The sequence below is a fragment of the Miniopterus natalensis genome, chromosome X, assembly GCF_054644295.1.
Source record: "Miniopterus natalensis isolate mMinNat1 chromosome X, mMinNat1.hap1, whole genome shotgun sequence".
NCBI classification, from domain to species: domain Eukaryota; kingdom Metazoa; phylum Chordata; class Mammalia; order Chiroptera; family Miniopteridae; genus Miniopterus; species Miniopterus natalensis.
The window spans coordinates 55,977,529-57,130,961 of NC_142103.1; the positions used below are offsets into that span (position 1 = coordinate 55,977,529).

The following is a 1,153,433-nucleotide window of genomic DNA, read 5'->3' on the forward strand; positions in this document are numbered from 1 at the left end:
ATGATCTTTTTAATGTATTGCTGGATCCGGTTTGCTAGTATTTTTGTGAGGATTTTAGCATCTATTTTCACCAGGGATATTGGCTTGTAATTTTCTTTCTTTGTAATGTTTTTATCTGGTTTGGGGATGAGGATGATGCCAGCCTCATAAAAAGAGTTTGGGAGTTTTCCCTATTCTTGAATTTTCTGGAATAGTTTGAGTAGAATAGGTGTTAATTCTTCTTTGAATGTTTGGCAAAACTCTCCTGTAAATCTGTCTGGTCCAGGACTTTTGTTTGCTGGGAGTTTTTTTATTACTGCTTCAATTTTATTAGTTGTTATGGGCCTATTCAGGTTTTCTGCCTCTTCTTGATTCTGCTTTGGAAGCTTGTATGCTCCTAGGAATTTGGCCATTTCACCCATGTTGCACAGTTTGTTGGCATATAGTTGCTCATAATATTTTCTTACAGTCCTTTGTATTTCTGTTGGGTCAGTTGTTATATCACCTCTTTCATTTCTGATTTGATTTATTTGGGTCCTCTTGTTTTGTTTCTTAGTGAGTCTAGCTAAAGGTGTATCAATCTTATTTATCTTTCAAAAAGTCCAGCTCTTGGTTTCATTGATTTTTTGTATTGATTTTTTAATCTATGTCATTAATTTCTGCCCTGATTTTTATTATTTCCTTCCTTCTACTTCCTCGGGGCTTTTCTTGCTGTTCTTATTCTAGTTGTTTTAGTTGCTGTGTTAGATGGTTCTTTAGAGCTTTTTCTTGTTTCTTGAGATAGGCCTTTAATGCTATGAACTTTACTCTCAGGACTGCTTTCACTGTATCCCACAGATTTGGGGCTGTTGTCTGTTCATTTTTGTTTTTTCCAAGAAGTGTTTGATTTCTTCCTTGATCTCATTGGTAACCCACTCATTGTTTAATAGCATGCTATTTAGCCTCCATGTGTTTGAATATTTTTGAGTTTTTTATAGTGGTTGATTTCTAGTTTCACGGCATTTTGATCCAAGAGGATGCTTGATATGATTTCAATCTTCCTGAATTTGTAGAGTCTTGCCTTGTGCCCTAATGTGTGGTCTATTTTTGAGAATGCGCCATGTGCACTTGAAAAGCATGTGTATTCTGCTGCTTTGGGATGAAATATTCAGTAAATTTCAATTAAATTCCTGAGATCTAGTGAGTCACTTAAGGGTTGTGTTTCCCTGTTGATTTTTTGTCTTGATGATCTGTCCAATGCTGACAGTGGGGTGTGAAAGTCCCTCACTGTGATTGTGTTGCAGTCAATCTCCTCCTTAAAGTTCATCAAGAAATTTTTTATACATTTAGGTGTTCTTATATTAGGTGCATACATGTTTATAAGGGTTATTTCCTTCTGTTGGACGGATCCCTTTAGTATTATGTACTGACCATCCTTGTCTCTTGTTATGGTCTTTATTTTGAAGTCTATTTTGTCAGAAATGAGAATTGCTACTCCTGTTTTCTTTTCCTTTCCATTTGCATGGAATATCTTATTCCATCCCTTCACTTTTAACCTGTGTGAATCTTTTGCTCTTGGGTGGGTCTCTTGTAGACAGCATATATTTGGGTCCTGTTTTCTTATTCATTCAGCTACTCTACATCTTTTGATTGGACAATTTATTCCGTTTACATTTAAGGTTACTATTGATATATACTTAATTAATGCCATTTTCCCCCTTCATGCTGACGTACCTTTCTCTCACTATTCCTTCTTTTTCTTAGAGCAGACCTTTTAGCACTTCTTGCAATGCTGGTTTGGTGGTACTGAACTCCTTTAGCCTTTTTTGTCTGGGAAGCTCTTTATTTCACCTTCAAATTTAAATGATAGCTTTGCTGGATAAAACAATCTTGGTTGCATGTTCTTGCTTTTCATTACTGTGGGAACTTCATGCCACTCCCTTCTGGCCTGAAGAGTTTCTGTTGAGAGATCCGATATCAGCCATATGGAGCTTCCCTTGTAGGTCACTGCTTGTCTCTCTTTTGCAGCCCTTAATATTCTCCCTTTGTTTTTGACATTTGCCATTTTAATTATGATGTGTCTTGGAGTGGGTCTCTTTGGGTCCCTCTTGTTTGGAACCCTCTGTGCTTCCTGAACTTGAGTGGCTTTCTCCCTCACAAGGGTAGTTAAATTTTCTGTCATTGTTTCCTCCACCAAGTTCCCTACCCCTTGCCCTCTTTCCTCCCCCTCTGGCACTCCTATAATGAGACTGTTGTTTTGCTTCATGTTGTCCCAAAGCTCCCTTAGACTGTCCTCATGCTTTTGAAGTGTTTTTTCTTTTTGCTAGTCTGATTGAGCGATTTTTTTCTACCTTGTCTTCTAAGTCACTTTTTCTAGACTCTGCTTCATTGAGCCTGCTTTTAATTCCTTCCAGTGTATTCTCGATATCAGATACAGCATTCATTATTTCTGTCTGATTTTTGTTTATGTTATGTATCTCTTTTTTCATGTTTTCACTAAGGTCCTCTACCTTTCCATCAAGTGCCTTGTTGTTCTCATCAATTTCCTTGAGCATCTTTATAACCATTACTCTGAACTCTACTTCTGATAACTTGCTTAACTCCATCTCATCGAAGTCTTTTTCTGGCAATTTTTCCTTTTCTTTAGTTTGGGGGTTGTTTCTTTGTCTCCCCATTTTGGTGGCTCTTAGTGTTTGTATCTATATATTAGATATATTTACTGTCTCCCAGTCTTATGGGGAGGAATTTTGTAGTGTGAGTCCAGTGGAGCCCAGAGGTGTGTTTTCCTTATACTTCTGAGCTTTTTGTTCTAGGCGTGTCCCTTTTGTGAGTGTCCCTTTTGTTGGTTTTTTGGGCTCTCCTGTTGTGATTGGGTCTAGATTGTTGTTGACCAGTCCTTGGGAGGACTCTTCCCTCAGGTTGGCTAGCCGTGTGTCTCAGCCTCAACCACATCATGTGAGCTGTTCTATGGGTGCTGGCAAGGCAGGGCAATACACAACTAACCTTCCAGGAAACAAGGGATATCTTGAGCATCACAATGAAAATGACCCAAGTGAAAATAGAACTGGATGAGTGAAGGGAGAACACAAATTGTAAAGGAAAATAGTAATAATAATAATAAAGGTAAAAAAAAAAAAAAAAAAAAGAAGAAGAAGAAGAAGAAAGAGAGAAAGAAAAGTAAAGCTAGAGAGAGAAAAGTATATTGTTGTTAATAGTGATGAAAATTTAGAAAATAATAATAATAAACTAAACTAAAATGTATAAAACAGAGAAGCTACTGGGAGATAAAAGGGGTAGAGAAAGGATTATGAAAGAAGGGCCAGCAAAAAATTAAGGGAGAGAATAGGAATAGGATAGTAGTTGAAAATGAAAAAATAAAAATACAATAAAGAGAATAACAGAAACTAACAATCAAACTAAAAGACAGGAAGACAGAGGGGAGAAAAAGAAAAGAAGAAGAAAAAAAAGTTATGCCAGTGGATTGAGAGGAGAGAGAGAGAGAGAGATAAAGCCATGGCAGGGAGGGAGTTCAGTAAGAGATATGGGGGAAACTATAGAGAAAAGCAGTAAACTTGTTGGTTATAATGATAAAGTCTCAGCAATTAAGCAGGGATTATCAAGAAAATCTTGATAGTAAAAGCAAAGATAAAACGAAACAAAGCAAAAAAAACAAAAACAAAAACAAAAAAAACCCCAAAGAAACAAAACAAAAAACAAGCTAAGCAAAACAAAATTCTTTGAAAAATATTAATTAAAATTTTTTTTAAATTAAAAAAAAATTATAAACTTTAAAAAGAAAAAAAAAGTTATCCCTTTCTCTTCCTAAGGGGGCGGGGGAAGAAAGTCAATCAGATGAGTTTCTTCTGGACAGCTTATGTTGTCAGAGGTTCACTGTTTTGTATGCTGATTTCCGTTCTCCTGGGAGGTACTTGTGTATCAGTCAAGGTGAGGAGCTGTCTAGATATGGCTCTGGCGTCCTTAGGTAGTTGTTTGGTCTGAGGTTCTCTGTGGACCACCTCCTCTTGTCAGCTAGTTTGCAACCTTGTAGTTGCTTGGTCTTACTCCAGAGTCTTCTGTAGAGTCTTTAGGGTGCAGGATGACTAGTGTAGCTCAGGATATCACTCCCCTTACTTTGAGGTTTTGCTGTCAAGCACTCACTGTGAGGGAGTTAGTCTATGTTCCACAGCCAGCTCCTCAGTCTCTACTTTATCTTCCAATTCTAGTTCCCCATACACAGACCTGTTGCAGTTTCAGACTGACTTCAGCCTGTTGCCTTTTCTGAATGGGCAGTTTCAGCAGAGTGGGCTTAGTGGGTTTGATTAAAAAACATTCCAGTGAGCACTTTTCCTGCCCAGCCCCCAGCAGGGGTTTTCAGCTTTTCCTCTAGTTCCCAAACCAATAGTCCCATAGAGTCTCATTCTTGTAATGTCCTCCTGTGAGCTGTTCTCCCTTCCCCCTCAGGACTGCACCCTGCAGGGCGTATCTGGGGCTTCAGTGAGCTGAACCACCCCTTTCCTACTGGGGGTGGTGCTCCTAGGCTGCAGGAGAGGCAGGCATGCTCTGTCCCTCCTTTGCCAGGTCTGGTTGGCTGGGCACAAGGGACCTGTATTTCAAACACTCTACTGTGCAGACACAAATCCAAGCTTCCACTGGTCTATCTGCTCAGTGCAAGCCAAGAAGGTGGAAGCCAGTTCAACAATGAAAAACTCAAAAACGCAGAAAACAACACACAAGCAGAGAATTCACCCTGCAAGGTCCCACTGCCCCTGAGCCAAGGCACTCAGCAGGAGGGGATACTAAGTCAGCTCCACGCAGCTCCTCTGCTGCACCACTGATCTCAGTAAAGCTGGGGCAGCTTCATGCGTGCCACCACAGCACCACTCAGGGCTGGTCACAAATCCCAGAGCCTCCCCACCAGGAGCTCAGGGCAGGAGGGCTTTCTTCCCTTTCCCCCATGCCACTCAGATTAAATACTTTCTGGGGCTCAACACAATGCCTTGCAGGAAGGCAGAGAGACCCTGTATGTGGCTGCTCGGTGCAGACCTCTGGTCCCTTACTACTCGGGTGTTACACATTTGGGGACTGCCTTCCCTATGGTCAGCACACTGAGCATAAGACGCAGGTCATGGTCGCCATTAGGAGCTTTGTTTCACGAAGAAGGTACCAACCCCTCCTCGCAGACACTCTGTTCCCTGGGCCCCTCTGCCCTCCATGCAAGGCATTCCTTCCCTTCCCCTCAGCTCCGGGTTTGAGATCCCTGCTTTTGGATGCCAATCTGCACTCCCAAGGGGAGGGAGCTTTGCAGCCTCTAAGCCTCGGGAGCTCAGAGCCCAGCACAAGCTTCAGGGGGTCTCCCCCTTTCTACACACCGCCCTCTCTTACCAGACTCTGTGATGTTTCTTCCGAGCTCCCTACTCGAAATATGTTCTTCAGGTATATTTCTCCGTTTTTTCCAAGCTGGTTATGTAGAATTTTAGGAGTAAATCGAGCCTGTGCCTGGGAGCAGGGGCTCTCTGCTTCTTCTCACAGTGCCGCCATCTTCCCTCCCCCCCACAAATCAAGTCTTAATAAATTTGAAGAAGTGGGAATTGTGCAAAGGATCTTTTCCAATCACAGTGGCGTGAAACTTGAAATCAGTAGCAGAGGGATAACTGGTAAATATGCAATTATGTGGAAATTAATCAGCATACACTTAAATAATCAATGGATCAAAGAAGAAATCACATGGAAAATTAGAAAATATGTTGAGAAAACATGAATTAAAACACAACATACCAAAACTTAAGAGATGCAGTGAAAGCAGTCCAAAGAGGGAAATTTATAGCTGTAAACACTTATATTAGACATGAAGATAGGTCTGAATTGAACAACCTAATTTTTACACCATAAGGAACTAGGAATAGAATAATAAACCAAACCTAAAGCTATCATAAAGAATGAAAAATAGTGACCAAGCAGACATAAATAAAATAGAGAGTGGAGCCCTGGCTGGTGTGTCTCAGTGCTTAGAGCATCAGCCCACAAACCAAAGGGTCAAGGGTTCAATTGCCAGTCAAGGGCACTTACCTGAGTTGCAGGTTCAATCCCAGGCCCTGGTCAAGGTGCATGCAGGAGGCAACCAATTGATGTGCCTCTCTCACACTGATGTTTCTCTCTCTCTCTCCCTCTCTCTCTCTCTCCCCCCCCCCTCATTCTCCCTCCCGGTCCTTCCCTTCCACTCTCTCTAAAAAAATCAATGCAAAAAATATCCTCTAGAGCCCGGCCGGGCGTGGCTCAGCGGTTGAGCGTCGACCTAGGATCCAGGCGATCGGGGTTCGATTCCCAGTCAGGGCACATACCTGGATTGTGGGCTCAATCAATGACTCTGTCATCATTGATGTTTCTGTCTCCCTCTCCCTCTCCTTTCCTCTCTCTGAAATCAATAAAGGTATTTAAATATATATATATCTCCTCTAGAAAAAATGTGACGCCTGTAATATTTTCAACAATAAAGGTAAAATTATTGAAAAAATAAAAACAAAAACAGAAACGCAAGCCTTTTGGCAAACCTAAAATATCTTAACTGAAAGTAAAATATAAGGTTTTACAAGATGTAAAGAATAAATTTGGCGAAATGACCAAAAAAAAAAAAAAAAAAAAAAAATCCTCCAGTGAGGGTTACCAAAAAAAAGTAAAAATAAAATAATTAAATAAAATAGACAATGGAAAAACAATAGAGAAAATCAATGAACCAAGTGTTGTTTCTTTGAAAAAAGTTACAAAATTGACAAAACTTTTGACTACATTTACTTGAAAAAACAACAACACAGTGGGAGTAGACTGAAATCAGAAACAATAAGGGGGATATTACTACCAATTTACAAAAATAAAAAGGATTAAAAAGAGTATTATAGAATTGTATACCTGAAACGTATATAATTTTATTAACCAATGTCACTTCAATAAATTCAATAAAATTTTTAAAAAGAGAGCGTACAGGGTGTTCCAGAAACATGTATGCACACTTTAACATCTGATAGCTTAATTGATGTTTCTTTCTTTTCAGCCAGACTAAGCTTTGAACAAAGGAAATTCATCCTAAAATGCTACTGGAAGTTTGAAAATGCAGTTGAAGTACAAGCAGTGCCTTTATAATTATTCAAAGTGTGTATATGTTTTTTGGGGACACACTTTAACAGCTGATAACTCACTTAATTTTCACTCCTTTTCAGGTTTAACTGATTTGAAATAAATGGGTGGAGCCAGAGTAAGCTTTGAACAAAGAAAATTTATCCACTAGACTTTTTTATGGGGATACATAAAAGATAAAGTTTATGGTACAAAACCAGCAACAGTTGACAAATTGAGGGCACACAAATACCAAATGAAATGAATCTTGATGTTTGCGATTCCATTGCTTTGCGTTATCAGCAGTGCCTGGACCAGAACGGCCATCAGTTTGAAAACAGGCATTGACAAAAAAAATTATTCATTTCTGCAGATTCTTTTAAATTTTGAAAATGAACTGTATGTTAATAAACACTGACTTTATAATCATTCAAAGTGTTATACATTTTTTTGGGACACCCTATATAAACTATTTTTGACCAACAAATTGGGTAACAAACATGAATTGGAAAAATTCCTAGAAACACATGACCTACAAAGAATGGCTCATGAAGAGCTAGAAGATCTGCATGAAACAAGTAACTATAAAATATAACTAGAACCATAACTAGGAAGCAGATTAAGTAATCAAAAACCTCTCCAAAAGAAAAGCCCAGGACCAGATGGCCTTACTGGTGAATCAAAGACTCTCCCCAAAAGAAGAAGAAGAAGAGGAGGTGGAGGAGGAAGAAGAAGGAGAAGAAAAGTAAATTATATCCAATATCCTTCATGAATATTGATGCAAAAATCCTCCATAAGTTACAAAATTCAGCATAATTTTGAAAGGTTTATACACTATGGCTAAGTGGGATTTACTCTTGGAATGCAAGGATAGTTTCACATAAGAAACCAATTAATCTAACACACCACATTAACAGATGAAGGGGGGAAAACCTCACGTCACCTCAATTAATGCAGAAAAAGAATCTGACAAAATTCACACCCACTCATGATAAAAACCATCAACAAAGACTGGAAAGAAGCTTCCTCAATATGGTAAAAGCCATAAACAAAAATGTACACCTAACATCACACTCAATGGTGAAATGCTGAAAACTTTTCTTCATGGATCAGGAATAAGATGAAAATGACTGCTTTTACCATTTCTGTTCAACATAGTACTAGAAGCCTTAACCAGAGCACTTAGGTAAGGTAAAAAGAAGGCATCCAAAATGCAAAGAAAGAAGTAAAATTATCTCTGTCCACAGGCGACACGATCTTACATGGAGAAAATGCTAGAGATTCAAAAACAAACTGTTGGAACTATTCAGAAAGCTTACAGGATACAAATCAATACACAATAATCATTTACACTTGTGTACACTAACAATGAACAATCCATTAAGGAAGTTATGAAATAACTCCAGTTGCATCAAAAAGAATGAAGTATTTAGGAATAAGCTTAACCAAGGAGATGAAAGACATGTGCAATGAAAACTGCAAAACATTGCTGAAGGAAATTAAAGGAGACACAAATAAATGGAAAAACACCCAGTGTTCATGGATTGGAAGATTTCATATTATTAACATGCCAGTCCTACCCAGAGTGATTTAAAGTTTCAGCACAAGCCCTATTAAACTCCCAATGATGTTAAATTTTGTGGAACTTTTAAAAAGTCCTAAAATTCATATGGAATCTCAAGGGACTGACAACAGCCAAAACAATCTTTTAAAAGGACAGGGTTGGAGGACTCACACTTCCAGATTTCAAAATTTACTCCAAAGCTACAATAATCAAAAGAATGTAGTGTTGGCATAAAGTCAAGCATATGGACCAATGGAATAGAATACAGACGCCAGAAAAGAAATCCTTGCATATATGGTCAAATGACTTTTGATAAGGCTACCACCACCATTCTCTGTAGAAAGGACAGTCTTTTCAACAAGCGGTGCTGGAAAAGCTTGATAGTCACATGGAAAAGAGTAAGGTAGGAGACATTGCTTACACAGTTACAAAAATTAACTCAAAATGGATCTAAGACCTAAAATCATAAAATTCAGAAGAGAACAGAAGAGTAAAGCTTCATGACATTGGATTTGGCAATAATTTCTTGGGTATGGGTATGACATCAAAAGCATAGGCAACAAGAGAAAAAACTTAGATAAGTTAAACTTCATCAACATTAAAAACTTTGGGGCATTAAATGACACTATCAAGAAAGCAGAAAAGCAATCCACAGAATGGGAGAAGATGTTTGCAAATAATGTGTCTTTTAAATGATTACTATCCAGAATATACAAAGAACTTCTGTAACTCAAAAATAACTTTAAAAAAATAATCAACCCAATTCAAAAATCAGCAAGGGGCTTCAATAGCCATTTCTCGAAAGGAGGTATACAAATGGCCGTTAAGCACATGAAAAGGTATTCAACATAACTAGTCATTAGGCAAATGAAAATCAAAACCACAATGAGATACCACTTCATGTCCACCATCTTAGATGGCAATTATTTTTTTAAAAAAAGAAAATAACAAGTGTTTTCAAAGTTGTAGAAAATGGGAACCGTTGTGCATTAATGGTAGGAATGCAAAGTGGTGCAGCCGCTGTGGAAGACTGTATGGTGGTTTCCCCCCAAATCAGGTATAGAATTACCATATGATCCAGTAACTCCACTTCTATGTATATAACAAACAAACAAACAAAATTAAAACGGAGACTGAAATAGATAAGGTGGAAAGGTGGAAACAACCCAGGTGCCCATCAGCAAATGAAAGGATAAACAAAATGTGGAATATATATACAATGCAATATTATTCAGGCTTAAAAAGGAAAGAAATTCTGATGTATGCCACAACATGGATGAACCTTGAAGACATTATGCTAAATAAATAAGCCAGATACAAAGTAACAATTAATTATTTGAGTTACTTAGAGTAGTGAAATTCATAGATACAGGAAGTAGAATGGTGATTTACAGGGTCTGAGGGGAGAAAGGCATGAAGAGTTTTTGCTTAATGGGTACAGGGTTTCAGGTTGGAACAATGAAAAAGTTCTGCACATGGATGGTGTGGATGATTGCACAACAATGTGAATGTCATTGCATTTTATACTTAGCATGGTTAAAATAAGGTTTTTGTTATGTATATTTTATATTTTACCACAATGAAAGAAAGGAAGGAAGGAAAGAAGGAAAGGAGGGAGGGAGGGAGGGAGGGCCGGCCGGGCGTGGCTCAGCGGTTGAGCGTCGACCTAGGATCCAGGCAATCCAGGTTCAATTCCCGGTCAGGGCACATGCCCAGTTGCGGGCTTGATCAATGACTCTGTCATCATTGATGTTTCTGTCTCTCTCTCTCCCCTCCTTCATCTCTCTGAAATCAATAAAGATATATTTAAAAAAAAAAGAAGAAGGAAGGAAAAGAAAGAAAGAAAAGAAAGAAAGAAAGAAAGAAAGAAAGAAAGAAAGAAAGAAAGAAAGAAAGAAAGAAAGAAAGAAAGAAAGAAAGAAAGAAAGAAAGAAAGAAAGAAAGAAAGAAAGAAAGAAAGAAAGAAAGAAAGAAAGAAAGAAAGAAAGAAAGAAAGAAAGAAAGAAAGAAAGAAAGAAAGAAAGAGACCCAATTCCACAGAAAATTGGTTTATCCTGCCAAGAAATTTCCTCTTTATCAAAGAAAATATTTTCTTTAGGAGAAAGGCTTGGAATTTAGCAATGATAGTGTATGCTTAGAATGGTCTAATCGTCTAATAACTACATATAGTTAATTGTTGGTCATCTCTAAATATCATTTTAAAAATAGTATTATAAGATTTTTTTAAATTCAATTTTTATTTCAGAAATTTTTCACAAAGAAAACTTTAGTCCTAGCTGACTTCACTCTTGAACAATATCACACCTTTAAAAGAAAATTATATTAACAGTCCTACAGAACTTTTCCAGAAAACACAGGAGGAAAGTACAAGAATTTTATGAGGGCAGCGTTACTTTTATAAAAAGAACAGAAAAATACACTACAAGGGGGTGGGGAAGCACTACAGACCAATATCCCTGATGAACACAGATATAACATTCTGTAATGAAAATTTAGAAATTTGAATCCAGTGATATATGATAAGTATAATCTGTGACCATGCAGAGTTTATCCTAAGAATGCAAGGTCATTTTAACATTTAAAAAAAATGCATCAGTTTATTTTGCCGTATTAAGAGAATGAAAGAAAAACAATGATTATCACAATATATGACAGAAAAGTTGTTTGATAATATAAAACATTTATTCATGATAAGCATCTGCTAACTTAAGAACATAAGGGAACATCTTCAACCTGATAAAGTGCTTCTACCCAAAACCTGCTGCTGGCATTATAGTTAATGGTGGAAGACTGAATGTTTCTACCATAAGATTAGGAATATGGCAGTATCTCCACTCTTACCATGTCTGGTCAACATTATACTTGGGGTATTAGCTGATAAGGCAAGAAAAAGAAACTGTATTTTCAAAGGACATGATAGTTTGCACAGAAAAATACCAAAAAAAACCAAAAAACAAAAAAACTCCCAGATCTAATAAGCAATTTAACAAGGTCACAAGAGAGAAGGTCAATGTAGAAAGTTTTTTTTAAATTTCAATATACTAGGAACAAATAATTGAAGGTGGATTTTTTTTTAAATATCACATACACTAGCAGTAAAATAAATGAAATACCTATGGATAATTTAACATTATGTTTGCAAGACTTGTACGCAGATAACTATAAAATATTGCCTAGAGAAATTAAAGAAGGCCAATATACATGGAGGTATACATATTATGTTCATGGATCAGAAGACTCAAAAATGTTTAAGATGTCAATTCTCTAGTAATTCATCTATAGATTTACCATATTCATAATTAAAATGAAAAGCTGCTACTAAAACGTATGGAAATGCAGATGACGCAGAATAGCAAAGCCATTTGGAAAAGAATGCAGATGGATGACTTACACTACCAAATTCCCTGACTTAAAACAAAGGTATGAAAATCATGACAGTGTGGTATTACCATAATGATAGACATATGGATCAATGGGTAAAATAGGAAGCCCAGAAGTCGATCTACGCATATATGGTAAGTTGATTTGTGACAAAGGTGCTAAAATAATTAAATTGACCAATAATTAACGAATGGGCTGGAAAAATGCATCTCCATAGGGAAAAACAAACCACAAACAAACTTCAGTACCTCACACTATATGTATAAAAACAACTAAAAATAAATCATAGATGTAAGTGTAAATCACAGCATTGAAAATCGACAAGGAAACAGGATTTGAAAAGTTCTGCGTCATGAAGTTAGGCAAAGTTGTCTTGGGTAGGAAATTCACTCAAAAAGTTTATGATTTGACTTTGGGTGATGGGCACACAATGCAATATACAGATCATGTATCAGAAATGTACACTTGAAACCTATATAAGCTTATTAACCAATGTCACACCAATAAGTTTAATACAAAAAATGTATAAAGTATAAAAGGAAAATAGTTGATGGGTCATTATTAAAATTAAAAAAAAAAAAAAAAACACAAAAAACTTTTGTTTCTCAAAAACCAGGGTTCAGTATCTCTGTGAGGCACCATTTTCTACTCCTGTACTGGAACCTCATGACTGACCTTAACCCTTAGAACAGAAACCTGGGTCTACTTATTTTCAATTGCAAAAACTCACTTTATTTTATTAGGCTTCTGCTTGCAAAACTCTCCCCTTTATTTCCTGGCCAACTTCTTCCTTCACTCATTCCAGGCATGCCTCCTTTGGGAAATCTCCAAGACTTTTATTCCAACCCCCAAGGCTGGGTGGCTGCACCTCCTTGGTCTTCCCTTGCCACGTAAAACTTCCTTCCATCTCTCTCTATTGTAACCATCCTTCTTTTTTGGCTTCTCTCCCACAGAGACTCATTCATTTCTATAACCGCAGGCCAAGGCCCAAGATAGGCTCCAGAGAAGATGAGCCCTGTATTTTCACAGTTATATAAAAGATGCTTTCCTAAACAACACTATTATTTCAAAAACCAAATAAAAGACTCTGAGGCCACCTATTTCCTCTTTCCCTTCTGGGTATTGTTTGCCCTTTGAAGTCAGTGGTGCTGACCCTCCTAGATCTGGGTGGTAAACAGGGGGCAAAACTAGGCAGCTTTGTTTGAAACCCAAGTGTCAGAGATGGAATTACATATAGCGGGACTAGGCAACAATGAGTTCTCGCCTCAGTTGTTCTGCTTTCAACTTAGTCTAGCACAGGCCTGTCCCCTCTGTCCCTCACATTTTCCGAGCCCTCCAGGCCCCAAACCACCTGTCTACTATCTACCAGATGTGGACTGTCTCACAGATGTGGCATCTCACATAACCCTCTGAGAGGAAGACCTCTGAGAGGTGTTGATTTGGACTGTGGATGCCATCACCCAACGCACCCTCCTTGCTTTGATAACCCATTTGGACCCATTCCCATCTATGACATCCCCACAAATGACAACTCACTATCTGCCTGAATACCCTTGTTTTTTTGTTGTTTCGCAAGTAGATACCTGGTTTGAGCCCGCTGGGAGGAGAGGGGAGGAGAAGAGGAGAGGGGAGGGGAGGGGGGGAGGAGAGGTAGGGAGGGGAGGGGGCAGGGGAGAGGGGAGGGGGGAGGGGAAAGGGGAGGGGGAGGGAGGGGAGGGGGAGGTGGAAGAAGAAGGAGGGGGAGAGGGAAGGAAGGAAGGAAGGAAGGAAGGAAGGAAGGAAGGAAGGAAGGAAGGAAGGAAGGAAGGAAGGAAGGAAGGAAGGAAGGAAGGAAGGAAGGAAGGAAGGAAGGGAGGAAGGGAGGGAGGGAGGGAGGGAGGGAGGGAAGGGAGGCAGGGAGGCAGGGAGGAAAGAAGGAAAGGGGCACTGGAAGGGTGGGAGTAAGAGGTACAGGAACAGAGTTGATGTCCCGTACCAGAAATGTATCCACTGCTTGAGCATAGTGCACTGGGCTGTAGGAGGGAGGAAAGACAGGGCGGGGCCAGAGGGACTGAAGGGGAGTGGAGGAGACAGGCCCTCTGCCTGTTTGCACCCAGCAGAGTGAAAAGTTTAGCTGGTCTCTTCAAGAAAGTTCTGTTGGTCACTACTGGCACGTTGCACTCTCTTGGAACCATGATCTTCACTCCTTTCTTTCCACCTCCTGCCCTGATGAGATTGATTTCCCTCTGTTGTCCTGAGATGTCAGACCCAGGGGTCTGTAGTGGCCCCTGCTGTATCCCCAGCACCTAAAACAGGGCTGAGGATGCACATAACACTTGTTGAATGAGGTAACGAATGTCAGGGAAGACAGGAGGCAATAGGATAAGGCTACTTAGTGGTTTTTGTTTTGTTTTTTTCAGAACATGAAAGGCCAGCTTAAAGTCACTAAGGAATTTGTTGTTTTGTTGGACACTATGGAGAACTTACCCAATGGCACGTGCTTACCCAGGGAGTCTGCTGGTCCCCAGGGATCTTGGAGGAATGGGTTCCAGAGAGCCCTGGCATTTCTCACCAAGTCGTTCAGGTGAGAGCTTGGAGCCAGCCTCTGCCTCCCCTTCCCTTTCTTCCCAGAGCCTCCGGGCCAGGCCTGACTACCCCAAGGTTCCCAAGGGTCTAGCTGTCATTCTGCTTTGCCTTTATAGGGGAAGATACCAGACACTTGGAAACTGAGACCAGGGTGCCACAGGCAGACCATGAATGGTGGTCAGGCCCCCTCTGCTGCCACATGCCCCTGCTTGATCACTGGGCCTGAAATAAATGTGGCACGTCTGATTGGTTTTGCTTCAACATTTTAACAATGTAACTTTCAACACTGACACCAGCCTCAGGTGAACTGGGGCTTGTCAGTTGTGGTGGTGGTGGTGGGGAGGGTGGCCGAAGGAGGGAGCTATCTTGTTACTTAATCCTACAAGGCTGTACACCCTCCTTTGTGGAGCAGTGTCACTGGTTCCTTAGTCACAGCTGCAATAGACTGCAGCTAATGAAGAGTGAATTTTCCACAGCCTACAGCTCTGACTCCGATGGGGGTAATGACTACAAGAATAAGGGAGGAATAACAACTCTCTCACCCCAATGCCACATAGTCTTCTTATCTGAGAACAACCAGGCAGTGTTTATATGGAGGGGAGAAGATGTGGAAAAAGAATCTCTGGATCCTAAGAAAATCTCTTAGGCCCATATACACCTATTCAGTTTGCAGACCCCTGCTCCACCATAAGACAGGAACTCCCCCCCCCCCCCCCCCCCCCCGCCAACGGGGAACCGCGTCTCTAACTACACATTGTTCATTTTCACATGATGAGGGTTTTATTCCCCCTTCCTAAGGTGACTTTGGTATGTACTCTGACATAATATCAGCTGGGGAAGTCTATCCAAGGGAGCTGGAGCATAATTTGTCCCTTTAGCCTCACAACCCATGGTGGCTCTGTTATGTATTGCAACACCAAGAATCACTAAGCCAATGGACAAAGGTATAGGATGTTCTCTTTCAGATCAAAGATCCTAATTAGCACACAGGAACACCAAAATATTCTTTTCCCCTAATGCACCTAATCCTCTATGCAAGGCCAGGAGAGGAAAAAGTACTTGGACAGGACCTGCTGTGTGAATCAATTGCCCTTTAGTTGTTCAGAGGTCCAGCATCTTTAAGCACTAATGAACCTCAGAGGAGGTAGGGTTCAGGGAGGAAACAACACTTGGGAGTCCCATAGCCCTTTCACAGCCCTTTTCCTACATTTCTAGAGGGCAGCCAAGATGGGACCCATAGGTACAGAACAGATGAAACTGTTAATCTTAGTGTGACTTGTTTGCTTTATTTATTTTATTTTTTTCTGTAGTTTCACTCTGATATAGTTAAGATTTTTTAAAGTTTTTAATATTTTATTTATTTATTTATTTATTTATTTATTTATTTATTTATTTATTTATTTATTTATTTATAAGTTTCTTTATCTTTATGGTTGAGAATATTACAGGTGTACCCTTTTTACTCCCATTGATCCCCTCCACCCCACATCCATCCCACCCCCAGGCTTTCCCCATACCAACGTCTGTGTCCATGGGTTATGCTTATAAACATACAAGTTCTTTGATTAATCTCTCCCCACCCACTCCCCCCTCCCCACCTTCCCTCTGAGATCCCTCAGTCTGTGCCATGCTTCTATGTCTCTGGATTCACTTTGTCCATCACTTTATTTTGTTTATTATATTCCACATATAAGTGTGGTCATGTGGTACTTGTCTTTCTCTGACTGGTTTATTTCACTTAGCATAATACTTTCTGGTTCCTGCCATGCTGTGGCAAAGGATAAAGATCCTTCTTCTTTACAGCTGCATAATATTCCATGGTGTAAATGTGCCACAGCTTTTTTATCCATTCATCTACTGATGGGCACTTGGGCTGTTTCCAGATCTTAGCTATTGTAAATTGCGCTGCTATGAACATAGGGGTGCATAAGTTCTTTGTGGTTGGTGTTTCAAGTTCCTTAGGATGTATTCCTAGAAGCGGGATGGATCACTGGGTCAAATGGCAGGTCAATTTTTAGTATTTTAAGAAAACACCATACTGCTTTCCGTAGTGGCTGCACCAGTCTGCATTCCCACCAGCAGTGTACTAGGGTGCCCTTTTCTCCACACCCTCGCCAGCACTTGTAGTTCGTTGATTTGTTGATGTTAGCCATTCTGACAGGTGTGAAGTGATACCTCATTGTGGTTTTAATTTGCATCTCTCTGATGATTAATGACGTTTAGCATTTTTTCATGTCTCTTAGCCATTTGTATGTCCTCTTTGGAGAAGTGTCTATTTAGGTCCTTTGTCCATTTTTTAATTGGACTGTTTTTCTTCCTTTTGTTAAGTTGTATGAGTTCCTTATATACTTTGGATATTAACCCTTTATCAGATGTGTCATTGGCAAATATGTTCTCCCATACAGTGGACTCCCTTTTCATTTTGTTGATGGTTTCTTTTGCTGTGCAGAAGCTTTTGATGCAGTCCCATTTGTTTATTTTTTCCATAGTTTCTCTTGCCCTAGGATATGTATCAGCAAACATATTGCTATGAGATATGTCTGAGATTTTGCTGCCTATGTTTTCCTCTAAGGTTTTTATGGTTTCATGTCTTACATTTAAGTCTTTTATCCATTTCGAATTTACTTTTGTGTATGGTGTAAGTTGGTGGTCTAGTTTCATTTTTTTTGCATGTACCTATCCAATTTTCCCAGCACAATCTATTGAAGAGACCGTCTTTACTCCATTGTATGTTCTTGCCTCCTTTGTCAAATATTAATTGATCATAATGGCATGGGTCAATTTCTGGGTTCTCTGTTCTGTTCCACTGATCTATATGTCTGTTCTTGTGCCAGTACCAGGCTGTTTTGATTACAGTGGCTTTGTAGTATAAGTTGATATCTGGTATTGGGATCCCTCCAACTTTGTTCTTCTTTCTCAAGATCGCCATGCCTATTCGGTGTCTTTTTTGGTTCCATATAAATTTTTGAGGCGTTTGTTCTAGATCTGTGAAATATGCTGTTGGTATTTTAATTGGGATTGCATTGAATTTATAGATTGCTATGGGTAGTATGGACATTTTAATGATGCTAATTCTTCCAATCCATGAACATGGTAAACTTTTCCATTTGTTTATATCTTCCTCTATTTGTTTTTCAGTGTCCTGTAGTTTTCTGAGCACAGGTCATTTACATCTTTGGTTAAGTTTATTCCTAGGTATCTTATTTTTTTAGTTGCAATGGTAAATGCGATTATTTTTTTAGTTTCTGTTTCTGAGAGTTCATTATTGGTGTATAAAAATGCTATCGATTTCTGGGTGTTAATTTTGTATCCTGCTACCTTGCTGAATTCACTTATTAAATCTAGTAGTTTTTTGGTGGAGTCTTTAGGATTCTCTACGTACAATATCATGTCACCTGCAAATAATGACAGTTTTACTTCCTCCTTTCCCATTTGGATGCCTTTTATGTTTTCTTCTTGTCTGATCTCTGTGGCTAAGACTTCCAGTACTATGTTGAATAAGAGTGGTGAAAGTGGACACTCCTCTCTTGGTCCTGTTCTTAGGGGAAATGGTTTTATTTTTTGCCCATTGAGTATGGTGTTGGCTGTAGCTTTGTCATATATGGCCTTCATTATGTTGAGGTATGATCCCTCTATTCCCACTTTCCTGAGAGTTTTTATCAAAAATGGGTGTTGGGTTTTATCGAATGTTTTTTCTGCATCTATTGATATGATCGTGTGATTTTTGTCTTTCACTTTCTTTGTGTGATGTATCACGTTTATTGATCTGCGAATATTGTACCAGCCTCGCATCCTTGGAATAAATCCCATGTGGCCATGGTGTATGATCTTTTTAATATATTGCTGGATCCAATTTGCTAATATTTTGTTGAGGATTTTAGCATCTATGTTCATCAGGGATATTGGCCTGTAACTCTCTTTCTTTGTAGTGTCTTTATCTGGTTTTGGAATCAGGCTAATGTTGGCCCTGTAAAAAGAGTTTGGAAGTGTTCCTGCCTCTTGGATTTTTTGAAATATTTTGAGAAGGATAGGTGTTAGTTCTTCTTTGGATGTTTGGCAGAACTCACCTGTAAATCCATCTGGTCCAGGGCTTTTGTGTGCTGGGAGCCCTTTGATTACTGTTTCAACTTCATCAGCAGCTATCAGCCTATTTAGACTTTTCTGACTCTTCCTGATTGAGTTTTGGCAGGTTGTATTTTTCTAGGAATTTATCCATTTCATCCAGGTTGTCCAGCTTGGTGGCATATAGTTGTCCATAGTATTTTCTTACAATCCTTTGTATTTCTGTTGGGTCAGTTGTCATTTCACCTCTTTTGTTTCTGATTTTGTTTATTTGGGTCCTCTCTCTTTGTTTCTTGATGAATCTGGCTAAAGGTTCATCAATCTTGTTTATCTTTTCAAAGAACCAGCTCTTGGTTTCATTGAGCTTTTGTATTGTTTTTAGTCTCTACGTCATTAATTTCTGCTCTGACCTTTATTATTTCTCTCCTTCTACAAGAAATGATATATGCATTACCCATGGACACAGACAATAGTATGGTGAAAGCCTGGGGTGGGGTGGGAGAAGGGGGGGGAGGAGGTCAATGGGGAGGGGACGGGACATCGGTAAAACTTTCAACAATGAAGATAAATTTTTTAAAAAAATAAATGATATGGTTAAATATGGGGCACAACTCAGCAGCCGCACTTGAAACCCAAGCGGCAGAGATGCGATTTAATGTAGCAGGACTAGGCGACAAGGAGCCCTCCACTCTGTTCCTCACTTTTGGTACAACCCAACCCTGTCCAGGGTTCTCAAATCTGACCCTAACATTTCCCAAGCCCTCTGGGCCCAGAGCCGTCTGCTCACTACCTGTCAGATGCAGACTGACACCCAGACCCAACACTACACTTCATCTCCTGAAAGGAACACCTCTGCTGTTGATTTGACTTCGGGCTTCCGTCACCCACCTAAACCCCTCTTGGCTTTGATGCACCATGTGGCCTTACTTGCCTCCCACTTTGTACAAGCCTTTGGATTCTGTGGCCTGGCAGCAGAAGATACTTTCCTCTGCCATCCCCGGAATCATAGGGTAGTCTCGTATGCCTCCCCATTTACATCCCTGTTCCTGCTGCTTGGGGGAACCTCGTTTTCTCCGGCTGACCTTGGGCAAGTCCTTCCTCCTCTTTGGGCTGGGCACTTCCAGAAGTGATTGCCAGGGTTTTCAGTAAGGAGGGCTCAGAATCTGTTGAAAAGTGTTCAATATGCCTCCCCTTACTGTCAGCCATGACTGGGAATGAGTAAACTTGTGCATCTCAAGAGGGGCCCCATCACCCTCTTGAACAAGCAGGTGAACAGTTAGAGCACAGGGGGCAGTTATGTCGACCAAGGGGTCAGATAGGTCAGCAGTAGGGAAAGAAGTGGGTCATCAGCTTTCCATCTTTGTTTCTGAAATATGACTGAGCCCAAGTTCTGAGCTCTCCTCCTTTGCCTCCACCCTCACCCGCACCCTTAACTACATCATGTCACAATGCTTGCACCCAAGGGAATGGCCCAGGTAGGTTAGGATAGTGGACTGTTTCTTGGGAGAGGGTATGGGGTCAGACAAATCTCCCTGCTCTTATGGTGAACAGATGACCATTGGAGTGTGTGCGTGAGCAAGAGATCAAGCATGTTTGTTTGCTTGTTTGTTTGTTTGTTTGATTTTGCCCCATCTACACTCATTCTCTCTGGTGCTCTATCCCAGTAAATCCTGGGCAACCTTAGGAAGATGGCAACTTTTGTCCTCAGCTCTGCCAAACATTGCACAGCCTTCAGTGTTATACAGGGGCTTTACACTTGTTTCAGTCCCCAGTCGTCCAAAACAAAGTGAGTGGTGTGAGTTCTATTCTGAGGTTACATCACCAGCAAGGGACAGAGCCAGGATCTGGTCCCTGGTCGATTCAAGGCAAGGGTCCTTCTATTACACCAGTTCAGCCTAAGTGCCACTGTCCCCAACGAAGAGCCATGAAGTCCTGATCACAGCTCATCCTGTGCAGTCTCACACCCAACAAAGCTAAAACATTAAGGGGGTCAGAGTTCCTAGGTGACATGATTGCCTGGAGACAGTTGTGACCACTCACTGTCCAATCTCATCCCACACCACGCACCACTGGGGAATTATTTCTACTAATAAATTAATGGTGGTAACCCAATGGGGAGAAAAACAACGATATCAGCTGTACCCTTCACCCGTTGCTCCATGTGGTCCCCTGAGGCAATTCTACAGACCTCCGGGGTGCTCCTGAGCACGGTCTGAAAACCACTGGTCTCATGCAAAAGATGGAGTCTAATGGTGGACCTTTTAGGCACAGAACAATGAGTGAGTGGACGTCCTAGGGGTTCCCGTCAAATCACATTAATCTTCTGTTTTCTTACTGTATGGGGAAAGCTGCATCTCACTGGGACCCTCAGTGTGGGGCCCTCAGCTCCTCAGGGCGGGCAGGTCAATCTTTCAGCCTTCCCAAAGGAGCGCATGCTCTTGAGGACCACTCCCACAAAAAGCTGACCCATCCTCCCTGCACTGATTATGAAGAGGGACTTGGTTTTTCTGTGACTGCAGTGTGAGGAAATGGACTGAGATCTCGCCAGAAGAGGACAGTGTGGGCTCTGTTTGTATCCATGACCCCGCCAGTCAATTTTGTTCATCACTGCCCATCTTCAGACACTCTTGATCTCAATCACAGACAAAAGACAGTTAGGCAGAGGAACTCCACCCACAGAACACCTACTCACTTGTGGGTTTTAAAATGTGTGCTAAAACACAGTGGAAGAGGGGTTGGAGGGAAGTGGCTTGATTTGAGAGATGTTTTCCATAGGGTAGATAGGATGGCACTGGATTAGGTTGGAGGTGGGCCTGGGGAGGAGGGACAAAGGGGGGCCCAAGATGACACCCAGATTTCCGCTTGAGTGACCTGTGGCCTGTGGTTACCATGCACCAAGATATGGATCGCAGGTGGAGAAGCAAGATTCAGTGGGATGCTGAAGATGTGAGGTCTGGACTTGGACTCTGCTAAAATTCATAGAGCTGGTGGGTTGGTGAGAAACTACCTAAATATGCTCACAATGCCAAAGGAAATCAACATAATTCTACCCCACTGGGAGAGTGGATACATATTGTTTTCTTTCCTTCCTTCTTTCTTTCTTTCTTTCTTTCTTTCTTTCTTTCTTTCTTTCTTTCTTTCTTTCTTTCTTTCTTTCTTTCTTTCTTTTCTTTCTTTTTTACATGCATGATAACACACATAATAAGTGTGTTATGTTCTGGAGGTACAGTGTGAAGTTGGGGTTCGAAACTGGTGGTTCTTAATCACTTTGGGTATGAGACATTGATGTGAACAAAGGCGATTGCCTCAGGCCCTGATTGGCCACTGGAGAGCCAACAAGACCTGTCTTTCAGGGACATGCATAAACCATTCGTGGCACACGCCATGGAGCATGGTTTGGGAAGCTTTGGCCTTGGGTTACTTACTCATCAATGTTCTCTGGAGGTGATGAGGAGAATGTAAACGATCTCCTCCCAGAGGCAGTAGCTAGACTTGGAAATCATAATCCTATGTTCTCTACTTGCCATGAGAACTAAATGGTACAAAGCATGTAGAGGAGTGTCAGGCAAAACCTGGCCCCCAGTAATGGTGACTTCATATTTCTTTAGAGGGCAGGAACCATGAAATTTTGGGTGGCATTTGTAACTCTACCAGGTATATTATCACCAGTGAGCAATTGATAACGCATAGTAATAACAGTTGGCATTTATTTCATGTGGACTACAAGCAGCTCTGGTTTTCCTGCAGCTGACTGAATGAGTAATCGGTTGGACTTACACTTTCTTTTTTTAAATTTTATTTTTGTTTAAAATATTACAGATGTCCCTTTTTCTCCCCAATGACCCGTTCCACCCCATCCCATCCCTCTCCCCAGTCCCTCTCCCCACCATTGTCCGTGTCCTTGGGTTGTGCATATATGCATATAAATTCTTTAGTTACTCTCTACCCCTCTACCCACCCGCCTTCCTCCATCCCTCTGACATTCGTCAGTCTCATCTATGGAAGCATAGATGGGACTTATGCTTTCTAATATCTCCCGGTGATGTAGAACTTACCTCATTCATCTCCACAACATACCTGAGGGATTGATGTTGTTACCCTTTGTGGGGGCGGGGGATGAGTCCAAGGACTTACAGGAACAATAGCTTCTATCTCACAGAAGGACTGTGAGGATTAAATGCTGCTTCCATGGAGCAGCAGGTGTTGAACCAGGCCCAGAGCCGACACATTGGTCAAGATCTCAGGTTAGCATCTGGGAGCAAATCACTGCATCATCTCAAAGTCTTGTTTTCCACATTTGAAAATTGAGGTAAGTATTCCCAAACTCGCATGGTTGTGGTGAAGGCTAAATTAAGCAGCCAGTATGTACACCCCAAATGAAAAGCGGCCCTATGTGAAGACACAAGAAATAAAATGAAAAGGCAAGTGAGAGGCTGGGAGCAAACATGCTCTTCAATTATAAGAGACCAGAGGATCATATTTACAATATACAGAGAACTTTGATGAACCGACCAAAAAGACACACACCAAATAAACAAAAATAGAAAAGTTAGCAAAAAAATTTGAACAAGCTGTTTACAGGAATGCAAATGGCCAATACAAAAACAATAGGAGCTCAACACCACAAGCCATAAAGGAAATAAAATAACAATGATGCTACATTTTTCAAACTGCAGATTGACAAACATTTTCATAATTAATGATACCAAATGGGTATCATACACTGTTGTTGTCAGGGCAAATTGGTGTAGATTCTTCAGAGAGCCATTTAGCAGGGATTAATCAACTTTGATATATTTACCCTACTGTGCATCTCCAAATTCTCCTTCGTCCTCCTGCCACAGACCAGAGCTAGAAGCACGTTGGGACAACTGATGCCGCCTAGTCCAGGTCCCTGGGGCTCATGGTGTTCAGATATCATGACCTTAAGATCCATGGCACTGCTCTAGAAAACCTAGTTTGAGCCCTCGACACACCCTTGGGCATCCTCAAGGTCTTTGGGAGGGGTCCCCGATGCTCAGGGCTGAGCCTGAGCCTTGCCTGACTGGGCACTGAAGAATTACAGCCAAAGGTCTCAGGGTCTCTGTGAGACACAGGTTTCTAGATCTGTGCTCCTGTCGACTGGCCTGCCTTGGCTTTCACTAACACATGGAATAGAAACCTGGAGTTTGATTATGCATCCCCGGCAAAGCTGGGGCTCTGCTCACTGCAAATTCAGGGACAGATTCAGGGATTTGGCAGAGCCTTCCTGTCTACAAACTGAGTTTCTGGATTTGAGGATGGGGCTCGTGAGGAGAAAGTACAATGGATGATTATCTGGGTTTGAATTTCATTAGAGCTTGAAGTAAACAATGCACAAATCAGTCTTTCCTTAAGCCTTTAGGCTTATAGATTTATAAATAGAGTGAAATCGGGAGCCATCACTTTCAGTTAGTCATTTAAGCATCTGTGTTAAAGTGGAGTTGCTGGGTTGGAAGCCTGATTAGAGTGGGTTTAAGGCAGAGTAGGGGAGAGGAAAAGAAAGCAATGGTATTAGTCAATGAGGCATCTCAGTACTTGAAGGAGGGTCGGAAAATGTATCAACTGCTTGAACAGTGTCGCCATCTACAGGATGGGGTGGTGGAAATCTGGGCCAGGGAGGCAAGGATGAGTTTCAAGGAGGGGACATGCCCTTAGTCTCTTTACACCCAACAGAATGAAGAGCTCTGCTGGCCTCTAACAATAAGTCCTTTCAGACAGGACAGTCACATCGCACCTCACAGGTGCTAATGGATTTACCTCACTCAGCTCCACAGCATACCTGAGGGATTGAGAAGCACTGATGTTGTTACCCTTTTGGGGGGATGAGTCCAGGGACTCACAGGAATAATGGCTTGAACAGAATACATGAACTTCACTGGCATCTTGCTGCTGCTGAGTCCCAACCCGGTGAATCCGATTTCCCTCCAGAGTCACAGGCCTTTAGCTACAGGAGGGCTGGGATCTAGGTCTCTAGAGTTCACTGTTGTATCCCCAGTGCCTAGAACTGAGCCTGGTGTACAAACGCATGTACACTAAACACTTGATGAAAGAAGGAATGAATGTCAGTGTTGGCCAGGATGATTTTTCTCCATTTTCCAGGACAACAGAGGCTCAGCTGAAGACACTGTACCCTTCATGTATTTTGTCAGCACCACGGAGAACTCATCCAAAGGCACAGGCTTACCCAGGGAGTCTGCTGGTGCCCAAGAGTCTTGAAGGAGCCCATTCCTGAGAGCCCTGGCATTTCTCACCAAGTCCTTTAGATGACAGCTTGGAGTCAGCCTCTGCTTCTCTCACTGCTCACAGCCAAGCCAACAAGCCTCGCCTTCCATTTCTGCCCAGAGAGCCTCTAAGCCAGGCCTGACATCCCCAGGGTTCCCAAGGGCCTGGTTGTCATTCTGTTTTGCCTTTGTAGGAGAAGATGCCAGACACTTGGTAGCTGAGATGACAGTGCCACAGATGACCCCCTCCACCTCCTTCCCACCCCTGCCCCAGGCCTTCACCCCGTTATTGACTGTGTCCATGGGTTATGAATATATCCATATAACTTCTTTGTTTAATCTCTTCCCACCCTCCACCTCTCTTCCCTCTTTCCTCTGAAATATGATTGTCTGTTGCATGCGTCAATGTCCCTGGATCTATTGACTTCATAAGATCTGTCGTTCATTAGCTTCTTCTTAAAGAAGACCCTTCAACATTTCTCGTAGTACTGGTCTGGTAGTGACGAACTCCTTTAGCTTTACCTTATCTGTGAAGCTCTTTATCTGACCTTCAGTTCTTAATGATAGCTTTGCTGGGTAGAGCGATCTTGGCTGTAGGTCCGTCACTTTGAATATTTCTTGCCTCTCCCTTCTGGCCTGCAAAGTTTCTGTTGAGAAATCAGCTGACACTCGTATGGGTGCTCCCTTGTAGGTAACTAACTGCTTTTCTCTTGCTGCTTTTAAGATTCTCTCTTTGTCTTTTAATTATGATGTGTCTTGTTGTGGGCCTCTTTGGGTTCCTCTTGTTTGGGACTCTCTGTGCTTCCTGGACTTGTAAGTCTATTTCTTTCCCCAGGTAGGGGAAGTTTTCTGTAATTATATTTTCAAATAGGTTTTTTATTTCTTTTTTTAAAACATATCTTTATTGATTTCAGAGAGAGTAAGGGAGAGGCAGAGAGAGAGAGAGAGAAACATCAAAGATGAGGGAGTCACTGATCGGCTGCCTCCTGCATGCCCCCAACCAGGGATTGAGCCCTCAAGCCCAGCATGTGCCCTGACCAGGAATTGAACCCCGATCGCCTGGATCCTAGGTCGACACTCAACTGCTGAGCCAAGCCCGGCAGGGCAGTTTTTAATTTCTCACTCTCTTTCTTCTCCTTCTTTAACCCCAATAATATGAATGTTGAGCCGCTTGAAGCTGCCCCAGAGGCTCCTTATACTATCTTCATATTTCTGGATTCTTTTTTCTTTTTGCTCTTCTTGTTGGGTGTTGTTCCAAATTGCTGATTTAATTCTCAGCGTCCTCTGCTCTACTGTTGATTCCTTGTACATTATTCTTCATTTCAGTTCATGTAGCCTTCATTTTAAATTGGTACTTTATTATGTCATCGATGGTCTCACTTGTTTTAGTAATACTCTTACTAACATGCTTGAGCATCCTTATAACCAAAATTCTGAACTCTGTATCTAGTAGCTTGCTTGGTCTATTTCATTTAGCTCCTTTTCTAGAGATTTCTTCTGTTCTTTCCTTTGTGACATGTTTGTTTGCCTCCACATTTTGTCTGCTTCCAGGTGTTTCTTTCCATGTATTAGGTAGAGCTGTTATGTCTCCTGGAATTTGTACAGTAGGTGTCTTGTAGGGTCCAGTGGCTCAGCCTCCCCAGTCACCTTAGCTGGGCCTTCTAGGTGCTCCCCTGTGTGGGCCATGTGGTCTGACCTGTTGTAGTTGAGCCTTGGTTGCTGTTGGAGTCACTGGGAAGAATTGATCCCTAGGCCAATGGGTTGTGAGGACCAGCTGCAACTACAGCCAAAGAGCTGCTGTGCTGGAGACACCTCTATGGAGCAGGATTTACTTCAGTGGAGCTTTGGTGTTCACCAAGTGTGCCCCTTGAGTGTGTCACTCGTGGATGTGGTAGGGTTGTAATCCAGAGTGGTCGAGTCTCACCACCAGGTGCACTGTCTCTGGGGCCTCGGAGGAGGTGCAAAGTCAGCCCCTGCCAGTGCCTTGCCCAGGGCCAGCCAGCATGAGCTACACAGCAAACCAGAGTTGGCTGCTACTTGTGCTGTGCTTAGCGTTGTCCAGAAGAGGCCAAGCTATGAGCCAATGCAGGCTGCCACTAGTGCCAGGCCTGGGGCCACTTATCAAACTGTATGGGGCTCGCTGCTGCTTGTTTGAGAGATTTTAGTAAAGTCCTAAGCATGAGGCTCGAGAGGCCACTTGCATAGAAAAGCCACTGGAAATGGCTTGGATGAGTTTGCAGGTAGGGAGGGGTGGGGTCTCCAGGAGTCACCTGGGCAAGGTGAAAGGTGTGAGTCAGGTGCTGGAGATTCAAATTTGGCACCTGCCTGCCAGCTGTGTGCTGGGAGGGCTCGCCAAAGGAGCCATGGCCTCTGCCAGCTCTTCTGTCTGGGAGAAAGCTGCCCCTCCACCTCTCGCCCCGATTTCAGGCAGGTTAGTTCCTCCCCAAGTGTCCCAGATTCCTTTCAAGCTGCTGCCTGGTGCTGAGGATCAGAGGGAGCATGCCTGAGTGAGTCCGTGCTCCAGTCCTTTAAGAGGAGCTGCCTGGGACACCACTTCCCCCTACCCCCCCACCCCGTCCTCGACAGTCCTGTCTGGTTTTCACAGCCTGAAGTTGTGGGGACTTCTCTTCCCAGCCTTGGAGCCCTGGCCTGGGGGCCCGATGTGGGGCTGAGAACCCTCACTCCTCCGGGAAACCTCCACCACTGAGATATTCCTCCCAGGTGTAAACCGAGGCACTGGGTGTGGGCCAGCACCCACGTCTCCGAGATTCAGCCCCGATCTGCCCGCATCTCTGCCCCTCCTACTGGTCTTTTTGCTCCTTCAGTTCCCTCCTTGTAGGGCTTATCTTCAGCCAGATTTCAGGAGGTTCTGAGTGATGGTTGTTCTGTATTTTAGTTATAATTTTCATGTGGTTGTGGGAGGCAGCGCGTATAGCTGTTACCTACGCTGCCATTTTGTTTCTCTTCCCGGAATAAGACTATGTTTGATGGAGACTGATCGCTCTATTGGTTTTAAACATTTCAAAAATGTGGCTGTTAGGCACTGACTGAGTGACAGCCCTTGGGACAGGGTATGAGGGTACCAATTGGTGAGTAGAAGCACGGAGAGATTGGGTCAGAGGGAGAGATGTTGCAGAACCTGAGGCTTTTAGAAGCTTTAGAGCCACTAAGTTATAAGCTGACTACAACGACCCTCACCCCACTTTTGGAAAGAGTCTCTCCAGCACCCGGCCTCATCTATCACCTCAGGTTGTTTATCTCACTTTTTTTTTTTTTAATATATCTTTATTGATTTCAGAGACAGGAAAGGAGAGGGAGAGAAAGAGACAGAAACATCAATGATGAGAGAGTCATTAATCGGGCCCACAACAGGGACATGTGCCCTGACTGGGAATCGAACCCTGATCACCTGGATCCTAGGTCGATGCTCAACCGCTGAGCCACGCCCGGCCAGACTTCTCTCACATTTTGACACCATGTCCTTTAGTAAGCTGCCCTTGCTATGTATTGCATTGCAATAGCAGCAGGGGGAGAGCTGAGTCTGGTGAGTGCTTCCCAGAAGTGAGGGAAAGCCTGGGCTTTTCTGGGACTGTTCTGATCCTGGCTAAAATTATGCCAGGGAAGTCCAGCCCCCTGCAGTCTGTGCCTTCATGACTTAATGAGACCGTTTGGTTCCTCAGAAACTCCCCAACCCACCAGGCCCCTGAACTTGCCTCTGAGCCACACCAAGGAAACGTGGGGTGCAGGGCCTATGAGAGTCCCTCCTTTTGTTTTTATTTTTTAATTGAATTTATTGGGGTGACATTGGCTCACAAAATCAGAGAGGTTTCAAGTGTACAACTCAACAAAACATCATCTGCACACTGCATCATGTGCGCATCACCCCAAGCAAAGTCTCTTTCCCTCCCCATTTATCCCCTCTCTGTCCACTTCCACCTAGCCCCCCCCCCCTTTCCCTCTGGCTATCACCACACTGTTGTCTGTGTCTATGTGTTATATATATGTGTGTGTGAGAGTGTGTGTGTAGGTTTGCTTAATCCTTTCACCTTCTTTCATCCAACCCCCCAACCACTCCCTCCCTTCTAACAGCTGTCAGTTTGTTCCATGTATCCGTGCCTCTGTTTCTATTTTGTTCATAAGTTTATTTTGTTCATTAGATTCCACATATAAGTGAGATCATATGGTATTTGCCTTTCTCTGACTGGCTTATTTCACTTAGCATAATAATCTCCAGGTCCATCCATGCTGCTGCAAAGGGTAAAAGTTCCATCTTTTTTATAGCTGCATAGTATTCCATTGTGTAAATGTGCCACAGCTTTTTTATCCACTCATCTACTGATGGACTGTTTCCAGATCTTGGCTATTGTAAATAACGCAGCTATGAACATAAGGGTGCATATACCTTTTCTGATTGGTGTTTGGGGATTCTTAGGATATAATCCCAGAAGTGAGATTGCTGGGTCAGAAGGCAATTCCATTTTTAATATCTTGAGGAAACTCCATACTGTTTTCCACAGTGGCCGCAGCAGTCTGCTCCTTCTCTTCTGTTTCCACTGTTAGGATAGTATAATATTTCAAACCTGCCCGAAAACAGAGAGAATAACACAGCAGCCACCACTCCTGTTTAATAATACTTTGCCATAAGTGCTTCTGATCTCTCTTGACTTTTGAATTAAATATCATGGACATATAAAGCATCCCCAGCCCATACTCACTCACCCCCTCCCTAAAGTAGGTCCCCCTCCTTGGTGTCTGAAAAATCCTAGGTCTCCGTGTAGCTTCAGAGCCATTCCCCTTCCTACAAGGGTGACCCCACATCACTTTAGAAATGGTCGCCTGATGTCTCCTGGTGAACACGGGGGATTCTACAACCCTGAGTCCCAAACCAGGGAGGAAAAGCAAGAACTCCTCAGCAGCTTTTACAGATAACCCAGGACCCAGCTCTCCATAAACTTGTTCTCTGGAGGTGAGCTCTTCATCTGTTTTTCCAAGAGAGGCCAGAAACACTATCCTGGGTCCCAGCCCTGCTCAAGTGATAAGAATGTTCCATTCACACAGGGGGCTGCTCCCTTGCTAGCTGCTGTCACACCCTATGGGCCCAATGGCCAAGTATGGCTGGCGGGGATGGGGAAGAAGGCAGGCCAGGCAGACCCGAGTCTTGGTGAGACCCATCCAATGGGTTTACTGGAAGCTGGCTGGGATCACCAGACCACACAGCACTGTCCAAGGCGACCCATTAACTGTTAGCTCCACCAAGGCAACTGATACCCGCAATGGCTCACTATACTGAGGTGGGCACAGAGAGCAAGTGTGGTAGACCGCCTTCCAAAATAGCTTCTAAGATCCCTGCATCCTGGCAGTCATGCCCCTGTATAATCCCTTCTTTTTGCGTGTGGGCCTTGCTTCTAACTGATAGCATTTGGCAAAAGTGATGGCAGTCATTTCTGAAGTTAGGCTATACCAAGACTGTGACTTTCATCTTACTGGCTTTCATTCTCTCTCTCTCTCTCTCTCTCTCTCTCTCTCTCTCTCTCTCTCTCTCTCTCTCTCTCTCGCTCTTCTTGCATTCTTGCTCTGATGGAGAGAGCCATATGGTAAGGAGCTGACGGCAGTCTCTGGCCAACAGCCAGAGAGGATCTGAGGGTCTCAGTCTAGTGACCCATGAGGAACAGGAATCTGCCAATAGCCACGAGTGAGCTTGGAAACGGATCTTTTATCAGTTGAGCCTTCACATGAGACCACAATCTTAACGGCAATCTTGTGAGAGGTGGGAAGTAGAGGGTCCAGTTAAGTCATGCCCAGGTCCCTGATCCACAACCCCCTGAGATAATAACTGTGTATCAGTTTAAGCCACCATCTTTGGGGGGTAATTTGTTGTGCAGCAGTCAATAATAATGAAGACACTAGGAATCTCTGGAGGCTGGAGGGCAGGAGACAGAGGCCTGACTCAGGCTGGGAGGACTTTTCAGGGGCCAGAGTGGCATAGGGTGTGCCCATCTTGGTCTGACCTGGGGTCTAGTTCCAGCTTTGTCACTAATCATCTGTGTCACCCTGGGCTAATCACTTGAACACTCTGGTTCAGTTTGCTCTTCTGTAACATTTGACTGATACTCAACATGCAGGACAATTGAAACGATAACCATCAATTTATTTGTAACTCCCATGACAGAATGTCTGAAACATACAAGGCCCTCAGTAAATGGCAGTCATGCGTTTTAGTATATATTTTTTTATCTGGGACCCTGTATCCACCTTGTAGGAGCTCCCCAGTGATCCAGGAGCATTCCAGTACTCAAATAAAGCAAGCAAGGAAACAAGAAAACAGGCAACAATATCTTCCCTATCCTGTTGCGCAAAACATTTGTTCTCCAGGAAGGGAGACATATCAGAGGAGATATTTTTCTAAAAAATTATTGTGTGAAAGAGGCAGGCCCAGATGGATGCAGTTCAGAGTCCATATTCCTTACACAGAGGAGCATATTTCCCCTCCCTACTTCCTCACTCCTTCCCTCCATGGTTGCTTCCTTCTATCTCCCTCTCTTTCTCCCTCTCCCCTTCCCTGCCTCTCTCTCTCAGTTGCCTGTTTCCAAGATACTATCCCCACACTTCTGCCTCTTTTCACTCATTTCACGCCTACTAAATACCCAACACTTCCTTATGTCTTCCTTGTTTTAGTCTAGATAAACTCATATCAATGCTCTAATTATACACTGGCCTCTAACTCCCCCAGATCACAGAGGACAGTCCCTGGTCACTGGCTTCTGGAGCACAGCTCAAGAGGGTATGACCCTGATCTCTTGATTATTCCCTATTAGGAGACCCAGTTCATATGGTATAGAAACCTACACAGGGACAGAAGCCCAGGACACATCCCAGACCAAGAATGGAGGCTTTTTCTGGATCACACAGATCCAAAATGAGATGATTCTGTGAGAGCCCCTTTCTATCCAAGATCTCGTCTCTCTTCCCTCAGACCTTCCACCTGAACATCTGGACTTTGTTCCTCTCCTACAGCCTCGCCTCTCTCCACAGCTTGTCTAAAATTTGCTTTCAGTCCCAAAAAGGAACTTTCAATTGTGCTCTATCTCAGGGCCTTTGCACTTACAGCTCTCCTCTGACACCAGTATTTCCCTATTTGGCCTCTCACTTGTCCTCCTGGTCTCTGATGTTCCTAGCCCCATAAGGAACCCTTCTTTGTTGCCAGCTCACCCGAGTCCTTGGTCACCTGTCCTCTCTGCTGTGCACACAAACATATGGGATACTTTTCCCATCAAAGCATTTCACACACTGAACTGTCACCTCTGGTGGGTTAATTTGCATCACCATTTCACCCAGACTCTCATCTCCAGGGCAGAAGCTGTGCCTTGTTGGTCTTGGGCAACCAATACTTGACACAGGGCTTTTACAGACAGCACAGACCCAATAAATATTTATTGGGAAAAAATGAATCAATGAACATGTTTTCATTAAGAATTTATCGTGCGTATTTGCTCTGATCTGGGACAATGGTGAACAGCATTGTGTTGTTGTTGTTTTTTAATTTCCTCAGCATGGAATCCAGAGCCTCCCACCCAACAGGAGCTGGATGTTTCCGAAGTCCGGGTTGAGAGCAGTCTTCCTGAAGGTGCCAAAGGTTTTTTCTGCATTTCTAATCTGGCCAAATGTAGGTAGGGTCAGGGGCTTGAGACTGCATGCAATAGAGATGGAAGTAGCTGCCACCACTGCTGACAGATCTCAGGCCCAAGGGTCACGGTTCTGTGACCTTCTCGGTCCCACTTTCACTTCAGGACAGTGCTTGGAGGGAGACCTTTGGCTGTGATGGTGCCGTTCTCCAACTGGTCTGGTGAGAAAACAGGGGGCATAACTTGGCAAACAACACTAGAAACTTAAGTGGTAATGGTGAGATTTAATTGAGCTGGACTTGGCCATGAGAAGATTTCACTTTTATTCCTCACCATCCACCCCCACACACATGCACACAGCCCAAGCCCACAACTCCCCTCCCCCATTCACTACTCACCAGAGGCTGACTTACACACACACACACACACACACACACACACACAGCACCACATTATACCCTTACAGGAATACTACTGCTGTTGATTTGGATCCTGGCTATCCCAATCTACCTCAGGCCCTCCTTGCCATGATGACCCATTTGAAACCATCCATCTCCCTCTTTGCCCAGGCCCTTTGTTTTCAGACCTTCTCAGCTCCAGGGGAAGACATGTTTCATCTGTCACTACCAATCACTGTCCTCACTCACCATCTGAGCACAAATACCACTATTCTCATTCTCTCAGCCTGGGGGAACCATCAGCTCTCTGTTCAAGCTTCCTTCTTCTTTTCAGGCCTCAGCTTCCCCTTATATAACATGAAGTCTTGAACAGCTTGGCTCTCATGGCCATTTAGGGGATTGGTACACTCACAGCTACCTGTTGTGCCAGCCAGAAAGACTTTATATAGGGACCCTGTGGGCATTGTTGCACTGGGGTCTGTTTTCTATGTGGCTCCTCATTGGCTGTTTTCTCTAAGACACTGACTGACACTCAGTTTTCTCATCTCACCTAAAGCTCTCAACTCTGCAGCCCAGAGCTGTGGGGTAAATCGCATCTTCTAGCCCAGGTGCCTGGAGGTGAAGGCAGATGTCCTTGCCCTAAGTCACATCAAAATATTCCAGAGGCTTTAGATAACACCCTGGCTATATCCTGCTACACCCTAGAAGTCTAGAACTTGGGAGGGTTACTCAGGATTCAATCTGTCCCCTGAATGAACTTCAGGATTCTTAATAACTGAGTTAATGTGCTCTGGGTCACACTGGGCCACAGTTATCTAATCCTGTTTTGCCTCCTGTGTCTGACTTTGATTTCCACTAATGCACAGAACAGAAAGCTGGATCTGGTTACCTGCAGTTGCCAAATTCACCTTATTCTGTTGGACTTCTTTGGGTACTTATCTTGGCTAACTTCTTTACTTATTCGTTTAAGGATTTCCTTCCATGGAAACCTTTATTGATCCCCAGTTCATCACCTAACAGTGAGTATCCAGTCTGAGCTCCCTCAGAGCCCCGAAGTCTCTTTCCATTGTGCTCTGTTGTAATTGTTCTCTTCCTTGTCCCTGTCCTCCATGACCTGAAACAGTGTCTGAGTTACATTCAGCTTTGTACCCTCTGGGCCTCACCTGTGAAAGGATCCAAGAGAAGACCAGTCATGGATATGGATCTTCCCTTTTTACATAAGAGAATTTTTTGCCAATACCGCCCCATATTTCGATGATCAAATTTGAAGAATTTAAAAATGTTGATAATGCCAAATGTGGAGGGTGAAGAAAAGTGAATGCCATCCTATGCTATGCCTAGAAGTATAAATTCATGCTATGTTTTTTGGGGGGTGGGGAGGATTCATCTATCAATGTGTATCAATACCTAAACATACTTCTTTTTCTTATTGAAGTACAATTCAAATACAATAAAAGTCACCCTTTTAAAATGTACTATTCAGTGTGGTTTTTAGTGTTTATTCACAGACTTCTGAAACCATTGCCAATCAATTTTGGAACAGTTTCATCATCCCCAGAAGAAACCTTGCATTCATTAGAAGTCATACTCCATTGTCCTCAGTCTCTTAGGAAACCATTCATTTACGTTTGTCATATGAATTTGCCTATTCTGGACATTTCATGTAAATGGATTTATACAAATGTGGTCTTTGTGATGGTTTATTTCACTTAACATAATGTTTAGAAGGTTTACCCATGTAGCATCTTTCTGTACATCATTCTTTTTTGGCTGAATAGTATTCCATTGTAAGGATATAGCACTAATATTTATCTGTTAATCAGGTGATAAACATTTGGGGTTTTTCTACTTTTGGGCTTTTATGAATATTGCTACAATGAACGACCTTATAAAAGATTGTATGTGGACCTATGCTTTCATTTCCTCGGGGCATATACCTAAGAGTGCATTTACTGCATCATACAATTTATGTTTAACTGTTTGAGAAATCACCATACTGTTTTCCACAGGGTTTGCACCATTTGACATTCTCATCAGCAATGTAAGAGAGTTCTAATTTCTCCACATTCTCTCCAGTTGTTGTTATAGGATGCCGTTTTTGTTTTTTTAATCCTCACCTGGGAATGAGTTTTTATTGATTTTAGAGAGGGAGAGGGAGAAAGGGAGGGGAGGAGGGAGGCAGGGAGGGAGAGAGGGAGGGAGAGAGAGAGATCAATGTGAGGGAGAAGCATCGATCGGTTGCTTCCTCTAGGGGCCCTGACCAGGGACTGAACCCACAACCTAGGTATGCACCCTAACAGGGAATCAAACCTCCAAACTTTTGATGCATGGGACAATGCTCCAACCAACTGGGCATTGTCTATCTTTTTATTACAGCCATCTGGGATGTGAAATGCCATCCCATTGTAGTTTTGATTTGTATTTCCTTAATGACTAAGCATCTTTTCATGTACTTATTGGCCATGGAAATATTGTCTTTGGAGAAATATCTACTCAGGTCTCTGCCCATACATTTTATTTTAGCTGTTTTTCTAGATTTATTTGTTTCCATATCTGACATAATGGACACTGAATTACAAATAAAAAGAGAGACAGAGTAATAAAAAAATCTATTAGCGGTTACTTATGTTATACCTACATGTCAAAATTTGTGTATTCATAGATACACATTCAAGCTTGGGTGCCATGTTAGCCAATATTGTATATGTTTTTAACTTTTAATTTTATAATTGAGACAATTGAGACACAACATTAAGTTTAAGGTGTGCATTGTATTGACTTGATACATATGTACTGAGAAATGATTACTACTGTAGCATTAGCTACATCCTTCACCTCGCCATTACCATTTCCTTGCTTTTCTTTTCTTTTCTTTTTTTTTTTTTTTGCATCTTCATAGGGTCTCAAATTGTTTATTTTGGAAATAAAAACATGGGGAGGGACTGACAGCACATTTTATTGCAAAATATGAAGTAGCAATGATTCAACCATGTGAGTTTCTGCTTTATAATGCTAGCCAGAGCACAAAATGACTAGATATCCTCACAAACAGCAAGCTAAAAAAAAAAAAAACACACCAAAAAAAAAACATGAAGAAAATGCCACATTAAAATCTCTTTCTCTTGATAATTTCTGGCTTCCAGCTGACTGGATGAGTTTCTTCTGTTGCTGTATCATCCTCTCTGTACAGTTTAATGGTTTTATCAGTTTCAGCCATTAGTAACCGACTTTCAGACTGATCAAAAGCACAAGCAAATATCCCTGATTCATTGTCCAAAGACCCAGGCTGCACAGCTGCATGAACTCTCTGGAAATTGTAGCCAGTTCTCCAGTCCCAAAGATGCATGGTTCCATTGTCAGCTCCAGATATGAACACTCCATCAGAATTTACTGTCAATGTATTAATAATAGTATTATGTCCAGAAAAATTTTGAATGAAACTTCCATCAGGGAATTCCCACTTTTTTATGTTATCTTGCCCTAGGAAATGTATCTATGAAAATTCTGCTACCTAAGATGTCTGAGATTTTACTGCCTATGATTTCTTCTGGGACTTTTAGGCTTCATGACTTACATTTAAGTCTTTTTTCCATTTTGAGTTTTTTCTTTTGTATGGTGTAAGTTGGTGGTCATGTTTCCTTTTTCTGTTTGTTTGTTTCTTTGTTTTTTTGCACGTATCTGTCCAATTTTCCCAGCACCATTTATTGAAGAGACTGACTTTACTTCATTGTATGCCTTTGCCTCCTTTGTCAAAATTAATTGACTGTAATGGTGTGGGTCAACTGCTGGGGTCTGTTCTGTTCCACCGATCTATATGCCTGTTCTTCTACCAGTACCAGACTGTTTTTGGACAATGGTGGGGAGAAGGACTGGGGAGGGGGAAGGGATGGGGTGGAACAGGTCATTGGGGAGAAAAAGGGACATCTGTAATATTTTAAACAAAAATAAAATTAAAAAAAATAAATTAAATAAAATAAAATCACCTGTGTATCCACTGAAATGTATATATACATATATATCTTTATTGATTTCAGAGAGAGGAAGGGAGAGGGAGAGAGACAGAAACATCAATGATGAGAGGGTCGTTGATCTGCTGTCTCCTGCACACCCCCGACTGGGGATCGAGCCGGCAACCCGGGCATGTGCCCTGGCTGGGGATCAAACCGTGATCTCCTGGATCCTAGGTTGATGCTCAAACACTGAGCCATGCCCTGCAGGGCATTTGATTATAATGGCTTTGTAGTATAGTTTAATATCCAGTATTTCATCCCTCCAACTTTGTTCTTCTATCTTAAGATTGCTGTGGGTATTCTGGGTCCTCTGTGGTTCCATACAAATTTTTGGAATATTTGTTCTAGATCTGTGACATATGCCAACGGTATTTTAATAAGAATTGCATTGAACCTATAGATTCCTTTGTGTAGTATGTGCATTTTAATGATACTATTTTTTCCAATCCATGAACACTGTATATGCTTCCACTTGTTTGTACCTTCCTCTATTTTTTCAATGTCCTATAGTTTTCCTAGTACAGGTCTTTTACCTACTTGGTTAAGTTTATGTGTAGGTATCTTAATTTTTTTGTTGTTGCAAAGGTAAAAGGGATAATTTTTTAATTTCTCTTTCTGGGAGTTTATTACTGGTGTATAAAAATGCCATTGATTTCTGGATGTTAGTTTTGTATCCTGCTACTTTGCTGAATTCATTTATTAGGTCTAGTAGTAGTTTGGTGAAGTATTTCGGCTTTTCTATGTACAATATCATGTCCTCTGCGAATATTGACAGTTTTACTTCCTCCTTTCCAATTTGGATACCTTTTATGTTTTTTTCCTGTCTGATCACTGTGTCAAGGACTTCCAGTACTATGTTGAATAAGGATGGTGTAAGTGGATACCCCTGTCTTGTTCCTTTTCTTAAGGGAAACACTTTTAGTTTTTTGTCCATTGAGTATGATGCTGGGTATAGCTCTGTGTCTTGGCTGCAATCCTCCTATCCTCCCTGCATCCTTTGTGGGCGAGCAGGTGGCACCGGGTCTGTGGGCTTTGGATTTAGGGCTATCTTTGCTGGCTGGTTTTTATCAGGCAGCTAGGCTAGGCCTGAGCCTCCATGTTCTGTTTGGTTGTGAGCACCCTGGTCACCTTCAGGGTGCAGCCTTGGCCTCCCTGATGCCTGTCCCAAGGTTCTCTCCAGGCCACCTGAGCACAGAGTCCTGCCCTACTGGATGAGAGAGTCATTGTTCAGCTGCCTCCTGCATGCCCCCCACTGGGGATTGAGCCTGAAACCTGGGCATGTGCCCTGATTGGGAATTGAACAGGGGTCTCCTGGATCACAGGTGGATGCTCAACCACTGAACCATGCCAGCCAGGCTATTTATTTATTTTTTTAATTTATCTTTATTGTTGAAAGTATTACAGATGCCCCCACCCCCATTGCCCCTTTCTACCCTGTTCCTCCCCCCAGGCCTTCACCACATTATTGTCTGTGTCCATGGGTTATACATATATGCATATAAGTTCTTTGGTTAATCTCTCCCCACCCACCCCCGCCTTCCTTCTGAGATTCATCAGTCTGTTCCATGCTTCTATGTCTCTGGATCTATCTTGTTTGTAAATTTATTTTGTTCCTTATATTCCACATATAAATGAGATCATGTGATATTTGTCTCTGACTGGCTTATTTCACTTAGCATAATACTCTCCAGGTCGCTTCATGCTGTCTCAAAGGGTAAGAGATCTTTCTTTTTTATAGCTGCATAGTATTCCATGGTGTAAACATACCACAGCTTTTTTTTATCCACTCATCTACTGATGTGCTCTTTAGAGTGAGAGAGAGAAACATTGACTTGCTGTTCCACTTATTTATGCATTTATTGGTTGATTCTTGTATGTGCCCTGACCCAGAGCAACACTCTAACCACCTTTAAGTGGCGCTGGGGATCAGTAAGACCAGGTTCTTGTCTCCCGGAGAAAGATTTCAACACAAGAGCCAGGAATTACAGCAAGCGGCAAAGCTTTATTCAAGTGAAAGTACATCCAAGGGACTCTCAGATGGGCAACTCCAGTGTTCAAGTGCCCCGAATGGGTCTAGGTCCTGGCTTTTGTCTTATTCTTGCCCCTTCTAATGCTTTGTCCTAATCTCCCTGAACCATTTGTCCTTTAGCTGGTGGGCTCCCTAGATTTTTGTAGGTCTACTTAACTGGTAGAATTCTTAGAATTTTGTGGGTCTTCAGGTGTCTTATAAGATTTTGTCCTTTTGGTGCTGGGAGTCATTTTTACTGCATTTCTTTGTCCCTCTTTTTGTCTAACTGATGGCTGTTTTAGTTTTCTGTTCTTCCTTCCCCTTGTTTATTTAAGAAAGGTTTCTTGCTATCTGTCAGGGCAGAGGGTAGGTTTGTTGGAATCATTGGCAAAGATAAATTTTACAAGTAGTTTAAACAACAAGGACCAAATAGTAGTATCCCTAATATGATGAAGAGAGGGATTATAAGGGGTCCAAGGAGAGACCATAACGAATGTTTCCAGTTCCAAGTAAGTGAGGTCGCCATACCAAGCAAAAGTTGGATTTCTCTGAGGCCTTTTAACCAGGTTGCTTGATTTGAAAATTTCATGTACTCTTGCTTCTACTTTAGCAGAGTTAATTGATATAAGCGCAGCATGCAGTATTTTGAATAGTGCAAACAACTCCTCCTGCAGCTGAGAGTCGAGGGCCATACAATTGTCTAAAATTATATTGGCTAATGAATTGTTGTAGTTCATGGAGGACTCCCCCTGTTTCATTTGAGAGCTTTTCTAGTTCATTTGTGAGATTAGAAAGGATGTATTCATGTTCTATGTACCCTGCCCAAGGGAGGAGGAAACTAAAGGCTTTTCTTCCCCAAGTTAAGATGTTATCTAAGAGTCTTCTTTTATGCCAGGAAAGTGTTGAAGTGTAGCTGTAGATGGACAGGCTAGAGTTAAATATCCTAAGATACACATTCCATAAACAAGATAGGGATTTAGGCATGAGGTAGCCATGTATCCAGTGGGGGTGGTGTGTATGGGACCTGTTGTTTTATTCATGGAGCATTCACATATGTAAACCATTCCCTCGGGAGCACAGGTTGTGTTGGATGTGCTAGTCAAAATCATAGGAATAATGGAATTACATGAGGAAATATTTGCTGGCCACCATATAGAATAATAAAAAGTTCTAAGTTTACATAGGGAGGTCATAGTTTTGTCACAAACAGGAATCTCCTTTCCCTAGTGAGCAGGCTTATATTTAGATGTAGTGGTGTATAAGCTGACAGATAGAGAGGTAGTTATATTAACTAGAGTGAAAAGGGTAGCATATGTGCTGGGTTTAGAGATGTATGTTAGCTCTGAGTGCCAGGTTTCATTATTGAATCTATTTCTGGCCTAGCCAAATATTGTGAGGGGCCTGTAGCTTGTGGGTGTTTATGACAGACCCAACAATTAGTGACATTCCCCAGCGCTACAGCCTTGGTAATCTTAATTATTGATTTTCAGCTCCATGGTTGTGGTTCTGGGTTAAGAATGGTGTCTGTCATGCCTAATCTTGAAGGAATTTGTGAATCCAGGAGTAAGAATAAAAGGATATATTATTCATTGTATATGATTGTAGAAAAGGTTTTAGTAAACCTCAAGTGGAGTGCCAGGTGTAGCACAGGTAAATAAGCAAGCAAGAAGAGTTATATAAAGGACCACTTATCCAATAAAGAGTAATTCTGAGAAAGGTTTCCACAGGGAAGAGGGAGGAATTTTAAGGCAGCAGAAGAATAGTAAGCCAATCCAAAAAGATATTTAAAAATGTATAACTAATAACAGAAATTGAGACCTAAACTTATTTGGGTGTTGTCCTTTCTTGAAGAGAAACTTTAGGTATTCTATTGGCTTGCAATCCCACTTGTTGCTTGATTCCTTAGGTTCAGATGGATTGGTAGAGTTACAGAAAGGTTTTACTTGTGTGTGATGTATCCAGCTAGAAACACCAGCAACCTTGACTACTGTGGGAGTAGAGAACAGGACAGTAAACAGCCCTTTCCATAGGGGTGTTATTTGGGATCCTGGAGTTCCTTCTTCCTAGGTTTTAATGTATATTTGCAATCCTGGCAGATACAGAGATGGGGAGGTAGTCTATTCTGTCCCTGGATTTCTTTTATATCCAAAGTCTTGTATTGCTTGTTGGAATTTATATAGGGAGGTGACATATGACAGGAGTTTGGTGGATTCAGGATCTGTTAAAATTTATTTGCCAATCTTCTCCTGGATAGGTGCCCTTTCTTTGTACAGGTTGGATTAGTGCTGGTGGAGATTTAGATCCTTGAAGGCTATTTTGTGTGCACAGTGCACAAGCCTGGTAGAACTGTCAAATAGTCTTTTTAAGCCCTTACAGGTGAAGTTTTTTGCATATTAGAATCATATTATCTCTCCCTAAGTGACAAGAGTCATGGAGGGCTCTTATGATTCTCTATTGTAAGACTAAGGAAACATAAAGGAGTCCCCTTGATTGGAACCATCCTGTCGGTTCCTCGGTGTACCCAGGTTGGGATGCCCATTGTATTTCTTCTTGGGTACATTTAAGGGTTGGTAGTTCTGTAGGTAAGGATGGAATGAGTGCTCCTAAGAATATATCCTCAGAGGTGGTGGCTGCCTTTGCAACTTTATCAGCACATTTGTTTCCTTGTGCTACTTTATTTTGGCCTTTTTGATGTCCTTTGCAGTGTATAACTGCTATTTCTTTAGGTAAATGAATCACCTGTAATAATTTTAAAATTTGAGGCCTATATTTCATAGGGGTATCCTTTGCTGTTAAGTATCCCCTTTCCTCCCAGATAGCTGCATAAGCATGAAGTACTAGGAAAGCATACTTAGAGTCTGTACATATATTCAATCTTTTATCTTGTCCCAATTCCAGGGCCTTGGTGAGTGCTATTAAGTGAGCTAGTTGTGCAGAAGTTCCTGAAGGAAGAGATTTGGCCTCTATAATTTGATGTAAAGAAACTATAGCATACCCCGTATGATGGATTCCATTTAGTACAAAGCTCCTTAAGAGTTTCACAAAGGAATTTATAGGTTGATCCTTATCAGGGAGTGGCATTAAAATGGCAGGATTTAGGGTGTTAAATTTGTCTATTTTAACCTGGGGATTTTCTAGTAACAGTACCTTGTATCTGAGTATTCAACTATCTGTGAGCTAGTAAGGTCCTTTTAGGCCTAACAAGTGACATAATTGATGAGAGGTGTAAAGGACAAGTTGTTGGCCTAAAGAAATTTTAGAGAGGGGAAGATGGCAGCACTGTGAGAAGCAGCAGAGCGCACCCCCAGCCTCCAGCCACAGACGTGGTTTACTCCTAAAATCCTACGTAGCCAGCATGGAAAAACCAGTGAAACACACCTGAGTGGACGGAGTGCAAGTGCGGAGCACTGAAGAAACATCACAGAGTCTTGTAAGAGAAAGGGTGCATAGGAAGGCGGAGACCCCCCTGAAGCCTGCACTGGGCTCCAAGCCCAGGGGCTTGGAAGCTGCAAAGCTCCCTCCCCTCAGGAGTGCAGGCCGGCCTCTAAAAGTGGGGATCTCATACCCAGAGTGGAGGAGAGGGGAAGAAGTGCCCCGCATGGAGGAAAGAGGGACCCAGGGGAGCAGTGAGCCCACGAAGAGGGAACAGCTTCTTCCTAGGAAACAAAGCCTCTAACGGCTGATGGTGCCTTCCTAGCAACACAAAGCTTCTAGTGGTGGTGGCGACTGGTGTCTAATGCTCAGGGTGCCAACCATAGGAAGGGTTGTCCCAAAGTGTGTGGCACCCAAGTGGTAAAGGAAGAGAGGACTGCGCTGAGTGGCCACACACGGGGACCCTCTGCGTCCCTGTGGGGCATTGTGTTGAGCCCCAGAAAGCACTGAATCTGCATGGTGTGGGGGAGGGGAGGAGCCCTCCCACCCTGAGTTCCTGGTGCAAGAGGCTGGGATCTGTGACCAGCCCTGAGGGGAACTGTGGAATTTATTCTGGGGATGCAAGGTTGGTACAACATCCACAAATCAATAAATGTGATACATCACATAAAAAAAATGAAGGACAAAAATCATATGATCATATGAGTAGACTCAGAAAAAGCATTTGACAAAATCCAGCACCCATTTCTGATAAAAACTCTCAGCCAAATGGAAAAAGAGGGATCATACCTCAACATAATAAAGGCCATATATGACAGACCTACAGCCAATATCATACTCAATGGGCAAAAACTAAAACCATTTCCATTAAAAACAGGAACAAGACAGGAATGTCCACTTTCACCACTTTTATTCAACATAGTATTGGAAGTCCTAGCCACAGCCACTAGACAGGAAGAAAACATACAAGGTATCTAAATTGGAAAGGAGGAAGTAAAACTGTCATTATGTGCAGATGACATGATATTGTATGTAGAAAACCCTACAGACTCCATCAAAGTACTACTAGATTTGATAAACAAATTTGGTAAGGTAGCTGGTTACAAAATCAACATCGGGAAATCCACGGCATTCTTATACACCAACAATGAACTTTCAGAGAGAGAAACTAAAAAAACAATACCATTTACCATTGCAACTAAGAAAATAAGATACCTAGGAATAAACTTAACCAAGGGTGTAAAAGACCTGTACTTGGAAAAGTACGTGACACTGAAAAAAGAAATAAGGGAAGATTTAAACAAGTGGAAGAATATACCATGCTCATGGATTGGAAGAATTAATATCATTAAAATGTCCATACTACCCAAAGTAATTTATACATTCAATGCAATTCCTATTAAAATACCAACAGCATATTTCACAGACCTAGAACAAACGTTTTGAAAATTTATATGGAACCAAAACAGACCCAGAATAGCTGCAGCCATCTTGAGAAAGAAGAACAGAGTGGGAGGGATCACATTACCGGAATTCAAACTGTACTTCAAAGCCATTGTAATCAAAAGGCCTGGTATTGGGATAACAACAGGCATATAGATCAATGGAACAGAATAGAGACCCCAGAAATAGACCCATGCCATTATGGTCAGTTAATACTTGACAAAGGAAGCAAAAGCAAACAATGGAGTGAAGACAGTTTCTTCAATAAGTGGTGCTGGGAAAATTGGACAGATACATGGAAAAAAATGAAACTAGACCACTAACTTTCACCATACACAAAAATAAACTCAAAATGGATAAAAGACTTAAATGTAAGTCATGAAACCATAAAAATTCTGGACGAAAACATAGGCAGTAAAGTCACAGACATCCCATGTAGTGGACTTTTCACTGATACATCTCCTAGGGCAAGAGAAACAAAAGAAAAAATAAACATATGGGACTACATCAAACTAAAAGGCTTCTGCACAGCAAAAGAAAACAGCCTCAAAATACAAAGGAACCCCATGTTCTGGGAAAACATATTTGCCAAGGATGTATCTGATAAGGGGCTAATTTCCTAAGTGTAGAAAGAACTCATACTACTCAGCAGGAGGAAGACAAACAACCCAATTAAGAAATGGGCAAAGGGCCTGAATAGACACTTTTCTAAAGAAGACATACAGATGGCCAAGAGACATACGAAAAAATGCTCAAAGTCACTAATCATCAGAGAGATGCAAATTAAAACCACAATGAGGTATCACTTCACACCTGTCAGAATGGCTACCATCAACAAATCAACAAATGACATGTGCTGGCGAGGGTGTGGAGAAAGGAGAACCGTAGTACACTGCTGGTGAGAATGCAGACTGGTGCAACCAGTATGGAAAACAGTATGGAGGTTCCTCAAAAAATTAATAATGGGGCTTCCTTTTGACCCAGTGATTCCATTCCTAGGAATGTATCCTAAGAATCTTGAAACACTAATCTGAAAAAATATATGTACCCCTATGTTCATAGCAGCACAGTTTACAATAGCTAAGATTTGGAAACAGCCCAAGTGCCCATCAGTAGATGAGTGGATAAAAAAGCTGTGGGACACATACACCATGGAATAGTACGCAGCTGTAAAGAAGAAGAATCTTGTACCCTTTGGGACAGTATGGATGGACCTGGAGAAAATTATGCTAAGTGAAATAAGCCAGGCAGAGAAAGGCAAACATGACATGATCTCGCTTATACGTAGAATCTAAAGAACTTAATAAACTGATGAACAGAATAGATTCAATCACATGGAAGCATTCATCAGACTGACGAATGTCAGAGGGATGGAGGAGAGCTGGTGGGTGGAGGGGGAGGGTGTAACCAAAGAATTTATATGCATAGATGCACAACCCAAGGACATGGACAATGGTGAGGAGAGGGACTGGAGAGGGGGATGTGACTGGATGGAATGAGTCATTGGGGAGAAAAAGGGACATCTGTAATATTTTAAACAAAAATAAAATTTTAAAATTTTTTTAAAAAAAGGAATTTTAAAGGCTTCTACTAGTAATGCAGCAGCTACAACAATCCTAAGACAATGCAGCCATCCCTGTTCTACTGAATCAAAGCCTTTGGATAGGTAGCCTACTGGTCTTTCCGTTGAGCCAAGGACCTGTATCAGTACTCTCAAGGCCACTTCTTTTTCTGTTACATACAGTGGGAGTGGCTTATCTAGTATTGGGAGTCCAAGGGTTGGGGCCTGAGTTAGAGCCTATTTTAGTTGCCAAAAGCCTGTCTTTCCTCTTTGCCCCAGGGCAGGGGGTCTGTATCTGTCCCTCCTCTTAAGGACAAGCACTGGGGCTTTGCAAAATCTCCATATCCTAATTCATAGTCTACAGTATCCAGTCAATCCTAGAAAGGCCATTAGTTGTTTCTGGGTTTTGGGGGTAGTCATTTGGGCAATTTTTTTAATTCTCTCCGAGGAAAGAATGTTTTCCAGGTGTCAAAATGAGTTCTAGGTAATTTACCTTTTTTTTAAGTAATTGGGTTTTGGTCCTAGATATTTTGTATCCCGTCTGCCAGAAAATTTAAAGTGTTAATGGTGTGCTGTATTCCTTTTTCCTTGGAGAGGGAGCAAATGAGTAAATCATCTACTTATTGTAGGAGCTTCCTGTCCCCTCATGTAAAGAAACTATAGCATACCCTGTATGATGGGTTCCATTTAGTGCAAAGCTACTTCAGTCTATGAACTAGTTTTCCTCTGGATTATCTAAAGGCTGAATTATCTTGCCCCCCTCAAGAGTTAGGTCTCTGAGATCTTTGGCTAGTGCCTGCCCAAATAAGTGAGGGCCACTTCTAAAGCCCTGGGGCAATACATTCCAGGTTGGTTGTTGTCTTGTACTGTCCTCCTTGATCCATTCAAAAGCAAATAGCATTGAGAGCTGGGGCTCAGAGAAATTCAAAAGAAAGTATCCTTCAGGTCTAAGACTGAAAACCATTGGATCTGAGAAGGTATTTCTCTTAAGATAGTATAAGGGTTGGGAATTATATGGTAGATTGGGATAACAGCCTCATTTATAATTCATAGATCTTGCACTAATTTATATTCTCCATTTGATTTTTTAACAGGCAGGATAGGGGTATTGCAGGGTGAATTAACAGGAATTAATAATCCATGTTTCAGGAATTTATTAATTATTATTTAGAGTCCTTTTCTTGCTTCTGGCTTAATAGGATATTGTTTCCTATGGGGGAAGTTTGCGGGTCCTTTGTTTTTATTGGTATTGCTGTCCTAGCCCTTCCTGGTACTCTGTCAGCCCAGACCTCCGGGTTAATGAGCAAATTTATGAAGTGATCTATAATTTCCTCAGTTTCAGGGACCCATTTAGAGAAAAAAATATTGGCTTCACTTGGTATTGATATTTGTGCCCCTAGTTTACCGGGGATGTCCCTTCCTAAAGGCAGGATAGGGCATTCTGACATCACCAGGAACCGATGGGAAAAGACTGTTTGGTCCCAAAGGGAGCATAGGGGAGGAGTAAATCTCCTGGTAGTGGGTTTTCCACTAACCCCTACTTGGCAAGAGTCAGAAGTTAGAGGTCCAGAGAAATTATTTAGCATAGAGTAGGCGGCTCCTGTTTCTACCTTCCACATCTAGGGTGACCCTTGGCTCTGTCCAGTTCAAATGGATGGTCCTGTTGGAAGCTGGCCGGAGCGGAGGCCTCCTCAGTGAAGGGTCATGAGTGGTTCCGGCCCATGTGCCTTTCAGGACCCAGGACAGTCACAGACCCAATGACTAGGCTCCTTACATTTGGAACAATGTGTTTTTGGCTTCACCTTATAGTCCCACTTCCAATGGCCAAGCTTTCCACAGCAATAGCAATTTCCAATAGGCACCTTTGGATTTCCCCCATTCTGAGAAGGCTGGGCCTGAAATGCAGCAAGGAGCTGAGCCTGCCTTTTGTCTTTGGGCTTTTCTTTCTCCTTGTTCCTTTCCTCCTCTAATTCTCTATTATAGTAAACTGAGGGTGCTGCCTTTAGGATCTCAGTCATCCGTGTTCTTGGACCTAAGGCTAGCATTTGTAATTTGCACCAGATGTTTGTGGCTGCCTGAGTAAGGAAGTGATCCTTTAAAATTAGATGTCCATCACATGAGTTGGGATGTAGGTTAGTATGTTTAAGGAGAGCCTCTTTCAATCTTTCTAAAAAGGAAGGAGGGTTTTCTTGGGGCACTTGATCAATGGTTGATAGTTGATTTTAATTTGTGGGTTTTCTTTTTTCTTTCTTTATTTTTTTTTATCCTCACCCGAGGATATTTTTTTCCATTGCTTTTTAGAAAGAGTGGAAGGGAGAGAGAAACATCAATTGGTTGCCTCCTGCACACGCCCCACAGGGATCGAGCCTTCAACCTAGGTATGTGCCCTTGATCATAATCAATCCCGAGACCCTTCAGTCCATGGGCCAATACTCTGACCACTGAGCCAAAGTGGCTAGGGCTATGGGTTTTCTTTTAATTCTTTTCATTCCTTCTATTAAGCAATGTAAAAAGTGATCTCTAATTGTTAGTTGTTATAGTCCCAATGGGGGTCCACATTTGGCACTGCAGTATCTCCTACAGGGTATATTTGGGGCTGAGTTAGGTGGGCATCAGCCCCAAATCTTTGAGCTGCTTCAGTTATTTCAGCTTCTTGCTCTGTTAAGAGAGTTTGACCCCAACACCTCCCACCACTGTTTACTCCTACAGGCTCCTTCCTCATGCCCACCCTGGAAGGTCACAGCTTCCTCCTGGGCCTCCTTATTTGGGACTTGAGAGATCTCCTTATAGGCCCTGGACATGCAGAGGGCAGGCTCAACCTCACCTTCCCCAGTGGCCCACAGCATCCCCATACTCATAGCTGCAGTTTCTCCTCTGTGTGGGCCTTCAGTGTCTGGTACTTCTAGCCTTCCTTCTGGATTCTGGTGATGTAATTCTCAGCACACTTCTTCAGGGATTCTTTTTATTTTTTCAGGAGTGAGAGGGCATTCCTGCTGACAATTCATTACTCTGGGAGACCGGCTCCAGGGCCAAGTGTGGACAGGTCCCTGTCGAGGCTCTCTGGGATGTTCATGAAGCAGCAGCTCAGACGAGGAAGGCGACAGGGAAGTAGCACTTTGTGTTTGTCTTTTGGAGAAGGCCCCTCCACACACAGCCCAGGCCTCCCCATCCCTGAACACCAGGTCTGACCCCTGACCCCTCCAGCTGCTGTCACCTCCCATAGGCCCCTTGCCCATACCCTCAGCCTGCCTGACACCAGAGCTATCCCTTGCCTGGCAGCCCTGCATGTAGCCAGGACTCCTGCACCCCCCCCCCCAGGGTGGCCCCTGAGGTTGAACCGGGCCCAGGCCTTCCTCCAGAGGGCAGCTGCTGGCTCCTCGGTCACTATCACCAGGGTAACCCCTGACCCATATGGTCCTGCCTCCAGGCTGTGCTCTACAGTTCCTCTGCTCATGTGCCCAGGCCTCCCCAGGCAGACAGTGCCCCCACTCCCATGTTGAGCCCATCAGTGAGACTGGCCTCACAGCCTTGGCACAGGGCAAGCTCAGCCAGGTGCCAAGTTTAAGGGACCGGGGCACACTTGGAAGGGCAGCTTCCAGCCCAGTGGGCTTGGGCTAAACCATGACAAGGTGATTACACAAGGCAGCCCAGCTTGGTCACTGACTGCTTCCCACTAGGACCCACTGCAGGAAGATGGGCAGTGTCCCACCTACCTTACAGTAGCCTTCGATCACCTCCTGCTTCTCAAACCTATTGAGGAGATCAGAGAATAACTTTTCCATGGAGCTCCAATCCATGGTCAGCTTGTTTTTCTTTCAGAACCTTCTAATATCTTGACTTTGGCAAGGTCCTGTTGTTTCTGAGCCTCCTCTTGAAAAGAGAAAAGCACATGGGGTTAGGGGGCAGCCTCCATGCTGGTGCCACAGGTGACTGAGAACAGGAGGCAGAAAACAGCAGGATGGAGGAGAGGTGGGTAGTGTCAGCTGCTGCAAGCTGAGGTCTTGTTAGAAGAAGGTGGCATGGCCCCTCCCCATCCTGCTCTCCCAGAGAAGGACCTGGGGGCACTATTTCCCAGGACACAACCATTTTCTCAATAACAGGTCCACCAGAACCTGAGGGGGCAGACATGAACCCAGGGCCCAAAAGCAGAGCCCACAGTGACACCTTTCCTCAACATTCGGGGGCTTCTGGATCCTGAGCCCCTTGCCTAGGTAGAGGCAAGGTGTTCCCACCCTCCAGCCCCAGCCTGGACACATCCAGGGCCCAGTACCCACAGAGGCTGAAGCTGGACACACAGCCATGTGAGGAACCCTGTCTGTTCCCCACCATGGACCCAGCTGCTAGCCCAGGTTCTGGCCAATTTGGAGGCTGACAAGCGTCAGCTACACATCCTGACACTAGGTGCTTCCATACCGATCTTGGTTGCTCTACTGCTAGGGTCTGTGGCTGCCAAGGCCAGAGCTGCTGTTAGGAAGAAGAGCCCCACAGGCCCCCACTTACCCCATTGCCTAGTACATGAAGCTCTCGTACCTGCCCATGAACTTCTTGTGGGAGGAGCAGATGTGTGTGAGCACTGTGGATGAGTGCGCTGTGGCAGACCATCACAGCAGGCCACCCCCACTCCCCACCCCCCACCCTAGCCCATCCAGCCCTGTAGGTCTCACAGGAAGTCCAGGTCCACCAGCTTGGCCTCAGGTGGGCCTCCCAAGGAAGGTGTGTTGGTGTCCTGTGCACTGAAACCAGAATACAAGTATATGTGCCCCATTTCCCTCCAAAGCAGAGTCTACCTAGGCTTCCCCCACAGAGCCAGACTCAACATATTAGGAGTTGTGGGCCATACGGCCTGTCACATCTGGTGACCCTGCTGTTCTAGAGCAAAATAGCCAGGCGGACCTGTGCAGAAAGCTGTCACTGTGCCCACAGAGCTTATATAGAGTGAAGAGTGGGCCAGCTGATCCGTGCCACAGGTCTCACTCCCCAGCTGTCATAACTGTGACCATTCTGGTTCAGAGCTCCTGACTTTTCCTTTTCAAAGTCACACATGGGGTGTCAGCTTGAGGCAGGTTAGTAAGAAGTTAGGAAAATTCCTTGGCAAGTGGAATGGGGAAACTGAGACAGATAGCTGAACAAACTGGCCAAGCAATTTATAGTCAAACACACAAATTCACCTCCTAGAGATAACATCTAGGCCCCAGTTATGTTTCAGCTCCAGGAAATGCCAGGGCCAACCTCAGGACCAGCTGCATTGATTAATGAATCCTGCCCTGGCACTGACCAATCAGTGGAGACCAAAATCCTGAAAGAACTCTCCTAGAAAGCTGATGAATATTCTATTGAGACCCTCTCCTGAGACCTCTAAGATCTTCACCCTTAAAAACTTTTAGGATGGAGAACCCAGAGCACTCCCCACCCCAGGAGCATGCCTATGCCTTTCTCTCCCCCTCTTCTTTCCCCACAAGCATGCACCTCCTAAACTCTAAGGGACCCTACAAGGCTTGCAACCAGGACAGCAATGGGCAGTGGTAGTTCATCCTGGGCAAACCCCCTGAACCTGTCCCCAAGGCCCCTTTTCTCTAACTTCTTAGTGAGCCAAAGCAGACCAGCCTAGGCTCATTTCCCAGTCCTTTCTTGTTTTACTGTACTCAGCTTTAATAAACGTCCTCTAAAATTCACCTGGACTTGTACTGTGAAATTTTTCCTGCACAAAGTCAAGAACCCTCACACTACCAGCTGGCCCTAGGCAGACCTGCTCAGGACCAGGTCCCCTTTCCAGGAGCATTCTCAGAGCCTACTGTTCAGAAGCCAAGTCATGATTGCCCCCCTTAGTCTGGAGCGCCACCACAGAGGGCAGGCATACCCGCTAGTCTCGGGGGCTGCAGGTGCACTGTCTCTGAGGACTGTCCTTCAGGAGCTGGTTGAGCTTGAGGTATAAGGACTGCTTCCTCGGGTCTGACTCCTTAAACTGAAGGGTTTGGGCATGTCAGCAGGGTCCCTGTTGTCTCTGACAGGCAACAGCTCAGAATGTGAGGCCACCAAGGGGCCCAGGGAGATCATTGCCTTTGAGACACCCTCAGGAAAGGCTGCAACAGGTGTGGGTACTCACCAGGGAAGTTCCGAACTGCTCCAGGTAGTACACGTCATTCCCCGTGCTTAGAACTGAAGGGAACACATCAGCACTGCTGCCACCAGTGCCCCACATGCAGTGGGCTGTGCTTCCTCATTGAAACAAAGGCCAGCCCAGCACCTTCCTCACCCCATGGGGGTGTACCCGGAGCCCGCAACACTCAGACTGTGCCAACAGTAAGCTGCGACCACCCCACTCACCATCTATCCTGAACCTGGGACCAGATCATTTTGTGGGGCTGTGCTATGCACAGCTGGGTGTTGAGAAGCAAACCCCAGGGGTGACAACCAAAAGTGTCTCCTGGGGGTTAAATCATCTTCGTCGAGAACCACTATTTAAAATTACCCCAGATAAATACTTTAGTTTCTGATAACATAACCTTTGCTTAAAAAATCTAAAGGTGCCTCATGCCATATGTAAAAATTAACTCAAAGTGGGTCAAAGAACTAAATATAAGAGCTAAAACTATAAAATTCCTAGAAGAAAACATAAGGGTAAATTTTCACGACTTTGGCTTTGGCAATGATTTCTTAGATTGGACACCAAAATCATAAACAACAAAAGAAAACATATAAATGGACTTCAAAGTTAATGTTTGTGCTTCCAAGGACACCATCAAAAGGTGGAAAGACAACCCAGAGAATGAGAAAATTTTTTTAAATCATGTATCTGATCAGGGATTCATCTCTAGAATGCATAAGAAACCTAATATAAGAAAGAGAAATAAGCATGGCAAAGGATTTGAGCAGACATTTTTCCACAGAATATATATGCAAGGCCAGCAAGTACGTGAAAGGTGCTCAACTGCACCATTACCAGGGAAACCAAGTCAAAGCACACAAGATCATGCTGCACGCCCACTGGGATGGCAAGAACCAAGAAGTCAGAGCAAGTGTTGGCAAGGACATGGAGAAGCAGGACCCTCCCTTCCCCTGGGGATGAGATGATGCAGACCCCTTGGGAAACTCCGCAGTCCCTTAGGAAGTTAGACAGAGTTACATGGGAGCAAGTACTTACACCCAAAAGACAGAAAACAGATGTCCACACCCCCACGTGTGCACACATGTTCACGCAGCTGGAAGTGGAACCACAAAGAAGCCCACCCATTGGGGAGTGAATAAGAAGCTGCTCTGTTCACATGCGGGTCATTCGTGCCACAACATGGGCCAACCTGACAACATGCTCAGCGAGAGAAGCCAGACTCAGACCCACAACACGTGACTCAGGGTCCCCTGAGGGTGGGAAGCCTGCCCTAGAGGAGTCTCTCCATGGCTCCTGGCATACCTGTATGAGGACATGTGCTTGTCCTGTCAGATGAACCCCATCCCCCATTTCCCATCTCTATGCCTGCAGGTTTTCAAGAAACCCAAATGGAGACCCTGTCCAGCAGTCTTATGTCTTTTACAGCAGCTCAGTCAGGTGTTCTCACTGAACTCACCTGCAGTCAGGGAGCACCCCACCTACTTGTATGGACGTGCCCACTTAACCATATGTGTGCCATGTGGAAGGTTTGAGCTCTTCACCTCCTCCCTGTGGGGTCTATGTTCCACCAATGTCTCTCTGATGACCACTGAGGTCCCGGTGTCCATGTACTTGTAACTGTCACAGCCTCATTCATACCTTTGCATATTGTTCTAAGTGAGGCTACAATTTCCATTTCCAGAGTCCTTCACATCAAAGGAATCTCCTGGAAATGCCCATCTTTGATAAACCAGTTTCTGCATGAGTGCCTCACTTGAAGTCAGGGAACTGAGCTGCCTATAGAAAGATCACCTGCAAATGCCACTCAACACATGTACTCACGGGACATGTTTCAGGTGAACAGACAGCAGGGACAGACAAGTGACGACCCAGGGACAACATACCCTCAGCTGAGTCTTAGAAGTGCTCTTCACTCAGGTCCGAGGCAGGTTCTGGCCCCTGCAGAGCGGGGGGGCCTTGGGTCAGTAGGCAAGGCTGTGGGCTCACTGCCCAGACTGCTGGGGGGAGCCACTGGCTCTGGAGAAGTTACGGTTCCCTCGTGCAAGGGAGATAACAGTCACCTGAGTGGCTCAGTTTGAGCATCTTGCAAAGTCGAGGTTTCTGGGTGGGGCCTCTGCCTCACCCAGTCTCATCAAGATGAGGGGCATGGGGATAAGGGGTAGGAAGCAGTGGTGTGTTCCACCCAGTCACCACTGGCCTCCCTCTGCTTTATTATGATGTGCAAATGGTGGCGAAAGTGCGAAGATGTGCTCACGCTCAGACACGCACACTCCATACTTCGCCCACCATTCCCAAGGCCCTCACTGTGGTCTGCATCACAGGTTCACCATCTGCTGAGGCTGGAGACACCTGTCTAAAGAGATGGGGTCAACAGGGCCTGCACCCTCACATCCCCCTGGGCAGTGAGCTGCCACCTGCCCTATGCTCCCTCATCTAGAAAGCCAGGAACCAAGGCTAAGATTGGTGACAGGCAAAGCTCATCCACCCTCACCTGTGAGAGAATCCAAGCCTCAAAGGAGGACTTGGAAGCAGGCGGAGCCCTGAGGGTTTTCCAACTCAATGGCAACAACCATGAGATTCATTCATCCTTTTTACCGGAAAACCAGTCAAGAAGCCGACTGGGCTGGAGGGCAGCCTCACCAGGCAGTGCCAGGAATTGGGAGGGGGGCAGCTGGGGATAGTTAGGGGCTCTGCATGCAAGTGTGAGTACTGGGCACTGTCTAAAGCTTTTCTTATGATTCAACACTTGGCGGCCACTAAGCAGCTGTCCCCAGAGGACTGAGCTGCATGAGGAGGCAGGCACACTGGGACTCAAGCCTGAGGAACCACATGCACAGATGCTGACAGCCTTCAGTGCCTTGAAAACTACAGGAAGTTTTCTTCTCTAGGTATCTTTCCATGCATCTAACATGGTGTGGCCCTGCCCTTTTCCCTCAATTTCACAATAGCCCCTTCCCTGAGGCCCCTTCTCAAGAGCACGTGAGTGGCATTTATGGTCCCGGATCCTCTTGCAGACACCACGGAGCAGCCACCCTGACACCAACACTGCCACCCTCACTGGCACAGAGGTGAGTTCCTGCCAGCCTGCTCTGGGAACATTCTGGGGGACAAGACCCTCCACTTCCTCTGAACGGGTTGAAGTGTGGGTCATACAGCTTATCCTAGTCCAGGTCATATGACCCTTGGAGAGGAGGAACCCAACCGAGGTGACAGACAGCAAAACACAATTGTCCTGCCCAGTCCTTGAGAGATGTCACAAAGTACAGCACATCAAAAGCACCGACACTTCTCCTTTGAGGTCCAGACTTGATGAGAATTTTCTAATACAATGGGCCACCCAGAGCAAAACAAGCCTTGAGTTTGCTGCTCATGCTAGGACTTAAAATCCTGTGTGTTTGCATTCTGCAGACATGACTGAGAAGCCACCACCTCCCATGACCAAGAGCTAGAAAGGCTTTCAGTGAGGAGGAAGAACTGGGTTCTCAAACTCTGTGGGTAAAAGTTAGGAGAGAGGTAAGGGCTGGCCTGGGAGAAAATTGGAGGCGGAGGAGAAAGCCCAGTCCTCCCCCCTCGCCCCAGGCTTCAGCTGGAGGAGGCCAAGTCAGCAGAGAACAGAAAGGCACAGGGCTGGAAACTGGGACCAGAGAGGGCAGCAACAGGGCTGAGGCCCAGAGGAGCTGGAGAAAGAAGCAAGCAGCTAGAGGCAGGATTACTAGGCAGGGTGGGGAGTTGAGGAGCTTCTAAAGCTGGGCCTAGAGTCTCAGAAACACATCAGGGGCCTCTAGTCAGGCCCAGGAGGATCTAGAGCAGCCCACTCTTCCTTCCTACAGTCCTTGTGATGGTCACCAACATGACATTTCAATTTAGGATCCACCAGAGCACTGGACATTGACCCGCCGGGGGGTGGGGGGGCCACCACAGGTACCTGCTGCTGGTGGGGGCCCTGGGGGTTGTGCTGAAAGGGCAAGGCCAAGGTGACTGGGGCAGGGGGAGCAAGGGAAGCCTGGAAAGAAAGGTGTGGGTGGGAAGTGGGTGGGACAAGATGTCTTGGAGGGCCTGGAGGCAGGCCAGAGGGGAGTGGGCAGTGGGCTGCTACGGCAGCAGCAGGAGCAGGCCTCAGCCCTGGCTTGGCCAGCGAGCGGGCCACCACACTTTCTAAAGAAGCAGGAAAGATAAGTTAGGGGTGACTCTTAGGTTTTTGGCCTGAGCAACTAGCTAAAACAGGGCAGGGGGCCCTTTCTGGCAGTCCTCTACCTGGGGAGGTGACAGCACAACACTGGTGGCTGCTGTCAGGTTCAAGTTTGATTTCTGATGGGTTCGCAAAGAAATTTAACTGTTAGAACATGTAATCCTGGCTATTCTAACTTATTTCTGGAAGCAAAAGCAACAGAATTACTAAATAAGGTTTTCAGGGAAAACTCCCATAGAGAAGTCTATTCATCTTAATGATAATAAGAAACTGAAATGGGATTTGGAGGGGGAAAACACAGAAGCAAGCATAAGGCTGAACCTCAGACTATGAGAAGGTGTTTCCCCATCTCCTTATTAATAGTTTAGGAGAAATTAAAATTACCATTAAAAGGGGGAGAAATTACTAAGGCCTTTGAAATATTGGGGCTACTTTATTTGTTCTTAACCACACCTAAGTAAGCTGGAGTAAAGCTTCTGCACAAATGGCAGGGATATCTAATTATACCAATTGGGAAATTAATTATTTTAAAGAAACCTCTCTCCACAAGAAGAACTGAACATTCATTACAGGACATTCTAATGATGTTCTAATGCCACTTCAGGACTTCCGGCCTTTTCCAGTCACCAATATTCTTTATGCACAAGCTGCAAATAAGCCCAATATACAAGATTACTCTTATTTTTATTTTGTAGGGTTTTGTTTATTTGTTTCTTTTTATAATCCTCACCCAAGGATATTTTTTTCATTGCTTTTTTTTTTTTCCAGAGAGAGTGGAAGGGGAGGAGAGAGAGAGAGAGAGGGAAACATCTATGTGAGAGAGACACATTGATTGGTCGCCTCCAGGGCCAGGGATTGAGCCTACAACTGAAGTATGTGCCCTTGGCCAGAATCAAACCCAGGACTCTTCGGTCTGCGGGCTGACACTCTAACCACTGAGAAACTGCCTAGGGCTACAAGATTACTTTTAAAAAGGGTCTTATAATTCCATGTACAAGCCCATGTAACTATCCTATCCTTCTGGTAAAGAAACCAAATGGAAAAAGATGGAGATTTGTCCAAGATCTCAGGGCTATAGAAAAAATATTTATTCCCAGATATTCTGTGGTTCCAAATCTACATGCCTTATTATCAGCCATTCCTGTGGACTCCCAATATTTTTCAGTAATAAATTTATGCAGTGCTTTTCAGCATTCCAGTAGAAAAATACAGCCAATACCTCTGCTTTCAACTGGGAAAATTACAAGTTTACTTGGACAGTAATGTCCCAGGGATGTGTGGAGTGTCCCATCTATTGTCTTAGATACTAAAACCTAATTTAAATGATGTTAAATTTGCTAGATATTCCACTGTAATCCAATATGTGGATGATTTAGTTTTACCTATTTCAACAGCTAGCTATGAAGGGACATGGATATCAAAGGACAAGCTCTGATTCTGTTTACCCCTAGGTAAAATACTTCCGTTATCTAATGTCTAAAGATGGGCTATTAATTAACCCTGAAAGACTCAGAGAAATCCTATCTTTTCCTCTTCTAGAAACAAGATAGCAGCTTAGAGGATTCTTGGGTTTGACTGAATAGTCTCACAATTGAGTTCCAAATTTTTCATTAATGGCCCTGCCTCTATATCTTATTAAAATCCAATTCAATGAAACCCAGAAGGAAAACAAGATATAAAATCTATAAAGAATTATCTAAAGTTTCCACTCTGGAACACCTTAATTATAGAAATTTTAACTCAAAAATATAGGTCATCATAGGCTATTATAATCAGCAACTAGACTTAGTAGCCCAAGGGGTCCCTCCCTGCATGACAGCCATTTATGCTATAGATATATTATGCAAGCAAAGAAAAAAATAGGTATGGGACTCTCTGTTTACCTTCCTCATTCTATTAAACCTCCACTGAATTCTCATCACATTCAACACTTCTGTCAGCCGACTAGCTCTTGCTTTCTGTACCTAATTTCACTTAAACTCTATGTAACAGTCTTAACCCAACAACCTTGCTACTTTCTTTGCAGGATACAGACATCTATGACTGCATTCCACTTACTGAGCACCTTCTTATTTCTATGAATGGTTTATAGAAAACGTCTTAATAATGCTGACTTAATTTGGTTTACAGGTGGATCTTTAAAGGATAAGCAGGAATGTTATTTAGCTGAATATACAATAACTTCCATGGTGGACATAACTAAAGGTTGTTTACCTGAATAAAATCTGCCCAAGAAGCTTAATTGTTCTAACTCAGGCATGTCAATTGGCCAAAGATCAAATAGCCAATATTTACACTGATAGTTGCTATGTCTTTGGTGTAGCTCATAACTTTAGAATGTTGTAGAAGCAGCGAGACTTCTTAATTTTCTAAGGCAGCCCATAAAGAATGGAAAATAGGTTGCAGAATTATTAGATGACATACAGAAATTAAAACAATTGGCAATTATAAAAATTCCATGATATCCTAAAGCTGCCACAATGGAAGCAAAAGTAAATTATTTAGCTAATGCTGTGGCTAGACTTGTTTTACCATCCCCAAGGGAAATTGACAGAGGTTCCAAATATCCAAGATTTTATGGTCTCAGAGGCGGTGACCTTAAGCTATGTGTTATCTGTAAACTAGAAAAATGTACCCAAATGGAAAGAAACATTCCAAAAATGGGTGAATGGATTTGTCAGTCCATCACCAACATCTGAGTGACAATCCAATTATTGAGGTTAAAAAAAGACAACATCTTAGCCATTTCTGAGCAAGTCAATTTAACTTATTTCAGCTATTCCTTTCTAAATTAGTGAATTTTAATTAAAGGTATTGAATATCTAGATATTTTTAAATAACATGACATACTGAAACATTAGTTGCTAGACAAATCTTGGGTTTGCCTGTTTTTGGCTTTTGTTGCAGAGAGGCTGTGGGGTGGCTTTAATAAATGTCTGATTAATAAATGTCTTTGTTAAAGGTGTGATTCTTGAAAGTGAGTGTGTTTGCCAACAGAGGAACCTATGTTACCAAAGGTCATGAAATGTGTTCATAAAAGTCAATCTAGGAAATACTGGCTGCTTACTTTTTGGTTATCATTGGAAATTGAGGTTTCTAAAAGTTAAAAATTCAAATTAAGTTGGAAAGAAATTATAAAGTTTTTGATAATAGAGGATATTAAAGTATGGAGATGCATTTTTAAGGAAAAAGGAAGAAAGTGAATTATTCTCAAAATATGTGCATGGTCTTTATATAATATGTGTTCGTCTGTGTACTATGTAGGTGCATGTTCTGCATCTGGATGGCATTACTAGGGTGTAATCTTTTATTGGCCTAAAAAGATTAAATACTTATAGCTCAGCTGGTGTGGTTCAATGGCTGAGCATCGACCTATGATATAGTAGATCATGGTTCAATTCCTGGTCAGGGCACATTCCCGGGTTGCACCCTTGCTTCCCAGTGTGGGGTGTGCAGGAGGCAGCTGATCATTGACTCTCATCATTGATGTTTCTCTCTCTCCCCACTCCCTTCCTCTTTCTGAAATCAATAAAGATATATTTTTTAATAAAAGATTAAATACTTATATAAATTGAGCAGGATCCTATAGTCTGGATAAAATATTTACTATTAAAATTGTTTTAAGTTTGATTGATAAATTTTAAAGTTATTACCATAAAATATGTGTGTTTTACCTGGGTTTACAAACAGGTTTATGTTATGGTCTTTTGGCTAAGTGTATTTGACCACCTTCTCAAAGTTTAAATTTTAAGAGACTTTTTAACCAAAAGATGACGTTGGGTTATTCCAATGGGCCTGGAATACCTCGAGAATTTATTCTCTCTCTTTATAAAAGTTTTTAAACTAACTAGGCCTTTTAAATATGCTTTTAATTACATGAAAGCTTTGCCAAATAATAATAATAATAACAATAATAACTATATTCTATTCATATACATGTACTTTTATTAAAATGGATATTCTAAAGGTTCAGCCTGCCCTAGGGAAGAACTTGCAAAGATTCAGAGCCAAGTTCAAACAGGGAGCTTTCAGTGGTAACAGCTATCTTGTCAGTGACACTGGACAAGCCAAGAGTGATGGTTCCCTGTAGGGACGTCTGGCAGTGGTACTCTGGGTGTTTGTGGTCCACACATTGGGAGTTTATGAATTGTTTCCAATGCTCAATGCACACTTCTGATAAACTGTGTACAATATTTGAAAGTCTTGCATATTATTTGTTCTCTACATATTGAAATTGTGTACTCAATAAAAAAAAAAAAAAGTGGACTTCATATTGCTATCTGTGTCATTTTAAAGTAATTATTATTTACCAAGAAATTATTGTCTTGGAATGTTATATATCTTACAGAAAAGCAAAGATTTTAAAAATCAATTTTATTATAGTCAAATATATAACCATGCCATTTTAAGTTTTGTCATTTATAGACAGTCATTATTTTACTCTAATGCATTTGCAAATATATTATACCTTCAGAAAGATCCATGAAAAGGATTCTGAGTCTAAATTACAAGTTTCTAAGCAAGTCATATCTTTAAACTAGATGTAGATTATAGAACTCTAAGGAATAACTGAATTCATGGAAATACTGGCAAATAATCAGGATAAAAAACGGTTATGAAACTGGGTGAACTTAGAAAAATTATTATTCTTATGACTTTAAAATATTGCTGATTTCTAAATCTTATATTTTCCAAATATAAGAAAAACTAAAAGGGGACATTCTACATTATTATCAAGGGCTTATTAACCAGCTTATAGGGACTGATACATTAGTAGCATTCATTTTACAGTATACTCTGAGTCAAAGACTTCAAAGACCATGACTTACAACCAGGAGGTTTTTGTCCATTGGAAAATACATTAATTAAAAACTCTCTCAAATACTGTTGGAAGGGACCTTATCAGGTGCCTAACAGCAAATGGACATCTGCCCATCTTTGACACTCACCTCTGTCTATAGTATAGATCAAAGACTTTTCAAGGATGAGAAGCTCAGACATGAGAAATAGACAGCTATCTCAAAACACCAACAAGGCCTGCATACCTACAAATTAATGTTGAACTTTATTTATTTGATTATCTTTACTTGCCTGCTAATATTAATAATAATAATTATACTTGTTTTTTATTAATTTTAGAGAAAGGAAAAGGGAGAGAAAAACATCGATGTGTGAGAGAAGCATAGATCAATTACCTCCCTCACACGTCCTGATCAGGGATCTAACCAGCAACCTGGATATGTGCCCTGACCAGGAATTGAACCCACCACCTTTTGGTGCATGGGATGACTCTCCAACCAACTGAAACACACCGGCCAGGGCAATAATAATTATACTTGTACTTCAGGCTTTTCTCAAACCTTGTGTATATAGCCCAACTGTTAATCATTGCTAAAGGTGTATAACTTTTGTATTATCAATAATATTCTTTTTATGGTTTCTTTTTTGAAATTTAGAAGATATGCTATTGCAAAAAGTTAATAGAAAAGAAATATTAAGAAAAGAATTTTATTTCTATTTTATTTTTATTTATTTATTTTTAATCTTCACCTGAAGACATGCTTAGAGAGAGGAGAGAGAGGGAAAGAGAGAGAAACATTGATGTGAGATAGAAACATTGACTGGTTGCCTTCTGTATGTGCCCCAACCAGGGATTGAACCCATAACCCAGGCATGTACCCTGACTGGGAATTGAACCAGCAACCTTTCGGTGGACAGGATGACGCTCAAACAACTGAGCCACTGCAGCCAGGCAACAAAGGAATTTTATATATAGATGCCATAACCCAGTTATGGAAATATGCTTAACCCCTAACCCAACAAAGACTACTAACTATATTAATTCAGATAGAAGCTGAAATGGCTATAAAAAAATGGCTATAACTGCTGCTAAGGCACTGGGAATTTACTTATGAAACTCTCACTGTCCTCCTGGCCTCTGAAATTTTAGATAGTAATTGTAATTTACAGCATTATGTTCTTACAACCTTGGCCCCAATTAAAACTTAAGGTTATAGCTTCCAATTGCACAACAAGAGGGAATCAAGTTAATAACTGCACCTGAGTGTTTCCAATGAGAAACAGATGGGCCATATAAATAGGAACCCAATGTTCTGGCCACCATGGCCAGAAGAAGATACCTAAGGAACTAACAGTAAAGGTACAACAAGATCCCTATTGTACAGGAAAAAGCCCGACAAGCTAGCCCAATAATTACCGCTCCCCCTGAGTTCCTATAGAAAGAACAAACCAGTCACGCTCTGGCCAAGCATAACCACATTACTCATTGTAAAACATTGTGTTTAAATCATCCTTTTTGTGTTGCTAAAGGTCCCCCCTTGTTTCCTGTAACAAAAGCTGACAACCTAACAAATTATTGGAAACCCCTTTACTGCATTGCCTTTGTGCTTACTAAGTATAAAATGAGAAAAGAACTAAGGGTCAGGGCTGCAGTTCGGCTCTTACATGGGTGAGATGCTGCAACTGTAGCCGCTGGCCAACTAATAAAGGCTCCAAAAATTCAAACACAAACTCTGGTGGTCGTCTGTCACAGGTCACCCCAGAACACCCATCTCATGGTAAGACTATAAAACCTGAAAAGGTCTATGGTATGACTTCAAACTATAAGTGAATGTTATACTAGATACAAAATATAGAACGATAGGACAGGCAACAAAACTTGGATCATAATAATTCAAAAATTAGAAATGATGCAGAATACTTTCACAAGGACATATAGGATCTGACTGCCTCTCATTCACCTTTTTTTCTTTTGAATAATAATATTAATTCATACTTGAATGCCATCTAAGATTATGGTCTTGCCCCATCCCCCAGTGGTCCACCCTGTTCAGCAAAATAAACACTGACTCTGAGAATTCCTAGGAATTAGTTTTCTTAGCACCATGGTGATAAGGGAAAACTCCATCTAAAATGACCAACACCTCCTCCCTCCGGCTTCCCTATTGCCATCCTGACCAGAAAGGGCTCCCCTCCCCCCAAGCAAGGTATAGCTACTACATAGGCAGAAGCATGTACTGTATATAACTCCTTGCCCGGTTGTGCTCTGGGCTCAGACTTTGGAGTTGTACTCCTCTGGGCCTGCCAGCATAAAATAAACCTCCTGAACCCCGAGCCTCTGAGCACCACTTGGTCTTTCAGTAAGGTGAACATCTCTGGTTCCGCAACAATGGAATCTTGTTATCCAACCAAAAGGTTGGTCATCAATACATCCTTTGGATTGATTTATGACCAAAAGGGAGATGTATGAACTAAAAGGGGTCACATACTAAAACCTGACGAGCTCCGGGAAGACTTGCATGGCAGCCTTACAAACTCAGAGAACTAAAATAACCGCAAAAAATAGACTGAAATTAAAACTTTTTAACTAAAAGCAGTTTACGGCAGGTAGCCATATCCTAGGCTAGAATCTTCCCTGACAAAGGTCAATTTTCACCTTAATTGAGCCTGTTGTCTTTTTGCATCTACAATAACATGCCTTTGGAATGTCAAAGTAATTTCTTTTTTCCAGACCCCCCAAAGGAGAGGCACCACTCTCTGGAGACCACAAATCCCCTCATTGTTATTGAGTAAATTGTTGACTATTAACTATCTTGTACCCACTCATATAAAAGAAGTGTGTATCTATCATTTTACTTTTATCCAATCTCAGAGGTTTCCCCGCTTTACTTTCTCCTGCCTCCCTAATCTATTACCAATGGATTTCATGTAACCCTCTTATATCTTCTCTTTTTATTGTAATGTATAAAATAAGGTGCAAAACTGCCATTCTTCTGAGCATTTTCTCAATCCCTTGAGATGTGGCAATAGTCAGCAGTTTGGCTCAAATAAACTTGTTCTGGCCACAATGGCCAGAAGAATATACCTAAGGAACTAACAGCAAAGATAGAGCAAGAGCCCTACTGTACAGGACAAGGCCTGACAAGCTAGCCCAGTAATCGCCGCACCCCCCCCCCCACCCCGAGTTCCCATAGAAAGAACAAACCAGTCACTCTGGCCAAGCATAACCCCATTACTCATTGTAAGACATTGTGTTTAAATTGTTCCTTTTGTGTTGCTAAAGGTTCCCCCTTGTTTCCTGTACCAAAAGCTGACAGCCTGACAAATTATTGGAAACCCCTTTACTGCAGTGCCTTTGTGGTTACTGAGCATAAAGTAAGAGAAGAACTGAGGGTCAGTGCTTCAGTTCGGCTCTTACATGGGTGAGACGCCACAACTGTAGCCGCTGGCCAGCTAATAAAGGCTCCAAAATTTAAACACAAACTCTGGTGGTCATCTGCCGTGGGTCACCCCAGAACAAACTCACAAAAATTATCCACAGATTTGAATATCTCTTACCTTGACAGAGAGAGGGCTGAGTGGTCCTGGGCCTGGTGTTCTGGTTAAAGGGGCCATGGCCAGGGTGCCCCGGGGGCTGAGGTCAGCATGTAGGACCTCCAGGCTCAGGCTCACATGCAACACCGATGGCCCAAGGGTGCAGGCCCTGCTGAACCAGGTCTCCATTCTTCTGCTTTTGCCTATGCCCTGCAGGGTAGCCTGGGTGGCCCAGGAGGGCAGCCAGGGCTCGCTACCCAGGCTCTCAGGGTAAGCTCCCCAACACCCTTGCTGATCTTCCAAATTGCTGCTGGATCCAAAATGTTTTTAGGAAAATGGTACATATTGTTACTAGCAAGCTGATGAGACCTCAGTTCTTGTCTTCTTTTCTTTTTTTCTTTTTTTTTAAAGCTGATACCCAGCTTCTTTAAAAAAAAAAAAAAAAAAAAAAAAATCTTTATTGATTTCAGAGAGAGGAAGGGAGAGAGAGAGAGAGAGGTAGAAACATCAATGATGAGAGAGTTGCCATTGATCGGCTGCCTCTTGCACACCCCCGACTGAGGGATCGAGCCCGCAACCTGGGCATGTGCCCCAACTGGAAATCGAACGGCTATCTCCTGGATTCTAGGTCAACGCTCAACCACTGAGCCATGCCCAGCCAGGCAGTTCTTGTCTTCTTGAAGGAAAGATTTCAATCAAGAGGCAAAGTGTAGAAAAGCAAGCAAGAATTTATTAACCACAGCAAAACCACACTTAGGACAGTGAAACTAGAAAGGGCATAGGAGCAATAAGAGAGTCTAGGCTGGGCTACTTTCACTCACTGGGAAGTTACAGAGAAGGGGGCCTTGGAGAGAGGTTCAGAGGGTTAGCCTGGGACTGTGATAGGCAGTTAGACAGACATGAACAGAGCAAGGATGATGGGCCAGGTACAGAAGGTCATCAGGGTGGAAAGCCCTGCATGCCTGGCAAAGGAAAATTGTAGGGTGGGACCTCACCACCAGGTGACCTTTCCTCCCCTAGCATATTGCTAGTCATGTGGCTTGGACCCCATGACCTTTCCTTCCCAGAGATAACACCTAGGCCTCAGCTGTATTTTAGCTCCAGGCCCAGAAAAGCAACAAACCAGCCACAGCTGACCTCAGGATCTGCTGCACTGAATGATAGCCCCCACCCTGGTGTCGACCAATCAATCGGTGGAGACCACAATCCTGAAAGGACACACCTGGAAAGCTGCTGAATTTTATGAGGTCTTTCCCTAAGACCTCCCTTAAGATCTCCCCCCTTAAAACCATTAGGATGGAGAACCCAGCTGCTCTCCCTCCTGGGAGCAGCCTGAGCCTTTGCATTAGCTTCTTCACTCTCAAGACCCTAAGGCCCTTCCTTTGCCCCTATAACTTGTTTCCTAAACCCATTTCTTCTAGGAATTACTTCTCCCACCTGTGTGATTTTGCCAGAAGCCAAGTACTGAGGTTGCTGAACCCAGGTCTGGTGTGATTCCATAGGACCAACACCCAGTGCCATTCCCGCTGCCTACAACAGGAGGAGCTGCCACTGCCCATTGCTCCCTTGCTCCCTTGGTTGCAAGTTTCATGGGGTCCCTTAGAGGTTAGGTGATATGTGTCTGTGGAGGAAGGAGAGGAAGAAGGAAATGGCACTGAGATAGACCAGTAAGCCAGGACAAGTGGAATAGGGAAACTGAGACAGATAGCTGAATAAACTGACAGAACAATTTACAGCAGATACAGGTCACCTCCCTAGAAATAACATCTAGGCCTCAGTTGTATTTTAGCTCCAGATCCAGTGACACCAGGATCAGCTGCAATGACTAACAACCCCCTGCCCTGACACTGACCAATCTGTGGAAACCACGGCCCTAGAGGAGCACACCTAGAAAACTGATGAATATTCTGCTAAAACCCTCCCCTGAGACCACCCCTAAGATTCCCCAGCCTGTGCCTGCTAGAAGGAGATAAAGCCTCAAGACAAAGGACCCAGTGCCTGGGGAGCAGCCTCCACTGTTCCCTTTACCCTCTTCTCCCCCCACTTTTTCTTCACAGGCACACATCTCCTAAACTCTAAGGGACCCCATGAGACTTGCAATGTGGGGAGCAATGGGCAGAGGCAGCTTGTCACAGGCTAGTCCCCTGAACCTGACCACAAGGCCCCATTTTCTCTGACTTCCCAGAGAGCCAGGGCAGCCCAGCCTAGACTCTCCTGTTGCTTCTTTTATGCTATGCCCTTTCTTGTTTTACTGTCCCCAGCTTTAATAAATGTTCCTTCATAGTCACCTGAACGTGTGAAATTTTTCCTGCAGGAAGTCAAGAACCCACACACTACAGGCTGGCCCTAGGCAGACTCACCAAGGTCCAGATCCCCTTTCAGCTAACAGCATGGGTGTGCTCCCTGAAGGGAGAGTGCCCTGGGGCCTTCATTTTCAGGGGTTTTAAAGGCTGAGCATTTAGGGGAGGCCTTAGAGGAGAATCAATAGAATATTCCTCAGCTTTATGCTGATGTACCAAAATGAGATTTATTCTCTTAATTTGTCTGTCCTTGGGTGTGGTTGGAAAATGGCACTAATTGGATTTCTGTTATCAGTCTACCTGAGTAGGGTGGCTTAAGCTATTTACCCTCTGGTTGGGGAGGAGAAGTGCAAACCATTTACTCTTAAGTGTCCTTGGTTTAGGGAAGATAGAATTTACTAGGTGGCTGCAAACTGCTGTTTATCAGCCTTAGTTTCCCTTTTCTGCTTGTCTTGGAATTTTCCTAGCTTCTTACTATTCTATAACAATATAAGACAATGAAAAACACAAGGCCCTGGCTGGGTAGCTCAGTTGGCCAGAGCATCCTGTGGACGAATAAGGGGCCACATATTAACCCTGAAAAGCTCAGGGGAGGCTTTCCCAGCAGCCTTACAAACTCAGAGACCTAAGTAACCACATAGGATGGTCCAAAATTAAAACTTTTGAACTAAAAGCAGTTCATGGCAAGTAGTTATGTCCTAGGGCAGTATTTTTCCCTAACAAAGGTCAATCTTGACCTTAACTGAGCCTGTCTTGTTGACTTTTTGTGTCTAAGATAACATACCTTATAACATGCCTTTGGAATAACAGTGTAATTTCCATTTTTCCTGACCGAAGCACACCAGAGCAGAGACCACAAATCCCCTGTTGTTGTTATTGTGTTCATTGTTGACTGTTAACTATATTGAATCCACCTATATAAAAGAAGTATGTGTCTATCATTTTACTTTTTACCCAATCCCAGAGGTCCTCCCCCAACACTTTGCTTTCTCCCACCCCACCTAATCTATCACCAATGGATTTCATGCAACCCATTTACATCCTCTCTTTTGATTGTAATGTATAAAATAAGGTGTATACATTGGTACCTCGATTTTCGAGTGTAATCCGTTCTGGAAGACTGTTCGAGTTCTGAAAAGTTTGAAAACTGATGTACCACTGTAACTGCCTTTCTCTGGAGCATTTTCTCAGTCCATCGAGGTTTTGCTTCCTGGTAGTTGTTGTCAGTTTGGGTCAAATAAATTCATAACAATTCTTACAGGTTTGGACATTTCTTAGGTTGACAGTCCCTATATGCCAAGGTTGCTGGTTTGACCCCCGGTCAGGGCACATACAAGAAACAGTCAATGAATGCATAAATTAGTGGAACAACATATGAATGTTTCTCTTTTCTTCCTCTCTCCCTTCCTCTCTCTCTCTAAAATCAATAAATAAAAAATTAAAAAAACATGAAAGGTGGAGTCCAGTTTTATACATCTTGAATGTCTGGTTTTCTTTCCACGTGGGGCCTTCTCTTCACTGGCCAGGGCTTTGCTGGGTGGGGTACAAGTGGGGGTTAGCGCCCAAGGACACACTGGGCGGCAAAACCCCATGAAGCAACACCAGCAGCCCTCATGGCTCACAAGTTTTCACAGACTTATGATGTATGAAAACAGGCTTTTCACCATGGCCCAGTGCTGCCCTGCTGCCACCCTTTCCCAGTTCCTATTCTCTCCAGTGCAGAAAATGCCACCACCAGCAGACCAATCAGAGACCGACCCACTCAGGACAAGACCAAAGCGAGGGCCAAGCCACTTGCATCCTGCCAGTGCCCAGTGGCCTGCTTCTGAATCTCCCACCAGTGCCCCTCCCCAACCTGTGAAGGCATCTTCAATAAACCTTGGAAGGCCCTAGGCACCTCTAGTCCTGGAGGCAACCTTTTCTTTGGCTCAGTCAGTCCCACAGTGTTGGCCCACCTGCAGCAGCCTCACATCTCCCGCAGTCCTAGGCTGCTTGTGTAGCTTGCGTAGCTTGTGTCTGAGCAGGCTTACCCAGCGGGTTGATGGCCTTGTCTGGCTGGCTCCGGGTGACCTGGGGCAGGATGGGGCAGGGCGAGCAGTCTGTCTATGGCACAAGAGCAGACTTTTTGGCTGCCACTGCCCAGACATGCCCTGCAGCCCGAAGCCCTCCCTACTCCCCAGTTACTGGCACCATAGTGAGCAGTTCACCATGTAAGGCCTGGCCATACCAAGCAGGTGGGCCAGGCAGGGGTGCAGGCGGTGATCACCAACTGTGGTGCAGCACGCCCAGCCAGCCCTGAGCCTCAGGTGCTAGTGCAGAGCTAAGGGCCAACACTGGATGCCTGAGGGTGCTGTGGGGAAAGTTAAAACACTTAGGCTTTCTCACCACCTTCTCACGGCAGAAGGCCCCAGTTATGTAAACATGATATATAGCATAGTCATAACAGATGTCCTGTTAGCTGACTAATGTCTGACCCTTGCTTGGCTGAGAGCCACTATTGTCCTGGCCCTTAAAAGACTGGTTCAGAATGTTCAGAGGTGTGGTTTGTTTCCCCTGTGTGGGTTTTGTCCACTGGGGTGCAGGTTTTGACTCTCCTTGGCGGAGTGTTCCCCTGGGGTGAGGTGTGTCCCCCACTTATGCCTGGCTGGCCCGCCACCAGGAATAAGAGTGTGAGTTTGTCTGTCCTGTACATTTGGCCTGCCACAGCCAAATAAAGGAAATGTCTCATCCTCCTTCTACTCCACGGTTTTTCTTCAGACTGTCCAGATCTAAAGTGAACTTCCCTGGCCATGATCATTGGCACTACAATTGGTGTAGTCATCACCATTACAGTGCTGAGGGTTCCAAGAGGGTGCTGAGGTGAGGGCTCCCCAAAGCTGGCAAATGACTGCAGACACAACAAGTGGGTCCTGCAACATTTAGAGGAGGGGCCTGCATGTTTGGGGGAGAGGTCACGGGCGCCATGTGTGACCAGCTGGCCTGATTAAGGTGCCAGAGCCTCCCAACATAACTGCAAGGTATGTGAGGATCCCAGGAGATGTCCCAGGGGTAGGTGTCAACACTTCATTGTGTTCCAGGACAGTGCAGGGCTACAATGAACTTCTTAGAAGGTTCTAGTGCAGCTAGGTAGGTTCACCCTTGTAAGAGTCAACTGAGAAGTTAAGTGTCATGTCAGAGTCACAGAGGTGGCTGCTGGGATGCAAGCCGTGAAGATGTAATTCCAGATTCCTCTTTCCAGTCTGATGCTCCTTCTCCAGTGAGCTTTTTACAGCATTTACATATTTTCTGGGCCTGCCAGGTGCTAGAGATAGTGGTCAGGACCCTGTGCCATACAAAGTTTCACTTTTTGTTGTGCCTGTGTCCTGATGGATTTGGGTCAGCCATTGAGATGTGGTATCAGAGGGAAGAGGACTGGTTGAAATAGGCTGGGGTGGTGGTGTGAAGGCAGCAAGCTGTTAAGAGCCCATGCTCTAAGGAAGGCATTTTTGTGGTGACTGAGATGAACCCAGAGGTCATCCCTTTGAGGGTCCAGGTGCCAAGGCCCACAGTTGGGAATGCATTTGTCTTGTAGGAGGCTTGCAGATAAGTTCAGGGAAAATGGGTGCTGGAAGTTTTGAGCATAGGTGGTAAGAAATGTGGTTCAGAGTGCAACAGTGGGGAAATGTAACCCATCCCACCATTCTTATGACAATGTTTCTGTAAATGCTGACTCTGACTAATATGTAGCTCATAGATAAACAGCATATTTATAGAAGAATCCTAGGACATAACTTCAGAAGATAATCTGAAATTCAGTCATCCCAGTTCCAGGAAATTTGCTGACCTTCAACCCTAGAACCAGGAAGACATAAAACCAGGATGATGAAGACCAGGACCATCGCTTCACCAGTTTCAATATCCTTATCAGAATGGGCTGTTTTGACATGCATGTAGAGAACTTTTCAACTCCCACCTCTTGATCTCCTTGTTCTGCTTTCCCTCTCCCACCTTATTAAAACCTTTGCCTGCACTGAGATGTGGACATAGCCTTTGGGACAAAAGTTCCCCATCTTCCAGGTGGCTGACACTTGAACAAACCACTTTCCTTTTTCACCAGTATCTTATATTACAAGTTTGGGTTTTGCTAGGGCAGGCAGCTTGGTTTCAGTTACAATTTTGGTGAGCCAGCCAGGAGCAAGTGGAATGCCTCTGGTAAGTTCCTGGACTTTGGAGGGAATTCCCCAGGCTGCCTGTGGTGACCTACCCTGTGAGAGAACTTGGGGGTTCCTAACAGCTTCTGAGTGATTTTACTCAGGGACTATCCTTCTCTGTCTCTTGGTGCTGGTCGTCTGCTATGCTGGGGGAAGGAATAGGTTATTGGTGGGCTGCTGAGCCCCAACTAGGTATGTCTCCAGTGTACACAACCAGGAACCCCTGCACTGCCACTTGGGTTCTTTGAACCTTTTGGGATTCTGTAGGAATCAATAGGCACTGCTTGGCATTAGGCATGGCTCAGTGACTAAGAAAAATCCTAGTTCCCTGGTATGGAATTTGGTTGGAGTGCTCTTTTAGTTTTGGCATATAAACACATTGGGGTATTGTTTGCTTTTCTTGTTGCCTACATCTTGTGCAGTGTTTTAATAGTTGTGTTCTGGATTTGGGATATTATTACTTAGAGAAATTTGCATAGAAATCATACTGCTATATAGTTACTTGTTCCTTCCTGTTTGTCTAATTGTTAAATAATTCTTTAAACATTCTACATTCAACTCTTGGAGGCCTGGGAGCTACTACAGTCCTGGGAACAATGATGAAATTAATACCACCCCAAAACCCTGTGTAAGCTGTGGAACAACAAGGGCAACTGCCCACCACAATGTAAAGAGAAAAAAATGGTGCTTTTAAACTCAAGTCATGGGACAGATCCAAGATGGTGGTGGACTAGATAGAAGCTACACTCAACTCCTCCCAGGATCAAATTGGAGTTACAACTAAAGTATAGAAAAATCATCCTGATTAACCAATTGAAGAGTAGCTGAAGAGAAGCCTTATAACCAAGATCTTACAGAGGGGGACACATCGAGACTGAGGTAGGAAGTGCAGAGGTTTGAGAGGGCTGGCTGGGCTCCCACAGGTGACAGCTGAAGTTATGGAGGAATATCACAGCTGCAGGGGGTTCTCCCTGAAAAGTCTGCTGTCCAAACCCCAAGCCAGTCTCTGCAGACCAGAGCACCAGAACCAGGAAAGTTGCCCACATGAAGTCAGAACAGATCTACCTAATACATAGAAACAAACACATAAAGGCAGCCAAAATGGGGAGACAAAGAAACAGGCCCCAAATGAAGGAAAAAGAGAATTTTTCAGAAGTGTTAAATGACATGGAGGCTAGCAATTTATCAGATATAGAGTTCAGGTAATAATTATAAGGATGCTCAACAACATGATAAAGGACAGAGAAACCATAAAAAAGGGTCAGTCAGAAATGAAGAATGCCATATCTGAAATAAAGAATACACTGGAAGGTATAAACAGTAGGCTCAATAAAGCAGAGGATTGAATCGGCAATTTTGAAGAGAAGGTAGAAAAAAACACGCAATTGGAGTAGCAAAAAGAAAAAAGATTTAAAAAATGAGGATAATTTAAGGGACTTTTGAGACAACATGTAGCATAACAACATCTGCATCACTGGGGTGCCTGAAGGAGAATATAGAGAGCAAGGGATCGAGAACCTATTTGAAAAAATAATTGCTGAAAACTTTCCTAATCTGTTAAATCAAAAAGACATGGAAGTCCAGAAAGTGCAGAGAATTCCAAACAAGATGAACCCAAAGAGGCCCACACGAAGACACATTATAATTAAAATGGCAAAAGTTAAATGCAAGGTGAGAATCTTAAAAGCTGCAAGAGAAAGGCAGTCAGTTATCCACAAGGGAGCTCCCATAAGACTGTGAGCTGATTTCTCAACAGAAACATTTCAGGACAGAAGGGATTGGCATGAAATATTCAAAGTGATGAAAAGCAAGGGTCTATGACCAAGGCTACTTTAACCAGCAAGGCTACCATTTAAAATTGAAAAAGAAATAAAGAGCTTCCCAGATGAGAAAAAGCTAAAGGTGTTTGTTAACACCAAACCATTATTACAGGAAATGTTAAAGGGCCTGCTAGAAGGAGAAGAATGAGGAGAAAGAAGAGCAAGAAGGGAGAAGAAGAAACAGAGGAACATAGTTAAAAAAATAAAACGGCAATAAATATGTACCTCTCAATAATCACTTTAAATGTAAATGGCTTAAGTTCTCTAATCAAAACAAATAAGGTAGCTGAATGGATAAGAAAACATAACCTGTGTATATGCTGTCTTTAAGAGACCCACCTCAGAACAAAGCATACACACATAGACTATAAAGTAAAGGGATGGAAAAGATATTTCATGCAAATAGAACTGAAAAAAGCTAGGTTAGCAATATTTATAACTGAAAAAATAGACTTTAAAATGAAAGCTACAGTAAGAGACACAGGACAATTACAAAATGATTAATGATAAAGGGTGCAATCCAATGAGAAGACATAATCCTTGAAAACATTTAGCACCCAACATAGGAGCACCTAAATATGTAAAGGAAATCTTGATGGACATAAAGGAAGAGGTTGACAGTAACAGTTATAATATGGGATTTTAACACCCCATTGATATCAATGGATGGATCTTCCAGATACAATATCAACAAGCAGGCAGTGGTCTTAAATACACTAGATCAAATGTATTTTATTGATATCTTCAGAGCAATCAGACAAGAACAAAACATAAAAGGCACCCAAATTGGAAAGCAAGATGTAAAACTATCATTATTTGCAGATGACATAATACTGTATATAAAGAACCCTAAAGATTCCATCAAAAACCTACTAGAAGTGATCACTGAGTTTAGTAAAGTAGCAGGACAGGAAATAAATATCCAGAAATCAGTTGCATTTTTATACATCAATATGACCATCAGAAAGGGAAACTAAAAAACAATCCCACTCACAGTTGCTTCAAAAAGAATAAAATACCTAGGAATAAATTTCACCAAGGATGTAAAAGGCCTGTATTCAGAAAATTATAAGACACTGAAGAAAGATATTGAGGAAGATACAAATCAGTGGAAACATATACCATGTTTGTGGGTAGGAAGAATTAATGTCATTAATATGTCCATACTACCTAAAGCAATCCACAGATTCAATCCAATTCCTATCAAGATACCAATGGAGTATTTCACAGGACTAGAAAAAATGTTTCAAAAATTTGTATGGAACAACAAAAGACCCCAAATAGCAGCAGTGATCTTGAGAAAGAAGAACAAAGTTGGAAAAATCACCTTACCTGATCTCAAACTATACTACAAGGCCATAGTAATCAAAACAGCATGGTAGTGGCATAAAAACAGACACATAGATCAATGAAACAGAATACAGAGCCCAGAAATAAATCCATGCCTTTATAGTCAATTAATATTTGACAAAGGAGGCAAAATCATGCAATGGGCTAAAGATAGTCTATTCAATAAGTGATGTTGGGAAAATTGGACAGATATGTTCAAAAAAGTGAAAGTAGACCACCTTCTTACACTGCACACAAGAATAAACTCCAAATGGATTAAAGACTTAAATGTTAGACTCAAAACCATAAAAATCCTAAAAGAAAATATAGGCAGTAAAATTTCAGACATTTCTCATAGCAATATTTTTTTCTGATATATCTCCTCAGGCAAGAAAACAGAAAAAATAAACAAATGGGACTACATCAAATGAAAGTTTTTGCACAGCAAAGAAGACCATCAACAAAATGAAAAGACAAACCACTAAGTGATAATGGGTTAATATCCAAAATTTATAAGGAACTTACAAAACTCAATACCAAAACCACACACAATCCAATTGAAAAATGGACAAAAGACCTGAATAGACATTTCTCCAAAAGAGGACATACAGATGGCTAATAGGCATATTAAAGGATGCTCAATGTCACTAGTCATCAGAAAAATGCAAATTAGAACCACAATGACATATCACTTTATACCTGTCAGAATGGCTACCATCAATAAATCAACAAACAACAAATGTTGGCAAAGATGTGGAAAAAATCGAAACCTTGTGCACTGTTTGTAGGAATGCAGATTGGTGCAGCCACTGTGGAAAGCAGTATGGAGTTACCTCAAAAATTTAAAAATTGTCCTGCCGGGCGTGGCTCAGCTGTTGAGCTTTGACCTAGGATCCAGGCAATTGGGGTTCGATTCCTGGTCAGGGCACATGCCCAGGTTGTGGGCTCAATCAATGACTCTCTCATCATTGATGTTTCTCTCTCTCTCTCCCTCTCCTTTCCTCTCTCTGAAATCAATAAAGATATTTAAAAAAATTTAAATTGAACTGATTTATTACTCAGTGATTCTTCTTCTATGACTTTATCCAAGGAAACCCAAAGCACTAATTTAAAAGAACATATGCACCCCTCTGCTCATTGCAGAGTTATTTACAATAGCCAAGATCTGGAAACAGTCCAAGCATCCATCAGTATGTGAGTGGATTAAAAACACACAAAAAAAACCTTGTGGTATATTAACATAATAGAATACTAACCTGCTGTAAAAAGGAAGCAAATTTTACCCGTTGGGACAGCATGGATGGACTTGAAGACATTATGCTAAGTGAAATTAGCCAGTAAGAGAAAGACAAGTACCATATGATTTCACACACATGTGGAATTTAATGAACAAACTGAACTACCAAATAAAATAGAGACAGAATCATAGATAGAGGGCAGCAGGTAGCTCTGGGGGGTAGGAGTTGAGGGTTGGAGGGATTGAGCAAAAAAAAAAAAAAAAAGGAGAGAACTCAAGGACAGGGACAACAGTGTGGTGATGGGGAGAGGAGGGGTATGGGTGGAGGCGATAGATTGCATAGAGAGCATTAAAAGTGGTGGAAAAAATAAAATAAAATATTTTAAAAATTAAAAAATAAAAAGTAAAGAAAACAACAACAAAAAACAACAATAATAAAAAGGGTGATTCAAAAAGTGAGCCCTGGGAGAAAGGAAACCAGCTGTACCCACCGCCTCCCACAACCACATCAAAATTACAACTAAAATACAGAACAACCATCACTCAGAACCTCCTGAAATCTAGCTGAACAGAAGCCCTAAAAAGTGAACTGAAGAAGCATCAAGACCAGTAAGAGGGGTGGAGACTCAGGTGGATTGGGGATGAATCCCAGAGACTAAGCCTTGGGCCAACACCCAGTGCTGCGGTTTAAATCCAGGAGGGATATCTTGGTGGTGGAGGTTTCCCAGAGGAGTGAGGGGTTCCAGGCCCACATTGGGCCCCTGCTCAGGGCTCCAAGGCTGGGAAGAAAAGTCCCCACAACTTCTGGCTGTAAAAACCAGCTGGACTGTAGCTGAGGTCACGGAGGCTAGAGTCCCGGGAAGCTTCTCTTAAAGGGCCGGCACACGGACTCACTCAGATGGGCTCCCTCTGAGCTCCAGCACTGGGAAACAGCTTGAAAGGAACCTGGGACATTTGGGAAGAACCTAACTTGCCTGAAATTGGGGCAAGAGGTAGAGGGGCAGCTTTCAGACAGAAGAAAAGGCAGAGGCCATTGCCCCTTTGGTGAGACCTCCCCGCTCAGAGCCAGCAGGCAGGCACCATATTTGAATCTCCAGCATCTGACTCACAACTTTGGCCCCACACTGGAGATTCCGGGAGGCCCTGCCCCTCCCTACTTGCAAGCTCATCCAAGACATTTCCAGTGGTTTTTCTGTGCAAGTGGCCTCTCAAGCTTTAGGCTTAGGACTTTCCAAAAAGCTCTCAAACAAGCAGCAGCATGCCTCATATGGCTTATACAGTACATCACATCTAATTTCTTATTTAATCCTGTTAGGTAGGGATATGAAAAATAGGCTCATAGAAATGAAGAAATTTACCCAAAGTTACATACCAGGAAATGAGAACCTAGACTAGAGCCCAATCTCACTATTCATCCCACTTCTTCAAAGCTTCTGGGCCAAAGACTTTCAGGTAAGCAGGAAGAACACTTTAAAAATGAGTGAAAGTGGAGGGAAGATGGTGGCACTGTGAGACGCAGCAGAGCACCCCTGCTCCCAGCCTCAGCCTCTATTTACTCCTAAAATACTGCATAGCTAGCTTGGAAAAACCAGAGAAACATACCTGAGTGGATGTAGTGTGAGTAGGGAGCATTGAAGAAACATCACAGAGTCCGGTAAAAGAGGGTGGGTGGAGAAAGGGGTATCCCCCCTGAAGCCTGTGCTAGGCTCCAAACCCCGAGTCTTGGAGGCTGCAAAGCTCCCTCCCCTCAGGAGTGTGGACCAGCATCCAAAAGCGGGGATCTCACACCAGGAGCAGAGAAGAAAAGAAGGAGCGCCCCGTGTAGAGGGCAGAGGGACCCAGGGAGGTGGTTAGTCCACAAGGAGGGGATGGTATCTTCCTAGGAAACAAAGCTTCTAATGGCAGCTGCCACCTGCATCTTATGCTCAGTGTGCTGACCATAGGAAAGGCTGTCCCAAAGCCTGTGTCACCTTAGTAAGGGACCAAAGGTCTGCACTGAGCAACCCCACACAGGGACCCCTGCCTCCATGTAAGGCAGTGTGTTGAGCCTCAGAAAACATTGAACCTGGGCGGTGTGGGGAAGGGGAGGATAGCCCTCCCACCCTGACCTCCTGGTGTGGAGAGCCTGGGATATGTGACCACCTCTGAGGGATGTCGTGGTGGCGTGTGAAGCCATCCCAGTTTTACTGAGGTCTGCGGGGCAGGAGAACTGCATGGAGCTGACTTTGGGTCCCCTTCTGCTGGGTACTTTGGCATGCAGTTGGCAGGAACTTGCAGGGCAGATTCTCTGCCTGTGTGTTGCTTTGTGCATGTTTGAGTTTTTGATCTCTGAACTGGCTCCCACCTTCCTGGAGTGCACTGGGCTGACACACCAGGGGAGGCTGGGATTGTTGTCTGCACAGTAAACTCTTTGAGGGGCAGGCCTTCTGAGACCAGCCAACCAGACCTGGGAAGGGAGAGGCGGAGATCACTTGCCTCTCCTGTAGCCTGGGAGCACCACCCCCAAAAGGAAAGGGGCTTGTCCAGCTCACTGAGGCCCCAGATACCCCCACAGGGCACAGTCCCAAGGGGGAAGGGAAAACAGCTCACAGGAGGACATTACAGAAATAAGACTCTCACGGACTATTGTTGGGTAACTGGAGGAAAAGCTAAAAACTCCTGCTGGGGTCTAGGCAGGCAAAGGACTCAGTGGAATGTTTTTTTAATAGAACTCACTGAGCCCAGGCTGCTGAAACCACCCATACAGAAAAGGCAACATACTGAAGTCAATCTGAAATTGCAGCAGGCCAGTGCATGGGGAAATGAAATCAGAGGACAGGGTGGAGACTAAGAAGCTGGTTGTGGAGCAGAGAATAACTTCCTCACAGTGAGTGCTTGACAACAAAACCTCTAAGTAAGGGGAGTGATACCCTGAGCTACACTAGCCATCCTGCAACCTAAAGACTCTACAGAGACTCTAGAGTAAGACCAGGCAACTACAAAGTTGCAAAATAGCTGACAAGAGGAGGTGGTCCACGGAGAGCCTTAGATCAACCATCTACCTAAGGACACCAGAGCCAAACCAAGACAGCTCCTCACATTGGCTGATACACAAGTACCTCCCAGGAGAACAGAATTCAGCATACAAAACAAAGAGCCACAGACCACATAAGCTGCCCAGAAGAAACTCACCTGATGGACTGTCTTTTTTTTTTTTTTTTTCTGATTTGTTTTGTTTGGTTTTGGTTTTGGTCTTGGTGTTTTTTTTCCTTTGTATGTTTGTTTTTTTGTTTGTTTATTCTATTTTTTCCCTTAGGAAGAAGAGAAAGGGGGAAAAATTTACTTATTTTTTCCTGTTTTTAAAGTTTATAGTAATTTTTTTTTAAGTTTTAAAAATATTTTTTAACTATTTTTTTTCTTTTTTTTATAAAAAATTTTGTTTGCTTAGCTTGTTTTAGTTGTTTTTCTGTTTAGTTTTGTTTATTTGCTTTGTTTTGTTTTATCCTTGCTTATACTATCAAGAATTTCTTGATATCCCTGCTTAGTGACTGGGACTTTATCATTATAACCAAGTTTATTGCTTTCCTCTATACTTTCCCCCAAATCTCTTATCAGACTCCCTACCTGTCCGGGTTTTATCTCTCTCTCTCTCCTCTCGATCCATTGGCATAACTTTTTTTTTCCTTTTTATTCCCTTTTTCATTCTTTTGTTATCCCCCATTCTGTCTTCCTATATTTTTGTTCTATTGTTAGTTTCTCTTATTCTTTTTATTGTATTTTTATTTTTTTATTTTCAACTACTATTCTGTTCCTATTTTCTCCTGTAATTTTTTGCTGGCCCTTCTTTCAGAATCTTTTCTCTGCCTCTATTATTTCCCAGTAGCTGCTCTATTTTTTACATTTTAGTTCATTATTATTATTTTCTAAATTTTCATCATTATTAACAACAATATAGTCCTCTCTCTCTAAGCATTACTTTTCTTTCTTTCTTTTAAGCTTTTTAAAATTTTTTTTGTGTGTGTTCTCCTTCACTTTCCCTGTTTTATTTTCACTTGTATTGTTTTCATTGTAACTGTCAAGATACTTTGTAAGATACCCCTTGTTTCCTGGAAGTGTAGTTGTGTATCTTCCTGCCTTGCCAGCACGCATAAAACAGCTTACAAGATGAGGTTGTGGCTAAGACACACAGTTAGCCAACCTGAGAGGAGAGTCCTCACAAGGACTGGTCAATGACAATCTAGACACAGCCACAACAGGAGAATATGAAGAAACCACAAAAGGGACACATCTAGAGCACAGAGATCAGAAATAAAAGGAAAACCCACCTATGGGCTACACTGGACTCACAAGACAAAATTCCACCGCAAAAAACTTTGAGACAGCAAACGAATTTAATATATAGATAAAATTACTAAGACCTACCAAAATGGGGAGACAAAGAAACAACCCCCAAATTAAAGAGAAGGGAAAATTGCCATTAAAAGTCTTTGATGAGATGGAGATAAGCAAGCTCTCAGAAACAGAGTACAGAGTATCGATTATGAAGATGTTCAAGGAGCTTAATGAGAAAAACAACAAAATAGAAGATAAGACCGAGGCCTTTAGGGAAAACATGAAAAAAGATATACATAAACAAAAATCAGACAGAAATAAAGAATGCAACATGTGATATCAAGAAAACACTGGAAGGAATTAAAAGTGGGCTCAAGAGGCAGAGGATAGAATAAGTGACTTAGAAGACAAGGAAGAAAAAAATCACGCAGTCAGAGCAGCAAAAAGAAAAAACACTTAAAAACCATGAGGAAAGTCTAAGGGAGCTTTGGGACAACATAAAGTGAAATAACATTCACATTATAAAAATACCAGAGGAGGAGGAAAGAGAGCAAGGGATAGAAAAATTGGTAGAGGAAATAATGAGAGAAAGCTTCCCTTGGCTGGCTAGGGAGAAAGCCACACAAGTTCAGGAAGTACAAAGGGCTGCAAACAAGAGAGACCCAAAGAGACCCACTCCAAGACACATCATAATTAAAATGGCACATGTCAAGGACAAAGAGAAAATATTAAGGGCTGCAAGAGAGACAAGCAGTGACCTACAAGGGAACCCCCATAAGGCTGACAGCTGATTTCTCAATAGAAACTCTTTAGGCCAGAAGGGAGTGGCATGAAGTTCTGCAAGTAATGAAAAGCAAGAACATGCAACCAAGATTGCTTTATCCAGCAAGGCTATCATTTAGAATTGAAGGTGAAATAAAGAGCTTCCCAGACAAAAAAAAAAGGCTAAAGGAGTTCAGTACCACCAAACCAGCATTGCAAGAAATGTTAAAAGGGAAAGAACGAAGGAAGGAAGGAAGCAATGAAAAAAAATAAAAATTAAAAATTAAAAAATTAAAAAAAAAAGAAATGTTAAAAGGACTGCTCTAAGAAAAACAAGGAATAGCAAGAGAAAGGTACATTAGCATAAACAGAAAAAATGTCATTAAATAAGTTTATATCAATAGTAAGATTAAATATAAATGGAATAAAAGGTCCAATCAAAAGACATAGAGTAGCTGAATGAATAAGAAAACAGGAGAAAAATATATGCTGTCTACAAGAGACCCACCTGAGACCAAAAGACTCACAAGGGCTAAAATTGAAGGGATACAACAAAGTATTCCATGAAAATGAAAAGGTAAAGAAAGCTGGAGTAACAATACTTATTTCTGAAAAAATAGACTTCAAAATAAAACCATGACAAGAGACAAGGATGGCCACGACATAATACTAAAGGGATCAATCCAATAGGAGGAAATGACCCTTATAGGCATTTATGCACACAATATAGGAGCACCTAAATATATAAAAAATTTATTTGTGGACTTTAAGGGGGGGAATGACAGCAACACAATCATAGTGGGGGACTTTAACACCCCACTGTCAGCATTGCACAGATCATCAAGACAAAAAATCAACAGGGAAACAGACCATAAATGACTCATTAGAACTAATAGATTTAATTGACATTTACAGAACATTTCATCTCAAAGCAGCAGATTACACATTCTTCTCAAGTACACAAGGAACATTCTCAAAAATATACCACTTGTTAGGGCACATGGCAAGTCTCTACAAATACAAGAAGGCTGAAATCATATCAAGCATCTTCTCCGATCACAATGCCATGAAACTAGAAATCAACCACTATAAAAAAAACTCAAAAATAGTCCAACACATGGAGGCTAAGTAGCATGTTATTAAACAATGTATGGGTTGCCAATGAGATCAAGGAAGAAATCAAACACTTCATGGAAAAAAACAAAAATGGACAATAACCCCAAATCTATGGGACATGGTGAAAGCAGTCCTGAGAGGAAAATTCATAGCACTACAGGCTTATCTCAAGAAAGAAGAAAAAGCTCTAATGAATCATCTAACACAACAACTAAAAGAACTAGAATGAGAACAGCAAGAAAAGCCCCGAGAAAGTGAAAGGAATGAAACAATAAAGATCAGGGCAGAAATTAATGACAAAGAGACTGGAAAAGCAATACAAAGAATCAGTGAAACCAAGAGCTGGTTCTTTGAAAAGATAAATAAGATTAATGCACCTTTAATCAGACTCACCAAGAAATAAAGAGAGAGGACCCAAATAAATAAAATCAGAAATGAAAGAGGTGATATGACAACTGACCCAACAGAAATACAAAAAGGATTGTAAGAAAATACTATGGCAACTATATGCCAACAAATTGGACAACATGGGGGAAATGGATAAATTCCTAGAAGCATACAACCTTCCAAACCTGAATCAAGAAAAGGCAGAAAACCTAAGTAAGCTGATAATAACTAATGAAATTGAAGCAGTAATCAAAAATCTCCCAGCAAACAAAAGTCCCGGACCAGAAGGATTTACAGGCAAGTTTCACCAAACATTCAAAGAAGAATTAACACCTACTGCATTCAAAATATTCCAGAAAATTCAAGAGGAGAGAAAACTCCCAAACTCTTTTCATGAGGCCAGCATCATCCTAATCCCAAAATCAGATAAAGACACAACAAAGAAAGAAAATTACACACCAATATCCCTGATGAACATAGATGCTAAAATCCTCACTAAAATACTAGCAAACTGGATTCAGCAATACATTAAAAAGATCATACACCACGACCAACTGGAATTTATTCCGAGGTTGCAAGGCTGGTACAACATCCACAAATCAGTAAGTGTGATACATCACATAAACAAAATGAAGGACAAAAATCTTATGATCATATCAATAGATGCAGAAAAAGCACTTGACAAAATCCAGCACCGATTTCTCATAAAAAAATCTCAGTAAAGTGGGAATAGAGGGATCATACCTCAACATAATAAAGGCCATATACGACAGACCTACAGCCAACATCATACTCAATGGGCAAAAAGTAAAACCATTTCCATTAAAAACAGGAACAAGACAGGGATGTCCACTTTCACCACTCTTATTCAACATAGTACTGGAAGTCCTAGCCAGAGCCTTCAGACAGGAAGAAAACATAAAAGGTATCCAAATTGGAAAGGAAGAAGTAAAACTGTCATTATGTGCAGATGACATGATATTGTACATAGAAAACCCTACAGACTCCATCAAAGTAATACTAGATTTGATAAACAAATTTGGCACGGTAGCTGGTTACAAAATCAATATCCAGAAATCAGTGGCATTCTTATACACCAATGAACTTTCCTTTCAGAGAGAGAAACTAAAAAAAAAATACCATTGCAACTAAAAAAATAAGATACCTAGGAATAAACTTAACCAAGGATGTAAAAGACCTATACTACGAAAACTATGTGACACTGAAAAAGGAAATAGAGGAAGATTTAAACAAGTGGAAGAACATACCATGCTCATGGATTGGAAGAATTACTATCATTAAAATGTCCATACTACCCCCAAAAATTTATAAATTCAATACAATTCCTATTAAAATACCAACAGTATATTTCACAGATCTAGAACAAACATTTCAAAAATTTATATGGAACCAAAAAAGACCTCAAATAGCTGCAGCCATCTTGAGAAAAAAGAACAGAGCTGGAGGGACCACATTACCGGACTTCAAACTGTATTACAAAGCCATTGTAATCGAAACTACCTGGTATTGGTCCAACAACAGGGATATAGATCAATGGAACAGAATGAGCCACCAGAAATAGACCCACAGTAGTATGGTCAGTTAATATTTGACAAAGGAGGCAAGAACATACAGTGGAATAAACACAGTCTCTTCAATAAGTGGTGCTGGAAAAATTGGACAGCTACATGCAAAAAAAATAAAACTAGACCACCAACTTTCACCATACACAAAAATAAACTCAAAATGAATAAAAGGCTTAAATATAAGTCACGAAACCATAAAAATCCTAGAAGAAAACATAGGCAGTATAGTCACAGACATCCCCCGTAGTGGACTTTTCACTGATACAACTCCTAGGGCAAGAGAAACAAAAGAAAAAATAAACATATGGGACTACATCAAACTAAAAAGCTTCTGCACAGCAGAAGAAAACAGCTTCAAAATACAAAGGAACCCCATGTTCTGGGAAAACATATTTGCCAAGGATGTATCTGATAAGGGGCTAATTTCCAAAGTGTACAAAGAACTCATACACTCAGCAAGAGGAAGACAAACAACCCAATTAAGAAATGGGCAAAGGACTTGAATAGACACTTCTCCAAAGAGGAGATATGGATGCCAAGAGACAATGCTCAAGATCGCTAATCATCAGAGAGATGCAAATTAAAACCACAATGAGGTATCACTTCACACCTGTCCGAATGGCTGCCATCAACAAATCAATGAAGGACATGTGCTGGCGAGGGTGTGGAGAAAGGGGAACCCTAGTACACTGCTGGTGGGAATGCAGACTGGCATTTACACCATTGAATACTATGCAGCTGGAAAGAAGAATCTCGTACCCTTTGGGACAGTATGGATGGACCTGGAGAATATTATTCCAAGTGAAATAAACCAGGAAGCAAATGATAAACATCACATGATCTTGCTTATACATGGAATCTAATGGATGAGCAGAATAGATTCAATGACATGGAAGGATAGATGAGACTGACGAAGGTTAGAGGGATGGAGGAGGGGCGGGTGGGTGGAGGGGGAAAGAGTAACCAAAGTATTTATATGGATATATGCACTGCCCAAGGACACAGAAAATGGTGGGGAGAGGGACTGGGGAGGGGGAAGGGACTGGGCGGAACGGGTCATTGCGGAGAAAAAGGGACATCTGTAATATTTTAAACAAAAGTAAAATTTAAAAAAAAATAAATGCTCTATGTCACTAATCATCAGAGAGATCCAAATTAAAACCACAATGATGTATCATTTCACACCTGTAAGAATGGCTACCATCAACAAATCAACAACCGACTCCCGCTGGTGAGGATGTGGAGAAAGGGGAACCCTAGTACACTGTTGGTGGGAATGCAGACTGGTGCAACCACTATGGACAACTCTGTGGAGGTTCCTCAAAATATTAAAAATGGAGCTGCCTTTTGACCCAGTGATTTCACCTCTAGGAATATATACTGAGAATCCTGAAACACTAATCAGAAATAATATATGTACCCCTATGTTCATAGCAGTGCATTTTACAATAGCTAAGATCTGGAAACAGCTCAAGTGCCCATCAGTAGATGAGTGGATAAAAAGCTGTGGGACATATACACCATGGAATACTATGCAGTTGTAAAGAAGGATCTCTTACCCTTTAGGACATCATCAATGGACGTGGAGAAAATTATGCTAAGTGAATTAAGCCAGGCAGAGAAAGACAAACATCACATGATGTCACTTATATGTAGAATCTAATGAACATTTAAAAACTAATGAACAGAATAGATTCAATGACTTGGAAGCATAGAACAGGCTGACAAATGTCAGAGGGATGGAGGGCAGGTTGGTGGAGGGGGAGAGAGTAACCAAAGAGTGCATATATGCACAACCCAAGGACACTGGACAATGGTAGGAAGAGGGACTGGGGAGGGGGGTGGGACAGAGTGGAATGGGTCATTGGGGAGAAAAAGGGACATCTGTAGTATTTTAAACAAAAATAAAATTTAAAAAAAAAAAAAAAAAAAGTTAAGGCCAGTATGTAAAGAAAAATGGAGACTCTGGATTTTTAAGTCGTGTCTGAAATATCTTTCTCTTTAAATCTGCCTGGATGAAAGATAGAGATGTTAAAAATTTTTATTAGCAACACATTTAGTTTACCTAATTGAATGATACATTATGTAAGGTAGGGAAGACAACAACTTGGTACATTTTTTAAAATCCTCCCCTGAGGATACTTTTTTCATTGCTTTTGAGAGAGAGAGAAAGGGAAAGAGTGAGAGAGAGACATCAATGTGAGGGAGACACATTGATTGGTTGCCTCCTGCATATGCCTTGACCTGGGGCTGAGGGCTGAAATTGCAACCAAGGTACCTGACCTTGACAAGAATTGAACCTGGGACCCTTCAGTCCATAGGCCAACAGTCTAACCTCTGAGCCAAACAGGTTAGGGAAACAACTTGCTACTTTTGCCAAAATCTCTCCGTTTTCTTGGCTTGTCTTAATTATCCAGGGGCTGTCCTCAATAATGGTTGGTGAGCATGGGAATAGTGCTGAATGGTCCATGCTCTAACATTTCTCATAGTCTAGTGAGGGAGATAAACATATAATTATAATATAGAATAACTGTAAATTCTAGAAACAAATTTTTAAAACTTTATTTTTAGAATAATTCAGGTTCACAGGAGAGTTGGAATGGTAAGTATAGAGAACTCTTGTTTACTCATCACCCAGTTTTAGTTTCCCCTGATATCATCTTACATCATGACAGCACATTTGTCAGAACTAAGAAACCAGCACTAGTATATTACTATTAACTAAACCCCAGGCTTTATTTGTATTTCACCAATTTTTCCATTAATGTCCTTTTTGTTGTTGTTGTTCTGGGATCCAATCTAGTGTTCCTCATTGCATTTATTTGTCCTTGCACTTGTCCTCTGATCTGTGACAGTTTCTCAATCTTTCCTAGTTTTTCTGAAAACATAGACTTTTGAAAATATTACATGTAATGTTTATAGAATATTGCATGTGTATTTAAACGACTGAATCCCCTTGATTAACTTTTCTGTGATATGCTAAAGGTACAAGTTTATTCAGTGAAAATCAGGGACACAAAACATCCAAGGCAATGTATCAAAGATGAATTGTACAAGGATTGTTGGATATGCTGCACTAATGCACTGTGTTCATAGCAATTTTGCACAGTGCATTGAACTATGCATTAGCATAAATAAAAAACACTAAAATATCATGCATTATAATGTAATTATTATGTGAAGTTGCTTGTTTCTAAATTCTATTGTTAGCCTGTACAAAGTAATAATTTGTAAATCTAACACCACCCCAATAAAAATATCAACAGGGTCTACTTTCAATTTTTTTAAAATATATTTTTATTGATGTCAGAGAGGGGAAGGGAGAGGGAGAGAGAGAAACATCAATGGTGAGAATCATTGATTGGCTGCCTTCTGCATGCCCCCTACAAGGATCAAGCCCACAACCCAAGCATGTGCCCTGACTGGGAATTGAACCGAGATCTCCTGGATCATAAGTTGATGCTCAACCGCTGACTAACACTGGCCAGGCTAGAGTCTACTTCTTAAATTATACATGCTGATTATATGTAAAAATAAGTAAACAAAAATAACCAGGGAATTCTGAAAAGAATAGTGGTGGATAGTTCTACCAGGTATTCAAACATTTTAAAACTTTAGAAATTTAAGTAAAGGGTACTGGCACATAAATATACATACCAATCATAAGGAGAAAGAAAAAAATATTGAAATTTAGGATATGATACAGGCAAGAGAAAGATAAAAGTTTTTCAAATTGGGAATGAAGAAGTAAAACTGTCACTTTTTGCAGATGACATTTTTTAAAAAAAATATGTCTTTAATGATTTCAGAAAGAGGAAGGGAGAGGAAGTTAGAGAGAGATAGAAACATCAATGATGAGAGAGTCACTGGTTGGAAGTATCCTGTACATCCCCTAATGAGGGTTGAGTCCAAAACCCAGGCATGTGCCCTGAGTGGGAATCAAACCTCAATCTCCTGGATCATAGGTCAATACTCAAGCACTTAGCCATGCCGGCTGGGGAACGTAATTCCACTTTTTAAAATTTATCTTTATTGGCTCCCTGCACCCCGGCGCCGCCCCCGCTGCTGCCATGCAATTGCCCTGCCACCCGCTCGCCAGTCTTCCGGACCCGCAGCAGCCCCAGCAGCAGCTGCAGCTCTCGCCCCTGAAGGGCTCAGCCTGGGCCAAGAGAACACGGTGAGCACTCCGCAGGGCGGGGCGGGGAGGGGATGGCGGGGGGGGGGGGGGCGGCGGGGCCTCCCAGGCTGCCCTCACCGCGCAAAAAATAAATAAATAAATAAATAAAAATAAAATTTATCTTTATTGTTGAAAGTATTACAGGGATCCCCCTTTTTTATCCCCACTGATCCCCTCCACCCTGCACCCGCTCGCCCCACACCAGACCTTCACCACACTATTGTCTGTGTTGATGGGTTACATATATGTGCATATAAGTTCTTTAATTAATCTCTCCCCACCCACTCCCCTAACCCCACCTTCCCACTGAGATTCATCAGTCTGTTCCATGCTTCTGTCTCTGAATTTATTTTGTTTCTCAGACTCTTTTGTTTATTAGATTCCACATATGAGTGAGATCATGTAAAACTGAATCGGGAAGAATCAGAAAACCTGAATAGGTCAATAACAACTGATGGAATTGAAGCAGTATTTTAAAAAAACTCCCAGAAAACAAGAGCCCTGGTCTGGACAGCTTCACAGGGAAGATTTCTAATTCTTTAAGTTGCAGGGTTAGATAGTTTACTAAAAAATTTTTCTTGCTTTTTGAGCTAGGCTTGTAGTGCTCTGAACTTCCCTCTTAGGACTGCTTTTGCTGTGTCCCATAGATTTGGGGTTGTTATGTGTTCATTTTCATTAGTTTCCAGGAAGTTTTTGATTTCTTTCTTGATCTTATTGGTAAGCCATTCATTGTTTAATAACATGCTATTTAGCCTCCATGTGTTTGAGTGTTTTTGAATGTTTTTACTGTAGTTGATTTCTAATTTTATGCCCTTGTGATCTGAGATGCTTGATATGATTTCAATCTTCTTGAACTTGTAGAGACTTGTTTTGTGTTCTAACATGTGGTCTTTGAGCATGACCCATGTGCACTTGAGAGAAATGTATATTCTGCAGCTGGGGTGAAATGTTCTGTAAATATTAATTAAATCCATCTGATCTAGTGTGCCATTTAGAGTCACTGTTTCTGTGTTGACTTTTTGTCTGGAAGATCTATCTAGTGAAGTCAGTGGAGTGTTAAAGTCCATGACTATGACTGTATTGCTCTTGATCTCTCCCTTAAAGTCCTTAAGGTTATTATTGATAAGTCCTTATTTATTGCCATTTTAATTCTTTGGGCTTATGTTTCTCATTCTCTCTATTTCTTCTTACTACACAGCAGCCCCTTTAACATTTCCTGCAATGCTGGTTTGGTGGTGGTAAACTCCTTTAGCCTTTTTTGGTCTGGGAAGCTCTTTATTTCAGCATCTATTTTGAATGATAGCCTTGCTGGATAGAGCAGTCTTGGTTTCAGATCCTTGTTTTGCATTATCTTGAATACTCATGCCATTCCCTTCTGGCCTGTAGAGTTTCGTTTTTTCTTCTCTTCTCTCTCTCCTCTTCTCTTCTCTTCTCTTCTCTTCTCTTCTCTTCTCTTCTCTTCTCTTCTCTTCTCTTCTCTTCTCTTCTCTTCTCTTCTCTTCTCTTCTCTTCTCTTTCTCTTCTTCTCCTCCTCTCCTCTCCTCTCCTCTCCTCTCCTCTCCTCTCCTCTCCTCTCCTCTCCTCTCCTCTCCTCTCCTCTCCTCTCCTCTCCTCTCCTCTCCTCTCCTCTCCTCTTCTTCTCTCTCTTTTCTTTTCTTTTCTTTTTTTTCTTTTCTTTTCTTTTCTTTTCTTTTCTTTTCTTTTCTTTTCTTTTCTTTTCTTTCTTTCTTTTCTTTTCTTTAATATATCTGTATTGATTTCAGAGAGAGGAAAAGAGAGGGAGAGAGAGAGAGATAGAAACATCAATGATGAGAAAGTCATTGATCGAGCCTGCAACCCGGGCATGTGCCCTCACCGGGAATCAAACCCCGATCGCCTGGATCCTAGGTCAACTCTCAACCGCAGAGCCACGCCCGGCTGGGCCTGGCCTGCAGAGTTTCTGATATGAAGTCGGCTGACAACCTTATGGAAGCTCCTTTGTAGGCAACATATTGCTTTTTCTCTTGCTGCCTTTAAGGTTCTCTCTTTGTCTTGAATTTCTCACATTTTAATTATGACGTGTCTGGGAAAGGGTCTCTTTGGATTCTTCTTGCTTGAAACTCTTTGGCTCCTGAACTTGTGTGACTATTTCCTTGACCAGATTAGGAAAGTTTTCTGCTATTATTTCTTCAAACAGGTTCTCTATGCCTTGGTCACATTCTTTCCCTTCTGGAACTCCTATGATGTAAATATTGTTGAGTTTCATGTTGTCCCCCAGCTCCCTTAGACTGTCCTCCTGTTTTTTAATTATTTTTTCTTCTTGCATCTCTGACTGAGTGATTTTTTTCTACCTCGTCTTCTAATTCGTTGATCTGATCTTCAGCTTCCTCTAATGTGCTGTTTATTCCTTCCAGTGCATTCTTATTTCTGCTACGTCATTCATTTCTGACTGGTCATTTTTTCATAGTTTCCATATCTTTTTTCATGCTGTTAAGCATCCTTACAATCAGTATTCTGAACACTATATCTGATAGATTGCTTATCTCCATTACATTTAGCTCTTCTTCTGGAGACTCTCTTGTTCTTTCATTTGGGGTTTTTTTGTCTCCCCATTTTGGCTGCCCTTTTGGGTTTGCTTCTATGTATTCATTAGGCCTGTTATAACTCTCAGTGTTTTTGGAAGGTTTCTGGTGCAGGCCAACCTCAGACGCTGTTTGTGACTGGCCTTGAGTTCCCTGTTTGGAGCTATCAACAACCCATGGCTTGAGATCCCCTCTGTTGAGGCTGGGTGCATTTGGACAGGACCAAGATGCACACCAAAGTCTACTTTTCCAAGGCTCGAGTCCAGAAACAGATCAGGCAAAGACTCAAAGCAATCTGATGTCAGCCTCCGCCTCCTGGCTGATTAATCTGATTCTCTTAATGATCCTCAGGCTATAGAAACTCCATAGGGTGGGGCAGCTGATTGTTATCAATCTCTTTATGTGCCTCAGGCTGTAGAAACTCCATGGGTAGGGTGAGAGGTTTTCCATCAGGGTGGGGTAATTGCTTCCCCCTCAGGCAAAAACTGCTAGGAAGGTAAATGTCTCTGCAGTATGAGGAAATGACTTGGCACAGGAATCCAGGGGGATGCCGTCTGAGCTCTATCTCCAGAGCCCACAACTCTAGGTTCTCCTCACACAGCTCCAGTCCACTCTCTCTTCCCTCTGCTGGAGCCCAAGGTGAGTGGCTGCACATGAAACTGTGTGTGTTGACTCTTTAAGAGAGTGCCTCCTTTTCCAGCTCTCTCTCCCTGGCAGACAGAAACCCTGCTGCTTTTCACAGCCAGATGTTATGTGGGCACCTTTCTGGTACTCTTGGCTCGGAAGCTCAGCCTTGGCTTTAGGCCCCAGAGTCCTCAGTGGGAACCCTGCACAGCTGAGATATCCTTTGGGACCTTTAGTTGCTGCCTGTGAGAACCTAGCCAGCCTTCTCACACCTGCACACCTTCTACCAGTCTCTATGCAGTCTCCACTTTTCTTCCTTGGTTATGAGGGTGCTCTCCAGCTCATCTTCAGTTGCAGTAAATTATTCAGGATGGTTTTTCTATATTTTAGTTGTAATTCCAGTTTGGTCCCAGGAGAGGGTCAGTGTGATTTCCACTCAGTCCACCGCCATCTTTAATCTCATGACATAATTCTTTATATAGAAAGGACTAAAAACTCTACCAAAAAAACTATTAGACACAATAAACAAATGAAGTTGCGGGATACAAAATAAATGTAAAAAATCCACTACATCCCTATATACTAACAATGAAATTCCAGAAAAATGAATGGAAAAATAATTCCTTTTGCTGTTGCCACAAAAAGGGTAAATACCTAGGAATAAACTTAACAAAGTATGTGAAGCATTTATACACTGAAAAGTATAAGACGTTATTAAAAAAGATTGAAGAAGTCACAAAGAAATGGAAAGATATTCCATGGTCATGTATTAGAAGAATCAACATAGTTAAAATGGCCATATTACCCCAGCCAATATAAAAATTTATTGCAATCCCCATCAAAATCCCATGGCATCGACCAAAAAATCATTAGAGTTGTATGTAACCACAAAATGTCCCAAATAGCCAAATCAATCCTGATCTGAGCCAGAGGTATCAGAGTTCCTGACTTCAAATTATACAGTAAAGTGACAAAAATCAAAACAGCATAGTATTGCCTTGGCTGGTTTGGCCCAGTGGTTAGAGCGTCAGCCCATGGACTGAAGGGTTCTGGGTTCGATTCTGGCCAAGGGCACATACCTTGATTGCAGGCTTGATCCCTGGCTCTGGTCAGGGCTTGTGCAGGAGGCAACCAGTTGATGTGTCACTCTCACATCAATGTCTCTCTCTCTCTCTCTCCCTCTCTTTCCCTCCCTCTCCCTTCCACTCTCTGAAAAGCAATGGAAAAAGTATCCTTGGGTGAGGATTAAAAAAACAACAGCAGAATATTGGCAGAAAAACAGACACACAGACCAATGGAACAGAACTGAGAGCCCAGAATTGAAAGCCCAGATGCATATGCGCAAATAAGTTTCAACAAAGGAGCTAAAAATATACAATGAAGAAAAGAAAGTCTCTTCAATAAATGGCACTGGGAAAATTGGAAAGCCAAATGTAAAAGAATGAAAGTAGACTGCTGTTTGTTCCCATATACAAAAATTAAATCAGAATGAATCAAAGATCTAAATATAAGACCTGAAACAATAAATTACAAAGAAGAAAACATAAGTACTAAACTTTTGGACCTTGGTCCTAGAGGGTATTTTATGAATTTGACCCCAAAGGCAAAGAAAGTAAAGGCAAAAATAAGTGAATGGGACTATATCAAACTAAAAAGCTTCTGCACAACAAAAGAAACCACCAACAAAACACAAAGGCCATCAACTGGATAGGAGAAGAGATTAGCAAATAACTCCAACAAGAGCTTATTATCCAAAATATATAAAGAACTCATACAACTAAATATTAAAAAAAAAAAATCCAATTAAAAATGGGCCGGAGACCTGAACACTTTTCCCAATAAGACATACAAATGGCCAATGGATGTATGAAAAGATGCTCAGCTTCACTGGCTATTAGGGAAATGCAAATCAAAACTACAATGAGATGCCACCTGTTAGAATGACTATTATCAACAAGACCAGTAATAACAAGTGTTAGAGATATTATAGAAGAAAAGGTACCCTCATTCACTGCTGGTGGGAATGTAAACTGGTACAGTGACTAGGGAAAACAGTATGAAGGTTCCTTCAAAAATTAAGAATATAGTTACTTTGTGACCCAGCAATTCCTTTCTGGGTATCTTCCCCCAAAATTTGAAAACATTTATTCATTTATTCACAAAGATATATGCACTCCTATGTTCATTGCAGCATTAATCACAGTGGCCAAGACATAGAAACAACTGAAGCATTTCCGGGTAGATGATTGGATAAAGAAGCTATGGTACATGTATACAATGGAATACTACTCAGCCACAAGAAAAGATGATATATTGCCATTTACAACAACATGTATGGACCTTGAGAATATCATGCTAAGTGAAATAATTCAGACAGAAAAAGCTAAGAACCATATGATTTCAATCATATGTGGAATATAAAACTGAAAGCAACAAATGCACAAAGAAAAACAAACAAACAAAAACTCATAGACACAGACAACAATATAGTGGTTATCAGAGGGAAAAGGGGTGGGGGTAATAAAGGGTAAAGGGGGTCAAATATATGCTGATGGAAGAAGATTTTACTTTAAGTGGTGGGCACATGATGCAATATACAGATGATGTATCCTGATTATGGGTAAATGTGCAATATCCCTTTTAGATTTCTTTTTTTAAAAGTTAAAATCCAGAATACATAATTTTAAAAATTTCTATAAATCAATAAGAAAAAAGCCCAATAGAGAAATAACTAAGTATATAAACACTCATTAACCAGAAGAAATAAAATTTTTAAAATAATATAATAAAATAAAAATAAATATAAAAATATGCTCAATGAAGAGCTCAAAATTAAAGTTCAATAACACCAAGTATTTGTAAGGATGGGTGAAATGACTTCCACACAGTACTGGTTGGCACAGATAATTTGAATGGCTTTATCATTTAAATGCTTGTTTTACAGTTTTTAAATATATATATATCTTTATTGATTTCAGAGAGAGGAAGGGAGAGGGAGAGAGAGATAGAAACATCAATGATGAGAGAGAGTCATTGATTGGCTGCCTCCTGCACACTCCCCACTGGGGACCGAGCCCACAACCCAGGCATGTGCCCTGACCGGGAATCAAACCTCGATCTCCTGGATCATAGGTGGATGCTCAACCTCTGAGCCATACTGGCTGGGCTGTATTAAAGTTTTAAATGCCTATTTCCAAAATACCTGCATGCATTCACAAGACATACATGTATGTTCACTAAAGTACTGTTTTCTAACCTGGAAAGAAACTAAATGCTCATCAATAGAGGAATGCCTACATAAACCATGGTGTGTGAGGTAGATGTCTATTTAATAACATGACTGGATCTCCATGACATAATTTTGGGTGAATAGGGCAATCTGCACAATAGTAGGTACAGTATAATATTGTTTATATTTAAATAATACATGGACAACTATTTTAAAAGCATCTGGAAGGATACAAACCAATCCCATAACAGTAGTTGCCTTTGGGAAAGAAGACAAAGGAGACTGTGATTGTGGGTGGTAGACAAAGGGAACTTTAACCTTATTGGTAACATTTTAACTTTTTTATGAAGAATATGTTCATATATTACTTATATAATTTTTAAAAATATATGAGCATGAATGGAAAATAATGAAAAGGAGCTAGCGTATGAACTATTTTCAAGAAAATTAATGATAAAAGATTTATTACAGTAAACCTCCCCATCGCCTTATCCACAATTTCCCTTTCTGGGGTTTCAATTTCCCATGGTCAACCGTGATTCCAAAAATATTAAATGGAAAATTCCAGAAATAAACAATTCATATGTTTAAATCATGTGCCATTCTGAGTAGGGTGATGAAATCTCAGGCAGTCCTACTCTGTCCTTTCCAAGTCTTGAATTATCCGTTCGTGTGGTGCATCCATGCTGTTTATGCTACTTACCCATTAGTCACTTAATAGCTGTCTCTGGTATCAGATCAACTGTCACAGTATCATAGTGCTTGTATTTAAGTAACCCTTATTTTACTTAATAATGGCCCCCAGCCCTGCCGGGTGTGGCTCAGCGGTTAAGCATCGACCTAGGATCCAGGCGATCAGGGTTCAATTCCCGGTCAGGGCACATGCCCGGGTTGTGGGCTACAGCCGATCAATGACTCTCTCATCATTGATGTTTCTAGCTCTCTCTCTCCCTCTCCTTTCCTCTCTCTGAAATCAATAAAGATATATTAGTAAATAAAATCAGTTATTTAAAAAAAATAAAAAAGAAAAAAGAAATAATGGCCCCTAAACCATTCATATAACTTTTGTTCCAGTATATTGTTATATTTGTTCTATTTTATTAGTAATTATTGCTGTTAACCTCTTACTGTGCCTGATTTATAAATTAAATTTTATCAAAGGTATGTATGTATAGGAAAAAAAACATAGCATATTACTGTTCAGTACTACCTGTGGTTTCACCTATCCACTGGGGGTGTGTCTTAGAATATATCCCCTGTGGATAATTGGGGACTACTGTATTAATAATAAGAGAATAGTTAGGCAAACTATGGGATATCTACTAGAAAAAAAAGATTAATTCAGACATTAGCATAAGATGTAAAACCATGGAAAATACTTGCAAAATGTAAAGTTTAAAAATTTTTGGATATTTGAAAATTAGTAATTAAAACTTCCAAGTAATATAAGGGAGCAATAATAAAACATTCCTAGGAACTTTGAATTAAAATTTTATTTGTTAAACTATAAAATTAATATACAATGAATCAAATGGAAAAATCACCCTCAAGAAACAATGGCTTCTAGACTGGTAAGACTTGAATATGGCTTGATTGGTAATTTTGACATATCTAAAGAAAGAATGTGTCAGTGAGCCATAGAAAAGGGAGAGTCATTGAAGCCAACATGTACAAAGCAGACTTGTTAGTTATTTAATCCTCAAGTACCTTAGTTTCTCCATCTGTGGACAAAAAAGGGGCCACATGCTACCTGACTAGCTCAGGGAAGACTGTGTGGCAGCCTTGCAAACTCAGAGACTTAAAGTAACCACAATGGATGGTCTGAAATTAAAACTTTTTAACTAAAAGCAGTTTATGGTGGGTAGTCATGTCCTAGGCCATGACAAAGGTATCTTCCCTGACAAAGGTCAATCTTTACCTTAACTGAGCCTACCTATTGTCTTTTTGCATCTACGATAACATATCATTGGAATATCAAAGTAATTTTCCTTTTCCTCCCTGGACCCCTCAAAGCACAGGCACCACTCTGTGGAGGCCACAAATCCCCTTATTGTTATTGAATTAATTGCTGACTGTTAACTATCCTGCACCCACCCAAGTAAAAGAAGTGTCTATCATTTTACTTTTTATCCAATCCCCAGAGGTCCCCCCCTTTGCTTTCTCCCACCTCCCTAATCTATCACCAATGGATTTCATATAACCCACTTATGTCTCCCTCTTTGATTGTAATGCATAAAACAAAGTGCAAAACTAGCAAGGTGTTGACAGTTTGGCTCAAATAAACTCACAAAAATTCTTCACAGGTTTGAATGTTTCATACATTAACACATCTCTAAAATGGAGTTAATGACAGTATTTACTTCATAGGGTTATTGTATAAAACAGCACTTGGTAAAGAGTGAGGTTTATATATTATTAAAGTGAGGAATGTGGTGATCAGGCTAATATAAATTTTCACAGTTCTATTTCTTATTATCAACCAGTATGCTGGATTTCAGATAGTCTCTTGTGTGGTAATCTGCATGAGTCAGCCTCCTGAATCTGACCAGTTCTGGGGCCCTAAGGAGATCAAGTTTCTGAGATCGCACTACTGAAGGCCCAGCCTGGACTGAGGTTGAAAACACCAATGTAATGCCATCCAGCAAGGCCTCTTGATAGTCATCAAGTTACCTTTCTTTGTGACACCCTACCTCTGGCATTCCTATCTATTCATATTTCTAAATAACTTGGGGGGGTGGTCTGTACAGAGGAATAAAATTATTAGAAAAAATAAACTAAAATATTAACTGGTGGTCGTGTGTGTGAAGGAATTATGAGTGATTTGCTTTAATTTTCTAGACTTTCCAAGTTTTCCTTAGTGACCATATATATACTTTAATATTTTAAAAACATTTAAAAATGATGGTAAGGTAAAGAGAAGGCAGTAGGTTGAAGTGGACAAGGATAAAGGGCTTTTGAGGCTACAAGCTGAGGGGAAGATGTCATGGAGTTAGGTGCAGAGCAGGGCTGGGGAAGTGTTCTTTCCTCCAAAATGAACTAGCTTTCTGCTGAAAGACTTTTTCTCCCCCTGTGCACCCAGGCCTTGAAGTAGCTTGTTATGTACCAGTTACAGTATTTGCATAGCTAATGATTGCAATGGAAACTATTTGCTTGAGAATTCTATCACTGTGCCTAACTGTATCACTGAGCATTCCTTCCTTCTCCAACATCACCAGATCTTTATGGTCACCTCTGAGGTGGCTGCCTTTATGTTAATTTGGGAGAGGGTGAGGGTGGGGTTTGGGATGGAGTAAGCTTAGAAGAGACTAAATTTAGAGAAATAAAAGTATAAACAAAAATGCAAAATCACTGTGACCTGGGTGAGGTGGCTAGGGAAGGCTTAAGATCACAGATTATCAGAGTTGGAATTTGAAAGGTCTAATTCTCTTAATCCAACGATTCAGAGAGCAGGTGTTACTTAAACAGGGCCTCCCAAGACCTGCGGGGTCTTTGGAAGTGGAGCTCAAGAAGTGGGGTTTGGGGGCAGTGAACCCAGGGAGCTACAGCTGACACCTGGCGCGGTGCGGAGTTACCAGCAGGCTTCTTTTCTACCCTTCCTTTTTCCCCGTTATTTTCAGCTGAGCCTGTTGCCTGGGCCTTGTGACTGACGTGTGCACGACGGAGCCTTCCAAATCAGTTATAAAACGTCTTTCAGCTCCTCGCCGGCCAAGGCCATCCTGAGGCACCACTCCCCACCCTACCCCAGAGCAGATTTTCACAGTCACTGGTTTCCTCAAACAGCACCACTGCACACCCCTTCCCAGGCCCACGGATTCGCCAGTTTCTAAGGAAGTAAGTACCAGAGGGAGTTCTTTAGTGTTTGGTCGAGTGAGGAATGTAATCTGAGCTTTTAGTCAACAGTGTAAAATACAATAAAGACTCGGAAATTACCTTTCTGGAAAATTCAATTCTTTAGGCCTTCAACACAAATGTGTCCCTTTCTTTTTAGGTTTGAAGTCACCGTGGGTTCCTAAAAGTTCAACAGAAAAAAAAAACAACAAAAAAAAAACAGCCTCATCAACATCCTGACAGCACAGCAAGTGGGGAAAACAGAAATACTCATTCGAAGCGTCGAAAATAAACCTCTGAAATCACATCGCCTATGGTGACACTGTCTCCGCAGCTGGGCGGACTGGAACGCAGAGGGTGGACGCGGGGGGCGGTGAACACGGAGGGAACAGTGCGCAGCTGCCAGGATCCCAGGCGCCCGCCCCGCCTACTGCTCGCAGCTCCTCAGGCAAGGTGGAGGAGGCGCTGCAGCGGGTGACCAGCTGCCCGAGGGCCCAGAGGAGGGGCTGTGGGCCGCGGCCATCTCCCGGAGTTGAGCCGGTCTCCCGGAGTTGAGCGGAAGCTGCAGGAGCCACACGCGGAGGCCTGACGGGTGTAAGGGTGGGTGAAAGCGGCTCTAGGGCCCCAGACCGCGGGAGGCTGGGTGAGGCGGTGTGGTGAGCTCCAGAGGCCGCCGTGGCCCAGACAGCTGACCCAGGCCTGAGCGTTTGGAGCGCTCTGCTGGGGCCTGGCACTAGGGCTTCCCACAGCGAGGGTGCAGCTGCGTGGGAGCCTCCTTCCCGGGAGGATCGAAGGCCCCTGCGGCACCCCGGCCGTTTCTCTGAGGGGATTGGAGACGTGGAGCGATGAGGAGCCGGAGTAACTCGGGGGTTCGGCTGGACGGCTACGCTAGGCTGGTGCATCAGACCATCCTGTGCCATCAGGTAAATTAAGTGTCGCCTGTAATTACCAAGGATGTGTGTGGTGTGATAGCCTGGACGGAGACCCTCGGTGAACCTATGCTGTATGTGTGTCCGTGTCCCTCGGTGAACCTGTGTGGTGCGCGTGTGTGTTTCTCCTGCCCCTTAGCTGGGAGTCAGGCACCCTTAGCCACAGGCCCTGAGTCATGGTTTCTGAGCCCCGTGCCCGCAAGCCACAAATGGATTCCAGGGGACAGATTTGAAAGATGCGTTGAAGTTTGTTTACTGACAACCCGCCCCAGGTTTGGGCATCATTTCCTTCCCCTCCTGCCAAAGAAAACAGGGAACGTTTAGCCATCTTAAGACTAGACTATTGTGAAGATCTGAGGTACCTTGTATAGACTGTTAATTATATTTTTAATACTTCTTTAATGCTGGTTTATCGTTGGTAGCTAATTCTAACTGGAAAGTTAAAACAGGGCCTTTCTTTTCAAAAACCCACATTTCAGACTTCTAAGTTTTCAAACAGCTCTTCCCCCTTGTTCAAGACAACGTTTTCTTGCACTTGTTCAGAAGAGGTGGTTGTAACTCTCAGGAGTGCGGAAGTAGAAATAAGACCAAAGTCCCCTAAGTATGCCATTTGATAGATTGTTTCCTAATATTAACACCCTATGGTTACCTGCCTGTCCTCTTTTTCTTGGCGTTGCAGAATCCAGTGACTGGCTTGCTTCCAGCCAGCTACGATCAGAAAGATGCCTGGGTCCGGGATAATGTGTACAGCATCTTGGCTGTGTGGGGTTTGGGCCTGGCCTATCGGAAGAATGCAGACCGGGATGAGGATAAGGCAAAGGCCTATGAACTGGAGCAGGTACTCAAAATAAAAATACAAAGAGATCTGGAGCTGTGTGGTGTGTATGTATGGGAGGGGAAATTGAAAGAAACTTGTAGCCTAGCCCACAGGAGTTAAGAGAACTGTATTTTTCCTTTTTCCCCTTTTTTTCACCTTCCTAAAATTACATTCCAAAAGTCTTTCCTGTATTGTACTGAATATTTTTACAGTGGAAACTTGAAACTTGCTGATTCAGGGCAGAAGGTACAGTCTGTTCTTTTACAGTGGAAAATACTATCATGAGATCTTTGCTAAAATGTATGTCCTCTTTCTAAGTAAATGTCTTTTGTAGTCTCCAGCATATTTATTCTCATTAAGAAGAATGTTTGCTGGCAGGTACATACCATTTTACTTCATTTTTGAAGATGATAGTGATGTTTGTTTGAAGGTAAGCTTCTCAACTGAACACAAGTAAAGACTGTTTATTTGTTGATTTTTATACTTATGACCACTGTTTCAGAGACTATTCTTCACCCCATCTTCCCTGGAAAAATAAGGTCAGAGTCAACAGATGCCTTTAAGCCAACTTTTCAGGCTCTTCCCCTGAGTAAAGAAGCATCCTTTATAAAGCTGTTTAAACACAGGGTGCTTCGTCCTTTGAATGACCAAGAAAACAATATTCTGGGCTAATGGGACTCTTAATGTTGAGATACTCTGCTGTCAGTTGTAAGTTGTATGTAAATTCTTTTCCATAGTGGGTAAGATTCTCTTTACACCAGCCATTTTCTCAACTGCCGTCCCCTCAGATTTAGATAATCTGAGCTCTAGTATTCATCTATAAGTCAGAATATTGAGATGTGGTTAATTTAAAGGCACCGACATGTTGTGGATTGCAGTCCTTGGCAATAGGGAGGTTTCATTGTGTTATCCTCCGCAATAGCGGGCATTTGTTATTCTTTCAAGCTACTAATGAGAAGTGCTTAGGTCCACCAGAAAAAATTGTTGGAGTTTTTGCTCTAGCTCAGAAAGTACAGATATCAATATTTTTATAACATATACATGACCATTGTATAAATTTGGGAAATGTAGAGGACTGTTAAAAAATTACCTGTAATACTATCCTTTCCTCCACCCAAATCCTATATCCTACTCTAATGTTTTGCTACATTGTTCTCAGTATTTTGTTTATTTTGTTTTGCTAGAAATTAATATCAGTGGAATAACACCCAAGATTCCGTACTTGGTACAATTTGACCAATTTTTTTCAGTACTATTAGAAGAAACCTGATGTCTCCTTGTCGACCAATCATTCTGCAAAGTTGACATTTTTCCTTAAGTGCCCCAGGTAGAAAGAATTTAACAGAGGAAGGGGTACAATTTAGGGAAACATCAAATTGTTCATTCTAAAATTTTAATGCTCTGTTAAATAATTTTTTACATAACCCCCAAATATTTTGCATACCACCTCAAAAATAACTTTGGAATGTCTCAAAAACATTATGGCAATAGGAAACATCTTCAAAAAAGAAACATATTCTCTGGGAATTGTAAAATTTTGATTTTTTTCTCAAACCTGATTTAATTCAGACCAGGGATTACAAAACCATCTCTGTAAAGGTCTAGATAGTAAATATTTTCAGCACTGTGAATCACATGTGTCTGCCCAACTACTCAGCTCTTCCATTAATGCACAAAAGCAGCCAGAGGCAATACATACATGAACGAGCATGGTTATGTTCTAATAGGTATTATTTACAAAAATAGGCAGTGAGCTATATTTGTCGATAGTCTACATGAGTATTTCTAACCTCTGGATGTACAATGGAATCATGTGGGGAGCTTTTTAAGAAATATCCTTACTGCAGCCCACCCTAGAATAATTTAAATAAATCTCTTAAAGTGGAGTCCCAGGGACGCAAATATTTTATTTATTTATTTATTTATTGTTTTTTTCAAAACCCAAAATGTATTTATTTAATATATTCACAAAAGTGATGAATATATTAAATATATAGACCAGACTTAAATATATATTCAACCAGAGACAAAGCAAATATGACACCACAGCTGAAGGTACAGAGTCCTATACAGAAATCAAAGCAAAGACAGTCTATCTAAGGAAAAAATAAAAAGACAGCACAAGGAGAGAGGCTGGACAGCCCAGGTCAGGGCTCTTGGCTGGAGACCTGCTTTACGTAGGTTTCTTGTAGGTACTTCTTGAAGGCTGTCGGGTTTTTCCAGAGCTCTGTAGCATGTGTGTTCAATGGGCTATCGATGTTATTTTCTCCTAGCAGGCTCTGGATGGAGAGCAGGATGGTCCTGACATCATATAGGGCACACCACTTGTCCTTTAAGAAGTCCAGGCAGATGTTACTCTGGGTATCTGTGTTGGGGTGGTAGAGTATGAGGAATTTTACCATGTGTGTATTGTGCAGGTAGCCACTGGGAAACTCTAGGGAGAGCTTTATACCTCAGGTCTTTCTATACTGTTCCAGCTGCTCCATGGATGGTCCCCACCCATTTGAAAAGGTTGTCTGATTCAGGAAAGGCAGAAGTTCCTTTGTCACCAGACATCATGAGGGTCATCAGCTCCTGCTGTAACCTCTTGCACATGGGGCCCCGGCTGTGCCCCTGCTGGGTTCGGCTCCTTTATGAGCTGTGGCCAGGCTGGTGGTGTCTGGGTCGCCATTCTGGGAGGCCACCCAGGCAGCGCTGGCAGGGACACAAGAACTTGGAGAACACAACTGTAACTCATGAATATTTTAAATAAACTACCCAGGTTATTCTAAAGTACAGCCAGGGATAATAACCACTGATGTATGGACAATAAATGAGCATAGATTAAACGCAATAAATCCAAGGGTTAAATTCCCATCTACTGTCAATTTAAAGCAGATTTACCCATTACTGTGTGGATTTTCCCAAACCATTGATTGTTAACCATTTCTACCCTTCCTTCCAACTCTCACCTTGGTTTCACTCTGAGAAATAATGTCAGAACTAAAGAGAATTCTGGATGAAAAGGGCTCAAGGGTTTAGGTGACTATCTCATCCTAGATTGAGAATAGAATTATGCACATACATGTTTTCCAAATGTCCTTTTTTCTTAGCTATAAATATTCACTCACACCCATAAAAATAAATAGTAAGACAAATAGAGATTGCTCTTTGGCTGACTTCAGTTCTACTTCTGCCTCAGTTTTATTCTCTGTGTAGTCTCTCATCTTTTGCCATGACTTTAACTGTTACCTTTATGAGAATGACTTCCAAAGCTTCATCTTTAACTCTGACCTCACTTCAGTGTCAAACCCTGATTTTCATTTGTCTTCTGATCAGTTGTCCCTGCATATCCTGTGGTTTCTCAAACTCATTATGACTGAAATGCCACCTTCCCCGCTAAAAACAAACAAAATGGACTATCAAACAACAGCAATTCACTAAACATTGCGTTTTCTTTTATTGGTGTCTTCAGTGTGCTGGTCACCTGAACAACATTACTTAGAGTATTTCCCATAATGTGTTCCATGGAACACTAGGTCAGTTAAGTTTGGGGCTATGTTAAACAGCAGGTTTCTTTACTCCATAATTTCTTAGAGCCTTTAATGTACTAAGGTGTAGTAAAGTGCATTTTGAATCTAAGATAGGAGTGAATTTTACAGCCTTTTAAGAATTTCCTAGACTAGTATTCTATAAAACAGTGTTTGAAAAGTGCTGCTATTAGAGTGATCTTTGACTTGTCCCTTTTGCCTTTTGATACATGCAGACCAAAGTCTGTTGATTCTTATAATTTTTCTTGAGCCCATCCCCTCCTTTCTTGTCCCTTCTGCCTCAACTCTAGTCTAAACCTTGATCATTTAACACTGTTGTAAAAACCACACTTAAGTTATATTATTTCCATACACAACAATCTTTCTGTGGCTCTCATTCCCCAACAAGTAAAACCTAAATGTTTTGGACTGATAGACAAGGCTCTCTAGGGTTTGGTCCTAGCCAGTATTATCTCATGCTGGTTCCCTGCATTATACCTGCAGTTCCAGCCAGATAGGTACCTTTATTACTCTAACAATTTCTTAATAAAAATACCTGACATTTATGTAAATACTTTTCATGTCCTACATACTTCCCCATAACTGCTAGCATTTATTCTCACAACACCCTGTAAATTAGTTATTATTTTCCCAAATTTACAAGTGAAGGGATTGAAGCAGGCTGGAATTTAGTGGTGATATGAATATAACCTCAGTATAATGACTTCAGATTGAATCTTTTAAAACTTTTTCCTCCATGGAAGCCACCAAATCTTTTTATGAGTTTCTTCCATTTCTGATGCATGTTCCCTTCTGTCTGAGCTAATACTTTTCTTTCAAAGCCCATCAAGAGTGCTAATGTTGCTAAGGGTGGAAAGAAACAATTCTCACAGGCAACTGAAGAGATAGAAAAACCGCTGTTGATTTGGATAAATGAAAAGCAGTTAGCCAGTGACAGCAAGCGAAGATGCTACATGCTGACCTCCTGAAAGACACCCCTGGAAGGAGTGCTGAAAGTGATTCGTTTAAGGCTAGTAGAAGATGGTTTGATAAATTTAAGAAAAGAAGTGTTTGTTTATAGATTAAATAATACATTAGATGTGTACTGTATAAAAGAGAGGTTAAAACAGAATCATTTGGGGGTTTGGAATGAATTAATTCAATTTACATTATTTCTAATAGGAAAAGATTATTTGGTTTTCAAACAATTTGCTTCTTGAACAGCCTTCTAGGATGGATTGAGTTCGAGAACTGAGGTTCCACTGTATACCCTTATATAATCAACTCACAAATACATAGATATATAGCCTCAAAAAGAGTAGGTGAAAGGAAGGTATCACTTGGTATGGTTAGAAGCCCTGGTATATTAATAAACATGTATAATCAATGCCACCTAGTGCACCTGAATGAGAATATGGCCAGTTTCGGGGAATGCAAAGTACAGATACCTCCTCTTATTTTTACCTCCCCATGCTTCCTATTAATTTTATCCTATCCTGACTTGAGAGTTGGAACTTGAAATGGCTGACAGTGGCCATTTCAGGAGGACAAAAATGGATGGCAATCAGGAATCCTCTACTGGGTCCAGGATTCCCTAAGTTTTCTGTTTAAATTAAAGAAAATGTAGGTGGGAGTAGCAGGGCTGGATAGAAAAGAGATTTGAAAGGATGTGATAACATGTAGAAGATAATTCAGAATTGAATGAAGTCTCCCCACAGAGTGGGGAGGGTGTGTTAAGTGCTTTCTGTAACGGTATATTAAAGGATGATATCTTTTATTAGGGTTAGAATAATGATAGAGCTTTTTTTACAGGAGTTACAATCAGTTTCATTACTTTATAATAAATGCCTCATGCTTTAAAAGGTGACAAGATCATGCGCTGTGTCCCCCTTCTCTTTCTTTCTCTCTCCTTTTTCTTTCTCTGTTTTTCTCTGTCTCTTATTTCTTCATCTGTAAGGGGAGGAGACCATTTATAGATAGAAATTATTTTTAAAAGAGACTCTCTCAAGAAAACACTTTTTATTTTTTCCTCAATAAAATACTTCATAAAGAGTTGGAGGATAATTAATAAGTACTTATCCTTATCATGCCTATTGCTTGAATGTTTTGAAAGAATAACAGAATGATATGTCTCCCAAGTAGATTATTTACAGAGGTGTCCTGAAGCCACCTCTGAGCCAGCATTCCCTAGAGTAACCTGGTGGTATTTCTTCTAGACTGTGACAAAGAAAGCTTAGAGAAATGGAGAAGCTATTTGGTGATGTTCTTCCAAAACATATTGCCTATCCATGCTACTGTTGATGGCCCTTCTAGTTTCCTGTAGTATAACTAGTGTAGTATGTATAGTATAGTATAGTATAGTATCATATTGTGTAGTATCGTATTACTATACTATATTATAATTAAATATAATTATTATTACTACATTATAGTATACCAAGTAGTATAGTATATTGTTGGTAATCAGAATTTTGGAGTACCATGATTAGAAAACTACTTTAGAAATTGCAAGGCCCTAGTAAGAGAAATAATGATTTAAGAAGTTTGTGGTTTTTTTCTTTTTCATAGAAAAGGTGTTGAGTTGTATTAACAATTCCTCTTTACAGTTATTCTGAACTGAAGATCATTTTATTCTTTAGGGAAAATGTCCAAAAAAATATTGGTGTGGACTCTTGAAGATAAGAATTGGCTAGTTTAGAAAAAATAAAAGTGATAATGTTGGCTTTTCTAGGCCATAGGGTGTATTTTAGAATATCCTTATAGCTTTATGATTTTTGAACTGACTTGCCCATTTTCTCTAGGTGGCATGTCCTCTAATAGGATGGTTGGCTTAGTTTTATATAAACCTGTTGGAACCTGGAATTTTTAACTTGAAGGAGTAACCAGCTGCAGCTTTTGATTCTACTTTGACCTGCAATCTGCTCTTCTGTGTACTTATAAAGTAAATGCCATGTAAATAAGAACCCAGGATAAGGTTACTTGTTTTCAAAAGGTCATGTACCAACTGCAGTTGCTGAGTAAGTGTTCCTGCATCCAGTGATGTTTATAATAGCCTTGTTTCCATTTATTTCTGCAGAGTGTAGTGAAGCTGATGAGAGGACTGCTGCACTGCATGATCAGACAGGTATGCCATTGTTAACAGCTTCCTCTCTAATAAAAGCACATTGTAATAGTATCTTTACCCCTTAGGGAATGTTTATAGTATATATATATGTATTTTATATATATATATATATATGTATTATATATATTATATATATATGTGTATATATATATTCAATTTCACAAATAGTACACACTAATTTTAGAAAAGTTGTAGAATCAGGGGAAATGTCACCCATGATTTTACCACCCAGTTACCACTGGAATGCTTCCTTATATTCCTTTTTAAACCCCTCTACAAATGATTTTTAATATACTTTGTCATTGCTGTACATGCAGTTTTGTATATTGAGCAAATATGATACAGTCCTATAAGCCATCATCTGAAACCCTTGGGACCAGATAAATTTTAGAATTCAAAATTTTTCAGATTTTAGAAAGTACTACAGTGCATATACCATGTAGTATGTTATGCCCTCAACAGGTCCAGAACAGCACTCTATTATGAGAAATATTAATCTCTCTTTAGGGAAGCAAGCATTTTTACACTAATAAAATTAATGAAAACTACAAATAGCCTCATATCACAATAAATTTTGGTTCAAAACTTAGGGATAAAAACCTTTAGAAGTGTTTCATATTTTATGATTGGAGATAAAGCACTAAAGACTTACATCTCCTTGCATTAATTTGCATTTTCCTGATCTTGAGTTAAGTTGAACATTCTTTCATGTGTAGGTTAAAACTTTGCATTTCATCTTCTATTAAATTGTCTGTTAGGTCTTTTGACTGTTTCCTTTGGGCTATCTCTTTCTTGCCTATTCAAGGAGCTCCTGAACATTATGGATATTAATCCTTTGTTACATACTGCAAATAATTTTTATCAGTCTTTGATTTATCTTTTAGGTTGTTTATGATATTTTTTAATTCAAAAATGTTTACTAAAAATGTGCTTTCCCTTTATCTGAGATCTTTATAAAAGTTTCACACCTTGAATCTGAACCGATTTTCTTGAAACCAATATTATATTTTATTAGAAGAAGAAATTGAAGCCCAGATTAATAAAATGACCATTCACAGGCATTCAACAAGTCTAAAATAAAATAAATCAACTCTAGACTTTTGAACTTTTGAACTTTTTTTACTTGTGCTCTCTCTATTGGGTTATCTCACAGCCATCATTTCTTTTTTTTTTCTCCCTTCTTTGTTACTTTAAAAAATTTTTTTTAGATATTTGCATTTTCTACCTTATCAAATAAGTTTAAAGTCACTAATTTAATGAACCATATTTAAAGATATAGTTACTATTGTATATCAGGTGCACACATAATCAAATCTAAGCTTCAGGAACTAAGCCTTTCATTTTCAGTTAGAGCACTACAGAAGTATGGCATATGGGTTGCTTTTTCTTCATAGCCGCCTTTCATTCTTTTTGTTTTCTTCAGGTGGATAAAGTAGAATCCTTCAAATACAGTCAGAGTACCAAGGATAGCCTCCATGCCAAGTACAACACCAAAACCTGTGCCACTGTAGTGGGTGATGACCAGTGGGGACACCTGCAGTTGGATGCTACCTCTGTGTATCTGCTCTTCTTAGCACAAATGACTGCCTCAGGTTAGTACAAGGACAGAAGTAGTGGGAGCCACAGCAGTGTGGAACACTTGCTCTATCACATGTGGTTTCTCCAGAAAACAACATAGCTCTTTACATTGCTAAAAGATGCACATTGGAAACAATATTTTGCCAGTTTTATAAAGAGAAACAATTTTTTGAGATTTAGTTGGTATTCTTTTCCATTGAGAAACAAATCTGGGCGTACTAATTAATATTTTTTCACTGAGAACCATGAAATCTGGGGTAGATTTTCTTTAGACGAGTATTTTTATCTTTTATGAATCCTCAGATACCATGAGATGGGAAAGAAAGATTAGAGTTTATTGCTTATTCTCATACTATGCACTGAGAAGTTTATTGTTAGTATTAACACAAATTGAATTACCTTCTTTATACTACTCTTTATCAATATATTATGAACAAGGTATCTGTCTATAGGCATCTAAATTGTATTAAGGGAATTAACTTAGGAATCAGAATTTAAATGTTTACTTTTTATTATTGAATAATATACCCTTTTCAGATGGTTTTGTTATTACTTTTAGATTCTTTACCTGAAAATGGAAAGCATAAGAACCAACATAATTCCCTTTTATTTCTCCTAAATTGGAGAAGACAATGAATCTGATTACATTCAGTCTGTAAATTAAACAGGACCTTTGCCAGATTTTCCTGAGATAAGTAAATACACTTGTCATAATGCCACATTTTTGACATTTTTATTTATCTTCCTATCTGGTTACAGAGCTCCTTGGTGCTAAAAGCATTCAGGATGAGAATTACCCCCAGAATACTCTTCTTTTCCCTTTCTTGCATAAATATATATTTGATGATAAAGCCTCCCCCCCCCAGAACAAACAGCTCAGAGGCTGAATAACCTTTTCTTAAAATTATAGTATGACTACCTATATATTCCCTTCTTTTGTAGGGGTGGTTTCTCCCTAAATAAATATATTTTTAGTTTCTATCACTTAAATAGAATGGCAGTTATAACTCTATTTCTAATGTTCTTTTAATGCCAACTCTGGAATTTTTTTTTTTTTTTTTACAAAGAAAAAAGTGTCGAAATATTCCTTGTGGTTTTTCATTCTGAGCCCAGAAAAGAAGCAAAAACCTATGAAAGAAGCTTATAAAAGATATAGACATTCATCCAATACCTGTCATTTGTTTGTTCCTGACTTAACATTTGATTTTCATTGCAATGAGCTAACTTTGATAGGTGCTTGGAATAAGGTGGATATTTTTTATCAGACCTTTAAGAAATAAATAGGAATAGGTAGAAATGAACAAGTCGGAAAAGGGAAGGGAATAGCATGACCACAAGCACAGAAGTTTGAAAGGCACTTCTACATTTGGAGTGTAAGATAGATCTGGAAAAATGGCAAAAGGTGAAGCTAGAAAGTTGGGGCTAGCTGTTTAAGTGCCTATGTATTGTACTAAGTAGTTTAGATTTTATTCTATGGCCAGTAGAGAGCCACTTAAGTTAAATAGTTAGAAAGTTTTAGATAATTAGTTCCAGTAGAAGGAGGATAGATTGAATGGAGAAGAAAATTAAGATAAAGGACTGCTTAAGAAGTTAGTGAAATACTTTAGGAAAGAAATGATGGAAAACTTATGTAAGGCAGTTGTATTTAGGATGAAAAGAATAGATGTGAGAGAGAATTTATTGGTAGAATATGAAAGATCTTCATGGAAAATTTAGCAATTCTCTGTGCATTTTTGAATTCTTAAAAATCTCAACCTTGTTTAAAGGAGACGCTTAGATAGAGTTGACTGCAATTTATAGAATGGTAGCATGAAGAGATCCACAGAACCTGTCACCAGCAAAATAATCATAAGTAGTGAAAAAAATTTTTTTAGAAGAACAACCATTTAAATTCACTGGAAATTGTCCTAAGGACATAGATAGAGCAAGTAGAAAATCATTTATTCAAGAACATCTAAATTTTGGTAAAAGCAGCGAGAAAGTGTGGTATTTGGGCCCTTCTCCACCCCAAATACACCATGACAGAAGCAATACTCAAGGTGGATGCGGACAAGAGTACAAACATCCATCTCCCCCAGATCCCATTTTAGGGCTATGAGATCTTACTGAGAGAGGTAGGTTGCCAGCATTTTCCCCAACTCTGTGTTGCAGAAGCTGTAATCTAGCCAAGAATAACTAAGTGGTCTGAAACTCCCTTCCTAGCCCCCAGTCCCACTCATAGAGTAGAAGTTTAACCCCATGTAGAACAGGCATGAAATACTAGTCCTGGCCCAACTTGCTAGTAGCATTGGGCGGAGAGTCAGGCCATAAGAACAGAAAGCTCCATTGCTGCCCTTCTGAAGAGAACTGACATTATTTGGAACATAGTGTGGAAAAGTTCAAGCCTAAGGGCACTCACAAAAAACAGGAGATTTTGGCTCGAAGAAATTAAGAGGAGGCTGATTGCTCAATAAGAGCAGGAAGCTAGCCCTGGCAGTACTTCTGGAAGGGGTTAGCTGTCAGGCACCCCAGGGTCAGAGCAGGAGCCCTACCACAAAGCCTGGAGGGCCCTGGCCGGGTAGCTCAGTTGGTTAGTACATCGTCCCTATACACCAAGGTTGTGGGTTCAATCCCTGTCAGGCACATACAAGAATCAACCAATGAATGCATAAACAAGTGGAACAACTAATTGATATTTCTCTGTTTCTGTCTTTCCCTCCTCCCCCTTTACTCTCTAAAACCAATAAATTTTTTAAAAGGCAACAAGCTAACCCATAGACTATCTAGAAGTTGTAACAGAGAACCAAGGAAAGGATCAGCCAAAAATAGCCTTTCCTAGGGCCAGAAGAAGTATCAAAGCTGGGCCTCAAAGATCACCTGAAATGGCGCCTGAATTTAATTAGATGAGACTGTAGAGCAATTTATGCCTCAGGGCACTATAAGATTTAGTAGAGCAGTCAGCTGGTAATTAGGGGAGATAAACAACTGGGTATACCAGCAGAGGCAGCCACTTAACAGATCAGGAAAAGAGACAGTTGCTAAAACTAAAACTTCTGTCTTCATGGGGTGACAGTGTGCATTCACAAGGCTGCATACTCCTCTGAGGAATAACATCAGAGGCTGCATACTGTGGAGAAAACAGATTTCACTGAAGTTGTCCAGCCAAGTCACTAACAAGTAAACAAGTAAAGAAAAGAAATCCCCATGAAGGAGAGGGTATCAATATCTATAGAGTTCCTATAACATTATCTACAATATCCAGTTTTCAAAAATTTATGAGACATGCAGAGAAACAGGAAACTCTGAGCCAACACAAGAAAAAAAAGCAGGTAACAGAAACTGTTACCTTGGAGAGAAAGAGTATGTTGAACTTAGGAGACAAAGATTTCTAAACAGTTACTATAAAAATGTCCAGTAATCTAAAGGATACCATGCTTAAAGAAGTAGAGAGTGTATGATAAAAGTATTTCATTAAATAGTGAATATCAATAAAGAGATAAAATGAACCAAAATGAAATTATAGAGTTGAAAAGTATAACTGAAATAAAAAATTCACTCTAGTATCTTAACAGATTTGAGCTGGCAGAAAAAAGAATTAGCACACTTGAACGTAGATCAACAGAGATTATTCAGTCTGAAGAACAGAGAAAAAATAATAAAGAAAAAGTAACTGAGCCCCAGAGATAGGTAGGGCACCATTTAGAACACCAACTAATGTGTAGAGAGTACTACAAGGAGAGTAAGGAACAGAAAATATATTCAAATAAATAATAGTTGAAAATGTCCCAAATTTGATGAAAAACTTAATCTATACATCTGAGAAGCTTGATAATTTCCATGTAGGAAAAACAGAGATAAGCACCCTTCATAGTGAAAATGTTAAAAACCAAAAAGAAACGGGACATCTCAAGAGCAATATGAGAAAAAGTGAGTTGTCATGAACAAGGAAAATCAAATAAGATTGTCAGCTGACTTCTCTTCAGAAAAAAAATGGAGGCCAGCAGGCAGTGGAGTGATGTATTCAAAGGACTGAAAAAAAGGACTGTCAACCAAGAATCTTATATCCAGCAAAACTATCTTTAAAAAATAAAGTGAAATAAAAGCATTCTTGGATAGACAAAAACAGAATTTGTTGCTAGTGAAACTACTTTACAAGAAATGCGAAAAGATTTTTTTTTGGACTTTAAAATTTTTTTTCTTTCAATTACGTTCAATATTATTTTGTATTAGTTTCAGGTGTACAGCATAGTGCTTAGATAATCATAAACTTTACAAAGTGTTGCCCTCATATTTCCAGTACCCACCTGGCACCATACATAGATATTACCATATTAGTGACTGTATTCCCTATGCTGTATTTTACATCCCCATGACCATTTTGTAACTATCAATCTGTAACACTCATTCCCTTCACCTTTTACACCTAGTCCCCCAACTCTCCTCACATCTAGCAACTATCTTAATACTGCAATCAGGTGACCCCAAACAGTATTTTTAATCCCCACAATAAATCCCCACTGTTAAAAGTAATTATAAAATAAAATATAATTTTATTTCTTTTTCTTAACTGATCTAAAAATCAGTTGTATAAAACAATATAATTGTATTGTTGGGCCTGTAGCACATAAAAATGTAATATATTTGATAATAACAGAACTAAGGAGGTGGGTGGAAGCAAAGCTGCATTTAATTAGAGAAATTATACCAAATGGTAACTCAAATCCACAGGAACAAATAAAGAGAACCAGAAATAGTAAAATAGAATGTTAATATAACAAAGTATAGATATATAATTTTTCTCCTCTTAGAATTTTTAAAAGATATAAAATTATGTAAAGTAATAATTATAACAATGTATTGTCAAGTTTGTCATGTACAAACATGTAAAAGTATTTTAAAAGTTTTATCATGCCTCAAACACCCATAAGAAAGCTGGAGTAACTAAGCTAACCTCAGAAAAAAAATAGACTTTAAAACAAAAAGGGTTGAAAAGGGACATTTTAGAATGGTAAAAGGATCAATCCATTAGGAAGGTATAGCAGTTGAACAACAGAGCCTCCAAAAAGCATGAAGGAAAACCTGTCAGAATTAAAGGCAGAAATATAATTTAACAATAGTTGGAGACTTCAATACCCCACTTTCAATAATGCATAGAACAGCTAGGCAGAAGATCAACAAGGAAATAGAAAACTTAAAGCAATTGGACCTAACACACATCTGTAGAACACTTCCTCCAACAACAGAATATATGTTCTTCCCAAGTACACTTGGAACATTCTCTAAGATATACTTTGTGGTAGGACATAAAACAAGCCTCAATAAATTTAAAAGTATTCAAATCACACAAAAGTATCTTCTATGACCAAAAGGGAATGAAATTTGAAATAAATAACAGAAAGAAACTTGGGAAACTCACAGATATGTGGAAATTAAATAGACTCCTAAATAACCAATGTTTCAAAGAAGAATCATAAGAGAAATTAGAAAAACTGAGCTGAAGGAAAAGAAAGTACTACACAACTTACAAAACTCATGGGAAGCAGGGAAAGCAGTGTTTAGAGGGGGAGTTTATATCTGTAAATGCCTATATTTTAAAAGTACCTCAAATCAATAATTTAACCTTTCATCTTAAGGCACTGGAAAAAGAAGAGCAAACTAAACCCAAAGCATGCAGAAGAAATGAAATAATAAGCATTAGAACAGAAATTAATGAAATAGAGACAGAAACAACAGTAGAGAACATCAGCAAAAATAAGTTTGTTCTTTAAAAAGATCAACAAAATTAGCAAACCTTTAGATAGACTGACCAAGAGAAAAAAAAGAGAACTCAGTGTACTAAAATCAGGAATAAAACATTAAGACATCACTAGAACCTTACAGAAATATAAAGAATTAATACTGTGAACAAATGTTTACCAACAGTTTAGATAACTTTACTGAAATGGACAAATTCCTAGAAAGATGCAAACTACTGACTCTGACTCAAGAAACAAAGGAAATCTGAATAGATGTATCATAATGAAAATGATAGAATTAGTAATATAAAAAGAAAAGCACAGGACTAGATAGCTTCAAGGATAAATTTTACCAGTATTTAAAGAAGAATTAATACTAGTTCTTTACAAACACTTCCAAAAAATAGAAGAGGAAGCAACATTTGCAAACTCATTCTATGAGGCCAATATTACTCTGACACTAAAACCAGACAAAGCCATCATAAGAAAAGAAAACTATAGACTAATATTTTTTATGAATATGTATTTTTAAATCCTCAACAAAATACTAGCAAACTGAATTCAGCAATATATAAAAAGGATTATACACCACAACCAAGTAATATTTATACACAGTTGTTTTAACATCTGAAAATCAGTTACTGTAATGTATCATGTCAATGGAATAAAGGAAAAAATCTACACAATCCTCTCACTAGACACACAAAAAGCATTTGACAAATTCAGTACTTTTTATGATTAAAAACACTCAACAAACAAGCAATAAAATAGGGAACATCTTCAACTTGATAAAGAGCATCTACAAAACCTACAGCTAACATCATATTTAATATTTTTTAAATATTTTCTCCTCCCCTAAGATAAGAACTAGACAAGAATGTTAATTCTTGTCATTTGTACTTAGAAGTCTATTGGCAGTTTTGGCTAGGGCAAAGAGGCAATATAAAGAAATAAAAAACATCAGATAAAGGAAGAAGTTTAACTCTCTGCATTTGTAGATGATAAAGGTCTTATATATAGAAATCCTAAGGAATCCACTTAAATGTACAAGTTCAGGAAGGTAGCTCGGTAAACTCAACATGCAAAAATCAATTTTATTTCTATACACTAGAAATTAAAGTGAAATTAAGAAAATAATTTCTATTTACAATATTATCAGAATGAAATACTGAGGGATAAATTTACCAAAGTAGTATAAAACTTGTACTTTGAAAGCTATAAAATGTTGAAAAAATTAAAGATCTAAATAAATTGAAAGACATCTTATGTTCATGAATCAGAAGACTTATTAAAATGGCAATATTCCCCAAATTGATCTATAGATTCAACACAATTCTTATCAAAATCTCAGCTGTCTTAGGACTTCACAGAAATTGACAAACTGATCCTAAAATGTGTGTGGAAATTCAGGGGACCCAGAATGGCCAAAAAAATTTTGAAAAAGAACAAAGTAGGATGATTAACACTCTGATTTCAAAACTTATTACAAAGCTACAATAATTTAAACTGTGTGGTTCTGGTCTAAAGATAGGCATATAGAGTAACAGAATAGAATTGATAGTCCAGAAATAAACCATCACATTATGGTCAGTTAATTTTTGACAAGAGTGCCAAGATAATTCAATGGAGAAATAATATCTGTGTGCAAAATAATGAAATTGGACTTCTTCCTCACACCATAGACAAGTAACTCGAAAATGAATCATAGACCTAAATATTTTTAAAGGGAAAACTATAAAACACTATTATTCTGCTAGGGCCGCCATAACAGAATACCACAGAATCTGTGGCTTAAATAACAGAAATTTATTTTCTAACAGCCCTGGAGGCTGGACATCCAAGATCAAGACATTGGTAGGGCTGATTTTGGTGGGCCCTCTACCCTTGGTTTGCAAGCAGCTGCTTTCTTTGCTATGTTCTTAGATGTCCTTTTCTTCTGTGTGGGTGCAGCCCTTATATCTCTTCTTATAAAGATACCAGTTCCTATTGTATTAGGGACTCACACTTGTGACCTCATTTAAACTGAATTGCCTCCTTAAAAACCTTATCTCCAAATACAGTTAGGTTGAAGGTTTAGACTTCAATATATGATTTTGGGGGTGGGAGACACAATTGAGATCATAAAATACACTTAGGAAAATACAGCAGTAAATCTTCCTGACCTTGGGTTAGACAAAGTCATTAAATATGACACAAAAAGCATAAGCAATTAAAAAATAAATAAATTAGAATTTGTCAAATTAAGAACTTTTGTGCTTCAAATTACCCTTTCCTTGCAATAAAGTAAAAAACAACCCAATATATGATAGAAAATATTTGCAAATTGTTTATCTGGTAAAGGATTTGTATCTAAAATGTATAAAGAATTCTCACAACTCAATACTAAAATGATAATTTGAAATGGGCAAATAACCTGAATTGACATTTCTCTAAAGGTATTCAAATTGTTGGTAAGTACATGAAAAAATGCTGGATATCATTAATCACTAAGGAATTGCAGAGTCAAACCCTAATGCGAGAGTGACATCAGAGGAATAGTGGTGTGAGAGATTCCCTTGGTCTCTCCCCATGAAATTTCAACAAGTTGATCAGCTATAACGCAACAAAGGATTCCCTCCTCAACATACAGGAACTCCTGAGTGATCCACATATTGAGGCATCTAAAGGTGGGCAGACAGGAACAAACACAGGAGGTGAGAAGGGAGGAGAGCTAAAACTGGCCACAGACACAGCCCTGAAGCTGGGAGCTTGCAGTGGGCTTGGTCCTGTGAGGGGAGGAAGCTGGCCTCCTTTGCCCAAGAGGAACAGAGAGTCTCTGTGGTCACTCCAGCAGGAGTGAGCAGTGTGAACGGTGACTGAACTAGCCAAGAGACTGGGACAGGGACACAAAGCAGGGGTTCTGCTGCCACTATGTCCTGTTTGGTGGTTAGTGTTCCAAACAAAGAAATGGAGCCACAGAGCCCTCCTGCCCCTAGACTCCTAAAACTCGCCTCCAGTTGCCCTTGGTGTTGGATCGAAGAACACATTATCTGCAAACCAAAAACTACTACCACAGGATCACTTTTTTCCTCTGTGACTGATTCCTTGTTGGGGCATGTGTGGGGGGACCCCGTGGAGGTCTGGTGTCACCATTACCAAGAGGGCAAAACAAATCGCACTCCCAAACAGTGAGGTCAGCTTTGGGATTTCACAGGGCTAAAAAACTTGTGATTCAGCACCATCTACTGGAAAATAGTAGAAAGACCTCTTCATAGAATTCTGCTAGAGAAAAACCAATATATAGATGCCTAAACCGAGAAGGAGCACAACCAACACCATGAATAAGCAATTAGTGAGGCAGCTCGGAAAGAAAATGAAAAATCTTGAGAGAGAAAACTGCAATACATGGAAATATGTGATATAGATGACAGAGAGATCAACATTGCAGTTTTGAAAATACTCAACAAGGTGTGAGAAAATTCAGACAGGCGATTTAATGCACTCAGAAAACAAATTAATGAACAAAATGAGTACTTTACCAAAGAGACTGAAACTTTAAAAAAGAATCAAACAGAAAACCTGGAAATGAAGCATTCAGTTAAGGAGATTAGTGAACTACTGAGCATAGGAAACAGAGCCAACCAGATGGAGGAAAGAATTAGTGATATCAAAGATAAGAATCTAGAAATGATGCAGAGGGGAAAAAAGAGAGACCAGAGTATAAAAGAAAGAATGAAAGAGAGAGAGAGAGAGAGAGGAAGGAAGGAAGGAAGGAAGGAAGGAAGGAAGGAAGGAAGGAAGGAAGGAAGGAAGGAAGGAAGGAAGGAAGGAAGGAAGGAAGGAAGGAAGGAAGGAAAAGAAAGAGAGAGAAAGAGAGAGAGAGAGGAAAGAAAGAAAGAAAGAAAGAAAGAAAGAAAGAAAGAAAGAAAGAAAGAAAGAAAGAAAGAAAGAAAGAAAGAAAGAAAGAAAGAAAGAAAGAAAGAAAGAAAGAAAGAAGAAAGAGAAGAAAGAAAGAAGAAAGAAAGAAAGAAAGAAAGAAAGAAAGAAAGAAAGAAAGAAAGAAAGAGAAAGAAAGAAAGAAAGAAAGAAAGAAAGAAAGAAAGAAAGAAAGAAGGAAAGAAGGAAAGAAAGAAAGAAAGAAAGAAAGAAAGAAAGAAAGAAAGAAAGAAAGAAAGAAAGAAAGAAAGAAGAAAGAAAGAAGAAAGAAAGAAAGAAAGAAAGAAAGAAAGAAAGAAAGAAAGAAAGAAAGAAAGAAAGAAAGAGAAAGAAAGAAAGAAAGAAAGAAAGAAAGAAAGAAAGAAAGAAAGAAAGAAAGAAAGAAAGAGAAAGAAAGAAAGAAAGAAGAAAGAAAGAAAGAAAGAAAGAAAGAAAGAAAGAAAGAAAGAAAGAAAGAAGAAAGAAAGAAAGAAAGAAAGAGAGAGAGAGAGAAAGAAAGAAAGAAAGAAAGAAAGAAAGAGAAAGAAAGAAAGAAAGAAAGAAAGAAAGAAAGAAAGAAAGAAAGAAAGAAAGAAAGAAAGAAAGAAAGAAAAAAAAGCGAGCTCTACAAGAGCTATCTGACTCCATCAGAAAAGGCAATATAAAAATTATAGATATTCTGGAAGAAGAAAGGGAGAAGGGAACAGAGATTCTATTCAAAAAAATAATGGATGAGAACTTCTCAAACTTTTGGAAAGAGCTAGATCCTTGACTCCAAGAAGCAAACAGAACAACTAATTATCTCAATTCAAAAAGTCTTTCTCCAAGGCACATTGTATTAAAACTGTTAAAAATTACAAAGAAAAAATTCTCAAAGCAGCCAGGGAAAAGAAGGAAGTGACCTACAAAGGAAAACCCATCAGGTTATCATCAGACTTCTCAGCAGAAACTCTACAAGCCAGAAGAGATTGGAATCAAATATTTAAGTTACTGAAAGAGAGAAATTATCAGCCAAGAATAATACATCCAGCAAAGTTATCTTTTAAATATGAAGGAGAAATAAAGACTTTCCCAGACATACAGAAGCTGAGGGAATTTGTCACCAGAAAACTTCCATTATAGGAAATACATACAGAGGTCATTCTACCTGAAAAAAAAAGAGCAAAATGTCACAAAACTATGAGTAAGATCACCAAAAAACTTGCATCATAAAAAAGGGATAATTTGTGCCAAAAGTCTAACTTGGCAAAGGAGGATGGAGATCAGATGTATTCAAAAGAAAAAAAACAAAAACTATTGTATATATGCAACTTTCTTTTTCATAAACCTAATGGTGACCACACACAAAAACCCCCAAACTGAGACATGTAGTTTTAAAAAAAGAGGAAAGAAGTATGAAACACCACCAAACAAAAACAACAGAAGCACACATGTAAAGAACCAATGGAGACACAAAGCTACCAGAAAAAAAAAGATCAAATGGCTATAGGAAATCCTCATACATCAATAATTCCCGTAAATGTAAATGGATTGAATTCAGCAATAAAGAGGCACAGAGAAGCAGATTGAATCAAAAAACCAAAACCTAACCATATGCTGCCTTTAAGAGACACATCTAAGCTGCAAAGACAAAGGCAGATTCAAAATGAATGGGTAGAAAATGATTCTTCAAGCAAATATCCACTGAAAAGCAGGTGTAGCTATACTTGTATCTGACAAAATAGATTTCAAGATAACAAAGGTAATAAGATACCAAGATGGACATATAATGATAAAGGGGACACTACACCAAGAAGACATAACACTCCTTAATATATATGCACCCAGTCAGAGAGCACTGAAATATATAAATCAGCTACTCACAGAACTAAAGGGAGACACAAACCAAAACACAATCATAGTTGTGGACCTTAATACCAATTGACAGCTCCAGATAGATCATCCAAACAAAAAAATCTATAAAGAAGTATTGTCTTTAAATGACACAGTAGACCAAATGGACGTAATTGACATTTACAGAGTCTTTCATCCCAGAACATCAGATTATACATTCCTCTCCAGTCCCCATGGAACGTTCTCAAGGGTAAATCACATGTTGGGTCACAAAATTAGCCTTATCAAATTCAAGAAGATTGAAATTATACCAAGCATATTCTCTGACCATGATGCCTTGAAATTAGAAATCAACTGCAAAAAGGAAGTAAAGAAACCCACAAATATGTGGAGGTTAAACAACATACTAAAAAATGACTGGGTCAAAGAAGAAATAAAAGCTGAGATCAAAATATATAGAGAGACAAATGCGAATGACAGGACAACATATCAAAACTTCTGGGATGCAGCAAAAGCAATAATAAGAGGGAAGTTTATATTATTACAGGCCTTTCTCAGGAAACAAAAAATCCCAAGGAAATAACTAAACATGACATCTTAAAGTACTAGGAAAAGAACAAAAGCAACCCAAAGTCAACAGACAAAAGGAAATAATAAAAATTTGAGAACTGAATGAAATAGAGAACAAAAAGAATATACAAAAAATTAATACAACAAAGAGCTGTTTCTTTGAAAAGATTAATAAAATTGACAACCCCCTGGCTACACTCACTAAGGAAAAAAGAAAAAAGACCCATATAAACAAAATCAGAAATGAGAGAGGAGAAGTCACCACAGACATCGCAGATATACAGAGGATCATACTAGAATACTATGAAAGACAATATGCCACCAAATTCAATAAACTAAAAGAAATGAATAAGTTCCTAGAAATATATAACCTTCCTAGACTAAATCATGATGAATTGGAAAATCTAAATAGGCTGATCAGCAGCAAGGAAATTGAAACAACCATCAGAAACCTCCCAAAAAATAAAAGTCCAGGACCAGATGATTTCACCAGTGAATTCTACCAAATGTTCAAAGAAGATTTAAAACCTGTTCTTCTCAAACTCTTCCAATAAATTGAAGAAGAGACAGTACTTCCTAATACATTTTATGAAGTCAATATAACCCCAATACCAAAACCTGGCAAGGATAACACAGAAAAAGAAAACTTCAGTCCAATATCCCTGATGAATACAGATGCAAAAATACCAAAATACTAGCAAATCGAATACAACAATACATTAAAAAAAATTAATATATCACAATCCAATGGGGTTCATTCCAGGGGCACAAAGATGGTTCAACATACATAAATCAATCAATGCAATACACCACATTAACAAAAGAAAGGATAAAAATCATATGATCTTATCAATAGATACAGAAAAAGCATTTGATAAGATATGATATCCATTTATGATTAAAATACTCAATAAAGTAGGAATAGAAGGAAAGTACCTCAAAATAATAAAGGACATACATGAAAAACCTTCAACCAATATCACACTCAATTGGGAGAAACTGAAAACTTTTCCTCTAAAATCAGGAACAAGACAAGGATGCCCACTCTCGCCACTTTTATTCAACATAGTTCTGAAAGTCATAGCCAGAGCAATAAAGCAAGAGAAGGAAATAAAAGGCATCCAAATAGGGAAGGAAGAAGTAAAGGTGTCACTTTTTCCAGATGACATGATTTTTGTACATAGAAAACCCTAAAGTTTCCACCAAAAAACTATTAGAAACAATAAAAAAAATATATAGTAAAGTTGCAGTATACAAAATAAATGTACAAATAAATATCCACTGATTTCCTGCTAACAATGAAACTTCACAAAAAGAAATAAAAAACAACAACAACAAAAAAACGAAACACCACAATTCTTTTTGCAATTGCAACAAAAGAATAAAATACCCAGGAATAAACTTAACAAAGAATGTGAAAGAGCTATATACTGAAAAGTACAAATCATTATTAAAAGAAATTGAAAATGACACAATGAAATGGAAAAATATTCCATGTTTATGGATTGGAAGAATCAACATGGTTAAAATTGCCATGTTACCCAAAGAAGTATACTGATTTAATGCAATTCCCACCAAAATCCCAATGTCATTTTTTAAAGAAATAGAACCAAAAAAGCATCGGATTTGTATGGAACCACAAAAGACCCTGAATAGCCAAAGCAATTCTGAGAAAAAAGAATGAAGCCAGAGGTATCACACTACCTGACTTTAAATTAAACTTCAGAGATACGATACTCAAAATAGCATTATATTGGCACAGAAACAGGCACACAGATCAGTGGAACAATATAGAGCCCAGAGATAAAACCACATGTACATGGGCAGATAATTTTCTACAAAGGAGCCAGAAAGACACAATGGAGTAAAGACAATCTTTTCAATAAATGGTGCTGGGAAAACTGGAAAGCCACATGCAAAACAATGAAACTGGATTACAGTTTATCCCCATGTACAAAAATTAACTCAAAATGGATCGAAGACCTAAATATAAGATCTGAAACAATAAATTACGTAGAAAAAAACATAGGTACCAAACTTATTGACCTTGGTCATAGAAAACATTTTATGAACTTGACCCCAAAGGCAAGGAAAGTAAAGGCAAAAGGAATGGAATGGGACTATATCAAACTAAAAAGGTTCTGCGCAGCAAAAGAAACTGACAACAAAACAAAGATAATATTTGCAAACAGTAGCTCTGACAAAGGTTTAATTTCCAAAATATATAAAGAACTCATAAAACTCAACACCAAACAAACAACCCAATCAAAAAGTGGGCAGAGGACCTGAACAGACACCTCTCCCAAGAAGATATACAAACTGCCAACAGATATATGACAAGATACTCAACCTCACTAGCAATTTGGGAAATGCAACTCAAAACTACAATGATACCACCTCACACCTTTTAGAATGGCTATTATAATAAATCAAGTAATAACAAGTGATGGAGAGGCTGTGGAGAAAAGGGAACCCTCATTCACTGCTGGTGTGAATGTAGACTGGTACAGCCACTATGGAAAACAGTCTGCTGGTTCCTCAAAAAAATTAAGAATAGAGTCACCATATGACCCAGCTATCGCTTTTCTGGGTATCTACCTGAAAAACTTGAAAACATTTATTTGCAAAGATATATGCACCCCTATGTTCATCGCACCATTATTCATGGTGGTCAAGACATGGAGACAACCAAAGTGTCCTTTGATAGAGGATTGGATAAAAAAGATGTGGTGCACATGCACAATGAAATACTACTCAGCCATAAGAAAAGATGAAATATTGCCATTTGCGACAACATGGATAGACCTTGAAAATATTATGCTAAGTGAAATAAGTCATTCAGAAAAATCTAAGAACCATATGATTTTACTCATGTGGGATATAAAACTGAAACCCATTGACATAGACAGTGGTGGTTGCCAGAGAAAAGGGGGTGGAGGATGGAGGGTGGAAGGGGCCTATATGATGAGAGAAGGTGGTTTGCCTTTGGGTGGTGAGTACCCAATGTAAAATACAGATCTTGTAACATAGAAATTTACACTTGAAACCTATATGGTCCTATTAACCAATGTTACCCCCAAATTTTAATAAAGGTATTGAGAAAAAAACAACAACATAATGAGATACCATGGCACACTCAGTAGGATGGCTATGATCAGAAAGTTGGAAAATAACAAGTGTTGCTGAGGATATGGAGAAATTGGAACCTTTATACGTTGGTGGGAATGTTAAAATAAATGGTGCAGCCACTTTGGAAAACAATCTGTCAGTTTTCAAAAGGTTAAAGAGAGTTACGATATGGTCTAGCAATTTCTCTCTTAAGTATATACTCAAGAGAAATTAAAAAATATTCACTGAAGAGCTTGTGCACATATGAGTGCTCATTTTAACATTATTTATGATAGCAAAAATTCAAACTGAATGTCCATCATTGCATAAATGTGATACATCCACACAGAATATTTTTAGCAATATAAAAAATTTAAGTACTTATATATGCTACAACATAGATGAATCTTGAAAACATGCTATGTAAAAGAACCCAGACATAAAATGCCACATATTGTATGATTGCATTTATATGAATGTCCAGTATGACAAATCTATAGAGACATAAAGTAGATCAGTGATTGCTTAGTTGGCAGAGGCAATTGTTGAAGGGAAATGGGGAGTGACTTCTAATGGGTTTCTTTTGGGGGAGATGAAAATGTTCTAAAATTGTGGTGATGGTTGCAGAATACTGCATGCCCTAAATGATTAAATTATATACTTGAAATGGATGAACTGTATATGTGAATTATATCACAATAATATAATTTTTAAAAATGAGGGAGAGACTTAATTTTAGGTGAGCGCAAGTCAATCTAAGTGGAGTAGACCATTTAGTTGGCCTTATATCTGGAGCCCTGAATGTTTTAGTATGCTTTGTGTAGAACTGCCATCCTGGGCTTTGCCCTCCCTTACATGATTACACCTCTGTGTATTCACCTCTGCACCCTCTGTTCTGCAAGCAGTGCCTTGGCTCCACAGAAGGGACAGGACCCAGATGTCCTGCAAGTATTTCTTCAAGAGACAGGTTTTTCTCCTGTGGTTAACATAGTTGTTTCAGGTCATTCAATAAATAATTATTGACCGTCTACTGTTCTATATTATTTAAAACCATTCACAATGCTATGAGATATTTTTAGGGACTATGTGAGATATGTTTGTGGACTGTAAATATAAATAAGACATGGTTCTTTTAATTGAGATACAGATTTATCTGTAGTACAGACTAAAAACAAGTTAATAAGAGCAGGGAAATTAAAATTAAATGAAGCACAGAAGAGAGAAATCAATGACAGCATCATAGAGGAGATAGAATTTGAGCTGGAAGAACAGTTAGGATTTCAAGATGTGGAGAAGACCTTTTAGACAATATCATGAGCAAAGGGACATAGGGTAGACATGTGTGGCTTTTATATGATTGAGTGATTAGTTTGCTGTGATAACAAATTTACGACATAGACAAATTCAGTATCACACCTTTTGCCTTCTCTCAATCTCAGTAAAAGCACTTCGGCACACAAGGGTGACAAGATGAAGCTGTGAAGCTAATGTCCAATATTACTATTTTTCTTCTTTTTTTTCTATCTATTCAAGAGGTTAAAGTCACTACTGCTATAAGAAAGATCCTTGGCTGCTGCTGCTGCCCTGTGCTGTGCTTGCTGCTTTGACAAAGGCATGGATCAGGAGGAGCTTGCAATCTGATGATATGGATCATATGGTCCTTTTTTAATTTTAAAGTTACAGTTCTGATTTAAAATATCTGCCAATAGATCGAAGATTTAACTATTAAAAAAACAAACCTATAAAAGTACCAGAAACATTCATGGGATAAAAATTTTTAGTAAAAGTTTCTGAGAATAAAAATGTACTGTAAATAAAGTGAAGGTTCAAACAAACTAGGAAAAATACTTGTAACACATATGATGGGCAAAAAGCTAACTTCCTTAATATTGATTAATGCACCAATAACAGAAAGACCAGCGATTTAATAGAAATTGGTGGACATGAAATTGATGGATACAGTTCATAAGAAAAGAAATACAGATGGCTTATAAACATATAAAAAGACTCAAAATCTTATTCATAATAAAAGAATTTCAAATTAAACAAGGAGATTCTATTTCTCATCGATTAGAGTGGCAAAGATACAACAAAACTTATTAGAGCAAGTGTTGATGAGGTGCAGGGAATAGGCAGGCAGTGCTGGTTGTTATGTAAACTGTAGAACTTTGCAGAATAACTTGGTGATAATTATCAACATTTAATACACACATGGTGAAGTATTTATGAAGTATACTGATATTTGCAACTTACTTTGAAATGTATCAAAAATAAGGTGGAGCCTAGCCAGGCGTGGCTCAGTGGTTGAGTGTTGACCTAGGATCCAGGTGATTGGGGTTCGATTCCTGGTCAGGGCACATGCCTGGGTTGCGTGCTTAATCCCCAGTCCGGGGTGTGCAGGAGGCAGCTGATCAATGACTCTCTTATCATTGATGTTTCTATCTCTCTCTCTCCCTCTCCTTTCCTCTCTCTGAAATCAATAAATACATATATTTTTTAAAAATTTAAAAAAAAATAAGGTGGATTAATGGATGGATAGATATTTGTTGAAAAAGTATAGTAAGCCCTGCCGAGTGTGGCTCAGTTGGATGGACTGTCATTCTGTACACCAAAAAAGGGTGGGTGCAATTTCTGGTCAGGGCACATACCCAAGTTTCAGGTTTGATCCCCAGTCAGGGCACATTTGCAAATATCTTCTTGCATTGGGTTAGTTGCTTTTTTGTTCTCTCTCTTGCTCTTGTTCTTACTCTCACTGTCCCTTCCTCTCTCTAAAATAATTTTTTTTTAAAAGAAAAAGTATAGTAAAATGTTAATGGTTGAGTCCAGTTGATGTGTATACAAGTGTGCACTGTAAAATTCTCTCATTTCTTTTGTTTGTTGAAAAGTTTCATAATAAAATTTTGGAAAAATATGCATAAATCTGTGTCTTAGCAATTCTACTTCTAAGAATTTACCTTGATATACTGGTACATGTATACAAAGATATATAAATATACAGATATTCATTGCAGCACTGATTGTGGTGATAAAAGATTAGATACAACTTAAATGTCTTTCAATAGTGAACTGGTTATATGAGTAGCCATTCAGTGGAAAGCTGTGTAGCTGTTAAAAAAATGATGCAGATATATTTAAAATTGTCTCCAAGTAATATATGAAAAAAGCAAGGTGCAGCATAGCCTGATATTACTTTTTGCATAATTTTTATATGTGCATAGTGTATATCTGAAAAGATATAGAGGAAACTGGTAAGATTTGTTTCCTCCAGAGAGAAGATTTGGTAGAGTAGGAGTGACGTGAGTCCAAGTGGAAGACTTTCACTGTATACCTGTTGGAATTTCCCTCATTAAAAATAAGAGATAGGGGAACAGAGAGGAGAGAAGTGTTATTTTTAGAACAAAAGTGGATTGTACTGTATATATTGGAAAACAGTATTGCATCTTGGAGGATCTTTGTCTCCAAAATGATGCAGAGGTTGATAGTCAATTGAGTCCTATTTATTAGTTATATGACCTTAGGTAAATAACCTCTCTAAGCCTCAGAAGGACCTGCCTCTTAGGGATGTTGTAAAAATTAAGTGGAAAATTCATATAAAACTCTCTATTGTAAGCTGTAACTATCTTTGTGTAGCTTACATTTAGAACAATTCTCATTTTTACTCCAAAAAATATGGTTTTAAATTCTCCTTAGAATCATAATATTTATCTACTTCTTGCTCAGTATTTAGACTCTCTCCAAATCTTTTATGAAATATTTGTCTTTTTCCAGATGCCTAGGTTTGTACATTTAAACACATTATAAATCAGTTACCTATAGAATTAGGAGTCTGAGACTTTCTACTAAAACCTACAAATAACAGCCCTGGCTAGTTTTGCTCAGTGGTTAGAGCGTCAGCCTGTGGACTGAAGGGTCTCTGGTTTGATTCCCTGTCAAGGGCACATACATGTGTTGTGGGTTCATTCGCCACCCCTGTTGGGGTGCCTGTGGGAGGCAACCAATCAGTGTGTCTCTCCCACAACGTTTCTCTCTTCTCCTCTCTTTCTCTCTCCCTCCTTTCCACTCTTAAAAATCAATGGATAAATATCCTCGAGTGAGGATTAACAAAAAAATAAACCTATAAATAACAGTTAAAATTATTCCATGTTAAAATATGTTAGTATCTCACTTAGTTGAAGACTAGCCTAAAACTGATCTGTGATCTTATTTTTATGGTTTAAGAATCAAAGTACCTTCCATTATTCCTAAGCAGAGTAGAATTACTTGGGAGTGGTAGGACCATTTCACCATTATGGGTGCTTGTAAAGCCTATAGTGATGATTTGTTATCCGTGGAAGTGGGGTTTCCTCCACTGGTGGAAGTAGAGGATCCCTTTCTCCACTGGGTGCTGGGTGTCAGGTTCTTATGATATCTTGAGAAAAAGAATTTTCTAAGACTTGCAGAGGAGAATGAGTGATTTTTATTTGCGTGCAGTTATATCCCTCGGTTTCCAAAGTACCACTTCCCTTAAACCAGTCCTGGAAAAGGTGCAGCTGGGGATTCAGCAAAGATAAAAGCAAAGCCAGTGTCCAGAGTTTCCGTCCTATGGTGGAGTTGAGTCTGGTGTAGTATCAGACTAAAGTCCATTGGTCCATTGAGTGCAGAGCATGAGAGACCCACAAGCTAGGAGTCAGGAAGGAACAGCAAGGGAGAGAGAGCAAGAGGGAACCTCTTTGTTTAGGAGCTTAAATGTAAAATCTTTCTGTGCTTGCAGTGACTACTCCTATATGCCTCTTCTGGCCAATGCCCTGTTCCCAGATATGTCTGACAGGCAAACACCCTTTCTATGTCATTTTGACTTTACTGGGCATGCGTCTATTCTTTCTTTGCCCAGCCCCTTTCTTTGCCCAGGATTTGTGGGGAACAGACCTGGAGAGTGTTAAGCTGTAGCTTACTAGCACAAATGGCAAGTTTATATTGTCCGGCCTTCCCTTTGCTCCTTTCCTGTTAATTAATAACTGGGTTAATTATAACAGTATCACACTGACCAGCTCTATATCTTTATTCTCTTTTTCCTCAGGACTTCATATCATCCACAGCCTAGATGAAGTCAATTTCATACAGAACCTTGTGTTTTACATTGAAGCTGCATATAAAACTGCTGTAAGTACTCATTCGGTAATGCATTTTAAAATATGGTGTTTTTAAAATTCTAGACAACCCATTCTGTCTCTTATAACTGTCCCTCATAATGAAGTAATCTATAAGGCTTATTGCAGAAATTGCCTTTAGCCTCTTTCTTTGCTAAGCTCTGTCAACTTCTGTTTACCTTCTCCCCAAGGGAATTACAGAGGCGAGAGAGGCAAGATGCTATGCTTTCATTTCTTTCAAACTGTATAATATCTGATGGTATGTATTTGGCAATCTGGGGCTAAATTGTAGTCTTTTATTTTAATATATCTTTATTGATTTCAGAGAGAGGAAAGGAGAGGGAGAGAGAGATAGAAACATCAATGATGAGAGAGTCATTGATTGGCTGCAGCTTGCAACCCGGGCATGTGCCCCAATCAGGAATCAAACCCCGATCTCCTGGATCCTAGCTCAATGCTCAACCGCTGAGCCACACCCTGCTGGGCTAAATTGTAGACTTATTTAATTTTAATGACTTATGGTCTTAAACAGAAGCAAGATGGCTAGGGAATATTTTGGGTCAGTTAGCTACTTAGAAATAACATTTAGTCATGTGTAATATTATCTGTAGACATTGATTCAGTATTTACAGTACAAAATAGTTACTGTTTTTTATAACTACTATATGAGGTAAATTTATATTAAATCATAAAATATTTAACATCTCTTCTCCCATGAATGACTGTTCTTCATTACATGCTGTTCATTGTACGGAAAATGGATGTGTCATAAATAGCCCAGTTTTTTAACTTAACTGTTTAGTTTGTTTTTTTTCAGCTGTTTTAGGTGGGAAGGTAAATCTGGAACCTGACATTCCATATTTGCCAGAAGGATAAGTCTAACAGAGACATATTTGATGCAATCAGACATTATTTGTTGACTGATCACTTTGCCTTCTGATACCATAGGCCTGTTGTGGTCCAGGGTACAAGTCAGGATTCTCTGGCCTCTCCACTGCAGCTAAGGATTGCAGCAATAGAATTAATGGTATTTGTTCCTTCTGATACTCTGATCTTTGCTGCACAAACTAGGGTACAGCTGAGTTTAGGAGCAGGTGAGGCTAGCCATGGGATAAATATGGCTTACCTTCCTAAAGCTTTAACTCAGAGACTTGACATGAAAAGTAATTTAAGGTGCATACAGAAATAAATATAGGTGTGAGTATTGTGTGTATGAGTGTTTGTATGCACATGTATGTGTACAAATGGATATTTACAGGTTCTATTCAGTGAGAGGCCCTAGAAGCAGTGACACCACAGTGACAATGAGCACCATTGCTCAAGTCTTGGATTGTATAATTCTCTAATGAAAGAAACCAGGAATCCTTATAGAAGTGGTCAATTCCTGGGCTGGTGTCTGAGAAATACAAAATGAGACTGGAGCATCATGCAGTGACAGAAGTGAGGAAGTGTTCAGAAAAGAATGGGGCATGTCAAACCTGGAAGAACTCCCTAAGACCAAAGTTGGAATAATTTGAGTAACAAAATAAATAATATTTCATTACAACCCAGACAATAACCTAAATATCCATAAGTTCATACTGATATAAATAAACAACTGAATACATAAATGGAGGAGAAAGGTTAGTCTTCCTTAATGATGAATTGCAGAGGTAATGAAGAAACCAGAAAATCACCATTGAAACACCACTAATAATTGTTGCAGGCAAGAATCACACTAATGGATGCTATCAACTGATGGTTGTTGGCACCATTTTAACAACAGGAATCCCCAATTTAGGTGCAGTGAAGAAGTAAACTTTATTCAGTGTAAAACAGCTCAATTGTGATATAGCATGGCCTTACTGTGGGGCCAGGTCATCTCAGCTAGACAGCTGTGGTCCTCAATGGTCTGCTCTGCTGTGCTTTAGTCTGCTTTGCTCTGTGCCAGTCTTCCCTAGCCTGCACGGGTCTGCTATGCAAACTCCTGTGAGACGTCTTTGGCGCGCCAGCTCAGCCAGGGAAACAGTCTTCAGTCTTTGGTGGAAAGGGAAAGTGCAACCCCAGAGCCAGAGGGGAGCTGGCTTATATGGACAGAAGTCCCCACCTCTAGTCTCTGATTAGTCTTTCCTCATGCAAATGAGGACTCAAAATTCTCACTGTTTAATTTGCCCAAAAAGCACTGTCCTGATTGGTCAGAATAGAGCCACTCTGGTTGGTTGGAGCTGTGTAGCTCCAATTGGATAGAGAAAGCCTTAGTACTATTGGTTAAAATAGGATTCCAGGAATTCCTTTATAAGGGCTGACTCAGAAGGCAGAAACAGTCCAGGCAGGCAGTTCAGTGCAGGCTTCTCCCTGAAGTATAGAGTGAGGGGTCCCTGTGTAAAAATGGCTCCTAGGCTCTGATTTTGATTTTTGTTTTTAAATTTGAGCCTAGTTAGCCACCAGGAGCCCTTCTTAGTAGATATTTTCTTTCTCAGGGTTTACAATGCTAAATTAGTGGATGGGTGTTGGAGAAGAAACAGGATATTTGCAGGTGTCAAGTGTCTCAAGATATTTATTAATTACAAGGGGGAACACAGTAACAGTAGAATGGAATAACCCTGAAGACAACACCTTAACCAAGTGATGAAAGTTAACATCACCAGAGATAAGACATAACAACATCATGTACCCCATGATATAATGCACTGAGAAGGGCACAGCATAGTGTCTGTAGTATTCTTGCTCAAAATGCATAACCTCAATCTAAGTAAGAAAAGATATGAGGCAAACCCAGATTTAGGGAAATCTATAAAACACTTGACAACTAATCTTCAAAGAGTGTCAAGATCATGAAAAACAAGACTGTAGGAATTGTAACTGATTGGAAGAGACTAAGGAGGCATGACAAATGTAGCCTGGTATTCTGTCCTGGATCCTAGAATATAAAAAGGCTATATTAGTGGAAAAAAGTGGTGAAATCCTAATAAAGTCGATAATTTGGTTACTAGTATTTTTCTGATGTTAATTTCTTAGCTTTGATAGTTGTACTATGGTTATGTCAGGTGTTAACATTAAGGAAAGCTGAGTGAAAGGTGTATGGAAACTCACTATACTAGTTTTGTAACTTCTTTGAAGTCTAAAGTTATTTCAAAATAAAGTTTATTAAAAGTAATTTTAGATAGTGCAAGTAGGGAGAACTGAAGAAAAATCATAGAGTCTGGTAAGACAGGAGGGTTGTAGAAAGGGGGAGTTCCCCCTGAAGCCTGTGCTGGGCTCCAACCCCAATGCTTGGAGGCTGCGAAGCTCCTTCCCCTCAGGAGTGTGGACCGGAATCCAAAAGCGGGGATCTCACACCTGGAGCACAGGAGAGGGGAAGGAGTGCCCCTCACTGAAAGCAGAGGGACCCAGGGGAGCGGTGAATCTGCTAGAAAGAGACAGCTCCTTCCTAGGAAACAAAGCTTTTAATGGCAGATGCTACCAGACCAGCATCTAATGCTCAGGGTGCCGACCATAAGAAAGGCTGTCCCAAAGTGTGTGGCACCCGAGTAGTAAGGGACCAGAGGTTAGGACTCAGCAGCAGCACACGGGGACACTGCCTCCTTGTAAGACAGTGTGTTGAGCCCCAGAAAGCATTGAATATGCGTGGTAGGGGGGACGGGAGGGGGAGAACCCTCCCTCCCCGAGCTCCTGGTGCTAAGACTCGGATTTGTGACCAGCCCTGAGGGGCACCATGGTGGAGCATGGAGCTGCCCCAGCTTTACTGAGATCAGTGTGCAGAGGAGCTGCGTGTAGCTGACTTTGGGTCCCCTCCTGATGGGTTCCTTGGCATGCGGGCAGGGGGACATTGCTGGGCAGACTCTCTGCCTGTGTGTTGCTTTGTTCATTTTTGAGTTTTTGATCTCTGAACTGGCTCCCACCTTCCCGGAGTGCACTGGGCTGGTAGGCCAGGGGAGGCTGGGATTGGTGTCTTCAGAGTAGACTCTTTGATGGGTGGGCCTGGTGAGGCTAGCCAACCAGAGCAGGGAAAGAAGAGAAGCCTACCTGCCTCTCCTTCAGACTGGGAGCACCACCCCCAACAGGAAAGGGGCTTGTCCAGCTCACTGAGGCCCCAGATACCCCCCACAGGACACAGTACTGAGAGGAAAGGGAGAACAGCTCACAGGAGGACATTACAAGAATAAAGCTCTCAAGGACTGTTGTTTGGGGACTGGAGGAAAAGCTGAAAACCCCTGCTGGGGGTGGTACAGGCAAAGAGCTCACTGGAATGTTCTTTAATCAAACCCACTGATCGTAGGCTGCTAAAATGGCCCATACAGAAAAGGCAACAGACTGAAGTCAATCTGAAACTGCAGCAGGCCAGTGTATGGGCAACTAGAATCAGAGGACAGGGTAGGGACTGAGGAGCTGGCTGTGGAGCAGAGACTAACTCACTCACAGTGAGTGCCTGACAGTGAAACCTCTAAGTAAGGGGAGTGATACCCTGAGCTACACTAGCCATCCTGCACCCTAAAGACTCTACAGAGACTCTAGAGTAAGACCAGGCAACTACAAAGTTACAAAATAGCTGACAAGAGAAGGTGGTCCACGGAGAGCCTCAGACCAACCATCTAGCTAAGGACACCAGAGCCAAACCTAGAAAGCTCCTCACATTGTCTGATACACAGGTACCTCCCAGGAGAACGGAAATCAGCGTACAAAACAGTGAGCCGCAGACAACACAAGCCTCCCAGAAGAAATTCACCTGATTGTCTTTTGTTGGTTTTGTTTGTTTGTTTTTTCTCTTTTTTCCTTAGGAAGAAGAGAAAGGGGGAAAAAATCATTTGTTTTTTTCTTCGTTTTAAATTTTATAATAACTTTTAAAATTTTTTTTTAATTTTTTTAATTAATTTATTTTATTTTATTTTTTTAAAGAATTTTGTTTTGCTTAGCTTGTTTTTTGTTTTGTTTCTTTGCTTCATTTTGTTTATCCTTCTAATATCAGGACTTTCTTGATATTCCTGCTTAATGGCTACGACTTTATCATTATAACCAACAACTTTACTGCTTTTCTCTATAGTTTCCCCCAAATCTCTTACTGGACTCATTCCCTGCCCGGGTTTATCTCTTTCTCTCTCCTCTTGATCCATTCGTATAACTTTTTTTTTCTTTTTTTGTTTTATTTATATTTATTTATTTATTTATTTTAAATTTATCTTTATTGTTGAGAGTATTACAGATATCCCATTTTCCCCCAAAATTGATTCCCTCCACTTCTCTCCTACCCGCTTCCCAGGCCTTCACCCCATTATTAACTGTGTCCATTGGTTATTCATATAACTTCTTCGGTTAATTTCTTCCCACTCTCCACCCCCCCTTGTTCTTTCCTCTGAAATATCATCGTCTGTTCCATGTGTCAATGTCTCTGGATCTATTTACTTCATGAGATTCTTTTGTTCATTAGCTTCTTCTTAAAGAAGACCCTTCAATTTTTCCTGTAGTGCTTGTCTAGTGCTGATGAACTCCTTTAGCTTTTTCTTATCTGTGAAGCTCTTTATTTGACCTTCAATTCTAAATGATAGCTTTGCTGGGTAGAGCAATCTTGGTTGTGGTTCCATGTTTTTCATCACTTTGAATATTTCTTGCCACTCCCTTCTGGCCTGCAAAGTTTCTTTTGAGGAATCATCTGACAGTCGTGTGCGTGCTCCCTTGTAGGTAACTAACTACTTTTCTCTTGCTGCTTTTAAGATTCTCTCTTTGTCTTTAACCTTTGGCATTTTAATTATGATGTGTCTTGCTGTGGGCCTCTTTGGATTCCTCTTGTTTGGGACCCTCTGTGCTTCCTGGACTTGTAAGTCTATTTCTTTCCCCAGGTAGGGGAAGTTTTCTGTAATTATTTTATCAAATAGGTTTTCAATTCCTTGGTCTCTTTCCTCTCCTTCTGGCACCCCAATAATATGAATGTTGGGCCTCTTGAAGTTGTCCCAGAGGCTCCTTATACTATCTTCATATTTCTGGATTCTTTTTTCTTTTTGCTCTTCTGGTTGGGTGTTTTTTGTTTTCTCATGTTCCAAATTGCTGATTTGATTCTGATCGTCCTCTACTCTACTGTTGATTCCATGTAAATCATTCTTCATTTCATTTCCTGTAGCCTTCATTTCAAATTGGTACTTTATTATGTTATCGATTTTCTCAGTTATTTTCCTAACAGTATGCTTAAACATCCTTATAACCAAAATTCTGAACTCTCTATCTGTTAGCTTGCTTGGATCTATTTCATTTAGTTCCTCTTCTAGAGATTTCTTCTGTTCTTTCCTTTCTGACATGTTTCTTTGCCTCCACATTTTGGCTGCTTCCTGGTGTTTGTTTCTATGTATTAGGTAGAGCTCCTATGTCTCCTGGAATTTGTAGAGTGGATTTGTGCAGTAGGTGTCTTGTAGGGTCCAGTGGTTCAGCCTCCCCAGTCACCTGAGCTGGGCCTTCTAGGTGCTCCCATGTGTGGACTGTGTGCTCTGTCCTGTTGTAGTTGAGCCTTGGTTGCTGTTGGCGTCCCTGGGAGGAACTGACCCCCAGGCCAATCAGCTGTGAGGACCAGCTGCAACTACAGCCAAAAAGCTGCTGTGCTGGAGACACCCCTATGGAGCAGGATTTACTTCAGTGGAGCTTTGGTGTTCACCAAGTGGGCCCCATGAGTGTCACTCGTGGATGTGGTAGGGTTGTAATCCAGCTTGGTCAAGTCTGACCTCCAGGTACACTGTCTCTGGGGCTTCCAGGGAGGTGCAAAGTCAGCCTGTTCCAGTGCCTTTCCCAGGGACACCCAGCATGAGCTACACAGCAAACCATAGTTGGCTTCTACTTGTGCTGGGCTTTGCGTTGTCCACGAGAGGCCAAGCTATGAAACAATGCAGGCTGCCGCTAGTTCCAGGCCTGGGGCCACTTATCAAGCTGTATGGGGCCCACTGCTGCTTGTTTGAGAGATTTTAGGAAATTTCTAAGCATGAGGCTCGAGAGGCCACTTGCATAAAAAAGCCACTAGAAATGGCCTGGATGAGCTTGCAGTTTGGAGGGGCAGGGCCTTCGGGAATCACGGGGCAGGGCCAAAGGTGTGAGTCAGGTGCTGGTGATTCAAATATGGCGCTTGCTTGCCGGGTGTGTGAGGCGGACTCGCCACAGGAGCAATGGCCTCCGCCAGCTCTTCTGCCTGGGAGGAATCTGACCCTCCACCTCTCGCCCAATTTCAGGCAGGTTAGTTCCTCCCCAAGTGTCCCAGGTTTGTGCAGACTGCTGCCCGGCGCTGGGGCTCAGAGGGAGTGCGTCTGAGTGAGTCTATGTGCGGTCCTTTAAGAGGAGCTCCCTGGGGCTCCTGCAGCCTCCGCATCCCTCAGCCACAGTCCCCACTGGTTTCACAGCCTGAAGTTGTGGGGACACCTCTTCCTGGTCTTGGATCCCTGGACTGGGGGCCTGCTGTGGGGCTGGGACCCCTCACTCCTCCAGGAAACCCCCACAGCCAAGATTCCCTCCTGGCTTTAAAGCGCAGAACCGGGTGTGGGCCCCTGGCATGCCTCCAATTCAGCCCCAATCCACCTGCATCTGTGCCCCTCCTACCAGTCTCGGTGCTTCTTCAGTTCCCTGGTTGTAGGGCTTCTGTTCAGCTGGATTTCAGGAGGTTCTGAGTGATGGTGGTTCTGTATTTTAGTTGTAATTTTGATGTGGTTGCGGGAGGCAGTGGGTGCAGCTGTTACCTATGCCACCATCTTGCTTCTCCCAGCCTTTTCCCTCTGTCTTTTGCTTTCCTCCCTTCTGTTTCCCTGTCCTTTTATTCGATTGTTAGTTTCTCTTATTCCCTTTAATGTATTTTTAGTTTTTCATTTTCAACTATTATCCTATTCCTATTCTTTCTCATAATTGTTTCCTCGCCCTTCTTTCAGAATCTTTTCTCTGCCTCTATTATCTCCCAGTAGTTTCTCTATTTTTTACATTTTAGTTTATTATCATTATTTTCTAAATTTTAGTCACTATTAACAACAAAATACTTTCTCTAAGCTTTACTTTTCTTTCTCTTTTTTTTAAGCTATTTTTTTCCCCTCTAGAACTTGTGTTCTCCCTTCAGTCTCCAAGTTCTCTTTTCACTTGAATTATTTTCATTTTGACTGTCAAGATATTTTGTGAGATAATTGTTGTTTCCTGGAAATTTAGTTGGGTATTGTACTGCCTTGCTAGCACCCATACAACAGCTTACACGGTGAGGTTGAGGCTGAGACACACAGTTAGCCAACCTGAAAGGAGAGTCCACCCAAGGACTGGTGAACAACACACTAGACCAAACCACAACAGGAGCACCCAAAGAACCCACAAAAGGGACACCCACAAAAAGAACATGCCTAGAGAAAAAAGCTCAAAAGTATAAGGAAAACACACCTCTGGGATCCACTGGTCTCACACTATGAAATCCCTTCCCACAAGACTGGGATACAGCAAATATACCTAATATATAGATACAAACACTAACACCTACCAAAATGGGGAGACAAAGAAACAACCGCCAAATTGAAGAAAAGGGAAAATTGCAAGAAAAGGACTTTGATGAGATGGAGTTAAGCAAGTTATCAGAAACAGAGTTCAGAGTATTGATTATCAAGATGCTCAAGGAACTTAAGAAGACACTAGATGATAAGATCGAGGACCTTAGTGCAAACATGAAAAGAGATACATAGCATAAACAAAAATCAGACAGAGATAAAGAATGCTGTATCTGATATAAGGAATGCACTGGAAAGAATTAAAAGCAGGCTTAATGAAGCAGAGGATAGAATAAGTGAGTTAGAAGACAAGGTAGAAATAATCAATCAGAGCAGCAAAAATAAAAACACTTAAAAAGCATGAGGACAGTCTAAGGGAGCTTTGGGAAAACATGAAGGAAAACAGTATTCTCATTATAGGAGTGCCAGAGGGGGAGTAAAGAGAGCAAGGGATAGAGAACTTGGTGGAGGAAATAATGACAGAAAACTTCCCTAGGCTGGAGAGGGAGAAAGCTACACAAGTTCAGAAAGCACAGAGGGTTCCAAACAAGAGGGACCCAAAGAGACCCACTCCAAGACACATCATAATTAAAATGGCAAATGTCAAGGACAAAGAAAATATTAAGGGCTGCAAGAGAGAGACAAGCAGTGACCTACAATGGAACCCCCATAAGGCTGACAGCTGATTTCTCAATAGAGACTCTTCAGGCTAGAAGGGAGTGGCATGAAGTTCTCCAAGTAATGAAAAGCAAGACCATGCAACCAAGATTGCTTTATCCAGCAAGGCTATCATTTAAAATTGAAGGTGAAATAAAGAGCTTCTCAGAGAAAAAAAGGCTAAAGGAGTTCAGTACCACCAAACCAGCATTGCAAGAAATGCTAAAAGCACTGCTCTAAGAAAAAGAAGGAATAGTGAGAGAAAGGTACATCAGCATAAAGGGGGAAAATGGCATTAAATAAGTTTATATCAATAGAAACCTTAAATGTAAATGGAATAAATTGTCCAATCAAAGACATAGAGTAGCTGAATGGATAAGAAAACAGGACCCAAATATATGTTGTCTACAAGAGACCCACCTGAGAGCAAGATTCACACAGGCTAAAATTGAAGGGATGGAATAAAATCTTCCATGCAAATGGAAAGGAAAAGAAACCTGGAGTAGCAATACTTATTTCTGACAAAACAGACTTCAAAATAAAGACCATAACAACAGACAAAGATAGTCACTACATAATACTAAAGGGATCCATCCAACAGGAGGAAATAACCCTTATAAATATATATCCACCCAATATAGGAGTACCTAAATATATAAAACATCCCTTGGAGGACTTTAAGGGGGAAATTGACAGCAACAAAATCATAGTGAGGGACACTAACACCCCACTGTCAGCACTGGACAGATCATCAAGACAAAAATCACGGGGAAACACAGACCTTAAATGACCCATTACACCAAATGGATTTAATTGACATTTACAGAACATTTCATTCTAAAACAGCAGAATACACAATCTTCTCAAGTGAATAAGGGACATTCTCAAAAATAGACCACATATTAAGGCACAAGGCAAGTCTCACAAATACAAGAAGATTGAAATCATATCAAGCATCTTCTTGAAATTGAGCACTATAAAAATAAACCTCTAAAATATTCAAACACATAGAAGCTAAATAGCATGCTATTAAACAATGAATGGGTTACCAGTGAGATCAAGGAAAAAATCAAACACTTTATGAAAAAAATGAAAATGACCAGACAACCACCCAAAATCTATGGACACAGCGGAAGCAGTTCTGAGAGGAAAATTCATAGCATTACAGGGCTATTTCAAGAAATAAGAAAAACTCTAATGAACCATCTAGCACAACGATTAAAAGAACTGGAATGAGAACACCAAGAAAATCCCCAAGGAAGCAGAAGGAAGGGAATAATAAAGATCAGAGCAGAAATTAATGACATAGAGACTAAAAAAACAATACAAAATTCAATGAAATCAAGAGGTGGCTTTTTGAAAAGATAAAAAAGGTTGATGCACCTTTCACCAGACTCATCAAGAAACAAAGAGAGAAGACCCAAATAAATAAAATCAGAAATGAAAGAGGCAATATAACAACCGACCCAACAAAAATACAAAGGAGTGTAAGAAAATACTATGAGCAAGTATATGCCAACAATTTGGACAACATGGGTGAAATGGACAAGTTCCTAAAAGCATACAACCTTCCAAAGCTGAATCAAGAAGAGGCAGAAAACCTGAATAGGCTGATAACAATTAATGAAATTGAAGCAGTAATAATAAAACTCCCAGCAAACAAAAGCCCTGACTAGATGGATTTACAGACGAGTTTAATCAAACATTCAAAGAAGAATTAACACCTATTCTGTTCAAACAATTCGAGAAAATCCAAGAGGAGGGAAAACTCCCAAACTCTTTTTATGAGACAAGTATCATTGTAATCCCAAAACCAGATAAAGACACTACAAAGAAGAAAATTACAAGTCAGTATCCCTGATGAACATAGATGCTAAAATCCTCACTAAAATACTAGCAAACTGGATCCAGCAATACATTTAAAAGATCATACATCACAACCAAGTGGGATTTATTCCAGGGATGCAAGGCTGGTATAACATCCGCAAATCAATAAATGTGTTACATCACATAAACAAAATGAAGGACAAATATCATATGATCATATCAATAGATGCAGAAAAAGCATTTGACAAAATCTAGCACCCATTTCTAATAAAATCTCTTAGCCCAGTGGAAATAGAGGGATCATACCTCAATATAATAAAGGCCATATATGACAAACCTACGGCCAACATCATACTCAATGGTGAAAAACTAAAACCATTTTCCTTAAATCAGGAACAAGACAGGAGTGCCCACTTTCACCACTCTTATTCAACATAGTACTGGAAGTCCTTGCCACAGCCATCAGACAGGAAGAAAACATGAAAAGTGTCCAAATTGGAAAGGAGGAAGTAAAACTGTCATTATTTGCAGATGACATGATATTGTACATAGAAACCTTAAAGACTCCATCAAAGTACTACTAGATTTGATAAATGAATTTGGCAAGGCAGCTGGATACAAAATCAACATCTAGAAATCAATGGCATTCTTATACACCAACAATGATATTTCAGAGAGAGAAACTAAAAAAACAATACCATTTACCATTGCAAGTAAAAAAATAAAATACCTAGGAATAATTTAACTAAGGATGTAAAAGACCTGTACTCGGAAAACTATGGTACACTGAGAAAAGTAGAGGAAGACATAAACAAGTGGAAGAATATACCATGCTCATGGATTGGAAGAATTAATATCATTAAAATGTCCATATTACACAAAGCAATTTATAGATTCAATGCAATTCCTATTAAAATACCAACAGCATATTTCACAGATCTAGAAGAAACATTTTGAAAATTTATATGGAACCAAAAAGACCCCAAATAGTTGCAGCCATCTTGAGAAAAAAGAACAGAGTGAGAGGGATCACTTTCCCCGACATCAAACTGTACCACAAAGCCATTGTAATCGAAACGACCTGGTATTGGTACAACAACAGATATGTAGATCAATGGAACAGAACAGACACCCCAGAAATAGACCCAAACCATTATAGTCAGTTAATATTTGGCAAAGGAGACAAGAGCATCCAATGGAGTAAATCCAGGCTCTTCAGTAAGTGGTGCTGGGAAAATTGGACAGCTACATGCAAAAAAATGAAACTAGAAAACCAGCTTTCACCACAAAAATAAACTCAAAATGGATAAAAGACTTAAACATAAGTCATGAAACCATAAAAATCCTGGAAGAAAACATAGGCAGTAAAGTCACAGATATCCCACGTAGAGGAATTTTCACTGATACATCTCCTACGGCAATAGAAATAAAAGAAAAACACAAATGGGACTACTTCGAACTAAAAAGCTTCTGCACAGCAAAAGAAAACAGCCTCAAAATACAAAGGAACCCCACTGTCTGGGAAAACATATTTACCAAGGATGTATCTGATAAGGGGCTAATTTCCAAAGTGTACAAAGAACTCATACTACTCAGCAGGAGGAAGACAAACAACCCAATTAAGAAATGGGCAAAGGACATCAATAGACACTTTTCCAAGGAGGACATACAGATGGCCAAGAGACATATGAGAAAATGCTCAATGTCACTAATCATCAGAGAGATGCAAATTAAAACCACAATGAGGTATCACTTCACACCTGTCAGAATGGCTACCATCAACAAATCAATAAACGAGTTGCGCTGGCAAGGATGTGGAGAAAGGAGAACCCTAGTACACTGCTAGTGGGAATGTAGACTGGTGCAACCAGTATGGAAAACAGTATGGAGGTTCCTCAAAGAATTAAACATGGAGCCCAGCTGGGCATGGCTCTGCGGTTGAGCGTCAACCTAGGATCCAGGTGATTGGGGTTCGATTTCCGGGCAGGGCACATGCCCGGGTTACGGGCTCGATCAATGTCTCTATCATCATTGATGTTTCTATCTCTCTCTCCCTCTCCTTTCCTCTCTCTGAAATCAATAAAGATATATATATAAAAAAATTAAACATGGAGCTTCCTTTTGACACCGCAATCCCACTTTTAGGAATATGTCCTAAGAATCCTAAAACACTAATCAGAAAGAAAATATGCACCCCTATGTTCTTAGCACTGCAATTTACAATAGCTAAGACCTGGAAACAGCCCAAGTGCCCATCAGTAGATGAGTGGATAAAAAAGCTGTGGGACATATACACCATGGAATACTACGCAGGTATAAAGAAGAAGGATCTCATATCATTTTGGATAGTATGAATGGACCTGGAGAAAATTATGCTAAGTGAAATAAACCAGACAAAGAAAGAGAAATATCACATGATCTCGCTTATGTGTGGAATCTAAGGAGCTTAATAAACTGATGAACAGAATAGATTCAATGACATGGAGGCATAGATCAGACTGACAAATGTCCGAAGGATGGAAGAGAGTGGGTAGGTGGAGGGTGAGAGATTAACCAAAGAATTTATATGCATATGTGCACAACCCAACGACAGGGGCAATGGTGGGGAGCGGGACTGGGGAGAGGGATGAGACGAGGTGGAATGAGTCATTGTGGAGAAAAAGGCACATTTGTAGTATTTTAAACAAAAATAAAAAAAATTAAAAAGTAATTTTAACTGTTATCTGTATATTATAAAGAGGCCACAAAGAGCTATAGTTAAAAATGTAAGCTTTGGAGTGAGAGTACTTGAATTGTAATCCTAGCTCTGTCACTTATTAGCTGTGTGTTCTTGGGTAAATCACATAACCTCTCTTTGCTCCTCAGTTTTGTCATCTGTAAAATGTAATGATTAAGGAAGATAATAGTGTAAAGTGCATTGGTCAGTGCATGGAACATTTTCAATGCCAATATGAAGTAAAATTAGAATGGAAATTTTAGATTAAATATCTGGGTGTGGTTTCGGCTTCATTTCCTAGACCCCTTCGGTATCTGCTTTAATGGAAATTTTTGAGAGGTACCTCTCTAGATGGACTGAACTAGAGGTTTTAGTACAGGTCAACTGTCCAGGAGTCCTCCAACTTCTTGGAGGCCCCACTAGAATTCAAAGTTACTTGAAAAATATCTATGGGGTCAACTGAACTCATTTGCATATCCTTAGTGAGCATTGTGGGTACATATAAGTATGGCAAATTAGCTATTATGTGTGCCTTTTATTCAAGTGTTGTGCATCTGTTAAACATTTAGTAGTGATGATTTGCTAATGGTATATTGGTTATTTTATGCCAGGACTTTGGAATATGGGAACGTGGAGACAAGACCAACCAAGGAATCTCAGAATTGAATGCCAGTTCAGTTGGAATGGCAAAGGTAATTTTCCTTGCTTTGTTTCTCCCATGTATGGGGTAAGGAATTCTGGTACACCTTTGCCATAGATAAAAGCTTAATGGGAATATGGACAATCTCCAAATTAATTGTTCTTTTAAACTACAGGTAAAATTCAGATTCTCCCATAGAACTATGAACATGTAGGTGAAGACTTCTTTCATAAGCTCCAGGTTTATATGTCCAAACTAGTTTTGTACCATATTTCTACTTGCATACCCTACAAGGACATCAGAGAACATATCTTAAACTAAACAAATCATCTCTACCTTTACAAAAACAAACAAAAGAAGGTCTTTGGTTTTTCTGTATACCATTTGACAAAGCCTGATATCATGAAACCATTTCTCTTTTTGTTGTTATTGTTGTTGCTGCTTTAATCTTTATTGTTGAAAGTATTACAAATGTCCCCGTTCTCCCCCCAATGACCACTCCTCCCTATTCCTTCCCTCGTGAGGCCTTCACCACATTATTGTCTATGCCCATGGGTTATGCATATATGCATATAAATTGTTTGGTTAATCTCTTCCTGCCTCCCCCTGCCTTTCCCTATGAGAATCATCAGTCTGTTGCATGCTTCCATGTCTCTGGATCTATTTTATTTGCCATTTTATTTCGTTCACTAGATTTCTCATATAATTGAGATCATGTATTACTTTTCTTTCTCTGACTGGCTTATTTCTCTTAGCATAATAATCTCCATAAGGTTCCTTCCATGTTTTCTTAAAGGGTAAGAGATCCCTCTTTTTTATAGCTGCATAGTATTCCATTGTGTAAATGTACTACAGCTTTTTTATTCACTCATCTACTGATGGGCACTTGGGCTGTTTCCAGATCTTATCTATGGTAAATGACACTGCTATGAACATGGAGATGCACATATTCTTTCTGATTAGTGTTTAAAGTTTCTTAGGATATATTTCTAGAAGTGGGATCACTAGGTCAAATGGCATTTCCATTTTTAATTTTTTGAGAAAAGTCCATACTGTTTTCATTCACACCAGGAGTGAACGAGGGTTCTCTACATCCTCACCAGCACTTCTTGTTTGTGGATATTGATAGTATCCATTCTGAAAGGTGTGAGGTGGTATCTCATTGTCATTTTAATTTGCATCTCTCTAATGATTAACGACATTGAGCATTTTTTCATGCGTCTCTTGACCATTTATATGTCCTCTTTGGAGAAGTGTCTATTCAGGTCCTTTGCCCATTTTTTAATTGGATTGTTTGTCTTCCTTTTGTTGAGTTGTATGAGTACTTTATATATTTTGGAAATTAACCCATTATCAGATGAACCATTGTCGAATATGTTCTTCCATACAGTGGGTTTCCTTTTCATTTTGATGCTGATTTCATTTGCTGCACAGAAGCTTTTCATTTTTATATTTTTTATTTTTTAAAAAATACGTCTTTATTGATTTTAGAGAGAGGAAGGGAGAGGGAGAGAGAGAGATAGAAACATCAATTATTAGAGAGTCATTGATCTGCTGTCTCCCACATACCTCCTACTGGGGATCAAGCCCGAAACCTGAGTTTGTGCCCTGGGAATCGAACCACGGTCTCCTGGATCATAGGTCGGTGCTCAACCACTGAGCCACACCAGACAGGCAGAACTTTTTATTTTGATGTAGTCCCATTTGTTTATTTTTTCCTTTGTTTCTCTTGCCCTAGGGAATGTATCAGTGAAAATTCTGCTACATAAGATGTCTGATATTTTGCTGCCTATGCTTCCTTCTAGGATTTTTATGGTTTCACAACTTACACTTAAGTCTTTTATCCATTTTGAGTTTATTCTGGCCTATGGTGTAACTTGGTAGTCCAGTTTCATTTTTTAATGTACCTGTCCAGTTTTCCCAACATCATTTATTGAAGAGACTGTCTTTACTCAATTCTATGCTCTTGCCTCCTTTGTCAAATATTGATTGAGCATAATGGCTTAGGTCAATTTCTGGGTTCTCTGTTCTGTTCCATGGATCTATATGCCTGTTCTTGTGCCAGTACCAGGCTGTTTGGATCACAGTGGCTTTGTAGTATAACTTGATACCTGGTATTATGATCCCTTCAACTTTGATCATCTTTCTCAAAATTGCTGCAGCTATTTGGGGTCCTTTTTTTTTTTTGGTTCCATATAAATTTTTGGAGTATATGTTCTACATCTGTGAAATGTACAATTGGTATTTTAATAGGGATTGCATTGAATTTATAGATTTCTTTGGGTAGTATGGACCTTTTAATGATGTTAATTCTACCAATCCATAAACACAGTATATTCTTCCACTTGTTTGTATCTTCTCTGTCTCTTTTTTCAACATTCTGTAGTTTTCTGAGTACAGTTCTTTTAATTTCTTGGTTAAGTTTACTCCTAAGTATCTTAATTTTTTTTTGTTGCAGTGGTAAATGTTATTGTTATTTTTAGTTTCTCTTTCTGAGAGTTCATTATTGTTGTATAAAAATGCCATTAATTTCCAGGTGTTAATTTTGTATCCTGCTACATTGCTGAATTTATTTATTTATTCATTTATTTTTAAAATATATCTTTATTGATTTCAGAGAGAGGAAGGGAGAGGGAGAGAGAGAGATAGAAACATCGATGATGAGAGTCATCATTGATCAGCTGCCTCCTACATGCCCCCACTGGGGATTGAGCCCACAACCCTGGCATGTGCCCTGACCTGGAATCGAACCACAATCTCCTGGATCTTAGGTCAATGCTCAACTGCTGAGCCATGCCTGGCCAGGCCTGAGTTAATTTATTAAATCTTATAGTTTTTTGGTGGAGTTTTTAGGGTTTTTTATGTATAATATCATGTCATCTGTGAATAATGAAAGTTTTTCTTCCTCTTTTCCTTTTTGGATGCCTTTCGTTTTTTCTTCTCATCTGATCGCTACGGCTAGGGCTTCCAGTACTATATTCAATAAGACTGGTGAAAGCAGACATCTCTATCTTGTTCCTGTTTTTAGGGGAAATGGTTTTAGTTTTTGCCCATTGAGTATGATGTTGGCTGTAGGTTTGTCATATATGGCCTTTTTTATGTTGAGGTATGATCCCTCTGTTCCTACTTTGCTGAGAGTTTTTATCAAAAATGGGTGTTGGTTTTTGTGGAATGCTTTTTCTGCATCTATTGATATGATCATGTGATTTTTGTCTTTCAATTTGTTTATGTGATGTATCACATTTATTGTTTTGGGAGTATTGTACCAACCTTGCATCCCTGGAATAAATCCCACTTGGTCATGGTGTGTGATCTTTTTAATATATTGCCAGATCCAATTTGCTAATATTTTGTTGAGGATTTTAGCATCAATGTTCATTAGGGATATTGGCCTGTAATTTTCTTTCTTTGTAGTGTTTTTATCTGGTTTTGGAATTAGGCTAATGCTGGCCTCATTAAAAGAGCTTGGAAGTATTCCTTCCTCTTGGGTATTTGGAATAGTTTGAGGAAGGTAGGCATTCATTCTTCTTTGAATATTTGGTAAAATGGCCCTGTGAAGTTGTCCTGACCAGGGCTTTTGTTTGCTTGGAGTTTTTTGATTACTGCTTTAATTTCACCTGTTATTGGCCTATTCAGATTTTCTGATTATTCATGATTCAACTTTGGAAGATTGTATTTTTCTAGGAATTTGTCCATTTCATCCAGGTTGTCCAGTTTATTGGCATATGGCTGTTCATAGTATTTTCTTACAATCCTTTGTATTTATGTGGTGCCAGTTGTTACTTCATCTCTTTTGTTTTTTTATTTTATTTATTGGGGTCCTCTCTGTTTCTTGATGAGTCTGGGTAGTGGTTCATGAATCTTCTTTATCTTTTCAAAAAACCAGCTTTTGGTTTCCTCAATCTTTTGTATTTTTTATTTATTTATTTTTAGTCTCTATGTCATTTACTTCCACTCTGACCTTTATTATTTCCTCCCTTCTACTTACTCTGGGCTTTTATTGTTGTTCTCTTTCTAATTCTTTTTTTTTTTTTTTTAATCCTCACCTGAGGATATTTTTACCATTGCTTTTTCAGAGAGAGTGGAAGGGAGAGAGAAAGAGAGGAGGAAAGAAACATCAATGTGAGAGAGACACACTGATTTGTTGCTTCCCACACATGCCCCAGACAGGGTCGAGCCTGCATCTAACCCGGGACCCTTTACTCCACAGGTGGACGCTCTAACAACTTAGCCAAACTGGCTAGGGCTCTTTCTAATTCTTTAAGATGTAGTATTAGATAGTTTATTAGAAGTTTTTCTTGTTTTTTGAGGTAAGCCAGTACTGCTATAAACTTCCCTCTTAGGACTGCTTTCATTGTGTCCTGTATATTTTGAGTTGTTGTGTGTTTGTTTTCCTTTGTTTCCAGGGAGTTTTTGATTTCTCCCTTGATCCCTTTGGTAACCCATTCATTGTTTAATAATGTTATTTAGCCTCCATGTGTTTGAAAGTTTTTGAGTGTTTTTACTGTAGTTTATTTCTAATTTCATGGCATTGTGATCCGAGATGCTTGATATGATTCCAATCTCCTTGAGAAGGATGTATATATATCCTGCAGCTTTGGGGTGAAATTTTCTGTAAATGTCCATTAAATCCATCTGATCTAGTGTGTCATTTAGGGTGACTGTTTCCTTGTTGATTTTTTGTCTGGAAGACATATCCAGTGAAGTCAGTGGGGTGTTAAATCCCTACTATGACTGTATTGCTGTCAATCTCTCCCTTAAAGTCCTTTAGAAGTTTTTTTTATAAATTTATGTGCTCCTATATTGGGTGCATATATGTTTGCCAGGGTTATATCCTATTGTTGGATCAATCCTTTCAGTATTATGCAGTGACCTTTCTTTTTTTCTTCTTCTTCTTTTTTTAATATATCTTTATTGATTTCAGAGAGAGGAAAGGAGAGGGGGAGAGAGAGAGAAACATCAATGATGAGAGGGTCATTGATCAAGCCTGCAATCGGGCATGTGCCCTGACCGGGAATCGAACCTCGAACACCTGGATCCTAGGTCAACGCTCAACTGCTGAGCCACGCCCGGCTGGGCTGCAGTGACTTTTTTTGTCTCTCGTTATGGTCTTCATTTTGAAGTCTGTTTTGTTAGATATGAATATTGCTACCCCAGCTTTTTTTTCAATTCCATTTGCATTGAAAATTTCCATTTCTTCACTCTCATCCTGTGTGAGTTTTTTGTTTTGAGGTGGGCCTCTTGTAGACAGCATATATTTGGGTCATGTTTTCTTATCCACTCAGCTACCCTATGCCTTTTTATTGGAGCATTTATTCCATTAACACTTAAGGTTATCATTGATAGGTGTTTAACTATTGCCATTGTAATTCTTTATGCCTGTTTCTCTCTCTATATATTTCTACTTATTAAAGCGGTGCCTTTAACATTCTTGCAATGCTGGTTTGGTGGTCATAAAGGTTAAATTCTTTAGCCTTTTTTAGTCTGAGAAGCTCTTTATTTCACTGTCTACCTCGAATGTTTGCTGTGCTGGATAGAGCAGTCTTGGTTTCAGATCCTTGCTTTTCATTACCTTTAATACTTCATTCCATTCCCTTCTTGCCTGTGGCGTTTCTGATGAGAAGTCAGCCTTATGGGAGCTCCTTTGTAGGTAGGTGATTGCTTTTGTCTCGCTGCCTTTAAGATTGTCTCTTTTTCTTGAATTTTTGCATTTTAATTATTATGTATCTGGGCGTGGGACTCTTCGGGTTCTTCTTGCTTGGGACTCTCTGTGCCTCCTGAACTTGTGTCACTTTTTTCTTCACCGGGCAAGGGAAGTTTTCTGCCATTATTTCTTCAGAGAAATTCTCTATCACTTGCTTATTCTCTTCCCCTTCTGGCATTCCTATGATGAGAATATTGTTATTTTTCATGTTGTCCCACAGCTCCCTTAAACTTTCCTCCTGTTTTTCAATTTTTTCTTTTGTTTTTGAATCTCTTTTTGAGTGATTTTTTCTACTGTTTCTTCTTATTCACTGATCTAATCCTCAGTTTACACTAATCTGCTATTTTTTCCTTCGAATGTACTCTATATTTCTGCTATGTCATTCTTAATTTCCTTCATAATTTCCCTATCTTTTCTCAGCATCCTTACAATCAGTATTCTGAACTCTATATCTGATAAATTGCTTATCTCCATTTCACTTAGCTCTTCTTTTGGAGAATTCTCATTTTCATTTGGGGCTTATTTTTTGTCTCCCCATATTGGCTGCCTATTTGTTTCTATGTATTAGATCTGCCAGGAACTTCAGTCTTTTTTAAGGGGTCTCTGGTGAAGGCCAGTGTCAGCTACTGTTTGTGACTGACCTTGAATGCCTTGCAAATCAGGCAAAGAATCAAAGCACCCAGAGGCTGATTGTTATTCAGTCTCTTTATGAGGCTCAGGCTGTACAAACTCCACAGGGTGGGGATGTTGATTGTTATCAGTCTCCTAATGAGCTGCAGCTGTAGAAATTCCACAGGATGGTGTGAGAAGCTTCCCAACAGGGTAGGGCTGTTGCTTTCCTCTCCAGGCAAAAACTGCTTGGACAGTAAATGTCTACCTGAGAAAGATGTCCTGTGCTGTATTGGGGAATGACTGAGCACAGAAATCCACATGGCTGCCCTTTGAACTCCATCCCCCAAGCCAGCATCCTTAGATTCTCCTCACACATCTCTATTCCACTCTGCCCGCCCTCTGCCAGAGCCCAAGGTGAATGGCTACACACAGACCTTTGTGCCTTGTCCCTTTAAGAGCATGCCTGAATTTCCAGCCATCTCTCCTTGGCAGATAGAAACCCTGCTGCTTTTCACAGCCAGATATTATGTGGGCAGCTTTCTCAGTTGTGGTGCTCTGCGCTGGGAAGCCCAACTTGGGGTTTAGGCTCCAGAGTTCTCAGTAGAAACCCCTCATCTGAGATATCTCTCAGGAACTTTAGCTTCTGCCTCCTGGTGCCCAGCCTGCCCTCTCATGTCCACACACTTCCTACCAGGCTCTATGCAGTCTTGGCTTTATGCCTGGGTTATTAGGGTGCTTTCCAACTAGTCTTCAGTTGGTTATTCAGGATGGTTTTTCTATATTTTAGTTATAATTCCAGCTTAGTCCTTGGAGAGTGTCAGTGTAGCTTTCATTCAATCCACTGCCATCTTGGAATCCTCTCATTTGTTTATTTTTGCTTTTACTTCTCTGGTCTTTGAGGTCAAATTCACTAAAACTCCTCTATAATCAAGGTCCATAAGTTTAGTGCCTGTTTTCTTCTATGTATTTTATTGTTTCAGGTTTTATATTCAAATCTTTAATCCATTAGAGGTAATTTTTGTGTATGGCATCAGATAGCAGTCTAGTTTTATCATTTTGCATGTGGCTTTCCAGTTTTCCCAGTACCATTTATCGAAGAGACTTTCCTTTCTCCATTGTATGTTTGGGTTAACTTTTTTGAAAATTAGTTGCCCATACACCTCTGGGTTTATTTTTGGCCTTTTAATTCTGTTCCATTGGTTTGTGTCTGTTTTTCTGCTAATACCATGCTTTTTAAAAAATATATATTTTCTTTTAAATATGTCTTTATTGATTTCAGAGAGACTGAGGGAGAGGGAGAGAGAGAAACATCAATGATTTGAGAGTCATTGACTGGCTGCCTCCTGCACGCCCCCCAATGGGGACTGAGCCCGCAACCTGGGCATGTGCCCTGACCAGGAATTGAACCTTGATCTCCTGGATCATAGGTCAGTGCTCAACCCCTGACCTACACCAGCTAGGTTAAATATGTTTTTACTGATTTTTAGAGAGAGAGGAAGGGAGAAGGATAGAGAGATAAAAACATTGGTAAGAGAGAATCATCATCCATTGGTTGCCTCCTGCACGCCCCCCACTTGATATGGAGACAGAAACCTGGGTATCTGCCCTGAATGGGAATCAAACAGGTAACCTCTTGTGTCATGGGTCAATGCTCAACCACTGAGCCACCTCGACCTAGCATACTATGTTTTTTTAAAATTTAGAGGCAAATTTTATTTAAGATCTTTTTTTTAAAAATATATCTTTATTGATTTCAGAGAGAGGAAAGAAGAGAGAGAGAGAGAGAGAGATAGAAACATCAATGATGAGAGAGTCATCGATCAAGCCCACAACTGGGCATATGCCCTGACCAGGAATCAAACCCCGGTCACCTGGATCCTAGGGCGATGCTCAACCACTGAGCCACACCTGACCAGGCTTATTTAAGATCTTTAATACAGTTCCTAAAATACCAACTTCTCTAGAAAACCCTGGTTACACAGTAATGCACTACCTCTGTCATATTAGAATGTACATTAGACTCAAATCCCAAAACCATCAAACAAGCCACCATCCTTCAACAATTTGAGCAAAGATTGAATGCCTGAAGAACAACAGAGCTGGACTTGCAGAGGATAGGCTGTTTTACTTCATGCACCATTAAAAGGAGCATAAATGCATGCGTTTTCAGTATATACATTAAATTGAACCTTTGGCACTAGGAATCAGTGCATTTTGTCATGTGACATTAACACATAATTAGAAAACTGTGTAGTGTCAAAGTGATAAAACCAGCAGCATTCAAGCAACGTTGTCAAGGAGGAAAATGTTCTATTGAATCTTTCTTCTTTTTCTCATTACTGCATACACTGGTAGCAACTTCGAAATGAGAAAAGGAGCTTGCGCTCCTTTTATTTTCTGTTTAAAACAAAGCAGAAAACAAACAGAAGCATAAGCCCTGATATACATTAACCATTTTAAAGAACATCAATTATAGAAGAAAAAACAGAGTGTTTACAGATACCAGACATAATAGTGAGCGGTCAGTAGACCCTCATAGGGCATTGCTATGATATTCAGCTGAAGCCACTTGGTAATCACTGCCAGTAAACAGAGACACAGCATTCCTTGCCAGATATTTTAGGAAATCATGCAAGTAGCCCAACAATCATCTAAGGCTCTTCCTGTCAAGGAACATATACACTAACATTGTTCTGATTCTTATGAATAATCTCTTTAGGTATGAATGGCTCACCATAATCCTGGAACATCAGCACATTGAGGATTTTGCCATACTGGAGCCTCTCAAATTTGTAGAGCAGCTGAGTCCCAACATCACTTTGAAGTATTCTTTCATTTCTGCCACAACTTTATTCACTGCAAATTCCTTATTATCAACATTCCTTGCTATTTCCTGCAATTTGCATAGTCTTCCAGAATGGCATCTACATTTTTTTTTTTAGCAGGGAGTGGAAACAGCTGCTTCTGCCTGGTAAATAAGTCTTAGTTCTCAACAAGTCATGGTTTGCCCTAGCTAGTTTGGCTCAGTGGTTAGAGTGTTGGCCCATGGACTGAAGGGTCCCAGGTTCAATTCCGGCCAAGGGCACGTACCTTGATTGCAGGCTTGATCCCTGGCCCTGGTCAGTGCATGAGCGGGAGGCAACCCGTCGATGTGTCTCTCTTACATGGATGTTTCTCTCCTCCGCTTTCACTCTCCCTGAAAAGCAATGGAAAAAATGTCCTCAGGTGAGGATTAAAAAAAAAAGAAGAAGAAGTTATGGTTTAATTCTTCAGAAATCTTCACTTTAACTTTCATTCTGTTCTTAAATACCTCCTCACTTTCAACAGTGGGGTCTGCCTAGGCCATTTTCTTCTGAGCTGGCTGAGGGGCTTCACTGCTACAGTCACCATCTCCATTTCTAGGAGTCTTCTATTTGGTATTTCTTGTCTTCTTCACAGATCTTGAAGGGGGGTTCACATTGCAACCCCCCCATTTGCCCAGGAGGGCTGGTTCCAGATTCTTCTGCTGTGGGCCAGCTGTCTTCTTTCCTGAGGAGGCTCCTCTCATCTTACTTCTCTGCATATTTCTTCCAGTTGGTATTCTGAAATTGTCATTTTCTGCAGATGTCCAGGAGTTTGAGAGCCCTGCTTTCTGGTACTCATCCAACCCTATTTTTATTTCAATCCATAATCCTCTAACTTCTTGCTCTTCCATGAACTACCAGTATTTTCCCAGATGGAATCTTACAGTTCTTCTGGGATGATCGGGAAGGATGAAGTGGGAGACACAGTCCAAGATTCTGTAATCAGGATCAGATCTTCTGATACTTACTATACAGCAAACTAAGCATTTCTGATAGTGGCCTGAAATGAAAATCCAGCTCCTTCCAGCAGCTTACGTGTGATTACTGCTGTCCCTCCAACACTGTAGTCAATGACATACTGTTTTTTATTTTATTTTAACAAACATTTATTCCTTTAATTGAACAACTTCTACATGCAAAATAGATTGCTTAAGATTTTTGAGTGGAAAGGAATTTAGATCTCAAGAGGGTTTATGAGTCTGCAACATGTTTTCTGGAAATCATATAACTGAACCTTTTAAGACCCCTGAAAAAATAAGAAAAATTGGTTTAAAAGGAAACCAACAATTTGATTTTAAAACCTATTAAGTCATCAAACCCAGAATTGGAAATTGGGGACAGTTCCTCTTTTACATTTTCTACATGCTCAAATTTACCCTGGAAAAAGAAGCTTAGTCTACTGGAAGACAAGAGGCAAACAAGATGTGGTGGTATACTGTAACATTAAGGTGGACACAATTTAAGGCCTGGAAAGTAATGTGGAATGGTATGGATTTTGAGGCTACTTTGAGCAGGGATGAGAAAAATAACTAGACAATGCATAAGGTTAGACTGGAAACTATGAACTTGTATTCACACCAACTGCATGACATTTCTCGGTAGCCTTATAAGAATAATGGATATAGTGGGCTGACTTGAGAGGACTGATTGGACTAAGCAATAAATTACTTTTAAATAAAGCCAACCATATTCTACCCCCTCAAGGTGGCTAGAGGGTTCATAATGGTTACTAATTAACACAACACACCTTAAAGTTAATTCCATTTTCATTTACTTTATGTACAATTTCCATCAGTTTCAATAGACACCAGTGTAATTACCATTACTACTTTGCATGAAATTCAATATTCTACACATCCCATGAGTCATGGGATTGAAGTGGGAGCGTCCACCTTTTATGTGAAGGTCAATGGTACTGTGGAGACCAAGGCTATTTTGTTTAGGTAAACCAGGATGTTTAATTTTTTTAAAATTATCTTTACTGTTGAAAGTATTACAGGTGTCCCATTTCCCCCCCCCCACAATTGACCCCCTCCACCTCACTCCCACTCCCGCCCCAGGCCTTCACCCTGTTATTGTCTGTGTCCACAGGCTATGCATATATGCATATAAGTTCTTTGGTTAACCTCTTACCACCCTCCACCCTCTTCCTTCTTTCCTCTGAAATATGATCGTCTGTTGCATGCACCAATGTCTCTGGATCTATTTACTTCATAAGATTCTGTTGTTCATTAGCTTCTTCTTAAAGAAGACCCTTCAACATTTCTCGTAGTGCTGGTTTGGTGGGGATGAACTCCTTTAGCTTTTTCTTCTTTGTGAAGCTCTTTATCTGACCTTCGTTCTAAATGATAGATTTGCTGGGTAGAGCAATCTTGGCTGTAGGTCCTTGTTTTTCATTACTGAACATTTCTTGCCACTCCCTTCTGAACTGCAAAGTTTCTGTTGAGAAATCAGCTGACAGTCTTATGGGTGCTCCTTTGTAGGTAACTAACTGCTTTTATCTTGCTGCTTTTAAGATTCTCTTTGTCACATGGCCAGGTGTGGCTCAGCGGTTGAGCATTGACCTAGGATCCAGGCGATCAGGGTTCGATTCCTGGTCAGGGCATATGCCCCGATTGTGGGCTCGATCCCCAGTTGGGGGCATGCAGGAGGCAGCTGATCAATGACTCTCTCATCATTAATGTTTCTCTCTGTCTCTCTCCCTCTCCTTTCCTCTCTCTGAAATCAATAAATATATATATATATTTTTAAATATCCTCTTTGTCTTTAAGCTTTGGCATTTTAATTATGATGTGTTTTGCTGTGGGCTTCTTTGCATTCCTCTTGTTTGGGACTCTCTGTGCTTCCCGGACTTGTAAGTCTAATTATTTCACCAGGTAAGGGAAGTTTTCTGCAATTATTTTTTCAAATAGGTTTTCAATTTCTTGCTCTCTTTCTTCCCCTTCTGTAACCCCAATAATATGAATGTTGTGCCTCTTGAAGTTGTCCCAGAGACTCCTTATACTATCTTCATATTTCTGGATATTTTTTTCTCCTTTTTCTTCTGGTTGGGTATTTTTTGTTTCCTCATGTTCCAAATTGCTGTTTTGATTCTCAGCGTCCTCTACTCTATTGTCAATTCCCTGTAAATTATTCTTCATCTCAGTTCATGTAGCCTTCATTTCTGACAGGTACTTTATTAAGTCATCGATGGTCTCACTTATTTTCTTAATAGTCTTACTAATATCCTTGAGCATCCTATAACTGCAATTCTGAACTCTATATCTAGTAGCTTGCTTGGTTCTATTACATTTAGTTCCTTTTCTGGAGATTTCTTCTGTTCTTTTCTTTGTGACATGTTTCTTTGCCTCCACATTTTGGCTGCTTCCAGGTGTTTGTTTCTATGTATTAGGTAGAGCTGCTATGTCTCCTGGAATTTGTAAAGTGGCTTTGTGTAGTAGGTGTCCTGTAGAGTCCAGGGGCTCAGCCTCCCCAGTCACCTGAGCTGGGCCTTCTAGGTGCTCCCCTGTGTGGTCTGTGTGCACTGTCCTATTGTAGTTGAGCCTTGATTGCTGTTGGCATCACTGGGAGGAATTGACCCCCAGGCCAATCAGCTGTGAGGACCAGCTGCAACTACAGCCAAAGAGCTGCTGTGCTGGAGACACCCCTATGGAGCAGGATTTACTTCAGTGGAACTTTGGTGTTCACCAAGTGGGCCCTTGAGTGTGTCACTCATGGATGTGGTAGGATTGTAATCCAGCATGGTCGAGTCTGGCCACTAGGTGCACTGCCTCTGAATCCTCCCGGGAGGTGCAAAGTCAGCCTGTTCCAGTGCCTTGCCCAGGGCCACCCAGCATGAGCTACACAGCAAACTGTAGTTGGCTGCTACTTGTGCTGGGCTTGGCGTTGTCTAGGAGAGGCCAAGCTATGAGCCAATGCAGGCTGCCACTAGTGCCAGGCCTGGGGCCACTTATCAAGCTGTATGGGGCATGCTGCTGCTTGTTTGAGAGATTTTAGTAAAGTCCTAAGCATGAAGCTCGAGAGGCCACTTGCATAGAGAAGCCACTGGAAATGGCTTGGATGAGTTTGCAGGTAGGGAGTGGTGAGCTCTGCAGGAATCACCTGGGCAAGGTGAAAGGTGTGAGTCAGGTGCTGGAGATTCAAATATGGCACCTGCCTGCTGGCTCTGTGCGGGAAGGGCTTGCCAAAGGAGCAATGGCCTCTGCCAGCTCTTCTGTCTGGGAGAAAGCTGCTCCTCCACTTCTCTCCTCTATTTCAGGTAGGTTAGTTCCTCCTCAAGTGTCCCAGGTTTCTTTCAAGCTGCTGCCTGGTGCTGGGGCTCAGAGGGAGCATAGCATGTCTGAGTGAGTCCGTGCTCCTGCCCTTTAAGAGGAGCTTCCTGGAACCCCCCCCCCCCCCGCACCCTCCACAAGCCTCCTCTCTAGTTTTTATAGCCCAAAGTTGTGGAGACTTCCCCTCCTGGCCCTGGAGCCCTGGGCTGGGGAGCCTTATGTGGGGCTAGGACTCTCACTCCTCCTGGAAACCTCCATCGCCAGGATATTCTTCCCAGGTTTAAACTGTGGCTCTGGGTGTGGGCCCATGGCCGCATCTCAGGGATTCAGCCCGATCTGCCCACATCTCCACCTTTCCTACCGGTCTCATTGCTTCTTCAGTTCCCTTGTTTTAGGGCTTCTGTTCAGCTAGATTTTAAGAGGTTCTAAGTGATGGTTCTGTGTTTTAGTTGTAATTTTGATGTGGCTGTGGAAGGCAGCTGGTACAGCTGTTACATACGCCGTCATCTTGTTTCCCTGACCTCCCTCTCCAGGATGTTTAATTTTAAGAGAACCCTCTTGCACAAGATCATTCAGTTCTAAAAAATGTTGGCATTCTTTTAAACTTTTATCATTTCAGAAGCAGCAGTTATACTGGGTTAATCTGAAAATGTGAACCACCTAAGTTAACTTTCATTTTTCTGCATGGGGTCATGAGAATGGGTTAGGATATATTTTCATTCCAAGCAAAATTAAATTTAAAAATGTTTGTCCTTGCCAAACTCCAAAAAACAGCCCCTTGAGAGTAAACCAGCAGAGCATTGTATTACTCCAGTAAAGCTATAGGTTCTATCATGTGCACCAGCAAATCTACTTGGCTAGCTCTGCACTCCTCTTTAACAGAATTTACCTTGGGCCTATTATATCAAACAGCATTTTTTTTTTAAAGTTATATCTTTACTCATTTCAGAGAGAGGAAGGGAGAGGGAGAGAGAGAGATAGAAACATCAATGATGAGAGTTATCATTGATCAGCTGCCTCGTGCACACCCCCAACTGGGGATCAAGCCCTCAAACCAGGCATGTGCCCTGACTGGAAATAGAACCATAATCTCCTGGATCCTAGGTTGACGCTCAACCACTGAGCCAGGCCCAGCTGCGCCCAAACAGCATTTTAAACACTGACATAGAAAACCCTCTAATATGAAAAAGCAAAGACAAAAGTGTTTATCTTATGACAAATGAACTACACCATCACTTATAGTCTTCAAATGTTATTGCACTTTAACTTCCATAATTTCATAATGGATTTATGAAACAATCTGCAGACAACTAGTTTTAACAAATTAATTAACACTTTTAAGCAGACATGACTGTCCTAAGTTGTTTTATTAGGTGAGAATTTTACAAACTTTACTTATATTAGCAGTAACAGTGGAGCTGGAGAGTATTGAGCCTTCTCCAAGCTGCAGGGCAAGAACCAACAATAGTGTGGTGGAACTTGTGGCCCTTGCCAAGGCCACAGCTCTCACTGCCTGCAGATGTCAGCCCTCTCATCTCCTTGTGCTTGTGGACTGTTTGGTGGTCCACTGGATGTCAGGATTCTTTCTGATAGATTTATAGAATGGATCAATGAGGATAACCTCAAAGAACTTGTATGTGGAATCTTCACCAACCCAGTAAGAATTCAGGACACTCAGAGCCCCGCAGTGGTGTTTGTCTCACTCCTTCACAACAAGACTGAAGGCTTCAAGCAAACCTTAGATGGTTAACACTATGGTGGACAGGTTTCCGTAGGTTGCACCCTCAGGTCATCTTAGGCCATCACAGTGCACACAAATCTGATATATGACATAACCTTTTTTGGCCTTGTATCCTGGCCTGTGCATTTTATTGGGCCAGGTGAGGCAGGGGGCCCTGTGGAGCTCAGAGAGCTGGTGGTACTGCCAGCAGTGCACCCTGAGAAGGAAGCACATTACATTGGACTTATTCTTTCTCCATAGCTCCTGGATTTACTTGTATGCACCCATCTTAGTTTACCTGATGGCTGTGGCTAGACAAAAAGAAAGAGCCTTTCTCCAGTGCCATACTGTTTTGATTACTGTAGCTTTGTGGTATAGTTTGAAGTCAGAAAGTATGATGCCTCTGGCTTTATTCTTTTTTCTTGGAATTGATTTGGGTATTTGGGATCTTTTGTGGTCCCATATAAACTTTGGGATGTTTTTTGTTCTATTTGTGTGAAAAAATGTCATTGGGATTAAGGTAAGGATGGCATTATATCTTTATATTGCTTTAGATAATATGGCCATTTTAACAGTGTTAATTGTTCCAATGCATGAACATGTAATATCTTTCCATTTCTTTATGTCTTCAATTTCTTTTAACAATGTCATGCAGTTTTCATATACTGCTTCTTCACCGTCTTTGTTCAGTTTATTCCTAGGTATTTTATTTTTCTGTTGCAACTGTAAATGGGCTTTCTTCATTTCTCTTCATTGTCATTATATAGGAATGTAACAGATTATTGTACATTGATTTTTTTTTTTAAATCCTACACCATTACTGTATTTGTTTATTGTTTCTAATAGTTTTTGGTGGAGTCTTTAGGGTTTTCTATATATAGAATCATGTCACCTGCAAATAGTAACAGTTTCACTTTTTCATTCCCAGTTTGGATGCCTTCTATTTCTTTTTCTTGCCTAATTGCTCTGGCTAGGACTTCCACTACTGTGTTGAGTAACAGTGGTGAGAGTGGTTATCCTTGTCTTGTTCCTGATTTTAGAGGAGAAGTTTTCAGTTTTTTACCCTTGGGTATAATTCAACTGTTAGTTTGTGATTATATATATATAGCATTTATTATGTTGAGGTACTTTTCTTCTATACCCATTTTGTTGAATGTCTTAATCATAAATGGATGCTTTATCTTGTCAAAGGCTTTTTCTGCATCCATATGATGTGATTTTTATCTTCTATTTTGTTAATGTGGTATATCAAATTGATTCATGGATGTTGAACTATCCTTGTATCTATGGAATGAACCTCATATGATCATGATGTATGGTCCTTTTAATGTTTTACTGTATTTGATTTACCAGTATTTTGTTTAGGATTTTTTATCCATGTTCATCAGAGATATTAGCCTGCAATTTTCTTTTTGTGTGTTGTCCTTGCATGATTTTTGTTTCAGGGTAATGTTGGCCTCATAAAATGAGTTGGGAAGTAGTCCCTCTGCTTCAGTTTTTTGGAAGAGGTAGAGAGGACTGGTATTAAGTATTTGAATGTTTGTTAGAATTCACTGGTGAAGTCATCTGTGCTGTACTTTTGTTTTGGGGAAGCTTTTTAAAAATTTCTTATTTTTATTGACAAGGTTTATAGGAACAAATTAAATATTTAAAGTCAAAGGCCAATTCTTAGGTCTCATTTAGTTTAATCCATTCATTTGTACTAAGTGTAACTTTCTCTAATATCTTAACTTTATCAAGAAGCAAGTCAAAACTGTGAAAATACCTGTTCACAGTCAACATAGTTTTACAGATTTGTTCCATGGTGCAAAGATATTTTTATTTTAAACACAGGAGGGTTATTTTTTATTTTTTTAAATTTTATTTAAGAAAAATTTTTTTTACTTAAAATATTACAAATGTCCCTTTATCTCCCCAATGACCCATTCCACCCTGTCCCACCCCCCTCCCCAGTCCCCCTTAGCACCATTGTCCGTGTCCTTGGGTTGTGCATATATGCATATAAATTCTTTGGTTACTCTCTCCCTCTCCACCCACTCACCCCCCTCCCTCCCTCTGACATTCATCAGTCTGATCTATGCCTCCATGTCATTGAATCTATTCTGTTCATCAGTTTATTAAGTTCTTTAGATTCCACATATAAATGAGATCATGTGATGTTTGTCTTTCTCTGCCTGGCTTATTTCACTTAGCATAATTTTCTCCAGGTCCATCCATACTGTCCCAAAGGGTACTAGAACCTTCTTATTTACAGCTGCGTAGTATTCCATGGTGTATATGTCCCACAGCTTTTTTATCCACTCATCTACTGATGGGCACTTGGGCTGTTTCCAGGTCTTAGGTATTTTAAACTGTGCTGCTAGGAACATAGGGGTGCATATATTCTTTCTGATTAGAAAGCATGGGAGGTTTTTAATTAGTTTCAATTTCCTTACTAGTGATCCATCTATTTAGGTTTTCCACTAATTCTGATTCAGTGAAGGAAGGTTGTATACTTCTATGAATTCGTCCATTTCCTTTAAGTTATTGAATTTGGTGGCATATAGACTTTCATAGTATTCTTATCTAATCCTCTGTACCTCTTGATGGTGGTGTAACTTCTCTTTCATTTCTGTTTTTTTTATTTTTTTTTATTTAAGTCCTTTTTAAGCCTATGTTTGTCTTTAGAGCTGAGATGAATCTCCTGCAGGCAAATTAGAGGTGGGTCTTGTTTTTTAATCCATCCCGCCACTCTGTGCCTTTTTATGCGTGTGTTCAATTAATTTACATTTTGGGTGATTATTGATGTATGAGGATTTCCTATAGCCATTTTATCTTTTGTTTCCTGGTTGCTCTGTATTTCCATTGTGTTTTTTCCCCCCTTGTGATTCTTCTGTTATTTATTTTGATGGTCTTCTCTGATTTTTTTTTCTCTTTCATCTCTTTTTTATGTTCTTGTCTCAGCACTGATTTTGTGTGTGTGTGTGTATGTGTGTATGGTACCATTAGCTTTGTGTAAAATGTCTCATATACAGGGGTGGGCAAAGGTAGGCTTATAGTTGTTCATATGGAAGATAATTCAATAACTGATAAATAATAATACAGAATAATCTTTGTTTTATGTACTTGCAACTGTAAACCTACTTTTGCCCACCCTTATATATAATAGTCCTTTTTCTTCCAATTCCCCCTTTATTAACCTGTACACTTTCAGATAATTTCTTCCTCCCCTTTTATGATTTTGTTGTCACAAATTATCTCTTTTTTATGCTGTGCATTTATTACCAACTTACAGTATAGTTATTTTTACTGTCCTTTTCCCCCTTTAACCTTTATGTTATAATTAAGTGTTTAATGTTATTCTAAAGTAGAGCTGTAATCTCCTGCTTCTGTCTCTGTGTTAGTCATCTTACTCAAAGTTTTGTATACTTTTTTAATTTTGTTTCTGGTAGAAGAGCTACTTCCAACATTTCCTGTGATGCAAGTCTTATAGTGGTAAATTATTTCATCTTTTATTCATCTTGGAAAGCCTTTATTTCTCTTTCATATCTAAAGGACATCTTTCCTGGATATGTTACCCTTGGCTGATAGTTCCTCTCTTCCAATATTTTGAATATCTCCTTCTACTGTCTCCTGGCTTATAATATTTCTACTGAAAAATGATTATTAGCTAATGGTGCTTCCCTTGTGGGTTAGTCTTTTTATCCCTTGGCTCCTTTGAGAATTTTTTCTTTGTCACTAATTTTTGACAGTTTGAATAATATGAGTCTTGGAGAGATCTTTTTGAATTAATATAATTAGGTGTTTTGTTAGTGTCCTCTATTCTAAAGTCCAATTCTTTCCATCCCCTCCACCCTGCATCAGCCCCACCCCAGGCCTTCCCTATACTATTGTCTGAATTCCATGGGTTATGCATTTAAGCATATAAGTTCCTTGATTAATCTCTCCCCACCAACTCCCACACCCATGCCGTCTCTCTGAGATTCCTCTTAAAGTCCTCCAGAAGTTTTTTTTATAAATTTAGGTACTCCTATATTGGGTGTATATATGTTTATCAAGGGTTATATCCTATTGTTGGAATGATCCCTTTAATATTACGTAGTGACCCTTCTTGTCTCTCGTTATGGTCTTCATTTTGAAGTCTTTGTTGTCAGATATGAGTATTGCTACCCCAGCTTTTTTTTCATTTCCATTGAATGAAAAAAATTTTTTTTCCATTCCTTCACTCTCATCTTGTGTGAGTCTTTTGTACTGAGATGGGTCTCTTGTGGACAGCATATATTTGGATCATGTTTTCTTATCCACTCAGCTACCCTATGTCTTTTTATTGGAGCATTCAATCCATTTACATTTAAGGTTATTATTGATAGGTACTTATCTATTGCCATTTTAATTCTTTATGCCTGTGTTTCTCTCTCTGTTTCTTCTTATTATTACAGCAATCCCTTTATCATTTCTTGCAATGCTGATTTGGTGGTGACAAACTCCTTTAGCCATTTTTTGTCTGGGAAGCTCTTTATTTCGCCATCTATTTTGAAAGATAGCCTTGCTGGATAGAGTAGTCTTGGTTTCAGATCCTTGCTTTTCATTACCTTGAATACTTCATGCCATTTTCTTCTGGCCTGCAGAGTTTCTGATTAGAAATTAGCTGACAGTCATTGTAGGTAACAGATTGGTTTTCTCTTGCTGCCTTTAAGATTCTCTCTTTGTGTTGGATTTTTGGCATTTTAATTATGATGTGTCTGGGCGTGGGCCCCTTTGGATTCTTCTTGCTTGGGACTCTATGTGCCTCCTGAACTTGTGGGGCGTTTTCCTTCACCAGGTGAGGGAAGTTTTCTGCCATTATTTCTTCAAACAGATTCTCTATTCCTTGCTTATTCTCTTGCCCTTCTGGCATTCCTATGATGTGAATATTGTTGCATATCATGTTGTTCCACAGCTCCCTTAAACTGTCCTGTTTTTCAATTGTTTTTCCTTTTTGGTTCTCTGATTGACTGATTTTTTTCTACCCTGTCTTCTAATTCACTGATCCGATCCTCAGTTTCCACTAACCGGCTGTTTATTCCTTCCAATGTATTCTATATTTCTGCTATGTCATTCTTAATTTCCTTAATAGTTTCCCTATCTTAGCATCCTTACAATCAGTATTCTGAACTCTATATTTGATAGGTTGCTTATTTCCATTTCATTTAGCTTTTTTTTTTTTTTCTGAAGACTTGTCTTGTTCTTTCATTTGGGGCTTGATTTTTTTGTCTCCCCATATTGGCTTTCTATTTGGGTTTGTTTCTATGCATTAGGTACATCTGCTAGGACTCTTAGTCTTTTTGAAGGGTCTACAGTGCAGGGCAATGCCAGATACTGTTTATGATTGGTCTTGAATACCCTGTTTGGAGCTATCAGCAATTCATGTTTTGTGGTTCCTTCTGCTGAGGTTGGTTGCATTTGGACAGGACCAAGATGCACACTAAACTCTGCTTTTCAAAAGCCAAGGTCCATAAGCAGATCGGGAAAAGACTCAAAGCACCCAGAGGTCCTCCTCTGCCTGCAGGCTGATTTACCTGGAACTCCTGAATTCTATTTGGTTATTTTTTATAGTTCCAGTCTCTTTCATAAAGTACTCATTTTGCTTGTTAATTTTATTCCTGCGCTCATTGAACTTTCCTTCTGAGTTCTCTTGTATCTTGTTGAGGTTCTTTATAACTGCTACTTAAATTCTGTCAAATAAGGCACAGTCTTCCGTGACTATGATTTTGGTTTTTAGATACTTTTCCTTTTCTTTCTGTACTCCCATGTTACCTGGTTGTTCGTTGTATTTGATGAATTTTTTTCTCTGCCTGCACATTTCAGGTAGGGAGTTCTGTTTTTGTTTAGATACTGTTTTTCTCTTGACAATTCAGTAGATTGATAGGTAAGGTACTTTCCTTTGTTTTCCAGCAGATGGTGGTATAGCACAAGGTTTTGTTTTATCTTACCTGTACTATTTGTGCCTCTGGAATCAGGGTGGAGCTGCATTGCTTCAGTTAAGGAAAATGCCATGTACCCACTGGGATGGTGGATGTCCCTTCTATGACCACTTTCCATGATTATTGTGCACTACCATTTTGGTTGGGGAATGTTGCTGGTGGTGTAGAACTGTTTTTTCAAACTCCCTGTGCTACCTTCTTTTTACTAATAGTTACTAGCTCTGCTGTGTTTTCGGAAGTGTCTCCACTACCTCTACTGGGCTCTGCCAGGTTGGGTGGGTCAACGGAAACAAGTGCATCATCTTGTTCCAACCCCTGCCAGCAATGACTGTCAGCATCACTACACTGTTAAAGTCCCAGCCACCTCTACCGGGATCTGCCATGATGGGAAGGGGGAAGGGAGATACCTTTTCCCAAGAGACCACTTCTTCTGCCACTCTTAAAATCCAGGAAATAGTGTGAGGGCTGCAGCCCTACTTCTCCACAGCTACCACCATCTCACTGGAGCTTCATTGTGCACCCAGTTACATCCATGGCCACCATTCCTGATCTTGTTCTTCATGCCACCTTCTCACTTGTCCCAATCTGCTCACATTCAGATGTTCCAATGAATGTATTTTTCAGGTGTGTTTTTGTGTTGAGCAGGGTATCCTTTGTTGAGTTATAGTTGTCCAACTTGTAAATTTAAGGGGTGAAACAAAAGAGTCTTCTCACTCCACCATGATATGGACATCATTCCAATCCCTTAAATTTATTTTCATTAAAATATAATTGACATTTATCATTGTGTATATTTGAGACATTGATTTGGTACATATATTTATTACAATATGATTACCACCAAAGCATTAGCTAGCACCTTTATTACATCATATAATTATCATTTCTTTTTTGTGGTAAAAACAATTAATATTTACACTGTTAACAATTTTGGAGTTTTTAATACAGTGCTTTTCTCTTTAATCATTGTGTTGTGAATTAGATCTTCAGGACCTATTTATCTACTGGTTGTAAGTTTGTATCCTTAAACAACATCTCCCAAATTCCCCCACCCTCCAGCACATGGTCTCAACTATTCTATTCTGTTTTTATGAGTTTGATTTTTTTAGCTCCCACATTGAGTGATATAGTATAGTACATGTCTGTGTCTGACTGACATCTCACTTAACATAATGTGTTCAAGGTCTGTCCGTGTTGTCACAAATGGCAAGATTTTTATTTCTCATGGCTCAATATTTCATTATATATATACACACATATATATATGTGTGTGTGTATACATATATATATGTATATAACATCTTCTTTATCGATTAATCTGTTGACACTCAGATTTTTTCTACATTTTGGCTTTTGTGAAAAATGTTGCAGTAAACAAAGCATATATCTTTTCAATGTCTTGTTTTCATTCCCTTTGGACATATACCCAACAGTAGAATTACAGGATCATATAGTAGTTTTATTTTTAATTTTTTCAGGAACCTTCATATTGTTTTATATAGTGGATTAACCAATTTGCATTTCCACCAAGAGTGTACAAGTTTCCGTTTTCTTCACATCCTCACCAACACTTGTTATTGTCTGTCTTTTTTATGATAGCCATTCTAACAAGTGTGAGGTGATATTCTATTTTGGTTTTGATTTGCATTTCCCTGATGATTAGTGATGTTGAACATATTCTTATGTACCTATTGGCCATTTGTATGTCCATGATTTTTGCTTTAGTTGCTTGTGCTTTTGGTGTCGTCTAAAAAATCATTGCAAAAACCAATGTGTCTTCTGGGAGTTTTATGGTATCAGATCTTATGTTTAATCATTTTTAAGTTAATTTTTATGAATAGTATAAGGTAAGGATCCAATTTCATTTCTTCGCATGTAGTTATCCAATTTTTCCAGCACCATTTATTGATTTGTTGAAGATACTATCCTTTCCTCATTGAGTGTTCTTGACTCTCTTGTCAAATATTAATTGACTATAAATGGAGGGGTTTATTTCTGAGCTCTCTATTCTGTTCCATTGATCTATGTGTTTATTTTAATGCCCATACCATACTATTTTAATTACCATACCTTTGTAGTATAATTTGAAGTTAGAGAGTGTGATGCTTTCAGCTTTGTCCTTTTTTTCCATGATTGCTTTGGCTGTTTGAGGACTTGTGGTTCCATACAAATTTTAACATTTTTTTCTATTTCTTTAAAAAATGTCATTGGAATTTTGTTAGGGATTCCATTGAATCTGTAGATGGCTTTGGGTAGTATGGACATTTTAACAATATTACTTCTTCCAATCCATGAACAAGGAATATCTTTCCATTTGTTCATGTCTTCAATGTCTTTCATAAAAATGTAGTTTTCATTGTACAGATCTTTCACCTCCTTGGTTAAATTTTTTTTTTTTTTTAATATGTCTTTGTTGATTTCAGAGAGGAAAGAAGAAGGAAAGAGAGATAGAAACATCAATGATAAGAGAGTCTTTGATTGGCCACTTCCTGCATGCCCCCTGCTGGGGATGGAGCCTGTATCCCTGGCATGTGCCCTGACCAGGAATTGAACTGTGATCTCCTGGATCATAAGTCAGTGCTCAACTGCTGAGCCACACTGGTCGGGCAAATTTATTCTTAAGTATTTGATTGATTTTGATACTATTGTGAATGGGATAGTTTCTTTTTTATTTCTTTTTCAGATGTTTTGTTAGTGTGCAAAAACGCTACTGATTTCTGTATGCTGATTTTATATCCTTCAACTTTATTGTATTCGTTTATTAGTTTTTGGCTGAGTCTTTATATATAAGATTGTATCATCTGTAAATAATGACAGTTTTACTTCCTTTCAAAATTAGACGCCTTTTATTTCTTTGTCTTGCCTAATTGCTCTGGCTATGACTTCTAGCACTATGTTGAGTAAGAATGGTGAGAATGGGCACCCTTTTCTTGTTCCTGACCTTAGAGAAGAAGTTTGCAGTTTTTACTGTTGATTATAATGTTAGCTGTGTGTTTGTCACATATGGCCTTGATTATGTTGAGGTGTGTTCTTTGTATATTGAACTTATTTAGGGTTTTTATCATGAAAGGATGGGTACAACCTTCATCTTAACTACCTCTGGGACAATATGGAAGCAAAGAACAACTCAGAGGCCCCTAGCAATAAAGGACATTACTGTATTTTATGTTCTGCTGAACATATTCAAAATGACATTGTGTGCAATGATATGATACTGAGGTACAAGGAGTAGAAATATATATCTTTATAATAATAAACTTGGCCTTTCCTTCTTTGTTCCTCACAGGCAGCCCTGGAAGCATTAGATGAACTGGATCTGTTTGGTGTGAAAGGTGGGCCCCAATCAGTTATTCATGTCCTTGCTGATGAAGTACAACACTGCCAGGTAAGAAAATAATGGACCACATTATAGAAAATTTTATTCTTATCCAGATTCAGACTTAGTATGGATTTTAGAATAAAGAGACCTGATTGAGAATAGATAATCTTATTTATTACTATGTGCACAAAATATCTTATCAAACATCCTATACTAAGATAAGCCTGATATAGCATTAGCTGTAACATAGATCATAGTCCTGTTCTCTCATCCAAGGTTATAAAGGGATCACATCCTAGTATATGGAATTCCTCATTGTTGTCATATCAAGTCTATGGACTATGCTCTTAAGTATCTCCCTTTCTAAATATAGCAAGAGAGCAAGGGGTGATTGATTTTGAGTGTTGATAGTGGCTCTGAAACATTCACTTTTCCCAGGTTGTCTGTAGGGTTAAATGTTTGGAGTTTAGACTGTTTAAATGATAAATGCCTATCTTTAGTTTTGTATAGGATTACTCTGTGTATTGAAAGATTAAGATTCTTCTCATTGGGAAGATTTTATTCTTTTCTTCAAACCCTGATTATATATCTATATTGTTATAGTGAATATGAACTCATCTTCTAATTGTAAAAACGAAATTTTTCATGGAAAAGATAAATATCAAGGACATATGAGCTGGATCTTCCATTTCCTACTTTTCTTTTTTAAATTTATCTTTATTGTTGAAAGTATTACAGATGTCCTCCCCATTGATCCCCTCCTCCCCACTTCTGCCCCCTCCCCAGGCCTTCCTGGCACTATTGTCTGTCCATGGGCTATGCATATATGCATATAAATTCATTGGTTAATCTCTTCCTGCCCCCCCCTTCCCTCTGAATTACCTCACTCTGTTTCATGCTTCCATTTCCTACTTTTCAGCAGCTACATTTTCTCTTATCTTTATGCTTAAATAGTTACTCATGGAGCAATGGGAATGTGGATGGGATAATGATGTTAAGAGTATTCTGTATCCATTAGCAACTGCTTAACAATCAGGATTGGAAAACATTAAGAGCGGGATTGAAACAAGGGATAATTTACAGAAATAGCTAGTTTTTAAAGCTCTCTATTGAGTGATGTTTAGATTTTCTTCTGAATGATCCTCTTCTACATAAATCTTTGGAAACTAAATCTGTTAGTTTTATAACCGCGAGTTATTCACTGATGTGCTACATTTGATTTCCTTTCTTTTAGTCTATCCTTAATTCAATACTCCCCCGGGCTTCAACATCCAAAGAGGTTGATGCTAGTCTACTTTCAGTTATTTCCTTCCCAGCCTTTGCAGTAGAGGATAATCAGTTGGTGGAGGTCACAAAACAGGAAATCATCACCAAGCTTCAGGTATGTCTACATGTGTCTTTCTTTCCTTTAGGGTTCTCATTTTAAGGAGAAATTATTATCTTTTTGGGCCTTCTGTATGACCTGTGTCAGTGATTTAATCAAGTGGTCAGGGTTAATATCACCAGTAATAAGGCATATTGACATCATGTGCTCCCGGTACAGTGCAATGAGAAGTGCACAGCACCTCTGTGACATCCTTCCCAATAATGCATAACCTCAATCTAATCATGAGAAAATATCAGACAAAATCAAAATCAAATTGAGGGACACTCTACCAAATAACTGATGCACATTTCAAAAGTGTCAAGGTGACATTTTTTAAACAAGGAAAGACTGAGGAACTGTCACAGATTCAAAGAGAGTAAGGAGACATGACAACTAAATGCAGTGGGATCCTGAAATGACTACTAGAACAGAAAACAGCCATTACTGGAAAAACGTGAAATCCAAGTAAGTTCTATACTTTGGTTAATAGTGTTGTACCAAGGTGACTTTTTTTAGTTTTTGATGAATGTTCTACAGTTATATAAGGTGATTAATATAAGGGGACAGTGATTGAAGGGTATATGGAGACTCTCTATACTGTTCTTGCAACTCTTCTGTAAGTCTCAAACTATCACAAAATTTTAAAAATATGTTTTCTTTTTTTTTAAGCCTAGGGTCTCTTATGAGCTCTGTGAGCAAGAACAAATAGATCAATAATTGGGCTATCACAGACTTCCCTAAGGTGGAAAGCCATGGAGAGGATAACATTAGGAACTTTGCTTTAGGGAAGAGCCTGTAATGTAGCCCTCCCTTAAAATCACATTGTTAACATCAGTTTCTGCTTCTGGGCTGTTATCAGGGTTTTTATGATTATTATTTTTTAATTATTGTGTCTCTATTGATGATAGGTTGGCACATGTACCTGTTACAAGGGATGTATTTCTTTTCAATTTTTCTCAACTGCAGTTCACATTCAATATTATTTTGTATTAGTTTCATGTGTACAACATAGTGCTTAGACATTAATATAGCTTAAGAAGTAAACCCCCAATAAATCTAGTGTCCACCTGGCACCATGCATAGTTATTACAATAGTATTGCCTCTGTTCCTTAGGCTGTTCTATACATCCCCATGACTATTCTGTATCTATCAACCTGTTTTTCTCAATTACTTCACCTTTTTCACCCAGTCCCCGAAAACTCCTCCCCTCTGGCAGCCAAAAGTCTATTCTCTATGTCTATGAGTCTGTTTCTAATTTGTTAGTGTATATTTTACTTTAGAATTTACATATAAGAGAAATCATTTGCTTTTGTCATTCTCTGACTGAATTATTTCACTTAGCATAATACTCTCCAGGTCCATCCATGCTGTTACAAATGGTAAGATTTAATTCTTTTTTTATGGCTGAGTAATAGTCCATTGTGTGTGTGTGTGTGTGTGTGTGTGTATACATACCACAGTTTTCTTCTGCTTATATTTTTTAAATTTACTTTTTTTATTGTTAATACTATTGCAGGTGTCCTCAATACCCCCACTTTGCCCACCTCCACTCAGCCCCATCCCCTCTCCCTTGGCCCTGCCCACTCTATTGTCTGTGTCTGTGGGCTATGCATATATGCCCTTTAGATAATCCCTTCATTTTTATCCAGTACCCTCCACCCCACTCCCCTATGACATTTGTCCGTCTTTTCCATGTATCCATGCCTCTGGTTCCATTTTGTCAGTTTATTTTGTTGATTGGATTCCATATATAGGTGAGATCATGTGATACTTCTCTTTCTCTGACTGGCTTATTTCACTTAGCATAATAACCTCCAGGTCCATCTATGCTCTCAAAAAGGGTAATAGTTCCTTCTTTTTTACAGCCACATAGTATTCCATTGTATAAGTGTACTATAGCTTTTTATCCAATCATCTACTGATGGGCACTTGGACTCTTTCCAGATCTTGGCTATTGTAAATAATGCTGCTATGAACATAGGAGTGTATATATGCTTTCTGATTGATGTTTGGGGATTCTTAGGATTATATACCCAGAAGTGTGATGGCTGGGTCAAAAGGCAGTTTCATTTTTAATATTTTAAGGAAACTCCATGCTGTTTTCCACTGTGGCTGCACCAGTCTGCATTCCCACCAACAGTGCACTAGAGTTACCTTTTATCCACATCCTCACCAGCATTTTTTGTTTGTTGTTTTATTGATGGTAGCCATTCTGACAAGGGTGAGTTGATACCTCATTGTAGTTATAATTTGTATGTTTTGATGAGTAGTGACCTTGAGCATTTTTTCATGTCTATTGGCCATCTGTATGTCCACTTTGGAAAAGTATCTATTCAGGTCTTTTGCTCATTTTTATTTTATTTTTTAAAAATTTATCTTTATTGTTGAAAGAAGTACAGATGCTCCCTCCCCTCCTGCATTAACTCCCTCTTCCCTACTCCCTCCCAGGCCTTCACCACACTATCGTCTGTGTCCATGAATTTTGAATATATGCATATAAGTTCTTTAGTTAATCTCTTCCTGCCCTCCCCACCCCTTGCCTCTGAGAATTGTCAGTCTGTCGTGTGCTCCCATGTCTCTGGATCTATTGTTTGTCAGTTTATTTTGTTCATTAGATTCCACATATAAATGAGATCATGTGGTATTTGTCTTTCTCTGCTTGGTTTATTTCACTAGCATAATAATTTCCAGGTCACTCCATGTTGTCTCAAAGGGCAAGAGATCCTTCTTTTTTTACAGCTGGTAGTATTCCATTGTGCAAATGTACCGCAGCTTTTTTATCCACTCATCTACTGATGGGCACTTGGGCAGTTCCCAGATCTTAGCTATTGTAAATAACGCTGCTATGAACATAGGGGTGCATATATTCTTTCTGATTTGTGTTTCAGGCTTCTTAGCCTATATTCCTAAAAGTGGGATCACTGGGTCAATGGCATGTTTTGGGTGTTTATTTTCTACCCTGCTACTTTACTGAATTTATTTATCAGTAGTTTTTGGTGGAATCTTTAGAGTTTTCTGTATACAGTACCATGTCATCTGCAAGTAATGAGTTTTATTTCCTCCTTTCCAGTTTGGATACATTTTTTGTTTTTTTCTTCTCTCATTGCTGTGGCTAGGACTTTCAGTACTATGTTGAATAAGAGTGGTAAAAGCGGATATCTCTGTCTTGTTCCTAATGTTTTTTTCTTTTTTTTTTTTTTAGTATATTTTTATTGATTTCAGAGAGAGGAAGGGAGAGGGAAAGAGAGGTAGAAACATCAATGATGACAGACAATCACTGATCGCCTGCCTCCTGCAGGCCCCCTACTGGGAACTGAGCCCACAACCCAGACATGTGCCCTGACCAGGAATCAAACCGTGATCTCCAAGTTCATGGACCAATGCTCAACCACTGAGCCTCACCGTTTGGGCTTGTTCCTGATCTTAAGGGGAACACTTTTAGTTTTTCCCTATTGAGTATGATGATAGCTGTGAGTTTGTCATATATATCCTTTATTATGTTGGGGTATGTTCCCTCTTTTCCTATTTTGCTGAGAGTTTTTATTATAAATAGGTGTTGGATTTGGATTTTTGCTTTTTTTAGAAGTATTGCTTGAAAATATGATTTTTTTTTTTTAACCCTTACCCAAAGGTATTTTTTCCATTGCTTTTCAGAGAGAGTGGAACAGAGAGAGGAAGGGAGAGGGAGAGAAAAAAATGTTGATGTGAGAGGGACACATAGATTGGTTATCTCCCACACGTGCCCCAACTGGGGCCGGGGACAAGCCTGCAACCAAGGCTTTGCCCAGAATCAAACCCAGGACCCTTCAGTCTGCAAGCTGATGCTCTAACCACTGAGCAAAGCTGGCCAGGGCTGATAATATGATTTTTATCCTTCATTTTGTTATTGGTGTATCACATTTATTTATTTGCCTATATTGTACCAACCTTGTGTCTACTGAATAAATCCTACTTGATCATGGTGTATGATCTTTTCATGTATTGCTGGATTTGGTTTACTAATATTTTGCTGAGGATTTTTCCATCTATTTCATCAGGGATCTTGGCCTATAATTTTTTTTGTCATGTCTGTATCTGGTTTTAGAATCAGGATAATGCTGGCCTCACAAAATGAGCTTGGGAGTCTTCTCTCTTGAATTTTTGGTATAGTTTGAGAAGGGTAGGTGGTAGTTCTTCTTTAAATTTTTTGAAAATTCTTTGAAAATTCAGCTATGAAGCCATTCAGTCCAGGACTTTAGTTTTTTGGAAGTTTTTGATTACTGCTTCAATTTCATTAGTCATAATCGGTCTGTTTACACTTTCTTTTTCTTCTTAATTCAGTTTGGAAGATTGTATGTTTCTAAGAATTTATCCAGATTGTCCAATTTGTTAGCATATAGTTGTTCATGATATTTTCTTACAGTCCTTTGTATTTTTGTATTCTATTTTTTTATTTCTCATTTTATTTATTTGGGTCCTCTCTCTTTTTTTTTTTCTTGATGAGTCTGATTAAAGGTTTATCAATCTTGTTTTTCTTTTTAAAGAACCAGCCCTTGGTTTTATTGATCTTTTATATTGTTAATTTGTTGTTGTTGTTTTTCGTCTCTATGTCATTTATTTCCACTCTAATCTTTATTATTTCCTTTCTTCTACTCACTTTGGGATTTGTTTGTTGTTCCTTTTCTGGTTCCTTTAAGTGTGTGGTTATAATGCTTATTTGGAATTTTTCTTGGTTCTTGAGGTAGTCCTGTAATGCTGTGAATTTCCCTCTTAGTACTGCTTTCAATGTGTCCCATAGATTTTGGGTTGTTGTGTTCCCATTTCGATTTTTCTCAAGGTGTCATTTGATTTCTTCCTTGATGTCATTGTTAACCCGTTCATCACTTAGTAATATGTTATTTAGCCTCCATGTCTTTGTAGGTTTTTCACTTTTTTCTTGTGATTGATTTCTCAGTCCATACTGTGATGGTCAGAGAAGATGCTTGATATGATTGCAGTCTTCTAAAATTTATTGAGACTTGTTTTGTAGACTATCCTAGAAAATATTCCATGTACACTTGAAAAGAATGTTTATTCAGCTGCTTTGGAGTGAAATGCTCTGAAGATATTGGTTAAATCTATCTGTCCTAGTGTGTCATTTCAGGGCCCTGTTTTCTTGTTGATTTTGTCTGGAAGACCTATCCATTGATGTCAATCAGGTGTTAAAATCCTCTACTGTAACTGTAGTATTGTTGATCTTTCCCTTATGTTCATCAAGATTTGCTTTCTATATTTAGATGCTCCTATGTTGGGCGTGTAAATGTTTACAAAGGTTATAGAAAAGGATGTATTTCCAATTAATTATATGGCTGGACCAATATGCATACTTCTCACCTTTTTTCTCTGCATTCCCAGGGTCGTTATGGTTGCTGTCGCTTTCTACGAGATGGATATAAAACTCCTAAAGAGGTAGGTTCCTTCTCTCCAAAATGATTCCAAGGTAGAATATTTACTACTATCTGTAGCTTTATTCAGAGAAAATACTTACTTCACTTGTGGTAAGTGAATAATCAATAAATAGGATAATAACTGATGTTTGCTACTTTTGTTGGGCTTAGTAGCTAAGTTATGTTTGTCAGCCTTTCTGGATAAAATAAAATAGAGGAAGTGTAATCCTTCCACCTTTTGCAGTTGGTTACTTTCAGGTTGTGTGATTAATCAGTGGATGAAAATTTAGGCAGAAACAGAATTTTAAAAATTTTTTATCTCTATTGTTGAAAGTATTACAAATGTCCCCTTTTATACTCCCATTGACCCCCTCCCCTTGCACCCCTCCCCCCAGGCCTTCACCACATTATTGTCTGTGTACATGTGTTTTGAATATATGCAAATAATGTCTTAGGTTAATCTCTCCCCACCCAACCACCCCTCTGAGATTTGTCAGTCTGTTCCATTCTTCTATGTCTCTCGATCTATTTTGTTCATCAGTTTATTTTGTTCATTAGATTCCACATATGAGTAAGAACATGTGATACTTGTCTTTCTCTGTCTGGCTTATTTAGCTTAGCATAATACTCTCCAGGTCCCACCATGCTGTCTCATAGAGTAAGGGATCCTTCTTTTTTACAATTGCATAGCATTCCATGGTATAAATGTCTGAGAAGATGCTTGATATGATTTCAGTCTTCCTGAACTTGTAGAGACTTGTTTTGTATCCTTACATGTGGTCTGTCTTTGAGAATGTCTCATGTGCACTTGAAGAGAATGTGTATTCTGCAGCTTTGGGGTGAAATGTTCTGTGAATGTCAATTAAATCCATCTGATCTAGTGTGTCATTTAGAGTCACTGTCTCCTTGTTGATTTTTTGTCTGGAAGATCTATCCAGTGATGTCAGTGAGGTGTTAAAGCCCCGTACTATGACTGTATTACTATCAATCTCTCCTTTAAAGTCCTCCAGAAGGTTTGTTTGTTGTTGTTTTTCAGCCTGTGTGTCTTTTGTTCTGAGGTAGGTCTCTTGTAGACAGCATATATTTAGGTGATGTTTTCTTATCCATTGTCTTTTGATTGCAGCATTTAATCTATTTATGTTTGAGATTATTATTGATAGGTACTTATCTATTGCCATGCTTATGTTTCTCATTCTATTTCAACTTATTACAGCAGTTCCTTTAACATTTCCTGCAACGCTGGTTTAGTGGTGACAAACTCCTTTAGCTTTTTTTTTTGTCTGGGAAGCTCTTTATTTCACCATCCATTTTGAATGTTAGCTTTACTGGATAGAGTAGTCTTGGTTTCATATCTTTGTTTTGCATTACCTTGAATACTTCATGTCATTTCCTTCTGGCCTGTAGAGTTTCTGATGAGAAATCAGCTGACAGCCACTTGGGAGCTCCTTTGTATGTAACAGATTGCTTTTCTCTTGCTGCTTTTAATATTCTCTCTTTGTCTTGAATTTTTAGCATTTTAATTATGATGTGTCTGGATGTGGGCCCATTTGGGTTCTTCTTGCTTGGGACTCTATGTGCCTCCTGAACTTGTGTGACTTTTTCCTTCACCAGATTAGGGAATTTTTCTGCCATTATTTCTTCAAACAGTTTCTCTAACCCTTTCTTACTTTCTAGATCTTCTGGCACTCCTACGATGTGAATATTGTTACATTTCATGTCCCACAGCTCCATTAAACTGTCCTCCTGTTTTTTAATTGTTTTTTCTTTTTGTTTCTCTGATTGAGTGATTTTTTTTCTACCCTGTCTTCTAATTTGCTGATCTAATCCTCAGCTTCCTCTAATCTGCTGTTTATTCCTTCCAATGTGTTGTGTTGTTTTTTTTTTTTTTATTTCTACTATGTCATTCTTAATTTCCTTCATAGTTTCCATTTCTTTTCTCATGCTGTTGAGCATCCTTATGATCAGCATTCTGAGTTCAACTCCATATCTTATATACTGCTTATCTCCATTTCACTTAACTCATCTTCTGGAGAATTCTTTTTTTCTTTCATTTGGGACTTATGTTTTATCTCTCCATTTTTGCTGCCTCTTTGACTTTGTTTCAATGTATTAGGTAGATTTGCTAGTACTCCCAATCTTTCGGAAGGTCTCTGGTGCAGGCCAGTGTCAGACGCTACCCTGAGTCTTGTGACTGGCCTTGAGTACCCTGTTTGAAGCTTCCCACACTCCACAGCTTGTGGTTCCCTCTTATGTGGTTGGGAGCTGGGCGCATTTGGACAGGACCAAGACGTGCACCAAGTTGTACTTTTCCAAGCCCTGGGTCCAGAAGGAAATCAGACAAAGACTTAAAGCATCCAGAGGCTGATTGTTATTCCGTCTCTTAATGAGCCTCAGGTTGTAGAAATTCCACAGGGTTTTCCAACAGGGTGGGGAAATTGCTTCCCCCCTCAGGCAAAAGCCGTTTGGACAGTAAATGTCTGCCTGAGAAAGATGACCTCTGCCACATGGGGGAATGACTCAGCGCAAGAATCCAGATGGCTGCCCTTTGAACTCCATCCCCTAAACCAGCATCTCTGGATTTACTTCACACAGCTTTAGTCCACTCTGCCCTCTGCCGCCATAACCCAAGGTGAGTGGCTGCACATGAAGCTTTGTGTGTTGGCCCTTTAAGAGGGTGCCTGCATTTCCAGCAGTCTCCCCCTGGCAGACAGAAACCCTGCTGCTTTTCACAGCCAGATGTTATATGGCCACCTTTCTCAGTTGTGGTGCTCTGGGCTGGGAAGCCTAACTTGTGGTTTATACCCCAGAGTCCTCAGTGGGAACAGCTCACAGCTGAGACATCTCTCCAGAACTTCAGCTGCTGCCTGTGGTGCCAGGTCAACCCTTTCATGCCTCCACGCTTCCTATCAGTCTCTATGCAGTCTCTGCTTTATGTCCTTGGTTATGAGGGTTCTCTCCAGGTAGTCTTCAGTTGCAGTTCATTATTCAGGATGGTTTGTCTATATTTTAGTTGTAATTCCAGTTTTGTGCTGGGAGAGTGTCAGTGTAGCTTCCACTCAATCTGCTGACATCTTCCAAATTGTCAGAAACAGAATTTTTGCATAGCCTCAAATTATCTTTCCTCCCAATTATTTAATAATGATACAGTGAAAAATATTTCCATTAGTAAATCTTTCTGTCCCCCTTCTACCTTTTGCAGTTTGTTAGCTGTAAACAGTTATCTTAAAAATTAATTTCCTTTTCTTACACTTGTGAAAAATTCTCCTTGGAAATATCAGTGGAGAAAATTAATTATTATTACAGGGAATGAATGATCAATAAGAAGCACTTTCATTGGGACTATAAACATAATTTAAGTATTAGATTTGCTGGTTGAGAGCCATTATAATAATAATTTTTAAATTATTGAGCTCAAACTCTTCTGGTCTACTTCCTCTCTTTAACTTTATTCTTTAGCCCTGTCGACTTCCTCCCCTACCAATCTACTAAAATTATGCTCTGAAACATCATCATAGTCATCTGAGTGACCAGTCCAATAGCCTTTCCTCAATACTTATTCTCCTTAACTTATCACTGTTACCTATCCCTACTTTTTCTTGAAATTCTTTTCTATTTTAATTTCTACAACACTATACTATCCTAATTCTTTTCCTCTTTCTGTCTTTCACTCACCCAACTGTGAGGGTTTTCCAAGATTCTGTTCTTGGGCCATTTGTTTATTATATATAGGTACTACATCTATAATTTGTGCTTCATGTATCACTCATGGGAATGATTCCCAAACCCTCATCTCTTACTGTCTTCTAAACATTTCTGTTTGTTTTCTCCTGCTACCTAAAACGTATAAAATCAAACTCAAGTTTATTACAGATTAATCTCACTTCTTCATACACCTACCTATAATGTCATCATTATCCCAGTTCTAGTAGTTAGAAGTCACATCACAAAGTTCTTGCTAAGGCAGAGGAATATGTACGTGCTCTGCCTTCTCTGAAGCACACTATCAATAGTGAAAGGCTATAGTGTAATACCTCTGCTCTAAAGATGTATATCTGTCTTTGGAGTGATAAGACAGACTGTGTTTATTATCCTTTTACCAGGATCCCAATCGTCTATACTATGAACCCGCTGAACTGAAGTTATTTGAAAATATAGAGTGTGAATGGCCGTTGTTCTGGACATACTTTATCCTTGATGGGGTCTTCACTGGAAATGCAGAACAGGTAATGCACTGAGGAAAGAGCCTTTTAGCGTAATGTTCTTATTATGTCTTCCTCTTTCAGTTAATGGTTGTGCCAACCCTGTGGAACTCTTCCTTAATACGGAGGAGATAAAGTTCTCTCCTAGAGAATAATAGTTGAGGGCACTAGGTTAGGATTTGGAAGACCTGGTATTGCCATGTCTAACATTTTGCTTTTAACAAACATAGAAAGCAAAATAGCAAGCTCTGTCTACTTGCCACAGTAATTAGAGGTACTCAGATTTATTTCCTGACTTTGTATATCTTTTAAAAAAATAAATCTTAGATATGATGGTCTTCAATTTAGTCTCCTCCCCCCCAAAAAACCCAAAAACCCCAACAATCCACTCATTCCTGTCCTCACCCCACCCCCCAAAACATGGTCATCATTGCTTTTTTGGCTACATGAATAAAGTAGTTTAGAAATCATCATTAGAAAACGGTGAGATTGGGAATCTTAGTCAAGTAAATTTAGTGTCTGGCACCAAAAATTGGCTATAGTCTAAACTTGGACATAAATCCAATACATTTGGAAGTCACTTATACTTGGCTACCTAAAATACAATTTCGTGTAATTTGAATGCTTTGGCCAATATTAATCTGTAACTGCCAATATGAGTTTAAATAATAGAGTTTCACCAAAGTTTCTGGGACCACAAAGTGCAATTTTACTCTAAATTTTAGTAAATTATAAAGTATCCATTTTTGAGCAAGCAAATAAGATAAGCTATAATAAAAATAACCTACCCTATTTTGATCACACTGATTTGATTTTAGTATTTTTCTCAGTCCTCCTGAAATTTCACGAAATGGTTTATTAAAAACTTTGCTTGCTCAAAAAGAGATTTATTTATCAAATATGCCTACTAAGTATAAAGCACATTCAGGTTATTTGAACTTGGAAGGGGGAGGAGTTGGAAGAGCTGGAATTCTTTTGGGAGGGCTTCACTACTGACCATTGAATAATCCAAGTATTGTCATTGGATTGTTCAGTTCCTCTGTGCATATGATAAAAATAGATTTTCTCTATTAATTAAAGAAAAAGATATATCTAAAGTTCTTTGAATTTCACAGATAAAGACATGTTGTAAGTGCAAGGTAGAGTCAGTTAAACTATAATGAGACATATATGTTTCTTAAAAATTACCATGCTCTGAATATTTGAGGAATAAAAGCTATAGGGCTTGTGGGAAAATAGGGTTGGGGCACAACACTTAAAAAGTTGGTTAGAAATACATATAAAATGTTAGGACCCTAATAAAAACACTATCACAGCTTTATACAAGTTAAGTGGTTAAGAAATACAATAGATATGACACTTGTACCTTGGAAAAGACTTGGAATTTGCTTTTGGATATGTGCATCTACATTCCCACCAGCTTACCCTGTCTCCCATGCCTACTACCTTGTGTGCTGTAGGAAGATAAGACAGCTATCAAAAGAGCGAGAGAAAAGACAAAAGCATAGAACAGAGCAGAAGAATGAAAATAGGGTGAGAAGAAAGAGAGGGAATTAAACAGAAGGGAAGGCACAGAGCCATTCAGCTAGGGTGGCCATGGAAAAAGAGCAGCCAGAAGTGGTGGATAGGGAATTATCTGAAATCAGATAGAAATCTGTAATACCACATGTGGAGGGTGTGATTTATTGTCCTCCTGAACTATGTGCACATATATGTTTTGTGTAATCTTTCATGGCTTACTTCAGCTAAATGTATTCTCAGTTGAAATGGTGCATGAGTGTATGTGAAATCCATTTTATACTAAAATTTTTCCCTAATATATCATATGCATTGAAATAAATTTTTGTTTTCAAAACAACTGTTATAGTAAAACTGACTATATATTTTTTCCACCATAAATTATAGTGTTTTTACTTTTTACATATTACTAATCTACAGCAAATTGTTAAGCAAAAACATGTAAACCTGACCATAACAGAAACTTAATCTGGCAGGGAAAATACAGTATTAAAAGCCAGTACATGGAAAGTGAAGAAACTATCTTTAGGGTAGTACATAGTGAATAAAAATAGGCCTGTGGAGGCAGGCTGACTTGGACTCAAATCTGGACTCAACGTTGCTCTCACTGTGTGATCTTCCACAAGTTCATAAACTCCTAGAGCCTTAATTTCCCTGTAAAAACTCTGTAATTATACACACCTCCTAGGATGGTTATTAAAATTAAATGTTTTAAAGTATGCAAAACTCCTAACATAGTATCTGGTCTACAGTAAGCATGTAGTAAATGCTACTTCCCTTTTTTCTCTCTTTTACTAGGTGAATACGTTCTTTTTAAACAGGACCATCTTTGACAACAGCCTTCCCCTAGGTCTCCAAAGGGAACTCTCTACAAATTATTTTTTCCCTTTCTTATACCTACAGGTTCAAGAATATAGAGAAGCTCTTGAAGAAGTCCTCATCAAGGGCAAAAATGGAGTCCCACTTCTGCCAGAGCTGTACAGTGTTCCCCTTGACAAGGTGAGCTAGACACTGCTGGGAGAAGAAGAGCAGTACCTCGATAGGACTGCCTCGTTTCAGTCAAATAATTTTTACCTTCTTCTGATTTTCATGTTCTAAAAGTTTGTCTTTAGGTATAAGACAATAAAAATAAAATTTTGTTCCCTTGAAAATAAGTTTTGAAGGCAGTTATGACATTGTTGCACAGCAAGACAAGGGTAAGACCAAACCTTATGGTGGTAGTTTCAAGGGTGTATACCAAGATGCATATATTAAGTATGTATAGCCCTTTGTATATCAACCATAACTCAATTTCAAAAAAATAAAATTAATTGTTCAGAGGTTGATTTTTTTAAAAAAGACCAAACCTTAAGGTTGAGAATGATGTGGAGATCATTAGGCAAAGCCAGAGTGATGTTCTTTCTCTGGGAACTCTCAGAATTTGATATTCTTTGCTCTGAGGCCAGTAACCTGGGATTGTTTGAGTAGATCAGTCTTGAAAAATAAAGTAGGTTTGCATTTTTCCAAAATGCCAGTTGGGAATACTGTTGTTCTTCTCCATTGCAGAAGAGTATTAGCCATAGGAGAGATGCAGTCTTCAATTCTGGTGGGGATGGGTGGAATAAGCTCCCAGCAACATCAACAGCATTACCTGAGAGCTTGTTAGAAATGCAGATATCAGGCCTTCCCCCACACCTACTCAGTCAGAATCTGCCTTTGGACAAGATCCTTAGGGGATTTGTATCCACATACAGTTAGAGGAACACTGCCCTACATTGTAATAATAGTGCTTGACTTTTCAGTATATGGCATATGTGACTATTTTATAGGGTATAGCCCTGCCAGGCATGGCTCAGTGGTTGAGCGTCAACCTAGGATCCAGGTGATCAGGGTTCGATTCCCTGTCAGGGCTCAGGGTTCGATGCCTAGGTTGCGGGCTCAATCAATGACTCTCTCATCATTGATGTTTCTATCTCTCTCTCTCCCTCTCCTTTCCTCTCTCTGAAATCAATAAAGACATATAAAAATTAATTAATTAATTAATTAATTAATTAATTAATTAATTAATTAATTAAATATAGGGTATAAATAACAATCCAGACTCAGCCTTTTTGTTGTCTGGTATTTTAAACATTCTATTACCCTTCATGTGGCCCTTTTATCTTTTAGGTTGATGAAGAATATCAAAATCCTCACACTGTGGACCGAGTCCCTATGGGCAAGTTGCCTCATATGTGGGGTCAGTCTTTATACATTTTAGGAACCTTGATGGCAGAGGTAAGGAGAAAATTCAAGGCTCTTTTTCTGCTTTAGTCACCATAGTAATCAGATTTGTGAGTAACTCATTAAGTCTTTTGTCTTTTGTATTCTGCCTTAATTATATATTTTCCTTCAGGTCATTAGAATGGGAGCATGACCAATCCTTGACAAAATCTTTCCCCCTGGCAACCGTGTCCTTCATGTTCCCCAGGGCTTCCTACCTTGGCACTGTACCTGCAGCTGCTCTGGGATCAGGCCCTAGATCTTTCCCTTTCAAAACGCCCCCTAGTGCTTTGCCTGGTGACTGACGAATGAAGTTGTGCTTAGACAGTATGATTGATAATGGATTTAAGTGCTAATTTTTCTAAGCAACATAATGCTTCATTCTTTAATTGAATAAACTGATAAGATAATTATAGGAACCATGACATGGTTTGGAACACCATAGTCTTTATTTATTTTTTTGTTTGTTTTTTGGTAAGGGGCTTTTTAAATGTTTCATATATTAAATTCTGTTGAGACAGCTCTTAATGGGGCACTTGGGAATTTCTGTCAGCTTATTTGTGACATTTTGAGTATATAGGAAGGGTTATCTTTCTCAAAGTTTTTCAGACAAATATATTTACTGACAAATATATTTCTACATTGTAGGTTACTATGGTGAGCCATAACCCAGGCTCTTAGAGGATATAGGGTGGGACTTAGGTATTCTTTCTGAGCCAGACTCTATGACCTGTTTACATATGACTGTTGATTTTCTGCAGCTATTTTTGTTCTGTTTTTCCCAGTTCTATTGAGATATGATTGGCCTACATCACTATGAGTTTCAGGTCTATGGTTTTTGGTGCCAATTCAATGCCAACAAGAATCCCCAATTTGGGGTATTGTGAAGAACGTAACTTTATTTAGTACAAACAGCTCAATTGTGATACAGCACAGCTGTGTGAATAGTATGGTTGTGGACCAGCTGAATAGTGTTATAGCTCAATTATGGAGTAGCACAGCTGTGAAACAGCAGGCGGCCCTAGGGCAAGGCAGACAGCTCCTGCTAGACAGCTCAGCTCTGCTCTGCCTGCTTTGCTCCTTTCTACACTAGTCTTCTTCACTCTGTTCTGCTCTGCCTGCTCTGCTCCTCTGAGATGTCTTCAGTGTTTAATTTTCAGTGTTTCAGCTCCAGTCAGGGAAACACGGTCTTCAGACTTCCTTGAAAAGGGAAAGTGCACTCTCCTAGTCAGAGGGGAGTGACTTACAAAGAGAGAAGTCTCACCCATGGTCCCTGATTGGTCTGTCGTCAGGTGAATGAGGACTCCAAATCCTTAGTTTGATTGGTCCAAAAGGCACTGTCCTGATTGGTGAGAATGGAGCCACACTGATTGGTCAGTGAAGGTGCTGATGGGGGATATAGCTGTGCAGCTCTGATTGACTAGGTAAAGTCTCAGTCCTATTGGTTGAAGTACAATTCCGGGAACTCATTTCTAAGGGGTGGCTCAGATGCAGGAACACAGTGCAGGCAGGCAGGCAGTTCAGTGAAGACTTTTCCCTGAAGTGTGAAGGGCCCCTATTTAGAAACAGCAGCTAGGCTCTACTTTTACATTTAAGCCCAGTTAGCCACCAGGAGCCCTTCTTGGTAGGTATCTTCTTTCTCAGGGTTCACAAGCATGAAGGTTTGATTATCTATAGTTGACATTATGTAACAATAACGGGTGATTTTCTCATTCAAATCGAATAAAATAAATAGTATGAAAAAAGGAGATGGTTTTTTTAAGGGCAAAACAGGTGAGTTCACCCCATTTCATTAAAGACAGAAACTCAAATCAAGTGAAAAGACATCTGGTGAGCAGAAAGCATTGCAAATACATGAATAAATGAGAAATCAACAGGACTAATGAGTTAAAATATTGATAATAAGCATTGTGGTCTGATTGTCTAATCATATAAATCCAGAGATGGTAGAAGTGGAACTAGAAAACTTTGTTTATCATTTATACCCTATCTGTTTCCAAAAAAAGGATTTGTGGTGGCCACTAGAAATTAACTCCAGATAAAATTAATTTGGATAAGAATTCAGGAGTTCAAACATTTTCATAGTGTGAAGATATTTGTTTCCATCTCATGACTGCTTCTTACCCGTTATGGTACAGAGTTGTGGCACTGGTCTGTTGTTTCTCCTCAACCATTAGCTTTTTGAAATATAATAATTTGTATTTTTATGGTTTTTCTTTAGGGATTTTTAGCTCCTGGAGAAATTGATCCCCTGAATCGTAGATTTGCAACAGTACCAAAGCCAGATGTTGTGGTTCAAGGTATGTATCCTTATTCTCAGCAACAGAAACTTTATATTAAAGATTTGTTTTGGCCAGTAAATGGTGACTTTATTCATTTTTTTTTTCTTTATTGAAAATATTACAGATGTCCCCTCATTAAACCTCTCCACCAGGCATCTACCCTCCCCCCCCCCAGGTCTTCACACTATTGTCTGTGTCCATAGGTCAGTTATATATGCATCTAAGTTCTTTGATTAATCTCTCCCCCCACTCCCTACCCACACCTTCCCTCTGAAATTTGTCTGACTGCTTCATGGTTCTATATCTCCGTATCTATCTTGTTTCATCAGTTTATTTAGTTTATTACATTCCACATATGAGTGAGATCCTGTGGTACTTGTCTTTCTCTGACTGGCTTATTTCACTTAGCATAATCCTCTCCTGGTCTATCCATGCTGTTCCAAAAGGTTAGAGATCCTTCTTTTTTACAGCTGCATAGTATTCCATGGTGTAAATGTACCACGGCTTTTTTATCCACTCACCTACTGATGGGCACTTGGGCTGTTTCCAGATCTTAGCTATTGCACTGCTATGAACATAGGGGTGCATAAGTTCTTTCTAATTGGTGTTTTGTGTTTCTTAGGATATATTCCTAGAAGTGGGATCACTGGGTCAAATGCCAGTTCCATTTTTAATTTTGTAAGGAACCTCCATACTGTTTTCCATAGTGGCTGCACCAGTCTGCATTCCCTCCAGTAGTGTACTAGGGTTCCCTTTTCTCCACATCCTCACCAGCACCAGTCATTTGATGATTTGTTGATGGTAGCCATTCTGACAGGTGTGAGGTGATATCTCATTGTGGTTTTAATTTGCATCTCTCTGATGCTTAGTGGCTTTGAGCATTTTTCATCTGTCTCTTGGCCACCTGGATTTCCATTTGGGAGAAGTGTCTATTTAGGTCCTTTGCCCATTTTTTGATTGGATTGTTTGTCCTCATTTGTTAAGTAGTATGAGTTCCTTATATATTTTGGAAATTAACCCTTTATCAGATGTATCATTGGCAAATATGTTCTCCCATACAGTGGGCTCCCTTTTTGTTTTGCTGATGGTTTCTTTCGCTGTGCAGAAGCTTTTTATTTTGATGTTGTCCCACTTGTTTATCTTCTGCTTTGTTTCCCTTTCCCTAGGAGATGTATTGGCAAACATTGGTATGAGAGATGTCTGAGATTTTGCTACCTACGTTTTCTTCTAGGATCTTTATGGTTTCACAACTTACATTTAAATCTTCTATCCATTTTCAGTTTATTATTGTGTATGGTGTGAGTTGGTAGTCTAGCTTCATTTTTTTGCATGTACCTATCCAATTTTCCCAGCACCGTTTGTTGAAGAGCCTGTCTCTACTCCATTGTAAGCTCTTGCCTCCTTTGTCGAATATTAATTGAGCATAAAGATTTGGTTCAGTTTCTGGGTTCTCTGTTTCTGTTCCACTGATCTATATGTCTGTTCTTGTGCCACTTGTTTTGTCTGTTTTGGATACAGTGGCTTTGTAGTATAACTTGATATCTGATATTGTGATCCATCTAAATTTGTTCTTCTTTCTTAAGATTGCTGTGGCTATTCGGGGTCTTTTTTTGTTCCTTTTAACTTTTGGAGTGTTTGTTCTAGATCTGTGAAGTATGCCATTGGTATTTTAATAGGAATTGCATTGAATTTATAGATTGTTTTGGGTAGTATGGACATTTTTATGATGTTAATTCTACCAATCCATGAACACAGTATATTCTTCCAATTGTTTATATCTTCCGCTATCTCTTCTTTCAACGTCCTATACTTTTCCATGGACAGGTCTTTTATCTCCATGGTTATGTTTATTCCTAAGTATCTTAATTTTTTTTTTTTTTTTGCAATGGTAAACGGGATTGCTTTTTTAGTTTTCCTTTCTGTGAGCTCACTGTTGGTGTATTAAAGTGCTAGAGATTTCTGGGTGTTAATTTTGTATCATGCTACATTGCTGAAATCATTTATTAAATCTAGTAGTTTTCTCATGGAGTCTTTGGGGTTTTCTGTGTACAATATGTAATCTGTGAATAATGATAGTTTTACTTCCTCTTTTCCAATTTGAATTCCTTTTATTATTTCTTCTTTCTTATCGCTGTGACAAGGACTTCCAGCACTATGTTGAATAAGAGTGGTGAAAGTGGACATTCCTGACTTGTTCTGATTCTTAGGGGAAATGGTTTTAGTTTTTGCCCATAGAATATGATGCTGGCTGTAGACTTGTCATATGTGGCCTCTGTTATGAAGAGGCATAGTCCCTTTATTCCCGCTTTGCTGAGAGTTTTTATCAAAAATGGGTGTTGGATTTTAATGAATGCTTTTTTTGCATCTATTGATATGATCATGTGATTTTTGTCTTTCAATTTGTTTATGTGATGTATCATATTTATTGTGCAAATATTGTACCAGCCTTGCACCCCTGGAATAAATCCTACTTTGTCATCACGTATGATATTTTTAATGTATTGCTGGATCCGATATGCTAATATTTTGTTGAGGATTTTAGCATCAATGTTCATCAGGGATATTGGCCTGTAATTCTTTCTTTGTAGTGTCTTTATCTGGTTTTGGAATTAGGCTAATGCTGGCCTTGTAAAAAGAGCTTGGAAGTGTTCTTTCCTCTTGGACTTTTTGGAATATCTGGAGGATAGTTGTTATTTCTTCTTTGAAAGTTTGATAAAACTCCCCTGTGAAGTTGTCCGGACCAGGGCTTTTGTGTGCTGGGAGTTTACTGATTACTGCTTCAACTTTATCAGTAGTTATTGGCCTATTCAGGTTTTCTGACTCTTCCTGATTGAGTTTTGGAAGGTTGTATTTTTTTAGAAATTTGTCTATTTCATCCAGGTTGTCCAGCTTGGTATAGTTGTTCATAGTATTTTCTTACAGTCCTTTGTATTTCTGTTCGTTCAGTTGTTAGTTCACCTCTTTCATTTCTACTTTGTTTATTTAGGTCCTGTCTCTTCCTTTCTTGATGAGTCTGGCTAAAGGTTCATCAATCTTGTTTATCTTTCCAAAGAACCAGCTCTTAGTTTCATTGATCTTTTGTATTGTTTTTTTAAGACTATGTCATTTATTTCTGCTCTGACCTTTAGTATTTCCTTCCTTCTACTTACTTTGTGCTTTTATTGTTGCTGTCTTTCTAAGTCTTTAAGTTGTAGGGTTAGATAATTTATTTAGAAGTTTTTCTTGTTTTTTGAGGTAGGCCTGTAGTGCTATGAACTTCCCTCTCAGGACTTCTTACATTGTGTCCCATAGATTTTGGGTTGTGTGTTCATTTTCAGTTTTTTTCCAAGAAGTTTTTTATTTCTTCCTTGATCTCTTTGGTAACCCATTCATTGTTTAATAACATGTTACTTAGCTTCCATGTGTTTGAATGTATTTTAGTGTTTATATTGTAGTTGATTTCTAATTTCATAGTATTGTTATCTGAGAAGGTGCTTCTTATGATTTTGATCTTCTTGAAGTTGTAGAGACTTGTTTTGTGTCCTAACATGTGGGCTATCTTTGAGAATGTCCTGTGTGCACTTGAGAAGATTGTATAGTCTGTATCTTTGGTGTGGAATGTTCTGTAAATGGCAATTAATTCCATCTGATCTAGTGTGTCATTTAGGATCACTGTGTTCTTTTTCATTTTTTGTCTAGAAAATCTATCCAGTGATGTCAGTTGGGTGTTAAAATCTCCTACTATGATTGTATTACTGTCAATCTCTCCCTTAAAGTCCTCTAGAAGTTTTTTAATGTATTTCAGTGCTTCTATATTGGTTGCACATATGTTTACCAGGGCTATAGCCTCTTGTTGGATCAATCCCTTTAGTATTATGTAGTGACCTTCATTGTTTCTTGTTATGGCTTTCATTTTGAAGTCTATTTTGTCAGATATGAGTATTGCTAACCCAGTTTTTGTTTTGTTTTTTCATTTCCATTTCATGGAAAGTTTTTTCCCATCCTTTCACTTTCATCCTGTGTGAATCCTTTGTTCTGTGGTGGGCCTCTTGTAGGCAGCATATATATGGGTCATCTTTTCTTATGCATTCATCTACCATATTTTGATTGAAGCATGGATGCCATTTACTTTTAAAGTATTATTAATAGGTATTTATTTATTGGCATTCTTTCTTTATTTCTGTGTTCCTCTCTTCCTCTTCATTTCTTCTTCTTACACCAGCCCCTTTAGCATTTCTTGAAGTGCTGGTTTGGTTGTAATAAACCCCCTTTAGCCTTTTTTGTCTGTGAAGCTCTTTATTTCACCTTCAATTTTGAATGATAGCCTTGCTGGGTAGAATAGTCTGGAATTCAGTCCCTTATTTTTCATTACTTTGAATACTTCATGCTACTCCCTTCTGGCCTGAAGTGTTTCTGTTGAGAAATCAGCTGTCAGTCTAATGGGTGCTCCCTTGTAGGAAACTTCTGTCTGTCTCTTGCTGCTTTCAGTTCTTTCTTTATCTTTAATGTTTGCCATTTAAATTATGATGTGTATAGATGTGGGTCTTTTTGGGTTCATTTTGATTGGGACTCTCTGTGTTTCCTGAACTTGAGTGACTTTTCATTTCACCACGTTATGAAATTTTTCTGTCCTTATTTCATCAAACACGTTCTCTAATCCTTGCTTGGTTTCTTCTCCTTCTGGCACCCCTATGATGCAGATATTGTTACGTTTTCATGTTGTCCCAAAGCTCCCTTAAACCATTTTCCTGCTTTTTAAATTTTTTTTCTAATTGCTGCACTGATTGGGTGATTTTTTTCTACCCTGTCTTCTAATTCCATGATTCAGTTCTCAGCTTCTTCTAATCTACTGTTGCTTCCTTCCAGTGTTTTCTTTATTTCAGCTATGTCATTCTTCATTTACACTTGATTCTTAAGTTGCTTTAGCATCCTTATAACCATTATTTTGAACTCTATATCTGATAATTGCTTGCCTCCCTTTCATTTCATTCCTTTTCTGGCGATTTCTCCTTTTCTTTCATTTGGGTGTTGTTTCTTTGTCTTCCCATTTTATTGTGCCAGTTGTCCGGGGGTAGTAGCTCAAGGCTGCAGGGCTTGAACTGGGCCTCTTTCCGGTAGTCCCAGGGCACCCAGTCCATCAACCAAGTCCTAATGCCAGGCCTGTGTGTTTGGGAAGTGTTGGGTCACAATGGCAAAGCCAGATGCCCTACATCAAGGCTGTAAGTCAGGTACTTGTCACGCTGTCAAGGAGTCATGGAGGCAGGTAAGCAGGCAGGCAGGGAGGCTGTGCACACCCTGTCAAGGAAGCACAGCAGGCAGGCAGGCCATCAGGCATGCCCTGAGTGCCTCCTGAAGGAGGTGGGTCAGGCCAAGAGGCAAGCAAGCCTTACACCATGTCAAGGAAGGCACTGCTGGCAGGGAGGCAGGCAAGCTGTGCACCCCTGTCAAGGAGGCAGGCAGGAAGGCTGGTGGTGTGCCCCACCTCAGGGAGGTGCCACTGGCAGGGAAGCAGGCAGTCCAGCTCTGCGACCTCCTCAGGGAGGCAGGCAGTCAGGTAGTCAGGCCGGCTGATCGACCCTGTGAAGGAGGCAGGTGGGCAGGCAGGCCGGCCAGCTGAGTGACCCCCTCAAAGTGGCAGTCAAGCCGGCAATAGGCACTTTGTCAGGGAGGCACCCCTGGCAGGGAGGCAGGCAGGGAGGCTGTGTGCCCCGCATCACTGAGAAGCAGTGTGTTTGTCCAGCGGCCCTAGTTCATGAGCACCAGGTCACCGCGTCAGGCTTGTGGGGGTAGTGCTGAGTCTTCACCTGCGGGTTCCATGCACCGATCTGTGGCCTCAGGCGCTGGGTCGGTGCTCCCCGCAGCCTTCTCCCAAGGAGGACCCTGAGGATCCTCCAAAATGGTGTACTCTCTACTCTCAATCAGAGAGAAGCCCCCGGTTGAGCAGCGCTGCAGCAACGGCAGCTCCTCTGCCATGAGCTCCCGAACCCCTGGGAGCTCTTGCACTGAAGGACAGATGCCCCACACACACTCACCCACTCACACTCTCAGCCTCCATCAGGCCTTGTCAACCACCATCTTGGAACCCTCGACTTTATTCTTTATCATGTATTTTGTTAGGCTTCAAAAAGTATAGAATGAACTTGGTTCAATTTGGTTTCAAAACTGCTATTAATCTTAATTATGAACAAATGCTTAATAAATGATGTTATTTGACACTTAACCACTCCTTACTTCTGGAAGCACTTTTCATTATCATGATACTGCAGCCTCCTGATTATCTGTGCTTTCTTTCTGAACATCCCTTCTGTTGTTTTTTCTGCTAGTACTCCTTTCTTCTCATACCCTCCTAAGGCTTGTGTACTTAGTCTTATACTCTTGTCTTTCTGTATTTACACCCTGTGTTAGTTTTCTAGAGCTGCCTCCTTTGTAATAAAATTATTTATATGGCTGCAATTATTGCCTCTTTGGAAAATACTCCAAACCTTTACTTTTTGTTCCTAACAATCATAAAAAATTTTAAGGTACCTACTCTATAAAAAACACTGGGCTAAGCTCTAAGGAGGTATTAAGAATTCTAGTCTCAGTATCTATAAAACATCTTTATCACTTCCACTTCCAATGCAAACCTGACCTCTTTTTGTTTCCATCCCTTCGTTTTACCTCTCCCAAGAAAAGCAGATCTTTCCACCTTCCTTATATGTCTCAATTACTTCACTGTTATCCTAGTGTCCTAGGATAGAAAGTCTGAGGTGATTTTTGACTCTCCAATAACACAATCCAACATGGCACTAAGTCCTGCTGTGAAGCTTCTCTGAAAGGTCTCCAGTCACTTGACTTTGGAGTTGGTTATATATGGAAAATAATCTCATGTGTGTTATAAACTTTCTTATACTTGACACCCTATGTGGTCATACAGATAGTCTCTGCCTATCAATATATATAGTAAGCATAAAATAAAAAAATAAAATATAAAAAGACCATTCCTCTTCCCCTCACATGAGAAAGCTTATTCTCTTTTGAGGCTTATGCCGTCTGGCTATATTGATCTCCCAGGAGCTCTAATTCATTCATTGAAGACTTTGATGCTTGGCTCACAGCCTTCTTCTTCTTCTTCTTCTTTGCAAACTCCTGCTAGAGGGCTAGATTTCAGCATGGAGTAAGTGCCCTGAAACATTTTAGCCTCAAATTTCTTTGATATCCATAGCACCAGTAATATTTCCCTCCACCTCTACTTTAGCCTGTCAATTTGAAGAGCGAGGACCAAACTTTAGAATCACCTGAGATATGCTCCATTTCAAAAAATCCCAATCTCTGGTCATAGCTACATATTACTTCAGTTCTCTTTTTCCTCCCATTACACTTGTCTCTATTTTCTCCTGGTCTCCCCTTCCCTACCTATTGGTTGATCATCTAAATATCTTAATCACTAGTGTACCATACTTCTGCTATACCCACCAGAAAAATCATAGGTCCAGATCAATCTTACAGTGTGCATTTTCTGATCCTATACCTGGTCTTCTAAAGTCTACTGGGAAAAAGTCACACAAATGAGCAGAGTAGTAGCACTGTAAATCTATGGTTTCCAACTCAGCTAGATACATAGTGCCTTATTCTCATTGTTAGCCAGCATTTTCATTCTTCTCAACCACTATTCCAAAGCTTCTCTGTTTTCAACACCACCCCTTAATTTCAGCCTCATTTTTGGCCTCTTACTTCATGCTGGATAATCTTAATATTCTGATCTTTGTCAGTTTCCCAACCTTCCACCACATTCTGACTTATAACTTTACCAATGCTTGCCCGTTACCCTCCAGTCTCAGAAAAGGTGTCTCTTCTCATCTTTAAGGCCATTTTTTTTTCTGATGCTTGATTTTATTCTCTTCCCTATCCTTCCTAAAATACTACTCTTTTCTTTAATCTTCAAAATCTTTTTCTTAGTTGGTTCTCCTTATTAGTCCAATGACATATTCATCTCCCTCTAGTTATCCTATCCTCCCTTTCTTATCCAAACTTCCCCTTCTTTATATTTCATTCATTCTGCAGTCCTTTACAGTCTAGCTCATTATTTCTTGGAAAATTATTTTCCTTATGTTATTACCAAACTCCATAGATCATTTTCAATTTATATCTTAGTAGATCTTTCTGTTTCAGTTGTTTATCTTTTTGGACACTCTTAACTGTTCTGTGATGCCAATACTATCTTAGATCTCCTTCAACCTAAAATTTGCACTTTTTTTGTCTCATTCTTGGCTTCCTTCTTCTCATTGTCCCCTAATTGTTGGTCTTCCTGGGAGTTCTGCCTGTAGCCCACTGTTTTACTTACTGAAAATATTCATTCTTGTCTCTCAGGCTCTTCCTATTTCAAATGCCTTTCCTTTTCCTATCTCCTTACTTTTTCCCTCTCAGAACATTACCTCACCTCCTGTAAAAAAGGAAATAAAAACCATGAGACAAAACCCCTCAGTCCTACCCTAAGCTTTTCTTTATCTTCTCATTTCTTATATGTTGAACATTCTCATGGTTGCATCCTAGGTCCTCTTCTCTTGTCTATATGCTCTCGACTCATCTCATCTCTTTGTATACTAGTGCTCTTTAATCTATATCAGTGTCTTTTAAGAAAGCCCCACTTAGATGTCTCACATGCACTTTAAAATCAAAATAGCTAAAATTAATCAGCTGTACCCTCTTACTACATCACTCATGTCTGTTTTTCTCCTTATGTGCCTATGTCATTAGATGGTACAACATTCTCCCAGCAAAACACATAAATACCTGTAGAATCATTTTCAATATCTCTCCCTCTCATCTCCTACATTCAATCAGTTAACAAGTCCTGATTTCTTTACCTCATAAATAATTGTGAAATCCATATAGTTGTCTCCAGTACCAATGGCAAGATTCTAATCTCTGTAATTAGCATCTCTCCCTTACATTACTGCATTAACTTTTTTTTTTAGTTTAAAATATAACAGATGTCCCTTTTTCTCCACAATGACCTATTCTACCTTATCCGACACCCCTCCCCAGTCCCTCTCCACACCATTGTCTGTGTCCTTGGGTTGTGCATATATGCATATGAATTCTTTGGTTAATCTCTTCCCCTCCACCCACCCACCCTCCTTCATCTATCTGAGATTCATCAGTCGGATCCATGCTTCCATGTCATTGAATTTATTCTGTTCATCAGTTTATTAAGTTCCTTAGATTCCAAATAAAAGTGAGAGCATGTGATACTTGTCTTTCTCTGACTGGCTTATTGCACTTAGCATAATATTCTCCAGGTCCTTCCATACTCTTCAAAATGGTACGAGATCCTTCTTCTTTAGAGCTGCCTAGTATTCCATAGTGTAAATGTCCCACAGCTTTCTTATCCACTCATCTACTGATGGGTACTTGGGCTGTTTCAAGATCTTAGATATTGTAAATTGCACTGCTATGAACATAGGGGTGCATATATTCTTTCTGATTAGTGTTTTGGGATTCTTAGGATATATTCCTAAACGTGGGATCACTGGGTCAAAAGGTAGCTGCATATTTAATTTTTTGAGGAACCTCCATACTGTTTTCCATAGTGGTTGCACCAGTCTGCATTCCCACTGGCAGTATACTAGGGTTCCCCTTTTTCCACATCCTCACTAGCACATATCGTTTATTGATTTGTTGATGGTAGCCATTCTTACAGGTGTGAAGTGATGCTTCATTGTGGTTTTAATTTGCATGTCTCTGATGATTCGTGACATTGAGCGTTTTCTCATATGTCTCTTGACCATCTGTATGTCCTCTTTGGAGAAATGTCTATCCAGGTCCTTTGCCCATTTTTTAATACGATTGTCTTCCTCTTGCTGAGGAGTATGAGTTCCTTGTACACTTTGAAAATTAGCCCCTTATCAGATATACATCATTGGAAAATGTGTTTTACCAGACGGTAGGGTTCCTTTGTGTTTTCAGGCTGCTTTATTTTGCTGTGCAGAAGCTTTTTAGTTTGAAGTAGTCCCATATGTTTATTTTTTCTTTTGTTTCTCTTGCCCTAAGAGATGTATCAGTGAAAATTCCACTACATGAGATGTCTGTAACTTGACTGCCTATGTTTTCTTCCAGGATTTTTATAGTTATATTACTTACATTTAAGTCTTTTATCCATTTTGAGTTTATTTTTGTGTATGGTGAAAGTTGGTGTTCCAGTTTCTTTTTTTTGTATGTACCTGTCCAATTCTCCCAGCACCATTCATTGAAGAGACTGTCTTTTCTAGATTGGATGCTCTTGCCTCCTTTCTCAAATATTAACTGATCATAATGGCTTGGGTCTATTTCTGAGGTCTCTGTTCTGTTCCACTGGTCTATATGTCTGTTGTTGTACCAATACCAGGCTGTTTTAATTACAATGGCTTTGAAGTAGTTTGATATCCAGTAAGGTGATCCCTCCCACTCTGTTCTTTTTTCTCAAGATGACTGCAGCTTTTCAGGGTCTTTTTGGTAGCATATAAATTTTTGGAATGTTTGTTCTAGATCTGTAAAATATGCTGTTGTTATTTTAATAGGAATTGCAATGAATCTATAAATTGCTTTCGGTAATATGGACATTTTAATGCTCTTAATTCTTCGAATCCATGACCATGGTATATTCTTCCATTTGTTTATATCTTCTTCTATTTCTTTTTTCAGTGTCACATAGTTTTCCGAATACAGGTCTTTTACAACTTTGGTTAAGTTTATACCTAGGTACCTTATTTTTTTAGTTGCAATGGTAAATGGTATTGTTTTTTTAGTTTCTCTCTCTGAAAGTTTATTGTTGGTCAATAAGAATGCCACAGATTTCCATATGTTGATTTTGTATCCATCTACCTTGCTGAATTTGTTTATCAAATCTAGTAGTACTTTGGTGGAGTCTTGAGGGTTTTCTACATACAATATCATGTCATCTGCACATAATGACAGTTTTACTGCCTCCTTTCCAATTTCAATACCTTTTATGTTTTCTTCCAGTGTGCTGGCTATGGCAAGGACTTCCAGTACTATGTTGAATGAGAGTGGTGAAAGTGGCCTGGCCAGGAGTGGCTCAGTGGTTGAGCGTCGACCTAGGATCCAGGCCATCGGGGTTTATTTCCCGGTCAGGGCACATGCCCAGGTTGCAGGCTCTATCCCCAGTCAGGGGCATGCAGGAGGCAGACTCTCTCATCATTGATGTTTCTATCTCTCTCTCTCCCTCTCCTTTCCTCTCTCTGAAATCAATAAAAGATATATTTAAAAAAAAAAAAAAAAACTGTGGTGAAAATGGACACCCCTTTTTTGTTCCTGTTCTTAGAGGAAATAGTTTTAGTCTTTGCCATTGAGTATGATGTTGGCTGTAGGTTTGTCATATATGGTCTTTATTATGTTGAGGTATGTTCCCTCTATTCCCACTTTGCTGAGAGTTTTTATCAGAAATGGGTATTGGTATTTGTCGAATGCTTTTTCTGTATCTATTGATATGATCATATGACTTTTGTCCTTCATTTTGTTTATGTGAGGTATCATATTTATTGATTTGTGGATGTTATACCAGGCTTGCATCCCTGGAATAAATCCCACTTGATCGTGGTCTATGATCTTTTTAATATATTGCTGGATCTGGTTTGCTAGTATTTTTGTGAGGATTTTAGCATCTATGTACATCAGGGATACTGGCCTGCAATTTCCTTTCTTTGTAGTGTCTTTATCTGGTTTTGGAATTAGGATGATGCTGGCCTCATAAAAAGAGTTTGGGAGTTTTCCCTCCTCTTGAATTTTCTGGAATAATTTGAATAAAATAGGTATTAATTCTTCTTTGAATGTTTGGTAAAACTCACCTATAAATCCATCTGGTCCAGAACTTTTGTTTGCTGGGTATTTTTTTATTACTGCTTCAATTTCATTAATTATTATAGGCCTATTCAGGTTTTCTGCCTCTTCTTGATTCTGCTTTGGAAGGTTGTATGCTTCTGGGAATTTCTCCATTTATCCATGTTGTCCAGTTTGTTGGCATATAGTTCCTCATAGTATTTTCTTACGATCCTTTGTATTTCTGTTGGGTCGGTTGTTATATTGCCTCTTTCATTTCTGATTTCATTTATTTGGGTCCTCTCTCTTTGTTTCTTGGTGACTCCAGCTAAAGGTGCATCAATCTTATTTATCTTTTCAAAGAACCAGCTCTTGGTTTCATTGATTTTTTGTATTGTTTTTTTAGTCTCTATGTCATTAATTTCTGCTCTTATCTTTAGTGTTTCCTTCCTTCTCCTTCCTTGGGGCTTTTCTTGCTGTTCTCGTTCTAGTTCTTTTATTTGTTGTGTTAGATGGTTCATTAGAGCTTTTTCTTGTTTCTTGAGATAGGCCTGTAATGCTAGGAACTTCACACTCACGACTGCTTTTGCTGTGTCCCATAGATTTTGGGTTGTTGTCTGGTCATTTTTGTTTTTTCATAATGTGTTTTATTTCTTCCTTGATCTCATGGGTAACCCATTCATAGTTTAATAACATGTTATTTATCCTCCATGTGTTTGAATATTTTTGAGTTTTTTATAGTGGTTGATTGCTAGTTTCAAAGCATTGTGATTTGAGAAGATGCTTGATATGATTTCAATCTTCTTGAATTTCTAGAGACTTAACCTGTGCCCTATCATGTGGTCTATTTTTGAGAATGTTCCATGTGCACTTGAGAAGAATTTGTATTCTGCTGCTTTTGGGTGAAATGTTCTGTATATGTCAATTAAAATCCATTAACTCTAGTGAGTCATTGAAGGTCTGTGTTTCTCTGTTGATTTTTTGTCTTGATGATCTGTCCAATGCTGACAGTGGGGTGTTAAAGTCCCCCACTATGATTGTGTTGCTGTCAATCAGCCCCTTGAAGTCCCCCAAGAAATTTTGTATATATTTAGGTGTTCCTATATTGGGTGCACATATGTTTATAAGGGCTATTTCTGCCCATTGGATTGATCCCTTTAGTAATATGTAGTGACCATCTTTGTCTCTTTTAATGGTGTTTATTTTGAAGTCTGCTTTATCAGAAATAAGTATTGTTACTCCACCTTTTTCCCCCCCATTTACATGGAATATTTGATTTCATCCCTTCACTTTTATTTTGTATGAGTCTTTTGCTCTCAGGTGGGTCTCTTGTAGACAGCATATATTTGGTCCTGTTTTCTTATCCATTCAGCTACTCTGTGTCTTTTGATTGGACCATTTATTCCATTTACATTTAAAGTTACTGTTATATATCCTTATTTGATGCCATTTTCCCCCTTTATGCTGATGTACCTTTCTCTTACTATTCTTTCTTTGTCTTAGAGCAGCCCTTTCAGCATTTCTTGCAATGCTGGTTTGGTGGTACTGAACTCCTTTAGCCTTTTTTGTCTGGGAAGCTCTTTATTTCACCTTCAATTTTAAATGATAGCCTTGATGGATAAAGCAGTCTTGTTTGCAGGTTCTTGCTTTTCATTACTTTGAGAATTTCATGCCACTCCCTTCTGGCCTGAAGAGTTTCTATTGATAAATCGGCTGTCAGCCTTATGGGGGTTTGCTTGTTGGTCACTGCATGTTTCTCTCTTGCAGCCCTTAATGTTATCTTTGTCCTTCACATTTGCCATTTTAATTATGATGTGTCTTGGAGTGGGTCAATTTGGGTCACCCTTGTTTGGAACCCTCTGTGCTTCCTGAACTTGTGTGGCTTTTTCCCTCTCCAGGACAGGGAAGTTTTCTGTCATTATTTCGTCCACCAAGTTCTCTATCCCTTGCTCTCTTTACTCCCCCTCTGGCACTCCTATAATGAGAATGCTGTTTTCCTTCATGTTTTCCCAAAGCCCCCTTAGACTGTCCTCATGCTTTTTAAGTGTTTTTATTTTTGCTGCTCTGATTGAGTGATTTTTTTCTACCTTATGTTCTAAGTCACTTATTCTATCCCCTGCTTCATTGAGCCTGCTTTTAATTCCTTCCAGTGTATTCTTGATATCAGATATAGTATTCTTTATTTCTACCTGATTCTTGCTCATGATATATACCTGTTTTTTCATGCTTTCACTAAACTCCTTGACCTTACCACATAGTGCCTTTTTTTCATTAATTTCCTTGAGCATCGTTATAACCATTACTCTGAACTCTATTTTTGAAAACTTCCTTAACTCCATCTCATTGATGTCTTTTTCTGGCGATATTTCCTTTCCTTTAGTTTGAGGGTTGTTTCTTTGTCTCCCAATTTTTATGGCTCTTAGTGTTTGTATCTATATATTAGATATATTGCTGTTTCCCAGTCTAAATGGAAGGGATTTTGTAGTGTGAGTCCAGTGGAGACAGAGGTGTGCTTTCATTATACTTCTGAGCTCTTTGCTCTAGGCATCTCCCTTTTGTGGGTGTCCCTTTTGTGGGTTCTTTGGGCTCTCCTGTTGTGATTAGGTCTAGATTGTTGATGACTGATGCTGGGGAGGACTCTCCTCTCAGGTTGGCTAACTGTGTGTCTGATTCCCAGCCTCATCATGTAAGCTGTTGTACGGGGTGCTGGCAAGGCAGGACATGACACAACTAAACTTCCAGGAAGCAAGGGGTATCTTACTAAGTGTCTTGACGATTACAGTGAAAACAACCCAAGCGAAAATAGTACTGGATGAGTGAAGGGAGACCAGAAAATCTAAAGGAATAATAACAATAATAAAGGTAAAAAGAAAAAAAAAGAGAGAGAAGGAAAAGTAAAGCTAGAGGGAGAAAAGTTCATTGTTGTTAATAGTGACAAAAATTCAGAAAATAATAATAATAAACTAAAACTTAAAAAATAACAAAGCTACTGGGAGATAAAAGGGGCAGAGAAAAGAATCTGAAAGAAGGGCAAGCAAAAAATTAAGGGAAAAAATAGGAATAGGATAATAGTTGAAAATGAAAAAATAAAAGTACAATAAAGAGAATAACAGAAACTGTCAATTGAACAAAAAAACAGAAAGGAAAGAAAGAAAGAAGAAAGAAAGAAGAAAGAAAGAAAGAAAAAGAAAGAAAGAAAGAAAGAAAGAAAGAAAGAAAGAAAGAAAGAAAGAAAGAAAGAAAGAAAGAAAGAAAGAAGAAAGAAAGAAAGAAAGAAAGAAAGAAAGAAAGAAAGAAAGAAAGAAAGAAAGAAAGAAAGAAAGAAAGAAAGAAAGAAAGAAAGAAAGAAAGAAAGAAAGAAAGAAGAAGAAGGAAGAAAGAAAGAAAGAAAGAAGAAAGAAAAGTTATGCCAATGGATTGAGAGAGATAGAGCCAGGGCAGTGAGGGAGTCTAGTAAGAGATATGGGGGAAACTATAGAGAAAAGCAGTAAACTTGTTGGTTATAATGATAAATTCCCAGAAATTAAGCAGGGAATATCAAGAAAATCTTGATAGTAGAAGCAAGGATAATACAAAACAAAGCAAATAAACAAAACAAAACAAAGAAACAAAACAAAAAACATGCTAAGCAAAACAAAATTCTTTTAATGAAAAAATGAATTAAAAATTTTAAAGAAATTGTAAAATTTAAAAAGAAGAAAAATAAATAAGACTGTCAGTCACGTGAGTTTCTTCTAGGCACTTATGTCATCTACATCTCCCTGTTTTGTATGCTGATTTCTGTTCTCCTGGGAGATACTTGTGTATCAGCCACTGTGAGTTGCTATCTAGGTTTGGTTCTGGTGTACTTAGGTAATTGGTTGATATGAGGCTCTCTGTGGACCACCTCCTCTTGTCAGGTATTTTGTAACCTTGCAGTTGCCTGCTCTTATTCCAGAGTCTTCTGTAGACTCTTTAGGATGCAAGATGGCTAGTGTAGCTCAGAATATCACTCCCCTTTCTTAGAGGTATCACTGTCAAGCACTCACTGTGAGTGAGTTAGTCTCTGCTCCACAGCAAGCTCCTCAGTCTCTACCCTATCCTCCAATTCTAGTTTCACATACAATGGCCTGCTGTAGTTTCAGGTTGGCTTCAGTCTGCTGCCTTTTCTGTATGGACAATTCCAGCAGCCTGGGCTCAGTGAGTTTGATTAAAAAACATTCCAATGAGCACTTTTCCTACCCAGCCCCCAACAAGGGTTTTCAGTTTTTTCTCCAGTTCCCAAACAACAGTGCCTTAGAGTCTTATTCTTGTAATGTCTTTCTGTGAGCTGTTCTCCCTTCCCCCTCTGGACTGTGCCCTGCTGGGGGTATCTGGGGCTGCAGTGAGCTGAACCAGCCCTTTCTTTTTGGGGGTGGTGCTTCTCAACTGCAGGAGAGGTAGGTGTGCTCTGTTCCTTCCTTCCCAGATCTGGTTGGCTGGTCGCACCAGGCGCCCACCTCAAACACTCTACTATGCAGAAACAAATTCCAGCTTTCACTGTCCTTTCTGTCCAATGCAAGCCAGGAAGGTCAGAGCCAGTTCAGCGACCAAAAACTCAAACATGCACAAAGCAACACACAAGCAGAGAATTTGCCCTGCAAGGTCCCAACACCCATATGCCAAGGCACCCCTCAGGAGGGGACACAAAGTCAGCTCCACTCAGCTCTCATACAATGCTGATCTCAGTAAACCTAGGGCGGCTCCACGTACTCCACCACTGCATCCCTCAGGGCTGGTCAAAAAATCCCAGAATCTCCCCACTAGGAACTCAGGGTGGGAGGGCTTTCTTCCCCTTCCCTGCTCCACTCAGATTAAATGCTTTCTGGGGCTCAACACAATGCCTTGCAAGAAGACAGAGGGTCCCTGTATGTGGCTGCTCATTTCAGACTTCTGGTCCCTTACTACTTGGGTGCCACACACTTTGGAACTGCCTTTTCTATGGTCAGCACCCTGAGCATTAGACGCTGATCGTGGGCCGCCATTAGAAACTTTGTTTTGCTAGGTAGACACTGTCCCCTCCTTGTGGGCACACCACTCACCTGGGCCCACTGCCCTCTGCACAGAACACTCCTTTCCTTCTCCTCTGCTCTGGGTTTGGGATCCCCACTTTTGAATGCCAGTCTGCACTCCCAAGCGGAGGGAACTTTGCAGCCTCTGAAGCTTGGGGGTTCAGAGCCCAGCAGAGGCTTCAGGGGGTGCTCCCCCTTTCTGTGCCCCCTTCTCTTACCAGACTCTATGATGTTTCTTCAGTGCTCCATATTCACAATATCTTAATATTTTTTTAAATTTATCTTTATTGTTGAAAGTATTACAGATACCTCCCTCCCTTTTTTTTCCATTGATCCCCTCCACCCACATCAGTTGCCCCCAGGCCTTTAGCACACTATTGTCTGTGTCCATGGGTTCGGCATATATGCATATAAGTTCTTTGATTAATCTCTCCCCACCCACTCCCCCATTCCCGCCTTGCCACTGAGATTCATCAGTCTGTTCCATGCCTCTATGTCTCTGGATCTATTTTGTTCCTCCATCTATTTTGTTTATTAGATTCTACATATGAGTGAGATCATGTAAAACTGAATAAGGAATAATCAGAACACCCGAAAAGGTTAACAACAACTGAAGAAATTGAAGCAGTAATAAAAAAAACTCCCAGCAAACAAAAGCCCTGGTCAGGACACCTTCACATGGGAGCTTTCTAATTCTTTAAGTTGTAGGGTTAGATAGTTTACTAAAAATTTTTCTTGCTTTTTGAGGTAGGCCTGCAGTGCTATGAACTTCCCTCTTAGCACTGCTTTCTCGGTGTCCCATAGATTTTTGGGTTGTTGTGTCTTCAGTTTCATGTTTCCAGGAAGTATTTTCTTTCTTTCTTGATCTTATTAATAGCCCATTCATGCTTAATAACATGTTCTTTAGCCTCCATGTATTTGAAATTTTTTGAGTGTTTTTAATATAGTTGATTTCTAATTTCATGCCCTTGTGATCTGAGATGCTTGATATGATTTTAATCTTCTTAAACTTGTAGAGACTTGTTTTACATTTAAGGTTATTATTGATAGATACTTATCTATTGCCATTTTAATTCTTTATGGGTATTTTTTCTCTCTCTCTATTTCTACTTCTAATTACAGCAGTTCCTTTAACATTTCCTGCAATGCTGGTTTGCTGATGATAAACTCCTTTAGCCTTTTATGTCTGGGAAGTTCTTTTTTTTTTTTTTTTAAATATATCTTTATTGATTTCAGAGAGAGGAAAGGTGAGGGAGAGAGAGAGACAGAAACATCAATGATGAGAGAGCCACTGATCGAGCCCACAACCCGGGCATGTGCCCTGACCGGGAATCGAACCCTGATCGCCTGGATCCTAGGTCGACACTCAACTGCTGAGCCACTCCTGGCCGGGCAGTCTGGGAAGTTCTTTATTTCATCATTTATCTTGAATGATAGTCATGCTGGATAGAGTAGTCTTGGTTTCAGATCCTTCTTTTGCATTACATTGAGTACTTCATGCCATTCCCTTCTGGCCTGTAGAGTTTTTGATGAGAAGTCTGCTGACAGCCTTATGGGAGCTCCTTTATAGGTAACAGATTGCTTTTCTCTTGCTGCCTTTAATATTCTCTCTTTGTTTTGAATTCTTGGCACTTTAATTATGATATGTCTGTGCGTGGGCCTCTTTGGATTTTTCTCGCTTGGGACTCTATGTACCTCCTGAACTTGTGTGACATTTTCCTTCATCAGGTTAGGGAAGTTTAATGCCATTATGTCTTCAAACAGGTTCTCTAACCCTTGCTTATTTTCAACCTCCTCTGGCAGTCCTATGATGTGAATATTGTTATGTTTCTTGTTGTCACACAGCTCCCTTAAACTATCCTCCTGTTTTTCAACTGTTTTTTCTTTTTCGATCTCTAATTGTGTGTGTTTTTTCTACCTGTCTTCTAATTTGCTGCTCTGATCCTCAGTTTCATATAATCTGCTTTTTATTCCTTCCAATGTATTCTTTATTTCTGCTATGTCATTCTTAGTTTCCTTCATAGTTTCCATATCTTTTTTCATGCTGTTAAGCATCCTTACAACCAGTATTCTGAACATTGTATCTGGTAGATTACTTATCTCCATTTCATTTAGCTCTTTCTGGAGACTTCTCTTGTTCTTTCATTTGGGGCTTGTTTTTTGTCTCCCCATTTTGGCTACCAGTTTGTGGTTTTTTTCTATGTATTAGGTAGATCTGCTAGGACTCTCAGTCTTTTTGGAGGGTCTCTGGTGCAAGCCCATGTCAGATACAATTTGTGACTGGCCTGAGTACCCTGTTTGAGCCATCAACAACCCTCGGCGTGTGGTCTCTTCTACTGGGCCTGGGTGTGGTTGGGCAGAACCAAGATGCACACCAGAGTCTGCTTTTCCAGGGCCCAGGTTCAGAAGCAGATCAGGCAAAGACTCAAAGCACTCTGAGATCTGCCTCTGCCTATAGGCCAATTAATCTGATTCTCTTAAAGAGCCTCAGGCTGTAGAAACTCCATGGAGTAAGGTGAGAGGTTTTCCAGCAGGGAAAAGCAGCAAAATGTCTGCCTGAAAAAGATGTCTTCTGCAGTTTGGGGGAATGACTTGGCATAGGAACCCAGAGGGGTGCCCTCTGAGCTCTATCTCAGAGCCCACAAACCTAGATTCTCCTCACACAGCTCCAGTCCACTCTGCCTTCCCTCTGCTGGAGCCCAAAATGCGTGGCTACACATAAAACTTTGTGCATTGACTCTTTAAGAGGGTGCCTGCATTTCCAGATGCTTCTCCCTGCTAGACAGAAACCCAGGTGCTTTTCACAGCCAGATGTTATATGAGCACCTTTCTTAGTTCTGGTGCTCTGGACTGGGAAGCCCAGTCTGTGGTTAGGCCCCAAAATCCTCAGTGGTAACCCCCAAAGCTGAGATATCCTCCAGCACCTTCAGGTGCTGCCTGTGGGAGCCCACCCAGCCCTCTCGTGCTTCTGCACTTCCTACCAGTCTCTATGCTGTCTCCACTTTGTGTCCTTGGTTATGAGTGTGCTCTCCAGCTCATCTTCAGTTGCAGTGGATTATTCAGGATGTTTTTTCTATATTTTAGTTGTAATTCCAGGTTGGTCCCAGGATAGTATCAGTGTAGCTTCCACTCAGTCCACCTCCATTTTTAATCTCCCTGCAATAACTTTTTAAGTGGCCCCACTGACTTCAGTCTAAACCCACTATAGTCTATCAGTTTATTCTGTAATCATCAATGTGAACATGTTCTTTTTAAGATTGAGATTTGTATATGTTATTACCCTGATTCAACTCTGCAGGGGCTTCCCATTGCCAACCTCCTCAACATGGCTTACCAAGCTCTTTATGATCTGTTCCCTGACCCTATCCCCACTATCTTTTCTCACCATTGCCCTTTCACACTCCATGCCCCTCCCATAAAGAACTTTTTATAATTCCTAGATCTGCCTTGTTTTCTATTTCCCTTGAACCTTTGTCTATGCTGGTTCTTCTGTATGGAACAATTTCTCCCTTACTTTTACCCTCACCTTTATCAGATTAAGTCCTATTAATCCCTCTAGCAGGACACAAAGTCAGTGTAATTTTCTCCAGAGATCATGATGTCTATCTTTGTATCCCTAGCTTTTTTCAGTGCCTAGCAAGTGGTACCAAAACGGCATTTTCTAAATGTTTTGTAAAATATAAAATAAACAAAAAACTGAGTTTTGGGGTTTGGAACTATTCCTGGGGCCCCCGAGTGTTGTTCAGTTGCCTCTCCTTCTGTCCCCTATACTCCTGCTACCAACTGCATTGCCCTGTGCAGACCCCTGAGGCTCAATAAAATGCAGTTTGAAAATCATTGCCCAAGAATAAAATTTTTAAAAATCCTTAAAGTGACACATATGCCCTTCATGTTGTCTGCCTTCTAGATTCTTTTTTTCCCCTTTTGCCGCTGTACAAGGTACTTTATACTACAGCAGTATTGAAGTGCATGTAGTTCCACTGTGATCCCCTTCCCCAATACAACCACCTTCTTTTCCATTTCTATGCTTTATGATCATTCTGGAGTTTCTACCTAAAATGGCTTTTCCATTCCTAGTCCCTTCTTTCTCCTGGCTAACTTATTCATTCCTTCAAACTCAGTTTAAACATCAACTCTTTTGGGACGTGCTTTCTGAAAGTACTTCCTACCAATCCCATACTTCATAGGTATCACTCTTGGGTGGTCTCATAATGTTTTGTGCATACCTCTATTTATCTAGCAGGCTATTTTAGAATCAATTTATGTGTGTGTCACTTTCATTATACTATAACCTCCTAACAGAGAGAGTAATTTATTCATCTTTATATCCCTAGTGCTAAGCATAGTACTTCATCCATTTATGTGCTTAGTAAATGTTTATTAATGAATGAATGGATGACCACATGTGTTTCCCTGGACTTTTCTCAGCCTATTATTTTTCCTCCTCTGTACATTTTCCCTGGAGAATCTTTGTCCTTTTCATGTTTCTAATAAATTCAATAAAATTTTTTCACAAAGAAGTAATCAAGGCCAACTTGTGAGGCTCAACGGTTGAGCGTCTACTTATGAACCAGGTCATGGTAGGATTCCTGGTCAGGGCACATGCTCACATTGTGTCTTTGATCCCCAGTAGGGGGCATGCAGGAGGCAGCTGATCAATGACTCTGTCATTTATTGATGTTTTTCTCTCTCCCTCTCCTTTCCTCTCTCTCTGAAATCAATAAAAACATATTTTTTTTTAAAAAGTAATCAAGATGATGTTATATCCAGGGGCCTCTCTAATCACAATATTCTGCATATCCTGTCCCAGACCACAGCAGTGGAACACCATGATGTTCCCAAGCTAGAAAAATACACAAAAGATAATGGCAAAGGAGATCCCTTGAACCTTTGTCTATGCTGTTCTCATCTTCTTTGTTAACTATGTTTTTGCCCCCAAAACCCATAAAGAATACCTGTAAGCTAGAATGAACCAAGTAGTATCTTCATTTTCCTATTAACCCAATTCAACACATATACCAGCACTAGAGGAACAGGAATTAGATGCCTGTTTGCCCCTGGTACTTAATGTCAAATATCTGTCTCATAGAGGGAGAGTGAACAGAAGATTCAGGGAGCCAGCCTGGTCCCCTCCCTTATAAATATGATTACCACTTCAGAGTGATGAATGTAAGCCCGGCCGGGCATGGCTCAGCTGTTGAGTGTCCACCTAGGATCCAGGAGATCGGGGTTTGATTCCCGGTCAGGGCACATGCCCGGGTTGCGGGCTGCAGCTGACCAATGACTCTCATCATTGATGTTTCTATCTCTCTCTCTCCTTCTTCTTTCCTTTCTCTGAAATCAATAAAAACATATTTTAAAAAATAAATAAATAACAGAGTCATGAATGTAAGAGGGACAAAATGGAGCTGTGCAGGCTTGGCAGGCTCTGAGTCTAGAAAAGTATTTATCCCTACCCCCCTTCACCAAAACAACCACACACAAGTTCAACTATGGTACCTCAATTCTTTATCTCCAATTTACTTGCCTTCTACCATTCTCTAGCTATAGGGCAATTCATTTTTTTTAAAAATTTATCTTTATTGTTGAAAATATTACAGATGTCCCCTTTTTTTCCCGATTAACCTCTTCCACCTCCCACCCACTCCCCACCCCAGGCCTTCACCGTGGGTGGGGAGAGATTAACTAAATAATTTTTATAGATCAATTTTTATTAGTGTGTTCTTTGCTACCCTTATAATCCTAGCTGTGGTCTTAAGAGTAAAGATATGAAATAGCTTTGAGGAATTATAGCATACTGTGTGTTGGATTTTTTCCTTATTTTCCAAGTTTTTTCCATATTTAAATATGGAATCCCAGATATAAAGAGAGTGTGGCATTCTCTAGGAACACATAGATACTTGACCAAAACCAGAATATGATACTCTCTGGTCGTGAAATCTTTTTCCTTTTTCATTTAGATAACATCATTATGTACCTAGCATGATAATTGTTTCATCATGGTTCTCCAATAATTATTAATTTCCTCTCTTATCCTTTTTCTTCCCTTCAAAAAAATTATGTGACTTGAGAGATTTTAAGTTCTTACTGAAATAAAATTTTCTGTTGATCCCATCTTCTTTCTTTCTTACAGTTTCCATTCTAGCTGAGACAGAAGAAATTAAGGCCATTTTAAAGGACAAGGGAATTGATGTGGAGACCATTGCTGAGGTGTACCCCATCAGAGTACAACCAGCTCGTATTCTCAGCCACATTTATTCCAGCCTAGGTAAGGAGATTGACCAGCCTGCTAGAATCAAAGCATTATTTGAACAAGCGGGGGGTTCTTTCATTTTTATTTTTTCTTTACCTTGTATTGCTTTATTAAACTGGATCTTAGAAGGAATTTAGAGTCTCTAGAATCTAAGTTTCTAACGCTATATATACTGAGTAGGCTTGATCATTTTAGCTGTGTTTTATGAACTCTTTGGTATATAGGGTGTGACTGTTACCAGGCAATATTGTATCTTCATTCCAAGTGTGTGCTTAACTAACATGTTCTTCCCTTTCTAGGGAACTATATATCAGTGTTGAATACATGCTAACTTTATGGAGAGTAGTAGCCAAAGAACTTGTTTTTAGGTCTTTTATACTTTGTCATGTAATGAATTGGCTGACAATAAAAAAAAAATTCTACTTCTTAATATAATACTTATTTTTAATTAGTACTTATTTTTATTTAATTTATATATTAAGCTTAGTTATGGACACATTAAACAAATTACTACAAATTACAAGTTTATACAACTTATTACAAAGTTCACATTAAACAAATTACTACACTATTAACTTAAAAAAAGATATGCAGAATTTTTAAACTACTCTTGGAAGGCTGAATAATGGCCCCCAAATATACCCAGATCCTAATTCTTGGAACCTGTGAAGATTACCTTATGTGGCAAAAGAGACTTTGCAAGTATGATTAAATTAAGGGGCTTGAGATGAGGAGGAGGATTCTGTATTATCCAGGTAGACCTTAAATGTAATCTCAAGTGTCCTTTAAAAAGGAAGGCAGAGGGAGGTGAGACTATAGAAGTAGGAGATGTTACAACAAAAACAAGAGATCAGAGTGATGTAGCTGTGAGCCAAAGTTTTCCAAGGAATACCCATAGCCTCTAGAGATTGAAATTGGCAAGGAACAGCTTCTGCCCTGGAGCTTCCAGAAGAAACCAATCCTGTTGACACTTTGATTTTGTTTTGGTCCTATAGACTCATTTGAACTTCAGACCTCCAGAACTGTAAGAGAATAAATATGTGTTGTTTTAAGCCCCTTAAGTTTGTGGTAATTTGTTACAGCAGAAATAGGGAAGTGTTAAAGATTTTGGTACTGGGAAGTGGGATGATGCTATAATGAATATCTGAAACTGTACAAGTGGCTTTTGAATTGGGTAATGGATAAAGGCAGGAAGAATTTGGGGTAACATGAGCAGAAAAAGTCTAGATTGCCTTAAATAAACTGTTATAAAGGCATTGCTGGTAAGGGTTCAGAAGGAAATGAGGAACATGTTATTGGAAACTTAAAGAAAAGGATCCTCGTTATAGAGTGACAGAAAACTTAGCTGAATTATGTCCTATAGTTATGTGAAAAACAGAACAATAAATGATGAACTTGGATATTTAGCTGAGGTGGTTTTCAAGCAATGTGTTGAAATCATGGCCTGATTTTTCTTGCTGCTTATAGTAAAATTCAAGAAGAAAGAGATAAATTGAGGGAAAAACAGTAAAGCAAAAAATTAAAACCAGGACTTGATAAAATTTTCAACCTATCTAGATTGGAAAAGATGATAAAATTAGGAAACTTGCTGTCAGGAAAGCATGCTCTGGAAAAATGGTCAAGGGTATGGCTGGAAAACCTTTTGCTAGGGTTTTGGAAAGATAAAAAAATCAGAGTATTCATTCACACAGAGGACTTTTTGAAGAGGTTAGGCCTATGACAAACAAATTCCCTCAACCATCTCAGCAGAATTCTCCTAGGAACAGAGATGGGATTATCCAGGAAAGATCTTAGGGAGGACCCTCTTGTCTAATGGCTTGAACCCCCATGATGTATATGCAAGACCTACAATGTTTTTTAGAATGTTTTACTAATGGAAACACTGCCAGCGTGGAATGAAAGGAACAGAGGGAGGACAAGATGAAAGAAGGGTGTTGGACTCCTAAAATTCTACAGTCAAGAAGCAGTAATAAAACTATCCAGCTGTAAACAAGTGCTACCCCTTCAAGAAAAAGAAAGGATGACTTCAAGGGAGGTGCCTTGGGCCTAGAGGGCAGAGCCTCAAGCCACAGAAGATTACTACTACTCCTTGAAACCTAATGGAGTTTGCCCAGTCAAAATTGCATGGGGTCCTGATTCCTTTCTTACTTCCATTTTCTCTTTTTCAAAATGAGAATGTCTATAATTTATATTCTACACCTGTATTTTGAATGCAGGTGACTTATTTTCTAGTTGAAAGGTCCACAGATGGAGAGGAACTTTGCCTCAGTGTGGATCATACCCAGATTCTCACTTATACCTGATTTAGATGATGAGATTCAGGACTTTGGGGCTAATGATATTTAGAAGAGATTTTGGACTTGAGTTGATGCAGTAATCTGTTGAGAGTTTAGGGGATATTGGGAAGCGATAAATATACTTTGCATGGGGAAGGGATGTGAATCTTTAGGGGCCAGTGGAAGGCTGGTAGACTGTGGAAGGCCCCCCAAAGATATCTAAACCCTAATTCCTTAAACCTGTGAACCTTATCTTACATGGCAAAAGGGACTTTGCAGGTGTGACTAAATTAAGGAGACTGAGATGGAGAAGATTATTCTGGATTACCCTAAATATAATCACTAGTGTCCTTATAAGAGGGAGCTAGAGGGAGATCAACGTATAGAAGAAGTAAGTGATGTGATCACAGAAGCAAGAGATTGGAGTGGTTAAGACTATTAGCATTATCCTCTAGTAATTGGAAGAGGCAAGAAGGAATTTCCCCCTGGAGCCTCCAGAAGGAATGAGCCCTGCTAACACCTTGGTTTTGATTTTTACCTCATAATAGCCAAAGGCTCATTTTGGACTTCTGACCTCCGGAACTATGAATATAAAACTGTGCTGTTTTAAGCCACTAAGTTTGTGGTAATTTGTTTTAGCACCAATGGCAAATTAATACAATGTTAAATCAAGCCACAAAGGAGTAAATGTGTAAGCAAAGATTGTATCTTAATGGATTGCCACTTACCAATCCAAAGCCTAGTTTGTGTATATGTTTGTGTTTGTGTGTATACTCTTTTTTCTTCACCAAAAATTGTCTGTTAGTAATTACAGCCAAGCCAAATCTTGTCCAGCTCAAAACCATCCTCCTTCTCTTTTTACTAATACCTACTCCAGACACTCAATTTCTATAGTAATATAGATCTCAGTAGTAATCTAAATGAGAGGGAATCAGCCATAGAGGGAAGGACCAACAAGTCAGAGCTGACTTTTATCTGTCTCCTAGGCATACATATTTTATGCCAGCAAGGCCTGAACTCCCAGAGCTATTAACATTACATCTGGCTTTAGGAATATATGGATTTCCCTTCTCTTCCATCCTAGTCATAATATTGAAGTGCAAGGTTAGAATCTTCCAAAGAAATTTTACCAAAAAAAATGGAAAACTAAAAATAAAAACACATAGAAATTAAAAAGTTTATTGAGTACAGGTCTCATATCCTAATTGACTTCTAAAATCTACCCACAAATTAGTTTGAATATTATAAAATTCTGAGCACTCAGTTCCCTCCCCTTACTCAACCCTTTCTGAGGTAAATGCCAAGTTAAGACTCTGAAACTTCTGAGATTGATTTGGGTTGATACTTAACTAGGTGGTATGGGTACCTCAGTTTTTCTCAGAACCTGCTTCCTGTTGTGTGTGGTTTTTTAAAAATCTCCTTGACCATTCTTTCCAGCCTCAGGCTATAATGTGCTCCTAGTCTCCAGATACCAGTCCATTAGTATTAAATCCCTTGATATAAGGAAGATATTTCTCTATGTAGCCCAAATCTTACTCCCTAAGTATTAGTTGATCTTGTAGTCACCTTCTTTGCCCCTCTAAGAAGTTTCTATAGTTTGGGATTCATGCAAGTCCTATTGGTACCTTTGACCTGATTCTCTCTGACTCTCACACAGGAGTGGATAGGCTAATTTTACCCTTTGCTTTTTCACATCCTTGTTCAAAACTCACAACAATCTTACTAGGATATAGATAACTTTCAAGATCTGGGCCATCATTCCTGGAATCTACCTGCATCACATCAGACCTCTCCAACAAACAGAAGCGAACTCCTTACTGATTACTTTTCAAAGTGTACACTCCATTTTGGGGCCTCTTACTACATTATTATTTCCTAGTCAAAAGAAATAAGGACTGATGGATGTTAGGTTTAATGAATTATCAAACATTTCAGAGACTCAAGTAACAAACTACATTTATTTTTCAAATATGGTCCTTCATTCACTCTTTCATAAGGATATATTGCTCACTTATTATGTACCAAGCACTGGACTAGATGCTGTAAGAGGCATAGACATATAATCAAATAATTATAGTACAATCTTATAAATGCTATAACAGTGGTGTTATGTACAGAGTACAGGAGAAACAGGATAGATTTCCCTGGGAAAGTCAAGAAAAGTATGATTTGATGGCTTATCAAATGAGTGACTTCAAAATTCTATTATTGCATCCATTTCACAATAACAAAATTGGTTTAAGCATACATTGAATGATAGCTTTAACTCCACCAAGGGAAATAACCAAAGTTATTTTTTCATCAGATGTGTTTACTTATATGTTATGTAAATTGGATTCTCTACTTCACCTCAAACACTCATTATTTCATATATTTCAGTTCCCTAATGTCTTTTTATTTTTTTAAGTTATGAGATTAAACAACTTTGGGAACTTAATAACTTTATAAATATTAAGCTCAAATCTTTATATAGTGCTAATTCTTTTCTAATCTGTTAGTGCACATAGGTACATTTTCATGCACATATGTAGAGTGTACATATTAACTTGTGTTCTGTTTTATTCACTTATTTTTTATGTAAATATTTTTACATATTGAAAGAACTATGTGTTATTCCATAAAATTAGGGTAACTGTTCCCTTATTATTGGATACTTGAATTGTTTCCAAAAATTTTATCCTTCTATGAATCCCTTTGTACAGGCATTCATACATGTACTCCTGTTTCCTTGGAGTATATTCTCAGAAAAGAAATTATAGATAAGAGTATGAACAACTTTTAGCTCATTTTACCTGTTGCCAGGTTATACTTTAAAAAGACCAACCCATTTTTAGTGACATCAATAAAAACAAAATATACCTTTTTAAAAATTTTACTACCCATGCAACATTGGGTTTTTTTAATCATTTTTGTTAGATTAATAATTTTAATATACCTAAGTTATTTTAATTTCCTTTCTTTAATTCCCGGTGAGAATATGTATTTTTTCATTTTTGCTTTACTTTTTATGAAATTATGTCTCCTTATTACTTGCATATCTAGCAGGTTCCACACATTTTCATATATATTTATCAATTTTAGGTATATTTTATGGTAAACTTTAATCCATGAGGTTTATAATGTATATATGTCGTACTCTGTAACTTTTTTTAGATATTTATTTTCTTGCCTTTGTGCAAATTTTTAAACAGCAAATATACCTATTTTATTGGATATATCTTTCTTCAGGAGTTGTTGAATTTATCTCATTTTATTTTAATAGATATGCTATTCTTGTTCTCTCCAAGTTTCATAAATAGTAAGTTATCTGATTACAAATTGAAATGTACATTTTAACTTCAGGGAACTGGAAAATAGAGAAGAGTACAAAGGGAAAAGATAAAAATCACCTATAATTTTACCACTCACAGGAAGCCACTGCTTTTGCTTTAGGGCTTTTGCTTCCAATAAATCTTTATAAAATAAATACATACTTGATTTTTTAAAAATGGTGTCAGAAATAGCAGTATTTGTAATGTTTTTTGCAACATAATAATACATCATAAACCCTACTGCATTTTCTTAAATCACCTCCTACAATGTTATTTTAATATCTGTATTAGCATTTCTTCAGTTTTTTGACATGGATGACAAATTTTTTTTCATAAATTAAGTAGCCTTTTTTCCTACTTATTTTGCAAATTACTTATATTCTCACCATTTTTCTACTGGAAAATTGTCAGTTTCTTACTGGTTTATATAAGGTGTTTTTATATACTGGGAGTGCTAACACTTTGTCTTCCACATATTATTGCAATATTTTGCTATTTTTATTATTTTCCTTTAATTTTATATTTTATTTTTATATATATAGAATTTTTATATTTTTATGTAGGAAAAGTTTCTCCTTTTTGGTTTCTTTCTTTGCTATTATACTTAGAGAGATAGACCCCATTCCTAGGTCAAATACATATTCACTGAATTTTTTTTTCTTTATTGTTATATTTTTTCATTTAACTCTTAGCCTAGAGTTTTAATTTTAGTTTATCTTATGAGATAAGAATTGTAACTTGTTTGCCAAATAATTAGCCAGTCTTTTTAGCACAGTTGACTGACTAGTTTATATAAACCCTGTTTTGAAATGCCACCTTTATCATTTATTATACACACATAGACTGTCTATGTATGTGTGTGTATGTTTCTGGTTTTACTTCATAGTGCTCTTGATCACAGTTTCTTCTTTCCTGGTACTACACTTTTTAACTTATCATACCTTCAGCTTCACCAATGATTAGGGAAATGTAAGGCAAAGCAACAATGAAATACAAGTTTTTGCCCATCAATTTTACAACAGCTAAGATTAATAATATCCATGCTGTTTAATATGTGGAGAAATGGACACTCTTAGCACTCTGGGTAGTAGTGTAAATCAGAGGCAATTTGGCATTACCTATAAAAAATTTAATTCACATACCTTTGACCTATAGCCTTAATTCTAGGACTCTATCCTATATAACACATATACAAGTACACAAGGATATATGTACAAAGATGTTTGTTACAACATACTTTGTAATGGCAAAACAATTAGAAGCAACCTAATGTGTATGGATAAGAATGGTTAAATTATGATATATTGTGCCACAGTTTTAAAAAATAAGGTAGACTTTCAGCTTCCAGCTATGATGAAATAGCTAGTATCAGACTAACCTTCATAATAAGAACAACTACAATGGCTGAATTTTAAAAATAAAGGTGATGGTGGCATCAAAAAGTAATTAAGAGAGCCAGGACTTGAGAAGCCAAAACTGAGGAGAGAAGTAACCTCACCACTCTCTGTGCAGTTTCCCTTTGAGGCATTTGCTTATTCTTAGACTGTGCTTGCTTGGGCTGAGGGGGCCAAGAAAATAAGTATTAAATTCACTGCTAGGAAGAAAAATTCAATTTCAGGACCTTTCTATGTGGAAGGGGTTGTTATAAACACCTTGGGCTTTCAGTTAAATGCCTGAAAGATGGGCTACACCCAAATAGAAAAGGCAAATCAGGAATAGACCAGTTATCAGAAAGCCTGAAACACAAAGCCTAAAACACAATCTTCTCAATCTGTGATTGGACTAAGGTGATCTGCTTGTAATGTATCTGCCTACCAAAATACACTAAATCACTTCTTGAAGGAAATAATATCATCTGGAGCCTCTATAATTCTTTATACCATGTGTTCAGCATTGAAAACACATAATATGACACACTAGGAAACTGAAAAAACAAAAGCCAAAAGAAAAACTGCGATCAAAACAGACACACTATTCAACATAGTACTGGAAGTTCCAGCCAGAGCAGTTAGGCAATAAAAAGAAATAAAATGTACACAAATCAGAAAGGAAGAAGTAAAATTGTTTGCAAATGACATGATCTTACATGAAGAAAACCCTAAAGAATCAACTAAAAAAATCAGAATAAACAAATTCAACAAAGTTACAGGATACAAAATTAACATACAAAAATCAATTGCATTTATGTACATTAACAAAAACAATCCAAAAAAGAAATTAAGAAAACAATTTCATTTACAGTTGCATCAAGAATAAAATACTTTGGAATAAACTTAATCAAGGAGGTGAAAGATTTGTACATGGAAAACGACAAAATGTTGATGAAAGAAGTTTAAAAAGACACAAATAAATGGAAAGACATGATGTTCATGAATTGGAAGACTTAATATTGTTAAGATGTCAAACTATCCAAGATGATTGACAGGTCCAATGCTACCTCTATCAAAAACCCAAAGACAGCCTGGCTGGGTGTGGCTCAGTGGTTGAATGTCAACCCATGAATCAAGTGGTCACAGCTGGATTCCCGGTCAGGGCACATGCCCAGATTGTGGGTTTGATTCCCAGTACAGTAGTACAGAAGGCAGCCAATCGACGATGTTTCTCTTTCATTGATGTTTCTATCTATCCCTCTCCCTTCCTCTCTCTCTAAATATCAATAAAAACATATTTTTAAAAATTAAATAAAACCAATGACATACTTAAGAGAAATAAAAATAAATTCATCCTGAAATTCATATGGAATCTCAAAGAATCCCAAAAACAATCTCTAAAGAAAAACAAAGCTGTAAAATACACATTTCCTGATTTCATAACTTACTATAAAGCTACAGTAATCAAAAGAGTATAGTATTTGCATAAAGACAGATATGTAGAAAAATGGAATAGAATGGAAATCCCAGAGATGAACCCTTGTAGATATGGTTAAAATGACCTTTGACACAAGTGCCAAGTCCATTTAATAGGGAAAAGACAATCTTCTTAAGACATGTTGCTGGGAAAACAAGATATCCGCATGCAAAATAATGAAGTTGGATACTTACTTTATACCATATACAAAATTTAACTCAAAAAATATCAAACAGCTAAACTTAAGAGCTAAAATTATAAAACTCTTAGAAGAGAATAGAAGGGGAAAGGTTCATAACATTGGATTTGGTGATGATTTCTTGAATATAAGCCAAGAGCACAGGTAACAAAAGAAAATTTAGGTAAACAAGTTCATGAAAATTAAAAAGCTATGTGATGGACACCATCAACAGAGTGAAAAGGCAAACCACAGAATGAGAGAAAATATTTGCAAATCATATATCTGATAAAAGATTAATATCCAGCGTATATAGAGAACTCCTACAATTCAACAACAACAAAATCCCCTAAAACCATCTATAAATTAGGCCTTGGCTGGCGTGGCTCAGTTGGTTGAGTGTCATGCCATGCATTGAAAGGTTGCCAATTCGATTCCCAGTCAGGGCACATACCCAGGTTTTGAGTTCGATCCCCGGTCGGGGTGTGTGGGAGGCAACCAATCAATGCTTTTCCCACACAGTGACACTCTCTCTCTCTCTCTCTCTCTCTCTCTCTCTCTCTCTCCTCTCTCTCTCCCCCTTCCTCTCTAAAAAAAAAAAAAAATCAAGAAAAACATATTTTTTTTAAAAAATTCTATAAATTCAATGTAACCCCTATTGAAATGCCAATAGCATTTTTCACAGAAATAGAAAAAAACAATCCTAGCCAGTCTGGTGTGGCTCAGTGCTTGAGCATCAACCTATGATCCAGGAGATGGAGATATGATTCCTGGGCACGGCACATGCCCGGGTTTTGGGCTCAATCCCCAGCAGGAAGTGTACAGGAGGCAGCCGATCAATGACACTCTCTCATCACTGATGTTTCCATCTCTCTCTCCCTCTCCCTTCCTGTCTCTGAAATCAATAAAAATATATTATTTTTTAAAAAGATAAAGGAATCCTAAAATTTGTAAAGAACCATGAAAGACCCCAAATAGCCAAAGAAATCCTGAGAAAGAAGAACAAAGCTGGAGGCATCACACTTCCTTATTTCAAACTACATTGCAAAATTCTAGTAATCAAAACAGTATGATACTGGCATAAAGAAAGGCACATAGAGAAATGGAAAAGAAATAAGAGCTCAGAAATACACCCACGTATATGTGGTCAACTAATATGTGACAAGAGAACCAAGAGTACTCAATAGGGAAAGGATAGTCTTTATCAAATAGTGCTGGGAAAACTAGATATCCACATGCAAGCAAAAGAATGAAATTGGATCTCCATCTTATACCATTCCCAAAAATTAACTCAAAATGGATTAAGGATTTTTTTTAAATTTATTAATTTGAGCGAGAGAGAGAGAGAGAGAGAGAGATCAATTTGTTCCACTTATTTATGCCTCCATTATGACCAGGGATCTAACCCACAACCTTGGTATATTAGGACGATGCTCTGACCAACTGAGTTACCTGACCAGTGCATGGGTTAAGGATTTAAATGTTAGATCTGAAACCATAAAACTCTTATAAGAAAAGATAAGGAAAAAGCTTCTTAACATCAGTCTTAACAATGAGTTTCTATATACAACACCAAAAGCACAAGCAACAAAAGCAAAAATCAACAATTAGGACTACATCAAACTAAAAGGCTTCTACACTGAAAAAGAAACAATAAAAAAGAAAAGAAAAGGTCGAGCAGAGAGATGGCAGCACTGTGAGAAGCAGCAGAGCACCCCTGCTTCCAGCCAAGGACTTGAATTACTCTAAAAATACTATGTAACCAGCTTGGAAAAACCAGAGCAATATACCTGAGTGGACATATTTCAAGTAGGGAGCACTTAAGAAACATCATAGAGTCCAGTAAGAGAGGGGGAGCATATAAAGGGGGAGTCCCCCCCTGAAGCCTGTGCTGGGCTCTGAGGCCCTGAGGCTTAGAGACTGCAAAGCTCCCTCCACTTGGGAGTGCAGACTGGCATCCAAAACCAGTGATCTCAAACCCAGAGCTGAGGAGAAGGGAAGGAGTGCCTGCATGGAGGGCAGAGGGACCCAGGGAACAGTGTGCGCGAGGAGGGGACCGGACCTTTCTAATGAAACAAAGCTTCTAATGGCAGCTGCGACCAGAGTCTTATGCTTAGGGTGCTGACGATAGGAAAGGTAGTCTCAAAGTGTGTAGCACCCAAGTAGTAAGGGACCAGAGGTCTGCACTGAGCAGCCACATACAGGGACCCTCTGCCTTCCTGTAAGGCATTGTGTTGAGACCCAGAAAGCATTTAATCGGAGTGGCACGGGGAAGATGAAGAGAGCCCTCCCACCCTGAGCTCTTAGTGGGGAGATTCTGAGATTTTTTACCAGTAGTGAGGGGTGCTGTGGTGGTGTGCATGGAGCAGCCCCAGCTTTACGGAGATGAGCGGTGCAGGGGAGCTGCATGGAACTGACTTAGTGTCCCCTCCTGCTGGGTACCTTTGCTCAGGGGCACAGGACCTGGCGGGTTGAGTTCTCTGCTTGTGTGTTGCTTTGTGCATGTATGAGCTTTTGATCACTGAACTGGCTTCCACCTTCCTGGCTTGCATTGGGCAGAAAGTCCAGCAGAAGCTTGGATTTGTGTCTGCCGAGTAGAATGTTTGAAATACACACCCCTTGTGACCAACCAACCAGATCTGGGAAGGGAGGAACAGAGCATGCATGCCTCTCCTGCAGCCTAGGAGCACCACCCCTAGTAGGAAGTAGGCTGCTTCAGCTCACTGAAGTCTTAGATACCCCCTGCAGGGCACAATCCTGAGAGAGAAGAGAGAACGGCTAACAGGAGGACATTATAAGAATAAGGCTCTAAGGGACTATTGGTTTGGGAACTGGAGGAAAAGCTGAAAACCCCTGCTGGAGCCTGGGGAGGCAAAGTGCTCACTGTAATGTTTTTTAATCAAACCCACTGAGCCCAGGCTGCTGAAACTGATCATACAGAAAAGGCAACACACTGAAGTCAACCTGAAACTGCAGCAGGTCAGTGTATGGGGAACTAGAATCAGAAGATAGGGTAGAGACTGAAGAGCTGGCTGTGGAGCAGAGACTAACTTCCCTACAGTGAGTGCCTAACAGCAAAACCTCAAAGTAAGAGGAGTGATACCCTGAGCTACACTAGCCATCCTGCACCCTAATGACTCTACAGAAGACTCTGGAGTACGATCAGGCAACTACAAGGTTGCAAAATAGTTGACAAGAGGAGGTGGTCCATGGAGAGCCTCAGATCAACTAACTACCTAAGGACACTAGAGCCAAACCTGGACAGCTCCTCACATTGGCTGATATACAGCAGGTACCTCCCAGGAGAATGGAAATCAGCGTACAGAACAGTGAGCCACAGATAACATAAGATGCCCAGAAGAAACTCACCTGATTGATCTTTCCCCTTCCCCCTTAGAAAAAAAGAAAACAAACCAAAAAAAAATTCTTTTTAAATTTTAGAATTTTTTTTTTAATTTTTAAAATGTTTGGTTTTTTTTAAGAATTTTGTTTTGCTTAGCTTTTTTTTTTTCTCTTGTTTCTTTGTTTTGTTGTGTTTATTTCCTTTGTTTTGTTTTCTCTTTGCTCTAATATCAATACTTTCTTGATATTCTTGGCTTAATTGCTGGGGCTTTATCATTATAACCAATAAGTTTACTGCTTTTCTCTACAGTTTCCCCCATATCTTTTATTGGACTCCCTCCTTACCCAGAGTTTATGTCTCTCTCTGATCTCAATCCATTGGCATAAATTTATTTTTACTTTTTATTTTTTTTAATTTTCTTTCTTTTCTTTTTCTCCCTTCTGTCTCCCTGTCTTTTTGTTTGATTGTCAGTTTCTCTTATTCTCTTTATTGTGTTTTTATTTTTTCATTTTCAACTATTATCCTGTTCCTATTTTCTCCCTTAATTTTTTGCTGGCCCTTCTTTCAGAATCTTTTCTCTGTCCCTTTTGTCTCCCAGTAGCTTTTCTATTTTTTACATTTTAGTTTAGTTTATTATTATTTAAAAATTTTTCATCACTATTAACAAATTACTGTTCTTCTAGCTTTACATTTCTTTCCTTTTTTACATTATTATTATTATTTTTTTTTATTTGGTTCAGCATTTGTGTTCTCCCTTCACTCTCCCAGTTCTATTTTCATTTCGGTTGTTTTCATTGCGATTGTCAAGATATTTTGTAAGATACCACTTCATTCCTGGAAGTTTAGTTATTTTTGTCCTGGCTTGCCAGCACCCGTACAACAGCTTACACAACATGCTTGAGGCTGAGACACAAAGTTAGCCAACCTGAGAGAAAACTCCTCCCAAGGACTGGTCAACAACAATCTAGACCCAATCATACCAGGAAAGCCCAAATAACCCACAAAAGGGACATGCACAAAAGGAAGACACCTAGAGCAAAGAGCTCAGAAGTATAAGGAAAACACACCTCTGGGCTCCACTGGCCTCACACTACAAAATCCATCCCCATAAGACTGGGAGACAGCAAATATATCTAATATATAGATACAAACACTATGAGCCACAAAAATGAGAAGACAAAGAAACAACGCCCGAACTAAAGAAAATGAAAAATTGCTAGAAAAATACTTCAGTGAGATGGAATTAAGCAAGTTTTTAGAAATAAAGTTCAGAGTAATGGTTATAGAGATGCTCAAGGAAATTAGTAAGGACAACAAGGCACTTGGAGGTAAGGCCGAAAAGCTTAGTGAAAACATGAAAAAGGTACATATCATAAACAAGAATCAGGCAGAGATAAAAAATACTATATCTGATATCAAGAATTTACTGGAAGGAATTCAAAACTGGCTCAATGAAGTAGAGGATAGAATAAGTGACTTAGAAGACAAGGTAGAAAAAAATTACTCAATCAGAGCAGCAAAAAAGAAAAAGCACTTAAAAAGCCTGAGGACAGTCTAAGGGAGGTTTGGGAAAACATTAAGTGAAACAACATTCTCATTATAGGAATGCCAGAAAGGGAGGAAAGAGAGCAAGGGGTAGAGAACTTGGTGGAGGAAATAATGACAAAAAACTTCCCTATGATGGTGAGGAAGAAAGCCACACAAGTTCAGGAAGTACAGAGGGTTCCAAACAAGAGAAACCCAAAGAGACCCACTCAAAGACACATCAAAGAGAAAATATTAAGGGCTGCAAGAGAGAGACAAGCAGTGACTTACAAGGGAACCCCCATAAGGTTGACAGCCGATCTCTCCACAGAAAATCTTCAGGCCATAAGGGAGTGACATGAAATTCTCAAAGTAATGAAAAGCAAGAACATACAACCAAGACTGTTTATCAAGCAAGGCTATCATTTAAAATTGAAGGTAAAATAAACAGCTTCCCAGAGAAAAAAAGATGAAAGGAGTTCAGTACCACCAAACCAGCATGGCAAGAATTGGCAAAATGACTGCTCTAAGAAAAAGAAGGAATAGTGAGAGAAAGGTACATCCGCATAAAGGGGGAAAATGGCATTAAATAGGTATATATAAATAGTAACCTTAAATATAGATGGAATAAATGGTCCAATCAAAAGGCACAGGGTAGTTAAATGGATAAGAGAACAGGGACCAAATATATGCTGTCTACAAGAGACCCACCTGAGAGCAAGATTCACACAGGATAAAAGTGAAGGGATGGAATAAAATATCTCATGCAAATGGAGAGAAAAAAAAGCTGGAGTAGCAATACTTATTTCTGACAAAACAGACTTCAAAATAAAGACCATAAAAGGAGACAAAGTCTCCTTTGTCACTACATAATACTAAAGGGATCCATCCAATGGGTGGAAATAAGCCCTATAAACATGTATACACCCAATATAGGAACACCTAAATATATAAAAAATTTCTAGGTGGACTTTAATGGGGAGATTGACGGCAACACAATCACAGTGGGGGACTTTCACACCCCACTGTCAGCATTGGACAGATCATCAAGACAAAAAAATCAACAGGGAAACGCAGACCTTAAATGACACACTAAATCCATTGGATTTAATTGACATATACAGAACATTTCATCCCAAAGCAGCAGAATACACATTCTTCTCAAGTGCACAAGGGACATTCTCAAAAATAGACCACATGTTAGGCCACAAGGCAAGACTCTACAAATTCAAGAAGACTGAAATCATATCAAGCATCTTCTCAAATCACAATGCCATGAAACTTAAAATAGAACACTATAAAAAATATCAAAAATATTCAGACACGTGGAGGCTAAATAACATGTTATTAAACAATGAATGTGTTACCCATTAGATCAAGGAAGAAATAAAACACTTTATGAAAAAAAGGAAAATGACCAGACAACAACTCAAAATCTATGGGACACAGCGAAAGCAGTACTGAGAGGAAAGTTCATGGCATTACAGGCCTATCTCAAGAAACAAGAAAAAGATCTAATGAACCATCTAACACAACAACTAAAAGAATTAGAACAAGAATGGCAAGAAAAGCCCTGAGGAAGTAGAAGGAAGGAAATAATAAAAATCAGAGCAGAAATTAATGACATAGAGACTAAAAAAACAATACAAAAAATCAATGAAGCCAAGAGCTGGTTATTTGAAAAGATAAATAAGACTGATGCACCTTTAGCCAGACTCATCAATAAACAAAGAAAGAGGACCCAAATAAATGAAATCAGAAATGAAAGAGGCAATATAACAACCAACCCAACAGAAATACAAAGGATCGTAAGAAAATACTGTGAGTAACTATATGCCAACACACTGGACAACATGCGTGAAATGGAGAAATTCCTATAAACATACAATCTTCCAAACCTAAATCAAGAAGAGGCAGAAAACCTGAATAGGCTGATAACAACTAATGAAATTGAAGCAGTAATAAAAACAACAACCTCCTAGCAAACAAAAGTCCTGGACTAGATGGATTTACAAGCAAGTTTTAGCAAACATTCAAAGAAGAATTAACACCTATTCTACTTAAACTATTCCAGAAAATTCAAGAGGAGGGAAAACCCCCAAACTCTTTTTATGAGGCCAGCATCATCCTAATCCCAAAACCAGACAAAGAAATAAAATTGTAGGCCAATATCCCTGATGTACATAGATGCTAAAATCCTCACTAAAGTACTAGCAAACTGGATCAAGCAATAAAAAGATCATACACCATGACCAAGTAGGATTTATTCCAGGGATGCAAGGCTATTACAACATCTGCAAATCAATAAATGTGATACATCACATAAACAAAATGAAGGACAAAAATCACCTGATCATATCACTAGATGCAGAAAAAGCATTTGACATAATACAGAACCTATTTCTGATAAAAACTCTCAGCAAAGTGGGAATAGAGGGATCATATCTTAACATAAAAAAGGCCATATATGACAAACCTACAGCCAACATCATACTCAATGGGAAAAAACTAAAACCATTTCCCTTAAAAACAGGAACAAGACAGGGGTGTCCAGTTTCACCACTCTTATTCAACATAGTACTGGAAGTCCTAGCCACAGTCATCAGACAGGAAGAAAACATAAAAGTTATCAAAATTGGAAAGGAGGAAGTAAAACTGTCATTATGTGCAGATTACATGATATTGTATATAGAAAACCCTCAAGACTCCACCAAAGTACTGCTAGATTTGTTAAATGAATTTGGCAAGGTATCTGGATACAAAATCAACATTGGAAATCGGTGGCATTCTTATACACCAACAATGAACTTTCAGAGACAGAAACTAAAAAAACAATACCATTTACCATTGCAAGTAAAAAAAAATAAGATACCTAGGCATAAACTTAACCAAGGATGTAAAAGACCTGTACTCGGAAAACTACAGGACACTGAAAAAAGAAATAGAGGAAGATGTATACAAGTGGAAGAATATACCATGTTCATGGATTGGAAGAATTGATATCATTAAAATGTTCATACTATCCAAAGCAATTTATAAGTTCAATGCAATTCCTATTAAAATATCAACAGCATATTTCACAGATCTAGAACAAACATTTTGAAAATTTATATGGAACCAAAAAGACCCCGAATAGCTGCAGCCATCTTGAGAAAAAAGGACAGAGTGGGAGAGATCACTTTACTGGATATCAAACGGTACTACAAAGCTGTTGTAATCAAAGCAGCCTGGTATTGGTACAACAACAGACATATAGACCAGTGGAACAGAACAGAGACCCCAGAAGTAGACCCAAACCATTATAGGCAGTTAATTTTGGCAAAGGAGGCAAGAGCATCCAATGGAGAAAAGACAGACTCTTCAATAAATGGTGCTGGGAGAATTGGACAGGTACATATAAAAAAAATGAAACTAGACCACCAATTTTCACCATACAGAAAAATAAACTCAAAATGAATTAAAGACTTAAATGTAAGTTCCAAAATTATAAAAATCCTGGAAGAAAACATAGGCAGTCAAGTCACAGACATCTCACATAGTGGACTTTTCACTGATATATCTCCTAGGGCAAGAGAAACAAAAGAAAAAATAAACATATGGGACTACTTCAAACTAAAAAGCTTCTGCACAGCAAAAGAAAACAGCCTCAAAATACAAAGGAACCCCACCATCTGGGAATACATATTTGCTAAGGATGTGTCTAATAAGGGGCTAATTTTCAAAGTGTACAAGGAACTCATACTACTCAGCAAGAGGAAGACAAACAGCCCAATTAAGAAATGGGCAAAGGACCTGAGTAGACACTTCTCCAAAGAAGACATACAGATGGCCAAGAGACATAAGAGAAAATGCTCAATGTCACTAATCATCAGAGAGATGCAAATTAAAACCACTATGAGGTATCACTTCACACCTGTCAGAATGGCTACCGTCCACAAATCAACAAATGACATGTGCTGGCAAGGATGTGGAGGAAGGGCAACCCTAGTACACTGCTGGTGGGAATGCAGACTGGTGCAACCACTATGGAAAACAGTATGGAGATTCCCCAAAAAATTAGAAATGGAGCTTCCTTTTGACCCAGTGATCCCACTTCTAGGAATATATCATAAGAATCCTAAAACACTAAACAGAAAGAATATATGCACTCGTATTCATATTAGCTCAATTTACAATATCTAAGATCTAGAAACAGCCCAAGTGCCCATCAGTAGATGAGTGGATAAAAAAGCTGTGGGACATTTACACTATGGAATACTACACAGGTGTAAAGAAGAAGGATCTCGTACCATTTGGGTCAGTATGGAAGGACCTGGAGAATATTATGCTAAGTGAAATAAGCCAGGCAGAAAAAGACAAACATCACATGATCTCACTTAGATGTGGAATCTAAAGAACTTAATAAACTGATGAACAGAAATGATTCAATGACATGGATGCATGGTTCAAACTTTCAAATCTCGGAGGGATGGATGAGGGCAGGTGGTTGGAGGGGGAGAGATTAACCAAAGAACTTATATGCATAGATATACAATTCAAGGTCTTGGACATTTGTGTGGTCAGGGACTCGTGAGGTGGGTAGGATGGGGTGGAATGGGCCATTGGAATGAAAAAGGGACATCTTTAACATTTTGAACAAAAATTTTCAAAAAGGTATCCTATGGAATGGAATGGAAGAAAATATTTCTAAACCATATAGCTAATCACTGGTTAATATCCAAACTATATAAGGAAGTTGTGCAACTCAATAACAGACATGCAGACAATTTGATTTATAATGGGCAGAGTACTTGAATAGACATTTTTCCAGAGACGATATACAAATGGCCAACAAGTACATGAAAAGGTGTTCAACATTACTAATCATCAGGAAAATGCAAATCAAAACCACATGTGATATCTCATGTGACACCTGTTGGAAAGGCTATTATTTTTAAAAAACACACACACAAAAAACACACAACCAAGAGATAAATTCTTGAAAGAATGTAGAGAAAAAGGAACCCTTATGCACTGTTGGTGGGAGTGTAAATTGGTATAGCTACTACAGAAAATAGTATGGAGATTTCTCAAAAAATGAAACATAGGACCAACAATTCCCACATGTAAGTATGTATCAAAGGAGATAAAGTCACTCTCTCAAAGAAATATCTGCACTCATATTTATTGAGGTATTTAAGTTAAACCGAGAAAGATAAATACTGTATGATATCTCTTATATGTGGAATCTAAAAACATCGAACTCACAGAAACAGAGTAGAATGGTGGTTGTCAGGGGTTGGGGGGTGGAGGAAATAGGGAAATGTTGGTCAAAGCGTACTAACTTTAAATTATAAGATGAATAAGTTCCAGGGATCTAATGTACAGTATGGTGACTATAGTTAATATCGTGTTGTGTACTTAAAAGTTGCTATGAGAGTAGAGCTTAATGTTCTCATCATAATACCCACAAAATGGCAATTACATGAAGTAAAGAATGGGCTAACTAACCTTATTGTGGTAAACATTTCCCACACCTTAAACGTACACAATGTTATATGCCATTTATATCTGAATGCCACTAAAAGATCAAAGGGTTGTTGCCAGAAGGTAATGGAGAGTTATTGTTTAATACATATGAAGTTTCTATTTGGGATGATTAAAACATTCTGGATGTGGCTGGTGGTTATGGTTGCATTACAATGCGAATGTACTTAGTGCTACTGAACTATATATTTAAAATGGTAACTTTTGTTATATATATATATTTAATATAATAAAATTTAATTAAAATTTAAATATATCAAACAATACAGATAATTCACATTTTTTGAGATATTAGACAGGACTTTTATAAACTATGTTAATATACCCAAAAATAAATTTAGAAGGTGAATTTCACTGGAAATCTGGAATGTAAAAAAGGATCAAACAGAATCCCCAAACTAAAAAACACAAAACCTAAAATTAGGAATGTAATGGGTGGGATTAAAAGCATATGAGATACAGCAGAAGAGAGGATTAATAAACTGAAAAGTAACTCAGTAGAAAATATCTAAATTAAATCACAGAAAATAAAGGATGGAAAATTGAAAGAGCATTAAGAAACAGATATAGCCCAGCTGAGTGTAGCTCAGAAGCTGAGCATTGACCTAGGATTCAGGAGATTGAGGTTGGATTCCCAGTCAGGCACATGCCCAAGTTTCGGGCTTGATCCCCAGTGCGAGGCATACAAGAGGCAGCTAACCAATGACTCTCTCATTATCGATGTTTCTCTCTCTCTCTCCCTCTCCCTTCCTCTCTCTAAAATCAATAAAGATATATTAAAAAAAAAAAGATATAGTGAAAAGTTCTGTAACCTAAGAACAAGAGGAAAAGATGAAACAGAAACTGTATTTGAAGAGATAATGATCAAAAATTTTTCAACACACAACGGCTAAAAATCTGTGAACAAGATAAATACAAAGAAAACCAAATCTAAGTGTTTAATAATCAAACTTCTGGAAACCAAGATAAAGAGAAGATCTTTAAAATAGCCAGAGTTTCTTGGGCATAGAAAGGATAAATGGTGATGGAAAAAATTAAATTAAATTATTTTAAAAATTGGTAGAACAACAGGGAATTTGAATATGAAAATTAGATAATCTTGCCTGGCTGGGCATGGCTCAGCGGTTGAGAGTCGACCTAGGATCCAGGCGATCAGGGTTCAATTCCCCGTCAGGGCACATGCCCGGTTGCAGGCTTGATCAATGACTCTCTCATCATTGATGTTTCTATCTCTCTCTCTCCCTCTCCTTTCCTCTCTCTGAAATCAATAAAGATATTTTTTTTTTAAAAAAAGAAAGAAAATTAGATAACCTTAAAGAATAATCATTAATTTTAGCCATGATAATAATATATAATTTAAAAATAAAATAAAATAGCCAGAGTTAAGGAAAGACAAGTTACTTTCAAAAGAACAATGATGAAACTTACAGCTGACTTTTCAAATAAAACCAATGAACTCCCTGGAACAACTGAATGATGCTTACTGGAAGACAATAACTGCCAGACTACAATTCTGTATCCAGTGAACATACCCTTCAGCAATAAAGATGATGTAAAGTCACGTTTCAGATCAATAAAGACTGAGGATACATCACTAGCAGATTCACACTAAAAAAAATACTAAAGGGATTTATTTTATTTATTTATTTTTATTTCAGAGAGAGGAATGAAGAGGGAGAGATAGAAACATCAATGATGAGAGTCATTCATCAGCTGCCTCCTGCACACCCCCTACGGGGGATCGAGCCCGAAATCTGGGCATGTGCTCTGACGGGGAATCAAACCGTAGCCTCCTGGTTCATAGGTTGATGCTAAACCTATGAACTGAGCCATGCCAGCTGGACTAAAGGGATTTCTTTAGGCAGAAGAAAAATGATCTCAGGCAGAAATATAAAAATGTAGGAAGGAACCAAGAGAAATGGAAAGTCTAAATATAAAAGACTGTTGACTGCCTAAAGCAGTCAACACTAATAACAATGCCTTGTAAACAAAATAACAAAGTGAAACAAATGACAAACAAAAATAGAAAAATATAGATTCATGTACTTAACTTCATGTATATTCTAAGAAATCACCAAAAAAAGACTTAGTGTCCAATGATGGATGAAAAGATAAGCAAAATATGATGTATATATACAATGAAATATTATTCAGCCTTAAAAAGAGTAAAATTTGGACACATATACAAAATGGATGACCCTTAAAGACCTTATGCAAAATAGAATAGATCAATTACAAAAGGACAAATGTTGTACAATTCCACATATATGAGTTACCTTAAGTAAGCAAATTCATAGGGACAGAAAGAATGGTGGTTGGCAGGGACTGGGGGGAGGGGAGCATAGGGAGTTATTGTTTAATGGGTACAGTTTCAGTTTGGGAAGATGAAAAAGTTCTGGAGATAGGTGGTGCTGATGATTGTACAGCATTGCAAATGTACTTAATGCCACTGAACAATTAAAAATGGTTAAAATTATAAATTTTATGTTATGTATATTTTACCATAATAAAAAAGAAACAAAATGGAAGGAGCAGTGGATAAACCTGGTTGTGATATTAATCTCAGGTAAAATGTGTACTTTACAAAGTGGAGCCTGGAATATGACCAAGGCATTGACAGCTCTCTGGTTCTATTCCTAAGAGTTAAGCAACACTAAAAATATGACCTGTTTGCCCTAGCCAGTTTGGCTTAGTGGTCAGAGCATATGCCCTCAGACTGAAGGGTCCCGGATTTGATTTCAGCCAAGGGCACATACCTCAGTTGCAGGCTCCAGCCCAGTAGCCCCTCCTTCAGGAGGCAACCCATCGATGTTTCTCTCTCTTTCCCTTACACTCTCTCTGAAAAAGCAATGGAAAAAAATATCCTCAGATGAGGATAAAAATAAATAAATAAAAATAATAAAAAATATGACCTATTTGATAAGTATCATACTTAGGATAAAGCAGGGCCAAAAATAAAATCCCCAAGAAAAATGTGTTCCAGAAAAAAAGTTGTTCTGACATGAAGGGATATTCAATATATATTTTGGAGAAAAATATTTGAGAACAATGTGTATAGTGTTATCCTGTGTTATAAAAGGAAAATAATGTGTGTAAATGAGTGAACTATTTCCTCATTGTAACAGGTATTGATGTAATAGTAATTGCCTTTTGAAAGACAAAAAGAAATTCAACTACATTTACCATATCAGATAGATTGTAATTTCAAAATGCTAAACTAAAAATGGCATATGTACTAAAGGAAATCAGGTGGCTGTGTGTGTGAATGTGCATGTGTGTGTATATATACATACATATATACACACATACATGATATTTTTAAATTTTATTTTTTAATTACAGTTTACATTCAATATTATTTTGTTTTAGTTTCAGGTGTACCACATAATGGTTACACAATCATATACTTTAAGTGATCCCCTGGATATTTCCAGTATCCCAACTGGCATGATACATAGTTATCGCAATATTATTGACTATTCCTTAAGCTTTACTTCTATCCCTGTGACTATTTTGTGACTACCAATTTGTACTTTTTAATCCCTTCACCTTTTTCACTCAGTCCCCCAACCCGTCTCTCCTCTGATAAGCATCATTCTGTTCTCTGTATCTGTCTGTTTGTATTTTATTTATTTTGTTCTTTAGATTCCACACGTAAGTGAAATCATATGGTATTTGTCTTTCTCTGTCTGACTTATCTAGGTCCATCCATGTTACATGCATGATATTTAGATACATGATGTATACATATTCTATTTAAATTTTCATTAAAATTATGCCTTACTTTGTAGTTGTCTGATAGTTTAAGTCTCCCCCCCCCACGCCTTTTTTTTTCTTCAGAGAGAAAAAGAGAGAGAGAGAGAGAGGGAGAGGGGGGGGGAGAGAGAGAGAGAGAGAAACATCAACTATGAGAGAGTCATTGATCGGCTGCATCCTGCATGCCCCCAACTGGGGATCAAGCCTGCAACCTGGACATGTGCCCTGACAGGGAATTGAACCTCGATCTCCTGAATCATAGGTCAATGCTCAACTGCTGAGCCATGCTGGCTGGGCCTTCCCACCTTTTTAAGTTTTCAAAAATGTTTTTTCTGCCAAAACTCCCAATAGGAACAGCAAAAGAAAAAGGAATAAAAAATGAGGATAGTTTAAGGGACCTCTGAAACATCAAGCATAACAACATTCGAATTATAGGGGTCCCAGATAGAAAAAAAAAAAAAAGAGAGAAAGGGGACAGAAAACCTATTTAAAGAAATGATGTCTGAAAAGTTCCCCAACCTGGTAAAGGGAACAGACATCCAGGTCCAGCTAGCACAGAGAATCCAAAATAAGATGAACCCAAAGAGGCCCACGCCAAGACACATCATAATTAAAATGCCAAAGGTTAAATCAAGAAGGATTTTTTAACTTCAAAGTTGGAAACAAACAGAAACAAATAAACTTAACTATACACCAAATGGGTAACAACCATATTAAGAAAAGTGGAAAAGAAAGTATCCATGTAACTTTTAGCTACAATACTTTCACGCCCCTCAGTCTGAAGATAAAAGGACCAAAAGGACTGCAAAGAAAACTTAAATAACTGAGTAGGTTAGTAGGTTTATTGTTAATAGTCATGTGGGTGTAGTAACTCTGAAACAAGTTTACATGTATTGTAGAATTGAGCAAAGGAGTAAATATATTGATTTTGTTAGGAGCTAAGTTTCTCACGGTGAAAGAAAGGAGCTACAAATATAAAATAGTGAAAGGCAAGAATGACATGAAATGGCTATTTTCCCCAGTCTGTTCACTGGAAGGATATGAGCAATGACACCTTAATGGCAGTGAGCACACATAGTTCCAGATCTCGGAATCTAATATCACTCCCCACTACAAAGAACCAAGAGTCCTTAGCAAAAATGGCTGAGTACAGGGCTGCAGCTGAGAGAGTGAGCCTGGATCGTCTTGTGCCAGAAATGAGAATGTGCTCAAAGAATGACAGGCATAGAAGCCAGATTGAAGGAGCTTTCACTGGCTAAATCTGGGACAAGCTGAGCATCAAAATAAGTAATGATAGTAATGGTTTATAGCCCATTGAATAAAATCAGAATTCATGGATCCATATTGAGAGAAGTAAATAAATAAGGGAGAAGGAAAGACCCATAGAGTAAAATGTTAAGTAATAAATGCAGAAGGAATGATAGAATTTAAAAATCACTATCTGGCAATTATAGTAATTTGACTCAGGCAAGAACCATCAATTACTATAAGGAACAGAATATTCACATAACTTCAAGTAATCGCCCCATAGGTTACTTATTTGTTATCACAACAGGCAAATAGTAACTTTACAGTAGAGAAACTTGAAGGACATGTCCAGGCTTGTAATCAAAGTTAGCATCACCAATATGGGAACAAGTCACAGTCAACTGCCACCCAATAAGATCAGTGAGAAAAAAGCATCGCTTTGGGGGTATTTCTTCCACCTTGTAATATCCTGAATCTAATGATGTAGCAGACAAACTCCAATAGAGGGACATCCTACAAAATAATTGGCCCCATCTCTTCAAAGTGTCAAAGTTGAGAGGACAAAGAAAGGCTAAGACTTGTCCAAATGAAGGAAGGCTAAAGAGACATGACAACTGAAATGCAACAGGTGATCTTGGATTGGATCCTGAACCTGAAATATTCTTACTACAGAGGACAAGTAGGAGAATGGGTGAAATCTGAATGAAGTCTGTGGGTTGGATAACAGTGTTTTATCAATGTTAATTTCTTGATTTTAGCTCATTTGCATTGTAGTTATATAAGAGAATGTCTGACTAAAATATTTTTAATTTTTCTTTATATATAATATATATAATATATATTTAAATTGTATTGTTGAAAGTATTACAGATGTCACCCATTTTCTCCCCTTTGCCCTCCTCCATCCATCTCCCACCCCACCCCAGGCCTTCACCTGTCTATTGTCTGTGTCCATGGGCTATGCATATATGTTTATAAGTTCTTCGGCTAATCTCTTCTCACCCTCCTTCTCAGTTGTCATTCAATATTTTTTAAAAAGTTCCTCTACCAAGTGAATTTTACTGTGTATAAGGTTGCACAATTTTTTATCACATACAAGAATATTGGAATATTTTGACTTATTTGGATAAAATGTGTTGTCCCATTCAATAAAGTTTTTCAGTACTATGCTATTGAAGGAGATCAAGATACACTCTTTTTTAAAAAATTTATTTTATTGTTGAAAGTGTTACAGATGTGTCACCCATTTTCCCTCCATTCAGTTTCTCAGTTTAGCATACCATCTTTAAGTTGATGAAGTTTTTGTTCAGCTTTGTTGCGTAATAGTTTACATTAAAAAGTTTGACAACCAGTATATCTTTTGCACTTTTTATGGGCTTTAAAGAAATTTAGTGCATGACAGTTGGTAATAGCATTTTATCACTCACATACTATTAATTTTATGAGCATTCTTGCCTCTTATGTTTAGATGATGTGGATTCTTTATAACAGAATAAAATTCTTTTTTATTAAATTTATCTTTATTGTTGAAAGTATTACAGATATCTCCCCTTTTTTCCCCCATTGATCCCCTCCACCCCACATCTGCCACCCTAGGCCTTCACCACACTATTATCTGTGTCCATGGATTATGCATATATGAACATAAGTTCTTTGATTAATCTCTCTCACTGAGATTCATCAGTCTGTTCCATGCTTCTATGTCTCTGGATCTATTTTGTTCCTCAGTCTATTTTGTTTATTAGATTCCACATATGAGTGAGATCATGTAAAACTGAATCAGGAAGAATCAGAAAACCTGAATAGGCCAATAATAACTGATGAACTTGAAGCAGTAATAAAAAAAAAAAAACTCCCAGCAAACAAAAGCCCTGGTCCAGACACCTTCACAGGGGAGCTTTCTAATTCTTTAAGTTGTAGGGTTAGATAGTTTATTAAAATTTTTTCTTGCTTTTTGAGGTAGGCCTGCAGTGCTATGAACTTCCGTCTTAGGACTGCTTTTGCTGTGTCCCATAGATTTGGGGTTGTTGTGTTTTCATTTTCATTAGTTTTCAGGAAGCTTTTTATTTCTTTCTTGATCTTATTGGTAGCCCACTCATTGTTTAATAACATGTTCTTTAGCCTCCATGTGTTTGAATGTTTTTTATTGTTTTTAATGTAGTTGGTTTCTAGATTCATGATATGATTTTAATCTTCTTGAACTTGTAGAGACTGGCTTTGTGTTCTAACATGTGGTCTATCTTTGAGGATAACCCATGTGCATTTAAGAGGAATATATATTCTACAGCTTTGGGGTGAAGTGTTCTTAAATATCAATTAAATCCATCTGATCTAGTGTGCCATTTAGAGTCACTGTCTCTGTGTTGACTCTGTCTGGAAGATCTATCCAGTGAAGTCAGTGAGGTATTAAAGTCCATGACTATGACTATATTGCTGTTGACCTCTCCCTTAAAGCCCTTAAGGTTATTATTGATAGGTCCTAATTTATTGTCATTTTAATTTTTTATGCCTATGTTTCTCTCTTTGTTTCTTCTTATTATTACAACAGTCTCTTTAACGTTTCCTGCAATGCTGGTTTGATGGTGATAAACTCCTTTAGCCTTTGTTTTGGTCTGGGAAGATCTTTATTTCACCGTCTATTCTGAATGATAGCCTTGCTGGACAGAGTAGTCTTGGTTTCATATCCTTGCTTTTCATTACCTTGAATACTTCATGCCATTCCCTGTGGCCTGTAGAGTTTCTGACGAGAAATCAGCTGACAGCCTTATGGGAGCTCCTTTGTAGGCAACAGATTGCTTTTCTCTTGCTGCCTTTGATATTCTCTCTTTGTCTTGAATTTTTGGCATTTTAAATATGATGTGTCTGGGCATGGGTCTATTTGGATTCTTCTTGCTTGGAACTCTCTGTGCCTCCTGAACTTGTGTGACATTTTCCTTCACCAGGTTAGGGAATTTTTCTGCCATTATTTCTTCAAACAGGTTCTCTAACCCTTGCTTACTTTTGACCTTTTCTGGCACTCCTATGATGTGAATATTGTTATGTTTTATGTTGTCCCACAGCTCCTTTACACTGTCCTGTTTTTTAATTGTTTTTTTCTTTTTTGGATCTCTGATTGAGTGATTTTTTCTACCCTGTCTTCTAATTCGCTGATCCAATCCTCAGCTTCCTCTAAACTGCAATTTATTCCTTCCAATGTATTATTTCTGCTATGTCATTCTTAATTTCTTTTATATTTTTTCATGCTGTTGAGCATCCTTACAGTCAGTATTCTGAACTCTATATCTGATAGAATGCTTATCTCCATTTCATTTAGCTCTTTTACTGGAGACTTCTCTTTTTCTTTCATTTGGGGCTTGTTTTTTGTCTCCCCATTTTGGCTGCTTAATTGTGGGGGGGGGTTTTCTATGTATTAGGTAGATCTGCTAAGACTCTCAGTCTTTTTGGACAGTCTCTGGTGCAGGCCAATGTCAGACACTGTTTGTAACTGCCTTGAGTACCCTGTTTGGAGCTATCAACAACCCATGGCTTGAGGTCCCCTCTGTTGGGGCTGGGTGTGTTTGGACAGGACCAAGATGCACACCAAAGTCTGCTTTTCCAAGGCCTGGGTCCAGAAGCAGATCAAGCAAAGACTCAAAGCATTCCAAAGTCTGCCTCTACCCACAGGCTGATTAATCTGATTCTCTTAATGAGCCTCAGGCTATAGAAACTCCATAGGGTGGGGCAGCTGATTGTTATCAATCTCTTTATGTGCCTCAGGCTGTAGAAACTCCATGGGTAGGGTGAGAGGTTTTTCAGCAGGGTGGGGCAATTGCTTCCCCCTCAGGCAAAAGCTGCTTGGAAGGTAAATGTCTGCCTCTGCAGTCTGGGGGAATGACTTGGCACAGGAACCCAGAGGGGTGCCCTCTGAGCACTATCTCCAGAGCCCAAAAACCTAGATTCTACTTACACAGTTCCAGTCCACTCTGCTCTCCCTCTGACAGAGCCCAAGGTGAGCGGCTGTACACGAAACTTTGTGTGTTGCTTCTTTAAGAGGGTGCCTGCAGTTCCAGCCTTCTCTCCCTGGTAGAAAGAAACCCAGCTACTTTTCACAGCCAGATGTTATGTGGGCACTTTTCTTAGTTCTGATGCTCTGGGCTTGGAAGCCCTGCCTGGGGTTTAGGCCCCCGAGGCCTCAGTGGGAACCCCCCACAGCTGAGATATTTCTCTGGACCATCAGCTGCTGCCTGTGGGAGCCCAGCCAGGCCTCTCACACCTCCACACTTCCTATCAGTCTCTGTGTGGTCTTCACTCTTCTTCCTTGGTTATGAGGGTGCTCTCCAGCTCGTCTTCAGTTTCAGTTGATTATTCAGGATTGTTTTTCTATATTTTAGTTGTAATCCAGTTTGGTCCCAGGAGTGTATCAGTGTAGCTTCTACTCAGTCTGCTGCCTTCTTTAACCTCCCCGCATAAAATTCTTTAAGGGCTCTACAGTTCTTAGCATGGTCCTCTATATGACATGAACACTAACTTTGAGACACAGAACTTAGCTTGTTCAATCAGAAAGTGTTTACTAATACAATAAAAATGTTTGCTGATTGGATTTGTGCACTGAAAATATCTTGATCTTTCCTCAATTCTACCTCAGGGTGTAACAGTAGAATGAAACTCAGTGGCCGACCCTATAGACACATGGGAGTCCTTGGAACTTCAAAACTCTATGACATTCGAAAAACTATCTTTACCTTCACTCCACAGGTGGGTGGAATGAGCTTTACCATATATAGAGATGAATGGAAATAAAAAAGAAACATTAGAGAAATAAAGCATTTACTGGGGTTTTGACAAATGTCAGAGTTCCACATGCCTTGTACATATTAAGTTGCTCAATAAATATTTGTTGAGTTGCACTGAATTGTATTTCTTGCATAAAGTTTTGCCAAGTGACTATGGCTACCAGAAGTAGTCCTGGGTGTTGCAGAATTAGTGACTAGGGATTTTACAGATGTTTGAGTACTTTAAAAAGTACACCTTACTTTTAAAAATTAAGAATAAGATTATTCTTATTTGTGTTTGTATTCTTTATAAATAAAATGGAGTCTTTTTTTTTTTTTTTTTTCCATTTACCAAACTATGTGTTCTCTTTGTTTGAAGGAGGGGCCCTTTTAACAAGCCTGGAGATCTTTGATATCCTCTTTTAAACAAAAATGTCAGTATTGTTTTAACCATGATTGTTACCCTGATGTTTATTGGCCACATTATATTAACAAGCCTGATTATTTGTTTATACGGGGAGGAGAAATTATTTTCTGGAAAGAAAGTTAAGCTTTCCATTTGTCATCTTACATCTGAATTAGTACAGCTGAGATATAGACAAAAAATATTGGACCATAGATGATATTTTTGATCTTGCCATTTGCTAGCCATGGGACTTTGCTAATCCACTTAATGTCTCTTGGCCTTATTTTTACCTATAAAAGAAGAAAAGCCCTTACTGGATTGTTGCAGAATTAAGTAAAATTATGTACTTAAAAACACTTTGTAAATTATAACACACTGTAAAATGTCAAAATTATTATATGTATCAATGGACCACCAGATGCTTTGGGAAGAATTAGGAATTACATTTGGAGGTATTGTTGCCTTTGTGACATCATATATATCCTTGTGAATATGTGATTACTTTAAAATATTATTTGATAGTTGTAAGAGTAAATTACTCTAAGCTGTTATTTTAATTTTTCTCAGTTTATAGACCAGCAACAGTTCTACTTGGCTCTGGACAACAATATGATAGTGGAAATGCTTAGAACAGACCTTTCCTACCTCTGTAGCCGTTGGAGGATGACAGGCCAGCCCACCATCACCTTCCCCATCTCACACACCATGCTTGGTAAGGTGGTATGATGCAAGGGATGAATATTTATTTGGAATAAGTCATGTGGTTAGTCCTTTAAAATCTTAGGGTCACTAGAGAGCTACTTCTTATTTATTCTTTCAGCGGTTATTTATTAGCTCCTACTTTGTGCCAGGAAGTTTTCTAAGCACTGAGGATACATGAAGTGAATAAGGGAGATGAGGTTTCTACTCTCATGGATCTTATGCTTTAGAATAAATATGTTACAAATATAAACTAATACATAAGAATATTTTAGGTGGTTAGAGAGCTATAATTTTTTTTTTAATGTAGTAGAATAACTTGGTTGAAGGTTACTTCAGATAATTGGTTTCTAGGTCAATTTGCAGAAACTTCATAAATACAATTCATATTAAGTAAGTAATACTACATTTTGCATCTGTCTTACTCCAGTGGAGCATCAAGATTTTATAGATAAATTCCCAGGCATCTCCCTCCAAGGCCTGTCTAACTGAACCAGTAAAATCTAGCAGGGAAAAGTAAAAAGGCTTTCAGTTTCTCTTTCCTTTATTATCTGGGCTTCCTGAAATTACTTACTTGAAACTGGGTGATAGGCTTTATTTTTCTCAGTTCCTGGAGGACTACAGCCAATGCTGAAGCATTGCTTTCTTTCTGTGTCTCTGTTGCTTCCAAAAGCCTGTTTGTACCACCAAAGTACATAGAATTCCTTTTCATTAGAGAAGAATCCTTTGTGATAAACCATTCAAGGTTCGGACAGACTGTTAGGGATTTTGCTAATACCTCTTAAAGTGCTTCAAAAGCACAAGAGTTGAAGAAGTAGGGTAGTCCTTCATTTTATCTTTCTTATTTATTTAAGACAATTAACAAGTGCTTACTTAAAAACTACTGTGTTCCAAGAATTTTCTTCAGAAAGTGTAAAGTCTAATTGGAGAGACAATGCTAATACTCAAAGTAATAGAAAATAATTCAAAACAGTATATAAAGAAGCACTAAACCCTTATATTAGTATTTTACAGTGAAGGTGATCAAATTGTCAAAGAAAATTTCTTGACTTAAGTGGGACTTATTCAAATTTTTCAGATGAGCACTATTCATGTGGGAGAAGAGAAAAAGCAAAGGTATTTTAAGTGAGGGAAAAAATGCCATGAGTGAGATCTGGAGGCAGGGATGAGCTTGACTTGTGAGTGGGCAGTGAAGAGGCCAGAATGGGCTTTGCGTGTTAGAGTATAATTATCAATAAAATTGGATAAGTAAGTGGGTTCAGGTTATGGAAACCTTGAAAATAAGCAGATATTTAAAACATAGTTTTCTCAGAAGTCTGAAACTAAAGTTTTTGAGTAAGCAGTGACATGATGAAAATGATGTTGATTTTATGACAGTATATACTGTAGTGAGGACAATCTGATATCAAGGAAACTAATCTAAGTATGAGGAGATGAGGAGATACACTGGATTGGCGGTAGTAAAAATAGAGTAGGAAATAAGGATACAAGAGTCATTTTAAACAACACCTGCAAGTTAGGTGTTGGCTAACTAGATGAGGTATGAATCAAGATAATGCCAAGATTTAGAGACTAGGTAAGTAATTCTGCCATTGAAAGAGGCAAAGAAGTTCTATAGGAAGATGCCAGTTGTAAAGGGACATGTTGAGTTTGTGCTTACAAAGAGATTTCAAAATAGAAATACCTAATGCAGCCATGTGCCACATAACAATGTTTCAGTCAATGACAGACCACATATACAATGGTGGCCCCATAAGATTATAATGGAGATGGAAAATTCTGATCACCTAGTAACACCATAATGTCATAGCACAAGGCATTATGCACGTGTTTGTGCTGATGCTGGTGTAAACAAACCTGTGCTGCCAGTCATATAAAAGTGTAACACATACAATTATGTACAGTGCATAATACTTGATAATGATAATAAATGACTATGTTACCAGTTTATGTATTTAATATACTATACATTTTATCACTATTTTATACTATACTCTTTCTACTTATAAAAAAATTTTGCTGTAAAACAGTATGTCACATTATTCCAGGAGCAGACTCATATAGCTCAAGTTTACCACATCTCTTGATTGCCCTGGGGTGTTTTTTGTGTGTGCTTGATTTAATCTCCTGTTATTTTGTACGGTAACATGCTATACCGGGTTGTAGCCTAGGTGCAATAGGCTATACTATAGACCCTAGGTATGTAGGAGGTTATATTATATAGGTTTGTGTAAGTGCACACAATGATATTCACACAAAGATGAAATTGCCTAACAACACATTTCTCAGAACATATCCCCATCATTAAGTGCCACATGACTGTAGTTGGGATGAGATACACAGCCATAACTTGGGAAGAAGAATAAAACTAAATATCTAGATTCAAATCACAAAATTTTGATACTTAGTATGTGGCCACACAACAAAAATAGTAGTAATAACAGCAATAATAACTACAATGTTTATTGAACACTTTCTCTGTGCCAGACACTGAGCTAGGTGCATTCAATAAATTATTTTGAAATCTCCACAACAACCCAATTCAGGTAGGTACTATTAATAGCCCTATGTTATAGATGAGAAAGGTGAGTCATTGTCAAGAGTCACAAAACTAGTAAATGAACAGAGTCAGGCTTCAAACCATATCTGTCTCCACAGCCTACATTACCAATAGTGTGTTTTGGTCAGGGAAAATTTCGTGCTGGTGAAATGAGAACAAACATATTAGTAATCACATTAAAATGTGAATTACTGAAATTCTCATGTAAAAAACAAAGGTTCCCAGAATATGTAAAAGAGCAAAATCCATCTTAGATGTTAGTTACAAAAGATATCCATAAAATAAAATTATATTGGAAATAAAGGAATGTGTAAAGAGATATCATGCAGTTGCTAACTAAAAGAAAGCAATGAGGATCCAAGATGGCTATGGAATAAGTGGGAGCTATACTTACCTCCTCCCAGCACCAAACTGGAATTACAACTAAATTATAGATCAATCAACCTGAATAACCAACTGAAGACTAGCTGAACATGTCTTATAACCAAGGATTTACAGAAGCCACATCAAGACTGGTAGGAAGGGTGGAGACATGAATAGGACTGGCCCTGCACATATGTGTCGAAGCTGAGAATCCAGAGGGATATCTCAGCTGCAAAGGTCCCCCTTGTGAAGCAAGAGGTCTCAACCCCACACTGGGGCTCCCCTGCTCAGAGCACCAGAGCTGGAAAGAGGTACCCACGTAACATCTGATTGTGAAAACCTGCAGGGATTCTGTCCAGTAAGGAGAGACAGAAGTCTGCTAGAAACTGAAGTGCCCTCTTAAAAAGCCAGTGCACAGCCCGGCTAGGCATGGCTCAGCAGTTGAGCGTCAACCTGGGATCCAGGTGATCAGGGTTCGATTCCCAGTTAGGGCACATGCCCGGGTTGCAGGCTCGATCGATGACTCTCTCATCATTGAAGTTTCTATCTCTCTCTCTCCCTCTCCTTTCCTCTCTCTGAAATCAATAAAGATAAATTAAAACAAAAAACCAAAAAAAAACAAAAAAAAAACCAGTGCACAAATTCTAGTTCTCAGACACTCACCCAGGGCTCTGGCAGAGGGACGGCAACTCAGAGAAAACTGGAGTCATACAGAGAAGAACTGGGTTGTGTGGCCCCAAGGAGAGATCTGGAGGGTCAGCTGTCAAGGTCCATGGGCTGAGTCCCTATCCAACACCACCCACAGGTGCCAACTTCCCTGGGTTGAGCACTCTTATCCATACAGAGCCAGCCTGGAGCAGGGCACTAATCCTGTGCTCCCAATTCTGTCACCCTATCTTGCCAATCTTGCTCTCTGTAGAAAAGTCTGCTAGCTGTGCCCAGCTTGGGCCTGATGTGTGCTCTTTTGTGGGGAGCTCTTAAGGGAGACTCAGGCAAATACTGAGTGGTGTGGCTCTGTAGTGGGGGCCACTAACCCCCACCAGCCTGACTATGGTGCACTATGCTTTGTGGAACACTTGAAGAGATCCTGATGAACCCAAGAATTGTTGAATGCTCAGGCAGAGACTGAGTGGTGTGGCTGTGGAGCGGAGGCCATTTCCTCCCCTCTACGCACCTGACAGGCACTGCCCTCTAACAGGAGATAAACGAGCTTTGTCCTCCCAACTCCCACTGGTCCTGCCTTGCTGAGCTCACACCCTGCAGAAAGGTCTGCTGGCTGCACATAGCTTGGGCCCCTGGTGCACTCTTTTGAGGGGAACACTTGAGGAGATCTGGATGGTCTCAGGGACTGTTGGATACTTGAACAGAGACTGAATGCATGACACTGGAGCAGAGGCCATTTCCTCCCCTTGTGCATCTGACCAGCACACTCCCCCCCCCCCAGGAGATCTGATAGCTCCATCCTCCCAACTCTGGGTGGCCCCACTCAGCCAAGCTCACACCTTGTGGAGGAGACTGTGGGCTGAGGCCAGCCTAGGCCCACTCTACAGACTTATTTTGGAAGGCTCTTGATGAAGTCCAGGCAGCTTCAGAGAGTAGCAGAGCATCCAACAAGCAGAGGTAAATCTTGGAGTGCCTTGGACCTTTTACTGACCTGCACCTGGGCTCAGAGCTGCTGGAAGCTGACCTTGGTTTACAGCTTGGCTCCTCCCATGCACACCCAGGCTCAGAGGCAGCCACAAAATGTGGAACACTTGGTAGCTCCAGACAGGTAGCCCAAGGTCTGTTATAGGCAGCATCTGACATTGGCCTGCACCGGAGTACCTCCCAAGAGTCCCCAAAACAAACACAACCATTGGCAGGCTTTATACCACATCTGAGCATGGCCCAATTAGCCACACAAGTGACACACCCAAAGGGAGATCTTGGAAGGCACCAGAACTTGCTGGGGCCAATTCTCCTTCAGGGGTAAAGTCCCCGCATAACAGCTTGTGCACTGTGTTCAAGGTCAAACCTCATAGTCAACCAGCCTGAGGTTCATCACCACTCAGCGACAGTCCAACAACAATGAAGACCCAACTACAAAAGGAGGGCTCACATAACCCCAAAAAGGGAAAGTTCTGGAGCACCTATCCCAGGTGATCAAGAAGATTACACCACTGAGACCCACAAGACACCTACTATATAAGGCCATCATACCAGAACTGGAAGACATAGCAGATCTACCTAATACACAGAAACAAATGCAAAGAGGAAGCAAAAATGGGGAAACAAACAAACAGGTCCCAAATGAAAAACAGGAGAAATCCCCAGGAAAAGAATGAAATGAAATGGAGGCAACCAAGCTAACAGATGCAGAGTTCAAAACAATGGTTATAAGGATGCTCAAGGGACTTAGGGGAAGAATGGATGAACCCAGTGAGAACTTAAACAAAGAGATAGTAAGCATAAAAAAGACATAGAAACCATAAAAAAAACTAGGAGCTCCCATAAGACTGTCAGATGATTTCTCAACAGACATATTTCAGGCTAGAAAGGATTGGCACAAAATATTCAAGGTGATGAAAAACAAGGACCTGTACCCAAGACTATCTTACCCAGCGAAGCTGCTATATCAAATTGAAGAAGAAATAAAGTGCTTCCCAGACAAGAAAACGCTAAAGCAGTTCATCGCCAAAATCCAGTATTACAAGAAATGTTAAAGGAACTACTTTAAAAAGAAGAAATTGAGAAAGAGGAATATACAGTGGTACCTCGGTTTTTGAACGTTCCCATTGACAAACATTTCGGTTTATGAACTCCATAAACCTGGAAGTAAATGCTTCCATTTTCGAACATGCTTTACAAGTCACACATGCCACATGGCTTACACTGAGTGCAAAAGGAGAGGCCTAGCTGTCGGCTGTTGATCCCTTGGTTTTCAAATGTTTCAGAACTCAAACAGTCTTCTGGAATGGATTACAGTAGAAAACCGAGGTACCACTGTAATTATAAAGAATAAAATGGCAATAAATATATACTTATCAATAATCACTTTAGGAGAAACAAGATGGCGACGTAGGTAACAGCTGCACCCATCGCCTCCTGCAACCACATCAAAATTACAACTAAAATACAGAACCACTAGCACTCAGAACCTCCTGAAATCTGGCTGAACAGAATCCCTACAATCAGGGAACTGAAGGAGCACCGAAACTGGTAGGAGGGGCACAGACACAGGCAGATCGGGGCTGAATGGGGGCTGAATCGGAGACGTGACACGGGCCCACACCCAGTGCCATGGTTGAAACCCAGGAGGGAATCTCGGCAGTGAGAGTTTCCTGGAGGAGTGAGGGGTCTCAGCCCCACAGCAGGCCCCCAGCCCAGGGCTCTATGGCTAGGAAGAGACGTCCCCACAACTCCAGGCTGTGAAACCAGTGGGGATTGTCACTGAGGGTCGCGGAGGCTGCGGGAGCCCCAGCAGCTCCTCTTAAAGGGCCCGTGCACGGACTCACTCAGATCCGCTCCCTCTGAGCTCAGCTCCGGGCAGCAGCCTGAAAGGACCTGGGACACTTGGGGAGGAATGAACCTGCTTGAAATCTGGGCAAGACGTGGAGGGGCAGCTTTCTTCCAGGCAGAAGAGCTGGCAGAAGCCATTGCTTCTTTGGAGAGTCCTTCATGCACACAGCCCGCAGGCAGGCACCATATTTGAAATGCCAGCACCTGACTCACACCATTGGCCCCACCCCTCCCCACCTGCAGGCTCATCCAGGCCATTTCCAGTGGCTTTTCTGTGCAAGTGGCCTCTCGAGCCTCATGCTTACGACTTTGCTAAAATCTCTCAAACAAGCAGCAGCATGCCCCATACAGCTTGATAAATGGCCCCAAGCCTGGCACTAGTGGCAGCCTGCATTGGCTCACAGCTTGGCCTCTCCTGGACAACGCCAAGCCAAGCACAAGTAGCAGCCATCTATAGTTTGCTGTGTAGCTCATGCTGGGTGGCCCTGGGCAAGGCACTGGCAGAGGCTGACTTTGCACCTCCTGGGAGGCCCCAGAGACAGTGCACCTGGTGGTCAGACTCGACCACACTGGAAACAATCCTACCACATCCACGAGTGACACACTCAATGGGCACACTTGGTGAACACCAAAGTTCCACTGAAGTAAATCCTGCTCCATAAGGGTGTCTCCAGCATAGCAGCTCTTTGGCTGTAGTTGCAGCTGGTCCTCACAGCTGATTGACCTGGGGGTAAATTCCTCCCACTGATGCCAGCAACAACCCAAGCTCAACTACAGCAGGATAGTGCACACAGTCCACACAGAGGAGCAGCTAGAAGGCCCAGCTCAGCTGACTGGGGAGGCTGAGCCACTGAACTCTACAGGACACCTACTGTACAAATTCCAGGAGACATAGCAGCTCTACCTAATACATAGAAATAAACACCAGGAAGCAGCCAGAATGCGGAGGCAAAGATACATGTCACAAAGGAAAGAACAGAAGAAATCTCTAGAAGAGGAACTAAATGAAATAGATCCAAGCAAGCTGACAGATAGAGAGTTCAGAATTTTGTTTATAACGATGTTTAAGCATACTGTTAGGAAAATAACTGAGAAAATAGATAACATAATAAAGTACCAATTTGAAATGAAGGCTACATGAACTGAAATGAAGAATAATTTACAGGGAATCAACAGTAGAGTAGAGGACGCTGAGTATCAAATCAGCAATTTGGAAGATGAGGAAACAGAAAACACCCAATCAGAAGAGCAAAAAGAAAAAAGAATCCAGAAATATGAAAATAGTATAAGGGGACTCTGGGACAACTTCAAGAGACCCAATATTTGTATTATTGGGGTGCCAGAAGGGGAAGAAAAAGACTAAGGAATTGAAAACCTATTTGAAAATATAATTACAGAAAACTTCCCCTACCTGGGGAAAGAAATAGACTTACAAGTCCAGGAAGTACAGAGGGTCCCAAACAAGAGGAACCCAAAGAGGCCCACAGCAAGACACATTATAATTAAAATGCCAAAGGTTAAAGACAAAGAGAGAATCTGAAAAGCAGCAAGAGAAAAACAGTTAGTTACCTACAAGGGAGCACCCATATTACTGTCAGCTGATTTCTCAACAGAAACTTTGCAGAACAGAAGGGAGTGGCAAGAAATATTCAAAGTGATGAAAAACATGGAACTACAACCAAGATTGCTTTACTCAGCAATGCCATCATTTAGGTTTGAAGATCAAATAAAGAGCTTCACAGTTAAGAAAAAACTAAAGGAGTTCATCACCACCAAACCAGCACTACAGGAAAAGTTGAAGGGTCTTCTTTAAGAAGAAGCTAACGAACAAAAGAATTTGATGAACTAAATAGATCCAGAGACATTGGTGCATGCAACAGATGATCATATTTCAGAGGAAAGAGGAAAGGGGGGTGGAGGGTGGAAAGAGATTAACCAAAGAAGTTATATGCATATATGCATAACCCATAGACACAGTTAATAATGGGGTGAAGGCCTGGGGAGGGGGCAGGAGCGAAGTGTAGGGGATCAATTGGGGGTAAAAAACGGGATGCCTGTATTATCTAAACAATAAAGATTAGTTAAAACAAAACAAAACAAAAAAAAAAAAACAAAGAACTAACACCCATCCTTCTCAAACTATTCCAAAAAATACAAGAAGTGTGAAAACTACCAAGCTCATTTTACAAGGCCAGCATTATCCTAATTCCAAAGCCAGATAAGGACACTACAATCAAAGAAAGTTGTAGGCCAATATACCTAATGAATATATATGCAAAAATCCTCAAAAAATATTAGCAAACCAAATTCAGCACACATTAAAAAGATCATACACCATGATCAAGTAGGATTTATTCATGGGATGCAATTTCCTATTCTAGAGGTGTATATTATATCTTTTATGAACACTAAGACAATAAGAGCATGTTTAGGGGAGATATTTAAAATTGATTTTACTTTACCCATTTTTAAAGTATTTTGTGAAAGCAAAATATATGCATACATATATTTTCTCAGTTAAAAAAATAAATTGAATAGAATGAAAAAAAAGAATGGTTCAACATCTGCAAATCAGTAATCACCACATAAAATGAAGCATAAAAATAATTGATCATATCAATACATGCAGAAAAATCATTTGACAAAATCCAACACCCATTTATGGTAAAAATTCTCAGGAAAGTATGAGTAGAGGGAACATATATTCAACATAATAAAATAATAAAGGCTATATATGGCAAACCCACAGCCAACATCATATTCAACAGGGAAAAACTAAAAGCATTTCCCCTAAGAACAGGCACAAGACAGGGGTGTCCACTCTCACCACTCTTATTCAATGTAGTACTGGAAGTCCTAGCCACAGCAATCAGACAAGAAGAAAAAATAAAAGGCATCCAAATTGGAAGGGAAAAGGTAAAACTCACATTATTTGCAGATGATATGATATTGTATATGTAGAAATACCACTACTTATCAAAACTTAAGAGATTTGACCAAAGTCATATTCAGACATTTTGATGTCCTTAAATACTTTTACTTAAAAAAAAAAAAATCCAACTTCCATATAAAACAGGATAGACACATTTTAACCTATTTCCCCTGCTAAATACAAATAAAATAAAAGCCCTGGGTATTATCTATAAAACAAACATGGGAAAACTGAAAACTTGTAAAAAAGAAGGGAGCTTGCACCTGAGAAGTTTACTGGGTTTTCCTTCTGCCTAATATATCCTGGACTCTGTGCTGGAGAAGCTATTCTACCAGTGGGTACTGATTTTTTTTTAAAGGCCCCAAAAAAACTTTATTCCTCTAGCCAATGGAACAGGAAAAGGGCAGCCTAGCCAAACAGAAAACTTTTAGTCAATAGCTGTTCTCCTCGATCCAAAGACTACAGAAAAAAACTTCAGCCCCACTGCTACCCGTCATCAGAGGCTGAGTGGGGATCCTAGACTTCTACCTTCACATAGTTGTGAAGAAACATTCATCTATTTCCTTCCTTAGGGGTGGTGGTCAAGAAGTGCTAGTGAGAGCTTAGGTATTCATACTTATCCAACAGTAAAGGAACTCCTTTCACACCCATCTAGCAATAACAAGATAGTGCTCCCTTCCTTGCTGTACAGTGTGAGAGGAGACCTGCTGAATCAGAAGATTCGGGAAGATCCAGAATCTCATAAGATGACAGCCCAAATTTGGAGAATACAATAGAAAATCACTCACATCAATGTCCAAGGAAATCTCAACTTCAATGAAAAAAACGTGATCGACAGACACCAATCCAAGATAACAAAGATGTTAGAATTATGACAAAGATTTTAAGGCAATCATCATAAAAAATACTTTACAAGCAATTATGGCCACCCTTGAAATTTGAAAGTAGGAAGTCTCAGCAAAGAAATTGAAGATATAACGAATGAAATGAAAGTTTTAGAACTGAAAACTACATTTCATAACTGAAGTGAAAATTTCACTACATAGGCTCAATAGCAGAATTAAAATGATAGAGTGAACTTGAAGGCAGAACTATAGAGATGACCAATTCTGAACAAGAGTAAAAATATATTGAAGAAATATGAACAGAGCCTCAGGGAGCTGTGGAACTAATAATAAAAGATCTAACAGTTACATTATAAGAGTCCCAGAAGGAGAGAGAAAAGAATATGGGCCTGAAAAAGTATTCCAATTAATAATGACTGAAAAATAGTCAAAAGGCATAAAGCTGGAGATTCAAAAAACTGTGAAAGCCCCAAACAGGATAAACCCAAAGAAACTCATGCCAAAACACACATAATAATCAAACTTCTGAAAATTAAACAAAAAGATTAAATCTTGAAAGTAGTAATAGAGAAATTATCTTTTGCCCATATGGGAAAAACAATTTGAATGACAGCAAGTTTCTAATTAAAAACCCTAGAGAAAATGGAGAAGCGGAACAACATTTTTCAAGTGCTGAAAGAAAGGAATTAAAGACTAAGAGTTCTAAATCCAGCAAAAATGTACTTCAAGAATAAAGGGGAAAATACATTCTCAGATGAAGGAAAACTCAATGAATTTGTCTACAGTAAATGTGTCCTAAAAGAATGGCTTAAAGGAAGTTCTTGAAATGAAAAGGAAATAAGATAGAATATTGAAACATCCAGAAAGAAAAAAGAATAGTGTAAAGAGTAAGAATATGGGTAAATACAGTAGATATTCTCCGCTTCAGTTTTGACAGTTGTAACAAAAATTGTAACACTGTCTAATGTGGCTCTCAAAGTATTTAGAGGAAATCTTTAAGGCAATTATATTATAAACAGATGAAGGTAAGGGACTGAAAGGGAGGTAAGGTTTCTAGATATCACTTTAACATTGATACTATTAGACAGCGATGTATGTATAATGCATGTTTATATGTATAATGTAATACCTAGAGTAACCACTAAGAAATTTGTACATGGAGATAAAGTTAAAAAGACTATAGATAAAAGAGAACAGACTTACAGATACAGAGAACAAACTGATGGTTTCCAGGGGATAAGAGGGCAGAGGGATGAGTAAAGGGGAATAAAAGGAACAAACTTCCAATTATAAAATAAGACACAGGGATGTAGTTTACAGAACAGGGAATATAGCCAATAATATCATAATAACTGCACAGTGACAGAAGGTGATAATATTGTAAGGTATATAAATGCACACTTGAAACTAATATAATATTGTGTGCCAACTGTACTTCAATAAAATTTTAATTAGACAAGTCCACACCACGGTCTATTACACAGTTATTTTTAAAATGTGTCATAAAAAACACATAGATAAATCAAAATGGAATTCTTGTAGGTGTTTTGGAAGGCAGGAAGAAGAAAATAGAGAAATGAAGAGCAGAGAAACAAACAGAAAACAATAAGTAAAATGTCAGACTTAACCCGAATATATCAACAATTACATTAACTATAAATGAAAAATTAAATACACCAATTAAAAGACTGAGATGGGCAGAGTAGGTTAAAAAATGACCCACATATATACTGTCTCCATGAAATTCACTTCATATATAACAATAAAGGTAAACTGAAATGAAAAGAATGGGAAAAGATATACCATGTAAAATTAATTTTTAAAATTCAGTAGTGGTTTTGTTAATATTTGGCAAAGTAGACTTCAGAGTAAAGAGGAGAAAACATAATGAAAACATTAGGAATGAGAATGGTAATATAACAACAGAAATGGAGGAAACTATAAAAATTATAAAAGAATACCAATTACAATTTGTAAATCTAGATAAAATTGAAAAATTTTTTAGACAAGTAAGTAATATAAGAATAAGCTTAAGAAACATGCATGAAACTTTGTGAGAAAATTATAAAACTAATGAAGAGCAAAAAGAAGCTTTTAATTACTAGAGAGAAAAACTACCACGTTGCTAGATGGAAATGGTTAATATTGAGAGGATGTCCATTCTTATTAAATTAATCTATCAATCCAGTGCAGTTTCAAATCAAAATAAAAACACAAATTTATATGAACAAACGGAATCTAAATTTCATGTGGAAATGAAAATGTACAAGAATACCCAGACTTTTTAAAAACTGAAAACAATAAGAGAATATAGATCCGTCAAAATTAAAGCATTCATATGATAGCAATCCAAATACTGTGGTCCCCACCTTATCTACAGCTTTGCTTTCAATGGCTTCAGTTACATGCAGTCAACCATGGCCCAAAAATATTAAAAATTTCAGAAATAAATAATTTATAAATCTTTTTATCCTTACCTGATGATATGTTTATTGATTTTAGAGAGGGAGAGAGGGAGAAAGAAAGGGAGAAAGGGAGAGGGAGGAAGAAACATCTATGTGAGAGAGAAACATTGATTGCCTCCTGTATGTACCCTGACCTGGGATCAAACTCACAACCTAGGTATGTGCCTGGGAGTTGAACCTGCAACCTTTTGGTGTACAGGATGATACTTAACCAACTGAGCCACCCCGCCAGGGCAATAAATAATTCATAAGCTTTAAATTGTGCACCATTCTGAGTAGTGTGATGAAATCTCAGGCTATCTCGCTCGGTCCTGCTTGGAACGTGAATCATTCCTTTGTCCAGCATATCCAATGCTACCCACTCCTTAGTTACTTAGTAACCATAGCAGTTATCAGATATTTTGAGAGAGAGAGAGACCACATTCACATAACTTTTATTACATTGTATAGTTATAATTGTTCTATTTTAGTATTATTATTGTTAATCTCTCGTATAATTTATAAATTAAACTTTATCATAAGTATGCATGTATAGGGGAAAAACATGGTATCTATAGGGTTTGATACTATATATAGGCATCCACTGGGGTCTTGGAACATATTTCCTGCAGATAAGGAGGAACTACTGTGGAGGCAAAAGAATATAATAAATACATTTGGGGAAATAATTTATTTAGGTCTGCTACTTTACATTTTATGAAAAATTAAATTCTGAATATATTTAAAAGCTAAGCAAAGACACATATGAAAGAAGAAAATATGGGAGAATGTTTTTGTGATCTTGGACTGAAGAAAGCTGCCCTTTGTAAGACACAAAAAGACACAAAAAGGAAAGATCAACAAATTTTAAAACACAAAAATTTAAATAAAATTTTTATACAAAAATGAACTGTGGTTGAGGTTGAAAGACAATAAAGTAGACAATAAAGGATTTGCCATACATATGATAGAAAAAAAGGGTGATATTCACAAAATGTATGTATGGAGCCCTTCAAAGTTGATTGAAAAAAAGATAAATTATTTAATAGAAACGTGGGGAAAGGACATGAACAAGCAATTCATAAAAGAAATAGAAATGGTCAGCATATACTTGAAAACATGCTCAATCTTACTAGCAATAAAATTAAAACAGTATCTTTTTTTAATACATTAGATAAACAAAGATTTAAAAGATTATTAATGCCTATTGTTATTAAAGGTGTGGGGATACAGTCACTTCCTATACTGATGATGGAAATATAATTGACTCGACTTTTTTAGTGGGCAATTTGGCAATCTCTATAAAATATTTTGTAAGTGTTCCCTTTGTCCTAACAGTTCTACTTGTAAGAATTTCCCCTAAGGAGATAATAGAGTAAGTGCATATAGATGTAGGTGCAATGATCTTCATCACTGTGTGCTTGTAATGCAAAAAACAGTCTAAATACCTGCTATGGAATAATTTTTAGTTTTTACAAAGGATAAGTTAGAAAAAAATGGATCATAAAAAATATGTGTAGTATTAACTCCTTAACATAAATCAGATAATTGTTAGCCTTCTAAATATTTTTATGCCTACATACATAAACCAAGGCTCATTAGATGGCATAATATTATATAAAATATTTAGCACAGTGCTTGGCATATAACATTCAATGAATGGTTACTGTTATTATTGTCAGCATTCAGTAGTCAAGTGTTCTGCCATTGGGCTCTGTGCTAAGTGTTTATGATAAATAGGATACAGACTATCTTTGAGGAACTCTGTCCATTGGTCATCATCCCTTAGCAAGTGCCCATTCTGCAGTACTGCTGGCTCTCAGATGAACTGTTGAAATACAGGGTGGTCAATGAGGAGTGTCTCATTTGTACCATCCTCACCAGACTATTGGTTTGAAATAATTGAAAGATCCCCCTTATTTAAAAGTTAAAACCAAAAAGATTGTTTTTAAATTCTCTTCAAGATGAAGATGGAACCAGCTTGAATTCAAGTATCCTGGCAGCACTCCGAAAAATGCAGGATGGCTATTTTGGTGGGGCAAGGTAAGTGACCTCTACATCTCTTTAGTGAAATGAAGTGAAATTTGGAAGCTGGGTACAGTAGTCATAGACTTGTTATACCTCTCTGTGTATCATTTTTTATAGCTGGGTTTTTATGTTAAATTTATTGGGGTGACATTGGTTAATAAGATTATATAGGTTTCAAGTGTACAGTTCTATATACATCATCTGTATACTGCATTGTGTGCCCAACACCCAAAGTCAAATCTCCTTCTGTCACCACATATTTGACCCCCTTTACCCTTTAGTAAGCCCCACCCCTTTACCCCTCTGGTAACCACCATACTGTGGTCTGTGTCTATGAGTTCTTGTTTTGTTTGTTTTTCTTGTTTGTTCATTTGTTGCTTTCAGTTTTATTTCCACATATGAGTGAAATCATATGGTTCTTAACTTTTTCTGTCTGACTTATTTCACTTAGCATATTCTTTCTGTGTATCTTTAACAACAATCTCATCGTATTCAGAGAAGCTTATATTTGATAGATTGAATGACAGAACTTAGTGTTATAGAGAAGCACTGGAATTGTTCCTCATCCTCACCTTTGCCTAGTTATCTTAACAAATTCAATGGATAAGAAACTTATTATTAAAGAATAAAAAAGGTTGCTGGACTATTCAATTCTGGCTGCTTTTCTTTTCTTTTTTCCCCTAAGTTTTTATTTTGAGAAATTTCAAGCTAACAGAAATCATATGGAAAATCTCTTTCCCCCTCTTCCCTTCCTTCCACTCCTCCCTCCCTCTCTTCTTCCCTACCCTCCTCCCTCTGTCACACATACATATGTGTAAGCATACTCACACACACACACACACACACACACACACACACACACACACACAGAGACATTTTTTGCTGAACTATGCGAAAGTTAGCCAGAAGTATCACAACTCTTCTTCCCTAAATACTTCAGTTTCTGTCTCTAAGAACAAGAGTGTTTTCATACATAACTGCTTTGTAATCATTAAACTCAGAAAAATTATGACTGATAAAACTCTATTGTCTAATACAGAGCTCATATTCAAAATTCTCAATTTGTCCCAATAATATTTTCCCATAGCTTTTTTCCCCCCACTCCAGGATCCAATCAAAGATCACACATTGGCATTTAGTGATTATATCCCTTGATACTTTTTTTTTTTTTTTTTTGAGAGAGAGAGAGAGAGAGAGAGAGAGAACAATTTGTTGTTCCACTTATTTATGCATTCATTGCCTGATTCTTGTATGTGCCCAAACTGGGGATTGAACCTGAACCTTGGTGTATTTGGACAACGCTCTAACCAACTGAGCTACCTGGCCACGGCAATGTCTTTTAATGTGTAACAATTCCCTAGTCTTTTGTTAGCCTTTCATGACAGTTTTCATTACAGTTTTGAAGAAGGAAGGTCAGTTATTTTGCAGAATGCCTCTCAATTTGGTTAAAGTGGTATCTGTCAGGTTTTTCCATATCCTTTGTCCAACAGTCCTTCACCAAATAGTCTTACCTTCAATTGATAATCAGTCATTATTAGTGGAGTTGTAAAATGATGATTCTGTGTTTCTATCATTCCGTGTGTGTATATTTACTATTTGGAAACTTTCTCTTAAAAAAACGGCTATCTCCTACCCCTTTTATTTTGTAGTTTTAGTGTCAGCATAGATTCATGGATTTTTATTTTATTCATTATGTCATCCTCCATTCCTGTCATTATTTATTTCAATGTTCAAATTAGACAAGATTTGGCCATTGGAAGCCCTTCAAACTGGCTTCTTTAGAAAATCAGTACTATTGACTTTCCCTTTGGTCTCTGCAATTGGCTTTATAAGTAGGGGAGGATATGGTTTACAGTCTACTATAATTTATAAAATTTTCAAATACCATTTTTTATTTTCAAAGTGGTCTTTTTGAGTATTTTTAAAATGATGTAATGGATTTGTGATAATTTTTCTTTATTCTGTCCTAGCTTCTCTGGTAGCCAAATGGAAATGTTGGCCAAATATTTGGCATAGTTTTCAAAAGAGCAGCATAGCAGTGAAAGAAAGCAAAACTGATTTGGTGGATTGTGAACTCATCATTGTAGTTTTTATTAACATGGTACCATCACCTATAATGCATCATGCCTAAGAGTGCAGTAAAATTTTACTTTTACAGAATTTATACTAATGTATAAACATTAGTAATCCCCCAATACAACATTCTGGGTGTCCTTTTTCACTAAATTGTGTTGCATTTTCTCTGATTTCCTGTTTTCTGTTTACCCTCTAATTGTCAGGGTTCAAACAGGTAAATTGTCAGAGTTTTTGACAACATCTTGCTGCACACATTTGAGCTTCATGGACCCTAGACCTGAAAGTAAGCTGTACAGTGAAGATTACAATGACAACTATAGCGAGCTAGAATCCTGTGACTGGATGAATGGCTATGATTCAACCAGTAATGGTAAGGAGGCTTCATAAAGGCACTGGCCTTGCTGGACAAGAATACAAAGTATTGTTGACTATCCTCCTTAATGTTTCTCACTGCCAGCAGTCTTACTCCTACTAAATACACCTACTTTTTGTTTGGCTTTACTTTTCATCCTCTACTTACCTTTGGTTTCTGGACTAATATCCCTGTTGTGATTGTGGAGTATGGAGTTGGGCTATCCCTTACTAAGTAAGGTTACGGAAGAGTTCTCTGCTGGACATATAAAATGGTTAGTGATTTCCATGGTTAGTGACAAGAAGCAGTGATGAGTGAGAGATATTTAGTGAAGTATATACAGTAGTAAGAAAACTATACATATACACTACTGCTTTTTGACATTAAAATATAAAATATGAAATTAAATTGCTTTTTATATATAATAGTATATAGGCACTTCAGAATCTCCTGGAGGACTTCACAGTTTGAAAAAAAAAACTATTCGGTATGCATGTTGCTTTTATATTACAAACTGGACAAATAAGGCCCAACAAAGTCTAACTAGTTGTTAGGAATACTAAGATGACAGTGAGATAACATCATGGGGGCATACATTAAAAATGGCTATAAAGAACCCTAAAGTGTTAAAATACTGACCTAGGCAGAGCAAGCATTACAGTGCTTGAATCCCAAAGAAAGAAGGGCAATAGGAGCAAATTACTCTTCTAACTATCAATCTAAAACATGGTTTGCCTGCTTTCATTGTCTGGATATTTAACTGTTAGCCTATATATTAAGGCAGCCAGTTTCTTTATTTTAAGAGTGGTATGTTGGAGAAAAGAAAAAATAAATAAATTAGCTTTCCTTGATGAGGTAGCATGCATAATCTCATATATAATAGACCAACATGTTAGCAGTAAGAATGAATGTTTTCTTGTTTGGGCTCAGCGTTTACTCACTTAAGTACCATTTATTCACTCTGTATTGTTTTTGTAAGATCTAAAATAGTGTGATTTTCTTTGTTGAGAAATTGCATTAAATATAAAGTTATTTCCAAATATCAATAATAACAAAAGTCATGATATCTAGCTTGGCATACGCTGAACTATTTTGAAAACCAGACAAGAATGATAATATATTGAGGTTGATTGTTATTCCATGGGTAATTGTGATTTTCATCTGTAGGAGTCGTTCGCTTAGATTAATTTCTAAAACATGTTTTTAATAATATGTGTCACTGAATTTGATATGCATTCTGAGTCACTTTTCCCTCTCTGGATTTACTCATCCGTGGTTTCACAATGGATGTGTCTATTGCTTGCCAGCCCTTATATGAGGAAAGCACTTCTCCCCATATTCTTTTTTAAAATATAGTTGGTATACAATATTATATTAGTTATATTCGTTTCAAGTCCATATTCTTTAGAATCCTCCACCCAAGAATCTAGATTGTACTCAAGGTTAAAATTTTTGCCATTAGGATATCAATGAGTATGAGTTCCATTTTTACAGCTTTTTTAGTTCCCATTAGTCACATCAAATCACTGAAAGACATCTTAGAGATCACCAAAGATGATTTAAAAAACAGTTGATGCATGGCTGACCTAGTAGACTTCAGTATTGATCCAAACACTGTGCTTTTCCAATTATAAATGTTGCAAATGTTCATGTAAAGTTTGAGATGTTAAGCATCCATAGGGCATATGTTTATTTTTGCTTCCATTATCCATAACCAGAGGTAATGCCGTAGAAGATATGTGGAAGAGAATAGGGACCACACCTGTCTTCTTCACCATTGAAACCTCAGCATCTAGTACACCTCCTGGTACATAGTAGGCAGTAAATATTTGGTGAACAGATGAATGAGGTGACTAAAAAGACGAATGTGTGTCCAGTAGTCCTTTCAACACCAATGCCACATGGAGACTGTATTTTGTTGTTGTTGTTAGCAGTCATAGCTTGCCATTTGTGGAATATGTTTTCAGCTAGTCTCAATGTTTAGTGGAAGATTTTTACCCTTCCTCACAAAAGTCTCATCATACCAGTGACATTCAAAGGGCCCTGTTCTGTTCCTTCTCCATTATCACCATCACCACCATAATCATCATATGCTTGCATATGAAATGTTTGCACCATCTTTCCTATGTTAACCTCATACTGCTTCCAAGGGCCCTAATATTGTCTCAGAAAAGTTGAAGAACAAGTGGGTCCTGGTAATGACCATAGTTTTTAGATGGTAAAGCTATGAGATTATATAATGATCACATACTTTTTCCTCATGAGCTAAAACAGCCTACTTCTGGTACTGTTGTGGTCACAGAATCTGGTCATTCTGTTTGGTGGGTTAGATTGTGATGTAACTAAAATGTTAATTCTTTTCTTTTCACCCCCCGCCCCCCACTAACCTTTCAGCTCACTGTGGTGATGAAGTTGCTCGTTATTTAGATCACCTTTTGGCGCACACTGCTCCCCATCCTAAACTAGCCACTACCTCTCAGAAGGGAGGGCTAGATCGGTTCCGAGCTGCTGTGCAAACAACCTGCGATTTAATGTCCTTGGTGACCAAGGCCACGGAGCTGCATGTACAGAGTGAGTAATGCCAGGATTCACTGGAGTCAAGCACAGGATGACGTGAAACCCAGAAGGGGAGGGCATTTATTACAGTGTAAGCAGGAACTTTGTTTTGTTCACTGCTTTATCCCTAGCACCTTGGATAGTACTTAGAACATATTAGACACTCAAATACTTGTAAAATTAATGAATTGGGTATAATTTTGCTATAGATAGTGCTATGTACTCTGGTTTTCCCCTTTGGGAATAATTTTATTTAAAGAGAAAGCATTGTAAACTATTACAAGAGTGCCTTGCAATGGAGAAGGAGATATTCTCCCTTAAATAAGCTACATCTGGTTCCCTTATGCCAGCTGTAACTTTTATAGTCAGTTGTTCCAGCAGTGTAGAACTGTTTGTCAACTATAGCACTCATTCTTCAACAACTTTGCCATTCACCTCTCCATGACCACTACCTTCCTTCAGCAGTATTTGTAGTGGAAGATGTCTTCTAGACACATTGCCAGGAGTAGTCATCGTCCCCAAGAGTGTTCAATGCCTCTATAGTAGCTGCATGTGAAGGGACAGAAGGGATCCTTGGCCACACCTGGAGGACCTAAATGTTAACATTTACAGATGATGAGAATGATTGAGATGCATGCTCTTGCTGTCTAAAACTTTATTGATCATTACTAACCAAATATATTAAACATGAACATTGGAGAATCACTTAACATTTAGAATAAGGGAAAGCTTAGCATTCCCTTCATGTATGCTTCTTTGACAGAGGGCTTATGTGAAAAATAAACTTTATAAAGTTAGACTTTTAGATTATGAATCACGAAACTTGAGCTTAATTTCCAGCTCTGCTACTTACTTGCTTGAACAGTTATTTGAGCTCTATATCTCTATTTCTGTACCTGTAAAATGGTGAAAATGACAAGAAAGCCTCTCCTTAGAGGTTATGGTAAGTATTTCAACAATGGACTGTAAGTAAAATTCTTAAGAATATCTCAAAGTTGGCCTGCCACTACATTTTTTGATTCCCTAGATAGGATCATCCACTTATCTATTCTCAAGAAAATCTAACTGTGAGCAGCCAGATATTCTCCGAGGGAATTCCAGAAAATATAAAACATAACTGGGTTCTTTCTGTAATACATGGTATTCTATCAGAGCATCAGTGATAGTACCATTGCGGTATTGGTTACATTTTTAGACTTTAATATCAGCTGATGCTACCATCTTATGCATCATTCAAAAAATGTCTTTTGATTGATTGAACATTCTTTAAATTATTTTTTGATATTTATATTTCTTTTCTTTGATATTACCCAGAAAAGATAAACTTCTTTAAATAACCAAACATATATAACTTCGTTGTTGAGATCAACTGTTCCATTTTTGTTAGTCTCTTGATTATCTAACCTTTATCATAATGTCAACCTTTTGCAGATGTTCACATGTATCTTCCTGTAAAGATAGTTCAGGCTTCCCGGCCTTCATTCAACTTACTTGATTCACCCCAGCCCCCACAAGAGGATCAGGTAAACTTGCACATGAGGTATTTCTATCAGCTTTTTGCAAAACTGCCATCCTTATGGAAAATAATAGAACTAGCCATTATGGTTTCTGCTACTAACTGGTGGTAGGCAAACTGCTACCCTGGTGAAGATGCATGACCTTTTCAGTTCACTTTTAAAATGGGCAAGTTTTTCTAGCCAGGCTTTATGAAATCTAGATTGCTGTATCATACATCTTGAAGGTTTCATTGTTTTTGGTTTACTTTTCATTAAAATGTAACAAATTCTTATGGAAAAAGTTTAGAAATCAAAAGATCAACACTGTAAGGCATTATTTAAGTTGAGCACTGTGGACTTAATTTTTTTATTCTTTTTCAAATTAAAGGTTCCCTTGGTTCATGTAGAAATACATCTTCCTAGAGACCAGTCTGGGGAAGTGGACTTCAAAGCACTGGTTTTACAGTTAAAGGAGACCTCCAGCTTCCAGGAGCAAGCTGATATCCTCTACATGCTGTATACTATGAAGTAAGTAGTGGATATTATCAATCTACTTTAATGTCCATATGGAGAGGAAGAATAGTATAATAAATATAGCATAGCTTTGGAGTCTCACTGATCTGGATTTGAATACAGTTTTGCAACCTGTAATTTGTCTTCATTTATAAAAGTTGGATTATACCTACCTCATTGTAAAGATTAAACAAGATATAATATCTGCAAAGTCTCTAATACAATATCTTATACATAGTGACCAATAACACAACTATTATAATCATTATTATGGTTATTTTAAGCTTTCATTATTTGGTAAAATCTACAGATAAATATATTCTTAACTCAAAAGGAGTAAGATAAATGGAGGCTTACATGAAAAAGAAACTAGCATTTTTGAGTGTTTGCTATGTGCCAAGCACTCTGTTAGGTATATTATATCTAGATACCTCACACTCAGTAGGCTCAAATTGAACTCCACTCTCCTGTCCCCTACACTCCCCCCACAAAAATAACCTGTTCTTTTACATTTCTTCATACCAAGGAGGTAGAATGGACACCCCCCAAAATTTGGTTTGGATGTTGAGACTGATGATGCCACACACATTACCAAAAGGGTGTGGAAAGTATTCCTCACATAATGAGACTTTCTATGGAAGAGCAGAACAAGTTCCTGAGTTGGTCCCCCCAAAAAGCTTGAGCGAGCAGGGAAAGGAAGCTGGATTTGGGATTGTATTATGATTAGGAGGTGAGACTGAGACTGAGATGAGAGTCCCCAAAGGAGGGAACACTCAAACTTTCTTATCAGCTTGCCCAGATGTAGGTGGGAAGGGAAAGAGGAGTAGCGGGACTTGAAAGCTGTCAGCAGTCAAGCATCCAAGGTGGAGTCAGACTCTGAAATTCTCCATCTCTGTTGTTGGAACCAACACCTACTTAATAATCAAGCTTCTCCCCATATCCAGTTAATCACCAAGTGTGTCCAGTTTTACCTTTAAATATTTATCTTCCGCATTTCTGATATTACTGCCTTCATTCAGGCCTTTGTCTCTCACCAGGACTATTGTTACAGCTTCCTAACATGTCTTCTTATTTCCATCTTGTTCTCCTCAAGCCCATCCTCCACAGAGGAGGGACAGTAACATTTTTTTTCTTTCTTTTTATGCTAGAAATGTTCAAACTTACATAAAAGTAGAAAGAATAGTATAATGAACACTATTGGGCCCATGACTCAACCTGAACAATTATGAATACATGTTAATCTTTTCACATTTATATTCTTCTCACCCTCTCATCCCCCTGAATTATTTTGAAGAAAATATCAGACATTTTATCATTTTATTCCTAAATATTTTAGTATTATTTCTAAAAGACAAGGAATCTCTTAAAATATAACCACAAGAAAACTTCTAATTCTATATGAGATACAGTAGGTGCATTTCTTTCTATTCCTCCTGCTAAGTAGAGGAAGACATTTTTATAAAACAAACATAACAAGATGTTGAAAAGCAGACAAGAAGACACTAAGGACCTCAGAATCTAAAGGATGACAATGTGGTGAGGTCTCTGGGTTTTCTTTGTTGCCTTGTGTATCCTGCATTGAGTACTGGAGAGGCCAGCAACCTGAAAATGACAATTGCACAGACAACAAAGGAATCTAAAGAACAATATAAATGAACAGACAAAACAGAAACAGACTCACAGATACAGAGAACAGACTGATGGTTGCCAGTGGAGATGGGGATTGAGGGACTGGGTGAAAATGTGGAATCTAAGGAACAAAATAAATTGACAAACAAGATAGGACCACAGACGTGGAAACATGAAACAGACTGACAGATCTCAGAAGGAAGGCAGGAAGGAGGGCGGGAAAAGATTGACCAAAGACTTATAAGCACATATGCATAGCCCATGGACAGACAATAGACAGGTGAAGGCTTGGAGTGGGGTGGGAGATGGGTGGAAGGGGGCAAAGGGGGGAAAACAGGGGACATCTGTAATACTTTCAACAATAAAATAAATTTTAAAAAAGAGAAGAAGCACAAATTGGTAGTTACAAAATAGTCATGGGGATATAAAGTACAGCATAGAGAATATAGTCATTAATATTGTAATAACTATGTATGGTGCCAAGTGGGTACTTGACATATCAGGTTCTTGAAGTATGATTGCCTAAGCACTATGCTGAAACCAATACAAAATAATATTGAATGTAAACAATCCCTAAGAAAACCTGTTCTGTGGCAGATGCTCTCCTAATTCCAGTGAAGATGGAGAAGTAGGTAAATGCTGTGCTTGTCTCCTCCCACAGCCACATGAAAATTCCAACTAAATTACAGAACCACCTGAAGACTAGCTGAACAGAAGTCCTATAAATAAAGATATAAAGAAGCCTGTGATAAGACTGGTGGGAGGGACAGAGACACTGAATGGGCAGGACCCACACCCAGTGCCACAATTAAGAATCAGGAAGGATATCTTGGCTGCGGAGGTCCCCTTTGAGGATCAAGGGATCCAGACTCCCCAGCCCAGGGCACCAGAGCTGAGAAGAGGAGTCCCCATAACATCTGGCTGTGAAAGCCAGTGGAGATTCCATCCAAATGAGATGGAGGGCTGCTGGAGTCCCAGGTGTTCCACTTGAGAGGCCACGCATAGACTTGATCGTTTACAAACACCCTTGCTCTGGGCTTCAGTGCAGGGGCAGCATCTCAGAAAGTACCAGGGACATATGGAGAGTTGCAGAGGTCAGGGCAGCTCTCTTCAGGGATGGAAGTGCTGGCAGGCACCGTTGCTCCTGTGTTAAGCACTCATCCCACCCAGCAGGTGCAGGCAGGCACCAAACCTCAGTTCTCCATTAACCTGGCTAGCACCATTCTTCCCGCCCTGGTGATTCCCTGAAACCCTGCCCCATCCACCTTGCCTGTTCAGCCTGAGCCACTTCCAGCAACTTTTCCACAGGTACAGCCTGCCTCAGCTCCCACTGTGGACTTTCCTAAAATCTCTCAAAGGTCCACAAATCCCAAGCAAGCAGTGGCTGGCCTCAGCATTCCCTGCACCTCTTGCTAAGCAGCCCCAATCCTACTACAAATGGTGACTGGTCTCAGTTTGCATTGTAACTCTCATCGGAAGGCCCCAAGCCTGGCATAAGCTGAAGTCAGTGATGGCTTGGAATGTAGCTTCAAGTAAGTGGCTACAAGCCTGGCACAAGTGGAGGCTGACCTTAGTTCCCATCGTGGTGCCCACCAAATGGACACAAACCCAGTACTAGTGGCAGCCACCCTCAGCTCACAGCATAGCCTCTCCTAAGTGCCTCCAAGCCCAGCACAGGCAACTACCAACTGCAAATGACTTTGTAGGTCCCACCAGGTAACCCCCAGTGAGGTACAAATGGCACCTGAACTCTACCTCTACCAGAGTTCCTCCTAAGAAGCTCTAGAACCAACACACTTTCCGGCTGACTTCAGACCACACCAGAGCACCACCCAACCAATTCCACAAATCACACACCTGAAGGGCAGACTCAGCTGGTACCAAAGCCCCACTAAAGTGACCCCCACTCCATGGGTTCAGGCCCCACACAACAGCTCATCTACATCTAGCCCTCACAGCCAGTTAACATGAGGTTCAATCCCACCCACAGACATGCCAACAGCAATCAAGGCTCAACTACAATAGGAGGGTGCACACAACCCACACAAGGGACACCACTGCATCACCTGGCTCAGGTGAAAAGGGAGATTGCACCACTGGGTCTCAAAGGATACCTGCTACATAAGGCCACTCTGCAAAGACTGAGAGATATAACATCTCTGCCTAGTACATGGAAACAAGCACAGGGAGGCAGCCAAAATGAGGAAACAAAGATACATGTCCTAAATGAAAGAACAAGACAAAACTCCAGAAAAAAAATAAACAAAATGAAGACAAGCAATCAGATACAGAGTTTAAAACATTGGTTATAAGGATGCTCAATGTACATCCACCAACTATAAAGTTAATACAAAGGTTAAAATGCAAAAGTAGGAGTTTCATGTATAATTACAACAATAGTTTAAGCGTGTTATGACAAAAACATTAACCCAGGGGAGAAAAATTGTAGTGATTTTAGAATGCATTAGAAGTTAAGCAACCATCAACTTAAAGTATATTGCTATAAACACAGCTTGGTATATATGAAGCACATGGTAACCACAAACCAAATATCGACAAGAAATAAGCAAGAAATAAAGAGAAGGGAATACAAACACAACACAACAGAATATCATCAACATACAAGAGACAAGAACAAGAGAATAAGAAAGGAACAGAGAACTACAAAAAACAACTAGAAAAACAGTTAACAAAATGGCAATAACTACATGCCTGTAAATAGTTATTTCATATGTGAATAGACTAAATGCCCAATCAAAACACAAAGTGTGGCTGAATGGATTAAAAAAAAAAAAAAGACCTGTATGTATGTATGTATATATACTGCCTATAAGAGGCCTACTTCAGACCAAAATAAACACACATACTGAAAGTAAAGAAATGGAAAAAGATACTTCATACAAATGGAAACAAAAAAAATGGGGCAAGTGATGTCAACAGAATGGCAGCGTGAGAGGTCCTACAGTTCTCACTCCTTGAAGTTAGAAGTTGGACAGCTATGATTCAACAAATTATTCCCTGCTCAAAATGCAAACACGTCTGAGAGATCCTCACCTTGAAACATCTGAAAGTGGGCATATCTGAGCAAAGAGGGAAAGGGGGAAAGGGGAGCACAGAGATAGGTGCCACAGACATACCCCGGAGCTCACTGCAGGACTTGGTAGCAGGGGAAGAGTAAGCTTACAGCACACACACCCTGCAGCCTTAAGGAGCAGAGGGGTAGAACCAACATTCCTGCCTAGTGGTCAGCACATGCTGTGGCTGAACCCAGTGATAGGGCCAGAGACTGAACACGTAAGAACTGCAGCTGTGGTCTAGCAGCCACCATTACCAAGTAGAAGACAAAGGAACAGACATGTAGCTGCCTCCCCTCACATTCCCAGATCTCTCAGCAGCCCCAGCAGCTGCAGCAGTGTAAGTGGCAGGTTACAGTGTGCATACTTTCAGCAACCCTGAAGACCAGGGGGCAGAAACATTTCTGCCTGAGAGGCAGGTACAAACTGGCTAAACCCAGTGACAAGGATGGAGATTCAGAAGTGTGGCAGCTGAGGTCTGACAGCCACCATTACTGGGAGAGAACAAGGCCATAAATGCACAAAGAAGCCTGTTCCTATGCACGCCACCCCCACCCATCACATTGGAGCCTGGTGAAAGCACCTGGACACCTTGGATAGTACAGCACTTCTGGCATCTAGTTGCAAGAGGCAACACTGGGCCAGAAACCCATTACCCACCACATTTCTCCACAGGGGTGCTGCCCTGAGACTGAGGTGACCTGGTCACAGAAGGGATGCCCATCTCCTCAGGGAATATGGGGGCATATTTAACAGCCAAGGCAACAGGCCCCACACAGACCCCAGAAGCCTTAGCAGGGCAATAAGAGAAAATGAAAACTTGCACTTCACCTACTGGAAAGCAAAAGAAAGAACTTTCCTCACCTGCTAAATAGTGAAGTGTCAAATGCTTTTCTTAAAAAACAGGTTTTATACCATATGACCCAGCAAGCCCTCTTCTGGGTATCTACCCAAAACTGAAAACATTTTTTTTCCATGAAATGTTAAAGGGTCTTTTTTTTTTCTTTTTAATTTTATTATTGTTTAAAATATTACAGATGTCCCTTTTTCTCCCCAATGACCCGTTCCACCCTGTTCCTTCCTCCTCCCCAGTCCCTCTCCCCACCATTGTCCATGTCCTTGGGTTGTGTATATATGCACATAAATTCTTTGGTTACTCTCTCCCCCTCTACCCACCAACCCTCCTCCATCTGTCTGACATTCATCAGTCTCATCTATGCTTCCATATCATTGAATCTATTCTGTTCATCAGTTTATTAAGTTCTTTAGATTCCACGTATAAGCGAGTTCATGTGATATTTGTCTTTCACTGCCTGGCTTATTTCACTTAGCATAATATTCTCCAGGTCCATCCATGTTGTCCCAAAGGGAATGACATTCTTCTTCTTTACAGCTGGGTAGTATTCCATGGTGTAAATGTCCCATAGCTTTTTTATCCACTCATCTACTGATGGACACTTGGGCTGTTTCCAGATCTTGGCTATCGTAAACTGTGCTGCTATGAACATCGGGGTACATATATCCTTTCTGATGAATGTTTCAGGATTCTTAGGATATATTCCTAGAAGTGGAATCACTGGGTCGAACGGCAGCTCCATTTTTAATTTTTTGAGGAACCTACATACTGTTTTCCATAGTGGCTGCACCAGCCTGCATTCCCTCCAGCAGTGTACTAGGGTTCCCCTTTCTCCACACCCTCGCCAGCACATGTTGTTTGTTGATTTGTTGATGGCAGCCATTCTGACATGTGTGAAGTGATACTTCATTGTGGTTTTACTTTGCATCTCTCTGATGATTAGCAATGTCCAGCATTTTCTCATGTGTCTCTTGACCAACCCTATGTCCTCTTTGGAGAAGTGTCTATTTAAGTCCTTTGCCCATTTCTTAATTGGGTTGTTTGTCTTCCTCTTGCTGAGTAGTATGAGTTCTTTGTACACTTTGGAAATTAGCCCCTTATCAGATTCATCCTTGGCAAATATGTTTTCCCAGACCATGGGGTTCCTTTGTATTTTGAGGCTGTTTTCTTTTGCTGTGCAGAAGCTTTTTAGTTTGATGTAGTCCCATATGTTTATTTTTTCTTTGTTTCTCTTGCCCTAGGAGATGTATCAGTGAAAAGTCCACTACGTGGGATGTCTGTGACTTTACTGCCTATGTTTTCTTCCAGGATTTTTATGGTTTTGTGACTTACATTTAAGTCTTTTATCCATTTTGAGTTTATTTTTCTGTATGGTGAAAGTTGGTGGTCTAGTTTCATTCTTTTCCCAGCACCACTTATTGAAGAGACTGTCCTTACTCCATTGGATACTCTTGCCTCCTTTGTCAAATATTAACTGACCATAATGGTGTGGGTCTATTTCTGGGGTCCCTGTACTGTTCCATTGATCCATATGCCTGTTGTTGTACCAATACCAGGCCATTTTGATTACAGTGGCTATGTAATATAGTTTGAATTCCGGTAATGTGATCCCTCCCACTCGGTTCTTTTTTCTCAAGATGGCTGCAGCTATTTGGGGTCTTTTTTGGTTCCATACAAATTTTCAAAATGTTTCCTCTAGGTCTGTGAAATATGTTGTTGGTATTTTCATAGGAATTGCATTAAATTTATAAATTGCTTTGGGTAGTATAGACAGTTTAATGATATTAATTCTTCCAATCCATGAGCATGGTATCTTCTTCCACTTGTTTAAATCTTCCTCTATTTCTTTTTTCAGTGTCCTGTAGTTTTCTGAGTACAGGTCTTTTATATCCTTGGTTAAGTTTATTCCTAGGTATCTTATTTTTTTAGTTGCAATGGTAAATGATATTGCTTTTTTAGTTTCTCTCTCTGAAAGTTCATTGTTGGTGTATAAGAATGCCATTGGTTTCCAGATGTTGATTTTGTATCCAGCTACCTTGCCAAATTCATTTATCAAATCTAGCAGTACTTTGGTGGAGTCTTGAGGGTTTTCTATGTACAATATCATGTCATCTGCAAATAATGACAATTTTACTCCCTCCTTTCCAATTTGGATGCCATTTATGTTTTCCTCCTGTCTGATGGCTGTGGCAAGGACTTCCAGTACTGTGTTGAATAAGAGTGGTGAAAGTGGACATCCCTGTCTTGTTCCGGTTTTTAATGGAAATGGTTTTAGTTTTTGCCCATTGAGTATGATGTTGGCTGTAGGTCTGTCATATATCGCCTTTATTATGTTGAGATATGATCCCTCTATTCCCACTTTGCTGAGAGTTTTTATCAGAAATGGGTGCTGGATTTTGTCAAATGCTTTTTCTGCATCTATTGATATGATCATAAGATTTTTGTCCTTCATTTTGTTTATGTGATGTATCATATTTATTGATTTGCGGATGTTGTACCAGCCTTGCATCCCCAGAATAAATCCTAATTGGTCATGATGTATGATCTTTTTAATGTATTGCTGGATCTAGTTTGCTAGTATTTTAGTGAGGATTTTAGCATCTATGTTCATCAGGGATATTGGCCTGTAATTTTCTTTCTTTGTAGTATCTTTATCTGGTTTTGGGATTAGGGTGATGCTGGCCTCATAAAAAGAATTTGGGAGTTTTCCCTCCTCTTGAATTTTCTGGAATAGTTTGAATAGAATAGGTGTTAATTCTTCTTTGAATGTTTGGCAAAACTCTCCTGTAAATCCATCTGGTCCAGGACTTTTGTTTGCTGGGAGTTTTTTGATTACTGCTTCAATTTCATTAGTTGTTATTGGCCTATTCAGGTTTTCTGCCTCTTCTTGATTCAGCTTTGGAAGGTTGTATGCTCCTAGGAATTTGTCCATTTCCCCCATGTTGTCCAATTTGTTGGCATACAGTTGCTCATAATATTTTCTTACAGTCCTTTTTATTTCTGTTGGATCAGTTGTTATATCGCCTCTTTCATTTCTGATTTCATTTATTTGGGTCTTCTCTCTTTGTTTCTTAGTGAGTCTGGCTAAGGTGCATCAATCTTATTTACCTTTTCAAAGAACCAGCTCTTGGTTTCATTGATTTTTTGTATTGTTTCTTTAGTCTCTATGTCATTAATCTCTGCTCTGATTTTTATTATTTCCTTCCTTCTACTTCCTCGGGGCTTTTCTTGCTGTTCTCCTTCTAGTTCTTTTAGTTGTTGTGTTAGATGGTTCATTAGATCTTTTTCTTGTTTCTTGAGATAGGCCTGTAACGATATGAATTTTCCTCTCAGGACTGCTTTCGCCGTGTCCCATAGGTTTTGGGTTGTTGTCTGTTCATTTTTGTTACTTTCCATGAAGTGTTTGATTTCTTCCTTGATCTCCTTGGTAACCCATTCGTTGTTTAATAACATGCTATTTATCCTCCATGTGTTTGAATATTTTTGAGTTTTTTTATAGTGGTTGATTTCTAGTTTCATGGCATTGTGATCTGAGAAGATGCTTGATATGATTTCAGTCTTCTTATATTTGTAGAGACTTGCCTTGTACCCTAACATGTGGTCTATTTTTGAGAATGTTCCATGTGCCCTTGAGAAGAATGTGTATTCTGCTGCTTTGGGGTGAAATGTTCTATAAATGTTAATTAAATCCATTAGGTCTAGTGATTCATTTAAAGTCTGCGTTTCCCTGTTGATTTTTTTGTCTTGATGATCTGTTCACTGTTGACAGTGGTGTATTAAAGTCCTCCACTATGATTGTGTTGCTGTCAATCTCCCCTTTGAAGTCTCTCAAGAGGTTTTTTATATATTTAGGTGCTCCTGTATTGGGTGCATAAATGTTCATAAGGGTTATTTCCTCCTGTTGGATTGATCCCTTTAGTAATATGTAGTGACCATCTTTGTCTCTTGTTATGGTCTTTATTTTGAAGTCTGTTTCGTCAAAATAAGAATTGCTACTCCAGCTTTCTTTTCCTTTCCATTTGCATGGAATATTTTACTCCACCCCTTCACTTTTTGCCTGTGTGAGTCTTTTGCTCTCAGGTGGGTCAGTTGTAGACAGCATATATTTGGGTCCTGTTTTCTTATCCATTCAGCTACCCTTTGTCTTTTGATTGGACCGTTTATTCCGTTTACATTTAAGGTTACTATTGATAGCAACTTATTTAATGCCATTTTCCCCCTTTATGCTGATGTACCTTTCTCTCACTATTCCTTCTTTTTCGTAAAGCAGTCCTTTTAGCATTTCTTGCAATGCTGGTTTGGTGGTACTGAACTCTTTTAGCCTTTTATTGACTGGGAAGCTTTTTATTTCACCTTCAAATTGAAATGATAGCCTTGCTGGATAAAGCAATCTTGGTTGCATGGTCTTGCTTTTCATTACTTGCAGAACTTCATGCCACTCCCTTCTGGCCTGAAGAATCTCTGTTGAGAAATCAGCTGTCAGCCTTATGGGGGTTCCATTGTAGGTCACTGCTTGTCTCTGTCTTACAGCCCTTAATATTTTCTCTTTGTCCTTGACATTTGCCATTTTAATTATGATGTGTCTTTGAGTGGGTCTTTTTGGGTTTCTCTTGTCTGGAACCCTCTGTGCTTCCTGAACTTGTGTGGCTTTCTCCTCCGCCAGCCTAGGGAAGTTTTCTATCATTATTTCTTCCACCAAGTTCTCTATCCCTTGCTCTCTTTCCTCCCCCTCTGGGACTCCTATAATGCGAATATTGTTTCGCTTCATGTTGTCTCACAGTTCCCTTAGACTGTCCTCATGCTTTTTAAGTGTTTTTTTCTTTTTGCTGCTCTGATTGTGTGATTTTCTCTACTTTCTCTTCTAAGTCACTTATTCTATCCTCTGCTTCATTGAGCCTGCTTTTAATTCCTTCCAGTGCATTCTTGATATCAGATACAGCATTCTTTACCTCTGTCTGAGTTATATTTATGGTATATATCTCTTTTTTTCATGTTTTCACTAAGGTTCTCAATCTTATCATCTATAGTCTTCTTAAGTTCCTTGAACATCTTCATCATCAATACTCTGAACTCCGTTTCTGATAACTTGCTCAACTCCATCTCATCAATGTCTTTTTCTGACGATGTTTCCTTTTCTTTAATTTGGGGGTTGTTTCTTTGTCTCCCAATTTTGGTAGGTCTTAGTGCTTATATCTATATATTAGATATATTTGCTGTGTCCCAGTCTTGTGGTGTGGGATTTTGTCTTGTGGGTCCAGTGGAGCCCAGAGGTGTATATTGTTGTTAATACTGGTGAAAATTTAGAAAATAATAATAAACTAAAATGTGAAAAATAGAGAAGCTACTGGGAGATAACAGAAGCAGAGAAAAGATTCTGAAAGAAGGGCCAGCACAAAATTAAGGGAGAGAAAGGAATAAGATAATAGTTGAAAATGAGAAAACAAAAATACAATAAAGAGAATATGAGAAACTAACAATCGGACAGGAAATCAGAAGGGGGCAAAGTGAAAGAATGAAAGAAAAGTAGAAAAAGAAAGAAGAAATAAAAGAAAAAAGTTATGCCAATGGATTGAGAGGAGAGAGACAGAGATAAAGTCCAGGCAGGCAGGAAGTCTGGTAAGAGATTTGGGGGATACTATAGAGGAAAACAGTAAACTTGGTTATAATGATAAAGTCCCAGTCATTAAGCAGGGATATCAAGAAAGTCTTGATAGTAGAAGCAAGGATAAAACAAAACAAAGCAAATAACCAAAACAAAACCAAAAACAAGCTAAGCAAGACAAAATTCTTTTATATAAAAAAAAAAATTTAATTAAAAAAATGTTTTAAAAAAAATTAAAAAATAAAAATAAAAAGATTTTTATAAAGTTTAAAAAAGAAGAAAAAAACAAATTTTCTCCCCTTTCTCCTCTTCCTAAGGAAAAAAGAGAAAAAATAAACAAACCCACAAACAAAAAACAAACAAAAAAATCCCCAAAACCAAAAAAAACCCAAAACCAGACAAAACAAAAAAACAGCAGAGAAAAAGGTAGTCAATCAGGTGTGTTTCTTCTGGGCAACTTATATTGTCTGAGGGTGACTGTTTTTTGAGATTTCATTTCCCCTGGTAGGTACTTGTGTATCACCCAATGTGAGGAGCCGTCTAGGTTTGGCTCTGGTGTCCTTAGGTAGATGGTTGATCTGAGACTCTCCGTGGGCCACCTCCTCTTGTCAGCTATTTTGCAACCTTGTAGTTGCCTGGTCTTGCTCCAGAGTCTTCTGTAGAGTTTTTAGGGTACAGGGTGGCCATTGTAGCCCAGGGTATCACTCCCTTAGAGGTGTCACTGTCAGGCGCTCACTCTGCGGGAGTTATTCTCTGCTCCACTGCCAGCTCCTCAGTGCCTACCCTGTCCTCTGATTCTAGCTCCCCAGGCTCTGTCCTGCTGCAGCTTCAGATTTATTTCAGCCTGTTGCCTTTTCTGTATGGGCCGTATCAGCAGCCAGGGCCCAGTGGGTTCGATTAAGAACACATTGTGGTGGGCCCTTTGCCTGCCCAGCCCCCAGCAGGGGTTTTCAGTGTTTCCTCCAGTTCCCAAACAGCAGCCCCCGAGAGTCTTATTCTTGCAGAGTCCTCCTATGAGCTGCTCTCCCTTCCCCCTCAGGACTGTGCCCTGTGGGGGTGTCTGGGGCTTCAGTGAGCGGGACCCGCCCCTTTCCTATTGTGGGTGGTGCTCCTGGCTGCAGGAGAGGCTGGCAGGCTCCGCCCCTCCCTGCTCAGCTCTGGTTGGCTGGTCGCACCAGGCCCACCCCTCAGACCATCTACTGCGCAGACCCCAATGGCAGCCTCTGCTGGTCTGTTGGAGCAGTGCATGCCGGGAAGGTGGGAACCAGTTCTGCAAATAAACTCGAAAAAGCACAAAGCAACAGGCAGGCAGAGAGTCCGCCCTGCAAGGTCCCACTGCCCTTGCTCCAAGGCACCCAGTGGGAGGGGACCCAAAGTCAGCTCCACGCAGCTCTCCACACTTGCTGATCTGAGCGAAACTGGGGCAGCTTCACGCGCCACCACAGGGCCTCTTGGGCCAGTCACAGATCCCAGCCTCTTGGCACCCAGGAGCTCAGGACGGGAGGGCTCCTCCCCTCCCCCGTGCCACACAGATTCAGCGCTTTCTGGGGCTCACCACAGTGCCCTACAGGGAGGCAGAGGGTCCCCGTGTGCGGGTGCTCAGCGCAGTCCTCTGGACCCTCACTACTTGGGTGCCACAGGCCTTGGGACAGCCTTCCCTATGGTCGGCACCCCGAGCATCAGAAGCCCGGTCGCAGCCTCCCCTAGAGGCTTTGTTTCTTAGGAAGGCGCCATCTCCTCCCGGACTCACCGTTCCCCTGGGTCCCTCTGTCCTGTGCGCAGGGTGCTCCTTCCCCTCTCTGCTCCAGATGTGGGATACCCGCTTTTGGATGCCGTCCGCGGGGCTTTGCATCCTCCAAGCCTTCAGGCTCAGAGCCCAGCACAGGCTTCAGGGGGGAGTCCCCCTTCCTACAGCCCCCCCTCTCTTACCGGACTCCGTGATGGTTCCTCAGTGCTCCCCCCTCACACTTTGTCCACTCAGGTATGTTTCTCTGGGTTTTTTTCAAGCTGGTTACGTAGGATTTTAGGAGAAAATCAAGTCCATGGCTGGAGTGGGGGCGCTGCTACTTCTCACAGGGCTGCCATCTTCCTAAGCCTCTGAAAACATTTATTCATAAAGATATATGCACCCTTATGTTCATCGCAGTATTATTCACAGTGACCAAGACATGGAAATAACCCAAGTGTCCTGTGACAGAGGACTGGGTAAAGAAGATGTGGTCCATGTACAGAATGGCATACTACTCACCCATAAGAAAGGATGAAATATAGCCATTTGCGACAACAGGGATGGACCTTGAGAAAATCATACTAAGCAAAATAAATCAAACAGAAAAAGCTAAGAACCACATGATTTCACTTATATGTGGGATATAAAACTGAAAGAACAAATCAACAAATAAAACAAACAAACAAACAAGCAAAAACTCATAGACACAGATAACAGTATGGTGGTTCCCAGAGGGTAATGATGGTGGGGGAGTAAAGAGTGAAGGGGGTCAAATATGTGATGGAGACTTGACTTAGGGTGGTGGGCACACAAGCACAATATACAGATGATGTATCATAGACTTGTACACTTGAAATCTATATAATTTTATTAACCAATGTCACTCCAATAATTTTTTTTTAAAGCAGATTTTATTCCCATAAATACCTAAGCAGAGAAATAATCCATCAGACACCATGAATAATCAAGGTAACAATGTAGCTCAGGTAAAAAAGTGAAATACCTCCAGGAATTGAACTTAAAGACATGGAAATATGTGGTTTAAATTACAGAGAATTCAAGATTTCAGTTCTAAACAAACTCGATGAAAGAAAACTCAGAAAGGTAGTTTAATGAACTCAGAAATAAAATCAACAAACTAAAGAACTTTACCAAAGAGACTGAAACTATAAAAAAAAACAAATGGAAGTTCTGGAGGTGAAGAACTAAGAAACAAAGAGTGAACTAGCAACCTTCAGGGGCAGAGCAGAACAGATGGAGAAATGATTCAGGTGGAAGAAGAGAGATTTGAGAGTAAAAAAAGAAAGAACTCTATGAGAACTATCTAACTTCATCAGAAAGAGCAATGTAAGAATAACAGACATACCAGAAAAAGAGGAGTGGGAAAATGGAAAGAGAACCTAGTCAAACAAAATAACCAATGCAAACTTCCCAGACCTTTGGAAACAACTGAATTATTTTTAAAATACAAACATCACATGATCTCGCTTATACGTGGAATCTAAAGAACTTAATAAACTGATGAACAGAATAGATTCAATGGCATGGAAGCATAGATGAGACTGACGAATGTCAGAGGGATGGAGGAGGGCGGGTGGGTGGAGGGGGAGAGAGTAACCAAAGAATTTATATGCATATATGCACAACCCAAGGACACGGACAATGGTGGGGAGAGGGACTGGAGCGGGGGAAGGGACGGGGTAAAATACATATTTTTTTTATTTCAGAGAGAGGAAGGGAGAGGGAAAGAGAGAAAGAGATAGAAACATCAATGATGAGAGTCATTGATCGGCTGCCTCCTGCATGCCCCGCACTGGAGATTGAGCCCACAATCCCGGCATGTGCCCTGACTGGGAATAGAACCACAATCTCCTGGATCATAGGTCGACACTCCACCGCTGAGCTATGCCAGCTGGGCACAACTGGATTCTTGAATCTAAGAAGCAATTAGGTGTTCTGTACACCTAATTATCTCAAGCCAAAATGGTCTTCTCCAAGTCACAATATATTAAAACTGTCAACAGTTAATGAAAAAGAAACAATTCTCAAGGCAGCCAGGGAAAAGGATGGGCTCCCTGTCCATAATGGGAAAGATGTGGGTAAATACCCCTACTAGTCTGCTAAACAAGACAAAAATGGCCTGGAGGGCAGCAGTTGCCCCTTCTGGACAGTCTTAGTTGTGCCAAAGCAAGCCCAGCCTCCAGTTCTTTCTGGCCATCAGTGTGTCCTTAGCTGCTGCCCTCTTGGCCTGGTGCTACGTGTGAAGGATCCATCATACAACATTGGTGCCCTGCTCCCAAATGACCACTCACCCACTTCCACCTTCACTGTGATCAAACCACCAGCTCAGGTGACTTTTTTAAATGCTAGATTTGACAAAACAACAAATAAAAGCCAGAAACTAAAACTTCTGCCTGTTAGTATCCTCTGTGGTCCAGATACTGAGCTGGGTGCAGGCCCACCCTCCCTGTAGCCCCCAGGCTATAGCACAGGTAGCAGACTGGCTTGGGCCTTTGGAACCAGCTCTGCTCCTAGGATACCCACACCTCTCACCCCAGGGCTTGTTTCCTTTGTTCTTCCTGTTATATCAGCATTTAGGTTGGTATCTTTCACTTGCTGGGAGAGAGCAGACAGCAAAACCAGACTGCAGTAGCTCAATGGGAGGAAGGGGGACCTCCCCAGATGCTTCTGTTCTACTGCAGTGCCTCTCCTGGGTAGAGGGGGACAGAAACCAGGCTGGAACCCTGCCTCCAAGTCCCTGGGAGCTCTGCCCTGGGCAGCCAGTCCTCATCCCTCTCCAGCAAAATACCCCGAGAGGGGTGTGTCTAGCCATGGCCTGTCTTCTCTTCTGACCTGTGTCATGCTACAGAATTCAGTAAAGTGGATCCTGACATTTGCCTCCCTCAAGGATAGACTATACATTGGGACACAAAACTAGCCTGAACAAATTCAAGAAGATTGAAATCATATGAAGCATATTCTCTGCCCACAAGACTTTGAAATTAGAAATCAACTGCAAAAAAGAATTAAAAAAACAAAAATATGTGGCAGTTAAACAATATACTACTAAACAATGATTGGATCTAAGAAAAAATAAAGAAGAGATCAAAAGATACAAAGAGATAAATGAAAATGACAATATGACATATCAAAACAGCAAAAGCAGTAAGAAGAAGGAAGTTTGTGTCATTACAGGCCTACATCAAGAAACAAGAAAAATCTCAAATAAACAACCTAACATTTCACCTTAAAGAACTAAAAAAAGAACAAACAAAGCCCAAAGTCAGTAAAAGGAAGAAAATTATAAAAATGAGAGCAGAATTAGACAAAATAGAAAACAAAAAGACAATAGAAAAATTAATGCAACAAAGAGCTGGTTCTTTTAAAGGATTAATAAAATTGACAAAGTTATAGCTAGAATCACTAAGGAAAAAAGAAAAAAGACTCAAAATCAGAAATGAAAGAGAAGTTACAACAAATACCACAGAAATACAAAAAAACATACAGGAATACTATGAAAGACTATCTGCCACCAAACTTTAAAACCTAGAAGAAATGGATAAATTATTAGAAATATATAACCTTCCTAGACAATCTCCAAGCATTGGGAAATCTAAATAGACCAATTAACAGTAAGGACATTGAAACAACCATCAAAAACCTCCCAAAAAGTAAAAGTCCAAGACCAGATAGGGCTTCACTAGTGAATTCTACCAAACATTCAAGGAAGATTTGAAAACTATCCTTCTAAAACTCTTCAAAATTTTGAAGAAGAGACAATACTTCCTAACACATTTTATGAGGCCAACATTTCCCCGATAACAAAACCTGGAAAAGACAACACACAAAGGAAATTACAGACCAGTATCTCTGATGAATCTACATGCAAAAAGCCTAAACAAAATACTAGCAAATCAAATACAACAATACATTAAAGAAATAATACATCATGAACAAATGGGTTCATTTTAGGGTACAAGGATGGTTCAACATATGCAAATTGATCAATGTGATACACCAAATTAACAAAATAAAAAATAAAAATCTTATGATCATATCAACAGATGCAGAAAAAGCATTTGACAAGACCAAAATCCATTTATGATTATAACAATCAATAAAATAGATATAGAAAGCACCTCAGCATAACAGAGGTCATATATGATAAACCCTCAGTCAATATCATACTCAATGGTAAAAAACTGAAAGTTGGAAGCATAGATCAGACTGACAAATGTCAGAGGGAGGGAGGAGGGTGGGTGGGTGGAAGGGGAGAGGTAACCAAAGAATTTGTATGCATATATGCACAACCCAAGGACACAGATAATGGTGGGGAGAGGGACTGGGGAGGGGGGTGGGACAGGGTGGAGTGGGTCATTTGGGAGATAAAGGGACATTTGTAATATTTTAAACAAACAAACAAACAAACAAACAAAAACAATGCAAAAAACTGAAAACTTTTCCTCCAAAATCAAGAATAACACAAGGATGCCCACTCTCACCACTTATTCAACATAGTTCTGGAAGTCCTAGCCAGAGCAATCAGGCAAGAGAAAGAAATAAAAAGCATCCAAATTGGGAAGGAAGAAGTAAAAGTGTCACTTTTTGCAGATGATATGATTCTTTATATAGGAAACCCTAAGAACTCTACCAAAAACTGTTAGAAACCATAAAGAAATACACTAACACTGCAGAATACAAAATCAGTGTACAAAAGCCCATTGTGTTCCTATATACTAGCAATGAAATTTCAGAAAAAGAAGTGAAAACTACAATTCCATTTGCAAGTGCAACAAAAAGAATAAAATACCAAGAATAAACTTAACAAAGGATGTGAAGGACCTATACACTGAAAACTACAAGACATTATTAAAGAAATTGAAGATGACAGAAAAAAATGGAAAGATATTCTATGTTCATGGATTAGAAGAATCAATATTGTTGAAAAGGCCATATTACCCAAAGTAATATATAGATTTAATGCAATCCCGGTTAAAATCTCAATGGCATTTTTCAAAGAAAGAGAACAAAAAGTCATCACATTTGTATGGAATGAAAAAAGACCCCAAATAGACAAAGTGATCCTGAAAATAGAGAACAAAGAGGTATCACACTCTCTGACTTCAAATTATACTACAAAGCAACAATAATCAACAGCATGATATTGTCAGGAAAACAGACACACAGACCGATGAAACAGAATTGAGAGCCCAGAAATAAACCCACAGATTACATATGGGCAACTAATTTTTGACAAAAGAGGCAAAAACATATAATAGAGAAAAGAAAGTCTCTTCAATAAATGGTGCTGGGAAAATTGAAAAGCCACATGCAAAAGAATGAAACTAGACTGCTATTTGTCACCATACACAAAAGTTAATTCACAATGGATCACATACCTATATATAAAACCTGAAACAACAAAATGCATAGAAGAATACATAAGTACTAAACTTATTGACCTTGGTCTTAGGATTATATTATTTGGACCCCAAAGGCATGGGAAGTAAAAGCAAAAACAAATGAGTGGGACTATATAAAACCGAAAAGCTTCTGCACAGAAAAAAGGAACACAAAAAACACCATTAACAAAACCAAAAGGCAACCAACTTAATGGGATACTTCTGATTAGCAGCTAACCACCAAAATATATAAAGAACTTGTACAACTCAACAACAAAAACACAAAAGGACCCAATTAAAAATGGCAGAGGACCAATCAGTCACTTCTCCCAATACATACAAATGGCCAACAGAAATATAAAAAGATGCTCAACTTCACTATCTATAAGGGGAATGCAAATCAAAACCAACTTACACATGATAGAATGGCTATTATCAACAAGACAAGAAATAAATGTTGGAGAGTTTGTGGGAAGAAAGGAACCCTCATTCACTGATGGTAGGAATTTAAATTGGTATAGCTACTATGAAAAACAGTATGGAGGCTCCTAAAAAAATTAAGTATAGAGTTACCATATAACCCAGCAATTCATCTTATGGGTATCTACCCCAAAATTTTGAAAACATTTATTCATAACGATATATGTATCCCTATGTTCACTGCAGCATTATTCATGGTGACTGAGACCTGGAAACAACCTAAGTGTCCATTGATAGAGGATTGGATAAAGAAGATGTGGTGCATATATACAAACAGAATATGACTTGGCCATAAAAAGGAACAAAATCTTACAATTTGCAACAACATAGATGGACCTAGAGGGTATTATGCTAAGTGAAATAAGTCAGACAGAGGAAGACAAATACCATATAATTTCACTTATATGTGGAATCTAAAAAAACAAATAAGCAGAACAGAAACAGACATAGATACAGAGAACAAACTGATGGTTGCTAGATGGGAGGGATGTTGGGAGCTAGGTGAAAAAGTTGAAGGGATTAAGTACAAATTGGCAGTTACAAAATAATCACAGGTGTGTAAAGTACAGCATAAAGAATATAGTCAATAATATTGTAATAACTATGTATGGTGTTAGGTGTGTACTAGACTTATCGGGGGGATCGGTTTGTAAGTTATATAAATGTCTAACCACTATGCTCTACACCTGAAACTAATATAATGTTGAATGGCAATTTAATTGGGAAAAAATTTTTAAAGAAAAAACAATTTAACAGCAAGAAAACAATCTGTTTACAAAATGGGAAGAGGACTTGAATAGACACTTCTCTAAAGAGGACATACAGATGGCCAAGAGACATATTAAAATACGTTCAACATCACTAATCATCAGGGAAATGTAAATTAAAACCACAATGAGATATCACCTCACACCTGTCAGAATGACTAACATCAATAAATCAACAAAGAACTGTTGTCGAGGATGTGGAGAAAAGGGAACTTTCTCGCACTGTTGGTGAGATTATAAATTGGTGCAGCCACTGTGGAAAACAGTATGGAGAGTCCTCAAAAATCAAAAATAGAACGACCATATGACCCAGCAATTCCACATCTGGATATTTTAAGAAATCCAAAACACATTTTGAAAAGATATATGCATCCCTATGTTTATTGCAGCATTATTTACAACAGTCAAGATATGGAAGCAACCTAAGTGCCATCCATAGATGAGTGGATAAAGATGTGGTACATATATACAATGGAATATTACTTGGCCATAAAAAATAATGAAATCTTGCCTTTAGCAACATCATAGATGGACCTAGAGGGTTTTGTGCTATATGAAATAAATCAGACAGAGAAAGACAAATACTGTATGATTTCACTTATATGTGGAATATAAAAAAACAAAATAAGTGAACAAACAGAACAGAAACAAACTCGTAGATACAGAGAACAAATTGATGATCTCCATATGGGAGGGGGTTTGGGGGCCTGGATGAAAAACTTGAAAGGATTAAGTACAAATTGCCAGTTATAAACACAGTCATAGGTCAAGAGCAGACCCCAGAGAGCCCTGAGCAGCCCCACCACCGCCTCTGGCCTAGTTACCATCACACCCCGAGAAGAGATCCACTATGGCAGGCTGCCCCAGTCACCATCACTGCAACCATGAATAGTGAGGCTGAGACCCAGCAGTCGCCTGCCACTACACTCCCTGCTGCTCCCACCATCAGCGCTGGCAAGACCAATCCCCGCACCATGGGCAGCAGCCATGGTGGCCTCACAATGGTAGCTCCTGCCAGCAGGGACAAAAAGCTCACCACAATGAAGGTTTTGGGAAGAATAAAATGGTTCTATGTAAGAAACGGATATGGTTTCATCAACAGGAATTACACCAAGGCAGATATATTTGTACCCCAGACTGCCATAAAGAAGAATAACCCCAGGAAGCACCTTCAGATGTAGCAGATGGAGAGACTGTGGAGTTTGCTGCTGTTGAAGGAGAAAATGGTGAAGAGACAGCAAATGTTACAGGCCCTGGTGGAGTTCAGGGCAAGGCAGGAAATATGCAGCAGATGTAACCATTATAGACACTATCTACATCGCAGGGGTCCTCCATGCATTTACCATCAGAATTACCAGAATAGTGAGAGAGGAAAAAGAATGAGGGATTGGAGAGTGCTCCCAAAGGTGAGGCCCAACCCCACTGGCCATATCGCAGGTGATTGTTCCCACCTTACTACATGCGAAGACCCTATGGGCATTGACCACAGTATTCCAACCCTCCTGTGCAGGGAGAAGAGATGGAGGGTGCTGATAACCAGGTCATAGGAGAACAGGGTAGACCAGTGAGACAGAGTATGTATCAGGGCCACAGACCACGATTCTGCAGGGGCCTGCCTCACCAAAGATGGCACAGAGAGGACAGCAATGAGGGAAAATCAAGGAGATGAGACCCAAGGTCAGCAACCACCTCAACGTTGGTACTTCCTTAAACTTCAATTACCGATGCAGTTGCCCAGAAAACCCTAAACCACAAGATGTCAGAGACAAAAGCAGCTGATCCACCAGCTGAGAGTTCTTCTGCTTTGCTCCTGAGGCTAAGCAGGTAGGGCTGAGTAAATGCTGGCTTACCATTTCCACCATCATCCAGTTTAGTCATCCAACAAGAAGAAATGAATATGAAATTTCAGCATTAAGAAATGAACAAAAGAGTGAAGCTGAAGACCTTGAGTGCTGGATTTTTGCCCATTGATCAGATAACTAGAACTAGCTGCATTATCTATTCAGTGTGGGGTTTTTATTTTACCCAAAGACTTCTCTTTTTGTTGACGACAAACATGTTTTGTTTTTTTTAAATCTGGTTTTTCTCAATATGCCTTTAAAGATTTTTAAATTGTTTCATATCTTGTCAAGTTGAGATTTTTACCAACTTCATTTTTAATTTGTAATAAAAGTTTACAATTGGATTCTTTTCAAAAAAGTCAACAAACTGCAAGCACCTGTTAATAAAGGTCTTATTTTTTTAAAAAAAGTCATGGGATGTAAAGTACAGCATAGGGAATACAGTCAATAATACTGTAATAACTATATATGGAGTCAGATGGGTACTAGACTTATTGGGGTAATCACTGCATAAGTTATATAAATGTCTAACCATTATGTTGTACAACTTAAACTAATATATTTTATGTCAACTGTAATTGAAAAATTTAAAGAAAATGTTTTAAAAGGAAAACCTTTTGTTTTTAGGGAAAGGACTAAGAAAGGAGCAGGCTAGCAAGACACAACTTTTAGACAATAACCACTCAACTCCAGCCAAGCACCACAGAAAAATCTTTTGGCCCCACCTCTGTCAAAAAAGGCTGACTGAGAAGCCCACACTTCCAAACTCTTACCCAACTGTAACTAGGCAGGCACTGTGGTTCTACCTTCCCCACTGTTAGGAAAGTTTCAAAGAAGGCCAACAAGGGATCTTGGACTTTCATTCCCTCAGGGTACTAACCTTGTCCCCTGGTCAGTCTGACTCCAAGGCCCATGCTGTTTCCATCAGATAAATGGTGTTTAATGAGTAATTGAATAGATAGCTGAAAAGCTCACCAGCACCAAAGTCAAATTTTTACATATCCAATTGTATTGCAAGTATTCCAAGCATATTTTTAGCCATTTAGGGCCTGCATGCTTTGCATACTCCTCAAAACCCACCCCACACCTGCTAGCAAGAGATGAGCCCTAGGCCGTGAATACCCCAACTCCTGCTGCCATTCACAACTCTCTAACCTAGAGACTCCCCACAATGCTATTGAGGCACATCACCTAGACATGTAACCCTGTCCTGCCCTATCCCCTGGGAGTTATCTTGCCCTCCTCTCCTTCTGGATGGTAGGTAGTGTACCATACATAAGCCTCCAGATGGTCTCAGGCTATGAAGGACTTCCCCTCTCATATAACCCTATCCGAGTGCCACTTGATAAAGCTTGTTATATCTACTGCCCCCCCCCCCCAAAAGACATGGGCCTTACTATTTTGATACCTTTGTTTCTATGTTCTTTTCCTTTATATAGGGTACTTTATTCAACAGGTATCTGTTGGGTACTTATTATGTGCCAGGAACAATGCTAAAAGGAGAGTAATAAAAAATCAGAGATAAAAAAGATAGGAGTAAGGACAAAATGACTGTTTTAGAATTTTTAAATATTTTAAATACCTTTAATTTTTTTTTTAAATAACACTTAGGTGTTTAATCTACTTGGAATTTATTTTTATTTATTTTTATATATGTCTTCTTACTCAACATGTCTAAAATCAAATTCAATATCTTTACCAGAAAGCTACTACTTCCTGACCTTGCTTGTGATATCATCCAGACTTGAAATTGTGTCATCATCTACAACTCATCCTCATCCCCTGCCTCTCCTTATGACATCACTAATACTCTTGGGAATCAGTGCTCAAATCTACATCCTCTATGATCTGACATTCAACCTTTATCTACCATTGCTCCCTCCTCACAATATGAATACTCCCATCAAAACAAAGTACTACTTAGGTTCAAAATAGTCTATACATGACTACTTTCACACCTTGGTTCATGTTTCTTCCTCTGCCTCGACTACTCTCTTTTACTACATCCCATCTCTTCTTGTCAGAATTCTAGTTATACATCAAAGCCTAGTTCACCCATCACCTCCACGGACTGTTCTCTGATCTCTAGAAATAAAAAGGATCTTCCCAAAATGTGAGATCTCATAGCACTTCTTTTCATATTATTTATTTATGTTTATTTTGATCATTTCAAACTTAGAGAAGAATTGTAAGGATAGTACAAAAATTTTTCTGGATATCCTTCACCCAGATCCCTCAGATGTTCACACTGAATCATTGAGTCTTGATCTCTCTCTCTCTCTCTCTCTCTCTCTATCATCATCATCATCATCATCATCATCACACACATATATATTTTTCTGAACCATTTGAGAGTAAGTGGCAGACACCTGTTCTACCCCTAAATACTTCAGTGTGTATTTCCTAAAGAGTAGGAATTCTCTGACATAAGCACAGTACAATCACCAAAGTCTGAAAATTAATGTTAAGACAATACTGTCATCTAATCTGCAGACATTACTGAGATTTATCAGTTGTCCCAATAATGTCTTTACAGCAAAAGAAAATATAAATTATACATTTCATTCAATTCTCATGTGTTCCTAGTCTCCTTTAATGTGGAACAGTTCCTGAGTTTTTATTTTTCATGTTATTGACATTTTTGAAAAATACAGACAAGTTATTTTGCAGAATCTTCCTAAATTTTGGTTTAGCTGTTGTTTCTCATAATTAAATTCAAGTTTATGCATTTTTGGCAGCAATACCACTGAAGTGATGCTGGTAACTTTGATCACTTGGTTTGATCACTTGGTTAAGGTGGTATCTTTTACATTTCTCCACTGTGAAGTTATTATGTTAAACTTTGTAATTAAAAATTATCTTGTTGAGATATACATTGAGACTGTGTAAATATCCTGTTAATCTTTAGACTTTCATTCACTAGTTTTTTAATCCATTGATGATTCTTCCTATAGCATTTTTAAAAATCCTCACCTGAGAATATGTTTTTATTGATTTTTAGAAGGGGGTGGGGAGAGAGAGAAACATCAATTGGTTGCCTCCTATACATGCCTGACCAGGGACCAAAGCTGCAACCTGGGTATGTGCCCTGAACAGGAATTGAACCCACAACCTTTTGGTGAACAAGATGATATTCCACCAAATAAGCCACCTAGCCAGGGCTTCCTATAGCATTTTTTTATTTCATGTTTTAAGAAATTAACATGTTAAATGTATCTAGTATAGTTAGTATTTTAAATATATAATGCAATTATATTAAAATATACATAATATATATTTAATATAATTAACTATATTGAATAGATAATACATTATCATGGTTCAAACTTTTTAAAATACAAAATTATACATTGAAAGGGTAAAAAAAATGTCTTTTTCTCACCTTTGTTTCTCAGATACCTGGTTTTCTTCCTCACAGGCCATCAATGCTATTGATTTTTTGTGTATCCTTCTAGGAACATTTTATGCATATATAGGTAAATACAGACATATATGTGTATACTTTTTACCTGTTTACTCAAATGGTAGCATAGTATATACACTGCTCTGTACCTTATTTTTTTCACTAAAACTATATATTTTGAAGATCATTACATATATATTTCATCTATCAGTCACTGCTTAAAAAATCACCCCAAAATTCACTGGCTTACAATTAAAAAACAAAAAGTGTTCAAATTATCTGTCACAATTCTAGGGCTTGCTCAGGCTCAGCTAGGCAGTTCTCACTTGGTGTCTCTTTCAGTTGTGATCTAACGGTGTCTGGGGCTGAAGTCCTCCTGAGGCTTATTCACTTATATATCTTGGGGTTAGTACTGGCTGTTGGATGGAACCTCAGCTGGGGCTGTTACCTAGAATATGCACAAATGACCTGTCTCTCCACTTCCTCACAGCATGGTGTCTAGATTCCAAGAGTATGCATCCTATGAAAGAACCAAGTGGAAGCTGCATTACTTTTTATGACCTAGCCTCAGAAATCATATAGCATCACTTCCACCTTAGTCATAAGCATGCCTGGGTTGAAGGGGAGAGAATAATGCAGTCTTGATGGGAAGGCTGTGAAAATCACATTGTAAGAAGAGCATGTGAGATGGAGTATTGTTGCAGCCCTTTTGAAATGTACAATCTGCTATAATCTAAATCTACATTATAATTTCATAATAGTTGCATAGCATTCCACTGTTTGAATATGTCATCATTTGTTTAACCAGTTTCCTATTGATAAACATTTGGATTGTTTTCAGTCATTCACTGTTACAAGCAATGCTATAGTGAATAACCTCATAGCATATATCATTTCTCATGTTTAGAATTTATCCTACAGATATATGAGCAGTAGAATTGCTAGATCAAATAATATAGGTATTTTAATATTGATATATATTTCCAAATAGCCATCCAAACTGATTGTCCTAATTTTCACTTCCACTGGCAACATATTGAGATTGCCTATTTTCCCAAAGACTCATCAATGCATTGTTATCAAATTTTGAGATTTTTGACAACATAAGAGATGAAAAAACTATTAGCTTGGTTAATTTGAATGTTTCTTATTATAAGTGACATCAATCACCTTCTCCTGTGTTTAAAAGTGATCAGTATTTGTTTTGCCAGATTTTCTTTTGTTGTTTTTATTTTGTTATCTATTTGTTGGAGTTCTTTATATATTAGGGAAATTAGCCTATGAATTGCAAATATTTTTATTAGTTAGAAATTTATCCTATGACTTTGCTTTCAGTGGGTTTTGCAATAAGAATTTTGTTGTTTTTATGTATATAAATGTATCAATCTTTTGTTTTATGGGTTCTGGTGTATAGTTCATAGTTAAAAAGTCCTCTTGCCTCCAAAGTTATAAAATAGTTCTCCCATATTTTTTCTAGTACTTTTATATTTAAGTATTTTATACATTTGGAATTCTGGCATGGATCCAACTTCTTTTTTAGATGGCTACTTAACATCATTTAATAAATAATCTACTCTTATCATATACTAAATTCCCAATTTCATAGTGCTTTATATATCTTTTATGGTATTTTACAGCTGATTTGTATTATAGTAATTTTTACAACAATAACATATATGTGTCCTTTAAAAATAAGCACTCATCCTTGTTATTTCTTCATTAGTTCCCTAAGTGGCTACTATCTGAACTTTCAATAGTTAAATTAAATCTTTGACTTTATTTTCAGCACCCTTGAAGCCCATGAAGAGGGTAAAATAATGCATTTTGTCAAAACACAGCTGAAACTAAGATTTATTCTTGTCTAGACAAACTATTTGACTAGACAAACTATTAAGCAGAGTTTTACAAGGATTCTTAGTTAATAATAGCATTCATTTTCTATTGAAAGAGAGACCTATAAAAAACAGGTATATCCATTCTAACACTGAAACGAAAGATTGTTGCTGACAGCTTTACTTACCATTAATGTAGGCCTGTCTTTAATATTCCAGAGGACCTGACTGGGACACTAGATTGTATGATGAAGGGAATACAACAGTCAGAGAGCTGCTTACTGAACTATATGGCAAAGTTGGAGAAATCCGTCACTGGGGCCTGATCCGGTACATCTCTGGAATCTTAAGGAAGAAGGTGGAAGCACTCGATGAGGTACTATATTTTTTTTTTAAATTGACACCAAATCTAGATGGAGGGTGTTTTATTATTTTTTTTTAATGTCTTTATTGATTTCAGAGATAGGAAGGGAGAGGAGAGGGATAGAGAGAGATAAGAACATCAATGATGAGAGTCATTGATCGGCTGCCTCCTGCACACCCCCTGCTGGGGATCGAGCCCACAACCCGGGCATGTGCCCTGACTGGAATCGAACCACGATCTAGATCATAGGTCAATGCTCAACCTCTGAGCCACATCCGGCGAGGCTAAATGGAGGACGTTTTTAAAAATTGGTGTCCATACTTCTTTTAAAGCAACCACAGCCTCTAATCATTTGAAATACTGTCTTTCCTACATAAAGTTTCTGATATTCAGTTAGTTTTTTTGTTTGCAAATATACTGATGCATGTAAACTGTAGACTTATAGAGATGTTATAAACTATAAGAATTCTAGATCTTAAGAATGAATTTACACTAAACCAAGAGTTTCTACCCCTTAGGAGATAAAATACCTCACTGTTCCTTCCTAGAAATCTCTCTTTTCTGATCTTCATGGTATTTTCTGAGAAATACACTTTGGTGTGTCATTAAATTAAGGGGGAGCAAAGTCTTCTAGGCAGAAAAAAGTAATTTTCATGGAAGTCTGAGGTGTTATGGGAAGGATAATGCTGTTATGTTGTCTCTCCTTAGGCCTGCACAGACCTTCTCTCCCACCAGAAACATTTGACAGTGGGACTCCCTCCAGAGCCTCGAGAGAAGACTATCTCTGCGTGAGTATGGTTTTTGACTGGATTTGTTCATGCTTCTCTTAGTCTTTAAGGAGCTGTGTGAACTGACCCCAATTCTCTTGCCCTAACCTGCCAATGGGTGATAATGTCCCACATGCATGAGTTTCTCAGGATGAGAATGTTGATAATAACAGGGCAGAGTAAATGAAAGAGGAAACTCACAGTAAGTAGCATTCAAATGTATTTTTGTATTTTGCTTTTTTTTTTTTTTTGGTTTGATGTTTTTTTGTTGTTTTTTGTTTGTTTGTTTGTTTGTTTTTTCTTATTGGTTTTCCCAAACCTTTCATTAAAAACAAAAACAGCCCAGCCGGGCGTGGCTCAGTGGTTGAGTGTTGACCTAGGACCCAGGCGATCAGGGTTCCATTCCCAGTCAGGGCACATGCCCAGGTTGCAGGCTCCATCCCCAGTCGGGGATGTGCAGGAGGCAGCCGATGAATAACGACTCTCTCATCATTGATGTTTCTATCTCTTTCTCCCTCTACTTTCCTCTCTCTGAAATCAATAAAGATATATTTTTAAAAAAACAAAAACAAAAAACAGAGCAACTGGAATTAGCACCCACAAAATAATCAACTATTCTTTTGACTTTGTTCCATTCCTCTCTCCTTGGCTTATAGATGGCTGTTTTCTCCCTGTGCCTCTTTATGTTTCTTTCCTCCATGTGTGTGTCTCTGTGTCCAGATTTCCCATTTATATAAAGACCCTACTCCTATGGGATTAGGGCCCACACAATAACCTCCAAATAAGGTGACATTCAGAGGTACTAGGGGTTAAGCTTTCAGCATATGAACTTTGAGGGGACACAGTTCAACCCATAACACCTTGCTCCTGGCAAACAGAACCTTTTTATCACAAATCAGATTAATTTTGTCACGGCAGACATACCTTGGAGATATTGCGGTTCAGTTCCAGACCACCGCAATAAAGCAAATATCACAATAAAGTGAGTCACACAATTTCTTTTTAATTTCCTAGTACATATAAAGGTTATGTTTATACTATACTGTAGTCTACTGAATGTCCAATGTCATTATATCTAAAAAATGTACATACCTTAATTTAAAAAATACTTTATTGTTAACAAATGCTAACCATCATCTGAGCCTTTAGTGAGTCATAATCTTTGTGCTGGTGGAGAGTCTTGCCTCAATGTTGATAAAAATGCAGTATCTGTGAAGCACAATAAAGCAAAGTAGTATAATAAAACTTACTGCAGGCAGTCCCAAAGAAGAAGATGGCATGGTCCACACCTCATGCCTCCAGAGTGCTTAGTATCAACAGGAGAGTTAGAAGTGTGGGAGGAGGTGTGTATACCCGTGTGTGTGTGTGTGTGTGTGTGTGTGTGTGTGTGTGTGTGTAAACTGATGAAACTGTAGAAAATCAATATAACTCTATAAGGTATGATTATGAAGTAATAAAATGGCTTCCAAAAGGCACAGCTTAAATTTAGTTTATTACTTTCTAGCCATAATAGTTAATTGTCAAAAGTTAATTCTTAACCATGAAAGGCTAGTCTGGAAGGACATCATAGAGTGAGTTTTACATAAAATGTTGTAGGGGAAAGGCACTCCAGGTTTAGATAGAAGAGAGCAGAGCTCTCTTGTGTTGATACGGGCCAGAGTGTTTTGGGGAGGTAATGAATTCTGAAGGCTGAAAGAACCAGCATGCCACCAGTAAAGACACTGAGGCAGTGGCTTCTACTTGGGAGGAGCATTTTTATTTTCTCCGTATATTTAGGCTTAAGTAGTTGCAGAATTTTGTCTGTCTTTGCTGTCTTCTTCCTCAGACCTCTGCCCTATGAAGTACTCACTCAGCTGATAGATGAAGCCAGTGAAGGGGATATGAGCATTTCAATCCTAACACAGGTGAGCAGAATTATAAAGCCTAATCTAGTGATTGATATTTTAAAGTTTGTTTTCAATTGATATGGCACTTGACCACCAAATAGGCTTTGTGAGGCCTGGGCCATAATTTTTGTCTATATCCATTCCATGCACAGGAAATAATGGTATATCTAGCCATGTATATGCGAACCCAGCCTGGCCTCTTTGCTGAAATGTTTCGACTTCGAATTGGTCTGATTATACAGGTTATGGCAACAGAACTGGCCCACTCCCTTCGATGCTCAGGTATTCAATTTAGTAACTATTTCAGGCAGAATTCACTTTTAATGTAAGTCTGTTGAGTTGAGATCAGGAGGAGAAAGAAAGCTAAAGCATTTTTATGAGTAGTGCAAAAGCTGCATATAGCAATCTTGTTCCTAGGTTAGTCAGTCTCTATACAAGTAAAAAGACTGATATTATGACAAATTTAATTAGTTCTGTAACTTCAAAACTCCACCTCTTGGGGCCTCCAAATTACTACATTCCTCTTAATTCCTAGCATACATGGAACTTGGGTGTGAAAGACCGGGTTAGATTCTGATTCAGTCAGTGCAGCTTCTGGACACCACACTAAGTCACGATATCAGTTTGATCATAATGTCAGTATTCTGTCTAGCAACATCAAGACTGAATATAGGAAGGCAATATTTCTGTTAATATTTATCTGACAAGACTCTCTTTGAAGCTGTAGAGCAGAATTATATAAAGTGTGAAGGGGGAAACGGACCCCCATGGCATGACTATTTTTTCCAAGGATATTTGTGTTAATTCAACAAGAATTACAAGAAATAGGGATTGCTTACAAAAACAATATCACAGTGGCTAAACTCAATTTTAGCCATTTTCTCAGTTAAATTTACGTAAAAGGCTTTTAATTGAACTGTTAACAAAGTACCTAAATTTATTGGTTTGAGTCTAACATAAATTACATGAGATAAATTATATTTAAATAACCCTTTAAAGGAAGAGAGCTAATGATTAATTTATACTTACCATATTCCAGACACTCTGCTTTTTCCTTTATATTTACATATATTATCTCATTTAATCTTTACAACAACCCTCTCGAGAAGGTATCTTTGTCCCACTTCTACCGATAAGGAAACAAGCTCAGAGAGGTTAAACAATTTGCTCAAAGTTACATAGCTAGTAAGTAATGGAAATTGATTACAAGTCTGCCTGATTCCAAATGATTTCTAGTTAATATATATTACATGTATTATAAATGTATATCCTCTAGCTTTGGGATCAAAGGATGTTTTATGAGGGTCTGATTATTCAATAACAAGCCCCAATGAGGAATAAACCTGCAAACATTTTTTCACTTTTCCTTAATTGCCTGCTGTGGAAATTTTTTCCTGTGGATTCATCAAAACCATGGCTATTTATTTCTTATAGGATAAAGTTAAGATCCCTGAGTCTGATATTCAAGATCCTCATACTTCAACAGAACTTCCCACTAATTTAATCAACCCTTATTTGGCAGTTTTAGTATTATTTATCTTGTTTAAATATCCAGTCTCTCCCAAATAATTGCTCAGCCTCTCAAGGTTAAGTACCATGTCATACCTATTAGTACTAACATTGCATAAAATCATTGCCCACATGTAGAAAACTCTTAATAAGTGTCTGATGCTGATGAACAAGTTTAAGTTATCTTCTCAGTATTCTTTATAATTTTATATCCATTCTCTTTTAAGTCTCTGCATTTCCAGGCTGACAAGTTTTGATTATTTTAGTCCATCTGCATATATACACTCATTGCCTTTCTCTGATTAGTTCTAGTTCCATTGTTCTCCTTTCATTCTTCCCACCTTCAAATAAAGATCCTACTGAATACCCTAATGGTGTGGAGAGAGGTGAAAAAGAAATCAAGGACCTGACTAATCCATAAACTGGGTAGTCAGTCCTTAAATTATTATAAATCTATTACAGTCTTAATATCTAGGCAGTATGGTGCTAGAAATTTGTTTTGTTATTTTATTCTTCCAATCAAATGACTCAGAAATTCTAAACAAGAAAGAAATAGGGAAAAATACGCTGGGTATGGCAGGCCAATTAGAAATCTCTCTGCCCTAACATTTCTGCTGACTAGCTGAGGAAGCCACAGACGGCCTGATGAATCTCAGCCCTTCAGCAATGAAGAGCCTCCTGCATCACATTCTCAGTGGCAAAGAGTTTGGAGTAGAAAGAAGCGGTAAGGTTGAATTTGCATTTCAGAGCTTTTCAGTATCTCATTGATTTTAAAATGTTTTTCTTTTATCCAAGGAACCTTTTCCTCCAAAATAAATAAAACCCCAATATATGAAACAGTTAAAAACAAAGCTGTCTTTTGGAATAAGATTTGGAAACCACTGTATGTCTCATTTTTCCCCCTTAAATGATAATATCAACTAAGTAGATTACTATCATGTTTTGTTTTGAATAGCTTTATCCATTCCCTTAAATTATGCTAAATTGAAGTCTCTATTTTAGGACAACAAACAACCCACATGTACATATGTATGTAGCTGCTACAGTACATTTTTAAATTCAAATACATCTAGGTGAAATTAATCTTTCACCTGCACTTGGTGGTTAGGCAGTGGGATTTGGTGTTGAGTACCTAAAACATCAGAACAAATGCAAAAGGTTACTTCCCATGCTCAACTTTTAGGCTTAGGACAAATAAATATATAATGTCAGATGGATGGATACCAGAACTTAGATTGGTAAAAGAAAATTTTAAAGCAGTGCTCCTCAAGCCTTACTGTGTACCTAGGGAAGTTGCTAAAATGCAGACTGATTCTGGACCAAAGGTCCAGTGTGAGGTCTAAGATTCTACTAAAAAGCTCCTAGATGATGCTAATGCTGCTGGTCCATGGACCACACTTTGAATAGCAAGGTTATAGTTGTTTGTTTGTTTGTTTTTTCAAGTATTGTGAAAGGAAGACATGCATTGAAGTCTTTGAAATGTGGTGGAGGAAAAAACATTGAACCTGATTATCCTCTCTATCTTTAATCTGTCGTGCTATATAGTGCTTCCCACTGATTCAAATATCAGCCCTGCCATTTCTATCCATGAGATTGGTGCTGTTGGAGCAACCAAAACTGAACGAACTGGGATCATGCAGTTAAAAAGTGAGATAAAGCAGGTAAGGTACTATTTGGGAGATTAGCTGAGATATTGTCATGTTTAAGAACATTCTTTGGAAATTAGACTTTGTTGGGATTATGTATTTTGTTCCATATTCTGAGTTTAATTTGAGACACATGTTTTTCAGGTGGAATTTTATAGGCTCTCTATCACAACTGAGAGTCAGGTGAAACAACTAGGGATCCTTTAACATAGTTTAGCCTGCCTTTAATTCTATATAACATTCATGGGCTCATGGCCTTTTAACAAATAAGATGACATGAGCCACAGAGTAGCTTGATTGATTCTCTTTTATAGCAGTCATTTTCTAGACAGCTTTCCTTTTTGTCTGGGCCAAACTATTTTGCTAATTTTAGGAGAAAAGTAATTTGTTTCTGATAGCCAGATTTTAAAACTCAGAGTTCCTCTTGTTAGGATCAACATGTAATTTTGGAATTGATTTTCTTTATGAAACTAGATTTAGGTTCTTACTTTTAAGAAGAGATGCCAGCAAGAACACCAGATTATGTGTGGGCCTTTTTAAAAATCTGTTTTCAGGTATTGTCCTGAAATTAGATTTTTATCATTGTCTTGATAGAGGTGTTGTGGGCACATAAAGGAAAAGCACTTAAATTAGTCTGAGAGTTGGTGGGAGTCAACAAACATCATATTATAGCCTCTTACTCATTTTTTCCTGCAGATGAGAATAGATGAGTTACTGTATTATAAAAAGAAACAATTAACACAAACTTCCAAATCTTCTTTCAAAATTCTGAGAAATAATGTGACTTTAAAGTTCAGGTTGAGAAGGTACTAATTTGATCTTAGTAGCACTTTTTATGAAAATCTTAAATCTACTGTCCCTGCTTTTAAAATAGATTTGTGCTAGCTTGCACTATGAAAGCACATACAGAAGAGGAGAGACAGAATAGAATTTTTTTAGGAGTCACAAACTATTTAGGAAGAAAATGAGCCAATGCTTGAAGTTTAATTTGAAGTAAACTTAATTTGAGTACATTTATCAGATACCCTTTCCAATTTACGTTATACGAGAGCAAGAACACTTATCAGATAGTCTTTCACATTTTTATTATGCAATGGAATAAGAATGGGCCTTGTGATAGAAAAATGTTCACTTTACAGGTTTTTCCCCCAGATAATTTGGGTACTTTGAACATTTTTTTTATCTGAAAAGTGAAAGAGCTATATTTCATACTGAAGAGTTAAACTGATGTTGTTGGTAAACAATTCTTGTTATGGTTGAAAGTGATTGGCTAAACATTTTATGGTTGTTTGCAGTCACACAGTATTACTTACAAGTCCATTATATATTTAGAACTTGAAGTCCATGTTATATCATTTAATTCTTTATTTCACACATTCACTACCTATAGGATTTCAAGAAAGCCAAAATCATTAGGACTGTATTTTAGACTATGGGGAGCCATAAATTTTCATTATTTTCTTATTTCTAAATATTGATTTCTGTCGTCACCTGCCTGTCTGGTAATTTTGTATTGTTCTTAGCCATTTTCTCTACCACTGACCAATGCCCTCTTTTCTTATGGAAAAATATTTTTCAGGTAGTTTTCTTTGTTTTATTCTTTACCATGACTTCTAGAGTAAGGCTATTTCACCAGCTTTTTAAATGATAACATGCTGGCTAGTTACTTGAATAATCTTTTATTTTACTCTAATAACTTAAAAATGAAAATAATGGTTGCTTTGCCTCATGTCTTTTAAAATTGTATTTTCTCAATTTTTTTATAGTCCAATGGTGGTCACGCCCTGGGTATAGATTTGATGTCACCGTCTTTTCTGGTAATGGCTGTTATCTTGTATTATATACCATTCACAATTGCTTTGAATATCATGACATATACTGATTGATTGAAAAGAAAAACAAAATGAATTAAGAACTAAAATAAATATAAATCAAGTTTATATATGAAGGTGAAATCTTTCCATTTTTGTCCCAAAAAAGGCAAGGAAGGGTGTTCAACTCCAACCTTTTTTCCATTTCAGAAAACAAAATCCAATTTTATAAGTATTTGTTAAGTATCTGTTTATTTGTTTATTTTTTAATTTATAATTAATTGCATGTCTACTATGCATCAGGCAGTGTACCAGACAGCATCAGCATTCTCTGGGAACTTGTTAGAAACGTAGTATCTTGGTCCCCACCCTAGGCCTGAAAGTCTGGGTAGAGGCCCAGTAGTTTGTGTTTTAATAATCTTTCTAGGTGATTCTGACTTTTAATTTTGAAAGCCACTGGAGTAGCTATTCTGATTATTGATTTATTTAGTAAATATTAAATGAGTGCCAATTTCATGCCAGGCATTGGAAATATAGTAGTGAAATTTCCTTGGTTTAATCAGGAGTGGGGAATATCTGGCCCACAGGCTATATATGGCCCATGAAATCATTTGGTCTGGGCCTTCCAAGGCAACTACAGGCAGGACTTGAAATTCAATAAATCTAGAAGTTTTTTTCATAGCTAATTTTTAAGTTGATAATTTTGTATGGCCCACAAATGATGTTATAAATATCCAAATGGCCCTTGGCATAAAAAAGGTTCCCCACCCCTGGTTAAAATCAGTGATTCATACTGGCCTATAATTTCAGAAGCAAGCAAACAAAAAAATGGAAAAAAGTATTGGACACAATATTGACATTTCTATTGACCTTAACCAAATACCCTGTAATTAATTAGTATAGTAAGTTTGACCAACTCTGTCATATGCACATTAATACAGGAGGACATAGGTATAGAGGAAAAGTTAATCTAAAAACTCAAAACTACTATTTGGTTTTAGAAAATAGTCTGAATGCCCTTTATGGGTTGACCCCACTATCAGCAGCCTAGGATCTTGATGGTAGAGACAAAGTCAATGAAGATAAATCAAATAGCAAATCATCTACTTAGTGCACTAGTGTGTTAGTCACTGGCCAATACATGTCTTGGGGCACTTTTCTGTTTTACTTAGTGGTTGGTGATATAAGTATTGGCCCAAATTAAAATGTAAGAAGTTTTTTCTCAGAAAATATTTCCATTATGTTTTCTGTGTTTATTTCTGAATCGAAACTGTCAAAGAACCACTTTCCCCAATGTATTTTCTTTACTTATAGCTTTCCAAAGTTCATTATGTTGCATGTGTCAGTACTTCATTTCTTTGTATTAGTGAATAATATCTTGTACTGATATATACCACATTTTATTTATCCATTCATAGTTTGATGGACAACTGGATTTTTTCTGGTTTTGTTGTTGTTGTTTTTCTTTGGCTGTTGGGAGTAATGCTGCTATGAACCTTTATGTACAAGTTTTTGTGTGGACATATGTATTCATTTCTCTTGCATATACACCTAGGAGTGGGAGTGCTAGGTTATTTGGTAACTGTGTTTAGCATTCTGAGGAACTGCCAAACTGTTTTCCAAAGTAGCTGCACCATTTTACATTCCCACCAGCAATGTTTGAGGCTTCCAATTTCTTCATATCCTCACCAACCCTTGTTATTTTTTGTCTTTTTTATTCTTGCCATTTTAGTGGATATGAAGTGGTATCTAATTGTGGTTTTGATTTGCATTTCCCTGGTGGTTTATGGTATTGATCATCTATTCATGTACCTATTGACTATTTATCTTCTTTGGAGAAATTTCCATTCAGATTATTTTCCCATTTGTTAATTGTGTTGCTTGTCTTTTTATTGTTGAGTTGTAAAGGTTCTTTTTATATTCTGACTACAAATCCCTTATTAGATATGTGATTGGAAAATATTTTCTTCCATTCTATGGGTTGTCTTTTCACTTTCACTTTCATTTCTTTTCTCCCTTCTAGAGAATATCAACCTCTGAATTAGTTTCTTGATAGTGTCATTTGAAGAATAAGTTTTTTATTTTGATGAAGTCCAATTTACCTATTTTTTCTTTTAGTGTCGTATCTAAGAAGGCTTTGCCAAACCCCAGGTCACAAAGATTTATTCCTGTTTTTTGTTTTAAGACTTCTATAGTTTTAGCTCTTAAAATTACATCTATGATTATGTTGGAGATCCCCAAGACCACCCCCAGGTTTTATGATTCACTAAGAGGACTCACAGGACTCAGCATATAGTCATACTCACAGCTAAGATTTATTACAGTGAAAGGATACAAAGCAAAATCAACAATGGGAAAAGGTGAATTGGACAAAATCTTAGGGAAAACAGCCACCAGTTTCCAGAGTACTCTCCTGACAGAGTCACACAGGATGTGTTTAATTCCCCCAGCAAATGAGTTGTGATATATATGCAATATTGCCAAGCAGGGAAGCTTATTAAGACTCAGCACCCAGGATTTTTATTGGGGGCTGCTCACATCAACAGCCTCTGTCTGGCACATACCAAAACTCCAGACTCCCAAAGGAAAAGCAAGTGTTCAACAGAAGCCATAGTGTTTGCACAAACAGTTTAGGTGCAGTAAGCCACTGTTTTGAGAATGATGGGAACCCTCCCCAAACCTAGGTTTCCAAATGCCAGCCAGGGGTCAATCTGTAAGCAGGCCTTTCCAAGAATAGCACTTCTGGCCTGCTGTGGTAACTTTTCTGTACAATAACCCATTTAGACTTAAATTTTTGTGTATGATGTGAGGTAGGGGGACCAACTTCACTCTTTTGCATGTGAATATCCAGTTTTTCCAGCACCATTTTTTGAAAAAACCTATCTTTACTCCCATTTAATTTCCTTGGCACCCCTGTTGAAAATTAATGGCTTATGTCTGAATTCCCAATTCTATTTCATTGATATGCATCCCTAGCCTATGCCTGCATGACACAATCTTGATTATTGCAGCTTTTGTAGTAAGTTTTGAAATTGAAAATAGTAAATCCTCCAACTTTGGTCTTCATTTTAAAAATTGTCTATCATCGATCCCTTGAATTTCCATTTGTTTGTTTGTTTGTTTGTTTTAACTTTATTTTTATTGTTGACACTATTACAGATGTCCCCATTTCCCCTCCCCCCAATAAGCTTATTAGTTTCTGCAAATAACCCAACTGGGATTTTGATAAAGATTGTATTCAATCTCTAGATCAATTTTGAGAGTATTGCCATCTTAACAGTGTTAACTAATCCATGGGCATAGGACTTTTTTCCATTTATTTAGGTCTTTAATTTCTTTCAACACATTTTGTGTTTTCAGAGTATATGTTCTACACTTCTTTTGTTAAACTTATTTCTAAATATTTTCTTCGTTTGGATGCCGTTTTAAATGGAATTGTCTTTTATTTTATTTCCAGATTGATGATTGCTACTGTTTAGAAATACAAATGATTTTTTTAAATTTTATTTATTATTTTTTATTTAAAAAATGTTTTTAATGTATCTTTATTGATTTCAGAGAGAGGAAGGAAGAGGGAAAGAGAGAGATAGAAACACTGATGATGAGACTCATCATTGATGAGCTGCCTCCTGCATGCCCCCTGACTGGGAATTGAGCCTGCAACCCAGGCATGTGCCCTTACCAGGAATTGAACCGCAATCTCCTGGATCCTGGGTCAATGCTCAACCACTGAGCCATTCCTGGATGGGCACAAAATGTTTAATATTGACATTATTGCAGGACTCCACCTTCTCCCCTTTTTGTATAGTGATCTTCTGTCATGCAAATTTACTGAACTTATTTGTTATTGTTTTTAGTGAATTTCTTATATACAAGATCATGCCATCTGCAAATAGAGATAGTTCTACTTCTTTCTACACTGGATGACTTTTATTTCTTTTATTGCTTAATAGCCCTGGCTGGAACCTCCAGTACAATAATTAATAAAAGTAGCAAGAGTGAACATCTGTCTTATTTTGATCTTAGGAGGAGAACAGTCCATCTCCAACCATTCACCACGTCAGCTGTGGATGCCCTTTATTAGATTGAAGAAGTTTCCCTCTGTTTCTAGTTTGTTGAGTGTTTTTATCATGAAAGGGTGTTAGATTTTATTAAATGCTTTTTCTTAATCTATTAGGATGATGTAGTTTTAATGTTTTATTCTTATTCTATTAATGTAATGTATTACATTAATTGATATCTGGATGTTAACCTTGAATTCCTGGAACAAATCCTATTTCATCATGGTGCATAATTCTGTTTATACATTGCTGAATTTGGTTTGCTAGTGTTTTGTTGAGGATATTTGTATGTGTGTTCGTAAAGGATGTTGATCTGTAGTTTTCTTGTAATGTTTTTGTCTGATTTTGGTATAAAGGTAATACGGGCCTCATAGAATAAATTGGGAAGTTCCTTCCTCTTCTCCTTTTGGAAGAATTTGTGAAAAAATTAATAAAATTAACCAGTGAAGCCATTTGTACCTGGTCTTTTCCTGTGTGGGAAGTTTTGTAATTACTTATTTGATCTCTTTGTTATAGATCTATTCAGATTTCTGTTTCTCCTAGAGTCAATTACGGTAATTTGTGTCTTTCTAGGAATTTGTTCATTTAATCTAAGTTATGTAATTTGTTGACAAATGGCTGTTGATGTTATGTCCTTATAATCATTTTTATTTTTTTAAGGTTGGAACTGATGTCCCCACTTTTGATCCTGATTTTAATACATTGAATTTATCCTCTTCAAAAAATTTTTTTGGTCTGTCTAGCTAAAGATTTTTCAATTTTGTTAATATATATTTTCAAAGAAGCATTTTTGTTTCACTGATTTTCTCTGTTTTTCTATTTTCTATTTTACTTCTTTCTGCTATAATGTTTATTATTTTCTTCTCCTTGCTTTCTGTTTAGTTTGCTCTTCTTTTTTTTATTGTCTTAAGGTGGAAGATTTCATCCTTGATTTGAGAGCTTTCTTTTTTAGTACAAACATTCATAAGTTTCTCTTTGAAAACTCTTTAGCTTCATCCAGTAAGTTTTGGTATGTTGTGTTTTCATTTTCCTTAATCTTAGAGTGTTTTCTAATATTCTTTTTTATTTATTTCATAACACTGGTTATATAGAGGTGAATTTTCAAATTTCCACATATTTATATATTTCCTTCCCAATTTTCTTTCCCAAATTTCCTTTTGTTATTGATTTCTAATTTGATGTCATTGTAGTCAGAGAACACACTTCCTATGATTTCAATTCTTTTAAACTGATTGAGGCTGTGTTACAGTTTGTGATTGCAGCAAATTAACCCATAGACCAGTTAGAAGTTTAACAGATAACCAGGGAAAGAGACAGCTAAAAACTTTCATGTATTAGTGTTTGTATAGCTCTTCATATGTATTATTAAATTGCTTTCTAGAAGGGTTGTACCAGTTTACATTGCTGCTAGCTACTCATAAATCTACCAGCTTCACCGTAACCTCTTTATCTTGGGTGTCACATATAATACGTGGTTTATAATTCTGCAGAGTGTTTATTATTCACTGTGCTATAATACTTTATCAGAGGAACAGAGATAACTTTTGATTTACATTCTTTCCTCTTCTTTTCTCCCAAGTCACCTGGAACCTCTGTGACTCCAAGTAGTAACTCCTTTCCTAGTGCGTATGATCAACAGACATTTAAAGATAATCGTCAAGGTCAATGGCAACGTCGAAGAAGGCTGGATGGAGCACTGAACAGAGTTCCAATTGGATTTTATCAAAAAGTATGGAAAGTTTTGCAGAAGGTGAGTGTAACACATTGCAGATGTCTCTTTATTTTTCCCCTTGAACTTCTTATTCTCCTTGGCTGAGATATGACATGACTGTGACATCGCTACAATTATATAGAAGTGAAATGCTACATGACAAAACCTAGAAGAAAACCTAAAAATGAAAGAGTTGATTTGTTATTTTGACAGCACTGATAATTTATTCTCTTTCCACTGTTGTTGCTATAGAGTTGCTTATAAATTATATTTCAAAAATCGTCACTTCTCTGCTTTTGTCCACAGTTAGACATTGTAATACATTTGCTGCTAATCAAATGAATTTGGTGATAAAAAAACACCTCAACTTTCTTTGTAGCTGTTGTAGAGTGGAAATGTTATCTGTGGCAATGTGGAGTTAATAACTAAATGTCACTATAGTAAAATAACTGCAGCATCTGAGGAGTTTGTATAAAAGCTCTTATCTGTGTTTTGTGTTTTGGATGAAAACTACTAAATAAATGCAAAGTGATGATGATGTTAATAGTCCAAAGACTTTTTTGATATGACCAATTTTGTTTTTCTTTCAAAGGCTTAGTTTGCCAAAGACATTTAAGGGTACATCATACCATTATGTTTGTGACAGATTTAGAGGGCCAAGAAGACCATTGTACTCATTCATAGGCCTCATTCACAGTCTCTTAGGTATCACTTTTTTACTTCATTGCCCTCGGCAAGAACCTAAAGATCCAGGACTTCAAAACCTTTAATTATGTTTCTCCCCTTAGCACATTAATTTTCTTCTTCAGGGACAGAATCATGTGATCTTTTGGAAAGGTGGAAGTTGATCCCTTAGACTATCAGCCCTGGCAATCTTCCTTTCAAATAGTACCTAAAACTTGCTTTTCTTCCATCTAACTTCTCTAGCACAGTGGTAGCAGATATGCACTTTATCTCTCCAGTTACACCTGGCTTACAGAAATTCAGTTTCACAGACGTGTAGTAGGTACTGTTCTACTCCAAATACCATGGAAGGTATCTGTTCTTGTCACCAAGGAGTTTAATCCAGTTATCTTAATTAGCAACTATAATGCAAGGCCAAAATATATTATGATAAAGGTGTAAAACCACAAGGCTGTGAGAATACAAGAGAAGAAACATTTAAATCTGACTAGGAAGATTGGGTATTTTGTGGCAGAATCAAAACCTGGGCTTGGAATCCTGATCTAAGAAGGAAAAAAGATGCCCTCTATTTTTTTCATTCCATTCTTTTCAGACTATGAATGTGACATAATCACAGTGCACATGTGCTTGAAGACTAGTAATTCTCTGTACAAAGACTGTTACTTGGCTTATGGAACATGGGATAGAAGTGTCAGTCGCTAAACCCATTGGATTGAAATCTTTATCTGTGGTGTAATATATAATGTTTTGATTTACTTAAAATCTAAAATGGCAAGTCATTAGTTCTTACTGGTTTTTAGTAATTGAGTTGATGGTGTAGAGGAAGATAAAATATCATTCATTTATATAGTATGTCTGGAGCACCTCCTGTGCATTAGGCAATGTCCTAGGTGCTAACAGTGATACAGCAAAGAACAAAACAGACAGCAATCTCTGACCTTATGGAATTTACATTCTACTAGAGAGAGACAAACAATAAACAACAAACATAATAAGTAAATTATATAGAATGTTAAAAGATGACAAATACTATAGAAGAAGTAGAGCAGGAGTGCTGATGAGGAGTGTTTAACTAAAAAATGTAGTAACTGTGCATGTCCATTAAATGTATATGTTAGTTTTTTTCTTCAGCCTAAAAACCTTTCTGAAAGCCTATTTGTGTTGGCTCTGAGACTGAGTATGGTATCCTCCTATGTAGTCTCTGAATCTTTGGGGCCAGTCTGTTGCCAAAGGTAGACCTTCCCTATCCCTTCCATTCCCCTAAGTAGAAGATGAACCTTAGGTCTCCTATAGTCCAACCCTGCTTCTTGGTACATAGTAATCATAACCTCTTGGCAAGAACACTTGAGCTGCAGGGCCTTTCACTGGCCTGTGATTACTCAGCATCTACCCTGTGAGGTACACTCAGAAATACTAAGTGTCTCCTTACAGCCTCCCAGTTGTCAGCATATCCTTAGTGACAACATATTTTTGCTGTTTTGCAGTGTCATGGACTTTCGGTGGAAGGTTTTGTTCTTCCTTCTTCAACCACTAGAGAGGTAAGATTCTCTGTTGTTCACGTTTATGTGATTGATAGCTTGTCTGACTAAAGTGTCTCAGTGATCACTTTTCAAAATAACAGATCTATGCTTTTATAAATCAACCGAACATGAAATGCATTTGAAGAAAGGAGAGAATGTTTTTAACAAATAGAACAGGAATATTAGAGAATAATTAGGTATTATATTAGTTATATAAGGACAGCTTGTTTAATGATTAAATTAGGCTGATTTATGTGAATGTTGCCAGAGTTGGAGAGGTCAGACAAGATAAAAACCTAAGGATGAATGACTTCTCATGTCCCCATCATTCTTAATCCCACCACTCTCTAGTAGGATGCTTGTAGACTATTAGATCATAAACCAGTGGTCCTTAGTTCCAACTATATGTCACAGAAACCTAAGTTCTCATCTCCAATTTAGTGGATTGTATCTCCAGGGATGGGGCCTGAGTATCTGTAATTTTTTTTGTTTTTGAGCTTCTGCACCTTTTAAAAATTCTTAGAACAACTCTGATATGTAGCCATGGTTGAGAAACATTGCCATGAACCACAGACATAAATTATAAGATGCTTTCATATTTTACTTTTTGCCCAAATGTATAGAAATTTTAAGGAAATAGCTTTTATGAGAAATCAACAAAGAAGTTAGAATTAAAAAGCTAGAAATAATAAGATTGGACAGTAAAAAATTCTCAAAAATACTGGAAATGTTACAGATAATGTCCACAGGGGCAGGCACAGAAAGTTGATGCTATGCTTCAAAGCTTCACTCTTGCCTATAGGCCTTCCCTCTAATAAAGAACACTGTGTCCTTTTTGTCTTTTCTCTGTCTTTAAGCAAGATTGAAATGTTAATAGAATTAATAATAATACATAACTGAATGGTACCTTTAAGAGTCTTCAAAGCACCTTGACACATTCTTTAATTTGATCTTCAACACAACTGTGTGAGATAGCTAAGGGATTGTAGTAGAACTAGTAACTGACAAAGAGAGGACCTGAACCAAGGTTTTTAGATTCCAAATCTACATTGCCACCCTAAAATGTATACTCAATACAATTTTGCCAAAAATTATTCCTCAATCCCCTTCACCTTAAAATAACTTTGTATTTCCTCAGGCCCATTTAAACCTAACAGTATATTAATGCTTTACATACCTCTAATCATCATGTATCTATTATTTTAAGTTATATTTAGATTTTTCTTTATTCATAGTCATATTTATTCTTTTAAATGATTCTGTAATAACTCATGAAGTTGCTATACCATGATATGCCATTATTTACACAACCATTCCCATGTTTAGATTCCTTCTAGTTTCACACTTGTGACTAATGCTGCTATAAACACTTGTACATAGGTTTGTTTGTTTTTCTCTTTTGAATTATTTTGTTAGGATGAACTCTCAGAAATAGGATTTTGGGTTAGAAGGCATAGACACTTGTACGACTCGTTAGGCAATGCCAGATTGACTTCCAAAAAGATTGAACCAATTTACTCAATCACTTTAAAAAATACTGAAGCAGTACTCAGGGCTACCGTGTTTTTACTACCTTTCAGAATAGGTGATTGATGCTTCCTGATGATGGGTTCTTCAGAAATGACTTTCTTTTTCTCCATCACAGATGACTCCAGGCGAGATTAAATTCTCTGTTCATGTGGAGTCTGTCCTAAATCGTGTACCTCAGCCAGAATACCGCCAGCTTCTGGTTGAAGCCATCCTTGTCCTCACCATGATGGCAGACATTGAAATTCATAGTATTGGAAGCATTATTGCTGTGGAAAAAATAGTGCATATTGCCAATGACTTGTTCCTTCAAGAACAGGTATGCAAACCTGTTGTTTTCTCAAAAGGGAATGTCTGACACTAACCTGACTGCATTCAGAGCTCTTCAGGAAGCCATGGCCACTTTCTTGTGCCCTCTTCTTCACAGCTCTTTTCTGGGCCCCTTTTGTAGTGGCTCTGAGCTGATTGCAAAGGAACTAGGCTGCGAGATGACCTGTCTTTCACTATGTATTTTGTGACTGTGTTAGATTGTAAAGTTGCCTGAAACTCAGGAGGCTTTTGTACTTTTCATTGTATTTCAAACTTTTTATCATACTACTCTTTGTTGTGATAAGGAATTAATAAGACTATTGGGTATCATATCCTTTCTGAACTATTAAGGAAAAGAAAAGATTTTATTTAAAACTTTTAATTCTACATTTTTCTTAATAAATTTTCTTCTAGGAAATTAACCATATTTTTAAAATGTAAACTATTTATTGAAAGCTTTCCAAATGTTTCCTAGATTAAGTGTAGGAACACATAAGGTGACGGACATGCACTGTTGTCAATGGGAAATCTCTAAAACATGTAACAGGTGTTTTATTCTATTAGGCACTGTGGAGGAATGCAAAAAAAAAAAGTAAAAGTATCCAGGATTTTCTAGGGTAATCCTAATTTTAAATATTCTGGATTGCAGTTACTTTGTGTATCAGAAATGCAATCCCTTTTAGACATAGACTCTAGGTTAGAAAGCTATTGTTCTATTTGAATTAAGTTGACCTAGAAAGAAATAATGATCAAATGTAAGATAAAATAATGCACAACTGAAATCAGTAGTATTAGAAAGACTCAGACAAAAGTCCCTCTAGGGTGATTTGTAAGTATTAACATTTGAATTTTAATAGGCACAGCTCATTTAATTAACAATTATATTTAGCTTTCAAAAATTCTAAACAGCTAATACTTTAAATATAATTTCATATGATTTTTGGATCTAGTGAAAAATGCATGTTTAGAACATATTCACTGCTTTGTGCATAATTCTGATCCCTTCCTGGCTAAACAGCCTAAGATCCAACTAGTTGGTGATAGGGAGAAGGCTCTGAATTATCCTAACCAGGACTTTAATTAGTAGGATTAGTAATTTTTCCTTTCCCCTGTGTTCTCCCACCTTTAAAAACCAAACAGAAAACCCTCGGCGCAGATGATATCATGTTGGCAAAGGATCCCGCATCTGGCATCTGCACTCTTCTGTACGACAGTGCACCTAGTGGCAGGTTTGGCACCATGACCTACCTCTCCAAGGCAGCCGCCACCTACGTGCAGGAGTTCCTGCCCCACAGCATCTGTGCCATGCAATGAGGCCTTTGGGCTCTGGCTACTAGGAGCCTTTTGACAGCTGGTTCCTGCCTCGGTTGATTGTGCATGGAACTGAAATGTGATGGCCTGATCACTCCCACCCTGCCCCATTCCAACTCATCACTCCCAGGAACAGTGGACTTTTCTGACAAACTAACTACTTTAGAAGAAGTGAACCCTTGCTCACCCAGGCTTTTCATTGTGGGCCTTAATTCTTTCATGGATCACAAAAGTATGCATGTGTTTTTATTCTCTAGACCTGTTACACACTTAGTTTTCTAACTGCTGTTTAGGGAGCAGGTATTAATAATAGCTTATTCAAGTTTGGTTTTCCTTATGTGTGGTTTCCTTGTGTGAATGAGTGATGGGTACTTTGGGACATTATTTCAAGTGAGTAAAGCCTAAATTGTTCCATTTTATGCTGCTACAAATTGCAAATATTTACTCTAAGTGCCTTTTCTTGGAAAAAGAGGGTAGCAGATTATAGTTTCCTTCTTTACTCACATATTGCCTCACATGGAATGATATACTCCTTCCTGTGCAGAATTAATGTTTCTGCTTTTGCCTTTTCTGTATCCACACACATGATTTCTGGTCTCCCTTTGGTGAAATGTCAAAAACTGCAAGTCCAATGTGTATAGTTTAAGATTTGTGCATTAACACTCGAAATCACTCTTGTGACGACTGCTGGGTGGGACTCAGAGAGTTATTTGTAGCGGAAAATGCAGAATGACCCAGAGAAATGAAGCCAGGAGCCCAATTCCAGAGAGGAAGGGGGCAGAAGAAAAGATGCCTGGGTAGTGTATTATACCTAGGAAACAAAGAGGGAATCAGAGGTGGGTAAGTGCCCTGAAGAGAGCCTTGTGCACCTAATCCTGGCTCCTGAAGAGGTGCCTGGCACACAACACAGAGACCAATTGAAGCCTATGTCTTTGCCAAAGAGGAATCCAGCAGTCCAGTCTCTGGATGCCTTACTGAGCACTCTTTCCTTGTGTTCGCCTAGTCTTGGTCTCACTCACCTACTTAGTTTCTACAGCATCCACCCCACCCCCAATTCCCTGCCCTCTCATCTATTCTTAAACTCTTTCACTTACATTTTCACTTGCTGATTCTAGTGTTGGTGTATAGCTTGCTATCTGTGGGCATATATCTGTTTCTTACACACAACTGCATTTGTGTTTGTCTAAGCATACATGGGAAGTTTTCTGAATGTAAGTAATTTTATGTTCCTGAATATCTGTAGCTACATTTGACAGAGTAATCAAGTATGTAAATATAAGTGTTACTTGTGGCCAGGGGTAGGGGGTGGGGCAGTGACTGGCTTCAGGCTGACACACAAAGGGTAGTGGAAGAAATGTTAAGTCCTCTTCCCTGGTCCCATGTTTAGGTAGCCTTGTTTGAAGAATGTTTTTTCTAACTTTCTGTCTTAGTTCAGGCTACTATAACAAAAACCATAGACTGGAACATTGATATAGCACACGTTTATTTCCCACAGTTCTGGAGGCTGAGAGGTCCAAGAACAAGGTCCCAGCAGATTCAGTGTCTGGTGAGGGCCTGCTTCCTGGTTTGCAGGCAGCTGCCTTCTTGCTGTGTCTTCACATGGTGTGGAGACAGACCTCTGGCCTCTTCCTCTACTTATAAAGGGTATTAATCTTGTCATGGGAACTCCACGCTCATGACTTCATCTAATCCTGATTAGCTTTGAAAAAGGCCACCTCCAATTACCATGACACTGGAGATTAAAACTTCAACCTATGAATTTGGAAGGGACACATTTAGTACACAGCACTTTCCTTCTGATTTATGTGTAAAAGCTCTCCTAATTTTCCCACTTTCACTCAGAGAACTTCCTACTTCAATCCCCACTTTTCCCTTCGATTTTTCCGGTTTTTCCCCAAGAATGGGGATCGAGATGGGGGAGTCTCTAAATAATTCTTACAGAACCAGTGACAATCTTATGAGTACACATGAATAAGTGAGCAGGGTAGGGTGATAGAAAACATAAAAACAGAGAGGATGGTCAGCCTTCTCAATACCTCTTAGAGCAAATGAAAACACACAGTAAGTAACTTCCTGCTTACATGATTTTCTGGTCACTTGTAAAGATAGTATACAACCTATTCTGAAACTTTGTCTTTTCACTAGCTACAAGTGCCCCAACATTTGGGCTACATCTGTAGTAGCACAGGTGAAAACCACCACTCCCTCCCACACTAATTTGCTTGAACTGACACTGATGGCTGCATTTCTCTGAGTTGACTAAGTTGTCTAGCACTGTGCTCCCCTCTAACTATGCTTCACTCTTAAACCAATCTTTTAGAAAACTTGATTGTATTTAAGCATGTGATACTAAAAGAGACGGATTTTTAAAGCACTTCTGTTTTTAAAATAAAATAAAAAATAGAATTTCCAATTAAATCATGTCTGGTGCCAATGTGTAAAACTTAACATGTGTTTTTGTGATTGGAATTTATTTCATGGCTCTATTTTATGTATTCTAATTACACACTGCAGTCAAAGCTCATTAGTTGGGTCAAAGTAGAATAATACTAATATATAAATCACATAGTATGCATTATATAATATGTTATATAATTTATGTAAAGAAATGCAGTTTTACCATTCAAATACATACCCACTCAAATGAGGCTCACTAAATTCAATTGGGTTTATTGACATGTTTAGGGAACCTGTTCTGATGAATGAATAAGACTGATCTTTATTCAGCATTGACAATTGTGTACAAATGGTACTTCGGTGCTACTGGAAGGTACCAAGAACAATTTGTTCTCTTAAGTTTTACAAATATTCAGCAGAATCTTGTTTGTACTACTTATTAGCCTTTTGTGTAACAAAAGAGGGTTTACCCAGTAAGGATGAACTGTTGCTATAGTCCCATCCTGGTTAATTAGGTTTCACTACATTCTGGGAATTCTATGCAGCTGTTAGGGCAAAAGTTGTTCTTAGCCACAGCTCACAAAATCTCTACCATCCCTTTTTTGCACTTGCCACATACCTAGTACCTGTACTAATGCAGTAGAGATTCAGTTTTCCACATTTAGTCTTCATTTTCTAGTAAACTTGAGTAACCTTAGGTCTTGGTTTGCCTGAAATAGTCCCCATTTGTGCCTGTTGTCCTGGCATAATTATTAATAGCACTCTCTGTCACTCTCAAAAGTGTCCCAGTTTGGATGATATGGGCATCCTATATTTAGCAGAAGTCTGATTTCTTTTAAGGTTAGGCCTAAAATCTCAAACCACTAGAAGAACTCATGCAGTAGTGCTATGGGGGTGAGGACAATAATAGAGGGAGATTTTCCTAAAAATTAAGAACTATTTTGCATAATGCCAGACATTGTTACATGGGCACTTGGCAAGGACTGAGGTTAACTTTAAGCAAATTGTTCCAGATCAAACAGCTAGTAAGTGGTAGAGCTGGGATTTGAGAAAATGTCTAAAGAAAAGACATTAGAAAGTGGTGTTAAAACAAGGGTCAGTCTGTTAAATACAGTTGAAGTATCAGTAGGCAGATTGTGAAATGCACAGAAGAAGGTGACCAAAGGGGTGGGTGCCTTTATAATGTGTTTGCTTTCCCATCTCCCTGCTTCTGCCAACAAGTAAAGGCAGCAGAGATCATCAAAAGTGGCACAGCCCAACCTGACCTGGTAGTTTAAAAACTACCTTTAGCAATAATACCTGAGGAAAGTCAGTCAAGGAACTTGCTCATTGTCACCACACAGGTAAACTTTGGATCCACGATTCAAGCTACTTCCTCTGAACTCAAGTACTCTGGCTACAGATCCAGCACTCTGAGACAGGTTTTCTTCTCAACTTAAGGACTGTATGGGTATTAAGCATGTGGAAAACTGAGGTTAGGGACCTGTGGCATGGTTTGTGCTCTGTCTTAATCCTAAACAAGGGTCCAGCCTCCCTGTGAGATTTCCTGCAGGAATATGCTGCCAATCCCACAGCCTCCTGCAACAATTTATCTTTCTCCTCAGTTGAATCATCTTGCTACATTGTGTACCGATTGAGGATACTGTTTTCAGTTTAAAAGTAAAGTTCCTGCACTGAGGTGTTCAGCTACCTGTTTGTTTGCTAGATCTGAAAGAACACATAAAGCAATCTTTTTTCATGTCATCTGATTAGAGTCCAGATTTTAGGGTGTCGGTTGGCCAACCTGAATCCTGCCCTCTCCCTTTCACTGCCTATCCAGTAAGGTCCAGAACAAATCCATTTCCTCCTTATAGTGCCCACCTGTCATGATCTCACCTTTCAGTCAACTCTTACAGCCCCAGGGACTCCTTCCCCTCTGTCTATAAACAGATGCATTTCTCCCTTATCCTAAAAACCATTCCTGGGCTCTGATATCACCCCCCACCAGGCTGATATACTAACTCCTTTCTTTCAGAATCACATTTCTTCATTGGAAACTATACTTGGCAGTGTTGGCCTCACTCCTGAACCCCTTGAAATCTGGCTTCCTCCCCTACCTCTCATTTTTTTCATGGGGTACCAGTGAGCTCCTAATGATAAAAGGATTCTTTGATTCTTTTGCAGTACATGACATTGTTACTACCTCTCCCTTGTAAACCTCTCATCCCTCGATTTCTATGAAACTACTATACTAGTTATCACCCAACTATTCGTTTTTTGTCTCCTTTCTAACCCCTACAAACAGGCTTTCCCAAAAATTACACTCTCTTCCTAGCTCAAAGATTCTCACCATGGTGTGGGGCAGGTTTTAAAATGTGACACCTGATTGAGTTGTTGTTGTTTTTTATATATCTTTATTGATTTTAGAGAGAGGAAGGAAGAGGGAGGGAGAGAGAGATAGAAACATCAATGATGAGAGTCATTGATTGGCTTCCTCCTGCACGGCCCTTGCTGGGGACTGAGCTCACAGCCTGACCGGGAATCCAACCCTGATCTCCTGGATCCTAGGCCGACACTCAACTGCTGAGTCACGCCCGGCCGGGCTAGTTTTTTTATTTTTATTTTTTTTAAAGCTCACTCTGATGGCTGCTAAAAAGAATGGATTGTAGGTCAGCAGGAGTGGAATAGAAACTAGTTAGATATTGCTGAAAGTACAGGTGAGAGATTAAAGTGGCAGGACTGGGGTAGCAGCAGTGTGGAGGGAGAGAAGTGGATGTACAGTGTTTAAGACATGTCTTGAAGGCAGAACCAATGGAAATTGCTGATAGATTAGATTTGAGAGTGAGGGGAAAAGAGGGAATCAGTTCCCAGGTTTCTGGCTTAGGCAACTTGATAGCTGTTGGTCTTGTTACTGAGCTATGAAAGATGGGGAAGGGGTGGGAAAGACTTGGATGGGGAAATAAGGAATTTGGTTTGGAAATGTTAAGATGTGACTATTAGCTATTCCATTGTAGCTCCCTTGACCATCTCAGCCACTCATGACTGTAGCTATCTCTTTCTTATGTATGAAAAAAAGGGTAAGCACCTGCTTAACCCATTGATTTATGAAACACTTTTAACATTTTTAAAATAAAACTCATGTTTGTTCTGCTCCACTCTTCCTTATATTGATACCACTAGCTATCTCTTCACCTAGACTTTAAACTTAAAGAGTTTTCAGTGACTCTTTCCCATCTCCCTCTCTCTCACCAATATCCAAGTAGTCAGGAGGTCCTATTGAACCTACCCTGTGCATTGTTTCTCCCTATCTGTTCCCATTGCCCCTACTGTAGTTTAAATCATCATTACTTCTCATCTGGACCATTGTGGCACTCTCTCTGCCTGTAGTCTTTCAATAGTTCATCTTTCCTCCACACCACTGCTATAGAAACCTTTTTTTAAATGTTTAAATGTCTCCCCATTTCCCACAGGATAAATCTTTAGCCTGGCATTCAAAATCCTTCATGATCCAGCCCCTTCATCTGAAGACTAGAAATATTCTCCTTTGTATTTTCGCTTATGCTGTTGATTCTAGACTGCATGCCCTCCCCTGGCTCCCATCTTCACCAAGTAAAATCCTGTCCATCTGCTAAGACCCCCTCTAACAACACTGGATAAGACTCCCGGTTGACATTTAAGGACCAGTTATTAGGTACTTGATGCTTATTTATTAAGTAATCTAAGCAACCTATGTTCATTATCTGACTCTGCGTTGCATATGTTTTTTGTGTATTTGTCTCTTCTCTACGAGAATGCAAATTCCCTGGGAGCAGACATCATATTGCATTATAAGCTGTACCATACTTAGTTGATGTCAGATAAATGTTTTGCAGAGCTTTGAACTAGTTGCTGTGGGAAAATATAAAAGAAGCATGAGTGCTCACATCTAGTTAAAGAACACGTCACAGGAAAAAGAAACATTTGCAGAATACTAAGTCTTGTGGGGGTACTAAATGCATGGTTGAACAAATTTAGATTTAACAGAGAGCCATCCTGGATGAATCAAGTTTATACAGTAAGGGCTTTAGCATCAGGCAGACCTGGTTTTGAATTCCTGCTTTTCTGTTTGTTAAGTGTGTGACTTTGAACAGTTTTTTTCTCTTTAAACTGCATCTGTAAAATGGTGTATTACAACCTCCTTTATAGGACTGCTGCAAGGATGAAATGAGAGAATATATACAAGTGCATATCACAATGCTCAATAAATGTTTAGAGAGTAAAGAGCAAGGTAGATTTTGAAGAAGGTAAGGGTTTTGGGTTGTCTGGAGGGTGTTAGTAGGTCAGTTCAGGCTTCGGCACTGACCAACTTGCATTAGTACATACGGTCCCCTAGGAACTTGGAAATACTGATTCTAAAACTACTTCAAAATATGCTTAAATGTGGACCCTCACATGAAATGTAGAACATTTCCCTAACTTTTCAACAGCTGCAAAAGCAAAGGGATGAAGGAGAGATAGTTGTAGTCTCCAAACATCACTGAAAATATCTGCTTACACCTTTAGTGCACAAGAGTTTTCAAGGAGTAATTTGACATCATTGTTTGATTGGAATCTACCAAGCCATTTCCAGGGTACCACCCAACCTCTTGGGAAAGTGCTATCAGCTTATCAATTATTGAGATGGTCTACCTTTTGAAAAAATTTGATCACTTCTATCTGTACATATGAGATTGTTAACTCTTACATGAACATGGATAGGTGATGAAAAGCAATGAGGCACAGAGGCACAGAATTTACTGTGTAAATATTTCAAACCATTTGTAGAATTAATTGGTCCTCCACCAAAAAAAGTCACTCTAATGTAGCTGGGTGGTGCTCTTGGTGGCCACATTTTGTCTGTCTTTGGTTATATGGGCATATTTTCAGATTGCAACAATTCACAGAGTTGAGGCCTTTTTTTAAAGGCTAAAACTAAAATTCGCGGTTATTTTAGTAATTAGCCCCGGTTCTTCCGCTCCTCAAACTCCTCAAAACTACGTCTCCCAGCATGCTCTGAAGCTGGTCTGACCTCATCTCAAATGGCCCCGTAGGGCAACAAGGATGGTTAGTTTTGACCGTGCTTATCTGTGCCATAAAACATCGATCCTAATTGGCAGTTATCTGGATTTTTTTTTAATCTGCCGACCTCCCGTTTTTGAACTATGGTCACTAAATGAAGGGGTTCTGGCCTGCGAAGGCCCGTGCATTCCTTCAATTGGATGGGGAGCGAGGACAGTGACTCTGGCGATCTCGCGAATAGGAGGGAATGTTGACCAGGGAGCACCGCTAAGGCCGATCAGAGGAGCAGGAACCGGAGCCCGGGCTGAGACCTCAAAAAGCCGGATCCGGACGGTGGCTCCGGAACGGCTGGAAGTGGAAGATGGAGGAGCCAGAGGAACCTGAGGACAGTGCGCAGTCCCTGCCCCCGGTTTACATCTACAGTCCCGAGTATGTTAGCATGTGCGATTCCTTGGCCAAAGTCCCCAAACGGGTAAGAGAGGTTGGGATGAAAGACGTGGGCTTTTGCGATGGGGGTGGGAGTGGGGGTGGACCGGAGGGAATTAGGTAGCGAAAAAGATACTGGGCTGGGGGAATTTTCAGCACTAATTTGGGCAGCTGTACGAGACGATGGAGGAAGTGTTCCCGTACAGTTTCTGAGCGCGCAGCTTATATCAGCCGGACGCCCAACGGACACAGGTGGGGGTGGGGAGCCTGAGGAAGGTCTGGCACTGACGGATGGTGTCTCTACGGCAAGGGGTCCCTGAAGTCGTGGAGAAGAAGCTGCAGGAGAAAAGTGGTCCATCGCCTCCATCAGGCCCGGTAGCTTTCGCCTTAGTGATTTAGATACTTTGTATCTATATTGTCTAAAGTGCTTTGTAACTCTTAAGTAAAACGAAGGGGGGGGGGCTAAAAGTTCGTTCATTTGTTCAATGATGAAGTCGACGCAATTTCTCTGAACTAAACATTAAGAAACTATTTTCTGCTTTTTCTTTTTTGTTGATATTTTTAGGCCAGTATGGTACATTCTTTGATTGAAGCATATGCACTGCTTAAGCAAATGAGGTAAGTTATCTTTCGTGAACAAAGCCCTGAACCCAGGTGGTCCTAGCCTTAATATACTGCTTCACAGTGGGACTAATTAGGGAGAGAGTGGTCCTTCTTTTAAAGCTTTTTGTGATTCATACGGCATGTAATTTACCTGTAAAATCTCTTTAAGAATTAAGAAAACTTCCCAAAAGTGCATGAAGCACTTAAGATCCATTTCAAATAGGACTTGACTGCTGAGAGGGAAAGTATCCTGCTGAACATACGATGCAATATACACACATGATATGTTGTAGAATTGTATACCTGAAACCTATATAATTTTATTAACCAATATCACCCCAATAAATTCAATAAAAAAATAAAAGGAAAGTCTCCTAGGAATAGGTGCTTTGTGAAGATTTTGAGGTGAGTACATTTGGGTACTAAAAAATAGGTGTTCAGCAAGGAGGTGTTCTGGTTTGGGTTTTTTTCCCCCTAAGCCAGATCTGAGGGTGTGGGTGCAGGTGCAATGGACTTTTAGACACCCCATAACCACCACCAAACTTTAATGAGGGAGCCTAGAGACAAGTCAAAACCAAAGCAAACTCCTGTGACCAGGCACAGAGCTAAGTACATCTTTTTTAAAAAAAAAAATGAACTCACTGTTTGTCATTTTAAGAGTAAGTATTATAACCCCGACACTTGTAGAATTATTTATGATATTTTCTGGCCAAATAAATGTCTTTACATCTGTTAGTGTGATATGCCTCATTTCTCTCCCACACGAATGTTAAGAGGCTTTTAAATTTTATCCTTACTATTAAGTAAATCATTTATTGAGTACCTTCTTTGGGAATGTTTTTCAACCATTTTTTTTTTTACCCATATATTTGATAAACATAAAAACTAAATACCTCTCATTAAAGTCATTTAACATTTCAAAAACTGACTTTAAGACAAACAAGAAATCAAAACAAAGCAAAACTGTCACATTTCCTTGCTGGGTACATAGGGAGGCTTTCAGTATTTGTTAAGTAAGAGGAAGGTTGTTAGAAGAGGGAGCTATTAGAGCTGGGAAACATGGTCCAAGAAACTAAAAAAATTATTTTAATGGGCATATTTGTGACATCTGAGGATGTAGACATGTTTTCTTGAAAGAGGAGCAAGAATCAAATCCTCCCATCTTGGCTATATATATTTAATTTTTGAGGCTGGGCCTCAGGATTCTTCTGGCCTGTTTGGTGATTGCAGTAGCCTGAAAAGTCACAGTAATTCAGGAGAAACTCGTGGCCCTGTTCCCAAACAACCAACATAAAAACAAAAACAGAAAACAAAAAAAACCAATAGTGCCTCCCCTTGGCCTAGGTTATTGGCTTTTCCAACTTGAATATGCATATGAATTACCTTGTTAAAATACAAATTCTGATTTAGTAGGTCACAGGTTAGGCTGAAGTTCTGCTTTTCTAACAAGCTCGCAGGTGATGCTGCTGTCAGTGGCCAGGGCTAGAGAGCAGTAGTGGGAGTGGTGAAATCAAGAAGAGGAAATGGGGAATAAATAGGCAGCTAGAGGTTAGAGGTGGGAAGTCCTGTCCTTAGCACCCTGTATTCTTGCAGTCACTCCTGTTTGTCATTTTTTGTGAGGAGTTGGTTGGGAGCTTCTGGGTAAATCCCAGCTCTAACTGTTTGCCCTTCCTCTTCTTCCCCTCAGAGGCAGGTGTGAGGGACCAAACACAGGAACTTTTGTTTTGGGTTGCCTTTTTTTATCCATTAATATCAAAAATGATAATTATCTACAAAGCATTATTATATATGTTATCATTTAATCTTCACATAAGTTCCATAAGATTTCCCCACTTTACAGATGAAGAAACTGAACTACAGAAGAGTCTTCTTACCTGAGGTTATGGAGCTGCTAAGTACAGAGTTAGGACAGGAATATAGTTTCCTGACCCCAAATTCAAAATTCATAACAATACACCTGCCTATGAAAGTAAAATATAGCTGAAAGGATTACATGGCCCAATTAGGAGATGATTCAAATGAAAATATCTCAGCCTACTGGTTCGTCATGAAAGTTATAACTCAGAGTAATGTTTGTCCAATACCCGATTATTTAACTTAGATATAGTACTTCCTTTTACTACCTATAAACTCAAGGGAAAAACCTATCCTCTAACCTCCATTAATGGAACCATTACATAGATGTGAAGAAATGAAGACTGTACAGTGCAGTGGAAGAACAAAACATATTTATTACTTCTAGCATACTCTGGATCTGATTCACTCACCTCTCTTTGTTCTCTGTTATTATTAGAATAGTTAAGCCCAAAGTGGCGTCCATGGAAGAGATGGCCACCTTCCACACTGATGCCTATCTGCAGCATCTTCAGAAGGTCAGCCAAGAAGGAGATGATGATCATCCAGACTCCATAGAATATGGTCTAGGTAATGTCATTACTGAGCAATGATGGAAGATATACAACCTCTATCTATAGATCAGAACTACTTAATCTTTTATAACTTGCATGGTGGTCTTTAATACTTTTTAATTGAGGACTAATATGTTAACCACAAACTTAATCTCTCAGTTTAGCCACATACATCTCACTTAACGAACAAACCATTTGAGTTGAGCAGAACTGAATGATGGATCAGATGGAGGAAAATCTTTCAGTTGCTTGGGTCTGGCTATATGTGCTGATGTAACTGCCCTGTTATGTTACCTTACCTTTTAACTTGAGTACAGATTCATGTTGTGGCTAAGTAGTCTACTTTATCTTTCATTAAACAGCTTCATTTAAAAAAAATTGGAAGTGGCCTAATAGGATAATCTAGAGAAACAACATGGTTTAGTAGAAGAACTGAACTGGGGGCGGGTCAGGAGGCCTGTGTCCCAGTCCTTGCTCTTTGCGACCATAGATAAGACATATCTCCTATTAAACCTCAGTGTCTCTATCTATAGGATATGACTAGTTAATCTTGAAGGTTTAGCTTTTCTAGCTCAATACTGTAAAGAATTCTTTTCCCAATATTGGAGATGTTTCTCTTGCTTGGAGCTGATTTTAGCATAGTAGCTTTTTGGTAGGGTACATTGTTGTCATACTTCAACCTATTCCTCCTAAGAGGTTCTGGACCTAATTCCAATGTGTGGAGGAGGAGTTTACTCCCATATCACCAAGCAATGCTCATGACACCAGCTGGGTGTCCTACAATTCAACTCAATTCTGACACTATCTACCTGGAGATGGCATCAAATTCCACAGATGAAGGGCTTAGTCCCTCAAGACTGCTGCTCATTTCAGATGGCAATCACAAGCCGAGGCTGTTACCTGTACTTCTGACCCACTCCTTGGGTTTGATTAATTTGGTAGAGCAACTCATAGAACTCTGGAAACCCATTTACTCTTTAGATTACCCCCTAATTATACAGTTGACCCTTGAACAGCACAGGTTTGAACTGTACAGATCCACTTATATATGGATGTTTTTCAATAAATACTGTAAAATGTTTTTTCTCTTATGATTTTCTTAACCTTTTCTCTAGCTTTATTGTAAGAATACAGTATACCTACATATAACATACAAAATAGGTGTTAATTGACTATTTAGGTAAGGCTTCTGGTCAGCAGTAGCCTATTAGTTAAGTTTTGGGGGAATCAAAAGTTAATACATGAATTTTCAACTACACAGGAAGGTTGGGCCCCCTAACTGCTGTGTTGTTCAAGAATCAACTGTAAAAGGCTATAACTCAGGAACAGCCAGATAGAAGAGACACATAGGGCAAGGTATGGGGGAAAGGATGCAGAGTTTCCATGCCTTCTCCAAGTGCACCACTCTCCCCAAATCTCCACATGTTCATCAACCTGGAAGCTTTCTGAACCCTCTTCTATTGGGTTTTTATGGAGATTTAATTACATAGGCATGGTTCATTAAATCATTGACCAGTGGGTAATTGAACTAAGTCTCCAGCTCCTCTCCCCTTAGTGGAGGTCTAGGAGAGGGACTGAAAATTCCAACCCTCTAATCACATGGTTGGCTCCACTGGCAACCAGCCCCCATCCTTAGGTTTGGTCCACTCATCACCTCATTAATATAACAAAGACACCTTTATGGAACACTCTCATCACTTAGGAAATTCCAAGAGTTTTAGGAGCTCTGAACCAGAAATGGGCACAAAGATCAAATATATTTCTTCTTATAAATCACAATATCACACCTCCTCTTTCTCCAATTCATCTTTTAACAAGCTCTTTTGATGTTTGCCCAAAGGTTATGACTGTCCAGCTACTGAAGGGATATTTGACTACGCAGCAGCTGTGGGAGGAGCTACAATCACAGCTGCCCAGTGCTTGATTGATGGAATGTGCAAAGTAGCGATTAACTGGTCCGGAGGGTGGCATCATGCAAAGAAGTAAGAAAATGACCTTTTCTGCTTTCTGCCTCTTTCCTTGAGTCAGTTCCTCAGTTATGTAAACTCATACATTTACTGTATTGGCATTTATTGAGAGACCTGTGTATATATTAGCACTTTACTAGACATTCTGAAGAGATGCATGTGAAATAGATGACAAAATATAGTGGAAAGCGAACTATTGAACTATATCAGGTCCCTGGTATTTCTTCTGCAAACTTGGCTAACTGACTAGGACACATTAGCCTCTCAGGCCTCAGTTTCTACATCAGGAAAATGGGCAGGGCAAAGGATATAATCTCAAAATTCTTTTTCATCTTTCTGGAAATCCCCACCTTAAAGGGATTTATACTGTAGAAACACTAACAAAACTAGAATAATTAGGAAGCAACATCAGTTTCGGTACCAACTGAATATACGTATGAGCTGAAGAAATTTAGCATCAGGGAGAAATTAATGATGGGAATCTTAGAAAAGGTGCGTTATAGAACTAGGTCTTGAAAGAAATGACAAACAGATTTTCAAATAGGTGGACAATTGATGAGAATCAAGAAGGAGGCTTATGCTGCCATCTCTAAGGAAAGTATCAGCTGAGAGTTAGGTGTCACTCTAAGGAGAAAGGGCTTGTGAAACAGTTATTCTTAGGTGCTACTTGGAGTTAGAGGGAAAGTCCTTTTGGAGGTTTGTGTTAGTATTTCAAACAGCTATGCTCTGTATCCAACAAGGACTGCTGGGCCTTACTCAATTTGGCATCTTGCTTGATATGTCTGTAGTACTTAATGCATGTTGGAGAAAAAGGATTTTTAAAACTCTGAATTAATCAACCTGCTAATGCATCATCCATACACCAATTGTTCATACCATTGGTCATGACCTTGATACTCTCCAGTGTCCTTGAGTCTGGAAAAAGCAGCACTTTGTTTTTTTTCAGAATAAAACCTTGAGCACAATTTCAGCATATGCAGGTTAAGATAATAATATGGAATTCTTTTCATCAAATCGACAGATTTCATAACCAAGGAAGTCCTTGAGAAAGTTTATTACTAAAATCTACTGAGGTGATGGAACAAAGAGAACTAGTGTTTAACAATAAGTTTTACATGGCCTTAAGAACAAAGAGAAAAAACCTCCCTTTTGTTAGTTTTTGCTCTATTAAAAAAAATTCAGCAATTCAAGGAGAGAAAAAATCACCTTCTTTCCTTCAAGCTATAGATAAAAGGGAAAAGACCACTTTCTCTGAACCAAGAACTTATATGCCCTTTTGTGCTTAGTGAGTTGAGAAGAACAGTGTGGTTTCATGGAAAATGCCTGGTCCTATTAGTCAGATCTAGTTTGACTGTGGCACTTGGAGGAGCTTATTTATTTATTTTATTTTTTTAAAAATTTTAACGCTTCTAATTTATGACAATACCTTCTTAATGCTACATCAGAAGTCAATTCATCAATACTGAATTTGGAAAACATAAGCAAGAAAGATCCAACATTTTATTGCAACTACATAATTTAGCACAGTAGTAGGCACGGTGATTCTAGAACAAAAAAAAACACAAAAGTGGTATAGTGAGGAGCTTATGTATTTAAATTCATTGCTTAGGGCCTGGGTCAGTTTGCAGTGGAATACCCAGATTCTTGATACTTCTTATCACTGTTTTGTTGTGCTAGAGGAAGAGCACTCTATCGTAAGCCAATCATGGTTGCTTCTGGGCTGTGTGTAGGTGTGGGCATACCCCCACACGATTATTATAACTATTCCAGACAGCTTTCAGCTGATCCTACGTCAAAACAGACAAACCTGTGGTAAAAATATGAATTGCAGGGAGTTTCTAGGGATTGCCCCAATTTAGGGGGTTCTTGACACCTCTAGAGCCAATCTGCAGATGGACTGTAGGCATTTAGTCCACAAGCTTACATCTAGCCAGCATTTGTCTGTTATACCCACAATATTTCCCCATCCCCAAATACATGTATACTTTTATACATGCTTTTTATTCATTCAACATGCATTGATTAAGAACCTACTATATATCAAGCATATGTTTATTATCACTAGTAGGCAGAGGTATATAAATTGAAATGTATATTTTTCCCCCTAACAATTTTGAAAACAAAATTCTTTACTTCACAATATTCAGGTACTGGCAGGATTATAGTGAAATTGGCACATTCTTTTTGAAAACTTTGGGTGAGAGTTAAAAGAGTAGGGAAAACATTCGTACCTCTTGACCCAGTAATATTACTCCTAGCATCTATTTTAATGACATAAACCAATTCTGCCCTCAAGAAATTCATATCACAGAGGTAAGGCAGCAATAATTAGATTTGAAAGCTAAAGAAGAGTGATTTTCAAAGAAAATTCTGCAAAGGAAGATTAATGAGGTACTAATGCTATTATATAGTAAACATACAAAACTAGAATAATGAAAACACTGGTATCACTGGTATAAGATATGACAGATGATATTATAGTAAACTCCCCAAAGAGATGGTTATATATGAGAATTCAATCAGTTTTAAAGCATGTGTTGCAAATGAATGGGAGCAGAAAGGATTGTTCGGTAAATGATGTTGTAACAGCTTGTAGCATTTATATTCTCATCTCCTGTAATAAACTAAAATAAGTGGCAGCTGGATTGAAGAGTTAACTATAAAACAAATTTAAAAAATTAGAATGAATGAATATTTATCAAGCCTCTGAAGGGAATATTTTTCTAAGCTTTAGGAGGTAATAGAAGAAACTCACAAAGGATAAGATCAACAAATTTGTATAAAATTTTAAAACCAAAATAACTTAAAACTTTTGTGGCCAATTTAAAAATAAAATCTAAACACATACGGAAAAGGCATAGTTGACATAAATATTATGAAGCATGATATGTTTGTATTTTCTAAGGTACTCATATAGTATGATATATAAGAAGAAATATGGGCAAAGAACATGAATAGACAATTTACAGAGGAGTTTAAGTACAACTGGAAGGCATGGGACAGTGTTCATCACTACTAATCAAATAAATGTAAATTAAAACAACTAGGTAGCCTATTTTTAAGCCTGTATTTAACAGAATTGAAAAAGAGGGTACTCAGTTTGCTGGTAATAATGTGGTTTGGTTCATCCCTTAAGAAAGCAATTTGGAAGCCAAATTGTGTTAATACCCTTTATGTAGTAAGCCTACTCCTGAGAATGTTTCCTAAGAAAATAATTCAAAATATAGAAAAAACTTTGTGTGAAGGTGTTTATTAGTGTTATTTATTTTTAAAAAAGAAATAAATGAATGTCTAGCAATAAGGAAATGGTGAATTATCTTCATGGAATATTATGCTATTATTTTAAATGATAATTGTGAAGACTACAGGGCATTTCAGAAAAATACTTACGTGCTAATGAAAAAGCAGGTTTTAAAATTGTATGCACACTGCAATTACAACTTTGTAAAGCACAGCTATTAGGGGAAAAAACTAGAGGAAATGATAATAGTGGTTATATTAGAGTGGCAGAATTATTGTTTTTTAAAAATGTGTTTCTCTAGTTTTCAGATTTTCTGTAATGAGATTTTATTTTGCAGCTAAAATTTTACCAAAATAAAAATAGACAAAAAATAGTTACAGCAAATATGACAAAGGGTTAAAAACTCTAACTATTCTAATTGACTTTTTAAAACACTAATATTCAGATAAATGAGCAGAAGACATGAACAGACAATTCACAAAAGAGGAAATAATTAGTGAACAAACATGAAAAATACTTAGCATCACTAATAATTAGAGGAAGTGAAATTGAAACACATACATGTATATATTTTCCTCCTACCAAACTTGAGCCGAAGGACAAAAGATCTTAACTTATAACATCTATTACTCTTGGTAATCTATTCTAAGGAAATAAATCCAAAATATGGAAAATCTGTATATATGAAGATGGTAAGTTCTTTCTTACTTAAAATAGCCAAAAAAAAAGAGAGGGAGGGAGATCTAAATATTCACCGACAGTGGAATGGTTAGGTAGTATACTGCAGCATATCTGTTTGTTGGGCTATTATATAACCATTAAAAATGGTGGTTAGGGTGACCGCATAGCAAGAAAAAATGCATATCGTATAATGTTGGCTTTGTTTTTAAAGGGCAGGTAGCTATAATATCATACATTCACTTTGATTAGAGTCATGCAAAAATATATGCATATGAAAAAATCTTAGAAAGAAAAACGGTTGACCTGTCATCAACACAGGGGTTAGGTGCGCAGATCTTCTGCCCAATCCAAAATTCACATATAACTACAGTGGGCCCTCCACATCCATGGGTTCCCAACTGCAGAGCTGAACCTTGAACAACAGGAGTTTGAACTGCACCGGTCAACTGAAAAAATTCGCCTATAAGTGGACTTATGTAGTTCAAACCTGTGTTGTTTGAGGGTCAACTGTACAACAAAATGATACCAGTGACTATGTAAGGAGGATGATATTGTGATATCATATATATGGATATACTCACACATACATATACATGTACCTTTTTTCTATTTCTCCTACTTTTCCTATATTTCCTCTAATGTGATTATGTTACCTTTATCAATAAAACTTTTTATAATAAAAACTGCTTGGAACAAGTTGGGAAGCAGCTACAGTACAGACACAATGTGGTTGGTGTGTGCTAGTTGTGTAGAGGGTAGTGGGTTGTACAGAAAAAGGAGGAGTCTGCCTTCCTATTGGTGGGGATGGACAATTCCAAGCAGAGGGAATCGTGAAAACCTGGCAGGAGGAAATTTGGGGGCATTTGGAGAACTGCAAGTAGTTAAATGTGGCCCAAGTGTAAAAGCAAATAGAGCAGGACCAGATTCTAAAGGTTTTGTAAACCATGCTGAGGTGTTGGGTTTTTTCCCTGAGGCTGGTGAGGATTTACTGAAGAATTTTAGAGTGGGTGTCAGTATGCTAACTGAATTGGAAGGAACTGAGACTAGAGGCAGAGAAGGCTACTGTAATTATTAATTTAACAAACATTTATTAAGCTCCTGCCGTATGCTAGGTGATGTGGAAACAGAGGTATACAAGAGGTTATTATTTGAGGACAGTTGGTACCAGACAAAAGGCCACTTAGTGAGTCCATTTAAAGGGGGAACTAGCCTGGCTGGGCGTGGCTCAGCGGTTGAGCATCGACCTAGGATCCAGGCGATCGGGGTTTGATTCCTGGTCAGGGCACATGCCCGGGTTGCGGGCTTGATCCCCATTCGGGGGCGTGCAGGATGCAGCCGATCAATGACTCTCATCATTGATATTTCTATCCCCCTTCTCCCTCTCCTTTCCTCTCTCTGAAATCAATAAAGATATATTTTAAAAATAAATAAATAAATAAAGGGGGAACTAAAATTTTCCAGTAAGTAATGGAGGGGGTGGGGCTTGCTAGTATGCTAACTTGAATAACTAAAAGCTATTAAAATATGTTTATTTTGTCTCTTTTAGTAAATTTGAATGCTAAGTACTTCTTACAACAGAGAGTATATTAAGAATTGATTGTTTTTGTTTTGGGCCTAATTTTTCTAACAGAATTGCATGATAGTTCAAGATGGTACATTTCAGTTCTGGGAGAGGAGCATGATCATTTAGCAGGGGTGGGAAACATCTGGCCTGCTTGGTCTGGCCCTGCCAAGGCAACCACAGGTAGGACTCAAAATTCAATAAATCTAGGAGCTTTTTTTCATAGCTAATTTTTAAATTGATTATTTTTTATGGCCCTTGAATGATGTTATAAATATCCAAATGGTCCTTGGCAGAAAAAAGATTCCCCACCCCTGATTTAGAGGGTTGATTTTGCCAAAATATTCAAGGGTTCATCAGTTTTCCTGAGGGCTTCCTAATCATTTGGTATTCAAATCTCTCTTTAGAATCTTTTTAAAAATCATTATCCTTACTTATTTTTCTCCTCTTCAGTTGAAAGCTAGCCTATCAGATCCTTGTTATCAGTTTTGTGTGCTGACTTCATGATATCCTGCATCTCTTTACAAGATTTATAATTTCACTTTGTGATAGAGATGCATTGAATTACTCACTGATACAGCTGACAATGCATGAGAGAGAAAATGGTGGAACAGATGGATGGGGATAAATGCTAGAGATTAGAGGAGTAGGTTGTTTGAATGGGGACTGATACAAGTGGCTGATTCATTAGCAAATACTTTTATGTTATGACAGCTTTGTATCCCTAGGAAACCTCAAAATCTTAGTACTGCTGGGGCTCAGATAATAAATTCTCAGTAAGGAGAACTCCCTGTATCAGCAAAGGTCTGGTGCAGTGTTTTTCAAACTAAGGGTTGTAACTCGTTAATGGAACAATATATCCATTTAGTGGGCTGAAACCAGCAGTTTTTGATATCAAAGTAGATTTCATTGAAGTTGTCCTAGTGTATGTGCATGTATTTGTGCGTGCTAAGTCACGATGTAAGTGTCAAGCCATTGTAGAGTGGAATGACTGACTGAAGTAAGACCTGGGTGCAAAGCTAGGCTGCACCACTTACTGTTTGTTTAGGTAACCCTGGGATTATTCCAGGAACAGCATGTGTAGAGACACAGAGGCTTGAAAGCTGAGGAAACTTCTAAGTCTATAATTAAAACTGGAACCAATGGCTCCTATAGGCAAGTGGCTGGAGGTAAGGTGGGAGAAATGTGAAGTGTCCTTGTATGCCAAGTTCAATGGCTTGGAGTTGATCCTTCATGTCAGTGGTTCTTGGCCTATATTGGTCAAGGACATCTGAAAATCTGATGAAAGCTATGTACACTGTCCTTAAAAGATGTATATACACAAATTTTTCTTTATAATTTCAGAAAGTTTAAGAATTTCCTAAAGCCCTTGTATGGATCCCCGGTTAAGAACCTTGGCTTTAGACAGTGAGGAATCACTGAAGGAATTTTTAGCCAGGGGGAGGTAACATGATCAGATTTTCATTTTAGGAATAGTTGGCACATAAATTGTGGTGGTGATGGGGTGGAGGTATGTTGATAAAGAAATCTGTTAGGTGAAAGCAGTGGTGATGAACACAGGAGAGGGAATAAATTCAAGAGCTATTAATAGCTGGAGTAGATAGGAATGCTAACAAATTTGGTATAAATGATAATGAAGGAGTGATCTAGGTTTCTTGTATACATGACTGAGTAAATTGTGTTACCATTAACCAGGAAGAGCAGGAAATAAGAACTGATGTCTTTACAGAAAATTTAATTACATATGTCTATTGGAGAGCTGGCAGTAGGGTCCAGCCCAGGGCTTCTCTACCTTTAATGTGCATGTAAAATACCTGAGATCTTGTTAAAATTTAGATTCTGGTTCAGGAGGTCTGGGGTAGAACCTAAAAATCTGCATTTCTAACAAACTCCCAGGTGATACTAAAAGCTGCCAGTCTGTGGGCCATGCCTGGACTAGCAAGAGGCTAGAGCTCAGGAGAGTCGTCTTCACTGAAAATACAGACTTGGGAGTCACCAGCATGATAGGTGGGAATTAAAACTAAGGAAACAGATCAAGTCACCTGGAAAGCATGTATAGAATAACATGGGGAAATAAAAACAAGTCCTGAGCCTTGTGCAGTGCCAGTATTTACAAGGCAGGTGGAAGAAGAAAGACCTATAAAGGAGTCTTGAGAAGGAATAGTCAGAGAGATGGGAAGAATCAGTATAGACATCACAGAAACCAAAGTGAACCTCAAGACCAGTGTGGATAGCAGTGTCTGCCACTGCAGATCATGCATTCTCAACAGGGACAATATTGCCCCCAAGGGAACGAAAACTGGTTTTTACTGGGGGTGTGGTAGATGTTCCATGGTTTATGGTTCTCCAGAGGGCCACAGTCTAGAAACAGATGTAGGGTATATATGTGATATTAAAATTCCATGGAGAGCTCAATTAGGAGAAGATGTCTGAAAGCTCTTTGGATAGGGGAGCAACAGTGAAAAAAAATGGCTGAGAAAATGAGCTTTAGAGATGTAAAGTAAGATTTATCACTCAGGATGTTATGAAGAAAAAGAATGAAAAGAATTGTGCCAGGGAGACAAGGAGGTAAAGGGCATTTCAGAAGACCACAGCCACCTTTGCAAAAGCAGAGCAATGTCAAATAGCTTGGTGGATTTGGGGAACTACGTGCAATCTAGTATTGCTGGAAAGTAGGCAATGGCAGAAGATGAGGTGGAAAAGTAGGGAATGGGTCATGAAGGGCTTTGTGTATATATAGGCATCATCCAATTGAAAAGTGCAGATTTCTCTGTCTCAGGAGTCTTGATCAAGTAGGGTTGGAGTGGTGTGTGAGAACTCTCACTTTCAGACTGCAGGGGTGATTCTGATGAACACTTTGAGGAACTCTGCAGTAGGCAATTGGGGTGCACTGAAAAATTATGTTAGGAAGTAAAATAGTTAGATTTGTGTTTTAGGAAAATAACTGACTACAGTTACAGAGGATGGATTGAAGAAGGCTCAGACTAGAGATAGGGAGACTGAATAGGGTGTCAGCAGTCATGCTGACAAGTGCTGAGGACCTGAACTAAAGCAGAGGAATGAGATGGCAGGATGGAGAATGGTGAAGGTTGATTTGAGGCAGCTTTAAGAGATCAAGTATTAATGATTCAGTGAATTTGGGAGGGGATGAAAGATGAGAGAGATGACTGAAATTTCTGGCTTGCTTGAATGGAGTCCCAAAGACGATAGGAATTAATAGCAATAAGTTAATATGTAGAGCTATTGCTAGATACTATGTTATATGATTTTTTCTCATATTTTCGTACATTAAGAAGTAGATACTCTTATTATCTCTCTTTTACACATGGGAGTACAAAGAGGTTAAACAAATTGCTCAACCTTGGTAAGTGGCCATATATATATTTTTAAATTTATCTTTATTGTTGAAAGTATTACAGATGTCCCATTTCCACCCCCAATTGACCCCCCCACCTCACTCCCACCCCCTCCCCAGGCCTTCACCCGGTTATTGTCTATGTCTATGGGTTATGCATGTATGCATATAACTTCTTTGGTTAATCTCTTCCCACCCTCCAACCCCTTTCCTTCTGATCATTTGTTGCCTGCTCAATGTCTCTGGATCTATTTCTTTTGTCAGGTTCTTTTGTTCATTAGCTTCTTCTTAAAGAACACCCTTCAACATTTCCTGTAGTGCTGGTCTGGTGGTGGTGAATTTCTTTTGCTTTTCCTTGTCTGAGAAGCTCTTTATCTGACCTTCAATTCTAAATGATAGCTTTTCTGGGTAGAGCAATCTTGATTGTAGGTCCTTGATTTTCATCACTTTGAATATTTCTTGCCACTCCCTTCTGGCCTGGAAGGTTATTGTTGAGAAATTAGCTGACAGTCATATGGGTGCTCCCTTGTAGGTAACTAATTGCTTTTCTCTTGCTGCTTTTAAGATTCTCTCTTTGTCTTTAACTTTTGGCCTTTTAATTATGATGTGTCTTGCTGTGGGCCTCTTGTTTGGGACTCTCTATGCTTCCTAGACTTGTAAGTCTATTTCTTTCCCCAGGTAGGGGAAGTTTTCTGTAATTATTTTTTCAAATAAATTTCCAATTTTTTGCTCTCTTCTCCTTCTGGCACCCCAATAATACAAATGTTGGGCCTCTTGAAGTTGTCCTAGAGACTCCTTATACTGTCTTCATATTTCTGGATTCTTTTTTCTTTTGCTTTTCTGGTTGGGTGTTTTTTGTTTCCTCATGTTCCAAATTGCTAATTTGATTCTCAGTGTCTTCTACTCTACTGTTGATCCCCTGTAAATTATTCTTCATTTCAGTTCATGTAGCCTTCATTTCTGACTGGAACTTTATTATGTCATCAATAGTCTCACTTGTTTTCGTTAATAGTCTTACTAATATCATTGTAACCATAATTATAACCATAATTCTGGACTCTGTATCTAGTACCTTGCTTGCTTCTATTTCATTCAGTTCCTTTTCTGGAGATTTTTTCTGTTCTTTCCTTTGTGACATGTTTCTTTGTCTCTGCATTTTGGCTGCTTCCAGGTGTTTGTTTCTATGTATTAGGTAGAGCTGCTATGTCTCCTGGAATTTGTAGAGTGGCTTTATGTAGCAGGTGCCCTGTAGCGTCCAGTGGCTCAGCCTCTCCAGTCACCTGAGCTGGGCCTTCTAGGTGCTCCCCTGTGTGGGCTGTGTGCACTGTCCTGTTGTAGTTGAGCCTTGGTTGCTGTTGGAGTCACTGGGAGGAATTGACCCCCAGGCCAATCAGCTGTGAGGATCAGCTGCAACTACAGCCAAAGAGCTGCTATGCTGGAGATACCCCTATGGAGCGGGATTTACTTCAGTGGGGCTTTCGTATTCACCAAGTGCACCCCTTGAGTGTGTCACTCGTGGATGAGGTAGGGTTGTAATCCAGCGTGATTGAGTCTGGCCACCAGGTGCACTGTGTCTGGGGCCTCCTGGGAGGTGCAAAGTCAGCTTCTGCCAGGGCCTTGCCCAGGGCCAGCCAGCATGAGCTACACAGCAAACCATAGTTGGCTGCTACTTGTGCTGGGCTTGGCGTTGCCCAGGAGAGGCCAAGCTATGCACCAGTGCAGGCTGCCACTAGTGCCAGGCCTGGGGCCACTTATCAAGCCATATGGGGCACACTGCTGCTTGTTTGAGAGATTTTAGGAAAGTCCTAAGCATGAGGCTCGAGAGGCCACTTGCATAGAAAAGCTACTGGAAATGGGTTGGATGAGCTTGCAGGTAGGGAGGGGCGGGGTCCCCGGGAATCTCCGGGGCGGGGTCAAAGGTGTGAGTCAGGTGCTGGAGATTCAAATAAGGTACCTGCCTGCGGGCTCTGTGGGGGGAGGGCTCCCCAAAGGAGCAATGGCCTCTGCCAGCTCTTCTGTCTGGGAGAAAGCTGCCCCTCCACCTCTTGCCCTGATTTCGGGCAAGTTAGTTCTTCCCCAAGTGTCCCAGGTTCCTTTCAAGCTGCTGCCTGGCCCTGGGGCTCAGAGGGAGCGCGCCTGAGTGAGTACATGCGTGGGCCCTTTAAGAGGAAAGCCTGGGGCTCCCTCAGCCTCCATGACCCTGAGGGACAGTCCTGCTGGTTTTCACAGCCTGAAATTCTGGGGATTTCTCTTCCTGGCCCTGGAGCCCTGGGCTTGGGGGCCCAATGTGGGGCTGGAACCCTCACTCCTCTGGGAAACTTCCACCACCGAGATTCCCTCCTGGGTTTAAACCACACCTCTGTGATTCAGCCCCTATCTGCCCACGTCTCCACCCCTCCTACCGGTCTCAATGCTCCTTCAGCTCCCTGGTTGTAGGGCTTCTGTTCAGCCAGATTTCAGGAGGTTCTGAGTGATGGTGGTTCTGTATTTTAGTTGTAATTCTGATATGGTTGTGGGAGGCGGCAGGTAGAGCTGCTGCCTACACCACCATCTTGTTTCTCTGCCAGTAAGTGGCCATATTGAGATTCAAACCCCGGCAATCTGAATTTTCAACTTGTATACTTAACCCCTGTATTAGACCACCTCAGTAAACGGTGAGGTGATGCTGTGCAGCAGAGGTAATACCCAGGGAAATTGAAGGCTCAGATTTGCAAGTGGATGTGGAAGCTGGAGCTAGAAACAGAGATGTGTTGCTAGTATATATAGTGGTGCAAACCATAAGAATGGATAAGATTACTTAGGGAAAAGTCAGAGAGTAAGGAGAAAAAGAAAGTCGAGACTAGAATACCAGGAAATATGAGCTTGTTATGGGCAAGTATAAGAAGAGGCCCCAGTGAGTTCAGCTGAACAGCAAAAATCAGGGCTAGCCAGGTAATCAAAATAGAAAGAGACCATGGAATCCCAAGGGAACAGAAGAGTAGAAGAGTTTAAAGAAGAAAAGGCCTCTCAACAATGTCACATGCTGTGCAGCGGTCAATCCAGAGAGATACTAAAGTGTCAGTCATACTTGGCAATTAATGTAGTCATTAATGACCTTGTTAAGAGAACTTACTGGAGAATCAAAGGAATACAAACTGTTATGGGGTGAGTAGGAACTAAGGAAATGGACAGGAAAGGAACATTAACCTGTCCAAAATGTGAAAGAAAGTAAAGAGGACGGCAGTGGCCAAGGGAAAATGAGGTTTGAGGGGTGGCTTTTTGGGTTTGTTCTGTTTTGAGAGATTTAAGAACATTTATAGATTGAAAGGGAAATATTGCAAAACTCAGAAGTATAAGAAATGGAACAAAGTCTCAGAAGAGGCAGGAGAGGATGGGGTGAGTGGCTTTGAGAGGAGAACAACTACAGAGAAGTATGTGGGTTGCCCACTAGTGAACTCCCTGCTCAGTGGCCTCTGCTTTCTCTGTGAAATGACTCTTCCCCTCTTCTATCACTTGCTCACAGGCCTCTTTGAATCCTTTGATTCTTTTTGTAGTCTCCTAGGAAATCATCTTGTCCAATCCAGATTCCCTTATATGAGACTCACCCTACCTTTATAAAACATGTGCTAGAAGATATTAAAACCCAACACAGGACAGTGACTTCTAACATGTAGAATTTGTCAGATCACATCTGGTTTCTCCACTTTGGCTATTACTCATCCTTGCCTCTTCTGATGTCTGTCACCATATTGACTGCATACAGCTCCCAATATTCCTTTATCTTATTCTGATAATCCATTAAGACCTACTTCTCTAGCTCAACCATGCCCTTCTTCCTCCCACAGTTTTGTTATTTGCCCTCTTGTCCTGTGACATGTCAGCCTTCCACCTGGCAACACAGGATCTATGTCAGCTGGGTACCCCTGTCCTACTTCCCTGCTAGGAGAGGGAGCGATTATTGTCCTAGAATGCTGTTGATTTCTGATATTTCCACCTGGGGGCAGTATTTGGGAGAGCCATAAAACTCTGCCTTGTGTCTTGGCAAGCTCTACAAAAAGACTGTAGAACTAGACCTCCATCTCTGAGTTACTACCTGTCTGGCAGTTAGGACTGAAGTTCCTAGAGCTGGGTTCCAAGAGTACCAGTTCCTTATGCATACATAGAGTGAATGTCAGTGAATTGCACTGTAGTTCTAGTTCCCCAGAGGGCTCTAGGCACAATATAGATTGTTAATCAAGCAGCCAGACTCCCTTCTCTAGCTGCATCACCCCTCTCCAGCATTTATAAACAAATAGATAATTGCATGAAAAAGGAGACCTGATACTTTCAACAATAAATAATTTTTTTTTAAAAAAAAAGGCCTGGATTTGGTGTCAGCCACATTGCCTCACTACCAAGGCAGACCCCTCCTTCAACCATGGATGGCATGTCCATATCACTTCCTACTCATACCCTTTCCATGCTGGCACCTGCAGTACATATGGTACATCACTAGACAAACTAGACAAGCCTTTAGCATAGTAGCCTAGATCATTCTGTCAGTGCATGTCCAGTCCATAAGGCACCAGGTTTTCCATCACAAAACTGCCCAGCCAGCCAGAAAATTAGGAACAAGCTAAGACATGCTTTGTCCTTATGGCATCCCCACTCATAGCCTCTAGGGGATGAGATGCATTCCTATAGAACCAAGGAAGACAGTGTATCACAGTGGTTTATTGTCACACGCAGAATCCCAGCTTCATTAATTACTAGCTACAAAAACATTTCTGTGCCTCAGTGTCCTCATTTGTAAATTCGAGATGATAATAGTACCTACCTTATAAGGTTAAAAGGTTAAATCTAATAATTGCATTAAAGTGCTTAGCAAAGAGCCTAGCATATAGTAAGTGTTTGATAAAAGTCATTTATTATACCCAGACTGTGTTGCACTCACGGAGTCTTAGGTAGCCTCTCAGACAAGTCCCTGGTTGAGCAGGTCTCACAGCCTATCCAGCTGAAGTCAGCCCTGGTACTCTTTGTCACACACTGAATTTACCTTACACTTCCCCTTTGCCAGTAAGCTGCTCCTGGCCTAAAATAGACTAGTCACTATTGCCATCAAGACTCATGTCCTTTGTTTCGTCTGAGTTTCACTGCCAGCATTCCCTATACCCCTCCTCCTTCTAAACATTACATAGAATTCCCTGTTCTACCTACCCCTCACACTGCTAGGTCCAATCCATACCCATCAGGAAAATGAAGATACTCCTTACCAAGAGACAGGGGGACCACCCCTAATTGGCAAGGGTGACTGTGGTAGTGCCAACACCCAGGAGTCTTACTACCAAAGGAGCAGATGCTCTCTGACTCTAAAATCAAGGCCTTCTATAACATAACAACTTTGGACAGCAGCTTGCAGCAGGTTTCATCACATCTATCATCTCTTCCACATTGGCCTTGAGACTCTTTCTGAAAATAAAAAGCAGGGAGTTCTTGTCAAGATTATTCCATCCTCAATGTAAGCACTATTCAAAATCCTTTCTGTTAACTTGGAACCTTCTAACTCAATTCCATAAGCCTCAGGGCTATCTATTCTATACTTTAGTGGCACCTACAACCTCATCTAGATCAAGAAACATAGAGTGGGGAATTCTTGTGTGGCGCTCCTACCTTCTTCCAGCAAATGAGATCATGCCCACCTCCTGCAATAGTTATTTGTCTGGGCAATATTTCTGGTAAATTCACGTAATTTGACTTAACAGAGTCTCTGAGCTGTATGGTAATGAAATAATGACAGTAGCATTATCTCCAGGCCACGCCCCAAAGTGTGAAAGGGCTATTTATAAGATATAAGCCTTTCTGAAGTGAAGTTCCCTGGGATGACTGAAGATGTTAATTCCTTGATGTCACCAGCAATTTATTTTCACTCCCCCACTATCCTTTCTTCTTAAGAGTAAGGAATTTGGTCCTCAGACACAAAAATGACCTTCTAGTAGCTGAAGGCTGTCTACCCCAGTCCTGGCCATTACAATTGAGTAATGCCTTCAACATCCAGGTAAACGGGGATGTGGAGGGGGATATGGGAGGGTGTTGTCCTGTTACAGAAGAACCTCGGTGATTTGATCTCTGTCCCTGAACCCACATCTCCAGGAAATTGGTCCTAACCAAGGTCAATTACCCCAAGTGGAAATAAAAGCTCTTAGTGATCAAGGCCACTTTTAAGATAGGGAGACACTTCATTTTAAGAGACGGGCAGTTTGTGATCATAAGCTCAAACCAGATCAGCCAGCACAGACTTCTAAACTCAGGTCATACCAGGTGAAGTAGACCCTTCCCAAAGCACCTATCCTGTTGCAGAATTCAGAATATCGAGGGGCAGTAGAAATGGGCTCCTGCCTGAGAGTGACAGCCCTTTACCCCTGTCAAGGCACAGAAAGCAGGCAAATGCATTGTAGAACATAGAGAGCCATGTCCATCCTGGGGCAGCCCAAAGATCTATGTCGTTCAAAGTACCCCATTATATTAGGATCAGTGGTTGCCTGTAACCATGGGCACCACTCCGATAGGCCAACACAGCCTATTCAAACAGCACAGTTTGAGAACTCTTGATCTAAGGGTTCTTCTAGTTGCTCCATATCTGATGTAAACTATGATTCCTACAGTTAAGGGAAAGCCAGACCAAAGTAACCTTCAGGCCCTTCGGACATCATACCATTGAACTTGAGTGGAGATTTTCCTCTTCCCACATCTGTAACTCATTGCTGATGGTGGATTCCTCTTTCCCTGTTAGCTCAATTCATACCAGCCATTGCTCCCCATGCATCTAAAAGGTCTTCCATTTTCACAGGTTCCATGGCCGTTTGCTATCCAACTGCAGCCCCCAGTTCATACACTAGTTTTAGAAAATGCCACTTAAAATCCTCCTCCTCCACATTTACTTCTCTATCATTCTACTGCCAGCAGACAATCTGCCAGCCGACATGGATTAACCAGCTCTTGGGGGAGCAACACTGCTGCTACACCTCCAACACATAAAATAATTGATCTTCCCCCTCAGCATCATCAGAATTCATTTCTAACTCACTATACCCTTCTACCCAGACCTCTTCTCTTCATGGTATTAATTGTTTCCAGCCTACTATTGCCCTGGCTAGTGGCTGGAATCATTGACATCTCTGTGTCTGGTCAATTCCTCGGCCACCCAAGTGTGGGCTACCCAAGGGCACATTCAATTAGCCTTCATCATACAACATGGCATAGGAGTTAAGAGCAGGGAATCTGAAGCCACACTGCCTGGATTTGAACCCCAGCACTATCATTTTCTATGTGACCTTAAAAACAACCTAAACTCTCAGTTCCTTGATTTCCTCACCTATAAAACGGACATAATAATAGTACCTACCTCACAAAGCAGTTGTATTACATGAACTAATGTGTGTAAAATACATAGAAAAATGCCTGACACATACTAAGCACCAAAAAGTGTTTACTGTGAGTGGTAGGTATTTGAACTACACTAACTGGATCATTCAGGTATGAGACACAGGTTAGATTTCCTTTTGGCACAGCCCCATCTGCCCATGCTAAAAACTGGACTCACCTAGAAACCTTTGAAGTGAAATTCAGTCAGCCACCCCTAGACCTCCTACATGAGAAATTTCTAGAACTTTGTGCCCTTCCTATTCCATGATGACTCACCCCTGGCGCACTTGTCTATGTGTACCCTGCAATTAGCCCCAGCAACCTAAGGCTGAGAAACCAGTTTCATCATGGAAGAGGTGCTAGCTTTCCAGCAACTTCATGATTGTCCCACTGCCTGATTCCCTGGAAGGTTGTTGATCAGGAAATAGTTTGGGGGACCACCCAAGAGGACCTTGATCACACAATTCCTATCATAGGTATGCTTTCCCAGCTCAACCTCAGAATTCTCTCTTAAATACAATTCTGGTGTTAGCTTACAGGCACAGGTACCAGAATTGGGAATAAATAACACTCTTTCTTATGCCCTGAACCCAGATCAGCTGGACCACTCTACTCAGACTTACTAATAAAGGGAAAAAGGAATCTGTTATGCTCAGAGATGAAGGAAGAGATTTTGAAAGTATGAACAAAGGTAGTTATAGTGGATGTGAAAGGGAAAGATAACACTTGAGGGTGGTTTTAAAGGCATAATTGACAGAACTTGGTGATCAATTGGCTGTTGTGGGTAAAAAGGGAAATATCAAAAAATGCCCAGTTTCTTGCATAAGTAGGTGGCAGTATTGTTACTAAGATTGGGAATGGCACACTAAAAAATGTAGAAATATCAAGGGATTTGTGACATAAAGACACTGGAGTGAGTAAATGAATAGACAGATACCATCATATAGGGAGAAGATGGTGGGTGTCCAGTTAACACCCAAACTTAATATATCCAAAACCTAACTCTTGATCTCCCCACATGTGGCAGCCCTATTTTCCCAGTTGTTCAAGCCAAACATGTTGGAATCATCCTTGATTCCTTTCTTTCACATTCCACATGCAAACTGTAAAAAACCGTTAACTCTGTCTTCAAAGTTTATCCAGAATCTGACCACTTCTCACTACTTTCAGCACTACAACCTTAGTCTAAGCTGCCATTAATGTTCTTGGATTATTGCAACCCCCTCCCAACTTGTGTTCCTGCTTCTGGCCTTGCCTCTCTCGTCTATCCACACAGCAGACAGAGTGAGCCTATTAAAACAGAAGTCAGCTCTCATCACTCTGCTCAAAACACTGTGTTGGCTCCCTTTTTCACTCTGCGTAAAAGCAAAGGTCCCTACTCTTCTCCACCCTGTAGAACAGCTGTTCTCTTCCTTTCCTTGATGTTCTTTGGCCATTGGACTCACCTTGTTCCTTGAACATACCAGGCTTTTGCCCTTCCTGTTTCACTGCCTGGAATACTCTTCCCCCAAAAAATGCCCCTTCACCTCCTTCAAGTCTTTGCTCCAATATCACTTTCTCAGTAAGGCCGTCCCTGACCACGTTTTTAAAGTTTGCACTGCAAAAAGCCTCTCATTGCCCTTTCCCTGTTTTATTCTCCATATCAGCGATTTTCAACTGGTGTGCTGCAAGAATTTTTAAAACAGTACCTGACTTAGTCAGGAACACTGACCTCTTTTCCCTTAGATAGTCAAAACAATGACAACAGCCAGCACAATAGTTGTCTGGTGTGAATGAATCAAAATTATACCTATTTTTCATTTTTGTCAGATCAGCTAAATGCATTTTTTGGAGAGCTGAAGAATTTTAGTAATTCATTTATGTGTGCCACAAGATGAAAAAGATTGCAAATTGCTGCTCCATAGAATTGATCAACTAAATAATTATTTAACTCAATTATTATTTTACATTTTGCCCCCCCCCACACACACACACACGAATATGAACTTCATTGGGGATAGGCATTTTATCTGTTTTGTTCATTACTATACCTCCACTGGCTAGACCTCTACCAGGTACATGGTAAACCCTCAATAAAATTTCATTGGGCCCAGCCAGGTGTGGCTCAGTGGTTGAGCATCCACCTAGGATCCAGGAGGTTGAGGTTCGATTCCCAGTCAGAGCACATGCCTGGGTTGCGGGCTAGCCGATCAGTGACTCTCATCATTGATGTTTCTATCTCTGTCTTTCCCTCTCCTTTCCTCTCTCTGAAATCAGTAAAGATATTTTTTTAAAAAAAAAAAGAATGAATATATGAATGAATGAGAGAAAATTCCACACAGCAGTCAGAGGTTTGAGTGCTCACAAAGTCAAATAAGCCGTATGTCGGAGTTCTAGCATATTCAGTGACCAAACTCTGGGCTGTTATATAAGCTTTGCATTATGACCAAGGGACCACTAGAGGGCGGGCAAGGTTAAATCAAGAATGTTCTCTGCCTCTGATGAATGTCAGAGGGATGGAGGAGGGCGGGTGGGTGGAGGCGGAGAGAGTAACCAAAGAATTTATATGCATATATACACAACCCAAGGACATGGACAATGGTGGGGAGAGGGACTGGGGAGGGGGAAGGAACGGGGTGGAAGGGGTCATTGGGGAGAAAAAGGGACATCTGTAATATTTTAAACAATAATAAAATTTTGAAAAAAGAATGTTCTCTGCCTGATGAGATTCTATTAACATCATCCACATTTCTTTCTATCTATCTATCATCTATCTATCTCATCCATCATTATCTATATTATCCAAAGTATTGCAAATGTCCCCCTTTTCCCCCCCACTGATCCACTCCACCCCGTGTCCACCCCACTCCCAGGCCTTCCCTATACTATTGTCTGTGTCCATGGGTTATGCATTTATGCATATAAGTTCTTTGATTAATCTCTCCCCATCCCCACCTTCCCTTTGAGATCCCTCAGTCTGTTCCATGCTTCTGTGTCTCTGGATCTATTTTGTTCATCAGTTTATTTTGTTCATTATATTCCACATATGAGTGAGATCATGTGGTACTTATCCTTCTCTGACTGGCTTCTTTCACTTAGCATAATACTCTCCAGTTCCATCCATGCTGGCCTAAAGGGTAAGAGATACTTCTTTTTCAGAGCTGCATAGTATTCCATGGTATAAATGTACCACTTTTTTTTTATCCACTCATCTACTGATGGGCCCTTGGGCTGTTTCCAGATCTTAGCTATTGTAAACTGTGCTGCTATGAACATAGGGGTGCATAAGTTCTTTCTGATTGGTGTTTTGGGTTTCTTAGAATATATTCCTAGAAGTGGAATCACTGGGTCAAATGACAGTTCCATATTTAATTTTTTGAGGAAACCCCACACTGTTTTCCATAGTGGCTGCACCAGCCTGCATTCCCACCAGCAGTGCACTATGGTTCCCTTTTCTCCACACCCTCGCCAGCACTTGTCATTTGTTGACTTGTTGATGGTAGCCATTCTGACAGGTATGAGGTGATATCTCAATTGTGGTTTTAATTTGCATCTCTCTGATGCTTAGTGACTTTCTGCATTTTTTCATATGTCTCTTGGCCACTTTCGAGAAGTGTCTATTTAGGTCCTTTGCCTAAAGACAAGTATCACATGATCTCACTCATATGTGTAATATAATGAACAAAATAAACTGATGAACAAAATAGATCCAGAGATATAGAAGCATGGAACAGACTGATGAATTTCAGAGGGAAGGTGGGGTGGGGGAATAGGTGGGGAGAGATTAATCAAAGAACTTATATGCATAAATGGATTGTTTGTCTTCCCTTTGTTATGTTGTATGAGTTCCTTATATATTTTGGATATTAACCCTTTATCAGATGTGTTATTGAAAAATGAGTTCTCCTATACAGTGGGCTCCCTTTTCATTTTGTTGATGGTTTCTTTTGCTCTGCAGCAGCTTTTTATTTTGATGCAGTCTCATTTATTTATTTTCTCCTTTGTTTCCCTTGCCCTAGGAGATGTATTGGCAAACATACTGCCACCAGAAATGTCTTGAGATTTTGCTGCCTATGTTTTCTTCTAGGATTTTTATGGTTTCACAGCTTACATTTAAGTCTTTTATCCATTTTGAGTTTATTTTTGTGTACCATGAAAGTTGGTTGTCTAGTTTCATTTTTTTGCATATACCTGTCCAATTTTCCCAGCACCATTTATTGAAGAGACTGTCTACTCAATTCTATGTTCTTGCCTCTTTTGTCAAATATTTATTGAACATGATGACTTGGGTCAATTTCTGAGTTCTCTGTTCTGTTCCACTGATCTATATGTCTGTTCTTGTGCCATTAGAGTGGCTTTGTAGTATAACTTGATACCTGGTATTGTGATCCATCCAACTTTCTTCTTTCTCAAGATTGCTGTGACTATGCAGGGTCTTTTTGGGTTCCATATAAATTTTTGAAGTGTTTGTTCTAGATCTGTGAAATATGCTGTTGGTATTATAATAGGGATTGCATTGAATGTATAGATTGCTTTGGGTAGTATGGACATTTTAATGATGTTAATTCTTTCAACCCATGAACGTGGTATATTCTTCCACTTGTTTATATCTTCCTCTATTTCTTTCTTCAATGTTCTATAGTTTTGTGAGTGTAGGTCTTTTACCTCATTGGTTAAATTTATTCCTAGGTAGCTTATATTTTTGTTGCAATGATTAAAAGGGATTGTTGCTTTAGTTTCTCTTTCAGACAGATCGTTATTGGTGTATCAAAATGCCATTGATTTCTGGACGTTAATTTTATGTCCTGCTACTTTGCTGAATTAATTTATTAACTCTAGTAGTTTTTGGTGGATTCTGTAGGGCCTTATGTACAATATCATGTCATCTGCAAATACTGATAGTTTTACTCCCTCCTTTCCAATTTGGATGCCTTTTATGTTTTCTTCTTGTCTGATCACTGTGGCTAGGACTTCCAGTACTGTTTTGAATAAGAGTAGTGAAAGTGACATCCCTGTCTTGTTCCCATCCTTTGGGGAAATGCTTTTAGTTTTCGACCATTGAGTATGATGTTGGCTGTATGTTTGATATATATGACCTTTATTATGTTGAGGTATGATCCCTATATTCCCTTGTTGCTGAGAGTTTTTATCAAAAATGGGTGTTGGCCCCTATGTTCATAGCAGTGCAATTTACAATAGCTAAGATCTGGAAACAGCCCAAGTGCCCATCAGTAGATGAGTGGATAAAAAAGCTGTGGGACATTTACACCATGGAATACTACGCAGCTGTAAATAAGAAGGACCTCGTGTCCTTTGGGACAGTATGGATGGACCTGGAGAAGATTATGCTAAGTGAAATAACTCAGTCAGAGAAAGACAAACATCACATGATCTCGCTTATATGTGGAATCTAAAGAACTTAATAAACTAATGAACAGAATAGATTCAATGACATGGAAGCACAGATCAGCCTGATGAATCTCAGAGGGACGGAGGAGGGTGGTGGGGGGAAAGATTAACCAAAGAATTCATACACATATATGCACAACCCAAGGACATGGACAATGGTGTGGAGAGGGACTGGGGAGGGGGTTGGGACAGGGTAGAATGGATCACTGGGGAGAAAAAGGGACATCTGTATTTTAAACAAAAATAAGCACACAAAAATGGGTTTTGGATTTTGTCAAATGCCTTTTCTGTGTCTATTGACATGATCACGTGATCTTTATCTTTCAATTTGTTTATGTGATATATCACATTTATTGATTTGCAAATATTGTACCAGCCTTGCATCCCTGGAATAAATCCCACTTGGTCATGGTGTATGATCTTTTTAATGTATTGCTGGATCCGATTTGCTAATATACTATTGAGGATTTTAGCATCTATGTTCATCAGGGATATTGGCCTGTAATTCTCTTTCATTGTGGTGTCTTTATCTGGTTTTGGGATTAGGATAATGCTGGCCTTGTAAAAAGAGTTTGGAAGGTTCCTTCCTCTTGGATTTTTTGAAATACTTTGAGGAGGATAGGTGTTCGTTCTTTGAATGTTTGGTACAACTCCCCTGTAAAGTCATCCGGGCCAGGGCTTTTGTGTGCTGGTAGTTTTTTTAATTACTGCTTCAACTTCATCAGTAGTTACCAGCCTATTCAGGTTTTCTGACTCTTCCTGACTGAGTTTTAGAAGGTTGTATTTTTTCTAGGAATTTGTCCATTTTGTTCAGGTTGTCCAGCTTGGTGGTGTATCATTTCTCATAGTACTTGCTTACAATCCTTTGTATTTCTGTTGAGTCAGTTGTTACTTCACCTTTTTCATTTTTGATTTTGTGTACTGAGATCCTCTCTCTTTGTTTCTTGATGAATCTGGCTGAAGGATTATCTATCTTTTTTATCTTTTCAAAGAACCAGCTCTTGGTTTCCTTGATCTTTTGTATTGGGTGTTTTTTTTTTAAATCTCTATATCATTTATTTCTATTCTGATGTTTATTTTCTTCCTTCTACTTACTCTGGCCTTTTCTTGTTTAAGCCTTTAAGTTGTAGGGTTAGACAGTTTATTAGAAGTTTTTATTATTTTTTTGAGGTAGGCCTGTAGTGCTATGAACTTCCCTTTTAGGGCTGCTTTCAATGTGTCCTACAGATTTTGGGTTATTGTGTGTTTATTTTCATTTATTCCCAGGAACTTTTTCATTTCTTCCTTGATCTCTTCGGTAACCCATTCACTGTTTAATAACATGCTATTTAGCCTCCATGTGTTTGAATGTTAGTGTTTTTGTTGTAGTCAATTTCTAATTTCATGCTATTGTGATCCATAGAAGATGCCTGATATGACTTCAATCTTCTTGAACTTGTAGAGACTTGTTTTGTGTCCTAACATGTGGTCTATCTTTGAGAATGTCCCATGTGTACTTGAGAAGAATGTATATTCTGCAGTTTTGGGGTAGAATGTTCTGTAAATGTCAATTAAATCCATCTGATCTAGTGTGTCATTTAGAGTCACTGTTTCCTTGTTGATTTTCTGTCTGGAAGACCTATCCAGTGAAGTCAGTGGGGTGTTAAAGTCCCCTACTATGACTGTATTGCTGTCGATCTCTTTCTTAAAGTCCTCCAGAAGATTTAAAAATACATTTAGGTGCTCGTATATTTGCATATGGGTTTGTGGGGGTTATATCCTCTTTTTGGATTGATCCCTTTACTGCTATGTAGTGACCTTTCTTATCTCTTGTTATGGCCTTCTTTTTGAAGTCTATTTTTTCAGATATGAGTATTGCTACCCCAGCTTTTTTTTCATTTCCATTTGTATGGAAAATTCTTTTCCATCCCTTCACTCTCATCCATTGTGAGTCTTTTGTTCTTAGGTAGGTCTCTTGGAGACAACATATATATATAGGTCATGTTTTTCTTATCCAGTCAGCTAGCCTGTGTCTTTTGATTGGAGCATTTAATCCATTTACACTTAAGGTTATTATTGATAAGTACTTATCTATTGCCATTTTATTTCTGTATGCCTATGTTTTTCACTCTCTCTATTCCTACTTCTTATTACAGCAGTTCCTTTAACATTTCCTGCAATGCTGGTTTGGTGGTGATAAACTCCCTTAGACTTTTTTTGTTTGGGAAGCTCTTTAGTTCACCGTTTATCTTGAATGATAGCCTTGCTGAATAGAGTAGTCTTGGTTTCAGATCCTTGTTTTACATTACCTTGAATACTTCATGCCATTTCCTTCTGGCCTTTAGAGTTTCTGGTGAGAAATCAGCTGACAGCCTTATGGGAGGTCCTTTTCAGGTAACAGATAGCTTTTCTCCTGCTGCTTCTAAGATTCTCCCTTCATCTTGAATTTTTGGCATTTTAATTATGATGTGTCTGGGTGTAGGCCTCTTTGGATTCTTCTTGCTTGGAACTCTGTGCATCCTGAACTTGTGTGAATTTTTCCTTCACCAGGTGACGAAAGTTTTCTGCCATTATTTCCTCAAACATTCTCTATCCCTTTCTTCCCCTTCTTGCATTCCTATGATGCAAACATTATTATATTTTCTGTCCTACAGCTCCCTTAAACTGTCCTGTTTTTTAATTGGTTTTTTTTCTTTTTGGTTCTCTGATTAAGTGATATTTTTCTACCCTGTCTTCTAATTCACTGATCTGATCCTCAGCTTTCTATAATCTCTTTCTTTCCAATGTATATTTTGTTTCTCCAATATCATTTTTAATTTCCTTCATATTTTCATTTCTTTCCCCATGCAATCAGTTGAGCATCCATACCATCAGTATTGTGAACTCTGTTTCTGATAGATTGCTTATCTCTGTTTCATTCAGCTCTTTTTCTGGAGAATTCTTTTCTTTCATTTGGGGCTTGTTTTTTTGTCTCCCCATTTTGGCTCTCTGTTTGGATTTGTTTCTGTGTTTTAGGTAGGTCTGCTAGGACTCTCAATCTTTTTGGAGGGTCTCTGGTGCAGGCCAATGTCAGACACTTTTTGTGACTGTCCTTGAGTACCTTGTTTGAAGCTATCAACAACCCACAGCTTGTGGTTCCCTCTGCTTTGGCTAGGTGAGTTTGGACAGGTCTAAGATGTACTTCAGCATCTACTTTTCCAAGGCCAAGGTCCAGAAGCAGATCAGGCAAACACTCAAAGCACCCAGAAGTCTGCTTCTGCCTGCAAGCTGATTAATATGATTCTCTTAATGAGCCTCAGGGTGTAGACCACAGCCAGGCATAAACTCCACAGGGTAGGGCGAGAGGTTTTCCAGTGAATTGGCCAATTGCTTCCCCTTCAGGCAAAAGCTGCCTGGCTGGCAAAGGTCTGCCTGAGAAAGATGTCCTCTGTTGTATGGGGGAATGACTCAGCAGAGGAATCCAGATGGCTGCCCTCTGAGCTCTATCTCCAGAGCTCACAATCCTGGATTTTACTCATACAGCTCTAGTCCACTCTGCCCACCCTCCACCAAAGCCCAAGGTGAGTGGCTGCACATGAAACTTTGTGCATTGGCCCTTTAAGAGGGTGCCTGCATTTCCAGTTGTCTCTCCCTGGCTGACAGAATCCTTGCTGCTTTTCACAGCTAGATATTATGTGGGCACCTTTCTCAGTTCTGCTGCTCTGGGCTGGGGAGCTCAGCTTGGGGTTAGGCACCAGAGTTCTCAGTAGGAACCCCTGACAGCTGAGATATCCCTCAGGACCTTCTGCTGGTGCTGTGGAAGCCCAGCCAGCTCTGTCATGCCTCCAAGCTTCCTACCAATCTCTTTGTGGTCTCCTTTTTAGGTTTGGTTATGACTGTGCTCTCTAGCTAGTCTTCAGTTGATTATTCAGGATGGCTTTTCTAAATTTTGTTGTAATTCCAGTTTGATCCTGGGAAAGTGTCACTGTGACTTCCACTTAATCTCCCACCATCTTGGAATCTCCACATTTCTATTTATTGTGTTGATGTTCATTTAAACTTTTTAATCAGCTCAGAGTGTTCTCCTGAGCTATTTTATTTCATCCGTCCAGTATCTGGCTCATAATAGACCCATAATAGGTCTTCAGTAAATATTTATGAATTGAATGAGAAAATGAATATTCAGAATCAAGACATTTTTCACCTTGAAGTTTGTGTTTGACTTATTAACTGTGGTCCATATTTCCATTAAAAAAACTATCCTTCAGATTTTATAACCTGGCTGATAAATATAATTCCCATGGTTCTTGGTACTTATAAGAATCTGTAGGCAAGAGTCTGACTTGGAGTTTGTGTGCTTTTTTTTTGTAAGTCATGGTATTAGACAATAGTGCATGTTGTAGTGCCTGCACTTGGTGTTATGAAATGCATGGTGGCTTCTGATCCCACATCAGCTCCTCTTTTTCTTAGGAGGTGCTGGTAGTTGATGAAAGATGCAAGCCATCTGGGCTGGCTTGCCTCCCCACTCCCACCCTCACCCTCACCCCCAGAATTGTTAGCTCACCTTATGCAAATAGAGTTTTCACTGCTTTTTAAATCTTATTTCTACAATGTGTTTTAGAGCTGAAGGTTTTTTTTGGGATGAAGAAAGTTAAACTGGCTTTGTTTATTATCTTAATTATCAATTGTTCCCATTGAAATTCTCTGAAGGGATTTTTGGATGCCTGAATTTATAGCTTTCAGAGTTGGATTACTCTGAGGGTGTGGAGTCCTTGTCCTGTTGTCATGTGATGGCTGAAGTCTGAGTCCACATGAGCTGGATCCTCAATATTAGGCATTTTTCATTAATGGAATAACTTCAGGTAGTTTGAGGAATATAACCCATTTTTTAAAACACAATTTTTTAGAATAGTTTTAGATTTACAGAAAAATTGAGTAGATCTTAAAGAGTTCCCATATACCCCACACCCAGTTTACCATATTGTTAACATCTTACATGAGTATGACACATTTATTACAATTAATGAACCAATATTGATACATTATTATTAACTACATTTCATAGTTTATTCTAATTTCCTTAGTTCTTACCTATGTCCTTTTTCTGTCCCAGGATCCCACCCAGGACACCACAGTACATTCACTAGTCATGTCTCCTTAGGCTCCTCTGGGCTATGACATTTTCTTAGACTTTCCTTGTTTTTGATGACCTGGATAGTTTTAAGAAGTACTGGTCATAATACTCAATATTATGCACTTTTCAGTCTATTTTCTGTATTTTAATGTGTTTGTTAGTCTACTTAATGGAGTCATTTCAAATAGTGTGAGAAATACAACCCATCTTTATTGCTCTTCTCAACACCTATTTTTATAATAAATCTGAACAGTTCCCGAAGCTGGTTCTTGCTAGAGGAGGGCAGTGTCTGTAGCATTGGTGAGTTTTTCTAATACAGTATGCACTCAGAGTAAATCTGTTTATTGTTCATAATCACCAAACCCATGCTAGTATCAGCTTAGGAAACTTAAATAGAAATTGAAGGTACACATTCAAAGTACATACTTTGAATGTACTAGAACTAATTGGCCTTACTTTCTGTTTTTTCTAATGTATGAACTTTAGTGAGAGTCTTCATTTTCATGTTTACTCTTTAACTATAAGAACCAAGAGCTCTGAGAAGGAAAAGAGGAAGGAATGAGAGCTGGATAGAGCCACATGTTATTCCACGGCATTGCCTTAATTTAATTTTCTACTCCAACCTGTCTTTAATATAAACTATGTTATCATCAAGATAAAACTCAGCTTTCTTTTTCCCCAGGATATTTTAGAATACTTAATCCAACCACCCACACAGATTTGTATATAATTAGTACCACTAAATTTAGTTGAAATGCTAGTAAGCTACATTCACTTTCTAGTGGGTTTTTGTTAGAATTTAGTGGATTTTTCTTCTGAGAATTTTTATTTTCCATGTTTTTTTATGTAATATTTTTGGAATTTAATAAAAATGGCTCTTTAAGCTTTTCTGGAGACTGGGGGCAAATCAAGGTAAGGTATAAATTGAGAGGAATTGAAATCACTAATCTTGGCCCATGAGCTTCAATATAGCAATAATAATTAATTATACAAGGTGATGAGTCAAGTGGTGATTATGGACTTTATTCCAGACAATTTACAAAACCTCTCTAAGTGATTCTTACAGCATCCCTTCAGAAGTATCTTGAAGATTGTTAAGCTCTTTTTTTTTTTTTAATATATCTTTATTGATTTCAGAGAGAGGAAAGGAGAGGGAGAGAGAGAGATAGAAACATCAATGATGAGAGAGTCATTGATTGAGCCTGCAACCCGAGCATGTGCCGTGACCGGGAATCGAACCCCAATCGCTTGGATCCTAGGTCGACGCTCAACCGATGAGCCCCGCCCGGCCGGGCTGTTAAGCTCTTCTTAATGCCTTGACCAGGAATCCTTATTTGTGAATTCCCTATAGGAGTGATGTACATCCATAAAGAATGTACCCCAAATAACTTTAGAGACTTCTATTTGCCCTCCAAGGCTTATTTCATATAAAGATTATCAATGTTTACTAAAAATCTCTCAGAAATATGTGAATTGTAGGAAGTGTGGTATAAATAGTTAGAATTCAAGCCATTTGAATGAAAGAAAATTAATTATTGGGAATAATGGTACAAATTATGGACTTTTAAAAAAATTTATCTTTAGCCCTAGCCACTTTTGCTGAGTGGTTAGAGCATCGGCTCATGGACTGAAGGGTCCCAGGTTTGATTCTGGTCAGAGGCACATACCTCAGTTGCAGGCTCTATCCCTGGCCCTGGTTGGGGGGCGTGTGGGAGGCAACCAATCAATGTGCCTCTCTCACATTGATATTTCTCTCTCTCTCTCTCTCTCTCTCTCTCTCTCTCTCTCTCCCCCCCCATCCACTCTCTCTAAAAGGGCAATGGAAAAAATATCCTCAGGTGAGGATTAAAAAAAAATTATCTTTACTGTTGAAAGTATTACAGATGTCTCCCTTTAAAATTATGGACTTTTAAAACTGTTCAGGTAAATAAGGTGTCTTTCTCCCTTACTAGATGGCAACTTTGGAAAAGGCTTAATGTGAATGTAGGTCATGGAGACTGAATGATTTATTTGTGTTAATACTCAAGTGCATTTTAAAAAATATCTTTATTGATTTTTAGAGATAGAGGGAGAGAGGGAAAAACATCAATGTGAGAAACATTGATCCACTGCCTCCTGCATGCCCCCTAATGGGGATGGATCCCGCAACCTGGGCATGTGCCCTGACCGGTAATCGAACTGGTGACCTTTTGGTGCATGGACTATGCCCAACCACCTGAGCCACAGCAAGGACTCATGTGCATCTTTGTTCCTGATAAAGGGTGGTTTTCTCACAGGCAATTATCAGTGGCTAGTTAGCTCAGACAATTAGAATACAGTGCTAATAAGGCCAAGACCATGATTTCTGTCCTTGTACAACCCAGTTAGTTTTTGCTGATTCTAAAGTTATTGACGGCAGCATTTACCTTGGCCAGCCATCTCGTCAAAAGGATATCCTTATTCATAAGGGAGGCCAAGTTGGAGGATGCAGATTGATAAGTGTAAATCTTTCCTACCTTTGAAAAAATCAGCCAAAGCCCCTTTCTCTCAGTGCTGGGTCAAGTGCATAATTTTCACAAGTTTGCCCCACTGTGTTGTTATGCATACCCTAAAATGCAAAACGATGTCTGTTGCCTTCACTGTTTTATATTCTATTAGCTCAGGAGAGATTTTCATTCCATTGAGCGCCAGACTGTGGGGTATATTTTTGGAAGTGAGTGTAGGTGTACCAGAGCCAAAAAAGGTTGGGAACAACTGAAAACAAACGGATCTCACTGTTTTTAGAGATGCCAACTCTAGGCACAGAGCCCTTAAAGTGGACTATAAATGTAGAGTGGGTGGTTAAAAGAAAATCCATTTTGTGGGACTAATTTCTGGTTTCCCACAGTCAGGTGCATGTATTTTGTACATGTTTTATGGGGAGAGAGCAGATGTGCACAAAGCTGATTTATTTAGCTATATTAAATTAGAACTGGGACCTTAATGAGAGAGAAACTGCGAGTTGGATAATTAGGATAGTTAGTACTTTGAATTTTTTAAATACCTTTATTTAAACTTACTGTGTAACATTTCTGTGAAAGAGGTAGATGAGGTAGGAACTTTTTGAGGAGTCAGAAAAACTGAAGCAGAGAGGCCTATGTCCCCTGGTTCCTACCCCAGTTTCTATCATGGGAACATGTAAATCTCTAAAAGGACTTGCTGAACATAGCTATGAAATCAAATGACAGAATGATTTCTGGTTTTTCAGTCTCCCTCTTTGATAGAGGAAACCATAGCATAAATAACAGAAACTCTTGATCTGTAAAAGTCATTGAGTCAGTTCTCACAAGAGACAGCAACATGAACTGGCTGCAGGAGTGGTAAGCAGGGTGTTTAGAAAAGGAGCCCATGTTTTTGAGTAAACAAGATGAGATTTGGACATTAGGCACAGAAACGTCTAATTATATAATATGCTAACTAGTCATAAGCTATAATGACACAAGCTAGGACTTGTTAGTTCATTTTTCCTTCCCTAGATCATTATACCCAGCAGAGGAAAAGAAAGCTAATGTGAATGTTTTAAGACTGATTTCAGCAGTCTTAAAGATCAAGTACAAGTGTGCTCCAGTTTAAGAAAACTCAAGAAATTAAAAAAAAAAAAAAAAGCATATTGCCAATTGGATAGGTACAGGGGTTGGATGGAGAGTTCATTTTATAGAAGGAGCCTTAACTGTAACAGGACTCACCCACTGAGTTCCTGAAATTAATTTTTCTGTAGAACTCAAGATTTAATTTTCAAAGAATCAATTATCACAGAACTTTTTAGGAGTGTGTTTGCTATAAGATTTACCTTAGTATTACTATTTGTTAAATATATACATATCTTACAATACATGGTCTATGTACCAACATAAAGTAAAAAGTATATTTCAAAAAAATTGTTTTCCTGGTTTTTCAAAGTACCATATGAACTATGGAGGTTTGTTTGTAGGTCACAGCATAAAAACAGGATTGTGAATGCTGACTAGAGAGAAGGAGAGACATGATGTTAATAAGGGAGGATTAGAATCAGATGGGTAAAACATATAAAAAGGAAAAGAGCACTGAAAATTTTGGCCATTTTTTATTTCTGGGAAAGCCATCTTGTTTTCTATCTCTGGTGTACCTCTCACATTTGACCAATTGAATTTTTCTCTCCTGCTGATCTCTTATAACCCTTTCAGCTCTTAAACATAGAAATTATCCAAAAGGGTACAAATAAAATCATTTAATGAAGCAACAATAGAAGCACCAATAACACATTCCCAAAATGGTAAAGAGGTTTAATCAGCTAGTACTGAAAATAAGGGGAAAAGTATCTTATCTGAAAGTAAGAATGGACTTGTTAAACACAACCCTGGATCATAAAGGCTACAGGCTTGGATGGGGGTGCTCTTAAATACCAAAGTTATAGCTAGAAAAACTGCCCTTGTCCTTAACTGCCGACAACCATGGAAATTTACAGAAGTTTCAGCTGCAGCTTTGTAGAAAATGGTGGACAGAATTATAAAAACTCATTTCAGAACTTCTGGCTAATTGCAATTAAACACCTAAAATATATGAAGTAAATAAGTTTCTAAAGTGCATCTTCCCACATCAGAAAAAATATCAGCTGTTTTCTTCATCCTTTCATGTAATAATCAGCATATATCAAGTTCTGAAGCTACCATTCCTAGGTCTACTAGGGCAGGCCCCTTGAAAACGTGCATTTGAAGAATCATAACTTCATTTCTTTAGATCTTTTAAAATTTCTCTTGATGTTTTATAGTTTTCAGTATACAAGTTATACACTTGTTAAATTTATTCCTAGGTAGGTATTATATAAGTAGAACTTTCTTAATTTCATTTTTGATTGTTCATTGCTATGGTATAGAAATATAATGGAGTTTTGTATTTTAGTCTTGTATTCTGCAATGTTACTAAACTCATTTTTTACTTTTAATAGTTTTATTTAGTAGAATCCTTAAGATTTTCTATATATAAGATAATACTAGCCTCATAAAATAACTTTGGACCTGTTCCTTCTGCTTCTATTTTCTGGAAGACATTATAGATAATTGGTATTATTTACTCATTAAATGTTTGGTAGAATTCACCAATGAAACCATCTGGAACTGGGCTTTTTATAGAAATTGGCATGATGATCTTAAAATTCTTATGAAATTTCAAAGTACCCAGAAGAGCCAAAATAATCCTAAAAAAGAACAAAGTTGAAGAACTCACACTTCCTAATATCAAAACTTACTACAAAGCTCAGTAATCAAAACAGTATGTTACTGGCATAAGGAAAGACATATAGATCATTGGAATAGAATTGAGAGTTGAGAAATACACCCATACATCCATGGTCAACTGATTTTTAACAAAGATACTAAGATCATTGAATGGGGAAATAATAGTTTCTTCAACAAATGGTTCTGGGATAACTGGGTAACCACATGCAAAAGAATGAAGCTGGACCTTTATCTCGTACATAGATTAAAAAATACTTAAAATAGATCAAAGACCTTTAAGCTCTTTGAAGAAAACTTAGGAATAAATCTTCGTGACCTTGGTTGGGGTAGGCAGTGATTTCTTAGATATGACACCAAAAGCACAAGTGACAAAATAAAAAATGAACTGGATTTATCACAATTAAAACACTCATGCTGCAAACAATATCAAGTATGTAGAATGACAACTCATAGAATGTGAGAAAATTTTGCAAATCATATATCTAATAAGGATTTTGTATCTAGAATACATATAGAACTCTTACAACTTAACAATAAAAAGAACAATAACCCAATTGAAAAATGGGCAAACAATTTGAGTAGACATTTCTTCAGAGATATACAAATGGCCAATAAAGAGATTAATAAGTGTTTGACATAATTAGTCTTTAGGGAAATGCAAATCAAATCTACAGTGAGATACCATTTCACACCCACTAGGATGGCTGGCTGTCATAAAAAAATATGGACAATAGCAAGTATTCACAAGGATATGGAGAAATTGGAACTCTTATACACTGCTGGTAGGAATCTAAAATGGTAGGGAAAAACCAAATGTCCATTAACTGATGAATGTAAAATGTGGTCTATCCATACAGTGGGATATTGTTTGACAATAAAAAGGGAGAAAGCACTGATGTAGGCTACAACATGGATAAATCTCAAAAACTATGCTAAGTTAAAGAAGCCAGTCAGAAAAGACCACATATTGCATATTCCACTTGTATGAAGTATTCAGAGTAGGTACATCTATAGAGACAGAACGTAGATTAGTGGTTGCCAGGGCCCAGCTTTCAGGAAAAATGAGGAGTGACTGCTAATGGGTACAGGTTTTTTTTTTTGGTTTTTTTTTAGGGTGACTGCTAATGGGTACAGGGTTTTTTTTTTTAGGGTGATAAAAATGTTCTAAAATTGATTGTGATAATGGATACACAACTCTGTGAACATACTAAAAGCCATTGAATTTTACTCTTTAAATGAGTGAGTTGTATGTAATGGGATTTATACCTCACTAAAAAGCGGTCATTTTTTGTAAGGAGAATCAGAACTTCTGGGTCTCATAGTAGACCTGTCATGCATTTTCGTGACCAGAAGAGAAAATGTTTTTCTGAATAATCAACATTCTGTTTTTCTGTTCAGTAGAAGGAAAAAATAGGGAAACTGAGGAATTAACTCAGGGATCCCTCCAAACTTACACTTTTCAGAAAACTGATTCTTGTCAGTATTTTGCTTCTTTAAATAATATAGATTTTATCTAGTAATTCCACAGTTAAAACATCCTCTTTGCAGTACAACTTTTCTATTAGGAGGTGCTTTTCACATGAAGTAGAAATTAGATCCATTGGTTACCATTCACATGTAAAATGTAAGTCACTCCACAGGACAGCTTTAAAAGTCTGACCTTAGCCTGCCTTTACCTACCATTCCAGCTCTAGCCAATTTTTTTCACAACTCGTCTGTGCCTTTCCATGAGCTTCCTCTGTCCAGAATGCCCTAAACACCTCATCTCTTCCTAGAAAACTACTACTTCTTCGAGGTACATTTTAATTGTAACCTTCCTGGAGTTCTTCCTGACTCCCATAGAATTAATTGCTCTTGTCTGTTTAAATAGCATTTGTTTTTACCTCTAGCATATTGTGTTATATTATAATGTGTTCAGCTGTCTTTGTCAGCCAATCCTTCAATAACAAAAACCAAGTGTTTACTTCTCTATCTACTGAATGTACAAAGTATATGCTTGGCCTATGATAACATAACAATCAATGTTTGATGGATGAATGGATGGTTGGCTGGGTGGACAGACAGATAAATTGAGTCAGCTTGCTGCTTGTGATCTGAAAAAGGAAGCATAAGGTAACACAGCTTTTTTTTTCCAGTTTATCTTTATTGTTGAAAGTATTACAAGTGCCCCCCACCCCAATTGATCCCCTCCACCTTGCACCGTCCCCCAGGTCTTCACCACAGTATTGTCTATGTCCATGGGTTATGCATATAAGTTCTTAGGTTAATTTCCCCCACCCACCCGCCCACCCTCCCCTGCCTTCCCTCTGAGATTTGTCTGTCTGTTCCATGTTTCTATGTCTCTGGATCTATTTTGTTCATCCATTTATTTTGTTCATTAGATTCCACATATGAGTAAGATCATGTGACACTTGTCTTTCTCTGACTGGCTTATTTCACTTAGCATAATACTCTCCAGGACTCACCATGCTGTCTCAAAAGGTAAAGGATCCTTCTCTTTTACAGTTGCATAGTATTCCATGGTGTAAATGTCTGAGAATATGCTTGATATGATTTCAGTCTACTTGAAATTTTACAGACTTTTTTGTGCCCTAACATGTGGTCTATTTTTGAGAATGTCCCATGTGCCCTTGAGGAGAATGTATATTCTGCAGCTTTGGGATGAAATGTTATGTAAATGTCAATGAAATCCATCTAATCTAGTGTGTCATTTCGAGTCACTCTTTTCTTGTCAATTTTTTGTTTGGAAGATCTATCCCGTAAAGTCAATGGGGTGTTAAAGTCCCCTACTATGATTGTATTGCTGTCAATCTCTCCTTTAAAGTCCTCCAGAAGTTATTTTTGTTTAACCTGTGTGTCTTTTGTTCTGAAGTGGGTTTCTTGTAGACAGCATATATTTGGTCATTTTTTCTTATCCATTCACCTACTCTATGTCATTTTTTGTTTATTTGTTTAAAGTTCCAGCTTTATTAACAAATGTCGCTGAGATTCTATTACCTGACCCACAGAAGGGGAAATGGTGCTTAGCTCCATGGCTATGTGAATAACGCCCAAATTTGATGTTGGTTTTTTGTTGTTATTGTTGCTGTTTTTTAATTGTATATATATATTTTATTTATTTAAAATATTACAAATGTCCCTTTATCTCCCCAATGACCCATCTATGTCTTTTGATTGCAGCATTTAATCCATTTATATTTAAGGTTATTATTGATAGGTACTTATCTATTGCCATTTTATTTCTTTATGCCAATGTTTCTATTTCAATTTCTTATTACAGTAGTTCCTTTAACATTTCTTGCAATGCTGGTTTGGTGGTGATAAACTTCTTTAGCCTTTTTTTTGTCTGGGAAATTCTTTAGTTCATCTATCTTGAATGATAGTCTTGCTAGATAGTCTCGGTTTCAGGACCTTATTTTGCATTACCTTGAATACTTCATGCCGTTCCCTTCTGGCCTGTAGAATTTATGATGAGAAATCAGCTGTCAGCCTTATGGGAGCTCCTTTGTAGGTAACAGATTACTTTTTTCTTGATGCCTTTAAGATTCTCTCTTTGTCTTGAATTTTTGGCATTTTAATTATGATGTGTCTGGGTGTGGGCCTCTTTGGATTTTTCTTGCTTGGGACTCTCTGTGCCTCCTGCACTTGTGAAATTTTTTCCTTTACTTGGTTAGGGAATTTTTCGGCCATTATTTCTTCAAACAGGTTCTCTAACCCTTGCTTACTTTCTAGATCTTCTGGCACTCCCCTGCTGCGAGTATTGTTATGTTTCATGTTGTCCCACAGCCCCCTTAAACTGTCCTCCTGTTTTTACTTATTTATTTTTTACTTTTTAAAAATATATCTTTATTGATTTCAGAGAGAGGAAGGGAGAGGAAGAGAGAGATAGAAACATCAATGATGAGAGATTCACTGATCAGCCGCAGCCCACAACCCGGGCACGTGCCCTGACCAGGAATCGAACCCTGATCTCCTGGATCCTAGGTCAACGCTCACCTGCTGAGCCACACCTGACTGGGCTGTCCTACTTTTTCAAATTGTTTTTTCATTTTGGCTCTCTGATTGAGTGATTTTTCTCTACCCTGTCTTCTTATTCCCTGATCTGTTCCTCAGCTTCCTGTAATCTGCTGTTTATTCCTTCCAATGTTTTATTTTTTTTACTATATCATTCTTAATTTCCTTCATAGTTTCCATTTCATTTCTTGTACTGTTGAGCATCCTTATGATCAGTATTGTGAACTCTGTATCTGATAGATTGCTTATCTCCATTTCATTTAGCTCTTCTTCTGGAGAATTCTTTTTTTCTTTCATTTGGGGCTTTTTTTGTGTCCCCATTTTAGCTGCCTCTTTGGCTTTGTTTCTATGTATTACATAGATTTGCTAGGCCTCCCAGTCTTTTCGATGGTCTCTGGTGCAGGCCAATGTCAGATGCTGCCTTGAGTCTTGTGACTGGCTTTGAGTACCCTATTTGAAGCTTTCCACATTCCACAGGTTGTGCTTCCCTCTGCTGGGGCTGGGTGCATTTGGAAAAAACCAAGATGACCACCAAGTTCTGCCTTTCCAAGCCCTGGGCCCAGAAGCAAATCAGGCCCCCTGCTTCTTGATTATCAGTAATAAGTGGGTATGTCTTAAGTCCTTCCGGAATGTCTAGTATCATGGAAGATATATATTCATGGTCCCTTCCCTTAAGGATCTTATGCAATCGAAAAAATAAGACTCAGATGTATGCTGTAAATCAAAAACAGTATAAAATAGCATATAATAAAGTATTCAACAATTTAAAGCAGATTATAGTTGCTATCAATTCAATGAAGAGAGAACTATATCTTGTTCCTACTGTCAGGTGTTAGGGCTACATGACACAGTATTTTAAGCAACTAAGGTCCCAGATGTGCAGTCCAAGGTGATTAGCAGAGTGGCAACAGGAAACTAACAGGTACCAGCACCACGGTTGGCACTCAGTGAATGGCATAAATACTCTCTAAGCCAGTGTAGTACAGGGAGATGTGAACTGTGGCTCCTTGGAACATTTTTAAAGCTTTTGGACTCTCCTCCAATCGGTAGGGTATCCTTGTATTTTTACTTCTTTTATGGAACTTTATACAAAATCCACTCATTCCCAAATATTTATTGAGTGCTGTATTAGTTTGCTATTGCTGCTATAACATTACCACAAATTTAGTGGCTTAAAACAACAGGAATTTATTCTCTTACAGTTCTGGATTCCAGAAATCCAAAATCAGTCTTACATCAGTCTAAAATCAGGGTTTCAGCAGGGCCATATTCCTTCCAGAGGCTCTAAGGGAAAATCTGTTTCTTTGCCTTTTCTAGTTTCTGGAGCTATGTTCCTTGTTTATGGCCCCTTCCTCCATCTTCAAAGCCAGCAGCGTCTCTTATTCTCTCTGACTCTGCTCCCATTGCATGGCCTTCTCTTCTGTGTCAAATCTCCCACTGACTCCCTGTTGTGAGGGCACTTACAATTACATTAAGGGCACACCTGGATAATCCAGGATAACCTCCTCTTTTCAAGATCCTTAACTCTAAATTCCTAAGTCTCTTTTGCCACATGATATTAACATTTACAGGTTCTGGGGATTAAGACGTGAACATCTTTGGGGAGCCACAATTCAGCCTTCCATGAATACCTACTACATAGCAGGCACTATGCTAGGCACTTTATGTATCTGCTACACTTATTGTATTCATAGCTTCTCTTGCCTCCTACACTGTAGACGCCTGCAAGAGAGAGTCCATGTTGCTTTCCCTCTCACAATGCTTAGGATGTTGCCTTGCTTGTAGTATATGATAGGTATTCGGTAAATAATTAATGAATCACATGAGACACACCCTGTAACATAGTCGAATTTAAATTAACTTCATTAGAAAAATATTGAGTCAGTGAGGGAAAGCGTCTTCAGTATCTTGATATTCAGATACAAACCAGCAAACAGTTGTTGAGCCCCTACTATGTGTCAAATACCTTGTTAGTTCTTAAAGATAAGAACAAGAGTAAGGTGGTCCTGCCCCTGAGGAGAAATAGAGAGCAACCATGTATGCCCAGGCTAGCTAATAAAGGTCTGGTTGGTGAAGAAGCTATGTCCCAGTCCACCAGCATCTCTGAGGGGTGAAGGTTAACGGATGCCCCATCCCGAAGGAACCCTGGGGGTCATCTAGCACCACTACCACCATCACTCCACTTTCACTTCCCCAACTGCTATGGAAATCCCCTCTCATATCACTGCCTAGCATTCCCCATCTTCTGATTGTACACCTCTTAGTACAGGGAGCTCACATTCCCCAGCAGGAGACCATTGGATCTTTGGACCATTTTCAAAGTTAACAAAACTCTTTCTTCCATTGAGCTAAAACAGTGCCACTACTCTTCCCAACTCTTCTGCCTTCTGCAGCTACACAGAGCAGTCTACTTTCTCAGTCCAGAACAGCCATTCAGATATTTGTAGAGACTTTGCTAAGTCTTATCTTCTTGTTCATCTATCTGTTCATTCAGTAAATGCTTTCTGGACATCTCTTGCATGCCTGCCACTGTGGTATGGACTGGAGATTCAGAGATGGGTAAAACAAAATTCTGTTTTTAAGGATCCCCCAGTCGCTCAGGGAAGCAACCATGTGAATAGTGCAATGTGGCAAGTATTCTAAGAGAAGGAGATACAGTGTGCTGGGAGCTGAGGGTGGATACCAGCCAGCTATACCTAGGACTGTTAGGTCAAGAAGGTAGTGTTTGAGCTTGGTTTCATACATTCATTCAGTATTTACTGAGTACATACTATATGTCATGTTCTCTGCTAGGTGCTGGGGATACAGTGGCGAACTAGGAATTTATTATGCGGTGTATGCCAGGGAAAGGGGTCAGCATCACTTATTTAAACATTAGCTTTTATTGTTGAGTTTTTACTGTGTCCCAGGCAAGATGCTAGTCACTGAAGATACAGAAATCAACCATACTGACACCATCCCTCACTTCTAAACCTTCTGGTGACCAGAGAGATACTGACAAATAAACTAGTATTCTGGCATAATATGATTAATGGTTGTAATAAGCCCAGGGTACTAAGGAAGCACATAAATAAAGAAGAGACTAAGCTCAGCAGTGGTGTAGGGAGGTACTATGTTGAGAATAGGCTTTTTTGAAGTATTGAGGCTGTAGTGATGCTTGAGCTGAGTCTTCAGGGATAAAAAAGTATAAACCTGGCAGATGGAGGGGAGAAGGATAAGGAAAGGGGAGCTGAACATGCAAAGGTAGAAAGGCTTGAGAGAATAAGATTTGTGATGAGAGTTGTCGAGAGTTCAGTATAGTTGAGGCAGAAAGTTTGTATGGGCCAGTGGCAGAAGATGGGGCTGGAAGCTTAGATGAGGCTGGATCCTTAAGGACCTTGTGTACTGTACTAAAGTGTTTGGATGTTATCTTGTAGGCATTGGGGAGCCAGAAAAGATCATTAAGCAGGGAAGTGACACAATCAGATTTTTCTTTGACAAAAATAACTCTGGCCATAGGTTGGAGGATTAAATCCATGAGGTGAGACTAGAGGCAGAAAGACTGATTAGAAGGCTGTTAAAGTCATCCTGGGGGGTGATAATGAGGATAGTGGCAGAGGAAACAGGAAGGAGAGCCAGAGGGAGGACTGATGAAGTAGAATTATTAGGAAAAGGAAGGCAGAATAATTAAAACTGACACTGAGGTTGCCAGTTTTTAAAATTATGGTAGGAATATAGAAGGAAGAGTAGATTTCAGGGGTGATGATAAGTTCACTGTCCATCATGGTGCCTTTCAAGTTCCTGAGAGGCAGTAAGATGTCTGGTAAGCAGTTGGTTATAAGAGTCTGGAGTGCAGCAGAGTGGTCTGGTCATAAACAAGAATGGCATGTGGAAGTAGCAGTCATTAAGTCAACAAATATTTATTCAGTGCCTGTATGTGCTATATACTGGAGGAGGTTCCTGGGATTCCAGAGATGAGTAAGACAGGCTCTGCCTTCCAAGAGCCCTGCCTCATTGGGTAAACAGATGTAGAAACAAATAATGATAAGGCAGTGTAGAAACACAGTCATAGAGGTCTGCACAAAATGTTCTGATGGGAGTGTTGATGAGAAGCACCTAACCTGAGAGAGAAGAAGGAAGGCCTCCTGGATTAAGTGCTATCTCAGCTCAATCTTGAAGTTAACCATGTGAAAAAGAGAAGAAAGCAAAGTCAGGCAGGCAGGAAAAAACATGGTGTGTGCATTTCAGTATTGATAGAATACAAAATACAAGAAATGAAACTAGACTACGTGAGACCCTTATATGCTGTGTGTAGGTAGTTTGGACTGTAAACAGTGGGAAGCCAGTGAAGATTTTAAGAAGAATGGCATGATCAGAGCTACATACAGTTGGATCACTCTGATGGTTGTGTCTCTCTTCTAGAAGACAAGCTCCATGAGGACAAGGCCTTTTGTCTCACTGCCTAGAACAGAGAGCATCTAGTAGACACTCAATAGACACTTGTTGAATGAGAAAATGAACATACGGTATTGATGTGAGGGGCCAAGACTAAAGGCGGGGAGGCTGTAACAATCATCCAGAGTGTAAGTGATGAAGGCCTGGCTTGACATTGACAGTGGAAGGTGCAAAAAAGACACTGGACTCAAGAATTATGTACCAAGCTTTGGTCTAGGTAGATGGTGGTACCTGCAATGATTTTATCCTTTCAATTTAACATGCTGACAGTCTGCTGTGCCCTGGATACTGTTAGATGCCAGGAATGCAAAGATAAATAAGATGTGTCCTGCTGTTAAGAACCTCTACATTTAGTGGGGTAGGCAAATCAACCTATGAAAAGGTACATATGGTATAATTTATGTATTAGTTCTATGATAGAGTTCTGAACTGGTAGGGGTACCATATAGAAATAGCTAATCCATGTGGGGAAAGACTTCATGGTAGTTACATTTGAGCTGGTTTTCAGACATGGAAAAAGGAGTTGTCTGGCAGAGTATGACATTCTCCACATCCTGCTGAGTCTACCTCCTAAATAGTTCTTGGCTCCAACCCCTTCTTTGCACTTCCCACTGCCAGTCTCAGGCTAGGCCTTCATAAAGAGCTGTGTTGGGGTAACGGGTGCACGCAGTGTGCAGATGATGTTTTATTTAGTTGTACACTTGAAACGTGTATGGTTTTGTGAGCCAGTGTCATCCCAATAAATTCAAATAATAAAAAAGAAATATTCTGAAGCCCCCACCTGAGGCTTAATGGGACCAGGTAATGTGATCAATTATCAATGTCTGCCATGTGTATAAAAGTGAGGAATGGCGATATTCATGTTACATCCCTGGACTACACCACAGGGTATGAGGTTGGCAATGGCAGGAATTGTTACCTTAGAGTCCAGTTTTAAGAATATTAAGATTGAAGTAATTATGGGCTGGAGGTGTCTGGTTGACAAGTAGATAGAGAGCTCAGAAGATAGGTCAGTGATGAAGATGTAGATTTTTGGAGTTATCTGCATATACACCAAAGTAGGTAAACTTTTTCTATAATGGTCTAGATAGTAAATATTCTAGATTTTGCAGGCCATAACGTCTCGATCATATCTATTCAACTTTGCTGTTGTAGGTTCAGACATGCCATAGACAGTATTTAAATGAATGGATATAGCTGTGTTCAAGTAAAACTTTATTAACAAAAGCACATCTGGCTGGATTTGGCCTGTGGATCATAGTTTGGCAACGCCTATTGTAGGTGGTATATAGTATACAGTCATGGGATATTATATAATAAATTTGGCACCAGAAAAGGCTTAAGTTTCAGTCCCAGGTCTGTACATACTAACTTTGTGACTTTGGACAAGCATTTAAACTTTTCTGACTCTGATTACTCCTCCATAAAATGGAGCTTCTAGTACCTGACATACATGCTTCCTTTGAGGATAACTGAGCTATTCCATATAAGTATTAATTACATTACTTGCACACGGTAAATGCTCAATTAATGTTTGCAATTATTAACATTACTATTACTATTGGGATTATTTGTGTTAGAGATTTTAATTAAAATCATAAGAGCAGATGAGATTACTGAGGAAAAGTGGGTCAAGCTAAAGGGAAGAGAGCATCAACATTTAAGGGGCAAACAGAGGGGAAGAAACTCTCAGCACTGTAGGGAGGGTACCCAAAAAGAAGTAGTGTACAGAAATCTAAGGAAAGAGACTTTTAAGAAAAGGATGAGAGGCTCTGGCCAGTGTTGCCCAGTGCTTAAAGCATCAGCCCATGAACTGAAGGGTTGTGGGTTCAATTTCTGGTCAAGGGCACACACCTGGGTTGCAGATTCGATCCCTGGCCACGGTCGGGGTGCGTACAGGAGGCATCAATCAATGTGTCTTTCTCACATTGATGTTTTTTTCTCTCTCTCCTTCCTTCCTCCATTCCACTCTCTAAAAAAAATTAAAAATAAAAAAATTTAAAAATCAATGGAAAAAATATCCTCAAGTGAGGATTAACAAAAAAAAGGAGGGAGCGGTGAGAGACAAAGGTCTTACACATTAGAAAAATGGGCAAAGAACATGAAAAGGCAGTTAGCAGAAGACATACAAATGGATAATAAACATTAAAACATTTTTATTTTCACTGATAATCAAAGAAATGAAAATAAAATGTGTTTTTGTTGTTTATCTATGAGACTGGCAAATATTTAAAAGATTGACACAGTGTTACTGAGGCTGTGGGGAAACAGGCACTCTTGTGTACTTCCTGAGGGAAATGTAAATTTTTTGGACTTTTCAGAGGACAGTATAGTAATATGTATCAAACTGAAAAATAAGTGTATTCTATGAGACATTGATCTTATTTCTGGGAATTTACTCCAAAGGAGATAGGAAATTGTACAAATGCATTTAAAAAATATTGTTCCCAGCATCATGATAGCAAAAACAACCTAAAATATTCAACAGCAGAATTATTGTCGCAGATACACATAATGGAATACTATACCGCCAATAAAGATGATGTCATAGCTCTATACTTACTGACATGGAAAGATGTCCATGACATACTGTGTAAGGTTATAAAATAGCAGTGTAACATTTTCTCCATTAAGTACAACTTTGCTTTCTAGCAAACAGTGTTTTTGGTTTTTTTCTCAGTAATGTGATTTCAGGTCATTGCAGTTTTTGTTAAATTTGAATAGTTGAATATACTTTACTGAGTATGTGTGATTTTATAGAAACAGTAACAGGTAGAGTGCTGGTAAACCAGATTTCTGGGGGGGGGGGGCGTAAAAAAGCCCTACATTTGTAGCCATTACTAATTTTGATGATATAAATACTTCCAAGGGCTTGCAAAATTTCTGAATCTTTAATAATCAGCTCTCAGTAGCTGGCTTTGACACACTACTGGCAATAACTTTATTTAAAACAAAGAAGGAATCAGGGTATGTTAACCAATGTCAGGTGCTGATCAAGTGAGATGAAAATTAAAAATTACTTGTCAGTGATGAACCTGGTCAAAGGAGATTCAGTGGAACAGACAGTTGTAGAGTAAATGGGAAAGAAGGAAGAAGAAAGAGCAAGCAACTTTGTAGAAAATGGAGGGAAAGAAATAGTCACTTGAGGAAGATATAGAGTCAAGGAAAGTTTAATTTAGGAGGAGTATGAAGAAATACTAGAGATAACATTATAAACTATTTCTTTTGAATAATCTGTAGAGTTCACAGTGTCCAGGCACATGAATGTTCTTTTTTACTTTTCTTTCAAATACAATTGACATTCAATATTATATCAGTTTCAGATGTACAGCATAGTGGTTAGACATTTGTATAACTTATAAAGTGATTCCCCCCAATAAGTCTAGTACCCATCTGACTCCATATATAGTTATTACAATGTTATTGACTATATTCCCTATGCTGTACTTTACATCCCCGTGACTATTTTGTAACTGCTCTTAGGATTGGTATTATTATCATTCCCATTGTATACATGGGAACTTGAATCTCAGAAAGATGAAGTGGATTGCTCCAGGTGTCACAGAGTGAGCCACATTTGTATATGCTTATTGGGTTTCACCCACTGGTTAAGCCCTAAAAATGCCAAGATGGTTAAAATGTAGCCACTAACACAATATACCCCAACCGTTCTTCAACCTAGGTCATCCTCTCCTATGGTTTTAGGTTCTTTTTCTGCTTGTTCTGGACAGGCCATGGGAAGCCATGAACCTAGATGTGCCTTGTTTGTCCCTGCTTGGTATAAGAAAGGGAAGAAAGCCTAGCATAGAAGGGCAAGTGGTTCTTAATGACAATGACGTTAAGTATGTTGAGGACTGAGAAAGGTGTTGGATTTGGAAGTCAAATGATTACTGGTATATTTTCAGTGGTATATAAAGAACAGACTGATGAGCAAATGAATGATGAGAAAATAAAAGCAGTAGAGAAAGAGACACAGGTTGAGGGGGAGGGAGGGAGAGAGAGGGGGGGGAGTTATAGATGAGGCCTAGTAAAATATGGATAACTTCAAAAGCACTTCTTTTTAATGCCCAAAGTATCCCAAAAGGCCAGTGAGAGCCCTTTCCAGCCAGCTCCTATGTGTTTTTTACATGACCCTGTCAGTTCTTTACTGCACCTTTGCTTTCTGATGAACAAGGCTTCCTCAGTTCGCATCAAACATTCGCTGCTCCAGCCCTCACATTAGCCATTTCTCTCAGGAACCCTGGTTCTTAGTAGAAGGAAATGGTATTTCAGTATCACAATCTTGGTACTAAGTATGCTCATTGTTACTGATGTGCATTGCTTTTAGGCCTTTTCTGCAGATTCAGCTAGGAAATATATATTTTTTAGAAATTGTAAAAACATTAATGGAAATGGATTATAGCATTAAAATTAATAATCCTTTAGTCCATAGTGATATTCTGAAGAGAGAGAGGGGAAAAAGGGAGAAAGATCTTTCTAGCAGAATACTAGCAAATAAATGTAGAAGGAAGATAGGCTAAAAAGTCACTATTTTACAGCCCCCAGTATACTAATTGATCTTGGCAAAGATCATCAAAAGGATGCTAAAACCATCAAGTAAAAAGTACTTGGAAAGCAGGCTATTCATACAGTTTCAGATTATCACCACATAGATTCCTTGTTAATTACAAAGGGGAAAATATACGTTTACAATAGGAAAATCTGGCAGTCACTAGGTTAAACAAGAGATTAAACCCAGCATTGTCAATACCAGGTCAACTTGACATTGTGCCTCTTGATGTGATTTACTAAGAAGTGCAGAGTATCTATAAAATACTCTTTCCAAAAAAAGTTTAACCTGGCAGTCACTGTGGGAAACATTATGGAGTTTCCTCAAAAAATTAAAAATACTACTGCCTATCACCCAGCGATTATACTTCTGGGAATACATCTAAAGAAACCTGAAATACTAATTCAAAAGAATATGTGCACCCTTATGTTCATTGCAGCGTTATTTATAATAGCCAAGATTTGGAAGCAGCCCAAGTGCCCATCGGTAGATAAGTGGATAAAAAAGCTGTGGTTCATTTACACAATGGAATACTACTCAGCCATAAAAAGAATGAAATCTTACCCTTCAAGACAGCCTGGATGGGCCTGGAGAGCAGTATGCTAAGTGAAATAAGCCAGTTAGAGGAAAAGAAACACCATATGATATCACTTATATGTGGAATCTAATTAACAGAATTGCTGATAAACATAATTGGTCGAGAGGCATGGAAGCAAGGAACAGACTGACAGCTCTATGAGGGGAGGGCGATGGGAGGGATGGGAAGAGATTAACCAATGAACATATATGCATAGCCCATGAACACAGATAGTAGTGTGGGGAAGGCCTGGGGTGAAACTGGGGCTGGGTGGAAGGGTGCCAAGTGGGAGAACAATGGGGGACATTTATAATACTGTTGACAATAAAATTTTAAAAAAGTGGTACGTTTACATAATGGAATACTATGCAGCTGTAAAGAAGGACCCCTTACCCTTGACAACAGCATGGATGGACCTGGAGATTATTATGCTAAGTGAAATAAGCCAGTTAGAGAAAGACAAATACCATATGATCTCACTAATATGTGGAATCTAATGAACAAAATAAACAAACAAAATTTTAAAAAATGTTTAACCTGAATCTAAATATGAAGAAACAATTAGACAAACCTAGCCTGTGAAACATCCAAAAAATCAACTGGCCTGCACTCTCTAAAAAGCCATTATCCTGTGCTGGCCAGTGTTGCTAAGTGGTTAGAGCATCAGTCCCTAAACCAAAGGGTCACAGGTTCAATTCCAAGTCAAGGGCACGTACCTAGGTTGCAGATTCTATCACCGGCCCCAGTTGGGGTGCATGTAGGAGGCAACCATTGGATGTGTCTCTCCTCCTCCCTCTCTCCCTTTCACTCTCTCTATAAATGAATAGAAAAAAACATCCCTGCTGAGGATTAACAGCAACAAAAAAGCCAGTGTCCTGAAAAACTAAAGAAGATAGAGGAATTTTTCTAGATTGAAAGAGAACAATGAGCTCTAACAATCAAATGCAATGAGTCAACCATGAATGGATTCTGAATTGTGGGGTAAATCATAAGCAGGTATAAAAGAGGTTTTTGGAATAATTTGGTAAATTTGAATATAGACTTATATGATTTTATTGAATTAATTTGTAGCTTACTTTCAGTTGGCTTAGCAAAAAAAGTGAGGGACAGAGAGAATATAAATGTGAGAAGTTAGTAACAATTTATGAATCTTGATGAAAGGTACATAACTGCTTGTTGTATTATTCTTTTAATTCTTTTTTAAGTTTGCAAGGTTGAAAATAAAGAATTAGGAAAAAGTTTCTTTTTAGAGCATTTAAAAATGTGTGATAAGGTTCAATAAGTGGTGCTGGGACAATTGAATATGCACATGCAAAAAGATGAATGTGGATGCCTTACCTCATACCATACACAAAAAATTATCTCAAAATGGAAGAGAGACCTAACTATAAAGGTTAAAACTATAAAACTTGTAGAAGAAAACAGAGAAAAATTTTTGAGACCTTGATAAGGCAATGATTTCTTGGATACAACAAAAGCATGATCCATAAACAAAAACTTGACAAACAGGCCTTCACCAAAATTAAAAAGTTGAACTGCAAAAGACACCATTATCAAAATGAAAACACAATTTATAAACTGGTGGAAAATATTTGCATATTACAAATCCAATAAAGGTCTTATAATGAGAAGATACAAAGAACTCTTATTTATTTTATTTTTTTATTGAGAGTATTACAGATATCACCCATTGCCCCCCTCCACCTAGCTCCTGCCCCACCCCAGACCTTCACCACACTATTCTCTGTGTCCATGGGCTATGCATATATTCATATAAGTTCTTCAGTTAATCTCCCCCTACCCCCCCCCACTTCCCTCTGAGATCTGTCAGTGTATTCCATGCTTCCATGTCTCTGGACCTATTTTGTTTGTCAGTTATTATGTTCATTAGATTCCACGTATAAGTGAGATCATGTAATATTTGTCTTTCTCTGACTGGTTTATTTCACTTACCATAATAATCTTCAGGTCCATCCATGTTGTTTCAAAGGGTAAGAGATCCTTCTTTTTCACAGCTGCAAAATATTCCATTGTGTAAATGTACCACAGCTTTTTTAAAAAATATATATATATATCTTTATTGATTTCAGAGAGAGGAAAGGAGAGGGAGAGAGAGAGATAGAAACATCAATGATGAGAGTCATTGATCGGCTGCCTCCTGCACACCCCCAACTGGAGATTGAGCCTGCAACCCTGGCATGTGCCCTGACCCGGAATCAAACCCCAAATGCCTGGATCCTAGGTTGACACTCAAATGCGGAGCCACGCCCTGCCGGGCACCACAGCTTTTTTAATCCACTCATCTACTGATGGGCACTTGGGCTGTTTCCAGATCTTAGCTATTGTAAATAACACTGCTTTGAACATAGGGGTGCATATAGTCTTTCTGATTGGTGGTTTGGGAATCTTTTTTTAAAAATGTTTTAATTTATCTTTATTTTCTAAAGTATTACAAACTTCACCTTTTTTTCTCTCACTGATCCCCCCCAACCTGCCCTCCCCTCTCCAGGCCTTCACCACACTATTGTCTGTGTCCATAGGTTATGCACATACTCATACAAATTCTTAGGCTAACCTTTCCCCACCCACCCCTGCCTTCCCTCTGAGATTCGTCAATCTGTTCTGTGTTTTGATGTCTCTGGATCTATGTTGTTCATTGATTTATTTTGTTCATTACATTCCACAAATGAGTAAGTTCATGTGATACTTTTCTTTCTCTGACTGGTTTATTTTACTTAGCATAATACCCTCCAGGTCCTATCACGCTGTCTCAAAGTGTAAGGGATCCTTTTTTACAGCTGCATAGTATTCTATGGTGTAAATATCTGAGAAGATCCTTGATATGATTTCAATCTACTTGAAATTCTGGAGATTTGTTATGTGTCCTAACATGTGATCTATCTTTGAGAATGCCCCATGTGCACTTGAGGAAAATGTATATTCTGCAGCTTTGGGGTGGAATGTTCTGTAAATGCCAATTAGGTAGATCTGATCTACTGTGTCATTTACAGTCACTGTTTCCTTGTTGATTTTTTGTCTGGAAGGTCTATCCAGTGATATCAGTGGGGTGTTAAAGTCCCTTACTATGACTGTATTGCTGTCAGTCTCCCCCTTAATGTCCTCCAGAAGTTTTTGTTTTGTTTTGTTCTGTTCTGTTCATCCTGTGTGAGTCTTTTGTTCTGAGGTGGATCTCTTGTAGATAGCATATATTTGGTCATGTTTTCTTATCCATTCAGCTACCCTATGTCTTTGGGTTGGAGCATTTAATCCATTTATATTGAAGGTTATTATTGGTAGGTACTTATCTATTGCCATTTTATTTCTTTATGCCAATGTTTCTCTTTCTCTCTATTTCAATTTCTTATTACAGCAGTCCCTTTAACATTTCTTGCAATGCTGGTTTGGTGGTAATAAACTCCCTTAGCCTTTTCTTGTCTTGGAAACTCTTTTTTTCACCACCTGTTTTGAATCACAGCCTTGCTGGATAGAGTAGTCTTGGTGTCAGATCCTTGCTTTTCATTACCTTGAATACTTCATGCCGTTCCCTTCTGGCCTGTAGAATTTATGATGAGAAATCAGCTGTCAGCCTTATGGGAGCTCCTTTGTAGGTAACAGATTACTTTTTTTTTCCATGTCTTTAAGAGTCTCTTTGTCTTGAATTTTTGGCATTTTAATTATGATGTGTCTGGGTGTTGACCTCTTTGGGTTCTTCTTCCTTGAGCCTCTCTGTGCCTCCTGAACTTGTGTGAATTTTTCCTCTACCAGGTTAGGGAATTTTTCTGCCATTATTTCTTCAAACAGGTTCTCAAACAATTGCTTACTTTCTAGATCTTCTGGCACTCCTCTGATACGAATATTGTTATATATCCTGTTGTCCCACAGCTCCCTTAAACTGCCATCTTGTTTTTTAATTGTTTTTCCTTTTTGGGTCTATGATTGAGTGATTTTTTTTTTTTACCCTGTCTTCTAATTCCCTGATCTGATTTTCAGTTTGTCCTAATCTGCTATTTATTCCTTCCAATGTATTTTTTATTTCTGCTATGTCATTCTTAATTTCCTTCGTAGTTTCCATTTCTTTTCTCATGCTGTTGAGCATTCTTATGATCAGTATTCTGAACTGTACATCTGATAGATTGCTTATCTCCATTTTATTTAGTTCTTCTTCTGGAGAATTCTTTTTTTCTTTCATTTGGGACTTGTTTTTTGTCTCCCCTTTTTGGCTGCCTGTTTGCATTTTTTTATATATATATTAGGTAGATCTGCTACGACACCCAGGGTTTTAGATGATCTCTGGTGCAGGCTAATGCCCAACAGTGTTTGTAACTGGCCTTGAGTACCCTATTTGAAGTTTTTCATGCTCCACAGCTTTTGGTTTCCTCTGCTGGGGCTGGGTGCATTTGGAAAGGACCATGATGCCCACCAAGGTGTGCTTTTCCAAGCCCTGGGTTTAGAAGCAAATCAGGAAAAGACTCAAAGCACCCAGAGGCTAAATGTTGTTCAGACTCTTAATGATCCTCAGGCTGTGCAAACCCCACAGGATGGGCTGAGAGGTTTTCCAACAGGGTGTGGCAATTGCTTCCTCCCCATGTAATAGCTGCTTGGAGGAGAAATGTCTGCCTGAGAAAGATGTCCTCTGCAGTATGGGGGAAAGACTCAACGGAGAAATTCAGATGGATGACCTCTGAGCTCTATTTTACCGAGCCAGCATCCCTAGATTCTCCTCACATAGTTTTAGTCACTCTTCCCCCCCTCCACTGGAGTCCAAGGTGAGTGACTGCACACAAAATTTTGTGTGTTCACCTTTTAAGAGGGTACCTTTTAAGAGACAGCTGTATTTCCAGCTGTCTCTTCCTGACAGACAAACCCTGCTGCTTTTCGCAGCCAGATATTATGTGTGAACCTTTCTCAGTTATGATGCTCTAGGCTGGGAAGCCCAGCTTGTGGTTTAGACACAAGGGTCCTCAGTGGGAACCCCCCACAGCTGAGATATCCCTTGTGAACCTCAGCTGCTGCCTGTGGGAGCCCAGCCAGCCCTCTGGTGCCTCTGCACTTCCTACCAGTCTCTCTGTCATCTCCACTTTTCATCCTTGGTTATGATGGTGCTCTCCTGATACTCTTCAGTTGATTATTCAGGGTGTTTTTTCTATATTTTAGTTGTAATTCCAGTTTGGTGGTGGGAGAGTGTCAGTGTAGCTTCCTCTCAGTCCACCACCATCTTGCTCAAACTTGGGTTTCTTATGAACTCTTACAATTCAATAATAAGACAGACAACCCAATTTTAAAATGGCCAAAAGATTTGAATACACATTTCACCAAATATATGAATAATTAATAGACACATGAGAGGATGCTTAATATCATTAATCATTAGGGAAATGCACATTAGAGGCACAAGATGCAACTACACAACCACTAGAATGCATGTAATATAAAAGACAGACAAATGTTAGCAAGGGTGTTGAAAAACTGGAAACATCATACATTGTTAGGTATGCAAAGTGGTACAGACACTTTAGAGAGCAGTTTGACAGTTTCTTAAGAAGTTAAACATAAATTTATGACAGTAACTACAGTAATTCCACTCCCAATAGAAATAAAAACATGTCTACACAAAGACTTGCATGCAAATGTGCATCACAGCTCTATTCTCTTCTGTTCTGTTTGGTTATTCATAATAATGAGAAAAGTGAGAACAATCCAAATGTCTATCAACTAGTGCGTGGATAAACAAAATGTGGTATGTCCATGTAATAGGATATTATTCAGGGATTTAAAAGGAATGAAATATTGATATCTGCTGCAACATGAATGAACCTCAAAAACAGTATGCTGAGCAGTCATGCTTATAGGTATTTACTCAATTGAGTTGAAAACTTATATCCATATAAAAACCTGCACATAAAGGTTTATAGCAGCTTTATTTATAATTCCAAAAATCTAAAAGCAACCAAGATGTCCATCAATAGGTAAATGGATTAAGCAAACTGTGTTATAGCCATACAATAGAATATTATTCAGCAATAAAAAATGAGCTATTCTGTATCAAATCATTAAAATCAGCTAAGAGAGTAGAAACTAATTATTCTCACCAAAGAAAAAGAAATCTGTTAGGTGATGGATATGTTAATTAATTAGATGGTAGCAATCCTTTCACAATGTATATCAAATTACCATGATGTACAATTAAAATACCTTACAATATTATTTGTGAATTATACTTCAGTAAAGCTGAAATTTTTTAAAATAAGCTTTCAAGCCTCAAAAAGTCATGGAGAAATGTAAATGCATACTGCCAAGTTAAAGAAGCCAATCTTAAAACACTACATGCTGCTTGATTCCAACTATATGGCTTGTTGGAAAAGCAAAACTGTAGAGGCATTAAAAAGAGTATTGATTGCCAGGGGCTTGGAGGAGAAAGGAGGAATAATTGGGTGGAGCACAGGGGATTTTTAGGGCAGTGAAACTATTCTGTATGATTCTATAATGATGGATACGTGATATCATACATTTGTCAAAACTCATATAACTATACAATACTAAGAGTAAACCCTAATTGAAGCTATAGACTTTAGTTAATGATACTATATCAATATTGTAAGAAATGGACCATGCTAATGCAATATGTTAATAGGGGAAACTATGTGTAGGCGACAGGGTATATGGGAATTCTCTGTTCCATCTCCTCAATTTTTCTGTAAATCTAAAACTGTTAAAAAATAAAAAGGAACTCTATTCATAATAAAACATTATGCTAAGTAAAAGGAGCCAGATTTAAAAGGCCACATATTGTATAATTTCGTGTATATGAAATATCCAGAAAGACAAATCTCTAGAGACAGAAAATAGAAGAGTGGTTGCCTGGGTCTGGGGGTAGGAACAGGGATTAACTGTAAACAGGAATGAGGAATCTTATTGGAGGGATAAAGATATTCTAGAACTGGATTACGGTGGATTCCTAGTTCAGTAAATTTATTAAAAATCATTGAATTGTATACTTAATATAGGTAAATTTTATGGTATCTAAATTATACATCAATAAAGTAGTAAAATAATTTCAGTTGATCTCATGTTTTAAACTAGTCAGTTTTACATTAGTTCCTTATAACTGTGAACTGTATAAATAATGTGTAGTGGTGACATCAGAGGAATGGCAGCATGAGATATCCCCTTGGCCTCTCCCCCTGAAACATCAACAAGTAATCAACTATAACCCAACAAAGGATTCCCTGCTAATATAGAAGCACGCTTGAGAGACCTGCACATTGGAGCATCTAAAGGTGGGCATCTGGGAATAAATGGGGAGGCAAAAAGAGAGAAGAGCCCAGATGGCCATGGACACAGCTCTGCAGCCAGGAGCTGGTGACCAGCTCTGCCCAAAGAGGGTAGAAAGCCGGTGGTTTAGGCACTTCCATGGGCCAGAAGGGATAGAGTCTCAGTGGGCTCTCCAGCAGGGCAAGTGGCATGAGCAATGGCTGAGCCAGCAGAGACACTAGGCAAGGGCACAGCATAGGGCTTCAGTCGTGACTATCTGCTGTCAGGTGGTGGTGTTTCAGACAAAGAAATGTAGCCACAGAGCCTTGCCATCCCAGTTACCCTTGGTGTTGGGTCAAGGAGCACATTATCTGTAAACTGAGAGCTATTGCAGTAAATCACTGTTTCCCTCTGTGATTGACCCCCTGGTGGATCATGTGTGTTGGGGGTACCTGTGGAGGTCCAGGGTCACCATTACTGTGATGGCAAAACAAACCCCACACCCAAGCAGCACAGCTGTACTGTCTGATGGAAGCCATGGAGGTCAGCTCTGGTAGGTCACAGAGGTAAAAATCTTGTGATTCAGCACCATCTACTGGAAAATAGTGGAAAGACCTCTTCAAAGAAAGCTGCTGGAGAAAGGTCAACAATACAATAGATGGCTAGATGGAGCAGACCAGCAAATACCATGCATAACCACTGTAATAAGGAAGCTCAGAAAGAAAGAAAAAATCTCTTGAAAGCAAGCTGGAACACATGGAAATATGTGATATAAATGACAGAATTCAAGACTGCGACTCTGAAAATACTCAAGGAGATGCGAAAAAATACAGACAGGCAATTCAATGCGATCAGAAAACAAAACAAGAATTTTACCAAAGAGATTGAAACTTTTAAAAAGAACCAATCAGAAATCCTGGAAGTGAACTGCTAAGCATAGGAAACAGAGCCGACCAGATGAAGGAAAGGATTAGTGACATCGAAGATTTGAATCTAGAAATGGCACAGAGGGAAGAAGAGAGAGATCTGAGCATAAAAAAAGAAAAGAGCATAAAAAAAGAAAAGAAGAAAGCTCTACAAGAATTGACTCCATCAGAAAAAGCAATATAAGAATAATAGGCATACCAGGAGAAGAAGAGAGGGAGAAGGGAACGGAGAGCCTATTGAAACAAATAGTTGATTAGAACTTCCAGAACTTGTGGAAAGAGCTAGAACACCTAGCTTCCTCAATCCAAATATGCCCTCTCCAAGGTATATTGTATTAAAACTGTCAAAAATTAAAGACAAAGAAAAAATTCTCAAAGCAGTCAGGGAAAAGAAAGAAGCGACCTACAAATGAAAACCCATCAGAATATCATTAGACTTCTCAGCAGAAACTCTACAAGCCAGAAGAGAGTGGAACCAAATATTCAAACGACTGAAAGAGAGAAATTACCAGCCAAAAATAATATGTCCAGCAAAATTATCCTTTAAATATGAAGGAGAAATAAAGACTTTCTCAAAAGCTGAGGGATCCTATCACCAGAAAATCTCAATTGCAGGAAATACTCAAGGGAGTTGTTCTACCTGAAGCAAAGAGCATAAAGTCACAATATTTAGATCACTAAAAAAACTTACAGCATAAACGGATAAATTTGTGACAACAAAAACAAAAGGGATGAGGGGAAAGGTCTGAACCAGCAAAGGAGGATGGAAATCAGATGGACTCGAAAGAAAAAAAAACCTGTGTATATGCAACTTTATTCTTCATAAACCTAATGGTAACCCCACACTAAACCCCCCAAATTAAGACACATAGCTGAAAAAAAGAAGACACAGAGGAAAGAAGTATGAAACACCACCAAACAAAAACAACAGGCAGAAGTACAAAGGAAAAGAACCAATGGAGGCACAGGGCTACCAGAAAACAAAATATAAAATGGCCATAGGAAATCTTCATACATCAATAATTACCATAAATATAAATGGACTGAATTCACTAATAAGGAGGCACAGAGTAGCAGACTGGATCAAAAAACAAAGTCCGCCCGGCCGGGCATGGCTCAGCGGTTGAGCATCGACCTGGGATCCAGGCAATCAGGGTTCGATTCCCAGTCAGGGCACATGCCCAGGTTGCGGGCTCGATCAATGCCTCTCTCATCATTGATGTTTCTGTCTCTCTCTCTCCCTCTCCTTTCCTCTCTCTGAAATCAATAAAGATATATTTTTTAAAAAAAACAAAGCCCAACCCTGCCTTCAAGAGACACAGCTAAGCTGCAAAGACCAAGGTAGATTCAAAGTGAATGGGTGGAAAATGATTCTCCAAGCAGATAACATCCACAGAAAAGAAGGTGTAGCCATACTTACATCTGACAAAATAGATTTCAAGGTAATAAAGGTAACGAGACAAATATGGACATTTTATAATAATAAAGAGGACGCTACATCAGGAAAACATAACACTTCTTAATATGTATGCATCCAACCAGGGAGCACCAGAATATATAAAGCATCTAATCACAGAACTAAAGAGAGAAACAGACCAAAACACATATCCTATTTGGAGAGCTTAATACTCCATTGACAGTTCTACAGAGATCATCCAAACAGAAAAATCAATAAAGAGATACCGGCCTTGAACGACACACTAGACCAAGTGGACATAACTGACACTCACAGAGCCTTTCATCCCAGAACACCAGATTCCACATTCTTCTCCAGTGCACATGGAACATTCTCACGGATAGACTATATGTTGGGTCACAAAACTTGCCTCAACAAATCAAGATGATTAAAATTATACCAAATGTATTCTCTGACCATGATGCCTTGAAATTAGAAATCAACTGAAAAAAGGATGTAAAGAAGCCCACAAATATGTGGAGATAAACAAAATACTACTACAAATTACTGAGTCAAAGAAGAAATAAAAGGTGAGATCAAAAGTTATGTAGAGGAAAATGAGACTGACAGTACAACATATCAAAACTTCTGGGGTGCAGCAAAAGCAGTAATAAGAGGGAAGTTTATATCATTACAGGCCTATCTTAGGAAACAAGAGAAATCCCAAATAAACAACCTAATATCACATCTTAAAGAACTAGAAAAAGAAGAACAAAAGCAACTCAAAGTCAGCAGATGAAAGAAAATAATAAAAATTAGAGTAGAATTGAATGAGAGAACAAACTATACAAAAAATTAATACAACAAAGAGCTGGTTTCTTTGAAAAGATTAATAGAATTGACAACCCCTGGCTAGACTCACTAAGGAAAAAAGAGAAAAGACCCATATAAACAAAGTCAGAAATAAGAGAGAAGTCACCACAGACATCACAGGTATACAAAGGATCATACTAGAATATTATGAAAGACTATATGCCACCAAATTCAATAACCTAGAAGAAATGGATAAGTTGTGAGAAATATGTAAACTTCCTAAACTAAATCAGAAGAATTGGAAAATCTAAGTAGACTGATCAGCAGCCAGGAAATTGAAACAACCATCAGAAACCTCCCAAAAAATAAAAGTCCAGGACCAGATGGCTTCACCAGTGTATTCTACCAAACATTCAAAGAAGATTTAAAACCTATCCTTCTCAAACTCTTCCAAAAACTTGAAGAAGAGACAATACTTCCTAACCCATTTTTTTTTTTATTGTTTAAAATATTAAAAGATGTCCCTTTTTCTCCCCAATGACCCGTTCCACCCCGTTCCTTCCCCCTCCCCAGTCCCTCTCCCCACCATTGTCCATGTCCTTGGGTTGTGTATATATGCACATAAATTCTTTGGTTACTCTCTCCCCCTCCACCCACCCGCCCTCCTCCATCCCTCTGACATTCATCGGTCTCATCTATGCTTCCATGTCATTGAACCTATTCTGTTCATCAGTTTATTAAGTTCTTTAGATTCCACATATAAGCGAGACCATGTGATATTTGTCTTTCACTGCCTGGCTTATTTCACTTAGCATAATATTCTCCAGGTCCATCCATACTGTCCCAAAGGGTATGAGATTCTTCTTCTTTACAGCTGCGTAGTATTCCATGGTGTAAATGTCCCACAGCTTTTTTATCCACTCATCTACTGATGGGCACTTGGGCTGTTTCCAGATGTTCATAGCAGCACAGTTTACAATAGCTAATCCATTTTATGTGGCCAATATAACCCCAATACCAAAACCTGGCAAGGATAACACAAAAAAGGAAAACTTCAGACAAATATCTGTGATGAATACAGATGCAAAAATCCTAAAGAAAATATTAGCAAATCTAATATAGCAGTACATCTAAAAATAATACATCACAGTCAAATGGGGTCCATTCCAGGGGCACCAGGATGGTTCAACATAAGTAAATCAATCAATGTAATGCACCACATTAACAAAAAAAAGGATAAAAGTCATATGACCTTATCAATAGATGCAGAAAAGGCATTTGATAAGATATAATATCCATTTATGATTAAAATAATTAAATAGGAATAGAAGGAAAGTACCTCAACATAATAAAGGCCATATATGACAAACCCCTCAACTAATATCATACTCAATGATGAAAAACTGAAAGCTTTTCCTCTAAGATCAGGAATAAGGCAAGGATGTCCACTCTCACCACTCTTATTCAACACAATTCTGGAAGTCCTAGCCAGAGCAATAAGGCAAGAAAAAGAAATAAAAGGCATCCAAATAGGGAAGGAAGAAGTAAAAGTGTCGACATGATTTTTGCAGACAACATGATTCTGTATATAGAAAACCCTAAAGACGCCTTTAAAAAACCATTAGAAACAGTAAACAAATACAGTAAAGTTGCAGGATACAAAACCAATGCACAAAAATCCATGCCTTTATAGTAACAACAAAACTTCAGAAAAAGAAATTTTAAAAAATTCCTTTTCCAATTGTAACCAAAATAATAAAATACCTAGGAATAAACATAACAAAGAACATGAAAGACCTATATACTGAAAAGTACATTATTAAAAGAGATTGAAAAAGACACAACAAAATACCCCATGTTCATGGATTGGAAGAATCAACATTGTTAAAATGGCCATATTAACCAAAGTACTATATAGATTTAATACAATCCCCATCAAAACACCAATGTCATTTTTTAAATAAGTAGAAAAATAAATCATAAGATTTCTATGAAACCACAAAAGACCCCAAATAGCCAAAGCAATCCTCAGAAAAAAGATGGAAGCAGAGGTATCACACTACCTGACTTGGTTTTAGACAATTCAATAGGGAAAGAATGGTGTTTTCGACAAATGGTGCTGGGACAACTGGATCTATATGAAAAAGAATGAATTTGGACCTCTGCATTATACCACACATAAATATTTACTCCAAATGGATCATAGATGTAAATGTAAGAGCTAAAACTATAAAACTCTTAGAAGTATAGGAATATGTCTTTCTTCAAAAGAAAAATAAGTTAGACTTCATCAAAATTCTTTTGGGCTTCAAGGAACACTACCAGGAAAATGAAAAGACAACCAATAGAATGGGAGGAAACATTTGCAAATCATATATCTGATCAGAGGTTTGTATCCAGAATATATCAAGACTGCTTACAACTCAGTAATCAAAAGACAAGTAACCCACCTGGCTGGCATGGCTCAGCAGTTGAACATCAACCTAACATCCAGGAGATACCGGTTTGATTCCCAGTCAGGGCACATACCAGAGTTGAGGGCTCAATCCCCAGCAGGAGGCAGCCAATCAATAACTCATCATTGATGTTTCCATCTCTCTCTTTCTCCCTCTCCCTTTCTCTCTCTGAAATCAATAAAGACATATTTAAAAAAAAAAGACAAATAACCCAATTAAAATATGGACAAAGGATTTGAATAGAAGATATTCAAAGAAGATATTCAGATGGCCAAGAATCACATGAAAAGATGTTCAACATCATTGGTCATCAGGGAAATGCAAATCAAAACCACAATGAGATACCACTCACTAGGATGGCTAGAATAAAAAAGACAGGTACTAACAAATGCAAGTGAGGACAGAAAGAAATTGAAACCCTCATACATTGCTGCTGGGAACGTAAAATGGTACAGGTGCTTTGGAAAACAGTTTGCCAGTTCATGATAAGCAAACCATATAACTTCAGACACACATCCACTTGATGTTTCTTATAACAGAAAGAAGACTAATGTGGCTGGATGGAGCAAAGTGAGTAATGTTGACAGAGGAGAAGACAGTGAAGTTGGCACATCATTCAAGGCCTTGTGACCATGGTGGGACTTTGGATTTTATTGTAATGTGAAGGATTTTTGAACAGGAGGTCTTGGGTCTTAGTTTGTAGTATCTATTATAAGGTGTGAGAAAGAGACAATCAGAAAGAAGTCAGTGATTACTGTGCAGCTTTGAAGACCCACCGGTGATCAGGAACCATAAATGTGTAATGGTATACATCTGCAGTTACATGGTGTGTTCCAATAGCACTTGGCCATCCTAGCTTTGGGAGCAGAAACAGTGGGTGGTCAGACTGATTTAAGATGGGGATTTGAAGTTCAGATGCTAGGAGGACACCAACAAAGTAAGGTAGTTTACCATGGTAAATTAAGTCGTCAGTAAGTACTCATATGGGTTCTTACAGAGAAAAACTGAAGTTTCAGGAGCCTGTATATAAGAAAGAAAGTGCTGTATTTCTACCTTTTGCTACCTTTCACTGCTTTGCTATAAGCAATTAGAAGCAATTAATTCAGTGAAAAGAACATCTGAATGTCAGGAAACTTAAATATGAGTCTCAGCTCTCCTAGTGACTGTAACATCAAGGTAAATTGTCAAAGCTGACATCTGTAAGAAGGCTCAAAAAATATTTCTGGCTACTTGTTAAATCATACCAAGAAATTAGCTTTATACCATTAAACAAAACTCTTTAGTCTTTCTTGGCAATAATATTTCTGAATTTCTTCTGTCTTACCAAATTTCTCCTGATGCAGTTTAGCCCATCCTGCCTTGTGCTAATGATCACTTACACTCTATCCCTTCATACAATAAGAGAGTTTAAATCAGCTCATATCCCTGCTCTGCTCCAAGGGCTTCCTATCTCATTGAGAATAAAACTCCAAGCTCCTTGTGATGGCCCCTGTGATTTAGTCCCATCAGAACTCATCTTGTACCACTCTCGTTCATTAACTGTGTTCCAGCCACACTGGCCTTTCAGCTTCTCAGATAGGCCAAAGAAGTTCTGTCCTGCCTCAGAGCTTTTGCAGTGCTGTTCTCTCTGCCTGGAAGACTTCTCCATCTCAGTATGGGTGAGTTTCTTTTCGCTTTTAAGGTCTCTTTTTTAAATATCACCTACTCAGAGAAGCTTTTCTGACCAACCTATCAGAAGTGCTGCCCCCTGAAATACATACTCACACCAGTACTCTCTATCACATTACTATGTATTTTTGGAATATTGCTTGTCACAATACCATTTTCTTGTTTGTTTTTATATTTTATGTCTGCTTCCATATAACCCTGCCCCCAACTGTGAGATCATTAAGGCTACTATCTGTTCATTATTGTTTCCACAGTATAAAATAGGGTGAGTGCTCAATATAAATTTGTGTTTTGAGGGAGGAAGAAACGGAGAAGCTTCTTTTGTTACCTGCACCCAATAAATACTTCCTCATTAGAATTGTTTCTTAGTTATTTGCATTGCCTTCTATTGGACTCTTCTATAAGTGGAATAAAATCATTATTTCCTGACTGATCTTTAATATTAAAGAGAAGATTATCATATTATAGAATATTAGAATCAGTAAGAACTAGCTCATCTATTCTAACCTCTCCCCATATAGAAACCTTTCCACAGCATCTATCCCAGGAATTCCTTAGAGGTGCCCCAATGGCAACTACAGGAAGTAAAGGGGTGGCTAAATATATAGGGTTCTAGACTCCCAAGTGTCTACCCTCTACTCACCCTTTAACTAGAGTGCTAATTTTGTTTTATATATTGCATTTACACATAAAATTTTATTTGGAAAGAAAAACATTCTGCTGCTTAAGGAAAGTTTCAAAACTACTGATCTGACCTATGCCTGAACATGCTCAGTGACTAGGAATTCACTCTCTTGCTATTCCTTCATTATGTTTTCATATCTCTGTCTTCAGTATTTAAGGATGACACTGTTGACAGCAATCACCATTTATGTATGTGCTTGTCACTACCGAGACAAATGTACCACCAAATGGTTCTTTGTACATTTAAACCCTGTCCATTTGTTTGATGCAGTAGTCATGAGTTGAAGAGGCTGTTTATCTCATACATTTATCTTAATGCTGCACATCAAGATGATGTGTGCAGCCTCCCAGCAGTCTATGCCTATGCTGCAGTACTCAGAACTACTTCAAATATTATCTTACATCATATCTTTTACCTTCCTTGTTTGTTTTACATCAGTGAATCACCTTCTGTGTTTCAAAACTAAATTTCACCTCAGTGATATCCACCCACTTTGCCAATTGATCCAAGTCATTTTAAAGTGTGTCTACCAAACAACATTGCCACATATTAATGCAAAGCTCCCTATATTAGCTTTTTAAAAAGCTAATCACATGTCTCTAGATCCACGACCAGCCTCTACATGAATCCCTGCTTTGTTTCTCTATGTGTTTGTTCTGGGTGGGGAGGTTGGGCGATGAATCACAGGATCTTAAAGTTTCCTGATTTGGATACTGACCAGTTCATGTTTTAGTGAGTGATTCCAATCTTTTTCTAGCTTATCATATTTGATTTTGTAAGTGTTTAATGTGAAAGTTATTTTCCTCTTTTATTCAAGGTAAATAATATGAATCCTTTTCTCCATTCTTTAGCCATTTCACCATTCCCATAAATTCTTTAAAATAAAAACTTTTTTTCAGGGCTGACCACGTGCCAAGTACTTTGCTAGGTACTGAAGATACAAAGGTGATTAAGATATAGTTCTTGCTCTCAAAGAATTTATAGTCTAGTGGAAGAGACAGGCACATGAAGTAATCAGTGCCAGCTAGTTCGATTAAGTGCCATGGTAGAGATTTGTATAAACTGCTGAAGCTCCAAAAAGGAATCAGCTCTTTCTGCCTGTGAAAGGGAAGTGGAACTTCAGGGATGTCTTCACAGCTATATCTTAAAGGATGGCTAAGAAGTTGTCAGACACAGAAGATAGAAGTCATTCTACATCCAAGACTACATAGGTGCAAACCCCAGAGATTTGAAGAATATGTTGTTTGGGATAGGGAGAAAAGTTTGATAAGGGTAAGTTGTGGGTACTGGAGGGGAATGGTAAGTTAACAGACCTGAGCAAATAGGCAGGGACAAAATTATCAAGGACCTTGCAAACTATGCTAAAGAAAGGATATATTTTCCTGTAGGCGTGGGGTATCATGGAGGGATTCTTAAGCAGGGTAGTAATATTGTCAGAATCGTGCTTTAGAAAGTTATAATGAGTAGTGTAAAATGTGCTATACAGGAGGGAACAGTGGGAGGATCACAGGGCTACTCAGTATGCAGCCAATTCCTTAAGTACCCTGGGATGTAAATAATTTTTTTTTCTCAACTGTAAAAGGGCAACAGCCATTTCTTCCCCTACTTCTCATGGGTCTAATGAGAGTAAATGAAATTATACATTCTTTCAGCCATAGAAAAATGCTTTCAGGTTCAGCTAGGTGTTTGGAAGTTGAGACCAGGCATCATATACACCATATAATTTTATACTTGCTCATGCACAACTTATATTTTTTTAAAAAAAATGTGTATTACTGCTTTCTTACAGCTTGATTCAACTCAACTGTAAGCTCCTTAAGGGCAGGATCTGGGACATCTTGTGTTGTCCACAACCCCTAGTACAGAGAAAAAGCACAGAATGAGTCCTCAACATCTATCTATAGATTGATTCCATAGAGAGTCCTCTCTTAGGCAGACTACCTGAGACTGAGGTATCAGAGGAGGGCCACAGTACTATTGCTCATTCTCTAGTGGTGACCAAAAATGTTCCAAACCTTGTTCAAGCACATATATGAGTGCCAGCAAAGCCCCCTTTACTTCCTGCCTTAAGCATGACACCTTATAAATATAAGCGGTAAATCACTAAAGTTCGCTTTGTATAAAATAGAAATAATTACCATTTCCTAGGAAGTCACAACCCCAGGTTAAAGATATTGAGTAGAATACATGCACATTATAATTGTGAATAATATTTCAGGATTTAACTAGTCACTTGTTTGCAGATAAGGTGTAAAAAGAATGTTCAAAATGTTATATTCTTTCTGGTATTATAATTAATATAGATATAACATGACAACACCCAAGGTGTTTTTAATGCAAGTATTGAAAAATTTCAGTAATACATGGTCAAATTTTGTAGAGGGGCTTAATCCTATGATAAAAAGGATGTTTGAGGAGCATCCATGAGATTTTTTTTCTTTGTATATCAAAAATTTTCCTAGATTTGCATCAACAAAGGCCAGAAAGTCTGAAACCATTTCCTGCGTTGTACTTTTTTTTTGGTTTATTTTTGTTTAAAATATTATAGATGTCCCTTTTTCTCCCAAATGACCCATTCCACTCCATCCCACACCCCTCCGCAGTCCCTCTCCACACCACTGTCTGTGTCCTTTCGTTGTGCATATATGCATATAAATTCTTTGGTTAATCCTTCTCCATTCGCATCTGCCCTCCTCCGTCCCTCTGAGATTTCTCAGTCTGATCCATGCTTCCATGTGATTGAATCTATTCTGTTCATCAGTTTATTAAGTTCTTTAGATTCCACATATAAGTGAGGTCATGTGATGTTTGTTGTTCTCTGCCTGGTTTATTTCACTTAGCATAATATTCTCCAGGTCCATCCATACTGTCCCAAACGGTACGAGATTATTCTTCTTTACAACTGCGTAGTATTCCATGGTGTAAATGTCCCACAGCTTTTTTCTCTACTCATCTACTGATGGGCACCTGGGATGTTTCCAGATCTTAGCTATTGTAAACTGCGCTGCTAAGAACATACGGGTGCATATATTCTTTCTGATGAGTGTTTCAGGATTCTTAGGATACATTCCTAGGAGTGGAATCACTGGGTCAAAAGGAAGCTCCATTTCTAATTTTTTGAGGAACCTCCATACTGTTTTCCATAGTGGTTGCACCAGTCTGCATTCCCACCAGCAGTGTACTAGGGTTCCCCTTTCTCCGCATCCTCACCAGCACATGTCATTTGTTGATTTGTTGATGGTAGTCATTCTTACAGCTGTGAAGTGATACCTCATTTTGGTTTTAATATGCATCTCTCTGATGATTTGGGACGTTGAGCATTTTCTCATGTGTCTCTTGGCCATCTGTATGTCTTCTTTGGAGAAGTGTCTATTCAGGTCCTTTGCCCATATTTTAATTGGATTGTTTGTCTTCCTCTTGCTGAGTACTATGAGTTCTTTGTACACTTTGGAAATTAGCCCCTTATCAGATTCATCCTTGGCAAATATGTTTCCCCAGATCATGGGGTTCCTTTGTATTTTGAGGCTGTTTTCTTTTGCTGTGCAGAAGCTTTTTAGTTTGATGTAGTCCCATACGTTTATTTTGTTTGTTTCTCTTGCCCTAGGAGATGTATCAGTGAAAATTCCACTACGTGGGATGTCTGTGACTTTACTGCCTATGTTTTCTTCCTGGATTTTTATGGTTTCGTGACTTACATTTAATTCTTTTATCCATTTTGAGTTTATTTTTGTGAAAGTTGGTGATCTAGTTTCTTTTTTTTTCATGTATCTGTCCAATGTTCCCAGCACCACTTATTGAAGAGACTGTCTTTACTCCACTGGATGCTCTTGCCTCCTTTGTCAAATATTAACTGACCATAATGGCTTGGGTCTCTTTCTGGGGTCTCTATTCTGTTCCATTGATCTATATGTCTGTTGTTGTACTGATACCAGGGAGTTTTGATTACAATGGCTTTGTAGTACAGTTTGATGTCCAGTAAAGTGATCCCTCCCACTCGGCTCTTTTTTCTCAAGATGGCTGCAGCTATTCGGGGTCTTTTTTGGTTCTATATAAATTTTTGAAACGTTTGTTCTAAATCTGTGAAATATGCTGTTGGTATTTTAGTAGGAATTGCACTGAATCTATAAATTGCTTTGGATGGTATGGACATTTTAATGATATTAATTCTTCTAATCCATGAGCCTGCTTTATTCTTCCACTTTTTTATATCTTCTTCTATTTCTTTTTAGTGTCCCATAGTTTTCTGAGTATAGGCCTTTTACACACTTGGCTAAGTCTATTTCTAGGTATTTTATTTTTTTAGTTGCAACGGTAAATGGTATTGTTTTATTAGTTTCTCTCTCTGAAATTTCATTGTTGCTGTATAAGAATGCCACTGATTTCCAAATGTTGATTTTGTATCCAGCTACCTTGCCAAATTCGTTTATCAAATCTAGTAATACTTCAATGGAGTCTTGAGGATTTTCTCTGTACAATATCATGTCATCTGCAAATAATGACAGTTTTACTTCCTCCATTCCAATTTTAATACCTTTTATGTTTTTTTCCTGTCCGATGGCTGTGGCTAGGACTTCTAGCACTATGTTAAATAAGAGTGGTGAAAGTGGACATCCCTGTCTTGTTCCTGTTTTTAAGGGAAATGGTTTTAGTTTTTGCCCATTGAGTATGATGTTGGCTGTAGGTTAGTTGTATATGGCCTTTATTATGTTGAGGTATGATCCCTCTATTCCCACTTTGCTGAGAGTTTATATAAGAAATGGGTGCTGCATTTTGTCGAATGCTTTTTCTGCATCTATTGATATGATCATATGATTTTTGTCCTACATTTTGTTTATGTGATGTATCACATTTATTGATTTGCAGATGTTGTGCCATCCTTGCATCCCAGGAATAAATCCCACTTGCTCATGGTGTATGATCCTTTTAATGTATTGCTGGATCCAGTTTGCTAGTATTTTAGTGAGGATTTTAGCATCTATGTTCATCAGGGATATTGGCCTACAATTTTCTTTCTTTGTAGTGTTCTTATCTGGTTTTAGGATTACGATAATGCTTGCCTCATAAAAAGAATTTGGGAGTTTTCCCTCCTCTTGAACTTTCTGGAATAGTTTGAATAGAATAGGTGTTAATTCTTCTTTGAATGTTTGGTAAAACTCGCCTATAAATCCATCTGGTCCAGGATTTTTGTTTGCTGCAAATTTGTGATTACTGCTTCAATTTCATTAGTTGTTATCGACCTAATCAGGTTTTCTGCCTCTTCATGATTCAGCTTTGGAAGGTTGCATGCTGCTAGGAATTTGTCCATTTCACCTATGTTGTCCAGTTTATGGCATATAGTTGCTATTAGTATTTTCTTACAATCCTTTGTACTTCTGTTGGGTGATTTGTTACTTTGCCTCTTTCATTTCTGATTTCATTTATTTGGGTCCTCTCTCTTTGTTTCTTAGTGAGTCTGGCTAAAGATGCATCAATCTTATTTATCTTTTCAAAGAACCAGCTCTTGGTTTCATTGATTTTTTTGTATTCTTTTTTTAGTCTCTATTCCATTAATTTCTGCTCTGATTTTTATTATTTCCTTCCTTCTGCTTCCTCAGGGCTTTTTTTTCTGTTCTTGTTCTAGTTCTTTTAGTTGTTGTGTTAGATGGTTCATTAGAGCTTTTTCTTGTTTCTTTAGATAGGCCTGTAATGCTATGAATTTTCCTCTCAGAACTGCTTTTACTGTGTCCCATAGACTTGGGGTTGTTGTGTGTTCATTTTCATTTATTTCCATGAAATGTTTCATTTTTTCCTTGATCTCATTGGTAACCCATTCACTGTTTAATAACATGCTATTTAGCCTCCATATGTTTGAATATTTTTGAATTTTTTTATAGTGGTTGATTTCTAGTTTCATGGCACTGTGATCCTAGAAGATGCTTAATATGATTTCCATCTTGAATTTGTAGAGACTTGCCTTGCCCTAACATGTGGTCTATTTTTGAGAACATTCCATGTGCACTTGAGAAGAATGTGTATTCTGCTGCTTTGGGGTGAAATGTTCTGTAAATGTCAAATCCATTAGGTCTAGTGAGTCACTTAAGGGTTGTGTTTCCCTGTTGATTTTTTGTCTTGATGATCTGTCCAATGCTGACAGTGGGGTGTTAAAGTCCCCCACTGTGATTGTGTTGCTGTCAACCTCCCCCTTAAAGACTCCAAGAATTTTTTTATATATTTAGGTGCTCCTATATGGGGTGCCTAAATGTTTATAAGGGTTATTTCCTCCTGTTGGATTCATCCGTTTAGTATTATGTAGTGACCATATTTGTCTCTTGTTATGGTCTTTATTTTGAAGTCTGTTTTGTTGGAAATAAGTATTGCTACTCCAGCTTTCTTTTCCTTTCCATTTTCATGGAATATTTTACTCCATCCCTTCACTTTTAGCCTATGTGAATCTTTTGCTTTCAGGTGGGTCTCTTGTAGTCAGCATATATTTGGGTCCTGTTTTCTCATCCATTCAGCTACTCTGTGTCTCTTGATTGGACCATTTATTCTGTTTACATTTAAAGTTACTATTGATATATACTTAATAATGCCATTTTCCCCCTTTATGCCAATATACCTTTCTCTCAAAATTTCACCCTCTTATAGCAATCCTTTTAGCATTTCTTGCAATGCTGGTTTGGTGGTACTGAGCTCCTTTAGCCTTCTTTTGTCCGGTACTCTCTTTATTTCACTTTCAATATTAAATGATAGCCTTACTGGATAAAGCAGTCTTGGTTGCATGTTCTTGCTTTTCATTGCTTTGAAAACTTCATGCCACTCCTTCTGGCCTAAAGTGTTTCTGTTGAGAGATCTGATGTCATCTTTATGGGGGTTCCCTTGTAGGTCACTGCTTGTCTGTCCCATGCAGTCCTTAATATTATCTCTTGGCCCTTAACATTTGCCATTTTAATTATGAGGTGTCTTGGAGTGCGACTCTTTGTGTTTCTCTTGTTTGGAACCCTCTGTGCTTCCTGAACTTGTGTGGCTTTCTCCATTGGCAGCATAGGGAAGTTTTCTGTCATTATTTCCTCCTCCAAGTTCTCCATCCCTTGCTGATTTTTCTTCCTCTCTAGATCCCCTATGATGCTAATGTTACTCTAAGATCCCTTAGACTGTCTTCATACTTTTTAAGTGTTTTTTCTCTTTGCTGTTCTGATTACGTGTATTTTTCTCCCTCATCTTCTAAGTGACTTATTCTATCCTCTGTTTCATTGAGCCTACTTTCAATTCCTTCCAGCATATTCTTCATCTCAGGTATGGTGTTCTTCATTTCTGCCTGGTTCTTATTTATGATATCTGGCTTTTTTTTCATGTTTTCACTAAGTTCCTCAACCTTTCTATGAAGTTTCTTGTTGCTCTCATTAAATTCCTTGGCATCTTTATAACCATTACTCTGAACTCTATTTGTGATAACTTGCTTAACTCCATCTCGTCAAGGTCTTTTTCTGGCGATTTTTACTTTTCTTTAGTTTGGAGGTTGTTTCTTTGTCTCCCCATTTTGGAAGTAACAGTGGTACCTAACTGGCATGGTTGTTCTGAAAATTAATTTAGTTAACATACTGAAAGCAGCTAGTACAGTTCCTGGCACAGAGTAAACAATAACCATTGGCTATTGTTTTGTAATATCCAGAGAAAAGCCAAACCATACTGTAGCTTTTTCCAAAATTACTATAATTAAAGAATTATAAGAGTTATGCTAACACTAAAAGAGAAAATAGATATCTGAGCAAGTCTTAGGAAGGTCTAAATAAGAAAACACTGGAAATTTATAATGCTGACTCTGGATTCCAGGACTCAAAAAGAAAGAAGAAAAAAAAAGGATAATTGTTGCAAAATCTTTGCCAATAACAATGAAGTTGTTGAACAATGCAGGTGTCTGGCTCTGCCTCCATGAGGTAGCCACGTGATGTTTTACACAAATGTTTTGATGTCATGATTCAATAATCCCTGATCTCTGGCCTAATGGACATAAAAACAGCAAATTCTTGTGAGTAAATGCAGTTGACTGAGCCCTGCACTTTTTCTTAAACATTGAATTTGTGGTTTAAAGTTCACCAAGGTATTTAAGAAGCTAGATGTTTCTGGTAACCACTAAGTTGAGGACACATTTCTCAAAGTTTTCAGAAATATGTTTGATAAACCCAGTCAGTTCTCTGAATACATTTGAGATGATGATGTTAAGGACAAAATGCACTGGCCATAGAGGAAATTGGAATTATTTTATTTAGCTATTGCAATGAGAAGAACGTTTATTAATGGGGAATATCTCAGAGAAAAGGAAGGGGGTATGGAAATTTATAGAGGCTGGCTGGTAAACAAGGGAGTCATCAATGAGTGTTAGGGAATCATTTGGAAGGATGGAGATGGGTAATATGCCAGGGTAGGATGGTCCCTTGCAGTTAGCCTTTTCCTGGAAAACAAAGGGGAGGCATTCTTAACCATTACTGCTGTGGCTATTTCGGTTCTTTTTTTTTTTTTTTTTTTTTTTGGTTCTGTATAAATTTTTGGATTATTTGTTCTAGATATGTGAAATATGTTGTTGCTATTTTATTGGGGATTACATTGTATTTATAGATTGCTTTGGGTAATATGAACATTTTAATGATGTTAATTCTTCCAACCCATTAACACAGAATATGGTTCCACTTGTTTGTATCTTCTGTTTCTTTTTTCAATGTCCTATTATTTTGTGAGTACAGGTCTTTTACCTCCTTGGTTAAATTTATTCCTAGGTAGCTTATTTTTGTTGTTGCAATGGTAAAAAGGGGTTGTTTCTTTAGTTTCCTTTTCAGAGAGATCATTATTGGTGTATCAAAATGCCATTGATTTCTGGATATTAATTTTGTGTCCTGCTCCTTTGCTGAATTCATTTATTAACTCTAGTAGTTTCTTGGTGGATTCTGTAGGGCCTTCTATGTACAATATATCATTCCATCTGCAAAAAATGACAGTGTTACTTTCTCCTTTCTAATTTTGGTGCCTTTTATATTTATTTCTTGTCTGCTCACTGTGGCTAGGACTTCCAGTACTATTTTGAATAAGAGTGGTGAAAGTGGACATACCTGTCTTGTTCCTGTTCTTAAAGGGAACACTTTTAGTTTTAGACCATTGAGTATGATGTTGGCTGTAGGTTTTTCATATATGACCAATATTATTATTATTCTTTTTAAAAGATATGTTTTTATTGATTTTAGAGAGAGAGTAAGGGAGAGGGATAGAGAGATAGAAACATCAATGAGAGTGAAACATCAGTTGGCCGCCTCCTACAGGGCCCCTACTGGGGATCGAGTCCACAACCAAGGAATGAGCCCTGACTGGGAATCAAACTGGTGACCTCCTGGTTCATGGATAAAAGCTCAACCACTGACCCACACCAGCTGGGCTGGTCTTTATTATTTTGAGGTCTGATTCTTCTATTCGCACTTTGCTGAGAGCTTTTATCAAAAATGGGTACTGGATTTTGTCATGATTTTTCTGCATCTACTGATATAATCATGTAATTTTTATCCTTCATTTTCTTAATGTGATGTATCACATTAATTTATCTGAGAATATTGTACCAGCCTTGAATCATTGGAATAAATCCTGCTTGGTCATGGTGTATGATCTTTTTAAAGCATTGCTGGATCTGATTTGCTAAGATTTTGTCGAGGATTTTAGTATCTATGTCGATCAGGGATATTGTCCTGCAATTCTTTTTCTTTGTAGTATCTTCATTAGGTTTTGCAATTAGGCTAATGCTGGCCTCGTAAAAAGAGCTTGGAAGTCTTCCTTTCTCTTTAATTTTTTAAAATATTTTGAGAAGGATAAGTGTTAGTTTTTCTTTGAATGTTTGATAAAACTCCTGTGTGAAGCCATCCAGTCTAGGACTTTGATTTGCTGGGAGTTTTTTTAGATTACTGCTTATATTTCATTAGTTGTTATAGGTATACTCAGGTTTTCTGACTCTTCCTGATTGAGTTTTGGAAAATTGTAAGTTACTTGGAATTTGACCATTTCTCCTAGTTTGTCCAATTTGTTAGCATGTAATTGTTCATGGTATAGTCTTACAATTCTTTGTATTTCTATGGTGCCACTTATTACTTCACCTCTTTCACTTCTGATTTTATTTATTTGGGTCCTCTCTCTTTCTTTATTGATAAGCCTGGCTAAAAGTTTATCTATCTTGTTTATATTTTCAAACAACCAGTTCTTGGTTTCATTGATTTTTGTATTGTTTTTTTATTCTCTATGTCATTTATTTCCCCACTGATCTTTATTATTTCCTTCCTTCTGCTGCTTCTGGGCTTTTTATTTTTTACTTTTAGTACTCTTCCTAATTCTTTTAGTTGGAGGGTTAGTTTATTAGAGATTTTTCTTGTTTCTTGAGGTAGGCATGTGATGCTGTGAACTTCCCTCTCTAGACTGCTTTTGCCATGTCCCTTAGATTTTGGGTACTGGTATGTTCTTTTTTTGTTTTGTTTCTGGGATTTTTTTTATTTCTTCCTTGATTTCATTGTTAGTTTATTCATTGTTTAATAACATGCAATTTATCCTCCATATGTTTTAATGTTTTTGAGTGTTTTTACTGTTGTTGATTCCTAATTTCCTGCCATTGTGATCCGAGAAGATGGTTGATATGATTTCAGTCTTCCTGAACTTGTAGAGACCTGTTTTGTGTCGTAACATGTGGTCTATCTTTGAGAATGTCCTGTGTGCACTTGCAAAGAATGTATATTCTGCAGCTTTTGGGTGAAATGTTCTACACATGTCAATTAAATCCATCTGATCTAGTGTATCATTTAGGGTCACTGTTTCCTTGTTGACTTTTTGTCTTGAAGATCCATCCAGTGAAGTCAGGGTGTTAAAGTCCAATACTTGATTGTATTGCTGTCTATCTCTACATTAAAGTCCTATGGAAGTTTTTAAAATATATTTATGTGCTCCTATATTGGGTGCATATATGTTTATCAGGGTTATATCCTCTTGTTGAATTGATCCTTTTAGTATCATGTAGTGACCTTTCTTATCTCTTATTATGGCCTTCTTTTTGAAGTACTGCTACCCCAGCCTTTTTGTTCTTTTCATTACCATTTGCATGGAACATTTTTTCCATCCCTTCACTCTCATCCTGTGTGATTCTTTTGTTCTGAGGTGGGTCTCTTGTAGACAGCATATATTTGGGTTATGTTTTCTTATTGATTCAGCTACCTTATGCCTTTTTATTGGAGCACTTAATCCCATTATATTTAAGGTTATTCGCAGGTATCTATTGCCATTTTAATCCTTTATGCCTTTGTTTCCCTCTCTATCTATTTCAGCTTCTTATTACAGTAGTCCCTTTAACATTCCTTGCAATGCTGGTTTGATAGTGATAAACACCTTTAACCTTTTTTTCCCTTTTGGGGAAGCTCTTTATTTTACCACCTATTTTGAATTATAGTCTTGCTGCATAGAGTAGTCTTGATTTCAGATCCTTGCTTTCCATTACCTTGAATACTTCATGCCATTCCCTTCTGGCCTGTAGAATTTATGATGAGAAATCAGCTGACAGCATTATGGGAGATACTTTGTAGGTAACAGCTTGCTTTTCTCTTGCTGCCTTTGAGATTCTCTCTTTGTCTTGAATTTTTGGCATTTCAATTGTGATGTGCCTGGGTGTGGGCCTCTTCGAGTTCTTGCTTGGTACTCTCTGGACTTACTGAACTTGTGTGGTGTTTCCTTCACTTGGTTAGGGAAGTTTTCTGCCATTATTTCTTCAAACAGGTTCTCTAACGCTTGCTTACTTTCTTCTCCCTCTGGCATCCCTATGATTTGGATGCTTTTTTATTTCACCTTGTTCCAAAGCTCTCTTAAATGGTTCTCACGCTTTTTTTTTTAATCCTCACCTCAGGATATTTCTCCACTGACTTTCTAGAGAGAGCAGAAGGGAGCGGGGCCGGGAGAGAGAGAGTAACATTGATGTGAAACAGACACATCAACAGTTTTCCTCCCGCACACACCCTCACCAGGGCAGGGAGTGAACTTGAAACCCAGGTACATGCCCTTGACTGGGAATCAATCCCACAACGCTTCAGTCCATGGGTTGACACTCTAACCACTGAGCAACACCAGCCAGGGCTGTCCTCATCCTTTTAAAGTATTCTTCCTTTTTGCTGCTCTGATTGAGTGAGCTTTTTCTATCGTGTATTCTAATTCACTTATTTGATCCTGTACTTCATCAAGTCTCCTTTTCATTACTTCCAGAATATTCTTGATGTCAGACATAGTATTCTTCATTCTGCCTGGTTCTTATTGATGATTTCTATAACTTTTTTCATGCTGATGTAATTCTCACTAAGTTTCTTGAGCATCTTTATAACTGTAATTCTGAATTCTATGTCTGATAACTTGCTTACCTCCATCTCCTTTATGTCTTTTTCTGGCAACCTCTCCTTTTCTTAAATTGAGGGGTTTTTTTTTTTGTTCCCTACTTTAGCTTTCCCTTTGTGTTTGTATCTATGTATTAGATATATTTGCTATGACTCCAAGTCTTCGTGGGGTGGGCTTTTATAGTAAATGTCCTGTGGGACCCAGTGGTGCAGTCTCCTTGTACTACTGAGATATATGCTCTAGGAGTGAACCTTTTGTAGGTTATTTGGGCTCTCTTGCTATAACTGGGTCCTGATCATTGTTATCCCATTCATGGGTGGCCTCTCCTCTCAGGCTGGCTGACTGTGAGGCTTAGCCACAACCACATTGTGTGAGCTGTTGTACAAATGTTGACAAGGCAAAGCCAAACAAAACAATACAAAACAAACTGGAACATACAATAGATCCTGACAACAACTGCAAAATCAACCACAAAAGAGAAATTGTAATGAGAAAATAGAACAAGAATAATAAACAAAAAAGAAAGAAAAAATAATATTGCTAGTGAAATAAAAAATAGAGGCCTAATTTGCTTCTGGGGCCAGGGATTGGCAAAGCAGACCTTGGTGTGCATCTCGGTCCTTTCCAATGCAGCCAGAGCCAGCAGAGGAAACCACAAGCTGTGTAGTGCAGAGAGATGCAACGAGGGTACTCAAAACAAGTCACAAACAGCGTCTGTCTGACACTGGCCTGCACCAGAGATCAAATCCAAACAGGCAGCCAAAATGGGGAGACAAAAAACATGCTACAGATGAAAGAACAAGAGAATTCTCCACAAGAACTAAATGAAATGGGTCTAAGCAATCTATGAGATATAGAGTTCAGAATACTGATCATAAGGATGTTCAACAGCATGAGGAAAGAAGTGGAAACTATTAACAAAATTAAGAATGACATAGTAGAAATTTAAAAAAAGAAAGAGGGGGAAAAAAACACCCAAAACATTGGAAGGAATAAACAGCAGAATAGGGGAAGCTGAGGATCAGATCAGCGAATTAGAAGACAAGGTAGGAAAAAAATCACCCAATCAGAGATCCAAAAAGAAAAAACAATTAAAAAACAGGAGGACTGTTTAAGGAAGCTGTGGGGCAACATGAAATGCAACAATATTCACATTATAGGAGTGCCAGACAATCTAGAAAGTAAGCGGGTGTTATAGAACCTGTTTGAAGAAATAATGGAAGAAAACTTTCCTAACTTGGTGGAAGAAAAAGTCACACAAGTTCAGGAGGCACAGAGAGTCCCAAGCAAGAAGAACCCAAAGAGGCCCACTTCCAGACACATCAGAATTGAAATGCCAAAAATTCAAGACAAAGAGAAAATCTCAAAGGCAGCAAGAGAAAAGCAAGCTGTTACTTACAAAGTATCTCCCATAATGCTGTCAGCTGATTTCTCATCATAAATTCTACAGGCCAGAAGGGAATGGCATGAAGTATTCAAGGTAATGGAAAGCAAGGATCTGAAATCAAGACTACTCTATGCAGCAAGGCTATCATTCAAAATAGATGGTGAAATAAAGAGCTTCCCCAAAAGGGAAAAAAAGGGTAAAGGAGTTTATCACCACCAAACCAGTATTGCAAGAAATATTAAAGGGACTGGTGTAATAATGCAAAGTAGAAATAGAAAGGGAGAGAGAGAGACAGAGACAGAGACATAGGCATAAGGAAATAAAATGGCAATAGATAAGTACCTAAGAATAATAACCTTAGATATAATGGGATTAAATGCTCCAACCCAAAGACATAGAGTAGCTGAATCAATAAGAAAACATGACCCAAATATATGCTGTCTACAAGAGACCCACCTCAAAACAAAAGACTCACGCAGGCTGAACCAAAAAATCTTCTGGAGTTTTTAAAGGAGAGATTGACAGCAATACAGTAATTATTGGGGATGTTAACATCCCACTGACTTTAATGAGTAGTTCTTCCAGACAAAAAATCAACAAGGAAACAGTGACTCCAAGTGACACTGTAGATCAAATGGATTTAATTTACATTTACAGAACATTCCACTCCAGAGGTGCAGAACACACATTCTCCTCAAGTGCATATGGGACATTCTCAAAGACAGACCACATGTTAGGACACAAAACAAGTCTCCACAATTTCAAGAAGGCTGAAAACATATTAAGCATCTTCTCAGAGAGTCACACCATTGATTACGATGCAGCTGTAAGAAAGAAGGATCTCTTATCCTTTGAGACCTGGAGAGTATCATGTTAAGTTAAATAAGCCAGGAAGAGAAAGACAAGTATCACATGATCTCACTTATATGTGGAATATAATGAACAAAATAAGTGGATGAACAAAATAGATCCAGAGACATAGAAGCGTGGAACAGACTGACGAATCTCAGAGAGAAGGCAAGGGTGGGTGGGTGCGGAAAGGTTAACCTAGCAACTCATATTAGTATTTGTATAACCCGGAGACACAGACAATAGTTTGGTGAAGGCCTGAGGGGTGCAGGGTGGAGGGGATCAATTGGGGAAAAGTGGGACATTTGTAATACTTTCAACAATAAAGATAAATTGACACTTTAAAAAACAAAACAAAAAATACGCATAGAATTTTCAGAGCAGTGTCTGACACATACTCAGTGCTTAATAAAATGTCAAGTGTAATTTAAAAATAATAATAAAGAGAATACTAGAAAAGGGGCAGAAAACAGATTCTGAAAGGAAAAATGAGAGAGCAAAAAATAAGTAGAGAGTAGGAAAGGGAAAATGGTAAAAAAAAAAAAAAAAGGATATGTAAAGTTATGTAAAGAAAAAAGTTATGTAAAGATAAAAATGAGAAAGAGGGAGGTAAAGGGAAAGAAAGAATGGAAAAGAAAAACAGAACAAAAAGACAGAGTAAGAAAAGGAAGGTAGCTAATAAGAGATATAAAAGAAAAAGAGATAAGAGCCAAAAGATTAACCACAATAATAATAATACCAAAGCATTATCCAAGAAGATATTGAAAAAAAAAGAATAAAATACAAAGGCAGCCAAGTGAGGTTCGTGCAGGCAGATTTTGTTGACTGAGGCTCACTGTTTAGTATGGTGATTTCAGGCCTTCCGTGAGGTACTTTTGTGCCAGTCAATGTCAGGAGCTGTTCAAGTTCCGCTCTCAACATTCTTTTGTAGCTGTGGTCTGTGTGAGGCTCTCTGTGGACTGCCTCCTCTGTCAGCTACTTAGCCTCCCCCCTAAAGTTGCCTGGTCTTCCTCCAGTGTCTTATGAAGAGAGCCTTTAGGGTGGAGCCAGGCTAGCATAGCAAGGGCTAGTCGGCCCCCTGTTTAGAGATCACACCATCATGCACTCACTGAGAGGAAATTAACCTCTGCTTCAAATCCAACTCCTCAGTCTGTACCATATCCTCTTAATTCTAGTTCCCCCTAAGGTGGCCTGGTGCAGGTTCTGGTTGAATACAGCCTGCCGCCTTTTCTCCTGGAGAAGTTTCAACTGCCCTGGACTCAGTGGGATTGATCAAAAAAGTCTCTGATTGAGAATGTTGTCTCCCCAGCCCACAGGAGGGGGCTAGGCATTGTCCCAGACAATAGCCCCTGAGGGTCTTACTCTTAGAATGTCCTGCTCTGAGGCATTCTCCTGACTCCCACTAAACTGCACCCAGCAGGGTGTACCTGGGGTTTCAGGGAACTCATCCCAACCCTTTCTGTTGGGAGTGGTGGTCTCAGCCTACAGGAGGGGGAGCTGTGCTCCACCCCTCTTTCCTGGGATTGGCTGGCTGAACTCACAGGGCACTTGGATCCACCTCCCCACAATGCAGTCACAAAGCTCAACTCATGCTTGTCTGTCTCTCCAATATAAGCCTTCCCAGGGGACACCATCCAACAACAACAAAAAATTCCTGCTCTGCAAGGACCCAGTGTCCTTGTTGCTCAGGTCCAAGCAGAAGGTGTTACAAAGTCAGCCCCATGTGAGACTCTGGTCTCTCCACAGTAAAGCTGGGGCTGAGAATCCCAGCTCCCCTCATGCTCCCAACTCTCCTCAGTGCGGGTCAAAAATCCCCTATCTGCTGCTGACAACTCCACAGGATGGAGCAGTCAGTGCAGCTCCACAGGTGAGGGGAGGGATTCCAACCCCACACTCAAGGTGGAAGAATCCTATTCCCCTTCCCCACACCACAAAATTTAGTTGCTATCTTGGCCTCTGCACCTTGCCTTGCAGGAAATGAGAGGGTCCCTCAAAGTCACTGCAGGGTGCAGCCCTCAGGCCCCCCATTTTTGGAGCTAAACATCACAGTCAGAGCCCAAGGTGAACCTCTCCCACTGGTGCTGCCAACATTCGGTGCATTCTTTCACTGAAAAGGTAGGGACCCAGCCTCCCAGGCAGACAGAGTTCCCCTGGATCCCTTTGCCCAATGCTGTGGGGGCTCTCCTTCTAGTCTCTGATGCTCTAGGTTTGCATGAGGATGCAAGCTCACACTCCCAATGAGGGTGCTTTGCAGTCATTATCTCTTGGGCATCTCAGCTGAGCACCAGCTCCAGGGGTGCTCCCCCTTTACTGGACTCCCCCTCTCTTAACCAGTCTCTGCGTTATTTCTTCAATGCTCCTTAGACCAATTATGTCTACTCAGCCACACTTCTCTTGTTTTTTCAAGCTGACCGCACAGTACTTTAGCTGTAAACCCAGTTCGTGGCTGGGCCAAAGGGCCCACAGCTTCCTGTTACGCCACAGCCATCTTGCCTATCCCTCTAGCACAGCTTTTTTATCTGCTCATCTGTTGATGGGCACTTGGGCTGCTTCCAAATCTCGGCTATTGTAAATAATGCTGCAATGAACATAGCAGTGAATATATTCTTTTGAATTAGTGTTTCGGGTTTCTTTGGATATATTCCCAGAAGAGGAATAGTTGGGTCATAAGGCAGTTCCATTTTTAATTTTTTGAGGGAACTCTATACTGCTTTAAACTGGCTGCACCAATCTGCATTCCCACCAACAGTACACAAGAGTTCGCTATTCTCCACATCCTCACCGACACTTGTTTGTTGATTTGTTGATGATAGCCCTTCTGACAGGTGTGAGGTATATCTCACTGTAGTTTTAATTTGCATCTCTCTGATGATAATTACATTGAACATTTTTTACTATGCTTATTGGCCATCTGTATGTCCTCTTTGGAGAAGTGTCTGTTCAGGTCCTTTGCCCATTTTCTTTTCTTTTTTGTTAATCCTCACCCCAGGATATTTTTTCCATTGATTTTTTTAGAGAAAGTAGAAGGGAGGGGGAAAGACAAAAAGAGAGAAGCATCAATGTGAGAGAGACACATCAATTTGTTGCCTACTGAACATGCCCTGACTGACCAGGGCTGGGGATCAAGCCTGCAACCGAGGTACATGCCCTTGAACGAAATCGGACCTGTAACCATTTATAGTATGTGGACCAACTCTCTAACCACTGTGCAAAACTGGCTAGGGCTTTGCCCATTTCTTAATTGGATTTCTTGGTTTTCTGGTGTTCAGTTTTACAAGTTCATTATAAATTTTGGATATTAAACTCTTAGGAGATATATAGGAAAATATGTTCTCCCATTCAGTGGGTTGTCTTCATTTTGTTGATGGTTTCCTTTGCTGCACAAAAGCATTTTAGTTTGGCGTAGTCCCATTTGTTTATTTTTTTGTTGTTTCCCTTGCCCCAGGCGATATATCAGGAAAAATATTTCTTCAAGAAATGTCTGAGAGTTTACTGCCTATGCTTTCTTCTAGGATTTTCATGGTTTCGAGTCTCACATTTAAGTTTTTAATCCATTTTGAGTTTATTTTTCTGTATAGTGTAAGAAGGTGGTCTAGTTCATTTTCTTGCATGTTATCTGTCCAGTTTTCCCAATACCATTTCTGAGTAGTCTATATTTAGTCCACTGTATGTTTTTGCCTCCTTTGTCAAATATTAATTGCTTATAACAGCGTGGGTTTATTTCTGGGCTTTCTATTCTGTTCCATAGATCTATATATCTATTTTCATGCCAGTACCATGTTGTTTTGATTACTGTGGCCTTGTAATATAGTTTGATATCAGGTACCATGATCCCTCCAACTTTGTTTTTCTTTCTCAAGATTGCTATAGCTATTCATGGTCTTCTGTGGTTCCATATATGTTTTTGGAATATTTGTTCTAGTTCTGTGAAATACGCCATTGGTATCTTGATAGCAATTGCATTGAATCTATAGGTTGCTTTGGGTAGTATGGACATTCTAATGATGCTCATTCTTCCTATCCAAGAATGCAGTATATGATTTCACTTATCTGTATCTTCCTCAGTTTCTTTCTTCGATGTCTTATAATTTCCGAGTTCAGGTCTTTTACCTCCTTGGTTAAATTTATCCCTAGGTTTCTTATTTTTCCTGAATCAATTGTGAATGTGATTTTTTTTTTTTCTTAGTTTCCCTTTCTGAATAGTTCAGTGTTGGTATATAAATAGGCATCTGATTTCTGGATATTTATTTTGTATTCTGCTACTTTACTGAATTCATTGATCACTTGAATATTAGTTTTTAGTTTTTTGGTGGAATCTTTAGGATTCTCTATTACAGTATCATGTCAACTGCAGATAATGACAGTTTTACTTTTTTTTCCAATATGGATGCCTTTTATTTCTTCTTTTTCTCTTAGTGCTCTGGCTACGACTTCTAGTACTATGTTGAGTAAGAATAGTGAGAAGGGCCATGCCTGTCATGTTCATGATCTTAAGATAAACTCTTAATTTTTACCCATTGAGTATGATATTGGCTGTGGGTTTGTCATATATGGCCTTTATTACATTGAGGTATGTTCTCTCTATTCCCACTTTGTTAAGAGTTTTTTCATAAATGGGTGCAGGATTTTATCAATTGCTTTTTCTGCATCTGTTGATATGATCATGTGATTTTTATTCTTCATTTGGTTTATGTGGTGTATCACGTCTTTTGATTTGCAAATATTGTACTAACCTTCCATCCCCAGAATAAATCCCAACTGATCCTGGTGTATGATCTTTTTCATGTATTGCCAAATCTGATTTGTTGAGATGGATAGGTGCTAGTTCTTCTTTGAATGTTTGGTAAAATTCACCTGTAAAGCCATTTGGCCCAGGACTTTTGTTCGTTGGGTATTTTTTGGTTTGTTGTCTTTTGTTTTTCCAAGAAAGGATTATTTTTATTTATTTATTTATTTACTTATTTACTTACTTACTTGCTTATTTATTTATTTATTTTTATCGTTACCCAAGGACATGTTTTTATTGACTTTTAGAGAGAGAGGAAGGGAGAGGGAGAGAGAGAGATAGGAATATTGATGCAAGAGAGAAACACCAATGAGTTGCCTCCTGTATGCACCCAGACTGGGGATCAAACCCACAACCTGAGTATGTGCCCTGGTTAAGAATCGAATCCAGGACCTTTTGGTGTATGGGACAACATTCCAACCAATTCAGCCATACCAGCCAGGGTCATTGGGAGTGTTATGATTACTACTTCAATTTCATGAGTTGTAATCTGTCTATCCAGATTCTCTTATTCTTTCAGATGTACTTTTGGAAGACTGTATGTTTCTAGGAATTTATCCATTTCTTCCAGATTGTCCAATTTGTTGGCATATAGTTGTTCATAATATCTTCTTTACAATCCTTTGTATTTCTGTGGTATTAGTTACTTCTCCTCTTTCATTTCTGATTTTATTTACCTGGGTTTTCTCTTTTTTTTTCTTGATGAGTTTGGTTAAAAGTTTGTCATTGTTGTTTATCTTTTCAAACAACCAGCTCTTGCTTTCATTGATATTTTGTATTGTTTTTCTTAGACTCTATTTCATTTATTTCAGCTCTGATCTTTATTATTTCCTTCATTCTACTTTAGTCTTTGTTTGTTGTTGGTTTTCACGGTCTTTTAAGAGTAAATTTAGATGTCCATTTGAGAGTTTTCTTATTCCTTGAAGTAGGCCTGTAATGCTATGAATTTCCCTCTTAGGACTGCTTCCACTGTGTTCCATAGGTCTTGGGTTGTTGTGTTCTCATTTTCATTTATTTCAAAGTATCTTGAGTATCTTTGATCTCATTGTTACCCCATTCATTATTTAGTAGCATGTTATTTAGCCACCATGTCTTTGAGTGTTTTTCTGTATGCATTTTTCTTGTGATTGATTTCTAGTTTCATAGCATTATGGTCAGATAATATGCTTGATATGTTTCAATCTTCTTATTTATTAAGGCTTCTTTTGTTTCCCAACATGTGATCTGTCCTACAAAATGTTCCATGTGCACTTGAAAAGAATGTATTTTCTGCTGCTTTGGTGTGAAATGCTCTGAAGATATCAATTAAATCCATATGATCTAGTATATCACTTAAGGTTACCATTTTTTGTTGATTTTTTTGTCTAGAAGATTTATTTATTGATGTCAATAAATAAACCCCCCATTGACAATATTACTGTCAATCTCTCCCTTTATGACCACCAAGATTTGCTTTACATATTAAGGTCGTCCTATCTTAGGTGCATAGATGTTTACAAGGGTTATATCCTCTTATTGGACCGCTCCCTTTATCATTATGTACTGTCCTCCTTTTTCTCTTACTATAGTCTGTTTTAAAGTCTATTTTTTCAGATATAAGTATTGTTGCCCCAGCTTTTTTTCCCTTTCCATTTGCATGAAATATCTTTTTCCATCCCTTTATTTGTAGTCTTTGTTTACTTTTTGTTCTGAGGTGCGTCTCTTGTAGACAGTGTATGTATATATAAGTATAGGTCTTGGTTTTTTTCACTCATTCAGCTACTCTATGTCTTTTCATTGAAGCATTTAAGCCATTTACATTTAAAGTGATTGGTGATAGGTGCATATTTATTGCCATTTTATTCTTTTAACTATTTTTTTAGCAAACCTCTTCTTTTTTTAATTATTGATTTATTTATTTATTTTTTGGAGAGAGAGAGGGAGAGAGAGAAACATTGGTGTAGAAAGAAGCATCAATCAGTTGCCTCACCCATGCACACACCCCAACCAGGGATCAAACTTGCAACCTGGATATGTGCCCTGACTGGGAATCGAGCCTGCCACCTTTTGGTGTATGGACCGACGCTCCAACCAAGTGAGCCACACTGGCCAGGGCTTAACTATGTTTCTTTTCTTCTCCTTGTTCTTCTTCTCCTGCTTCCCCTTGTCTTTCAACTCCTCCTCGTCTGTATACTCATCCTCCTCCTGCTTTTCCTCCTCCTCCTTCTTCCTCTTCCCCTTCTTAAATAAGGCCCCTTAACATTTCTTGTAATACTGGTTTGGTGGTAATGAACTCCTTTAGCTTTTTCTTGTCTGGGAAGCTCTTCATTTCTCCTTTCATTTTAAATGATAGCTTTGCTGGGTGAAATTGTCTTGGCTGTATGTCCTTGCCAATCTCTTCAGGCCTGAAATGTTTCTCTTGAGAAATCAGCTATCAGTTTTATGAGAGCTCTCTTGCTGCTTTTAAGATTCTCTCTTTTTCTTTAACATTTGCCATTTTAATTATAAAGTATCTTGGTGTGGGGCTCTTTGGGTTTTTCTTGTTTGGGATTCTCTGTACTTCCTGAACTTGTGTGTCTTTTTCCTTCACCAGCTTAGGGAAGTTTCATTCTTCATTTTGTCAAATAAGTTCTCCATCCCTTGCTTTCTCTTCTTCTGGTGCCTTTATGATGCTTATGTTCTTACACTTCATGTTGTCCCAAAGATCCCTTAAACTACCCTCATTTATATATATATATATATATATATATATATATATATATATATATTTGCTGCTCTGAATGGGTGTTTTTCTACCTTGTCTTCCAAATCTTTGATTTGATCCATTTCTTCATCCAACCTACTGTTTATTTTTTTCAATATCTTAATTTCAAATATTGTATTCATTTTTGACTCATCCTTTTTTATGGTTTCCATGTCTTTTTCATGCTATTGAGCATCTGTATAACCATTACTTTGAACTCTATATCTGATAAATTGCTTACCTTTTCATTCAGCACCTTTTCTAGAAATTTATTTTGTTCTTTCCTGTGGGGTCTGTTTCTTTGTCTCCTCATTTTGGCTGGCTTTTTGTGTTTGTTTCTACATATTAGATTGATCTGCTATAACTCCCTCTGCTATAACTTTCTGGGGTGGCCTTATGTAGTAGGTGTCTTGTGGGTTCCAATGGTGCAGTCTCCTTGATCACCTGAGTTGGATGCTCCAGGAATGTCCCTGTGTGGGTTATTTGGGCCTCCCTGTTGTAATTGATTCTTGATTCCTATTGGCCTGTTCATGTGTGAACTTGACCCTCAGGCTGGCTGACTGTGAGGCTCAACCCAGACCATGGCTTGTGAGCTGCTTTGCGGGTGCTGACGACACAAAACAGAATTCACCTCAGCAGCTGAGATCTCCCTTTGCATATGCTGCTTATGAAGCTTATTGGATCCTGCTCTGATGCTGTTTGAAGCTGGCCACTGGGTGTGTTGGTTCTGGGCCTCTTGGGAGCGACTCTAATGCAGGCCAGTGTAAGACGCTGCCTGTGACTGGCCCTCGGCAACCAGTCTTGATGTGGCTTTTGTAAATCCTTGGTTATTAGACTTCTCTTCAGTTAGCATTCAGTTGTTTGTTCAGGATGATGATTCTGTAATTTAGTCTATTTTTGTTTTGTTTTGTGTGTGTGTGGTTACCATTAGGTATATGCAAAAGAATATTTTATATATACAGTAGTACTTTTTCTTCTGAATGCATCTTATCTCCATTCACCTTTGCAAGTTTAGACCCCCTGCCCCTCCTTTTATGTTTTTGTAGTCACAAATTATTCCTATTTATGCTGTGAGTTCATTTCCAAATTGCAGTAGCTATTGTCATCTCTTTTTAATGTTTTTTACCTCCTTATACCTTTATGTATATTTTAATTTATAATACCCTGTTCTGAAAAAAGAGTTGCAATAGTCTGCTTCTATCTGTCTGTTAGTCATTTTACTCATAGTTTTGTATCCTTTTGTTTTTTTGTTTCAGGCATACTAACCCCCTTGAGTATTTTCTGTAATGGAGGTCTTGTGTTGGTAAATTCCCTCAGCTTCTGTATGTCTGGAAAAGCCTTTATTTCTCTTTCATATCTAAAGTATGACTTTGCTGGATATATTATTCTTGGCTTGTAATTTCTCTTTTAATAGTTTGAATATTTGATTCCACTGTCTCCTAGCTTGTAGAGTTTCTGCCGAAAAATTTGATGATAATATAATGAGATTTTTTTATATGTTACTATCTTCTTCTCCTGGGCTGCCTTGAGAAATTTTTTTCTGTCATTTATTTTTTACAGTTTTAATATAATGTGTCTTGGAGGAGGGCTTTTTGGATTGAGATAATCAGGTGTTCTATTTGCTTCTTGGATTCAAAGATTTAGTTCTTTCCATAGGTTTAGGAAGTTCTCATCAGCTATTTGTTAGTCAGATAGTTTTCATAGAGTTCTTCGTTGTTGTTTTTTTAAACTCTCAAGTCTTTTCTTCCCTCTGTATTATTTTTAGGTTTGTATCTTCAATATCACTAATTCTTTCCTTCATCTGGTCAGGTTTACTTCCTAAGCTCGCTACTTTACTCTTCGTTTCTTTTCTTGAGTTCTTCACCTCCAGAACTCCTGTTTGGTTCATTTTTTAAGGTTTCAGTCTCTTTGGTAAAGTTCTCCTTTTCTTCATTGATGTTTATTTCTGAGTTCATTAAACTGCCTATTTGTGTTTTCTTGTACCTTGTTGAGTTTTCACAACTGTAATCTTGAATTCTCTATCATGTCAATCACCTATTTCCATGTCTTTAAGTTTATTTTTCTGGAGATTTTAAATTTTCTTTTTGAGCTGCCTCATTACCATGCTTATTCATGGAATTTGATGGATTATTTCTCTGCTAAGCATATATGAAAATGAAACCTGCTTTTATTTATTATTTTTTTTATTTTTTTTATTTTTTTTCATTTAAAGAGTGGCATTTCTCTATTTGGTAAGAAGTCTTTCTTACCTGGCCAGCATGGCTCAGTGATTGAGTGTCAACCTATGAACCAGGAGGTCACAGTTCAATTCCTGGTCAGGGCACATGCCTGGGTCACAGGCTTGCAGCCGATCAATGACTCTCTCTCATCATTCACATTTCTCTCTCTCTCTTTCTCTCTCTCTCTTCCTCTCTCTCTCTCCCTCTCCCTTCCTCTCTCTGAAATCAATAAAAACATATATATTTTTTAAAAGTCTTTCTTTTGTTTTTCCAGTAGGTGGCTCTGAAGTGCAAGTTTCCTAGTTTCTCTTACACTACTTTGGCTCTGGATCTTTGTGGAGTGGTAGAAAATATCTGTATTCTTTAGGGAGATAGGTGTCTCCTCTGTGACCAGGTCACTGCAGTCTCAGCACCACTCCTGGGGGGGGGGGTTGTGGGTGATGGGGTTCTGAGCCTGTGAAATCCCAGCACTGTCGTCTGCAACCAGACTCTTCCAGCAGTACAGCCATGATGGGTGGGGGTGGGATGAGCTGGGACAGGCCAGCTGGTTCCTTTGTAGCTTTGTTCTCCTAGTAGTGGCAACTGCCAGACCTCAGCTGCCGCACCTCTCTATCTTCACCCTTCACTTGGATTAGCTACAGTGTGCCTCCCTGACACTCAGGGAAAAATACTTCTGCCTCTTCAGCTTTCAGGGCTGCAGATAATGTGCTCTGTAGGCCTACAATGACTGTTACCGCTTCTTCTGAGGTCTGCTGCTAGCTCTGGGAGTGTAGGGAGAAGGGAGCTGTGGGAAGGTGAGGCAAGGGAGCCAGGCTCCATGGTTTTGTTTCTGTGCCTGGAAATGATAGCTGCCAGACAGTTGTGACCTCACTCCTGCGCTCTGTCTGTGCCCAGGCCACTGGGTTCATCCATAGCACCTACTGCCCACTCCTGCAAGAATGCTCACTGTATCTCTCTGCTCCTCTGGACTGAAGAGAGTGCCAGTGGCAACCTGACTCCTCCCCTCTCCCAAGACCCGCAGCAAGCTCCCTGCTACATCTGTGGCACCTGTCTCTGCTCTTCTCCCTTCCCTTCTCCCATGCTCATGCTGACTCACCCACCCTCAGGTGTTTTAATGCACACATCTCTCAGATGTGTTGGAGTATAGAGCAGGGAATCCTTTGTTGAATTATAGCTGTTCAGATTGTAACTATAAGGGGAACCTCTCACACTACCATTTCTCTGACATCACTCTCTGAGTTTGCTTTTATAGAAGTACTTTTTTAGCACATTAAAAGTCTTGAAAATTCAGTTTTGTTATTTTCTGGGAATTGGAATATTCTGATTATCTAAGCATTTATTTCTATAAATCAATGAGAATTGAGCTCCATTAATTTAGGAAAATATTAGGATATTATTACACACAATGACCTTTCTGAATTCCACACATCATCATCATTATTATTCAGGCTATTGCCAAAAGGAGAATGTTTATTAATGAGGAACATCTCAAAGAAAAGGAAAGGATCCAGGAGCTTTATAGAGGCAGGTAAACTAGGAAGTCAACCAAGAGTCTTACAGGAGTCATGAGGAAGCATGACAATGGTTCTTCCCTTGGAATATGCCAGAGCAGTGTGGTCCTTTGCAGTTAACCATTTCTCAGAACACTAAAGCAAGGGGGTGGGGGTTCTTAACCACTGCTGATTTCTAGTTGCATGATTTCTAGAAGGCTCATAAAAGTTTAATACTATAATGAGATGACTGCTTTGTCAATTTTGTCTATAGAATTTCTCTGTATTCTTCTTTATATGCCATATTACTTCTGCTTGCCTTTTTGTTTCTTGTTTTTCCATGCTTATGACTTATCTCCACAACTTAATTATAGGTTCTCTGAGGGACGGAAGTATATCTTGTATTGATTTCTATTTCTCCTCCTCCTCATCTCCCTCCTCTTTTTGCCTAACACTTAATATTCTATTCTACCTACCCAAAAGTTACTCATGTTCAGTAGGAACACAAATTATTTCTTTTTTAATGTGCTAAGACAGTAGACTTACAAGATATAAGCTTTTCAGAATTAGAAAACAGCATCTAAGAACTTTCAAAGTCACATATATAACGCTTATTTACAGAAAATTCACAGATGAATACATCATTTTCTCTAATTGGCTTCTTCCTGGTTGCACACCTAAGGCGAAGCTATTCTTTTAGTAGATGATCACTGAGTTCATCTTTATGTGCAAAATCAATGTCTAATGATATTTTTACTAACTTCCTGCTCACCAATATACCTGTCTCATTGATTCAGCCTGTGAACCAGGGCATTGTTCAGAATATAAAACATTATACTAGAAGAGATTTAATGAAGTTTTTACATTGTGTAAGCACTAGAAAGATCTTACAATCTCATAATAGTAAAGATACCATTTTAAATGATGCTCATACCTAGAATTCCATTTCAAGTAAAATATCAGGGAGAAATTAGAAAAAAAAAAATGGTCTGGATATTTGAAGTCAGTGGAAGCAAAATAAACTGAAGCATTTAGGATGAGGCCCTGAAAATAAATTATAATATACTTTTGATGATAAAAAATGTTCTTTTGTATCTACTCAACAAGGCTTGATGGAAGCATAATAAATGAGTAGGTTAATGTTTACAAGAGGTTAAAATAACACAGTATCACCAATAGCAAAAAAGTCAAAGGACACCAGTATTGTCAATGAAGACAGTTTTAGTGAAGGAAACAAAATAACTTTAGAAGAGGCTGCTTCAGTCTTCATTGTAATAATTACATTTACAGAAAGGTAACCACATTATGCTGCCCAGGAGATTATACATTTGTACATTCTATACTTAGCTTTTATGATCAACAAGTGCCAAGACTTACTAAAAATAAAACTTTAGGTTATGTCATAGGGTCAGTACAGAGAATCCAATCTCCAACATCTCCTACATCTGGCTGAGCAAGATTGTCTTTAAAGCCCCCTCTAGATTCTAGCTTTCTTAAAGTCCTATAAGTGATAGCCAGTGTTCATTATGATGACTCCAGGGTACTACAACTTTTTAATGATTCCTGAATAATTGGAAAAATGTTCTGGTTTTTTTTTTTAATATAGTTATAACATTCTAATTCTTTGAAAATCTGGGATTCTGAATGTAAAATGTTACCAATCAACCTGAATACTTAGTTTACCAAAACTCTTCATTCCCTGATCATTCTGAGGCATTTACTGTACAATCTTTGTAGGTAGATTTTTTTTTTTCTAAAAAGAAGGGGGAATTGTAAGGGAATAGATCTCAAGGGTTAGATCCTTGGCTGTAAAGACTCCCTTGGATTGCTTTTGGCTGTTGGCTGTAGCAACTTATTTTCTTGCAGAGATGAAGCATCTGGTTTTTGTTATCTCAATGATGTTGTCCTGGGAATATTACGATTGCGACGGAAATTTGACCGTATTCTCTATGTGGATTTGGATCTGCACCATGGAGATGGTAAGCCCTTCACTTTCAAGGGTGCTTCGCTGCTAGGACAACCGTTTTTTATCAGTAAAGTTGCTTCTAGGAGGCTGGTCAAAGGAGAAATGCCTGTTGCGATTGAAAGTTTCCTAATTGAGAATCCTAAAATAGGTAGAGATTCTAACTGATGCAATTCCTCCTTTCCTGATGAAACTGCTGCTTTAAAATACCAGGTTCCTGTAATTTCCCCTCTTCTCTCCTCCAGTAGCAAAGCTCTCTAGTAGAGAACAGTAAGAAGTGGAAATCTTACCTAGTGTTTACTCCATTGTTTAGTAACCTCCCTCAAGTCACTTTCACATGTTCTTAGTGAAATCTGTAGTTAGAGCTGACAGCTTTGATGCTTCTCTCAAGATCAGAATGGGCAAATGATGAAAAAACAGTCTGAATTTTTTCACCAATAGGGATACCAACTCACATAGTGATCGAAATCTGTTCCACTTTCTTTGTATTGCTTAAATATTTCGTCTGCACAAACAAGCCTAGGACATCTTCTCTAACTTTTAATAGCAGCAGAGTCATTAACAATTTGCCTTAACTTCATTAATTTCTTCTTAGAAGACTTCACTGAAAGGATGCATCCAGGCCTTCTGTGTACTTTCCATCTACAATGTAGAGCTTCAGTGACAGTTACCCACAATCTGTTTCTTTAACAAATTCTGTGGGTGGCACATATTTCCACTGTTCTAGGAACACTGACCCAGTAAAATTAGTTAAGGGTATTTCCTCCCCACCCCCATATCAGGGATTGCTACTTCCCTGTTTCTAGGGATTTTTGGAGACATACTTACCTAATCAAAGCAAGAGAAGAAAAAAACAGTATATGACAGAGACTAGGTTCAGCTCTGCTGCCAAAACAGATAAAGAAGAAAGAAATTGTGGGGAGAAACCTCCCTAGGGAGTTCACCTAGATAGATGCTACCTTGCTATGATGACAGAAAATTAAAGGTAACTGAGAAAAGAGAGAAGGGTTAAAACACTCAGCATACTACTTTGAGAGCAATGTTTACTGAATATCTGAATACTCCACCAATGCAAAACACAGCCTTGCTCAAAAACCTTGAGGCTCCTTATCACCTGTAACAAGGGTAACATTTGGCCCATGGCTTGTTTTTGTATGGCTAGCAAGAATGATTTTTTATAGTTTTACAAGGCTGTAAAGAGAAAAAATGCAATAGAGACCATGTAGTTTGGAAAGCCTAAAGTATTTATTTACCCAGTAGCCACTTGGTTTGCTAACCCTTGGCCTATAGCAATGATTCTCAAATTCAAATGTATATCAAGATGACCTGGGGAAGCTTGTGTTAAAATGCAGGTTCCTGGGCCATATCCAGCAGATACTCAGATTTAATAGGTCTGGTATGGAACCCTGGAATCCACATTTTAACAACACCCTAGTTGTTCCACAGGCCACACTTTGAAAAACAGTAGTCTTCTTGGTAAGTCCACATTCTTTACCCTGTCTTTGGAGGCCTACCTCAAAGAGACCTCACCTCTTCTCTCCAGCCTTCTCTCTTACAACTTGCTGTGCAGGCTTCTCTACTCAATGATCACCAAACATGTCTCACTGTGCCTACCTCCCTGATTTGGCATCACTCTTTTTAACTTAGTTTTGTTTTCTCCTCCCCTGTTGCATCTCCAAGTTCTACCCAGAAGCTCAAATTCCAACAGTAGCAGATTTGCCCTTACCACTCCAGCCCAAGTGCCCTCTCCCCTGCTCAACCAAATTGTTTATATTACTGATTTGATATTTAATTATATATTGCCTTATATTGTTAATTCTTTAGTCTGCCTATGTCTTCTCCTCCTATAGAAACTTTTAGTTTATCCAAAATACAGATCAAGTTGTTTACTTCTTTCTGTCCTGAACAATGGCTTGAACAAACAGAACCATGTGTATGTTAGAGTAGAGGTTCAGTAAAATATTTGTTGAATGAATGAATGATTATGAAATTCAAACTATTAGTATCAAAGTTTAAGAATAGCATCAACTCTCTTGAACCACATAAGAATGAAATAAGACTGTCACCTGAAACCGTTTTTTCCATTTGCAGTGTTATTTCTCCACCATTTAGAGTTTCCTGTTTTAGCCAACTTTTATGGTGTGTTTCATTTCAGTTTATTTCCCCTCTTCAGCACCTCCCTTTCAGTGACCCCTGCCCCACCTCCAAATTCTTACACATTCAGTTTATTTTAAATCTCCCATGATTCCATAACTAACATTATGTGATGGCTTCACTAGCACTCATACCTGTCCTCGCCGTCTTTTTACTATTACCTACCACTCCTTATTCACACCAAACCCCATACTCTCCACATATCTGTCTATGCAAAGTAGAATTTTCTTACAATTCCTAATGGCATTTCCTGTGAGAAGAGATACAAATGGGTACTAAACATAAGAAAAGGTGCTCAAGACCCTAATACTCAGAGAAATGCAAATTAGAACAAGACCATTGTTTCTGCCTAAGATTAAAAAGAATAATAACATCCAGTGCTAGTCAGAGTGTGAAAATGGGAACTCTCTGACCCCACTGACAGAAGTGTAAATTGGTACCACCTTTCTGGGTGGATAAATAATCAGAATTTTCTAGAAGTATAAATAATTATATATCAATTTCTAAGTTAAAACGCTATTTTAATTTTTGTTTTGTTTTGTTTTGTTTACTGAATGCTTTGTACCTAGAGCCTTTAACTGGTTTTAACTGCTTCCCTAGGGCAAAACATAAGGCCTGGGAAATTCAAACATACTTGTGATATACAAATACAGTTCTTTTTTTTTTTAAGGTCACTGTCTACCTCTAATGAAGACTGAGCACATTAAGTAAACATGGGGACAATTTATTTGAAGTTTGAAAGAGTATAGTGCAGGAATTTGCTAATAATAGTCCATTTTACAGAGAGATTATCTGACAATATGTGATTTAGGGAGGAAAGGTGTGGAGGTGGGCAGTGTATTTATTTGAATAAATAGTGGCTTATAACAGTTACATCATCTATCTCCCAGCCCTCTATTCATTTTCTTACTCTGTTTAAATGGAAAGGGGACTCCTTTTTAGAAAAATTTTCCCATCTATTTCCAAGCTGCTATTAAGAGACAAGGTGAGGGCTACTTTTAGCCTTCTGTGTTTTAGCCAGAAAGATGTACTGTAAGTTACCTAGTACACACTTTGGGAGAACCTCATTTGTAATTCAATCTGAATCATAGAGAGGCAGTTTACAATTAGATTTTCACTATATAATGCCTAATGTTTGTACTGGTGGCATTTTTAAAAGGGTTGCTGCATTGTGCTTATTTTGTACTGAATCCTAATACTCTAACTAGAACCACTGAAGCAAAACAAAACGTGAAACTTCCAAATGGTGCCAGTTTCCTCTGTTCAGCTCTGTTGATAATGCCTCAATTCTGAGCTTAAGCCCTACCCCACCTTTTTGAACAGGTTGTCAAAGAGAGCGTGGACTTCCCATTGCTTGGAAATGGGAAGACCTGTTATAATTTGCCATGAATTTGAAAAGGAACCTCATCCTATAATGGCAGAGATCAAAGACCAGAGGATTTTGTTACATTATTCCTCAGCTTGTTAGCTTTATTATTGTTACCTTCTTGTCTCTCTTCCTTTCCACAGCTGCTTTCTAGAATTTCAGTTGTTGGATACAGGTGTTGCATATATGAAGTGATTCTTCTGTTTCTTTCTCTGGTAGGTGTAGAAGATGCCTTCAGTTTCACCTCTAAAGTCATGACGGTGTCCCTGCACAAATTCTCCCCGGGATTTTTCCCAGGCAAGTGATCTGTGTGCTCAGTATTACATTTGAGGAATAAATACTACAGTTCTTCTATACATTTCTTTTATATTTGGATAGTTCAATGGTATTAATACCTTATTGGTGCTACTTTATGTAAAATTTTAACATAGGTAATTTCAGGTGACAATGAAGAGGAATGTGATGCCATTTCTTACTCCAGATGACTTTTATAGAATGCCACTGGACAGCTCACTTATACTTACTGTACTATCAGATACCCCATGTAACTCTCAAGAGCCTGATAATTGGAATTAATTAATATTATGTCACACTCAGACATATGGAAAGCCAAGCACAGGAGTTAATCTTTTTTTTTTCTAGCCAGATGGAATCTAAGGTTTTTCCATTTTCTTATAATATTTCTACTTCCCCAACATTGTTTCCAACAGTTACTTCTCTGTATTATTTTAATTTCATTCCCTTAGAAAAACCATCACAGGATGGTGCTCCTAACTACCTTTTGGTCTTCTGAATTTCTATCAGAGAATCCTTCAACTTTTCTAATTCTCATGTTCTTAAAACTGTTCATGGTGCCTCTCTCTTTTACAGGAACAGGTGATGTATCTGATGTTGGCCTAGGGAAGGGACGGTACTACAGTGTGAATGTGCCCATTCAAGATGGCATACAGGATGAGAAGTATTACCACATCTATGAAAGGTATGGCACTAATGCTAAGCCAGTAACAGGTAGATTACATTTCTGTAAGATGAAATGGCCCCAATCTTACAGAATTCTTGTTTTCAAAAAATAATTTGTGGGGGGAAAAGGTACTGTATACTTACATAGCTTTTGTACATTGTTCATTATGCTAAATGGATCAGGTAACCCTCCCCTGTTTGGGAGAGCTGTGTTCAGACCAGAGCCACACTCTGGTTTGATCTTATTAGCTATCTGTATGACTAAGACCACCCCAAAAGCAGAGCTTTTAGGCTGCCTTTGAAGTCCCTTGTCTACTACTTTCTTAGCTAAAACTTGCATGTGTGTAATCTCATTAGCCTAGGAGGGTCCTTTTTGGTTTGCTGTTATAGAAATCTGGTTTTGTCCTCTAGTGTGAATGTTAGGTAGTTCTTTATTATGAGATCTTGAGTTCTATTCATTGTATTAAAATTGGGGTCAGAAATCTGTTCTTTTACATTATGGTTATTGTATTAAATTATAGCCACTTGTAGGCAAATAGTTTGTTGCCAATATGTAGATCATTGGGGCTAAAAAGCCTTAGAGAATGGAGGGGGCAGGAACTATACTTGTATTAATAAAAATTGAGGTTGGCCCTAGTTGGCATGGCTCAGTTGGTTGGAGCATCGTCTTATGCACTGGAAGGTCACAGGTTTGATTTCTGGTCAGGGCACATACCTAGGTAGTGGGTTCAATCCATGGTCAGGGTGTGATGGTAGGCAACCGATCTATGTGTCTCTCTCCCTCCCTCCCCTCTCCCTCCATCTCTCTCTCTTCCTCTCCCTCTCTCCCTTCCTCCCTCTCTAAAATCAATTTTTTTAAAAATTGATATTGGTCAAGTATAAATTCACTGCTAGCATTGGCAGTAGAGAAAGTGAGTCTGACTAGAAGTCAGAAGTCATCATCACTTAAGATAAGTAATGGGTATTGAGGTGCTTTTTATCCTTCCCCCACTTGGCTTTTCCCAACCTCTGATAGAAACAGATTTCCCAAAAGAACCTGCATTGGTCATCATCACTGGCAGTTATATAAACAAAGTAGAAGTATTAAAAAATAAAAAACATCTGTAATACTTTCAACAATAAAGATAAATAAAATTTTTTAAAAAAGGAATAAAGAACTTAATGTTTCAAAGATGTCTCTTACCTGAAGGCACTTGTCAGGCTAAGTCATCATGCAGCAGTTCTGGCCTCTTCAGGATTTTGATCATGTCCTCTGGTGACCTCTATAGTGTCAGACTGAAAAGGCCTTTTTTTTTTTTTTTTTTTTTTTGGAGCCTGCCATTGATGGTTTTAATTGCCCTTCTTTGTTTGCCTTAGGCTCTGTTCTGTCCTTGACATGTGCAGATCAGAGCTGCTTGTGTAACTTCACCAATGAAGATGTACTGTGGTTCTGTGTAAAAGGAGAATTATTTTGTTTTTCTCTTAATCCCCTTGACAGTGCCCAACATTTTGTTACCCTTTTTTTATGCCGTAAGAGGAAACTAGGTTGTTCTCTTCAGTGCTCTGTAAACAGAGTTTCTTAGATTTCTTTCCCAGGTCTTCATTGAAAGGTCAGCACCCATCATCCTGCAAGAGTAATTTATAATATCTGGCCCTCCCTAAATGGACTACCTTACACATTTGTTCCCTTATTGAAGCTCATCTGCCAATCATAAAACCTCCTGAGACCTTCCTTCAGTCCCCATCAGCTTGGCACTTCACTGCCTGGAAATGCCAAGTATCATCTGCAGACTTGAGTATCTCCCAGTGCCTACCCCCAAGGAAGTCTACTGTTTACCCTTCTTCAGTCACAAAAATGTCTGTTTCTCCCCTATATTTTCTTTTTCTCTCTAAACTTGTTCCTACTATATGATAAGGAAAAAGTATTTTAAATTACATAATTCATGTTTAAAAATAGTCTTGGTATGAAAATTAATTAGAAGCATTTTAAAAGTGAGTTTAGCCCCAAGGAAAAGATCCATGGCAGATCACACATGATTTCTCTTTACTGAGACGCTGTTACCACTCCCACCCCAGTGTATAGGAGGCCAGTATTTATTTAAGAGTCTTCCAGCTTGCCTACTAAAGTACCAGACACTCATCAGTGTATAGTTCCCAGGGCCCCTTTTGCACAATGATCATCCAGGATAACAGGTTCTAGGTTTTCATTAGAGGTACAATAATTTTTCCCTTTGATTTCTTTCAGAAGTCAAGTCTTGTCAGGGTGTTATGTGAAGGCACCTCTGATTCCAAGGGTGCCAGGGAGCCTTCCTGACCCAGCATCTCTCCCATCTGTTGGACTAATAATCTGAAATTCCTTTAACAGGAAACATACTTTAATTCTACAATTAGAAATAGGCCTTAAAATGGAATTTTGGCACAACCTCTCCTCCTTACCCACATTCTGCCATTAGGTGTATGGTTCTCACAGTGCTTTTCCTGACTGCAGATTTTGAAAGGGTTAGAGTGTGAGCACCCTGAGCATTCAGAGGAGCAGGAATTGGGTAACAGAGCAGTGGAGGGAGAGGGAAACAAAAACAAAACAATCTTTACAAACTAAATAGTTTTGCAGAGGGTGAATCCTGGTAACTATATCACTTAGTTCCTGTCATTATGTTTGTGACTACTTTGAGTTTGTTGCTTGGAACCAGAGTCTCTTGCACATTTGCCATTATGACCTCTGACCCATCTGCCTACTTCAAAAGATATAGTAGACATAGGAATGGTTTACTCACATAAAAATGTCATTTGTTATATCTGCTATCTCCTTTTCATCCTTTTTGTTCCTTGAGCTCACTGGTTTTCTGCATCACTCCTTACCTAAGATAAATAAAGGACCTCTTTATTGCTGGTTCACTTACAAGATGCTGTAATTTTTATTTGCCACTCAATTCTTAGTTTGCTTCTGATAACTGTTTCTCCCTGTGGGATTCATGAGCCCTTTTTCTCTCCCTTCCTTCCCTCCCTCCTTCCTTCCTTCCTTCCTTCCTTCCTTCCTTCCTTCCTTCCTTCCTTCCTTCCTTCCTTCCCCTTTCCTTCCCTCCCTCCCCCCTCCCTCCTTCTCTCCTTCTCTCCTTCCCTCCCTCCCTGTCTCCCTTTCTTCCTTTAAAGTTTTTTCCTCTGCTGTAGCCTTTTTGAGTTTGCTAGCTAGTTAGGCAGGACTTAGTGGTTTCATCTTAAAGTTGATCATACCCCTTTATTTAAAAAATGGTTTAGAGTGTGTGTGTTTTTTAATAGGCAAGATATGGAATCTTTACATGAATGTTTTTAATACCAAAAAACCTTGAGTTCCATTTTATGTAAAAGAGAATTTCACAGTCAGAGCTTCCTATGTCATTCAATACTAATTTAAAAGGGTAAGGGTCACTGATTCCCCTAAACTTCCCATAATTTCCATGTGAGCTACTAGAGTTGGGATTACAAGTAGAGCCCTGTTTTAACTAGCATAAAGGAACATCAACATTGTTCTTGAAAGTACACCTCCTCCTTCAGATAGAAGCTATAGCCCCAGTATAGAGATGATAGAGGTATATTAATTATATTCTTGATTTACACGGAAGTTCACACCTGTCCTCAGCCACATGCACATATACACAAAAAATTTGATGGAAGAGGAAGGCTATTTTGCCAAAGGGAGGGTTAGCTAGTTCCCAAACTGAAAGAGGAAATACTACTTTGCCTATGTTGAACCTGTTTGCTCTCTAATTGTCTTTGAATGCAATGTAAGATAGTCTTAATAATGTTTAAGCTATTACCCAAATTCCTGTGTTGATGACTTTGGAAGTGTTTATAATTAAGGACTGTGGACAAAAAGGACAATGACAAGTACTTCCTTGCTGTTGGTTCAAGAAAGGTTTTGATAAATAGTAGGATACCACTCTGAACCTCAAATCTTGCAGGATGGCCAAACTATTCACCCACTGTGAACTGTCATGGTATATGCGTTGTTTGAAGAAGAAAATCAGAGTTGTGCTTAAACTTGTTAGTTTGTATCCTACCTATAATTTTACAGCCCTAACAGCCAGAAAGCAATTCTTTACTCAGTGTCCAATTATTAGTATACACCTCATAGGAAAGCTATATATGTGGGTCTTATAATATGTATGGATTCAAAATACACTGAAGTGGGCAGTTCAACATTTTGAAAACAAAAAACACCTCACATTTTATTAAGAATATTCAACTATTCAACTTTGTGAAGTAATTAAGTGCAGACACTGTATAAATATTTCACCAAAATGAAAACACATTGTTAAGCAGACTTCTCAATGAATAGACTTATGAAAGGCTCTATTAAACAGGACTTCCCATTCAATAGCAGTCTTTATATCCACATATGCAAAACTTTGCTTGTAAGAGCTATCAACCTTACCAAAGGAATAATCTTATTCTAGGGAACTAGGGTTCATAATGGTAGTTATTAAAATAAGAACCTACCTGTGTTTTGTCCTTGATTCTTTACATTGAGTCCTATAGCTTATATTCTATAATTAAAATAAAGAGAAACCTTCTTGCCCCATCAAAGACCACTGACCTAAAGGAAAATTCAGAGATCCTAGAAGTACAAAAAACAAACAACCTAGTATTTTTGCTCCAAAAAGAATATCTTAATCCTGAGGGCTTAATTTGTAATTTTATGGGTAGAAACCAAGAATAAATATTGCCAGATTTTACATCTTAGTTTTTAAAGTTTGGAATCATGGAGATTCTGTAAATGTGCTTTTAGACTAGTATTGATAAAGATTTTTGACATTATGCATTTTTGCAACTGTAGACATAATTTATATCATCTCTTGATTCTGGCAGAAGGCCATATCTATGTAGAGTATTGAGATTTTTCCATCCATGCTATGAGTTGTTCATCCAATACCAATGGAGTAAAATGAAAACCAAGGGACATCTCTAAAGGACATTTAAGTGAAATGTCTCTTTTGCACTATTGACTTTTAATGTTAATATTTAAAGAAGAGATGTTTTAATGATAATAGGTTTTTCTTTCATTATAATGATAAGTCATCTAGAATTTATCTTCCACTTGGGAATCCAGACTTCTTATCATTCAATTTTAGAAGCAGGTAAATAGATCCTCAGTGAAAGAGAATCTGGCAATTATAACCTGTTCCTCGGAGCCTGGTGAAATGGCAAAAGCAACACAAACACATATTTATACATAAATATTTTAAGCAATACAATTCTTTAAAATTCACTTTCATTTGATGAGAAGGGAAGAACTCTCTAGACATTTGCATTTGAGAGCAAATAATTATATAGCCTTACCTGTATCTTCATCCCCATTTTCATCACAGTCTAAGAGCTGGTGAAAATTCTTTACAAAGTTATTCTAGCTGTCTTCAGGTCACAGCTGTACCACCTTGATCATCACTTTGGCCCAGTGATAAAGGTAACAGAAGCTGCTAATTCATTTTTTAAGCCTTGCACTTTGTATTTGTATCAAGTGCTTTTGTTCTATTTGATAAACTTTTATCCTGCTTCTACATAGTATGGCAAATATGAAATTCCCTATTGTTTCTGGAAAAATTGATGACTCAGACACGAATTAAATTCACAGGTAGAAATGAGTCCAAAGTGGGATGTTCATTTATTGTTCCTAGTTTGATGTGCCTTTTAAAATATTAAATTCAGAAAACATTGACTAAGAATATAGGATAATTTGGAGAAGAGATACTGTGCTTAATTATCTGACTTGTCCTGAACTCTCTGTCGGTGAGCTCACACTGCCTGTTTCCAGTACTTGGTTAGGGTTGCAGTGGAGAACTGTGGTGGGGTTTTTTTTTCTTACCTAATCCTTTGCGCTTTAAATCCATGTGGTTAGAGAGACAGTTCTTATATATTTTCTCTCCCTCTTAGCCAGTGTCTTTCATGACAAATTCCTAAACCCCTGTACCAAGTAGCCCTGACACTATGACAGACCCTTCCCCCAGCAAAGAGTCTTCATAGGTGGTTTTTTTTTTCCCTTTGGAGTCAAGGAGAACAATCTCCTGAAATTCTGTGGGTTTGTTCTGTCATTTTGATTTGCACCTCTCTGCTCTCTTCTTAGTGCTGAATGATCCCTGCCCCCTGGAGAAAGTGACCTGATTCTTCCACAGCAGTTTAATAGGTTCTGATGCTAGATCATGCTCTGAAACTCTCCAGAGACAGGAAGACCTTGCTCAAAAATGGAAATTTTGAGAATTGCCCCCTTTAACATAGGGCTGCTCGGTTCCTTCAGTCTAGCCTAGAAAAACTACCCTCTGGGCTCTGTTTTTCACACGTTGCAGCTTTGAATAACTGCTTCTGACGCTGCTGTTCACTCGGCAGCTGCTAGCACTGATGAGCTGCCTTGTTATGTCCTGTTGACACAGACTTTACAGAGATTAAATTAAATTCGGAATCCCTTACCTGACAAAAAGGCCCAAAGCTAAGTTTTGCTGGATCCATACCCATTGGTCCTTAAAGAAGGACCAAAGGAAAGACTATTCAAAAACAACCATATCAAATAACCAACTAACAAGTTAACAAGTAAAAGGGTCTCTATGTGTGCCAGGCACTAAAGCAATGTACTCCAGGTGCTACATTTGCCTAAAGACCATGAAAGTGCAGCTGAGGAGCCAGCTGGAGGTGAAGGAGTGTGTGTGTGCCTGCTCCAGGTGCAAAAATCCTGAAGAGGAAGGTGAAGTGTTAAATATATTGTGTGATAAAAGTAAAAAAATATCTATCCTATTTAAATATAGGAAAGCCTCACTAACTTGGCTCAATTAGAGGTAAGCAAGTCTGAATCATGGAATATTTTAAAATGCATTTGTGTTACTTTCAAGCACTGGGCATACTAGTAATTCAAACTAGATTAACAGCACCTCAAGGAAGGCATTTTAAGAATCATTTGTAATTAGCACGTCAATTATTTGTATATAAGTGGATGTGCATAAAGTGCATAAAGAGTTTATTCTCTTAAGTAAGACAGACATTCCCCAGTGCAATCCTGTTTACACTATTAATTTGCTTAGCCAGCCCTTTTTGTGCCAAGATAGATGTATGTAAGAAATGCTTATTTCCTCAGGGAAGAATGAATCGTTTCCCTGTGTTTAGTCCAGTAACTAAAAAGTGGAGCACCACTTGATTGGTTTGGGATTTCCAGGATATGGAGTTTTGAATTTGCATACAGGCCAGAGAGATTTCATATGGAGAAGATCTGGCAGCCATTGCCAGAGACCCAGTTTCCCCATCTGGATTTCATTGAAGTGATCTGGACTTCATCAAGCAACAGGACACTGATCCTAAATGATCCACCAGACACTTTAACGTAGGCATGTTTAAAATACATCCTGCCCCAGAAGAAATAACTGTTAAAATATGATGAGTTGGAGTTACTCTATGTGCAGTACTTAAGAGTAATAAAAATGCATTTCTTTTTAAGTCCCACAAAAACCATGCAATATCAAGTTAATGATGAAAATCTATCCTCAAACTCTTGCACACCTCATTGTGTGACGGCATTGCAGAGATTTCCAATCATCTGGGAGAGGATATTATATTTTGATGAGCTGCACCAGGTGCTAACTATGTGGCAGGATTTCAGCTTTGAATCTTAGGGGGACCCTTCTGGGTAAGGGTGAGGGAAGGTCTAGGGGCATGTTTATTGTTAACAAATAATTATTGTCTTCCTAAGTTCGAAAATGAGAGCAATTGAATTGAAAAAGAAGATATATCATTATATAGGGAGTGTAGAAAATATGATTAAGGAATGAGAAACAGAGATAGAGGCCTGTATCTCTACCCATATGTATTAAACTGTGTTCTAGGTATATTGTGGCTTCTTCAAGGCCTAGAGAGTAAAAACTAAGTGCAGAGAACATAAGCAGAAGAAGTAAATATATACACAAATGTTCTAACTACAGTTTGGAATGACTTCAGCTCTCCCCCTAGCCCCAAAGGCATCACTATCCAGGGTCTGCAAAAGCCAAATAGTTGTTTGGCTTCCAATCTGATTTTTTGCCTAAGAAATCAGAGAAGTAGGTTTCAGTTTTAATAATATATTCTCCCAACCTCTATTTAACAGAAAGGCACTAGTATTTCTGTCCCTTCTTAAAGTGAATTTTGTGTTTAGTAAAAGGTAATAGATTGGCAGTGCTGGAAAAGGAATTACTGTACTCCCAGAATGGGTATAATCGTGCAGTGACACTATGAAATTTCTCTCTGCCTTTGGGGAACATTAGAGTACTATTCAGGAAGTCATGGCTATGGTGCACTGTGCTGAACTCAACAGTATCCTAGTGGGCTGAAAGAATTAACATAGGAGGCGGGTGCTAGCGGAATGCCGGGCACTGTGCGTGGCCTGGGGCTCCCTCGGTGGTCTCTCTCCCCGGTCCCCAGGCTCTCGGGCTCTGGCCTTGACCATGGCGCTGTGCACACGCGGGACACTGTAAGGCTTCAGGTCAGAGAACCCTGGCAGGATCTCACTGCGGGAGCCGGAGGTGCTGAGCCTGTGCATTGAGCAGGATATCAAGGGCTAGCTCGAGGGTGTCAACAGCTGCTGCGACCGGGGCCTCTTCCCGGCCTCCTCTGTGCAGGTGATCTGCGTGCCGGAGCCCGGCCCCATGGTGGACAGCAGTCCCGGTGCCCCCACGTACTATGTCAATGTACCACCCAGCAGCCTCCAGCCCTTGCCCACGCAGCCACCCGCCGCCTTCCAGCCACCAAACAACTTCCGGCCTCCAGGCTCCTTCCAACCACCAGGCTCCTCCAGCTGCCAGGTGCTGGCATCCAGTACACGGGGGAGGGGGGGGAGGGTTGTCCAGCAGCCGTTACCCCAGCTGCTCTAGGACAGCGGCTACCCGGCCAGCCAGGGTAGTGACAATGACCTGAACGATAAGTTGGATGACAGCTCTTCCTTGGCGGATGAGCCAGGGGCACTGGGCAGTGGCACGTACACTGACTTGGACGGCTCATCCCCCATGGGGAGTGTGCTACCGCCTGTCCACTTGCTCCAATCTGTCGCTGGGCTCTAGCCGCAGAGGGGCCCTATGGCCCCTAGTTGAAGGAGAACCCCTGCCCCTTCCAGTGCACCATTGACGATCCCACCAAGCAGACCAAGTTCAAGGGTATGAAGAGCTACTCTTACAAGCTGGTGCCCATGCACACACAGATGCTGGTGCATCGGAGCTACGAGCACTTCCACTGGCTGTACGTGTGCCTGGCCGTGAAGTTCCCGGTCATCTTGCTGCCAGAGGTGCCTGAGAAGCAGGCCACCAGGTGCTTGGAGAAGGACTTCATCTCCAAGTGCAAGAAGGGCCTCCTCTTGTGGATGAACCACATGGCCAGCCACCTGGTGCTGGCACAGCACCACGTCTTCCAGCACTTCCTGACCTGCCCTGGTGGCATGGACAAGAAGGCTTGGAAACAGAGCAAAAGGAAGGGTGAGAGGGAGAGATGGTGGGCGCCAACCTCTCCCTGACGTTGAGCGCACTGCAGGCAATGGTAGAGAGCTGCATCGTGGGCTTGAAGATCTTGAAGAGCTTCACCAAGATAGACAACAGCATACTGCAGCCCAACCACACAGCCACGGAATTTGCGCAAACAGGTGACGGGCTTTAAGAAGGACTACCAAGGATGGCAGCAGATTGAGTGGAAGCTACACTGACACTCTCCCAGGGCCAAAATGGAATTACAACTAAAACAGAGAAAAACCATCCTGAATACTGAATAATCAACTGCAACTGAAGACTGTCTAAGGAGCACCCTCTTAACCAAGGAGGAAAAGTGGAGACCACATAGAGACTGGTAGGAAGTGTAGAAGCATGAGAGGGCTGGCTGGGCTCCCACAGGCAGCAGCTGAAGGTCTGGAGGGATGTCTCAGCTATGGGGGGTTCCCACTGAGGACTCTGGGGCCTAAACCCCAAGCTGGGCTTCCCAGACAAGAGCACCAGAACTGAGAAAGGTACCCAAATAACATCTGGCTGTGAAAAGCAGCTGGATTTCTGTCTGCCAGGGAGAGATGGCTAAAAATGCAGGCACCCTCATAAGGAGCCAACACACAGTTTCATGTGCAGCCACTCACCTTGGGCTCTGGGAAAAAGAGGGCAGAGTAGACCAGAGCAGTGTAAGAAGAACCCAGGGGGCTGGCTGGGGAAATAGATTTCAGAGGGCATCCATCTGGACCCTGGTGCTGACTCATTCCCCTATACTGCAAAGGAAATCTTTCTCAGGCAGACATTAACCTTCCAAGCAGCTTTTGCCTGAGTGGAAAGCAATTGCCCCACCCTGTTGGAAAACCTCTGGCCCCACCCCATGGAGTTTCTACAGCCAGAGGCTCATTAAGAGGCTCAATAATAGCCCCTGGGTGCTTTGAGCCTTTGCCTGATTTGCTTCTGGACCCAGGGCTTGGAAAAGCAGACCTTGGTGTACATCTTGGTCCTGTCCAAACACACCCAGCCCCAGCAGAGGAAACCAGAAGCTGTGGAGTATGGAAAACTTAAAACAGGGTACTCAAGGCCAGTCATAAACAGCGTCTGACATTGGCCTGCACCAGAGGTCATCTGAAGGACTGGGAGTCTTAGCAGGTCTGTCTAATACATAGAAACAGGTCCAAACAGGCACCCAAAATGGGGAGACAAAAAAACAAGCCCTAAATAAAAGAATAAAAGAATTCTCCAGAAGAAGAACTAAATTAAATGAAGAATAGCAATCTATCAGATAGAGAGTTCAGGATACTAATCATAAAGATGCTTAACAGCATGAAAAAAGATATAGAAACTATGAAAGAAATTAAGAACGGCATAATAGGAATTTAAAAAAAAAAAAAAACACACACACACACATTGGAAGGAATAAACAGCAGATTAGGGGAAATTGAGGATCAGATCACTGAATTAGAAGACAGGGTAGAAAAATATCACTCAGAGAACCAAAAAGGAAAAACAGTTGAAAAACAGGAGGACAGTTCAAGGGAGCTGTGGGACAGCATGAAATGTAACAATATTTGCATTATAGGAGTGCCACGTGATCTAGAAAGTAAGCAAGGGGTAGAGAACCTGTTTAAAGAAATAATGGCAGAAAAATTCCCTAACCTGGTGAAGGAAAAAGTCACACAAGTTCAGGAGGTACAGAGAATCCCAAGCAAGAAGAACCCAAAGAAGCCCACTCCCAGACACGTCATAATTAAAATGCCAAAAATCCAAGACAAAGAGAGGATCTTAAAGGCAGCAAGAATAAAGCAATCTGTTACCTACAAAGGAGCTCCCATAAGGCTGTCAGCTGATTTCTCATTAGAAACTCTACAGGCCAGAAGGGAATGGCATGAAGTATGCAAGGTAATGAAAAGCAAGGATCTGAAACCAAGACTACTCTATCTAGCAAGGCTATCATTCAAAATAAATAGTGAAATAAAGAGCTTTCCAGACCAAAAAAAAAAAAAAAAAAAAAAAAAGCTAAAGGAATTTATCACTACCAAACCAGCATTACAAGAAATGTTAAAGAGACTGCTATAATAAGAAGTTGAAATAGAATGAGAAACATAGGCATAAGGAAATAAAATGCCATAGATAAGTACCTATCAATAATTAACCTTGAATATAAATTAATTAAATGCTGCAATCAAAAGACACAGGGTAGCTGAATAGATAAGAAAACAAGACCCAATTATATGCTATCTACGAGAAACCCACCTCAGAACAAAAGAGACTGGGAGAAGAAAAAACTTCAGGAGGACTTTAAAGGAGAGATGGACAGCAATACAGTCATAGTAGGGGACTTTAACATGCCACTGACTTTACTGGATATGTCTTCCAGACAAAAAAATCAAGAAGGAAACAGTGACTCTAAATGACACACTAGATCAGATGAATTTAATTGACATTTACAGAACATTCCACTCCAAAGCTGCAGAATAGGCATTTTTCTCAAGTGCACATGGGACATTCTCAAAGATAGACCACATGTTAGGACACAAAAAAAGTCTCTAGAAATTCAAGAAAATTGAAGTCATATCAAGCATCTTCTCAGACATTTACACAATGGAATACTATGCAGCTGTAAAAATGAAGGGTCCTTTACCCTTTGAGATAGTATGGTGGGACCTGGAGAGTATTATGCTAAGTGAAATAAGCCAGTCAGAGAAACACAAGTGTCACATGATCTTACTCATATGTGGAATCTAATGAACAAAATAAATGGATGAACAAAATAGATCCAGAGACACAGAAGCATGGAACGGACTGATGAATTTCAAAGGGAAGGTGGGGGGGGGGAGAGATTAACCTAAGAATTTATATGCATGTATGCATAACTCATGGATGCAGACAATAATGGGGCGAAGACCTCGGGGGAGGAGTACAGGGGGGAGGGGATCAATGGGGGGAAAATAAGGACACATGTAATACTTTAAACAATAAAGATAAATTTAAAGTAAAAAAATAAAATTTAAAACGACAGAGTACCAGAAGGTAGGCCAGTCCCTTCGTGGCTTCAGCCAGCCCTTCAGTCTGGACCAGCAGGCCTTCTCCGCCAGCCTGAATCAGGCCATCGCCTTCGCCAGAGATGCCTACGACGCCATCGGCAAGCTGTTCCCGGAGCAGCTCAGGCAGGACCTAGATTCCATCAAGATCCTGTTAGCGCTGTACCAGGGCCACCTGGCCAACTTCCCCAACATCATCCATATGCAGAAAGGAGCTCTTACCAAAGTGAAGGAGAGTCAGTGACAGGTGGAGGAGGGGAAGATGGAGGTGCAGAAGGCAGACAGCATCCAGGACCACTGCAACACCATCTCCTTCTCCACCTTGGAGATTCACCACTTCCACCAGATTTTAGTCAGAGACTTCAAATCACAGGTGCAACATTTACAACACCAAATAATATTTTTCCAAAAAGTGATGCAGAAGTTGGAAGAAGCTCTTCACAAATATGACAGTGTTTAACAATTGGATGTCGGATGGCAGACTTTTTCCAGTTCAAGAATAATTTCTGCAGCAGCATAAAAACTGCTATCAAAAAGCTATTGCCAACTCTCACTGGTGGTACAAGGCTGGTTTTGTGTCGACTAAAACTGGGCTGAATGTATAATGACGTAGGGAAGAGACAGCTAATATGGCCATATAATAGCAACAGTACTGCACATTGTAACTATGTTATACTATGTATGCCTACACTACCATTGTAACTTTGGGGATAATGAGTGTGCTATTTGCCTTATTGCTTTCTGAAGGATGGGTATTTCAGTGTGTACTCAGTAGACCTTGGACCCCACGCAGGGTCTCAGGGAGCCAGCCGGGTGCAGCCTGCTCCCAAAGCTTTTTCCTCTCACAGATTGGGGTTCCCAAAACTCAGCCTATCCTCTGTTTACAAAGTCCAACTAGAGCAGCTATGCAACTTTAGACTCTTGGTTCTTCATTTCTCTCCCTCCCCTTTTTTAAGTAACTGCAACTTTTCTCATTGAGAGAGTGAAAGGCCAGTGCATACAGTGACCCACTGCTGGTGGCTTCACATTGGTGCTGGGGCTGGCGGGATGGTCAACTGTCACCTGCTTGAGGGTTTTGTCTCCTAATAATGTGAGCATAGCAGAGAGACTCAGTGCTCACCTGGAACCTGAAGTTCTTTAGGGGAGGAGATAGTGCCACTCAGTTCCCTTAGATGCTCCAGCTGTGTGGCCTCCACCCCAGTGTCCTGGGAACCTGGTATGGAGATTCACGTGGTCACGTCTCACAACACAGAAGAGGAGGCTAGTCAGTCGAGGACACAGCCCAGAATCAGTGAGGATACACTCGGCTGTACTTCTTAGGAGGCTTTTCTTCTCTTGTCTTTTTAGCTTGAAGATTTTCTTCTATTCAGTGTGATTTTTTTTAATGGATCTACACTGTTAACTGCTTGAGACTCCACTGTGATTCACTCATTTACTTAATCAAACACTTTTCAGAAATGTCTGTAAAATTCAGTGTTACACGTGGCGAAAAGTAGCATTGATCTAAGGAGGGACCAGAAATACTTTCTACTATTCCAGATGCTAAAAGCAAGAAGTAACTTTGTTTTTTAAGTACTGATAAGCCCCTAGGATATTTCACATTAAAAATCATCTTAAATATATTCTTTTATTATAAGGGAAATACAAATGGCTAAGAAATACCAAAAAGATTCCAAAGTAGCTGCATTTAAAAAGCACAAAGGGGTTCTGGTTCGAAATGGCAGAATCTCAATGTTTTTCAGTCATTGAGCTGAATAATGTGATCCTTGCATTTACAGATGTAAAACTTGTCACTGAGAGGTTAACGTATCTACTGTTTTTGTGAAGTGAGACCTAAGCTGACTCAGAAACCCCTGGGCATTGGAATGGTGACCTGTAAGTGAGAGGTCAGAGGTCAGTGTGAAATGTTGGTGAGTCCCATCGATTAAAGAAGAGGGTGACTATTGAAACAGTTACTCAACAGCACAATTTCTCTTGAAAATAATCTCATATGGGTTGAGTTTTTAAGGTCAGAGCATCTTAATTTTGATCAAAATTTTACACCTTAGGTAACGTAGAGCCGGATTTAACATCACACAGTGTTATCTCTACTGCAGATGTGTGGGACTATAACCAAATCCATTGTTTTCTAAAAAGTAACTTCCTCTCATTGATTGCAAAATACACTTTAATAAGCAAAACCCATATATGTGTAAATGTTAATTTTATGGCAGAAGTTGGGAGATTATAATGACAGCATTTACGTTCCGGTCTGTATTGGACACATGCTTTTCAAATGATTTGAAAATGAGAGTTTTCTTTGCCTCTTTATTTTGATGGTGGTTTGATTTGATTGATTTTTTTTTTTTTTTAAGTAAAATGACTAAACTTGTGCTGTGGTAGCCTGGAAATGACCTGAGGTGTCCGGCCTGATTGTGCTCAGGCCACAGTGGACATTGGTTAGATTATACAACTAAATTATGCAGGTTAAATTATAGAGGAAGTGCAGGTTCATGCTGCCAACTTAAAGAGGACTTTCGTTCTTCATGACAACAGTGTTATAATGCCACCACGTCATGGGAGGTTTAAATTAATTCTCGGGGGTTGGACACCAGAATTATTAGTGCTCATTCGCATCTGAGATCTTCCCTTCTTTAATGTTCTTGCTCCTATTGAAACATTTCAGTGTATAGAAGACTGTGATGTTACTGTCTAAGAGAAAAGCCATCGTAAAGTATATGCTGGTCATTAAGGTCAGCATGGTACAGTTTTTTAAAATAAACTATCATGCCCTTCAAAAAAAATTTAAAAGAATTAACATAGCACTCCAAGGACCTGACTTCTTATGGCCATTTATTCATTCAACATTAAGGAAGTGCTTGCTATGTGACTGGTGTTGGGAGAAGACTTTTGCAAATGTTGTATCAGTTAATCCTCACAATAACCCTGTGAGGGAGAGAATATTCTTGTTTTACAGAGAAGGAAACCAAGGTTCAGAGAAGTGAAATTATTTGTCCAAGTTGCTCAAGCACTGCATCTAACTTTGTCTGACCCCAAGTGCAGTGTTTTCCCTGAACTCCATGTTGTGGAAGCTGCAAAGGGGATGCGTGAGACACATACCCAAATAATGTGACACAGAGTAGAATGTGATCTGCGCTATGGGGAGTGGTCCTAGTGGTTTCAGAACAGTGAAATGACCTACCACCAATCAAAGAGTCATTAATGCAGCTGGCCTTAGGATGCATATTCTTTAAGTCTTCTTTTATTTTGTTTGTTGTTTTTTTAAGCTTATTTCTCCAAACCAGCCTGCCTCTCGGCCTGCCCTAAGCCCTGTCCAAATAATATACACTCTGCTTGCTAGGGCCTCTGGCCTTTCAGAATGATAAAATCCAAAGAGCAGTGAGGTTTAGTGAAAAGAGCACTGGATTGGAATTAGAATTAGTGTTCCAATTCCAGCTCTGATGATTCAGTCTAGGCCACTGGTAAGGTCCTTTAATTCTGGATGACTCACTTTCTCCTGTGTAAATGAGAATAGTTTACTTCAAAGAGGTAAAGAGATAAGTAATAACAAACTAAAAATAGTATACAGCCCTTTTTGTTGCCAAGGTGATATATAATTGATGAGTAGAATTACTTACTACAAGGCATGTTACAAAGAGATGCCAATTAGAATCTATGTTTTCATATAATGGACTCAGCAATGAGGGAAAAGATGCTCCTATAAAATGTTAAGTAACTACATCTCGAAAATTAAAACAGCAAAAGCAATGTGAAGATTGTTTGGGGGTTTAGGAGTTTGAGGGGGGTTTTGTGTGTGTCTATTGGGTTTTTGTTTTGTTTTTGTTTCTTATACTAAAGATGTTAATGGGACCAGTACAGCTTGTTTATGCTAAAAATAGAAACACAAACTTATAGGAAATAAGATGTCTTCTGGATATGTCCAAGAGACACCCCTGGCCCCACACAAAATGAAACATCATCCTTACCACAGTGACCGCCCTTGAATTTCCTGCGTCCCTGAACCATTTGTAATAGACACTCGGGAATCACTGAGGCATTTACCATATGCTGCATCCCCTGGCAGGTTGAGTTTTTGCAGAATAAGTCAGCAGTCCCTAGGTCGAGATAAAATTGAGAGAATTTTGAGAAAACACCTACGAAAAGTTGAAGAGCTCCTATTTAGGACTGATAGGTGATACTTTGGGTCCTTAACAGAATCTCCCTCTGAGTCCCATCCAATACAGTAGGTTTAAAATTTATATTGTAGTAAAGGCTTTGCTGTTGGCAATAACTTTTCTCAGGCTGACCTTGGGAGGTCACAGCATTAGTAACACATATTTCTCTCTATTCTCCTTCTATTTCCTATCCTTCTTAGTTTTTCAACTTTGAATTCCTCATTTATTTAATCTCTGTTGATGAAGTCTCTAGAGGATGCTGAGAGGCTTGTTGGAAAACAAAGATGATAAGGCTGGTCTAAGCTGGTTTGCAAGCCCGAAGTCAGGAGACAGAACCTGCTGGGAGCTTACACAGATCAAAGATCTAGCTAGAGGGACAAGTTTGCATTACCACATCCTGCCACCAGCACTGATTAAGGATAACTGTAACGCCATCTCTGGCATCCCATTGCCCTGGTATTAGAGGTAAAGTGGCAACAGTGAATCATCTCAAGACACACAGTGGAAGCTGTCGTCGACCCCAATGGAATAAAAGAAAGAAGGTTAACTCTATAATTTGGTTCTTGGGCTTTTCCTTTTATCTAAAAGCATCATTAATGTCATCACCCCTGGCTTTTATCCTAACCACCTTCCCCCAAAGTAAGGACTATAGAAACAGCTGCCACAGCCTCTGTTCCTCATTTGCATAGCCTTGTCTGAAAACCAGGCAGCTGAATACTAAGAGATCAGGTTTCTCATCAAGAAAAACTGCATTTCGAATTAATATCTTGTGTGTTTATAGGGAAGTTACCAATGTAGTGTAATGAGATGCTTGTCCTCCCCCTCCTTTCTGGGTAAGAGATTTTATACTTGATCACAACCTAAAATCAATGATTTGCAGTGTAGAAAACTGTAACAATGGTAGGGAAACTTTCCAAAAAGCAATCTGGAGTGCTATTTTATTCATTTATTTATTTAATGATTATTTATTGAATGCCTACTATGTATAAAGTATTGATTCCACCCTCAAGGAAGTCAGTGGAGATATTGAAATTACAGATACATAGAGAGATATACATTTATATTCATATTCACATGCATTTGAATAAAATAAAATGTGGAAAGTTATAAGAACCATAAGAGGTAAAATGCTGTGGGCACTCAAAGGAAGAAAATATTTCAGAAAAAAAGCTTAATTGAGAGATGATATTTGATCTGGTTTCTAAAAGGTAGTTATCTTTACAAAGTGTGTGAATGTGTATGTGTTTATAAAATCTGGGTCAAGTTTAAATATACAGAGAGTTTAGAGAAGGAGAGGATGAGCTATGTACAAAGAAGAGCTGTGGCTTATTTTGGCTGGACTGTAAAGTGCATGAGAGGGACAAGTTGCAAAGAAGATTAGAAAAGTGGGTGGGAATCATATCATGCAGGAGCTGGAATGCTTAGCTATGAAAATTTGTACTATATTCTATAAGCATTTGGGGAGCTCTGAAGGTTTTAGAATGAGGGAATAATATGATCAGAGCTTGCCCTGAAAGATAAACACTCAAAAAATAATAACACTGTGGCTGCTACAGCTGTAATACAAAATAATATGTGTAAAGTGGCTGACACAAGCACCTCATGCATAGTAACTCAGTAAGTCATGGAAGCAGGTATATTGGAGTGGTTCAGAGCATGATTCTGGTGCCAGGCTGCCTATGTTCAAATACTAGCTCTGCCACTCAATGGCTGTGTGATCTCCTACGGATTTCTCAAGCTCTCTGTGCTGCTGTTTCTCCACCTGTAAGATAGAATTAGTAATAATACCTATTTATAAATTGATATGAGAGTCAAGTGAGCTAATACATGTAAAGTGCATAAAACAATGCTGTTTTGAATAAAGTGCTCAATAAATGCTAGTTATCATTATTATCAATTTTTATTCATGAAAGAGATGGAACATGAGCTAGCCATTAAAGAATAGATATGATGTAGACATGCAAAAAGGTGACTTTCAGATACAAGGAAGTACACGAGAAAAAAACATACTTATAAGAAAGTGCACCCTGGCCGGATGACTCAGTTGGTTGGAGCATCATCCTGTACACCAAAAGGTTGTAGGTTTGATTCCTGGTCAGGGTACATACCTAGGTTTCAAGTTTAATTCCAGGTCAGGGCACGTATGAGAGTCAGTCTAATCAATGTTTCTCTCTCTCTCTCCCTTCCCTTCTCTCTAAAATCAATAAAAATATATCCTTGGGTAAAGATTAAAAAAAAAAAAATACCCTGGCTGGCTGGTGTGGCTCAGAGGTTAGAGTGTCAGCTCACGCATCGAAGGGTCACAGATTCAATTCCTGGTCAAGGGCACGTACCTGGCTTGCAGGTTCGCTCCCCGCTCCTGGTCAGGGCATGTGCAGGAGGCAACCAGTCGATGTGTCTCTCACATTGATTTCTCTCTCTCTCTCTCTCTCTCTCTCTCTCTCTCTCTCTCTCTCTCTCTCTCTCCCTCTCCCTCTCCCTTTCCCTCTCCCTCTCCCTCTCCTTCTCCCTCTCCCTCTCCCTTTCCCCCTCTCTGTCCCCCTCCTTCCCTCTCTCCCTCCCTCCTCCCTTCCACTTTCTCTGAAAAGCAATGAAAAAATATTCTCAGATGAGGATTAAAAAAATTTTAAAACAAGTGCAAGGTGAGTGAGGTGAACCATGGACAGTTCAGTTCGCCTACAGAATAATATGGGTTAAGCAGTTATTAAATAATACGATACAAAGGTAGGCTGGAGTCCGATCTTGAAGGACTTTGAATCATAGGCTAAGAATTTTAAGCATTATCTAAAGAAAATGGGGGAATATTGAAGGTTTTTCATTAAAGAAGTGACTTGATCATAATCACCCCTAAGGAAAATTAATCTAATGATAGTGTGTATGTGATGCATTGGAGAGGTAAGAGGCTTGAGGCAGCAAATTAATTAGGAAGCTGTTGGAATCCGCAAAAGAGACCATAAGGGCTAAGTTAGAGTACTGCAGTGGGAGTGAAGAAGGGGGAATGGGCGAGACATTGGTACAAGACTGGCAACTGCAGAAGAAGAGGGAAAGGGAGGAATCAGAAAGAGCCTCAAAGTTTTGAACGTGGATGATTGAAAGGATGGGGTATCATTAGCAGAGATGAGGTATAGAGGAGAAGGTAAGGTGACAAGTTCAGCATGGTCAAAATGGAGCTTTAAGTTACAGCCTACTTTGTAGAAATTGACAAGCTGATCCCAAAATTTATATGGAACTCCAATCCAAAATAGCCAAAACAAACTTGAAAAGAAAGAGCAAGGTTGTAAGACTCACACTTCCCACCTTCAAAACTTACAACAAAGCTACTATAATCAAGACATTGTGTTGCTGGCATAAGGATAGACATATAGAATAATGGAATAGAGTTCAGAATCCAGAAATATGTACAATCAATTGATTTTACACAAAGGGTATTAATACAATTAAATGGGGAAATCTTTTCAACAAATGGTGCTGGGACAACTGGATATCAGCATGCAAAAGAATGAATTTGGACCTGTACCTCATACAATATACTAAAATTAAGTCTATATACTCTAAATATAAGAGATAAAACTCTTAGAAGAAAACATAGATGTAGATCTTCATTACCTTAGATATGACACCAAAAGCACAAGCAACAATAGAAAAAATAGATAAATTGGATTTCATCAAAATTTAAAAATTTTATGCTTCAAAGGACACTATCAAGAAAGTGAAAGACAACCTATAGAATGTGAGAAAAATTTTTGCAAATCATGTATCTGATAAGGGACTTATATTTAGAACATATAAACAAAACAATATTAAAAAGACAAATGACCCAATTTTAAAATGGGCAAAGGACTTGCATAGACATTGCTCTACAAAAGATAAACAAATGGCCAAAAAACACATGAAAGCATAATCAACATCATTAGTCACCAGTTAAATGCAAATCAAAACTACAGTAAGATACCACCTTACATCCCCTAGGATAGCTATAATAATAATTTTTATAAACCAGAAAATAAAAAATGTTGGCAAAGATATGGAAGAATTGGAACCCTCATACACTGCTGGTGGGAAAGTAAGATGGTACAGCTGCTGTGGAAAACAGTCTGGTAGTTCCTCAAAAGATTAACCATAGAATTACCATATGACCCAGCAATTCTACTCGTAGGTATATACCCAAGAGATACGAAAATTTGTCCAGACAAAAACTTGTACACAAATATCCATAGCAGCATTTTTCATATGTGCCCAATAGTAGAAATAACCCAAATGTCCTTTTACTGATCAAGAAAATGTGGTATGTACAAACAATGGAATATTATTTAGCCAGAAAAGGGAATGAAGTACTGATACATGCTACAACATGGATAAACCTTGAAAACATTATAAGTGAAAGAAGCAAATCAGAAAAGGCCACGTTTATATAAAAGTTAGATTAGACAAATAGATAGAAAGTAGATTAGTGGTTGCCATGGGCTGGAGGATCGAAGAATGGTGGGAATGGTTAGTAGTTTCTAATGGGTATAAGGTTTCTTTTGGGGGTGATGAAAATGTTCTAAAATTCATTGTGATGATGGTTGCACAACTCTGTATATACTTAAAGCTGTTGAATTGTACACTTTAAAGGAGGGAATTGTATGGTATGTGAACATCAATAAAGTTGTTTTTTAAAAATATATATTTTTTATTTTTAAATATGTTTTTATTGATTTCAGAGAGAGGAAGGGAGAGGGAGAGAGAGAAACATCAATGATGAGAGATAATCATCAATAGGCTGCCTCCTGCACACCCCCTACTGGGGATTGAGCCTGCAACCCAGGCATGTGCCCTGACCAGGAATCAAACCATGACAGCCTGGTTCATGGGTCAACACTCAACCACTAAGCAACACTGGCCAGGCTAAAAAAGTATTTTTAAAACTTATTTCTTAATTGAGCTTTAGCCACTGATAGTCAACTGCAGATTTCTTAGTATCAAGGATCAGTTCCTTCTGAGAAGATGAAACGGTAACAGAGAAAAGGTGTTTGGATTTCATGACCCAAAGGTCTCTTTCCCTTCAAGAGCACAGTTTCAGGAGAGCAGTAAGATCCGAAACTGGTTTGCAAGAAGTACGTATAGGTGGCCAGAAAGTGGGTAAATTTGGCAGAGCTAAAAAGGGGAGGAAGAAATGGGCAGCTTGTGACCTAAAAGAACAGAATCAATAGAAAGGCAGAAACTAATGATGTAATAAAGAGCTCTTCAGTGATAGATGGCCCTTAGAGGGACAGGAAAGAGGATCTAGTACTCAGGTGGAGAATTTAGCCTCAAGGAAGAGGAGGACTATGAGAGAAGACATTTTCAAGTAAAGAAAAGAGGCAGAGGAAGCCATTTATTGCACATTCTTTCAACCAACTCAGTCAAGTATGAGGCAGAAAAAATTTGATCTAGAAAATTAAACATCTGACATTCTGCCTCATACCTGACTGAGCTGGTCAGCAGTTACCTTTGGAGAGGGAGTGGTAATGGAGAAGGGGCAATTTTTCACTTTTATTTGATAGACTTTCATATTTTATTTTTAGCATGAAGAATATATTCATTATATTTGTATTTTTTTAAAAATAGACTAGATATTGCAAGAAATTGTTTACCAATTGGAGGTGAAGCTAAGGATTGCCAAGAGTGAATGGCACATATCAGTCACTCAGTAAATGTTTATGGAATTTGTTGAAGTTATAAGCACAAACTGTAGAGGAGGCAATTGATTTGATTTCTCAGCTTCCTTCAGCAGAAGAGAGCAGAAAATTCTGACAGTGTGGTTTATCCAAGGGCTTAAGGATTGACAAGGCAAAAATGACAAAGGTGTGAGGGAATTAAGTATGCTAGTAGGAGTTTTTGAAATGATTAACCATTTTCTCCAAAATGAGTAGTGAAGCAAGGTCAAAAGATAGGCCTGTAGTCTTTGAAAATAGCAGGAAGACTAGAAAAAAAGAGTCATAATTAGAATAAAGAGAAAAATCAATGAGGGAAACATGAAAGGATAGAACATTGTGTACAGAAAATGTAGCTCAGAGTTCACGGTCCTAGAAATGAAACAATTCCAACTGCTTTCTTACCAGGCCTCACAGTATGGCTATGCCTAGGGATAACCAAAGCAGAGTTCACTTGGACAGCACTGTTCAAAAAGTGAAGAAACTGGCCCAGCCATGCGTAGCTCAGCGGTTGAGCGTTGACCTGGGATCCGGGCGATTGGGGTTCGATTCCCTGTCAGGGCACATTCCCGGGTTGCGGGTTCGATCCCTAGTCGGGGGCTTGCAGGAGGCAGCCGATCAATGACTCTCTCATCACTGATGTTTCTATCTCTCTCTTCCTATCTCTTCCTCTCTCTGAAATCAATAAAGATATTTTTTTAAAAGAAGTGAAGAAACTGTAATGTCAGAGAATTAGCAAGGTGAATCTCACTTATTCAATAACGTAAACCCATTGTCCAACCTAGTGCCTGATATATAATAGGCGTTCATTCAATGTTTGTTGAAGGGAGGGAGGGAGGGAGGAAGGAAGGAAGGAAGGAAGGAAGGAAGGAAGGAAGGAAGGAAGGAAGGAAGGAAGGAAGGAAGGAAGGAAGGAAGGAAAAAGAGTTAGTATTATAACATCATAGTTATTTGTTTTCCTGTCTTCTTCCCCTAATGGACCATAAGCTCCTTGGGTCTTACTTGTTTCTATATCTCTAGTGCCTAGCATAGGGAAAGTAGGCGCTTGAATCACGGTTTCAGTGAGTGAGGGACTTGGAAAAGAAGGCCATCTTACCTTTTATGACAGCATGGATAGACCTGGAAAGCATTATTCTGAGTGAAATAAGCAAGTCAGAGAAAGACAAGTACCATATGGTTTCACTTATATGTGAAATCTAAGGAACAAAATAAACTAACAAACAAAATAGAAACAGACTCATAGGTACAGAGAACAGACTGACAGCTGTCAGAGGGGAGGGGGGTTGGGGGGACTGAGTGACAAAGGTAAAGGGATTAAGGGAAAAACCCTCATAGACAGACAATAGTATGGTGATAACCAGAAGGAAAAGGGTGGCGGGAGGGAGAAGAGGGTAAAGGGAGGACTTAACCTGGGGTGGTGAACATACAATATACAGATGATGTATTATAGAATTGTACACACTAAACCTATTTGATTTTGTTAACCACTGTCACCACAATAAATTTAATTAAAAACAATGCAGGGAGAAAAAAGGTTTTAGTGAGTGGATAGATAATGAACTGCAGAGAATGATGGGAAGGAAAGGGAGAGACAGAAAAATTGTGAACTAGGTGCTAAAATCCTCTAGGGAGGTGAAAGAGTACATTATAGGTATATAGGTAAGAAATTTCATAATATTTGAGTAGTGTAAGCAAGTGACATTGACCTCAAAGAAGAGGTAGATGACAAGTAAGAATATTGGATTTGGAAGTAGCAGTGGGGAAAGGAATATTTCAATTTCTCTTTCCTCTTCCTGTGAATTCAGGAGGAATGCGCATGGTGTGTTTTCCCCTTTGACACCCTCCACCCAATCTGTCACTGAGCCCTCTCAGGTTTTTCCCAATTGGCCTTACCTTGCTTCCTGTTGCTCTTGTGCCTAGAATATTTCGATACCCTTTTTGTTAATCCCCCTGTCTCCAGACTCTCTCTTTTGCCTTACATGCAATAACAAAAATCAAATTTCCTAAGCATTATTTTTCAGCAACACCACTACTTATCTCATACTTTTCCAGTGGCTCCCATTTGACCATCAAACCAAATCAAAACTTCCAGTCTTGAATTTAAAAATGCCCACCATATAGCACTCTGTAAGCTGTCCTCATTTCTAGTTGCTTTGACATGTGTACTGTATACAAAATACCCTACCTTTTTCAAAGTTTCTAATTATCCTTTTCTCTACCCATCCTAATCTTTTATTTACTTTTATTTCTAGATAATCATTGATTAACAGGAGGTTGCAAAGAAATGTAGAGGGAAGTCCCTTGCACCCTTCTTCAACCCTCCTCCAATGTTGACATCATGCACAATTATAGCACAATATCAAAATCAAGAAGTTGACATTGGTACAATCCATAGAGCTCATTCACTTTTCACCAGTTATACATGTACTGGTGTGTGTGTGTCTGTGTGTGTCTGTGTGTGTCTGTGTGTGTGTCTATGTGGCTTTGTATAACCAAAACTACTTCCATACCAAGATACAGAACTGTAGCCTGGCCAGCATGGCTCAGCCATTGAGCCATCGACCTATGATCCAGGAGATACCAGTTCAATTTCTGGTCAGGGCATGTGCCCAGGTTGCAGTCTCGGTCCCCAGTAGGGGGCGTGCAGGAGGCAGCCTATCAATGACTCTCTCATCATTGATGTTTCTCTCTCTCCCTCTCCCTTCCTCTCTCTGAAACCAATAAAGATATAATAATTTTTTTAAAAAAGATACAAAACTGTACCATCACCACAAGGCTCTGTCATGCAACTACACCCATCCCTAACTCCTAGAAACCACTAATCTGTTCTCCATCCCTCTAATTATTATTTCACAAATGGTATATAAGTGTAATCATGCATTATAGATTTGGGAATTGGCCTTGTTCACCCAGCATAATTCCCTTGAGATCCATCCAAGTTGTTTTACGTGTATCAGTTTGTTTCTTTTTATTGATGAGCAATATTCCAATAGTATGGATGTACCACAGTTTAACTATTCACTTGTTGAAGTATATCTTAGTTGTTTCAAGTTTGGATTGTTACAAATAAAGCTGCTATGAACATTTATGTACAAGTTCCTATATGACAATAAGTCTTAATTTCTTTTGAATAAACGCCCAAGAATGCAATTGCTGGATCATATGGTAAGTCTACTTTTAGTTTTGATGGGAAAAGCCAAAGGACTTTCCAGAGTGGCTATGTATATGATTTTATATTCCCACCCACAATGTATGTGTGATATTGTTTTTTCCACATCCTCACCAGCAATTGATGTTATTACTATTTTTCATTTTAGCCATTTTGATAGGTGACTCATGATAGTTTTTCTCATCTTTTAAGACCTAAGTCAAGAAGTACTCCTGTAAAGCCTTTTCTGACATCATCTGGAAAAGTTTATTACTCTCTCCTCTGTGCCATCTCTGATACTTCATTTATCATTGTATTTTTATTTATTGACATAGTCTGAGTCTTCCCTTCTGTTCTGAGGCACATGAAGATAAGAACTGTGCCACATTCATCTTTGTTCCTGCAACTTCTGGCACAGTTTTATGCTGAACATACAGAGGACACTCAGTTAATGTGTGCAAACTGAGGGAAAGAATGAATGAGAAAGTATTAGTCTTTCTTACCTCCCCAATACTCTTTTTGCTAAAATGGGAGCCATTGGAAAAGTATGAGATAAGTATTGGTGTTGCTGAAAAATAATGCTTAGGAAATTTGATTTTTGTTGTTGTATGTAAGGCCAAAAATGGTATGCCTTCTTGGTGGCATATCATTCCTCTGCACCCAGGAGATAAGCACATGAAAAAGAGGATAGACCTGAGTATTCCTATATTGAGTATCGTATGTCTTAAGTTTTATAATATTCTTATAATCTCCACAATCACTCAATATTTGCCTGCATAGATGAGAAATCAAAACAAAACTGTCCTTTGAGTCAAAGAATGTCTGTGCAACTGAGCACTTTTCAATAGTTTCAATGCCCTCATTACATATGAGTTTGAGAGATCGGCGTTTTATATCCCTGAATTCTTTTTGCAGTTTCAGAAGGATCTTGGATTTTTCTGTTTTTGCTGCACTGGTATAATTTGACATGTTGACTATGAAAGGATATTAACCCCAGCATTTTTAATCACTTTTTGACTCTGCTTTTTCTCAACTCTGAAGTATGTTAATTTGCACATGTTTATATGTCTCTGTGAGAGTTACTCAGGCCCTTGAGTACGGGTATATGTTTTGTCTAGGAACTAGATTGTAAGCCCCTTGAGAGCAGGGACCTTATAACTCCTAGGAATGCATTCTGGACATTGTCAGTGTTCAATTAATGAGAATACTGGAAACCTGACTAAGGTCATTTGTCACATTAACAACTTCCTTTTCTAACTTGATAAAAAGCTGTTAGGTTGACTTGATAGCATTGAATGATTCTACCCAAAATTATGCTCATTCCTACCCACTACAATTTGTTCTTTAGGCTGCTTTCAGATTTATAATTTTGGATCAGTTGTTGTAGTTCCCTTCCCTATAATACTCTTGGAGAGGGCTGCATTTCGTAACCCAGTAGTCCTTTAGCATAATAAAAAGTAAGCTGATAATGTTTATGCTTTCAAAGCATATATTCTCTTCACCAGCCTCCAGTAATAACTAGGTGATAAGCTCAAAGTATGTTGACAGTCTTAATTATGAGAAGTAATCCTTAGTAACTAGTCAATATATATGACTTATTTTCCCAGATTGTAAAATGGAGTAAATGTGTACACTGTGTACTATGGCTGTTGAAGTTAAATTAATATGAAAGTGTCAAGGAAGTCTGAATTCTGAAACTCAGGACAAATTTGGTCCTTGAGGATGGAAGTGGATAGAATTTTTATATAAGTTGGTTTACTGTGGTATAATTTACATACAGTGTGATTCACCCTTTTTAGGTGGAAAGTTTGATGAGTTTGATAAGTTGGATTTTTTTTTTTCCTTCAGTATTTCCTGATTCAACTATACCTCCCATTGGCTCTACCACCATCACCACCCCTAGAGCAGTGATAGGTAAGAGCAAACTGACCTATCATATTCTGACATTTTGTATTCTTTCTCTTTTCTACAGTGTATTAAAGGAGGTATACATAGCCTTTAATCCCAAAGCGGTGGTCTTACAGCTGGGCGCTGATACAATAGCTGGGGATCCCATGTGCTCCTTTAACATGACTCCAGTGGGAATTGGCAGGTGTCTTAAGTACATCCTCCAGTGGCAATTGGCAACGCTCATTTTGGGAGGAGGTGAGTACAAAGGAAGGTCACCAGGAGAATTTGTTGACCTTCCTCTACATTTAATTTATTGACACTGAGGAAAACTTGACTTAATTAGATTAGATAATATCAACCTGCCTGTGGTCCAGAAGCCTGAGTCAGTGAATTCTGCCACCTTCACAGTTCAGTATAAGTAAGTGCTCTGACACACTTCTGATCAGTTTGGCATATGCATCCACTCCTTGGCACTCTGAAGTAAATGTTCAGTTCCTGAAGCTTAGGTCTTTGGGTTAAAGGTGACACCAGATCTTATTAAGAATAGAGAATGTTGATAGTGGACTTTGATCCATCTTTTCTCAGTGTAGTCTTTGATTCCCAGTTCTAATAATAATAATATAGAAACATACCACTAAAATTATAACCCTACTCAAATATATGTTGTAAACATGTGAATTCATTAAGCCTAAGCTGAAATCAGGAATTACTTCTGTCTCCCACCCCCCTGAAAAAGCATGGATTTGTTACAGTGAAGTAAAATGGAGAGAGGTAGGGTCTTTTGGACATCTTTGCCCTCAGTGTGTACTGATGTTTTGTATTACTTAGCCAACAGAAAGCTGAGTCTGTTCAATAGAAGCATTTACACATCTGTGAAAGGCACCTTTCACAACCTCAACTACCTTTGAAGAATCCTTGCTTAGAATCTTCTATCTGTTTGGCACAATCTTTATTTTATTGGATGAATGTGTCAATGTGTTAAAATAACATGGTCAAGTTAGACTGAGCTTAAAAAGTGTGTATTATGGAACAGCTAATAATTTGTTGTTCTGCCAACCTGTTGTAAAAAACAAAATTAGAGGAGATCGTGGGAAGGTCTTATGAATATGAGTGAGCATCCATGCAAATACACAAGCCTGGTCCTTTGGCAGCCTCAAACTCTAGAGGACTCAAAATTAAAGGTGCTTACAAGAGACAACCTCTTATAAAAAGCCAGAAAAAGATGTATTAACTTCAACTCAGGGAAAAGATAAAATTGATAAGTGTTGTGTGACATACTACTTTCCTTAATGGCACAAAGAATGGTGATTATGATACAAGTACAGTTAGGAGAGAAGAAAACAAAGGCCTTTCCACAACATATATCTGTGCGAATTCAACTTTTGTTTGAGGCTACAGCCTTTATTTACCATTTTTAAAGCCTCTTAGCTTCCTCAGTCCAAAGTTTTGGCTTTTGAAATATGTGTATTCCTGAAAATGCCTGTGCATAAATGGAATTTTTGGAAATCATATTGTATGTACACTAGTGAGAACTATTACTTAAAACCTATAGTGAGACTGAGGTAGTCCATACTGAGTATCTGGTAATTCCATCATCAAGTATCTTAAACTTCAGAGTGTAAAAAAAAAAAACAACCTATAGTGATTTTTTTTGAAATCAAATAATCACACCCAATAAGTCAACCTTAGAAATTTAGATTTTCCACATCAAGACTGTTTAAAGTAATACCTATACTATTTCACTTAAATTTTCAACTGCCAATAACACATAAACAATTTGTGGAGGTGGCCACAGCCCAAGCTTCTGTGGACCTTATTGAGGCCTAAAAGACATAGTCCAGAAGCCCCAGCCTCCCTGACCTTTCAAGGAATAGAAAGACTCAAGAAATGGGTGACCATATGTCCCAATTTATACGTGTTATCCCAGTGTAATTACAAATAGTGTCCCCTTTTACCTTTAAAACTGTACCATTTTGGATGATAAATGTCATGGTTACCCTACCTAAAATAGACTAAATTTGATTTCCCTCGGGCTGCATTGAGGTTAGGAAATCATTCCATTTTATCCTTACACTTTTGGAATTTAGTTAAAGGCTAATGTTCTGATGCTTGCATGGCAGAACACATCTATTCAGAACAAAAAGATGCTGATTATTAGCCAGTATAATATGGCTTCTGGGTGACCATGACAGGACCTGATGAGATAGATCAAAGTATGAATCAACAGTCCCTTCCTTATCTCGTTTTCTTTGATCTCTGCTACTAGGCCTGCATTTTGTGGAGAAAAGGAATGCTGATAATAAAAGAAGGAAGTCTGTTTCTTTAGCATTTTTCTTTTCTCTTTCCTGGATGTATGTAGGGCTACATCTGCCAATAGATTTAACATGCAAACCACATCCAGCAGTCATTTTATAGAATTGTTGCAAAATTTATCACAGAAACCTTTACGTTAGGTAGGTCACTTCAAGAGATCCAGGTTCCAGGGATCTCATTCCTGCCGATGACTCTTGATGGAATTGAGGAGCTTAGAGTCAATTGAGAGCTCAGGTGCATATTTGTTCTGAGACTAGAACCTTTTTCATCTTCATAGGCCTTGAACTTCCTAGTTTCACACTGTGCATGGTCTGGCTGGTCCACTGAAGTCCGACTACTAGGTGGTTTAAAAATATAAGGAGATACTTGGTTGAAATTCTGCAAGTTGAAGTTGTCTTTTAGCCCTTTTATTAAAACATTTTTCTCTCCTTACCCCCCTTCCCTCTCCTGCTGTTTTGTGACTATTCTTTCCTAACTTCACAATTCTTGGTGGAGACAGGAGGCTATAACCTTGCCAACACAGCTCGATGCTGGACATACTTGACCGGGGTCATCCTAGGAAAAACACTATCCTCTGAGATCCCAGATCATGAGGTAAGTAAGGCTCTGACAAGTCCTCTCTTCTTTAAGAGGAAGAGCTGAGTCATTCCACCTAATCAAAATCATGTCCTCACTACTCAATACCGTTTTGTTGAGAGACACTCCAATAACAATAACACACTGTCTTGGCAGAATAGTGGACTCTTGTTCCAAAATATCCAAGACCTTCTGCCTTTCTTACAAGAGATCTCAAAGGCCAACCAACTTTAATTTCTCAATTAATTACAGAGACTGTGGGAAGGGGTCACCTATTCACACAAAGAACTCTTTGGAATATGTGCATATTTTCATCCCCTACCTTGAAAAATAAGGGGCACTTTTCTATATGTATAAGCTGGGTTTTTATCTATCTTTAAAAAGTCCCATAGGCAGTATGTCACACCTATGTTCTTTGGTGGTAGTCTTGGTCTCTCAATTTCCTTTGGCTATTGTGAAATTTAAGAAACACATAATCACCAAAAAGACAGGTCTGGTGTTTTTCAGTGATAGTGGCAGGACCATTCAAAATGTGAACCATACCGTTTGAACCCTCACCATTTTCTTTAATCATATGAGATGTGCTTTATGTTTTCCAAAGCAAAGATACCTGTTCTAGTTTTCCCAAAACAGGTTAATAGAAAGCTATCTGGGACCTGTGAGTGTGCTGACAATCCTTTACCCAAAGGTGTATCCCTTCTCTTCCCACCTTACCTCCACACCTAGCAGGAAGCATGTTATCACAGATCGGGATGTATAGCAGCAGGCCTTAGACTGTGTGACTTTATAATAATGAACCAATACCTGCCTCCCAACTTTCTCAAGCCAATTCCCAAGGTGCAGAGATGGTACTTTGGTTATAATGTTTTGATTCTTCCCAGATGCAGAAGCTGTCCACTTAGGAGCATTATGTTTTTGAAAGTTACTATTATTTTTTTTTTAATTAGAAACAACTTAAACTAGTTTCCTTAAAATTTTCTTCTAACCACAGATGAGGTATAATATGTATCTCAGAAAAAACACTCAGTGTCTCTAGAATACAAATTAGAAGGCAAACTATAATTTGAGACAATTTGCTGGTGTCAGGGTTAATAGAAGTTTCTTTCCTTGACTTGACTTACCTTTATTCAGTACTTGGAAGCTTTATGAAAAATAAAGGTAAGCAAACAAATTTGTGAACAAATGTAATTATTGTTATTGCTGTGGGAATATCTCAGATTACGTTATAATTTAAAGCACTGAGACTTTAAAAATTGATCAAGTTTTGTCAAAAAAGATTTTTAAGCATATAGGAGCCTGAATTGAGAATGTGTTCTGTTCCTAGGAAACAATGCAAATCCATAGATTCCTCTGTCTTAAAAGGTTGATAAAATTTTAATAAAAATGAACACTGCCTCTGGTACCTGGGGAAGCAATGTGCCTCAGTAAGTGTAGGTTTGGCCATATAGACAGACAGGCTCATCTTTACTTTGACATATTCTGCCAGATTAAATGAGGTACAATGTATGTCAAGTGCCTAACACAGTTCTTGGCACATGATAGGCACCTTTGAAATCTAAAATTTCTCCTTCCCCTTTGCATGTTCCTAACAACTTCTTATAATCAGACATTTATGACTTTGCCATTTATAAATTTGTTCAAACCTTCTTTGAATTCCTTCTCTCATATCTTTCTGGTATTAGAGATGTGAGTCATCCAAGAAGGAACAAATAAAAAAATTGAAGTGACAGTCTTCCAAGTTTAATAAGATAATATTTTCATGAAAATTGCCAAACATAGACTACACAGTGTGAAGGCATATATATAAGTTTTGTGCCACAATACACAGTTGCACACAAATACGCTTGTGGTCCTCTGTAATCAGATCAACAAATGGTAGATCAAAAAATATTTATTGAGCACCCATTGTGTGCCAGGCATCATGCTAAGTATCTTGGAAGATACAAAAACACCAAGACCTCGTCCCCTACTTCAAGCAGCAAGGAAGGTGGACAGTATAAGTGCTGGGGGAATATGTAGATACACAAATAATTATATTACAGAGCAGATAAGAACCACAAGACAGTAGGAACAATGGTTATGGAGATGTGCTTCAAATATAAATAGGACACAAAGGAGTGTACAAAATACCCTGCCCTCCAGAAGCTGAAAATATATTTGAGAGATATAGTCACTAACAAGGTCAAGACAATGCATCACTCAACCACAGTCTGGCTGACTCCTTCATTATCTTCACTCTCAGTCTTGGGCTTTTGTTCTGTCTCCTGGGGTAATAATCCTCATCCTCTTCCAAATGCCTTTCCCCTACCTCTCTACTGTCTTCCTAGATCCAGCTTCAAGCCTTATGCCTTTAATAATCCCTTACCTAAATATACCAAAACCCTTTCAGCTCTTCCTTTGCATTTATTTGTTCCATGTTTCTTCATTCATTTAACAAATATACCTTGGGTGCCTACTACCTGCCAGGCCCTATTCAGACCTAGATTCAGAGATACAGAGACTAACAAGATAGAAGCAATGCCCTCAAAAATCTCATCATCCAATAAAGGCAACAGAATAATGTGCTCAAATCCAGGACAGATGAGAAGCATAGATGAAATGTTTCATCAAAACTTTGAAAAAACCAACAAAAAACTTTGAACTGAAGGCTGGAGATGATTGACTGGGAGTTTTCCAGGTAAAGAAGTGGGAAAGGCATTCTAGGCAAAGGGAACAGAGATTGGAAAGAACCTGGCGCCTCATGGGACCACTGAGAAGTTTGATATAATAGTAGAACATGGGTCCTATGAGAAAGAATGGGAAAGATAAAGGCTTGAGTGGAAATTGGAGACAGATAATGAAGACCCATGAATGCTACATTAAAGTACTTCACTTTTTTCTGTGAAAGCAGATGAGCATTGGTTTTTAGAAAGCTCACTTGGTAGAGCGAGGAAGATAGATTGCAAAGGGAGAGACTTGAGAAAGGCAAATCTGCTAAGAGGTTCAGGTACACTCCTAAAACATGTAGTCTACACCATTCATTTGGTCATTCGTGCTTTGATTGCGTTCCCCCTCAATGACTAGCAGAGTGTTAACCACCCACCTAGTTCATTCATTCATTCATTGAATGAACAACTGAATAAATGAGTGAGTGAGTGAGTGAGTGAGTGAGTGAGTGAGTGAGTGAGTGAGTGAGTGTAATACGTGTCTCAGCATTCACAATGAAAAACTTCTATTTTTAAGGTGGAAGAATTGGGTACATAATCTAGCCTTTTTCTGGGAACAGTTTAACCCTAGTAGCAGCTACCTATTCTTTGCAAGAATTCCAGGTCGATACCAGCTGTAGGAAACAGATGTGTCCATTGTAAAATGCTAGATTGCCAAATGAAGGGAAGGGACTTGGGAAGGCAAGCCCAGCACAAATATTAGAAATGATTAGTGGTGAGATTTTAATCATAACCCTCATGAGATACAAAACTAGTGATGCCATAAAGCCAGTGGTCAGGGAGTTAGTCCCAGCCCAAGAATTGGGGAGCCAGGTTGGCCAGCTAGGCATGGAATAAGGAAGCAGTCCCTGCTGGAAGAAGCATTGGGCCCAGCTAGGAAAGCTGAGAGGAATAGAGCCTGCCCATATGACTGGCCCAGGTGTCTTTACCATAGGGAAATCCAAAAAGTGGCATGGGGTCCCATATAAAATCACCAGTGCATGGCTAATTTAGCAAATCATCCACTCCATGTAATAAGGCTTATGGGCTATTATATATCAGAATCTTCTGTAATCCAGTAATACTATTTGGATCCTACGATCTAAAATAAGGCAATTATATTATATTGTTTACTCATATGTATGTATATTTATACATATATACAGATATATCAGCTATATATATATACCTGAATCGTCACATAGGTTTATAAATAAAATTTAGTGAAGAAAAAAATATTTACTTAGCCACTTTTGATGGACTGTTAGATAAACTATGCCTCATTCATATAAGGGAATATATGTAGCCATTGAAAAGAATTAAGTTGATGTATATACAAATACATGTTGCTAATGTAAAATAGCCCTACAGTGCAATCTGTAGATTACACTGAATCTATAGCTTGATTTGGGGAGAAATAACATTTTAACAATATTTAATATTTCAACCTATGAATTTGCTATATCTTTTCATTTAATTGTTTAATTTCAATTTTTTATTTATTTTTTTCAGCAAATAGGTCATGTACAAATTTTGTTAAATTTATCCCTAAGTATTTCATGATTTTGGTGGCATTATAAATGGTATTCTAAGTCTCAGTTTCCATTTGTTTGTTGCTAGAATATAGAAGTGCAATTGATTTTTTATATTGATCTTGAATAATGCAACTTTGCTAAACTCGTTAGCACTAGTAGCTTTTTTGTAGATTTCTTAGCATGTTCCATGTATACAAACATGTTATCTGTGAATAAAGAGAGTTTTACTTATTCTTTTATAATCTTCGTGCCTTTTATTTCTTTTTCTTGCCGTATTACACGAGTGAGACCTCCAATGCAATGTTGAATAGAAGTGATGAGAGTGAACATCCTTTTCTTGTTTCCAATCAAAGGACAAAAGCACTTAATCTTTCACTATGAAGTGTGATGTTAGCTGCAGGGTTTTTGTTTTTGTTTTTTTTTAATGTCCTTTATTAGGTTGAGAAATTATTCCTAATTTACTGAGAATTATTCTCACAAATGAGTATTGGATTTTGTCAAATGCTTTTTCTTCATCTATTGAAATGATCTTATAGTGTCCTCTTATTGTGTTAATATAGTAAATTGCATTAATTGCTGCTTTATTTTGATGTTAAACTGACCTTGCATTCCTGGGTTAAACCCTCCTTGGCCATAGTATATTATCCTCTTATATATTGCTGGATTTAGTTTGCTGAAATTTTGGTCAAGGAATTTTGTGTCTATGTTGGCAAGGGATGTTAACCTGTTGTTTTCTTTTCTTGTAATGTCTTTGTCTGGTTTTAATATCAGGGCAATGCTGTTCTTATAAAATGACTTGGGAAATATCCCTGCCTCCTCTATTTTCTGAAAGACTTTATGTAAAATTTCTACTGTCTTACTTAAATGTTTGAAAGAATTCACCAGTGAAAACATCAAGCCTGGAATTTTCTTTATGGGAAGGTTTTTAATTATGAATTTTATTTAATAGTTATATGGCTATTCATATTTTCTGTTTCTTCTTGCTTCCATGTTGATTATTTGTTTTCAAGGAATTTGCCAATTCACTCATAATATTCCCTTATTATTCTTTTAATGTCTGTAGGAGCTATAGTGATATCCACCCTTTCGTTCCTAGTATTGTTAATTTCTGTCCTTTTTTTCTTGATCAGTTTAGCTTGTGGTTTATCAGTTTTATTGAACTGTAGTTTGTTGTGTTTTTTCTCAAAGAACCAGCTTTTAGTTTCATTGACTTTATTTTTCTCTTTTATATTCCATTATTTTCTCTCATATCTTTATTTATTTCCTTCTACTTTGTATTGATTTTTAGTTCTTCTTCTAGTTTATGATATAAATTAAGTTCATTGATTTTAAACATTTCCTCTTTTCCAATATAAACATTTTATGCTATGAATTTTCATCTAAGCACAGCTTTAGCTGCATCCCACAAATTTTGATGTGCTGTTATTTTAATTTTGTTCAAAATATTTTCTAATTTTCTTCTTTGACTGATGAGTTATTTAGAAGCATTGGTTTTCTAAATTATTTCAAATATTTGAGGATTTTCCAGATATTTTTCTATTTATATTCATTTTAATTCAATTTTGTTGTGCTCAGGTAACATACTTTGCATGATTTCAGTACTTTTATGTTTATTGAAATTTGTTTTACCACCCAATATATGGTTTGTGTTGTTGAATGTTTCATGTGTGATTTGCAAAGAATGTGTGTTTTGCTGTTATTGGAGAGCAAATCAATTAGGTCAGGATGGTTAAGACTGTTGTTTATGTCTTCTATATACCTGATTTTCTATGTGCTTATTCTGCCAATTACTGAGAGAATTAAAATCTCTAATCATGATTTTGGATTTGGCTATTTTTCTTTTTAGTTGTATTGGTTTGAACTTCATGTAGTTTTGAAGCTTTGTTGTTAGATGTGTACATATTTAAGATTGTTATATGTTCTTGATGACGTGATCCTTTATTATTATGAAATATACCTCTTTATCTCTAGTAATATTCCTTGTAATGAAGTCTACTTTGTTTGATTTTAATATTGTCTCACCTGTTTCTTATGATTATTATTTGTGGGGTATATCTTTTTCTGTCCTTTCTTTTAACCTATTTGTAGCTTCAGATTTAAATTGTTTTTCTTATAGACAGTATATGGTTGAGTCCTGATTTTTTATCCATTTTGACAATCTTTGCCTTTTTGTTGGGGTACCTAGACCACTTACCTTTAAGTAAATTATTTATATGTTTGGGTTTAAATCCATCTTTCTATTTGTTTTCTATTTGTCCCATCTGTTCTTTTCTTTCTATTTGTCCCATCTGTTCTTTTATTTGTCCCATTTGTTCCTTTCTATTTTCCTGCCTTCTTTTGAATTAAGTAAATTTTTTTTAGGATTTCATTTATCTCCTTTATTTCCCTATTAGCTATAACTTTTCTCTTTTGTTTTTTGTGTGGTTGCTCTGGGGTTTACAGTATGCATTTTTAACTTATCATGGTATACTTTCAAATACTATTACACTACTTTATGTATAATACAGCACCCTTAATGACAATGTTCTTCCATTTTCCCCCTTTTCTTCCTTTGTGCTATTGTAGTCAGATATTTTACTTTTGCTTATGTTATAAACTCCATGATATGTTGTTACTGTCTTGTTTTTTTTTAATTTTTAAAGTGTTTATTAATTTATTTAAAGTGATAAATCCAGTACACATTAGCACAAGTTATATGTTGTGATAAAAAATAACTTTATTTTCTAAGGCAAAAATTAATTTCATGAGAAGAATAACAGTGCTGTACATTTGTGCATATCTGTAACATCTGGCTTAATAGATCACAGTTGAATTCTCATACCTGTTTCTACATTCGACATGTTTTGGTGTTGTTTTTGTTAAAGTATATGAAAAAAATTCAGCCTCACATGGATATATAGTTAGAAAAGGTTGGAGTATTTTAATAACCTTTTCCAATAATTATGGGTATCCTTCTTTGATGCTACACAAAAATTCTACATGTGGTAGTTTCTTAAAGGTTAGTGCTGGTAGAATCTGAAACCATACCAATAAACTTTTTATATTCCATTACATTAAAATTCAGTCATTTTGTACTTTGAATGGATACCTCACTCATCTTATACATATTGATTTTTTGGAAAATATTGGTCCACTAAGTTATGCAAATATTACAAATATTGAAACATTTTATACAGTACTGAAAAAAATCGCATTAACAGGTATCACCATTAATCTCATTGGAACAAAGCTTAAGTTTTGGGAAGCTGTCAAGCTTACAGTGGCAGAATGTTTTTCAAAATTTTAATTTTCACTAAAAATTATGAATATTATCATTGGCAACAAATAATGTCAATGTTTATCCTAAAGTGATAGGCTTACTTCATTTTTGAGAAAATACCTACCACGTACCCAAGTATTTAATCACGATTTCTTCATCAATTCTTTCAAACAAAAATGGTGTTCCGGGAAAAGTGGCTACTTAAGCCACAGCTTAATCACAGATGTGCTATTCCTCAAGACAACCACCACAATATAGTTTATAACAGAAACAACTTCTGCATACCTCCTATTCTGTCACACAATATTAAATCCAGGATCAAGAGTCAATAATTTTTAGTGCTTCACCAAGGACATTTTTAAATAAAATTGGATTTTTTTATTTTTATTTTTTTACTGTGAGTACATGACAGTAAAGAATAAAATAACTGCTGGTATACTTTGGTGCTACTGCCTTCATTTGTACCGTGGTTCCAACAGTTTTATCCGCCATTGCTTTTGTACCTCCGTGTAAATCTAAAACAAGTTGCTCCAGGATAAACCATGAAATTCAAACAACTTATTCAGCATTTTCAATATTTTAGTACTACTTGTGTTTGTTGCCAAACATTTACATGAAAGGGGTCTTCTTCAAAGATTAGTTAATGCTGATACCACATAACTACAAAGCAAAACAGCAAGTCCCTCCACATTTGTAGACTTGTCTGTGTATAAAGTGAAAGTACAATTCTGCAAATGAAATAACAACTAAGTCTTCATGTTTAGAGCTAAAGGTTTAAATAAACAAGTTACTTTGCCATTGAAAAGAGACAGTACTATGGAATTTTACTAACTTTTCTTCCAGTAGACATTGAACAATGTCAACTCTCCAAGTCTTTGTTGGTCTCTAAGCTATTATGTGCATTTCTCCAGCCCATGCAGTGTCATAACTTATGCATAAGATGCTTCAGTGATTTTTCATTTCTAGTTTGAAAAGCTCTACCAATTTCAGAGTTTTGATAAGCTCATCATGTCCACATTTAAAATATTCAATTTCCCTTTAACTATCAATGGTCTGAAAATGATGCCACCATCTAAATAGCAAACTATTTTGAAACTGAAAATGTCCTTTTCATAAGACACTAAAAGGTAAATTAATGACATATATAAAGATAGTTTTAATCTTATTTTTGTGTCTTACTTACAATTTCACCCTATGTCTTTGAAGTAAATGTCTTCCTTTCATTAGTCAGAGTGCTCACTGATACTTCAGTTCCATCTTTTTTAGCTTCTTTAAACATAGATGTTGCAGCTCTGGTTTGAGAAAGCAAGTCTTCTAATCTCCCTTTATTAAGTGAATGATCCATTCTTTTTATGTTTCTATCTAGGTGGAGGTAAAATTCTTGGATTTCAAAAATAATAAAGTTCCAGAGATTAAATCAGGTATAACTAAGGATACCTTTTCCATGTCCTTATTGTGTGTGGGGTGTCCAGGCACAAGTCATGGTGCCAGTACTTTGGAGGAGAGAACTAAGAAGCTTAAAAGAAGGGATGAAAGATAAGATTTAGAACCCAACCAGGCAAGAGGTCTCATAGTAGGGGCATCTGCTGTAGGAGCCCCAGCAGGGTGTGCAGGTAGGCTAGACAGCTACCCATAGCAGTCAAGTGATACATTGCTCAGGCTAGAATGCACCAGCTTTGACCAGTTCTGGACCACACCCTCTGTGTCCCCAGCTGAGCTGTGCCACCTTTTGGCTGGAATGCATTGCTCCACTTACTCCACCAGCCTGATAGCCTGCCTCACTCCTCCATGGCTTTCCATGGCATTTCTTTGCAGTCAGCCACCAAGGGACCTGCTGTTCCCAACATGGCCCGAAATGATCATTTAAAAAATTTAAAGATGAGTAAGAAAATATCTTTTACATTTACCCATATATTTACCTTTTCCAGCATTTTTCAATCCTTTGTGTAGATCCATGTTTCTATCTGGTAAAAGTTACATTCTGCCTAAAGAACTTCAGATAATTTTCTTATAATGTTGGTCTGCAAACAACAAATTCAGCTTTTGTTTGAAAAGTATTTTGTCTTAATGTTTGAAGGATATTTTCACTGTTTATATATAAAGTTCTGAGGTTGATCATTTTTTTCCTTTCAGAACTTTAAAGATATTCCATTGTTTTCTTGCTTACATATTTTCCTCATGAGAAGTCTGTTAACAATCTTATCTTTGTTCCTTTGTATAATACATGCCCCCCCCCCCTTTTTGTCTGCTTTTAACTTTTCTCTTTGTGACTAGGTTTCAACAGTTTGATTACAGTTTCCTCTGGTGTGTTTTTTGTTTGTTTGTTTGTTTATCCTGTTTGTGGTTTATTGAGCTTATAGGATCTGAGGGTTCATAGTTTTCATTAAATTTGTAAGTATTTCAGCTATTATTGCTTTAATGTCCTTTTCTCTACTTCTAATTCCAGTTAAACTTATGTTAGACCAGTTTTCTTTTCCCATAGCTCACTGCAACACTAAATTTTTTTAGTCTTTTATTTCTCTCTGATTTATTTTGGAGAGTTTCTGTGCTTTGCTTCCAAGTTCATTGATCTATTCTTCTGCAGTTTATAACTGCTATTAATCCCATCCAGTGAAATTTTCCTTTGAAAAGTTTTATTTTTCATATCTAAAATTTCTATTTTAAAACATATTTTTCAATAAAATAAAATTTTTAAAACAAGATAACCAGGAAAAAATCTTCCATTTCTCTGATCATTGTGTTCATATTTTCTTTCATCCTTGAGCATATTGTGAATATTTATAATAGTTGTTATACGGTTCTTGTCTACTAACAGAGATAATAGTATCTCTGTCATTTCTGAATCTGTTTCTGTTGACTGGTTTTTCTCCAGGTTATAGATCACATTTTCCTGCTTCCTTGTATGTTTAGTAATTTTTTAAATTGGATATCTAACTGTGAATTTCATCTTGAGTGCTGTATTTCTTTGTAGTAATTTAGAGAGTAATGTACTTTTTCTGATAGGCAAGTTATTGTGGATCAGTTTGATCCTTTTAATGTTTGTTTTTAAGCTCATTTAGAGTAGGCCTTGAGTAGTATTTACTCTTGAGCTAATTGAGCCCATTTAGAAGCCACTGCCCCTCTGTAGTAGCTCTCTACTGATGCCCCATATATTCAATGAGGTCTCTCCACTTTGGCCCTATGTGAACTCTAGGAAGTGTACATCTTATAACTCCTCAAAAACTGTTTACAGACTTATCTTTGTAAAGTTTCACCTGATACATGTTCAGATCGGTATTCATAAAAAAAAAACTCAAGGGGACCTGTATGCATATTTCTAGAACTCTTTTTGGCTTACACCCCACAATTTCTAACTACTTTCGCCTTTCTGAACTCCATTCTCTGTCTCCTCTGCTCAGAGATTGCCAGGCTCTGTTTGGATCCCCCCACCCCTGCTCCATGGTCCAGGTATTACCTCCAGGTAGAAAGCTGGGGTGATAATAGCATTCACACTATTTGTATTCCTTTGCTCTCAGATCACTACATTGTGTTGCATATTGTACAATGTCTGAAGATGTGTTTGCTATATTTTTCTCAATTTTCCAGTTGTTTCTTTTTTTTTTTTGTTAATATATCTTTATTGATTTCATACAGATGAAAGGAGAGGGAGAGAGAGATAGAAACACCAATGATGAGAGAGTCATTGATCGGCTGCCTCCTACACACCCCTGACTGGGGATCCAGCCCACAACCCGGGCATGTGCCCTGACCCGGAATCAAACCCTGATCGCCTGGATCCTGGGTCGACGCTCAACCGCTGAGCCACACCCAGCCGGGCTCCAGTTGTTTCTAAAGAAAAAATAATTCCACATCCTCTTTTCCCTTGTAGCCAGAAGCAGAAGCCTTTTACTTATCTGCTTTTAATTTTTTTTCTGCCTACATTTTTGAAAGATATTCTTACTGGATAAAATTCTATTTTGACTTTTCTTATCTTCTTTGTTTCCATAATTCCTTTTTTTTTTTTAATTTATTAATTGATTCTAGAGAGAAAGGAAGGGAGAGAGAGAGAAAAGAAATCGATTTCTTTTTCCCCTTGTTTATGCATTCGTTGGTTGATTCTTGTATGTGCCCTGACCAGGGATTGAACCCACAACCTTGGTATATAAGGATGATGCTCTAACCAATTGAGCTACCCAGCAAGGCCATCTCCATTATTTCTGATGGAAAGTTGGTCTTATTTTTAATCATTGTTTCGTTCTATATAATATGTTTTAATTTTCTCTCTGGCTGCCTTTACAAACTTATGTTTGGTTTTCAGAACTTTAACCATGAAGTACCTCAGTGTACTTTCCTTGTATTTATCCTGCTTGGGATTCCCTGAATTCCTGAATCTGTGAGTTGAAGTTTTGGATATAATTTGGAAAATTATCAGCTGGAATTTCTTCACATTAATTTTTTGCCCTATTTTTTCTCTCATATATTTTTGGGACTTCAATTACACATGTGTTAGATGGATTAACATTGTCCTACAAGTCACTGAAGCTCTCACTCATCATTTTTTTCCAATATTTTTTCCCCATGCTTCAGTTTGCTTCGTTTCCATTGACCTATCTTCAAGTTTACTAATTCTTTTTTCTTTAGTATCAATCTGATGTTAATCCCATTCAACAAATTTTTTATCCCATCCAATCATTTTTTAAACTTCTTCATTTTGAAACGGTTTTTAGATCCACAGACAATTTCAGAAATGTACAGAGAGGATCCAGATACCCTTCACTCAGTTTCCCCCAGTATTAACATGTTATATAACTATAATATAATATCAAAACCAGGAAATTAACAATGGTACAATCCACAGACCTTATTCATATTTCACCAGTTTTACAAACATTCATTCGTGTGTATGTGTGTTTGTATTTAATCCTATGCAATTTTATCACGTGTATATATTGATGTAATCACTACCACAGTCAGGATTACAAACTGTTCTATCACCACAAAGACCTCTCTTGTGCTACTCTTTTATAATCACACCTGCCTTCTTCTCTTCCCCCACCCCATGTCTAATCACTTCAGCCACTAATCTGTTCTTCATTCTATAGTTGTTTTCTTTTTATTTAGAGTATGTCATATAAATGGAATCGGGCAGTGTGTGACCTTTTGAGATTCACTTTTTCACGCAGTTTAATTACCTTGAGATCTGTGCAAGTTGTTCAGTGCATCAGTAGTTCATTTCTTTTTGTTGCCAAATAGTATTCCATGGTATAGATGTAACATAATTTGTTTAACCATTATCCACTGAAGAACATTTGGGTAATTTCCAATTTTGGGCTACTAAAATTAAACATTCATATATAGTTTTTGTGTTTTGTGTGGATATAAGTTTTCATATCTCTGGAGTCAATGCCCAGTAATGCAATTGCGTGGATCATATGGTAAATATAGGTTTACTTTTTAAAGAAACTGCTACTTATGCTTTATTTTTATTAATAGTATGATAATAATGTATCTTTTCATAGTATATCCTTATCTATCATTTTTATTTCAATTTCTCTATATTGTCATATTTAAAGTGACTTTCTTGTAGATAAAATATAGTTGGGTTGCATTTTTTTAATCCATTCTGCCAATCTCTGTCTTTTAAACCATTTGCCTTTAATGTAGTTATTGATATGTTAGGGCTTACGTCTGCCTTTTTCCTGTTCTCTTTTTCCCCCTCCTGCCTTCCTGTGGATTTCTTCGACATTTTTTATGAATCCACTTTTATTTATCTGTAGTATTTTTTAGTGTATCACTTTGTATAGATTTTTTTAGTGGTTGCTTTATGTATTTGAATATATCTCTTATCACAGTCTGTTGCTATCAACATTTTTCCACTTTGAGTGAACTATAGAAACCTTACCTATCTTTATGTCTTTTTACCTTTCTCTCTAAAATAACATCTTAAAATTTCCTCTATATACATTAAGAATCATATCAAACAGTGTTGAGTTTTTACTTCAACCATCAAATATAATTTTTAAAATTCAAAAGGAATAGGAGAGTCTTCTGTATTTACCCAAATTTTTACTCTTTCTGTTATCCTTTTTTCCTTCTTGATGCTCTAAGATTTCTTTTATCATTTTCTTTCTGTTTGGAGAATTTCCTTTGACAGTTCTTTTAGGGGAGGTCTGAAGAAGAAAAATTCTCATTTTCTTTCTGCTTTCATTTCTCTTTACTTCTTGATTTCTCTTTACCTTCTGGCCTCCATGGTTTCTGTTATTCGAATCATTGTTCCCATATAGGTGCAAATGTAAAATGATGCATCATTTCTCTCTACCAGCTTTTTAAAATTGATCTTAGAGAGAGAAAGGGGGAGAGAGGGGGGGGGGAGAGAGAGAGGGAGGGGGAGGGGGAGGGGGAGAAGGAGAGGGAGGGGGAGAGGGAGAGGGAGAGGGAGGGAGAGGGAGAGAGACATCAGTTGGTTCCCTCCCACATGCACCCCAACTGGGAGTTGAACCTGCCACTTTTTAGTGTATGGGACAATGCTCTAAACCAACTGAGCCACACTGTCCAGGGTTCTCTCTACCTGCTTTTAGGATTTTTATTTTTTGTCTTTATTTTTCAAATATTTGATTATGATGTGACTTGTAGTGGATTTCTTTGGGTTTATCCTGTTTGAATTCATTAAGGCTCTTGAATCTGTAGTATTATGTCCTTCACCAAATTAGGGGAAATTTCAGCCATAATTTTTTAAAATATTTTTTAAATGCCACCTTCTTTATCTTCTCTTTCTGGGACTCCGATGACACAAATGTATGATCTTTTGTTCTTGTCCCACAGGACCCTAAGTCTCTGTTCATTATTTTTCAGTCATTTTGTTTTTGTTCAGATTAGGTAAATTTTATTGTTCTATTTTTCAAATTCACTGATTCTTTTTAAAAGATATTTATTAGTTGGCTGTTGTTTTTTCACGGATTCTTTTCTCTGTCACCTCCATTCTTGTATTAAGCCCATTCAGCAAGTTTTTTATTTTCGTTATTATACTTTTCAGTTCTAAAAATTCCAGTCTTTATGTTTTCTATTTCTTTGTTGATAGTTTCTAATTTTTTCATTTTGTTTATAGCATGCTTGTAATTGCTTCTTGAAATATTTTTATGATGGCTGCCTTAAAATTCTTGTCAGATAATTCTAGCATATGTGTCATCTTGGTGTTAACATCTCTTTGTTGTCTTTTCTCATTCAAGTTGAGATGTTCCTGATTCTTGGTATGATGAGTGAATTTGTATTTGAACCTGGAGATTTTGGATCTTATATTATGAGACTCTGGCTACTCTGTGCTCTGAATCCTCAGGCTAATTAGCCTGCAGATTTCTTCTTGATCTCTACCACACACTACCCAAAATATATATAACTGTGACACCCACTGTAGCTCTTCTTTCAAAGACTGAATTTCCTCTAGTTCTGCCTGTTTTGGGATGCTCTCTAATACCTTCCATTTATCATGGTCGTTATTCTGATAGAAGCTTTTCTGTCATTACCATATCCAAAAGTCAGGATTTACTTTTCATTTTATACCTTTTGACACATACATGTATGTATGACTTCCTTTAAAATGTAAATACATTTTTGAAATTAAAATTTAAAAAATTAATAAATATATTTATCAGACAGACTTACTTTCATTGACCAGCTCCAGGGAGTGATCATAATAACAATATATACTAGACAAGTTGACCAAATTATTTAACCAGTCTGTGCCTAAGATCCCTCACTATAAAATGGGTATTATTATAAGGATTAAATATATAGGTCTAGGTAACATGCTTAGAACAGTAGCTAAAATGTATAAATTATATATATATAAATATATTGCTAATATTAATATATAGGAGAGTAAATTAAATTTTAGATATTATTAGTAGTAGTATCAGAAATATTGGTAAAATTCCTCATAATCACAGACCTGTTTCTATTTAATCCCTAAATGTTGAGAATTTGGTGCCCAGCAAGGGCCAAATAAATTTTAAAACAAACAAACATAGTGCTGCTATAATGGATGTTATGTGAATTTAGCCTAATAGCCCTTGCTGACACTGAGAGCTCACAGAACAAAATATTGAAAACATATCTAAATGAAGTATTATCATTTTATATGAACAAATGTGAGTATGAGTGAAGACAAATACTAGAAATTTTATATTTGAATTTTATGTTTATATAAGGTCATAGTACCAGGCATTTGGCAAACTATCATCCTATTATAGAAAGACATCATTTAGGTAGGATTTAGGAACTGTTTGAATGAGAAAAGAACTTAACACTCATTAAGTACCATTTATACCCCATGCAAGTATATACATCTGCTAAATTCTTTATATGTATTATCTCATTTATGTTTCTTAGCAACCCTGAGAGGTAGGCATTACCTCTGTTTACCTATAAGAAAAGTAAGACTCAGAAGGTAACTTGGCCAGGATTAAAATAGCAGATCCAGTAAAATAGCAGCACCAAGACTGAAACTCAAATTTTTCAGATTTCTAAGCTTATCCTTTTTTTCCTACTTTCAGTGGTAAGACCCAGAGTTTTAGTATAAAGACTGCATAGGAGAAAATAACCATTTGTTAAGCATCTACCACTGGCCAGACAGACAATGTGTCACATGCATTATTGCATTTGGTTCTCAAAGCATTTAAATCCACACAATTACCCCATGAGAAGGAAGAAAACTAATATTTGTTAAGATCCAGCTGTGTGCCTAACACTTCCATGGGGCTTATATAAATTATTTCATATGATCTTCTAACAGCCCAGTGAAACCTGTTTTCCCCACAGTTAGAAAGAAACCGAGCTGAGCTTCCACCACATTTGCCTAACTCTCAAAACAGCTCTAAGGAACACCACTCCTAGATACATATTTCTAAGCATCTTGCAGAACATCCACTTCACAAAACATGACTTTTTAAAGAACGGTCCACACAACCAAAGGACTCTCCATACCAGTGGCTTTTTAATATTTTGGGTGGTCATGGACCCTTTTGAGAATCTAATGGCCATTCCTTCCAGATAAATGCTAGAATTACACAATTTTGGATACAGCTTCAGAGCATTCAGCAATTTCCTAAAGCTATTCGGTGGACTCTTTGTTTAAAACAAGCAAACAGAAACCTCTAAAGAACAAAAATAAATCTTAGGAAACAAGAAAGCTTGTTAATTCTTCAATTATTGAGTTTTACAAATCCTTTAAAATACAAAAATCTGTATTTGGATAGTCTATTATGTTTCTCTTGGTTTTGTTTTTTTTAGCCTTGGCACTGTTAACTTTCCTGGTGGTATAATTCGTTGTTGTTGGGGACTATCCTATGTTTTATAGGATGCTGAGCAGCATCTCTGCCCTCTACTTACTAGATCCCAGTAGCACACTTCCTGTGCCTCTTCCTGTTTTGACAACCAAGAATTTACCCAGACATTGATGAGTGTTTCCTAGAGGGAGGTAAAATAGGAAACCACTGATTGTAAGGGCAGTCATCACTCCTGAGTAACTCACAGCATAAAGGGCCAAAGAACCAGACTTTTTTAAAAAGATATCCTTTTCTTGCTTGATTAAGGTCTCCTACAATACTTCTCAACTGTGTTGAACAAGATGATTCATCTCAACAATTAAATTGCTAGCTGAAGTTGTAAAGTTTTTTTTTATGTAGGAGACCAAAAAGAAAGTTCATATAGCTCCCTCCCCTGCTTTATTAAGTGATTGACTTTTTTCAAGTCAATCAATCATTCAAAGAATATTTATTGAATGTTAATAATGTGCCAGACACTGTACAAAGTGCTGGGACTACAATGGTGAACAGTGTAGATGTGGTCCCTGCATCATGGAATGTGCAGTCCAGTAAGAAAGACAGACTACATAAAAATAAAGTGAAAATAATTCTAAACTATGATAAGTATCATGATAGAAGCACACAGAGTACATAGGTTGAGACTAACAAATGGATTTAGATAGGATCTCTAGAAAAAGCCTCTCTGAAGATGTGATATTTAACGCTAGAACTAGGAGGATGAGAAGAAAACAGCCAGGTTAAAAAAACAAACAAACAAAAAAACCTAGTGGGCAAGTGTCCCAGGCAGAGTAGGCAGCCATGTGTGAAGACCCTGAGCTTGGTGTGTTCTGGGCACTGAAAGAAGGCCACTGTAACCAGTGCTAGTGAATAATGGGCAAGGAGTGTGAGGCGGAATAGGCAAGGGCCAGCCCCTGCAGGGCCCTGTAGGCCGTGGTAAGGAGTTGGATCTCATTCTTACTAGACTGGGAAGGCACTGAAGGCTTTAACCTCTAGAGGCATCATGATTTGATGCACATTTTAAAACTACTCTGGCTGTTGTGTGGAGTAGGGGGTGGGTATCAAGAATGGAAGTATAGAGACAAATAGGAAGCCAATGCCAGTTGAGAGATGATGGTGGTAGCAGAGGAGATGGAAAAAATGACATATTTGGAGATATAATTGACATAATATGCTAATGAATTAGATGTAGAGGGTGAGGGAAATGGAGGAATCAAGGTGTCTACTTGAACATTTAGGTAGACATTAATGGGATTTATTGAAATGGGAAAACCAGCTTGGTAAAAATGAGAGACATTCTTTTCCTGGTCAAGTGAACCACAAATGTGGATACCTGTTATTCAGTGAAAAGGGAAGCTATTTTGTTCACCTAAGATTTATTAAGCACCTACTGTATGCTGGGCATGATGTGAAGTGCTAAGAGTACAAAGAAGTAAAAAACATGTCCCTTTGCTCAACAAGATTAAAGCTTAGCAGCTGAGACAAACATAAACAGACAACTTCAATTGGCTGTGTTAAGTGCTAAGTTAGAGGCATGCATAAGGTCTATAAAGTCACAGAACACAGTTAGTCTGACTAGGGCCAGGACGTGGGGGTCATGGATGGTATCCTGAAGATGAGTCCCGGGCCAAGGACTGAGCTGAGTATTAGCCAGGCATATAAGTATGTGAAAGTGTAGGAGGTAAAAGAGAGCAATAGAAAGAAGGCACACAGCTGTGAAACAGCATGACACTTTTAGGGAATTATATACAGTGCAATATTACTAAAACATAAACTTGAATGCAGGAAATGAGGCTAGATACATAATATTGACAATTATTGAGCACTTATTATATGCCAGGCATTGATATCTCATGTAATTCTCAATTATAATCCTCACAATTATAATACAAATATAGAATGTAAGATATTGGAGGCAGTGTGGTAGAAAGGGCATAGATTTTGAAATCAGACAGATTGGGATTTGAATTGCATATATGGTTATACTTGTTCAATTTTATTATTAGTTATTGCTGTTAATCTCTTATTGTACCTAATTTATAAGTTACTTTATCATAGGAAACCTATATATTATGTTTTTTTGGAAACATTTTTCAGGCATCCACTGGGGGCTTGGAATGTATCCCCACTGTGGAGAGGGGAGAACTACTGTATGTTGATGCCGGGCGGTACCCAGGGAGGCCAAGGGAGGCCTCAACCTGATCCAGGGTCTTGTCACAGAACAAGAAGGAATTCAAGAGCATGACAGAAAGATTTAGCAAAGCACAGTAAATTTATGAAAGCCATAGTGTGCATTCAAAAAGTGAGAGCGGATGACCTGGGAGAATGAGACATGACTATGCGGTCTGGGTGGAAAGTTTTTATTAAACATGAGCAAGGAGGGGATAGGATGGTCCTCTGCTTCTGACGCTGGTGGGGTGACTGCCATTGTGGCTTGTCCTTGTCTCTCCTCTCCAGAAAATGATTTCTTTTTGGTCTTTCCAATTTGAGGCAATTGAGGAGGGGGAAGCAGTGAACAGGTCAGTGAAGGTCACACCTGTAATGTCCCCAGAGAAGGGGAGGTGTAGAGCTTGAGGCCTTTGATCCCTTTTCTAACTTTCTTGCCTCACAAATGCCCCCTGAGATATTTCTATCTCATAATTATATGGGAAGATAAAGGGTTGGTGTTCAGTCTTCTGTAGTTGCTTCAGGCTGAGATTGAGCAGGGACTGCCTAGCCTGGGATCAAATATTTCCTTCTGTCTGATCTAGATCCAAGGCTCTATATCCCCTGGTTGTTGAGGTATGAGCTGGAATCCTTGGAGTGTCATCAGCTTTACATAAAACTATTGTAACCTAGAAGATATAAACTTAACAAGAAGATTAAAAAAGCATGGACCAAATAGTAAAAGAAGAATAATAGTTATTAATGGACCAAGGAGTGGAAAGGGCCTGGTGTAAAAAGGAAGAGCCTGTTGAATCTGTCCTAGATTGATGATATATTTAAGTTTTTTCTGGACCTCTGTGTGAAAATATATGTCAGAGGTTAGGAAGGGCCTCCCATATAAAATCTCAAAAAACTTAGTTATACTCTGACTGGTATGGCTCAGTTGGTTGGGTGTCATACCGTGCATGGAAGGGTTGCTCCTTCAATTCTTGGTTGAGGTACATACCCAGGTTGTGGGTTCAGTCTCCAGTAGGGAGCATGCAGGAGGCCACTGATCAATGTTTCTCTCTCATCAGTGTTTCTATCTCTTCCTCTCCATTCCTCTTTCTAAAAAAAATCAATAAAAATTTTTTTTTTTAAAACTTATTTCTAAGTTTGATTTGGTAGTCCCTCTGTACCTTAGGAGGGCTATGGGCAGGAGCTGGAGGTCTCCTGGCATAACTTTGCTAAGATTTCCTTTAAGGTTTGATTAGCCTTTTCTATGTTCCCTGAAGACTGAGGCCTTCATGCACTATGTAAATAATAGTTAATGTCTAGGGTATGGGCTCTTTGTTGGATAATTTTGGCCATGAAGGAAGGGCCATTGTCACTTTGGAGGTTTTGAGGCAGTTCAAACCTCATTATGATCTCTTTAAGGAAAGTTTATAGGTGGGGTGGAAGGTAAGGGATTTCTGTCCATTTTTCCTGACATTTGCAGAAGAGCTCTAATCGAAGAATAGTATTGTAATTTAAGGTTCCATTTTTTTAAGCCATGTTTCTCTGTTCCCTAACTTAATTTGGGGCCATGCTGTATTGCAGAAGAAAGAGGCTTTTTTGCTTGTTTTAAACCATCCAATTTGAAGTCCTTCCAGTTGGCTAGAATGTAGCCTAGCAGTGGGTCCTCAGGAATAGAAGAGTTTTCCAAAATGTCTGGAGGCTAGGCATCCCAGCTAGTCCTCTCAGTGATGGGTGGACTGAGAACCCTCCTGCCCATTGAGGGCCGGCTAAGAGGGTCCAACCTTAGGGGGCCAGGTGTCCCCTGCCCTTAAGTTCAGCAGACCTGTCCCAGGCATTCCCAGGATGGACCACTGCAGTCCTGCCTACCATGGGCCCATGGCTCCCCTCCCTGGTGAGGATTTGTTTACTTATCCAGGCACTGGGAGGCCACTTAGGGAAGGAAAGACCTTCGCGTTGAATCTGTCCTAGATTGATGATCTAGGGAGGGCGCAGGTCTGTGATGTCTGAGACACTGCCTGCTCTTTTCAAGGCAATAAGGCCATGACCAATTATTAAGTCTGAAATGCCAGGGGAAAGGCCATAATGGTCATGAGACCATAGAATATTCTGTAAGAGTTTCAATTTGTACTTGGACCAGGTAAAACTGAGGCACGTGGGGATTCTGAAGAAAGTGCAGATGTCTCACTCCCAGAAAAGGAGAGAAATTCAATAAAAGGTGTGTTTGTGAAAGGCAGAGGTGAAACAAGGCAAATCCATGTGGGCAAACTTACTAGTAACTGGGGGCAGAAAACTTACTCCTCCAGGGTGTGGGTCTGAGGCTCTTGGTTGCATAGGAGGGGGCCTTGAGAAGGAGTCTGAGAGAGAGACCGACCCAGTCAGGAGTTCCTGGAGACAGGATCAAGGAGGGAACCACAAACTGCAGCAGCACTGCTCCCTGGTTGCAAGTCTCACAGAGTGCAGCTATGAAAAGAAGAGACCTTCTTGTTTGGCTACCACATAGTCTAATGCTAGTCTATTGTCAAGCACTACATTTGCCAGAGTAGTGTCAGAGAAATGTGTATTGCACCCAGAGAGTCTGTGGTATCCCTGAGTCACTCGTGTTGTTGGTACTCATAGCCCCATAGCATAGCCTCATGGTAGGCAAATCCTTGCTAGGCAACTCAGAAACAACCGGACACAGGGTATCTAGCTAACAGGAACCTGCCTGAAGCCCCTCTGTTTACCATACTTAATTCAAATTAAGCTAAGGAGAACATTCTAAGATCTTTTCTTCCTAAGGCAGGTTTCTCTGTCTGAATCTCTTGGGCAGGAAACGGTGGAGAGGTGTGGTCAAAGGTTTTTTGGTAGGATATTTTTTTGTCCTTTGTAATAAATACCTTAATAACAATATCCCAGAAAAGCAGTTTCAAGCCTTGGCCAGGTGGCTCATTTTGTTGGAGCATCATCCCATGCACCAAAATGTTTCAGGTTCTATGACTGGTTGGGGCACATACCTAGTTTGGAGGTTTGATACCCGGTCAGGGCACATGCAGGAGGCAGCTGACTAATGCTTCTCTCTCACATTGATATTTCTCTCTCCCTCTCTCCCCCCCTTCCTCTCTCTCTCAAATCAATAAACATATCTTCAGGTGAGGATTTATAAGAAAAAAAGCAGTTTCAAGGTGGTGGAACTTTGGTCCCTTTAGTCCCATCTTTTAAATAATAAAGTTTTACTTTTTAGCTTATTTTTCATTGTTGACAGTATTACATATGTCCCTCATTTTACATTCTAGAAGCAAAGTTCGTAGATTATTCTATATTTCCTTGACTCAGTTATTTAGTCCTGAAAATAAGTCAGTTCAGTTAAATTGTTTAGTCTCACTTTACAATCGTATAAACAAGCAATCAGGTATTTACTAATGGGTATGCCTATGAAAACAGAAGGAAAAAACAAAGTTTAATGATCAGGGTAAATTACAAACCAGTTTCTGAGTCTGTAAGGCTGTCAGTTGAGATGACTTCTAGATGTAAGACTCAAAGTTGTTGGAGTTTTTTGTTTGTTTGTTTGTTTTTGCTGGAATGAAAGCAAACAGTGACAATTTGATAGATTTTCCTTATCTGCAGTTTAAATGTCCCTGGTGATGTCATCAGGTGCTCAGGTCAATTCTGCATGGCTTTCACAGCATCAGTCACTGAAGTTGTTTAAGCTATTGTAGCAATTTCTCAAGTTTATATCAAGTCTTTTGGCTGCAATTTGCAATTGCAAAGCTCAGAGAAAAAGTTTTAGTTCTCATTAATTCCAAGTCAAAGGATGGGGGGAAAATGAACCATTATTTTGGAGGGTTGTAGCCAAATATTTAAAGAAACTAGAAAAATTCAGGATCCAGTTTAGTTTATAAGTAAAAGATAAAATTTGAAAGACAATTAACTGAACTAGTCTAATATCCACAACTGTGTATTATAGATTCTATGGAAACATAATTTCTTTCCCTAAAATCACCCTCATTAAACATTTTATTAAAAAATTTATTGATGAGAGAGAGACAGAAAGAGGGGGTGGGGAGAGATTTGTTGTTCCACTTATTTATGCATTCATTGATTGCTTCTTGTCTGTGCTCTAACTCAGGATCGAACCCACAACCTTGGCATATTGGGACAACACTCTAACCAACTGAGCTACCCAGCCATGGCTATCTTCATTTTTATCAAAGACAGCTAAATTAAGATTATTTACTACAGTAAGTCTACATTTGATTTGGCCCAATTATTTGCAAAAACACAAGAATAGCAAATGATTATACAGCCTCTCTTAAATCTGCTTTGCTGTAATCCCACAAGGAATCTTCAGATTGAACCTTATTAGCCTTTTGGGACAAAGAAGCCAAGCCACATAGTTGTCATCAGGCTTTGCCTGGAATAATCATAGATTTGGGAAAATTTGAGTTCTCGAGGACACCAAAAATATCTTGAAGTTCTTTCTGTGCCATCTCCCAGGAAAGCAACCTTTGTTCCTTACCTGGAAAGACTGCCATTAACCATTTAAATAAGGAAGGTACCAGGCTGTTTTTCCAAGGGCTTTTATTGGCTTCCAGAGTCAATCTTAATTTCTTTTTTTTTTTTTTCATTTTTATTTATTTATTTATTTTTTAATTTTATTTTTGTTTAAAATATTACAGATGTCCCTTTTTCTCCCCAATGACCCATTCCACCCCATCCCTTACCCCTCCCCAGTCCCTCTACCCAGCATTGTCCATGTCCTTGGGTTGTGCATATATGCATATAAATTCTTTGGTTGCTCTCTCCCCCTCCACCCACCCACCCTCCTCCATCCCTCTGACATTCATCAGTTTCATCTATGCTTCCATGTCATTGAATCTATTCTGTTCATCAGTTTATTAAGTTCTTTAGATTCCATGTATAAGCGAGATCATGGGATGTTTGTCTTTCTCTGCCTGGCTTATTGCAGTTAGCATAATTTTCTCCAGGTCCATCCATACTGTCCCAAAGGGTAGGAGATTATTCTTCTTTACAGCTGCTTAGCATTCCATGGTGTAAATGTCCCACAGCTTTTTTATCCACTCATCTACTGATGGGCACTTGGGCTGTTTCCAGATCTTGGCTATTGTAAACTGTGCTGCTATGAACATCGGGGTACATATATCCTTTCTGATGAATGTTTCAGGATTCTTAGGATACATTCCTAGGAGTGGAATCACTGGGTCAAACGGCAGCTCCATTTCTAATTTTTTGAGGAACCTCCATACTGTTTTCCATAGTGGGTGCACCAGTCTGCATTCCCACCAGCAGTGTACTAGGGTTCCCCTTTCTCCACACCCTCGCCAGCAGGTGTTGTTTGTTGATTTGTTGATGGCAGCCATTCTGACAGGTGTGAAGTGATACCTCATTGTGGTTTTAATTTGCATCTCTCTGATGATTAGCGAAGTTGAGCATTTTCTCATGTGTCTCTTGGCCATCTGTATGTCCTCTTTGGAGAAGTGTCTATTCAGGTCCTTTGCCCATTTCTTAATTGGGTTGTTTGTCTTCCTCTTGCTGAGTGCTATGAGTTCTTTGTACACTTTGGAAATTAGCCCCTTATCAGATACATCCTTGGCAAATATGTTTTCCCAGACCGTGGGGTTCCTTTGTATTTTGAGGCTGTTTTCTTTTGCTGTGCAGAAGCTTTTTGGTTTGATGTAGTCCCATATGTTTATTTTTGCTTTTGTTTTTCTTGCCCTAGGAGATGTATCAGTGAAAAGTCCACTACATGGGATGTCTGTGACTTTACTGCCATATTTTCTTACAGGATTTTTATGGTTTTGTGACTTACATTTAAGTCTTTTATCCATTTTGAGTTTATTTTTGTGTATGGTGAAAGTTGGTGGTCTAGTTTCATTCTTTTTCATGTATCTGTCCAATTTTCCCAGCACCACTTATTGAAGAGACTGTCTTTACTCAATTGGATACTCTTGCCTCCTTTGTCAAATATTAACTGACCATATGGCGTGGGTCTATTTCTGGGGTCTCTGTTGTGTTCCATTGATCTATATGCCTGTTGTTGTACCAATACCAGGCCGTTTTGATTACAGTGGCTTTGTAATACAGTTTGAAGTCTGGTAATGTCCCACAGCTTTTTTATCCACTCATCTACTGATGGCCACTTGGGCTGTTTCCAGATCTTAGCTATTGTAAACTCTGCTGCTATGAACATAGGGGTGCATATATTCTTTCTGATTACTGTTTCAGGATTCTGAGGATATTTTCCTAGGAGTGGAATCACTGGGTCAAAAGGCAGCTCAATTTTTAATTTTTTGAGGAACCTCCATACTGTTTTCCTTAGTGGTTGCACCAGTCTGCATTTTCACCAGCAGTGTGCTAGGGTTCCCCTTTTTCATCCTAGGGTTCCCCTTTCTCTATCTAGGCAGATACAGGAAAAACTATTTTTCCCTTTTAACAGACTGAAAAAGAACCAAACAAATTCTGTATTAGCTTACTTTAAAAAAAAAAAAAAAGAATTTTTTTATCCTCATCCGAGGATATGTTTATTGAGTTGAGAGAGAGAGAGAGAGAGGAGAGAGGAGAGAGGAAAGAGAGAGAGAGAGAGAGAGATCTGTAGCCTCCTATATGTGCCCTGACCGGGGATCAAACCCACAGCCTAGGTATGTACCTTTACCAGGAATCAAGCCCACAACCTTTTGGTGTATGGGATGATTCTCCAACAAACTGAGGCACCCAGCCAGGACTGTATGAGTTTACTTTTGATATTTAGATTCATTTACTTAATTATATTTATTTTAATATTATTTAGCTTAACCATATAAAATTTTCTTTCACGATTGTTCTTTACAATCCTTCTACAGCTTTCCTAGTCCATTATAGTTTGCCTTTTTTTAACTCATTTAGAAATAACAAACTTTAAAACAACTCACTTTCCACTTATTGCCTTAAAAATATCTCTCTGTATCTTATATATTTTTTTTAATTGTTGAAAGTATTACACATATCCCCTTTTTCCCCCCATTGATCCCCTCCACCCAGCATCCTCTCTGTCACCCCGCAGATCTTCTCCACACTATTGTCTGTGTCCATAGGTCAGTTATATATGCATCTAAGTTATTCGATTAATCTCCCCCCCCCCCACTCCCTACCCCCACCTTCCCTCTGAAATTCGTCTGACTGCTCCATGGTTCTATGTCTCTGGATCTATCTTGTTCATCAGTTTATCTTGTTCATTAGATTCCACATATGAGTGAGATCATGTGGTACTTGTCTTTCTCTGACTGGCTTATTTCACTTAGCATTATACCAAAACCATATAATTTTTTTCCAACCTAATTAGAATTCTTAACTCTTAGAAACCTTAATTTCTAGTGACAACTAAAAGTAAGTAATTAGCCCTGGCTGGTTTGGCTCAGTGGTTAGTTTTGACAGACTGAAGGGCCCAGGTTTGGTTCTGGCCAGGGACACGTACCTCGGTTGCAGGCTCAAGGCACATGTGAGAGGCAACCAATCGATATGTCTCTCTCACATTCATGTTTCTCTCTCTCTCTCTCTCCCTTCCCCCCTCCCTCTCTCCCTCCCTCCTTTTCACTCTCTTGGAAATGCAATGGAAAAAGTATCCTCAGGGTAGGATTAAAAATTAATTAATTGATTAATTAATTAATTAATTAATTAATTAATATTCTTTAGATGGGCACATTTATGAATATATTTGATAACTTCTAGAAACAGGTTTTTTCATTGGCAAACATACTTTCAAGAGACATAATAAATATATGTTTTTATTAACAGATCTAAATCCATTTTCTAGCTTTTCTGTAATAAGAAGCCAAAAGTAGGTAAATTTAGATTAATCTATGTTTTAGTACTTTATGTTATTTTAAAATATCTAGATGTGTAATCATTTTTATCATTTAACCTAAGTTAGTAAAATTCCAAAGTTTTAAGTTACCAACAGACTTTAGAAAACTATATTTAGGCATATATGTAATTATTACTGAAAAGCTTTATCAAAACCCTTTATTTTAATTACATCTATTTATTATTTCTTAACAACTCTATGAGATTTTTAAGTCAATTATTACCTAAGCTGTTTTCCTTACAAATTTTGTAGCAGAGATAACCAACATAAACTTACTTTTATAAACCCAAGCAAAACAAACATATATTTTATATTAATAACGCTTAAAAGACATCAACCGAACTTAAATTAGCTTTAATATCAAATATTTCCCCAGAACACATGATCCTGAAAAAAAAACATTTGAGTTTATTTTTTACTATACACATATAGAATATTACTAATTATTGTAGAGAAGACATAATTTTTCATTTGTCCTTAACAACTTTTAATGATGCTGGAAAAAGGGGTAGGGAAAGTATCGGGCTTCAGCCACTTGAGTTTTGAAAGTACCAGTTTTTTTCTTCAGTTACCTTATCCTCATTTATATTTCTAATTACCCAGCAGGGAGACCTATTGAGATGCTCAATGAAAGTTTCAAAGGCTGTAACTGAGCAGTCGAAACAAAAAAGCCTCAGCTCCAATTCAAGGAATTACACCAGTAACATCCCAAAGAGTTACCAGAGACTAAGTGCTGAACAAGGTTGTGAATATGCAATCCCCAAAAGAAGAGAGAGGAATATGGAAAGAAAATGTGCTTGTAGAAAGCAGAAGCAAAACAGGGTAGGTCCATTTGGTTGCTAGGGGTAATCATTCCCTAGTTTGAAGCAGTACCCTGTCACCTGGGAGCCACTCAAGAACAGTCCTATGGATGTGCTTAAGCTGTGCCCTGAGGGTAGGTTTACTAGCAGTCACTACAGTGGCTAGACACTCTGGCATTGGATTTACTCCACTCAGCCAGGGGACTTAACTCCACACCGATGATAGTGGCAGGAAATAGAAGAAAGTGAAGACCTCCTGGCAGGCTCACCAAAAGCTGATGCTGGGCAAAACCCAGGGAGGCCAAGGGAAGGCTCAACCTGATCCAGGGTCTTGTCACGGAACAAGAAGGAATTCAGGAGTGTGCCAGAAAGTTTTAGCAAAGCACAGTAAATTTATAAAAGCGAGAGTGTGCACTTGAGAAGTGAGTGCGGGCAACCTCAGGGAATAAGACTGGCTGATGGGTCTGGGTAGAAGAATTTTTTGTTTGTTTGTTTCTTAATCCTCACCCAAGGATATGTTTTTATTGATGAGAGGAACATCGATGTGAGAGAAACGTTGATGGTTGCTTCCAGTATGCGCCCCAACCAGGGATCAAACCCGCAACTTAGGTATGTGCCCTGACCAGGAATTGAACTCACAACCTTTTTGGTGTATAGGACAGTGCTCCAACCAACTGAGCCACCCATCCAGGGCTGGGTGGAAGGTTTTTATTAAATTTGGGGGGTTGGATAGGATGGTCCTCTGCTTCTGATGCTGGTGGGGTGACTGCTAATGCAGCTCATCCTCATCTCTCTTCTCCAGAAAGTGATTTCTTTTTGGTCTTCCCAATTTGAGGTAATTGGGGAGGGGGAAGCAGTGAACAGGTCAGTGAAGGTCACATCTGTGATGTCCCAGCCAAGACAGAGGAGAGGGGTAGACCTTGAGGCCTTTGTTCTCTAGTCTAACTTTCCTGCCTCAATATGACTTTAGGCAAACTCCTTGAAATGTCTAAAGTTCAGTTTCCTTATGCATAAAGTAGGTATAATCATACCTATGTCACAGAAAAACTAGCACATGTTCATGGTTCAATAACTGTTAACCCCCTTTTTTCTCATCCAGCATTTATTGGACACTGATTATAAAACATTCTTTCCTGGTAACACCAAAATAAAGGTCTGTTTACTTTTTTTTAGGTACTCATGATTTAGCAGAAGTGACACAAATACGAAGAGGTAAATAATACAATGTAAACAGATAAATTACAGTTCTAGTTGCTAGGTACAATAGTAGCAGTATGAACACAGTGCTGTGAGAACCCATTGAAGGTATGACTAATAGTACCTGATAGAGTGAGGGAAGAATTCGATACAAAGCTATTCAAGTTTCATATTTTAGTTCTAATGTTAGTTGAAAGAAAGTAGTAGAAAATAAGAGATAACACTTCAAGGAGGAACAACAAAGAAGCTTTTACTTTTATTTTCCTAGACAGTATTCCAAAAGGCAACATGTTCAAGGCAAGGTATTTGATTAGGGGAAATGGCTTGTGCAATTCTGTTAACTGAGAAGTATGTAATGAAGTGAGAGACATCTAAGGTGTTTGAGAGGAAAGGAAATAATCAAGAATTCAGGGATCCAGAGAAGGTAATACCTGGAGCCCAAGATAGGGGTTTACTCCTAGACAAGACAAAAAATCACCCTTTCTCTAAAATGAAGGGAAAGAAAAACATTAAAGTAGACATTAATTTCCATCTAAAAAGAGGGGGAAAGTCAATTTCTGGAAATTGCATTCTATCTGTATACAATTTTTCTTGGTTTTTATAAACAAGAATATTTTCTTAATATGTTCACAACAAACACCTACAATTGATGGCACTGCCAACTATTGGTGAAAAATAAGTAACAGAAACACAGAGCATCCAAGTGCTCCCCTCTGCACCTGGAAAAGTAGGGTGCTGACTGCTACAGCAGCAGGAGAGGACTGTGACAGAGTAGCAACCTTCTCTTTTGCTTTCACCTTCAGTTCTTAACTGGTTACTACATTAAGCCCTATTTCCCATTCTAATATTTTGCTCCAATCTATACACATGAACATCACATGAAACAATTTTCCAACCTGAATTTTTCCCACTTCTGAATAAAATTAGCAGCCCACATGCCAGCTATGCTGTCTTACTGGACCCAAAAGCATGTGGCTGTATCATGCTCTCTCCTGACCTTTGTAGCCAGCAACTCCTCCTTTCTGGAATAATCTTTTACAGGTACTTTTCACTGTGACCTCCAGGAAGTAGGCCTGAAACGAGGCTTGCTGACAGTGATATTGAGCTTCTTTGCCTAGCCCCACTGGGAACATAGTAGGAGGTAGACCCAGACACTGGGAATTTACTAGATGCTTCATGCCTAGTACCTCAACTCTGCATTGTAGAGACCTTCAATTAATTGCTGCTTTTCTGCTTCTGCTCTAAGCACATGCCAAGGTAACAAAATATCTGTACAAACTATAACTGGACTTCTTATCCTTTTACTGTTAACGTGAAAATGTCTACATTTCCTGCTAGATCACACATTGACCTTGTAAACTTTAGAACCTTTTTATTGTCGGGTAAAAGTTCCAAGAGAGGAAGAGTATCCCTGTAAGGAGATAGAGTTTCTTCTGAGGTGATAAAGAAAGTAATTTCTTCTTAGAGGAGTACAACAGAAGGATGAGGCCTTGAAAGGTGAAGAAACTCTGCTTCTTTAAAGGGAATTATCAGACTTCACTAAAAAGACACAAAAAATAAAGGAAACTAACATTTATTGAGCACCTACTATATGTCAGTTACTATGTCAGATGCTTTCACAGGCCTTATTTCATTAACACAATAACCTTGTAAGGTATTTATAGAAGAGAAACTGTCTCAAAGATGTTGGCTAGTTGGCCCAAGGTCACACAGCTAGTGAATGAGTAGTAGAGGGGAGATAGGGAAGATTTGCAAAGATACTTGGGCATGAGAATAGATCCCTGTTACTCACATTTTGAAACTAGAGGATTGGTTTCTTTTAAGACTCATATCAGTGAGCAGACCTTTTCTATTCCTGGAGTGACCTTAGACTTGAAAATTAATCATCGTTTTAAAAAAGGAACTAGCATTTGTTGGGCACTTTGACTACCTCTCTCCTGCCTCCATGTTCATTCTCTCAAATCCTTCAAGCTAACCTTCTAGACTACTCACTTCCTTAACTAATTAGCACACATCTACTCTTTCTACTCATTTGTTGGTTCATTAGTTCAACAAACAATCATTTATTAAAAGACTACTATGTGTCAGAATTCTTTCAGGTGCTAGAAAAGCAAAGGTGAAAACCCAGTTCTTGCTCTGGAAAGATTCACAATCTAAAGGAGGCCACAGACATAGAAACATTGGCTCAAATCCTATTATAGAGAGCAGTGGTGGACCCAGGTTTTGTAGGCCTGAAGCTTACGCAGATTTGGGGGTGGGAGTACTATTTAAGAAAGAGAACATAAAATTATGAATATAAAAGTAGGTATAAGTAAATATTTAAAATGATAAAAGAAACTACAACAATTTATACATTTTAAAAAGCTGAAAGATACTATAAGTAGCACAATATCTAAAAACATTCAAACATGTTTTATTAATTAAATATGTGATGCATCTATGCTTTTTTCCTACATTTTTTTTTTGCCTCCATATGCTTTTGTAATGTCATTTTCAATAGAAAGAACAAAAAGATAATTCAATCATTTCTCTAGTGTGTTTGATCAAAATTTGTTTTTTATTATTGATAGATAGTGTATTAATGTGCTCAGGCTCCCATAACAAAATACCACAGAAAAGGTAGCTTAAACAACAGAAATATCAGTTTTGGAGGTTGGCAGTCCCACATTAAAGTCTAGCAAGTTTGAGTTTCTAATGAGAACCTTTCATGGCCTTTTCTCTGAGTGCACTCTCAGGGAAAGAGAGAAAAAGAGATCTATCTCTTCTGCTTCTTATAAATCCACCAACCCAATCAGTTAGACCCCTACCCTTATGACTTCATTTAACCATAATTACCTCCTTTAGGCCCTATCTCCAAATATAATTACACTAGGGTTAGGGCTTCAGCATATGAATTGAGGTGAGAGGGGTATGGTGGGATAGACACTATTTTAAGTCCATAGCAATTGGGATGTATAAAACATGTGACTGTACACACAGTCATACTCACTGCTTGTAATACTGCTAGGAGGTCTGGCTCCTTCAAATACAGGAATTATGATAAATTCTATTTTGTACAATTCCCATGATAAAGAAAAAAATACCATGGTTCATTTATAGTTCTATACACTGTATTGACTATATCTTTGTATGGATATATCATTTTGATTAAGCATCACAAAAAACAAAACAAAAAAAAACAGACCACAAATCCTCCACTTAAAAATTAAATGTGATGATTAGAAGAATATTCCACAGACTAACTTGGACTTTTTACATTTCAAACTTTGTTTCACCTCTACTACTCAATATGTTTAATACCAGGCACTACAGGATACATTCATGTATGATACTATTTCTGGCTCTGTATTTTTTGTGTAAAGATGCTGGGTGAGTCAGGCATTGGGTTATGGGAGCATTACTAAAGCCATTTCTAAACCATTAGCAATAAATTAACTATACAGTAAGTCCTCAATTAATGTTGTTGATAGGTTCTTAGAACTGCAGTGAGATGACATTTGACAAAACCAATTTTACTATAGAGTAATTGATATAAACAAGAGTTAAGTTCCTATGGCATCTCATCAATGTTATAATGAAATGACATTGAACAAAACAGCATTATTCAAGGACCTGCTATGCACATAAGTTATTGCAAACCACATAAATATATCCCACTGGATCCATACTATCCAAGACTCAACTTCCTTTTAACCACTCCAGTGCCACCCAACACGGGAAAGTCTGGTGGAGGAAAAGTCAGACTGGAGAATAGTCTTAACCGAATTTGGTTAAATATCTTACTTTGAAAATTAGGGTGAAAACATATAACCTTATAAAAATAATGTTAGAGCCTTCCCAGGACCTTGGAAAGGGTCTGTCCAAGTAAGGGGCTTTCAGGATTTATGATTAGATTCATGGTAAATTAGCCTCCAAAAAAAGATACATTCAAGTTACTTTAAGTGATCACAAAAGCTTCACAAGTTAATATTTGAGCTGATTCTTTAAAGGTACTCAAGGGGAAGGACATTTCAGGAAAAGTGATTGCATGTACAAAGCCACACAGGAGTGAAAGAACACAGAGTCTTGAGGAGCTGTAAATAGTTTACTATATCTGTAGGGCATCAGAAGGAATGGTGGGAGATGATGCAACAGGGGAGGCCTACAATTGAAAGATATCAGATTCTTGGAAAGTCATGGAAACCACTGTTTACATCTTTCCCTAAGGAAGGAAGATGTCCATTTTTTCTGTTCCTATTATGGGTGTAATAGAACAACTAGATAAAATCAGGAAAGATAAAGAAGAACTCAACACCATCATCAACCAAAAGAATCTAATCGACATGTATAGAACTTTCTACCCAATAACAGCAGAATACACTTTCTTTTCAAGCACCCAAGTGACTAATACCAAGATAGACCATATCAAAAGTGATGGAGTAGGGGAATCCAAGCTCTTATCGCCCCACAGAAACACAGAAAAACAAACTGTCAGAAACAACTTTATCAAAACTCTAGAAAAGTCAAAAGTTACAGCAACCAAACAAATGCCAAATTAAGGAAAAGTCAACTTAAATATCGTAAGAAACCACAGTGAGTTACCACTTTGTGTCCATTAAGATATCTTTTTTTTTTTTTTAATGGAAAATAACAAGTATTGATGAAGATGTGGAGAAATTGGAACTTTTGTACATCGCTGGTGGGAATGTAAAATTGTGCAACTGCTGTGGAAAACAGCTTGACAGCTCCTCAAAAAGTTAGACCTGGAATTACCATATGATTCAGCAATACCACTTCTAGGTATATACCCAAAAGAATTATAAGCAGATACTTTTATATCAGTATTGTTACATTATTATTCAAAAAAGCCAAAAGGTATAAGCAACCCAAATATACATCAAAAGGTGAACAGATATACAAAATATAGTATATGCATACAATGGAATGGAACAGATACCCTGGACAGCCAGAAAGATGAACAAGTATGGCCTAGAGCAAATTAAGCTTGAAATATCACTGAAAACTGAAACATTGCTGGAAGTAAAAATGACAAAACTGAATCTGTCCTACTTTGGGTATATCACAAGAAGGCTGGGCTCTTTGGAAAGGATAGTGCTGCTAGGGAAAAATAGAAGGCAGCAGAAAAAGAAGACCAAATATGAGATGGATTGGCTCTATAAAAGAAGCCATAGGCATGAGTCTACAAGAGCTGAGCAGGGCTGTTGAGGACAGGACATTGTGGACATCACTCATTCATAGGGTCACCAGGAGTTAGAAACACCTCAACAGTACAAAACACACATATACAATGGAATATTATTCAGTCTTACAAAGGAATGAAATTCTAATGTATACTGCAACATGGATGAGCCTTAAAAACATGCTAAGTGAAAGACACAAAATGTCAAACATTGTATTATTCCACTTATATGAGGTACTTAGAATGTGCAAATTCATAGTGACAGAAAATAGATTAGAAGTTACTAGGGACCAGGGGGAAGGAGAAATGGAGAGTTATTGTTTTAATGTGTACATAGCTTCTGTGCAAGATAATAAAAAGTTCTGAAATACATAGTGGTGATGGTTGCACAGCATTGTGAATGTACTTAATACCACTGAACTGAACACTTAGAAATAGTTAAAATGGTTTTAAAAAAAAAATTCAACAAGGGGTTGGAAGATACACTTAAAGACATCTCTAAGAAAGCAGAATTAAAAGGTAGGGAGATGGGAAAGAGAAAAGAAAAAAATAAGAAAATTAGAGAATCAACCCATAAGGTTTAACATTCAATAAGAATCCTGAGAGAGAGAGGGAGAGAGAGAGAGAGAAGGAGGAAGAGGAGGTGTGTATGAAAAATTGAAAAACAACTAGCAGCCTTCTTGTGTTATTTGAACATATAGGGGAAAATACCAGAAGCAGCTAAAAGAGTGAAAAGGTGTCTGTTTCTGGGAAGTGAAAATTGAAATGGAAAGGGATAAGGTAAAAAATGGCTGTGAGTCATAAAATGTAGGTAATGTTTGACTTTATAAACTATGTGCATGTTATTTAACTACTATATTGATAAAAATACAAGTCAAATAAGTAAAATTAGGGTCAGATCTAAAAGTGTACTATGTAATCCTAGTCCATATGCAATGCCCACTATGATAAACTATTAAAGGGAAAAAACAGTTCATGGTACAGGTAAAAAGATACCTAATTTTTTAACGGTAGCAAAGCTTTCTGGCATTTTCACTTGCCCTTGTCTCATTCCCACACCAGCTGGGCAGTCTTGAAAACAGTAGCCTGAGTTCCTAGTGTGCGACCCTGAAACATGGTTCCAGAGAGAACAGAGTACATCTTATTTGAAAATTATTGTCTAGATTTATTCTAACCTGTAGGGGCCACCTGAATGACAGGTGCAGGGCATTCATCTCTGTTGGACCTAACTTGGAACTTAACCTGGCCAGAAAATTAATGGGCATAGCTTTAAAACATCATAAAGTAAATGAACAACACATAGCTGTCAGAAGCAAAAGATTACATTTGATACATATAATAAAAAAATCTAAGACCTGGGAAGAAAGGCCAGAGAGAATATTTCTTTGGAAAATAAGGCAATTAAAAACATCCATGTACATAGGGAAATGCCCAGGGCAACTAGCATGCTCAAGAAAGACCCAAGAGGACCCCATTTTCTTTGTCTTTTTTAAAACTCTGGCATCCAAGGAAGTCTCTCAAAACACTAGTAATTCACTAGAAGCTTCAGGTGCAAGAGAGAATCAGTTGGCTTGAAAATAGGACGATTGAAATTATCCAGTCTTAGGGACAGAAAAAAAAAAAATGAATAAAAGTGAACAGAGCCTAAGGGACCTGTGGGACACCATAAAGTGGACCAACATACACATTTATGGGAGTCCCAGGGGCGAGAGAGAGAGAGAGAGAGGGAGAGAGAGATTCAGAAACAATATTTGAAGAAATAATGGCTAAAAACTTCCCAAATTTGATGAAAGACATTATCTACATCATTCAAGAAGTTCAAGGAACTACAAGCAAAATAAATGCAAAGATATCCACACCAAAGATACTCTTTTGTTGAAAGACAAAGAGAATCTTGAAAGCAGCAAGAGAGAAGCAACTGGTCACACACATGGGCTCCTCAATAAGATTAAAAGCTGATTTCTCATCAGAAGCCATGGAAACCAGAAAGCAGTTGTATGACATATTTAAAGCACTGGGGGGGGGGGGGGGACTGTCAGCCAAGAACTCTATATTTAGCAAAACTCTCCTTCAAAATTAAGGGAGAAGCTCGGTTGGGCGTGGCTCAGCTATTGAGCATTGACCTAGGATCTAGGAGATCAAGGTTCGATTCCCAGTCAGAGCACATGCCCAGGTTGCAGGCTCGATCCCCAGCAGGGGGTGTGCAGGAGGCAGCTGATCAATGACTCTCTCATCATTGATGTTTCTCTCTCCCTCTCCCTTCCTCTCTCTGAAGTCAGTAAAGGAAAGATATATTTTTTTAAAAAGTTAAGGGAGAATTAAGACATTCGAACATGAACAAAAGTTGAGGGAGTTTGTTACCACTAAATCTGCCCTAGAAGAAATGAATGAAAGAACCCTAGAAAGTAATTTGAGGAAGAGATTAAAGATGGCAACGGACTGAGTGAAAGCTATACTGACACTCTCCTGGAACCAAACTGGAATGACAACTAAAATACAGAAAAAATATTCTGAATAATCAACTGCAACTGAAGATGAGGTGGAGAGCACCCTCATTACCAAGGAGGAAATGTAGAGACCATATAGAGACTGGTAGAAAGTGCAGAGGCACAAATGGGCTGGCTGGGCTCCCACAGGCAGCAGCTGAAGGTCTGGAGGGATATCTCAGCTGTGGGGGTTCCCACTGAGGACTCTGAGGTCTAAACCCCAGGCTGGGCTTCCCAGCCAAGAGCACTAGAACTAAGAAAGGTGTCCACATAGCGTCTGGCTGTGAAAAGCAACTGGGTTTCTGTCTGACAGGTAGAGATGGCTGGAAATGCAGGCACCATCTTAAAGAGCCAACACACAAATTTTTTTGTGCAGCCACTCACCTTGGGCTCCTGCAGAGGGAGGGCAGAGTGGACTGGAGCCCTGTGAGGAGAATCTGGGGTTGTGGGCTCTGGAGATAGAGCTCAGAGGGATTCCTGTGCTGAGTCATTTCCCCATGCTGCAGAAGACATCTTTTTCAGGCAGACATTTACTCTCCAAGCAGCTTTTACCTGAGGGCGAAGCAATTTCCCCACCCTGTTGCAAAACCTCTCACCCTACCCTGTGGAGTTTCTACAGCCTGAGGCTAATTAAGAGACTGATAACAATCAGCTGCCCCACCCTGTGGAATTTCTAAAGCCTGAGGCTCATTAAGAGAATCAGATTAATTAGCCTGGAGGCAGAGGCAGACCTCAGAGTGCTTTGAGTCTTTGCCTGATCTGCTTCTGGACCTGGGCCTTGGAAAAACAGAGTGTGGTGTGCATCTTGGTCCTCTCCAAATGCACCCAGCCCCAACAGAGGGGGCCTCAAACCATAGGTTGTTAATAGCTCCAAACAGTGTACTCAAGGCCAGTCACAAACAATGTCTGACATTGGCCTGCACCAGATGCCTTCCAAAAAGACTGAGAGTCCTAGCAGGCCTACCAAATACATAGAAACAAACCCAAATAGGCAGCCAAAATGGGGAGACAAAAAAACAAGCCCCAAATGAAAGAACAAGAGAGTCTCCAGAAAAAGAGCTAAATGAAATGGAGATAAGCAGTCTATCAGATATAGAGTTGAGAATACTGATTGTAAGGATGCTCAACAGCATGAAAAAAGATTTGGAAACTATGAAAAATGACCAGCCAGAAATGAAAAATGACATAGCAGAAATAAAGAATACATTGGAAGGAATAAACAGTAGATTAGAGGAAGCTGAGGATCAGATCAGCAAATTAGAAGACAGGATAGAAAAAAATCACTCAGTTAGAGATCCAAAAAGAAACAATTAAAAAATAGTACAGTTTAAAGGAGCTGTGGGACAACATGAAACATAACAATGTCTGCATCACGAGAGTGCCAGAAGAGGTCGAAAGTAAGTGAGGGTTAGGGAATCTGTTTGAAAAAATAATGGCAGAAAACTTCCCTATCCTGGTGCAGGAAAAAGTCACACAAGTTCAGGAGGCACAGAGAGTCCCAAGCAAGAAGAATCGAAAGAGGCCCACACCCAGACACATCAAAATTAAAATGCCAAAAATTCAAGACAGAGAGAATCTTAAAGGCAGCAAGAGAAAAGCTATCTGTTACCTACAAAGGAGCTCCCATAAGGCTGTCAGCTGATTTCTCATCATAAATTCTACAGGCCAAAAGAGAATGTCATGAAGTATTCAAGGTAATGCAAAACAAGGATCTGAAACCAAGACTACTCTATCCAGCAAGGCTATCATTCAAAACAGACGGTGAAATAAAGAGCTTCCCAGACTATAAAAGGCTAAAGGATATTGTGACCACCAAACCAGCATTTCGGGAAATGTTAAAGGGATTGCTGTAATTAGAAGTAGAATCAGAAGCATTGCAAGAAATGTTAAAGGGACTGCTGTAATAATAGGAAGAAATAGAGAGAGAAACATAGGCATAAAGAATTAAAATTGCAGTAAACAAGAACCTATCAATAATAACCTTAAGGACTTTGAGGGAGAGATCAACAGCAATACAGTCATAGTCATGGCCTTAAACACTCCACTGGCTTCACTGGATACATCTTCCAGACAAAAAGTCAACTCAGAAAAGTTACTCTAAATGGCACACTAGATCAGATGGATTTAATTAATATTTACAGAACATTTCACCCCAAAACTGCAGAATATACATTCCTTTCAAGTGCACATGGGTCATGCTCAAAGATAAACCACATATTAGGACACAAAACACGTCTCTGCAAGTTCAAGAAGATTGAAATCATATCAAGCATCTCAGATCACAATGACATGAAATTAGAAATCAACTACAGTAAAAACACTCAAAAACATTCAAACACATGGAGGCTAAATAGCATGTTATTAAACAGTGAATGGGTTACCAATAAGATCAAGAAAGAAAGAAAAAAACTTTGTGGAAACAAATGAAAATGAACACACAACAACCCAAAATCTGTGGGACACAAGGAAAGCAGTCCTAAGAGGGAAGTTCACAGCACTACAGGCCTACCTCAAAAAGGAAGAAAATTTTTTAGTAAACTAACCCTACAACTTAAAGAATTAGACAGTTCCCCAGTGAAGCTTTTATTTGCTGGGAGTTTTTTTATTACTGCTTTGATTTCATCAGTTGTTATTCTGATGAAATCAAGTTTTCTGATTGTTCCTGATTCAGTTTTACATGATCTCACTCATATGTGGAATCTAATAAAATAGACTGAGGAACAAAATAGATCCAGAGACAGAAGCATGAGACAGATTGATGAATCTCAGTTGAAAGTTTGGGGTGGGGAAGTGGCTGGGGAGAGATTAATCAAAGAACTTTTATGCATATATGCATAACCCATGGACACAGACAATAGTGTGATGAAGGCCTTGGGAGGGGATGGATGCGGAGTGGAGGGGGTCAAGGGGGAAAAAGGAGGAGGATATCTGTAATACTTTCAACAATAAATCTTTTTTAAAAAGAAATTAATTTGAAACTATATGAAGAAATAAAGATATCTTGTAAAGGAAACCACATGGGCAAATATAAAGGATAATATTATTGTATTTTTGGTTTGTAACTCCACTCTTTATTTACTACATGACTTAAAAGACAAATGCATGAAAAAAATTATAAATCTGTGTTATTGTGCACATAATGTGTAAAGATATAAACTTGTGGCAACAACACAAAGAAAGGGGTGGAACTAAATAATAGAGTTTTTATATGCTATGGAAGTTAAGTTGGTATCAGTTCAAACTAAATTGCAAGAAAGTTTAGCATGTTAAATGAAATACCCATGGCAACTACAAAATAAATGTTTTTAAAATATACAAATGAAAATGAGAAGATAATCAAAACCGTTTACTATAAGTAATCAACTAAATACAAAACGACAGTAATGGAGGAAGTGAGTGACAAAAATAGGTATAAGATCAAGAAAACAAATAGCAAAATGGCAGAAATAGTTCCTTATCAGTAAACACTTAAAGTGTAAATGGATTAATGTCACCAATCAAAAGGCAGAAATTGGGCAGCCTGAATTTTAAAAAATAACTGTGGTCTAACAATATGCTGTTTATGAGAAACTCACTTTAGATCCAAAGAAACAAGTAGGTTGAAAATAAAAGGATGGAAAAAATTTCCCATGCAAATGGTAACCAAAAACAGCTGAAGTTGCTGTATTAATATCAGACAAAACAGACTTTGAGTCAGAAATTCTTACAAGAGACAAAGAAAGACAATATACATTAGTAAAAGTATCAATTAACCAGGAAGATATAATAATTGTAGACCTATATGTACCATACAACAGAACCCAAAGGTATAGAATGCAAATATTTACAGAATTGAGAGGAAAAATAGATGATTCTACTATAATAGTTGGAGACTTCAATACACCATTTTAAATAATGGATAGACTATCTAGACATAAGATCAATAAGGGAATAGAGGACTTGAATAACATTATAAGCTAATTAAACCAAACAGATACATATAGAACATTCCCCAGGATATATATTGTAGGTCACAAAACAATTTTCAATAAATTTAAGAACATTGAAGTCATACAAACTGTCTGCTCCAACCACAATGAATAAAGCTAAAAAATAACAGGAGGAAAATTTAAAAATTCTAAAATGTGAGGGAATTAAGCAACACACTTTTAAAACCAGGTGATAAAAGAAGAAAACATAGTGGAAATTAGAAAATACTTTGCATTGAATGAAAATGAAAATACAACACACGAAAACATATTAGATGCAGCAAGGGCCATTTATCAGAATGAAATTTATACCTGTCTACATTAAAAGGAAAAAAGATCTCAAATCAATAACCTACCTTTACACCTTGAGGAACTATAAGAAAAAGTACAACTAAACCTAAAACTAGCAGAAAGAAGGAAATAATAAGGATGAGAACAAAGATAAATGAAATAGAGAATAGAAAAATAATACAGAGAATCAATAAAACCATAAGTTGATTCTTTGAAAAGAGCAACAAAATTGACAAACTTTTAGTTAGCTAATAAAGAATAAAAGGAGAAAAGATGAAAGTAACTAAAATCAGAAATGCAAGTGGGGACATTACTGCTAACCTTACAGAAATAAAAACAGATTATAAGAGAAAACAATTAACAGTTGCATAATAATAAATTAGATAGCCTAGATGGCATGGACAAATTCCTAGAAACAAATAAGTTACCTAAACTGACTCAAGAATAAGTATAACATCTCAACAGATCTATAACAAGTAAAGAAATTGAGTTAGTAACTTTCCAACAGAGAAAAGTGCAGGACCAATTGCTTCACTGATGAAGTCTGCAAAGCATTTAAAGAATTAATACCAAGCCCTCTTAAACTCTCCCAGATAGTTGAACAAGATGGAAAACTTCCAAACTATGAAGCCAGCATTACGCTGAAACCAAAGCCAGATAAAAACATCACAAGAAAGTTATAGCCAAATATATCTAATAATTAAAGATGCAAAAATCTTTCAAAAAATACTAGCAAACTGAATCCAACTACATATTAAAATGATTATACACCATGACCAAGTGGAATTTATCCCAGGTATGCAAGGATGGTTCAACATAAGAAAATCAATCATTATAATACAACACATTAATTTAATGAAGGAGAAAAGCCATGTAATTATCTCGAATTGACGTAGATAAGTCATTTGACAAAATCCAACACCCCTGTATGATAAAAGCATCTGAATGCTAGGAATAGAGGGAAACTTCCTCATCATGAAAAAGGGCACTTATGAAAACCTCCACCTAACATCAGAGTCAATGGTAAAAGACTGAAAGCTTGCCCAGCCGGGCATGGCTCAGCGGTTGAGCGTCGACCTAGGATCCAGGTGATAGGGGTTCGATTCCCAGTCAGGGCACATGCCCTGGTTGCAGGCTCAATCAATGACTCTCTCACCACTGATGTTTCTCTCTCTCTCTCTCCCTCTCCTTTCCTCTCTCTGAAATCAATAAAGATATATTTTTTAAAAAGACTGAAAGCTTCCCCCTCTAAAATCAGGAACAAGATGCCCACTTTCACCAATGCTATTCTACATTGTATTCGAACTTCTAGACAGAGAAATTAGACAAGAAAAAGACAGAAATAAAAGGCATAAAAATTGAGCCCTAGTTGGTTTGGCTCAGTGATTAGAGCGTAGGCCTGTGGACTAAAGGGTCCCAGGTTCAACTCTGGCCAAGGGCACATTGGTTGCAGGCTTGATCCCCACCGTGTGCAGGAGGCAATCAATTGATGTGTCTCTCTCACATTGATATTTTTCTTTCTCTCTTCCTTCCACTCTCTCTGAAAAGCAATCCTATTCACAGATGACATGATCCTTCATATAGAAAATCTCAAAGAATTTATATGAAAGCTACTAGAGCTAATAAACAAATTCAGCAGTTTTGAAGATTATAATATCCACACAAAATCAGATGTGTTTTTATACACTAGTAACAAACAATGCCCCCCAAAATTTAAGAAAACAATTCCAGTTACAATAGCATCCAAAGAATAAAAGACTCAGAAACAAATTTAACCAAAGAGATGAAAGACTGGTTCACTAAAACCTACAAAACATTTGCTTAAAGAAATTAAGGAAGACCTAAATAAATGGAAAGGCATCCTATGTTCATGCATTGGAAGAATTGATATTGTTAATATGTTGATACTACCAAAAGTAGCCTATGGATTCAATGTAATTCCTATCAAAATCCCAACAACCCATTTTGCAGAAATGAAAAGATCAATCCTCAAATTCATATGGAATTTCAAGAGGCTACAAATAACTAAAACAGTCTTGGAAAAGAACAAATTTAGAGGACTCACAACTTCCCAATTTCAAAACTTACTTCAAAGCTACAGTAATCAGTACAGTGGTATTGGCATAAGGATAGATATATAGACCAATCGTATAGAATTGTAAGTCAGAAATAAACTCATACATCTATGGTCAATTGATTTTCTACAAAGGTGCCAAGTCCATTTGTGGGGAAAGAATCATCTCTTCAGCAAGTGGTGCTTGGACAACTGAATATTCACATGCCAGACAATGAAGTTGGACCCTTATCTCACACACCATATACAAGAATTAACTCAAAATAGATCACCAATCTAAATATAAGACCTAAAATCATAAAACTGTTATAAGAAAACATAACAAATAAATCTTCATGACTTTGGATTTGGCAGAGAGTTCTTAGATATGGCAACAAAGGAAAAATAGATAAATTTCACTTCATCAAGATTAAAAACAAGATAATTTTTTTAAAAAAGCTTCTGTGTATCAAAGGACATTATCAAGAATGTGAAAAGGCGCCTGGCCAGCGTGGCTCAACAGTTGAGCATTGACCTATGTATGATCCAGGAGATCACAGTTCGATTCCCGGTCAGGGCACATGACCAAGTTGCAGGCTCGATCTCCAGTCAGGGTCATGTAGGAGCTAGCCGATCAGTGACTCTCTCATCATCGATGTTTCTCTCTCTCCCCCCTCTCCCTTCCTCTCTCTGAAGTCAATAAAGATATATTTTTTTAAAAGAATGTGAAAAGACAATGTACAGAATGAAAGAAAATATTTGTAAATCATATCTGATAAGGATCTAATATCCATAATATATAAAGAAGTCCTGCAACTCAACAATGAGAAGACAACCTATTTTTTAAATTGGTCAAGAACACATGAAAAGATGCTCAACATCACTAATCATTAGGGAATTGCAAATCAAAACCACAATGAGATCTCAACTTCACACCTACTAGGATAGGTATAATAAAAAATACTTAACAAGTGTTAGTGAGGATGTGGAACTCTTGTATATTGATGCTGAGAACGTAAAATGGCACAGCCACTGTAGAAAATAGTTTGGTGGTTACTCAGAAAGTTAAGTATAGAATTATATGACCCAACAATTTCACTTCAAGTTATATACTCAAAAGAACTGAAAGCAGGGACTCAAATGGGTACTTGTATACCCGTTTTTTATAACATTACTCACAGTAGCCAAAAGGTGAAACAACCCAAATGTCCATTACCATAAAAATGGATAAACAAAATGTGGTATATCCATACAATGAAATACTATTCAGCCATAAAAAGAAATGAAGTTCTGATACATGCTACAACATGGATGAACCTTTAAAACATTATGTTAAATGAAATAAGCCAAATACAACAGGGCAAATAATGTATAATTTCACTTATAGTACATGAAATGTCTACAATAGGCAAATTCATGGAGACAAAAATAGGTTAGAATTTGCCAGTAATTGGGGGAAGAGGGGCTGGGGAGTTACTGCCTAATGGACACAGAATTTCTATTTGGGGTGATGAAAAAGTTTTGCAAATAGATAGTGGTAATGTTTGCACAATATTATGAATATACTTAATGCCATTAATTTTACACTTAAATGATTGCTATAGCATATTTTGTCATATATTTTATCATGATATAAAAATTTAAAAATAAAGATAGGCCATATCATGAACCACAAAGGAAACCTCAACAAATTTAAAAGATGAAAATCATACAAGGTATATTCTCTGACAAAAATTAAATAAAAAAGAAAGAAATATAAAATAGATAATAGGATAATCTCCAAATACTTGGAAACTAAAAAACACACTTCTGAATAACCACATGTCAAAGAGAAAATGTCAAAGGAAAATCAAAAATTACATTGAACTGAATTAAAGTGAAAATATAACTTATCAAAATTTGTAGGACACAGCTAAATCAATGCTGAGAAGATATTTATAGCACTAAATCTTTAATTTAAAAAAAAGAATATTCTCAAATCAATAATTTAAGTCACCACTTTAACAAACTATAAAAAGAGAGTAAATTAAACCCAAAGAAAGTCAGAGGAAGGAAAAATAAGAAAGAGCAGAAATAAATGAAACTGCGGGGGGAAATGATAATAATATAGAAACTCAATGAAATGAAAAGGTACCTCTCTGAAAACATTAATGAAATTGACACATTTCTAGCAGGACTGACAAATAGAAGACAAATTATCAATATTAGAAATGAAGATGCTGAAGACATCAAAAGGATAATAGCAGAATTACATGTAACAACTTTATGCACATAAATTTGACAACTTAAATGAAATTAACTGCTTCCTCAAAAACCAAAATCTACTGCAACCCGCCAAATATGAAATTAATTGAATAGCCCATAACTATTAAGGAAATCAAATTTGTAATTTAAAAATTATCAAAGGAGAACTCTCCAGACCCAGATTGTTTCGCTGCATGTATTGACATGTTTGGTTTCTTTCATCAGCCTTAATTAATTGTTCTTACCAAACAATTCTACCTAATGTTTAAAGTAGAATTTACACCAAATCTATACAATCTTTCCAGAAAATAAAAAAGAAGGAAACACTTCCCAACTCATTTCATTAAACCAGTGGTATCCTGATAACCAAAACCAGACAAAAGAGTACAAAAAAAGACTACAGACCAGTACTTCTGTGATTTCCATATCTGAAAGATACAGCAGGAAGCATCTCAAGAGCATACAAAACAGAAAAAGAAAAAACTGTCCCTATTTGCAAATGACATGATTGTCCACATAGAAAATCCCAAGGAATCTACAAAAACCTCCTAGAACTAATAAATGAGTTCAACAAGTCTCAGGATGCAACATCAACATACAAAAATCAACTATATCTCTATATATTATCCATAAACATGTGGAAGCTAAAATTAAAAATACAATGCCATTCACAATACTTAGGTACAAATCTAACAAAATATGTACCAGAATTGTATGCTGAAACTGCAAAATGCTGATGAAAGAAATCAAACATGTCAATACATGCAGAGACATACAGTGTTCATGGATTAGAAGACTCAGCATAGTCAACATGTCAATTCTCTCCAAATTTACGTACGGGTTTAATACAATTCCTATCAAAATTTCAGCATGTTTTTTGAAGATATAGACAAGATAATTATAAAATTTATATAAGAAAGCAAAGGTGCCTGGCCTGTGTGGCTCAGCAGTTGAGCATCGACCTAGGATCCAGGAGATCGAGGTTTGATTCCTGGTCAGGGCACATGCCCGGGTTGTGGGCTTGATCCCCAGCAGAGGGAGTGCAGGAGTCAGCCAATCAATGACTCATCATTGATGTTTCTCTCTCTCCCTCCCTCTCCCTTCCTCTCCCTTCCTCTCTCTGAAATCAATAAAAATATTTTTTTAATTAAATTTTTTAAAAAGCAAAGGAACTAGAATAGCTAAAACAGTTTTGTAAAAGAAGGATAAAGTGGAAGGAATCATTCTACCAATTATTGGTAAAGGAATGGACACATCAAAAGAACTGAATACAGATCCCAGAAATAGACACACACAAATACTGTCAACTGATTTTTGGCTAAGGTCCAAATGCAATTCAATGGAGGAAAAACAGCCTTTTCAGTAAATAGTGCTGGAGCAGTTGACATCCATCAGCAAATTGGTAAATTTAGTTTAAGAAGAAATAAAAATTTATTGTACTCTTTTTACAACTTTTCTGTAGATTTGAAAGTTTTCAAAACAAGAAAATTGGGAAGAGACATATAAAATATATTACAATTATATTAATTTATAGTGGAAGATATACCATTCAGGTAATCACAGTGGTCTTAGCTACTCTACAGACATTTGTTTCCCAGGATGAAGGAACCTAGGAAACTGAATTAGTAAGTCAATTACTTGATGAGCATAGATTTAGAGCGAAGGAAGTGGAATGGTAAAGGCTGTGCATAGACAAGACTTTCATAATTGAGTCTACATCTTTAGGGACCACAATGTGTGTGTCTGTCATATGCATGGTCTACTGAGCTCCCCCTGCTCTCCAGCTGCTGCACAAATGCACACACTTTTCTCCCTCCCCCCTCCCCACCCCTGTACAAGTGAGTAATGAAGGGTGCTGGACAACCAGTAACATATATTTACTAATTCTTTTTTTTTTCTTTCAAATAACTTGAACACCACCTTTCTGTAACACATTCTTCAGACAGTTTACAGTAAAGCTAATTAGATTGCAACTTTCTTCCAGTACATTCTGGTACTGCAGGTATGCCCTGATCACCTTGATTACACTTGGATGTTTCCCAAGTCTCTATCAGCAGCACATCTACAACCATGTCTTTGTGTTATTTCATTCTCAGAGCCATTCTAAGTCTATCTCTGAATTCCCATGTCACCTTACTGCATCCTAGACTCTGACTACATTTATTTCTTTAGTTTGATTTATTTTGACAAGGCTCATCATAGACAGATTTTTTTTTTAATGTATAGACAATACTACTGCTTCTTTTGATGTCTTTGCCACCACTCTACAAATGTACTTTTACAAGCTGTATGAGCTAAAGGAGGCATAATAGGTAAAATGATAAAATTAGATAATATATATGAAAGTGCTTTGAAATTTAAAAGCACTGAACTAATGTAAGATGATTATCGCTGTAATTTAATAGGTAAAGCCAACAGCTGCTTCAGGCCAGATCTCATAGGAGAGCAGCACTTGAGGATGCTCTGGCTAGTCTGCTCCTTAGTTCTCCCACTTCACATTTCTCTCCCTTTTTCTGTCCCATCATGGGATGATGAGTCTCTGGGGAGTGAATCTATGCTGCCAAAGCCACAAAGATAGATTTGCAAATCAGACCTCAAGGTGTTCTTTTATAATAAGCAATATATTAGGGAAGACCAGGCTTTTATCATCTACATAAGGCCCTCCTGGCTAGTGGCTTTTCCCAGTCAAGAGATCAGTTATAAACCAGAAAGCTGCTTGGTGAACAGTTAATTAGAACAAAAGGAACTGGATATTATCCAGAGTTGTTGTTGTTTTAATTAAACCTAGGCACCTAAGAAACTGAAATCCTCTATACTAGAAATAGTTATCTGCAGAAGCAAAGCCATTGTCCAAAAATAGCCCTCTGCATGCTTATTCCTGGAGATTCACTGACAGATTTTCTTTTTTCCACCCATCTCACTTTGCGAGTCATGTAAAGCATCTGTCTTTACCGCATTACCTCAAAATAGTCATGTTGTAATTTTCCACATTTCAGTTTATCTTAACATTAGTAACATTTTAGGATGATCATTTCCTTACACCTTAATATCTCCATTTCCCAATACAATGAGTTACCATGGCAGGCATGCCCCATTGTTCACCACTTCAAAATTTTCTCATCCAACAGTGCCACAAAGAAACTTATGCTTCATTTCTCAAGTTTATTCATCCATTTCTCCATCTCAGAAATAGCCAAAGAGTGCTCTACTGCCTTTAGGATATTACCAAAAGCCAGCCTATTGCTCTAATGCAAAAGTGTAGATGCTACCTGAAGGCAAACAAGGAATACCTGGAGGTCTGTACTCAGCACCAATTGTTTGGGAACCAGAAATCTAGGCTGCTAAAGTTCAAAGGAAGGTGAGAAACCTGATGTTTAGAGAAGGTAAATGATTCAATAAAATAGTGTATATGAAAGTACCTAGTACAGGGCCAGACACGTAGTAGGTCCTCAATAATAGTTTGTAAAAGGAAATAAACAAATTGTCCAAGGTCCTCCAAATAGTGAATGGAAGGGCCCAAACCCCTGCACCTAGTTGTTTCCCCCCTCAAAAGTCATCTTTTGAGCCCAGCCGGGCATGGCTCAGCGGTTGAGCATTGACCTAGGATCCTGGTGATCGGGGTTCGATTCCTGGTCAGGGCACATGCCCGGGTTGCGGGCTCAATCCCCAGTCGGGGGCCGTGCAGGAGGCAGCCCATCAATGACTCTCTCATCATTGATGTTTCTATCTCTCTCTCTCCCTCTCCTTTCCTCTCTCTGAAACCAATAAAGATATCTTTTTTTAAAAAGTCATCTTTTGAAATATTTTGTTTTCCATTCTACTTTTAATAAGTATTTTGTGGGGAAGAGGAGAAGGGAGTGTCTGTGCTCTCCTTTCATTGTGAACTGGAACTTGTTGACTTCAGCATTGGACTCACTACTTGAAGCCTTCCTGAGCCCTTTGATTAAATTCTGCCTTTTATCATTATTTATACTCCCTTCTCTCCTATTCCTGTTTTCTTGAATATAAACTCCTGAAGTGTACACTTACTCATCTTTATAACTCCTGCGGTGACAGCTCAGCATAGAGCCTGGAACATAGTAAATGCTCAATAATTTCTGGTGAATCTAACTGAATTCCACTGGTCCCAGCTTATTTGATTCTCCATGATATGGTACCTGAGCCTCTGTCTCTTGTCTCCAATTCCTTTTAATAGTTTATACTACAAGCTGGGTGAAACTAGATATGCTATTCTCAAATTTCAATGGAACCCTTTTCAAAATCTCTTTTTCTCCCTTTTCCTTCACTACTCAATTTTTGGAGAACTCTGCTTTCATCACCCATTTTATTCATTCATTCATTTGTTCATTCATTCACAAATGTTCATTGACCTCTCGCTATGTGCTAGACACTGGACATACAATAATTAAATAAACAGAGAGGCCTTACCTTTTAAAACTGTAATCTCCTGGGAGATCAGCAGTACACAAATAATAGAATAGTTACAGATTGTGATAAGTGCTAAGAAGAAAATAAACAGATAATACTGAGATCAGGACTGACCTCTGAGGGGATCAAATCTAGGTCTAAAGTACCAAAAATGTAAAGAATCCTGTTAGACAAAGAGCTGCATTCCAGGGAATAGCATGCAAAAAAGTAGGAAAGAGCTGCATGTGCTCAAGGAAAAGCAAAAAGGCTATGTGTCTTGGTTGTATTGAGTGAGGGGAGAGTAGGATAGGATGAGATCAGAGAGGTAGGCAGGACCCACATCATATGGGAGCCTTTTAGGCCAGGATAAGGAGTGTGATCTGATGGGAAGTGCAGTGGGAGCCAAAGAGTTTTTAATCAGAGGAATCACATAATCTGACATTTTTAAAAGATGAGGCTGGCAGTAATATGGAGACCAGGTAGTGTGGGGATAAAAGATGGTACAGAGAGGCCACTGTCAAGGCTAATACAGTGGTCCAGTTGAGAACTGCTGGGTCTGGGCTTGGGTGGTGGCAGTAAACATGAAGAGAATGATTCAAGAGATATTTTTTAGGTAGAATTGACAGGATTTGCTAATTCAAATTTGATAATTTGAATATGAAACCTCTTTGTTTTACTGTTTAGGAAGATAAGGCACAAAAAAAGCCAAGTTGATACGGAATAATTTTTCTGTTATAACTGATCCCTGATTTCCTAACCCCTGGTCTTACGTTTTTTCTCTGCATCTATTCTACCTTTTGTAGTCTTCAGCAATTCTCATTACCTTTGTATCTTTTCCCGTATGGAATCATTAACCAAATCTAGCCACATCCTTTTCTGTACTTTCCTAAACTCTCACCTATGTTTGCCATGCCCAGTCTGCTCTGGGTTATTGTGACTGCCTCTGGCTGTCCTCTTTGCCTCCTTCCAACCTTGCAGTGCAGGTGATTTTTCATGGCTTCACTTCAACTGTGTCTCTAATAACTCTCCAGCAACTCCCTACTCATTCAAATGAAAATCCAGACTTTGGGCAGTGGCTACACAGCACTTCCCAATTAGCACCACTCATTTGCTCTTGTCTCCAACTACACCCCAGCCCACACCTTCCATTTTAGCCTTTTTGTGACTACCCCTCCCACCTCTGAACTTTTAGGCCTGTTGCTTTGTGTATGAAATTCTATCTCTTCTTCTGTTCTTTCTTGACTAGTACAGTCAAATATTTTACTTAAATCTTTTCAATCATTCTATCTTTATTTCACCAAATAAGAATTGAGTTCCTCATTCGGGCTGGGCACTACTAGCTAGTAGGGTTGAAAAAATCAATAGGAGATTGTCCCTTCCCTCAAGGATGTTACAGTCTGATGGGGGAGACAGATAATCAAATAATCACAGTTCATGTATTAAGTAGAAGAGGGGCTGTAGATATAGAATGCTGGACTCTGTACACATAGGAAGTAGCAACAAACACTGTTGAGGGAAATGAGAAAGGCTTCACTGAGAAAATGACATTTGAATTGACTAGAAGTATTTATAAGTATTTTTCTAGTTGAAGAATCTGAGTGAGAGGATTCTTAGAAAAAGGAACCTGTTATTATGTGATGATGATAATAATAGCTATCATGTATTGGTTTTCAGGTACCTGTGCACTTGTGTTACTTGGTTTACAGTAAAAGGTTCAGTATGGCTAGAGTATGGAGTGTGTAGAGAAGCATATTGGAAAATGAGGGAAGAGGGAAAGGCTGAGACAAGATTCTATAAGCAGTAGGAGCCAGTAGAGGTTTTAAAAAGAGGGAATTACATGATCAGTTTGGGCACTGTGGCAGCTGCTGTGAAGTTCGTGGACAGGTTATAGAACCATGGAGGTAATTATACTGGCCCCATGAGAGATGAAGTGGAGGCAATTAAGCTGTATAAACTATATATTTCATTGAAACTAAGTCAGTATAAATCTGAAGTATATTCTACTAAGATACATATTGTAAGTCCTGGAAAAACAGTAAGAAAATAAGTCAATAATAATTCTAAAATCATAAAAGAATTAAAATACATAAGAAAATATCCAGCTAATACAAAAAAGCAACAAAAAATACACAACATATAGGGGGGAAAAGGCAAAATACCAATGTAAATCCAAACATAAAATGTGAATTAGTTAACCTATCCAATCAAATACAAATATTATCAGACTGAATTTTTAAAAAGACAAGATTCATCAGTGTGCTATCTACAGGAGATACTCTTTTCATTCAAAGATACAAATAGGTTGAAAGTAAAACAATGTAAAATGATACACAGGCATATAAAGCAAATATCACAATAAACTGTTATATAAATTTATTTTCCCAGTGTATATAAAAGTTATATTTATACTGTAGTCCATTAAGTATACAATAGCATTATGTCTAAAGAACAATATACATATCTCAATTAAAAAATACTTTGTTGCTAAAAATTGCTAACCACCAGCTGAGCAATCAGTACATCTTGATCTTTTTGCTGGTGGAGCATCTTACCTTCATTTTGTAAAATATGCAATATCTGAGAAGGACAATAAAGTGAAGCACAATAAAATGAGGTATGCCTGTACCATGCAAACAGCAACCATAAAAAAAGCTGAAGTGGCTAAACTTATATAAAATAATAGACTTTATAACAAAAAATATTACTAGAGATGACATAATGATAAAAGGGTCAATCTGTCAGGGAGATACAACAACTATAAACATGTATGCACCTAACAACAGAGTCCCCCAAATACATGAAGCAATAATTTACAGAATGGACAGAATGGAAGGGAGAAAGAGATAATTAAACTAATAATTTAATAATTCAATAACCACTTTCAATAATGGAAAGAACAACTAGGCAGAAGATGAAGGGAATAGAAGACTTGAACAAAACTAAACTAGACCTGGCATACATCTTTGGAACATTCCACTGACTAACAGTAGAATACACATTCTTTTTTTTTTTTAATGTATCTTTATTGATTTCAGAGAGAAGAAAGGAGAGGGAGAGAGAGAGATAGAAACATCAATGATGAGAGAGTCATTGATCAGCTGCAGCCCGCAACCCAGGCATGCGCCCTGACTGGGAATCAAACCCCAATCCCCTGGATCCCAGGTCGACACTCAACCACTGAGCCACGCCCAGCTGGGCCACATTCTTTTCAAGTGCACATGGAACAATCTCAGGAGTAGACCATAGGCTAGTCCATAAAGCATAAAAGAAATAAAATCATACAAAATATGTTTTCTGACCACAATGGAATGAAAGTAGAAATCAGTAACATAAAGAAATTTGGGAAATTCACAAATATGTGGAAATTAAACAACACACTCCTAACACTCCTAAATAACCAATGAGTCAAGAAGAAGTCACAAGGGAAATTAGAAAATACTTTGAGATAAATGAAAATGAAGAAAAACATACCAAAATTTATGGGATGCAGCTAAAGCAAAGCTCAGAGAGAAATTTGTAGCTATAAATGCCTACATTAGAAAGAAAAATCTCAAGTCAATAACCTAACTTTCCACTTACAGAACCTGAAAAAAGAAGAGCAAACTAAACCCAAAGCAAGCAGAAAAAAGGAAGTAACAAAGATTAGAGTGGGAATAAATGACATAGAGAATATGAAAAAATAAAGAAAAATCAGTGAAACCAAAAGTTGTTCTTTGAAAACATCAATAAAATTGACAAACTTTTAGCTAGATTGACTAAGAAAAAAACAAGGGACAAAACTCAAATTACTAAAATAAAAAATGAAAGTGGAGGTATTACTACTAGTTTTATAGAAATAAAAATGATTATATTACAACTCAACAGCAGAAAAAATCTGATATTTTTTTAATGGACAAAGGATCTGAATTGACACTTCTCCAGTGAGGGCATACAGATGGCCAATAGACATATGAAAAGATGATCGTCACTAATTGTCAGAGAAATGCAAATTAAAGCCACAATGAGATATCACCTCACACCTGTCAGAATGACTATCATTAATAAATCAACAAGTGTTGGTGAGGATGTAGAGAAAAGGGAGCCCTTGTGCACTGTTGGTGGGAATATAAATTGGTGCATCCACTATGGAAAACAGTGTAGAGTTTCCTCAAAACATTAAGACTAGAACTACCATATAATCCACCAATTCTACTTCTGGATATTTTCCTGATGAAAAAGAAAAAACTAATTAAAAATATGTATACACCCCCAATGTTCTTTGCAGCATTATTTACGATAGCCAAGATATGGAAACAACATATGTGTCCATTTGGTGGATAAATGGATAAAGATATGAGGTACACAATGAAATACTAAAAAAGAATGACATCCTGCCATTTGCAACAATATGGATGGACCTTGAGGGCATTATGCTAAGTGAAATAAGTCAGAAAGAGAAAAACAAATATATGAAATCTAAATAAACAAAAACAGAACAAGTTCATAAATACAGAGAACAGATTGGCAGTTGCCAGAGGAGGGATGTGGGGTGTGGGCAAGATGGGTGAAGGGGGTTAAAGGGTATAATTTTTCAGTTATAAAATAAGTCATGGGGATGTAATGTACAGCATGGAAACTATAGTTAATAATACTGTATTATGTATCTGAAAGTTGCTAAGAGAGTAGATCATAAAAGTCCTCAATACCAGGCCCTACCAATGTGGATCAGTTGATTGGAGAATTGTCCCATACATCAAAAGGAGGTGAGTTTGATTCCCAGTCAGAGCACATACCCAGGTGGATTTGTACATTTTGAAGGTAGAGTGAGGAGGATTTTCTGACATATTGTGAGTGGCGTGAGAGAAAGCAAGGACTCCAAGATTTTGTTCTGAGCATTTGGAATGATGGAGTGAGCACAGGTGAGATGGAGAAGAGTGTGGGCATTCAGTTTTCGGTAATAAATTTACTGAAGAGTTCAGTTTGTTGAGTTAAAGATATCAAATAAGTTGAAGAAATATATATACACAGGGAAATGATATATAATGATAATTCCAGACAGTGAGTTGAACTAGCATTGCAAATTTGGTTTTTAACAGATGGATAGAATTTAAAACCATGAAAATGGATGAGATCATCAAAGAAGTATAGATAACTAGAGAAGAGATCTAATGACTGGCCCCTGGGACAGTCCAACATTAAAATGTTGGGGAAATAAGGAAGACCCAGCAAAGAGAAAATAACCAATAAGGTAAAAGGAAAATCAAAAGTTTGTGCTGTCTTGGAAACCAAGGGAAGAAAGTGTTTTGAGGAGGAGGGAGTGATCAACTGTGTCATTTGTTACTGAGAAATCAAGTGATGTGAGGACTCAGATATGACCATTGGACTTAGCAACCATGTAGTCATGGGTGACCTTGCCAAGAGCAGTTTTTGTGTGAAACTAAGTGGGAAAGTCTGATTGGAGTACATTTTTAAACAAATGTAAGGAGATAAGTATCATTTTAATCAACTCTTGATTGCAACAAGAATCAAAAATGCAATTTTAAAAATATACTATAGGAATAAAAATATAAAGTCTCCATGAAGAAAATCTAAAAATTTGTCAGAAAACCCTTATGGAAAACTTATAAAACTTTATAAAACCTGTTCACAGATTATGGTTACTTGATATTGTAAAGGTATTTTTTTCTCCATGAATCATCCATAATCAGTGTAATTCCAATAAAAACTCCAACAGGGTTTTTCATAGAATTTGACAGTCCAATTCTATAATTTATATGGGGGTGCAAAGAAAAGCCAAGGCATTCTTGAAGAGCAACAAGGTAGAAAAACTTACTCTGTCAGATATTGTTTATCATACTGCTATAGTACTTAAAAGAGGGTAATGCTGGTACAGAGGTTTGACAAGTAGGCCAATGGAGCAGAATACTCAAAAACAGAACTTTACCTATTTGGAAATTTGGTGTATGACAGGTAGCATTGCAGGTCAGTGGGGGGAAGGATTAACTTTTGAATAAATGTTTTAGGGGAAATTGGTATCTATAAAGAAATAATAAAATTAGATTCCTACCTCATGTCACACACAAAAATCAATTCTGGCTTTGTTAAATACTTTAAACTTTTAGAAGAAAATATAGTCCAGAAGTTCTCAACTGGTAATACCCTGGGAACATTTAAAAATGTATTGGAGTGTTTGGGGTTATTATAATGACAAGAACAGTGCTAAGGGCATTTGGTGCCCAGGGCCCAGGATGCTAAGTGTCCTGCAGTGTGAGAGCCAGCCCCACATAAAGAATAATTGTCCTGCCCTGAATGCCAGTAACCTCCCCACTCACAAAGAAACAACACTGATATAAGACAATTTCTCTGTGATTTTGGCATAGGGGAGGATATTCTTTAAAAAAAATACAAAAAGCAGCAACCATAAAAGAAAAGAGTAATAAATTCAATTACATTAAAATGAAATGCCTGTGTTCACCAAATAAAACACCATAAAGTGAAAAGACACTCCACAAAGTACTTGTTATAGTTAGCACTAATAACTGACATATGTATTAGTATTTGTAGTATACAAACTTTATATACCAATACATAAAGAAAATCTCAGAAGAAAAATGGGCAAAAGATGTGAACAAGCCTTTCACAGGAGAGTAAATATGAATGCCAAAAGTCATGAAAAGATGCTGAACCTCATTAGTAATCAGGGAAATGCAAACTAAAACCACAATGAATGACAAAAGAGCAACAACATAAATTTCCACTTTAATCCATCAGATTAAAAAAATAAACAATACTAAGTGTTAGTGAGAATGTGGAGCAATTACACTTCTGGCAGGAGTGTATAGTGGACCACGGACTTGGGCAACAATTTGGCATTATCTAACAAATTTGAACATGTGTATACTTTACAGCTCATTCCTAGAAACAAACCTTAAAGAAACTTGGGCAAGTGTACCATAAAGAAAGTTTAATAGCAACATTGTTTATAACAGCAGAAAAAAAAATAGAAACAACAGATGTTCAACAGTAGCATGTCTCTGTTGTGGTAGATTTACACAATGAAATACTAGACAGCAATGAAAATGAATGAACCAATGCTGTAGATAATAACAATGTAAAAGGTTCTCAGACACAATTTTGACTAAAAACAAATTGCCACAATTTTTAGTATGATACCAATATTTAAAGTGCAAAACGAAGCAAAACTAAAGAATATATTGTTAGTATGTAGATAGATGATAAAGAAATGCATGGGAGTGGCTTTTTTAAAATTTATCTTTATTGTTGAAAGTATTACAGATGTCCCCTTTTCTCCCCCATTGATCCCCTTCTACCCTACACCTGCCCCCTGCCCAGGCCTTCACTACACTATTGTCTGTGTCCATGGGTTATGCATATACATTCTTTGGCTTTTTAAAGTTCATGATTGTGGGTACCTCTGGGAGAAAGTGAGGGTGGTGGGCTAGAGAGAAGCATGTGAGGAGCTGCAATGTTACTGGTAATGTTCTCCTCCAAACTGCCTTTGATTACAGCAGTTTCTCTCTCTTTGTATGTAACTTTCCTTAGGTGTTCTGTCTCGTGTGCACCTTTTGAGAGAGAAAAAGCCCACCATTATTATTATGCTTTATGACATATAAATATTTTCATGTAGAAGTTGCATACAAATATGATTTACATATGTTAAATGTTTTGTGTATACCTGTTGCATCATTTCTGTAAATGAAGAATGAAGAAGAATTTTCTCCTGGAACGTTCAGGCTAGTACCTGCAGAAGAGAAAAACACTCATTTAAGCAGCTGCATCTGTTCACAGCAGCAGTGTTGCCTTTGGAGGCACAGTTCTCCCTGATGTCCTCATCTTGCAGACCATCAAGCCAAAGGCAGGCTGAAAATGGCAGAATTGCTCTTCTCCAGCTAGGTCAAGAGAAGAGAATAGGCTGTGCTCAGGTACTGGGCCTGCAACATTGTCCTGGGGCAGCAACTGAAATAGCCAGGAGAAGAATGTGCAGATTTGGCCACAGTGGATACATTTAGGAGCCTCTGCGGTGCGGGGGAGGGGTTGAGAAGGTGGACAGAAAACATTGGAACAATAGGAGAGAGACCCAGTTGCTTTCTCGTGGCATCATCACTAGCTCATGCAATCCTGGGCAATTCACTCTCCTCCTCCAGACTCAAATTCCCTTGTCCTCTTCAGGGTGTAACTAGAATGCACTTTAAAGTTGCTTCCAGCCTCAACACCCAACAATTGCAATCCTAAGTCCAGTTGGGGGAAAACAGTTTGCATATTTACACTGCTAGTCTCCAGGTTGGTGAATAGTTAAGGTCCTCTTATTCATCAGAGCTGTTCAAAGTATTGCTGAGTTGGCTTTGTGGTAGTGTGGAAAATAAACCCACGTTCATCTACAAATGGCCGTTCTTGAGTAAGAAACTCCCATTTACACAATTAGCCTTGAGAATATAATTAGAAGTCGAAGCAAAACTGTCCCCAAGCCTTTTCAGCCTGTCTTCCCTCCTCCAGACTGCCTTTGATTACAGCAGTTTCTCTCTCTTTGGATGTAACCTTCCTTAGGCTTTCTGTCTCATGTGCACGTTTTGAGAGAAAAACAAAATTGTCTTTGTCAAGTTTTCCCCACATAACCTCCCTTACCTCTATATTTTTCCTCAGCTTATAACTACTACTATCTCTACCGGAAGAGATTTATATAAGCAAAATGAGCTTTGTCATTTGGGGTATGAACAAAGGGTTAAAGAGACAGCTGTCTATACAACTGGCTAGAATGAAGGGAAGGCTCAGCAGCACTTGTGCCAGCTGCTTCTCACTTTTATTCCTTCCCACTGTTTGTCTCCCTTCCACCCCTCTGGCCAGGGGTGCTGACCTGCAAAGCTCCCCAAGCACCTGGGAAGTTTCAAGTGGTGATCTGGGGATAAGGTACTCTAAATGCCACCTGTCCAACTTTCCCTGGAGAAAAGATGTTTAAGTCTCAAAATTGGAACTGGAGAGGAAATCTAAAATGTATAAGCCACTTTTTCATCACTTGCAGGTAATCGCCCTCTCCTTCAAAATCTTCTCAGCTTGTTTAAAGCAATGTTTTCCTCTTGGAACTTTTTCTTCCTCTTGAACTATAGTTCTGTTTTGTTTTTCTTAGCAGCACTTTTGAGTAACTGCTTTTCTGAAAGAAAGAGAGGGCATATGTTACTCTGGGTGAGTCACTGTTCTTTAATCAATACTGGTGAGAATCTCAAAGATTAACAAAGATTGCCAAGGGTGGCTGCAATCCAGCACCCAAATGCTCACATAATTTCCCCCTTTCCATTTTAGGGTAAAAATAATCAGGGCCAAGAAGAGGAGGGGATTTATGAGAATAAATAAGATACTGTCTTACAGCCAAAGCAACATTCAGATTCTCAGCTGGCAGAGGAATTCGTGAGCCTGATTTGTAGTGAAAGCATGAGCAAACTGCTCCATGGAATGCAAAGAGAACCCTTGGCTTAATCTCTGTTCCAGTCAGTCTACAGAAGAGTCTCAGAGCAGTACTATTCCTGGAAGGCGAAGTGCTTACCCACACACTGCCCCACCCCCAGCATGAGAAATCCAGGCCTCCATGACTGTGCCAGCACCCTGGCTCTTATTTCTGCAGTCCAGTTGCTTGGATGAAATAGGAGTGTGCACTGCCTATCTATGAAAGGACCACTCTGAAAGCGATTTATAAACTGTAAAGTACTAAGGGACATCAGGTGGCCCTGTCACTCACCTTTTCTGTTACATACTTCACTTCTTCAGTTGTCTTTTCTCATTATTGGACAAAAACCACAGAAATTTGTGGTGAGAGGTCAGGCCCTGCATATAATCAATCATGCCCAAGTCCCAAGGCATAAGCATAAATTGGCCTTAATTCTGGATTTCCCAGTCTACACATGGAGAGCATTTGCCAGTCAGCAGCCTCACAAATACATCATAGAATGGTCAAGAAATGACCTTAAGAAAGCTTTTTGTGGGGGAAAGCTTTAAAGCCTTTTGAAGGAAAAACTCTCCATTTCAACATGCTATTATTACTTCTGCATTGAAGTTAAAGCCCTGGTGTTTATATAGCCTTTGATTTCAATGTCAAATATCTGATGAGTCCTCAAAACTCTGCTCTGAAATGAGGAGAAGTCAATGGTGGAAGAGTCGCTGTATCCAGCAGTGGGCTGTGCCCAGAGTCACTGGACAGGAAGATCAAAGAGTCAAGCAGCAGCCACTTTTTCAGGCAGGGCATCCTTAGGCTATTTTAAAGGACTTCCATCTCTGGCTGGCACCTCACCCAGGCTCTACATTTAGTAAACCAAGGAGCATGAAATTTGAAATAAAAAAGCAAGAACTTCATCATTCCATTCACCTATCTGCCCATGGCTTATTTTGAGTATGTACTTAACACCACTTTCCAGAACAGAGTAATCCCTATGTAGAGACAAAGATTGCTCTAATACCAGTGCATGGGGAGAAGGAATGTTGCATTCCTTCCCTTCCCATCCTCCTTTTCCCAGAGCTCATCCAGCTGACAGGTGCCAGAAGGGAAGAAATGTTAGCAAATGTTAGTTTCCAGCCCCAAAGAAGCTGTCACAAAGGGAGACAGGACAAGGCAGCTCATAAAATCCTTCAACTGAGGGATGTAGCGAGACCTTTCTAATTACACAAGATTAGAAACAGTTTAACTTGTTGAGAATGTGCTACATGTGAAATGAAACAAAATGACACCTCTGGCACCCTGTAATGATACTGTATTGGGTGGAAAGCACAAAGGGTTTGTTCACGCTATCAGTAACACCAGTTTTTCTCATCCCACATTTTCAACACATCTGGTTTTAATATGGTGGTTTAAGTGAAGTAAGTTAACTTTTCACCCACTATTCAGGCCCTCCTTTTCTTTTTTCACTGTACATTTCCATTTGTGTTGGCATTGTCCTTGTCTCACATCTCCCCAAACTGACAAAGGTAGAAGGGGATTATGTTGAGAAGCTTTGCTTATCTCTGGGCTCTTGATTATTTTACTGTTCTAATAGCACTAACAATGATTTGAAAGCAAGACTAGTCTTTGTTTGTTCCAGCTAAATTCAACAGATTTTAGCTTTGTCCTTCTACCTAATTTGTTAAACTACCAACAATAAATAAGAACTCCCTACATAATCAATGTGTTACTAAACATCTTGATTTTCAAAAATTAGTGAATGATCACCTCAGCTACTCTTAACTAGAATGCTCAGGGAATCTGGTATCTGTCTAACTGGTTTCTAGCTAACACAAGAGTAATTGACTATGTTGTGCCTGTATTGGCAAAAAAAAGTATTTGGTGATTATATACTGAAAGTCTACAAGATAGGTGTTTTTCCCAAGAAAGCAGAACTTTCAAACTACAAAACGAGTTTTCTTCTACACATCCCTTGTCAAACAGTAAAAGGGTTTTACTCTCCCACTACCAGAGAAAGATAGTAGGATTTTGCAAATGGCTATGGTTAAAAACCAAAGTTTAAATTTTGTTAGTGTTTTGATACCAAAAAAAAATGTCAATAATGTTTACTCAGGGTTTGTTTGGTTGTTTCTTACCTTCTTTAGATTTGTGCCTCACAGGATTTTGCAAATAGCAAAATTTGTAACTCTAAGCTAATAGGGATTGTCTACTGTGATTATAAGTACAATTTAAATTGTGCTAGATCTTGACCTTTTTTTAGGATCTTTTCCTGTGTTCTGAATTCTCTCTGGACTACAGATTGTAGTTGGAAGGAGAGGGATGTGAATGATCTACAGGTCCTCTGAAAGATTCAGAGTCTTCTAGATGACTTTTGGTGTATTTTTCTTCTGTCTGAAAGCCATCCAGCAGGGAACTTCTGTAACAAATGCTTTAACCCCAAGAAGTGACTAATAACGGGGTATTATTTGAGGATGGGGAGGGGAGGAATGCAACATAAGCCAGTGGGGTTGATGATTTGGGGCACATGTACCATTCAGTGCATGGATCATCACAAGGATGTCTGTGGAGGGCTAGTGCCTGCTGTGTGGCACCATGAAGGGGCTACCAACAATTGCTCTCTATAGCCTTGACCTAAGAGAAACACTATTTTTACTACATTCAAAGTCAGCAAACCTCCATTAAGAACATACTATATGCAAAGCCTTGTTAGGCTTCTATAATATTCTCTGTAATTTAGTGGATTTATTTTTCAAAGTGGTCATCAATCATTAGCTGACTACTGTTATACACAGGCATTGTGCTGGGGTTACCAAGGTAAATCAGAGGTATTCCCTGACTTACAGAGCTCAAAGTACAGTGTGAGAAAGAAAAAATTACAAAGGGGTGTGAGCGTAGAATTTCCTTGTGAAGAGCTGTGAGAGTGTAGATAAAGAAATGATTAATTCTCTCAGGAGGAATCAGAAGGACTCACACAGGAGATGATATTTGAGCTATATCCTAAAGGATGGGTAGGATTTCACCAGGCAGACAGAAGAGGGGGGTGGAGAATTCCAAGCAGAGGGAACAGCATGTGCAAAAGTTGATTAAAGCATGGTGGACAGTTCTTTTTACCATCACTTGAGATGGCAAATATAAGTTATACTAATATTGAGTTTGAATTTTTTTCTTGTGATTACACTCCCATTTTAAAATATAGGACATATTTTAGGGAAACGACAAGAAAAGGCCTGATAGATTTGAAAATTCTTATTAAGCTGTGATGCTTATCTAGTGTCTTACACATAGCAGGCCCTCAATAAATGCTTGCTGAATGATGAGTCTCATATCTCTTTCTATTTATAAATTACTATTCTATAAAGGATCAGCTTACAAAGCAAAACTCCTGCCTGTGACTGAGGAATGGATGTTCACAGTTCTACTCTCTGTCACCCCAGCCTCCTCTTGAGAAGTATGTCACTGCTACTGGACCTTAATTGTGTTTAAGAGAAGCAGGGAAAACTGCCCTTGATTTGAATCCTCAGTAACACAGGTTTCTACTTGGAAGACCTCTATATAATTGAAGTCCAAAAAAGTGCAATTTGAATAGGACAGTCCTAATGTTGATAACATGGAACTAGTGCCCTAGGAACTTTAGTGATACTGGCTAATATGGATAGGTATACCTCACATTTTAAATTTTATAGTAGAACCTAAACATGACTTATCAAACACTTTATAGGGCAATAATAAATATATGAGTTGTCTGCATTGCATGCCTTAATAGCATAATGTGGTATTGCTTATACTTTTCTTCTTAAGAAAGAGAAGATAAGTTTTTATTCCTTTTATAAATTATACAATAACCTTTAGGATAGTAATAATTTTTTTCCTTGAAAATCACCAGGGGATAGATGATAGAAAATGCAGTTAGACATAAACCATTTGCAGATTATTTGCAAGTACACTTTTATTCCTTTTATTGGGTGTCTGAATCCAGTCTTTGGGAAAATTCCTAAGGGAATCTTGTTTCATAGTGAATCTATTTCATATCAGAAATAAACTTCAGTTGCAAACCTCAGTGTCTGTCACTGGGTCTTTTGGGCCTTGTCTCTATAGCTACACCTTTCTAGAGGCCACAGTACCAGGCCACAAAATGTGTTCTTTCAGCACGTGCACCTCACCAGTATTCTTTCCACAAACAGTTACTGAGTGCCTCATAGAGCCATGCACACTGCTAGGATCTAAGGATACAGAAGTAAATAAGACAGCTACATCCTGCCCCCGTAGCACCCTCAGCCTAGTGAAATGGCTGATAATCCTTTTGAGGGTCATGGTCCCTCTTGAAAATTTGATTCTGACTGGCCTTATATTACTTAAATATTAGGGTGTCAGCTTCCCGTTTCTCCAAAGAAAGGCAAGAACTTTTGTCTCTGGTGAATGGAGCTTTATGAAATCTAATGTAGGAGGTTATTTTTCTAAACATTAACCTTTATTCTCTTTTGGAGCCTATAGCATGATAGAAAAAATATAGGCTTTTGAGCCAAAGAGTCTAGGATTCTGATCCTCTAACTAGCAGTGGGACTTTGGGTAATTTACCTAGTCTCACAAGCTGTTATCTCATCTCTAAAACAGTGGTCCTCATATGCACTTTGCATGATGGCTATGATGACTGAGTGAACCAATGTATAAGAAGCACAAGATCCTTGCTACAATCAATGTTAGTAAGTGAGAAAATGAGATTTTAAACCCAGGGCTTTCTGACTCAAAAGCCTAATCTCTGCTTCCTCACAAAAGCTCTGAAAATAATGGAGTATACTTAAGTCTCACCGAAACTGTAAGGGAGGGAAGCAATATCACAGCTGAAGAAGCAAATGGATAGAAAGGGAGAAATATGCTAATTTGTTTAGAGACACTTAGGACATCTGTGACAAAGCTGACACCAACTCCACAGTCTCAGCATCCTTTTCTAGCTGTGAACACTTAGCATTTCCCTGTGCAATTGTATCCATTCCTTCTATAAGCATTTATTGACTACGACTGTGTGCCCAACTTGATTGTAAGTATTTCTGGTGATTTAAAAGACATGATCCATGACTTCTATGGGAGAGCCTAGTGGGGAGACATAAGCTCTACCCAAGAAACAATTAGAAAAAAAATGACACAAGACAGTGCATAACCAAGGACTAATACTGTAGCCAAAACTAAGTGCATTAGTCAACTTGCACTGCCATAACAGTATACTGTAGACTGGGTAGTTTAAACAACAGAAATTAATTTTCTCACAGCTTGGGAGGCTAGAAGTCCAAGATCAAGCTGCCAGCATGGTCAGTTTCTGGTGAGGCCCCTCTTCCTGGCTTATAGATGGTTGCCTTTTCTCTGTCTTCACATGGGAGCGAGGGAGTGAGAGAAATAGCAAGTTTTCTAGTGTCTCTTATAAGGGCATTAATCCTATCATGAGAGCTGCACTTTCATGGCTAATTATCTGCCAAAGACCCCCATCTCCAAATATAATCACACTAGAAGTTAGGGCTTCAACATATGAATGGGGGGCCACAATTCCATCGATAGCACTAATAAGTGTTACAGTTATGAGGTGGTGACTTCTCTTTGCTTAATTAAAAATTTTAGTAACACTACTAACATTTTTAAATCCTAATATATAGGTGTAGTCATTAGGGCTTTTTTTTTTTAAGCAAATTATAAATTGTATTCTAGTCACCATAGTGTCATTGCTATGGTTTATACCCACATTAACTCTTTCCTAGACCATTGTGATAGTCTCATTCACTCACTCGCTCATTCATTCAACAAGTAATATGTGCTTTCTCTGTGCCACACCCTCAGGAATCCAGTGGTTAAGGAGGTTGGCATGAATCCTGTCCTGAAGTGCTTTCATTTTAGCTGAGGGACAGCATTAAACAAATTTCCAAATTAATTATTTAAATCCAACTGAGATGAGGTCTGCCAAGTAGAAGTAGAGGAAATTGAGAATATATGATATAGAAAGGTACCCTAATCTGGGGAAGCATCAGGGAGCCTTCAGTGAAATTAAAGCTGAGCTCTGAAGGCCAAGTAAAGGCAACTAGTCAGAATGCCTGGAAGAAGAGCTTTCCTGGCAGAAGAGCTTTGCAGAACTCAAGGTAAGCCGAAGCTGGGAAATGCAGACATAGGAGGTGAGATTGGACAGGTAATCACGGGGCCAGAAATTACAGGACCTTATAATTACTAAGCCATGGTAAGGGCTTACACTTCTGAGCACCAAGTAATGGGCAGCTATTGAAGGGTTTTAAGCAAGGGAAGACTAAGATAAGATGTGTGTGTGTGTGTGTGTGTGTGTGTGTGTGTGTGTGTGTGTGCATGCACGTGCACACGCATGCACGATTGGCTGCTCTGGCTGCCAGAACAAAATACCACAGGCTGGGTGGCTTAAACAACAGAAATTTATTTTTTACATTTATGGAGGCTAGTTGTCCTAGATCAAGGTCCATTAAGGTCAATTCCTGGCTAAGAGCTCTCTTCCTGGCCTTCAGACAGCCACTTTCTTGCTGTGTCTGTGCGTGGCCTTTCCTTGGTAGTACATGTGCACGGTGGGGCTAGCAAGCTCTGATGTCTCTTCTTATAAAAACAATAATCCAGGGTGGGGAGAGGTGGGTGGAGGTGGAAGAGGGCATAGAGGGGATAAATGGTGATGGAAATAAAATATAAAAGAAATTAAAAAAATAAGGACACTAATTGCGTGGGATCAGGGCCCTACCCTTATGACCTTATTTAATCTTAATTATTTTCTTATTCTAAATACTGTCACATTGGGGGTTAGAGATTCAACATATGAATTTGAGGGGGACACAGTTCAGTCCTTAGCAGTGTGTGTGTGTGTGTTGAATCACTCTAGCATTTGTGTAGACAATAGATTAGAGGGGTCCATTATAGGAACTAGAGTGGCCAATTAGGAGGCTGTTGTGGTAGTCTAGATTCCAAGTGCATTTTGGAAGTAGAACCAACAAGGCTTGTTGATGGATTAGATGTAGGGGTGAGAGAGAGGGAAGTGACATGTAAGGCCTTAAAGTTCTTTCTTGGGCAACTAGGTGAATGACTGATTGATAAAAGAAACACTGAAGGAGGAGGTATGAGTTGGGGGTGTGGGCATCAGTGCAGCTCAACTAGTCTTTCTTCCTCCAGTTTTTCCATCTATAATCCATCCTTCAGATAAGTTATTTTTGAGCAATGCACCTTTAATCATGTTATCCCCCTGCTTCAAACACACCCCCCCCACACACACACACCCCTCCCAGAGCTTATAGGTCTAAAATTCTTAGAAGAGCACACAGCATCATTCTAGATTGGACCCTAATCAATTTTTTCCTACTATACCTGCCTTTCCTCTGTCCTGAACCATGGTCCTAGCCGTGCCTTTGACCAAGATATTCCTTCTACCAGGAATGTTATTCCTCCCACATGGCTTCTTGATAAAATCCTACTCTTCCTTCAAGTTCCAACTCCCATGTCATCTGTCTATGAAGTCCTCTCTAGCCACCCCGCTCCTTCAGAGTTAATCACTTTTTTCTCTGAGAACTTATAGTATCTGACACATAGTTATCTGACACCTTATCATATTGCATTGTAATTCATTTACTCATCTCCCCAACTAAACTAAATGCAAGGGCAAATACTGTGTCCAGTAGTTGTCTCTATCTCCAGTTCCCACACAGTGCCTGGAAACAACTAGGTACTCAGATATAGTGATGATGATAATATCAAACATTCATAGAGTGATTATTGTGTGCCCGGAACTGTTCAAAGTGCTTTAAATGCATTTACTCATCTGTATCCTCAACAATTCTATTATCCCCATTTCACAGATGGCTTGCCCAAGTTGGCAGAATGAATAAGTGGCAAAGCCAGGATTCAGACCCAGGCAGGCTGGCTCTGTAGTCTGAGCTCTTCACCACTGTACTGCAAAGCCTCTCAGTGTTTTTGGAGCTCAAATGATTAGCTGTTGCTCTTCAGACTCTCTTTCCAGCAGGGCAGTATTCATCTTTTCCCACCCCACTGTTTCCTTGTCTGTGATTTATACTTAGAGCCTGGGAGCTGCTTTCATGATGACTCCAGGGAGCAGGGGGATTACTCTACTAAAACCAGAGGCTACAGCAGAAAGAGAGCTATAGAAACACCCGTGCCCCTTCATCCTTCCCTTTTCTCCTACTACCTTATTCGTCAAGCACCAATATCTACTTCCGTCTAACTTGGGAAGAAGCCAAAGGGTTTCCCTCTTTCCTCACAGTCTCATTTTTCTACCCTACTTGGCTGCCAGCTCCTCCCTGCTCAACCTTTTGTAGTATAGGAACTAGGCTTAACTAACTCCTGCGAACTCCAGTTCACACACAGGCTCAAATTGAGTGTGTGCCCTTCAGTGCCCCCAACTGGGCCTGTCTCATTTTGCTCTACCTGATGTTTTGCTTTTGAGGAGGAGTACAGCTTTCAGTTTTGATTCCCTCAGGAGAGAGGGCCATCTCAGCTAGCTCAGCTCCAGAGAAGAGCCCTCACCACCACCCCTAGATTAATATTGCCAGTACAGAAAAGGTGGCAGGTAGGGTAACAACTGCACAGTTGTGTTCATTTTACCACTTTGTATTTTCTCAGTATTTAGGAATTTGGTTTTGTGTTGTTTTACTTAGATTTTGAGAATTTTTAGAAGGGTAAAGGCAATATAAGGTAAAAGCATGGTTGCTGGAGCCAGATACACTCACCACTTACTAACTGAGTAACCTAAGGAAGTTATTTAACCTCTCTGTGCTTCAATTCCCTCATCTGTAAAATGGAGCTACCATGGTACATACTTGATTGGGTACTCATAAGGATTTAATGAGTCAACCCATGTGAAACACCTGGATTTATATCAGTACATAGTAAGTACTCAGTGAACATTAGCTGATATTATTTTTAAGTACAGTATAGTAACAGAGAAAAATATAACAAATATATATATTCCCACCATTAAGAATTGAAATTGGTTAAGAATTTTTCTTAGCTTTATGTCTTTCTTAAAAATAAATTATAGATACGTTTAATATTCCTGACCCTCATACCCTGCTCCCAATTCCCCAAAGGCATCCATCATTATGAATTTGATGCGTATCTTTCCAGGTCATTTACACAGTAATCTAAAACAAGATTTGGTTGAAGAGAGGGATGCATTTTTTTTTAATTTACACAAATGGTACCATGATATATATATCATCTTGCAACCTGCTTTATTCATGTAATGTTGTCTTTGAAATCTGTTCACTTAGCTCTAGTTCAGTCCATTTAGCCGCTGTATAGTATCGCTCTCTTTTTTTAAAATCCTCAAGGATTTAAATCAATATTATTATTGATTTTGAGAGAGAGACGGAGACAACAACAGAGACAGTGACAGAGATAGAGAGAAACATCCATCCATCGTTGCCTTCAATATGTGCCCTGACCTGGAATCGAAACCACAACCTTTTGGTGCACAAGATGATGTGCCAATGAACTGAGCTACCCAGCCAGGGCTATAATATCTCTTCATATGGATATTCTATGTTTTACTTATCCATTTACATCTGTATGGATATTTGGATCAGTCCTGATTTTTTGCTACTGAATTCAGTCAGTTGCAATGAGCATTCTTGTACTTGTCTCCTTGGGCACATGTGCAAGTTCCTGTGCAGCACAGAGCTACAGATGGAATTGCTGGGTCATAGGATCTATCCATTTTCAATTTTTGTAGATACTGCAGACTGGCAGAGGCAATAGAGTACAATGAGGAAGAGGATGACCTGGAGTCCAACAGATATAGGCTCACATTCCATTTCTAATACTTCCTAAGCTGTGTGACTCAGCAATTCTTTGTACCACAATTTCCCTGTCTGTAAAATGAGGAGAATAATTCATACCTCCTAGGGCTGATGTGTGTATTAAATGGAATCAGGCATTTAAGGTGCCTTAGTGACTAAAATATGGTAAGCTATTATTGATTTTTACTATATTTTATCACACATTTCTCCCTCAAATATGAGAGTAGACCATTTGTAAAATATAATATATGAATAGAAAAAAATATTAGAAGGACATTCATCAAAATGTTAACATGTTAGAAATATGAGTGATCTTTTTTCTTTATTTTTTTCTTTATCTTCCACGTTTTCTACAAATGAAATGTATTACCCTTGTAATTAGAAAACAAAATCACAGTAAATGCAATTTTTAGTGAAAAGGAATAACAAAATTCTGGTTGTTGGGTTTTTTTTAATTTCCTTTCTGGTGAGCAGGTGTACTGCAAGAGTAGTGGGTGAGGTCTTAAGAAGTAGTTTTGCTTTGCTTCTGCCCAGAAAAAAAAAAAATCAGTGAAACAAAAAGGTACTCTCCTGAATGGGAGAAGATATTTGCAAATAATACTTCTGGTAAGAGGTTAATTTCCAAAATATATAAAGAACTCATATATCTCAACAACAATAAAAAACAAACAATCTGACTTAAAAATGGGCAGAGGATCTAAACAGGCATTTTTTCCAAGGAAGGCATACAGATGGCCAACAGGAACATGAAAAGATGTTCAAAATCACTAGTTATTAAGGAAATTCAAATCAAAACCACAGTGAGATATCCCCTCATACCTGTTAGAATGACTATTATCAAAAAGACAAGAAATAACAAGTGTAGAGAGAAGATGTGTAGGAAAGGGAAACCTTGTAAACTGTTGGTGGAATTGTAAATTGGTACAGACATTATGGAAAACAGCATGGAAGTTCCTCAAAAAATTAAGACTAGAAATACCTGCAATTCCTGTTCTGAGTATTTATCTGAAGAATATGAAAACACTAATTTGAAAAGATATACGCCCCCGCTATGTTTGTTGCAGCATTATTCACAATAAACAAGATATGGAAACAAAAAAAGTGTCCTTCAACAGATGAATGGATAAAGAAGAGGTGGTACATATATACAATGGAATATTACTCAGCCATTAAGAAGATGAAATACTGCCATTTGCAACAACATGATAGATCTTGAGGATATTATGCTAAGCTAAATAAGTCAGATGGAAAAGGACAAAAACTATGTGATTTCACCCATATGTGGAATATAAAAGAAAGAAATAACAAATCAACTGACAAAACAAAAACAAACTCAAAGATACAAACAACAGAATGGTGTTTACCAGACCGGAAGGGGGCTGGGGGAGAGCAAAGTGAGTAAAGGGGGTCAAATATATGGTAACTGATGGAAACTTGACTTTTGGTGACAAGCACACAATAGAGTACATAGATATCAAATTATATTGTTGTACACCTGAAATTCATATAATTTTATTAGCCAAAGCTACCTCAGTGAAAAAAATAAATTAAAAAAAAAGAAGTAGCTTTATAAAAGTTTAGAAACAATCAAAATGCTTACCAGTAGGTAATTGGTTAAATATAGTACATTGTGAAAGGATCTCCAAGATAACATGGTTAAATTAAAAGGGTAAGTACAGGACACTGTGTAAAGCATGTTATCATGCCATGTTAAAATTATATTTTTATGCTTATATATGCAGTCCATCTCTTTTTTTTCTTTTTTAGTGAATTTATTGGGTTGACACTGGTTAATAAAATTACACAGGTTTCAATTCTATAATACATCATCTGTACATTGTATTATGTGTTCACCACCCCAAGTCAAGTCTCCTTCCATCACTATTTATCCCCTTTACCCTCTTCTACCTCCCCACACCTCTTTCCCTCTGGTAATCACCATACTGATTTCCAAAGAGTATATTTTTTGCTTAATTTCTTCACATATTTCACCCATCCCCTCTGACAGCTGTCAGTCTGTTCTCTCTATCTATGAGTCTGTTTCTATTTTGTTTGTTAGTTTATTTTGTTTGATTCCACATATGAGTGAAAATCATATGGTACATGTCTTTCTCTGACTGGCTTATTTCACTTAGCATAATGTTCTCCAGGCCCATCCATGCTGTCACACAGGGTAAGATTTCCTTCATTTTTTTGCAGCCACAAAGTATTCCATGGTGTAAATGTACCACAGCTTTTGTATCCACTCATCTGCTGATGGGCACTTGGGCTACTTCCAAATCTTGACTACTGTAAATAACACTGCAATGAACGTAGGGTGCATATATTCTTTTGAATTCGAGTTTCAGGTTTTTTAGGATATATACCAAGAAGTGAAATAACTGGGTTAAAAGGCAGTTCCATTTCTTATTTTTTAAGGTAACTCCATACTGTTTTCCACAGTGGCTGCACCAGCCTGCATTCCCACCAACAGTACATCCTTGTTGATTTATTGATGATCGCCATTCTGATAGGTGTGAGGTGATATCACCTTGAGGTTTTAATTTACATCTTTCTGATGATCTTTTCATATGTCTATTGCCCATCAGTATGCCCTCTTTGGAGAAGTATCTATTCAGGTCCTTGCCCATTTTTTAGTTGGATTGTTTGCTCTTTGGTGTTAAGTTTTATAAGTTGTTTATAAGTTTGGGATATTAACCCCTTATCAGATGCATCATTGGCAAATATATTCTCTTATTCAGTGAGTTGTTTTTTTCATTTTGTTGGTGGTTTCCTTCGTTGTGCAAAGACATTTAGTTTAATGTAGTCACATTTTTTTTTCCTTTTGTTTCCCTTGCCCGAGGAGATACATCAGAAAAAATATTGTTATGAAAAATGTTCAATACCTATGTATTCATGTAGGATTTTTATGGTTTCAAGTGTAACATTTAAGTCTTTTTTTTACTATTATTAAAGAAATCCTTTATTTTGAAAACCTGAAAGCTTTGTTATCATAACAGTTTTTCTCCCTCTCTTTTTTTTTATCATCTTCACTATTTTTTTTTAATTTATCTTTATTGTTGAAAGTATTACAGGTGTCCCATTTTTTCCCCCAATTTACCCCCTCCACCTCGCTGCCACCCCCTCCCCAGGCCTTCACCCCATTATTAACTGTGTCCATGGGTTATGCATATGTGCATATAAGTTCTTTGGTTAATCTCTTCCCACCCTCCACCCCCCTTCCCTCTTTCCTCTGAAATATGATCGTCTGTTGCATGCATCAATGTCTCTGGATCTATTTAGTTCGTCAGATTGTTTTGTTCATTAGCTTCTTCTTAAAGAAGACTCTTCAACTTTTCCTGTAGTGCTGGTCTAGTGGTGATGAACTCCTTTAGCTTTTTCTTATCTGTGAGGCTCTTTCTCTGACCTTCAGTTCTAAATGATAGCTTCGCTGGGTAGAGCAATCTTGGTTGTAGTTCCATGTTTTTCATCACTTTGAATATTTCTTGCCACTCCCTTCTGGCCTGCAAAGTTTCTGTTGAGAATCAGGTAACAGTCATATGGGTGCTCCTTTGTAGGTAACTAATTGCTTTACTCTTGCTGCTTTTAAGATTCTCTGTTTGTCTTGAACCTTTGGCACTTTAATTATGATGTGTCTTGCTGTGGGCCTCTTTGGGTTCTTCTTGTTTGGGACCCTCTGTGCTTCCTGGACTTGTAAGTCTATTTGTTTCCCCAGGTAGGGGAAGTTTTCTGTAATTATTTTTTCAAATAGGTTTTCAATTTCTTGCTCTCTTTCTTCTCCTTCTGTTATCCCAATAATATGAATACTGGGCCTCTTGAAGTTGTCCCAGAGGCTCCTTATACTATTTTCATATTTCTGGATTCTTTTTTCTTTTTGCTCTTCTGGTTGGATGTTTTTTGTTACCTCATGTTCCAAATTGCTGATTTGACTCTCAGCGTCCTCTACTCTACTGTTGATTCCCTATAAATTATTCTTCATTTCAGTTCATGTAGCCTACATTTCAAATTGGTACTTTATTATGTCATTGATTTTCTCAGTTATTTTCATAATAGTCTTACTAATATGGTTGAGCATCCTTATAAACAAAATTCTGAACTCTGTATCTGTTAGCTTGCTTGAATCTATTTTATTTAGCTCCTCTTCTAGATATTTCTTCTGTTCCTTCCTTTGTGACTTTTTTCTTTGCCTCTGCATTTTGGCTGCTTCCAGGTGTTTGTGTCTATGTATTAGGTAGAGCTGCTATGTCTCCTGGAATTGGTAGAGTGGCTTTATGTAGTAGGTGTCCTGTAGGGTCCAGTGGCTCAGCCTCCCCAGTCACCTGAGTTGGGCCTTCTAGGTGCTGTCCTGTGTAGGCTGTGTGCACTGTCTGTTGTAGTTGAGCCTTGGTTGCTGTTGGAGTCACTGGGAGGAATTGACCCTCAGGCCAATCGGCTGTGAGGACCAGCTGCAACTACAGCCAAAGAGCTGCTGTGCTGCAGACACCCCTATGGAGCAGGATTTACTTCAATGGAGCTTGGTGTTCACCAAGTGCGCCCCTTGAGTGTGTCTCCCGTGGATGTGGTAGGGTTGTAATCCAGCGTGGTTGAGTCTGGCCACCAGGTGCACTGTCTCTGGGGCCTCGGTGGAGGTGCAAAGTCAGCCTCTGCCAGTGCCTTTCCCAGGGCCAGCCAGCATGAGCTACTCAGCAAACCATAGTTGGCTGCTACGGGTTTGGAGGTGTCCAGGAGAGGCCAATCTATGAACCAATGCAGGCTCCCACTAGTGCCAAGCCTGGGACCACTTATCAAGAGGTAAATGGCACACTGCTGCTTGTTTGAGAGATTTCGGAGAGTCCTAAGCATGAGGCTTGAGAAGCCACTTGCATAGAAAAGCCACTGGAAATGGTCTGGATGAGCTTGTACATAGGGAGGGGTGGGGCCTCCAGAAATCACCAGGGTTTGGACAAAGGTGTGAGTTCGATGCTAGAGATTCAAATAAGGTGCCTGCCTGCCGGCTGTGGGGTAAGCAAACTAACCAATGGAGCAATGGCCTCTGCTACCTCTTCTGTCTGGGAGGAAGCTGCCCCTCCACCTCTCGCCCTGATTCTAGGCAAGTTAGTTCCTCCCCAAGTGTCCCAGGTTCCTTTCAAGCTGCTGACCGGTGCTGGAGCTCAGAGGTAGTGCCTCTGAGTGAGTCCATGCACCGGCCCTTTAAGAGGAAAACCTTGGACTCCCACAGCTTCCTCGACCCTTAGAGACAGTCCCTGCTGGTTTTCACAGCCCTAAGTTGTGGGGATGTCTCTTTCCGGCCCTGGAGCCCTGGGCTAGGGGTCTGATGTGAGCTGGGACCCCTCACTTCTCAGGGAAACCTCAGCTGCTAAGATATTTCTCTGGAGTTTAACCCGCGGTACTGGGTGTGGGCCCGCAACTGAGTCTTCATGATTCAGTCCCGATCCACCTGCGTCTCCACCCCTCCTGCGGGTCTCTATGCTTCTTCAGTTCCCTGGTTGTGGGGCTTCTTTTCAGCTAGATTTCAAGAGGTTCTGAAAGATGGTGGTTCTGTATTTTAGTTGTAATTTTGATGTGGTTGTGGGGGACGGCGGGTACAGCTGCTACCTACGCCGCCATCTTGTTTCCTCTCCTAACATTTTAGTCTTTTATCTATTTTTAGTTTATTCTTGTGTGCAGTGTAAGGAGGTGTGTCTAGTTTCATTTTTTGCACCTAATGTATCCAATTTTCCCAACAACATTTATTGAATAGGTTATCTTGACCCCATAGTACATTTTTGCCTCTTTTGTCAAATATTAATTGACCATAAAGGCATGAGTTTATTTCTGGGCTCTCTATTCTGTTCCATTTATCTATATGTTTTCATGCCAGTACCATACTATTTTAGTTATTATAGACTTGGATAGTTTGTTATCAGGTAGCATGATTCCTCCAAGTTTGTGCTTCTTTCTCAAGATTGCTGAAGCTACTCAGGGTCTTTTGTGGTTCCATATAAATTTTTGGAATATTTGTTCTAATTCTGTGAAATACGCCATTGGTGTCTTGATAGAAATTGCATTCAATCTATAGACTGCTTTAGGTAGTATGGACATTTTAATGATGTTAATTTTTCCTATCCATGAACTTGATTTATGCTTCCAGTTATTTGTATCTTGTACTTCAGTTTCTTTCTTCGGTGTCTTACAATTTTCCATGTACAGGTCTTACATCTTTGGTTAAATTTATTCCTAGGTATTTTATTCTTTTTGAAGCAATGATGTATGGGATTGTTTTCTTAGTTTCCCTTTCTGATAGTTCACTATTGGTGTATAAAAATGCAGCTGATTTCCAGATATTTATTTTGTAACCTGCTACTTACTGAATTCATTTATCGGTTCTAGTAGTTTTTTTGGTAGAATCTTTAAGGTTCTCTGTACAGTATCATGTCAAATGCAAATAATGACAGTTTTACTTCTTCCTTTCCCATTTGAATGCCTTTTATTTCTTCTTCTTGTCTGATTGCTGTGGCTAGGACTTCCAGTACTATGTTAAATAAGAGTGGTGAAAGTGGACACCCCTGTCTTGTTCCTGTCCGTAGGGGAAATACTTTTAGTTTTTGCCCATTGAGTATGATGTTGGCTGTAGGTTGTAGGCTTTTATTATGTTAAGGTATATTCTCTCTATTCCCACTTTGCTGAGTTTTTATAAAAATGGGTGCTGGATGTTATCAGATGCTTTTTCTGAATCTATTGATATGATCATGTGGTTTTTGTTCTTCATTTTGTTTATGGGATGTATCATGTTAATTGATTTGCAGATATTGTCCCAACCTTTCATTCTTGGAATAAATCCCACTTGATCATGGTGTATGATTTTTTAATATGTTGCTGGATGCGGTTTGCTGGTAATTTGTTGAGGATTTTAGCATCTGTGTTTATCAGGGATATAGGCCTATAACTTTCTTTTTGTGTCATGTTTTTATCTGGTTTTGAAATTAGTATAATGCTGGCCTCATAAAATGAGCTTGGGAGTCTTCCCTCCTCTTGAATTTTTTGGAATAGTTTGAGAAGGATAGGTGTTAATTCTTCTTTGAATGTTTGTTAAAATTCACCTGTGAAGCCATCCAGTGTTATACTTTTCTTTGTTGGAAGTTTTTGTTGTTGTTGTTGTTATTGTTTTGTTGTTTTACTGCTGCAATTTCACTAGTTGTAATCTGCCTATTCAGATTCTCTGATTGTTCCTGATTGAGTTCTGGAAGGTTATGTGTTTCTAGGAATTTATCCATTTTGTCCAGATTGTTCAATTTGTTCACATATAGTTGTTCATAATGTTTTCTTACAACCCTTTGTATTTCTTTGGTGTCAGTTGTTACTTATCCTCTTTCATTTCTGAGTTTATTTATTTGGCTCCTCTCTCTTTTTTTCTGATGAGTATGGTTAACAGTTTGTCAATCTTGTTTATCTTTTCAAAGAACAAGCTCTTGGTTTCATAGATCTTTTGTATAATATTTTAGGCTCTATTTCCTACATTTCTTTTCTGATCTTTATTATTTCCTTCTTTCTACTCACTTTGAGTTTTGTTTGTTCAACTTTTTCAAGTACCTTGAAATGTAAAATTAGAATGTTTATTTGAGATTTTTCTTATTTCTTGAGGTAGGCCAAGAATGCTATGAATTTCCCTCTTAGGACTCCTTTTGCTATGTACCATAAATTTTGAAGTATTGTGCTCTCATTTTCACTTATTTCAAGGTATCTTTTGATTTCTTCATTGATCTCATTGTTTACCCATTCATTTTTTAGTAACATGTTATTTAGCTTCCATGTCTTTATGTGTTTTTTAGGTTTTTTTCTTGTGATTGATTTCTAGTTTCATACCATTATGATCAGAGAAAATGTTTGATATGATTTTAATCTTCTTAAATTTATTGAATTTGTTATGTATCCTAACATGCAGTCTACCTTAGAAAATGTTCCAGCCCGGCCGATGTTCCTTAGTGGTTGAGTGTCAGCCGATGCACCAAGAGGTCATTGGTTTAATTCTCAGTAAGGGCACATGCCCAGGTTGTGTGCTCCATCCACAGCAGGGGCTAGGGGGGGAGTGCAGGAGGCAGCCTATCAATGTTGATGTTTCTCTCTCATTGGTGTTTCTCTCTTTCCATCTTCCTTCCTCTCTCTAAAAATCAATAAAAACATTAAAAAAAAAAAAAAAGAAAATGTTCCATCTGCACTGAAAAGAATGTGTATTCTACTGCTTTGGGGTGAAATGATCTGCAGGTATCAATTAGATCCATCTGATCTAGTATGTCACTTAAGCCCACCGTGTACTTGTTGATTTTCTCTCTGGAAGATCTATCCATTGATTTCAGTGGTGTGTTTAAATCTCCTAATTTGACTGTATTACTGCCAATCTCTCCCTTCATGTCCATCGAGATTTGCTTTACATATTTAGGTGCTTCTATATTGGGTGCATAAATGTTAGCAAGGGTTATATCCTCTTGTTGGATTGTTCCCTTTATCATTATTTAGTGTCTTTCTTTGTCTCTATTATAGCCTTTGTTTTAAAGTCTATTTTGCAGATATAAGTATTGCTACCTCAGCTTTTTTTCCTTTCCATTTGCATGAAATATCTTTTTCCATTTCTTTACTGTTAGTCTGTTTGTATCTTTCATTCTGAGGTGGGTATATTGAAGACAGCATATATATAGGTCTTGTTTTCTTATCCATTCAACTACCCTATGTCTTTTGATTGGAGCATTTAAGCCATTTACATTTAAAGTGATTGTTGATGTGTATTTATTGCCATTTTTATTCTTTTAACTATGTTTTCCTGTCGTCGTTTCCTCCCCTTCCTCCTCCTTCTTCCTCCTCCTCCTCCTCCTCCTCCTCCTCCTCCTCCTCCTCCTCCTCCTCCTCCTCCTCCTCCTCCTCCTCCTCTTCTTCTTCTTCTTCTTCTTCTTCTTCTTCTTCTTCTTCTTCTTCTTCTTCTTCTTCTTCTTCTTCTTCTTCTTCTTCAAGCAACCCCTTTAACATCTCTTGTAACACTGATTTGGTGGTAACAAACTCCTTTACCTTTTTCTTGTCTGGGAAGCCCTTTATTTCTCCTTCAGTTTTAAGTGATAGCCTTGCTGGGTAAAGTAGTCTTGGTTGTAGGTCCTTGCTTTTTATCACTTTGAATACTTCATGTCAGTCCCTTCTGGCCTGAAATGTTTCTGTTGAGAAATCAGCTGACAGTTTTATGGGAACTCCCTTGTAGGTAACTGTCTTCCTCTTGTGGCTTTTAAGATTCTCTCTTTATCTTTAACCTTTGCCATTTAATTATGAGGTATCTTGGTGTGGGCCTCTTTGGGTTCATCTTGTTTGGGACTCTGTGCTTCCTGGACGTTGTGTCTCTTTTCCCTTCACCAGGTTAGGAAAGTTTTCAGTCATTATTTCTTCAAATAGCTTCTCTATCCCTTGCTCTCTGTCTTCTTTTTCTGGTACCCTTGTGATACAGGTATTGTTATGCTTCATGCTGTCCCAAAGGTCCCTTAAACTATCATCACTTTTAACGTTCTTGTTTGTATTTGCTGCTCTGATTAGGTGTTTTTTTCTACCTTGTTTTTGAAATCACTGATTCAATCCTCTGCTTCATCCTACCTACTGTTTATGCCTTCCAGTGTATTCTTCATTTGAAATATTGTATTCTTCATTTCTGGCAGCCCATCTCTTGAAAGAGTCATAACAATGCTGATAAGGGAACAGGGTATCTATGGAATTGCAGGGTTTCATTCTTTCACTAAATGCCCTTTTCTGCCTTTCGAATTTTGTACTGTATGCATGTTTTAATTTCTTAGATTTTTTTTTTTTAATGAAATCTTTTAAAGTAGCCTATGCTGGAATTTAATGGGTTTTTTTGTTGTTGTTGTTGTTTTTTTTTTTTTTTTGCGGTTATTGTCAATGTCTCCTCCACTGCCTTAATCTTGATTCCAAAGTTAGGGAAAAGAGGCTAAGGTAAGGCTCTGACTTGCCCTGGCATCTGGCTTGAGAACCTATACTCACACCAGCTATGCTGCTGCCCCATCCCCAATGCATAAATGATCCAAAGTAAACCAGGCAAAGAGGGTGGAAAGTGGTTCTAGGAGAGCACAGCAGCCTGAATAGAGGAGTGAGTGCATGTGTGCATTTGTCTTTGTGCAACTACAAACAATGTAAGAAAGGTGTGAGGTGGGAAATTGTAAGAGATATAATTTGAGAGGTCTATTGGGGCCAGGCTTTGGAGCCAATATTTTATGAGTCATGTATAGTAGCTTAGACTCTCCTATCCAAGATGTGTATCACTAAAGGGTTTACAGTAAGGGAGTGAAAAGATCCAATTTGCATTTTTGAGAGTCTTATGGGGCAGCTGTATGAAGGATGACTTTGAGAGATCGGAAGAGTGACTCAGAAGCTGTTAAGAGATGAAGTCCCAAATTAAAAGTGTGAGCTAGGATTTGAACCCAAGCCTGCCTGACTCCAAAGATCAAATGTTATTTCTCCATACAACACACTGGCTGAAGAAATGAACAGTTGAGTTCTACTTTACAAGCTTCTATGTTACCCCACACTAACACCAGAAGTATTACCAGTGTCTTAATTTACATTGAAAAAAAAAAGAGAAGACCACCTCTTAATAAATCCTGTGGATTAACAAAAGCAATTCCTTTTAAAGGAAGAAACCTCAAAATATATGCTGTCACCTTTTTGGTCTAGCTATTTTCATTAAGTACTCTTGCTAACATCATAGAGAAACAGGAAGTTTGCATCCTTCCTTGTTCTTTAACTATTTTGCTTTACTATTATTATAAATTACCCAGTGTACTTTACCCTTCAGGTTTTGAAACTTTTAAATTAGAAGTATATCATCCATGAATTTCCAATTTCCAAAAAAAAGGAATATAAATAACACTAACATGGTCATTAACATATTTTAATCTTTGATGATTCAAAAGGTAACTCATGAATTCAGGGTGTCTCAGGGTCAACGTTAAGAACATCATTATGAAATGCTCCTAATAGAAAGAGCAGGGCTTATTTATGTTGTATTTATCCTCAGGGCCTAGTACATAGCAGACTTTCAATGAATGAATTGGATCAGTGAATGAATGGTAGAGGACTTGTAGCAGTAGACAGGATAGACCCTTCTGATACTATAGCTTTCCTAGAATCAACTTGCATGCCTATTTATTTATTTATTTTTGCTTCTTTCTTTTATAAATCGAATACAGAATAGCAAGGCTGAGAAGATTGATTTATAGGAGCCTTTGGGGGGAAGAGGAAAGAAAACATCTAATGACCCTTAATCTTTTGGAAATAGCTTTATCAAGATATAATTCTCGTACTATACAATTCATTCATTCAACATGTGCAACTCAGTGCTATTTAGTATATTCACAGAATTGTGCAATCATTACCACTATCTAATTCCAGAACATTTTTGTACTCCAAAAGAAGTTACATGCCCACTAGCTATCAATCTCATTCCTCTCCTCCCAACCCTAGTGACAACTAATCTACTTTCTGTATTTATAGATTTGCCAACTCTGGACATTTCATATGAATGGAATCCCACAATATATGGTCTTTTCTCACTGGCTTCTTTTACTTAGCATAATGTTTTCAAGGGTCATCAAATTGTAGCATCTATCAGTACTTCCTTTCTTTTTATAGGAGCTTTCTGAGCTAATAATTTGTGGTTTAGGTTATCACAGCATTTCCTACATTTTAGACAGCTAAAGAAATTCATCTGAAACTGAAAGGAAGCCACAATGAATATAACCCAGAATGAATGAGATTACATCCATCCTCATCTTTGGCATTGGCACAGTTGTGCTAAGCCAAAGATCTGTCTTAATAGGATGGCAGGCCCAAGGTATATATTGTGATCTCCTGCTGGCACTGGTCTAGTCTAGAAAAGGCTCATGGATGCTGGTGGGAGGAGGCAAACACCTCATAGTTTGTGTTTCTGGCATGGGCAGAGCTTGGGTGCAATTCCTCATCTTCAGACATCTGAGAAAAGTATGTCGGGTATCTCTTGGTTCCATTTGTTCTGTTTGCCAGTGGGCAGAATACACTGCACTGTGCAGACAGGTTAGACAGTTTATTGTAGGCTGATGAAAGCAGATTAAAAAACCATCAGCTTGGTGGGAAACTAGCTCAGAATCCAATCCAAATGTCAGATGAAATATTTACACTGCCAGGAGATAAACCAAGGGAAACAGTGTGCCTTTTGTGTGTGCCTCTGAGTGTGCAGGCACACACAGAGCTGCTGACCATTTGTCAACTTCCAAGATTTATTCTGCTGCTTCTGGCAAGGGACAGCCTAATGATTTAATAGCTTGTCAACACCCACACAGAGAAACAAGGACTGGCACTTCCTCATTTTTTATTTTCTTTGCTTTAAATAGGAATTCCTATTCTAAGTACTGGAACCTGGAAATCAGACTGTCAGGTTTCTCTTGACTTGAGTGCACAGTTCCTGAATTTGAGCATGATGAATGTTAAAACTTTCCTGTTATACAAACACAGGGTTGCTACCCCTTCAGAAGAACCCTTTGAGTCCATGTCCTAAAACCTGAGTGTTTGCTTCAGACTGTTGCTGTGAGCCAATTTCAAATGGAGTGAAACTGTTTTCTGCCCCATGAACCTCTTGAGTTGAATGTCTGTTTGATCAATCCAGTGCCTAGTTGCCACATTTACATTTTAGATGGAAAAGTTATTTAGAGGTTTTAATGAGGAAGAAGACTGGGCTTCTTGTGCAGAATATTATTCTCAAGGCATCTTTTGGCAATTGTAAGTTTCCTGAAAGCATTGACCATGTCCTCTTCAGCTCAGCAAATCCTACATGCCTAGTACAGTGTCTGGCACACAGTCACCTTACTTGACTGACTTTCAGACAATTCAACCATGACCTAGTGGTTAAAATGACAACTTAACCAGAGGGATACATTTTATATTAGAATAATACTTATGGTATACTGGGTGTTTATCCCAAAGAGAGTTAGTATGCGAAGTGGTATAGAGTTTTACTTTTCAAACTTCAATATGTAAGTTATATTACCTAGAGCTTGTTACATGCTAATACTCATTCTGTAAGTCCAATTGGAGCCTGAGATTGTGCCTTTTTGCAAGCTCCCTGTGATACAATACTGTCAGGCCAGGGATCACACTTTGAGTAGCAAGGATCTAGAGCTATGTTATCCAATATGGTAGCCACTAGCACTTGTAATTTGGCTAACCCAAATGAAATATAAGCGTAAGATACTCATCAGAATTCAAAGACTTAGTAAGAAAAAAGTAAAATATCTCAATAATTTTATATTTATTATATTTTGAAATAATATTTTGAATAATTGGGTTAAATAAAATACAGCAGTGGGCAAAAGTAGGTTTACCATTGTGAGTACACAAAACACTGAGTTTATTCTTGTGTTATTTTTTAAATTATTGTATTATTTATTTGTATTACAACTGTAAACCTACTTTTTGGCCACCTCTGGATATTTTTAAAATTAATTTCGCTTTGTTACTTTTTACTTTTCAATTGTTGTTTTATCTTCCCTATGCTGTACTTTACATCCCCATGACTATTTTTTTTAATTTTTTTTTTGTTTAAAATATTACAGATGTCCCTTTTTCTCCCCAGTTACCCATTCCACCCCATCCCATCCCCCTCCCCAGTCCCTCTCCCCACCATTGTCCGTGTCCTTGAGTTGTGCATATATGCATATAAATTCTTTGGTTACTCTCTACCCCTCCACCCACCCGCCCTCCTCCATCCCTCTGATATTCGTCAATCTGATCTATGCTTCCATGTCATTGAATCTATTCTGTTCATCAGTTTATTAAGTTCTTTAGATTCCACATATAAGCGAGATCATGTGATGTTTGTCTTTCTCTGCCTGGCTTAATTTCACTTAGCATAATATTCTCCAAGTCCTTCCATACTGTCCCAAAGGGTACACGATCCTTCTTCTTTACAGCTGCATAGTATTCCATGGTGTATATGTCCCACAACTTTTTTATTCACTCATCTACTGATGGGCATTTGGGCTGTTTCCAGATCTTAGCTATTATAAACTGCGCTGCTATGAACATAGGGGTGCATCTATTCTTTCTGATTAGTGTTTCAGGATTCTTAGGATATATTCCTAGAAGTGGGATCACTAGGTCAAAAGTCAGTTGCATTTTTCATTTTTTGAGGAACCTCCATACTGTTTTCCATAGTGGTTGCACCAGTCTGCATTCCTACCAGCAGTGTACTAGGGTTCCCCTTTCTCCACATCCTCACCAGCAGGAGTCGTTTGTTGATTTGTTGATGGTAGCCATTCTTACAGGTGTGAAGTTATACATCATTTTGGTTTTAATTTGCATATCTCTGATGATTAGAGACGTGGAGCATTTTTTTGTATGTCTCTTGGCCATCTGTATGTCCTCTTTGGAGAAGTGTCTATTCAAGTCCTTTGCCCATTTCTTAATTGGGTTGTTTGTCTTCCTCTTGCTGAGTAATATGAGTTCTTTATACACTTTGGAAATTAGCCCATTATCAGATATATCTTTCCAAATATGTTTTCCCAGACCATGGAGTTCCTTTGTCCCATGACTATTTTGAAACTACCAATTTGTACTTCTCAATCTCTTCACCTTTTTCACTCAACGCCCACCCACCTCCCATCTGGCAACCCTCAGTTCTCTATATCTATGAGTTTCTTTCTGTTTTGTTTGTTCATTTATTTTGTTTTATAGATTCCGCATATAAGCAAAACCATACAGTATTTGTTTTTATCTGTCTGGCTTTTTTCACTTAGCATAATACCCTCTAGGTCCATCTGTGTTGTTGCAAATGGTAAGATTTATTTTTTATAGCTGAGTAATATTCCATTGTATATGTGCACCACACCCTCCTTATCGAATTGTCTATCAGTGAACACTTAAATTGTTTCCATATCTTGGCTACTGTAAATGATGCCGCAGTGAACATAGGGGTGCATATATCTTTTCAAATTTGTGTTTTGGATTTCTTTGGATAAATACCCAGAAGTAGAGTCACTGGGTCATAATGCAGTTCCGTTTTTAATTTTTTGATGTAACTCCATACTGCTTTCCATAGTGGCTGCACCAGTTTGCATTCCCACCAACAGTGCACAAGTGTTCCCTTTTCTCCACATCCTTGGCCACACTTTTTTTTTTTGGTCTGAAATTAAAACTTTTTATTTTATTTTTTAATTTTTAAATTTTATTTTTGTTTAAAATATTACAGGTGCCCCTTTTTTTCCCCAATGACCCGTTCCACCCGGTCCCATCCCTCTCCCCTGTCCCTCTGCCCACCATTCTTGTTCATTGATTTATTGATGAGAGCCATTCTTACAGGTGTAAGGTGATATCTCATTGTGGTTTTAATTTGCATTTATCTGGTCATTCGTGATGTTGAGCATCTTTTCATATGTCTGTTGACAATTTGTATATACTCTTTGGACAAATAACAATTCAGGTCCTCTGCCCATTTTTAAATTAGATTGTTTGGGGTTTTTTGGTGTTAACTTGTATGCATTTCTTACAGGTTAATTTGGATATTAACCTCTTATCTAATGTATCATTAGCAAATATCTTCTTGCATTTGATTGGTTGTCTTTGTTTAATGGTTTCCTTTCCTGTGCAAAAACTTTTTAGTTTGATGTAGTCCCATTTGTTTATTCTTTCTTTTGTTACCCTTGCCCTAGAAGATATGTCAGAAAAAATATTGGTAAGAGAAATATTGCTAAAAGAAATATCTTTGTTCTTTCTCAAGAATGCTGTGGCTAATCAGGGTCTTTTGTGGTTCCATAAGTTTCAGAATTATTTGTTCTAGTTCTCTGAAAAATGCCATTGTTCTTTTAATAGGGATTGCATTAAGTGTACAGATTGTTTTGCACAGTATGAACATTTTAATGATGTTAATTCTTCCTATCCATGAACACAGTATATTCTTCCATTTATATGTATATTCTTCAATATTTTTAATGTCTTGTAATTTTTCGAGTACTGGTATTTTACCTCCTTAGCTAAATTTATTCATAGGTATTTCATTTTCTGGATGCAATTTTAAGTGAGATTGGTTTTTGTTGTTTTTTTTTATTCCTCACCCAAGGATATTTTTTCCATTGCTTTTCAGAGAGAGTGGAAGGGTGGGAGAGAATGAGAGAGACACATCAATTGGTTGCCACCCCCACCTACCCCAACTGGGGCCAGGGATGTAACCTGCAACTTAGGTACATGCCCTTGACTGGAATCGAGCCCAAGACCCTTCAGTCCACAGGCCAATGCTCTAACCAGTGAGCCAAACCGGCTAAGGCTGAAATTTTTTTCTTAATTTCTCTTTCTGTTAGTTCATTATTGGTGTATAAAATGCAACCAATTTCTGAATACTAATTTTGTATCCTACTTTACTGAATTCATTTATCAGGTCTAGTACCTTTTTTAAACCTTTTTTTTTTTAACTCACCCAAGGATATATGTTTATTGGTTTTTAGAGAGAGAGGAAGTGAGAGAGAGAGAAACATCGATGCAAGAGAGAAACACTGATCAGCTGTCTCCCATACATGCCCTGGCTTGGGATCAAACCTGCAACCCAGGTATGTGCCCTGACCGGGAATCGAACCCTCAACCTTTTTGGTGTACGGGGCAATGCTCCAACCAACTGAGCCACCCAGCCAGGGCAGTTCTAAAAGTTTTTTGGTGGAATCTTTACAATTCTTTATACAGGGTGGGGCAAAAGTAGGTTTACAGTTGTTCTTATGGAAAATAATACAATAATTAATAAATAACAATACAAGAATAAACTCTGTGTTTTCACATACAACTAACTGTAAACCCACATTTGCCCCAATATGTATATAGCATCTTGCCATCTGCAAATAATGACTGTTTTACGTCTTTCTTTCCAGTCTGGATGCCTTTTATTTCTTTTTCTTGTCTGATTGCTGTGGCCAGGGCTTGTAATTCTATGATGAATAAAGTGGTGAAAATGGATATCCTTAAGATCAGGACATCCTTACTCCTGATCTTTAAAAAAGCACTTTTAGCTTTTCCCCATTGAGTATGATGTTAACTATGGGTTTGTCATACATGGCCTTTATTATGTTGAGGTATGTTACCTCTATTTGCTCTTTGCTGAGAGTTTTTGTCATAAATTGGTGCTGGATTTTTTCAAGTGCTTTTTCTTCATTTATTGATGTGAACATATGATTTTTATCCTTCCTTTTGTTTATGTGGTATATCATGTTAATTGATTTGCAGAAAATAAATCAAATAAATCAACCCACTCCCACCTCTTCTCTGAGATTCATTAGTCTGCTCCATGCTTCTATGTCTCTGGGTTTATTTTGTTAATCAGTTTATTTTGTCATTAGATTCCACATATGTGTGACAAGTATCACATAATCTCATTCATATGTTTTGCTAATATTTTGTTTGTATCCCAGGAAATAATCTCACTTGTTCATGGCATATCTTTTTAATGTATTGCTAAATTTGGTTTGCTGATATTTTTCTTAATTTATCTTTATTGTTAAAAGTATTACAGATGTCCCCTTTTTTCCCCCATTGCCCCCTTCCACCACCACCTCCCAGAAGGCCTTCGCCACACTATTGTCTGTGTCCATGGATTATGCATATATGCATATAAATTCTTTGGTTAATCTCTTCCCTCCCATCAACCCACCCCCACCTTTTCTCTGAGATTCATCAGTCTGCTCCATGCTTCTATGTCTCTGGATCTATTTTGTTAATCAATTTATTTTGTCATTAGATTCCACATATGAGTGACAAATATCACATAATTTCATTCATATGGTTTGCTAATATTTTGTTAAGGACATTGGCATCTATGTTTATCAGGAATATTGGACTATAGTTTACTTTCTTTGTAGTGTCTTTATCTGTCTTTGGAATTAGGATAATGCTGGCCTCATTAAGTGAGCTTGGAAGTCTTTCCTCCTCTTGAATTTTTTGGGATAGTTTGAGAAGGCTAGGTGTTAGTTCTTCTTTGAGTGTTTGGTAAAATTCACCTGTGAAGCCATCTGGTCCAGGACTTTTGTTAGTTGGGAGTTGTTTTTTTAATTACTTCTTTGATTTTGTTGGTTGTCATCAGTATGATCAGATTTTGTTTCTTTTTAATTTAATCTTGGAAGATTGTATGCTTCTGGGAATTTATCCATTTCTTCCAGATTGTCCAATTTGTTAGCATATAGTTCATAGGATTTTCTTATAGTCATTTTTATTTTTGTGGTGTCAGTTGTTACTTCTCTGCTTTTATTTCTGATTTTATTTCTTGGATGTCCTCTCTCTCTTTTTATCTTTTTTCCCTTTTTGATTTCTCTCCCTCTCTCTCTCTCTCTCTCTCTCTCTCTCTCTCTCAAGTCTGGTTAAAGGTTTATCAGTCTTCTTTATCTTTTTGAAAAAACAGCTCTTGGTTTCATTAATCTTTTGTATTTTTTTTTTTTTTTTTAGACTCTATTTTGTTTATTTCCACTCTGATCATTATTATTTCCTTCCTTCTACTCTGGGCTTTTTTTGTTGTTCTTTTTCTGGTTCCTTTAGGCATAAGGTTATATTGTCTATTTGACATTTTTCTTGTTTCTTGAGGTAGGCCTGTATTGCTATGATTTTCCCTCTTAGGATGGCTTTCGCTTTGTCCCATAGATTGTGGTTATTGTGTTCTTATTTTTATTGTCTCAAAGTTCTTTTCATTTCTTCCTTGATCTTATTGTTAGCCCATGAATTGTTTAGACACATGTTATTTAGCCTCCATATGTTTGTGTGTTTTTCAGTTTTATTCTTGTAATATATTTCTAGTTTCATAATACTGTCATCAAAGATGATGCTTGATATGATTTTAAACTTCTTAAATTTATTGATGCTTGTTTTATAGCCTGACATGTGGTCTATCCTGGAAAAATGTTCTATGTGCACTTGAAAACAATGTATATTGTGCTGCTTTGGGGTGTAATGCTCTGAAAATATCATTTAAATCTAGACTAGTATGTCATTTAAGTACAATGTTTCCTTGTTGATTTTCTGTCTGGAAGATCTAGCCATTGGTGCCAATAGGGTATGAAAGTCCCCTATTATGACTGTATTACTGTCCATCTTTCCCTTTATGTCCATCAAAATTTGCTTTAAATATTTAGATGCTCCTATGTTGAGTGCCTAAATGTTTATAAGGGTTATATCCTCTTGTTGGGTTGATCCCTTTATCATTATGTAAGTTCTTCTTTTTCTCTTGTTATAGCCTTTGTTTTAAAGTCTATTTTGTCTGATATAAGTCTTGCTACCCTAGCTTTTTTGTTTGTTTACATTTGCATGAAATCTCTTCTTCTAGCCCTATACTTTTAGTCTGTGTCTGTTTTTCACTCTGAAGTGAGTGTCTTGTAGACAGCATAAATATGGGTCTTATTTTCTCATCCATGCAGCTACCCTATGTCTTTTTATTGGAGTAATTAAGCCATTTACATTTAAAGTGATTATTGATAGATACATATGTATTTCCATTTTACTGAAGCCATTTACATTTAAAGTGATTATTGATAGATACATATGTATTTCCTCTTTTTTTTTTCTTTCTTCTTAAAGAAGTTTCTTTAACATTTCTTGTACTACTCATCTTGTGGTAATGAACTCCTTTAGCTTTTTCTTGTCTGGGAAGCTGTTTATTTTTCCTTTAATTTTAAATGATAACATTGTTGGGTAGAGTAGTCTTGGTTGTTGGTCCTTGCTTTTCATCACTTTGAATATTTTGTGCCAATCCCTTCTGGCCTGAAATGTTTCTGTTGAGAAATCAACTAACAGTCTTATGGGAACTCCCTTGTAGGTAACTGTCTCTCTCTTGCTGCCTTTAAGATTCTCTTTGTCTTTTACCTTTGCCATTTTAATTATGATGTGTCTTGGTGTGGGCCTCTTTGGTTTATCTTGTTTGGGACTCTGCACATCCTGGATTTGTGTGGGGTTTTTTTCTTTACTAGGTTAAGGCAGTTTTCAGTCATTATTTCTTCAAATAGGTTCTCAATATCTAGCTCTCTCTGTTTTCCTCCAGTTACCCCTATGATATGGATGTTGTTACACTTGATGTTTCCCAGAGAACTCTTAAACTATCATCATTTTTTTAAAAATCTTGTTGCCCAGCCCAGCGTGGCTCAGCAGTTGAGCATCGACCTAGGATCCAGGTGATCGTGGTTCGATTCCTGGTCAGGGTACATGCCCGGGTTGTGGGCTCGATCAATGACTCATCATTGATGTTTCTGTCTCTCTCTCTCCCTCTCCTTTCCTCTCTCTGAAATCAATAAAGATATATTTTAAAAATAAATTAATTAATTAAATTAAATTAATATATCTTGTTTATTTTGCTGTTCTAATTGGGTGTTTACTGCTACCTTGTCTTCCAAATAATTGATTCAGTCCTCTGCTTTATCTAACCTGTTGTTGATTCCTTCTAGTGTATTCTTCATTTCAGTTATTGTATTCTTCATTTTTGACTGGTTCTTTTTATGATTTCTATGTCCCTTTATATGCTTGCTATCTCTTCTTTGAAGTTCTCACTAAGTTCTTTGAGCATTTTTACAACCAGTGTTTCGAACTCTGTATCTGGTTGATTGCTTACCTACATTTTGTTTAGATCTTTTTCTGTAGTTTCAGTCTGTACTTTCATTTGAGACATGCTTCTTTTTCTCCTCATTTTGGCAGCTTTGCTGTGTCTATTTTTATGTATTAGGTAGATTTGCTATGTCTCCCAGACTTGGCAGGGTTGTCTTATGTTGAAGGAGTCCCTTGTGGCTCAGTGGCTCAGGCTCCATGATTGCCTGAGCTGGATGCTCCAGTAGTATCCCTTGTGTGGACTGTGTGTACCTTACTGTTTTTGTAGAGGCTTGTTTTCTGTGGGCATGACATTGGGTGGGGTTGACCATAAGACTGACTATGAGTATTGGCCATGATTACAGCATCTGATCTTCTGTGCAGGGGCTGACCCTACAGAGCCAGATTTGCCCCAGCAGGATCTAGTGCCTGCTGAGACCACCTTTTGTTTGCACCACTTATGGAGCTAATTGAGTGGTGCTCTGTTGTGGTCTGAAGCTAGCCATGGGGTGTGTTTCTTAGGGGACATCTTGGGAGGGTCTCTGGTGCAGACCAAGGCCAGCCACTGCCTGTGACCAGTTTTATGATCCCTGGTAGGAGCTAAAAAGCAATTTGCGGTAGGTAGCTCTCTTTGCTGGGCCTGGAAGCATGTAGGAGAGGCCACACTGGGAACCATGGCCTGCTGCCACCAGCATTGGGCCTGGGGCCTCTTAGCAAAAGGCACAGGGCACATCTTAGCCTGCCACTGCCTAACAGCTGCCAATAAGGCTCAACCACTAAAAGAACCTTGGTCTATGCAAGTTGGATGAGGCACAGTCTCAGAAAGTCACCAGGGTGGGGTGAGTGGTGTTCACCAGGTTAATGAAGATTCAGATTTGGCTGTGTGAGGTTAGAACTCAACACAGAAAACATGGTACCCACCTGCAGGCTCTGTGGGAAAAGGGCTCAACACAGGGAGAATGGAGGGTGTCCCTCCAGCTTTTGTCCTGAAGCCACACAATTCAGTTGCTTCCTTTATGTCTCTCCTCACCCCACCTCATCTCCAGACACTGTCCCTTTGAAGAAGCCCAGGGTGAGTACCTGTGAGGAGGAGAGCCTGTGTGTGGACCTCTTAAGAAAATGTCTGAGTTTTCAGCAAACTTTTGTCTCATGGTATTGATGGAGCCTCTGCTGAATTTTTACAGCCTGATGTTGTGGAGTGCCTCTTTTTGGCATTGGTGCTCTGGGATGGGGAGATCAATGTGGAGCTGGAGGTCCCTCACTCCTCAGGGAGATATCCCTCCTGATTCTCAACTACCACATATGGGTCTGGAGCCAGATTATTTTGCCTCTCTGCCCTTCCTACCATTCTCAATTTGACTTCTTCTTTATATCCTTAGTTATAGGACTTTTGTTCAGCTAATCTTCAGATAGTTCTCCAGGTTAATTTTTCTGTAATTTAGTTGTATTTTTGATGAGGTCATTGGAGCAGTCTAGTACAGCGTTTACCTACTCTGTCATGATAACTGGAAATATTCTCTTCATTTTTCATGTGGCTACTCAAAAAAAATTTTTTTTAATTTATCTTTATTGTTGAAAGTATTACAGGTGTCACATTTTTTCCCCATTGATCCCCTCCACCTCGCTCCCACCCCTCCCAGGCCTTCACCCCATTATTTTCTGTGTCCATGGGTTATGCATATATGCATATAACTTCTTTGGTTAATCTCTTTCCACCCCCACCCCCTTCCCTCTTCCCTCTGAGATACGACCATTGGTTGCATGCTTCAATGTCTCTGGGTTTATTTTGTTTGTCAGATTATTTTGTTCATTAGCTTCTCCTTAAAACAGACCTTTCAATATTTCATGTAATACTGGTTTGGTGGTGATGAACTCCTTTAGCTTTTTCTTATCTGTGAAGCTCTTTCTCTGACCTTCAGTTATAAATGATAGCTTTTCTTGGTAATCTTGGTTTTAGGTTCTTGCTTTTCATCACTTTGAATATTTCTTGCCACTCCCTTCTGGCCTGCAAGGTTTCTGTTGAGAAATCAGCTGACAGTCGTATGGGTGCTCCCTTGTAGGTAACTAACTGCTTTTCTTTTGCTGCTTTTAAGATTCTCTCTTTGTATTTAACCTTTGGCATTTTAATTATGATGTGTCTTGCTGTGGGCCTCTTTGGGTTTCTCTAGTTTGAGACTCTGTGCTTCCTGGACTTGTAAGTATATTTCTTTCTCCAGGTAGGGGAAGTTTTCTGTCACTATTTTTTCAAATAGATTTTCAATTTCTTGTTCTCTTTCTTGTCCGTCTGGCACCCCTGTAATGTGAATGTTGGGCCTCTTGAAGTTGTCCCAGAGGCCTCCTTACACTATCTTCATATTTCTGGCTTCATTTTTCTTTTTGCTCTTCTGGTTGGGTGTTTTTTGCTTCCTCATATTCCAAATTGCTAATTTGATTCTCAGCATCCTCTACTCTACTGTGGATTCCCTGTACATTATTCTTCCTTTTAGTTCATGTAGCCTTCATTTCTGATTGATACTTTATTATGTCATTGATAATCTCACTAGTTTCCTTAATAGTCTTACTAAAATCCTTGAGCATCCTTATAACCATTACTTTGAACTCCGTATCTAGTAGCTTGCTTGGATCCATTTCATTTAGTTCTTTTTCTGGAGATTTCTTCTGTTCTTTCCTTTCTGACATGTTTCTTTGTCTCCACATTTTGGCTGCTTCCTGGTGTTTGTTTCTATGTATTAGGAAGAGCTGCTATGTCTCCTGGAATTGGAAAAGTGGCTTTGTGTAGTAGATATCCTGTAGGGTCCAGTGACTCAGCCTCCCCAGTCACCTGAGCTGGGCCTTCTAGGTGCTCCCCTGTGTAGGCTATGTGCACTGTCTGTTGTAGTTGAACCTTGGTTGCTGTTGGAGTCACTGGGAGGAATTGACCCCCAGGCCAATCGGCTATGAGGACTAGCTGCAACTATAGCTGAAGAGCTGGTGTTCTAGAGACACCCCTATGGAGCAGGATTTGCTTCAGTGGAGCTTTGGTGTTCACCGAGTCCACCCCTTGAGTGTGTCACTTGTGGATGTGGTAGGGTTGTAATCCAGTGTGGTGGAGTCTGACCACCAGTTGCACTGTCTCTGGGGCCTCCTGGGAGGTGCAAAGTCAGCCTCTGCCTGTGCCCTGCCCAGGGCCACCCAGCATGAGCTACACAGCAAACTGTAGATGGCTGCTACTTGTGCTAGGCTTGGAGGAGTCCCGGAGAGGCCAAGCTATGCACCAATGCAGGGTGCCGGTAGTGCCAGGCCTGGGGCCACTTATCGAGAGGTATGGGGCACGCTGAGGCCAGATGCTGCTTGTTTGAGAGATTTTAGAAAAGTCCTAAGCACGAGGCTGGGGAGGCCACTTGCATAGAAAAACCACTAGAAATGGATTGGGTGAGCTTGCAAGTACAGAGGGGCAGGGTCTCCAGGAATCACCAGGGTGGGCCAAAGGTGTGAGCCAGGTTGCTGGAGATTCAGAGAAGGTGCCTGCCTGGTGGGCTCTGTAGGGGGAGGGCTGGTCAAAGGAGCAATGGCCTCTGCCAGCTCTTCTGTCTGGGAGAAAGCTGCCCCTCCACCTCTCACCCTATTTTCAGGCAAGTTAGTTCCTCCCCAAGTGCCCCAGGTTCCTTTCAGGCTGCTGCCCAGTGCTGGAACTCAGAGGGAGTGCATCTGAGTAAGTCCATGCACTGGCCCTTTAAAAGGAGCTGCCAGGGACTTCCACAGCCTCCACATCCCTCAGCCACAATCCCCGCTGGTTTTTACTGCCTGAAGTTGTGGGGACTTCTCTTCTGTGACTGGAACCCTGGACTAGGGGTCCTGATGTGGGCCTGGGACCTCACGCTCCTCTGGGAAACCCCCACAGGCAAGATATTCCTCCCAATTTTAAACCGCAGCACCTGGGTGTGGGATTGCAGCCATGTCTCCACAATTCAGCCCCAATCTGCCCCACACTTCCACCCCCCTACTGGTCTCGATGCTTCTTCCTTAATTCCCTAGTTGTAGGACTTCTGTTCAGCTAGATTTCAGGAGGTTCTGAGTGATGGTTGTTTCATATTTTAGTTGCAATTTTGATGTGGTTGTGGGAGGCAGTGGGTACCACTGTTACCATGCCACCATCTTGTCTCCTCTCAAAAATTTTTTAAATTTTATATATGGCTCACATTATATTTCTACTAACAATCACTAGTGTAGAGTAGCAGTCAGAAAACTTTTTCAGTGAAGGTCCAGGCAATAAATATTTTAAGCCCTTCAAGTATTATAGTCTCTATTCCTCTATGCATAAAAGCAGCCATAGACAATTCATAAATGAGTGAGCATGATTGGGTTTCAATAAAACTTTATCCAAACAGGTAGAGGTGGTGGCCTTAAAAACCAACAGACCATAATCATAGTGAAAACCAGTGACCTATCAGCCACCAGAGGGGGCTGAATAGTATTAGAGCTCCTTCAAGGCCTCATTCCCAGAGAATTATTATTTGACCTGTCTAGTGTTTCCCTGAAAGACGCCATTTACAAGGCTTTCTTTATTAGATCTGACTCAAGAGCTTATTCAGTGTGAAAAACTTTTTTCCCTGGGGCATTTGTCAGAAGCAAGTAGAGGCAAATGATTAACTTCACCACTGCCTGAGGAAGTAGATAACAGTTGGGGCAAACATTAGGCTAACCAAAACACTTAAAAGGAAAAGCTAGGGAATGAGATGTCCGTAGGGCCTTTGAAAATCTCCAACATTTTCCTGGGAATCTAGAAGGGCACATGCATGCAAAGGGCTATGTGCATGTGTAGGGCAGTGCATGCTCATGAATGACCTGAGAAATGCCTCAGTTCTCACCTCTGGCTGACCTTCAATCTTCACACAAATGAGGTGCTAAGACAGAGTTATCAACTGCCTGACTGAACATTGAAGGTATGCCCCAACATGCATACAGAACCTCTTGGCAAAGACTGGGAAACTTACTGGTTCCAGGCATTTAAGAACATCTCTGTCCAACCATTAGCTGACCACTAAGCTTACCAAGTAGAGACTTCAGTGGCCACTCATGACAAAGAATACCAACTTAAAAGAATTAATTTGAAAAGTCACAAAAAATAAATGCCACCAGGAACAACAACAAACCCTGGGGAGGGGGAGAATCTGATTACCAAAGTTACCAAATCATATAATTTGAAATGTCAACTTTTTAAGAAATTACAAGACATGCAAATAATTAAGAGTGTGGTCAATACACTGGAAAACAATAATCAACATAAACTGTCCCCCAGGATGTCTAGACATTGGACTTACTAGACAAAAACTTTAAACCATTTATTTTAAATATATACAAAATTTTAAAAGAAAATACTCACCAAATAAAAAATATAAAGTGACAAAATTATTAAATACAATTAAAAACAAATTTTGGAATAAAAAAGCACAATAACTGTAATGACAAATTCACTAGACAAACTCAACTAGATTTGAGAAGGCAGAAAAAAGAATCAGCAAACTTGAAAACAGGTCAATTGATATCCATCCAGTCTAAAGAGCAGGAAGTAAAAATAATGAAGAAATATGAACAGTGCTTCAGAGACCTGTGTGACACTATCAAGTTTGCCAACATACACATAGTGGGAGTAACAGAAGGAGAAGAGAGAAAGAAGAAAAATGAATGTTTGATAAAAAAGTTGTCCAAAACTTAACAAATTTGATGAAAGACATTGATCTATACATCCAAGAAGCTCAACAAACTAAAAGTAAAATGAGATCCACACTGAGACACATCATAAACTCTTTATGATTTATAACCCTATTTTGTAGAACTAGCTTTTTTAAGACAGGCTTAGCAAAAGAAGAGAACAGGCATATTTAATATCTACTTATAACATCAAAAAACTGAAATAAGAATATTAAGGTCATCATTAAGAAACTATATAGCATAATTTTTAAAATCCACTGACTGCTATCAAATATATGTATGGAAATCACTTTTTATAAAATTAATATTTTGAAAACCTAATATAACCTTAAATTTAACCCATATGGGGGAAATTTCACTAAGAATAGCTAGGGAGATAAATCAACTTTTGTTGTTATAAAAAACATACAAGGATATTTAAATCAAAAGTGCTGTGTTTTAAGTGAAAAAGGCAAGCACAGTCATGCTAAAACAACAACAAATACCTATCATAAACACAGAGTACTGAAGTAATATTAATATCTCTGTAGGAACTACAGTTAAACCAAGTCCACTAGCCCTCTTTGTTGAATATTCACCTGTTAATAAACTAATATTTACAATATTCTCCTACATCGTACTCTTGGAAAGTTAAAGTACTTAATTTATTAAATGTATTCATCTCAATACTTCTTATAAACTGCAAAATGTTTAAAAGTATATGTTTCTCCTGAAATTTCACATGAAATAAGTGACTATTTTTTTTAATTTAAGGCCAAACTTAGGACATGTAAATGTCAGCATCTAAGTCTCAATATGTCAAAACCTTGCCTCCTTCTTAGCTACTTTGCAGAATTCCATTGAGAAACTTTGCAGCCTCTCTTACTAATTCCTTCATTTCCTATATTCAACCTGTCCCAAAGTCAAAATAGTTATTCTTTCTAGCTGTCTTCTGAATTCATCTCCTTCTTACCCATGTTCTCACTAACTCCAGCTGCAAATAGAGATGCCAAATTTATGCTCCTAAACATTATACCCATACTGTATTCTGCTCAAAAAGCAATGGCTTTCTACAGTCTATGCTTTCATTTCCAGTCTATCCTTACTGTTCTTTCCATGTGCTGCTTACCATTATTTTCCATTTCCATCTTTCAAATACAAATGCCGTTTCAGATCCATTTGTTTCCCACAGTATTTCCCACTTCCATCTTTGGCCAATGAAGTTTGCCTCTATAGTGGGTTGAATAGTGGCCCTAAAGATATGCCCACTTTCTGATCCCCAAAATCTGTAAATATTAATTTATACAGCCAAAGAGTGAATATTACATTATATAGCAAAAGATATAATTAAATTTAGGATCTTGAAGGAAGGAACTTATCCTGGATTATCCAGGTGGGCCCTAAATCCAATGATGTGCCTTTGGAAGAGAGAAGCCAAAGATTTAACACGAAGGAAATTGGAGTTATAATGCCACAAACCAAGGGGTTACAAAAATTGCCAGCAAACACCAGAACTAGAATAGACAAGGAATGGATTCACCCTTAGAGACTTGGGAGGGAGTACGGTCATGATGACATCTTTATTTCAGACTTAGGGTCTTCAGAACTGTGAGAGAATTGCTATTGTTTTAAGACACTCAGTTTGTGATAATTTGTTACAGGAGCTCTAGAAAGCTAATATGCCCCACCAATGTCATCTATAGCATGCAGTGCTATTTGATAGCATTTTACCCTCAATAAAACTTTCAAAACTGGAGTCAGTCCTCTCCTGTTGTTGTTTTATCAACTAAGTTTATGAATTATTCTAAATCCTTTGTTGTCATTTTAATAATCTTCACAGCATCTTCACCAGGAGTAGATTCTATCTCAAGAAACCACTTTCTTTGCTCATCCATAAGAAGCAACTCCTCATCCATTAAAATTTTATTATGAGATGACAGCAATTCAGCCACATTTTTAGACTCCACTTCTAATTCTAGTTCTCTTGCTATTTCCACCACATCTGTAGTTACTCCCTCTGCTGACGTCTTGAACCCTCAAAGTCATCCATGAGGTTTAGAATCAACTTCTTCCAAACTCTTGTTAATGCTGATATTTTACTTCTTCCCATGACTCACAAATGTTCTTAATGGCATCTAGAATGGTGAACCCTTTCCAGAAGGTTTTCAATTGGCTTTGCCCAGATCCATCAGAAGAATCACTCTCTATGGCAGCTATTGCCTTAGAAAATGTATTTCTAAATAATAAGACTTGAAAGTTAAAACTACTCCTTGATCTATGGGCTGAAGAATGGATGTTGTGTTAGCAAGCATGAAAATAACATTAATCTTACTGTACATCTCCATCAGAGCTATTGGGTGACCAGGTGCATTGTCAATGAGCAGTAATATTTTGAAAGGAATCTCTTTTTCTGAGCAATAGGTCTCAACAGTGGGCTTAAAGTATTCAGTAAACCATGTTGTAAATAAATGCGCTGTCTTCTGGGCATTGTTATTCTACTTATACAGCACAGGCAGAGTGGATTTATCATAATTCTTGAGAGCTTTGGATTTTCAGAATAACAAATAAACATTGGCTTCAACTTAAAGTCACCAGGTGCATTAGCCCCTAACAAGAAAGTCAGCCTGTCCTTTGATGCTTTGAAGGTAGTCATTGACTTCTCCTCTCTACTTATGAAAGTTCTAGATGGCATCTTCTTCCAATATATGACTGTTTCATCTATATTGCAAATATGTTATTTAGTGCAGCCACCTTTATAAATCTTCCTAGCCAGATCTTCTGGATAACGCTGCAGCTTCTACATCAGCACTTGCTGCTTTACCTTGCAATTTTATGTTATAGAGATGGCTCCTTTCCTTAAACCTCATGAACCAACCTCTGCTAGCATCAGATTTTTCTTCTGCAGCTTTCTCATCTCTCTCAGCCTTCACAGAATTGAACAGTGTTAGGGCCTTGCTTTTGATTAGGCTTTGGCTTAAGGGAATGTTGTGGCTAGTTTGATCTTCTCTACAGACCACTAACATGTTCTTCATATTAACAGTAAGGCTGTTTTGTTTTCTTATCATTTGTGTGTTTACTAGAGTAGCACTTTAAATTTCCTTCAAGAATTTTTCCTTTGCATTCACAACTTGACTAACTGTTTGGTGCAAGAGGCCTAGCTTTCAGCCTACCTCAGCTTTCAAAATGTCTTCCTCACTAAGTTTAATCATTTCTAGCTTTTTATTTAATATGAGAGACATTATTTTTCCTTTCTCTTGAACACTTAAAGGTCATTGTAGGGTCATTCATTAATTGGCCTAATTTCAATATTGTTGTTGTCTCAGGGAATAGGGAGGAGAGGGAGAGAGATGGGGTAATGGCTGTTTGGTGGGAAACACACACATTTATCAATTACGTTTGTCATCTTATATGAACATAGTTCATGATGCCAAAAACAATTACAATAGTAACATCAAAGATACCTTATCATAGCCCTGGCCAGTGTGGCTCAGTTGGTTGGAGTATCATCCTGTACATCAAATGGTGGCAGGTTCAATTCCCTATCAGGACACGTAACCAGGTCGCAGGTTTGATCCCGTTTGGGCGCATGTAACCAGGGTGTGTGCAGGAGTCAACCAATTGATATTTCTCATATCAATGTTTCTTTTTCTCTCTCTTTCTCCCTTCCTCCCTCTAAAATCAATTTAAAAATATCTTTCATAATGATAATTTATCATACATAGATCACCAAACAAATATAATAATGATAAAAAAGTTTGAAACACTGCAAGAATTACCAAAATGTAACACAGAGACACAAAGTGAGCAAATGCTGTTCAAAAAATGACACCAATAGATTTGCTCAATGCAGCCACAAAACTTCAATTTGTTAAAAAAAATTGAAGCACAATAAATCAAAATGCAAGGAAACAAGGTATACCCATGATAAAAATTAGAGCAAAAATAAGTAGAGAATAGAAAAACAATAGAGAAAACCAATAAACCCAAAAGTTGATTCTTTGAAAAGATCAACAAAATTGACAAACTTTTAAATAGACTGACTGGGGCTGGGGCAGGGGGAGAGAAAGAAGACTCAAAATACTAAAACCAGAAACAAGAGTGGGGAACATTATTACCAACCTTACAGACATAAAAAGGAATATAAGGAAATACTATGAACAACTAACTGTATGTCAATAAATAACATAACCTAGATGTAATGGACAAATTCATAGAGAGACACACACTACAGAAACTAACTCAAGAAAAAAAAATAGGAAACCTAGATAAACCTATAACAAGTAAAAGAGATTGAATTAATATTTTTTTCAAAATCCCACAAAGAAAACCCCAGGTACTTATGGTTTCACTGGTTAATTCTGCCAAACATTTAGAGACTTAACACTAATCTTTCATTAAAAAAAAAAAAAGGTAACTCTTCCCCATGCATTCTATGAAGCCAGAATGACCCTGATACCAAATTTAGACAAAAATATCACACACAAAAACTACAGACCAATATCTCTTGTGAATATGGATGCGAAAATCCTCAAAAAAATACTAGCATACCAAGGCCAACAACATATAAAAAGGATCATACACCAGACCAAGTAGAATTTATTCCAGGAATGCAACATCATTATAGCATCTGAAAAGCAATTAATGAAATATACCATATGAATAGAATCAAAAACAAAAACATAATAACCTCAATAGACACAGAAAAATCATTTGACAAAGTCCTATACTCTTTTATCATAAAAACACACAGATTAGAAATACAGGGGGATGTCTTCAACCTGATAAAGGGTATCTATCAAAAATCTACATCTAATATCATACTAAATGGTGAAGGACTAAAAGCTTTCCTCCTAAGATCAGAAACAAGACAAGGATGCCCACTCTTGCCTCTTGTTTTCAACATTGTTCTGGAGATTCTAGCTAGAGCAATTGGAGAAAAAAAGAAATAAAAGGCATCCAGATGGGAAAGGGAAAGGTAAAGTTGTGGCTATTTGCAGATTATATGATTTTTGTATATAGAAAATGCTAAGATGTACACAAAAATTATTGGAGCTAAAAATTGAGTTCATATGGCCAAAATCCAAAACACTGACAACACCAAATTGTGACATGCATGTGGACCAACAAGAACTCTCACTCATTGCTGATGAAAATGTAAAACATTGGAAGACAGTTTGACAATTTCTTATAAAATTAAACATACTCTTACCATATGATCCGGCAAACACTCCTTGGTAACTACTCAAAGGAGTTGAAAAATTATGTCCACATAAACACCTATACATCGATATTTATTCATGTACAGCTTTATTCATAATTGCCAAAATTTGGCAGCAACCAAGATGTCCTTTAATAGGTGAAGAAATATATAAACTGTGGTATATCCAGACAATGGAATATTATTCAGCACTAAAAAAGAAATGAGCTGTCAAACCATGAAAAAACTCAAAGGAACCTTAAATTTATATTACTAAGTGAAAGAAGCAGTCTGAAAAGGCTATATACTGTATGGTTCCAACTACACGGCATTCTGGAAAAGGAAAATCTATAGAAACAATAAAAAGATCAGGGGTTGAGGATGGGAGAAGAGGTTGATGGGCAGAGAACAGAGGTTTTTAGGGCAGTGAAAATACTGTGTATGATACCATAATGATGAATGTATGACATTATTTTTGTGTCCAAACCTATAGAATGTATACCAAATGTGAAACCTAGAGTAAACTATGGACAATGAGTGATAATTGATGTGTCAATGTAGGTTCATCAGTTGTAATAAATTTACCACTCTGGTGGGGGTTGATGATAATGAGGAAAGTTATGCATGTGTGGATGCAACTGGTTTATGGAAAATCTCTATACCTTGCTTTAAATTTTACTGTGACCCTAAAACTGCTCTTAAAAAACTCTCTTTTAAATGAATTCAGGAAGTTTGCTGGAAACAAGATCAATATTCAGAAATCAATTGTATTTTCATACAGTAGCAATGAACAATCCAAAATATAATTAAGAAAATTCCTATTAAAAAGCATCAAAAAGAATGAAATAAATATACTTAACAGAAGGAGTACAAGAATTGTACACTGAAAATATCAGGACATTGTTGAAAGAAATTAAGGAAGGCCTATATGTATAGAAAGACATCTGTGTTCATGGATTGGAAGACTTAATATTCTTAAGATGACAAAACTCCCAAAATTGATCCATGAATTCAACATAATCCCTATCCAAATCCCAGCTAGTTTTCCCCTTTTTTTAAGAAATTGGCAAGCGGATCCTAAAATTCATATGGAAATGCAGGGGACCCAGAATATCCAAAACAATCTTAAGAAAGAACAAAGTTAGAGGACCTACACTTCCTGACTTCAAAACTTACTCTAAAGCTACAATAGCCTAGACAGTGGTACTGGCATACAGAGACATATAGATCAATGGAATAGAAAAGAGAGTCCAGAAGTAAACACGTGCATCTATAGCCAATTGACTTTTTTATCATTATTATTATTATTTTATTGTTGAAAGTATTACAGAAGTCCCCTTTTTTACCCCCGTTGACCCCTCCACCCAGCATCCCCCACACCCCCCCAAGTCTTATCCAAACTATTTTCTGTGTCCGTAGGTCATGTATATATGCACCTAAGTTCTTTTTTTTTTAATGACACTTTATTAAATTTATTGGGGTGACAGCGGTTAATATGAACATACAGGTTTCAGGTGTGGGTTTCTATGTTACAAGATCTGTATATTGCTCTGTGTGCCCACCACCCAAAGTCACATCTTCTCTCGTCACCATATATTAAGACCCCTTTCACCCTCCAGTCCCCCACCCCTTCCCCCTTTGCATATTTGCAAAGATATATGCACCCCAATTGACTTTTGATAAGAGTGCCAAGACTATTCAATGGGAATAGACCATTGAATGGATCAAAGACCAATAATGTAAGAGCTAAAACTATAATACTCTTAGAAGAAATATAGGTGTAAATCTTCAAAACCTTGAATTTGTTTCTTTGATGTCACACCAAATACTGAAGCTACCAAAGAAAAAACAGATAGTGCTCTTATCACAAAAAAAATACATAAATTGGACTTCATCAAAATTAAATAACTTGCCCTGCTGGAGTGGCTCAATGGTTAGAGCATCAACCCTCAGACCTAAGTGTAGTGGGGTTGATTCCTGATCTAGGGCACATACCTGGGTTGCAGGTTCGCTCTACTCCCTGGTCAGGGAGTGTGGAGGAGGCAACCAATCAAGGTGTCTCTCACATCAATGTGTTTTTTTCCTCTCTCTCTCTCTCCCCCCTCCCTCCCTCTCTCCCACTCTCTAAAAAATCAATAGAAAAAATAACCTCAGGTGAGGATTTTAAAAAAGTTAAACACCTTTGTGCTTAAAAGAACACTATCAAGAAAGTGAAAAGACAACCCACAGAATGGGAGAAAATATTTGAAAATCATATATCTGATAAGGGAATTATATCCAAAATACATTTTTAAACACTTGCAACTCAATAGTAAAAAGCAAAATAACCCAATTTAAAAATGGGTAAAAGGATGTAAATTAATATTTCTTCAAAGAGATATACAAATGACCAATGAGCAAATGAGGAAATGTTCAACTGGTCATTAGGGAAATGCAAATCAGAACCACTATGAAATATAACTTCACTCTTACTAGGATGGTTGTAATAAAAAAGATAGACTATAGCAAGTGTTGGCAAGAATGTGGAGAAATTAGAACCTCATATATTGCTGATGGGAATGTGAAATGGTGCAGCAGCTCTGAAAAGCAGTCTAGTAGTTCTTCAAAAAGTTAAACATAAAGTTACCACATGACCCATAAATTCCACCCCTGGGTATGTAACCTCATATGTTCACACAAAAACTTATATGCAAAATTTTATAGCAGCATTATTCATAATAACCAAAAAGTAGAAACAATCCACATCTTCATCAACTGATGTGTGGATAAACGAAAAGTTGTATATCCACACAGTGGAATATTATTCAGCCACAAAAAGGAATAAAGTACTGATACATGCTACAACATGGATGACCCTTGAAAACATGTTCAGTGAAAGAAGGCAGACACAAAAGACTACATGTTATATCACTCTTTCATATTTAATGTCCATAATAGGCAGATCCATAGATATGGAAAGAAAATTGGTGGTTGTTAGGGACTGGGAGGAGGGGAAATGATATGGATATGGATATGGAGTTATTTTCTGAAGTGATGAAAATATTCTGGAATTAGATAGTGGTAATGGTTATACAATCTTGCAAATATCCTACTTGTGAATATCTGAATTGTGTACACTAAAAGGGTGAATTATATCTTCAAGGGAGAAGAAAGACAGAAGGACATCTTTGGCCCATGAGCAATAGTTTGCCAATCCCTGGTCTAAAGAAATGGTTTTTGGAGTCAGAGAGTCCAGACATAGAATCCTAATTTTCAAGTTATGGGCTTTGTGACCTTGGATAAGCTACTTAACAGCTTTAAACTTCACTTTTCTTCTTTATATAATGAAGATATATACAGTGCCTCTCTTTTATTGTGTGAGGATAAAGTTAGGTCAAATACAGGGTGGGGCAAAAGTAAGTTTACAGTTCATATGGAAAATAATACAATAACTAGAAATAATAATATAAGAATAAATTCTGTATTTCGAGTACTCATAACTGTAAACCTACTTTTGCCCCACCCTGTATAAGCTCCATAAAAGCACTCTTTTCCCAGGACCTAGAATTGGCTTGGGCTCAATGTACATGAATGAACAAGTAAAACATTTAGAACAGTCACTCACCCATAGTAATAATAGCAAGTCCTTATATACCATATACTGTATGCCAGGTACTATTCTAAGTGTTTTGCAAAACTTTATCTCATTTTAATATATAGTGTTATCATCATCTCCATTTTTCATATGAGAAAATTGAGGCACAGATAATGTAAGTAACTTGCCCAAAATCTCACAGCTGGCAAATGGTAGAGCCAAAATTAAAATCCAGGTGGTCAGGTTCCAGAGCCCATGCAATAAATGTCCAGTGTGAATATGGTTATTATTATCATCATAGAGTTTAATAAATATGCAAATATACTGGTCCCATTTCTCCTTTTGGTATCTGAGCACACATTAGCACCTCTATTTCCCCAGCATGATTTAAGGTAAAGATGCTTCCCAAGTCTCCAATATTCTACTAGGGAGCATATTCAGTCTTTCCCATCCATTCATCATGTCTTCATTAAGCATGTATAGGATCCTTAGGCCCTGTGCTATATAGATATAAGAAGACATACTCTCTATCCACAAAGAGCTCAAAGTCTAGTAGGGAAGAGAATTAAAATCAAGATGGTAAGTACTATAGTAAAGATTCATTCAAGTCTGCCTTGAAAGCAGAGAAGACCCAGGGGATAGTGTGGAGATGGGAAGAAGGAAGAACCTGTGAAAACTTCATGGAGGAAGTGGTACCTAGAGAGGAATGTGGATTAATCAGGTGTAGGTGGGGAAAATTAAGGCAAGAATGAGGTTAAAATGTACATACATCAGGAGCCCTTAGTGAAACCCAGGCATGGAGTCTAATATCACCATATGCAAGGCTGCAGGGGGGACCTGGAAAAGCTCTTAAGGGCCTAAGTACAATGCAAATTTCGTCCTGAGACACTACCTAGCATTCCCTATCCACCCTACCCTACATTATTTTTCTTTGCAAAATTTATCACCATCTGACATATATCTTTGCTGTTTCTTTATTATCTGTCTCCTCCCATTAGAATGTGAGCTCCCTGATGGCAGGGATTTGTTTTGTTCACTGCTCTATCTCCTTTGCCTACCACATGTACTCTGGCTATAGTAGGCATTCAATAAATCTTAAATAAATGAATGGGTGAAATAAAATTAATAAATTAATAGCCTGAGAGCTCTACTGAAGACAGAGAGCATTAAGATACAGACCTAACCCCCAGGAGCTTACAGACTAGTAGGGGATCTAACACATGGACTTGAGCACCTATTACATTGTATTTCTTCTTTCACTTCCTGCCTTCTTTCCCAGAACTTTCAGACTGTCCTCTGACCCTTCAAATTCCATTTCCTCACACACATTTCTTCACCCCATCCAGGATTCTTCATTCCCAGACAGTGGTCCATGCTCCAACACACACCTGCCCATCCAAAACCCCCTTCCTGATAGATGCCTGCATCTGCTAGATGTTAGCATGATCACACTAATTTTCACTAATGTATGAATCACTGGCAGAGCAGTCTAGGGTATGTTTTTTAAAGTTTTTGTTATGGAAATTCTAAACATACACAGGAGAAAGAAGAGTATAATGAACCCCCATATACCCATCACCCCGCTTCAACAATTATCAACATTCTGCCACTCCTATTTTTCTAGTCTTCATTTTTCCTTGAAGTATTTTAAAGCAAATCCTGGGTGCCATACCATTCCACAATTGCTGGCCTATAGATATTTCTGTATGTTTCGCCAACAGATAAGGACCTTTTCTTAACCACAAGACCATTTTCAAACTTAAGAAAATTAATCATTCCTTAACATCATCGAGTACCAGTAGTTGTTAAGTTTTACCCAACTGTCTCACAAATATTTTTCTGCATGAATTTGTCCAAATAAGGATCCAAACGTGGTTCACACATTGGCATATCCTTTATAGGTTTAAGGCCCCTTGGTAGAATTTCAGGCCTCATGGAAAAGTGGGGGCTAATCAGCCCAAATCCTCTCTGAACATCCCAGATTCCTTAGGAACCTCAGGGTGGCATCTCCATTGCTAGAGAAAGGAGCTAGCCATCCAAGCCCTTCATCAGATCTTTTTTCTGTTCCCCAATAAGGGAAAGAGGTAATGTTGCTTCAGGGGTGGAATGGCAAGGGGAGAGGAAGGAGAACCAGAGAAATGCCTTGCAACTAGCTTTCTGCTCTGCCTCCTGTCCAGACACCCCCAATCCCAACCCCCATCCGGCCTGGCCTCAAAAATATTTGGTTCAGCTGTGTAAAAGTAATTGTAATTGCAGTCATTTCTGCGAGCTGCTTACCATTATGCCTAATTACAGTACAGCACAATAATCATTATGTGTATCATTAAAGATGTGTCAGATTGACTTTGTCATGAGTTTTATTTGATTTCCATACAAAACTGTTCCAGTACACACAATCTTTAGAATTTGTTGCTCCTGGTCTCTTCCAGGGAGCTGGAGGGCCAACTGTCAGCAAGCCAGCAGCTGTTAAGTATCCCATCCCCTCTTATCCTGTCCCCTCCCTCCCATCCCATTTCATCCCATCCCGTCCTGTCCACTTCCCTGTGCACTGGCTTTGCCGAAGCCCAGGCCGGAGGTGCCCACCCGCCTGCCCTTCCCCTCTTCCTCTCCACAGGCTGCACATCTGGGCCTGAGGCAGTATAATTCACACTTACAAACAGAAACAAGCATAACAACAAAACCCTACAGGCTCTACCAGCATCAACTGCTGCTTCCCCCGTCCCCAGGGATCTCAGTTAAGCTTCTTATTGACTCAATCCATGCAACATCTTTATTATTCTCCCCATCTGGGGGACAAGGGATGTGAAATGAGCCAGTGTGTCCAAAGTCATTGAGTTCATCAGCAGAACCAGAGGGAGAACCAGAGGCTGAGGCTGCTAAGCCAGAGCTTCTGTGAGAGCCAAGGCCAGGTCAGGCCCCATCCGTTAGGCATTCATCTCTGGTAATGGATACATTTTTAATTTTCAAACATACTAAGAATGCTCTCTATGCTACTGGGCAACTTTCTGAGAAGCAAGCACATTAAGAGATTAGGGGCGAGGGAGGAGAGCGGCACTTTTCCAGCTCATGTTTGCAAGTTTTGGGAACCAAGTTGATAGCCTGAACCAGAAGGCTGCACAGGCCTTGTCTCATCAGTACATTGTCAGGCAGCCTCTGCCAATAGGTTTCTCGCTGCTTGCCAGCACTGAAGCAGTTGCTAATCAGGTAACCCAGTGTGGAAGAACCATGAATACCATATCAAATCATTGCCAAATGAGTGTTCCCTTTGAGTCCTGTACAGATCCAATAAATGAGTTTGGCACGTACATGCTCAAATGTTCATCCATTCAGCCAGCTTTGAATGAGGGCCATCTTTGTGACCTGCTCTGTGCTAAGTAAAGCTACCATGTGGTTCTTGATCCTGAGAGCTGCACTCACAGCCTAATGGGGAAGAAGGGCATGAAAGCAAATGTGGTAAAGTGGGCAGGAGAGCTGCAAAGGGCCTTGTGGAGGCACAGAGGAGGTAACAAGAAACTCTGCCTTTGAAGAGTCAACTAAGACATCAAAGCAGTTACATTGGCCCGGCCAGTATGGCTCAGCAGTTGAGTATCGCCCTATGATCCAGGAGATTGTGGTTCAGTTCCTGGTCAGGGCACATGCCCAGGTTGCAGGCTCGATCCCCAGCAGGGTGAGTGCAGGAGATAGCTGATCAATGACTCATCATTGATGTTTCTATCTCTCCCTCTCCCTTCCTCTGTCTGAAATCAATAAATATATATATTGTTATATATATATAATATATATAACTATATATATATTATATATATAGTTATATATATATATATAAATCAATAAATATATATATATATTTTTTTTTTTTTTTTAAGAGGTTACATTGGAGCTGGGTCTTAAAAGATGAGTAGGAATGGCCTAGGCTGGGATGGGAAGACTGGGCATTCTCTGTAAAAGAAATGGTGAGCAGAAAGGCAGGAAGGTGTGACACAGCATGAAAGCACCCAGGATCCTTTTGCAGATGTAGGGTGAACAAATTCCCATTAATGTATCTCAAGGCTTTAACAATTTAAGGTCAGACTTTCAGGTGGACCATCACTCTAGTTTACTGAGTTTCCAACCTTTGCTTCCCTGCCCTGCTTTTATGCCAGCCTTTTGACCTTTTCGCAGTTCCTCTGCACTTATCTCAAAAGCTGATGCATTTCAATTTGTTCATTATAAATTTTGCGCCAATCTCATTAGCCTATTGAATGGCTTAGCTATATATTCCAGGTTTCTTATAGCAGCAAAAGGAGGCCTTTTTCCCCTAGAGTGAAACCTAAGGGAGCAGAGCCTGCTGTGGGAAGAATGGCACAAAATCTCTGAGGACACCTGAACTCCATGTGCTAGGCCTTTTCTGCCCCGTGTCTGTTCTCAACCAAATGGCCTATTTGTTTAGCTGCTAACTGCTGACTTCGTTAGAGGAACATTAAAACACTGTTGATTTGAGTGTGGCAAGGTAATGAATCATCCTTGTGTAGACTCTTAAAGAGACTATTAGGGGACGAGCCTCAGTATACCATTACTAATCTGCTGATGAGCTTCAGCCCCATCTAGAACATTAAAGAGAACCAACAGCCACAAGCTAGAGTTTTTGTAATGAAAGTGAGACCCCGTCCACATGTCTAGCCTCCAGAGCTTTTCACAAAATTTCTTCCACTGATCCTCACAAACAACTCTTGAAAGTTGGCACGGTGAGGATTTGTGTTCCCATTCTACCAGTACAGAGACTGAGCCTTGAGGGGTTAAGCAGTTCCAAGTGGTTCCAACATTATTGAAAATCAAACCTCTGATTACAGTGCTGGGAGCTTTCCTACTGCCCTAGGCTGCCTGCTGCTGAGCCAGCCTTTCCCCCGTGGCAGGGTGGGTGTAGGCAGAGGAAGCGCTCACACATTTCAGGACAGCACAGTCTACAGGCTCCTCACAGTGCTCACAGCACACACACCTTAAGAAGGAACTCCAGATGTTTGCGATGTTAGCACCAAACTAGTACAGTAGATAAAGAGTGATAAAGAGCAACCTTGGGAAGCAAATACACCTGCAAGATGTAAGTCATTTACTCCCTTCTTACTAGCAGGATCAGGTTCAACCTGCATAAATCTATTTTAGTGTATTTTAATTGCTTGTAAACCAAGTGTTTCCTGGACATGCCACTAACCATGAATAATTAGAATCATTTTAATGACTAGGTTTTTGAAAGTGAATGGGAAAGCAGACAAAAAGGGGCTGCTCAGAAGGGAAAGTAATTTGTTAAAACCTGAGTGGGAGCATTGTCTCAGCCTTCTCTAGTTTTGTTTTGTTTTTTTCATGCCACTAGAGCAGTCTGTTTTTCAGCCATTCTGGCTGCCCTTCATTTTTTATGTATCTCTCCTGTTGCCAGCTGCTGACAATGACTGGGCTCAAGTGGCCACAAGCCAGAGTTATTCATTCACTCAACAAAGATGTATGGAGTGCCAGGCCTGTACCAGGTCTTGAGGATAAAGAAAAAAATAAGGCCCAGTTCCCAACCTTGAGGAGAACACTGTCTACTGAGGGAGACAGTTACATAAACAATTACACTGTAATGTGATAGGTGCTAGAATAGAGAGATGGACAGCAAATTGTGGGAACACAGAGGAGGCACTTATTCCATCTGGGGGAGATGGGGCCAGTGCAGCAGAGAAGCAACATTTAGCAGGGGCTCAAGGGAAGCAGAGGAGTTGACCAGATAAAGAAGAGCAGGAAGAGATACTACAGTTCAGTGTGGCTACAGTTTGGCAGCCATAGCCCAGATCATGGTGTGAGATAGGACTAAAGAAGTCACTCGGACCAGACTTTGAAGGTCTTTGTATGTCCTGCTTTAGAGTTTGAACTTGGTCCTGCAGTCACTGGGGAGCTAACCACAGTTTTTAAGTGGAGGGAATGACATGATCAGATCTGAAAGAAAGCTCAGGGAGGGAGGAGAGACAGGGAAATCAGTTAGAGGTTGACTCAGAGCATGGCTTTGCATTGCCTTCCTTCTGGACTCCAGGAGCTCCTTGCCTACATGTCTATTACAGCACTTACCACAGAGCATTCGAGTTAGTGTTTGCACAGCTGTCTCCTCACATTTTGAGGACAGAGGCTGAGTCTCATTCATCTCTTCATGCTCAGAGACTGGCACCCAGGAGTGCTCAGTATCAAGTGAATGTTGCTTTCAACAGTTGAATCAATAGGTTCTAAGCAAGTACAACTTAGATTTGCCCCCAAGTAACCACTCTGCTGGCTCTCAGAAATAAATCCTCAGATGGAGGATCAAGTCCATCTATGACTTTTCCCCTGCCTCTGCCTAGCCCATCAATGTATCACTGTCCATTACAAAGAAAGGATGTGCTAATTCAGAGAAGATAAGGAAGTTGCTTACAGAGCTGTGCTGATACTGCTTATGACCCAGTACTCTGTTTTTTCTCATAAATTAATTTTGATGACTTGCTTAAAATATATCTTTATTGTCTTAATTCTGCTCCTTCTGCCTTTCTTACCTTCCTATTTAAATTTTATTTATCATTCAAGGCCAGTTCAGTTGCTTCCTATCTCCTCCATGTAGCCTTATTTATTAGCCATCCCCCACGCTGAGAATTCAGAATTCCCACTTCAGTTCCCATAGTTCTAGAGAAATGATGCACCTCTAACATTCATCTTATCATAGTTATCCCAGTACATGCCTGCCTTCTTTACTAGATTGTAAGTTCCTCAAGACCAAGGATTATTGCTCTTCATTATTGTCTCTTCAGCACCTGCCACCTGCATCCTGCCCCAAAATATAACCAGTGAGTGTTTTCAAGTAATACCCAAAGCATAAGGGTGGGGCAAATGTGGGTTTCCAGCTATTTGTACAGAAAAATGTAATAACTAATAAATAATAATAGAAGAATAAACTCTGTGTATTTCCTACTCACAACTATAAACCTACTTTTGCCCTACCCTGTATTGCTTTCTGTCCAGCTGTCCCCTGAGAGATAATGCCAGTCTTGGGAGTACCCTATGCCTTTATCTTCTTGCACTTGGTTAGAAAATGTTTTTCTTTTTTATTATTATTTTTCCCATCACCATTTATCCCCCATATACCCTCTTCCACCTCCGCCAACCCCCCTAACCCACCCCCCACAGACACCACACTGTGTTCCATGTCCGTGAGTTCTTTCTCTTTTTTTCATTTTTGCTTAATCCCTTCACCACCACCCCAACACCCTCCTCCCACCACCAAAGCTGTCTGCCTGCACTTTATCTATGAGTCTGTCTCTATTTTGCTTGTTAATTCAGTTTGTCCATTGGATTCCACATAAGAGTGAAATCATATGGTACTTGTATTTCTCTGACTGGCTTATTTCACTTAGCATAATACTCTCTAGTTCCATCCATACAGTCACGAAGGGTAAAATTTTCTTCCTTTTTATAGCCTAGTAGTATTCTATTGTGCAAATGTACCACATCTGTTTTATCCACTTATCTACTGATGGACATGGGCTGCTTCCAAATCTTGGCTATTATAAATAACACTGCATTGAACATAAGGGTGCAATTCTTCCAAATTAGTGATTCGAGTTTCTTCAGATACATCCCACAAATGGAATCGCTGGGTCATAGGGCGATTCTATTTTTAATTTGTTGAGGTAACTCCATACTGCTTTCCACAAGGACTGCACTAATCTACATTCCCACCAACAGTGCACAAGGGTTCCCTTTTCTCCACATCCTCACCAACATTTGCTTGTTGATTTACTGATGATAGCCATTCTGACAGGTGTAAGTTGATATCTCATTGTGGTTTTAATTTGCATTTCTCTGATGATTAGTGACATTGAGCATCTTTTCATATGTCTCTTGGCCATCTGTATTGTCCTCTTTGGAGAAGTGTCTATTCAGGTCCTTTGCTCATTTTTTAATTGGATTGTTTGTGTTTTTGGTGTTGAGTTTTATAAGTACTTTATAAATTTTGGATATTAACACCTTATCACGTATATCGACAAATATGTTCTCCCATTCAATGGATTGTCTTTTCATTTTGTTAATGGTTTCCTTTGCTGTGTAAAAACTTTTTCATGTAATATAGTCCCATTTTTTTATTCTTTCTTTTGTTTCCCTTGCCCAAGGAGATATATCAGAAAAATATTACTACATGAAATGTCCCAGATTTTACTGCCTATGTTCTCTTCTAGGATTTTTATGGCTTCAAATCTAACATCTAAGTCGTCAATATATTTCAGTTTATTCTTATGTAAGAAGGTGGTCTAGTTTCATTTTTGCACCTATATGTCCAGCTTTCCCAATACCATTTATTGAACAGACTATCTTTAGCCCATTGTATGTTTTTGCCTCCATTGTTGAATACTAATTGACTATTAAGGTTTAGGTTTATTTGTGGTCTCTCTATTCTGTTCCATTGACCTATATGTCTGCTTTTATGCCAACACCATGCTATTTCGATTACTGTGGCCTTGTAGTACAGTTTGATATAAGGTAGCATGATTTCTCCAACTTTGTTCTTTTTTCTCAAGATCACTGTCACTATTCAGGGTCTTTTGTGGTTCCATATAAATTTTGGGAATATTTGTTCTAATTCTGTGAAATATACCATTGGTATCTTGATAGGAATTGTGTTGAATCTGTAGATTGCTTTGGGTAGTATGGACATTTTAATGATGTTAATTCTTCCTATCCATGAACATAGTATATGCTTCCACTTATTCGTATCTTCCTCAATTTATTTCTTCGGTTTCTTATAATTTTTGAAATACAGGTCTTTACATCCTTGGTTAAATTTATTCCTAGGTATTTTATTCTTTTTGAAGCAGTTGTGAATGGGATTGTTTTTTAGTTTTCCTTTCTGCTAGTTCGTTATTGGTGTATAAAAATGCAACTGATTTCTGGATTTTTTTTTTATAATCTACTACTTGACTGAATTCATCGATCACTTTAGATAGTTTTTGGGTGGAATCTTTAGGGTTCTCTATATACAGTATCATGTCATCTGCAAATGACAGTTTTACTTCTTCCTTTCCAATTTGGATGCCTTTTATTTGTTCTTCTTGTCTGATTGCAGTGGCTAGGACTTCCAGTAGTATGTTGAATAAAAGTGGTGAAAGCAGATATCCCTGTCTTGTTCCTGTTCTTAGGGGAAATGGTTTTAGTTTTTGACCACTGAGTATGATGCTGGCTGTAGGTTTGTCATACATGGCCTTTATTAAATTGAGGTATGTTCCCTCTATTCTCACTTTGCGGAGAGTTTTTATCATAAATGGGTGCTGGATTTTATCAAATGCTTCATCTATTTGATTATGTGGATTCTATCCTTTCTTTTGTTTATGTAGTGTATCATGTTTATCATTTTGTGGATATTGTACCAACCTTGCACCCTTGGAATAAATCCCACTTGATCATTGTGTATTTGGTGTAATAAATTCTGGATTCAGTTTGCTAATATTTTGTTGAGGATTTAAGCATCTATTTTCATCAGGGATAAGGGCCTATAATTTTCTTTCTTTGTCATGTCTTTGTCTGGTTTTAGAATTAGGATAATGTTGGCCCCATAAAAGGAGCTTGGGAGTCTTCCCTCCTCTTGAATTTTTTGGAATAGTTTGAGAAGGATAGGCGTTAGTTCTACTTTGAATGTTTGATAAAATTCACCTGTGAAGCCAGCCTGTTCAGGGCTTTTGTTTGTTCCAAGCTTTTTTATTACTACTTCAGTTTCACCAGTTGTGATCTGTCTATTCAGATTCTCGGATTGTTCTTGACTTAGTTTTGGAAGGTTGTGTGTTTCTAGGAATTTATCCATTTCATCCACATTGTCCAAATTGTTGGCATATAGTTGTTCATAATATTTTCTTACAACCCTTTGTATTTATTTGGTATCAGTTGTTTCTTCTCCTATTTCATTTCTGATTTGATTAATTTGGGTCCTCTCTTTTTTTCTTGATGAGCATGGTTAAAAGAGTGTCAATCCTGTTTATCGTTTGTTTGTTTTTTTAATCCTCACCAGGGTATTTTTTCATTGCTTTTCAAAGAGTAGAAGGGAGAGGGGGGGGGCCGATTGGTTGCCTCCCACATGCACCCGAACCGGGGCCGGGGATAGAGCCTGCAACAAAGATACATGTTCTTGGCTGGAATTGAACCTGGGATGCTTCAGTCCGCAGGCTAACACTCTAACCACTGAGCAAAGCCAGCTAGGGCTATCTTGTTTATCCTTTCAAAGAACCAGCTCATGGTTGCATGATCTTTTGTATTGTTTTTTTTTAGACTCTATTTTGTTTTTTTCCTGCTCTGATCATTATTATTTCCTTCCTTCTATTCACTCTGGGCTTTGTGTGTTGTTCTTTTTCAAATTACTTTAATTAAATGTAAAGTTAGGTTGTTTATTTGAGCTTTGTCTTATTTTTTGAGATAGGTGTGTAACTCTATGAATTTCCCTCTTAGGACAGCTTTCCCTGAGTCCCACAGATTTTGGGTTCTTTTGTTCTCATTTTCATTTGTTTCAAGGTATCTTTTTTGTTGTTCTTTATTTAATGTTCAAAATATTACAGATGTCCCTTTTTCTTGCCATTGACCACTTCCACCCCTTCCATCCTCCTCCCCAGTCCCTCACCACACCATTGTTTGTATCCTTGGGTTATGCATATATACATATAAATTCTTTGGTTAATCTCTCCTCACCCACCCACCCACCACCCTCCTTCCCTCAGAGATTCATCAGTCTGATCCATGCTTCCAGGTCATTGACTCTATTCTGTTCATCAGTTTATAAAGTTCTTTAAATTCTACATGTAAGTGAGATCATGTTATGTTTGTCTTTCTCTGCCTGGCTTATTTCATTTAGCATAATTTTCTCCAGGTCGATCTATACCATCCAAAGGGTCCGAGATCCTTCTTCTTTAGAGTTGCATAGTATTCCATGGTGTATATGTCCCACAGCTTTTTTGTCCACTCATCTACTGATGGGCACTTGGGCTGTTTCCAGATCTTAGCTATTGTAAATTGGGCTGCTATGAACATAGAGGTGCATATATTCTTTCTGATTAGTGTTTCAGGATTCTTAGGATATATTCCTAGAAGTGGGAACAATGGGTCAAAAGGCAGTTCCATTTTTAATTTTTTGAGGAACCTCCATATTGTTTTCCATAGTGGTTGCACCAGTCTGCATTCCCACCAGCAGTGTACTAGGGTTCCCCTTTCTCCACACCCTCACCAGCAGGTGTTGTTTGTTGATTTGTTGATGGTAGCCATTCTGACAGGTGTGAAGTGATACCTCATTGTGGTTTTAATTTGCATCTCTCTGATGATTAGCGATGTTGAGCATTTTTCTGTATGTCTCTTGGCCATCTGTATGTCCTCTTTGGAGAAGTGTCTGTTCAGGTCCTTCGCCCATTTTTTAATTGGATTGTTTGTCTTCCTCTTGTTAAGTTGTATGAGTTCTTTGTACTCTTTGGAAATTAGCCCCTTATCTGATGCATCCTTGGCAAGTATGTTCTCCCATACTGTGGGGTTCCTTTGTATGTTGAGGCTGATTTTTTTTGCTGTGCAGAAGCTTTTCAGTTTGATGTAATCCCATTCATTTATTTTTTTCTTTTGTTTCTCTTGCCCTAGGAGATGTATCAGTTAAAATTCCACTACTTGAGATGTCTGTGACTTTATTGCCTATGTTTTCTTCCAGGATTTTTATGGTTTCATGACTTACATTTAAGTCTTTTATTCATTTTGAGTTTATTTTTTGTGTATAGTGTAAGTTGGTGGTCTAGTTTTATTTTTTCATGTAGCTGCTCAATTTTCCCAGCTCCATTGATTGAAGAGACTTTCTTTACCCCATTGTATGCTCTTGCCTCCTTTGTCAAATGACCGTAATGGCATGGGTCTATTTCTGGGGCCTCTGTTCTGTTCATTGATCTATATGTCTGTTGTTGTGCCAATACCAGGCCATTTTTATTACAGTGGCTTTGTAGTACAGCTTGATATCCAATAAAGGGATCTCTCAAACTCTATTCTTTCTCAAAATGGCTGTGGCTATTTGGGGTCTTTTTTGGTTCCATATAAATTTTTTGAATATTTGTTCTAGCTCTGTGAAATATACTGTTGGGATTTTAATAGGAATTGCATTGAATCTATAAATTCCTTTGGGTATTATGTACATTTTAATGATATTAATTCTTCTAATCCATGAACATGGTACATGCTTCCACTTGTTCATATCTTCCTCTATTTAATTTTTCAGTGTCTGTAGTTTTCTGAGTACAGGTCTTTTACATCCTTAGTTAAGTTTATTCCTCGGTATCTTATTTTTTTTTAGTTGCAATGGTAAATGGTATTTTTTTAATTTCTCTTTCTGAGAGTTCATTGTAGGTGCCGAATTTCTTTATCAAATCTAGTAGTACTTTGATGGAGTCTTTAGGGTTTTCTGTGTACAATATCATGTCATCTGCAAATATTTATAGTTTTACTTCCTCCTTTCCAGTTTGGATACCCTTTATGTTTTCTTTCTGTCTGATGGCTGTGTCAAGGACTTCCAGTACTTTGTTGAATAAGAGTGGTGAAAGTGGACATCCCTGTCTTGTTCCTGTTTTTAAGGGAAATGGTTTTAGTTTTTGCCCATTGAATATGATGTCCACTGTAGGTTTGTCATATATGGCCTTTATTATGTTGAGGTATGTTCCCACTTTCCTGAGAGTTTTTATCAAAAATGGATGCTGGACCTTGTCTAATACTTTTTCCGCATCTGTTCATATGATCATATGATTGTTGTCCTTCATTTTGTTTATGTGATGTATCACATTTATTGATTTGCAAATATTATACCAGCCTTGCATCCCCAGAATAAATCCCACTTGGTCGTGATGTATGATCTTTTTAATGTACTGCTAGATCCAGTTTGCTAGTATTATGTTGAGGAATTTAGCATCTATGTTCATCAGAGATATTGGCCTGTAATTCTCTTTCTTTGTAGTGTCTTTATCTAGTTTTGGAATTAAGATGATGCTGCTTTCACTGTGTCCCATAGATTTTAGGTTGTTGTCTGTTCATTTTCCTTTTTTCCCGGAAGTTTTTGATTTCTTCCTTGATCTCATTGGTAACCCATTCATTGTTTAATAACATGCTATTTAGCCTCCATGTGTTTGAATATTTTTGAGTTTTTTTATAGTGGTTGATTTCTAGTTTAATGCCATTGTGATTCGAGAAAATGCTTGATATGATTTCAGTCTTCTTGAATTTGTAGAAACTTGCCTTGTGACCTGACATGTGGTCTCTTTTTAAGAATGTTCCATGTGCACTTGAGAAGAGTATGTATTCTGCTGCTTTGGGATGAAATATTCTGTAAATGTCAATTAAATCCATTAGATCCAGTGTTTCGTTTAAGGCCTGTGTTTCCCTGTTGATTTTTTGTCTTGATGATCTGTCCAATGATGACAGTAGAGTGATAACACCACTATGGTTGTGTTGCTGTCTATCTCCCCCTTAAAGTCCACCAAGAAATTTTTTATATATTTAGGTGTTCCTTTATTGGGTACATATATATTTATAAGGGTTATTTCCTCCTGTTGGGTTGATCCCTTTAGTATTACATAGTGACCATCTTTGTCTTTTGTTATGGTCTTTACTTTGAAGTCTCTTTTCTCAGAAATAAGTATTGCTACTCCATATTTTTTTTTACTTTTCATTTTCACGGAACATTTTTTTCCATTTCTTCACTTTTAGCCTGGGTGAATCTTTTGCTCTCAGGTGGGTCACTTGTAGACAGCATATATTGGGGTCCTGTTTTCTTATCAATTCAGCTACCCTATGTCTTTTGATTGGACCATTTATTCCATTTACATTTAAAGTTACTATTGATATATATGTATTTAATGCCATTTTTCCCCTTTATGCTGATGTACCTTTCTCTCAATATTTCTTCTTTTTCTTAAAGCAGTCCTTTTAGCATTTCTTCCAATGCTGGTTTGGTGGTACTGAACTCCTTTAGCCTTCTTTTGCCTGGGAAGCTCTTCATTTTACCTTACATTTGAAGTGATAGCCTTGCTGGATAAAGCAGTCTTGGTTGCATGTTCTTGCTTTTCATTACTTGGAGAACTTCATGCCACTCCCTTCTGGCCTGAAGAGTCTCTGTTGAGAAATCAGCTCTCAGCCTTATGGAGGTTCCCTTGTAGGTCACTGCTTGTCTCTCTTGCAGCCCTTAATATTCTCTTTGTCCTTAACATTTGCCATTTTAATTATGATGTATCGATGAGTGGATGTCTTTGGGTCCCTCTTGTTTGGAACCCTCTGTGCTTCCTGAACTTTTGTGGCTTTCTCCCTCACCAGCATAGGAAAGTTTTCTGTCATTATTTCCTCCACCAAGTTCTCTATCCCTTCTTCTCTTTCCTCCCCTTCTGGAACCCTTATGATGTGAATGTTGTTTTGCTTCATGTTTTTCCAAGATCCCTTTAGAGTGTCCTCATGCTTTTTAAGTGTTTTTTTTCTTTTTGTTGCTCTGATTGTTTTTTTTCTGCCTTATCTTCTGTGTCAGTTATTCTATCCTCTGCTTCATTGAGCCTGCTTTTAATTCCTTCCAGCATACTCTTGATATCAGATATAGTATTCTTCATTTCTGCTTGGTTCTTATTTATGATATTTAGCTCTTTTATCATGTTTTCACTAACTTCCTTGACATTAAGTGTCCTATTGTTTTCATTAATTTCCTTGAGCATCTTTATTCAAGGTATCTTTTGGTTTCTTCCTTGATTTCATTGTTAACCTATTCATTGTTTAGTAACGTGTTACCTAGTCTCCAGGTCTTTGTGTGTTTTTCAGTTTTCTTCCTGTGATTGATTTCTAATTCATACCATTATGTTCAGATAAGGTGCTTGACATGATTTCAGTCTTCTTCAATTTATTGAGACATGTTTTGTGTCTTAACATGTGGTCTATCCTAGAAAATATTCCATGGGCACTTGAAAAGAATGTATATTCTGCTGCTTTAGGGTGAAATGATCTGTAGACATCAGTTAAATCATCTTGATCTAGTGTGTCTAGAAGATCTATCCATTGATGTCAATGGGGTGTTAAAATGCCCTACTATAACTGTACTACTGTCAATCTCTCCCTTTATGTTCAAGATTTGCTCTATATATTTATGTGCTCCTATGTTGGGTGTGTAAATGTTTTTTGTTTTTTGCCAACATATCACTTTATTATTTTTAAAGAAGAAGCAACAGCAAACAAATCAGGTTGTTTGTTTGTTTTTTAAATATATCTTTATTGACATCAGAGAGAGGAAGGGAGAGGGAGAGAGAGAAAGATAGAAACATCAATGAGAGAGAGTCGTCATTGATCAGCTGCTTCCTGCACGCCCCTGACTGGAGACCAAGCCTGCAACCCGGGCATGTGCCCTGATCAGGAATCTAACCGTGATCTCCTGGATCCTAGGTCAATGCTCAACCACTGAGCCATGCTCTGCCAGGCCCAAACAAATCTTTTTAAAAGAAGCATAAATTGTATCAAAGATCCTTGTGTAGTAGTTTTTCTAAAAAAAAAAAAAAAAGAAAGAAAAGGTGTCCAAAATCAGTTACAGTCATTTTTTTTTTTTTGTATGTCTTTATTGATTTCAGAGAGAGGAAGGGAGAGAGAGGGGAGAGGAGAGAGAGATAGAAACATCAATGATTAGAGAGTCATTGATCGGCTGCCTCCTGCATATCCCCTACTAGGAGTAGAGCCCATAGTCTGGGCATGTGCCCTGACTGGAAATCGAACCACGACCTTCTGGATCATAGGTCGATACTCAACCACTGAACCAGGCCAGCCAGGCTACAGTCATTCTTTTGACTGATAATTGGTGAGTAGATAAAAGTGCATAAATGTTAACAAGGGTTATGTCCTCTTGTTGGATTGCCCTGTTCATCATTATGTAATGTATTTTTGTCTCTTTCTTATCCTTTGTTTTAAAGTCTATTTTGTCAGATATATGTATTGCTACCCTAACTTTTTTTCCTTTCCATTTGCACAAAATATCTGTTTCCGTCCCTTTACTTTTAGATTCTGCTTATCTTTCATTCTGAGGTGGGTCTCTTGAAGACAGCATTTACATGGGCCTTGTTTTCTTATCCATTCAGCCGTCTTATGTCTTTTGATTGGGGCATTTAAGCCATTTACATTTAAAGTGGTTATTGATAGGTACTTATTGCCATTTTATTTTTTAACTATGTTTTTCTTTTTTGTTTTCCTCTTCCCCTTCTTCTCCTCTTTCTCCTTTTCCTTCTCTTCCTCCTCCTTCTCCTCCTCCTTGTTTTTCAGGCAACCCTTATAACATTTCTTGTAACACTGGTTTGGTAAAAACCTCCTTTAGATTTTTCTTGTCTAGGAAGCTCTTTATTTGTCCTTCAATTTTAAATGATAGCCTTGCTGGGTAAAGTAGTCTTGGCTGTAGGTCCTTTGTCTTCATCACTGAATATTTCATGCCAAGCTCCTCAAATATTTCATTGAGAAATCAGCTGACAGTTTTATGGGAGTTTCCTTGTAGGTAACTGACTGTCTTTCTCTTTCTGCTTTTAAGATTCATTCTTTATCTTCAACTTTTGCTATTTTAATTATGATGTGTCTTGGTGTGGGTCTCTTTGGGTTTACCTTGTTTGGGACTCTCTGTACTTCCGGGACTTGTATGGCTTTTTTCTTCACCAGGTTATGGAAGTTTTCAGTCATTATTTCTTCAAATAGATTCTCTATCCTTTGTTCTCTCTATTGTCCTTCTGGCATCCTTATAAAATGGATGTTGTTAAACTTCATGTTGTCCCAAAGGTCCCTTAAAGTGTCCTCATTTTTAAAAATCTTTTTTCTTTTTGGTGCTCTGATTGTGTGTTTTATTCCACCTTGTCCTACAAATCACTGATTCAATCCTCTGCTTCATCATCCCTACTGTTTATTCCTTCCAGGGTATTCTTTACTTCACATGTGGCATTCTTCATTTATTACTGTTCCTTTTTCATGGTTTCTATGTCCTTTTTCATGAGGATCCTTATAATCATTACCTGAACTCTATATCTGATAAATTGCTTACCTCAATTTCATTTAGCTCTTCTTTTGGATAATTCTCTCATTCCTTCATTTGGAGCTTGTTTCTTTGTCTCCCCATTTTGACTGCCTCTTTGTGTTTGTTTCTATGTAGATCTACTATGACTCCCAGTCTTTGTAGGGTGCCTTATGTAGTACGTGACATGTGGCACCCAGTGGTACACTCTCCCTGATTACTTGAGCTTGGTGCTCTAAGAATGTCCCTTTTGCATGTTATACGGGCCCTCCTGTTGTAATTGACCCTTGATTGCTTTTCGCCTATGTGCATGGGATTAACCCTCAAGCTGGCTGACAGTGGGGCTCAGCCCTCAATACATTGTGTAAGCTGCTGTGCAGGTGCTGATCACATGAAATGGAATTCACTTAGGCAATGTTTGGTGCCTGCTGAGATCTCCCTGTGGATATACTGCTTGTAAAGCTTATTGGATCCTGCTCTGTCATTGTCTGGAACTGGCCACTGGGTGTATTGGTTCTGGGCCACTTTGGAAGGACTCTGGTCCAGGCCAATGTCAGATGCTGCCTGTGACTGGCTCTATACAACCTGTATGGAGCTATCTATGATCCACAGCTTGTCACTCCCTCTGCTGGGCCTGGGTATGTGTGAAAAGAACCAAGCTGTGTACTAAGGTCTGCTTTTACTAGCACCAGTTCAAGGCAGGTCAGCAAAAGTATCAAGGCATCCAGAGATCCACCTCTGCCCATAGGCTGACTGTTAAGCTTGGTCACTTAGAGAGCCTCAGGCTGTACTCCTCAGCTGGGCTTAAGCTCCACAGGGTAGGGCAAGAAGGATTCCAGTGGGTGAGACTATTCCATCCACCCAAGCTGATGCTGCATGAAGGGGAATGCTTTGCCTGAGAAAGATGGTTTCTAGAGTATGGGGGAACTACTCAGCACAGGGATCCTGGTGGCTGACCTCTCAGCTCTCTCCCAAGAGCCACCAACCCCAGACGCTCCTCACACAACTCTAGCCCACTCTGCCCTCCCTCTGCCAGAGCCCAGAATCAGTGGCTACAAATGAAATTTTGTGTGTTGGCCCTTTAAGAGAGTGCCTATATTTCTAGCCATCTTCCCTTGGCAGACAGAAACCCCACCACTTTTCACAGCCAGATGTTTTTTGGGCACCTTTCCCAGTTCTAGTGCTCTTGGCTTGGGGTTTAGACACCAAACTTCTCAAGGGGAAACCCCCCAGCTGAGATATACCTCTGAAACTTCAGCTGCTACCCACAGAAGCTTGGTCAGCCCTCTTGTGCCTCCGTACTTCATATCAGTCTTTATGTGGCCTCATCTGTAAGTCCTTGGTTGTAGGCTTCTCTCTAGCTACTCTTAAGTCAGTTATTCAGGATGATTTTTCTATACTTTAGTTGTAATTCCAGTTTGGTCCTGGGAGGAGGTGAGTGTAGCTTTCACCTAATCTGCCACCAACTTGGATCTATCAGTATTTTTCTTCACCCGACAAATGGCAAGGAAAAAAATTATTGCTCATCAAACAATGGGAATATCTCACAGACACAGAGATCCCCTAATCTTTATCCCCTAATTCCATATTATTTCGGGTATTTTGAAAGCACACAATCGACTGACCCATTCAGTCATAAGTTCAAATCTTTGCTGAGAAGCTTACTGTATGATGGGACTCACGTATGGTGTTGAGTGAACAAAAAGAGAAGATGAACATTCTTTTTGAAAGGACTTATACTGAATTAGGCCTACATTAAGCATCAAGTGCCAAAAATTCAAGTTTTCCATGTAGAAATGTCCCTCAACAATTAAAAATGCAAGTCAGACACTGGTGATAAACACTGGACCCAGAGATGTGTGATCTCTGAATAGAAGTGATTAAAACAACAGCAGAGTATGAACTATTTCAGAGAGAGAGCTGAGAGTACAATCTGGAGGCACCCACATTTAAGAGACAGGTGAAGGAAGAGGATCCTTAGAAGGAGACTGAGAGGGAACAGGGAGAGAGGTAGTTATGGGAAAGAAGATAGTGCCAAAAATGAGGAGATAGTTGATGATGTGTGCTGGGAACAGCTCAAATGGGATAAGTGTTAACTGAAAAGAGGGCATTATGTTGGGTAAGTAGGAGGTCACTCTTGGTTTCCTAAAGCAGGAATAACGCATAGGACTACATCCCTCCCCGAGCCCCACCCCTCACAATGTATTCCCATGGATACATGACAAACTGATCATAGCACATTCTTGCTTAGACAAGCGTCAGAATCCTTCTCAACAGAGTACCCCAAGCAGCAACTACCAATCAATTAGAGTTGCCAACAAGTTTAAATCTGTTTGCCATTCTTCTTCTGAAAAACAGTTCAATGGAAGAAGTATGAGGAAGAAGCCAGACAGCAGTGGGTTGAAGTGTCTGAGAAATGAAAGGTCTAGGTGGTAAGAAAAGCGAGATTTTAAAAAGTTTAATTGTGAGGGAAAAGAGAGAGAAAAGTTGCTTGGACTGGTATAAGGATCAAGCCAAGGCAGCACTTACTAATCCTCCAGTAGAATCCATTTTCAAGGTCATCTCGGTACTTGCCAGCAGTGATCCAAGGGAAGCAATATTCCTATACTCTCCCTTCTTCCATCTTCACTCTTGGCTTAAGAAAAAAATTGATGTAAAAGATCTTGTTTCCAAAATATTCATTTGATTAACAGAGATATATGGTATAACCAGAGTTGGCCCTGCACATATTTATCATGGAGGAATCCTCTCTAATAGTAGAAATGTGAGGATCAGCAATGATGTGGAGGAGGTATTAGTCTTGGCAAGGGCCCTTCCATCAAACCCCTGAAACCACACCCTGAAGAAAAACCTTGGCCTGCAGGGAGACCCTTAATGAAGTGGTGGCTACCCTACCCTTGTCTCTTCTGCCACCTCCTCTGTACCTCCTTCCTTCCCTCACAAATGTACTGCCCCCCCATTTTTGTTTTCTCTCCTTTCTATCACCTCTGTCCCCCTGCCTCTCTTTCCCACTACTTCTAATCTCTCATTCCCTCTTCTCTTCAATTTTTCTTAGTCTCTTTCATTTGGATCCTTCTCTTGATCTCTCTGCCCTCTTTCTGCCTTTAAAGTTTTTGGATACAGGGAAAGTTCTTTGGAATTCACACTCATTCAGTCTTAAGAGGCATTTGTAAAGAAATCCAGTTTTGCTACTGTCCATTACATGCAAAACTCCTGTTTCTGGGATTTAATAACAACATTTACTGAGCATTTACTATGCACCAGGCACTGCTCTTAAGTGCTTTACATGAATTAACTCACTTATTGTCACAACAACTCCATAAGGTATGTTTTATTACTATCCCTACTTTACTAACAAGTAAACTAAGGCGCAGAACAGTTAAATAACTTGCCTAACATCTGTAATACTTTAAACAAAAATAAAAATTATACATATTAAAAAAAAATTACTTGCCTAAGGTCACACAGCTAGCAAATGGTGTAAAGATTTAAGGCTCATCCTCTATGACTACAGATATTTCACTCTTTAATCACTAGGCTTATTGCTCCATGGTGTAATAGAAAGCACACTGGGCTGAAAGTCCAAAGCCATGGGTTAAAGTTCATATCTGTTACTTTAGTGCTATGATCTTGGACAAGTCACCTCACTTGTCTAGTGCCCCATCCATGTGAGGGCATTTTATTGTACTCTAGCCAATACCACACAGTTTAGTTTGGCTTTATTCCTCTGCCATTCATGTAATTATATCTTTCTCTCTCTATTTAGATTATCATCTCCTTGAGAGAAGTCACCAGACCTTATTCTCTTTTTGTACTCAGCTTCCCCCCAGAGCCTGGAATAATGCTCAGCACCTAATAGAACATGGACATGTGTGCATGTAAAAATGCCCACACATACACACAACACACACAGATTACTGTGGATTGGCCGATATAAGAACCTTACTGAATACACAGTACACTGAAGAGCTATACATATTTGTTCATGAAGCCTAAAAGTACTTTAGCTACTGAAATAAGACTAGTTAATATTGGGCATATTCTTTGCTTAAATATAATTGATGCTCAAATAAGCTAACATTTCTTAGGTTTACCTGATTATTTTGCTTAATAAACTTTTTCTATACCAATAGTTAAAATACCATTAAGACATCTGAATAATAAAACTATTTCCATGCCCCATTCATTCATTCATTCACTCATTCATTCATACAGTTCTTGGTACTGGTATATGACCTCACCATGAAGCAGTTAAGTCCCAATTCTGTGTTCAAGATGAGGAGCACAGGTAGGATACAGATATAGTCTAGATGGGACTCCAGGTTTTTATCATGTCCACCTGCACATGTAATATCTTATCTCCAGTAACCCATATCTCTCAGACCTCTCATTCGTGGTCTGGACACTCCTAATTTCCCATTCCCTTAGTTACAATAAATTGCCTTTGGTGTGCCATTTCCTTACAATTCAGTCTAACAACCAATGGGGTTATTATTTTTGTTTGTGTTGTAAAGCCATGGAAATAAAATTTACTCCCAATAACACCAACCCAATTTTATGTCCTTAAAATGTACCATAAATTACATTTATAGTAACCAAATTTCCTGTACACAGAAATGTTTTTCTGGGGAAAAGAGGGCTTTTTTTGTTTCCATCATGGTTAGGCCCAGGTTCTTTGATGGAGTAATTGGTGATATAGGAAAGGTTGAGAAGCATCGTACAAAAGCATGTTAAAGTTCAAAGCACTGGTGCTGTTATTCTGATTGTAATGAGTTTTATTCCCAGGGTGATTGAGGATAAGAAATGCTCTCCTTGTCAGAGCCCACATCACAGTTACCAGCGCAACCTCCGCAACTGAAGACAGAGTAAAGCCTTGGGGGTCTGTAAGAGAGATAGGCACTGACCTTGGGCTTACCCTAATAGAATAAGCCTAATTTTATGAAAAAGCAAACCTTGAATTAACAAAAAATTTGACAGCTATTTGGAATATTAGCAAAAGAGAGCTGGCAAGAAGCAGTGTCATTGTAGCCTCCTCTTCTGACTAGGAGAAAGAGATGCTGGTTTAGCCAAAGGAGCATATTGCCAGCATGTCAAATGTGTTCCTTTAAGCATCGTCTTCATGCTGAATCTCATCCCTAAGGCTCCATGGGATTTCACTTAACTGTTCTCTTCCTCTCTGGTTGCTTTTTTTTTTTTTTTTTTTTTTGCCTTTTCACTGGATCTTTTTATCCCCCTACTACCTTAGTCCTTGGCCTTAACCTCACTTTGACACACTGTCATCCCATCTCCAGCTGCTTGCTAGACATGGTGACTCAGATGCACTACTGTCATTTCAAACCCAACTAAACCCAAGTCCATCACCTTCCCTTAGCCAGACTAGCTTTTGCAGCTAATTCACCCCAACTCTGTCAGTGGCACTGTGGTTCTCGAACTTATCCAGATTCAAAATCTAGGAGTCAACTTTGACTTCTCCCTTCTCTCTTTTCCTCCACAGCCAACCAACTACCAGTCACAACTAACTTCACAATATCTCTTTCCAGTCTCTCCATCCCCACAGCAATCACCCTTGTTCAAGCCTTTGTTACCTCCGCCTTGAACAACTGCAGTAGTCCCCACACCGGGCACCAGCTTTTGTATGCAACTCCCAGGTTTCCTAAGGCACAGCTCCAGTACTGATGCTGCCCCAGTGCCTGTCACATCAAGTTCTGTCTCCTCAACCTGAGATTCAAGGCCTCTCATGTTCTCCTTTGCCTTCTTTAGCCAATTTTAGTACTTGCTGGTCCCCTGACTTGACCTGCATTCTCTTGCCTGCACTGACTACCCCTACCCGATCCCATCTTTGCCTGTTTGCAATCACCTCATCCTTTGAGACCCTAATTCTCTCCACTGGGTGTGAATATCCTCAGAATCCCAAACACATTTTATTTCATATAGTCAACAAATATTAATTGAGCACCTATTATTTTCCAGGCCCTATGCTAGAAGATATAGGTAATATAAATATGAATACAACAATATTCTCCCCTTGTGGCACTCAGGCTAAGGGACCAGAAAGACAGAAATAACTAACTCTAAATCCCTAGCAGGCTGCCTCTGACTCCCATCCTATGGGCTCTTCTCCTCAGCCTATATATTTATAGGCTTTATATTTATACTTAAGAACCTCTTATCTTAAAATATTCACCCTACCCAAGCCCCATCCCTGTATCGAACTCCTAAAAAAAAAAAAGAGTGTATACTTACCATCATTCTCATTTTCATCTCCTCCCATCAGATTCTTCATCCCACTCCAATCAGACCTTGTCCACACCTTCCACTGACTGCTACACAAAGGTTTCCTTCCCACAGACAAATCAGAAGACCTCCTCTTATTCAACCTCTCTGCAATATATCAAATTGTCACCAAAACTGTTTCTACTCAGTCTATTCACCTCTGGAGTGTTGGCTGTTCCTTATGATTCACTCCTTGCCTCTCTTCTTATTCTGTAATAAGCTTCCCCTGCCAGCCAAGGGGCAATTCCTTGGCAATTCTCATCCAATTCCTTTATGTCATTGATAACTCCCAAATCACTGACATATATCCTGTATCTTAGGCCCAACCTCTCTCCTAAATTCCAGACCACTCTACCATCAGGGTCTTGACCCTCAACATGCTCCAACTAAACTCCCCTCACACACAAACACCCTACTATAAACTCTTGTCCTCTGCCTGGATTCCTCATCCCATTAATGTGCCTCCTACATAGTCAGACATCCTCCACTCTCTTTTCTTCCATACTTCCCACAAACAATTCATTGTTTAGTCCTATTGATGCTATTTTTCAGTTTTTCAATCTCTTCATTCCCCCAAAAACTATTGCAGTTTAGGCCCTGTTACCACTCATGGCTCTGGGACCAGCCTTCTCACTGATCTCTCTACTTGCATTCCTCACCTCAAATTCTATTCCATACTCCACACTGTAGCCAGTGAGTCCTCTAAAGTGCACAGCTGACCTGTTCATTTCCTCATTTATAAGCTCCCACAAGCTTCCATTCGTTTATCCCACAAATAGTTATTTACCACCTACTAGTTGCAACCACTGTTTTGGGAACTGACAATACAGCAGAGAGCAAAACAATGCTCTGCCCTCATGAACCTTCTAACCTGGTATAAGGCCAAATGCCTTACTTAGTGTGGGAAGCTCATGCCTGCCTCCCCAGCCTTATATCCTAATTCTCCTTATTCCCTACCTTTGAGCCATATTAAATTCATTTCAGTGCCTTAAATGTACTGTTCTGTTCTGTTCTACCCTCCCTGCCTTTTCCCAGGCTCTTTTGGGAATGCCTGCCTCCCACCCACCATACACCTACACAGTCACTTACTCTGCAGTAGTTTAGAGGCTGCTGTAGGTAGTGTTGATCTCCATAATGACCTGGGTTCAAAGCTCAGCTCCACATATGCTAGCTGTATTACCTCTGTCAAGTTATCTGGTTGGTGCTTCAGATCCTCATCTTAAAATGGAAAATAATTACAGTACCTTTGTAAGAGTTGGTTGTGAAAATTAAGTTAGTCAATCCATAAAAAGTGCTGAGATACTTTAGGTGCCTGACACATTGTAAGCCTTTAATAAATGTTGGTGGTTTGGTTTCCTATGACCAAATAAGATTATGAAGTAATAACAGCAATCTTAAGGCTTCTTCTGAATATCTTTGTGACCAAATGTCTAAGTGTATGCTGTTGCCATTGCATGAGAAAAGCTGCAGAGGAGTGAGCAGCAAGAAAAGTATGTTGAGCTGGGCTGAACTGAGAAATTTTCATTTCTTTATTCATTGACTTGGGGTTGAGAAGGGACCAACTACCCTAAAGTAGCCATTACCTTCAACTCTCATCCCTCAGCCCCACCTCATACTTTCCGCTTACCACCTTCCCACTGCCATGTTCCCCTCGATCATGTATAAACTGAAACCCAGAAAGCAAAAGGAATGCTGAGGGAAAGGGGAATGGGGTGGAGAAAGGTTAACACCTCCCTCCTTCCTTTACTGAGATCAAAGCCAGCATTTTCACTAGAAGACCACTGACCACTTTCATCCCTTACTCCACCTGTCTGGGAATTGGATTGCTGCTTGCCCATTTCCTTTCCTCTTTAGGGCTGGAGGGCAGTTTCAGAGTGGGGCCTCAAGCTATTTCTAGTGCTGGCCAAATCCCTCCACCCTAACATCTCTTTTGCCTTATGTGATCAGATTTCCTTTCCACCTCGCCAGTAAGTAACAAGTGGCAGGAGCATAGGGCAGGAAACTGTGAGAGAAGCCAGTTTATCCACAGGCCCTAAGCAGAACTAATGGTTTAAGCAAGTGAAGAAGACCCTGCAGCTGCTGGGTTTTGACTAGTACTAGGAACAGACTCTTCTGCATCATAGCTCCAAGTGCTTGGCCCAACATACCCCTGGGTATAGGTGAGGCACCAGTTAGGCAAGGGCTTCTTGCCCCAGGAGAAGGGGATTTACCTTACTGAAGTCCTATTAAATGTGTATTATCTCAGTGATTCCTAATAGCCCAGCAAGGTCAGCACTTACCATCCCTCTGGTAGCAATGACAAAACACAGATTAAGAAACTCTCCTGAGGCACACAGCTAAATCCAAGTACAAAAATCCAGCTCTTTCTGGTCTCTAAAACCAGGACTCTTTCCACTTTATCATGCTGCCTCAAGAGTATAGGAAAGCCGTTAATGCAATGAGTTGGCTCTTTGCATTATTCCACAGAATTAACTCAACAACCAGCTAAACCTTTTGTGAGTTACTTTAATTCAACATAATTTTAAAATAAAGGTTTAGAGAGAAACTTTAATAACTTGAGTTCAACTCTACAGGCTATGCACAGAGAGTATGATGAAGGTTCTGCCTTCGCAGAGTTCATAGTCCAGTAGAAAAAAGTTAACAAGTGCAAAAATAAAAGCACAATATAATGCAGAAACAGGGAAATGCCATGAGAGAGCCAGGAAGGGTATAGAGCACCACCTTTGCCTTAGATACAGCTTCTGCCCTTCCCAGTGCCTGTCGTTTCCCGCAGCTCCAAGGAGAGCCTCCAAGACTGGGACCAGCCAACTGCCATGTGGAACTTTCTGCCATCACAAAACAGGAACATTCTTAAATCATCTGTGTCCCCTAACCTAAGAATAGTGCAAATAAGCAAGACCTGAGAATGATATTTGATTGTCAAAGGTAAGGACATATTTAAAAACCCAGGCTTGGCTCATACCTGCAGCCAGCCTGCTTCAGCAAAGAATGAGTTATTTAGTGGTTAATTAAAACCAGGTGCTAATGCACCCAGGACAAAAAGTTCAATCCCAGGAAAGGTGAGTTCTGTTACATGGCAGTTCTCATCCCAGCTGAACGTCTTGTAACCCTGTGTTCTTGGCAAAAGAGGGGACTAAAATAGGAGAGTGCAGACAACCATGTACCCAACACACAATGAGGATGTTTTCCACTCAGCCCTAAACAGACAGTTCACCACATGTCTTGCTGACAGGATCAGCAGTGTTTCTTTCATAGATGGAGGCAGTGGTTCTCTTCTCCTAAACCTCAGCAAGGCTCCCTGGCCTCTGATTTTCATTGCACCTTCATGCCAGGGCTTTGGGTCTCCCAGAGTGGCTGCTTCATTGCAGCTGCCTTTCTTCTATTGCTCTCTCTAAATCCATCTTTCCATGCCCATGAAATGAGTGTACTACTTGACACCCTCTGGAGGAGGAGAAGCCGCGTAAGGAGAGAGGGCCATACTTGTTTGAAGCCTTCTCTTCCAGAGCCAAGCCACAAGGTCCCCAGGCTTAGACTGAGAGGCCCACCTGTAATACTCTCAACAATAAAATACAAACCTCTCAAGTTTCATTGATCATAATGGGGGATTAGTTTCTGAATGTGTCACTGAGGTAACTCCTCCTGTCTGTTCCATATATGGGTTTAGTAGAGATGATCTCTACTCAAGGCCTCTTCTATCTCTAAAACTCAGGGCATCAGAGAGTAATAACTCCAGAAGCAGGAAAGTAGGCCCCTCTCTTCATTCTGGGTCAGACCAAAAACAACAAAACCAAAAAAGGCATTATAAGCATTGGCACATAAGTCTTGGACATTTTTCTTTTAATTTAAGTGTGTAGAGTTTTCTATAATGGATGTGCAAAAGCCATCTCCCATCAAATTTCTCCCATGGATTCTGCAAAGACACTGTTAGAATCCCTAGGGATTGTTCCACAACCTCTCCCACAGTGCCAGATGTACATCCAGACTCTTAACAAGGATAATTTGGTGGCAATGGCAATACCCTGTATTATTTTTTAGAGGTTCTTTTAATGACATCAAATTCATGACACACATCAAGATCCCTTTTTTTCATGCCCTCTGTACCATTTTTTCTGTGGAATTTGAATTTTTCTGGCTTACTTACTGCCTAATAATATCACTATTAAAAGCACATAATGTTAAGGACCATATGCTCTCTCTCCAGAGAGTGTGCACAAATACTATTTCTGTTAAAAACTAAACAGAAATAGCAGCTTTGCATATTTCCCATTCAAAGACTTACCCCAATTGAATGATTCCCTTTGTCGTTGAGTGTTTTCCCCAAGCGGGCCCCAACAGAGAAGCTGAATCAGACTTACCAAAGGTTACAAGGAGTCATCTAGTGAGCTAGAAATAGAATCCAAAAACCTTTATTTTGATTCCTTGAATTTAAAAACAAATAAACTCTACTACATAGAAAGAAAACTGAAGTAGAAAAACTAGGTTTGTTTGACATTCCTGGGTCAGGTAATTCAAGACAGCCAGAACTAACTGGCAGCTGCCATGGTCAGTGAGGACCAATGAGGTAAATGAGACATAGGTTCTCTCTGCCTTCAAGGAGCTGATAATCCAGCACAGAGAGATCAGGTCACTGGTGAAAATTTTCTATCCAAAGCAGAATGTGCTTGTGAACAGCTAGAGGACCCCAGAGAAGGCCTCATCCATCTCCAAAGCCCCCACAGCAGCTGGCATAGTGACCTGCATGTGATATGCTGCAAGCACTGTCTATTTGTTGAACAAGAGCCATAAGAGAGGTACTAACAGAATGCTCTGGGGATTGGTAGAGAATGAAGGACAGCTTGTGAAGAAGGTGACATTTGAGCTGCGCCTGGAAGGATGGGGAGGTTTTTTACAGGCAACAGGAATTGAGGGAGGCCCTTTGTAGGCCCCCGGAAAGAGCAATGGCAAAGGTCCTAAGAGGGGACAAAGTGTGGTATGATTTCAGAGAGCTCAGAGCAGGCTATTGTGGCTAGAGACAGGCCCCACAGAGGCAGAAAGAGCTAAGGGTAGAGAGAAAAGTTGAGACCTGAGCAGAGAGAACCTTGAACAACAAGCTAAAGAATTTAGCAGTGGACTGACACTGGAGGTTTTAAACAAGGGAAATAGCACCACCAGGACAGGGTGTCCTGCTGCATTATCCTGCCCTGCCCACCTGGGCTTTCCCTGACTTGTCAATAGTGTTTGGTTACTTTTGATTGTACTGTTTGTATGTGGTTTGGTTTGCAGGTTTTCTATGGTTTAGTTTGTTTTTTGGCCTTTCCCTTTTCCTTACAGTTTTTCACAGCATATGGTCCTGATTATGTGCTGGAAATCACGCCAAGTTGCCGGCCAGACCGAAATGAGCCCCACCGAGTCCAGCAAATCCTCAACTACATCAAAGGTGAGCACCACCCCTTGAGTCCTGCCCTCCTCATTCCACCCAGCTTGTGGTGGCCCATCAGTGGGTTTTCCCCAAGTACCATTTGTCTTTTGGTGGCTAATTGTTTCACTGATTGGGAAGGGAAACCTCTTCTTGGCCTGCTAGACTGTAGTTGGAATTCTACACTGGCCACTCTGGTTGGGATTGTCATTTGGCCAGCTAATGTCACCTTCAGGGGCACAAAAGGTTCAGCTTTAGGCACCTCCAGTGGAAAACAGTTTCTGAAGTGTGCCCTGGAACCCTTTTTTCTTTCAAACGGGGAACAGTAAAACCCTCTTGAGATGAGGTAAGTTCAAGTCAATTCAGACTTGAAGGGCAGGATGAAGGGGTGCTCACAAGCATTCTGTTCCATTGTGTTTCCTTGGTCCATTAGAGCCTTAAAAAACTGTGGGCCTACAATGAATAGCCAGGGATTCGGATGCCCTGGGAGTAGGTTCCCCAGTCTTGCCCAGAGCACTAGAGATGGGGCTGTTGCTCTATCCTTCCCTTCCCTAAGGCTGGCCTACAATTATTCTGGCCTCTGGACAGAGGGAAAATGGCAGCCATCAGGTTATTGCCCTCTTGATCACACTGTCCACTGGCAGTTTGGGAATGTTGCCCTCAGCTTTTCAGTAGAGTCCACCTCCCAACCCCAGCTGCTGCTTCACAACTCAACTCACTTTGCCATTTTTAAAGTAGTTTTAGTACCATTTTCCTGTTTAAATTTGTATGTATGTACAAATATTTTTTGGATTGTAATTATTTGCAGAATTGAGAAGCCAAGGGTATCATAATGCCCATCCTGGAGAGCAAAATCCCCATGTTTATTCATATAACTACCAAGATAGAACCAGTTCTCCTACTTTGTGTCCCTCATTGGAACAGAATCCAGCATGGAAGGATTCTGTTCCAGAGTTAGTCTGAGGGGACACATTGTATCCTAGGATCTTTGCCCCGGGCTATATTAAGGCCCTATCCTCTAATAAAGCCCAGTCTGTGACAGCAGCCATGTCCATAGGCAGGTACTCCATGTCTCAGGCTCCTTTGGCTAAAAAAAAAATTCTAAGCTCATAAGTCATAGACTTATAAGGTTATGCCCACAGCAATGCTTATTGCCTCTCTTAGGTATCCCACAGACTTAAGCCTTTCCCTGACCCTATAGTTTCAAGCCACCTCCCTCTGGCCTCTCAATGGCTACTGACCCCACAGGTCCTTACTTCCTAACCAAATCTTCCTCCCCTGTCCAGCATCTCAGGCCTTTAAAAATCCTTCTATTCCTGACCCTTTTCTAGTCCTTCTCACTGTGCTGCAGCCCTAATTAATACTAGTGCTCCCAACCTAGTTTCCTCCTGTTCCTCTCAGACCCAGGACACATTTCCTGTTTCCTTTGGGACTGTACCTGAACCAACTTTTCTTACCCCTCTTCCTTCAACCTTGCCATTCCCCCCTCCCCCATTCAGGCTCTAAATCCTGGTAAAGCATATACAAAGCAATAGAAACAGAAACTAAACAAGCCTCTGCAGCTACTTGCTCACATCTATGTATGTGCAGATATCTGTATACCCTCATGCTTTCCTACACATGTACCCAGACACATATCTCCAGAGAGTGGTGACATCTTGCTATTGAGGAAATGGAAATGACAAGTGAGAGAAGACATAAGGAAGGTAATTCAAAGGGAAGAGAACTAGGAAAGGTAAGAAACCCAAAAGAGGAATACATTTTTAAAATATTTTAGGTAAAAGATTAGTTTGAAGGTTTGTAAGAAGAAAGAAAGAAAGAAAGAAAGAAAGAAAGAAAGAAAGAAAGAAAGAAAGAAAGAAAGAAAGAAAGAAAGAAAGAAAGAAGGAAGGAAGGAAGGAAGGAAGGAAGGAAGGAAGGAAGGAAGGAAGGAAGGAAGGGAAGGAAGGAAGAAAGAAAGAAAGAAAGAAAGAAAGAAAGAAAGAAAGAAAGAAAGAAAGAAAGAAAGAAAGAAAGAAAGAAAGAAAGAAAGAAAGAAAGGAGGGAGGGAGGGAGGGAGGGAGGGAGGGAGGGAGGGAGGGAGGGAGGGAGGGAGGAAGAAAGAAAGAAGAAAGAAAGAAAGAAAGAAAGAAAGAAAGAAAGAAAGAAAGAAAGAAAGAAAGAAAGAAAGAAAGAAAGAAGGAAGAAGAAAGGAAGGAAGGAAGGAAGGAAGGAAGGAAGGAAGGAAGGAAGGAAGAAAGGAAGGAAGGAAGGAAGGAAGGAAGGAAGGAAGGAAGGAAGGAAGGAAGGAAGAAAGAAAGAAAGAAAGAAAGAAAGAAAGAAAGAAAGAAAGAAAGAAAGAAAGAAAGAAAGAAAGAAAGAAAGAAAGAAAATCTTAGAAAACATGGAAGTTACATGGAAGTCAATATTTTTTAAATCCTAACAAGTTAAAACAATATTCTGATTGCAACACAATGAAATTAAAGTGGGAGAAAATGCATGAACCAGGAAATGGGTCCTCAAAAGCAACTGGATACATACAAGATGGAAAGACAAGGTTTAGCATCATTTTCTCTGAGAGTGAGGGATTTTAGTCAACACAGAACTCAGTTTGAGTCACCAGGGCAAGGTGGCTCATAGATGCTGGTACTAGAGATGCTGATATATTATCAATCTTGCTTTTAAAGGGCCCTAGACAAATAGGAGCTTGCTCCAGGAGGTCATTCGGGATGGGAAGAGGACTGGAGTCCAGGCTCCAAGATATCTTGTTAAAGGAGCTGGGCTTTTGAAGAAAAGAAGATCTAGTGCCATGTGGTCTCTACTTCATATCTTTGAGAGGCTATCACTGAGCAGAGAGCATAGATAGAGTTGATGTGGTCATACGGCACAGAGCTAGGACCCATGGGTTAATATTATAAAAAAGCACATTTTCATTCACTAGAAGGAATAATTTTCTAACAATTAGAGCTGCCTAACATGCAACTGTCTGCCCAGAAAAGAATGTACTCTGTCACCGGAGACTTACAGGTAGAGACTGCACAGTCATTTGGCTATCAAAAAGTAGAAGGACTCCTGCATTGGGGGAGGGTGATTGTACTAGATTATTGTTAAGATTGCTTCCAACCCTAAGATTCTAGGATACTGTTCATTAAAATGAGAAAAACACACAAACAAACACAAAAAGAATATGATGAGAGTGCACAGGTTGGTAGATGAGTCACAGTTGTGTATAGGAAAGAATTGATGACGAGAAGAAAAGAAACTAAGTGGCTAAGAGTGGGCAGACAGCAAGTAGAGTGGCTATAAAATACTGGAAATCTTCAGATTTTTCATTTAGCCATCCCTTTCATACTGACAGGGTCTTACATTCTAGCCATGCAAATGAACAGAGCACAGAAGTCCAGAACCAAAAAGAAATTCAGCTAAACCTAGAAGAAATTAGGCTAGAGAGAAGTCCAAATGTTGCTAAAAATGGCCAGGTTAATCTGCTGTTCTGAGACCATACCCCTCCAGTTTTGTGACGCATGCTGTGATCAGATAGTGTGTTGCCATGACAATGGTCAATGTGGAAAGGCTGCTAAATTTTCTGCATTTTGAAAGGTTTTCCTGAACCTGCCTACAAGACTTTCATTTATTTTTGCATATAAAAAACCTTGGCAAGGCTGGCCATTTCTCACTGTTCCTCCCTTCCCCTTTCCCCCATTAAAAACAAAGGAGGGGACACAGGCACAGATTGATTTGGGGAGTTGGGATGGAAATGAGGAAGTGGATGGATGAAACTCCACTCTATGGGAGAGAATTTAGCCATCATGTCAAGTTAGTTGAATTTGTTCAGCCTTTGAGCGTGGGGTTTTTTCTCTTTCTCACTACATCCCTTACAAGCACAAAAGATGTGATTTTTAACCTACTGGAGATGAAACCTGAAGAGGTTCATCTTATAGAGATGCATTCCACATGCTACAGGATGACTGGAGGGACAGGAAAATTTAGACTTCACCTTATCCTATCTTTTCTGCCAAGAGAAAAAAAAAGGACAAAAATAAAAACATGGAGAAAGTCAATTCAAGCTTTTAGGTTCATACAGAGAAAAGCTATGTTTTGCTTCCACAAATTGCTCTTCTTGTGCCAATGAATCTTGAGGATATATGTCATTGTTCACAGGAAGTGTGGGTTAGAGAGTGGATCACTCAGCCTAGCTCATGACCACTACTGTAAAATCATCCTCCCACCATCTTCATGTGCTCAAACTTTGCCTTTCCTTTGGTTTATGTACCCTAGAGGGGCTGGCTCACAGTATACTTTCCAGAGTTGGAACAGTGCTGTGCTCAATCTCCAGAGGCTGCTAGCTCCGCAAGTTACTGGGTAGCTCTACATGGGGAAACAGGGGTAGAGGTTTTCTAGTCCCTGTTATTGATGACATTTGAATCAAGTAAAGATCCCTAGGGGGGTAAAAGCTTCATGTTGCAGCCCAGGCCCAACCTTCTAGGGGTGGGGACAGGGAAGGGTGGGTGAATTCTGCATATGTATGTGTTAGAATTCTATGGTTTCTACACTTGCTCTGAGTTCCCAGACTGTACCCCAAGTTTCCCTGTGATAAAAAAGGAAACAAATGGGGCCAGGAGGTAAAGAGAAGTGGTAGGGAGGGGGTAGACACAAGATGAAAGAAGGATTTGTGCACATCTGCCTTTCTGACCCTTAATGAAAGAGGCTTAGTATGGTAGCCTCTCCAGTGCAGGGTTGGTGAGATGGACCAGCAAACTGATGCAGGTGTGGGGAGAGACAGCACAGGAGAAATAATAAGAATAATAGCTACTATTTATCTTATAAATAAGGAAACTGAGGCTCAGAGAAATAAGTAAGCTGGTCAAGGTCACCTTCATTCATTCAGTAAGTAATTACTAAGCACCTACTGTGTGCCACACACTGTGCTAATAGGTAATGGAGTGAACATTTGAACCCAGGTCTGTCTGACCTGGGGCTTTGGAGTCAGGCTGTTGGTGCTTCCAGTGCCCCTCCTCTCTTTGCAGTGTTTCACTGTCAAGTCTACTCATCATCCTCCATCTGCTTTTTCTAATCACCCCTAATAAACCCTTCCCACCTTGCACTGCACACCCAGCTCCTTCCATGTGGTTGATCCACAGCACCTGGAATCTGATGTCTTCCTGGAAATGGGAGGAAGATAGCCATAGGTAGCACCTGAAATCCTGGCCCCTGACCTAGGCCTTTGATCCCTAGCCCTGCCATGCCCCATCATCCCATCATACTGTAATTGAACCTTCAAGCTCCATTTTTAGCTGAGTAGAGAAATAAAAGAGGAGGACAGAAGGTGGAAGAAGCCAACTGACTCAGCTCCTGCTGCCTGAAGTGTGCTGTGGTCACCAGCCTGTCTGCTATTTATAATTCCTCAGCCTCAAGCTGAGACCCTTTGCACATCTACCAGTAATATTCTCCAGAGAACCATTGTGCTGGATACAACCTGGCAGCCTAAAATCTGGGATTGACATTCTTCTAGGGACTAATAATTGGGGAATCAGGTTTGGGCATGTCCAAGGCCTCCTGGAGCCCTAAGCTTGAGATAGTACTGATGCCTGGTGGGACTCAAAACCATGAAAACTCAGCTTACTTCCATACTTTCTCTTGCTTCTTGAGAAGCCATGAGGATAAGTTGAAAGGCAGGATTGATTCCAAGACAGACTGACCATTTGCTTCAGGGCTTTTGGAAGAACTTTGGAGCAGTATTGTGGAGGATATCTTAAGCCAATTTGCATGACTTCAGGTGAGGATCTCTGTGATGTCCACCCTTTATCTCTCCTTGCTGTCCCCTGTCCTTTCTTCATTCCTATCCAGCCTGGTATGGTCCTTTCCAGCCTACTACCCATCTGTGCTTCCCCATTGTCCAGATTCCTCTCTTGCTTTACCAAAGAGTATAATAATTAGAAAGCTTTGTTGTCGTTGTTAAACAGAAAGATGTTATAAAAATATCATGCTGAAAATTTTATAAATTCTAAAACAAAAATGGAATTGGCTACCTAACATTATAGTAACTTAGTAGCTTTTAACAAACCATGAAAACCCTTGGCAGCTTACTTATGAAGACTTGAAATATCTGCCTAAATCCAGGAGGTGGGAACTACCATTATTGAAAGCCTACCATGCAACACCATGTGCTGATTCTTTACATACATTTACATTCATTTAATCCTCACAATTACATTATGAGTTAGGAAACTTGTGCCTGAAGATGTAGTGTAACATGCCCATAGTCACATAACAAGTAAGTGGTGACCTCAGGATTTGAATCTAGGCTTGATGCACTCCTCTCCTTGGCAATATTGTTCAGTGAAGTCTACTCATCATCCCCTGTCTGCTTTTTCCAATTGCCCCTTAGTAAACCCTTCTCACCCTGCAATGTCTCCCAAAGTGAGGTTCTGAACCAGTTTAATGCTAAGAAGTATTATTGTGTCTCTACTTGAAAGCCTAGCTAAATCAATCAATGAATATTCTTTGGCATATCTCATGTGCTTGGTGCCATGGGAAATATCCCTGCACCTGATAAACAGCTGAAAAGTCTAGATGAGGATATAATGGCTGGCTGACACTTTGTAGAAGAAGTGGGGGAGTACAACTTTAGAGAAACTGTTTTCAGAAGATTGAAGGATTTGAATAGAAAAGGCTGAGGAAGTGCTCATAAGCAAGGGAAACTCAGATAGGTGGGGGTCAGAACAGATTGCAGGTTCCTTTGAGTTTCAGGCAAGTAGTCCATATCAGATACAGGAAAGTGGGAACCATTCTAGGTTCTGGAATTAGGATATGACTTGATGCAGGGAGATTTGAATGGATCGTGGTGGTATTATAAGGGCCTGAACTAAAACAGTGGTGCTGGATATTTCCTGTCATATTCCTCCCAAATGGCTGAGAGCTGTTAGGAAGAGAGTATCAATAGCACTTGGAGGTAGGTCAAGGGGAACCGAGAAATAAATATGATTCTGAATTTTTCAGCCTGGCTACCAGCTGGGATGGGGAACTGTTGGGGAAGGTGGTTAGTTTTACAGAAACATATACTTGATGTGTTCTGTTTTGATATGTTGAATTTGAGGTATGATACAATGTCTCAGTACATCTACATGGAAGAATTTCTTGCAGCCAATTAAAAAGAAATGTTTAAAGATAATTGATTGAGCCCGGCCGGGCGTGGCTCAGCGGTTGAGCGTCGACCTAGGATCCAGGAGATTGGGGTTCAATTCCTGGTCAGGGCACATGCCCGAGTTGCGGGCTCTGTCAATGACTCGCTCATCATTGATGTTTCTCTCTCTCTCTCCCTCTCCTTTCCTCTCTCTGAAATCAATAAATATATATTTAAAAAAAAAAAAAGATAATTGATTGACACAAGAATATGCTCATGATAACAATGTTAAGAGAAAAAAACAGGATACAAAATGATTTAATACTCTATAGTCTCAATTTTGTAAATATACATAATCTTTGTGTGTGCGATTGTGTATGGATATGCACAGAAAAACACTAGAAGAAAATATACCAAAAATGCTAACAGTAATTACCTTTGATGGTAGAATTGGAATTATGGGTACTTTTTTACTTGTTCTTTATTCTTTTTCTGTAATTTTGAAAATGTCTACCTTGAATATATATTCCTTTTACAGTCAGATAAAAGCAATATATATTTAAGAAAAAGACAATTTTTTATCAGACATGTGTCCCAATTTTTTGTTTATAAAATCTGGTCATTACACCTGCACACAGCTGGAAAAATAAAGGACTGGAGAGTGAATATTTTACGTCTCAGGTGCTATTGCCTTTGTTAGGTACTTCTAGTAATTCTAGAGTGCTTCCATTTGTCTTGCAAAGTAGATCCTCCATAGACTCACAATGAAAGCCTCTTCTGTCTGGTAGAAGGGAAGAAACTCCAGATAGCTCCCTAGGACCACCTCTCTTTCCAAAATTCTCATTCACTCCAAGGTAACTGTCTGTCTCAGTCTCAGTCTTTCTGATTTTTATCTTCTGCCCCATTGATCTATGTATCTCTTCCTTTCCACAGTTTTGATTAATGTAGGTATATAGTAAATCTTGAAGTCAGGTACAGTGGTTCCTCTTACTTTCTTCTTTTTCAAAACTGTTTTAGCTATACTAGTTTCTTTGCCTTTTCATATAAACCTTAGAATAATCTTGTCTATATCTACAAAAAAATATTGATGTACTTTTGTTAGGAAAATTAATACCTTTATTATGTTGAGTCTTCCAATCCATGAACATGATATGTCTCTCCATTTATCTTCTTTGATTCTCTTCTTCAGCATTTTGTTATTTTCAGCATACAGATCATGAACAGGCTTTATACCTAAGTTTTTCTTTTTTAGGGTCCACATATTTTTCATTTTGATTTCTATGTGTTTCTTGCTCGTATATAGAAATACAGTTTTTGTATATTGCACTTATATCCTGTGACCTTGCTGAACCCATTAATTTGTTCTAGGTTTTTCTTATAGATCCCTTGGGATTTTCTATATAGATCACCATTCATCTTTAAATAGAGGGGTGGGGGGAAGATGAGTACCTCATTATTTTGGGGCAGGAGTAGAAATTCAGGACCCCCATGAGACTTTCACTGATACCAACCTGGCCAGGAATGAGAGTGACACCTTGTTACTGCTCCCCATGTGACCCCTACTATAACAATGGTGGGTGGGCCTCCTTGCCATTAATCAAGGATGAAAGTTATGACTTTCCACTTTGCCTTCTCTGATACCACCCTAGTGGGGTGAAAGGGGAGCCTGGTTACTGCTAGGACAACTTTTTATTTTTATTTTAATGTTTCATTCATTCAACAAATATGTATTTGGTGTTAATATGTGGCAGGCCCTACTCTAGCCTCTGTTGATAGAAATATAAATAGGTCAGGTAAAGGCCTTGCCCATACTGGAGCTTATGTTCTAGTGGGGAAGACAGACAATAAGCAAATAAATAAATATTTAATGTTGGTTGCTGATAAATTCAGAAGGGATGCTTTTAGATAGAGTGGTCGGTAAAGGCCTCTCTGAGAAGGTGACATTTGGGAATAGAGCTTAATAAATTAAAGAAAGAGCTTTGCAAAAATTGAGGTGAAGAACATTTAGATGAAGGGAAAAGGCAGGAATAAATTTGATGTGTTTAATGTATATGTTTTAATGTGAATTAGAAATATAACTATCTCATCACTTTGATTTCACAGATATCATTGTAAGATGAGGTTAAGTTTAAAAAGAGTCTGTATAAGAGATATAAGTGGTATATGAATATGGTGAAATTTTTTACAGTATTGGAGTTTTGGATACAAATCTGTCTCTGAGATAATGTTATTACCCCCATTTAACAGATGAGAGAACTGAGGCTTAGGGAGGTTGATTAGCATGTGCAAAGTCACACAGAAAGTAAGTGAGGGAGCTGGGATTCCACATGAGAAACTGAAGATCATACCCAAAGTTTAGAAGAGGAAATATGGAATTTTTTTTTTTGCCTGATGGAGCTGCTGCTTGTTTCATACAACAAACCAAGGACTTTTGAAGAACAGTTGGAAGCCTCTAATGTGTTTAATTAAGCCTTTTTTCTGTTTGTCCAAAGTACATGCCTAAAACAATTATAGTGCTTATTCCCTTCCGGCCTTTAGCCCTAAAATAATCAAGGGGCAAAAGGGAGATTGGAACTTATTAAAGAAAATAAGGTATAAAAGGGGCGTCTGTAATATTTTAAATAAAATTTAAAAATATAAAAAGAAAATAAGGTAAACCACTCTGGGTTCTGGAATGCCTAACTGTTGACAATACTCTCAGTTTACCCGGGGGGCCTTAACCAGCTGAGACTCAGGTGCTGTGTTTAGCACAGCCGCCAAATCCAGCAGTGCTAAGTGGCATTTTATGACAGAGTAGGCAAGCCCAGCCTCCCTGGCCTCGATGCCAAGGGGCAGTCTTTGCAGGATTCTTATCACAAAGTTCCAGAGCAAACTCTGCAGACATCCCATCCCATGGACTCCTCTGCTGTACAGGGACAGGGACATTCCCAATCCACAGTTAGGCCACTAAAGAGCTCTCAAGTGTTTTGAGAAAGGAAAGCATCTCTATAGGCTCCTGGTTTCCAACATCCTTCTGCCTCTTTGCAACTTCAAGAACATTTTGGAGGGAGATTTCATAAAGATTTCTAAATTGAGTTAGAATTTCAAGTCTATTGTGACATGCAAATTAGTCCTGCTTGCCCGTTGGCAGCAGTGCAGCTGAAGTGCCTAGAGACAGGCTATAAAATGAAAACATCAAAGTGATTAAATGTGCCCGAAGAGCATAATTGAGTGCATGAATAAGAGAAAATAAAACAAATTGATTTTCTCCCGTGCCAGAAAAACAGAATAATTGAGAACAAAATAATAGACTTTGAAGTAATCAAAGTGAAGAATGCACCATAGTGACATAGAAACAGCCAGTTGTGGGAGAGATTTATTGTGTTTCTGTTATCATTTTTACAACTTTAATTTCATTTAGCTAATAAATACAAATCAATTGAAAAATCAGTCTACCAGAGAGGAGGCAGTCCCAAGCCAAGATTTTTATTCACATCTCTAAAACAGGCTGAGGCAGTGATCCTTAATCTATTTTCATAGGCACACATATATCCTGTGAGCTGGAAAACAAGTTCTGGAAGGTCTCTATCCTTTGGATGGATGATGTTCTGTTCTGCCAGTCACTTTCCACATATAGGCTTACAGATTCAACTTTCAAAAGGGTCACTTATATACCCTGTCAAAATTTCCAACAGACAAAATTGCCTGAGTGTAGCATTTTGGTTTACAAAGATGATGTTTTTGTTTTTGAAATGCAGCTGAACATCTGTGGCTGACTGCTTCCATCATTGTCCCCCACCACTCCCTACACACACACACACACACACACACACACACACACACACACAACACGACACTGAAATCTAATCTAAAACCAAGAGGATCAAGCAAGAGTATGCCACCTCTTTAGTTCTGGCCTGACAGCCATGATGCTGGGGTGGATCAGGGGAGGGAGCTAGGCTGGGAGACCTCATGCTTACTTGGAGCACAGGGGACTCCAAGCTATGCTGGGACCAGGTGCTGGAAGATCACAGAGCAAACATGAGACCACTGCAGAACTATTTTTATGGCTCCTCCAAGGAAAGAATCCCTCCACCCCACTCGTCAGCTGTTCATGGCTGGGCTCAGTGGCCCTTCACTTCAAGATCTGAAGTGATGGCTGATGTGACTTGAATTGTGGCTGTTCCTTTCACAGGCCCTTGAGCTACTCTGTTGGCTTTTGGCACTTCCAGATGTTCATGACACACCCTACCTTCAGGGCTCCACAGTTAGCAGCCATGCCTTTGGCTCCAGTAAAGATCTTTGGGACCATTGGAACTGTAAACCAGAATGTGCAGAAGGAGTTGGCAGTGCTAAGGCTGGCAGTCCTTGCTGGCTCAGTCAGGATGGCATGGTGAATAGATTGTGCCTGCCAGGCAATTGTCCTGAGAATTTATCTTCCAGAAGGCACCTAGAAACTCAAAGGAGTCTCTCTGACCTTCTGGTGGCATCCAAGGCTTAATTGTGATGTGCCTTGAGGTGAATAGGGAATGTTAGCATTTAGCTCCTTTACACAAGAGAGCAAGAGTTTGTCTCCAGTTCAGGCCTAAAATCCCAGCTTCCATTTCCCACTGGTGTTTGGGTGGAGCAAAATGGAACAAATGGCTTTCATGACTCTAAAGCATTATACAGATGTAAGGCTGTATTATTCTTCCTGCGCTGCTATTCCCATTATCCTAGATTTCCCAGCCCAGAATTTTTGTCTGAAAAAGAAATGTGGATAAAGCACATGGACCAAAGGACCTGGAGCAGTAACTCCAAAATGTCTGGGAGGCATTGAGGCCGAGCTCCACGGGCTGGCTGGCTGGCTGGCTGGCTGGCTGGCTGGCTCGCAGGCAAATAGCCCACTTCTGTGATGTCACCTCAGTTACTTGTGCCTATCCCTCTACATGGATCCAGCAGATTTAGGCACAGGAGGGGAGAAAAAGTGAATCACAGGCTATTTTAGAAATTGCTTCAATTCCATTTGAGGTTGCAGTAGTCCCTTGCAAGCTGAGACCAGAGCACCCTGACCATCAGGGTAATGTCCTTCAAGTGCTGATATCTTGTAAATGCCAGAAGCCTGGTGGGATTAATCCCCAGCCTCGGGTTCTAATTCAGGTCAGGGGCAGACAGTGGTAATTGGTGATTATATTTAATTGTCATTAAAATGCTTTCTGATGACAGTTGACAACAGCTAAAATTAAATCAGCCATCCATATTAACACATGCCTCATAGAAATATTTTGTTCTGCCATCATTCCCAGGTAGAGCGTGAGACTCTCAAGCCTGGCTGTGATGGGGCAGCAGCTGTGAAACTTGCTCTAGCCCTAGATCACACTAGATAGACCTCTTCTTCATCTTAAAAAATTCATTCAGAGGCTTTCCATGACCTCTGGGATAAGACCATGGCCTTCTAGGCCCTTGATGTTCTGGCCTCTAGCTACCTCTCCAGCTTCCCCCCCCCCCCATCCTGTGCTCTGGCCACAAAAAGTCTGCAGTTGCCTTTATACATCCTGCTCTGTTCCAAAACATGCTCTCCCACTTTGCTCTTCAAGATGTCACCTCCTCTGTAAAGCCTTCCAAACCCTCTCTTTGTATGCCCCTGGCACTCTGTATGAACTGGTATTTTATTGCCTTGTTGCTAAGGACTATGATGTATTTGTCTCCATATACACCTTCCTCACAAGACTGAGAGCTCCTTGAGGGCAAAACTGTGACTTATTCTCCTCTGTGACCCCAAAACCCGGCACAGGGCCTAGCCCATTGTAGACATCAGTAGTAAAGGCTTGTGAAATGAATGAACAGAGATGGGGACCAGATTGGGCTGAGGGCACTGGATAATGGGAGATGGGTGTTGTATACCATCCAAGATTCTCAGATACTAGAGGCTATAGAGGCTGATGGTGGCAGAGCCTGGCCACCAGGTATCCAAGAACAATCCCTACAGTGATTTTTTTTTTTCCCAAAAAATGTGCCTCATGTACCTCTCTGTATGAGAGACAATTTAAGGCGACACCAAGACATGTTTCATTTTAATGTATGTTTTAAAATGCACATCAAATCTGATGATGATGGTGGTGGTGGTGGTGGCCATGATGATGATGATTTAGGACAGATGAGGCCAAATAGGTATTAAAAACTTTAAAGTGAGTTGATATAAAGAAAAATATTGTTGCTGTTAATACAGATGTTAAGTAGATATGATGACATTTCTGCAAGAGGTACTCATGTGATGGAAGCTTTAAAAACACTTTTCATCAGTTCTAAATTCATTTCTCTGTTCCTCTATGTTGCCACCTAGCCTCCAAGTGTTCTGGAGTCACCTCCAGCATTCCTCCAAACTGCTATGACACTGACTGTTTTCAAAATTAATTTGCCACTTAGCCTGGTGATATGGGTGCTCCTTTTGTAAGCATATGTTGGCTCACCTCAAACAGTATGGAGGTTCCTCAAAAAATTAAAAATGGAGCTGTCTTTTGACCCAGTGATTCCACTCCTAGGAATGTGTCCTAAGAAACCAGAAACATTAATCAGAAAGACTATATGTACCCCAATGTTCATAGCAGCACAGTTTGCAATAGCTAAGATCTGGAAACAGCCCAAATGCCCATCAGTAGATGAGTGGATAGAAAAGCTGTGGGACATTTACACCATGGAATACTATGCAGCTGTAAAGAAGAAGAATCTCATACCCTTTGGGACAGTATGGATGGAACTGGAGAAAATTATGCTAAGTGAAATAAGCCAGGCAGCAAAAGACAGTCATCACATGATCTCACTTATACGTGGAATCTAAAGAACTTAAACAATGAACAGAATAGATTCAATGACATGGAAGCATAGATGAGACTGACAAATGTCAGAGGGATGGAGGAGGGCGGAGGGATGGGTAGAGAGGGAGAGAGTAACCAAAGAATTTGTATGCATGTATGCACAACTCAAGGACACAGACAATGGTGGGGAGAGGGACTGGGGAAGGGGATGGGACAGGGTGGAACAGGTCATTGGGGAGAAAAAGGGTCATCTGTAATATTTTAAACAAAAATAAAATTAAAAAAACAAAAACAAAAAACAAACATATGTTGGCTCACCTCAACCACATTTATACAGACCGTAAGAGCAATGACCAAGTTTTAAGCTTCTGTGGACTGAATAGAAAAGTGCTTTATCAGCAGCCCCAAAATCCTACAGATGTTCATTCCTTCAATGTATATTTATTTAATCCCTATTATGTGCCAGACACTGTTGAGGGTGCTAACAATAGAGTGATGAACAAGACAGACAAGGTCCCTGATTCCATAGAGCTTGTGACGGGAGACAGACAACAAGCAAATAAACACACAAGTTGTTTCCAGTGTGTAAGTGCATTGAAGAAAATAAAATAAGATGATGTGACAGAAAATGTGTTAGTGGGGATGGCTGCTTAGATTTGGTGGTCATAAATCCTCTCAGAGGTGACTATTGAATTGAGACCTGAATGATGAGAAGAGTAAGAAATGGGAATATCCAGCCCTGGCTGGTGTTGCTCAGTGGTTGAGCATCGTCCCATGCACTAAAATGTCACGGGTTCGATTCCCAGTCAGGGCACATGCCCGGGTTGCGGGCTCGATCTCCAGTAGGGGGCGTGCAGGAGGCAGCTGATCCTTCTCTCTCTCCTCCCCCCTCTTTTTCTCTCTCTAAAATCAATGAAAACATTTTTTTTTTTTAAAGTAATGGGAATATCCAGGGTCAGAGTATTCCAGGTAGAAGGAATAGCAAGCCCTAAGAAGGAAAAATGACTCATGTGTTCCAGCAACACAAAGGTGCCCCATGTGACTAGAATAGAGTGAAAGTTATAGCAGTGAAGGATGGCAGAAGTTGGTGGATTTGGAATGTACTGTGGAGGTAGAATTCACAGGAGTTGCCAATGGATTGAAAGGGAGGTTGTAAATGAAGGAGAAAATGAGAATGACCCCTAATCAATGTCATGAAGAAAAAAAAGCCCAAGGAGCCCTAACCAGTTTCGCTCAGTGGTTGGAGAGTCGGCCACAGACTGAAAAATCCCAGGTTGGATTCTGGCTGAGGGCATGCACCTTGGTTGCAGGCTCAATCCCTGGCCCCAGTCAGGGTGGGTGCAGGAAGCAACCAATAGATGTGTCTCTCTCACATCAATGTCTCTCTCTCTAGGTAAATGTCTAAACAAACTGGTACATCCAGACAATGGAATATTTTTCAGAGCTAAAAAGAAATGAGCTATCAAGCTACAAAAAGATGTGGAGGAAACTTAAATGAGTATTGCTAAGTGAAGGAAGCCAGTGTGAAAAGACTCCAACCATATGACATCCTGGAAAATGCAGAATTAGAGAGACAGTAAAAAGATCAGTGATTGCCAGGACTTTGGGAGAAGGAAAAGACACAGATAAATAGATGGAGCACAGGCTTTTATGGCAGTAAAACTATTCTGTATGATACTGTAATGGTGAATACATAACATTATACACTTGTCAAAACTCATAGAATTGTACAACACTAAGAGTTAATCCTAATGTAAACTATGGACTTCACTTAATAATAAAATATCAGTATTCATTCATCAACTGTAACAAATGTACCACACTAATGCAGAATGTTAATAATAGGAGAAACTGCCTTCCAGGGGAGGGATACAAGAGTTCTCTGTAATATTCTGCCCAGTTTTTCTGTAAGCCTAAAACTGCTCTAAAAATAAAGTCTATTAAAGAAATTAAGAGACTAAATCTATTAAAGATTAAAGAGAGTGTTCGCCAGCACCTAGTACCTAGCAAAGATTCTGCTCCATAAAAGTTTATTGAATAAATGAATGAACAAATGGGCTAGTCAGTTGATCAATCAGTAGAACTCAGGCCTCCTAAGTCCCGATTCAGTCCTCCTTCTTAAACATCAGAGATAAGGTAATGATATAATTTATTATCCAAACCAGGATATTTGAGAGTGAAATGGGGTGCCATAGATGTAAGTCAGAACTTTCCCAGAGATCACGAACTGGGGGCCCACGAGCCACATCTTGCCCCCAAAATTGTTTTGTTTCACCTTACATACTGATGTCCCACACAAAATTCTTTTAAAATTTGAACCAGTTGTCCACATTTAACAGCGTGGCAACCCTACATTAAAATGTGAATTTCTGACATCTCTTGGAAAGTGGAAAGATCTGGGCCCACATTCCTGCAGTCATGAATGGCTAGAGCTAAGTAGCAACTGCCCCCTTTGTGAGCATGTACCTTCCCATTTACCACAGACCCCACCACTCCCTTTTGCATCTCTTACTCTAGGCCAAGTGTGAGTTTCCATTTATCATCTCACTTGTACTGTTTTGTTTTTCTTTTTCTTTTGTAATAGAGTTAAGAAAAAGGGGAACTATTTCTTATACTCATGTCATGATGCAAAGTAGGAAAAAGAAAAAACAGATCAAGAGGGCTTCATATATCTTGCCCTCAATCTGCTTTACTCACATATAGTACATTATTGGCCTCTAGGCATTTGAGTTTACCCCCTCTGATCTATACACTGTGTCTCTCCAGGCCCCAGACATGCTGGCCTTTAGAATTTTCTCAGGCTGCCACCCACTGCTGGAAAAGCTAGATGTGAGGGGAAAACAATGGGTATTATTTAAGCTTGCATTTGTATTGTTAACCAAACTCAATATTGCTCATCATCAACTTTTGGTGGAAATTATTTCTGTTACTTTTCTTAATTGCCTCCAAATGTAACTGGAGAGTGAGACAGAGCAGCAGAAAATACAGCACCCACCTTTCCTTTCTGTAAACATGTGTTGCTAGAACACTTGGACATGGAATTTTGTTTATCCATGCATCTACTCATTCATCACTCTCTGGCTATACTCACAGATGGAAAGACCCTAGCTTCAGCACCAGGATCCCCTGTAGGTTTTCCTCAGCAGAGGCAACAACATAAGCAAAGGCCCACATGGAGATAGGAAAGTGTGGGTAAGGCACAGTTAAACTAAGGTGTTGGACTTCACTCATAGGTAGTTGGAAACTGCTAAAGTTTTGTGGAGGTTTTTGGAAGCAGGGGAGGCATGTGGTCACAGCTATGAAATTGGGTGGGGAACAGCTCCAGAGGTGGGAACACCAGTTAAGAGGCGGTTGCAGTAACCTCAGTGATGAGATATACAACTACTGTGTAGACAGTGGAACAGAAAGGAGAAGACAGATTTGAGAGACATCTTGAGGTTAGGCTGGGTGACTCCTAAGATGTGGAGGGGGCTTGAACTAAGGGATGAAGAATCAGCCAGAGATTTTGAGGTTAAGGGTTTAAAATACCAAAAGCATGACCCCCAAAATTTACTTTTGCTTTACAAGAGTTACGGGAATAAAAAGACAAGTTACATACTGAGATAAAATATTTGCAAATCATATATCAAACTACAGATTTGTATCTAGAATATATAAAGAACTCTCCAAACTCAACAGTAAAAAAAATCCAATTATCAAAAGGCTTAAAGAGATGGTACAAACAGCAAATCAGCACATGAAAAGATGTTCAACATCATTTGCCATTAGAAAAATGCAGACTGAGACCACAACAAGAGATCCCTACACACCTATCAGAATGCTCAAAATAAAAAGTAGTGACACTACCAAATGCTGACAGGACTGGTGAGAAAGTAGATCACTCATACTTTGCTGGTGGGAATGCAAAATGACAGCCACTCTGGAAAACAGTTTGGCAGTTTCTTATAAAACTAAACATGCAACAACCATATGACCCAGCAACTGCACTCTTGGCCATTTATCCCAGAGAAATGAAAACCGTGTTCACACAAAAACTTGTACATGAATGTTCATAGTAGCTTTATGTGTGACAGCCCAAAACTGGAAGCAACCCAGATGTCTTTCAATGGCTGAGTGGTTAAATTGTGCTATATCCATAGTATGGAATGCTACTATGCAATAAAAAGGAACAAACTTAATGCACACAACTTGGATGGATCTTAAGGGCAGTATGCTGAGTGAAAAAGCCAATCTCAAAAAGTTGTATACTGTATGATTCCATTTATATAACATTCTTGAAATAACAAAATTATGGAGCTGGTTTGGTGAGGGGGATACTGTAACAAGGTAGTACAAGGGAGATCTTTGTAGCGATGGAATATTCCGAATCTCTTTCTGGTGGAGGTGACATGTACATGTGATAAAATTGCGTAGAACTATATACACTTATGCACACACACACACAAACGAGTACATGGAGAACTGGTAAAATTTGACTAAGGTCTGTTACTAGTGCCAATGTTAAATTTTTAGTTTTGATATTAAATAATAATTATGTAAGATTTTGCCACTTGAAGAAACTTTATGAAGGGTACCTCTCGGTACTTCTTTTTTGTAACTTCCTGTAGATCTATAATAATTTTAAAAATTAAAAAGTTAAGTATCCAAATAAAAAAGAATGAACTATTGACATACCAAAATGTTTTCATGAAACTTGAAGGCATCATGCTGCGTGCAAGAAGCCAGTGTTAAGAGGTTACATACTGTTTGATTCTTTATATGACATTCTCCAAAGGACAGCACTTATAGGGATAAAGAATAGGTCAATGGTTGCCAGGTAGTAAGGATGGGGGAGGATAAACTGCAAAAGGATAGCACAGGGAATTTTGGAGGTTGCTGGAGCTGTTCTGTGTCATGAATCTATACATGTGTTAAAAATCATAGAACTAAACATACAAAAAAAGTCAATTGTACTGTATGTTCATTTAAAATTAAAACCAGATAGGTAATGAGTGCTAATTTGTTTTTTCTGTCCTTCCTTCCTTTCTTTCATTCATCCATTTATGCAGTCATTTATTGAGTACATACTTTGTGTGAGGCACTATGTTAGATTTTGGAGATCAACCAAAAGGAAGACAGCCCAGGTCCCTACCCTTATGGGGCATTCTTCCTGTTTTAGAGGAGAAATGGTCTGTGGTGGTTGGAGCCCAGTGTTTCTGCTTGGGGAAATGGGGCAAGGAAAACAATGCAGAAGGACCAAATGACTGGGGGGGGGGGGGGGTTCAAGGAAGAAAAGGTCAACAGAGGTAAAAAGAGGACATCTGTAATACTTTCAACAATAAAGATAAATTTTAAAAAAGAAAGGTTTTCCTAAATAAAATAGAACACTTTGATTGGGAGAGGAAAAAAAGGACCAAGTGAGCAATCTTTCCAGTCCTATAGGATTTTAAGTGGTCACTTGTCCCTCAAAAACTGAGGTCTGAGGGCAGGGGAAAAGCCCTAAATTCATATTTCACAGATGTCCACAAGAGAAAATACTAGGAGGGCTGTTCCCTGCTAAGTGGGGCAGAAAGACTGGGAGTGGGAAAAGATTTGATGCAGTTAGTGAAGTGTAAATTCTGAATAGTGTTGCGTGTGTGTGTGTGTGTATCTTAAATCACTTGTTTAGCTCATGACTGTAGATTGGCAATTGGGCTGGGCTCAGCTAGGCAGTTCTTCTGCTGGTTTGTGCTGGGGAAACCCAGCACTGCAGTCTGTTGGCTGTCAAAGGCCTCACTCACATGTCTGATGGGTGACTGATGGTTGCTGGAGTAACTGGGCAGCATGTCTCCTGCCATCCAACAAGCTAGCCTGGGTTTGCTGGTTCATACGTTGGAGTCTCTGGGTTCCCAAAAACAGCAAGAGAGCAAGTCCTAACATACAAGGGCTTTTTTAAAACAGCTTTATCGAGGTGTAACTGACATATGTTACCTGAATTTGAATTTTGTTTTCTCTCCTGTTTGCAGGGAATCTGAAGCATGTGGTCTAGTTGACAAAAAGAGATCAGGTTTCCAGAGCTGAAGAGCAGTGCCTATAATGAAGACAGCGTGTTTATGCGAGCAGTGTGTGGAATTTGTGACTGCAGGGGAAATTTGGAAGAAATTACTTCCTGAAAATTTCCAAGGGGCACCAAGTGGCAGCTGGCCTCCTGGGGTGAGGCAGGCAAGCACCCCAGAGGCTCAACTAGGCCTAGAGCAAGAGTGAGATTTCCAACATTTAAAGTGTTTATTTTTTAAAAAACACACAAAGGCCGTTTTTAATCTTTGAAAATTATTTTTAAGCAAGTTGGGGAGGGGGTATTTTTATTTTCTTAAAGGAGACATATCAGAAGCTGGAAGAAAGCATGAAAGTTTAGTAAGCAGTTTGTTGGGTAAGGGGGACCTGAGAGTTAGGGTTTGGGCCTCAGGACCATCCAGGTAGCGCCTTGGTGAAGGGGAATGATAGATTGGGAGGTAGGAAGAAATCCACCTCTGCTGTTTTTAGGATTATTGCTCTATTTTGTTTTTAATAAAATCTTTGAAAACCTACCTCTTTGTCCCATTGTCCTCATTATAAAGTATGGCTGACAGCGCACACAGCTCTAAACATTTCCTCTCCCTGAAATGTCATGAATAACCCTGCTGTTTCCATGTTCTGCTCTGGTCCAGCCTAGGAAGCTGACTCTGAGTGCTGGACCCCACTAAGGAACTAGTGTGTCCCCACTAAGTCCTGGGGACAAAAGACCAAGCTCTGTCCTGCGCTAAGGCCCATCTAGGGCTCGCAGGAATACAGGCACTGCAACCATGGAGAGGGCCTTGCTGGCACCCAGTGAGGAGATACCCCTGCCTGGGGCACGACTCGGGGATGGGAAGGGCAGGTGGCATGTCAGATTGAAGAGGGGCATTTTGATGAATAGAGAGCATACTTCCCCATCAAATGTAGACAATCAGAACACTTGATGAAGATGGGTTACAGGTGTGATGCGTTGGTGTTACTATAAACTCAAGAAGAAGGCAAGATGGCAAAATTAGGATGTGGGTAATGAGAGAGAGAGAGAAACGTTGTGATGTTGAAACTTGGCTCTCCAAATATTTAATGAAACTCCAGCTACTTGGACTGGGATAGGAGAAAAGGGCACAGCCCTATCCTGGCCATCTAGAAACTCCCAGACAAGGTGAAGGAGGAGGAAAAGAACCAGATCCCAATATGTTTCATGCCCTGTTACCATCCTGAACCCAAAGCGGTGAGAGCACTGAGAGAACATCCCAGAGAGGTTAAAAGGGGATGATATTTAAGTCGGGCCTTGTAGGGTGAGTTGTATTTCTCCAGGCCTCTGACAGGGTGGCCAGGGGGAGGCATTCTACTGAAGACAGTGGGAAAAGCCTTGAATATGTCCTGGAATGGGAATAGCCAAGCTTTTATTAAAGAGCATCGGGGTTCCTGGTTGACTAGGAATACCAGTCACTTCAAATGCCCACTATTCTAATTATATACTCTCAGTTTAAGGGCAGTTTGACATACCAGAAAGAAGGGGGATTACAGAATAGAAGAGGGGGTATCACTGAATGGGACAGATGGAGGTGGGGGAAGGCCAAGAAAGGGAAAAGAGAACTCTGAATTCCCAGCCTGCAAGAAACCACCCAGCAAGGTTTGTCATCTCAGTGCTTTATAGGGGACCCATCCCCAGAGTCATCACCCAAATTCCTATGAAGACCTCAGCCCTGAGGGGCATCTACCTGGTAAAGTGGTGAATAACTAGTGTTCCGTTTTCCTTTCAAGGGAATGGACCTGAGTAACAAGGAGCCCTTTCCCTCTGGGCAGCCAGTGCCACCTTCTCCTCACCACAGCTGGCACTGCAGAGATCCCCAGCTCTGGCTCCAGCGTTGGAGAGCAAGGCCTCCCAGAGACTGGACCATTCTTAGGAGAGGACACTACCTCATTGGCCTTTAGGACTCCTTGTCATTAGATTCTTATTGGAAAAAATATAGGCTAAAAAATCCCAGAGATAGAACTAAGAATAATTTAAAATTTTTAAAAATTAAATTGCTCAGCGGTAGTGTCAGCTTCCACACCGAAGAGTCACAGGTTTGATTCCCAGTCAAGGGTACGTACTTGGGTTGCAGATTTGTTCCCCAGCTCCAATCGATGTGTCTCTTTCACATTGATGTTTTTATTTCTCTCTCTCTCCCTTCCTCTTTCTCTCAAAATTAATGGAGCCAGACCAGTAAGGCTCAGAGGTTGAGCATTGGCCTACGATCCAGGAGACTGCAGTTCGATTCCTGGTCAGGGCACATGCTGGGATTGTTGGTTCGATCCCCAGTAGGGAGCATGCAGGAGGCAGCCGATCAATGACTCTCATCATTGATGTTTCTCTCTCTCTCTCCCCACCCCACTCCCTTCCTCTCTCTGAAATCAATATATAGTCAAAAAAAAAAAAGTTGCCCTGCTCAATTCTAAACTCATCAAATTGTACACTTGAAATATGTGCAGCTCTTGGTACATCAATTATACCTCACTAAAGCTGTAAAAAAAAAAAAAAAAACAACAACAAACAAACAAAGAATTGCCCTAGCTGGTTTGGCTCAGTGGTTAGAGAGTCAGCCTGAGGACTGAAGGGTCTCGGTTTGATTCAGGTCAAGGATATGTACCTTGGTTGCAGATTTGATTCCCTGGCAACCAATAGATGTGTCTCACTCACATCAATGTTTCTCTCTCTGTCTCTCCCTCTCCCTTCCACTCTCTAAAAAAATTAATGGAACAAATATCCTCGGGTGAGGATTAACAACAACAACAACAAAAACCAACAAATGAAAAAGAATTTCTCTGCTAAGCGATATCATAAGTACCTAGGAGAAAAAAGACTGAAAGGAAAACAGCAAAGTACTGACTAAGGTGGGCTTCTGTGAGGGAAGAAGGTAAAAGGATGATTTCATTTTTGTTCTTTTTACTTTTCAATATTTTCCAAAATTTCTCTAGTAAAAATAGTCTAGTTTGATAATAGGAAAAATAAATTTTTCCTATTATAAAGTTACAGATCAAGGTGAATTCAAGACACCCACTGAGGAAAAGAGTGTGTGCTCACACCCTGGGGCAGTTCTAACCACCCAGATGTTTCTGAGCTGGCAAGGAAAAGAAGTCAGGCTGGATGGTTCCTGATTTCCAATTCACTGGGCCAGAGAGTCTTTTTAGATAAGGAGGTTAGAGGGCAGAGCAACTTTGTACCCAGTGTTAGCCTGTCTTCCTTTCAGGAAACAGCTGTCTTTGTGCCAGCAAGGACCAACCACAATAACCATAATAATAATACAAAGCAAGCATTAGAATATGCCCCATTTTACAAATCGCTTTTATTTATACTAGGTCACTATCCACCCTGCTGGGTGAGTATTATCATCCCCACTTCATAGATTAGCAAACTAAGGCTGCACACTGTGAAGTAACTTGCCAAGTTTTAAGTAGCAGAGCCAGGAAGCAAACCCAGCTGGAACTTTGAGTTCCCTTACTTTTTCCACTGCCCCACACTAGTGCCACTAAAATATTTTTAAACTGTGACTTTGGAGTAAACAACTTTCTTATTACTTCCAAATTCCAAGCTGGACAAAGCCACACACTGCTCCCAGGACCTCACCACACGACAACATTAATTAGTTGTGTGCTTTTCAGCAAGTTATTCGACCTTTCTGGGTCTGTTTCCTTGCCCATAAAATGAGGCAAATAATTCTTGCACTTCATGGGCTATTGTGAATGCCTGATAAATTAGCACAGATGGAAGGACTTTGAAAAGAGTCTAAAGTAGTGTGTGCAGGAGGGGCTGCCATGAAAATGGGCCTGGAAAGGCCAACTTCTGAGGAAAGCCCAAAGCTCCCAGGAGACCCTTGGCCTCCACTATCTCCAAGGCCTGAATGGGGACCAGAGAGACAGAAAGAGAGGGTGAAGTTTAGGTTGTGTCTGCAACTCAAGGGTTAATAAAATAAAATTAAATACACACACACACACACATATATATATATTTGCTTAAAACATCTTTGGAAAGAGACACAAGAAACTGGGACACCTCAGTTGCCTACAGGCAAGGGAACCAGGTGGCAGGTGGCAGGGGAGCAAGGAAGATTTGCACTATATTCCTTTTTGTACCTTTTGATTTTTGAACCATGCGATTGTATTACCTGGTCCAAAAAAGGTAAATAAATAATTTTTTAAAGCCAACAGGAAAATTCCAAGCCAGTTTCCCTTTGGGGAAGTTGACCTGCCTCTACTGCATTCACTGTGAGCTGTCACAGAGAAAACAGTATATTTCCAATTCTATACTTATAAGACTCTTTCAAGGCAGAAAAACTTCTTTAAAAGAAAATCAAACATTGTCATTCCACAAAAAAGGAAGAAGGAGAAAGAAGAGGAGGACAAGGAAGAGAAAGAGAAAGAAGGAAAGCAAACGGTCTTCTAGACCAAGCAGGTTTTGACATCTCTAAACCCCTACACAGAAATTTCCAGCAGCTCCTCCTCCCCTGCCTTTGCCAAGAACAAGTCCCCAAACTGACTAGCAGAACCTTGGCATGCATACAGTCTAGGCACTTCAGCCTCAGACTGCCTGAGTTTAAGTTTCCTCCCTGTCACTCACTAGCTATGTGATGTTGGCCAAGTAACCCACTCTCTCTGAGCCTTAGTCTCATCTATCAAATGGCGATAATACCTGTACTTACCTCATTGGGTAATTTCAAGGGGATCAAAGAGATAATGAAGAAAGGCACTATTAGATATCAGTATTAGACATTGTTCCTGCAGTAAATGTGAACCCAGTCCAGGCAGGGAATCCTTCTGAGATTCCCTGGCTTCAGGAACTAGAGAACTGGTATGCAAATTCATGTGACTGCATTTGTACATTCTTCTGGAGCAAGGAGCCAGAGCTATTATCAGATTCTCAACATTCAAAGGGGTTTTCATGATCCCCAAAAGGATGAGATATACAGATGTAGAGGTAAAGAGAGACATAAGTAGAGCCTGCTAAGACAGGGACCCTTCACTTTAGGGTTTCTGTACGTGTAAGTCCTTCTGCCTGGAATGCCCAGATCTTCCCCACACTGACTCCTTCTCATTCAGGTCTCAGCCCCAATGTCACTACCTCAGTAAAATACCCTGGCCACCCCATCTAAAAGTAGCTACCCTGCCCTCTCGATTCCAAATATCACTTATTTTTATACCGTTTATCATTATCTTATTCATGTTTTATTGATTTCTACACACACACACACACACAGTAGGAGTATGGGAGTTTTGGCAGTTTGCTTGCAGTATTCCTCGTGCCTGGCGTGGTACTTAGCACCTGTAATTCTCAATACATACCTATAGAATGGTGGAACTATATGTACTAAGACAAAGCAATGCCTTATATCCTGGGTATTATGGGACACAGAGGAGGGACAGGCCATTTAGACTGGGGCAGTCAAGAAGGCTACAAGCAGGCAATCACACTCAAGCTGATTTTGGGCCAAGTGGAAGGGGCAGGCATTCCAAGCAAAGGTACATGAAATTTAGGAAAGTGACAAGCAGTTCAGTGTTGCTGGAACAGAATATTAGATAATATTCAAGCAAACCAACTGTAAAAAGATATTTTTAACACAATAAGGGAAATTTGGACAAGGGCTAAGTGATGTTAAGAAATTATTGAAATAGGTGAAGGGATTTAAAAAACAACAAACAAAAACCTCATAGGCACAGACAACAGCATAGTGGTTACCAGAGGGAAAGGGAGAGGGGGAGGTAGGAGAGGGTAAAAGGGGATTAAATGGTGATGAAAGGAGACTGGACCTTGGGCAGTGAACACACAATACAATATACAGAGGATGTATTATAGAACTGTGCACTTGAAATCTATATAATTTTATTAACCAATGTAACCCTAATAAATTCAATAAAAATATTTTTAGAAGAAATTATTGATAATTCCAAGTACTATAACTGCATGGTAGTTATATATTTAAGTCCTCATCACTTAGAGATACAAAGATAAGTATTTACAGGTAAAATAATATAATTGAAGTTTATTTTAAAGTACTCCAGAGAGGGAAATATGTATTTGTGTCGCAGCAGGTGGTGGGTGGAGATAAATGAAACAAAATTTGAAAAATGTTCATCATTGTTGTTGGTTTGATGGACACATGGAGATTGAATATACTGTTCTCTCTGCCTTTGTGTGCTTTTAAATTTCCACAACAAAAAGTTGAGATATATATTCCTGAGTGGCAGGAAGTAAAATAACAGGGACCAGATCACAAAGGGCCTCCTGTGCCAATTGGTGGAGGCTGGGCTTGATCCTGCAGGTAAGAAACCCATCAGAGAGTTTTAAACCAAAGAGTAGTCTGATAAAATTTGCATATTAAAAAGATTGCTTGACAGACAATAGACAGTAAAAGAAAGCAAACAGAGAGAGAGAAAAGATGAAATTATATATAGATATAAATATATCTTTATTGATTTCAGAGAGAGGAAAGGAGAGGGAGAGAGAGATAGAAACATCAATGATGAGAGTCGTCATTGATCAGCAGCCTCCTGCACGCCCCCGACTGGGGATGGAGCCTCCAACCCCGGCATGTGCCCTGACCGGGAATCGAACCCCGACCGCCTGGATCCTAGGTCAACGCTTAACCGCTGAGCCACTCCCGGCCAGGCAAGATGAAATTATATTAAATGCACTGTTTTGAGAAACTTAGGGAATGGCTGCGAACAGGCAGATACTCGTTTCTGGAGAGATGGTGAACAAGACTTAGACTCTTAGTAAGAGTACTTAAGGATAAGTAAGTATATAAATCTATAAAATATCAGTGTTCACCTCTTGAAGTTATTATAATGCTGATCTGACAAAGACTAAGTATGTTGGAATTGTAGCTTTTGAAACATTACATAAAGATTCATTTTCATAGCATTAAAGCACCCAACTTTCAAACTAAATATAAGCTATATTCTAATCTTTTAAAGCCATTCAAATTACCTCATAAAACATGATTTTAAATAATTTGATATGTGTATTTACATTACAGTCAATATGAGGCTAAATGTATTGTTGCAATTATTATAATACATAATTAATTCATATATTTTTTAAAAAGACTGCTCGAGCTGCTAGAACAATAGAAATGAGCTTGCTGAGGCCCAGTTCCAAAGTGGCTGCCTATGAGAAGCTTCTGTTAATCTCAGAGGCCCAGGGCCTTCCTCCCTTAGCTCATAGTACCTTTCTTTTTACCACTTACTTGGAGAGAGAGAGACAGACACAGAGACAGAGAGAGAGGAGGAGAGAGAGATATTAATGGAAATACATTTTTAATATATGCAATACAGTATATATGCAATACAGATAATGATTCTCTCATAATCTCACACCTCAGTAATAACGACTATTAGTAGTTTGGTCTTTTCAGACAGTTTTTTCATTTATTCCATAAATATTTATTGACCACCTACTATGTACCATGCAGTGTGTCAGGCACTGGAATTACATCTATGGACAAAGGAGACAACAAATCCCTGTCTCCATGGAGCTGGCATTATACATGTATGACCATTTGACTTTTATATCAGTGCAATCATACTGTTCAGTAACCTGCTTCATCTCACTTTATTATATGCCATGGACAACTTTCCAAATAATTCCACAAAGGACTATTTTATTCATCTTTTATTATGACATATTTCAGACATACCAAAAAGATGCCATATCTGATCCCTAAAAAAGTAGTCACATTATATAGATGTTCCCTAATGATAAATATTCAGATTTTCTCATTTTTCTTTACAAAGAGAAACACTGCACAACAACAACAAATATACTACAGTTACTAAACAAATTCAGTAAGGTTGCAGGGTACAAGGTTGACAAACAAAAATCAGTTGTGTTTCTATATCAATGAACAATCTGAAAAGGACATTGGGAAAACAATTCTATTTACAATAACATCTGAAAGAATAAAATACTTAGAAATAAACTTAACTAAGGAGGTGAAAGACTTGTATATTGAAAACTGCAAAATGTTGCTGAAAAAAACTAAAGAAGACAAAAATAAATGGAAAGACATTTGTGTTCATGGGTTGGAAAACTTAATTTTGCTATGGTGTCAGTATTACTCAGATTGATCCATAGATTCAATGTAATCCCAATGACTTTTTTGCAGAAATAAAAAAAAAAAATCATCCTGAAATTCATATGGAATTTCAAGGGACCTCAATAGCTAAACTTTGAAAAAGAACAAAGTTGAAGGTTTCACACCTCTTGATTTCAAAGCTTACTACAAAGCTACAGTAATCAAAATAGGATGTTACTGGCATAACTATAGACATATAAATCAATGAAATAGAACTGAGAGTCCAGAAATAAACCAATACATATGTGGCCTATTGATTTTGGACAATGGTGCCAAGTCCATTTAATGAGGAAAGAACAGTCTCTTCAACAAAGGGTATTGGAGCAATTGTATCGTATTTCCACATGCAAAAGAATGAAGTTGGACCCTTTCTTCACACCATGTAGAAAAATCAACTCAAAATTGATCATACACCTAATTGTAAGAACTAAAACCATAAAACTCTTAGAAGAAAACAGATAAGTCTTCTTGACCTTGAGGTTGGCAATGGATTCTCAGATATGACACCAAATGCAGAAGCAACAAAAAGAAAAATAGATAAATTGGACTTCATCAAAATTAAAAAACGTTTGTGGTGCAAAGAACATTATCAAGAAAGTGAGAAGAAAACCCACAGAATGGGTGAAAATATTTGCAAAGCATATATCTAAGAAAGATCTAGTAGCAAGAATATATAAAAACTCAACAAGAAACACACAACCACTTTTAAAATGGACAAAGAACTTGATTAAACATTTCTCCAAACAAGATATAGAAATGGACAACAAGCACATGAAATGATGGTCAACACCATTAGTCATTAAGGAAATACAAATCAAAAGCACAATGAATTGCCAGTTTATTCCTATTTGGATGGTTATAATTTTAAAAACAAAACAAAAAATAACAAGAGTCTACAAGGAGATGTGGGGAAATTAGAACCCTCATACATAACTGGTGGGAATGTAAAATGGTGCGGCTATTGTGGAAACAGTTTAGCAGTTCCTTAAAAAGTTAATCATGGCCTGGCCAGGTGTGGCTCAGCGGTTGAGCATCGACCTAGGATTTAGGCAATCAGGGTTCGATTCCCGGTCAGGGCGACATGCCTGGGTTGCAGGTTCTATCAATGACTCTCTCATCATTGATGTTTCCATCTCTCTCTCCCTCTCCTTTCTTCTCTCTGAAATCAATAAAGATATATTTAAAAAAAAAAAAGTTAATCATGGAATTACCATATAACCCACCATTTCCAGTCCTAGGTATATACACCAAAAGAATTGAAAACAGATGTCCAAATACATGTATGTGAATGTTCATAACAGCACTATTCACAATGAGCAAAAGGTGGAAATGACTCAGATGTCCATTAATGGATGAATGGATAAGCAAATTATTGTTATTTGCATACAATGGAACATTACTCAGCCATAAAAAGTAATGAAGTTCTGATACCCTTCATGATTCTCGAAAAAATCACGCTAAGTGAAAGAAGCCAGACATGAGAAGTCACCTAGTGTATGATTCCATTCATATAAAACATCCAGAATAAACAAAACAATTAAGACAAGAAAGCAAATTGGTGGTTGCCAGGACCTGGGCAGAGGGGCAAGTGGGGAGTAACTGTTTAAGGGGTATAGACTTTATTTTGAGGTAATAAAAATGTTTTGAAAGTAGGTAGATAGAGGTGGTGGTTGCAGAACACTGTGAATGCACCAAATGCCACTAAATTATTGACTTTAAAATGATTAATTTTATGTTATGTGAATTTTGTCTCAAAAAAAATCATTGTAATAAAGATCCTCGTACTTACACCTTTACACATTTGTTGTATTGTTTCCTTATGATAAATTTGTTGAAGTGTGACAGCTGGATCAAAGAGCATGTACATTAAAAACAAACAAAACAGATGATGGATTTTGATCCCCAGAGTGTCGTACCTATCACAGTCCCACCAAGACTGGGTGACTCTGGCTGCTTCTACTGCTCCCTGGAACTTCATCTTTGCCCATCTAAGAGGTGAAAATAGCTCATTGTTGGTTTTGTTTGTTTGTTTGTTTGTTTGTTTTTAATATATCTTTATTGATTTCAGAGAGAGGAAAGGAGAGGGAGAAAGAGAAAGAGAAACATCAATGATGAGAGTCACTGATGGGCTGCATCCTGCATGCCCCTGACTGGGGATAGAGCCTGCAACCCAGGCATGTGCCCTGACCGGGAATCGAACCCCGATCGCCTGGATCCTAGGTTGACGCTCAACCGCTGAGCCACACCCAGCCGGGTAATAGATCATTGTTTGAATTTTTGTCTGTCTAATTTTACTAGTGAGGTTGGACATGTTTTTATATGCTTGATAGTATGTTATTATTTAACTATCTGAGATATTTGAGACCTTTCCCACTCTTCATGTCAGCACTCCTGACTGGCACAGAGTAGGACCTCAGTCAGTGTTGTGAGGAACTAAAGGAAAAGCAGCAACTGTAAGTTCCTCCTGCTTCCCTCAGGGCCCAGGCTAGCTGCAGACATTCCATGCAATTCTAATATATCTTCCCCCAAAGGTTGCCTAAGTGCCTTTTGAAACATGCTGTTGGGAAGCACACTGTGAGTTTCATGGAGGGCATGGGTTTTCACTAGTTGTAAATGGAGATCAAGGCAAAATAAAAATGGGAATGAGGGTTAAACTGAGGAGTGGGAATAATACATGTATATGTGAAAGGAGATAAGCAAAAGAGAAACCACCAAAATCACAGCTGTATACTGTGGAAGGTGGAGCAGGAGCAACTGCCATTTCTCAAGGCTTACTCCAGTTCTCTCTGGCTTGCTCCTCTGCCAGGCTGGTGGCACCACTCACTGCCCTGCAGTTTTCCTGCCAGACTGGGCTGCTTCCTTCAAAGGTACCTGTCAGCTCCATGGCATGATCCTGGGATTACCAGCCTAGAAGGTTGGAGGGAAGGAAAAACCACCATCCTTCCAATCCTACTCACTCTGCCCATGGGTTATTGGGCTCTCCTCTACCACACTCCATCTGGTTTTTACTCATATCTTTTTCTCCTTTGAGGAATATTCTGCAGAACCTGTTACACATTCCACTCCTAAGCCCATTTGTCTAATTTCTTCTCCATCTCACCTCTGACTCTCCTACAACTTCCCTCTCCCATATCCAGAAACCAGACTCTGGTTCAGCCATTCCTTCATTCAGAAGATATTTATTGATGGCCTGCTATGTGCCAGGCAGTGTATTCATCATCAGGGATACAAAAGAAAAAAATACAAAAACCTCTACCCTCATGGAGTCTGCATTCCAACTGTGGAGACAAATGATAAATATAATATGGCAAGTAGTGATCAGTGCTATGGAGAAAATCAAGCCAGGTAGATGTTGAGAGTTGCTACTTTACATAGACTGTCCAGGGAAGGACCATTTAAGGAGGTGACATTGAGTAAAGTCCTGAATGTAGTGTGGTGGCAAACCATGTGATTGTCCAGGAAGGAGTGTTTCAGGCAGAGGGAACAGCAAATGCAAAGAGCCACAGACAGGAACTACCTTGTTGCATTGAAGAAACAGCAAGGCCCATATGCGTGAAGCTGAGGGAATGAGGAAGAGAGAGGGAGGGAAAGAACATGGAAAAGTAGGAGGGACCAGGTCATATAGGACTTCGACTTTTGCACTGAGTGGGATGGAGAGTCATTGAGGCTCCTGAGCAGAGAAGGTCAGGATCCTTCTGGCTGCTGTGTGGAGAAGAGACTACAAAGGACAAGGCATAGGGGAGCAAAAAGACCAGTCAGAAAGCTGCAACAGTGATCTAGGTAATAGATGACAGTAGCTTGGACCAGAGTAGTGGCTGTGGAAGTGATAAAAAATTGTTTGGATCCTGGACCTATTTTAAAGAGCGAGCTGACAGAATTTGCTGATCAGTTAGTTGGTCATAGAGTAAGAGAGAAAAAGAAAGATGAAGGCAAGGTTTTTGGCCTGAGAAACTGTGTAAGCAGTAGTGTCATTTACTGAGCTTGGGAAGCTGAGGGAGGAGAGGGGGAAAGGGACGGGTACCTTATTTGTGCCAAGTTCAAGAGAGAGGACTGGGATCTCTCCTAGAAGCTTAAGGCTCAGCTAGATTGCTTGCTGGTGAGGGTGGAGGGTGAATGGAAAAGGTCGAGGCAATGAACATATTTTACTGAGTGACAAACTAACAAACTGTACCAGGCTTCATGTATATCTGCCCACTTAACCTTCAGTGAGCACAATATCAAAGCTGAATTTCATAATGCAGCATCCAAGTCTGGCTCCTGTGACCTCAGCAACCCCATCTTGTGCTGTTCTAGTTCCCATCAATGCATTTGCACATACTGTTCCCTACACCTGGGGAATGCTGGCCCTCAACTCAGAAGTCACTTTCTCCTATCTCCCACTGGATTTTATTAATATCTGCTTTTTTATCTCCTTGAGGAACTCCTTCGGAACTCCTTGAGAGCCAAGTGGCACCTTGGTCCCCATCTGAGACCTTGGTGACTAGAGCAGGATTAAGCAGGGCCTCAGCTCACATTTGTAGCCTGAAGGAACAACTGCATAGGATAACAGCCAGCCCTGGTAAGCCCACCCCTGTGGGTTAGGAGGCCCAACTTCCCACACAGTCATATGTGACAATGAGGAAAACAGGGCCAAGAAGGTGAAGTCAAGCTTGGAACTGGACTCAAATTGGAAGGCTGACTCCATCTCCCAAGCAGCAGTGAACAGGGGTCAGAGAAATTACTCACATGTGTACAACACTTGAGCGTTTATGGCCACAGACATTATCTCACTCAACCCTGGCACAACCTTATAAGGTAAGTATTCTCATTTTCCCTTCTTTACATCTAAGGAAACTGAGGCCCAATGAGCTAAAGTCACTTGCCCAAGGTCATACAGCTGGGAAGTGGTAGCCTCGGGACTTGAACCAAAGTCAATCTGATGGCAGAGCCTCATGCTCTTGATGTCAGACTAGGCCAATGCCTACAGCAGGTTGGGCAGCCATTTTTCTCTCCCTAGCTATCCCTGTTGTGTTCCAGCTAACAGTGGCAAGAACCAGCATTTTCTCATCCCCTCAGACCAGGCAAGGTGCCAGAAGGCCTGGTTTCAAACATGGCAGGGAATCATCCACACTGGAAACTCCAAAGGTAACACTTAGGAGAGGGTTGAAGAAAGTGTGCGGGAAGTGCAAAGAGAGGCTCTTCAGAGGCAAGCCCCACTGGGCCTGTTCAGGGCCTTCCTGGCACATAAGAGAGGGCAGCTTCCCTCCCATTCCCCCAGCCCAAAGCTCCCTGGGGAAATCTCTTGTGGGAGCCATGCCTTCTTTCCGTTGGTCTGGTTCCCCTGCTTCATTAACTCACATCCTCACTACTTAGTGCTGCTTCCAGATGGCTGGTCACTTATGCCTTCACCCCACTTTGGGCCCTTTTCTTTCTTATTTGATTTCTTTTCCTTGTTTTGTTTTCCTCCAGGCACTCACTCTCTCTCTCTCTTTTTTGCTCTTTCTTGCACTCTCCTTTGTTCTTTCTTTCTCTCCCCATTGAGTGCATTTCTTTCTGCTCAGTCTGTCCATCTCTTTTCCCCTGACTCTAACCAGATACTGATATACAATACTAGCTTCCTCTTCTGTAACAGTGAGAGGTTCAGATGAGGTCATCTCTCTAGTCCCCATCAGCTCTGACATTCAGCTTTGAGAAAAGATCTTCTGAGGGGAAGGGTAGCTAGAGAGTGGGAAAGAGAGAATCAAGCAGGACTTGATTCAAATTCCAGCATCCTCACTTGCTAGCTATGTGACCTCAGCAAGGTTGCCTCACCTCTCTGAGCCTCCTCCTTTAGTCTGTAAAATGGGATCGATAATAATAGTGATAACCTCACATAAGGGTGGACGGGTATGAGAACTGATCTTGCTCATGAATGGGAAAGGGTAGGTCCCAGCAGTTGTTACTTAGGAGACAGTGATGCCTGCTAGTCACTAGCAGAGGTTCTGGGGCCAGTCTGCCTGGTCTGAATCCTCAGCCCACAAATGTACAGCGTGTAGAACACTGGCAAGCTGTGAATATCTCTGTGCCTCAATTTCCCTATTGGCAAAAAGGGAATGAGGTAATAATTGTACAGCAGGTCCTCAAGTAACATCATTTCATTCAACATCGTTTAGTTATGGTATTGATGAGGTGCCACAGAAATTTAATCTTTGTTTATATCAATTAGCCTATGAGAAAACTGGTTTCCTTATACATCGTTTCTCTTACAGTCCAAGAACCTAACGATGATGTTAAGTGACTTACTATACTCGCTAACAAAAGTTTTTGTGGGAATTAGATGAGAAAGTATGGAGTACTGAGAACAGTGAGGGCCTGTCACCTGATAAGTGCTCAGGAAATGTTACCATTGATGTTTTTAATCAGAGTTAGCAGGAATAAAACTCCTAGGGTGGTTGGTTTTCTTAGTGATGCAGGGCCACTGCAAGAACCTAAGCTGGGTGCTGATCCACATTCATCTCATGGCAGGATCTCCAAGTGTGCTTCTGCAGGTTGTGCGCTGCACAGGTGGATGCCTGAAATTCAGCTGGTGTTCCTCTTACAAAGCCATGTGCCCTGGGGTGAGGGTTATGTAAATCCCAGAGGGAGCATCACCTATTTCTAATTGGTCCTCCAGAGGAGGTGTCTTTTTGTGATTAGCAAAAGAAAACTGTGTGCTAGCTGAGGGGCATTGTCTTTGTGTCAAAGCAGCAGAGGGATCTTGGGTAACTGGCCCGTGGTCCTCTCTTCATGGCTGACAGCAGAGTCTGTGGCCTGACATCCCCACCCGAAGGTACTCTAGACCCTGGATCCATCTCCAGCTCTGATCACTGAGGTCCAGAGAGACAAGTCTCTGTGGAAATCTGGAGAAATATTTTCAGCCCACCAGGTGGTACGTGCAAAATCAATCTTAACTGTGTTCACACAGCCATGTTTGTCTGAGCTGACCCAGAGAGGCAATGGGGGCTACTGGTCCAAGCTGGGAGACTTCTCCATAGAGGGAGCTCTGATTAGTGAAATACTGGGGTACATGGATAGATGATGAGTGGAAGTTTGAAGCTTCAGATGAGATGGGATTGGGAAGCTGGGAGGGCAGGACCCCAAAGCCCAAGAGAGGTGAGTGCAGGGAAGATAAGATTGGGGGACAAGGGGCTGCCACATCACCTGAGTGCTCAGGTAAGGGGAACAATTTTAGTTTGACGCTGCAGCAGGGCCAGACTAACATGGCTTCACTTTTTTAAAGATGAAGTAAGCTGACAGACACTGCACTGACCTAAGATGGAGCATGGCAGAAAAGGGAGAGCAAAAAAGACCCCAAAGGCTTGTGTTCTAGAAGTGAAACTAAGGAAGGCTTGGCATGCTTAAAGTCTAGCCAAAATACATTTAGCAAAGTGAGACGAGGCCCTTGTCACTCCCTAGCATGGGGAAATTTATGGACTGAGATTCCCCTCACACTGCCCTTTAGGTCTTTGAAGCATGTGTCCAACATTGTGCTGGGCTGGAGGGGCCAGGGAGCGGAGAGAGATGGAGGGAGAGTTGTGGTGGAAAAGCAGTGTCTTGTTCTGGAACCCGAGGAGAAAACCCCTCTCTGTCCTGGTGGAGAGGGGGCAGGGGAAAGTTCCCCACAGTTTGGCCAAAAGTCATCCTGCCTACCGCTCTTTTTGACACAACCTCACACTTTCTTTCCAGTCCTATATTCCTGGCTGTGTGCAAACTATTTCCACTCGGATGTTCTGCCAACAGCTTAAACTAAACATGCTTAAAGCAAAGTTCCTCTTCCCCCACAAAGCCTCACACCTTCCCAAGGCCTCCAGCTTTACTGCTGACACCCAAACAGCCCAAGGCCTGGCTGTTCCTTTCTCCCCTATAGCAGTACCTCTCACTCTTCCTGCCTTTGAACCCTATGCTCTTCCCTGGGTAATATTTTTCAGTCACCTTTGCCATACTTAGGCTGAAGCCTTCTCTCACCCTATACCTCATCCCTGGAGATTCCTGCCACAGCCACTAACTGGGCTATCCTTCAGGGTCTCTCCCTCAACCTGGGCCATGCATATATTCTGACCACATACATTGACCATTTACTGCAATGGGTATGGGGAAACGTCCATCCTCTAAGATTGAAAAGCACAGACACAGATAACAGAGGATCAGGGAGCCTACTGAACAGAGTGAGTCAGACCTGACTGTAAATCCCAGGTCTGCTACTTACTAGCTGTGTGAACTTGGCCTTGTTATTTCATCTCTCTGTGCCTCAATGCCCTTGTTTCTCAAATGGGGTTGATAGTGTTGACTTCCTATGGTTCTTGTGAAGTTGAATGCTAGAAGGGAGAACAGAGAAGGGGCATACACTAGAGTGACATCACCCAAGAGCCATGGAGACAGTGCCCAAGGATATGAAAGGCTGGGTGACCAGAGCTGTTTGTATATTTGTGGTTTTGCCATTAGGTATAAAAACAGGAAATCAAGTACAGAATCAATTCAACTGGACCCAATTCTTGGCCCTTTCCAAACTTCCCCACCCCCTTGTATAAACAGGAAACCAAGGCCAAAGCTGACTGAAGTGCCCAAGGATGCCCTGTTATCTCTCTGTTCTCTTCAGTTTTCTGTTTCTCAAGGCCCTTTCCCCAGCGCTAATCTTGTTCCCTCTCTCTTTCGTCTTTTCTTTTCAGTCCCCCTCCTCCTCCTCCTCCTCCTCCTCCTTCTCCTCCTCCTCCTCCTCCTCTTTTATAACAAAGGAGCAGAAGACAGGCTGGCCTAGGGAAGAGGAATGTGGCTGCTCCCTGGGCACAGAGTGGCCAGGCCCAGGCGCTCACTCAGGCTGGCAGTCAGCAGGCGTGAAGCTGGGGAGGCTCCGGCACCTTGCTCTGAGGGTCTGGAAAGCACTACAGACATTAGCTCATCACTCCCTGGCAGAGACCCACTGGTCTGCTATTCTCCCTAGCATCTTCCAGATGGGGAAGTGGAGGCACAACCACAGTCAGTGTGGTTGCAGACTTTTAGGATGCCAAGGGGCCTTCTGGGCAGGGTCTCCAGATGAAGTGAGGGGGAAAGGGCGATCTGGACTTCCCCAGACATACTTGCATTGCTTGAGATTGTAAGGAGCAAGGAAGGATACAGGAAAGAACTGTGGTCTAAACTGCAGTCCCTGAAGGGGGCACCAGGGAAGAAGGGGAGGGCAGTGGCAAGGACCCACCATCACCTGAGCCCCCATACATGATGCTCACTAGCCTGTTAGGAATGACTCACCACTCTGGACTGCGATATCTGCCTCACCCATTACCTCTGGAGTTAGAGGCAGCCTAGATAATGTGTACATGGCCAGACACCAAAGAGTTAACTCTGATTAGGTTGAGTTGATTATTATGTTTTTCTCCTGATGCTTTCCTGTTATTTCCACATTCTGTGCAGGGAACAGTTATGACATTTATAACCAAACAAAATGTTAATCATTTTTAATTATTAAAAAGAAGAAGCAACTGGGATGTGGTGATGAGCCCTGGGCTTAGCGTGAGGAGCCCATGTCAAGTCCGCTCTCTCGCTTGCCATTGTGTGACCTAGGGCAAGTGACTTCATCTCTCTGAATCTTAGTTTTCTATAAAATGACAATAACCCCACAGGGTTAGCATAAGATTGAAAGAGATAATGTATGTGAAAATGCTTTTTAAGAAACATTTATGGAACTTTTTAAACATACACGTAAGTAAATATTAGAAGAAGGCCATGTATCCATCTTATTTTATCTATATCCCCACTCACTTAACCATGTCCCCACTGGAATATTTAAAAGCAAATCCCAGCCCTGGCCAGTTTTGCTCAGTGGTTAGAGTGTCGGCCTGGGTTCAAAAGGTCAAGGGTTCTATTCGGGTCAAGGGCAGTACCTTGGTTGCACATTTGATCCCCACCCTGATCAGGGTGCATGCGGGAGGCAACACCCCTCCTCTGTCTCTCTCTTCTCCCTCCTCGCCCCCTTCCACTCTCCCTAAAAAAACAGTGGAAAAAATATCCTCAGGTGAGGATTTAAAAAAAACACACAAATCCTAGACATTCCCTTTATTCCCATAAATACTTCAGTATTGAACTGCTTTTTACATTTTTCATAATTAAAAAAATAATACATGATGACTGTAAAAATAATTGGAAAATGAAGAAATCCCACCACCCAGAGACAACCATGTTTTGGAGTAGCCTATTATTTATTCTATGCATATATATATATATATATATATATATATATATATATATATATATACACACACACAAATGGGGTCCTACTGTATATGCCATTTGTGTATCATTTTATTTTAATTATAAAAGTAACTATATTCCAGAAAATCAAAAGGGAAAATTACCCATAACCCTTTACCATCTAAAATAAAAACATTATTTTCATAGATCTCCTCACTTTTTTCAATTTGCATACATACTTTTAACACAAGTGGGATCATACTGATCATCCACTTTCCAAATTATAAATCTGTTTTAATTGTAAGAAAATAATGTAAGCATATTGCAGAAAAACAAAGAAAATAAAAATAGTACCATAATCCCACTACTCAGTTATAATCACTGTTATCATTTTGGTGTATTTACTTCCAATATTTCTTCTGTGCACATACAATTTTAACAAAAGTGGAAGCATACTGTTTATGCACTTCATTAACTATAAACTTATATTTAGTTATAAGAATAATGTTGTATGACATGAAGAGAGAAAAAGTCCCTCATAATCCTACCACCACACTGATGCTCTTGCTACTTTGGTGTTTTCCTGACCATCGCTTCATTATCCATATTCATACATGGCTAGAAACATACTATTTAATATTCTACTCTTCGTGCCCTTTGCAACTTGGCATCATATTTATGCAACTTTGTACCCAGAGGTGTGTTTTTTTTAATGTTAAGTTTGTACCATTTAATTTTTAATTGATTTTAGAGAGAGAAAGGGATACAGAGAGAGAGAGAGAAACATCAATTTATTGTTCCATTTATTTATGCATTCATTGGTCAACCCTTGTAAGTGCCCTGACCAGGGATCGAAACTGCAACCTTGAGGTATGGAGACAATGCTCTAACCAACTGAGCTACGCCCGCTAAGGCCAGAGGTTTTTTGTGTTTTGTTTTTTATTTAATATTTTGTAGTGAACATTTTCCCATAAATGAGTTTTTGGAAATCAATTGTTGTTTTTTTTTTGGTGTTGTGTTGTTGTTTTTAAGTGTCAAGGTCCCAAGGGATACTTCCTTCCATGGACATTTAGATTGCTTTCTATTTTTCACCATTGTAAACAATTCTGCTCCAAACATTCTTGAACAAAGACTTCTACTTTTTAACTTTTCTACACACATATTGAGTATATGTTTCTGGAGACTATTTTGGATGTTTCCAGCTGTCAGGGAAAAGGTGATTATCTTATATTGGTCCCTGCCATGTGGTTCAGATAGCCCTCTCAGTCTGTTTTTTTAATTAATCAGTCAGCAAATATTATTGAACCTGAAGTGTGTGAGCCGAGGCAGGACTAAGAGGCAAAAGAAAAAGAATCAGAAGGCACAATAACAGCACTTTTTGACCACTTACTACACAGTGGACACCAACCAGACTAAGCTTTTCCGTCAATCCTTTCAATAACTCTACAATCCCATTTAGAAGATGGGAAAGCTAAGGCCCTAAGAATGAAGCCACGTAGCCTAAGATCACACAGCTAGTAAATAGCAAAGTAGGGATTTAAACCCAGGCGGACTGACCCCTGAAACTGTACTCTGGATACAGCCTAAATGTTTCCTTACCCTTCCAGGCAGGGAAGTGCAAGGGTGAGGGTAAGGACTTTGCAGTCAGCTTGACCCGGATTCAAATACCTGTCTCCAGACTGTGTGAATTTGGGCATATCTCTGGAACTCAGTTTCACCTTGGTAAAACCTGCCTTACAGGTGGGAATTAAATGAAATGATGGATGGGAACATGTCAGGCCCAATGCTGTTGCACAGAAGGTTCTTGCTGGGTGACCATTGCTGTCCTCTACTTGCTACTCGAGCTCGAAGTCTAGTTGCCAAGTTGGAGAGAAGAGTTCAGCGGAGAGCTCTGGGCTCAGCTGGAGCCGGCTGGGAAGTCAGAGATACGGGGCTTATTTGCAGAGAAATGCAAATGTCTCCTTTGCTCTCTCCCAGCCTCTGCAACTAACCTCTACTCCTATCACGCCCCCCAAAAAAGGGGTGGCTTTTGTGCTCCAGAGCTGAGCGTTTGAAGCCCTCTTTCCTGCTCTCCAGGAGGTGGACAGTAGAGATGACAGGAAGTCACCAGTAGGAAGACCCTTTCGGGCTTGTGGGCACAGAAATGGGGCGGAGGGCGCTCTTTTTTCTGCCCTTCAATGGTCTGGATGGGGGAGGGGATAGCTGTTGAGCAACTGCTCCGGAGACACTCCAGAAACCGAGTTGAACATATGCCTCTTTCTAACAATTGGCCTGGGAGCCATCCAATAGATGGAAGGTGGATTCGCCACCTCACGGATCCGGAGCCTGCAATGAAGCCGCTGCCGAGGTTTCTAGATTTGTTCCCCAGCGGGGCTGAGAGGGATAGGTCGAGAGGGATAGGTCAGCGGTCCAAATTAGTAAAGCACAATTTGAAATCCTAATGTCTCTCGCCTCAGGCAAACAAAGAGATGGCTTGAAAGTGTATTTTACAGTCAAACTCTATAGGGTTTTATGGTACCAACAGATCCCACCTTTTATCAGAAGGAAACTAGGTACAACACATGATCTTTGGGTAAAGTGAGAAAGCACAGCAATGGTGTGGTTGTTACTGGGGTTTGTGGTGGAGCTGGGTGAGGCAAACAAATGGAGGAGCACAAAGCAGCTTTGGGGGCTGGGTAATGGGTTTACCTGGGGTCCAGAACACTGCCCCAGCTTCCTCCAGGTGTCAAGAAAGGGCCTTGACCTGTCCCTCTGTTTGCTGCCCATCTTTGTGTCAGTAAGCCGATCAGTCTGTCAGCAAACAGAACTTTGTTCAAAGGGTAAATGCAAGGCACTTGGGGATGAAAGAAGGAAAAGAGGGGAGAAAAGAAAAAGATCTTTAGGTCTTCAAATCCAATTACGAAGACAGAACACATACATAGTGAATATGCCTTGGTGACATTCCTTCCCCTGCACTTTTTAACATTTTATTTTGGACTTTTTAAAAGAGGATGTTTTATAAACAGTGTAAACTAAGTAGTTGTTGCCGAAAGGGGCCAAAAAGGGGAGTGTGGTAGGGGGTAATCCTGGTGGCCTTCCTGTAAGAGGTGAGAGGCTTCTTGGCTACAAGGAACACAAACTGAGATGAAGGAGAAGGCTGGACCTCTTTCCCATAAAAATTTTTAAGATAACATCCCAGCCTGAGAAAGATGTGCTCCGAATGCAAAATAGCATTCTTACTTGATGGGAATGATTGTATAATCATAATAAAATAACCTGGCATCGTGTTTTCCCGTGAGGAATCCCCGGGAGCCCAAGGGCAAGCTCTTCATTTCCTGCTACCGGTTCCTGGCCTTTGGCGTGCTTCGTGAGCTGCACCAGGTCCGGGAAGGCAGCATATTCCTGCGTCGCATCCCACGAGCCTCCGTCAGCCCTGGATAACCACAGGAGAGAATACCTGGAAGCCCACCCCCGGCTCAGGCCTTCGAGAGAAGCCACCGCTGCCGGCAGATAGGCCTTCAATGAGGCTCTGCCTGGAATCTGGCGACTTTAAGGGGAAAAGGGACCCCAGCTTCGTCCCTTCAACAAGGGAGATGTGCAGCCCAAAGGGGCAGACAGGCTCCGAGAAAGCCCTGCAGAAAACCCAAGTCGTGCTCCCCCTCCCCGGCACCGCTTCGTGTGCGCCCCCTGCTCGGGGTCACTCCCTGAGTTCATAGCTCTCCCCACAACCCCTCTTGAAGCCCTCTCAGGCGACCCGCTAGATTTAGGTCAGAAACAGACACTAACAGCTCTCCTAATTTATTGGGCAAGTCCATGCAGGGCGGTAGGGAGAGACCATGTCCCGGGCCGGGCCCCCGCCAGCTTTAGAAGCGCAGGCGTGGGCCGAGGGCTCAGGGCTCGGGGTGCCCAGGGCCTAGGTCTGCCAGCTCAACCACGGGAACCGTGCCCGGGGGGCCAATCGGACTCCGTTCCCCAGCCGGCCCTTCGCTTTCACACGATCCGCGGTGACTGCACCAGCTCAAGCGCCTTTAAAGGGCCACACACGCTAGCCGCCTCTATAAAATGTTCCCAGCGGAGCAGCGGGCAGGAGGGATACGGCTGAGCTGCCCTAAAGGCTGCTCACTCCACCCAGCAAGCTGCTCACTCCTCCTGGCAGCCTGCAGGCTAAGGGTCGTTCCTGGTTAGGAGGAAGAAGGCTAAGGAAGGCACAGTACCAGCTCTGGCCCTGGGTAAGTATCCAGTTCAGATTTTGCCACCAACTCACCCACGAGCCAGGACATGTGCTAATAATGCCCTAAGCCGGCTATAAAGACTTGGAAATTGAAGGGGGGGGAGAGAAAAAAAAGGGGGGGGTCTCCTTCTTGGGATTCCTAGCCGAGGCCAACCTTCTGCCGGGTGTGTGCATCAAGGCTCTACTGGCGGCAATAGGGGCTTGAGAGCCGGGTCCCCCGCGCCGGGAAGGGAGCACGGTGGCCGCCACCGCCACCGCCCCGGAGTCAGGCGCCGAAGCCGCCGGCGGACGGGCGGGCGCGGGCCGGGGCCGCTTGGCTCGGCACGGTGCGGTGCAGAGGCGGCGGCGCAGCGGTGCGGGCTTTCCCCAAGAGCCGCGGGGTCGGGTGGCACTGAGCGCGACCGGCTCGTGGCTGCGGTGGCTGCGTGAGTGCCAGGGGCTGAGGGCTCCCCCGCTTCGCCCGCGGCTCACCGGGCTCCGCGCTTCCTTCTCCAAGGCAGGAGGCTTCGCTGAGGTAAGCCGGGCCGCCCGGCAGGGCGCTGGGCTGGGCAGCGGGGCCGAGGGACTCCAGCGGAGCGAGTGTGGGGAACGGGCTGCGGCCCGGCGGGCCGGGGGATTCTGCGGGAGTTGTTTTCTGATCAAGAGCTGCTCTGCTGGGGGTAGAGGGGCCGCCGGCCACTAGCCCGTCAGCGTGAGTCTGTTCGTTGTCAGCGCTCCCGCCTGCCGGCCAGCGGCGCCAAGCGCCCGCTTCTCCTGGGGAGACGGCAGCACCTTTTCTCCCCGCGCCCGCGCTTTCTCCAGCTTGGCTTCCACCGACTTTGCTAAACGCCTGGACCGTATCTGGACGCTTGGGCTCCGGAGCTACACAAAGCTCAGGTTTCCGTTGGGGGCTGGAGGCGAGAGGGGCTTTTCGGGCTGAGTTCAGGGGAATTGCGGGATGGAAGTTAGCGAATTTGGGCAACTTGCGTCTACCACCCAATCGACCTCTGCTCTCCCCCACACGCACGCCCACACAGCCACGCACACCCACGCACACACCTCTCTCCCTATAAACGAGGGCAGCGAGGCCGACCTCTCACAGTGTCCCTGCCTCGCCGAGAGTCGGACTTGGAGTCCGAAAGACGTAGCTGCCAGTCCCGGCTCCGCCACTTTCTAGCGCTGTGACCTTGGGCAAGTTACCGAACCTCTCCGGGCCTCTCACTCTTCTGGTAGAGGGGTTAGAGCATTGAACAGAGGCAGCCTGGCTAGGCGGTAGGCTCAGCCAGCGGCAGCGTTGGTTGCTCAGCGGGCGCTCAGTTAAGTGTTGGTGAGGTGCAGGAGCTACCGCCACTGGTGCTTGAGTGCGCCCCCGTGCGCGGCCACACCGAGGGGCTCCAAATTCACCGCCGAGGTGGAGAGCCCGGCCCCTGCCCGCCTGTCCTTGTGGTCCCTACTATCTGTTCCTGACACAGTACTTGTGGAACGGACGCTTGGGGGCCTGGTAGCCTGGGTGCTCGCGCCCACTGTGCAGGGATGCTCCAGGCCGCCCCCAGCTCCCGCTGCTCCACCTTGGATGCGACGAGGGCTGCCGAGCTGTCCTCAAACAACGGGCCTTTAGTTTTCAGGTGGCAAAACTGACTGGTCTGGATTAGAGCGCGTCCAAGCCAAGCCGCAGTACTGTTTGGATTTTTAAATTTCTCCTGAGTGAGAAAATAGCAATAGAGATGGAGCCATCGGTTGGTGCCATTTTAACTTTTGGTCCCCCAACAGGTCAAAGACCAAGCTACTGTACCTGCCTCTCCTTTCTTTCTTCTCCTCCCCCCACCCCCATCTAGGCGGAAGGGGGCTGTCGGGCCACGCGAAGGTCTGAAGAGAAGGGCGGGCGGGAACTAGTAGCCGGAGCCCGCGAGGCACAGCGTGTGAGGAGGCACTTGTTGCTCTGGGTTGCCCAGCCGCCTCTCGCAACCGTTTCACAGTGGTCAGCTCTCGGCTTGGGAAGCAGGCTGGGCCATTTCCGAGCTGCCAAGTTTTGCCTTCCAACGGGCTGGGTGGAGAAGTAGAGACAGAAAATCGGGCAGGCGGGGGCAGGGACTCCTATCGAAATGCGATTGCCTCTGCAGACGGATTCAACAACACTTACTGAGCGCCTACGGAGCAGTGACCCAGGCCTGGGTTTAGGCAGGTAGGGAGCGGGGGAAAGCTACGATGGGAGGCAACGGATTTGAATGGAAACAAGGTCCTGTTTAGGGGAGCTCAGAGCCTGAAGGGGGAGATATAGTAAAAGGGTCTTCCCCAGGGACCAATACTAAAACGGACGCTTTTTCTGGTTCTCTCTTTTTTTCTATTTATTTTCCCCCTCCTTTTTTTGTTACCATTGTTGCTACTGTTGTTTCTTTTGTACATTTGGGTACATTTGGGCGGCACGAAGAAAGGCTGGATAGGAACAAGGAAAGATGGGCAGGACCTCTCAACATTTTTCTTAGGATATGAAAATTGCTTGATACTGAAGGTGCTGGGCTCTGGAAGACAGCATGGATTAGACTCCTTGTCTTGTGATCACTGGCTTGAAATATTACTGGGTTGCCTCAGAGAAGAAACAGGGTTCCAATCAAGCAGTGGTGGTGGTGACCCAGCAACTGATTTTTTTCTCATGTTTTCTCCCCCACTTTTTCCTTTCTCTATTTTATTGCCTCCCTCCTCTACAAGTAAGTGGTGCAAAGACAGTAAAGAGAGGTAGTAAGTGGCCACTTTCTAGAAGTGTCTGAGCAGATTCTTAACGACCACTGGAGGAGGGAGATGACAAGGAGAATTCTAGCTTTGTTGGAAAGATTAGAGATGCTTTTTAAGGTGCATAAGATTCTTTGGGGCAAAAGGTATTTATAAATACAAAATTCGACATCTCTGATTCATCATAAAGGCTAGAATATACAAAGCTTAAAAAAAACTTCTAAAAAAATAACTTCAGAGTTTTTCAGGTGAGGAATTTTTTTGTTTTCCAATTTGAGGGAATTCTTCTTTCCTCACTCCCTTACCCTTTGGCGCCTGAGCTAGGGAATTATTTCTCCAGCAACCATTTGAATCATTCTAGGTCTGATTCAGTGGACAGGGGAGGCCTGCGGACATAAGAGTGCTACATCTTGCCCCCAGAGCCACTGGCACTTAATAGGAAAGCCACTGAATCTCTGTGCCTGTTTTCCTCCAGGAAGAAGTATTCCCATCTGTCACTACAGATGGGTGTGCCTGGGCTCAGACCAGGTGTCCTGGGAAAACCCTGTGCTGGCAGGCTTGACTTGGTGGGGGCTTGAGGCAAGGAGGAAATTGAGAACATTCTTCCCTGCTCTTTGGCCACCTCACAGCCCCCAGCCCACCTTGATTAGGTTGCCTTTTCTCACACCCACACCTGAGTCAGGGCTTAGGAGCTCCATGGCATTTGCTTTGGGGACTTATTTCTTCCCTGGGCTGCAGCCTCCAACTTTCTAGGTCTTCCTCATCCTGACTCTTTCCCACTTTCTCTCAGTCGTAGTGGAGGCCCAAGATCTCTAGCCCAGAAGCCAGTGGCCCATGGAAACAGTGTGCTACTTACTTAGGGACATTTCTGCCTTCAGAATCAGGAACAGTGCCATCCCACCCCCCACGCACACACACTTGGGGCTTTGAAATCACTGGCATGAGGAAACGATCATTGTGTACCCTCTTGGTGATGTGGGTAGCTGGCTACCTGGGCAGCACCTGGCTGAACCAAGCACCTTGCCTGCCTCAGGCAAACAAAGTTCCAGCTTGATCTTCTCCTTTGCTCAAGTGGTCTCTGGTCTTGGGTCTAACTCTGTCACCATCCTTGCCTTGTAGCCGTGTGAAATTGCCTTGCTTTGGGCTTTGCTAATGCTTTCTTGACTAATGAGTCCTTTGCCCTTCTTACCTTTTCTTCGTCACATGCAGCACAACAGCTCCAGCTGGCAGTACCACCTCCGACCAATTTATCCAACTTCTTCCAAGGCTCTGAAATGCCAACGATGTCAAGACCTGCACTTGATGTCAAGGGTGGCACCTCACCTGTGAAGGAGGTAACTTTTTCCGTTTTACAAATAGAAACACTAAGACATGAAAAGATGAGCTGATCTGGGGTGGCCATGTTGTAGGCCCTCCTAGGTGTGGTGCCTAGTATCCTTTAGCAGAGAGGAGACAACAGAGCTTTCTCTGGGGAGAAAGAGGGTAGCTTCTGCCTAAATGTAGTTAAATCAAACCTACTCGAGTTGTTGAAAGAAGATGGCAGGGCAGGAAGCAGAGAGGTAGAATAAGAATAAGACAACACCATTGAAAAGATTAATGTGAGGCTGAGAAGAGGGACAATGAAATGCCCTTATTAGAATGGTGAGATAGAGGGAGGGAAATAAAAGCAGCAAACCCACTTAGGATGGCAGGTGCCCAGCACGAGGACTTGGCTCTGAGCATTGAGCTCAAAAGGATCCTGGGGTTGGGAGCTTAACTTTGCAGTGGGTCTTCTTGCTACCTCCCCACCACTAGCCCCAAATGAAGTGCCTTTAGGAGCTTTCTGAGCCTTATATTATGCTCTGCCTTTCTCGTCTTCTAGGATGCCAACCAAGAGATGAGCTCTCTGGCCTACTCTAACCTGGGGGTGAAAGATCGCAAAGCAGTAGCCACTCTGCACTACCCCGGGGTAGCCTCGAATGGAACCAAGGCCAATGGGGTTCCCACTAGTTCCTCTGGATCTTCACCTCCAATAGGCTCTCCTACCACCACCCTTCCCACTAAACCTACACCCTTCAATCTGCACCCTGCCCCTCACCTGCTGGCCAGTATGCAGCTTCAGAAACTTAACAGCCAGTATCATGGGATGGCAGCCGCCACTCCTGGCCAACCCGGGGAGGCAGGTCCCCTGCAAAACTGGGGCTTTGGGGCTCAGGCGGGAGGGGCGGGGTCACTCTCTCCTTCTGCCAGTGCCCAGAGCCCTGCTATCATCGATTCGGACCCAGTGGATGAGGAAGTGCTGATGTCACTGGTGGTGGAACTGGGACTGGACCGGGCCAATGAGCTTCCGGAGCTGTGGCTGGGGCAGAATGAGTTTGACTTCACTGCAGACTTTCCATCTGGCTGCTGATGCCAACTGTCCCTAAACATGGAGGAATAAAGCCACCAATTCTGTTGTAAATAAAAATAAAAGTTACTTACAAAGAGATGAGCCAACTAGAGGTGCTCTTCATTGAGGTCTAAAGGGGTGTAGCATAGTCTGATGCCTTTTCAGCAATTCTGAGGCCCATGGTGGGGTTGTGGGTAGATTGCTGGGAGGGAGATAGATGGAATGGGAGGAATGGGGGGAGCTGTAGGGGCCTGCTCACTGAATTCTTGCTACCGCTGCCATTATGTCTTCAGGAGCCCAAGTACCTAGCCTCACTGCCCCAAGACCCCAGGAACACTCTCCTATTCGAGGTTGAATACAGGAGCTGGTTGGGAGCCTTCTCAGAAGAAAGATTGATACAGACCCTTCCTCAGCTTCCTCACCACTTGCACATTCAAGTTTAAAGGGTTGCCCTGGCCACAAGGCACACGTTTCACCAACCCTAAAAGCCACCCCCACCCACTCTCTAGCCCCAATCCAATTGACCCATTAAGGCTATCCTTTTGCCCTTTTGCTTTTGAGCAGTAGATAGGACCTAAGTAGGATCCTATGACCTGGGAGCTCAGATTTCTCTGGACAATTACAAAAGCTACAGATTTCCACGATTAAACCGAAATTCTGATGCCTTCTTCAAGTCCCTCAGACAATTGCTTTGTCCCTCCCTCCAAGCCTGGTCTGAGTGTCTCCTGACTCTGGCCTCCCCGGCTCACTGTCTGTATATTAGAGCTGTCCTCTCCATCTTAGAGATACAGATTAGGGCTGGACTTGACGAGTTCAACTTTTGGGGATGCCTTTGCCCTTAGATTAACTGCTGAAGAGCGGTGGCTTCAGAAGCATGCCAAGTGACAAGACAGTAAGACTGAACTGGATCCTGGCCATGGAGGGGTACAGTTCAACCCCATCCTTGTGTTGACACAACCCAAGGGTCTCCTTTACCTAAATTTCAGACTCCTAGAGACATCCTTCCTTGCACATTGTAAAAATTACTTGAAGCAGCTCAGGACTAGCATGAAGCCTGTCCCACAGCAAGCACTTTCAAAGGAGCCTGCTGGCAGAGGCAATGCACTGGGTTTGGCACTCCCTGAGCACCTGCTCCGGGTCATGCACTCTGCTAGGCATGGGAGCAAGAATTAGATAAAGTTTGTAGCTTTGAGGGGTTCCCCATCTAGAAGTAGATAGACAGGCTCCAACAAATTACAAACACAATATTGCCTAAACACTTGGGGAAGGTGCTGTTTGATCCCAGAAAAGGAAACAGCTTTATCTGCCTGGGAAGTCTGGGGAAGGCTTCCTGGTACTAAACTGGTTCATTTGTTTGTTTTTAATATCTCACAAGTAGTAAGTACAAGATGCAATCTCTTTTGTGAAAAGTAGAAACTTTAAAGATAAGGTTAAACCCTTTGACCCAATCTCTCTCTCAATCTTGATCACCTCTGGCCCTGCACAGAGGTAGCAACTGTTTATCTGTTTGTGTTGCATCCTCGCTGGCCTTGTTCTGTGCCTTTACACAAAGAAATATCTACCTACAGAAACAATGGGGTTTTAAAATAAGACTAAAGCTAACCAAGGAAAGAATGAGTAAGGGGGAAAGCTGTTATGCAGCACAGGTTCATGAAAGGGGCTACGGTGACTAAAAACCAGAATTTTTCTGTTCTTCTAATCTAAACCAAGTGAGGAGCATGTCTCTATCTTTAGAACCACCAGCCCTGTAGCTTGTGGAGGATCTCTGGAAGTTAGTAGGAAAGCAAAGAATTAACCAACTTTGATTTTTAAGATGATCCTACTGAAGGTGGATGGTTAGATTTATCTAATCCTGTAAACAGGGAGACATGGGGTTCTGAGGGGCTAGTGAGGCAGAGGTGGGAAAACAAAGAGAAAACAATGGAAGAATATGGAGAAAACAGGGTGGGCTGGAGGGCCTGGAAGCTTATGTGTGGAGAAGAGGAGATCAGGATTGGGGGAGGAAGGAAGGGAAGGGAAAGGAGGGAACCTGTGGTTAGCAAGTGGGTTTCAGAATCTGCACAGTCTAGTGACACAGGGCAGGGGTGGGCTCAGAAATGGGGTCTAAAGCAGAACGACAAGATGTGGAAGAAACCTAGACCCTAAAAGGCTGGAGGGTTCATGGGGTCCGTCCCCTGCTGGGGCCTTCAAAAAACATGATTCTGGCCAAACAAAACAAGTCAGCAGGGTGGAATGCTTGCCACCCCTGACCTCTGGAGCATCTAGGGTGTCAGCAACCCATAAGTGGGGAGAAGCCCAAGCCAGGAGTCAGTGCCTCTGCGGGGGAGAGGTTGCCTTGGACTCATGAAGGTGACAGGAGTACAGCTGGAAAGCAGGTGTTGGCAGGGAATGGCCTGGACATTTCCAGAGAAAGTGCTTCTGAAAGAAGAAGAAAAACAAGATCTTGGGCATGGCAATCCTGCCTCCTGGTGCTGGGGCTCGGAAGTGTGGCCATCTGAGTGCTTCTTTTCCAGAGGGCTTGGAGGGAGAGGGAGGCAGGGAATCAACTCCAGGGAGAAAGAATCCAGGCTGAGCTCGAGTGAGGAGTGTGAAGCAATAATTTTTTATTGCTGGAGAAGGGGCCAGAGGGACAGAATGTCACAGGGCACAGTGGGGGAAAGGCAGGGAAGCCTCTGCCCCTGCCCCATTTCATATTCAGGCCTCTCAGGACACAACTAGACATGTTCAGTAAGTTACCAGAAGATTTCTGAAGCCAACTCCGAGTCTCTCCCTGGGGGCTAGGAAGCAAGTTTCCCAGATGCATACAAGTAAGGAACACTGCCTGCCCTCAAGGAGATTGTAGACTAGGAGCAGATGAAGATGTATGATCAAGAGCGCCTCCTAGAGACCAGGAGCTGTGTTGCTCCCTAAGGGCAAATTAGGGAGACTCTGTCTCTGCTCTCAAGGAACTCACAGTCCAGTGGTGGAAACAGCCATAGTCTTGAAGGATAAATTGGATTTCCATAAGGCAGCAATGTTGCGGGGGACTGAGGGGAGGGCATGGCACAAATGAAAAATCAGGGCATGGTGTAAACCAGAACCAAGGATTAGAAAGCTCATGGCTTTGTCAGGGAAAGGTGGAAAGAAAATCCAGCAGCTTGATTTCCTTGAAGGGCAGAGGGCTGAGAGAAGATTAAGTTCAAATCAGATCTTGCATTGTTTCTACTTTATTCCACAGACCAAGGGGAACCTATCATTCCACAAACATGGACTTAGCACCTACTATGTACCAGGCACACACTAAGCAGTGCAAATATGTGATGAGCACATCGCCCTTTCTCTCATGAACTCCGAAGTTTAACAAGGAGATAGACAAAAGTCAAATATCACCCAGATAATTGCAATTACACATTATGAGAAGAGACACAAAGAAAAGGTACAGGTGCTGTGAAAGAGTATAATGGGGGGAGGGGGCTTAATTTCAATTGTAGTATATCAAGGAGAGCTTCTCATGGTTTTAAATAATGAAATGCTGTGGTCAGAATTTGCATGAGGAAAATGAATCAGGCAGATTGGAATTATGGTGATGCTACAAAGCTTTTATAGTGGTTCAAGCAAGAAGTAAAAAAGACCAGAGACTATTCTATGATGAAAAGTTACCTCTTCAATGGGAAGTTGTTGTTCATTGAGTACAGAGTTACACCTTTGCAAGATAAATTTTAGAGATCCATTGCACAACAATGTGAATAACTTAACCCTCCTGAGCTATACACTTAAAACGCTTAAGATGGTAAATTTTATGTTATGTGCTTTTTAACCACAATTTTTTTTAAAGGTAGAATTTTAAAGTAGAGAGGTAATGATGGGCTATTCAATAAATGCTTTAGGACAACTGGATACACTACCTCACACTTTACACAAAAATAAATTTAAGATGGGCCAAAAAAATTTTTTAATGAAACCATAAAAGTACTAGAAGAAAATATGGGGAGATTATTTTTAAATCTTGGAATGAGGAGGACTTTCCAAGAATGACACAAACACAGAAGCAATGGAAGAGATTTATATATTCAACTACATTTAAAAAAAAAAAAAAAAACACAAAAACTTGCATGGCAAAAATACCATAAAAAGGCAAAATCAAAAGAGAGAATAATCTGGGGTAAATATTTGTAACTCATAGTGAATATGAAAACAGCTGTTACAAACCAATATGTCAAAGGCCACCAGCCCAGTATAAAAATGAGCAAATAGTATCAACAAATAATATAAAATTAAATACAGAGAAAGAAATTAAAATGGCTGTAAAACTTATCAAAAAACTCTCAAATTCACTCACACCAAAATTGTATTTTAAAACTACACTAGGGACTTCTAATTTCAGAACGAGATGATGTAGAATCATTTTCCCTGTTCCTCTCCTACAAATACAACTATATTTCCTAGAAGTTACTCAACAGATAATGATGAAAGGACTCTAAAAGCAGGAAAGAAGAAGGTGGACTGGGTAGGAACTTCAGGAGTTGAGAAACTACAACATGGTGAGTTGTCTTAGGTTTCTTTTTATCTCCCACACACCCCTACACTGGGTGCCAAAGAGGCTTGCAACCCAAAACCACTACCACACACACACACACACACACACACACACACCACTGTCTGGGAAAGGAAAAGACCAACAGAGACCTAGTTGGGGGAACTAAGCTGCTCCACAACCAAAACCCCAGAAGGTGATGCAAATTGCCTGCAGTAGAAAAGCCCTGAGTTGTCTCAGTTCCCACTCCGGAACTAGGACATCAGCAGGCAGCCTGATTTACCTACAGCAGTAGCAGTGGCAAAATCCCTATCTCCCTACTCTCCAACTAGTGGCAAAAGGACACCTAAGCACAGCCCCATCCCCTAGAAGATCACCTAGCAAAAACAAGCAGCTTAGGGAAGCACCTTCTGCCCCTGAAAACAGCATGAGCCCCAGGGACAACAGAAGAATAGAGCATACCAAAATAACATTGCAATGCCTTGGGAAACTAAACTGTCGTTGGACCTACAACCCACAGAAGTAGGCCTGAATGTACATGCTAAACTCAAACATGGTGACTGCCTGCTAAAGTAGAAGACTGAAATGGGATCGAGACCCTCCTAACATAACCAAAATGTTCAGGATACAATAGAAAATCATTCATAACAAGAACCAGGAAAACCATAATTTGATGAGAAAACACAATCAACAACACCAATACCGAGATGAATCAGGTGTTGGAATTACCTGACAAGGGTTCTAAAGCAACCATCATAAAAATGCTTCAACAAGCAATTACAAATTTACTTGAAATAAATAAAAAATTGAAAATCTCAACCAAAAATAGAGGTTATAAAAAATAACTAAATGGAAAGTATGGAATAAAAAAAGCAACTGAAGTAAAAAAAACTCACTGAATAGACTCAATAATTGAGTGGAGATGGCAGAGGATAGAATCAGTGAATTTGAAGACAGGTCAATAGAATTTAGTCAATGGGAACTTACTTGAACACCAGACCAGTAAACTATAAGTTACGTATGTATATGATACTACCTAAAGCAAGCTCCAAGAAAACTGTAAAAAGCAATATACTTAGAATTATAAATAAATCTAAATGGAAAATACCATATGATTTCACTTATATGAGGAATATAAAGAACAAAATAAACAAACAAAATTGAAACAGACACAGAGAGCAAACTGGTGAATTCCAGAGGAGAATGGGGTTGGGGGATGGATGAAAGAGGTGAAGGTATAAAAAGTACAAATTGGTAGTTACAAGATAGTTATGGGGACATAAGTAAAGCTTAAGGAATATAGTCAGTAATATTGAGATAACTATGCGTAGTGCCAGTTGGGATACTGGAAATATCGAGGGGAACACTATGTAAAGTATATGATTGTCTACTAAGCTGTACAACTGAAATCAAAACAAAAAAAAATTTTTAAATAAAAGAAAGAGATAAGTAGAGTGGATTAAAAAAAACAAAACCATCCCAACTATATGCTATCTGCAATAAACGTGCTTCAAACATAGCAACATAGGTAGGTCGAAAATAAAAGGATGAAAGATATATCATGCAAACATTAATTCTGTGAAAAGCAGAAGAGACTATGTTAATATCAGATAAAGTAGACTTCAGAGCAAAGAAAATTACTAGGGACAAAGAGAGACATTACATTATGTTGAAAGGATCAATCCAAGAAGACATAGCAATCCTAAATGTGGATGTACCACAACCAAGCTTCAAAATATATGAAGCAAAAACTGAGAATGCTGCAAGGCAAAATAGATTGCAATTAGAGTTTCAGAGTTCAACACTCTTAGCAATTGATAGAACAACTAGACAAATTCAGCAAAGAAAAAGAACTCAACAGCACCATCAACCAAGAGGATCTAATTGACATTTATAGAACACTTCACCCAACAAAAAAAGAACACATATTCTTTTCAAGTACTCATGGAACATTGACCAAGATAGGCCATATCCTAGGGCATAAAACAAACCTTAGTAAATTTAAAAGAACTGAAATCATAGTATGTTCTCTGGTATAATAGAATCAAACTAGAAATAAATACTACAAAGACAGAAGAAAAATCTCCAAACACTTGGAAACTAAACAACATAATTCTAAATAATTCATGGGTCAAAAAGGAAGTCTTAAAGGAAATGTTTTTTTATTTTTTTTAATTATAGTTTACTTTTAATATTAGTTTTATATTAGTTTCAGGTGTATAGCATAGTGGTTAGACACTCATACACTTTCTCCCCGATATTTCCAGTACCCACCTGGCTCCATACAGTTATTACAATAATATTGACTATGTTTCCTATGCTGTAATTTACATCCCCGTGACTATTTTGAAACTACTATTTTGTACTTCTTAATCCCTTCACCTTTTTCACCCAATCCCCCAAGTCCCTTTCCCTCTAGCAACCATCAGTCTGCTCTCTGTGTCTATGAGTCTGTTTCAATTGTGTCTGTTCATTTATTTTGTCCTTTAGATTCCACATATAAGTGAAATCATATGGTATTTGTCTTTCTCTGTCTGACTTATTTCACTTAGTATAATACCCTCTAGATCCATCCATGCTGGAACAAATGGTAAGATTTCATACTTTTTATGGCCAAGTAATATTCCATTTATATATGTACAACCACTGTTTTATCCACTCCTGTGCTGATGGACATTTGGGTTGCTTTCATATCTTGGCTATTGTAAATAACACTGCAATGAACATAAGGGTGCATATATTCTTTCAAATTAGTGCTTTGGGTTTCTTCAATATATACCCAGAAGTAGAATCTCTGGGTTATAAGGCAGTTCCATTTTAATTTTTTTTTGGACCTTCCATACAGTTTTCCATAGTGGCTGCACCAATCCACATTCCCACCAACCGTGCATGAGTGTCCCCTTTTCTCCACATCCTCTTCAGCACTTGTTGTTTGTTAACTTGTTGATGGTAGCCATTCTGGCAAGTATGAGATGATATCTCATTGTGGTTTTACTTTGCATTTCTCTATGATTAGTGATATTTTATATGTCTATTGGCCATCTGTATGCCCTCTTTGGAGAAATGTCTATTTAGGCCCTTTTCCCCCCTTTTATTTGGATTGTTTGGTTCTTTGGTGTTGAGTTGTACTAGTTCTTTATAGATTTGGGGTATTAATTCCTTATCAGATGTAGCAAATATCTTCTCCCATTCCTTAGGTTGTCTTTCAATTTGTTGATGGTTTCCTTTACTGTTCAAAAACTTTTTAGTTTAGTGTAGTTCCATTTGTTTATTTTTTCTTTTGTTTTCCTTGCCTGAGGAGATATATTAGGAAAAATATTGCTATAAGAAATGTCAGAGATTTTACAGCCTATGTTTTCTTCTAGGAGTTTTTGGTTTCGAGTGTTACATGTAAATCTTTAATCCATTTTAAGTTTATTCTGGTATATGGTGTAAGAAGGTGGTTTAGTTTCATTTTTTGCATGTATCTGTCCAACTTATCCAACTTATTGAATAGTGTCTTTTGTCCCATTGTATGTTCTTGCCTCCTTTCTCAAATATTAATTGACCATAAAGGCATGGGTTTATTTATGGTCTCTCTATTCTGTTCCATTGATGTATATGTCTGTTTTTATGATAGTATCATGTTGTTTTGATTACTGTGGCCTTGTAGTACAGTTTGATATCAGGAAGTGTGATCCCTCCAACTTTATTCTTCTTCCTCAAGGTTACTGAGGTTATTTGGGGTCTTTGGTGGTTCCATGTAAATTTTAGAATTATTTGTACTAGTTCTGTGAAAAATTCCATTGCTATTTTGATAGGCATTTCATTAAATTTATAGGTTGCTTTAGTTGATATGAACATTTTAACAATGCTAAATCTTCCTATCTATGAACAAGGCATATGCTTCTATTTATTTGCATTTTCTTCTGTTTCTTTCTTCAGTATCTTATATTCCGAGTACAGGTCTTTTACCTCTTTAGTTAAATTTATTCCTATGTATATAACTTTTTGATGCAATCGTAAATGGGATTTTTTCTTATTTCCCATTCTGATAGTTCATTATTTGTGAATAAAAATGCAACCAATTTTTTAATATTAATTTTGTATCCTGCTACTTTACTGAACTAATTTATCAGTTTTAGTAGTTTTTTTGGTGGAATCTTTACGGTTCTCTATTATAGTATCATGTCATCTGCAAATAATAATAGTTTTACTTCTTCCTTTTCAGTTTGAATGCCTTTTATTTCTTCTCGTCTGATGGCTGTGGCTAGGACTTTCAGTACTATGTTGAATAAGAGCAGTGAAAGTGGACACCCCTGTCTTGTTCCTAATCTTAAAGGAATCACTGTTTCCCCTCCCCCCCACTTACTATGATGTTGACTGTAGGTTTGCCATATATGGCCTTTATTCTGTTGAGGTATGATCCCTCTATTCCCACTTTGCTGAGAGTTTTTATCATAACTGGGGAGTGAATTTTGTCAAATGTTTTTTCTGCATCTATTGATGTAATCATATGATTTTTATCTTTTATTTTGTTTATGTGGTGTATCTCATTAACTGATTTGCAGATTTTTTTTTCCTGTTTGACATTCATTCTTTTTTTTTTTAACTTTATTATTGTTTAAAATATTACAGATGTCCCTTTTTCTCCCCAATGACCCCTTCCACCCCATTCCTTCCCCCTCCCCAGTCCCTCTCCCCACCATTGTCCGTGTCCTTGGGTTGTGCATATATGCACATAAATTCTTTGGTTACTCTCTCCCCCTCCACCCATCCGCCCTCCTCCATCCCTCTGACATTCATCAGTCTCATCTGTGCTTCCATGTCATTGAATCTATTCTGTTCATCAGTTTATTTAGTTCTTTAGATTCCACGTATAAGCAAAATCATGTGATATTTGTCTTTCGCTGCCTGGCTTATTGCAGTTAGCATAATATTCTCCAGGTCCATCCATACTGTCCCAAAGGATATGAGATTCTTCTTCTTTACAACTGCGTAGTATTCCATGGTGTAAATGTCCCACAGCTTTTTTATCCACTCATCTACTGATGGGCACTTGGGCTGTTTCCAGATCTTAGCTATTGTAAACTGTGCTGCTATGAACATCGGGGTACATATATCCTTTCTGATGAATGTTTCAGGATTCTTAGGATACATTCCTAGGAGTGGAATCACTGAGTCTAATGGCAGCTCCATTTTTAATTTTTTGAGGAACCTCCATACTGTTTTCCATAGTGGCTGCACCAGTCTGCATTCCCACCAGCAGTGTACTAGGGCTCCCCTTTCTCCACACCCTCGCCAGCACATGTTGTTTGTTGATTTGTTGATGGCAGCCATTCTGACAGGTGTGAAGTGATACCTCATTGTGGTTTTAATTTGCATCTCTCTGATGATTAGCGACATCAAGCATTTTCTCATGTGTCTCTTGGCCATCTGTATGTCCTCTTTGGAGAACTGTCTATTCAGGTCCTTTGCCCATTTCTTAATTGGGTTGTTTGTCTTCCTCTTGCTGAGTGCTATGAGTTATTTGTACACTTTGGAAATTAGCCCCTTATCAGATTCATCCTTGGCAAATATGTTTTCCCAGACTGTGGGGTTCCTTTGTATTTTGAGGCTGTTTTCTTTTGCTGTACAGAAGCTTTTTAGTTTGATGTAGTCCCATATGTTTATTTTTTCCTTTGTTTCTCTTGCCCTAGGAGTTGTATCAGTGAAAAGTCCACTATGTGGGATGTCTGTGATTTTACTGCCTATGTTTTCTTCCAGGATTTTTATGGTTTCGTGGCTTACATTTAAGTCTTTTATCCATTTTGAGTTTATTTTTGTGTATGGTGAAAGTTGGTGGTCTAGTTTCGTTCTTTTGCATGTATCTGTCCAATTTTCCCAGCACCACTTATTGAAGAGACTGTCCTTACTCCATTGGATACTCTTGCCTCCTTTGTCAAATATTAACTGACCATAATGGCGTGGGTCTATTTCTGGGGTCCCTGTTCTGTTCCATTGATCTATATGCCTGTTGTTGTACCAATACCAGGCTGTTTTGATTACAGTGGCTTTGTAATATAGTTTGAAGTCTGGTAATGTGATCCCTCCCACTCCGTCCTTTTTTCTCAAGATGGCTGCAGCTATTTGGGGTCTTTTTTGGTTCCATATAAATTTTCAAAATGTTTGTTCTAGGTCTGTGAAATATGCTGTTGGTATTTTCATAGGAATTGCATTAAATTTATAAATTGCTTTGGGTAGTATGGACATTTTAATGATATTAATTCTTCCAACCCATGAGCATGATATCTTCTTCCACCTGTTTAAATCTTCCTCTTTTTTTTTTTTTTCAGTGTCACGTAGTTTTCTGAGCACAGGTCTTTTACATCCTTGGTTAAGTTTATTCCTAGGTATCTTACTTTTTTAGTTGCAATGGTAAATGGTATTGCTTTTTTAGTTTCTCTCTCTGAAAGTTCATTGTTGGTGTATAAGAATGCCATTGATTTCCAGATGTTGATTTTGTATCCAGCTACCTTGCCAAATTCATTTATCAAATCTAGTAGTACTTTGATGGAGTTGTTCAAGATATCTTTTGATTTCTTCCTTAACCTTAATGCTAACCCATTAGCATTGTTTAGTAACATGTTATTTAGCTTCCATGTGTTTGTGTGGTTTTCAGGGGTTTTTTTTGTGTAATTGACTTCTAGGTTTATACCACTGCAGTCAGAGAAGATGCTTGATATGATTTCAATCTTCTTAAATTTATTGAGGCTTGTTTTATGTCTTAACATGTGATCTATCCTAGAAAATATTCCATGTGCACTTGAAAAGAATATATATTCTGCTGTTTTGTGGTAAAATGCTATTAAAATATCAATTAAATCCATCTGATCTAGTGTGTCATTTAAGGCCATTTTTTCCTTGTTGATTTTCTGTCTGGAAATTCTATCCATTGATGTCAACTAGGTGTTAAAATTACCTACTATGACTGTATTACTGTTGACCTCTTTCTTTATGTCCATCAAGATTTGTTTATATATTTAGGTGCTCCTATGTTGGGTGCTAAATGTTTACCAGAGTTATATCCTCTTGTTGAATTGTACCTTTTATCATTATATAGTGTTTTTCTTTGTCTCCTACTATCGCATTTGTTTTAAAGTCTATTTTGTCAGACATAAGTATTGCTATCCCAGTTTTTTGTGTTTTTTTTTTTTCATTTCCATTTGCATGAAATATCTTTTTTCCTCCCCTTACTTTCAGTTTGTGTGTGTCTTTCATTCTGAGATAGGTCTTTTGTAGACAGCATCTATATGGCTGTCTTTTTCTTATCCATTCATCTACCTTTTATTTTTTTATTGGAACATTTAATCCATTTACATTTAAAGTGATTATTAATGGATATGTAATTATTGTCATTTTATTTTATAATTTTTTTAAATTTATTGATGTTAAAGAGAGATGAAGGAGAAAGAGGGAGAGACAGAGGGAGAGAGAGAGAAAAAACATCGATTTGTTGTTCCACTTATTTATGCATTCATTGGTTGATTTTTGTATGTGCCCTGACAGAGGATCAAACTCACAACCTTGGCATATTGGGACAACACTCTAACCAAATGACCTGCCTGGCCAGGGTCCATTCTATTCTTTATATCTATATTTTTCTTTTCTTTCTTTCTTCTTCTCAAAGAAATTCCTTTAACATTTCTTGTAATACTGCTTTGGTGATAATGGATAACATGAGCTTTTTCTTGTCTGGGAAGATCTTTATTTCTCCTACTGGGTAAAGTAGTCTTGATTGTGGGTCCTTGCTTTTTTTCACTTTGAATATTTTGTACCAGTTCCTTCTGGCCTGAAATGTTTTTGTTGCGAAATCAGCTGACAGTTTTATGAGAGCTCCCTTGTAGGTAACTGTCTATCTTTTACAGCTTTTAAGATTCTCTCTTTGCTTTTAACCTTTGCCATTTTAATTATGATGTGCCTGGGTGTGGACCTCTTTGGGTTCATCTTGCTTGGAACTCTCTGTGCTTCTTGAATTTGTGTGTCTTTTTCCTTCACCAGGTAAAGGAAGTTTTCAGTCATTATTTTTTCAAATAAGTTTTCAATCCCTTGCTCTCTCTTTTCTCCTTCTGATCTGTTATGCTGTTATGCTTCATATTTTCCCAGAGTCCTCTTAAACTACCCTCATTTAAAAAATTCTTTTACTTTTTGCTCCTCTGATTGGGTGTTTTCTGCTACCTTATCTTCTGAATCACTGATTTCACCTTCTGTTTCATCTAACCTACTCTGGATTCCTTCTAGTGTATTCCTCATTTCAGATACTGTATTCTTCATTTCTGACTGGTTCTTTTTATGGCTTCTATGTCCTCTTTTATGCTTATTATCTTCTTAAGTTCTCACTGAGTTCATCCATTCTTCCCCTAAGTTACTTGAACATCCTTATAACCATTGTTTTGCCTCCATTTCATTTAGCTCTTTTTCTGGGGATTTTTCTTGTTCTTTCACTTGGGGCATGTTTCTTTGTCTCCCAATTTGGGCTGCCTCTCTATATTTGTTTCTGTGTATTAGGTAGATCTGCTATGTTTACCAGTCTTGGTATCATGGCCTTATGTAGTAGTTGTCTGATGAGGCTCACACTCTTCCTGATCACCAAAACAAAGTGCTCCAGAATGTCTCTTGTGTAAGTTATGTAAGCCCACCTCTTGTATTTGAGTCTTAATTTGCATTGGCTCTTCCATGTATAAGCTCGACTCTCAGGCTGGTTGACTTTGAGGGTCAACTCCAACCACAGTATACAAGTTGACGTGTGGGTGCTGAGCAGACAAAGTGGAATTTGCCTCAGCAGGGTCTAGTGCCTGCCTAGATTTCCCTTTGTCTGTGCCACTTGTGGAGCTAATTAGGTCCTACTCTGATGTGATCTGAGGCCCACCACTGGGTTTGTTGGTTCTGGGGCTTCTTGGGAGGGACATCAGCTCAGGTCAATTTCAGACTCTTCCTGTAATCAGCCTTGGACTACCTGTCTGGAGCTACCAACCAATTCATAGTTTGTGGCTGCCTCTCCTGGGCCTGAGTGCACATGGAAGAAGCCAAGCTGCATACCAAGGCTGGCTTCTACCAGCTCTGAGCCCAGGGGCAGGTCAGCAGGAGGCCCAAGGCACACCAAGATTCACCCCTACCTGCTGGATCTCTATTAGGTTCAGTTACTGGAAAAGCCTCTGGCAGTACACAAGTTGCATGAGATAGGTTCTCACTGAGTCACCGGGTAGGGGTGAGTGCTGTTCACCAGCATGATACAGGTTGGAACTCGGAACCAGTGCTGGGTCTGAGGCCACTCAGCAAAATTCTCAGTATACATGAAGGCCAGCCATCACCAGCCAGAGACCCAAAGACCTTTGTGGTGGGGTGCTGTCTCAGGGGATGTGGGACCAACTCCTTTTGGGTCTCTTCCCTTCCTATCAGTCTCAATGCAGGTTCCTCTGTATATCCTTAATTATAGTACTTCTGTTCAGCTAGTCTTCAGATGGTTATTCACATTTATTGTTGTGTATTTAGTTACAACTTTGATATGGTCCTGGGAGGAGGTGAGTATTACTTCCACCTGCTCCCCTGCCATCTTGCCCCTTCAAAGAAAAAAATTTTAAGTATATTGAACTAAGAAAATAAGCATATTACGTATCAAGATTTATGAGATGCTATTAAAGCAGAGAGGGAAATTTATAGCACTAAATGCTTACATTGGAAAAAGAAGAGAGAAGTGTGTGCATGTAGGGCTGGATATAGTGTAGTCTTTACCTTAAAGAAATCTCATAAAAATATTGGATATAAAATTAACTCCAGCCCTGGAGGAGAAGATAGAAAATCTTCCATGAATTTTACAGGAGGGAAAAACCAGTTGTTGATGAGAGAATACAGGAAGGCTTTATGGAAGAGATATCCTAGATTTGGAGCTAAAGAACCCAGTAACCTAGAAATATCAAGGGGTGCAAAAAAATAAAAGCCCCCAACAAAGCCCTCTCTCTAGTCCAAGACCATGAAAGGGGAAACCTAGCAAAACAGAAAACTTTTAGACAATAACTGCTCTACTTTAGCCTAACTCCACAGGAAAAACTATGGTCCAACGCCCATCTAAGCTAGCAAAGCATGAGCGGGGGGCCTATACTTCTATCCTTGCCAGACTGGCATGAAGTCCCCTCCACTGCTGTGTTGTCAGAGAAGACCACATTGGGAGCCTGGAATTCCACATCCACCCAGTACTAATGAAGTGCTCCTTACCCTCCCAATGAGAGTGGAGTCCAGGACTTTCACCATTTTCCAGCAGTGAGGCACACCCTGTGGTATCAATGGAGGCCACTTGGGAAGCAACAACAAGGCACACCTGCCCCTCCCAGCCAAGGCGGTAACAGCAGAAGTTTAGTCCATCCCCTCACTTGGATATCTACAGAGACTCACTGAGGAACCTGGACCTCTGCCCCCACCCAGCAGTGATGAGGTAGTGAGCCCCTTCTCCTGCCAGCCAGCTGATGCAGCAAGTCACAATAAGATTCAGAGTCTCATAACATAATACCAGAAATGTCCAGGTTTCAATTAAAAGTCTCATGATTCCAAGGACAGAAAATTTCAACTCGAATGAAAACACATACTCAGTGCTGGTATGAAAATGACAGGGAGGTTAGATTTGTTTGACAAAGATTTTAAGTAGTCATCATTAAAATGCTTCAATGAGCAATTATAAACATGCTGAAAACACATGGGGGGGAGAAACTTAGCAACAAAATAGAAGCTCGAAAGCAGAACTAAATAGAAATTTTAGAAATGAATAATACAGTAATTGAGATAAAACCCCAATAAACGGGCTCCACAGCAGAATGGAGGGGGGCAGAAGAACAGTGAATTGGAAGATAGAATAAGACAAATTTTAGGCAAAGTGGTCAGGGAAGTTCTCTTTGATAAGGTGATGAGCATTTGAGCAATGACATAACTACTCCTAAGGCCAGTCTCTGCTGAAAATGTGGAACATGGGATTTAGTTTTTAGTTGTAGTGAGGATCATATGAGGTGTTAAACTGGAACGTACCTGACCAGGTACCTGGAACAAAGAAAACACTTAGAAAATGAAGACTATTGTTGCTGTTGTTGTTATGGTTACAGGTGGTCACTAGTCGTTATGATGGCCCCTGAAAACTGAGTCAGAATCAGTGCTGCTTCCACTAGAGTCCCAAGGGCATGTTTCTACATGAAGAGAAGAAAGGCCTTGGGGAAAAACAAAGCAGAAACTTGGAACTTTTTTTCCCACAGTGACAGTAGCATCTGCTGGAGGCTGAAATCTCAATTAACTCAGACAAGGAAGTGCCCCCATTTCTAGGCTTTTCAACTTGTGATGTTTGTGGAGCCAGCAGGACTGCTGGCTGAGTGCCCTATGGTGGCTGAATGAAGGAGCCAGCACCTCCTCCTAGTGTGGGGTGCACAGCTGTGGAATAGGTAGGCTTGGTATCCGTGATCTGGGGATGCTCTAGCTGTTTGGTTCTCCCCAAGGGATGTTATATGGAAGCTGCCTGCACCTTGCTCAGCCACTTCACTCATTCTCCACAACCTGGATCTAGCCCAACTTATTTTATAATTGGCTCAGCAACCTGTAGAAACCACACAATCAGAAGCCAATGGTGAAGGGAATGCAGACATATGTTACTAAGACTAATGATAAAAAATTAGTCCAGGCTGTGGAAAGAAGCTGCTAGCACAATAGCGGCCCTTAGTGATTGCCACTCTGAACACCTTTGTTTTACAGCTGGGAACAGTGCTATTTATTGCTTTGGCCAAGACCACACAGTGAATTCATGATACATTAGCAGTCAGAAATCACATACATATTTCTCAAACTGAGCCCCACAAAAATCGCAGGGATGATGATTGTATCAATCTGTGTCTAAGCAGGAAGATAGAAATGACTTCCAAGTACTTAAAACAGAAGGAATGTAATAGAGGAAATTATCTACCAGGATGAGAGCTACGCTGAGACCAAACATAAGATACTGCGGTTACCCAGAGATTAAATATGGCAGGAAGCTGCTGCCAACTCTTGGCCAAAGAGATAAAAAGAAGAGGTGGTGTTACCAGAGCTCAGGGGCACCCAGGAGAAGCTAGAACCAGAAGATATGCAGCCGTTGCCCCAGAAACCACCTGCATGGAGAGGAAAGGGCCTATGTCTCCTTCCTCCTTCCTCTCCGAAGAAATCCTGCCAGTGCCTGCCTTTGATCAAACCCAATAGGAAGCCAGCTGCCTTAGAAGCCTAGGAAATTCAGCCACACAGGGGAAGCCCCACTGACCATAGAGCAGAGCAGAGAAAGGGCATGAAACCCATCTGAGTGTAAACAAGCCAGAGCCAGCAACATAATAACAGTTTCTACCTTTTATTGATCATAGGTTGTCTATGAACAATGCAGAAAGGACAGTTGGTACCAAGACCAGTAACAGAATTCATCCAGGCAGCTTCCCTAGTTAGGTAAGCACTAGCACCCCCATTTTATAGCTAGAATACTGAGGCTGAGCAAGGCTAAGTGACTTTCCACAGGTAGCACTCTTAGGTGGCCAGACCAGTATTGACCTAAGGTTATTTGGATGCCAAAGCTGATGGCTTTAATCCCTTGTGGGAAGAGAATAAGAAACCACAGATATTTTTCCAACAGGGCTCACTGTATCTGTTGATAAATACATTAAACCAATAACTTTCTGGTAAAATAAATATTAATGTATTTATTAGGGAGGGGGAAGGAAAAAGAGGAAAGGTCTCAAACCAGTAGTCTAAATACCTACTTCAAGAACCAATAAAAGAAGAGCAAAATAAACCCAAATCAAGCAGAAAGATGAAAATAATAGAGATAGCAGAAATCAGTAAAATTGAAAACAGAAAAACTGGAGAAAATCAATGAAACAAAAAACGGATTCTTCAGGGGGGAAAAAATCAATAAAATTGATAAACCTCTGGCAAGATTGACTGACACAAATAAAAAGAGAAAAAAATTTACCAATATCAAGAATGAAACAGGGCATATCACTACTGATTCTTGAGCTATTAAAGAGTTAATAAGAGAATACTACAAATAACTTCAGGTTTATATATTCAGTGTGGAAGAAATGGACCAACTTCTCAAAACCCACAAGCTACTGAAACTCTACCAAGATTAAATAGATAATCTGAATAGTCCTACAACCATTAAAGAAATTACATTTTCTATTTAAAGAGCTTCCAGAAAAGAAATCTCCAAGTCCAGGTTTTTTTCACTGGAGAACTTTACAAAATATTCAAAGAAGAATTAACACCAACTTTACACAATGTCTTCCAGAAAATAAGAGGAGGAAACTTCTCCCATCTATTACCCAGATTCCAAAACCAGATAAAGACAACACACAAAAGAAGAAAACTACAGATCAATATCTTTCCTGAGCTTAGATGCAAAAATTCTAAACAAAAATTTAGCAAATTTAATTCAATAATATATAAAAATGATAATACACCATTACCAAGTGGGATTTATTCCAGGTATGCAGGGTTGGCTCAACATTCAAAACTCAATCAAAATAATTTACCTTATCACCAGTCTAAAGAAGAAAAAACATGTAATCATATCAGTTAATACAGATACAGCATTTGATAAAATTGAACGCCAAATCATGATTAAAAAACAAATCAAACAGCCCTGACCGGTGTGCCCAGTGGTTGGAGCATCAGCCCACACTCCAAAGGGTCAGGGTTCGATTCCTGTTCAAGGGGCTCGTACCTGGATTGCAGGTTCAGTCCCCGCCCAGGTTAAGGAACGTGTGGGGAGAGGTAGCCAATCAATGTGTCTTTCTCACATCAATTTTTTTTTCTCTCTCCCCCCCCCTCCATCCCTTCCACTCTCTCTAAAAAAATCAATGGAAAAAAATATCATCAGGTGAGAATTAACAAAAAAAAAGAAAACAAACAAACAAACCTCCATACACTAAGGAATAGAGGCGAATTTTCTCAACCTCTCAAAAGAGCATCTCTAAAAAACCTACATCTACCGTCATACTTAAAGGACAAATACCAAATGCTTTCTCTCTAAGGTCAGGAAAAAGACAAGGATATACATTCATCATTCTTATTCAACATAGCACTGGAATTTCTAGCCCCTATCATAAGGCAAGAAAAAGAAATAAAAAGTATACAGACCAGAAAGAAAGAAAGAAATTTTTCCTATTTACAGATAACATGATTGTCTACACAGGAAATCCCAAATTACAAAAACACTCCTAGAAGTACTAAGTGAGTTCAGCAAAAACAACTGCACTTTATACACTAGCGATGAATGTATGGAAGTTAAATTTTAAGACATGATACAATTTACAATCACTACATATGTATACATTTCTGAATAAAACCTGGTGAGGATCTGTATAATGATAATTACAAAATGGTGATGAAAGAAATCAAAGAACACCTAAATTGATCTATAAATTTAATGCAATTTCTATCAAAATCTCAACAAGGGCTCGGCCCGGTGTGGCTCAGCAGTTGAGCATTGACCTAGGATCCCGGAGATTGAGGTTCAATTCCTAGTCAGGGCACATGCCCAGGTTGTGGGCTCGATCCCCAGCAGGGAACTTGCAAGAGGCAGCCAATCAATGACTCTCTCATCATTGATGTTTCTGTCTCTCTCTCTCCCTCTCCTTCCTCTCTCTGAAATCAATAAAGATATATATTTTTTAAATCTCAGCAAGGTTTTTTGTAGTCATAGCCAAACTTATTCCAAAATGCATATGGAAAGGCAAAATGCATATGGAATGGCTAAAACAATTTTGTTAAAGAAGAATAAAGTAGGAAGAATGACTCTAATTAATGTTAAGGCATACTATATAGCTACAGTAATTGATACTGGTGGAAGGAGTGACACAGATCAATGGAACAGAATAGAGAACCCAGAAATAGATTCACACAAATACAACCCAATGATTCTGACAAGGTGAAAAACCAATTTAAAGGAGGAAGCATAGCCTTCTCAAAGAATGGTGCTGGAGCAATTAGACATTCATACAAAAAAAAAAAAAAAAAAAGAACTTTGATCTAAACCTTACATCGTAGATAAAAATTAACTCAAAATGATAACTGATTTAATTATAAAACAAATCACAAAACTTTTAGAAGAAAATTCTCATATCTTAGGGCTAGGCAAAGAATTCTTAGTTTTGACAACAAAAGCATGATCCATAAAAGAAAAAAATTGATAAAGTCAACCTTGTCAAAATTAAAAACTTTGCTCGATGAAGTCCTATATGAAGAGGATGAAAAGACAGGCTATAGACTGGAAGAAAATACTTCCAAACTACGTATCTGACAAAAGGCTAGCATCTACAATACATAAAGCATTCTCAAAACTAGCATATGTAAAGAATTTTCCAAACTCAACAGTAAAAATACACACACACAAACACACAAAAAAACAATCCTATTAGAAAAATAGGCAAAAGACATGCACAGATATTTCAGTGAAGAGGATATATAGATGGCAAAAAGGCACATGACAAGATGGTCACCATTATTAGCCATTAGGAAAATGTAAATTTAAACTACACATCTATCAGAATGACTAAAATAAAAAATAGCGACAACACCAAATGCTGACAAAGATGCAAAGAAACTATATCACTCACACACTGATGAGAATGTAAAATGGTACAGCTACTGTGACATAGAATACAGCAGCTTCAATCAAAGTAAACTTGCACTTAGCATTCAACCCAGCAATCACCTCTTGGTCATTTGCCTCAGAAAAATGAAAACTTTTGTCCATACAAAAACTTGCACACAAATATTTCTAGCAGCTTTATTCCCAAGAACCCCAAACTGAAAAGAATCCAGATGTGTTTCCAAAGGTTAAGCAAACAGTGGTATATCCATATATTGGGATACTATTCAGCAATAAAAAAGAATGGACAACTTGGATGAATGAAAAACAGCCAATCTCTAAAGGATACCTATTGCATGGTTCCATGTATATAACATTCATGAAATAACATAATTATAGAAATGAAAAACAGATCACAGGAAGCTAAACTGTTAAGAGCATTGACAAGCCCTGGAATGTTTGGTTTCTAAACCCAGCTCCAACACGGGCTAGCAGAAGTTTGATTAAATTGCTGAATCTCTCTGAGCCTTGATTTCTTTGTGCATAAAATGGTTTTCATTTATCCAATTGGTCAACAAAAATTTAATTCCAAGTATTGAGGATAGCAGTGAACAAGACAGACAAAATGTTCGCCTTCATAGAGATGACATTTGGGAGAGGAGAGGCAGGAGAGTCAACAAACATACTAATTAATACACATAAGCAGAGATTGTATTGTGAGGAAAAGTGAAGCAAGGTGAGGTAAAAGAAGAGAAAACATAGAGTGTTTTGCACTTGCTAGAACATTGTAAGGTGTTCAAAAAATATCACTTGTTAGCCCTTATCTAAGGAATTGTTTGCAAATATCTTCTCCCTTACGGTTGTTTGCCTTTTTGTTTTGTTGATGGTTTCTTAAACAAAACAAACAAACTCATAAACACAGTCAACAAAAGGGAAGTTACCAAAGGGGAAGGGGGTGGGGGGAGAATAAAGAGGGTAAAGGCTGTCAAGTTTATGATGATGGAGGGAGACTAAACTGGCTGGTGAGCATACAATGCAATATACCGATGATGTATTGTAGAATTGTACACTAGAAACCTATATAATGTTATTAACCAATGTCACCCCAATAAACTTAATTTAATATATATATGTCTGTTGTTACATACTGTTATTCATAATCAGAAAAAATATGTTGTTAAAAGTTAAAGTATTAGTGAGGGTGAAGGGAAATGAATACTTTCATTCACTGTTGATGGGAGTGCAATTCATACAGCCTCTTCAGAGGCCAGTTTAGCAGGTCTTTTAAAATTAAAAATGCCCATATCATTTTTAATTTTTTGAGGAAACTCCATACTGTTTTCCATAGTGCCATTTGACCCAGTGATCCCACTTCTAGGAATATATCCTAAGAATCCTGAAACACAAATCAGAAAGAATATATGTACCCCGATGTTCATAGCAGCACAGTTTACAATAGCTAAGATCTGGAAACAGCCCAAGTGCCCATCAGTAGAGAAGTGGATAAAAAAGCTGTGGGACATTTACACCATGAAATACTATGCAGCTGAAGGATCTCTTACCCTTTGAGACAACATAGAGGGACCTGGAGAGTGTTATGCTAAGCGAAATAAGCCAGTCAGAGAAAGACAAATGCTATATGATCTTACTTATATGTGGAGTCTAATAAACAAAATAAACTGACGAAAAAAATAGAAACAGAGGCATAGAAACATGGAACAGACTGACAAATATCAGAAGGAATGAGGGAGGGAAGGCAGGAAGAGATTAATCAAAGAACTTATATGCATATATGCATAACCCATGGACACAGACAATAGTGTAGTGAAGGCCTGGGGGTGGGAGTGAGGTGGAGGGGCTCAATGAGGAAAAAAAGGGGGACACTGTAATACTTTCAACAATAAAGATAAATTTAAAAATTTAAAAAAATGCCCATACCCTATGACCCAGCAAACTGAACTCTGCCACCAAACTACCTGAATTCAAATCCTGGCCCAGCTATTGATCAGTTGTGAGGCCTTTGGTAAGTTGTTGAACCTCTGTGCCTTGATTTCCTCATCTGTAAAACAAGGATAAAAACATGGGGTTGTTGTGTGCAAGAAGTGAATCCATATATGTAAAGCATTTAGAACAGCACTTAGCATATAATAAATGTTTTATATCTATTTGACACATAAATTCCATTTCTCAATATCTACCTAGGGAAACACATGTGCACCAAAAGAGGTTCATGGATGTTCATCTCCAGCATTGTTTATAGCAGAAGAAAAAATAGAAACTAACTAAATATTCATCAATAAGCCAATGGTGAAACAAAGTAAGATATAGTGGTACCATGGAATATTAAGAAACAGCTAAAGAAAATGAGGTAGATCTCTATGTTCTGACATGGAAAGATCTCTGAGAGATGTTGTTATGGACCCAAAACCCAGATTCAGAACAATACATATATGATGGTCTTATAAACAAACACAACAAAACATTATATATATGTTTCCATACCTAGGCAAATATCTGGAAGGATGCACCTCAAATTGATGTTGTTAGAGTTGTTACCTGGTGAGGAGTATAAGGGGGAAGCATGATTGGGTGTAAAAATGGTCAAAAATGATTTTATATTTTACAAGGAGAATGTATTCATCTGTAACTTATGTGAATAAAAAGATGTTTTAAGTTTAATGAGGAAGTAGCCAGAAGTGGCCAAATGGAATTATCTTATCAACAAATGGTTCTGGAACAACTGGATATCCATAAGTAATAAGTTGAACCTTTATCCATATCTTGTCTCATCTACAGAAGTTAACACAAAATGGATCACTGACCTAAATGTAAAACCTAAAACTATTAAATTTCTATAAGAACTAGAAAATCTTTGTGACCTTAGGTTAGACAAAGATTTTTTGATACAATACCAAAGCACAATTCATACAAGGAAAAAATTGATAAATTGGACTTCATTATAATTAAGTACTGCTTTCTGAAAGATTCTGTTAAAAAATGAAAAGACAAACCACAGAGTTGGAGAAAAGATTTGCAAATCAAATATCTAATAAAGGATTTGCATCCAGAATATATAAAGAACTCTTAAATGCAATAATAAGGAAATAAACAGCCCAATTTTTTAAAAGATGGGCAAAACATTTGAACAGATATTTCATCAATTAAGATATATGGATAGCAAAAAAACACATGAAAAGATGGTGAGCATCATTAGTTATCAGAGAAATGCAAAATAAAACCACATCTATTAGAATGGCCATAATCAAAAACATGGATCTTCACAATCAACAACAGAAAAAAATAAATAAGTTGCACTTTATCAAAATTTAAAAATTTGTGTATCAAATGACTCAAGACAGTGAAAAGAACCCACAAAATAGTAGACAATATTTGCAAATGATGGATATGATAAGACATAGTATCCAGAATATATTTTTTAAAATTTCTACAATTCAACACACATAAAAAAATAACACAAAAAACAATGCAATTCAAAAATAAGCAAAGGACTTGAATAGATATTTCTCCAAAGAAGAAATACAAATGGCCAATAAGCACATGAAAAGATGCTCAACATTGCTAATCGTTAGGGAAATGCAAATGAAAACCACAGTGAACTACCACTTCAGGATGGCTTTTATTATTATTATTTTTTCAATGAAATAACAAGTGTTGCTGAAGATGTGGAGAAATTTGGAACACTGCCAGTTGGAGCGTAAAATGGTGCATCCACTGTGGAAAACAACTTAGCGGTTTCTCAAAAAGCTAAGCATAGAATTACCATATGATCCAGCAATTCCACTTCTAGGTATAGACCCAGAAGAAATGAAGGAAGGGATTCAGACAGATTCCTGTACATCAATGTTCATTGCAGCAGTATTTTTTTTTTCATTGCAGTAGTATTAAAAATAGCCAGAGGTGGCCCAGCCAGGCGTGGCTCAGCAGTTGAGCATCGACCAGGTGATTGGTGTTCAATTCCTGGTCAGGACACATGCCCAGGTTGTGGGCTTGATCCCCAGTCGGAGGCATGCCAGAGGCAGCCGATCAATGACTCTCTCATCATTGATGTTTGTCTCTCTCTCTCCCTCGCCTTTCCTCTCTCTGAAATCAATAAAGATATTAAATAAATAAATAAATAAATAAATAAATAAATAAATAAATAAATAAATAATAGCCAGAGGTGGAAACAACCTAAGTGTTTATCAACAGGTGAATGGATAAACTGTAGTGTATTTATACAATGGAATGTTATTCCTACCTAAAAAGGAGTGAAAATCTGAAACGTGCTACAACACAAATGAACCTTAAAAACATTATACTAAAGTGAAATAAGCCAGATACAAAAGGACAAATATCGTCTGATTCCACTTATATAACATAGCTACAATAGGCAAATTCTGAGAGAAAGAAAGTAAACTAGAGGTTACCAAGGGCTGGGGGCAGAGGATAGATTTTATGTTATATATATTTTACCAAATTTTTTTTAATTATTATTTTTATTATTTTTTAAAATATTTTTTTATTGACTTCAGAGAGAGGAAGGGAGAGGGAAAGAGAGAGACAGAAACATCAATGATGAGAGTCATTGATCGGCTGCCTCCCAAAGACCCCTGTTGGGGATCAAGCCCACAATCCCCGAATGCGCCCTAACTGGGAACCTAACCCTCTGGATCCTAGGACAATGCTCGACCACTGAGCCATGCTGGCTTGGGAGAGTTTTTTGTTTGTTTTATTTCTTTCTTTTATTTTTTTTTAAGTTTTATTATTGTTTAAAATATTACAGATGTCCCTTTTTCTCCCCAATGACCCCTTCCACCCCATTCCTTCCCCCTCCCCAGTCCCTCTCCCCACCATTGTTCCTGTCCTTGGGTTGTGCATATATGCACATAAATTCTTTGGTTACTCTCTCCCCCTCCACCCACCCACCCTCCACCATCCCTCTGACATTCATCAGTCTCATCTATGCTTCCATGTCATTGAATCTATTCTGTTCATCAGTTTATTTAGTTCTTTAGATTCCACGTATAAGCGAGATCATGTGATGTTTGTCTTTCGCTGCCTGGCTTATTGCAGTTAGCATAATATTCTCCAGGTCCATCCATACTGTCCCAAAGGATACGAGATTCTTCTTCTTTACAGCTGCGTAGTATTCCATGGTGTAAATGTCCCACAGCTTTTTTATCCACTCATCTACTGATGGGCACTTGGGCTGTTTCCAGATCTTAGCTATCGTAAACTGTGCTGCTATGAACATCGGGGTACATATATCCTCTCTGATGAATGTTTCAGGATTCTTAGGATACATTCCTAGGAGTGGAATCACTGGGTTTAATGGCAGCTCCATTTTTAATTTTTTGAGGAACCTCCATACTGTTTTCCATAGTGGCTGCACCAGTCTGCATTCCCACCAGCAGTGTACTAGGGCTCCCCTTTCTCCACACCCTCGCCAGCACATGTTGTTTGTTGATTTGTTGATGGCAGCCATTCTGACAGGTGTGAAGTGATACCTCATTGTGGTTTTAATTTGCATATCTCTGATGATTAGCGAAGTTGAGCATTTTCTCATGTGTCTCTTGGCCATCCGTAGGTCCTCTTTGGAGAAGTGTCTATTTAAGTCCTTTGCCCATTTCTTAATTGGGTTGTTTGTCTTCCTCTTGCTGAGTGCTATGAGTTATTTGTACACTTTGGAAATTAGCCCCTTATCAGATTCATCCTTGGCAAATATGTTTTCCCAGACTGTGGGGTTCCTTTGTATTTTGAGGCTGTTTTCTTTTGCTGTGCAGAAGCTTTTTAGTGTGATGTAGTCACATATGTTTATTTTTTCCTTTGTTTCTCTTGCCCTAGGAGTTGTATCAGTGAAAAGTCCACTATGTGGGATGTCTGTGATCTTACTGCCTATGTTTTCTTCCAGGATTTTTATGGTTTCGTGGCTTACATTTAAGTCTTTTATCCATTTTGAGTTTATTTTTGTGTATGGTGAAAGTTGGTGGTCTAGTTTCATTCTTTTGCATGTATCTGTCCAATTTTCCCAGCACCACTTATTGAAGAGACTGTCCTTACTCCATTGGATACTCTTGCCTCCTTTGTCAAATATTAACTGACCATAATGGCGTGGGTCTATTTCTGGGGTCTCTGTTCTGTTCCATTGATCTATAAGCCTGTTGTTGTACCAATACCAGGCTGTTTTGATTACAGTGGCTCTGTTCTGTTCCATTGATCTATATGCCTGTTGTTGTACCAATACCAGGCTGTTTTGATTACAGTGGCTTTGTAATATAGTTTGAAGTCTGGTAATGTGATCCCTCCCACTCCGTCCTTTTTTCTCAAGATGGCTGCAGCTATTCGGGGTCTTTTTTGGTTCCATATAAATTTTCAAAATGTTTGTTCTAGGTCTGTGAAATATGTTGTTGGTATTTTCATAGGAATTGCATTAAATTTATAAATTGCTTTGGGTAGTATGGACATTTTAATGATATTAATTCTTCCAGTCCATGAGCATGCTATCTTCTTCCACCTGTTTAAATCTTCCTCTATTTCTTTTTTCAGTGTCACGTAGTTTTCTGAGTACAGGTCTTTTACATCCTTCATTAAGTTTATTCCTAGGTATCTTATTTTTTTAGTTGCAATGGTAAATGGTATTGCTTTTTTTGTTTCTCTCTCTGAAAGTTCATTGTTGGTGTATAAGAATGCCATTGATTTCCGGATGTTGATTCTGTATCCAGCTACCTTGCCAAATTCGTTTATCAAATCTAGTAGTACTTTGATGGAGTCTTTAGGGTTTTCTATGTACAGTATCATGTCATCTGCAAATAATGACACTTTTAATTCCTCCTTTCCAATTTGGATGCTTTTTATGTTTTCCTCCTGTCTGATGGCTATGGGGAGGACTTCCAGTACTATGTTGAATAAGAGTGGTGAAAGTGGACATCCCTGTCTTGTTCCGGTTTTTAATGGAAATGGTTTTAGTTTTTGCCCATTGAGTATGATGTTAGCTGTAGGTCTGTCGTATATGGCCTTTATTATGTTGAGGTATGATCCCTCTATTCCCACTTTCCTGAGAGTTTTTATCAGAAATGGGTGCTGGATTTTGTCAAATGCTTTTTCTGCGTCTATGGATATGATCATATGATTTTTGTCCTTCATTTTGTTCATGTAATGTATCACATTTATTGATTTGCAGATGTTGTACCAGCCTTGCATCCCTGGAATAAATCCCACTTGGTCATGATGTATGATCTTTTTAATGTATTGCTGGATCCGGTTTGCTAGTATTTTAGTGAGGATTTTAGCATCTATGTTCATCAGGGATATTGGCCTGTAATTTTCTTTCTTTGTAGTATCTTTATCTGGTTTTGGGATTAGGGTGATGCTGGCCTCATAAAAAGAATTTGGGAGTTTTCCCTACTCTTGAATTTTCTGGAATAGTTTGAATAGAATAGGTGTTAATTCTTATTTGAATGTTTGGTAAAACTCGCCTGTAAATCCATCTGGTCCAGAACTTTTGTTTGCTGGGAGTTTTTTGATTACTGCTTCAATTTCATTAGTTGTTATCAGCCTATTCAGGTTTTCTGCCTCTTCTTGATTCAGCTTTGGAAGGTTGTATGCTTCTAGGAATTTGTCCATTTCCCCTATGTTGTCCAATTTGTTAGCATACAGTTGCTCATAATATTTTCTTACAATCCTTTGTATTTCTGTTGGGTCAGTTGTTATATCGCCTCTTTCATTTCTGATTTTATTTATTTGGGTCCTCTCTCTTTGTTTCTTAGTGAGTCTGGCTAAAGGTGCATCAATCTTATTTACCTTTTCAAAGAACCAGCTCTTGGCTTCATTGATTTTTTGTATTGTTTCTTTAGTCTCTATGTCATTAATCTCTGCTCTGATTTTTATTATTTCCTTCCTTCAACTTCCTCAGGGCTTTTCTTGCTGTTCTCGTTCTAGTTCTTTTAGTTGTTGTGTTAGATGGTTCATTAGATCTTTTTCTTGTTTCTTTAGATAGGCCTGTAATGATATGAATTTTCCTCTCAAGACTGCTTTTGCTGTGTCCCATAGGTTTTGAGTTGTTGTCTGTTCATTTTTGTTACTTTCCATGAAGAGTTTGATTTCTTCCTTGATCTCCTTGGTAACCCATTCATTGTTTAATAACATGCTATTTAGCCTCCATGTGTTTGAATATTTTTGAGTTTTTTTATAGTGGTTGATTTCCAGTTTCATGGCATTGTGATCTGAGAAGATGCTTGATATGATTTCAGTCTTCTTATATTTGTAGCGACTTGCCTTGTGCCCTAACATGTGGTCTATTTTTGAGAATGTTCCATATGCACTTGAGAAGAATGTGTATTCTGCTGCTTTGGGGTGAAATGTTCTATAAATGTCAATTAAGTCCATTAGGTCTAGTGATTCATTTAAGGTCTGCGTTTCCCTGTTGATTTTTTGTCTTGATGATCTGTCCAATGCTGACAGTGGGGTGTTAAAGTCCCCCGCTATGATTGTGTTGCTGTCAATCTCCCCTTTGAAGTCCCCCAAGAGATTTTTTATATATTTAGGTGTTCCTGTATTGGGTGCATAAATGTTCATAAGCAGTATTTCCTCCTGTTGGATTGATCCCTTTAGTAATATGTAGTGACCATCTTTGTCTCTCATTATGGTCTTTATTTTGAAGTCTGTTTTGTCAGAAATAAGAATTGCTACTCCAGCTTTCTTCTCCTTTCCATTTGCATGGAATATTTTACTCCACCCCTTCACTTTTTGCCTGTGTGAGTCTTTTGCTCTCAGGTGGGTCAGTTGTAGACAGCATATATTTGGGTCCTGTTTTCTTATCCATTCAGCTACCCTATGTCTTTTGATTGGCCCATTGATTCCATTTGCATTTAAAGTTACTATTGATATCAACTTATTTAATGCCATTTTCCCCCTTTATGCTGAGGTACCTTTCTCTCACTATTCCTTCTTTTTCTTAAAGCAGTCCTTTTAGCATTTCTTGCAATGCTGGTTTGGTGGTACTGAACTCTTTTAGTCTTTTTTTTGTCTGGGAAGCTCTTTATTCCACCTTCAAATTTAAATGATAGCCTTGCTGGATAAAGCAATCTTGGTTACATGTTCTTGCTCTTCATTACTTGCAGAGCTTCATGCCACTCCCTTCTGGCCTGAAGAGTTTCTGTTGAGAAATCAGCTGTCAGCCTTATGAGGGTTCCCTTGTAGGTCACTGCTTGTCTCTCTCTTGCAGCCCTTAATATTTTCTCTTTGTCCTTGACATTTGCCATTTTAATTATGATGTGTCTCGGAGTGGGTCTCTTTGGGTCTCTCTTGTTTGGAACCCTCTGTGCTTCCTGAACTTGTGTGGCTTTCTTCTTCACAAGCCTATGGAAGTTTCCTATCATTATTTCATCCACCAAGTTCTCTATCCCTTGCTCTCTTTCCTCCCCCTCTGGCACTCCTATAATACAAACGTTGTTTTGCGTCATATTGTCCCAAAGTTCCCTTAGACTGTCCTCATGCTTTTTAAGTGTTTCTTCTTTTTGCTGCTCTGATTGTGTGATTTTCTCTACTTTGTCTTCTAAGTCACTTATTCTATCCTCTGCTTCATTGAGCCGGCTTTTAATTCCTTCCAGTGCATTCTTGATATCAGATACAGCATTCTTTATCTCTGTCTGAGTTGTATTTATGGTATGTATCTCTTTTTTCATGTTTTCACTAAGGTTCTCGATCTTATCATCTATAGTCTTCTTAAGTTCCTTGAACATCTTCATCATCAATACTCTGAACTCCGTTTCTGATAACTTGCTTAACTCCATCTCATCAGCGTCTTTTTCTGGCAATGTTTCCTTTTCTTTAATTTGGGGGTTGTTTCTTTGTCTCCCCATTTTAGTAGGTCTTAGTGCTTATATCTATATATTAGATATATTTGCTGTGTCCCAGTCTTGTGGCATGGGATTTTGTCTTGTGGGTCCAGTGGAGCCCAGAGGTGCATGTTGTTGTTAATACTAGTGAAAATTTAGAAAATAATAATAAACTAAAATATAAAAAATAGAGAAGCTACTGGGAGATAACAGAAGCAGAGAAAAGATTCTGATAGAAGGGCCACCACAAAATTAAGGGAGAGAATAGGAATAGGATAATAGTTGAAAATGAGAAAACAAAAATACAATAAAGAGAATATGAGAAACTAACAATCGGACAGGAAAACTGAAGGGGGCAAAATGAAAGAATGAAAGAAAAGTAGAAGAAGAAAGAAGAAAAAGAAGAAAAAAGTTATGCTAATGGATCGAGAGGAGAGAGAGGTAAAGCCCAGGCAGGCAGGGAGTCTGGTAAGGGATTTGGGGGAAACTATAGAGGAAAGCAGTAAACTTGGTTATAATGATAAAGTCCCAGTCATTAAGCAGGGATATCAAGAAAGTCTTGATAGTAGAAGCAAGGATAAAACAAAACAAAGCAAATAACCAAAACAAAACCAAAAACAAGCTAAGCAAGACAAAATTATTATATATAAAAAAAAAAAAGTTAGTTAAAAAAATGTTTAAAAAAAAATTTTTAAAGAAAAAAAAAGATTTTTATAAAATTTAAAAAGAAAAAGCAAATTTTCTCCCCTTTCTCTTCTTCCTAAAGAAAAAAGAGAAAAAATAAACCCACAAACAAAAAACAAAACAAAACAAAAAACCCAAAACCAAAAAAAAAACCCCAAAACCAAACAAAACAAAAATACAGCAGAGAAAAAGGTAGTCAATCAGGTGTGTTTCTTCTGGGCAACTTATGTTGTCTGAGGGTCACTGTTTTTTGTGATTTCAGTTCTCCTGGGAGGTAGCTGTGTATCAGACAATGTGAGGAGCCGTCTAGGTTTGGCTCTGGTGTCCTTAGGTAGATGGTTGATCTGAGGCTCTCTGTGGACCACCTCCTCTTGTCAACTATTTTGCAACCTTGTAGTTGCCTGGTCTTGCTCCAGAGTCTTCTGTAGAGTTTTTAGGGTACAGGGTGGCTAGTGTAGTCCAGGGTATCACTCCCGTTAGAGGTGTCACTGTCAGGCGCTCACTCTGCGGGAGTTAGTCTCTGCTCCACCGCCAGCTCCTCAGTCCCTACCCTGTCCTCTGATTCTAGTCCCCCAGGCTCCGGCCTGCTGCAGCTTCAGATTGATTTCAGCCTGTTGCCTCTTCTGTCTGGGCCGTTTCAGCAGCCAGGGCCCAGTGGGTTCGATTCAGAACACATTCTGGTGGGTCCTTTGCCTGCCCAGCCCCCAGCAGGGGTTTTCAGCATTTCCTCCAGTTCCCAAACAACAGTCCCCAAGAGTCTTATTTTTGCAGAGTCTTCCTATGAGCTGCTCTCCCTTCCCCCTCAGGACTGTGCCCTGCGGGTGTGTCTGGGGCCTCAGTGAGCGGGACCTGCCCCTTTCCTATTGGGGGTGGTGCTCGCCGCTGCTGGAAAGGCTGGCTGGCTCCGCCCCTCCATGCTCAGCTCTGGTTGGCTGGTCCTCAGACCGTCTACTGTGCAGACCCCAAAGGCAGCCTCCATTGGCCTGTCTGTGCAGTGCACGCGGGGAAGGTGGGAACCAGTTCCGCAATCAAACTCACAAAAGCACAAAGCAACACACAGGCAGAGAGTCCGCCCTGCAAGTTCCCGCCACGTTTGCTCCAAGGCACCCAGCAGGAGGGGACCCAAAGTCAGCTTCATGCAGCTCTCCACACTGCTGGTCTGAGCAAAGCTGGGGCGGCTTCACGTGCCAGCACAGGGCCCCTCAGGGCCGGTTACAGATCCCAGCCTCTTGGCACCCAGGAGCTCAGGGCGGGAGGACACCCTCAGGGCTGGTCACAGATCCCAGCCTCCTGGCACCGGGCTCTCAGGGCGGGAGGGCTCCTCCCCTCCCCCGCGCCATGCAGATTCAGCGCTTTCTGGGGCTCAACACAGTGCCCCACAGGGAGGCAGAGGGTCCCTGTGTGCGGGTGCTCAGCGCAGTCCTCTGGTCCCTTACCACTGGGTGCCACAGACCTTGGGACAGCCTTCCCTATGGTCGGCACCCTGAGCACCACACGCCCGGTCGCAGCCACCCCTAGAGGCTTTGTTTCCTAGGAAGGCGCCGTCTCCTCATGGACTCACCGCTCCCCTGGGTCCCTCTGCCCTGTGCGCGGGGCGCTCCTTCCCCTCTCTGCTCCGGGTGTGGGATCCCCGCTTTTGGATGCCATCTGCGGGGCTTTGCAGCCTCCAAGCCTTCAGGCTCGGAGCCCAGCACAGGCTTCAGGGGGACTCCCCCTTCCAAGGGCCCCGTCTCTTACTGGACTCCGTGATGGTTCCTCAGTGCTCCCCACTCACACTTCGTCCACTCAGGTATGTTTCTCTGGTTTTTTTCAAGCTGGTTACATAGGATTTTAGGAGGAAATCAAATCCGTGGCTGGAGCGGGGACGCTGCTGCTTCTCACAGGGCCGCCATCTTCCCTCTCCCCAGTTTTTTGTTTGTTTTAAACCCACACCCAAGGATATTTTTTCCATTGCTTTTCAGAGGGAGTGAAAGGGAGGCAGAGAGAGGGAGGGAGGGAGGGAGGGAGGGAGAGAGAGAGAGAGGAACATCAATGTGAGGGAAACACATCAATTGCTTGCCTCCCACAAGCACCCCGACAGGGGCTGGGGATCAAACCTGCAACTCAGGTATGTGCCCTTGGCAGGAATCGAACCCCAGACCCTTCAGTCCGTGGGCCAACACTCTAACTACTGAGCCAAACTGGCTGGGGCAAAAATATAAATTTTAAAAAAGACTTACCTTAACATGTGTTGGCAAGAGTCTGGAACAACTGGAACTCTCATACACTGTTAATGGGAACATAAAATAATACAACCATTTTGAAAAACAGTTTGGCAATTTTTTAAAAAGTTAAACACACATCTACCATATGACCTAGTCATTCCATTCATAGGTATTTGCCAAGAGAAATGAAAACATTTGTTCATAAGAAGACTTGTATCAAAATGTTCATAGCAGCTTTATTTATAATCTCCCAAACTGGAAACAACCCAGGTGACTATCTGCAGGGGAATGGATAAATTGATTTTGGTAGATCCATACAGCAATAGAAAGAATAAACAATTGATACATGTTTGATGAATGAATCTCAAACAATTATGCTTAGTGAAAGATGACAGACAAACATGAGCAAAAATACTGTAAAATTTACATTTATTTAAAATTCTAGAAAATGCAAACATATCGACAGTAACAGAAAGCTGATCAATGGTTGCCTGGGAATGCAGGGGAAGGGGCTGGAGTGAGGGATTACAAAGGGACATGAGGAAACTTTTGGGGGTGAAGGACATGTTCATTATCTTAGCTGTGGTGATGGTTTCATCATAATTAGTCAAACTGTACACTTTAAATATGTGCCATGGCCCAGCCTGGCGTGGCTCAGCGGCTGAGCATCAACCTAGGATCCAGGAGATCGGGGTTCGATTCCCTGTCAAGGCACATGCCCGGGTTGCGGGCTGCAGCCAATCAATGACTCTCTCATCATTGATGTTTCTCTCTCTCTCTCCCTCTCCTTTCCTCTCTCTGAAATCAATAAAGATATATTTAAAAAAAACAAAAAAAAAAAACCTTAAATATGTGCCATGTATTGTATATCAATTATTCCTCGATAAAGCTGTTTCAAAAATAAGTTTGAGGGAGTGGGCAAGAGGGAATTAGAACACTAATTCATTGATTTTGATTGAATCACTACTATGTTCTATGCATTTCATACATCATCTCTGATCCTTACGACAAACGGGGGAGTAAATATTGTTATCTCTATTTTACAGATAGGGAATCTGTGGTTCAGAGAGGCGAAGCCACTTGCTCAAGGGCACAGAGAGAGATGCAAATTGTGCTCTTTCCATTTGCCTCACTGTTGCCCCACTATGTGAGAAATGGAGGAGTAGGCTCTGCTGATTCATTGATTGCTGACAATAAGCTGATCAGGGGATATGAGGCATGAAGGGTTACTCTTTAGATGTGGAGTGAGGAGTTTGGACTGCTCTACTCATGCCATGACTTACGACCATGAACCACTCATACACGTCCCTTCCCTCTGGTAATCTGGGATAGGCTCCTGGGACATATGTCTCAGTCCTCTACTCACCATAGACCCCATCTCCCATGCCCATGCTTACAGAAATAGAACCATGTACTATATTATTTTACTTATTATGTGCTAAAGCAGTTCTTACAAAACAACAGAGAAGGGAAGTATCACTCAATATATTGTAGTGAGAAAATCAGTCATTTGGGGGAAAATGAAATTTTTCTGTCTACCTATCCTATTTATCTTTATCAGCCCGAAGTTGAAAAAAAATTAAATATGTTGTTAAATAGAATTGAATATTTAGCAGATCTTTGAACTGATGGTAGTTCTAAGCTTTGAGTTGACAAGAAATTACAGATTTGGCTATATAAAAATTCAAAACTTTATACATAGAAAAATATAATCAAAAGGAAAATAACTAATTGGTAAAAATATCTGCCTCAAGTATGACAAGAGATGAACTTCTATGTTGTATAAAGCACTCATGCAAATCAATCAGAAAACATGTCCCCCAAAGATAAATGGGCAGGGATACTTCACACAAGAGGAAATGGAACTAAACAAGCATATGGCTAAATGTTCAACCTCACTAGTGATTTTTTTTCTCTTCTTTTTTTTTTTTTTTTTTTAATGTCTTTATTGACTTCAGAGAGAGGAAGGGAGGGGGAGAGATAGAAACATCAATGATGAGAGAGTCATTGATCGGCTGCAGCCCGCAACCCGGGCATGTGCCCTGACCGGGAATCAAACCCCGATCTCCTGGATCCTAGGTCGATGCTCAACCACTGAACCACGCCTGGCTGGGCTCACTAGTGATTTTTTTAAAAGTGAAAATTAAAGCAACATCAGTACAAGTTAAAGAGAAGCAATTACCAGGCTGGCATGAGTATAATAAAATTGCAAGGACCCTCTGAGAAAGGTTTTTGGCAATACATGTTTGCTACTATCAAAGTGTTCAGACTCAACTGCCAACCACTCCCATGGACTAAGCAGAGATGCACTGGTTCTCCCAAATGAGAGTCTCCAGCTCAGATCATGCACCTGAGCTCAAACCTGTGTCTATAAAACATCTCCAGGTGGCTGTCCCCACTTCTCAACCCCATGTCTCACACCAGGCATGTCTCCTCCTTGTTCCCAGTGAATGCACCACTGAGTCACCAAGCCAGAAATGTGGGAATCATCCTAATTACCTCCGTGTCCCTCACCCCTGTGCATTTGTCATTTCCAGTCAGTTCCTGGCAATACTCCATCTGCAATGTCTTTTGAATCTGCCCTCTCCTTCTCCACCCTATAGTCACAGACCTGGGCCTCACCCTTCTGCTTCTTGCTTGTATTGCTGAAATAGCCTTGACCCATCTCCTCCAAGCCACTTACACTTCCTTCAAACCATCTACAAGGAGCAGTCAGAGTTATCTTTCTAAGCAGAAAGCTGATCCTGTCCATAAAATCTTTCAATGGCTCCCCACTGTCTACCTACATGTTAAAGTCCAAGGGTATTAAGATTTAGCAGCCCTCTGTGTTCCAAACTGCCTCACCAACATCTTTTCTCCAATGAGCTTCTCCTGGCTTTCTACCCCTCACCCCTGCCCAGCTTGCCTCTCCTATTACAATGCGAATTCCTTGAGAGCAGGAACTAGATCTTAATCATCTCTTGCATCCCCAGTTCATAATACAAAGCTCAACACAAAGTAGGTTGGGTGAAGGAGTGAAGGAATGAATTTATTCTCAGGAAATCATGTGACTGAAGGAAAAGCCATATGAAGGAAACTGTTCACTGTAGCAACATTCATAATAAAGAAAAAGTGCAAAAAACCTAAATGTTCAACAATAGAGAACTTTTCTTAATTACTGGGACATCCATTTAATGGAATGTGAAGCAGCTGTTAAAACACTGATTATGAAGATTATGTAGCAACTCAGAAAGTATTCGTAATGTAATAAAAGCAGAATAGGACATGGTCTGTATGCTAGGGTTAAAATTATGTAAAAGCATGCATGCACACAAACTAATCAGAATGAGAACAGGAACGAATGAATACAGATGATGTGTTTAAGGTGCTTGGAGAAGTACTGTCTGTGATTTTCTTAGCTCTTTCCAAATTCCATTTATTGTTAAAATGTCATTTGTGCTTAAACACAAATTGACAGAAGAAAAAATATACTGAAACAGGTGTTTTGATTTCCTCAAGTCCTTTGATAAGCTGTGCTACAAACACAAACCACTGACCTGGGAGATGAGAAACCAGCCCCCCAATTAATCCCCACCTGGCTGTGTGATCTTGATTAAGATCTGCAGTTCTAAGCAGCCATTTCTCTCACCCTGCCTAGCTGGAAGTCCCATGGTTATTCTTCACTCCCAAATCAACTCCCATCACTTCTGTTAGCAGCAGCACCATCTTCCCAGTGCCCTCAGAATGAAAACCTCAGAATTCACCTTCCATAGTTTCACCACCTCCACTCTCTCTCACTCTCTCTAATCCCCAGCTCCAATCAAATGCCTGTTCTTTCCAATAATCACTTAGAGCATGCTTTACTATGAACCTAGTTCTAAACAAAGAGTCTTTGCCCTCTTAGTTAATACTATCTGGTTGAGAAAAGCTAACAATGTTTCTCTTTCTTGCTCCTCGCAGACTGCTGCTGAGGGGTAGAGTGGAGGGCAGAGACAGAGACATATAAAACAGAACCTCCTGAGTTAAGAGCTTGTCTCTGTGCTGGGAGTAGTTAGTTCAGGAACAGGCTGGCATAATGAGTGGGATGTTAATTCAATTTATTCATTTAACGATATTGGTGGACATAATGCTAACCTGTCTGTCAGGTGGCAAAGGACCTGCTCAGATGAATTAGGGCAGGCTCTGCCATAGAGATGCTCACAGTCTGGTGGAGGACAGACCAGGAAACCAGTCATGACAGCCCAATGTGCTAAGTGCTGTCACGGAGTTTGAATAGAGGGCTCTGGGGCAAAAGAATGTGAGATTGGCCCTGCCTGAGAGGCTCCAGGGCTCACAGAGCCAGAGGGACTTGAGCTGTGTTTATCTTCAAGGTTGAAGAGATTAGGGGCCCAGGAAGGGGGTTGAGCTGTCCATAGCAGTTCCAAGGTGAGGAGTCATCAGGTACACAGGCAGGAAGCTTGCAAGAAGCTTTCTCAGAGCAGTAATTGTTTGGAATGGCTTAAGCTTTGAGGTTTGGGATGGGGGAAGGGAGCAATGGGTGTCCAGGCACAGGAGGCAGCAGGCAACCTGCAGGGGCAGAGGGAGGGAACTGAGGGGGCCAGGAAGGAGGGCCAAGGGCAATTTCAAAGTAGGGAAATAGAATTATCAACTAAGTTTTAGTTAAATAACCGGATGGTCTCTAATGCCCCCTCTCTTCCCTGAGACTTTATAAGTGTCAAATGTGTTGTACAGGAAGCAGGGGCAGGGACCCAAGGTTCAAGGAGGGTTCCTACCCTCCCACTCCCTACCCTCCACCCTCTCTGCAATCTGCAGAAAAGCAAGGGAGAAAAAAATGTTGGTTCTTCCCAACGTATAGTATGGGCAGACTGGCTGACTTGATAGAACTGAGAAGAAGAGGCAGACCAAATATGTTTAAGAAATAATATTAACTCTATTGAAATGCAGTCTATTGCTTGCACAATCGTGTATGTGGGCCTTAAAGTAGCCTCGCTTTTTTCTCTGCTCGATGGCAGGGGGTTTGTCTAGCTCATCTTGACATTTCTAGCACCTTACACAGAATCAGGGCCTCAGAGGGGGAGGAAGGGAGGGAAAGGGAAGGAAGAAATTGCTTTTAGGAGGACCGCCCTTTTTCCGTGGCCCTTCCCAAGCTCCAAATCTATGACCTCCCACCAGCAGGTGGCAAGATAGAATCACTTCGCTCCTTGAACGGGCAGGGTAGGCGGAGCGTCCAAGGTCGGCGCGCGCAGCCTCCGAAACCTTTTTTCTCCGCGAACCGGAAAGAGGCGGTCCTCTTTCTGTGCCTAGCGCAGCCATGGTAAGGCAGCTTCTTTGCGAGCTCTTGGGACGACATCAGCCTCCATCCTCCCAGGGCCGGGACTGTCCTAGCCCTCAGGGCCCCGGTAGGGAGTTCCTGGGCAGAGACCAAGGGAGTGCAGCCTGCGGGGTTGACCCAGGCAGGCCGGAGGGCGAGGGCGGGGGTGATCGGTGGCTCTGGCGGGAAGGCCTAGGTCTCTGGAGGGCCACGCATACTGCTACCCTACGAGTATCGGCTTTCTAACCAGGCCGGAGCCGCGGATGGACCTGGAGGGCAGACGGAGGGCCAGGGCTGGTGGGCCCCAGCTGCACCGGCAGAGAGGCGTTTTTTCGTCTTTTTGGCATGGCCTGACTTTGCGTAGTGAGGCCAGTAAGCATCCGTACACGGCATTCAGTAGGCTTCCTTCCGCATTTTAAAGTGAAAGCCCATGTCAGCTTTTGGCTTTAGAGTACAGGGGAGCAGGCAGTGGCACGTGGTTGTGCTGAGGTCAGGTTCATCTCGCACCAGACACTTTAAACCAGACGCTCGTGCTGGGACGACTTTTCTATTTGATTAACAAGTAGCAGCACAGGTTGGGCTCTGGTCCACATTTCTGTTGCTGGTTGCCTGTGTGCCAAGAGGTCCAACCCCTGTCCATTTCACCAGCATAGTGTCCTAGAAAAAAAAAGACAGGCACACTTTTAAGCAGTAACCTGAAAATACTTACAAAACTCTCGCTCAGGCTCGTGGTCCCAAGAAGCATCTGAAGCGTGTAGCAGCTCCAAAGCATTGGATGCTGGATAAACTCACCGGTGTGTTTGTAAGTATAGTTATATTGTAATTGTATTTTATACATTGTATTTCAAGGGACAATTTTTCCCCCCCAGTTTTATTGAGATACAATTGGCATAATTTAAGGGACATAGTTTATATTATTCCTTTATGTGTTAGACATCCCTGGTTACTGTATTCATAAATGTTTCTTGCAGTGCCTCCCATAATATTTCTGTACTACCTCATTTATTCTGCATACCACATAGTACACTTACATGGACTCAGGACCCAAATGTTCTTAACAGGCCTGGTCCTCTGAAGTGGGGAAAATGTTGTAAAACTTTAAGGTATGGAATAGTTGTGTAAGCTTAAATACCTCTTGTTGACCCAAATTCGGGGGGGGGGGGACAATGATGGACACTGGTGTCTAGTTAATGGATCTCAGGACTTGGAAGGTGGGTTTCTGTGAATTCCAACAATAGTTTGAGAAGGTGTTTTTTAAAATCATTTTACAGGCTCCTCGGCCATCTACCGGTCCCCACAAGCTGAGAGAATGTCTCCCTCTCATAATTTTCTTAAGGAACAGACTTAAGTATGCTCTAACTGGAGATGAAGTAAAGAAGATCTGCATGCAGCGGTTTATTAAGATCGATGGCAAGGTCCGAACTGATATAACCTACCCTGCTGGTTTTATGGGTAAGTGGTTAGTGCTTGGCTCCTGATGGTGGCTCCTTGAAACATTAAAGATTAACTAGCTATCATCATTAGCCTTAGGAATTTTTGTTGGTATTTGAAATAGGAAGCGTTTTTTTCTTAAAGCGGTATAGTTATGCAGCATGGGATAGTGGGGGTCACTATGGTAATCTTAGTTACTGTTTGATATCAGATGTCATCAGCATTGACAAGACTGGAGAGAATTTCCGTCTGATCTATGACACCAAGGGTCGCTTTGCTGTTCATCGTATTACACCTGAGGAGGCCAAGGTGAGTGCAAGTAGGCTGGGTTTTCATTCAGTAAAATTGTTTTTAAGTAAGAGTCTGAAGTACAAGGGCTGGTCCATGGGGAAGAGGTAGGTAGATTAAGATTACTTTAAAAATCTTATTTCTGGAAATGTCCAGTTAACAATTTGGTTAAATTCTATTGTATGTTCTGTTTCATGCCATGTTAGTAAAAGCATTTATAATAGTTATATAGCAGTCTGTTGCTGGGTATCTAATAATTGACCCCCATTTTTAAATTAACATCCTCAACAGATTTTTTTTTTACGGCAGAAATGAATTCGTTTAATAGTGACTTCCTGGTTCCCATTTTTAGAGCCAAGGAGAGTGATTTCTCCAAGAACATTTATGAGCACCTAAAATAAGGGTCCTTTAAGGATGAAGGACCAGAAAATCAGTATCTACTCCAATCCAGTTGGCCCTTTGTCATGCCTCCATTACTCTGGAGGGGAAAGATGTTAATGGAGGAGACTGAAAATCCTTGGGCGCTATTTTGAGATAGTTAAAAAAAAAAAAAAAAATTACAGACCTTGATTATTTAATCAAATTTGTTGTGATGGATTTACACAAAGGTTTAAGGTTTTTTTGAATTATTGGCTGTAAATGAAGGTTGATTTAATTGGATGGTTCAACTCCTCATTTCCTTAGCTGCCTTGTTATTGGCAGGCTGGAGGGCATGTCCATGACATCAAGGTGATTTGATTTACTTTAAGGATGTCAGGGAGTGACAAATCCAAAGTTGAAATGCTTTGTGAGGTATTTGTTGATTGGGTTAACTTTTAATGCAATTGCAGTTTTTGAGATAAATTCATTTGTGATGCATAGGGAGCCAATAAGAGGCACTTTTTAGGAATGATGAGGGAAGAATTCAGGGGCCCCATGAGGCTTAAACAGCCTGGGGAAAGGAGAATGATCAGCCCACCCCACGTGGGAAGTGGAATTTATTGTGCCTTCACTGCCTTGGACTTTAGCATGGGGGTGATGCAGTGCTACAGGGAAAATCCATGATGACACCAGCCTAGAGAGAGGAGCAGTGTACAAGATAAGTTTGTTGAGGGCAGCAAGAGAAATCAGGGACACCATTATTCTGCTGCAGTTCAGGAAACCAGCAATTCCCATGTAGGGCTGTTGCCTTTGGCTGTTAATTGCATTTTTAAGCTGGCGACTTGTGGCTTTGAAAGAACCTTTTTATCCATTGTGGAGCGTAGTGCATGTGAGCTAGGCTAAATGTGGCTAACCTTTGTTTCTAGTATAAGTTGTGCAAAGTGAGGAAGATCTTTGTGGGCACAAAAGGAATCCCTCATCTGGTAACCCATGATGCTCGCACCATCCGCTACCCTGATCCCCTCATCAAGGTGAACGACACTATTCAGATTGATTTGGAGACTGGCAAAATTACTGAGTTCATCAAGTTTGACACTGGTAAGCAGCCTCTGAGCGTTCTCTTTAAAGCCCAGCTATAAGAACTGGTTTTTATTATTATTATTTTGTTTTTTCCATCACCATTTATCCTCTCTGTGCCCTCCTCCACCTCCACCCTGTAAGAGCTGTTCTTTGCTCCCTCCTCCCCTTTTTTATTATTAATTGAAATTTAATCAGTCATGACTTGCACAGGCCCTGGGTACAGGGTTTTTGTTTGAATCTTGCAGGTGATTCCGATGCACCTAATTAGCAACTGAAGCTAGATGTTAAAAGAGTCCTGGCTTGGGTAACAGATCCACAAAAGTAAATTCCAATGAGAGAAGGGATTAATGAATTTAAACCTGTCTTTGTTATGTAATACACTGAGTTGTAATGTGCCTTGCTCAGATTATTCCTTTCCGCCTAGGTAATCTGTGTATGGTGACTGGAGGTGCTAACCTGGGAAGAATTGGCGTGATAACCAACAGAGAGAGGCACCCTGGTTCTTTTGACGTAGTTCATGTAAAGGATGCCAATGGCAACAGCTTTGCCACCCGGCTCTCCAACATTTTTGTAATTGGCAAAGTAAGTCTGAGTTTCCCTTCTCTTTTGTTCAGGGAAACCTATAAATGCAGGTACTGCTGGGATTGCAGCGCCTAAACCTAGTGTAAAGCCTCTTCTGTGATAGGGCTCACATAGAGGGGGACAGGGGCAAATCTATGCTTTTCTAGCATCACAGAATCAGAAGGGGGGCACCACTTCAGTACTCCTAAAACATTAATTATAAAGGATGTTGTAGTTTGCATCTACGTATGTGGGCAACAGGTTTAAGAGAACGGCTTCAAGCATTGGGTATTTCGGATAAACATCCAAGTGTCTAAAGACCACCTGGCTGTTGCTGAGTACTTTTACCTTTAAATTAGATGACAGATGTGCCAAGTTGCTAATGGAGTTGGTATGTAGCAGGTTTTTGTTCTCATTTTCTTCTTCAGGGCAACAAACCATGGATTTCCCTTCCCCGTGGAAAGGGTATCCGCCTCACTATTGCTGAAGAGAGAGACAAGAGACTGGCGGCCAAACAGAGCAGCGGGTGAAATGAGCTCTAGGTGACATCATTGGAAAAGTCTTTGTACTTAATTAAAGATAATACAGCATGATTAATTGCCTTTTTGGTATGAGGGGGTTGAGTGTGGGTTGTTTGTTTTAGTTTCCTGCTATTCTACTTTATAACATGTAAAGCAGATTGAATTTTTCAGGCATTCTGTTTCTGATGAGGACCTCCCTGTGTCTATTATAGGTTGGGCTTGGGTGGTGGTGGGCGGGAGAACACAACAGACAAAGAAGGAACGGGAGCCCTTGACTTGGCCAGGAACTCATCTAAAGTCCTCTTGGCTTTAAAAGAAATTCAGTGCCCTCTTTATCTCTGGTCTTCCCTGCCACTGCAGTCCTCAACTCCAACTTCAGGGGACTGCAAAACAGAAAGCATGTAGAAAATCAACTTGTTCCTGCTTCCCTGACAGTGTGGTGTCAAGTGGGGTTTGACTACCAAACTCAAAAAGTGCCCCTGCTGCAAGGTGCCGTGTCCTATACCTGCTTATCTCAAGCCCTGAGCCTCCGCCAAGGATTGTTTCTGATGCTATCAGCCTTCTCAGCCAGCTCTTATTCCCATTACACTATGAAGCATGTCTTGCTCAAAACCACTTTTGTCTCCTATAGTCAGGCTTCTCAACCTTCGTATTATTGAGCCAGATAATCTGGTGGCTGTCTGATGTATTGTGGGATGTTGAACAGCATCCCTGGCCTCTACCCACTAGATGTCACAGCATGGCCTCCTGTTCTGCCTAATTGTGATAACCAAAAGTGATTCTAGGTTGTTACCTGATTCTCCCCCCAACCCGGGGGTGGGGGTGCAGAATTGCCATATTAAGAAGCACTGCCCTATAGATACTGCTATATCTCACCATAACCTTCATTTAACATCTTTATTTGCTACAGTCCACTCAAGCTTACTAAATCTCCCCACTATGACAGGTTTGGGGTTGAAAAACTGGGACATCTTCATTTGAGGTATGAGTCTGTATAGACACTGCGTATGTAACAGGATGTCAACTGGTCATCCCTAGCTCCCAGACCTGTGGTTCAGAAAAAGGCCTGCTGAGGAACTGGAGCTAAGAGTCAAGAGTGGCAGAATACTGATCTGAACTGAACAGTGTCCAAACCAGTCATCTAAAGTCACATCCAGGAGTCTCCAAAGCCCAGATTTAGCCCCACAGGACTCCCCTGCCTGAGGTATTGCAGACTCTAAAGCATGACTGTAAGGGGCTTCAGGACCTCAGAATAAGCAGAAGACATTTCTGTATGAATTGTCTCGGCAAACCTGGTTAGAGGAGGGGTATGAAAGTGAGCCTGCAGGCTCATGCTTAAGCATGGATTTCTTATCAAGAGAGTAACCTTACCCAGATAGGCAATTGTAATGAGGGTCCAGGTCAGAAATAACCTGGTGCCCCTTGAGAAATGGACAGGTGAGACTGAAAGGTCAGAGGGTGGGGGTCCCTGAATGCTGGTAGATTCTCTTGCTGTACCCACCTTTACTGCATTTATTTCTAGGTTCTAAGTCTCAGCCAGTGGTGGAAATTATTTGAATCTAAGCTAAGGAGCCAAAGGAATGAGTGGCTTCCAAGTTGGTTCTTTCCACAAGTGTAGTTTTTTTCCTAGGTACTAATTGGCCAGCCATCTTACACAATAAGGATTGGTATGTTTGGTTGCAGTTTCCTCACATCACCAGAATTTTTTTTTATTTAAAAATTTAAAACATTTTTTTGTTTGTTGAACTAGCATAGAACTTATTATTAGCTAACTCCAATGTGGGGAAGATTTCCATCCTAACACCAGATCATATTGACGGACTTGGCCAAAGTGGCCTGTATCATTGGGATGAGCTACAAGTTTCCTAGTAAAAGGACTGCCTTTGCAGGGCTTTTCAAGGCTTTCAATTTGATTGATAAAATCTTACAGTCATTATGGATCACCTCAGCAGGGAAGCAAACAAATGGTCCCAAAATGAAACCAAAACAAGTAAAACTTGGGTTTGGGTTTACTTCCCTTGTGTCTTCAGCAGGCTGGCCTCATGCTCGTCAGGGTAACACAACTTTGAATGAGAACAAGAATACAAACATTTAGGACTTGTAGTCTTCCTAGTTCACAAGGGCAATCTTGACTTTTCTTTTAATTCTCAAACAAGAATATGTTTTTACTGATTTTTAGAGGGAGAAACTGATTGGTTGCCTCCTGTACATGCCCCAACAGGGTCAAAACCACAACTTTTGTGGTGCATGGGAGGATGCTCCAACTGAGTCACCCAGCCAGAGCCAAACTTAATTTTTTAATATCCATATCCTGTGTTAAACCGGATGTTACAGAAAGTGATAACCCATTGCTCCCTGACCTACACCAACCTATTTTGTCCAATCTTCATCTTGTGTCATGGCAAATTCCATCTTACCAGTTACTCAGGCCAAACACTGGACATGTCCTTGATTCTTTTCCCATTATAATGCTCCATGTATCATTTTATTAGAAAATCCTGTTGGCTTTACCTTTAAAATAAATGCAGAATCCATATTTGGTGATATTTAGAAATTATTAATTTTTTGTGTGATAATCATAGAGTCCTTATCTTTCAGAGATACATACTGAAGGATTTGCAGAAGAAATGAGAAACAATCTGGAATTTGCTTTAAGATTAGTGGGTGATGAAGATAAATGAAACAACATTGACCATGTACTGATAATGTTGAAACCGGGTGATGGGAACACAGGGTTCATTACACTAGTTGCTCTATTTCTATATGTGTTTGATACTTTTCATAATAAACTTATAAAGAAACAAGTAGTACGGTGTCTGCCTTTACTCCTAGATGATACTGGACCACTTATCACCTGCATTGCTACCACCCTGATATGAGCCTCCAAACACTTGCCTACATTGTAGATTAAAGCAACAATTTTAAACCTTTTTATCTTGTGGCACACATAATCTGATTACTAAAATTCAGTGGCACACCCAAAGATATATTTTTTGCCACTCTAACAAGAAAATAGGTATTTTTTATTGGTTTACAAAAGCTGTAATTACCTAACCCTTTTGCTCCAAAGTTACTTTAAAAATTAGGAGCATATACTTGTATATGAGGATTTCTGGTACCAAGAATTAACCAGTCAGAAACAACCTTCTGTGATGTGACCAGTAAGATGCAACTCTGGTTCAAGAAGGCATCCAAACTGGTAGCTACTGTGTTCGCTGTTGTAATTTTTTTATTTGGCAATCTAAGGGAAAAGAGGCCAGTGCCCCTGACTTGTGGCACATTGGTTGAAAATCACTGGACCATACAGTCTCAACCCAAAAGCCCAAACCATTCTATTTAAAGTATGCAAGGTCAAGTCACTGCTTAAGAGCCCCTGAATGACTCCTGTCTCATACTAAAACCCACAGTTATCAATGGCCCTATGAAGCCCCCACAATCTACCCTCTGACCTCATCTAGTACTATACCCCAGCTCAATCTGTTCCAGCCGCACTGGCCTCCTGCTGTTTCTTGAACATAAGAGGTACTCCCCTGTCTAAGCACCTTGCACTGACTCCTTTTTCAATACATGTAGTTTATATTATGAACATTTTCAAATATACAGAAAAGTTAAAAAAGAGTAGCACAATGGATACCTATATATGCTGGGAGTCGGTGACGTGTCTGGACATGGTCCACGCCACCTGAGGGTCCAGAGTCAGGGACTCGACCTTCCCCACAGTTACCCTTGATACTGAGAGCCCGCTACCTGTCTGGACATGGTCCACGTAGCCTGAGGGCCTGGAGCCAGGGACTCAACCCTCCCCGCAGGTTCCTGTAGGGAGCCGAAATGAAGATAGTTACAAAGATCTGAGCTCATGCAGGAGGCAGGATGTTTACGCTGAAAGTGTGTTTGTGCAGCCATGAAAGAACTACCTTGTATCACCCTCACTTCCTTACCAGTTGTTTGTTACTCACATATAATAAAGGCATTGAAGCCATTTGAGGCTGCACCTCATTGGAGGGCAGCCCTCCTGATCCCATAACTGTGTTTGTCTCTTTAATTCCCACCTCTTGAACTCAGGTTTGTTCGTCTTTCAGGCTGGTTCCTGACATATATAGACATCAGCTAGATTCCATAATGGCTTTATTTCTCTATCTAGACGTGCACATACACCTATTTTCTGAACCTTTTGAAAGTAAGTTGCAGGCATTACCTTGAATTTCCTGGTGGCAAGTGCTGGCTCTCAGGGGCTCCACCTAAGGAGTTGATTTCCATGTTACCTTGGGTATAAACTAGATCCTAATAGAAATGCTATCTTTTGAGGTATGACTTTCCATCCTGAATTGGGAGTCTACTCATCTGCCCCAGGTTGTGGGGCCTGGAAAATTCTCCAAATCCAAAGGTCAATCCTAAAGCCCAAAGAGAGAGTGAAAAATGAAAAGTTTTGATATGCTCAGGCAGGAGTTTGTGGGCTGATTTTCTCTACCATTTTGACTTCTGAGAATGTTGTACTGTTTGAACAATAAATAATGTTTCCAGAAGACAACCAACAGGCTTTAATAATAACTAATAATAATAACAGAAAGAAGAAGCTTCCCAAGAGCCAACAGCTTTTCAGTTTATTCCCGGGGCTTTTCTAGGGATATGCTCATGTATTTTTCTTAGCTTTTCTTGCAACATTGAACATGTGTAATTAGTGATGCGTTGATAAATGGTTAACAAGTAGCTCTGGGGGAAAAATGTGTGTGTGTGTGTGTGTGTGTGTGTGTGTGTGTGTGTATACACATTTATATATGTGTATATATATACACACACATAGGTTTATAAACTCTGCTGATATAAAGGCTGTATAACAATTTATAAATAATAATAAACTAGGCAATACTCTTTACCGTGAATTCCATATAGCTAGTTCATTGTCACAATGCTTTCATTGATTTTTGCCAAATTCTTGTATCCTATGGTTATGTAGTTCTGACAAGAGTGTCCATAGATATTTTTGTTTGCATTAACAAATAGGACAAAAATGAAACAACAAAGCTGTATGTTAGAACTTCACTTCTTTGTCAATAGTGTGAGCAACTTTTTTTCTGAGTTGGATAATAGTTTTCGAATACTGAAAGAATACCTCCTTTATTTATTGTACTATTCACAATGTAATGGTTATAAGACACAATACACTCATAAGTTTAACCTGCATTTTAAAATTTTTCTCCATCACTTCCTTAACTCTAGACATTTAACAAAACAATCAAGGCCTGATTTGTAGTGTTTACCAATTTCCATGGCCTATTTCAAGCTACTGCCATGATGACACTAAACAGGGAGGTGGGAAAAGATGTGTAGTAGCAATGCCATTCTATAGCATTTCTACCACTCAGATGATCAATAGGTATAAATAACCTCAGGGTTATAGCTAATAGTAAAATAATTAAGAAGCGATGAGTTTTTAGTATTAACTTATTACCTTTGTATTTAATATAATTTACTTAAGCTTATTAGCATTTTAAACATTTAAATATTTATATAGTTTTACATATTTAATAATGGCTGATTTGAACAAGTGGCTCAGAAAATTCCTAAAAATTTAACAATTGGTTCCCATGAGCTGGTCTGAGACAGTTCCAGCATGCTTCCAGCTGAGTCTCCTTCACACACTGCAGCCCGATCTCTAGAACTCAGCTCAAATTGGGTCATGTCTCCAAAATGTCTTCTTCAAACGCACTGTCTGTAGAATCAGGTCCAAATTCCTCTGCTATCCTGCAAGCCCTCCCCAGTGTGGAGCTAAGCCATCCTCTCAACAGAAGGACAACACAGCAGCTCCCAACTCCAGGTCTCTATTTGCCAGGACTTCTTTCAGGGACTTCAGATCCACATAGTCACCTGCCACCTGGACATCTCCTCTTGAATGATCCCCATATATGTGAAACTCAGCATGTCCCAAATAGAGCTCATCCTTTTCCATTCCCTTCCTCCCCCACAGTACTTCTATTCCTGTAGTCCCTGATTTTCTTTTAGGTCCTCAAATTGACCCCGTTCCCATCTCTCTTCATACCCTTTGGACACTTTTTTATTCCAGGAACTTTTTTTCCACTCCGACCACTGCTTACCTCCTCCCCTAGCTTTTTTTCTAGCTGACTCTCACACATCGTTTAGGTCTCAGCTGAGATGTTGCTTCCTTTGGGAAGGTTAGGGGTCCACAGCACACCATTTCCCTGTTCTTCCCATCATAGATTTTTCTACACTGTATTAAAATTGTCTATTTAATTGTCTGTCTTCCCCAGGAGACTGTGAGGTACAGAAGGCTAATCTTGCTAGCCACTATATCCCAAGTAGCTAGCCCAGTTACTAGAACATTGTGGGTGCTAAACAAGTGAATGAATGAATAAATGAGAGGTATATCCTGCAGTTCCCCTACAAAAGTTCCCCTCCACATGTTTGTTTCCTCACTGTTCCCCAAGCACATCTTGTACTTTTCCACTCCCCGCCCCCCCCCCCCCAAAAAAAACTATAGTTTTTGCTTTTGCTTAAAGGGACAAGGTCGGAAAATGTCACCTTCTGAAATTGGAACTAATAGAATTAACATTGAATGGCTGAGATCAGCCATCTGCAAAGTAATCCACTTTAAGTGTTGGTTTGTAAATGTGGTACCAATGAGATAAGAGTGCTTCTCGGGTCTCTCTGGTGACCAACATATTGCCACAGGCTGGGAATCTGCCAAATATAAAGAAAGCGATAATGTCAATCAATTGTAACCAGATTGCTAGAGATAATGCTGTATAAGCAGGAGAGCCTTTGTCTGCGTGGGGTCTTAGGAAGACTTGAGCCAAAGAGCAACACATTTTCCATGTTTGATCATCATCGAGTGTGACATGCAGACCCTTGCAGTTTACAAATCACCTCCATGTGTCACCTCAGTAACTCTCCATGGTGACTGCCAAGTGGGCCTTGTTCGGCATTTTACAGAAGACAAAAATGAAGTTCATGAAGGTGAATCAACTTACTCTAAACACCACACACACATACCCACACCCATACCTTCACTAAGCCCACAGGGAGTGTGGGGGTTGTGAAACCAAAGACAGAAACACCTCTAGGGCAATGACAGAAAGTTCTTGCAGTGACCAGGTGGTCAATCCTCTGGCTTTGGTTCAGTCTGATTCTGTGCCCAGTTAGCAGCTTTTGGCTTTGAAGAGGTTTGGCTCAGGATGCAGAGAGTTGGGGGAGAGGATTGCTGCTAGGCTAGCCTCTTGTTCATTCAGCAAACATTTATTGGCCAACTACTATGTGCCCAGCAGGGCTAAGAACTGGGAATAAAGTAATGAATAAGACACAAAGTTCCTTGCCAAGATAATGACCTAATTCCAGGAATCTGACAAATACATAATTACAAATATGATGTGACAGAGGTTCTAGAAAGGAAGCATAGGGTGCTCTGGGGGCCCATAGAAAAGACATCTACAGTGATATGAGGAGGGTCTAAAAGGCTTTCCAGAGGAATTGATGCCTGAGCCCATAATGAAAGGGACTTAGCAATACTAAAAGGGGTTAGAGGAATCAGAGGATGGGGAGAGAAAAACTTTTCAGGGACAGAGAGTAAGAAAGCTGGGGGACGAGAGTGTGTGGCAATAAAGGGCAAGGGAAGACAGGTGGAGAGAGTTGGTGAGAGGTGAAGCTGGAGAGGTAATCATAAAATCCAAATTAATATAACAACATACAATACAACATAACAAGATCCATAATGTTATTATTCACGACTCATCAGTTGATTAAATCAATAATAATTTATATGGCTGGTACTAATAACTATAATAATAAACTCTAACTTGCAGTGAATGATTAAAGTGCTTTGCTGCAGGATATTACATGCACTATCTCCTCTCACCCTCACAACAAATCTACTTCACAAATGAGAAAATTGCAGGTTAGAGAGGTTAAGAAGTGTAGCGAAAGTCACACTGGCTATTAGGAAGCCAATCTGGCATGAGGATCAAGGTTTAATATAGACTCCAGCACCCATCCTGGAAAACAGCTTGCCTAATAGCACAGTGCCTCATCAGATGTATATAGGAATTTGGACTTAATCCTAAGATAAATAAAGTCATCGAAGAGTTTGGGGCAGGGAAGAAACACCCATATTTTGTTTTAAAAAACTCACCCTGGCTGTGAGGTGAAAGATGGACTAGAAAGGGGAGAAAGAGGCAGAGTGGGCAGAGGAAGGCTTTTGCTTTTTACTTCATCTCTCAGATGGTAGTGGCTTAGACTAGGGAGGGAGTGGTGGAGGTGGAAAGAATGGGTTCATGAGATATGTAGGAGGTCACATTGACAGGCCCTGGTGCCTGATGCGATATGGAGGTGAGGGCAAGGAAAACTTGATGACTCTTAGGGCTCTGGCTTAAGCAGATGGATAAATGGCAGGGCCATTCCTCGAGAAGAGGAATATGGAAGGAGGAAGAGGTTCTGAAGGAAGAAGACATCCATTGAGTTCACAGTGCAGGTGAAGTGGGAGGACCATGAGAAACACCAAGAAGAGCTCTGGGAGGCAGCTGAAGAGATGTTTCTAGAGCTCTGACAGGAAGTCCGGACCAGGCATCAGGATAAAGAAGCTGATTTCAGCCATGGAAGAATGAGGTCTCCCAGGTGTGCTGAGTAAAAAAGGCAAGGGTGGGTGCATACCTCTGTTTGAGAGAGGACAAGGTGAAAAAGTCTGCAAGGCACTGCAAGGGGTCTGCTTCCTCCTACGGGAGGAGACAGCTGGCAGGCCTGAGACAGAGATGACACTTCAACTCCTTGAATTGAAAAGACCTTTGGAAGGTGTTTAGTTCAAACCTCTCAGTTGTAGGTGCCTCTGCAAAGAGGTACACTGGGCAGCACCATTGCCAGTTTGAGCACTCATGTATTTTGCAGTGAGGATGAGGGCTTGGGGCTGGGTCTCCAGCCATGGGAAAGGCTACTGAAAGTTTATCCCACTCTCTCAACCCATCCCAGCCTCCCCTTGGGATACAAGGCTCTCACATGTGTGACAAGAGACAGTATAGCACAGTGACTAAGCATATGGCCTTTGCAGCAAGACTGCCTATGTTCAAAATCTCCACCAACATTCACTAGCTGTTCAACATTAGTAAGTCAATTCACCTCCCTCTCAATTCTCAGCTTTCCCATCTGTAAAAGGGGGACAGTAATTGTACCAACGTCATAGGGTTTGTTTTGAGGATAAAATGAACTAGAACATTCCCTGGCAGGTAGTAAACACTAGAGTGTTAGCTGATTCTGGCCAACAAGAATGTGTCTGACCCATTACAGTTTCCAAACCCGCATTCTCCAAAGCCTGACTGCCCAATAAAAATGCTTAGGGCATTTGGAAAGCAGGAACAACAAAAGCATTTGGGAAAAGAATCTGATCGTTGATATTTCCAAGGACTCCATCAAAGTACTCATCACAGGAAAAATCTAAACTTGGTTGGTCTTTCTTCCCGTTTTTACAGTTTGGTATAATTTTTCCTCTGAGTCACCTAATGATAGTGGTAGTATTGAGTGTGGAGGGGGGTGGGGTCAAGGTAGAACTCACATCTTTTCAGCACTTAGAGCTTCTGAGTCATAGTCTCAGATAATCCCATTTGAGCCTCTCGACAAACCTGTGAAGGAGGTGTCATTATATCCTTTTTTGTAGAGGTGGAAAATAAGGGTCAGAGAGGTCAAGAACACAACTTAATAAGGATGGAGCTGGATAGGAACACAGGCAGCCTGCTGTCAGAGTCTCCCATGAGGTGGGGGGTTGGTGTTCCTGTTTCTGGAGTGGGGGGTTCCTTGGCATGGGCCAATTGGTCTCACATAAGCAGAATTCATGATTTTGAGCAAGGGCTAAGGAAGCAAGGGGGCCCTGGTGGCAGGCCCCAGGCTAGGGCAATTCAGGCCAGGCCAAGATGGCTCTTGAGACCTTTTGGAAAGCTCCTTTCATTGGGGGCCATATGTTCGAAATCAGTGTGTGTATGGCTGGGGGGCAGGGGTTATCTGGCCAGTGGCCAAACCAGATGTTTGCTGTGTGACTTCACACAGCACAGAGTTCAGCAACCCCTTGTCGTACTGAGAATTTGTGTGCCATAGTTACGACCAGCTCCATTCTGTAACTCAGAAGGTTTCAAAGGTCCTTTGGGCCAAGGCTAGCCCAAGGCACAGCAAGGGAGGTGGGAGGTCGACCTGCCATTCTCTCACCTCCCTGTTGAGGCCCCGTTTCTTGCACATGACTTTCTTTCCCTCACACTCTCTCCACACCCAGGTGCTCTCTGTTCTTCTGTAGCCTTCCCCACTCCAGGACTCCACTGAAACCTGCCTGGCCACTGACTTCATTTCTCCCTGCCTATAGTGAAGTATGAGCCCTTTTACCCTTCTTTTCCACCTAAAAAAGCCCCCCTCATCTTTCACAGTCACCTCCAAATTCAGCCCTACTGTGAAGCTTCCCCAGCTTCCTCAGAAAGGGAAAAGGGCAAGGGGCAAGTGCTCAGAGACCACCTATTCTGGGCTTGCCTGCTGTGGAACAGGGGGTTTTTACATACCTTACCTTATTAAATCTTCACAACAGCTCTGTGAGTTGCTACAAGTGAGGGAACCCAGGTTCAGAGATGGAAAGCAACTTGCCTGAGGTCACACAGCTGAGAAGGAAGGGGAGGTGTAGCTCAAATTAATTCCTGAGTCCCTGTGAATTTGAACTCTCTCCAGTTCATACCATACTGCCTGTCTTAAAACTGTTCCTCCTTGATTACCTTAGACTCCTCTTGTTGTCCCACCATATATCCAATCCATCAGCAAATCCTATTGATGCTACCTTTGAAGTATATCCAGAATCCACAACTTCTCACCATCTCCATAGGTGCAACTCTGGTCTAAGCTTCCAGCTTTCATCTGAATTACTGCAATGGTACCCTAACTGCTCCTTTGCCCCTAAAAGTGCTCTTAACTGCTTCACCCTTGCCCCTCACACCCCTCTCCCCCACAGTCTATTCATCACACAGAAACCAGAAGGATCCTATCAAAACACAAGTCAAATCATGTCATGTCCCCACCTCAAAATCCTGCAATGATTCTGTGGACCCTGAGAATGAAAATGCCTACTAAGAAGGGCTCCTGATGGCTAACTGGGCTCAAATTTCTAAAAACAAAACAAAACAAAACATAGAAGCATGGAACAGACTGATGAATCTCAGAGGGAGGGCAGGGGTGGATGGGTGAGTGGGTGGGTGAGTGGGAAGAGATTAACCAAAAAGTTTATATGCATATATGCATAACCCCTGGACACAGGCAATAGTGTGGGGAAGGCCTGGGGAGAGGGCAGGAGGGGTGTGGAAGAGGGTCAATGGGGGAAAATGGAGGATATCTGTAATACTTTCAACAATAAAGATAAATTTAAAAATAAGTAAAAACAAAACAAAAAATCTGCCACCTGAGTCAGCCCTTATAAAGGAATTTCTGGAATCCTATTTCAATGACTAGGACTGAGGCTTTCACTGTCCAATTGGAGCTTCACAGCTCCGATCAAATAGAATGGCTCAATTCTGACCAATCAGGACAATGCCTTTTAGATCAATCAAACTGTGGGGATTTGGAGGCCTCATTTGCATGAGGACAAACCAATCAGGGACCAGGAGTGGGGACTTCTGTTTATATGAGCCAGCTCCCCTTTGGCTCTTCAGTGCACTTTACCTTTCCACTAAAGGCTGAAGGCTTTATTTTCCTTGGATCAAAGCCCTCTCACCAGAGCAGAGAAGAGCTGAGCTGTCTAGCTGAAAAGGGGCCTGGCCCCAGGGCTGCCTCACAGCTGTGCTGTTTTCACAGCAGTGCTGTATCACAATTGAGCTATTTTATAGCTGTGCTGTGTTCACAGCCAAACTGTATCACCATTGAGTTGTTTTGCACTGAACAGTTTCCTTCTTCACCACACCCCAAATTGGGTATTCCTGTTGGTGTTGAATTGGTGCCAACAACCATCAGTTGACAGTTCTCATTTCACTTGTAGTGTATGTCCTTATGTTGGCCAACATGGCCTACTTGTTCTCTGAGCTTCTTTCCTAGCCCTCTCTCCCTTGCTTACTCTGCTATTCCTATACTGGACTCACTGCTGTTCCTCCAACACACTAGACATTGTCTTACCTCAAGGCCTTTGTACCTACTGTTTCTTCTGCCTGGAACATTCTTAGAAATCTGCCTGTCTTGCTGTGTCACTTCTTTCAAGCCTTCATTCAATGATGCCTTCTTAGTGAGACTTTCACCATCAGCCTGACTAAATTTGCAACCTGTACCCCACCAACACCTTATTCCTATTCTCCTGTTTTCTCCCTTGCCTGCTCTTATCACCATCTGTGATGATTCATTTTATGTGTCATCAGCTTGACTGAGCCATGGGGTGCCCAGATATTTGGTTAAACATTATTTCTGATATGTCTGTGAGGGTGTTTCTGGGTGAGATTAAATTTTGAATCCATAGACTGAGAAAAGAAAATTGCCCTCCCCAATTTGGGTGGGCCTCGTCCAATCCATTGAAGGCCTGAATACAATAAAAGGTTGATTAAGTAGGAAATTTTTCTCTGTCTGACTGTCTTGGAGCTGGGACATCAGTCTCCTGCCTTCGACTCAGACTGGAATTTACACTGTCAGCTCTCTTGGTGATCAGACCTTTGCATTTGGACTGGAACTACATACAAGTTTCCCCTGCTATCTGAAAGTAGAGTGTTCCTATGAAACCTTTTGTAAGTCAAAAGAGCTTAAAGTGAAGGAGCAATTACCTTAGGGCACATCTTGATAACAAATGGGGAAAAAAAACTGAGGAAAGCACAGGTACTCACAGACATAGCTCAAAGCTCTGCGGCTTGGTGCTGATAGGATGAGTGTAGTTCCGGGGAGCTGGCAGGGCCACTCTCCTGCTCAGGATGCATGTTGCCTCTACAACTGGGAAAAAACACTGGATGCTATCTTTGCTTTTCACCTTTTTTCCGCAAAAGCTAAAATCCTCTTTGGATTTCCTTCAGTTACCATAAAAGGGCACTAATGCAGGTCTTTCCTAAAAACAAAGTGGCGTAAAGTGAACTTTTTTTTTAATTGAAAGTTTTTTGTTTTTTTAAAAATATATCTTTTATTGATTTCAGAGAGAGAGAAGGAGAGGGAGAGAGAGAGATAGAAACATCAATGATGAGAGAGTCATTGATCGAGCCTGCAACCTAGGCATGTGCCCTGACCGGGAATCGAACCCCAATCTCCTGGATCCTAAGTCGATGCTCAACTACTGAGCCATGCCCGGCCGGGCTCTAATTGAAAGTTTTTAAAAAATATATGTTTTTATTGATTTCAGAGAGAGGAAGGGAGAGGGAAAGAGAGAAACATAAGTGATGAGAGAATCATCGATCAGCTGCCTCCTGCATGCCCCCTATTGGAGACGCAGCTCATACCCTGGCATGTGCCCTGACCAGAACCGAATGGTAACCTCCTGGTTCATGGGTAAAGGCTCAACCACTGAGGTACACAGGCTGGGCAGTGAAAGTGAACTTTTGAAAAGTGGAGGATACCTGCATACCTCCTGGGTCTCCAGCTTGCCTGCTTCACATCTTGGACTTCGCTTCCAAAATTGTGTGAGCTAATTAGGTTTATACATGCATCCTGTTGGTTCTGTTTCTCTAGAGAACCCAGAAAAATATACCAACTGACAGTGTACTTTTGTTATTTTTCAAAAACTTGTTGTCTCCTTCCACTCCAACATAAACTTCATGAGGGCAGACATTTTTGTCTGCTTTATTCACTGCTGTATCCTCAATGCAATGCCTAGCATATAGTAGGTACTTAAAAATATATATGTTGAGTGAATGATGGCCCTTATAATTGTACCTTGCTTGGGCGTCTTGGGTTTTTTTTCACTCCACCACAGGAACTGGCCTTTGCATCCCCAATGACAGGCCAAGTGCCCACCAGCAAAGGTGCCCACTACATATTGAATGAATTGCTTTTCTATGATCCATCCAGAAGAATATTCGAGTTTCCAGAACCATACAGGGCAGAGCCCTCCTCAGTACCTAGTTTACGAAGACAACCTCTCTGCTTTCCCCAACCCCTCCCAGAAAACCCAGCCTGGGCCCCGACCTTCAGCCCGGTGTGGCCGCCTCCCTCCCTTCCTCACCGCTTCCTCAATTCCCGCCCCCCAGCCCTCCTGGTCGGCCTGAGTACAGGCGATTATCTGGGGGTGGTAATTATTGCGAGTAAATTGGGAGTTGTTTTGCACAGGGCTATGTCTCACGCAGGTCGATTTGTATGCTTCCAGAGCACTCGTAACACACCGGAAATGCCATAGCAACAGCCCAGGAGCCGCTGGGCTTCCTGACGACTGGCGAGAAGGCGAGGGGACCGGCGCGCGCGCGCGCGCAACCAAGACGGCGGGCGGGGCTAGGGCACCTCGCGGCGGGGAGGCGCTGCTTTCGCCGCCACCACCTCTCTAAGCCTCAGGTTCCCTGTTGGCAACATGGAATAATAACCCGCGCTAAGGCTGTTGTTGAGCAGAAAGGAAATAGTAGCATGAACAGATTGTAAAACTGTAAACCGAGGGCTGGCTATTGGCACCATGACCATTTTTTCCCCCGCGGTACTGTTTTCTTTCCCACCTCTCCCCTCCTTTTTGCGGCTCCCCCTGCCCGCCTTGGAGCCACTGCCTGCCAGATTCCCCCGCCGCAGGAACGCGGTTCCTTCTGGCGCTCTTTTATTCGGTGCAAAAAACATGGCCATTGGAACACCTTTTAGCGATGAGGCCCACAGCGACACCGCCAGCTCGTCCTGCGGGGGCCGAGCCACTGATTAAATTGTATTCACTCTGCTTTCCCGTCTTTCAAATTGGCTGGGAGGAGGCCAGCTTGAATTAGTGACAAATTTGAGGCAGAGAATATTGGCAAAGAAAGGCTATTGTATTGCCCGCAATGACACGGTAATTCTAAGGAGGCTCTCCGAGTGTTTCCAAGGAGAGCTTTAGTTAGTGAATAGGTGAGACTTTTTTGCTAATTATTTGGGTAGATGCAGACCTCAAATCCTTAAAATCAGTTTTGATCCCTTCGAGGTGTCGAAAATCAACCCTTCCTTTTCCAACTGCCTCCTCTCTTTCTAAATCTGAGTTTCTGACCAGGAGAAGGCTTTGAAAACAAGAAAGCACTACGAACTATGCATTCATTCCAAATATTTCTTAAGCACTTACTATGCACTAGAACTGTGGTGGGTATTGGCGATACAGACATGTAGCTAATGCTCTACAGGAGGAACAGACAGTATAGAAGTAAACAGAGAAAGGAGATGCTTTTATACAGTAGTAAAGGATCTAAAGGAGATTAACAGGATGAGGGAAGTGGGGTAGCTACTTTCAAAAAGATGGATCAGGAAAGGTCTCACAGGAGAGATTGCTGAGATCCAAAGCATAAGAAGGAGCCAGCCATGCTAAGATTTTAGGGGACAATGTCCCTGGAACAGGGAATAGCAAGTGTAAAGACGCTGTGGTAGAAATGGGCTTGGTTGTGCTAAGAAGAGAAAAATGAGGTTGAGCTGAAATGAACAAACAGGATGAGACTTGGTGGGGGCCAAGTCACTAGGCCAAAACAGAAACATGGGGAGATAACTGCCTCCCTTTCTGCCTCCAAAACAACCCCCTTGCCCTCTACTTGAATGCCCTTGACCTGTCTCAGTGAAGACTTAGGAAAGAAAACTACAAGCTTCCACTTTTTTAATAATGAGAAGAGTGAAAATCAAAAGGTTGAAAAACACTGTTGGCAAAGGTGTGGGGAAACAGGCACCCTCACATATTCTTGAAGGGAATGTAAGCTCCCCTATCCCTTATGGAGGACAATTTAGCAGTTTCCATGGAAATGACAAAGACACATACATTTTGACCCAACAATTCCATTTTTACGAAATTGTCCTATGGATATACTCACACATATTCACAAAAATGCATGTACCAGGATACTTATTGCCACAAGTGTTTGTAATAACAAATGGTTGGAAAATATCCATAATAGGGGGACTGGTCAGATAAAGTACACCCTTAACAATGGAATATATGCAGCCCCTAAAACTGAGAAAGCTCTTGAGTTTTTAAAAATTGAGATGATGATGCCTGGCTGGCATGGCTCAGTGATTGAGCATCGACCTAGGATCCAGGAGATCTCGGTTGGATTCCTGGTCAGGGCACATGCCCGGATTGCAGGCTTGATCCCCAGTGGGGGGGTGTGTGCAGGAGGCAGATGATCAATGACTCTCTCATCATTAATGTTTCTCTCTCTCCCTCTCCCTTCCTCTCTCTGAAATCAATAAAGATATATTTTAAAAATAAATAAATAAAAATAAAAATTTAGATGAAATTCACATAACATTAAATTCATGATTTTAACCATTTTAAAGTGTAAAATTGTGTCTTTATGTTTTAATATGAAACATCCTTCGAGATATTTTAGTAAGTGCCTACCCTCACTCACCTTCTGTTCCCAACTGTCTACCTCTGCTGCTGATAGTAGGAGGAACTTTTTCCAATGAGCACCTTTGAAAAGTCTTGGTGACAGATGAAGCTGAGAGAGATCTGTTGCTAGGGAAAGGTGGTGGTAATTTTAATCAGTGGTTCTCAGGCCAGATGCAGATTAGTGTCACCTGCGAAGATTTAAAAAATGTCCTTGCCCAGGTTGCACCTCAAGAGATTTTTATTTAATTAGGGGTGTGGCCTGGGCATGATATTTAAAATCTAGGTATAATTTACACACAGTAAAATCCGTAAGTCATATATATATTTATTTATTTATTTATTTATTTATTTATTTATTTATTTATTTATTTATTTATTTATTTATTTATTTATTTCAGAGAGAGGGAGAGGGAGAGAGAGAAACAGCAATGATGAGAGTCATTGATTGGCTGCCTCCTGCACGCCCCCTACTGGGGATGGAGCCCGCAACCTCAGCATGTGCCCTGACCGGGAATACAAACCTTGATCTCCTGGATTGCACATAGGTTGATGCTCAAACACTGAGCCACGCTGGCCAAGAAATCTGTAAGTCTTAAGCACATAGTTCAATGAATTGTGATAACTGTTGATACCTGTGTAAACATTGCCCCAGTAAAAACAGACCACCCTGGCCAGTGTGGCTCAGTGGTTGAGCATTGTCCCATGAACTGAGAGGTCACCTGTTCGACTCCTGGTCAGGGCACACGCCCAGGGTTGGGGGCTCAATCCCCAGTAGGGGATGTACAGGAGGCAGCTGATCGATGTTTCTCTCTCTCATCAATGTTTCTTTCTCTCCTCCCTTCCTCTTTATCTAAAAAAAAGCAATAGAAACATATTAAAAATAAAATAACTGCCTTTAAAAAAAAATAGACCACTTCCACCCCCCCAAGCAATGCCCCACTCCTGGCAGAGGCAGCCACCATTCTGATTTCCATTATAGATTCATTTTGATTGTTCTTCAAATGTGTATACAGTAAATGGAATCAAGCAGTATGTGACATTGAGATTGGCTCCTTTCACATAGTATAATGCCTTTGATATTCATCCAAATTTTTGCACTGATCAGTAGTTCATTCTTTTTCATTGTTGGGCGATATTCCTTGTATGGATACGCCAAAGTTTGTTTAGCCATTTACACATCCAGGAACATTTGGGTCATTTTCAGTCTTTGTGTGGGCACATGCACTCATTTCTCTTAGGGTGGAATTACTGGATTTATGTTGAACTTACTTTAAACTGCCTGTTTTCCAAAGTTCTTACACAAATTTGCACTCCTATCAGCAAAATATGAGGTTTACAGTTGTTCCACATTCTTGCTAATACTTTGTACTGTCTTTTTTTTTTTTTTTTTAATTGGTTGATTTTAGAAAGAGAAAAAGGGAGAGAGAGAGAAACATCTACTTGTTGTTCCACTTACTTATGTATTCATTAGTTGATGCTTGTATGTACCCTGACCAGGGATCGAACCCACAACTTTGGTGTATTGGGACCATACTGATCTACCCAGCCAGGGCTATCTGTCTTTTTAATTGTAGCAATTCTCATGGGTACATAGTAGTATCTCATCATGGTTTTAAATTGTATTTCCCTAATGACTAATAATGTTAATGATCTTTTCACGTGTTTATCCCATTCATCTATCCTCTCTCATAAGGTTTGTGTTCCAGTCTTTTGCCCATATTTTGGGGTTGTCGTTTTATTATTGATTTGTAGGGAATCTTTGTATATTCTGGATACTAGCCCTTTGTCAGATATATGTATTGCAAATATAACTATTGTTTAAAAGCTCCCCAGTGATTCTAACATGAACGTAGGGTTGAGAACCCCTGGTTCACTAAAGACCAGTCCCAGAAGCTCCCTACTTTTATGGATCCCCAAATCTGCCCCCTGGCAACTGTGCCTGAGGGTTGGCTCTTCAATCCAGGTGAATGTCCATGGCTGCAGGGATTTTAGAAGTGTGGGGTGCCTTGTCTGTCTTCCTCCTGTGGATCTGTCTGACTTTGGACAGGTCTGTTCATCTGAAATGTTCTCTTATCCTCTGATGTGAGACCATAGGTAATTCTTTTCTTGTCTCCACCATAAAATTTTGTATGTCTGAAACTTCATCTTATTGTTTGACCCATCCCACTACCTGGAGATGGTTGTGTCAAAGGGACAAAGATATGTTTTCTCCCAGATGGAGCAAGCTATGTCCTAGGCATAGAAGGAACACGAGTTTCTTTATCTCCTCCTCACTATTGTCTTCAGGCTGACTACATGCTTACTGAAAAGAAGAATCATTTTCTAGCAGCCTCAGCAACCATTCACCAAGAGGCTTGGAGTTGATGGCCTGGTCCTGGTTTCTTGGAATTTGCTGTGTACTTGCCGCATGACTTTGTGTAAGGCAATTAACCTCTCTGAGTCTTGGTTCCTATTACTGGTAAAGGAGAACAGTAACTTCTCGCTTGTTGTGGAGGAAGTGCCTAGCATAAAGTAGGTGTTCATAAGCCATTAGTTCCCTTGAAAGGGGAGCTGTGGCCCTAGCAGGTTTGGCTCAGTGGCTAGAGCATCGGCCTGCGAACTGAAGGGTCCTGGGTTCAGTTTTGGCCAAGGGCATGTACCTCAGTTGCAGGCTCAATCTCCGGCCCTGGTTGGGAGGCAACCAATTGATGTGTCTCTCTCACATCGGTATTCCTCTCTCTATCTCTCTCTCCCCTCTTCCACTCTCTTTGAAAAAGCAATGGAAAAAATATCCTCAGGTGAGAATTTAAAAAAAAGAAAAAGGAAGGAAGGAAGGAAGGAAGGAAGGAAGGAAGGAAGGAAGGAAGGAAGGAAGGAAGGAAGGAAGGAAGGAAGGAAGGAAGGAAGGAAGGAAGGGAGAGAGGAGCTGTGAAGTTTTGGTGCTGGGAGCAGTGCAGCTAGGTTGTAAGAGAAGTTCTCTGCTTGGGGACTTGCCTTGCCCTCAACATGCTCTGTTTTCATATGTCTCCCCCTTTCCTCCATACCCTCAGAAGCCTAGATTGGCCAATGCCCTTCATGCTGTGTCATCCTCACCCTGCCCTTCTTGGCTAATTTGAACAGAGCATCCCACAAGAGCCCCTAGGTTCTTTAAGCTCAGAGCAGATGGCTGGGAAACCAATTCTCTAGGACATACAGTTCCTTACTCAGATCTGGGCAGGGAGCCAAGGCCTTCGAAGGGCTGTAGAAAAATGTAACCCTCACTCCTTAAGAGCTTGTAGTTTTTACTGTCTGTCTCTTTTGGTGCCAAAGAAGAAGGGAAGAGGACCACAAAGGTTAAGATTAGGTGCTCCCTGGGAGTCTCTTCCTGGGCTGGCACAGGGAGGAGCCTTGACTCCATCTAGTGGGAGAGGTGCTCATGCGGTATAGGAAGGGTTTCTCTGCTGCTCCAGGAGGAGGGTGAGGCAGCTGAAGGGGAATTCATGGGGAGCTCCCAGAAATGTCCTTGACCTGGGGGACAGGTGGGTATGGGGCATCCGGAGAGTCCACCAACACTAGGCACTGGTCGGAGACTATCCATCTCACAGCCAAGCATGGGTGATTTTGTCTCAGCACAAGATTTGGAAAGGGAATAGAAAAGCAATGTCCCATTCCTGGGTGTAACTCAGATTTCTCTGATATTTTTCCAGGTCTGCCTTGAGGCTGATTCAAGAGGGAGACAGGGGGAATGCTGGCAGGAGGAGTGGCTGGAATGGGCATGCTTGGATCTCTCCCTTTCCCTGGTTCCTAGTCCTCGTTAGTGTTTTGGATATATCAATCCCACCCAGGGCCTCATTCTAGCTCTGTCCAACATGGTGCCCCTAGCTCCCCTTTAGGATAGTAAACTGACAAATTCATCCATCCGTCCATCCAACAAATATTTACTTATCAGCTCCTGTGTGTAAGTACTGGCTAAGCTCTGTGAATCTGTAACTGTGAAAAAGACAAATCTGTCTTTCACAGAGTTCACGTGATCATGGGGAAGTCAGAGGGGTTATCAGGAAGCCACATTCCATGGACTAAGTTCAAGGATAAAGGCAAGGTATGTCACATTGTGTCACAGAGGATAACTGTTGGGAAGAATCATGGAAGGTCCCTGTTACAAGAAAGACCAGAGCTGAGAGACGGGGAGTCAATATGAGAGATAGTGAGACAAAAAGGAAGGGAAGAAAGTCCAGGCGAGGGAAATAGCGCTTGAGAGGGCCTAGAGGCAAGATCTGAGTAAGAAAGTGGTTCAGTTTGAGAAGAGTGGGCAGTGTGTGTGTGTGTGTGTGTGTGTGTGTAGGGGCTGTAAAGAAGTGAAACATAAGGTGGAAGAAGCAGTCCTCAAGGACTAGATCAGGAAGGCCTTGGAGACGAGGCAAGACTTGATTTTGAGGGAGGAGGTTTTGAAGGGTTTAGACAGGGCCATGACATGATCAGACTGGTGTTTTTGAAAGCTTACTCTGGTTTCTGGGTGCAGAAACAGTAGGAAGCAGGCACAAATAAACACAGGAAGAAAGTCAGGAGGCTATTGCAGTGAGCCAGGTGAGAGATAATGGTGATGTAGACCAGAAAGGTAGCAGTGGGGATAACAGGAACTGTTGGGTTTGAGATGTATTTTGGAGGTTGAGCCAACAGGACATACAGGTGGATTGGAAAGATACCTCCCAGTTTCTTACTTGAACAATTGGGGGATTGGTAGTGCTGTTCATGAAGACGGGTTTATTGAGGGAAGGTGGATGAGTTCAGTGCCATGGTGAGTGAGCTTCCAAGAAGACATGTTCTGTAGCCAGTTGGTCATCTAGGTCTGAAACTCAGGAGAGAAGATGAGGCTAAAGAAAGAATTGTGAGACCTTGGGAGCGATTAGATAGCCCAAAGGGAGTGGAGGATGCCATGTTTTGTGCAGCAGCACTGTCCTATGAAAAGATTCCCTATGCTTTGGTTCTTGCTTCAGCCTAAAACCTGGGAGGCAGGTTTAGAAGGCACTCATCAAAGACTTTGCAATTTAGTGCAAAGACCTTCGGGATAGTCCTAACTCTTTGCTCCATCTTTATCCCCATTTCCTGTAATTTTCACAGCATCTTGGGCTGACTTGACCAGTTTCTAATAAGGATTTGTCCTGCCCAGGGACCAGGCCAACTGCCATTCTTAGGAAATACAGTTTCTAACCCCCTCTGCTGGCAGAACTTGAACATGACTCAAGATTGGGTGCAGAGCTGGAGAAAGCACCCTACCTCCTGCTTTCCCTGGGACAGGCCCTTCCCACCCCAAAGGAGGGGATTAAGGCCTCAGGCCCAGTCCCTTTCTCCACCTTCCCCCAACACTCCACCCACTTTAGACCTCTAGATAGAAATAGGGAGAGGAAAGCTTAATTAGGTACTGGGAAGCAAATTAAAGTTTTCCTGTTTCCAAATCACTTTCTTTTCTTTTTTGCCCCAAACCCACTCTTGATCTCCTTGGCCATGAAGACTTAATTTGGTTATTTATACCTATCTCCAAAAACACTCTCTCCCTATCTCAGTCTCCAAGAGTAGCATTTTGCTGACACCAGTTGGCCTTCCTCCTCCTCATATACAGGAAAGCAATGGATTATGCTGAAAAGAGCACTGGGGTGAGAGTCAAGGAACCTAGGTTTCAGTCCTGTTTCTGCCACTGGGTCAGTCACTTCCTACTTTCCCAGTGGCAGTTATCTCACTTGTGGCATTGGACTGGACTCCAAAAGACCGTTCGAACTCTAGCGTTCTAGGCTTTGCTCCAACCACCTTTAGCCTTTTCAGTTCTTCACATGCATCAAGCTCTCTCCTGCCTAAGGGTCTTTGGTCATGCTCTTGCCTCTGCCTAAAATGCTCTTCCCTTCCCTTTTATGTTTAGTTAACTCCTTATCCTTCAGCTCTCAGCTCATATGCTACTTCCTCAGAGAAACCTTTCCCAGGCCTGCCAAACTGGGTCAGGTACCTCATCATATGCTCTCAGAACTCCCTGGAGTTTTCCTTGTGTGCCCTCATCATGGTTTGTAATTTTTCACATGCTTATATGATTATTGTTTCAAGTCAACTCTCCCCCACCATAAACTCCTTGATAGCAAGGACCTGTCTGTTTTGCTCACCACTGTACCACAGCATCCAGATCCTTGTTTGACCATCTTGTAAAGCTCAACACATATTTATTAAATAAATGAAAAAGTGAATCCAACCTTCCGCTATCAGCTGCTTTCTATATCTAACTAGCACACTATTTAAGAGCAAAAAGTCAAAATCCAAACTGCCTGGGTTTGGACCCCAGCTTTATCACTCACAAGCTGTGTAAACTTGTGTAACTTGTTCAATCTTTCTGAGCCTCAGTTTCCTTATCTATAAAGGGAGGATAATAATAATATACACTACCTAACAAGGCTGTTGTGAGGATTAAAAGACTTAATATTTATAAAGTGTGTAGAACAAGGCCTGGCATTGAAGTGCTATATTAGTAATAGCTATTGTTCTTATTCTGCCTCATCCATTTCTCCACTTACCTATTCTGAACTCTCCCACAAGACCTTATTATCTTATTTCCGGTGTGTGAGTGGGTGACTCAGTGTAATTTGCAGAAGAGATGGCAAAGGTGTGTTGTTGTTGTTTTTAATTTATAATGGAAAAATTTTAAACATGCAGAGTAGTAGAGAGAAGAGGATAATGAACCTCTGTAACAAGCTTCAACAATTATCAATATTTTGCCGATATATGTTCATCTGCTCCCCTCTCATTTTTTCCCTACTGGAGCATTTTAATGTAAATCTCAGATGTCATTTTATCTGAAAATACTCCATTATGTATCTCTAGCAGATAAGGACTTTAAAAAAAATACAGCAATATCATTAAAACACTTAAAAATTAACAATAATTAGGGAATGCTTTTAAAACTCTATTCCCTTGAGAGAAGCTGAGTGAATGAGAGCCCTCACTTTGGGGTATATATGAAATGAGGAACAGCCAGGAAGAGTTAATATAAGTAAAAGTGCTTTAAACAGGGCCTGAGAACATAAATGGGATACAGTAGTAACTATTATTTTGATTCTCTTTCATTCCCCCCATTTATCTACTCTAAATCTTCCCCAACTTCTCTCTTATTTCTGGTCTATGAATGTGTGTGACCATTTATAAAGGAGGACTAGGTGTTGAGTTTCCTGGGTCATTGGCACCCTGGAGTGGGAGCTGGGACTCCAGAATGCACTGAAAAGGGCAAAGACTGAAGTACTGAGGTGGAGGGAGGGAGAAGGGGGAGTTCTGCGGCTGTGTGAAAATGGCACCTGAGAAAAATCCAATAGCCTAAGGGCAAGCAAGCCAAGCCAAGGGTTGGTCCTTTCTTCCCAGTGATTAGGGCCTTTGGGGATCACTGCCCATTGGGAAGCAGGAATGTGGTAGCTCTACTCCTGGGGGACTTCCTTTTAGCTTTTTTCCACAGACCACAGAAGGGCAGCTGCCTAAGACAGCAATTGGGGTTCTGTTTTTCCTTCATCTTGAGTTCTCAACAGTTCCAAGGATATAAGTGATGAGCTAAAGCACAACTAGAGACTGCCTTCCCCAGACTTGAGATAAAGATTGTTGTGCTCCTGTCTCTCTTTTCCCTTCTGTGGAATTCTCTCCACTAGCCCTTCTTACCACACTCATCTTTTGGGTACCCAGGGCACCTGCACACTTGACCCACCTCAGTCCAAAATTGCCTCCAGGAAAAGAAGTGATTCAAACACTTTAGCACGGTAAACAAACTCCTTCCAAACTGGCCTCCAATTACCTCATTAACTTCATTTCACATTACTTCCTTCTTCTTTTCAGTAGGCAGTGGGTTACAGTAAATGAGCACAGACCTGTGTCCATATAGAGCTGGTATTTAATTCTGACTCTACCATTTCCCAGCTCTAGAAACTTAAGCAAAGCCACCTTTTTTCTTAGCCTCCGTTTTCATGTTGGAAAAATGGTGATAGTAGTAGTATATTAAAAGCCTTCTTAAGAGAAGATCTAAAGCCATATGAACACATGACTTTAAGTCATATAAACCAGGAAAATAGCCCTTCTTCTGAAAGATCCCTTTTAAACGCCTAACGGTCTATGAAATTTACAAAAAGCTTAAAATCCTCTGGACATGTGGTAGACATATGACTGGGCCAATAGGTGCGTTTTCAAATACTGACTGTTCATTGTGCCTTGAGGAATCATGTCATGTTCTTACCAGTATATGAGCTAGGGCAGTTTTTGTTGTCTCACAAATTATTTACACTGCCTAAGCAAGCCATTAACTCAACCACCACGTTCCCGAACCCCTAAGCTCTGTCTTCGAAAATATGACTGCATCACAGTTGGAGATTCTGAAGAAATGGTGACTATAAGGACAGCACTACTTATTTCTTAAATGAGAGCTTTGGCTTGGTTCTTTTTGTTGTTTATAAGTATGCTCAGAGGAGAGAGAGAGAGAGAGAGAGAGAGAGAGAGAGAGAGAGAGAGAGAGAGAGAGAGAGAGAGAGAGACATCAACGAGAGAGGGTCATTAATCTGCTGCCTCCTGCACGCCATGGAGCCCGCAACCAAGTATGTGCCCTGGCCGGGAATATGAACCGCGATCTCCTGGATCATATAGGTCGATGCTCAACCTCTGAGCTACACCGCCTGGGCGACTTGGTTCTTGAAACCCTTCTTCAATGTGAGTTTCAGTCACAGGGACTATGACTCCCAGGGTGTTTGAATTCAAGGCATGCTCTAGTGCCATGCAGTGGCCAGCAGGGAAGAAATGATATTTGGGGCGCAGGCTGTGGGGGAGGTCTCTAGTGGCTACGAAGATGACGCAGGTATACCTCGCAGTCCACTCCACTCACGAGGATCGCACACGCACACGCACACGCACACGCACACGCACGGATTGGCCTACGCACGGTTTGAATTGGACTGAAAATGCTAGAAAAAAACAAGAGGACACGCCCACCCCGCGCCGCCGGGGCGAGACCATCTCTGAGCTCCAGCGGGCGTACACGCAGGCGCGCGACCTTTGAAGGAAGTACTCAGATGGTGGCGCCCCAACGTGAAGATGGGGATTGGCCAGCAGGAGGCTAACGGTTGGCCCCTCTCCTTCCCCGCCCCCTTTCCATGCTTACAGCGCATGCGCCGGGCGTGGGCGAGCGAAATTCAATTCCTGGTGGAGATAACTAGGACCCGAAGTGACGGTCATGGAGGCGTCCCAAGGGTTTGTGGAAGCCGAGGCTTTAAGCCCAGAGCAAGCTGCCCTTTATCTGAGGTATGTCTGCGCCGCTGAGCGGGTCTAGCTCGCAGGCCCTTGCGGGGAGTGGAGGGTGAGGGCAGGGGGGGTCTCGGACCCTCCCAGGGGCCTAAAACTGCTGAGGTGGAGCCTTTTGAGACAGTCGCCCGCATTCTCAGGGCGCGGGAATCTGCTCAGATTTCTAAAGCCTGGGGAGCCCCCCAATGCCCCTTTTGGGGGTCAAATGACTCACTTTTATGAACTCATTAAGAGCCAGAACTTCAGTTGATCAAGCCTTTCTTGAGTCTTTTTTTTTTTAATGTATCTTTATTGATTTCAGAGAGAGGAAAGGAGAGGGGGAGAGAGAGAGATAGAAACATCAATGATGAGAGAGTCATTGATAGAGGCCACAATCTGGGCATGTGCCCTGACCGGGAGTCGAACCCCGATGGCCTGTATCCTAGGTTGACGCTCAACCGCTGAGCCACGCTCGGCTGGGCCTTTCTTGAGTCTTTATAGCCTACCAAGCCCCAGGCCTAGGGAATAAAGAGATGAGTAAAACGTTGGCCTTCCCTTCTAAATTGCTTATAATCTAGTAGTGGAAAGGGATAGGTAAACCTATAATAATAAGTGCTGTAAGAGGTATAACGTGCAAGGCATAGTATCTGCGTTCAAGGAGGGAATGGCCAACTACCGGATCTGTGAGCCAAGGGAAGGCCTCATAAGAGGAAGAGACTTTTTAAAAATGTATGTATATCTTTATTGATTTCAGGGAGAGGAAGGGAGAGGGAGAGGGAGAGATAGAAACATCAATGATGAGAGAGTCATTGAGTGGCTGCCTATTGCACGTCCAGACAGGGTGATGGAGCCCGCATCCCGGGCATGTGTCCTCACCGGGAATCAAACCCCGGTTTGCCGGATCCTAGGTCGGTGCTCAGCTGCTGAGCCACGCCCAGCCTGGCTAAAATTTTTTAAATTGTTAAATACACACAACATAAAATTTGTGTTAACGAAATTTGTTTTAACCGTTCTTTAGTGGTACTAGGCACATTAACATTATTCAAACATCACCACCATCCATCTCCAGAACTCTTCATCTTGCAAAACTAAAACTGTACCTGTTAAACAGCAGCTGCTCATTCCCGACTTCCTCAGCCCCTGGCAACCATCATTCTACTTTCTGTTTCTGTGCATCTTGACTCCTCCAGGGACTTCACATAAGAGGAACCATACAGTATTTGTCTTTCTGTGACTGGGTTATTTGCCTTAGTATAATGTCCTCAAGGTTCATCCATGTAGTGTCATGTGACAGGATTTCCTTCCTGTTTAAGATGGAATAATATTCCATTGTATGCATATATTATATATTTTCTTTATCCATTAATGGATACTTGATTAATGGATACTTTGATCTCTTGATTATTGTGATAGTGCTGCTGTGAACATAGATATGCAAATATCTCTTCAAAGTCCTGCTTTCAATTCTTTTAGATATATATCCAGAAGTGGGAATGCTGGATTGTATGGTAGTTCTATTTTTAATTTCTTGGGCAATTGCCATACTGTCCTCTAGAGTAGCTACACCATTTTACATTCCCACAAACAGTGCAAAAGGGTTCCAGTTTTCCCCATTCTAGCTAACACTTATTTTCTGTTTTGTTGTTGTTACTAGCCATCCTAATATTGAAGTGGCACCTCATTCGGGTTTTGATTTGCATTTCTCTAAAGATTACTGATGTTGAGAATCTTTTCATGTACCTGTTAGCCATCTGTATGTCTTCTTCGGAGAAGTGTCTGTTCAAGTCCTTTTTATTTTATTTTTACTTTTTAAAAATATATCTTTATTGATTTCAGAGAGAGGAAAGGAGAGGGAGAGAGAGAGAAACATCAATGATGAGAGAGTCATTGATCGAGCCCGCAACCCAGGCATGTGCCCTGACTGGGAATCAAACCCTGATCGCCTGGATCCTAGGTGGATGCTCAACTGCTGAGCCACGCCCGGCCGGGCTGTTCGAGTCCTTTTTAAATTCGGTGGTTTGTTGTTGTTGAGTTGTAGTTCTCTACATATTCTGGATAGTAACCCCTTATCTGATAGATGATTTGCAGATATTTTCTCCCATTTTTTTAGGTTGCCTTTTCACTCTGTTGACTGTGTCCTTTGATGCACCGAAATTGTATTTTTTAAAATTTTTTTAGAGTTTAGCTTTAATTTATTTTTTTCAATATACTTTACTTTTTTACTGAATTTCTTGGGTGACATTAGTTAATAAAATTATATAGGTTTCAGGTGTACAATTCTATGCTACATCATCTATAGTATTGTGTTCACCACCCCAATCCAAGTCTCCTTCCATCATCATTTATCCCGGCTTTATCCTCTTCTACCTCCCCCCACCCCTTATCCTTCTGGTAATCACCATACGGTTGTCTGTGTCTATGAGGTTTTTTTTTAGAAGTTTTAAATTTTGATGCAGTACAAAGAAATAAATTGGGGCAGTGAACAGTTTTGTCTCCCTTTTCAAAAAAATAATGTTTTAAGGCTGTTAAAGCCAAAGGTGTCCTTACAGAGGAGTAAAAAAGCACATTTTTGGACTAAGTTTCATGACTTCGTTAAGGAAGATTTGGCGAAAACAGATGGAGGCAGTGTAGTGTGATAGAGTGTTGGCTTTAGAGTTGGGCCATTTGGGTTTCACATTGTGGCTTTGCCACCTGCTAGCTAGGAGACCTCAAGCAAGTCACTTGACTTTTCTGACCCTCAGTATTCTCATCTGGAAAGTGGTGATAAGGCTTAAGGCCTTCAGTCCCCTTCCCTCCTTTCTGTGAGCAAGCAAGTGGGCCTTTCAGCTTGCCCTGTGCACTGGTTCCTTAAGACTCCCTCTCATGCTGGCATCTGTCTCATACTTGCTCCCACGTGCTTTCTTCAGAACATTCTCAAATTGTCTCTCTCCCACTGCCCTCAACAATCACCCCCTTATCTCAAGTCATCATTTGCTATCACACTCCAAACCTTTCTTTCACAGTTTCTTTGTCTCTCATCACACCCTATCTCTCATGATCCCCCAAGTCTCATAATTCCTCTTTTACTCCTCTTTCTCAGTGCCTCCCGTGCTCTTCCAAATCCCCCCCTACTGAAACACCCTTACACAAAAAGCATCGCCTTCTCTTACCTTCTCTATTGCTCATAATTCTGCTCCTTGGCAAAATCCTACTCTAACACAATTTTTCTGTCTCTCTCCCTCCCTCCCCTGTCTGTCCCTCTCCTTCCCTTTCTCTGCCTCTCCTGCCTAAGAGATGAAAGAAAACTTCACACTCTCTGCACACCTGCTTTTTTTTTCACACACCTTCATCTTCTGTCACATAGGATAACACTGTCACACATTCTCTGTGTCAGTCCTGCTCTCCCTTGGTGAGCAGCTCCCAGCAGCTCCTCTCTTGCCCACCCTCTCACTCTGATACCCACTGCCTATTTGTGCGGGGGCCATATGCTTCCACTCTGTTGCTCCTCTCACCATTTCCCCTCCCCTCTCTTTCTCTGGCATTCTTTCTCTCCCTCTCCCCACTTCTCTCTCTCTTTCTGTCACCCATTATCTCTCCCTGTTTGTCACCCATATCTGTCACCCACTGTCCCTCTCTGGCACTCATATTCTCTCGCTCTCTTCCATTGTCTCGCTCTGTCACCCACCCCCCCCTTCTCTCTTGCCCACCTGTTTCTCTTTCTGTCACCCACCTGTTCCGCACTGTCATCTACCTGCTCACACTGTCATCCACTCTCACCCACTCACTCTTTCTGTCATCCCACCTTCTTTCTCTCTGTCATCCTCCCCACTCTGTACCTCTGTTGCCCCTTCCCCCCTTTATCTGTCACCCAAGATCTGTCACCAACTCTGTAGTTTTGTTTCTCTATGACCCATTCTCTGTTACCCACTCTTTCCCTGTCACCTACTTTTTTTTCTGTCACTCATCCTGTCATTTACACTCTTTTTTCTCTGTCACTGTATCTTTGTGGGTCCAATCAGGAGGTAGAAGCCATACAGTATATTAAAGCATGAATTTTAATGTAAAGAATTATTAAACCATTAAATGAGTGGCCATATAAAATAAGGAAACTGCATTATGGTACCCTAGGGCTAAGGGAGAGTACTAAGAAAAGGATAAACTTGGAAGGGGGCTCTCTCCCCAAGGCTGAGGCTCAGACCTCCTTGGAGAAGGTATAGTTCCCCCCCCCCCACTGGATAGCAGAGAAGTATGCTGGTTTTCCCAGGCCAGGAGCTGGTATGCATTCCCTAGGCCAGGGGTGGGGGACCTTTATCGCCAAGGGCCATTTGGATATTTATAACGTCATTTGTGGGCCATACAAAATCATCAACTTAAAAATTAGTTCTGAAAAAAGCTCCTAGATTTATTGAATTTTGAGTCACGCCTTCAGTTGCCTTGGCAGGGCCAGACCAAATATGCCTGCAGGCTGGATGTTGCCCACCCCTTCCCAAGGCCAACAGGAAGCAACCTTCTGGAGTGCCGGTTGGGAGCAGGCTTTGAGCAACCCATGGCTTAGACGAGCGAAAGGGGTGGGGCCAGGGGCATAGGCTAGCTGCTGAGAGAACTGGTTTTTATGTAGAGAGGGCTTCAAGAAGCTCATCTCCAGGCCAGGTGGACCCTTCAAGGTCATTGAGGGACTGGGTGTTGGTGTGTGGCTGGCTGATCACTGTGCTGCAGCGGCTGGCAACTTCAGGAGAGCCCCTTTCTCCTGCAATGTCCCTCAGGCGCCCCCTACTGAGAAAACTTGACATTGTCCTGGCTGTAAAGGAGAGGTGCTTAAAGGAATTCTGTCCATTGTCACAGAACAGGTATTGAGGAGTGAATTTGGAACTGAGAGGAAATAAATGATGAGTGGCAGAGTCACCCACCCTCTTTCCTATGTTTCCCACCTTTTCTCTCACTCACTGTCTGTGTCATCTTCTCTTTCTGTCACCCACTTGGTTTTACTCTATGTTGTCCACTCTCTCTTGCTGTCACCCAACCATGTGCTCTCTTTCTCTTTTTCTGTGTCACCCACTACTCCTATTACTTTATTCAAACTGCTTTTGTCAAGGCCACCAATGACTTTCATATAACTAAATAATGGTCAATTTTTAATGCTCATCTTCCTTGACCTACCAGCAGTACTTGATAGAGCTGATCACTTCTCCATGAAACACTTGATTCATTTGGCTTCCAGGACCCCTCATTCTTCCAATGTTCTTCCTATCTCACTGGTTGCTGCTTCTCAGATTCTGCTGAATCCTCGTCATATCCTCAGTCACATTTTCTTCTAACATACTTTAAGTTAAATTCTCAGGCATCATGCATTTCATTTTTAAATACTTTAGTATGCATCTCTAAAAAAAATCTTAAAATCCATCACACTATATCACAACTAACAAAATAAACTAATTCTCGGATATCAGCTAATACACAATCTGTATTTAAATTTTTGAAATGCTTTTAAGTCTTTTTATAATTGGTTTGAATCAGGACCTAAATAAGGTCCACAACACTGAATTTGATTATATTTCTTAAACTTCTTAATCTTGAACAGTCCCTTCCCACCCACCCACCCCCACTCTCATTTCTATGCCAATGATTTTTTTTTTTTTAATGTATGTTTATTGATTTCAGAGAGAGGAAAAGAGAGGGAGAGAGAGATAGAAACATCAATGATGAGAGAGTCATTGATTGGCTGCCTAGCCTGCAACCCAGGCATGTGCCCTGACCGGGAATTGAACCCCGATCGCCTGGATCCTAGGTCAATGCTCAACTGCTGAGCCACGCCTGGCCGGGCATCCATTGCCAATTATTTAGATTAGTCTGTTCGGCTTCCTTGTAGCATCATTAGCTTGTTCTGTCTCCTGTAATTTAAATATAAAGGAGTGGATAAGGAAAATGTGGCACATATACAAAGTGGAATATTACTCAGCCATAAAAAGAAGGAAACCCTGCAATTTGTGACAACATGGATGTACTTTGAGGGCATTATGCTAAGTGAAATAAATCAGACAGAGAAAGACAATACCCTATGGTCTCACTTCTTGTGAAATCTAAAAACAAAAAGCGCCAAGTTCATAGATACAGAGAATAGATTGGTGGTTGCCAGAGGTGGGGGGTGGGAGGTATACAAAATGGATGAAGGTGGTCAACAGGTGCAAACTTCCAGTTATAAAGGAAATAAATCATGGGATATATTGTACAGCATGACAACTATAGTAATACTGTATTGCACATTTGAAAGTTGATAGAATAAATCTTAAAAGTTTCCATCACAATAAAACATTTTTTTCTAACTATGCATGGTGACTGATGTTAACTAGACTTAGCGTGGTGATCATTCCACAATGTATATAAATATTAAATCATTATTTTGTACACTTGAAACTAATATAATAGTGTATGTCAGTTATACCTCAATAAAAAAATTAAGGAACTATTTCAGAGCAAAAAAGATTAAGGTTAAGGTTCAATATCTTTGGCATGACTACTTTATGGGAGAGGCCATGTACTTAATATTACATCATATCAGGAAGCATATAATGTCTGATTTTCCTACTTTTACTAATGTTAAGAAATGGGTTCATTTGGTCACAGGCTGATCCTTTGTTTGCGGGGTTGCATTTCCCCCCTTATAATGGTTAAATAATATTTTGGGGATACTTTAGCATCTTGTGAGTACCTAGTTCCCCATCACCCTTTCATCTATTGATAATCATTGCCCAAATCAGTTATTTCATTAGGGATTACAAAGTGGTGATTTTCTAATTTTGCCATTCTTTTTGTATTCATTAATTGGAATTCTTCTGTAAGTGCTCTTAATGTTGGAGTGTTGGACTGCTGTGTGTGTTTTCTTTTAATTACTCTCCTTCCTTTGTTGATTTTATCTAGGTTCTTGGCTTTAAATCCCATCTTTATGCTGAAAATATTCACATTTTTTTATTTAGTCCTGACCTCTTCTGAACTCCATACTCCTGTATCCAACTGCTTACTTGACATCTCTACTCAATAATAGACATATACAACTTGTCAAAAACCAAAGGACAAAACCACGTGTTCATCTCAATAGGTGCAGAAAAAAACATTTAACAAAATCTAGCAGCCTTTAATGATCAAAACACTCAACAAGCTAGTAATACAAGATAACTTCTTCAACCTGATCAAGGGTATCTACAAAAACCCAAAGTAACATATATAATAGTGAAAGACTGAAAACTTTCCACCCTTATATCAGAAACAAGACAAGGGTGTCTGTGCTTGCTACTTCTATTCAACATTATAATTTGTTATAATTCAACATTGTAATAGAGGTTCTAGCCAGGGCAGTTAGTCAAGAAAAAGAAATAAAAGGCATGTAGGTTAGAAAGAAAGAAGTAAAACTATTTGTATTTGCAGATTGAATGATCTTTTATACAGAAAGGTCTATGAATCCTCAAAAAACTATAAGAGCTAATACGTTCAGCAAAGTTGCATAATACAAGATCATATCAAAATTCAGTTGTATTTTTTTAAATGTTTTAATATATCTTTATTGTTGAAAGTATTACAGATGTCCCTTCCCCCCCATTGATCCCCTCCATCCTGTACCCCCCCCCCACCTCCAGGCCTTCACCACACTATTGTCTGTGTCCATGGGTTATGATTATGTACATATAAGTTCTTAGGTTAATCTCTCTCCAGCCACCCTCCCACCCCTGCCTTCCCTCTGAGAATCGTCAGTGTGTTCCATGCTCTAATATCTCTGGATCTGTTTTGTTCATGGGTTTATTTTGTTCATTAGATTCCACACATGAGTAAGATCATGTGATACTTGTCTTTCTCTGACTGGCTTATTTCACTTAGCATAGTACTGTCTGGGTCCCACCATGCTGTCTCAAAGGGTAAGAGATCCTTCTTTTTTGCAGCTGCATAATATTCCATGGTGTAAGTGTCCAAGAAGATGCTTGATATGATTTCAGTCTTCTTGAACTTGTAGAGACTTGTTTTGTGTCTTAACGTGTCGTCTGTCTTTGAGAATGTTGGACATGCACTTGAGGAGAATGCATATTCTGCAGCTTTGGGGTGAAATGTTCTGTAAATGTCAATTAAATCCATCTGATCTAGTGTGTCATTTAGAGTCATTGTTCCCTTGTTGTTGTTTTTGCCTGGAAGATCTATCCAGTAAAGTCATGGGCTGTTAAGTCCCCTACTATGACTGTATTGCTGTTGATCTTTCCCTTAAAGTCCTCCAGAAGTTGTGTTGTTGTTTTTTTAATTTATCTTTATTGTTGAAAGTATTACAGATGTCCCCTTTTTCCCCATTGACCCCTTCTACCCCACACCCACCCCCTGCCCCAGGTCTTCACCACACTGTTGTCTGTGTCCATGGGTTATGCATACGTGCATATAAATTGTTTGGTCAATCTCTTTCCACCTACCCACCCCCTCTTTCCTCTGAGATTCATCAATCTGTTCCATGCTTCTGTGTCACTGAATCTATTTTGTTCATCAGATTATTAAGTTCTTTAGATTCCACATACATGTGAAATCATGTGATGTTTGTCTTTCTCTGCATGGCTTATTTTGCTTAGCATAATATTCTCCAGGTCCATCCATGCTGTCCTAAAGAGTAAGAGATCCTTTTCCTTTACAGCTGCATAGTATTCCGTGGTGTAAATGTCTCACGGCTTTTTAATCCACTCATCTACTGATGCGCACTGTTTCCAGATCTTAGCTATTATAAATTGGGCTGTTATGAACATAGGGGTGCATATATTCTTTCTGATTGGTGTTTCAGGATTCTTAGGATATATTCCTAAAAGTGGTATCCCTGGGTCAAAAGGCAGTTCCATTTTAAATTTTTTGACATAACTCCGTACTGTTTTCCACACTGGCTGCACCTGTCTACATTCCCACCAGCAGTGTACCAGGGTTCCCCTTTCTCCAATTCCTTGCCAGCACATCATTTGTTGATTCGTTGATGGTAGTATATTTAGATTCTCCTGTATTGGGTGCATATATGTTTACCAGGGGTATATTCTCTTGTTGGATCGATCTCTTTAGTATTATGTAGTGACCTTTATTGTCTCTTGTTATGGCCTTCATTTTGAAGTCTGTTTTGTCAGATATGAGTATTGCTATACCAGCGTGTGTGTGTGTTTTTTTTTTTTCATTTCCATTTGCATGGAAACTTTTTTTACATCCCTTTACTCTCATCCTGTGTGAGTCTTTTGTTCTGAGGTGGGGCTCTTGTAGACAGCATATATTTGGGTCATGTGTTCTTACCCATTCAGCTACCCTATGTCTTTTGATTGGAGAATTTACATTTAAGGTTATTATTGAGAAGGACTTATCTATTGCCATTTTAATTCTTTATGCCCATTTTCTCTCCCTCTCTCTATTGCTACTTATTACAGCAGTCCCTTTAATATTTCTTGCAATGCTTGTTTGGTGGTGATTAACTCCTTTAGCCTTTTTTTTTTTTTGGGTCTGAAAAGCTTTTATTTCACCATCTATTTTGAATGATAGCCTTGTTGGATAGAGTATTCTTGGTTTCAGATCCTTGCATTTCTTTTTTTTTCTTCTTATCTTTTTTCTTTTTTTTAAAATTTTGTTTTTGTTTAAAATATTACAGATGTCCCTTTTTCTCTCCAGTGACCCGTTCCACCCCGTCCCATCCCCCTCCCCAGTCCCTCTCCCCACCATTGTTCCTGTCCTTGGGTTGTGTATATATGCACATAAATTCTTTGGTTACTCTCTCCCCCTCCACCCACCCGTCCTCCTCCATCCCTCTGACATTCATCAGTCTCATCTATGCTTCCATGTCATTGAATCTATTCTGTTCATCAGTTTATTAAGTTCTTTAGATTCCACGTATAAGCGAGATCATGTGATGTTTGTCTTTCACTGCCTGGCTTATTTCACTTAGCATAATTTTCTCCAGTTCCATCCATAATGTCCCAAAGGGTACAAGATTCTTCTCCTTTACAGCTGCGTAGTGTCCATGGTGTAAATGTCCCACAGCTTTTTTATCCACTCATCTACTGATGGGCACTTGGGCTGTTTCCAGATCGTAGCTATTATAAACTGTGCTGCTATGAACATCGGGGTACATATATTCTTTCTGATAAATGTTTCAGGATTCTTAGGATACATTCCTAGGAGTGGAATCACTGGGTCAAAAGACAACTCCATTTTTAATTTTTTGAGGAACCTCCATACTGTTTTCCATAGTGGTTGCACCAGTCTGCATTCCCACCAGCAGTGCACTAGGGTTCCCCTTTCTCCACACCCTCGCCAGCAGGTGTTGTTTGTTGATTTGTTGATGGTAGCCATTCTGACAGGTGTGAAGTGATACCTCATTGTGGTTTTAATTTGCATCTCTCTGATGATTAGCGACCTTGAGCATTTTCTCATGTATCTCTTGGACATTTGTATGTCCTCTTTGGAGAAGTGTCTATTCAAGTCCTTTGCCCGTTTCTTAATTGGGTTGTTTGTCTTCCTCCTGCTGAGTAATATGAGTTCTTTGTACACTTTGGAAATTAACCTCTTATCAGATTCATCCTTGGCCAATATGTTTTCCCAGACTGTGGGGTTCCTTTGTATTTTGAGGCTGTTTTCTTTTGCTGTACAGAGCTTTTTAGTTTGATGTAGTCCCATATGTTTATTTTTTCTTTTGTTTCTCTTGCCCAGGGAGAGGTATCAGTGAAAAGTCCACTACGTGGGATGTCTGTGACTTTACTGCCTATGTTTTCTTCCAGGATTTTTATGGTTTCATGACTTACATTTAAGTCTTTTATCCATTTTGAGTTTATTTTTGTGTATGGTGAAAGTTGGTGGTTTAGTTTCATTTTTTTGCATGTATCTGTCCAATTTTCCCAGCACCACTTATTGAAGAGACTGTCTTTACTCCATTGGATACTCTTGCCTCCTTTGTCAAATATTAACTGACCATAGTGGCATGGGTCTATTTCTGGTGTCTCTGTTCTGTTCCATTGATCTATATGCCTGTTGTTGTACCAGTACCAGGCTGTTTTGATTACAGTGGCTTTGTAATGCAGTTTGAAGTCCGGTAATGTGATCCCTCCCAATTTGTTCTTTTTTCTCAAGATGGCTACAGCTATTTGGGGCCTTTTTTGGTTCCATATAAATTTTCAAAATGTTTGTTCTAGTTCTGTGAAATATGCTGTTGGTATTTTCATAGGAATTGCATTGAATTTATAAATTGCTTTGGGTAGTATGGACATTTTAATGATATTAATTCTTTCAATCCATGAGCATGGTATGTTATTCCACTGTTTAAATTTTCCTCTATTCCTTTTTTCAGTGTCACGTAGTTTTATGAGTACAGGTCTTTTACATCCTTGGTTAAGTTTATTCCTAGGTATCTTATTTTTTTAGTTGCAATGGTAAATGATATTGCTTTTTTAGTTTCTGTCTCTGAAAGTTCATTGTTGGTGTATAAGAATGCCATTGATTTCCGGATGTTGATTTTGTATCCAGCTACCTTGCCAAATTCGTTTATCAAATCTAGTAGTACTTTGATGGAGTCTTTACGGTTTTCTGTGTACAATATCATGTCATCTGCAAATAATGACAGTTTTACTTCCTCCTTATCAATTTGGATACCTTTTATGTTTTCCTCCTGTCTGATGGCTATGGTGAGAACTTCCAGTACTATGTTGAATAAGAGTGTTGAAAGTGGACATCCCTGTCTTGTTCCTGTTTATAATGGAAATGGTTTTAGTTTTTGCCCATTGAGTATGATGTTGGCTGTAGGTCTGTCATATATAGCCTTTATTATGTTGAGGTATTATCCCTCTATTCCCATTTTGCTGAGAGTTTTTATCAGAAATGTGTGCTGGATTTGGTTGAATGCTTTTTCTGCATCTATTGATATGATCATATGACTTTTGTCCTTCATTTTATTTATGTGATGTATCACATTTATTGATTTGTAGATGTTGTACCAGCCTTGCATCCCTGGAATAGATCCCACTTGGTCATTATGTATGATCTTTTTAATGTATTGCTGGATCCAGTTTGTTAGTATTTTAGTGAGGATTTTAGCATCTATGTTCATCAGGGATATTGGCCTGTAATTTTCTTTCTTTGTAGCATCTTTATCTGGTTTTGGCATTAGGATGCTGCTGGCTTCATAAAAAGAGTTTGGGAGTTTTCCCTCCTCTTGAATTTTCTGGAATAGTTTGAAGAGAATAGGTGTTAATTCTTCTTTGAATGTTTGTTAAAACTCGCCTGTAAATCCATCTGGTCCAGGACTTTTGTTTGCTGGGAGTTTTTTGATTACTGCTTCAATTTCATTAGTTGTTATCAGCCTATTCAGGTTTTCTGCCTCTTCTTGATTCAGCTTTGGAAGGTTGTATGCTTCTAGGAATTTGTCCATTTCCCCCATGTTGTCCAATTTGTTGGCATATAGTTGCTCATAGTATTTTCTTTTTTTTTTTATTAAATATATCTTTATTGATTTCAGAGAGGAAAGGAGAGGGAGAGAGAGAGATAGAAACATCAATGATGAGAGAGTCATTGATTGAGCCCCCAACCCGGGCATGTGCCCTGACCGGGAATCGAACCCCGATCGCCTGGATCCTAGGTTGGTGCTCAAACGCTGAGCCACACCCGGCCGGGCGCTCATAGTATTTTCTTACAATCTTTTGTATTACCCTTGGGTCACTTGTTATATCACCTCTTTCATTTCTGATTTTATTTATTTGTGCCCTCTCTCTTTGTTTCTTACTGAATCTGGCTAAAGGTGCATCAATCTTATTTATCTTTTCAAAGAACCAGCTCTTGGTTTCATTGATTTTTTTGTATTGTTTTTTTAGTCTCTATGTCATTAATTTCTGCTCTGATCTTTATTATTTCCTTCCTTCTACTTCCTTGGGGCTTTTCTTGCTGTTCTTGTTCTAGTTCTTTTAGTTGTTGTGTTATATGGTTCATTAGAGGTCTTTCTTGTTTCTTGAGATAGGCCTGTAATGCTATGAATTTTCCTCTCAGGACTGCTTTTGCTGTGTCCCATAGATTTGGGGTTGTTGTCTGTTCAATTTTGTTACTTTGGATGAAGTTTTTGATTTCTTCCTTGATCTCTTTGGCAACCCATTCATTGTGTAATAACATGCTATTTAGCCTCCATGTGTTTGAATATTTTTGAGTTTTTTTATAGTGGTTGATTTCTAGTTTCATGGCATTGTGATCCGAGAAGATGCTTGATATGATTTCAGTCTTATATTTGTAGAGACTTCCCTTGTGCCCTAACAGGTGGTCTATTTTTGAGAATGTTCCATATGCACTTGAGAAGAATGTGTATTCTGCTGCTTTGGGGTGAAATGTTCTGTAAATGTCAATTAAATCCATTAGGTCTAGTGATTTATTTAAGTTCTGCATTTCTCTGTTGATTTTTTGTCTTGATGATCTGTCCAATGCTGACAGTGGGGTGTTAAAGTCCCCCACTATGATTGTGTTGCTGTCAATCTCCCCTTCAAAGTGCCCGAAGAAATTTTTTATATATTTAGGTGCTCCTGTATTGGGTGCATAAATGTTCATAAGGGTTATTTCCTCCTGTTGGATTGATCTCTTTAGTAATATGTACTGAGCATCTTTGTGTCTTGTTATGGTCTTTATTATGAAGTCTGTTTTGCTACTCCAGCATTATTTTCCTTTCCATTTGCATGGAATACTTTACTCCATCCCTTCACTTTTAGCCTGTGTGAGTCTTTTGCTCTCAGGTGGGTCAGTTGTAGACAGCATATATTTGGGTCCTGTTTTCTTATCCATTCAGCTACCCTATGTCTTTTGATTGGCCCATTTATTCCATTTTCATTTAAGGTTACTATTGATATCAACTTATTTAATGCCATTTTTCCCCTTTATGCAGATGTACCTTTCTCTCACTATTCCTTCTTTTTCTTAAAGTAGTCCTTTTTGCATTTCTTGCAATGCTGGTTTAGTGGTACTGAACTCCTTTAGCCTTTTTTTTTGTCTGGGAAGCTCTATATTTCCCCTTCAATTTTAAATGATAGCCTTGCTGGATAAAGCAATCTTGGTTGCATGGTCTTGCTTTTCATTACTTGGAGAACTTCATGCCACTCCCTTCTGGCCTGAAGAGTCTCTTTTGAGAAATCAGCTGTCAGCCTTATGGGGGTTCCCTTGTAGGTCACTGCTTGTCTCTCTCTTGCAACCCTTTATATTTTCTCTTTGTCCTTGACATTTGCCATTTTAATTATGATGTGTCTTTGAGTGGGTCTCTTTGGGTCCCTCTGGTTTGGAACCCTCTGTGAAGGACTTGTGTGGCTTTCTCCTTCGCCAGCCTATGGAAGTTTTCTATAATTATTTCCTCTACCAAGTTCTCTATCCCTTGCGCTCTTTCCTCCCCCTGTGGCACTCCTATAATACAAATGTTGTTTTGCTTCATGTTGTCCCAAAGCTCCCTTATACTGTCCTCATGCTTTTTTCTTTTTGCTGCTTTGATTGTGTCATTTTTTTCTACCTTGTCTTCTAAGTCACTTATTCTATCCTCTGTTTCATTGAGCCTGCTTTTAACTCCTTCCAATCCATTCTTGATATCAGATACAGCATTCTTTGTCTTTGTCCTAGTTTTGCTTATGGTATGTATCTCTTCATGTTTTCACTAAGGTCCTCGATCTTATCATCTAGTATCTTCTTAAGTTACTTGAACATCGTCATCATCAGTACTCTGAACTCCATTTCTGATAACTTGCTTAACTCCATCTCATCAATGTTTTTTTCTGGCGATTTTCCCTTTTCTTTAATTTGGGGATTGTTTCTTTGTCTCCCCATTTTGGTAGGTCTTAGTGTTTGTATCTATATATTAGATATATTTGCTGTCTCCCAGTCTTGTGGGATGGGATTTTGTCTTGTGGGTCCAGTGGAGCCCAGAGGTGTGTTTTCCTAATACCTCTGAGCTCTTTGCTCTAGGCGTGTCCCTCTTGTGGGTGTCCCTTTTGTGGTTTCTTTATGGTCTCCTGTGTGGTTGGGTCTGGATTGTCGTTGTTCAGTCCTTGGGAGGACCCTCCTCTCAGATTGGCTAACTGTGTCTCAGCCCCAACCTCGTCGTGTAAGCTGTTGTACGGGTGTTGGCAAGGCAAGACAATACACACCTGAACTTCCTGGAAACAAGAGGTATCTTACAACATATCTTGACAGTCACAATGAAAACAACCAATGTGAAAATAGAACTGGGAGAGTAAAGGGAGAATACACACACACATAAAAATGCTTAAAAAAAGAGAGAAAGAAAAGTAACGCTTAGAGAGAGAGAGATGTATATTATTGTTAATACTAGTGAAAATTTGGAAAACAATAATAAACTAAAATGTAAAAAATAGAGAAGCTACTGAGAGATAACAGAAGCAGAGAAAAGATTCTGAAAGAAGGGCCAGCAAAAAATTAAGGGAGAGAATAGGAATAGGGTAATAGTTGAAAATGAGAAAACAAAAATACAATAAAGAGAATAAGAAACTAACAATAGAACAAGAAGACAGGAAGACAGAAGGGAGGATAACAAAAGAATGAAAGAAAAGTATAAAAAGAAAAAGAAAAAAAAGTTATGCTAATGGATCGAGAGGAGAGAGAGATATACAGCCCAGGCAGGGACGGAGTCCAGTAAGAGATTTGGTGGAAACTATAGAGGGAAGCTGTAAACTTGGTGATAATGATATAGTCCCAGTCATTAAGCAGGGATATCAAGAAAGTCTTGATGTTAGAAGCAAGGATAAAACAAAACAAAGTAAATAACCAAAACAAAACTAAAAAGCTAAGCAAGACAAAATTCTTTTATAAAGAAGAGGGGGGAAAAATTTCATTAAAAAATGTTTAAAAAAAATTATTATAAAATTTAAAAAAGAAGAAAAAACAAACTTTCTCCCCCTTCTCTTCTTCCTAAGGAAAAAAGAGAAAAAATAAACCCACAAACAAAAAACAAACAAAAAAATCCCAAAACCAAAAAAACCAAAACCAAACCAAACAAAAAAACAGAAGAAAAAAAGGTAGTCAATCAGGTGAGTTTCTTCTGGGCAACTTATGTTTTCTGAGGGTCACTGTTTTGTATGCTTATTTCAGTTCTCCTGGGAGGTGTTTGTGTATCAGCCAATGTGAGGAGCTGTCTAGGTTTCACTCTGGTGTCCTTAGGTAGATGGTTGGTCTGAGGCTCTGTGGACCACCTCCTCTTGTCAACTATTTTGCAACCTTGTAGTTGCCTGGTATTACTTCAAAGTCTTCTGTAGAGTCTTTAGGGTGCAGGGTGGCTAGTGTAGCTCAGGATATCACTCCCCTTACTTAGAGGTTTCGCAGTCAGGTCCTCACTCTGCGGGCGTTAGTCTCTGCTCCATCTCTGCTCCACCACCAGTTCCTCAGTCCCTACCTTGTCCTCTGATTCTAGTTCCCCATGCTCTGGCCTGCTGAAGCCTCAGATTGATTTCAGCCTGTTGCCTTTTCTGTATGGGCCGTTTCGGCAGCCTGGGCTCAGTGGGTTTGATTAAGAACACATTCTGGTGAGCCCTTTGCCTGACCTGTCCCCTGCAGGGGTTTTCAGCTTTTCCTCCAGCTCCCAAACAACAGTCCCTAAGAGTCTTATTCTTGCAATGTCCTCCTATGAGCTGCTCTCCCTTCGCACTCATGACTGTGCCCTGTGGGTGTGTCTGAGGCTTCAGTGATCTGGACCCGCCCCTCAGACCATCTACTGTGCAGATCCCAATCCCAGCCTCCTCTGGTCTGTCCGCACAGTGCACGCTGGGAAGGTGGGAACCAGTTCCTCGATCAGACTCACAAACGCACAAAGCAACACACAGGCAGAAAGTCCGCCCTGCAACGTCCCGCTGCCTGTGCATGAAGGCACCCAGTGGGAGGGGACCCAAAGTCAGATCCACGCAGCTCCCCGCACCTCTGGTCTCAGCAAAGCTGGGGCGGCTTCACATGCCACCATGGCGCCCCTCAGGGCTGGTCACCGATCCCAGCCTCTCTGCACTGGGAGCTCAGGGCCACCAGGGCGCCCTTCAGGTCTGTCACTGATCCCAGCCTCTCCGCACCATGAGCTCAGGGTGGAAGGGCTCCTCCCCTCCCCTGCACCACACAGACTCAGTGCTCTCTAGGGCTCAACACAGTGCCCCACAGGGAGGCAGAGGGTCCCTGTGTGCGGCTGCTCAGCGCAGTTCCTTAACACTTGGGTGCCTCAGACCTTGGGACAGCCTTCCCTATGATCGGCACCCCTGAGCACTAGACACCACTAGAAGCTTTGTTTTGCTAGGATGGCGCCATCCGCTATCAGAGGCTTTGTTTCCTAGGAAGGCGTCCATCCTTCCGGGACTCACCGCTTCTCTGGGTCCCTCTGCCCTGTGCACAGGGCGCTCCTTCCCCTCTCGTCGCCCTGGGTATGAGATCCCCGCTTTTGGATGCTGTCCGCACTCCCTCGGGGAGGGAGCGTTGCAGCCTCCAAGCCTCCAGGCTTGGAGCCCAGCACAGGCTTCATGGAGGACTCCCCCTTCCTATGCCCCCCCCCCCTTACCGGACTCCGTGATGTTTCTTCGGTGCTACCCACTCGCACTTCATCCACTCAGGTATGTTTCTCTGGTTTTTCCAAGCTGGCTACGTAGGATTTTAGGAGTAAAGAGTCCGTGGCTGGGAGTGGGGGCCCTCTGCTGCTTCTCACAGTTCTGCCATCTTCTCATATTTTTCTTTAAAATGTTATAAAGTAGCCGGGTTGGAGTGGCTCAGTTGGTTGGAGTGTCCTGTGCACTGAAAGATTGCCGGTTGGATTCCTGGTAAGGAAACATATCTGGGTTTTGGGTTCGATTCCCAATCAGGGCACCCCCTTCCTCTGCACCAAGGGGAGCCGTGGAAAGCCGAAACCTTCAGGGCAGCTGCTGTCTCCCGCACCGTGGCCAGGGGTCTCTGGCTACCCTGCAGCCACCTCCTCAGACCGCCGTAAGATCCTTGCTTTTCATTACCTTGAATACTTCATGCCATTCCCTTCTGGCCTGTAGAGTTTCTGATGGTAAGTCAGCTGACAGCCTTATGGGGGCTCCTTTGTAGGTAACAGATTACTTTTTTCTTGCTGCCTTTAAGATTCTCTCTTTGTCTTGAATTTTTAGTGTTTTAATTATGATGTCCTGGCTTGGGCCTCTTTTCTTCTTGCTTGGGACTCTCTGTGCCTCCTGAACTTGTGTGACTTTTTCCTTCACCAGGCTAGGGAAGATTTCTGCTATTTCTTCAAACAGGTTCTCTAACCTTTGCTTACTTTCTACATCTTCTGGCACTCCTATGATGCGAATATTGTTACGTCTCATGTTGTCCAATAGCTCCCTTAAACTGTTCTCCTGAGTTTTGTTTGCTTGTTTTTAATACTTATCCCAGGATATTTTTTCTATTACTTTTCAGAGAGAGTGGAAGAGAGACAGAGAGAGAGAGACATTGGTTTGTTGCCTCCCTCACATGCCCTGGCCATGTGCCCCATCCAGGGCTGGGGATCAAGCCTGCAACCGAGGTACATGTCCTTGGCTGGAATTGAACCCTGGACCCTTCAGTCCATGTGCCACTGCTCTAAGCACTGAGCCAAACCTGCTAGGGCTGTCCTCCTGTTTTTTTGAATTGTTTTTTCTTTTTGGTTCTCTGAGTGATTTTTTTCTACCCTGTCTTTTAATTCTCTGATTCAGTCCTCAGCTTCCCCTGATCTGCTGTTTATTCCTTCCATTTTTTAAAAAATTTTTATTATGTCACTCTTAATTTCCTTTATAGTTTCCATATGTTTTCTTATGTCACTGAGCATCCTTATGATCAGTATTCTGAACTTTTTATCTGATAGATTGCTTATCTCCATTTCATTTAGTTCTTCTTCTGGAGAATTCTCTTCTTCTTTCATTTGGGGCTTGTTTTTTTTCTCTGCATTTTGGCTGCCTCTTTGGGTTTGCTTCTATGTATTAGGTAGGCCTGCTAGGACTCCCAGTCTTTTTTGATGGTCTCATGTAAATGCCAATGTCAGATACTGTTTGTGACTGGGCTTGAGTACCCTGTTTGAAGCTTTCAGCAATCCACAGCTTATGGCTGCCTCTGCTGAGGCTGGGTGCGTTTGGAAAGGACCTAGATGCCCACCAAGGTCTGCTTTTCCAAGCCCTGGGCCCAGAAGCAGATTAGGCAAAGACTCAAAGCACCCAGAGGCTGATAGTTATTCAGTCTCTTAATGAGCCTCAGGCTATAGACCACCACAAGGCTGTATATCACAGCAAGGCATCAATGCCAAGTTTTCAATGGGTGGGGCAATTGCTTTCCCCCCTACCACCCATGTAAAAGCTACCTGGATGGTAAAGGCCTTCCTGAGAAAGATTTCCTCTGCAGTATGGCCGAATGGCTCTGCACAGGAATCCAGAAAGGTGCCCTCCTAGATCTATCTTCAGAGCCCACAACCCTGGATTCTCCTCACACCACTCTGGTCCACACTGCCCTCTATAGCCCAGGGTGAGTGGCTGCACACAAAACTTTGTGTATTGGCTCTTGAAGAGAATTCGTGCATTTCCAGCTGTCTCTCCCTGGCAGACAGAAACCCCACTACTTTTCACAGCCAGATGTTATGTGGGCACCTTTCTTAGTTATGGTGCTCTGGGCTGGGGAGCCAAGCTTGGGGTTTAGACCCCAAGGTCCTCAGTGGGAAGCCCCCACAACTGAGATATCCCTCAGGAACTTCAACTTCTGCTGCTGCCTCTGGGAGCCCAGGCAGCCCTCTCGTGCTTCTGCACTTCTTCCCAGTCTCTCCTTTATGTCCTTGGTTATAAGGGTTCTCTCCAGCTAGTCTGATTCAGTTGATTATTCAGGATTTTTTTTTTTTTTATAATTTAGTTGTAATTCCAGTTTGGTCCTGGGAGAGTATCAGTGTAGCTTCCACTTAATCCCCTGCCATCTTGGCCCCCCTGTAGTATTTCTATACATAGCAGTGAATGAAATTAAGAAAACTATTTTTTTTACAATAGTACCAAATAGAATAAAATGTTAAGGAATAAATGTATCCAAGGAAGTGCAAGATTTATACACTGAAAATTACAAAACATTGTTTAATGTGTTTCAAGGAGACGTAAATAATTGTAAGGATAGCCAATGTTCATGGATTGGAAGACTTAATATTGTTAAGATGTTAGTACTCCCCAAAGTCATATACATACATATTCCAATGCCATCTCTGACAAAATCCCAGTGTTTTTTTTCTTTTGCAGAAATTGGCAAGCTATTATAAAAGCCTTTTGGAAATGGAGAGGACCCAGAATATACAACACAATATTGAAAAAGAACAAAGTTGGAGGACTCACAGTTCCTTGTTTTAGAACTTATATAGAGCTATTATAGTCAAGACAGTGTGGTACTTGTGTAAGTACAGACATGGAGTTCAATGGAATAGAATTTAGAGTCTAGACTCTTCTTTCCTGGAACAACATAAAACACCCATACTTCAGGCATTTTCTAGCTGTGGGGATCATGGTTGCTATTGTGTGTTTTTTTTGTGTGTGGGTGTATGTGTGTTTTTGGGTTTTTTGTCCACTCAACAAGATATGAAATCTACCTTTTTTTGGTGATATATCTTATCCCCTGGTCACTAGGGTAGACAAGTAATACTCTTTAAAACTTTTGTTCTGAAATATAAGACATATATAGAAAAATGTTTAAAACGTAAAAATATTCAATTTAATGAATTATTATTATAACCACCACTTAGGTCATGGTTTGTTTTCAGATTTACATTCTTAATGGAAGGTCTTGTCTACTTCCCCACTGATATGGCCTGGAGGTGAATTGAAGGCAAACATGAGGATTTGGGACGTCTTTCCAAACAACCCTAGCTTTGTTCAAATTCTGGAATAAATGCTTGCTTGAAGCCCCAGAGTTTTGCACTCCAATGTGATGGTTAACTAGATAACCTTGAGCTGGAAGATTTGGGGGGGTCTAAGTATAGAAGTCTATACCTACTGTAAAAGAAGTTAATATTGTTCTTGGAGAATTCTTCATTTTTAGTTAGACTTTATCTCAAAGGGCCAGTCAGGATGTTTGCCCCCAAGTGCTTCCCAAAATAGTGAAACTTTTTCCTGCTGAGGACATTGACTGGTATGATCTATCTGGATGCCAAAGCACATCTACTGTGCCAGAAAAAAGGATAATTTTGGTTTTGGCATAATTATTAATCAACTGGGTTTTTTTCCAGAATAGCTAGCAGGTTCATCTGCTTTCTGAGGGCATGTTGATAACATGTAAGAGGATGCTGTCTTCCTGTTTATTCTGCCAGAAGTTTGTTTACCCAGTTCAATCAAAGTTACAAAGGCAGTGGACCAGATCCCTGCCTGCCTTTACCCACTTTGAAACAGGCCTTGCTCTTCCTGCCTGCTTGTATTCTCTTTGCGAGATGGTATAAAGGACCTACAAGAGCACTAAGAACCTTGGATACCTTTGGGGCCATAGATTAGTTTTGCCCATTCCAGAACTTTATGTAAGTAAAATCACACTGCTTCTACTCTTATGCCTGGCTGCTTTGGCTCAACATGGTTTTGAGATTCATACATGTATGAATTCATGCATGGATTAATGCATCTAATTCTTTTTTCTTATTGAGTAGTATCGCATTGTATGAATGTACCACAGAGTTAATCCAAGCTGGACACTTGGGTTGTTTCCAGTATTGGGATATTAAGAGTAAAACATTGTAACTGTTTGATTTGTTTGTGTGTGTGTATTTTTAATTCTTAGATGTCCATCTCACGAATGAGGCAAGGCTTGGAAAAGCTACTTATTAAATAATCAGTAGTACTTGCTATTGGACTTAAATGTGAACCATATTCTCTAGTTTATCCCAGAAGTTGCTACTTAAGTTTGTATTTATAAGTGATTATTATAAATTGTTTCCCACTTGATTAAAATGGTCATCCCTGGAAGTAAGGACAAAAGGTGACCATCTTCCCTGGCTAGTTCTTCCATGAACTGGGCTTTTGATGGACTGCTTTCCAGTACTGGCATTCAGATCACCTGCAGTTTTTATATCAGCCACACACATTTTATTGATTCTGATTCAGAATCAAAAGACTTACTAATTGTGTCTGCTTACACCTTAACAAGGGGACTGGATACTCAGAGAGATGTCAGTGAGCTCCTTATCAAGGAGGAAGATCAGGATAGGGGGAAGGACATTAATAACTACTCACCTGCACTGAGATTAGCAGCCCCTGCACCCAACCAGAGGCCTAGTGCTTGGTGGCTAGGTTAGAAAACAGAGCAACTTCTGGTTGTATGGCATGTGAAGCAAAGTTTTATTGGATCGGGGTCTTTCTTTTCATTTAATTCTCTATCCTGTTACATTCCATAAGAACATCATAGAGAATGTCCCAAAGGGCCCCTCCAGATTAAGGAAAACCTAGTGCTTATCTCTGCGATCTAAGCTTGTGTCTTGCCAGCTCCTGATTTGCAAACACTTTTGCTGGCCTTAGCTTTTTGTAGTGTAGGTACAGTATGGCTAATTGGTTTCTCCAGGTAGGAAAACTTCAGCATCTAAGCCTGTCAGTCTCTCTGTGGAGAAAGCAAGCTTCTAAAGGTATCGGCCAGTTCTGAAGGGTGGTAGATGGGATAGGATTGGATTGCTGAGTTGTTGGCTATGGTTGAAGAAGATGTTTGCATCCATGGAAACAGAAAGAGCTTTTGGGCAGAGATGGTTTTAAATGGCCACTTGGGTAGGGTTACTTATGGCGAAAACCTTTAGGTGGGTTTAGGACCCATGGAGTTAGCCATTCTGCCAATGAAAGGGTAGCTTTGCAGGTATAGGACTTGTAGCCCATGTTTAGTGGTTGTATGTTTTTCCTCCAGGAGTTGTATGGACGACGCTCCAACCAACTGAGCCACCTGGACAGGGTGGATTACAGAGTTGTGCAGCCAGTAGGCTCTTTTCTTCCTTTTTCCTCCTTTTCATCTTTTCATTCAGTTGACTTCTACTATCTGGTCCTAAGATCTGATTCCTGTCCCTGTTCTCAAGGAGTTCACACAAACAGATGTTTTTTCTTTTTAAATAAACTTTTAATATTAGAGTACTTTTAGATTTACAGAAATATTGCAAAGATAGTATAGAGACTCCCCATACACCTTGCACCTAGTTTCCCTTATTGTTAACATCTTACATTAGTATGGTACATTCATTACCATTAATGGACCATCAGAGATACATTATTATTAACTAAATCCATACTTTATTTGGATTTCCTTAGTTTTTACCTAATGTCCTTTTTCTGTTCCAGCATCCTATCTAGGACACCATGTTACATGTAGTCAGTCATCTGTCTCTTTAGGTTCTGCTTGTCTGTGACAATTTCATAGACTTTCTTTGTTTTTGATGACTTTGACAGTTTTGAGGACTATTGATCAGACATTTTGTAGACTGTTCCCTCAGTGGGATTTGTCAGTGCTTTTTCTCATGATTAGACTGGGGATTTCGTTTTTTGGGAGGAAGACCACAGAGGTAAACTACCTTTCTCATCAAATCTTATCAAGGGTATGTACTATCAACGTGACTTACCATTTTAAAAAATATATATTTTTATTGATTTCTAGAGAGAGAGGAAGGGAGAGGGAGAGAGAGAGATAGAAACCTCAATGATGAGAGAGTCATTGATCGGCTGTAGCCTGCAATCCGGGCATGTGCCCTTACTGGGAATCGAACCCCAATCTCCTGGATCCTAGGTTGATGGTTAACCGCTGAGCCACGCCCAGCTGGGCGTGCCTTATCATTCTTGATGTTGACCATGATCACCTGGCTATCCTATTTGCCAGGCTCATCCACCTTAATGTTACTCTCCCCCTCCACCCCCCCATCGCACCCTTGCATACTATGCTCTTTGGAAGGATGTTGCTATGTATACTCCACATTTAAGGAGTAGGAGTTATGCTCTATATCTCCTTGAGGGTGGAGTAGCTACATAAATTATTTGAAATTCTTCTTCATGGGAGATTTGTCTCTTCTCCTGTATTTATTTATTCATTCATTTATATCAATATGGGCTCAGATATTTATTTTATACTTTGAGTTTTAATCCTATACTACTTTATTTTATTGCTTAAATTGTTCCAGCTTTGACCATTGGGAGTTCTTTAATTTGGCTCCTGTGTCTGTTTGATATACCTCCATAATTGTAGGGGGTTGGGTTTTTGGGGTTTTTGTGTTGTTGTTGTTGTTTTAGCACTTCCTCACTGCCTTACACTACAAGATGTCCCAGTCTCACCGTATGGATTTCTTGACCCAGTGCTAGAATCATTTTCCCAAGGAGGCCTGGTTCCTCTTATTGGAGAATGGTATTAGAAACTAAGATTTAGATGCTAGGGTTGCTCGTTGCTACTGGGGTTTCCTTGCTTGGCCTTCTCAGCTAAAGGAGCAAGGAAATATGTGTGTATACTAACCCATGTGTATACACATGTCTATAAATATTTCTGTGCATAACCATCTGTATCTGTGTTAAACATGGGCTTTACTGGTGTATCCAACTGATCCATTACCACATGGATCATTCTAACCTCCTACTGTTGCTTATCTGTAAACTCCCACTCCAACAGTGAGAAACCTGGCTCCCACTATCTGCCATCCATTTACTTAATTCTTCAGTGCTAGTATACATGCATTGCAGTATCAAAATTGTTAGCCAATACCCCCATAGGAAACAACTTTATCCACCAGAGTACAGCGCTTGTGTCATTTCCTTTGCTTTTAGTCTTACAGGCTTCACTCATTTCCTAGGTTACTTAGGGCAGTACCTTTTCCTCCCTCCAAACCCTTCAGTGAGGTTGTTTCATACATTTGTAATATAGCTAGGTGGTTTTGTAGTGATTTTAATACAGTGCTTTAAATGCTTTGAGAGAGATTAACACAGGGGAATACTGAAGTGGAACAACCAATCCAGTTGGAGGATGGGGTAGGGATGGAAGGCATCTTAGAGGAACCTCACTGTGGCCTGATATATATCTTAAAGTTGCTCTTAAAGTGTGGTCTGTGGACCACAAGTATTAGCATCACCTCAGTAACTTACGGAAATACAAATTCTTGGCCTTCGCTACAGAATCAGAAAATCTGTATTGGGGTCCAGCAATCTTTTTTAATAAGCCCCACAGTAGATTCTACAGAACACTGAGAAATTGGTGTCTTAAAGAATGAGTTCAGTGAGGTTAGCTTGGTGAAAGGAGAGGAATGCATTCCAGGAAGAGGAGGTTGCTGTGAGCCTAAGCTTAGGGAACGCAAGTAGCATGATGGGCTTAAAGGGTTAAAATAAAATGTTTGAAGCAGGAAATGACTGGAGAGGTCAGCAGCTCCTGGCTGTACCAGGGACGGTTTAAGCTAATGAGCTTAACTTCATTCTGTAGGCCACAGGAAGCCACTGAAGAGTTTTTTTTTGTTAATAGCTTTCTTGAGGTACAATTCACATAATATATATATTCACTCATTTAAAGTGTACAATTTAATAATTTTTGGTATATTCACAGAGTAGTTTTAGAACATTTTCATCACCCCAAAGTGAAATTTCTTCCCATTAGCTCTCACTATTCCCAGTCCCTGAATCCTCCAGCCCCAGCTCCTGGCAACAACTAATCTACTTTCTTTCTTTATGAATTTTCCTATTCTAGACATTTCATATAAACGGAATCATAAAATGTGTGGCCTTTTGTGACTGGCTTATTATTTCATGTAGCAAAATGTTTTCAAGGTTCATTCATGTAGCATGAGTCAGTTATTTCATTCTTTTTATTGCTGCATAATATTCAATTGTAAGGCTATATCATATTTTTTATCATTCATCAGTTGATGGACATTTATGTTATTTCCTCTTTTGGCTTTATGAATAATACTGCTATGAATATTCATGTACAGGATTTTCTGTGGACAAGGGTTTTCATTTCTCCTGGGTGTGTACCTGGGAGTAGAATTCTTAGATCACATGGTAACTCTAGATGTTATTTGTTGAGGAATTGACAGGCTGATTTCCAAAGCAGCTGCACCATTTTACATTCCCACCAACAAAGTTATGAGAGTTCCAAATTTTTCCACGCTTGGTATTTTCTCACTTTTTGATTATAGCCACCTTTAATGGGTATGAAGTGGTATCTCATTGTGGTTTGGGTTTGCATTTTCTTGATGACTAATGATATTGAACGTCTTTTCATGTGCTTATTGGCTATCTGCATATCTTCTTTAGAGAAATGTCTATTCAGATCCTTTGCTCATTTTTAATTGGTTGTCTTTTAATTACTGAGTTGTAAGAGTTCTATATATATTCTGGGTACAAATCCTTTATCAGAAACATGATTTTCCCCCATTCCTTGGGTTGTCTTTCTACTTTCTTGATGGTATCCTTTGAAGCACAAAAGTTTTTAATGTTGATTAAGCCCAATTTATTTGTACCTTTGGTTGCTTGTGGGTTTGGCATATCTAAGAAACCATTGCCACCCTAGCCAGTTTGGCTCAATGGTTAGAGTGTTGGCCCTCAGACTGAAGGATCCTGAGTTTGATTCCGGCCAAGGGCACGTACCTTGGTTGCAGTCTCGATCCCTGGCCCCGATCAGGGCATGTACAGGAGGCAACCAATCGATGTGTCTCTCTCACATCTATGTTTCTCTCCCGCCTCTTGCCTCCCCCCTCTCTCTCTACTCCCCCTCCACTGTCTTTGAAAAGCAATGGAAAAAATATTCTCCAGTGAAGATTTTAAAAAAAGGATTAAAAATAATAATAAAAAAATTAAATATAAATGAAACAATTTTAGAAAAAAGAAACCATTGCTAAGTCCACGGTCATGAAGATCTGTACCTATATTTTCTTTTCTATTATACATCTCTATATATTTTTTCATCAACATTTATCCCCCCTAAACCCTCTTCCACCACCACCCACCTCCCTACCCCTGCAACCACCACCATGTTGTCCGTGTCCATGAGTTCTCTCTCTTTTTTTCTCAATCCCTCCACCACCACCCCCAACACCCTCCACCAGAGCTATTTGCCTGCTCTCTCTGAGTCTGTCGCTATTTTGCTTGGTAGTTCAGTTTTTTCATTAAATTCCTCATATGAATGAAAACATATGGTACTTGTCTTTCTTTCTTTGACTGGCTTATTTCAGTTAGCATAATGTTCTCCAGGTCCATCCATGCTGTCACAAAGGGTAAAATTTTCTTCCTTTTTATAGCTGAGTAGTAGTCCATTGTGTAAATGTACCAAAGTTGCTTTATCCATTCACCTACTGATGGACGCTTGGGCTGCTTCCAAATCTTGGCTGTTGTAAATAATGCTGCTGTGAACATAGAAGTGCATACATTCTTTCTGATTGGTGTTTTGGGATTCTTAGGATATATTCCCAGAAGTGGAATCACTGGGTCAAAAGGCAGTTCCATTTTTAATTTTTTGAGGTAACTTCATATTGTTTTCCACAGTGGCTGCACCAATCTGCATTCCCACCAACAATGCACAAGGGTTCCCTTTTCTCCACATCCTCACCAACACTTGTTTGTTGATTTGTTGATGATAGCCATTCTGACAGGTGTGAGGTGGTATCTCACTGTGGTTTTAATTTGCATTTCTCTGATGATTAGTGACGTTGAGCATCTTTTCATATGTTTATTGGCCATCTGTATGTGCTCTTTGGAGAAGTGTCTAAAACAGGATCTTTGCCCATTTTAAAAATTGGGTTGTTTTTTTGGTGTTGAGCTTTATAAGTTCTTTATAAATTTTGGATATTAATCCCTTATCAGATGTATTGGTGAATATGTTCTTTCATTCATTGGGTTGTCTTTTCCATGCCTATATTTTCTTTTAATAGTTTTGTAGACTTAGTTCTTATATTTAGGTCTTTGATCCATTTTGAATTAATTTTGTGTATAGTGTGAGGTAGAGGACATATTTCATTCCTTTGCACATGGATATCCAGTTTGTTTGTTTTTGTTTGTTGTCCTTTGTTAATCCTCATCTGTGGATATTTTTTCCATTGATTTTTAGAGAGAGTGGAAGGGAAGTAGGGAGGGAGGGAGAGAAACATCAATGTGAGAAAGGCACATTGGTTGCCTCCCACACATGCCGCCCCCAACCGGGGCCAGGGATTAAACCTCCAACCCAGGTATCTGCCCTTGACAGGGAATCAGACTTATGACCCTTTGTTGTGTAGGCCATTGCTCTAACCACTGCACAACACTTGCCAGGGCATGGATATCAAGTTTAAATAACTATTCTCTCCTCACTGAATTGATTTGGCATCTTTTTAAAATCAGTTGACTGTAAACCACTGAAGAATTTTAAGCAGAGTGACATGATTTATATTTTAAGACCATATCGCTGGCTGCTATGTAGAGAATGTGTTAGAGCGGTCAAGAGTATATGTAGGAAGACCAGTGAGTAAGAAGTTGTAGTTATCCAGACCAGAGATGATTGTGACTTGGACCATAGTAGTGGTAGTGGAGATGCAGAGAAAGACACTGGTTATATTTGGGAAATAAAGTTAATTGGACTGGGGACTGTCTGGCTAGGGGGTTAAAAAGAGGGGAGAGGTCAAGGATGACTTATATTTGGATTGGAGTGAAGGATGATCTTCAGATTTCTGGCTTGTATGGCTAAGTGGATGGTAGTGTCATTTACTACCACAGAAATGGAGAAGTGTATTTTTAGAGAGGAAATAATGATTTTAATTTGGGGTTAATTGAATTTGAGGTACCTGTTAGACTTTCAAGTGGAGATGTCCAGTTGGAATATGGGTCTAGACAAGAGCTTGGGGGCAAGCGCTGGGTTGGAGAGAGTGACTTGGGAGTCATGAGCACAAAGGTGGGAGTGGAAGCTCCAGCAGAGCCTGAGGAGAGTAAAAGGAGTGAGAAGAGGGCCCAGGACTGAACCTTCTTGGTGGAAGAACAGGAACCCAAGGATACAGAGAAGAAATGGCCAGGGATTGGTGGTGGTGGTGAACCAGAAGGAATCTATCAGAACCCAGTGAAAGGAGGGAATTTTAAGGAGGGAGGTGATCAGTCCTGTCAGATGCATCACAGAGGTCCAGAAAAATGTGGCCTGAGAAGTATCCATGTATCTTTCCTGTTTCCATGCTCCCACAAATATAGGTTGGTTGGTTGATTTTACAAAAAGTGTCACTCCGTACTTCTTATGGGTGGCATTTTTTTTTTTTTAATGCTGTGGAACCAATAACCTTTGCACATACATTTCCCACTACTAGTGCCTGAAGGTGTTGCTGGCAGTGTGTGGTGGATATTTGTGTTTTAAGTGATGCCAGCTTTCATTGGCATCTTCTGTGCTAAATCTTTCCCATCCTGACTTGAGGATATTAAAAGCCCAAGTGCAGTTTCAATTCCAAAATGGACTCTAAAGTGTTCTTAGACTGAATGTTCAAACTGTTTCCTTTCTTTCTAATTTTAATATATATCTTTTTTTAAACCTTTTTTTAAAAAATAGATATGTGAAAGAGGCCAAAGAAGCAACTAAAAATGGAGATCTGGAAGAAGCATTTAAACTTTTCAGTTTGGCAAAGGACATTTTTCCCAATGAAAAGTTGATGAGCAGAATCCAAAAACTACAGGAAGCCTTGGAGGAGTTGGCAGATCATGGAGATGATGAATTCACAGATGTGTGCAACTCTGGCCTGCTGCTTTATCGAGAACTGCACAACCAACTATTTGAGCACCAGAAGGAAGGCGTAGCTTTCCTATATAGCCTATATAGGGATGGAAGAAAAGGTGGTATTTTGGCAGATGATATGGGATTAGGGAAGACTGTTCAAATCATTGCTTTCCTTTCTGGTATGTTTGATGCTTCATTTGTGAATCATGTGCTGCTGATCATGCCAACCAGTCTTATTAGCACATGGGTAAAAGAATTTGTCAAGTGGACTCCAGGAATGAGAGTCAAAACCTTTCATGGTCCTAGTAAGGATGAACGTGCCAGAAACCTCAGTCGGATTCAGCAAAGGAATGGTGTAATTATCACTACATACCAAATGTTAATCAATAATTGGCAGCAACTTTCAACCTTGAATGGCCAAGAGTTTTTGTGGGACTATGTCATCCTTGATGAAGCACATAAAATAAAATCTTCATCTACTAAGTCAGCAATATGTGCTCGTGCTATCCCTGCCAGTAATCGCATCCTCCTCACAGGAACCCCAATCCAGAATAATTTACAAGAACTGTGGTCCCTGTTTGATTTTGCTTGTCAAGGGTCCCTGCTAGGAACATTAAAAACTTTTAAAATAGAGTATGAAAATCCTATTACTAGAGCAAGAGAGAAGGATGCTACTCCAGGGGAAAAAGCCTTGGGACTGAAAATATCTGAAAACTTAATGGCAATCATAAAACCCTATTTTCTCAGGAGGACTAAAGAAGAGGTACAGATGAAAAAGTCAAGCAAGTCAGAGGTCAGACTTAGTGAAAAGAATCCAGATGTTGATGCCAGTTATGAAATGCCTTCTCTTCCCAGGAAAAATGATTTAATTATTTGGATACGTCTTGTACCTTTACAAGAAGAAATATACAGGAAATTTGTGTCTCTAGATCATATCAAGGAGTTGTTAATGGAGACACGCTCACCTTTGGCTGAGCTAGGTGTCTTAAAGAAGCTGTGTGATCATCCTAGGCTGCTCTCTGCAAGGGCTTGTCATTTGCTGAATCTAGGGGCTGTCATATTCTCTGTTCAAGATGAAAATGAAGGGAAAGATTCCTCAGATGTGGACCATATTCATATTGATCAAATAACTGATGATACACTGATGAAAGAATCTGGAAAAATGATTTTTCTAATGGACCTGCTTAAGAGACTGCGAGATGAGGGGCATCAGACTCTGGTGTTTTCCCAGTCAAGACAAATTCTAAACATCATTGAACGCCTCCTAAAGAATAGGCACTTTAAAACATTGCGAATTGATGGAACAATTACTCATCTTGTGGAACGAGAAAAAAGAATTAACTTATTCCAGCAAAATAAAGATTACTCTGTCTTTCTGCTTACCACTCAAGTAGGTGGTGTTGGCTTAACATTAACTGCAGCAACTAGAGTGGTCATTTTTGACCCTAGCTGGAATCCTGCAACTGATGCTCAAGCTGTGGATAGAGTTCACCGAATTGGACAAAAAGAAAATGTTGTGGTTTATAGGCTAATCACTTGTGGAACTGTAGAGGAAAAAATATACAGAAGACAGGTTTTCAAGGAGTCATTAGTAAGACAAACTACTGGTGATAAGAAGAACCCTTTCCGATATTTTAGTAAACAAGAATTAAGAGAGCTCTTCACAATACAGGATTTTCAGAACTCTGTGACCCAGCTGCAGCTTCAGTCTTTGCATGCTGCTCAGAGAAGATCTGATAAGAAACTAGATGAACATATTGCCTACCTGCACTCTTTGGGGATAGCTGGAATCTCAGACCATGATTTGATGTACACACATGATCTATCTGTTAAAGAAGAGCTTGATGTGATAGAAGAATCTCACTATATTCAACAAAGGGTTCAGAAAGCTCAGTTCCTTGTTGAATTTGAGTCTCAAAATACAGAGCTATTAATGGTAAGACAAAGAACTAGAAATGAGGGGATCTGTCTGAGAGAACCTTTATTTCCTTCTCAAACAAAGGAGAAATACCCTGAAGTGAATAAACCACAGCCTCAGCTTTCACCTCTTCTAACTACTCATCATACCCAGGAAGAAGAAATCAGTTCCCAAATGGCAAGTGTAATCATTGATGATCTCAAAGAGAATGAGAAATACTGTCTTTCCAGTGCAAAGACGAACGTTACCATTGTACAGGATGGTAGACACCCACATGAATGCACATTTGATGCTGACTTTGTAGGTACTTTACCCAAAGGGTGTGGAAGTGTAGAAGAAATCTGGACCAACTCTTTATTGGGAATAGATCTACAAAAAGAGGCATCACAAGAGGGGCCTACACAGGAGGCATTGCAAGAGAACCCTTTGGGAAGTTTTAATTATTTACTTAGCAAATCTGTCAGAGCTGATCTTGGGCCAAATATAGATGAACTAAAGAATGATGAAAGTTTACATCAGTGTAATCCCTGGCCCACTAATCCCATAACAAATGAAAATCAAAATACAGAATCAAATGCATCTATTATTAAAATAGCTGATGATAACTTGTCAGCTTCCCACAGTGCACTACAGGATGCTCAAGCAAATGAGGCCAGGTTGGAAGAGGAACCTTTAGCATCTTCACCACAGTATGTGTGTGATTTCAATCTTTTCTTGGAAGACTCTGCAGACAATGGACAACATCTTTCCAGTCAGTCTTTGGAGCATGTTGAGAAAGAAAATAGCTTGTGTGGCTCTGCAGCTAATTGTAGAGCAGAGTTTGTGCATAGCAAAGCAGGTCTCAGTATGGATCTTTCTGAAAAAGATGATGAGTCAGAAGTAGTTAATGTGAGAGTCAAAAGTAAAAGTAGAAGGATTGTTTCAGATGATGAAGATGAACATTATACTTCTAAAGATACTTCAAGCACAAATCCATTCAGCACATCTCCTTTTCAGTTATCTATAAAACAATTTGATGCTTCAACTCCCAAAAATGACATCAGTCCACGTGGAAGGTTTTTTTCACCTAAAATACCTGATAGTATAAATAAGTCTATAAACTCTAGAAGATCCCTGGCTTCTAGGAGGTCTTTTATTAATATGGTTTTAGACCATGTGGAGGATATGGAGGAAAGACTTGAAAACAGCAGTGAAGCAAAAGTAGCTGAAGGTACTCTGGAGGAAGGAGCCGAGAAAAGCGGTGGCGAAGCCTCAGAGTGTACAGAAGAGGAACCTTCCAGAGAAACCTTGTCTTCAGAAAATAAGTCCAGCTGGTTAACCACACCCAAGTCTGGTGCTCTAGCTCAGGAGACCTCTCCTGGTGACCCTGGGCCTTTGTCTGGTGGACAATTGGTTGATTTTCCTCAGGATAAGGCAATGGAGACTGTGAATGACTATGAGACTCTTGTAATGCATGGAAAAGCACTGAAAGAATGTGGGAAAATACAGGAGGCCTTAAACTGTTTAGTTAAAGCACTTGACATAAAAAGTGCAGATCCTGAAGTCATGCTCATGACTTTAAGTTTGTATAAGCAACTTAATACAACTTGAGAATATAACCTGTTTATTGTATTGTAAAGTGAAACTGAGTATGAGATAATTTTTTATGATTGGATTTTTGGGGATCATGAAACATTCAGCTTAAGGTGAGAGGTCTCAAAACGCAAGTTTTTGTTTCTAACTTTTTTGTAAATTCTTCCTTTACCCCCTTCTGCCCTCCCAATACGTATATTCTGGTATTCTTTGAGGCACACTCTATAAACTTAATAGAACTATATTATTTCTAGAAAAATTTTTGTGAAATTATTCTGGCCATTGTAAATTTTATTCTGAAAGTGATCACTTTTGTATATCACAGTACAGATAAGATTATTAAAGTTACTTTCTCAAGTGTCTTCCATTCACTTTCTTTCACTGAGATCATTCTGGCAAATGCATATACAAACTCCTAAGTTTAGGCCGGAGGTTGCCATTAATACTACAAATCTAAGACCTGCTATTTTATGCTCTTAGCTTACTATAGCAGAAAGCTGGGTGCTAGGCTTTTTTTTTATCACTGGTACTCTGCCCTAGAGTCACTTCCTGACCACTTAGGAATTCTTCCTTCACCACCAGCTGTGTTCTGACATATGCTAGCACATTGTATCTTTGGGGTGTAGACTGAAAAGGAGTTTGGTTCCTTCTCAGGAACAAAGTGCAGTATAGTGCATTCTGCACTTGGTCACTGGAGCAGAACTAGCATTTATCAAGTACCTACTGTGTATTGGGTACTCTACATACGTTTCTTGTTTCATCTTTACCGTAATCTTTGAGGTTGAGGGTGGCATTTCCATTTTTTAGTTGAGGAAACAGACTCAGTGAGGCTGTGACCTGCCCAAGGTCACATAGTAAAGGGTGAAATGGATTTTTAACTGTGTGTAACCTAGTGAAAAGCCATATAATATATATTATAGCCACTATAATATGTGAACTGGTTTTACTTACCAAATGTATGGGAGTTTTCACACCAACTAGTTCTCCAATTCTCTGCAGACACCAACTGGGTGTCCTACCATTCACCTCAATTCTGACATTACTTGGAGTTAGGTTCATACTCCACAGGTTTAAGGGCACATTCCCATAAAACTGCCCTCATTTCAGATGCCAGTTGCTAGTATTAGGTCTTCACATTATCTACATTTCTGTCCAACTTGGCTACAAACAGGGTTCCTGTTACTGCTCCTTCAGGTTCAGTAATTTATTAGAACAGCTCACAGAACTCAGGAAAACAGTTTACTTATTATTACTCTTTTTTTTAAAAAAAAAATAATACAACTCCAGAACAGCCAAATGGAAGAGATATATGGGGCAAGGTATGGGGGCTGGGGTGGGTAGGTGAAGTGTCCATTCCTTCTGGACACACACACACTCAGCACCTTGATGTGTTTACCAACCCTAAGCTTTAGCGGTTTTTATGGAGGCTTCATTAAGTAGGCATGATTATTTAAATCAGTGGCCATTGGTGATTAACTCAATCTCTAGCCCCTCACCTCATCCCAGAGGCCAGCAGAAGGGGCTACAACTTCCAACCCTCTAATTTTGTCTTGGTCTTCTTAGTTACCAGTCCCTATCTGAAGCAATTTAGGAACCCCCCAGCCACCAGTCATCTTAGCATACCAAAGACAATCCAGATTCCAAGGGTTTAGGATGTGTGTGCGAGGACCCAGGGACAAAGACCACTTATTTTTTATGCCACATACACATATATAAAAGTTACTTGTAAATTATATGTATATACTGTTAAAAAACAAATTCAACCAAGTAAATTTGAAGATCTAATTTGCCTTTTTTTTTTTTTTTTTTAGTTTTTTAAAATCTTCACCCGAGGTTATTTTCTCCATTGCTTTTTAAGACTGGAAACGGGGGGGGGGGGGGGAGGCAGACATCGATGTGAGAGAGACAAATTGATTGGTTGCCTCCTGCTCAAGCCCTCATTGGGCCAAGCCTGCAACCACAGTACATGCCCTTGGCCAGAATCGAACCTGGAGCCCTTTGATCCACAGGCCGATGCTCTAACCACTGAGCAAAGCTGGCTAGGGCTAAGGCTAATTTGCTTTTTAAGTGATTCATGAATTAAGCAGCATCCCATCTAGCAAGTAGGGTACTCAGATTGTACAAAATGGAATATTTTTATAGGAAGAATGGTGGGGCAGGGGAATTATTAGCAAAATGGAAAAAAAGGATTTTTAGACCAAGGCATCATATTTTTTGGGGGAAAGGGGAAGGCAAGGGTTTTATTATGCAGATTGTCTCTTCTTCCTTTGGAGGTTGGAGAGGGTCCTTGTGACAGATTATCTCATTGATGTTGACCAGAAAATTCCAGTCTGGTTGATTAAAATTACATTTTTGGTGAAGGTCAAAACTTCAGTTAGGTCAGATATTAAGTCTAAGTTTGGTATCATGGGCTTTAGCCCAAGTGATGCCATTTGGGGCCTGTGGTTTTCTCTTTAACAATTCAGACACTACTATTCTCATATATGATGTATATTAACATACAGGTAGAAGTTTGAAAGAGATGAGCTGAGCCCTGGCTGGTGTGGTTCAGTTGGTTGAACATTGTCCCATGCACTGAAAGTTTACCAGTTTGATTTCCGGTCAAGGCACATGCCCAGGTTGTGAGCTCAGTCTCTGGTAGGAGTGCATGTGGGAGGCAGCTGATCAATGTTTCTCTTTCACCTTGATGTTTCTGTCTCTCTCCCCATCTCCCTTCCTCTAAAAATCAAAATATTTTTGAAAAAAAAGAGATGAGCTGAAATTTAATAGGTTATTTATTGAGTACAAAATTTTGTTCCTATGAAAATAAATTATTACTAGTATTTTAAGGAGAGTATTAGGATTGAATATATATCATTAAAAAATTCTTGGTGGTAACACTGTGATTCAGAAATTCTTACTCTACATCTGAGTCTAGCTCACCCTTCCCCTATTGGACTATGTCTTGTTTTTTCAGTTCCTTCCATCAAGCATATGAATGTGTGTGGAAATTGAGCTAATAAAGTCTCCTTTCCGCTGATGTTTTAAAAAAAGGCCCTAGCCCCACACAATTTATTTGCCAGCTGGGAGGCTTTAGGGAATGGTTTCCATTTGATTGAACAGTGAGGCCTAAATCCTAGGTGTGCAGTCAGGCACCTCATGTTTCAGTCAATGATGGACTACATGACATGATACCATAAGATTATAATGGAACTGAAAAATTCATATTGCCTAGTCAGGTGTAGCATAAAACATTCCTCACATGTTTGTGGTGATGGTGGCATAAACCTGCACTGCCAGTCCTATAAAAACATATAGCACATACAATTATGTATGATACACAATTTTTGATAATGATATAAATAATTATGTTACTGGTTTATTTATTTACTATACTATTTACCATTATTTTGGAGTGTAATTCTTCTACTTATAAAAAAAGTTTGCTGTAAGACAGTAGGTTGTTATGTTGGCAGCAGCCTTGTACGTGTCATGTTTACCACATCTCTTGATTGCATCATTTTCTTTTTGGCTTCACTTAATTTTGCATTGTTATATAAATTTAGTGTAGCCTAAGTGTATAGTGTTTATAAGTCTACAGTAGCATAATGTCCTAGGCCTTCACATTCAGTCACCACTCACTCACTGACTCACCCAGGGCAACTTCCAGTCCTACAAGTTCATTCATGCCCCATACAGGTGTACCATTTTATCTTTTATACTGTATTTTTATGGCACCATGTCTATCTTTAGATACACAAATAATTTACCATGTGTGGCCTACAGTATTCAGTACAGTAACAGGCTGTACATGTGTATAGCCTAGGAGCAATAGGCTATACCATACAGCCTAGGTGTGTAGTAACCATACCATCTAGGTTTGTGTAAGTACACTGTGATGTTGGTACAACAATGAAACTGCCTAACAATGCATTTCTCAGAATGTATCCCCATCATTCAGTGGTGCATCACTTTCTCACCAAAACCACAAAATGGTTCTTGTTTGAATGTGTATTATGACAGTTTTGGGGAAAAATACGCACAGTAAATTATTCAAACAGTATCTAAGGCAGTGATTTTAAAACCAAAGTTTGTGGGTAGAATTCAGATGTCTAAATGTAGGTAACAAACTGCAAAAGTATTAGCAGTACCTGTGACTTTGTCATCAATAGAAATCACAGAGATTTCATAGTTATTACAGCTATCTCAAAATACCATTGATGGTCATGGTGGTTTTTCGACCTACCACTGGATTTTACTTAATATATTAATAAATATACACATATATATACACACACATAAAAATTCTAAAACTATTTTGATAACTATTTCAGTATAATTGGTATCCTTTGTATTCTTATGTATTTTTACTTTATTTAAAGTCAACATTCTAGGTAACATTCCAAGATGGGAGCGGATTAAGTGGAAGCTACACTGACACTCTCCCAGGATCAAACTGGAATTACAACTAAAATAGAAACCATCCTGAATAATCAGCTGAAGACTAGCTGGAGAGAACCCTCATAACCAAGGACATACAGAGGAGCCCACATAGAGACTGGTAGGAAGTGTGGCAGCACAAGAGGGCTGCCCGGGCTCCCACAGGCAGCAGCTGAAGTTCCTGAGGGATATCTCAGCTGTGGGGGCTTCCCACTGATGACCCTGGGGTCTAAACCCCAAGCTGGGCTCCCCAGCCCAGAGCACCAGAACTGAGAAAGGTGCCCACATAATATCTGGCTTTGAAAAGTAGTGGGGTTTCTGTCTGCCAGGGAGAGAGAGCTAGAAATGCAGGCACCCTCTTAAAGGGCCAATGCACAGTTTTGTGTGCAGTCACTCACCTTGGGCTCCAGCAGACAGAGGGCAGAATGGACTAGAGCAGTATGAGAATCCAGAGTTGTGGGCTCTGGAGATAGAGCTTGGAGGTCGACCATCTGGATTCCTGTGCTGAGTCATTCCCTCATACTGTAGAGGACATCTTTCTCAGGCACGCCTTTGCCAGCCAGGCAGCTTTTGCCTGGGGCGGGGGAAGCAACTGCCTCACCCATTGAAAACCTGGAGTTGATGTCTTGCAGTGTTCTATAGCCTGAGGCTCATTAAGAGACTGTGAATATCAGCCTCTGGGTGCTTTGAGTCTTTGCCTGATCTGCTTCTAGGCCCAGGGCTTGGAAAAGCAGACCTTGGTGCACATCTTGGTCCTTTCCAAACACACCCAGTCCCAGCAGAGGAAGCCACAAGGTGTGGATTGTTGAAAGCTTCAAATAGGGTACTCAATCCCAGTCACAAAAGGCATCTCACATTGGCCTTTACATGAGACCATCCAAAAAGACTGGGAGTCCTGGCAGACCGACCTAATACATAGAAACAAACCCAAACAGGCAAACAAAACCAAATAGGCAGTCAAAATGGGGAGACAAAAAACAAGCTCCTGCCCAGCCGGTGTTGCTCAGTGGTTGAGCATCGACCTATGTTCAGGAGATCACTGTTTGATTCCTGGTCAGGGCACATGCCCGGGTTGCAGGCTCCATCCCCAGTGGGGGGCGTGCCGGATGCAACCCATCAATGACTCTCATCATTGATGTTTCTATCCCTCCCTCTCCCTTCCCCTTTCTAAAATCAATAAAAACATATTAAAAAAAAATACCCCAAACCAAAAAAACAAGCCCCAAATGAAAGAACAAAAGAATTTGCCAGAAGAAGAAATAAATGAAATGGAGATAAGCAATCTATCAGAGAGTTCAGCATACTGATCATAAGGATGCTCAACAGCATGAGAAGTGGAAACTATGAAAGAAATTAAGAATGACATAGTAGAAATGAAATTAAAAAAAAAACATTGGAGGGAATAGACAGATTAGGGGAACTAAGGATCAGATCAACGAATTAGAAGACAGGGTAGAAAAAAATCAATCAGGCCCGGCCGGGCGTGGCTCAGCGGTTGAGCATCGACCTAGTATCCAGGTGATCAGGGTTTGATTCCCGGGGCACATGCCTGGGCTGTGGGCTCGATCAATGACTCTCTCATCATTGGTGCTTCTGTCTCTTCCTCTCCTTTCCTCTCTCTCTGAAATCAATAAAGATATATTTAAAAAATTAAAAAAAAAAATCAATCAGAAAACCAAAAAGAAAAAACAAAAAACAGGAGTACAGTTTAAAGAAGCTGTTGGACAACATGAAACATAACAACATTCACATCACAGGACTGCCAGAAGATCTAGAAAGTAAGCAAGGGGTAGAGAACCTGTTTGAAGAAATAATGGCAGAAAACTTCCCTAATCTGGTGAAGGAAAAAGTCACACACGTTCAGGAGGCACAGAGTCCCAAGCAAGAACCCAAAGAGGCCCACGCCCAGACACATCATAGTTAAAATGCCAAAAATTCAAGACAAAGAATCTTAAAGGCAGCAAGAGTAAAGCAATCTTTTACCTACAAAGGGGCTCCCATAAGGCTGTCAGCTGACTTCTCATCACAAACTCTACAGGCCAGAAGGGAATGGCATGAAGTATTCGAGGTAATGAAAAGCAAAGGTCTGAAACCAAGAATACTCTATCCAGCAAGGCTATCATTCAAAACAGATGGTGAAATAAAGAGCTTCTCAGACCCAAAAAAAAAAGAAAAAAATGGCTAAGGGAGTTAATCACCACCAAACCAGCATTGCAAGAAATGTTAAAGGGACTGCTGTAATAAGTAGCAATAGAGAGAGAGAGAGACACAGAAACATGGGCATAAAGAATTAAAATGGCAATAGATAAGTATCTATCAATAACCTTAAATGTATAAATGCTCCAATCAAAAGACATAGAGTAGCTAAGTGGATAAGAACACATGACCCAAATATATGCTGTGTACAAGAGACCCGCCTCAGAACAATACACACACAGGATGAGGGTGAAGGGACGGAAAAAATTTTTCCATGGAAATGGAAATAAAAAAAAAAAAAACCACACAGGGGTAGCAATACTCATATCTGACAAAATAAACTTCAAAATGAAGGCCATAACAAGAGAAAATAAAGGTCACTACATAATACTAAAGGGATGGATCCAACAAGAGGATAGACCCCTGGTAAACATGTATGCACCCAATACAGGAGCACCCAAATATAAAAATAAAAACAAAAAACGTTTTGAAGGACTTTAAGGGAGAGTAGGGGACTTTAACAACCCACTGACTTTACTGGATAGATCTTTCAGACAAAAAAACTAACAAGGGAAAAGTGACTCTAAATGACACACTAGATCAGATGGGTTTAACTGACATTTACAGAACATTTCACCCCAAAGCTGCAGAATATACATTCTTCTCAAGTGCACATGGGATATTCTCAAAGATAGACCACATGTTAGGGCACAAAACAAGTCTCTATAAGTTCAAGAAGATTGAAATCATATCAAGAATCTTCTCGGACATGTACACCATGGAATACTATGCAGATGTAAAAAAGAAGGATCTCTTACCCTTTGAGACAGCATGGTGGGACCTGGAGAGTATTATGCTAAGTGAAATAAGCCAGTCAGAGAAAGACAAGTGTCACATGATCTTACTCATATGTGGAATCTAATGAACAAAATAAACCAATGAACAAAATAGATCCAGAGACATAAGAGCATGGAACAGACTGACGAATCTCAGAGGGAAGGGGGCTTTGGGGTGGGAGGTGAGATTAACCTAAGACCTTATATGTACATATGCATAACCCATGGACGCAGATAATAGTGTGGTGAAGGCCTTGGGAGGGGGTACAGAGTGTAGGGGATCAATGGGGAAAAAAGGACATCTGTAATGCTTTCAACAATAAAGAGAAATTTGAAAAAAAATTTTTTTGAAAAAAAATAAAGCCAACATCCTAAGAAGAGATCTACAGCCTTACGAAAACTGCCAAATGGCTCCATGGCACAAAACATATTAAGACCCCTTATTAAGGGTATGAGGTAAAGTCTCATACCTGCCCATCCCCCAGTTCTGGACTGCCATTTCCAAGGATAGTCTATGTATGTATGTATAAGCACCAGTATATATGTTTTTACCCAAATGGTAGTACACTATATATACTGTTTGCACCTTTGTTTTTAATTTTAACAACTGCATAATATTCTATTGAATAGATATACCATAATTTATCTTCTTTTGATGGACATCCAGTTTGTTTCCAACTGATGCTGTAATGAATATCCTTGTACCTTTTTTTTTTTTTAAAATATATCTTTATTGATTTCAGAGAGAGGAAAGGAGATGGAGAGAGAGAGATAGAAACATCAATGATGAGAGAGTCACTGATCGAGCCCGCAACCCGGGCATGTGCCCTGACCGGGAATCGAACCCTGATCGCCTGGATCCTAGGTCGACGCTTAACCACTGAGCCACGCCCGGCCGGGTGTAACCTTGTACCTTTTATACATGTGATTATACCCATAGGAGAAATTCCAAGAAATGGAGTTGCTGGGTCAAAGGATATATTTATAATTTTGATAGGTACTGCCATATTGTTCTCCATAGTGGTTATAATACACATTTCTACCATTAATGAATGAATACCTATTTCCTCATACCCTCACCAACAATATGTTAAACATTTTGAACTTTGCCAATCTGACAGGTTAAAAAGCGGGATCTCATCTTGGTTTTAATTTGCAATTGTTTTACTATGAATGGGTTTTTTTTCAAATAATGTTTGCTCTTGCCTCGAGTATGTGGCTCAGCGGTTGAGCATCAACTTATGATCCAGGAGATTGTGGTTCAATTCTGGGTTAGAGCACATGCCTGGGTTGAGGGCTTGATCCCCAGTGGGGGGCATGCAGGAGGCAGCTAATCAATGACGTTCTCATTAATGTTTGTTTGTCTCCCTCTCTTTTCCTCTCTCTTTTCCTCTCTCTGCAATCAATAAAGACATATTTAAAAAAAATGTTTGCTCTTTAAGCAATGAACTTAAAAGAAAAAGATTCAGTTTCAAAGCTGAATTGAATGCATATGCCATGTGTATAAATCTGTATAAATCCTTAACTTTTTCATTTATCAACTTCTTCAGATCCTTAGTTGCCAGTCAAAAGCTTACTTCCGAAAGATTTGCCTGGTGTCAGAGGACCATTCCTACTCAACTGTCTCATAAGCTAGCTGTAACTACTCTCTCTCCATGCCACAGAAATTAGTTCGCTTTTTCTAGCTCACCTTTCTAACACTCCGACTTCCTTTGTGGGTGACACACATGCAAATGGCATTCACTTAGTATCCTGGGTAAGCCAATGTCCTGAGCAAAGAACTCTAGCTAGGTAGTGTCTTCTGCATATAGCTTTCCAGAATTTCCCTCAAGATTTTCAGAATTTATAGCCCTTATTTAGAGACATTGTTTCAAAAGTGATTTTTAAAGCAGTTTCATCTTATACCTACTATTTTGAACATCTCTGTATCATGCTGGCATATCAGGATCCCAGGGGCAGCCTTTCATTTGCTCAGTGGGGAAAATTAGGAGGCATAACTTTCTGGGGTGCTCAGAAACTCTTCTAAAATGGGAAACTTAGGTTTGTCGGTGAAGTTGCAACTGTGTGACATAATGTGGGCATGTCACATGAGGGTCAAGAATCACAAAGTTGCCTGGCTGGTGTGGCTCAGCGGTTGAGCATCGACCTATGATCCAGGAAATCGCAGCTCAATTCCCGGTCAGGGAACATGCCCAGGTTACAGGCTCGATCCCCAAAAAGGGGCATGCAGGAGGCAGATGATCAGTGCCTCTCTCTCATCACTTGATGCTTCTTTCTCCCTCTCTCCCTTCCTCTCTCTGAAATCAATTAAAAAAATACATATTTTTAAAAAAGAATCACATAATTTTGTTGGCAAAGTTTTATTTTTTTAAGCAGTATAGTATTCATAATATTCTTTATGCTTTTTGTATAAGTATGGAATTACAAATTTAAAAAATGTAGAGATACACAGAACATTAGTCCTGGAAAGGCCAGTCATAACATAAACTATACATTTGAAGATGAGGGAATGTTTTATGCTGACATTCTGCCTTTAACCAACACTTGGTGAATGGTTGCTCAGTTTAGCACAAACAAATAATGAAAGAACTGAGTGCCTCCCCCCTCACCCCAATAAATGTTTATTTAAAAAGAAAAGAGTTAATGTTGAATGACTATTATGTACCATGCACTATGTTAAGACAATGGAACTAATAATAATTGTTCTGGCAGATCAAAGTTGGCTAACTAATAAAACAAGTGTCTAAAAACTTATTTTATGATTTTCATATGCCTTTTTGATGCCCAATTCAATATGTGAATCATGTGAGCTTGGCTTCCCTAGAGAAGGTTTCTAAATTAACTTATGGGATATAATGAGAATCAGATAAACTAGTTCTGGGAGAAAAGGAATGACAGGTTAAAAGGGGTCTGCTTATCGTTGAGAACCACCGACTGAATACCTACTGTAGTGTATACTTACCTTTACCAACCTGATATTTTTTCTTTATTGTTGACAGTATTACAGATTGTCCCCCTCTTTGCCTCCCTCCACCAAGCCCCTGCCCCCTTTCCCTCTGGCCATCACCATACTGCTGTCTATGTCTATGGGTCATGCGTATATGTTCTTTGGCTAATCCCTTCACTTTTTTTCATCCAGTCCCCCCTTCCTCCTGCCCCCTGCCAGTGATTTTGCATTTACTAACACATAATGACAGAGTTCATAAAATACAAGGATTATTCAACATCTTTTAAAGAAATAAACAGAATATATAACATATTCAGTGTTCCATACAATTTTATTTTCTGCCTTCAACCATAATAATATGATATCCAAATTTTGTCTTAACTGGAGGATCTGTAAACACAGGCTTGTCCAGCCCACTTACAGGCAAAACAAATGCTGCTTCTTGAAATGGTCCCACCATGGAGCCTCTGGTCATCCAACCCAAGTCGCCCTGAAAAACCCAAAATATATGTGATGTCAAGCGGCCCTGAAGAGAGAACAGTTCTACTGTAGCTTGAATGCTAAAGTTTCTAGGTTTATTCATCTGAACTGTAAAGAAGTAGGCTAGGCAAGGATAAATGGGTGGAAGAGGTCCAGCCCTATACAGAACACATGGCACTTACAATGCTGCTGGGTATGTTAGCTGTGTAAGTTTGGTCATGCCTAGGTTTAGACATAGGTGACCCATGTTCAACTGTTCACGAGTTGGACACTTCTGTTTTTAAGATCTTCAAACTAAGATATGGCTAAAATTAATGGCAGAATATAGCAGTAATCCCTACTGCTGGGGGACAGATCACTGAAAATGATAAGAGCACCATACCCCTTGCCTGGCTTTATCTTCACTATATTGTGTGGCCACTTCATTGAATCTCATTCCAGACTTTAACTTTTCCAAGGCTTCCATGATTTTTCCATGTTTTTCACACAAAATGTGTCTGACCTACAAGGAAAAAGAATGTTCACATAATACCTGGAGATGCAAATGATTCATTTCTTCACAGTACAACAGTCATGTCTGGATTACCCTCACTAGTGAAAAATCGTATTAGCTCATGGCAATGGAAAATCTTAGAAGTCCGCCACTTGGGCAAAATGACGACAAACCCATTTTGTATATCAAGACAATATCTTAGGACCCCAATTTACAAGGAAAGTAGGCACCTGGCTCTGGGAAGCTCCCATCTTTTACCAGGTAACTCAGTGGAAACAGGAAGAGGAAACATGATAATGGTTGAGATTTGGCATCTTGGAGTCAAATCCCATCTCTGCTGTATGATCTTAGGCATGTTTTTAAACATCTAAGTGTTTTCCCCATTTGTGCACTGAGATAATAACAGTACCTATGTGTTCTCATAGGGTTGTGAAGATTAAGATAATGCTGCTAGCATTCAATAAATGCTAGTTATTATTTCATCAGAGTGGAGATGATATGAAAAAACCCCACTAGGAAATACTCTTACTGATTTTAGAGAAAGGGAGAGAGGGAGAGAGAGGAAGAGAGAGAGAGGGAGAGAGAGAAACATCAATGTGAGAGAGAAACATGGATTGGTTGCCTCCCGCATATGCCCCAACCAGGGATAGAACCCACAACCTGGGTATGTGCCTGGACTGGGAATCGAACCTGCAACCTTTCAGTGTATGGGACAATGCTCCAACCAACCATCCAGGGCGCCACTAGGAAATACTATTTATCAAGAGGCCCAACGTATAAAGCTGCCCTACAATTCAACACTTTGAACAAGTATCTTACATTGAATATTAAGAATACTCAATTTCATAGTAGTCAGATTTGACCTATGTTTACACAAAGCCCTGTTTTTAAAAAAATCACCATATCCTTAAAAATGATGTTGTCAAGATATCTGTTTTACAGGATTTCTCATTTCCTATTCAAGTAGAATCTGTTACTTGTTTCATACTGTAGGTGATACACTGGGGTGGGGCTAAAGGCGTCTGCCTTAAAATTTAGAGACAAGCAAACCAAGGTTGTCCTCAGGGTTCAATTACTGAAATTGGGGGCGAGGGGAACGTAGACCCACAGGAGTAGCTTCTTGACTGGAGAAGCTACACAGGAAATAGGAACACAGCAAAGGAAAGAATGTATCACAAAGCAGGGCTCAGAGCAGCAAACTTCTGCAGAATGTGTCCAGCACTGTCCAGGAGAGACAGGGACAAGTGATCTGGATACTAAGATTGTTCATCAGACCTCACTTGGTCTTGCTAAAACAGCTTCTAGACTGCCACCCCCTTTCAGCTTCTACATTCACAAAGCAACATTCTAGTTCAATTACTGGGAAAGTGCACACAACATTCATGATCACAGAAAGGGGATACCGTCTGCCATCTTATATTTGAATAAACATATATTCTAGTTTGGACAGTTTGACAGGTTAGACATAATGAGTCTGTAGTACCTGTGGGGTTTTCAAGTGTGACTGATCAACTGGCAACTATATAAGACTAGTGTCTTACTTAGAAGAGCACCAAGCTACAGAGAAAATTTGGGAGCAATCAGCATGGAGGGAGTAGCTTATGCTGCAGAAGGTTACCCAGGGAGGATACGTAGAATAAGATGAGGAGGAAAGTAAGCTAAAGACATCCTTGGAGAATATTGATATTTAAGCAATAAGCAAAGAAAGAAGCTCAGAAAGCACATTAAAAAGGAAGGGCCAGATGGATGGGAGAAAAAGGTGTGTTAACAGAAACCAAGGCCAGAGGAAGTTTCAAAGAGGAAATGGCCAAGTGTTAAATGCTGCAGAGTGGTCAGGTAAGAAGTACAATTAATTTAGCAGTGATTGATCGATGACCTTAGCAAAATCAGTTTCAGGAGAGTAGTAAGGTGCAGAAGCCAGACTGCAGCAGGCTGACTGAGGAAGGTAATGGGAAGTGGGAAGGGAAAGCATGTGGAGTTTCTCCCCCAACTCACTGAGTTAGAAAAGGAGAAAGGGTTCTGGTCAGAGGAAAAGGGTCACAGACGTGTATATATTTTAAAGATCCCTGGGTGTACTTTTAAGAATGAAGGGTAAGATGCAGTGAAGAGGGAAGGCTGAAGACAGAGCAAACAAAGTGGGTGGAGATAAATGAAAGAGCAAGGTCTGGCATTCAGAGTACTGTCTGAAAAACCAGCTGGCCTCAAAGGGAGAAAGGGGTGGAGAAAGTGGAGAGAGATGCAGGTGAAGATAATTTTGTTGGTAGGGGGCTGGAAAGCCAGTGAGTTCTGTACTCCATGTTTGTTTTCTTGTGAAAGTTATAACATTATTTAAAAGTTACTGAGTCCTTAACATTTGCTAGGCACTATGCTAACTGCTTTACATGCATTATCTCATGAAATCCTCACACCAAAGCTGTGAGACTGGATCAGTGATTCCTAACCCTGCCAGCACAGCAGAATCACCCCCAGAGCTTTGAAAAAATGATATCAAAGTCTAGGCCCCATCCCCCAGAGATTCTGAGGCAGCTGATTTGGGGTGGGACCCCTATGCTAGGCATTGGTAGTTTTAGAAGCTCTCTAGTTCAATCTGATGTACACCAGGGGTGAGAAGCACTGAATGCGGTTATCTGCTAACTGACTGGAGCAGGGTGGTGGATGGCTTGAGGTGAGTGGCAACAGGCTGCTGAGCAGTACTGAGGGCCTTAGCTAAGGTTAGAGACCAGGAATTAGTGGCCCTAATCCTCAAAGCTGTGTGACTCTTCAGTAGGGTCCAGTAGTTCTGGCTTTAAGTGTAAAGAAAGCAGACCACTGGATTGATCCTGAGTTGTAGCTTGGCAGGTAGATGACAGAAGACAACCAAAAGGAAAAAAAGTTGGGACTCCTCAATCCAATGGTCAAGTCCTTCAATCTAATTTCCAGCTTACAGGACATATGGGGCTTAAAGAACAGACACGAAGCCTGGGAGAAACTGGGGAGAACCAGGGGGGCTGGAGGGCCTGGAAGCCTGTGTGTAGAGAAGAGGAGATCAGGATTGGGGGAGGAAGGAAGGGAAGGGAAAGGAGGGAACCTGTGGTTAGCAAGTGGGTTTCAGAATCTGGACAGTCTAGTCACACAGGGCAGGGGTGGGCTCAGGAATGGGGTCTAAAGCAGAATGGCAAGATGTGGACGGAACCTAGACCCTAAAAGGCTGGAGGGTTCCTGGGGTCTCTCCCCTGCTGGGGCCTTTACAAACACTGGTCACAACCCAGCTATCCTCCAGCAGGTGAACAGTAAACATACTATGGCATTTCCATTCCATGGAACACTACTCAGCAGTACAAAGGAACAGACTATTGATAACACACAACTGGAATAAAATCTCCAGAGAATTATGCCGAGTGAAAAAAGCCAATCCCCAAAGGTTACGTACTGTATCATTCCATTCATATAACATTCTTGAAATGATAAAATTACAGAAATGGAAATCAGATTAGTTGCTCCCAGGGGTTAAAGGAGGACGTAGAGGTAGGGGTGGGGGTGGGAGGGAGGTAGGTGTGATTATAAAAGGACAACAGGAGGGATACCCGAGGTGACAGAAAGGCTCTGTATCTTAACTGTATCTGTTGGGAGCTGGTGACGTGTCTGGACATGGTCCACGCCACCTGAGGGTCCGGAGTCAGGGACTCGACCTTCCCCACAGTTACCCTTGATATTGAGAGCCCGCTACCTGTCTGGACATGGTCCACGTAGCCTGAGGGCCTGGAGCCAGGGACTCAACCCTCCCCGCAGGTTCCTGTAGGGAACCGAAATGAAGATAGTTACAAAGGTCTGAGCTCATGCAGGAGGCAGGATGTTTACGCTGAAAGTGTGTTTGTGCAGCCATGAAAGAACTACCTTGTATCACCCTCACTTCCTTACCAGTTGTTTGTTACTCACATATAATAAAGGCGTTGAAGCCATTTGAGGCTGCACCTCATTGGAGGGCAGCCCTCCTGATCCCATAACTGTGTTTGTCTCTTTAATTCCCACCGCTCGAACTCAGGTTTGTTCGTCTTTCAGGCTGGTTCCTGACACGTATCAATGTTTGTCTCCTGGTTGTGCTACTGTACTAGAGTTTTGTAAGATACTACCATTGAGGGAAACTGGGTAAGAGGTACATGCATTATTTCTTTTTAAAAAAATACGTTTCTATTGATTTCAGGGAGAGGAAAGGAGGAGAAAGAGAAACATCAATGATGACAGAGTCATTGATTGGCTGCCTCCTGCACGCCCTGGACTGAGGATTGAGCCCAAAATCCAGGCATGTGCCCCAACCAGGAACCTAACCATGATCTCCTGGATCATAAATTGATGCTCAACTGCTAAGCCACGCCGGCCGGGCCATGCATTATTTCTTACAAATTGAATGTGAGTCTAAAATTATCTCAAAAGTAAAAGCTTAACCCTAATCAACTTCCCATGCCACTCTTTTCCATATACCTCATGTATAGTCCCACTGAACTTACTTTTTCCCAGGAAGGGCAAGGTGCCTCTTTGAAGCCATATGCAGTGGAGCAGTCCCTTCGGTTAGGTGCTAGTAAAAGTCAGCATGTAAGATAAAAACTGCACATAGCCCAAATTACCCTACAACATTCCTTATGAAAATGTCACACTGGAGACCACCATGCCAGCCCTCATTAAGCCCAACATAGCTTGTCTCCTGACCTGTTTTATAACAATGCTCACTTCTTCAGCTGAATGCCAGATTGAACTAGCTAGTTTATATTTAGGAGGCCATGTTTTATGAAAACTTATCTTTGGATACCAGAATCCCACTTGATGAGTTTGGAAGCTCATGCAAGAATGGAAGTCAACTATGGAAAAGCAGATTCATGTCTCCTATCTCATCCTCTCTCTGGACCATGGGTTCATTGAGTAGAAAAGTGGGCAGAATGGCTCTCTCACTATTTACATCCCCCCCCCCCCCGGCTGCATGTGTATGGTTGGATTTATATGATATAATTCCACTACTGCACTTATCATACAGCAATCAAATTTATTTCTTTACCTAACTACTCCCAACTAGACTGGGATAACAGAAACCATCTCTTATCTGTTCTTCAAAAAATATGTTTTTATTGATTTCATAGAGAGGAAGGAGAGGGAGACAGAAACAGCAATGAGAGAGAAATATCAATCTGCTGCCTCCTGCACACCCTCTACTGTGGATCAAGCCCACAACCAGGGCATGTGCCCTGGCCTGGAACTGAACCATCGACCTCCTGGTGCATGGGATGATGCTCAACCAACTGAGCCACACCAGCTGGAATATTTGTTTAATACCCAGAACTTAGTACACTGCTTGGTGCCGGAGCAGAGTCACTAAATCCTTACTGAATGAATGATTCAAAGTATGGGATCCCATATCCTGACTGAAACATGGAAAATGCCCTGTTACAAAGCACTAAGTAGTATAGTTTTGTTTGCAGATTATATTTTCCCAGGGCAGACATTCCTCTGGGACTTGGTCAAGTCCTTCACGTAATTATTTGTGATTGTCTCCTACCCCCATTTTCATGGTCAGGGCCCTGGCTTGTAGCTAACCAGCAGAGCAGCTACCTAATGAGACCTGTGCCTTTGCCTGTTTATCTAAGGTTTTGGTTTTATAAGATATTTGTCCTAAGAAACAATTCATTCACTACTGGTAAGATATAACAATACGTTTAAGAAACAACACTAAAGTATGAAGAAATTCTTGATGTCTGAAAAAACGTGAAAAATATTTTAAAAGGAATTACTTTTCATAAATGAGATTGGTCTATATTTTCCAATTTTGTATTATCTTGCTTTTATATCAATGTTAGGCTAGTCCCTTAGAATGAGTTAAGCAAACTATCTTTTCCTTTTATGTGCATATGTACATGTGCAAAATAACACATGTACATATGTTATTTATATTTAACATGAAAAAAAGGAAACTAGTAACTCACCTTTACTGCATTGCCACCACCTTTGGGACCCTGAGACTTCTTGTCAGAACTGTCACTCCCAGATGCTGCTCCCCCTTTAGAGAAGAGATGATAAGGACTCATTTAAACTGCATCTTGATATTTACAGAAAGGTCCAACACAACATGGGCAGCAGCTTCAGGCTTCCTTTCTACGCACACTCCTGCTCTCATCTTAGGTGACCTCACCATCTACCCATCTACACTGAGGAATCACCCAACAACCTAACCTCACACTTCTGGACCTTCCTCCCAAATGCCCATGTTTTCTGCTCCAAGCCACCTGCTCCCAGAGGCACACGATGAAACTGTGCCACTCAGAACTAGTAGTTCAGTCTCTGGCTTCAATTTCCAGTTGTTCTAGCTTTTTCATGCCTCATTCCCACAACACTGGCTCTTTTGTCTTCAGAGAAACCACCCCCACCTTCAGTCCTTTTATCCAGCTATGTTCCCCTGTACTATGTGACTTTTCCTTCCCTTCCCAGTCTGGACCCCATGTTTGATCATCTGAACTTGATCCCTTCCTTCTAACTCTTAATTCCCTTGTGTTGTTATCCTTCTATTATCATTGTCCAACAAAACCTCAACCTTGGCTCAAGGCTACACCTCTTTTCAATCCTATATTGTGCCAGTTGCTCTGTACTAGGTAAATCATGACTGTGCAGAATGTGTCCTCTACAAATTCATGGCCTTCAATCTTAGGCTTTCAGCCCTCAAGGCAATCCTTTTATTAGTGTTTCATTCCCTCTCCCATCACCTTCTGTGATTATTCCAAACTTTTACCACTCTCAAGACCCCTACTCAGTCCCTGCCCCTCAGTCTTAAAAAATCACCCTTGCCTTCCACTTTATTAAGAAGTTGAGGTCATTAAGTATGATCTATAAACTCCAAACCTTCCCCCTCTCTGGCCCTAATTTTTACAACCACACCCATCCCCATCGCTTTCTTTGTGACCTCAAGCAACCGGTGTCCCTTCTCTTCAAAGCTCAACAGCTCCTCTGTCCTGGACCCCATTTTCTCCTAAATCTCAATTCTCGGTCCCTTTACCTCTCTAACTCGACTGGATCCTTCACGTCAGCTTCAATCGCAAATTTTCCCCAAAAAAAACTTTCTCTTAGTCCTTTATCATTTTTTATCTACCATCTAATTTCCATGATTTTAATTTTATTTAAAAAAAAAAATCTTTATTGATTTCCGAGACAGGAAAGAAGAGGGAAAGAGAGAGATAGAAACATCAATGATGAGAGAGTCATTGATCGGCTGCCTCCTGCACGCCCCGGACTGGGGATCGAGCCGACAACCCGGGCATGTGCCCTGACCGGGAATCGAACCCCAATCGCCTGGATCCTAGGTCGATGCTCAACCGCTGAGCCACGCCCGGCGGGCTCCATGCTTTTTAAATTAACGCTTTCCAGAGAAATTCACACTGATTGTTTCTAATCACTTCCTGGTCAGTCACTGACCACCCGCTGCGTCCGTCCCTGACCCCGGGAGTCGCTGGCCAGCTCCCTCCCCTCACTTCCCACCCGACCCCATTCTCCCCTGTTGCTCTGACCGCTCTACCTTTACTCCCTTTTCCAGAACCGCTTTTTCCTTTAGGAGGCATCTAGGAAACTTGACGTTGAACTCTCAACTGTAACTGTTGCCCTACAAAGCCTCTTCAGGCCCCACGGGCCTGTCCCAAACAAATGCCTGAAAGCGGCATCGCAACTGACCGTTTTTACTGCGGCTCTTGAAACAGGCATATCTTGGGGCAGACCCAGTCCTTTGGCTCTCAGAACAATGGGGTTGAACATGCCTGACCAATAAGAAGCTTGGACTGGGGGCCGGGCCAAAGGTAGAGCAAAGCAGGAAGCCCCGCCCCTGCGCTTTTTGTTCCTTCTTTCACACGCCCTTATTTGCGCCGTCTCCCCTGCTCCGCCGCTCTCCCCCCACCTCTGCCCCCTCCACGCGTGCGTAGTGGAAGCCGCGGGCCTCTGCAGTCCCAAGGCGCCGGTTTTAGCCAATGCCGCATGGCCTCCAGATAAAGGGAAGGCAGGAAGAGCCTCGGTGGCTGCCTACTCCTACACACAAGCTCTTTGCGGTTTTTCATGTCTAAATTTCATTTTGCAGCTTTAGTTGATTGGGTTCAAATGGTAGTTTTCAAAAGAGGCCATCACCCCTCTGCCTCTTGCAGAACTCTGTCATGGTGAAAAATTGGGAGCAGACTAAATGTAGGGTAAATAAATAATGTTTCAACCACAGAAAAGGGTATTTATCATTTACAGTACAGACACGGAAAATGACCTTAAGGAAGAATACAGACCAAACTGTAAAATATTCCTTTTAAAAAAAGTATATAGTGTACTATATAATATATGCATTAAAGAACAGGAAGGCTACCCAGCAAAATGTGACCAATGGTGCTAGCACAGGTTGTTGTGTATTTTCCAAAATTACTATAATGGTGCAGCCTAAAGATAGTAGTTAAACGCATGGATTCTTGCTTCAAATCCCTGATCCACCATCTCCATCTTGCTCTGTGACCTTGAAGTAACCTCACCTCTCTGGCTCAGTTTCATCATCTGTAAAATGGAGTTCATGATGATAGCACCTACTTACAGGGTGTTAAGAGAATTAATTAAGTTCATATTTGTAAAGCACATAAAACAATCACTAGTTCATAGAGTGTTAGCTTAAGATAAATGAGTTTTGAACTCATGCCCCCACACTTTCTCCCCTTCCACGCAAACCCCCTCCCCCAATTTATATATAAGGTCAGGACTTTTCCTCCACTCCACAAGATAGCTGTGCCAACTCCCACTGCCTGCCACAACCTATAGGTGGTCCAGCTCAAGAGTTTAGTTTTTGGAGACAGCCTTGCTGGACTTGGGATGTTTTGTGCTCAGACCCTTGGGTCAGGTATTTCTGAGACCATGCCCACCTCCAACTCATACATAACAAGCAGCCACCTCATGCTGTGCTGCTGTGATTTCTGGATGTAGCATATCTTGGGCACACCTTGTTTCAGATCCGGAGTGATCAGCTGTGGGGAGCACACCCAGTGTAGAAGGGTTCATTGCTCCCTCACTTCTGAGGAGGATTCCACAGGTCCCCTGTACTGACTTGCCAAGTCCAACTGGGAGATGTGGAGTGGGCTTTGACAATGACAGTGTAGCCTCATGTTCATCGGCTCATCCACAGCCAGGAGGCTCAGGAGGCACCTTTACTTTTGGGTTTTCATAGGGAACAGCCTTTCCTTTGACCATTAGCTATGGCAGTCTTGGAGTGGGAATGAAACAGAGTTCAGATCCCAGTGAAGAGCCAGTGTTCAATGGCTGATGTGTTGGGCAAACGCTTAGTGCATGGAATGTTGTGAGAACTATGTGCATTCCAGAAGATAACAGCAGCAACAGTAATAAGCAAGCCTGTGCAAGTGGCTGAGTTTGCCCAAAGCAGTGCCTAAAGTCGTGTAGCTCAAAGGAATAAAGGATAGGTACAAGGCTCCTGTGGGTTTCAGGGTTAAAAGCACTTCAAAGACAGATACAAAATCATGTTCCATCTCAAGTATGTAGTATGCGTCATAAAAAGGTGAGGAGGGAAATATGATAAAATCTGAAGTGTTAGTTCTGGACTATGAGTTTATGGCTAATTTTCATTTTTTTCTGTTTATATTATGTTTATGTCAACTGACATGTTTTTCTCCCCAAGGAAAAAGGCAGTAAAAAGTTATTTGTAAAAAGAAAACAACAAAAAAGCTATCTCCTATACAAGGTTAAGTCTGAACCAGTCTGTGGAGACTGACAGTGAAGGAGTCTGTGGAGCAGAGTGACAAATGAACAGAAGGACAGGCAGGCGGGCAGAGAGGAGAAAATTTCAGCCTTGAAACCATGGTAACAACTGCAGGAGTGTGCACAATGAATCAGAGCCAGGAATGGCTGCCAGCTGTATTTTCTATTAATTATCTCCTCAGACTGATTCTTCTATGCATTTCTTAAACAAGGAAAAGCAGGAAGGGAATCTGGCAGCCCTCTTCCTAGGACAGAGGTTCACAAACCTTGACCTAGACTCGCTGTCCTGCCCACTCTGCTCCACAACCAAAGGGCTGCAGTTTCTTTTCCATTAGAGATCCCAGCAGAGCTTATTCTGAAACGGCAACTTGAAGCAACAAAACAGAGATCTAGCTGATCCCATTCAGAGGTGGTCAATGCATGGGTAGCTCTGGGCCCCAGACACTGGGGGCAAGGATAGAAAAAGGTCAACTTTGGAAATTGAAACCAAAAAAATCAGTACATGGTGCATGAGATCAGCCACCTGCAAAAGTAACCACCCATTATGGCAAATTGATGCGGGTATATTTCTGATGGGATAGATATGTCTCCTGAGCCCAGTTAGTGGCTGAAGAACTTTCTGTCCCTCTTCATGTTGTTGTAACACGCCTGGCATGAGATAATGAAACTTTGAACAACTGGTTTCAAAAAAAGGGTTTCAGAGAAGATTCTCTGTTTATCCAGCAGTGTCTAAGCAAAAGAGCAACCGTTTCTGGAAGACACTAATATTCCAGTATCTAGTGAGGTGGATTTTGTCAAAGGCAGTTTACTTTTGAGACAGTGGAAAACAACCAACGCAAATGGCATATATAGCATGAGCCTGGAGCTTTCCCTTCATGATCTCTTTTAGTTTTTACAAGTCTTATTGCAGAGAATCACCATTGGCATGTTAGAGCTGAAGAAACAAGCTCAGAGTGGTTAAGAAATGCCTTCAAGGTTTCACATCTGGGGTGGCTCAGTGGTTGAGGGTCAACCTAGGATCCCGGCGATCGGAGTTCGATTCCCAGTCAGGGCACATGCCCGGGTTGCGGGCTTGATCCCCAGTCGGGGGCATGCAGGAGGCAGCTGATCAATGACTCTCTCATCATTGATGTTTCTATCTCTCTCTCCCTCTCCTTTCCTCTCTCTGAAATCAATAAAGATATATTAAAAAAAAAAAAAAAGATTTCACATCCTTGGACTGTGGCAGGGTTGGACTCTGAACTTAGGTCTTTCTGACTTCCAAGCTGGTACTCTCTGCTTGATGACATGCTTTGCCACCCCCTAAATGAAATCCAGGAACACCCAGTCCCCTTTGTTCTGAGTGCATGTTCTCCAAGTCAGCTTCCCAGAGTCCTGAGGCCTCACAAGGGGACACTGCCCAAGAGATTCCAAGGCCAAGCTACATTGTTACACCATGGGACATAAATAAATGGGCCTCTGGTTTATGCATCAGTGTGTTGGTTCTGAGTAATCTGGAAGGTGATCACCTCTGCCTACCTAGAAGCACTAGGCAAGGAGAAGGATACGGAGTGGGTGGGGGGCAGTGTGCACAGCATTGTTACCAAGGCAGAGAGGGGACAGTGGGGAAGAGGTCTTCTATGCCCTCACCTTCAGGAACTGGTCTCCATGTCCAATGGATTATGCCTCCTAAGCAACTCTTCTCCCCTGCCCCTCATCATTTTACAGTGAACAGTGAACATCCTACTAGGATTCACCAAACATTTCTGTGCTCATCCTCCACCCCTTCCCTGCTACCACAACCTTTTGCACATTCTCTGGTACATTGGAAAAGACTCCACATTGGTCTCTCAGTCGTCCGTCTCACCATTCTCCAAACTACCTTTCCCAGTGTCTGACAGAGAGCTCTCAAAAACACAGATTTGACACTCACTTCCCAATTAAGACCCTTCAGTCGTTACCTGATGTTGAGAGGCTCCTTAGCCTAAAGGCCCTAGGGCTATTCTGCTGACATCTGCAGGCTCATCTCTTGCTAGTCCTCAATGGGCTCCAACCATGTTTAATTACCATTTACAGGCCCTCAAACGTACAGTGTTCTCTTCAGGCTTCATGCCTTTGCACATGCTGTTTTCTCTACCTGAAATACTCTTCCCCCATTTTTGATCTAGCTAACTCTTATTTACTTTTCAAGACAAGCTCAGGTGCTACTTCTTCCTGGAAGCCTTCCCTGACCCTCTTCTCCACCTTCTCTCGGGCTGGGTTGGGCATTCCTCGGCACTCCCAAAGAACCTTAGGCTTATCTCTAACATTTGTATGATTTTGTGTAGTAGTCCATGCTTTAGAATCTAAGGCTTAGATGCGCCACAGTTTGTTTAACCATTCACTCGTTGAAAAACATTTGGGTTGTTTCCAGTTTTGGACTATGACAAATAAAATGGCTGTAAACATTGTGTACAGGTTTTTGTGTGAATACAAACTTTCATTTCTCAGGGATTATTTCCAAGAGTATAATTGCTGAGTTGTATAGTAAGTTACATGTTTAATTTTGTAAGAAATTGCTACACTCTTTTCCAGAGTGGCTGTACCATTTCACATTCCTACCAGCAATGCAGGGGTGATTCAGTTTCTCTAATCAAAAGCATTTTGTGTTATCACAATTTTTTATTTTAGCCATTTAGGTAGACGTGTACTGATATTTCATTGTGATTTTTAATTTCCATTTCTCTAATGGCTAATGATGTTGAACATATTTTCATGTGTTAATTTGCTCTCTATATATCTTCTTCAGTGAAATAAATGTCATGTCTTGCCCAGTTTCTGATTAGATTTTTTAACTGTTGACTTTCAAGAGCTCATTATATGTTCTAGATATGAGTATTTTGTCAGATCTGTAGTTTGCAGATATTTTCTCCCAGTCTCCAAGCTTGTCTTTTTCATCCCCTTAAGAGGTTTTTTCTTCTTCTTTTTTTGCAGAGCAAAAGTCCTTTATAAATTAATTTTTTTTTTTTTTTTTTAATGAATCATGCTTATGGTGGTATAGCCAAGAACTTTTTAAGTAGTATATTCCAAAGATTTTCTCCTATGTTTTTTCTAAAAGTTTTATGTTTTACACTTAAATCTGTGATCCATTGACTTAGTTTTTGTATAAGGTGTGAGGTTTAGATTGAAGTATATATTTTTTTGCCTATAAAAGTGCGATTGCTCCAACATCATTTGTTGAAAAAGCTATCCTTCATTAAATTGCTTTTGCACTTTCGTTAAAAATCAGTTGGCTGTACCTGTGTGAGTCTGTTCTAGATTCAGTGCTCTGTTCCATTCATTGATCTGTGTGTCTATCTCTCCACCAACATCACACAATGTCATACATCTTATTATACCTACATACTAAGTTTTAATGTAGAGTAGAGTGATTCTTTTTCCACTTTATTCTTTTTTCCCCCTCAAAATATTTTTTAGCTCTTCTAGTTCTTTTTACCTTTCCATACACGGTTTAGAATAATCTTATCTGTATCTACAAAAAAATGTTGCTGAGATTTTGATAGGGATGGTATTAAATCTATAAAATATTTTGGGGAGAATTGGTATCCTTACTTTGTTGACTCGTCCAATTCATGAACATAGTATGTCTCTCCATGTAGTTAGATCTTTGATTTCTTTCATCAGTGTTTTGTAGTTTCAGCATACAAGTCCTGTACTTTTTTTTTTTTAGACTTATACCTGTGTATTTTATTTGAGTGCCTTGGGTGATATTGCAGTTTTAATTTTGGTTTTCACATGTTCATTGTTAATATTTAGAAATAAAATAAAATTGAGTTTTGTATGTTGATCTTGTATCCTGTGACCTCACTGAATTATTAATTCTAGGAGGTTGTTTATTTTGTGTGTGGACTTCTTGTGATATTCTATATAGATCATCATGTCATCTCCAAATAAAAATCGTTTTATTTATTTATTTTCAATTTGTATGGCTTTTATATAATTTTCTTGTCTTGCCACACTGGCTAGGACTTCCAGAGAATAGACATCCCTGTCTTATTCCTAATCTTAAGGAGTAAAGCATTCAGTCTTTCAGCATTAAGTATGATGTTAGTTGAAGGGTTTCTATAGATATTCTTTATCAACTTGAGGAAGTTTCTTTTTATTCCTAGATTTTTTTTTTTTAAGATCAGTTTTATTATAGTGCAGAGTATCTTTTCAAGTGCAATGTTTTACAAAGGGCTTAAAAGTTTACTTGTTGGGGACAGAAGGGGAACTCCAAAAAATTTAAAAATAAAAAGTCACTATGTAGAATACTTAACATAAACTGTTAATTTTCATTTTTTTAAAAAGTGACATCTCAATGATGTATAGGTTCTATACAAAGTATAAAGATTTATAAAATATAAAATGCAAGTAAAAACCATTAAAATATTTTCTGTTTGGTTGTCATACCCATTTAAATTCTGAATGCCACTGATCCCAATTAAGGCAGTTCAAGTTAAAAAAAATTTTTAAAAGCTACGGGATCATTTGAGAACTTTGTCCCAGGCATATGTCATCAGTTTGGCTCAAGTAAACTCTTACAAAAAGTCTCTACAGGTTTGGATGTTGACGTCATTTACTTGGTGTAGTCGGCAGGATTCTGAAGAAGGACCACCCTGCAGACCCGGACCCTGTGCTGGGTAAAAGCAAGGGCCCACTGTGCCCCACCAGCTCCCTGCTTGACATAGGGTGAACTTGGGTGAGTCTTCTCTTGGAATTCTGGGCCTCCTTGCTTTAAGTAGCAGGCCATGACTTTATCTGAGCTTAGAAAATCCTCGAGGTGGAGAAGGGTTGAGATAACCATTAAATCCCGTGACAATTTTCAGTATTCTTTCCTTCATTTCATCAAAGGGAATATATTCCACATTAGGGTTGGGTGGACCTCTTGGTTCAGGAGTTGCTGTTCTGAAATCATCTATCACTTTCTCCAGTTTGAAAGTAAAATAGCCTTTAAACTGGGACCACTTAATCATTGTTCTCCAGTCTTGGCTACGTGAAAAAGAAACTGATCCAGGACCGGACAAACTTTCTTTTTCCCCCTCTTTTCAAAATCTTTCAGCGCCTCCTGCAGCCTCTCGAGGTCAGTGGCTTACCGGAGTCCCTCGAAGCCTCCGCCTCCTTCTGAGGGTCTCCGGGGACCGCAACGCCTCCCCCTCCCCCCGACGCCCTCCCCCTCCCCCTCCCTCGCACACACCCACGCACGCAGGCAAGGGGGTGGGGGGCGAAGGGAGCCGGGGCAGCAGCGAGAGAGCAAGACCGAGAGAATGAGCACCTCCCAGAGTCGCTACGACCAGCCCTCCAACATGGCGCCCTTTATTCCTAGATTTTTAAAAAACACATGCCCAGCTGGGTGTTGCTCAGTGATTGAGCATTGACCTGGGATCCAGGAGGTTGCAGTTCAATTCCCAGTCAGGGGCGTGCAGGAGGCAGCTGATCAATGCCGACTCTCTCATCATTGATGTTTTTATCTCTCTCTCTCCATCTCCCTTCCTCTCTCTGAAATCAATAAAGATATATTTTTTAAAAATAAAAAATAAAACAACACACACATTTTAATTGATTTTTTAGAGAGAGAGGGGAAGGGCGAAGGAGAGAGAGAAACATTGATGTGAGAGTGGAACATCGATGGGCTGCCTCCTACATGCCCCCTACCAGGGATTGAGCCTGCAACCCGGGCATGTGCCCTGACTGAGAAGTGAACCAGCAACCTTTTGGTGCATGGGACAATGCCCAACCAACTGAACCACACCAGCCAGGGCTATTCCTAGATTTCTGAGGATTTAAAAAAATAAATGAGTGTTGATTGGTGCAGCTACTGTGGAAAGTAGTATGGAGCTACCTGGAAAAATTTTAAAAAGCAGTATGGAGTTACATCAAAAAATTAAAAATGGAACTTTGATTCCATTTCTGGGAATTTATCTGAAGAAACCTGAAACACTAATCCAAAAGAATATATGTACCCTTATTCATTGCAGCATTATTTACTGTAGCCAAGTTTTGGAAGCAGCCCAAGAGTCCATTAGTACATGAGTGGATAAAACAGCTATGGTACATTTACACAGTGGAATACTACTCAGCCTTAAAAAGGAAGAAAATTTTACCCTTTTGTGACAGCATGGATGGACCTGGAGAACATTATGCTAATAAGTCAGTCAGAGAAAGACAAGTACCATATGATTTCACTCTCATATGGAATTTAATGAACAAACTGAACTATGAAACAAAATAGAGACAGACTCATAGATAGGGAACAGGCAGACAGCTCTGGTGGGGGAGGGAGAGTATTGGGGGAGGGGTGGAGGGATTGAGCAAAAAAGAAAAAAGAGAGAGAATTCATGGACATGGACAACAGTGTATTGTTGGGGGAAGAGTGTTGGGTGGAGGTGGAAGAGGGCATAGAGGGGATAAATGGTGATGTAAAAAATAAAAAAAAAAATAAAGTGCTGATTTTGTCAAATGTTATTTTTGCATAAATTGATATAATCGTGATTTTTCTTCTGTAGCCTATTAACATGGTGGATTACATTGATTGACTTTCAAATATTGAATCAGCCTTGCATCCTTGGAATAAACCTTACTTGGTCATGGTGTATAATTCTTCTTATAAATTGCTGGATTCTATTTGCCGATATTTTGTAGTAAATTTTACATTTGTATTTATAAGGATATTGATCTGTAGTTTTCTTTTTATACTGTCTTTATCTTGTTTTGGTATCAGGGCTTCATAAAATGAGTTGGGAAGTATTCCCTTCTCTTGCATTTTCTGGAAGAGATTGTGTGGACGTGGTATTAATTTTTCTTTGGACATTTGGTAGAACTCTCCAGTGAAACCATCAGAGCTGGATATTTTTTTGGGAGGAGTTTCTAATTACAAATTCAATTTTTTCAAAGGAATCAGTCCATTTAATCTAAGTGTCAAATTTATATGTGTAGATATATCTGCAGAGTCTGTCCCTCTTTGTTTTTTTTCTCCCAACATTGGAAATTTTAGAAGTTTGTCAATTTTATTCATCTTTTCAAAGAACAAGCTTTTTGTTTCATTGATTTTCTCTTATTGTTTTTCTGTTTTCAATTTCATTAATTTCTGATCTTATCTTTTTTTTTAATCCTCACCCAAGGATATTTTTTCCATTGCGTTTTTTTTTTTTTTTAGAGAGAGTGGAAGGAAGGGAGTGAAGGAGGGGAAGAAAGAGAGAGAGAGAGGGAGAGGGAGAGGGAGAGAGAGAGAGAGACGTCAATGTGACAGGGACACCTCTATTGGTTGCCTCCCTCAGGCACCCCAACTGGGGCTGGGAATTGAACATGCAACGCAGGTATATGCCCTTTACTGGGAATTCAACTCGAGACCCTTTGGTGCGGGAGCTGATGCTTTAACCACTGAGCAACACACACTAGCCAGGACTGATCTTATCTTTATTATTTCCTTCATTCTGTTTGCTTTAGGTCTATTTTGCTCTTTTTTTCTAGATTTTTTAAAAATATATTTTTTTATTGATACTTAGAGAAAGAGGAAGGGAGAGGGATAGAGAGATAGAAACATGGATGAGAGAAATATCAATTGGCTGTCCCCTGCATGCTCCCTATTGGAGATCGAACTGGCAACCTGGGCATGTGCCCTGACCTGGAATCAATCTGGTGACCTCTTGGTTCATGGATTGATGCTCAACCATTGAGCAATATCGGCCTGGCTTTTTCTATATTCTTTCAGTGAGAGCTTAGATTATGGATTTGAGACCTTCTTTTATAATGAAAGCATTTAGTGATATAAATTTTCGTTTCAGGGTTTTGATTTTGTATTTTCACTTTCATTCGGTTCAATGTTTATTTTCTATTTCCCTTGGATTGTTTAGGGGGTGTTGCTTAGTATCCAACTGTTCGGCAATTTTCTTATCTTTCTGTTATTGATTTATAGTTTGATTCCATTGTGGTCAGAGAAGACCTGCCGTATGATTTCAGTTCTTTTAAATTCATTGTTTTTCTTTTATGGCCCAGGATATGGTCTCTCTTGAAAAGAATATGTATTTTGCTATTGTTGGGTGGAGTGTTCTAGAAATGTTGATTAAGTTCTGTTGGTTTATGGTGTTGTTAATTACTTTATATCCTTCCTGATTTTCTTTTTGACTCTTCTCATAATTGTTGAGGGATGACTGTTGAAGTTCCCTATATCAATTCTATTGATTCTTGCTTCACATATTTTACAGCTCTATTGCTCAGTGCACACACATTTAGAAGTGCTATGACTTCTTGATGAATTGATACTTTTATCATATCTATAGTGTACTGTTTTGATTCCCTTTCATTTCCTTTTATATCTATATTTTTAGATTTTATTTTAGTGGTGACAATACCAGTTACAATCAACATGCTAAATTTATAATGATCTAGTTTGAATTGATACCAAATTAGCTTTAATAGCATACAAGAACTCTCCTCTTATATAGTTCAGCCCCCCTTATGTTTTCATTGTAACGAATTACATCTTTATATATTGTGTGCCCAGTAACATAGATTTATAATTATTTTTGTGCATTTGTATTTTAAATCATGTAGAAAATAAAATAAATGAAAAATAAACTCATGTAGGAGTTACAAACCAGAAATACAATAATAATGGTTTTTATATTCACCTATGTAATTACCTTTATTGGAAATCTTTATTTCTTCATACAGCTTCAAGTTACTGTCTACTAATCTTTCATTTAAAACTGAATGATTCCCTTTAGAATTTCTTGTAGGGCAGGTAATGAACTCCTCCCTCAGCTTTTGTTTAGCTGGAAACGTCTTTGTCCCTCATTTTAAAAAAAGATTAAAAAAAAGTTTTTATTGATTTTAGAGAGAAAAGAAGGGAGAAGGGGAGAGAGAGAAACATTGATGAGAGAGAAACATCAACATTGATCAGCTGCCTCCTGCGCACCCCCTATTGGGGATGGAGCCAGCAACCCAGGCACATGCCCTGACAGGGAATTGATCCTGTGACCTCTTGGTTCATGGGTTGACACTCAACCACTGAGCCACACCAGCCAGGCTTATCCCTCATTTTTGAAAGACAGTTTGCTAGATATAGAATTCTTGGTTGGCATTTATTTTTCCTTCAGCACTTTAAATATGTCATCCAATCGTCCTTTGGCAATCATGGTTTCCAGTGAAAAGTCAGTGTCAGTTTTATTGAGTATTCTTGTACATGGCGAGTTAATTCCTCTTGTTGCTCTTAAAATTCTTTGTCTTTGTTTTTTGATAGTTTGATTATAATGTGTCTTGGTGTGAACTTTTAAAAATTGATCCTCTTGGAGTTTGTTAAGTATCTTGTAAGTTCATGTCTTTCATCAAATTTGGGGAATTTTTGGCCATTATGTCGTTATATATTCTTTCTGCCCCTTTCTCTTTCTTTTCTTCTTCTGGTACCCCCATAATGTGTATTTTGGCCTACTTGTTGGTGTTCCACAGGTCCCTTATGTTCTGTTAACATTTCTTCTTTTTGCTTTCTGCTCCACAAACTGAATAATTTCAGTTGCTTTGCCTTCAAGTTTTCTGATTCCTTTTTCTGCCTGCTCAAATCTGCTGTTAACCCCATTAGTGAATTTTTCATTTCAGTTACTGTACTTTTCAGCTCCAGAATTCTATTTGATTCCTTTTTATAAAATTTGTCTCTTTATTGATATTCTTATTTTGTACATACACCAGTTTCCTGGTTTCCTTTAGTTCTTTGTCCATGATTTCTTTGAGCTTTTTGAGCATATTTAAGAGAGTTGTTTTGAAGTCTTTGTCTATTAAGTCCAATGCCTGGACACCCTCAGGCCCAATTTCTGTCAAGTATTTTTTTCATTTGAGTGAGCCATACTTTCATGTTTTCTTTATATGCCTTTACTTTTTTATTGAAACCGGTTGTTTGAATATTATGATGTGGTTACCTGGAAATCAGATTCCCCTCTTTCCCCAGGGTTTGCTATTCTTGATTGTTGAAGGCTGCTGTTATCCATTCATTTACTTACTTTTTCAAACTATTTTTACAAAGACTATATTCTTTGTCATGGGGTTCCTGAATTCTCTGTTTCTTTAACTTATGTTCAGCTAGTATTTTGTCATAGGTTCCCTTGAACATCAGGGACTAAAGCAAACAAATAACTCTTCTCCCAGGATTTGTGTGTTGCCTCTGTGCTGGATCACTTTTTCAACACTTAGCTAGACCATTTACAACTCTGCTTCAGCCTTCACTTACTGCTTCTATTGAACTTAGAGATCAGCCAGAGGTGAAGCTTAGGGTCTTTTAAGAGCTTTTCTGAGCATGAATTCTGCCCTGGGCATGCATGTGGCTTTCTAAGTTCTCCAGCATACACAGGTGATTTTGAATGCCTTAACTTCCCAAAGAAACTATCTCCCAGGGTTTAGGTGGTCTATCATATGTCTCAACCATAATCTTTTGCCACAGAAGGCTACAGGTTTTTCATTCACCTTACAAAGTTTACAAGCAATGCCTGCTGCCTTTCTGCCCTGAGCAAGTTCTGATTTAGGTAAAATAAAGACAAGTATCTTCAGTCAGTCTTTCAGGTAGTTGCCAGACAGTTTAGAACAGACAAAGAAAATAATTTGCAAACATACTCCGTAGTTTCATATATTATGTTTATTATTTTTTTAAAGTATTTAAGTAAATCTGGTCCCTGTTACTCTATCTTGGCCAGAAAGGGAAGTTTTGAATTTCATATAAATGAAGCCATACAATAGGTAATCATCTGTATCTGGCTTCTTTTGTGAGGAGCAGCAGTTTGTTCTTTTTTAAATTGCTGGTAATATTCCAGTGTATGAATATTTTATCTTTTTTTAATGGTTGAATAGAATTCCACTGTAAGGATGTATCATAATTTATCTAATAAGTTTCCTACTGATTTACATTTAGAGATGATTTCTGGTCTCTTGACAGTGCTGCAGTGAACATCTTGAATGTACATTTTGCACATATTTGAGTTAAATTTAGGATAGTTTCCTACTTATGGAATAGCTGGGGGCAAATGATAGGTACATTTGCATTTTGATAGTAATTGTCAAACTTTCCTCCAAAGACAGGACCAGCCAATGCTTTCACTAACTATGTTTATGGTGCCCATTTCTTCAGTCACTTGTCATTCTTAAAAGAGCTGCTTTGGTCACTGAATTGGCATAGAGTATAAGATCTTTCTATAAAACTTTTTCTCTGTGTACAGGTCATAGGACTACTATACTTCAGAAAGGGAAGTTACTCTCTAACAGGGGTTTCTGATTACTTCAGGAATAAATATTTTTTGGATCCCATCCAAGGACTCTGACCTAATATTAAATTGGTTTTATAAGAAATAGAGCTATGGCAAGGGTCTAATGTGGTAGTCTTTGCTCTGCTGAAACATCTTAAACAAAGTAAATTAATTACAGGCCTTTGGAGGGCTTATCACCTTTGGGACTAGAATTACACTTAAAATATTTCAAGATAGTAATTGTTTTTAGGAATGCTGGACATCTTTCTCTTTTGTCACTTCAACAAAATGCTTTCTCCCAAAAGGATATAAAATTAACACAGTCTAATGAGTTATTTTGGTGTCTTGAAGTTTTGCCCCTTCTAATTTAGTGATGTGAAAGTATGCTAAGGCTGCTTTAAGAGGTTAGTATGAACCAGCTAGTAATCAATGTTAATTGACTTAAAACAATATAATAAAAATTGATATATGATGTACCTGTATATATAAGTTTATAGTGAGTATAGTGTGGGTGGCACTGGAGTCCAACTGTCTGAGTATGAATCTCATTTTTGTCACCCAACGTTGCAGGCAAGTTTCTTAACATTACTGGGCCTTATCTGTAAAACAGGGTAATACTAGTATCTTCTACATAGGGTGTTGGGAGGATTAAAATAATTAATTTAAGTAAAGCACTTACAATAATGCTTGACACGTAGTATGCTTTCAACAAACATAAACAATTATTGTTTGCATGAGCCAGTATTTTTTTTCTTTTTTGGAAAAATGTATCAGTTAACATAAAGCTCTGTGAGATGAGTTCCTGGTGGATGGTGGGTTTTACATTGTAAGGTGTCTTCTTCTAGCAAAACCTATGGCAACCTTTAGGAGCTATCCAAAAACAAAAGGAAACAATAGTCTCATACACACAATAAACAAATGTCCATAAAAGACAGTTTATGCAGGGACTCAGAGAAATCACCTCCATGGTGGAAACTCCCCTGTAACCTTTTATTCCAGATATTTTTTGGTGGGGCTTATTTATCTTAGTCAGATACTTGACTAGGCTAGTTGGAGGGGCAGGGCTAGGGCCACAGCTGGAAGCTGGAGGGAGCTGACTAGAAGCCTGAAAGTGTACACAAACAGGGATGAAAGTTCAGGGATAGACTGAAAAAGAGACTCGATTGGGAGTGGTTTTGAGTAAGGTGTACACATTTATTTCCCTTTGAGTGTGAGCAATGTGAGAACAGAGGCCCCATATGTTAATAATCTCTGTAGGCTGAAGATGATTCACTAAATATTTGTGGATGGAATTGAATGGAATTAAAATTAAACAGGTGAGAAATGGTGTCAAAGATATGCAAACAAGCTGGAGAGAATAGGCAGAGTGGATTTCTATAGGGTGCTTTGGAACAGTATCTCTGAAGGCACCACAGACAGAGGGATGCATGGTATTGACAAAGCATCATTAGAAAAAAATAGATGCCAAAACACTGCAGAAATTTTGGAAAAATTTTCTGTAATCATATCTCATTACTGACTACTGTCAATTTTGTTTATTCCCTTGTAGTGGTTGTGTTGTGGTTGTTGTCCCTATGTATATTACATTTAAAAATATATACCTTTATTACTTTCAGAGAGAGGAAGGGAGAGGGAGAGAGAGAGATAGAAACATCAATGATGAGAGAATCATTGATCAGCTGCCTCCTGCATGCCCCCGACTGGGGATCGAGCCCGCAACCCAGGCATGTGCCCTGACCGGGAATCGAACCCTGATATCCTGGATCCTAGGCTGACACTCAACCTCTGAGCCACGCCCGGCCGGGCTGTATGTTACTTTTTATTCATTAATTCATTCAACAAATGTTTACTGAGCACACATGCCAGTCATGCTCTGTGACTGGTTGTACACGGTCGCAGTAATATTTTGCATACCATTTTGTAGCCTGCCTTTCCACTTACTGTAGCATAAACCAGCATTTCCCTAGTGTGTTCTCCTGAGAACAAGCCGCCCCATGACAAAAAGGTTCTGTGATCAAGAAGGCTTGGAAACACTGTAGTTTAGAGCTCTTCTCTTGGCAGTTCACAACTCAATTTCCTTTCTTGGTTGTTCCTTCTCTACTGGATACCTAAACAGTGGATGGCCCCAGAGCTCAGCCTGAGCTCTCTTCTCTGCTCTTTGTACTTTTGCTCCCTAGGCAAACTTGTCCAGTCTCAAGGCTTTAAGTCATCAATGTTCTAAGGACTTCTAAACTTCTCTCCAGCCCCGACCTCTGCCTGAACTGCAAATTGGTATATCCAGCGGTCCACCTGGCATCAACACTTAAATGTCTAATAGGTAACTGAGATTTAATATATATAAAACATAACCACTCAGTCCTCTGTCCCTCTCAAACCTGCTCTTTCTCAAATCCTCACCATCCTAATAAATGGCACCACTATCCATGTAGCTGCTGAAACCCCAAACTGAGGAGTCATTTTTGATTCCTCCCTTTTGCTTGTTACTCACCTCTAACTCACCAGCCAGTCCAGTGGGCTCAATATTCAAAAAAGTAACTCAAATACTCCCATTTCTCCCCAGCTCTGCATCACCACCCTAGCCCAAGCCGTGGGCTCTCTGCCTGGCTCGCTGCAGTGGTCTCCTCATTGCTCTTCTGCCTTCATTCTTCCTTCACTCCAATCTGCTCCCCACAGAGCAGCCAGAATTGTTTTTACAAAGTCAAATCATGTCAGTGACCTCCCAACCCCTCTAATGGCTTTTCTCTGCTCTTAAAACAGATTCCAAACTCCTTACCATGGTCCCTCTGCTTCCCTCATTATTCCCCAGCCATGCTGGGCTTCATTCTACTCTTTGAAAACAACAAACTTCTCCCTCTTCTGCCCCTTTACATTTGTTGCCCCTCTGCCCAGAAGACTCCCTTCAGGTTCCTTGAGGTCTCAGCTCAAAAGTCTCCCCTAGAGGAACTTTCTGTGATCAGACCATGTAGAGTAACCCCCTCTCAGTTCCCTTTTACCATGTCAGCTAATTGATTTCCTGTATAGCACTCACTGCAATCTGAAGTGATTTGGGGTGTTTTATTTGTATTTCCCCTCTTCTGACTGGAATATAAGCTTCAGGAGGGCAGGGATATTGTTTCTCTGATTCAACGCTGTAATTCTCAACACCTGAGTGTCTTACATACCCAGTAAATACTTGTTGAATGAATGAATGGGTAATAAAGGCTCTGAGAAGTCCAGTAGTAAAGAAATCTTTTAAATCTGGTATTTAAAACATCTATTAGTAATGCCCTATGTTTTTGGGGAAAATACTTTAAGAAATGCTAGCAGAAGTTTTTTTTGTTTTTGTTTTTTTCATGTTGCAGTGTAATGGAGTGAAAATAACAGAGGTTTTATATTCAGACAGATACGTACTCAAGTCTTGGATCCGCCCCTCACTAGCTGTGTGATCTTTGGCAAGTGAATTTGCTTCTCTGAGCTTCAGTTTCTACATATTTAGATGGAAGTAACAATAAAAGACTTTGGAGGTAGTTGCATTAAACCAGATAAAGTAATGGACTTAGTATAATATGTCAAATGTATGACTCATTATCATAATTATGATTTTTACTTAGTGGTGCTTAACAAAGTTTATTCAATGGCTTCCTTGTGGAAAGATACTTGATTCACTTCCAGACTCATTTATATACCCTTTTCCTTCCTTTGTCTAATATTCCTATCATAGATTCCCAGAAGGATTGCTGAGTAAAATGGTATAAGCATTTAAATTTCCTGATGCTTATTGCCAGATTTTATTTTAAAGGGATGGTATTTATTTATAGTGTTAGCAGCTGGTAACCATGCATCAATTTGTTATTCTCTCCAGCCTGACATATTGCAGTTTCTCCCACCTCCCCTCAATTTTTGCTACTATAATGGGCAAAAAATGGCCATTCAGTTTTTAAAATTTTGTATGTCTTTGCTCATTAAGGAAGAGTAGACATTTTTCCATATGATTGCTTTCTAATAGTACTTCTCATCTGTGCCTTTGCTCCTTTTTCTCTTGTGCAAGCATATTCCTGTCATGGCTGTAAAGACACAGGCTGGTAGCCCTCAGCCCTGCTGTGATGTGTCCTGAAGGGCAGGGGCAGGTAAGGATTGATGCTATTGTCCACTCCCATTTGGAAATTTGGGAGTTTCTTCTCTCTTGGTTTGCCACCTGCCCTGTCTCTTTCCTAGACTTCTTTTCTTGTAGCCTTTCCCTTAAATTTGGTATAACTCAGAATCGTATCTTGGGTCTTTAAAAAGATATTTTTGCCCTAGCCAGTTTGGCTCAGTGGTTAGAGTGTTGGCCCTCGGACTGAAGGGTCTCAGTTCCATTCCTGTCAAAGGCACATACCTTGGTTGCAGGGTCGATCCTGATCCTGGTCCCCTTTAGGGGACATGTGGGAGGCAACCAATCAATGTGTCTCTCTCACATTGATGTTTCTCTCTCTCTCTCTCTCTCTCCCCCTCCCTTCTTCCTTCCCTCCCTTCCATTCTCTCTGAAAAGCAGTGGAAAAGAATATCTTTGGGTGAGGATTTAAAAAACACACACAAAAAATGTTCTTATTGTAAAATATGACATACGTACATAAATACAGAAAAGTGCTTAAAGCAATGTATAGGTTGTACACTTGTAAAAATAGTTACAAATGAACACCAATGTGACCACTGCCCAAGTCCAAAAATAGAACTTTGCCAAACACCCCTGAAGCCTCCTCTGTGTTCTCACCAATTATAACTTCCTCTTCCTCTTATAAAGAGCCATGCTCTTAACTTTTATGATAACAATTTCCTTGCTTCTCTTTATAGTTTTTTTCATCTATCAATGAATCCCTCAACAAGAATTTACTTTTGCTCGTTTTGGCACTTTATATAAGTCAAATCATACTATATGTGTTTCTTTGTGTCTTGCTTTTTTTATATTTGTATGCTTCATACATGTTGTTGCATGTGCCTGTAGCTTATTGCTGTATAGTATCCCACAGTTTATTCATTTTCCTCTTGATAAACTAGTGGATTGTTTCCAATTTGGGCTGTTATGTGCAATACTGCTATAACTCTTCTATATATCTTTCAGGAAAGATATGTATACATTTCCCTAGGATATATATCTAGAAGTGGAATTGCTGAGTCCTGGGGATGTGTATTTTCAACTTTAATAAAGACAAACTGTTTTCCCAAGTGATTGAACCAATTTAGATCCCCACCAGCAGTATATCAGAGTTTCTGTTCCTACACATCTTCCTTAGTACTACTTATCATCAGACTTTAAAATATTTTGCCTGTCTGGTGAATAGGAAATGGTATGTCACTGTGTGTGTGTGTGTGTGTGTGTGTGTGTGCGCGCGCGTGTTACAGCTTTATTGAGGTATAATTGATGGACAATGAACCACACATATTTAAAGTGACAATCTTATGAGTAAACAGCTGTGGAATCAGAACCACAATCAAGATGATGAACATATCCATCACTCCTTAAAATTCCCTTCTGCCCTTTTGTATTCCACCCTTCCTCATCCCTCGTTAAGCACCTTTACATGTTTCTTGGATATTTGGATTTCTTCTCCCAACATGAGCCCATACAAGTCTCTTGCCCTTTTTTCTGTTGCATTTTTTGTCTATTTATAACTAGTCTGTAAGGGTTCTTTGGGTATTCTGAATACTAGTCTTTTTTTGGTAATATGTTTTGCAAATATCTTTTCCTTTTCTGTGGCTTACCTTTTCACCCTTTAAATGGTTTACTAATTTTAAAGTAGTTGAATTTTACCATTTTCCCTTTATGGTTAGTGGTTTTGTGTCTTATTTAAGAAATTCTTCTCTACTCTGAGGTCATGAAGATATTCTCCTACTTTATTTTCCAAAAGCTTTATATTTTTGGTGTTCATGTTTACATTTTTAATCTACCTGGAACTGATTTCTTACTATGGTGAGAGCTTACCATAATATTCACTGAACCCTCACAGCAAAAAATGAAACAAGGAATAGAGGGATACAAGAGAAATTTATGTGGTAGAATCTGCAAAGCTTATTGGATATAGGAGAGAAGAAGAGACATCCAGGAAGATGTCCAGGTATCTGGCTTGCATAGCTGAGTGGATGGTGATATGATTCACTGAGGTAAGAAACACAGGGAGAGGAGCAGTAGATGTTGATGAGACCACTCAGGAAAAGCTTGTAAAAGAGAAGGGAGAGAAGGCCTGGGATCAGCCTGAGGATTCCAATGCTTAAAAGAATAGTGGAGAAAGAAGCAAAGGAAATTTTGAGGGAGTAGTCAGATAAGTGAGTGGGGGAAACCAGGAGAGTGCAATGTCAAAGAGGCCAAATGAAGCTTTTTAGAGTGCTTCAAAGGTATAAGATAGGATAAGGACTGAAAGCATCACTGGCTTTTTTGACAAGAAAGTCTTTAGTGGTCCTCAAGACAGTGGACCTGGTGGAGGGAGGGGGGCAGAAGTCAGATCACAGAGAGTTGTGAGTGAGCAGCACCTGAACAGAGTTGCTCAATGCTGACGATTATTTCATGATGTTAGTTTTAAAGAAAGAAGGTGAGGTACAGGATGGTGTCTGGAAAGTGATGTGAGGTCCAGGAAGAGTTATTTTTAAAAGGAGAAATGTGGGTGTGTTTCTGTTCCTAGCAGGAGTTAGGAGAAAGGAATCCTAGGACACTGCATGTGCCTCCACATTGCCTTGTTATTTTCAGTGACCTTGCCACCAAGAAAGCCACACCATCTCAGCTGATGGCTTGGCTTCACCAAAATCAGATGCAGCCAGAAATAAACTTTCTTAGGCTCCTACATCCACACCAGGCCATATACCCGCTGCCCACATGCTGTGCCTCTGTCCTTTTACTGTGGAAGAATTGTCCTCTCTCCTATAAAAAGCCAACAACCCTTCCTCCTGTATTCATGGTATTATTCACTCTCCCCTTTTCAAGGGCTTTTGCTTCATCAATATATTCCTTCACTACTGGACTATTGCTATCTGTATACAAACAAGCACCCATGTCTCCGGTACTATAAATACTCTCTCAACAGTCAGTGCTCCTATTTCTTTGCTCTCCTGCACAGCAGAAACCCTCAAAAGGCTTGTCTGTAGTCATTCTCTCCACTCCTTGTACTCCCATTTTGTATTCAACTAACTCCAATTGGGGTTCTATTTTACAACTCTACTGAAACTTCTGTTATCATGTATTCAACAAATCCAGTGGTCACTTCTCAGCCCTCATAATACTTATCTCTTAGCTACACTTAACACAGTTGATCACTCCTTTCTTGTAAACACCTTCCTTTTTTTACTTTCATGACAACCCATTGTCCAGGTTTTCTCTTTTTGCTCTGTCTCATTTTTCTTTGCTGACCCTTTTCTTCTACCAAGATTCCAAATGTTGGTGGCCCCCCCAGCTCTGTCTTGATTCTCTCCTCTAAATATATTCTCTCCCTACGTGAGCTCGTTTGGTATCATGGCATCAAAATACACCTATATGCTTATGGCTCTCAAATTTATATCTCTACCCTTGATTTCTCTCCTAAGTTCCAATTCATATAGCTTGCTGTCACTTGATATTTCCACTTGTGTAACTATTAAGAATCTCAAACTTAATGTGATCAAAACACAACTTTGTTCACTTCAGCTTAAATGTAACCTCCTGACAAATGCCTTCTCTGACCATCTTATCAAAAATAGTTGTTCCAATTACTATCATAACATACTATTGTGTTTTCTTAATAATCTAAAATGATCTTGCTTGTTTGCTCTCTAATGTGCTGTTTGCTCCCTCACACTAGAACATAAGCTACTTAAAGACAGGAACCCTAACTGTTTTGCTTACCATTATAGTCCCAGCTTCTAGCACAGTGCCTATCATATAGTAGGTGCTCAATTAATATTTGCAGAATAAATGTTCATTGAAAAGGAGAAGTTGGAGATACAAGATAGAGAGGAGATAAGGAAGTGTGCATACACGGGTGGGATTGTGGATTTGTTGTTAGGAAGGTAAGAGATTTTCCTGCCTGCTGGCTTCTACTGCTCTGGAAAGCAAGAAGCAAGCAAAGTCATCTGCTGGAGAAGTAGCAAGGAATGGAGGGTTTTGAGTCTGAGAAGAGTAAAGGTTTGAAGGCCCCCTTTCAGTAAGAGAGCACCAGTTTGCATGGCTGTGTGTGGTTTCTCCAGCAGCCTGCATGTTGGAACAGAGAATGTGGACAGTTGGATGGACTCATGTGGGGTTGAGCCTAGTGAGTGGGAGGAAGGACAATGAATGGAACAAAAGTACTTGAGGATGTTTTCAAGACAGTGGTCAAAATGCTAGACCTGAACTAATCGAGAAGAAGTTGAAATAGAGAGAAGGGCTGAGAGACGAGGAAAAAGTAGACTGAGCTCCATGAGAGCAAAGATTGTGTTTGTCATATTCAAAGCTGTATATCCAGTACTTAACACAGTGCCTGGTGTGTGGTAAATGTTTACTAAATATTGAACGAATGAATGGGTTAAGTTATTGGAAATCTCAATGAAGTTGAACAGTATAATGGAGTAATTGGATGAGAGTTGGAAAGATATGAAGTTGTGGGGAATTGAAGTCAAGATTTCAGTAACATAGCAGTTCTGAGGATAACAAGGTCTATTTGTGATCTGGAGCAAAAAAGGAGGCCATTAGAGGTGAGTGGGCCAAAGAAATGAGAAGCCATGGATTTACAATGGGTTTTTCACATGAATGTGAAGTGACCCTGGATTTGGCAAGTCTAGGGGTGGAAAGAAAAACTGAATAAAGGGGAGTGACTGAGAGGTTCTGCAATCATGGCCTGGAAGGTGCAGTGAGGAGTAAGGAAGGGACCCACTCCACCCATAGATGAAGAAGTATTTGTAGAGGGGACAAAAATCTCTGAGGAGAGGCCTACAGGAGAAGTGGGAGTCTCATGACAGAGTATGATTTCAGTTAAGGAAGGTTTTGGCAGGGGGATTTTTCTGCTTGGGTTGTCGGGGTATTTACTAATCTCCAGAATTGGTGTTCCAATAGGCACGATTAATAAAAGATGGGAGGTAGGGGAGTAGTGGAGGTTGAGTAGCAGAGCAGAAGCTTGGAGCAATACGAAGTAAGTACTGAGAGGAAAAAGATGACCAGAGGAGTTCATATCCAAGGTGGTGACTCCTAGATAACAGGAACATGAAGCCTATTGGTCCTGTCCCCAGGGCTGCCAAGTGAACTAGTCTCAGCAGTGGTTCCGCTGTGCTGTAAGCTCCATGAAGACCAGCGCGGTATCTGCATTGGTCACTACTCTATCCACAGCACCTAGCACTCTGGCAGACATGTAGAAGGAGCTCGTTATATTTTTACTGAATGTATGAATAAAATAAGTGGATGGAGGAGCACACAATATCTGGCCCATTGTAGGTGCTTGATAGATTGCTAGTGCTTGATAGATGCTAGTATTATTCCTGATATTTTATGATGGATTGACTTATCCATTTGCATATGTGACATGTCCTTGGAAAGGATTTGTTATGGGGCATTAATGAGGGTTGTGAAACACCAAGTCCAACTAAGGCTACTGGCATGTATGCTGAGATGGCGACTACAATTTAAGAAAGCTATGAACTTAATCAAACCAACTGTAAAAGGAGAGGGGAATCAGGAAATAAGAATTTGTAACTGTTTAACCTGAACTGCTCTTGGGAAAAAGACACTTGTGATGGACACAGAACTCTGTTGCCCAGATGCCCCTTCAAAGGTGGACTTGTTGCCTCACCTGCTGGGAGTGCTGTCAACAAAGAACTTTCTTTAGCTATTAGCTCATTCTGGGATTGCCTCAGCTGGAGAGAGTCACCTCACCCAAGGTTGGGCCCTTGGTGGAGTGGCCCACAGCCAGTGACTGACTGAAACAGGGGTACAAAGGCCTGCCTTTGGCCCAGTGCAGGACAACTCTGATGGGTCATTTAAAAAAAAAATATATATATATATATATCTTTATTGATTTCAGAGAGAGGAAAGGAGAGAGAGATAGAAGCATCAATGATGAGAGAATCATCATTGATCAGCTGCCTCCTGCATGCACCCGACTGGGGATCAAGCCCGCAACCTGGGCATGCACCCTGACCTCGAATCGCCATCTCCAGGATCCTAGGTCGGAGCTCAACAGCTGAGCCACTCCAGACTGGGCCTGACAGGTCATTATAATGCCAGAGCTTGCCATAGAGTCAGCTGAGGCTTTGTGGCTTCTGCATTGCTGCCCTTTTCTCCTGCCTGAGCCTGTTTCTATCCCTTTTCTCCCACAGGTGTTGATCCCTAGGACATTCCTTAAGAAACACCTTGCACACTAAACTTCATCCCAGAGTCTGCTTCCTGGGAACCCAACCTGCAACAATACATTGAGTTCACAGACTCAAATGCTTTCAGGGGCGTGGCAGGTATATAAATGAATGAAGCTGGTTGGGTTTAACATAGCAGGGAGTGGTGGAGAACAAGATGAATTGCAAAGGTTGTACCCCATCTAAAATTTTAAAAACTGTAAAACAACACTGTGTACAACGGGCAATGTGTGTAAACTCAGTTCAGCCCATAGGCCTCCTGTTTATGACTTGTGCTTTAAAGGTGTACTCTCTCTTTTGTTAATTAATATACTTGCCCCTGCCTTTGATAAGTCTTTTGAGTTTGGTCACTGTAGGTTAGACCTTAAAAGCTTCCCCAATTTGCCTGGCCAGTGTGGCTCAGTGGTTGAGCAGGGACCCATGCACCAAGAGGTCAGTGGTTTAATTCCTGGTCAGGGCACATGCCCAAGTTGCAGGCTTGATCCCTTGTGAGGGGAGTGCAGGGAGCAGCCTATCGATGTTCCTCTCTCATAGATGTTTCTATCTTTCTATTCCTCTCCCTTCCTCTCTCTCTAAAAAATCAACTAAAAAGAAAAAAACAAAGCTTCCCTAAGTCATGGGGTGGTGTCACAAGGAGGCTCTGACCCTGCCGGGGTGCACACTAGACCTTGAACTGCAGAGTCTCACAGAGGTACTGCTTGCATAAAGCCGACCTTGAGCGAGCCTCCTTCTCTGACATTTATCTTAAATCATAACACATGCTATTATCTGAGAACAGCTCTGGCCTCTCTCCCCTCCTCTGTAGGCTTTCTAGGTTGTTACCAGCTCTGCTGTGTCTTTTTGAAGAGCATCCTGGTGGTGTATGGGGACATGAGCTAGCACAGGGTCCAGGGAGACAAGGATGCTGGCTGCAAGGTCTTAGAGGTCTGGGCCAGTTGAGAACAAAAAACAAATCTCCTTTTGGATGGGAGTTGACCCTTGAATATAAGGGTCACCACCTGAATGGTGGGACCATACCCTTTTTGAGGGATTGAAGTGATCTGGGTCACATCTGGTCTGCGTTTTTTGCTCCCAGCCCCATCTCACACTGGACTGCCCTGCTGGGTGGCTTCATTGAGCCAGAGAACAAAGGGGGAGTGCAGCACAGTTGCTAAGGCAACCTCCTCCCTTCAAGAGCCTGGCAACTGCTGCCCACTTCACCAGGACCTTGCTTTATCTGGGGCCCCTTGTTGCCTCCATGAGCACTTGAACTCGAATCCTCAAGAGGAAGTCCTTGAACATGGATTACCTGCCTGTATGGCTGAGGTTCCTAGTTCAGTGTGCCACATTTCTGCAAAACACTGTGTCCCGCATACTGTTTGGGGCTCTCAGGGGTTTATGAGAATCAGATTCCATGTGTGTGGGCCCCATACTTGTGTGGTTGGTAAAACACACTCACGAGAGCTGGGCTTAGTGTCTGAATAAAGGCATCATTGCTACTATGAAAACCAGAGGGTGAAACAGAAAATTATTTTAACAGAAGTTGTTTATTTTAAGAAGACACAAACAGCTCTAGCTATATAAAGAACACAATTCAATTGCTGGTAGCAAGCCAGTAAGGAACGGTTTTGTTTAAAAAAAGAAAAAAAGAAAGACTAGAAAAACCCTTTGTAATATCACCCCACAGAGGGCTCCCTTCCATTTTGTGTTGGAATTCTAGAAAGACTGGGGTTCCAATCTTTATTAGTTTCTGTTGCTTCTTGAAATTTTTATCCATGGACACTTTCTCATCACTAAGGGGATTGCCTTATTTCTGCCTTCCAGTTTAGGATACTGGTCTGTAAATTCCACTCTCCCTTATTTTTCTTTAGTGCATTGTTGGCACTAAATAAGCATTGAACCATAAATGCTAACTTCACAAAAGTCCATCTCTTGACTATGCACAGTAGGACTAGCCAATCCTCCTTCCTCACTTTGTTTTTGGTAAGTGTGGTACTTTTGTTGTCTTAGACTCCAAGGTACAAGCCTGGTACCCTTCCTAAGTCTGTAAATCCTAAACAAAAGGCAGAAAGAAGCTGTTTCATGGGTGCTTTCAAACCAGGAAATCCTGAAAGTAACTTGTGTCTATGACTTTTTAAAATTTAGATTTCAGTAAGTGGGTAGATCCCTGGGCTCAAATGACAGAAAGCAAGCTAAGGGTCCTAAGAAGCAATCTGTTTAGATAGGAAAACCTGCAGCTTGAGAGGTATGTCTGAGTGGCTGAGTCCTTAATGAATTACAATCATAGCTCTCTGAATGTTGGCCTGTCCAGAACTGACACAGAGGATTTTCTTCAAATGGCTTCTTGGGAGAGACCAGCACAAATCAGTGGAAAAGAAAACAAGAAAAGGGAAATGCCTCAGGAGTCCCCACAATCCCCTTCTCCTTCACCAGCCCCATCAGACCTGGACCTGGACCAGAGAACTGCTGTGAGCACTGAATGGGATGTGTGTGTGTGTGTGTGTGTGTGTGTGTGTGTGTGTGTAAGAGATATACATTAGGGCATGGGACCTTCACAGTCCGGGTGGAGAAACCACATTTGCACACATAGGCACACACCTTCTCATTCACTCGTATCTCCCCATGTTTATATGAGCAAAAATGAAAATGTGACTCTGAGATTTAGGCCTCTGAATAACAGAATTAGAGATAGAGATGGAGCAAGATGGAGAGAGATGTGAAGAAGCTTTAAGGAATCCTTTTAAAGGTACAGGAAACAGGAGGTGGTAGTGTGTTGAATGCCTGCTGGTTGTGGTGCTTCCAAGGGCATCCCAAGGAGTTCACCTCTGGGGGCTGAGGCCCAGAAAGCAGGGGGTTTGAGCAGGAAAAACTGGAAGCACAGAATACCTTCTGTAACTCACGGATTTTCTTGCTGGGGCTGAGTCTAGAACAGGGCCAAATTACATTAGAAAATGGGCATGTGTACATTCTGGGTTTTAAAACCAGTCATTGGAACCTAGAGAGCTGGTGATTTCCTTAGGAAATTGTAGACTGGACTGGAATCTCATGGCCCTCTCATGGCCTGGGCCACCATACTCTCCAGAGACCGCCCTAAACTCATGATGGCAGTATGAGGCAGGGCGGGACTGATGAACCACAGTTTGGGGTTAATAATGGGACAAAAGAAATAAGAAATCTCAGAAATCCATTCTTCCCTGCCAGCTTACCCCCAAACTGGAGGAAGCAGAGGCACATTGGATAATCAGGATAGGAGGACTGGAGAAAACAATGAGGGTTCCTACACTTAGGTAGTCAGTGAGAATGAGAGATAGATAGATAGATGATAGATAGATGATAGATAGATAGATGATAGATGATAGATAGATAGATAGATAGATAGATAGATAGATAGATAGATGATAGATAGATAGATGATAGATGATAGATAGATAGATAGATAGATAGATAGATAGATAGATGATAGATAGATGATAGATAGATAGATAGATAGATAGATAGATAGATAGATAGATAGCTATAAAGGGCACCCTATTGAAGAGTAACGGTTGGCATATGTAGCTCCTCTCCACCCACCACTATGTAGAATTGTGAGCCATAATATCCAGTACACAAGCCAGTGGGTCACAGAAGATAGTCTGGACCAGGGCTCAGCAAACTATGACAAGTGGGCCAAATCCAGCCTGTATGGCCCAAGAGCTAATAACAGTATTTACGTTTTTAAGGTGTAAAAAGGTGACCCTTCGAAGGGTCAAACAACAAAAAAGACCTTGTTACTGAGGCCATATGTGGCTCACAAAGCTTAAAATAGTTACTATCTGGTCCTTTACAGAAAATTATGTCAACCCCTGGTCTAGATGATGGGAAAAATATCACCACCCTCTGAGCATCCCTGGAAAGGGAAACCAGAAAATGTCCAGGAGAAAAAAGGGAACAATGGAAATGACTGGAAATACCACTGCATATGACTAAGATAGCCCTAAAGGGCCACTGCCTGCAACTCCACAGAATAATGAGGTATGCATGAACAATGCATAGCTAAGGAGAGAGTCACACTAATGAACATTAGACAAAGAATGTTCTGGAAAAGAGACTGCATGCAGAACTCAGTATTGATTAGGGAATTCTGTTATTGTTTGGTAAGATGGAGACAGAGTTTGAGCCCAGGGATTGACAAAATATCAAGTTAGGTAAAGTTTCTAAAACACAATTAAGTATCTCATGAGCATCTAACAGTCTGAAAATCTCATAAAATTTAAGAAGGGAAGGATAAAGTAGATTCTAGGAAAGCCTATATTGGCTTTCCCTACTTTAAGTAAACACTAGTTACAAAAGTTCACATTAAAAAAAAGTAGAGGCTTTTAGGAGACATTGACAAGAAGATTCTTCATTTTTCAAAAGAAATCACCAAAAGATTCCCTTACATAGGAAGCTTCTCTCCTAAAATATGGAATTTTATCCAAAAAAAATCATTTTTCAAATGACTTTTAAGGAAAACGTCCGTCGTACAAAGTAGAGCACATATACTGAATTTGGAAGGAAATGACTATTTCTAAATTGAAAATCAGATTTGTCTTTGGATTCATGAACTAAAGAACTTGACCATTTTTCATTAAAGCATGTATATTATTTTACTGAAATATTTGGGAAATTCATGTGTCATAAAAGTAGAAGCCAGCTGTGGGTCTTCTATAAATGTTGTACTTTAAGTGAGAAAACATTGGACCCAGAGGCAGGAGGCCCGAGACTGAGGCCAGGCCTTGCCATCGTGTGACCTTGTGTAAGTTATCTAACTTTTCTGGGCCTCGGTTCTTCATCTGTAAAATGAGAAGTTGGTTCCTTTCAGCTCTAATATTCCGTGACTACAGATAAATATAGAAATAAGATAAATACAACAGTCTAGAAATAAGAAATATTCCCCAAAGTACCTTTTGGAGTCAGTAGAAAAGTAGCAATGAAATATAATAAAAAGAATAACATTTTAACTACTAGCCAGAGTAAATATATCTCATTTAAAAATTAATGAAAAGATTTGCAACTTAAAATTGATCAGGAGAAATAAGAACATACATATTGATAATTCTTCACCATCATACATATGGAGGAGAAAATGAGTTTGGGGTGACTTGTACAATGAGCACGATGCTGTGTGTGCATGCATAACATTTTATAAAATTGGACATTAAAAAAGGTCAACACCATCTAAGGAATAAATTTCTATAAAGTTTGGCATTAAAGAGAGGCTGAAAGGGGTTAACTGGTTGTTCCAGCTGGTATTTTGTTTGAGGATTTGCTGATACCAAATTCTGCTATTTAGGCAAAATCTTAAAATCAAAAATACTACTTCCAGAGCCCTTCTAGAGAAAAACCGCCATGGTGAAGACAGGTATTTAAGGATTGGAAATACCAAACAAACATAACATCTTTTCCTTTTTCCTATTTGTGAATTACAAAAGGTTTAAATAAAAACAGGCCAGATATGCTGACTAAGTTAAATCAAAGATTTTGCAGGTTGAGCAAGTAGTTGATTCGATCTGATAATTTCTTAACACCAAGCAACATACACCTGACCAACATGACAATATAGATCACTTAGCCAGAGACTGATCAGAAATGATGGGAAGGTTGGATTCATTTGGAAAGTCATGGCTATAGTGATTCAGGGGCTTGAAGAAGTACACACACACACACACACACACACACACACACACACACACACACACACACACACACACACATTCCAGGGCTGCTGCTCCTGCTGCTGCTGCTTGTGGTGGTCCTTGGACCATGCTTTGAGAGCCACTGGTTTAAATTTGGGGCTTTACTGAACAAAGCATATACCTATTTCAGACAACCCATTACTTATGCAAATTCTTTTTTGCTAAACATATTAAAAGTGTCTCAAATGTGTGTCTGTAACCATTTACTACTATATTCCTCTATAATTCTGTTTCCAAGTATTCTAAAACTGTTTATTTAATGTCATTGTTTAAATGTTTATAATTTTTGCTGCCTTTTGACAAAAGCAGCTCTTTGTACCTGTTTCCCTCTCTCTTGTCCTTTAAAATCCCTAATCACTTATAGCTGAAATAGACTCAAAGGCTTTGGAGGGACTGAGTGCTGTGGGATAGATCTGGTCTCATTCTCACACCAAGCTGAAGTGATAGCACAAAACATAGATGGCAGGGAGAAGAGGCTTGCATTCGTTCAAGTTGTACCTCCAATAAGTTTAATAATCATCACTAATACTGACTGGATGACTGACATTGATCGGACAATATTGGACAGTTTCACCTTTCACAAACAGGACACATCTTCACAAACTCTTTAAATCCTTTTTTTTTTTTTTTTTTACTCAAATGAGAAATAGTATTAATTTCATTTGTGAAAACATGTTCATGTACAATATGAATTATCTAGGCCTTTTCAGTGGCGTTTGGTAGGATTTCTGAGAGTCCCTTGGTAGGAGCCACATTACACAGCACTGAGTATTAGGAGGATTGACTCAACCACCAGGAATTTACTAAAATAATTCCAGGAGGTTAAAGTATTTTCTGTATTCTGGAGTTAGCTGTCAGAGAATTTGGCCTTTTGATGCTTAAAAACCCCCACTTCTGCAACTAGTTGATGCCTAAAATTCTACAGTAGAATTTCATTCCTTTGGCATAAGGCTTTTCCCCTGTTAAACTATAAACAACCTTCAAAAGAGGTAGCATTAAGCCTTATAATCTCAAAGTAAAGGAATTTATCCCTTTCCTGAGAGCATGCTTTTCTTAACTAGGAAGAGGACAAACTAGGAGGCACTCAGAGGAGCTGGTGCTGGGAAGCAAGGTCTGAGGATAATGGAGCAGAAAGAGACCAAGGATCCCAATGACAGACCTCCAACTCATTCACCATTTTGCTGATGGGCTATCCTGTTGGCATCCCTTACTAAAATGGGCCCTAACTTGCCACTTGGAGCAGGTTACTTAGAAAGCAACCATGTTTTCTTATAAGAATTAAGACTATTTTATATATAAGCATACAAAGGTTTACAGTAGTGGAAAAACAGATAGCAATAAAAACATCTGGTGCAACAACACGTAGGGAGCTACCCCCCAAATCAGAAGAACCATGCTTGTTCATAGGAAGAAGATAAACTGATATTACTTTATGGAGTGCAAATCACAGGACCAGGATGAGGGTAAGACACTTGCACAGCCCTGAGAGTGGGCACCTACTTAAATTCTGCACCCCAGGCACCTCATTCACCCCACTCTAGTCCTGGCCCTGGCAAATAATATTAAAGTGAAAGCTCACCACTGTGTTACAGACTTGGTGATAATGAAAGGCTGCACTGGTGAGGAAAAGAGCACTGGCCATGAACTCGTTTTTTTAGGGAATAGTTTGTTTATGACCAAGAGGGCAGGTGCATGGACAGATCTGCTCAGACTGATAGGTATAGTAGGATTGCAATCCAATCCGTGTTGTCTAGAGAGTTACAATGGATGTCTGGTAAAATGCTTGTAGAATCTCCTCTGTCTTTGCACATTCAAGGTGATGTCTCCAGATCAACTGGTTGATTTGTGGTCATTAAGCTAACATGAATTAATTTGCTGCCTTGCTCTTGCCTCCTTAAAGGGTGAGCTGTCAGCTAAGGAAGCACTTCACAGGAGTTGTGACTAAGGGACAAGTTGGGGCCAGGTGGAAGTCCCAGGAGAGAGACTGAGGCAGGCAAAGGAGAGAAGACACCAGCAAAGCTTCCTGTTATGCTGAGAATGACTTGCTCTCTCTCCTCAACATCTGTATCACAAATATGTAATGAATACCCATCAAGTGCAAAGCACTCTTAGTTACCAACCAACCTCTCCTGGGGATGACTTCCTGCACTCCTGACTGGACTGAAATCAGTCTGGCAGAGCCACCTGCTGCTATTGGTTGGAATCAGAGGAAACAAAGGGACAAAAACAACTTGAATTGGAAGCTGACCTCCTGGGGCCAACTACATTTCACTTGCGCCTCTTCTGTATTCTGCCTTCAAAAATTATTATTATTCACACTAGTAATAGTGACAGTAGTAGGTTCCCTGAAAGCCTTTCTGGAGGGGCTTTCAGCCACTCTTCTCCAGTCTCAGCAGAGTAGGTGCGGAAGGCAGCAAATACTGTGGTTTGTGCCTGGGTGGGAGAGAGAGTTGGTGTTACAATAATCAAGAGGAGGAGAGAGGTTGAGTGTTAGGAGTAGGAAAGTTGTTTAATGTTTTGTTCATCGATGATTGGTAGAAATAGTACAGTTTGGTTGTTTGTTTGGAACTAGGTCCACTTGTTGCAAAACATTAAATGAATATTTCCAGTCCTCAATGTTACCTCTGACCATACAATCTCTGTCCCAAATCCTCTTGTGCTAATGGGAACACCACTGGACATTTGAGGGCCATAGTGGTGACGTAGAAGATGTTCTAAGAAATCCAAGTATACAGAGTATGGTAGAAGAAAGTAAGACCCAAGGTAATTGAAAAACATAAAGGTGTCCAAGCACTTAACTTAGAATCTTTTGGGGAAATCACCAGAGGTAGCAAGATGAGAGGAGAGGCAAAACCCACTAGAAGCAGCAAACAAGAAGCTTCCAGAAAAATCAGCAGAAGTAACAAGTCCTATACAGTGTGAGTCTCATACTTGGTTTTAGAGTTCAGCTATTTATAGTGGTTCCTAAGAAGGCCCTGGCTGCCCTTTACCTTTGTTAGGCAAAAGCACAAACTCTCCTTCATGTCCCTACAGAGCAAGATATTTGCGTCTTTTGGAATTCTGAGTCTGGGACAGACAAGTGTGGTATTCACATATAAATTAAGGCCAGGAATGAATCTATTTTATCTCAGATAAAACCCCTGAAATTTGGTCAGGTCCTTTGAATCAAATAGTTTGAATACTTTCCAAAGCAGCTGGGATTTTGCTGTTTATTATTTTAAATGGCTTTGGTCTAAATCAGGGGGAAGTCCTGATTGCAAGGGAGTGGATGGGTCTGGTCTGTACTCAGAAGTCTAGAATTCAGAACTGTACCAACCAAGGTCCTAGGCCCAGGGCTTCTGGGTAAGGGGCTGAAGTCTTCTCAGCACTCAGTGTGGTTTTTCAGCTGCTCTGTCCCCTGGAGTGTGGGCAGTTGTTCTAAGAGCTTGCTTCTCATTGGTGAGCAACACGACCTATCAAAATCAAGATCTGCTTGTCTCTGGGATAGTTTCTGCATCCTCCAGGAGGTTGACCAATGAATCTGTTAGGTAGAGGGGGGTGAAGGAGGAAGGAGTCAGGGAACCCTCTTTGTGAAGCAGGCTACTATTTCATTTGACTTCTTTTCCCCTTTTTGGACAGTGGACAATTACCTCTCCATTATTGGTCAGCTAATTTTCTTTGTTCAATGCTTTGTCTGTTTTTTCCTCAACCTCCCAGAAATCAGATGTATGAATATCAAATGAATCACTGCTTTGGCTTTGCTTAGAAAACTGAACTGTCAAGGACAAACAGTGCCTATAAGCTTTGGGGTGAGGTGGGGGGGTCACAATGATTGTCTGGGGTTCCATCAGCATCCCATTTATCCAGTTCTTACCCTCTGTCCCCACATGGTTAACTGAAAGTTGGTCAAACAGCAGAATCCAAATGGCAAAAAGTAGGCTAAATTGTGTTATGGGCAACAGCAACTTGCAAGGCTGCCTTTTAGATTCTGGATATATCCTCTTAGTCTATATTTTCTCAGTTCTGGACCATAGTAAGACTTTCTTTAAACAAAACAAACCAACTGCAAATCACAATCTGAACTGAATGGTGGTGGGCAGGTTACATTTACTTTCTCTTGAGCCTTTGATGATACTGTTCGTTCAGCTAATTCGTGTAATGAATGTTATATGCCAGTGAATTGAAAGTTCTTCGAATGCAGCATAAGCTGGGCACAGATCCTAGCTATTATTGTTGACAAACACTAGAAGGATCTGAAGGCATGGTTGTGAGTTACCTCTGATAGATCAGAGTGGACAAATGGCTGCCTTGTTTGTTGGCTGAACTTGGTTCATCCAAAGTAACCAGGTCCTGACCTTTTCTAGCTAAGGGTTGGGGTGAAGGGTCTGTATGTTATTGAAACTCATCACCCTGATCACCTTGTAGACAATCAAACTGAAAAAGGCATGAAGTTCAGGACAGAGTAATATTCATATTTTGCACAAAAGCCATCCAATCAACTCATGCCCAAGTAAATGCACACCTGCAAACCTCTAGTGGGAGAGAGTTAAACTGTGGTTGAAGAGGCATCAGAGTCTTTCTGTCTCTCCACACAAGTTATCAAGGCCTTGCCAGGAAAGTGAATAATCAGCAATGGCTCCCTATGTTCTCAGGTTTGACAGCTCCCAACCTGCTCTCATACTGTGCCCCTCAGTGTCAGGAGCCAGGGATGGAGCAACCAGTCATTGAAAAGATGGCATGTGTACCCTTGCATCTGAGAATTTCTTCTTAGTGTACACCACTGGTAGAAAATAAGGAGAAAATCTGTAGTCAGTAATGGCAAGATTTTAAGTATGAAAATGTAAAATGTTTGAGCATGATTAAAGTGCCTGATGATTTTAGTTCTAGATAAAGTGGTTTCTCTCCTGTTGTCCAGAGTGTGAGTTAAAGTAGAAGAAATGTGGGCTCTTTTGTTATTTCCATGGTTTCTTTTTAAAACCCTTTTTCTTCCCTCCTTTCTACTCAAGTTTAGTAACCGAACCCTACTTGCTTAACCCAGGGCTTAGGTACTAGGGCTATCGGTGGTGTCATAGTCTTTTGAAAACTGTGCGATAATTCTCCGAGCCAGTGGGTTAGTGGTCTTCAGCAGTTCGGCTGCTGAGGGACGGGACCTTGGAGTTGCCTTACTTCCCTTCTTCTGTAGCAAGGCCTTGAAATCATCGTTTCTGCCAGCATCTAAGCTGGCACTGCTGCTTGACCCTGCAGAGGTAGCCGACTCACTAATTGGAGAATCAGCTGTATTCCTTATTGGTGAGTGGGAGCTTGGTCTGCTACCTCCAGCAAAGGCCTCACCGGGCTCCTTCCAGCCAAGCAGCTTTCTTTTGGACCTAAATAAGAGAAGGTTGGCTTTGAGTGAGTTTGTGTGGCGGACATTTCCTAATGCTTCATATAACTTCAGAAATGCCAGTGACATGATCTGGGACTTTCTACACAGCAGTCTTGCAAGCAGTCACACTCACCATCTTTCTCTCTCACCACTAAGTCCTTGGGCTCCCTTGTCTGACCCCCTCTCCCTACACTTTTTTCAATTCCTGAAGCTGGAGTCATTGGCCTGTGCCTGCAGGCTGAGTCCTGCCCAGGTTCTGAGACTCAAGAAGAATTTAAGGAGTCAAGGCTAGTAGCTCAGTGACTCTGAATCATTACAGCCTGGGAGCTGATCCTGTTCTGAACTGGTGCTCTTGCTCCAATAATTAGGTTCTATCCAGTTTCCTCCTCACAGAGCCCCTGCTTTGTGCCCCTGTTCAATAACTGAGTCCCCATCTGTTCCCCCTTGCCGAAGCTCCTGCTCTGAAACTCTGCCTGGTGCCCCACTTCACTTCTTGATAAGATTTTTGGTACAAGGAATTCTGTGAAGGGTTAAATGTCTAACTGTAGATAAAGCTGTGAGAGAGCAGATGGAGCCACAATAGGCCTTGTGGTTGCTAAGAGACGAGGGGCCTCTCACTTGGCACCTGGTCCTCCCTTTCCCACCCCTCCTCCACTTCACCCAAAGATGTCAGTGAATTGGCGATGTGAGGCCCTGTACTGCTTTCTCATATGTGGGTATCTGGACTTAAGTCTCTAGTTTCAATTTTAATGGCTACTTAGAGGTAGCAGTTTGTCTTTTGGTATTAAAAGGGAAGGCGATTACAATAGGAATTAAGGAAATTGGTCCAGACCTGTGTATCACAGTAAATAAATCTTCGGTTGTGCGTGAAGTCACAAACACGTCATCATCATCTTCTGCAATCCATTCAGCTGTTTTATCACTGATAACACTTTTTTCTTCAGTGCTTGGTTCCATAGTACTCCCTAGGTATAAGAACCAGAAGGAATTACTTTGACCACAATAGTGAGGACAAAGCACATTCTCATCTGTATTTTATTTGATGCTCAAAACAACTTGAGAAGAGCAGCAGGGCAGAGACTCTTAATGTCTCCATTTTGCAAAGGAACATGATGTTCAGGAGGTTAGTGATTTGGCGAAGGTGGACTCAGTGTTAAAGATCAGCCTGGGTCCCTGTTCTCTCATGCCTCTTCCCTTACAACACGTTTCTTGAGCACTCTCTTATTTTAAACGTGTCATTTTAAAGATCAAGGAGAGCAATTAAAACAATGACTCAATCAGTGGGTGGGAGAGGGACCTGTCTGAATCTCAGAAGGAGCTTGAGGAGTTTGAGGAAGAATATTCTAAAATTACTTGTAGCTTTGATTTGTTTGCATGTTTTAATCACAATGATTTAATTTATGTTGAAAGTCCAAATCAGCTTAAGGAAGGCCAAAAGATTTTGATGTTTGGTGTTAAGAGTTCAAAAAAGAATGAGAAACATGGATGAACCTGAAGGACATTATGCTAAGTGAAATAAGCCAGTCACAGAAGGGCAAATACTACATGACTCCACTTATGTGAGGTCCCTAGAATAATCAAATTCAGAGACAGAAAGAAAATGGTGGTTGCCAGGGGCTGGAGGGAGGGAGCAATGGGGAGTTTTTGTTTAATGGGTGTAGACTTCAGTTTTGCAAGATGAAAAGAGTTCAGGAGATGGATGGTAGTGATGGTTGCTCAACATTGTCAATATACTTAACACCACTGAACTGTACACTTAAAAACAGTTAAGGTGGTAAATTTTATGTATATTTTACCACAATGAAAACAAAAAGAGGGACGAAAACAGGGGGAAACAAGGATGAGAGATATCATCTAGCCTAGTCTTATTGTTCCAGAAAGAGCTAACCATTCATGAAAGTGAGCTCCCTTTCCTCTCGAAAGCACCAAGAAAGTCTGGTAACATATTCCATTGCTTTAGAAGCCTGCAAGTACTACCATGGCACTAAACTCAGCCTGGGAGGATACCGAACCCCATGCATGAAACTAAATTCAGTGTGGTTAGTGAAAAGTACTGTACAGTAAGGTAGAGAGAGAGTTCCTAGGGCAGGGGATGCATGCCTGACTAGGTAGATGGGCTCCTAAGGTCCTAAGGTGCTAAGACCTAGTTTAATTTCATTACCTCAGCACTGGGGGTTCCAGGGTAGATTGGCTCAAACTGAGCTTTGGAGATCCACCCCTGGGTCAGTTCTGATCCCAAGGGCAGTGGAGGCCTATTTAGAGTAACCCAAACCATCAAGAGGTGCACCTACTAACTTGGTCATCCCAGGGTCTGGGTCATGGGGCATTGGCTCCTGTCTCTGACACTCCATTTTCATCCTTATCTCTCCTGGGATTGAAAGGAAAAGCCAGTAGATAGTTTACTAACCCAGAGGGCTTGCCTCCCTTTCATCGTTGGCCTGTGGCGTGGAACTCATCCTTGTACCAGGTGATTGCAGGTGGTCGCCGGTGGGGTGACACTTGGCACCTTCCTCCAGGGTGATGATTGGGCTTACAGTCAGTCTTGGTTCAGTCACGTACACCTCCATTTGAGCTGTGGGTGAGGTGAGAGGCAGGTACAACACGCTGGGCTTTTTTGGTACAGGAGGTGGAATCTTGCCTTTCTTCTTCTCAGCCTGTTCCTGGCTCTGGAGGCTAATTCTTTCAGGCAGGGCTCTCACCTTGGGACCCTCATCCTCTGTACTTCCTTGGGGAGGCTGCTGTGTTCCTGAGCAGAAAGTACCAGAGGAACTGGCAAAAGGTGTGAAAACAAGAGATGAGGGTGCTGTTGACTCTGCTGGGCTTTTGGCCTCAGGGAAGCTAGAGGACTTTGGTTTCCGCACCACTGTGTAAATGTCTGGAGGGAGTGGCCTCATGTGTTGAATTGAGCTCTTAAGGGTCATAGCCATAGTAGGTGAAGTTAGTGGGTACTCCTCGGGCACAGATGGTGGCTTGTGGACCAAGCTTGGAGGCCTTCGGGCCACTGGGGGTTTCTCAGCTATGGGAGGTTTCATTTTTCTCTCTGGCAAGGTGAAGACCTCTCCTCCCGACTCCTCAGCACATTCAGGGCTCTCGATGTCATCTTCTGGCTCAGACTTGCTTACTGACCTCAGGCGAACAGAACGTAGATCAGACTGAGTAACCATGGGCATGATTGGCTGGTTTGGGCTAGTTTTCTGGACCAACTTAGCCCCAAAATTTGTGTCTGAGTGATGCCGGCTCACCTTGGTTTTGCTTCGGATGGAGATACTCATCCCAGACAGATCCAAGTAGGTAGAAGAGGTCAATGGTAGGTCAAATGATAGTCGTGACTTGGAAATTTTCTCCATTGGTGATGTTGGAGGTAGTGAAGACTTCCTCTCAGGTACCACTGGACGTACCCGGACACTGCCACTTGGAGGGGGCAAGTGGCCCAGGGTCAAGGACATGGAGACAGTGGGTGTTGGTGTTTCCGACTGACTGGAGTATCCACTAGAGGGTGACATCAGCCCAGTGGGCCTTCCTGGAGAGGGTACCTCCCTGGCCTCTACTTCAATGGAGAGTTGGGATGGAGTAGTAGCTCTGGAGGTGGAAGGGGAGGCAAGAGACTCTGAGCTGCCCTGAACTTGGGTGCACTCAATGACTGTGGTGCCAGTAGCAGTGCTGGAGCTGGACAAGGACTGGTAGGTATCACCAGACTTCCAGTCAGTAAGATACCAGTGGTGGGAGAATTGTGTACCTTCTGGATCTTTGAAGGTGGGCACAGCTGGGTGACCTTGGGATGAGTGACGTCCTTGGTGTTCCAAGGAGAGGCAAAGGCTCCTGGGCCTCTGGTCCTTGGGTAGTGCTGACCCACCTTCTGGCAAGAGGACTGGCTCATCTTTGACCAGTGAGACACTGCGTGTTGGTGGGGAAGGCTTCTTTTTGGCCTTCTTGAGTGAGATACTCTTGGATCTCTGCCTTCTATGCTGGGCCTCCTGTTGGGAACTAAGGGAGGCAATGTTTTCAACACTGTTACTGCCCTCAGAACTTGTACTGGCATAAGGCAGGGCACAGGCTTCACTGGACTTCTGCTCCTCATCATAGTCCACATCTGTGGTGCCAGAGTCTGTGGGCACGGACAGTGACCGCTCCCGGAACCTGATGGCCCCACCTGAGCCTTTCTCCAGCCTTGAGGTACCACCAGTCAGAAGGCCAATCTTGAAGTGTTGCTCTGATACTTGCCTTTGTTGCATAGGGTGCTCAGAGTAGCCAGCTGACCCACTGCATCCTGCTGGGTTATCACGAGTGACAAAGAGTGTAGCAGCCTCCTTAGGAACCAGAGGTGTCAGTGTGTGCACAGAGACCCATGAATTCCCAGAGGAAGGATTTTTTCCATTTTCATTGACTTGATTGCTCTGACTGGTGGCACTTGGAGTCATATAGGTAAAAGCATTTCCTTTCCAGGAAGCAGAGAATGTAGATTCTGTTGGTCCATTGCAAGAACTGGGGACGCTATACACCATTCCCATGCTTTCCATGTCAGGAGGCTTGGTGCCAGCATGTGCCTGGAGAGGTTCTTCCAGGTCACTAGAAAGATTTCTCAGTCCTGATGAGGTGAGATTTGGGAAACGAGCTTCCTGACCAATTGCAGCTCTTCTTCCATGAACACCTTCTGGAACAGAATGATTGGGCTTGATGTCTGAGCTGGTAGAATGAGCCACCCTGCCTGTGGGGCTGTTGCTGTGACCTGGAGGAGGGAAACACAGAACATTAGTGGTGCAGCTAGGGATTTCCCAGAAGCTCCTGTGACAGCAGCACCAAATTTTTGCCAAGAAGCATTTGCCAACAACTTAGAATTCCTTGGTTCTTCCTTTCCATAGATGACAATGCGGGGGTAGTTGAGTCCTTGCCCATCATGATAGTGTGAGTCACAGGGTGCCCTTGAATTGTCCAGGTGACTGCCAAAGACTTTCCAGCTTTGATTATTCCTTTTGGAGCTGAAGTGGCAGGTTGGACTACGTTGGGTTTTTCCCAGGCTTTCACCCCAGGCTCATGAAGGCATCGCAAGCCTCAGTGTAACCTCTGAGGTTTTTCAACTATAAAGGACAGTACTGTGTGACTTTCAGCTCCAGCAATGAATTTGGAGTATGCCACAGTCTGGTTGCATTTTTGGCACCTGTCACTTTTTAGCTTTGCAACATGAGAGACTTAAGATAACCTATGGACGTGAGGCAACTGTTCAAGTGTTCAAATTCCCAAAGATTTCTCATACACACAATTATTACTGTTCTATTATTATTCCTTCTACTACTATTATAATTTATAATAACAGCCACCATTTGTTGAACACATACTATGTACCAGGCACATGGTAGGCAAATTACATACAATGACTCTAATCTTCATGGCAACTCCGCCAGGTTGGTATCATTATCCCCAATATATAGAAGAAGAAGCTGAGGCTCAGAGAGGTTGTATAACCTGGCCAAGGCCTCACGGTTAGTAAGTGGAGACTCCAGGATTCGCATCCATACCTCTCTGGTCTGTGCTCTTTGGATGGCATTAATTTAATAGCAGTAATGGTTCTGCTAAGATGGTGCTTTTAGTGCTGCTTCCCCCCCCCCTTTACCTACTTGCCTAAACTTGACATATATGGTTATATTTCATTTATAATGGGAAACAATAACATAATGAATTTATAGCTTGGGAGACCTGCTCTTTATATTCGGTTGCTCCCCTTGACCGAAGGCCCTTCATTATCTTTAATTTCCACACTGACTTTTTCAGGATGTCCAAAGCCCCCCTCCCAAATTATTCCTGTTCTCCATAACCATCATACCACCTGGGTGGCTGGATTGGTGGAAGTGAACAAGGGGAAGGGTCTGGGGGATCAACTGTGGTGGGGTCACCTTGGTCTCGCTGGGAAAAGTTAGAGAATCCAATAATGGTCCTCCTCCGCCTCAGGGTAGACTTGGGGTTCACGGCTGTCTCTGTGTTAAACAAGGAGTGTCGCAAACTTGCATATTTATCAAACTGCTGCCCTGTAGCCAAAATAAAGACACTTGGGTGCATCTTGGTTTCTGTTTACAGTACAGTGGAAATGGGCCTGAGGTAGAGAGAAGGGATGATGGCAGTAGCAATGAGCATGAATAGCATCCAGGCAGGTGGCCCTTTTTCCACATCCCTCCCAACAACGCCCCAGACACCCAGAGCCCCAAGGCACACATGCTGGCTTTCATAGGCTGAACCCAGGGTCACCTGGGAGTCTTAGGTGGCCGAGAGCCATGGTTTTCAATCCTGGCTATATACTGAAATAAACTGAGCAGCTTTTGAGACTCCAATACCTGGACCTCATGCCACAACATTGAACTCTTTGGGAGGAAGGCCCAGGTAGAAGCTATTTCTCAAACTCCCCAGGTGGTTGATTATTCAGATGTACAACCTGGGGTGAGAAACACTGGTATAGAGAGACAGGTTTAAACTAGATGTTGCTTGATTGTAATCTTTTCTTTTCTTTTCTTTTCTTTTGTAATCTTTTCTTAAAGAAAGCCTTTATGTGGGCCAGAGGACAATGTCTCCTAGAAGCTGCTTTGCCTCCCCCCATCATCCAGAAAACAGACTGATAGTCTGTCCTCCAGCCACCTTTGATTACATTTTGTCAAAGTTTCCCCTGGGTGGTGACTGAGATTTATTTCTCTTAAAGTGCTGGGTGAGGTTTTGTTCCAGTGGAATTGCTGCGGCAGGGGCAGGGTGAGAGACAGGGGGTAAGTCTGCTGCTTTCCTAAGTCTCTCATTCAACAGCTAGCTAACAAAACCCTCCCCTCTCAGCCTCACAGCTGCATATGATACCTCCCTCCCACAAGTGACTCTATGGGCAAAACTCAGGGCCAGCCTTATTGAGAGTAAGATAAGAAGTTTAGAAATGAAGTGCCCACCATCTCTTTATGAGTCTCTCCTCTCAGCCCTCACTTGTCTTGGTACATCTCCCTAGACTGTGGGTTCTATTTCCTGCCTCTGATTTCCTAAGATGACACCAATGGCACTGGGTAGCCCCATATCCAGGGAGCATCACCACATGTGGCCAGAGCTGTCTTCATCATCTTCATCAACTTTCCCCAGTATACCACAGACCAATGCTGGCTCAAAGGGCGCCTCTGGCCCCTTTGGGTCATGAAGTCTTGATTTTATCAGGTTGCTGGCCCTATCTCCTTCTGTAAGGACCAACCCTCCTCCTCTTCTACTTACAGCTGGTGGAACGTGGAGCATGAATTAATAATGTGTGTGGTGTAAGTGTCACATGTTCCCAAAGTCACATCCAACTGAGCTACATACATCATTTTCCACACTTTTGAAGTAGTACTTGGCCCCCCTTTGGCCTTTTTGGCCTTGGTCTCTTTCTGTTACTTCCTTTCTTAAACACTTGCTACACGAGTTGAGGAGGCCAACCTCACTAGAAGACCAAGTGTCTACTTAAAGTACCGTTAAGCCCATGGTCTGCACCCTGGGTATGAGCCTCCCTTTTATCACCAGAACTCTGAAACTTACACTTTCCCTCAGACTCTTATCCAAACATAGCATCTAGCAGAAGTTTCCTTTCCCCAACCCAAACATAACACAAATTTTCAATGTCCATAGATGCTCTAAAGAACACAGAAGTTCATAAAGTTTCAGAGTTTTCCATTAAGAACCTTTTGTTTGTTATCAAATTGTCTGCTAGTGTGGCAGTGCCAGTAGAATGAAAAAAGAGCAGCCAGAGCCCCCTCTTCTGCATGCCTCCATTCGCTGGCAAGAACCATGACCTTGACAGTGCAGGGAGAGGCAGTAGCAGAGAAAGTCTCACTCCCTCCCCCCTGCACCCAGTGCATTTGAGAAGATGGTCTGTAGTTGGCATGGAGGGAAGCAAACAGAAGTGGTGCTAAGCAACTCTACCAGAGATGTTGATGGGCACAATGTCAGAGTGCGTGGAGGAAGGCTGAAGCCATCGCTTCTCCTCTAGGATGGGCAGAGGGAAGGGGCTATTCCAGGTGACTTGCTTGTCGGCTGTGGTAGACAGGCTCAGGGAAGCCTCAGGGGCCCTCACACCCTGCGTGGTAGTCTCATCCTCGTTCAGCTGTTGTTTTGTAGGCTGTTGGGAAAGAAGGTGATGGGGAGGGTGTGCTCCTGACTGGAGATGAACCATGCCCACAGGATGGCTGTCTAGGCAGGCTGTTTGGAAGCTTCATCTGGGAGGCAGGAAAGCGTGGCCAGGCTTCCAGGCCAGATACCTGCTGTGCAGGGCAAATTCAGCTGGGCCTCAGGGTAGCTCTGCTGATGAGCAGAGGTGAGCAGTAGCTTCCAGTGGATAATACAAACAGCTTGAGGTCCCTTGTCAATGGGTGCAGGGTGAGCTCTGCATGCTGGCTCTCCCAGGCAGGGTAAGAGGCAACTCACCATCAATACAAACTCCAGACGCCTGGCAGACTGGGGCCTTGGGCTGGGGGTGGGCTCAGGGGCCTCATCAGCAGAGCGGAAGGTCTGCCCCAGCAGTCTGGCCTCCGAGTACTGTTCCTCATATTCTTCTGAAAAACAGCACAGTGGATACACACTCTCGGGGGCCACGGTCAAGTGCCGGGCAGGGGTGGGGCCATGAGCCAGGGCTCCTGCTCTAGCTGCCAGGCCTGACTTGTGTGATTTCTTTAGGATATTTCCTGGCATCTGAGCCTCTGAATTCGGAAATGTAAAAATGCCTACTTCCTGGGACTATGATCGCTGAGGAGAAAAGAGAATCAAGAAACTTGAGTTGTGCTAGTTCTGGGACTAAGCCCTTATCTCCGTGGTCCACACCTTAAGTGCTCAACTCAGAGAAGAGGCTCAGGACACAGACACCTTTTGCTACTTTATGCTGTAAGGTCCTCTCGTTGAAGCCCTGAAGCTCTTCAGGTTTTCTGCAACCCTACCTAGGAAATGACTTGGGTGAAGCACAAGGAGATTCACATCAGGAAGTCCAATGTGGAGTGCTCCCTTGGATGTCAAGAACTCTTACTCAAGCCTCTGAGGGCTTGGCTTCCCATACCTTAGTCCCACTGTAGGTGGTGACAGGTCCAGGGAAGCTTAGGTGAAGGAGAGGAAGGGGAGGAAGTGGCATAGAAAGAAGGAAAATTTCAGGGGCATCGTCAGGGAATACGAAGGATGCATAAGATTTGAATTGGTTTTATTTTAGTGATGAATTAGAAGGCAGTGAAGGAATCTGATGAAATGAAGGAAGTGAGAGTGAAGAATCAACAGGCAAGGGCTCTATGCACATTTGAACAAAGACTTTAAGAATCATAAACTTGGAGTCAGGAAGGGCCTCAAAGGTTCTCTGGTCCAACACCCCATTCTGGGCTCAGACTTCCTCCTCAGCAGCCCTTCAATGTGTCTCTTCAGCCTCTGCACACACCCGCAGAGATAGGAGCAGCCCTCCTCCCACGGCCGCTGATTCCGTCCAAGGACAGTTGGGGCTGTCAGGTGTCAGAAAAGTTCTTTCTTATCTTGAGGTGAAATCTGCCTCCTTCTTGGTTTCCTCCCCCCAGTCCTAATTCTGCCCATGGTGGCAACACAGAACAGACTGACTTTTCCTGCATGGTAGCTCCTCTCTTATCTGAACACAAGGCTCATAGTGTCCTTTGGAATCTTGTTTCTCTAAGGTCACCACTGCCCTGGCAAAGAGGTGGGGGTTATGGCTATAGTCCAGTTGGGTGGCCATCTGCCATTTTCTGTTCTCCACTAGCGTTAATCTTCATTGACATGAATAAACAAGAGATGATAAGATGTCTTTTCACATTTAATGTTCACTCAAAAAATGTCTACTGAGCACCTCTTGGGGATCCAGCCCTGTGCCAGGTGCTTCTGGAAACCCAAGAGATGTGATTCTTTACATTGACAAGCTCATTTTGGTTAGGTGGACAAAATATACACCCAGGACTAGTAGATGAAAGAGTAAATGAATGAACAAATGGAAGAAAAAGCAGTTCAGAACTATACAAGTCCTCTTGAACTGGATGGTACAAATTTCCTCATATGAGTGCTTATGGAGGAAATGGTGCAAAGTGCAGAACTCGTGTTGAAAGTTTTCTTGGAAGAAGCAAGAATATAACTTTAAGGAAAGTGTAAAGATTGGAGTGGAGAAGAGGAAGGAAGGCCTTCTAGGCTTGGAAAAGAGGTCTGAATGGGGCACGAGGGCCTGAAGGGGGTATGGAGATTGTGACTTAGCAATGAGGTTTTATTTGTATTATTTTATTGAGATATAACTTAAGTGTATAGTTCAGTGAATTTTGACATATGCATACCCTTTGTAACCCCCACCCAGGTATTTGCAGCATCCCAGTAGTCTCTCTCATAGCCCTGAGATTTAATATTTTTGCCACTTACATTGGCTAAATCCCTCTGCCCAATGTGTATGTTTTTCATATTGTAAAGTTTTATCAGGGACCACCTTGTTTTTTCTTTTATATTAACTTTAATATTGTGCTTAGCTCAGCCCATGTTCCAAATGACATGTACTAGGAGTTGACGTTGCATCTCATCAGGGTCTCTCCAGCAGCAAGATACTCTTGCTAAGCCCTATTTTTAGTTCTCACAAAACTGTGCCATGTGGGGAATTGGAATTCCCATTTTAAAGATGACTGATTAATGTAAAGCTCAGAGAGGGCGGGTACCTGCATAATGTCACACAGCTAGGTAGGTGTGTGATTGGAATTAGATTCTAGCTCTGTCTGCTTTCCAAGTCTGAGTTTTCTCCATCTGCTTGGTGGGTGCAGTCTGACTGCTCAGGCACCCTGAGTGGGCTGTTTCTCTGGGTCGTGAGCATACTATGTGCTCAAAGACACTGGATTGGGAATTGGGGATGAAGTGAGCCCTGGGTGCTGTGTATTGGGCTTGCTTTGGTGAGGCAGTAGCTACCCAGGAGATCTGTGGACAAGGTTAATGCAAGAGTAGAGTGAGTGAAGCCCAGGGTGGGAGACTCTGAAGGTGCCTTCTTTGGCTTTGAGTGCCAGGATTCCAAAGACATGGGTGATGTGGCAAACGAAGGTCTGTATGTGGGCCACACTGTGGGAGTCTCTCACCTAGCTGTCTTTGGAAATGAATGATTTAACCCATTGCTCTGTCTCAGTTTCTGTCCTCACCTCCCCCAGGGGACTACTTAACTGAAAAAAAGGGATGGTGGTGGTGGTAAACAGCCCTAGAAATAGGGCCTTTAAGAATCATTAGTCTAAAAGGTGACAGATGGAAAATGTGTTTTGTTTTTCAGTGGGCTTTAAACTGTTCTCTCTTTTTCTCTCGCTGGTCCCTGTCCTCTTTCTTCCGTGCCTCCCTCCAGCGGCTGCGCATCTGGCCTGTGGGTCCGGCCGCAGCCCCACACCCTCTCGGTACCTTGCAACAGGCTCTGGAGATTAAGCTGCGCCTCGCGAAGCAGCTCCTCTACACTCGGGGGCCTGCCTGAGGAGAGGAACACGTTCACTGGCTGTCGCCATGACGACCTCGAGTGGGCAGTCGCTGTCGCATTTTCCCGACCCGAGTTAGCTGCAGCTAGGGAAGGAGAGAGTCAGTGAGAGGTGCAGCCCAGAGGTGGGCGAGGCGGCCACTGGGCGTTAGCTGTGCCCGAAGTCCCGCCCCTGCCGGGGTGGGGGTGGGGCGGGGCGAGGCTGCACTTAAAAGGCGAGGATCCGGCCGCCGCAACATTTTTCCTCGACAGATCTTGCAGCAGTCTGCTCTGTCCTGCTCCGCCCGGGTCCCGCTGTCTCGCCGCCTGGGACCTCTGCTCAGCGACTCTCCTGCCGCCGCCCGCCCTCTCCAGTCCCCTGGACGAGGTAACGCGCCCCGGGCCCAGCCGCTGGGCCTTGCGCCCGGAGCGCCCGCCCTCTGTGCTTGCCCCGGTGGGTGTGGCTCGGCCTACCCCGAGCCGGCAGCGGCACTGCGCTCCCCTCCCGTGCTCCTCAGCGTTTCGGCTTCCTTTCCCGGCCCCCAGCTCTCCAACCCCACCCCACTCCACCCCCACCCCGCCCGCGGACCCAGGGCCCCGGGAGAGTCCAGATGTCCGAGGCGTCAGGAAATCTCAATAGCCTACGCATGGCGAACGTGGCCCTGCGAGAAGAATTAAATGCCCTTCGCGGGGAGAATGCCAATTTGGGCCTCCAGCTCGGAAGAGCCCTGGCCGAGGTGAATTCCTTGCGGGGCAATGTCTCCAGCTTCATGCGCTGGCCAGTGCCCGTCCTTGCGGAGGAGAACTTTGAGTTCCCGCTCAGCGAGATAGACTCCGTGCCCGAGGGCGAACTGCCCTTCATGCGCTGGCCTCCCCCTCGCGCGGAGCCCGAGCGTGCCTCGGAGGAGCTGTTGGTCAATGCCACCCAGGACTGCGGCACCTCAGAAGGCCAGGTCGACCCTCCCCCGCAGCCCAGCCCGCCCCCGCCGGTGCTGCCCCCGCCCGACTCCAAGGAGCTGTCGGCGCAGCCTCCTGTGCCGCCTCTGGAGCGGCCTGAGCTAGAGCCCTTTTCAGGCGACCCAGTCTACCTGCCTGAATTCCTGATGCAGCTAGAGACCTTCATAGCAGACCACGAGGATCATTTCCCTGGGGGTGCTGAGCGGGTGGCCTTTCTAATCTCCTTTTTCACTGGTGACGCCAAGGACTGGGCCGTCTCAGTCACCCAGGAAGGAAGCCCCCTGCATGCCAACTTCCCGCGCTTCCTGGATGAAATCCGTAAGAAATTCTGTGGCCCCATCCCCCAAAGTGTGGCGAAAAAGGCCATCCGCAAGCTTAAGCAGGGAGACTGTACCCTCGGCAGCTATGCAGATGCTTTTCAGTTCCTGGCCCAATTCTTGTCTTGGGATGACTGCCGCCTTCAAAACCAGTTCCTCAAAGGCCTGTCAGAATTCTTCCGCAAGGAGCTCTTGTGGTCAACTGAAATGGCTGACCTGGACGAGCTGATTCTTGAATGTGTGGAGATAGAAAGAAAAGTGCGTGTCCCCAAGCCAATCCCGCTCCCTGGGGTTCGCAATGTCTTCTTCCCTTTTGCTGCAGACCCTAATGTCGAAGGCAGTGGAGAAGAAGAGCGCTACAGTGAGGATGAAGATGCAGAGGTGCGCAGGCGCAGGCTGCTCGACCAGGACCAGCGGAGGCGTGTGAGAGCTATTCAGCAAGAGATGAGGGAGCAGGAGGAGAAGAGGAAAAAGGAGGAAGAGATGAGGAAGGAGGAGGAGATGAAACAGAAACAGGAGGACGACGACGATGAGGACGAGATAGTCGTGGTGGATGACGTGGACGAGGAAGAGGAAGAAATGAGGAAGAAGAATGAGGGTGAGAAGGATGAGGGCCAGGAACCAGGGCAGGAGCCAGAGCAGGAGCCAGAACAGGAGGAGGAGACGGAGGATGAGGCCCAGGATGATGACCTAGATGAGTTCATGGACGTAGAGCCGACCTTTGCCAATGCTTCATCCCAGACTTCTGGCTACTATCATGAAAATTTCCTAGATACGTCGCCTCCCATAATACAGCCCAGCAGACGGAGGAACCAAAATCGAGTCCCACTGCTGGAGGGCCTTCCAGGTACCAATTCGCCCTTCTACAGTTCACCACCACTGATTCGCCGGGCAGGTCGGTTGGGACAACGCCAAACTAGAAGACGGCCCCCGGTGCTATTCCGCCTCACTCCAAGACAGGGGGGCCACCGGGCTGCACGTGGCCGAATTCGAGTGTGAGTGCTGGGGCAAGATAGCCACCCAGAACACACCCTTCCACTGCATCCCCTGCCCCTGCTATTGCTGCCACGCCTGCCCCATTTTCTGACCAGTACTTAAGGGAGTTCCAGACCTGAAGAACCTAAAGAAGACCTGTAGAACTCGAGACCATCTTGCAGCCATGACCACCTAGGAAAGGAGGAGTCAGCAACAGCTATCCTCTTGACTGTGCACTCTGATCAGTCCTGCCACAAGCTAGCCAGCAGGTTTCTGGGCCTATTCCCATAAATAAACTGGTCACCCCCTCATATTTCCCCTCTAGTTGTTCCTAACCCTGTGTTTTATGGTTTTATCAACTTTGACTGGCTCACCAGGACTTCACCCAATGCCTCACTGATCTGCCCCAATGAGTGAAAGGATGGGCCACACTGAACTCCTAATGCCACTGAGGCCACTTGATAGATACAATCTACAGAGAGCAGGATGGGATCAAGAAATGTGCCTAGAAGCCTACACTTGCTTCAACCTCCAGCAGAAGGACCCCAAAGTGGATCCTATATATATAGTGCAGTAAGGGTGGGCAAAGCCACATGTCAAATGGACATTTCACTGAGGTTTGTCCTTGACTAACTGAGCAAGCTAGTTCACCCTTCCCACAGACTACTGTGTCAGGGTCCTGGACCAGCTCACCAAATCTGGGGCCCTCCCTTCTTACCATACTGCCCTCCCAGGCATCCACGGTGGACAGAACCCAGCATTATTCCTTTCTTTGATGTTGCCTGGAAGATGGGGGAGGAGGAGGAGGAGGAGGAAAAAGGAGCAACAACTCTGACATTGTGAAGAGTGACTCTTTCCTTAGGGATGGTCTCCTCCCTAGGCAAGTCTTGGAATGCAGCCCCCAGCCAAAGGTCTTTGCAGGAGACTTGCCATCCTTGGGGGTTCACAAGAGGCCTAACTGGCCTTTTCTTCCCAGACCAACACGGAGAGAGAGGGCCCAAGGCCTGCTCTTTAACTTCAATTTAAAGGATTCCTTCGTTCTCAGAAGAGAGAGGAAGTTTCTCTCTACAGAGACTGCAGCCTGGCAGCCAGGCCATCCTCAAGTCTCTCACATGAGGGGGCAAGCCATGGCCTGATGCTGTGCTTCAATTAGATGGTAAGGCTGGAGAAGGTGACTGCCTCCTAGTAACTCCTGGAACTTCTGGGTACAAACCTAGGGACCTTTATAAAGAATCCTGCTGCTTGCCATGGGTCCAGAAAACACTGCTTCTGCAGTGGAAAGGACACACTGTGTCACTGGCCACAGAATGCCAGCCAGATCCACTGCTGGCCTGAACTGCCCTCAACACTGAGCTTCCTGCACAGTGCCTGGCAGCTGGGCAAGTGCAGCCAAATTGTCTGTAGCCAGAGGGAAGAAAGCACAGTAAATCAAGCCTCTGTGCCTCACTGGAGTCTGGCAGATAACCTCAGCCAAGCCTTAGGATTTTGACCCTGGAAGCAAGAGGAAGGTGCTGGAGGAAGAGGAGTCACAAAGAAACCCAGTCTGCTGGTTGGTTGACGGTGAGGTCTGAATTCCTCAGTGGAAGGTAAGAAACCCTTTTGTTTATCATACATTTATTGGCCTGGGGATCAGTAGGCCCGGTTCCTATAACCTGTTGCTACCTTTTAAAAAGGCTTCCCCCTCCTCCAAAGAGAAAAGTAATGCATAATCATTATAGAAAATTTGGAAAACAGAGAAAACTATAAGGACAGAAATTATCCCAAACATTCAGAACCCCGCTACAGAGACGCAAGTACTATAAACAGTTTGCTCCCTTTCTCTCTAGTGTGTTTTCAGTCTGTCTTTTCAAAGCTGAGATCATCTTGCAAGCTCATGATTAGCAGGATTTAAAATGGCTGCCACCTATGTAGTGGTGCACATTGAATAATTGAAAATTTAAGTATTCTCCTAATTCGTGGGACATTTCAGTAGCCTGGTTTTCCTCTTCCCCACCAGTGCAGGAGTGAACAACACTGGAAAGAAATTTTTATCTGTTTTTCAGCTATTTCCTCAGGAGAGAGTTCCAGAAGGGGAACTGCTGTTCTTCGAGGCTATGGACCTTGTTTGCTGATGGTTGACACACTGGCCCTGCTCCCCACGTCCCTGCTGGAGAAGTGCAATGGACAGGTGCCTTGCAGCCCCACTTCCAGGGACCCCTCAGCACAGGCCCTGCCTGTTTCTGTGGTGCTTCTCACTCTGAGACCTTGTAGCCTCAGCCAGGGAAGGAGTAGGTGGGCAGTGAGCTGGTTCCTGGCCCTCTAGTGGCAAGGGGGCCTGGGTTTCCCTTTGACCCTCTTCCCCCCTTTCCCAGATCTTCAGTATTTGTTGTGATGTAACAGCCACAAGAGCTGTAAGAAGAACTATGGGCTTTGGGCACTTTCTTGGGTTGAAAGAGGGGTGGGTGGGGAAATGCATGCAGGGGTATGAAGACAGCCCAAGGATTCCCAGAGACTCAGGAGGAAACCCGTTGGAAATAAATGTGTTATTATTATTGTGTTACTGTGTTGTGAAGATAAGAAATCATTGTGTATGCTAAAGCTTTCTCCTCAATAAAAATATAAAGGGTGTGTAAAGACTGTGTCTGTCTGGGTTATTGAGCAAGCATAGGTGGGTACCCAGAGGCATCAGGCACTTTCCAGGCACCTTGCCTGAAGTAACCCTAGCCGGAAACCTTCAATCCTTAGATTAGGAAACTAAGGCCCAGTGAGGCTCAAGGGACCTACCTAGAGTCCTCTGCGCATTTGTATCAGAAGGAAGTAGAGGGACTAGGCATTTGAAAAATATTATTAGTTCTCCACTTACTGGGATATAAAGGTATGAGTGGCCCAGCTGTACCACCCTATAACAGCACCCCTGTCCCCCGCCTGCCTCCAAAACACACACACACACACACACACACACACACACACACACACACACACACACACACACGCACGTGTTTGAAGGGAGGGAGGGAGGCCAGGCGGGTGAGGCAGGAGGACCCTTTCACTTTGGGGCACTAGGTGGTGCTATGTGACACCAGTAGACTAGCTGGTGAAGATTTTTAAACAGCAACACAGCAGTCCACTCAAAAGCCCTCCCAGCAAGATTTCACTGCCCTCATAGCATGTGGATCAGAAGAAATTGAATCCCATTCGGGATCTGCTCAAGTTTTCCAGCCATGAATTGGAAATGTTTTTCCTGGTACAATGGGTGGGAAGGTTTATTGAGCCCCTTGCTAGGTACAAGTGCTGAGCCACACACTTGATGTCCATTATCTCAGTTCATTTACACTCATCTTACAGATGAGGAAAGAGGCTTAGAGAGAAGTCACTGGCCCAAGGTTTACAGGTGGTAAGTAGCTCTTTCTCAGCCCCACAACTGCTCAGTAGTCAGCTCCTCTCTGCCTCCACTCACTGTCTTCAGGGTCTGCCCCGTCCTGCCCACCCTCCCCCCAGATTACAGAAGTGCAGTGAGAGACAAAGCCCCATTTCAGAGGTACATTGGCTTTACCCCTTTCAGGAGAACGAAGGAAGAAAGGACATAAGGAAGGAAGGGAAGGAGGGAGGTAACCAGCGCATTTCTGACCATGTGCCAGGCACTTTCACCAACATCATATAATTTCATTCTCACAACAACTCAGTAAGGCACTTAATGCTGTCTCCTTTTAGAGGTGAGGGACATGAATCTTAGAGATATTAGGTTCCATAGGGGACTCAGGTTTGTGTGACTCCCAAACTCACAGTCTCTCAACTCTAATCCACTATGCTGTTTTCCAGGAAAGCCTCTGATGAGCCAAAGCCTCAGCCTGACTGGATTCTGGGTCTTTGCCCAAGCAACAAGGTATGCATCAGGTGTGCGATCTCTGGAGGCTCTGGGAGAACCAGCCAGGTGGCAGTTCTGCCCTGCAGAGAAAAGCAGGCAGTGGTAGTGCCGAGTTTGTGGTGATGAGCTTGTATGAGTGTGTGGCTGACTGTCCCTCTAGGGAAGGACAGGGCTGTAGGGCCGTGAGCTGTGTCTGTGAGCCCTGGGGCGCCCTGTTCTACTTCAGGGGTCAGATAAGGTCTCCAGCACCCCTGGAGTTTCTAATGCTTATTGTTGGTAGGGATAGGTGAGCCCAGATTGTATCATGACCCATCAGAGCAGGTGGGGGAAACTAAGACGAGCAGGATGAGCCTTGCCCAACCTTGTAGCTGGAAGCCCCATGAGTATAGGGAACAGGGTCCTGGATTCCAGTCTGATCCTGCCACTGACTCCATTTGGAACTTGCGTGAGTCCCATTCCTGCTCAGGCAACAGTCACTGGGGCCTAGCACACAGCTGGGTACACAGTAGGATTTCAATCTTAGTTTGGTACATAAATGAAGAAATGAGTGAATAAGTGGGCTGCTGGATGAAGACCTAGAGGTTGCCTGCTAGAGGCATTTACAGATTGCATGAAGCCTGGAGGACTAGAGGCTTTCCTCCAAAATGGAATCAGAATCCAGATTTCCCTATCCTGGAAGAATGCGTTGAGATGGCCTTTGCCAGGTGCACATGTGAGATCTTGCAGTCAGGTTCAGAAACCAACTGCAGGAACCTGAGTGGGGAAGAAACTTGTGGGGGAAAAAATCTGAGCCCTGGCCAGTTTGGCTCAGTGATCGGAGCCTCGGCCCGCAGACTGAGGGGTCCCGGGTTAGATTCTGGCCAAGGGCACATACCTTGGTTGCCGGCTTGGCCCTGGTGGGGGCTCGAGTAAGAGGTGACCACTTGATGTGTCTCTCTCACATCCATGTTTCTCTCTCTTTCTCTCCCTTCCACTATCTCTGAAAAAATAAAATAAAATAAAATCTTAAAAAAAAACACCTGAGAACTTCAGTTGATGGGGTTCAGGATGAATCAGCAGACTGGGTGCCGGAAATGCTAATGCATTCCTGGGCTGCTGCAGCAGAGGAGGGGGTTCTAGAGATGGGCAGGACTCGCCTAGGGTACTGGCCAGCCAATGGAATGTGACCAGGCTGTATCTCACAGAAGCCTTTCTGCATGCCAGGAGTAAGGAAATATTAGAATAAAAGAAAAGCAGAAGGAAGAAAAGAATGGGAGCAGTAGAAGAGAGACAAGGATGGTGAGGGTCATAAAAATCCTGTTCCCAAGGGATGGAGGAAGGCAGAGGATATCTTGCTGAACCCACTGTTCCCCTCATTCATTCTGCAAGGAAACTGGCAGCTCAAGGTCACTTGCTTCATCTGCAGAATTCTACTCCAGCAGTTTCATATTCAGAACTCTTAACGGCACCCTTCACTCACACCTACACTGATGGAATCAGAATTTCCAGGAATTTCTATTTCTAAAAAGCACCCTAAGCAAGTCTAATGCCCAGCCCAGCCCAGTACAGAAAAGACTAGTTCATGGACATATAATGGCCAGTTTGGTTTTGAGCCTTCCCGTAGAGCTCTCCAGAGCAGAAACCAGCCTGGAGATTCCCCACTAAGCACATAGTAAGTGATCAAATATATTTGTGTAATGACCCTAGCATGCCCCATGGTTTGGTGTGAGCTTGCCCCTGCTGGACACCTGCTCAGATGCACCCCCCTGAGAATGAGGTGACATAGGGCGGGTGCAGAAGTCTGGCTCTGAGAAAACAGGTTCATAGGAGCCTAAACCTTATCTTTGACCACCAGAACTGACTCACATGGGGCCCTTTCCCCTCCCAGAAAATAAGGACAGGCATTAACAAAACAAGAGATTACCCTCAATTTGGGGGTTCTTCACCTCCCACTAGCACTTCTTGCATCCTGCCCAGACTAGGGAAAGCTTTGCAGGCCACTTCTCCCCAAGGATTCAACAGACACAGAAACACAAAGCCCAGAGTTCTTGGTTGCCCTGGTAACAGCAGTACTTACTGGGAAGAAAACAGTCTCTGAAAGGCTTAGGAGGGTGGATATTTCCTGTGACAGAGGGCAGACTCTGACCTGCTTTTTAGTCCCCTCGCCCCTTCATGCCTGCCACACTTTGGGATAGAGCTGAGGCCCCTCACCTCAGCAACTCTAGTGGGCAACGGGTGAAGGTGATGAAAAATAGGGCCCTTGCTTTTTATTCTGCTCTTGTAGACTGTTAATATGAGGAAGAGGCTAAAATGGAAGGTGTTAGCATGTGAATTCATGGTGACTGTCCTCTGGAAAGAGGAAATCTTGCTTCACAGGACCCATACACAACCAAACTCGAAGAGGGCAAGTGCCCTCAGCAATTACAGTCCTAGCAGTTCCTCACTACAGAGGAGACATAAGTCAGAAAGAGTGTCTAGAAGTTCCAGAGTTCTCCCCACAAGTTCAGCCCCTCCTCACTTCTCATCTGGACTACTGACGTAGCCTCCTTGCTGGTCTATCCAGCCTCTAGTCTCTACTCCTTCTAATAAATCCACCTTCTGCATGTTTGGGGGTGGGTGGGTAGGCCCTGTTGCTCCTATACAAAAACCCTTTCCTTCCTCTGTTAGGAGACTTGTGGACCTGATGCTGACATTCTTCACTATCTGCTCATAAAATATGTAGGCCATCTCACCTCCCCATGTCATCCCTCTTCCCTCTTCCAGTTACTTCCTTTTTTCCTTACATACGAAAGCCTTTCATGTCTCTGGGCTTTTGCACACCCTATTCCCTCTGCCTTAAAAATTCATAAAGGCTCCTTGCCCCACTCCAATTGGCAATTAACTCAGCTCATAGACCACTTCCTCCAGGAGGCAGCCTTCGCTCCCCAGACACGCTCCTGCCTCTCTGAGTCCCTATTCACTTCCCCAACCCCATTGCTCTGTGTGAGGCTTGAGTCGTTCCTGAGACCAGAGGCTGGTTCATGACTCCAAATGAGTTCGTTGCTGCAAAGCTGATGTTCAGTATGAGAACAGGCACAGGCACTTGTCCCCTTCACAGGTGGGTCTGCATTGTCAGTAGCCTTTTGGAGAAGCACTGGCATCCTAAGATCAGGCTGAAGGCTGATAGTATGCAAATGGATCTGGGAGCACCCCCATCCTATCAAGTTGGAGATGTGGACAGTAAGGAATAGTTTGGAAAGAGAAACCAGGAGCTTACAGAGCTGGTTGTTCATTCGCAATTGAGTACTCTGTTGATGGTTTCTGCCTCTTTGAGGGGCCATCACTCCCTCTTACTGGTGTGGTGGAGAGTGACCTCCACTTGGCTTCAGTCACATAGACTTGTCTTTGAACCCTGGCTCTGCCACTTCCTTGTCGTGTACCCTTGGGTTGGTTATTTTCCCTCTCTAAGTTCCAGTTTCCTTTTTCTAAAAATGGAGATAATAATAGGATATATCAGTGAGATAATTGATATGAGCCAACAACAACAAAAATAGCAAAAACTTATTAGCACTTACTATTTTTTGGGCACTAAGTGCTTTATATTTATTAACTCATTGAATCATCACAACAACCTTATAAAGTATGTAGTGTTATTATTCCCCATTTTGCAGATTAAGAAATGACACAGAAAGTTTAAGTTGCCCAGCGTCATAGCACTAGCATGCAAGTGCTTTCGAGCTTGCAGGTCATATTGAGAAAGTTCTGTGAGTCAGAAATGAGGCCAGTGGAGCAGGAGAGCACCAAGATCCAGGGCAGGGGTCTTAATCAGTTTTAGGTCATAAATTCTTCTAGCAGTTTGGTGAAACCTCTAAACCCCTTCTCAGAATAATGTTTTCAGATGCATAAAATAAAATATGTAGAATTACAAAGGAAACCAATCATATTGAAATAGTTATAAAATATTTTTAAGAAATAGTGATCTTGTTATATTAGTACTTTAATAATGCATTAAATGACAAAATTTAGTGAAAAGTCTATAGATTAGAATTTATATATATATATTGATTTCAGAGAGAGGAAGGGAGAGGGAGAGAGATAGAAACATCAATGATGAGAGAGAGTCATTAATCGGCTGCCTCCTGCAAGTCCTCTGACCAGGAATTGAACCTCAATCTCTTGGATCATAGGTTGATGCTCAACCACTGAGCCACAGCAGCAGGGCTAGATTAGAAGTTTTGAAGTGATGATGAGCATCAGTAACTTTTTTGAGATACAACTATAAGGTGATAAGAAAATATTTGTGATTTCTATTGGGGGATAAAGTCACTAATACTGCTAATACTATTATGGCTTGTTGCCTACATTCCTAATTTGAGGAAATGCTAAATTTCTGTTAGAGGTTAGTGGAAATAAGATCAAATAATTTTTTCATCCAAGTTCATAGACCTCTTAAATTGGAGGTTCATGGAGCTCAAGTTAACAAACTCTGTCTTTGGGTGTCAGAGAAAAGACAATGGCTGCACTGTCAGCTCTGAGGAGAAGCTGGGGGGCGCTTCTGAGGGGGGGGGCTGGCAGAAAAACAAGTGTGTGGTTTCTCTTTCAAGAACTGTTTACAAAAATCATGAAGTCTGGCATATCCCTCTTCCTCTTGGTCCTGAGTCAGGAGCTCAGGGTGGGGTTGAGGCTGTCACACTTGGTTTGAATTTCAAGCTCACCACACACCCATCTCTAAGAGTTGATTTGTTGCCACTTCCTTACCAGTAAAATATCGGGGGGTTTGGCTTTATTTTAAAATTTGGACCTGTTTTCACACACAGATTTTCCATTAGTCTGGAAATAATCTTTAAGTGGACATTTTATTGGCTCTTAGATGTTTTCTGAGCTAATGGATGCTTCTGCCCTAGCACTCCAGCCAGGCTTAGGGCTCCCAGAGAGAAGGAGAAAGATTATCAACTGTGCCATGCACCCCAGAACACCAGTCAGAATAGGTACTTTTCCAAAATGCCAAATACTTTTTCTTGACTTTGCCACCTGTTAGCTTGAGTCCCTGCCAACCAGAGCAGCACAGTCCTGGGTACCATGGTCAAGGAGACAAATGGTTGGAACAGCAGTAGGCCTCTGCTTTTCTAAACTTGCCTCCGTTGCCATTTAATACTCAAAGAGAGCACTGCTCATAAAGAACCAGAAGCCAGGTCTACTCATAATACCTTTCTTGGGGGTCCCAGCTGTCCAGGATGCTTCTGCTCTTCTTTGGGCTCCTATATTTACTTAGAAATGGGCAATAGTTGCCTGATGGCCATGCACTAAAAAGGCTGCTGCTTAATTTCCAAAGTGAGAGGGTAGGACCATGATAGCCTTATGAACTACTGCCATTGGCTAATAAAGAGATTGGTTCAGAATGAATCTACTTCAGTTAGTCGAGGGAACAGAACAGTATGCTTTAGGGGTTCAGACTGACAGCTCCGCATGCTGGAATGTGAAGAAGACTTATTTTCTTGACTATAAAAGAAATATATGTATGTCTTAAGTTGGCCAAGGCTCTTAAATATAGGCTGAAGGAGACTGAGGAGCAAATGAGAATTCAAATAAACTTTGGTTAGCTAGATTGTCCAAGAATAAAAGAGAGAAGACCCCAATTACTAAAATCAGAAATGAAAGAGGAGACATTACAATCATCCTCATAGAAATAAAAAGGAGTATAAAAGGAATACTGTGAGCAATTATATGACAATAAATTATATAACTTAGGTGAATTGCATAAATTCCTAGAAAGATAAAACTATTGCGAATAACTGAAGAAAAATGGAAACTCCAAATGAACCTATAAGTAAAGAGACTGAATTAATAATCAAAACTACCCATGAAAAAAAGCCAAGACACAGATGGCTTCTATGGTGAATTCTACCAAACACGTAAAGAAAAACTAATGCTGATTCTTTACAAACTCTTTAAAAATATAGAAGAGGAAGTAACATTTTTCAACTCATTCTCTGAGGTCATTATTACCATGATATCAAAACTAGTCAGAAACATCATGAGAAAACTATAAACCATTATCTCTTATAAATATGGACACCAAAATCCTCAACAAAATATTCTCAAACCAAATCCAGCAACAGATAAAAAGGATCATACACCATAACCAAGTAGAAGGATTAATCCCAGGAATGCAAACTTATTGTAACATCTTAAAATCAATTAATGAAATACAGCATATAAGTAGAATAAAACACAAAAACATGATAATCTCAATAGAAACAGAAAAAGAATTTGACAAAAATCCAACACCCTTTCATGATAAAAAACATTCAACAAACTAAGAATAAAAAGGAATTTTCTCAACCTGACAAAGGACTTCTATGAAAAACCCACAATAGCATCATAAGGGTGAAACATTAGAAGCTTTCCTTCTAAGATCAAGAACAAGACAAAGACGTCCACTCTTGCTACTTCTACTCAACATTGTACTGGGGTTTCTAGCCAGAGCAATTTGATTTAAAAAAAAATAAAGAAAAGGCATTGGAAAGATTGCAAAGGAAGAAGTAAACTATATTTGCAGATGGTATGATTTTGTATATAGAAATTCTAGAGAATCTGCTAAAAACCTATTGGAATTAATAAATGAGTTCTACAAGGTTGTGGGATATAAAATCAATATAAAAATTGTATTGCTATATAAGCCTGCAATGAATAATATGAAGTAAAACTAAGAAAACAATTCCATTTACAATACCTTCAAAAGAATAAGACAGAATAAATTAAACAAAGTGGTGCAAGACTTGTACACTGAAAACTTACAAAACATGTTGGAAGAAATTAAAGAAGACTGAAACAAATGGAGACATCCCCTGTTCATGGATCAAAATACCTAATATTGCCAAGATGGTAATACCCCCCCAAATGATCTACAGATTCAGTGCAATCAATCCCTTTCAGAAGTCCAGCTAGATTCATTGTAGAAACTGACAAGCTGATCCTAAAATTCATTTGGAAATTCGAGGGGCCCAGAATGGCCAAAACAGTCTTGATAAAGAACAAAGTTGGAGAACGCACACTTCCTGATTTCAAAATTTTATACAAAGCTACAGTAATCAAAAGAGTGTGCTGTTAGCATAAGGATGGACATACAGATCAATGAAACAGAACTGAGAGACCAGAAATAAACTCATGCATCTGTGGCCAATTGATTTTTGACAAGGGTGCCAAGTCCTTTCACTGGGGAAAGAACAGTCATTTCAACAAGTGGTGTTGGGACAACTGAATTTCCACATGCAAAAGAATAAAGTTGGAATTCATTCTCACAATAATACAAAATTAAAGTCAAAACTCATAAAATACTTACACGTAACAGCTAAAACTTAAAAGGAATTACAGGTGTAAACCTTTGAGACCTTGGATTAGGAAATTATTTCTTAGATATGACACTACTATCATAAGCAACAAAAGGAAAAAATATATAAATTGGAGTTCATCAAAATTAAAAGATGTTGTGTTACAAATAATGCTATCATGAAAGTGAAAAGATAATCTACAGAATGCCAGAAAATATTTGCAAATCATATCTCTGATAAGAGACTTTGTATTCAGAATATATAAACATCTCCTACAAATCAATAATAGATCATTCAAAAATGGGCAAAGGATTGAATAGCTATTTCTCCAAAGAAGATATGCAAGTGGTGAAGGAGCACATGAAAAGATACTTGACATCATTAATCATTAGGGAAATGCAAATAAAAGCCACACCAAGAACCCGCTTCACACCCACTAGGATGTCTATAATTAAAAAGTCAGGCAAAAAAAAAAAAAAGTCAGTCAAATGTTGATGAGGGCGTGGAGAAACTGGTACCCTCTCACATTGCTGGTGGGAATGTAACACGGTGCCGCTGCTTTGGAAACTAGTCAGTTCCTCAAAATGTTAAATATGGAGTTATCATAAGACCCAGCACTTCCACTCCTAGGCATATACCCAAGATAAATGAAATCACACATCCACCCAAAAACTACATTAATGTTTATAGCTGTATTATTTACAATAGCCAAAAAGTGCAAGCAATCCAAATGTGCATCAGCTGGTGAATGGATAAATAAATAAACCAGAGGTGGTATAAAATGGAATGTTATCTAGCCATGAAAAAGAGTGAAGTAATAACACTTGCTACAACATGGATGAACCTTGAAAACATTATGCCATGTGAAAGAAACCAGTCACTAAATGGCACATAGTGAATGATTCTATTTATATGGCGTGTGCAGAATAGGCAAATCCATAGATACAGAATTGATTAGTGGTTGCCACAGGCTGCGGAAGGAGGTAAGGGGAAATACAGTACAGGGTTTCTTTCTGGGGTGTTGAAAATGTTCTAAAATTGCAGTTATGGCTGCACAATGCTTTAGATATACAAAAACCCATGGAATTGTACACTTTAAATGAGTGAATTGTATGGTACATGTACACATTGTTTCAATAAAGCTGTTATCAGGAGGAAAAAAGAACCTCGTTAAGTCAGGAACATACGACGATATCATACTCCAACGCCAAAACAAAGACCATAAAATGAGATCAGTGTACCTATATGATAAACTGCAGAAATTCTAGTGCATCTTAGTAGATTCCATGGTAACCGTGTACCAACAGGTATGCTACCATTTAAAAGTCAAGTGGTTACTGGGGGTAAAGAAAATACTCTGGTAAAGAAATACTCTGGTAAAGAAATACTTTGTAGAGACAGGCACCATACTGAGATCTTAGTAAACTTTTGCTGTAGTATCTTTGTTCTAGGTAGCATAATTTAAAAGAAGAAAGAGACACATGTGATTGGAGTTTCACAGTGCACACCCACCCTAATAATCTGACCTGGATCTTGATCTTGAAGTCAGTTTCTGGCCCTATGCCAGGATTTTACAGCCCAATCAGAAGTCCCCTGGTACCTAGTGATATATAGGTGGCAAGATGGTGACATAGATTCTGTTGGCTAGTGTATTTACTCTTTTACAGATGGAGACCTAGTTGAGGACCGCACCAAATATTCAGACTTCTCCACAGCAATCAGCCAAGTCTCACAGCTTCCAAGACCATGCTGATTCTCAGCTAGAAACTTTTGCCCTTCCTGAAAATGAGTCCATTGCCCAGCACCCATGTCTATCTCCCAGTTGTCCTCACTGGGCCAGCTATACTTGGTTCTGTTATTGAGGTTGCCCAGATGGACTAGATTCTAGTTCACATCTCTTCTCTTCTAACCCTGAGTGACCTTGTGTTTTACTTTGATGTGATCTGATGGTCCCAGAACTGCCTTCCTGTCCCTCAGTGGAGATGGGGATCTTACCCACATATGGCAGTTCTATACCTTGCATTTGCTCAAGTAGTCTGTTTTGTTTTGTTTTGTTTTGTTAATCTTCACCCAAGGATATTTTGCCCACTGATCTTTAGAGAGAGTGGAAGAAGGGAGGGAGGAGGATGGAGAGAGAGGGTGAGAGAAACATTATGTGAGAGAGACACATCAATTGGTTGCTTCCTGTATGCACCCTGACCAGTGCTGGGAATGGAACCTGCAACACAAGTACGTGTCCTTGCCTGGGAATCGAACCCACAACCCTTTGGTAGGTGGGTTAATGCTCTAACCACTGAGCAACACCGGCCAGGGCTTGAGTAGTCTTTACTTCAACTCTGCCCATTTGCTATCTATGATCCAATACATTTCTTTTGTTTGATTGAATTTACTTAATATTTTGATACCAAAGATATATTCTATTTAACCACATTTCAGAAGTTTGTGATTAGAAAAAGAAATCATCCATAATTTTACCTTATCCATATGCATACAGATTTTTTACATAAGTATAATCACAATAAAGACAACATTTTGTACCATATTTTTTAACTTATCAAATCATAGGAGCTTTATCATCCAGTTTTTTACTTACAACCACTGTCATTCTGAGGTAGCAGACAGAAGTCCTGGGCTCCATTATTTCCAGCAATAACAGTTGTTAACATTTATATATATTGCTCGTAAACACTTCACAAATTTAATCTTCACAACAACCCTATGAGGGAGGTACTCCTCATATTTCCCCCATTTTACAGATGAAGAAATAGAGATACTTAGAAGTTAGATGGCTTGTTCAAAGTCAGCTGGTAACCCAGGCTGCTTGGCACCAGTTTGTGCACATAACTCCTCCACTGGGACTCAAGCTTTAGAAAGTATCACAATTCCCTGGAGGGCCTGTTAAAACACACATCGATGGGCCCTGCTCCCAGAGTTTCTAATCGAGTAGGTCTGGAGTAGAGTTCAAGATTCTGATTTTCTCACAAGTTTCCAAGTGGTGTTAGGGCTGCTGGTGCAAGGATCACATTTGAAAAGCCCTGCCCTGCACTGCACAGTGTCCCACAGCAGCACACAGGTCAGAGGTACCTGGACCCCCAAAGCAGTCCTGACAGTGGTTGGGAAGGAGCTATCACTTGTCATCTACCCCCTCTTCTCCTTCCTCACCACTCTGCACTGGCGGGACATCCAGCAAGGAGTGCCACATAACAAGGGGGTTGCCCAAAGAGAGGACTTATTCATGCCAGGCTTGGACTCAATTAGCTAAATGCAATCCCATCCATTTAAAGGACTGATAAATCATTCCCTAACTGTCAGACTGCCCTCACCACTGCTGTCACTTGCCTGGTGCCTGTAGCCAATTGATCTCACAGGTTAATAAGATTAACTCAAGATTAACTCAGCAGAATGCCTGCAGCCTCCCATATCCCCTCAAACTGGGGAAGCTCAGGCTTGTCCTTGGTGCAAGAAAGCTCTGCTCTCCTCCAAAGAGAGCAGTTTCCAGGAGAGTAAGGGCCATTATGCATTGCATCAGCTAAGTTGTATTTGACTTTGTGATTTCCAGGACTGGGACTGGCTCATCTGAAAATTGATTGGTGGGCATGGGGGGACAAACTGGTTCAGCATTAATGAGGAGGAACAGGTTTGTCCATTTGACCACAAAACGAATCATTTGAAAGTTTGGGCAGCTGTATCAACGGGTAAAGAGGGTGAGACCTGGAGGTGGACAGAGCTGGCTCTGAGAATCTGCCTCATCACGACCTAGTTTCTGTCTCCTTTCTGAACCCAGGTTAGATCAAGGTAAGCCTTCACCAGGACTGTGGTGCTGTTTACTTGATCCTCTCTGCACAACTTTAATTTCTTTCTTTTGTGCCTTCCTTTTTTTCTTAATACAAAAGCAAAACATGTTTATCACAGTGGAAATCAGAATATACAAACAAACTGAAAGAGGAAAAGAACACACACAGTCCTACACACCACAGACAAGCACTGCTGATACCTTGGGTGTATCTTTCTGGAAATTTTCCTATGCCAAACAAAGATGGGATCATACTGTAAATATTGCTTTGTGGTTTGCTTAAACTCTTACTCTCGCAGTGAATATTTTCTGCCAGCCATGTTCAATCACCTTATGAGAATGGGGAAGTGAAGCCTGTGGGTAGCCAGAGACCTAGTCCAGCCCCCTCACATAATAGAGATGTGGAAATTGAGGCTCAGAAGCAGGAAAGGCTTCTTCTCAGGCCCCACATTGAGTTAGCATGACAGGGGCTCCTCCCCAGTCACTCCAGGCCATCCAGATCACCTCCTGACCTGGCTCTGAGCCTGCCTTTCCAGATGTCTGAGTTGCCCAAACAGGTTCAAGCAAAAAGAGGAGCAGGAAATGGGCTTTGCATAAAATAAATGTAAGAAAGTGAGGAGAGCATGTCAGTGTTTGTGCCTGGGCCTGGGCCACTTTGCAGGGCTCAGAGCCCAGTCCTCAACCAGGAGGCCAAGATTTTGCCTTTGGTGCTCAGGGGAGTCAGCAAGATTTGCACAGAGCACCACCCCTCACTGCCACTTTCATACCTTCTCTGGTTTGGTAATCTGCAGCCCTGCCTTTCATCTGTTCCCAGCACAATGACCAGAGGAGTCCTGCTCAAAAGTCAGGGATGAGACAATTGATTCTTAGATATGACACCAAAAGCACAGCAACAAAAGAAATAGATAAATTGGGTTTAATTAAAATTAAAAACTTGTGCTTCAAAAGGCACCATCAAGAAAATGAAAAGACAACCCACAAAACTGAAGAAAATATTTGTCAATCATATACCTGATAAGGAACTTGTATCTAAAATATATAAAGAACTCTTACAACTCAACAATAAAAACACAATTCAATTAAAAAAACAACAACAGGCAAAGTATCTGGATAGACATTTCTCCAAAGAAGATATACAAATGGCCAATAAGCACATGAAAAAAATGCTTGGCATTTTTAGTCACCCAGGAAATGCAAACTGAAACCACAATGAAATCCCACTTCACACCTACTAGGATGGCTAGAATCAGATAATAACAGTATTGGCGAGAATGTGGAGGAACTGGAACCCTCACACACTGGAGGGAATGTAAAATGGTGCAGCCACTATGGAAAACAGACTGCACTTCCTTGAACCACTAAACATAGAGTTTAAACAAAGTTCCAACATGACCCAGCAATTCCCTTACTTATTTACCTAAGAATTGAAAACATACATTCACACAAAAACTTGTACATGAGTGCTTATAACAATATTATGCATAATAGCAAAAAGGTGGAAACAACCCAAATGTCTATCAACAGATGAATGGATAAATAAAATATGATATTACACACAATGGAACATTATTCAGCAATAAAATGGAATGAAGTTCTGATACATGCTGTAACACGGGTGAACCTTGAAAACTTGATGCTAAACTAAGTGAGAGAAGCCAGACTCACATAGTCACATGTTATATGACTCCATTCATATGATATGTCCAGAGTAGGCAAATTCATAAAGACAGAAAATAGACTAGTGGTGGAAGTGAGAAGTGGCTGCTAATGGGTACAGGGTTTCCTTTTGGGGATAATACAAATGTTCTGGAATTAAATAGTGGTGATGGTTACTCATATCTGGGCATATATATACTAAGAACCATTGAACTGTATGCATTAAATGGGTAAACTGTATGGCATGTGAATTCTATCTCAATAGACCTGTTATTAAATAATACAGTAAATCATATCCTGTTGCATCCCAGCATATTTTCCCATTGCTTCTCATCACACTAGACTAAAATGCAAAGTCCTCCCCACGACCTGGCTTACACCCCTTCTCTGGTCTCATCACCCACCACTCTCCTTGCTTGCTCTGCTCTGGTCACTGCAGCCTTTTTGCTGCTTCTCCAGCATGCCAGGCTCATTCCTACTTAAGACTCTGCAGTGACTTTCCTTTGCTTGGAGCACTCTTGCACCAATCACATGGTTTGTTTCCTTTTTTGCATTTGGGTCTCTGCTCAAATATCAACTCCTCAGGTAGACCGTCTCTTTTCCTGCAGTCCTATGCTGCCCAGATCCTAGTCACCCTGGCCACATCCTTCTACTTGCTTTTCTTCATAGTGCTTACCACCATTTGAAACTTTTCTGGTTTACTGATTTCACTATTTACCATCTGTTTACCCTACACTGAACAGTAAACTCCCTAAGTCCAGCGACTTTTTCTTGGTCACCAGCATATCCACAGAGCCTGGAACATAGCAAGTGTTCAAGAAATGCATATTGAATGAATAAGCAAGTGAATCTCACTTCAGCCAACTGTCTTTGCAAACATCCACTCCTGACTGGGAGGGGAGCTGAGTGTGAATGTGGGGAGGGTCAGTGCAGCCCCACCCCAGTGCTAACGGGGACCTCAGAACTGCTGCTGCTGTTGCAATTCTTTCCCTTAGCTTTCTATGGGGCTTGCTACCTTATCCCAGGCAGTGCCCTGGCTGAAGTGGGCTCTGGTTTCCTGATGACTTGTCTTTTCCACTGGTTGGGAGCTCATTGAAGGGAGGGGCTGTGGGCATCATTCCTGGAATCCCACAGCCTGATCTAGAGAAGTGCCCAGGGAATAATCACTATATGCTTGAGTGCACAGTATCATTTCCTCCACAAACATGTCTACCTCTCTTCTCACATGGGAGTCCCAGGGTGAGCATGCGCTTGAGGGTGGACAGGGCTCCTGAACCTTCCTTGCACTTTAGACCCATCCAGGAGACTTAAAATGCTAACATCTGGACTCCATCCACAAGTATTCTGATATACTTGGTCAGTAAGTTCTCCAGATGATACTTTTTATTCCAAACTTTTATTGAGTTCCCATTGTACACCAAGCCTTAGGTGAGCCCTGTACACACATTGTCTCTAATTCCTACAACAAAGTCTCATTTTGAAAATGACAGTGAGAGGCTCTGTAAATTTCCCAGGCTGCACAGCTAGTCTTACACTTAAATCCAGGTCAGGTCTCTCTGACAGTTTCCCAACCCAGTATGCAGAAACAGATATGGTTTCTTAATCATATAGCCCCAGTGATTCCAGTGGGCTTGCTAACAGTGGGCTAAATAAAAAAGTGCTTGGGGCTGCTGAGGCAATCAATAGAGTCATATGGCAGTTTTGTGAGTGATTCTTCTGGCTCAGTAAGCAGTGAGGTATGAGAATCTCTGTGGTCCTTAATCCCAGCTCTGTGGCAAATGGGCATGTCACTGCCCCTCAGAGGGCCTCTGTTTTAGCTTCTATAAAATGGGAAAAATAACACCTACCTTACAGTGAGAATTAAGTGAGAATGGAGACATTCAATCATTGGCAAATTTTACTCCCTTACTCAAAATTGCACAAAACCTGGTGTGTGTGTGTGTGTGTGTGTGTGTGTGTCCTCATTGGGTCTCCTGAGTGAAGATGCACTGGACTGCTTTTGTGCTCCACAGTGAGCACTGACTGTGGTGTGCTGGGGGAGGATGTTCCTCCAAGCAGGCTCTGAGGCTTTGTCTTGGGGTGGGCAAGGGGCCTCAACCCATGCTGACCATGGCACAGCACTAAGCAAAGCGGCATATGACAGGGTGGTGAAAATCTCACAACAGTAGCTTAGGCAAGGCCAGAAAGTTAAAAGAAGGCAACGGGCTTCAGTGCTGTTTAATACTAATTGGCATTGTTTTTTATTTTAAATGTAAATTGAGTCAATTTTTAGAAATATGTTTTTATTGATTTTAGAGAGGGAGAGGGAGAGAGAGATAGAAACATTGATCTGCTGCCTCCTGCATGCCGCCTACTGGGGATTGAGCCTGGAACTTGGGCATGTGCCCTGACCGGGAATCGAACCAGCAACCTCTTGGTGCATGGGACAACACTCAATCCACTAAGCCACATTGGCTGGGACTAATTGGCAATTTCAAAAGAAGCAACAGATTTTGCTATGTATTAAAAAAAGCATAAAGATTCCAACATGGCTATGGATTGAGTGGAAGCTACACTGACATTCTCCCAGGACCAAACTGGAATTACAACTAAAATCTAGAAAAATCACCCTGAATAATGAACTGAAGACTAGCTAGAGAGAACTCTCATAACCAAGGATGAGAAGTGGAGGCCACATAGAGACTGGTAGGAAGTATAGAGCTGTGAAAGGGCTGGCTGAGCTCCCACAGTTAGAAGCTGAAGGTCTGGGGGGATATCTCAGCTGTGGGGGTTTCCCACTGAGGACTCTGGTGTCTAAACCACAAGCTGGGCTCCCCAGCCCAAAGCACCAGAACTGAGAAAGGTGTCCACATAACATCTGGCTGTGAAAAGTAGTAGAGTTTCTGTCTGCCAGGGAGAGAAGGCTGGAAATGCAGGCATCATCTTAAAGGGCCAATGCACAAAGTTTTGTGTGCAGCCATTCACCTTGGACTCTGGCAGAGGGAGGGCAGAGTGGATCAGAGCTGTGTGAGGAAAATCTAGAGATGCTGGCTTAGGGGATAGAGCTCAGAGGGCAGCCATTTGGATTCCTGTGCTGAGTCACTCTCCCATACAATAGAGGACATCTTTCTTAGGCACACATTTACTGTCCAAGCAGCTTTTGCCTCTGGGGGAAGCAATGTCCCACCCTGCTGGTAAACCTCTCACCCCACTGTGGAGTTTCTATAGCCTGAGGCCCATTAAGAGACTGAATAACAATCAGCCTCTGGGTGCATTGAGTCTTTGCCTGATTTGCTTCTGGACCCAGGGCTTGGAAAAGCAGACCTAGGTGTGCATCCTGGTCCTTTCCAAACACACCCAGCCCCAGCAGAGGGAACTACAAGCTGTGGAGTGCAGAGAGCTTCCAACAGGGTACTCAAAGCAAGTCACAATCAGCGCCTGATGTTGGCCTGCACCAGAGATCATCAAAAAGACTGGGAGTCCTAGCAGATCTACCTAATACATAGAAATAAACCCAAACAGACAGCCAAAACAGGGAGACAAAAAAACAAGCCCCAAATGAAAGAACCAAAGAATTCTCCAGAAGAAGAGCTAATTGAAATGAAGATAAGCAATCTATCAGACAGAGAGTTCAGGATACTGATGTAAGGGTGCTCAAAAGCATAAAAAAAGATATGGAAAGCATGAAAAATGACCAGTCAGAAATGAAGAATGACATAGCAGAAATAAAGAATACATTGAAAGGAATAAACAGATTAGAGGAAGCTGATGATCAGATCAGTGAATTAGAAGACAGGGTAGAAAAAAATCACTCAATCAGAGACCCAAAAACAAAAAATAATTCAAAAACGAAAGACAGTTTAAGGGAGCTGTGGGACAATATGAAATGTAACAATATTTGCATCATAGGAGTGCCAGAGGATGTAGAAAGTAAGCAAGGGTTAGAGAAGCTGTTTCAATAAATAATGGCAGAAAACTTCCCTAACCTGGTCAAGGAAAAAGTCACACAAGTTCAGGAAGCAGACAGTCCCAAGCAAGAAGACCCCAAAGAAGCCCATGCCCAAATACATTATAAGTAAAATGCCAAAAATTTAAGACAAAGAGAGAATCTTAAAGGCAGCAAGAGAAAAGCAATTTGTTACCTACAAAGGAGCTCCTGTAAAGCTGTCAGCTGATTTCTCATCAGAAACTCTACAGGCCAGAAGGGAATGGCATGAAATATTCAAGGTAATGGATCTGAAACCAAGACTACTCTATCCAGCAAGGCTATCATTCAAAATAGATGGTGAAATAAAGAACTTTCCAGACAGAAAAAAAGGCTAAAGGAGTTTATCACCAGCAAACCAGCATTGCAGGAAATGTTAAAGGGACCACTGTAATAAGAAGTTAAAATAGAGAAAGAGAGAAACATAGGCATAAAGAATTAAAATGGCAATAGATAAGTCCCTATCAATAATAACCGTAAATATAAATGGATTAAACGCTCCAATAAAACCATAAGGTAACTGAATGGATAAGAAAAAATGACCCAAACATATGCTGTCTAAAAGAGACACACCTCAGAACAAAAGACTCACACAGGCTGAAAAAAAACCACACAAAACAGAAAAACTTCTGGAAGACTTTAAAGAAGAGATCTACAGCAATATAGTTACAGTAGGGGACTTTAACACCCCACTGACTTTACTAGATAGATCTAGACAAAAAATCAACAAGGAAACAATGTCTCTAAATGACGCACTAGATCAGATGGATTTAATTGACATTTACAGAAAATTTCACCCCAAAGCTACAGAATATACATGTTTCTCAAGTGCACATTGGACATTCTCAAAGATAGACCACATGTTAGGACACAAAACAAGTATCTACAAGTTCAGGAAGACTGAAATCATATCAAGCATCTTCTTGGACATTTACACCATGGAATACCATGCAGCTGTAAAAAAGAAGGATCCCTTACCCTTTGAGACAGCATGGTGGGACCTGGAGAGTATTATGCTAAGTGAAATAAGCCAGTCAGAGAAAGACAAGTGTCACATGATCTTACTCATATGTGGAATCTAATGAACAAAATAAACACATGAACAAAATAGATCCAGAGACATAGAAGCATGGAGCAGACTGACGACAGATACTCAGAGCGAAGGCAGAGGTGGATGGGTGGCCTTGGAAAGATTAATCTAAGAACTTATATGCATATATGCATAACCCTTGGACACACAATAATGTGGTGAAGGCCTGGAAGGGGCAGGTACAGGGTGGAGGGAATCAATGGGGGAAGTAGGGGGACATTTATAATACTTTCAACAATAAATATAAATTAAAACAAACAAACAAACAAATAAGCAAAGCCTAGGAAAAAAGCATACAATGGCTCTTCTCAGCTTTTTCCAGTGGGCCCAAGACACCTGACAGCAACCTCCTAAACTTTGCAGCTGCCAAGGTTCAGGGTGCACTGCCAGGACTTGGTGGGTAGGAAGCAGATCATCTGACTGAGGTTGGCCCCTCAGACTGACCCCAGGAGTGGCATAAGCTCTACCCCTTTCCTCTATTGTCTCAAGCCCCTCAACTTCTCAGCTTCCCCCTTCCAAGGCCAGCATTTCCTGAGTCTGAGGAGTCCTTTGGAATATCTGAAGGGAAGAAGGCATCAGGAAAGGAGGACAGGGCCCTTCTGAGGAGCGGTTGATCTGCTGCTGGTTCTATCTGCAGCACTTGGGTTCCTGGGCTGCCCTGCACTGCTGGGTCAGCCTGTATGGGTATCTACCTTACTGCAAGGTTTCTCCCCAACTCCTCCTTGTACTTCTTGACAGCATAAAGCAACTGTAATATGTCTATGCTCTTCTCAGAACCTCGCACAAAGTCTGTGCTTAATAAAGCATTTTAAACTGAGAGAATGAATGAATGAGGGCATAAGTTAACATCCTGGTTTCATGTTTCAGCTTAGTAGTCCCTTGACTTTGCAACAGAGACCACAAGTAGAGCCTAAGATTCCAATCCCAGCTCTGCATTTACTGAGTGACCTTGGACAAGTAACTCCATTAACTGCAAAATTGAGACGATAATCATGCCTGGCAGCGTTGTTGTGAGGATTGAACGTGAATGTATCAAGGATTTGACTCAGAGTCCGGTACACAGTAAAGACCCAATCAAGAGCAGATATTGTTATTTTTCCTCAATTCTCCCACCTTCCCCAGCTGAGTGGAGGACCCTCTTGCATATGCAGACAGTGCTGGACCTCTGATCAGGACATCCTCTTCCTAGTGAGCTTCCTTTCTCACATATCCTTTATGACCTAAGCCTGCATCACCATACAGAGTGGCCCTCAGCGACCCTGCTCAAGCCCACCCAAGCACAATGGGCCAATCCTCAGTTGGCCCTCAACCTATTTCTCCAGGCAGAGCCAGGGGATGGGGAGATGAGCTCACAACTTATTTTCCACTATTCTGAAAGCTCTCAGTCTCAAAACATTGCACATAACCTCCTTGGCCAAGTTACTTTCCTAATCCCGGTTGCCGTAACAACATGACTTAATGAAAGAGCAATTTTTTTTCTTAAAATAATTCGACCCGTTTCCATATCAACAGGGGTTTATTTTGGTTCCACACTCAGCAAGGGCTTGGTAGCCAGCACCTGGCAGCAGCTTCTGCACCTTGGAAGGGACTTAGATTTCTAGGGGACCATTTGAGAAGTGCCACAGGAATTGTGGTGGCCACATGTGCTGAGGAGGCCCTGCCCTCAGTGAAGGGAGTAACAAACAGGGCGCAGGCATCAGAAGATCCTCTTTGGGGTTTTCAGGGTGGGAGGATGGAGGGGAAAGGAGGGGACAACTCTGTTCAGTGTCTTGTCCAATGTCTAAGGCCTATATAGGAAAACTCCCTGTTGTTGGGCTTCCTTCACAGGGAGCACAGACCTGGAAAGAGTCTTAGGGCTGAGCTTCTGTGTCGGGCAGCTTGCAGGAGTGAGTGAAAGGAGCAGGCAGGGCTGTACAATGTGCCTAGTAAATGATTCTACATATGGTTAAGCTGGCTGTATATGACTAGATTCCTTCACAAATTTCCTCATTCAACAAACATGATTGACTATCCACTAGGTGCCTGGCATTGTGCAGGGCCCTGGGGATACACCTACAAGACACAGCTCTGCCCTCGGGGAGCTCTGGTCTGGTGATGAGCCAGGTCACTCTCAGAAGCCACCCTTCTCAAACTTTTTGTGCATACTAATGTCCTGGGGATCTTGAGAAAATGCAGGTTTGAATCAGTACGTGGGGAGGGAGGAACGTGAGCCAAGAGTCTGTATTCCTAACTAGCTTCTAAGTGCTGTTGTTATTGCTGGCCCCCATATCACACTCCGAGTAGCAAGAAGTTGGTGGAGAAAATACACCAAGGCCAGAGGAAGGCATTTGGCCTCTTTGTTCCGGATGTCCTCTAGGGGATGCTCAGCCTTATGGGTTTCAGCTGCATCTGTCACTGGGGTGGGATAACTTTCTCATTGAGTGCAAACTCTGCTTTCTAAGCTACTTCTCTAAATCTGTATGATTTTAATAAACAAGAGTGAAAAAGTGGAACAAACAGTTTAATAAACAAGAATGAAAAAGTTAACAGCCGCAACTGAGAGGTCACCAGGGTTGCTTCAATTCCTTCCTGAGGAAGCCCAAGTCAGCCATCTGAAACAGTCCATGGGAGAGCAGAGCCCTGGACCTTCTCAATTAAGATCCTGTCTGAATGCACACTTTGGAGCATAAGTCAGGAGTCAAATCTCAGCTCTTTCTCTTCCTAAGCCCTGTGACCTTGGGCAAGTCATTTTACCTCTCCCTGCCTCATTTTCCTCATCTACAAAATGGTGATAACAATGATACATAACTCATAGTGATGTTTTGAAAATTAAATGAATATTTGCAAAGTACCAGACACACAGTAGATGCCAAAAATTAGTTCATTCTTTCAACAACTACTTATTGGGTCCTTTCTGTGTAGTGGACACACAGGCACTGGGGGATACTGTGGTGACCATGGTAGGCACAGTCCTTGCCCTTGTGGACTCTGCACTGATGCAGAGGAGACCTGAATAATGAGAAGGAATCATCCATGCAAGGGATAGGGGTGGGGAGCATGCCTGGCAGGGGTAATGGCAAATGCAAAGGCCCTGGGGTGGGAAAGAATGACTGAAAGGAGCCAGAGGCCTGGAGGATAGTGAGTGAGGGGGAGTCCCATAAGAAGATGTGGGAAAGGTGAGCTGAGATCCAGGTTACCTCATGCTTTTGCCAGTGGTGCTCAGGAATTTGGTTTTGATTGCCAGTGCAATAGAAAATGATTGGAGGGTTAACGGTTTGGGGTCCAGTGTCACCTGACTACTTTCCTTCATTGACTGCAATGCTGACCACCTGAGTTCAGTGTTCACCTCTTCCCCACCTGGCCTCCTTCTCCCCAAATTCTCAGAACCTAAAAGCCTATCTAAGACTCAGGGGAGTCCCAGTGTGGATGCTACTGGAGCACTGTGAAGTTGCACATGCTCCTAGGCTGGCCCAGTTGGCTGTTCCAGCAGAACATAGACTCTGGAGTAGATGGCATAAAGTCAAAGCCTTTCTCTGTCACTGATTGGCTGTGTCACTGAGAGAGTCATGTTGCCTCCATGAGCTTCAGTGTCCTCATCTGTATAAAGGTGTAAGAGCAGTATGTATTTCATCGGGCACTTTGGGGATCTAGTGAGTAACTCTGTGGGAAAAGCCCTCTGCCTGACATGTAGCAAGTACAGCCTGGAGCCTTGTTGTCCTTATTGCTAAGGTCAGGGTGGATGTAGTGTGCCAGGGTATCAGGAGGGAAACTAGGAAGCTCCTCAAGGAGCCAGTTGCCTGGTGGACAGACAGTAGGTTGGCCGTCCTTGGCTTTGAGATTGGAGTGTGTTAATGGATGAGCAAGTGCAAACATCACAGAACCCCCCCAAAAGGGCAGCTACAACTGTGGCTGAGATCACAGAGCTCACCAGTGTGCTACGGTGTGTAGTTGTTCCCACTTTGAGGAATCACCAAGACCTGTCAATCTGACCTTCTAAATCCCCCTTGAATCCCTTCCTTCCCCCCCTCACTGGCATCTCCCCAAATCAAAGCCCCATCACTTCTCACCTGAACAATCGTCAGAACCTCCTGCCTGCCCTTCCTGCCTCAGATCTTGCCCTCCACGAGGCCCCCAGAGTCAATTTCTAGTTACACAAGTCAGATCAGATCACATCTCCGCATCAAAAACCCCAGGATAAGTTTTTGCACCAGTTCTTCAAGCCTGGCTGACAAGTCCTCCTCCATCTGGTCTCCATCCCTCTCCACTTCGAGCACGCCACTTCCTTTCGAAGCACCATTCTCCAGGACATGCTATTTCTTTGCACCAACAAGCTGCTTTCCCCCACCCCTGCCCTCTTTTCTACCCAACAGAAGTCTACCTGCCCTCCTAGAATCTCTGTAAAGCTTTCCCAACTTCTCTTGACCACATCTGTGGCTCCTTCCCCTGAGGCCCCACAGGACTCTATCTTTTCTGTCTGTTGGTGCGCATAGGTAGGCCAGGTCTTGGCTGTCAAGTCCAAGTCCTCCACTAGCTGGTGAACAGAGGATGACAGAGGAGACAGCCCTGTGAGCAGAGCCATAATACCATCCAGCTTCTCTGAGTTGAGAATTCATGAACACAAATTCTGACATGACAGGGCCCAGGCTAAGGGGAGAAACAGGCTAAACTGGGGAGATCCATGCCCACCCACAAGAGGGCATCACTACTCAGTTTTAGCTGATGGGTCCATTTGGTCAGATCTCAATTAAAAAAAAAAAAAACCTATATTGTTGAAAGTATTACAGGTGTCCCATTGTTTTCCCCCATCGACCCCTTCCAACTTGCTCTCACCCCCTCCCCAGGCCTTCACCTCATCATTGTCTGTGTCCATGGGTTATGCATATATGCATATAACTTCTTTGGTTAATCTCTTCCCACCCCCTTCCCTCTTCCCTCTGAGATACGACCCTCTGTTGCATGCTTCAGTGTCTCTGGGCCTATTTTGTTTGCCAGTTTCTTTTGTTCATTACGTTCTTAAAGAAGACCCTTCAACATTTCATGTAGTACTGGTTTGGTGGTGATGAACTCCTTTAGCTTTTTCTTATCTGTGAAGCTCTTTATTTAACCTTCAATTCTAAATGATAGCTTTGCTGGGTAGATTAATCTTGATTGTAGGTTTTTGCTTTTCATCACTTTGAATATTTCTTGCCATCCCTTCTGGCCTGCAAGGTTTCTGTTGAGAAATCAGCTGACAGTCATATGGGTGCTCCCTTGTAGGTAACTAACTGCTTTTCTCTTGCTGCTTTTAAGATTCTCTCTTTGTCTTTCTTTGGCATTTTAGTTATAATGTGTCTTGGTATGGGCCTTTTTGGGTTCCTCTTGTTTGGGACTCTCTGTGCTTCCTGGACTTGTAAGTATATTTTTTCCCCCAGGTAGGGAAAGTTTTCTGTCAGTATTTTTTCAAATAGATTTTCAATTTCTTGCTCTCTTTCCTCACCTTCTGGCACCCCAATAATATGAATGTTTGGCCTCTTGAAGTTGTCCCAGAGGCTCCTTATACTATCTTCATATTTCTGGATTCTTTTTTCTTTTTGCTCATCTGATTGGGTGTTTTTTGCTTCCTCATATTCCAAATTGCTGATTTGATTCTCAGTGTCCTCTACTCTACTGTTGATTCCCTGTAAATTATTCTTCATTTCAGTTCATGTAGCCTTCATTTCAAATTGGTACTTTATTATGTCATTGATGATCTCACTAGTTTCCTTAATAGTCTTACTAAGATCCTTGAGCATCCTTACAAACATTGTTTTGAACTCTGTATCTAGTAACTTGCTTGGCTCTATTTCACTTAGTTCTTTTTCTGGAGATTTCCTCTGTTTTTCCTTTGTGACATGGTTCTTTGCCTTTGCATTTTGGCTGCTTCCTGGAGTTTGTTTCTGTGTATTAAGAAGAGCTGCTATGTCTCCTGGAATTGGTAGAGTGGCTTTGTATAGAAGGTTTCCTGTAGGGCCCAGTGGCTCAGCCTCCCCAGTCACCTGGCTGGGCCTTCTAGGTGCTCCCATGTGTGGGCTGTGTGCACTGCCCTGTTGTAGTTGAGCCTTGGTTGCTGTTGGAGTCACTGGGAGGAACTGAACCCCAGACCAACCAGCTGTGAGGGCCAGCTGAAACTACAGCTGAAAAGCTGCTTTGCTGGAGACACCCCTCTGTAGGATTTACTTTAGTGGAGCTTTGGTGTTCACCGAGTCCACCCCTTGAGTGTGTCACTCGTGGATGTGGTAGGGTTGTAATCCAGCATGGTCAAAGCTGACCACCAGGTGCACTGTCTCTGGGGCCTCCCAGGAGGTGCAAAGTCAGCCTCTGCTTGTGCCCTGCCCAGAGCCACCCAGCATGAGCTACACAACAATCCATAGATGGCTGCTACTTGTTCTGGGCTTGGAGGTGTCTAGGAGAGGCCAAGCTATGCACCAATGCAGGCTGCCACTCATGCCAGGCCTGGGGCCACTTTGAGAGGTATGGGGCATGCTGAGGCCAGCTGCTGCTTGTTTGAAAGATTATAGGAAAGTCCTAAGCATGAGGCTAGAGAGGCCACTTGCATAGAGAAGCCACTGGAAATGGCTTGGATGAGCTTGCAAGTAGGGAGGGGCGGGGTCTCCGAGAATCACCAGGGTGGGGTGAAAGGTGTGAGCCAGGTTGATGGAGATTCAGAGAAGGCACCTGCCTGCCAGCTCTGTAGGGGGAGGGCTTGTCAAAGGAGCAATGGCCTCTGCCAGCTCTTCTGCCTGGGAGAAAGCTTCCCCTCCAGCTCTCACCCTGATTCCAGGCAAATTAGCTCCTCCCCAAATGTCCCAGGTTCCTTTCAAGCTGCTGCTCAGCGCTGGATCTCAGAGGGAGTGAGTCTGTGTAAGTCCATGTGCTAGCCCTTTAAGAGGAACTGCCTGGGGCTCCAGCAGCCTCCACATCCTTCAGCCACAATCCCCACTGGTTTTTACAGCCCGAAGTTGTGGGGACTTCTCTTCCAGGACTGGTACCCTGGGCTGGGAGACCTGATGTGGGGCTGGGGTCCCTTGCTCCTCCAGGAAACCTCCACTGCCGAGATATCCCTCCTGGGTTTAAACTGCGGCACCTGGGCGTGGGAATGTGGCCAGGTCTCCTTGATTCAGCCCGGATCCTGTCCCGTGTCTCTGCCCCTCCTACTGGTCTCGATGCTCTTTCAGTTCCCTAGTAGTAGGATTTCTGTTCAGCTAGATTTCAGAAGGTTCTGAGTGATGGTGGTTCTGTATTTTAGTTGTAATTTTGATGTGGTTGTGGGAGGCAGCAGGTACCACGGTTACCTATGCTGACATCTTGTTCCAACTCCCAGATCTTGATTTTTTTTAAAAAGTGAACTGGCAACTAAGTTAAATTGTGTGTGTGTGTGTGTGTGTGTGTGTGTGTGTGTGTGTGTAAACTATGCAGGGCAACAACAACAAAAAACTGGCTTTCAGGCCACAGTTGGTATTTCAGCCTATCATTTTGCAAACTCAGAACCTGATATTTGTTTGTGGAATGAATGGATAGATAAGTAAATGATTTTTTTCTGGATTAAGGTTTCCTACAGCTACTCTAAATTTCAAAGTATGGGGAGGGTTTATGCCTAATCAGTTCAATTGCTATTTGGTTTGCTTTTTTGGTGTAAGGACATGAAAGTCAAAATCAAAAGCCGAGTTTGTACATTTCTCTCTTACAAAATGAAGCCCAATCTCCTTTACTCAGCAGCTTTAACAGTTTCCTGGGCAGCCTGCAGGCCTTGTGAGCAGGGCTCTAACCTCAATTGTGGCAATATCCCCTCTTTGAGATGTGGGTTGCCCCAGGAGGAAGGGAGGGCCACAGAGGCCACAGAGCCTGATCTTGCAGTGGTTAGTTTGCTTAGTTTGGTAACCTCTTGAAAACAAACTTCAGAGGATGGCAACAGCTCAGCTATCTCCAACTTCCCCCACCCCATCACACCCAGCTTAGCTTCAAATGGGTGAGAGAGCTAGAGGAGGTACTGGAGACTATACATTGCAGGCATCAAGGACTCAAATGCCTTTTAGGCCCTGGTTCCCTGTCACTTGGACTCCTGTAACTGGCTGTGGGCTGCTCAGAGGCCTGCAGGGGGGTAGCCAGTTGTACCTTTTGCAGGGCCTGGCAGCAGACCTTGAGCTTCCCAACTCCCCATTCAGAACCAAGGCACTCTTTCTCCCCAGCTGCCAGGTATGTTGCTGATGGCTCACAGTTGAGCCCCTCTCCTAGGTAATACCCTTTCCCTCGGGGGCAGCCTGCATCCAAAGACTAGTCAACAGATGGGGGACCAGGGTGACTAGGGGAGAAATACCCAGCCGCTTGGCCTCAGTTGGGACCATCTGAAGGGCAATCCTAGCTCAGAACTTCCTGTGGGATTGGCTGAGGTCTCCAGTGCTACTGTATTGCAGCTCAACTCCTGCCTTTGACCAATCCTGCTTCCCTTACTCCATCACAGGTGCTTTTCTAGAAGGCATTCCCCAGCAAACCTGCATTCATATTTCTGTCTTAGATCTGCTTCTTGGAGAAGCCAAAGTATAACAGCCTCTTGCCTCGGCCTCCTTTCGTTTTCTTCTTTTTTAAAAAATGTTTTTTATTGATTTTTAAAGAGAGAGGAAGGGAGAGGGATAGAGAGATAGAAACATCAATGAGAGAGAAACATCATTGATTAGCTGCCTCCTGCATGCCCCCTACTGGGGACTGAGCCTACAACCTGGGCATGTGACCTGACCAGGAATCAAACCAGTGACTTCTTGGTTCATGGGTCAATGTTCAACCACTGAACCCCACTGGCTGGGCTAGGCTTCTTTTCTCTCACTGCCCTTTCTCCCTTGATTACCCTAAGTGCCTCCATGACCATCTCAAAGAATGACCCCAAAACTTTCTTGTTGCCATTGCCACTCCCCAGTCCACCCACTTGTATTTCCCAGAGCTGGGTGGACAACCTCACCTGGATGTCCATTTTTTTAGTCCCAAATTTAGTATATTTAAAACAGAACCTTCTCCCATTACTCTAATCAGCCTTTTCTCCTGACTTCTCGATTTCTGTTAATGCCACCACCATCTCTGGAATTCTAGTCTGGAAACCTCAGCATCATCTTGAGCAGCCTTCTGCTTAAAGACCTTTAGCACCCCATTGGTGCCTATAGAGCACAAGTCCATGCTGCCTGTCCTTGCACTTCAAGCCTTTCCTATTGACCCAACTTCTAGCCAACTCTCTGTCAACCCGACTTCCTGCCAACTCTCTGATCCAAGAGTTCTTAACATATTTATGGCTTGTGGTCCTTTGGGAGTCTAATGACACCTATGGGCCCTTTCTTGGAATGTTTCTATAAGCATACAATAAGATACATAGGATTGCAAAGGAAGTCAATTATATTTAAGGACAGTTATTAATATATGTTTTAAAATGTATGAAAGAGTAACATATGTTTCAGTATTAGCACATTAAGTACCATGATCTAGTGGTGGGTCTAGTAATTCCCATACTTTTGAAGTAATCATGAGTGTAAAAATGTTTCAAGATATCTGCAGCAACGGTAAGGAGATGTCAAAATCCCTGTGGTTCCTATTGGAGACAAGGTCACAGGGACCACTAATACTACTGCACTGTGCTGCCTGCATTCATAATAGAACAAAAGGCGAGGTTAGTGAAGATAAAGTTGTAATTTTTTTTCCAATCCAAGTACATGGAGTCCTGGTCAAGCTCGGCTGTGCTATGGGGAATCTCTGCTGCAGCTCAGGTTGGAGACTTGCACTCCCCTAAACAGATTCCTTGCTCCTACTCCCATCCTGACCAATGCTGGAAAACTGGCACTTGGGCACTGGGCCAAGCTGGTCCCATTCTCCATGTGGACTCTCTGGCATAGGCTGCCCAGGGCTTGGGACCCTGAGCAGAGTGGCTCACTGCTTGCCAGGGGCACAAACACCATTTGGGCAGCTCCTCGGGGATGTCTTCCATGGCTACTCTCTTCTCAGATCCCAGGCCCTGTCTGTGTGACTTCACATGTTTCTGCTGGCTTAGCCAAGATATCATTGAAATCGTGATGGCACCAGGCTCATGGGGCAGCTCATGGCCATCAGTCCAAAGCAGAGTTATAAAGCGTCCAGTTGAAGAAGTCACCTCCAAAATGCCATCTAGAACTTTGAAGAGGCCACCACTCAGCTCATGCCTTTCTCTTGATCTTTGGCAGCTGAGACTCATCCGCCTCCCAGGCTTACAGGGTGCACCCTACCCTTATCTTGCCGCCAGATGCTAAATGTCCTGAAATGCAGGGGACAGTCTTGTACAATAAAGAATAACCCTACCCAAAATGACAATCAGTCCCTCAGTAGGAAATACTGAGTAGTCACTCTATAAATGTCTGCCCTGTGCCCCAGTGGTCCTTGTTGGCCTGAGGTGAGAGCGTCTGAGGCATGGCCAGTCAATGGATGTTTCTCTTGACTCCTCCCATCCCCCTCTGGCCTGAAATACCAGTGACATTTACAGCTAAGGGTGGGATTGAGTAGCTGATATATAGGAAGGTGAGAGCCCCTACCATTGTGGCCACCATGGCTGCTGGTTCCAAATTGGGGCTTTGTAAGACCTGGATCATTATTGGATCAAGAGGAGCTGGGCTTGACTGCTGCCACTAGGGAGAGAAAAGCTGGCAGGCAGCTGCTTTCAGTTCTCTCCAAGTGCCTGGTGGCCTGGGACCCTTGTTGCTCTGCCCTGGGAAGAAAAGCCTGTCCTTGGCCATCTCTGTCTTGGAATTTGAGCTAGGGAGTGGACACACCAACCCAGATCAAGAGAAGGTGCCAACTCCTATTGTGCTTGTGTAGATAAATCATTTCCAGGTAGAAGGTGCCATGAGTCATCCTGCTTCTCAGCTGCTTTGTTTTCCATGAACCAGTCTAGTCTCCTAAAAACACCTGGTTCCCTGCCCTGGCTGGGTGGCTCAGCTGGTTGTAGCATCGCCTCATACACCATAAGGTTGTGGGTTTTATTCCCAGTCAGGGCACATACCTAGGTTGGGGGTTTGATCCCTGCAGGAGGCAAGCAATCGATGTGTGTCTCTCTCTCTTTCTTTCTCTCTCTCTTCCTTCCCCTTTCTCTAAAATCAGTAAGCATGTCCTTGGGTGAAGATTAATAATAAAAAACTCACCATGGTCCCCATTTCCTAGGCCACAATGTTCCAGGAAATGCCTGCAGCCATGATTGGTGGAGGGGTGCTGCTTCTGTTAATATTGTGTATTCTGATGAAAGGGATTAGCTAGTCCCTTATTGCAAAAATAATATTCTGACTTTCAAATTATATTTCTTAAGAATAACAAATACTTATATAGGGATACTTATTATAGTGCTTCATGCTATAGAAAACACTTTACATGTTAGGTTGAACCATACACAATTGCTGGTATTCAACTGTTTTGGGGCAATTTTATAGGGTTCAACCTAATATATTTTCTCATTTATTCCTTACCGCAATCCCAGATAGGTGTTTTTAGCTCCACAACACAAAGTACTAAATCTAAGAGAGGAGAAATGACTTGTGACTAAACAGCAGGGTTGAGAATTGAACCCAAGCCCCATGCTCTTGATTCTTGAGGTAGGATGATTCAACCTAGTAGACCCTAAAAGCAATACTGTGAAAAGAGGCAAGGCTGTGAAACTTTTCTCCCAGGTTACTCTCAGGAATCCCTCTGCTGGCGGTACTCATCACCTTTTCTTAGTGGAGATTAGTGGGAGCTTAGGTGCCTAGAGTACCAGGCACTGGAAGTGCTGATGTGGCAAATTTTAGTTTTATGACTTTGGGAGGAAATGATACAGCAAAGATAATATCAGAGTATGTTCATCCATCCATCCATCCATCCATCCATCCATCCATCCATCCATCCATCCATCCATCAAAGGGCTACACTGGGTAGCTCCCACACATGTGCCAAGCTCTGCACTAGGAGCTGAGCTACCAACATTCAAGGAAGAGTCTCAATCAGCAGGGCTTCCATGGTTTGGCCAGTTGGAGGTGGGGCTGGAGTGGTGGAAGCTAGAATGAGACCACTGGGTGCCTATGGGGTTTTGATTTGCTGTGAAGCTGCTCTGTAATCCTGGTCCTTTCCCTCTAGCCTGGTCCCACTGGGTGGGAGGCTCCTGCTCATGTGACCAGGCAGAAAGCAGCTGGGTTTTGCATGGTGCTTCAGGAGTCTGATACCCCTGAGAGTTTCTAAACTCCAGGGGCTGGAGGAGGCAGCAATAAGAGTGCAAGAGGAGTGCTGGTGCCCCACCCCTCCTCAAGGCAACAGGAAACTGGGAGTTGGTACTGGTGAGGAAGAGCTCCCTCCCAGGCTGCCACAGAAAGAAATTCCTTTCTTCTGCACCTCAGTCCACTCTGAGCCCTTGGCCCAGCCCATGGCCATGGTCTTGGTACTTGTGGCTGGCCAGTCAAGCGAAGAGTAGGCTGGGGTAAGACTGGTTTGGAAATCAGGCTAGCAGTGGGCATGGGGCCACTGTCTTTGCCCAGGGACAGCATGCTGCCCTGCAGGGAATAATCATAATTCTCAGCTTCTTGCCTACCCTGGGGAAGCCCTCGAGCCTGCTGTGGAGTCCAAATGCTTCCCAAGCCTGGCTTGGCTCAGGCCCAGCCAAAGCTTGCTTCTCAGTCCCCAGTGCTCTCCAGCCAGCCACCTGCTTCCCCCTGCACTGCCAGCACCCATTCAGGTACCAACCCCCAACCTCAAACCTCAATGCGAATTCCCTCGCAGTACGCAATTGTGCCCCAGCTCACCATTCCAGGCTCTAGGTTGTGCGTCCATGGCTCTTTCCACTGCTACCAGGTACCACAGCAGCTCTGGGGCCACTGGGTTAAGATCTCACAGTTGAGTAAGCCACGATGTGGGTTCCTCCCACCACACCCTCCCCAGGGCTTTCCCCTGAGCCCTATTGCCACACCACTCTGTTTTTGAAAAAAGGAAACAGGGGCAATGGGTGTTGAATACAATGAGAAGTGCAATGAGAGGCTGTGAACAAAGGCAGCTCTAGAGGCAAAGAAAGGGGAAGCTGTGGCAGGCCCCATATAATTGCCTCCTGAGCACTCTGGGGCTCTTTCCTTATTTCTGTGGCCAGCAGACCTAGAGCCCATGAGGTATCGAGGAGTAGGACTTTTCGTAACTGGGTCAGCTGCACTGGGCCAGCATGCAGAGAGTTTATGGGGGTCCACACACCAAGGCCCCGAGAGGCCCCAGGAGTTACCCAGATTGTTGAAGTTGAGGTTTTTGTCCTCAGCTTCTGCCCTTCCAATCCATTCCTACCCACCACAGAGACACAGAGCTCAAGTGATATTTCGGACCCCTGCCTGCTAGATCTCTGCTGTCTAGTACAGTAGCTACCAGTCACATGAATTTGGCTATCTGAATTGAAATGTGCTACAAGTGTAAAATGCACATCGAATTTCAAAGACTTAATATGAAACAAAGTGTTAAATATCTCATTAATAATTTTTAATATCGGTTTTATGTTGAAATATTTTTGATATATTGGATTAAATAAAATTTATTATTAAAATTAATTTCATCTCTTTTCTTTTACTTTTAAGTGTGGCTACTAGAAATGGGGGATACTGGTGTAGAAATTGGCAAGTCAGTGAATGAAATGAAATAGTCCAAAACAAACTCATGTATATAAGGTCATTTAGAATATAATAAAGATGGCATTTCAAAGCAGCAGGGGAAAAATGTGGTTACTACTAGAATATTCAAAATTCCATAGGTGGCTTGCATTTGTGGTTCACATTCTATTATTTCTATTTTTATTTCTATTTCTATTATTTCTATTGGATGGTGCTATGCTGAATTTTCAGTTTTACTTAAAAGTCCATCAGCAGGGATGGGTTCCACACACCACAGGGCATCCATATGATGCAATGCCATGCAGCCACTAAGAAGAATGAAATAGATTTATATGCATAGAAATGGGGAAACGTCAGAAAGTTATTGCTAAGTTTGAGGGCAAAATGACAAAGAATGGGCCAGCATGTATAGTATGATCTCGTTTGTGCATACAGAAAGCACACTTAGGTTTATATGTGCAGGAACAAGTCTGCAAGGACACACAAGTAACTATTACCATAGATGGCTTCTGGGGCACTTAAGGAGGGTTTTGAGAGGGAGAGGGAAGAACTCTGAGCTGAACTTTTCACTTTAAACTGTTCAGTACTATTTGTCTTTTTTTTTTTTTTTTTCTTTCTTTCTTTTTTGATACTAGGGAGAGGAAGGGAGAGAGGTGAGAGAAACATTGATGCAAGAGAGAAACATCAATTGGCTGCCTCCTGCAGTCACCACAACCGGGATGGAACCCGAAACTGAGTATGTACCCAGACTTTGAATTGAACTCATCGCCTCCTGGTCCATGGGAAGATGCTGCAACCAACCAAGCCACACCACCCAGGGCAGTACTATTTGAAGTTTAAACAACAAATGTGGTAGTTTTACAATAGTAAAACTATTACCTACATTTATATTTTACATATGGGAATATAATTTGTTATAGTTTATATAATAGTATAAAATATTAATATTTTCAATAACAATTCAGTTTCTATTATTCTTTTCATAGCTTTATTTCTAACTTGCAAACACCCCTCTCACCTTCCTCTTTCTTATTCCTCTTTTTCCGCCTGCTTATTTCCTCACCTCTTTCCTCTCACCTTCAAAACCCATGAGGATCTGCAAATGGGGAGCCATTCCACTTGTGTTGGATCCTTGCTCAGCTTGAACCTGAGGCTTTGGCATCTGCTACTATCTCTGTCTTCTCATGGAAGAGGAAGGCACTATGCAGGATTAATGCTCAGGTACAGATACCATGATCTAAGATGGCCATGCCAGCCCTATCCACTGTGGAGAGAAAAGCCTACCCAGTGGAAGTACACCCTACCATTTCTCCCTAGCAATTTTGCCACATTCATGTTAAGATAAGATAGCTTAGAGAGGGAAAAATAACCACTTAGGACAATATGTGTGTGATTTTTCTTTTTCTTTCCTAGTTCAGGAATGGTAGAAGCAGAGTAAAAGCAGTGGGCTTTGTATAGAAGGCTTGGTCTGGGAAACCAGTTTAATTTGCCATCTGCAGTTAAAAATCACTAAGAGGGTCAAGTGTTTTGAAAGGACAACTATAGAAACTGAAGAAACGAAAAAAAGCTCTCCAGCTTCTGGGAAACAGGTATAACAAAAGATTTGTTTGCTCCAGGGCAGATGGGGACTTCCATCCTTAGAGTTTAATTGAGAGAGGAAAAAACACAAGAGTCTCAGCCAATTGTCAAGCAGATAATAGTTTCTGAAGGGTGGGCCTGCAAGGATTGAGAAATGAAAGCCCTGTTGAATGTGTGGGTAACAAGTGGTGTGGGAAAATACCAAATTTTCTTTTAATAGTCATTCTCAATGCAAATGGAAAAAATTGCTTAAATAAGGAAAAACGTTGGATGTCTATTGGAACTTTTTATTTTTCATGGGGAGATCTGCTTCCCCCACCAAAAAAATTAAGGACTTGGAATTGAAATAAGTAGCAAAAACACCAGACTGGAAGTGAGGACACTACTCTGAATTTGCAAAATATGATAACAAATAATTGGTGTAAGATTCCTTTGAAAATTGCAAAGTATGGTTAACTGTTGTTACGCAACTTAACCCTGCCTTTTGGCCCTTCCCTTCTACCCCTCTCCTTTGAGGCCTCTCTTGTCCTCCAGTGTCTCAGAACAAAAAATACTGAGCCAAAGGTTGGAAAGGAATCCAATTTAAAGAACATCTACACTGATCCCTGAGGAAACAGCCTAGATTGAAGAGTTTTTTCAACATCCTAAGTTAATGAAAACTAAGCCAGAATACCATATATTTGGTTTTATTATTTACACAAAAGCAAACATTTAAATACTAGACTCTTATTTAAAAGCAAGTCTAGAGAATTAATTTCCAGACTCAAGTACTGGAATGGAACTGCTCACAGAAGTGAGTAGAGGAGAAACTCGGCCTCCACAAGGTAACCCTCAGTAGCCTCGGGACGGTCTTTGTGGCCCCAGTGGTCCATGTCCTGGGAACACAGTTAGTTAAGATACCTCCTTGCCTCTTCTTCACTCCCAAACATTACTCCGTCATTAAATTCCATTGCTTCTATCTCCAAAATAGGTCCAGAATCTGACCATTTCTCCCTGGTACTGCCACCGCTCTAGTCCAAGATATCATCGTTGGCAGAAGCCTCCCAAGTGGCTTCCCTTTTCCCTCCACTCTCCTGCCCTCTCACTCTACACAGCAGCCAGAGTCTGCTTTTAAAAGGAACAACTCTCCCTTGTCTCTCTCCTGCATGGACCTCGGATGGGTGAGGTTTTGGCTAATGTCTGCTGACCCCTCTTGGGCTGAAAGCATCATGCTAGCTGGGACCTTGTCTGTTTTTCTCACCTCTGTAGCCCTAGGACTGGCCTCATGCCTGGCATGTAGTGCACACTTATTTGTTGAATGAAGGAATGAACTTTAACAACTAACATTTGTTCAAGCTTTAAAGGTAAACATCTTTTTTGATGATCCAAATAACCCTGTGTCATAGGTATTATTGTTCTCATTTTACAGGTGAGAAAACTGAGGGTCCAAGCATTGCCCAAGTTGACAGAGTTCGTGCATGGAAGATTGAAACTCAAGTCTGTGGGGTCCAAATGTATGCCTTTTTGGCTACACACCCCTGGAGAGTGATACTCCTCTGTGGAGGGGCATCCCATCCAGAGACACTTTGATGCTTCTTGTGACAAAGGGGCCACTTTACTCAGACCTTTGGGGCCCACGGGCAGGCTGTGTAGGAATTCCCTGCTAATCAGTGAGAGCAGAGTGAATTCTAAATCAGCCTTTCCTGGATGACTTAGAGAGCTACTATAACTACAGTGACCTTATTTTCTAAATCTCAAATCAGGATTCTTGATGTGACAAATAGAACCAAATATTTGCAACTGGGACTTTTCTGGAAAATCCAGGGCACAGAATTGCTGTACTGACAATACATGGCAGCTACAGAATGAGTGCTTCTTAGCTAATTCTGATCCAGCGACTCAGTCCATCATATCTCAAGAAGATTCTTAAGAAACAAAACAAACTGTTTTGGGGGCCTAATGTTTCTATATACCAAATTCTTCCCACCCACTATTTGTGTTTGTTTAATTACTTCCCTACTCTCTCTTATCTTTTCTGTTAACCAATTTCTCCCTGGTCTGCCTCAGAGAGATTCTAGATCCTGCTTGCTGATGGATGCCATGAATGGTTGAAAGAAACAATAAGCATAAGTGCTTGGAGACCATGGCAACAGAGGCCATGGCAACAGGGCCAAGCACTGAGGACAGCCCTTCCTACCACTCCTAGTTTCAGTTTTAGACCAAGTGCTGGTGCTGATAAGGCCTGATAGGCCCATTGTGTCACCTAATCAGGGCAATGCTGCTTGCAGGAGATATGGGGCAAAATTTCAATTCCAGAAAGAGCGTTGGGATTCTGTTGCTTCCCTGCACCCACGTCGCAAAGGCAGACTCATGGTAAAGGTTGTTGCCAGATCCAGGATTGGATCTACTATTTGCTCCAAGCACTGATCACACTCCACTAGAGTATGCCCAGAACCCCTGGATGGGCAGGCAGGATCCAGCACTAAAGTGACAATAGCAAAAATTTGGTGGTGATCTTCTTGGGCCTAGAAGCCAAGAATCATAATGGTACACCCAAGCAATCCACTTCAAGAATTTATACTGGAGTCTGAGAGACAAGGGGGTTCTCAGTGAATTGGAGTGTGAGGTCTCTTCTCATAAAAGTTATGGGTCTCTCTGATGTACTGGGTGCCCCTAAACCACAGGGTGTGCTCTGGACCCTCAGTTTCCTCATCTGCAATAAAGGAGCAGCAGGAATCTCTGCCCTGCTTTTCTTTTCTTCTTTTTAGATGATGAACTATTTCAAGCATACAGAAAAGAACTAGAAACAAACTTCCCCGTACTTGCTCCAGAACCTTTTTCTGAAAGAAATAAAAATTTACAGGTTCAGTTGAAGTGTATTGTGTACCTCCCCAGTCCCAATCCCCTACCCCACAGAGGTAGCCATTCTTCTGAATTGGGGGTCTGTGATTTGCATGCATGTTTTTAAATGTAATATGCCTATGCTTATAAACAACATGCAATATACAGTATTTGCATGCTCTTTTTTTTTTTTTTTTTTTTAAATATGTTTTTATTGATTTCAGATAGAGGAAGAGAGAGGGAGAGAGAGATAGAAACATTAATGATGAGAGAGAATTCTTGATCAGCTGCCTCCTGCATGCCCCTACTGGGGATTGAGCCCCAAACCTGGGTATGTGCCTTGACCAGGAATCAAACCTGGACCTCCTGGTTCATGGGTCGACGCTCAACCACTTAGCCACGCCTGCTGGGCCTTTTGCATGTTCTTAAACTTTGTATAAATTATATTGAACCGTACTTATACTTCTGCAATTTGCTTTCTTTGCTCAACATTAGGTTTGTGAGAAATATTCATATTTCTGGTTCAGACATTGTCATGCTGTGTAGTATTCCATTATCTAAATCTACAGTGATTTGATTTATCTATTCTCCTATTGTTTCTCAACTTTTTTGCTCTTATAAACAATGTTGTCAGGAACATTCATGGCTCACCTTTATGAGTTTCTCTAGGACATGCACCTAGGAGTACAATAGTTGAGGTAAAGGATGGAAGTGTAAATTTTAAGTCTTTTTGAGGGCAATATTGTGGTATTTATCCAGAGTAACAATTCATACACTATTTGATCCAGTAACTGTACTTCCATAAAGCTACACTGGTCATATGTGCACACACAAATATATGTACAAGAATGTTTGTTGCCCCACTGTTAGTAATAGAGTGAAACTGGAAATATTCCCAGTGTCCATCAATGGAGAGCAAGATAGATGACTACCCTGCGGGACACCCACCCTGGAGAATACTTTGGAAGAAAGCAGTATTAAACAGGCCATTTCCTACCTACTGCTTTGACTCCTGGACTGAAGAAATAATGTTGCTCACAGCAAAGGACCAGCTACCAAGAGGTGCTTTGTAACTACCTGTACATTAGATGGAGATACCCTCACTACTGCACCTGGGAACCTGGCCAGAATCCCACGTCTGTAGGGAAGGTGCCTTTATTGGCAATCAATTCCAATAAAATAGGAAAATAGTCCAAAAGGGATAAATTAGAACTCAGGTTGTTAAACCATCAGAAGGAGACAATTCATAAGTATTTGAAAAGAATGTTAGCAAATTGATGAGATGGCTTGCCTTGCCTTAAAGCTAAATGACCGGCAGAAAGAAAAGAAAGAAAAGAAAGAAAAGGCTTTTGCCTTTGGTAATGAGCATCAATAAGAGGCAATTATGGTGCCTGCCAGTGTTTGACTTGAGAAATTCACTTACTGGGAGCTTAATTGATAAGGCCAGAGGTTTAAATTAAAAATATACATTAAAAAGTAACTTTAAAATTTTACTTTAATAATTATAACAGATAATACCTCTTGAATACCTGCATGTGCTAGGCACTGCAGTGGGCACTTTGAATTCTTTGTCTAGACTAATTTTCCCAAAAACACTGCAAAGTTGATCTTGTAAGACCCATTTTATTGGTGAGGACATGGAGAGGACAAGGAACCTGCCCAAAGCTGCAGAATTAGTGACAGTCAGAATTGGAACTCAGGTCTGTCTGGTGATAAGGCCTGCATTCTTCTCCATATTACATGCTGCATGCACCTCTACATTTGGAGACAGGAGTATATCAGAAAGCCAGGTAATCAATTCCCTAAGTTTGGCCTTAAGCTTAAACTATTAGAGAGGACTCCTAGAATGTTCTGTGTACCTGCCTCACCTGTAAACCCCTTCTAAACAAAGTGGACAGAAGTGATTCTTTGAGTCTGGATTACTATTCACTCATTCAATAAATAAGTTTCTGAATGGCTACTCTGTGACAGGCACTGTTCTTTTGGTCAAAACTGAATGGACTAGGGAGCCTGTGCCTGAGTCAAGGGTAGCCATCTTCCAGCTGGGTCTGACGGAGCACAGTGATCTATGAGTGTTCTGCAATGAGGACTTGGGCTGACAGGGATGTTCCAGACTGCAGAGTGACCAACTGACCCAAGGAGAGTCCTTTGCTGGAGACAGCAATGTGACATATACATATGGAGGAGCACATGCAGTGGGGAGCCCAGAATCCAGGAGATGCCCAGGGAGAGGGCAGTAAACAGAGGCCATAGGGAGCCGACAAAGCAAGGCTGTGGGTAGCAGCAGGAGAGGCCGTGACAGAGAGTTGAGTGGTAGACGTGGCAGACACTTTGCTGGTCTTATCCAGCATTCAGTTGTAAAAAGTAGTAGCTGCCAACCCTGGCCAGTGTGACTCAGTGGTTCCCAGTTGGGGCGTGTGAGGGAGGGAACCAATCAATGTGTCTCTCTCACGTCGATGTTTCTCTCTCTCTCTCTCTCTCTCTCTCTCTCTCTCTCTCTCTCTCTCTCTCTCTCTCCTCCTCACCCCTCCCTTCCACTCTCTCTAAAAATCAATAGAAAAAATATCCTCACTCTTTGGGTGAGGATTAAAAAAAAAAAAGTAGTGGCTGCCAGAGATGGCTTCCTTTCCTTCACTTATGCATGAATGCTGACACTCATACCCTGTCACCCAAGGAAACCGAAGCACACTCTTGCTCTTGAAACCTGAAAGAGGCTAACTAACTTTCAGTCTCTGGGAACCCAGACCACACAAGAGCTTTGCTTCATAAAGCCTGGGCTTGCACTGCTGAACCTGGGTCTTGAGTTCTATATTCCATCCTCTTGGGGTGTGTGTGTGTGCTTGCGTGCTCGCGCAAGTGCACATGCACTCACAAATGTGGGGACATTGGTTGAAAATACTTTTTGCTAGAGGCCCCACTCTCTGGCAGTATGGCATCCAACCTTCCTGGTCCTGGCTGGTGATGTGCAGAAGGAGGTCCAGAAGAGGTTCTGCATGAAGCTGGAAGAGGGTGGTAAGAATCAAAAGAATTTCTTTTGTGGGTTACATCCACCACTGGGCTGTTATGAGAGCCTCAGCTGTACTCATGGGTAACAATTGGGCCTTCCCTGACTATACTCCTACCCCACCACCTCAGGTTTTCACCCTGTTTCCCCAGCACAGATTGAAAAGTTTTATTACATGCTGTGAAGGGGAGAGAGGGTATGGAGGAACAAGCACTCTCATACATGGTTAGTGGGGCAACTTCTTTGGAGAGCAATTTGGCATTATCTGTCAAAAATTTAAGTGCACATTTTACCCAACAATGCCACTTCTACACTTTTAGGTATTTATATTAGAGATAAGGTGCATATAAAGATACATGAACAAAGATATATATTGTAGTACTATGTATAATGGCAAAATACTGGCAATCACCCCCTTTAGTAGAAGACAGGTGAGATAAATTGTGGTTCGGCCACAAAATGGAATACTCCCCAACCATCAAGGAGAATCATGTAGCTAAAATATGTGCTGATATGGAATGTTCTTTCTGTGCCCCCCCTCCATCTCTACATATACACACACTCACACACTTTTGTATATGCACACATCATACCTGGACATACAAGAAACCAGTATCTGTGGTTGTCTCTTGAGAGAGAAACTGTTAAAGTGAGGGTTGGGGTGAAGGGTAGGCAGGAGGATTACTTTTTTTCAGTAAATACTTTTATACTATTAAATTTATTTTGCCACGTGCATATATTACTTTAAACACATAAAGTAAAAAGCAAAAGCAAAATTAATTGCAAAAATCTTCATCAATAGGGGGTTGGGTAAATAAGTTGTGGTATATTCTTACTGAGGAATGTTATATAGCCATTCAAAAGGAGATATTTTGCCATAGAAAGATTTACATAGACATATGAAGTTAAAAAAATCAAGGCTCTGTACAAAATGTATAATAGAACCATTTATATAAAAAAATATATATACATACACATAAGCATATTCATACAAAAAGATCTGGAATGAGTCTCAGCATGCTGATAACACTGTGTAGTCTTTGAAATATACTGAAATTGGTGGGGAGGGCTGTGGAAATGAAAGGGGGAATTAAAGGTGGACTTTCATTACTCTAAATATTTGTCGATTTTTTATGTTTAATGAGTCTGTATTTTATTTTGTAATAAAAATACATAAATGGTAAATAAATTATAAGGAAAACAAGAACTCTGATCTGCATTTTAAAGTTTGCTTTCCTCACACACACCTCTGCTCAAGAGCTGTGGGTGACTTCCCACAGCGCACCTCAGCCTGGCGCCGGAGGCCTCACCTGACCATTTCTCCCACTGCTTCTTCACCCTTTCCTCTGTGCAGCCCAACTGTCCTCCTCGCCAGCCCTTAGCAGGTGTCCATCTTTCTTCCCTTATTCAATTTGCTTCCCTCATGCTCCACATGTAGATATTCCACGCCTTCTCTCACCCCTTATTGAACTTCTGCTCATGCTTCATGACCCATCTAAGCAATATTTCTGGAATCCTTCCACCCATTAGTAAGTGAATACCATGACAACTCATTTGGACTTGGGAAAGTGCCTTGTGACATTCTTTATTTGGCCACCTTGTATTGTTATTTAATCTTCATGGAATCACTTAACTAAAATATGGATATCATTTTCTTGTTTACAAAGCACTTACACAGCTCTCTTCATTTTACCCTCCCATCCATTCTATGAAGTAGGCAACATAGGTTTTATCATTATTATTTTCGTTTCATTGATGAGGAAACTGAGGAGTAGGGATGCTTTTTATTCAAAATAACATTGTAGTGTGGACTCTGAGAAAGAAGATGCCTACTAAGAAGGACTCCTGGTGACTAACTTGGCTCAAATTAAAAAAACAAACACTATTTACAATAGCTAAGGTCTGGAAATAGCCCAAGTGCCCATCAGTAGGTGAGTGGATAAAAAAGCTGTGGGACATTTATACCATGGAATACTATGCAGCTATAAAGAAGGATCTCTTACCATTTGGGACAGCAGGGATAGACCTGGAGAGTATTATGCTAAGTGAAATAAGCCAGTGTGAGAAAGACAAATATCACATGATCTCACTCATATGTGGAATCTAAGGAACAGAATAGATTAATGAACAAGATAGGAGCACAGATATGGAAACATGGAACAGACCAACAGATCTCAGAGAGAAGGTGGGAAGAAGTGCAGGAAGAGATTGACCAAAGAACTTATAAGCATATATGAACAGCCCACGGACACAGACAATGGAAAGGCTGGGGCCTGGGGAGGGGTGGGAGATGGGTGGAGGAGGATAAGGGGGTAAATGAGGGACATCTGTAATACTCTTAACAATAAAAAAACCAAAAAACAAGAAAACACACACACACTATTTGGTCTCTGTCTGAATCAGTGTCTCCAAAATTGCTATTCTTTTGCATCTCAAATAAATGCTTATTGTCTATCAAAAAACAACAACAAACAGAACTTAGCAGCCATTTCTACACAGAGACCTCTCACACAAACACACTTCAGAGAGAAGCCTGCACTGAACTGCCTGCCTCTGCACTGTGTTTCTGCCATCTGAGACAGCCCTTATAAAGGAGTTCCTGGAATCCTGTTTCAACCAATAGGACTGAGGCTTTCCCCACCCAATTGGACCAATCAAACTGTGAGAATTTAGAGTTCTCATGTGCATGAGGGCAGACCAATCAGAGACCAGGGGCAGGAACTTCTGTCCATATAAGCTACCTCCCCCTCACTCTGAGAATGCACTTTTCCTTTTCATCCAAGACTGAAGACTGCCTTTCCCTGGCTTAGTTGAAACATTGAAAATTTCTGCCAGAGCAGACTGTTGAGGAGCAGAGCAGGGCTTTTTAGCTCAAGAGGGGCCTGGCCCCAGGGCTGCCTCACAGCTGTGCTGTATCACAGTTGACCTGTTTGCACTGAATAAAGTTTCCTTCTTCACTGCACCCCAAGTTGGGAATTCCTGTTGGTGTTGAATTGGCACCAATGACCTTCAGTTGACAGTAGGAAGTGGCAAGAGGCAGCTGGGTCTGCTGGATTCACCTAGAACACCTGCTTTTGTTCCCCTCAGCCAGAATATAAATTCCTGGAGAACAGGGAATGCACTTTCATTTCTGTGCACACTTAAAGGATAAGGGAAAGCCAGAGACAGGACATTCAGTCAACCAAAGGATATGCAGTAGGGACCTGCCAAGTGTGTAGTAGCTGTCCTCAAGGAACTTAATATCTTCAAGTCAGGCCAAACACACCTAACAATTAGAACATAATCAAGTATGAAATAAACATTATTTGAAGTGGTACACAAATGAACTTTTTTTAAAAAAATGCATATCAAACCTGCAGCTTTGGGGAAGTAAAATTTTTTTAATGGAGTTGAATGTTTAAAAATTAGAAAATAGTACAGATAAACAAAATGTGTGACAGTGGGACATTGATGATTGAACTTTGGGAAACACTGCCATAGGCCCATTTAGTATAAGGCCAGAGTCACAGAGTATCTGCTTGAGCAGAGGTCTGAAACACAGCAAGGAGTTAGAGTTAAGAGAGACCAACCTGGCTGAGACTGAGGGCACTAAGACTTGAAAGCTTTCCAAATCTCCAACCAGGCTAGATTCCAGAGGCTTCTACTAGCCAGTCGGGGAAGTGTGGGCTAGACCATCTTTCAATTCTGTGTGTGGGAGGAACACAATGAAAGTGGGGCTTTCAAAGATCAGTGTGGTGGTGATGTGTAGTATGGACTGAAGTGGGCCTGACAAGTGGCCCAGGACTACCACTTGCTGGGTGCCACACAGAAGATGCCACCGAGATGTTAATGCCACATGAGTCAGTCTTTTTTTTTTTTTTTTTTATCCTCTCCTGAGGATATTTTTTTCATTGCTTTTCAGAGAGAGTGGAGGGAGAGAGATAGAGAAACATGGATGTGAGAGAGACACATCAATTGGTTGCTGCCCACATGCACCCTGACAGGGGCTGGGGATTGAGCCTGCAACTGACGTACATGCCCTTGACTAGAATCAAACCCTAGACCCCTTCAGTCTGTGGGCCGATGCTCTAACTTCTGAGCCAAACTGGCCAGGGCAAGAGTCAGCCTTGAGGCTAAAGCTAAGGTTCTTTCATGGCGATCCACATGAGAATTGTTGTTTGTTTTGTGTTATTTGAGGTGTTATGAAACTATCTAAAACTTGACAAGGCAAAAAACATTACTGAGTGCCCTTTAAAAAACATATGAGAGCATCACCCATGTGGTTGCTTGACTATTTACAATTGATTAAAGCCCACTACAAAGTTAAAAGTAAACTTATAGAAGATTGATAAGTTGCATATGATTTTTGTCTGTTAGAAATAAAAATTATTTCTGTACAGTAGGAAAAATAGCACCAAAAGTTAGTTTTATTTTCCTGTAGAACTACCTATTTATGTATCCAACTTTTAGAAAACCTTGTTCCAGCATTATGCAAAATCTCTCATATCTTTTGGTTTCTCTCTTTTTTTATTATTATTTTTTATTGTGATAAAATATATATAACGTAAAATTTGCTATTTTAATCATTTTAAGTGTACAATTCAATGACATTATGTTCATATTGTTGTACACCATCTCCACTATCCATTTACCAAAAATTTTCATCACTTCAAACAGGAACATTGAGCAGTAATTTCCCATTCACCCCTTCTCCTAGCCCCTGATAATTTCCAGTCTAATTTCTGTCCCTATGACTTTGCCTACTCTAGATATTTCATGTAAGTGAAATCATACACTATTCTTTTGTGATTGGCTTCTTTCACTTAACATAGTGTTTTCAAGGTTCATCCATGTTGTAGCATGGATTAGAACTTCACTCCCTTTTATAACTGAATAATATTCCATTCTATGGATACACCACATTTTGTTTATTCATTTATCTGTTGATGGACATTTGAGTTGTTTCAACCTTTTGGCTATTGTGATTAATGCTGCTATGAACATTCGTGTACAAGTATTTGTTCAAGTACCTGTTTTCACTTCTTTTGGATCTATACCCCAAAATGGAATTGCAGGATCATGTGGTAATTTTATGTTTAACTTTTTAAGGCACTGCCAGACTCTCATATATATTTTTTTAAAACCAGCTTTACCACAATGCTCGTTCCCTCATCAATGACTTAAATAAATCTTTGATATGTGATCACTTTGATAAGGGTGATTTATTTACCTTGCTAATTTAAAAAAAAAAATCCTCACCAGAGGACATGCTTAGAGAGAAGAAGGGGGGAAAGGGAAAGAGAGAGGGGAGGGGAGGGGAGGGGAGGGGAGGGGAGGGGAGGGGAGGGGAGGGGAGGGGAGGGGAGGGGAGGGGAGGGGAGGAGAGGAGAGGAGAGGAGAGGAGAGGAGAGGAGAGGAGAGGAGAGGAGAGGAGAGGAGAGGAGAGGAGAGGAGAGGAGAGGAGAGGAGAGGGAAGAGAGAAACACTGATGTGAGAGAGAAACACCGATCGGTTACCTTCCGTATGTTCCCTGACTGGGGACCAAACTCACAACCCAGGTATGTGCCCTGACCGGGAATGGAACCCACAACCTTTAGGTGAAAGGGACAACACTCCAACCAACTGAGCCACTCTGGCTGGGCTACCTTGCTAAATTTTAAAGCATAAAGTTGAACCCTGAACCACACTTTGGCCCCCATTGCCTATTGTAAACTCCCTACAAGGAACTCAAGGAAATGAGTAGAAATGATGGCTCCTTTGCTTAACCCATGAGGCCAGCATGGTATTTTGGTTCTTACAGAGAGAGGAGAAATTTTAACCATAGTCCCTTGATAATGACAGCAAATAAAGTCATGCAGGACTAGGCATGAACACAGAGTGTGCACACCTTTATTTTCCCTGGGAACATATGAAGACTTTTCTTCTCTGGAACATAAAGCAACCATTGATTCTCTACAGTGTGACAGCTTCTGCTAGGAAAACACTAGATTTCTCTAGATTGCTTTAGACAAACTCTGGGACCAGGCAAACTTACAGTGGAACTCATTGAGAGAGATACCAGAATTCTTTTTGTACAGCCTCAAATTTTGCATTCATTGGCATTTAACAGGAAATCTTTTAGACAGGGAATGGAGATAAGAAAGAGATTTGGCCTGGAGTTTGAGGAGGGTGTGCACAAAGGTGGACAGAAGGCACAGCCTAGGGGTGGTGGGGAGGGAACAAGCAACAGCCGCCCTGCCCAGGACCCAGCTCTTCAAGGAGGATTTTTAGTTGCCTCTAAGAGGCCTTTTATTCAGACTATGCAATCACACCCCCCCTCCCCAAATCTCTCGTAGAGTATTAATCACACATAAAATCAGAGATATTCTTGGTTTCATACATTTTTAATATTTCAAACCAAGAAAGTTTTGCCTTTTTGAGTAAGGCTGAAATTTAAAAAACAAAAAGCATATTTTCCCCTTCACAGCTCAAAAGAAACTAACAGGATTTTGATCACAATTTTCTCACATTTGAGATAAAGCATGTAAGAACAGATAAGTGTAATGGAAGAATTTCACAGGTAGTTAAAAATGTGTAAGAATAAAACAGAATAAAAAAGAATGTCCCTGTTAAATATAATTAGAATATATTTATTTCTGAAAGCATACCAGGCAGGTTAAGAAAATAAACGTATGCCCTAGCCGGTTTAGTTCAGTAGTTAGAGCGTCTGCCCAAGGACTGAAGGGTCCCGGGTTTGATTCTGTCCAAGGGAATGTATCTCAGTTGCAGGCTTTGCCTGGTCAGTCTGGGCACATGCAGGAAGCAACTAATTAATGTGTCTCTCACATCGATGTGTCTCTCTCTCTCTCTCTCTCTCAGTTCCACTCTCTCTAAAAAAGCAATGGAAAAAATATCCTTGGGTGAGGATTAAAAAAAAAAAAAAGAAAGTAAAGGAAGGTAAAAACCTACTTTTTTGTTTTGTTTTGTTAATCTTCATCCAAAGATATTTTTTTCCACTGATTTTTAGAGAAAGTGGAACGGAGGGAGGGGAGAGAGAAAAAGAGAGAGAGAGAGAAACATCGATGTGAAAGAGACACATTGATTGGTTTGCCTCCTGCATGGACCATGACCGGGGACAGCAATTGAACCTGCAACCCAGGTACGTGTCCTTGACCAGGAATCGAACCTTCGACCTTTCAGTGCATGGGCCAACACTCTAACCACTGAACAACACTGGCCAGGGCAAAACTTGCTTTCTTCTGAAACTCTTATTTTTCTCCCTCACAAGGCTGTGACAAGATGAAATATATGTAACAAGCACTTTGCAAACTGCAAAGGACGGCTTTGAGAAGGGCTGGATGGTGTAGGGAGAGCACATGGGCTATGCAGCCCGACCATGCTCGGGGCTGGCGTGGCTTGGGGATCTGACAGGCAGTGAAGTGTAAAGAAAAGCCCTGCAACCTCAGTTTTCACATGTGTAGAGTGAGAACAATAACTCATGCCTTGCAGGGTTGTTGGAGGGACCTTATGATAAGGCCTCCAAGAGAAGCAAGAACAAAGTGCTGCGGAAGCATGGTGTTTGGTACACATTGTAGCACTTACCACATAGTTTTGGAATATTCTCTTTACTGTTAGTAAGTAGTCACCTCAATTATACCAGAAGTTCCTTGAGACTTGTTTGCCTCTGTATCGTCCTTGACTCTAAGCACAGTGCTTAGAACATCATGCTCAGTCATTCACTTTTTTTTAAAAAAATCTCTTTCTTTTTATTGATTTCAGAGAGAGGAGAGGAAGAGAGCAGGGAAAGAGAGATAGAAACATCAATGATGAGAGAGAGTCATTGATCGGCTGCATCCTGTAGCCCCCCAACTGGGGATCGAGCCCGGGGATCGAGCCCACAAGCTGGTCATGTACCCTGACTAGAATCAAACTGTGATCTCATTCGTGGGTCCGGTCTCAACCACTTAGCTACACTGGCTGGGTAGCCATTCTTTCTTTTCTTTTTTTTTTTTTTTAAATATATCTTTATTGATTTCAGAGAGAGGAAAGGAGAGGGAGAGAGAGAGATAGAAACATCAATGATGAAAGAGTCATTGATTGAGCCCGCAACCGGGCACGTGCCCTGATCAGGAATTGAACCCCGATCGCCTGGATCCTAGGTCGACGTTCAACAGCTGAGTCACGCCCGCCCGGGCACCATTTGTTCTTTTAACAAACACTTACTATGCCTTTCCAGGCAACAATTCTTTTTTAAAAAGTTTTTTTTTTTTTTTTTAAAGTTTTTATTGATTTTTAAAGAGAGAGGAAGCTCGGAGAGGGAGAGAGAGAAACATCAATGAGAGAGAAACATCGATTAGCTGCTTCCTGCACACCCCCTACTGGGGATCAAGCCTGCAACCTGGACATGTACAGACTGGGAATCAAACCAGGCAACCTCTCGATGCATGGGACAATGTTCAACCACTGAACCACACTGGCTGGCTGGCCAACAACTCTTAACACCCACACTCTGCCCTCCAAATCTCCCTGCCTTTCCAGCATTCAAGCCTCAGGAGGTCTGATGAGGATCCTGTGGCAAACACATTGATGCATTCTCAGGTCTCCCCAGGACTGAGGCTGCTGGCTGACAGTCCTCTTTGGGGATTGTCCAGCTGCCTCCTTGGAAGACACTGCCTCACCCAAGGCCATGCCCGCTTCCTGGGGGCAGCCGTCATCTAATGACTGGTCCATGTGGGGCACCAGTATCTGGTCCCCTCATTGTAACTCAGAACAACTGTGAAGGGCCAATCCAGCTCCAAAAGTTCCTCATGGGTCAGCTGAGGCTGTCATTAGGATGGTGTCACAGCCCAACTTCCCCCTCGAACCAATCCTACCTCCTTCTCTTAGACCTCAGGTATTGATCCCAAAGGCATTTCCATAAACTTCCTACATGTGACTAGCAACATCTCCCCAGGGGCAACCCCCAGGCTGGTTCTGTGGCCTGTATATAGGTTCTGACTCAGCATCTGGGAAGCCTCCATTCCAAATGATCCCAGGAACTGTGACAGTCCCCAGGGCCCAGTCACTGTGCATGGCCTCACTCACAGTTACATTTTTTCTCTCTCTCTCTGTCTCTGTCTCTCTCTCTCTCTCATTTTTCTTATCAAATGCATTTGAAACCAATAGTGTGGAAGATATAGGTTTATAAGCAAATAGCTATAGTAATGGGAAAGGTGGTATTACAGAAAAAATGAACCTCATGCTTAGCTGAAGGAAAGCTTCCTAGAGGAGGGGCCCTTTAAACTGAGTCTTAAAGGATGAATTGGAGTTTGATGGGTAGACAAGGGATGTGAGGAAGACATTCCAGACAGAAGGTCCAGCATGCTCAAAAGCTGGCAGGCCTGAAAGGGTGTTGGGTGTGGGAGGAAGGGACAGTGAAACCCAGGACACTAGTAGGGGCAGACCATGCAGAGCCTTATAGGCCATGCTGAAGAACTTGATGTTAAACCAAAGCCACGTTCCAGTGTTGCTCAAACTTCAGCCATTTTGGTACCACACTTTGACAAGGTTTGCCATATCTGAGCCCCACGGGGTTTATTTACTATTCATTTAATATTTTTCTTGAAATGAAATTAATTTATGTTAAAATAAATTTTATATGGCAACAAAAACCAAAACAACAGAAGTATCTTTTGCCAGCAGTAGAAAGTAACTATAAAAAGAAATACAATGGAAACAGAACAGAATAATTAAATTCTACGTAGATATTGCTGTCTGTCAATGTCTTTGAGCCTGAGGTCTGCTTTAGCTGTTCCAAAAGATTAGCAAGCATTATAGAAGCTGAAGAATAGCACCATGCTGAGACTTTCTCCTTGATGTAATCAGAAAACTGGAAGGAGAGGGAAGTGAGGATCATTTTCTCACCATGTAATTCAATGTTCTTTAAAACTGTACCATGTACCATTAAGATCACCTTGAAGTTCCCCTCCCTATCACACTGCTGACTGTGAAAGCACTTGGTAAACAACAAAGTGCCCTACAAATGTGGTTGTTATTCTGCTATACTGCTTGGTCCATTGGCTCAGGTGCAGTCACTTCCACGTAGTTGTACCTTCTTTGGCTCAGTGAAGGTTTCTAAACCAGTGACTTTAGCGACCATCATGCCCCACATTATGGGGGAGAAAGCAACAAGGGTGGGCTGGGGAAGGGGGCAGAACCTTGGGAATCCCAGGCTCTTAGAACTGGGAGGGCCCTTACAAAGCATCCTATCTTCTCACTTTACAGCTGGGGAAAATGTGACCACAGTAGGGAAATGATTTGTCTAAAGCCACAGAGGGTGTTAGCATTAGCAGTCCAGGGGATGGACAGAGGAGAAAGAATAGCATAGCTTATTGTTTGAGGCTACTGGTCTTCATAGTTGCCATCTGTGAGGCAGAAGAAAATAGAATGTAGGAACAGAGAACAGAGGGGCACTGTCAAAAAATCAACTTTCTTGCCCTGGCTGGTGTTCTCAGTAGTTAGAGTGTTAGCCCGAGCACTGAAGGGTTGCAGGTTCAATTCCTGGTCAAGGGAAAGTGCCTGGGTTGCAGATTTGATCTGGGCCGGGTCAGGGCACATGGGAGAGGCAACCAATGGAAGTGTCTTTCTCACATCGATGATTCTTTCTCTCTCCCTCCCTCCCTCTCTCCCTTCCACTCTCTTTAGAGAGCAATAGAAAAAAAAATATCCTTGGGTGAGGATCAACAACAACAACAAATTGACCCTCTGGGCTGGGCTCCTCAGCTAAGCTCAGAGATTGAGGTGGGCCTTGGGCCTGGGTGGTGGGCAGTAAGGAAAGAGCCTGCAAGGGGCTCAAGTGTTTGCAAAAGATATCCAAAGAAGTGGGGGAGGCCGGCTCAACAGATCTGCTCCAAAGGGCAGTGCCAACTCAGCTGGGACATCCCGGGACTGTGCAAAGCAACCTGGCTTTGGGATTTGCCGCACCTGGGTTCAATCCCGGTTCTCTCATTTTCTAGCTGTATATGACTCTGGGTAAGTCACTGAACTGCTCTGAGCCCCAGTCTCCTCATTGGAGTATGATGTAGGTAATAACAGTACCCACCTCCTGTGATTGTTGCCAGGATCACAAGAAGCAGTATGTGCAAAGTGTCACAAACAGGACTTTTCATCATGCTAAGCATTACTTTTCCCCTTCCACCAACTCCCTATACCTCTACAGATAGATTTTCTTCTCTCCTGGCTCCCCCATCCCCCATCCCAGATTTACAGCCAACACATCCCAGCCCTGTGTTCTGTCCTATTCTTGTACTCACCTGACTGTTCCACTTATCCAGCTATGGAGCTCATACGGAGTCTTTCAAGTATTTGCAGATAAGAAAGCTGAGGGAGCATGCTCCAGGGGGTGGGACAGAGACTTCCTTCACCTAGAGACAGTGGGCAGGCCAAGCAGCCTGCACCAGACTGCTGGAGGGAGAGGCCAGCTTTGGCCTGGGAGAGAACAAAAAAAAGGCTCTGGTCTCCTGTGGCGTTAGAAGGCAGTGCCTGAAGCAAGTCCCTTCATTAAAAGCTACTGTAAGGAAGGTTAAATATAACCCTTTCCAGTTGTCTAGGACATAGATTTATGAAATGTCAGAGCTGTGTTAGAATGAGAGAAGATCTTATCTTTGCTCTGTTTTTAGAGAAGAGAAAGGAGGTGATAAAGAAGAGAAAGAACCCTGGACTTTCACCAGTGAGTAGTGGGCAGCCATTGCAGGATTTTGAGCTGCCAGGTCTGTTTTTTAAAGTCTTGCTCTGGCTGAAGAGTGGAGAATAGGCTGGAGAGGGGCAAGAGCAGGAGCAGGGAGCCTAGTCAGAGGGAGAGTGATGGGGGTGCCAGGCCAGGGTGCTAGCTGTGGAGGTGGAAGGAGGGAGCTGACTACAGGGTGGGCCAGGCCTGGATCCCAGGTGAGGGTGGCACCTCCTCCCTTCCCCCCTTCTCAGAACAGGAAAGCTAGCTCCCACTTGCTCTGGTCTTCTCAAGGGCTTGCCCTGTGACTATGAGAAAGGCAACCTGCTCAAAGACATCCAGACCTGTCACTCCCTTTTAAGGCAGCACTTGGCTAGTCTGTTAGAAAGTTTCTCCTTGTCCAAAGGCCCCAGCTCTGCTGCCTGAGCCCCACCTCAGACCCCAATCTACTTCCTTCATCCTGTGACAGCCCCTCAAAGACCTGAAGACCAAAGGCCACATTCCTCAGATTCCTCTCCATGCCAAACAGCACGCAGTCCTCACAGTATTGAGTTCTCAGTTTCCATCTCTCTGCTTTTCAAACTACATTAGCTCATGAACTCCTTTTGAGCCCATTCCTGCCACAAGGGTCCAACCAGAACCCCAGAGACATGGCATAGACTCACCATCTGTCCTACCAGGTACCTCTGCAGCCTTAACTGTAGCTTCGAGTACATTTTCCAGGGCATGAAACTGCAGTGTCACCTCCCCCCCTACCCCACTATCCTCTTCACATAAGCCAGGGAAGGGTCCTGGTGTGGCTAGGGACCCTGAACTTGATTCCACTCAACTGCCAGCGGGTCTGGCTTGAACTTTGATTAGAAGGCATTTGGGACCTTGAAGGCAACCAGTGTGGACAGATGACCAGTGATAGACACCTCTTTCCTGCTTCTCCCTGCCTCCATGTTTCAGTATTACAAAACAACAACAACAAACAAACAAGAAAAACAAAAAATGCACCCCCCCCCAGCATTTTAGCAGGGATCCAAGAGTGGGTAAACACCAAGATTGACAGACAGTATTTTTCACCATCCACAGGATAACACCTCAGAAGGCATGATACGTCTATTTATCAAAAATAAGAGATACAGTATTCTTAACACATACAATTCCTCGGTCACTTTTATTACCCCTTTAGAATCCCAGCTTATCAGGGTTAGGATGTAATCACATCCATCCTATCCTCCTCCAGAGCCACCCAATTTTGATTTAATTTCACAGCACTTCTACCAAGTGGCCAGCCTGCCCCTCTTTGTAGACCACTAGAACTAGGGTACCTGCTTCCTCCCAAGATGGCCCAGGTTGCCACAGGAGAGCTCAGTGCAGAAAACACCTCCTCCTAAACAGACCACAATTCCTTCCTTTCTTCTCTCTGCTGAGCAAGCCACCCTCCTACCCTGAAAGAAGACTCACCTCCTCGGCTCCAGAAGAGGGTGATAGACTCGGCTCTCTCCATCCTAGTGGCGTGGATGGCCAAGACTCCACATCCAGCAAATTCTTATGCAAAGGAAAAGCGTGTGGTGGGCCCACACTGGGGACAGGGAGACGATGGACTCTATGCTGCTCTGAACCCCTTCCCCAGGCTGCTCAATGGGCACCCAGGCACTCTTCCCGATCCCTGTTCCCTAGCACCCTGGCTCGGTCAGTTTGGGCCATTGGTCACATGCTCCAATGCCCGACCAAGTTGTTCCTGGGCTGCCCAGCCCAGGAAAAGTGATGTAGGACTCAAAAAGTGAGTTTCCTCTCTCTCTTTTCCCCTTCCTCCTCACCCCCACCTCCTGCCCACAGCCACACTGGTCCGGTGGGTCCCGTCACAGCAAACCAGTGAAGAGAGCTGTCTGAATTGGTCTAGACTTTCTCTGGGTAAGGTTCTCAAGCCAAAGGCCCAAGTCCGAGCCCCACAGAAGGCTGACCTCCCACTCAGCCGCTGTCCTACAGCAAGGGGAAATGAGCAGGAACTGGCTGTCTGAGTCAGCGCCCCTGGTCTATTGTCACTGCGTGGGCCCCTTCCTTCCCAGAGGAGAGACGTGCACAGAGATAGGCCTTGTTTTTTGCAAGTCTCTCTTACACACACACACTTTCTCTCTTGGCCTGGAAAGAACCAGTGCACCATGGCTGGATACAATTCAGGTCAGTTTCCCCAGCTCCCATTGAGTACCTACTGTGGCAGATGTCATGCCTACAGCACACAGAGGTCATCTTCCCAAATCCTTACTACAGACAGAAAAGTTAAAGATGACAAGTTCTACTAACAGTGGAGGAAACCGAGTCTCAGAGAGGAAAAGGACTTCCCAAGGTCCAACACTGAGAGAACAGTGAGATTCTGAGTCTAACCTTGTTCTCCATGGCACGAGGTGGAGAACCCTGCTGACCTTCCTCACAGCTTTCTCACCTCTACCCCACTGGCATATTGCAGATTTTAGCAAAGCCTATTTCCTAGGGCACAAAGCATGAGAAAATTGCTGGCTTTAAAACATTTATAACAACCCGGTCCCTGTGGTTCAGTGCTTGAGCGTGGACCCATGCACCAAGAAGTTGCTAGTTAGATTCCTAGTCAGGGCACATGTCTGGGTTTCAGGCTCAATCCCCAGTGGGGGCAGTGCTGGAGGCAGCCAATCAATATTTCTCTCTCATCAATGTTTCTATCTCTTTCTCCCTCTCCCTCTTCTCTCAAAAAGTCAATTAAAATATTAAAAAAAAAACACACTAAAAAATCCCCAAACATTTATAACATACCTTGTTCAAATTTGTTTTTGTGTGTTGAGAAAGACAAGGGCCCAAAAAACAAGTCATATGTGCCTGGCGCTCCTTACAAAGGGATCCCATACTGGCAAAATGAGCAAAGGAGCAAGGGCTGGGCCTTGTCCCAGTGACCATCGTCTAATTGGAAAAGAGGCATGGTGCATTCTTACTCACAGAGTGAAAAGAGCCCAACTAGAGCTTTTCGTTTGTTTGTTTGTTTTCCGAGATGCAGAGACAGGGAAGCAGCTTGAGGGAAGGAGTTGGGAGCCTCCCCTGGAAGAGCCACTATGTTGCCTCGAGGGTACTGCACACGTCCTGTACTGACCACACTAAATTCCTCGAAGGCAGGGGCAGGACTGTGGATCTCTGGAGTCCCAACTTCAGAACATATTTGTATGGTTTGGTACAAAATAACATCTAAAAAGACTGAGGTGAAATTTGCAGACAAGGAAAATGCATCTTGTCAGGAGAGGGCTAGTTTCTAGGAGCAAGGACCGGTTGACATCATCAACTGCATTCAAGAATTTAAGTAAGTTGAGGCCCAGGCAGTGAATGTTCTCTGTGGCAACACTGAGAGGGTGACCTTGGTCAGGCCAGCTTCCCAGAGACCAGACCTGCTTTCCAGAGGCCAGACCACAGCCAGTTAAGGAGGGAAATGGGAGGGGAATGGAGACACTTCTCAGGAAATCTGGCTGTGGTTAGAGAGAAAAGAGATAAGAGCCATCACTGGAGGGAGAGGCAGAGCTATGGCTGGGAGTTAGATGTTGTCGGGATGGGACAGATGCTGTGTGTTTTTAAGTTGAGAAGCTTCCACAAAAACTGCCTCTCACCCTACCTGCCATACTCCCTGCTGGCTGGACTTCATCTCAGACCAATTAAATCAGAATTTCTCAGCGGTAGGATCCAGGCATTGACTGTTTTAAATCTCCCCAGGTTGAGAGCCATGGCACTATTTATTGGTAGAGACTCAAGTCCAGTCTTAGCCCAGCTGATGGGTGGAGGGCAAAGACCACCTGACTGTCTTAGCTTCTTCACATTGACAGATTAGCACAGTGACAAAGAAGACAGTCTTGGGAACCTTACTATCGGGCCAGAATCCCAGTCTCTCCTGTGTGCCCTTGGACACATTGCTTAAACTCTCTGAGCTTCAAGTTCTAATCTATAGATTAATTGCATAATTTATAGGTTCTCATCTATATATACCCTTTAGGAGGTAGTAAAAGTACATGTACCATAAGGTTGTTGTATGGGTCAAATGAGTAAACAATATCTGTAAAGTGCTCAGAGTGTTACCTGTCTTGATAGAAGCTATGCTAGGACTGGTCTGTGTCTTCTAGGGCTGCATGTGTAAAAATAAAAAGAAAATCTTACCATCTGCAACAGCATGATGGTAAGATACCATACCTAGAGAGCTAGAGAGTATTATAATACCTAGAGGGCATTATGCTAAGAGAAATAAGTCAGTCAGAGAAAAACAAATACCATATAATTTTACTTATATGTGGAATCTAAAGAACAAAATAACTGAACAAACAAAATAGGAACTGATTCATAGACACAGAGAACACACTGATGGTTGCCAGATGGGAGGAGGCTTAGGGGGCCAGGTGAAGGAATTGAGATGTACAAATTGGTAGTTGCAAAATAGTCAGAGATGTAAAGTACAGCATAGGGAATATAGTTGATAATATTGTAATAACTATCTATGGTGCCAGGTGGGTACTAGACTTATCAGGGAAATCACTTCATAAATTATATAAATGTCTAACTACTATGCTGTACACCTGAAGCTAATATAATACTGAATGTCAACTATAATTTAAAAAGTTATAAATGATTATCATATGCCAGTAAATTAAAAAGCATAATAAAATACTGTAAGTACAATTTGATCTCAACAATGTAAGTATTCAAAGAAACATTACTGGAAGGAAATGTATCACGCTTTAATCAGGGTCTAAAAATTTATCTTAAGAAATAACCAGAGCTGGGTAAAATGGACTATATTTAAAAAACAAAACAATGTTGTTGGTCCTGCCTTTGACTTGGTCTACCATCAGCCATCAACCTTGGCCTGCCTCCCACAGCCCTGAGTCTGTCATCCCTTCAAAAGCCACTTCTCACCTGAGTCCCTCTGGGCTGAAGCTGGCTGTTGTTGGTATGATAGGAGCTGCCACTGTGTGTGGCCAGAGCCACATCACTTCAGATGAAAGAGTCAGATTAGAGTCTCAGCTGATATTTGTCTTTTGTTCTGCCAACTCAAGTTTTTGAGTTCCTTTGGCTGGAGTCAGGGAAAACTATTGTCCCAGGGTGGGTAAATGGTTAGTGTGTGTCAGTTTCCATAACACGGATTTTTTTTGGGGGGGATTGGAGGCCTGACGATGATGGGGGTGGGGACTGGTTTCATCTTCAGAGCCATCAGTGCCACCTTGGGTTCTGTGGATTAGGACTCTGGCTTGGGTGGCCACCGAAAGAGACCTCAACCTTTCCAGTTTTGCTCTTTCCCTTGAGCAGATAGCTCAGATCCCCAAAGCCAGGCCCTGGAGCACCCAGAGAATAAGAGGGAGCTGGCGACAGAAGCAAAGGTAACAGATGTCCAGGTAAACAGTCATGGTGCAGGGGTGGGGTAGTCAAGAGTCTGGGAAGAAAGAGGGTGGAACATCAGTGTTCAGCAATTTAAACCAGGGAAGAAGTGTGAGGAGCTAAGCCATACAAGCCAGAAATCCCAGAAGCCAGGTCCCTGAAGCCAGGCCCCCAAAGCAGGAGCAAGGTCCCAGACTAGGTCAGAATATTTCAAAGGAGCAGTGTGCTAGAGATGGTATGTGCCTTTTACGTCCTGTGTGGCAGTGGGGGATGCACATCTCCTCTGAGGCAAGCCTAAAGCCTAAACAGCAGACCTCTCCCACCTTCTTGACCTCCAGGTCTACAAATTCCACAAAAGGAATTCATGGAGGTGGCTCTGTGCCACCCTCTCCAATGCCAGAAACAACTCAGAACACACTCTGCACAGATGGCAGGGAACAATTGGAAGCCTGCTCCTGCTCCTGGGACCCCACAGCCCTTCATATATGCTCTTGGAGAATTTGACAGGAGATTGACTTTCAAAATAGAAAATCTGCTGTTGAGAGAGATGAAGGTTCCATGAAAGACCATTTACTCCAAAGGGATGCAGGTGGCAGTTAGGAGGCCATATTAGCCTAGCTTGTTTGGAAGTACTGCCTGGAGGTGATGCAGAACTGACCTGTAGTTGTGCAGGACCCTCCACCAAGGATATCTTTCCTTGTCATCTCAAGCATCATTTTTGCCTCTTCTCAATGCCAGAGCCTTGTCTGGTTTCTCCCAGCTTGATAATGGTCATATGGACATGGACATGTGGCACAGAATGTCTCCATCAAGGTGATGAGGAAATCCTAGAGGGCATGAATATAACTCTGAGCAGTAGTGATGGCAGTGTGGGTGGGTGGGTAAAACAGCTGGATTGTGACCCACATTAATCTCTGAGGCTGGGTGACCTTAGGCACATCACTTCACTTCTATGGGTCTGTAAAATGAAAGGTTTGTAGATGAGTGGTTTCCAAGTGCACATTTCACCTTTATTAAAATACCTGGGTCCCACCATAGTAAACAAGAAGTCTGCTGTTTAATGTTGACATGTAAAAACAGTAATATATACACACTGTGCTCCCTGAAAACTCCCTGCACACCCTTCTCAGCACCTGTTGAGAAGCCCTGCATCAGTGATCCCTAGGAGCCCTCCTACTCTGACACTTTGAAGCAGCAATAATGGCAGCACACTGTGCTCCTTGGTTACTACACGTCAGATGCTTCACATGCATGTCATCCTCACAACCACCCTATGAAGTAGGTCCTGTTCATACCACCAGACCAAGGAGAAAGCAGAGGCTCCAAGAGCTTAGTTCACTTGCCTAAATGTACACAGCTCATAAGAGTTTGGCTGAGAACCTAAGCAGCTGTGGAAGCCTTCCCTGTATTCTTTATCAATTATTCTAATCTTTCCATGAAGTTTAAGCATTTTAGAGGAGGAGAAAAACCCACATAATTTCCCCAATTATTCCCCAACCATGGCTAAACCAGAAAACTTCACTTGCTTAATCAAATTTCAATGGCACCCAGCACTCAGAGAAGACAAGGCAGCTGCTACTTGAAGCCACCCAACAGAACAGGCCCAGCCTGGCTTTGTTGTCAACTACTGTGGGACAGTGGAAAACAGTACCTAATACTTTGATTTCAGAGTATTTGTATATATCCCATGATAAGGTGTTCCAGTGTGCAGCATTTTATACCTCACAAAGCCCTTGAAAATCTCCCACATCATTTGCTCCTTGTCACAGCCCCATAAGGTAATGGTGGTGATTACTGTTAGTCTCACATTGCAGATGAAGAAATTGAGGATACAATGGTGAAATAACTTTCCTCAAAGGACCAAAGTAAGGGTCAGAGCTTGGATTCAAACCTGAGGTTGCCCACAGGAAATCCACACATCTCATTCCCTGCGGCTGCTTCTACTTTTGCATTTATGTTTTTTGAGTGTGTTTGCTGGCTTAGGGAAATGATATGATTTGGTCTCTCAGCTTGACAGAATAATTTGTCAGTGTAATTGTCTTATGTGTTAATGGTTTTTATTTTTCACTGCACGAACAACATTAATGGAAGTCTAAGGGAAAAAAATTTTCACCAAGCCTGCCACCTGCAATCAATCAAGTTTTCCTTTTTCCACAATTCCCTTTCAGTCCTCGATCACATACAGACATACTTTTGATAGTGTTTCTAAAGCTCAGCATAGATACATTTTGTATGTTATTCTTTATTATAAGCATTGTCCATGTTACTCAAGTCTTCATAATTAGCTCTTTAGTGGTTCTACCATGCTTCAGTAAGATTGGATACATCAGATTGACTCAGACGTTCCCTTGTTATTTGATGTTAGGATGGCCACTGTACTTTTTTAAATCCACTATTTGCTTCCTTCTAGCTCTGGCCCAGGGAATGTAGGAGTATCATGATTGGCCTCAAAACCCAGGGCCTGTGCCTCTACCTCCAACACATCACTCAGTGTGGGAGGTGAGGAATACCAGGAAATATTTTGTTTGGTGGTCTAGAGTTTCAACTTCTTCCATACCTTCCAATGGGCTCATTAAGTTGGGTTAGGAAATACATCTCTGGGAGGGAGCTTCCCAAAGGATATGGGATGCTTGACTCCCTTATAAGTCTCTGCCACTTTAGCGTTTAGCATACAGAAATCAAGGATTGTGAGAATTCAATAGGCTCGTGAATATGATAAGGCCAGGTCAACTATGAAACGCCTTTCAAATGCAATGAGATGATTTCTTCGTTTTGTTGAGGCACAGAGAAGAGTATAGTGGACGCATTTTCATCTTTAAACACAGGTTACCTTGCTCCCACAGTGTTAGTGCAGTTGCTTGAGGAAGGGTGGTGTTGTAAAGCAGCATGATACCAGCTCTCCCTGCAGCTGAAGCCCCTCTCAACATCTGATTTAGGTCTAAATTTAAGAATCCCCTCACTTTCCTGCTAGCTCAGGAATCCTCAGCTCTAGCTCCTGGACCCAACACAGAGCCTTCAATGAGTTCAATTATTCCAACAACACAAATGTGCCATCAAGGAGACATATGGTGGGACTTCTACAAGGCTAGGAATTGCAGTCCTGGTTGCTATAGAGATTTGCTAGCCCTTCCAGAAGAGAGCCACAAAATCCTCCTTTTACCACACCCGTTCTCCAGGGTTACTAACTCTTGCCACAGATGCAAAGATACTGAGAAGCACATAGCAAGGTATAATAGATATAAGCTTGACAGTTGGACAGACTTGGGCTAAAATCCAGGCTCTGCAACTTCCTGGTTATCAAATCATGGTGCAGCTCCCACCCTGAGTCTCAGTTTTTTCATTTGTAAAATGGCATCAACAGTCTCCATCTGGAGGTTGTTTTGAGGGTTAAGTAAAGTTGTGGATGGGAAGTGCTGGCAGAAAATAAGTGTGTCATATTGGTTCCCTTTCCCTCCTCTGTGGGACACTAGGTCAAATAGATGGCTCCTGTACGCATAAGCATGCACATGCTGTGTAGTCAGGATGGTGCAAGTACATATCCCCCTTCCCATACAGATTCACAGGGTAATAGGGCCACACTTATTCAAGAGGTGAAAGGGAATGGGAAAGTTGGGGAGAAATCAATTCCAACTCATGATCCTGGCAGAAAAGGCTTTCCGGCTTCAAAGCAATCTATGCCCTAAGGTTGTGTTAGGCTTCCACAGGCTGTGACTATCCTACCACTACCCCACCCTCACCCCATGCCCACCCACTTTGCAGCTGCACTGGCTGCTGGGATCAGCTTAGCCTGGCTGCTCCCTGTGGTCCCCCATAAATGCTAGGCTCTTTTCTCGTTACATTCTCAGGGCAAGACCCATGGTGCTCCCCCATCTGCAACCATAAGCACTCTTCTTTCACTTGAAAATCAATTCTAACTTTCTAAAAGCTTTCCTAGCTATCTCACACCACATCTTCCCAACCACCCTGGGAATGTGTGTTAAGGATGTCCTCTAAGAATATGTAGCTTTTTATAGGTGAAGAGTGGAGGTAGCAGAGGAGAGTGACTTGTCTAAGATCACTCTGCTTATGCATGGGCAAGAGAGATCAGAACCCAAGCCTTCCAAGGCCTGGTCAATGGCTCTTTTCCACCCATGGTTAAACAAGTTTTAACCATTGTCCTCGAAAAAAGCTCACATTTTACTAAGGGAGATAAACATATAATAACAACCAATAAAATGACAATGCCTGAAAGAAGCCAATCTGAAAAGGCTATGTACTGTACGATTCCAACTATATGACATTCTGGAAAAGGCAAAACTATGGAAACAGTAAAAGGATCAGTGGTTGTCTGAGGCTGGTGGGTGAGGAGGGTGGGATGGAGGAGCCCAGAGGATTTTTAGGGCAATGGAAATACTCTGTATGATACTATAATGGTGGATACATGTCATTATACATTTGTCCAAACCCATAGAATATACAACACCAAGAGTGAACCTTAATGTAACTTAGGGACTCTGGGTGATTATGAAGTGTTCTTCAATTGTAACAAATGTATCACCCTGGAAGATGTTGATCATGGGGGAGGCTAAGCATGTGTTGGGGCAGGGGGTATATGGGAAATCTCTATACTTTCTGTTCAATTTTGCTGTAAACTTAAAACTGCTCTGTAAACTTAAAACTGCTCATAATAATAATAATAAAACAATGCCAGCAATGATAAAATTATGTACAAGTCACTAAATTAGTACAGAGGAGGGAAAGATGAACTCTGCTAATTTTGTATGGGGGAAGGAGGTCAGTCAAGGAAGTCTTCAGAGAAAAGTGACACCTGGTCAGGGTTTTGAAGGATGAACATAAATTTGCAAAGAGAAAATGGGAGTTACAGGGGAGGAGGGGTTCCATGGAGAGGAAAGTGCATTTGTGAAAACATGAGAGTATTGAAAGGGCATGGTGTATTTGGTAAACCACAAGTCAGTCAAGAAGTTCAACAGGATAATGAAGTTCAACAGAAAGTGACAGGAGGTAAGGTTGGAGGAGTAGGTGAGGCCCGATAATGGAAGGTCTCTAAGTTGTGCTAAGGACCATATACTTTACCCAGTTTCTACTGGTGCTTCCCAATCCTCAGGCAATTATGTCTCACATATCAACTTTTTCCATTTCCATTCACCACCTGTACTATTATTTACTTAACCATTTTATTTAAAAAGACTCACTTTGAAAACACTTAATCTTGCCCTAATTAAACATATATGAGAAACCATGGGTTAGATTTACTAGCTATATTTTTTCTAATACACAGTAAAATATATATAAACTCTGAAAGGCAACAGAAGTTTTCTCTATATCACCTGCAAATGAACCCCTGAGCCACCTCGGACAAGCAGGGCATATGTTGGGAGCAATCCTGATCTCCCTTCCTCAAATTAGGAAGGCTCAGGTTCATAGCAAGGAAGTGCAGGACCAGATAACTCTGATAACTCTGCTAAGCATGGCCAGGAGGAGGGAAAAAGTGGAGACAGGGAGCCCAGTTCTAGAGTGGGTCAGAATTTACAAAAGTCTAGACTCTGGCATTGACAGGGGGACAACAGGAGGGTCTGCCAAATCAGAGGAAGACTCAACAATAAGTACTTGTTGGATATATGTATGGATGAGCGAAAATTGTAAGTGTGAGGCAAGGGAGACAGAGGAGAGAAGGATGGCTCCCAGGTTTCTAGTCTGGGTTACTGGAGAGATGGTGGTGTCACCAAGATAAAATGGAGGAGAGAATGGGGAGATTTTCTGCAGGGATGGAGGGTAGTGCAAGAAGATGTGCTTAGCTGAGAATGAGGTTCTTATGGGACATTCAGGTGGAGATGGAGACTATGTTAGTCTGAGCTGGAGATAGACATTTGGAGGCCAAGCCTATGGGAGTGGCCTCTGGGTGTGGCTTTAATCACTGGGGAAGAGGACATAGAGTGAGACACAGGCCCGAGACAGAGCTCTGAGGAAAGGACATTTGCGAGGAAGGGTGCGCAACAGAAGAGACGCTTTCTTCATCCATGAACTTTCCTGCTGACTTCACCTTCTCTCTTAGACCATTAGCTGTTTCCTGTGCTTGTCTCTTCTCCTTGACCAGTCTGTGGGCAGCCTGGGGTAGGGAGGCTAACCAGTTTCTCTATAGATAGCCTAGTGGGGGTGAATGTTCAACCAAGGCTTCTGGGACTGCCTAGGGGTGGCAAATGAGCAGTGCAGTGCTGAGGGAAGGCGAGGGTCAGGAACCAGAAGGGAGAGAGGGAGCAGTGGTCATGAGGCCACCTCCTCATGCTGCCAGAAGCTGGCCCAGTACCTACTACCTCCAGGATGACCCTGGATTGGAGCTGGTATTGAAGATGCAGAGCAATTTTTAAACAATGAAATGGCAGCCAATAACTGTCCTGAGCTGCAGCACCAACAGTTATGCAGAAAGTTATCGTCAGGCTCCTGTAGTAGGCTGTACAGAGCATCTCCATTGAACACCAGCAGGTCCTGAGTCTCCAGCTCTATGGCAGAGAAGCAGGATGCTTTGAGATGGTGGTTGGTTCGTCTACCTAATGATGGCCTTAGAAGAGTATGTTCACAGAAGATTCCAAAGAAACTTCAACACCCAGAACCTTTGCCATTGGCTTAAGAACCCAAATTCTACCCATTCAGGAGGCCAAACCAGGCTCTGTTCTGGCAGGAGGGCCCCAAGGCCAGTTAGCCTGCCTGCCAGCACATCCCAAGTCACTTTCCTGTAGCCTCCGTCCCTCACACACCTTGTGAGCCCCCATTTGGGAGATGCTTCTAGGACTGCTGGCCCTGGACAACTCCTCTCAACTACATGGTCAGCCGAGTCCCCAGAAAAAGGCAGAGGCAACTCTCTGGGCCTAAGCATGGCACACTTTGGGCAAGACACCGATCTGTTTGTTGCTTTCTTATGGTAAACTTGAGTTAAACTTCATGAAAACTTCCCCTTCATTCCTATTGGCCTGAACAGTGGATGAGGTCCTCCCAAACAGGTACAAAAAACCCCCATGGGCTTCTCTCTGAAGAGGGGTGCTAAGAAGGGCAAAGAGGGGGCACCATCAATGTGAAGGGACTAGGGCAGGATACCCCTGGCAGAGCACCCCATGCATGTGGCCTGATCTGAGGCAGCAGTGGAAGGTGCTTCCCAGTGGCCAAGGAACAGGCAGGAGGGAAAAGAGTTGGTGGTGGGTGAATGGGATAAGAGAAACTGAGTCCACATGCTGTTGCACTGCCTGGGAAGGCAAGTTAGGAGAAGTTGTCTCCAGATTCTGCCTACCTGATTTCCATACTCTCAGCATCTAAGAAAGTGTCATTGGGGGGAATTACACCAGCATCTTGAGTACATGTCTGGAGAGGGCCAAGGGGCAAAGCAGAGCACACCCAAGTTAGGAGGGCAACAACTCAAGGCTGCCACATGCTGCTGTCACCCATGCAGTAAGGAGAGCTCCCTGTTGGGGCTGGGGCAGGAGATGGGGGCAGGGCATTACACAGCAAGAAACAGATTCATCGTCTGGTTGGGTCTGTGCATGCAGCATGGGAGGTAGAGCCAGGAGAGGTGTAGGTGTACAGTGTGGGTAGGAGGTGGGCTGGGGGAGATGAAAGCCTGAATAACAAAGGAGGCTCAGAAAGGATAAGCCATGCACGTTTCCAGGTCTCTGCCTACAGGATCCAGACAGAAAGCACAGTCTTAGCAATAAACTTCAGTTCACGCACGTTGCTCATTTCCCTGACACTCCAGCCACCCTCCAGAGGCTGCGGGGGGTTGCTGGCAAAGAGGCTGGCCCCTGAAAGCTTAGGAACATTTGATTTATGCAATTCAGGCTGGCGCGCGAGAGCAGGGGAGCAGGGAGTTCACTCGCATCTCCCTTGGGCTCTCTCCCCGCCCCCTGCCAGCTCCTGTGAGTCACACCAAGGGTCAGGGGCCCCAAGGCTGCAGCTGAGGAGGCCCTGGCTGCAAGAGCCGCGAAAAAAGGAGGGAAGGGAAGAGAATACCTGTTGCTGAATGCATCCTGCTTTGGTTCTTACTCCTCGGTTGCTTGTGGTGAGAGTTGCCCATCATTCTGTTCTGGACTGGCAGCCGCCCCGTAGCTGCCGCTGCTGCCTCCGCCTCCTCCTCTTTTTCCTCCTCCTCCTCCTCTTCCTCCTCCTCCTCCCCCTCCTCCCTCTCCTCCACCCTCCTCCTCCCCTCCTCCTCCTCCTTCTGCTCCTCCCCCTCCTCCTTTTCTGCCTGTGCTCCTCCCCAGGTGCTTACATCACCTCAGCTTTGCTTCTTACACACATGGTTCATCCAAATCCCACTTGTGCCCTGGCACACAATTCTCCAGACCTAACCCTCTCACTTGGACTACAGCTTGCTAGGAGCTTCTCTCAGCCTCTCTCTCTCTCCTGCTCTTCCTCTCTCTCCCTCCCTCCCTCCCTCCCTCCCTCCCTCCCTCCCTCCCTCCCTCCCTCCCTCCCTCCCTCCCTCCCTCCCTCCCTCCCTCTCTCCCTCCCTCTCTTTTTCTCTGTCTCTCCGTCCCCCTCCCCCTTGCTTAGTGCTCCACTCAGGTTGAGCTGCCCAGGTTCCAGAAGAACCCTAGCAAGCCCTGAGCATGGCCCCTGCCTCATCTGGCTCTGCACATGGGGCCAGCACGGGAACTCTCGGAGACCCGACTTGCCTGCCCTCACTGTCCCTGGCTGCCTCTGCTCTCAGCGTTGTCATTTCTGCTGCTGCGAGCTCACATGTCTGCAGAAGCTCACAGGAGCGAGGGGCCAATAACAGAGCCTAATCCAGGAGTGTGACAGGGACCAGTGAAGGAATGTGCTACTCAGGAATTCTAAGTGACACAGCTCTCTGCTCCACTGGGGGATGGGTCCAGTTCTGTAAGTGACAGCTGCCAATGGACTCTGGGCTCCAGTCTTGACAGAGACTTGGAGAAATCAGGGCAGAGCATGAGGCTGCCAGGTTGCAAGCTTGGGGTTAACTAGCTGGATGCCTCTTGTATGCCTAATGTGGCCACTAGGCATACTTGCCTCCTTGTCAGGCACACCTGAAGCCCTACTCCACTCATCCCCCTCTCGAGTGCTTTGCCTCCCTTGGGGGAGGGCAGAGCTGGCAGCCCAGAGACACACAGACTGGAACTGGGACCTTCAGCAGCCAATGAGAGGGTCCTTCCATGAGTCCCACTGTAAATCTATGGGCACACTCTCAATCTCTCTCTCTCTCTCTCTCTCTCTCTCACACACACACACACACACACACACGTGCATGCGCACATGCAGCTGATCACTAGAAGTGCTGCAGTCCTGTGGGATAAGTGACACAGGGCAGGTTGTGCTGGCTCAGCAGCTTATTCTAGCTTCAATAGCCTGGCAGCAAGGAAGGGCCGTGGTTCCTGGAATCAACTCTGCCACAGCTAGACAACCTTGTGTGACTTCACTTTACTTAACAGAGTTGTGGTACTGCCCAACATTAATGTCATCAGATACCTGCTCATGCTGACAGGAGACCTGTCTGTCATAGTCACAGCACAGGGCAGGTGCTGGTCCAGCTAGAGTGTCAGTTTGGCAGACTTGGGGCACGGTGCCACCCAGAAAGCAGAGCTTTCTGACTTTAGGGCAAGAAGTTTCAAGTGGGGCCCGTCTGTCCGTCCATCCATCCATCCATCCATCCATCCATCCATCCATCCATCCATCCCCCCATCCATACACCCACTCACCCAACCAGTCATTTAGTCATTCTTTCAACAGTTCCTAATGATCTGCTCTGGCCAGGTAGGCCACAAAGGTATAAGTCACCACATATCCACACACCATGACAGTACAGTGTGATCACTGCTATACCAGGGAAAGAATCCACATATTGTGGGAGCACCAAAGAGAAACTTCTTCATTATGGAAGGGCAGTAGTTACTGTCCCAGAGGAGGTGACACTTGGGCCGGGTCATGAAGGATGAAGCAGAGTTGGCCAGACACAGAAAGGTGAAGGGCTAAATATTTTGTATATTACTCCTGCTAAGAACCATTCCTGCCAGGCCCCCAGCTGTAAAGGGTCTCTTCAGTTTTCTTCAACAATTCCACACATCTCTTCAGGTCTACCTCTGTGCCAGGCCAAGGCTACAAAGAGAGACAGGCACTGCCTCCAAGTCTCCCCAGCTTAGTGGCAGAGACACAATTATACAGAGAAGTCATAGGATTGTGTGATCCATGCTTGAGTTTGCAGCTCATTGTAGAATGTGGCAAGGGGCCTCCAAGGGGACTTGTCAAAAGCCAGAAAAGAGGACTTGTGAAACAGAGGTCCCAGAGCAAGTGTGAAGGGCCAAGAGTGAAGCAATTTGGGAAAATTGATTTATGAATATGGTAAAATCTTGAAGGTGAGGTTTGAGAAATGTTTGGTCCTTGCTCTCTTATCTACTTGGGATGGGTCCTAGATATGAGCCTTGATTGGTTCAAAATTATCAACATGGACTGAAAAAAGGTTAGAGAGGCTGGAAGAGATAGAACCATGACAACTTGAGATCGTTCTAAACTGTCCACCCTGAAAATCAAAACAGAATTGAATTCAACTGGGTTGTGTACTTGGGATCTCAGATTACATTTCCAGGGACTAGGTGAGGAAGGTTGACTAGGAACAGGAGTGCTTTGGAAGGGTATGGGGAGAGGCTGAGGAATAAGTGACTGATCACAAACTGAACACGCCCGTATATCCACTACTCAGGTCAAGAAACAGCCTGACCAGGACTGCAGAGACAGTTTTTAGCCATTATTGCAGATCTTCTCACAACAGGCCAGTAGGAAGGTGCTTTACAGACACCGAAACTGAGGCTGAGAAAGGGGAGGCAGTTTGGCCAAGGTCCCCATTGGCTCCTCCCACTAGTTCTACACATGTGTTCAAGTGGTTCCCAGAGTAGAAAAACCACTGAAAGTGAACAGTAAACACAAAACCCCTCCTTTCTCCCTATGTCTCCCCCACCTTGTCATTCTTCTCTGGCCTCTTCCTGTTGAGCATCTCATAATGGGAGTCTACACCTTGTGTCCCAGGTCCTCACCTCCCCCCTTCTGTTGGCCCTGCTGCATCCCCAGCCCTTCCTCATCTCCAAATGGAGCTCCCCTCACTTAGTCATTAGTGTCCCAGTGGCCACAGCCAGTAGCTGCTTCAGCATATTTTGTCACTGGGCCTCCCTGCTCTGTTTGCCACTGGGGATTACACACTCCTTGGCAAAATGAACCCAATCAGTACATGGGGCAGCTAGGATTTGAACCCCTCTCTGACTTTCTCCAAATTCAGTACCTTCTCCACCATATCCCTCTTTATCATCTGAAGTGGATGGGGAATGCCTTTGGACGTCTTTAATACTTTCTTCTGCCTCCTCTAGCTATTTACTGAGTCCTGTAAGTTATTCCTTAGAACTGTCCCATAGACAAGCTTCTCAGTGTCACCTCCACTTCCCTCACCCTGGTCCCAGCCACCATTATCCCTCTCTTGGACCACTACACTGAGCTCCCTGATTCCACCCCTGCATCCTGTAATCTGTTCTTTACAAAGCAGCTAAAGTGAGCTTTTACAAATATAAACCAAATAACTTAAGTCCATTTCTAGGAACTTTCCAATGATTTGCTGTTGAAAGTGTCACGTCCACAGTCTCCAGCCAATACTCAAGGCCCACCCATCTGAACTCTTCACCCTCTTTCTTTATTCCCCAAAATAAAGCCTTTTGCCCACTCACTCTACTGACTACTAGTTCTGTTCTTTACCTTGTCCCTGTGATTTATCACTCCAGGGTAAAACAAGCAGTGAAGGCTTTGGAGTCAGAGAAATCTGGATTCAAATCCTCACTCTGCCATTTCTACCTGTTTGACCCTGCAGTTACTTAACTTTCCCAGCCTCCATTTCCTCAACATCTAACTTACAGGCACCAGGCACAGAGTGGGTGCTTGCCAAAAACTGCTTCGCATCCCTTTCTCACTATCTCTCCCTACTGTTCCCATATCCTATAACTCCTCAAGCTTCAAACCCTACCATCCCATGAAAACCCTCTCCCCAGAACCCACCCAGTCTGTCTGCAGTGCTCTCACCCCCTCCATGGTATGTTCAGCCTTGGCAGTCTGAGCCACTCATTCGTCCCTAAACATAGATGTCCTAAACTTGTTAGAAATCTTCCATGTGCTCATGAACCTTCTCTGTCCCAGAAGCTTCTGAGTTTCTTGAGATGGGTCATACTTGAGTCTCTGAGTATGCCCTGTGTAGGGCCTGGCACAGAGGGTGTTTCAGTGTTCGTGGATGAATCAGCACGGGTCAAGCCACCCTCCCCATGTAAACTCTTTCCCCCCTCCTCTTCTTCCTACCTCTCTTTTGCTCCTTAACAATCCTTCCAAAAGTTCCACATGCTTGGTCCTTGTGCCCCCACCAACCCAAGAGTTCTCTCAAAATGTTCACATCCATTCCTACTTATCAGGTGGACATCCAGGCTGTGTGTGGTGCTGTAGGCAGCTGTTTTGACTATGGAAATGTGTTAAACCAACTGTCCTTTGCACTGAGCGTTGTGCTGGAGGTGGGAGCCAGCTGAGATGCAGTAGCTTTAGGAGAGGGCTTAGATCCCCTGCCGTATTTCCCTGTGGAGTTCAGGAGGAAAGGGTTTCTTTCTGGCATATGTGAAAGTTGAGCCAGGCCAAGAGCATCTGTGTCTGTCAAGGAGAGAGGGCCAGACCCACCATTCACCCGGACCCTCACCCAACTTGGTGCCTTAGATGCACCAAGAGGGGGGAAGAGAAGTCTGAGGCCTGAAATAAGTCACTCTGGGGTCCATTTCCCCAAACTGATAGTGTTTAAGGCTCATTGTTGTCATCTCATCAGCCATGTCCAGCTATACTCAGGGTTGGGGGGTACAGAGCAGTACTTTCTCTAGCCTATATTCTGGACCCCAAGAGCCAGCTTGTCACTTTAGTCACACTCTCTCTTACTCCTTACAACCACCCTGTGACTGCAGAATTTTAGAGCCCATTCTCCAGCTGAAGAAATGGAGTTAGGAAAAGAGATGGACCTGGTAAGTGGCATGATTAAGACTAAAATCCAAGTTAAGTTGACTCCAAAGCTGATTCTTTATCTGCTGGCCCCGTCTGCCAAGAACTGCATACACTCTACCCCGGGTGGGGTGTCTATAGGTACAAGTTCCATAAGGAGAACTGAATTCTAAATCACAGTTTCTACTCTGGCTCCAGCAAGCTATAACCAACCAGAAGCTGGCCCTTGGCAGTTCATGTAGGGTCCTGTACTGGAGACACTTTCCAACTGTGTGTCAGTCACAGTCCCTCAAGCCTAAAGCACCAACTTCTCTTTCAGTTCCAAATAAGTGCTGTCTGTTTTCTATTCCTTCTGTCTGGGATGATTTTTCTTCCATCTCCATATCTGTTTCTGAAAAGTCATATAATTTCTCAAGACCCAGCCTACTCCTCCATGAAGTTTTCTCTCAGTCTTGCAGCCAGAAGCAAACTCAGCTCTGCATGGCCATATACTCTTCGTGAACGTCAGGTCCTTTGCATATGCCTCCTTGTCCTGCTTCAAGCCCTTTCCCATCTCTCCAAGTGTAAACAACCTTCTCTTATGTTTATTCCCACAGCACAATACAATGTTCCCTGAAGTGCAGTACACATTTGCTAGTGGTGCATGAGGTCATGCTATGAGAAGGAATTTTAGATATACATGGATGAGCTTTTTAAGTTTATTAGCCATGTATTTTTCTAATGCGTATTAGACTCTAATAATAATAATTAGAGGAAAAAACATGCATAAAATGTGTAATTTTTTGAGTATTCAAGGCTGAATTAAATGAATTGGTGTCTGTGAAGCAGATTGAATGATTTATACTTTCCTACTGGGCTGTTGTAAGAAGAACTGCAATGATGGCTAAAAACTGCCCTGAGGAAGGCTTCTGCAGACCTGGTCAGGCTCAGCTTCTTGATCTGGGTAGTGGGTTCATGGGTATGTTCAGTTTGCAATAATTCATCAAAGTGTGCACTTTTTTGGTGTGCTTGTTTTGGTGTGTATGTAATCGTCCATAAAATATCTAATTTTTAAAAAGCAGTTGACACATAGTAGTTGAATACTTTGGGACCCAAGTCACTAGAAGGGTGATGACGTCATTAACATCCAAGGAATGGGAGTGCAGGTGTATAGAAAGTGGGTTTAGGGAAGGCAGGAGGCTGTGGAATTGTGATTTTGGCCCATGTCCAAGTAAAAATGCTAGAGTGCCTTCTGAGAGCTGGTGCTGATGAGTAGCAGGCCAAGACCAAGGCCAAGGGGGTGGAACCAGCCAAGAACTGGATCATAAATGAGTGTAAAACCCAGGAACTAAGCAGAGAGGCTGGCACAGGGGATAGAGTGCTCTCTGTCTGCTTCATGACCTTGTGTGTGGGTCCTAGGCCTCTCTGATCCTTATTTAATTTCCACTTGGACTGTAAAATATATGGACCTTATTGTTCCCTGAGGGCCCTCTCAGCTCAGACATTTGGTAAGGGGTTGTATGGATATTAGTCAACAAGTATGTTCTCGAATGATTTGATCAGCAATTCTGTACTAGACACTGTTCTGATCACAGGGGACACAAGAATGAGAGGTCCCAGCTGCTGCCCTCAGGAGGCTCCTAAGCCTCAGTTTTTATCACATCTTTGTCCCTGGAGATAGACTAGCACCAATTCTAGAGTGGAAGGGTCTCTAGAGACTTGCAAAGGAAACCCTAGCTGGAGTTGGACATGCATGTGCTTCAGAAGGTCAGGAAATTTGTGAAGTAGGCTGGAGGAAGCCATAGGGGGTGGTGGAGAACTGAAGTGTGTGCAGTTTGCCAGTCTGCATCCCACAAACTGTGGTCTCCAAGTATTTTTGAGTCTATCCGCTGACATATGAATATTTATGTATAAATGATATACATATAATACTTCGCTGATTGATTTTATAAATTATAAAACATAAACAAATATGGAAATTAAGATGTGATAAATAAAAATATTTTTTTATTTTTTCTTCCTGCACCCAAATAAATTATGTACTCACTTCAGAAGCCAGATGACAGAAGGCCAGAAGAAGGGGATAAACATGTGTTGGGCTCTACTATTTTTTAGACCTTGTTCCCAGTGCTTTGCATGCCTTAGTCATTCATTCATTGAATAGATTTCACTGGGTCTATTATATCTAGGCCTTGTGCTGTACGCTGGGGAGTAGAAATGGACAGGACAGACACAGGGAGCTTACAATCCAATCAGAGGAGACAGACAATAACCACATCCACTAATAACAAAGGTAGGGTAGCTTGTGCAATGAAGGAAATCAACATGGCAATATGATGGGGTAGAGGTGGGAAGCTAGTTTGGGTAAGTGATTGGGGATGGTCTCTCTGAGGTAAGAACTGAGGATGACAAGGAGCCAGCAAAGAGAACAGAAAGTGCCAAGTCCATGAGGTGAGAAAGATCTTAATGTTTTTGAGAAATGGAAGAAAGGCCAGCATATCTAGGGTGGAAGAGGTGAGGGTAGATTTTATTTTAAGTGCAATGGGACATTATTTGAGAGTTTTAAGCAAAGAAGTGGCAGGATTTGATTTAAATTTTTAAAAGACCACCATGTCTGCTACGTGAACAATGGACTGGGCAGGGGTGGAGAGTTCAAGTAGAAATGGGGAAGTCAGGAGGCAATTGTATCAGCATGGGCAAGAGACGATGAACCAGGATCAGGGTAATGGAAACAGTGAGAAGGAGGCAAGCATAAAATGTATTTAAACATTGTAACAACCCTACAATAATGTCCTTGAAAGACCATTATTATCATCCCCATGGCACATATGAACAAACTGAGGTCAATGAAAGTTAAATAACTTGTCCAAGATCACACAGCTTGTAAGTGATAAAAGCAGGCTTCATCCAGGTCTGCCTAGCTTCCTTCCCATCCTATTCAGAATTCTAATTATGTTTCCTGTTTCAGGGAATCATTCACCAAGACAATACAGGGTCTTCCTGAAAATCACTGGGCATCCTGAACAGAGAAAAAGGCATTGAAGACTATTTGGACTAACAACCATCCAAGGGTATAGAAGTGATTAAAACAGTCCATTTGTCCTGTTTTCCTAAACATGCTGAGTTCACCAGAGCTTTAAGTAAGGGAAAAACCATTCTTTCCTTTGGAGGGGGAGTGGATAGGAGGGGGGTGGTGAGGGTATATTTAGAAATAGAAAAACAAAAAGCTGCCAACTTGTGCCTTCAAGGAAAGCCCAGGGGTGCAGGCCAAGACTGGGGAAGTGACTTGCCAAGTCCCTCACAGCCCCAAAGTTATCCATGTGAAAAATAAGGCAGAATTGTTCCTGCCAAAGACATGGAATCCTTTACAGAGCACTTTGTTAGCAAAGCCTAGCATCCCTGTCACTATGCAAAGCACGTTGGACCATTGCCATGGCAACAGGCAGCTGGGCACCCGAATCAGCTCAAAGCCTGCCTCAGCAGAGAGGCCCAAGACTGTGGGGGCATCTCCCATAGGGTGGGGGGAGCTGTTTTTATGTATGTTGATGAGGAGCCCTGAGCTCCCTTTCAGGTTACTGGGGTCCACAGCCTGTATCTTCAGGAAATATTTGATGCCAACATGTCTAACTCCACAGCACCCCAGGTTAGCATGACTTGACACTTTTCCATGGTTCTCTCCTGGTGGGCTTTTTTCTTCTTTTTTGAGTGATTGGATAATGAGCAATAAATAAAAACATCCAATGGCTGTAAAACAAAACTTCTTTGTGTTACAAGTATAGGAAGAAACCAAAGTCCAGAGAAGAAAAGTGGCTTGCTGAAGGTTGCACAACCTTGGTGTACCACAGTCAGAGCATAGCTTCCTTGTATCAAGGTCACACAGCTAGACAGAGCTGGCATTAGACTTCAGATTGGTCCCTGCACTTCACCACCTGGCCTCAGACTTCTGATGTCAAATGTACTTCTTTATCCCCTGTGTGAATGAGATACACAACTGCAAGTGATTCTAGATGCTATCCCTACTCTGCCACTTATGTATGGCATGAAACTGTTCTGCAGTAGATCCACAAGCTACCACTCAGTAAAGACCAGCAGCCACTGATATGCCTCTGCGTGTCTCAGTTCCTTCATCTCTAAATGAGGATAATGCAGTTTGGGTTTTCTAGAGGAATGAAATGAAAATGCATATAAAGTGCATGGAACAAGTTCTGATGCATAGTGAGTGCTCAGTAAATGTTAGTTACTATTAAGATTATTCCCTTTAGGGACCAGCCCAAATCCTGCCACCTCAACAGCTCTAGCCCTCATTTGATGCAATTCAGTTTCATTCCCCAATCATGCACTAATTGCCTGTTGCCAGCACCTAGAGTTGAATTCCTTCTGCCAGAGGAAGGGGAGGGCATCAAGCAAAGGTGATATTGCCCTGGCTGGTGTGGCTCAGTGGTTAAGTGTTGACCCATGCACCAAAATGTCACCCGTTCGATTCCTAGTCAGGGAACATGCCAGGGTTGAGGGCTTGATCCCAGTAGGGGGCATGCAGGAGGCAGCTGATTGATGTTGATTCCCTCCTGTTGATGTTTCTCTCTCTCTCTCTTTCCCTTTCCCTTTCTCTCTCCCTAAAAAAAAATCAATAAAAACATATTTTAAAAAATAAGTGGAACAACAAATTCATTCTCTCTCCCTCCGTTTCTAAAATCAAGATTTTTTTTTTTTAAAAGGTGATACTGGACTAGTCCTTAAAGAATGAGGCAGCATTTACAGTACAATGAGGGTTGGAGAGAAGACATTCTAGGCAAAGGGGACACTTTGATCAAGAGCATAAGGTATGGCCCTAGCCAGTTTTGCTCAGTGGTTAGAGCATCAGTAGGCAGACCGAAGGATCTTGGGTTTGATTCTGGTCAAGGGCATGTACCTCGGTTACAGGCTCGATCCCACATCCTGGTCGGGGCATGTGCAAGAAGCAACAAATTGATGTATCTCTCTCACATTGATGTTTCTCCCTGCCCCCACACTTTCTCTGAAAAGCAATGGAAAAAATATCCTCAGGTGAGGGAAAAAGAAAGAGCATAGGGTATGTAGATACCTAGTGTTTTGGAAGAAAAAGGAGTGATCTAGTATAGTCAGGTAGAAGGTGAGGTAGTTGAGACCAGACCATGGAGGCCTTAAGAGTCATGATAAGAGGTGTGGATTCTATCTTGAAGATAACAGGGAACCACAGAAACTTTTAGGGGAGAAAGTGACCTGGAGATCAGCTTGGGGGCTGCAATGCTGAAGGTTGATTAGAGAGAGCTAGGAACACCAACCTAGAGCTGTGGAACTGTGTGGGTGAGAAGTGATGAGGCTCTGCCTTGAGAGGAGCGACGAGCAATGGTATAGAGAGGAAGAACAGACAGTGGTGGGGACATAGCGGCAGAATGGGCTCTGCCATTCTCCAAGTTAGGGAGCGCTGGAAGAGAAGCAGGTGCAGGGAGAGGGAGGAGAGGCCTCAGCTTGGCCACTGTGTGTGTGCAGTGCCTCTGGGCAGGGCTGTCCAGGAGGTGGTGGAGATACGTAGTCTGGGGCTCAGCAGAAGTCAGGGCTGGAGATAGAAACGAAGCAGTCACCATCTGCTCGAGAGTATATCAAGCCAGAGTGGGTGGTATGGTCCAGTTTGAGTGGGAGAATGGGAAGACAAAGGAGCACTGATGGTTAAGCTTTGCGTCCTGGCATTTTGGGTCTCTTCCTGGATCTGCAGTGGCAACTTTCTTTATGCATTAATCCAACACTTTTATGAAGCTCCCTGACATGCAGACCAAGGCACTCTGCCAACTGGGTGGACAGAGATGATGCAGGCTGTCATGCATACAGCCTTAGCAATCCAGGCAGGCAGCTAGCACCCTTGACATGAGGATTTTCTGGAAGAGGGACTTGATAATCTCAATAGATCATAAAGAATTAAGGAGCAGGCAGAGGAAGCCTTTAAGTATCGGGAAGCTGTCAAGCCCATGGTGGCAGAAACAAGCTTTCCAAAATTCTGATTTCACTTCAAAGTTCAAATTTTATCATTGGCGACTAACACTGTCAGCTGTTTTCCTTGAAGCAACAGGCTCACTCTGTTCATTTTTGAGAAAACGTGTACCATATACCCAAGTCTGAATAACCATAGTCCGTCTGTCAGTCGTTCTTTCAAGTATAAATGAAGTTCCATGCACAGAGGCCTGCTGTGCTCACCCTCCAACAGTTGCCAAGCGCCTTTTCTCGAGACAACACCACACTCCCACACGCACACCGGCAGTGTTCTTCCCGCTCTGTCACACATACGAAGCATCGCTGAACTCAAGGGTGCAGATTTCATAAAATGAACACTTTTTACTGCTTTATCAAAGCCATTCTTAAGTAAGACTCAATTTTTAAATCTGTGAGCATGTGGTGGTGAAGTATACAGTGACCACTGCTACAGGTTGGTACCACTGCCTTTATTTGCACTAAAGGTGCCAGCAGTTTAGCCCTTGGTGTAAACATTGACATTGTGAAAAAGGCAAATAATGCCTTAGTATTATCTTGAAAATAGCTCTGACCTTTTGCAGCCCTGGAAGGGTCTCAGGAACTCCTAGGGGGTGTCTGTGGATCATACTTTGAGAACAGCTGATCTAGAGAAATGCTTGCCCAGGTCCACAGGTGCAAGTTAAAGAAGGTTTATTTCAGCATTATTTGTGGTCACAGGACCAAGATGTCCAGTCTTGGAGGAGAGAAGAAGTAAAATGTGGAGGATGCATGCCATGTCAGAAGTGATAAACCAGATGTGCACATAGCAACATGGAGAGATCTCAAAAACAGAGTGTTGAGGGGAAAAAGAAATAGAATATGATCTATGGATCTACTTCACTTACGTAAATTAAAAGCATATATACATAAAACACTATATATTTTTCAGAGGCATTTATATTTCCAAGAACACATACCAACCCACTAAGAGGGATGGAAGAGGGGATTGGAGATGAAAGGAAAAAATAAAATAAGACTAAAAAATTTGTAAAGGACCTTGCATGGATACATAATAGTGTGCAGAGCAGTATATTTCACTACACCTTTGAGTGCAAATAAGGACAGAGTGAAGCAGGAGGCAGAAAATATTTTACTCTTTCAAGAACTCTAATGGTGAAAGGAAGGGAGGATTGCTGGAGAGGTTCAGAGAAAGAAGTGGGTGGGAACTTGCCTTTTGCCTCCAGTCTGTCCACTAGCCTGGGTTACCACTGGCCTGGTTTTGAAGCTTACAGAATAAGGCCCAGAATGGTAGGGAAGGGCACAGCAAGAGCTCCCACTTGCTGGCTCCTATTTTCTCTGGGAAGTAGGAGATGAGATCATTGCCTAGAAGCAGGAAATGGTATGTAGTCAGGGTTTGAAGAGCTGGGGAAAATGCGAAGCAGCTGTCATAGAGACTAGTGACAAATAAAACTACATACAGGCCCAGTTACAGATGAGGGGCATTTGAGATGGATGGGAAGAAAATTGCTTTGATTTATCATTCATTTATTCAGTCAGGTAGTCAACAAATTTATTGAGTGCCAAGAATCTTGCAAGGTACTTTGGATATCATAAGGACTATTCTCATAGACCCACCAGTTGTGTGTGTGTGTTAAGTAAGTACGCAAAAACAAATACAATTAAATCGTGATAACTACAAAGAAAGAAAATACAGGGTGCTGAGAGAATATACTAGTGAGGCTTGATGCAGTCTGAGAGGCCTGCTCAACAGTTCTACAGTGCTGCAATGTTGAGATACTCCATAATTTAGTTGGCCAGTCCCTTACTGTAGGGCATTTAGAATTTTCCCCTTTCCACATCATAATCAACATTTTGATGCACATCTTTGTATATGCATCTTTGAACACTCATTTGGTTATTTCCTTAGCATGCATTTCTAAAAGTAGAATTGCCAGGTCAAAGGGTACGCACATTTTTAAGGCTTTTGAAATATACTGTTCTGCAGAAAGGTTGTGCAGGTTTACACTGGAAAAAGTCTGCTTTTAAAAAAACGGTGAATAGTAGGCAGATCTAGGAGGTAAAAATTCTGTACAGATTTTTCTAGATTTTCTACATTTAATTTTTTACGCATTTCTTCACCTCCTAATCACTCTTGTGTGTGTATGTATTATTCATTTAAAATATCTTTTGAATAGTTAATACATACACATGGCAGAAATATTCAAAGTACAAAAGGGAATTCAGAGAAAAGTGAGTCTCTTTGACCCCCTAGTCCAGTTTCTTGGGCATCCTGCCAGAGATGTTCTGTGCATATACAAGAAATTAGATAATGGAGTCATATTATACACATTTTTTGCACCTTACATTGTTCATTTAACACAAAAATCCACTTCATTTTAAAGGCTTCATAGTAGTCTATGGTTATTTAGCTATTTCCACTCTTTTCCCATTACAAAAAAAAAGTGTATCACTTATTTAACAACAATAACAAAGGTGGAAAAGGAAGTTGAAAAAGACCATCTACTGAGGTTAGAATATACCTCAGTTTGTTCAAGTAATATGCTCAGTGATAAAAATAAAAGGATAAGAGACTTTTGTTAGTCTCCAGGGGGGAAAAAAGCAGATATTTTAGTCTCACGGTTTGGAACATTTGTGCTTTTATTATGCAGCTGATTTGCCTTTTTCTGTGAATTTTATAAGTGATCATGTCTCCTCTCCTGTTATCTGCCCTGGAAGAATTTGAGACTCACATTTATCAAAAAAAGTACTTACTGACATTCACTTTCTATTAGGACTCCTTCACCAGTTCCCCTTGTTCTACCCTTTTTTCATCTTTCCCTTGTACAACTAATTTAGGCTCTCTCCAAGTATTGGGTGTATCTTCATAAGCCACCTTAAATCCTATTTTGAAATAAATAAAGGTATAAATAAATTTTTTAAAAAATTGAGTTAAATGCTTGAGTCTCTCTCAGACGCAGTCCTCAAGAGGGATAGGCAAGACACAAGCAGAAGGTGTCTGGAGAAAACAACAAAAACCTAATTGGAGGTCAATCGATTTCTAGGTTACTTGCGTCAAAGCCTAGGTCTTCGGCTTCCAGACACGCAAGCAATTTAGCGCTGGAGTTCCCATGGCAACGGTGCCTGCTAGCTGGAGAACGGGCAGGAGCCTGGCCTAGCGGTTGCTGCGGGAGCTCTAGCTGTTGGCCGCATAACTTCATCCAGGACTGAGCATTGAGATGCTCTTGAGATGTTCGGGAACTTCCTATTAATGGGGGGGGGGGGGGGGGGGGGGCGCTGGATTTGGACCTAATTGAAAATGTTGTTGCTGAGGAGAAGTGAAAAGCATACACTTTTGAAAATGAAAATGTTGTTGCTGAGGTGGAGTGACAGCAAGGTAGCCCTCCAATACTTTAAATTGGTTTTCATTTTTCTTTCCCCGCCTCAGTCTCTGATGCTAAGAAGGAGGGAAGAAAGCTGGAGATAGAATGTCAGTGGAAGGGACCACAATGAGCTGTCCTTTCTCAAAGGGGCTGAAAGAGTGAGTGGGGCTGAGACCGGTAAAGGGTTGACCTCATTAGCATATTTAAAGCCTCAGCCTAATCGACTTTGTTGGCCTGCATGGAAGAAAGGTGCTGTTAGCCACAGCGGAAGGGGCTGCATGGAGGCTGGAGGAGGGAAGCCCATAACTAGAATGAGGCCAGGTCAGTGGGGAGAATAGAACATAGATGCATATTCTGGGAGGATCGAGGACTTTCTAGGCATAAAAACCACAAAGGAAAACGGAAGCACATTTGGCAGTATCATTTAAAAAAATAAAATGTTAGCACATCCCAAAGCACAATAAACCAAATATCAAAGACAAAACAGAAAAAAGGGAAATAAAAATATATTTCCAGCACAGGGTAGAAAAACGTTTATATCTTTATTATATAAAGAGATTTAAGTAATAAGCTCGTTACCAATAAGTAAAAAGACACGCATTTTACTTTTATAATCAGAAAAATCAACTCTGAGAGGAGATCAGAAGAATATGTAAGCTATTAAGAATACCAGAATGTGGATCAGCTCAGACAGCTGCAGAAGTGACCCAGGGAGGACAGAGTTTGAAAATGTCCAGTTTATTGCACTGGAGAGATGGGAATGGTAGTCTCCTAAAGCTTACTGCACCCATGTAAAAGCAATCAATTTAGACAACCAATCAAAATGTACTGGAACCTGCCACTGACCTGTGCTAGCAGGAGGGCTCTGCTTCCCTTCCCATACTGAGCAGAGAGAGGAGTATGGCAGAAAATGTGTTGGGGCATCTCCTTGGCATGAGGGCTATGGTGTCTCCCAGGCACCTGGAGCAGATGGGCCCGGAGTAAAAAGGGCTCAGTGAGGCCCTGCTGAAGAGTCTGTAAGGTTCTCTTGACTGTAGACAAAAAGTGGCCACATGCTAACCTGATAAGCTCAGGGAAGGCCTGCATGGCAGCCTTGCAAACTCAGAGACTTAACCACAAAGGATGGTCTGAAATTAAAACTTTTAAAACTAAAAGCAGTTTATGGTGGGTAGTCATGTCCTAGGTTGGTATCTTTCCTGATAAAGGTCAATCTTTATCTTAACTGAGCCTATCTATTGTCTTTTTGCATCTAGGATAACATCATTGGAATGTCAAAGTAATTTTCCTTTTTCCGACCCCCTCAAAGCACAGACACCACTCTGCAGAGACCACAAATCCCTTCGTTGTTATTGAATTAATTGTCAACTGTTAACTATCCTAAACCCAGCTATGTAAAAGAAGTATGTGTCTATCATTTTACTTTTTATACAATCCCAGAGGTTTCCCCGCTTTGCTTTCTCCCACCTCCCTAATCTATAACCGATGGATTTCATGTAACCCACATACGTCTCCTCTTTTGATTGTAATGTATAAAAGAAGGTGCAAAACGGCCATTCTCCAGAGCATTATCTCAATCCATTGAGATTTTGCTTCCCGGCATATGTTGACAGTTAGACTCAAATAAACTCACAGAAATTCTTCACAGATTTGAATGTTTCTTACACTGACATGACAATGACCAAGTCCTTAGTTGGAGTTCCTGCTCCGAAGCAGCCTGCAAGAGACTCACCCAGTGGAAAAGACCTATTCTGTGTTTCTGTAGTTGGCAGAGCTATTCATTTCTCCCACAAATGTTGCCTGAGACTATTATGTGCCAGGCATGAGATAGAAGTTGAGGAATACACCCCCAAATGAGGAGCTTATTACAAAGAGTTCCCAGTCTATTAGGGGAAATAATGTGCAACTTGTGAAGGATCCAGCTTTTAAAATGGGTTTTGAAGGTTGGGTAGGAGTTCAGTTGGCATAAATGTAGTCAGAGAGGAGATAAGAATTGGTAGTGAAGGCAAAGTCATGTGAGTGGGTGCAATGATCTCTCAGGCCCTTTTCAGCTCGCCAGTTTGTTTCTGAACTTCAGCTTTATCCTAAGCAATAATATCACCATGAAATCATGGATTTGATAAGTTGCTTATACTTTTCTCTAATATACAAAAAATAAATACATAAGCATTCAAATAAAAAGAAAAGTTCATCCATACTTCTTGAAGGCATTTCAATTAATATCAGTGGGGGCGATTCCACGTTTTGGGAAATTGTGCTACAGGTAATAAGGAGCTGCTGAAGGCTATATCTCCAGAACTGAGAAGATTGGGAAGGGAGAGAATGAAGGCAGGCAAACTGGTCAGGAAGTTATTGCAAGAATCCGGTGAGAGTGGATGGGGCCCTCAACTCAAAAGAGTGGCCCAGAATCCTGGAGTGTGTGAGTGAAGAAACTCACTAAAGAACAGGTTCCTAATTCCTGGTTTGCTGCGTTCAAATCCTATTGAGTCAGAGTTCACATTCAATTCTGGCCACTACAGTCTTCTCAACACGGAAGGGTATTGTTTTCCATTTCCCTTCCCCAATTTGGGACACATTGTTATGGCTGTTTAAACAAGGTGCCAATCCAACTGGGCAGTGGCAGGAAATATTTTCCCACAGGAAAGGCTTGCATCAGATTCCTACTGCCTTTTGGAAGTGGAAACTGATCCTCCTCCCACAGAGGATGCAAGGCCAGACCACAGCTGTGATTTCAACAGGTGTTAATAAGAGAGAAAATCCTCCTTTTCGGTTAGCAGCCTGAGGATGGACTGTCTGTAGAGGGGCTGTGGGAAGCAAGCAGGAGACTCATTCCTAGCTCTGTTGCCTGGGCAGCATGGAGTGAAAGTCCTGGGAGGCTACCACGTGCCTTTTCCATTTGCAACCTGGAGCAGAGCCTTCCCTCCTCACACACAGGAAAAAGTTTGGAAACCACCAGGGCCACCAGCCCAAGTTGGAGAGGCAGGTGAGAGTGCCTTGTGCTCCTGGGAGAATGGGAGAGGGACATAGGGGAAGGTGGACAAGGAGGAGCAGATGTGGGGAGTACCAGAGGACCCCCATCCCCTCTTGTACTCTCAAGCCCACCTCCTTCAGTTGAGGCCCCTGGCCTTATTCCAGAAATCATGTGGCCTCCCAGACCACTCCTAGAGTAGTTGGCTTGGAGGCCTCCTGGCACCTCTTTGACCTGAGACATGCTTCTCTCCCTTCAACTTTTCCAGCCTTTCAGTGCCTGACCTTTCACACCAGCAAGCTCGCCCTCATGCCTACTCCGTGTGGGGCACTGGGGACACAGACTGAAAATTGGGCATCCATCTAGTCGTGCCTTAGAGGCTGGAGGGGCCAGCTTTCTCAGATGATGTCAGGTATGCATGTTGCTCCTCGTCCCATGATACTGGGAGTGTCCAGAAGGTCAGGCTCAGCCACCACTCAGTGCCTGGCCCAGAGTGGGCATGCCATGTGTAGTATTTGTTTAATTTATTGAAGGAATTCTAAGCAACAAGGGGAAACAAGATCCATGGTGGCCAAACTTACTTCCCAAGCATGACAGTCAGAGGCTTTATGCCTGATTTCGTTCAAGCTGCTGGGAAAAATACTGTATTAAGTGCAATGGGAACCAGGAGGGGGCTTTGCATGGAGGTATTTGGGAAGGCTTCCAGAGGTGTCATTGAGGCAAGTTTTAAGGAATTGATCAGGTTTTTCAAGGATGGAAATGAACACTGTAGCTAGTTGTAGAGAATGGTAGCATGAGCAAAGGTGTGTGTGATTGGAGGCCTGCAGGTAGAGGACTGCCAGAAGGAGGTGGTAAAAGGTAATGTGGGAAAGGTTGCCTAGACCCATCCTGTGGAGGGCCTTAAATACCAGCTGGAGGGATAGTCAAGAGCACGATGTGGAGAAAGAAATTTTAACTAAGACTAGCCTGGCAGTGATGTGGGAGAAACAAGAGAGAGGAGGGTGGGGTATGGATGATCACATGGTATGAAGGTGTGTGAGATATGAGCCTCAATGAGAACAGAGGGTAAAACATTGATGACAAAATAGGTCCTTTCATAAACTATAGGTGGAACTGTAAATTGGCCCAGCCATCTTAAAGAGCAGTTTTGCAATATCTACATATACCCCTCAACCCAGCAATCTGACTTCTAGGTACATACAGTTGAAAATTTCTACCTGTGTGTGAGAAGATGTGCACAAGAATGTTCACTGTAGTATAGTTGGTAATGGTAAAAGAAAAAAAAAAAAGAAAAGAAAAAGAAAGAAAGAAACAATCTAAGTTTCCGTCAGCAGGGAATTATAGAAAAAAATGTTATTATTCATATGATGGTATACCATGTAGTAGTTATATGAACAACCTACATCTATATGTGTAAATGGAAGAGAGACCAAAAATATAATGCTGAGCAAAAAACCCCCCCAAATTTAAACAGTTATTTGGTGTAGAATATCACTTATGGCAAATGTTTTATGTACAAAAAGTACTACATACCATTTATGGACATATTAACATGGCTTGGATGTAGATCATGGTCATATAAATGAACAAAAAATCTCAGACAAACAGCACAAGTGTTAACATTTGTTCATTTTCAGTGGAGGGTACATGAGCATTTGCTACACTATCCTCTAACTTTTTTTAGATTTTTTTAAGGAAAAAAGGAAAAAAAAGAAGGGGAGAAATGAAAGAGACAGAGCTGGCCATTACCACATCTAGCAACTAGAAGCTCACAGACCCCCTACTGAAGGGCACCACAGTCACAATCAGGAAAAATAACAGGAAAAATGGCCCGACAGCTCCTAATAAATGCCACATCACAGAGCCTGGGCTCAGTTCCACTCTTGCCCATACCCAGCTTCACTGGCTTTCAGTCAAGAAAACAATAAATGAGTCCTGCACGAAAGTGACCCAAGGTGGAGAACAATGATTTGGAGCTTTTGCCAGGCCCGGATGTGAAGGCACTTGGAAAGCAAAATTTACACATATGTTCCCCACATGAGAAACAGCTCATCTCTGCAGGTTGTCAGGGCCACAGCCAAAGTGTCAGGTTCAGCTTTTGCCAAGGACCAGGAGGGGGCTTTCTAGAGGGGAGGTGGGCCTTCAGGGAATCGGACCAGGAGAGAAAGACAGTGAAATAAAAGGAAACTAATCTTGCTAGGACTAGAATGTAAGCTCTAGGAGGATTTATTCATGCCTGCTTTGTTCACTTCTGTGTCTCCAGTGCCTAGAACAGTGTGTGGCACACAGTAGATGCTCGCTGTGTGTTGAGTGAAAGGGAGCAGTGAGTGGCAGGGTGAAAGGGAGGAGCTTTGAGTACCCCCAGCTCTTCATCATCTTGATTGCTCCAGTGACCAGATTTCGATGTGCCAAAGCAGGAACTCTCAATGTTTCTAGTGAATTTACACTGCTGCCTGAGGCAGGAGCTGAGGACGGATGGAGGTGTTGGCAGAAGAAAGGGCAATACAGCCAGAAAGAAGTGAGGTATAAGGAAGAGGAAAGAGCCAGGAGGCTCAGGCACAAAACATCCTTTAAAAAAATGAAAATCTGTAGAAGTAGACACAGGTATGGGGGCAGTGTATTTGGGAGCAATATGAACACCAGAGAGGAGGGGTCTCATTCCCCTTGGGCACTGCTTGTAAGGTACCTTTGCACAATTTGAGAAAGGTGCTTCCTGCTACTGAATGCACACAATGGAGGGCTGCAAAGCCTTTGAGAGAATTAGGAAAAAGTGGTCCTGGGACATAGGGCGTGGCTATTGGAGTTCGGACTGGGTTTTAGTCCCCACTCACTTGGGTGCCCTTATGCAGGGCACAATTTGCAGAACCGTAGGCAGTGGCCCTGACCCCAACATCAGCATTCGGGACAACCAGGTTCTTCCCATCAGTGTGCTGTCCACTGCCAGCTGCTGAGGACACTGCCATCAGCCTGCTGCCATCCCTGCTTCTCAGCCCCTGCCAATCCACCTTGCCCGGGACCACAGCAGGACCTTCTCTGGCAGGAAGGACTGTTGAGTCAACAGACAAAAATCAGTTCTTGAGTAAATTTTCAATTTTATTCTATGTGCAAGGACTCTGTGTTCTATTATCAGGGGTATCTCAACTGCCTCATTAGGGAGGTACCCATGCTTCTTTACCCTCCCAAGAGAGGTCAAGGAAAGTCCAAGAAGCCAGAGACCAGAAATAAGCTGTTGCACCTCCTGGTGTTGCCTAAAGGAAATGCTGATGACATTTCTCCTGGTACTCTGGAGGAGAAATAAAAGACCTCCCACTGCCATCCCCAGGTGAGTGATTCAGCCTGCCAGCAAACAGTGGGGATAAAGCATCAGCACTCTCCCCAAGACCCTGGTGGAATCATGTTGCCCCTTCTCAAGCAAGAGAATACAGTCTCCCAATTCTGAAAAGGTGTTGGCCATCAGATGGGAACTGTCACTCTGCCCCTCCCACCAACCGTTGTTTGTATTTACTTTCCATGAGCTCCTTTCTCCCCAAGATGACAGGTCTTTCATTTTTTTGAGGGCTACCCCTACTTACCCCGACTCTGAATTATATCCCATCCTATTAACTACCTCTCCTTGAACCCAAGTATGGGAAAGTCACTTAATCTATTTGCGCCTCCACTTCCTCATCTGTATTATGGGGAGAAAACCGTATCCACCTTATAGAGTTGTGAGGATTGAGTGAGTTAATCCACTTAAAGTGCTCAGCTTAGTGCCTGTCATATATTAGGCACTCAATAAATGTTACCTATTATTATTGTTGTTATTATTGTAAGTGTGAAGGGCATAGTTAAGGGCAATTTAGTGTTAAAGGCACTGAAACAGTCTGCTCAACCAGATCTGGGTTGGATAGCTCAGAAACCAGGGTTTGTTCCCAGATGGAGGTCCTACAAAGAAGGCTTTTGGCCTCTGCCAGGCTGGACCCCAGAACCCTCAAGGTGCATTCTTCTGCATAGCAAAGTTAGCAACCCATTCCTCCTGACACATTCTGCTTCCCATCTTGTTTCTTCTTTGCCCTATTTAGACTGATCTCTTGATCTGAGCTAATTGGGCAATACCAAGGGCTGCTAGCACTAGAAGCTAAACTCAGGTACCATATTACAACAAGGTATCAGGCATGCCTTCTCCACGCCCAGTGCACCTCACCACAGTGGGGAGAAATCTCCTAATGGTTCTCATCCTGACACACTTGGGACCCCCTGGAACCCAATTTGGGGAGATAACTATTTTTTTTAAAAAAAAGTTTTTATTGATTTTAGAGAGAGAGGAAGGGAGAGAGATAGAGAGATAGAAACATCAAAGACAGAGAAACACCTATTGGCTGACTCCTGCACACCTCCCACTGGGGATCAAGCCTGAAACCCAAGCATGTGCCCTGACCAGGAATCGATCCGGTGACCTCTTGGTTCATGGGTTGATGCTCAACCACTGACCCACGCCTGCTGGGCTGGGGAGACAACTACTGAGCTAAAAACTTGCAGTCAGGATCAGGCTCAATATTGGCAGAGAGGATTTACCGAGCAAGTGAAAGACCCCAAAGTGGCTTTTCTGTCATTCAGTGGTTATTGCCTGCAATTTCACTATTAGAATGCTTCATTTCTATGCCAAAGTCATTGTTCCCAGTGAGAATACAAAGGCCCTGAGAATGGAACACAATGACTCAGTCTCCAGTACTGATCGCTTCAGTGGAATGGTTTATTGAGCAAAGTCTCTGTAAAAGTGAGAAATGCAGCAGGTGCCAGCTCTCTTCTCTTCCTGCTCAGCCTGCCAACACCTACTATGAAATAGAAACTCAAAAGCAGGTAAGGGGAGCATATTGGTGGAGACTCCTTAGGGAAGCATGAGGGCAACTAGGTTCCTGGATATTGTTTCAGGATGGTGGGCAAAAAGGATGATGAAATGAGGTGTGTGTAATGGGGAGGGAACTAAGGGTGCAGCCATATTTCAGCTTCACCACCTTCAGGATGAACAATAGCTATAGTGTATGCACATCACGCTGCATTTTGAATTAAACCTGGGGTTTTAATCCCAGCTCTGCCACTTATTAGCTGTGTGACTTTGGAGAAGTCACTTAACCTCTCTGAACCTCAATCTTCCCATCTGTACAACTCTGATGATGAGGATGATGATGATGATGATGAGGATGATGATAATACCAAATTGCTAATGTTGTTTTGGGGCTTAAATAAGAAAAGAGGCCCAGTGTCTGGCACATGGGAACTCATTTATTTGTGGCATCTGAATTTTGCTCTGGGCCAGCAATAGAGGCTTTGCCAGCAATGTAAAGACACTGAGAAGCAGAAATGCAGGGCAGATGTGACTCCTGAACCCTCTCTCTGCACTCTGTCTTTGAAATGTACCCAGAGAAGAACAAGCATAATCCTGAGCCCAGGATTTGGGAGCCAGAATCCAGATGGCATGGCCCATTTATCGGTGCCACCAGACTCTCCTAATAAGCTTTCTGTATTCGTAACCACAGGAAGAGGAGGAAATGGGCCAGATTCCTTAGCGATAATGAGCACTGCTGGCTCACTTTTATACTGGGAAAATGCATCGTGATAACTCTGATTAGTTCATTCTCACGTGAGTCCTCAGGAGGCACCAGAGTCGTTTTCTCTTTGTTTAAAGATGTGGGAATTGGGAAGCACAAGCTTTCTGCCATTTCCAATTTCTGGTCTGATCAAATCCCTCTTCTAGGTAGGTGGTGTTGCCTTATTGTTATTAGAATTTTAGGGATGACTTTTTAGAGACTAGTGCCATTCAATACTTTTCCAGGGAGACAGGCTGCCTGGTATTGTCTAAGAGACTCTGTCTTTTACCTATCAGTTGGGGCTGTGGGCCCGCCTAGCTGCAAAGAAGCTCCAAACCTTAAAAGGTTAGGAATGCAGGGTCCAGGGAGTGAGGGGAAACTGGCCAATGAAAGCACTTAACAACATTCAAAGACCAATGGGAGGTGAGCCCTTCTGTTTCCATGAGGCAGCCTTGATTTTCATTGGCCATGAACATGAAATCTGCTCCCTAATCTGGGGGGAAGGGGAGAGGGGGTCTGTGGCTCTGTTTAGGTGCTTACACCTGTCCAAGAATATTGGGGGAGCTCCCACTCAGGTTTTTAGCATTAGTAGGTTCTCAGTTCTATCAGAAAAAACTAAAGCAGTTTTTAGCAAGACTTTTTCTTTTGCCAGGTCTGCATAAATGCAAATTGTGTGGGCCGTAGGCATGTGGTCTGTACACAATATAAAAAGGCATGCATAGTCATCTTAAACCTCAATGATGGAAAAGCTATTTATATGTCAGTCCCTGCCTGACCCAGGCTTGTGTCAGTCAGCAAAGATGGTCAAAGAACTGCCCACTCAACCTGGGCTAGCTCTAGAATCAATGGAACTCAAACCTGACAGGGTACTAGGGGCTCCATCCTCAGCAAGTGGTGTGAGGGGGCTGCAAATAGTGTGTGCTGCCCTGGGCACTACATCTGAGGCTGGCAGTGAGCTGAGCCCCTGCGGCGGCAGGGGCCTCCCACCTCCCACTGCTCATGCACCCCCTCCATGAGGGGCTGGTTTTTCTGACCAGCCATTGTGAGTGGGGTCACACACCCCACTCCACAAGAGACCTGACACCCAGTCCTAAGCCCCAACTGGCTGCTGCGGAGTCAGTTGGCAGGTCTGGCTCCTTCCAGTGCCTCCCTTCCCTCAATGTTGGAACTCTGCTTAGACCCCATGGCTTGTGTGGGCTTGTGGGCCTGCAGGCCTGCAGGATAGGCGACTAGATTCCCACAAAATCCTATGTACTGTTATTTCACCCTGCTTCCGGCACTCTCCAGACGGAGCCATCTGTACCAAATCCACTTTAAGTTCTTCACACTCTCCTTAGATATTAAACTCAGACTGCTTCTTGTGCCCTGGCTGGGCTCTTCTTTAATTTTAGCACCTACTCTGCTAGAAGCTGGGAAGTTTCCTGAGTCTTAGTTGTCCCTGGCCTCTCCACCCACTGCCAGCTTGGACCCTGATGGCCCCAATCCACCATGTAGAAGCTTCCAGAATGCTCTACAGCCAAGGCTACATCAGTAAGGAATTTTTATGGACCACTCTCCTTATGCAATCTCTAGAGTTCTGTGGGGGCCCAAACCATGCAAAGGGGTGGGTGAGAAGGGCATTCTTACAAGAACACTGGTTGGTGCACATGTTGGGGAGGGCTTGAGCTCCTGTTTAGGAAGCAGCACTTTTCCTTCCATTCAACTAGGGGAAGAGTTCCAAAGCTCAAAGGAATCTGAATTCAGTTCACTGTCCTAAATCCTGGTCTCTGGTTGTGTCAGGTGAGCCTCAAGCATGTGAGAATCCAAAAAGCTTCAATGTCCTCCACTGCCACCATACTGGGCATGGACATCCACCTCCACTCTTCTTTGAACTCCTGATTCAAATTTTCTTCCCACCCCCCACCTCGGGGCCATTTGTCACACCTGGAGTTCTAGTCTTCGGGGTCTGAGATTGACCTATGACCCCTCAGCTCCACCTGTTCTCTTCCATGATCACAGCACTGGCCATGTGCTGCTCTGGAACTGGCTCCCTGCCACTCTACTAATGAGCCTGGTAGCACCTTAAGGACAGAGGCTGGCCTCATTCATAGCTGCAACCCCTTCACCACACATGGGGTATGTAACATAAAGGAGGGCTTGGTAAGTGTTGGCAGACCAAATACATCAGTCAGCTTCTAGTGTAGGACCAAACCGGTTTCCTCATAGCTTCATCAGTTTATTTTGTACTTGAAGAATATGCACTTCTTTCTAAGAATGATCCTGCCTAAAACTTGGATTTCCATTTGCCTGGAGTGGGGGAAGGACAAGGGCTTAGGAACACAAGCTCAAGGTGAGATGGAGAGAGTAAATATTTGCTAAAATAATCAATAAATAGCATAGATTAATAATATCCTTAATAACATTTGGCGCATGATTAATACAAACACACAAGGTTTAACCTAGTTAATTTCATCAAGGCCTCAAGCAGCTTCTTCAGGGTGAAATTATGTATGTAGGTGGGTTATATTTTCTAGGGATTTAATTTTAGAGTAGTAAGTGAAGTGACAGTGAATTGGTATATAAAGGGGCATTAGGTCTGATAGGGTTGAGAATTACTGTAGTAGGGAAAAAGCATGTCATGGTTGCATGTGTGCATGCACATCTTACCTAAGTCATGGTTGCATGTGTGCATGCACATCTCCCCTAAGTCAACTGTGTGCACCCCAGAAGCAGCACTGAGCCCAACTGCCCTCTCTTCTCTGACCCACCACCTTGCATACCTAGTCTAGGCCTGGCACAGAACACATGCATGAGGAGAGAAGATGATCAAAGAGTTTTGAACAGGAGCTACCTGAATTTGGTCTGTGAGTGCCCTGAATGTCATGCCTACATGTGGTTCATTCATTTATTCAATAAAGCACCTAGACACCAGCACACAATAAGCCCACACCTTCAACACAGGCCTAAGGCTCCCTGCTCACTCTACTCAATCCTGGCAGCTCCCTTTTTTGGCTCAGGAACTGTCTTCTTGGTCAAACTCTGCTCATCTTTGATTTTCAGCCTCTTTCCAAGATTCTGCCTCTTAAACCCTCCCCCTCAGCTCCTCCCATTACTGCAAACAAATAGATGTGGTCCAGTTCCTAAACCCCTTCCTGCCCCAGAACTCCCCATCCCAGTCTGTCTCTAACACCCCAGGCTGCTACTGGCCTGAAAAGTGGGTTGAGAGTGAGGATCGACTCATAGACAAAGAAAACACAGCCATTGAGCCCCGCTGTCAGGGAGGAAGTAGACGGGGAGGAGAGTAAGACATGGAGAAACAGCAAGGCCAAGAAGTCAGCTGATGATAGTTCTCTCCTAGACCCCTATGTGGGGTGAACTGGAATTGCCAATCTCCCACAGAGGCAGTACACAGGCCCGCTACCAGATCACTACACAAGCTTGGAGCCCAAAGAGCGGAGCTTCAGGCTTTTGTTTCAAAGACTAGCTCACTCTGCCTGACTCCGTGGTTTGAACACATTGTAGATGTTTTCCTGCTGAACTCACAGGGACTAGGGATTAGACAAATTTAGAGGGAAGGATAGAACACCCTGGGGCAAGGCCTGAGAGGGTGGCCTCATCCATAACACCTGCAAGGCCTTTGTCTCAGGAAAGGCCTCGAGGCTCCTCCAGTCTACTCCCCAGGTCAGTCCACTTGCTTGCCTGAAAGAAAGTACTTGGGATCTGCATCAGCTGTTTCACTCAGGGCTGGCAGGCCTTGTAGCAAAGCCAGACTGAGGGGCGAGGGGGAAAGAGAAGTCAAGCAGTGTCCTTCGGTCCTACGTGGACAGCTTCTGAGAGAAGTTCTCTCCACTCCTCAGATTCCTGTTGTTTTTCTTTTTTAAAATTATTTTATTTATTATTTTTAATTTCATTTTTTAATTAAATTTGTTGGGGTGACAATTGTTAATATGAACTTATAAGTTTCAGGTGTGCGTTTCTATGTTACAAGATCTGTATATGGCTCTGTGTGCCCACCACCAAAAGTCATACATTTTCCAGTCACTATATATTAAAACATCCTTCCATTGGGGAGAAAAAGGGACATCTGTAATATTTTAAACAAAAATACAATTTAAAAATTAAAAATAAAATAAAATAAAGCCTCCTTCACCCCCACCCCTTCCCTCTTGCAATCACCACACTGCTGTTTGTGTCCACAAGTTTCAGTTTTATATCCCACATATGAGTGAAATTATATGGGTCTTAGCTTTCTCTGACTAACTTATTTTATTTAGCATAATATTCTCAAGGTCCATCCATGTTGTTGCAAATGGGAGTATTTCATCTTTTCTTATGGCTGAGTAGTATTCCATTCTGTACATGTGCCACATCTTCTTTATCCAGTCCTCTGTTGCAGGACGCTTTGGTTATTTCCATGTCTTGGCCACTGTGAATAACACTGCAATGAACATAGGGGTACATATATCTTAGCAAATATCTGTTTTCCAGTTTTTTTGGTATGTACCTCGTGGAGGGATTGCTGGGTCATATGGTAGCTCTATTCTTAATTTTTTGAGGAATCGCCAGACTGCTTTCCACAGTGGCTGTACCAGTCTACAATCCCGCCAGCAGTGAATGGGGGTTCCCTTTTCTCCACAACCTCTCCAACACTTGTTATTGCTTGTCTTGTTGATCATAGCCCTTCTAACAGATGTGAGGTGGTATCTCACTGTAGTTTTGATTTGCATTTCCCTAATTGCCAGCGAGGTTGATCATCTTTTCATATACCTATTGGCTGTTCGTATGTCTTCTAGGGAGAGGTGTCTGTCCAGGTCCTCTGCCCACTTTTTGATTGGGTGGGTTGTTTGGTGTTGATTTTTATGAGTTCTTTATATATTTTGGAAATTAAAACTTTGTCTGAGCTACTGTTTGCAAATATCATCTCCCATCCGGTTGGCTGCCTCTTTGTTTTGTTATCAGTTTCTTTTGTTGTGCAGAAGTTTTTTAGTTTGATATACTCTGGCTCATTTTATTTTTGCCTTTACTTCCCTTGCCTTTGGGGTCAAGTTCATAAAATGTTCTCTACGACCAAGGTCCATAAGTTTGGTACGTACGTTTTCTTCTGTGTAACTTACTGTTTCGGGTCTCACATTTAGGTCTTTGATCCACTTTGAGCTAATTTTTATACATGAGGACAAACTATAATCCAGTTTCATTCTTTTGCATGTGGCTTTCCAGTTTTCTGAGCACCATTTACTGAAGCAACTACCTTTACTTCATTGTGTGTTTCTGGCTCCTTTGTCGAAAATTATCTGCCCATACACATGTAGTTTTATATCTGGCTTCTCTAATCTGTCTCACTGATCTCTGTGTCTGTTTCTGTGCCATTACCATGTTGTTTTGATTATCGTAGCTCTGTAGTATAATTTGAAGTCAGATAGCACGATACCTCCAGCTTTGTTGTTGTTGTTTTTTCAGTACTGCTTTGGCAATTCGGGGTCTTTTGTGGTTCCATACAAATCTGATGATTTCTCATTCTATTTCTTGAGAAAATGGCATTGGTATTTTGATGGGGATTGCATTAAATCTGTATATTGCTTTGGGTACTATGGCCGTTTTAACTATGTTGATTCTTCCAATCCATGAACACGGGATATTTTTCCATTTTGTTGTGTCTTTATCAATCTCTTTTAATAATGCTTTGTAATTTGCAGTATCTAGGTCTTTCACGTTCTTTGTTAAGTTTATTCCTAGGTATTTTATTCTTTTGGTTGCAATTACAAAAGGAATTGCTTTTTGTTTGTTTCTTTCATTTCTTTCTCTGAAGTTTTGTTGTTACTATACAGGAAGGCAATGGGTTTTTGTACATTGATTTTGTATCCTGCCACCTTTCTGTATTTGTTTATTGTTTGTAAGAGTGCTTTTGTGGAGTCTTTAGGGTTTTCTATGTACAGAATCATGCTGTCTGCATACAGTAACAGTTTTACTTCTTCCTTCCCTATTTGGACACCTTTTATTTCTTTCTCTTGCCTTATTGTTGTGGCTAGGACTTCAGAACTATGTTGAATAAGAGTGATGAGAGTGGACATCCTTGTCTTGTTCCTGATCTTAGAGGAAAAGCTTTCAGTTCTTCACCATTGAGTATGATATTAGCTGAGGGTTTGTCGTACATGGCTTTTATTATGTTAAGATACTTTCCTTCTGTTCCTATTTTATTGAGTGTTTTAATCATAAATGGATGTCGTATCTTATCAAATGCTTTTTCTGCATCTATTGATAATATCATATGACTTTTATCCTTTCCTTTGTTAATGTGGTGTATTACACTGATTGATTTACATATGTTGAACCATCCCTGTGCCCCTGGAATGAACACCACTTGATCATGATGTATTATTTTTTGGATGTACTGCTGAATTCGATTTGCTAGTATTTTGTTTAGGAATTTTGCATCTGTATTCATCAGAGATATTGGTCTGTAGTTTTCCTTTTTTGTGTTATCCTTGCCAGGTTTTGGTATCAGGGTCATATTGGCCTCATAAAATGTGTTAGGAAGTATTGCCTCTTCCTCAAGTTTTCGGAAGAGTTTGAGGATAGGTTTTACATCTTCTTTGATCATTTGGTAGAATTCACTGGTGAAGCCATCTGGTCCTGGACTATTTCGGGGGCCTGGGTTTGATGGTTGTTTCAATTTCCTCCCTGCTAACTGGTCTTTTTGGTATATTTTCCAGTTCCTCATGATTTAGTCTAGGATAGTTATATATTTCTAGGAACTTAATCATTTCTTCTAGGTTATTGAATTTGGTGGCATATAGTTTTTCATAATGTTCTAGTATGATCCTCTGTATATCTGTGATGTCTGTGGTGACTTCTTCTCTCTCATTTCTGATTTTGTTTATATGGGTCTTTACCATTTTTCCTTAGTGAGTCTAGCCAGGGGTTTGTCAGTTTTATTAATCTTTTCAAAGAACCAGCTCTTTGTTTTATTAATTTTTGGTATAGTCTTTTTGGTCTCTATTTCATTCAATTCTGCTCTAACTTTTATGATTTCTTTTCTCTTGCTGACTTTGGGTTGCTTTTGTTCTTTTTCTAGTTCTTTAAGATGTGATGTTAGGTTGTTAACTTGGTGTTTCACTTGTTTCTTAAGATATGCTTGCTTTTGCTGCATCCCAGAAGTTTTGATATTTTGTAGTCATTCTCATTTCCCTCTATATATCTTTTGATCTCATCTTTTATTTTTTCTTTGACCCAGTCATTTTTTTAGTAGTGTATTGTTTAATCTCCATGCATTTGCAGGTTTCTTTACTTCCTTTTTCCAGTTGATTTCTAATTTCAAGGCATTGTGGTCAGAGAATATGCTTGGTATAACTTCATTCTTCTTGAATTTGTTGATGCTAGTTCTGCGGCCCAACCTGTGGTCTATCCTTGAAAATGTTCCATGTGCACTGGAGAAGAATGTATAATCTGATGTTCTGGGATGAAAGGCTCTGTAAATGTCAATTATGTCCATTTGGTCTAGCGTTTCACTTAAGGCCGATATTTCTGTATTGATTTGCTGTTTGGTTGATCTGTCTAGAGCTGTCAATGGAGTATTAAGGTCCCCAACTATGGTTGTGTTTTGATCTGTTTCTCCCTTTAGTTTTGTGAGTAGTTGCTTTATATAGTTCGGTGCTCCTTGGCTGGGTGCATATATACTAAGAAGTGTTATGTTTTCTTGATGTAGTGTCCCCTTTATCATTATAAAGTGTCCATCTTTGTCTCTTGTTATCTTTGTTGTCTTGAAATCTATTTTGTCAGATATAAGTATGGCTACACCTGTTTTTTGGTGGATGTTATTTGCTTGGAGAATCATTTTCCACCCTTTTACTTTGAATCTTCTTTTGTCTTTGCAGCTTAGCTGTGTCTCTTGCAGGCAGCATATGGTTGGGTTTGGGCTTTTGATCCACTCTGCTACTCTGTGCCTCCTTATTGGTGAATTCAGTCCATTTACATTTAGGGTAATTATTGATGTATGAGGATTTCCTATAGCCATTTTATCTTGTTTTCTGGTAGCCCTGTGTCTCCATTGGTTCTTTTCCTTTGTGTTTCTATCGGTTGTTTTTGTTTGGTGGTGTTTCATACTTCTTTCCTCTCTGTCTTTTTTTAAGCGATGTGTCCCTGGTTTGGGGATTTTTGTGTGTGGTTACCATTAGGTTTATAAAAAATAAAGTTGCATATGTACAATAATTTTTCTTCTTTCCAGTGCATCTGGTGTTCATCCTCCTTTGCTGGTTTGTACCTTTACCCCCTCCCCCCTTATGTTTTTGTTGTCACAAATTACCCATTTGTGCTGTAAGTTTTTTGGTGATCTTACTCATTATGTTGTGACTTAATGTTCTTTGTTTCAGGTAGAATAACTCTCTTGAGTATTTCCTGCAATGGAGGTTTTCTGGTGATAAAATCTCTCAGCTTCTGTATGTCTTGGAATGTCTTTATTTCTCCTTCATACTTAAAGGATAACTTTGCTGGATATATTATTTGTGAGTGGGAATTTCTCCCTTTCAGACGTTTGAATATTCGGTTCCACTCTCTTCTGGCTTGTAGAGTTTCTGCTGAGAAGTTGGATGAAATTCTGATGGGTTTTCCTTTGTAGGTCACTTCTTTCTTTTCCCTAGTTGCTTTGAGAATTTTTTTGTTGTCATTAATTTTTGACAGTTTTAATACAATGTGCCTTGGAGAGGGCCTCTTTGGATTGAGGTAACTAGGTGCTCTGTTTGCTTCTTGGATTCGAGGATCTAGTTCTTTCCATAGGTTTGGGAAGTTCTCATCCACTATTTGTTTGAATAGACTCTCTGTTCCCTTCTCCTTCTTTTCTTCTTCCATAATGCCTATTATTCTAATATTGCTTTTTCTGATGGAGTCAGATAGTTCTTGTAGAGCTCTTTCATTTTTCTTTATGCTCAGGTCTCTCTCTTCTTCTCTCTGCGCCATTTCTGGATTCCTATCTTCGATATCACTAATTCTTTCCTCCATCTGGTTTGTTCTGTTTTCTATGCTCAGTACCCATTCCTAATTTCCTTAATTGCATGCTTCATTTCCAGGATTTCTGATTGGCTTTTTTTTAAAGTTTCAATCTCTTTGGTTAAGTACTCATTTTGTTCATTGATCAAAACGATCAGTTGCAGAGGGAAACAGTGGTTTTACTGCAATACCTCTTGGTTTACAGATAAAATGTTCCTTGACCTGGCACCAAGGGCAACAGGAGGTGAGTTTTGGGAGTCCAAGGGGTGGCAGGGCTCTGTGGTTCCATTTATTTGTCAGAAACACCCCCACCCATCAGTGGACAGCCACATGGCAGAAGCCTGTGCTCTGTCGGGCGTTTGCTGGTTCAGTCACTGTTCTCTCTGCTGGCCCTGCTGGACTGCCCTCCACAGCTCTCTGTTCCTCCTGGCTGCGGATTGCATCTGAGGGCCGCCTGAACTCTCCTCCCTTCTCATCTCCCCACTTATTCCTGGTCGCTCATCTTTAGATATTTCAGTGCACAGGTTTCTCAGGCATTCCTCTGTACTGAGTAAGAAATTCTTGGTTGAATTATAGTTGGTTAATCTGTTGAAATTTCAGGGGGAGAGGGGAAGGGTATCTCTCATGTTACCATGGCTCTCTCATTTTGTTTTTCAACCTGCCCCCATTCCCTAGTCTGTTGAGAATCATGGATAGCTGAGGGCCAGAATCAGATGAGTAAGCTAGAAAGTAAATGTCTCCATCCAGAAAAAGAGAGAGGGAGGTGACATAAATCTTTCCCCCATGTTTTGCTTCTCCAACTTCTTGGGTCTTTTCTGTGCTGTCTCTGTTTTAAAGCTAATTTAGAAAGTCAGGTGGATGTACTTCTCCATAACCCAGGAGTCAGGCTACTTGCACAGGGAAGGGCAGGGTATCTCTCCTCAGTTACTTTCCCATTCCTCCTGCTCTCCATGTCACCAGAGGCCACAAAGAAGTGACCAGCAGACATGTTTTGATGGTGTTGCTTACAAATGTAAAATAGTTGTCAATGTTGAAAAGTGACAATATTCTACATTTAAAAAATCTAAATTTCTGGCATCTAGAAAAACTGAAAGATGTGGCTGCACTGGCCAGTAATTTCATACAACAATAAGAAGCAGAGGTTAGAAGCAGCTGTCCCTTTAGACAGGGCACAGGCTGTTCATTTTCTCACACTCCCCATGGTGCTCCAGGCATGGAGGGCCACTTATTATGCTTGTGCTAGTGTTTGTATGCACAGGAACTACTTCATTCACTTATATGAACTTCTTGGGCCCTCTCGACATTTCAGCTGAGATCCCTGATTTACATCCAGCCACTTGTTATTTCCAAAACACATCTCTATGTTTGCCTTTATTCTACCCTCTGCGTGGAATGCCATCCCACTGTCGCCCTAAAAAATTGTCTACCCATCCTTCAAGATCCAAATGCAGCCTCTTCCCTGTGAAGCCTTCCTTAACTCACGCAAGCAGAGTTGGGGAATTCCTCCCCTGGATTCTCAAGACATCTTGTCTAATACTCCATCATTATCATTTACTCATTGGATTATACTTATGTGTTTATATGTCTGTTTCTGTTGAGAAACTGTGTGTGACTCCAGGGCAGGGAGTGGGTTTTCCTTATCTTTGAATTGCTAACTCTGACGGCAGGGCCTGGTACACAGGAGACACTCAATACTTGTTGAATAAATGATGGAATGACTGACTGAAGGAATGGAAAGGGAGTTATAAAGTGCTTACCCAATATAGACAGTGACTGTCCCTTGATAGGGACCACAGGCAAGTTGGTTGGTACCAGAGCAGTTCCAGTTTCCCTGAAGTTATTCAGCACCAAGTGCTTGGAGCAGAGCCTGTCACTCTCTAGGGGCTCACAGACTAAAAGAATGGGGCCCTTCTAACCAAGGAGAGTGACACTTGAACTTCAGTTTGGAGTTGGAGTGCTCCAGGGGCCACCCTGCATCACTCTGGTTTAGAATTCTGCAGCCAGCACATCCTAGCTCTGGGACCCTGGACAAGTGACTTAACCTCTCCAAGGTTTAATATCCAAACCAGAAAATAAAATAGAAATAATACTTCATTACAGAGTAGGTATGGGGAGTAAACAAGGTCAAGTGACATGTTGGGGACAGTTAATAAGAGTTTGTGTCTTTTGTTGGTCTGGGTTAGTAAGAGAGTACATGTGTGTGAGAGAGTGAGTGGGTATCTTAAATGACATGGGAACTTCACTATGATCTGTATTCCTATCCAGCTCTGATTCCTTGGGATACCGTCTCAAGGGAAGATTAAGGTGCATCCCCTAAAAAGAATAATCTGGTTACAGGATGATCAACAAAACCTCCAAAGAAAGAGTTAAGTCCAATTTTTCCATCAAAGTCTGCTCACAGGCACATCAGAGCTCTGCCCCACCCCAACCCCCATCCCACAGTGGCCACAACACTCATAGGTATAAGTGCTGCACTTGCTTAAACCACTTTGGCTGCAGTCCCTTTATCTCTATAATGGAAGCGTAACAACTGCTTGGAAGGGTGGGTGGGACCACTAATGAGACTGGGTATCTAAAAGTGCTTAACTTGGTCTTAGTGTACAGAGCAGATGCTCAAAACAAAAGTTAGTCACTTCCCCTTCTTGGGGCCACAGGATTGCAGGCTAACAAAGAATGGCAGAGTGTGGGACACTGAGAACAGTGTTGTGTGCTGAAGGGATGGACATGAAAGTGGCAGGGACAGGAGAAATTTTAATAGGGCTCCAATGAAATGAGATCAAGGAATTGAGAATGGGGGAAGGAAGACATATGTGGGGTCCTAAATGTGTGCAGAATCTCTGACTCAGTCCTGAATTCCCACAACAATTCCATACAGGGCCCAGCCAATCTGATAATACCAACTCCTAACTAACCCAAAAGGGTCAGATTGCAGTTAACAGGTCTTCCTGAGATTTCCCAGACACCAGGTAGGGATTATTGATTGGAAGTATACCTGCTACTGAACTTCACTGAACTCGAAGTTAGAGACTTTTTTTGAATGACTCAAAAGCCTTCTCAAGTGGCATTGTTTGTAAACAGTGAAAAATGAGAAAAAATCTAAATGTCTAACAACTGGAGAATGGATAAGTAAATTGTGGTACAGCTATTATATGGAATATGTAGTATATACACAGCAATAAAAATAAATAAATTATGACACATGTAGCAGCATGGATAAATCTCAAAAACATAATGTTAAAAAAGAAACTTACAGTCTTGGTCAGTGTTGCTCAGTAGTTAGAGTGTCGGCCCGAGCACCAAAAGGTTGCAGGTTCGATTCCCAGTTAAGAGCAGGAACCTGGATTGCAGGCTCTGTCCCTGACCCCAGTCAGGGCACATGTGGAAATGTGGAAGGTAACCAATTAATGTGTCTCTCTCACATTGATGATGTTTCTCTCTCTCTCTCTTTCTCTCTTTCTCTCTCTCTCTCTCCTCCCTCCGTTCCACTCTCTTTAAAAATCAATGGACAAAATATCCTAGGGTGAGGATTAACCAAAAAAAAAAAAAAAAAAGTTGCAGAAGACTAGGTATGCACAGTGTGATGCCATTTATATAAAGTTTAAAAACATGGAAAATAATATATATTGTTTATGGATCCACACATATGTGGTAAAGTATAAATACATGCATGGGAATTAGGACCAGCCAATTCAGGATACTGGTTTCTACTAGGCCAGAATGGGATGGGGTTCACAATTAGATCTGTAATGAGCTGTTTCTTAGAAAAGATCTGAAGCAGATGTGGCAAAATGTTAAGGTTTGACATTTTTCTCTCTACTTTGCTGTATGTTTGAAAGAGTTTATAATTTTAAAAATGTGGGGCAAAAAGGTGTTTCAGGCTGCCCCTTCCTTGTTCTTTTACATACACACCTTTGTTGAAGGCCTGGTTCAGCAGGCATGGAGATTAGAGGGTCAATCACAGGTCAACCACAGACCATAGATCATTTAAGTCTTCACATAACCATGGGAGAGAAGTGCCACTTTCACCTAATTTTATAGAAGTGGCAGTTGAGGCTCAACAGGTGAAGTGGTTTGTCCAAGGACAAAACTTGTGATTAGGTTCCAGGCTACCAGACCCGCTTCTCATAACGTGCATCTGGAAATATGAATCTTAAGCTGCCAAAGGAAATTGGGATTCTTTGAGCTTTCTGGTGCTTTGGATTGTGTGTTAAAAGGGATTGATCAGCATTTCTCGATCCTCCACTTAGTGGCAAAAGGCAACCCTGGTCCAGCATCTCCCAGCCTTTCAACCAATGACAGAAGGTGGCCTAGGTAAGCATTTTTCTCCCCTGTTAGCACTAGCAGAGGTTGAGTGGGAGCCCTTTTGGCACCAAGCTCCCCAGAAAGTTGGCTTAGAGGCACTCTCTGTTTTGCAGCCTGGTATCTCTCATCACTTACCAAGAGGAACTCAGTGAGAGACTTGGAGAAACACCTTCTGTCACTACTGGGGGCACGAGTAGGGATCAAATTGTAACCCCAGAGGTATCTGTCCTGAGGATGAGTTTTCCTTCTTCACAGCATGGTGTCTCCTACCCCTACGGGAAGTGCATTCTGCTCCTGTGGGAAGCACCAGTAGGGTGAACAAAGCAGATCAGAAAAACACTCTAAGGGCTCTGAAAACTAAATTGCAACTGGAATCACAGCTCACAAAAGTAGGCCACGACCTACCAGTTTAACCTAAACAGAATGGCTATCTGCTAAAATATAAGTCTGAAATAATATACAGACTCTCCTAACATAATATCCAAAATGTCCAGGATACACTAAAAAAATCACTCATCATACCATGAACCAGGAAAATCACAACGTGAATGAAAAAAGATAACACATGCCAACACCAAGATGAATCAGATGTTGGCATTATTGAGCAATAATTTTAAAGCAATCATCATAAACTGCTTCAAAAAATACTCTTTTGTTGTTGTTGTTAATCCTCACCCGAAGATATTTTTCCCATTGGCTTTTACGGAGAGTGGAAGGGAGGAAGGGAGGGAGAGAGAGAGAAACATCAATGAGAGAGAGACACATCAATTGGTTGCCTCCTGCACACACTCTGACCAGGGCTGGGGAATGAACCTTCAACCCAGGCACGTGCCCTTGATTGGAAATCAAACCTGCGACCCTTCAGTGTGTGGGTGGACACTCTACCACTGAACCACAGTGGCCAGGGCTCAACAAATACTCTTTTTTTTAAAAAAATATATATCTTTATTGATTTCAGAGAGAGGAAGGGAGAGGGAGAGAGAGAGATAGAAACATCAATGATGAAAGAGTCATTGATCAGCTGCTTCTTGCACGCCCCTGACTGGGGATCGAGCCCACAACCCAGGCATGTACTCTGACTGGAATCGAACCCCGATCGCCTGGATCCTAGGCCGACACTCAACCGCTGAGCCACTCCCGGCCAGGCCAAATACTCTTGAAAAAATAAAAAAATAGAAAATCTCAACCAAAGTAATAAAAGATATAAGAAAGAATCTAATGGAAATTATAGAAGTGAAAAATACAATAATAAAAATTCACTGGATAAGCCTAATAGGAGAAAAAATATGAAAGAAGAAATGATCAGTGAACTTGAAGATAAACAATAGAAATTATACAATCTGAACAGCAGAGAGAAAGCAGACTGAAAATACATTAACAGGGCATCAGAGACCTGTGGGACAATAACAAAAAATCTAAGATTTTTATCATCAGAACCCCTGGAAGGAGAAGAGAAACAAAGTGAGACTAGAAATAAAGAATAAAAATGTCTTAAATTTGGTGAAAGGCATAAAACTACAGACTTAAGAAGGTGGGCAAACCTAAATAGGATACCCCCTCCCCATTAACACCAATACATGTAATAAATAAACTTCTGAAAACTAAATACAAAGAAAAACATATAGAAAGCAGCCAGAGAAAAACAATCTATTACCCCCAGTGGAAAAGCAATTCAACTGACAGAAGATTTTTCATCAGAACCCAGGGAGTTCAGAAAAATGTAGCACAGTTTTGAAGTGCTGAAAGAAAATAGCTGTCAACCTAGAATCTTATATCTAATGAAAATATCCTTCAGGAATGAAGGAGAAATCAAGACATTCTCAGAGGGAGGAAAACTAACAGAATTTGTCATCAGGAGACTTATTTTGAAAGAATAGCTAAAAGAAGTGCTTTAAACATAAAGAAAATGATTCAAAAAGGAACTTTGGGACATCAGGAAGGAAGAAAATACATGATCAGATAAAAATATGGATAAATACAATAGAGTTTTCTTCTCTTGAAGTTTCTAAATTATGTTTTATGGTTGAAGCAAAAATTATACTGTCTAAAGTGGTTCTAAATGTATGCAGAGGAAATAGTTAAGACAATTATAAATGAAGGAAGGCCAGAAGGACATAAAGGGAGGTAAGATTTCTACACTTCACTTGAACTGGTAAAGTTACAATACCAGCCACTGTAATAAGATTATATACATATAGGTGTGTGTGTGTGTGTGTGTATATACAATATATATATGTATATACACATATATAATATAATATATTATATATACACACACATACATATACAGACATACCTCTAGAGCAAAGCTATACAAAGAGATACACTCAAAGACACTAGATACATCAGAATGTAATTTAAAATGTGTTTAAGTAACCCACAGGAATAGAAATACAGAAAACAAAAGATAAAGTAGCAGACTTAGGCCCTAACATAGCAATAATTAAATTAAATGTAAATGGTCTATATATAAAAAATGAAAGATAGACATCAGCAGAGTGGATTAAAAATCATGACTCAATTATATGTTGTCCACAAGAAACTCACTTCGAACATAACAATAAAGGTAAGTTGAAAGTAAGAAGATGGAAAAGGATATGTCATGCAAATATTAATTTTAAAAAGCAGGCAAGACTCTATTGATATCAGATAAAGTAGACTTCAGAGCAAAGAAAATTACTAAAGAAAAAGAGAGACATTACATAATTGATGAATGGATCAAACCACCAGGAAGACATAGCAATCCCAAATGAGGATCCATCAAACAACAGAGCTGCAAAATACAAGAAGCAAAAACTAATAGAGCTGAAAGGTGAAATAGGTAAGTCCATAATTATAGTTGATATTTAAATACTCCACTTCCAATAATTAACAGACTTACTAGACAGAAAATCAGAACTCCAATACAATCAATCTATATGATCTAATTAACAAGAACACAATATACATTTTTCAAGTATTCATAGAACATTCATTAAGGTAAATCTTATCCTTAACTGTAAATAAACCTCAATAAGTTAAAAATATTTGAAATCATATTGCGTGTATTGTCTGACCATAATGCAATCAAACTACAAATAAATAGAAAAAGACAACAGGAAAACCTACAAACACTTGGAAATTAAACAATGCACTTCTAAACAATCCACAGCCAAAGAGGAAGTCTCAAGAAAATTTAAAAATATACAATCTATAGATTCAACACAATCCCTTTCAAAACACCAGTGGTATTTTTCACAGAACTAGGACAAATAATACAAAAATTTATATGGAACTACAAAAGACCCCAAATAGCCACAGCAATCTAGAGAAAGAAGAACAAAGTTGGATGTATCATGCTACCTGATATCAAACTATACTACAAAGCTATAGTAATCAAAACAGCATGATACTGGAATAAAAACAGACACATAGACCAATGGAACAGAATAGAGAGCCCAGAAATAGACCCAGAAATGGACCATTATGGTCAATTAAACTATATCAAAGGAAGCAAGAATATACTATGGAGTAAAGACACTCTATTCAATAAATGGTGTTGGGAAAACTGAACAGATACGTGCAAAAAATGAAACTAGACCAACTTCTTACACCATATACAAGAATGAACTATAAATGGATTAAAGACTTAAATGTAAGACTTGAAACCATAAAACTCGTAGAAGAAAATATAGACAGCAAAATCTCTGACATTTCTCATAGCAATATTTCTTCTCATATATCTCCTTAGACAAGGGAAACAAAAGAAAAAATAAACAAATGGGACTACATCAAACTAAAAAGTTTTTTCACAGCAAAGAAAACCATCAACAAAACAAAAAGACAACCTATTGAATGGGAGAAGATATTTGCCAAAGCTACATATGATAAGAGGTTAATACCCCAAATTTATAAAGAACTCATACAACTCAACACCAAAACAAACAAACAATCCAATTAAAAGGTGGGCAGAGGAGCTGAATAGACACTTCTTCAAAGAAGACATACAGATGGCCAATAGACATATAAAATGTCACTAATCATCAGAGAAATGCAAACTAAAACCACAATGAGATATCACCTCATACCTGTCAGAGTGGCTATCATCAATAAATCAACAAACAGCAAGTGTTGGCAAGAATGTGGAGAAAAGGGAACCCTCATGCACTGTTGCTGGGAATGCAAATTGGTGCAGCCACTATAAAAAAAAAATAGTATGGAGGTCCTCCAAAAATTAAAAATGGAATTGCCTTATGACCCAGCAATTCCTCTTCTGGGTATATATCTGAAGAAGCCCAAAACACTAATTCAAAAAGACATATGCATTCTTATGTTTATTGCAGTGTTATTTACAATAGCTAAGATATGGAAGCAACCCAAGTGCCCATCAATAGATCAGTGGCTAAAAATGATGTGGTAAAATATGTACAATGAAATATTACTCGGCCATAAAGAAGAATGAAATCTTACCATTTGTGACAGTATGGATGGACCTAGAGGGTTTATGCTAAGTGAAATAAGTCAGACATAGAAAAACAAATATCATATAATTTCATTTTTATCTGGAATCTAAAGAACAAAATAAACAAACAAACAGAACAGAAACAGATTCATAGATGCAAAGAACAAACTGATAGTTGCCAGAGGGAAGGGGGTTTGGAGGGATGAGTGAAAAAAGTGAAAGCATTAAGAAGTACAAATCAGTAGTTACAAAATAGTCATGGGGCCCGGCCGGACGTGGCTCAGTGGTTGAGCGTGGACCTAGGATCCAGGCGACTGGGGTTCGACTCCCGGTCGGGGAACATGCCCAGGTTGCGGGCTGCAGCTGATCAATGAATCTCTCATCACTGATGTTTCTGTCTGTCTCTCCCTCTCCTTTCCTCTCTCTGAAATCAATAAAGATATATTTCAAAAATATATATAAAAAATAGTCATGGGGCTGTAAAGTTCAGCATAGGGAATAATCAATAATATTGTAATAACTATGTATGGTGCCAAGGGGTAATGGAATTATCAGTGGAATCAATTTGTAAATTACATAATTGTCTAACCACTATGCTGAAACTAATATAAAATAATATTGAATGTTATCTATAATTGAAAAAAAAAATTTAAATTACATTGAACTGAATGAAAATTAAAATGCAGTATATCAAAATTTGTGGGATGCAGTCAAAACAGTGTTTAGAGGAAAATTTGTGGCACTAAGTGCTTACATTAGAAAAAGGGAAAGGCTTCAGATCCATAATACAAATTCCTATCCCAAGAAAGTAAAAGAGAAAAATAGACTCAAAGCAAGAAGAATGAAGGGAATAATAAAGATAAGAGCAGAAATCAATGAAATTGAAAATGAGAAAGCAATCAAACAAAATCAATGAAACCAAAAGCTGGTTGTTTAAAAAAAATACAATAAAATCTATAAAACTCTAGCAAAATGAACAAAAGTAAAAAAAGAGAGAAGACACAAATCACCAAGGATATCAGTACAGATCCTGAAACCATTAAAAGGGTAATAAGCAAATACTATAAACAACTTTGCGCAGATAGATTCAACAACTTAGAAGAAATGGACTACAAACTGCCAAACCTAAATCACAAAATAGATCATCCAAATAGTCCTATAAAGACTTAAAAATTGAATTCAAAATTTTAAAAGTTTCTAAAAAAAGAATATCTCCACTCCCAGGCAGCTTCACTGGAGAATTCTACCAAACACTGAAAGAAAACTTAACATCAATTTTTACACACTCTCTTATAAAAAACAGAAAATTAGGGAACACTCCCCTAATTCATTTATGAAGTCAGCATTTTACTAATACCAAACTAGACAAAGACAGTAAAAACATAAAACTGACTGACCAATATCCTTCATGAATATAGACACAAAAATGCTTAACAAAATATAAGCAAATAGAATTCAGCAATATATAAAAAGAATTAAAGACCATGACCAAGTGGATATTTTATTCCAGTGAGAGTTTATTCCAGGAATGCAAGGCTTGTTCAATATTTGAAAAATCAATTTAACCCACCAAATCAACAGGCTAAAGAAGAAGAATTATATGATCAGATCAATTGATGCAGCAAAATATTTGGCAAAATGCAACACCCATTTATGACAGAAACTCTCAGAAAACTAGGAAGAGAGAAGAAACTCCCTCAACTTAGTAAAGAATACTTAAAAAAAGAAATCTGCAGCTAACGTTAAACTTAAAGTTGAAAGGTTAACTGTTTTTCCCTGGAGATCAGGAACAAAGCAAAGGTGTCTACTCTTATAACTCTTATTCAACACAGTATTGGAAGTTTTAGCCATTTCAATAAAGCAAGAAAAAGAAATAAAAGACATACAAATTGGAAAGGAAGAGATAAAACTGTTCTTCTTTGTGGATGACATGATTGTTTATATAGAAAATCCTAAGGAATCTATACAAAACTCTTAGAACTAATAAATGTGTTCAGCAAAGTTGCAATATATAAAATCAACACAGAAAAGACAATTGCATTTCTATATACCAAATTTACCATGTGGGAATCAAATTAAAACCACATAATGCCATTTACAATTGTTTCTCAGTAAATGAAATACTATGTATTAAACTTGTACAGGATCTCTATGCTGAAAATTATTTAAATGTTCAGGAAAGAAATCAAAGACTTAAATAAATGGAAAGACATACTATGTTCATGGATTGGGAGACTCAACATAGTAAAGATGTCAATTATTCCCAGCTTGGTTTATAGGTTTAATGCAATTCTTATCAAAATTACACAAGGGTTTTTTGTAGATATAGACAACCTTACTCTAAAATTTACGTGACATGGCACTAGGCCTTAGAATAGCAAAAAATATCTTGAAAAAGAAAAGTGAAATGGAAGGAATCACTCTACTCAGTAGTAAGGCCTACTATATAGGTACATTAATTAAGATCAGGAACAAGACAGGGATGCCTGCTTTCACCACTCTTAACATAGTACTGGAAGTCCTATCCACAGCAATCAGACAAGAAGAAAATAAAAGGCATACAAATTGGAAAGGAGGAAGTAAAACTGTTCTTATTCACAGGTGACATGATATTGTACAACAAAACCTTAAAGATTCCACCAAAAATCCCTAGATTTAATAAATGAATTTGGCAAAGTAGCAGGATACAAAATTAACATTCAGAAGTCAATGACATTTTTATACACCAGTAAGGAACTCTCAGAAAGAGAAAATAAAAAAAAACAATCCCTGCCCTGGCCAGTGTGGCTCAGTGGTTAGAGTGTCCGCCCATGCACCAAAGAGTCTCGGGTTCCATTCCCAGCTGAGGGGATGTGCCAAGGTTGCAGGTTCGATCCCGTCCACGGTCGGGGCACCTATGGGAGGCAACCAATCGATGTCACAGGGATGTTGCTCTCTCTCTCTCTCTTTATCTCTCTCCCTCCCTTCCACGCTCTAAAAATCAATGGAAAAACATTCTTGGGTGAGGATTAACAAAAAGTAAAAATAAAAAAATAAAAAATAAATCCCATTTACCATTGCAGCAACAATAACAAAAAGATACCTGGGGATAAATATAACGAAGGAGGTAAAAAACCTGCACTTGGAAAAGTATAGGACATTGAAAAAAGAAATAGAGGAAGATACAAACAAGTGGAAGAATATACTGGGTTCATGGATTGGAAAAATTAACATCATTAAAATTTCATACTACCCAAAGCAATCTATAGATTCAACACAATCCTTATTAAAATATTAATGGCATATTTCACAGATCTGGAACAAATATTCTAAAAATTTATATGGAACCAAAAAAGACTCTGAATAGCCTCAGCAATCTTGAGAAAGAAGAACAAAGTTAGAGGTATCACAATACCAGATATCAAACTATACTGCAAAGCCATTGTAATCAAAACAGCCTGGTACTGGCATGAGAACAAGCATATAGACCAATGGAACAGAACAGAGAACCCAGAAATTGACCCACACAAATATGGTCAATTAATATTTGACAAAGGAGGCAAAAGCATACACTGGCGTAAAGATAGTTTCGTCAATAAATGGTGTTGGGAAAATTGGACAAGTGCATGCAAATAAAATGAAACTAGACCACCAACTTACACCATACACAAGAATAAACTCAAAATGGATAAAAGACTTAAATGTAAGTTGCAAAATCATAAAAATCCTAGAAGAAAACATAGGAAGTAAAATTTCAGACATCTCATATAGCACAGTATTTTCACCAATACATATCCTAGGGCAAGACAAAGGAAAAAATAAACAAATGGGATTACATCAAACTAAAGAGCTTCAGCAGAGCAAAAGAAACCATCAACAAAATAAAAAGGGAACCCACTGTATGGGAGAACATATTTGCCAAGGATGCATCTGATAAGAGGTTAATTTCCAAAATACACAAAGAACTCATAAAACTCAACACCAGGAAGACAAACAACCCAATTGAAAAATGGGCAAAATGCCTGGCCGGCATGGCTCAGTGGTTGAGCATCTACCTGTGATCCAGGAGATCGAGTTTCAATTCCAGGTCAGGGCACATGTCTGGGTTGTGGGCTCATCCCTGGTAGAGGGCGTGCAAGAGGCAGTCAATCAATGACTCTCTCATCATTCATGTTTCTATCTCTCTCTTCCCTCTCTCAGAAATCAATAAAGTTATATATATATATATACATACATATATATATATATATATATACATATATTAAATGAGCAAAATATCTAAATAGATACTTCTCCAAAGAGGACATACAGAGGGCCAATAGATATATGCAAAAATGTTCAACATCACTAATCTTTAGAAAGATGCAAATTAAAACTGCAATGAGGTTTTACCTCATACTTGCCATAATGGCTACCATCAATAAATCAACAAACAACAAGTGCTGGTGAGGATGTGGAGAAAGGGGAACCCTAGTGCACTGCTGGTGGGAATGCAGACTGGTGCACCACTGTGGTAAATAGTATGGAGTTTCCTCAAAAAAATTAAAAATGGAACTGCCATTTGACCCATAAATCTCACTTCTGGGAATACATCCTAAGACTCCTGAAACACCAATCAGAAAGAATATATGCACCCCTATGTTCATAGCAACGTTAATTTTTTAAAAATCCTCACCCAAGGATATTTTTTCCATTGCTTTTCAAAGACAATGGAAGGGGGAGGGAGAGAGGGAGAAAGAGAGGGAGAGAGATGAGATAGAGATGGAGATAGAGATAGATAGAGATAGATAGATAGATAGAGAGAGAGAGAGAGAGAGAGAGACATCAATTGGTTGCCTCCCACACGCACCCTGACTGGGGTGGAAGACTAAGCCTGCAACCAAGGTTAGTGCCCTTGGCCAGAATCGAACCCAGGACACTTCAGTCAGCAGGCCGACACTCTAACCACTGAGCCAAACCTGCTAGGGCATAGCAGTGTAATTTACAATAGCTAAGATCTGGAAACAGACCAAGTGCCCATCAGTAGATGAGTGGACAAAAAAGCTGTGGTACATTTACACAATGGGATGCTACATGGCTATAAAAATGATGGATCTCACACACTTTGTGACAGTATGGATGGACCTAAGTGAAATAAACCAGTCAGAGAAAGACAAATATCACATGATCTCATTTATATGTGGAATCTAATGAACAAAATAAACTGATGAACAAAATAGGTCCAGAGGCCTGGATGCATGGAACAGATTGACAGATCTCAGAGGGGAGGAGTGTGGGGGGATGGGAAGAGATTAACTTGTGGACACAGATAATAGTGTGGAGAAGGTCTGGAGTGGGGAAGGTCTCAGTGGAGGGGGCAAGGAGAGGGAATGGGAGACATCTGTAATACTATCAACAATAAATAAAAATATAATTTTAAAAAATGTGTGGTGTTGGTGGAGAGATAGTTACTCAGATCAATGGAACAGAATAGAGAACCCAGAAATAGACACACAAAATACACCCAAATGATTTTTGATAAGCTTCAAAAGCAATTCAATGAAGGAAGGAATCTTTTCAACAACTAGTACTGGATAGATTGACATTTACAGGAAGAAGAAAGAAGAAAGAGAGGGGGGAAGAGAGAGAAAGAAAGAAGAAAGAAAGGAAGAGAGAGAGAGAAAGAAAGAGAACCTTGACCTAACCCTCACAACTTACAAAAGAATTAACTCAAAATGGATGCTAAATGGAGTTAAATGTACACATAAAACTATAAAACATTTTTAAAAATAGAGAAAGTCACCTTAGTTGGTCTGGCCCAGTCATTAGTGTCAGCCTGTGGACTGAAGGGTCCCAGGTTTGATTCTAGCCAAGGGCACATACCTTGGTTGCAGGCTCAATCTCCAGCCTGGTCGGGACTCGTGGGGGAGGCAACCAATCGATGTGTTTCTCACATCGATGTTTCTCTCTCTCTCTCTCTCTCTCTCTCTCTCTCTCTCTCTCTCTCTCTCTCTCTCTCTCTCTCCCTTCTACCCTCTATGAAAAGCAATGGAGAAACTATCCTTGGGTGAGGATGAAAAAAAAAAAAAATTAGAGAAAGTCTTTGGTATCTAGGGTTAGGCAAAGAGTTCTTGGACTTGACACTGAAAGGATAAGCCATAAAAGGAAAAATTGATAAATTGAATCTCATCAGAATTCAACTTCCTTGCTCTGCAAAAGCCCATGTGAAGACGATATAAAAGACAAGCTGCAGAGTGGAAGAAAGTATTTGTAAACCACATATCCAACAAAGGACTAGTATCTAGAATGCATAAACACTATGAGAACTCAACAGTTAAAAAAAATCCACTTAGAAAATGGGCAAAACCATGAACAGACACTGCACTGAAGAGAATATACAGATGGCAAAATAAACTCATGAAAAGATGTTCAATATCATTAGTGATTAGGGAAATGTAATAGTGTGATACTATCCCTATCAGAATAGCTAAACTAAAATAAAAACAGTGACCATTCCAAAGGCTAGTGAGGATGCCAAGAAACTGGATCGCTCATACATTGCTGGTGGGAATGTGAGATGGTACAGCTACTTTGGGAAATAGTTTGAAAATTTTTAAAAATAATTAAAATGTGATTACCATACAACTCGGTAACTGCATTCTTGGTCATTTATCCCATAGAAATGAAAACTTATGTTCACAGACAAATCTGTTACAGGAATGTTCATAACAGTTTTATTCATAATAGCTTCAAACTGGAAACAACCCAGATGTCCTTCAACAGGTGAATGGTTAAACAAACTGGTACATTTATACCATGAAATGCTACTCGGCAATAAAAAGGAGCAAAACTATTGATAGACACAACTTGCAAAGATCTAGGAAAATTATGCTGAATGAAAAAAAAAGCCAGTCTCGAAAGGTTACATACAATATGAATCCCTTTATATAACATTCTTGAAATAACAAAACCATCTAGATGGAAAATAGAGTCTTGGTTGCCAGGAGTTAGTGATGGGGGGAGTGGGTAATGGGTGGGTGTGAATACCAAGAGGTAGCACCAGGGAGATCTTGTGGTGGTCAAACAGTTCCACATCTCAATTGTGCGGATGGTTACACAAATCTACACATGATAAAACTGTATACACACATGATACATACACAAACACGCAGTATACATGTAAAACGAGTGAAATCTGAATAAGTTCTGTGAATTGTACCAATATCAACTTCCTGGTTTTGATATTGTACTATAGTTACCTAAGATGTCAGCATCAGGAAAAACTGGCTGAAGGGTCACAGGACCCCTGTACATTCTTTTGCAGCTTCCTGTGAATCTATAATTATTTTAAAATAAAAGTTTAAAAAGATGGGTTTGGTGTATTTAATTGATGTATTTATTTCCTGAGATGTCAGAGCTGGGCTTTTGCAGGAGAGGGTGTAAGTCAGTATTTTGGAAAGCAGGGAAGTGAGGAACATCAGCACTTGCTGGGTGCCTGCTCTGGGCCAGATAATTCACATACGTGGTCTTTAATTCTTAAGATACTCCTGACAAGGTTAGCATTTCTCATTTATCAGATGAAGAAAATGAGTCTTAAAGAAGCTCAGAGCTTGTCCAAGTTAGTAGTTAATAATCTGTAATTGAAACTAATAATTAGTAAATGCTTAAGTGTGCTAAATGTTGTACATGAATTTTGATCGCATTTAATACTAAAAATAATGCAAGGTAGGTACTACTATTACTCCCATTTTAAAGATAAAGAACTTGAGGCTCAGAAAAGTTAAGTGACTTGCTCAAGGTCACACAGGATGGAAGAGGTGAATCAAAATCCAATATAGGCATGTATGGGTCTACTGCTCTTTTCCTTAACCCCAAGACACTTCCCAAAATAAAGTGGGGTAAGAAATGCATTTCAGATTCCAAGGCAGAAATGGACCCTCTTCAAGGCCCTCAATAAATAATTCCCATGTAGTCTCCTACTCCAGCCCCTAGAACCCTTTATTGCATATATACCTCCACATGTCTGACTCTTCCTCCAAGTGTTTAAGTTATGTAAGCTCCTTGAGAGACAGACCATGGTTTACTTATATTTGTGACCCTAGACTTTGCCACGAGGTGGGGCCACAACAGACGTCTGGTGCATGGACAATGGAAGTTAGAGATTGCATTAAATCTTGTGAACAATTCTCTCCCCACTAAGAGAGCAGGACCTGGGAATATTTGAGATTCCACTCTTTCCTGCGCCCCACCAAGTTAAGCTGTCTCTCTTTGATCCTGCATCACAATCACTGGTGTGCTGGTGCCAGTTTGCCCTGGCTCACCAGAGCCAATTGTTAAATTTTCAGAATTTTGCAAACCAGTTGTTACACTGTTCATAGCTTGAAATTAACCATGGTGGGAATGTTTACACCACAAAAATTGGCAAACACTACAAAACAGGACACCCCCTACACACACCAGAAATGGTTGTTAAACATTTACTAGCACATCACTAACCACAAACATTCAGCTGCAGCAGTTTGGTGCATGTAAATAAAGAACTCCAAATGGAAGGGGCAAAAGTGAGCTTTCTGGAGTACTGAAAATATTCTATATGTTGCTCTGGATGGTGGTTACACCCAGAGGTATACATATGTAAAAATTCATTGAGCTGCACATTTACAACTAGTGCACTTTATGTAATATAATGTATGTATGTTTTCCTCAGTAAAAAAGAACTCCTAGCCCAGCCAGAGTGGCTCAGTTGGTTGTCATCCTGTGCACTGAAGGGCTGCTGGTTCAATTCTCAACCAGGGCACATGCCTGGGTTGCGGGTTCGATTCTATTTGGGACACTTAGGGAAGGCAGCTGATCAATGTTTTTCTCTCACCTCTTCCCCCCCGTAAGCATGTTCTCAAATGAAGATTTTTTTTTAAAAAAAAAAGTAAAAGAAAGAGAGAGAGAGAAAGAGAAAAAGAGAGAGAGAGAGAGAGAAACAAAGAAACGAAAGAAAAAGAAAGACGAAAGAAAGAAAGAAGAAAGAAAAAAGAAAGAAAGAAAGAAGGAAGAAAGAAAGAAAGAAAGAAGAAAGAAAGAAAGAAGAAAGAAAGAAAGAAAGAAAGAAGAAAGAAAGAAAGAAGAAAGAAAGAAAGAAGAAAGAAAGAAAGAAAGAAGAAAGAAAGAAAGAAGAAAGAAAGAAAGAAGAAAGAAAGAAGAAAGAAAGAAAGAAAGAAAGAAGAAAGAAAGAAAGAAAGAAGAAAGAAAGAGAAAGAAAGAAAGAAAGAAGAAAGAAAGAGAAAGAAAGAAAGAAAGAAAGAAAGAAAGAAAGAAAGAAAGAAAGAAAGAAAGAAAGAAAGAAAGAAAGAAAGAAAGAAAGAAAGAAAAACTCCCAGACTATGCAAAGAGATGTGGAGTGATCCTGAATGCCCCCTGCAGGGACCCCACTTATCAAGACAAGCCCCAGGTGTATTGATCTGCGTCACAGATGATATAGCTCAGTTCAGTGCATTATCTACCGTACGGGGGGGGGGGGGGGGGGGGGGGGGGGGGCAAAGGTGGTCCAAGCAGCTGCTGGTGGCAGGAATCAAAATCCCTTCAGGTCTTTTCTTTGTCATGGCTGCTGTCATCTCTCAACTATGTTATTCCTGGCTCTGTGGCTAAGGATGGTGCTGTTTGCTGAAGGGCAGCATGACTCACTACTCGGCGGATTATTTTTCTGATTAAGTGGAGAGATGGATGGATATTTTCCCATACTTGGGCAGCAGCCTCATTCACTTGGATCTTTTTACTGGAATTACTCAGCTTACTTTTTTTTCCCCCCACAGAAGTATAGTATCTTAAAGTTCTCATATTATATATGAAGTAATATATTATTATTTAAAGGTAGACTATGCTAATTTATTTATTTTAAAAATTTATCTTTATTGTTGAAAGCATTAAAGATGCCCCCCTCTTTTATCCCCTGTTGGCCCCCTCCACCCCGCTCCTGCCCCTTCCCCAGGCCTTCCCCGCATTATTGTCTGTCCATGGGCTATGCATATATGCATATAAGTTCTTTGGTTAATCTCTTCCCACTCCCCCCTTCCCTCTGCAACAGACTGATGTACTTCAGCTTACATTTAAGGGGCAGTATTCTCCACTTTAAAAAATAGTACACAAACCCTGCTTGCCCTACTCCAGACAATTAGACTTGTAGAAAAAATGGAGAGGAAACTAAGCACTTCTTAAAATTATACCACAGAAGGAGAGGAAACAACCTGTACTGAGCTTCTTCCATAAAATTGCTCTAGATGGAAAGGCCCAGCTCCCTACTTTATCTCTAGGATGTTGGCTGGCATTTAATGTTCCTGACACGATCCCCCCTTTCTCCGCCTCCTTCTCCCCAGCCACCCAGCTAAACAACTTGCTTGGGGCAACTGCTTTATTCTGCAAAAGAATGATAGGAGCCTGCAGGCAGAGCCCATGATCCCGGGCACAGCATGTGAGAGGACATAGGGTCACCCTGATGAAACAGGAGGCCTAGCTCAGTGATAGCCCTTCTTGAGGAGGCAAGAGCAGCCACAGTGGGATTTGAAGGATGGACAAGGATAAGTTTGCAGAGTGTCACCTCCATAGCTTTAGGAAATCACACATTCTATTCCTCATCTCTCTTCCAAGCTCAGAAATAACCCCTCAGATAAGCCCAGCACAAGCCCAAATGCCCAGAGGGCAATGTAGACAGATGTTGCTATGAGTTTTGTTTTTAAGTAGGGTAGTGGTAGCTTCTGGCAGTCTCACTCAGCCCTCCTCACCCATCCACTCAGCCCTTTCTCATTTCTGCTCCCAGCAGGGTGAGCAGGCCTGGCATTGGCCTCACTGCTCTTTCACTGTATTCATTGGGCCCTTGTGAAATCTGCTAGTTATAAGTTCAGTCTTGAATCCCAAGCCTACTTGGATGTGGTTACACTTGCTGTCAGGCTTTTCCCAGGCTTTTTCTCCCAGGGACTACTTCCTATATCATAGACACACACACACACACACACACTTCAACCAGCCTGTGTCATGCCCAAAAGACCACCCAAGAACCAATATTCCCACTCCCACCCTTTCCTTAACAGCCTAGGTGGCTGAGATCCCAGCATGCCTCCTGCCAAGATTATGATAACTTGCTTAAGTCACAAAGAACAAAGCCCTCAAATGTTCTTGGCAAACCCAACCAATGTTTGCCCTACATATGAAGCTAAATGCCCAATCATGGGCGGGGCTTTCCCCCTAATGTCCAAAAAAGGCTCAGAGCGCCCCTCTGTCTGGGAATGGTTAGGCTGAACTTCCGTGTCCCTGTTAGTTCTTAACCTTCAAAATCTTTCCCAGTGGTTGAGGTCGTGTTCGGGACCCAGGCCCAAGTCTCTTTCAAGAGGGACTGTTGTCAGGTGAGACATACCCACTCTAATGCCAACAACGTCAGCACTTATCTTGCCCTCATCAGATCACCTGAATGCCTTAGAAGCTAGTGCCTCTTGCCTTCTTAAATGGGCCAGCATGTGGGCAAGGAAAAAGAGGAACAGAGTCCTGGAGAAGGTCAGGTGGAAGGATCAGCTGCCATATTGGGGTGCAGGTTCTCCCATACTGGCAACGGGTGCCAATAGGCATTTAACAGATGTTTGTTGAATAAATACATAAATAAATGCATGGAGGAATCCTAAAATATACATTCACAGCAATCTTTATTACCAACCCAATGTGCCTTTTCTATCTCTTTGTGCTTCTCCCTTTCAGCTAAGTAGCATTAAGTTTTTTCCCTGAAGTGTAAACTGAAGTCGTTAAAAACTAACAGCCTTGCTTTTAGTCACTCACAAAGTTGAAAACAAGCACGAGAAGACCTTATGTGGCTCCTGGCCCACCGCACATGCAACTTAAGCAGCCTGAATTCCATTCTTCTCATCTTAGAGGTTACATGTCACCAGGGTATCATGGATCGACAGACAGATGGCTGGGGCTGGACATGTTCCCATCTGACTTTCTCATGGGGCTGCTAGCACCCCTCTGGCATCAATTCCTCCAGTAGTGACAGCAAACTCAACACTCCCAAAATGAGACCCATCTAGGGTTCAGTAGGCAACTCACAATCGGGGGAGGTGGGCTGGCTGCATGGACTAGGCCTCTCTCTGAGCCTACGGACATCTGAGCACAGAGTCCCTGGTGGAGTCACCTAGAAGAATATGGTCAAAGCCCACTTGTCTTCTTCCTGCCTCAGTTACTAATGTTCTTAGAGGTCCTGGGGTCCCCCTCCCACCTCCTACCAGGTCCATATTGGACACTCCCCAGACCTCACTGACAGAGTGAAGGTTAAAATGTCCAGACCACGTACCTAATCATTCCAGCAAATTGCCCAGCAGTCCTCCAGATTGTGTGCTCCGGAGCTGGAGGAGGGAGAAGGTGAGAGGACAAGGCGAGAGGACAAGGCTGCTGGGGAAAGCCCTGGGCTCCATAACCTCCTGGCCAAGTTAACTGGATTTCCAGACTAAGGCGGAAGGAGGACGAGCAAAGGAGAGAAAGAAAGGAGGCAGGACCAAAGCTAACCCCTTCTTTTTTCTTCCTAAACTCAATCCAGATTTGCCTTCTGAGGGCTGCTTGAAACTGATCCTCGTGGCTCTGACTCGTCCTTTCTTAAAGACATAGTCTCCACTTTTGGGCGGGAGGGGGCAAGGAAAATCTCACATGGCTAAAATATGTCCCAGAACAAAAGATGGGAGGAAGGCAACAGAAGTGCAAAACCCCAAATGTACCACCCCCCCACTCTTGATTCAGACCCAGAACTGGAGGTTTATTAGAGATCAGAGCAGCCAAATCCAGACTTCTGCTGGGTGATTTGACAGATCGTGTGGGAAACAGGTCCCTTTCCCTGGACTGGCAGGTTAGGGGCCAAAGCTGAAGTGTAAAAGTGGGTATGGGAAAAGGAGCCCTGGACCAGGAGTCCCTCCTCTAACATTCCCTGTCACCGTGAGCAAGTCTCTTTCCTCCTCTTGGCCACGGTTTCCTTTCTTGATGCATGAAAAGATAATAATAGCAGCCCTGCCCAGCTCCCAGCTTGCTGTATTCTCCTGTTACAGCACAAGGCAGTAGCCTTGGGGACCTGGTATCTGACGGCCAGTTTGCTGTTCTACTCCCGTCACCAAATATTTACATGGAATGGAGCTGGGTCATTCTGATGGGCTGGATGAAGCAAGAATACAGGTGTGAGCTTGTGAGTAGGTAGATGGAGAGCCATTTTGTGTATGTGCCAGGGAAGGAGGAGGAATAGACTGTCTCCTGTGTTCCTTACAAGGTGTTAACAAACCAGTCAGGATATGCCCTTTGAGGGAGGGAGCAGAAAAAGGCTGTGAGCACATCCTCATCTTCCCCTTCCCCTTCCCCTTCCCTTTCCCCTTCCCCTTCCCCTTCCCCCTATATCTTCCATTTTCTTCTACAGGAAAACCAACTAGGCTATGGGTCTGGCAAGGTCTGGGGCCAGGCTCTGGCCCTGTTGGCTCCTCCATAGCTCTTTCTTACTGCAGGCTTCAGCTCCTCTTCTACTGAAAGCTGCCTGCTTCCTCTCCACACATGGGCATCCATTCCTTTTCATCCTGTCTGCAAAGCAGGGCACAGTCTCCAAGTTTCCTCCTTCTTCCTTATTGTCCTCAAAGAGCAGTACACAGCCCCCCGTTGCCTTTTCAGGCCATGATTCTCAGCTGTCTGCATATTAGGATGCGGTGGGCCTGGACACCACCACTGTAAAAGCTCCTCACAGATTCCCTTGAGCACTCAGAAGGGTGAAGGACAGGTTTAGAGGTTCCCACTGCTACCCATATCAGGGAATCATAGTGAGGTGACAAGATAATAGATATGGGGAGGGACAAAGGGTCAGCATCTCATAATGTCCCTCCACACATCACTTCTTAGGAGAAAGTAATGGCAATGGCTCACACCTTAGTGCCAGGTGCAGTGCCAAGGGCCTTGTGTGTCTTACCTTACGACCACCCTAGGAGCTATCATCATTATCCTTATTTTACAAGGGGTTAAGCAATCAATCCAAGAGTGCACAAGGACAGAACTGAGATTTGAACTCACGCCCATGACTGCCAACCACCAAACCTGGTACTGCTCTCAGGCACTCCCATCCTCCCAAGAAAAACCCTTGTTCCATACCCCAGGTGTGGACATGCACTGAGGCTGAAAAAGTGGTGTCACCTAGTGTGCATTCAGGCATACTTTGTAGGTCATTTGTGTTTGAGGGAAACTGCTTTGAGGGCTGGCGCTCATCATCCAGGGAAGACAGACAGTTGCAGTGATAAGCCTGCATGCAGCTCCCAGCTTGGCCAATTACTTGACGGTGACTGTAGACAAGGCTCCCCTCTTCAGTAGCCCTGGTCTCCTCATGAGTCAAGTGGGATAACCACATCACATTCCCAACATTGTGGGGCTGAGAGCACATGGGCAAGGCGCCTGGCCCTGAGAGCTACTCAGTGTGCATGCTTTCCAGGTTTTCAGCCTGCAATCTATAAGAAGAGCCTCCTAAGGGCATGCTGGGTACCCCTTTGGCAGTCTGGTGCTGCCTGTGGACCCTTTCACAGTAAATAAAATGCCTTTAAATAAATTATTCAGGATTACAAAGGAAAAAGATTACTGTATGCTAAAATGCAATTTACAATCTAGTCATATGTGCTTCTTGATGAACACATTCAGTATAATAAGATCTAGCAGTGGGTCTAATGACTACCATAATTTTGAGGTACTGATGAGCATAAATGCTTTTTTTGAGATATTGGCAACAACTTTAATGTAACATGAAAAGAGCTGTAATTCTACTGATGATCACAGATGCTGTTAATAACACTGTGGTTTATTGCTCATGAGACAGGTCTGCCTGCTCCTCCGCTCAGCCTACTTAGCCTCTCTGTGCTTGTCTCCTCATCTGTAAAATGGGGGTTGCTTTGAGGATGCAATGAGTTAATGAACACTTGTAAAGTGCTTAGAATCAGGGATGGGGAACCTTTTTTCTGCCAAGGGCCATTTGGATATTTATAACATCATTTGTGGGCCAGAGAAAAGTATCAACCTAAAAATTAGCTATGAAAAAAAGGTCCTAGTTGGCAGGGACCAGACCAAATGATTTCCTGGCCCTGGTAGATCCAGGTGCAAGAGGTAGCAGATGCTGTTTACGTGTTAGCTCTTGTTATCTACAAATAGGTTTCTATAGATCAGGGTGCAGAGTTCATTTATTCAAACCCCAGGATAAAGCACTACCAACAAGTTCCCCTCCTTTGTAAAGATGACTCAATGACATGCATAATGCCATGTCATTTGCAAGCTAAACGCCTCCTTTAAAACACTGCCTAGGCCAGGTTTTTTGAGGCCACCAAGCAAGCTCCTTTTCAGGGACTGTCTGCCTTTAGACTTTACCTCAGAAGAGTCCCCAAGGCTTCTCCTTAAAGCCCCATTCATGACCTCAACTACTGCACTCTTCCTCCAGTAGCTGCCCCAGGCATTGCATGCCTTAAAGGCTCTGCCATGGTCCCGGGCATCCCATCTAAGAACCTGGAATTTGCCTACAAACTTTTAACAAGCTAACAGGCAATTTGGGAACCTGAAGCACTCTTTTACTTACTGCCCTTGTCATGGGTCAGGGAGAGGGTTTGGAAGGATCAAAGCCATCCCTTCACTGTGCAGATGTGGCAACTGAGGCCCAGAAAGAGGTAAGGACTTGTCTAAGGCCACAGGTACTTTGCTGGCAAGAGCCTGGGATTCAAGATTCCTCTCTCAGTCTTACCGGGTTAGAGCTAAATCTCCATCTTCTTTCACCTCTTTTTCTTCCTCCCCTCCATCTGGGTCAGTTGACAACTCCTGTAAGTTCCAGTTCCTCCTAAATATCTCACCAACCCATCAGCCCATCTCCAAGCCTCACGGCTGCCTGGGGCCAGGCCCTTTCCCTTTCCACTCTTCACCCACCTCCCTGTCTCTAGTGTGCTCTGCTGCTTGGGCTTTCCTACTCTGTGCTCCTCTTCCTGCCACATGCCAAGAATGTCAAGAGCTCAGAGGAAGCTTAGAGTTCATGGGTCCAAGTTCTTCATACACTACCCTGCTCCACATCCTGCTATGTCAGAGAGGAAGAAACTGAGGCTGGGCTAAGGGAGTGGAGCCACCCAGGGTCTGATAGAGAGCAAGAGGAAGAGCTAGCCCTGAAACCCAGGTCAAAGGGTCATGGAATCTGAATTCTAGAAAGAAGTTCAGTTCAGTGCGATTCCCATTACATCACCCACCTCTCAGAATTACACCACCAAATCCTATTGTTTCAGGTAACAACTGGAAATACTTTTTGTCTAGATCATAATTACCATTTCCCCTTCTATGTGCTCATTTTGAAAAAAAGCAGACAATACTCCATCTCCTTCTCCCACTTCTCCCCAAGGCCCCTAAAGTAGGCCTGCAGTATCCAACGGCCAGAATTTCCTCCTTATCTTATCTAGGCATGGACAGGCCTTGCCTGGTCACCAACCATTTTCACAAATATTTCCACTGGCCTGAACCCAAAATTAGTTTGCCAATCTCATATTATTGAACTTCCCTGTTGTCTTGAATCTCCTAGAATATACTAGACCATGTGTCTCTCCTCTGCTGTCCCAGCACCTGGTATCAGGCCTTGCAAAGAATGGACATTCAGTCTTTGAGAAACAAATAAGTGAATAAATGAAGATGCTGGTGTTTCAGGGGATAAAGAGAGGAAAAAGACACAGACAGTCCTGCCCTCCAGGAGTTTAGAGTTTACTTAAGAAGATACATAAACTAATAGAAACATATGAAAAGAGAACCAAGCTGCCATGTTTAACTTTCCCTGCAGGCCACACAGGGGCCTGGGGCACCCTAACCAGACTGGAATGCAAAAGCAGTTGGGTGCAAGGGCTTGGCAGGTCAGGTCAGGGAGGCAGCATCTTTGATCAAAAGGGGCATTGAGCTAAGGGAGCTAAGCGCCAGGCTCTAATAAGGCTGGGGGCAGTCAGGAAAACCAGATATGGTTTCCAAGACCTAGAGACACCCAGGTAGTAAAACAAGTTGAGAGTGGAGAAGATTCTGGAAATATTTCTTCAAGGCCTGGTGCAGAGCTGCAGAGGCTTATTAGTAGACTGGAGGGGAAAGGGGCCTGAGACATGAAGGCAAAGGATAGATAAAAAACATATGAATGAGAACAGAAGCAGGAAGAAAGGAAAGATAGAGCCAGGACAAAAAATGGCTAAGGAACCAATTCTATGTGGTGACTGAGAAGTGGATGATATCGCCACTGAAATGGGAAAGCCATTGGAGGGGTAGCCTTATCTTCTCACTCCTCAACTTCATGTATTCACTCACCAAACACTTACTCAACACCCAAGACATAGCCCTCAACTCTGTGTGTGTGTGTGTGTGTGTTTTAATGAAGGCATAACGAGTCTTCAAGGAACTACATCAGGCAGTGAAAAGTATGTGTGGTTTTTATTTTCTTCTTTGTGCTTTTGGGATTTGCCCACAATTAACTCATGTTGGTTTAAAAATTTGTAATTAACAAAAGCTTTATTTCAAAAGCCAAATTAATACAAAGAAAAATCATGGTAATATACAAGTGCTGACTTTCGTGGAGACTAATTTATTGTATAGAGATTTGAGGAAGATTTCCAAGGTGAAAGACAGAGCAAGAGTATGGAAAAGAGGTGTTAAGATCCTCAAGCCTTTATTATGAAGACAGATTGAGTAAAAAATCAGAACCTGAATCTCTTGGGCTGCAAAACTGTCCAACACTGGTCAGGTCATAAACTGCATAACTGAACTCATTTCTAGAATCAGAGAATCTTACAAGTAGAAAAACCTAAGATATTACAGGACCAACCCTGTCCTTTTCTTCTTATAAGAGGGAATTGAGGCATGGATAGATGAGGACACTGGTGCTTCTCTCTGCTTGTATCATTCTCCTCTCTGGCCCTATATGCCTAGCTAACACCCACTTTTCCTCGAGACTTGGTTCAAACATCACTACTCTTGTGGGCTAGGTGTCTTCTTTGGGCATGAAACACTGAATACCTTTCTCTATCATTGATTTGACAAATTACTGAGCAACTACTGTGTGTCAGGCACTGTTCTAGGAACCTATGATGCATCAGTGACCAACAATCCCTTCCCTAGGGTATAGTGATTAAATCATAGCATTTATTCATTCAGTACATATTTATGGATCACCTATGCATGGAGCCCTGTTTGAGGCACACACTGTTTTTAAGGTGAGGATAATTGTTCAGTTTTGGCCTCTTCCCTTTCCTCCACAGTCAGTGCCTGTGGACACAGTGAAATATTTTCTTAATGAATGAATGATGAAATGGCCACAGTTACACCGCAACCTCCAGATGGAGCCTGCACTGAAACCCTGGTCGTCTAATAGCTAGAGCGTTTACTCTTGCCCTTCATTGCAGTCAGCCCAAATCTTTGTCACCTCCATCACCTAGGGTGGGAAAGGTCAGAGGGGAGAAGATCAAGGTCCCCTTGGCAGATCTATTTTGAAAAAGGGAGACCTACCCTATCAGGGACTCTCTCTAAAGAGAGTGGAGAAGCTGCCAGCTTCCCATCTCCCTGCTCAAAATCTTGAGGCAAGCAAGAAGAGGCACTTTCCAACAGAGCCCTGTGGGTCCATCCCTCTCTACAGGGAGTGATCATTTTGAGGTATATATCATTTCTGTGTTAAACAAACATTTTGTTAAAATCAAAGCCACTACTGGAACTTCAGAGACATTCCCCACATCGCACTTCCATCCCCACCCCCACCCTGGGCCCCTGGATCTTTCCCTATGAACAAGATGTAGCGCCCACCTTTGGCAGCCAGAGTGGCTGTACTGCAGCGCCCTCTGTCGGGCGCTGGGTTGGCTGCGCAGCTCTGCGGGGCGGAGAAGGAGCGCCGGTGGGGCTTGTTCTGGAGTTGCTGAGGGACTGTGACTCATCCAGCCTGCTGCACCAGCACCAGTTACCCTCCCACCTCCCGGCCTTCCCCTCGACCCCCGCATGGAGACAGCCCAGCTACTCTGCCCACTAAAAGCAGCCCGGGGGAGGCCCCCGACAGCAGCCCCTCCGCAGCACCTGCTCCCCTTTCCCAGGCAGGGGAAGGCCCTAACCCCTGTAGGTGGAAGCTTCCAGCGCCAGAAGGCCGGTTCACTTCCACTCTCATTCAGTCTTCAACACTAACCTAGAATAGGGGTCGTTTTGTGGCACGGCCTTAACAGAGTGGGAAACTAGGGACGAGAGAAAGGTGAAGTGAAGGCCAGAATCAAGCATCGAAGAAGTGGAGAGGGACTAGATTAACCAGTTACATCTGACTCCAAAACTAAAGGTGGACCTTCCACAGAGTCAAATTGCACTGTGCTCCTAACAGCAGTAAAACGCGCACACAGAAAGGGAAGGTTGGACCACATCATAGAGGACCTTGAAAAGTCAAGCTTTATAATACACGTTTGCCATTTTAGAAAGAAAACAAAGTTATAAATGGCATTTAAGAAGAAAGTCAGCCCAGCCGATGTTGCTCAGTTGGTTGAGCGTTGTCCCATGCACCAAGAGGTTGCGGGTTCAATTCCCCAGCAAGGCACATGTCCTGCCGGCTGGATCCCCAGTAAGGGGAGGGCAGGAGGCAGTCGATGGATGTGTGATTCATGTTTCTCTCTCATCATGTTTCTATTTCTCCCTCTCCCTTCCTCTCTCTCTCAAAAAAATCAATAAAAACATATTAAACATTTTTTTTTTTTTAAAGAAGAAAGTCAGATGGATATTGGGCTTGATTTTGTAAAGACGTTTTATCATGGAGCAGAGGACATGATCAGAGCTTTGAGTTAAGAAAATGCACCAAAGGAAAATCAGAGACATGGTGCTTGAGGTAGTCTAGTAGTGCTCAGTAGAGTCTACATCAGTCATGAAAACGGGAAAAAATAAAAGGTACAGATCCAAGAGGCATTGGGGCTGGAAAAGGCTTAATGATAAATGCGGTTTTTAAAAGTGGGGTAAATAAAATCGATACAGCACTTTGAACTTCTCCTTTGCAATCAGTTTTGCCTTCCTTATTAGAATGTTTTGTCCGCCTTCTTAGATGCTAAGATCCACACATGGAGCTGGTGATTCAGGCCCCACTCCTGCCTTGGAGACCATGACTTTGTGGGGGAAGCAATATCTGCCCTGTCAGCTGCATGGAACATCAATGAGGGCTGAGCTGCTTTCCTAGACAGTATCTGCACATGCCAAAGAACACCTAAACAGCTCCTGCTTTCTTGTTTAGAAAAGTTTGGAGGGCTCCAGCTAAACTCCAAGGCAGCCTAATATTATTGAATATCCTTCTGTACCCACAGTTTGCAGCAGAACTTGAGTGGGTAGGTTGAACAGCTCTGGCAGCCTTGAGGCAGCCTCACCCCAAGGTCAGACATCAAGACCTATGCAACTGGCTGTGAGTACCTGGTGCTAGTAACACTGAATGAACATGTCACTGGGCAGGCATCACAGCTCTATTGTGATAAAATGAGTCACTTTTATACAAGGGTAAATTATTCAGGCATTGGTACCCCCACCAAAACAGACACTCCACAGAAATTAAGAGTATTATGTCAGCAGTGGACTCAAAGGTAGGCAGATCCATCTCCAAACCCACACTGTGGTCTATCCAGAATGTCAGGCCCGGTAGGCACAGCTACCAACCCCAACCCAGCCCATCTTCCTCTATATACTCTATACAGATGGACACAATGGATGAGAGCACCCTGCTGGGAATGGATGGTCCCATAGTTCCTCAGGACCCCACCCCATAGACACCAGCATAGAATAGAGAGCCACCCCTATTTCTGGTACTTCACATCCTCCACCATTCATACTTGGTGTCATTCTGAGCTCACCTGGCTAGAAAATCATGACCCCACTGTCTCCTACTGTTACCACATGCTGCTTGTCTCTCCCTTCCTTGAAGTCCAGCAAAGTATGTTATAAAGCCAGAGTTTTATTTTGTTTTGTTTGTTGCTTTATGATCAGGTAAAAAAAGTTGTCCCCATTTTGGAAGTACCACTGAACAACAGACCTAGTGCCCACAGCCCATGTTTCTAATAAATACAGACATGGGTTTAATATACAGATGATGTATTATAGAATTGTACACCTGTACTTGTCCAATTTTCCCAACACCTTTTATTGAAGAGACTACCTTTACTCCATTGTATGTGCTTGCCTCCTTTGTCAAATATTAATTGACCATAAAGGCGTGGGTTGATTTCTGGGCTCTCTGTTCTGTTACATTGGTCTGTGTGTCTGTTCTTATGCCAGTACCAGGCTGTTTTGATTACAATGGCTTTGTAGTATAGTTTGATATCTGGTATTATGATCCCTCCAACTTTGTTCTTCTTTCTCAAGATTGCTGAGGCTATTCGGGGTCTTTTATGGTTCCATATAAATTTTTGGACTATTTTTTTAGATCTGTGAAATATGCCATTGGTATTTTAATAGGAATTGCGTTGAATCTATAGATTGCTTTGGGTAATATGGACATTTTAATGATGCTAATTATATTTCAATCAATGAACATGGTATATGCTTCCACTTATTTGTATCTCTCTTAATTTCTTTCTTCAATATCCTACAGTTTTCTGAGTATAGGTCTTTTACTTTCTTGGTTAAATTAATTCCTAGGTACCTTATTTTTTGTTGCAATAGTAAATGGGGTTGTTTTCTTAGTTTCCTTTTCTGATAGCTCATTATTGGTGTATAAAAATGCCATCAAGCCTTAGCTGGTTTGACTCAGTGGTTAGAGTGTCAGCCCACAGCTGAAGGGTCTTGGGTTTGATTCCAGTCAAGGGTACATACCTCAGTTGCAGGCTCAATCCCCAGCCCGGGTAGGGGCATGTGCGGGAAGCAACCAGTCAATTTGTCTCTCTCACGTTGATGTTTTTCTCTCTCTTTCCCTTCCACTCTCTCTCCGAAAAGCAATTGAAAAAATATCCTTGGGTGAGGATTAAAAAATAATATATATTTTTTAATGCCATTGATTTCTGGATATTGGTTTTGTATCCTGAAACTTTGCTGCATTCATTTATTATATCTAGTAGTTTTTTGGTGGAATATTTAGAATTTTCTATATACAGTATCATGTCATCTGCAAATGACAGTTTTACTTCCTCCTTTCCAATTTGGATGCCTTTTGTTTCTTCTTCTTGTCTGATCACTGTTGCTAGAATTTCTAGTACTATGTTGAATAAGAGTGGTGAAAGCGGACATCCCTGCCTTGTTCCTGATCTTAAGGAAAACACTTTTATTTTTGCCCATTGAGTATGATGTTGGCTGTAGGTTTTTCAATGAAACTAAGCCACTAACTTACATCATACACAAGAATAAAGTCAAAATGGATAAAAGACTTAAATATCCTAGAAGAAAACATAAGCAGTAAAATCTCAGACATCTCTCACAACAGTATTTTTGCTGATATGTCTCCAAGGGCAAGGGAAACTCAGGAAAAGTTAAAGAAATGAAACTATATCAAACTAAAAAGCTTCTGCACAGCAAAAGAAACCACCAACTAAACGAGAAGAGAACCCACTGTATGTGAGAAGGTATTTGTCTGTGATGCATCTAATAAAGAGTTAATTTCCAAAATATATAAAGAACTTACACAACTCAGTACCAGGAAGACAAACAATCCAATTAAAAAATGGGCAAAAGACCTGAATAGACACTTCTCCAGATGGGACAATACAGATGCTCAAAGTCACTAATCATCAGAGAGATGCAAATTAAAACTACAATGAGTTATCACCTCACACCTGTCAAAATGGCTACTATCAGTAAGTCAACAAACAACAAGTGCTGGTGAGGATGTGGAGAAAAGAACCCTAGTGCACTGTTGGTAGGAATGCAGACTGGTGCAGCCACTGTGGGAAAAAGTATGGAGTTACCTCAAAAAATTAAAAATGGAACTGCCTTTTGACCCAGTGATCCCACTTCTGAGAATGTATGCACTCCTATTTTCATAGCAGCGTTATTTACAATAGCCAAGATCTGGAAACAGCCCAAGTGCCCATCAGTAGATGAGTGGATAAAAAAGCTGTGGAACATTTACACAATGGAATACTATGTGGCTGTAAAAGAGAAGGATCTCCTACCATTTGCAGCAGCATGGATGGACCTGGAGACTATTATGCTAAGCGAAATAAGCCAGTCAGAGAAATTCAAATACCATGTGATCTCAGTAATATGTGGAATCTAATGAACAAAATAAACTAATGAACAAAATGTAACCAGAAGCATGGATACATGGAACAGACTAGTGGGAGCCAGAGGGGAGGGGGTGGGGGTAACTGGATAAAGAAGGTGAAGGGATTAGCTAAAAAACATATATGTATACTCCATGGACACGGACAATAGTGTGGTGAAGGCCAAGGGAGTGGGAGGTGGAGTGGATGGAAGGGGGCAAAGTGAGGGAAAATAAGGATACATGCAATAATGTCAACATTAAAAAATTTTTAATAAAAAATTTTACACCTGAAACTGATATAATTTTTAATAAAAAATTTTACACCTGAAACTGATATAATTTTATTAGCCAACATCACCCCAAAATATTTGATAAAAATTAAAATAAATAAATACATGGGTGGGCAAAAATAGGTTTACAGTTGTGAGTACATGAAAGTTTATTGTTGTGTTATTTATTAATTATTGTATTATTTATTGTATTATTTGTCCTATTATTATTGTTATTATTTCTTATCCTTACTTATGATTTATCTTTTAGGTAATGATGGCTGATAATTTAACCTACTTTTACCCACCCCTGTATTCACCTTTGGAGCCTAAAGCACAGGCTTTCACAAATATGTAGAAAAAAACATGGCTTGTGGGGTTCTTTAGCCCCTAAACATCTTTCATGTAGGCTGAAGTTTTCTTCGTAAAGGAGGAAAAATTGTGTGGCGAAAAGGAGAAAATGTGCTAATTCTCCCTAAATTAATCTATAAAATCATTGCCATCTCAATCAAATCTCCATAGGAATTTTTCATAGAATGTGACAAATTCATTTGAACATCCATATGAAAGATAATATATACAAGAAGAGCTAAAACAATTATGGGAGGGAGGATTATTTATTATACAAGGTGTCAAATCTTTAATAATTAACAGGATGTGGTACTGGCACAGAAATAGACAAGTAAATGAGTAAAAGAGAACAGAAAGCTCCCAAACCAGGTTATGTAAAGATATTAAATAAATAAATGGTATTTACAAGCCAGTGGTGAAAAGATGGTCTATTCAATAGTGTTGGAACAACTGGGTTCCCATTTGGAAAAAACTAAATTAGATCCCTGCCTTATACTACATGCACACAGACACACACAAACACAGAGACACACACACTCCAGATATCTCAAACAAATAAACATAAAAAGTAGAACATATTTATAACCACAATGAGAAATATGTAGATGTATATATTTGTGACTTTGGTCACAACACAAAAGCCATGAAAAAATGGTTGATAAATTTTATCTATATTTTAAAAAGTCTTAGACAAAAGACACCACTAATAAAGTAAGAAAAAAATGATAATCTGGAAGAAATATATTATTTGCAATATATTTTAGATGAAAATTAATATATAATTTCTGTAAGTCAATTAAAAAGCAAAAACTCAAAAGAAATATGGCAAAAAATATGGTCAGTCAGCTCAAAATGAGAGTTCCAAATGGCCAATAGATATTTGAAAAAATGTTCAACAGCTAGTAACCAAAGAAAGAAAAATGAAAACAATCAGATACCATCTTTCACACATCACATTGATAATTAAAAGTTTAATTATATCAAGTATTTATATGGAGGTGAGCAAAACTGCTACTCTCCTACACTGCTGGGTGGAGTACAGCCATTTCGGTAGGAATTTGGCAACATCTATTATGTAAAATACACATCCCCATTACCCAGCAACTCTACTTCTTAGCATCTATCCTAAAGCAATTCTTGCACATGTACACTAATGTTTATTGAATGGACTTTATTGGAATATCAACCATCAAAATTTAGAAACTACTTGTATTCATCAAATAGGAAAATATAGTTAAACTCTCATGAAAGTTATACTCTACAAATTATGTAATTTTAAAGGAATAAGTTAGGACTTCTGCTTCTAGGAAGATGGAGTAGATATACTCTTCCTTATTCCTCCCACTAAGTTTTACTAAACACTAAGTACAACTAAAACCCATGAACATTACAAATAAAACAAACACAAAAAGATTCTGAAAGGTGAAAAGAAGGTACGCAAGAAAGAGGCCTCAGGACTCAAGGAATGACATGATGGTAAGTTCCCTGAATTTCTGTCTTGCCTCATATATCCCAGAGACAAAGCTTAAAAAGCTTGCAACCTGAAATCACCAACAAGTGCAAGACGAGAAACAAAAACAAAAACAAAAAAGCCTCTTTCTCTAACCAAAGGACCAGAAAAGGAGGTAGACTTGAAGGACAGAAAATTTTAGACAATAACTGCTCTACTCCAGCCAAATATCACAAAAATAATAAATAAATAAATAAATAAATAAATAAATAAATAAATAAATAAATTAAATTAAATTAAATTAAATTAAATTAAATTAAATTAAATTAAAAAATGTGGCCCCATCCCCAACCCTACCTGCAAAGGAAGGGTTGAAAACATAGATTTCCACCCTTGTTAAACTGTAACTAGGTGTTGCAAGCCACCCTATTGGAGTGATGTCAGAGAAGGCTGAGTGGGGAATTGGGATAGATCTACTAGACAGAAAGTCAGCAAGCATATAGAAGAACTCAACAAGATCCTCAACCAACAGTGTCAAATTTGACATTTATAGAACACTCCATCCAACAACAGAACAATACACAATTTTTTCAAGTGCCCATGGAACATGGACTATGTTCAATCATATCCTGGACCATAAAACAAACCTCAACAAATTAAAAACAATTGAAGTAAAATAGACTGTATTCTGTTACCATAATGAAATCAAAGTAGAAATTAATAATAGAAAAACAAGAGTAAAAATATCTAAACACTTAAAAACTAAACAGCACACTTTTAAATAATCCATGGGTCAAAGATGAAATCTCAAGAGAAATTTTAAAAATACATTGAACTGAATGAAAATGAAAATACGACATAGCAAAATTTGTGGGATGCAACTAAAGCAAATAAAACTTGTGGGAATCAACTTTAAAGGGAAATTTATAACAGAAAATGCTTATACTAGAAAAGGTTTCAAATCAATAATTTAAGTTCCTTCCTTAAGAAACGAGAAAAAGAAGAAAAAAGCGAAAATAAAATAAACAATAAATAAAATAAAGCCAAAGCAAACAGAAGACAGGAAATTAAAATAAGAGCAAAAATCAATAACACTGAAAACAGTGAAACAATTAGAGAAAATAAATTTGAAATAATCAGTAAAATTGACAAAGAAAAAACACATAAGTAATTAATATCAGGAACAAAATTAATATCACTACAGACACTTTAGACATCAAAAGGATAATAATGGAATACTAAGAACAACTCTACACACTTGGAGAATTTTGATGGGACTAACCAATTGCTTGACAAACACAGACTTCCAAAACATTTGATAGGAAATAAACCATTTGAATAGCCCTTTAACTACAGTATTAAGAAAAGTGAATTGAATTCAAAACTTCCAAAAAGAAATCTCCAGGTCTCATGATTTCACTGGAGAATTTTACCAAATGTTTAAATAATTAACACAATTTCTACACAATCTCTTCCAGAAAATAGAAGAGGAGAAACTACTTTCCAAGTTATTTTATGAAGCTAGTATTATCTTGATGTCAAAAAGCAGATGACAGTCACACAAAAAAAGAAAACTACAGACCAATATCCCTTGTGAATATAGAAGCAAAACTCCTCAAAACAACATTAGCAAATAGTATTCAGTAATATGTAAGAATTATACACCATTATCAAGTGGAGTTTATTACAGGAATGCAAGATAGTTTTAATATCTGAAAATAAATCAATGTAATCCACCATATTAACGGACTAGAGAACAATCACATGATCATATCAATCAATGTAGAAAAAGCACTTAACAAAAACCAACACCCATTATGATGAAAAAACAAGTCTCAGAAATAGGAAAAGAAAGGAATTTCTTCAACTTGAAAAAAAGCATCTACGAAAAACTTATAGCTAACACTAAACATAATGGTGAAAGACTGAATGCTTTCCTCCTCAGACTGGGAACAAGGCAAGGATGTCTGCTCTCACCACTCTAATGCAACATAATGCTGAAAGGTCTAGACAGAACTATCAGGCAAGAAAACAAAATGAAAGGAATAACATTGAAAAGGAAGAAATAAAACTCTTCCTATTTGGAGAGGACGTGATGGTGTATACAGAAAGTCCCAAGGAACTAAACAATTGCTAAGACTGATAAGCAAGTTCAGCACAGTTGCAGGATACAAGATAAGCATACACAACCCGGCCGGCTTGGCTCAGTGGTTGAGCATCAGCCTGTGAACCAGGTGGTTACAGTTTGAATTCAGGTCAGGGCATGTGATCAGGAGACATGCCCGGGTTGTAGGCTTGATCCCCAGTAGGGAGCATGCAGGAGGCAGCCAATCAATGACTCTCTTAACCATTGCTGTTTCCATCTCCCTTTCCCTCTCTCTTCCTCTCTCTGAAATCAATAAAAACATAAAAAATTAAAAGAAAACAAGATAAGCATATACAAATAAATTGTATTTCTATATATTAGCAATGAACAAATGGATGCTAAAATTAAAAATACAATACCATTTATAATTGCTCAAAATGAAGTACTTAAGTGTAAATATAAAAGGACATGAATAGGACTTGGATGCTCAAAACTACAAGATGCTGATGAAAGAATTCAAAGAAGATTCAACATAATAGAAATGTCAATTCTCCCTAAATTTATATACAGGTTTAATGCAATTCTTATCAAAATTCCAGGAGGATATTTTAGACGTGGACATGCTTATTCTAAAGTTTATATAGAAAGGCAAAGGAAATAGAATAGCAAAAACAATTTTGAAAAAGAAGAATAAAGAGGGATCACTCTACCTATTTTCAAAACTTATTATGAAGCTGCAATAATCAAGACTGTATGGTCCTGCTGGAGGGATAGATACATAGATTAATGGAGTAGAGAACCCAGAAATAGACCCACACAAATATGCCCAACTGATTTTCAATAAAGGTACAAAAGCAATTCAATGGAAGAAAGAAGGCCTTTTTAAATTTTGCTGGAGCAATTACACACAGGCAAAAAGAAAAAGAAAAAGAAGCTTGAACAGTAGAACCCCCCCTCCCCCGGAGATATGTCCATGTCCTTATCCCCAGAACTTGTAAATATTACCATAATTGGAAGATGGATCTTTGCAGATATAAAGGATTTTGAGATGAAAAGATTAGTCTGGATTATTCAATGGGCCCTAAATCTGATGGCAAATATCTTTGTGAGATATACACACAGAGGAGAAGGTGATGTGAAGATGGAGTTAGATACTGAAGTGATATGGCCACAAGATAAGGAAGACAAGGATTGGTGGCAGACGCCAGAAGCTGAGAGAGGCAAGGAAGGATCCTCTCCGAGAGCCTTCAGCAGGAGCATGGGCCTGCTGACACCTTGGTTTCAGACTTCTGACCTCCAGAACAGTGAAAGAATAAATTTCTGTTTTTTTAAGCTACCAAGTTTATGGCAATTTGTTATGGAAGTCTCAGGAAATTAATACAAACTGTCTCATAGCTTATACAAAAAAAATCTACTTAAAATGCATCACAAACTAATCTTACTGTGGTAATAATCATTTTGCAATATAATGTTTATAAAATCATCACACTGTACACCTCAAACTTATACACTATATGTCAATTATAACTCAATAAAGCTGGCAAAATGCATAACAAACTTATGCATAAAATGTAAAACTACAACATTTTTAGAAAAAGAAAAATGTTTGGAATTTAGAGCAAGGCACCTAAGCTAGATCTCATACCTGACAATCAAAGCATGACATGAATAGACATTTCACTGAAAAGGATATACAGATGGCAAAAAAGCATATGAAAAGAAGTTCAATCACTTGCCATTAGGGACATGCAAATTAAAATCATAGATATCACTGCATCACTATCAGAATCGCTAAAATGAAAAAAAAAATACTGACCACACCAAATGCTGGTGAAGATGCCAAGAAACTGACCGTTAATACATTGTTCTTGGGAATGTAAAATGGTATGGCCATTCTGGAAAAAACAGTCTGACAAGTTATTTTAAAAGCAAAACTTGCAACTTCCATATGACCTAAAAATTGCACCCTTGGACACTTATCCCAGAGAAATGAAAATGTCTGCCCCACATAAAAACCTGTTACATGATTGTTCAAGGGGCCTTCATGTATAAAATAGCCCCATACAGGAAACAACCCAGATGTCCTTCAACAGGTGAATGGATCCAGTACTTGTGGTACATCCATGCTATGGAAAACTACTCAGCAAAAAAAAAAAAAAAAAAAAGACTGTTGATACACAAACGATCTGGCTGAATCTCTAGATAATTATGCTGACTGAAGAAAACTAACAATAGTGTATGGTTCTGTTTACATAAAATTATTGAAATCTCATAATTTTAGATATGGAGACAGATTAGTGAGTCCCAGAGGTTAAAGAGAAGGTGGGGATGGGTAGAAAGTGGGTGTAGCTATAAAAAGGCAACTTGAAGGATCCTGTGGTGGTGGAAATCTTTGGCATCTTGACTGTATCAATGTCATTTATCCTACTTGTGATATTGTACTAGAGTTTTGCAAGAGGATGACATTGAGAAAAACTCGGTGAAGGGTATATGGGACCTCTCTGTATTATTTCTTACATTGCACATGAATTTATAATTATCTCAAAATAAAAAGTTTAATTAAAAAGGAAAAGATAGATCCGAGTATCCTAACATGGCAAAGTTTCCAAGATATATTCTTAAGTGAAAAAAGCAAGTTACATATTAGTATATATAGTTTTAAAAAATTTTTTCCCTAAAGTAATTTATTAAATTTTTGGGGGTGGCAATGGTTAATATGAACATATAAGTTTCAGGTGTGCATTTCTATGTTACAAGATCTGTATATGGCTCTGTGTGCCCACCACCAAAAGTCATACATTTTCCAGTCACTATATATTAAAACATCCTTCCATTGGGGAGAAAAAGGGACATCTGTAATATTTTAAACAAAAATACAATTTAAAAATTAAAAATAAAATAAAATAAAGCCTCCTTCACCCCCACCCCTTCCCTCTTGCAATCACCACACTGCTGTTTGTGTCCACAAGTTTCAGTTTTATATCCCACATATGAGTGAAATTATATGGGTCTTAGCTTTCTCTGACTAACTTATTTTATTTAGCATAATATTCTCAAGGTCCATCCATGTTGTTGCAAATGGGAGTATTTCATCTTTTCTTATGGCTGAGTAGTATTCCATTCTGTACATGTGCCACATCTTCTTTATCCAGTCCTCTGTTGCAGGACGCTTTGGTTATTTCCATGTCTTGGCCACTGTGAATAACACTGCAATGAACATAGGGGTACATATATCTTAGCAAATATCTGTTTTCCAGTTTTTTTGGTATGTACCTCGTGGAGGGATTGCTGGGTCATATGGTAGCTCTATTCTTAATTTTTTGAGGAATCGCCAGACTGCTTTCCACAGTGGCTGTACCAGTCTACAATCCCGCCAGCAGTGAATGGGGGTTCCCTTTTCTCCACAACCTCTCCAACACTTGTTATTGCTTGTCTTGTTGATCATAGCCCTTCTAACAGATGTGAGGTGGTATCTCACTGTAGTTTTGATTTGCATTTCCCTAATTGCCAGCGAGGTTGATCATCTTTTCATATACCTATTGGCTGTTCGTATGTCTTCTAGGGAGAGGTGTCTGTCCAGGTCCTCTGCCCACTTTTTGATTGGGTGGGTTGTTTGGTGTTGATTTTTATGAGTTCTTTATATATTTTGGAAATTAAAACTTTGTCTGAGCTACTGTTTGCAAATATCATCTCCCATCCGGTTGGCTGCCTCTTTGTTTTGTTATCAGTTTCTTTTGTTGTGCAGAAGTTTTTTAGTTTGATATACTCTGGCTCATTTTATTTTTGCCTTTACTTCCCTTGCCTTTGGGGTCAAGTTCATAAAATGTTCTCTACGACCAAGGTCCATAAGTTTGGTACGTACGTTTTCTTCTGTGTAACTTACTGTTTCGGGTCTCACATTTAGGTCTTTGATCCACTTTGAGCTAATTTTTATACATGAGGACAAACTATAATCCAGTTTCATTCTTTTGCATGTGGCTTTCCAGTTTTCTGAGCACCATTTACTGAAGCAACTACCTTTACTTCATTGTGTGTTTCTGGCTCCTTTGTCGAAAATTATCTGCCCATACACATGTAGTTTTATATCTGGCTTCTCTAATCTGTCTCACTGATCTCTGTGTCTGTTTCTGTGCCATTACCATGTTGTTTTGATTATCGTAGCTCTGTAGTATAATTTGAAGTCAGATAGCACGATACCTCCAGCTTTGTTGTTGTTGTTTTTTCAGTACTGCTTTGGCAATTCGGGGTCTTTTGTGGTTCCATACAAATCTGATGATTTCTCATTCTATTTCTTGAGAAAATGGCATTGGTATTTTGATGGGGATTGCATTAAATCTGTATATTGCTTTGGGTACTATGGCCGTTTTAACTATGTTGATTCTTCCAATCCATGAACACGGGATATTTTTCCATTTTGTTGTGTCTTTATCAATCTCTTTTAATAATGCTTTGTAATTTGCAGTATCTAGGTCTTTCACGTTCTTTGTTAAGTTTATTCCTAGGTATTTTATTCTTTTGGTTGCAATTACAAAAGGAATTGCTTTTTGTTTGTTTCTTTCATTTCTTTCTCTGAAGTTTTGTTGTTACTATACAGGAAGGCAATGGGTTTTTGTACATTGATTTTGTATCCTGCCACCTTTCTGTATTTGTTTATTGTTTGTAAGAGTGCTTTTGTGGAGTCTTTAGGGTTTTCTATGTACAGAATCATGCTGTCTGCATACAGTAACAGTTTTACTTCTTCCTTCCCTATTTGGACACCTTTTATTTCTTTCTCTTGCCTTATTGTTGTGGCTAGGACTTCAGAACTATGTTGAATAAGAGTGATGAGAGTGGACATCCTTGTCTTGTTCCTGATCTTAGAGGAAAAGCTTTCAGTTCTTCACCATTGAGTATGATATTAGCTGAGGGTTTGTCGTACATGGCTTTTATTATGTTAAGATACTTTCCTTCTGTTCCTATTTTATTGAGTGTTTTAATCATAAATGGATGTCGTATCTTATCAAATGCTTTTTCTGCATCTATTGATAATATCATATGACTTTTATCCTTTCCTTTGTTAATGTGGTGTATTACACTGATTGATTTACATATGTTGAACCATCCCTGTGCCCCTGGAATGAACACCACTTGATCATGATGTATTATTTTTTGGATGTACTGCTGAATTCGATTTGCTAGTATTTTGTTTAGGAATTTTGCATCTGTATTCATCAGAGATATTGGTCTGTAGTTTTCCTTTTTTGTGTTATCCTTGCCAGGTTTTGGTATCAGGGTCATATTGGCCTCATAAAATGTGTTAGGAAGTATTGCCTCTTCCTCAAGTTTTCGGAAGAGTTTGAGGATAGGTTTTACATCTTCTTTGATCATTTGGTAGAATTCACTGGTGAAGCCATCTGGTCCTGGACTATTTCGGGGGCCTGGGTTTGATGGTTGTTTCAATTTCCTCCCTGCTAACTGGTCTTTTTGGTATATTTTCCAGTTCCTCATGATTTAGTCTAGGATAGTTATATATTTCTAGGAACTTAATCATTTCTTCTAGGTTATTGAATTTGGTGGCATATAGTTTTTCATAATGTTCTAGTATGATCCTCTGTATATCTGTGATGTCTGTGGTGACTTCTTCTCTCTCATTTCTGATTTTGTTTATATGGGTCTTTACCATTTTTCCTTAGTGAGTCTAGCCAGGGGTTTGTCAGTTTTATTAATCTTTTCAAAGAACCAGCTCTTTGTTTTATTAATTTTTGGTATAGTCTTTTTGGTCTCTATTTCATTCAATTCTGCTCTAACTTTTATGATTTCTTTTCTCTTGCTGACTTTGGGTTGCTTTTGTTCTTTTTCTAGTTCTTTAAGATGTGATGTTAGGTTGTTAACTTGGTGTTTCACTTGTTTCTTAAGATATGCTTGCTTTTGCTGCATCCCAGAAGTTTTGATATTTTGTAGTCATTCTCATTTCCCTCTATATATCTTTTGATCTCATCTTTTATTTTTTCTTTGACCCAGTCATTTTTTTAGTAGTGTATTGTTTAATCTCCATGCATTTGCAGGTTTCTTTACTTCCTTTTTCCAGTTGATTTCTAATTTCAAGGCATTGTGGTCAGAGAATATGCTTGGTATAACTTCATTCTTCTTGAATTTGTTGATGCTAGTTCTGCGGCCCAACCTGTGGTCTATCCTTGAAAATGTTCCATGTGCACTGGAGAAGAATGTATAATCTGATGTTCTGGGATGAAAGGCTCTGTAAATGTCAATTATGTCCATTTGGTCTAGCGTTTCACTTAAGGCCGATATTTCTGTATTGATTTGCTGTTTGGTTGATCTGTCTAGAGCTGTCAATGGAGTATTAAGGTCCCCAACTATGGTTGTGTTTTGATCTGTTTCTCCCTTTAGTTTTGTGAGTAGTTGCTTTATATAGTTCGGTGCTCCTTGGCTGGGTGCATATATACTAAGAAGTGTTATGTTTTCTTGATGTAGTGTCCCCTTTATCATTATAAAGTGTCCATCTTTGTCTCTTGTTATCTTTGTTGTCTTGAAATCTATTTTGTCAGATATAAGTATGGCTACACCTGTTTTTTGGTGGATGTTATTTGCTTGGAGAATCATTTTCCACCCTTTTACTTTGAATCTTCTTTTGTCTTTGCAGCTTAGCTGTGTCTCTTGCAGGCAGCATATGGTTGGGTTTGGGCTTTTGATCCACTCTGCTACTCTGTGCCTCCTTATTGGTGAATTCAGTCCATTTACATTTAGGGTAATTATTGATGTATGAGGATTTCCTATAGCCATTTTATCTTGTTTTCTGGTAGCCCTGTGTCTCCATTGGTTCTTTTCCTTTGTGTTTCTATCGGTTGTTTTTGTTTGGTGGTGTTTCATACTTCTTTCCTCTCTGTCTTTTTTTAAGCGATGTGTCCCTGGTTTGGGGATTTTTGTGTGTGGTTACCATTAGGTTTATAAAAAATAAAGTTGCATATGTACAATAATTTTTCTTCTTTCCAGTGCATCTGGTGTTCATCCTCCTTTGCTGGTTTGTACCTTTACCCCCTCCCCCCTTATGTTTTTGTTGTCACAAATTACCCATTTGTGCTGTAAGTTTTTTGGTGATCTTACTCATTATGTTGTGACTTAATGTTCTTTGTTTCAGGTAGAATAACTCTCTTGAGTATTTCCTGCAATGGAGGTTTTCTGGTGATAAAATCTCTCAGCTTCTGTATGTCTTGGAATGTCTTTATTTCTCCTTCATACTTAAAGGATAACTTTGCTGGATATATTATTTGTGAGTGGGAATTTCTCCCTTTCAGACGTTTGAATATTCGGTTCCACTCTCTTCTGGCTTGTAGAGTTTCTGCTGAGAAGTTGGATGAAATTCTGATGGGTTTTCCTTTGTAGGTCACTTCTTTCTTTTCCCTAGTTGCTTTGAGAATTTTTTTGTTGTCATTAATTTTTGACAGTTTTAATACAATGTGCCTTGGAGAGGGCCTCTTTGGATTGAGGTAACTAGGTGCTCTGTTTGCTTCTTGGATTCGAGGATCTAGTTCTTTCCATAGGTTTGGGAAGTTCTCATCCACTATTTGTTTGAATAGACTCTCTGTTCCCTTCTCCTTCTTTTCTTCTTCCATAATGCCTATTATTCTAATATTGCTTTTTCTGATGGAGTCAGATAGTTCTTGTAGAGCTCTTTCATTTTTCTTTATGCTCAGGTCTCTCTCTTCTTCTCTCTGCGCCATTTCTGGATTCCTATCTTCGATATCACTAATTCTTTCCTCCATCTGGTTTGTTCTGTTTTCTATGCTCAGTACCCATTCCTAATTTCCTTAATTGCATGCTTCATTTCCAGGATTTCTGATTGGCTTTTTTTTAAAGTTTCAATCTCTTTGGTTAAGTACTCATTTTGTTCATTGATCAAAACGATCAGTTGCAGAGGGAAACAGTGGTTTTACTGCAATACCTCTTGGTTTACAGATAAAATGTTCCTTGACCTGGCACCAAGGGCAACAGGAGGTGAGTTTTGGGAGTCCAAGGGGTGGCAGGGCTCTGTGGTTCCATTTATTTGTCAGAAACACCCCCACCCATCAGTGGACAGCCACATGGCAGAAGCCTGTGCTCTGTCGGGCGTTTGCTGGCTCAGTCACTGTTCTCTCTGCTGGCCCTGCTGGACTGCCCTCCACAGCTCTCTGTTCCTTCCAGCTGGCTGAAGGAAGTGCCTGCTACCACCATCTTCCTCCCCTCCCTGATCCATGCCAGAAGTTCCTGGCTGCAAGGCTGCATCTGAGAGTCATCTGTGCTTTCCTCCTTTCTCATCTCCCCATTTATTCCCATTTGCCAGCCTTTAGATGTTTCAGAGGTATGGGTCTCTCAGGCTTGCCTCTGTACTGAGTAAGGAATTCTTGGTTGAATTATAGTTGGTTAATCTGTTGAAACTTCAGGGGGAGAGGCAAAGGATATCTTTCACATTGCCACTGTTCTGATGTCACTCCCTAGTATATAGAGTTGAATACCATTTATTTTTAAATACCTTCACACAAACAATGTACACATAGAAAAAGTTTTGGAATAGGGCACTTTATGCTGATAATAGGGGTTATGCATGGGGAGTAGAGTTGGGGGGAAAATTTTAGCTGTAGTTAAATTGTTTGATTTTTTTAACAATGAGAATATATTCATATTCTACTTGTAGAGTAAAAACATTATCTTGTGCACAGCTACAGTGCTCCAGGAATTCTATCTTGTTTTTGCTCATCCTGATCTGACCTATACCTGTTTCACCACCACTGTATCCAGGGGCCAAGCTCACGCTTGCCTGCACTTGAGCCTGAAAGAAGTAGTTCCTAAGCCTACCTAATTTGGAAACAGTCCCCCTAGCATTACCTTTGTGGTATTGGAAATACCACCTGGAAAGGCCAATGTCCCCATGACTACGAATTTACTCACTGCTTCTGACAACTTTAAATCCACAAAGCTCAGCCCATGCTGAATTAATGCAACAACAGTTTCTATAAAGTTCAAGATGACAAACTTTCATGGAAGTTTCAATGCTGGAGGCAGCAAAGGCTTCTCCACCCCCTGACCTGAAAACATGGCAACAGTTGAGCTTCTTGAGCCACAGGCATGAATCAGAATTGGATACCTGCACCCAGCTGTGCTTGGTTGAGAGAAGAGTACTCTTCTGTGGCCGCTAAGAGTGCATTCATTCATCACCATATATTTACTGAGCACCTACTATGTGCTAAGTACTATTCTAGGCGTTGATACTATTAGTGAATAAAACAAAGTCTCTGCCCTCATGGAGCTCCCATTGTAGTGGAAGAGCAGATAATAGATCAGATAAATAAATAAATTATATGTTAGGTGGTATTATGTGCTATGAAAAAAAAATCATAGCATGTAAGGATATAAGGTGTTGGCTGCTGGGGGTTGAAATTTAGAAATGGTGGCCAGAGAAAGCCTCACTGAGAAGGATCAGATCTTTTGGAGAAAATCTGAAGAAAGTGAGGGATTCAGGTAGTTACAAAGGTATCCAGTGGTTTTGGACATTTTCCACTTGCCCCTCCAGACCTTCTTCACCCTTCTCCACCCTGCTTTGTGCCCTGGGAGGCTGACCTGTATGGACTGCATCAACAGGTTCCCTTGCCCTCTGGCTTCGGGTTAGCTTTGACCAATAGGAGGCACCTGCAAATGATCAGAAGGAAAAAGAAAGTGAGATTATTCATCAGCTCTCTCTCTCTGTGCAGGTTCATCATAGTTTGCCTATATCCCTCTACCAAAGACCACAGCTCCTGTCAGGTGGTCCTTTCCATATGGCAACCCAGTCCCCATAACCACTCATTCCCAAGATCCTGACTGACATACTGGGGGAAGGCATTCCAGGTAGAAGGAAAAGCAAGTAAAAAGCATAAATGTGCCTGGAGAGCTTAAGGAATAATCAGGAGACTAATATGGCTGGAATGGAGGAGGTGATAAAAGGATTTGTAGGGGAAAGTGTCAAGGAGATAAGGGGGGCCAGATTATGAGGGACTTGCAAGCTACCATAAAGACTTTGGGTTTGTTTGGTATTTTTTAGTGCTTTATCATTTAAAAATATGTCACATATATTCCATTTGACCTTCACAACAACCCTGTGAGGTAGGCAGCACAGATATTCTTCTTCTCATTTAACAGATGAGGAAAGTGAATCCCAAGGTTCTATAGGTAGTAAATAATTTGCATTAATATCAGTATTTGTCCTAAAAATTCAACACTCAACCTTCCCTAATACTTGTCCTACTTACTTCACAGGGATAATGAAGATAAAATGAATTCAAGGTTAGAAAAATACTTTGAGAGAAAAAACGCTGTATGATTATACCTGCAAACTATAATTTCCCATAATATATGGCTCACTCTCCTCACCCCAGCTTGTGCATGAACCCAGAATTTTATATTGTCTCTGTTCTGTGCTCAACTGAGCAACTAAGAAAGGCAGGGGAACAGTGTGATCCTGTTTAAAATGATATAAGTTACAACAGAGTAACTGCTATTATAGCAAATTGAAAATCAACAAAGAAAGGCCAATGCACAAGTGGGACCCACTGAAGCACAGAGCAAGCAAGGTAACATTTATCAAATAGGGCATGAATGTATAGAAGGAAAACGTGGTGTCAGTGTTCAAAATGGCACACACATGGTTATCTAAGGCAAAGTGGTAGCAAAGAAGAGTTATTTGTTCCATGTTATATAAATAAGCAGATTCATGGGGAACCCATGAAAAAGCATCTCATGTCACACAGATCTCTCCACGTCCCTACAGAGAATATAAACAGTGTAATCTTCATTTTAAAGAATGACTGTACCCATGCTCATACCCTGAACTAAACCAAGGAACAGCTCCATGCTAACCTTCAACCAATACCATCATTCCTAGTCAGACTAGTAAACAGGCTGTCTTTTAAGGTAATGAGTTACATGGTTGTGTTCAAATTTTTTTAGGATTCACTTTGTATTCTCCTACTTTTAAGACCCAAAGAAAGTTATATTTGAATTTTTATTGGTGATTCTAAGAATATGTGTTTTTAACAGTTAAAGTGTGATAGGTGAACTGAATATACTAAAAGAGTTCTATAGCATCTGTTTAGAAAAGATTATATACTATACAAAGTATTCAAGTCATACAAAACTATTTTCAGTGTCTTTTCAACTGAGAAGAATCCTATTCAGCACACTTCTCTTCCTGAGGTGGTTCATACTGAGCAAACTCTGTTTTTGGTTTTTTATTTTCTTCTACAATAGCTTCATATTTCTCTTTAATTTCTGCCAATTCTAGGCAAAGGAGCTTTATTTCTGGATTTTCTGGGGTAGCAGCTCCTAAGTGATGCTTTCAAAAACCTTGGCCAGTGTGTCAAGCACACCTGGTTTCTCCAAGTACCTCTGGAACTGCTCATGCTTTGAGTCAGCAGTATTGTAATGGACCATAGTGACTGGCAGTGGTATAGCTGGTGCCGGAGACCATGACTCAAGACTTTGGCTTTTAATATGAGTAAGATGGGAGCAACTGGAGGATGTTGAGTGAAAAACTGACATACTAAGACTATGTTTTAACAGCATCACTTTAGGAGACTGGTGACAGGCAAGAGAGGATAATGGCTTGGGCTAGGGTGGTAGTAATGGAGATGGTGAGAATGGTAGATTCCAAATAAACTTTGAAGGCAGTGCAGAAGAATCCTGTTCACTAAAATAACCAGAGAAAAAGCCCAAACCAGAGACTTGTTACCCTGCTTGCCAGTATATATCACTGAAAATTTTGTTATTCAACAAGATTTCAGAAGGCCCTGCAAGCAGCATGATAATCCTAATAGCCTACAACTTGTGTGGGACACATAACTCTAGGCCAAGCCCAAAAGGTTCCCAGACTATACCTGATTCCAGAAAAACTTCAGAAAACTATTGTCATTGGTTTTCCTAGCTAATCTACTCCACCCCCAAACCACAACCCTAAGTGGGTCATGCTGAGGGTCATTTTGCCCCTTATTTGGCTCCAGCCATTCTACCTCCACTGGCTCTTCCATGAGCTGGCCTAACCATGTCACATCAGATTCTGGGAAACACTGTCCACACCTGCCCTGTCCATATCTCCTGTCCTCTGTTCACAACCATTCATAGGCTGGCAGCAGATTGCATCCATCAACCACTGAACAGATAAGGAAGGGTCGCAAGGTGCAGTCAGAACACAGTGTGGGCAACATCACAAAGGTACCATGATTTGGTAAGGACTTTTAAACTTGCCTGGGAAAGCAGAAAACCATCAACCATAGAAAAATCACTGGGAGGAAAGAGAAAATAGAAAAATTGGCTCCATAGACAAAAAGCCTTCAGCCTGAAGTATCTTCTGGGCACCAAAGCACCTGGGTATTTTGGGGTGTACACTGTTGATTCTCAGGATAAGACTTGTTGCTTCATATTCATGAACCACCAGCAAACACACCCAGCTGGAAACTGGAGAATGACACATGATTCCGAGGGCTCACTTTAGAGCCAGGAAAAAACTGATGGTATTTTGTTTATGTTCAAAGAAATCAATCTGAAGAGATCATCCCCACAGCCAAAGTCAGCAAGAACGAGGAGCAAATTGCTGCCAACCAGGAAGGGGATGGCCTGCATTGTAATCCTGGATAAAAGACTTTCAAGCTGTGTGATCTTGGGTCAGATTCTTAACCCTCCCAGCACCTCAATTTTGTAATCTGTAAAATAGGGACCATAACCACTTCATAGAGTTGCATTAAGAATCAAATGATCTCGTGTGTATAAAAGGTGTCTGCATGGCCTCTGGGATACTAGCCACTTATGGCATGTTGGTTTTCTTCTCATGCCCACTTTTTGTTGGCAAGAGGCAAGCTAGTGGTATGGGGCAACTGTGGGGCTCCAATGGTCCCTGATGCCCTTAAGAAGAGCTCTCTGAAGAATTCTCCAGCTCTCTCATGACAATGCTGTTTTCTGTTCTTTACAAAATGGGTGCCCTGACATTTGATCTCAGCAGGATATCGTTCCATGCACAGTTTGGCACTGAAAGGCGCTAATGCCTATTAATTAACTGTACATTCAGCTGACCTACCTAAACAGCTGCTTTCATTTTTCAAAATCCCAAATCTTTTCTTATTCCATTCCAGGTTATTTGAATCCCTTATGTATGTAAGCTGTTGATGCAGACCTTTGCTTCCTCCTCCTCTTTCATCCTTTCAGCCCCTCCTCTCATCTCCATATTGTTCCCTTTGCCTGTCCCTTGCCTTGCCTCTCCATCTTTTTCCTTTTCTTCCTCAGCTTTTTCACAGGCCCTCATCTGAAGACAGTGCTTATGGGGAGAAAGCAGTTAAAAGTATCTGAAGTGGACCCATGGTCAGACTTGGGGGAAACCATTCCACTTCTTCTTTGCCCTGTTGTACCAGCCCACTTCCAAGGCTTCTTCCCCAGTCATTGACACAGGACGGGATTACAAAGCAAAATGATAGATGGTTACTGTATCCTAGTTACAGGATACATGGTTACTAGAACTCCTAGTCTAGTGGGAGAGATAGACAGCCCCATGGTGTATATGAAGAGCTGACGAGGGGGTACAGATGTGGAAAAACATCTGATGCTTCTGAGGCATCAGGTAAAGCTTTACAAAAGAGAAGAGACTTGAGCCGGGCCTTGAACACTGAGTGTTTTTTTTCCAAATGAAGAGAGGATCAAAGGGCATCCCAGGGGAGGAGGTCGCATGTAGGAGAGAAGGGCAGTGTGTGTGAGGGGGCTCTGTGTAGCCAGATGGTAAAGTCTAGGAGATGAGCAACAATGAGCCTTGAAAGGAGAATCTGGTGCCAGCTCACCAATGGAGTGCCAGGTTGATGGGAAGCTGTACTCAGAGGGTTAGAATGCACAGCTGAAGAGGTTGGACCTGGTGAACGTTGAGAAGGGACATGATGAAAGTTGCGTTTGGAGAAGAAAATTTTGGAAGGCAGAGAGACCAGAAGAATGGAAGTGAGTTAGGAAGCTGCAGCAATGATCTTGGCACAAGCTGAGGCCCTGAACTAAGGTGCTAACAGTGGGCTGGAAATGCAGGGGTAGAGAAGAGACACTACAGGGCCCACTTCTCTAGCTTTTATCATGGATTCATTCTCCAACTTCCCCCAATACCTTCTTCCTTAAGGATCTTAATGGGTCCTGGGCCTCAACTCTAACTCCCACTTCAATATCGATTTATCATAAATCCGTATCTTAAAATCTGACCTGTCATCTGCCCCTAGGACCAGATTGTGGCTGCTTTCTTGACATTTCCAAGTAACCATCTCATCAGTACATTCAAAACTGCCATCGTGGTGCCTGTGCCTCAGCCTTGACCCAGCTAGGGAGAATCGTGCACCTCAGCCACATGATGGGCATCTGAAGCTTAACTCACCAACCAGAGGACCATCATTTTACATATTTCTAGGGCAAATATGATTTCCCAGTTCTAAACCACCAATTTATATGTGGACTTAAAAGACTCAACACATTCACACCTTGGGATTGGCCTTCCTTCTCTCACTCACTGTCAAGTTCCTCAGTGGATCCTACCAGCCCCAAGAAGTATTTGGAGATGTGTAAAGGCATTTCTGGTTGTCACAATGATTCCAGGGTACTAGTGAGACTTAGGGTCAGTAGCCATGATGTTAAATATCCTGCAATGCACAAGAGTGTCTCACACTGCACAGAATTGTCTAACTCCAAGTGTCAATAGTACTCTCATTGAGAAACACCTTGACCGCAAATTCAGTGAGCTAAGACTCTATTTTTTCTCTACTGTGTTCCCAGCATGTAGCAGAGTGCACAGTACATGAGAGTGTGCAATAAGTATTTGTTACACTAATAAATAAACTCAACTCTTCATATAACCAACACCTACTGAGCACTGCCCTTGGTGCTGGGGATAGAAAGGTACACAAGGCTTGGGCACTGCCTTGGCACCTCAGTCAGCCTTAGCTAGAATGGGTAAAGATGATTCTGAGATGGAGGTTAGAAGTCAAGAATGCAGCAACTTCCATAACTACCACAGGGCCTCTTCTTAGAAGGGGAATGTACTGCCAGTTAAATGCCCTTAGTTGAACATTTATTCATTCATTCAACCAATACTTGAGTAGCCCATGAAACTTTTCGAAGCATTTCCTCAGACATCATATTGCTGGAGTTGGGCTGGGAGGAGAGTAGGGTTGGGGCAGGGTCTGGAAGCAGAGTTAAGGCCTGAGAGTTTCCTGCCTAGCTAGGGTCAGGGCTGGAGCAAACAGGCCCAATCAGACAGTCTCCTGAGATTGGGGGGGAGGGAACCTGGTGTGAATGGAAATATGTGCCACATGGCCTGAATTGCAGGGGCTGGCCTCAGGCTCTCACAGCCCCAAACACTTACAGATGGATTTATTTTTAACTTCCAAACCAGAGGCAGCACTCAGCTGCTTTTCCTCACTCCCCTCCCCACTCTTGGAGCAAGACTTGGCCGCCCCTTTCCACTCCGGAAACCAGCAGGAGACAGGAATGTGCTGTAGTACTCAGCCACAGTCCAGCGGCAGCCTGGGTTCCTGGTCACTGCTTTTCCCCTAGATGGCAACAGCAGCTCAAGGTGTGAGTGTATGCCTGCCTATCTGGCTCATCTGGACTTTCTCTAAATGGGTAGTGTGAGCTGGGCACACCCACTTTATCAAGTTTCCTTTCCAAACATGCCTCCATTTCATAGATCTATGGATACACCCATGTCTTCTCATTCTCTGCCTCTGGAAGATTCTGAGCTTCCTCCCCTTCACCTTCTCCCACAGGATACTGCTTCTCACTGTATAGGCTGCCAGAGGCTTTGGATTTGGCAATTTTCCAAATCAGGAAACAAGCTCAGAGAGGCTGGGTAACTTTGCCAAGGTCATACAGCATGTTAAATAGCAGAGCTAGAAGTCTAAAGTCCCAAGCTCTGTCCCTGATGCCAGTGCCTCCAAAATCTCAAGTTTCCTCAAGTGTGAAGTGAGGCTAATGTTTAGCAGGTCTGGTTAGAAGCGTCAGCTCTGGAACTGCTCTGCATGGAGTATGTACTGGTTATAATACACTTAAATGGCTTGGCATAATGTCTGGCCCCATAGTAAGCCCATAATAAATAATAACCAATATGATAGTGTATTGCTCAGTTGCGTCATTACAGAGCTCACAGCTCCCATCTCTTGAAATATGGGCCAGGCCACATACAAACATCACCTTATGACTCCTTACACAGAGGGAAGTAAACTTGGGCTTGGAGAGATTAAGTGACTTGCTTAATGCCACACTTGTAGGAATAGGGAAGGGGCTTGAACCCAGTTCTAGGTGATTCCAAAGCTATGGATTCCTTGCTTTCTATAGAGTATGAAGGACTAAAACCCCCATAAGTGCCCTTAGCTGAGTTTCTGCCCTGCTTCCCTCCCCTGTTCCGACCCTGCTCTATCATGCCTCTTTTAGGACTGGCCCAGGCCCTTCCTCCTTCCCAGAGGTTCAGGCCACCCAGCAGAACCTGAGAATTTTGATGGACCTAAGCAGGGCCCATGAGCACATAAGGCCTGGAGGAACCTAATGGCCCTGGGGCTAAAGCCTTCCCACCTCCCTCCTCTCCTAGCCATGGCTGGAGGAAACAGAGTGGCAAAGAAGGCAGACAAAAGTTCCACAGTCAAGCTACTAAGTGCACCATGTCTGTTTCTTCTATAACCTCTTTGCCCTCAAATTTAATCAGAACCAAAGTCTGGCAAACTTACCTCTCTGCATCCAAGGGTCCAGACAATTTTCCTACAGATGTTCAGAAACACATGACACCAGATTTCTGCCCCAGTGGGAGTCTTTGGTATTCTCACATTCTTTTCTGCTTGCTGCTGCACTATTAAACACATAATTTCTCTAAGCTTTCCCATTCCACCCCACACATCAGTGCCACCAGTGGCAGCATGAGGGAGTAGCACAATCTCTGTGCACATATGGGCCAGGGAATCAGTAGAGGCTTCTCTCAACTGAACATGACTCATCAAATGGGCTCTAAATTCCATCAACAATTAGGCTCAATCCAACTATATTGTCCTCATCTTTTCAGTGGGCTGCCCAGGATGCTCAGAATCCCTGATAGTGCAAAAATAACTGTGGCGTTATTTAATAAATGCCCAGCACAGAAAGGGCATTTAATAAATGCTCAATTTCTATCCAAACAAAGTAAACTCTCAGAGTTTGTGGACAAACATTACCAGAGAGTGCCAAGGACAGCTCTTCACTGTTTCCAGCACTGACACTTAGCAAAGCTTCTTCATTGAAGAAAGGCATTAGCCCTTACTTACCCAAGAAACTACCAGATCTACAGCCCTAATCCTGCTGTGTAGGCTTTCTGAGCCTCAGTTTCCTTCTCCGTTGTTCTGAGGCATCTAACACTGCGTCAGATACATGGTGCTTTCTTAACAAATGTTTCATTTATAAAGCTTTACCTTGTAGTAAAAGTAAAATTTTTACACATTAAAGAGTTGTAAATTCTTTAATGTGTAAAAATTTCTTAGCAGGAAATTGTTTAATTTCAATATTTATTGAGCATCTACTATGTACAACATGGGAGAAACAACAACAACAAAAATCAGAATAAAGTTTTTTTCCTTCAAGAGACTGTAATATAGATGGACATTTAGGTAAGCATAGAATATATCAGAATTTCAGAATGCCTTTAGGAGCCAGGCAAGTACTATAAATGAGTGAAGGAGGATGAAGTAATACAATAGGGACTTGGTGGGGACTGTGGAGAGCTGGAGGCCACATGCTTCATCTAAAGGGGAAGCTGCCACCCTGATCCAGCTAGTCAGAATTACTAGACTTTTCTGTTTTTCAAAGGAGCCAAAAATCCAGATGGAATGGGAAGATTATGAATTGTTACATGTTAGCAAATAATTTTAAAAAGAAAAAAACCACATGCAGACCAAACAAAACAGATCTGCGGCCATTATTTGGCCCACCAGCCACCAGTTTGTAACTTCTTCATAATGGTGGATGATAAAGTGTCAAAATTAGTGTAACTGGAAATAAGTTTTGGAGGCGCTCAGAGGAGGGTATGAGTCCCTTGGGCTGGTAGGATCCGAAAAATTTTCCTCAAGGTGGTTAGGAGTCTGACTGGGCCCCAATGTGTGAGTGAGAATCTAGTAGGCAGAAGAGAAAGGCAAGGAGCTTTTGGCAAGGATGGAAGGGGGAAACAAGAAAGTTGTAATTGGAACTGAAGGCAAGGAAGAGGTGGGTCTGGCTGTTATGAAGGCTACCTTGGGGGAGAGGCAACTTCTGGCCATTGGTTGGTCTCAGTGGAGGAGGTTTCTCATCATAGTGACCAGAATCAGAGATCTTAGTGTGCAGGAAATAAGAGAAGATGGGGAACTATTACTTAGAGAGTCTTATTATGAAAAGCCAGACAGGAAAGAATATTAAGCCCAGACAGACAGATGCCTCATCTTCAGGCAATGGAAAAGGACTTTTCTAAAATATAGCAGTGTAAAAATCTGTGAGAAGAGCAAATAAATAATGCATGATCCTGGCTGGTGACTAGAAATAGGTCCAGAAGGTGGGAATGCATAAACCACAGTACAGTGAGACCTACCATATAGGAAAAGGGCGTACTGGCCTCATGCAAGCACTGGGGAAAGGAAAAAACTGAACAGGAGCTTTGAGAAAGTCAGCAATCCACAAAAACCCTGGAAGCTATTTTAAAAACACAGTCTCAGGGAATAGAAAACATTCTCCCTCAGCATTCTGACATGCCAGGAGAATGACCAAAAGAAATAAGACATCATACCCCAAGAGAGCATAGGATGTGTGGAATGCAGGTGTCAGAGACAATAATAGGGGCTCTGCAGTGGATTATGCAACGACTAAAATAAGAGGCAAGGTGGTTAAGGGTCATAAAAAAAGCACAAGTGTGGTAGGTAGAATTATGGTCCCTCCAAGGATGTCCATGTCCTAAATCCTTGGAACCTGTGAATATGTTAGATTAAATGGCAAAGTTCGGAAATAGGGTTTGCAGATGGAACTAAGGTTGTGAATCATCTGACCTGGAAATGGGGAGAGTCTCCTGCACTTTGTGGGTGGGCTCAATGTCATCACAGGGGTCCTTATAAAGTGAAAGAGGGAGGCAGGAGAGGCAGTTAGAGAAGGAAATGTGATTACAGGAGCAGGGTCAGACAAACGGGATCTGAGAAAGAGTTGACTGGCCATTGCTGGTTCTGAAGATGGAGGAAGGGGACAAAACCTCAGGAATGCAGGTGGTGTCTAAAAGCTGGAAAAGGCAAGGAATCAGATTCTCCCCTAGAACCTCCAGAAGGAACACAGCAGTGCCAACACCTTGATTTTAGTCCAGTGAGATCCATTTCAGACTCTGACCTCCAGAACTGTAAGAGAATAAAATTGTGTTGCTTTAAGCCACGAAATTTGTGGAATTTGTTAAAGCAGCCATAGGAAAAACTAGTATAGCTAGCTTTGGACTCAGACAGATGTAGAGTTTAATCCTGGCTCCAATTAGTTCACTTTAGTCCAGTCACTATATCCTCATCTCTTCCTCATAAATGGTGTCCATAGTATGTATACATCACAGTTGAGATGAAGAATAACTGAGATGATGAACATAAAGAGACAGCACAGCCTGGCACAAGAAAGTGCTTGGCAAAGTTTTTTTTTTCTGTCAATGCATTTGATGAAGTAGTAATTAATACTTAGGACCAGTGGTGTTCTGGTAAATGTTTAGCAACCATCCCTCAAAAGAAAATGAATGCAGGTATATACATATGTATACATTTATTTATTATATAAGAATGCAAAGCACACAATTTATGAATAATAATGAAATATATAATACTTGTTATTGCACATTCCATATAGCTAATTGATTTTCATATAATGCTTTCATTGATTTTGCTGAATATCCATAATCAAACTACAGTTGTAATAGAATGGTGGGTGATATTTTCATTTATATTAATGATAAGAAGAAAGCAAAACAACAAAGAAGTGTTGGAACTACACAATTTCATTAATGATTCAAACAACTTCTTTGCTGAATCAAATAATAGTTTCCATGTACTGGAAGCGTATTTCCTCAAATTTTTTGTGCTATTCACAAAATAACAGGTATAGATATGACACACTTTTAAGCTAATGTACATTATTAACATTTTCTCCATCACTTTCTTAAGTCTAGAATAAAATGAACAAAACAAGAATCCAAGACCTGATTTGTATCATTCTCAGATTTCCATGACATGAGTATTCCCACTGTGGCCTATCTCAAGCTACCTATGACAGGGACATCATCAGGCACAGATTGGGACAAGATGTACATTAGCACACCGCTCAGTTGCAATAGATGTGAATCAGCTCACAAGCATAGTTCATAGTAAAATATTTTGGGGGAGTTGAATTTTAAGTATTATTATTATTATTATTTTTAAATATATCTTTATTGATTTCAAGGAGAGGAAGGCAGAGTGAGAGAATCATTGATCGGCTGTCTCCTGCACGCCCCCGACTGGGGATTGAGCCCACAACCTAGGCATGTGCCCTGACCAGGATCTCCTGGATCCTACATCGATGCTCAGCTGCTGAGCCACACCCAGCTGGGCTGCTTTTGTTTTTAATATAATTTATGTAATTGTAGGTTTGTATAATTTAATATTTTGTTTAAGTGATTTTTTTTTATTTTGAGATAATTTTAGACTTACAGAAGCGTTGCAAAAGTAGTACAGAGAGTTCCTATACCTTTCACCCACCTTCCTTTTATGTTGACATCTTACATAATTATAAAATGTTTATCAAAACTCAGAAATTAACCTTGGTACAACATTAGTAACTAAAGTACACAATTTATTTTGATTTCACCAGTTTTCCCAGTAAAGTCTTTTTTCTGCTCTAGGATTCAATCCAAGATCCGGTATAGCATTTAGATGGTAATTCATTTGGTAGAATGTCCCTCAATTTCAGCTTGTCTTCTGTTTTTTCATATACTGGAATTTAATTTTTAACGATGGTTGTGTTTAACAATTGGCTCACAAATTTCTAAATATTTAACTACTGGCTCTCATGAGCCACAACAAGCCAGCTTCAGCATACTTCTAAGCAAAATTGACAAACAATTCATTTTTTAAAAGAATTCCACAAATATTTGTTGAGGGCCCTCTATGGGCTAGTGCTGGGGATGTGTAGATGACCAAAACACAGTCCTTGTCATTAGGAAAATTACAGGTTGGGGGATGTGACAGAACCCTAGCAGAAAAATACCCTTAGAGTGATTCCGGATGTCATAGGAGGAATAGAATGTGCTGGAGCACTCAGAGGTGGGAGGGACCAACTCAGCCTGGGGAAGTCAAGGAAAGCTTCACAGAGAAGTAAAAGATGAGCAAAAGCTCCCCAGGCGGGACAAAAGGTGATAAGATGATGTGTGAGTTGAGTGTTGATGCATGAATGGGAATAAGCCAGTAAGCTGAGGAAGCAGAAGGAAAAAAATCACCCATTTGTTCTTTCATTTGATAAACATTTATTAGGTGTCAATTCTGTACCGGGCTCTGGAGATGTCCAAACATATAGTGAAAAAGGGCACTAAAGCGTAACAAGGGTTGTGATGGCATGAGATGATGTCTAGACTGTCTTTAAGATGAGGCAGTGTTCCCACGTGTGCATGAGCTGGTGTCATGAGAGCACTAGCTAGACACCTCCTCCCTGGGAGTGCAGGACCTCTGGGGAAGCTCTCAAGCAACTACCATTATTTCACCTAGCACCATTAACAGCTTTGCCAGAGGATAACTGATGCCAGAACTTTCCTATGAAGGTACCACATGTTTACACCCCTTTCTCTTCAGCCCCTCACATCCAGACCCCCATGTAGAGACCCCTGGGAGGTACACCCAGACCCTTGCCTTGGGCAGACAGCATATAAATGCTTGCAAGATGAGGTAATGTTGACAACATATCAAGGACCAACTCAAGGCAGGGGCCCTTGATCTGAGACCAAGACCCCTCAGAAGAGCTTCTTTGTCACTTCCTCAGTTCCCTCTACATACACAACCCAGCCACTCTCTATTGCATTACACTGTTTTATTTTCTACATACGTTTATTACTATCTGAAATTATTTGTCTTTACAGTTGACCCTTGAACAACACAAGTTGGAACTGCATGGGTCGTTATATGGGGATTTTTTTTCAATAAATACTGTAAATGTATTTTCTCTTCCTTATTATTTCCTAATAACATTTTCTTTTCTCTAGCCTATTTTCTGTATAATACATGTAACATAAAAAATTGACTTTATGTTATCAGTAAGGCTTCTGGTCAACAGTATATTATTAGAGTAGTTAAGTTTAAAGGAGTCAAAAGTTATATGAGAATTTTCGAATGTGGGAAAGTCAGTGCCCCTAACCTCCACGTTGTTCAAGGTCAAGTATACTTCCTTTGCCTGTCTCCTTCCACTAGAATCTCAGCTCCTCAAACATAGAATCCTTGGAGATTCAAGATGGCGGTGGATTGAGTGGAAGCTACACTCACTTCCTCCCAGGACCAAACAGAAATTACAACTGAATCATAGAACAATCATCCTGAATAACCAACTGAAGACTAGCTGAAGAGAAGTTCTATAACGAAGGATTTACAAAAAGGAAAAGACATTGAGATTGGTAGGACATGCAGAGATGCAAAAAGGGCTGGCCCCACTCCCACAGGCAATGGCTGAGGTTCCGGAAGGATATCTCAGCTGCAAAGGTCCCCCCTGAGGAGCATGGGGTCTAAACCTCATGCCAGGCCCCCCAGCACAGAGCACCAGAGCCAAGAAGAGGCACCCACATAATATCTGGCTGTGAAAATGAGCAGGGAATCTGTCTGCCAAGGAGAGGGGAAGTCTGGTAGAGACAGAGGTGCACTCTTTAATTTTTTTTTTAATTTAATGATGTGAGAGAGAGAGAGAGAGAGAGAGAGAGAGAGAGAGAGAGAGAGAGAGAGAGAGGAAAGTGGGGGAGAGGAGAGAGAAAAAACATTATTCGTTTTTCCATTTATTTATGCATTTATTGGTTGATTCTTGTTTGTGCCCTGACCAGGGATCAAACCCACAACCTTGGTGTATTGGGACCATACTCTAACCAATTGAGCTACCAGGCCAGGGCAACAGGCACCCTCTTAAAGGGCCAATGTACAAAATTTCATTCACAACCACTCACCCTGGGCTCCAGTGCAGGAAGGGCAGAATGACTAGACTTGTGCAAGGAGAGACTGAGGTTTGTGGCTCTGGAGAGAAAGATGAAGGGACAACTACTGAGACACCTGTGCTGAGTCACACTACCTCCCACAGACACCATCTTTCTTGGTTGGAACACTTCCCTCCCTGTGGTATCAGCCCTACCCTCTGGACTCCCTGTCAAACCAACCTCCAGAGCTTCTGCCATGTTGAGGAGTCAGCTGCCTAAGCCAGGGTATAGAGGTCTGGGCAGACTCAAGGGTGCCAGTAACTGAGTTGTGTGGCTTTGGTGTGGAGGCCATTCCCCCAACTTTCACATGAACCTGACTGGCACCTCCTCCTCATTGGAGATCCACTAGCCCCTCTCTCTGGGCTCCCAGTGGCCCCACCCTCTCGACTCTTGGTAGCTCCACCCTGCTGAGGTCTGGGCAGAATCTGGGATAGACTGAGTTATGTGGTTCTGGGGCTGGGGGTTACAACTCCTAAATTCCCCCAAGCGTGACCAGCACATCCTCTTCTCCTGACTCCCAGTGGCCCGACCCTGCTGAGGTCAGGTTCCAGGCAGTGTCTGTGACAAACTGAGCTGTGTGGCTCTAGGATGGGGAAAATTTTTCCCTCACACAGCCAACCAGTACAGAGCCTTCCCCTTCATATGGCCAAATCTTGGTCTATTTGGGTCTGATAAACTTTGTGGGCCTCAGCCTGACTACTCCCTGAGACTTTCCCACACACAAAAAAAGTGTGCAAGTACCTAGTGGGTGGCATCTAGATTTGGTATAACCTGGGACATTTGTTGATTGCTTCAGACCCAGCACTGGCAGCAAATGTAAATCTGGATAGAGCTAGTAAATACCTCTCGCCTCTATCTGGTGACTCACTGAAAACTTATCAGATGCAACTGGAATACTTCGAGAGGGTCTTTCAATGACCGAGCTTAACAAGCAGCTGGCATGTGGAAGCAGGCGGAGGCAGACCTTGGGGTTCCTTAGAACTTTTGTTGACCTGCCCCCGAGCACAGTGCTGGTAAAATCCAGCCTTGGTGCACATCTTGATTCTTCCTGCACATACCCAGGCCAAGCAGAGGCATACCACAAAACGTGGATCACTTTGTAGCTCCAAACAGGTTGCCCAGGGAGAGTCACAGGTAGCGTCTGACGTTGGCCTGCACCAGATTCCCTCCCAAGAGGCCCAGAACCAACACATCTAGTGGCTAGCTTCAGACAATATCAGAAGAGGATCTAATTAGCTTCACAAGCAGCATATTCAAAGGGAGATCTCAGCAGGCACCACACACTGCTGAGGTGAATTCCACTTCGTGTGGTAATGACCTGCACAGCAGCTTATACACTGTGGCCAGGGTTGATCCTCACAATCAGGCAGCCTGAGGTTTGATCTCACACATGAATGGGCAAATAGCAATCTAGGCTCAATTAAAACAGGAGGTTCCACATAACCCACCTAGGGGACATTCCTGAAGTGCCCAGAGCAGATGAGTAAAGACTCTGCACCACAGGGTCCCACAAAACACCAACTACATAAGGCCACCCTACCAAGTATGGGCATCAAAGCAGATCTGCCTGACACATAGAAACAGACACAAAGAGGCAGCCAAAATGGGGAGACAAAGAAACATGCTTCAAATGAAGGAACAGGAGAAATCTCCAGAAAAAAAGAGCAAAATGAAATGGATGCAAGCAATTTACCAGATCTAGAGTTCAAAAGAATGTTTATAAGGATGCTCAAGGAACTTAGTGAGAACTACAACAGCATTTTAAAAATACATAGCCCTGGCCAGTGTGGCTCAGTGGTGAGGGCATTGGCTCATGCATTGAAAGGTTGTGGGTTTGATTCCTGGTCAAGGGTACATACCTGCCTTGCAGGTTCAATCCCCAGGCTGTCAGGCCACGTGCAGGAGGCAACCAATCAATGTGTCTCTCTTACACTGATGTTTCTCTCTCTCTTTCTCTCTCTCTCCCTCTCCTTCTCTCTCTTCTACTCTCTCTCTCTAAAAAAAAAAAACAATGGAAAACATATCATTGGGTGAGGATTAACAAAACAACAACAACAAAAGTACATAGAAACCATAAAAAAGTACCAGTCATAAAGAAAGAATATATAAAATGAAGACTACACTAGAAGGAATCAACAATAGGTTAGATGAAGCAGAGAATTGAATCAATGATTTGGAAGACAAGGTAGCAGAAAACACACAAAAAGAAAAAAAAAATTTAGCCCTGCCGGGCATGGCTCAGCGGTTGAGAGTCGACCTAGGATCCAGGCGATCAGGGTTCGATTCCCAGTCAGGGCACATGCCCGGGTTGCGGGCTGCAGCCAATCAATGACTCTCATCATTGATGTTTCTAAATCTCTCTTTCTTCATCTCCTTTCCTCTCTCTGAAATCAATAAAGATATGTTTTTTAAAAAAATTTAAAAATGATGATAGTCTAAGCAAACTTTGGGACAACATGGAAAGTAACAACATCCGCATCTTATGGGTACCAAGAGAAGAGAATGATTAAGGTATTGAGGACCTGTTTGAAGAAATAATGACTAAAAACTTCTCAAACCTGGTGAAGGAAAAAGACACACAAGTTCAGGAAGCACAGAATCCAAAACAAGATGAACCAGCAGACGCTCACACCAAGACACATCTTCATTAAAATGGCAACGGTTAAAGACAGAGTCTTAAAAGCAGTTAGTTACCTACAAGGAAGCTGCCATAAGGCTGTGAGCTGATTTCTCAACAGAAACATTTCAGGCCAGAAGGGATTGGCATGAAATATTCAAAGTGATGAAAAGGAAGGACCTACAACCAACACTATTTTACTCAGTAAGGCTATCATTTAAAATTGAAGGAGAAATAAAGAGCCTCCCAGAAAATAAAAAGCTAAAGGAATTAGTTACCACCAAACCAGGATTTTTCTTAAAAAATGGTAAAGGGTCTTCTTTAAGAAGAAGCAGAAAAAGAAGAAAATGAAAACAGAGAAACAGTTAAAAGAATAAAATGGCAATAAACACCTACCTATCAATAATCACTTTAAATGTAACTGGCTTAAAGGTTCAAATCAAAAGACATAGGGGAGCTGAACTGATGAGGAAACAAGACCAAACTAGTGTTACAAGAAATGTTAAAGGGCTTGCCTGAAAAAGAAGGAGTAGCAGGAGGAGGGGGAGGAGGAAGAGGGGAAGAGGAAAACAAAACAGAGGAACATAGTTAAAAAGTAAAATGGCAATAAATATGTACCTATCAATAATCACTTTAAATGTAAATGGCTTAAATGTTCCAATCAAAAGACATAAGGTAGCTGAATGGATAAGAAAACAAGGCCCATGTATATGTTGTCTACAAGAGACCCACCTCAGAATGAAAGATACACACAGACTAAAAATAAAAGGATGGAAAAGATATTTCATGCAAATGGAAATGAAAAATAAGCTGGAGTAGCAATACTTATATCTGACAAAATTGACATTAAGCAAAGGCTATAGTAAGAGAAAAAGAAAGGCACAACAGAATGATAAAGGGCAGTCCAATGAGAGGATATAGCCTTTGTAAACATTTATGCACCTAAGATAGGAGCACCTTAATATGTAAAGCAAATCTTGATGGTCATAAAGGGAGAGGTCAACAGTAAGGCAGTTACAGTAGGGAACTTTAACACCCCTTTGACATCAATAGATAAATCTAGACACAAAATCAACAAAGAGATGGGGGCCTTAAATGATACAGGAGATCAGATGGATTTAATTGATATCTTCAGAGCATTTCTCCCCAAAGCAGCAGAATATACATTCTTTTCAAGTGCATATGGAACATTTTCTAGGACAGACCATGTTAGGACAAAAAAAAAATAGTCTCAATAAATTTTAAAAGACAGAAATCATATCAAGCACCTTCTCTGACCATAATGGTATGAAACTAGAAATCAATCACAAGGAAAAAGTGGAAAACCCACAAAGATGTGGAGGCTAACTAGCTTGTTACTAAACAATGAATGGGTAAATGCGATCAAGGAAGAAATCAAAAGATATCTCGAAACAAATGAAAATGAGAACACAACCAACCAAAATATGTGGGACACAGGGAAAGCAGTCCTAAGAGGGAAATTCATAGCATTGAAGGCTTGTCTCAAGAAACAAGAAAAAGCTCAAATAAACAGTCTAACTTTACATTTAAAGTAACTTAAAAAGAACAACAAACAAAGCCTAAAGTGAATAGAAGGAAGGAAATAATAAAGATCAGAACAGAAATGAATGAAATAGAGTCTAAAAAACCCCCACACAATATGAAAGATCAATGAAACCAAGAGCTGGTTCTTTGAAAAGATAGATTGACAAACCTTTAACCTGACTCATCAAGAAAAAAGAGGACTCAAATAAATAAATAAATAAGGAAATGAAAGAGAAGTAACAATCAACTCCACAAAATACAAAGGATTGTAAGAAAATACAATGAACAACTACATGCCAACAAATTGGACAATCTAGATGAAATAAATTCCTAGAAACATACAATCTTCCAAAATGAAATCAGGAAGAATCAGAATATCTGAATCAACAGATTACAACTAGGAAAACTGAAGCAGTAACAAAAAACAAAACAAAACAAAAAAAAAACAACTCCCCCAAAAACCAAAAGTCCTGGATCGGATGGCTTAACAGGTGAATTTTACCAAACATTCAAACAAGAAGTAACACTGATTCTTCTCAAACTACTCCAAAAAATTCAAGAGGAGAGAAGACTCCCAAATTTATTTGATAAGGCCAGCATTATTCTAATTCCAAAACAAGATAAAGACACTACAGAGAAAGAAAATTATAGACGAATATCCCTGATGAACATACATGCTAAAATCCTGAACTAAATATTAGCAAACTGGCCCCAGAAATACATTAAAAAGATCAACCCAGCCTGTGTGGCACAGTGGTTGAACATCGACCTATGGTCCAGGAAATTGAGGTTGGATTCTGGGGCAGGGTACATGCCCAGGTTGCTGGCTCTATCCCCAGCAAGGGGCATGCAGGAGGCAGTCGATCAATGACTTTCTCATCATTGATGTTTCTACCTCTCTCCCTCTCCCTTCTTCTCTCTGAAATCAATAAAAAATATATGTATATATTTTAAAAGATTACACACCATGATCAAGTGGGATGAATTCCAAGGATGCAAGGTTGATACAATATCTACAAAACAATAAACATGATACACCACATAAACAAAATGAAGGTTAAAAATCACATGATCATATCAATAGATGCAGAAAAAGCATTTGATAAAATCCAGCACCAATCTATGGTAAAAAGACTCAGCAAAGTGGGAATAGAGGAACATATCCTAACATAATAAAGGCCATATATGACAAACCCACAGCTAACATCATACTCAACATACAAAAACTACAAGCATTTCCCTTAAGATAGGGAACAAAACAAGAATGTCTGCTTTCACTATTCTTACTGAACATAGTACTGGAAGTCCTAGCCACAGCAATAAGACAATAAGAAGAAATAAAAGGCATCCATATTGGAAAAGAAGAAGTAAAACTGCCATTATTTGCGGATGACATGATACTGTATATAGAGAACCCTAAAGATTCCACCAACAAACTACTAGAACTGATACATGAATTCAGTAAAGTAGCAGGAAACAAAATAAATATCCAGAAATCAGTTGCATTTCTATACATCAATAATAAACTATTAGAAAGGGAAACTAAGAAAACAATTCTCTTTACAATTGCATTAAAATAACCAAGGTACCTAGGAATAAATTTAACCTAGGAAGTAAAAGACCTGTACTCAGAAAATTATAAGATAATGAAGAATGAAATTAAGGAAGATACAAATAAGTGGAAGCATATACTTCATTCATGGATAGGAAGAACTAACATCGTTAAAATGTCCATAGTATCCAAAGCAATCTACAGATTCAATGCAATTCCTATAGAGATACCAATTGCGTATTTCACAGAATTAGAATATTTCAAATATGGAACCACAAAAGACCCCAAATAGCCACAGCAATCTTGACAAAGAAGAATGAAATTGGAGGAATCACCTTACCCGATATCAAATTATACTACTATACTATTACTATACTAAGGATATAGTAATCAAAACAGCCTGGTACTGACATAAAAACAGAGATATAGATCAATGGAACAGATAAGAGCCCAGAAATAAGCCCATGCTATTATGATCAATTAATATTTGACAAAGGAGGCAAGAACATACACAGGGGTGAAGACAGTTTATTCAATATATGGTGCTGGGAAAATTGGACAGAAGCAAGCAAAAAATTAAAACTAGACCACTTTCTTACACCACATAGAAGAATAAACTTAAAATGGATTAAAGACTTAAATGTTTAAAAATCCTAGAAGAAAACATAGGCAGTAAAATGTGAAACATTTCTCATTGCAATATTTTTGTCTGATACATCACTTTGGGCAAGGGAAATAAAAGAAAAAATAAACAAATGGGACTACATCAAATTAAAAAGATTTTGCACAGCAAAGAAAACCATCAAGAAAATGAAAAGACAACCCACTGAATGGGACAACATATTCGCCAATGATACATCTGGTAAGGAGTTAATATCCAAAATTCTCACTGGAAACTCTACAGGCCAGAAGGGAATGGCATGAAGTATTCAAGGTAATGCAAAAGAAGGATCTGAAACCAAAACTATTCTATCCAGCAAGATTATCAATCAAGCTGGATAGTGAAATAAAGAACTTTTGAGACAAAAAAAAAGCTTAAAACACTTTATCACTACAAAACCAGCACTACAGGAAATGTTAAAGGGACTGCTATAATTAGAAGTAGAAATAAAGAGAATGAGAAACAGCTTTAAAGAAACAAAATGTCAGTGGATAAGTATCTTTCAATAATAAATGTATTAAATGTAAATCCATTTACATTAAGTGTAAATGGATTAAGTGCCCCAATAAAAAGACATAAGGTTGCTGAATGGATAAGAAAACATGACCCAACTATATGCTGTCTACAAGAGACCCACCTCAGAACAAAAGACTCATAAAGGAAGAGAGTGAAGGGATTAAACAAATTTTTTTCCATGCAAATAGAAATGAAAAAAAAAAGCTGGAGTAGCAATACTCATATCAGACAAAATAGACTTCAAAATGAAGACCATAACGACAGACAAGAAAGGTCATTACATAATACTAAAGGGATCTATCCAAGAGGATATAACCCTGATAAACATATATGCACCCAATATAGAAGCACCTAAATTTATAAAAACTTCTAGAAGACTTTAAGCGACAGATCAACAGCAATAGTGTCATACTCAGGGACTTTAACACCCCACTGGCTTCACTGGATAGGTCTTCCAGACAAAAAATCAACAAGGAAACGGTGACCCTAAATGACACACTAGATCAGATGGATTTAAACGACATTTACAGAACATTCTACCACAAAGCTGCAGAATATACATTCTTCTCAAGTGCACATGGGACATTCTCAAAGACAGACCACATGTTAGGACACAAAAGAAGTCTCTACAAGTTCAAGAAGACTGAAATCATATCAAGTATCTTCTCGGAACAGGATGGCATGAAACTAGAAATCAACTACAATAAAAACACTAAAAGACATTTAAACACATGGAGACTGAAAAGCATGTTTTTAAACAATGAATGGGTTACCAAAGAGATTAAGAAAGAAGTAAAAAACTTCCTGGAAACAAAAAAAAATGAACACAAAACAACTCCAAATCTGTGGGACACAATGAAAGCAGTCCTGAGAGGGAAGTTAATATCACTACAAGCCTATCTCAAAAAACAAGAAAAACTTCTAATAGATTCTTTAACCCTACAACTTAAAAACTTAAAAAGGAAATAACAAGAAGATCCCAGAGTAAGTTAAAGAAAAGAAATAATAAAGATTAGAGCAGAAATAAATGACATAGAGACCAAAAAACAACAATTCAAAAGATCAATGAAACCAAGAGCTGGGCCTTTGAAAAGATAAACAAGATTGATGAACCTTTAGCCAGACTCATCAAGAAACAGAGAGGACCCACATAAACAAAGTCAGAGATGAAAGAGGTGAAATCTCAACTGACTCAACAGAAATACAAAGCATTGTAAGAAAACACTATGAACAACTATATGTCACAAAGCTGGACAACCTGGATGAAATGGCTGAATTCCTAGAAAAATATAACCTTTCCAAACTCAATCAGGAAGAGTCAGAAAGTCTAAATAGGCCGATAACTGCTGATGAAGTTGAGCAGTAATCAAAGGGCTCCAAGCACAAAAAAGCCCTGGCCCATATGGCTTCACAGGGGAGTTTTATCAAACATTCAAAGAATTAACACCTACCCTCCTCAAACTATTTTGAAAACTCCAAGAGGAAAGAACACTTACAAACTCTGTTTACAAGGCCAGCATTAGCCTAATTCCAAAAACCAGGTAAAGACACTACAAAGAAAGAGAATTACAGGCCCATATCCCTGATGAACATAGATGTTAAAATCCTCAACAAAATATTAGCAAATTGGATGCAGCAATATATTAAAAGACCATAAACCATGACCAAGTGGGATTTATTTCAGGTATGCAAGGCTGGTGCATCATTTGCAAATCAATAAATGTTGATACATCACATAAACAAATTGAAATATAAAAATCACATGATCATATCAATAGATGCAGAAAAAGCATTCGATAAAATCCAACACCCATTTTTTTATATAAACTCTCAGCAAAGTGGGAAAAGAGGGATCATACCTCAAAATAATAAAAGCCATATAAGACAAACCTACAGCCAACATCATACTCAATGGGCAAACACTAAAACCATTTCCCCTAAGAACAAGAACAAGAGCAAGAGCAAGAGCAAGAGCAAGAGCAAGAGCAAGAGCAAGAGCAAGAGCAAGAGCAAGAGCAAGAGCAAGAGCAAGAGCAAGAGCAAGAACAAGAACAAGAACAAGAACAAGAACGAGGTGTCCACTTTCACCACTCTTATTCGACATAGTACCGTAAGTCCTAGTCACAGCAATTAGACAAGAAGAAAACATAAAAAGCATCCAAATTGGAAAGGAGGAAGGAAAATTGTCATTATTTGCAGATGACATGATATTGTACATAGAGAATCCTAAAGACTCCACCAAAAAACTACTAGATTTAATGAATTCAGCAAGGTAGCAGGATACAAAATTAACACCCAGAAATCGATGGCATTTTTATACACCAATAATGAACTCTCAGAAACAAAAACTAAAAAAACAACCCCATTTACCATTGCAACTAAAAAATAAGATACTTAAAAATAAACGAAACCAAAATGTAAAAGATCTTTACTCAGAAAACTACCAGACACTGAAAAAAGAAATAGAGAAAGATATAAACAAATGGAAAAATATACCATGTTCATGGATTGGAAGAATTAACATCATTAAAATGCCCTTATTACCCAAAGCAATCTATAAATTCAATGCAATTCCTATGAAAATACCAACAGCATATTTCACAGATGTAGAAAAAAACACTTCAAAAATTTATATGGAACCAAAAAACACCCCGAATAGCCACAGCAATCCTGAGAAAGAAGAACAAAGGTGGAGGGATCACAATACCAGATATCAAGTTATACTACAAAGCCACTGTAATCAAAACAGCCAGGTACTGGCACAAGAACAGACATATTGATCAGTGGAACAGATCAGAGAACCCAGAAACTGACCCATGCCATTATGGTCAATTAATATTTGACAAAGGAGGCAAGAACATACAATGGAGTAAAGACAGTCTTTTCAATAAATGGTGTTGGAAAAATTGGACAAATACATGCAAAAAAATAAAACTGGACCACCAACTTACACCGTACACAAAAGTAAATTCAAATGGATAAAAGACTTAAGTGTAAGGCATGAAATCATAAAAATCCTAGAGGAAAACATAGGCAGTAAAATCTCAGACATCCCTTATAGCAATATGTTTGCTGATACATCTCCTAGGGCAAGGGAACCTAAGGAGAAAATAAACACATGGGACTGCATCAAAATAAAAAGCTTCTGCACAGCAAAGGAAACCATCAACAAAACGAAAAGGAAACCCACTGTATGGGAGAAGATATTTGCCACTGACACATCGGATAAAGGGTTAATATCCAAAATATATAAAGAACTTATACAACTTAACAAAAGGATAACAAACAATCCAATTAAAAAATGGGCAATGGATCTAAATAGACACTTCTCCAAAGAGGACATGCAAATGGCTAAGAGACATATGAAAAAATGCTCAGAGTTGCTAATCATCAGAGAGATGCAAATTAAAACCACAATGAGGTATCACTTCACACCTGTCAGAATGGCTACCATCAACAAGTCAATGAACTACAAGTGCTGCCGAGGGTGTGGAGAAAAGGGCACCCTAGTACACTGCTCATGGGAATGCAGACTGATGCAGCCACTATGGAAAGCAGTGTGGAGTTTCCTCAAAACATTAAAAATTGACCTGCCATTTGACCCAGGTTTAAAATTTTTTTTTTTTTTTAAATATTACAGAATGCAGGAAGATGGCAGCACTGTGAGAAGCAGCAGAGCGCCCCTGCTTCCAGCCATGGACTAGATTTACTCCTAAAATCCTGCATAAGCTTGGAAAAAAACAGAAACATACCTGAGTGGACGAAGTGCAAGTAAGGAGCACTGAAGAGACATCATAGAGGCCGGTAAGGGGGCGGGGGGGCAGGCATAGGAAGGGGGAGTCATCCCTGAAGCCTGTGCTGGGCGCCAAGCCTGGAGGCTTGGAGGCTGCAAAGCTCCCTCCCCTAGGGAGTGCGGACTGGCCTCCAAAAGCGGGGATCTCACACCTGGAGCAGATGAGAGGGGAAGGAATGCCTCGTGCAGAGGGCAGAGGGACCCAGGGAAGCGGTGAGTCCGCGAGAAGGGGACAGCGTCTTCCTAGGAAGCAAAGCCTCTAATGGAGGACAGCACCTTCCTAGCAAAACAAAGCTTCTAGTGGCGGCTGTGACCGGTGTTTAATGCTCCGGGTGCCAATCATAGGAAGGGCTATTCCAAAGTGTGTGGCATCCGAGTGGTAAAGGACCAGAGGACTGCGCTGAGCGGCGCACACTGGGACCCTCTGCCTCCCTGCAAGGCATTGCGTTGAGCCCCAGAAAGCACTGAATCTGCGTGGTTTGGGGAGGAGAGGAGTCCTCCCGCCCCAAATTCCCGGTGCCCAGAGGCTGGGATCGGTGACCAGCCCTGAGGGGCGCCATGGTGGCATGTGAAGTTACCCCAGCTTTGCTGAGACCAGCAGTGGTGGGGAGCTGCATGGAGCTGACTTTGGGTCCTCTCCTGCTGGGTGCCTTGGTGGGCAGGCTGGGGGACTCTGCAGGGCGGACTCTCTGTCTTTGTGTTGCTTTGTGCATTTTTGGGTTCTGATCCCTGAACTGGCTCCCACCTTCCCTGCGTGCACTGGGCAGCCAAACCAGCAGAGGCTTGGATTGGGGTCTGCACAGTAGACCATTTCAGGGGTGGGCCTGGTGCGACCCGCTAACCAGAGCTGAGCAGGGAGGGGCGGAGCCCGCCTACCTCTCCTGCAGCTAGGACCACTGCCCCCAACAGGAAAGGAGCTGGTCCGGCTCACTGAGGCCCCAGACACACCTGCAGGGCACAGTCCTGAGGGGGAAGGGAGCGAAGCTCACAGGACGACTGTACAAGAATAAGACTCTCAGGGACTGTTGCTAGGGAACTGGAGGAAATGCTGAAAACCCCTGGGGGGGGGGGGCTGGGCAGACAAAGGGCTCACCAGAATGTTTTTTTAATCAAACCCACTGAGCCCAAACTGCTGAAACGACCCTTACAGAAAAGGGAACAGGCTGAAATCAATCTGAAACTGCAGCAGGCCAGTTAATGGGGAACTAGAATCAGAGTACAGCGTAGGGACTGAGGAGCTGGCTGTGGAGCATATACTAACTTCTGCAGAGTGAGTGCCTGACAGCGAAACTTCTAAGTAAGGGAAGTAATACCCTGGGCTAAACTAGCTATCCTGCACCCTAAAGTCTCTACAGAAGACTCTGGAGTAATACCAGGCAACTACAAGGTTGCAAAATAGCTGACAAGAGGAGGTGGTCCATGGAGAGCCTCAGATGAACCATCTACCTAAGGAAACCAGAGCCAAACCTAGACGGCTCCTCACATTGACTGATAGACAAGTACCTCCTGGGAGAACTGAAATCAGCATACAAAACAGTGAGCCTCAGACAACATAAGCTGCCCAGAAGAAACTCACCTGATTGTCTTTTTTTCTTCTGTTTTTTTGTTTTGTTTTTGTTTTTGTTTATTATTTTGTGTGTTTGTGTTTTTTTTCTCTTTTTTCCTTAGGAAGAAGAGAAAAGGGGGAAATTTTCTTTGTTTTTTCTTCTTTTTTAAATTTTATAATAATTTTTTTTAAAAACATTTTTAACTAATTTTTTTTATAAAAAAATTTTGTCTTCCTTAGCTTGTTTTTAGTTTTGTTTTGTTTATTTGCTTTCTTTTGTTTTATCCTTGCTTCTACTATCAAGACTTTCTTGATATCCCTGCTGAACAACTGGGACTTTATCATTATAATCAGGTTTACTGCTTTCCTCTACAGTTTTCACCAAATCTCTTACCTGACTCCCTCCCTACCTGGGCTATCTCTCTCTCTCTCTCCTCTCGATCTATTGGCATAACATCTTTTTCTTTTTTCTTCTTTTCTTTTGTTCTTTTGTTATCCCCCTTCTGTCTTCCTGTATTTTTGTTCAATTGTTAGGTTCTCTTATTTTCTTTACTCTATTTTTATTTTCTCATTTTCAACTATTATCCTATTCCTACTCTCTCTCTTAATTTTTTGCTGGCCCTTCTTTCAGAATCTTTTCTCTGCTTCTGTTATGTCCCAGTAGTCTTCTCTATTTTTTACATTTTAGTTTATTATTTTCTAAATTTTCACCACTATTAACAACAATATACATCTCTCTCTCTAAGTCTTAGTTTTCTTTCTCTCTCTTTTTTAAGCTTTTTATTTGTGTGTGTGTTCTCCCTTCACTCTCCGAGTTCTATTTTCACGTGGGTTGTTTTCATTGTGACTGTCAAGATATTTTGTGAGATACCTCTTGTTTTCTGGAAGTTTAGTTGTGTATTATCCTGCTTTGCCAGCACCTGTACAACAGCTTACACGACAAGGTTGGGGCTGATACATAGTTAGCCAACCTGAGAGGGGGGGTCCTCCCAAGAACTGATCAACGACAATCTAGACTCAACCGCAACAGGAGAACATAAAGAAACCAAAGAAGGGACACCCACAAAAGGGACACGCCTAGAGCAAAGAGCTCAGAAATATAAGGAAAACACACCTTTGGGCTCTACTGGACCCACAAACAAAATCCCATCGACAAGGCTGGGAGACAGCAAATATATCTATTATATAGATACAAACACTAAGACCTACCAAAATGGGGAGACAAAGAAAAAACCCCAAATTAAAGAAAAGGAAACATTGCCAGAAGAAGTCTTTGATGAGATGGAGTTAAGCAAGTTATCAGAAACAGACTTCAGCGTATTGATGATGAAGATGTTCAAGGAACTTAAAGAGAAAAACGACGGAATAGAGGATAAGATCGAGGACTTCAGGGAAATCATGAAAAAAGAGACGCATAACATAAACAAAAATCAGACAGAAATAAAGAATGCTGTATCTGATATCAAGAATACACTGGAAGGAATTAAAAGCAGGCTCAATGAAGCAGAGGATAGAATAAGTGACTTAGAAGACAAGGTAGAAGAGATCACTCAATCAGAGCAGCAAAAAGAGAAAACACTTAAAAAGCATGAGGACAGTCTAAGGGAGCTATGGGACAATATGAAGCAAAACAATATTCGCATTATACAAGTGCTAGAAGTTGAGGAAAGAGAGCAAGGGATAGAGAACTTGGTGGAGGAAATAATGACAGAAAACTTCCCTAGGCTGGCGAGAGAGAAAGCCACACAAGTTCAGGAAGCACAAAGAGTTCCAAACAAGAGGGACCCAAAGAGTCCCACTCCAAGACACATCAAAATTAAAATGGCAAATGGCAAGGACAAAGAGAAAATATTAAGGGCTGCAGGAGAGAGACCAGCAGTGACTTACAAGGGAGCCCCCATAAGGCTGACAGCTGATTTCTCAACAGAAACTCTTCAGGCCAGAAGGGAGTGGCAAGAAGTTCTCAAAGTAATGAAAAGCAAGAACATGCAACCAAGACTGTTTTATCCAGCAAGGCTATCTTTTAAAATTGAAGGTGAAATAAAGAGCTTCCCAGACAAAAAAAGGCTAAAGGAGTTCAGTACCACCAAACCAGCATTGCAAGAAATGCTAAAAGGACTGCTTTAAGAAAAAGAAGGAATAGTGAGAGAAAGGTACATCAGCATAAAGGGGAAAAAAGGCACTAAAAAAGTTTATATCAATAGTAACCTTAAATGTAAATGGAATAAATGGTCCAATCAAAAGACATAGGGTAGCTGAATGGATAAGAAGACACGACCCAAATATATGCTGTCTACAAGAGACCCACCTGAGAGCAAAAGACTCACACAGGCTAAAAGTGAAGGGGTTGAGTAAAATATTCCATGCAAATGGAAAGGAAAAGAAAGCTGGAGTAGCAATTCTTATTTCTGACAAAACAGACTTCAAAATAAAGACCATAATGAGAGCCAAAGATGGTCACTACATATTACTAAAGGGATCAATACAACAGGAGGAAATAACCCTTATGAACATTTATGCACCCAATACAGGAGCACCTAAATATATTTAAAAAAATCTCTTGGGGGACTTCAAAGGGGAGATTGAGAGCAACACAATCATAGTGGGGGACTTTAACACCCCACTGTCAGCATTGGACAGATCATCAAGACAAAAAATCAACAGGGAAACGCAGACCTTAAATGAATCACTAGGCCTAATGGATTTAATTGATATTTACAGAACATTTCACCCCAAAGCAGCAGAATACACATTCTTCTCAAGTGCACATGGAACATTCTCAAAAATAGACCACATGTTAGGGCACAAGGCAAGTCTCTACAAATATAAGAAGATTGAAATATCAAGCATCTTCTCGGATCACAATGCCATGAAACTAGAAATCAACCACTATAAAAAAAAACCCTCAAAAATATTCAAACACATGGAGGCTAAATAGCATGTTATTAAACAATGAATGGGTTACCAAGGAGATCAAGGAAGAAATCAAACACTTCATGGAAAGTAATGAAAATGAACAGACAACAACCGAAAACCTATTTTACACGGCGAAAGCAGTCCTGAAAGGAAAATTCATATCGTTACAGGTTTATCTCAAGAAACAAGAAAAAGATCTAATGAACCATCTAACACAACAACTAAAAGAACTAGAACGAGAACAGCAAGAAAAGGCCCGAGGAAGTAGAAGGAAGGAAATAATAAAAATCAGAGCAGAGATTAATGACATAGAGACTAAAGAAACAATACAAAAAATCAATGAAGCCAAGAGCTGGTTCTTTGAAAAGGTAAATAAGATTGATGCACCTTTAGCTAGACTCACTAAGAAACAAAGGGAGAGGACCCAAATAAATAAAATCAGAAATGAAAGAGGCGATATAACAACTGATCCAACAGAAATACAAAGGATTCTAAGAAAATACTATGAGCAACTGTATGCCAACAAATTGGACAACATGGGGGAAATGGACAAATTCCTAGAAGCATAAAACCTTAAAAAGCTGAATCAAGAGAGGCAGAAAACCTGAATAGGCCGATAACAACTAATGAAATTGAAGCAGTAATCAAAAAACTCCCAGCAAACAAAAGTCCTGAACCAGATGGATTTACAGGTGAGTTTTACCAAACATTCAAAGAAGAATTAACACCTATTCTATTCAAACTATTCCAGAAAATTCAAGAGGACGGAAAACTCCCAAATTCTTTTTATGAGGCCAGCATCACCCTAATCCCAAAACCAGATAAAGATACTACAAAGAAAGAACATTACAGGCCAATATCCCTGATGAACATAGATGCTAAAATCCTCACTAAAATACTAGCAAACCGGATCCAGCAATACATTAAAAAGATCATACATCATGACCAAGTGGGATTTATTCCTGGGATGCAAGGCTGGTACAACATTCGCAAATCAATAAATGTGATACATCACATAAACAAAATGTAGGACAAAAATCATATGATCATATCAATAGTCCCAGAAAAAGCATTTGACAAAATCCAGCACCCATTTCTGATAAAGACTCTCAGCAAAGTGGGAATAGAGGAATCATACTTCAACATAATAAAGGCTATATATGGCAGACCTACAGCCAACATCATACTCAATGGGCAAATCTAAAACCATTTCCATTAAAAACCAGAACAAGACAGGGATGTCCACTTTCAACACTCTTATTCAACATAGTACTGGAAGTCCTCGCCATAGCCACCAGACAGGAGGAAAACATAAAAGGTATCCAAATTGGAAAGGAGGAAGTAAAACTGTCATTATTTGCAGATGACATGATACTGTACATAGAAAACCCTAAAGACTCCATCAAAATACTACTAGATTTGATAAACAAATTTGGCAAGGTAGCTGGATACAAAATCAACATCCGGAAATCAATGGCATTCTTATTCACCAAGAATGAACTTTCAGAGACAGAAACTAATAAAGCAATACCATTTACCATTGCAACTAAAAAAATAAGATACCTAGGAATAAACTTAACCAAGGATGTAAAAGACCTGTACTCAGAAAACTATGTGACACTGAAAAAAGAAATAGAGGAAGATTTAAACAGGTGGAAGAAGATACGATGCTCATGGATTGGAAGAATTAATATCATTAAAATGTCTATACTACCCAAAACAATTTATAAATTTTATGCAATTCTTATGAAAATACCAACAGCATATTTCACAGACCTAGAACAAACATTTCAAAAATTTATATGGAACCAAAAAAGGCCCCGAATAGCTGTAGCCATCTTGAGAAAAAAGAACAGAGTGGGAGGGATCACATTACCAGACTTCAAACTATATTACAAAGCCACTGTAATCAAAATGGCCTGGTATTGGTACAACAACAGGCTTATAGATCAATGGAACAGAACAGAGACCCCAGAAATAGACCCATGCCACTATGGTCAGTTAATATTTGACAAAGGAGGTAAGAGTATCCAATGGAGTAAGGACAGTCTCTTCAATAAGTGGTGCTGGGAAAATTGGACAGATACATGCAAAAAGAATGAAACTAGACCACCAACTTTCACCATACACAAAAATAAACCCAAATGGATAAAAGACTTAAATGTAAGTCACGAAACCATAAAAATCCTGGAAGAAAACATAGGCAGTCAAGTCACAGACATCCCACGAGGTGGACTTTTCACTGATACATCTCCTAGGGCGAGAGAAACAAGGAATAAATAAACATATGGGGCTACATCAAACTAAAAGGCTTCTGCACAGCAAAAGAAAACAGCCTCAAAATACAAAGGAACCCCACGGTCTGGGAAAACATATTTGCCAAGGATGAATCTGATAAGGAGCTAATTTCCAAAGTGTACAAAGAACTCATAGCACTCAGCAAGAGGAAGACAAACAACCCAATTAAGAAATGGGCAAAGGACTTAAATAGACAGTCCTCCAAAGAGTACATATGGATGGCCAAGAGACACATGAGAAAATGCTCGAGGTCCCTAATCATCAGGGAGATGCAAATTAAAACCACAATGAGGTATCACTTCACACCTGTCCGAATGGCTGCCATCAACATATCAACAAACAACACCTGCTGGCGAGGGTGTGGAGAAAGGGGAACCCTGGTACACTGTTGGTGGGAATGAAGACTGGTGCAGCCACTATGGAAAACAGTATGGAGGTTCCTCAAAAAATTAAAAATGGAGCTGCCGTTTGACCCAGTGATTCCACTCCTAGGAATGTATCCTAAGAATCCTGAAACATTCATCAGAAAGGATATATGAACCCTGATGTTCATAGCAGCACAGTTTACAATAGCTAAGATCTGGAAACAGCCCAAGTGCCCATCAGTAGATGAGTGGATAAAAAAGCTATGGAACATTTACACCATGGAATAGTATGCAGCTGTAAAGAAGAAGAATCTCGTATCCTTTTTGACAGCATGGATGGACCTGGAGAATATTATGCTAAGTGAAATAAGCCAGGCAGAGAAAGACAAACATCACATGATCTTGCTTATACGTGGAATCTAAAGAACTTAATAAACTGATGAACAGAATAGATTCAATGACATGGAAGCATAGATGAGACTGATGAATGTCAGAGGGATTGAGGAGGGCAGGTGGGTGGAGGGGGAGAGAGTAATCAAAGAATTTATGTGCATATATGCACAACCCAAGGACATGGACAATGGTGGGGAGAGGGACTGGGGAAGGGGAAGGAACGGGGTGGAATGGGTCATTGGGGATTAAAAGTGACATCTGTAATATTTTAAGCAATAACAAAATTTAAAAAAATAAATAAAAATAAATAAATAAATAGAAAGAAAGAAGAAAGAAAGAAAGAAAGAAAGAAAGAAAGAAAGAAAGAAAGAAAGAAAGAAAGAAAGAAAGAAAGAAAGAAGCAAATTCTCAATGTCTGTAATCATCAGAGAGATGCAAATTAAAACCACAATGAGGTATCACTTCACACCTGTCAGAATGGCTGCCATCAACAAATGAACAAAAGATTTGTGCTGGCGAGGATGTGGGGAAAGGGGAACCCTAGTACACTGCTGGTGGGAATGCAGACTGGTGCAGACACTATGAAAAACAATATGGAGGTTCCTCAAAAAGTTAAAAATGGAGCTGCCTTTTCACTCAGTGCTCCCGCTACTAGGAATGTATCCTAAGAATCCTGAAACACCAATCAGAAAGAATATATGCACCCGTATGTTCATAGCAGAGCAGTTTTCAACAGCTAAGATCTGGAAACAGCCCAAGTGCCCATCAGTAGATGAGTGGATAAAAAAGCTGTGGGACATTTACACCATGGAATACTACACAGCTGTAAAGAAGAAGAATCTCGTACCCTTTGGGACAGTACGGATGGACCTGGAGAAAATTATGCTAAGTGAAATACGCCAGGCAGAGAAGGATAAACATCACATGATCTCGCTTAGGTGTGGAATCTAAAGAACTTAATAAACTGATGAACAGAATAGATTCAATGACATGGAAGCATAGATCAGACTGACAAATGTCAGAGGGATGGAGGAGGGTGAGTGGGTTGGGGGGGTAGAGTAACCAAAGAATTTATATGCATATATGCACAACCCAAGGACATGGAAAATGGTGGGGAGAGCGACTGTGGAGGTTCAATGGGACGGGGTGAAACGGGTCATTGGGGGGAAAAAAGGACATCTGTAATATTTTAAACAAAAATAAAATTTAAAAATTAAAATCAATAAATAAGTAAGTAAATAAATAAATAAATAAAATATTACAGATGTTATCAATGAAAATTCCATTACTTGGGATGTCTGTGACTTTCCTGCATATGTTTTCTTCCAGGATTTTTATGGTTTCGTGGCTTACTTTTAAGTCTCTTATCCATTTTGAGTTTATTTTTGTGTATGGTGAAAGTTGGTGGTCTAGTTTCATTTTTTTGCATGTATCTGTCCAATTTTCCCAGTACCACCTATTGAAGAGACTGTCTTTACTCCATTGGATGCTCTTGCCTCCTTTGTCAAATATTAACTGACCATAGTGGCATGGGTCTATTTCTGGGGTCTCTGTTCTGTTCCATTGATCTATAAGCCTGTTGTTGTACCAATACCAGGCTGTTTTAATTACAATGGCTATTTAGTACAGTTTGAAATCCGGTAATGTGATCCCTCCCACTTTGTTCTTTTTTCTTCAGATGGCTGCAGCTATTCAGGGTCATTTTTGGTTCCATATAAATTTTTGATATGTTTGTTCTAGATCAGTGAAATATGCTGTTGGTATTTTCATAGGAATTGCATTGAATTTATATATTGCTTTGGGTAGTATGGACATTTTAATGATATTAATTCTTCCAATCCATGAGCATGGTATTTTCTTCCACTTATTTGTATCTTCCTCTATTTCTTTTTTCAGTGTCACCTAGTTTTCTGAGTACAAGTCTTTTACATCCTTGGTTAAGTTTATTCCTAGGTATCTTATTTTTTTAGTTGCAATGGTAAATGGTATTGTTTTTTTAGTTTCTCTCTCTGAAAGTTCATTGTTGGTGTATAAGAATGCCATTGATTTCCGGATGTTGATTTTGTATCCAGCTACCTTGCCAAATTCGTTTATCAAATCTAGTAGTACTTTAATGGAGTCTTTAGGGTTCTCTATGCACAATGTCATGTCATCTGCAAATAATGACAGTTTTACTTCCTCCTTTTCTAATTTGGATACCTTTTATGTTTTCTTCCTGTCTGATGGCTGTGGTGAGGAATTCCAGTACTATGTTGAATAAGAGTGGTGAAAGTGGACATCCCTGACCCAGTTTTTTATGAATTTTCACCCAGTGATCCCACTTGACCCAGTGATCCCACTTGACCCTGCTATTTGACCCAGTGATCCCACTTCTAGGAATAGATCTTAAGGAACCCCAAACATCAATTGCAAAGAACTTATGCGCCCTTATGTTCATAGCAGAGCAATTCATGATAGCTAAGATTTGAAACAGCCCAAGTGCCCATCAGTAGATGAGTGGATAAAAAGCTGTGGCACATTTACACCAAGGAGTACTATGCAGCTGTGAAGAGGAAGGGCCTTTTGCCTTTTGGCACAGCATGGAGGGAACTAGAGAGTATTATGCTAAGTGAAATGAGCCAGTCAGAGAAGGACAAGTACCAAATGATCGCAGTTATATGTGGAATATAATAAACAAAGTAAACTGATGAACAAAGTGGATCCAGAGACATAGAAGCTTGGAACAAACTGAGGGACCTCAGAGGAAAGGCAGGGAGGGGGGTGTGAGTGGGGAAAGATTAATCAGGGAACTTGTATGTTTATGGGCATGGCCCATGAATGTGGACATTGGTGCGGGGACGGCCTGGGGTGGGATGGATGTTGGGTGGAGGGGATCAGTGAGGTTAAAAGGGAGACATCTGTAATGGTCTCAACAATAAAGATAAAGAAACATTAAAATAAATAAGTAAATAAATATAAAAATAGCACTCACAGTTTGCCTCAAACTCCACATATAGACTTATTATAATTAAGGTAAAATATTTTATATATGCAACATACATCAGTTCTGTGATATTTCTCACTATAAATTTCTTCAGTTAAGATGTTCCATTAAAAAAAATTCATAAAGAACTTATAAAACTCCATACCAAGAAGCCAAACAATTCAATTTAAAAATGGGCAAAAGACCTGAATAGACACTTCTCCAAAGAGGGTATACAGATGGCAAATGGGCATATAAAAAGATGCTCAAGGTCACTATTCTTCAGAGAGATACAAATTAAAACCACAAAGAAATGTCGCCTCATACCCATCAGAATGGCTACCATCAATAAATCAACAACAACAAAAGTATTTCGGAGGATGTGGAGAAAGGGGAACCCTCATGCACTGTTGGTGGGAATGTAGATTGATGCAGTCACTGTAGAACGCATTATGGAGTTACTGTCCAAAAATAAAAATGGAACTGCCTTGTGACCCAGCAATTCCACTTCTGGGAATATATCTGAAGAAACTGGAAATAATCATTCAAAAGAATATATGCACCCCTATGTTCATAGCAGCGTTATTTACAATAGCCAACATGTGGACGCACCCCAAGTGTCCATCAGTAGGTGAGTGAATAAAAAAGCTGTGGTACATTTACACCATGAAATACTACTCGGTTGTAAAAAAGAAGGAAATCTTACCTTTGCAACAGCATGGATGGACTGGCTAGTATTATGCTAAGTGAAATAAGCCAGTCAGAGAAAGACAAATACCACATGATTTTACTTATATGTGGAATTTAATGAATAAAATAAACTAACAAACAAGAAACAGACCCAGCCCTGGCCAGGTAGCTCAGTTGGTTAGAGCGTTTTCCCACTACCCCAAGGTTGTGGGTTTGATCTCCGGTCAGGGCACATACCAGAAGCAACCAATAAATGCATAAATAAGTAGAGTAACAAATCAATCTCTCTCTCATTAATAAATAAAACATTAAAAAAATTTTAAATAGAAACAGACTCAGATACAGAGACCTGATGACAGCTCTCAGAGGGGAGGGGGGAGGGGGAAGGGAGCTGGGTGTAAAAGGCAAAGGGATTAAGCAAAAAAACCCTTATAGACAGATAACAGTATGGTGATTGCCAGAGAGAAAGCACATGGAGGGAGGTAGAAAAGGGTAAAAGGGGATAAATGGTGATGGTCATAGACATGGTTTGGGGTGGTGAACGCACAATACAATTTACAGATGATGTTATTATAGAATTGTCCCCTGAAACCTATATAATTTTATTAACCAATGTCAACCAATAAATTCAGTAAAATATATAGAATCCTTGTCTGTTTTGTCATCAATGTATCCCCACCTCCTAGCTCAGGGCCTGGCCCATAGGGATATTCATGAAGTAATTGTGGAATGGATGAGCAAATGAATTAATCAGTAGATAGATGCTATTACTCAAATTTGAGGGCTCCATTCCTAACCCCCTGTGGTTTAAATGGTCTCCCTCAATTTTAAATCTGTTGCCTACTTTTAGTGCCTTGACTCAGACCTTGAACCTTACATGGAGGAAGAAAACTAACACACATAGAATTTAGAGCGCTCCTCCTGGAACTCTTGTTAGAATACAAAAGACAGCAACTAACATTTATTGTGCTTATTTGTTGAGTCTCTGCTAGGTGCCAGGCATTGTTTAGGCATTAGGGATATAGCACTGGATAAAATTCCAAAATCTCTGTTGTTATGGAGCTTAAATTTGAGCTCATTTAATCTGAAGGCAACCTTAAGATGTAGGTCCTGTGATTATCCCCATTTTAAGATGAGGAAACTGAGGCACAGAGGCTAAGCAAGTTGTCCAAGAACAGATAGCTATGGAACAGCATAGCCAGGTAATCTGGGCCCCAATCCTGTGTTCTTAATTAATAGGCTACCCTCCCTTCTGAAGAGCTATTATATGGAGAAGTGCTTGGTAAACTTTGAATGACTTTGACAAATTTGAATTCTTATTATTCTTGGTCGGAGCATAGTGTTTTAAGGCAGAAAGACACTGGGCCAGGGGCCTCAGAGGACACATGGAGAGCTGTGGTCCAAGTGGTTCCTTTAGCTCTGCTTGGGCCAGGAGAGCACTAGCTGTGCTGTGTCTCTGGGATCTCCCCGGCTGCTAGCTGTAGACTTCCTGACTTAGCAGATCCACATGGGATAAGGCTGAATGAAGGAGGCTGCAAGGCCTCCCCACCAGCATGTACTTAGTTTAGCTCATTGTCTTGTGTGTGTGTGTGTGTGTGTATGTGTGCTTGCGCACACGCGCGCCTATGTGTCTAGAGTCCTGCCCTGGTCCCCTTTTACTGATCTGTGGCCCTTATGGAGGCCCTGCACCACCACCCTTGCTATAGTCCTCCAATTCAGCCTCCCAGTCCAAGAGGACAAAGGAAAGTTTGGCCACCCCCTGCTGGGCTTTTCTGGTTTTCTGTTTCCATTGGAACAAAGGACAGTTCACCAAGTGCTGTCTGATCTTTGGAATGAGAAAGGAAAATAGTTTATCACATGGAGTACCCGGCACACACTGCCCCCATTAACACACACTGCCTCCATTGCTTACTGGTCCCAGGCTCTCAGGACATGCAGATTCTTGGCAGGGCTAGGTGGGGAAGGCGCCTCCCTTCTGCTCAGCCCTCAGGGAGCCTGCAGGAGAGTGATGACTTCCATCTGGATTGGCCTGTTTTCCACTCCTTGGGCTCCACCTGTGGCCTAGATGGAGCTGAAGCTTCCTCCTTTCTGTCTGTCACAGCTCCAACCACACGGATGCACCTCCTACACCCCAGTCAGCAGATTCCCAAGTGATTCCTGCAGCAGGAGGAGAGGTTGTGTGGGACCTTGGAAAAATTCCTTAACCCACCCAAGACTCAGTGTTCTCTTCTGAAAAATAAGTCTAAGAATGTCTGCTTCATATTGTTACTATGAAGATTAATTTTTTTTTTTGGTTAATCCTCACCTGAAGATATTTTTCCCATTGATTTTAGACAGAGCGGAGGGGAGGGGGAGAAACATCGATGTGAGAGAGCCACATCGATTCATTGCCTCCCACACTCGCCCTGAACTGGGGCAGGGAACCTGCAACCCAGCTACGTGCCTTTGACTGGTAATCGAACCTGCGACCCTTCTGTGTGGGGGCCGACACTCTAACCATTGAGCCATGCTGACCAGGGCTGAGGGTTAAAATTTTAAGTGAGAATTTTTTGATAAGGGGTAGGCCCCAACTAGACTAGATAGAAGAGTTTGGTCTAGGAGAGGAGATGGGATTGCTCCAGAGGTGTGCCTACCTGAGTGGTAGGTGTGGTAAAAGTGTGCTCTGGAAAGTGGGTTGGGACAACATCCCACCCCTGGTCTCTGCCAGACTTCTGCCCTGCACCAGGCCTTCCGGCCAGAGTCAGACACACTTTAGGCAGTGCAGCTGGCTTGGCTGAAAGCACCTGATGGGCAGCCACTCTCCTCCACCATCATTATTTCAACAGCTATAACATGGTGTTTTTATAGATATGGGTTAAAAATAAGATGGCACTATGGAAGAGGTCAAGAAATAAAACAGGCCCTGGCCGGGTGGCTCAGTTGGTTGGAGCGTCTTCCCATACACCAAAAGGTTGCAAGTTCAATTCTCAGTCAGGGCACATACCTAGGTTGCAGGTTCGATCCCTGGCTGGGGCACATATGGGAGGCAACCGATCCATGTTTCTCTCTCACATTAATATTTCTCTCTCTCTTTCTTTCTCTCTCCCTTCCTCTCTCTCTAAAATCAATAATAAAAACACACACACAGATCCTCCAGTGAGGATTATAGAAAAAAGAAATAAAACAAGAATGGCAGGGGCAAGGGCCTCGGCCCTCAGTCCCATGGGGCCTGAGTGGCAAGCCCAGTTGGGCAGGCCTTTACTTTGTCCCTTAGAGATCATTGCATCAGATTCCTCACTGTATGATGATAACCAGGCCTTTAGCTGAGCATGAGGCACAGTATAGGTCTGCAACCAAGGGCCTATCCTTGTCTGCTGTGCTTCTAGGGCACTGGGGATGGCTGAGTGTGCCAGAAATGGCACAACTCCATACGTACACTTCTACAGCTTCCAGCTGAAATATTGCAGACCAGTTAGAGAGGGCAGGGAAGCCTCCCAACACCATCAAGTGCTGCCAGATACAGGCCCATTGGTCCCGCGGAAATTGAGGTGATGGTAATTCATTCTGTGCCCATCTAGCTGACACGGGCTCTCTGGCCTTATCTCCCCTGCTGGCTCCTGACACTGCCAGAACATCCTGGTTTCAACCTGCATACAACAAATCCACAAACGACAGCTACAGCCAGGTCCCCAGTCATGTCACAAACATGTGCATAACACACAGCACACCCACAGTCACACCACCCACTTCATAATGCTGTCAGTTGTGCATGGTCTTTGGTCCTGGCCACAGGCCAGCCCTGAGCAGCCAGCCTCTTCCACCCTTCATGGCTGACACTTCCACAGCAGCTGTACCCACTGCCCCTTGCAGATGCAACAGTCTAAAGTGTCTCACCCAACGCCTTGCTGATAAGAGTAGCTTGCAGTCATGCAAGGGAAACCAACAACACGAAAAATCTAAAATTGTTTCTTTAGGGCATTGAAATGCGTCCTGTAAAGTTTCTTTGGAAAGTTTACCTTTTCCATTGTATTTGGCTTTGAGAAACAGTACTAAGGAGTTCTGTTAAGGAGAACTCAGTCTCCCTGAGTTCATAAGCCATCAAGCAGGACAGGACAGAAACAAGGAGGTAAAACCACAGAGAATCAATCCCTTTCATCCCAGGAAGCTCTCTAGGGCTGTTCCAGACGCATGAAATGACTTAGTTAGAAACACTGTATTTTCCCCTCTGCTTCCCTCATCCTCCCAGCCCCCATCCCAGACTCCTACAAGTGCTACGTATGGGTGGATTCACCAGGTGTGCCCCCTACCTGAAACAGCCCCTCTAAGCTCTTCACATTGACTTTGGGGGTAGCCTTAAGTCGCTGCAGTCATTTAGCACCACAGGCCATCAGCAGTTCGACTTTACCCAGTGGCTATGCCCAAGAATAGGCACATTCACCCACACCAGCCCTCTGCCCCTTCTCGGTACCTTTCGTCCAGATGCTGCCGAAATGTGTGGGGTTCAAATGCTGTCCTGACTGGGCAATTACCTTCTAGCAGCTGCTATGTTGGTCTAGCATGTCCCAGTGAGCAGGGCCTTGCCAGCCTGGGGCCAAGCAGATTTGCAGTTTATGTGGCCCTTGGAACGAGCTAATGCAAAGGAGCCCAGAGGTGAGAATATAATCCCTTAACTTCTCTTCCCACCCCACACATCTCTGTGGAGTCTCTATGTGGACAGGGCGACTGAGAGTCAAGCAGACAGCGAGAGCAATGCCTGCCAGCACACACTCCACATTCAACACTGTCCTGGAAAGGACCCTGCCAGGCAACTTGGATTAAATTCATACTTTGTGCCTGCAAGCAATGCCCCCTGTATATGCCCAGCTGGCTGCCAATGGGCAGGCTGTGCTTGGTTCTTTGTAGACTATAAATGGACCCCACTTGTGCTGGGCTATGTGAAGACAATCACTTTCAATGGAATAACATCTCCCTCTACAGCTGACTGCCAAAGTAAGAAATACTAAGGACACATACCACTGTTCTTTGGTGGCCTGTTTTAGGAGGGCAGAGCCAGTCAGGCCTGGCTGCCGTATATTAGATGGCATTGGAAACCACTTAAGCAAAGCACTTGCAATTTTTTTTTCAAAGCAGGTCAAACAGAACATCTCTGCCTCGCCAGAGTTGAAAGGTGCATAAACACTACTTAATCCAAGGGTCACAAATGTAAATGCCTTTAGGCACCAAGTAGTTAATGAAAATGAGACAGGAGGGGAGGTGTAAGAAAATGGGAGAGCAGGGAACTACAGCTCACATGCTTTACAATGAGGCATTTAAAATCATTTTAATGTGCCAACCAATAAAACACGTCTGCAAGCTCTTAGTGCCTAATTGTTGTAAGTTTAGGATTGTTGATGGAGACGCAAAGCCCAGAGAGAGAAAAGGACTTATCCAAGGTCACCCAACCAGTCAGTGACAGAGGCCTCTGCACAACTGTTTGGCAAAATGAGTCTTATGATATGTTCATCTTGTTTGTTCCTTCTTTCCTTCAGCAAACAAGTCATGACCTCTATGATGTCCTAGGCATCCTCCTGTGCTGTCAGGGCCCCAGAAGTGAACCAGACATGTTTTCTATCTTCAAGAAGGTCTTCCAGTAGGGAAATGGCAAAAACTGGGCCTTGAAATCAAGATTAAGAGCAGAGAGCATGGGACCTTGAATGCCAAACTGAAGGATTTGGATTTTATGCTGTTAGCAGCAGAGAAGTTTTGAGCAAGTCTGAGCAAGTCTCAGAAAGCTGTTTCATAAAAAGATTCATCCAGTAGTGATGACAAGATGGACTGGGGCAAGACCAGTGGAGTGGGAGGTATAATTGGAGGCACAGAGAGTGGCTGAAGAAATCAATAGTGTAGACCCGAGGTAATGAGGTTGGGGGTCACTAAGGAGAGAGGGAAAAGGAAGAATGTGTAAGACACTGCAAATGTACAGGGTGGGGCTTTTAGGGTGTGCATGTGTGCATGTGTGTGTGTGTGTGTGTGTGTGTGTGTGTATGAGAGTATGGGTCTGGGGTAAAAGAGGTGGGTTGGCAGAGGCAAGAAGAGAGAAAAATAAAAAAGACTCCAAAATGGGATGGATGGCTTCAATGCCAACCGAAAGGAAGAAACCAGGGGACATGGACTGGGGGAAATGGGTGGATGGGGTTGTCCAAATGTTTCTCTATGATAGCAACCTCAAGACCAATAGGAAGAATCTGAGATTGTCTGTTTTATGTTATTGTAGCTTCTCCTTCCTCAGAATGGAAAATTGAGCCAGACCTCTTGACCTCTCAACTCTTCCATATGCCTGGAAGTGACCCCTGGGGAAATACCACTCAGTGCTTCTGGCTGAAATGGTCCAACTATTTAACAAATACTAATCAAATAAATAACTAAAATACATTCTCCACCCCTGGCCTCTTTATGTCCCCCACTCCAAAACAGCTCTGTGGGAAAGTCAATTTGGGAATTTCCCACATGTGTCTATGACCGCAGTGCCAAAGCAATGGTCCAAGTCAGCTACAACCTTCAAAATTTTGTATTTGCTTTTCATATCAAAGGCAGCATACTGACTGGGAGAGCCTTAGTGATACTGTAAAATAATCCCCAGTGTCACCTCAGGGGTTACCTGGGACTTCTGTGCTGGCTTCCAAAAGCCTGGGCTGCCAGGAAAACAAAGGCCTGTCAGGCCTGCCACCAGACCGTCAAGGCCATCTGGATGATCCACTTCACCCCACCCGCAATCCCCAGGGATGGTCCATTTGCCTCCAGTTCCCTCTCAAGTCACTCTTTCTTTTTCCTTCTGGGAAGAGGGTGCAGCATCAGTGAACAAGGCTGAGCCACTGTGGGGTTCCAAAAATAGACAAAAACTTCCAGTTCAAGCCTTGATCGCAGAAAGGGGACTTGAACAGCTGCAGATGAAACTGAAGCTGAAGGATGCATGGGGCTCTGGAAAAAGAGTAGGGGCTTTGGAGTTTAACTTTTTAAATGATTTTAAAAATATATTGATTTGAGAGAGAGAGGAAGGAAAGGGAGGGGGGAGGACATCAATTTGTTGTTCCACTTATTCATGCATTCATTGGTTGATTTCTGTATGTGCCTTAACTGGGGATCAAACTCGAAACCTTGGCGCATCATGACGATGCTCTAACCAGCTGCTACCCAGCCAGGGCTGGAGTCCAACTTCAGTTCCAATCTCTGCTTGACTTCCTACCAGATGCATCGTCTGGTCATAGTTTTCTCACGTGTAAAATTGAAATTATGATACATCCCGTTCAGGGTTACTATGAGGATTAAATGTGATGATGCAAGCACAATTCCTGGCATATAACAAATGCTCAATAAAGGTTAGTTTCATCTTTTGAAGACAAGGTCTTTTTCAATAAGAACCAGATGTCATACCAAGATACCACCTGGTGAGAGGGATGGGTGGGGAGGACAGCCAAGAAGAAGGGGAAGGGTGCCAACATCTCATCTTACAAGAAGGGATTCTAAAGATGCAGCTAAGAACTGGTGAAACAACAATATAACACTCAGTATTTTGCATGAATTACTAGATTAACCAATAAAGGAATAAAAATGGTGATAGAGCTATATAATGGTGATGAATCCTCAACTAGCTTAGTAGAAAGTCAACAGATAATTTTCAATCGGTAAATAAAGGAATAAAAGAAGTGCTTTATTTAAAGAAATGAGGGTGAATACAGAAAGAAAGGAACAAAAATTGGTTGCCTCCCAGAAAGGGGGTTCCTGCATGGTACTGTCATTTCTTTCCATGGGCATGTTTCACTTTACTAAACCCAGCCAGGAATATGAAAAGTCTGGGGTAGCACCCATGTTCACGAGCTTAAGGAAAGGTCCACAGTATCACAGCTGCCATGTGCTCCACGTTAGCCCCCCTCCCTGCATGCTGTGGGTATCCCTCATTTGAGGCAGACCATAAGCCTTTAAAAAAGGGAGAAACTTGGGGTGGAGGGAGTCAGTGAGGGAAAAGGGGGAACATATGTAATACTTTCAACAGTAAAGATAAATTTTTTTAAAAAAGAAAATAAAATTTGAAAAGGGAGAAACTTGACTAGTCCAGTTGCTCAAAGAAGCTCTCTTACAAGGTAGCAGATACAGTACACTGAGCAGCATGGGGCACAGGCTTACTTCCAAATCCCTTTACAGAACACATACTCCACTGGGTGGGGTCTGCCTGTCCTGCCCTTGGGTCCCCTGTATAGTATCCTGATGTGCCAGAATATATCACATATGGTTACCCAACTCTATCCTTCTGCAGCCTTGCCCACAAGTACAGGTGGTAAGATGTATGCTGATTTCTGGCCCAGGAGCCCACCACTCTCCATCCCACTGCTTGAAACTTCTGCCTGGAGGCTCTTCTCTTCAAAATTCATTCATCCAGAAAGAATCAATGGCGCTTAATCTGCACACAGCTGTAGTCCCCAACAGAAATGTAAAGACTGCTTCAAGGAAAAGTAAGTTAAAAATTTTTCACCTTTAGGCAGAGGGAGAATTAGTGCTAAGAAAAACTTTTGTCTATGTGACAGTTTTTCCTGGAGCCAGGCCAGATACAGAATACTCTGAAACATTCATGTGAGCACATGCACACACACACACACACACACACACACAATGTCTGCACACAGACAGAAAACACACACCCATGCAGACACATCAACCGATCATCACCAATAACGCCTTTTCCCTTTGTCAAGTCTGCCATGGTGACTGCATAGTTTTTTTCTCTTTCCATTTTTTTCTCAGAGTTTATTTGAGAAATAATTAACATACCATACAATTCAAACAATTAAAGTAGATAATTCAATCGTTCTTAGTATGTTCACAGAGCTGTATATCCATCACTACAGTCAATTTTAGAATATTTTCATCACTTCCATAAAGAAACCCCGTACCCATTAGTTCTCTATTCTCCCTTCTCCCACAGCTCTGGAAAATACTAATCTATTTTCTGTCTTTGGATTTGCTTATGGAACCATACAATATGTAGGATTTTGTGTATGGCTTTTTTCACGTATCATAATGTTTTCAAGGTTCATCCATGTTGTAGCATGTATCAGCACTTCATTCTTTTTTATAAATGAATAATATTCCATCGTGTGGATCTGGATGTATCACATTTGTTTATCCATTCACACATTGAATAGAGAATTAAAGAGTGAGATATGCTGATAAAAACCTGTCCATAATGATGGAGAGTAAATTAGAGGAATTCTGAAGGATGAGAAACCAAAAGGCCAGGGTACTGCAGTCAGTGGTCATGATCTCAAAGTAGCCATTCCTTAGTGTGCTTAAACTTCTTTTACAAAAGCAAATGAGGGAGTGTACCCAGGGAACAGATAGTTTGGTATCTGTCCCTCCAGCCCTGTGGCCCTGCAGCCAGGGTATGAGGTTGCCAGCAGTGGGCACAAAGGAGCAATAGTTACCCAGAATCAAGACATATACAGGCTAAAGAAGGGGGAGAAAGAAGTGAGAGCTGCTATAGCTGCCTCTTCTCTTTGGGATCCTGTGTATCTTTAAAACTCACCATTCCCTTGATAGAGTGCTCAGAATGAGTAGGTCAAGAAGAGACACAATTGGAGAGAGGGTGTCAATTTAGAAGACATCTCTCCTAGTGGCATAGCCTTATCACACTTTCCATTGAGATAGGAGTTTCCCAGCCTGGCTAGTATTCAGAGATCTAAGTTAGAGAGAAAGTGAGGCAAAGAGAGAAGAGAAATGATCCATCTCCCAACAGTTAGCATGGAAGGGATCACTAAAGTAGTTAAAAGTCACAGCAATGTCACAATCAGCTTTTCCACAATTTAAAACCCAGCCTTTATGTCTCTGGACACCAAATAGGGGTTATTTTGTGCTCTTGCCAATATTTAGTGAAGACGATTTTTCCCTTTTTTCTTACAAAAAATTAAAATGAAATTTCAAAACCATAGCTGTATCAGTAGTAGAGCAGGCCTTACATAACCATAAGCAGTTCTGAAGAATAAGATGATTTCTGCTGCTCCAGGAATCAGAATGTTTTACACATAATTACTGCTGTCTCCTCTTCTGATTAATCCCTGATTCTGGAGAACAACTGCTCTGCAAAACACTGGCACTTAGATGATAAACCTGAAACGCTTTATTGGGTTTACTTTTTCTTTTTAAATAATTTAAAATTTTTTTCAATTACAATTGATGCACAATATTATATTAGTTTCAGGTGTACAACCCAGTAATAAGACATTTGTATAACTTACGAAGTGATCATCCCAATAAATCTAGTACACATGTGACACCATACATACTTATTACAATATTATTGACTATATTTCCTATGCTACGTTTTACATTGTAATCCCTATTTCATTTTTTTGTGTGCTTTATTCCCCCCTGAATAAAAGCTTGGGTTTGGGCTTTATGGGATTCTAGTAGAGATTTGTGGAGAAGAAGCTCCAACCAAAGTACTTTTTACACTAGAAAAATTTTTAGAAAGTAGGACTTCCAGAATGGTTATATGGAAAACAACCATTTCACTGTGAAAATTGTTTGAAAAAGAGCCTCTTAAAGTCTCTAGAGATTGTCCTTGGGGCATACAGCTAGTATAGAAACTTTTATTCAAGAAAATCTACTAAATCTTGGTAAGAACAGTGAGAGTCTGTGGCATTTGAGCCACAACCTGCTTCTATCCCCACCCCCACCCCAGCTTCATGTTACAGAAGCATTGTTGGAGACAAGGGTGGGCAAGAAAACAGGTTTCCAATTTCCCCCAGCTCCCAGTCTAAGGACCAAGTCTCACCCAGGAGCATTTCTTTTCTCCCCTAACTCAGTATTGAAGAGGCTCTATTTTGGGTGAGAGTTGCCAAGAGGACTGGGCTGCTTTGTTCCACCCAACCCTAACTCACAGGGTGGAAGAAGCCTACCTCAGGCTCAGTAAGCCAAGAATACTGAACCCTCAATTATCTTACTCCTGCTAGCTCACAGGATGAAGGTTCCATGCTAGGAGAGGCAAGCTGAGAAGACCAAGGACTGCCACCTCCTTTCCCATGCTTGCATATAGAGCAGGGGAGGCAGACACTGTCCCTACTCTCAGCTTTCAGTGTAGTGGTCCAGAGGTTCTACCTTGGGGTGAAGGAAGACCATAAGGATGGAAAACTCCACAGCTGTGCCCGAAAAGGACTATTTAGAAAAAAACATAGAGGAGTTCATGCCTAAGGGCACTGTCAAAAATAATGGAGACTTTAGTGGCAAGAAGTTAAGAGGGGGCTGGTAGCTTCATGAAACTAGTAGCAACAAGAAAAATGGCAGACAAGCCAAATTGACAGGGAAAGAGACAGCCAAGAAGACCCTGTCACCCTGGTTGGTGTTGCTCAGTGGTTAGAGAGTTGGCCTGCAAACTGAAAGGTTGTGAATTCACTTTCCAGTAAAGGGCACACTCCCTGGCCTTGGTCAGGCCACAAGTGGGGGGAGGGCAACCAATCGATGCGTCTCTCTCACATTGATCTCTCTGTCTCTCTCTCCCTTCCTCCCTCCCTCCTTTCTACTCTCTCTAAAAATAAATGGAAAAAATATCCTTGGGCGAGGATTAACAAAAACACAAAAACAAAAAAACCTTTTCATGGGATCACATTCATTCCTATGGATCTGGAAGGCTGTGCACATGCATTAGGATGCACCCACTTCAGGAGCAATCAGAGAAGGATGGGGGATAGACTTGAAAACATTCTCCAAGCCACACACAGATCAAGCAGCAAAAGGCAGAAGTCGTACTGGTTCAAGGGACTTAAGCACAACCTCTGACCAAATACTATTTGAACAGAAAGCTACTCTGACCCAGGGGCTACTCCTAGGAAACCAGGCTTAAAATTAAATTACGCCCATCCCTAGTAGTCTGGAAGACTGTGCCCTCTCAGAAATTACTGGAGAGAGAACTTTTAAGCTACTACTTCCTGGTTGAATGTGGGACAAAATTACAAACTCCTTGAACTGTGAAAGCCACATACACACATCCAACAGTAAAGAGAGATCAATAGGAATGTCATGATCTAAAATAGAAAGAGGAGAAGGAGGAGGGAAGGAGGGAAGGAGGAGGAGGGGGAGAAGAAAACCGAGAGAAGTGTGGGGCAGAGAAATGTAGGACACCATTAGGTGCACCAACATATACATAATGGGATTATCAGGAAAGGTGACAGAGCAAGGAACAGACAAAATACTTAGGGACATATTGGCTGAAAACAATCCAGATTTGGTGAAAAACATTTATATACATATTGAAGAAGCTCAATGAACTCCAAGTGGAATAAAAACAAAGAGATCCACACCCAGACACATCATAGTTGTTGAAGTACAGAAATGTTGAGAGGCAAACAGAAAATTTTGAAAGTAGGAAGAGAAAAACAACTCATCACATACAAGGAAATCCCAATAAGATTAACAGCTAACTTGTCATCAGAAACAGTGGACACCAGAAGGGAGTGGGATGCCATATTCAGTGTGCTGAAAGAAAAAAACCCATCATCCCCTAAACCCAACTTAACTATCTTTGAAAATGAAGGAGAACAAAGACTAAAAGAATCCACGGTTACAATACCTGCCCTACAAAGAATATCAAAGGAAGTTTTTCAGGCTGAAAGGACATGACACCAGACAGCAATTTGAATTCACACAAATAATCAAAGTGCTTCAGTAAAGGTAATTATGTAGGTAATGACAGAAGACAATATAATTACATTTTTCTTTTCCTTTCTTGTCTTTACTGATTTGAAAAATAATTTCAAAAACACCAATAAAATAGTTTTGTTTGTCTTATGACATATAGAAATGTAATATATTTGACAACAGCAACACAAAGGAGATCACTGGGAGCAAAGCTGTATTGGGGTAAGAAAATGACACCAGATGTTAACTCAAATCCATAGGAAAAAATTAAGAGAAGCAGCAATGGTAATTAAGAAGGTTAGTATTTTTTAAATTATAAATATATTTGTGTTCTCCTTTCTTCTTTGAGCTTCTTTAAAAGACATAAGATTACATAAAACAATCATTGTAACCAGGAATTGTTGCATTTGTAACATATATGGACATAATATTACAATGATAGTAGTACAAAAATGAGGAAAGGAAGGGAGCTATATAAAAAGGAAGTTTTTGTATCTCAATGAAATTAACTGTAAAATTCAAGTAGATTCTGACAAGTTAAGATGTATGTTGTAAGCCTTAGGACAACCACTAATAAAACAATGCAAAAATATAGTTTAAAATCATTAAAGGAATTAAAATGTTACATTAGAAAATATTTACTTAATGCAAAAGAAGGCAGTAAAAGAAGTCTGTTAAACAAAAAAGAGGAAATTAAACTGACAGCAAGCAGAATAAAGGAAACAGTAAAGACTAGAGAGGAAATAAAAAAAGAAAACCAACAAATTCAAAAGTTGATTATTTGAGAAAAACAATAAAATTGACAAATCTTTAGCTAGATTGATCAAGAGAAAAATAGAGAAGACTTATCACTACTGCTCTTACAGAAATTAAAAGGAAAATAAGAGAATACTATGAACAACTGTATGGCAACAAATTAGGAAACTTACATGAAATGGACAAATTCTTAGAAAAAACAATTTCTAAAACTGTATGGAGAAGAAATAGAAAATCTAAATAGACATAACAGAAGATTGAATTAATAATTTTAAAACTTCTCATGAAAAGTACGAGCCCAGATGGCTTCACTGATTCATTCTACAAAACATTTAGAGAAAAAATAAACACCAATCCTTCACAAAGTCTTCCAGAAAATAGAGAAAGAACAACAACTTCCAGGCTTATTCTATAAGGCCATCATTATCCCAATATCAAAGCCAGAAAAAGACATCACAAGAAAACTACAGACCAATATCCCTTATGAAATATAGATGTAAAAGTCAACAAAATTTAAGCAGACTTAATACAGTAACAGATAAAAAAATGATACACCATGAACATGTGGGATTTGTCCCAGGAATTTAAGATTGGTTTAACATGTAAAAATCAATTAAAAATCATTACAGGACAAAAAATTTTGATCATTTCAATAGATTCAGAAGAAGCATTTGACAAAATCTAACATCCTATTATGATTTAAAAAAACAACATTCAATATACAAGGAATAGAAAGAAACGTCCTCAACCAGATAAAGGGTTTCTATGAAACAAACAAACAAACAAAAAAAACCCCACACCAAAACCACACACACAAACACACAAGTAACATCACACTTAATGGTAAAAAACTGAAAGCTTTTCCACTAAGATAAGGAAGAATGTCTGTTCTCACCAATTCTATTCAACATTGTAAGGTGGGTTCTAGGTAGAGCAATTAGGCAAAAGAAGGGAAGGGAGGAAGGGAAGAAGGGAGGGAGGGAAAACATTTTTAAAAAGAAAAGAAATAAAAGCATCCAGATTGGAAGAGAAGAAATAAAGCTATCTCTATTTGCAGATGACATGAGTTTGTATGTAGAAAATCCTAAGGAAACCACTAAAAATCTATTAGAACTAATAAAGAAATTCAACAAGCTTGTAGGATACAAGATAAAAGTATATTTGTCTTATGTTTCACTTATGAGTTTGTGGAACAAACATGTCAAAATAAATAAAAAGTGGGAGAATTAAAAAAAAAATATATATATATATGTATATGTATTATATGTGTCTTCTTTCTTCAGATGCCCATTCTCACATCAGGGGCAACCACTTTTTCTTGGGTATCTCCAAAAATTTCTAGGCATAGATAGACACAATCATATTGATATTTCCATATCAGCACATATGGTAATACCTTATTCTTTTTTTTCCTCCCTGAAGAATATTCTACCATAAGCATGTACCATACTTTATGACACCGAATGAGAGACGTTTAAAGAGTTTCCTAGTCTTTTACTATTTATTACAAACAATATTGCAATAAATATTTTAGTATATGTTTATTACTATACTGTTTATTCCTAGAAATGAAACTGTTAGCTCAAAGGTCATGTGCTATTGCCAAATATTCCTTCAAAAAAGGAACTGTACCAATTTACTACATGTTTACTGACAGCACATTGGGGCACTGCTTCCCCTATCCCATTAACACAACTTCAAATTTCATGGTGTTGGCTCATCTCATAAAACTTGATATTTTAATATTTAAATTCGCATTTATATATGAGAAAGATTAAGCATCTTTCAGACGTTTATTTTTTTATTTTTCTTTGAATTTTGCTCTCTTTTCCTTTCTTGGCTTTTTAACCCTTGTTTATGAGAATTCTTAATTCACTAAGTAAATTAGACTTCTGTTGTTATACATATGCTAGTCTATACTTGTTAGGTTGCAAAAGCCCCATTTTCATTCCACCTTTATTTTAACATTTGTCTTTTGACATCATTTATGTTATATTTTGCTTTGAAAAAAATTTTAAATCATAAGTTGTCAAATGGTCACTTTTTTCTTTAAGCTTTGTGGGCTTTATGTATTTTCTAGAAAGGATGCTTCCACACTAAGATTATAAAAGTAAATTCTCCCCTGGATACTTCCAATACTTTCATGTTTTTACTTTTTAACATTTCAATCCCTGAACCATCTGGGAGTTATTTAGATTTAAGAGAAACTTAAAAATATTTTAAACTGAATGAAAATGAAAACACAACTTGTCAAAATTTGTGGGATGCAGCAAAAGCAGTGCTAAGAGGGAAATTTATAGTATTGAATGCCTATATTAGAAAAGAAGAAAGATAAAATCAGTAACCTAAATTTCTGTAATGCTGGGGGGAAAAAAGCCTTTCTTTTTATTTGCTGTGGCCTTCCACAACTTATGAGAAGCACCTGGTAATTAAACCCCAAGATTGTTGGCTCCTCTGATTCAAATAGCCCCTCTGTTCAAACTGCAGACAAAATAATCTACTATCAAGGCTACATTCTTACATTCCCCTACTCCCTGCTGTTTTCACAGCTCAGGGATAATTCACACCAAGGAGTCTCTAGTTAGTAGAAAGTTCCTTTCCCCTCTCCTTCAAACCAACCTCTTTTGAACTCTTCATAACTTTTGCTCTAAGCATGTTGTATAGGCTTGGGAAAAATACTGATAAGACACCTCCCTGGGACATCTGCCCAACTGTCTCTTGGAAAGCAAACAAAGTATAACTTTTCAGGACAACCTCCCTGGTATCTGTTCAACTTCAAGACAACTCAAACCCCTCCCTTCCTTGTCGCCTAGCAACACTACCTGCTTAAAACCCCAGGCCAGGCCATCCCTTTGTTTCTTGCCCTTGTATTGATTAGCAATGCACCTGCCCTTTCCCTTCTGGGTAAACTAAACTTTCTTTCTGCATCTCTTCTTTTAGTTGTGAAATATTTCACAACCTATGTCACCAGCCCAAACCCTAACATCTTCCATCTTAGGAAACTAGAAAAATAAGAGCAAAATAAATCAAAAGTAAGCAGAAGAAAAAGTAATAAAAATTAAAATAAACTGAAAATAAGAAATCAATAGAGAAAATTAACAAAACCAAAAGTTGGTTCTCTGAAAAGATCAATAAAATTGATAAGCCTTTAGCCAAGCTAAGAGAAAAAGAATAAAGACAGAAATTACTAATATCAGAAAGGAAAGGTGACATCACTATAGATTGCATGAGCATCAAAAAGATAACCAAAAAAAAAAAAAATGCTGTAGACAAGTCCATGCCCTGTTACCTGGCTTGTAAGGCAGGGGTAGCATTCCAAGAGAGGCAAGCCAAGGTCTTTCCTTCCACTGAGCACTCAGGTTCTAAAGTGGAGTTGTTACTCAGAAGTGTGCCATTGCCCCAACTGCAGCACATGAGCTGTGGCTAAGAGACTTTGCCTTGGGGGAGAAGCAAGCCATAGAACAGAGACCTCTGAATACTTACCCAAAAGAATGGACTTCATTTGCAACAGCATGTGGAAAAGTTCAATCCTAAGTGCACTTTCAAAAAGAGTAGAGGTTGTAGTAAATGGAAATTGGTAAGAGAATGCTAGATTCACTGGAGATATAGGCTAAACTATAGACAGGCTAGTTTACTGGAGAGAAATGAGGAAAGAGACAGCTGAGAAGAGCCCTCTTGAATCCCAACAAATCTCTAACTCTGATCTAGGAAACTACCCCTTCAAAAGTTTGTGGAGTAATTTATGTCTTAAGGGTTTGTTGAAAACAAAGAACGATCAGCTGACAGTAAAACTTAACAGCTGGGTTTGGTCAGGGGCAAAGACAAAAAGAACTCTGCCAAATCCAGGATGTCTGTGGGCATCCTAAGACTGTGTCCCCTGAAGAACAGGCTTCACACTGAGAGTGTGGGGGGAATAGACTGCACTAAAATAATTCAGTCAGTGATTAAACAAGTAAATAAGCAAATAACATAAATAAGCCCTGGGGTGGGGGTAGGGAAACCAGTACCCAGAGTAGCTATAATATATTATCTAAAATGTCCAGTTTACAACAAAAAAGTATGAGACATGCAAAGAAATAGTAAATAATGACCCATACACCAGAAAAAAAATCAAGCCACAGAAACTACCTGTGAAAATGACCAGATGTTAGATTTCAGAGGCAAAGACTTCAAAGGTGCGTTATAAATATGTCTAAAGAACTGAACAAAATTATGAATAAAGAAGTTAAAAAAAGATCTGACAATAATGTCATATCAATAAAGAACATAAAGGGGTGGGAATCATTAAAAAGAGCCAAATGGACATTCTGGAGTTAAAAAGTACAATAACTGAAATGAAATAGAGAGAGAGAGATCTGGTGTATTAGTTTCCTAGGACAACTGTAACTAAGTACTACAAACTGGGTGGCTTTTTAAAAAAGCAGAAATTTATTGTTTCACATTTCTGTAGGCTAGAACTCTAAAATCAAGGTACTGGCAAGGCCATGCTCTCTTGAAGCTTCTAGAGGAGGATCCTTCCTTGCCTCTTCTAGTTTCTGGTAGTTTCATGCATCCTTGGCTTGTGGCAGCATTACTCCAATCTCTGCTTCCATTTTTCACATGACCCTCTTCCCTCTGTATCTATATTTGCATCCAAATTCCCTTCTTCTTATAAGGATACCAGTCATATTGGACAGTGGGCCCGCCTTTCTCCAGTATGACTGTATCTTAACTAATTATATTTGCAATGATTCCATCCCAAATAAGACACATTCGGAGATACCAGGGATTAAGACTGACATATCTTTCTAGGCCACATAATTCAACACATAAAATTGGTAATTGTAATTATGTAATTATGAAAGAGTGAAAATACTCATTTATTCTCCTATCTTATATTAATAGATTTTAAATCAATTATATAAAACAATATATGTATAATATATTGTTGGGATTGTAACATATAGACGTGTAATATACTTGTCAATAAGACCACAGAGAAAGTGAGTGGAAGCAAGGCTATCTTAGACTAAGAAAAACAGTGAAGATGGAAACTTGGATCCACAGGAACAAATGAGGAACAGCAAAAATGCATTGATTTTAGGGTTACAAATAAATTTTAGCAAGTAGACAAATTTGTAAATATGGCATACATGAATAATAGGAATCAACTCTATTTAGGAGTAACATTTCTATATGTCACAGGAATTAAGTTAGTATAAATCTGAATCTGATTCCAATAAGTTAATCTGTATATAGTAAATTCTAGAGCAACAACTAATAACTCAAAAATATAGTGTAAAAATAATTTAAAACATTAAAATGCTACATTAGAAAATATTCACTTAATATAAAAGAAAGCAGTAAAGGAGGAACAGAAAATAAAAAGACAAGAAACAGAAAACAGAAAGTAAACTGGCAAATGTAAACCCAACTACAGTATATCAATAATAATATTAAATGTCAATAAATTAAACAATCCAATCAAAAGGTAGAGATTGTCACACTGGATGAAAAAAAGAGTATAACAATGTAACTATATGCTATCAATAAAAGATACATTTTAAATACAAAAATACACATAAACTGAAAGTAAAAAAATATTTAAAATTATATCATGTAAACAGCAACCTCAAGAAAGCTGGAGTGGCTATATTACTATCAAACAAAAGAGACTTTAAAACAAAAAAATATTCCTATGGACAAGGGGGGACATTTTATAATGATGAAAGGGTCAATCTACTAGAAAGATATAACAACTATAAACATATATGCAACAGAGCAGCAAAATACATGAAGCAAATACTGACAAAAATTAAAGGAAAATAGACAATATAATGATAACAGTTGGAGATTTCAATTCTCCACTTTCAGTAATGGATAGATCTAGGCAGAAAATCAACTTTACACATTAAGGAATCGAAAAAGAAGAGAAAACTAAAACCAAAACTAGAAAAAAGGAGAAAAGTAAAGGTAAGAGCAGAGATAAAAGAACAGATACTAGAAAAACAGTACAGAGAATTGATGGTACCAAAAGCTGGTTCTTTGAAAAGATCAATAAAATTAACAGACCTTTAGCTAGACTGACCAAAACAAACAAAACAAAACAAAACAAAACAAAACAAAACAAAAGGGCAAAGAATCAAATTACTAAAATAAAAAATGAAAGTGGAGACATTGCCACTAACCTTATAGAAATAAAAAGGATTATAAGAAAATACTATGAATCATTGTACACTAACAAATTAGATAACCTAGATGAAATGGGCAAATTCTTAGAAATACACAAACTACCAAAACTGACTCAAGAAGAAATAGAAAATCTGAACAGACTTATAGCAAGTAAAGATGAATAAGTAATCAGAAACCTTCCAATAAAGAAAAGCCCAGGATCAGATGGTTACACTGGTGAATTCCACTAAACATCTAAGCAAGAATGAATTAATATCAATCCTTCCCAAACTCTTCAAAAAATTAAAAAGGAGAGAATACTTCCTAACTCATCCTACAAAGCCTGATTCCAAAGCCAAACACATCACAAGAAAACAACAGACCGATCAATATCCCTTATATGGATGCAAAAATCCTCAAGAAAATACTAGCAGCATATTGAAAACCAAATCCAGCAGCATATTGAAAAGATTACATACCATGACAAAGTGGGATTTATCCCAGGAATGTGAGGGTGGTTCCACATATGTAAATCCCAATCACTATAAAACACCACATTAATAGACTGAAGCTAAAAGACCACATGATCATCTCAAATAATGTTGGAAACCTTTGATGAAATTAAACACCTTTTCATGATAGAAGTGTTCAATGCACAAGGAATAAAAAACAAATGAGGAATAAAAGGGAACTTTCAAAACATGATAAGTGGCATATATGAAAGCCTACAGGTAACAGCATATTCAATGGTGAAAGACTGAAAGCTTTCCCCCTTCAATCAGGAAAAGGACACTTCTATTCAAAGTTGTTCTAGAAGTTCTAGCCAGAGCATTCAGGAGAAAAAACAAAAAACATTGAAATAGAAAAAGAAAGAAGTAAAATTATTTCTATTCACAGATGACATGTCTTATATATACAAAATCCTAAAAAAAAAAAAAAAAAAAAGTATTAGGGTTAACAAATGAATTTACCAAAGCTTCAGAATACAAAGTCACCATACCAAAATCAGTTGTATTTCTATACATTAGCAATGAACAATGTAAAAATAAAATTAAGAAAACAACTTCATTTATCAAAACGAATAGCATCAAAAAGAACAAAATAGGTACAAGAACCAAGGAGGTACAAGTAGGTACAAGATTTGTACATTGAAAAGTACAAAACACTGAGGAAAGAAATTAAAGAAGCCTAAATAAATGAAAATACACTCTCTGTTCATGGACTGAAAGAATTAATATTAAGATGTCAATACTACTCAATGTGATCTACAAATTCAATGCAATTCCTATCAAAACTCCAATGGCTTAAAAAAAAAAAAAAATGGAGGAGCTAATTCTAAAACTTGTATGGACTTCCAAATCACTCTTGACAATAAACAGCAAAGTGGGTGGACTCACACTTCTGGATTTCTAATCACACTAAAAGCTACATTAATCAAAACCGTATGTACTGGCATTAAGATAGACATAGAGAAGTGGGATAGGATTGAAATTCCAGTAATACCCATACATCTATGAACAACTGATTTTTGACAAAGCTACCAACACTCAATGGGAAAAGAATAATCTTTTTAACAAATAGTGCTGACACATGCTAAAGAATAAAGTTGGATTCCTACCTCATACCATATACAAAAATTAACCAAAAATGATAAAAGAACAAAATATACAAGCTAAAATTATGAAGTTCTTAGAAGAAAACATAGGGGTAAATCTTGATGACCATGCATTTGGCAATGTATTCTTAGATATGACACCAAAAGCATAAGCAACAAAAGAAATAATAGATAAACTGGACTTCATTAAAAATATAAAACTTGGTGCATCAAAAGACACTATCAAGAGAATGCAAGGACAACTCATAGAATGAGGGAAAATGTTTGCAAATTCTATATCTGATAAGGGTCTAGTATCCAGACTATATAAAAAACGATTACAACTCAACAATAAAAAAGACAAGTCACCCAGTTATAAACGAGCAAAGGACTCGAATAGATATTCTTCCAAAGAAAATATACAAATAGCCAACAAACACATGAAAAGATGCTTAAGATCATGACTCATTAGGGACATGCAAATGAAAAGTACAATGAGATACCACTTCATGCCTACCGGGATGGTTAAAATCAAAAGGATGCTCAATTTATAATCACCTTGCTGATCAGTCATGAGATAACTCATGCATTTACATTAATTTAATTAATTTTAAACACCTTGCTGACCAAAGTAGCCAGCTGCATGGGCACTTTCTGGTTTGAAATAGCCAGTCAGCAAGGTGTTAACAAGTGTTGATACAGAAGTGGAGAAATGATGCAACCACTTTGGAAAACAGTTTGGCAGTTCCTCAACAGGTTAAACATAGAGTTAGCATATGACCCAGAAGCTCCACTCCAAGGTTCCAAGAGAAGTGACAACATTATATCCACATAAAAACGTGCCATTCAAAGGTCTATCAACTGATGAATGGATAAACAAAATGTGGCATATCCATACAATTGAATACATTTTGGCAAAATAAAAGAATGAAATACTGATACATCCTAGATCATAGATGAATCTCAAAAATCTTAAGCTAAGTACAAGAAGCCATTTACAAAAGAAGACATATTGTATAATATCATTTATTTGAAATGTCCAAAATAGACAAATTCATACAGGAAGAAAGTAGATTAATTGTTGCTTAGTACTGGGCAGTGAAAGAGTAAGGGAGGGTAAAGGATTGGGAATAATGGCTAACAGAGCACAATGCTTATTTGGGGGGTTAGTGGTAATGATTGTACAAATCTTAAAATATAGTAAAATTTTTTTGAATTGTACACTTTAAATGGGAGAATTTTATGGTATATAAATTTTTGTTAATAAAGCTCTCAAAAATACTTTAATTAAAAATATCACTGAAATGATCATCAAAAAAATGCAACTTAAAACCACAATGAGATATCACCTCAGACTTGTCAGAATGGCTACCATCAATAAATCAACAAACAAGTGCTGAAGAGGATGTGGAGAAAAGGGAACCCTTGTACATTGTTGGTGGGAATGCAGACTGGTGCAGCCACTGTGAAAATCAGCATGGAGTTTCCTCAAAAAATTAAAAATGGAACTGCCATTTGACCAAATGATCCCACTTCTTGGAATATATCTTAAGAAACCCGAAGCACTGTGTTCAATGCAGCACCATTTACAATAGCCAAGATCTGGAAACAACCCAAGTGCCTGCCCATCAGTACATGAATGGATCAAAAAAATATTTGGTACATTTACACAATGGAATACTATGTGGCCATAAAAGAAGGAATTCTCACCATTTGCAACGGCATGGATGGACCTAGAGGGTATTATGCTAAGTGAAATAAGCCATTCAAAGAAAGACAAATACCATATGATCTCATTCATATGTGGAACCTAATGAACAAAATAAACTGATGAACAAAAGAGGACAAGAGGCATGGATACATGGAGCAGACTGACAGCTGTCAGAGGGGAGAGGGGTTGGGGGCGCTGGATGAAAGAAAGTGAAGGGATTAAGCAAAAAGCATATATATATATACACACAGAGACAACAGTATGGTGATAGCCAGAGGTAAAGGGGGGGGTAAGGGTAGATGGAGATGGGCAAAGGGAGGATAAATGGGAATGAAAAGAGACTGGTTTGGGTGACGGGCACACTATGCAGTGTGCACATGATGTTTTGTTGAGTTGCACACTTGAAACCTATATGGTTTTGTGAACCAATGTCACCGCAATAATTTTTTTTTTTAAAGCTACATTTTTGGTATAAATATATTTCAAAAATATATTAGCCCTGACTCTTATTCTTGTGCAGGCAACAAATATTTGTAGATTAAATTTGTTTAGGGTAAGTGGTCCATCCCTCAGGGCCCACACTTGGCCAACTTTTCAATCTAGAGGACGTAAACAGAGCTGTGGCTGCACGGCTGTGGCTTAGTAAGCAGGTGAGAGCCCAGGTGGGCGGGGTCTCCATCTTCACCCTCTTCCAGATCTTTTGGCACCTTCTAGACTCCTCTATTCTGGAACTGAAGCCCCGAGTTTTCCTTTCCATTCACAATCAACTTATTCCCCATTGAAGGCACCTAAGGTTTGGTGGTTGCCCAACTCTTGCATTTCCCTCTTTCTTCTCTTTTGTACAGTCCCTGGATTTTGATATTTTGTAATTAATTTGTAACTTCCAGCCTTCAGATCCTCTGCAGTTAAGAGAGTCTAAAGTTAAAAGGCATGAGCTCAAATTACACCATTTTAGCTGTGTACCCTTGGCAGGTCACTTAACTCAGTTTCCTCATCTGCAAAGTGAAAATAACAATACCTACTTATAAGGTTGTTTTCAAGATTCAATGAGATACTATATTTGAAAGTGTCTGCTGAATTGAATTTAATATCCTGTCCAGTGTCAAGTGAAGCTATTCAGTTTACCAGTTAATAGCATCTAACTTCCTATAGACAGATATTAGGAAACAGAAAACAAAGCAGAGAGCAGAGCAAAGGCTGCATTATATTCCCAGACTCATGCCTATGGATAGCACAACCAGGAATGTTGATATCCAACTCCTCACTGTGTAGTTTGGGGACAGCCCTATGAACAATCTCATACAAAATAATGGGCCCTTCTCCTGCTCCCACTCAGCCACTTGAATGACAGTGAAGCCAGTCAGCAACTGTTGTTCCCTGCATGGCCTTCTCCCACAGTCAAGGACCTTTATTGTTTCTAGCAACCATGGTGACCTGGAAAGGAAGACTTTAGTGAAGAAACTACTACCAGGCCACAAGGATTGGCCACCACTTCTCGTTTGGGCTAACCAGACCATGAGGCACCAAGGACCCCAGCTAAACTCATTTGCCTACTTGCTGGCTCAGATCGAAGTATAATGGGAAGAAGGTTGAAAACTCTCAGCTACACTGAGGCTCTGGAATTATCAGTGACTTGCAGTTTTCTGTGCTCCCTAAGGACATCCTCAGGGAGCTTTCTGGCCCTAAGCCTGCTGCTGGGGCCTGGAATACAGCCTACCCTCACTCCCCACCCTCACCACATAAACATTCATGATCCACTATAAAAACCCTAGTCCCTATTCAAGATCAGCTCTAATGTCATCTCAAGCAGGAAGTTTTCTCTGGAGCTCCATCCCCCACCACTGCCAGATGTGAGCCTCCCTCCTCTGGATCTCTTCACAGTTCCTCTCCTAAGGCATTTATTACATTCTGTTGTGTGTAACGATTATTTATGTATTTGTCTTATCCCTCCTTCTCTACTATAGCCAAGGACTGGAGCCAGTTCATTTCTGTCCCCTCACAGTGCCTGACAAAAGTAAGAGTTCATTCGTTCAGTCAACAAATATTTATTAACTACCTACACTTGGGTACTTGCTGAATATTCAGGAAGTACCTTAGCCTGCACAGAACCCTGCTACCACCTCAAAGTCCCCTTAACTGAGACTCGTCTCCAAAGCACTTTCCCCCCTTACCTTGGGGTACATCAGTCAGGCAGGGTGGGGTGGAAGTCTCTAAAAAGAGGGGAACTAACTGGCTCTCTTCCCTTCAGGAGCTACAAAAGATGCAGATGTTAGGAATACATGCTTACTCCTAAATCGCTGTGTGAGGCTCAGCCCAGTGCTGACTCAATCCCAATCTATACCATGTCTCCTTGGAGGGTTGTACCCCTTGGGTAACTCATGAGGCAGAATGCCAGATAGAGTTCCTTCCCAGTCCCAAACTTTCTACCCATTCCTGCTGACACTGTGTTCCCACCATCAAGGGTTACTAAACATTTGCTTGCACATGGTCCCAGGAGACAGCATATAATGAATTACATGCCCTGAGATTTTCTGCTTTCTGGAAACTTCCAGTCTAAGAAAATGTAAGGCTCCTATTCTATGGCATGATCTGGTGGTTTAGTGGGACAGCGGAGCACACTTCTGCCACCTCAGTCCCACCAGAGGCCTGCAGAGGTGAGCTCTGGCTCTCAGATCAAGCCAGGAGGAAAGCAGGTCTATCTGTTGGATGCAAGGACCCTTATTCATCCCAGCAACATGAAGAAAACTAAGCCTGCATTCTTGAGAATATTGTCTTTGAATTGAATGTTGGCTAGTGCCCAGAGCACAGGATTAGGAGTCAGGGCTGGATTTGTATCCCAGCTCAGCTACTTATTAACGGTCTGCAGATCATCACTCCTTTCTGAGCCTCAGTTTCCTCATCTATAAAATGGAGTTAATAACCCACTCAGAACCCTCAGAGCCCTGCAGCACTCCAGTCATCAGCCAAGACCCTACCAGAATGTAATTTAGGAAATGAGAAAACAAAGATAGATGATATACTTTTAAAAAATGCTGTTAATTTAGAAAAGGTTGTCACAGAAAGGTCCTGTCATCTAAGCTGACAGAAACCATAGAGATCTTCTTGTCCAACTGTCTCATTTTATTGACAGAAAAACTGAGGCCCAGACAATACAGTGCTAGAGGAATGTCCCTAGAACAAGCACCACAAAAGCTGGCTTTCACAAAGAACTGACTATTAAGGCTCTGCTGGCCTCCCTACCCAAAGTCCAAGACTATTGATCCTGAGAGTTTTCTAATCTAAGAAGAGCTCATCACCAATAAACCCATGTTCTTTCCTTCAGTTTAGGCTGTGAAGAAATATTAAAGGTGACTAACAAGAGGAAATTTGGGGAACAATGGAAATGTTCATTATCTTAATTGTGGCTGTGATTTTACAGGTAGCATGCATATATTAAAACTATTAACTTGTATATTCTAAATATGTTTAATTTATTGGAAGTCAAAAGTACCACTAAAAATTGTAGAAAGAGAGTAGAGTGAAGGATAAAAATCACATGATCATATCAACAGACACACAAAAATCATTAAACAAAATCCAGCACCCATTTTTTACAAAAACTTTCAGCAAAGTGGGAATAGAGAGACTATACCTCAACATAATAAAAGCCTACAACCTACAACCATTATCATACTCAATGGGCAAAAACTAAAAGCATTTCCCCTAAGAACAGGAACAAGACGGGGGTGTCCACTTTCACCACTCTTATTCAACATAGTACTGAAAGTCCTAGCCACAGCGATTAGACAAAAATAAAAAAAATAAAATGCATCCAAATTGGAAAGGAGGAAGTAAAATGTCATTATTTGCAGATGACATGATACTGTACATAGAAAATACTAAAGACTCCACCAAAAAACTACTAGATTTAATAAATGAATTGGGCATAGTAGCAGGATAGAAAATCAACATCCAGAAATTGATGGCAGTTTTACACACCAATAATGAACTCTGAGAAAGAAAAATTAAAAAAACTATACCATTTACCATTGCAAAAAAAAAAAAAGATACCTTGGAATAAAACTAACAAAGGAGGTAAAAGACCTGTACTCAAAAAACTATAGGGCATTGAAAAAGAAATACAGGAAGATACAAACAAATGGAAGTGTATATCATGTTCATGGATTGGAAGAATTAACATAATTAAAATGTCCATACTACTGAAAGCAATCTATAGATTCAATGCAATCCTATTAAAAGACTAATGGCATATTTCACAGATCTAGAACAAATATTCTAAAAATGTATATGGAACCAAAAAAAGATCCTGAATAGCCTCAGCAGTCTTGAGAAAGAAGAACAAAATTGGAAGTATCACAATACTGGATATCAAACTATACTACAAAGCCATTGTAATTAAAACAGCCTGGTACAAGCATGAGAACAGACATATAGATTAATGGAACAGAACAGGAACCCCAGAAATTGACCCATTACTTTACGTTCAATTAATATTAGGAAGCAAGAACATACGACAGAGTAAAGACAGTCTCTTCAATAAATGGTGTTGGGAAAATTGGACAGGTACATACAAAAAAAAAAAAAAAATGAAACTAGACTACCAACTTACACCACACACAAGAATAAACTCAAAATGAATAAAAGACTTAAATGTAAGTCACGAAACCATAAAAATCCTAGAAGAAAATATAGGCAGCAAAATCTCAGACATCTCACATAGCAGAATCTTCACTGACACATCTCCTAGGGCAAGAGAAACAAAAGAAAAAATAAACAAATGAGACCACATCAAAATCAAAAGCTTCTTCACAGCAAAAGAAACCATCAGCAAAAGGATAAGGGAATCCATTGTATGGGAGAACATATTTCCCAATGATACATCTGATAAGGGGTTAATTTCCAAAATATGTAAAGAGCTCATACAACTCAACAAAAGGAAGATTCCAAATAATCCAATTTTTTTAAATGGGCAAAGGGCCTAAAGGGACACTTCTCCAAAGAGGACATACAGATGGCCAATAGACATATGAAAAAAAAATTCTCAATGTCACTAATCATCAGAGAAATGCAAATTAAAATTGCAATGAGGTATCACCTCACACCTGCCAGAATGGCTACCATCAGTAAATCAACAAACAGGTGCTGGTGAGGATGTGGAGAAAAGGCAACCCCGATATACTGTCAGGGGAAATGCAGACCGGTGCAGCCCCTATGGAAAACAGTATGGAGTTTCCTCAAAAATTAAAAATGAAACTGCCTTTTGACCCAGTGATCTCACTTCTGGGAATATATCCTAAAAATCCCAAAACACCAGTCAAAAAGAATATATGTACCCCTATGTTCATAGCAGCGTTATTTACAATAGCCAAGATCTGGAAACACCCCAAGTGCCCATCAGTAGATGAGTGGATAAAAAAGCTGTGGTATTTTTAAACAATGGAATACTGTGCGGCTGCAAAAAAGAAAGCTCTCTTACCATTTGAAGCAGCATGGATGGACCTGGAGATTATTATGCTGAGTGTAATAAGCCAGTCAGAGAAAGGCAAATATCACATGATCTCATTTACATGTGGAATCTAATGAACAAAATAAGCTGACCAACAAAATAAGTCCAGAGGCATGGAACAGACTCACAGATCTCAGAGGGGAGGGGTGTGGAAGACAAGGAACGGAATTAACCAAAGAACTTATATACATGTATGCACAGCCCATGGACACAAACAATAGTGTGGTAAAGGCCTGGAGAGGGGCAGGGACTGGGTGGAGGGGACAAAAGGGGTAGGGGAATGAGGAACATCTATAATACTATTAATAAAAATATATGTATCTAAATAAATAAATAAATGGAATAAAAAATAAAAGTGTAGAGAGACCCAAATTTTGAGCTGAGGAAGAGCTTAGCAGGGTCTGAATATTGCTAAAGTGTCTTTGTTGTTCAAGATCTGCATTCCTTTCACTGGGTTTCGTGGAGGTGCCGCAGGCAGTTGGAGAAGGGGCAGTTATATCTGCTCTTCCCCCACAGCGCTCAGGCTCCTCTTAGCTGCTCAGCTGGTACACAAGGGAAGGTACATGGGGCTCACTGGGCAAGGTTCTAAGGCCATATCTTGCTCTTTGGCCCATCCTGTGGTATTCTAGAGCAAGCCAGGGAGAGACACAGGACTAGCTTTTCTGACTTCCTTCACCCTAAGCATTCATGGGAACCCTGTAACCTGAATTAACTGAAAACTCAGAAAGTTTAGGCATCAATGAAACTGGTTAATTTAAGTCATTCGAAAGATTTCCATCACCTCCCTCTATAACCATACCACTCCTTTTCATTGTCCCTTGCATTATAGCAGAAAAACATACATGATACCTGTGAGTTGCTTCCAAGTCACAGAATTGGTTTTGTCTTTTTTGCTTCCCCAGTTCAACAAATGTCACCACAGCATTGGGGGAGCTTTCATGAGGGAATGGACCATAGAGCTGAGACCCTATGGATGAGTTATTGTTTCTTAACAATAAGAAATGGTATTTGAGTGGTGTTTTGTATTTTAGGAAAGGGTTTTCCATATCGCTCTGTTTCATCACCACAACCGTTTTAAAAGGTAGCTGGGCTGTATCATTAGCCCCATTTTGGAGAGAAGTAAACTGAAGCTCACAGATAAGCTTGTAGGTATGACATTCAGCCCATGGCTTTAGAGTCTAACTCCTCTTACTATTCCATGAAGCTACTTGATAGGCAAAGGTGGGAGGGGCAAGAAGGCCAGAAATCCAGGAGGGCCATGGTGGGTATTTCAGCCAGCAGAAAAATGAGGATTGGGTAAGGAAGCAGTTAATCACAAGACTGGAAAGGCTGCTTGGGATCCATTTATTGTGTGAACACTGAGAAAGAAGACACATACTGACAAGAGCTCCTGGTGGCTAACTGGGCTCAAATTTAAAAACTAAATTTTAAATTTGTTACTCAGAGCAACCTGTTAATCAGAGCAAAACAGTGATTTCTACACAGGGGCCTCTTACCCAAACTGCACTTCAGGGAGAAGCCTGCATTGAATCGCGTGCCTCTGCACTGAACTGCCTGCCTGCATTGTGTTTCTGCCAGCTGAACCAGCCCTTATAAAGGAGTTCCTGGAATCCTATTTCAACCAATAGGACTGAGGCTTTCCCTATCCACTTAGAGCTGTGCAGCTCCAACCAACCAGAGCGGCTCTATTCTGACCAATCAGGACAGTGCCATTTGCACCAATCAAACTGCAAAGATTTGGAGTTCTCATTTGCATAAGGACAGACCAATCAGGGACCAACAGTGGGGAATTCTGTCCATATAAGCCAGCTCCTGGCTGGCTCAGGAAAGTACTTTCCCTTTCCACCAAAGACTGAAGAATGTGTTTTGCTGGCTGAGCTAAAACACCAAAGATGTTTCACTGGAGCACAGTGCAGCAAACTAGCAATGGCCAGAGCAAACTGGCACAGAAAGAAGCAGACCAAAGCACAGCAGAGCAGACGAGTGCAGCACAAAGCAGACCAGTGCAGCAAGAAGCAGAGTAGAGCCTTCTAGCTGGAGAGGGGCCTGGCCCCAGGGCTGCCTCACAACTGTGCTGTTTTTCACAGCCATACTATATCACCATTAAGGTGTTTTGCCCTGAACAAAGTTTCCTTCACCACACCCCAAATTGGGGATTCTTGTTGGCATTGAATTGGTGCCAACAACAACTGGTTAGCAATTGTTAGCTTTAAACGCCAGGCTAAGGGTCTGAAATTTTATCCCGTTTTATAAGACTAGGGATGGATGCTAACGAAACTTATTATAGTGATTATTTTGCAATCTATACAAATATCAGATCATCACACTGTACACCTGAAACTAATATAATGTTATGTGCCAATTATATCTCATTAAAAAAAGAGTAGGGTTAAATTAGTGCTTGAAAGGGAGGTGGGGACAAAACCAGTGATGTATGTAAAGAGCTGCCTTTGGTTTGCTTTTAGGCCTCCAACAAAACAAAACAAGCAACATCAGGGTAACTCCAGTACCCCTCCTTTGGCCATGAGTAGATTTCCAGAGAAGACACATGGAGACACTTATAAAGGTTATATAACAAAAGCCATTTCCTTCTGAGAAGCTTGATTTTCAACCCCCATGGAGGGGGGCAGTGGGGTCAGGAGCAGAAAGCAATGAAATAGGGTAGGAAGATAAAGGGAGGGCCAAGAAAGGAAGTCAGGCTCCAGGCCACATCCTGACAGCCAGCAAAGCCCAGCCCGAGGCTTTCCAGAGATGCTCTGGCTAGTTTCCCACTAGGACAAATTCAACTTTAATTAATCTGTTTTCTCCTCCAGCTCATTGTTGCAGGCAAAAGAGAAAGCCCTGAAAGCCCTTGTGTTCAGACCTTTCCCTCATCCAAGCAGCAGCAGCAGCAGCAGCATGTACCCACACTGGGCAGGAAAAGAGAGGCTCTTGTGGAGGAAGTGGAAAGCACATGTGAGTCAGAGAACCTGGGGGCAAGTTACTGAGCTTCTCTGAGCCTCAGTTTCCTCAAGTGTCAAATGATACCTGCTGGGCTGGTGGGAGAATTTGAGGAGCTCAATCAGATGGAGGCTTAGGGCAGTGCCTGGCTCCCAGTACAGACTCAAGACATGCCAGCTTCCTTAGTTCCACTGTGGCTAGAACAGCTGCCAGGGAATGCCCACAGCACCAAGGAGCAGGGAGTTATCTTACAAGCAGAAGTAGATGAGCCTAATGTAGATTTCTTTAGCCAAACATTTATAAGTGCATTCCATGTAATGTTTTGGGAGGATAAGGACTGGGATAGTGTGAACTAAAAGAAAATATTTGAAAAATCCTCTTTCTGGAGGGTCTAGGTGGAGGTGGGGAGGTAAAATATTGAGTAGAAGAGATTCTGCTAAAGCAGAGTAATTTGAGGTTTAGTCACTACTATTTCTGCCTTGAATTTCAGCGAGAAAAGTATTAGAGGAAGCTAAGGAGGAAATAAAAAGTAGTCAATGACCTGGTTTTCTGTGCTCACAGAGGAGACTATTAGTAGATGTAATAGATTAGCAAATCTATTCTAGGCTTTCCTTGCTCCCACCAGAAATCCAGAAACAAGAAGGCCCCTGAAATCAAATGATGGTAATTCCTGTCACACAGCTCTCCTGACAACTGCCTGCTTATAGGACTCTTCTTAGAGAGGTAGGTCACTCTAAGGCGGTGTATCCCAATCTCTAGTCACCTGTAGGCCACATTCCCTCTTTTTACAATATCCACTATTGACCCTGAGAAGAATATACCTGTCGAAAAGGACTCCTCATGGTTAATTGGGCTCAAATTCATAACTGGAGTCTAGCAGCCATTGTTTACAGAGGCCTCTTATGCACATTGCATACCAAAGAAAAGTCACAGGCTGAGCTGTCAGCCTGTGCATTGTCCGCCTGTTGGCTGAGTCGACCTTTATAAAACAACTCCTAAGATTGTATTTCAACCAATAGGACTGAGAGTTTCCTTGTCCAATCAGAACTGTGGCTTTAGCCTCATTTGCATCTTCACCAACCGATCAGAGCAGCTCCATTCCAATCAATCAGGACAGTGCTTTTTGGACCAAACTGTGAGGATTTGGAGTCCTCATTTGCATGAGGACAGACCACTCAGGGACCAGGAGCAGACACTCTTCTCTATAAAAGCCAACCTCCCCTCTGTCTCTGTGGAGCACACTTTCAGTTTCCAATGAAGACCACATTTCCACAGCTGGAGCTCCAACATCAGGATGGAAGTATAGGGTTGCCTTACCCAAGTTGTTTCACAGCCATGTTGTTCCACAGCCATGCTACATCATAATTGAGCTGTTTGCACTGAGTAAAGCCTCTCTCCCCCTTCACTGCACCTCAAATTGGGGACTCCTGTTAGAGTTGAATTGGCAATGATGACCTTCAGTTGACACCACATACCACCTGAACTATTATTTCATTAATATTTTCCTTTAAATTTCTCTTTTACTTAAAGAAACTGTATCACTCATGTAAACAGAAAACCACCACCACATGACCTAAATTAAAGAAACCATAAAACAAATGCATTGCTATTAAAATAAAAAATATTCATTTATGTTCCATCTAAAAGCATGAGGTGTACCCCCACTCCCAGGAGAACATGGGCTCACTTTGGGAAGCCAGCTCTAGACAAGATCACTGCCTTGAGGGTGAAGCCTGTGCTGAGACAGCCCCAGCAGCAAAGCTCCTGACCAAACAGGAAACCAGATCGGAGTAGGGGGGCTCTGATGAAGAGCTGGATTAGAACATAGTCTCTTTAGGTCTTGCCCTGGAATCTCCTCACAGATTATGGAAATTTAGATGGCACCCATCCATAAGGACAGGCAAGGAACTGAGCCAGAAGGCAGACAGATGAGGGAGCGGTCACAATGCCCTGGCTCAGTGGTTCAGACTGCACTCACTGTTGGATCCAAAACCTGTACTCAGGAAACTTGTCTATTTAATATGTTGCTAAGTGTTGTTTTTTTTTTGCAATGATTTCCTTCTTCCTCTCCTGTATTATTTTATAAATGTTCTGTTGAGAATGCCAGATGTCTCAGGACCCAAATAGAAGGATGTGGGCTTGGTCCCCAGGTGGGTTAACAAACAGCAGGCACCAGGCCACCTAGTGTTGTATGGACAGTGGAGTCAGTGAGAGGACTCCAAGAGGAAAATGAAATTGAAGAAATGTGTCCCTTCTCCACCTGGAAACCCTCCTACTATAACTCTTGCTTGCTAAGAATGTGGATGGGGTTCCTTTTTGTTCTTACTTTTGTTTTTCATGAGGGTCACCAGCTCCTTACACTCACTCAGAGATCAAATAGCAATGGAAATTTATGGATGATATTTTTAGTGATAACTTCGGGTGTTTTGATAGATAATCTTTCATAGATCCATGTTTTTATTTCTCATCTTACACTAGTTGAGAATGGACAGGTTTCTAAAACAGAAGAAAACTGCTTGATAAACAAAAACAGGCTTTTTGCATGGAAAGAGGAATAGATTTATTTACTCTTTTTACCAGAAAATGGGTTCAAAGAAGTCTGCCATCTCTTGCCTTTTCCCTTCTTCTCTATTCCCTGAATCTTTTTATCTCTGGGATGGTTCATTGGCTGTCACAGTATGGTGTGACTATATGGGTCAGATGACAAAAAACAAAGAATCAAAGAAATTCTAGGGCTTAGGGAAGGCCAGGTCTACACCCCTGGACAGAGAGTAGAGAACTATGGCAGAACTGACTGGGTGTAGGGTTGTAGCTTTCCAAGTGTGTGGAGAGTCCAGAGGAAACTTGCTATACAAGAAAGACTTAAGTCCAGGTAATTCTAATCTGTAAAACAATGGGCAATTCCAACTTCCAAGAGGGTCTGGAAGACAAGGCAAAATGCATACTTCATAGGCAGGCCACAAACCTGTCTGCCCAGTACATGAAAAGAGGCTCAACTAGTCATTAGGGGACTGCAATTCAAAACCATAATGAGGTGCCACTTCACAACCACTAGGATGATATAATAAACAAGACAGATAATAGCAAGTGTTGGTAGAGATGTAGAAAAATCGAAACCCTAGAGGTACATTGCTGGTGAGAATGTAAAATGGTGCAGCCACTGTGGAAAACATAGCAGTTCCTCAAAAAAAGTACCCAAAAGAATTGAAAGCAGGAACTTGAACAAATATTTGCACACCCATGTTCATAGCGGCATTATTCACAATAGCCAAGAGGTAGACTCACACCAAACATCCATCAATGGAAAAACAAAATGTAATTTTTATATACAATAGAATATTATTCAGCCTTGAAAAGGGAGGAAATTCTAACACATGCTACATGAATGAACCTTGAGGTCATTATGCTAAGTGAAACAAATCTAGTACAAAAACAAATATTGTATGACTTTACTTATATGAGGTCCTTAGAATAGTCAAATTTATAGGGTCAGAAAGTAGAAGAGTGGTTTATAAGGGATTGGGGGAGGAGAAATGGGGTGTTACTGTTTAGTGGGTATGGTTTCAGTTCTGGAAGATGGAATGTTCTGGAGATGGCTGCACAGCACTGTGGATGTACTTAATAACACTAAAACATACACTTACAAATGGTCACAATGGTAAATTGTATGTTATGTATAGTTTATCTCACATGCACATGCACCTGCCCAATACTAAAGGCAAGTGAAGAGAAAGGACATGAAGTGACCATGGCACCCTAAGGCTCTCACCCTTGTTCATAACACAGAGAGACATCTTGGGGTGGGAGGATGTACCATTCTAGATGTTCATTGGAAGGGGGCATGAAGCAAGAAAAAAAGGGAGAGGCCCCTCTGGGTGTCTTCTGGAGGCATGCAGTATTGCACTAGATAGGGAAGGAGGTAAGGAAAGGAGAAACAAGGAAACGGCGAGCCAAGAAGACTGTGCCCGGGGAGGGGAAGTGGGGAGGTACTGTGGGTGCTGTTTGCACACAAGTACTTGTTCTCCCCAGGGAGAAATTCTGAGGCTTCCAGCAGCACCCCTTAACCCAAGCAAACCCCAATAAGGAAGGAAACCATCCAATCCCATCAGTCATTCCATGAGTGGCTATTTAAGTGCAGGCTCTGTGCTAAAAGATGGTGATGTCAAGGAGGAATCAGAGCCCTGGTTGGGTGGCTCAGATAACTAAGCATTGTCCAGTACACCAAAAGGTTGTGGGTCCGATTCCCAGTCAGGGCACATACGCAGGTTGCAGGTTCGATCCCTGGTCGGGGTATGTATGGGAGGCAACCAATCATGTTTCTCTCTCACATCGATGTTTTTCTCTCTCTCTCTCTCCTTTCTTCTCTCTCTAAAATCAATAAAAACATATCCTCAGGTGAGGATTTTAAAAGAAGAAGGAAGCAGAGATGGAATGTGCTTTCAGAGAATTCACAGACTTGTAAGGAAAACAGCCAAATATACCACTGACTATAACCCAAGAAAGAAGGCACCAGAGGTCCTCGAATAAATCCGAGTAAGCACTGTGGAACAGATAGGAGGGAGAAATGCTGTCTGAATGGAAGAGGCTGAGTGGACCTCGGGGAGGAGGGGCCTTTAAGTTGGGCATTGAGAGGTAGGCAGAGAGAGCTCTGTGCCTTTTTTCTGTTAGTTTGTTCTTCTTGAGAAATAAGCTCTTCTTATGCATAATATACAATATCCCAGACTGACTTCCTCAACCTATTTCTTACAGCAGAGCTTTATGGTAGCTTCACATCTAAAATCTTAGTGAGAACAAATTCGTTTACATAGCCTGTCAGTGCAGGTAAGGCTTGGACATGTGACTGACATGTGACCACAGAGACACCAATTACTATATCAAGCATTGATCTTGCAAATATATTTAGACACAGAGTTGAAATTATCAACCTGCAAATGAAATTTGACACCACACCTGTGCCTGTGAGATACCAAAAACATCGATGCAAACTGAAAACATTTTATCCACTGCATACTTCTTCAGCATGATGCCAGGTGCACAAGTATTTAGAACTGTATATATTCAGTTTGGGGGCCAAATATATGGCACTGGAATGTTGAGCATTATTAAAAAATCAATTGTCGAAGTCTTTGAATACCAACTCAGACACTACCATCAAAATGAGAATTATCCTCTCTCCCCATCACACCTGCTCAGTGTCAAGACACATCAGAAATCAGTAGGGTATGGCTGCTACCCACTCCACAGAAATGGCTGCTTAGCTCAGTGTGGAGATGATAGACAGTTGTGCAAGCCAGGCAACAGGGATGAGGAGAGCTTGCAAGCTACAAAAAAGACCCACCAAGTCACAGGTGGGAGCAGAGCTGTGGCATACATGCTCAGCCAGGCCCTTAGAAAGCCTGTGAGGCATGTGCCATTGCTGGCCATTTATAGTGACAGGAACCTCTGGGGACATAAGCGCCAAGGGCTTCTCCCTTTAGCAGCTGCACTACTGCTGACTCAAATTCCAGCTGGAACAGGGACAAAATGTCCAGCTCTCCTCCAGTTTTTAAAGCCCTCCATCCTCAGGCTCACTAACTCCTCTGCTTTTTTTTCCAGTCCCAGTGCACCAGCAGGCAAAATATCATGACAGTCTGCCCTGAACAAGGAGCTGGGAATGCTGAATACTGTTGGTTGGGTTGGGTCAGGCTGGGCACTGGGACTGACCGCTGCTGCAATTCCTTAGCCTGGCTTTCATGTCTGCCCCACAGGCTTCCTCTTCCTCTGGAAGCTGTCCTTTGCCCCTTTCCTGGGCCAGCTGGGGCAGCCAACAGGTACCTGGCATATGCCCTGGGCTGAACAAACTAGTGGCTGCACCTCCTGGCCAAAGAAAGGATTCTAGGTGGGGGAAAAAACAAACACTGATGGATAGAGCAGAGGTCCGGAGAAATCCAAGAAATGGATAATCCAAACCCACTACTTGGAATGCAAAAGCCCATACTCAGGTGGCCACACTCTGCCCCTGTGGACTGGACTAGCCCCTCCCATCGCCTGTAGCTTCCTGCTGCTGGCCTGCAGGCAGTGGTGTGATCTGGAGAGGCCAGAGGTCACACAGCAAGCCCTGGAGAAGTGTTCTGTCCCATCCCGACTCATAGTCCTGCCATGTGGCATCCTGGGGAAAAGATCCAGACCTGCCCCCACTTCCACATCCCTGTATATGGAAAGGGGAGGGGGACATTTGAGTTTCTCCTGAGCCTGTGTGTTCAGGCTGTGGGATCTTGGCCTTCCTGCCACAGAGCTGAGTGACTCTTGCTTTACTAAAGCTGCGGGAACAGGAGACAGGATAGAGAGTGAACCATGTCAGAAGGCCGGTTGGGGATTTGATTGGAGTGTGGTAGCTACTGAGCAGACTGCAAGGAGCAGCCACCTTTGGGTTGGGGTGGGAGAGCTCAGTTACTGCCTAATGTAGTGGCCTTGACTTTTTTCGCCCCATCTGTGAGCCAGGTGAGTCTGGGACAATGCGACTCACCCCTCCACCCCAACACCTCTGTCCAGAGCAGCTCAGACATGTTAACCTGCTGGGTGGGGCTCAGACTGTGCGGGGTTTTTTCCTGGGCCAGATCTCCAGCCTGCCTGTGTTTTTCCCACCCTTCATCACCTAATGTACACCTATTTGTCCTTCCTAACTCTTCTCAGACCTCCTCTTCAATCCCAGCCCAGCGTCCTCTCTCTCAGCACCTTGTACTACCTCTATCACAGGGGGCTCTGACAGAGCAGTGTGAACATTTTATTTGATCAAGTAAAGGCATTTAAAAAAACCAAAACTGTCATTTACTATAGCCAAGATTTCATAAACAAGAGGACGTTTTAACATCAAAAAGTTGGAATGACAATTTCAGAATTTTAGAAACTGAACACATTTGGTTTTATGAAAAACTGTATCATTGCCCTGGCCGGATAGCTCAGTTGGTTAGAGCATAGTCCCAATATGCCAAGGTTGCAGGTTCGATCCCAGGTTAAGGCACATACAAGAATCAACCAGTGAATGCATAAACAAGTGGAACAACAAATCAATGTTTCTCTCTCATTCTCTCTCTCTTCCCCCTCCTCTCTAAAGTCAATAAACTTAAAAAAAAAAAAATCCTGTCTTGGAGTATATGGGAGCACTTCCCCTGCATTTGGATTACACGCTGAAGTTTACCAGGCCACCTGTACATGTTCACAACACCCTGCCATGGAGGAATCATTATTCCCATTTTACACATGAGGAAACTGAGGCTCAGAAAAAATGAAATTGCTTTCCCAAAGCCACACAGGTAGTGAAGACCCCAAATCCTTGTTCTCCTGGGCCATGTTGCCTCAACACAATGGTGACTGCAATTCAATTTAAGAAGCATTTATTGATACATACCCTGTGTTCTGTTAGATGCAAAATTAAAGAGGGCTTGTCCCATATTCTCCCAGAGTAGCAGAAACATTATAGATGAATAACATACCACCCCCCAAGGTTGTTGTGACAAGAAATGATACAACTTATGAAGGTACCTAGCATGAAGCCAGGCATCCAGTAGGCATTCAATAAATATTAGTTTCCTAACTTCCTTCCTTTCCTTCTTCAAAGCATCCATGTGATGTGGAAAACAGCCCTACTGTCCACAAGCACCCGTGTCTCCCAGCCTCAATGTAGTCTGCTTCAGAGCACATGAAAGTGCTGGGGCCTTCTTGAATTGTGTCCCTTAACATTTGATATGGTTCATCCTAGTTCTTTTGGTCCATTACTAGGAGCTAGGGGTAAGTGCATCTGAGAGAACAGGTTAGGAAGGGAGGAGCCAGGAATCAAAGACCAGCTTGAGTGAGGAGAGGAAAAGTCTTGGTGGGCTGGCAGAGGGGCAGAAATTATTCACTCCTGCTGTGTGAGAAAGCTCAGCATGGGACAAGAGACAGAAAATGAAGGACCCATTGTTTGATTTTGCCAGAATGGAAGGGAGGGATGGGCAAGAGCAGGAAACAAGGAAAGTGAAGGAGGTTGGGTGCCCATGTGAAGGGCCTGAGGCAGAGGATGGAGGTTTGCTGAGTCCTCGAGTCTCCTGTTGAGACCAGCTACCATATGGGAAAATCCTTGGCAACCTCTCCACTGACAATGCAAATAGAAAAGAAAGGTTGACAGTGAGTCGGGCTCTGTGCTGGGCCCTTTACCACATGTACAGTTTCCATGGGTCTCACAAATGTGGAACAGGAAATCGTATTAGCCCCATTTTACGGATTAAGAAACTGAGGTTTGGAGAGACCAGGAAGCTCACTCAAGGTCACACAGCTAGCAAGTGATAGGAGTGAATGCTTTAAAATCCACACTCTTAGACTTAAGCTCTCTGTTCCAATCAGATTATTTTACTCACCCAGTGACCCAGTTAGCAGAAAAGCTATAAGTGACTTTTGAGAAAGACTTGAGAAACAGAGATAAGTTGTGAAGATTATTTGAGAGGTCCAGATGTAAAACAATATGACCTCCAACCAAGGCAGTGGTAATAGCATTGGAAAGGATGAGATATATGAATGTGGAACCAGATGACTGCTCCTTTTCAGTTTCCTTTGCACGCTCATCTTTTTCTACCTAAGTCTTGGCATTCACCGAGGCTTAGTCCTAAGCCTTGTACTCTGTACAGCCTCCCTAGAAGATCCAGCCACAACCACAGCTGAGCACCCCCAAATGTGATCTTCAGCCTCTGCTGTTCTGGTAAATCAGCTGGGACAAGGGCACAGAGGGGACACCACTTTGTAGCATTTGCCAACTTCCTTCCTTGCTGTAAACACTTTCATCATAACCAATTTGAAGTAACCAATGGTTTGATAATCAGCTTACAAAATTCTTCAATATTTAAACAATAGGCTTCCAGGAGCTAGTGAGAGCCAGCTCCAGAACACCACTGAATCCTCCAAGCCTTCTCCTCTAAACCCTGGGTCCATTTATCTGGATAGCCTGCTGCATACTTGACCCCTACTCTTGGATGTTTCAATGGTACCTCAAAATTCACATACCCCAAACTGAATACATGATCTTTCTGCACAAGAGCCAGTCCTCTTCTGGGTTCTTCAGAATATAACCACCATCTATCTACTTGGATATACAAGGCAGAAAACCCTAGGAGCCTTTCTCGAAGGCATAGTCTTTGTTCTCTCCTCACACTCAATCCATCACCAAATTCTATTGATTTTCATTCCTCAGTAGCTCTTGAATCTGTCCACAGCCTCAAGATACCACCCAAGTCCAAGCTACCATCCCAGAGCTCTCCCCTGGATTATGGCAATGGCCTCCTGACTGGTCTCCTGGCTTTTATCTTGGCCTCCTCCAAACCAATCTCCACACTGAAGCCAGAGTGACGAGAGGGACCAGTTCGAAATGTAGATGTGAGCATGTCATCCCCTTCTTGAAAATGTTCGAGCAAAACTGAAAGGGGCCTACAGGCCTTGCCAGTGTGAGGGTGTCAGGCCTACCTCATACATGCTCCTCTCACTCCTCCAGCCACACTGGCATTCTTTTTGTCCCTTAAATACACTATATTCCTTCTCACCATAAGATCTTTGCACATATTATTTCTTCTGGAATGTTGTTCCTTTCCTTCTTTGCCTAATAACTTCTAATCACCCTTCATATTCATCTCAACTATCACTTACTTCCTCAGAGAAGCTTTCTCTGACCTCCCTGACTAGGTCAAGCACCCACTGTAGGCTCCCTTAGCATATATACATTTTTCTGCGTGGTTATTTGGTTAATATCTGCCTCCTCCACTAGACTGTGAGCTCCATGACAGCAGAGACTGGGTCTGGTTTTGTGGATCCTTCTAGCTCTAGTTCTTAGCACATATTATATACCCTCAGTAATTACATACTGAATGCATGAGTAAATGAGCAAATGAATGAGTGACTCCATAGATGAAGCAGCACAGAACTCTGGAGTGAGATTACCTGAATTTGAATCCCAGCTCTGCAACTTACTACCTGTGTGGCCTTGGTCAGGTTATTTATCTCTCTGTGCTTTAGTTCCCACCTCTGGAAAATTGAGATACTAAAAGCAGTTGTTATGAGAATTAAATAAGCAAATATTTGTAAAGAACTTAAACAGTGCTGAGCACATGTATAAGTTGTTCACTCAAATAAATAAATAAATTCTCCTGTCCCATTGGCTCAATGGCAAGTAAGAAACGCATTTGTTGGTGATGGAAGGAGACTTGACTTTGGGTGGTGAACACACAATACAATATACAGATGATGTATTATAGAATCATACACCTGAAATCTATATAATTTTATTAACCAATGTCACTCCAATAAATGCAATAAAAAAGAAAGAAATGGGGTGAAAAAATGCATTTGTTTTCCAGTGGCTCCAGCACTCCAGATCTTAAGTTTAGCTGCAGGAAGGCTTCAGCTTCAGCCTCTTTTTGCAGAGAAGGAAAGCTGAGGTCTTTGGAGCTTAACTGACTTGGCTTGACTCCTCCCTCCCTTTCTCCCCTGACCTCGAATCCATCAGAAGTGCTGTCAGTTCTACCTGAAACACAAACTCCAAATCTGTCTCCCTTGGTACTACCACCCTGAGCTAAGTCTCCATTGTGATATCTCCACTTCCACCTGTGTTCCCTTACAACCCATTGTCCACCCAGTAGCCAGATGGAGCCAAAGAGACTGCCAATCAGATCTCATCACTCTTTTACTCAAAGCTCTCCTGTGGTTGCACATCACACCTAGAGTGCAATCCAAACTTTTGCTCATGGTTCCCAGGGTACTTCACCACAGAGCCCCTGCTTACCTCCTCAGTCTCCTCTCTCAGCTTAGTCCAGCCATACTCAAGCATACGCAGGCCTTTCTCAAAGCACTATGTTCTCTCTTGATTCTGGCCCTTTGTGATGCTCTGCCCTCTATTTAGATCACTCTTTTCCTACCATGGCCTTCACTGGGCTGACTCTTGCTCCTCCAGATCCAGCCCAGACATCACTTCTTCTGGAAAGCCTTTGTTGACTCCCCACCTCCTGCCCCAGGCTGTTATGGATGCCCCTCCTCCATGCTCCCGTGGCATCAGTTTCTTCCCCATCTCAGCATGAGCCACCCAATACTATCCCGCACTGTTTACTTGTTTGTAACACACACACACCCTTTCAATGGCTGCTCTTGTTCACAGCTGTAGGTCCAGTGCCCAGCACAGGTTTGCCATAGATTAGGTGGTTCAATAAATGTTTGTTGAGTGGATCTTGACTTTACCATTTCTTAGGTAAATTACCTTGCATAAGGTCTCTCTGAGTCTATTTCCCCAACTGTAAAATGGGAAGATGACAGTTTGCCAAGCAGTCATGAAGATTAAATTAGATAACATGCATAAAGCACACAACACAGAGTATGCATTCAATAAACAGCAGCTATTGTTGAGTAGTAACTGGTCAGGAAAAGACAGAAAAACACAAGTCTCTCCCCTCTGCTATCTCATATACACACCCATTCTGCTTCCCTATGGTCTTAGGTCTCTTGAATAAAACTGGAAAACCTGGCCCAGCAAAAATAATCCCTTTCAGGAAAACTCTGGGAGAGAGCTATCTTCTGTATCAAGAATACACCCTTGGCTCAGCATCCAGTGGACCAGCCCCAGGTTGGAGGCCTGGCTTTTCTTTTCACCCCAGATATTTACAGTGTAAACTTTGGATGATAAGGAAGGGCACACAGCCTATGCCAAGAAGCCTCAGGAAGGAACTCACACTGGGTCTCCACACAGCAATGCACACTATTCTGGAATGGGAGTGGAATCTTCTATCCAAATGCTTTGTCGGAGTGAGAGAGAGAGTAAAGGGCTCATTTCTGCAGTGAGGTGGACATACAGAGGCCAAGGATCGCTCTCCAAACTCTCATTGCAGTCTGTTCTGTCTAGCAGAGAAAAGGCCCAAGTTCTAGTTCAATCTCCATCTTAACCTTTCTGTCTTCACGGTGAAAGACGGGAACAGTGTTGAGTGCCCCACCTCCCACTTCTAAATTTCAGCTGAACTGGAATCTCCAATTGATGACCACCAACTGTCTCAGAGTTGGCATTCAATTTCAATAAGTATGTATTGGCTGCCTAGTGCCTCTGACTTAAAATTGAAAAGTTATCTTCTGATACATGTCATATATACATATCTACAAGTGAATATGTACCTACTATTTTACTCTATCTTTTTCACTTAACAGTATTCCATACAAATATTTTCTTGTACCAGTGCAGTTCATGAAATTGTAAATTGGGGGACCATATATAGCCAAATGTATTAAAACTTGCATCCTACTTAGCCGAATCCCTATAATTGGTTGTTTAAGTTGCTTCTTTTTGTTGCTATAATAAATAGCAAATAATAAATAAGTACTTTGTACAAATTGCTTTGGGAAATTTCCTCTTCTGGATTTTTTCCTCTGGATGGAAATTCAATTTTAGAAAGGGGGGAGGCAGGGAGGAAGGGTGGGAGGAAGAGGGGGGTGAGAGAGAATGAGAGCTTCCAACACAGACTAATAAATCAAGAAAAGGAGATGAATAGTTTAGGTGTGTTTTGTTTTTCTTTAAAAAAAGTTCCTTTAAAAAACAACTTCAGTTTGGTTCTAAGCAATAATACCCTTGGAACCACCAATTTTTATGTATTAATTATATTTTTCTAATATACATTAAAGTAAATTCATGACTATTGAAGTTTTTAAATGTTCAGTCATATACTATCTGAAATTATGTCATGTACCACCAGTGGCCTGCCCACCATCCTTGGGAAAACAACAGCTCAGACACAAGACATCAAGGATCTGTCTCATGAAGTGGGGCATTTCTAGGAGCCCAATCTCTGAGCAATGGTTCTCTGGAATGCATTCCTTTCCCCTATTTTGCATTCTTTTCTGGGGGGAAAAAAATTAGAGAAATGCGAATTAAAACCACACTGAGATATTACCTCATACCTGTCAGAATGGCTATCATCAATAAATTAACAAACAACAAGTATTGGCTAGGATGTGGATAAAAGGGAACCCTCGTGTACTGTTGGTGGGAATTCAAGCTGGTGCAGCCACTATGGAAAACAGTATGGAGGGTCCTCAAAACATTTAAAAATAGAACTACCATATTACCCAGAAATTCCACTCCTGGGTACTTATCCAAAGAAACACAAAACACTAATTCCAAAGAATATATGCATCCCTATGTTCATTCCAGTGTTATTTACAATAGCCAGGATATGGAAGCAGTCCAAGTGCCCATCAATAGAGGAGTGGATAAAAAAGTGGTGGCACATATATACAATGGAATACTACTTGGCCATAGGAAAGGATGAAATATTGCCATTTGGGAAAACATGGATGGACCTAGAGGAAATTATGCTAAGTGAAATAAGTCAGACAGAGAAAGACAAATACCATATGATTTCACTTATCTGTGGAATCTAAAGAACAAAATTAATGAATAAACAAAACAGAAACAGACTCATAGTTGCAGAGAACAGACTGGTGGTTACCAGAGGGGAGGGAGAGTTAGGGGACTAGGTGAAATAGGTAAAGAGGTTAAGAAGTACAAATTGGTAGTTACAAAATTGGCAGGAGGATGTAAGGTACAGTATAGGAATTATAGTCAATAACATTGTAATAACTATGTATGGTGTCAGGTAGGTACTTGAACTATTGGAGGGAACACTTTGTAAAGTATATAATTGCCTAACCACTATGCTATACACCTGAAACTAATACGAGATAATACTTTATGTAAACTGTAATTGAAAAATGAAATTTAAAAAAAAAGAAAAAAATTACCCACTTGAATCAAGCTCTAGGGGATAGAGAGATGGAGAGTAAATGGTGCCTGGGGAGGTGTTGCTCATATAACCAGGCATCTTGGGCCTCATGAACCGGGTGAACAGTTCCCTTCATAGCAGTCTGGTCACAGTGGGGCCTCAGATTCCCTCAATAGAGCTCTAAGGAAAGATTCCAAAAATTTGAGCTTACCAACAAACTCAGAAAGAGACTAAATTGCTGCCTTCCTCCTTCCTTTCCTCCCCTCCCCTACCCCACTTCCCTACTCCCCTTCCAAATCTGAGCTGGGCTTTAGCATAAGAGGAGCATGACTCATAGAAACCAAGGACTGAGCCCGGGAGGTCAGGCTGCCAGGATTCCTCTCCAACTGACCGTGAGCACACCTGGTTAGCTTTGTCCTCAGCCCTTGGAGACTCAGTAGTCCAAAGGCTTTGGGCATTTAGAGCCCAGAAGGTGACAAACTGTCCCTGAGGGAAGGTCAGAGACCAGAAAACAGCAAAGAGCTGGTGTGCAGGAAAGAAAAGTGTGTTCATTCCATTGTGGTGGGATTCAAACCCTGCCTCCCCCAGTGCCTTGTCCAAAAGTCTATTTGGTCCTGATTGCCTGCCTTCACAGTAAAATAATCACAACAGTAGTAGCAGTAAGTAATGTTTACAGGGAAATAGCTGTGTGTCAGGTACTGTGCTAAGTCTTATCATGTATTATCTTATTCCATTCTCACAAAAACCAATGAGGCAAGTTCTCTTATGGAACTCATTTCAAAAATAAGAAAACTGGGATCAGAGAGGTGAAGTAAATTGTCCAAGGTCACACAGTAAGTGGGATATCTTGGATTCAAGCCTAGGTGTCTGGTTCCAGAAACCAAATTCTTAACCATTCCGTGTGTCTTACCCACGATATCTTCTGAAGAATGTTGACATTAGCTGGCTGGAGCAGACATAAACCCTGACTCAGGGAAGAAAATCCATAGGTTGGCCAGCAGCCTAGAGGGTGGCCTGAGCTATCTGCCAAACATAGAAGATAATGACTAATGAAATCACTCAGTCTCTCCTGTGGAATCTCAATACAGACATGGAGAGGGTCCCCAATCAGTACTGGGGAAAGAAATACACACACACACACACAAACGCATGCGAGGCAGAAGCTGTGAGGCAGTATAAGAGCCTTGAGTGAAGCAGAAGCTATGAAATAGAGTGAAGAATAAACATAAATTACTGGTGACAGCAGGAACCAGAGCTTCTGAATCGAAGACCAGGGGAATTAGAAGCCAGTCATTTACTCACTTGCCAATGTCCCCACCTTTCTAACACCATTGTCTATCATTATATCCATCTTGCAAATCCCCAAGCCTTACATCAATCCAAATGTATGCCTTTTCTTCTCTTACCCTACGACTGCTAAGGACTGCTAAGCACTGCTTGGGGAAAACACCCAACCTTGCAGTGGGCAGCATTATAAATTAATGGTCTCAACTTCCACTGGGCTTCACTATGGCTAGGCAACTCTTCTTTCAGTCCCTATTGATCTTTCTTCCCTTCTCTCCAGAGGCTCTCTGAGCAACCTTGGCCTCCACTATCATCCACAAACTTCTAATCATGCCACATCCCCCTCACTGGATTTCACAGAAAAAGATAAACCGCCAGGCAGTAACATTCCATAAGGAAATCTGCAAGCTCACTCACTACATCCATACTTTCCTCCCTTCCTGTTAAAACTCCTGCTTGAGACTGACCTCCTCTGTATTCTATCTCTTCCTGCCATCTCAGGGACCTCAAGCCTCAATTATTCCTTCTTTTATCTGTATCTCCTATCTCTCCTTCTACTGTCAGATTCTTCCCCATCAGCACTGAAGGATTCCCTCCCTTCCTCCATAATCCTCACTCATCTGCTCTCACTTCCCTTTCACAGACAAACTTCTGGAAAGAGCTGTCTATACGTGCTATCTCCATTTTCTCACTCCCACTCTTCAACCCAATGTAGTCTGACATCCAGTTCTACCACTCCACTGAAACTATTGTCACCAACAATCTCCTTGTAGCTAAATCCTATTGTAGTTTCTCAGATCTTCTCTTACATTGGCCTCTCCAAAGCATCACCACCATTGTCCACTGCCTGCATCTTGGAACATGCTCTCATCTTTGCTTCTGTGATGCTGTGCCTTCCCCTGATTTTTCTCCCACTTCTTTGGCTGCTGCTCAGCCTCCTTGTTGGGCTCCTTTAGCCCTGTCCATCCCACAAATGTTGAGGGTTCTCAGGGCTTGGCCCTAGGCCTTCTTTTCTTCTCTAAGAAGTCTTCCTGCACAATCTCCAAGGTTTCTATTACAATCTATAAGCTGAGGACTCTAAAATATATATTTCTAGCCCAAATATCTCATGAGCCACAGAGTCATATAGCCAATTTCCACTTGAGTGTTCCACAGACAACCTAAAGTTGACATCCCTGGAACTGAACTCATTATTATTCCTATGAAACCTATTCCTCTTCTTTTTTGCCTATAATAATAGCTACTATTTATTGAACACTTATGCTCTAGACATGGTTCAAGGTGTTACATATTGTTTACTTAATCATTATAAGGACGGTAACATTAACAACCTCATTTTACAGGTAAGGGAACTGAATGAAGCATAAATAAGTTAAAAAACTTGTCCAAGGTCACACAGCTAATCAATGGCAGATCTGAGATTCAAACCCAGGCAGTCTGGCTTCAGAACCACTGCTTTTAGCCATCACACTATACTCCTGTCACTACTATCCACTTGTCCAAGCCAGAAACCTAGGCATCACTGTTGACTCCTGACTTTCCTTTACTGTTCACATCTGTGTATTCAGATTATCAGCATAAATATGCCTCAGATCCATTCACTTCTCTCCAGCCCCATCACAACTGTCTTAACCAGGTCACTAGTACTCACAGACTCCCTGCCTCCAATGTTATTCCTTCCCAACCCATCTTCCATGTTGCTTCTACAGTGATGTTTCTGAAAGGCAAGCTTGATCCAAAAGGCAAACCATTCCATGACTCCCTGCTGCCCTCAGGATAACGTCAAAGTCCCTCCACACGGCATTCATGCTCCTTCATGATCTAGTCTCTGCCTGTCTCTCTAAGCTCAGTCCTTCTTGCTTCCCTCTACCTCCCAACTTTCTGCAACTTCCTTCCTTCCCACCTGCTTTCACCTGGTTAACACCTACATATCCTTCAGTTCTCTATTTAGGTGAGGGACTGATCACTCCTTAAGGAAGCTTACCTTGACTTCCCACATCTAGTTCAGATGCTATCCCTTTATTATCTTGTACTCATCCTTGTGAAAGCACTTTTCGTACCCTATATTCTTTGCTTAATCATTTTCTTCCCCTACTAGACTATAAGTTCTGTGAGGCCCAGGACAATGTGTGTCTTGCTCACCTCTGTGCCTCACCTAAGCCTGGTACAGTTTGCTGAATGCTATGCATGTATAAACCATGACAAAGCTCTCTCTCTTCTTATGCCTTTCTCCAGGCTACACTCAGTGGTCTTCAGAAGCACCCTCAGGAGGCCAAGACCTGCCTGACACAGGTCTTGTGCTCAGAGGCCAAGGATGTGTTTCCTGGGCTATCCAGCTAATCTTTCCTTTTCAGAAGTAGGGTCAAAAGCCAGTGCCACCCCTTTACTCTTTTTCCTGAACTTGTTTTGCAATATGAATTTCAGTTATCAATTGGTGTTTAGAACTAAAGCCTAGCTATGTCTTAGTTACTGACTCTTTTAGCCTTGTGAGATCAATGGGAATGCAGCAGAAATAACAGTGATGACTCACCAGTCCATCTCTTCTCCCCTTACCACTCTGCACAGAATCCAGTCCCACCATTGTCAACTCAAGTGCCACTCCAGAGGAGGTAGTAGCCGTTCCCTGATTATCTGAGAAATCATGTATGGGAGGAAAAGAACCTAAAGTGAGACCTCACTGTGAGATGCCAGTCAGAATCTATGGTCAAATGCCCTGCTGGGTTTGAGCCCATGAAACACAGACAGATGGAAATGGGTAGAGCAGAATGGGAAATTCCAAAGAGAAAGAGGCTCTGGTTGGAAAATGGGTGCAGAATGGGGCAGGCTGCCTTAACAGTCTAATCTAATGTGAAATAGGAATGAGTGAAACTCAGGTAGGCTTTTTCAACTCTGCTCATGCAATCCCCTTCTTCCAGAACTTCCTTAGATAGAGTCAAGTCATGTCCATATGTCTTATCACAGTAAGTAAGTGGGCTGTGATGGTCACTAGCACTGTTCTCCCAATATCCCCAGCTCTGTGCTTTTTGGATACACAGTTAGCTAGCCCACTGTGGTCCATAATGGTTGGGTGAGACCATATGATGAGTTCTTTAATGGTGGAGAAGTAAAATATATCACTTCCAGGTTGAAACACTTCAATGCCAGTGTGAGGTCCTATGGAGCTTTCTTTCCCTTTGCTGTGGTAACCAACAAAGTTTGAAATGGTGGCTTCTCTGACCACTTGGGTTTTGAGGTAAGGAGACAAGGAGCAGAGCCCCGGCTAACTCAACAGAGACATGTAATAAGAACAAAGAATAAACCTTTGTTGTTAAGAGCCACTAAGATTCTGGGTTGTCTGCTACCACAGCACAACCTAGCTCATTCTAACTGATACATAAGCTAAATCTTCTCTTTGGTGTTTGTCACTATCAGGGAAAGGAAACCACAACCACAGTCCTGAAAAGAAAGACAATTATTTATCAAAACAACCACAAAAATACTTAGCACGTTGGCAAATATAAGTTCTTAGTAATGTTCTAGATTGTGGTTTGAGTGGTGGGTTCATGCATGTTTGTTATATTATTAAACCAAATAAATGGATAAATGAGGGTAAAATACTTTACCACAAGTGTGATGATATTAGGATGTAGCCAGAAATTCCAAAATAAACAGCATAGTCCAAGAGTCCAAGTTGATTCAGTGAAGGACACAAGTCCTGAGAGGTTCTAAAACCTTTTGTCCAGGCCCAAGTCCAGGCCCTTCCTGGTCTAGCTCTGACACTCTAGTCCTATGGAACTGCTGATTTCTCTTCCTGTCATTTTCCATCTCTGGCTTCTCTTTCTCTTCCTTCTCTCTCTCTCTCTCTCTCTCTCTCTCTCTCTCTCTCTCTCTCTCTCTCTCTCTCTCTCTCTCTCTCTCTCTCCCTTAATCACTAAGAACATGAGTCCTGCTACCTGATTCTCCACAAGCACACCCAGGTCTTCTGACTGCTGCCAAAGGAAGGTGCTGTGTGTCCCTGATGCCCATCTACCTGTAACTTCTCAACCCTCTTCTAAGGGAGTAGCTCTTATCAGGAGTGGGTGTGGGTTTAGGGGTCAAACAGAGGTGGGTTTGAATCCCAGCAACACAATTTACTTGCTATATGATCTTAGATAAGTCATTTTGTCTCTCTGAGCCTCAGTGACTTCACCTTTAAAATAGGAACAATAATACTTAAAACACAAGGGGCTGATATAAGAATTCTATGAGTGAGACCACAAGCAGAAAAGCACCAGGACACAGTGGGTACTCAATAATCATTGTTTCCCTTTCACTTCCCTAGTTCCTCCTCTTTTCAAAATGGCAACTGACACATACTAAAACTGTTATCTTATTTTTCTCTCTTGTTTTTATTTTACCTTCCAGTCCAAACTGCCCCCATCACACACACACCACCCTCATGACTATCACTATCAGTGAATAATTTTGTTCAAACTTGTTTCTCATTCACTGTCTAGTCCAGGGGTTTAAAATTTTTATTTTGCTCATTTTTATTTGTTTGTTTTTAAAAGCAGCCCTTTTTTTGCAAACAAAATCACCTGTAGATCTCCACTATACAAGACAGGATCAGAAAAGTATTCATGGCAACCCCTGAAATATCTCTGGGATTCACTAAGGCTCAATGCATCACACATTGAAAACTCTTGGGCTCTTTGCCCCTCCCAGGCCTATAGAATGTCAGGGTTGGTAGACTCCTTAGAGAACATCTGCTTAAGTAACTGGATGGGAAACAGGTCCAGGGATTCAGAGACCTGCTGGTTCCCAGGGCTGGAAAGAACCCTGAAGGCCACCTAGGCTGACAGACAGGTTATCAGTGCAGAGCAGGGACAGAACCAGGCCTCGATTCCCATTTGTAGGCTTTGGGAGCACAGCCTGCATCTCACCATGTGCAGGAAGAAGAGCATCATGTAATGAAGCATCAAGAGCTTGAGAACCCAGGTGCAAAGCCCAGTTCAGACAACTGGTACAGTACCTGTGTGGCCTCAGGAAAATCACTTCCTCTCTCTGTCTTTTTCCTCCTCTCCCTCCACTTTTCCCTCTGTAAAATGGGGTAATGATGCCTACCTCATAGAAGCTGCATATAACCACAATGCCTTTATCTCTGTAAAAAAACTCATAGTGACACCTAGCTTCAGAATTTCTAGGAGAGGCACAGACAATGGTGGTGGAAAGGAAGAGAAGCACCTCATCCATTTTTTCTTTTCCGGGGCAGAAAAGACACTCACTTCCTCCATAGAACCTTAGTTCCTACTTATGAGAAGCCTCTAGCCTCTCACAAATCCCCGAGGCTTTTCCTGGCAAGGAGGCTGCTTCCCATTTGGGGCTGTAAGGCTAAGGCTTACCCCTCCCCACTTGAGGTTCCCCTTTTGCTCCACTTCCCCTCAAGCACACAGCCTAAAGGATTGTCTTTGCCTTTTGGGAGAAAAAGTTTGGCAACCAGGGTCTGAATTGAGACCATTAGTACCTGTTAGCACTACAGATGCAAACTCCTGCCCCAAGGCCCTGTGAACACTGAGCTGTGAAGTATACCTCAGTCAAAACTGACTCTGCCTGGAACCAGCCAGTCAGTGGCCAGACTCATTCATTTTATTTCCAGTTTTTCACAATTCCTTTCCCCTCTGAGCTGCCCAGGCAACAGGTTATGTATTTAGTTAGCAATTATACTTAGCCACAAACTTCTACTTTGAATTGTGTACATTTGGTTTAATAAATGTATTACTGCTAGGGTTTGAATATTTCCAAAGGCTGGAAACCACTTTGACAGGACAAAGGGTCCTTCAGACCACCTAGGTCACTAACTGCTGCTGACCTCTTCCCAGGAGCAAACCAGAAGAGGGCTCCTATCTAGGATGAGGCCCCAAGAAAGTGCTGCTATTGTTATTGTTTCTAACTAAAAATCGTTAGGAAAATGCTCATTCTTATCGGAAACAAAAATACTCACAGGGACATGTTAAAGACCCTGAAGAAGCCCCTGCCCCCCAAGACTAGGTCCAGAAGGAGCTGCCACAGTGGTGTGTGGAGTGTGTGATAAGTATGTGTTTGTGAACATGTGTGTGTGTGTGTGTGTGTGTAGGCATGTGTGTCCATTATCAAAGAGCTCTCCTGAAAAACAAAAAAATGCCCTGTCAGTTAAATCTTTACAAAACAGCTAGAGGGGCACCTTTATAGAATTCCAAGAGGAGGCTCCTTTCAGTTGTCACTGAGATACGTGTTGACACATCCAAGGATTCTGTGGTTTCAATACCAGTTAGGAATGGATGGAATCCACCTACGTGTTCAAGCCAAAAAACTAGCAGTCATCCTCTCTTCTCCTTACTCTCCAAATCCAATCCACCAGAAAATCTTGTCTGCTTTACTCTAAAATATATCCCAAATCCCTCCACTTCTCCTTACTTCCACTGCCATCAGTGTGTTCTGGTCACCATCACCTATTACCCAGACCAAGCCTCCTGAATGGTCTCCCTGCTTTCGCCCTTGCTGTCTCACAGTCCATTCTCTACACAGCAGTCAGGGCCATTGTTCAAAAACAGATCATATGCCCCTTTTCCTCTCATAGCTGAACTTATAGAAGCACATGTTCAAAATGGAGCCTCCACCAGCCTGGATCACAGAGTGACTAGGATAAACAGAATGCTCTCTACTGGATCCAACTTGGTCCCCATGAATAAGAATGTAATACTGTTTGTTATTGCAGCATAACTTAGTCTATCTTGACTGTTACATTGAATTCATGCATATTTGGGGGACAGGCATTATGGCTTTAGCTGATTTCTAAAGAAGTCTGGGACCCCAAAGGATTCTCTTAACCACTGTTCTAGGAGAGGGGAGCTGGCTAAATGAGATACGATGCTCAGAGGGTGCCATGAACAGGACTGATTGTGTATGCCTCAGGCAGGGGTATAATATTAATAAAGTATGTCAAGCAGGTAGACTGCTGAGCAGTCAAGTAATCTGTACCAAGACCAGAATAGAGCGCAGGACTTTGGTCCTGGGGTGGGGGAAACTAGCGTAAAAAGCAGGGTGACTGCATAGACTATGGGAGTAGGAATCAACATGGGGGATGGCAAAGAAGGGGGAAGGAGAGGAAGGGAAGAGGAAACAACTTAGATGCAACATAGATCTCCAAAGGTTGCTCTTAAAGCTGCCTGATCTCAGATCAAATTGGCAGCAAGAAGGCCCAGGGACCAATGTAGAACCCCAGCTATTGACACAGCTTCTCCAGTTCCTGGGTCTGCTGAAGCTGATGGAATCTTCTTTGCCTCAGCCAGGAATGGCTCCATGGAGAGTATAGTGAACCGAGCTGGCCAGGGTGAACCTGCCTGGAACAGCTGGGGGAAGTAGAGGTGGGAGAAATGAGGAGGGGATTGTATGATCATAATAACAACTGACAGTTATCTAGTGCTTTTCTTCTGTCAGGCACTGTGGCAAGTACATTACATGCATGCTCTCTCCATAATCTTCATAAAGTTAGTACTATTTAACCTCCACTTAACGACATAAAATAACTTGCCGAAGATCATACAGCTAGTAAATGTCAGAGACCTGATTTGAAACAGAGGATGTCTCCTCCTCAACCCATACCTTTAACCACTTTATTTTCTCTTCTTCCTACTCCTTGAATTTATATATTTGTTTTCCTTTCTCCTGGTTTCTCATTTCACCCATTTCCTGCCACCTGTTCAATTCCTTCTCCTCACACTCTTCCACTTGAAATGAAAACAATTAAGTACACTTTGACTTGGCATCCATTGTGAATTTTTTGGTCGTCCATCTTCTGGCTCAATGTCTCATCCTTTTAGCTTTCCATACATTGACCACTGACAGGTGAGCCTTGCAGGAAGGCTTTTGGACAGGGGGTGACCCTCACTGGGAAAGGAGGCAGCGCAGCTCTGAGTGCACAGACAGCAAATGTGGGTAGGGGCATCCGGTACTTGGGAACTCTAAACACTCCTGGTCACAATGCTGTGTGGATGAAAGTTTGTACAAAGGAGGTTAAGGCTTTCCTGGAAGCATAGTCTTTGAGGTTTGGGAAACACTTGGTGTGTGGGAGAGAAGTCTTAGCATTGATTTTCTCTGATTATTTGAAAATATTTGGGACAGACCTTTCTAGAGAGTCAGTTCTGGTGTCATAGAAAAGAAAGAGTTGTTCTTAGAAGAATGGGATTCTGATCTGGCTTTGCCACTTACTGGTTGCCTGGCCTTGGGCAAGCCATGATAACCTCTCTGGTACTGTTTCCTCATCTGCAAAATAAGGACAAGAGTTCTATACCTTGCTCACAGGATGATATGGCGTGAGGATCAAATAACTTCATGACATTTGCAAGGTACCTCAAACTCAATAACACTGATTCCCCCATCCCCAAAGCTGCCCATGCTCCACTGTTCTTTATCTTGATGAAGACCACCCAGCCTAACACTGTCACTTAGGCCAGAAACCTTGTGTCCTCCTTAACTGAAAGCTGTCTCTAAAATCTCCTCTCCAGAGTCACCATCACCACTCTCCTCAAAACTACTGTTATTTCTCCCTCAGACTACAGCAATACTTTCTTAACTGGCTCTGCTCTGGCCCATGCCCCTCCAGTCCATTCTCTCTGTACAACAGTCAGTGTGAGTATTTCAAAATCAAAATCAAATCATGTTACTTCTCTGCTTCAGTGGCTTCCTGATGCTCTTAGGATAAAATCTTAGGTCTTCTTCCACAGCCCACAAGACCCTGAGGGTTTGATCACCTTCACACAACTCTCCCTCATCTAGTGCTGCTCTTTCTCTTGTTCCCTGTGCTTCACCACATTTGCTTCCTTGCACTTCCTGGAATCATGCTCCCGCCTGCCATAGAGCTTTCTCACATGGTGTCCTTGCTGCCTCAAATACACTTTGCAAACCCCCTTCAGCTCCAGGAAACTTCCTGATTGTTAATTTCTCCAGGAAAGATTTCTAGTCTCCCTAGAGTATGTCAATTCTTTCTATCATTCATTTTAAAATAATTTGTGTAATTATTTGGTTACTGTCTGCCTCTCCTACTATATTTTTAGCTCCCTGAAGGCAAGGGCCATGGCTAGTTTTGCTCACCATGGTGTCTCCAAGCACCTGACACAGTGCCTGGCACATGGTAAGCACTTAATCAATATTTGTTGAATAAATAAATGAATGTGGATATCCTTGATAAAGAGGAAAGAATGTAAAACTAAATCAGCATTGCACAAATGGACAAGCTGATCTTAAAATTCATGTGGAAATCCAAGGAACCCAGCATAGCCAAAACAATATTGAAAATGAAAAACAAAGTTGAAGGAATAATACTTCCCAATTTTGAAACTTCCTACAAAGGTATACTGATCAAAACAGTGTGGTACTGGCATAAGGACACACATATAGATCAATGGAATAGAATTGTGAGTCCAGAAATAAACCCATACATCTATGGTCAATTGATTTTTGACAAAGGTGCCAATAACATTCAATGGGGAAAGAGTAATTCTTCAACAGAAGATGCTAGGACAACTGGATACCACATGCCAAAAAAAAAAAAAAAAAGGAAAAAAAGAAAAAGAACGAAAGAAAAAGAAAAAGAAATTACCTCACATCATATAAAAAAGATAACTCAAGGCTCTCCCTCCCGTGAGTATGCCAGCACATTTCCCTTCCCCATTTTCTTCCCCAGCAGGAACGCATCTCCTAAACTCTAAGGGACCCTCAAGACTTGCAACCAGGGGAGCAATGGGCAGTGGCAGCTTGTCCCAGGATAATCCCCTGAACCTGTCTCCAAGGCCCCCTTTTCTCTGACTCTCCAGTGAGCTGACAGCAGCCCCACCTTGGCTCACTTCTTTCACTGTGACTTTTTTTTTTGTCAGTGAGCCAAAGCAGCCCTGCCTATGCTCATTTCTTTCCTATAACATTTCTAGAGAGCCAAAGCAGCCCCACCTAGGTTGTCTCCTGTTGCTTTTTCTATCCTAAGCCCTTCCTTGTTTCACTGTCCCCAGCTTTAATAAATGCACTCTAAATTTTTTTTAAAAAAGATAACTCAAAATGGATCAAAGACCTTTAAAAGACCTATAAAACTCAACTATAAAACTCTTTGAAGGAAACACAGATGTAAATCTGAGTGTCTTTGGATTATGTGTGACACCAAAAGGTTAAGCAACCAAATTAAAAATAGATAAATTGGACATCATCAAAAATAAAAACTTTTGTGCATCAAAGGGCACTATCAAGAAAATGAAAAAGCAACCCACAGAATGGGACAAAATATTTTTTTTAATCCTCACCTGAGGATATTTTTTCCATTGCTTTTCAGAGAGAGGAAGAGAGAGAGAGAGAGAGAGGGAGAGAGAGGGAGAGAGAGAAGGAGAGAAACATCGATGTGAGAGAGACATATCGATTGGTTGCCTCTTGCACGAGCCCTGACTGGGGCCAGGGATCAAGCCTGCAAATGAGGTACATGCCCTTGACTGGCATCAAACATGAGACCCTTTAGTCCATGGGCCAACGCTCTAACCACTGAGCCAAACAGGCTAGGGTGGGACAAAATATTTACAAACCTCTGACAAAATATTTACAAACCTCTGACAAGAGATTAATATCCAGAATCCATAAAGAAGTACAACTCCACAAGAAAATAACAAGCAATCTAATTCAAAAATGGGCAAAAGACTTGCATAGAAGTTTCTCCAAAAAGATCTACAGTGGCCAGTAAGCACATGAAAAGATGTGCTACATCATTAGCCATTAGGAAAATGTAAATCAAAGTCACAATCAGATATCTCTTCACACTCACTAGGATTGCTAAAATAAATTTAAAAAAACATGGAAAATAACAAAGATGTAGAGAAACTGGATGCAGAGAAATATCTATTTAGAGAAATTGGAATCCTCATACATTACTGGTGAGAATGTAAAATGCTGCATCCTCTGTGAAAAACAGTCTGGCAGTTCCTCCAAGTGCAAAACATAGAGTTCCCATATGAGCCAACAATTCCACTCCTAGGTTTATTCCCAAGACAAATAAAAGCATGTTTAAAAGCACAAAATTAAAAGCACAAAATTTTGAAAATGAATGTTCATAGCAGCATTATTCGTAATAGCCAAAAGATAGAAACAAACCAAATGTTTTTCAGTGTATGAATGGATAAACAAACTGTCATATAGCCATACAATGGAATGAAGTGCTGACACATGCTACAATACGAATGAACGTTGGAAATATCACGTTAAGTAAAATAAGTCAGACACAAAAGGCCACATATTGTATGATTCCATTTATATGAAATATTCAGAATAAAAAATTATTGAAACAGAAAGTACATTAGTGGTTATCATGGCTAAGGGGAGCAGGGTTTCTTTTGGGAGTAATGAAAATGTTCTAAAACTGTGGTGATGGTTGCACAACTCTGTGGATATAATAAAAGCCACTGAATTGTACACTTTAAATTGGGGAATTGTATGGCATGTGAATTATACCTCAATAAAGCTAAAGGTCTTAAAATGGAAGGTGAGATCTAAAGGTCAAGAATGAGCTGGTCATACTAAAATTTGGGGCATAAGTGTTTTAGCTAGAGGAATAGCTTGTGCAAGGATCCTGAGGCATAAATGAGCTTGGTGGGGAACAAAAATGAGACCGCTGCAGCCAAAGTGAGCCAGGATGAAAGTGGTAGGAGCTGAGGTCAGAGAGCTTGGCAGAGATAAGGAATGTGGAATCCATCCTGAGCATGATGAGGAGCCACAAGAGGCTTTGGAGCAGGAGAGTGACATATTTCACTGGCCCAGGAAAGTCACATGGCCACACCTAACTGCAAAGGAGTGAGGAGGTACAATCCTGTCATGTACATGGAGGAAGGAAAGCCAGAACTGTTTGGAGAGTAGCACCAATGACATGCATCCATGCCTGTGTCCGCACACATGTACAATCTTAAATGTAGTTTCAGGGTGATCAAGTCTCTCCTCAGGGTCAATTCCTAGAGCAAGATTAAGATCCCACAGTGGGTTGGTTCTCCAGCACCTGCTTTTCCTTAAGGCAGGAATTCTTTGTTTTTTAAGGCAGGGATTCTTAACCTGAGGTCCACAGACCCCCAAGAGTAACATGAGGAGAGTTCAGGAAGCCTGTGAAAAAAAATTGCCTCTTCATTTTCACTAAGTTCTCATTGAAATGATGAGTGTAGGCAACAAATCACAGATGTGTTAATAGTACCTGTGACTTTATCAGTAATAGAAATCACAGATTGTATATCATATGAAAGTTGTCACCAGTATCTTGAAATTTCACTTATACTCATTCAAAATTACAGTAATTATTAGACCTGCTGTTAGATCTTGTAATTTAAAATGTGTTACCAAAGAAGCACAAATATTACCATATTCCAATTTTAAAAAAATATTTGGATAACTGTATTTTAACAATTGTTTCCCTCTGTAAGTTTATCTACTTTACCTAACACATTTAAAAATAATGTTCTGGCCCTGGCCAGTGTGGCTCAGTTGGTTGTGTGGTAGGCAGTTAGGTAAACATGAGCAGAGTAAGGACGATGGGTCAAGTACAGAAGGTTACCAGGGCAGAAAGCCCTGGGTGCTTAGCAAAGGACAATTGTAGGGGGGGACCTCACCCCCAGGGTGACCTTTCCTCCCCTAGGGCAAGATTAAGATACCACAGTGGGTTGGTTCTCCAGCACCTGCTTTGCCTTAAGGCAGGAATTCTTTGTTGTTGTTTTTAAGGCAGGGATTGGTTGTATGGTAGGCAGTTACATAGACATGAGCAGAGCAAGGATGATAGGCAAGGACAGAAGGTAATGCGGTTTGGACCCCCTCACCTTTCATCCTTAGAGATAATATCTAGGCATCAGTTATAGCTCAGCTCGAGGCCCCCAAAAGCAGCAAAACCATACACATAACCACATGACCCCACAGCTGACCTAAGGACCAGCTGCATTGGATAATGACCCCTTGCCCTGGCAACGACCAATCAATTAGTGGAGACTTAGATCCTGAAAGGACACACCTGGAAAGCTACTGAATATTCTATTAAGATCTCCCCCTGGGGCTTCCCCTAAAATCTCCACCCTTAAAACCCTTAAGATGGAGGACCCAGCGTGCTCTCCCTCCCAGGAGCATGCCCCTGTCTTTCCCTTCTTTCCCTTTCCCTTTCCCTTTCCCTTTCCCTTTCCCTTTCCCTTTCCCTTTCCCTTTCCCTTTCCCTACCCCTTCCTCTCCACCCCCCCCAGACCCATTACTATTACCTTCCTCACTCCCAAGGGCCCTTCCTTTACCTCTATAACTTGTTCCCTAAGCTCATTTCTTCTAAAAATTACTTCTTCTACCTCTGTGATTTTCCAAATAAATGTTCTCTTATACTTTGAATCTGGGCTCTGAATTCTTTCCTAGCCAGAACTCAAGTATAAGGTTGCTGAACCCAGGTCTGGTGTACCCCACAGGTCTAACACCTGATGCCATTCCTGCCGCCTACAACAGTTGGAGCAGCATCCTTTGCACCAGAAGGTGGTGGGTTCAATTCTCGGTCAGGGCACATTCCCGGTTGCAGGGAAGTTCCATCCCTGGTCTGAGCACGAGCCAGAGACAACTGATGAATGTTCCTCTCTCCCCCTTTCCCTCTCCCTTCCTCCCTCTCTAAAAAATCAATAAAAATACTTTAAAAATAAAAATAATATTCTGGGAAAAATTAAGAACTCACATTTTGTCCCTGTCCTGTCTTCCTCTCAACTCAACCTGTGTGGCCTCCATAGTACATCTGCCAAGGCTCATGTTCAAGTCTTAATCTGTGACAGGACAGGAAGTTAAATAAAGCCAAAAACTTGGAAGTAAGTTCTGATGATGACCTCTGGGTCTAAAGGAGCAAACTTGGATGCTACTAAATCTTATCTCCAATAAGTGGCCTAGGCTCTCTTATGCATCACTACATGGCAGAAATATTGGCCTGACAAAGTCTACCAGTTTGCTGCTGGCTTTCTGGGGCTGATCCTTTTACCTTTCTGGGCCTCAGTTTCCCCATCTGTGCTATGAAGTGTTTGGACTGGATGGTCTTCTTATGTCCTGTCCAGCTATGACAACCTAAGATTATGCTTCTGTACTATCTGCTCCCATGACATCCCCAGAAAGAGGCCTAGCAATTCTAGGCAACCCCTCACTTTGGCACTGAGTTTGAGAGGCCTCCCATGGATTTCCTACAATATGGTAGAGGGGAAAAGGTACTTTCCTCAGCCCCCCAAAATGCCACCCACAGCTTTATCTCCTTGCCTTTGCTCATACACAACACCCTGCCTGTATCTGTCAAGGATCCAATTCAAAGCCACACATCATGACAAAACTGTCACTGGCTACTCTCTGAACTCCCTTGACACCAAACATGATGCACCTTTGATTGCAATCTTCTTATACATATGTCTGCTGTCCCTAACTACAGTGTAAACTCCCCTAGGCAGGACCCAGGTATCATCTTTTTCAGCATCCCCAAAGCCCAATTCAGTTCCTTTATCAGTGGGCACCAAGATGAAGATAATGGCTTATATCATTATGCAGTATAGTCCTGTGGGTGAGTGGTATGGAAGAAAGAGGGGCTTTGTAATAAATCTGACCAAAAGTAACCTCATAGGGTGATCTAATCATAAATTCCTAACTAGGCAGGTTACGGCGGATAGTCAAGCCCCAGGACAAAAAAAGAGAGGGGTATCTTTGCCTTCATCAAGCCCTGTTCTTGTGCATCTAGGTAAACACACCTTTGAAATGACAGAGTAATCCTCTTTTTCAGACCCCTCAGAAAGGTAATCACCCTCAAGGGAACACATAATCTTGTTAGCTGTCTGGTACTTTGCTTTCTCTCACCTCCATGTAATCTTCCTTATGTTCCCTCCCTAGTTCCAAATGTATAAAAGAAACTGCAAAACTGGAGCATTTGAGATCTTCTTTCCCAGCATGCCATCAGTTTGGCTCAAATAAACACTTATAAAAATTATCTACAGGTTTGGATGTTTCTTACATCGACAGTGGGTGCTAAGGAATCAATCCCCTGGAGTCAAATCCTGACTCTCAGACTTACTAGGTAGGTCAATTTTTCCAGGTGACAACATCTCTGTCACTTTATTTCTTCATTTATAAAATTGGGAAAATAGCTCCTACTTCATGGAAAGTAAAGATCAGGGAGCAAACACAAGTAGAGTGCTGGACACTTACTCAAAATCAGTAAAATTTTATGTAAAAATACTTACTGGGTGCCACGCTTATAATCTTCAAGACATACTTATGAAGTAGGTATTACTGTAATGAGCCCCAATTTATAGATAGTGAAACTAATACAAAGAGATGTCAGGCTACTTGTCCAGGGTCATAAAGAAAGCAAATGGCAGAGAGAGGATTCAAAACCAGGATAAGTGGCCCCAAGGTTCATGAGCTTAACCATTATGCTCACTACACTGCCTTTCAACAGCTATGGCTATCGTCTTTCTTCTGCCAGTGCAGACCAATTATAGGTCAAAGAGAACTAGGCCAAGTGGTAAGCTGCCTTCCTCTAGCTTGCTTTATGCTGCTCCCAGGTGCTTTGGATGTGCAAGGCACACCTTTTTGTTTCCTCTTGCCTCCGGCTGACTTTCACAATCTGACCCTGTTGAGTCTTCCCCTCTGAGCCCACTCTTGTTTTTCTGGGTGAATGAGATGAAGAGTCCATATGTTCCTTGTGGACAAATTGCTTAATGTGAGAAAAATACCCACACGTTATTTTCATGAATTTCTGTCTTTCAGATGCAACATACACTACTGTCAAGAGGACATATAATTTAACCCAGGTCTCCAAGAGTGAGTCCTCTGAGCCACTAACATTCCTAGCCCAAATCTCTCTTGTAGAATTATAGACTGAGCTTCAATAAGCCTTAGAGATTATCAAGTCTGTCACAGAAAGAAGGAATCAGGACCTGGGAAAAGGAAGTGACTCACCAGCAGTATAGTAGGTGTTCAATAAATATTTCTTGCAAGAATAAAAAACCAATGATCCATATGCTTGAGAGGTGAGAGGAACTGTATGAAATCATGCGACCAAGTTGTTCTTTGTCCCAAGTGCTTCATGCAAACTCCACTCTCTGAAGAGGCACATTTTAAATGACAAGTGTCTGGCTACAACAGTAGCGATTCTAATTTAATTCATCTCAGAGATGAAGTCCAGGCATTGGTGTGTGTGTGTGTATTCTTAAGTTCTCAAGATGATTCTAATGATCAGCCAAGGTTGAGAACCACTGTTATAAACCAATGCTTCTCAAGCCTGAGTGCACACTAAAACCCTCTGGAGCACATTTAAAACACACACACACACACACACACATGCACACACACCAGTGCCTGGACTTTACCCCCAAAGAGTCTCATTTAACTGGTATGGAGTGGGATCCAGACATCAGTGTTTTTTCAAAGTGTGACAGATGATTCTAAAAGACAGCTAACATTGAAAACCAAAACCAATATCCATTACTTGACAGAGAGTAACTGAAAAAGAAATCATAGTTTATCTACTTTGCAAGCTTCATGAGGACAAAGAGCTTTGTTCTTGTTCGCTACTATATCCCTAGCATCTAAAACAGTGCATGACACATAGTAGGTGCTCGGTAAATATTTATTGAACAAATAAATGATTTTTTAGTCTTCATAACCTTCCTACTTGCCACCATAGACAAGTTGGTTATAATCTGAATCTATTTTTTTCATTTCTCAAGTAAGAGTAATAACTCACAAGGCTGTCACAGGAGCTATATGAGATAACACAGGGGAAAGTGCTCCTTAAATTTGAAAGAAATGCAAAAATGCTGACTAATTTCATAGAGAAAAATTCAATTTTCTGTTTTCTTTCCTTGGTTCCCCCAAGAAATTTTAATTATTGTTTTAGTCCTACCAGGTGTAGTCTTGCTAAATCTCCTGTGTCCCACTAGAAAGCCCTCCATCTGATCCTACCTCAACCTAGGCTTCTCCCTGATGGTGATAGAAACACATTCCTTTCCTGCTCCTCCGTTTCAGTACAACTTACTTCCCATTCATTGTGATTTAGAGCATGCATCAGGGGTTCAAATTCTGGATCCTCAACTTCACAAGTCTTAATGAAATTATTCTTCTCTGACCCTATTTCCTCATCAAAAAATGGGTATAATAATGATAACTACATGATGGAACTGTTGTGAGAAAAAAATGAGTTAATGATTCCCATATTGCCAGGCACACAGGAAGCTCTTAAAAATAATGATAAAAGTCATGGCTTTTTGTTCAGAGGTTCTTTAATTTTAAGAAAATGGGTTCACCTCAGTGCAAAAGTAAGGTGGGGTAACGTAGCTGTGACATTTGTCACTTTCTGATATCTGGAGTTGATTTGGCTGGCCAAATAGTTGTGCAAAAACATGCTACTCTTCTTCCTATTAGTCAGTCAGTAAATATGTATTAAGCACTTGCTGCATAGCGGGGCACTGGGGGAACACAGACATGGATAAGATACAGTTCCCACCTTCAGAAGTCTGGAGGGAGAACCGAGCTCTTCAGAAAAAGGTCATAGCCCAGACACCACTGTCCATTTGACAGCAACATATCCTGATTACAGGCAAAAATACCTAGGAGTCAATAAACCATCTGTTGGGTGTTGGGAGCTTGAAAGCATTGGTAACAGAAGAAATTACAGAACAGCTTAGGGTAAGCATTAAGCAGTATGGCATATTTACTAGATAATATGGAAACGTTTAAAGAAACGCAAACATCTATCTCCTACTAGGACACTTAGTCATTCAACAAACATTTTCAGTGTGCCTACTTCTAAACTAGAGAAAAATGGATTATTCAACCACTGTCCTTGTTCTGGAGAATGATAATACCTAATATTTTAGGGGTGATTTTTTTGTTTACAAAGCTTTTTCCCATTCAGGATTTCTTTCTTCTTCTTTTTTTTTTTTTTTTTAGATATATCTTTATTGATTTCAGAGAGAGGAAAGGAGAGGGACAGAGAGAAATAGAAACATCAATGATGAGAGAGTCATTGATCCAACCGGCAACCCAGGCATGTGCCCTGACCAGAATTGAACCCCGATCACCTGGATCCTAGGTCGATGCTCAACCGCTGAGCCACGCCCAGCCAGGCAGCCCTCCATTCAGGATTTAATTTGATGCTGCCGGCAAATAGAAAACAGAGGCTGAGCACTGAAATTACCCCCATTAGCAAATACTGAAATTGGGTAAAATAAACAAAGTGAGCCAGGCTCATTACCAGGGCTCCTTTCTACCTCTAAAAGATGTAATTAGCCCACAGCCACCTAACGCAACTCTGATTTCCCTTGAGGTTGAGGAAACCCTTCAAACTCATCTATCAGGATCTGAAGGCCACAGTGGGCCTATCCTATTTGCAAATCCCCACAACCTTTAATACAGGCTTTCTCTTCTAGCAAGATAATGCTAACTTCTGGCTTCCAGTTCATGTTAGACTCAGGAATGGCCAGGCTGTTCTTCCTAGTTTCAAAGAAGAGAGTCATGTTACTTTCAAGAGGTGGTAAAGGAAAGGAAATAAAAATGAATTCAAGAAGTTGTTAATACCTATTTGGCAATCTCTGCCTCAACTATCTCCTCCCAATCTGGACCACCTGGAGAACCAAGGGTTGCAAAAGTTAACAAAGCACAGCAGTAACAGCAGAGGAAGTCAGAGAAGGCTGTAAAGAGGAGGGGCTGTCCAAGTGAAAGTCTTGATGGATGAATAGTTTTCAGGAAGACAAGAGAGGAAAAGCCCATGGAAGCCTTCTCTGCCTCTGTGCTATGTGCTTTTCACACAGGACCCAGCAGTCTGCAATGAGGTTATCTCCTTCCATGCTTTCTTCCCAACTTTAAGACTCAAGAGCAAAATGTAAGTCTTATCAATTCAGTGTCACCACTACCAGGCACAGAGCCTGGCATAGTCTTAGTAGAAGGAGCTAGGTAGGAATTAGCCCTTTAAGCTGGCTCTAAACCACCAGATTAGAGATAAACTGCTTTCCTTTCTTAAGAAAACATGAAAATTAAAGGGGGGAAATATCTCTGCTATACCCAAACTCACCACTTAAAAACACATTTAAACAGAACGCAACAAAGTTTTTAAACAGATACCAAAGTGTGAAGTGATGCCCATGTTTTCCCATCTAGAATCTATAAGCAATGAGCCCTCACAATGAACAACTGGCCCTAGTTGTTCATTCCAGAAAGTAGATATTTAGCCTGGAGCTGCAGATAAGAGCAGCACAGCCCCCTCCAACAGCAGACTGCAGCCGTGCATCTGGAGGATAGACATTTTGTCACCATATAGAGAAGCTCTGCTGGGAGGCATGTGTCATGGGTGGAGCTGGCAGCAGATGGGGTGAGTTAAAGATGGTGGAGATTAGGAAGAAGAACTCTATAAATTCCTCAAGAGTAAGGTCTAGCTCTTTATATATATATGTATATATATATATATATACACACACACACACACATATATATATGTATATATGTGTGTATGTATGTATATCTCTGCCTGATACCTGGCCCAGTGCTGAACACTATATGACCTCCTATACTGTTGTGCAAGTTGTATTCCTACAAGGGCAACCTGCCAAGGAGTCTCAAGTTGGCAACAAAATTCAGCCAAACCCAATGCCCTGTCTGACTGCACATGAAGAAAGGGGTACCTTTACTTAATTATTATGCCCAGAGATGGTGACTTTTTAAAATGGGTACACCCAGAGGATGCTCTAATTTTTAATAGTTATGACCAGAACAAGAGACTTTTTCTAATTCCTATGCTCAGAGATGGTGCCTTTTTCTATATGTTCCACCAAAAGGGATAGGTTTTCGTTATTGGTTCATCCAGAGGTAGCCCCCTTTTTGTCATCACTCTACTTAAAGGGAACACCTATTTGCCATATATGCTACCAGCACCCACTGACATCTAACAGGGGTTCAATATATGTTTACTGAAATGAAGAGGGTCCTCACATTCGCTGTTTCTTCCCCCTCCCTCACCATCTCCTCCCCATGTGCATCAGATAGTTTTGAAAGTACAGGCACACCATCAGTAGATGAGTGGATAATAAAACTGTGGTATATTTACAGCATGGAATACTATGCAGCTTTAAAAAAGAAGGATCTCTTACCTTTTGTAACAGCATGGATGGACCTGGAGAGTATTATGCTAAGCAAAATAAGCCAGTCAGAGAAAGATAAGTATCACATGAACTCACTTATATGTGGGATCTAATTAACAAAATAAACTTACTAACAAAATAGGTCCAGAAGTATGGATGCATGGAATAGAATAACAGATGGCAAGGGGGGTGGTGTGGGTTGGGGTGGGGAGCAGACAGGACGAGATTAACCAAAGAACATATATGCATATATGCATAGTCCATGGACACAGACAATAGCATGGGGAAGGCCTGGGGTAGGGCAGGGGCTGGGTGGAGGGGAGCAAAAAAGGAGAAAATGGGAGATATCTGTAATACTGTAAACAATAAAATTTAAAAATTTTTAAAAAGAAAGTACAGGCACAAGTCTGTGCAAGTCAACATTTGTTTACTAAAACTACCATTTTCATTAACTCGGAATTATGGTAAAAAACATTTCACAGTGGGAAGTAAACTTATGCAAGTGATTATTCCAAGGGGTAATGCAGGCTAGAGATTAGAAAGCAGTGAGACTTAGCTATACAGAATCCTCAAGACCTGATTCTTTCTTAGCAAAGTATTTTGGGAGCTGGACTCCCCCCCAATTTTTAGTACTAAATCTTTTCTTTAATTTTGACCATTTTGAGTGGAACAACTCCAGAAAACACACTTCTCAGCCTTCTTAAACAGAGTCCTCTGAAGTGATGCTGCCTCTTCTTCTTCTTCTTTTTTTTTTTTTAGTTCATGGTACTTATTACTGGGGTTGTTTATAAAAAAGTCTTTTTTTCCACTGTTACTCTGGAAATGCTGCCTCTTCTTGATGCCTATTTGTCATTCTTGGCATCAGTCACTGCTCCAGAGGCAAACTACAGGGCTTGCATTTAGCATCTCTCGCCTCTGATCACAGCAGGGAGGGGAAAATACTAAAAGTACCCCCCATAGTTATCCTCTCTCCCTTGTCCCCCTTGTCTGAGCATTTCTCAGGGGTTGCTGGTAGGTCACCTAACTGGATGTCTCAGGACCCCAAAATAGCCACAGGAGAAGTTCAGCAGTGGAAGTAAGGGTGGCCACTGACCCTAGAGATGCCTTTGGACCAAATTTTTTCTACCTCTGGGCAGCTACTGGCCTAGACCCACATTCTAAAACTCTACTGAGATCATGAAGGGGGAAAAAAACTAAAAAATAAATACTTTTCTTCAAAATTGCATTTGCTGGAGAAGATATGGGTTTTAAAACTACTAGACACATCTATACAGCTGTTCTCACTATTATTAATGCAATAATCTACCTGCACAAAATGGGGGGCCACATCAGAGAATGCGGAAAAGCATGGAGTCTGATCTAGATGTTGATTCAGAGGCAATCACTTCAACTTCTCTTTGTGGTTTCTGGCATAGCTTAATTAAGGATAAATATGCCCAGCTAGAAATTTCTTTCCTCTTCCCTGCACTCCAGCAACTCTGGGCATGGGGAAATCTTTGTATTCTCTTGAAAAAAAGAAAGAAGTTGAGGTTGACCTGATGTAGGGATCCAACCCAGTAACAATATGTGTAACATTAAGTGGTTACGCCATAAGAAAACAAAAATATTGTTCTTTTTTCAAATTTTAATTTTCAATTAGAGTTTACATTCAATATTATTTTGTATTGGTTTCAGGTGTACAGTATAGTGGATAGAAAATTATATACTTTACAAAGTTTCCCTCCAACATTTCTGGTACCCACCTGGCGCCATACATAGTTATTACAATATTATTGACTATACATCCTATGCTTTACTTTAGATCCCTATGACTATTTTGTAACTACCAATCTGTACTTCTCAGTCCCTTCACCTTTTCACCCAGTTCCCCAATCCCCCTCCCCTCTGGCAACCATCAGTCTGCTCTGTGTGTCTATGAGTCTGTTTCAACTTTGTTCATTTATTTTGTTCTTTATATTCCACATATAAGTGAAATTATATTGTATTTGTCTTCCTCTGACTGACTTATTTCACTTAGCACAATACCATCTAGGTCCATTCATACTGTCACAAATTGTAAAATTTCATTCTTTTTTATGGCCAGGTAGTATTCCATTGTATATATATGGCACATCTTTTTTATCTACACGTGATGGGCTCTTGGATTGCTTCCATATCTTGTCTATCATAAACAACACTGCAATGAACATAGGGGTGCATATATTTTTTTGAATTAGTGTTTTTGCTTTCTTTGGATATATACCCAGGAGTGGAATCTCTGAGTCATAAGGCAGTTACATTTTTAATTTTTTTTTTTTTAATATCTTTATTGATTTCAGAGAAAGGAAAGGAGAGGGAGAGAGAGACAGAAACATCAATGATGAGAGAGTCATTGATCGAGCCCACAACCCGGGCATGTGCCCTGACAAGGAATCGAACCCCAATCGCCTGGATCCTGAGTCGACGCTCAACTGCTGAGCCACGCCCGGCTGGGCCATTTTTAATTTTTTGAGGAAACTCCATACTGTTTACCATAGTGGCTGCACCAATCTGCATTCTCACCAACAGTACACGAGGGTTCTCCACAATCCTCACCATTACTTATTGTTTGTGGATTTATTGATGATAGCCATTCTGATAGGTATGAGGTGATATATCAGTGTGGTTTTAGTTTGCATTTCTATGATGATTAGTGATGCTGAGCATCTTGTCATATGTCTATTGGCCATCTGTACATCCTCTTCGGAGAAGTGTCTGTTTAGGTTCTTTGCCCATTTTTAAATTGGATTGTTTGGTTTTTTGGTGTTGGGTTGTATGAGTTCTTTATGAATTTTAGGTACTTACCCCTTATCAGATGTATCATTGTCGAATATCTTCTTCCATTCAGTAGATATCATTTTGTTGATGGTTTTTGTTTTTTTGCTGTGCAAAACCTTTTTAGTTTGATGTAGTACAATTTATTTATTTTTTCTTTTGTTTCCCTTGCCTAAGAAGTTGTATTAAAAAAATATATTGCAAAGAGAAATGTCAAGGATTTTTGCAATATATTTTGCCTATGTTTTCTTCTAGGTGTTTTATGGTTTTGAGTCTTACATTTAAGTCTTTAATCCATCTTGAGTTTTTTCTTGTATACAGTGTAAGAAGGTGGTCTAGTTCCATTTTTTTGGTTGTACCTGTCCAATTTTCTCAATGCCATTTATTGAAGAGACTGTCTTTACCCCATTGTAGGTTCTTGCCTCCTTTGACAAATATTGAGCGTAATGACTTGGATAGATTTCTGGGTTCTCTGTTCTGTTCAACTAATCTTTATGCTTGTTCTTGTGCCAGTACCAGGCTGTTTTGATTACAGTGGCTTTGTAGTATAACTTGATATCTAGTATTGTGATCCCTCCAACTTTGTTCTTCTTTCTCAAGATTGCTGTGGCTATTCAGGGTCTTTTGTGGCTCCATGTAAATTTTTGGAATATTTGTTTTAGTTCTGTGAAATATACCATTGGTATCTTGACAGGAATTGCGTTGAATCTATAGATTGCTGGGGTAGTATGGACATTTTAACAATATTATTTCTCCTATCCATGAGCATGGTATATATTTCCATTTATTTTTATGTTCTTCCATTTTTTCTTCAATATCTTATAATTTTCTGAGTACAAGCCTTTTACATCCTTGGTGAAATTTATTCCTAGGTATTTTTTTGATACAGTAATAGTAAATGGGATTGTTTTCTCAGTTTTTCTTTCTGATAGTTCATTTTTGGTGTATAAAAATGCAACCAATTTCTGAATATTTATTAAAAATAGTTTTTGGCCTGGCTGGGCGTGGCTCAGTGGTTGAGCGTCGACCTAGGATCCAGGCGATCGGGGTTCGATTCTCAGTCAGGGCACATGCCTGGGTTGTGGGCTGGATCCCCAGTCGGGGGCACGCAGGAGGCAGCCAATCAATGACTCTCTCATCATTGATGTTTCTATCTCTCTCTCTCCTTCTCCTTTCCTCTCTCTGAAATCAATAAAGATATATTTTAAAATATATATATATATTGTTTTTATTGAAAATGTTAGTGGGGTTTTGTGACATGGAATAGCCAGAAAATGTAAGATAAATGATTCTTTACTTTACCTTAACATATATTTATTCTATTTTTAATAAAATGGCTTCATTTTTCTAATTTCCTTTGTTCTCTTATAAAGTTATAAAGTATATTATCTAGCTTGGTACTATTGAGCCTTACAATAAATTTGTCTGTGAAACCATTTTTTGTCACTTTATTTTTAAATACTTTCTAAAATACTATTTTATTTATACTCATGTATTTAAAAATGGCTGTACTATCATGTTTACATGCATACCAATATTGGAAACAGAGTTCGATAATAAATCACATTTAAATTTTATAAAGAACACACAAACACTAAAACACTGATTGGTTATAGAAATCAGAGTGGGGAGAAGAAACCATTGGCTATCATTTTCATTTTTATTAAAGAGCAGGCCCTGGCCAGTGTGGATCAGTTGGTTGGGAATTGTCCCAAGCACCAAAAGGTCACCAGTTCAATTCCCGGTAAGGTCAAATGCCGGGGTTGTGGGCTTGATCCTTGGTCGGGGTCGTGATGTTTCTCTCTCTCTCTCCCCTTGTCCCTTCCTCTCTTTCTAAAAAAATAAATAAATCAATTTTTTTTAAAAAAAGAGCAGCTCCATCTGAGAAGCATGAAATCAATTAGTAATATTCATCTATATTGCAAAATAATATATACATAGGAAAGTTAGTGATTGTACTGATTTTATTACTTTTACTAAGCCATTTTATCTTCCCCACACTCAATGCAAAGAAATAAAACAATATGTCCTCGTTATTATTCATAATAAAAATGGTCTGCCCTGACCCATGTCTTGGTGCCTGGGTTTCAGTTCAATCCCTGGCACCAGTCCAACCATGAGCTGGGCAGGGGAGGGGCAACCAATTGTCTCTCTCTCTTTAGTCCTTCCCTTCCACTCTCTCTAAAAACAATCAATGGAAAGGATATCCTAGGGTGAGGATTAACAAAACAAAAGTGTCTGCTTCATCCACCCCGTCCCTCCTTCCTTCTGGTCATCACCACACTGTTATCTTTGCATATATGGCTAATCTCTTCACCTTCTTTCACCCAGTACCACCCCCACCTCTCCTGTCACAGCTGTTGGTCTATTCTATGTATCCATGCCTCTGTTTCTATTTTGTTCATTACTTTATTTTGCTCATTTGATTCCACATATAAGTGAGATCATATGGTATTTGTCTTTCTCTTACTGGTTTATTTCATTTAGCATAATAATTTCCAGGTCTATCTATGCTGTCTCAAAGGGTAAGAGAACCTTCTTTTTCATGGTTGCACATAGTATTCCATTGTGTAAACATACCACAGCCTTTTTATCCACTCATCTACTGATAGGCATTTGGGCTGTTTCCAGATCTTAGCTATTGTAAATAACACTGCTATGAACATAGGGGATGCATATATGCTTTCTGATTGGTGTTTTGGGATTCTTAGGATATATACCCAGAAGTGGGATTGCTGGGTCAGACAGCAGTTCCATTTTTAATTTTTTGAGGAAACTCCATACTGTTGTCCACAGTGGCTGTACCCATCTGCATTACCACCAACAGTGCACTAGAGTTCCCTTTTCTCCACATCCTCAGCAGCATTTTGTTATTTGTTGATTTACTGATGATAGCAATGCTGAAAGGGATGAGGTGATATCTCATTGTGGCTTCAATTTGCATCTCTCTGATGATTAGTGATATTGAGCATCTTTTCATATGTCTATTGGCCATCTCTATGTCCTCTTTGGAGAAGTGTTTATTCAGATCCTTTGCCCATTTTTAAATTGGATTGTTTGTCTTCTTGGTGTTGAGTTGTATAAGTTCTTTATATTTTTTGAAAGTCCAACTTTGCTTCCTAGGTCTGTTGCAAGGGCAAAAGTAGATAAGAAACCAGGTCTCAGGGCATGCTCTGGAGCATTATTATTCGCCACTTTAATAACAGTCACTCCATCTCTATCTGACACAACAATAGCATGGAGCTCTTCAACACTGGGTAATTTATTATATAAGAATCGCTTTAGGTCATCTGCCATGATGAACCCATTTCTCCTGCAGGTTCAATATCCATGTCCGGCTTTCTGGGCTGCCTGGTTCTCTGGGCAGTAGGGTTGGGAGCTGTCTGCTGCCACTTCAGAGACAGTTTCAAAGACAGGTTCCTGTAAAAGTCACCATCACATGATCTTTGACCTCCTCTCTGCTCCAGGAAGCACTCCCTATGCCTTGGATGCCTGGTAACATGGTTCTTGTCACTTGGTACTTTAATCTAATCCTGCATTATAATTCATGCTCATTATCCACAAATACATTATAAATTTTCAAGGATTATGTGGTCAAGTAAATTTGGGAAACTCTAGACTGCTCTCTTCCAGCTTTAACCGTTATACTTTAACAGTGGTTCTCAACCTTGACTGCACATTAGAATCACCTGAGGATCTTTTTAAAATCCTGATTCCTGGGCCTCACCCCCCAGAAATTCTGATTTTGTTGGTATGGGGTGGGGCTATAGCATTAATAATTTTTTAAAAAATTTAATCCTCACCCAAAGATATGTTTATTGATTTGAGAGAGGAAGGGAGAGAAAGGTGGGGGGAGAAACATTAATGTGAGAGAGAATCATTGATTGGTTGCCTCTTGTACCCACCCAGGTCAGGGATTGAACCCAAAACCTTTTTGGTGTATGGGACCACATTCCAACCAACTGAATCACCTGGCAGGGAAACATTAGTAATTTTTTAAAACTCTCTGAGTAGTTCAGATTTGCAGCCAGGGTCTATATTTTTTACTGTAATTAAAAAATGAAAAGTGTGCCCTTAGTGGGTGCGTCAGTTGATTGTAGCATCATCTCATATGCTGAAAGGTTGTGAGTTTGACCCTTGGTCAGGGCACACACTTCAGTTGTGGGTTTGATCCCTGATCCCTGGTCAGGACACGTACAGAAGGCAACTGACCGGCGTTGTTTCTCTTGCTCTCTCCCTTGTTCTCTCTAAAAATAAAAACACATTCTTGGGCCCTGGCTGGTGCAGCTCAGTTATGTGGGCATCATCACATGCACCAAAGGGTTGCTGGTTCAATTACCAGGTCGTGGGTTCCATCCCCGATCAGGGCACATACAAGAGCCAAGCGATCGATGTTTCTCTCTCACATTGATGTTTCTCCCATCCTCTCTAAAACCAATAAAAACATATCCTTAGGTGAGGACTTAAAAAAAAAATTAATGAAAAATGCAATCAGATAAGCAGTGTGAAGGATTGTACCCTGGGTGATTACTGAATTGCCTGGTGGTTTTGACATGTTTTAGACACTACCAAGGTATTCTCATGACCTTGAGGCTGCCTGGTCGTGAGATCAGGGATTACTCATTCCATATCCCTGCTGGTGAAGGTTAGACCCATTGGACCCTCAAGCAAACTCCCAAATGTGCCGCTGAAACAGCCTTGGGCCCCATAAGTTTCATGTGATAAAGTGTTTCTTCACCCAAAAACCTAGTTGGTTCTGTAAAACTGGTGAGCCAAGAAAACACACCCAGTATCAGCAGAGGGAACCACAAGCTGAGGAGGGTGATAAACTTCAAACAAGGTATTCAAAGCCAGTCACAAACAGCATCTGACATTGGCCTGCACCAGAGGCCATCCAAAAGACTGGGAGTCCTAGCAGATCTACCTAATACATAGAAACGAATCCAAATAGGCAGCCAAAATGGGGAGACAAAAAACAAGCCTCAAATGAAAGAACAAGAAAAGTCTCCAGAAAGAGAGATAAATGAAATGGAGATAAGCAATCTATCAGATACAGAGTTCAGAATACTGATCATAAGGATGCTCAACAGCATGAGAAAAGATATGGAAACTATGAAGGAAATTAAGAATGACATAGTAGAAATTTTAAAAAATTGGAAGGAATAAACAGCAGATAGAGGAAGCTGAGGATCAGATCAGCAAATTAGAAGACAGGGTAGAAAAAATCACTCAATGAGAGAACCAAAAACAAAAAACAATTTAAAAACAGGAGCACAGCCCGGCCTGGTGTGGCTCAGCAGTTGAGTGTCGACCTAGGATCCAGGCGATCAGGGTTGGATTCCTGGTCAGGGCACGTGCCCCGGTTGCGGGCTTGATCCTCAGTTGGGGTCGTGCAAGAGGCAACCAATCAATGACTCTCTCATCATTGATGTTTCTACCTCTCTCTCTCCCTCTCTTTTCCTCTCTATGAAATCAATAAAGATATAAAAAATAAAAATAAATAAATAAATAAATAAAATAGAGTTAAAAATCGGAGGACAGTTTAAGGGAGCTATGGGACAGCATGAAACGTAACAATACTCACATCACATGAGTGCCAGAAGATCTAGAAAGTAAGCAAGGGTTAGAGAACCTATTTGAAGAAATAATGGCAGAAAATTTCCCTAACCTGGTGAAGAAAAAAGTCACACAAATTCAGGAGGCACAAAGAGTCCCAAGCAAGAACCCAAAGAGGCCCACGCCAAGACACATCATAATTAAAATGCCAAAAATTCAAGACAAAGAGAGAATCTTAAAGGCAGCAAACGAAAAGGAATCTGTTACTTACAAAGGAGCTCCCTAAGGCTGTCAGCTGATTTCTCATCAGAAACTCCACAGGCCAGAAGGGAATGGCATGAAGTATTCAAGGTAATGCAAAACAAGCATCTGCCATTCGTCAGTCTGATCTATGCTTCCATGTCATTGAATCTATTCTGTTCATCAGTTTATTAAGTTCTTTAGATTCCACCAGGTGATTGGGGAGAAAAAAGGACATCTGTAATATTTTAAACAAAAATAAAATTTTAAAATTAAAAATAAATAAGTAAATAAATAAATAAATAGAAAAAACAACAACAAGCATCTGAAACCAGGAATACTCTATCCAGCAAGGCTATCATTCAAACTAGATGGTGAGTGGGAATGCAGACTGGCGCAGCCACTATGGAAAACAATATGGAGGTTCCTCAAAAAATTAAAAATGGAGCTGCCTTTTGACCCAGTGCTCCCACTTCTAGGAATATATTCTAAGAATCCTGAAACACTAATCAGAAAGAATATATACACCCCTATGTTTATAGCAGTGCAATTTACAATAGCTAAGATCTAGAAACAGCCCAAGTGCCCATGAGTAGATAAGTGGATAAAAAAGCTGTGGGACATTTACACCATGGAATACTAAGCAGCTGTAAAAAAGGATCTGGTACCCTTTGGGACAGTATGGATGAACCTGGAGAATATTATGCTAAACAAAATAAGCCAGGCAGAGAAAGACAAATATCATATGATCTCACTTATATGTGGAATCTAAAGAATTAATAAACTGATGAACAAAATAGGTTCCGTGACATGGAAGCAGGGATTAGACTAACAAATCTCAGAGGGAAGGCAGGGGTGGGTGGGTGGGGAGAGATTAACCAAAGAATTTATATGCGTATATGCATAACCCAAGCACACAGACAGTAGTGTGGTGAGGGACTGGGGGGTGGGGAGGTGAGTAGGGAGTGGAAGGGGTCAATGGGGAAAAAAGGGGACATCTGTAATATTTTGAACAATAGAAAATAATTAATTAATAAAAAAGACATGTACACCTGAAACCTATATGCTCTTATTAACCAATGTCACCCCAATACATTTTTCTAAGTGGGGGAAAAAAAAAAAAAAAAGGTGAAATAAAGAGCTTCCCAGACCAAAAAAAAAAAAAAGGCAAAAGGAGTTTATCGCCACCAAAGTAGCATTGCAAAAAATGTTAAAGGGACTGCTGTAATAAGAACTGAAATAGAATGAGAACCATAGGCATAAAGAAATAAAATAGCAATAGATAAGTACCTATCAAAATAATAATCTTAAATATAAATGGATTAAACACTCCAACCAAAGGACATAGGATAGCTGAATGGATAAGAAAATAAGACCCAGATATATGCTGTCTACAAGAGACCCACCTCAGAACAAAAGACTCACACAGGCTGAAAAACAAAACAAAACAAAACCAAAAAAAACCTTCTGGAGAACTTTAAAGGAAATATTGACAGCAATACAGTCACAGTAGGGGACTTTAACACCCCACTGACTTTACTGGATAGATCTTCCAGACAAAAAATCTAAAGGAAACAGTGATTCTAAATGACATACTAGATCAGGTGGATTTAATTGAGATTTACAGAACATTTCACCCCAAAGCTGCAGAGTATGCATTCTCCTCAAGTGCACATGGGACATTCTCAAAGATAGACCATGTTAGGACACAAAACAAGTTCCTACAAATTCAAGAAGATTGAGATCATATTAAGCATCTTCTCAGACATTTACACCATGGAATGCTATGCAGCTGTAAAAACGAAGGATCTCTTACCCTTTGAGACAGCAGGGTGGGACCTGGAAAGTATTATGTTAAGTGAAATAAGCCAGTCAGAGAAAGACAATATCACATGATCTTACTCATATGTGGAATCTAATGAACAAAATAGATCCAGAGACCTAGAAGCACAGAACAGACTGATGAATCTCAGAGGGAAGGAAGGGGTGGGTGGGGAGAGATTAACCTAAGAACTTATATGCATATATGCATAACCCATGAACACAGACAATAGTGTGGTAAAGGCCTTGGGGGAGGGGTACAGGGGGGATCAATGGGTGGTAAAAGGGGACATTTGTAATACTTTCAACAATAAATTTAAAATAACAAACAAACTTGTAAGCCAAGCCAGGAGCAATGCAGACAACCTGAAGGAAGAGAGCCAGCAGGACACTTGGACAAGAGCTCTGACCAAAGGCAGGGGAGGCTGCCCAGGCGTGAGGCCTGCATCCATCCCATGCTGCTTCATTAGAGCTCCTCTTTGGCATCCCAGCCTGGCAGGTGCTGTGGTCATCCAGCACCACATATTCCCTGTGACAATAAACATCTCATAGCTGCCAGGACTCTCAGTGGTGCCTCAGCTTCAGTCCTAAAGAATGTTTTCTCCATTGGCTGGTGAGGCAGTGAACAGATATCAGTGGAGGAAAATGAAAGGAGGAGTCAAAGGAAAGGAAAATCCTCAGGTTGGGAAAGATGAGCTGACAGCTTCAAAAGCTAGATGCTGCCTGTTCCTCCATGGGCACACAGGCATTTTTTACATGTTCTGGAAAAGGGAAGAGTGGCTGCAATTCAGAGATGTCTAGGAACATTCTTATTATAACTTTACCTTGACAGTGCCCCCATCTAGAGATTTCAAAAAGCTTCGTGGAATTTCATCTTTTTACTATTTAGTGATTGTGTGTGTGATCATGGCATACGCTCCAGGCATTTTACATACATTATTTGGATTCTCACAACAACCCTCTGTACTGTATAGCATTAACCTAACCCCCTTTTACAGATGAAGGATTGCAGCTCAGAGACACAAGGCAGCTAGTAAGCACTGGGCAAGTGAGACTTCAATCACAGCTGCTGCTTCTAACTCCCAAAGATCCTCTTTCTTAGCATATTCATTGTTTTTTTCTATTTATTAAAAGTAATGCATGTTCATTTAGGAAATTCTGAAAACTACAAAAAGGTGTAAGAAAAACAAACACTCCCACAATCCCATAAAGATAACCATTGTTGTCCTAGTTATCATTGTGATCAATTGTTACCATTGTTATCACCCTGAGAGAATCATTGTTAACATTTTGGCACACACCCCTCCAGTTTCTTTTTATATGTGTGAGCTTTATTTTAGATAATATTGTATCACATGCAATTGTATACCCTGGTTTTTCACTTAGCATTATTTTGTGCATTTCCACATATCCTTATATATTTGTTGTGAGCATGAATTTTCATAGCTATATAGTATATTATCACATAGACCTGTCAAAATTTATATAACCACACCCTACTGTTGAATGTTTAACTTATTTTCATTTTTTATTAATATAAATAACAAAAAAATGCAGTGAGCATCCTCAAACATTCCCCCACAGTATCTGATTATTTCATAGGGTGGGGAAAGTCTAGCCTGCTGGCCATAATCATTTGGTCTGGCCCTGCCAAGGCAACCGCAGGCAGAACTCAAAATTCAATATATCTAGGAGCTTTTTTCATAGCTAATTTTTAAGTTGATAATTTTGTATGGCCCGCAAATTATGTTATAAATATTCAAATGGCTCTTGGCAGGAAAAAGGCTCCCCACCTCTGTGTGAGTTAACATAAGGTCCTGGAAGTGGAATTGCTGAGTCAAAGGGACAAGAGTATATAACAACACTACCACTGGAGTTGCTGACAACTGTGACACATGGCCTTCTGCAAGAGCAGAGAGAGACAAGGCCTGTTGATGGAGACCTCACTCCCCTCAGGGCTTGGTTAGTTGGAAGGATAATATGAGTTTGGATATTTTGTAGATCCTGAGAATCAGACTATAAATTGCCAGGCAGTTAATTACACTGTTCTCAGAAGCAAGTGATTTCAGTTAAAATAAAAACAGCTGAATCATTTTTAAAAGTCATCTCTTCTTTGAGTCCATTTTCCAAAGAAAAAAATATCTTTCAGATTTTCCCCTAGGTGAATTACAGAACATTCTTAAGAATCTATGCTGCCCAGCCAGGCATGGCTCAGCGGTTGAGCATCGACAGAGGATCCAGGCGATCGGGGTTCGATTCCAGGCTAGGGCACATGCCCAGGTTGTAGGCTCGGTCCCCAGTCAGGGGCATGCAAGAGGCAGCCAATCAATGACTCTCTCATCATTGATGTTTCTATCTCTCTTTCCTTCTCCTTTCCTCTCTCTGAAATCAATAAATATATATTTTGAAAAAAAGAATCTATGCTATGTAGAAAGAAAAAAAAATAAAATAAAATGTCCCCACTCACAAAAACACAGGGGCATGAATAATACAGTTTTGGAATACAACTGGCTACACACAGCGAGGGACATACAGGCAGGTAGACTATTGCTTTCTCTTCCATCTTCTTTCTCACTGTGGCTTGGAGCCCTTCTTGGCTTGGACTTCTTGGGGGCTAAGGGCAGGACCTGGCTCTGCAAAGCAGGGAGGCCAAGGTCACCCAGGTTTCATTTGACCAAGGATAATGAAAACTTGAATGTGATCGAGAAAACCTGCAGTTACTATTAGTACTCCATTTTAACCTTCCCAAGACCCTCCAGTATCCACCTCCTTGGCCAGCAACAGGATGTAAAGGCCTCTCCACCCCACTCACCCTGAGGGCTCATTCTGAATCAGAGGCGCCCTGTACCCTCTCCTCCTGAATCACTTGAGTTAGTTCCTCCCCCACACTAGCCAGGCCTTATACATGCTACTTCCTGAGTCAGGAATTCCTTCCCCCTCCTTCAACTGGCCAGGTCCAAATCATCCTTCAGAACTCAGATATCATATCCTCCTGGAAGCTTTTCCAAGCTTCCAGGCTGAGTCAGGTGCATCTCCTCTGCTTTCCCTTGTCCCCCCAGGCTTGTCTCCACAGTAGTACGATGATTCGATGCTCTCCCCACGGGACTGTGGGGCTGCATTCTAGCTTGGCTCTATATCCCCAAAAACCAGCACAGGGCCAGGCCTGGAGTCAAATGGTCAATAAATGTATGATGACACATTGGTTCTGAATCAGAACTGCTGAGCAAGACTTCTGCTAACCGGGGAAGAAGTGGCCTGTTTTTGGGCCTCGGCTGTCTTCCCATTTTTTATTTTAAAGCAGCAGTATTTTCTCAGTACACATGCAGTTTGGGTTTTAAGGAGAGCTTAGCCACCAGTTGGCTCACTGGGTGTTTTAAACTTCTGTCCCCTTGACTGGCGGGCTGTAACTGAGCTTCAGCAATTCCTGGGTTTAACAACCACAAAACATTTTACTAAGAAAACTGTTTGAAAAATAATTTTGCACTGTTAATGTTTCTCATCCTAAGGGTAAAGTCCTAAAAATGCATCCTGATTTTTGCTTTGTTTTGTTTTCATTATGCAACATGAAGCATAGTTGATTGTGAAGTCTCAACTCCCCTGTGACAGGGAGACTGACTTGAGATCAGTCTGCTGGCCTTGCAGCAAAGTGCTTTGTATCAGGAAAGTGTACACTATTAAGCCCTTTTCCTGTTCACAAGCTGAGCCATATGTACATAATCTAGACTTTTGTTTCCATTGTTTTTCACTTTTATAGCCTATTTTTTAAGATTAACATATTTGCAAAGATGATTGACTTGATCATTGCTAATCCTATGAGTGTTACAGAAAACTTGCTCTGACTATAAGTGTAAATCTTAAAAGGTGATACATCATAGTAGAGGGCAGAAACTTAAACCTGTATTTTTTAAAAAATCACCAAATCTATGTGAAAGCAAGTCAGTTCCTGTTATGCTGAAATAATGGGAGTTTTCATATTTTTCCTTTCTAACCACATTTCTAAAAGCATAAAAAATACCAGGTTTTTTTTCCTTTTTCACAGCCCTTGTATTCCAAAATACGTTAATTTTTTTTTGTCCATCAGTATTAACTATTGGGATACTACTGGTTTTGTATGTGTGTTTTTTCTTTGAGACGACAGTACATATAATAGAGGTACAATCTGTTGGATTTTTGTTTATGTATTTATTTCATTCGTTTGATTTATTTAAATTATTGATACTTAAGTTGTCAAACAGTAGACTTGTTTTATTTATGATATATTTCAGCTTAAAATTATGTTATTATATGTGGAAGTAAATATAAATTTGGTGTTTTGCAATCCAAAAAAAAAAGTGTGATGGCTACAAAGAAGGGAGGAATTGAACTTAATAAGCAATTACTAAATGCCTGTTAGGTACCTAGCACCATTTTAGGGTCTGAAGATACAACAGTAAAAACAGACAACAACCTCTACCCTCAAGAAGCTTACATTCCATTAAGAAACTTACATTTTAGAAAGAGAGGAGATTCCAAGATGGCGGCAGACTCAGTGGAAGCTACACTGACACTCTCCCAGGACCAAACTGGAATTACAATTAAAATATAGAAAAACCATCCTGAATAATCAATTGCAACTGAAAAGAAGCTGGAGAGCACCCTCATAACCAAGGAACTAAAGTGGAGACTGCATAGAGACTGGTAGAAGTGTAGAGGTGCAAGAGGGCTGGCTGGGCTCCAACAGGCAGCAGCTGAAGTTCCTGAGGGGTATCTCAGCTGTAGGGGGTTCCCACTGAGAACTTTGGGGCCTGAACCTCATGCTGGGCTTCCCAGCCCAGAGCACCATGACTGAGAAAGGTGCCCACATAACATCTGACTTTCAAAAACAACAGGGTTTCTGTCGGCCAGGGAGAGAAAGCTGGAAGTGCAGGCACCCTCTTAAAGAGCCAATGCACAAAGTTTCATGTTCAGCCACTCACCTTGGGCTCTGGCAGAGGGAGGGCAGCCTGAGCTAAAGCTGTGTGAGAAGAATCTGGGGTTTTAGGCTCTAGAGACAGAGCTCAGAGGGTGGCCATCTGGATTCCTATGCTGAATCATTCCCCCATACTGCAGAAGACATCTTTCTCAGGCAGACCTTTTCCAGCCAAGCAGCTTTTGCCTGGGAGGGGAGCAATTACCCCACCCCACAGGAAAACCTCTTCAGCCCCACTCTGTGTAGTTCACACCTTGCTGTGGTATACAGCCTGAGGCTCATTAAGAGACTAAGATCAATCAGTCTGCTGGCAGAGGTGGATCTCTGGGAGTTTTGAGTCTTTGCCTGATCTGCTTCTGGACCTCGGCCTTGGAAAAGCAGACTTTGATGTGCATCTTGGTCCTGTCCAAATGCACCCAGCCCCAGCAGAGGGAACCTCACGCCATGGGTTGTTGATGGATCCAAACAGGGTACTCAAGGCCAGTCACAAATAGCGTCTGATATTGGAATCCACCAGAGACCTTCCAAAAAGACTGAGAGATCCACATAATGCTTAGAAACAACCCAAATAGGCTTACAAAATGGGGAGGCAAAGAAACAAGCCCCAAATGAAAGAACAAAAGAAGTCTCCAGAAAAAGAGCTAAATGAAATGGAGATAAGCAATCTATCAGATATAGAGTTCAGAATACTGATTATAAGGATGCTCAACAGCATGAAAAAAGATATGGAACCTATGAAGGGAATTAAGACTGAGACAGCAGAAATAAAGAATACATTGGAAGGAATGAACAGCAGATTAGAAGAAGCTGAGGATCAGATCAGCAAATTAGAAGACAGTGTAGAGGGGGGAGGAAACAAGATGACAGCGTAGGTAACAGCTGCACCCCTCGCCTCCTGCAACCACATCAAAATTACAACTAAAATACAGAACAACCATCATTCAGAGCCTCCTGAAACCTGGCTGAACAGAAGCCCTACAACCAGGGAACTAAAGGAGCACTGAGACCGGTAGGAGGGGCGGAGACGCGGGCGGATCCGGGCTGAATTGTAGAGACTCGGCGGCGGGCCCATACCCAGTGCCGCGGTTGAAACCCAGGAGGGAATCTCAGTGGTGGGGGTTTCCCGGAGGAGTGAGGGGTCGCAGCACCACAGCAGGCCCCCAGCCCAGGGCTCCAAGGCCAGAAAGAAAAGTCCCCAAAACTCCAGGCTATGAAACCAGTGAGGACTGTCTCTGAGGGTCGTGGAGGCTGTGGGAGCCCCATCAGCTCCTCTTAAAGGGCCCGCACACGGACTCACTCAGACACGCTCCCTCCTCTGAGCCCCAGCACCAGGCAGCAGCTTGAAAGGAACCTGGGACACTTGGGGAGGAACTAACCTGCCTGAAATCCAGGCGAGAGGTGGCGGGGCAGCTTTCTCCCAGGCAGAAGAGCTGCCAGAGGCCATTGCTCCTTTGGTGAGTCCTCCCCGCACACAGCCAGCAGGCAGGCACCATATTTGAATTGCCAGCACCTGACTCACACCTTTGGACCCGCCCCTCCCTACCTGAAAGCTCATCCAGGCCATTTCCAGAGCTTTTCTACCCAAGTGGCCTCTCTAGCCTTATGCTTAGGAGTTTCCTAAAATCTCTCAAACAAGCAGCAGTGGGCCCCATACAGCTTGATAAGTGGCCCCAGGCCTGGCACTAGTGGCAGCCTGCATTGGCTCATAGCTTGGCCTCTCCTGGACACCTCCAAGCCCAGCACAAGTAGCAGCCATCTACGGATTGCTGTGTAGCTCAGGCTGGGTGGCCCTGGGCAAGGCACTGGCACAGGCTGACTTTGAACCTCCCAGGAGGCCTCAGAGCCAGTGCACCTGGTGGTCAGACTCGACCATGCTGGATTACAACCCTATGATATCCACAAGTGACACACTCAAAGGACACACTTGTTGAACACCAAAGCTCCACTGAAGTAAATCCTGATCCATACAGGTGTCTCAGCACAACAGCTCTTTGGCTGTAGTTGCAGCTGGTCCTCACAGCTGATTGCTCTGGGGGTCAGTTCCTCCCAGTGACACCAACAGCACCCAAGGCTCAACTACAACAGGACAGTGCACACAGCCCACACAGGGGAGGCACCTAGAAGGCCCAGCTCAGGTGACTGGGGAGGCTGAGCCACTGGACTCTATAGGACACCTACTACACAAAGCCACTCTACTAATTCCAGGAGACATAGCAGCTCTACCTAATACATAAAAACGAACACCAGGAAGCAGCCAAAATGTGGAGGCAAAGAAACATGTCACACAAAAAAGAACAGAAGAAATCTCTAGAAGAGGAACTAAATGAAATAGATCCAAGCAAGCTAACAGATACAGAGTTCAGAATAATGGTTATAAGGATGCTCAAGGATATTAGTAAGAGTATGACGAAAATAATTGAGAAAATTGATGCTACACGAACTGAAATGAAGAATAATTTACAGGGAATCAACAGTAGAGTAGAAGACGCTGAGAATCCAATCATCAATTTGGAACATGAAGAAACAAAAAACATCCAACCAGAAGAGCAAAAAGAAAAAAAAATCCAGAAATATGAAGATAGCATAAGGAGCCTCTGGGACAACTTCAGGAGGCCAACATTCTTATTATTGGGGTCCCAGAAAGAGAGGAAAGAGAGCAAGGAATTGAAAACCTATTTGAAAAAATAATTACAGAAAAGTTCCCCTACCTGGGGAAAAAAATGGACTTACAAGTCCAGGAAGCACAGAGGGTCCCAAACAAGAGGAACCTAAAGAGGCTCACAGCAAGACACATCAAAATTAAAATGCCAAAGGTTAAAGACAAAGAGAGAATCTTAAAAGCAGCAAGAGGAGAAATAAGATGGCAGCATAGGTAATAGCTGCACCCGCCGCCTCCAGCAACCACATCAAAATTACAACTAAAATACAGAACTACCGTAACTCCCGAGACCTGGCTGCACAGAAGCACCAGGGAAATGCAGAAGCACCAAGACCAGTAGGAGGGGCACAGATGCAGGCAGATCGGGGCTGAATCAGAGACGTGCCGCAGGCCCACACCCGGTGCCCTGGTTGAAACCAGGGAGGGAATCTTGGTAGTGGAGGTTTTCTGGAGGAGTGAGGGGTCCCAACCCCACAGCAGGCCCCAGCCCAGGGCTCCAGGGCCAGGAAGAGGTGTCCCCACAACTCCGGGCTGTGAAACCAGCGGGGACTGTGGCTGAGGGTCCTGGAGGCTGCGGGAGCCCCAGGCTTTCCTCTTAAAGGGCCCACACACAGACTCACTCAGACACGCTTCCTCTCAGCCCAGTGCTAGGCAGTAGCTTCAAAATAACCTGGGACATTTGGGGAGAAACTAACCTGCCCGAAATCCAGGCAAGAGGTGGAGGGGCAGCTTTCTCCCAAGAAGAAGAGCTGGCAGAGGCCATTGCTTCTTTGGCAAGTCCTCCCCTCACACAGCCGGCAGGCAGGCACCATATTTGAATCGCCAGCACCTGACTTAAACCTTTGGCCCCGCCCTGTGATTCCTGGAGGTCCCACACCTCCCCACCTTCAAGCTCATCCAGGCCATTTCCAGGGGGTTTTCTGTGCAAGTGGCCTCTCGAGCCTCATGCTTAGGACTTTCCTAAAATCCCTCAAACAAGCAGCAGCGGGCCCCATACAGCTTGATAAGTGGCCTCAGGCCTGGCACTAGTGGCAGCCTGCATTGGCTCATAGCTTGGCCTCTCCTGGACACCTCCAAGCCCAGCACAAGTAGCAGCCATCTACGGTTTGCTGAGTAGCTCATGCTGGCTGGCTCTGGGAAAGGCACTGGCACAGGCTGACTTTGCACCTCCCGGAAGGCCCCAGAGACAGTGCACCTGGTGCTTAGACTCGACCACGCTGGATTACAACCCTACCACATCCACGAGTGACACTCAAGGGCCCACTTGGTGAACACCAAAGCTCCACTGAAGTAAATCCTAATTCATAAGGGTGTCTCCAGCACAGAAGCTCTTTGGCTATAGTTGCAGTTGGTCCTCACAGCTGATTGCTCTGGGGGTCAGTTCCTCCCAGTGACTCCAACAGCAACCAAGGCTCAACTACAACAGGGCAGTGCACAGAGTCCACACAGGGGAGCACCTAGAAGGTCCAGCTCAGGTGACTGAGGAGGCTGAGCCACTGGACCCTACAGGACACCTACTACACAAAGCCACTCTACTAATTCCAGGAGACATAGCAGCTCTACCTAATACGTAGAAACAAACACCTGGAAGCAGCCAAAATGTGGAGGCAAAAAAACATGTCACAAAGGAAAGAACAGAAGAAATCTCTAGAAGAGGAACTAAATGAAATCGATCCAAGCAAGCTAACAGATACAAAGTTCAGAATTTTGTTTATAAGGATGTTTAAGCAGGCTATTAGGGAAATGGGAAATAACTGAGAAAATTGATAACATAATAAAGTACCAATTTGAAATGAAGGCTACATGAACTGAAATGAAGAATAATTTACAGGGAATCAACAGTAGGGTAGAGAACTCTGAGAATCAAATCAGCAATTTGGAACATGAGGAAACAAAAAACACCCAACCAGAAGAGCAAAAAGAAAAAAGAATCCAGAAATATGAAAATAGTATAAGGAGCCTCTGGGACAACTTCAAGCATCCCAACATTCGTATTATTGGGGTGCTAGAAGAGGCAGAAAGAGACCAAGGAATTGAAAATCTATTTGAAAAAATAATTACAGAAAACTTCCCCTACCTGAGGAAAGAAATAGACTTACAAGTCCAGGAAGCACAGAGGAACCCAAAGAGGCCCACAGCAAGACACATTATAATTAAAATGACAAAGGTTAAAGACAAAGAGAGAATCTTAAAAGCAGCAAGGAACAAGCAGTTAGTTACCTACAAGGGAGCACCCATATGACTGTCAGCTGATTTCTCAAAAGAAACTTTGCAAGCCAGAAGGGAGTGGCAAGAAATATTCAAAGTGGTGAAAAACATGGAACTACAACCAAGATTGTTCTACCCAGCAAAGCTATCATTTAGAATTGAAGGTCAAATAAAGAGCTTCACAGATAAGAAGAAGCTGAAGGAGTTCATCACCACCAGACCAGCACTACAGGAAAAGTTGAAGGGTCTTCTTTAAGAAGAAGCTAATGAACAAAAGAATCTGATGAACTAAATAGATTCAGAGACATTGATGCATGCAACAGACGATCATATTTCAGAGGGAAGGGGGAAGGGGGTGGAGGGTGGGAAGAGATTAACCAAAGAAGTTATATGCATATATGCATAACCCATGGACACAGTCAATAACGGAGGAAAGGGGGTGGGAGTGAAGTGGAGGGGATCAATTGGGGAAAATGGGATACCTGTAATACTCTCAACAATAAAGATAAATTTAAAAAGAAAACAAAAGCAGCAAGAGAAAAGCAATTAGTTACCTACAAGGGAGCACCCATACGACTTTCAGCTGATTTCTCACCAGAAACTTTGCAGGCCAGAAGGGAGTGGCAAGAAATATTCAAAGTGAGGAAAAACATGGAACTACAACCAAGATTAATCTACCCTGCAAAACTGTCATTTAGAATTGAAGGTCAAATAAAGAGCTTCTCAGACAAGGAAAAGCTAAAAGAGTTCATCACCACCAAACTAGCACTACAGGAAATGTTGAAGGGTCTTCTTTAACAAGAAACTAATGAACAAAAGAAACTGATGAACTAAATAGATCCAGAGACATTGACGGATGTAACACAGGATCATATTTCAGAGGGAAGGGGGGTGGAGGGTGGGAAGAGATTAATCAAAGAAGTTATATGTGTATATGCATAACCCATGGACACAGACAATGATGGGGTGAAAGCCTGGAGAGGGGGTGGGAGTGAGGTGGAGGGGGTCAAATGGAGGGAAAAAAGGGACACCTGTAATACTTTCAACAATAAAGATAAAGTTAAAAAAAAAAGACAGGGTAGAAAAAAGTCACTCAATCAGAGAACCAAAAACAAAAAAACAATTAAAAAACAGGAGGACAGTTTAAAGGAGCTGTGGGACAACATGAAACATAACAATATTCATATTATAGGACTGCCAGAAGAGGTTGAAAGTAAACAAGGGTTAGAGAATTTGTTTGAAGAAATAATGGCAGAAAAATTCCCAAATCTGGTTAAGGAAAAAGCCACACAAGTTCAGGGGACACAGAGAGTCCCAAGCAAGAAGAACCCAAAGAGGTTCACGCCCAGACACATCATAATTAAAATGCCAAAAATTAAAGACAAAGAGAGAATCTTGAAGGCAGCAAGAGAAAAGCAATCTGTTACCTACAAAGGAGCTCCCATAAGACTGTCAGCTGACTTTCTCATCAGAAACTGTACAGGCCAGAAAGGAATGGCATAAAGTATTCAAGGTAATGCAAAACAAGGATCTGAAACCAAGACTACTCTATCCAGCAAGGCTATCATTCAAAATAGAGGGTGAAATAAAGAGCTTCCCAGACAAAAAAAAAAAAAAAAAACCTAAAGAAGTTTATCACCACCAAAGCAGCATTGCAAGAAATGTTAAAGGGACTGTTCTAATAATAAGAAGCAATAGAGAGAAGCATAGGCAAATAAAGAATTAAAATGGCAATAAATAAGGATCTATCAATAATAACCTTAAGGACTTTAAGGGACAGATCAACAGCAATACAGTCACAGTCGGGGACTTTAACACCCCACTGACTTCACTGGATAGATCTTCCAGACAAACAGTTAACACAGAAACAGTAACTAAATGGCACACTAGATCAGATGGATTTAATTCACTTTACAGAACATTTCACCCCAAAGCTGCAGATTATACATTCCTCTCAAGTACATATGGGTCATGCTCAAAGATAGACCACATGTTAGGACACAAAACAAGTTCAGGAAGATTGAAATCATATCAAGCATCTCAGATCACAATGGCATGAAATTAGAAATCTACTACATTAAAAACACTCAAAAACATTCAAACACATAGAGGCTAAATAACTGTTATTAAGCAATGAATGGGTTACCAATAAAATCAGGAAAGAAATCAAAAACTTCCTGGAAACAAATGAAAATGAACACACTACAACCCAAAATCTAAGGGACACAGCAAAAGCAGTCCTGAGAGGGAAGTTCATAGCACTACAGGCCTACCTCAAAATCTAGAAAAATTTTTAATAAGCTATCTAACCCTACAACTTGAAGAATTAGAAAGCTCCCCTGGGGAGCCATCCAGACCAGGGCTTTTGTTTGCTGGGAGTTTTTTTTACTACTGCTTCGATTTCATCAGTTGTTATTAGCCTATTCAGGTTTTCTGATTCTTCCTGATTCAGTTTTACATGATCTCACTCATATGTGGACTCTAATAAATAACATAGACTGAGGAACAAAATAGATCCAGAGACACAGAAGCATGGAACAGACTGATGAATCTCAGTTGTGAGGGAGGGTGGGGGAGTGGGTGGGGAGAGATTAATCAAAGAACTTATATGTATATAAGCATAACCTGTGGACACATACAATAGTGTGGTGAAGGCCTGGGGGGGAGCAGATGTGGGGTGGAGGGGATCAATGGGGAAAAAGGGGGGATATCTATAATACTTTCAACAATAAAGATAAAAAGGAGAGGAGGTGGGAGGAAGGGACAGAATGCTGTCCATGGCTCAAACCTCCCAAGTTAAAGAACTGATACCTAGTGGTATTGGAAACAATCAAACCCACTGCCTCACACACAAAGCACCTTGCTGCAAGCCTCCTCATGCAAACACTTAGTCAACATGCTTCCTGTTTTGACATTATTAATGTAGTCTTGCCCATTAAGATATTGCCATCCAGTGCACTCTAACTTGAAAACTTCAGTGACGGCTTATCTAAGTGAAATCATGGAATTCTGTGGAGCAAGAAAGTTAAGCCAGTGGTTCCCAACTGAAAGTAAAGGACTCCAGAGGACCATGGAGTTAGCACACGAAGTAGGTGAGTTTGGGGATCCACCAAGCACTGTCCATCTACTGAGTAAGCATCACCCTGCCTGTGTGAAAAGAAGGTCTTCAGTTTTAAATCTACTAATTCATGTAATCACATCACCGAATTCACAGGAGCATTCTGTCATTGTTTTTATTTTTGTTTTTACCATAAGGGATTCTGAAAGTCGAAATTCCATCCTCGGATCCCAAACCAGACTGAATGAAAAATCGTCTGGGTTGTGGACTGGAGTCCTGGTTCTGGTTGTCGGCTCTCCCCCACCCCTGCAGACTGGGAGACCTTTGAAGGGAAAGATGATCTGATTTACTTCTGGTGTCTAGCACCCAACACAAGAGTGAGAGGGTGGAAGGCGACAGGGCCCAAACACAGTTTTACCCTCTCTTCAAGGCTAAAAGGTAATGATCTGAGGATAAGGTGACTTGAAGCCCTCAGAAAGGGTTTATAGAGCAATAAAGCTTTGTAAGCCTGGTAAGCTACTTAAGCTTTGAATAATAATAAAACCATACTTTGAAATGTGTATGCTAAATACATTTTTAGTAATAATTTTACTTTCTCATTTCCCTTGATTTTTATTAAAAATGCATTTGAAAATGCCAACCAGGCTCTGCTATAATAACAGAAAATAGTTAGGATGTGGTTGTGTGACAAGGAGTGTCCACAATTGAATTTAAAAAGCTATAAGGGAGATTAGCAGATATAAAGATATAGAAGGATTATGAGTGAAATACCCCAGCGGAAAGGTAACCTTCAGTATCAGGGGTCACTGACCCAGCCACTCCTTCCCACCTGAAGATTGTTTTTCCAAAATTATTTCCCACTCAAAACTTAAAGGAGACTGTGTTTTGTTTTAAGAAGGGAGACTGTTGCCTCACATCTATTCTCTACATGATACAAGGTTGGCCTTCCTTCCTCCTCTCCACCTCCAGCTCATTCCCCAAGTCCCAACTGAAGAAATCACAAGGGCCCTATACTTTAGAGCATCTCACAGTTACCAAAGTTAGCAGGAGACATTCCTCATCCTGGATAGGTTCCAGCTAGAAAAAAAGTGCCAGGGCTGTGACTCTCAATGAACAACTAATTTTGAACTTAGCATCACTGCAGAGGGCAGAGCACCACTGTGGATGTCAGAAGGCCTGGCTTCTAGATCAAGGCCTCCTGCCACTGACCTGCTGTGTGACCTAGCCAGTGCCACATTCCCCAATAGACATTAAAACACACCAAGGACACCAACAACAGGAGTACAAGAGAGAGAGAATGCAAGAATCTAAAAAGAAGCCATTTTAATTTCAGCATACATGTGGAACTTCAAGTAGTTTCCAAAAAATAACATTTTATTTGAAGATTTTGTATTGCTTTAATTTGCAATTATGTATGGACAGAATTACATGTGGACAGACACTATAGTCTTTTTAGCATTTAGGGCTACTAAAGATCTTGATCCAGCTTGGTGCCTTTTCTGAGACTCAGTAATCAAGAGTTTTTGGTGCCATGTAGTATAAACCGATTCCACGCAACCAGAGAAGTACAGGGGCAGATGATTTGAATTCATCACTCTCCTCCTGACATCTAATCAACTTCATAAAGGTCAAAGTTGAGCCAAAGAGCCATAACTTGAATCTTCTCCTATTACTCTACTATTCCATCATCCTGACGCTTTTATCGCTTTAGCGTTCATGTGTCTAAAAAAGGAGATTAATTTTCTTGTTTCTAAAGTGGAGGATATTCTCGTCGACATTTTGGTGTCCAAATTTCCCAGAAAGATGTTTTCAACACATGGAAATACCATGAAGTAGACCAGGAATTTCATGGTATTTAAAAGAAAATGGGCCTGCTCCCCTCCTCCTCACTCTGTCAAGCCACTGTCCCAAGGGTCTCTGGAGCAAGAAAGAGACAAAGTAAACCCTGGCATAGTGCCTGTTCCAAAACCCCAAAATCCCCCCTGCTCCATCCCACTCAAGCAGGCCATGCCCCCTCCACAGGAACAATGATGGTCAGATTTAGGGTCTACAACACCTCATCTAAAATGGAAAACTGGCTAAAGTCTAGAGGTGAAGCTTTCATTGTTCATCTCCATATAGATTTACAATAGTCTCTTCTCTCACTGTAATTATTATTTAAACATAAATAAACCAGCTATCCTTTATGATTTGGAGCCAGAGTTGCCACAACATTGGAAAATCAAGAGACAGGAATTTAACATAAGGATGAAGAGGGAGTTTCCACCATCAATCCAAGCCAAAATAATTGCAATAGGAACAGAACATCCTTCCCACAGCTAGATCATAGTCTAGTGTAGTATGATAGTTTCCCAGTGTTATTAAACATACCTAAAGTTGATTAGTGCTTCAGTGACTTCCTTGCTCACACAGGAGATAATATACCCCTAGGCGAATGGTCTGATTGCTTTTGTAATTATCAACTAAGCACCTACAAACATTAAATAGATCTCTAAGGGAAGAATTGGAGAGCTTGGATTGATTCAGCATATGGCAGCAGGCATGGAGCTATTTCCCACTGGTTTTGACCATGCCATTCTTGAGATGAAGAGTATAGAGTACAGGACACGGATGCAATAAAATGAGTCACATGCAAAGCCAGATATGAGGAAAAACTCAAGTTATAAGAAGGGCCATGCCAAGGGTTTGGCAGCAGCCACAGACCCACGACCAGAGGAGCCCAGTAAAGTCCTGTAGTAGGCCCTCCTCTCCTCCCACTTCTCACCCCATACCAGTTATAGGATCTTCTTTAGTAGTCTCAAAGGGGTTCAAGTTACCAAAGAACAGCCTTCAGTGGAAGATAGGGTGTTGCCAAGCAACCAGACCAACCCAAGTCCTACCTTTGTAACTTTGAAGATGGGGGGGGGGTGACCCCTGATTGTGTAGAGGAGCACTTTGGACTCCTTTAGCATCACCTTTCTCTTCCTCTGTCTCTCTCCTTCTCTTCTCCCTGTTCTTCCCTTCTGCCTCCCAGGGCTCCAGGCCAGCCTGCAGTCTGGCCGCCAGAAACCTGAAGGCTATGGGCCAGCCTGGCTTGCCATCACTCAGTCTGTAGGTGGCAACCAAGCTGTCCCTGCAGAGAGGCCACAAGCTGCTAGCCTGTCAGGTGTCATTCACCCTGGCCATGTTGCTTCCAAATTTTCCTCTCTCTTTCCCAGGTCTTTCAAGCTTCTGTGGTCAAAGAATTAGGTAGAGAAAGAATTTGGGGAAAATCTAACTAGATAGAGGATATATAGAGTAAAATGCTGAGTAGAAGTGATGACCACCAGCAAAATGGTCATTAAAAGAGTAAAAGTGCTAAGAGGAAAGACACAGGGAAGAAAAAAGGGCAAGACCTGACAATGGTAAAGAGAGAGAGAGAGAGAGAGAGAGAGAGAGAGAGAGAGAGAGAGAGAATAAAATAAAAAAGGATATTTATTTATTTGGGACCAGATATAATATACAGCCTGCTGAATACCTTGTTGAAGCTTATGCTGGAGAAACAAAGGGCTGGCCAGATGGTACACCGATTATGCTCCCCGACTCTCTTTGCATTTGGCATTTATGCTCAGATCATTGCTGAGAAGACCTAATTTAAGTGCTACACACTCAAAGCTCCTGAAGAGAAAAGTGTGCAGTGGGAACCTCAAGGGGAGACTAAGGTAGGGCATTAGACCAGAAAATGGAAAAACCAGATCTTCTTGCCAAATTAAGGTAGCTGTGTTCTATTTAGTGCCTCTGAGCCCAGATACAAGTACATTCTCAAAGGCAAGTGCCCATACCAAAGATGAGTGCCCAGCTCTTGCAAACTTCAAAGAAACCAAACCAATACAATTTATCCTAAGAATTGTTCCCTTCTTTTAAAAGATATCTACGTAGTCCAGTGCACCAAAAGGTGAGAAGTTTGATTCCCGGTCAGGGTGCATGTGGGAGGCAACTGATGGATTTTCTCTCTCTCTCTCTCTCTCTCTCTCTCTCTCTCTCTCTCTCTCCCTCCCCTTTCCTCTCTCTCTAAAAATCAATAAAAACATATCCTTGGGTAAGAATTTAAAATAATAATAAAAATATATCCACATAAAGCTATCTCTTTCTAACCCAGCAGATCACTGGAAAGAGTTAGATCCCATAAAACTTGGTGAAGCTAGGCCTTCCCTTATGTGGAAAGGGTTCTCTAATTAGTGGGCAAAAAGGTACAAGTTGGAAGCACAGAGCTTCCTCCCTGTCCTTAACTTAACCTGCTAAATTCAGTAGGTGGCTCTCTGCAAGCTGTGTGGGGATTTTGAAAACTACTCCCCAAGTAGGCTTATCAGATTTCTCTTAGGCTAATCCTGGTAGTCAGTGGGACACCAGTAAAAAAAAAAAAAATCAACAATGACCTTCTTACCTTCTTTGTTAACTGAGAACTAACCAGATGTAGGGCCCCAGCTTTCCTGGTCCCCTGCCATGCAGAGGTCTCTGGTCCCCTGTCTATATTCCATCTGGCAGTCATCTGTATCTTCCACCTTCCTTTTCCCACAGGACCTGGTTCATTTTTCTCCACCAGTGCCCTCTGACATCTACCTCAGAGGTCAGATACCTTTTTGAAGAGGAATGTCAGGGCCTCTGACTTCTGTCCTAGTGGAAGGGGCAGGAGCAAGGTGGAGTCTGCAATGGACAGGGGCTGATCCAGGCAGTTCTTTCCCAAGACAGCTGGAGGCTTGCACTCGAAAGTCAGCCAGTAGCCATCTTCTGCCCCACCAGTAGCCAACTTTCTGGCCACACTGCTCCTCTCCCTTAGCTTTCTGGTGGTGCCAATTGGCCCTGGTACTTGGCATGCCAGCTGTGGTCAGCATTTCCAGCATATTCAATCCCCTTGCTTTCAGCAAAAGGCAACATTCTACAGGAGTAGTGCACTTCCACGGAGAGAAAATTCCCCATGCAAAGTGTTAGGGTCCAAAGTAGTAAAGGACAAGGGTTCGCATTACCCTCCTACCCTCTCACGGGTCCTGCGTCCTCGGCCAGGACACCACTCCTTTTCTCAGGTATGGCTGATTCCTAAAACAATCACGAAACTGATGACGGTTGCTTTAAATGGTTCTCTCAAGCAAATCTGTGAGTAGGGGTAGGGGATCAGCGAAGCCGAGGCCAGTCTCTCTTTCCCTCCCACCCTTCTCTGGCCACTCCTGGAGCAGCAGCTGAAACTCTTGGGGAGAAGCAGGCGGCTGGGCACTCAAGACACTCTTCTCAGTGAGAGCTTTGATCACACTCAAGTGCGAAGTTGCACAAGTTTAAAGCCAGTAGGCACCGCCGCTAGGCTCCTGAGGCCGGGTAGGTGGCTGGTGGCTGGGGCGCACTTTCCGAAGTGGTCGGGCTCCTGGACTGGAGCAAAGACGCCAGCAGCGCGGCCATTTGGTTCCCGACGCCGAGAAGATGAGGACGCCTCGGGCCTGGGGGCGGCGCTGAAGCTGTCCGGGACCCAGTGGCTCCCACCCCCGCCTTCCTCCCCCAGTTCCCCGGGAGGTGGCTGCCAACCCCAGAGCCGGGAACCCCGAGGGCACAGGTCCACTCAGGTCGGCACGGCCGGGTCCAGGGGCAGGAAGTTCCAGCAGGAGAGCAGTGGGTGGGGAGTCAGAGAAACAAGATCCCCTTACTCCCGGAGGGGAAGGGAGAAAAGTAAAGGGGAGGAGCGGGGAGGGCGGGGGAAGGGTAGGCGCTGAGTGGGCCCTCGCTCACTGGCGCCCCCAGAGGCGGGGTAGTCGCGGGGCGGCGAGCTGCCTGAGCGCTGTTACCTAGCTGGTTCTGGTCGTCCTCTGGGACAAGCAGGCGGCAGAGAAGGCGGCGGCGTAGGCGCACCGTGCGCCGGGCCAGGCTGTCGGTGCGGCGTCCCAAGGCCAACAGGTGCCCCTCGAGGTCCTCGAGCAAAGCCAGAGAGTGGCCACAGAGGTCAGCGAGCTGCCGGAGCAGGCTCAGCGCGGCCAGGTGGGTCACGTCGCGGAGCTCCGTCAGCGGGTGCCGCGGGGTGCGCGGGCACAGGCGCTGGGGTACCACCGTGCGCCTGTAGAACGGCATCCCGGGCGCGGGGCACCAGCCTGGCGGCGCGTCAGGCTTGCCACAAGTGGCGCCCCTGGCCCTAGGGCCCCTGAGCAGCGGTCCCAGCTCAGGGTGTAGCAGGCCCCGGGGCGTGAGCAGGCGAACGAGCGAACGCGGGAGACTCTGGGCGGGGGCTGGGGTGGGAGTGAGGGGACCGGCTAACGGGTTCCCAGCCTGGGGCGCCAGCTCCCCCCGGGGTTGCGCACTCGCCGGAGCCACCAGTCCCTCTGACTCTGGTTCGCTGGGCTCCTCCTCCTCCCCGCCTTTCTCCACCTCCTCCTTCCACACTCAGCTACTTCGGGATCCCCCCACCCACCTTTTTTTTTTTCCTTTTTTTTTTTTTTTTTCTGTCAGAGATTCGCAGATTAACGCTTGATCCGGGAGGGGAGGGAACGGGAAGTAGCAGTAAAAAGAGCGAGCTGGAGCGTGAAAGAAGGAATGTCCGCGTGAGTGGGGGAGGGGGGTTGCGTTTGGTGCAGTATGTGTACCGGGGTCTTCCTGCGGAGCTAGAGTCCTGGGACTGATAAAGTTGTTTTCCGTTGTTGTTGTTCTTTTTAACTCAAACTTTTATTCGCAAATAATAAAAATTCAAGCGCACCGGTGAGCAACCAGTGGAGACTGGCTGAATAGTTTGTCTTCATTCATCTAGCTTTCTTCATTCATCAAACGTGTACTCAGTGACACACAGAGGCTTAGACTAGGCTGAGTGCAGCCTTTTAGCTCCCAGGAGATTGGAAATGAGGGGGAAAGGACCAAATATCTTATTCCACTACTCAGGAGGTCAGTGTTTCAGGGGAGTCCCAGAGTGCCTGGACTTCTGTAAAGGCTCTGGAATGAATGAATGAAAACTAACTCAGTTCTGATGGAGAGACACTGCCCCTCATTTTAGGCAAAAAGAGAGCCCAAAGCCTGGCTGCACTGGGCTCCTGGGATGCCGGCAGAGGAGGCAGTACAGGAGCCAGGGTGTGCTTTCAGTGCTGGCAGTCCTGTGGTCTCGTCCAGATTTCAATCCATTGTAGAAGGTAGAAGAGTGGGGGACACTAGTGTCCTCAGAAAGCCAAAGTGTGTCCCTGTGTATTTTGGGAGTTTCCATTCAGAACACTTATTTTCAACACATTGAGCTCCCATCTGATTCTCCTCTGGTTCCATTTCTTCTTTCTAGTAATTTTCTCCTCATCTTTTCTTCTAAAAATGTTCCCATCCTTGTAATCCTTTATAATCTATTAGTATAACATCTTGAACAGGATATGTGTCTGCACTAATAAGCCTGAGTGTGGCCTGTTTTCATTGATTCCTTTAGAGAATTGTCCCTTAAACAGCTCAAGAAGGCTCTACAACTAGTTAAGAGTAATCTGATTACCCTTCACAGTAAATAGATGTCCCTTGTTCAGTAAATTGGAACATGTATGCTATAAAAGTTGGGTTCAAACTAAAATAAGAATAAGCAAATGGGCAAAAGGCAACCCCTTTCTGAGCTGTAAACTTCAGTTGCAGAATGGGGACCCAAAGTTCTCTATTTGGTGAACTCAAACCTGAGCCAAGAGAGTAACTGGCAGGAAGTAGGGAATTAGCTGGACTCTCCAGGGATACTTTTCCTTGACCTATGGGCTGTTTAGACTAATCTCTGTTCCGGAAAAAAGGGAATGAGGCATGAGCAGACTGAAGGAGACTGTAGGCAGAGCTTCCCTGCCTGAGGGTCAGTCCTGGTGTCTGAGCTGCCCTCACTGCTCTAATTCCTGAACCTGATGAATCTTTCAAGGCTCTATAAAAACAAGCTCAACTCCAAGTAAATCAGCCTTGGCCCCATGCCCTTCCCCGCCCCCCCCCCCCCCCCAGCTGAGTCTGCTCACTCCAGCCTTGTCAATGCCCTGGCCCTGGCTTTCATCAAGGAAACATCAAGGACTTGCAACTGGGCCATCTCAGAACAGAACCCCTCCTACCTTCCCAGGACCATATCAGGACTGCATGTACCATTGTAGAAGTCAAGGGAATATGTTTTTGCCTTCTTTCTTATCTCCACTCTCTTCCCAACAAGAAAGGCGAGAACTCCAGTGAGAGGCAGGCCTGGATATAGAGAGCCTCTGGGAATAGAGCACAGGGGCCTGGTTCTGGTCTGTGGCAGGAGAGTTGGGGTTCTAGAAGTGCCACACTCCAGCCAAGCTTTCCAGGGCAGGCAAGCAACCAAGGTGAAGAGTCCTGTCCTGTGTTCCCATGTCACCCTCCAGCACAACCTCTGCACAATTATCTTCATTTAATAGTAATAATTTTTTGTTTGTAATAATATTTCCTCCCTTACTAGACTGTTAACTCCATGAGGACACAACCCTACTTGTCTTGCTCATTTCTGTATGCCCAGTGCCAAGTCCAGCAACTGGCACACAGTAGGTACTCAGAAAATGTATGTAGATGAAGGACTAAATGAAGCTGGCTTATAGGCAGAAACTGATATGAAGAACCTTACTAAAGGATTTAATTTGGCCCAAGGGGCAATATAGAGTCACTGGATTCTGGAGAAGCACACTGTTTGAAGCAGGGAAAGAACCCTTGTCCTTTACTACTTTTCATGTGGAGGCAGTGGGAAGGGGCAAATGTGGAGTGCAAGGCTGCTCTGCACCCACATCCCCAGTGCCAAGGCTAGAAAGTGCTCTGTACATTAAAAATTTGCTTTGATTTGCCTATAAACCTTGACACTACACATTCAGAAGGAGAAAGAGGGAAAGTGCACAGGGGAGAAAGAAAGACCCCTAACAACCAAGCCACACCTGAAAACACTGGGTGCTTCCTACCCATAACTCCCAGACTCAAGGCCTATAGCAGTTCATCTGTCACTGTGCTAGGGGTTGTGATCTGAGCCTAAGCTGGGACCACCTATAGAATGGGATATGGGTCTAACCTAGAAGCAAAGACTAAGAGAGTAGCCAGAGAAGTAGGAGGAAAATGGGAGAGTTGACCACTCACAACCAACAAGGCCCTTGCTTTCCTTCCCACCTCCAGTCCTGCCTATCTAACTGCTGCTAAGAACCAAGATTTTCAATAAAAACTGAATTTGAAAGAATAAATAAGTAACATAAGATATACTATTTCCCTTTCTCCAAGCAGGCAGTTTCCATAGCTGCCAAATGAGAACTGATGAGCAAACCTCATGCAACCTACCCACCTTCTTAGTACAGCAGTCAAACTTATGTTAAAAAGTTGCCCCCATGGAAGCAGGCACCTCCTCCCCTCCTACCCTGTCTTGACCCCTTCTGCCCCTTGTGCCCTTTCCTCATCCAAGAGCTATGTATTATTGTGATCAAATAAACAGAGAGATGCTAACAAAACAAAAAAACAGCTGCCCCCATGTTGCTACCTCTCAAATATAAGAATCTTGGAGGCTAAGCTGTGATGCCAGTTTTTTCTGTGACATTGTTCTATAATCAATCAACTATTTTATCTAAGTTGTAAGAATATACATTCCATTCCATACCCTCTTGACATGAGACTCAATAAAGATGCTTTACTTATAAATTAAAAAAATATATATAACCAGTAGGGTGGATAAAAAGGCTGTTCCTCAGTCCCCACTCTAACATTCTCTTGTTCCCTATTTCTAACTATCTGTACCAAGGGAAATGAACAAGAATTAGCAAATACTAGATTGACTCTTTTTTAAATGTCATTTACCTTTTTTTGGAATTAAGGCTTGGCTCTGCAGTTAAGAACATTAGTAAACTCTCTCTTCTGAGACAGGCCCAAAGAAATCAAACCAAACAGCCTGGCTGGCATGGCTCAGTGGTTGAGCATCAACCTATGATCCAGGAGACTGAGGTTCGATTCCCAGGTTGCAGCTCGGTCCCCAGTGAGGGGCGTGAGGCCGCAGCCAATCAATGACTCTCTCTCATCATTGATGTTTCTATCTCTCTCTCCCTCTCCCTTCCTCTCTCTGAAATCAATGAAAACGTATTTAAAAAACAAAACAAAACAAATAATCAGAACAGAGCTTGTCTCAACGATGGCTTATGGAGACAAAACCCAGGCTAATCAATGACTACTCTGAAAAGAGTGGGAGCAGGGAGTGGAGCAGTGCTACAAGACTTGAGAGGAGAAAGCACATTTCTGCCATTGAGGCAACCTAGACTTCAGGAAGGGGGGAGGAGTACACCCAGAGCTGGGCCTCCAAGGGTGAATTGGAAACTTACACAGCCATCAATCATATCCTAAGGCAATAGGTGTGTGAGTGCAAGTCAGCTTAAGGTCCTAAAATAAATTCCTTTCAGCTCAGACTCAATGCTTCACACATGAGGCAAGCCAAACTCTTCAAGAATTCCATGAAGAAATAAACCTTTATTTCAAAAATAAACTTCGATGTTGTTTGAACTTTGGCCCTGACTCTGAGCCCAGGCTGAAACTGTGGGAAAAGACAGTATTTTGAAAGAAACTATAGGAGATTTCAGAGGAACGTGACCAGATTCTTTTTCAGTCCCTCATTCTCTTGTTGTCTGTGGGTCCTCCCTCACCATTGGCCCCCCACTACTTACCTCATCGTCATCGTTTTCCTCCCTACTTTGTTAGGATGAGACTATAATTAGGAACATTCAAATGTTGCTGCATTCAATGGGTACTTTTATTTTAACATTTTTACTCAGGAGAAATCATATTGAGCTATCCTACTCAACCTACCTAACAACCACTACCCTTCCCCTGCAAACTCCTATCTCACCCCAGAATCCTAAAGCAGTAACTAAAAGTCCTAAATCTCCCCAGGATGAGCTGTGCCCACCACATGGCTATATGTCTTCTATGTATCTGATATTAATGCTGGATTTAGGTAATAACTATGTCCATCTTTACAACATTAAAAGGGGGGGTGTTATACAGGTTAGAGCTTTGGATGAATTAGGAAAAGTACTGAACCTGAATAACTAATGTTTCAGCTTTATTAAGCATCCAAATATAGTTAGACATGTGGTCAGCCTTCCCTCCATAGTAGAAAGTTATGCAGTGCAGCATAGTGGTAAGAGCCAAACACAGGCTTTGGAAATCCACTGATCTGAGTTGAAGTCTCCAGTTTCATTGCTGGCTGTGTGTCTTGGGCGGGTTACTTAAACTCTCTGTGCCTTGGTTCCCTTGTCCATAAAAAGGACAAGGCCAATATTCAATTGACATGCATGAGTATGGCTGTACTGAGTGTCGATAGGTGTCCATTCTGATTGCTCAGGATCTATGCCATACTAGTGGTTAAATATTTTGAATGCTGCCCCTAAAATTGGCAGTAATATTGGTACTTACCCTGTAGGATCATTCTGAGGATCACATGAGATAATGTAAAGTGCTAAGCCATGTACTTAGCATGTAGAAGACACTGAAGAAATTTTATTAGCAGTATAGACAATAGCTTCCTGATTATAAAAAGGAAGGGACAACCTAAAAATACAGTGTCATACAGGGATTTTTTCTGACAATGATGCCCTTAATTTCTAAGTTAATTCAATTTCCAATAACATTTCCAAGATACAGAAACATGAAATTTCAACTCAAATATAACATGGAAAAAACAGTCAGATATTTCTCTGGTTTAATAATGATGGCGTTTATGGGATGATCACACATTTCAAAAACTTGCCTCTGTTATCACCTATGTGTACCTTGTGTGCCTGAGCTCAGCCACAACCCAGTGGAAGCAGTATTAAGCTTGTAGCCCTGTGATGTCGTTTCTCTCCACTCAGTCCACTGCTATCTAATCTCCAAAATCTCTGTCATTTAAATCACATATTTCCATGTGTTCCAGCTTTCTTTCTGGGGATTTTTCATTTTCTTTCCAATCATCTTCCTTACCAGGGTTATTCCTGGTATTTGCTACTTTCCTTTGTCTAGGCATAAATGTTCCTTCTAAATCAGCATTCTCTGAAGCGGTCTTTCTACTATTTTCCAGTAGATGGAGCTGAATCACAAGATTTTTTATCTCTGTGATCTCCCAGACTTGACCTTCACTGCTTCTGTTAGCCAGTACAACCTCACTGCTTCAGGGAGGGGTTTGTTTTGCCCTCACCATATGGCGACCCCAGACCCCAGATCTCCTCAGAGTCCAGAGCCAAACACAAAACCCTGGAATCAGTCACAGACCAAATGTTTCTCAACCCAGCACCGAGGTCAATGGGTAGTAAGTTATGGGAGTCCAAAGGGTGGCACAGCTCTGTGGTTCCATTTCATTGTCAGAAACACCCTCACCCAACAGTGAACAGGCAAGTGGCAGAACCCTGTGCTCTGTCAGGCATATGCTAGCACGATCACTGTTCTCTCTGCTTGCCCTGCTGGGCTGCCCCCCACAGTTCTCTGTTCCTCCCAGCTGGCTGAAGGAAGCACTTGTTACCACCAGTTTCCTCCCCTCTCCCGGCTGTACCATGAGCTCTCAGCTGCAGGGCTGCATCTGAGGGCCTTTCAAGCTTTCCTCCTTTCTCATCTCCCTGTTTATCCCTGGTTGCCCACCTTTAAATGTTTTGATGCACAGGTCTTTCAGGCATTCCTCTGTGTTGAGTGGGGAATTCTTTGTTGAATTATAGTTGGTTAATTTGTTGAAATTTCAGGGGGATAGGCCAAGGGTGTCTCTCATGGTGCCATTCCTCTGAAATCATTCTAATAATTACTTAAATGGAAATGAATTAAACTTTCCAATCAAAAGACATAGGGTGAATGAATGGATAAGAAAACAAGACCCATACATATGGTGCCTACAAGAGACTTACTTCAGATCAAAAGACATGCACAGATTGTAAATGAAGGGATGAAAGAAGTTATTTCATGCAAAGGGAAACCAAAAATAAGTCTGTGGTAGCTATACTTATATCAGACAAAATAGGCTTTAAAACAAAGGCTATAACAAGAGAGAAAGAAGAACATTCCATAATGATAAAAGGATCAATCTAACGAGAGGATACAATCCTTGTAAACATTTATACACTCAATGTTTGAGCACCTAAATATATAAAGCAAGTATTGACAGACATAAAGAGAAAGATCAACAACAATACAGCTATAATAGGGGACTTTAACAAGCCATTGGTAACAATTAATAGATCATACAGACAGAAAATCAACAGGGAAACAGTGGCCTTAATTGACACACTAGACCAAAAGAATTTAATTGATATTTTACAGCATTTCACCACAAAGCTAGAAGATACACATTCTTTTCAAACACACATAAAACATTTTTCAGGATAGATCATGTTAGGCCATGAAGCAAGCCTCAAAAAATTTAAGATTACAATCATATCAAGCATCCTCTCTAACCATAATGGTATGAAACTAAAAACCAATTATAAGAAGAAAACTTAAAATCACACAAACACATGGAAGCTAAATAACATGCAACTAAACAATAAATGGGTTAATAATGAGGTCAAGGGAAAAAAATCAAAATATACCTGGAGAAAAATGATAGTGAAATACCACAAACCAAAATCCATGGGACACAACCAAAGCAGTTATAAGAGGGAAATTCATAGCACTACAGGCCAACCTCAAGGAACAAACAAACAAACAAATTTCAAATGAACAATCTAAACTTACACCTAAAGGAACTAGAAAAAGAAGAACAAAGACCAAAGTGAGTAGAACGAAGAAAATAATAAAGATCAGAGCAAAAACAAACAAAACAATGTCTTAAAGTCAATACAAAAGATCAGTGAAACCAATAGCTGGTTCTTTTTTTCAATTATTTTAATCCTCACTCAAGAATATGGTTTTCTATTGATTTTAGAGAAAGGAAGGGAGAGAGAGATCTATTGGTTGCCTCCAGTATGTGCCCCAAATGGGGATCGAACTTGCAACCTAGGTATGCACCCGGACCAGGAATTAAACCAGCAACCTTTTGGTGTACAGGACAACACTCCAACAAACTGAGCCACCCAGCCAGAGAAAGAGCTTGTTCTTTGAAAAGATAAACAAGATTGAAAAAATTTTAACTAGATTCAACAAGAAAAGAATAGAGAAGACCCAAATAAATAAAATCAGAAATGAAAGAGAAGTAACAAATGACACCACAGGAATACAAAGGATTCTAAGAAAATAGTACTAACAATTATATGCCAACAAATTGGACAGCCTGGAAAAAATGGATAAATTCCTAGAAACATACAATCTTCAAAGACTGAATAAGAAAAAACAGAAAATCTGAACAGACCAATAACTATTAAAGAAATCAAATTCGTAATTTAAAAAACTTCAACAAACAAAAGTTCTGGACCAGATGGCATCACAGGTGAATTTTACCAAACAAAGAATAATTAACACTTATCCTGCTCAAAATATTCTAAAAAGAATTGAAGAGGAGGGAAGAATTCCAATATATTAAAAAGACCATACAACATGATCAAGTGGGATTTCTTCCTAGGATGCAAGTTTGGTTCAATGTCTGCAAATCAATTAATGCCATACACCACACTAACAAAATGAGAGAAAAAAATCACATGTTCATATCAATAGATGTTGAAAAAGAATTTAACAAAATTCCTCAAAGGGGGAATAGAGGGAACATACCTCAACATAAAAAAAAGGCCATATATGGCAAACCCATAGCTAACATCATATGCAATGGGGAAAAGCTAAAAGTGTTTCCCTTAAGATTAGAAAAAAGACAAGAATGTTCACTTTTACCAGTTTTAATCAAAACAGTATTGTAAGACTTAGCCATAGCAATCAGAGAAGAAAAAGGAATAAAGGCATCCAAATTGGAGAGGAAGAAGGAAAACTGCCATTATCTGAAGGTGAAACAATACTATATAGAAAGAACTGTAAATAGTCCACCCAAAACCTATTAAAACTGATAAATGAAATCAGTGAGGTATCAGGAGATAAATATTCAGAAATTGGTTGCATTTTTATACACCAATAATAAACTATCAGAAAGAAAATAAGAAAACAATTAATAAGTGTGAATCCTTCAACTTTATTCTTCTTTTTAAAAATTGTTTTGGCTATTTGGAGTCCCTTGTAATTCCATATGAATTTGATGATTGAGTTTTCCATTTCTAAGCCAAAAAAAGGTCATTGGAACTTTGATAAAGATTGCATTCAATCTGTAGATTGTTTTGGATAGTACTGGCATCTTAACAATACTGAGTTTTCCAATCCATGAACATGAGATGTGTTTCCATTGCTCTAGGTCATAGTTAATTTATTTCAAGAATGTTTTCTAGTTTTCTGTGTACAAATCTTTAACCTCCTTGGTTAAATTTATCCCTAGATATTTTATTCTATTGGATGCCATTGTAAATGGAATTGTTTCCTTTTGGATTTTTTATTGCAGGTATATAGAAACAACTGATTTTTTTGAAATATATATATATATATATATATATATATATATATATATATATATTATTGTTGAGAGTATTACAGATGCCCCCCATTTTCCTTCCCTTTACTCCCTCCACCCATCTCTCCCCCCACCCCCAGGCCTTCACCTATTGTCTGTGTCCATGGGCTATGCATATATGCTTATAAATTCTTTGGTTAATTTATTTTCACCCTCTTTCCTGCCTTCCCTCTGAGATCTGTAAACCTTTCATTCTTCCATGTCTGTGGTCCTATCTTGTTCATCAATTTATTTTGTTCCTTAAATTCCACATATAAGTGAGATCATGTGATACTTGTATTTCTCTGGCTGGCTTATTTCACTTAGCATAATGTTCTCCAGGTCCATCCATGCTGTCTCAAAGAGTAAGAAATCCTTCTTTTTCACAGCTGCATAGTGTTCCATTGTGTAAATGTATCACAGCTCTTTTTTTTTTTCATTCATCTACTGATGGGCACTTGGGCTGCTTACAGATCTTAGCTTTTGTGAATAATGCTGATAAGGAAGCATATATTCTTTCTGATTGATTTTTCAGGATTCTTAGGATATATTCCTAGAAGTGGGATTACTGGGTCAAAAGTGAGTTCCATTTTTAACTTTTTTAAGAACTTCCATACTGTTTTCCATAGGAGCTTCACCAGTCTTCATTCCCATCAGCAGTGTACTAGGGTTCTCTTTTCTCCACATCCTTGTCAGCACTTGTTATTTGTTGATTTGCTGATGGTAGCCATTCTGACATGTGTGAGGTGATACCTCATTGTGATTTTACACAACTGATCTTTGAGTGTTGAATAAATGGGTTTTTTTTTGTTCCCTACATCTTTACTGAATCTGCTTATTGGCTCTTGTAGCTTTTTTGAAGATTCTTTGGGATTTTCTTTTTTAAATAAGTTTCTTTTTTATTGACTTAAGAGATGGGGAGAAGGAGAGAGAGAGAAAGAGAGAGAAAGGTGAGGGACATTGATTTTTATTTTTCTACTTACTTATGTGTTTACTGGTTGAACCTTGTATGTGCACTGACTGGGGATCAAACCCACAACATTGGCGTATTGGGATGATGCTCTAACCAACTGAGCTACTCAGCCAGGGCTGGGATTTTCTTTATATATGTGTATGTCGTCTAGGAAAAGAGATCATTTTACTTCTTTTCCAATTTGTATGTTTTTTATTTATTCTTCCACTTAATTGCTCTGGCTAGAATTTACAGTACAGTGTTAAATAGCAGTGGTGAAAGTGGGAATTCTTATCTTGTTCTTGATCTTAGGGGGAAAGCTTCCACTGTTTTGTCATGAGTATGATGCTAGCTGTGTTTATAAGGATGCTCAAGCATATTAGTAAGAGTATTATGAAAACAACTGAGAAAACTGATGACATTATAAAGTACCAATTTGAAATGAAGGCTACACCAACTGAAATGAAGAATAATTTACAGGGAATCAACAGTAGAGTAGAGGACGCTGAGAATCATATCAGCAATTTGGAATATGAGGAAACAAAAGACACCAAACCAGAAGAGCAAAAAGAAAAAAGAATCCAGAAATATGAAGATAGCATAAGGACCCTCTGGGACAACTTCAAGAGGCCCAACATTCATATTATTGGGATGCCAGAAGGGGGAGAAAGAGAGCAAAAAATTGAAAACTTATTTGAAAAAATAATTTCAGAAAACTGTTCCTACCTGGGGAAAGAAATAGACTTACAAGTCCAGGAAGCACAGAGGGCCCCAAATAAGAGGAACCCAAAGAGGCCCACAGCAAGACACATTATAATTAAAATGCCAAAAGTTAAAGATAGAGAATCTTAAAAGCAGCAAGAGAAAAGCAATTAGTTACCTACAAGGGAGCACCCATACAACTGTCAGCTGATTTCTCAAAAGAAACTTTTCAGGCCACAAGGGAGTGGCAAGAAATATTCAAAGTGATGAAAAACATGGAACTACAACCAAGATTGCTCTACCCAGCAAAGCTATCATTTAGAACTGAAGGCCACGTAAAGAGCTTCACAGATAAGAAAAAGCTAAAGGAGTTCATCACCACCAGACTAGCAGTACAGGAAATGTTGAAGGGTCTTCTTTAAGAAGCTAATGAACAAAAGAATCTGACTAACTATAGATCCAGAAACATTGATGCATGCAACAGACAATCATATTTCAGAGGAAAGAGGGAAAGGGGGTGGAGGGTGGGAAGAGATTAACCAAAGAAGTTAGATGCATATATGCATAACCCATGTACACAGTCAATAACGGGGTGAAGGCCTGAGGAGTGGGAATTGGGGGGGGGGGAATGGGAAACCTGTAATACTTTCAACAATAAAGATAAATTTTAAAAAATAAACAGATTAAAACAAAGGAGTTGCAAAAAAAAAAAAAAATTTTTTTCCCAGACAAGAAAAAGTTAAAGGAGTTCATCACCACTAGCCAATACTACATGAAATGTTGAAGGGTCTTCTTTAAGAAGAAACTAAGGAACAAAAGAATCTGACAAACTAGATTTAGAGATATTGAAACATGCAACAGATGATCTTAGCTCAGAGGGAAGAGGGAAGGAGGGTGGAGGGCTGGAAGAGGTTAACCAAAGAAGTTTTATGCACATATGCATAACCCAAGGACACAGATAATAATGGGGTGAAGGCCTGGGGAGGGAGTAGGAGCAAGGTTGAGGAGGTCATTGGGGGGGGGGGGATGCCTGTAATACTTTCAACAGTAAAGATAAATAAAAATAAAAATGGAGAGACAATAAAACTAACCCCAAATGAAATTTTTAAAAATCTCTAGAAATGGAAATGGAAATGAGCAATCTATCAAATATTGAGTTCAGAATACTGATTATAAGGATGCTCAACAGCATGAGAAAGAAATGGAAACTATGAAGGAAATTGAGAATGACATAGTAGAAAAAAAATGGAATAAAAAACAGATTAGAGGAAGCTGAGGATTGGATCAGCGAATTAGAAGACAGGGTAAAAAAATCACTCAATCAGAGAACGAGAAAGAAAAAAATTAGAAAACAGGAGGACAGGTTAACGGGGCTGTGGGACAATATAAAACATAACATTATTTGCACCATAGCAGTGCCTGAAGATGTAGAAATTAAGAAAGGGTTAGAGAGCCTGCTTGAAGAAAACATCCCTAACCAGTTGTAGGGAAAAGTCACACAAGTTCAGGAGGCACAGAGTCCTAAGCAAGAAGAATCCAAAGAGGCCCACAGCCAGACACATCATAATTAAAATGCCAAAAATCCAAGACAAAGAGAGAATCTTAAAGGCAAGAAGAGAAAAGCAATCTGCTACCTACAAAGGAGCTCCCATAAAGCTGTCAGATGACTTCTCATCAGAAACTCTACAGGCAGAAGGAATGGCATGAAGTATTCAAGGTAATGCAAAACAAGGATCTGAAACCAAGACTACTCTTTCCAGCAAGGCTTTCATTCAAAATAGATGGTGAAATAAAGAGGTTCCCAGATAAAAAAAGACTAAAGTATTTTATTACCACCAAAGCAGCATTGCAAAAAATGTTAAAGGGACTGCTGTAATAAGAAGTTAAAATGGAGAGAATGAGAAACACGCATAGAGAAATAAAATGGCAATAGATAAGTCCCTATCAATAATAACCTTAAATATAAATGGATTAAATGTTCCAATCAAAAGGCATAGGATAGCTGAATGGATAAGAAAACGGAACCCAAATATATGCTTTCTACAGGAGACCCACCTCAGAAGAAAAGTCTCACAAAGGCTGGAAAAATAAAAGTTAAAACCTTCTGAAAGACTTTAAGGAAGAGATAGCAACACAGCCATAGTAGGGGATTTTAACACCCTACTGACTTTACTGGATAGGTCTTTCAGACAAAATATCAACAAGGAAACAGTGACTCTAAATGACACACTAGATCAGATGGATTTAATTGACATTTACAAAACATTTCACCCCAAAGCTGCAGAATATGCATTCTCCTCAAGTGTGTGTTTGACATTCTCAAAGGTAGACCACATATTAGGACACAAAACAAGTCTCTATAAGTTCAAGAAGACTAAAATCATACCAAATATCTTCTTGAACATTTACACCATGGAATACTATGCAGCTTTAAAAAAGGATTCCTTACCCTTTGAGACAGCATCCTGAGTCCTGGAGAGTATTATGCTAAGTGAAATAAGCCAGTCAGATAAAGACAAGTATCACATGATTTTACTCATATGTGGAATATAATGAACAAAATAAACCAATGAACAAAATAGATCCAGAGACATAGAAGCATGGAATAGACTGACAAATCTCAGAGGGAAGGCTAGTGTCCTGGGTCGGGGAGTGAAGAGAGATTAACCTAAGAAGTTATATGCATATATGCTTAATCCATGGTCACAAACAATAGTGTGGTGAAGGCCTGAGGGGGGGGGGGTGCAACATGGAGGGGATTAATGGGGAGGTACATTTATAGTACTTTCAACACTAAAGATAAATTAAAACATTAAATAAAACAATGAACAGATAAATATAAAAATTGAAACCAGATTTGCTTTATGGACCATAGTTTCCCAACCCCTGCTATAGAGCAATGAAAATAAACTCAAGCTACCAATCACAACATGGACAAGTCTCAGTATAATGCTGAGAAAAAAGTAACTTCCATTAGTTCCCTATTGCTGCCATAACAAATAACCACTAACTAAATAGCTTAATACAAATTTATTATCTTTTAGCTCTGGAGATCAGAAGTTCAACACAGGTCTCACTGTGCTAAAATCAAGGTGATGGGTTGGGCTTTCTTCCTTCTGGAATTTCTAGGGAAGAATACATTTCCTTTACTTCTCCAGGGTCTAGAGTCTACCTGCATCCCTTGACTTGTAGCTCCCTTCCTCCGTCCTCAAAGTCAACAATGTACCAAGTCCTTCTCATGCTACCATCTTTCTTGTTCTCCCTTTTCTGCCTCTATCTTCCATATTTAAGGACGCTTGTTTTTTTTTCTTAATTTTATTTTTGTTTGAAATATTACAGATGTCCCTTTTTCTCCCCAATGACCCATTCCACCCAGTCCTGTCCCCCTCCCCAGTCCCTCTCCCCACCATTGTCCATGTCCTTGGGTTATGTATATATGCATGTAAATTCTTTGGTTACTCTCTCCCCCTCCTCCCACTCGCCCTCTTCCATCCCTCTGATATTCGTCAGTCTGATCTATGCTTCCATGTCATTGAATCTATTCTGTCCATCAGTCTATTAAGTTCTTTAGATTCCACATATAAGCGAGATGATGTGATGTTTGTTTTTCTCTGCCTGGCTTATTTCACTTAGCATAATATTCTCCAGGTCCATCCATACTGTAAGGACCCTCGTTATTATATTGAGCTCACCCTGGTAATCTAAAATAATCTCCCTATCTTAAAGTAAGCTGATTAACAATCTTAATCCACCTGCCACCTCAATTTGCCTTTCCCATGTGACCAAACATTGCCACAACTTTCATGTATTAGAACATGGACATATTTAAAGGATCATCATTTTGTTTACCACACAACCAGACCCACAGTCAAGTGTACAATAAGATTCCATGTATATAAAGTTTTTTAAAAAGAGAAAAAAATCACTGTAATGTTAAAGAGTGCTCCCTAATACTGATGGGAACACAGAGGAAGAACAAAGAAGTGCCTACCACAAAAGTTAGAATAGTTGTTACTTTGGGGAAGGAGGAAGGCAAACTGACTGAGAGGGGATGCAGGGGAGCCATCTAGTACTGGTAATGTTCTAGTTCTTGACTTGTGTGGTGGTTACAAAGGTGTTTGCTTTATGATCATTCATTGAGTTTGGTGATCATTTGATGTGCATCACTTTTCACAATAAAAAATATTTTAAAAATAAAAAAAGAAAGAAGAGTACTCCAATTTTGAAATCACTAAGCAGTGTGTGGAGGAAGAGTGTGTAGTCAAACACTGTTTACACAAATGCAACTTCTATTCAGCATTTTAGTGCTTCAAAATGTGACTTCCAGGGACCCTATGGTATTTGAGTAAGATCTCCAATATGAAAGGGACCAAAACAGACAGGTGGAATCCAGAAGAAACAGACATAATATGGGGAACAGAAAATCTTTTATTAAAGCAAACCATAAACCCTAAGACCTCTAATTAATATCCTAGACTAGAGAAATGAGAGAAGATATGCATCCATGCTCTAAAATAGGAACAGAGAATAAAAAGACCATGTAGAAAATAAAATAGAAGGATGGAGATTAAAAACAAATAAGCAACAACCTCATGGAAAAGTTGAAAACTAAAGTTGAAAAAGAAAGAAGACAGTGAAATAGATAATATTTTTTTTAAGATACGAAAATTTAATGATCAATCCAGAAAATTCAATCTGCTGGTCTAAGGATGGTGTTCTTGGCTCTGTGAAATGTGTCAGGCTTGGCAGCATGGAAATCCTAGCAGTTCTAAAAAGAAAGGGGAAAAATGCTGGGGAGAAAAAAAAAATGAGATAGTGCTGTAGACTGAATACATGTTTCTCCAAAATTCATAGGTTAAAAGCTAATCCTCAATGTGATAGTATTTGGAGCTGGGGCTTTTGGGAGGTAATTAAGTCTTTAGGGTGGAGCCCCCATGGATGGGATTAGTTCCCTTATAAAAGGGACCCTAGTAAGCTCTCTTGCTCCTTCTGCCATGTGAGAACACAGCCAGAAGACCCTGTCTATGCACCAGAAAGTGGGCCATCACAAGATACCAAATCTGCCAGTGCTTTGGCCTTAGACTTTTCAGCCTCCAGAACTGTGAGAAATGAATGTGTGTCACTTATAAGCCACCCAGTCTATAGCATTCTGTTATAGTAGCCTGGATTGACTATTTATATAAGAAAAGTTCCTGGAATTTGAAGGCCACAAATCTTCAGACTGATAGGGTATACTAAATATACAGCAAAATGTACATCATAAAAAATTACCTTACTGGGATATTTCTAAATCCCAGGAATACAGCAAATATATTGATATTGGTCAAATATGATACTATGGATAATTCAATGCACATAAATTCAACAACTTAGAAGAAATAGACCAATATCTTGAGAACCTCAACTTATCAAAACTCATCTAATATCAAATAAATAACCTGAATAATCCTATGAATTCATAATTAAATACCTTCTACAAAAGAAAACCACAGGCCCAGGTGGTTTTACTGGTGAATTCTACCATGCATTTAAAGAATTAATGTCAATTTTACAAATCCTCTTCCCAAAAATAGAACAGGAGAAAACAGTTCCCAATTCCTTTTATGATGCCAGCATTACCAAAAAACAAGCAAAGACAATAAAAAAGCAAGCAAGAAACTATAGAGCACTAACTCTCATAAACATAAACACAAAAATCTTCAACGGAATGTTATCTAATTTTATCCAACAATATATATAAAGAAAAATATATCTCAAACAAGAGGAGTTTATCTCAGTAATGCAAGGCTTGCTCAGTGTTTGTAATACACTCAATTAAATCCATTATATTAATTGTTTATAAAAAAAGTCACATTATCATGATAATTGATGAAGAAAAAACCTTTTATATTCTTTCAAGATAAACACTCTCAGCAAACAATGAATAGAAAGGAACATCCTCAACCTGATAAAGGACTTCTACAAAAAAACCTACAGCTAACATCATACTTAATAGTGAAAAATGAAATGCTTTTCCCCTAAGAGCTAGCTAGAACAAGGCATGGATGTTCCCACTTACCACTTCTATTCAATATCATACTAGAAATCCTAGCTAGTGCAATAATTCAAGAAAAATAAATAAAAGCCCTCCTTTTAGGATAGGAAGAAATAAAACTGCCTGTATTCACAGGCAACATGATTATCTACATAGAAAATCTCATAAAGTATGTAAGAAATTCCAATAACTAACTAATTTAGTAAGGTACAACATCAATATGCAAAAATCAGTTGGACTTCTAAAACCAGTAAGTGCACAAATGGAAACCAAAACTTTTTAAACCAATATAATTTACAATATTTTTAAAGCATGAAATATTTAGGGATGAACTGTAACAAAATATATACAGGATCTACATTCTGAAAACCACAAAATGCTGATGAAAGAAATCCAAAAAGACCTAATGAAATGGAGAGACATCCTATGCTACTGGAATGGAATACAAAACATAGTAAATATATCAGTTCTCCTTGAACTAATCTATAGATTTAATGCAATGCAATCAAAATTGCAGCAGGACTTTTTTTGTAGAAGTAAATTTTAAAATTTATATAGAAGGGCAAAGTAACTAGAATCACTAAAACAATTTTTTATTGAGGAAACATAAAGTTGGAGGAATCACACTACCTGCTTTTTAAAACTTACTATAATGCTACAATAATTAAGATACTTTGATATTAGTGAAGAGATAGACACATAAATCAATGGAATACAATAGAGACTCCAGAAATAGACCTAAACAAGAACTGACAACTGATTTTTTACAAATGTATAAAAGAAATTTATTGGATAAGACAGTTTTATTTTATTTTTCCATCACAATTTATTCCCTCTATACCTTCTTCCACCTCTACCCATCCCACTCCCTCCCCTTGCAATCACCACACTGTTGTCCATGTCCATGAGTTCTCTCGCTTTTTTTCTTTATTGCTCAATCCTTCCACCCTCCTCAACATTCCCACCACTACCAGAGCTGTCTGCCTGTTTTCTATGAGTCTGTCTCTATTTTGGTTGGTAGTTCAGTTTGTTCATTAGATTCCACATATGAGTGAAATCATATGGTACTTGTCTTTCTCTGACTGGCTTATTGCACTTAACATAATGTTCTCCAGGACTATCCATGCTGTCTTAAAGAATAAAATTTTCTTCCTTTTATGGCAGAGTAGTATTCAATTATGTAAATATACCATAGCTTTTTTATCCATTCATCTACTGATAGAAACTTGGGCTGCTTCCAAATCTTGGCTATTGTAAATAATGCTGCAATGAACAAAGGGGTTCATATATTCTTTCAAATTACTGTTTTGGGTTTCTTGGGATAAATTTCCAGAAGTGGAATTTCTGGATCATAAGGCAGTCCCATTTCTTATTTTTTCAGGTAACTCCATACTGCTTTTCACAGTGGCTGCACCAATCTGCATTCCCACCAACAGCGCACAAGGGTTCCCATTTCTCCACATCCTCACAAACTTGCTGTTTGTTGATATATTGATGATAGCCATTCTGACAGGTGTGAGGCGATATCTCATTGTAGTTTTAATTTGCATTTCTCTGATGATTAGTGATGCTGAGCATCTTTTCATATGTCTATTGGTCATCTGTATGTCCTATTTGGAGAGGTGTCCATCCAGGTCTTTTGCCCACTTTTTAATTGGAATGTTTGTCTTTTTGGTGTTGAGTTTTATAATTTCTTTATAAATCTTGGATATTAACCCTTTATTAGATGTATCACTGGTGAATATATTCTCCCATTCAGTGGGCTGTCTTTTCATTTTGTTGATGCTTTTATTTTGATGTAGTCACATATGTTTATTTTTTCTTTGGTTTCCCTCACCTGAGGAGATAAATTAGAAAAAATATCACTACAAGAAATATCCAAGATTTTACTACCTCTGTTTTATTCTAGGATTTTTATGGTTTCTGGACTGACATTTAAGTCATTTATCCATTTTGAGTTTATTCTTGTGTATGGTGTAAGTTGGTAGTCTAGTTTCATTTTTTTGAAATTATCTGTCCAATTTTCCCAACACTATTTATTGAATAGACTATCTTTAACCCATTGTATGTTTTTGCATCCTTTGTCAAATATTAATTGACTATAAAGGCATGGGTTTATTTCTGGGATCTCTATTCTGTTCCATTGATGTATATGTCTGTTTTTATGAAGTACCATGCTGTTTTGATTACCATGGCCTTGTAGTATTGTTTGATATCAGATAGCATAAATCCTCCAATTTTGTTTTTTCTCAAGATCACTGTTGCTATTCAGGGTCTTTCGTGGTTACATATACATTTTTGAAACATTTGTTCTAGTTCTGTGAAATATGCCATTGGTATCTTGATAGGAATTGTGCTGAATCTGTAGATTGATTTGGGTAGTATGGACATTTTAACTATGTTAATTCTTCCTATACATGAACAAAGTATTTCCTCCCATTTATTTGTAGCTTTCTCAATATCTTCCTTCAGTGTCTTACAATTTTCTGAGTACAGATCTTTTACACCTTTGGTTAAATTTATGCCTAGGTATTTTATTCTTTTTGAAACAATTGTGAATTGTATATATATATATTTTTTAGCTTCCCTTTTTGATAGTTCATTTTTGGTGTATAAAAATGCAACAGATTTCTGGATATTTGTTTAGTATACTGCTACTTTACTGAATTCATTTATCAGTTCTAGTAATTTCTTGGTGGAATCTTTAGGGTTCTCTATATACAATATCATGTCATCTGCAAATAATGACAGTTTTACTTCTTCCTTTCCAACTTGGATGCCTTTTATTTCTTCTTCTTGTCTAAATGCTTTGGCTAGAATTTCCAGTATTACGTTGAATAAGAGTGGTGAAAGTGGACTACCCCCTTTTGTTCCATATCTTAAAGGGAACCTGTGTAGTTTTTGCCCACTGAGTGTGTTGGCTATGGGTTTGTTATATATGGCCTTTATTACATTGACATATATTCCCCATATTCCCACTTTGCTGAGAGGTGTGTGGGTTTGTTTGTTTTTTATCATAAATGGGTGCTGAATTTTATCAAATGCTTTTTCTGCATGTATTAATATGATCATGTGACTTTTATCCTTCAATTTGTTTATGTGGTGTATCAGGTTTATCGTTTGGCAGATATTGTACTAAACTTGCATCCCCAGAACAAATCCCATTTGATCATAGTGTATGATCTTTTTAATATATTGCTGGATTCGGTTTGCTAATATTTTGTTGAGGATTTTAAGATCTATATTCATCAAGGATATTAGCCTATAATTTTCTTTCTTTGTCATGTCTTTATCTGTTTTTGGAATTAGGATAATGCTGGCCTCATAAAAGGAGCTTAGGAGTCTTCCCTCCTGTTGAATTTTTTAGAATAGTTTGAGAAGGATAGGTGTTGGTTCTTCATTCAATATTTGGTAAAATTCATCTTTAAAGGCATCCAGTCCAAGGTTTTTTTTGTTGTTGGGAGTTTTTTGATAACTGTTTCAGTTTCACTAGTTGTAATCTGTCTATTCAGATTCTCTGGTTCTTCTTGATTTACTTTTGGAAGGTTGTATGTTTCTAGGAATTTATCCATTTCTTCCAGATTGTCCTATTTCTTGTCATACAGTTGTTCTTAATATTTTCTTACAATCCTTTGTATTACTTTGGTGTCAGTTGTTCTACTCTTTCATTTCTGATTTTATTTAGTTGGGTCCTCTCTCTTTTTTTCTTGATGAGTCTCTTTAAAGGTTTGTCAATCTTCTTTATCATTTCAAAGAACAAGCTCTTGGTTTTCTTGATCCTTCAAATTATTTTTTTAGGCTCTATTTTATTTATTCCTGTTCTGATCTTTTTTATTTCCTTCCATCTACTCACTCTGGGATTTGTGTGTTGTTCTTTTTCAAGTACCTTTCAGTGTAAAATTAGATTGTTTATGTGAGCTTTATCTTGTTTCTTGAAATAGGTCTGCAATACTTTGAATTTCCTTCTTAAGACTGCTTTCCTTGTATCCTACAGATTTGGGGGTTTTCTGTTCTCATTTTCATTTGTTTCAAGGTATCTTTTTATTTCTTCTTTGATCTCATTGTTAACCCATTCATTGATTAGTAACATGTTATTTAGCATCCATGTCTTTGTGTGTTTCAGTTCTCTTCTTGTGATCCATTTCAAGTTTCATAGCATTATGGTCAGAGAAGATGCTTAACGTGATTTTAGTCTTATTGAATTAAGGCTTATCTTGTATTCTACCATGGGGTCTATCCTAAAGGATGTTCCATGTGCACTTGAAAAGAATGCATATTCTGCTGCTTTGGGGTGGAATGCTCTAGAGATATCAATTAAATCCATTTGATCTCATGTGTCATTTAAGGCAGCTGCCTCCTTGTAGATTTTCTGTCTGGAATGTCTATCCACTGATGTCACTATGGTGTTAAAATCCCCTACTATAACTGTATTACTGTCAGTCTCTCCTTTTATGTCCATCAAGATTTGCTTTACATATTTAGGTGCTCATACGTTGAGTGCATAACTGTTTACAAGGATATAACACTTGCATTGACCCCGTTAACATTAGGCAGTGTCCTTCTTTGTCCCTTACTATAAGCTTGGTTTTAAAGGCTATTTTGTCAGATATAAGTATTGCTACCCCAGCTTTTTTTTTCCTTTCCATTTGCATGAAATGTCTTTTTCCTTCCTTTTCCTTTTAGTCTGTGTGTATCTTTCATTCTAAGGTAGGTCTCTTGAAGACAGCATATACATGGATCTTGTTTTCTCATCCATTCAGCTACCTTATGTCTTTTGATTGGAGCATTTAAGCCTTTTACTTTTAAAGTGATTATCGATAGGTACATATTTATTGCCATTTTATTTTTTAACTATGTCCCTTTGTTGCTTTTTCTTTTTATTCTTCTGCTTCTTAAAGCAAGCCAGTTAACATTTGTTGTAATACTGGTTTTGTGATAACAAACTACTTTAGAATTTACATGTCTGAGAAGCTCTTAGTTTCTCCTTCAATTTTATTTTTTAAAATTTATCTTTGTTGTTGAAAGTATTACAGATATCTCCTTTTTCCCCCCTTTGATGCCCTCCACCTTGCACCAGCTGCCTCCCTAGGCCTTCCCCACACTATTGCCTGTGTCTATGGGATATGCATATATGCATATAAGTTCTTACCCACCACCAGACCCCAGCCTTCTCACTGAGATTCGTCATTATGTTCCATGCTTCTATGTCTCTGGATCTTTGTTCCTCAGTTTATTGTGTTCATTAGATTCCACATATGAGTGAGATTATATGATACTTGTCTTTCTCTGGCTGGCTTATTTTGCTTAGCATAATACTCTTAGGTCCCTCCATGCTATCTCAAAAGGTAAGAAATCCTTCTTTTCTAGAGCTGCACAGTATTCCATGGTAAAAATATAACATAGCTTTTTTATCCACTCATCTACTGATGGGCACTTGGGCAGTTTTGAGACCTTAGCTATTGTAAATTATGCTGCTATGAACATGGGGGGGGGAGGGCATAAATTCTTTCTGATTGGTGTTTCAGGTTTCTGAGGATCTATTCTTAGAAGTGGGATCACTGGGTCAAATGGCAGTTCCACATGTAATTTTTTGAGGAAACTCCATACTGTTTTCCGTATTGGCTGCACCACTCTGCATTCCCACCAGCACTGTATCCAAGAAGATGCTTGATATAATTTTAATCTTCTTGAACTTATTGAGACTTGTTTTGTGTCTTAATATGTGGTCTATCTTTCAGAATGTCCCATGTGCACTTGAGGAGAATGCATATTCAGCAGCCTTAGGGTGAAATGTTCTGTAAATGTCAAATAAATCCATCTGATCTAGTGTGTGATTTAGTCACTGTTTCCTTGTTGACATTTTGCCTGAAAGATCTATCCAGTGAAGTCAGTGGGGTGTTAGATCCCCTGCTATGATTGTATCGCTATTGATGTCTCCATTAAAGTTTTCCAGAATTTTAAAAATATATTTAGCTGCTCCTATATTGGGTGCATATATGTTTACGAGGATTATACCCTCTTGTTGGATCTATCCCTTTATTATTATGTAGTGACTTTTATTGTCCCTTGTTAATACCTTCATTTTGAAGTCTGTGTTTTCAGATATGAGTATTGCTGCCCCAGCTTTTTTTTTTTTTTTTTTTTTTCCATTTGCATGGGAAAAAATTTTCCATCCTTTCACTCTCATCTTGTGTGAGTCTTTTGTTCTGAGGTGGGTCTCCTGGTGACAGCATATATTTGGGTCAAGTTTTCTTATCCGTTCAGCTATTCTATGTTTTTTGATTGAAGCATTTGATCCACTTACATTTAAGGTTATTATTGATAGGTACTTATCTATTGCTATTTTAATTCTTTATATCTATATTTCTCTCTCTATTTCTACTTCTTTTACAGCAGTCCCTTCAACATTTCTTGAAGTGCTGGTTTAGTGGTGATGAACTCCTTTAGCCTTTTTTTGTCTGGGATGCCCTTTAGTTCTCCATCTATTTTATTTTATTTTTTATTTTTTAATTTTTTCAATATATCTTTATTGATTTCAGAGAGAAGAAAGGAGAGGGAGAGAGAGAGACAGAAACATCAATGATGAGAGAGTCATTGATCAAGCCCACAACCGGGCATGTGCCCTGACCGGGAATCGAACCCTGATCGCCTGGATCCCAGGTAGACGCTCAACCGCTGAGCCATGCCCAGCCAAGCTGCCATCTCTTTTAAATGATAGCCTTGCTGGATAGAGTAGTCTTGGTTTCAGATCCTTGCTTTTGATTACCTTGAGCACTTCATGCCATTTCCTTCCGACCTGCAGAGTTTCTGATGAGAAATCAGTTGACAGCCTTATGGGAGCTCCTTTGTAGGTAGCAGATTGCTTTTCTCTTGCCCCCTTCAAGATTCTCTCTTTGCCTTGGATTTTTGGCATTTTAATTATGATGTGTCTGGGTGTGGGCCTCTTTGGATTCTTCTTGCTTGGGACTCTCTGTGCCTCCTGAATGTGTGTGACATTTTCCTTGACCAGGTTAGGGAAGTTTTCTGCCATTATTTCATCAAACAGGTTCTCTAAGCCTTGCTTACGTTCTAAATCTTCTGGCACTCACTCTTATGCTGCAAATATTGTTACTTTCAGGTTGTCCCACATCCCCCTTAAACTCCGGGTTTTTTATTTGTTTGTTTTTTTTTCTTTTTGGATCTCTGATTGAGTGATTTTTTTCTACCCTGTCTTCTAATTTGCTGATCTGATCCCCAGCTTCCTTTAATCTACTGTTTATTCTTTCCAATGTATTATTTATTTCTGCTATATCATTCTTAATTTTCTTCATACTTTCCATATATTTTCTCATACTGTTGAGCATCCTTGCAATCATTATTCTGAACTCTATATCTGACAGGTTGCTTATCTTCATTTCATTTTGTTCTTCTTCTGGAGACTTCTCTTGTTCTTTCATTTGGGTCTTGTTTTTCTGGCTCTCCATTTTGGCTGCTTGTTTGGGTTTGTTTCTATGTATTAGGTCAATCTGCTAGGACTCCAAGTCTTTAGGATGGTCTCTTGTGCAGGCCAATGTCAGGTGCTGTTTGTGACTGGCCTTGAGTACCCTGTTTTAAGCTTTCCACACTTCACAGCTTGTTGCACCCTCTGCTGGGGCTAGGTGCATTTGAAAAGGATCAAGATGTGCACTAAGGTCTGATTTTCCAAGGCCTGAGTCCAGAAGCACATCAGGCAAAGACTCAAAGCACCCAGAGATCCATCTTTGCCTGCAGGCTGATTGTTATTCTTAGTCTCTTAAAGCGCCTCAGGCTGTAGACCACAACAAGGGTAGGGTGGAAGTGTTTCAACAGGTAGGGTAACAGCCCCCCCCCCCAGGCAAAAGCTGCTTGGATGATAAAGGTATGCCTGAGAAAAATGTGCTCTGCCGTATGGGGGAATGACTCAGCACAGGAATCCAGATGGCTGCCCTCTGAGGTCTATCCCCAGAGCTTGCAACCTAGATTCTTCTCACACAGCTCTAGTCCACTCTGACCTCCCTCTGCCAGAACCCAAGGTGTGTGGCTGCCTCTGAAACTTTGTGCATTGGCCCTTTAAGAGGGTGCCTTCATTTCCAGCTTTCTCTCCCTGGAAGACAGAAATCCTGATGCTTTTCACAGCCAGATGTTATGTGGACACCTTTCTCAGTTCTGGTGCTCTGGGCTGGGGAACCCAGCTTGCGGTTTAGACCCCAGAGTTCTCAGTGGGAACCCTCCACAGCTGAGATATCCCTCCAGACCTTCAATTGCTGCCCTGGGAGCCTGGCCAGCCCTCTTCCGCCTCTGCACTTCCTACCAGTCTCTATGCAGTCTCAACTTTAAGTCCTTGGGTGCTCTCCAGCTAGTTTTCAGGTGATTGTTCAGGATGGGTTTTCTATATTTTAGTTGTAATTCCAGTTTGGTCCTGGGAGAGTGTCAGTGTAGTTTCCACTTAATCTGCTACCATCTTGGAATCCTCTCTTTCAATTTTAAATCATAGCCTTACTGGGTAAAGTAACCTTGGTTGCAGGTCCTTGTTTTTCATCAGCTGACAGTTTTATGGGGGCTCCCTTGACTGCGTTTCTCTTGTGGCTTTTAAGATTCTCTCTTTGACCCTGGCTGGTGTGGTTCGCTGGTTAGAGCACCAGCCCATGTACCAAAGGGGCATGGATTTGATTTTTGGTCAAGGGTGTGTACCTGGGTTGCCAGGTTCGATTCCTGGCCCTAGTAGAGGCACATGACAGAGGCAACCAATTGATGTGTCTCTCTCACATCCATATTTCTCTCTGTCTCTCCACCTCCCGTCCACTCTCTCTATAAATCGATGGGAAAATATCCTCGGGTGAGGGTTAACAACAACAAAAAGGAGTCTCTCTTTGTATTTTTTTGACATTTTAATTATGATGTGTCTTGGTGTGGGACTCTTCGGGTCCATCTTGTTTGGGACTCTGCACTTTCTGGACTTGTATGTCTTTTTTCCTTCTCAAGGTTAGGGAAGTTTTCAGACATTATTTCTTCAAATAAGTTCCTTGCTCTCTCTCTTCTCTTTCTGGCAACCCTAGATGTTGCCAAAAACATAAAGCCACCTTACAAAACTGGGAGTTGTTGTTATGCTTCATGTTGTCCCAAATGTCCCTTAGACTATCTTCATTTTTTAAGTTTTTTTAAAATGTTTGTTGCTCTGATTGGGTGTTTTTTTCTACCTTGTATTCCAAATCACTGATTCGGTCCTCTGCTTCATCAAGCCTGCTATTTATTCCTTCCAGTGTATTCTTTATTTCAGATATGGCATTCTTCATTTCAGACTGGTCCTTTTTTATAATTTTCATATAATTTTTCATGCTGTTGATCATACTTATAAAAACTTCTCTGAACTCTATATCCAATAAATTACTCACTTCTACTTCATTTAGCTCTTCTTCTGGAGAATTCTCTTGTTCCTTCATTTGCGTCCTGTTTCGTTGTCTCCCCATTTTGACTGCTTCTTTGTATTTGTTACACTGTATTAGGTAGATCTGCTATGACTCTCAGTCTTGTAGGGTAGCTTTATGTAGTAGGTGACCTGTGGGACCCAGTGACACAGTCTCCCTCATCACCAGGCCTGGGTGCTTTATGAATGTCCCTTGTGCACATTGTGTGGGCCCTCCTGTTGTCACTGAGTCTTGACTGCTATTGACCCATTCATGCATGGATTTGACTCTCAGGCTGGCTGACAGTGAAGCTCAACCCCCAACACAGCATCTAGGCAGCTGTGCAGGTGCTAATCACATGAAATGGAATTCACCTCAGCAGTGTTTGGTGCCTGCCAATATCACCCTGTGGATACGCTGCTTGTGAAGCTTATTGGATCCTGCTCTGTTGTTGTCTGAAGCTAGCCATTGGGTTTATTGGTCTTAGGCCTCTTCACAGGGACTCTGGTGCAGTCCAATATCAGACACTGTCTGTGACTGGTTCTGAGCAATCTGTTTGGAGCTATCAGCTTGTGGCTCCCTCTGCTGGGCTTGGGTGTGTGTGGGAAGGACCAGACTGCACACCAAGGTTTGCTTTTACTAGCCCCTGGTCAGGCAAAGACTCAAAGCACTCAGAGATCCACTTCTACCTACAGGCTGTCTGTTAGTCTCAGTCATTTAATGAGCCTACAGCTATAGTCCTCAGCAGGACATAAGCTCCACAGGGTGGGGTGAGAGGGGTTCTAGTGGATGGGACTATTGTTTCCCCCTAAGGCTAATGCTGCATTGATGGGAAAGGTCTGCCCGAGAAAGATGGCTTCTGCAGTATGGGGGAATGACACAGGACAGGGATCCTGGTGGCTATCCTCTCAGCTCTCTCCCAAGAGTCACCAACCTCAGACTCTCTTCACACAGCTCTAGTCCACTCTGCCCTCCTTCTTCTGGAGCCCAAGGTGAGTGGCTGCAAATGAAATTTTGTGCATTAGCCCTTTAAGAGGGTGCTTCCATTTCTAGTCATCTCCCTCTGGTAAACAAAAAATCCTCTGCTCTTCATAGCCAGATGTTATATAGGCACCTTTCCCGGTTTGGGTGCTCTGAGCTGAGGAGCCTGGCTTAGGGTTGAGACCCCAGACCTCTCAGAGTGAATGCCCCGCAGCTGAGATATCCCCCAGAACTTTAGCTGCTGCCTGTGGGAGCCTGGCCAGCATTCTCATGCCTCTGTAATTCCTACCAGTCTCAATGTGGTCTCCTCTTTATGTCTTTGGTTATAAGGGTTCTTTCCAGCTAGTCTTCAGTGGTTATTCAGGATGGTTTTTCTACATTTTAGTTGTAATTCCAGTTTTACCCTTGGAGCAGGTCAGTGTGGCTTCCACCTAATCCACCGCCATCTTGGAGTTTTCATAGTATTTTCCAAAATGGTATTATAACCTTAGATATTCATATACGAAAAAGAATCTTAAATCTATACCTCACACCTTATACAAAACTTAAATCAAAATGGATCATATATCCAAATGTATAACATTAAGCTATAAAGTTTTTAGAAGAAAGTATGCATGACCTTGGAACACATGAAGAATTCTTAGACCTAACACCAAAAGCATGAACTATAAGAAATCATAAGGGGAAGAGTGTTAAATTTAGTTTCATCAAAATTAAAAACTTTTACTCTGAGCAAGGTCCTATTAAGAAAATAAAAACAAATACATACCACAAGGAAATATTTGTAAATTACACATCCAACTAAAATCCAAACTATATAGAATATACAAAGATTCTGAAAACTCAGCAATAAGATTTTTAAAAAAAAAAAAAATGCTCAAAGGACTTGAACAGATGCTTCACCAAGAAAATATAAGAATGGCCAATAAGCACATAAAAATGTGTTCAACAATATTAGCCATTAAAAAATGCAAATGAAGCCACAATGAGATACCACTACACACTCACTGGAGCAACTGAAATAAAAAGTCTGACAATACCAAGTGCTGGTGAAGATTTGAAGCAAATGGAATGTTCATATACTGATGAAGGGAATGCAGAATGGTACACTCTTGAAAACAGTTTGCCAATTTCTTTCTTTTTTTTTTTTTTTTTTTGTGCTCAGACTTCACTCAACACTGGATTCAGTTGGCAGCTCTTTTTTTAAAAAAATATATCTTTATTTATTTCATATGGAGGAAAGGAGAGGAAGAGAGAGAGAGAAACATCATTGATGAGAGAGTCATTGATCGGCTGCCTCCCACACGCCCCCAACTGGAGATCGAGCCCGCAACCCGGGCATGTGACCTGACCGGGAATCGAACCCTGATCGCCTGGATCCTGTGTCGATGCTCAACCACTGAGCCACGCCCCGCCAGGCGCCAATTTCTTATAAAGGTAAACATGTGCTTACCATGTGACCAAGCAATCGCACTCCTGAGTGCTTGCCCTAGAAAAATAAAAATTTATTTTTGACAAAAAGACCTGTGCATGAATGTTGATAGCAATCTTATTCATAATCACTAAAAACTAAAAGTAACCAAAATGCTCTTCAATCGATGAATGCATAAACAACCCCTTGTACATCCATGCTTTGGACCACTACTTAGCAATATAAAGGAAAGTACAATTGATAAATGCACAACTTAGATGAATCAGAAATGCATTATGTTAAATGAAAAACGCCAGTCTCAAAATGTCACATACTGTATGATTATGTTTGTAAAACATTCTAGAAAAGGTAAAACTATGGGACAAGAAACAGATTACTGGTTATCAGAGGTTTAAGATGGGAGAGTCGGTTTGACTACAAAGGGGTAGAATGCAGGAGATTTAGGTAATGATAAAACTGTTTTGTATCCTGATTGTGGTAATATTTATATGAATATATCCATGTGCTGAAATTCATGGTATTGAAAAAAACTTAATTTTAACTATAATAATTTCAAACATTTTTTAAAATTTCATGGGTCACATATAAAGGATTGGGAAACATAATAGCATTCAAAATAATTCCAACTTTCCCCAAAGTGACACTGGAAGTTAAAAAAAACCAAAACACTGAATTTATATACCAAGCTGTCAATTAAGCATAAAATAAAGACAAATTTTGCTCATGCAAAGTCTCAAAAGAAATCACTTCCCACTTGCCATTTCTCAGGAAGTTCCTGGAGGATGTGTCCCATCAAAAACATTATAGTAAATTTTTAAAAATTGGGATCCAGTAAATGGAAGATCCCACTTAGAGGCTTGGCAAAAGAATGTTCTAGAACAATGCAGCACCCTTAGCAACCAATAAAGACTAGAGCATGGTCTGGAAAAGTGATCTCTAAGAACAAAGGAATGAACATATTTGAAGACGTGGAAAATACTGCTGATAGGTCTACGACAGAAATGTAAATTCCTTTAGGGCAGGAACTTCATCTATCTTGTTCAATGATGTAATCTCAGGTCTTAGAACAGTACATGGGACATGGTAAGCATTCATTAAAGATTTGTTAAAAGAAAAAGAAAAGGAAGAGTGAATAAGGGAAGAATTTGATACAGTGAGTATAAACAACTCTTTTGAAGGAGTTTTTCTGTAAAGCTGAGCAGAGAAATGTGAGTAGCTTGAAGGGGAAATGGAATTAGAAGAGGGGTTTTTAAGTTAGGAGAAATGACATAACCGTATGCTGACACAAATGATCCCAAATAGAGGAAAACATTTATGAAGAAGGAAGGAAGGTTTTTTTCTGGTAGCCCTATGTATTCTCAGGGAAATGGGAAGCAAGGTCATCAGGTGAGAGGGAAGATGGTCCATGATCAGCAAGTACCCCAATATCCTCAACATCTTTAGATGTTCTCCTCATCTTCTTGCTTAACTAAAAGTTGGCTGTTCCATCATTGCTTTCTTGGAAGCCTTGTTAAGAGATACCATCATCTCTTACACACTTCTACCACTACAGGGCTAAATTCTTTGTATAATTTAGATCCTTTTAAAGTTATTGAAACTAATTTCATGGCCTTCAATATGTTCTATTTTGTAAAATGATCTATGTAGACTTGAAAAGAATATGTAACCCACTCTTGTTGAATGGAGTGTTTCATAGATGTCAGCTAGCTCGACATAATAGAGACTGTTATTCAAGTCTTCTATATCCTTGCTAATTTTCTCTCTGGTTCTTTTATCAGTTATTGAGAGTGGAGTATTAAAACCTCAAGATATTACTGTTAAATGTTCTATTTCTTCCTTGAATTTGTAAAGTTCTGCTGTATATATTTTGAGGCTCTGTTGTTATGTGCATATAAGTTTTAAATTGTTATGTCTCCCTTATCAGTGGATCCTTTTATCATCATAAAAAGTCCAATCTTGTCTCTAGTAACACTTTCTGTCTTAAAAGTCTACTTTGTCTGCTATTATTATGGCCACTGCAGAACTCTTTTGGTTGTTCAATTCTTAGTGTATCTTTTTCTCTCTTTTGATTCTCAAAAGATTTATATCATTAAATCTAAAGTGTATCCCCTGTTGAGAGCAAATAGTTGAATCTTGTTCTTATGTCAGATTGACAATCTTTACCTTTTTATTTGAGTGTTTAATGAATTCATGATATGGCTAGATTTACATCTGTTATTTTATTATGGGTTTTATACATTTCTTATGCCTTTTTGTTCCTCTATTCCTCCATGACTTTGTGTGTGTGTGTGTGTGTGTGTGTGTGTGTGTGTGTGTGTATGTGTTAAATAAGTATGTTCTAATATCACTTTATTCCTCAGGTCCAGAGCTCTACCACCCAAGGCCTCAGAGCTTGGAAGGTGGCCCTTCCTTCCCAAACAAGAGCTAGCACATGCTCTGTGCTGGTAAATGCTGTAAAGTCTACTCTCCTACAAAGCCACATGTGCCCTTCTCATGAGAAGCCCCCATCTCCTCTCTACAACCTGGGGATATGCCAAGCCTGATAAGGGAGAGAAAAAAGTATATCCCAAGGAAGCTGCAAGAAATAGCCAGCTTGTTCTGGTAGGAGCAGGGAAATATCACTAAAATTGGATTTTGAGGGTGCTGGATAAAGGAGACTAGAATATAAGACTGTATAAGCAAGTTTTACTGAATGGAGACACTTTCACATGGGATTTAACATACTGGCAAGGATTCCAGGAGATGGAGGAAATTCACTGCCAGAGTGGCCATCAGAAGCTTTAAGAAAGTGATGGCCCACATGGAGAGAAGAGGAAATGCCTGCCTTGGACTGGCAGGTGGTAGAGGAAAGAACAAGAAGGTTGGGTGATGCAGGCCTGCTGGAACAGAGAGAAAATGTGAGGCCAGCCACATCGCCTGATGGTTATGATCCACAGGAGGGTCAAGAGGACACACCATTCAACAGAGCCATCAGGAGTGTTCCAGTGAGAGGGGTCCCAGCATCACTAAGAACTTCCTTGGCTGGTCTCCTCTGAAGGCCAATACATATGATGGAAAGAAAGTGGTCCCAGCTTGGGCTCATTAATATCCATGGGAATAATGGAATTGCCACATAATAGAGGACAGAGGGCAGCTCTTAATCAAGAGACATCAGGAGACCACATTTCAGTATTAAATTGCAAAGTCAGTGGGGCAATAAAGAGTGTTTGAACAGAAGAGAGTTGAGAAAATGCTTCTGACTCCCTAGGAGCCACTATAACCAGGAAAAAAAAGTAAGAATTCAAGAGAAATAGGACAGTTGTTCCAATAAACAGACATGATCCTTTGCTTAGTTCCTGGGCCTGAAGCAATTATAAGAGCAAGCCAATTAACTAAAGAGGTGCATAAGTCCTGAGAAAAAACAATTCAGAAACAAACTAGAGACCATCTATACTGTTATTATGCACTGTACTTTCCTAAAGATAACGACTGCAAATTCTCAAGTTACTCTACACCGGAGAAGGATGAAGAACCAGGAATTTTGAAAACCATTGTAAACACAGTCTGTGCTGACATTGATTCTGGGAGAACCAAATGAATTATAAAAAAGATGTTTTGCATTTTTTTAAAAAGAAAGAGAAAATATAAGGCACAGACTGGGAGACAATATTTACAAAGCACACTTATTACGGAGGACTTCTATCAGAAAAAGATAACAAACATTAAAGATTCAATAATACAAAATCAAACAACTCAATAAATACTGACCCAAAAAATTGAACAGATGCTGTGCCAGGAAGCTACTGAGAAGATGTTCAACCTCATTCGTCATTAGGGAAACACCAATTAAAGCCACAGTGAAATGCCGCAACATACCTATAAGCATGGCTAAAATTTTTTAAAAATACAGAGAATGCTAAGTGCTAGAGAGAATGAGGAACCACTAGAACTGTCATGCATTCTTGGGGAGAATACAAAATGGTATAGGCACTCTGGGAAACATTTTGTACGTTACTCATAAAGTTAAAAACATGCTTACCATTTGCTCCATCCAACAGGATAACTCCTAGATAACTGCCCAAGAGAAATGAAAACTAATGTTCACAGGCAACCTGTACACAATGTTCATGGCAGCTTTGACTGTACACTGGGGCTGGACAAATACCCAGACATTTCTAAGATTAATGGACACAGGGTCTAAGCTGACATTGATCCTGGAGGCCCAAAGTGTCACGATGGTGTGTGTGTGTGTGTGTGTGTGTTAGAGATGGGCTTATGAGGCGCTGGTAATAAAAAAAAAAAGTTAGGAATAGAGTTTGGTTCACAGTGAGCCGACCAGGTCCTTGGATCAACACAGTGGTAGTTTCTCCAGCCCCCAAGTTGATAATTGCAAGTGATACACTTGGCAGTTGGAGCAGTGAATCCCACAGGGTCATTGGTCTGTGGGGTAAGAGCTATCATGGTGGGGAAGGCCAAGTGAATCCTCCGATACTGGTCCCACCCCAGGCCAAGATAGTAGGTCAAAACCAAAAATTGGGATACCGGTGAGCACAGGGGTGAAGGCGGTTAGCAGATGAGTGACACTATTGGGGACCTATGAAATGCAGGGAAACAGGAGACAGTAGAGCCCCAGGGATGAAGAAAGTGGAGGAGGTGTGAAGAAGTTCTAGGATGCTCCCTGTGGGGGAGAGAGGGGAGGAGAGAGGGAGGGAAGAAATGGAAACGGCCAGAAGGGTGCTCGAGGCTTCCACTGGATGGATGGGTAATGTTTCCTAGGACTGTGGTGGGTACAGAAGATTTTGCTATAGCCTTCGTTGTCCATTTTAGCACGTCGGAAATAGCACACCATGTCTTGAAGAGTCACTGGGAGAAGTGGGAGAGGGCGTTATCCGCACACAGGCAGGGATTGTGGGGGGCACACTGGAGGAGGAGGATCAAAGATTTAGAGTGTACCCAACCTTCCTGCTCCATAACCTTCTCCACCAGACCCAGAAAAATTGGACCTTTGCGTGCCCTCCAGCAAGAGCTGTTCAGACACCCCAGGCCTCTCTTGGAGATCAGCCAGAGTAAGATGCTGGTGGGAGAGGCGACTGGGAAGACAGAGGAGTATGAATGGGAAACAGAGGAAGAAGGTGTGGAAGGAATGAAGGAGGACTGTTGGAGTAGGGGTCGGGTGGCAAGCAAGTGGAAATTCGAACACTCCAGGGCCCTATAGAAACCAAGGGAGGGCCAGGAGTGCTCAGCTCAGGGAAGCTGGAAGCAGGCAGTTCAGGAAAATTTGAGAGACAGCTGGCGCCCTGTCGCACCCGCCCACTGGCAAGCGTTGGCTGTGCATCCTTCCAGACCTTTAAAACATGTCTGCACGTACACCTATATGTATTCTCGGACCTTATATGGGACTGACTAGTTTTAAAAAAAAATTACGAATGTGTATCCAATGCCATTGTTCTGCAACTTGCTGTGTGTTTTTGAAATTTGTGAACAGGGCCTCATGCGTTTTGACTGGGGCGTCTTAATCTACCGGATGCATACACCAGTTGCATTCATCCATTTCCTTCCTGAGGGGAATTTAGAGTGCTCCCAGATTTTCCCATCACCAACACCCTTGAGCATGTGTCCTGATACACTACACGCACCAGCGTGTCTCCAGAAGATGTACCCGGCAGAGGGCCTGCCTGGTCTAGAGGGGATGGGCGCTTTTTCATTTTTAAGGTTTTCTGCTCTAAGCAAGGGATCTGGAGCGGGACTGTCTTGGTTTCAGTCCTGCCGCTGATCGCTACAAGCCGAATGACCTTGGGCCAGTGGCTGAACCTCTCAGTGCCTGTTTCTTCACCTGTAAGAGGGAGGTAGTGGTGGGTACTTCAATCCTAGGATTGTCGTGAGGATGTGTTACTATTTATCTGCAGCGCTTAGAAGAGTGCCAGGCACATAGTGTACGTGTTGTATAAGTTGCTTTTCCTGGATTTTGCCCAATTATCTTTCCAAATGGTTCTTCTGTGCTGCTGCACAGGCCACCATTTCCCCTCACCCCCACCCCCACCCCTTCAGCAGTGTGCCAAGCACGAGCTTGTTCATAACCTCTCCTACCCTTGGCATAGCTAAGCCCTTTGATTGTTGCAGACCTGGTGTGTGAAAATTGACTTATGGTCTTAGTCCGTATCTCTAGGATCTGTGATGGTGAGCATCTTTTGGGGTGTGCACTGGTCATGGGCAGTCCCTCTTCTTTAAATTCACTCAGAGTGGGGGCGGGGCTGAGGGAGGGGAGCAAACCCCAGCCCTTCCGCCAAACAGGCTGGCCAATAAAGTTCCCCGAGCACACAGCCACGGGCAGATTTGATCACGCCTCATGACAGTAGTGGAGTTGCGACAGAGACCCTACAGCCCGTAAATACAATACGACAACTCTTTTGCTCCCCTGGCCCTCTGAGGAAAAAGTACGTAGACCCCACGGTTGACCGCGTGCTCTGGTGTCCATTTGCTTATTGGGTCGTAAGTCTTGTTGTGGAAGAGTGGCTGTTGCTTCACCTCCACCCTGACCTTTCACCTCCATCCTGACCCGCCACCTCACAACCCCTCCGCCCACCCCGACAGGTGCCGTCATCTCCCCGCTTTGTACATGGGACACTCTGGACTACCTTGGCGGTGAGGCCGCGTCATCTCCCCCCTTTTGTACAGAGGCTCGTGCTTTGACTCTAGTTGGAACGTAGGTACCTGGCCAGGGGAGGTCGGACAGGAAGTGACGGAAGGGGAGCCCGAACTACTGCACTCCTCCGCCAGATTGGCTTCCAAGGGCCGCTGAGGCGTTGGGATTCTGGACCAACCAGAGGCCTCCACCCTATTGGCTAGGGCCTCGGGGGGCGGGCCTAGAAGGGAAGCACTGATTGACGGTGGGAAGCGCGCCAATGAGAAGGCCAAGGCGCGGCGTCGAAGGCGCCAGTTAGTCTCGCGCTCTTGGAGGCCAACTCGTGAGCTGCCTGTCGTGAGGTGACAGTGGGCTCCCTCAGAAGGCCTCGGCGGTCCCGCTGCCACCGTGCCCAGGGCGATCGTCTACCCCGTACCTGGGCTGTCGGGACTTGGCGACATGAGCTCCCCCGACGAGGATGAGGGGTCCGTTTGGAGAACAGGGGTCGACGCAGAGGGCGGGGAGCAGGCCGGAGGACTAGGCCATGCTTTGGGGGTGCCGCTGAGCAGCCAGGGCGAGAGCGGGTTCCCAGACCCCGAGGGCTTCGAGGAGGAGCAGGAAGTGATGGAAGCGGGAAGGGGGGTGCTCTGGGGTCGCGAAGGCCGACCTGGCTCTCCGGCCGACGTCGACGGGGACACTCTGGACTACCTTGGCGGTGAGGCCGCGATGGCCATCCTGCAGCAGCTGACCGACCGGGATGACTTGGGTGTCCGCAGAAACCCCTCCCCAGAGAGCTGCGACTCTGAAGTGTCCACCCTTTGGGTGGACTTACAGTCAGGTCCCAGTGGTAGAGGCGCGCAGGCCCATGGTTTGGTGGGATCGCCGCTGCCTTCCGCCCCCTCGTTGCACCTCAGGGGGCCTGAGGGAGGCCGAGCCTGGGGAAACCCGAAAAGAGGTGCTAAGAATAGGTCGGAAGTCACCGTGGGTCGCCAGCGGTCCTCTGCGGAAGGCCTGGTCGGCTCGCCTTCCGACTCCGAGTCATCAGATGAGTTCGGTGAGATGCAGCTGATGAGGGTGAGCATCTGTCGCAAGGGCAGAGGCCAGGCCAAACCCAAGAGCCCACAGGGCACACCCAGACACTCGATTACCCATGTCCGGGAGAAGTTCCTTCGCGTGCCAGGCTCTTTCCTGCACTCCGCTCCCCGACCACTCGCTTCGGTCGGGGAAAGGCAGGCTGTTGGGGAGCTGGACGTGTCCTCTAAGAAACCCCACAGTGTGGTCTGGGGGAAGGCGGGGAGCAGGTCCAGCTACCTGCCGGGAGCTGCTGCTGCTGCAGTCAGCCTGCCCAAGGTCACTCTTGGAAGGAAAGTGGTCGAGAAGAAATTCCTAGGGGGGGCCTCCAAAGTTGCCCTCCTGAGTACCTTTCCTTCCTGGGGGCAGAGTGTCTCAGCAGCTCCCCTGGAACCAGCCACCTTCCCCCCAATCTCTGGTATTCCACTGCTTGGGAGGGGCAAGAGGTACTCCTTGGTCCCTTTGGGAACCAAACGGTCCAAGCACACTGGCGCTGGGCAGAAGTCTGTGGCCAGGAGGAAGAGGGAGTCCCTGCCAGTCATGGTAGAAGATAAGGAACCGAAGAGAGAGCCAGGCCCAAATGTCCCAGTGAGTATGAGGCCATGCTCCTCCCCGCTCCCCACCTAGCCTTTGCCCCAGCCCTGCACTTCTCTATCTGTGCTCCTTCTGTCCCTTTCTCAGGGCTTGTCATTGGGCACCCTGGGTCATTAGGATGCCAGACCTGGGTGGTTTTAGCCAGGGCAAACCCTAAGATAGCACTCCTGTGCATGCCGGGCAACAATCTCCACAACTGGCAAGCTTCCCCACTGGGGTGGAAGGGAGGGCTGGGACAGCTGATTTGGACCGGAAGACCCCTTAGAAGTTTGGGCCCCAAAGCTTCAATGTTTAGAACCATCAGCTCCATGACTCCTACTTGCTAGCTGCTCCCCAAGCCGTCCTTGCAGGGGGCCTGGGCATTCGCAGGGCCCCACTGTTCTCTCTAGCTCGGCCTGGCCTCCTGACCTGGGGCTGACTGAGGGAGAAAGTGCTGATGTGATCAGCCTCGGAACTGCCTTCCCTATTCCCTGCCTCACTCCAGCCCCTAAGCACACGCACACGCACACATCCCGAGTCCGAATAAGTGAGAACTTTTTCTTTTAGCCTCCGACACACAGTCCAGGGCCATCATGTCGAGAATGCAACAGTGGCGACGGCAACAACAGAGCCGCCCGGATGCCAGGACACTCACAGCCCTTGGCTCTGAGCCAGGGAGAAGGCTTGCCCAGAGGGCCCACACCCTCCAGTGAGTCCGGTGGGTTTGCTGGGACTGGAGGGGAGAGGGGATGAGGAGGGAACCTCCGGCTCCGGCTCCGGCTCCGGCTCCGGCTCCGGCTCCAGCTCCGGCTCCGGCTCCGGCTGGGGCTCAGCCTTGCTCCCTGCCTCCCTGCCTCTCTGCCTCCCTGCCTAGCCGCCTACCCAGACAGCTTCTCAAACCACAGGAAAGCGGGTGTTGACAGGGCTGGACTCAAGTCACTTCATCCTCTGCGTGGGGTTTTGTGCGTAGGGGTGATTCGCGGCCGTGCCCCAAACTGCAACTCCAGACAGAGAGTTTCAGCGCAGAACAGGGCCTTTTCTGATAAGTCCTGTTGGGCCCCTGGGCTCGTCCCAGGGGCTGGTTTTGGCTGCAGCTCTGTGAGCGTCCAACCCAGAGCCGCACACAGTGTTGGGGACCACAGTCGTGGGTGGGCTGCCTCTGGGGAACAGGGGAGGCAAGCCCAGAGAGAAGGGTGGAGCTACTGGGCAGAGTAGGGGCAACTTGTTGCCAGCAGAGGGTGGTGCTGCCTCACATTAGACCCCGCTAAGCCCTTTCCACCTCCCTGGGAGCTTTGGAAGCTGGGTTTTGAGTTCTTTCCCTCTCAGGTGACCAGGAACCACTTGGACATCCCCCAACGCGGGGAAGGCAGCAGCAACCACCTGGAGCAGAGGGTTGTCCTCAGGTAATGCTTCCCCCGGCTCCTAGGAATACAGGCCCAAGCTAGACGATGGGATCCGTGTCCAGATTAAACCGATATGTTTCTGTCCCCCCTCCCCACACCACCACCACCACCACCACCACCACCACCACCACCACCACCACCATCATCCCGCACCTCAAGGAGGGAGCGTGCCTCCGTTCTCCACTGAGGAGCCCATGCCAGTGTAGCCCCAGTGGTAGGGAGGGGAGGAGGCCGTTGAGGGGAGAGGAGGCCTGAGTATACTAATCATTTCTCTTTCCCTGGTGTCTGCTGGCCTAGTGCCCAGAGCTGCAGAGACAAATATACAACCTTAGACTGCATCTAGGTAGGAGGAACTTCTGGCTGGGGCTGGGGCTGGGGCTGGGGCTGGGACTGGGGCTGGGGCTGGGGCTGGGGCTGGGGCTGGGGCTGGGGCTGGGAGGGGCAGGGCCGGACTGCAGTGTCTTAGCGTGGGGTGGGGGTGGGCTGCAGGTTCAGACGGCCTCACAGGGCCCAACATTCCTCTGGGGAGGAGAACCTAGCAGGCCTGGCCCTGGAGCCTGCTGTGCATGTACAGCTAAGTGTGTGGACAGAGAGGAGAGTGTGGACGGAACTACAAGCACACTTTGCCAACGAGAACCAGTCCTAGAGATCTTCTCTTAGAACGTTTAGAGATGCCTCATTGAGTTTCCCTTCAACTACTGCTTGCTATGGCTTCTGCGGGTCTCGTTTGTTTGACAAATTCTGAATGGTTCTGATGTGCCCCAAAGCTTGGGCGCTGCTGGCACATTTTGTCCTGTCTGGAAAACATTTCCACACTCAATTCAGGCGGTGGGGTGGGTGAGTGAGTCAGGCCCAGGGCTCCTTGGGTAGGGGCTGGAGGGGGTTTCAGGTTGCAGGGCTAAGCGGTTCCCCACAGGGACAGGGGCCGGGCTTCTCTATTCCTCCATCTGGATGTGCCTGCTTATGCCTCTCTGTGTTTCAGCGGCCATGCAGTCCCTGGCTGACAAGCTCCAGAACCTTTGATGTGAGTGTTACACACACCATAGCCCTTCCCACAGTCGTGGCCGTTTAGGAGGACTATGGGCTGCCTCTGGCTCGAGGCTCCTCCCTGACTCTGCTCTGTTCGACAGGTTGAGCCCAGCATCTTGGTACAAGAGGAGCAGTCTGGGAGCTGCGGCCAAGCTGGTTCCCTCCTGTTCCACCTCAGCCAAGGCTTTCTGTCCCCCTTCTTTTGCCTCCCACCCCATTTCCCAGCAGCTTCAAATTAAAGTCCCTCTCAAATTCTGTGGTCTCACCCTGGCCTGTGTGGCTTAGTTGGTTGAGCGTTATCCCGTGCACCAAAAGGTCGCCGGTTCGACTCCCGGTCAGGGCACATGCCCAGGTTGCGGGCCTGATCCCCAGTAGATGTTTCTCTCTCACATCCATGTTTCTCTCCCTGCCCCAAGCCTCCCCTCCCCTCTCCCCCCCCCAAAAAAAATCAAAGCATGTTTAAAAGAACAAATTCTGTGGTCTTTCTTGGGGGAATGGGTGGAAGAGGGGATTGGGGTGGGGAGGGCCTGGAGCTGCTCCATCTCAGAGCTTTTTCCAATACAGTACTTCTGGCATTCTGTGGTGGGCCTTCTGTCTGCGGAGAGTCTGGGCCAGCCTCTGATAGGAGCCTTTCAGTCAGACCACCAGAATGCCCCGGGTCCAGGCTCTGCATTGGATCAGCCTGGCCACATTAGCATCTCCCCCCTTTCCCCTGCAGGCCCTCTTGGTGTTCTAATCTCCTCCACGTTTGGGGTCTCATGCCATTCATCGCCCATTTCCCCTCCCCTTCAGCAGGAACTTACAACCCCCTTCCAGAGCTCAGTCCCTCTTCCCGACAGTCATTGGGCCTCCCCAGTCTACTCTGCTTTGCTGTCTGAACACCCTTGATCTCCCCCATGGCTTTCCGTCGGTGGCCTTCCCTGCACCTGTACTTCAACAGGAGTTAAAGAGCACAGTTGAGCTCATCTTCCCCCTTCCCAGGCCCAGTTCTCTCCCTGGAGTCCTTCTCTCCCTCTGGTGCCACCACGCACACAGACGACTCACCCAGGAACCTGCGGGTCATCCTCCCCTCTTCTTTAGCTCTCACCTTTGTTTGACACTCCGGCTGCCAATCCTGTCAGTTCCCCCTCCTGGGTTTCAGTAGAGGGGTGGAGGCAGAAGCCAGCCACAGCCCAGGGAGTTGCAGATCACAGGGGAAGGTACGGGAACACGGAGGAAAAGCGTGGGTTAGTCTCCTGCCTGAAGGACAGGGAATGAGTCTGTTGTGCTGGCTGCAGGCCAACCTGGGGAAACTGCCTACCAGAGGGTTCACATCCTTCCTGCCCTAGCCCGCTAATGCCCCTCCTCTAGCCTGTTCATCTCTATACCCTTGATTGGAAAGTGGGCAGCCCGTTTCTAAGGCGAGGGCGGTTGATAAGTCTCAATGTTGTTATGTGGTCCCCTTCAAATACTGTATTCGACCAGCCCGTGACACAGGTTTTCCTGAGTTCTGTGCCCCAGCGCAGTCTCCCAAACTGCCTCGTTAGGCCACGCAAGGTTGAATCTCACTCTGAGGGTTGGGAATGGGTTCCTTCCCTCAGCCAGGACCCAGGGCTGTGCGGGCCTGGGACTCAGTGGGACAGACTTGTGTTTGAGTGAGTCGAGGGTTGGTTCTGCCAGACTCCATTCCCCAGAGACCAGTGTTTGATACACAAACGGGGGGATAATGGTGGATAGAACTTTCAAGGTTGGGGTGTGTGTGTGTGCTTGTGAATAAAATTAATCGGGAATAATGTCCCTTGATGTGGCTCAGGCAGTGAAAGCAGTAGAGACTGTGGTCAAGACCCTTAAGGGACTGCGTGAGCAAAAGCAAGGGTGGGATCTACTTTGTTCAAGGGGCATTGTTAAATTCCTGACACATGGGGTGGGGTGGGGTGGGGTGGGGTGGGAATGAGGCAGAAGTCGCCAAACCCCAAGGCAGGGCATCCAGGTGCCCAAAATGTCGGAGTTGCTGGGGGTGGCTCTGGATCCTACTCTGCGATCCTAGGATGTCTGACAACTGTGGTTGATGGAGTGAAAATCGGGAGGACGGCCACCTCAGCATAGTCTGGACAGGCCTCATCCTAGAGGCAGGGATCTCACATAGGAGACCGCCCCTATGTGAGCCAACCCGGGCATGGGCAGGATCGGTGCAGTGAAGATGGGAAGTAAAGAGTGACGGCGCCTGGGAAACAGGACAGACTCAGTTCCACCCTTCCCCCATAGTCTCACCCTGACTCCATTCCGGGCCCCTGTGGCATGAGCTCAGGTGGACAGACCATCACGCATGGGATGGAACAACCACAGACCTCCAAGCCAGAAGAGAACGTTCGTGGGACTTCATCCTTCCACTGCAAACCCCTCACTTGAGAAGGTGGGCTTGGTTTGCCTAGGCTACGGCTGTGACCCTGACCCAGTGGTTATTTCTTATTTCTTGGCGGGGTGACACGCTGTCTGAGTGACAAAGTTTGGAAGAGACTTTCTAGCTGGGCTTTCTGCCCATGGAGACAGGGGGGCAGGTTGTGATGGGGGCAAGTCCAGCACCCACACTGCCCCCGGAGCCCTGGGTCCCTCGTCGCCAGGGAGAGAATGGGGAGAAGTGCGTCAAAGGGGTCGTGGGAGGCAGGAACACAACCTGTGGTGGCTAGTTTTGCCAGCTTCCCTTGCCTCCTCTGAGCACACGATCTCCCTCTTTCATATTCAGGCCCACTGTGGCACAATGATGCTGCTGTAAACTTGCACATCACAGGCCATGGCTGAGCACCTTCCATTTCCAGGGGAAAATAGGCGGCAGATACTGAGGCATAGATTAAAGAAAAACAATGAGGTTGGGCCACAGCCCTAATTCAGTGTGTCCTTTGTGCCTTTTCCCTCAAACCTCCTCTCCAGGCTGGGAGGCAGTGGTGGCTGCCTGGAGAGCCCTAGTTCCCAGCCTGCCACCTTCTGCTATCTGCCTAGTTCCTGGGCAGACCCTCCCTTCCCCACCTTCACCCTCACCACCAGCACCATCAGCGCCACCACGACCAGCCAACTGCTCTTTCCGGACTCTCTGGGAAGATTGGCTCACTCAGGGAATGTAGTTGGAGCTGAGTGCTGGATATGGGTGTAATGGTGCCCAAAGATGTCCATGTCCTAATTCCTGGAATCGGCTAATATGCCACCTTGCATGACAATGCAGAGGGATGGTTAAGGTTACAGATGCAATAACGGTTGCTATTCAGCTCACTGAGGTGGACAGACTCTCCCCTTTGTTTGCCAGGTCTGGCCGGGAAGTTTTCTGCCAGGGGGACAGACTCCTGTCATTGATCAATGCTCAACCACTGATCCACAGCAGCTGGACTTGATCATGGTTTTGATCCTTTTATTGTGTTGTTGAGTTTCGTTTCCTAATATTTTGGTGAGAGTTTTTGCTCCATATTTATTGGAGATATTGGTCTGCGGTTTTGTTTTTTTGTTTGTTTTGTTTTGTTTTTTTGGTAGTGTCCTTATCTGGAGTAGTTATCAGGGTAATTCTGGCCTTGTGAAATTAGTTTGGAGATAGTCCCTTCTCTTTAATGTTTTGGAAGAGTTTGATAAGAATTAGCGTTAATTGTTTTTTTAGGGTTTGGTAAAATTCACCAGTGATGCTGTTTTGGGGATTTTCTTTGTTGGGAGGTGTTTTTTGTTGTGTTTTTGTTTTGTTTTGTTTTTATTGATTCAATCTCTTTAGTCATTATTTGTCTGTCTGTTGTTCATATTTTCTATTTCTTCCTGATTCAATCTTGGTAAGCTATGTTTTTCTAGGAATTTCTCCATTTCTAAGTTATCCAATTTGATGGTGCATGACTGCTCATAGTAATCTCTTACAACCTTTTTTTCCCCCTGTGGTGTCAGTTGTAGTGTCTCCTCCTGTGTTTCCAGTTTTACTAATTTGTGTCCTGTCTTTTTTTTTTTCTGAGTTAGTCTAGCTAAATGTCAATTTTGTTTATCATTTCTAAAAAACAGCTCTTAGGTTTGTTGATCTTTTCTGTTGCTTTTCTGTTCTCCATTTCATTTTTTCCTGCTCTGATCTTTGCTATTTCCTTCCATCTGTTATTTTTCTTCTGTGTCCTGAGAGTGTGAATGACCTGTGATTTTCCTTTCTCAAACTGTCCTTGACAGGATTTAGTACGAAGATTATCTTCCTCACAAAATGAATTAAGGAGTGTCCCTCCTTTTTCACTTTTTCCAAGAGTCTGTGTCAAATTGAAAATATTTATGCCTAAGACGTTTGTCAGAATTCAGTGGGGAAGCCTGGAGTTTTTTGTGAAAAGCATTTTGACTATTGCCGTATTTGTTGATGGTTATGGAATGATGTAGCCTGGCTATTCCTTCCTGAGTCAGTTTCGGCAGGTTACGTTTCTCTGGACATTGGTCACCTTTTTCTAAGTTTCAAATTGGAATAAAATCATCCATAATATCCTCTTCTTCCCAAACTTTACTTTTGTCTTACAGGTAGGTGCAAGAGAATTGCAAGGAACACCCATATATACTTCTGGACACATCTCTCTCTCTCTCTCTCTCTCTCTCTCTCTCTCTCTCTCTCTCCCTTTATCTTCGTGTGTGTGTGTGTGTGTGTGTGTGTGTGTGTGTGTGTACTTTTACTTGTTTTGTAGATTTATTTGAGTTACTTGTCCTGAAATACTTTAACTTCTATCTGTTAAGAATAAGTGGTCGGCTATAAAATCTTAATGCAAATTTCACACTCAGAAAATTTAACGTTGAGATAATACAATTATGATCCTCACTCAAAATTACCAATTATCCCAATATCACTTTCAAAATCTATTTATTAAAAAAAAAAAAAAAAAAGCTTATTTCCATCAAAGACCATGCATCGCATTTAGTTGTTATGTCTCTTTTGTGTCCCTGACGCTAGAACAATTTCCCAGTTTTTTTGGTCTTGCATGGCATTGACATTTTTGAAGGTACAGGCCTGTTGTTGTTCAGAAAGTTTTGATTGGAGTTTCATTTTCTGATTGCTTCCTCCTGCTTTTCTCCTATGTTTTTCTCTAAGAGTTTTACATCTTCAGTTCTTACATTAGTCTTTATTCATTTCAAGTTAATATTTGTGGGTGGTGTAAGATAGGGTTCCAATTTAATTCTCTGCATATGTTTATTCAATTTTCCCAACAACATTATTGAAGAGACTATCTTTTCCCCATTGATTATACTCGGTTTCCTTGTCAAATATTTTTTGACTGTATATTTATTCCTGAGTTCTTGATTCTCTTCCATTGGTCTATGTGTCTATTTTTATGACAGTACCATGTCCCCCCCTGTTTTAAAAATTTATCTTTATTGTTGACAGTATTACAGGTGTCCCATTTTCCCCCCAATTGACCCCTTCCACCTCACTCCCACCCCCTCCCTAGGCCTTCACCCAGTTATTGACTGTGTCCATGGGTTATGCATATATGCATCTAACGTCTTTGGTTAATCTCTTCCCACCCTCCACCCCCTTCCCTCTTTCCTCTGAAATACGATCTTCTGTTGCATGCGTCAATGTCTCTGGATCTATTTAGTTTGTCAGATTCTTTTGTTCATTAGCTTCTTCTTAAAGAAGACACTTCACTTTTCCTGTAGTGCTGGTCTGGTGGTGATGAACTCCTTTAGCTTTTTATTATCTGTGAAGCTCTTTATCTGAACTTCAATTCTAAATGATAGCTTTGCTGGGTAGAACAATCTTGGTTGTAGTTCCATGTTTTTCATCACTTTGAATATTTCTTGCCACTTCCTTCTGACCTGCAAGGTTTCTTTTGAGAAATCAGCTGACAGTCGTATGGGTGCTCCCTTGTAGGTAACTAACTGCTTGTCCCTTGCTGCTTTTAAGATTCTCTCTTTGTCTTTAACCTTTGGCATTTTAATTATGATGTGTCTTGCTGTAAGCCTCTTTGGGTTCCTCTTGTTTGGGACCCTCTGTGCTTCCTGGACTTGTAAGTCTATTTCTTTCTTCAGGTAGGGGAAGTTTTCTGTAATTATTCTTTCAAATAGGTTTTCAATTTTTTGCTCTCTTTCTTCCCCTTCTGGTATCCCAATAATACAAATGTTGGGCCTCTTGAAGTTGTCCCAGAGGGTCCTTATACTATCTTCATATTTCTGGATTCTTTTTTCTTTTTGCTCTTCTAGTTGGGTGCTTTTGTTTTCTCATGTTCCAAATTGTTGATTTGATTCTCAGCATCTTCTACCCTACTGTTGATTCCCTGTAAATTATTCTTCATTTCAGTTGGTGTAGCCTTCATTTCAAATTGGTACTTTATTTTGTTATCGATTTTCTCAGTTATTTCCCTAATACTATGTTTGAACATCCGTATAAACAAAATTCTGAACTCTGTATCTGTTAGCTTGCTGGGATCTATTTTATTTAATTCCTCTTCTAGAGATTTCTTCTGTTCTTTCCTTTGTGACATGTTTCTTTGCCTCCACATTTTGGCCGCTTTCAGGTGTTTGTTTCTATGTATTGAGTAGAGCTGCTATGTCTCCTGGAATTAGTAGATGGCTTTGTGTAGGTGTCCTATAGGGTCCGGTGGCTCAGCTTCCCCAGTCAGCTGAGCTGGGCCTTCTAGGTGCTCCCCTGTGTGAGCTGTGTGCACTGTCCTGTTGCAGTTGAGCTTTGGTTGCTGTTGGCCTCACTGGGAGGAATTGACCCCCAGGCCAATCAGCTGTGAAGACCAGCTGCAACTACAGCCAAAGTGTTGCTGTGCTGGAGACACTTCTATGGAGCAGGATTTACTTCAGTGGAGCTTTGGTATTCACCAAGTGCACCCCTTGAGTGTGTCACTCTTGGATGTGGAAGGGTTGTAATCCAGCATGGTTGAGTCTGACCACTTGGTGCACTGTCTCTAGGGCCTCCCAGGAGGTGCAAAGTCAGCCCCTGCCAGTGCCTTGTCCAGGGCCACCCAGCATGAGCTGCGTAGCAAACCGTAGTTGGCTACTACTTGTGCTGGGCTTGGAGGTGTCCAAGAGAGGCCAAGCCATGAACCAATGCAGGCTGCCACTAGTGTCAGGCCTGGGGCCACTTATCAAACCATATGGGGCATGCTGCTGTTTATTTGAGAGATTTTAGGAAAGTCCTAAGCATGAGGCTAGAGAGGCTTAAATGAGCTTGTAGGTAAGGAGGGGTGGGGCCTATGGGAATCACCGAGGCAGAGCCAATGGTGTGAGTAAGGTGCTGGAGATTCAAATATGGAGCCTGCCTGTGGGCTGTGTGAGGGGAGGGGTCTCCAAAGTTGCAATGGCCTCTGCCAGGTCTTCTGCCTGGGGGAAAGCTGCCCCTCCAGCTCTCGCCTAGACTTCAGGCAAATTAGTTCCTCCCTAAATGTCCCAGGTTCTTTTCAAGCTGCTGCCTGGCACTGGGTCTCAGAGGGAGCTCTTCTGAATGAGTCCGTGTGCTGGCCCTTTAAGAGGAAAGCCTCTAGCTCCCGCAGTCTCCGTGACCTTCAGCCACAGTCCCTGCTGGTTTTCACAGCCTGAAGTTGTGGAGACTTCTCTTCTGGGTCCTGGGACCCTGGTCTTGGGGTCTGATATGGGGCTGGGACCCCTCACTCCTCAGGAAAACCTCCTCCACCGAGATATCCCTCCCAGGTTTAAACCACAGCACTGGGTGTGGGCCCACAGCCGAGTCTCCAAGATTCAGCCCCGATCTGCCCACGTCTCTGCCCGTCCTACTGGTCTCAGTGCTTCTTCACTTCCCTGATCGTAGGGGTTCTGTTCAGCCAGATTTCAGGAGGTTCTGAGCGACAGTGATTCTGTATTTTAGTTGTAATTTTGATGTGGTTGTGGGAAGCAGAGGGCACAGCTGTTACCTACGCCGCCATCTTGTTTCTCCTCCAGTACCATGCCCTTTTGATTAGTATAGCTTTATAGTAAAGTTTGAGATCAGTAACTATGAGGCCTCCAGTTTTCTCTTCTTTCTCAGTATTGCTTTGGGTATTTGGAGTCTTTAGTGGCTCCATACAAATTTTAGGATTGTTTTTTCTATTTCTGTCAAAAATACCATTTGAATTTTGATAGAGATTGCATTGAATCTATAGATGGCTTGACTAATATGGACACTTAGCAGTATTGATTTTATATCCTGCAACCTTACTATATTTGTTGATTAAGGCTAACAGTTTTTTGTTAGTGTCTTTAAATGTTTCTGTATATAAGATTATATCAGTTGCATCAAAGACAGTTTTATCTCTTTCTTTCTTATTTGACTTTCATTTCTTTTTCCTGCCTGATTGCTCTGGATAAGACCTGCAGTACTATGTGGAAGAAGAGTGGTTAGAGTGGGCACCTTTGTTTTGTTCCTGATCTTAGATGAGAAGCTTTTAACCTTTCACTGTGGAGTTTGATGGTGCTCATGTGTTTGTCATATATGGTCTTTATCATGCTGTGGTAGTATGTTCCTTCTGTACCCAATTCTTCCTGAAGCATTTTTATCCTGAAGGATGTTGTATTTTGTGAAATACTTTTTTTGAATCTATTGAGATGATCATATAATTCTTATCTTCCATTTTGTTAACGTGGTGTATCACATATGTTGAACCATCCTTGCATTCCAAGGATGAATCCCACTTGATCATTCAGACTGCACCATCTCAGGCAAAGAGCAATAAAGGTTGGTACAAAAAAATGGCCAAGGTTAAAGACGAAGAGAGAATCTTAAATTCAGTAAGAGAGAGACAGTTAGTTACCTACAAGGGAGTTCTCACAAGGCTGTCAGGTGATTTCTCAACAGAAACACTTCAGGTCAGATGGGAATGGCATGAAGTATTCAAAGTAGTGAAAACCAAGGATCTGAAATTAAGACTACTCTATCCAGCAAGGCTATCATTTCAAAATGAAGGTGAAATAGAGATTTTTCCCAGGTAAAAAAAAGCTAAAGGAGTTTATTACCACCAAACCAGCAATGCAAATCATGTTAAAAGGACTGCTATAATAATAATAAGAAATAGATAGAGGAAAGTAGGCATAAAGAATTAAAATGGCATTAAATAAGTACCTATCAATAATAATCTTAAATGTAAATGGATTAAATCTTCCAATCAAAAGATATAGTGTAGCCCTGGCCAGGTAGGTGGCTCAGCTGGTTGGAACATCTTCCCATACAGTAAGGGGGTTGCAGGTTAGATTCCCAGTGAGGGCACATACTTAAGCTGTGGGTTTGATTCCCAGTCTGGGTGTGTACAAGAGACAACTGATTAAGGTTTCTCTCTCACTTAAATTTTTCTCTCTCTTTCTCTCTCTCTCCATTCTTTGCTCTCTAAAAATCATAAGGAAAAAAATATGTCTTCAGGTGAGGATTAAAAATATGTATATACGGTAGCTGAATGGATAAGAAAACATGACCTATATATATGCTATCTACAAGAGACCCACCTCAGAACAAAAAATTCACACAGGATGAAAATGAAGGGATTGAAAAATTTTTTCCATGCAAATGGAATAAAAAAATTTTTTTTTAAAGCTGGGGTGGCAATGCATATATCTGACAAAATAAACTTCAAAACAAAGGCCATAAAAGAGACGAAGAAGGTCCTCACATAATACTAAAGGGGTCGATCCAACAAGAGGGTATAATTCCGGTAAACATATGCACCCAACATAGGAGCACCTAAATATATTTTTTAAATCTTGGTGGATTTTTAAGGGAGAGATTAACAGCCATACAGTCATAGCAGGTGACTTTAACACCCCACTGACATCACTGGATAGGTCTTGCAGACAAAAAAATAAGCAAGGAAACAGCCACCTTAAATGACACACTAAATCAGATGGATTTAATTAATATTTACAGAACATTTCATACCAAAGCTGCAAATATATATTCTTCTCAAGTGCACATGGAACATTCTCAAAGATAGACCAACATTAAGACACAAAGTAAGTCTTAACAAATTCAAGAGGATTGAAACCATATCAAGCATCTTCTGGGATCACGATGGCATGAAAGTAGAAATCAGCTATAATTAAAAAAAACCTCAAACACATGGAGACTAAATAGCATGTAATTAAACAATGAATAGGTTACCAATGAGACGAAGGAATAAATATAAAACTTCCTGTAACCAAATGAAAATGAACACACAACAACCAAAAATCTGTGGGACACAGTGAAAGCAGTCCTAAGAGGAAAGTTCATAGTATTACAAGCTTACCTCAAGAAGCAAGAAAAATCTCAAATAAATAATCTAATACAACAATTAAAATAATTGGAAAAAGAACAATGAGCAAAGCCCAGATGACATAATCTGGTATATAGAACACCCTGAAAACTCCACCAAAAAACTACTAGATTTAATAAATGGATTTGGCAATGTAACAGGATACAAAATTAACACCCAGAAATCAATGCCATTTTTATACACCAATAATGAACTCTCAGAAAGGGAACTAAAAACCAATCCCATTTACCACTGCAAAAAAAAAAAAAAAAAAATTAAGATACTTGGGAATAAACTTAACCAAGGAGGTAAAAGACCTATACTCAGAAAACTACTGGATTTTGAAAACAGAGATTCTAAAGAAGTAAAAGAATATGCCATGTTCATGGGCTGGTAGAATTAACATCATTAAAATGTCCATACTACCAAAAGCAATATATAGATTCAATGCAATCACTATTAAAATACCAATGGCATATTTCACAGATCTATAGCAAATATTCCAAAAATATATATGGAACCAAAAAAGACCTGGCATAGTCCCAGCAACCTTGAGAAAGAAAAACAAATTTGGAGGGATCACAATACCGGATATCAAGTTATACTACAAAACCACTGTATCAGAACAGCCTGGTACTGGCACAAGAAGAGGCATATAAATGAATGGAACAGAACAGAGAACCCAGAAATCAACCCAAGCCACTATTCTCAATTAATATTTGACAAAAGAAGCAAGAGTATGGAGTACAGGCAATCTTTTCAATAAATGGTATTGGGAAAATTGGACAGATACATGCAAAAAGATGAAACTAGACCACCAACTTACACCATACACAAGAATAACCTCAAAATGGATAAAATATTTAAATGTTAGTAGTGAAATCATAAAAATCCTAGAAGAAAACATAGGCGGCAAAATCTCAGACATCTCACATAGCAGAATTTTCACTGATACATCACTTAGGACTAGAGAAACAAAGGAAAAATAAACAAATGAGACTATATCAAACTAAAAAGCTTCTGCACAGCAAAAGAAATCAGCATCAAAATGAAAATGGAACCCACTGTATGGGAGAACATATTCTCCAATGATACATCTGATAAGGGGTTAATTTCCCAAATATATAAAGAACTTGTACAACTCAACATCAGGAAGACAAACAATCCAATTTAAAAATGAGCAAAGGACCTAAAAAGACACTTCTCCAAAGAGAACATACAGACGGTCAAGAGACATATGAAAAAATGCTCAGCGTCACCAATCATCAGAGAGATGCAAATTAAAACGACAGTGAGGTATCACTTCACACCTGCCAGAATGGCTACCATCAATAAATCAACAAACAACAAATGCTGGTAAGGGTGTGGAGAAAAGGGAACCTTAGTGCACTGCTGGTGGGAATGCAGTCACTGTGGAATACAGTATGGAGTTTCCTCAAAAAATTAAAAATGGAACTGCCATTTCACCTAGCAATCCCACTTCTGGGAATATATCCTAAGAATCCCCAAACACCAATTAGAAAAGATATACGTACCCCTCTGTTTATAACAGCATTAATTACAATAGCTAAGTTCTGGAAACAGCCCAATTGCCCATCAGTAGATGAGTAAGAAAAAAAGCTGTGGGACATTTACACAATGGAATAGTATGCAGCTGTAAAAATAGAAGGAACTCTTACCCTTTGGGACAGCATGGATGGGCCTGGAGATTATTATGCTAAGTGAAATAATCCAGTGAGAGAAAGACAAATATCACATGATCTCTCTTATATGTGGAATCTAATGAACAAAATAAATTGATGAACAAAATAGGACCAGAGGCATGGATACATGGAACAGACTGACAGATCTCAGGGTGGAGATTGGAAGAGATTAACCAACGAGCATATATGCATAACCCATGGACACAGACAATAATGTGATAAAAACCTGGGGTGGGGCAGGGTCTGGGTGGAGGAAGGCAAAAGGGGAAAAAATGGGTGACATCTGTAATAGTGTCAACAACAACAACAACAAAAGATGTGATTTTCTTGTTTAAGAAAACTGAATAGTTCTTGCACAAAAAGGAATCCATGAACAAACAAAGAGACAACCTACTGAATGGGAGAAGATATTCACCAATGATACATCCAAAAAGGTGTTAATAGCCAATATATATAAAGAAGTCCTACAACTTAACACCAACAAGATGAGCAATCTGAGTAAAAAATGGGCAGAGGCCTGAATAGAGACTTCTACAAAGAGGACATACAGATGGCGAATAGACATATGAAAAGATGTTCAAGGTCACTTATCATCAGAGAAACGCCAATTCAAACTACATTGAGATATCACTTCACACTTCTCAGCATGGCTACCATCAATAGATCAACAAACAACAAGTGTTGGTGAGGATGTGAAGAAAAAAGAACACTTGTTACTATTGGAGGTATTGCAAATTAGTGCAGCCACTATGGAAAACAGTATGGAGATTCCTCAAAAATTTAAAAATAGATCTATCATATGACCAGCAATCCCCCTTCTGGGTATTTATATGAAGAAATCCAAAACACTAATTTGAAAAGATATATTTATCCCTATGTTCACTGCAGCAATGTTTACAATAGCCAAGATATGGAAGCAATCCTAAGTGTCCATTGATGGATGATTGGATAGAGAAGAGGTGGTACACTGGCTGTAAAAAAGAATGAAATCTTAACCATTTGCAACATCATGGATGGACCTAGAGGATATTATGCTAAGTAAAATGAGTCAGACAAAGATAGACAAATACAAATATATGATTTCACTTATATGTGTAATCTAAAAAACAAAATAAATGATCAAACAAAACAGAAACAAACTCATAAATACAGAGAACAAACAGATGGTAGCCAGATGGGAGGGATGTAGGATGGTTAAGAAAGGTGAAGGGATTAAGAAGTACAAATTGGCAGTTACAAAATAGTCACAGGGATGTAAAGTACAGCACAGGGAATATAATCGATACTATTATAAAATTATGGTTGGTGCCAGGTGGGTACTAGACTTATTAAGAGGATCACTCATAAGTTATATAAATGTCTAACCACTATGCTCTACACCTGAAACTAATATAATATTGAATGTCAACCCTAATGGAAAAAAATAAACATCAAAAAATACTAAACATTTCCAACGTTTTTTAAAAAGAAATAAGGGCTGATAACTTCCCAATGTGGGGAGACATTTGGACATTCAAGTTCATGAAACTAATAGATAACCCAAAAATTTCAATCTTCTCTAATACACATTTTAATAAAACTGTCTAAAATTAAAAAAACAAAGTGAAAATTTAAAACCCAGCAAGAAAAAATCTGTCATACAATTGAACTCAATCACATGTAAAAACTATCCTTTTACTCCTTTTATGCTTTCGATGTCACCATTTACATATTTTAAATTGTGTATCCATTAACAAATTGTTGACGCTATAGCAATTTTAATACTTTTATACTTTAACCTTTATACTAGAGTTAAGTAGTTACATAACCATATTACACTATTACTTTATTCTGAATCTATGTTTTCCTTTGCCATTGTGTTGTGTATTTTCCTATGTATTCATGATACTAACAAGCATCCTTTTGTTTCAGTTTGAAAAACTTTCAGCAGCAGTTCTTGTAAGGCATTTTTAGTGGTGATGAATTCCCTCAGCTTTTGTTTAGTAGAGAAAGTATTTCACCTTCATTTCTGAAGGATAACTTTTCTGGGAAAAGTGTTTTTGGCTGGCAGTTTCTTTCAGCACTTTGAATATATCATCTCATTCTTCCAAGGCCTTCAATATCTCTGCCGAGAAATCCACTGGTGATTTTATGGGGATACCCTTGTGTGACAAATTTTTTTTTTTAATTTCAAAAGACAACTTTATCCAGATAAGAACCTCTCAAACAACACAGAGAAAAGTTAGGCAGCAATTATTAAAATACAGTTTTCCTGTTAATATTAGAACAACAGGTGCAGGGGAAATGACAGCACAAGGCCTGAGCCTGCCTCCCCTCACTTCCTCCTCTCCCTAATCCACTCCCCACAGTTCCTCCCCATCATCCTCCAAAGCAGTACAGTCAGACATGACCCAACTTTCTTAAATGGGGCCACAGCCATCTCAAGAGCCAGTGAGAAGGCTGGATCTATGCCTTCCTGGGGCACATATGACAGTAGGAAAATCACACCAGCAGGCTACTTTAGGGGGACCCAAATCCTTTCGCTAACATAGTGCCCAGATAAAAATGCAGCCCCCAAGTAAACCTGCTCTGGGTGCGGTCCTCAGAAGCCATGCAGATTCCACCTTCTTGCCTAAGCAAGAGAAATCATGGGTGCTGGCACTTACTGCTGGGGTGGTGGGGTAGGGTAAGAACCAGCATGCTTGGGGAAGGACCCGAGAGGATGAGACCACACTGACTGACCCCACCTCTGAAGGAGCTTTCATGGGAACCAGTTCCAAGGGTGCATCTTGAGCTTGTGTCCTCAAGCAGCACAGTAGGGTATGAGGAGGCAGTCTGAAACATGGAAGTAGGACCTAAGGGACCAGGCAGGCCAAAAGGGGCCTGGAACCTCCTGGGCCATCACCTGGGCTGCCCTGTGGGCTTGTTTCCAGAGCTGGACCTCCTGTTGCTGGAGGGAGGGGTAGCTGTGTTCCTGCAGGGTGTCAGGTATTGGTGGGGTGGGGGGGGGCGATTGGCTAGGACCACAAATGGGAAGCAGTGTGTTGGGAGTCCTTGGGTCAGCTGGTACCTACCCTTGGTGTTCAGTATGGTGGCCACAGGAAAAGCCATTTGCTAAGACACACAGGCTCCAGGTGGTTGTCAAGACAATCTTGCTGCCAGACATTCAAGGCCAAACTGCAAGTCAGGGCAGGTGCCCCGGACCTCCTCAAAACACCTCCCAGGCATCCTGTGGAACTTGGTGGAAGTCAATTTCGGAAGAAATACAAACAACGTCTCAAATATGTGAATCCCAGTGACTGTCTCATCAGGGCTTTGGCCCTGAAGTGCTGGCCCACGCCCTGTTCATCCCCACCACCCAGTGGCCCTGGGTGGCTTTCCCAAGAGAACCTTGTGTGCTCTTCCACTCCCACCCCTAGCCCTGTGGATCAGGACCAAACCACTTTCTGGAGTGTTAAAACAATTAATGTACAAGTAAAACCTAAAGACTCCTGAGGATCAATAGAGAGGTGGCTCTGACCTCTGTAGGCAGCATAGTCAGGGGTCCTGCAAAGTCAAGGGCCCAGAACTGTCCCAGACTCATTCATGACATTCACACATCAGCTGATTGTGGAGTGTTCAGCAAAAGGCAGCAGAGCCTCTGTGAAAGAGCAAGAATAAAAATGAGTCCTTTGACACCTGCAAGAGTCACTGACAGTTTATGTTTCTATTCGGCCCAAAAATACACCTCTGTGGGCCTCAAATTATCTTTTCAAAAATTACTAGACATATAAATTTAAATATTCCCCAACCTGGATCCCTTCCACCAGCCTTCGGTTCCTCCCAGTAGCTCCAAAGTAAAAGATTACAGTCTATTCCCACTCTGGGTCTTTACATGGCAGCTCCACTTCTCCTGGAGCTGCAGTTCTAATATGAATGAAGGTGACTTTGCAGCACAGAGGCCTCTGCTGGCTGCACTCACATGACTGACAGTTTTGTTTCCAGGTGTTTTGTAGAAGGCTTTAGAATGTATTCCCAGAACTTTGGATTTGGACACCAGGTCACCTATCTTTTTGCCTTGTTCTAACAAAGACTCCATGGTGTATTTTTGTCTCATCTAGTTCAACCTGTACTTTACTCATGAAGTCAGCTTCTTGCGGATTCTGGTATGTACTACGGTAGCCCAGGGCTGCATCTTGGATGGTAGCAGGGGATCCAACTGGCCACTAGATCCTGTTGACCTGCTTGGAGAACCCATCCAGCACCTCCTCCAGCAAGGTGAAACCCACTTGGGACATGTAGTCACTGTCAGCAATGACCACTCCTGCAAGACTCATTTCACATGTAGACGTGGCACGGATATTCTTGCTCTTTCACAGAGGCTCTGCTGCCTTTTGCTGAACACTCCACAATCAGCTGACTTGTGAAGGTCATGAATTTCTGAACACTGAACCACTGAAAGAAGCTGAAGGATGCATGTCATAGGCAGCTTTGAACAGCACCATCTTGTGTGTACCCTTGTAAAGGATGCTTAGGTTGTAGCTTCATGGTGTCATGCCCCAGGGCCACCCTCCTGGCCAAGGGACTGGTTCTCAGTGAACAGCACAGCCACTGCCCCTAGAGACAACCACCGGCTGTTGACAGGTGGGATGCCACTTGCTCCTCCTGGTCCAAGGCTAAGCAAATTTAAGAAGATTGGGACCATACCAATTACCTTTTCCAACCACAATAATGTGAAACTAGAAATCAATGACAGGAGCAAAGCAGGAAAATACACAAACATGTGGATATTAAACAACATATTCCTGAACAACCAGACTGTCAAAAAGAAGTCAAAAACTATATTAAAAATGTCCAAAAACAAATGAAAATGGAACCACAGCATGCCAAAACTTATGGGATGCTGCAAAAGCATTCCTGAGAGGGAAGTTCATAGCAATAAATGCCTACATTAAGAAACAAGGAGGATCTCGAAAAACACAACCTAACAAAAAAACAAAACCGCAGACCAATATCTCCAATAAATATGGAGCAAAAACTCTCACCAAAATATTAGGAAACGAAACTCAACAACACAATAAAAGGATCAAAACCATGATCAAGTCCAGCTGCTGTGGATCAGTGGTTGAGCATTGATCAATGACAGGAGTCTGTCCCCCTGGCAGAAAACTTCCCGGCCAGACCTGGCAAACAAAGGGGAGAGTCTGTCCACCTCAGTGAGCTGAATAGCAACCGTTATTGCATCTGTAACCTTAACCATCCCTCTGCATTGTCATGCAAGGTGGCATATTAGCCGATTCCAGGAATTAGGACATGGACATCTTTGGGCACCATTACACCCATATCCAGCACTCAGCTCCAACTACATTCCCTGAGTGAGCCAATCTTCCCAGAGAGTCCGGAAAGAGCAGTTGGCTGGTCGTGGTGGCGCTGATGGTGCTGGTGGTGAGGGTGAAGGTGGGGAAGGGAGGGTCTGCCCAGGAACTAGGCAGATAGCAGAAGGTGGCAGGCTGGGAACTAGGGCTCTCCAGGCAGCCACCACTGCCTCCCAGCCTGGAGAGGAGGTTTGAGGGAAAAGGCACAAAGGACACACTGAATTAGGGCTGTGGCCCAACCTCATTGTTTTTCTTTAATCTATGCCTCAGTATCTGCCGCCTATTTTCCCCTGGAAATGGAAGGTGCTCAGCCATGGCCTGTGATGTGCAAGTTTACAGCAGCATCATTGTGCCACAGTGGGCCTGAATATGAAAGAGGGAGATCGTGTGCTCAGAGGAGGCAAGGGAAGCTGGCAAAACTAGCCACCACAGGTTGTGTTCCTGCCTCCCACGACCCCTTTGACGCACTTCTCCCCATTCTCTCCCTGGCGACGAGGGACCCAGGGCTCCGGGGGCAGTGTGGGTGCTGGACTTGCCCCCATCACAACCTGCCCCCCTGTCTCCATGGGCAGAAAGCCCAGCTAGAAAGTCTCTTCCAAACTTTGTCACTCAGACAGCGTGTCACCCCGCCAAGAAATAAGAAATAACCACTGGGTCAGGGTCACAGCCGTAGCCTAGGCAAACCAAGCCCACCTTCTCAAGTGAGGGGTTTGCAGTGGAAGGATGAAGTCCCACGAACGTTCTCTTCTGGCTTGGAGGTCTGTGGTTGTTCCATCCCATGCGTGATGGTCTGTCCACCTGAGCTCATGCCACAGGGGCCCGGAATGGAGTCAGGGTGAGACTATGGGGGAAGGGTGGAACTGAGTCTGTCCTGTTTCCCAGGCGCCGTCACTCTTTACTTCCCATCTTCACTGCACCGATCCTGCCCATGCCCGGGTTGGCTCACATAGGGGCGGTCTCCTATGTGAGATCCCTGCCTCTAGGATGAGGCCTGTCCAGACTATGCTGAGGTGGCCGTCCTCCCGATTTTCACTCCATCAACCACAGTTGTCAGACATCCTAGGATCGCAGAGTAGGATCCAGAGCCACCCCCAGCAACTCCGACATTTTGGGCACCTGGATGCCCTGCCTTGGGGTTTGGCGACTTCTGCCTCATTCCCACCCCACCCCACCCCACCCCACCCCATGTGTCAGGAATTTAACAATGCCCCTTGAACAAAGTAGATCCCACCCTTGCTTTTGCTCACGCAGTCCCTTAAGGGTCTTGACCACAGTCTCTACTGCTTTCACTGCCTGAGCCACATCAAGGGACATTATTCCCGATTAATTTTATTCACAAGCACACACACACACCCCAACCTTGAAAGTTCTATCCACCATTATCCCCCCGTTTGTGTATCAAACACTGGTCTCTGGGGAATGGAGTCTGGCAGAACCAACCCTCGACTCACTCAAACACAAGTCTGTCCCACTGAGTCCCAGGCCCGCACAGCCCTGGGTCCTGGCTGAGGGAAGGAACCCATTCCCAACCCTCAGAGTGAGATTCAACCTTGCGTGGCCTAACGAGGCAGTTTGGGAGACTGCGCTGGGGCACAGAACTCAGGAAAACCTGTGTCACGGGCTGGTCGAATACAGTATTTGAAGGGGACCACATAACAACATTGAGACTTATCAACCGCCCTCGCCTTAGAAACGGGCTGCCCACTTTCCAATCAAGGGTATAGAGATGAACAGGCTAGAGGAGGGGCATTAGCGGGCTAGGGCAGGAAGGATGTGAACCCTCTGGTAGGCAGTTTCCCCAGGTTGGCCTGCAGCCAGCACAACAGACTCATTCCCTGTCCTTCAGGCAGGAGACTAACCCACGCTTTTCCTCCGTGTTCCCGTACCTTCCCCTGTGATCTGCAACTCCCTGGGCTGTGGCTGGCTTCTGCCTCCACCCCTCTACTGAAACCCAGGAGGGGGAACTGACAGGATTGGCAGCCGGAGTGTCAAACAAAGGTGAGAGCTAAAGAGGAGGGGAGGATGACCCGCAGGTTCCTGGGTGAGTTGTCTGTGTGCGTGGTGGCACCAGAGGGAGAGAAGGACTCCAGGGAGAGAACTGGGCCTGGGAAGGGGGAAGATGAGCTCAACTGTGCTCTTTAACTCCTGTTGAAGTACAGGTGCAGGGAAGGCCACCGACGGAAAGCCATGGGGGAGATCAAGGGTGTTCAGACAGCAAAGCAGAGTAGACTGGGGAGGCCCAATGACTGTCGGGAAGAGGGACTGAGCTCTGGAAGGGGGTTGTAAGTTCCTGCTGAAGGGGAGGGGAAATGGGCGATGAATGGCATGAGACCCCAAACGTGGAGGAGATTAGAACACCAAGAGGGCCTGCAGGGGAAAGGGGGGAGATGCTAATGTGGCCAGGCTGATCCAATGCAGAGCCTGGACCCGGGGCATTCTGGTGGTCTGACTGAAAGGCTCCTTTCAGAGGCTGGCCCAGACTCTCCGCAGACAGAAGGCCCACCACAGAATGCCAGAAGTACTGTATTGGAAAAAGCTCTGAGATGGAGCAGCTCCAGGCCCTCCCCACCCCAATCCCCTCTTCCACCCATTCCCCCAAGAAAGACCACAGAATTTGTTCTTTTAAACATGCTTTGATTTTTTTTTGGGGGGGGGAGAGGGGAGGGGAGGCTTGGGGCAGGGAGAGAAACATGGATGTGAGAGAGAAACATCTACTGGGGATCAGGCCCGCAACCTGGGCATGTGCCCTGACCGGGAGTCGAACCGGCGACCTTTTGGTGCACGGGATAACGCTCAACCAACTAAGCCACACAGGCCAGGGTGAGACCACAGAATTTGAGAGGGACTTTAATTTGAAGCTGCTGGGAAATGGGGTGGGAGGCAAAAGAAGGGGGACAGAAAGCCTTGGCTGAGGTGGAACAGGAGGGAACCAGCTTGGCCGCAGCTCCCAGACTGCTCCTCTTGTACCAAGATGCTGGGCTCAACCTGTCGAACAGAGCAGAGTCAGGGAGGAGCCTCGAGCCAGAGGCAGCCCATAGTCCTCCTAAACGGCCACGACTGTGGGAAGGGCTATGGTGTGTGTAACACTCACATCAAAGGTTCTGGAGCTTGTCAGCCAGGGACTGCATGGCCGCTGAAACACAGAGAGGCATAAGCAGGCACATCCAGATGGAGGAATAGAGAAGCCCGGCCCCTGTCCCTGTGGGGAACCGCTTAGCCCTGCAACCTGAAACCCCCTCCAGCCCCTACCCAAGGAGCCCTGGGCCTGACTCACTCACCCACCCCACCGCCTGAATTGAGTGTGGAAATGTTTTCCAGACAGGACAAAATGTGCCAGCAGCGCCCAAGCTTTGGGGCACATCAGAACCATTCAGAATTTGTCAAACAAACGAGACCCGCAGAAGCCATAGCAAGCAGTAGTTGAAGGGAAACTCAATGAGGCATCTCTAAACGTTCTAAGAGAAGATCTCTAGGACTGGTTCTCGTTGGCAAAGTGTGCTTGTAGTTCCGTCCACACTCTCCTCTCTGTCCACACACTTAGCTGTACATGCACAGCAGGCTCCAGGGCCAGGCCTGCTAGGTTCTCCTCCCCAGAGGAATGTTGGGCCCTGTGAGGCCGTCTGAACCTGCAGCCCACCCCCACCCCACGCTAAGACACTGCAGTCCGGCCCTGCCCCTCCCAGCCCCAGCCCCAGCCCCAGCCCCAGCCCCAGCCCCAGTCCCAGCCCCAGCCCCAGCCCCAGCCCCAGCCAGAAGTTCCTCCTACCTAGATGCAGTCTAAGGTTGTATATTTGTCTCTGCAGCTCTGGGCACTAGGCCAGCAGACACCAGGGAAAGAGAAATGATTAGTATACTCAGGCCTCCTCTCCCCTCAACGGCCTCCTCCCCTCCCTACCACTGGGGCTACACTGGCATGGGCTCCTCAGTGGAGAACGGAGGCACGCTCCCTCCTTGAGGTGCGGGATGATGGTGGTGGTGGTGGTGGTGGTGGTGGTGGTGGTGGTGGTGGTGGTGTGGGGAGGGGGGACAGAAACATATCGGTTTAATCTGGACACGGATCCCATCGTCTAGCTTGGGCCTGTATTCCTAGGAGCCGGGGGAAGCATTACCTGAGGACAACCCTCTGCTCCAGGTGGTTGCTGCTGCCTTCCCCGCGTTGGGGGATGTCCAAGTGGTTCCTGGTCACCTGAGAGGGAAAGAACTCAAAACCCAGCTTCCAAAGCTCCCAGGGAGGTGGAAAGGGCTTAGCGGGGTCTAATGTGAGGCAGCACCACCCTCTGCTGGCAACAAGTTGCCCCTACTCTGCCCAGTAGCTCCACCCTTCTCTCTGGGCTTGCCTCCCCTGTTCCCCAGAGGCAGCCCACCCACGACTGTGGTCCCCAACACTGTGTGCGGCTCTGGGTTGGACGCTCACAGAGCTGCAGCCAAAACCAGCCCCTGGGACGAGCCCAGGGGCCCAACAGGACTTATCAGAAAAGGCCCTGTTCTGCGCTGAAACTCTCTGTCTGGAGTTGCAGTTTGGGGCACGGCCGCGAATCACCCCTACGCACAAAACCCCACGCAGAGGATGAAGTGACTTGAGTCCAGCCCTGTCAACACCCGCTTTCCTGTGGTTTGAGAAGCTGTCTGGGTAGGCGGCTAGGCAGGGAGGCAGAGAGGCAGGGAGGCAGGGAGCAAGGCTGAGCCCCAGCCGGAGCCGGAGCCGGAGCTGGAGCCGGAGCCGGAGCCGGAGCCGGAGCCGGAGCCGGAGGTTCCCTCCTCATCCCCTCTCCCCTCCAGTCCCAGCAAACCCACCGGACTCACTGGAGGGTGTGGGCCCTCTGGGCAAGCCTTCTCCCTGGCTCAGAGCCAAGGGCTGTGAGTGTCCTGGCATCCGGGCGGCTCTGTTGTTGCCGTCGCCACTGTTGCATTCTCGACATGATGGCCCTGGACTGTGTGTCGGAGGCTAAAAGAAAAAGTTCTCACTTATTCGGACTCGGGATGTGTGCGTGTGCGTGTGCTTAGGGGCTGGAGTGAGGCAGGGAATAGGGAAGGCAGTTCCGAGGCTGATCACATCAGCACTTTCTCCCTCAGTCAGCCCCAGGTCAGGAGGCCAGGCCGAGCTAGAGAGAACAGTGGGGCCCTGCGAATGCCCAGGCCCCCTGCAAGGACGGCTTGGGGAGCAGCTAGCAAGTAGGAGTCATGGAGCTGATGGTTCTAAACATTGAAGCTTTGGGGCCCAAACTTCTAAGGGGTCTTCCGGTCCAAATCAGCTGTCCCAGCCCTCCCTTCCACCCCAGTGGGGAAGCTTGCCAGTTGTGGAGATTGTTGCCCGGCATGCACAGGAGTGCTATCTTAGGGTTTGCCCTGGCTAAAACCACCCAGGTCTGGCATCCTAATGACCCAGGGTGCCCAATGACAAGCCCTGAGAAAGGGACAGAAGGAGCACAGATAGAGAAGTGCAGGGCTGGGGCAAAGGCTAGGTGGGGAGCGGGGAGGAGCATGGCCTCATACTCACTGGGACATTTGGGCCTGGCTCTCTCTTCGGTTCCTTATCTTCTACCATGACTGGCAGGGACTCCCTCTTCCTCCTGGCCACAGACTTCTGCCCAGCGCCAGTGTGCTTGGACCGTTTGGTTCCCAAAGGGACCAAGGAGTACCTCTTGCCCCTCCCAAGCAGTGGAATACCAGAGATTGGGGGGAAGGTGGCTGGTTCCAGGGGAGCTGCTGAGACACTCTGCCCCCAGGAAGGAAAGGTACTCAGGAGGGCAACTTTGGAGGCCCCCCCTAGGAATTTCTTCTCGACCACTTTCCTTCCAAGAGTGACCTTGGGCAGGCTGACTGCAGCAGCAGCAGCTCCCGGCAGGTAGCTGGACCTGCTCCCCGCCTTCCCCCAGACCACACTGTGGGGTTTCTTAGAGGACACGTCCAGCTCCCCAACAGCCTGCCTTTCCCCGACCGAAGCGAGTGGTCGGGGAGCGGAGTGCAGGAAAGAGCCTGGCACGCGAAGGAACTTCTCCCGGACATGGGTAATCGAGTGTCTGGGTGTGCCCTGTGGGCTCTTGGGTTTGGCCTGGCCTCTGCCCTTGCGACAGATGCTCACCCTCATCAGCTGCATCTCACCGAACTCATCTGATGACTCGGAGTCGGAAGGCGAGCCGACCAGGCCTTCCGCAGAGGACCGCTGGCGACCCACGGTGACTTCCGACCTATTCTTAGCACCTCTTTTCGGGTTTCCCCAGGCTCGGCCTCCCTCAGGCCCCCTGAGGTGCAACGAGGGGGCGGAAGGCAGCGGCGATCCCACCAAACCATGGGCCTGCGCGCCTCTACCACTGGGACCTGACTGTAAGTCCACCCAAAGGGTGGACACTTCAGAGTCGCAGCTCTCTGGGGAGGGGTTTCTGCGGACACCCAAGTCATCCCGGTCGGTCAGCTGCTGCAGGATGGCCATCGCGGCCTCACCGCCAAGGTAGTCCAGAGTGTCCCCGTCGACGTCGGCCGGAGAGCCAGGTCGGCCTTCGCGACCCCAGAGCACCCCCCTTCCCGCTTCCATCACTTCCTGCTCCTCCTCGAAGCCCTCGGGGTCTGGGAACCCGCTCTCGCCCTGGCTGCTCAGCGGCACCCCCAAAGCATGGCCTAGTCCTCCGGCCTGCTCCCCGCCCTCTGCGTCGACCCCTGTTCTCCAAACGGACCCCTCATCCTCGTCGGGGGAGCTCATGTCGCCAAGTCCCGACAGCCCAGGTACGGGGTAGACGATCGCCCTGGGCACGGTGGCAGCGGGACCGCCGAGGCCTTCTGAGGGAGCCCACTGTCACCTCACGACAGGCAGCTCACGAGTTGGCCTCCAAGAGCGCGAGACTAACTGGCGCCTTCGACGCCGCGCCTTGGCCTTCTCATTGGCGCGCTTCCCACCGTCAATCAGTGCTTCCCTTCTAGGCCCGCCCCCCGAGGCCCTAGCCAATAGGGTGGAGGCCTCTGGTTGGTCCAGAATCCCAACGCCTCAGCGGCCCTTGGAAGCCAATCTGGCGGAGGAGTGCAGTAGTTCGGGCTCCCCTTCCGTCACTTCCTGTCCGACCTCCCCTGGCCAGGTACCTACGTTCCAACTAGAGTCAAAGCACGAGCCTCTGTACAAAAGGGGGGAGATGACGCGGCCTCACCGCCAAGGTAGTCCAGAGTGTCCCATGTACAAAGCGGGGAGATGACGGCACCTGTCGGGGTGGGCGGAGGGGTTGTGAGGTGGCGGGTCAGGATGGAGGTGAAAGGTCAGGGTGGAGGTGAAGCAACAGCCACTCTTCCACAACAAGACTTACGACCCAATAAGCAAATGGACACCAGAGCACGCGGTCAACCGTGGGGTCTACGTACTTTTTCCTCAGAGGGCCAGGGGAGCAAAAGAGTTGTCGTATTGTATTTACGGGCTGTAGGGTCTCTGTCGCAACTCCACTACTGTCATGAGGCGTGATCAAATCTGCCCGTGGCTGTGTGCTCGGGGAACTTTATTGGCCAGCCTGTTTGGCGGAAGGGCTGGGGTTTGCTCCCCTCCCTCAGCCCCGCCCCCACTCTGAGTGAATTTAAAGAAGAGGGACTGCCCATGACCAGTGCACACCCCAAAAGATGCTCACCATCACAGATCCTAGAGATACGGACTAAGACCATAAGTCAATTTTCACACACCAGGTCTGCAACAATCAAAGGGCTTAGCTATGCCAAGGGTAGGAGAGGTTATGAACAAGCTCGTGCTTGGCACACTGCTGAAGGGGTGGGGGTGGGGGTGAGGGGAAATGGTGGCCTGTGCAGCAGCACAGAAGAACCATTTGGAAAGATAATTGGGCAAAATCCAGGAAAAGCAACTTATACAACACGTACACTATGTGCCTGGCACTCTTCTAAGCGCTGCAGATAAATAGTAACACATCCTCACGACAATCCTAGGATTGAAGTACCCACCACTACCTCCCTCTTACAGGTGAAGAAACAGGCACTGAGAGGTTCAGCCACTGGCCCAAGGTCATTCGGCTTGTAGCGATCAGCGGCAGGACTGAAACCAAGACAGTCCCGCTCCAGATCCCTTGCTTAGAGCAGAAAACCTTAAAAATGAAAAAGCGCCCATCCCCTCTAGACCAGGCAGGCCCTCTGCCGGGTACATCTTCTGGAGACACGCTGGTGCGTGTAGTGTATCAGGACACATGCTCAAGGGTGTTGGTGATGGGAAAATCTGGGAGCACTCTAAATTCCCCTCAGGAAGGAAATGGATGAATGCAACTGGTGTATGCATCCGGTAGATTAAGACGCCCCAGTCAAAACGCATGAGGCCCTGTTCACAAATTTCAAAAACACACAGCAAGTTGCAGAGCAATGGCATTGGATACACATTCGTAATTTTTTTTTAAAACTAGTCAGTCCCATATAAGGTCCGAGAATACATATAGGTGTACGTGCAGACATGTTTTAAAGGTCTGGAAGGATGCACAGCCAACGCTTGCCAGTGGGCGGGTGCGACAGGGCGCCAGCTGTCTCTCAAATTTTCCTGAACTGCCTGCTTCCAGCTTCCCTGAGCTGAGCACTCCTGGCCCTCCCTTGGTTTCTATAGGGCCCTGGAGTGTTCGAATTTCCACTTGCTTGCCACCCGACCCCTACTCCAACAGTCCTCCTTCATTCCTTCCACACCTTCTTCCTCTGTTTCCCATTCATACTCCTCTGTCTTCCCAGTCGCCTCTCCCACCAGCATCTTACTCTGGCTGATCTCCAAGAGAGGCCTGGGGTGTCTGAACAGCTCTTGCTGGAGGGCACGCAAAGGTCCAATTTTTCTGGGTCTGGTGGAGAAGGTTATGGAGCAGGAAGGTTGGGTACACTCTAAATCTTTGATCCTCCTCCTCCAGTGTGCCCCCCACAATCCCTGCCTGTGTGCGGATAACGCCCTCTCCCACTTCTCCCAGTGACTCTTCAAGACATGGTGTGCTATTTCCGACGTGCTAAAATGGACAACGAAGGCTATAGCAAAATCTTCTGTACCCACCACAGTCCTAGGAAACATTACCCATCCATCCAGTGGAAGCCTCGAGCACCCTTCTGGCCGTTTCCATTTCTTCCCTCCCTCTCTCCTCCCCTCTCTCCCCCACAGGGAGCATCCTAGAACTTCTTCACACCTCCTCCACTTTCTTCATCCCTGGGGCTCTACTGTCTCCTGTTTCCCTGCATTTCATAGGTCCCCAATAGTGTCACTCATCTGCTAACCGCCTTCACCCCTGTGCTCACCGGTATCCCAATTTTTGGTTTTGACCTACTATCTTGGCCTGGGGTGGGACCAGTATCGGAGGATTCACTTGGCCTTCCCCACCATGATAGCTCTTACCCCACAGACCAATGACCCTGTGGGATTCACTGCTCCAACTGCCAAGTGTATCACTTGCAATTATCAACTTGGGGGCTGGAGAAACTACCACTGTGTTGATCCAAGGACCTGGTCGGCTCACTGTGAACCAAACTCTATTCCTAACTTTTTTTTTTTATTACCAGCGCCTCATAAGCCCATCTCTAACACACACACACACACACACACACCATCGTGACACTTTGGGCCTCCAGGATCAATGTCAGCTTAGACCCTGTGTCCATTAATCTTAGAAATGTCTGGGTATTTGTCCAGCCCCAGTGTACAGTCAAAGCTGCCATGAACATTGTGTACAGGTTGCCTGTGAACATTAGTTTTCATTTCTCTTGGGCAGTTATCTAGGAGTTATCCTGTTGGATGGAGCAAATGGTAAGCATGTTTTTAACTTTATGAGTGACGTACAAAATGTTTCCCAGAGTGCCTATACCATTTTGTATTCTCCCCAAGAATGCATGACAGTTCTAGTGGTTCCTCATTCTCTCTAGCACTTAGCATTCTCTGTATTTTTAAAAAATTTTAGCCATGCTTATAGGTATGTTGCGGCATTTCACTGTGGCTTTAATTGGTGTTTCCCTAATGACGAATGAGGTTGAACATCTTCTCAGTAGCTTCCTGGTCATCCATTATCTTCTTTAGCATAGTGTCTGCTCAATTTTTTTGCTAATCACTTATTGGGTTGTTTGAGTTCCTATTATTGAATATTGAATGTACTTTTTCTCCTTGGGATGCAAGTCCTTTATAATCAGTGTGTTTCCCTGGCCGGTGTGGCTCAATTGGTTGGAGCAGTGTCCGGTGCACCAAGGGTTCATGGTTCGATTTCTGGTCAGGGCACATACCCAGGTTTCAGGTTTGATCCCTGGTCTGTGTCTCCATTTGTGAGAGGCAGCCCATGGATGTTTCTCTCTCTCTGTCCCTCTCCCTTCCGCTCTCCCTAAAAATAAATAATAATAAAAAAATTATAAGTTTGTTTTGCAAATATTGTTTCCCAGTCTGTGGCTTATGTTTTCATTTTCTTTCCTTCCTTCCTTCCTTCCTTCCTTCCTTCCTTCCTTCCTTCCTTCCTTCCACATCTTCTTATAATTTTATTTCATTTTTCTTTTAAAATTTTTCTTTTATTTTCTGATTACAGTTTGAATCCAACACTATTTTGTATTATTTTAAGTTGTACAGCACAGAGAATTAAAAAACAACACCTTTTAAGATAGAGTTCACATACTATATAATTTACTCATTTATAGCGTCTGAGTCAGAGGGTGACATCAGCAAAATGGTGCAGTAAGAAGCCCCAGGCCCTCCTTCCCCCATGGAGACACTGACTCAAGAATGGCACATGGACCAATTTCCTTTGTGAGAAATCCAGGAAGCAGTTAGAGGCTTCTGCATCAGGGGAGCAACAAACCAACTACATTGAAGGGGGTGGGAAAATTCATGGCTCTCACCAGAGTCTCACCTCCAGGCACAGTGCAACGATCAGGAGGAAACTCCCGGCTTTGTGGCTTCTCCTTCAGAAGGGAAAGAGAAAACTGTTTCAATACATCCAATGTTCCAACTTTCTGGGAGCACTTCCTAAGAGACTGGTTTCTCTCTTGCTTGCATCTAAGCACCACAGGTTGGGGGCTGCTTCAAACAAAAGTAATGGTTCAGACTAGCACACACTTGCTTATCATAGTCCTTTCTCCCAGCACAGTGTGGCAATTGGGAGAAAACTCCAAGAGCCTCAGCTTCTCCCTAGGGAGGGAAAGAGAGGAAAGAGAGATATGTCTGACATTCAGCCTTTTCGTGAGGCTGCTCAAAGGACTCGTTTCTGTCTCGCCCAAATCTAAGTACTGATGGGAAAGGGTGCCAGGCTGGGAGCCTCGGAGAACCAAGGAGACAATTTGGACTGCTACATACTCCCTGGCTCAGTGAGGAACTGAGTAGGAGAGAAAACCCAACTCTGAGCTCCTTTCTAGGGTTCACAAAAGGCTCCAATAACTAAAACAGTCCTGTCACAAATAAACAAAGCTGTAGGCCTCACATTTCATGACTTCAAAATATATTTTAGAGCTACAGTAATCAAAATACTATGGAATAAATTCAAAATAGAAAAAAGACTTAAGCCATAAAAATCCTAGAAGAAACCATAGGTAGCAAATTTTTAAACATCTCTTGTATCAGCATGTCTTCTGATATATTTCCTAAGGTAAGGGAAACAAAGGAGAAAATAATCAAATGGGACTACATAAAAATAAAAACTTTTGCACAGCAAAGGAAACCATGAACGAAATGAAAAAGGAGCCCATTGTATGAGAGATCATATTTGCCAATGATACATCTGATAAGGGGTTAATATCCAGAATATATATGGAACTCATACAACTCAACAAAAGGAAGACAAACCATCCAATTAAAAAATGGGCAAAGGACCTAAATTGACACTTCTCCAAAGAGGACATACAGATGGCCAAGAGACATATGAAAAAATGCTCAGTCACTAATCATCAGAGAGATGCAAATTAAAACCACGAGGCATCACCTCACACCTGTCAGAATGGTTACAATCAACAAATGACAAATGCTAGTGAGGATGTGTAGAAAAGAGAATCCTAGTACACTGCTGGTGGGAATCCAGACTGGTGCAGCCCTTATGGAAATCAGTATGGAATTTCCTCAAAAAATTAAATATGGAACTGCTATTTGGCCCAGAGTTTCCACTTCTAGGAATATATCCTAAGAAACCTGAAACACCAATCAGGAAGAATTTTTGCAGCCCTATGTTCACAGCAGAGCTATTTACAATAGTCAAGATCTGTAAACAGCCCAAGTGCCCATCAGTAGATGAGTGGATAAAAAAAGCTGTGATACATTTACACCATGGAATACTATGCAGCTGTGAAAAAGAAAGATCTCTTACCCTTTGGGACAGCATAGATGGATCTGGAGAGTATTAACTCTAAGTGAAATAAGCCAGTCAGTGAAAGACAAGTATCACATAATCTCACTCATATGTAGATTCTAATGAACAAAATAAACAGTTGAACAAAATAGATTCAGAGACATAGAAGCACTGAATAGACTGATGAATCTCAGAGGTAAGGTGGGGGTGGGGAAGTAGGTGGGGAGAGATTAACCTAAGAATTTATATTCATATCTGCATAACCTGTGGACATAGACAATAGTGTGGTGATGGCTTGGAGGGGGGCGGGTGCAGGGTGGAGGGGAATTCATGGGTATAATAAGGGCGACATCTGTAATACTTTCAACAGTAAAGATAAATAAAAAAATACTATGGTACTGGTTAGAAAGACTTAAATGTAAACTAATGGAACAGAATTGAGAAGGAAAAACTGAACCTATGCATGAACAGTCAAATGATCTTTGACTATAGTGCTAATAATACTCAGTGGGCAAAGGGTAGTATCTTCAACAAATGGTATTTGGAAATTGGGTATCCACATGCAAAGTAATTAATTTGGACCCCTATCTTACACCATACACTAAAGTCAACTTAAAATGGATTAAAGACTTAAATATAAGATGTGAAACTTTCAAATAACTAAAAGAAGTCATTGGGGGAAAGACTCATAGTATTTGTTCTGGCAATGATTCCTTGGGTAGAACACTAAAAACACATGCAAAAATAGACACATAGGACTACATCAAACTAAAATGTTTTTGCTTAGCAAAGAAAACACTCCATTTAGTTAAAAGGAAACCTACAGAATCGGAGAAGATAGTTGAAAACCATATATCTGGTAAGGGGTTAATATCCAAAATATGTAAGGAACTCTTACAACTCAAAGGGAAACAAACAAAACCGAAATACCGTAGCCCCCACACTTATCCTCAGGTGATGTTTTAAGACCTCCTGGGGATGCCTTTAGCCACAGATAGTACTGAAACTTATATGTAGACTGTTTTTTTCCCTATACATACATACCTATAAAAGTTTAATTTATAAATTAAGCCCAGTAAGAGATTAACAATAATAACTAATAACAAATTAGAACAATTAAAACAGCGTACTGTAATAAAAGTCATGTGAATGTGGTCTCTTTCTCTCAAAATATTTTATTGTATTGTACTCACCTTTCACCTTAAGGAAGCACTTTATGGTTTCTCTTTGGCATATCAAAATGTCAGCATCACTATTCTTGTGCTTTGGGACCATTATTAAGTAAAAGAAGGAATACTTGAATGCACGCACTACAATACTGTTATAGTCCCATGTAATAATGGAGAGAGTTACTAAGTGACTAACAGCAGGATAGTGTATATAGCATGAATATGCTGGACAAAGGGATGATTAATGTCCCCGGCAGGATGAAGTAGGATGGCTCAAGATTTCATCACACTACTCAGAATGGCATGCAGGCCTGGCCAAGTAGCTCAGTTGGTTAGAGCAACGTCTCGATACTCCAAGGTTGCGGGTTGGTCATGACACATACAAGAATCAACCACTGAATGCATAAATAAGTGGAACAACAAACCTCTCTCTTCCTCCCTCCCCTCTTCTCTCTCTAAAATCAATCAATCAATAAATTTTTTAAAAAGAACAGCATGCAATTTAAAATTTTTGAATTGTTTATTTCTGAAATTTTCCATTTAATATTTTCAGACTGCAGTTGACAGCAGATAACTGAAACCACCGAAAGCAAAACCATTGACAGATAAGGGGGACTATTGGAACACAATTGTAAAATGGGCAAAGGAATTGAATAGAAGTTTATCCAAAGAAGACATACAAATGGCTAATAGGTGTATAAAAAGATGCTCAACATCACTAATTGTCAGGGAAATTCAGAGTTATCACCTCACATCTGTTAGGATGGCCACAATAAAACAAAAGAAAATAGCAAGTATCAGCAAGGGTGTAAAGAAATTAAATGTCTTGTGCACTGTTGGTGGGAGTATAAAATGGTGCAGCTGCCCTTGTTAACAGTATGGAAGTTCCTTTAAAAAAATTAAAACTAGAACTACCATAGAGTCCAGCATTCCCACTTCTGTGTATTTATCCAAAAAAATTAAAATCGGGATCTTGAATAGATAGTTGCATTCCCATGTTCATTGCACCATTATTCACAATAGCCAAGAGATGGAAACAACCTAAATGTCTATCAACAGATGAATGGATAAAATGTAGTACATATAATGTATACATGTAATGGAATATTATTCATCCTGATAAAAAAAAGGAAACCTTGCCATGTGCTACAATATGGATGAACTCTGAGAATATTACATGAAGTGAAGCAAGCCAGTCACAAAAGGCAAATACCGCATGTTCTTTCTTATATGGGGTATTTAAAGGAGTCAAACTCTTAAAGGCAGAAAGTAGAATGCTAGTTGCCAAGGGCTAGGGTAGGGGGAAATGGGGAATTGTTCAATGACTGTAGAGTTTTAGTCATGAAAGATGAAAAATTCTAGAGGTCTGATGTATAATAATGTTCATCTAGTTAACAATATAGTACACTTGAAAATTAGTTAATAAGGTGCCCTAGCTGGTTTGGCTCAGTGGTTGGAGCATTGACCCATGCACTGAAGGGTTCTGGGTTCGATTCTGGTCAAGGGCTTGTACCTGGGTTGCAGGCTCGATCCCAGGCCTGGGTTGGTGCTTGAGTGAGAGGAAGCCAATCAACGTGTCTCTTACATCAGTGTTTCTATCTCTCTCTTCCCCTTCCACTCTCTCTGAAAAGCAATGGAAAAAGTATCCTCTGGTGAGGATTAAAAAAGAAAAAAAAAAAACAATTAAAAAATTAGTTAATAAAGTAGGTTTCATGTGATGTGTTTTTTTACAATAAAAAACAAATTAAAAAATAAAGCGTCTTATTCAGTGGCTTTTTGTATACTCACAGAATTGTGAATCCATCACCACAATCAATTTTAGAATATTCCCATTAACCTAAGAAGATGCCCTGTATCCCTTAGCCATTACCTCCAACCCTCCAACCCACCCCAGCCCTACGCAAGGAATAAACTACTTTCTACCTCTATGGGTTTGCTTATTCTGGACATTTATTGTATAAATGGAATCAAACACTATATGATCATTTGTGACTGGCTTCTTTCAATTAGCATAGTTTTCAAGGTTCATGCATATTGTAGCATGCACCAGTGCTTCATTTTTTTCAATTTATCTTTATGGTTGAAAGTATTACAGGTGTCCCATTTATTTCCCTCATTGACCCCCTCCACCTTGCTCCCAACCCTTCCCCAGGCCTTCACTCCATTATTGTCTGTGTCCATGGGTTATGCATATATGCATATAACTTCTTTGGTTAATCTTTTCCCACCCTCCACCCCCCTTCCCTCTTTCCTCTGAAATATGATAGTCTGTTGCATGCATCAATGTCTCTGGATTTATTTGGTTGTAGGTTCTTGCTTTTCATCACTTTGAATATTTCTTGCCACTCCCTTCTGGCCTGCAAAGTTTCTGGTGAGAAATCAGCTGACAGTTGTATGGGTGCTCCCTTTTAGGTAACTAATTGCTTTTCTCTTGCTGCTTTTAAGATTCTCTCTTTGTCTTTAACCTTTGGCATTTTAGTTATAATGTGTATTGCTATGGGCCTTTTGGGGTTCCTCTTGTTTGAGACTCTCTGTGCTTCCTGGGCTTGTAAGTCTATTTCTTTCCCCTGGTAGGGGAAGTTTTCTGTAACTATTTTTTCAAATAGATTTTCAATTTCTTGCTCTCTTTCCTCACCTTCTGGCACCCCAATAATATAAATGTTGGGCCACTTGAAGTTGTCCCAGAGGGTCCTTATACTATCTTCATATTTCTGGATTCTTTTTTCTTTTTGCTTATCTGATTGGGTGTTTTTTGCTTCCTCATATTCCAAATTGCTGATTTGATTCTCAGTGTCCTCTACTCTACTGTTGATTCCCTGTAAATTATTCTTCATTTCAGTTCATGTAACCTTCATTTCTCATTGGTACTTTATTATGTCATTGATGATCTCACTAGTTTCCTTAATAGTCTTACTAAGATCCTTGAGCATCCTTACAAACATTGTTTTGAACTCTGTATCTAGTAACTTGCTTGGCTCTATTTCACTTAGTTCTTTTTCTGGAGATTTCCTCTGTTTTCCCTTTGTGACATGGTTCTTTGCCTCTGCATTTTGGCTGCTTCTTGGAGTTTGTTTCTATGTATTAGGAAGAGCTGCTATGTCTCCTGGAATTAGTAGAGTGGCTTTGTATAGTAGGTTTCCTGTAGTTTCCTGTGGCTCAGCCTCCCGTCACCTGAGCTGGGACTTCTAGGTGCTCCCCTGTGTGAACTGTGTGCACTGTCCTATTGTAGTTGAGCTTTGGTTGCTGTTGGTCTCACTGGGAAGAATTGACTCCCAGGAAAATCAGCTGTGAGGGCCAGCTGCAACTGCAGCCAAAGAGCTGTTGTGCTGGAGACACTCCTATGGAGCAGGATTTACTTCAGTGGAGCTTTGGTGTTCACCAAGTGTGTCCCTTGAGTGTGTCACTCATGGATGTAGTAGGGTTGTAATCCAGTGTGGTTGAGTCTGACCACCAAGTGCACTGTCTCTGGGGCCCCCCAGGAGATGCAAAATCTGCCTCTATCTCTGCCTTGCTCAGGGCCACCCAGCATGAACTACAAAGCAAACCGTAGATTGCTGCTACTTATGCTGGGCTTGGAGATGTCCAGGAAAAGCCAACCTATGAACCAATACTGGCTGCCACTAGTGTCAGGCCTGGGGACACTTATCAAGACATGGGACAAACTGAGGAGAGCTGCTGCTTGTTTGGGAGATTTTAGAAAAGTCCCAAGCATGAGGCTAGAGAGGCCACTTGCATAGAAGAGCCACTGGAAATGGCTTGGATAAGCTTGGAAATGGGGGGGGGGGGGTGTCTCCGGGAATCACTAGGATGGAGCCAAAGGTATGAGTCAGGTCCTGGAGATTCAAATATGGTGCCTGTCTGTGGGCTTTGTGGGGGGAAGGCTTGCTAAAGGAGCAATGGCCTCTGCCAGCTCTTCTATCTGGGAGAAAGCTACCCCTTCAGCTATCGCCCTAATTTCAGGCAAGTTAGTTCCTCCCAAATCTCCCAGGTTCCTTTCAGGCTGTTGCTCAGAGCTGAAGCTCAGGGGGAGTGTGTCTGAGTGAGTCTGTGTGCCTGCCCTTTAAGAGGAGCTGCCTGGGGCTCCCACAGCCTCTGCACCACTCAGCAGCAGTCCCCACTGGTTTTCACAGCCCGAAGTTGTGAGGACTTTTCTTCCCAACCTGGGAACCCTTGGCTGGGGATTCTGTTGTGGGGCTGGGACCCCTCACTCCTCCAGGAAACCTCTACCATTGAGATATCCCTCCTGGTTTTAAACTGCAGCACCAGGTGTGGGACCATGGCCACCTCTCCGTGAGTCAGCCCCAATCCACCCACATCTCTGCCCATTCTACTGGTGTTATTGCTTCTTCAGTTCCCTGGTTGCAAGACTTCTGTTCAGCTAGTTTTCAGGAGGTTCTGAATGATGGTTATTCTGTATTTTAGTAGTAATTTTGATGTGGTTGTGGGAGGCGGCGGGTGCTGTGGTTACCCACACCACCATCTTTCATCTCTCTGGGAAGCATATTCTAACTGGTTGTTCAAACCTTCAAAATGAATAAATGAAAAAATTAGCTTCAACATAGGAAGTAAATAAGAAAATATTAGAGTCTGTCTCGGAACTTTAAAGGTTTTTGAAGCCAACAACCATCAAACTGTTCTTATCACTCCACTGCTCCCCTTTATCCACTCCTTTCCCATCACCCTTATCCCAATCTTCCTTCTTTACCTCCTCGACCTCTCTCTCCAACTGCATCCAAATTAGAAGAACTATATAAAAATATCGTAGAACCAAGAGATTCCAAGATGGCAGTGGATTGAGTGGAAGCTACACTGACACTCTCCCAGGACCAAACTGGAATTACAACTAAAACATAGAAAAATTATCCTGAATAATCAACTGCAACTGAAGATGAGGAGAGCACACTTATAACCAAGGAGTAAAAGTGGAGACTGCATAGAGACTGGTAGGAAGTGCAGAGGTGCAAGAGGGATGGCTGGGCTCCCGCAGGCAGCAGCTGAAGGTCTGGAGGGATATCTCAACTGTACAGGGCTCTCACTGAGAACTCTGGGGCTGAAATCTGAAGCCGGGCTTCCCAGCCCAGAGCACCACAACTGAGAAAGGTGTCCACATAATATCTGGCTGTGAAAAAAATAAAATAAAATAAAAAATTAAAAAATATCTGGCTGTGAAAAGCAGCAGGGTTTCTGTCTGCCAGGGAGAGAAGGCTGGAAAGGCAGGCACCCTCTTAAAAAGCCAACGCACAAAGTTTTGTATGCAGCCACTCACCTTGGGCTCTGGCAGACAGAGGGCAGAGTGGAATAGAATTGTGTGAGGAGAGCCCAGGATTGCTGGCTTGGGGGTGCAGAGCTCAGAAGACAACCATCTGGATTCCTGTGCTGACTCATTCCCCCATACTGCACAGGACATCTTTCCCAGGCAGATATTTACCGTCCAAGCAGGTTTTGCCTGGGGGGGAAGCAATTGCCCCACACTGCTAGAAAACCTTTTGCCTCACCTGTGGAGGTTTCTACAGGATGAGGCTCATTAAGAGACTGAATAACATTCAGACTCTGGGTACTTTGAGTCTTTGCCTGATTTGCTTCTGGACCCAGGGCTTGGAAAGGCAGACCTTAGTGCACATCTTGGTCCTGTCCAAACACACCCAGCCACAGCAGAGGTAACAACAAACTGTGGAGTGTGGAAAGCTTCAAACAAGGTACTCAAAACCAGTCACAAACAGCATCTGACATTGGCTTGCACCAGAAACCATCCTAAAGACTGGGAGTCCTAGCAGATCTACCTAATACATAGAAACAAATCCAGACAGGCAGCCAAAATTGGGAGACAAAAAGCAAGCCCCAAATGAAAGAACCAAAGAATTCTCTAGAAGAAGAGCTAAATGAAATAGAGATAAGCGATCTATCAGATAGAGTTCAGAATACTGATTATAAAGATGCTCAACAGCATGAGAAATATAAATGGATTAAGTACTCCAATGAAAAGAAATAGAAACTATGAAGGAAATTAAGAATGACACAGTAGAAATAAATTTAAAAATTGGAAGGAATAAACAGCAGATTAAGGGAGTTGGGGATCAGATCAGTGAATTAGAAGACAGAGTAGAAAAAGTAACTCAATCAGAGAACCAAGAAGAAAAAAATGAAAAAACAGGAGGACAGTCTAAGGGAGCTGTGGCACAACATAAAACGTAAGAATATTTGCAGCATATGAGGCCCAGAAGATCTAGAAAGTAAGCAAGTGTGAAATAAAGAGCTTCCTAGACAAAAATAAAAGGTTAAAGGAGTTTAGCACCACCAAATCAGCACTTCAAGAAATTTTAAAGGGACTGCTGTAATAGAAGTTGATATAGAAAGAACAAGAAACATAGGCATAAAGAAATAAAATGGCAATAGATAAGTACCTATCAATAATAACCTTAAATATAAATGGATTAAATGCTCCAATGAAAAGACATAGGGTAGCTGAATGGATAAGAAAATATATGCTGTCTAAAAGAGACCCACCTCAGAACAAAAAACTCACAAAGACTGGGGGGGGGGGGGGACTTCTGGAGGACTTTAAAGGAGAGAGTGACAGCAATACAGTCATAGTAGGGGACTTTAACACCCCACTGACTTTACTGGATAGATATTTCAGACAAAAAATCAACATGGAAACAGTGATTCTAAATGACACACTAGATCAGGTGGATTTAATTGAGATTTACAGAACATTTCACCCCAAAGCTGAAGAGTATGCATTCTCCTCAAGTGCACATGGGACATTCTCAAAGATAGGCTACATGTTAGGACACAAAGGAAGTCTCTACAAGTTCAAGAAGATTGAAATCATATTAAGCATCTTCTCAGATATTTACACCATGGAATACTATGCAGCTGTAAAAACGAAGGATCCCTTACCCTTTGAGACAGCAGGGTGGGACCTGGAGAGTATTATACTAAGTGAAATAAGCCAGTCAGAGAAAGACAAGTATCACATGATCTTACTCATATGTGGAATCTAATGGACAAAATAAACCCATGAATAAAATAGATCCAGAGACATAGAAGCATGGAACAGACCGACGAATCTCAGAGGGAAGGCAGGGGTGGGTGGTTGGGCGGGTAGAGACTAACCTAAGAACTTATATGCATATATGCATAACCCATTGATACAGACAATAGTGTGGTGAAGGCCTGGGCGAAGGGGTACAAGGGGGAGGGGAATCAATGGGGGGGGGGGAGAGGGACATTTATAATACTTTCAACAATAAAGATAAATTTTAAAAATAATAAAATAGCCCAGCCAGGCGTGGCTCAGCGGCTGAGCGTCGACCTAGGATCCAGGAGATTGGGGTTCAATTCCCGGTCAAGGCACATGCCCGGGTTGCGGGCTGCAGCCAATCAATGACTCTCTCATCATTGAAGTTTCTATCTCTGTCTCTTCCTCTCCCTTCCTCCCTCTGAAATCAATAAAGATATATTTAAAAAATAAAAAATTAAAATAAAAAAATAAAAATATTGTAGAACCTAAAGAGCCTATGAAGGAGGAAATTAGAATTGCACCTTACAAAGAAAAGCCAGTTACAGGAAAAGGAGTGCCTGCACTTACTTGTGTTCCCTTGGACAATGATAGAACTAAAAAATTTAACCAAAGATTTCCCAGATCCCTTTCAAGATCCTATTGGTGGAGGTTCCTCAAAAAATTAAAAATGGAGCTGCCGTTTGACCCAGTGATTCCACTCCTAGGAATGTATCCTAAGAATCCTGAAACATTCATCAGAAAGGATATATGTACCCCGATGTTCATAGCAGCACAGTTTACAATAGCTAAGATCTGGAAACAGCCCAAGTGCCCATCAGTAGATGAGTGGATAAAAAAGCTGTGGGACATTCACACCATGGAATACTACGCAGCTGTAAAGAAGAAGAATCCCGTACCCTTTGGGACAGTATGGATGGACCTGGAGAATATTATGCTAAGTGAAATAAGCCAGGCAGAGAAAGACAAACATCACATGATCTTGCTTATATGTGGAATCTAAAGAACTTAATAAACTGATGAACAGAATAGATTCAATGACATGGAAGCATAGATGAGACTGATGAATGTCAGAGGGATGGAAGAGGGGGGTGGGTGGAGGGGGAGAGAGTAACCAAAGAATTTATGTGCATATATGCACAACCCAAGGATATGGACAATGGTGGGGAGAGGGACTGAGGAGGGGGAAGGAACGGGGTGGAACGGGTCATTGGGGAGAAAAAGGGGCATCTGTAATATTTTAAACAATAATAAAATTTTAAAAAAAGATCCTATTGGTTTTCTATATTAATTTCATTTAATAATTAGGACATGTGAATAAGGATATTCTGGTTTATACCAATCAATTCATTCACATGCTGGTCTCTAACAGCTAAGGCAGATTGCAAAAACCCCTTAGAGGATTTTGCAAAGCATACAAAAGCTGATCAAGACCAAAGCCGCAAAATTGCTAACCACCTACATAAGGCCATCCCTGAACTCTTTTCCTAAAACTACTGGTTAAGATCCAACGATGCCAAAAGTGGCCAGATGAAACTGTTCAAAAATACCTTTAAACAATATTCAAGAATGGCGCCTGCTAGCCTCCAGAGTCACCAAAATGACTAATCAATTCAACATTTTAAAATGGGCTAGACAAAGAACTTGTCACTTAAATAAAATGGTACAATTGAGGCTGGGCCACAATGCATGCTAATGAATTAGGAGGCTTAGCCTATCAGATATCTAAAACCAGTCAGAAGAAGGAAAAAGATAAAGCCACAAAATTATGAATTTATAACTATAATGAAGTAATTAAACTAGCCCAATGAGAAAGCCTATACTCACAGAAAACAGAGGAGTCTGTTTTTATTGTAAGAAACCTGGCCACCTGAAGAAGGGTTGCCAGAAACTAAAATGGAATCTTGAGAGAGAAAAGAAAATGAAACAAGCTTAGGGATGCTCCAAGGAATAAGAGAATGCATCTCCCCTTCTCCTTACTAATTCCTTAAGAGAAATAGAAATAAGTATCAAAGGGGAAACTACTATGGCTCTCATCAACACTGGGGCCACCCTAACTTGTCTTTAACCCTACCCTTCTTCATTGCCTTCTCCCTCAGAGTAAAATTACAATACAAATACTAGGGGTATCAAATTTGCCAATGTCAGATTTCAAATCAGAACCAATCGCTTTCAAATTAGGAAATCTTACAGGATAACATGTGTTCTTCCTAATTAAAAGCACCCCAGTACACTTACCAGTCTGAGACTTTTTAAAAACTCACAATGCCCACATTTCTTTTTCACAAAAAGATAAAATGTTTTTAGAACTAGGGAGTTCAGACTCAAACTATGATTAAAAAAAATGAAAGAATAATAATTATGAAACAAACAGATGAAGAAAAAAGTCTGGAAAATGAACAAATATTACCAAGTGTGCCTGATAAATTATGGGTACGCTTTACCTCAGATATGGGAAAAGTTAAATCAGCCACACCTATCAAGGTAACGATTGATGTGACCAAACCTTTGTCCAATATACGGCGATACCCATTGGGACCAGAAGCATTAGCTAAAATTAGACCCATTATCCAGGACCACCTTAAGAAAGGATGAATGATTTCTTGTGTTAGTCCTTGCAGTACGCTTATCCTTCCTGTAAAAAAGCCAAATGGGAAAGGCTGGAGATCTGTACAAGATTTAAGGGCTGTAAATAATATTGTGATTCCTAGATATCCTAGTCCACATACCTTACTTCCTACCACCCCAATAAATAGTAATTACTTCTCAGTGGTAGACTTATGGAGTGTATTTTTAGTGTTCCAGTAGACAGACCGTCAATAACTTTTTGCCTTCACCTGGGAAGAACGCCAATGTACATGGACTCTTATGCCCCAGGGATATACTGCAAGTTCTACTTACTTTTCTCAAATATTAAAAATGAACACAGATGACCTTAAATTTCCAAGACATTCTACATTGATTCAGCATGTAGATGATCTGCTTCTGTGTTCTAAAACTCTGTCAGACTCTCAAGAAAATACTGTTTACTTATTGCAACAATTGGCCTCATAAGGTCTCTGAAGACAAATTCCAATTTTGCCTACGTAAAGATTTAACATCAAAGGATGGGCTGCTAATTAACCCTGAATGAATGAAGGGAATTCTCAATTTTGTTCTTCCAGAAACAAACATTTAAGAGGATTTTTAGAACTAACTGGTTATTGCAGAAATTTGGTACCAAATTTTTCACTTACAGCTCAACCTTTTTATGCTTTACTCAGATCAGATAATCTGACCCAATCAAATGGACTCCAGAAGGTGAAAAAACTGTAAGTACTTTAGAAAATAACTAAAGCTCAAGTTCTTGGACACCTTAACTATGATTTGCCATTCTTTCCTTTTTGTACATGAGGATAAAGGAAACACTTTAGTAGTGAGCACTCAAAACCACAGTAATCACCAATCGGCCTATAGGGTATTACAGTCAATAAGTAGATTCAGTAGCAAAAGGGCTGCCCCCATGCATGGGGACCATCTTCGCAGCAGCACTATTATGCAAGGCTACTGAAGGAAATGTCATAGGACCCCCATTAAATATCTATGTCCCACATTCAGTTGAAACTCTTTTAAACTCTCACCATAATCAGCACTATTTGTCAGCAGATTGGCCTCTTATGAAGTATTGCTGCTTTCCACTCCCAACATTACTTTAGCTTGATGTAACATTCTCAAGCCTGCCACTTTGCTTCCTTCTCTACAGGACAAAGATGACCACGACTGTGTTCTATTAACTGATTATCTTCTGACTCTTATTGATAATGCTGACCTAATTTGGTTTACAGATGGATCCTCTTTAAGGGATGAACTGGGACATTATTGTGCTGGATATGCCATTACCTCTTCAGCGGATGTAATTGAAAACTCCTGTCTGCCAGGAATAAAGACAGCAGAGCAAGCTGAATTAATTGCCTTGACTTGGGTCTGTCATCTATTTAAAGATCTGACAGAAAAAAATATGTACTCATAGCCAGTATGCTTTAGGAGTGACACATGACTTTGGCATGCTTTAACCTCCTCAAAGCCACCTATTAAAAGTAGACAATGGGTTGCAAAATTATTAGAGGGCACACAACAACCAAAACAATATTATAGAGGCAAAAGGGAATCAATTGGCAGACATAGCTGCTCACCAATTGGCCCTAAATGATAAAGTTATCCAGACATTCAAATGTCTCTCTATCCCACAGGACATATTAAAAAACAACTCTTTTAAAATTTCAGAAAACTACCACAGAGAGTGAAAAATGGATGTGGACACAAAAGGGGGAACTTTTGATATTAATCAGCAACTATGGATTGGACCTAATAAAAGACCTATTCTACCTATTGGAGCATAACTACCAATACTCCGATATATACATGAATTGACCCACTGGGGACCTGAGGAAAAAAAAGATAACATGGGGAAAACACTATTCTTGGAAACCTCCCACCATGGCTCAAAGTTTATAACCATCATTCTGTTTGCCCTAAATACAACCCTGGAAGACCCCTCCACAGGTCCCAGGGGCATTTTCCTTTACCCCCTGGGTCTTTTGAGATATGGCAGATGGATTCTATCCAAATGCCACCATCTCAAGAATATGTATATGTATTAGTATTAATTTGCACATTCTCGCACTGGGTTGAGGCTTTTCTTTTCAGGAGAGCAACGGCACAAACTATAGGACAAATTTTATTGGAAAAAATAGTTCCCACATAGGAGTTTATGCAGTGACAGAGGAACTCATTTTGCCAGAGAAGTAATTAAATCTGTTTGTGAAATTTGGCCCATACTGCAACATTTCCATTGCACTTGTCATTCCCAATCCTCAGGGTTGGTGGGTGGAACCAACGAAACAATAAAGACTCAATTGGCAAAATTAATAGATGCTTTTAATCTCCCATGGCCAATAAGCCCTCCCTTTTGGGAAACACTAATTATCACTTTTTGAAATAATAATGGTTCAACCTATGAGATTAAAAGAAGGAACTTATGAGCTGACATCATTAAAACGAGACATCTTACACTATTGCCAAGGTTTGATAAAGTCACTTCAAAAAAATGCCAGATTGGTATCTGCTTCTTTTTACAGTCTGCTCCCAAGAGATGAAGACTTTAAAAATTGTTGACTGCAACCTGGAGATTTTGTATATTGGAAGAGACATCAAATAAAAGATTCTCTACAACCTCGTTGGAAGGGACCACATCAGGTATTATTAACCAATCCATGTGCAGCTACATTAAAAGATATAAACTCATGAATTCATGTTTCTCATTTTTCAAAAGGGTGCCACACCTGTAATGGTCAACAGTTCCAATTTCTGAGACGTGTTTCCAATTAAAAAGAACCAAGGAAGCTTCTGAGGACTAGAAGGAGATGACATCTGGGTAGTCAGCTATCCCAAGATTCCAGACCTGACCTGCTAGAAGTTTGGACTTTAAGACTCTTTATGAAGACTCTTTATATCTCTTCCGACTCTATTTTGATAGTAACACCTGTGGCAATTGTTGTGAGACTTTGTTGGAGAATATACACACACACACACACACACACACACACACACACATATATATATATATATATATGTATATATATGTATATATATATATATATTCATTTATAAATAAACTAATCCAGGATAGAATAAGAATAGAAAATGAAACTTATTTATATTCTTATACCTTTCTCCCTGCTATACCTATGTAGAAACTGTATATGCCTTCCTAGACTCTCTCTCATTAAACATAGAAAGGTTAATTTGGAAGCCCACTGACCTTTCCCATTTATTATTAGAAAATGACGTTCTGATCATTCATTATGATGATGACACTGATTCTTTTATTTCTATTGTTAAAAATATTACAGATGTCCTCTTTATTCCCCATTGACCCCTTATACCCTGCACACACTCCCCTCCCCAGTCCTTTGCCACACTATTGTCTGTGTCCTTGGGTTATGCATATATGCATATAAATTCTTTGGTTAATCTCTCCCACCCACCCCCACATTCTCCCTGAGGTTCATCAGTCTAATCCATGCTTCCATGTCACTGAATCTATTTTGTTCATCAGTTAATTAAGTAAGTTCTTTAGATTCTACATATAAGAGAGATCATGTGATGTTTGTCTTTCTCTGATTGGCTTATTTCGCTTAGCATACTATTCTCCAGGTCCATTCATACTGTCCCAAAGGATAAGATGTCCTTCTTCTTTATAGCTGAATAGTATCCCATGGTGTAAATGTCCCACAGCTTTTTTATCCACTCCTCCACTGATGGGCACTTGGGCTGTTTCCAGATCTTAGCTGTTGTAAATTGTGCTGCTATGAACATAGCAGTGCATATATTCTTTCTATTAGTGTTTCAGGATTCTTAGGATATATTCCTAGAAGTGGGATCACTGGGTCAAAAGGCAGTTTCATTTTTAATTTTTATGAGGAGGCTTCATAGTGTTTTCCACAGTGGTTGCACCAGTCTGCATTCCCACCAGCAGTGTACCAGGATTCCCCTTTTTCCACATCCTCATCAGCACGTGTCATTTGTCTACCTCTTGACATGTCATTGGTTTATTTGTTGATGGTAGCCATTCTGACAGGTGTGAAGTGATACCTCATTGTGGTTTTAATTTGCATCTCTCTGATGATTAGTGACCTTGAACATTTCCTCATATGTCTCTTGGCCATCTGTATGTCCTCTTTGGAGAAGAGTTTATTCAGGTCCTTTGCCCATTTTTAAATTGGATTGTTTGTCTTCCTCTTGCTGAGTTGTATGAGTTCTTGGTTCACTTTAGAAATTAGCCCCTTATCAGATTCATCCTTGGCAAATATATTTTCCCAGACCGTGGGGTTCCTTTTGTATTCTGAGGCTGTTTTCTTTTGCTGTGCAGAAGCTTTTTAGTTTGATGTAGTCCCATATGTTTATTTTTTCTTTTGTTTCTCTTGCCCTAGGAGATGTATCAGTGAAAAGTCCACTATGTGGGATGTCTGTGACTTGACTGCCTATGTTTTCTTCCAGGATTTTTATGGTTTCGTGACTTACATTTAAGTCTTTTATCCATTTGGGTTTATTTTTGTGTATGGTGAAAGTTGGTGGTCTAGTTTCATTCTTTTTGCATGTATCTGTCCAATTTTCCCAGCACCACTTATTGAAGAGACTGTCTTTACTCCATTGGATACTCTTGCCTCCTTTGTCAAATATTAACTGACCATAATGGCGTGGGTCTATTTCTGGGGTCTCTGTTCTGTTCCATTGATCTATATGCCTGTTGTTCTACCAATACCAAGCCGTTTTGATTACAGTGGCTTTGTAATATAGTTTGAAGTCTGGTAATGTGATCCCTCCCACTCTGTTGTTTTTTCTCAAGATGGCTGCAGCTATTCGGGGTCTTTTTTGGTTCCATATAAATTTTTGAAATGTTTGTTCTAGGTCTGTGAAATATGCTGTTGGTATTTTCATAGGAATTGCATTAAATTTATAAATTGTTTTGGGTAGTATGGACATTTTAATGATATTAATTCTTCCAATCCATGAGCATCGTATCTTCTTCCACCTGTTTAAATCTTCCTCTATTTCTTTTTTCAGTGTCACCTAGTTTTCTGAGTACAGGTGTTTTACATCCTTGGTTAAGTTTATTCCTAGGTATCTTATTTTTTTAGTTGCAATGGTAAATGGTATTTTTTTTTAGTTTCTCTCTCTGAAAATTCATTGTTGGTGTATAAGAATGCCATTGATTTCTGGATGTTGATTTTGTATCCAGCTACCTTGCCAAATTCGTTTATCAAATCTAGTAGTACTTTGATGGAGTCTTTAGGGTTTTCTCTGTACAGTATCATGTCATCTGCAAAAAATGACAGTTTTACTTCCTCCTTTCCAACTTGGATACCTTTTATGTTTTCTTCCTGTGTGATGGCTGTGGCTAGGACTTCCAGTACTATGTTGAATAAGAGTGGTGAAAGTGGACATCCCTGTCTTGTTCCTGTTTTAAGGGAAATGGTTAATTTTTTGACCATTGAGTATGATGTTAGCTGAAGGTTTGTCATATATGGCTTTCATTATGTTGAGAAATGATCCCTCTATTCCCACTTTGCTGAGAATTTTTATCAAAAATGGGTGCTGGATTTTGTCAAGTGCTCTTTCTGCACCTATTGATATGATAATATGATTTTTGTCCTTCATTTTGTTTATGTGATGTATCACATTTATTAATTGGTGAATATTATACCAGCCTTGCACCCCCAGAATTAATCCCACTTGATCGTGGTGTATGATGTTTTTAACATATTGCTGGATCCAGCTTGCTAGTATTTGGTAGAGGATTTTAGCATCTATGTTCATCAGGGATATTGGTCTGTAATTTTCTTTCTTTGTAGTGTCTTTATCTGGTTTTGGGATTAGGATGATGCTGGCCTCATAAAAAGAGTTTGGGAGTTTTCCCTCCTCTTGAATTTTGTGCAATAGTTTGAGGAGAATAGATGTTAATTCTTTGAATGTTTGGTAAAACTCACCTGTAAATCCATTTGGTCCAGGACTTTTGTTTGCTGGGAGTTTTTGATTACTGCTTCAATTTCATTAGCTGCTATTGGCCTATTCAGGTTTTCTGGTTATTCCTGATTCAGCTTTGGAAGATTGTATGCTTCTAGGAATTTGTCCATTTCACCCATGTTGTCCAGTTTGTTGGCATTTAGTTGCTCATAGTATTTTCTTACAATCCTTTGTATTTCTGTTGAGTCAATTGTTATATTGCCTGTTTCATTTCTGATTTTATTTATTTGGGTCCTCTCTGTTTATTGGTGAGTCTGGCTAAAGGTGCATCAATCTTATTTATCTTTTCAAGGAACCAGCTCTTGGTTTCATTGATCTTTTATATTGTTTTTAGTCTCTATGTCATTAATTTCTGCTCTGATCTTTATTATTCCCTTCTTTCTACTTCCTTGGGGCTGTTCTAGCTGATCGCTTTCTAATTCTTTTAGTTGTTGTGTTGGATGGTTTAGTAGAGCTTTTACTTGTTTCTTGAGGTATGCCTGTACTGCTATGAACTTTCCTCTCAGGACTGATTTCATCGTGTCCCATAGATTTTGGGTTGTTGTCTGTTTATTTTCATTTTTCCCCAGGAATTTTTTGATATCTTCCTTGATTTCGTTGGTAACCCATTCATTGCTTAATAACATGCTATTTAGCCTCCATGTGTTTGAATATTTTGGAGTTTTTTTATAGTGGTTGATTTCTAGTTTCATGGCATTGTGATCCGAGAAGATGTTTGATATGATTTCAATCTTCTTGAGTTTGTAGACACTTGCTTTGTGCCCAAAATGTGGTCTGTTTTTGAGAATGCTCTACGTGCACTTGTGAAGAATGTGTATTCTGCTGCTTTGGGATGAAATGTTCTGTAAATGTCAATTAAATCCATTAGATCTAGTGTGTCATTTAAGGTCTCTGTTTCCCTGTTGATTTTTTTGTCTTGATGATCTGTGCATTGATGGCAGTGGGATATTAAAGTCCTTCAATATGATTGTGTTGCTGTCGATCTCCCCCGTAAAGTCCACCAAGAAATTTTTTGTATATTTAGGTGTTCCTACTTTGGGTGCATATATATTTTTAAGGGTTATTTCCTCTTGCTGGATTGATCCCTTTAGTATTATGTAGTGACCATACTTGTCTCTTGTTATGGTCTTTATTTTGAAGTCTATTTTGTCAGGATTAAGTACTGCTAATTCAGCTTTTTATTTGTTTTCTTTTGCATGGAATTTTTTTTTTCATCCCTTCTCTTTCAACCTGTGTGAATCTTTTGCTCTCAGGTGGGTCTTTTGTAGACAGCATATATTTGGGTCCTGTTTTCTTATCCATTCAGCTACCTTATGTCTTTTGATTGGAGCATTTATTTCATTTACATTTAAGGTTACTATTGATATATACTTATTTAATGCCATTTTCCCCCTTTATGCCAATGTACCTTTGCCTCAATATTTCTTCTTCTTTTTAAGCTGTCCTTTTAGAGTTTCTTGCAATGCTGGTTTGGTGGTACTGGAATTCTTTAGCCTTATTTTTTCTAGCAAGCTCTTTGTTTCACCTTCAATTTTAAATGATAGCCTTGCTGGATAAAGCAGTCTTCTTTTCAGGTTCTTGCTTTTCATTACTTTGAGAACTTCATGCCAAGCCCTTCTGCCCTGAAGTGTTTCTGTTGAGAAATTTGCTGTCAACCTTAGACTGTTTGTGTCTCTCTTGCAGCCTTTAATATTCTCTCTTTGTCTTTAACATTTGCTGTTTTAATTATGATGTGTCTTGGAGTGGATCTTTTTGGGTTCCTCTTATTTGGAATCCTCTGTGCTTCCTGAACTTGTGTGACTTTCTCCCTCACTAGCTTAGGGACGTTTTCTGTCATTATTTTCTCCACCAGGTCCAGTATCCCTTGCTGACTTTCCTCCCTCTGTGGTACCTGTATGATGCAAATGTTGTTTTGCTCATGTTTTCCAAAGCTCCCATAGACTGTCCTCATGCTGTTTACATGTTTTTTTCTTTTTTGCTGCCCTGATTAAGTAATATTTTCTACCTTATCTTCTAATTCACTTAGTCTATCCTCTGCTTCATTGAGCCCGCTTTTAATTCCTTCCTGCATGTTCTTGGTGTCAGATATAGTATTCTTCATTTCTGCCTGGTTTTTATTTATGATATCTAGTTGTTTTTTTCATGTTTTCACTAAGTTCCTGGACTTTCGTGATTGGGTTTAGATTGTTGTTGATCCATTCATAGGAGGACTCTTACCTCAGGTTGGCTAACTGTGAGGCTCATCCCCAACCATGTCACATGAGCTGTTGTACAGGTGCTGGCAAAGCAAAACCAAACTGCTAAGAAACAAAGAGTACATTACAAAATATCCTAACAATCACAATGAAAACATCCCAAGAGAAAGTAGAATTGGGAGAGCAAAGCGAGAACACAAATGTTAAAGGAAAAAGAGAGAGAGAGAAAGATATTATTGCCAGTAGTAAAGAAAAAAAATTAAAAATAATAAAATAAAATAAAAAGTAAAAAAACAGAGAAGCTACTGGGAGATAAAGGGGCAGAGAAGAGATTCTGAAAGGAAAGTAGGGCAAGCAAAAAATTAAGGGTAGAGAGTAGAAATAGGAAAATAGTTGAAAAAGAAATAAAAATAAAGAGACTAAAACAAACATACAAAAAGACACTAAGACAGACAATTAAAGGGAAGAAAAAGAAAATAGAAAGTAATGCCAATGGAACAAGAAGAGAGAGAGAGAGATAAAGCAAGGCCAGGAAAGGAGTCCAATAAGAGATATGGGGGAAACAAAAGAGAAAGGCAGTAAACTTGTTGATTATAATGATAATATCCCAGCAATAAAGCAGAGAATATCAAGAAAATCTTGATAATAGAACAAAATTCAAAAGAAAACAAAGTTAAAAAACAAGCAAAACAAAACAAATTTTTAAAAAATTAATTAAAATATTAAAAAAATTTTAAAACAAATAATTTAAAAAGAATTTGTTTTCCTTTTCTCTCTTTTTCCTAAAAAAATAAATAGAGTCAACCGGGTGAGTTTCATCTGGGCAGTTTATGTTGTCTGAGGCTCACTGGGAGGTACTTGTGTATCACCCAATGTCAAGAGCTGTCTAGGTTTGGGTCTGGTGTCCTTAGGTAGTTGGCTGATCTGAAGCTCTCTGTAGACCACCTCCATTTGTGAGCTATTTTGCCTCCCCTTTGGGTTGCCTGGTCTTACTCCAGAGTCTTCTGAAGAGACTTTAGAATGCAGGCTAGCTAGTGTAGCTTGGGATATTTCTCCCCTTAGAAGTTTTGCTCTCATTGTGGGGAAGTTAGTCTCTGCTTCAAAGCCAACTCCTCAGTTTCTACTATATCCTCCAATTCTAGTTCCCCATACAATAGCCCGCTG

At 40.6% G+C, this 1,153,433-nt stretch overlaps 11 protein-coding genes, 2 long non-coding RNA genes and 8 pseudogenes across 22 annotated transcripts; 11 read left to right on the forward strand and 10 right to left on the reverse strand.

The window, feature by feature from the left end:
• Positions 1 to 32,190: 32,190 nt before the first annotated feature.
• Positions 32,191 to 97,685, reverse strand: LOC148090500 (uncharacterized). Its single transcript, XR_015716544.1, has 3 exons — positions 97,482 to 97,685; positions 49,007 to 49,163; positions 32,191 to 32,719 (listed from the first exon to the last, which is right to left on the reverse strand). It is a non-coding gene; the product is annotated as an uncharacterized LOC148090500 (long non-coding RNA).
• On the reverse strand, positions 36,006 to 40,487 carry LOC107540791 (uncharacterized; annotated as a pseudogene).
• A 224-nt stretch (positions 97,686 to 97,909) lies between the features above and the next one.
• PHKA1 (phosphorylase kinase regulatory subunit alpha 1) lies at positions 97,910 to 306,028 on the forward strand. 4 transcript variants are annotated; one of them, XM_016217630.2, is made up of 32 exons: positions 97,910 to 98,302; positions 98,988 to 99,146; positions 105,711 to 105,758; positions 107,182 to 107,350; positions 127,512 to 127,594; positions 141,852 to 141,932; positions 166,259 to 166,357; positions 167,526 to 167,672; positions 173,032 to 173,085; positions 177,164 to 177,286; positions 179,684 to 179,779; positions 180,929 to 181,036; positions 183,243 to 183,321; positions 206,242 to 206,376; positions 234,995 to 235,104; positions 236,095 to 236,239; positions 250,833 to 250,911; positions 253,176 to 253,342; positions 255,719 to 255,895; positions 257,312 to 257,403; positions 257,765 to 257,904; positions 284,724 to 284,880; positions 285,577 to 285,656; positions 287,461 to 287,539; positions 287,674 to 287,803; positions 289,653 to 289,754; positions 290,576 to 290,691; positions 292,443 to 292,493; positions 298,128 to 298,298; positions 300,428 to 300,481; positions 302,109 to 302,309; positions 303,440 to 306,028. In XM_016217630.2, exons 1-32 carry the CDS (start codon positions 98,225 to 98,227, stop codon positions 303,611 to 303,613), a joined length of 3,684 nt encoding a protein of 1,227 aa, XP_016073116.1. In that variant the 5' UTR covers positions 97,910 to 98,224; the 3' UTR covers positions 303,614 to 306,028. The 4 variants fall into 4 exon arrangements, with proteins under 4 accessions (XP_016073116.1, XP_016073117.1, XP_016073120.1 ...); XM_016217631.2 differs by lacking the exon at positions 292,443 to 292,493; XM_016217633.2 differs by lacking the exon at positions 255,719 to 255,895 and having other exon boundaries at positions 97,912 to 98,302.
• LOC107540797 (ubiquitin-conjugating enzyme E2 C pseudogene) lies at positions 101,229 to 101,693 on the reverse strand (annotated as a pseudogene).
• On the reverse strand, positions 150,730 to 151,838 carry LOC107540788 (mortality factor 4-like protein 2; annotated as a pseudogene).
• Positions 156,711 to 157,318, reverse strand: LOC107540796 (large ribosomal subunit protein eL15 pseudogene; annotated as a pseudogene).
• LOC107540789 (Y-box-binding protein 1 pseudogene) lies at positions 278,313 to 279,399 on the forward strand (annotated as a pseudogene).
• A 5,043-nt stretch (positions 306,029 to 311,071) lies between the features above and the next one.
• On the forward strand, positions 311,072 to 408,759 carry LOC107540793 (histone deacetylase 8). 4 transcript variants are annotated; one of them, XM_087813345.1, is made up of 7 exons: positions 311,072 to 311,495; positions 312,015 to 312,067; positions 314,346 to 314,476; positions 316,301 to 316,442; positions 376,323 to 376,430; positions 404,817 to 404,929; positions 408,653 to 408,759. In XM_087813345.1, exons 1-7 carry the CDS (start codon positions 311,385 to 311,387, stop codon positions 408,736 to 408,738), a joined length of 744 nt encoding a protein of 247 aa, XP_087669471.1. In that variant the 5' UTR covers positions 311,072 to 311,384; the 3' UTR covers positions 408,739 to 408,759. The 4 variants fall into 4 exon arrangements, with proteins under 4 accessions (XP_087669471.1, XP_087669472.1, XP_087669473.1 ...); XM_087813346.1 differs by lacking the exons at positions 404,817 to 404,929; positions 408,653 to 408,759 and adding an exon at positions 378,025 to 378,288; XM_016217629.2 differs by lacking the exon at positions 376,323 to 376,430 and having other exon boundaries at positions 311,287 to 311,495.
• Positions 408,760 to 409,194: 435 nt separating this feature from the next.
• On the forward strand, positions 409,195 to 592,348 carry LOC148090501 (histone deacetylase 8-like). The gene is made up of 5 exons (XM_087813368.1): positions 409,195 to 409,412; positions 436,809 to 436,981; positions 439,539 to 439,633; positions 571,851 to 571,956; positions 591,795 to 592,348. Exons 1-5 carry the CDS (start codon positions 409,195 to 409,197, stop codon positions 591,815 to 591,817), a joined length of 615 nt encoding a protein of 204 aa, XP_087669494.1. The 3' UTR covers positions 591,818 to 592,348.
• LOC107540790 (sorting nexin-18 pseudogene) lies at positions 416,590 to 422,557 on the forward strand (annotated as a pseudogene).
• Positions 592,349 to 614,236: 21,888 nt separating the features above from the next.
• On the forward strand, positions 614,237 to 619,506 carry CITED1 (Cbp/p300 interacting transactivator with ED-rich tail 1). 3 transcript variants are annotated; one of them, XM_016217626.1, is made up of 3 exons: positions 614,237 to 614,323; positions 618,241 to 618,365; positions 618,893 to 619,506. In XM_016217626.1, the coding sequence occupies exons 2-3, from the start codon at positions 618,306 to 618,308 to the stop codon at positions 619,418 to 619,420; spliced, it is 588 nt and encodes a 195-aa protein (XP_016073112.1). In that variant the 5' UTR covers positions 614,237 to 614,323; positions 618,241 to 618,305; the 3' UTR covers positions 619,421 to 619,506. The 3 variants fall into 3 exon arrangements, with proteins under 3 accessions (XP_016073112.1, XP_016073111.1, XP_016073113.1); XM_016217625.2 differs by lacking the exon at positions 614,237 to 614,323 and adding an exon at positions 614,752 to 614,839; XM_016217627.1 differs by lacking the exon at positions 614,237 to 614,323 and adding an exon at positions 615,183 to 615,201.
• A 37,972-nt stretch (positions 619,507 to 657,478) lies between these two features.
• RPS4X (ribosomal protein S4 X-linked) lies at positions 657,479 to 661,840 on the forward strand. Its single transcript, XM_016219081.2, has 7 exons — positions 657,479 to 657,530; positions 658,252 to 658,329; positions 658,799 to 658,979; positions 659,170 to 659,267; positions 660,533 to 660,704; positions 661,111 to 661,268; positions 661,676 to 661,840. Exons 1-7 carry the CDS (start codon positions 657,528 to 657,530, stop codon positions 661,775 to 661,777), a joined length of 792 nt encoding a protein of 263 aa, XP_016074567.1. The 5' UTR covers positions 657,479 to 657,527; the 3' UTR covers positions 661,778 to 661,840.
• Positions 661,841 to 687,381: 25,541 nt separating this feature from the next.
• Positions 687,382 to 721,233, forward strand: ERCC6L (ERCC excision repair 6 like DNA helicase). Its single transcript, XM_016219078.2, has 2 exons — positions 687,382 to 687,476; positions 716,901 to 721,233. The coding sequence occupies exons 1-2, from the start codon at positions 687,409 to 687,411 to the stop codon at positions 720,571 to 720,573; spliced, it is 3,741 nt and encodes a 1,246-aa protein (XP_016074564.2). The 5' UTR covers positions 687,382 to 687,408; the 3' UTR covers positions 720,574 to 721,233.
• A 9,117-nt stretch (positions 721,234 to 730,350) lies between these two features.
• Positions 730,351 to 739,625, reverse strand: PIN4 (peptidylprolyl cis/trans isomerase, NIMA-interacting 4). The gene is made up of 4 exons (XM_016219079.2): positions 739,455 to 739,625; positions 737,875 to 737,948; positions 731,816 to 731,935; positions 730,351 to 731,443 (listed from the first exon to the last, which is right to left on the reverse strand). Exons 1-4 carry the CDS (start codon positions 739,495 to 739,497, stop codon positions 731,285 to 731,287), a joined length of 396 nt encoding a protein of 131 aa, XP_016074565.2. The 5' UTR covers positions 739,498 to 739,625; the 3' UTR covers positions 730,351 to 731,284.
• A 26,999-nt stretch (positions 739,626 to 766,624) lies between these two features.
• Positions 766,625 to 1,064,528, reverse strand: NHSL2 (NHS like 2). 2 transcript variants are annotated; one of them, XM_087813419.1, is made up of 5 exons: positions 1,064,038 to 1,064,528; positions 933,031 to 933,099; positions 776,627 to 778,945; positions 775,052 to 775,184; positions 766,625 to 774,220 (listed from the first exon to the last, which is right to left on the reverse strand). In XM_087813419.1, the coding sequence occupies exons 1-5, from the start codon at positions 1,064,315 to 1,064,317 to the stop codon at positions 773,896 to 773,898; spliced, it is 3,126 nt and encodes a 1,041-aa protein (XP_087669545.1). In that variant the 5' UTR covers positions 1,064,318 to 1,064,528; the 3' UTR covers positions 766,625 to 773,895. The 2 variants fall into 2 exon arrangements, with proteins under 2 accessions (XP_087669545.1, XP_087669546.1); XM_087813420.1 differs by lacking the exons at positions 933,031 to 933,099; positions 1,064,038 to 1,064,528 and adding an exon at positions 855,548 to 855,614.
• On the forward strand, positions 786,035 to 790,500 carry RTL5 (retrotransposon Gag like 5). Its single transcript, XM_016219076.2, has 2 exons — positions 786,035 to 789,473; positions 789,930 to 790,500. The coding sequence occupies exon 1, from the start codon at positions 786,250 to 786,252 to the stop codon at positions 787,909 to 787,911; it is 1,662 nt and encodes a 553-aa protein (XP_016074562.2). The 5' UTR covers positions 786,035 to 786,249; the 3' UTR covers positions 787,912 to 789,473; positions 789,930 to 790,500.
• On the reverse strand, positions 934,616 to 934,878 carry LOC148090502 (c-Myc-binding protein pseudogene; annotated as a pseudogene).
• Positions 1,064,529 to 1,100,234: 35,706 nt separating the features above from the next.
• On the forward strand, positions 1,100,235 to 1,101,473 carry LOC148090503 (uncharacterized protein CXorf49 homolog). Its single transcript, XM_087813369.1, has one exon. It carries the CDS (start codon positions 1,100,235 to 1,100,237, stop codon positions 1,101,471 to 1,101,473), a length of 1,239 nt encoding a protein of 412 aa, XP_087669495.1.
• Positions 1,101,474 to 1,103,134: 1,661 nt separating this feature from the next.
• LOC148090504 (uncharacterized) lies at positions 1,103,135 to 1,104,256 on the forward strand. Its single transcript, XR_015716440.1, has 3 exons — positions 1,103,135 to 1,103,165; positions 1,103,805 to 1,103,846; positions 1,103,953 to 1,104,256. It is a non-coding gene; the product is annotated as an uncharacterized LOC148090504 (long non-coding RNA).
• A 15,308-nt stretch (positions 1,104,257 to 1,119,564) lies between these two features.
• Positions 1,119,565 to 1,122,388, reverse strand: LOC107526797 (synaptobrevin homolog YKT6 pseudogene; annotated as a pseudogene).
• A 4,144-nt stretch (positions 1,122,389 to 1,126,532) lies between these two features.
• On the reverse strand, positions 1,126,533 to 1,127,771 carry CXHXorf49C (chromosome X CXorf49C homolog). Its single transcript, XM_087813370.1, has one exon. The coding sequence runs from the start codon at positions 1,127,769 to 1,127,771 to the stop codon at positions 1,126,533 to 1,126,535; it is 1,239 nt and encodes a 412-aa protein (XP_087669496.1).
• Positions 1,127,772 to 1,153,433: the final 25,662 nt, after the last annotated feature.

Coding starts and splice junctions, on each gene's coding strand:
- LOC148090501 (XM_087813368.1), top strand. CDS start 409,195: ATGGTGCTCCTAACTACCTTTTGGTCTTCTGAATTTCTATCAGAGAAT. Junction 409,413..436,808: donor TATTACCACATCTATGAAAG/GTATGGCACTAA, acceptor TCTTTTCTACAG/TGTATTAAAGGAGGTATACA. Junction 436,982..439,538: donor AACGCTCATTTTGGGAGGAG/GTGAGTACAAAG, acceptor TGGTGGAGACAG/GAGGCTATAACCTTGCCAAC.
- CXHXorf49C (XM_087813370.1), bottom strand. CDS start 1,127,771: ATGAGCTCCCCCGACGAGGATGAGGGGTCCGTTTGGAGAACAGGGGTC.
- PIN4 (XM_016219079.2), bottom strand. CDS start 739,497: ATGCCTCCTAAAGGAAAAAGCGGTTCTGGAAAAGGGAGTAAAG. Junction 737,949..739,454: donor TTCTGGAAAAGGGAGTAAAG/GTAGAGCGGTCA, acceptor TCTTCTCTAAAG/GGGGAGCAGCATCTGGGAGT. Junction 731,936..737,874: donor GTGGTGGCAATGCAGTAAAG/GTGAGTTACTAG, acceptor TTTTCCTTGTAG/GTCAGACACATTTTGTGTGA.
- CITED1 (XM_016217626.1), top strand. CDS start 618,306: ATGCCAACGATGTCAAGACCTGCACTTGATGTCAAGGGTGGCACCTCA. Junction 618,366..618,892: donor GCACCTCACCTGTGAAGGAG/GTAACTTTTTCC, acceptor CTCGTCTTCTAG/GATGCCAACCAAGAGATGAG.
- RTL5 (XM_016219076.2), top strand. CDS start 786,250: ATGTCCGAGGCGTCAGGAAATCTCAATAGCCTACGCATGGCGAACGTG.
- LOC148090503 (XM_087813369.1), top strand. CDS start 1,100,235: ATGAGCTCCCCCGACGAGGATGAGGGGTCCGTTTGGAGAACAGGGGTC.
- LOC107540793 (XM_087813345.1), top strand. CDS start 311,385: ATGGAGGAGCCAGAGGAACCTGAGGACAGTGCGCAGTCCCTGCCCCCG. Junction 316,443..376,322: donor GGGTGGCATCATGCAAAGAA/GTAAGAAAATGA, acceptor ACTGTGTTCCAG/CCACACTGGCCTTTCAGCTT. Junction 404,930..408,652: donor GGATCTGCACCATGGAGATG/GTAAGCCCTTCA, acceptor TTTCTCTGGTAG/GTGTAGAAGATGCCTTCAGT.
- NHSL2 (XM_087813419.1), bottom strand. CDS start 1,064,317: ATGCCGTTCTACAGGCGCACGGTGGTACCCCAGCGCCTGTGCCCGCGC. Junction 775,185..776,626: donor AAGGGAGGCAAGCCCTCTGG/GTTAGTAAACTA, acceptor TCTTATACCTAG/GGAGTACTATGGAACCAAGC. Junction 774,221..775,051: donor TTATTTACTGTGATACACAG/GTCTGGACCAAT, acceptor TCTCTTATTTAG/GTCCAAAAGAAAGCTGCTTG.
- PHKA1 (XM_016217630.2), top strand. CDS start 98,225: ATGAGGAGCCGGAGTAACTCGGGGGTTCGGCTGGACGGCTACGCTAGG. Junction 98,303..98,987: donor AGACCATCCTGTGCCATCAG/GTAAATTAAGTG, acceptor TTGGCGTTGCAG/AATCCAGTGACTGGCTTGCT. Junction 300,482..302,108: donor CTTCTTCAACCACTAGAGAG/GTAAGATTCTCT, acceptor TCTCCATCACAG/ATGACTCCAGGCGAGATTAA.
- RPS4X (XM_016219081.2), top strand. Junction 658,330..658,798: donor ATAAACTCACCGGTGTGTTT/GTAAGTATAGTT, acceptor ATCATTTTACAG/GCTCCTCGGCCATCTACCGG. Junction 660,705..661,110: donor GTTCATCAAGTTTGACACTG/GTAAGCAGCCTC, acceptor CTTTCCGCCTAG/GTAATCTGTGTATGGTGACT.
- ERCC6L (XM_016219078.2), top strand. CDS start 687,409: ATGGAGGCGTCCCAAGGGTTTGTGGAAGCCGAGGCTTTAAGCCCAGAG. Junction 687,477..716,900: donor CAAGCTGCCCTTTATCTGAG/GTATGTCTGCGC, acceptor TTTAAAAAATAG/ATATGTGAAAGAGGCCAAAG.